Here is a 1153433-nt window from a genome sequence, read left to right on the forward strand (position 1 = left end):
GCATATTTAGTTTTAATTTTTACCGCTTATGGCGTTATAATCTTATTCCAGTTTGAATCGGTAACGTTGAGAGTGACACGGAATGGTAAAGAAGCTCGCAAGCCCTTAATCCATACGACACCAAAAAGCTTTGAAAACAACGTCTATTGTATATCTCTGATACCATACTTTCTCGAAGGCTAAACTTTATCTACTACAGGTAATTATCATTCGTTAATATCTTTATATCGATGTACAACAAAGTAGATATTCCTTACATAACGTGACTTGCTTAGTAATGTACCTTCAACTTCCTTAAATAATTCATCAAGTTTTTATTGCAGCCCACTTATCCTGTCCGTAACAAGGTTACTCGTGCAAAATAAATCCCACATTCAAATTACGTAACGAGAAAGTCGCTAACAATTCTTCTCGGTACTGTGTTAACGTCATTAGTTAGATTTTTCAGTATTTTAAATAGCTATGCTCTTAATGATTTTCCTGTATTTAAAAATACATTGATGTGACCATTACAAATATGAATAATTGCAGTGTCTTACTGGTACACATTTGTAAACTAAGTTCAAACAACTTTAGTTAATATTTCTTGCGACAAGTATCGAAATACAAGTTACTTATTTGGGTACTTGTGGCTATTACAACAATCTACGAGAAGAAATGGCTACAATTGGATAAAATGTCGCAAAGAAAATTTCACAAAATATTTCAAAGAATGTGTTTGTAATAATACGAGACCATGAAATACATACAAGTACAAAAGACCTGAAAAAGATACGTTCCTGAAGTACGATGTATAATAAATTATTCTATTATGCTATTTAATGAGTAGTTCTATTCTATACACGTTAGCAGGGCATTACAAATCGACTTTAGCATTTAAGATATTGTTAAGCACGAGTACTTGCCCACGCATTATGCTAATTTATTCTCAGCTTCTTTGTAAAGCAATATAATGACGATGCAGCGTCCTTTTCGCAACTGGTCAAGGGTATAGTCATTGTAAATCTTGCAAACCTTGCACTTATTTGAAAAGAACACAGTATGAATTATATGATGAAACAAAGACGTTTCTGGGATTAATTAATATTAAAAACGACGTATGGTGTACGACACGATTAATTTTATATTATGATTTTTTTAAGAATCTACTACGATGTTTTTTTATAACCGCATTAAGTTATACTAAAGCATATAGATTATTTTTCAAATATTCGAGGATAATTATTTTTCAAATATAAAAGATTTGAATGAATTGTACATAGTTCAATTGTTTTACAGTGTGACAAACTTTTATACATTTCTTCTGTATTTTTATCATCCAAAATCTGTACAGATTTAACTAACAAATATTAGTTCGGAATAAACCTATTTACAATTCCATTTAATAGATAAGCTATTATTAATCGATTCGTAAGAATACTGAAACATCTTCGGTACAAATTGTTTAAAAATGGTCATATTAGTTTTGAAACAAAACTAGCTTTGATACAATTTTATACAAAATTGAACTACGCCTTAAATCAAATATATTACATGTTTATACGAACTGTAATTGTCGTTTTCCAATGGTGAACGAACTTTTAAATCAGGTTTCAACAATAATAAAACACCTTGGATATGTATTATATATCACGTACATACGTGATATATAATTTCTCAGTTCCTGATTACATGCTCCAGATTGCAACTGCAACTTTCTACTGTTCTCTAACTCTTTCCTCTTCTTTAATCTTTCACTCAAGTGAGTCTCCCCAACTACTCAGACGAAGCTTCTTCTCATCGCAGACACTCTACATCATAAACGCCCACGGTACGTATGCATATTTCTACAGTGTCTAAAGTTTTATAGGCATCGTTCGGAATGTTTCAATCGTGCATTTTTGCTCGATATCCATTCTCGACTCCATTCCTTTCGCTCCATTATTGATGTTTCTCATTATTATAAATCGTACATTATAATTATTTATTCATGATTACATCGCTACATTCTCTCAATCTCCAGTAAATCAGTTCAGAAATGAATTATAAACTTTGAATAATCGAGAACGATAGTTCAAACTGATATTGATCTATATCTATCGACCGTGTATTAATGTTGAAATGTTACCCACGTATCGTTGATTATATTTAAAATTAATATCGAATTAATATAGAAATTTAATTACGTGTTTATATCAATTTGATGCCATGTATTTTTTCAACGATCAGTCACCCAATTTGTAATCAAATTTAATGACGCTACGACTGTAACAGTACAACTGTATAGCTCTGATTACCCTGTCGTAAATGTATCTCTTGATTTCTATACATAAAAGTGACAATAGTTATGTAGCTACTATTCAATGGAATTTATATGTGGCAAAGAATATGGTAAATTGTGTCTATATTACTCTGCAATATATTACTCTACAAGAGTACTCTGTACTCTGCCTGGTCATTAATTATGTTATTCTCGATTATGTGGGACGATTCGAAGAACATTTTTTTTATAGCAATTATTTCCTATTCCTATTATTTTAAGAAAAATCAAAATTATGGTCCATTTCCATACTACATTCTGCAAATACTATATTCTGGTTAATCGAATTAACGATATTCAGTTTTGCGTTTATATATTCTTCATTTCAATTTCTTTCTTGCGAATTCAATGTGTTATCTACTGCAATTTTTGTAATTAATTTTGTACATTACGTTGCTATATATTAACGTTCAATTTTTATCTTCTACGAAGTTTATGAATATTTTTAAACAGTGTCTTTTGAAATTTAATTTCTTGAAACTGTATCGAATCTCGTACCCAAAAAATTACATGCACGGAATTACGGGTATTTAATCCCGAATACTTGGATACAATTTCGGTGATACTGTCCGTGTCACTATACTTCAAATACCTTGAAAACGAAACGTACAGTTGTGCGCCAGTATAACTTTATGAATATTTTTAAACCGTGCCTTTTGAAATTTAATTTCTTGCAAGTGTATCGAATCTCGTACCCAAAAAATTACATGCACGTAATCACGAGTATTTAATCCCGAACACTTGGATACAATTTCGGTGATACTGTCCGTGTCACTATACTTCAAATACCTTGAAAACGAAACGTACAGTTGCGCGCCAGTATCCTCTGAAGAGGTTAAAATTTCATCGATGCGAACCTGTTTGCCACGACAATCGTCGCCAGTAGGATCGCGCGACGCGTCTCGCAATATCCTTGAAATCGCCAAGGTTATGACCATTGGGAACGATTCGAAAGAATAGAGTAGGTTTCGTCGAGCCCAGGTATACGAGTGGAAGCGAAGAAGGTTGCACCTGGCACCCCTGACGATCCCAACCTCACGCCTCGCAGACTACTCTGCACGGTCCGGGCTGTCCAGCCCTCCGTGGCCCATTCCTTACAGTCGGCTGCGTTTCGTTTCAAGATCGAGGCTGATCCCGTGCTTGTCCAAAATAACAGAAATTGCGGGGAAATCAGTGTCGTTCCTTTGGCGTCTGGCTCGTTCCATTGTGACGTCTCACAAGGGGAGTTTACGATCCTGACGAGCTCTTTGTGAAAGGAACTAGGCTCGAATTCTAGGGGCGGATGAGTCGAAATAAACTGGAATGCATCGGTCGTATCTGACCAGCTACTTTTGCAACCGATTGAATCGAACGGTAAAATTTCAGCAATTTTTACGAGACTTAAGAAAATCGTTCGCGACAGCTGCTTCGAACAGCGCAAAAATTCGTAATCAGAGAATCCTGGGTTCGAATCTCGTACATTGGGATTTTGAACCGATTTTTTTTTTTTTTTTTTTTTTTGTTTTGTTTCAATATCATCTCTGTTTCAAGTTGCTTTATTCCAATTTCTCGTTTGACGATACGATGTATAAAAATCGCGAAATAATGTAATATTCGTATTTAATTTTCGATTGTATTTAATGTTTCTTTTTTCCACAGAATGTTTTATTTGTAATATTCGTTACTACCGTTGAAAAAACAGTGCGACGATCGAATACCGACAGGTACCACAAAATTGAACAAAGAGAACCTCGCATACTGTTTCAATGGAAAGGATCGGAGAATAATAAATCGACTCGGATTGGATATCGCAAATTAATGAATTATAAAATGGTATTTAGTCGTTGAATATACAGCTCCGAATATATAATGATTACGGTATCGCGAAACTATTAAATACCTATACTAGATTATATTTCTTGTTATAATCGGATCAATAAACTACACGACCTTGCGCAAATATTGTATGTGCACCATGTTATAATTAGTTCAACGCAATTTGAAAGATAGAATTTACAACGTGTTTCTATTACACGAGATTAAGTTACAGGCGCTTCTACCATTGTTGTATTATGTTTATTTCTCTCCATAATTATCACTATATTTACCATTGTCATTTCCTTCCGTATCAACAAAACGTTTCTAACATCCAAGTACTTGTATCTTTCTATTTCACTTGCAGTGCTTATATTGCACCATTGCTTACACGCTTATATTACTCCAGTAATTCGTAATCACTATCGTCACTTGTATAATTTTCTTTTTCGAAAATTCTCTCCTCACTGTAACTCGTATTTACCTATCTACCTCTCTGTTCTGAGACAATGAGATTCAAAATACCGAATTGTATTTCGTTTACTCGATACACGGAACCGAACAACCGCAAATAAAATCATAAAACTGCAAACACTATTTCATACTCCAAATCGTGGAGACCCAAGGAGTCGTTCTCACAGTTGACGAAACTTCAAGTGACAAAATTTGTTCATCGAATCGAACAACACACGGTGACCGAATAATGCAACAAACACAAACTCGCAATATATGAAAATGCATTATGAAACGCGACACCTGTGAAAGTTTAAACTTCATTTCGTTCGAGGGAGGCCAGAAAGGTTAACGTTTAAAGCTGTTTCCGATCAAAATGGCTGGCCACGGTGCGGCTAATGTTCCAGAGTCTCTTTCTACGTACAATTCGAGTCGAATCCCGTTTTAAAGAACTCTCGTTCGGATCGTAGACCCCCGTTGTCAGGTGTTCCAAGCTGACCATTGTGCCCCGGATGTTTTCAACGCAGCGAAATCGGCGCGTCGATGACTTCCATCTCCTTTTCACCCTCATTGGAGTTTAATGCTGATTGCACGCGGCACCAGGTGTCACGGTAGCCTACGGGACCTTTCGAACGCTTATTCACGAGGAAGAACGTATCGGTGTCGCACGGTTAAACGTTTTGTTACGGGACACCGATCGATCGGGGCACCTCCAGTCAAATTACACACCGTTCGAAATATTGGACGTTGGGAACGTCTATTTGGGTCACTCGATTCGCGACCCGATCGCTCGAAAAGTTTCGCCGGCGATTGACATATTTTTCCTCCGCTCACGCAGATCCCTGTTTGCACGGTGCACCCACACGCGAGAATACTCTCGAGAAGGAACGATATGTATTTTTTACGCGGCACAGTCGCGCGTGGAATCGCGATGAAACGAAGCCAGTCGATGGGGGACTCTCCTTTGAACGCACCAGCCGAGGAAAAGCTTCCAGTTACCTACCACCGTTCATACATTTTCGAGATTGAATTTTTCCGCGGACGCTCCCGAACCTCAAAATAAAAACAATTTCCCGTTCGATCGGATGCTAGTTAAAATCGTTTCACGAGAACAGCTGGCTCACCGACGATATTCTCCGGCGTGGAGGAGGGACTGTTTCTTTCATTACACCGATGTAAAGTCGATGAAATATTTCTCCAACGGGCACCGCATTTTCCTTGTTAAAACATCGATTAATCTCTTCGAGGATGAAGTATTTTCTCGACGACAAAAAATTCGCTGCGCTTGGAAACGAATTGAATAAATCAGCAAACGCGTTCCCACAGATGCGTTTGCGTTCTTTATTGTTCGTCAATGTTTTCGAGGGCCTGTCGATCTTGTCCGATGGAGGCCTATCGAAATTAGAATCTTTTTCAAGCATGTATTTTTACTTATCGAACGTTGATTTTCTTCCTCAGGGTGAATTATATTCTTAAAAGTGAACAAATATCTATACGTACCGAATATTTGTTGTGCTTGGAAATTGGCACGATAAATTGACGGTAAGTATTTTTGTGCGAGCATATTTACCTTTTATATCATTTATTGATATACGAATAACAATATTTAAATTTGTGTTAACGTTCTCGATAGTGACAGGTCATCTTCGGGCAAAATTAACGTCAACGCAAATATGTATTCTATTATTCGCTCATGAATAATATATGTGAAACATAAATGTGCTCGTACAACCGTAGTTATTGGTAACTTCGTATATATTGCAAAAATTTTTAGTTATTAATGTTTCCACCGCTTGGAACGTGGTTCTCTTCGTACGAACCGGACGTTGCATTATTTTTTAACCAAGCGAAGTCAAGGACGACGCAAATTAAATTGTTTCGACGATAGAAGTGACGATTCGTGTTATAAATATTCATCGATCCAGGTTTCGAATTACATCTTGGGAATCGTTCGTTAGACTTATCTCCTGTATCACGACGCATGGAACATTTTTTCCGAATTTTATTTAACTCCCTACCTAGGGACCTTTTATTTGACTTTTCTTCACTATCTATAATATATAAAACTGCAAAAAATCTCATACTACGAAATTGTCGATAAGTTTTGTCGTTCGATAAGAAATGAAGCTATTCAGTTCGTTGTTTTACTTTTTCTGATGGTATTCACAGTTGTTCAAAGCTGAAGTATCGTAGTATTTTTTTTACTATGGAAAAAACGACAAAACTTATCGAACAACCTAGTATATGATTAGGTTCTTCAGGAATTCTGTCTTGAGGACAGTTCTGAAGTACCATTCTTAAAAACTTTAGGTACTTGTTACATGAAAATCACCCCTAACTGCATAGGTGGACTAATCAAAGTCACTAACCTATTGACATTGACAGTTAGCTCAGAAACAATCGCGACATCGCTATTACGTTTTTATTATTTTTGTCTAATTGTTAAAAAATGGCAGTATATATCACAAATAGATTTGTACGTAACGTCCTGTTTCCATAGTTGCTCACCTTTGCTGAATATAAATAAATATAATTTATATGTGTCGAGGTACAAACACATTTTCAATATTCATATTCGACACCTCGTTCGTATTTGAACGATAGATCGCCATTTTGAATGCAAACAGACGGCAGGTTTAATAGTATGATTTTTTCGAAGAAAAAAAGAGTTAATTATACAAGTGAGGTTTAACACTATTATCAGAATCGTAGAAACAGTTATGTTTGCTCCCATTTCCATGAAATTGCCTGACACGCGACGCGTTGATCATTGTTTTTACCGAAGAAACTTTTATTTCGGGGTAACAGCGGTAGAAAATAATTAAGATATCGGTAACTGAATGAAGGCTCGCAAACGAGCTAACAAAAGGATTCATTCGATGAATCTTCGTAATAATTCACCATCTTAACACGTGTTCGGAACGAGGAACGTTACGAGTACCGACTTCCAACATAACACGTCGTACACTCGGGCTTCCGACAAACTCGGCGCCAAAACTTGCTCTGTCTGTATTCCGCGCGCAACTCGTAATAACACTCTAGGTTAAACATAAATGTCACATATCGATTAGGAACTAATACTCCAAAACATGTACCGACACGAACTACCGTACGATTTAGACTTTGATCACGCGAATCCTAGCTGAACTTTACACGCGAAGTATCCCTTAAGCGAATGACGATGAACGTCAGTCACCAGTGATCTTCGAAACATCTTAATTAATAATCAAGCGCGTATTTAATATTTTTAAATGCCCCATTCCGTATAAATTGGTTTCTATGTTTTTCAATAGTGAACATTTATGCCCTAATATTTGTTTTACCGTGGTAAAACTATGGAACTAACTGTTCTTAATAACGTTTTAAACCTGTACACTTTGAGGTTGTTATCGGTACTAGTTAAAAGAATATTTAGAATTCTTTTTTAGAAAGTGTACCGGAAATATTGTTTTTATAGGTGGTACTTTGACAGACACAAGTGTTTACACATTTTAAAAAGTAATTTGGAAAAAGTGCCTCCAGATTTAGTTTACTGGAAAATTTTTACTTCTTACAAGATAACGATCCGAAGCATAAAGTTAGGATTGTACAAAAATGATTGCCTTACGATATATATATATATATGCATACACCGGCCCAAAGCTCGGATATTAATCCGATCGAATATTTGTGGGAGGAAATTGGCAAAAGGTTAAAAAATTTTGAAATTAATTCAAAGAAACGATCGAAACAAAAAATTTTAGACACATGAAACTCCATTGAGCCCAAAATGACTGAAAAGTTGGTGCACAGCACAAGGCAACGTCTGGCTGAAGTGATCAAGGTGAAACAAGATTCAACTAAATATTAATACACACGAAGGTATAAATAATTTTTATCGTACACTTTTGTGACCCCGTTACAGTACATCCGTACAATAAATACTTAATAAATTCTACGTACACAATCGATTGACTTAAACTTTTACACGTACTACTCTGATACTTGCATCCGATAGTATTTAGAGTATTATCTTACGTTCAATTGACAATATAGAATGTACTACACGATGTCTAGAAACAGACCGAGGCCACCAATGTTTACATCTTCAAAATGAAAACATTGTTTCCTCCATTGGTCTCTACGCGTTCAAACATTTTTGCAACCCCCTTAGAATACATCCCTACAGTAAATACTTAATAAATTCTACGTACAACCCTGATACTTGCATGCGATAGTACTTAGAGTATTATCTCACGTTCAATTAACAATATAGAATGTACTACGCGATGTCTAGAAACAGACCGAGGCCACCAATGTTTACACCCTCAAAATGAAAACATTGTTTCCTCCATTGGTCTCTACGCGTTCAAACATTTTTGCAACCCCCTTAGAATACATCCCTATAGTAAATACTTACTAAATTCTACGTACACAATTCGATCGACTTGAACTTTTACATGCACTGCTCCAAAACTTAAACCCACCATACCCATTTATCTTGTTTTGGTTTTCACTTGTACGCGTTCGAATACATTCGTGAGCCACAGTATATCGACCGGGTTATCGATGGAAAAATTTTCCCACGGATTGCTCCGTTGCTGTCCTCGAATTACAAATGTATCCTTTCCGCGAATACTCAGTGAAATTGGCAATCCATTCTCGCGAAGCAATCACGGTCACGTGAACTTTCGTCCACCTCGTTCGATCTTTCCCAAAAATACATCGCAGGTACGCGTGAACCGTTCTTACCGCGTGTTTTGCCGCGTACCGTGGTTCAGTGGGCTCTAATTAAACCGCGCTGAATGTATTTCGAGCAACGGTGAACGCTTTATTAATTTCGTTGATTGCAAGAAGCACGGTGGGAAAAGACAGTTCATATTTCTCGAGGCTCCGCGGCGGTTCGCGTCCCTCCCCAGCCCGTTCCTCGTTTCCCAGTCTCTCGGCCCGTGCACGATGGCAACTGACGAAGAAAAGCATTCGTTAAGAGAGTTCGCGTTTCTTTCTTACGGCTCTTCAGAACGAGTTGGCTGCGAAGACGGAGGAGGAAGGAGAAGAAGAATAAGAGGCCGTCGCGAGGGCGGCGGACGGAGCGGCAAGTAGGGCGAGTACAGAAACGTGTCCCTGTGCGTGGGATACTTATTTAGCAGAAAATCCTCTCCGTTCGTTCCCCGGCGTTGTGCTGTCCCTCTTTGTCTCGATGGCTCCGTATATATCCCGGAATACTAATGACGTAGCAAGAAAATCCTGGCGGTGGTAACCTTCACCGGTAGCCGGCGTCAGAGCCGGCGGCAGCTTACCTGGGTAAAGTTTTCCCTTCACGTGCCAGCTCGGCCCTCGTAGTCCGCTGCGGAGGCGCCTCCGTAAACGGCGTAACGTCCGCCGCGTTTCATAAATTAGAAGGAACATTTCTCCTGGGAGGACAAACCCTCCGAAACTCGGCGCGGGAAACAGAAGACGTACTCGCCTTACTGCGGACCGGTTATGGTCGTAGGGGGAATACGATTGTTTCGCGACGGCATACGTAAAACCGCCTCCCCCTACCCTTCACTACCCCCGAAACGAACAGGGGGTGCGGGTTTCGCGACGCGCGTGCACGCGGTTCGTAACGATGCACTCGAATCGTGCGAACGCGCCCGCTCGTTCGTATAATAAGCGGTTCGACCCCCGCGAATTAATTAACCGCCGCGCGTCTTTCGGTCTGGAGGGAAGATCCGGGTGAGAAATGTAACTCGATTCGCGGAATGTGCCTATTGTTCTACAGGGATGCGAGACATTACGGTTCAAAGTGCCCTCCAGAGTTGGGAAAGCAACGGTGGAAATTGTCAGACGAGCGAGACACCGAATGGTACCGAATGTCGTGCCACGAGTACCGAGCTTAACACGCATTGGACGGAAGTCTTCCGGTTAAATCATCCGGCAATTAGTTTTTAGTCCGTTTTCCTTCGAAACGGATGTTCATTATGTAGAAAAGTATTGGACGATTTACGAACGAATTTCAATAGATTGCTTTTCTCTTCTTTTGTAGCTTGGGGTACAGGACTGTCGTATTCGATGGCTTGTTTATTTTGTATACGTTATTTCAGGTCGAAATATTGAAATAATGTTTCTGAGATGATTGAAACAATATACTAGTACAATAGTCTTAACTAAATTGAAGAATATACCTGTACAATAGTCGTAACTAAATTGAGCAATATACTAGTACAATAGTCTTAACTAAATTGAGCAATATACTAGTACAATAGTCTTAACTAAATTGAACAATATCCTTGTACAATAGTCTTAACTAAATTGAACAATATACTTGTACAATAGTCTTAACTAAATTGAAGAATATACTAGTGCAATAGTCTTAACTAAATTGAACAATATACTAGCACAATAGTCTTAACCAAATTGAAGAATATACTTGTACAATAATCTTAACTAAATTGAACAATATACTAGTACAATAGTCTTAACTAAATTGAAACGAGAAATACTTTTGTCGCTAGTGTGTTAAGCACAGCCGCTAAACGTGGAAAATGATACGAAATAATTAAAACTAAAAAATAGATTAATTGAATATTTAATTACTAGATGGAATAATAACGGTGTCTATGTGCGACTTGTACGGAGTGATTTTAATTTTTCATGGTGGGTTGAAAAATATCCAACCATGCACATCAGGGTATTTAAAAGTTATGACATTTCTTAATCCACTATGCCTCAAAGAGTCAAGGGAGGATTGTTGTTAACACGTTGAACGCCACGTTGGTTACTGGTGACCAGCGCTCCAAAGTTGCGATTCTCTAAAGCGCTTACAAGACGTGAACTATAATGCTTGCAAACTTATAAATAGCATTACTCTCGTCAGTAATGATATAAAATAACAAGTACATCGACAAATTATCGAATATTTCTACTTTTTACACTACGGTTTGAACAAATATCACGGACATACTTAAGTATTGAAAACTGACGTGGCGGTCAATGTGTTACGAATGCGTCTAATTAGGCAGTTATTGGAATATTTTTTTTAATCACAGTGGACTTGGTAGGTACATTTCTCGATCAAGTTTTGAAAAATCAATAAAAACTTCTGATCAAACGTGCAAGATAAACGTGAGAAAATATTGTACAAGATTTAATGTTGATTTGCATGTGCAATGCTTTACTCAACGGCACAAATAACGCGTTATAAATATTCTTGTTTTGCTCGATGTAAATAAAGTTTACCACTGTGAAGAGAATGTATCGTTTTCTTCTCTGCTTCTACCACGATTCCCAAATGGGACATTTCTTGAAAGAGTTATTAAAGTATAGTCGCAGACCACGTTTTTAAATTAAATACTACAGAGAAATCGTGAAATACACAACTGTTCGAATTTGCTACTTAGCGGGTTAAGAGACTTGTTAGTGTCCGTCAAAGTAAATAGCAACTTGAACCTCAATCGTTCAAAGTGTATTTTATTTCTTCAAATTTATACGACAAATGATTCCTCAGTTATTTATACGATTTTACGAACAATTTCCTCCGACATTGAATCTTCAGAGAGAGGAAAAATGTGTCAAGAGCTTCGTGTATGAAAATAAATTTCACTTGGGTTTAAAATTAAAAATTCGATGCAATGAAACAGTGGTAGGAAACTGTTTGAAACAATTATTTATAGAATGGAAACACAAATAATGTACAATACACTAAACTTTTCGCGCATCACACTGGATTTTCCAAAACATTTGCAAATGATACTATACTACTTTCGAGTTTGAAATAAATTATTTTCCACGGTTTGCAGAGTGTTCGTTTTTTTTTCTAAATAAAATTAATAGACCGTGTTGAAGAGCGTCGTATTTTTCACAGGCTTGAAACTGATTTTGCGATAAATTTATACGTATATCGAAATTCCGTATCTAAATAATGTATATTTTATTGCAACATACATCGCAGTAAGGGTAGCGAGCACGACCGAACTTATTAACATGAAACTCGCATAGAACAGAAATTGCGTCATAAACCCTATCATAAACATTAAAATTAGAGTACATTCGTGAACATAAGTCATCAGAGTGAAATTCACAGCGCTACGGCCGATCGTTAAATAAATGTTCCGAGTTCTGTAGAGACGAAAGGTAATAATTCCGTAGGATAAAGTTACGGAATCAAATTAATGTAATAAATATTGGATCGATGAAATACGTTACCGAAATGTCAAATTTAAAAGGTGTACGCTTCTCTTTTAATGGAATAAATCGTTTAAACCATTACCCAAGACTACCGTGGTTTCGCAGCGAATAAAGATGGTTTAAAAATATTTCTCCTTGATCGCGTTAAAGTAATGATTATTTGATTTATTATAATAACGAGAAATTAATCGACGAAAGTTAAATGGGTAAATCTGATAAATGTCTCAATTAAAGTACATCAATGAGATCGTTCGTGTAAAATATGATTTCTCTACACGTGTACAACGATTGAAGTATAAATTTTAGTAACCTTTCGAATCGAGGTTCTCCTTCATTTTATTTGTACGAATTTTAAATTCAAAGTTTGAATTTAACTTCCGCATCCCTGTACGTATCCTCTTTAAATGAATTTCAATTAAATTTTCACAATATTAAACGCACGCGCATAATCAACAAACGAGAAGATACAATACGAATAATGTTACAAATAATATTATTAACATTTTGTATTTTATATTTGAATTTCATGAGATATGTATATATATATATATTATAAATTCTATACAATTATGTCGTAAATAATATTGTAAATCAGTGACAAGTAGAAATGAATTTTTCATCGAGTTTGCGAATAAATGGAGATCGGCTGTTGTTGGAGGTTGACTGGACAATCATTTTGACACATCATGGCTCTCGAGATGTTACGAATTCGAACGTGTTCCACGATAAATTACAACGTTTTCTATGGTGTGTAATTTATTTCCCTCAGGACGCGACAGAAGCATATGAATACACGCTACGACGATAGCAGTAGGAGTTATATCCACATGCATCTTCTAAAGAAATTCGATGCACTTTTCGCACCGTTTAGACACTTAATTTACATTTTTTATATCGTTCAAACTGATTACGAGAAACCATAGTTCCAAATGAATTGGTTGCTGAAAACTATCTCCCGCGTACCGTTCGACTAATCCACTGTTCTATTTTTCACCTCTTCACGGAAAGCTGCAGAGACACGTCCTCTGTCTTTGTCACTGTGATGGAAACTGATATGACGTAAAAGTAAGAGTCATATCTCGTGTGATTCACAGTTCGGGAAGCAGTCTTGAGGGCCCAATTGAATAGTGACGATGGAAATGTTTGGAACCTAACTAATGACGTTCCCCTACACTCTATTTCATTTCATTGTCGGCGCTGCCGACAGCATTGAATAAAATGGTACTTTATTATCTGGCATCGATAGTATCAATACGGCATTAGTTCCATCAATAGCGATGAGACCCCCGATCGGATTTCGATTTTCATTTATTCGTCGTTTTAACGAATGTCTCGAAGTATTTCTACCACGTGTTCAATTTATTCGGGTTTAAAGTTATTGTAAAATCACACCGTTTGCTACTAGATTCTATGCGAATATTGCAAAAAGTGTGTAAAATAAAAAATGAGTTGTTTCATTTGATAATTCGATTCGTAGAAAGAAATGCTCTGTTACCGTGTCGGTCTCTCGAAATCGAACAGATTTATGAAATTCGTTTTTCGAGAATATAATTATTCCGTATGTACGAATTGTCGCGACGTAACTTTGAAAGCTCGATCAAGTACATTCAACGAATAATGGATCGATCCTGAGATTTATGGCATATGTTAAACTTTATATATCGCGGATGTATTTACAAAGCGGTTGCAAATAGCAAAGCAATTCGTCGCATGTAGGTTAGATCAAGGATTGGAAACCTTTTGGCGATTGGAAAGCCACATGTTACATCACGAATTCCTCGCAAAACCGCCCATTTCGTGTAGTCCATTCCGACAAAGTTATAAGCAAGTACTCACCTAAATATAAATTAATATAAATTTATCGCTCGTAAATAAACGAACAACTATTTCATTTACGTTTTTCCTCCATATTTTAGCCACGTACCCAACAAAAAAATAACGAAACACCAACCACAGAATAATGAATAAATCGTTAAGATCTTTTAACTTTTTAACGTAGTGCTTTGTCTCTTCGATTTTATCGAATTAAAACAAACATTGTTCGAAACTGTACAATTTCCAAACAAACAAGCTAAATAATTGACGAAATGTGCGAAAAGTATATATTACACGTATTCAAAGATTTTGCGTGTTTGCATCGCCTAGCTGTCAATTGCACTTGTACACGAGAATAAGATACGTGCCGAGAAGGAGAAGAAGTAACGTAAACTTGGCCACTTGTCCCTCAGTTCGCAAGAATCGTACACGTTATACACGCGTGCTTAGTCCGCGATAAAAGGTTCGATCTCTGGAAAAGAAACTTACCCCGGTATAGACGAAAACGACCAGACTCGATTCGTTTACAAGCAAATGAAAGACACTTGGATTTAATTTTTCTGAAAAAGCAAGCATTCGGTAAACAAATTTTGCTCCACACTTTCCTCTTAGTTTCGCATCTGGGATCGTTTCTTGTTCCGTTTGTATCGCGAGTTTCGTCCCGACTTGTGTATTTGTTGCGAGAAGCCTGTGCATTTCGTTGGTTGAAAATGAATGTCATTTGCGAAGTTTCCTCGGGCCGATTTAAGAAACGAATTCGAGCCATTTGTCGCGAGAGAGGAAAAAGCATATCAGCGAGCCCCCCTTCTTCTACCCTCCCCCACGAAAGTCGACTTAACGAAACTATTCGGCCCCGGCGTAGTTAGAAAGTACATACAGTTCGACATTCAATTTCTGTCCCCGGGACGATTTGTCCATCACCGGCAAAGGGTGGAACGACGACTTCCTCGCTCGGATTCCATATCGTGGCCAACGACTCGTATCTGTTAGGTAAGTTTCGCTTGCCGCGAAAACTAAGTACGAAGTATAAGCGGGCTTTAAAAGCGGGGGATTGAACTCGAGTTGCGATGGGAACCTCTCTCGCCTAGCTTCAGGAAATCTGATACGGTTCTCGCGGTATCGCAAAAACTTCTCTCCTCTCGAAGTTTTCTACTTGCCCCACCAGGGCGAAATACTTTCTATCATCCGAACAAACGTTTCGGGGCTGCAATCCTCCCGGGGTAGTCCGTAGATAAGGTACCGTTAAGCTATTATCTACATTGCTTATTTTCTAAAGCTTCCGCGGAATTGACTGGGAACTGAACCCACTATTCAATCGTTGATAGTGTAATTGTTTTTCCATTTCACCTCGGTGAGGATCTTCCTTTCGCGCTTTCTCGCCGGACTGTCTGTGGTTTTTTTCTCTTTTTTTTTTCTCGATTTCTTTATAGATTGCCGCTGATTAAAGTACTCACGAAGAAATTCGCTCGGCGCGGATGATAAATCTTATTCGATCGATATCGCTCCTAGTCGAATATCTATTGTGACCAGCCCGACAGAAGATTGTTCATAAATCATTACGAAGCCCGGAATCTTTGCCGTACCGGATTTCCAAGATGTCTGGGGAACGTTCTCAAGATGAGAAAAATTCTCGTTTCCTTTGGAGAAGATTGCAACGTAGTTGTCGGACGGGGGAGTTAGTTGGTATCCTCGAATTTTCTACATCATCGTAAATTTTTCTTTCCCCGCATACTAACGATTTTCCGTCCTCTAGACCGTTTAGTCGAGTCGAGTACCGTCGACAATTTCTTCGCGACTAAACGTGCCAGCCGTACTAGTGATTAACAGTCGATCGACGTATTTCATCATCGTAAAATATTTCGCAAAGAAGTTCTCATTTTTGCGTCAATCTATCGACAGGTTGAGTAAAAAATAGGCGTTAGGTGTTGGATCGATGCACAATGGAAGATCGTTGAAAGAAAAGTGTCATTTGTTGCTAAATGCACAAGGATGTTCGCTAGACTCCGATTTTTCGTGCATATAAATACTTATACAAAAAATAGATAGAAATGTGGAACTTAAACTAGAATCTGCTAGTAGACTATTTAGTCTAGAAGCAATTATGTGGTACACAATCCGCTTGGTTCGATCGTTCGATTGCTTTCATATATTTATACATACTAGGTTATCGATAAGTTTTGTCGTTGTTTCCATTGTAAAAAAATACTATGACACTTGAACTTTCAACAACCGTGAATATACGAATAACTCCCCAGATCTGTATGAAACTTCACACATGTTCATCAAACAGTAGTACCATCTTTGGAAAAACGAAACGACAAACCTAGTAGCTCCATTTCTTATCGAACGACAAAACTTACCGAGCAACCTATTATATAGGTTTGTACCTTTTGTCACAAGTAAACCATCGTTGGACTGTTTCGTCTTTCATATATTTATACATACTAGGTTATCGATAAGTTCTGTCGTTGTTTCCATTGTAAAAAAATACTATGACACTTGAACTTTGAACAACCGTGAATATACGAATAACTCCCCAGATCTATATGACACTTCACACATGTTCATCAAACTGTAGTACCATCTTTGGAAAAATAAAACGACAAACATATTACCTTCATTTCTTATCGAACGACAAAACTTATCGAGCAACCTATTATATAGGTTTGCCGTTTGTCACAAGTACTCAGTTTCGTAAACAGTTTCGTCGTGTCGAAAAGTAACGTACACGCATAAGCCGATGTCCTTTTCCGCATAAACTGAACTGTCGCGCGACTGTTCCGTCGAATCGAGAACCAATCGAAAAGTATGCGCGTTTACATGTGGGCTTGTGTCTTTTACCGCATCAACTAAACTGTCGTGCGACAGAAAGTCGATAGTATGCGCTTAGCCTAAGGCGAAGACACAAAGGGCAAAAGCTAGTCGTTAATCAACGTAACGCAGAGGGATGCATAGTTTCGCGCAAGCCGCGCAGATTTAACGCGTCGCACGGATTCCGCTCGTATACAGGCGCTCGGTTTTTCGACGATGGAGAATCGATTCGACACTGCCTCGCCTTTTGCAAGTCACGGTAAACACAAAGTGACGGCGAAACTCACTGCTGCAATAACGATGCACCATGAAAGAGGAACCAAAATTAAAGACACGTAGATAAACATCAAGGCTAGAAATCGAGAGGATATTGCCCTCTCTCTTGTTTGCTCTAAATCGCTAATCAGAGCGATCCCATCTAACAAGTCGCGATTCAGGGTAGTCAATTTTAATTAAAACGCGACGTGCGTTTTCATTAACCGACACGTTTCACGTGATACGTAAGCGGTTCGCGCGTGGACAAAAATAAACGTCACGCGATCGAGGTGTCTTATTCGCGATACTCTGATAATGAAAAACAAGGAGATGTTGAGAAATCGTTGGTACGGTGATGTGTATTAGGTTTCGCAATTAGTTACTTCGGATTTGGACGACGCACGGGGAAACTTTATCCGAAGATGTTGCGTGTAACGGTTCAGTTTTACAAACAGCTTAAATTACTGAGAAAACAATAATAGCGCAACAAAAGAGCACGTGTAACAACCGAACTACAATACGCTGGTGATAATGCTATTCATGGTTGTACTGTTTAGAAATGTTTTACGAAGTTCAAACATCGTGATTGCACTTTAAAAAATAAGAACTGAGAAATAACGACTGTTACCAATGAGTAAATGTTCATATTAAGGGAAACGTAATGTTGGACGTGTATTACGAATTTTATGTAAATCGACAAAGATTTCGTTTACTTGTGAATTATTAAAAATGAACACCAATAATAGGGGTACTTTGGCATTTTTTATTCGTTCACGTGTTAATGAAAACTTTAATATTGCGAATGTCTTCGATGTTGAAAGATCGTCCTTTGACATTATTTATCTTTTATTTATCTTTGATAATTAAACTAAAACAAAAACGAGAACGCAAGTATCTGAGGTTGAAAACATTTACAATGAATAAAAATAATAAAAGTTATTATACGATCACAATTATTGGTGATTATATAAATCACCTTAGACAGTGTCACATTACTGAAAAGTTTAATTATGAATGTTTAATCACAATTTTGTTCCTTAATTTTGTGTTATAATATTTAAGACAATTTGATTAAACACATGTGTGTGTTTGTCAGTATCCTGGAAGCGATTAAAAAAGCTCAGTCGATAAATACAAAGTTTCGATATCGTAGAAATTAATTGGGAGAAATGTATCGAACGTGTTTTCAGTCTATGTATTTTCGTTAAAACTTAAACAAATATAGAATATATTTGATTTTTGGAGTAAACTTCGAGAGTGTATAGCGACATTCGAAATGAGAAAATTTCCATCGATTATTTTGCAAAGTGGAACGATAGCGTTGTCACGGTTCGAAACATTATATACCAATTTAAATAATTGAGAGATCACTTTTCTGAACAACTCAAATGAATGAAAATAATATCAGAGACGAAAGAAACACTGGGTACATAGTCTAATAATATTATAATCGAGCTTTCAATGTGTAGAACATATTAAAATTGTTTAAATATTCGATAACTTACGAAACTGTATATGGTTTAAAAGTTTTTTTTGATATTCGATTCACTCGTATTATTTATAACTTAATTCTTGGAAACTGAAATTTCATCTCTTCTTTGGAAAACCAAATTTTCATTTATTGCAAACAACATTACCGCTCTGTAAATTATGATATTTGTACAAAACAAAATCCAAATGATTACGAATGTACAATTACCCTTTTCTTTCGTTTTGGTGGCATTATGCGTTTCACAAATTTGTCCAGGAAAACTGGAAATAGGTACACTGTGTACAAAAGACCAACCATTAACCATCGTTAACCATCCTTGACACTGATTTGTACGCCAAGAACGATATTTTGTCTTTCTAACGAAACTGGAAGGATACACAGTCTCATGAATATTCTCGGAAAATTGGAAAAGTAATAGGTAAAGTATTGTTTATAATTACGTCCACCACAGATACAATTAGTATTTTAAAAGTACGTGTTCCTTTAAAAATTTGAGAAAACTATTGCCATTTAGCTGAGATATTTTTATTTGTTTATTAGCTTACTCCGACCATTATAAAAGGTTTTTAATAGCACAAAGTAAGAAATTTGGAACATTTCAGAATACATTCTTCTGAATTTTACAATAACTACAACAAAGTATGCGGTAGTGTACATAAGTTGAAGAATGAAAATTAGTCAATTTAAAGAGCAAAATTTTGTCAAGATATATTGTTAAATGTAACGTTAAAAACGAAATCGATACTTTTTAGATTAAAGGTTGATAAAATCTTTAAAGACGAAATAAAGTCTTAATGCATTAAAATATATCGAACTTCGTAATTTGTAAGTCTATACTTCTTTGTATCACTATACATGCTCTAGAATGACTGATATCACAGGAGTTCAGCGTGTCGACAATTAATAGTTGACCTCAGAATATATATGACATGTTATGCATTATTTCAGTGTGCCGCTCGAGTAATAGCGTGGATCGAATTTAGTTAGCCTTGTACAATTGTACATAAAATTGATTTAGAAATTCGAAAACTGAATATTTCTGAAAGGAAAGTCCCCTAAATCAATTCCGCCTTGTTCTGATTATTTCTGAAATTGATACGCAAAGAATACGTGTATTCGACGTAAGAGACAAAAGTAACAATAACAAAGTAAAATAATACAAAAACGCTTTGTATTGTCTTGTATATAAAATAAAACGTTCAAATATTTATATTTTACGAGTTTGAAAGTAAAGCTCCATTAGCAGTATTTTACTTCATTTTCAACACGAATTACTCATGAGTTTAATATACGAAAAATCAAATTTATGAAATGTGAATACAGCACCGCAAAATATTGACATCTTACGAAGGTTTTAATTAAAAACACTTAGAACCATCTCTAATGTTGCTTATTATGTTACAAATGATACCATTCACCACGATTTAAAATTGCCCACAGTGAAGGAAGACATTACCAGCTACAAGACATTACATCGGGCAATATTATACACTCCTCGAGAACCACAAGAACCTACTTGCAGTAAACTTGTTGGATATGAGCAATCACAGCCACAGACTGAAAAACATAATCCACTCGACGACTCTAAAAGATTCGCCAACAGAAACTGAGACTCTTAATGTATAATATATTAATGTTCTATATTAAGAAAGTTAAGAACCCATTGCTCGACGATTAAGAGAGTTTAGCTGGTCGTTATATTTACTCATAGTAATTGATGCAATATTGACAGCAAATGACAACGAATTAAAAAAAAAAGAAACATCTCTTTCTTAAATGACGTACAATGGGACTGGAGTTCCAAAAATCTATTATAAATTACATTGCTCTGCTTTCTTAGCAAATTAACGTATGATCGAACAATACTAGTACAGAACAATGATAAAAAAGACGAAAGTAATAATAATTGTCTTTATTAATATAACTAATTGATACATAATTATATAATATAATAATAATATTCATAAACTTATAATTATAATATTTGTAATTATAAATATTTGTATTATAATTAAAGAAGTTTATTATGTTACATTTCATCTGAAGAAGTCAACCTCGGATAAACCAGATTCTTCGGAAACTAACCCTTAATAAAATATAGATCAATGTACAACTCCGTACGTTTAAAAAGCAGTTTTAAACTCTTCAAGAACGAATTATTTCGTTTGAAAAATTCTAACTAATATTGATCCATGACGTCTATCGATTTTGCAACGATGTTGATTTATTATATTATATCATTACATCGTTATGATATTTGAAGTAAGTTAAACATTAAATGTACACGTTGATATGTATCAGTATTTTACTGTATGTGTTAATATTCTACTAAATAACACGAGCAAACATATTACACTGCTCAATAAGTTTCCCGATTAATAGTTAACTGTAAACTATAATTCAAACCAGTGGTTTCCAATCTATGTTAAACGATTTTCCCCGAAAGAATGAGAGAATTTTTACTCTAGAAATTTAGAAGTGAAAACAATTGTTAAGTTTACTTAAATTTACTTGTCGAACATAGAAGATAATTTCAAAAAAACTTTTGACGAAATGAAATATTTTCAAACTGCTCGTTGGTAAATTATATTTATTACATAACACAATGGAAATAATACAGTGCAAAAGAGAAAATCACAAAAATTCAACATATTTGTATAATTCTCTCGAATTAAAATTTAAGAACGAAGGTACTCGTTAAATGAGATAAGCAGGGTATATAAATTCCAAGGATAGTGATATATATGTGTACGTTCAGTTTGTCAATAACTTTGTACACTGTAACACGGAGTTGACCGCTCCAATTACGAATAAATATTCATAATCAAATTTCCAGATGGTGCAGCGCAACCATCGCAGATATTGACACGGGCCAATATTTCTTTGAAGTTCAATTCGCTATTAGAAAGATCGTTAAACTGAAATGATCAAATTTGGGATTCGATAGATGTTCGACAGAAACACATAATAAAATTGTCGATATCTTGCAACGAGAAGTATTTCCTTAGACGGGCCCGTATTGTAATATCCCTCTCCTTGTAGATAGCGCCATCTACTTTGGGGAACACTCAAAATATATTCATAATCAAATTTCTAGATGGTGCAGCGCAACAACATCGACAGAAGTTAGTGGATGACACGGGTCAATATTTCTTTGAAGTTCAATTCGCTATTAGAAAGATTATTAAACTGAAATGATCAAATTTGGGATTCGATAGATGTTCGATAGAAACAGATAATAAAATTGTCGATATCTTGCAACGAGAAGAATTTCCTTAGACGGGCCCGTATTGTAATATCCCTCTCCTTGGAGGTAGCGCCATCTACTTTGGGGAACACTCAAAATATATTCATAATCAAATTTCTAGATGGTGCAGCGCAACAACATCGACAGAAGTTAGTGGATGACACGGGTCAATATTTCTTTGAAGTTCAATTCGCTATTAGAAAGATTATTAAACTGAAATGATCAAATTTGGGATTCGATAGATGTTCGATAGAAACAGATAATAAAATTGTCGATATCTTGCAACGAAAAGAATTTCCTTAGACGGGCCCGTATTGTAATATTCCTCTCCTTGTAGATAGCGCCATCTACTTTGGGGCACACCGATTCAAAGTTTCGAAAGATGAAAAAGCATCGCGCGACGAAACAGCGACCCCGGTAACGGTACAACGATTCGGTAATGACACGGCGGATCGATCAGTATTTTCGTAAAGGGTACACGCGTCACGGTGAAGTACCATACTGTCTGCGCAAATCCAATTTTACGAGGCTCGATCCCAGCGGATCGAAGTGCATCGCCGACACTGGGGGATGCCACGCAATACGCCGGTCTCCGGCATGACGGAAGCTGAATTCCACGGGGAGTCCAAGCTTTTGGCGACTTAGCTAGGCAACCCTGGCTGGCCTTGGATAGCACCGAGGTCCCTGGCGTTGGATGGCGTCGGCCCGCAGAAGGAGGAACGGTAGGCGATGGGGGCCGGAGGGTTAAGACGAAAGAGGAAAGAGGCCGAGATACGCTGGAGGGCGGAGAGACGGCCGAGAGTTGCCGGCAGAACAGATCCCGTGCTATCGTCGGCAGACGTATAGCCCCTCCGCCTTTGAGGGCTTCGTGAAAAAGAATCGTATACAGAGGGCTGGAGGCAAAAATCGTGCGGAAGTGCACGCTTCCACAAATAACCATAGTATTTTACACTTCTCTTCGGCTTCAGCCATAACTGGCCGGGTCACACGGTATCATAAATCGCGACTCGTATTTCTTTCCTACGCGGTGGGTATCGCGAAACCGTGTAAACTCGGATTTAAAAATCCGTACTCGTGATCGTTAGTTAGCATGGAAATGCTTCCGAGTGTTATTTTATTCTTTGTATACTTCTAATCGTCTTTTCCCCTCTCTCGTTCTCTCTCTCTCTCTTTCACTCACTCTTTCCCCGTTTCTCCGCGTACGTGCTATTAATGCATAAACGAGAATGTTGTTAGTTACTAATCGCACTGACAGTTGCAGAGTGCACGGCGTCTGCTCTTGCCTCGAGTGCTTAATCCAGAGATGATTTTGCAACTTTTGTAGGACAAAGGTGCATTCGCAATTTCGAAAGTTGTAACGAGGGCGCTTTGAATTTTGATGAGGAATGGCGCGGACAGCGTCTCGACCTTTCGTTCGTTGCCGACGTGAACCGAAAACGGTCGCCGTGCTAATTTCTATCGTTTTACGTTCGATCTGCTCTCTTCGTTCCATCCTGATTACCGTCATCGCCTATGTGCCACTACTAATTAACTCGCTGCATACGCTGCTCCGAGTGCTACGGAGAAAAGGGCGACTTGACGCTTCTCGAGATGCTCTTAGCACCAGGGCCGTCTTGAGTCTCGTAAATCTCGCGTCTCTTTCCCGGTTAGTTTCGTTCGTCCGATAGATCTTCGATTGTAGCCGCCGCGACACCGTCCGATGATGTTGATTAACGAACACGAAGAGAAGTAAAAGAGAGAGAAAGATAGTCGGAGAGAGGGAGCACGGGGTAACAAGTAACGCGAGGTTACAAACGCAGAAGCGGTCCGATGCATCGACGGCTGCTGGTCGGGCCGCGTAAACTCATTTACATGAAAAGAATGTAAATCGTTCGGACAAAGCAATTTGGGTAGTAGCTATACATAACTCCGTCGTATCGAGGCACGTTTTAAAAGTAGACAGCTCGCTCGACTTCCGTTAAATCGCGCTCACAATCAGTCGTTGCAATCGACGAATTGCGGTTGCGCCGGCCCTGGGACACTTTCCATCGGTACGGGGGGTGGGTAACTACCGACTCCCCTCTACACTCGACCAGCTTGTCCAACGCCAACTTCGCCAAGTCGTATACGTGCATACATCGCAACGAGTGTCGACTGTGGAAGTCGAGTACTCGCGCGCGTGTGCACCGCTGAATAAGTGTCGCGAGTGTGTCGGTTGGGTTTCGAGTGTGTTGGCGGGAGCGTAGTGCGAGGATCGGTCGGTAGCGGCGCCACAGTCGGCTCCGAGCGCACTCATAGCACAGACTCCGTACAGCCGTAGCGCCATCGAGTATCGCTTTTCGTTGTTCTAGGTACGTCGCTGCGGCTCGCGGAACTGCGATCAGACGACAGTTTGCCCTCTGTGCCTGGACAGGGTGGGTGTGATTTCGGTCGTTCTTCCGCCGTTGCACGTTACCGAGGTTCTTTCGCGTGAAAGGAAGCGACTTTAACGTCGCTCGTTTGACAGTCGCGTGTAATTGCTCGTACGTGCTCGGACTCGACACATGAGGAGAAAAGTTGTTGGTGCAAAGTGGAAAAGGAAGGAAAACCGGCAACCAGTCGAGGAATGACCCCACATGATCGTTTGCTCTCGCACGTCGCTGCGACGAGGCGCGATATGACGCGATGATCTTCGAGGTGTTCGTTGTTACATTCGTCTTGACTACGTTACGCGTGAATTCTTATCGTTCTCTGCCCGCTGGCAATTAGTGTGTTCGGTGTGAGAGCCAAGGCTCTTCGGTGTCCGAATTAAGGGAAACGAAAGGAAAAGAGGAAAGCGTTTCATTGTTTGTTCGCTCGCGCTCCTCGCAGGGAAAGTCATGGGTGATGTGTACAGGCTAGTTAATGACCAGCTCGTGGAGGATACACCCGCGGACAGAAGAAAAATCGACCTGACCGCACCGCTCGCCAAGGTAAGTCTCTCGACTTATCTTCTCATTAGTTTCTCGTACGGTACTCCGTGTTTGTCATTCGTTCGTGTACCGGGTCCCGTGTTCTCTTCTCCTGTAGCCTGTCTCGATCCGGGAAGGTTAAGGATGGTATCACGGCCAGAGGCGAGGAGAAAGGCCAATGCTAGGGGACGAGAAGGAGGACAAGGGAAAGAGTGAGACCAATGCTATTGTGGTGTCTAGATCCTTTTCTTTTTCTTCGGTTTCTCCTGGCATTTCTGTCTCCGTTTGCTCCGTGCGCGCGCTTTCTCTTCGTCTCTGTCACGATCTCTTCGCTTGCTCTGTTTCGCTGGCTGGAGAACTCGTTGTCCGTAGTGTTCGTTTTTCTCTATTCGGAGCAAAGTGACGTTCCGAAGCTCGAAGAATCGAAACGTGCCCGCCCAACGTTTAGATTATTAAACTCGACGATAGGCCGCTTTCTGTTTGCGCCGATTCGCGTACGCGGATGACAGATTGAAGTCCCGCGCGACGATCGAGCGATGATCGTCTTTTTGGCGCGATCGAATTGTCGAGCCCCACCGAGATTATAATCTCGGATAAAGATGGATCGAAAGTGTCAAACTCAGCTGACGGGGAAAGTGTGCTCGAGAAATGCGATACGATTCATCGATCATCGAAATATGCACCGTTTTGCACCTTCGAACCCAGGAATGTAATTCGTCTTGAATCGATGTTATGCTCGGATTGTCATTGAACAATTTGCGAACGAATGAACCGATACTAACGTTAAATGAAATATCGTACGTACGATCTTCGATTTCGACGAGATATTTTTTCTTTCTACTTTCGTTCTATCGTTTCATTTTGCGTATATCGAACTTTTTAGCGCAATTGAAATTTTTTTATTGAAATCCTAGATTAACTTTTGCCTTGTACAGCATTTTACACGAGAATTGTTACGATGAAACGTTAAATGTGTGACGAGAAACACGAAACTGTGAAATTTTAAGTTCTTCTTTGGTGTTGTTCTTTCAATTTTAGAAATTAATACTTATTATACTTTGCTATATTCACTAGTATACCTAATTGACTTGTAGTTGAAAATTCTCCTATTGAATATTCTCAGAATTTGTAATAGGTTTGAACACGAGGTTTGAATTCGCTGATAAATTAATGCATATCGTCAAATTCTAAGAACAAATTGTTTGTTACCGATGTTAGGTATTCAAAAAACACTGATAATCAAAATGATTATCACGTTGTTCTTCTGAATCGATTCTGAGTTAATTTTTTTAATTTGTTCCACCAAACAATTTTCATTGTAGAAACAAATGTTAACAATTAAGTTTTAAACAGTCCCTTAAGGAGTGACAAATGAGTAAACGTCGAGATTAAATTTTGTTACCTCGAGGTTACCTGTGTTCCACGTCTGTGAACCAAAGGTTCGTTGTTATCGAAAATAATAGTGATAATAAATATTTGAAATTGTTCATCCGGCTCAAGATATTTCATATGCCGTTTTCATTAATTTGCTTACCGAATTATTGTTGAAAACTCTGTAATCAGATGTTCGTAATAAGATATTAAATCGCAGATTAAGTAGTGCATGACCTTATCAAATGATAAGCACGAAACATTTAGATAACACCAGCCAAAATAGATACGATTTTACAGACATAATAGAAATACGATATCCTTCGAGGTATTTATTTAAGTTAAACAGAGTCAGGTCTAATTCGTGATACGACTCCAAAAAATATGATTCTTCGTGATAAAATACGTCGTGCGTGTAATATGAAAATTTTTCACGCGAAATTCTTTCTTCGAGAAAATCCAATTTGAAAATTCGTTCGACAGCTTGCACTCGTTTATACTTTAACGAAAATAACTCATTACGTTTGGCTCTGCTTTTATTTATACATGTTATCGATAACATAACTTCTTTTTCAACAATCCAACTATCTTGTCTAATTTCAGTTCCCATAGTGTTACAAATATACGTACCTATTTATAGTTTCCACTAGGACTTATGTCAATATGTAAATGTTCTTAATAGTATAATTTCGTTTCTAGTAGTTCAACAGTCTTTTTCGATTCTTAGTTTCTATGCAATTGTATATTGGGCAGAATTATTTGTTAATCATCGATATTTAGATAGACTAGTAATATAAAGTGTAAAACAAACATTAGTAAATGAAGAATTTGTATCTAATACAACAATAACTCATTGAAAAGTTATTTTCTCGAATCAAGAAATTTCAAAAAGAAACTTATCACTTTGTGCCCGGTTATATTCGTTGATTAAATTATTACGAGAAGAAATTTTTTAGTTACCTTTTTGAGTAAACTCAGTATATAATTTTGTCTATAATTTTGGACCTCTTCGGAAGTTTAAACTTACGTAAACATACAGTAAAGTATGTAGTAAAACATACAGAAAGTAATCTACATTTTTTAATTGTATATGGTGGACCAAAGCATAGAAAATATGTACGTGTAAAAAATAATTTATTTAATTTACGTTAGAGCATCACGTGTATGTTACAAAAATATAGACCGTTAGTATATAATGAATTGTTATCGGTAATTTTTGAATTACACAATTGTGGTAATAAGTGTGTAATAAAGTGGTAAACCATTATTGTTGTTGATCAATTTCTATAATCGTGTTTGTTCGGAAAAGTTCAAATACATTAATAAAATCTTGTCTTAACATCGAAACAATTTTTTTAAACGCATTCTTAGTTATTCAAGCCAATATACCAATATACAATTTTAAAACAGTATTAAACTTAAAATATTCATATCTCACTACAGAGCTAGACAAATTTTACACACTCAAATATCATTTTATTTCTCGAAATGTAATACAATTACCCCTTCCAATTCTGTCCACAAAACGTATACGAAATCAGTTTGTCTCGATGTATAATATATTTCAATTTCATCTTATCATTATACACTTATACTTTGTACATTTTCCAAGCACAATATTAACCATCGGTTACCAAAGAAGACCTTGCGTAGGCTCGATAATGTTCAAACAGATTCTGAACAGGTTCCGTGAATTCAATTGACACGAGTTACGCGATAGGAAGTGTAAATTTTCCGTCACATATTTTCCTCGATCGCCTATCATTTGCATTTCGTTTCTGTGTTCGATATTGCCTCGTTGTCGTTGATCGTACAACGGACCTCTTGACACTCCGCGCGTAGTATTCGCGACAACTGGAGATGGAAAGGATCATCTTGGTCCAACCGTAAAAAGGCACGATAGTTTCGACTAACGGATCCGAGATTGCGCGAAGATATGCAAAGTATCTCGAGTGGCTCGAGTTATTCGAGGCTTACGCGTGCGTTTTCCAAATTACTGCACTCCGTTTCTCCGGGAATGGCCCGGAGAACAGGGCAGAGAGAAGCGGTGAGGGGCAAGGGGCGTGGGAGGGCGGAGAGCTTGTTTCTTAACGGCGCATAATAATTATTGTGTTGTCGCACACCGGGAAAGCTTCGAGAAGTTTATTACGCCGTTGGAACGAGCCCGTTGAATATTCGACCGGGTTGCATTGAGAATTCACCGCGCGGCGATCGTCAAAAATTCGACGAGCATGAACAACGTGCACCGGCTCGCGGAAACTCCGCGATTAAATATTAATCCGGACGATGTTCGGTATTCGGTCAACAATAGCGTGGAATTTCGCCTTGTGTTACATCAATATTAATTGCCTCATCATCGTGTTATTGGCACCTCGGAGAATTTCGTTCGAAGACCTACTCTAGATTCCCCGGTCCCCGACGAAGAATAGTAATCATCGATAAACGCGCGTCGAGTGTGTTTCTCTATCGTGAATACGATTTTCTCGTACCACCCCACGCGTTTATCACACGCAGTGAAAGAAACGTGCTCGGTCCATTTTTACATTCCGACTTAAATGAAATATTTCGAAGAGACAATGACTAGTCCTGCCTCGTGTCAACTTTGCAGGATATCTGAAGTGTTTAATTATCAGGTTCATCCTGTCTCTGTTCCGTTTAATCCAGGAAATCGTAAAACAATTGTACGATTTGTCATAGATGACGGTACTGAGAGTATTGTTTGGCGAAAACTGATAATTTTTTAATATATAGAATAGTTTGAACAGGTACGTTTTCTTTCGAATAAATCGTAAGGCGAGTGATTGATTAGTAGATCAGGGAACTTTTAATCTTTTGTAGGAAAATAAATGGTCTAAATTACTTTATCCAACGTGTACATTTTATTTTCATTTAACGAAATGTTACATATGTATCGAGAAAATCGATTTTCATTGACGCGCGACGATGGAGTTGTAGAGAATTTCCCAATGTTCGTCCGAAACGTAAAAATATGCTGCCTGATGTGTCTAGACACTGTCTGTAAAAAGTTACTACCAACCAGTTGAATAAGTTATTACTTTTGGCGGTAGAAAAAATGTTTCGGATAAATATCGCTTGGTTTCAAACCATCCCTTGTCCTTGTGCCATTTATGGCACACAGGTATCTCCCGTGACCCGCTTCTGTATGCCACAAGTGGTATATGTATACGTATTCTAAAAAAAAAAAAAGGAAACACATAACGAATTAATATTTGCAGTAACCTCTAATAGTAACTTGAACACATAATAACAGCTTACAATATTAACAATTGTAACACAGCATTAAACTTAATACGTTGATATCTTAATACGGAGCTTGAAAAATGAAATAAATTCAAATTTCATTCCATTTTTCGAAATGTAATATTCGTTATGAAAGAACATACGTTTTATTTGAATTACTCGCGTCTAAAAAAAAAAACGAATAAAAATAGACACTATATGAGTTTCAAGATTAGAAACTTCGTCAGTTTCATGATTCGTGTTTAGAATTAGTTCTATCGAAGTTGGATTTTAGACGTGTAGTAAGTGCATAGTTCAATAAGTATGCACGAATACGTAGTACGTATGTGAATATACAGGGTGTTTTAGCTAAATCGAAACACCTAAATATCTGATTTATTTTTTACTGTATAAGAAAACTAACCACGATAAAATTGCACTGTTTCAATGGTTGCATGTAATCACGAAAAGATTCTTTTCTCAAGAACATTTTGTACGAGATTTCGAGATTATCGATAGTTTTTAAAACAGTACTCTATATTCTGTTTCCACATCTTTGGAGAGCATAAAGAGAAACAAATTCAACGACCGTAATAACTATACCGTTCCTAGTATTTAATCTCCAGATTTTTGCGTCGGAAAATTGTCGGAATATTTGCGTGGCAGACTGAATTACTTATTTTTACACTCCGTTTGCAATTCTTGTACTTATGACTACAAATGCTCAAAATGCCAACCGTTGACTTCAATGCATACTTGAAATCTTTTAACTAATTCTTCGTGCATATTATCCAATTCCTGCGACATTATTGTCGAATATGCAACTACGATTCTTTCCTTGGGATCGTCCGGTGTGGTAGGTTCTTTTTATGGTAAACGATTCTTTTAGTTTGTCCCACAGATAAAAATCTAATGGAGTATTGCCAGGAGAACGAGGTGTCCACTCCACAGTCCCCCGTCGGCTAATCCTATGGCCACTAAACATTTTATCTAATTCTACCCTTGCACATGTCGAATAATGTATTGGGCAACCATCGTATTGATACCACATACACTGGGTAATTAGATCTGCCACGTGAATGTTTAGAAAGGTTGAAATATTTCTCGATGCAAATATAATATTTCGAGAACAAATGCTAGGAATTTTAAGTATAATTAGTATAATTATACTTAATTATTAATAAGTATAATTATTATGGTCATTGAATTTATTTTTCTATATTCCACAAAAATAAAAAAAAAAATCGAAATAGGATATCGTTTGAAAATATATCGACCACCTTAAAATCTCGTAATATATGACCTTGAGAAAAGATTCTCTACGTAATTATTTGTAACCGTTGGGGAAGTGTAATTTTGTTTTCAGAAGTTTCATTTAGCAAAAAGTAAAACACATATTTAAGTAATCCCGTTTAGCCGAGATACTCTATATTAAACATCACAAAAATATAGAATCTAAAATATTATGTGCAGACATGTTACCGTCAACTCCAAAGGGGTTAAAAAAAATAAAACAATACGATTTATTGCATTTTAAACATACAGTATTTGCATCTTTGGCTCTTTTTACAGCTTTTTCAGTCATGTGGGAATTCGATACATTTTCACGGGAAGAAATGCGTATTTTTTAGATATTAATTTTCCGATATGGTTTCATGGTTGGATTATGTACATCTCGTAAACGTAGGTTTAAATATATACACATATGTATACGTTAGATGTATATTAGTTTTGCAAAACAACTTTTATAATCTCCGCGTACAAATAAATGTTAATTATACACTACGTTGCTTCCTCTATTATTTTAAATAAAGTGAATATATTTTCACTTATCAATTTTACGCTCAGTCAACTTAAAATTTGCGTACAAATTTATATTCCATTAGAAAAGAATCTTCGTTAAACATTTAAAAATTTTGGAGCAGAGTCTGTGAATGGAACCAATTTTGTGCAATAGAATAGGAAAAGGACATCGGTAGTTTTTTTATTAATGAAGGTGTAAACAAGATAAGAAAGTCATTTTTCCTAAATGGAATAATGTTTTTTTTTTTACCCTCCAATAGAGCGTGTTAAGATGCGTACGAGTATCTACGATTGCAGGGTATTCAGAGTCGTTGAGAATTAACTAATTGTGTATATAAAACAATCTTTTTGGAACGTGACATCGAGAAACAGATTGAACGTTTCGATAATTTTCTTTCTTGTATTATATATCGCCTACACAACTGTTCAAAATGATAACTTTGAGCATCGATACATGCTCCAAAGCGATTAAATAATGCACATTGCCTTTATCGTTGAATCTGACACGATGAGGAAACTGTTCAACGTACAAACACACTGTTTATTTCATATTTTTCAACGACGTTCGTCATAAATGAAAATCATTTCAATTATTTGTTTCCGCGTGACGCTGTATACAAGATCAAATAATCGTACAAAAATGCACTTTGGTCACTATCATGCCATATACTACTATTATTCATAAATATGAACAAGTGTCAGTGTTTGTTTACATTTAAGATACGTATAGCCACGATCAATGTACAATTCTATAGTGTTAACAAAATCTTTGAAGTCAAATATTTTCATTGTGGTCGACGATTTCAACGACCTTGAATTTCCTTAGACTACAAGTCATTATACGTATCTTACAAATAGAAATACTTAGGTACATCGTCATTCGAAAAAATGAAATTAATCTTCGTATCTCTCTCACACTTCTGGCTATAAAAAATTATTAACACCGGGTTATATTTCCTTTGAAGCAAAGGAAGATTCATTCGGAGCATTTCTTTCGTAATCACCGAAAGTAAACGAATTACTCAAGTGACCAGTTTGAAATATCTCACCTTATATAGTTGAAAATCATTATTAGCCTTAAAATTAAATGTCTGCGAATTTTATCCGAGTATGTTGCAAAAACCGAGATGTTTTGTTTATATTATGCCAAACCTTGATTTTTCATCGACGAATTGGTGATATGTTCAATTTACAAGAAAGTATAGTAACAAATATTGTCGAAAAATTTAAAAACGAAGATGGTATTGAAACACTTCTGCAATGCGGAGAAAATTGTACACGAAATAAAAAAAATTGTCGATCGAATACTTCGATATTAACTGCTCAATTTCACACAGAATGTGTAAAAAATGTCACAAACAATTAGACATGTCCATAAGCAAAGTTATCACAGTAGTCGAGTTTCTATTATGAAACCATATATCAGCGAAGTTGATAAGAAATAATGTTTAATGTTTGCACAAAATTTAATTTTTAAAGAAGGATCATAATGGAGCGATTTTACAATTGTTGATAAAGGGGAATTTATTATTTTTGATTCGGATAGTCGAAGCACGATATGACGTAAGCCAAATTTCGAGTTACACTCGAAAAGCTTGCGAGCTACTTTTAACATTAAGTAAAATTAACGGCGTTGAACTATGTATCAGACCACGTATGAACAAGTTTTTGAAATTAAAGGAAAGGTGGGGCAAATAAATTTAACGATATAGTCAATTTTCAATTTCACTAATTTTCACGAAAAGTTGCGGTAAAAGTACTGTTGGTAATTGGATGATTTTGAAAATGAGTTTGAAAGAGGTCAAATTCACCGCTTTGGTAGTTCCAGCGTTAAACACGGTGAAGGAAATGTTATGGTCTGTGGGTGCATACGAAGCAGCGGAGTGAAGAAAAAGTGTTTTCATTATTGAAACATTGGACAAAAATAAATATTTAACAATTTTAAAGGAAAAAATAACGCAAAGTGCAATTGCTATAGATGTTCGAAGAACATTTATATTTGATCAAGACAAGAATCCAAAACATAGAGCAAAACGAAGATCGTGCAGGAATTATTATTATTCAAAAGTATTGAATTCGCTTCCACAGTCTCCGGACTTAAATCCCGTCGAGAATTTATAGGATAATTTGGATCGCGGGATGCGGATGACACTAATATATTTGAAAGAAAAACTGAAAAAAGAATTAGATGAAATATGGGAGCTAACGAGTACAGAGTTTTTACAAAAGAATTATTTCCAACAGACCTAAACAATGGAAATGTGCATTAGAATAAAAAGGTTACACTGCTAAATATATATATTTGTTGTAAATAGTAAATAGTATGGTGATTGTACAGACAAGATCATGTATTCTGCATCATTATAAAGACAGTCTTTAAAACTAACATCGACCATTCGCTAACGACATCTGGCACGCATTACATCATTGTTTCATTCGCTCGAATAATATTAAAAGTACAAACGTTAATTATAAATTATGCGCACAAATTATAAATTTTGTAACGTGTCTGAATATTTTTCTAACGCGAAAATTGGACACGCGTTTAATTCGTAATACGATACAATCGTGTCTCGTGAATAAAATAATGCATACGTATTTGTAAACTACGATAAACCGTGCATCTTGAGAAACGATATCCAGTCGATTCACTCCGTAATTAATTATGATATATTGCGTCGAGGTTTGAGTATTTCCGTTATAAAAACATAACCGTGAAAAGCGAATCGTCGTGCGCGGCTGGAAATCCACGGTTCGTATCTCTTGTTGGGGGCAGTGCCATTAATTTGGTAGAAGTGAACGAGCGGTACGATGTACGCTTAGTTCGGTTATACACAAAAGCTCCACGGCTGTGTTAGCGCGTGCACGGTGGCCAGATAACGATTGACTGGTAGGGACGTGTCCTATTGCTTCCTCCGATACGACTTTCCGAGCAGAGATAAAGCGACATGCGCCTATTAGGCGTTCGAGACTCTTCTTATCGTTCGGCTCGGGTCGTGGACTAGCACTTAACCGTGAATTAGCTTAACTTGGGACTTGCGTTCGTTACTCGACGCTAACCTGGCGATAATTGAATTAACGCGGCGGGAATCGGGTTGGGGTCCCTTCTACTTCTTTTTTTTTTTCAACGCTTCCAATCGGGGGAAAGTTACACCTGAGCCTTGGGGGTAAATATAAATGAAATGGAACGAAATGATGGCGCCATTATCCTGCATTAACGCATCCGAATAGCACCCCACGAAGTTAGGGGAACGCGTATGCCGCGCGCATATGTCACTTATAAGCTTTCCACGCAGGAGGCACGGTATTTAAGGTTGCACATGGCGTTCTCGTGATTGTCCCTCTGTAGGCTTTTGTGACGACGGAATAGTAACGTTAACAACGCGCGATTAACAACCGTGCCAGGTTTACCTCGTCGAACCTTGTTCTCTCGTCCATCGGTTAACAAGAATCCGAAAGAATTAACGGGTGCCGAAAATTGATTAGTTTTGTGTTTTGCTGACACGAAACCAGATTGGCTTTCAAACATTTGACGCGGCAGCGTTCGCGTTTAAACGCGATGCTGTTACGATTATCCCCTTTGCGCGCTTCAGAACGGTAATATGGACGCGTTAATAACATGCGTATAGTAGTATTTGATAGCTTCGCAGCCATTTATCATCGAATATCTGTATGCGAAAGATTAGCATTAGCGTTTCGTATGCCGTAGTTTATTACAAAGTGTCAATCAGACCGTGGAAATAATTAAATTAGTATTTAAAAATTGTAATCAACGCGAGCGCTTTCAACTGTTTACTTTTCCCCGGTAGCATATGTTTAATGATTGGCGTGTATACACATAAATAAATAACGATTATTTTATTACGTTAAATTATCGAATTCAATTCACGTTACATTATTAAGCAAGTTCTTTTCCATTTTCGATTTCAATTTTAAACGAACTCCGATCAGAACGATGATGGACGATGATCATGGTTTACGATCATCGGCTAACAATACGTATTTGCGAGTATTTGTTGAAATCTGCCAACAAGTATATTTAATAAACTGTCCTTCGAACGATACATCGAGAATATTTCGTACCTGTACATCATAATGTAACTGTATTTACAGTATTATTACAATAGAACGAATGTTACGAAACAAAATGACATTAAAATACATGAAAAAATTGCATATGTCCTACAATGTCCTGTTGCAAGAAAGTAGCGATTCTCTGTCAATTCAACCAAAGAATATGCTTCCTTTGCACCTGTGATTTGCGCGTCTTACGAAACGATAGTCCGAAAAGTAGTAAAAAAAATTGTCAACACGTGCACGTGTGTCACGAACGAACGAGCAGGTCGAATTGTTTTAGAGTTTCCGTTAGTAAGATTCTCACCTCTCGAGAAGCGGAAGTTACATGGTCGATAAAGTGTGTCTCCCAGCAGCTAACCAGGAAGTTCCACATTTCGTTTCGGCTTTATTCACCGTAAATTAGGTGAAAATAGCCAAGTAGGGAATACTTTTAGTATCCACAGTGCCGGCATAAGTATGGCGTAAGACAGCCTACGTACCTACGTGCCGAAGTACTCGCCGAGGACAAGCTAGACCGGTACTACCGCTTTTTTCTTTTTCTCTCTTTTCAAGCTTCTCTCTCTCTCTCTCTCTTCCACTCTCGTTCACAGATGCACGTTCGCCTACACACTGAAACGCTCGGCCATTCTTTCTTCGCCCGCTTGGTCTCTTTTTCAAAGGCTGCTGTGTTCAAGCAGTGTGCAGAAGCTCGCGCTGCTTTCTACCTTCGCGCAACTCGAGGGCATAATAATTATCGCGGAACGACGATTCAGTTATGACTTCGATATCTTGGATGCACTTGGCTGCACGCGCAACCAATATCGTTGTTCTCGAGTAGAACGTCAAGAGTATGCGATTTCGCTCGTATGCTTAAAGTTCGCCTTATCGACTCCGAACGTATCGTCTTTGACCCCTATTCGGAACACGACGTCGACGGTGCAGGGGCTCTTGAAATTGTCGCATTACTACGGTTACGGTCTCAATTAGTTGTTATCTCGATTTCATTACGAGTGCAGTTTCAATTCGTGCTTTCGTTTTAAGCCGGCTCGATTGTCATTGAGGAAAGCGATACAAGACTGGTGTATAAGCTGGCGAAATTTTTACGCGATGTACGTATTGTGCACTGTTTCAATTATACTACTCACTATCGTGTTTACGATACCTGTGTTTAAGCTCTACGCCTAGTTTTAAAATAGTTCTTCTCGAAACGATCATTTTCCAAACGATTATGATAATTTGTCACACATACATTTGAGTAAAAATGTTTGTCTTGCCATTTGAAAAAGCTACAAAATTTGGCGGGAAAGTCGAATGTTTCGTTTAGATACCATCATTTTTTCACTTTCTGGGTTTCTTTCGCTTAGGATACCAGAACGAGAACGATCGATTATCGCGTCGACGATGAATGTAATCTTTTCCAATTACTTGAACGAAATCGGTTATTTATATTTGATAAATTTATACACCATGGCGAAACACGAGTAAATGTATATACAAAATTTGAAATTATTATGTCCAATATTTTCCCTCTTTTTCGAAACAAATTTCAAATATTATCCAATTTCTAAAGCTCTAAATTTGAGCTACTTAATGATATTTTCGATCCACAATTCGAATATTAATATCGAAGAAGGTGTTTCTAAATCGAGTTATCGAGTAGTTGAGGATAAAATTAAATTTTATACTCGAGAATGTACCTCTCGTTTGGTATCATAGCCTGCCAATAATTTGAGAAAATAAGGCATGCGACGATGAAATATGCACTTATGCGATTGGCAAACGAATTCGATAAAGCAATTGTTATGCGTACGACTTGAATGGACTCGCTACCGAGACTACAACCATTGAAGCATCTCCCGTAACGCGTTTCACTTTTTACACGATTAGCAGCAACCGAACAGACCGGTAACTTTCATTTGTAACTTGAGTTACCTGTGCCATTGTGGAGCAACGTTAGAGTTTCATTCGACTGGAAATAACTCGATTGTATTGTTGCTTTACACGCGATAATCGTTTGACTTTGTGCGATTTAAATTGGACGAATGGTGTGCAACGATACGACCGTAGGTTTTCTTAAATTAAAACGAAGAATTCTTGAAAACTCCTTGGCAAAACATCTCTATCAACCAACGTTTATCGTTCGATCGAAGGTATTACCAACTTGTTACAAGACTTTGATTTTTGTTTGAGTACGATTTTAATGGGACACTATGAATGTTAAGAAGGCATTTATATTGTATATCGATCACGAAATGTAGTTACAGCTAGGAATTTTCAATTTTTAGGGATACTGTTTTTAAATACATTATTAAAACAGTACTGTCTTTCGAAGAAATTGGAGAATACTTGAAAAATATACTTTTGATATTAATTCAACTAGTTGCAACAGTACTTTGATAATTGATTTTAAGTAGTGATTCTTTTCTTTTACAAATTTCTGTATTTTAAAGCGAAAGAAACGTATACAAACATTTCACAGACTAATGGATTAATACAACGAATGTAGTCGAGTTTAAGTTCGAATTTAAATACTATTAGAACCGAATTACGCGAATTTATAGTATATGTAGAAGAAAAACGATACATTTGTTTGAACAGAATGAAATTTGGATTCGCTACAAGTATCAGATATCATTCTCGATAACATTGTGATGTGACTTGTTTCGGAAGAAATTTTATTTCTGTGTCCTTTAACTTTACTACGAAAAATTTATTCAACGAAGATAATTTCCAAAAATGGGAGTGATTGGTGGCCGCGTTTAAATTTTTTACTAACCTCGAGCTACTAAAGCAAGAAGGTCTTTATGACTGTCTGCGTTACGCCGAACACAAGGAAATTCCGAAACTTCGTTGCAACAATTCATCAGAGGTTAAACAGAAACTCGAGTAACCGATAACGAATCACTTTGTGTTGGATGTAGCGGTTTGTAATTGGTAGTTGTAAATGAGGATCAATAGTTATGGTAATAGCAGTAACGCACGAATAAATCGCAATAAAAGCGATCGACTGTTTTATCTAACTAATGTTCCATGAAGAAGGTGGGAAGTTTGTGTGGAAGATATCGTTAATAGTTTACAATAATTTTCCTTGTTCCTTAAATAATAATTGAGCGACATAACTTCTTTAAACTGCATTTGAATCATTTTTATCGCGAATCATTTTATTCGAACTATTTTTCCAAGGAGAGTGATTCGTTATTAATGTTTCATCCTTTTGTCAAACATCGACCATTCAGAGAAGAATTTATAAGTATATACGTAAATTAAACGTACCGGTAAATGTAAATAAATTAAAATGCAATCCCCAATGTGTATATCTCAGTAGTTTTAGTACGGGTCCAGATCGATCTCGTGAGGTAAGGTGCATCGAATTCGAAGCGAGTTTCGAAGAATTTATGTTTCTTATGTTTTCTGCTGGTTACGATAAACTTTGCTAATGGGGAAGCCAATACCGAATGGAGATTTATTATCGGCGAGTACGAACCGTCGCATTACTCGTATATGCGGAGTGGCTCGAAACGACGAGGACGGTTGTCGGTGAAAAAAGGAGAATTCCAAATTTTCAGATGGAAGTTATTAGAGTTCATCAATATCGAATCCGTTCGTCTGTGTAAAGACTTTGCTTTCTTCCATTTCTATATTGGCTTCCCCTGCTCCTCGCCAGGCGGAGAGCTGTGGTCTTATGGCGGGTAGGCAAGAAAGAGCAGTTGAAAAATTTGAATAGCTGAACTCCTGGAGCTCATAAATCTGGAACAATTCCACGATAAAGGAATTCCTTCCTTTTCTTCCTTCTTATCGATTCACCTTTTCCCTTGCTCTCCGCCGGTTTAAGTATAATTTTGCCGGCTTGGTAGACGCCCAGACCTTGGATCCCAAACTATCGTTTGTTTAATAATGACCGATTGATTTCCAATTCCGCGGTGCTTTAATTGCCATTTTTGTGATAATCCCACGCTTCGCTGGAAAAGAACTATGACCGAAAATGGCCATTTCTGGTACTTATAAATGAAAAAGTTTCACGCGATCCTAAAAGAACTGGGAAACAATCGCTATTCGATCGATACGCGGTGAGAAAGTGCTAATAAACACGCCCGTTACAACGAGTATATTTTATGTAATTAATGTGTTCTCATCTTCTTTGGATCGCGCTCCATTTTCCAAGTAATTAGTTGGCAAATCGATCAGGAAGTCTGCGGAAGGTCTAGTAAAACGGAAACAGGAATAGCACTTGTTTTAAAACGGTCGAAAGACGGGAAGAACGTTTTATATTTAATTTTGATTCTTTCTGTATAACCAATCTGTCTAAAAACGAACGTAATAACTTCAATTTGCATTTAACCTGCGAACTGTAATAAACGTATTCTAAACGATACATTTCCCTATTAAAAATACTGAAAAGTATACATTAGCGATTGTATTTTAATTTATTTACATTTACTGGTAATAAGGTGTAATATAAATATATCTAAATGATATATTCCCTCGTTTTACTTCGAGTACAATGTCGAAAAAGAAGAACAAACAATCGAACGGGAATTTGTCTCGATTCAAAGAGAAGGTGTATAAATAGAATTATAGCAAGCGATCATAATGCAAATATAGACTATGTGAATATTAACGATCGTGTACCACTGATATCTATGTCTTTAGCAGCTTCTAGATGAAATGCTTAACGAAGATTTAATACTTTGTTAAAAGTATGCACCAATTCGTAACCAACTATATATGAACGTCACCCGTATGCGTGCGACACATTTTTATTATTTTATTATATTTTCTGAAAAGAAATAAAATCCTTACGAACACGTCAATAATCTTTTACACTCTTTCGAAATAATTCCCTAATCGATTAATTAATAAACACGTTACTTGGACGAGCGGTACTCTCTACTTTCCACTACTCATACTTACATCGTGTTTGTGACGTCCCTCCCATCGTATTTCGATTAAACGTTATCTTCCGGTTCCTTAGAATATACGAACGCGTGTCACCTACAAGTCTCCCCTTCGCGAGTACCAAGAACGATTAATTTCGAACATTCTCCACGGATAGCTTCATCGACCACGGCCGATCTCGATCGATGAGTTCTCGCTATCTGGAAAATACATTTCGTATATATATATATATATATATATCACCGAGCAGTTGTTACTACAATCTTTCCTGCGACATTCGATAACGCGAGAGCGTACACGCCGCTCGAAGACATAAATTTCCAACCCTCGGCCCACCTCTGGGCAATCCCATTCACGGCATCACGAAGAGTATTCACTTCGGACGTATGCATAAATTCTCCGCCGAATATTTCCCTATTTACGCCAATTCTCTGTCCTCTCGCCGGTTTAAACGCACCATATTTACAGCTCTTCCGTATAATCCCGCTCGGGAGAGTGAAAGTGTCCGAGGAGGCGAACTGCCGCCAGGGATGTATCCATACGGATCATTGTAATCCCGGATGAACTGTATTTTGATAAACGAGTTCCCTTCGGTACGGAATACCGTGGCCTCGCGAACGCGACGGATTTACAGGGAATCGCTGGAGTTTGAGTGCCGCGCGATCCGCGGATTAAATCGGCCCCCTACCCAAGAGTTAGGAGTCGATATGCAGCGGACCAGAAGCGAGAAAAGGGGATCGAGAGTGTCGAGTCCGGCGAAAGATTGGGTAAGCCCGGTTACAACGCGCTCGCGTCTCACAGTGACGACACGTTTTCGACTAGAGCTTCTCTTTCAGCTCACTTCCACTTTTTTTTCTTTCTCTCCCCTCCTTTCATTCCACCCTTTTTCCGGACGCGGCGCATGCAGGCGCACGTACATACGTACAGTGCGTGCACGTCGTTCTGGGAGCTCATTAATGTTTTCAAGATGGGGACGTGGCCCCTTTGACCTTTTAGAAAACGTCTATACAGACGAAAAAGCAAAGCGCGAGAGCAAGTGGAGCCCGGGGAGAAAAGTAAAAGCACGTCTGAAATCTCTGAAGGACACTACACGCTGCACTTTGACCCTCCTGCGCACACGCAATGAAAGGATACGTCTTCTGAAAATACTAACGACCGATGTTGCTTCCTTAATTAAGGTGTGTCTCGTTACTGTTCACGGCACTGTCGGGACGTTCCAAGGTTGAGCAGTGTCGGACATTGTGTTCGCGCGTTGACGTCGATCAATTTCCGGTAACGTCACTGGTAAGTCGTTCCTCGTTTGTCATCGGTCGCATTTACCACTTTTAATTTCGATGAAATTGAAATATCGCGCGCGCTAGGGCCACGGTAGATTAGCACTGCTTTCATATTCGTGCGATGTATAAACGGAATATCGAAGTTTGCTATTTTTGAACGTTTACGCGATGAAAAACACCCTGTACGCGGATTTTTATCTTGAAAACTATCGACCGTAGAGGAGAGTCGATTTCTCGTTCGTTTTAATCGAGAAAGAATCGATTGCGATACCTTTGGCACGGGAAATCAGTTTTACGACACGATTGAATTACGAGCAAATATTTCTTGGGCAAATTTTCAATCGAGGACGTATTTTTAAACATCTGGAGAGTATAGTATTGAATTTTTTAAGTATTCCCCGTAAAAGGTGTTTCTTTTTTTCAACCCGAGCTCTTTGAAATTCACAATGCAACGAGCTGTTGAAGACCACGGTGTGCCCGCTACTGGTAATCGACCTACGCGCTCGGTTGCTACGCTCGACTGATCATATCGCTCGCACGCTATATTATTAAAATAAAGTCTGCAGTCGAAATTCAATGATCTCATAACCGTCTCGCATATCTCTGGAACAATTTTACCGACAATTCTGTATCGATGCACGTATGCGCTTCACCCGGTGATTGTAGTTGAATATGAGTTACGAAAGTGTAATTGTAACAACAAACACGTCATTGTTCCGTACACGCCGCAATTCAGTCGTGTCGGACGTTCGTCTTGTTTAAGAACGATCATCGAACTATCTTGTAATCATATTTTCAGGAAATATTGCAAAAGAAAGTAGTAAGATCTAACTAAAGATTTAAAGAATAATGTGCAAGTACTTTCTCGATAAAACGGTTACGTAATATATAAATAAAAATATTGGGTTATATCCTGAAGAGGATCTAGCATAAACCGAAACGTTCGTGTAAACGATATACGTTTACGCCAATATTCGTTGCATCGTCTCTAATTCACATACAATCGAATAAGAAGCAAACTGATATGAATATATGTGTATACAATTGGTTATTATGGAAAAAGTGTCATTGAAGAGTGCGTCGGTAAAACTGTTCCAGAGATATAACATACACGATTGAGACGGTTATGAAACCCGTCGATTCCGTATGCAGACTTCATTCAAATAGTATAGCGTGCGGGCGATAAGGTCAGTCGACCGTAGCAACCGAACGCGTGGGTCGGTTACCTCTAACGGGACGCACCGTGATCTTTAACAACTTGTTGTGATATCATTTCACAGTGTCCAGGATAGGAGAACCTCATTTTGTAGAGACCGTTTAAAAAGATCCGACAACAAAGTTTTTGCGAAGTAAGAATTTACTTATAATTTTCAAATTGTGAAATTTCCCGGGTTAAAGGAAAATTGATTCGACAGATCTGGTACTCTTTCACGATTGAAACGAAGAAAAAATGAACTTCGTACGCTTGATGGAATCAAAGTAAAAATTCATGTCCGTAACTTGTTATCGTCGAAGCGTGTAAAAATCGTAAAGTTCGACGTCGCGTGCGTTTTAGAATAATTTCGAAGCATCAAAATGATAACTAAACTTCGCTTAATTTCACACGGATTAAACGAGTGTGCGAAACGATCGACAGAGTGTTCTTTCGATGATTTGGTCGTGATAATTCTTTATACGTGTTGTACTCGAAAAGTTTATAGGACCAGCCAACATTTTGAAAAGAAACAGTAAATTTATCAACTCGAGTAATACGTAGATAATTGTTCAAAGCATGCTTCGAATCTGGTTTATGCGAGAACTCTTCCAAAGTCTCGAAGAATTCTAAATCCTGTTCATAAAATTTCCATAACGGAAACGTAGGGTTCCTCCTGTACAATCTCGACAGGAGAACGTTTCAAGGTGGGAGGATTGGCGAGGCCAATCACTGAGGAAGTCGTCTTGACAGAGCGGTTTCCTAAATTCTGCAATGTTGCCGCCCACTCTGCAGCACGATGCATCCAAGAAAAATCCTGCAGAGGTGAGACGAGAACGATGCACTTGGTTATCCTCTTTCGGGCAAGCTGGGCCAAGGTTTCGTCGAACCGTTAGGTAGTTCGTCCGTTGATGTGTCTGAGACGCGAGTTTATGAATCTCTATCGAGAAACAGGAAGAGCTTCAAGAATACCAAGTCTCGAGTGGACTTCGAAGACTCCTAGCTATGATCGCTAAAGAATACAAATATCGCGGCGAGTGTGCACAAAAATTCTTAATCCCGAGAATAGTAAATGAACGCAGTCGTTCGAAGGATGCTATTTGAATCTTTCTCATCCAGTAATTGAAACTCACAATCAAAAGACATTTCACTCGTTTCCCGTGTCATTTGTAATGTAGTCTCTCTCGATAGGTAGGCACGAATCAAAGACAGGAATCGTGGGTTTTCCATGACACATTATGGGAATTTCAACGAAACATATTTGTCCGGGGCTTGTGCGCGGGATATTAAAGTTCGACAGGATACAGGTCGAGATTTTCGCATCTTCGAATGCCTCGCTACAATTGTGTCTTCCAGGTGGCTCGTGGAGGCACGTCTATTTGGGCCAACAAACGAATTTCACGAATATCTTGTCTTGCCGATGTCAGCCCGCGCGCGTCTCGGTGTCTCGTTTTGTAACCCCGCTTTATGCGCCGGAACTGGCGAAGAGATATCTCATATTTCGATCTCCAACGACCGCAAATGTCCCGCAGCGTTGTTGTTCCGTTGTCTCGTTCCCTTGCGTACCCGTGCTACCAAACGCCGAACCGCAGAATGTCTGAAAAGGATCGTCGCGCTGCACCGCCCCGATTTCCTTCGACGCGAGAAATAAAGCTGCCTGAAAACGCTCGGGACTAACAATACACACGTGAGCCGGTTACTCGAGCAGCTTGAGCAATTTCGTCGCTACCGTTCCTTCTTGGTTTTTATTTTATTTTATAACGACTGCGCACAGCGGTGGAAGTAACGTTGTCTAATTGCAACGACGTTGTAAGAAATGTACGAGTACCAGACAAGCTTTAGTTTACTTAAACGGCTGTGACACAAGAACCCTTTTCGCCTTCTCGCGGAGACCGATGACGGTCTTTTGTTTAGGTTTTAGATCGAAGTGCGTTTGGAGCATCGGTTCTCTTCGAACATGCATCGATAGAACACGTGGTATGTTTTATCTTTTCTTTTATGACTTTTACGCGTTTGTTGTGTTTTTTCTCTTTTATTCGTTATTTTAATAGTCCTTATTATGTACACACGCACAGACACACACATACATACACATTCAATTTAAATTACAGGTATGCAAATTCTTCGTTTTTAATCCTGACTCTCGCGACATCCACTCGTTCATCCCTGACACTTTACAATGCGTTGTTTCAAAATTCAGTGGGATCGAATACCTCGTGACGATTTGAGTTTGTCTCTCGGTCGTTTGTTGCGAGAGATTGAAGATCACGTGACCGAGAATACTTCGGTTTTCGGTTAATGGTAACATCTTTAGTGATTTTCAACGATAAAACCAATCATTTATTGCCGAATTATTTCTTCGTTGATGAATTTTTACGGAAAGAAATTATATTGACTAGACATGGTTGAGGCGTCAAAGGTGTACAATCGATTTAATGCATAAACTCAACGTTTCTTGAGGACTTCTTTGAGAGTTTCTTTTATGTTAATGTATCACGTGAATTATTAAAAAAATGTATTCTATTACTGATTTCTTTTCTTTTTGTATGTTTATAAAGGAACTTTATAATTTGTCCAGTGAAGACATTCGATAAATTGTCTTAGCAGTATTGTGTTTCTAGATCATGTAGATGCATTTTCATTAGGAAGCATTTGCATAGTAATTACAACGTATGTTATTGAAGAAGAAGGTCATATGAATGTTTTCTGCGTAGTCTTCTAGATAGATTCTCTAATTTTGTACTGTATCTGCCACGTACACGTTCAATTTTTTCTTGTTACAGAGTTAATCTTATAATCTTTATGTATTTCATTGTTACATGCATACCATGATGCATTGGTTATAGTTCCGAGTACAATGGTACTAATGCTTTTAATTTAGTTATAATATATTGCTGATAAGCCAGTATATGTCTCTTCTTATAATATAAATATATTCTATTTTATCTCGTGATGTTTCCATATGAGTCGTAAGTGCAAATGCATTCCAAGGTAATGATAACGTTGTTTAAGATTACCAAAGAAACGATGCTTTAAATGCGTATGCTTAGACTTATCAATATTCACTTGTACTTTCCATACGTGTAATCACTATTCGATTTTTAAAAAGTGAAAATGCTGTCTTAGGATGCTTATGCGAAGCCACGATACCCGTATCACCAGCATATGTATATAGAGTGGTTTCTTGTGTAGTAGGAATTTCAGCAGAGTATAATGTGTATCGTATAGTTCCCAAGACACTGCTCTGTGGAATTCCTGTTTCATTGTTGTAGATATCCAAAGAAGAATCCTGAATTTTAATAAAGAATCAATGCATGGATTTACAAAAATTGTAACGTACGCGTTTCTATAATCAAATTGGTGCAATGGAATTAGATTCGTTTCCTTGATTATCTTTTTCGTTATGGTTAAGATTACCTTCTCCAATAGTTTCAACAGTATGGGAAATAGCGAGACTGCTCTATAAGACGATGTCAAATGAAGATCTTTCTTGTATTTAGATAGTATGGCGTTGAATGCTATTTTCCAGTTACTAGAGGAATACTTACGCCTTAATGAAAATTATGGTATGCATTCTTACCGTTTTAAGTGAGAAGTTTTTAAGGACTTTTCCGTTGATTAGACCAACGTCAGGAGCCTTTTTATTTCAGATTTCTACGATGAGTTTTTAAACTTCTTTTACTGTAGTTCCTATAATGTTTTGGGCGTGGTTAATCTTAGCCACGATGAGCGAAATTTCACTCGGTGTTATCGAAGTCAAATGTATTTTGTAGATGTTCAGCAAAAACGATGGCTCTTTCATGGGTACTCTTTGTTCAACTTTTTTATAGCAGATAGATAGATGCCTTTTCAATCTTTTTGTAGCTTTCCAAAGTGAGTAATTCGTGTTATCGTTAGGTGAAGGTACAAGTGTGAAATTCTTCATTATAGTTGTTTTGTATCGGTTACTTCGCTTCTTTGGCAGTAGCATTTAGTTTCGTTTTCTTAAGCTACGTTTTCTATTTGTACCAGGTATGTTTTAACTTGCGTTTCAACTTAACTTTTTGTGGAACGTACTCCGGACGAGAATGGAATTTTCTTTTATTTTCGACATGGTTGGTAGCTGCCCGGTCTCTGTTCTGAATTATATTAGTGAAATTTATTACCGCTAATTCTATTTTCTCGAGAATTTTAAGGGTATATTACAGTTAATATTTTTTCCTAAATAGATACTTTTTAAATTAATTCAAATTTGTGCTGTTGTTGTACAAGTTTAGTATTGTTTTTGTAAATGTAGATTTTTGTAGATTATTTAGTAAAATCAGAGAATTGAGCAGTAGGTTTACAGATTTATTTTGAGTCGCTGGCCAGTATCTAGGCTCATTAATTGTTACTGTATCTAAGGATAGTTTTTGCATTTATTGTTTCAGCATTTTGTCTTGAATTTATTACCTGATAATTGAAAGAAGTTTGTGTATTGATGTACTGGTATTTTGTGCTTTAGAAGACAGCGAGTAACATAATGTTGCCATGATTTGTGTTGATAATTTCGGCAATAGATTGTACGTGTACGTTAGTGATGGAGCAGTGAAGAAAGTGTTTGACATCTTGTTTGATTATTATTGCTGACCCGCCACGTGTTCTATCGAATGAATGTTTAGTATCGTAGTCGCTATAAAAGGGAAGTTTAATATAGCTTTCGATAGCGAGAAGAGTTTTCGAAACGAGTATTACATTGATTTTGTTAACGTATAGGAAGACTTTTAACTTCTGTATTCCTTGATTGCAATACTTAATGTATCCATTCACTTCTGTTCAGTATGCATGTGAGAACTATGATTTTGTTAATTTGTTGTAATTATTTATTTACGAGTTTAATTTGTTCGAGAAGCATGTTGGTTATTTATTATACGTTAGTACTATATTTATATAAGCTATTTTAGCTGACGTTATTAATAGATTTTTTATTTGTATTATTTTTCTTTTTTAATTTCCCGAGTTTGGGTTGCCCGAGGGTAGGTCGTTCTGTTTATGCTGTAATGTTACCTCGTGGGTGTATTGTTGTTTTCGTTCATGGGGACAGTTTGATCGAGGAGACTTGAAGTTTCGGTAACTGTTTTTTGTCTAAAAGTCTGGGAAATAGCTTCTGCTGCAGCTATTTCATTATTATATAACCCATATAGCTGCCAGGATAATTTCGTTGACAGGTATAGCATTTTATATTGACTATTTTTCCTATAAAAGGACGGCTGAAGTTAAATATTTGCCAGTAGATTTTTTTTATTAATTTCTTTGGATTCGAATTCGATCAAGAGAAACAGTAGTGGTTGTTTAGTATTGTGTTTTGTTATGCTGTTTATCTTTCTTATCTGATTATTGAACTCTTTTACTTTGTCGATGATTGTACTGATGTTCATTTTAGGGTGTGTGTATTTCTTTTAATACTATTTTGTAATTTTCTAATTAGTATGTATAAAAATTTCCTTTTTTCTCTCTCAAGTCCAAAATCAATTTAGTATAAACTTGTGTAGTGTTAATTTGGACTTTAATCTTTTTTCAATTGTTTTAGAGTAACATTTTTATTAGCTATTACATTTAATAGTTTCATAAGTGTGCCGACAATTTGAGTTTCGATATATGTACATATATTAATGAAGATTTTGATTAAAATTTACCAGTTTCTGTTATAGCATTTTAATGAGTTTACAATAGATAGCTCTATATATTCATTAACCATTTATCTCGATGTATATCTAGACCGTTCATTAATAGATTATTAAGTACACAAATTTTAGGTTTCTTCGTTGTATCGCATTCCAGCTGCCAACCATTGGACGATCAATTTTCATTAAATGTATCGTCCTTATCTTTTGGTAACGGTGTAGTTTTCATTAATTTTGCCGAATTTTATACGAAGATTATTCTTTTGTGCCAATTGAAATTTAAACTTGTCAAATGACACATTTTTCGATCTTACACTTACGTTTAACGAATGCACCAACACGCGCGCACACAAATAGCTAATTGCCTCGCGTAAACACATCTTATCGCTCCGACAGCTCAAGCATGACTATTACTGATTAGTATATAATGGAATGTCGTGTTACTATATTTGACGCTTGATATTCTAACCTAAATAAAATTGTCGAAGAGATCCAAAAACTATGAATGAAACGTTGAGTTCATGCATTTAATCGACTGTCCGACTTTGCTTGCTCGGAAAAATTCAAATGACCTTTTTTTTACGATTATTGTTCAATCAATGGATTATCGTGATCTGTCAGCCCACGATAAACTGTATTTACGAAGCATTACACTTTCAACAAAATTAAAAATGGTCAATTCGTCGTTTTAAGAATACTTTCGATCGAAGAGTTTGAAATCTTTGATCATTAATCGTTGATAGCGTTTGTCAACTCTTTTGAGTCGTGTATATGAGTTTGGGATTTACTCTGAAATAACTACTCGTCTAAGATTTCAATGATAAAAAAACACCAGAGTGCGATGGCGATCTTTTAATCTTATACAGCAATCAGGGTGCCACACTTGAAATGCCTGTGCTACATCAAGAAGTATTTCAGAACGGTAACGTTTCTTTTCAAGACTGGTCGAGATAGTGTCGTTAAATTGGCGAGACTTTGCAATTGCGGAGTGTAAGGATCCAAAGCCAAATTGATGGTCGGATATTGCTTCTGTCTTACCTAGTATAAGAGAAATTCTTTTCGATAAAAGTTTTTCAAATATCCTCGAGAGAAACTAGAATGTACTCGTTGGTCCGTATAAAGGATCATTTTTCTGTGTTCTTGGTTTTGGTATCGCCAATATTTGGGAATTCTATTGGAAAATATCGAAGTCCGAGTATTAAGTTGTAAATAGTAGTAATACTGCAGCTTTCTTGGAACGTCCTTCAAGACCACGGATATTACAGGATTACGTCACGGTGTTTGTTCAGTAAATAATTTCCTCATAGTTCGCGTAACTTTTGTTCGTCGCAATCGAAGCGACGTATCGAAATAATCTACTTACGTTCTTTTCATTTTTAACGTCAAATACTGGAATACAAACCCAAACGTTTTACTTTGACGTTTCATCGCTTGACTCGGTCTACCTCCCATTTGTGAACGTATTAAATCCTCAATTATCTTTAACACCAAATCTACCAACGGTGAACACATTCCTATTTATACTTCGTACGTATCTTCTAAAGTAAAAAGGTTAAAGACGAATTAATTTACGAATACAACTAGTTTCCCATTTCAGTAATTGTCACCGAAGATTGCAAGCAGAGGCGTTGTTAATAATCGAGCAACTTTCAAAAGAAATTCAAAATGGTTCGAATGACCACTTGGTAGTTTTCGCGTTAAAAGACCTAACCCTCCATTAACGCTCGTCTTCCGTGGTTGCTAATCTTTCACATGCAACCCATTTGTTCTTTTCGTAGTCTCGTAAAACAAATCCGAGCTTCTCCGTCAATTTACCGAATAGTCGCGTATCCGAAGCTTGTGCATTGCCAATATGCGCGTGGTTCGCTCTCCTCCGTTATTAAACTTCAAATGTACATAGCAACGAAGGTAGAGATTAGTTTACCGTACATCAGGAAACTGACATTCCACCCAGCAGTTTGAATCGCGTTCGCGATGTCCTTAACACCAGTTTCCGTATCTGTTGTTTTCAAGAGAATTTTAAACCGTGAACTAGTTGTTCCCCAAACGCGATTCAATCCGTTCTCGGATCACCGATCTTCTAAGTGTCGACGTTACCCTATCGATGTTCCCAGAACGTTTCTCGAACGTTTCTCGACGTTCGTCGCGTCGATGAACATCGATACGCGTTCGATTGTTCACCGAGGAATACGTACCGTATAAATTATTCGGGTAGGATCGCGAACAGCTCCCCGAACGCTCGAGCAGTAGCATTCGCTGTATCGATAATCCGATTCACCGGGTACTAATGAAAAGTGCAGTTCGGAAACTGCCGGTATAACTTTCCGCGCGCTATTCTGCGCGGGCAAGTTGGCCGGTACTATTCGGACGAAATTACTCACGCGCTCGGTACGTACCGAATCTGTTTGGATACACTTCAGCCGTCCAAAACACGGGGCCCGCGACGGATACGAATATCCGGTTTCGAAAACAAGCGGATATTAAGAAGTTGGATAATTTCCGTAGAGCCAGATAGAAAATATGGTGGAACGGTGAACGCTCGTCGGGCTCGGAACGGGTCGTGGCATCGGGCGTCGTCCGCGCGCTATCGGCCGCGATTCGAATGGAACAGGTTCGATTTCGTGACCGGTATCTCAGGTACGTCGACCACCTGTCTCCACCTCTGTCGCGTTCTCGTTCTCCCTCGCTCGTTGTACGACTGATTGGGAGCACATGCCACCTATAACACGGCTGTCTCGGCTGTTAACAATTTTGGCACGGCTCCCTGGAGGCGACTCTCGCGCCCAGCGACTACCTTTTCGTTCGTTTCGTTTCGTTCGCCTACTGTTGCAGCCCGATGTCTACCCGGATGCCCAGGTTTCTCTCGGCCGGCGATAAAGACCTTTGATATATATTTCCAGTGTTTACGAGGCGGCCGGGGATGCTTCGAGTAATTTCATGTGTTGTTTCTGGACGTCATTCGCCGCTACGTGAGGAAAATCTTCGAGGAGGATTATTAACGCCTTTGCGGCTACCTCTGTGGTAGTGTTGTTCGCCGAGGTGCGAGCCACAGTGGCTCAGAATAGTATCCGTACGCTATATTAGAAGGAAATTCTCTTAACCTACCAGTCCGATTTTAATGAAAGTTTGTCTGCGTGTAAAGCATACTGAGCAGCGTGTGACATCATTTTTTTGCCGATGGAAAATCTTCTCGAGAGGATAAATCAAGACCCGAAAATTCAACATTTCTTCACTTTCGTAGAATATTTTGGAGAGACTGTTTCTCGCATATCTTTTGTAAGAAAATTTGTATTGTACTTCGCACGATTACGAAATTATAAAGAAAATAAAAGTCGTTGCAAACTTTCCAATCGTACGAAATTGGTTAAAGTCTTTAACGTTTCATTATCTCTTTCATTTTTCAAATACAACTTTGTAATAGCGCGAAACGGAGCAAAGCTTTTCATATGAAAAATGTTCAGCTCTTAGCGATCTATCGTTCTGTTGTAAAAAAGTCCCGAGAAAAATTGCACTAAAAAAATTGAAGACATTAAAACCCTTGGACTTGATTTCATCTTCTTGGAGAAATTTTCTGCGAACAAAAAAATGTCTCCCTTTCTCAATATGTATACTATTATAATCTACGTGCACACAGACTTTGATTGAAATTAGTCTTACAGGTAAGAAGAATTTCCTTGTAATATAACGTACGAATACTTCTTTGAGCCACTGTATACGTATTGTGGTGATATCGGGACGAGGGGCGGAGACACGTTGCTTAATTAACACGTTAACACGTTGCCCTACAATTTAACCCTTATCGCTCCAAGAATATTACAGAGTGATTTTCACCAGCTCCGAACAAACTTTGTTAATTTCAAAGGGATGGAAAATGACGCTGCATACGTTTCATGAGGTAGTTTTTTTTATTTGTAAGGATATTTGTAAACGTTGAGTAAACACAGAATAGAAATATAAAAAAGAAATTGCTGGCTTAAGGATGGCAGCGTAACTGCCGGTTGGTGTGTCATAATTAACAACAAGATCGATCGCAACTCTCACTATCCTCGTGAACGCTAAATTTTCTTTTTATGTAAGAGTTTCATTCTAATATTTTCAAGAAAACTCATTTGTGGTTCTTATGTTCGGTAAGATTTCCTTATCACGAATCTCACAGGATATTTTAGGCGAAAGGGTTTACTTGAACGTCGAATTTACAGAGAGACAAATAGTATAGAAAGGATAAGCGAGTCAAACAGGATTTGCCTATTTTTATCGGTGACAATTGGTACTACAGTCAAATCACGATACGGAATAGAAATAAATTTTGTATACGCGAAATAACGTCGAAGTTTTGCGGCACAAAATTGAAATAATGTAAAACAATTACGCGTTCGATCGTTTTCTTTTCCCATGTTAACAAAAAAATATAAACTTCGCGTTGCGAACAGTATGGTAAATTCGTCGAATCTTCTCTCGGTACAACTACTACCTAGAGAAACGATACGTTAATAAAAATTATCTCAGTCGATAGTTTACTTCGTATATAAATATCGTTAAGAATCCTCGATAATTCGTTACACAAGAATAATGCACTAAAGATAGAAAGTACGGGTCAAAATAATATTTACTCAGTTTTTGCGGATTAACTGTTCGCAAAAAAACGACACGTTAATAAACACTGTTGCAATCGGTAGTTCGTTTCGTACAAAGATATCTTCGTTAAGAATTATCGATAATCTTAATCTCGGTAATGCGTTGTACAAGAATGATACGGTGAAAATTTAAAATTGTAAGTCGAAATAGTATTCGTTGGCTTATTTTTTGTAATGTAACTGTACACGGGGGAAAAAACGATTCACGAACAGACTGTTTCCATTAATAATCGCGTAAAGATAACGATACGTTAAAAATTCTCGATAACGAGTTAGGAGAAAATGATACGTGGAAAATAATAGGTCGAAAGAGTAGCGAGAAACAATAACATACGTACGTGTATCGTATCGTTTAAGAAGAATCCAGAAACGTCGAAAACAATTTGAGGAAAAATATTCCAAGCAAACAAAACGAGTAGCGCAGTTTTCGAGAACGACGCGAATTTCTCGGGTTTCGTGCGAATTCGCAAAGACGGAAATATTTAAGACCGTGTTCGATTAAAAAAAGAAAAATAAAAACAAGGAACCGTTAACATTCCGCAGTGTGTTTGTAATTACCTGCGGTCCCGTGACATTTGAAACAGGTTCCGGTTTGGAACGTGGACCCTTACCAGATTCATCGAATCGCGCCAGAAAATATATTCCAGCTTTGCTTTTTCCGATAGACCACTTCCGAGAAGGTCTCGATTTCTGTATACCGGGGGATTCTATAATACAATACGTTGCATCGTCTTGCGTTCACCGTTGCGCTAACGCGATCGTTGTTTATTCATACAGAAAGGACGATGGAATATTGTTCACGGTTTGATTGATCACAATCGTGGCAAATATAAGCCGATAAGATAATTGGAGCGTGTCTGCGGTATCTCTGTTGTTTCGACACCTGTCCCGAGCATTGTAGTTCGCGGGAGGGTGTTCCTGGCCAGTCGAAATTCGAATCGTATCCGAGAAAATCGTTTCTCGTTAGAAATTAATTGAACGGGAACGTTGGGTACTCGACGATTTTGTCGTTACTCGATAAGTTTTTCCGTGGAGACCGCGATGCGTGGAATCGTTATAAAGCGAAATTAAATGGACGACGTCGAGAACTTTTCACCGCAACTCGGAGCCAAACGAAGTTGGCCGAATGATTCATGTTGCCACGGTCCCGCGAATAATGTGACTCGAAATTGTCACGTTCGTGCATTCTGACACGTTGATACACACCCGACGCGAGTTATTTTCCGTAAGGATACGAACACTCGTGAAGTGAACTTTTTACTCGTCGTCCGGGCTGGAATTTAGTTAAAACTTTGAGACATTAGTCCGGCTCTTGCCGACGTCCCGGACATCGAATAACTCGTACGTTTCCAATTCCTCCACGGGGAGGAGGAGAGTTCCACCCTTGGAGTAATTTTGTTTAACGATCCACCGCGAGCTCGAATTCGCCTCCAGTGTTCGTGGTGTATTTCGCCCTTGAATCCGGAACCGAATCGAAAACCTTTTTTTCGCCAAGCTGGTATAAAATAAACGATACGGAGGCAAATGGCGGGAATCGATCTTCGCTTCTGGGCGGCACGGACACGAAGAATTGTCCGTATTCGCCCCGAATGGCGAATCAATCGTGTTCAATCGGGCCGATCGAATGCCATTACGGGATGAAATTAAGGAAATTGCGTTCTTTTAGCGCAAGAAAGTACATTAAAATCCACTTTCCCGCGAAGTCGACCGACGAGAGAAGCGAACGGTGCGCGTCGAAGTTGTTTTTAATTGTGAATTTCATCGTTGACGGATCCACGGGTACGAGTTTCGACGAATGTTTACGTAATTTCCAGCCGAAAAACAGCGAACGGTCCTACGGTGGGATCGATCGTTTGGCACAGTTCGAAACTATAAGTCGTTTCACGGTGAAATTTCTTTCTTGTCGTTTGATTAAAAAGTATTGGATTAAAAAGTTTCTTCTCGCTTAGCCTGATATCGGGAGAGCGTACACTGGCGTCGTTAATCCACTGGGCGATATAAAGTTGCTGCGTGACCCGGTGCAACTGATTCTCGGTTATCTCCCGATAGTACACCCCACCCTGCCCCTGTGTTCTTGGAGTTTGGCTATGAGACACGTTGTAGGTATAGCTCTTACATAGTAGGTCAGTGCCTCTTGTTTTCCGCGAATGATATTCGGCGTTACCGTGTCGCTAACCTCCGCCGAAACTGCGCGAAATTAGACATTGGCATCGTTCCAGCGTAACGACTTCATCGTTCCGGCACGCCGCGCAAGAAAATATTAGCGACATTGCTCTTAACAAGGTGACAGTATCTCGACGACAATTTGATCGGTTTTTCTTTTTCGGAGAACCTTATTCACGCTCGGTAAGAAGTCATCCGGAAACGTATTTTTGTTCTACTTCTACCGGCTTCTGGATCCTCACTGTCCTCCATGAGTAATCGGCCGCTTACTCGTGCGGCTTGAAAAATGCAAATTAAGACACAAATACAATTTCCAGAAGCGATCTCATTACATCGAGTTATTGTTCTATTCTCATAAAGCTTATGTAATATACAAGGACATTCGTGCACTACCGACCGCTCCGATTTTTTTTTTTTTTTTTGGTTAAAGGTATAATATCTGGGGTTAGAGTCGGTAGAATTTAAATTTTGAAAAAGTAATTTCCGGTGTAAATGGAAGTCAACGAATGAAGAGAAAATATTTACTTTTGTAAGATTCAATCGTACGATCGTTAGCAAAAATACAAAGATTGTAATTGTAGGAAATGAGAAATTATCGACTAGTACCGACCAGCTACTTAATTAATGAATTTTTTAATTTAAACGTTTAATGATACGGATAAACAGACATTTGAATGTTGGAATAATATTCTAATTTCATTTTTACTATCTTTATTGTTTTTTCAATTCGTGTATTCAACGTGTGTTCAACCTTCGTACTCAATACACTGCATTCGATCTTCGTGTAACTATTTCTTACAAATTACACAATGGGAGACTTTTTCGTTATAATCTAACTTTCTATTCGTTGGATTGTCACATTTTTTCATTTATCTCTTCCTTAATTTCCTTCTTCTGTTTTTTTTTTCGAGGTTCCCTTAACTATTCCCCAGTTTTTATTTTCTCTGCTTCTCTTGTTCTGTCGTTTCTTTCATTATTATAAAATTCTTTTTCAGCTTTCTTTTATTCACATATACCTTTCTTTCTTCGATCAGTTGCCCTCCCCCCCTCAAGTTCGACTATAGAAGTTGTTGAAATTAAAATTTTAGATCGATGTATTCGTTGCTTCTGTTTTTTTTTTCGTTTACGTTCCAAAAATCTCATTTCTAGGAGAGATTTTTTTTACATTTTCTATAAAATTGGAAGACACACCTCATGGAGGAGATTGTGACGAGAGATTGGTGTTGATATGTAAACTGTGCAATGACGATGGTGTAGAAAATTCGATCGAAAGGTCAGCTACGGACTATGGTTCTTCGAAAGAGAGTGGGAGGATACACGATGTAGGTACAGACTCCGATTCTCGAAAGTGTTCCGAAGGAATAAAATCCAAGTCGATAAATACAGCAGGATTCAATGGCCACAGTTCTGTACGCTGGAAAGTGGACTGTGCCAAATGTATTCGACAAATACAATTATTCGAAATGTTGACTAAACTAGTAATGTCTTCTTGGATAATTTTTAAAGATTGTTACCTGCAGGCTTGGCGTAATGTTCTCTACGATAATATCAAGATCTTTATGACTAGCATGCTCTTATCGAGTATCGGAAAGGACTGGTTCTTTTTCATTAGGACAAGTCTTTTCCAAAAGTAGTTATTTTAAAGAATCGTTTAAAAAATTACTTACCAGTTATCCAGCTACTTTCTTCCGCTGTTAAAATAAGTCCTAAAGGAAAATCCTTTCTCAAAATTGCTTCTACTGGGGTTTCTATTTGGAAAACTAAATTCAAATGGGTGGAACGAAAGTATCCCCAGTAGCATTTATATTCGACGGAATAGTTACATTCTTCTCTGTTTCTGCTGATGTAATTTCACCAGCATGCTTTTTCCACTTGAAGGAAATAAGTTTGATATTGTTGTCACGGATAATAAAGACATCAGTTTCATCACAGTTGTGAATTCTGCTTGCCGAGAAATTATATTTCACGAGAAACTCGGAATATTTGTCGAAAACACTATCTACCTAATATTTGTTAAATCTGTATCTGAATTTTATACTGCTTTACACAAAGGTCTAGCAAAAGATTAATATTACCTACTCGTACATATGTTCGGAAAGTCATTTCGTTTTTTTTGGAGAAAATGAAACACGATTTTTTTAGAGTGTATAAACATTTTATTAAATTATATATCCTCCATTTTGGAAAACGAAATGACTTTCCGAACAATCCAATAATTTATGTATTTTTTTACTTTCACTGTGTAATGATTATAGGTGTGGCAACTCTAATTTTCTTTTTTTATAAAGAAATGAAACGATGATATCATTGAATTGAAATAAATATTTTTGTGTATTTTAGTTCGTATAATTTTAAGAAGTAATTACGTAGAAATTCGTGTTATATTCCCAGCATGGAACGACAGTCGCCAATTAGGAGTGGCGATTTTATCTTTCTGAGAAAGGGAAATTCTGTACAGTTGATATGATTCAGAGATATATGTTTTTTTCGAAATCGAGGTATAAGTATGTAATTGCTGCCGTAATCACTGGATTTCACAAAAAACTTATTAATTAATTTTAGTGCACAAGCCACGAAAGCTCTGGAAGAATTATGGAAAAGTGTAAAAGTATTTCTTGGATAAGATGTAAGAGTCTAATTAATGGAATACCTAATTGAGTGTTAAATTTCAAGTTTTATATATTAATATAACCTAAATTGGTAATAAATTCTATACATCACATCCAAGACAAATGTTTCGATAACAGTGAAAGTATTATATTATATTTGCGGACCCAATAATAGCGAATTGTTACATATTTTTCTAAATTCCAACAGGAAAAACAAAAATATATATGTTGGTTGAATTTAGACATATATATGAATCGCTATACAAAATTTTATTTTATTTATTCATTTATTCTCTTTGACCCATGGCTCACACTTACCTATGTTTGTTTTGTGGCATAAGCTCAAATGCAACATCATGTACGTGCATACGAATACAAAAATTATTACCGTACCTGAATTGTAAATGTCGTATGTGTAAGGAAATAATGATATTTTGTTATTTTTCTATTTCAAAAGAAACTTACGTAATAATAGTTTTCAATACAAGCAAGAGTGTAACATATTTGGTTTCCAAACAGCTGGCTCAGTTTCCGAATAAATGCTACCATGAATTTTGTTGATACTCGCAACAGGCTGGATAGCATATTCACCTTTATTAAATTCAACTGAAAAATGTTAACCATTTTGCTGAAACTCTCTTCAACGGCTGATAGAAGACCGAATACAAAGCAACGATGAACGTTTCGTAGTTCAAACCTAGTTTAAATTGCCTAATGCATTACCAATGCGAGACATCTGTACACTCGACATTCGACAATGAATTTATTTCGTGAAATATTAAACTTACTTTATTTCCCCATCCAGAACTACTTACCTTAAGGTCCAATTCCAAATGTGTCCTATATAAATTAACGAAACGAACGTTAATTAAATAACAACCCCTATCGAACTTCCTGTAGCCACTCCAACGTTCTAGAGCAAAATAGTTTCGCAAATCTAGCCACGACTTTCCTTTCAGCTTTGCACTGAACTGCCCCGTGCAGCTAGAGAGTGTTCCCGCACTTTGAAAGTTATTCCGGAGAATTAAACGCGATAGAAATGAAATTTTATGAATAATTTAGATAATTTTACGAAGACACGGAAACGGTTGGAGAATGCTCCAACGTCGTAACCACGCCTACGAGCAGCGGGGCCGGCGTTGCGACGTTTTTGTGTATTTCATTTTCAGTTCCAGTAAGTAAACGCGAAAAAGGAGTCAGAAGCGGCTAACATTGTTAGCAGCGCGTTGGTAGCCGCGCATGCTGCCAGAAGTAATACCAGCGGCCATTGTATTCCATTTACGTATGCTGTTGCACCTTTGCGATCTTCTCGCTCTCGAGGTTTATATCTCCGCGATCGCGGACAAGTAGCGTGTATTGGATCTTCCTATCGTGTGCACTCTGCGCGCACCCATATCTGCCTCCCTTGTTACGCATGTTACATTCTCTCTCTTTCTCTCTCTCTTTGTGTTTTTAATAGCTCCTTTCCAGCACATTCCTTTCCAGTACACCCGTTCCATTTTTCTTTCGTTTCAATTTTCTCCGACTTTGGCAGTTCATAACTTGTCAGAAATTTCTATCGACGATACGGTAATCGATTACCCAATTACGGTGAAATAAACGCTTGTATATTTTATTGCGTCAAGTAGTGAGCCATGTGTGAGCCATGGGTCAAAGAGAATAAATGAATATTCTATAGTAAAAATTTTGTATAGTGACTCATATACATATATGTCTAAATTCAACCAACATACATATTTTTGTTTTTCCTGTTGGAATTTAGAAAAATAAACGCCTGTTTATTATTTTTTCGAATTCGTATCGATTTTGTTCTTTAGTACATACTTGAACTGTCCTTTGAACAGAGTCTCCTCGACAAAACGAAAGATCTTTCGTTCTTTGAGTTAAAAAAATAACGACACTTCTCTGTGTACAATCTTTCCCTTTTATTTAACAATTACTTTCTTTTTGTTCTCTTCCATTCTGATGTATGCCTTCCATTTCAATTTCTGTTACGTATTTGCTCTTCGTTTACAGGTTTAGGTTGTATATAATCCTTTGTAACTAAAGATGGTCGTGTACGAATGGCCAAAACGTTGGGAATGAAAAAGGAAAAACAATATCGGTATTGCCCTAATGTACCGTCAAATAAAAATAATATGTATAATTTAAGAATCGGAATGATTTTGAGAGGTAAAAATGGAAAATATGTATTTCATTACGTAATATCTTTTTTTTTTACAATGGAAAGTAAATGATCATTCGTTGCGCGTATCAAATTTTATAACAATGTACGGCACAATTTTGCAGCCGAAGCGATTTCTATAAACATGTCACGTTGACGCGTTACTGTGATATTTGGTCGGTTACAGGCAAGTGTCAGGTGACATCGTGGCCAGACAGTAATGTGTTAACAAACTGTACAAATGTAATAAAAATAAGAAACTTGCGTGTTTCACGGTATGCAATACTTTCTGAATAATTCTATACAGGATAAACAACTTGTTCCCACCCTCTGGTATCGTTCTAATTAAAAAAACCTCAAAAGTTCTCTTATCGTGATTAACATGACCCACGAAGTATCTCAAATCGATGACATTACTCCTTGTATGCGTTATTGTTCACGTACGAGCTTATAATTTTTCTCTCGCCTATGAATTATTATATACAATACATATATAAATTATATATACCGAAACGAGGGTAAAAAATTGTAGCAAAAGGACTTTCAAATAGATCCTGAAACGAGAAATCGATATTGGCAAAACTATATTCGCAATATCCCAATATTTGTATAGGACGCTGCAGTTGACATCGAAATAAATTCAACAATCCGGAACATGTCCTTTAAATAAACTCCAATTCCAAACATTTGAGTACAATAGAAAGGTCGTATTGTTGTAGCTGGTAGATTAGCTTCCGAAACCCCGAATTAGGGGGTTAAACGAAAAATAAGAGGAAACTGTAGGGTTGTACGTAACGGAATTAAAGATCGGCATAACTCATACATGGCAAAAGACGCATAAAATATCTAACGTTATCATCTCGATAGACTCGCTGGACCGTGTCCGACGTGACCTAACCTAACTACCGTTTTTACCGCTCTTGCATTCTCTCTTTCTCTCTCTCGGTGTCTCTCTTTGCATTTTTCCCTGGCACTCCCCCTTCGAGTGCACCCGTTCCTTTTTCTTTTGTTTTCAACTTTCTCCGACTTCCCGCCCCTTCGGTTTCTTTCTCCGTCGCGTTCTTTGTGGAAAAGCGGCATTAATTACGAACACGCGGAGGGCAGCAGACAAAAGTCCGTTACGTTACGCGGCGTTCGTGCGTCCCAAAGTTTGTGCTTTCTGTGCCAGCAATTAACAACACGTCTGCGTATGTAGACGTCCGCCGGGCGAACGTAGAAACGCAAAGGGTGCGGTCGCCCGGAAGGGGTGGACGCGACACGGCATCCATAGATTCTCTTTCCTCTCTTTTTCGAAATACGATGTTCACGCTCGTTTACTTCTCCCTTTTTCGCTTCGCCGTACCGTAATAATTCGACGACAGGAAACAATAGCTACCGGTTGTCCGTTCGAGTACTTCTTTCCCCGGGTGATCTATCGTTTGCGAAGAAACTCGGAGACGCGTGTCCGGTGGTAAGCGCGACCAAACGAATCTCAAGAGTCCCGTTTAAATTAACGAAACGCTCCAACGAAATGTATCACTATATCTCGGTCGAGGATACCGCTACGCGTTCGAGTAATCCAATAATGGACGACTCGCGGTCGGAGTTTTGCTTTTTATTATTCGAGGATATCGTTGCTAGCGAACACGTGTCGGCGTTCCTTTGAAAGCGTCGGAGAAGCCTAGTCCACGGAGTCTGGCGTTTATAAGGGTAGAAAGCGCGAAAAACGAGAACCATGTCGTTCGTGTTTCTCCCCCTCCGGAATGCACTTTCCTCCTATTACTCCTCCGTCTTGTTCTCTTTTTGCGGGACTGCATTCCCGTAATTTGCTCGTACCGTGGATATAAACCGTCGTCTCTTTGACTGCACCGTCGAACGAGACGAACAGAAAACGCGAGGCCTCGGAGTGACGAAAAGTGGAATTTCCATCTGTTCCGGTGAAACGACGCCCCTCGGACGCGGATTCTCGAGCCTCGACGAGCGGAAAACACGCTCGCGTCTTGCGTTCCATCTGGGAAGAGCCAACTTCGCGTGGACCGAAACACGGTTGCACCGGTGCAGTAGAAACTGCATCCACCGTTTCGCGTTTGTACGCGTATCTTGCGTCCACTCGGCTCTTACTCCGTTGTAATCGCAATTCCTCGCTGTATTTAGCGTTCGTTATCCTTTTGTTTACGGAATTCCTGGCTTCTCCGGTGTCAGAAGGTGCGCACCGTGAAGGGAATTTTTAATCACTTGCATACGTATAATTTGCAAAGGAATCTTGAATTTCGTACGGCGATATTTCGCTAGATTCCGTGGGCGGTCGATGTAGCATTTTTTTTTTTTTGTTTTTTTTTATCGTCGCTGTTCTTAAGTCTTCTTTCACACGTTCGAAGAGAATTTAATTTTGTTCGAAAAGTGATCCGAATAATGCACTCCGAACACGGTGTTGCAATTATTTTCGAGATTCAAATTTGTAACGAAGTTTTATTACGATTTGTATCCATTGGAAGTAACGAATTTACGAAATTATAGTTTCAATGCAAAATGTATAAATGCTCGTACGATGTATGTGAGAAAATGGTGATGTTTTTCCAAACGCTTAACGATAATAAACTGTATTTTAACGATAATAAACTACGAAGATTTTTCGTCTTTTTGACACTTTATTTGTACTTTTGGTATATAACGCTTCCTTGTTCGGAATTAAAATATTCTAAGAGATTATTTTGTATCGTAAGTGCAACGATAACTTTCAAAGGTCCTTGATTACGAAATTTGATGTCGGCAGAACTTTTCTAAATCCATGAATTGAATTGTTCCGCACAAGCAACTGAAATTAAATTATTTTTACCCTCAACTGATTCATAGATCTAAAAAGAAGTGAAAAAATGTCTTCTTCCAATTATATTTCGGAAGAAAAATGAACGTAAATGAACGAGAATGATACACAGGATTATTAAAGCTAAAGATTCGTTCGCAGCTAAAAATTACAATTTTCTTTATTACGTGCAACGCATAGAAACGAGGTAGAAGCATTGAAAAATTTCAGTAACCGACGCCTCGGGCTGTAATCCAATTTATGGATTCAGTCCTGTTTACAGAGTCATGCTGGCTTACAGAACAATACTCGCGGGAAACAAAGTTCTTATGCATCGTGTTGAAAGAAAGCAGAAAGTTATTAGTCCGTATGAATATTCATGAGTTACGTAAGAATAGGAATCTCCGGAGGGTGGAGCAAGGGGCGGAACGGTAGTTAGAAACATTCTGACATTAAAAGCTGGAATTAGCTGCGGAGACAGCGTAGCTGGAAAGCAACACTGTGGAGTAAATAGTTCATGCACTCTGTAAAATCGTGTAAGAACAAACATCAGCAGTCCTCCAAAGACTGCAATAAATCATCAAACAGCTTAGAGAGTTAGCGTCCCTCGGCTGCTTTATACATGAATATAAATTGCTACGCAGACGACGGTGTACCGTTGGAGTAGTTCGCGGTAATATTTGCATATTTTTGGCGACAAGGTGTAATCACATAAATTTACTCGAAAAACATTTGCTTAAAGCAGTACTCGCCAACGACGAATAAGAAATACGATTCGTCGAATAAAGCAGGTACATTTCGTTAATTCGTAGTCGCAAATGAAAGTTTCATTTTGTCACGTGACGTTCCAAATGGTGGTACGTGCAAGGGGCACGTTGACGACCATATATTTTATACTAAAGAAATATTTTGTAACAGAAATGTAGGCTGACAATAATATTTATCTAATTAGATAGAGAAATTTAATTAGAAATATTTATTCAAGATTGTTATTATTATTTCCATGTTATAATATTTAAAATAATTCAATCACCAGTATCCCTAAAGAGGTTACTTATTACTAAATATTTATACCGTTTAGGAGGATATATTATTATTTTATAATAATCCTCATCGTACAATTCATATATTTTATACTAAAGAAATATTTTATAACAGAAATGTAGGCTGACAATAATATTTATCTAATTAGATAGAGAAGTTTAATTAGAAATATTTATTCAAGATTGTCATTATTATTTCCATGTTACAATATTTAAAATAATTCAATCACCAGTATCCCTAAAGAGGTTACTTATTACTAAATATTTATACCGTTTAGGAGGATATATTATTATTTTATAATAATCCTCAACGTACAATTCATATATTTTATACTAAAGAAATATTTTATAACAGAAATGTAGGCTGACAATAATATTTATCTAATTAGATAGAGAAGTTTAATTAGAAATATTTATTCAAGATTGTCATTATTATTTCCATGTTACAATATTTAAAATAATTCAATCACCAGTATCCCTAAAGAGGTTACTTATTAGTAAATATTTATACCGTTTAGGAGGATATATTATTATTTTATAATAATCCTCATCGTACAATTCATATATTTTATACTAAAGAAATATTTTATAACAGAAATGTAGGCTGACAATAATATTTATCTAATTAGATAGAGAAATTTAATTAGAAATATTTATACAAGATTGTTATTACTATTTCCATGTTACAATATTTAAAATAATTCAATCACCAGTATCCCTAAAGAGGTTACTTATTACTAAATATTTATACCGTTTAGGAGGATATATTATTATTTTATAATAATCCTCAACGTACAATTCATATATTTTATACTAAAGAAATATTTTATAACAGAAATGTAGGCTGACAATAATATTTATCTAATTAGATAGAGAAATTTAATTAGAAATATTTATACAAAATTGTTATTACTATTTCCATGTTATAATATTTAAAATAATTCAATCACCAGTATCCCTAAAGAGGTTACTTATTACTAAATATTTATACCGTTTAGGAGGATCGTGCTGTGAATTGCTGTTGATCAAGGGTTTGCGAATCGCGATTCGACGATACAAAATTATCGAGTCCGATTCAAACCAAACGGTGGATAGAATCGATCAAAAGTTTATCGAACAACCGCATTGGTGGGAATCGCTAAACCTTGGAACATCGTCGAAACGAGAAAGAACCCCATTGACAAGTTATTCGTGTTCTTCGCTCCTGGATAAAATAATAATCCGATCGTTGAATAGCGTTGTAACTGACAATGAAATGTGGGTATTATTGCGCATACAAATAAATTACACGAACAATTATTCGATATGACAGAAGCCTTTGACATCACCCTCTATATCGAATCGCTGCTCGTGAGGAATCGTGCTATCTGGCGGGACGATACATGTATTCTCTACTATGCGTTGTTGAACACTGGATAATCAATTAATACATAACCGTACATCGAATAAATGCAACAATTAAGCGAAATTTCATCGAATAAACGTGTACACATATGTATATCGAAAAGTACATTACGCAGTACAGAACAAACGAAATTAACTTCTCCGGGAAAGTTTATTATATCCATAGTACTTTTTGTGTATCGTTCCAACAGATTTCCATTTATTTAATAAAAAAAAAAGGACGGAAGTAATTAATTACTCCTTGTCGGTACTTATTTGAATACAGATTCGGTAAAAAATAAAAATAAAAAGACGCGCTTCGGTAAACGAAATAAATGGAATCAACTAGTTAAATTATTTTTGGACGAAATTTTCAAGCGTAGAAAAAGGTTTGGAACGAAGAATTATTACTTCTTATTATTAGTAACTGGGCGTGTATTCGAGAATTTTGTATATTTTTCGTTCCTCGACTAAATTTTCATTCAAGTACCGAGGAGTAATTATTCGCTCTTAACGAACTTTTAATTTTAAAGATTTCGCGCAGAATAATCTAATAAATTAACACCATTTGTTTGGCTTACCGCGGTATTCTCTTATGACGAAAGTTTCAAAAATTATTAAGAACTGGAACGAAGTTTCTTCGACTTCAGAAATGCTGAGTTTTGTAGCAAAGAACTTGAAAAATCGTCCCAAGGGTAAGAGACAGACATATCTTAGTAATAATAAATCGTGCACGTTCTGGTGAATTATACCGAATGGGCGAGGACAGGCGATAGAACCGAGAGGAAAGGTTTTTTTATACGAGTCTTCGTTTTCGAGAAAATCAATATTGAAAATTCATCAGCTATGCGTGTAATTGAATGCAACTTGATCAACGTGTCTGCCCTTTACTCATTATTTCTACTTGCGTTGATGTTTGTATACATTGATGGTGGTACGGTATTATCTGTTTTCCGTCGATCTTATTATCTTCTAACTGGTTAAAATCAATTAAAATAAACAATGCTGTATCACGGCCGGTGTTTACAGGCATCGATTCACGTAGAAATAATGAGTAATGGATAAACGCGTTAATTTCAGTTGTCTCGTATAAAACAGAATCGATTCTTTCGAAAACGGAGCTTTGTACGGAAATATATTATTTCATATTTTTAATACATTTTTACACTTGAAATCACACAATATATCCGATTCTGTCGCCCTTTATACGGGATTGGTCGAATAAACGCCGATACACCTGAAAAGAAGGTGATTTTACGTTTCAAAATTATACGATAATTTAAGGCGTAAAAATCACCTTCTCTCTGAATTGAACATTTTCTATGTATAAATGGACAAATACATTTCTTGACAAATACATTTATTGACAAATACATTTATTGACAAATACAATACACATATATTTTGCATGTATCCGATAAGAAATTGTCTCAACTTCAGATTAAAGGGTGTCGTAATTTCGTAGATAGACCGCTTACGGAATGAAATTTTCCCATACGCACGGTCTATGTAAGTTTTTGTTACGATGTGAACGTAATACTCTACAACAATGCGGTGGTAGTGCCAGAGACGACCGATAATAATGGACTTTCTAGGCACATTGTATCGGTTTCTTCTTAGCATATTCCGGTACACTGCTCGCTCCACTGCGCTTCGGTAATTTGCGCGGTAGCGCGAAATCAATAAGAAACAGGAAACTCGAAGAGACGAAGACTTACCGGGTGTTTTCAACTGTAACGGTAAGTTCCATTCACGCGCTTACTTTTTACCCGATGCAACCTTCTCGTAGATTTCATATTCCATCGCGGAAAAAACAAGCGCGCACGAGGAAGAATTTGGAGCAGACTCCCGTGTTCATATCTGACATAGGTGAACTTTATTTTATATTCATATAAGCTTCCTGTATTCAAATTCGTTTTTCTTTTTCTTTAAGTCGCACCCTCGAAAATTATTAATAAAAATTTTCACGATTCATTGCCTTTACGTTGTAATAATATTTTCTCGATCACACGTGAGAAACTTGCAGACTGCATTTAATACTGTTGCGTGTACATAAGGGTGAAATCTTTATCGATAGTTCCGTACAATTGTGGTCGAATTATACGTTAATTTGAATTAACCACCATTCGACCATTGGTTCGGTTTGTGTATCGTGTCGATAGCCAGGTCAGGGTTTTGCCGAAACAATATCCGACTTTATGTAAACATTACAGGGATGTAAACAGTTATCTTGTATATTCTGATGATCTCGCGCTATTCCGTTCTCTAGAGAGTTACGAAATGCATGGAACATTTTTGTAGGAAAAGGAAGGAAGTTTTAAGGAAAACGGAATCGTGTATATATTATTGATTAAATTCTTATGGTATTGAAGATCTTTAATTTTGTTTTCGCTTAAAAATCCGTTGACTTTTCGCCCAACCAAAGGACAATTATCCTAACTCTTCTAAATACTTCTAACCATTAGTATTCTAAATATTCTAATTTTTTAACATTAACAGAAATTTCTCAAGAGATCGCACTGTTCGTGTGCAGTAAATTTTATAAAAATAAGAAGAGCAATTAATACAAATGAAATGTTCATTTGTGAGAATTTTTCGATTTAAAGAAGAAAAATTTCAATTCTTTATATACTTTTTACACAGATACTTCAACGAATATTATACAATTATTACAATTTTCTCGCACGAACAACTATCGAATGATTATATGTTATACATTAATGTTTCCATACAAATCTCCAATTTTTCATTACGTCGCGTAGATTCCGTGTAAATAAATATCACAGGGGTACCAATATTTCTAGAGAAAGACACAGAACAGAGAAATAATATCATCATTCTTAAATTTTAATTTACCCATCAGTAACTAACGTATACATTAATTATTCCTGACATTTCAACCACATTTTGGAGATCTTTTTCCAAAACGTGAATACGTTACTTTCGTTTCAATTAGATACAACACCCGCGAAGATGTAGATACACAAAAAAATATACGAAAAGTCCCCATGGAACGTTAAAGAAACCACAGGTTCCCTGGACCAATCCAATGCATATCCAACAAGTTGAACAGAACCTGTTCTGCCACCCCGTGCAGGGATCGCGTTCCGATTATTCGAATCTTTTCTTTCCTATTCCGTTCCCGTGTGGGTCGAAGCTTCGTCGTCGTCTCGTTTACATGTTGCTCGAACAAGACACGTCGAAACTTCCAAACCGCTGTCCGTGAGGAGAAAATAACATTAATTACTAGGTAGACAAAACTCTGATACGCGATGCACGGACTCGTCTGGGATGAACAGTTTGCGCTTTCCGTTTCAGCGATTAACAACATTTGGATTGTGTCGGTTGGCGCGGGGGTGGACTGAAGGGTTAGGTCTTGGAGGAGGGGGCAGGGGGCAGGGGGCAGTCGACGCATACCTTTCTTCTTCTCGAACAAGCTTTTTATCCTCGTTACTTTTTCTTCCAGCATTTCTTTTCACTAGCGTCTCCGAACCCCCGTCCAAGCCCGGCTCCACCCCCTCCCGCACCCCTTTAGCGCCAGTAATTTACCCGTGGCACGAAATAAACCGCCGTTACCTTGACTACTCCCTTGCTGGGTATTTCCGTGAGTTTCCTCGGTTGCGTTTTTATCGCATTGTATCGCGCCGTGCCATCGCGACTACGACGACTACGACGACGACTACGACGACGACTACGACGACGACTACGACGACGACGACGACGACATCACCGACCAAGAGGAGGATGTTTGTTTGCTTTGGTATCCCTCCATCGCGACGCACCACCTTTTTGGTACTCAGCCGGGGCGAAGGTGTGCGTTCTATTGTATTGCTGATCTCCGGAAGTTTTTGTATTTCCATCCCACGGGAGCTCGAGATAAATTGTACGTCACCGCTTAAAGTCGCGATTTTCTTCTACGATAGTCGTGCTTGCACGGTCCGTTGACGATAATGGACAGGCTTGTCGGGAACAATTAAAAGAGAAAGCGAAATTGCGGTATAGGTGGTACGCGACGAAATTGTATTACAACAACGAATAGTTCGTTTCTTTTTCTTTTTTTTTTTTGTAAGTGAAAGTAGTACCCTGCGCGAAAGTAGCCAACCCCTCGATAAATAGCCACCGTTCTCCCTCTGTAAAACGTATCGAATTATCCGTTACGTTGTTTTTGCTTCTCGAGCGACAGTCGACACGAACAGTTGGAATTAAACGATTAGCTGGACAAACTTCAAGATGACGCTACCGTCGTATCGATGGAGCAATTATTTAATACGAAGTGACAGTAATCCATATGTATCTTCGCGAGAGTATTGAAATTCTTGCGATGAAAACAAGACCGATTGTACGTAATTGAAAACTCTTTAGGAGTGAATGAATCACTAATGCGTTTACAGTAATGCTTAACCCCAGAGACTCGCATTTGGTGTATTTCGTTCATTTTGTTTTTTGGATCGTTCGCACGTAGCTGAGTCTCAGTTAGAGATAGGAAAGGTCGATTGTAGGAACAAATTCGCCACCATCCCTCCTTAAGTAACTGTATATGGACCCAATAGTGTGTCTTTTATCAAGAGGTTACTGTACATTATTTTATTAATGGTACCTGGTACAAACAAAATTGGATAGTTATCTATTTGTATTTCTAAATGTACGATTGTGCCTCCAGTTACGTTATTATGTATGTTTTGTGTGTCTGTGTGTGTACGTATTTAAATTTAACTCCTTGATTGGAAATAAAGGTTTATTTCCTTGATTGGAAATAATTAATAAAATTTAACTCCTTCATTGGAAATAATAGGTATAGAATTTTTCTGCTAATTTGGGTTAACAAAATGCTAAAAGCAAACTATGAAATAATTGTGCAATTTATTTTAAATCATTGATAACGGTATTGGGTGTATTGTTTTACGAAATAACGGTTTACTTTTTAACATTTACGCGTACAGAGGTCGATAAAATTAAATAGTTCGAACAAGTATGTTTGCTACGAAATAAATCGCAAGGGTTGCTCGATAAAGTTATATTTTTATCTATTTTTCTTTTCATAAAATTATACTTACTGTTTTCTAAAAATAGAACGATTGTTGTGATTAGAATTATTACAAAGTTCGTAAATCTTAAGAATCTTGAAAAGCTTGAAATTGTTACAAATTTTGATAAAAAGGTAATAAAGATACGAAAGATTTACAAGTAACGTGAAAACAGGATTTTGTTGTCATAGTGTCTTTGAATCCCTTTAATGATACTTACACGAGCTTGTGTGTTTAGTTTTTAAATTATTTTGAACAGTTCACCGCAGAAGTAACCACCGAAACTGTAGCTGAACATTCATAATTAACAGTTTTTCAGTAGTCGGTTTAGAAAACGCAATGCTTTCTCGGTTCACTGTTTAAATATTTAAAGGCGGTTATGAGAATATATTTAGAAGCTTTTGCTCTAAATTTTATATTTCTCCTTTTATTGTGTTTTCTATTCCTTTAAGTGCTACAGTCAGAAATTCGTTAAATTTGTTTAAGAAGTCTCAGTTACTTTGTTTTTAACCGAATATCAATGAGTATAATTTATGAGAACGAAAAGACGTCTTCCCAGAAAGACGTTGACTCGCTTAAAATATTAGAAACATTTTTAAAAGACGTCGCGAGTGCTTTAACAGAAAACATATTAACGTCAACGATTCTTCACAATTTCAAAATGTCCAAACAAGCTATGTTTTGAATAATAATATATTTCTTAGAACACGTAATTGTGATAAAATCCAATGTAGAGTGCATCTCGACTTAGACCTATAAAAGACCTGTTTGCTATGTTGAGTTGATTCGAAAACTATCATTTCTTTTATGATACCTGGACCATAAACCAAACGCTGAGAAATGAATGTAAAAAAATATTATTTGCGATGCTAAGAAACTCTCGATAAAATGAAATGCGAGGCAGTAACTTCTAACTTAAGATGATTTTGTATATCGAAGAAAAAAATTCTAAACCATACGTAACATCCGAGAGACGAATTGTATGCAATTGAAAATTTTCGAGTAAATACGTGTAAGGATAATTGATTATAATATTGCGTATTTTCAATCTGATCGCTCGGTTTTTACCGTACAGTTACAACGTTGTAACATCCAGTTACAAATCCACGAATTTCACCATGATGCAGTAACTTCAAAACGTCGATCGAAGTTTAAACACGTGGTTTTCTCTTGCGACGTCAGCGGTGGTAGGTACACTCGCTTATTATCGCAAGCAAATGACATGTGAAATTGAAATTAGGCTAGAACTGTGCGCACGGGAACTTGTTTGCATATGAAACATTAATCCTGCCTTACACGCGATTGTTGGACAATCTGGAAATTAGTTCGGTTCGTGGGTCCTGTATGCTCCGTTTCGATCGTGACTGTTAGTTTCCGATACAACGCAATTGTTTTCAAGTGGATTACAGGTGACACGTTGTACATAATAAGAAGGATCAACATTATACCTCATCTATCTAATCTCGTATACGATAACTTATCTCGCGTATACAAAGACGTGTTCTGAAAGCTATTGAGCATCAACTAGTTTAAAATAAAGGATAACGCTTGTACGGGTTAAAAAACGCGCGAAAAGGAATTGGTTAGTGGATTTGATTGATCATGATACAAGCTCCACCCTATATACAAACACTTTCACTGACACGATTATAAAGACACAATGCTTATTCTCATTTTTTGGAAGAAATGGTACAGTATCCTTTCGATAAATAATAGGTTGCTCAATAAGTTTTGTCGTTCCATAAAATTTATTGAGCAATCTAGTACTACACTGTCCAATAAGTTTTATCGAACGATAAAACTTATTGAACAATCCAGTAGTCGCACTTTCCGTCTATAAAACTTATTGAATTATCTCCACCGCTGTTTTCGTTTTTCGAACGATCGTTGACTCGAGCAGTTCTAAATTTAAAAATTAAGTGGACGAACTTCGAAGCGATGACGCGCGCTAGCGATGGGAGAACAAATTAAAAACTTTTATGCTTCTCGTTTTATCTTCGTGAGAGTAGCGTCAATGCATTGGCAAGATCCTCGCGATGAAAACGAGACCAAACACAACCGTATTCGGACTACTTTTAATTAAAAGTTCTTCGGAAATAATTTACATAATGTATAAAAATAATTTGAATATCATTCAGTTGGTTTTATTTACATCGAGAGAACCTTAACAATTTATCGATAATACTCTCACGAAGATACAAGGAGAAATACAAATCCTCTTTGTCAAACCGTTAACGTGACTGAATCTCACTTCGAGGTACGAAATATCGTTTCCAGGAAGAAATTCGCTACCGTACCTCCTTAAGAAGTTCCGCGCAGACCCTACAGTGTGCGTTTTATCGAGGTGTTACTGTAATACGAAAGAAACGGATCGTATAACATCGCGTGACGAAGAAAGCGAACAGGACACCGTTAGCTAACTTCTCATCTTTGTACAATGCACGTATCTGTGAAATAACTTCTTCGAATGAAAAATAAAAACGGTTCGATCAGATTGACATTGATAGTGAAGCAGTTTTTGAAAATGAAATTTATGGAAGGACTGTTAGTAGGTTAATCTAAAAATAGGAGAAATTAATATAAGAAAGTCGTAACGTGTGGAACATATTTCGACGATTGACTAGAGACAGAACGATTCTAAAAACCGTTAAAATAAACGTCTGTCCTGTTTGATTTTGTTTACGAGCTATAGCCATTTTTGTGCTCCCATAATGTGCAGTTACTTATTCACACAGGAAATGTCTAAAATTGCCATCTTCGAACCGAACACATGTCTGCAGACTTTGTGTAGGTATCGAATATTTCGGGTTTTCGTTCAATTTATTGACAACTATGTATTTCAACACTGGTAATGAGTCTTGAATAAACAAACGTTTTTAAGCGATCCAAAAATTAAAATTCCAGCGGATTTAAATTTGGGCAATGAGCAGATCGGACAATAGTTTTTGTCATGAATAAATCATATGCGACGTACAATATCAAATCGGACTTCTTCCCATAGAAATAGACTGACTCATAAAGCAGAATAGTCAACAAGGTTCAGAAATATCAAGGAGACAGAAATAATTTAATAGAATCGGTCATACTGGTTCAGTCTATGATCAAAAAGTACCGAAGTACAACGATACAGTAATTGTTGTCAAATTATAATTCTGGAAACACGATCAAATAGGGCACATATTTATACGAACATTGTTCACCGTTTATATATCCACGATCCACCGCTGAAGTGGCTCACATGACACATCCTTTATATATCTTTCGGATAAAAACCACTACGACGCAAAGACGCAAAAATGTACAAAATTACCAAACCGTGAACAAATTTGATTCGAAATTGAGTACAGACACGAGACAAAACGAAACATTTCACCCGACCGGAGTTTTTTTTCGATACGATTGATTTCTACAAATCCCGATTAAAATTTCTTCAACATCGTACCAATGGCTCTGGGAAGGAAATGAACTCTCAATGCTTGCTGGACAAACATATTAATGAAAATCCGCGCGAGCTTTAAAATCCTTTTAGAATTCCACGCATAATCCCGGACGTTTCGAAGCGGTGTGAAAAGAACCGGGAAGAGGTTCTCTTTCGCGCATTGTAAACAAATCTCGCGGTTGATCACATTTCGCGAAAAAGGAAGATAAAGGGAAGATAACAAATTCGCGAACAAATTCACGGCTTGCTGGCTGTCGAGTTCCCTCGTTGAACAAAGCGCGATAACACGCTGGAAGATGCTCGCCACTGTCATATTCGTCCGCTGGTAAAACGAAACGCGCTTCATTCCTAATTCATTAGCGGCAGAATCTCGCTCCGTAACATTTACACGTTTCTACGGAACAGACAAATGCAAAGTTTGGGCAGAGTGAGGGAAAGGGGGCGCAACCGTATTTTCATCAGGCCTGGAAGTAGTCGTGGCTGCCTGTCCTGTCTGTCTGGTCTGGCCTCCTTTGCACGACCACGATGACGACAACAACCACGGCGACGAGGCGCGACGTCGAGTTTCGCATTTACACAATACACAAATACGGGCATCCAAATACGTAATTCAAGCTAGACGAACTAGCCTTCGGGCTCTACTTTTGCTAATTCCATTCTGCCGGTAGTGTTAGAGAAAATAGCCAAGCTCCGGGAACAGAGACACGGGGGCTGGACGTGGCCGGAAATCGCGATCATCCGTGTTGACCGGTTTAATTCCGTCGATTCGAATAATTTAATAAGTGTTCGCGAAACGAAACACTGGTCCGACGATCTACATTGATGCGTTCGATGGCACAGAAGTCATCGGTGATTACGAGTTAAAAATGTTCTCGTTTGGAATTTCGCTTCTTAACGATCGATCTCGAAGTCTTCGTCCGTTCGATTATACGTTTAAAGTATCTGGGTCTAAATGTCTTGAATGTATAAAACTATATAAAACTAAAAGTTTTTAACTTTCTGACGCAACGAAAGAAGGAATACAGGAGCATCCATCGATTGTAATAATTTTAAGAAGAAAAGAATATATTATGAGAAAGGGAGGTTCATTTTGTTAAGATCGAGTCTTGCTCGCATCGAATGTTCCATTTCATGTACTTGTGCAGTGCTTGGTCTCGTTTTGTTGAGTTCGTAACCTACAATGCGTATATACGAAGTTTCGGTTCTACTCTTATTTCTTTTCAAGCGCGTACAGAATAGATTTATACACACCCCGTCCGTGTCTAAAGGGATTGCTTCTAAACGAGTAAATCTCGCCGTAACTCCAGATACAATCTCCTCGCGTACATACCGTAGGCAATAGGCCTAAACGATAGTCCGATCGCCTGGTTATTCGTTCTTTCGCGTCGATATCTCGGGGATCTTGTTAAACTTGTCGAGTTACATGTAATTCCTACTTTAATACGACGAAATTTGATCCGTCGCTCGAAAGTGGGGTAGGTAGCGATTTTGATCTTTAACCGAGAACGATATAAATGGGTGGCCCGTGATACACGAATATAAACAATGAGTCGAAGGCATAATTCGGTTACTGGAACCTGAAAATTGTTACTCGACATTTTTTCTATCGTAGGAACGTATGTACCTGAAAAAGTGTTTTAGGATTTATACACATTTTATAACGGAAATATCGTAAACGAAGAAAGGAGTAAACTGAAGAATCAAAAATTATAAATGATTTTTAAAAACTAAAACCGTTAAGATCGTAATAAAATTATAAATATTATACTTCTAAAGTCTGCTATTATTTTTATCAAATATTCATTTAACGATCAAACATATCTATACGTACTGATTTTATTTTTCAAAGCACTCGCAAGACTCAAATACATCTCTTCGAATCAGGTTTTGATACTACACGCGATATACTTTATCCTAACGTTAAATAAAAGTTTGTGCAATTTAAATTAATAATTTCGTATAACGACATATTCAGATTCGACTTGTTAATTCGAGTCGTTATTGTTCCGTAATTAGTAAATCGAAACCAATGTGGTTTCGATAACAAAAATAAGTATACTGCGTTTAGCTTAAACATGTGATTGCATTATTCGAAATAATGTCTCTAACATTGTCATAAATGATAAACGATAAATATAAATAGAACGTATTATTGCAAGAATTAGCAACACGACGTTAACGCGGCAGAACTTGATCCAATTTTTATCCAGCATTTGAAATGATTATCGCAACAAGATCTTGCGATTCGTGTGCATAAATACGATTAAGGGAGTTAAATCGGTGCTAATTCAGACAAATCCCTTGTAGCCTGATCAGCTTATTGCCTCTCGAATCACACGGCTCTCATGTAGGGGACAAGCAGACAAATGTACAGAATGATATATCGCGACGTACGTGGAGCTTGTGTCTGATCAAAGGCCGGAAGGTCGACAGTGGTACTTCGTTTGTTCGATTTAACGATGCGCCGTTAATTAATTCAGGTCTCTTCGATGCTAACAAGTACGGTTCCGAGGAACTGTTGGAGAGAGAGGAGCCCTCCGGCGTGCACCGAATCAGTCGGGTACGATATACTCGTGCCAAAACTAGAATGAAGGTGAAACTATAGCGCGAGACCGAAATCGAAAACTGTTTGCGGTAGAAATTCAAGCTTCCGTGGACTGCCGGCGATGCTTTCATCGCGACAATTCCGTAGTCTCGAATAAACCGAGTTTCCATCGGCGCTTTATCGTTTCGGTAATGTCAAATACGAACCATACCTCTCGGAGATTAAACGTTTTTCTCGGTTCCTTATCGAGGAACAACTGAAACGTGACCGCGGAAATCGATGCAATAACTCCGGCCTCAAAGCGACAATCTTTTACACAGAATTCGAGTAACAGAATGCCACTGAATATATATCGATACAACGCGAGTGATCGACAACCCTGGGCACAAAATTCAAAATACAAATATTTCAGTACACCTTGGTAAAAGTATCGCGGATAGATCGATGGGGGTTTCTCCCGATTGAAACGAGTCCAAACGCGAGCTTCTTTTGATTATTTTGAATTGTACGTAACACGAAACGGTCCTGAATTTGAAAAATATTCATGTCTTCGAAATAAGATCCTATTTTCTTTCATCGAGAGAATTTCATTGATCCATTGACGAGAGGACGAATAATGATACTTTTATAATTATATAGCGAAAATAATACAAAAATACAGGAATCTGTGAATTATTTTCATTTTAATAAAGAAATTATCATATCGCCGTAAGTAGGAGGTAACTGTGTAATAATCGTACCAAAAGGAAAGGAATTAAAGTAAACTTCTCTAATCGATATACAGGAAAATGATCAAAATATTCTTCTCCTCTATACTTTTTTCTTATTTTTTCTTCGTTTACTTCTACTCTTTTTACACACTTATACACTTAATTTCTGTCCATAATGTTCGTATTAAGCAGAAAATGGCGCGAAAACGTTTAGTAAATAGCTCGTTCGAGAGTGACGTTTAATCGTCCTCAATTTATTACAACGACAAGCTATTTCTCCGTCGTTGTATAAAAACTTTTATTCCGGTATACATTAGTAGTTGACGCACCGTAACGCGTGCAGCATCGCAGCGAAGTTACGGCCACCGAGCTCGTGTAACGCGATACTCGCTCGCTGATCTTCTGTCTCGCTCGCTCTCGTTCTATACCAGTTACTTTCTCCGCGAATAAACGGCGTTGGTCCTGATTTCTTCGCTCGAAACTGGAGAATTAGTTTAGCAATTTTTGCATTTTTCCACCGGTGGATACCGATCTTTCGAACATTGTGAAAAGAAAAAAGAAAAAAGAAACAAACGAGGAAACCGGGTGTCGCGTTATTTCACGAACGAGCACCGATTCCATGTTACCTTGAGCGATCGGGGCAGGAACATCGACCGATACAGTCGCAATGGATTTGCATATACAAGTGGTGCTATAGATTTGCGCGTTGATGCGCGTGCAGAGACGTTCTCTCGCGCCTACTACATGGGAGTCGGCAACCTGTCGGGTATTAGGCGGGAAAAAAATCGGCTGTTTGTCCCCAGCACGGGGGACCATGGCGACTGTTTCGACGATAACAATTTGTATCCGCGTGACAAGAATTGGCGTCGGCTGATACTGGCTTGCAACACGATGCCCGCGACACGAATCACTGGCACTTGAGTTAAATTGTTATCGGCCAAGTAGTTACCATCGTTGTTATCTAAGTAGCAACAAATCTTTTTCGTCGGCGTTGCGTTCCGGGGAACTGTTCCAAAGGCGATACGTACATATCTGGAAACGAGTCTCGAAGCAAGAGGCGCGGACGGGACTACGAGTCGAAAACCGTGTGCGGCATAACTCGTCGTATTTACCTTGAAGATGCAGATATTCCCGGGCAAACATGCATCAGTTGTGCATACAGGGGAGCACGCGGACCTGTATACGTGCAAATATGTACGCAAATCGACCGCGCGCCGTGAAAAACGGTACCCTTGGTTGCGGCGAGTCGATCATTCGACGAAATCTTCGTCTTCGTCTACGTTATTAGACGTGACAACTCGAATTAACACTAGATTTACCAAACGGTCAAACTGACATGTTCCAACTGTTTTGGTAATGAAATTTACTTTAAATTCCATAGCATGTTTTTCGAAGACGTCATGATTTTTTATATTTTACACGTGTGATCTATTTTAAAAATTCTTCTTTTTTCTCATCGATTGGTTTTTGTTTTTGAGATACATACGAGGTATACCTTAATACTCTGAAATCTGTCGGCAATTCTAGTATTGCGATAACTCGAATTAATACTAGATTTACCAAATAGTCAAAATGACTGGTCCCAACTGCTTTCATAATTTACTTTAAATTCTATAGCATGTTTTTCGAAGACGTCATGATTTTTTTATATTTTACACGTGTGATCTATTTTAAAAATTTCTCTTTTTCCTTATCGTTTAGTTTTCTTTTTGAGATACATACGATACCTTAATACACCGAAATCTGTCGATAATTCTAGCGTTGACGGGAGCATTTGTTTCTTCTGGCCCGAAAATAGATAACAATTGTGATTGTTATTGTCAAAGAAACTACAAAACAATGGATACCTTTGCTCACGTGTTTATATATTTTTGTGAAATATTTTTAAAATTTCTGTGGAATAAAAGGTTTACACTTGTATTGCTCCATGAGTGATGCGATGACACAGATACTATTAATTAGAAATAAATAATTCAAAGTGATCTTCTATTTATAGAGTTAAATAAGTAGGAAATAGAACAAAGTGATGGTGGATAACAGTCGACAAAAATCGACTTTTCGAGACATTTGTCAAAGATTGTCCCTTGCTGCAAAAAGATGTTTGAAAATAGAATGAAAAAGAATTTTGTTCGAAGTCTTTATTTTTTTTTAAACGATTTCAAACTTCTCGATATTTTTCTTCAATCATGTATTTCAGATTATAGTATGTTCTAATCGACGTCAATACGAATTCTTTGACTCGACATTCTATGACCTTGAAGTAACCCCGAACTGAAAAATTTTTATTTAATTAACGGAAGTATCATTAATACATGCGTGTACATAATCTTCTTGCAACGCTTCGAACAGCTCTATTCATCATTTTTGACGAAGCATTCCCGCAGTCATAATTATTCATTCTTTCGCGTTCTCCGGAGTGATTGGTACTTTGCGGTAGATATCGTTTTTCAATTTTCTTCGCAAGAAGAAATCGAGTTGCATAAAATCGGTGAACCTACCGGTCATTATATCAATTATACCTTCTGATTTGGTATTTAATGTTAAAAAATTCTATTGCAATACTTCCGGTAATTAAATTTAAATTTTGTGTCAGTTCAAGATCATACTTCAAGGTTACAGAATGCTAAGTCGATAAGTTTGCATTAAAGTCGACTATAACGTATCGTGATAAAAAATACATAATTCCCTTTAAAATAAACCACGGATGTCCTTGAAATTGTTAAAAAAAAAAAAATAATAATAATAATAATAACCTTGAAAACGTTTCTTTCCTTTCACCGTATACATCTCTTCAAATAGTAAAACTTTATTTCGAGAAGTTTTTCACACAACGATAAGCAACAGAAATATTTCTAACTCCTGTTTCTCTCAACTTGCCCTCTATACTCGTAAAATATCTAAAAAAAAGAAAATCTACCGTTAAATAAAATAAATATACTCAGTATATTTAAGAGACAGTACACAATTCCAAACTCATACTGCAACACAAATTTCTACGGAAAACCATGCGAATAAATTGAAACTCTTAAATGTTATTCACGCAAATAGAATTCACAATCATTGGATGAAACATCGTGACAGAGAGATAGACCGTAAGATAAACCGTACACTGACGAACAAAAATGAAAAACGAACGATTAGAGTAATGTATAATGTTAACCAACCGGATGGACCACGCTCGATGAACCCCTCGAGCAACTTTAGAACCGTGATCTCCGCAGAGTGAAATGCGAAACAAGTCGGTTCCGATTGTTGCTAATCGCGTTGAGTTCTACACGGAGAAATTAGCCGCGAGAAAACGGTATTTTGACGAAGCGGGGAGTTCAGTAACGGTTAGACAGCGAGTCGAGCGAAGTTTCGAGATAAACGCGTAGGTGCGGGAGAGGTTTCCGCTCGCTGATGGTGGCGTTGAGACAGAATGTCGTGGAACGATGCAATATCTGCGCGTGCGTTCGTAGGGGGGGAAAAAATATGTTTCGAAGACACGAGTTGAAAATCGTGTAGGACACGAGTTGGCGCAGTTACCATGGAAATGTGGAATACTGAAACGTTGTGGCATGTGGATGGTACGTTGCACATGGGACATTAGGTACATGGAAAATATACAGATGGATCCGCGAAACACGCCGCGAGTTTCATCCCTACGGCGTATTTTTCCTAACTTGATCATTCTTTTACCGCGAGTACCCCGTTTTACGCTCTCGCTGGAGTTGTCTTCCGGAACCTTTTTCTTTTATCGGGGCAAATCGACGTATAAACCGTCCGTACACGGATACAGCCTTGGAAAAATTCACGTAGCGAGTGTTGCGTTTCTCTTTCGAAGAAACGCGTGTCTACGAGTACTCGATGGGAAGAATTCACCGGCTGTTACAAAGCCAATGTGTCTACTTATTTGACAGTCTAACGATATAATGTGGAACGCCATCGCAGAACGGGCAATTTAGAGGGACACATAAGGTGCTTGCGAAACAAGTTACAAACTGCATCGCGTCGGGTTCTAGCAGTATTTGGCGTCGAGATGCAGATACCCGTATGCAAACACGCAGAACCTGTAAACAGGGAGAGACACACATGGGCGAGACTTCGAATTATTGGGTTGGTGACTAGCCCCCATGGTGTACTTTTCCTAACTCCGTTATCCGGACCAGGAAAACGTGGTCCGAACGTTTTTCACGCAGTATATAGTATTCGGTGTCTTTGATTGCGCGACATCGGTGAACAATAATTGTTTTCAATCCTTTCTTCACTTTTTCGTCTTTACATTCGAATGTACTAAGTTTTTCAATTAGTTTTTTCGGATTTTCCATTGTTAAAAATAATAGGACACTTCAACTTTGAACAACTGTAACCATACGAATGAGTTGATAGATCTACATGAAATTTTACACATGTTCATCAAATAATAGTACTATCTTTAGAAAAATAAAACGACGAATTTAATAGTTGGATTTCTTATCGAACGACGAAACTTATTGGGCAATCTATTAATGTTTGCACAAAAATTTGTCCAGTAAGATAAATAATACTATCGTTGATTACTTTTTTAAGATTTGGATAAACGTACCTCTATCCGTCAAATTTATTGTGGCAAACTTAAAATCCTCGCAGTAATTATTGTTTAATAATAATTTTCTATCTACGAGTCCTTAATCTACCTATCTTAGCGATGAAGCATGTATATACAGTCAGTCAATATTATAAACAACATAAATGTTTCGATAAACCTGTAGCTATAAATTTGTTTAACAGTTATAGAACGAAATAATAAAATTTACTTTTTAGTATTATTTTTTAAACCAAGTGTAAAATAATATTTATATTTAAAATTTATTCTGCAATTTCAATAACCGAAGTATAATATGATAGCTCTGTCGAATTTTTTGTTTACAATACGCTCCAAACATTTACATATTTGTGTTTTAAAGTTTCAAACGCAAAACAAGGAATCTATGAGTAGTTTTAAAAATTAATAAAATACATCTAACGATTGCAAAAAAAATATGAATATAAATTCAATCGTTCTGTAAGTTAGTAATTTGTTCTCTCTCAAGTTTTCTTTCATTTTTATTACTAATGTGTATTTATATTTTTGACACGTATTAACAAAATGTACACAAATATTTTTCAACGATATGTATTCGACTTGTTTGTCAAAATAAAAGAATGTAGATTGCAGTATAAGATAAGTATACATAATTTATTACAGGTGTATTAAATTTTATAAAAATTGTTCCAATCTCTGTACGCATTAATATTTTGCTGGTCCTTTGTTGTAAACGTAAACGTAAAAACGTTTACTCTTATTTCAATTATTTATACATTAAATAGGTATATAATAAATTCAATAAATTTATAAATTTTTCTAATTTTATTTAGAAGAAGTCAAATATCATGGAATAATAGATTTATAAATTTTTCTATCGTATTTATAATGGATCCGGCCATATGACTTCGTTTAAACAAATATTATCGATCATCTGAGTCACTGTGAAAAAAACTGACGTATAAAAATAATCTGTGTTCCTAGTTCGTTCCACAAACCGTTTCAATGTTAACTGTTAGAGAAATTTGATGTTTCGTTTCCAATAAATGTTACAAATTCGTTTATACAATCTTCGATCGTGGTAGATAATTTTAGATTTCTTGGCATATAGCCTCGCACGTTATCGCCTTGCGTATAAATTTCTTTGATCTGAGAAATTACTCGTGTTTCGTTTCCAATAAATGTTACAAATTCGTTTAAAAAATCTTCGATCGTGGTAGATAATTTTAGATTTCTTGGCATATAGCCTCGCACGTTATCATCTTCCGTATAAATTTCTTTCATTTGAGAAATTACTTGTGTTTCGTTTCCAATAAATGTTACAAATTCGTTTATAAAATCTTCGATCGTGATAGATAATTTTAGATTTCTTGGCATATAGGCTCGCACGTTATCGTCTTGCGTAGAAACTTCTTTGATCTAAGAAATTACTTAAACGCGTATAATAAGAACTCGGAAAGTTGTGAAACAAGATTTGGAAACGGTGGTCGATATAACGTCGACTTCCTGCTGTATTTACCGTAGAGATGCAGATATCCCTGTGCAAAGACGTATTGCCTGGTATACAGCCACGCATAACCAAGTCTTTGAGACACTCCGGAAACCAACCTTCAGTAGCAGGGTGTACTTTTCCTAACTTCATTATGCTACCCTAAGTAGGGAGTCCCCGCTCTTATTTGTGTGTTTCTATACTAATACATGCGCTTCTGCCCCCTGGTAATCTCATTTTCCGTTTAAATTGCGAAAATAAGAAATCCTGAAATTAGTTGAGGCACGATTATCCTCCCCATTTTAATGGTCAAACAAAGGCACATCATTTCTTGTTTGATCTAAGCCTGCGGCGAATAAATGGCAACATTGGCTAACGTAATTCTCTACTTAACAGCAATGCAGGTGAAATTAGACTATAAACGTCTGATCTTGTAATCTTTATTAATCGAAAGACTGTTAGTATCTAAATCTGTTCGGTTAAAGGCGTCTTCTATTATAAAACGCGTTTTGTTCTGTTTTCTATTCTTATTTTTTATAAAGAAACTATACAACTTCTTGTATCGACATTTTTCGTACGTATTTGTTACTGTTTCAATAATACTTATAAATTTTTGCAACGAGAAATACTCAAAATTAGTAGTAGTACAAAGTCTCGTAGGCAATCGTGTACCGAAAGTGTTCTTATGGCTTTCACGACTCCAGTTGTTTGGTTCATTTAAAACAAAAAAAGGAAAAAGATCCTTAATCTTTAAAATAGATTTTTCTACAGCAGGTATCAAAAGGATAGAAAAAAATTGATCGTACAACAAATAACGATTCATAGTCAGACATTACTTCGAGTACATTTTTTCCAATATGCTATACCTTACTGAATACCTTATTGAACCATTTTCAAAAAGATTAAAATGTACGTTTTTTTGTGCAGTAATTACTTTAAGTCACTTTCAATGGCATAGTTGCTTTTAAATTAGTTTTCAAATTTAAAATTCTTCAAATATTGAATAAAATGTTATTCTGAAAAGAAAAGAACAAATACAAGGGGTTTGATCATTTTTCGATAACCGATTCATTTATTCACAGATTAAAATACTGTTTTCGACATATGCTTTTGATATTTCATTCGTATTTCACCACTCCACAAACTGTTTTCTATTATCGTACGATATCCACTTCGCGTTATAAGTTACTATGTATATGTTTCGAGAATACTTTAATTTATTTTCATTGCACGAGAGCATAAAATGCTAGTTTCATAACGTTTCAAAGTACAATAGCACAGTGTTCGTTTCTCCGACTCTCTTTTACTTCTTCAACTTTAAACGATCGGCGACAATTATTATATTCAACGTATTCGACGTTTCTGCAAAATCTTATACCGGTTCGGATTTGCCTCGACTTGCATCTTCGAAACATTTAAGAGCACTTAAAACTGCCTAATTGAAATTTTTCAAAAGTTCTGCATTGTATGCTCACTTACTGCAATTTTTCTCAACTCTCAATTCTTACATCTACATACACGAATATCTCGATGTACACGCTGTAAGTTACTCAATGTGAAAAGGTTCTTTTGCAATCGATTATTACCGAAGTGAATAATGGGAACATTCTAGGCGCAGTACTCTCGTGAAAATAACAACACATGCGACCCATTGAGACTCTAATTATGTTACGTATCGACCTCGAGAATATAACATTACAAAATCTCTCGTTAACTACCAAGAAATAAGTACATAGATTCGGAGAACTTTCTCGATATCAATAAATAGGTCACAGCTTACCTACAATTTCAAACTCACCAACTAGTTATAAAGAGTTAAACAATTCAATCAAGGGAATTATCTGTTACAAATTGGTATTAATCTAACAAAAAGTATCGAGTTGTTCCACAAGTAATTCCGTTTCTTGTCTCTCTTCTCGATATTTGTTAGAGAGAGCTTCATTCGAACAAATTGACCTTTTGAAGCATTCGCGCCTAAATTCTCTATTCGAAAAATAATCAGAAAATGAACGTACGCGAAGTTCATTCGTGTCATTATATGTTACATGAATTCAGAGACGGTAGTACGGTTATAATTTTGTTTAAAAATATTTGTAAGGCACGTTGAGTATATTTTAAATCCGAGAAAGTGTCAGAAATGATTTTGAATATTTCGAAGGGATATTTACAACGACTCTAGTTCAATTACAAAACATTAAAGATTCCAGACGAAGTAAAACCGCGTTTAACACATCCACTGCCACTCCACAAGTAGTAATGGTTGTCACTTGTACGGAAGAGATAAGGCTCCTGAATTAAAGCTGTCCTGACCCATATATGTATGTATAGGACAGGGACTCTTGAACGAGAACATGTCCTGACCCACACACGGATCAGGGGGCAGTGAACTTTGTTAATCACACAGGATACAGCCTGGAAAAGACTGGACTCTATCAGCACTGGCGAATATCAACACGTAGGAAAGATTGGAAAAGTATTAAAAGTTGGGAAATTGGTTCCGCTTGAACTGTCAGCGACCAACACCATCCGATGCATGAATATTTGTGCTTCGTTGCAAGATCAGCAACGCATCAATTTCCTGCTTGGATTGTTGTCGATGACGAAAAGTGGGCTGGGTGCAACAATTTTAAATGCAAATGTTGGTGGATTACCTGATATTGAAAACCTAAATTGTATCCAATACCAAAACTTTCGCCGAAGATGTTACTTTGCGCGTCAAGGGAGACGAGTGTATAATTTAATTTCAAACTTCTAAATTGGTATGAAACTATAGCAGCAGCGATCTATAGTCAATAGCTTGGTCGGTTATATAGAGCTTTGAAGGAAAAGCGAGCATTGTTAGAGAATTGCGAAGAAATTCTGTTCCGTCGTGATACCGCTCGACCGCATACGACTAAAACAACATTGGGAAAAATGAAAGGATATAATTGGGAGCTGATACTATACCTACTATGTTTCTTTAACCAGCTACCATTTATTCCGATCGTTGCAAAACGTTTTAATTGGTAACAAGTTTAATACGATACTCGACGCTCGAAATTTTCACTAAATAAATTTGTCGACTCGTAAGTGTAGAAATTGATCGAGGATAATTTTCAAAAATTATCCGACAGATGGAACGTTGTCGTAAAATGTACAATGGTCGATATATCCACGATTAAAAGTAATCTTTGAAAATTATCCGACAGATGGAACATTGTCATAAAATGTATAATGGTCGATATATCCACGATTAAAAGTAACTGTAGATACTGATTTATTTACATTTAACTCTTTACATTTTGCAATATTTGTACGTGATTTCGATAGCTGCTACCCATGTCATTCGTACACGGGTGTTTAAAATATTTATAAATTTGTAAATTCCTCGTTTATTTGTACTTGTATTGAAAAAAATGTGTACTTATAACTTATTATCGTATTTGGTTCCCTTTAAATTGTTAGTAGGTATAAACGAGTTGTTTTTTTTACGTAATATGCGCACAAATTAGCTGTGCACGTAAACTTTGTTAGTGCTTTTACAGTACCTTGTTTTGGAATAAGAAAAAAATGTATTATAATATGTTTTAGTAAAAAATGTATTATAATATGTTTTAGTAAAAAATGTATTACAATATTCTATAATCCTTATGTTGCATATTTCTCCAATGCGTAATAATTAAAAAAACAATCTTCTGGGAAAATATATATTCGTACACGATATGCATACCAATCTGTAACAATAAAACTGTCTTCGTAAATTCGTATTTTGTTCAGTTACGACGAATAACTATTTAATAACCTTAAACAACCGTTTTATTTCGACTCTAAATTTTAAATTGTCTTCAGAATTAATCCAGGAACAAATAATTACAAAAAGAAATCAGATAGAAAAATGAAGACAAATTCAAGCAAAGAAAAAATAATCTCTATATAAAATTAATCAAACAAATGTAAAAATAATACAAAGTAATGTTATTAAATATACCACCACACTATACTTTCACTTTTACCAATCGCTAAATAACAATTTCTGTAAATCTTGTAATTTTTTTTCTCTTTCTATACGATAAACATAATCTCAAAATTGTCGAAGGCAGTCAAGGTTAAACTACAACCATCGACCAATGTTTTCAACGAAGAGAGATCGCGAAAGAAAATGTTTAACATAGAAAGATGTTTGTAACTGAACATTTCTTTCGATCAATGCATATTGATTACTCGAAGTTTAAAATTGATCGCTTCAAACTCGCCATATTTGCCTCGGGCGTAAAAATATTCCGTTTTTCTTTTCGCGTGGTGTCTTTCGAAAAGGTTTTGAAAAGCACTGCAGCGGAAAAAAGCACGTTACGAGACGACGCGATAAATCGTGGAAATGCGCGTTGCACCGCGCGGAAAGCAAGAGTTCTGCAATCCATCCGTTCAATAATTAGGGGTGTCCGTTGTATTAAGAAGGCCACGTGATACTTGTAGGCAACACGACGCTCGGTTTCCCCCGTATTTACCCTCGAGATGCAGATACCCTCGTGTAAACATGCATCACCGCGGAAACACGGACGAAGGGTGCATGTACGCTGGCATCCTTTCGAGTTTTCGAATCGCGTTGAAAGCAGGCTTCACGGTGTACTTTACCTAACTTCATTATACTGCGTCGCGGGCACTACCATGCTTGTTTGTGCACTCGTTACATCGGTTTGCTTGCACCTTTATCCACCCCTCGCGCGACTTTCGCTCTCTCGTCAGTATGCTAACGCATTCCAGCATTCGTTTCGTGCAAGGGGGTGGGAATGTGGGGAACGGACGCAGCGAGTACTGGTGAAAAAAAAAACGAAGAAGAAGAAGAGAAAAAGAAAAATCGTCGAATCGAAGCAGCCCGCGGCCCTGCTTCGTCATTGTGCACACCGTATACATAATACATGCGAATAATATTAGTCTGTGCCCGACGAAACGACGCTTTTGACGAGACCGTTGTTGCGCCGACGTTTCCATGCGCGCATTTTCACGGGATCCCCTCTTTTTTTTTTTCTCTCTCCTTATTCTTTCGGCTGGCTGATTCCTCCCTTCTTTCGCGACCACCAAGAGTATTAATTTTCGCGTCGCTTCCGCGCGCGAACTCTTGCTTTTGCGCGCCGTCGCTCTCGTAGCCTTTGAATCCCCGTGACGAGAAATCTCAGGTTTTCGCGGGTTCTTACATACGAGGCTTCCTCCGGGCTTCCTGATACGAGTTGTGTCCTTTGGGAAAAACTTTCCCACGTTTCGTCAGCATTGTAGCCAGCTCCGTCAGGGGATCGGACGACGTATAGATAATATCACGTGTCTTCGTTCATTTAACACGTTTCTGTGAAACTTTTCTGGGGTACGGTTTTAGATTTTCTTATACATTACATTTTTAACCTATTATTTTTCTTTTAATAATAATAATTACACGTCTTTGTTGTGCGAATATTGTATACATTAAAGAGGGAAGAAAATGAGACAGCATGCATGTGAAATTTTTCTTGATTACACTTTTAGTCTATTACTTTTCTTTTAATAATAATAATAATAATAATAATTACACGTATTTATCGTACGAATATTGTATACATTAAAGAGGGAAGAAAATGACACAGTATACATGTAAAATTTTTCTTGATTACACTTTTAACCTATTACTTTTCTTTTAACAATAATAATAATGATTACACATCTTTATTGTACGAATATTGTATGCATTAAAGAGGGAAGAAAATGACACAGTATGCATGTGAAATTTTTCTTCTATTACTTTTCTTTTAATAATGATAATAATAATAATAATTACACGTATTTATCGTACGAATATTGTATACATTAAAGAGGGAAGAAAATGACACAGTATACATGTAAAATTTTTCTTGATTACACTTTTAACCTATTACTTTTCTTTTAACAATAATAATAATGATTACACATCTTTATTGTACGAATATTGTATGCATTAAAGAGGGAAGAAAATGACACAGTATGCATGTGAAATTTTTCTTCTATTACTTTTCTTTTAATAATGATAATAATTACACGTATTTATCGTACGAATATTGTATAGATTGAAAAGGGGAGATAATGACACAGTATATTATATATATGAAAATTTTCTTGATTACACGTTTAACCTGTAATACTGTACTTACTGTCGCCACGAATTTTGCGTCACACGTGACTATATTAAATGAGCTCTAGCATGGAAGTATTATTTTTCTTTTAATAATAATAATTACACGTCTTTGTTGTATGAATATTGTATACATTAAAGAGGGAGGAAAATGACACAGTATGCATGTGAAATTTTTCTTAATTACACTTTTAACCTATTACTTTTCTTTTAACAATAATAATAATGATTACACGTCTTTATTGTACGAATATTGTATACATTAAAACGGGGGAAAAAATGACACAGTATATTATATGTATGAAACTTTTCTTGATTACACGTTTAAGCCATTCCATTTCTTTTAACAATAATAATTACGTGTCTTTGTTGTACGAATATTGTGTACATTGAAAAGCGGAGAAACTGAGACAGTATGTAGCGATGAAAAGAATTTAAAATTAAGTATCGTTCGGTAGAAAGGTGAGTACATGAAACTGTGAGGTTGAAACATGGGTTTGATTTTGCAATTGTTCGTTGCAATTTTAAATCCATCGATTTTTTCAGTGTACATCCCATATTTCTTTTTCGTAAGAACAATGTCTTCGCCGTATAATTTTACTTTCCACAAAACTTGAAACGTCTTTCTATCGCTATTATCAATATACATATGTATGCAATATACATAACGCCTGTTTAGTAAAAGCTTACTTTTGCAAATTTGAATAAAATCTTTTACGATCATATTTTCACATTTTTGAGGTATAAAAAAAAAACGAAATTGATATTTCCAAAGTGCTGAAATAGAATACTTTCTGAAGATATCGATGACAGATATATTTAATTGACAACAATCTTGGTTGATGTTGTTAGAGTGGTTAATAATAAAGTCAAGGACGTGCTTGCATGTGACAAATGAAATGATAACCAAACAGATGGTACGAACATACTGTATTCGCACAGTAGTAATAATAATAATAATAATGATAAAAATAATAATAACAATAACGTATAAACGTTTCGATACCGGCTTTGGGTCTTCCTCGGGATATTCACCTAATTTTAACAAATTGATCATAATTTAGTATTAAGCTGTTTGACAATAATTGAATTTTTATTCTACAATCAATCAGTATTCTCTTAATATTAATCATAATTCAATATTAAGCTGTTTGACAATATTTGAATTTTTGTTCTGCAATCAATCGGTATAAGTTGAAATTGATTCATCCAATTGTAATATATTAATCATTGCTTTTCTCCATCTCTCACTATCCACAATTTCTTCTTTCTGGTTGTAGATCAATATATCGAGAAAGATCCAGAATTAACGAAACCAGAATTAAAATGCTTATACGTTGTTATTATTATTATTATTATTATTCGTACACGCTTGTTCAGAGTACTCATTAATTGCCAAAGATGTTCTATACTTTCTTGAAAAATATCCTTCACTTGCGACTATCACTTTGGAGATTTTTAAATATTATCTTGCGTCTCGGAGTCTTTTGGTATTCTGCCATGGTTTTTCCTAGGAGACACGGCTTATACCCGGGAGCCTCAAACAGTATCAACTGTACTTACTGTCGCCACGAATTTCGCGTCACACGTGACCACATTAAATGAGCTGCAGCATGGAAGTATTTTCCTCTCGCGGAGTTGGACGTATGCGAGGGTCGTTTCGCGAATCGTTAAGCCGCGAATGAATCAGTTGTTGTGATATTGCTTCGAAGAAAGATTCCTTGGAACCGTCACCATCGTGAAATTTTATTGAACAAAAGCGACTATTGCTCCTGTTATTGACTGTGTTACGAAACGTGTCGGTGTAACTTCGCGCTTTCCTCCGAAGAATTCTATCTCGGTTCAAAAACGACGCAATACGTCCGCGTTCATTTCCGGTGAACACGATTGCTTCGCGGTATTCTTTTCTCGTTCACGTTAACGAGTCTGTCGTAACACGATGTTAAGTAAACTCATACGCATATTTCGCTAGTAATAGATTGCTCGACAAGTTTTATCGTACGATAAGAAATGGAGCTTTTAGGTTTGCTGTTTTATTTTTCTAAGGATGGTGCTACCGTTTGATGAACATTCGTGAAGTTTCATATAGATCTGTCGACTCGTTTGTACATTTACAGGTATTCGAAGTTGAAGCGTTGTAGTATTTTTTTACAATGGAAAAAACGACAAAACTTATCGAACAACCTAGTATATTTACTTAGTAATAAGAAATTACATTTTGTATAACATTTGAAAGTACTTTCGGAAAAAATTTGAACGACATTTTCATGTTTCGATGCAGATGTGAGTCTTTAATCGATTATTAAAACTATGGAATGAATGAAGATGTTAAAATATATCGTATTGTTAAAGATAATAATATAATGCTATTTCAGCGTCAACATTTACGAAACATTTTTTAAAAATGTTTCGTACATGTATATCGATTAATTTTGTTTCTCTGTATTAAGTTATTACATATGGCTTTCGTATTACATAGAGTGATTCTAACACTACTCTTTACACTAGACGTTTGATATGACTGTTTTAATTATTTTTAATTTATTGTATACAAGAATCTGGAGATGATCACAGAGCAGAGGATCGAAACGTAATTTAAAATATATGCTTACTTCAGGTTGCATTTACGTTATTTATTTATTTTAATTTACACACGCTTCTATCAACGATATTACATTATCATTGTTAAACATTTGTATTATGCACATAAGTAAAGTGTACATATATTATTATAGAAAGAATAATCTTGCACAATGAGCATATACTACTTACAAACCTAATATTGCAATTATTACACAAAAATAAAAAAGCATATACAATAAAACGTAAGATTGCGTTTAATTTCGATTAATTTATCAAAGAAAATCGGTGTGTATTAAAAAGTAACATTAGTCAAAAACATTTATAATTAATACATTCATAGTTTACTGACTCACAATATTAAATTGGAAGCTTTCCTAAAACTGCAAAACATAGATATATCACAAGGATAATAATACGTATCGTTTAAGAAAAATGCTAGAATATTCACTACTGTGAAAATTGATTTTTCCGAACGTTCGAACGGTATCGAAATATCTTTTAATAATATCTCTTCAGTAATAGTCTCTTATTAGCGAACCATCCTAAATGGTTTAAAGGAAAAGTTCACCGTGAACCGCCTCGTGAATGGTCCACGCGCCGCGGAACGCGTTAGAGAGCACCTCGTACGCTTCCGTGGAATTCAGCGCCAGATTCATCATCGTCTCTCCAGAAAGCGATCAATTAAAGCTTCCGCGTGCACGTCTCGAGTGGAAGGAGATTGTGACGCCGCGCATAGATTCTTTGTTGCGAAAGACATCGTTCCGCGTTCGCTCGTTAACGAGCCACGCGATCCACGCTCGTTGAACGAAACAGCAATTCCGCGATAAACGGATGATATTCACGAGCGTCGTGTTGCGTTTCTAATCGAACGTGTTTGCATCCCGCTGCGTCGTTGCGTAACGATCGTTTGAATCTTTTATAAGAGCGAATAGCAAAAGGTCACGATCGAATGAAAATTTATTCTCGCGCTTCAAAGGCTCGGCGCGACGCTTTCCCTTCCTTTGACCAGATAACTTTCGTAGTCTATCGATAGCAAGTTCGTTGGTTCTTTGTCCCCGGGCAGTTAATATCGTGGTATTATTTAGAAGTAGCTGAAAAATAGAATTCCTATTACGACGATACTGTTCAGAGACGTCTTTCAGTTTAGAACAATCGGAAAAGATGTTTCTCTGCGAATTCTTTTACTCGAACATTATTGGTTGCAACTAGATTGAAAAAATTTCTTTGTGGAGATTTCGAGCAAACTTATTTTTTCGTAAAGAAAGATCGATTCGAGGCAAGAAAGTAGCATTTTTCTTTTGTTCGAGGAATCGTTTCGATTATACGAGCAATCATTTACACACGACAATAATAACAATTTTATCAACATACCGGTTAAAGGGGAAAGGTTCTATTGGAAAAAGTAAAACGATGTATACGAACATCTATGAAAATGAAGAAACTGATATAATACAAACAGAGGATAATATCGATTGAATATATGTGAGTAAATAAGGAAAAAATTAATTCATTCGATTAAGATTTTTCTAATACGTAGTACGCTTTAATTTTCAGACTAAGTGTAAAACTTATCCGTAAAGTATTTATAGTGTTACAATATTAAGATCAGTAAACAAACTTGAGAAACCAATATCGCCATATTTATTTTCATTAAATTCAACACATCGTAATATAATACTTTGATCTTTACACTAACTGCACAATTGTTGATACAAGTTCTTTTCTTTCTTTATTCGTATATATTTATGTTATTTTCCATTTGTATTTTTTTTTCTTTATAGTTGTAATTATTAATTTTTATACACACTTTAATTTCTCTCGAAGGAGACCAATTCCCTTTAGTTAAAACGTTGAGAAATTTATTATTATTCCTATCGGTATATGTTTGCTCGTACAGCTAAAAAATTGAACATTTTTCGCTCTCTTTCGTAAAATATTAATTTGTCAAAGTAGTAAGAAAATCTAACATGAATCGATATATGCACTAGTTTTGATTAAAAACCGTAAAATAATGGATTATAAATGTTCTAAATTCTCATTAAGCATTCAAATGTGTATATGCCGTTGCAACGCGTAGTTGCTCTTTTCTTAAATTGGACATCGTATCGTTTAATGCATTGTAAAACCATTTTTATATTCTCCATAAAAAGTATACCAATATTTGTCAAGATAGATGCAAGTTTGAGAGACATTTTTCCAACCATGACTTGAAGTTTTGATATAGATCAATCTAGGATATCTCGCAGCGAATAAAATATTATATTTAATCGTCTAATCTCTGTGAATTTTTTTACTCGAACATTATTCATTGTAACTACATTTAAAAATTTATTTGTGGAGATTTCAAGTCAACTTTTTTTTTCATAAAGAAAGATCGATTCGAAGCAAGAGAATAGCCGATGTCTAATACTCTGGAAAGTTTAAATATTTTTATGTTCTATTGTACAATACTTATACTCTTCGTCGCTTTATTAATTTATTTCTCTGAAATGTTTCGTAAAACATTATATACTGCATGTTGTCGATTGCAACGCGAAGAACGAACACCAACGAGTATTCGTTGAAAAAAATTTGTTCTTCGAATAGAAAGAAACTGTGTCGAATTCGTGAAGCAGTTAATTGACATTGACACGATCCCTGATTCATCTTTTCGGGTTTTAATTTCGTGTAATAACTCCCAGCAGAAATCGACGCCCATTTAACGTGCAGTTATTCCCTTTAATACGAGCACCGTTGAAAATATCCCACTACTGCCCGCCGACATTGATAGATCGCAGTCATTTGTGCTCGTATGAATTTCATTTGATCGCTTTGTAGGAATTCTGTGAACGATTACTGCGATTCTATCGATAAAATTATAATGGACGCGGCGCATGATTGCGCACGATGATTTATTTTAATTTCCTGTCATCGATCCTTAACGTTTCGTTTGTTAATCCTCGGACGACCCAGCAACTTCGTCTGTTGATCGGTCGCACGCTCTGCGGACTTTAACCACTTCGGGAATGTATTATAATAGTTTCAAATAAATAAACAGTTAAATCGATATTCAACTTTACGACGATGTTATATAATTTCACTGGAAAGTTTAATTGTAAATATTTATTCAAAGTTGTAACGGTTACTCCGGCTAAAAAATCGGAGAACATTTCCATTTTAACAAGTTTTGATTTTGTAATGTAAATCATTGAAATTGTTTTGCTTCGTTCTTGTACGTATTTATACGGATATGTGTTCAGTATTAGCTAAGTACAAATAAAAAGTATTTAGTTTTTCAGAAATTTTAAATAATGGAAAACGTACTTGAACTCTTGAAAAAAGAATATCCGAAGTCGTGAATAGAGCTGTGGAATATTCTACCAGACGATCAGAACAATATTGTATTGATCGAGAATTTATGAAAAAACTAATCACCAGAATACCAGAATGAAAAATAAATCTAATCGTTATTAAAGATATTGGTGAGATTTCGTGCAAACTGTTCGATGTAAATCGTTCAAGTGGATCTTTGGATGTAGAAACCATTTTGAGAAATACTTTTACGAAGAAACGCGTTCAAAGTTTTTCATATCGTTTCAATGAAGATAATTACACTTGAAATTAATCCGTCAGCTCAAAGTCACCTAGAGAAACTTATTCTCGTTAAACAATAAAACCCTCTCTGCTGATTTTTCTTCTCTATGAATAAACTTGGCTTTCTTTGCAGCCCGGAGTCGACTTTTGTCTCGTGAATGTTACCCAATAGTTACTCTCGTCTGAGCCCGAACTTTCAAACTTGTAGAAAATCCTCCATTAAAAATATTACGGACCTACTTCGCAATTACCTCTTACAAAATGGTTTCATAAAACGCTACGAGGTAGCCGGTTACCGAGCAAAAATGGAATTCCGTCATGGAGCTCCACCGATATATATTTCAAACTCCATTCTGCAAGCAAAAGCAAAGAATGGATCGATATTTGCAAACTTGTACGGTAGATCTCTTTAATGCGCCGTAACGTTCGCTGGCTGTTCGTTACAACATGAACGGCTGTGAAGAAACCTGACCGCAGCCGCTCGTTGTGGTAATGAATTGCATCTTCGTGTTGCTTGACTATGAATTAAAAATTAATCGCTCCGCCTCGGACTCCGGTTACGTCCAATGAGAAGCGTTATATTTACCTTGCGCGATTATTAACGCGGACGCGACGTTGCGGGTTGCTTCCACGGCACCGAACGTGCAAATTTTTATTCCCCAGGCCCCGTACCTTCCGTACCCCGTCCCACGTTAAAATCTATTCTTCGTCCCGCAATATATTAAGGACCCAATAGAATCTTAATTTCGCGATCGTAAATTTCCCGCGTGCAGCCAGCTCCGTAACTTATCGTTCCCGAGTAAGCCTCTGCTCTTCGTTTCGTCGCCTAGTTCGAGCCGCTAATAACATTCTAACAGGCTTCAGTTACGTATCATAAGAACCCTTATCGCCGTACTCCACGTTTCTAATCCCCCGGCGCAACCTATTCTCGTAACTTCTAATCTCGTCCCTTATTGTCATGCCCCGTGGCTCTAATCCCTACCGCAATATATTTTAATAAGTTCCGGTGCCTCTTTGAGACGGAGAACCGTTTCGGCGATGTCTGCTACGCTTTTAGAGAGGGATCGAGCACGGTTATGAACTTGACAAACAAGCGATCGATAACGAAGAGTATGTCAATGTTCTGAGTAAGTAACGACTAATTGGTAGGCCCGATGCTGTTCCTTTTTTTATCGATGTTCTGGACTCGTAGCGTATGAGTCGTCTTCGGGATGTGTATAATTATACAATCTGCAAAATATGAAATTGTAAACTGTGAACAATGACAGAAGCAAAAACTAGTGGAAGTTAAATATAATAATATGAGTAATTTGTTTTTTGTCTTCGGGATATATATAATTATATAATCTGCAAAATATGAAATTGTAAACTGTGAACAATGACAGAAGCAAAAACTAGTGGAAGTTAAATATAATAATATGAGTAATTTGTTTTTTGTCTTCGGGATGTGTATAATTATATAATCTGCAAAATATGAAATTGTAAACTGTGAACAATGACAGAAGTAAAAACTAGTGGAAGTTAAATATAATAATATGAGTAATTTGTTTTTTGTCTTCGGGATGTGTATAATTATATAATCTGCAAAATATGAAATTGTAAACTGTGAACAATGACAGAAGCAAAAACTAGTGGAAGTTAAATATAATAATATGAGTAATTTGTTTTTTCTCTTCGGGATGTGTATAATTATATAATCTGCAAAATATGAAATTGTAAACTGTGAACAATGATAGAAGTAAAAACTAGTGGAAGTAAAAAGTAATAATATGAGTAATTTGTTTTTCGTGACAAATTCATTGTTCAGTTTCGTAATAACTAATGAATGAAATGAAAAAAATGAAACAACTGCTCGTGAACCAATATTGTTAAACAATTTTGCAGTTACCGTGTACACTGCGAATGATACGTTTGAAGCAACCTAGAATCTTTGAAATAAACGAACCTCTTTTCGTACCTGCATAAACGTTTTATTCAAAATATTATCCTTGCATATTAATTGGACTTTATTTAGGTATAATTTGTGATAGTCACATATGAATTTAAACTCCTAAATTTAGATTTGAATTAAGCTCCATCAGCATAATGTCCTTTCGATATGAAAGAGTACCATTTGAAATGAAACAAATATATGTGTTTAAATAAAATTTAACTGTACAAAGATCGAGGTCGTGCTCCAAACTTTCAGCGGTGTACATTGCTTTAAGAAATAATATTTCGAGAAAAACGCTTTTAAAGTTTAATAACGTAATAACCGGAGGTATACATCGCTTATGGTAATGAGTTATAACTTGCTTAATAATGTAAATTTTAGTATGGAAACACTTGCATATAATTGTTAAGAAGTTATATTACAAATTTATGGAGAGAGTATTTAAAATTTTCAATCCTGTACCCCCTCAAAGATCCTAGGTCCTGCACAAATATAGTAATATCAATTTCAAGTATTTAAAACGTAAGAATCACGATTTTCCGTATATTTTTATCGCAATGTTCTCGATTCGTATACAAACGACAGGTGAAAAATGTGAGTACTCAAATTTGATCTGGTATACACATGCATCCAATTGAACGTACATAACTGTCAACATGTTAAAGACACTATCGTTCAGATTTAAATATGTACTTCCTTTTCGGAATTTTTCTTGTAAAATGTTTACGTACACATTAACATTTACCACGCCCTTTGTAGAATAATGTCCATTAACTCCTTTGCCCAGAAATGAATCGTCGAACAATTCTCTCCCTCCGAACGATTGATCGTTGAAACTATACATATATACATGCTAATAGAAACTCGTCACATCCACGACGTCAGGTAAAAATGTTCGAACATCGTTCCCTGCGAAGTTGAATTTCGATTTGTCCGTAGAAATCACTTCTTCCCACGTTTTTTCGGTCCACTCAGCATGTTCAGTTCGATCCAACTGTGAGCGAGCTTCTTTCACTTTCTTGGTTAAAAGTGACTTTTCCTAAATCTTTCGACGTTCAGTGTCGGTCGAACGAGCCTATTTCTAACGGATCGAACCAGCGGATTGAACGATTGTTTTTAAAAAAATTCGCTTCAAAACTCATCACTTGCAACGGATCATTCACCGTAGTTTGACTCGTTTCTTCGAGTCCATTCTCGACTCGACAATCAACTTAACACAATTGATTGGTCAAATCCAACCCTTGCTGTAATTGTTCGTCTAGAGACGCTGTTTGCAATTAGTGCGACGATAATACGTTTTCTACGTAGCGTTAATTTCACATTTGTCAATGTTGATTTACCTCGTTACCGAACTTGTGTTTAACGACCAACGTCATGTATGCGTGAACGTCGTATGTGTAATTGACCTATTTAAGACATTTCGCTTATACTTAACACGTACATCGAAAGTCGATTTAACATAAATTTTGTTTTAGTTTCCACCCTCGTTATGGGTTGTTTCTAAAACAACATACGTAGTTATCCACAAGAAAAAGTGTTTTTGAAACCAAGGCTCTCAATGGAGTGAATTGTTCTTATTTGTAAGATGAATTTAAATCATTGCCTCATTTATATGTAATTAAAGATAAACATGGTAACGAACATGTTAAATGCCAAAGGATACAATGCTGCATTTATTGATACAGCAGTACACTCGGTTACCCAAGTATTTAATACCTACTCAAGAATCGAGCAATAATATTTTTACGAAGACTGGTTACAGTTGTGAAGACAACTTTATAATTCGACAACTGCTCTCCGATTGAGCGACAAAACAGTCCTCGCAGACTGATTGAAATCGATCAAGCAGAATCGAATCTGACTAACAAGCAGTACTAAATGCGATGAAAGTTCATTTTAGAATTAGTTATTTGATATTTCCTTCTCGTTGTTACAATGTGAATAAAGTGTTTGCAGTGGACGTTCTTGTTTGTTAAAGAGGCGTTAAGGATACGACAGCGAAACGTGTCAAAGTGTCATTGACTCGGGACCAAATGAGAGTCAGTCGAACGATTGAAAGTCAGTGAAAACGAGTAAGATATTTTTGCATCGAGTGTTTCATGCATATGTAGATAACGACAACCGTGGACACTTTGAAAACACGTCAACCGAAAGTAGTGAATACACTTCAGTCATTTCTATTGCATTTTGTATTTTCATGAAACTTTTCCACAAAACAGAAAGTATTCGTACTTTCGCATATTGTTTGCCTAACTCAAAATCGTTCGAATATAATCGAACGTTGTGAACGATGTGAACCAATGTTTGACATCGTCTTCGTTATTCAACGATCGGAATAAAGTAGTTTTGTAACGATTAAGTAATAAACGTAAAAAAATGTTGCTCGACCGCTTCGATGATTCATTATCGATAAGTCTGTGGTTCGAGCCAGCATTTCCAGGAAATTATGCGAGGATAACTTTGACATTACGATGAAGATAGACCCAGGGAGTGCTGGGGATAATTTACCTTGGCGGTTATAACAAGTCAAATCGTGACACTTTGACAAGATACACTGTGTTACCTCTGACTAGGGCATAAGTGATAATATGTTAACCATTCGAGGTACATTATGGTGGGGGATCGTGACACTTTGACGGGATTCCCCGTACCGATAAGCTGGAGCACAAATGATAACACATTTATTGGAATTTTGAGTTACGAGTGCGATTAAATAATAGCTCGGTATTTCTATTTTATCGATAAATCAAACTTTATTAATATTTCGGAAGGTATATCTTTCACGTGCATTCTTTACGAGATTGGCTTTCAGGCTAATTGCAAATTGCAGTTCATGGTAACAAACTAACTCTTTTTTTGTACAATAAACATCACGTATTCGTAAAATAGAATCTTTTAGAAGATTCTAGGAAGATATTCTATATATACACATGCGTATACACATGCATATACACATACATACATTCATATATACATAAACATACACATACATGCATTCCATATATACACATGCATATACACATACATACATTCATATGTACTTAATTATACACATACATACATTTATATATAAATAATTATACACATACCTACATTCATACATACATAATTGTACACATACATACATTCATATATACATAAATATACACATACATACATTCATATGTACATAATTATACACATACATACATTCATATGTACATAATTATACACATACATACATTTATATATAAATAATTATACACATACCTACATTCATGCATACATAATTGTACACATACATACATTCGTATATACATAATTATACACATACACGCATACGGCTACTAGAGATGATTTTTGTTGTCACCTATAGACGGTATTGGAAATCGAACGGCGTTAAATATTCGAGCGACGCGATAAATATTTCCAGTTAGTGCGTATCGAGGAGAGATCGAGAAGCGGGCCAGCGCCTCGAGTAATTAAACGAAGCGGCGAGGTTTAAGGACTTTGAAAACTCCCGCCGTAAATTACGCGTGCCGACGATTACATCGAGTGCTCGGCATGCCGGCTGGCAACGACGACGCCGACGCCAACGCCGACGCCGACGCCGACGCGACGCCATTTCCTGTTGGTTCTGACGAAGAAAAACGAGTCGCAAATATTAAGCCGAACGCTGCCCGGCCACTGTCTGATGGCTGGCTCTTCAAAGCCTCGTGCGAAGTTCAAGCGGCGAGAAAGGATTACGCCCAGCGAGAACAGATATTACCACGGCCGGTGAAAATCCCGCGTTCGAATATTGCACAGGAAATAAAGCAATCGTTGCACGCTCGGATTGAAGCAACGGGCTTCCGCCACCGCGAACCAACCGACGAAACGTGTCGACCGAGGGGGGAGGATCTTTTTCATCGATCCCTGTGGAACTTCGAATGCCGCGTGAACGTTTCCGCGTGAATGTGGTTTTTCTTCCGTTCCTGGCGAAAAACCTGTAACATTTCCCATTCAACACTTGGAGATACGATACTTAGAACGGTGTTTACACTCGGCGCTAACGACTTCGCCGATTTCAATGAAGTAGGTTACAAGAGAGGGCATACCAACTGTCCCGTGTGGATTTTATTGTCAAATTTTGGAGATTGGTGGAAATTTATCCGTGAAGATCACCACGGTGATTTTAGACGTAGATTGCTAACGATATTCAGAGAATTGGAGGTCAAAGTTTGAAATAAAAACTGCTGCAGAGGTTACACACCAGTCACTGGTGTTCATCTTCTGGAGATACGATACTTAATGAAGTATGTTAGAGTAACGGTACCAACTGTCCCGTGTGGATTTTATTGTCAAATTTTGGAGATTGGTGGAATTTTATCCGCGAAAATCACCACGGTGATTTTAGACGTAGATGACTAACGATATTCAGAGAATTGGAGGTCAAAGTTTGAAATAAAAACTGCTCCAGAGGTTACACACCAGTCACTGGTGTTCATCTTCTGGAGATACGATACTTAATGAAGTATGTTAGAGTAACGGTACCAACTGTCTCGTGTGGATTTTATTGTCAAATTTTGGAGAATGATGGAATTTTATCCATGAAGATCACCACGGTGAGTTTACACGTAGATGGCTAACGGTTTTCAGAGAATTGGAGGTCAAAGTTTGAAATAAAAACTGCTGCAGAGGTTACACACCAGTCACTGGTGTTCATCTTCTGGAGATACGATACTTAATGAAGTATGTTAGAGTAACGGTACCAACTGTCCCGTGTGGATTTTATTGTCAAATTTTGGAGAATGATGGAATTTTATCCGTGAAAATCACCACGGTGAGTTTACACGTAGATGGCTAACGGTTTTCAGAGAATTGGAGGTCAAAGTTTGAAATAAAAACTACTGCGGAGGTTACACACCAGTCACTGGTGTTCATCTTCTGGAGATACGATACTTAATGAAGTATGTTAGAGTAACGGTACCAACTGTCCCGTGTGGATTTTATTGTCAAATTTTGGAGAATGATGGAATTTTATCCGTGAAAATCACCGAGGTGAGTTTACACGTAGATGGCTAACGGTTTTCAGAGAATTGGAGGTCAAAGTTTGAAATAAAAACTGCTCCAGAGGTTACACACCAATGTTTGTATTCTTTCAGCGAATGTTCGTTTGCAAATTTTGTCTAATTATATAGGAAGATATGAAACGAAGTTATATTATTCTTAGTTAGGAACATGGTTTTACTTTTATTTTGAAACTACTTTACTAATATCGAGTAAATGAGCTTGAAATTTACGAAAATCGTTCCAGCGGGATTTGAACTTGGATCGAAAAGTTGTGATACTGGTACGCTGTTGCTAGTATCAACTGTTCTTTGTGAAACAAAGTAGTTATTGTTGTGTACTCACCGAGTGGCTTTTTCCAAACTTTCGCGTTTTTCCCCCAAAAACAGGTGACCATTTACATCTAAAGTTACTCTGGCGGTCTTCATAGAAAGGGAATTATTATTGGATAAAATGTTATTAAAATTAGTCTGGAACAGTGTGTGTTCCCTTGTGAGGATTCTGCAAGATTAAAGGTCGCTCGTTTCTACTTTTGAACCAATATGCGTTAGAAGAGCAGAGAAAAATAGTAGGAGCAGTAAATTAAATTAAAGTTAAATTAAAAGTGTCGTTAAGTTAAAAGGAACAGAGTTATACGCGCCTTTTTGTTTATTTTGTGAAAGTGGCGCTTCACGACATTTTTCTATTTGTCATTCCAACTCCATCAAAGTATTATCGATGGATTGATCAAATTTGTCCAATAAAGATCAAACACGACCTAGTTCGTATTATTTTTAACACTAGGTTTACGAACATTTCTTGCGTCAAATTGACACGTATCGGGAAGAGATATATCACATGGAGAATTATAAAATTATAAAATTATAAAATATATAATTATAGAATTACAGAATCGATATATATATATATTTGTCTCGTTAAATGGATAAAAGTTAGTACAGGTGGTAGAAGAAAAATGTAAACGGTTTCTGTAATGTGTCAAAATGACGCATCCCGGAAATCTAGTATTAATTACACGGAATTGAAAGTTTTCCAAAAACGATTAGAACAACGTACAATTAAAAATGGTCCGAATGTAGTCGTATTTGGGCTCGTTTCAATCGATCGAAAATCGTCAACGCATCGATAACGCTCTAAGAAAGATATTACATCGAATATGAAATTTTGAAACAAAAAACAGTGTCTCCGTTCGGTCTACGCGAGAAAAAAGATTGCACGATCCAACATTTGTATCATTTTCTATCATTCGCAACAGTATCAACATTTTCGTGACCGTGTTTAATTTTTTCTATTTTTCCTCGAGAAAATTCCTCTCCGATTCCTCGAGAAACGTAAAAAAAACCGACACTTGTGGCGCCACGTCTAATATCTCACGATTCGTATCTAAATCTGAATGTGCGCAGTGATAACGAGGTTCCAATGTAAAGAATGCCACCCTATTTCGATAAATGTTGCCACCGATACCGTTTGTAGAGAAAGTGTTCTATCAGCTTCGGGACGAACCGTGTACCGAAAGCTGAATAGAAAAGTTACACTTGTTTGTTCGGTCGCTCGTTTTTGTTACATTGTTTCTTTGTTCTATCCACTTAAGTACAAGCTTCTTCGGGCCGCGTTTAACGAACGACTTCCCCCTATCTCCTCCTCCGTAGACTATTCGTTGTTGCAGTGAACGTTACGGAACACGGTCGGCACGAGTTGCGAGGGATATATTTAAACGAGAGAAATATTCGGCTCTTCGACGCGGATCGTACATTTAAACACGCCTTCCCTCAGCGTGGTCAAGATAAACTGGCTCGTTCGTCTGCTCGCGTATACTTCGTCGGGATGGTGCGCGCCGACTTTTCTGGTAATGACTCTTAGCCCTTTCAATGCGCAGCCGTTTCTTAGAATTATTGCTAGTGACGACCTGGCCCCGGAAGCCCCTCGACATCTCTGCCCAGCCCATTGGAAAGTAATGTATCACAGTAACTGTTTCTTCAATCGAAGATATACGATTCGAAAGGGTTAAATGGGACTTGGGGATTTGTGTGTAATCGTTGAACAGCAGAGACCAGTCGCGAAGGGGCCGAAAAGTTTCCGGGTTACTGCGACAACTTTTCCATTTCGTGTCTAATAGCTTTTGAGTAGAATTGCCGCCAGCCAGTAACCTACGTACTCGTACACGGTGACAGTAACTTGCATCGACCGTGTCTTGCGATCGGTAAATGCATTTTTGCTTGTTAGTGTCGCGCCGAAACGCGATATCGGATAGTGTTCACGGCGGTAACGGAAACCGGATAGACGATTGCGTCGTTCGTCGCGCGGGAAGATTTACGGTAAGATTTTTCGAAACATTTGCCTTCTCAAGCGATTGCTTAAAAGCGAGAAACGCTGTTAACATTGCACCGAGACGACACGATGAAAAATATACCCTGCGATATATTTTACTCGTGGCTGGATCTCTCGCGAAACGTATTCTTTTATTTATTTATTTTTACGCAACGTCTTTATTGGACATATAGTACACGGACATACACGAGATAACCGAGTAAAATGTGCCGACACTTATACGGGAGTTTGTTACAAACTTAACTTCAAGTCCAACGAAAAGCGTTCCGAGTCTGAATTTTAACGACCGTGACTTGTATTTAAATTTCTCGACTCCTGTGTTACTGAAAACTTACGGGAATAAATAGTACCGATTTACCATTAAGACTGTAACTTAACGAAACGATCAGATCGTACGTGAGCAGTTTCGTGAACTTCTTGGGAGATTAGAATTTTATACCAAGGAGTACACTTTTTAACGAACTCTTTTATCGGTAATGTATTAACGTTTATTTTCTATCGCCACATACGATTACTTCTTTCGTAACGTGTAACTTTAGTTGGATGCATTTTTGAATTATTACCATACTTTCCAAGACTGTAACGATTATTAGTGGTTCAGCTTGTGTACATCGGATATCCTTGAACTTAAGTGTGTACGCGACACGATACCTTTATGATTTAATCATCCGACGGTTAATGGAGACGTTGAGTCTCGTTTTAACGAAAACGTCAATTTTGATCGATCGAGAAGGCGCACGTTTAACCCTTCTAGTCCTAGCACCGTGCAAAAGACCTCTTAGGGCCTGGTACCGACTATGGTCGACATTTGTGCGAAGTTCTGTGGGTTTTGGCGCCGACTATAATCGGTGTCCGCATAACAGTCGATTTTGGCACCGCGACAGACTTCACCATACAGGGAAAACACGTTCGCGCATACTTAACGGAACGAAAAGGTTAAAGTTCGAAATCGAATTAACGGTATTACGCACAGCAACAAACTGCAGTTGGAGAAGGAAGCTAAGCCCGGATCGCGATAAATTCGATTTTAAAGCATTACTCGAATCCAATTGGCCGAGCGAATAAATCCGAAATAAGTTCGATCGGAAGAAACGGCGACTGTAATTAAATTGTTATTTTCCATCGAATTAATTCACCATGACGGGGAACACGCAACTTACAGTATACCGTAATATGTTTTTAGTACTTTATGCGAAACAATTCCCGATTATACGAAACTAAATCTATAACTGAATAATAGTAGTATTTTTATCGCACAGATCGATCTTTTTAAATCTCGGGTTAAAACCGAGCCTCGTGTGTCCTTCGATGCGTAGATTAAATTAATTTACCGAGAGTGAGCGAGATAGAGCAACAGCTAGCGAGTGTCGCATTACGTCCATTAATAAAAATTGAAAATTCTATATTTTTGAATATACGAATATTCGTGCGAGTTGTACTAATGGATCGGTCTGAATTTTCGCCAAAAATTAGTTCGAAACATCGTTCGGACTATTTTTAATTGTACGTCGTTTGAATCGTTTTTGAAAAACTTCCAATTACGTACAATTGAAAGTTATTCGAAGAAAATCGCGTTTAGAATTATTTTTTTCGGGAGAACCTCGATAATTTATTAATAATCTTTTTACGAATCTTTCTTTCGTTTAAGGATGAAATTCGATTCCACGCGTGTATTTTATCACTCTTGCCTGGAATTGTCAACTGCACGAGTCGACCGCTCGCTCGTATTGAATAAACAATAACATTGGACAGGGACGATTCCATTTCATCTAGACGGGAAATAATTATTTCATATAATCGGGAACCATTGTATACAGTTTGCCTACATTTACCGTGCAATTGGTATCAATTTTATTCTCATTGATATATTCTCGTTGTAGCACCACCATTTTGAACGCAAGAATTTTTTGGGCTTCGTTTGACCAAAATTTTACAAGATGGAACAGTTTCGCGAAAATCGAAATTTTTTTAACCCTCGTAGGACGAACGTGGATCATTCGAAATCATACGTCTTTCAAACATTCAACAGAGTAGTCGAAGTATTTCAACAGCTGCATAAACGTGAAAGATGTGATATTTATAACAAATATACTTCTGCGTGTAAAGAGTGTCAGCGATACATTTGTAATAATCATTGTATTCGCAAAGATACAATTTTGTGTGGAAATAGTGTATAAAATTAATGAAGATTATTTATTTTCTAAATATGCTGGTTTTTCTTTTCTCTATAATAAAACTACTTTTTTTTATAATAATTTATAAATTTTTCTAATAAACCTATATTTTTTCTCTATAATAAACCTATTCATAAAATACAAGAATCTGTTTATGCGTGATTTTGACACGGATCAGAAATGACCCAGTTTCGGTTTTCACGAGATCTGTTCTCGATGATTATATATTAAAGGAAGTAAATTATAACGGAAAGTTTGTGCTTTAAAAATTGTTTTCGCGATCATCGTTTTTGCAACGAGTACGATGCATAAAATATTTTCTAAATCTAGTTTACCTCGCTTATAAATCATCGTATGTGCGTAGACGCAGGATGCACCTGGATTTTCCAACCAAACTGTATTACTATGTTCCATGAGTATAAATTTTAAAAAAACTGTATGCAAACCTGGGCACATAAATGTTTCGTTAAAAGCTAAAACAAAAACATGAAAAACGATTTCGAACGGCAAGAAACTAGAAAATGCAGTATCGAGAAAGTTTTAAAATGTTGAGTGTCATCGACTGATACTTTAGGCCCTGTTTATACTCATCATCGCCTACACTTTGCACTCGCAGGGAACTTCCGCAAAGTGTCCCCCTTCTCTACCAATTTTTACGAAACTTTGCAGACTTGTAAAGCAGCCAAAAATAAGAAACGTGTAATTTTTTCAATTACAGTAACTCAGGTTTAAAGAGTGCAGCTACTCTCCAAAGTTTCGCCCACCAATGTTATCTTTAAAACTATTGGAGATACATGGAAATTTTTTCAACATTCCTTTCGTGATTTTTAATGGTAAATAACACGTTTCAAACATCCGTGAAAAAATTAAACGATTGCTATTATTATTTTTATTCTCAATATTTTCAGAAAGACGGTATAACCGTAAGTATTTTTATTTCGTATCGATACGGGATGAAATTAACAATTAAAAATATAAATGAGACGTGATTCTTTTACTTCCGAACTATTTCACACCATATTATTTCCCATAAAAAATTTGTTTAAGACTTCCTCGCATCTCCAATAGTTTCGAACATAACATCAGAGGGTAAAAGTTTGAAGAGTAGCTTCACTCGTTGAACTTCGGTTACCGTAACCAAACAGAAAAATACATACTCCTTATTTTAGATCGTTCTACAAAGCTTCAAAATTTCATCGAAACAAGAACAGATGTATTCGCGGATGTTCCATATTAGTTCCTTAGTTCCTTGTAAAAACAGGTACATTATTCCCATCAGATTTGACATTTTCGTTCCAATTGTTTGGTCAAATATTTTTATGAAATCACGTCTATGCAGTAATTTCTTCTCGTCTCCACATGTAGAACAAATTAAGGGAAGTTTGTTTCAAGAATCCAGAAACACTCTGTATATACATACATGTAACAACAAGGTAAATTTTCAAAGTGTATAAAACCCCGTACTTTTTCTAAAGCTTGCTTCGTTCTCGAGGTATTTACAATTAATCAAGGCGAAATTCTACGCTCAACATCGTTATTTCACTTTTGAACAGTGCTCTCTATCCGCCTCTAGAATTTCCAACGAATCGTGTCGGTCACCTTTGATCGATATCTCGAACTCGGCTTCCTTAAAACTCCAAACATGAATAAACATCGACACTCGCGAATTTCCGAATATCATTAATACGATTACGAACACCGTAAAATAGAAACCATTGAAGTGATGTTTCCAGTTTCATGCGCGACAATTGTGACAAATATCGAAGACGAGTCGCAGCATCTCGCAGGTTTTAAATTAAATTAAATTAAGTGGATAACACGAAGACGGGACAAACACTCTGTCCATGGTCGACGCGTTAAATTTAACGCGGACGCAAACAAACAGCCACGAATATCACAAATTCTGAAGCTTAAGAAGAGCAAAATCGATTGGACACTCTAAAGTAGGAACACCATCGAAGTGACGTTTTCAGTTTGATTATCATTTCACATCACATACGTATCTTGGAAATTAGATGAGGAAAGGGCAAATTAATTAACGAGTACCATTAATTGTCTATTTTGATAATTGTCCACGAACATTGTAGTCGAAGACTACTTTACAGCGTCCAATCCATTTGGCAGTTAATAATTGAGTAATCGTGAAACGAAGTTTGAAACAAGTCAAATTGATCCCATTGGTAGTTCTAGTGTTAATTTAAATTAAATAGATAACCTAGAAAATGAGATAAAAATTCGGTCCGGTGTTGATGCGTTAAATTTAACGCAGATGCAAACAAATAGCGATGGTCTCGCAAATTCCGAAGCTTGAGAAGAGCAAAATCGATTGGACACTGTAAAATAGGAATACCATCGAAGTAATGTTTCCAGTTTGACGCGGGACAATTGTGACAAATATCGAAATCGAGTCGTAACACTTCTGGCTTTAAATTAACGCTAGAATTACCGATGGTGAACATATTATTTGTATCAGATCTCATATGTGTCTTCGAAGGTAGGTCTGGGTTAGGTCTGAGTTAGGTCCCAGCGCTGGATACTTAAGAAGAGGGCGCTTAAGAAGAGCAAAATGGATTGGACACTAAAATAGGAACAGCATCGAAGTAATGTTTCCAGTTTGACGCGGGACAATTGTAACAAATATCGAAAACGAGTCGTAACACTTCTGGCTTTAAATTAATGTTAGAATTACCGATGGTGAACGTATTATTTGTATCAGATCTCATACGTATCTTCGAAGATAGGTCTGAGTTAGGTCTAGGTTAGGTCTGGGTTAGATCTGAGTTAGGTCCCAGCGCTGTATACTTAAGAAGAGGGCGCTTAAGAAGAGCAAAATGGATTGGACGTTAAAGTAGGAATACCATCGAAGTAATGTTTCCACTTTGACGCGACAATTGTGAGAAATATCGAAAAACGAGTGGCAACATCCCGCGGCTTGGAACTAAATGAAATAAATAATCCAGAAGACGAGATAAAAACTCGGTCCGGTGTCGACGCGTTAAATGTAACGCGGAGGCAAACAAATGGGCACCGGTCTCACGGATTCCGGCGCTTAACAACATATTTCAAGGAGAGTAAAATCGATCGTGGACACTTGGGTAATGGCCCTTGTTAGTCCCCCCAAGAAGTGCCGTAACTCATGATTCTGACCAGCCGTTGGTCGTGGAACGCACGTACATCGTACATAATTCGTAGGGTCGCGCGGATGTGTGGAGTTGGTCGTGTGTTCGGCTCCACGCACGGGCTGGCAAACAGGAACTCCCGGCACGACAAAGTTTCGCGGCGTGTCTACGGTGCACTCTTGCGTCGCGCTGCAAGGAACACTGTAATTGCTCCGTAGCCTCGCGGTGCGAGCCGAAGGTGCGGCAGTGTGCGCACCCGACGGTGGGGAAATCTTTTCGTTCCTCGCACCTGCCTCGCTGACGTAATTGCTCGCGCTGCTTTGATGAATCAATCAGCCGACTGCAGTCGCGCGAGCGCGAGCGCGCGAGCAACTGCAGCTTCTGCAATTCAAATGAGAATTTTCTAGAGACGCGTGTCAACCGAACGCGGCACGCCGCGCGGCGAGCGACGGGCTCGCACACGGTTTGCTAACGGAGCGCCGCGCGGAATCATTAACTCGCGCCACACGGCAACGCGGCCGATAAAGTGACTGCCGTTGGATCGCACGTATTCGTGCGCGCAGCCCGTCGGCTTATTCCGCAACGTGCTCGCGCCTCTGTTAACGCCAAGCTAGAAACTTCAATTTATGCCATTAACGCTCCTTTTTCATGCCACGTTCCGATCTGCCAAGCACTCCGGCTAACGCCTGAATCTACCAGGTTTATCCTCTGTTGTTGGTAATAATTTATTCCGTTTAATGGAAGCCACCGGGTGGTAGCGTCGAATTAACGAAGCGAAACGCGACGACAAAAAGGAATTTCCGCGGACGGGCGTAACGTAACCTCGTGGAATCCCGTTTTTGGATTTTCGATGGGGAGCTTGAGTGCGGATTCGCCGCCGGAGAAGCGATCGCTATGAATTCGTCATCGTTCGTCGCGGACCGCTTGTCTGATTTTTAGTCGCGATGTGAGAAGTCTCGCCCGCGTGGTAGAGTTTTTTTTTTTCTTCTTTCTTTTTGTATTTGGCACGAGTTTCGCGAAGCGTCACGGTTCGAGTGGGAAACGCGTATTCGAGGCGAGAGAGGATACCCGGGAAAAGAAAGGCAAAGGGGGGGTTGGAAAATGGTTAAATTAGGGGTGCTTTCGGTATTTAAAACTTTCGCAAGGCTTCGGTTTATAGACAATTCGGTTATGTATCATTTTGTTTGTGTATCATTTTGTTTGTGTATTACTTTGGATGTGTATCATTTTGTTTATGTATCATTTTGTTTGTGTATTACTTTGGATGTGTATCATTTTGTTTGTGTATTAGTTTAGTCGTGTATCATTTTGTTTGTGTATTACTTTGGTCGTGTATCATTTTCTTTATGTATCATTTTGTTTGTGTATTACTTTGGATGTGTATCATTTTGTTTGTGTATTACTTTGGATGTGTATCATTTTGTTTGTGTATTAGTTTGGTCGTGTATCATTTTGTTTGTGTATTACTTTGGTCGTGTATCATTTTGTTTGTGTATTACTTTGGATGTGTATCATTTTGTTTGTGTATTAGTTTGGTCGTGTATCATTTTGTTTGTGTATTACTTTGGATGTGTATCATTTTGTTTGTGTATTACTTTGGTCGTGTACCATTTTGTTTATGTATGATTTTGCTTACGTATCATTTTCTTTATGTATCATTTTGTTTACGTATCATTTTGTTTATGTATCATTTTGCTTACGTATCATTTTGTTTAAGTCAGAGGAAACTAAAAGCGAAATTTCTTCAATCGTTGAGCGTATCCGAGGCTACAAAATTGGCCAACATGTTGTGGGTCGTTGCTGGCGTGTTGCAACAATATTGCGGTTCTTGGAACTTCCGTATGTTTACCCGCGAAATTTCTCAATGATTATTTTATCGAAGAATTATCACTCGAAGAAGAGAACGATGAAATACCACCATTGTTCTTTGCGTTCATGCGTTACTTTTCATTCTATCGATAAATTGTAATACAAATATGTATTTATCTATATACGTGGATATGTTTTTTTTTTAATATGCGTACCACTTTCTACGATTCTTTATATTCTTTTTAATCCTATTTTACATGCATCGCAGGTATCGATTTTTATCTACAAACTAACATTTGTATTTTTGTATGTCATGCGTTCGTTTTGAAGTTACGAGCACTTGAAAGCGACGATTTCCAATTTTTCATTCTGTCTATCTTCCTCTCTGTTTGTTTTTTTATTTTTTTTTAATAACTTTACCAGCACCTTTTGCGTGAATAATTATACTTTTACAATTCCTTGGGACCTAATGAACGATTCCATTTCGAGATTTTAAGTAGCGCCAAAAATTTTACTATTTTTCATCACTCTCCTTTAAAGATCGATGTCTTGCACGTGCAAGCGCGTAATCTGTTTGAATTACGTGTGTAAATTACGTGCGATATCGTACGTTTGCATAGAGGTCTGGTTAACGACTTAATTGCGTACAAATTATGCACCGATTAGAAATTATACAGTGCTCGAGATGATTGAAGTATAACTTATTCATATTATAAATACAATCCTACACCAGAGGATGCGATATCTTGAAAATTATGCAGAATGTGCGAGCTAAGTATTCAATAAAAATCCATTCAAGGTTACATCTCTGTAATCTATGACCGGTTTACGCATTTGTTATAAATCCAAGATTAAAATAGTCGAACACGCATCATTGTACCGTAAACGCGTGTGAACACTCTCAGATGGTTTAAGAAAGCAACAAACTGGCGATCGATAAGAGAAAGTGTCGTATTTAAATTTGCAATTGTTTTATTCCTTACGACAAGTTTTTAATACTAATGGACAATGTACACGAGTGCACGATAACTTAATACGGTGAAAGAATTTTATATCGTGTTCGAAAGCCGGTATAATAAATGCGTTATTAATTAAAATACAATATCCCAGATAGTTAATATTCGGAGCGAGCACCTAAAATCATTACTCTAAAAACATTCTTCATCGCTTTTCACGGTAACGCAAAAAATGTTCGAGGAAAAAACTGTTCGATGGGGTCGGATGAATATCGACACGAACAACGGACATATGTATATATTTCTGAAAATTTAAAAGAAATCTACCCAATTTTTTATTCATGCACGGTACGTTGGCTAATATCGATACGAATTCGATGATTTTTAACGATGTGATCTTGAAACGACCTCGAGTACAAAAATTCCAATTGTCGAACCGTCTTAAACGAACATTTCAAAAACTATTGTACTCGTTCGAAATGTTCATTTATTCGATAAAAACCCTTTAGTACACAAATAGTATTCTTAGTGACTGGTGAACAAGTCACGAATCAATTAACGTTTACGATAATTATACGATGAGAATGTATAACATACAGGAATGTATGTTAACGTTCAAAATTACGCGATTTACACAATTAGATTTACCATATTGTGTACGAATATATTCCTGTCGAAGAAGGATGTTATTTCTAGTACACACTGGTGAGAAATTAATGTAAAACGGAGCTAAAATTTCAGGGCGTATAATAATGCCGTGTAGAATTTTATATGCAAATACACTCTTACGAATTATACGTTTCCTTTCGAGGAGTAACAAATTTCGTTCGATTTAAAGTTGAATATATAGTTCTATGAATATAGTCTAACAATGACACGGGATGTCCCTTACGTAGGGCGGTTAAACACGGAAAACGATGTTGAACGTTTTCAATTTGTTCGAATAAGTAACATCGATACAGAGACCAGATTAATGAAGCATGTTCTAAATTAGAACGAACAACTGACAAGTACTAAGTTGTTCAATAAGTTTTGTCATTCGATAAAACAGTTCGATAAAACTTATTAAGTTACCTATTATAATACACGCAAAGTATATACATTTTTTAAATATTTTGTTGCTCTCTTTATAAATCTAGAGTTTGGTAAGCTTTGCTAGTTATAATTTGAACGTGCATCGCATATAAGATAAGATTAATTAAAACATCATCGTTCGAAGTGTAATTACGATAATTTTCCATCCGACGACACTTATCGAAATCATGCTACAGAAACATACGTGGTCCCGTTTAAGAAAACATCGATGACTTCAAAAATCTGGAAAAATACCACCTTGGAATAAATAATCTACCGATCGTAATATTTTCTTCTTCTAAATATACAATTTCTTCTTCGAACATTTCTCACGTGTATTTCTCGCTAAAAGGAACAACTATGCTTCAGAGAAATAACTATGGATATTCTGCTTCGCTTATTAACTCATTGGACCACTCAATGCTAATCGATAACTCGCTCGTTGCAACGATTCGCGATTGGTATCTCAATCTTTCTGTAATAATTGATTCGTGCCCCGTTTCTTTCTTGGAAATTGTTTTTTAACGCGAAACACGACCGAGATGTACACAATGATAACTTTAACCGCCTCGGTCTGTACACGCTCGTGGTCTCTCTTACGATTCTGCACTCGTGGTTACGCACTCGTTGTACGTTCGTGTTATCACGTAGAGGAATTACATCGTTGAAGGCCGCCGGGTCGTCGAACAAACGGTGGTATCAGAAAACGAATCGAGCAAAAGTAGTCGAGGCGAGAGTATATTCCGTCGGAGGATGCGGTTCCTGTTCGTCTTGTGCATCTGTAATGCGACGTTACTTCCGAAGTGGGCGTTACACACGTACGACGAAATTTATGGTGTAAGCTCCTTCGAATCGACGTGCGCTTTGCTGAAATTCTCAAGTGATCAGCGCGTAGGAAGTTCGCCGGATATTCCCCGAATTTCTAATGCAATTCACGTAGAGACTAGTGCGCCTGTGGGAAATGTAGCGTCCGTGTACGTATGCGCGGCCACGGATATATAAGGGCTCTATCCACCCCCTCGTCCCCCTTACCCAGCAAGAAAGCTGTAAAGCGAGGAATAATCATTTTCGGGGTGGCGATAGTCGGGATCCCGCAGTAAAAAAGTTAACCGCGCCAGGACCGAGTTTCCCTCGTTGTTACGATCCCGTGCGGTACCACGGCCGCGAGTTATCGTCGCGAACCAGTTTCGGAATAAAATAAGGGAGAGATCCTGACGAGCTCCCAGCCGCGATTCCGTAATAGGGTGTTGAAATATCGGCGAATCGGGCGTGCCCCGGTTACTACGATAAGCGGGAATAAACTCCAGGAGGGACAGTTACCATCGTGCGTTACCAACTCGCGACACACGAGGAACTCGTCTCGAACTGGCCGATTTTAAGAATCCAGGCCACGCGTGACAAGATTTTTCCTTCGAAGGAGAAAGTAGGAACGCGTCGCGCGGCAAAGGGACGTTTATTAATACCATCGTTGCGCTATTCGAGTCACGAGTTTTTGTTCCATTCCTTCGAAGACGTAGGGACATATCTTTCTCATTTGTTCGCGTAGAATCGATAGCGTGAGAAGATGCCCGCGTTTTGTTAAATATCTCGGTTTTGTTTACGGGACGTTTATTAATACCATCGTTGCGGTATTCAAGTGACGAGTTTTTGTTCCATTCCTTCGAAGACGTAGGGACATATCTTTCTCGTTTGTTCGCGTAGAATCGATAGCGTGAAAAGATGCCCGCGTTTTGTTAAATATCTCGGTTTTGTTTACTGTCGCATTTACAATTTTGCGTTTCTTCGTTTCTTTGAATTTGTCAAGCAAGAGATAAAACCAACATCGATAAAATTCTTTCGATTCTGTATCTCTCTACGATAATGAATACCGAGGTCGTGGAAAGCGTTCAAATTTTCCCGCCGAAATAATTGAATCGTACGAGTCCAGAAAGTGCAGTTCGAGATGTTTGGGAAAAGAATTTTTCGCACTCGTTGAACCGAAGGAATTTTAACAGATGAAACACGGGTATAAAGTATTTCTTTTACGGGTTTCTCGATTCCAATGTGTAGTTCCACGTACTTTGCACACGGTTTCGAGATTGTTCGAAAATAGATGAAAGTACAGTTTGAGATATTTGGGAAAAGAATTTTTCGCACTCGTTGAACCGAAAGAATTATAACAGATGAAACACGGGTATAAAGTATTTCTTTTACGGGGTTCTCGATTGCAATGTGTAGTTCCACGTACTTTGCACAAGGTTTCTAGATTATTTGAAAATACCTGATCTTGGTCTTGGGTTGTTCTTTACCTTATCGATTCAATTGTATCGCTGTTCGCCGCGTGATTCGAACAAAAAATTACGATTAAAAAAGGGCACCATCGTATATAATGCTCCCGCGAGCTGCAAATTATTTGACATGTACAACGATAATTTTTTACTACCTGTACATGTAGGTATACATCAAGCTTGTGCAGTGGGGTATAGATACTGGAAGCTATATTGTATTTTGTTTATGATTTTTTAGTGCAGTTATAGCCCTTTGATTTGTTTCTTTAGCGTGTTTGGAATTATTAATGTTGTAGATATAATAATTAGATGTATTTTGATTTTATTATTGGATGTATTATTATTATTATTATTATTAAACATCTTTCACAAATAGGTATAACTTACATTGTCTTGCAAGAATTAGTTTTACACGAGTAGTCGGTAGATGTTTGAACGAGCTCAACGTTTGGTCCATATTTTAGAAACACTTCGAAACCTTTTTTAAGGTCAGAGTATCGCGTGTTTCGGTAAAAGAATGCAACGGTAACAGTTTTTGAAATGAAAAAATGTAGCAATATGATTGCAATATTCCTTTAATTAAAGTATCGAGCGGGTGGAAACGCAGTAGACTCGTCGTGACGTACGATTGCTACCGGTATCAAAACTACCACCGTATCGCTTTTCAATACAAAACTGCTAACGTTCAATTCCACGAAACGTAAATTAATATTGGAACGCATTCTTTTATCGAAGGGTGGTATATTCCGATGGTAAAAGAAACTCCCGACGAGACCTTAAAATATGAGCAAAACGTCGAGTGTGTTCGAATAATTATTATCTACCAACTACCGGTATGACTAATGTACTGGAAACTCCAACGATAATTCTTTTTCGTATTTCGAGGTGGTGAGAATTCATATACAGAGTGGCACGATAAGAATTGCTATCCAAAATACAATATACAGTTGTCTATCTATTTAATCAAAAAGTATTCCGTAAGAAATACATGTATTGTACAGAGTGTCCCAATCATCACCGGTCGATTTGAATTTCGCGCTATTTTTAAAACATCGAACCGATTAACCTGAAACTTGACATACGTCGTCTAGATAGATGGGAAATTAATTCTGAAGAAGTACACAGTGAAAGAAAGCGGGAAAATTATTCGGGCGTATTACGAAAAATTACGATCTTCAACGCTCGTCGTTTCCCTCGAAACCATATGTTAGCAAAAAGGACCGTGAATAAATAAAATTGTCGCATATGGGGCTCGGAAAATCCACGACAGGTTGAACAATTGCCAATGCATTCAAAGTGAGACACTGTTTGGTGCAGTTTTTGGTCAAAAGGCGCGATTGGGTCATTTTTCTTCGAAAATGATGATGGCGAAGTGGTTACTGTGAATGGGAAACGATATCGCGATACGTTGACTAACTATTTCTGGCATCAATTGGAAAGTCTTGACTTGGCTGATATTTGGTTCCAGCAAGATGGTACTCCTTGCCACACAGCGAACGAAACAATGGCACTTTTGCAAACAAAATTTCCGCATAATTTCTCGTAGAGGTGATGTCAATTGGCCACCAAAATCGTTCGATTTGATATCTTTGGACTTTTTTCTTTGAAGTTGCGTCAAAGGTAAGGTTTATACCGACAATCCAGAGACAATTCCAGAGCCGAAAGACAACATCAATTGTGTTATTGGTGAAATTGATTGGTGAAATTTTGGAAAAAGATCGGTGGTCTGTAAAAAACTCCCAGGCTGCTACTTGAAATATATCTTAGTCTATTATTAACTCCAAAGATTGTACTTTCGAATAAAAAAAGAAATATCAAGATTACTCAAACCGTTTGAGTTTTATTCAAAAAGTAAATCGACCGGTGATGATTGGGACACTATATTTGCAAAGGCCTTTTAAATTCGTGTTTCATATCTTCAGGAATATTAAGACGACCTTGAGTTTTCTAAACGAAGCCACATTTCTTTCAATGTCAACTCAAGGTCACCTTATTATCGATCACTGAATTCTTCTTTTCACCGTTTAAAAGACAGTGCTAAAAAAAAAAAACACACATACAGAGTCGTTTGAAAGATTCAAGATCACATCTCCGAAAATACAAGACGCGACGAATTAAAAAGCTCCTCGTTGGACGCGTCCCTTTGAACACGCCCTATTCGTTACGAAACCTTTTTTTTTCTTCTGGAATCGATGGATACGGAGATATTTAAAGAAAACGAGTTCCCGTTGAGTCGAGGTACGCAGGTTCGGCTACCCAGGGAACAGCTGGGTGTCCGAGTGAAGTAACCACCCGCTCAACGGTTCTATTTTTTGTTCCCACGTGGCGAAATGTTTCCATACATCGGTGACGTGTCGTCGCGCGGAAAAATGTCTCGATCGAAGGAAAACAGCGCGGCGCGGAACGAGTGTTCGTATTCTTGCAAAATATTGAGACAGAGCCCGCGGAACCGAACGAAAGGAACACCGCGAGGGACACCGGGATCGTCGGTTGAACCGAAGCCACTCGGTACATTTCCTCCACGGTTTATTCTCGACACGGGGGATCCGCGGATACCCGGAGTGGACGATCGCGAGGATTCCAACGGCATCGATTCCCCGCTAGGGTTGAAACGGGGGAGGTGGGAGATAGGGGATCATAAAGAAATCGAGAAGCTTTTCCTGTATTTACGCGTACGCGCCCAGACGTCGCTCGCGGAACAATCCTTTCGGCTTACAGCGCGCCGGAATCGGACCTTAATGGATTCGGGTAATTACTTCGCCCCCTTGAAAGACGTTGCTTCGCGGAGCAAAGAAAAAAAGAGAAGTGGCGTATAAAGAGGGGGTGTAGGAGGGAAGGGGGAGATTCGGTTTATTCGCAAGCGGCTCGAACGTTACAAAAGCCTCACGGAAAGCAACGAAAGTTCCATTTGGGCGTGCCCCGAAACCGCGAGAACTGGTATCCGCGTCCCTAGTTACCCTAAAACATCGTACGATGGTGGCTCTCGGATGACTGGCGGGGCCAGGCGACGGGTGTAAAAGGGATTGCCGACGGTGCGGGCACGCTCGCACACCCCACACAGTGGATATAAAGCGAGAGCACTCAGTGCGTTTCCTGTCGGAGCGCTCCGGAAGCGCAAGACACACATGTCGGAGCAAATGCCCGCGTAGATTTCTCCGCACGTGTTGGTACACGTGGCCGCATAAAGGGCCGGTTCGTCGTGGAGCCGTTTGAAAAGTCCTTAAATTTTAATGTAAAGCTCCGAGTCTCGCTGTTGTGCCCGCTATGGGATTAAATGGGGAGGGGTGGTGGTAGAGAGGAGAAGGAGGAGGAGGAAGAGGAGAAGGGGTACGGGCGAAGGGGATACCCACGAGCATTATCCACGTACGCAGTTGGGTTTGCATTAAACGAGCAGCGGTGAATACAACGCAACGAAAAAAGCATAAAGCCCCCTGGAAAGCTGTAAAGCTGAAGGAGATGGGATACCGCTATTGCTATTGCCACTGTTGCGGGGATAGGAGTCGCGGCTCGGTAGAGAGGAGCGAACTGGTGAAGGAGGGGATGGAGCAGAGAGAAGATGAGGACGCTATGAATGGCGACGAGTGCCGGATAAAAGTTCGGGATCTTGTAAAACGAAGCCTTGGAAAGAGTCCAGACAATTCCTGTCTGCGGATTGACTTTTTTACGGGAGTTGCGTGGAGTATCGTTTGCGAAGATTAGAAAAGAGTCGACCGCAACGTCTACTCGCGTCAGTTTCGCCCGCCGGTAGGAAATATCCGGCTCCTAATTCGATTCTTCCGCGTATCTCGAGTCGACCATCGAACATTACCCGGACGTCTCGTTTCGATTCTTTTATTCGAGGCCCGTCTGTGCTCGGTTGCCTCTTTTCGCCTCGATTTTTATCCGTCGGGTTACTCGTGATTTCCCGCTACTTGGGTCTCGTCTAGGGACGTCGTACCGGTTACAAACGAAACCAGTCGACCGGTCATTTGGACGAAATTTACTAAATTACTCAAATTTGCTTGTTCGATGATCGTTAATTGACCTTTGGTGATCGGTTGGTAGTTGTTTGGCAATCGGTCGGTTGCTCGTTCACGCGGAAAGAAAGCTAAAGTCGTGTATTCGATGGTCGTTTCTCGCTTAGAAACTTTACTACGTGTTTAGCTTTTTATTATCATAGAAAAACATGAAAAGTGTGCCAGTATGCTGCGTGCAACATTCTATAGTTTTCCAGTGTGCCGCGTGGAACATTGTACGCGTTTGGAGTACTTTGGGGATCACCGTCGATGAGCTGTGGCTATCGATCACGTAACAAACGATCCTCGCGTTCGTTTTTTCCATTTCTCTTCTCTATTTTTCGTAAATTCAAACATACACCGGTTAACCGGCGACCTGCCGTGAATGTAGTCGAGAAACCGGTTATTGAAAAAATCGATCAGGGATTATTCGACGTTCCCAGTCTCGTCCGGGGTTCGTTCAATTAGACCATCTCGAGTCGGCAGGTAGAGATTCTCCGCTCCTCGATACGAATCGTACTTTAGTCGATCCTTGGCCTTCGGGGAAGTTTAACGACATCGCGACTGAACCTCGGAGTGGCGAAAATAGCGTTTTCGGTTCGAGGTCGGATTACTTCGCCTTTCGCGTCTCGATAAAATTAAATCCAATCCCTGGGTCGATTTCGTTTCGATCTCGAATTCACTGTCCATAAAAATCGCATTGCTGCTAATTCTCACGGGTCGTGGGGCAAGCACGAGAGAGAGAGAGAGAGAGAGAGAGAGAGAGAGAGAGAGAGAGAGAGAGAGAGAGAGAGAGAGAGAGAGAGAGAGAGAGAGAGAGAGAGATGGGTTCCTTCCGGGCGAAAGGAGCGATTCTCGCGACGTTCGACTCGCGTTCCTTTATAGGCGAGGGAAACGAAGATCGAGGGAGGGATTTAAGCGCGAGAAACGGAGATAGAAAAAGGGCGGGACTTATCTTTATATGGTTTTTGATATCACACCCGCATCCAGCTCGTCCGTATAAGCCGATTACGCGGAGTTCTCGCGTTCCCGTGCCTCGCCTCCTCGTTCCCTCGGTCAGCTTCTGGCTCTCGCTACGAGCCTCGAAAACTCGCTACTTGGGGAAACGGTGTCGACTTTGGTACACGGCCACTTATTCAACGACAGTTACGCGAAATGTCGACGCGTTACCCTTAAACGACCGGGTTGGTTCCACGTTCCGCGGCGTTCGCGTTACACCGCGGTATCCGCGTCCGTGGCTTGGAATCCTTTGTTTCTCGATACACCGGGCGTATCGAGGCGTATCCGCGCGTACATCTGCGCCACTCGCTTTTGTTTCGAAAATATTAGGCGACCGCTTGTAGATCTTTTATTCCCTTTTACGAGGATTTCCGTAACGCGGCGAATAGGAACTGTTGACGTATGGCGTCCCTCCGACGGTTTATCCGGCTGGATTTTCGTCGGACAGTTCTCGTCCAACGGCTCCTTTCCTCGTCTCGGACGTAACGCGGATCCACGAATACGCGAGATCACGCTCGGTTTTTAATTTACCGTTTTTTATTTTTCATTTACCTGCCGTTTTATCGCGTCGCTCCCACGGCGACCCCTACTTCTCCGACTTTATCGTTTTGGACGGTTTTTAATTTTGGAGAGGATAAAAGCCGCGTCCCGCCCGGGGGCCGGTTACGTATCGCCGTGCAAATTCTGTTATCTGTCGCGACACGTTTCCGTGTAAACTGTTTCGTCGTCCGTGTGTTTGCGTAATATATTCCTCGTGGCGTATATATAATTGGCCGGTATCGTCCAGAGACTTCGCGATAATCGCTCGGTCTTCGCGTGCGCGTATTCCGCGCAGAGGAGTGTCCCGTCTTTGAACACGGGCTTTGAACCAGCAACGGTAGATTAACTATAGATTTACCAATCAGTGAACGATTTTTGATTCACCGATCGGTCAAAACGACCGATGTCTGGTTCCAATTACTTTTGCAAAGAAATTTACTTCAAACTACTTTCTCTACTCTGCAGAGCGATTCGTTTAAATTGAGATTGTAAAAAATCTCGAAGACGTGTGATTAAAAAAGAAACAGACACATGTTTTTTAGTGTTTCGAGTAGAGAGTCGAATGACACTGTTGATCCGTTAATAAGTGGGCGTTCTCGAGATTATTTCAAGGTCCTCTTGTTTTTATTTATTTACATGTATTACTTTTCCTTCGAACATTTGTTTTTATACGTATAATCAATTTTAAAAGTTTCTCTTTTTTCCTCGATCGTCGATTTTCTTGAGATACATTTACGGGTAAAATTGAGTGGACGTGTAATGGAAATAGATAGGAATTACATTTAGTTTAATTAGTTCTATTATTGTGTACTTTAGTTCTATATATTATATATCTTTATGGCATATAGATTATTTAGCGAATGATTGAAATTAATATTTACATCTGTTAAAATAATAAGATATGTAATATTTACATCTGTTAAAATAATAAGATATGTAATATTTACGTCTGTTAAAATAATAAGATATGTAATATTTACATCTGTTATAATTATCTTATTTACACTGGAAAACGTCACTTCTCGACGCGAAGTGAAGCGAATTCAGAAAACATCTTTCGTTAAGTTGCTCCGGAGCAACTATTACTTCGCACCGCAACGACGCGACGAGTATCTCGTTAAATCCAACAAAAACATGAATTTCGATACCATCGAGCTGCTGGAAGTATTCTCGTAAATTTCTTTTTGTATGTGTAATTTTTGTGGAATTGGTTTCACGAGCGAGAGGTGGACGAATATCGATGTATGATCGTGTTTGTTTCACGTGCGAGAGGAGTATTTCATGGTGAGAATTTTCGATGATTGTTATGGAAAGAAGTCACTCGCGAGAAATGATCGAATGTGCAAACAGTGAATGAGAAAGCATACGCTAAATGTGAGAGCATAAGAGAGAATGTATAGTGGGAGGTATAGAATAATAGTAGTCTAGATTAATTATTATTATTATCTTCATATATATATATATATATATATATATATATATATATATATATATATATATTTTTTTTATTTTAAAATACATTTGGTAATTGCACATCTATCGTCCAATTTACTCACAATTTTTAACTCCGGATAGGCAAATATGTATTAAATCGGTGAGCACGATCGACCAGTTTCATCGTGATTTTATATAATCGTTCGCTCGAACCAGTTACGTGAATGCACAGTCAGTTGCAAAAATATTGGGACACCGATAAAATTTTGAATGCCAAGTCTTACGTGTCGAATAAATAGAGCGACCAAATTGTGTTGCGTAATATCGGAGTACAGTATACAGATCCTCGAAATAAAAAATGGTTGGCTCTTTATCGTTTTGTATTTCGCCAACTGTAGTGTCTTCCCCTTGTTTATTGTACTAATATATGAATAGAAGTTGGAAAATGTTCAGAAATCGTTCATAGTAAGGCTTCATTGTTACACTAACGCGAATGGTCATCATTGTGAAGTAAACGCGTAACTTTGGATCGTCTGAGTAAAATGAACATTTCAGTATAAGAGATTGTTCGGTAAGTACTATCGAACGACAAAATTGATCGAACAACCTAGTAGTTTGTAAGGTCGTTGGATTCGTTTCTTTTATGCTCTACAACAATACCGAAAAACTATCGATCACCGTTTGAACAAATATCGATGACTTTAAATTCTCGTAAAAGAATGACCTTAGAAAAAGAATAATGCTCTTTTAAACTGTGCAACTTTGTCCTGTAGACAAAGTTTTTTCATAGAACTATAAATAACGAAGATACTCAAGTATTCCCATTTGAATGATCCAGCCTTTATAAGTAAAAATATTTGAAAAATACATAACGACTGAAATATTGTATATTTATTTGTGTGTATATTATAAATTTAATGACTCGATTCGAATAATTTCTTCTTTGTATTTTCTACCTTTCTTGATCTATGAAGGAATTATTTAGAATGTTTGCATCAAATACGAGTTGTTAAGGAATATTCGCTGGTCAAGGCTAACTCAGGGATACCAACACGACCGGCACGCTTGATTTATGAATGCGAACGGGGATATCTTCTTTGCAATTAACCGTCCTTCGCAATTACCGCAGCCTCTGTGGGAATTTTTACGGAGCGTTTTATCGATGCACGGAAAACGTTTGAAATAACAATTATACAAAAGAGACGTGCACGATGATATTGCACGTGTCGTTACGACGGAATGGGAAAACAATCGAAACGATCGAGGGAAAAGTGCAAAAGCGTCGTCGACAATGTTTTCTACGCGTTACACTGGTAAAAGCCAATGGAAAGATTTTTTCGTAATTTTCTGACAACTTCTGCATATTGGATGGATCGTTTAAATATTCATTCCGAAAGAGAGATGGCTTATTAATATCCCCGACCGATCGATGCTCGTTCGTAAATACGTTCGAAGCAAAATAAACATTCTGAAATAGAAGTTTCGAAGAACAGCTTGCGAGGAACGTAAAATAGTTGATATTTTTCGTACCAGTTCCGTGTCGCACATTATTCTCGATGTTCAACTCCTGCAACGTGTATATACAGCTATCTCGATGTAGGTACATACTGTGGTTGCACAATCTAGAAAGATAATTTTGCAACCCACTATTATCGGAGTATGGAAACATCTTGGAACAGTCTTCTCTTGAGAATAGGAACACATGCGATCCATTGAAGCTCTAATTGTGGTGCTCACCAACCTTGAGAATACAAAGTTACAGAATCGGTTATTAATTTAAAGGCAATAATTACATTATATAACGAACTTTATCAATACCTATAAACGTGTGACAGTTTTTCCTTGCAGATTCAAATCTATCCGCTGTTTACAAAGAATTAAAACTGCCTCTTTTAATTTGGTAATAATATTGTAAATGTTGTAATGTTTTATCACGTTCTGTTAGTGTACCACTGGATGTGCCAGTAGAGGGTAATAGGCAATTGTTAGTTGTCGACGAGGCAATAACGAGCTGTTCGGAAACTGCTCTCGAGATTTCATAGGGACGCGATGTTTCATTCCTTGTTCGTTAATTTTTTACAATAAAAAATACCGTATCGTTTCGTGAGCAATGTTTGTTTCTCGTTTTCGTTTCATCTGAATTTGAACGAGAAATGTAGCCACAAATTCGATTGAAAATATTTTTTACGAGGTAGACACGGTATACGTGTTTTAAACGTAAGAACGTTTCCAAGGCGGTTTTCAAAATTTCGAACGCGTATTTCGGGCTTTTCGATGAATTAAAACCAGATCGACCGCCAGAGTTCAATTACGAAGCATTAAAAGTTCTAATTGCGGTAGAACCACGTTTAATCACTCAAGAAGCAACGGTAGCGCCGAGCTCTACCGGTAGAGGTGTGCATCAACACTTAGCAATAATTGGAAAAGTATCGAAAGTTCGAAAACCGGTTCTGTATAAACTGTCGGTAACGAACTGTATCCAGAGTTTTACGTGTGTGTTCCACTGAGAGGCTGGTAATTCATTCATTTCTTGGCGAGGTGGTTACCGATGATGAGGGATATATATTCTGTACGCGATTATAAATTCAAACGACCGAGGTGCAAAATTATGACTAAGACGTGAAATTTATTCGATGCAGACGTTGATATAACTGCAGATACTTATAATGGACAATTTAATCGATTATTTAGAACGTTAGGGAAAAATGAACCTCTTTTTCCAAATCGTGGAAAATTCTTTTCCATTATAATAACACTCGATCATTTTTCATGGCCAAAACAACGCTGAGAAAATGAAAAAAATGTAAGTCAACGTTAAGACGATGCCAAACGTATTCCCCTAATTATGCACATATCGACTGTTAAAATTCTTTGCAAAATTTTTTAATCGATGAAAAGTTCAATGGCATCGATAGCTTAAAATTGAATGAATTTTTTGACTCGGAGGAGTTGTTCGTAGGAAATCCTCGGAAATTGTTTTAAAAAATAATGGCAATACATTGTCGATTAAAAGTAATTGTAAATGTAACCATTTTTACGTTTAACAATAGCTTCAACCTTTCGGTGGATGATGTTGAAAAATGATTACGTTGCGTAAATTTTATGGTAAAGCTATGATGTAAATATAGATACTATTAGGATGTACGTTATAGGTTTATTTTTCATTATTTGCATAAAATTATAGTAATTATTTATTATGTTAATATATTGAATAATTTCTCAATTACTAATCCCAATAAAATCCAAACTCTACCCAGACCTAACATACTCGTAAATCGTTACAAATCGCTCCACAGCACTCGTAAGCTGTTGGTCGATGTTCGTGTTATAATACATTTTGTTGGTTATTTCAGCTTAAATTCAAGCTTTTCACCGTGGACGTTGTGTACCGCTCCGACTGTAGGATTTACGTCGTCCTGAAAAAAAATTTGATAAGATCCCAAAATATTTTACAATGGTAGCTGACAAAGTTTATTTACTTTTGAAAACTTTTTGGCGCAAACGTGCGTTGCACTTCCTCTTTCAGTCGTCAAAAAAAGAAAAAAACTTTTTAAAATAACACTATGAATTTCCTTTTTCAGATTTCACGAAATGTACCGAGGAAAGATTCAAATTCTGCAAAACTCAAACTGTTATATGTACTACGTTCGTAACAACTAACATCGACCGCGAAAAATCATTATTGTCGTTGAACAAAATTCACGAGTGTTCTGGAGTGGAGATAAATTGATTTGCGTTAAATCTACATCACGTTCGTCGGGTTATCCCAGAACTAGGCCTCGGATTAGGTCGAACGTGAATGAAAAGAAGATTTTTAATAATTATACTCTGAAAACCAAGTGCGATCGAATTTGCAAAAACAGATTCTTCGAATAGTTGTCTCGATAAATATCTCGTTCACTGTGTCTTTCGTGAGGTGGCAATTTAAAAAATCTATAACTATCGAACGTGTTACTATTTGTATCAGATCACACATGTATTATATTTTGGAAATTAGATGAGGAAAGGGCAAATTAATTTACGAGTACCATTAATTGTCTATTTTGATCATTGTCCACGAATATTGTCAGCAAAGACACCGTTAATGACTGAGTAATTTTAAGAAGTTTGATACAGGTCAAATTGACCCCTATGTTAGTTCTAATGTTAAGCCATAGAAGAGTAACTCGTTTTGTACTTTATCATACCGAGTTCAAGAAACAGCACGAATAGGTTTTATATTCATCAACAAATGGAAAATAAACCCATAACGTACACCCTAATGCTACATTCTATATTTACATTACAACCTCGCCGCAAAATTATAATATATCAATTTAATGAAACAGAACCAACTCGGACCATTGCGAGAGAAAAGTAGCGGTTTGAGTTAATCCGATCCTGTGTAACCCTTTATTTTTCTTCCACGTTGCATTCAGTTAAACTGAATTAAAATATGCAAACACGTTACAGCGGTGTAATTTATCAACCGCACGTTGACCCAATAATTCAAAGACCCCTTTGGGTAGTTCCAGTGTCAACGAAACTCTCCGAAACCTTTCTGCACCTTGCGTAATCAAAATTCAACGATACATCGGGGAAGATGTAGGGGAGGACACTCTTCCTGTGAATGTCGTTTCGTTAATAATGTTATGAAGTTTTCTCTGTAGGATCTGTCAGCCGGGCAAAAATGTACGGGACGAGAGTATCTCGAGTATCGAGGGGCACGTCGTCAGGATCGAAAAGCGCTTGTAAAATTGTCGAGTGCATTGATCGGGGGTGTCGCGCGTAAAAATGTGCTGCCGTTGCGGATAACTGCAGTCGACGCCCGCACGATCGTACATCGAATGTCTCTCTATCATTAATATGCAGTTGTACGGACGATTAAACGTGGACTCGGGCCGGGCCAGCCAATAATTATTTGCGGCATAGTTGCGTCGGCCCGATTTTCCAAAACCGCCGTCAACGGGCTCCATCGTCAGCTGTGCACGCAGCGCGATTCGATAATATTCGATATTATTCTGTCGAGTCACCTCGTTACTCTTCTTTCCGTCCGCTAAATTCGTACGATTCGGTCCCACTGAGTCAACGAATCGGCGTTCCGCGCGCGAACCCGCTCCACGCTCCCGAGCCTACGATCCGCGATTCATCGCGATCGCGCGGCTTTATTTAGTTATGAATATCCGGTTGTCCGCGCGCAAACAGTGAACGTCGTCGTTTGACGACGATCTAATTCGATTATTCGTGCGAATGCCAACCCCCGATGATTCTAAACGACGCGAGCTCCTATAATGATCCAACGTTTCCAAATAACGCGAAAGAGTGGAACAGGAAATCGACAAACACCGACCGATTTCTACGATTGGAATCCCTTGTTTAACACTAGGTTTACGGACATTTCTTGCGTCAAATTGACGCGTATCAAGAAAAAATTGGTATACCGTATAGAGAATTATAAAATTAGAAAGCTTCGAAGAAAATGAATTTCGATACATATTTGTCTCGTTAAATGGATAAAAGTCGGTACAAGTGACCGAAGAAAAATGTAAACGGTATTCGTAATTTTCCTCATCGATAGAAATGCGTCAAAATGACGTGTCCCGTAAACCTAGTGTTAAGGGAGAACCTTCCGACCCGAAAACAAACCCTTTCCAAACGTTTTTCAACGATACGGAATCTCTGTTGTCAAAGTATGCACTTTGTACAATATTTCACTGAATTTTCGGAAAAGTATGCTCGCGTACTTGGAAAATATATATCTTTGATTTTGTTGGTCCCATGTTGGGATGGATTTTTTGTATCGGTAGGAATGGAATTGGAATTTTTTTTGATAAATATTGCTATCGTTGTGTCGCGTTTCTGTTTTGGTAATGTTAGTTAGTTTACGAACGTGAAGCTTTTTAAGAAGAAAATGCAAATTTTTGCAGAAAATTTCGACTATTTCTGGAATTTTCTCAAAGACTGTCATAGACGAAGAAAATTCGTACGCAGAATGATGTAGAATATTATTGGGAGTATATGATTTGAATTTCAAGTCAATCGAACGAATAAATAAAAAATAGTTTTTGAAAAAAGTTATCTACCAATTTGAAAAAGACTGTTTCGAGAAAAACGCGTTTAAAGTCCAAGGATTGGAGCGCTTGGAAACATTTCAGAGAAAACGTTGTGTTTTTGTCGGTGACTCGAATTTATCGCAATATTTTAAAACGGTATTCTTAAAGTGTGAGATTTTTAGAGAGTACGCGAAAAAATAAACTATTGAATGTTTCAAATCGGAGAAGTGGTCCCTCTTGAATAAAATTCCCTTGTTCGGATTTACATAAAAGCGTTAAACTGTTAGGAAAACGTGTATAAAAAAGGTTATCATTTCTGTTAATTTCGTGCAACGGTGTTACAATTTTAATTTCATATTGCAAACGTTTAGTTTATCAAGCGACAAATGTTTTTATTCTGAAGTCCACCTCTGATTGTGGGACGGACGCCGTTGTTATACGCAAACTTTATAATTAATTATTGAAGTATGTTCAACTACCCTTAATGAACGGGATGCCCTGACAGACATTCCGGATGCGTTGTTGGGGGATTGTGTGTTTTCTGATTCCAGATTTTCCCGCATTGTGCACCCAGAACTGTCCGTTTTAATCGTTCCCTCTCGGCTGTATGAACTGTTTGATCGTAATAACTGTTTGATTAATAGATTCACGTTTTCAACGGAGTACCTCGCAAACACGAAATAAAGAGTCCAATTATATATCTAACCGCACGGTTTGCGTAGGACAGTTATAAAAATGACTTCAAAGGGCTCGGTTCCCCCGGTTTCCTCTGTCGTTGCGAATTCGTTCGATTAAACCGTCCTTAACACGGTCGCGAAAACAAAAAACCGCTCGAATCGAGAACGAAGCAATTTGCAAACACGAGATCTAATTAGAAGGACTTTAATACATTCACGACGACATGACCTTCTGGTAGGTCACCGGACGATGCTCTAATTTGCCGATTTGAGTCACCGCTGCTGGGTTACTGCTCGATCTTTGTATCCGCCAAGGTGTCCCATGTATTATATTTCACGAAAGTCGTGATAAACATAACACTAACAGAGATAACAAACGCAATCTGACGAGATTTTCTATGATTTTATTTTCTTAAATTGAAAGTATACTATTTTCTATGGTTTTATTTTCTTAAATTGAAAGTGTACTATTCTCTATGATTTTATTTTCTTAAATTAATAGTATACTACTTTCTATGATTTTATTTTCTTAAATTGAAAGTATACTACTTTCTATGTTTTTATTTTTTCAAATTAAAAGTATACTACTTTCTATGGTTTTATTTTCTTAAATTGAAGGTATACTATTTTCTATGATTTTATTTTCTTAAATTGAAAGTATACTATTCTCTATGATTTTATTTTCTTAAATTGAACGTATACTACTTTCTATGGTTTTATTTTCTTAAATTGAAAGTATGCTATTTTCTATGGTTTTATTTTCTCAACTTGAAAGTATACTACTTTCTATGATTTTATTTTTTTAAATTGAAAGTATACTAGTTTCTATGGTTTTATTTTCTTAAATTGAAAGTATGCTAATTTCTACGATTTTATTTTCTTAAATTAAAAGTGTACATCTTTCTGTGGTTTCATTTTCTTAAATTGAATGTATAGTATTTTCTATGATTTTATTTTCTTAAATTGAAAGTGTACATCTTTCTGTGGTTTTATTTTCTTAAATTGAATGTATAGTATTTTCTATGATTTTATTTTCTTAAATTGAAAGTATACTATTCTCTATGATTTTATTTTCTTAAATTGAAAGTTACTATTTTCTATGGTTTTGTTTTCTTAAATTGAAAGTATGCTAATTTCGATGATTTTATTTTCTTAAATTGAAAGTGTACATCTTTTTGTGGTTTGATTTTCTTAAATTGAAAGTATATCACTTTCAATGATTTTATTTTCTTAAATTGAAAGTATACAACTTTCTACGATTTTATTTTGTTAAATTAAAAGTATACAACTTTCTATGATTTTATTTCCTTAAATCGAAAGTAACTTTCTATAATTTTATTTCCTTAAATTGAAAGTATACCACACCGTTTTACAATAACGAAATACACTTTTATCGAGTTCTTTCCGTTGACATATTTTCTTCCTGTTAATAGAAATTCAAATCGATATTCGCCCATAATATTTACATATTCCCGTGAAATTACACCGTAAATATTTATTTACAATTCTAGAGGTTACTTCGACGTACATTTAAAATAACTCGTAAACTAACCATGCACGTACATGTAAGTATTCTGGAAGAGATTCAAACTGTAACAATACGGTAAATCTCAATTATTGTACGATAGTCTCGTTCGTTAAATCGACAGAATCATTCTCTCTTTCGAAGCAGGGACGATCCATTGTACCGTGTATAATATCAAATCAGAGTTGAATCGTCTGATCAATTCCTTGACCCATCGAAGTTAGGCAGAGAAAGGACAGGAGATGGGGAGAGTAGGCTATTTCTTGGAAGCGATGACCAGTCAGGATTTCTGCATCAACTACGAGTCACTTGGGAATGCACGATGGTCAAGGTTAACTCAAGGATACCAGCATGACTGGTATGCTTGATTTATGAAGGGAGCATGGCAATATATCTACTTTATAACTAATCCTCCTTTGTTACGAAGTCTCTGCGTATCAGAGAGATCGCTTAAATACTAACTCCGTACGAAACGCGACTTGTTAACAATGAAATAGTTTAGTTTTCTTTAAATTAAATTTATTATAGTTTAGCGTTCTTGTATACATTCGGTTCTCAGGCATGTGGATTGATTTACGTTGACAAGTTGGACGACTATTTCACAAAGAACAAGGTTGATAAAAGAAGTAGCTGTAGTATTAAACATAAGTAATGGAGATGTACTCCGTTTAATTTTCAATTCTCGTTATTTTGCAATAATCGAGGTCCTCCTGCACTGAAAGGTGTCATCGCAGCTGCAATAAACGTCGACAATAATAAACTTTAACTTATTAACATTAAACGTACCGATGCTTCATATATATCTATTTCTACCACAGTGGACCAAATGACTCATCTTCAAAAAATCATATATTTTACGATGTATGTATGACAAACATTTCTACAAACTTTATTCATGTTTAGCACATATTTTGCAAATTATTGGGTCCTCGAAGTTAATGAGACGGTTCCATTAGTTTACGAACAACGAACTCTTCAAAAAACTAAAATTTTCGTCGATAGTCTCGTTCGAAAACAAGACCTTTTGTTTTTGTCTTTTCCTAAATATGGAAATCCGTTTATAACGTATTTAATGCTGACGTCGGATACTAGCCAGATTTTTATTTCAAACTTATCCGATTTGTTTGGCATATATTACGAAAATCTGCAGCTTGTTTTGGTCGGGAAAATCAAGCATGTGCATCAAGTTTGTAACAATGTTCTCGATGTGAATAATTCTCGATAAATTTGTGCAATACTTCGGAGATTAGAGTAAATTTATCAGTTTGTAAACGCTGCTTTCGTTGGGCTCTATTGTCGAATCGAAAAAGTAGAACAATTTCGCTAAAACTATTCCTCTTCGTGCGAATCCTCGCGCAGAATCGCTCGTTACTCCGCTCGTTCTCTCTCTCTCTCTCGCGTACACACACTTACACACCTGCTAACACTCTACACTTGAAATTGTCAAACTAAAAATGAAATTTAACATTCAATAGGTTCCGACAATGTTGCGTAGTTGTCGTTACACAATTCAGAATCGAATTGTGCTCGATAGGTGCTTGCAACGTTCGATTATGACTTATCGTAAGCTACTAGAAACAAAAACGTATCAGTTTCGAATATTCCGTCATAAAATGTTCTGCATTGCTTCACGATTATCGATATCGGCCGAAATATTTGTCAATAAACAAGTACGATAGTATACATCGACAAGTCATTCCATGGGTCAACTGACCCGTCGCGGTAGATAGGTCAAGTTGCACATATGTCTTAGCAAAAAAAAAAAAAAACAAGAGAGAAATGAATATTAAAAAATACATTGGATGTAAATTGTAATAAAAGTCGTAAAGTCAAATGGACGACGTGATAACGTTGTAGTAGAGAAATTCTGTCGCAAAACTGAAAAAGGGTCGTCTGACCCGTCGCGACAGGTTCAGTGTTAAATCGGTGAGCTACAATACGGGTAGACGTTTCATAAACTACCGTGTCACTCGATTTAGGCGAATGCTTTGTTCTATCCTCTTTTCGTAGCCGACGCAATTACAAACGCTTGCCTACACACCGACATCAACCACCCTATCGCGTCTAGCGCACTATCTCTCTCGCGCTGCCTCTTCCTCGAGGAGTCTCGCAAAAAATTTCTTTAAACGCGCGCTCATTGGTTATGCGCCAATGAGCACTCAAAGAACGAGAGGCAATTCACCAGACTCGTTTCTCCGCCCAGGGATCCTCGCCGCTCCGCGTCGTCTGTCTCCCGACTAAAAGAGAATCGGGCGAAAGAAGAATCTCCCGCGGAATGTCTCCCGCCGTGAGTTTGACGACGGTTCGCCTTATCGTAGCCGCACTCCGGGCAACCATAGCCCGCGTTCTCTCACGGTGGGTACACCCGTCGACAGAAATTCGTGGCAACTTAAACGGCCCATACACGCGGAGGATTATGAAGTTCTGCTCGACCGTCTTCTTGCTGCTATTTCGCGAGAAAGTCGATGAAATCTGCGGGCGAACGTTATACTGTTGATGTTTTAGTGGTTATTACAGTATTTTCTCATAACAGATCGTCGAACACTTCGATTGTTGATGTTTTAGAGGTTATTACAGTATTGTCTTGTTATAGATCGTCGAACACCTCGACTGTTGATGTTTTAGAGGTTATTACAGTATTGTCTTGTTATAGATCGTCAAACACCTCGACTGTTGATGTTTTAGAGGTTATTACAGTATTGTCTTGTTATAGATCGTCAAACACCTCGACTGTTGATGTTTTAGAGGTTATTACAGTATTGTCTCGTTATTGATCGTCGAACACCTCGACTGTTGATGTTTTAGAGGTTACTACAGTATTGTCTCATAACAGATCGTCGAACACCTCGATTGTTGATGTTTTAGAGGTTATTACAGTATTGTCTATCTACGTAATCGAACACTTCGACTGTTGATGTGTAGAGGTTATCACAGTATTGTCTTGTTATAGATCGTCGAACACCTCGACTGTTGATGTTTTAGAGGTTATTACAGTATTGTCTCATAACAGATCGTCGAACACCTCGATTGTTGATGTTTTAGAGGTTATTACAGTATTGTCTATCTATACATCATCGAACACTTCGACTGTTGATGTTTTAGAGGTTATTATAGTATTGTCTCGTTATACATTGTCGAACATCTCGACTGTTGATGTTTTAGAGGTTATCACAGTATTGTCCCTTTATATATCGTTCATTTGGGGGACAGACACAACTTACGATGAATCAGTCCCCTATTTTGCGGTTCTGTTCTTTACCACGGTAAGTGAGACGAATCATAATGGCGGTAACTCGTAAAGGGTTGCTCGTATCTTTAATGGCTTCGATTGTATAGCGATGCAGGAAAATAAGTATCGTTTTTTTTTTTTAAGGAAAGGTTATTTAACCCTTCAGATGACCAAAGTTGTGAATTGTGCCCGGCGTGAACAGCATGCATTAAAAATGATGCGGCGTGTGATAGATTTTGAAGCATCTGTGCATAGTTCAATGTCACACTTGTTACAGTTGTATCTCGAGTCTTTTTGCCCTTTTTCGCACAAACTCTGCACCGTCTTCGCGAATTTGATTTTGTCTTCTTCGTTGTAATTTTTCGAACAAAATGTCCTTCCATTAAACGAGTTATATCGGCGTGAATCGGTGTTTCTTGTCTGGTATCTACATTGCAAAACTCGAGGAATACTTCTTTCGTTGGCATGACTCTAAATTGCAATTGGCTTATAGATAGATATTTCTCTATCATTGCGATAAATAACGAAACTGTTCATACCGCATTTGGTAATCTTCTAAAAAATTTTAACAGAATGTGATATTTTATCCATTATTTTGTATATATTATACATATACATCTTTAAGTGAATGATCCAAACAGTTTCTATTACGAAATTGCTGTTTATGTAAACGAAGAAACATCAGGCGTGATCCATTGCATAAGTCTGTATCCTGTATGAAAAACAGGGTTCATAGGTGAGGAGGTGGTCGCTGAAGGGTTGAATTAAAAAAAAATGTAATAAATTGTGCTATTACAATTATTATTAAATTACTATTACGAGTATTATTATAGTTAAATTATTGTTAAATTATCATCGTCCGGGGAAGAACCTCATCACCGATAAAAACGAAGATTAGAATTCTCAGCAAATTGAACGCGGAAGGAACTATCCCCAATTCAACAGAACAGTATCAAATCTGTATAGAAACGGTACGACGTGTTCTTCAACGTGAAGAAAGTAAATTAAGAAGCTGCACAGCTAAAGAATTTTAGAGGATTTGGAACACCGCCTTCAGACGTGGTTTTCGAAGCAACGGACAATGAGAAACCCACTCACGGATTTATTATTATTGGAAAAAGCATTAGAAATAGAAAATTAAATTGGTCAACAAAATTTAACGATCGTCACGATATAAGATTAGTTATCAAATCCACTGAAACTCCAGCGAACTTTATTCGAGACAACTACAAAAACAGTGAAAGATAAAGAGACTACTTATAACGAAACACGAATGACGACCTGTAACGAGACAATACTGTAGTCAATCGAGCGAAAGCAAAATTCCACCTGTGATCATCGTGGAGTCCCATATCCCTCCACTTGCCATTTAGAACGTAACGTTGGCCTACGAAAAGAACGCAGCCGGGGTCCATAGTGGTAATACTTTCCGTGCGAACAGAAAGTAACCAGCATCGACTGAGATCGAAGGATAAGGGCCTCTCCATTTTCATACGACACGAAGTCAGCGACGTAGAATGTCACGACATTTGTCATCGTGAAAACTTAAATGTCGCGTTGACGCGACATTCCAATCACAGATGTCGCGGTGAAAGTCGTGACTTCGCTTAACGTGAAAACGAACCTTTACCCTGATGCTCTCGGGTACTTTTCGACCAATCTTCGTAATATACTGTTTTTTGTTTGTAATCGGAGCTATTGCAATATACGAGACTGGATACGTTCTTCTACTTTCGTGGTTCTTCCGCTGTATTATAAAATTAAAAACACAAGTTCCACACATTAAGGAGATCGTTTAGCCAACGACTTTGAGGATGTAGTCGAACGAAGAATGTTTCGAGATTAAGGCACTTGGTGGTTGTGCTGTAGTCTCAAACAAAAGGATAGGACGCGCGTGTTATTTTTAATTACTCGTGTTATACTTGCAATAACATAAAAGTTGCGAATCGTATGTAAAGTACACCTTACACGTAGATATAAAGATAACTTGGATAGATGAAAGGCTAGTCGGTTCTCTCGTAGGAAATGCAAACATGCGATTAGGTACGGATAAAATGATAGCGCACTTAGAAAATACACATATATATTTCATGTAATATAAACTACAAGTAGATAGACACGAATGAAATAGATTTGTATCTGTTTTTAATAGTGATTAAAATCTCCTTTGCTCGCTACGACTTCTATAATTCGTTTAGTGCACATTTATACGTACGTTTACATTTCTTCCGAGAGAATCGACTGACTTTTCGTCGATTCAAATTATCTTCGTATATTCATATAAGGTATTCTTTCGTGCAATTTGTAATTTTTATGTTACCATAATTATAATACGAGAAACTGAAGATAGCGCACGTCTGTTATCTTTTTGTCTAGGAGTGTAAATACGCATCATGTTCTTGACATGCGCGATGCAGTGATTCAAACCTTTCGAAAAATTTTAAATACGGTAAATATTTTATACACTTTGTGTTTATCAATAACATTTCCTAGAATTATTCACACGGATCTTCTTTCTCGCTCGCCCTCGTTAATTCTCATCCTCGGTCCGACATATTGAGGGAAGTATTCGATTTTTAGGTACCATACTTTTGTATACATTTATCGTTTAAATAAAATATGCATTACATCGGTTAGATGTACCGAAATTCGTTCACAACATGCAACGTAACGTATTTAACGAATGATCGTGTTTGTTCATTGAATCGATAATTTGTTACAAACTTTATAGAGCCGTATCGGAGTTTGTTTTGAAATCAGAGTGAAACATATATAATACATAATGTATTTTTAACTTAAAATATCGACGGAATTGGAAACGGGCAGTTTTATTCGAATAAAAAACGACGAATAAAACCAAAGTACTTATAGCAATTTGTTCGAGACCCTTGTTCCTTTATTTTAATGGTTAAATTTGCATTTTCTCGTAACGAAACGTTTCATTCTACAATTCGAATTCGAATGTTTAATCAACGGTCGAAAAAGCTGTTTACCTTTTATTCGTTGTTCGAAAATTTCATCTAAATAAAAAACTTAGTCCTTCTCTGGACGGAAATATTGTTATATCACGGTGATAGATACGATTCATTCGTATTTAGATAAATTAATTCCATCTGTACATTAACCCCTTCGTTTACAATATCGTGTGAAACTCGTAGTAAGGAAATCGGGTTAAACTTAAGAAGCACGGGTGAGTCTTGTTCACATTCGTACGTTTAAATATATTTTCTTAAAAAATTAAAAAGAGTTCCTTACATAATGTCTTCGAAAAGAAAATTTAGCGTTCTCGAAAACAATGAGAATTGTGACCGACTTTGCTGTCGATAATGACTCGTGTTATTAAAACTTAACACTTCTCATCTCACTGCTAATAGTAAAGAGAAGAAAGCTATAGTATTATGTTTCAAGAACCCAAGCATCTCCAAATGTAAACAAAAATGCGAATGCATAGATCTCGCGATACCCGGCGGAAGGTTAAATCGTAGGGCAAGAGGTTAAATTGGGAAGATCGAGCCGTTCCGTGGCGCGGTCAGCCGCACAATGATCCCGCGCATCTGTATCGCGCATCCGCGCATGCGCCTTACCGTGTGAGTCGCGAACGGGAAGGGGTAACGTCGAGCAGTTCCTGTGCCCCTAAGTTGGCACGAATTTCTGTCACCGTGTGTACAGTTTGCGAGGGACTTTCTCGTAGGGTTGCTGCCAATGATATCGCCCTACGTTCCTCTCTGTGTGCGCAAGCCATCGAGGACAGGAGGGGGTGTCGAGGGGAGGCAAACGTGGCGCGTACTAATGTCCCGACCGGCGACTAAAACGAATGATTTGTGAGGGTGGCTTAAGCGTCGTTACCGCCGCGGCTCTCCCGCGCGGAGGAGCAAATGGAGGCGCGCTGCGAGAAGGTTGTTTCAAAAAGCCGGGCGAGCGACCGAGAGGGGAGATTTACCGCGGAGACTGTGCTCTCTTTCGAAGAAGCAAGATGGAGAGGAGGGTCTGACGGGAGCTCGGAGAAGGAGAGAGGGACACCCCGGTGAGCGTCTGTGAGCGATGAAAGAGAGATCTGACGATTTTGAACCCAAGAGAACGAGAGAAAGGGAGACGAAAGAGGACGACGACGTCAAGGAGAGAAGTACGGACAGGGGTTGGAGCGAGAAGCAAAAGGTGAAGCAGAGGGAGGATAGAGGAGGTTGCAGTCCCGTCTCATCTACTTGATTGCATCGCCCGGATTACAGCCGGGCTTTAACGCATCCCCTTCGGGACGCCTAGCGTGAAAACAAAAAGAGAAGCAACCCAGGCGCGGAGGGAGATGATAGAAAAAAAGAGAGGAAAAGCCGACGGACTGCCTCTCCTTCTTTTTCTTCTTCTTCTTCTTCTTCTTCCACTTCGTCTTGTTCTTCTTCTTCGTCTTCTTCTTCTTCTTCGTCTTCTTCTCTAGGCTCCACTCCGCGGCGGCGGCTGCTCCGGTGAAATTCCCTGAGAATAATTTTCACTTCCACCTTCGGTGTCGTCGTTCGCCCCCCCCCCCCTCCCTCCCCCTCTACCGTTCTGTTCTTCTCTTTTTCGCCGCTCCTCGTCCTCCTCGGTCGGTTCTTCTTGTTCTACGGTGTCGTTGTCCCCTTTGAATCTCGGGGCTAAACCTTTTTCCCGAATGGTAAGCAAAATCAGCTGCACGCGAAATCTTGCGGGCGATGCTAATATAATATGCGCGCCGAGAGAGAAAAAGAAAAAGAGAGAGAGAGAGAGAGAGAGCTTCTTTCTTCTTGCCTCTTTTTTCCTCCGTCACTTTTTCCTCCTCTGCTTCTCGCCAGTCTGGCATAGTTAAAGAGAGCGGGAAAGCGTACGATGAAGAAAATTGGGAGTGAATTAATTTTTCTCGCCGAGCCGGCTTTCACGAGCTTAATCTCGAACTTTATAGAGCTGGCTGTACAGGCCACCGAATACCGCGAATTTCAGTTCGTTCGTCACGACGGACTGCTTTAAATGTTTCTTTGCGCGTGGTGTTTTCCATCGAGTCGCTAATTGACACAACGCACTCGGTTTTGCTTTATGCGATTTGTTGGGTCGAATTGTGCTCGAAGCAGCTACCGTGAACGATTTAAATCCGATATACAGCGGGTCGCGAAAGGATTCGAACGTTTCCGAACTTTGCTTCCCAAGCGTTCGTGATTTAATGCTTTAGAGAGCGAAATTACATTACGATCTGTTAAATGTTTTATTTGCATCGGTGGCGCGCGGATGTTCCAATTATACACGCGTTTAACAAATGTACAACAATGTGGAAATTAGTTGCAATTTTTCGTCAATTAACTTTACATTGCAAGACATATGTCTCTGATATAGTTCGAACAAAATTTAACGAAGTAAATACCTATAATGAAGAGTATATTGATGAATTAAAAATTTCAAGCAAACATTTTACTATGCTACAACAATATTGACATTGACAATTTTACGTTGTTTGAATACCTTTGCAACGTACAGTCAATATTGCCAAAAAATTCTCCGTAGATTTATTTAAACCTTTCCCGTTGTTATTTTTCAAGCTTAACATCCACGATTCTGATATCTAGGTACTTCTTTCGTAGTAAAAATATTTTGAAAATCATAATGAAACTTTGGCATTAAAAATTTGATTCAACAGCAATGGAATACTTTTATCACCGATTGTAATTGTAATCGCTGCGTTGCAACCTACGCTCTTCGCGAAGGAACTGAAATTTGTATTAACTTATCGTTTGAAAACATCGCGACCAACAGATTTCTACAATCGCCTGAAATTGTTTATTCGTTATTAGTGAAACGCGACAAAAATGTTTGCAAATATTTGGCAATTTTGTGGCAAATACGATTCACCGAAGAAGTCAGTTTTAACGATTCTCGAAAGGAAATCTTAGTTTAAAATTGAAATAACCCTTTCCAAACATCGTGTTCGTTCGATGCGGCAATATTTTCGTGTAAGATTGACATTTCTGTGCCACCCTCTTTTAGACTTATTCATTTGCCTAACCGTGGAATTGTTTTCGGCGTGCTTTCAATGTGTGTCTTCATTCGTGTAAATCTGCCCTCTGTTTACGATCAAGAGCAAAGATTAAAACACTGTGCCCGTGCCAAGTAGGACGACATGCGCTGAACAATGTCGTACATGCGAGCAACAGCCTTGTTCGTTCTCCTTTGGATTTCGATGATAGCGCGGAAGATCGATTCTCGTAGACGGAATCGCAATTGCTTATTCGCTAGAGTTACCAGCTGCTAAATTATCCGTGCCTGTGCCGCCGTTAAGTATATATTCGAATCCGTTTGAACGTAATGAAATTATTCGATTAGTATTTCAAGCACACGTCGTATTGGGTATATAGGTAAAAGAATAAAGCTTTGGAACGAACAGTCGACTAACCGAAAGTAAAGTGGTGTGTCATCCTGTAATAAGAAAATATCAATTCTTGTATCTTTCCCCCGAGAGACGAGCGTTTCGAAAAGAAGCGACTCGCTCGATGAATATCGAAAGAAAATAACTCGCTGGTTACCTTCTAGAAAATGTCGACCGGGCGTTGCAAATTGTCCTTGTCGAAACTCGGTTTCTTTGTAAATATTATTAAAGGAATATAAATTTCGTGAAGAATAACTGAAAGAAGTAACGATCGAATGGCGTGTAATCGAGCATGAATATCGATATTCGTCGATTCTCAGGCATTGTGTTTTGGTACGAAACAAACATCGAAGTAATTTATCATCGGTGTTAGTGAGATGCACTTGTTGATATTTCTTGCAGCATCGATACAATTAAAACGTCGAGTATCATTGGAACGTTAACGAGACAACAATGAAGTTAGTCCACTGTCAGAGTTGCAAATTATTCGAATAACTCGCAATGAATCGACAATTTTCCAAATAAATATTTTCACGCGGTATATTTTCGCGATTTCTCTCTTGTTTTTTAGAAACGATTCTCTAATTTTGAACGAATTCTTCGTCTCGATAAAACTCAAATCCGTTGATAAAATAACGGCGAAAATAATTTCTTCTTGAACAAGAAATGGAAATGTTATCGTTCGTTGCTGCAATTTTCTTTTCCCATAAATTTGAAAGATTCGATACGATCAATTATGGAAAGTTTATGAAACTTTGACTTTAAAAAATTACTAAAACAAATTACCTTCGACGTTGAGACTGATTGTTAAGTTTCATCATCGTTTCCTTTATTTCCATACCAATTGTTTTGTTTCAAACGAACTACAATTGCTGCCACGCAGAGACGGACAAAAGATACACCACTTTTTATCCGTTACTCGTTCAATGAAAATTACAATTCGAATTATAAAATGAAATATTTCACAGTGATCAAATAAAAATGTAATATCCGTGCGATCGAATAAATGTCGCGAATAAGTCACTATAGGTTGATTTTGTTCATTTTTCATTGGAATAAAAATTTGTCCATCTCCGCTTCCGCGTTGCAATGTTTGAAATAACTCGAAAGCTAAGCGTACACGTAGGTATGTGCTATTATCCGTGACGAGGTTAAATAAATATCGAACTTGATGCAATTGGTAGATATCGATACGATAGTCACGTGTCTGAAATCGTTCGAAGACATTCCTTAGAATGTTCTCGAGTGTAAAAGAATGTAAAAAACACAATTCGGTTCCAAGATAATACTTTTTATTGCAGACTGATGCACCACTTTGTCTTCGCATAAACGGTAGTTGGCATTGAAATGGACATTGGTATTAATTTCTCACGTCTGATTTGACGTAATAGTCCCTTAATTCTACCTCACCTCGCGTATTAATTGCACGGAGTAACTAATGTGCGTTAATCGATAATCCGATACACACCATTCCTCGATGTCATTCTGTAACCGAGTCCGAATGTCGAAGAAAATACCAAAGATAGGTTGTTGCAAGTTCAGAAACAGCTGTGCTTCCAATCGAGCGAACAGCTGAATGAAAGTTTTTTCCCAAACTTAAATATATCTTGTTCTAACGCGACGATATTTAATTTTAAACAAGAGTTCGAGATAATGGTAGTTTTACTTCACGATAGCCATTGATTATTTTGCACGTTGTTTAATTTACGAACGTAAATAAGCGTACTAGAAATATAATCAAATCGGTGAAATGTTTTAATTAATTTCGAATCTATTTTGCCTGCACATTACGAAATCTTCTGTCTATCCGACTGTGATTCTGTAAAGCGATTAAAATGTTAATTTATCGATTATAATGTGTCTCGAGTTTCATTTTTCTTCGAATTAGAAGCGATAAAATGGTGCATCAATTTTAAAGTGTCGATCAATTAGGAATATACGTGTATGTGTGTCGCGTGTACTTACAGAATTATTAACAATGTTTCTTTTAATTCTTGACATATCCAAAGGATAGATTGCCTCGTTGAGAATTTTGTAGAGTTTAGTGGTTTGTATCGTGAAAACGTTCTTGGTGTTTTACATTGGTAAATGATATTGTACATTCCGTGATTAATTGGTATCATTATTGGGCACCGCACTAATGTAACATTAACGTTTCGTCAACGTCGGAATCGGCTTTTCTATGACGAAACAACTGTTACTGACATTTGCGTTATAATAATAACAGATTCGTACATGATTGTAAATCTATAACGTAAAATCAATGCGAATGTGAAATTCTCAACGTTAATTAAAATTAACTAAACACAACGTCGAATAATTGGCAATTTAGCCTTAATATACGTAGTTTTACCGATTGTTCTTTTGAAATTCATCGATAGAATTGGAATAACTGGAATGCTTCGCACGCTATGCGTTTGCATAACGAAGTAATCGGTTATTCAATTTTCGATGTTAAAAAATAATTTTTCTCAAATTTACGTAGATCCGTGTAACTTGCTTTTCGATTTATTTCATTTATTTATCGAAGAACTACTAACATTTTCGAGTGTACATCTAGACATTGCTAGACACAGTAAATTGAAGGAAGCAGCCATTTTTGCGAGCGGTAGAAGAAATTCGAATAAAATAAAAGTTATTTCATACAATGTGGTCATTGCGTGGGTGAATTTTGCATGCAAAAATAAAAAACGCGAGATTATCCAAACACTTTCTACCTGACTTGTTTCTGAATTACAGACACTTTTAGCGTTTAAATAATTCTCATTTTATATCGAGTCATTGTATTTCATTTTAGTCGAGTATTTGCAACCGTGGTTTAATATCTCGTAGTACGATTTTATTGACTATAGATAAATACTTTCGTGATTTTCGATGAGACACTTTTATCGGTACGTATCGAAAATTTCTAAAAACAGTTTCTGTAAAGACTATAAACAATCGCAGTGTTAAATGGATGTAACCCAAATTAGGTTAGTAACAGCACTTTAACCGCACCTCGCCACTTTTGCACACCTGTCAGCATATTTCACTCGCTTATCTTATATGTACACCTTCACATATGTGTGCTTTGAAACGTTAAATGACCAAATAAAGTAAAATAATTGAGAAATAAAATTACTAACGTTTGCACGAACGTCTTTATCTTTTTCGCGGACTAAATTTATCCCTGAGATTATCTAGCAATTGTCGAGGAATAAGTTAAATGGGAGCGCGGTTTAATTAATCTTAACGGAATATTAAATGTATATTTATACATAAAATCCTACATTCTCTTTTGATAAACGTACTAGGTAAATGAAATATAATTAATCATTCCTTATTGGCATTTTAGAGAAGAAAATAATCTCGACAATGTTGAAATTGATTCATTAATGCAATATTTCAGGTTTCTTTGTAGATTTTCTATTTATAAATTAATTTCAATATCGTGGCATTATTCTTTGCTCTAATGTACCAACAAGGAAGGAATAATTAGCCTCCGTCTACGATACATTTAGTACGATACATTTAACAACCAATTAATTATAATACGTTAAAATTGATCTCTGGTACACCCTGATGTGTAAAACCTCTCCAACTGTAATTCTTTATTCAAAACTAACACTGTTCAAATGCAATTCTAAAAAATGCACAACGGTAAAATAAATGCGCACCGAATGGTTTGTCTTTCGGTTCGTGCGAGCTGAACTTCATTTTCAGTAAATTTCTCAATTTTCGTTAAATTTGTACACGTCCCCTGCTATCATTCACTTGGAAAATTGTCCGCCACAGGCCACGCTGTCTGTAGTAATTTTACGTAACGTGTGCTCTTAACTATGTACAAATAGAATGCATGAAACTGACCGAACAATCTGAATAATACATTGCACGTAACGCAACGTTGGTTTATAATGCTTACTTCGTTTGTTTATACGGACACGAAATAGGAAATGATCGCTGTCGACGCGTCACGTTCACGACCACGTAACAGGAAAAACATTTGCGACGGAACAACGTTCGTAACGTAAATTTTCTCCGCTTTGTGTTCCATAGATTCGATCGATTTAGCTTTCGAGACTTTCGTGTGGCGGTCCCGGTTTATAAAACACTCGTGCTCGAACAGTGGAAACGGATTCGTTGCGTTAAATAGTCTACAGGCAAATAACGTTTCGAGAGTGTGCGCACTTACGAGCGACTCCATTCGTCCAGAGGCTCGAGTTCGCGAGTACCGTGACAGGAACGAGCAGTGGTTCCGAATCGTCTAAAGTCACGTTTCCTCGATGAATGATTCGTTGTCACGTTCGATGATCCCGCAGTTGAAATCACGCGACCCGAAGGACCATTATTCGTGCAACAACGCGGATAATCATTCCTCGGTAGGTTCCTGTTCAACGTGATGTGATAAAAATGCGAAGAATCGATCGTCGCAGGTTCGGCAACAGCTGTGGCTTCGTTTCAGGCTGCCCGAACAGCTGGTGCGAAAGCTCGCGTGTAGGCACGTGCACGACCGTGTTCGACTCCTTATGCACGTTTATGGCAGATGGCGAACCGATCGTCGTGAAATGCACCGCTCGGTGTCTTCCCTGGCTGGTAAAGCAAACCGGTACGAAGCACGTTACGCTCGCGATACATAATTCGGTGTGCTAACTGCCACCACCACGGTTCTCCTCTCTCTCGGTAGCCGGCTGTAACTTTTTCATCAAATTGCCATATGTCAAAAACGATGCGTTACCACATTCCTGGAACAGTCTCTAGCGTCTACGTACCGAGAAACCACTGTGACATCGATCCCGAAAGAATCGTGATGAAACATCGTCGCGACAACGCTTGTTTATTTCTTCTTTTTTGTTTTTTTTTTTTTTAGCACAGAATTGTGACAAGTGACGGTTTTCAGGCTGTAGAATTTTCGAGTTAGAAATTTTGTTAAGGTATAATTAAGCGTTTCAGACGGAGGAGAGATCGTTGAATGTATTTTGAAATACTTATTTTGTATTGTTCGATCGTTTGTAATATCGAGAGTTACAGTATCATTATTTATATCGACGAAAGGGTTTGTGTTTTCAAGTTCCTCGAACAACGAGTTATTGAATAATACAAATTTTATAGAATTCCGATCGATTTCGAGAAACTGTACAAAGGAGAGTAAGTAGGAATTCTGATAGTTGTATAATTCGCAATTTTTGTATATATTCGTACATTAAGAAATTAATTTTTCTTTTAATTTATATAAATATAGATGCTCTTTTAATACATATGACTCATCCAACTGGAGTTGCATTTCTGTATAGAATTGTTATACCTCTCTTTTTATGTTCGAGGTCTGGTTATACTTGGAAAATACTTCCCAAAAGAATAAAACTTCGGTCGATAGATAACCATTGGAATTTTGTAACATAGAATTTTCACCATTGTGACAGAGTGAACAAATTTCCTTCTCTGCTCATTTCGAACTAATGAATCGTTGCACGATTTACTCCATTTCGCGTAGATTAAATTTTCGAACAAAGATACGTTACTCGTTACGTCGAAGTGCAGTATTCTACAGCTACGTTTTCACTTCGGTCGTTCGCACGAGTTCCCGTACCTAGTTACGATGCTTAAGCGATAACGCGTCAAAAATCACGAGATAAAATTGGTGTACACGTGGGTACGTACATGTACGCACTTACTGGTGCTGAAACTTCTACAATTTAGTGCAAAATGTGAAATACAGAAACGAGTTAACGCAGGTTCTACCTCGAGCAGCTTGCAAAGATAAATTTTCGTATCAACGGAAAGCTGTACTTTAAATTCCCTAATTTGTACGAACGTAAGTCTTATCGAATTCCAGCTCTCTTAGCGAAAACGTACGAAATACTCAAACGCTTTCCAAGAAGCGTACACCGATTGTGTTATCAAAAAATTAATCTTCAAAAATTTACAATTCGCAACGCTTTATTTTCTTTCGTATATCTTCGTGTATTGCAATTTTCCTTCGTCTCGTTATTTTTTTGTTCGTTCTTTTTCCCTCGAGTGTTGCATTCGTTTCACTGTTTAACTGTTGTGGAAATTGCGACGCGAACACAAAGCGGATTAAAATAATTCAAATAATGTAAACCACTTGAGAAGGAATTCTATTATTTTAAATATTGAGATCAATATCTGCGTGTTACGTGTTCACGAGGTCGTAATTGAAGGTACCGAGTGAATTTTTCTCAACAAGGACAACAAGCGCATTACGTATGCCGCGTGTAACGTTCCTCCTTTTAAGAGAGATAATCGTCGCCCGTGCTTTCATGAAACCGTTTAAACATTTATATTGATCTCAACCTATTTCACCAGCAGTGATGTTGCTTCGCCACATTCGCTCCCAGGCAGCCTATTTTCGTTGAAAGGGGCCATTGCATTTTAAATCCACGCGGATCTATCAGCTTTTATAATTCGAGCAAAAAGATTCTACCACGTTCTCTGTTTAGGGGATAAATCTATATCTTTCGTTTCCGGAACTCGTTTTGGTATTATTGTCGAATTCACAATATGAAAGTTCGGTTAAACGATCGATCGTAACGTAAAACATCGAACATGGACAATAATAGAAAAGTGTCGGAAATTTTTGAACCAGATTCGAGAGATAGAAATTTATGGATCGTTGTAACTTGCGTTTGTCACAAATTTGGAAGGTTTATTTTTTAATTTCTAACAAAGGACAAAGTTAATAGTGTTCAGTAGTAAATAGAAATAAACATTCGTACTGATTTTAGGAAAGATTCTGACCGTAAGTCATTCTACTTTAATAGAAAGGACGAATGCCTTAAAAATTTGAAGTAACTTAATGTTGTGAATTTCTGGTTACCTTGAGAATATGATACAATTCGTTAAGCTTGTATATATAATATTTACAACTCCTTCGCTGGCCACATTAATGGAGAATCCAGAATTCACATTTTAGGTCTGTTTCTATTTAATATCTTCATTGGTGACATTTAGAAAACTTTTTTACGTAATAAAGTTTTCTTACGTGCCGACGTTCTCAATGTTCTTTCTATAATTGAATCGGAAGAACTTTGCGCAAACAGGAAGATTTAAATAAGCTTCTATCGTAACAAAAATAGATCACTATTTATTGTAACGAAATGCCATTCTATTACGTCCAATGTTAAGAAAAACATTTCGTCGTGTCAATATGTTTTCGAAATTACAGTAGGAATTTGATTCTCTCTGCTAATTGATAACCGGATGATTAATTAATAGTATATTTTATAGACTTCTTTGGTTCGTTCTCTGCAATTTTTGCGAAAGTAAGAAATCGTTTTCGGAGTAAAAATCAATTTATTCGAAATAAAATAACGACGTTTCGACCATTTGTATTGATGCTTGTTTTTATGAAACCTTAAACGTTACACGATATATGGATAATATAACAATTTCAGAAAGAATATAGAAAAGAAATTCGAAGTAGTATTACTTACCTACATATAAAATATTTAAGTATCAATAAACGTGTTTTATATGGAAAATTTATATTTATTGTATATTATTTCATTTACAGGTAGGAATTACACTGGAATACATAAGTTCTAGCGATTCGCTTCGTCTTTCCAAATTTTACTACGCTGCTAAAGTCCATATTATTGTCAAGGTTAGTAGTTTACTCGCATTACTTCCTAGTTCTGTTTCATACCAACCGATAATTGTTTTCGAAGCTGCGAATGCTTCAGAATACGTGAAAATATTGTTTCCAGAAATATCGTTCTATTTATTTTTCTTTGACGTAAGCATTTTATATCTCTTTAATTCTCTCGATGATTTCTTCGCTACTTATATTAATTTTTATGTTAATTATATCGAATACGTTAATTCGTATCAATGTTCACAAGTTGGTACATTATATAAATTTGCAGAAATTTCATTAACGTGATACGTTTCATTTACCTCAACATTTTTTTGTACTTTTACGCTCGACAGTATTCGATTATTTTATTCGATATTTTGTTCCTTTCACAGTAAAATTTGTCAATGTATCAGTTTTACGTACAAATTCCTTCGTGTTTAAATTTTGATACGCAATAAATATATCTTTCTTAGCATTTTAGAATAAATTTACCTTGATCCATTGCAATGTCAAGCGATAGAAAATAGAATAATAAATCCGTCTGATTTAACTTACTAAACGACAAATGGCTCGAAGCATCGTCAATCGATAACTTCTTTTTTCTTTTGCCCGTTTCAAATTGTCGCTTTTTCACTGCTGGTAGAAAAATTCGTTGAAAACCATGCGGTGAAAATGTCAAAATCCATTCCAGCATTCCTTTAACCCATCTACACAACTGTCATACATTCAAATTTACATTTTTGTAGCATCGAAACTGATTACACTTTCCAATTGAAGGTGCAGAGTGATAATCTCGGATAAATAATCGATTGTTTCACGCGCATTATGAAATGTCGAATCGTCCGAACTGATAAGTGTAAATCTGTTTTCTTCTTTTTTTCAACAACTTTATAAGCGTTGGTAAGATAATAGATGACTATGTTCGCAAACTCTCGAAAGGTTACGTCAACGTACATTGCTGGTTTAAAGTTGCGTGGGGCTGCCATAATCCGGATAAGGGTTAAGGGAAATTTCACGTTTTACATCGATAAAAAACCAATTGGTTTTTTTTTTCTATTTCCTTACAGTTTGTGGTCTGAAGAATGTCTCGATAAAATTTGAAGGTGAAATTTGAAAAGAAAACGACCCATTACGACAATAAGCGACGATCGAGAGCTTTAAAAATCAAACGTTGCGGAAGCTATATTTCAGAGTAACGAAGCTTCCTGCTTGAAATTTTAATAACTCGTAAGATGTCCGCTTATTCGTGGAACTAGAATTAGAACATCTGCCATATTTTTTTTTATTATTAATAAAAAGAGACGAAACCTTTTATTCGCTCCGCTTTAAAATCGCGCCATTTTGTGAACTGTATTTTCACTTATTCGATTACCACGAATGATCAAACTCATAGTTAACACAATTTCATTTTTATTCTCGCTCCAGTTACTTGTGACTTACATTTTGAACAATTGTTTGCTAGAAAAATATGAATTGTATTACCGTGTGGAAATTTGTACATGTTCTACAATAGTCATATGTCAACATGTGATGAAAATTTTTAAATATTTCGTCGAATATTCTTTTCTTTCTAAATTTCTGAATGTACCCTGTAATTTAGGAGACTGAAAAACTCCCTTTAAGAGAGGTATTCAGAGTGCAGGATCGAAAACATTGAAAATGTTTCGAACATTGATCTCGTTATTTAATTACTTGAAAAGGTATCTTTAAAATTTTATTTTGAAATTCGAAAAACTTACAAAATTTGAACACGGGTACTACGAAACCATGTTCTTCGGAATTGCCGTTAAAATTTCCCAAGATAATGTATCAAAGCGTATCGACTTCGAACTTTGATCTACATTCTCGAATACACTATACATCGTACGATCTTGACTTTCCTTTGTTCATCAATCTATTCAATTTTATGTAAAAAGTACCGAGAAATTATACGGAAAAAGTCAAACTTTGAACATCAAACGACAATTATTTTCTTACAAATTATCATCCATCGAACAACCATCGGACAATATTAACGCTACTATAGATTATTACTTCACGATCACATTTTCTCTCAAATAACTCGTACGACGAGAAACTTGCCAACGGACGATCGGTTTCGTCAGTTAATTCCAAACAAAACAAATACTTTTCGATCGTTCTTCGTTTATTTTCCTCCGCGTCGAGGTAAATTTCCAGTATGTTGATAAATTTCGATGAAAAGAAAATAATTACCACGAACGTAAATCGTACGGATGATCATGTTTCTCGATACGGTGTCCCGTTTATCCTCGTGGAGGATCGATGGTCTTCGGGACGATGAGAACACCGCTCTCATCCGAGGCAGCGCGCGTTACGAAAAGCGGACCTTAAATAATCAGTCGAACGTGTATTTACGATCAGACGAGAGGATCTTAACCCATTTTTCCGTCGATCGGCGCAGCTCCTTGGAGCACGTACGTGTGTACAGATAGCGACGCGTGTTTGTAAGAAAACGGCCACCAATTGTAGTTCAGAAAGCAACGATTCCACCTTCCAGGCCGGCGTAGAGGGTTTGGCCGCTCCGGCGAAAGATCTTATCGACTAATTGGAGCACCACGCGAGCGGCAATAGAGGGTTCCCCGACCCTCCTATTCTCTTTCGAGAACGATGTCTCCTCAACTTTAATACAACACAGCAGCGTCTTCGGCCCCTACCTCGCGTGGAGCGACAGCTACCTAATTACGATCTCCACTTTTCGTCGGAATTACCAAGGTCTAGTCGGGCTCTACGAGGGAAAAAGATATTTGGCCCCGTGGTCATCAACGGCGCGTGCATGCGGGAACTTGTCGTTGCTTTATCGTTCCCGGCTTTCTTCTCTCTTGTTCGTCTCCGTCGGCCAGGATACCGACGACTTCCTGCGAGATCGTATCGATTAATTAGAGAGTCGAGCGAAGTGTCGGCCGTCTTTAACGAAAAGAAAACGATACCGTGTACAATTTAAGGGGGTCTTCCACTGTAAAACGTGTTTTTTTTCTTTTTGCTTTCTCCGGTATTTCTCCATGAAGAAACTACACAACTTTTCGCGTCGCCTTCTCTTCGTGTATATTTGTTACTCTTTTGATAATATTTGTGTATTTTTACAAGGAGAAATAGTCAATTTTAATGACTATACAGAGCCTTATACGCAATCGTGTATCGAAAACATTTTCTCACGGTTTCCACGATTTCAGACGTTTTGTTTATTTAAAAGGAAAAAAACGAAAATGATTCTTAATCAAAATACATTTGTCTGTAGAGGGTGCCGAGAAGACAGAAATATCGATCGTTTGGTTATTTTGAAACACGTTCAAAAGCAGTTTCAAGTTGGAATATCGATTTTTTTGGTTATTTTTAACTTTTGCTGATTAAACAAAAATAGACAAAATAATAATTTTGACTCGATCGAAGTACGAACTATAACGACACATGTACTGGAGGTACACGACAAATTTGAACGAAATCGGTCAGGTAGATCTTGAGATATCATGGAAACCAATTGAAAATAGATAATTTTGAGCAATGCATTTAAAGTTTCTCTCTGTATCATCTCAACTAAAATCATACTCACAGCTAATGTACCAGCTGAGGACCGTAGAGAGGACCTTCCTTTTATTTAAAGAAGTCCTGCTTCGATGATTTTTCAACTCTGTGCAATTCGGGCTTTCTTTGCACAATCTGTTACCCCTTATTACGATCCATCGGGCAATACGTATAACTTTGTTAATTTCAGGAATTTTGCGATATGCTTTTGCACATATATATTTCTAAGACTATATCTTTCACTCGAATTTTTTGGCAGGTTACAATAAAATACCCCTTAATGGCAGTATTTTTTATTTCTTCCAATGTTCTTAGCTACTGACACTTGGATACCACTGGGTGGATTGAATAATGAAACATCTTTGATACGGGTCACGAACGTGATGATTTCTCATACGACGAGTCAATACGAGGCGTTTACAACGATAGAACAACGTTAGTTTCCCCATCGACGAAAGACCCTGTTGTTTGACAAATTTTAGCGAAAAGTACACTTGGCTGCACGAAAAAATGCAGTCCGTCGCAGAGGTCCGTAACTTTCGGGACACAGTCGATAGAATGGAATTGTTATACTCCCGAAGGACGTAGCGTATTTATCACGGTCAAATTGCGAGCAACAGCGAGTGTTTCGGTAACGAATACATTTACCAGGGATTTTAGCAAAAGCGTACACCGAAGTATATAACGCTAGCTATGGCTAGAAAATGTGTTAAGTCACCGGTGAATGTATACATCGACCGACATGGATTACCGAGAGTGTACTAATATATTCGGTAATTGTTTACAAAAACTTGCATCTCGCCGATGACCTTGCTCTTGACATATATATTATGCGATATGGAATCCCGAATAACCTACACTTTGAATCATAGAGTCAACTCGCGGATGATAAATTACATTGCTGCAACGTGTTTGCACTTTTTGACCCCATCTAATCCATGAGTGACTTTACCATGGTTTAACACTAGAACTAGCATGTGAGTTAATTTCACCAGTATTAAACTCTTTTTTAAAATTACTCAATTATTAAGGGTGTCTTTGCTTACAATATTCGTGGATAATGAATGAAATAGACAATGGTATTCGTAAACTAATTTCTTCTTTCCTCATCTAACTTCGAAGATACGTTTGTGGTATGACACAAATAGGAATACCCGTTCTTTATATAACATACTTCATCAATTATAATAATCCACGAGCTGTAAGTTTCTGTAAATAATTACCGTATATTATCCAAAGTATCAGAGACAGCTGTGCAAAGATTATATAAAAAATCGTCGTGTTTGTAATACCTATAATCTGACATACAACTTGCACGTACTGCAATTTCCATTGTAACAGTAACGGAAGAAAATCCGGAAATACACAGTCTTCTTGTTTGTCGAGTCCAACAAGGTACATTGACTTATGTATTTCATGTGCTGCATACACCACGTCTGAATTATTCGAGATGGATTACAAAGCTTAAAGTCTGGAATTAGACACGTTTCCAAAGCGTACTGGTGTTTATTTCAAGAGCTTGGTTTCAATTAATCTTAGGTTTGCTGATTACAAAATCGATTACCTCGATACAGACGTTTCAAAGACGACGACAATAATTGTAAATCCGAGTTACCTGATTGTAAAATGGATCTAACTTATTGTTAGTTGAAAGAGAGAGAAGAAGGTGTTAGAAGCGGTACAATTGTTGGAAAATATTGACAAAAAATTGAGATAAATAACGAATGTCAGATCAGTAGATATTAAGGTTAGGGTACCAACATGGCGCAACTGGTACGCCATGTTCCCGAGAGATAAACTTGTTCGTAGCCAACGAGTCCCCTTAATCTCTTCGATAAGGTGATTTTTGACTCTCTGTATGCAATAAACGTCAATAAGATTTCGAGATGACAATGTTCTTCTATCGAGGAAGAATGTAAGAAATCTTTGCGACGTTTTCAATTTTAATTGTTATTCGAACGTAACGAGATGGTCTTGGAAAGGTGGAACGTCGAGGGTTCATACTGACCTCAAGGAGGATGTTGTACGTTAGGTAACGTTTCAAAGTTTCGTCAGTGGCTTTGCTTTTGTCTGAACAACGCGTGCTTCGCTGTTGCCTTGTCAACTTTTCAATGAAAAGTTCTGTAACAAGTGTTTCAAAGGTCACCAGGTCAGCCAGCATCGCTACCTGTTAAGAATGATTCTAGATCGTATTTTATAAATATGCACGTTGATAGTATCGTGACGTTATAGCTGCTTCGATATTAATTTCCGAGGTTCTTGTATTTTTTATGCGTGTATTGATCGATGGATTTTTAATAATGGAAGGGTACATTACTTTCTAACCTGTTGAAGAGTATGATTGCAAGAATGGATATAGGTCATTTACAATGCTAACGTAGATAATCGCTATTCACTAGAGCTGGGTATTATTCGAATAATATTTTGAATAAATTCATCGAATAATATTTTGAATAAATTCATCGAATAATATTTTGAATAAATTCATCGAATAATATTTTGAATAAATTCATCGAATAATATTTTGAATAAATTCATCGAATAATATTTTGAATAAATTCATCGAATAATATTTTGAATAAATTCATCGAATAATATTTTGAATAAATTCATCGAATAATATTTTGAATAAATTCATCGAATAATATTTTGAATAAATTCATCGAATAAAATTTTATTCGAATAAATCTAGTAATAGAGATATTTTATATCAACGGTATCGGTATTGTTCGACGCTCAATATAGTACAACATTTTTACTTTATTCTACGATGATTATCTTGAATGCAGTGCCTGAATCTTGAATCTTAAAATACATCTAGAATCATCAACTCTACTATGCGAAAATAAGACTGATAAGAAGCATAATAGAACGTGGATGAATTATTAGAACGATATGAAAAAACGTAAGAAATTTATATCTATATAGGGTACGATCGTACTAATTTTCTGTATAATTCTCTATTCTAGCGAAAAGGTACTTTTAAAATCTAAAATTATGAACAAACAATGGGTCATTTTATAAAAGTCAATCTATAGTAAACTAATACATACAAGTCTAAAATACAGAAGAAAGTTTTAATTTGTAATAGAAACTTCTAATTTAGAAATATTTGAAACTTAGAATTTGTACATAGAATACACGAATTAACTATTTCCCAATATAATGTATTTAATAAATTAATGTACCAGGTGTTTCAATGATTTTTACGTATACTATGCTGGTGAATTAACTAAAAAACTATCGCAATTCCCATTGCGACTGTCAAGTAGACATACCTACTTGATTTATTCCGATAAAAAAATGTACACCTACGTGATAATGTGTTATTTCTCGCAATAACTAGAATTACACAATAAATAGACACTGACAACACGTTTTTTTAAGTTCGGTGTCGCGTGTCGACGTTCAATGTCGTGCAATAAATTTCTTACGAATAACAGATTTATTCGCGAATAACGAATAATTTTTTCTCGAATAAAATCATTATTTGTTATTCGCAAATAAATCTGAAGGATTTATTCTTTATTCTTCATTCTTTATTCGTTATTCGAATACATTTTTCCCCAACAGTGCTGTCCACCGTGACAGAGTGTTATTCTCTGCTAAATCCATAAATCGTTTTTTTTCGTGCTCCGTCTGTGTTAAAGGACACTTTTTTCAACGACATTTCAATGTCTAAAAAATAATTTGCGCAATATTTCTTTCGGTCGCATGGAACGATATGACGCCATTTTGTCACAGATACGCTAGTCGGACTTTTCAACGAGACTTCTCTAACAGATCCTTCCTTGGACGTGATTAATCGTTCGAACAGTCTCCTATTCGTGGAGAATTCGGAACAAACTTGGAGTCGAGAAAAGGATCTTAGCACCGATAATCCAACGATCAAAGTTTAAAATAGGCAAGGAAATAGCTATTAGGAGAGAGTACTATAGTTTCAAACCGGTTGTCGATTAAAGATAAAAGCGTAATATAAATTGTCGATACCTCGAAACGAATATTTCTCCTATAATTTTCGTTTTATTTCTCATACAATCCAACGATCAAAGTTTAAAATAACCAAGGAAACAGCTATTAGGAGAATACTACACTTCTAAACCGATTGTCGATTAAAGATAAAAAGAAGATATAAATCGTCCATACCTCGAAACGAATATTTCTCGTATAATTTTCCTTCGTAAACGTTGATCATCGGTGCGAAGAAATTGACAATTTGCACTACTTTTCGACAGATATTGAAACAAAGTAAATTCGAAGCTAACAATCAAATTTACTTCAATGATTTGCAATTCCTTTTCACACGATCTTACTTGTCACGTCGAATTACTACTATCAACGCGTCGCTTCGTGTTTAATTGTAACAGAAGAAAAGGAAAGTGTAATCGCTTTATTGTGACTAAATTTTACTCGCGATACAGAGGAGCTCCACTAATGAACAACGTGATAAGCATAAAATGCGCGAACAATGTGACCTCTTTTTTCCCTCTGGTTCGTGCTTGTTTCAACGCACCTCGAATGCAGAAAACTCTTCTGTTCAGGTATTACGTACCGCTTCTTTGTGCACCGCTCGTAGTTACTTCGTGCATCGGTTTCATTGCCGTAAGTAAACAAACCGTAGGATTATCTCGGGGACTTTGGGAATTTGAACGTCGCTGTTTATAATTCTATACGCTTCTTAGATTGGAAATAGTTGCGTGTAAATAAACCTCGCGCCAGACTGGAGACACGTATGGGCAACCAACTATGCGAGCACGTTCTACATCGTTATGTTATACATTTGCACAAAGGATATATATTATCGTTTGTATTACACGACACGCGTCCCATCAATTGTTGGGAAGGTATTCGGGAGCAATTTGAATCTCACCGCCTCGTGGTTATTAATACTATGTGCTTCTTGTTTGCGAATTCTACGATTCGCTGGTCTGTATTTTTCTCTGTTACTTGTCGAGCAACCATAGATCACTTACTTTAAGAAACAATAATTTTCTCTCTCGTGGGACAATCTTTGTGTCATATTTATTATTCAGTGGAAGTGTATATCGACGATCTCGAGGTAAAACGATAAAATACATTCGTGAGAATAATAGATAGTTGAGCGAGATTTGCTCGGGGAAAATGAATCCCAAACGAAACCTTGTTCGAATTATTTTTAATTACCGGAAATTTCAGTTTGATAAATTTGTTCATTAAGTTCCGTTTGAACTCATTGTCATCGGGAATATCTCGTCAATCGTAATAATTTTATAAAGGTAAAATAAAGGATACAGAAATATTTACTTCGTGTATTTTACTCGCTGTTGCTCCATTCCTCTCACTCTTGCTGTACCTTTTCTCGTCATACGGTACACACGCGATAATAATCGCTACCTACCACGCTTTCGAGCGACAAACTCGGCCCCGATTGTGCATTATTGAAACCATATTTTCATTAAACGTTCTTTCGTATTTTTCTTAATACCTCCGAGACAAACGCGAGGAAAAAAGTCAAATATATCGACTCCTCTTTGAAATTAGGTACACAATGGTTTCATCCGTGACCGCCTCGAAGTTGTAATTCGAGGCATCCCGAGTATTATTAAAGGAAAAATATTAGATCGACCGTGAAAGCAAATTGAGGATCCTAAGCGGCTCGTAAAATTCCCCGATGAAAATATACGATCGGAATACTTGAAAATCCGCTCGTTACAGATCACATTTGCCTGGAAAAATACTTGTCGATATCCTCTTTAAAGTTCCGTGACACTTGCTCTCGGCGCACCAACCCTTGCGTGGTCAGTGTGTGTACGTGTACGAATCATGGACGAGAAAAGTGAGTGAAATTCGGTCGGACTGTCGTAGTTCGCCATTCGGAAGCTCGAACACGTCCGCTCATAAGTCTCTATGCGGAATAAGTATCCACTAGCGATCTTGCTGACCACTGTGGAACTCGAGGGACAGAATGGTCTCGCTCCGGGATATACCTACAGTGATTCAAAAAAGTATTCATACGCTATATTATAAGGAAATTTCTCTAACCCACGAGTCCGATTTTAATGGAAATTTGCGTGCATGTAAAGCACACCGGGTCGCGTACGATATAATTTTTTTCTCGACAAAAAATATTCTCCAGCGGATAAAATCAAGACCTGAAAATTCAATATTTCTTCGTCCTTTTATTACAATTTCTTTGGGGGACTTTTTTCACGGTATAACGAAGGAGCATTGAAAATTGAATATTTCGGTAAGAAACTTTTTGTCGTATCTCCACTACGAAGTTACAAAGAAAATGAAAGGCATTGGAAGTTCTCTAATCGTACGAAATCGACTGAAATTTTACAGTGCCGCTTTCTCTTCTATTTTTCGAACACAATTTCGTAATAGTGCAAAGTAGAGCAGAACTTTTCCTACGAAAAATGTTCTTAGTGCTCGTTACAAAAAGCCCAAAGAAAAATTGAAAAGAATAAAAAGAACGTTCCAAGAAAAATTGAAAAAAATAAAAAGAACATTCAAACCTTTGAGACTGAATTTCAGCTTCTTAAAATAATTTCCTCTGGACGTGCAAATTATTCTACATATGCACTATTGTGCTTTATGTGCGCACAAACTTTCGTTAAAATCAGTCTTACAGGTAAGAAGACTTAAGAATTTCCTTGTAATATATCGAATAGTTTTTCGAGCCACTATATATACCTGTAACCCGCGTGCTATTGAACACTATACGTACACTCGCCAACGTGGACGTACACTTAGCTCCTTTACACTCGCACAGATTTTTCCTGTCTGCCTCGGGGTGGGCGAGAAGGGCTCGTGAGAGGCCGACATGAATTATCAAGACCGTCATAATTTTCCCGTGGTTTTCCCCGTTAACGTCAATGCACCTGCTGATCAATCTACATTGCACCGTGCCACGCGATGCCGCGTTTAACTCTTTTATCGCCCAGTCGTCCCGTGAAAGGATATCCCTCTTTAAGGTTGAGAATGCAAAATTTCATCGTCGGTTTACAAAGAGAAAATGATCGTTCCCCGATGGGAGTCGAAGCTGTATTCGAAACGAGGCTTCGTATCTCGAGAACGGTATTTCGATAACCGGCTGCACCTTTTTATTCTCGGGAATTCTGCTCGCGGAACGAGCGTGTGCGAAGTTAGGATTATTACGGGATTAAAGTGGTATAAACAACCGCGTTATACTTTTAACGCTGCGCTCCGCGTGAAACGGTGCGCGCAGGGTGCTCGTAAAAACGTCGGGAGCGTAAAAACGTTAAACATCCGCGAAAAGCTATTTAATTATTGCGATAAACGGCGCGCAAACTGTAAATGTGCACGGTGCCTTTGAATGAGATCCAGTCTACTTGGATTTTTCGTATTTAAATTGTAAAAAGAGGGGGGAGAAGAATACCGATCGACGTGTCGTTGAAGACGTCTCGTTCATGGTACACCAGGATGAATAGTTATCGCCATGTTTAGTATCGTTTCGTAACTTTGTCAGGAACAGAGAAGTCGAACGATAACAAAATGAAACTTCATTAGAAATTGTAATTTGTTCGAAAAGGAAAATCGATAGATAAAATTGAACGAACCTCGAAGATACAGCTGTGGTTAACAGAGAGATAATTTCTATGGAAGAAATCGATAATGTACATCGTAAACGATAGATTAGGCTCAACCTGTACGTTGATATTACGAGAGAAGCTTTGTTTTAACTTCGCTCGACGAAAAATGATGAACGTTTTAAAAGTTTAAACGACGTTCGTAATCCTAAGCACCGATACACTCGACAAGAGTTTACCTCGTCGAATATGTTCATTTGGTATTACGGTGATAAAAGTTTTTTCATTTTGCGTTAGGACCTAATAATCCTATCTCTCGTCTCTTTTCGGAGACGTAAATGACAGAAATATTCACGAACGATGAAACGGGAATGGAACGAATTCATTACCGCGAACGGTAATCGGTTTTTGTAATTCATAAATACGACATTGTTCGTTTTCAGATTATAACATTTTCGCGTAAAAATCATCAAAGGACTCTCGTTTATCTCTGGCATGTTTTCTTGTTAATACACCGTGCTACATCGTTCAATGCAATCCAAGTTTTTGTTTGCATGGAAATAAAGTGCATTAAGTAAGTAGGCCAACTGAATATTCCGAATCACTGGTTTACAGTTTTTTACATCGTTTATTTATACGGATATAAAATATAAAATCGTCGCTGTCACGCATATGTGACGCTATTCTCACGCGAGAATCGGTGCGTCACGCATATGCCACACATGGTAGCTAACCTGTACAAATAAATATCTAAAGTGCGTATTTGAGAATTTGTAAATTCTCCTTTCAAGTTTTTGAACAAATATATTCATCCTTTATGAACTCTTTCGTTTGACTCGTAGCCCTGACTTGAACCAGAAACAGTTAACAATCGACCGAGGAATTTTCTCAACGTTTATGTAAACCTGTTTTCGCGAAAGAAACATCGTACTCTATCGTACAGTTAACATTTTTTAGTATTATGAATTTTGTACATATTGATCGTCGATGAAGCGACAACGTAACACGAATCTCCCATTTGCAAACTTTTTTACGGGGATTTTGGACGTAAAAATTGGCCGTAACTCCGACACGAGGTATTTGCAAACGCGAAAACATGTTTAGTTATTTAACATTCTGTGCGTTAACGAAGTCAAATACTTTTGCAAAGTGGAATTAACTCTCTGCAGTTTTTAGAGGGAAAGAACGCTTCGAAATACCTACCTAGCACTAATGGAATTGTCAATTTATAGGAATAACGAATGTAATCGATGAAAACAAATTCTCTGATATTTACATTTATTTACCGAATAAAAATGGTAGGTGAAAGATGCGTTTACTCGTTGCTATTCGTAAAGCGGCAATAAATTTAACGCGAAATACTAAAGACCGTTTAAAGCTTAAAATATAATGGTAAATATGTTCGATTATTTGATGTTATAAAAACTTTCTTCGTTGAATAAGATATTATTCTTCGTGAACTATATGGCTGTTTATTAAGGCGATCAGTTACGATAAACTTGGTAATAGTTCATTCTTACGTATCTAATACGAGATTACTTAGATTATTTGTTTATATTTTATTTTTAACGACGATTGGCTTCAAAATTCAAGATATTATAATTTCTATTTCCCTTGTAAGACACAATTTTTTAAGTTAAAATATGGCACTTCTACATGTAACCTCTTCGATAAGTATATCTCTGAATGTTTCGTCTCTATTTAATACTTTTATAAATAATATTTCTATAGCTTTCTTGTATAATAAATTTGTATCGTATGCCGACAACCTCGACATTTTTTCTACGATTAAAACATCGGAATACATTTCACGCAAACAAGAATATTTAAATAGACTTTTTTTTAGCGTGGCAAGAAAAGGATTAAATATCATGAGATATCGTTAAATATCATGAAATGTCGTATTACTATGTTCGACAAAACGTACGATATTATAATACGCGATATCGAGTTAAAATCATGGCAATATATTATTATACGCGTTAGACGGTGTATCGATTACAACAAATAATAGGATCCGTTCGTAACACTGTCTTTGGACTTGAATATATCCTATACGTATGTTATTGTACTTGAATTACGGCAATTAACATTGTCTGTAACTCTGTCCAATTAGATATTCGAAGGCTGCAATGAATTCCAAATTGATCTATTGCCAACGATCTCGTAAACGAAAAGTTCTTTTCTATCAATTACCAGTTACAAGTTGCTCGGTAGAAGTTTCAGAACTGTGCATCGAGAAAAAGGTAGAGAATTGACTCTTTATTTATCCGTAAAAAAAATTTGTTCTTAACGCCGTTACATAAAAAAAAAGAAAAAAGAAAAAAACGTTAATCCGGTCCATGATTAGTACTCGGCACTCTTTTCACCTCGAATTCACTGTGTACCTCACTTTCAAGCGAATTGGCGGCTCCGATTTTCTCGCTCGAAAGCGGGAATTACCGTGAGAAGAAAATCTTCTACAAATGCGGGAGTGAATGAACTTCGAAACGCGAGATCGTAGCCGTGAATGACTATTTAGCGTCCGAAACGGTTGAGCGAAGAATAGAGAGGATGTTTACGTTTGTCTATCGGTCGTAAGAGAAGAGTAACGAAGAGTGAGTGTATTCTGAGAACGCAGCTCGAGTTTAGAAACGTTTGGCGACACATGGCACAAGTGTGCGATGTATGTCGCGTTTGAAAGCGAGAATTACCGCATCGTTTGTTAGAAAAACGCGTTTCCACTTATCGTACTCTTCTCTTTATCGTCGACCTATTTAGGCCTGCACGAGCTCCGAGTACTGTACGTTGTACCATAGTGACGAGTACGTGGATGGTACGTTATCGTTTCGAATTGGTTAGAATTTATTTTCGAAATGAAATACACGGTTATCGTTGAAAATGACCATTGCTCGCAACGACACAAGCTCGCGAACGACGCTGGTACTCAGTCGCCACAGTTACTTCGGAAGCTGCTTCTGTCAGGGCGTTCTTCGGGCTACTAAAATTTTTATAAGAAGTCTTGGTGGCCGTGTTCTCCAGCTCGGACCACAGTTTATAATCAAGCGGATTGAAATCTACCATGGCTACCAGAGGCCGTTCTTTGGCTGAAATGAACTCCGGGACATCGTTGAGTTGAGTTGCTTTTGCTTTGTAAGCTCCGGAGAAGTCCTGTTGGAAAAGTCACTTCTTTTTCCTTTGGGAAAGAGTCGTACTCCGGTGTTTTAGCAATCCTCCTGACACACCTTTGCGGTAGACTTTATCTATGGTTTTAAAGACGCGTCACACATCGATGGAATCACTCCGACGAAACAATCATTGGCTTTACGATAAGACTAATTTGAATCCATTGTTCGAAACCCGAAGAACACGTTGAAGAAAGTAACTTGCGCAATAACAGCAAAGACTGGAATCTGCATCGTTGTAAAGAGTCGATCGTTTCGAACAGTATCGTTATTTATTTTTGTTATTAATTGTCGAATCACTCGATTCGACAAACACGTACGTGTAAAATGTTTTCATAAACGTTCTTAACTTGGCAACAGGGCAAATGCATCCATTATAAATTTTACACATTTTATATGTATGTTTCAATTGTTATCGAAGAATACCCAATATACAAAATACAATAACTATGCAGTTTGTAAGAAGACAAGTTTACACGATTCAAGGAATACCTAATACAACGAGAATAATAATCAACTCGATTTGTTAAATGGAATAGATTCTACGGGGAAATAACCGAAATACCAAAGAAAATAAACTGTTTTTCATAAACAACCACGTTTTAATCCATCGAGATAAATATAGAAAATATTCAACTCAATTTCTAAAGAAGACCAGATCCTGGACGAAAAATTCCCAATTCGACACTCTTGCACCGTTTCAAAAATGTTTGAATAAAAAATGTACAAAGTTGCTAAACCGAGCAGTTTTACCGGCAATACGAAAGAAATATACCGTTGAATTCAGATTTTCATTACATTTTACTAAAATTTCGACACTTTGTAATAAATGGTAATTTTTTGATTTTATACATAATTTTTTATTTACACGTCGAACGCACCGAAATAGAGGTTTCGATTGACACGTGCACTCCTCGAACGCAGTTAACTGGTCAAACGAACACCTCGTAGAATTCACCGACAAAGAGTAGTCGTTATACGAGATAGTGAATCTCTTATGTTCGTTGCTCGAGACCGCGTGGAAACATATGCATATTGCGTATATCGTGTAGAGCAAGACTGCACAACTTGCGGCCCGGTAGCCACACTTGGGCTATTGCGTTTATTCCACTTCCTTCGTTCGTAGCTCGTGGTAGGCCCGACGTCGGTGGTGGGAATGTCGGAGATATCGCGAGTGTTATTACTTTGGCTACTGCGGCCAGCCTGAGTTACACAGCTCTGGTATACGACGATAAAGTCGAAATTTTTTTATTTCTGTTCGACAGTCTGCGTTTATCTCGCTCCGTCGCGATGTTTCGTGTAATAATTATAAATTGTGTTGGAGTGAATGCAACAATGATCTTAAGGTTGCCAGATGTCGATGTCGTCCGCCACGCGGTCAATGGTTTGGCCGTTTTCCATTTTTGGCTTTTCTTTTTAGTCGAGTTCCAAGTCCAGAGTCAGAAAGATCACACGACACTGTCGTCGTTCACATCGAGACATATCACTGTATACGCATTTCTTCGAACTTTATATTCTTATATATACATTAACTATACTACTAGATACGCGAGATCCCTGCATATTCTAATAAACTGGATATTATAATCTGAACTTTACAACAAATTGTATTTATTGGGTTGTTCGGAAGGTCGTTTCGTTTTCCAAAATGGAGAATATATAATTCGATAATGTTTGAATACAACGACATTGAATCATGCAGCGTTTGAGAAGTAACTATTTTTTTCGGTTGGTGTGCCGACGTGATCGTTACAATCTGTTCAGTTGTTCATAACCATACTCCGCTGCATGACTATTATATTTATCTAAAAATAAACGTCCTATTTACATTTTCTCTTGTGCCAAACAATTCCATAATCCCACGGATAAAATGTTTATACGTTCTAAAAAAATCGTATTTCATTTTGACTAAAAAAAAAAACAACAAAAACGAAATGACTTTCCGAACAACTTGATACTTTGATCAAATTTGACATTTTTCATATATTCGTGTAGTTTACTCTATTTTGCAAAAATCAACACTTCGATACAGGAGTTTTTCACGGAATTTTTCTCCAGAAGCCACGTAACGCGTTAAATAATAAAAGAATGACAGCGTCGCGAACTTTGGCACAACCATCGCCTTTCTCTTCATCCATTCACGTCGAACTACTATATACTTCGATCTTTTACCGTTAAACTGGTGATCCACGAATATACTTCATAAAAGCTGGATGCTATACCGTGTTTAGTTTCAGTGTGTCAACAGCAATGAATTTTGATTTTTTGAAGCAGGTAACTGAACCCTGTTGCATAATATTTGATTTTAATGCGCGATTAAAGCATAAATAACGGTAAATATGATATACATATCTATTTTGTACGATAAATTTAATTCTAGTCGTTGTATTATAGTAATAGAAATGTAATTTCATTCTTCTTCTTTATTTTGTTACTACCATTTTTAATGGGAATACTCTATTAAAAGTTACTCCGCTAGTTATATTATAGTAGTAGAAATGTAATTTCATTCTTCTTCTTTATTTTGTTACTACCATTTTTAATGGGAATACTTTATTAAAAGTTACTATTTTATCATTTCTACCAGCGCTGTATTTTCTATTAAACTGACCTATAACTTAACGAACACTTGCAGCTTCTTTTACGATACATTTCTTGCAAACTATTGTTACGACGTGACAAAATAAAAATTCATAGAAATAGCGAAACGTTCAACGAAGAAAAGGGCAATTTAATAGCTTCAATAGTTCTATTTAGTTAAATTCTAAGGACCTTCAAACAGTAAGAAAACATGTGGCCAAAGCACCATCAGGTAAATAGGGTCACATCTGGCCTATCCGCGACACTCGCGCATTCCTGGAAAAAACTCAGCACTTCTTTGAGAAAAATGCTAATCGCTTATAAGTGCGTCCTTTGATCACCAAAATACTGTACAAAGCGAGCAATAAACTCGTTAAAATTGAAACTCTAAGATTCAACTAACAACCACCGTGTCGAGACGCACCGCTATCAATTTTGTATCATTCGAGCCTCGGTATATCAAAATATCACAATTAAAGTTAATCGTATTTAAACTCGACCGATTTATTTTAATATTCCCTCGAGATTAATATCTCGGCCCGAAGCGGAGCGAAATCGGAAAGCATCTTTCGTTAAGTTTCTCCAGAGCAACGGTTGCTTCGCTTCGCATCGTTACAACGACTGTGAACTAAAATATTGAACTCCGGAATACCGAACGTTTCGTACCGGAGATTTACATTCGTGTATCTCAATTTACAGAAATTGAAATCCGGACGAACCTACGCGCGGTGTTTCCGGCAGTTTTTTTTTTTGGGACCCGCGGGAAGTACAAAACGTTCGCGTGTCCGCTGTTTTTACGTCAGGGAGTCCAACGGTTGCGAAGTATTTACCGATAGCATCGGGTGTTTCGCGAGATTACCGAGATAAGTCTCGAAAGACATCGGTCTAACGACGAGCCTCGTTTCGAAACATCGGAGCTCTCTAAGTACTGGAAAGTACCGATCGACGTCTACCGTCATTGTATCAGCGACAAAGAGCCGCGAATATCGGTCTCGAGCGGCAAGGAAATTCCTTAAAGCCCTAAGAAAAGGCGTCTGCCGCGGCATGGCTGGCGCACAGTACCCACGAGTAACTGGCGCGCGCCAGTTCAGAATGACAAAAGAGGCATTGTGCTCGCACGTGAGATTTCTGCGAGCCGGGTAACGCCCCAATCACTATATAACCTGCACGTATAGTTCCAGCTAGGACGTATACATACTCCCGTTGAGCCGCTCTTGCTTATCGCATCGGGCCACGACATCCAGTCAGAGCGCTCACGTCGGAGCACCTTCGCTCCTTCCCGAAATTCTGAAACCTGTTCTGCCTGCTACCTCTGTCGTTGGGCTGACCCGTTCAGATGGAAGCGGGCGTATGCGTGCGTGCGAACGTATTCGTCGGAATGTCGTAGACGTATAAAGGTGCTTTCATAGCGAATAAGCGAACGAACACCGACGAGGATCCTGTTGTGCCTCGTCGTCTCTCTGACACCTACCCTCCTACTGGTCCCGCGTCGTTACGTAACGATCGGGCGCTGATGGTTCGCAATTACTTCGCGACGTTTGACCCGGACGCGATCATGGCGTACGAATATTCGCATTCCTCGGGACACGATATCCGCCAGTTTTGTCTCGATTGCGGCGGCAACCGAAACGGGAATTTCCGTTCTTCGACTACACGAGGGACCGAAATAACGTGTACAACCGAACGGGGGTTATGAAGTTTGCGGTGCACGTGGACACTCCTCGAAAATCGCCAGAAGGATCGACGAAGTTGTCGCGGTCTTGTTAGCTTTGCTGTTTCACCGTGGACTTGGGTCTCGCGATCCTGTGAAACCGGATGCGACGTATCGTTGCAAGTATGCTTGGAAAATTTGATCGAAATAAATTTTGACCGCTCGTGAGATCAGCTAGCACATTTACGGTGATAACCAGCGGATGGTATCGTCGTAGTCGCGCATCTAACGCTAAGGATCACTTCACTGTCCACTCGAAGCGGAGCTTAAAGTGTATCTAGCCTCGGGCGGACCGCAACGGGTTACCGGGAGAAGGTGAATCACTGCCAAGAACTTGCCTGCTATGATCGTCCCGAGCTGATTCACGCGAACGGTCGAGCTGGTCCATGACACGTTCGGAGAAAGGTATGCCGATCGAAGCAGCTTGCCGCGAGGGAAATACGCGTTGTTAAAGTAAAAGTCGAATCTATATTCCGGTCAGGGTCATCGATGTGTAAACCCATCGTGACTTTGTCGCGTGTCCCCGTGTCCCGTGTTTGTTCGGTGCACGGGTGTTCTTAGAACGAGAATGTCGGAACCGATTCTCACCGATTTTAATGGTATTTTACAGCCACGTGTACAACAATCGTAACCGGAGTTACAACCGTAGACGACCGGTTAGTTATGAAAGAAATCATTTTAGTGGTATTTTACAGAGTTGTGGATTCATGTGTACAACAATCGTAACCGGAGTTACAACTGTAGATGACAACCGTAGTTATGAAAGAAACAATTTTAATGGCATTTTACAGGCTTCTGGATTATATGTGTACAACAATCGTAACCGGAGTTAGTTATGAAAGAAACAAGTGTAAAGTTTGAAAAAATTGCTTGGTAAAAAATTCTCTAGTAACGGATCTTTCCACTTGAGAACGACTATGGCGTAGTGTGGTATGCATAGAAGACTGATAATACTTCCTTCTGGATTCTCGAATCCCATGACACTTGGATTTTTTTTTTCTTTTTCTTTTATTAATCGTAGTATATTGTATTACTTTGTAACACTTGATTAGAAAGATCTAATAATTTTGATAGTTTTTATTATTTTTCCCTAATTTATTTTCTTTAATTGCTAACACTAAACGAGCGAAAGTAAAAAATGGACCTGGTTTAAAGTATATGGAAATCAATTTTATTGTACAATAAAAATGGACATTGGAACAAATGGAACATTGGAACAATGGAAGCATAAGTGTACACTGCATCGCGATCATGTCAAGAAATACATCCTTGAATGGACTAATCTATTATAATATTCTTGGCTAAGCGATTTTTCCAAACTTTGCATTCATTTTTTTTTATAATTAACTGGCCATCTACGGCTACAACTCCAGTTACGATTGTCGTGCAGGTGAATTTACAAGCCTGCAAAATGTCGTTCAAATCGTTGAGGATCAGGTCTGACATTCTTCTTGTTAGAACGCTTTGCCCTTTGTTTCCTTAAGGGCAGAGAGCACAAACCAGCAGGTAGTTGCGTCTTGAGAAGCTCGTGCTGCGCGTGTGGTGGAGCACAAAGGAATTATCCATCGTAAATTGCTTCTATCACGGAAGAACTATGCAGTCGCTAATTGCTATATTCGAGCCAGGTAGCTCGTTCGGATGCTCCCCCAGCCCTGTTCCGAAGCAAAAAATACTGGACAACTAAAAAAATGTTATCTTGCAGCACGACAACACTGGATCGCACATTGCGAAGATGACTTCTTAAAAATTGACAAAACGTCGTGGAAAGTTTTGGATCCATTTATCATGTATTCCACAGTCTTGGCAATTTCCTAAGTGGATGAAACTTTGACGATACGGAGACTGTAGAAGATTACTTGATCATTTTTTAATTTCGAAACTGGATATATTGAAACACGACACTGAATAATTGTACGGTAAGACAGGAATTATTCAAATGATATTTTTATAAGCTTGAACGTGCTCGCCTGGGTCAGAATCCACGCTGTGAATTTTTGCACCAGATTTAGGATATGGAATCTTTTTCGCTATTGTTTGTGTTTTCTCGGCTCGAGCAACTCGTCGACTCGTGCGGCTTGCAGCCGTGGAATTAAAAACCCGCTAGCCGAACTTCAAAGCGACGAGTCGCTAATTGTAAACTAGAAACTCATATTCGTCATTGTATCTTCGCGGGAAGATTGGCAATATAATGGTGAGGGTTTTCTGATCAAAATAAATCCGAATACGATCTTATTCCGATTATTCTCAAGTACAGTAATGTGCGGTTGACTATCCACGATTTATCACATCCCTTCCATTCAACGAAACCTGATCCAGCAGAAAATTAATATCCTAATATTAATATTACGTAGTAACATGGGAAAATTAGTCCGATTTATGTCGTGTTTGAACTTATTGTAATCGGTAGAATCGAAAGAATGAATCGGTACTATTTTTGGAAAGATAAGGTGCAAACTGCGGAAAGTAAAATGTATATCGCGCGATTACTTTTTTATCGTAGCGACATTTGTTTGAAGAATCGAATCTCAGCCGTCATCGCTGAATATACTATAACTGTCTCGTTTCCTCCTGTTGTAACCATTCTCTTTCTTTGTTAAGCAATGTTCGAGTTCGGTTCTACAAAAAATACACTTCCCTAAAAAATTTTCACTGGGTTGTAAATTACACGAAATCTTATGAAAATTTGAAACCATACGTTACCGTATACGTAATCGAACAATTTTCAAAAACAATTCGAATTAAATATAATTGAAAGCAGACTGTTTGGACTGATTTTCACCTGGAAAATTTCGTCAATCGATTGGGATTAGTTAATTAATAGTCTCGTAAAGACAGAATTTAAACTATAAAAAATACTAATTCGCACTTGTGTTGATACATCAAGAGACGTACGGTATCGCTTTGAAGTTTCAATTACAAAGGATGAGATGAGCGCACGAAATCGAATTTCCAGCTACTGAACGCACGTAGCTATACCGGGGAACATTAATAATTCTTGCGGTTCGAGGAGAAAGTCACCGGCTCTGGTACCAACCAAGAACCCTTCTCCTCCTGAGACGTCTTGGTTGGTGTTGGAATTGGTGACTTTCTCCTCGAACCGCAAGAATTAATAATCTTGTGGGACACGGCGAGCCGCTATTGCTGTATCTCGTTCGTTCTCAGTGTTTCTTTCCATATTTGACTGTACGCACGAGGCTGAGCCTTGATTCGAGATAAAAATCGCTACCTACTTCGTTTGCGAGTTGGCGGGCTCGATTATCACTCGAAAGCGGGAATTACTGTACGCATATTTTGATAAAATAGATTTTTTGTTATAGGTAGGTTATTTGATGTCGTTTTTCCGTGTTCTCTTTAACGTTGTATCCCATTTCCTATTCTCTTCGTGCAACCCGAGTTCAATCGGTTGCGAGAAAGATTCCCAACTAACCATCGACTAAAGATATCTAGTGGTCGTGATTTAGGATCTCGAAGCAAGAAATTACTCTTCCCCAAGAAAGGAGATGAACAAAGACAGTTCTAACCAGTGGAAAAGCAAACTGAGTTCAATCGATTGCGAGAAAGATTCCCTACCGACCCTCGACTAAAGATATCTAGTGGTCGTGATTTTCGATCTCGAAACGAGAAATTACTGTAAGCATATTTTGATAAAATAGATCTTTTGTTATAGGTATGCTATTTGATGTCGTTTTCCCGTGTTCACTTTAACGTTGTATCCCATTTCCTATTCTCTTCGTGCAACCCGAGTTCAATCGGTTGCGAGAAAGATTCCCAACTAACCCTCGACTAAAGATATCTAGTGATCGTGATTTTCGATCTCGAAGTAAGAAATTACTCTACCCCAAGAAAGGGGACGAACAAGGATGGTTTTAACCAGTAGAAAAGCAAACTGAGTTCAATCGATTGCGAGAAAGATTCCCTACCGACCCTCGACTAAAGATATCTAGTGGTCGTGATTTTCGATCTCGAAACGAGAAATTACTGTAAGCATATTTTGATAAAATAGATCTTTTGTTATAGGTATGTTACTTGATGTTGTTTTCCCGTGTTCACTTTAACGTTGTATCCCATTTCCTATTCTCTTCGTGCAACCCGAGTTCAATCGGTTGCGAGAAAGATTCCCAACTAACCCTCGACTAAAGATATCTAGTGGTCGTGATTTAGGATCTCGAAGCAAGAAATTACTCTTCCCCAAGAAAGGAGATGAACAAAGACAGTTCTAACCAGTGGAAAAGCAAACTGAGTTCAATCGATTGCGAGAAAGATTCCCTACCGACCCTCGACTAAAGATATCTAGTGGTCGTGATTTTCGATCTCGAAACGAGAAATTACTGTAAGCATATTTTGATAAAATAGATCTTTTGTTATAGGTAGGTTATTTGATGTCGTTTTTCCGTGTTCTCTTTAACGTTGTATCCCATTTCCTATTCTCTTCGTGCAACCCGAGTTCAATCGGTTGCGAGAAAGATTCCCAACTAACCCTCGACTAAAAATATCTAGTGATCGTGATTTTCGATCTCGAAGTAAGAAATTACTCTACCCCAAGAAAGGGGACGAACAAGGATGGTTTTAACCAGTAGAAAAGCAAACCGAGTTCCATCGCTTGTGAGAAAGATTCCCTACCGACCCTCGACTAAAGATATCTAGCGACTGCGATTTTCGATCTCGAAGCGAAGAATGACTCTATCGCAAGAGAGGAGACAAACAAGGACGATTTTAACCAGTGTAAAAGCAACTCGAGTTCAATCGGTTGCAAGAAAGATTCCTTACCGACCCTCGACTGAAGATAATCCTAATCTAGTGGCCGTGAAGATATCTACGTTTCGATCTCAAAGCGAAGAATCACTCTATCACAAGAGAGGTGATAAACAAGAACGGTCTTAACCAGTGGAAAAACGATCCTGACTGGACAGTGCATTTGACATTTAGGTTTGTCAACCCTGCCACGTTGTTGTTCCGCCCTAGTGTAATATCTGCCACGTCCAACGAGTGCTTGTCGCTGTTGTATCGTCGAACATGCTTTATACTCCGCGTAGCTATAAATCACGGTGAATTTAACAAACTTCAGCACGTGGCCTGCAATAATACACATATTTCCGGGAAATTTATACCACCGTATTGCGGGCCGCTACCGGCAATGCGTCTTTTTTTATTATACGACCCGTTCTTTTGCAGCCTTTAATTATTATTTATCGCGGTAACGGGCGCGACATCCCGTCGCGTCTCCTGCCGCGTTTTCGAGCAGAATTTCGCCACTACGACCCGGTCACGCAGCGAGTCAATCATTCAACGGGCGCGAAACGATTTCAACGAAGTTCTGTACAACGTTTGCGGTAATACGATCCAGCCAGGTGGGTTTTCAGCGACCGCCCGCTGCCATTTAATTTTACATTCGCGTGATTTCCGAACCGCGATACATTTTGCGCCGTTATATTAACGTTGCGTCGTTAGGTATACGTCGATCGGCGAACAATCGTCGAGAACAGTGCTGTTTAACCCTTTTGCTTATAATAGCGTCTAAGACTCGTGATAAGGAAATCGGGCCAAACATAAGAACCACGAGTAAGTATTGTTTACGTTCGTACGTTGAAGTATATTTTCTTAAAAATATTAGAAAGAAATTACATTTCTTTGAAAAGAAAATTTAGCGTTTAATACTTTACGAATGTATCGATATCGATTTGATATTTAACGAAATCGGCACTTTGGATTTTGCTAGAAAGTATTTGCGTATTATTGCAACCTCCGTTTTAGTTGAAAAGGTTTTTCCAACGACCGAATAATTTATGTGAAAGATAATAACGTTAATAAAAGAGTATTTTTGCAACAATATTCCATCATATATAGATGAAAATTAATACGTTATATAATATCGAATATCAACAAACAAATTGAGACCAAAAATCACTCTATGAGGTTTTTCATATTTTATTAAAAATATATTGTAACACTTAACGAATTTGAATGTGGTGGCCGAGCAAGTAACTTTTTAGGTAATATTAGAACAGAAACAGAAATGTTGAAGAAGCATTCACAGCAAATTAATAGATAATACGCAAATAGTTATAAATCATCAACTTAATTTTGTAATCAAAGTCGAAACGTTATTTACCGTTATGCCAATTTGCTATATACTTTTTCATTCTATATAAAAACTCGAAACATAATTCTCTCGAAAGATATTCAATAGTATAATCTATGCGTTTATTATATTATTGTGCATTATATTCGTTAATTTTGTACAAAATTTGAACCAAATCGGTGACTTACATTACACGAAGACTTCTTCCAACAATAAGCCCTGATTTCCTTTAGGTATGCTCTGTGGTGGAAAGGTCTGGAGCAAACCTAAACGTTACTTCGTACAATCGTTCATGACCAGTTACTGTCGCGTCTTCGTTACGTCCTCTAACAAACAAAGACGCGTTCCAAGGGAATACACGTTGTTTGTACTAGGATTTATACGCAATTTTCTTCTATCTTTCGCGATTTTTAGTCAGCTGCAGCTTCGACCTTTCTTGCGTCGCGTGCTTAGTAGATTTTAAACGGTAGGCAATTCTCGCGCGTCAGTTTTTGGAGTCACAGTCCAATTAGTTGAACGAATTTCAGAACTGCACTTCTACCTTTTTTTCTGTCTTTGTTCACGTCGGTACAGCTAGTTCAAGTGCGCCTCTATTTTTAGTCCCGTACGTGCTCGTTCTGGGCTCGTTTTCAGTCCTTTTGCGAGTTTTAATCGTTTTAATTGCTTTGCATAAAACGCTCGCTGGCTTTGTCACGCTATACACGATTCGGAATATTGCGCGCAATTAGGAGATGTTTAACCAGTTCGAAAGTTGTTTTCGTTCTCGGTCGCTTCTTACAGCGAGTGGCTTCAGTCTGTTTCTGTAATTGTATTTATTAATTCTGCAGCGCGAAAATCTTTGGTCTCAACTTTCACACAGGGTCGATGAATCGACCAGCGAATATTTTTTTTCAAATGTCTCGAATTAATCGATGAAATTAGGAAAGCCAACGCATCGGGGTTGAGCGAGTTAAAAATGCAACGATGCATATTCAACAAGTTAATTCTATTCTCACCGCCTTGGGTCGATACACCTGACACTGTGTCCCTTGCGTACTCGCTAACACGCACTTGTCTCGCGCCTAATTAGAGTGCACAGAGGGTGAAGGGGGTGAACGCGACGCGTGGAACGCCTTTCACGAGTTTCGTTCGTCACGTCCTTTCTGCAAGGGTCGTTCCACCCCAAATCGATCATTTTTAACACTCGACACCAGAAATTTTGATGAAATTGAAATATGGTGTAGCCCGCGTAAAATTCGGCGGGTTTCGGTCATCGTTTCGCTGATTTCAATTTTGTTACAACATACAGGATGTTTCAATTTATACGGGAACGAGCTGTACAAATGAATTTTTATAATATATTTGAAATTACTGTCCGCAATCAGTTTTTCTTCTTTTCATCAAAAGAATCGATTCTTCAGATTATATTTTCTTTTAAGTTGAGCTCCTTTTCACAACTCGAAGATTGCGAATAAATTTTTATTTTTTAAATTATAGATCGAATAGGGAATTTTTTTAATCTAGAAAATATACGAGTGTATTCTTGAGAGCTTTCTCGACGCGATAAAATTATTTCATTATTTTTAGATTATTATCGGGTCTATAAATAAACTCGGCGAGTCTTATAGTCGTTCCAATAGTGTCGTACGTATCTCTGAAATAGGTTTATTGGTCACCTCTGTATTAATTTTGGCAACGGTATTTTTGGAATTATCAATTCCGAATAAGACATTTGTGCGTGAATAAATTCTTTTTCGATCGTTCTTTCGTCCGGCTAACACTTACTGAGAAATAAACCAAACGATCTTTGAGATTTTATTTCATGGATTGTTCAATATGTTTCGTCGTTCGATAAAACTTATTCAACAGTACTGTTCAATGTAGTACATTCGATAAGTTTTGTCGTTCACCTACTACTGTTCGATAAGTTTCATCGAACGACAAATCTCATTGAACAACCTAAGTATACTTCGAAACATTTTCAGCTCGATGTTTCATAGTAACGTAGCAATTAACCTACATAGCTCTGAATATTTCTATCATATTTGAAGGTATTTCGATTTTCGAGTAACTTTCGTACGATGCACTTCTGCTTTCTGTGTATCCGTGAGTTCATTTTCCAAAACCGTGTACCAGTAATATTTCGATCTATTTAAACACAAGAAACATACCAACTGTAGAAAAGCTTTCGAGAAACTATCATTAGAAATTACTAGATTGTTTCCAGTTTTTACGGAAAGTGTGTATATGTGCAATGGCTAGCGCAGGAAATTACTTCGCGAAGAAAGTGGAGAAGAAGTTGAAGCTGCATTATCTGAAGCAGAACCATCTCGACTGTCACCGTGAGTTTCACGAATATATTATTGGTATCTATAGAAGTGCCTCCATTAAAGAAATTGAGAACGTAGATCATGTCGATAGTATACTGCAGTGCAACAGAAAATAGGATTGAAATCATTCGGTAGTTAAAAGATACATTTAACTCAGAATTGAACAACTGGAAAACCCTTATCTTTACAAATTTTTAAAAATCGTAGTCCTTTTCAACGAATTTAGTGTTTCCTACTAGATAGCAAATCGATGTCAAATCTGAAACATGATCGATTACCAGAAAGAACAATGTCATTGGAAAAATATTTACACTATAATTATAATATAAATAGATTACAGTCTGAGGATAAAGATATTATTTTAATATTGGGGAACGAGTCTGGACTATGTATTTGGAACCATATGTAAATTCTATTAAAATAAAATAGTATGGAAACGGTATAATTGGGCAATATGTGGGGCAGTTACAAGAAAAGCACCACGGTCTTTAACAGGTCATTGATTCACTATGTCAATTACAAACACCCTGGAAACAACTTAATTTTGTATAAAAAGCTTCAAGGATACATTTATATTATGGCTAAATTTGTTAAATTTCTCGTTCGATTGAAAATTTAAAATAAGTATCTTCACGTTACAAATAACGACTTTTTACCTTAACAGAAAATTTAGTTCGACAGGTTTACTTTTCTAGATGGGAACAAAAGAAACAAGAACACGAAGCAGTTGATAATTTCGAAGATAAAAATGTATGTATTCGTACAGTCCATTTCAGCTTAAGAAATTACAGATACAATAACGGAAGATAATCTTGACGAATTTGTTATAACAATACTATACGACTGATTAAAATTATTTTTTTGTCACAAACAAAACTAAATAAGTTTCGTATTAAAATGAAACCTTTTACGCGAACATTAGATACGAGCAAACAAAATAATAAAAAATTATAGAATTCAAAGTTTCGTATTTCTTGAACAAATTCGAAATCGATGAAACGATGACTTAAACGTCCTTTAATTTCACCGTATCGTTCTTTAATTTCATCGAAATCTCTAACATCGAGCGTAAAAAATGATGAATTTGGCACGGAATAAGCCATAAGCGCATCGCGACGTCGCGAGCCAAATAATACTGAATCTCGTTACGCGTTTGATACACTTCGAAAACAAACTCACGGTATGCCCCACCGGCGGCTCCAAAGAGTTAGTCTTCGATTATGTTCTCCGAGGAGCAATCCACGAAATAGCTCTCAGTCGAGATGGTCGAAGTAGCTTGAACGACGGTTACCGGGGTCGTTTGCTCGCATTTAAATCGAGCAAAGCATCACTCGATGTTCTGGTAAAGTTCGCGGCTGCATGTGTTCTGCTTGGCCACGGTTTCCCTGCTTGGAAGAGTGCATCCATCCGCTCAAATTAAATTAACACTTCGGAGACCCTTGAAAACCACCAGCCGTGATTTCGGGATCCACGATGACCGTAGTTTAGATTTCAGTCTGTGCGCGTCTATTTCAGGGCTCATTTACGATTCCCCGGCGAAACGAATTTATCGATGATACGAAATTCCGAGTAACTTGCTACGAGTGACCGTTACTATTTCGATAGACTTTTAAAAGAAATACGAAATGTTTTGTGATTTGTTCAATTCGCGAATGTTACATTTGGATCGAATTGTCGTGGTATAGATAGAGTTATAATCGTTTTGAAGTTACAGTTTTTACGTCGGATTCGAGTAAAGGAATCCTAGTTGTAAATATATAATTAAAAATAGTTCGAATCGAAAAGTTTAGACGCATTTTTATCGGACAATCCATTGATAATATTGTTACAGACATATAACGAAGAACGCAACAAAATTTATTTTCCACAAGCGGATAACACACCGATACGCATGTAGTATCGCTTTGAAGTCACGACCATAGAGTGTATGTAGTGCGAGACTCGTTTGCTGTTGCTCTACCTTCCCCGTTTCCAACGAATTCCATCGAATCTCTTCTTGGAACTGTACGTGCGGATTCGACTTTCTGCAATAAAAATTCGACTTGCTGGAATGTTAGAAGAATACAATATTTAAGAAGTAAAGTAGTTTAAACTATAAAACTCCTTTTGTGTAGCTAAAATATTCATTATTATTAAACGGTTCAACTGTAGTTTCGTTGTGTATGACACTTTTCATTGTACTTGAATCTGATAGTGTACGTACAGTGGCACGCGAAAGTATTTGTACGCTGTATTATAAGGAAATTTTCCTAACCTGCAAGTTTAATTTTAACAAAAGTTTTCATGCATGTGAAGCATAATGGCGCATATATAGAGCAATTTTTTGTCCGCACGAAATTTTCCTAAGAAGGTGAAATCAAATTTCTAAAGTTTCAACGGTTTTTCATTTTTTTAATGTAATTTCTCTTGGAACTTTTTTTGCAATAGAACGAGAGAGTAGCACCAAAAGCTTCATTTCGCACCATTACGAAGTTAAATATATTTAAGTAAAGGCTGATTTCAACCGATTTCAGATGATTGAAAAGCTTGCAACGACTTTCGTTTTCTTTTTAACTACGCAATTGTGCAAGATAGAGCAAAAATTTTCTCACAAAGAATGTTCAGTTTATAGTGCTCTGTCGCTTTACTGTGAACAAATTCTTGGAAAAAATTCTATTAAAAGATTGAAAAAATGTTGGATTATCACAGTTTGTGTGCTTTACATGCACGCAAACTTTCATTAAAATCAGACTTGTAGATTAGGGGAATTTTCTTATAATATAACGTACGATAAGATTCTTATCTTTTAAATAACGATTCTAAACTAAATTTACAAGAAGTGATCGTTGGATGTCTGATGAAACACGAAAATGTAAACAAAAATAAAAAAACTCGATATATAATATCGAGTTAAAATTCTTGCAACATCAATATGTACGTTCATTGTTTTACACTTTGGATAGTGTACATATTATAAAAGATAGTAAAATCCATCCTTAGCACTGATATTAAACTTGAGCATACCCCATAGATATACATAGTTATAAATCACGTATTGATTTCCAAGAGTCCCAAGAATATACACTGTGAAAAAATAGAACATTAGCCTTTTCCACAAGAATAGTGCTCGATAATATACACTTCACAAGGCTACCAATCACATCGGGAGTACAGAAACGAAAATTTCGTATCGAGAGAACTCTCCAATAGGAAGAAATCTTTACCAACGAAGAGTGTATATTCTACCACAAAGAACGTCGCAAATAGTCAAATATCCGTAAAATCAACATTGCACGGTAAATTCGTACTCTATCTCTATAGGTCTCGTAAAATACATTGTACACTGCCTCGTATACTGATTCATCCGTATTCATACGTAAATAAAGCTACTTGTATCGTGAGTACAGCTGGCGTCGATTTTCCGCCATTTCTCAACTACTCGCACAAAATTAATCCAGCACACGAGATACGCGTAGAAAATTCGAACATCGTGCATACGTTCGAAGTGCACTTAAGCAACTCTCTAAATCGCGAAATATCGAACCAGAAAAATCATCCAAGATCATTTCGTGCGCTGAATCGACGAATTTCTAAATTACCACGATCGAGTAGAACTTTAAACTCGATCGTATAATTCGAAAATACATTGAAACATATTTTACACGAACAACGTTCCGAATTTAATTCGTACAAGTGCAGGTTGGATCCGTTTCGAAATTTTCGTTCCGGGTTCATTCCACGCGCGTAGCCACGCCTTCGTGAACAAATGCACGTACGTTTCCGCTTAAATTGACACACTCATCCTTCGAAGAACTTGATGAAGGGTTCTTCGTTCCGAGAACGAAGCACCTACGTGTAGCTGTCGACTGTTACGAGAGCAGCGAATAAGCGCGCCGTGACGTTGAATAAGGATCAGCCTTAATACCCGAATGATCCTTTGCTGCTAGTTATGGAATCGACGATCATGCGTTCCTTTTTGGTTATATCTTTTATTTTTATTTTTCTTTCGATCGACAACTTCGTTGCTAGTTACGGAATCGACAATCATGCGTTCCTTCTGGGTTATATCTTTTATTTTTATTTTTCTTTCGACGACAACTTCGCTGCTAGTTACGGAATCGACAATCATGCGTTCCTTTTGGGTTATATCTTTCATTTTTATTTTTCTTTCGATCGACGACAACTTTCTAGAGAAACGCCACTTATACATTTTCTGTTTTATCGACTAAGAGCTTATTATCAGACGCTCGTAAAAGTACTTGTCGCGAATCACCTTGATTCCCTTAGGGAGCTTTTAATTTTTATGAATCCCTTCGCCGAAGGGGCTTCACCCCATTATGTCGCTGAACGATTGAAACTCATTCGGTGTTATGTTTTCGGTTTCTCCTTTGTTTCTATAAAGTAGTTTCTTTCCTGCGACGACAATGTAACAACATTCGAACGATTGTTGTTATTCCTACCGATATTATTCGCAACGCCTTTTCTGGTCGTTAATGCACAAGAAAAAATGGCCATTCTGGCTATGTTTCATTCAATCACTGGTACGTAAAATAATACATCGTACCATATCGTATCGTATAATTATTTTTTCGTATGAACTCAATTTTGACGAAACTTTAGATGTATACTAGGTTTCCATTGTAAAAAAATATTACTTCAACTTTGAAAAACTATAAATATACGAACGAGTCGATATGAAACTTCACACATGTTTAAAAAAATCAAACTACGAACCTAATAACTCCGTTTCTTACCGAACGACGAAACTTATTCAGCAACCTATTATTTTATACGAATTTGCTACTAGATTATTCTGTAATTTTATTTTATTCCGCTGATCGTGCGTACGTAACTATTTTAGACCCAAATAAAATTTACAGTTTCGCTAAAGAAGAAACGAGGAATCCAGTTGAGGTATATAGTATACGTGTACATACATATGTATACATACACGATTGGCGAAGAACTCGAGCGTGTCGCTAGCTCGAGTTATTCTCGAACTTCAAAGCGTGTCTATCCCACCTCGTTCAGAATTCTTCTTCCTCCTTGGAAACAGCACCTCGAGAGCCGTATCGTTTTTTCGAATCAAGACATCGACCGTTCTGTATCTTTTCTACGGTCGAACCGCGAAAGAATCATCGAATCGGTGTTTCTTTTGCGTCATCGTTGGTATACGTTGAGAAGAACCGAATTATTCACTGTTTATGATACAGTGAACACATCCCCTGTTTCGATACATCGGAGGGTGGCAGTTACGCCCGTGCACGGGCGTTAGACATCTCGTTTGTTCGTACGGGTTCTTGCGTATTCACGGGGTCTGTCATCGGTACTCAGAGGTTCAAACAGAAAGAGGAACGAGTTAGCTGAAAGTTTTATTTACTTCAAAAACGCGGCGCCAGGGATCCTTGAGCCAACGCGAAGGGAAAATAAAGTTCCGGCCGGGTAGTGAGACGCTGCAAGAAAGAAGAAGAAGAAGAAGAAGAAGAAGAAGAAAAGAAGAAGAAAAAGAAGAAGAAGAAGAAGAAGAAGAAGAAGTAGTGGTAGTAGTAGAAGAAGAAGAAGAAGAAGTGGAAGAAGTAGTCGACGGTTAGCGTTCTCAGTTGGCGAGAAGAGAAATGACAAAAAATCGGGAGGAGTTGAAAAAGTCAATTATCGTGGCAATCCCAGTTACTGCTTCGACTCGTAGAAGCTTGCCAGCTTAGCCCGAGCCACCGAGCTCGCTACACGGTAGCTGAAAACGGTCATAACGCGTCGTTTGCACACAGCTGAACGCGAAATCATTTCTCCAAAAGTAAATGGGTTATCCGCGGGAAAAAAAGGCCGCTTACTCTTTCCGGGTACGTCCGGCCGCGGAGCGTTACGAATCTCCATGAAAATTAAGTACCGTTCCTCTTTCCTTATCTATAATTTATTCCCGGCGACCCAGGAGGCTTCCTCTGAAAACCTTTCGTACTCAACCTTTCAGGTGAGTCAACGCGCGCCTAAAACTGCCCCCGCGTATTCTATTCTCACCGAATCGCGAACGAACGTTCGTCGTGGACACACTGATTACGAAAAGAATTAAAATCTTATTTGGAAACGACGAATCTAAGTCAAAACTAACGTTAAACTTGAAAATAATCGTCTACAAATGTATATTAAAATCGAGATGGACGTATAGCATAGAGCTTTAGGGATCAACATCCATCTCCAATATTGAAACTCTGGAACGATTTTAGTCGAAAATTTTACGTACAGTTACGAATGCGTCATGGCTTATAACCAATTACGCGATAGGGATAGAACTCTCGATTCCATCTGTTAAGCAGAATGTTACAAAATGTGCAATAAATTATTTGCTAAAGATACGCTGCTATACTAACAAATTTGCCAAGAGATTCGTCGAGGAATCATCAGACGCGTGGAGTCAAACGTTTCAAACCATCAGACATAAAAAACGGATTTACAATCTCGAGGAATCACTAATTATATAATCACGAGAGATGTCATTGGACATGTTATCTAACTTTCTGTACTAATCAACACTAAATACGATTTGCTTACCGTTGTTAATGTAACAGATTGCAAATAGATTTACATATATATAAAAATCGACGAATCTTCCTCCCTTTTTGAATTTTCTTCAAATTTCGCTCGTATTGGGGCAAACTTCTTACGCGAATAAAATTAAGCAATTTTTTATCCGTTATTCGTTGAATAAACATTCGAATTTGAACGAGGTCGGCTAGTTTTAGTAACATTAAAGGATGTTATATTTCACCTTAGAGAAGAAGGTTGTTAATAAATAATTAAACTGCGTCTTTAAACATCGTCTGTTATTCGAATAAAATTTTACTCGTCTCCGATTCGTAAATGTATGTAGCCATTATTGATTTTCTCCTAAATACACAGGAGGCAGAACCAACGAGTAAAAAAACAAATTAGTAACTTTTGGACGACTGTGGATATTTCGCTAAAATATAGCAAACACCCGCTGCTTTCGACCAATATATAGTTTCTATAAAGTTTCATTACTTTATACTATTTAGATCTACTAGATTGTTCTAGAAACTTATCGAGCAAGCTAGTACTATACTATTCAATAAGTTTCATCGAACGATAAAACTTTTTAAACGGTACGACATTGAACAGTACTGTTCAATAAGTTTTATCGAACGACAAAATTTATTGAACAACCTGTTATTTTTTCGATTTATCCGATTGAAAAGGATCGCGTTGAATTCACCGCCATTGAATACACGGTGATTAATTCCATTTAATTTCTGGCGAAATTTTTCCTTCCTGGTGTCTCGAATATAAATAAATACTTTTTCCATGGTTGAAAACAAACATAGACCAATTTAAACAGTTACCAAAACAAAGCTGCTAGATAAATCTGTTTGAAATATTGACAGACGTTATACGGAACATAGGATTAAACGATGACATATGAACTTTGAGTCAGTGGTATTCTGAGCCGTTAAAAATGATTACTTGTTATACATGCCTTGTACAGGACCTGATGGGCACGGATTTCTCTCGCGATGATGTTACGTCAGTCGCGATCTTGCTTTACTCGACCTTACTCTAGCCGATCTTACTGTGCGCGACCTTCCTTTACACAACCTTACTTTATGCGTCCTTAGTTTACCCGACCTTTCATTACCCTATCTTACTTTACCCGACCTTACTTTATCCGACCTGATTTTACACAACCTTAGTCTACTCGACCTTACTTTATTCGATCTTATTTTACACGAGCTTACTTTACGTGACCTTACTTTAGCCGACCTTATTTTACGCAACTTTATGCGTCCTTACTTTACCTGACGTTATTTTACATAAGCTAACTTTATGCGTTCTTACTTTAACCGACCTTACTTTACGCGACCTTACTTTATCCGACTTCATTTCACACAAGTAAACTTACTTTACCCGACCTTACTTTACGCGACCTTACTTTATCCGACTTCATTTCACACAAGTAAACTTACTTTACCCGACCTTACTTTATCCGACTTCATTTTACACAAGCAAGCTTACTTTACGCGACCTTACTTTAGCCGACGTTATTTTACACAACTTTATGCGTCCTTACTTTACCTGACGTTATTTTACATAAGTTAACTTTATGCGTTCTTACTTTATCTGACCTTATTTTACATAAACTTATTTTATACGTCCTTACTTTACTCGACTTTACATTGTCCGACCTTACTTTACCCGATTTTGCTCCGCCCGACCTTACTTTACGCGACCTTACTTTATCCGACCTTCTTTTACACAAGCTTACTTTACGCAACCTTACTTTAGTCGACCTTATTTTACACAACTTTATACGTCCTTACTTTACCTGACGTTATTTTACATAAGCTAACTTTGTGTTCTTACTTTACCTGACCTTATTTTACATAAACTTATTTTATACATCCTTACTTTACCCGACTTCACATTGTCCGACCTTACTTTAACCGATTTTGCTTTGCCCGACCTTACTTTACGTGACTTCATTTTACACAAGCAAGCTTACTTTCCACGATCTTACTTTATCCGACCTTATTTCACACAAGCTTACTTTACGCGACCTTACTTTATCCGACCTTATTTTACACAACCTCACTTTACGCGACTTTACGCATCCTTATTTTACGCGACCGACCTAACCTCCCCGCGACTCTACGTTCGAGTCTCGTTGCTCCGCCAGACTGGTATAGATATTTATACGCGGTTTTTTCCGAGGCGCGCGCGCGCGCGCGCGCGCGCGTTTCAACGAGCGTAATCCCATCGCGAAGTCGACACAGAGAGAAAGAGAGAGAGGTGAGTATATAACGCGCACACCGCAACGGGGCCCGGGCTAGATCGAATCGATTCCACGGCCGTTGTTTATTACACAACGATCTACGTTGCGCATCTCGATGAAATTTTTAGCTCGCCTTGGCCATCTACGCGGCCACGTCGGCTAACGATCGAAACGCGGGGTGCACAGAGCGAGGGAACGGAGATTTTATTAAAACGCGTCAGAACGCGTATCGAGAACACCGGCAAAAATCTGGCGGCGGGAAAAATGCATCGAAACTCGCGATAAACCATTTTCCAATTTTCCGCTCGAATCTACCGGAAGGCTTTCTCTTCCACGCTAAACGAAAATTCTTTTCCCTAAGTTGCGGCCCGCGATATCAGAGGGTTGCACTCGCGATAGCACCGGGGATGTAATGCACCGGATGCCACCCACGCGCCCCCTGCCTCCTGTCTACCCCCGCCCCCTCTCCGTCGCCGCAAAGACGCTTTCGATTTTCCGCACAATTTTCGTACCACCGGCGGACAGATGGCCCGCGAATCGTATCCATTGTCGCTCGACAATACCGAGTCTCTCCCACCCCCCACCATCCCTCCCACTCACCATTTTCTTCTTACGGCTCTTTCCTCCTCGAAGGTTCGCGTTACACGTCGGTGCGTCGCCCAACTGCTACACGGGAGCAAATATTTTGCTTGCACGTGCACACGCTCACCTACGCCCAGAAGCGATTACGTACATATGTAGATGCACGGATCTAATAATGGAAATTATGTCCGGGTATACGTACCGTGTAACAGGGACGATCTACTTGCTCGGTTGTACCGGATGAAGCTGCGCAAAGCGAGCCACAGCTCCGTCGGGCTTCGAAAACATTGTTTCGATAAAAGCTCTTCGCGCACAGTGTAACTCTTCGGAGCGTACTGAGTTACAAACTGTCTCACCTTTTTAATACACTGATATGCACAATGGGATATTTTTCGATCCACCGTGTGAAATTAATATAACTCCGCACAAGTTGCGCGGTGCGACTGTTAACGTTCCATTTCATAATTAAATATCTAATTAATACATTCTCTTAGTTTTAGTTACTTTGTATCATTTTGCGCGTTTGACAACTGTGCCTCGAAAAGTTGAACGGAATGCTTTCGTTCTTCTTTTTCGTTTTTGGAATGGAGGAAATTTGTTTGTTTGTTTTTCTTTTGACGATATTCATCAGGGAACGTAGATTATACTGTTGTCGATTCGAGATACTAATGTTATTCGTCGGGACGGTTAGTCGGGTCGATTTTTTATTCAACGGGAGATATTATCTCGCTGTATAATTAATTTAAAAGGGTTTTTATCGTTTATTCTCCGTTCAAGATTTTTGTCTGGATAAGAATTTTGTCCGTATTTGTTTTCAATTGGAAACGTTCTATCGAGCGTATACCGTTACTATTCTGGAATTTATCGAAAGTGTAAAACGATTATTCGTTCACCAAATTCGAAAATGGGCGGAAGTGGTATTTTCGGCACATTTCCGATAAATAACAAAATGGTCAAAGTTTGTACAGTCACCTCAAACTCGTATCAACGTGATTCTTCTTGTTAAAAGATCGTATTTCACTCCGTTGATAAAAACGTCGAGTCGAACAAAATATCAACGACTCTTTCTCGTATCGTCAAACGAAACGAATATATTTTTTACATACGCCATTACGCGAAATAATTTGCGGTATTTCAATGTTGTGTCCAACAAACGCGTCTTGTTCGTTTGTTATCATTCCGGTCACTTCCTCGCATGTATCGTCGAATGAACACAAACCACGTACCTGCAACGGTAATATCTACCGCAATATTTCACAGTTATTCTTGTTTTCCTCGGATAACTGCAAATTACTTTAATAGTTCCATACGTTTTCTATTTTAAAAAACAATCCTCTAATTTACATTTACGATATTGCTAAATCCCCGGCCAAAAATGACAAAATTCGCTACACCTTACGATTACACCGAAAAATGATTTAGGTACGCAATAAATGTACAAATATTCTGCGATTCGTTTATAAATATTTAGCTTAAATTTACTCCTCGTCGAGACGTATTGTCGTTAGCCCCCCGATTTAACACTAGAATCTATCAAAGGGGTCAACTTGACTTATTTCGAATTTCTTTTTAAAATTATCCAATTATTAACGGTGTCTTCGCAGCGAAAGTGTTGAGACGCAAGTTTTTGTCATTTAGCACCAAACATTTGACACTGACACTCATTTAACACTAAAACTACCAAAAGGGTCAATTTTACTTGTTTGGAACTTCTTTTTAAAATTACTCGATTATTAACGGTGTCTTTGCAGCGAAAGTAAACATTCGATACAAGTTTTTGTCATTTAACAATAAAACTATCAAAGGGGTCAATGTCACTTGTTTGGAACTTCTTTTTAAAATTACTCGATTATTAACGGTGTCTTTGCAGCGAAAGTAAACATTTGGTCGATACAAGTTTTTATCACTTAACAATAAAACTATCAAAGGGGTAAATTTCACTTGTTTCGAACTTCTTTTTAAATTTACTCAATTATTAACGGTGTCTTTGCAGCGAAAGTAAACATTTGGTCGATACAAGTTTTTGTCATTTAACAATAAAACTATCAAAGGGGTAAATTTTACTTGTTTGGAACTTCTTTTTAAAATTACTCGATTATTAACGGTGTCTTTGCAGCGAAAGTAAACATTCGATACAAGTTTTTGTCATTTAACAATAAAACTATCAAAGGGGTCAATGTCACTTGTTTGGAACTTCTTTTTAAAATTACTCGATTATTAACGGTGTCTTTGCAGCGAAAGTAAACATTTGGTCGATACAAGTTTTTATCACTTAACAATAAAACTATCAAAGGGGTAAATTTCACTTGTTTCGAACTTCTTTTTAAATTTACTCAATTATTAACGGTGTCTTTGCAGCGAAAGTAAACATTTGGTCGATACAAGTTTTTGTCATTTAACAATAAAACTATCAAAGGGGTAAATTTTACTTGTTTGGAACTTCTTTTTAGAATCTCTCAATTATTAACGGTGTCTTCGCCTACAATTATCAAAAGAGACAACTAACGGTACTGGTAAATTAATTTCCCCTTTCCCCGTCTAATTTCAAAGATACGTACGCGGTCTGATACAAATAGCAACACGTTCCGCGTGTGTAGTTCTAGCGTTAAATATTGTTGACCGAATTTAAGTAACTCGCTACCGCGGATAAATAAATGGAGCAGATAGTAAACCGGCTGGAAATTGAAGACGCGCACAAGCACCCGTAAACGCGGCGTATTATTATTCGCTACTTTCTAGCGAACGGGTCATAAACATGTGAAATCTCCCGTCGCTTTGTGCGGTAAGACTTATTACCATACTCGACGGTGCATCCTCGCGCCCTAAAATCCATTTATATGTGTATATACACGTATTAACATACTAACCCACTTACGTCTATATACGTACATTTATTATATATTATGCATTATATGTACATTACGCGCATGTATACATAAGATCGTGGTCTCTTGCATATAAGCATCAATATGTCCAATATTCAAGCCTTCGTAAATACATACCTATACGCACCCGGGCAACGGTATTACGGTGCACCCACGACCGATATAGGTCGGTTATAGGTGGAGGGTAATATTCGAGGATGCCGAAAGCACGTTCGAGCGATCGATCTCTCGGTCTGGCCCTCCCTCTTAGCGAGTCTTACACCAACACGAGCTCCTTCGGTTCGCGGTGCCGGTTGCATTCGATGTTACAGACTTGAGCGTCGCCGGGAGAGTAGCACCGACCACCTCCTAGAAGAGAAGGAACGCGAGGAGTAGTAGACGAGAGGGCGAGGGACAACCGTACAGGGTGCTGGAGAAACGGGACCGGGAGGGGATTCTAAGGGGGATGCAGAGCGATAGAGCGAGACGAGAGAAACGAGGAAAAGGAGAAGGGTGGCTCTCTGAGTAGGTATCTCAACTTACGATTGCCTCGGGGGCGTGCACAGAAGTGCAAAGCAATCGTCTCCCGGCTCGACCCCGTGGCTATAGGTTCTTCTCGAAACGGTAACCTATCGAAATACATGCGCCGGAAACGCTCGGCCTGACGTTACCCTCCGCGTTCCCGTGAGCTCGCGTTACAATCTACGGCGCACAGAATCCCCGCGATCTTTTCCTCGATCTCGTCTACTCTTTACCAGCCCCGCGCGAACGCGTTCCTATCGCCGTTCCTTTCTTCTTCCGTTCTTCGTCACGATGGATGCACACGCGCAATTATAACCGCCAGAGATTGAAATTTCCCGCCCGATTCCCGACTACGTCCACCGCTAACCGTCCTCCTCGCGTGGAAGGTTTATCCGTTTGTTTTCTTCGGAAAGGGTGTGGGATTTATGGGAAAGTGCAAAACAGTTGTTCTCCGGTGGATTTACGAGCGTGGATGCGTTCTCGGGAAGAAAGTCCGTTGGTGATGTATCGAGCATCGGGAAGAGCGCCGTCATAAATAAGAAACGAGAATCAAGTTTCTGATACTTCGCGCGAGGAACCATCCACCCGGAGCAGAGAGGAACTGTTACGCCAAAGAGGAAAGAATTTCGTCTTCGAGTTCCCGTTTCGCGCGGGACCTACCGAGCGAGACCACTTTCGAGCGTTTCGTCCCAGAACGGAGCGGAAAGCGTTCGTCGCGCGACAAACATAAGCGAACGTCGTTCAGAACTATGCGAGGGAAAACACTCGACGAGCAATTTTTTAAATACTTCCGCGGGAAACGCGATCGACTCGTACGAAAGCTTCTTCTTACACCGTTTCTTCGACCCTTGACACTTATGGGTCGAGTGCGACTCGACATCACGTTTCTTACACCAACTCCAATGTCGAGCTAGACTCGACATTATACTAGGTTGTTCAATAAGTTTCGACGTTCGATAAAATTTACCGAACAATCTATTACGACTATCTTACTACTTGATACAAATGAAATATATGTTTCTTGCACACTCTGCACTCTTGCGATACAATAATTTATCCCTTTTTTTGATTTATTTTCTGTTGGAATTTTGGGTCATGGGTGAGATTAAATAGTAGCTTGATATTTCTATTTTATCAATAAATTAACCTTTATTAATATTTCTGAAGGTATACCTTTTGCGAGATCAGCTTTCAGACTAATTGTGAATCGCAGTTCCTCATGGTAACAAATATCTTATTTAGTTTAATTAACGTCACGTATCCGTGGAATAGAATCTTCTAGAAGATTCTAAACATTATATATATACACACGCGAGCATATACACTTACGTACACTCATATATACATATATATATATACACATACATGTACGTGGCTACCAGAGATGATTTTTGTTGCATAATCTTCGGATGGTATTGGAAATTCAACATTTGGTAAATTAATCGAGGAGTTGTTGGTAGGTAACAATAAAAACATTGACGAGTTCAAAGGGTTAACGATGTTCCACGAAGATCTTTTCTTAGTGCTTTTTTATCCACATACTTTTTAACAATTGTCAAGTATGTATGTCAGTGACACTCGAACGATTAATATTTTTTATTTACGTTGCGTCGAATTTTCCAACCGCGAAACAAGTTTAGTATTACTGTTAATATTATTTATTCACTTAAAAGGGGCTGGTTTAAGTTTAGTATTACTGCTAATATTATTTATTCACTTAAAAGGGGCTGGTTTAAGTTTAGTATCACTGCTAATATTATTTATTCACTTAAAAGGGGCTGGTTTAAGTTTAGTATTACCGCTAATATTATTTATTCACTTAAAAGGGGCTGGTTTAAGTTTAGTATTACTGCTAATATTATTTATTCACTTAAAAGGGGCTGGTAGTTGCTTTAAATCTTACAAAAACAATACTCAGAATGAAACATTAAACGGGACCAGACTTGAGAACAGATAGGCAGGAGTTTGTGAAAATGTTCAAAGTGCCTCTGAAAAAGTCGAGCCGTTTGTTAAACTCATCTGACGTCCTGGTCACTCTTACGATGCAACTTTGAGAACTTACCAAAGTTCTGTCGTAATCCACGCAAAAAAATTCAGTATCGCGTAAGGCTCTGGGAGGAACTTTAAGTTTTACCGTCCAAAGGATAGAAGCGCAATCTATTACACGGTTCAAGACCTTAAAAATAAATAAAAGCTCATTTGCTTAAGTTGCGCGTATGGGTTTGCAACTTGCACGATTTACGTTCGAATTCTTGGAAATATTTTTACTCGTTGATATCGTGTCAGACTCCTGATAAGGAAACTCGAAACGTGAAACGTAAGAACCGCGGATGGTTCTTATTCAACTTCGTACATTTAAATATATTTTCTTAAAAATACTAGAAACACTTACACAATATTTTCGAGAATAAAATTTAGCATTCGCGAGGAGAGTGAGGGTCGTGACCGACTTTGCTGCTGATTGTGACACGAGTTATCGAAATTTAAAAATCGCAGGGCGAAGGGTCGAGGACAAGGAAGACGGATTTCGTGCAGAAATATTAAAGAAATCGTTCGTCGAACGTGTCGCCGTCCCTCGTTTATTTTTCTCGCGTATACGAACGTAATATCTATCCCGCTGTGCTTCGTTTCGTTGTTCGTTTTCAACTTCGCCAACGAGAAATACAGTCCTCTCCAAAAATGATCGGCCGAGGTGGATATGAAGTTTCAGCAGTAACTCATGCCGGCGTGGCGTCGAAGTGGGTTCGAGACGCACTACTAGTCGGACCAGGAGGGCTCCAATTCTGCGGAGAATAGAAACTTCCATTGAATTTAATCTTATTACCGTTACCTTAGTTCGGTCATGGTAGACACTGGTTGGAAAACAAAGTAATTGTCCGTCGACACGATCCCTCGACTATAGATTCTCCTCGAAACGTATCGGGATACATGGGTAGCCGGAAGGACTGAACGAGTCACTTTTATCCTCTAGTTTCGGACTCGTATTACGACAGGAGGTTCTTCGACTGGTGGAATTTACACGGAGGGTCGTTGATCGCGTTCTTTCGATCTTCGTTGTTTACGAGATATTTTGTTGCGCGGAGCAGAAGTTGCTGGAAGGCATGAATATCGCAACGTCGAACTGGGTTAAGTTCAGTTGTACCGAGTTCAGCGCGTAGAAGAGAAACGCTGACTAAACGTTCAAGCGGCCGATCGCAACTTGTTATAAACTATTCTTGATAGTTACGTTACAAGCACTGTTAGTGCAACGTTGCTGTGCACCGTAGCGGATACCGAAGTTGTATTACCGTTTCGTGCATTCTCTCGAACGTTTAACGACAGATCGTAAGGATCGTACGATCGCTCCTGGTGTAAATACAAGGGTCTTTTGTTTTGCACTTAACACATCTCTGGAATCATACGAAACTGAATAATTCATTTTTATTCACCGAGCTTTTACATGCTCAAGTATTACAGTCGGAGAACAACATTCGCGAAATTAAAAGAGGTAACTCGATGTTCCTTGTTATTCGAGTTTTTAGATATAAAATTGTTTCGAGATCATACCCAACTGCACCGAAAGAGATGAAAATATGTTCTGTCTAAGGAAAGCAAGTTGACCTTCGGAACGTCGAAGGTATCGACCTTGAGACTTCTTACAATTATTTTTCCAAGTTCCATGGTATATGTGTTAACTGTTAAAATATGTCATCGTTTATCCTTTCGATAGAGATTAACAATATTCGACGTTTACGTATATCTTTCTGGGAGCACTGCGAATAAACACACCCTCGGTAATGCAATTAGGACTGCATCCATTGATGCGTTAAAACGATGTCTCGTTTAAAAAAAACGTAGCTCATCTTTGTGTGACCTCTACTCGTCAATGTATAGAAAAACTAATTACAGCAGATTGTGTCCCCCTCGAAACCGTTCAATCTCTGTCTGGTACCATTTTTTATACAGAGAATAGTTTACGACTAATTCGCATTTACAAATTTAAATCGTTTACACTTTATAGTATATAACCTATCCACGAATGGAAACAGCGACAACGAATTAATTTCTATCTTTGATATTTTCTTTCGTAAGTTCGTTTCTAAATTATTAACCGTACGGTTAATTTTATATTAATTTTTCGTTTCGAATCGATGTAATTTTCGCTACTTAGTTTCTCTCGCGATTCGATTCGAGATGTAAAATAATACTAAACTATGTAGACGTATTTTATTAATTACATTCTAAGATTTCGAGCCGTAAGAATTTTGTTGATACAAATTATGCGAATTTGCTTCGAGGGAATGATTTAAATTCGAACGATATAATTCAACGGAAGTAAATTCGCTCGTAAATAAGTTCATTTGCGTGGCACCTGAAACTTGCAGTTTCGTAATGCAACGAGACTCACGGTCCTATTTCGTGGCTGTTGATCTTCTTAGGAACGCTAATCTACCGGTATATATTAATTCGCGTAATTTCCTGTAGCTCAACGGTAACTGCAGTAGAAAACGTCACCGTGACAGCGGTGAAGTGTCATGGATCAATAATAAAGGTTCAGGTACCTGGAATGAAAATTCGAGTAATTGCAAGCTCGACAAAAATTCACGTTCGACGTTGTAATAATCTCTGCAGGCTGTAGCTTTATAGCATTTTTCACCTAATTTCGTACACTCGTTAAACAAGACGTGCAAAATCTACATCATCGTACACCTTTTTGGATCAAATGCAAGGAATTGATTAAACCTACTTCTAAATCTACACCATCCCTTTCTTGATACAAGCATAAGAGATTAAATATAATTAAACTCACGAGGATATTACAAGTAATGTATATACAATTGTAAATTGTATTATTTATCGAAGAGGATCGAAATTACGGTCGAAAACGTTTTAAAGTTTTAAGATTTGCACAAACTACTGCAATGATAAATGTTTTTACTGAAAAAAAAACACTTTTTCTTTTTAAAAAGACACTTTTCAAGTATAGTAACGTAATTGTGATGTAAAAGTATATCTAAAACTTTCTTCCAAAATGCACATGGAGGTAATTTTATTTTTGGATCACAATTGACCCGACGTCCACCTTTTGAACGCGAAGGTAATGCAGTTCGTTGCGCAAGAGTTAATTGAATTAAACTTGCGAAAACGTAACGTTCATCGCGATGTAATCGGAGATTTAGCTCCGTGACACCTTTCGTTGAATTTCGACGAAGGAACGTTCATCGCGTGATTTGCAATACAATGACCTTGCAACGCAATCCTGTAACAGCAGATTATCCTCGAAACCTTAGATGCAGAAATACGTAGGGCAGGAGGAAGAGGATTCTTGTTACTTTCTACCCTCTTGCTCGAATTACGCGAAGAAAACCTACAATTTACGGGAATCTCTTAAATTCGAGTGTTCTCATTCCCGGTTAATCGATTTCTCGTACCATTGTCCCGTTGCACTTCGTCAGTTGCAGTTTACATGTTACTTTACACCCAGGTTTTCAATGACACCGCGTTGCATCCATACTTTGTGCCTTTGAGCATTATTTTGCAAATTAATAACGCCTCGTACACGTTACCGAAATAATTTTCGGTGTAGGCCATTAATTAAAATTTCCCCACGTTCTCGGTAATTAATAATACGCGTTATAACGTTCGTTGCTACGCAAGAGTTTGTTTTTCATAATTTACGCGACAAAGAATTTTTAACCCTTTGATCCGGAATGTACGATATTTTATTGTGAAAAATCGAGAGAATGGTTCTCACGTTCTAATTTTACGCAGAATTTACCATGAAAATTATTAGATACACTTTACTCTGGTAAAATTTGGAGAAAGTTTGATAAATACGCGGTGCAAAAATGATGCATGCCATTAATGGGCTCAACGACGCGAAATAAATACAGCATAAAGTATTTTAAATAATATGATAAATTTTAAACATATTGTTATTTTTATTATATACTTATATTTCTTTCTCTTTTTTATTACGCATATATTGTGCATACTGTACGTATGTATTTGTATTTTTATATTTTGAGATTAGATCATCTTGTACACTCATCTTTTCTGTATCTCGATCAAAGATAAGCAAACTTTGATTCGAATAAAAAATAACGAATAAAACCAACATACGACGATCGATTCGCAACGTTTATTCCACCGAAGGGTTAATTTTTCGTGAAATATTTCATTCCACATTTCGAATTCTAGTTTTACAGATAAAAAATTGTTCAAAATTTTGATCCGGATCAAAATTTTGTCCATCTCGTTCCTTGCAACAATGAAACAATACTTACCGCACGCGCATGTTGCGAACTTCCCGCGATAAAGACGTTGAACGTAAATAGAAACGAAAGACAGATAATTAAACGTAAATAGTTCCAACCAGGCGTTCGGTTACGAGAATCGCTCGAATTTCGCTAATTTCCATGACAGTCCACGTATCGAAAGTAGTTGAACGATGAAAACGTTCGCGAGGCACGCGAGTAATGCACTTTCGGGACAAGCATCGACGACGTTCCCCCGGTTCAATCTTTCGGAGCGATTCGCTGGCAACGAATGAACACTAATAGTCGATGAGGTTTGGTAAATTCACGGGAATCGGAATCGATCGGATGCCAGTCACGGGTGCTGCTGGCCGCACCAAAAATCCTCAGATCGCGGTCGCCGCCACGCTCTCATCCTATATACCGAATACTTCGAATAGAATTCCAGAACATTCTTGACGTCCGTGACGTAGCTATCGAATTAACGGTGTGTACAAGCCCGGTGAAACGGCGGTTCCCCTTTCCGTTCGCCGTAGTTATCGGTTTCTCTGCAGCAGTTCGCTCCTACATACCTGCGGTAGTGTCAGTTTTGCAGGTTTCTTCGGCAACTATTCGGAACTCTCCGGCTGAGAACGACTCCCGTCGATTACATCGGTTGCACGGCCGTCGTCGTAGACGTCGTCGACGTCGTGGTGCTTTCTTTGCGAGTAAATTCCACCGTCGACGCGGAATCTTCGCGCACAATGAGCAATGTCTCCGGTAAACGAGAGGGGGATTTGTGATTCCGCAGCAGCGGTTTGGCAAACGCGCGGATGGCAGAGACGATACGCTCACAAGAGTACCGATACGTGCTATTGTCGGGATATTGTATTGACTATACAGCGATGCTGAGGCGGTACAACGCAACGGTAAATGGCAATATCTCAATATGCGGTGTAATGGTAAGTGGCATGATTGCGACTGGTCAGCGTTGCCCGTAAATAGACTCCTTTAATTATAGAGGGTGCGTAAGGGAACGGGGGAAGTGATACGAGCGTAGTTAACCGCAGAGTGTTCCAATGGAGTCTGACAGCCCCTGGTCGAGAAACATCGCTCCGTAACTAATAAAAACATGGCGCCCAAAGCTCTTGTTTACCTGCCAAGTAACTCGTACTCGTGTCTGCTTTTACTGTAATGATAATTCGAAAAGTGTAGAGTTACTTTGAAGCGGAACTGATCATTCCATTCGTGATAAATTGTTAACTCTAATTCGGTGGGCTCTGGCAGATTCTGATCGAGAAACATTGCTCCGTAACTAATAAAAACATGGCGCCCAAAGCTCTTGTTTACCTGCCAAGTAACTCGTACTCGTGTCTGCTTTTACTGTAATGATAATTCGAAAAGTGTAGAGTTAATTTGAAGCGGAACTGATCATTCCATTCGTGATAAATTGTTAACTCTAATTCGGTGGGCTCTGGCAGATTCTGATCGAGAAACATTGCTCCGTAACTAATAAAAACATGGCGCCCAAAGCTCTTGTTTACCTGCCAAGTAACTCGTACTCGTGTCTGCTTTTACTGTAATGATAATTCGAAAAGTGTAGAGTTACTTTGAAGCGGAACTGATCATTCCATTCGTGATAAATTGTTAACTCTAATTCGGTGGGCTCTGGCAGATTCTGATCGAGAAACATTGCTCCGTAACTAATAAAAACATGGCGCCCAAAGCTCTTGTTTACCTGCCAAGTAACTCGTACTCGTGTCTGCTTTTACTGTAATGATAATTCGAAAAGTGTAGAGTTACTTTGAAGCGGAACTGATCATTCCATTCGTGATAAATTGTTAACTCTAATTCGGTGGGCTCTGGCAGATTCTGATCGAGAAACATTGCTCCGTAACTAATAAAAACATGGCGCCCAAAGCTCTTGTTTACCTGCCAAGTAACTCGTACTCGTGTCTGCTTTTACTGTAATGATAATTCGAAAAGTGTAGAGTTACTTTGAAGCGGAACTGATCATTCCATTCGTGATAAATTGTTAACTCTAATTCGGTGGGCTCTGGCAGATTCTGATCGAGAAACATTGCTCCGTAACTAATAAAAACATGGCGCCCAAAGCTCTTGTTTACCTGCCAAGTAACTCGTACTCGTGTCTGCTTTTACTGTAATGATAATTCGAAAAGTGTAGAGTTACTTTGAAGCGGAACTGATCATTCCATTCGTGATAAATTGTTAACCCTAATTCGGTGGGCTCTGACAGATTCTGGTCGAGAAACATTGCTCCGTAACTAATAAAAACATGGCGCCCAAAGCTCTTGTTTACCTGCCAAGTAACTCGTACTCGTGTCTGTTTTTACTGTAATGATAATTCGAAAAGTGTAGAGTTACTTTGAATCGGAACTGATCATTCCATTCGTGATAAATTGTTAACCCTAGAATAGTCTGGTAGGATTTGGTAGACTGCAGTGAATAAACATTAGTATATAACTAATCAAAATATAGTGTGCTTAATATGCTTTGTTTGTCTTTCAACCGACTCATTCTATAGGTCTCAACCCATTGTACATTGCTTGTACTAACTTTTGAGGTTAGGAAGATCCCATCGGATCAAGTACGTTACAATTTTTAGTTCGGGTACTCTACGGTTATGTTTATTCTCCAAGTCAAAAGAAGTAACTGAAACGCACCATTTTTATTTATAGCTTATAAACAACTGTCGTGCGTTAAAACATTATGTATATTTCCATACGGTTTTATTCGTAGTCGTAGCGGAAAGGAATATGGTAGTATGCCAGAGTGCTCGTATATACCACGTAGTACGGTGATATGGACACTTACGTTAGGGAATATGGGCAATACAAATTTAATTGTATTTTATTGGAAATATAATGTAAAGTAAACTTTACCGCTATTAGTCATTTATCGTCCATCTGTTGATATGAATATTTGAAACAGATAAATAATAGATCATCGTATTCGACACAATTTTCATGATAACAAATACTACGTTCTAAGGACAGATCTACGACGAAACTATGAAATGTTTTATTCTTTAATATTTTACTTCAACTGTTATTCAAAATTATACAAGAAATACTATTTTTTTGGTTGAAAATGGTATGGTTTGTATAAATAACCTCACAATCCTTTCCTAGTCTTATTCAAAACTCAATACTTGCAAACTTATCGTTAACGATACAAATACATTTGCCAGATTAAACGAAAAAATGGAATGTTGTGTCCAATATCTAGTTCGATACTCAGACTCTTACGGTGATATTTTTTCCCGCGTAAAACTGTACATGTATACATTTTTGCTCCAGTACTGTTTGTACCATGATTAAAGAATGCATCGAAAGAACTAACACGAGGAAAATAATAGACGAATAAATATACTTCCACAATAATAATATTTGTCTTTCGTAAGACACTTCAGAAAAGGAAAGAATACTTCAAAATAATTATCTCTAGGCCCCAATATGTCTAAATCCGCCACGACTGCATTCCTCGCATTTAACCCAGTTGGCACACGTATTACGAGACTACCATTTACATGTTTTGCTGACGAAAAAAAAATTACAAAAATCACGTGAAAATCGCATACACACGCACACACACGCACACCACGAAAGTATGATACATGCCATGTGCACCACTGAAATTCTAAGCACTTTACGCGTGCCACAAGAATACCACACAACCACTAAAATATACATATGTATATGTATATCGCACACACTACGTAGATCCAAACACGCAGAACATATAGACTACCGCATACATACCACGTATACCTAACCCAGACCAACATGTATAATACACGTATACATCTATGTGCGCTTCTCATAGAAATTTGGATAGCCTGAAGAACACTCTGACAAAAGCGGCTTCTGTAATAACCATGGAAACCGTGTGTGCTGCAATAGTTATGTCATTGGTAAGCCCCCCGTCGTCGTTACAAAGAATGACCCTTTCGAAAATAAAGATCATGGCTATTTTTACCTAGCCAGAATTTATTTTCACATTTAAAAAAGTTTGATTACTTAGAAATGATCCCGTGTTTCGATTTTTTTGTTTTTGCAATATTTCGATACTTGAAACAGAACGTGTTCAAATACTTGTAACAAAACTTATGGCAGTGCGGGTAACGATAGGGCTAGATGCAACACATGGTTAGAATATTCATCCTTTGTACGGTGTTTGGGAAACTAGACTCTTATTGTGTTTCGGTTTACGCGCAATGGATGCTGTCACGTTCCGTAAACCCTAGATTTTTTCGAAAAAAAAAAATGTGCAAAAGTTTTTCATTCGTTTTATTTTCACTTCAATTTATACAAATTGCGTTACTATGAATTTCAACTTCGTCGATCGAACATCCGCGATACGTACAATCAGTCGTGCGTGGAAAAAAGAATGAAAGAATGGTTCACGTGGCGATATGGTTGTCTACTTTAATTATTCCGAAATTGCTGAGAGTGGGTTTTTAGTGACTTTGTCGAATCCAGGAGTCGTAATAGCCCGAAAGACGAGTATTTACGAGCGTGTCGAAGTGGGCCGTGTCACTGTTCAAAATCGATCCCTGATGCATTTCGTTCAAGTGGTTCGAGGAACGAACCTGTAACACGAGAGTTTTAAGATGCATGTTACGAGCGTGTTGCGTGCGTGCAATTGATCAAAGAGAATGTAGTACCGTAGCTTACAGTTAGTCGTTTTTAGTCATTCATAGTGTCAAAGTGTTAAGGTACGTTTTCACGTGACAGTAAAAGTGACGACTTCAACCATCATGGCACTGTACAACAGCATAGCAATCGGTGTTGCAACGGTAAATCCAATATCGTGACAACGCGACAGTTTTGTTTGCACGCCAGAACTGACGTGACAGTAATCTGAAAATCTCGATTTCCTGACAACAAACTTTATCGTTTCAAGAACAATACAAACAGATGCTAACATTAATTTATTAGAAATTATTCTAAAAGTAAAGAATGTTATATGTAACACGCAACTGCATAGAAATAGTCGAAAAACGTACCAATACCATTGTCGTGTCGTTGAGTACAGAATTGTAATGATTCAATATTTTAGTTTTAAATGTATTGCATAATACGGTAAAGTTTACTTTAATTATTCACTTCAATAATTCGCACTACAAATTGAGCAAAGGTAGCTATTTCCCCTCAGTTATTTACCATCAACGACTTATATATCTTGTTTCGAGTTGCTACCTAATCGGTTTTTTGTAGCCAAAGTCTCAAAATTCAAAATTGACGAAACTTTAGCCAAACTACCAACTTTTGCTCGTTTTGCAAAAACGTTTGCAAATCTATTGCACATTTTAGCTTTAACCTCTATAGGGATAGATTATTTTGTTCCAAATAAAGATAAATTCAAACCGAAATTGATTTATGGTATTTATCGACCTTGTTACAATGTTGTCGAATTATTTCATCAACAACTGTAATTACGAATTTTTATTTGTAATATTAGCGATCACTTCCCTTTTATAATATTTAAAAGAACATATAGGCCATGCATACATATATATGTATATATGTGAAAAGATTAAACGTGTGCAAGCTACTTGAGAGAATTGTATTTATTAACTAATATTTAAAACGTAGTTTAATTTAACATATTGCGGAAACATTTAATTGCTAAATAGATGTTCATTACCTGGCAGAGAATATATATATTTTTTTAAAAACATCGTAGAAGAAAATACTGATAAATTAAATATTTTGTAATATATTATATTTCAATCATCTTCGTCACCCATCGTAGAATGTCTATTTTCTATAAGGAACAAAAAATTGACTAAAAACAGAAATAGATAATCTGTATAATTTATTAAAGCAACATTGCACGACACTGCAAATTCCCCCAAAATTCGCTTTACTTTTCTTAAAAATATACAAACAAATCAAACTTTGTTGAAATGTGCTAAGAACGATTAAAATATAAGTTTTTGAGTTAAGAATTATTACTCGGGTTCATTGACTCCAGAAACACAGTATTCCCTGTCAGGTTGTCACGATTATGTTTCGTAAAGTTATTACGATGTTGTTGTCAATAACCTCTCGAGTAACGAAACAATAACGATCAAATTTCATCTACCAGCTTGGTGTCGACTCGTGACAATTCGATTATATAATTATTACCGAAATACATGCATTCTTACGATTATTAATACCAAGGATGGAACAAAAAAATTAAATATTCCAATTGTATAGACATCGCGAATAAATAACTATATTCATAATTTCTGTTAACGAGTTACCTATAATAAAATAAAAACGTTTTCTCTACCCTCGGCCGAGCCATCGATCTAAACGAAGTAAACAGAAATATTTTCTCAATTATTTTCAATGCATTGTATCAGACTGACGCGAAACAAGAAAAAATAGTTTCTCCCGATCGGCGATCGCCCAGATGTCTTGTGAGACAGTTTTTAATTATCTCAAAGTCGGGCTGTGAATTTTTAACTATTTCAACACCTCGTCGATAACTTTCGATTCTTATTAGGTCCATGGTTAAAGAGTCCCCCTTGTTTGTTCGCGAGTAAAAGACAGGTTTATCGATCGCCCCGCCCCTGCTCGCGTTCAAAGTTGGAAAAAATTTCCTTCGGCTCGACCATTGAAATTCAATCTTTGTTCGCTACAGATGTTCGAGGAAGTTCGAGCAACTTTTGTTGCCTGTTCTCAGTTTGAAACAATAAATAAGCGAGGGGAAAGAACAAAGTTTCGTATAGCTGTCATTCGTGCGTTTTCCTGCTCGTTATTTTTTTTCCGTTTTTTTCTCGCGTTGTTTCCCGAGTTTCCGACAGATTATTTTAGATTTTTCCCACGGAGAGCGAACAGCGTCGATTAGACCAGCCGTTGAAATCTGACTGGGAGCACCAGGACGGTTTCTTTGCACGGAAATTCGACCCTCGAAGAGGAGAACCAGACGAGCAAGAAGCGACAATATCGTTGCGGAGATAGCATGTAATAAGAATAATTGTCGGCGATGTTTTATGCATCGTGGTGATTTCGCGTTCAACTCTTTAAAGTGGTCGCGTTCGCTAAACTTTCTCGTAGCGGGAATCTTAAATCTTTAGCGAAGCGATTCCTTCTTCTTCGAGCGTTTCCTCTCGTACCGATGAAGTTTGTAACGACCGCAATAAAATTTGCTTTCACGCACGCGGTAACGAGATCGTATTTTTCTCCGTTCACTTATCGAACGATTTTCATTGTTACACGTTGCTTCAAAGGGTGCACGATGCGCGAAACAAACATTTCTTTGTTCGTTTTTGCAACGGCTATTTTATCAGCTTTCTGCGCGCTAAACTTGTATTTCGTAGTAAATAAGTAATAACAGTTTGCCTACCGCGTGAAAGCATGAACAATTTTCATTAAAAATACAATATTACGCGTATCGAAAATTTAGTTACGAAACATTTGTACGTTTAAGTATTGTAATTGGAATTTACATGGATACTTGTAAGCGTAATATTGCATATTTTCAACGCCGACAATTCACGAGAGGAAATGTTGGCAATTGAAGGCCTTCATTCCGCACACCGCATACGAGGAGTATATTTGATGTTCCCGTTTGATTGACAGATTTTTCATTAACCGAAATGTAGAATTAATGACAGACTAATTAAGTGTACAATTTCGAGGCAGCTATGTACGCGTGATAGGCCATTTAAATCGAAGCACCTGAATATCTCCGTTGCTTCTGCGTAAACGATAAAACGATTCTGGACAAAGTTACGTTTTCGAGGGGACAAATACAATTGTAGGGAAAAAGTTTACCTTAAATTATACTTTTCCCAAAGTTTAACATTTCTTTCCTATACATTTTCTCTGTATCTTCGTAGATAAGAAGTTTCGATTTTGAAAAAAATATATCAACGAATAAAATCTCAAAAAAGTAACTCAAGAAACATCTTTTTTCATTTTTAACGACTGGTTTTTTTTAAATTTTCAAACTTTTATCGACGTAAAGTTCTTACATACATACGTAACGATATAAATTTGTTTTCGCACAAATTACGACAAAACCAGTTTTGATATTTTTGCACCACTATTGAGAATAAAACTGTACATTTTTTATTTTAATTAACAAATTTTTTATTTCAGTTACAATCATATATCGTTATTCGCGAAAAGCGAAGACGATTTGGCGATAAAAATAAGCGAGAATAATTGTTTCCTTCGATCAACTAGTACAAGGTTATAGATTAATTATAATAGAAATAGAAATGTACGATAGTAATTAATTGTTTAAATATCAAATTATATTTGTATATGGATAATTACGTTTTTAATGTAACGGTACTGTATATGTATGTAACTATAATACTGTGTACCTACTGTGCCGTGATGGAATATTTGCCTTCGAGAATTACGATTTGCGGCACGAAATCTGTCTATACCACCGTAGATTGCGCAGGCGGTGCGAGATTTCTGATTGGTAGAACGACATTGCTGACGTACATTCTACCAACATCATACGTACATTTGTGGTAATGCGAAGAAGTTCGGTTCAGAAGCAAACACCTCGGCTCGGCGCCGTATATGCCCGTATTAGCTTCGATTTACCGATTATAATTTTGGTAATAGTAGGGTTATTATCTGTTTAAATTAATGAATTATTCCGGTGCTATTAATATAATATCATTGCTCTCGTATCTATCGTGTTTGCTTCGTTCCTTAAATTTCAAACATTTAGTATTATCGAATACGGAAAATTCATCGGATTTTAACATCGGAAGGTTACAGTATTAATTACTTTCGACCACCGCTTTTTCATTTCAGACGAATTACGAATGAAATTCACTCAGGACTCGAACTCAAATACAGTCGTATATTTCGATGAATCTCGAATAGATGGTACACGTTCTTTGGAATAATTTCGTACAAGCATAAATTCATCGAAATGAATCGAAACGCGTTTAATTATAAGTTTCGTTAGCAAAGATAATTGCGTTTGAAAGTATTTTTCGTCGTAGTTACGATTTGTCGAATCAAACTTACAACGCTCGTCAACGAAGATAGTAATCGCATTTGAAATTATTTTTCATCGTGATTACGACTTACCAAGTCAAACTTACAACGCTCTCCATTGAAGATGGTCACGTTTGAAATTATTTTTTTGTCGCACTTATCAAAACGAATTTACGGCGCTACCAAAGATGATAGCGTTTGAAATTATTTTTCGGTACGTAATTACAATTTACCAAATCGAACTTAAAACACTTGCTACCGAAGATGGTCGCATTTGAAATTATTTTTCGTCGTAATTACAACTTATCAAATTAAATTTACAACGCTCTTCATTGAAGATGGTCACATTTGAAATTATTTTTTCATCGCACTTACCAAATCAAACTTATCATGTTACCAAAGATGATAGCGTTTAAAATTATTTTTCGGTACGTAATTACAGTTTACAAAATCAAACTTACAACACTTGCTACCGAAGATGGTCGCATTTGAGATTACTTTTCGTCGTAATTACGACTCACCGAATCGAACTTACGAAACTCGCGACGGAATACAGTAACATTTGAAATAATTCCTTCACCGCGTTCACCGAACGAAACATACGAAACGCGAGCAATATTTCCCGATACGTCCCGCCGATTCCCCGAAGCGTCACCCAGCGTTCCCCGTTCCCCGTTCCACGTTCCACGTTCCACGTTCCACGTGCCCCCACTCCAGCAGCACCGGTTCCTCGAGAACCCTCGCTCGCAAGATCAATCTAACGAGCACCCGTGGTTTTGTTTCAGATGAATCACCGCGACTGGTCGCGGCGGAGCTCGCCGTCCGATTCGCAAGCAGCCTCGACGCGGGTAAGTTTCTATTCCGATCTTCGTGGCGCGTACACGGTGGCTATTTAAGTACACGTCAGGCCTGGAGGAAAGTTTCGGCGCGTATCGTGGCAACGGGGGGTAGCGGCGACGAGGGGTCGGGTTGGTTGACCCCGTGTCTAGCGACCCTATCGCGACTCGTGTGTCGGATATCTTGAAAATCGCGTGGGTCAGGGCGTGGTGGCCGGCAGGTCCGCAATCAGACCGAGCGGCCGGCTGCCATGCCGTGCGAGGAACGTCCCTTCTGCTCGCCGAATGCATCCGCCAGACTTTCCCTCCATCTTCTTCCTCGTCACGTACGCTCTCAGCCATTCTGATTAGTGGCAAATAATGCCCGTAACAATAGCCGCTGCTCGATACAGCTTGTTCGTCTCACTTATGTTAACCGGTGTTCGTGTTCGTATCGCGACGGTGTGCGTTTACGCGTACGTCTCTACGTGCGACCCGGTTTATCGCGTATGTCCTCACACGGTTGATATACGACGTCGTGTGCGTGCTCCCCCGTGCACATGCGTCTCTATGATCTATGCGTCTCTACTTCGTCGCGTACGCGTGTACGACCCCGCGCAAACCACGCGGTGTACATCTCCGCACGAGTATGCACGTTCGTCCCGGTGCTCGCGTGTGCGTGAATTAGTAACTGCGTGTACGCGATATCTGTGCGCCATTTCACGGCTGTGTCCGATGGATGCGGGAGGGACGCTGCGTATTAACCTCTCTGTACGCGAGCTGTGTACTTTTGCACGTACCTCGACAGACCTGCGCGTCGTGCAGGGCCGAGGCGTTTATACCTTTGCGAAGTATTCTTTTTTCTCTCTACGCAAGAAACCGAAAATCGCGAAGAAATCTTTTTTAGATCGAAAGTATCATAGATAAACTTCACACTTGAATCTTACAAAGATATTTCGTGTATTTAAAAGGCACTTCTTTTTATCTCGAGACACGAAGGAAGTTGTTTCTTTGGAAGTTGAAAGAATTGGAAAAATTTCGGTGCATCGGTTGACGACACTCGGTCTCCTACCGTGTGCAAAGGGTTAAAACCGGCCGCTCGAGTAACTCGTTTGTTTTTCTTCGTAGAAATAATGCTCGGGATAAATCTTGGTTCCGAGGGGCGGTTAATCCGATGTCGGTAGATTTATCATAGAAGGTGGGGAGGACGGCGGGAAACTTGGGTTTTCTAAACGAAGCAATACGTTTTTTTAGTTACCTTTTAATGGAGCGCTTTAAGAGAGACGTACGGTCGAAGGAGGTTCAAGGTCGTTCGTATCGTAGAGGCGGGAAGAATAAATAGGGGTAAACTTGGGTTTTCTAAATGGAACGATATCTTTTTTTAGTTACCTTTTAACGAACCATTTCAAGAGAGATGTACCGTTGAGCATTCAAGATCGTTGAAGATCGACTACGAAGAAAACCAGGCGACTCGTGCAACGTATCCGGATACTTGCGCGTGTAATTAGCTCATTTGAACGCACACTGTCGATACAGGTGCTTAAAACGGTGACCTCGATCATCGATGAATACTCTAGAGCGACTCAATGGCAAATGGTACTCGTTGTGTGTGAATTTAAAACGCGAATTCTCATCTCCGTCGAGCATCGTTTATTCGTTTGCAAGATTATATATACGTGGATTATTTAACGATCAAAGCGACCAACGAACGAAAGCGAAATTCGTGTAATTTTCCTCTTCGAGTGTTAACATCGATACGGTTGGCGGAGATTTGCGACCGATTGAAGAACTAAATAAATAACAGATATATTGTTAAATTTGTTTACTTCGTGGCGTAAAAGTAGCTGAGATTGGTCAAACGATACGACCAAATACTCGTCCACGAAATGCCCGAATAAGCAAATTTTTCACCTTCTTGTTAGAAAAGTTCTTAACTGACTTTTTCATGTCGATTTTTTTTTAATTGTATCGTATTCTACTCGGTACAAGGATCGTATTTTTCGAAGGAACTGTACGTCTCGTATCGATAATTTTGTCTGGATATGAATGGCGAAGAATCATTGGTGAACTGTTATAGAAATTGAATTTGTTGTAAACACGATGACGAATGTACATACAGTGGCTCCAAGTATTACAAGAAAATTCTTTTTACCTGTAAGAATATTTTAATGAAAGTTTTTGCGCATATGGATAGATTTTCTTCTCTACTGTGAAAAAGTCCTCCAAAAATATTGTAGTAAAAATATGAAGAAATATTGAATTCTCCGATTTTAATTTTACCTTCTCGAGAATATTTTTTGTCGACAAAAAAATTATGTCATATACAGCCCAGTATGCTTTATACGCGCAAAAACTTTCATTAAAATCAGACTTGTAGGCTAAGGGATTTTCCTCATAATATTAGTGTACAAACACTTTTTGGATCTACTGTGTTTGTAATGTAAACAGAAATTTCATCACTCGGTCTGTGCCTAGTGCTTGGTTTCGGTGCGATTGAACATAATTCCAGTATCTATGTGCGTCCATAATCGATCACGAGATAACTCCAACGATTAACTTTACTCGGAATGTAAATTACGCGAATAAAATTAACTCGAACGATAATAATAAACTTGTACCATTCTCTCGAGAGAATGATCAGGTTTCGATGTATGGTTCCTTCGATAAGTTCGAGCCTTGTTACGGGAGAAAAAACTTAACTTTGAAAAAATTAAGTAAGGTCATTTTTTGCGGGAACTCTGCTCAATGGGTCTCAACCGATCCAAAGGTACACAGTTCGTTTATCTTATTTACGACGAAACATTTCTTTCCACTCTGTAGGTACATCTATCGGTTGAGAAAATAGATCAGCTTCTTTACGAAGCTCTGCCACGTCCAACCCATTCACCAGACCTGTCTCCAACTGATTACCAATTCTTCGAACGTTTGAATCACATTTTAAAGGAGAAAATATTCAAGGATAAACCATCGATCAAAACCTCCTTCGAGGAATTCAACGCGTCCAGAAAGCCTGATTTTTATAATAATGGAATAAACGTATTTGAATCTCGTTTTTGGCGTTTACCTCTAAAGAAGTTACAGAACATAAAGTTTCTTTACAAAATCTGTCATTTCACGTGCAAATTAAGATTTCATTTGCACAAAGTATGCTCTTCTTTTACGATCTCTCGTGTCATCTCCAGTTTTCGTCATGTCCCTTCACACTCGTTGGCTCAGCCCTCTCTAATTGGAATTGTCTAAAAGCGTTAAATCCATTTTTAGTTTCTTGCACGTCCGATCCAAGGATCTCTAAACTGTCTTCCAAGATACTCTGCTAATGGATGAAATGAACATCCATTTTGTCGATATTTTCAAAATAACTATTTAATATTCCATCGATAAAATAGAATAATTCGATCGTCGACAAGTCCGCGCTAGACGTTTACAGATCAATTCTTTGCCAGTTTCTTTGATCTGTGTTTCAATTGACCAGTAGTGCACGTTGCAAAATTTAATTTGTTCATGATTCGCAAATGAAGCTTCGTTGGTAAATAAAGCCTTGGTCGAGGATATTTCACCGATTTGCAGCTTTCATAGATACAATAAATAAAACAACGTATATTCCAAAAAACGAAATTTACCCTCGTATCTTCGTTACGCGTCCAATTACAACAAAGTTACCGATATCGGATTGCTATTCCCATGTAACGAAGTTCGTTCGAAAAAAATTCTTTCGTCTGGTTCGTGGTTATAGAGACAAAAACTAGCTAATCGCCAAGAGCGATCCTTCTTGAGATCGAACTGCCTCTTAAAACGAAAATAAAAGTTTGTACATGTACCAGATGAGGCGCGTAACTGCAATCGCTTCGATTATGTCGTAACGATTTTAATGAAAAACGTTCCGGATAAGAGTCGAATGCTTACAAGGAGGGCATAATTGGATGCGATTTATTTTTGTGGAAGTATATATAATACGTACAGATCGTGCAAAAGTCGAGTTTATTTTTTTAAATAGAACATAAACAAATATGAACCTCTTTACGCCAAAAAATCATTAATTTGAAAAGTATTTTAACTTTAATTATGCGAAAAGATACGACTAAAACTGTTACGATAATTGGCAAAAATAATAACTTCGGTGAAAATTACTCTAGATGAAATCTTGTTTTTGTCACTTCCATTATTCTGATTTTTAAAGTCGTCTTCAATTTTTTAAATGGAAGTCAAATTTTTTTTCGCAATGAAAGTTACGGATCGGTAATAGTGAAACAAATTCAGTGATACTATAACGACGATTATTAAATAATTTTCAAAGAAGTTCTACTTATCAACGCATCGAAAACTGGTGTTTCGGATATTACGAAAAAACATTTGATTTCCATTTTAAAAATTGAGCCATGCAAATTACATTTAGAGTAATTTCCACTGGAGTTATTACTTTTGAATTATCGCTGTAATTTCGATCATGCATCTTTATAAAGTTCACGTTAAAATATCATTCAAATTAATGGTTTTCTGACATAAGCAGGTTAATATTTTTTTATACATAACCACAAGTTGGATCGAGTAACGCAATGAAAAATATACGATTCTGTTTAAGAAAAAAACTTTATGCACATACAAACATCAAAATAAATTCCGTCTAATTATGCCCTGATTTTAACCGTTCAACTCTTATCCAACACATTTTTTATTAAAATTATTATTTACGGTATAATCGATGTTATTCCAATTACATGCCCCACCCGATAGGATTCCAAGTATATTATTAGTTAGCAATGAATGATAATAATTCATTGGCAATCTTCGAATTCTAACATAAAAGTGTTATGTTAATCGTTTCATCCTCTCAATGCCCCCCAATAATACTAAGTCCAAACACGACTTCCGTCGCACGGGTTGCAATAATAAGTAATTGCAAATTTGTCAAAAATAATTCGTATAACGAGTAATTAAGAAAAGTTGAAACGAGATCTCGATGGACTCGGTTTTTATCGCCGAACCATTGGTAATATTCTCCCGACGATGTTACACAAAATGTAAAATTACACGAATATAATTATTTCCTTCCTTTTGTTCGTACGAGTACACAAGATAACTTTAACACGCGAATTATGTGTTTCTCGATTATATCGAACTCCGTAGAATTAATTTAATTCTCTGTTCTCGACGTCTCGAGATCGTACGGTCTCCTGGCGGTCTAGTGTGGCCTTGAAAATTGTTTTCTTTCCTTCCGATTGTTCTCGAGGTTATAATAATATAACCTCGAAAACAACTTCGAGTATAACTCGAAGAGGATCGTACAAACGTTACGATCGAAACACCGCGTATAAAGAATCGAACGAATTCTAAGACGGTTGCTCGATAGAACTAAACACACGGTTCTCCTATCGAGAACTATGAAAATGATCATTTCGCGTTAGGGGTCGACGCATCGATCCGCGCACGGTATCGTTTCGAAGTTTCTGTTATCGAGGGCATGTAATGCGAGACTCGGTCGCTATTACCCTCTCGCTCTCCTCGTCCGGCGTACACGCGATACTCGAGATAAAAAATATCGACTCCCGGAATAAAATCGCTGTACTCGTTGAATCGAGGTGTTGCCCGGTTAACCGAGGAACTAAATTTTGTTCAACTTGTTTCGAAAAAACTATAGCGCAGTTTTTAACTAAACTGTGCAAATTCGAAGTGCCGGTCATGCTAGGTTTTAATGGGTAAGAACAATTTAAAACGCAATGCGTTTCACATATTACTCTTAACGTTCGGACAACGACGCCCGGGTCTGTTCGGACCCCACTCTGGACGTAATATGCTCACTTCTTCACACGACATTTCCGATGAGAATAATAATTATAAACTCGAAATTATCATTCACTATAATTCTACAATATTTGAAGTAAATGTTTTTAATGAATTATTGAGAGAATACTCGTATCGTGGATGCACGCGATGTTGGCCATTTATGTCTTTTTTTAAACTTTAATATGGCTGCGTATAACGCATTGATTCTGTGGCAAATAAAATATCCAAGAAACGGTAAGTCGATGCATGCAAAAAGAAAGAACTCTCTTGAATATTTATATCAGAAGCTAATATCAAAAAACATTGATAAGAGAGCAAGCGAATTTTATAATATTATAATAATATACTTTTGCCTGAAGAAGTAATAAGTATGATCGAATCTATAGGGTGTAAAATAATAAAACCAACAAATATAATGGATTGAAAAAGATATTATATATGTATTGGAAATAAAGATAAGTATAAAGTTAAGTGTAATAATTGACAAAACCGTATATGCAGTGTACTTACAAAATCACAACTATATTGCATGTAATAGTACTAAACAATTTATACATATACACGTATTTGTTTCATACGTTATTCTTATTATAATTCGTTTTATATTTTGCAAAAGTAACTAATTATACGCAATCTTGCGTGAGTTTACGTTGGTGTTCGAATGAACCCGGCACCGTCGTTCGCCTATTCTCCCGACGGTTTCAAAAAACGTAAAAAATTCCCCGACGAAGAAAGTTGGCACGAGCGTTGGAAATATTTCGTCGTACCCGGTTAACAGGTTAAACGTCACGCTCGGTGCACGGTAATACGTGCGCGCGCATCGACTTACGTGCACGGTACACTCGTGACCCGATGCATCGCCGCGATGAAACACGACGAGAACCGAGGCGCGTGTTTACCATCGTTGACTCGACCCGCACGAACTCTCGCGCTCTTCGCCGTGTGCGTGATTGCGTGCACGCGTGCATAAGACCCTTTGTACTCGGGATTCAACGGAGCTGCCTTTGCACTAGCGGGCGTAGACACGAGCCAATCAATCCCCATCTGCTTTCGGTTTCGTCTTTCTCCACCCGCCTCTTCTCTACGTGAGCGCTACCCTCGCGCTCTACGTCTCCGGAATTTCGATGATCTTCGCGCGGAAACAGATTTATCTCGCCTGCTTTCCTTTCTCTCCGGCAACGGTAGCTTTCGAGTCCGCTTCTTCGTCCCTTCATCGATTCTGTCGAGGGATGCGCGCACCGCGTGCCCAACATCGTACGGCCCCCCTCTTGGTGTGTTTCTATCTCGAGGGTGTTTCGCGTGCAGGTAATTTTATTCCGCTTGCACCGGATGCCTCCCAGTGGCTCCTCGTGCGCCACTCGTTTTGCAGAAACCGTGCCACGCTCGATTATCGGTCGATGCGCTGTTGCGGTGTGCTCTCGGCGTTCCTTCGAGACAAGGTGTGTCTATTCCTCGAGGAATTTTTTATACCAACGTGTGGATCGTTTCGAGCCAAACCCCTCGTCGTGCTTCCACTCTTCCCGTTTTTAATCACTTGGTGTACGAAGACGAGTTTGATAATAATTTCGGACCAAACACGAGTATCGCGAGTCAAACTCGTATGATCAAATTTGGGTCAAACGTGATCACGAGTTTCACTCTTGGAAGGAACATTGGCCTATATACTAGCTTGCTCGATCGCTCGATAAAACTTATTGAACAATGTAGTACTAGGTTGCTCGAGAAGTTTTGTCGTTTGATAACATTTATCGAACAGTACTGTTCAATGTGGTACTGTTCAAACATTTTATCCAACGACAAAACTTATCGAACAGCTTATTACAGTGGCTCGTGAAAGTATTCGTTCATTATGTTATAAGAAAATTCCCCTAAGCCGTGAGGGGTTACGAAAAAAGCACAATAGTGCAATATATGGAGTAATTCGTTCAAATGAAATTTCTTTCACCCTAGCGGGACGAACATGGGTCACTCGAGATCCAAAATTTTCGACAACTAAAACTTCTGCCAATAGGGCACATGTGCCTTAGTGGCACATTTGTGTCACTTGAGCCTCCAGGTCGGTGGAAAGTAATTTATGACCAATTAGCGTAGAAGTCACTTGTATGACAGACGTTAGTTGTTTCACCGACCTTACGTTAGTCGTCTTTCAGACATTCGACAGAGCAGTCGAATTAGAATGTATTTCGAAGTATTTGTCAAAATTATGACTCGAGTAGGTACTTATATTCTGTAATTTTGTATATATTACATTTCTACTTAATTCTTTTGTTTAACTTTAACCCTCACAGGAGGAACATGGGTCACTCGAGACCTTACGTTAGTTGTCTTTCAGAAATTCAAAAGAGCAGTCGAAGAATTTCAAATTTTTTCATACGTTTAGAATTAACAACCAACAACTGCGTAAACGTGGGAGATGTTATATTTGTACAAAAAACAATGACAAATATACTTCTGCGTGTAAAGAGTGCCAACGACACATTTGTGATAATCATTGTATTCGCGAAAATACAATTTTGTGTAGAAATTGTTTCAGAAGATTAATAAATATTATTTATTTTGTAAATATCCTAATTTTTCTTTTCTCTGTAATAAACCTATTCTTTATAATAATTTACAAATTTTGCATAATGAACCTACATCTTCTTTCTACGATAAACCTATTCAGAAAGTGCAAGGAAAGAATTACACTTTGGAATCTGTTTATGCGTGATTTTGGCCTGACTCAGAAATCATCCAGCTTTGACCTCCACAAAGGTTCGTCCTTCGAGGGTTAAGAAATAAAGTTACGTACGAAAGTTTCGCTCTATTTCACACTATTACGGGTTAACCACTTGCCGTACCATTTAGTACGACGAAATTTAAGCCTAACTGGTAGGAGACGACACGTGCTAAACAGGCCAGAGTGAAGCGCGAGAACAGTTGCAATACCTGTGATGCAACCATATTCGCTTCACGCGGTACAGCTCTTATAGACACCAACGCTAAATTAATTCTTTTTCCTTTTTTATACATATATTTCATATTACTAAATTTGACATCATTCTAAAAGAAACTACACCTAAACAATCAATACTTTAACATAAAAATAATACTACTATAATAAAAGTACTTCGTAATAGATAACCAATGACAGTTTCAAAACTATATTTCATTCATACACAACAAAAGAAATTACACTCTTCTGAGCGTCTTCGAGTGTGACTTCGTCAGAAGAAATGTAATAATACGACGCCTGGGAGTAAACAGTAACGTATTGTAAACAAATAATTCGATTAGTTTGTTTACCGCGACAATTGTTCAAGTCTCGAATGCTTCTATCGTTACGAGTCAGTCTCGTGGAATGAAAATCGGGTCGTGTACGCTAAAAATAATTCGATGAGGTGGATAACGCTCGAAACATTTGAAACCTGAACAATCGTCGCAGTAAACAACTCGATGAAATTTTTTGTTCGACGATTGTTTCCAACGACGAGTCAAACTCGTCAATGTAGAGCGAGAGGTTAATCCAATCGGTCGGTTTCGAGGGTTCTTATCGGTCGCGATCCGTCGTTTGTCATCGCGTCAACGACCAATAGGCTCGGTGAAAGCTACCACTCTTACGTTTTGGCCGCGTTCCGAAGAAGTTAAATAGGTTTTTTGCTGCTCGGCCGTATTATCGGCCTTATCTCGGCGAGGATTTCGAGCTCAAAGGAAGGCGTCGTTAATCTCTGTGGGGCCAGATTGGGGTTACGAGCACGGGGCGAAGGTTAAGGTCGAACTTTCGAATCGGTAGTGAAACACGGCGTTAACGGAAAATCGGCTAATTTTCACGGGATAGCCGGTCGCACCGAGAGACCCACCCTTCCCTTATCTTATCTACCCGTTCGATGGGGATGCGACCGGATCGTGCACGGGTGAAAATTTACCGCCACTATCCGCGCGTCGAGACCTTCCTCAAAGACGACAGATAATGACTCAAACTTGGAACGATGTCTGCCGGTGACCCCGCAGGTGTCTAATTGTGCGCGGTTGCGGCCAACTTGCAGCTTCCAGCGCGCTGCTTTCGCGAAACCCGTCACCTGCAGCCCCAACCGCGATGGCTGCGCAGGTAACAGAGGAAACGTGGAAACAACGAAGCGAACGAGCTCGTAAAATTCGGACCGATTTATGTCGCGTTTCCTTCTCCGGAACTCGCGCCATCACGGTGGATAACCTTTTCGCGGTTTTCTCTCTACGATTCCGTTTCCTTTGATTTACGCTCGTATCCATTTCGAACGTCGAACGTTGCTGACAATACACGCGCGAATCGTATTTTAAACGGTTGTCGAATTACGTTCGTTTAGATAATCTTGGTCGATCCAACGTTGGTCGCCATTGTTCGGTCCAGGGACTCGTGGACGTCTCATTTTTTAACGATATAATTCATCCCCGTGGCCGCGCGTTTGTATTTCGGTGCAGAGGGCCACGAGGATAAATTTTGCGACGCGTTTGTCAACGAGAACGAGTTTGTTACGCGACACGAGTTTATTAAAAATGTACGCGCAATTGATTCTCTCGTCGGACTTGCTCGTGGGAATCGGACTACTGTAAATTGATCATTTTGGCGTTCGATGAAACTTTTGTCTTTTCGCAAGAATCGTGTATCGATTGGTTGTTGGATCAGTTTTATCGAACGACGAAACTTATCGAGCAACTTAGTACTATACTGTTCGATCAGTTTTATCGAACGACAAAACTTATCGAGCAACTTAGTACTATACTGTTTGATCAGTTTTATCGAACGACTATACTTATTGAACAACCTAGTATACGCCAATCGTTCGAAAAGAATTTAGTAATTTTTTTAAACTCCTTCATGATCCCGCCTGAATGCAACGAAGATTATTTTTCTTTTCTTTTGGACACACTTTCGTCTGTTTTATCGCATATATAACAAAATTGCGAATAATAGGTTATATTTAAATACAATGCAAATTGGTTTCGTAACCGTTTTATCGCTGTTTTCGAAATTGTAATCGCACCGAATACGATTACAAGTAGTGTGGGAACGTTAAAAAATATTCCTTAAAAGGGAACGCAAAATTGATTTTACGATGTACGATAAAAATTTATGTCGCGACGAAGAAAATACCATCTCTCGTATGTTTACATTTGAGATTTACGGAGAACATAAATTAGAATTATTATTGAAATTTTCATTTCGGGTATGTAAATTGGAACTTTGCACGCATTTTGTAATTATGAAGAGTAATTGATCAATTTCTAACAAATATTCCGTAATATTTTGCTTCGTATTTGTGCTTCGATTTATCGAAATTTCGTTAAAATTTTTCCGATCTTTCCGGAGAACGTGTCTTGTAGTTTCTTACGTTTTCGAAAACAATGTCTAATATACGATATATAGTATATAGGTAGTTCCCTGTTCTGAAAGTTACGCCCATTTTTCTGGTTCCTTGGACATTCCATTGGCATCGAAGTTTTCGTTTGTACCTTGATACAGAGACGCAAAAAATTCTCATCGAGATAAAAATTTCGAATCGCGAATAAAAGATAAACAACATTCTCTGCAGTACTTGTTCGATAAAAATTACAATCTAAATTGCGGAATGAAATTTTGTATTTCCCATTGAACGAACGAAAGCTTATCCAAATAACTGTACGGTCGAATAAACATTGAGAATAAATCCCTAACCGGTGTTTTTATTCGTCGTCTATTATTCGATTAAAATCTTTTCCATTTATACTCCAGGATAACTTATACGCATAATTTCTAACATCGTGCAGTGTTCTCAATTTCTAATTTAGCGAATATTTTCAAGCTCGGTGGAAAAGATCTATCGAAATAATATGCAAGAATTACGATCGGTAACTCGACGAGTTAAAATTGCAATAATTTTTATCGTATATTAAAAATTTGTACGATTTTTCTCATTGCGAGTATCGATACCTTTTTTCTTCGCTGATAGTCGTGTTCCCTTCGTTGTTATTTCTACTGGATTTAATTTTAAAGAATATTTTTCTACATTAATTATTAGACTTTTATACCGTGTTTTTAATCGTTTAGAAAATGATCCCGCTGTTTTATTAAAAAATCTATCCCCAGAAATTTTGTCCAGCGAATTTACTGTTCGTTGTTGTTTCCAATCGTTTCGAACGGACAGAAATTAATTTCCGAGAAACGATTAACGTTTTGGCAAAATTTCGTGTCGTGCGACGTAGATGGTTTTCAGTTTACACGAATATTCTCGTCGTCGTTAATCTTGATTGGAAATCTCCGTTTCGGCCTGCGTCTTAACTCGAGTCGCTACTTCCGAACTTCTTGACACATTTTGACGTGACGTTCGTTAATCACGATGCGTGTCATAAATTTTTCTCGGCCATTGTAACACTCTTTTATCTTTCTCAGAACGAAATATCATTAATCGACGGAAAGAATACGATATTTACTTGCAAACCGAATAAATTTGACCGCTTTGAAGTTCGTTCGTTGTCAGAACTTTCTGAACATGCAAAATAAATGATTGTTCGCCAATTGGGATTCCTGCAATCATGGAAATGTTAAACTTTTGTAAGAACTCTTGCACGTAACGATTCAAGATTATATAAACTGCAAGAATACATGTTTCTCGATTGTCCGGATAAACTTTATCGATAAACGATTTTCTGTGGACAGTTTGGTCAATGGAGATGGCCCCTCGAGAGAAATAAAACCATAATAGTGCCATACACAAGACTCGTGTCAACACCGTATTACAGGATCGCATAATCTTGTTATTCGAAACAGTTCTTAGTGTGTGATTGTAAAAGTTTAAGTACTTTTCCATTCTTATATGTAAAGTATTTGTAAATATTTGTAATTATAGTGTTAGAGATAATCCTTGGTGAATTATTAATAATTAAAAATAGGATTATTTAAAATAAAATATTTACAAAGAACATGAAATTGTAAAAGATTCCGATGTTTGTGGAACATTTATTCAAAAACTGTTAAAGAAATTTATGATATTTACAATCAACCGAGTTTCAAAATAATATTTCATCTTTCGATTTGTATATTGATCGAATTGATCTACGTAAAAAATGTTCATTTCCTCAATTAATAAAATAATACTGAAATAAATCCTTCGATGAATGAAAGTAATAATATTTACTTCCTTTCCCTGTAATATTTAATGGAATAATTTATCGACAAACAAATCTAATTTTATCGTCGTTGGAGCAACTGAGAAACAACTTCGTTCAAAAAATTCTAACCTTGTTTTGGATCCTTCTTCCGAACGTTATAAATATTTCGATTAACATTTAAAAACGGTATCCGAGGGGATGATGACTTCTAGCCCGTATTGATACGGGAAAGTTTTAATAAATTTCGCGCTTGATAGACAGCAGTGCAATCTGCGTCCGGTATTAACTTTTCTCGCTGATGGAGAAGAAGGAGAATAAAAGTAACAGGTACGTCAAATACGCGCAGAAGCTCTAGAATTTAAACTTTCCGTACACTTGTGCAATCCTTATGAAAACTATAGATACACGTCGTTCGAAGTTCGTGAAAAATTGAACGGGCAGCTTAAGTCTCCATCTTTGAAAGGATCAATAGTATTTCGCGCGTGACTAGGTGGTATTCGGCGAACACGGGATTTTTATTGCAATTTCCTGCGTGGCCCAGATTTCTCTCATCTTTCACTTTATTATCCATACTTCGATTATACGTCGGCGTCTAGCGAATATGGCGTGGACCATGAAGGAGTAAAGTGTGCGGTCTTATTAAATGCACCGAGTATCGTGCTGCACCTTTGCGCTCACTTTACCCAACGAGATATCGAATAAGTGTAGGTATCACCAGCAGGATATCTTTTATTGACATTCGATCGCAATGATTCTTTGCAGATCTTTTGGCGAAAATAGAAATCCAAATGACTTGGCTAAAAAACAATCGTATCAATGCGATTTAAAAGACATCGATTGACATTCGATCGCAATGATTCTTTGCAGATCTTTTGGCGAAAATAGAAATCCAAATGACTTGGCTAAAAAACAATCGTATCAATGCGATTTAAAAGACATCGATTGACATACGATCGCAATGATTCTTTGCAGATCTTTTGGCGAAAATAGAAATCCAAATGACTTGGCTAAAAAACAATCGTATCAATGCGATTTAAAAGACATCGATTGACATTCGATCGCAATGATTCTTTGCAGATCTTTTGGCGAAAATAGAAATCCAAATGACTTGGCTAAAAAACAATCGTATCAATGCGATTTAAAAGACATCGATTGACATTCGATCGCAATGATTCTTTGCAGATCTTTTGGCGAAAATAGAAATCCAAATGACTTGGCTAGAAAACAATCGTATCAATGCGATTTAAAAGACATCGATTGACATTCGATCGCAATGATTCTTTGCAGATCTTTTGGCGAAAATAGAAATCCAAATGACTTGGCTAGAAAACAATCGTATCAAGGCGAAATATTGTCTAGAAATGTCATACACGATCGTTTATAACGCTGGAATCTTACGTTTTCTTTTTGCAATACGAGTATCGCCTATTTTAGTTTTAGTCAGATTCGAATAGTCCCACACTAATTCTTCGCTCTACTTATTTATTGGTAACTTTGTAACGTTTTCTTATCGTCTACAGTCGACCATGTCCATGTGAAATAATCGTGTTTATTCATTTCTTCTTAAAGAAATTGTGTACAATTTCATTCGAATGATTGTGTATAACTTTAATTAAATACTTAATTGTATATAATTTGATGTAAATAGTTGTTCATAATTAAAGAGTATACAGTATTTAAATAACTGTGTATAATTACATTTGAATTCTTGAAACTGTAAAGTTTGAGTAAAAGTAAATATTTGAAAACTATTTAAAGTGAAAGAATACCAGAATTGGCTTCTTATAATGACGATAGTAACGAAAAGAAACATATTTGTCGATAATTTTTTCGAAACATCTGCTGAAAAATGACTCGAGTATGGTGAAGTAAGTACATTATTTTTTCCTCCAAGAAAAGACTGAGGGATGCTTTCATTCATTGTCAGTGTCCACACGCTAATGCAACATAAGACAGATGTGTGTTAATAATAGCAGCGTTCCTTTTTTTTTTATGCATATGTTTAGCATCGCATCAAATGCACTTAGGTAGTTATTAGCAATGATGATTTAATACTCTCGACGAAGGGTCGTTTATTAAAACGTAACGCGAGAGAAATATTATTCAAAAGCAGTGTACATTTTAAAAATTGAATCATTCGATGAATTTTTGAATAATCACTAAAATTCAGTTTTCGAATTAACTCCAATTGATATTTATCGAGAAATTCGGAGTATACCAGAGCCGAAAAACAACATCGAACGCGTCATTGGTGAAATTGATCCAAGTTTGTGTGAAAACGTGGAAAATTTTGGAAAAAGATTGGTGGTCTGCAAAATACTCCGAGACAGCTATTTGGACAATATCTTATTCCATTATTAACTCGCAATTTTGTACTTTTAAATAAAAAAAAAAGTATCAAGATTACTTAAACTGTTTGAGTTTTACTCAAAAAGTAAATCGACCGGTAATGATTGGGACACACTTTATGGTCCAATGTTATTTGGCTGGGTCAATAATTGAATAAATTCTTGGCAAACACTAGACATCCTTTAGATGGATGTCAAACGATATTTGTCAACTTACAGTCGTGTAGTTATTAGATGTCGGATGATATTGTTTATGAGACTTATTTATGATCGAGTTATTTACGAATAAAATGAAACGAATTAATAAATATATATACTTACATCATCTTCAGGTATAATTTCGTATATTTACAAGGTTTAGGTTCTAATACGGTAAATGTCGATAGATGAAACCCACTAGAACAAACTCATTCAACACTCTGTGACTCCGCATAAACTTTTATGATTATAAAGGGCTTCGGGGACGAAAAAGTTTGAGAACCTCTGATTTCCATATTTATTGGACTATTTTTGTTTTTTGGTCACGTAGAATATTTGCGCGATTCTTCATTTTTGTAAACCAATCCCGAAATTTTTCTACGGCTTCTTCGTGTCGTGATAATTAATCTTGCGATATGTCTATTAAATTGTTATTTCAAATTTGAAAGATTCGTCGGATTTAACCTTAAAAACATACTAAATTATTGTGTTTGATGAACCGATCGTCGAATGTTACCGTTTGTTTCTAATGAGGTCGTTCGATAGGTTACACACAGTTTAAAGACATTTCATAGCACAATTTGAAACGAAAATACTAATTTTGAACATATTATTACGTAAATGTGTCGATAGTGTTCGAACACGTTTCAATTCCATCGATAACCATGGTTGTTTCTTATTAAATGAACTTTTTTATACGCAATGTTGTATTTAATATAAATGTTAATTTATCGACCTCTGAATACGTGACCTTCAAAATGACCTTAAGTGGGAAATTTTACGTCGACGAAACATAACCTTCCGAAGAAACACTCGAGAAACTGCTTGGAAACCCTTAAGTTCAGCTATCGTGAATTTTCACATTGAAGGTCATCCGAAGGTCGCGTTGTTACAGGTCATTGAACCCTTCTCGACATCACGAAACACATACACAACAAATATTTAGTTCCGTTTAAACATTATTGGTCCTAATGTCGATTATGGTCGGCATCCATGAGAAGATCTGCGGGTCCTAGCGTCGACTATGATTGGCATTCATGCGAAGGCCTGTGGATCGGTCCTGGCGCCGATTATGGTCGGCCTCCACGTAAGGAGCAATCGATCCTAGAGCTGTCGTACACGTTCAGAACACGTTCACCTGGACTTACGTCGTTACCAAAAAGTATGAAAAAATATGGACGACATTAGAACCTTGAAAATGATATGTAAATTTCAGAAGGAAACTTTTGAGGCGATAATAACAAATGCACCACCTTGCCTGGCTGTGTATACATACGTAAATGTAATGCCTGGGCAAAATTCCAAATCACAAAAGTATAGTTTCGATCAAACGATCCAATCTAAATAACCATACGAACGAGATTGTAATAGAAAAACAGTCGAGCAGGTTCCGAGATCGGAAACTACATTGTAACCTACATTTTGCGTGATCACGTTGTGAAAACTTTCCGTGGTTAATCTCCCATCGTTTTGTTTGCGACTGTAGCGATAAATATTAATACACTCGGTGAACAGTGAATTACATATGAATAAATTACAGTAGCACCGATAGAGAATCGCGACAGAGAATCGATTGATGCCACCGTACATGACACAAAGAATATCGTGAATGGCGGATTTCGTGTTTACAACACGATTCTCGAAGCGAGAGGGGCGAAATAAAGCTCCCCGTTGAAGTATGATTCTGATTCGTGAATTATTCGGTGAACCAAAACTGTCGTGTTGAACTATCGCCGTCTATAGAAATAGATTTCCAACATTCGCGTATCGACATGGTTTTGATGGTCTCGTAAATGTACACTACCATCCAAAAGTCTTACGGCAGTTGACAGATTTCGCGTAAACCGAACGAAAATTATTCAAGCGTTCAACAATCTTTATACTCTTCGTAAGATATTTTGATTAAACAAAATTTTTATTCATTTCGTAAGTTGAAAAAAGTGGAGCGTATAAAATTCTACACTATTTGGTTTATTTTAAGCATAATAATTAAAACCATGTATGAGAAACAAAATTGACGTTTCGTTTACGTTTCGTTTGGGGGACTCGTTAGCAAAGTTGACCGAGAAAATTTCTATTCGTGTTCTAAGAAATGACAAGTGTCTCAAGACTTTTGAACGGCAGTGTACGTAGTAAGAGATGTAGTAAGAGATGTATTACTTCTGACAAGAATATTTTGATACATACGACTGCTTTCAGAAACCACCTTTCCGTGTAAATGTTAACTGTAATAATCGTTTCATTAATTATCGTGAATTGCGGTGGCTTAACACTCGACGTGGATTAATACAACAGTAAAATGATATCGCGTGTGTTCGAGATTGCGTAGCTTGAAATTAAATATGCAAATCGGTTAGGCGGAGAAATCGATTGTACCCACATTGCAGTTAATCGTTACTATCGATAGAAATATCGGGTGTCTCTGGATACGAGCTCCTCTTTGCCAAAGAAAACATCGAGCCGATAAGGAACGAACGTAGGACGTGTTAATCTCGTTAGTCATGCTTTCTGATAGAAAAAAATCACTCGATCTGAGGAATTTTATGAATCAGTGATATTGTCGTGACACACGTCATCGCAGTAACACAGATTGGAGCTTACGGTTTATCTAGAATTGTATCGATTGAATAACAAATTGATGAGATCGAAACACAGAGAAGTTTTACAGTCAGGACAAATTGAGACGATAAAACGGTTTGATTTCGCGTGATGTTTCGTGTGCTCGTCTCTCATCCTAAGCCTTGGCTTTTCTTCGAAACGAAAAGATTTTCCGAAATGAGAAAGTCACCATTTTATTAGATAATAAATGGATACTGGAAATCTTGTTTCAATAGAAAGGAAAAAATGATCATTTAAAAGATTGTTGGTTCGATTCGAGTTTTCAAATGAATTTGTATTTTTTTATTAGACATGTCTGTATCGGGTTTAATCGAAAGATTATTCTTACGAGAAGAATTATAGTGTGCAATTGAATGTATATGAATTATTCTAACGTAATATATTAATTCAATGATCAAATTGTCTTATGTAAATGTTTGTAACACGATATATTATATCGATGTTGTATTGAAAATCTAACAGAGAACGGGTAATAAACGAAACAACGATCGTTGCATATTTTGAAAAATTATAATAACATATTTGTTATATCTGTATTAGCAGTTTAATGACTGCAGCCACGTGGCCAATAACTGCTTAATGCTTTGAGAAATGCGATCGTATGTCATCAATGACGAACATCAATTATAAAATAAAATTGCTCCACAGTTTTTTAAATAATAAAAACATTCTTTAACGAATCATCGACTAGTCAATCCAATGGAAAATAAGCTGTTTTTGTTTCAAATTCCAGTTTCTATTTCATAGAAGAATTATCACATGTTTATTTACAATGTTCTAGAAATTGTTTGTCACTGAATACGACCCAAAGCAAAGTCAAAAGTGTTACGTAGATTATTTATCCAAACTACAAGGGATTCGACCAGCAAATTATAAAATCGATATTTGTTGAATTTTATCAAACGATCAACTTAAAAATTTCAAATTAGACAAGAGGTTGCAAGTTGCACGCAGTGAAGCGGTAACGACGATTATTTAATGAATTTCGAAAATCACGTTACGAAATAATATTAATTATTTAATGTATAATGTTGCTCGTTATCGAAAGCAATTTTCAATTAGGAAACGTGCGTTGCCTCGGTCGCGATAACTCCGTAACTGTAATTAATAGAAATCATTCGACTCGAGATAAACCGAAACGGTTTCCTTCGCATAATCGAACCGGCATACCGTTCACCAGGCTAACGGTAAATTCTGCTACGAATAATAAGTTATCCATTACTCATCGTTAAATATTCGATACGACCGAACGATCCCGACACAAAGAAAAGCATTTCGTCCCACATGAATCGCGTCGATCAAACGCCCTTCGAGTCGCGAATTTTTCATAAATACGACCAGACGCATACTCGAAAGCTATTTTTCACGCGAACACACCGCAGACCATCCGTTATATTTTCCCCCGGAGCTTTCAAGGAGCTCCGAACGAATTTTTAGAAAATCGACTGCGCGCCGCGCGATCGATCGAATCGATTGTACACCGCCCCGAATGTAATAACCAGTCGGAAACGATAACGTCCGTGAACTTATAACCGGCACGGGGCGTGTTTTCTTCGGCGTCGTACCGCACCAGACGCGAAACAAAATTCACGAAAGCTGGTGAAAATGTTTAATTATAAAATTCTCGAAACAGAACCGGATTGAAACCGACGATGAAACTGGATATTCCACGTTTATGCTCGTTTGCAACGCGACCGCCTAACACGAGCCACTGCGAATAATTGATCGTATTTCGTCTCCATCGATTCACAATGCAAAAGTACCAGCGGTCTAAGCGTTCGTGAATATCGAGTGTTCGAGTAGTGCTTGTTTAGCATTCAGCAATGTGTGAAATTTTACAATAGCACAATTGGAGCAGTACTTTATTTAAGGCGCAATAGCATTTCATTAAATCGGTTTCTCGATTCGAAATAATATTAAATATTTCAGAGCGTGCAACAGAGGCTGCAGTTTTGATAGTAATATTCGTTGTTGGGTAATTGTGTTGTTTTCATAGTCTTTTATCGTGTTTTTTTAACAGAAAGTTACCTTATGGTGTGTATTCATCTCTGAAACGTTTAACCGTAGGTAGTTGCAATTTTTACAGTTGGAACATTTTACGGTTATTGGTATGAGATTGTCGAACGGTAACTAAAAAATTATTCGTAGGTTTATCTAGATGCTTCTGATCGTAAAGTATTCGTTCACTTATCGATAACACAAGAAGCAAGAAATATTACTTTCAATGATCTGGAAAGTATTTTTTATCAGCTACGAACGAGAATCTGTTATACATGCTTCTTACTTTGTCAGACCTTATCACAAGTAGGATACTTTCTCTTTCGCGCAGTATGAAAAATTACTGTTCCTCGAACACTCGGAGGTATCTTTCGATCAGCTTGAAGAAATGACCAAGGAAAAGGAAGAAATAAATTTCACTTCCTTGGAGGAGAGCATTAGTGGACGTCGAACCTAATTACGGTAGTAATTATCGAGATGCAAATGTTATCGACACTTCGTTCACATTACTTTACACGTGTTACTTCTTTTAGTAATTAATTATGTTCTTGTTCAAAATATTGATGAAACTTTTAACGAAATTATTGAAATTGTAATTACGTAAATTGCATTGTTTTACATAGTCTTGACGAAGGTATATTTTCTTTTTTATCACTTTTGCTATCACGTTGTTCACGTCAAATAGAACCAATCGTCAAATAACGTTCAAAGGATATAAATTCGATCTTGTCAACTCGATAACTCCAACATGTTAATCGACTTTACTCTCACAATTATTAAGATGTTGTTGCATTCCATTTCTTTTTTTTCGTATCTTTACGATAAACGATCATAATACCTATAAATAATATTAATGTTTCCGTCACGCGTTAATTTCTAAGAATGTACAAAATCAATTTTACTTCTCGATAAAAAGTAAATAAACGTAACGAATCGTTTATGAAAAATTCATATTTAGGGGATCGTCGATTTTTCTGTAACAACGAGCATCTTATATATACCAGATTGTTCGAATTTTGGTCGCGTCTCGGGAAATCTGCTCCACCGTGCGCAGGTTCGAATTTACGAAATTGCGGGGGAACTCGCGTCAGATCGTTAAGGACCGGCACGATCGTCGTCAGATCGAATCGATCTGCTCCTGACCGACTTTTCCTCCTCACGAGCCGGAAGGCTGCTGCCAGGACGAAGAAGTGTGAAAGCTGATTCTGCTCTCGCGCCGTAAATCACCACTGGCGGATATATAAAAGCGATTATCGAAACTTTGCTAATGCGATTTTCCTGCCGTCTGCTTCGGGGCCCGGTGCGCTGTGCATTAGCGAACGGCTGGCTTGATATAATGGATTGATAGCGAAACGCACTGATTACACGGATATTATTATTTACATACGCGGGACCGTTACGACGAACGACAGGTAGTCGTGACGCGGAACGGAGTGCAATATCCGCGTCGAAGTCGGAAATCGACGAAACCCAGAGATCGCTTATTGCCGATTAGAAATAATGGAAAAACGATTATGTGGAAGTAAAGTGGAGATGGTCGTTTTGCGTTGGTCAACGATCGTTTTTGCGAAGATTCGAATTTGTAATCGGTTTATTCGCTGTTCGTAGAAACCGTTTAACATCGATTTCTATTTCGAATATAATTGAAATGTTTGAATCCTCGATCAACATTTTGCGTCACGGTTTCGTCGATTAAATTTCAATCGATCGTCCTCTCCTTCCAGAGTTTCGTTCAATCGTTGTTTTCTACTCTGAAATTTCTACTTCATTCGCGAACTTGATTCAGAAGTTTGTTCCGATCGTATATTTACTGCGAAAAGAAACCAGAATTCGTTGTTCGGAAGAAACTTAACTATTTATTCGATTTAAGTATCCAATTGATCAGTTTTACGGTGTAATATTTTTCTACACAGAGTAAAAGAAATTTTCAGTAATTCTTCTAACGAAAGTTTCTTTTTTTTTTATTTTTACACACGTTGCGTCTAAGGTGTTGGAGTTGATAAAATACACTTTACGCACACTGTTCGAATTCCATTAGCTCCTCTCTTCTCCGTTTATTTTCGAGTCTCTGTATATACTTGATCTCTCGATGTTTTTCTTATGTACTCTGATCTTAATTTTTTTAAAGTCAAATATACAATCTGTCACATTTATCGTTACTCTTTCTGAATTAATTTGTATCAGTTTTCGTATCTCAGAAATGTATCGCTCCACCAGTTTCAATTCTTCGTTTTAAATGAATTATTTCGACGTATGCAAGTCAGCAGAATATTTATTGCGCATTACATTGAAATTTTAATTAAACTTTCTAATGTAAAATATCACAGCACTTTAATCGCGCCTCGATCGAAATCTATAATTCGTTCTAAAGAAGCTTGTCTCTTTTGCTGGTTCATTGCTTGTTTATAGATTTAAACTCGATCGAATATGTATTTTTGAAATTTAGAACGAATGGAAACGAAAATGTTTATATCGAAAATGGAAATTGTAGTACTTAAGATGTTGTTTCTAATGGAATCGTGTACAATGTACATGTTTCGTGCCGTATTTGTGTTCACATAATTACACAAAATTGGCAGTCTATATAGCAGTAATGTTGAAAATTAAATTCAAGACGAAATATTCTCTTTTTCGATCCACTTGCAATTGGCTTTCTCTTTTTTAAAAATTTAATCTACTCAACGTATCTTTGAAGAAGTTCAGTTAAAATAAATAGATTATAATTCTAAACATTTATCAAAGTAAAAATTCTTGAGTAATATGACACGCGTTCGTTAATTTTAATTTTCCTTACACTGCGCTATTGTTTGGTATGTTTTTTTTATTTTATATACGGTAAATGGTTATATTTGGAAAGTGAAATTGTTACATCAATCCAGTGTGCAAACGTTTCCTAAAAATCAACAATAATATATATATATATATATATATTATATATATATATATATATATATATATATATATATATATATATATATATATATATATGTATATATATTGTGTAACAAACAAGGTTTAAATTTAATTCGTAACGTCATTCTCCTGAAACGTCGCTCCTGTACTTATTTAACGTAAACAACACAATATATATAAATACAAATATTATAAAATTACACAATGCAAACAAAAACAACTGGTAAAACAAGACTCGAATATTCAAAGTATACGAATCAGTGAAATTTACGCAATTAAATTGTACAATATATTCTAATTCTATACGCGATATTGTACAAATAAAATTACACAATGAAAAGAAAAAAAACAATTGGTAAAACAAGACTCGAATATTCAAAGTATACGAATCAGTGAAATTTACGCAATTAAATTGTACAATATATTCTAATTCTATACGCGATATCACTTCGCGTATCTCTTATCAAGATACTCTTTTTCCATTGATCATTTCCTCGCTACAGAATGAAATCGTGCAATTTGCATCGTGTACTTTCGATCGAGACTCTTACCTCTATTTGCTTCTCCCCAGTATATAATTTCATTGATATGATTTCGTAACAATAAATTTAATTGCGTAACGTTTGTTCGATGTACAATATATTTTTCACCCAGCTTCGTTCATCTTATTTTCTTCCCCTTCAACGTTTCGTAACAACGAACGGACAATAATCTATCGTTAATTTCTCAAGAAATCGCGCAGTGAAATATTCTTGCGAAAGATTGAAAAACACTTGTGTTTACCAAGCGTTCCATCCGTTTGTTACCGCTCTTGATGAACACCTTTGTAAATACGGTCGACGAATGAGAACGCGAGCAACGAATTCAGTCGCGCATCGAAGCATCGAAGCTTAATCGCGATCGCTCGATTGATTTGTTATTCGCGCTCTAATTTTTCTATCGAGTATCGCGGTATCTTCGTGTACGTGGTATAGGTAGGTAGGTAGGGAACTCGATTGCATCGACGCCGTCAATCACCGAGGGTCGGGAAAAATGCGATTGTTGAAACTTGGCTAACGTAATTTCACCGTCACGGATACCTCGCCGCCCATCATCTGCACTTCAATTACCCGTCAATGAAGCCCTCTCTATAAAAGAGATAACAGTAAATGGTTATCACGAAAGGATGACAGCAAACGCGTCGACAAAGTGCACGTTTCGCTCTGGTCTTGCGCAGCGAGTTCTATACGAGCACGCGAAACACGGTACGATAAGCAGTATAGTCTGTATTAAATATACATATTCCTGTGTTTCTTACCGACTTCGAAGCGATAGGAAGTTCGACGTTTGAATTAAATATATTATTTCCTTTGGAGGGAATAGTCGAAGACCATACGGAATATTCCCATTGGGAAAATTGATCTCGAACGAGGTCTATTACTTGTTCATTTTTTACGAACAATGGTACGTGTTTCAGCTCGTTCGAGATTCGTCAAATCGGTGTAAGGAAGCAGGATAGAAAGTAGGATAATTAGGGGAATAGCGATGTGATATGGCAATGCCCCATCCTTAACAGTAACAGGTATATTTTATTAAATCGACTACGTAACATGGGCCACCACCCGCCCTACTCAATTGAGTTCTTCACAAGTAAACTGCATATTCCTCCTCTACTGTGCATTCACAAATTTCTGAAAGACCATGGCGTAAATCTCTGACTGCCAGTGAGGTCTGTCTGTCTGTTCGATACTGATCCAAAAAATTATGAATTTATTTATATAAAGTATACCATATTTATAAACCGCTACAAGTTATAAGCATCTAGTAATAAGTATTATATATTGCCCATAGTTATAAGTATGTAACTATAAGCACTAAGTACAATCACTGGTAATAAGCATTTATTTATGTATAACGATACATAACGATGTATCTTAACTTATGTATTCCATTCTTGTTTTGTACTGTTAGTATGCACATCGATGTGCATGCTGCTAATAATCCTGTACTGGGTTCATAGCGTAAATAAAAAAAAAAAAAAAAAAAAAGGGGAATAGCGACAGAACGAATGGAAACAACCGGCTCGTAGAAAGGAACGAAAATGTCTAAGTACTTGTTAAGTGTTGTTTGTGAAATTAAAGCTTTTGCTAAATGCACGAAACTCGACTCGCAATGAAACGTATTCTTTCGAAGATTTTATTAACCACAAATAATAAGAAAGAATAAGAAAGTCGTTATATTTATAAATGATAGATTTGTTAAACGTGTGTTAAAAATCGGTACGAGTTGCTAATAATCGGAAGCTGTTGTGCGATTTCAAGTAACGTACTCGTTTAAAAAAAAAAAACGATTATCAACGCTTTGCCAATTGCACATTTTTGCGTAAACTGCGCGCAATAACACGGCTTAACTTTAACTCTTGTAACACGGGGATTAATAACGTGAAATTTTTCAATAATATTCGTTGCGTTTTTTTAACATCATTCAAGAGTGAAGTCTCTTAAAATTTTGTATTGTATTTTGTTTGGAGCGATTAGAAAAACATTGATACAAATTTCATCGATTACAATTGTACGAAATTTTTAAACAAGACCATTCTGTTTCCACCAAAAATTATTTTCGTCTAATGAAATAATTTTTAAAATAACTGTTTCTTTCTTGAAATGCAGAAAGAAAATCTTACATACTGCAATCGATCAAGATTCAAAAGAGACTATAAATGAGTTCAGTATTGGCGCAAGAGATCTTAAATATGTATACCTGTTCGAAAACGAACTCCGTTTTAATACATGCTGATGTTAGCTTTGATTCCATCCTGTGCAATAATTTACAAGCACACGATGCTACCCGATAGGTTGCCAATGTATCAACTGTACCAGAGATAAATATATCGTTAATGTATCAAAGGATTAAAGTACCAACGGAATAATTAACACGGAAATACGATACCTCTATCGTGGCAAAGAGTACCACGGTTACGCTTCGTAGATCTGAAAAGGACCTGCCCTTTCCCTTTTTCTTTCTCACAGTCTCGAGACGAAATTTATCTTTTAATCGAAACATTTCGATTCTTTGGTATTTGAGTATCGTAGAGAATGTAATTAAATTTTAAACGAGACTTCTTTATCGAGCGGAGTGCCTCCGTTTGAGAAATGGGCCACCAAACAATTTTGCACGAAACTGATAGATAGAGAAACGAGTCGGTTCATCCACACTAATGATTCCCGTAAGTTCGCGAAGCAAAACAATACTCTGAAATAAAGTTGCGCCACTCGAAAATAGCAACGACTTAAAGTACATTCCCGTGAAAATTACTGAACTTTGTTTGCAACGATCAATTTCTCTTCTTTCGATTAAACGAATTCAATACGAAATACCGTGACTCCTCGATAAAAGTGTAGATAGAGTGTAGATTTTATTCAAAGAATCGTGGACCTTTTTTTATTTTGACTCGAGGCTGAACCATGTATTATATTACGAGAAAAGTAGAAGAGACACGTCGATAGCGAGATAAATGGAAAACGAACCGATGAATCGACGAGATTTTGTCGACGAAAATGCATCTTAACTCGGACACGTTCGGATTATTTATAGTTGAAACACAAAAAGACAGTAATAGCAATTTGAAGCGTCAAGTGAAATTTTTATCAACGACGTATTCAAAGAATCCCGAATTAACTTCTTTTTGCTTCGATGCACAGCTTCGTAAGCTTTGTAAAATTATCGGACCACAGTGTGTTCTATATTATAATTTTATTCCGTTTTATAAATTTTCCACGCTGTTAACCACCTTGAATAGACGTGACGTGCAAAACGAAGACAACGAAACGAACTAAGGGAATAAGAATAAAGAAGACTATGTAAATTAAAACGCAGAGAATTGTAAAATAAAAATGATAAATACGAATGTTGTAGAATTTCTGATAGTCGGGTTTTTCACGTTATTCTATAGTTAAAAATAATCCGTATTGGATCGGGTTTGTATTTATTTTCAACGAGAGAACCTCTTCCATTCGCGATAAAATATTCTCGAATAAAGTTCAACGACGAATAAGAAAAATTGTAATTTCGATCGTAAGTCGTCGTTCAAAGATTGAAACTTTAGCGTCGATTGTAGAGTTTGAATACAATTTTCGCAACAATTTAGAGTCCCCCTTCGTTGATTCTTCGAACGTAATTCCCATTTGAGTAGCAGGGACAATTATGAAACTTTAATCGGGCTGGAAATCCAGACTCTTATCGAGGAGCTTTCGATGGAACGAGCTCAGGTGAAACGCGCGAGTAAAATTAATCTTGATAAGCGTTTAATTCGATAACCAGTCAGGCTGTCTGGATCTGGTCGCAGATCGGTCGTTTGACGATATAATTCGTGGCTGGAGTATCGTCACGGTGAGCGGGCCAGCGAGCACAAAAGTCAAGCACGGACCGATTTTCCCTTCCGCAGGCACGAAGTTGCGTTTTCCGCGCCGCAACGCGACAGGGAAAACTGATTGTGTCGGCGCTGTCAATCACCAACGGCGGATATAAAAGCGATTACCGAAACATCACTAATGTGATTTTCCCGGCGAGCAGTCCAGCCTTTATGGCGTGTCAGTGACATCGTTGACTCTTGCTTGCTTTGCTGGTACGCCATGAACGTAGCGGGGGGTGTAGGGCACGGTTGCGCTGAAATTCATCGTTTCGGAACGAAACAAACAGAACGGTGAAAAAAAAAAAGGAGACGGAACGATTGATCTCCCTTTTTGCAACGTCTCAAAGTAACGCGATTAACGTATCCCGTTCCGCAACGTCGATCCCATCACAGCACACAGAGAGGTGCATGACCTGGACGATGATGGAAGTTTTCACTTCGAATTGTCGTAAGGTTATTTACCCGAACGAACCGTTCGATAGAAGAGTTGTGTGTAGCCAGTGGCTGGCTGCGACCGCGTGAGACGCGGATTAATAATTTCGTAGGCTTTGTGTACGATTGAAGTATCGCTTGGCGCGGAGTACACTGTACATTTTTCACGACGCACATGCTGATACGCAGATACGACTCGGCTCTACGTAAATCGTTATTTGCCTTGGATTCTACGATACAACAACAAACGATCGGAACTTATTTTCCAAAAGTGCCGAAGACTATTCCGGTATCAAGATTTGATTAAGATAATCTTAATGGTCCATTGTACCTTGCTAGAAATTATTTATCTATACTTGGAATATATTTAGAATATTTATTTTCTTTCGAAAGCCAAGGAATGAATTTTAATCCTTTGGTTAAATATTTACTATTTTCATTGCACCTTGCTAGAAATTATTTATTTATACTTGGAATATATTTAGAATAGTTATTTTCTTTCGAAAGCTAAGAAATAGATTTTAATTCTTTTGTTAAATATTTATTGTTTCCATTGTAGCTTGCTAAAAATTATTTATCTTTACTTAGAATATATTTAGAATAGTTATTTTCTTTCGAAAACTAAGAAATAGATTTTAATTCTTTTGTTAAATATTTATTGTTTCCATTGTAGCTTGCTAAAAATTATTTATCTTTACTTAGAATATATTTAGAATAGTTATTTTCTTTCGAAAACTAAGAAATGGATTTTAATTCTTTTGTTAAATATTTATTGTTTCCATTGTACCTTGCTAGAAGTTATTTATCTTTACTTAGAATATATTTAGAATAGTTATTTTCTTTCGCAAACTAAGAAATGGATTTTAATTCTTTTGTTAAATATTTATTGTTTCCATTGTACCTTGCTAGAAATTATTTATCTATACTTAAAGTATATGTATTTAGAATAGTTTTTTCTTTTGAAAGCTAAGAAATGGATTTTAATTCTTTTGTTAAATATTTATTGTTTCCATTGTACCTTGCTAGAAATTATTTATCTATACTTAAAGTATATTTAGAATAGTTTTTCCTTTTGAAAGCTAAGAAATGAATTTTAATCTTTTTGGTAAACATTTACTATTTCTTCCTGTACAAAATTATGTTTTTCGTATTTTAAAATATTAGATAGTGCAACGTATCATTTATTGTTGTACAATTTGGACTTCAGTAAGAACACGAATCCTTTACGGAAGCTTTGCTTGGTTTCAGGGTGGTCGGTAAGAGTTAAAAATAGAACGATTACCATCTTGCAGAGTGTGAGCGTAAAGTAAAATACGATTGTTAAATTATTTATAGCGTGTACGATATAGTGGACTTGTAAGGTGGCTTACAATTTTGAAAAATAACAATTATTTCTGACGTCTGAATGATTGTAATCCACTTTGTGGGGACAAGTCTTACGTATAATGCGTCAAAGCTTCAAGGCGATGTCTATGGTAGTTTTCCTGTGATCTCGAGTTGGGTCACTCGAGACCCAAGTTTTATGACAATTAAAACTTTTGCCGATTGGAAAGGCTTGACTACACATCTGTGTCACTTAAGCCTTCAGATCGGCGAAGAGTAATTTATGACCATTCGACGTAGAAGTTATTTGTTTGACAAAAATTAGCTGTTTTGCTAACCTTGCGTTAATCGTCTTTCAAACATTCAACAGAGCAGTCGAAATATTTCAAGAGTTTAAAATGGCCAAATATTTGAATAACGATAATTTTGTAAAGAACTTGTCCATAAAATGAATAAATCTTATTTACTTTCTAAACATGCTGGTTTTTCTTTTCTCTACAATAAACCTATTTTTTTTTTTTAACAATTTATAAATTTTGTGTAATAAACCTATATCTTGTCTCTGTAATAAGCCTCTTCATAAAATGCAAGGAAAAGAATTACAATTTGGAATCTTTTTATGTGTGATTTTGGCGTGGGTCAGAAATGACCCAGATTCGAGCTCCGCGAGGTCCTTCCTCCGAGAGTTGAAGCGTAAAAAAAGTAATTTCAAGAAAAACGAGTTTAAATTTGTGCCGAGCACCGTACTTAGAAAATATATACGCAAAGAATAATTCTTAAGACGAAATTAGTACATTTCTTTTTAATTTTCTTACACGTATACGTAGCATTGTTTCAAATGTACCTAGGTGGTAACCAGCAACGATTTTCTTTCAATGTTGATTCCAGTTAATGTGTACGTATTACGATATACGTGCAAAGTATTTTCAGTAAAGACAAAATAATATTTTGTATACATGAAGTAAAATTACATTTCGATTTAGTAATTTCGTACAATATATCAATACAAAAACAATATCGATATTTTTAAACGTTACTACGAATTGCACATTTTATCGTACCATTCCTTAAGTTCGTCTTTCCATGTGTTCGCAATATCTTTTGTCGTAACTTACAAAATTCGTAATTTTACAGAAGAAAAATTTATCGATTCGGGAGATGTATTTGAAATTTTAAATATACATCAAGGATTCATAGACATTAATAAGAAACGGGGTACCGCGGAAACTTACGGAACGAAACCTCCATGATCGTACAAAAGCATACATATCTTTACCCGCGCGCAATAAAAATGAAACTTTCCTAAAGCATTTAGTAACTGGGTATGAGAAATGGATTTTATACGACAATCCTCGGCGAAAACGTTGCTGAACTGATAAAGGAGAACCACCACAACGATGTCCTAAGCTAGATTTACATCCTCATAAAGCTCTACGCGTTTGGTGGGATCATCAAGATATTTTGTATTTTGAATCGCGGCCAAGTAATGGAACTTGGGTTCGGTTAAAAAAAGTACGAGAATCTGAAGGTGCAAAACGTTCGGTACTGCCGAATACAAACAAAGTGACTTTTTCTTTCTAACATTGATAGATCGTACGGAATAAAAAGTGTTGAAAAAATATTTATACGAATTTGCTCGAAAAATCTTTCACCTTATTTTCCAGACATTTCTCCGTTCCATTATCGCTTATTTCGTGCATCGTAAAAGTTTTTAGCGAGCGACAAATTTGAAAATACCAATGCATCGAAGAACGGTATTGAACAATATTTTTAATGAAAAGTCAAAAAAGTTTAATAGTGACGTTATAATGGTTTTGCGGAAATATGGAAGAAAGGTATGGGGTACAGGGAGGAGATTACGTTCTTTCGTCAAATTGTTCGAATCGTTGGTCGATCGACGTGTTTGAAATTGCTTCTGGAATAAAATTGAGCTTCCGAGGTGACCTAACACCTTCGAGTACAATAACAAGAAACGAATTGTTAACTGTACAACGGGTCCTTCCGTTGTACGAATTCGTAAATACGCAATTATAATTCTACGTACGTATTTGTACATATTTTGTACGTGTATCCGTACAATATTTTTAATTATCGAGTATTCTAGGGAGAATGAAAAATCAATCTCGGTAGAAATTTGCTACCCGTGTCGAATCAGACGTTTTAATACGTACTTCGAAACGTCCATGACTCAACAAACATCATTCGATAGTGTCAACGTTCCCTATATCGATACCACATTATTTGTAACCGTATACTGATTTTTATTTTTTTCCGCAATACATCGTATTCGTACAATTCGACTTACACAGTAAGTCGAAGGCACATATACTTACTGCACATTCGAAACAACGCGAAACGAAATGTCTTTCGTTGGTAATACAGTCGCTATTTTCCACTACAAACAAACGTATAGAATATACACGGTAACGTCAAGTTAGACATCTCGCGTCACACCGTAGCTTAAAAACAGCACGGATAATCACGAAGAATAATTCTCCTGGCTCGCGAGTCTCTTTGCACGCGATCTATCCAATTTCCAGCGAACTTTTACGAAATATCAACGAGCGGGGTTATTATTCCATTAGTTTAGGTAACAGCTTTCGACGAATTATCCTGTATAGTGTAATCACAAACAAAGCATCCCAGCTTTGCGCGGCTTCGGTCGGGAAGCCTAGGATTTCAGAAGTAATCGCTTAATTATCATTATCACTGTCGTTGTTGCTGCTTATCAAACTAATAATGATAACAGTTCCGTTCCATGCGACCGTGGTAGCGCGCGGACACGAAAACTCCGCCGCGTTCGAGCCGCTCTTGAGCTTATTACTTTATCGGTGTATTACGTGACGCTTTCATGCTCGTAATTATAATTAATGCCAGCGAAGGCAGCGGCGGTCGTCATTTGGAAGAGTGGCCATTATTAAGGGCAGAACCCGCGCAAACCACTGTCACTGTCAGTGCGTGCTCGCCGGTAATTCCGCGGCGTTGATAAGCGGCGCGCCGTGCCATTAGGTGATAGATTTTATTGTCCGCCAGGACCCACCCCGGCTGATAATCATCGCGATACCTTAGCTTGCACGCTCCTGGCTGAAATGTGCGCGCACGTGACGGAAATGTACGCCAGCAATCGGTATACGCACCTGTGTGATATACGGGGTGTTCCATTTGCCTCGCACGTACCAAACAAACCCTCTCCCTTTCTATGATGCGTGTTACGGTCGGCTATTACGGAAAATATAAATACTGGACATTTCGATCGGTAAATAATTAAATCTTATCGGAGAACAAACGCGGTAAATCGGGCAGGTATTCATGCTGCGGGTGAACAATGACGAAACGATTGGAAGAGATATACGTTTTTTGAATAATTGAAGTAGCTACGTACACCGAGCCAGTATTTTGTAATTAACGGTTTCTTTGTCATATTCGATTAAACGCAGCGTAATATCATTTTTGTGGATGCGATCGACGTTGAAATTCCAAACGGGATTGTCAAAATTTCAAGATTGTTAAGTGGCGAATCAAATTTTGTTTTCTTTCCCCTGTTCAATTTTAATACAAATAGAATTGATTTAGGTGTAATATATTACAATAGAAACTTATGTAGGTTTAATAATTCTGATTTAATCATTCAACGCGAATAATCGAGATTCGAGCATAAGATTGTGACATTTAACGTTTAAAATGTTACATGCGAGTCGCTATTTTCCACATTGGAATATTATACACGAAAATCTCCGTTTCGCCGATTTCTGTTGGAAAAACCCAACGTTTTACACGAATGGAAAAAACAACATTGGATTCACTGTATTCTTATGGGATCACAGTTCTACGAAAATTAACCAACTGACGAGACAAGTGGAAATATTTCGCGTCGAGCAAGGCCGATTATAGGCTGATACTCTTGTTGGCTAGGTTACGAGCCGGGGCTGAGCGGACACAAAGCCGAGACTTTTTATTATTAGAGTTTTGTGAACTAGCCGTTGCTTGGTTAACACCTGGAGCACTGGATAAAATGAAAGTCCATGGACGAACGGATGTATGGCTAACACCGAGAGCCACTAGGGTAGGTGAGTTTTCGTGAACGAACCAATGGTGTGGCACCGCGAGCCACTAACTGGAATAGCTAAGCCTCGTAACTTTGCAACACGGTATACTTCGAACGGTAAAGGCATATCTATGTGGGTCCTTTGCAGCTATCGTTACTCGTAATTCGTTCAAAGGAAAGGTCCCTCGTATAAACGTTGGCGAAAGTGCAATAATAAAATACAGTGTCTCGTTTAAATACAATATTTAAATTATTTCCGTTGTTGTCGAAGGTAGCGAAAGACGAGTGTTTCAAATGATTTCAAAACGTGCATCCGACCGACGATAAAACGGATACCTCCGTGGTAAAAAGCAATTATCGGAGATAATAATTTAGATGTTCAATTTACGCGAGACATTTTCCTCGTCCGATTAGATCAGGATACTATCGATTGGAGAATGAGTTTGTTTCAACTTTGAACGCAAGAATCTAATTCTTCTCGGTTTTTCATACGTCGAAAAATTCAATGGTTGCCTGTCAGCGTTGTTTCGCTTATCAGTGACGTACTACACCTTGTAGTAACAATAATTGTTCGACCGGGGTCAGTAATCTCAACGTGCAACGTTTCGTTCTTCGAAACTGAACTTCGAACGAACTCGAGTGCAGAACGTGGTTGCAGTTTTTGTATTTAAAAAAAATTTGTACCAACAGCAGTGGGGAGAATACGTTACTCTACGGAAGTCTCGCTGGAAAAATTCCGATGACGTTACGTTATACGTGCCCGGCTTGCGATCAAGGAATTGCGACTTAGGCTAAACACGAACATTCCAACTTCAAGGTAAAGCTACGAAGTCACGATAGAAAATATTAGAACGTAACAATTGACCGTTAGAAGATTGCTTTTAAAATTACATCTGCCTTGTTAATTTTCACGAACCAAACATAGGAGAAAATTATCTCAGAGAATATCAGAATGTAAAACTACATTCTGTGTTGAGGATATAATAGGTTGTTCGATAAGTTCTGATAAAATTTATTCGAGCAACCTAGTACCGTACTGTTCAATAAGTTTTATCGAACGACGTAACTTATCGAACAACCTAGTATTATATATTTAGTTTCAAGGATATTGGAAATAGAAAAGAGAATGATAGGTTAGGGCAAGGTTTAGGAAGTTCTGCAGAATATGCACGACACGGTGTTTACACAGAATGACAAATCGCGCATAAATTAGGCGAGTACCGCGTACGATTCAATATCGAAGTGGGGAATTGTTATTTTCGAAATGGGTGAATATCGATGCTTGATTCTTTTTTGTTGCATTCGTTATTTACCGTCGATACTGCATCGAGTATCACGAGTAAGTATGATGAATGGTAAAACTCTCTTGAACGATAGTCATCTCAGTAATGGCTACCTAACTTTCTTTTCTGATAGAATAGCTTAGTACGTGGAACATTAGTATACATTAAGAGTCTCGGTTTCTGTTGGCGAATCTTTTAGGGAGGTCGAGTGGATTATGTTTTTCAGTCTGTGGCTGTGATTGCTCATATCCAACAAGTTTACTGCAAGCGGTTCTTGTGGTTCTCGAGTCGAGTGTAACGTTGCTCGCTATACCTATTTAGTTGGTAATTTCTACCTCCACTATGCGCATTCTTAAATCGTGGTAAATGGTTCCGTTTGTAACGTACCGAGAAGCGTTAAAGACGAATCAGAGTGTGTTTACTGAAACCTGGGTAGAATTTTAGTATTTCAAGTGCTGAGAATAAGTCGAGTGGTTATGATTTTGCAAACGAGTAATTTATTTTGTAATTTTAATCGGTACAGCTTCTTAACTGTCTATGCGCTTTAATTTTACGTGATTTTTTAAAGATATTCTTCTGTTTAAATGCATTCCCAAGTATTTAACCTCTTCGAGCACGAAGTTTATTGTTCGAATTGAACAGAAATTTAAACCGATATTATTCAGTAATATCTATCAAATTTGCAACGATGTTGTTGTATTCTTTCGTTGAGAAATGTAATTACAAAAATTTATTCGTAATTTTAGTAGTTCCTTACCTGTTATAATATTTTAAAATACTTAGAAGCTAAACGTACACGTACATATGTGTCCTTAAAGACGCGAATCTTTGTAATAAATACATAAATAAATACGCATAATTTTGTTCTGTGTTATTTTTCTCTTGTTTACTTTGACCAGTAAATAGGTTTTCTTCGAAGTGTACCTATAGACTTTTTTTCATTGATGCAAATTATCCATTTTAAAAGACATTTCTATGTTTTGTTTGAGATATATTTATGTATATTAGGAGAGACCAGGGTTTAAAGTCTCGACAGTAAAATTTGACATTTGCTGTTCCAAACTATTGAAAAGAAAGTAGTGTACTTTTTAGAGTGTTTTTTTTTTTTTTTTTGTTCCACATTCTGTAATTTTTGACAATAAAAATAAATTTTATACTTAAAGTTTGATTTACCGTAACTATTTCAACTTTTTTGTTACCATCGAGTCTTTATTGGTAAAAATAATATCGGGTACTGTAGGTTTTGTTTTATTATTCATTTACTCGAGAAGAACAAATTTGAGATTAGGAAGATACTAATCCACCGTTATGAGATGCTACAGGACTAATAGTCACACAATACAATCTGATCCGTATTTATTGTATATACGGTATTTAAAAATTATCAATTATAAATTAAAAAGTCTTACCGAATGCCCGTTTTTTATAATACGTGAAAAGTAAATGCTAATTTGGAAAATAAGAATTTTGCAAGAAACACACGATGAAAATTTTATTCAGGCATTAAATGCAAATTATGCATTCATCGATTATGCACTCCTGTTACACCAGGAGTTTAAATATTATTTTCAATTATTATTCCAAGTATTTTTCTATATTTTTAGTTTTCTTTAAGAATGTCATTTATATTTTACATGATCCCCTTAACAAAGCTGTAATGTTCAGTTTACGTCGTTTCATCTCACTTCCTTTGACCCACCCCACATACGAGACAAGTTAAAATCAAAATTAACACAATATGGTAAATAAAGAACTATCCGAGAGCAATTAAAAGGGTCCTAATTTATCGTGTTAAAAAATAAAGTAACTGAAAGCCTCGGTGTGCCCTAATTGCTTCACTCGGGACATCTGCAAACGTAGCAATCGTTATATCACTCCAGAACACCAATATAGATTGAAGCACAGTACTATCCGAGAAACACCACATTCGATGATGGTTAATAGAGTTTTTATCTTAAGGCTACCGTTTTCCAAGTTTTAAGAGCGCAAAGGGATTAAGTCGAACGTGCCAGTCCAGTAAGCAGGGATCCTAACTCGGATCTCTCGTTTGCCGGACGACTGACTGCTCTAGCCAATTGAGCTCACCAAGACCGTCGACGGATTCCTTTCCCCTGAGTCTAATATTTGAACGGTGCCGCCTACACAAGGTCAGCAATATTTTTCTTTTTAAGTGGAACGATATGTCTTTATCAACGTAACGGCGTGGTCGTCGACGAAAACGAATTTGACAACACGGAGACGCGGTGCACGATGAAACCGGGCCCCCGTGTTCCAGTGTATCTGGACGTCGTGAATATTATTGCTCCTGTACGGCCGCTGATACATCTGTTTTCTATTAGGCGTTATGGCTTCCTTGAGGGCGAGTACGTACATATGTTCGCTTGATGTACGAGGTCGCATGGGAAGTCAAGTTTACCACAGTGTCCCCGTGACACCAAGAGATACACCAAGCAACAATTTTGCGATGTAAAAGGGAGCTAAGAAATTGTTGGCATATTATGTTCGAAAATTATTTCGTATATCATCGAAAACGAAAGACATGTTTCGATGGAGCTACTCTTCTTTCTCCGATTCTTCTCAATCGTTTCTTCTCGTTCGACTTGCAAATCTCGAAATTGTATACTAGGTTATTCAATAAGTTTTGTCGTTTTCTTTTCCATTGTATAAAAATACTATGACACTTTAACTGTGAACAACTGTAAATCTTGAAATTGTATACTAGGTTGTTCAATAAGTTTTGTCGTTTTTTTTTCATTGTATAAAAGTACTATGACACTTCAACTGTGAACAACTGTAAATCTCGAAATTGTATACTAGGTTGTTCAATAAGTTTTGTCGTTTTTCTTTTTCATTGTATAAAAGTACTATGACATTTCAACTGTGAACAACAGTAAATATACGAACGAGTCGACAAATTTACACGAATCTTCACACATGTTCATCTTTAGAAAAATAAAACGACGAATCTAATAGCTAAATAACTTATCGAGCAACTTATTACGGTTTAAAATTTGCTTTTTCATTTATTTTCATGATTCGTAACAACGCGTAAGTAAACAGTGCACATCGTTTCGTTTCATAAGTGTTTCGATAATTGAAAGTATCTTAAAGAGTAAGCAACGACTTTCTTTTTCGTACACTATCGTATCGTTAAGAACAATGATCTTTAAGATATTAATTAGTCATTGTGTATGGTAGTCGAGTAACAATGGCATATAGTATACAGGCTGTATTAAAACTACAGGAACGTGTTAACTAGCTAACGGAGTTCGCAAAAATAAACGTACGGATAAAGATCTGGGAATGAATCATTTTCAAAATATTCAGCGTTTCGTTTTCGAATCTAAATTTCTCGTACCATTATACGCGCCGTGCAATGACTCTCTAGAGTATCGATAATTTATTTTGGATAACTTCTACGTATCGTATAATCGAAGCGTGCATAATAATTGAATGAAAAAACATTGAAACGTTATTTCAGTACAAAATGAAAAATCGAGTATCGTGAAAATGACTAATTTATGGACCGAGGTTTACACAAAATGCAAAATTGAATATCGTGAAAATTACTAATTTATGGACCTGGGTTTACGCAAAATAAAGAATTGAGCATCGTGAAAATTACTAATTTATCGATCTAGGTTTACACAGACATTTTCGTTTGTGTTTACGAGTCCCATTTATCGATTGAGACTTTAAATCTACAATTCTGACTCACCCTGTATAATGTCTCCCTATCGTGCAATGTCTAGATTTGAGTGAAACTCCTGTCTAACGTAAAAGACTCGGTTCGATTTAGGAGTGCGTTTTCATAAATGGCGTGTACGATAATTTGGGAGAGATTTAGCATTTTCTAATTTAGGGCGCTCACGTGCGTGCCCGCATGTGCGTGTTTGACATGATTTATTATATCCGTCTCTGAATCAGAGTGGGCAGATGCGGAAGGGGGATTTATCGATAACCGTAAAACAGTGTAATACTATTGTACTTGCGTGAAAAAAAATTACCATGAAAATAGCCATCAACATGGTCATAATATATAACAACAATTTGAATAAGTATCGCATTATCGCAAGGGATTTGCATGCTTTTAATTTGCAAATTTCGTATTATACAGAGCCCGCGCTCGAAAACGTAGCTTCGCTGTTAATGGAGATTTTTAGTTTTAGAATCTCCGATAATTTTCGTAAAACGTTCATCTTCGTAAATAAGATACTTTCCCGAGCGATACATTTTACGTGGTATAAACACTGCGCGCTAAATATGTTCCCGAGGAAAAATAAAATACAACGAAGATGTTTAACGGCGAGATTAATTGCGTATTAAATTTCCAGTTTTATGTAATTTATACACATTCACCGCGAATGTGTATAATTTTCGATTAAAAGTGACCTGTAATCTCTTTAAACGTTGATTAATTCCATCTGACTTCGTTTAATGTAAAATTAACCGCCCTTTTTCGAAATAACCCGGGTACTTCTGTTTAAACGCGGAAAATTTATATTTCGTATGGAAATCTTGGCCGGTGCCTCGCTGAAACTAATTTTCAAGCTTTTAACAGGCTTCGTCAACGACTTTTAATAAACCGCCGCATGACCGCTCGCCGTTTATGCAATTCTTCTCTCAGTGTGCATTGCACAGACTGTATTGATACTCGCGACACGTGCACGCGTATTGACCGCATGACGATCATACGCGCACAGTATTTATTATGATTTCTGCAACATACAGGGTGCGTCACTTGGTTCTGGAATCTAAGGTATGCGGTACTTTTACGATAATACGAGAGAAAATGTACGATTCGTAGATACACACACAACGAAATGTCTTCGTACAGAAACGCGTCGAAATTCCGCAATAAAATTTTGTTTCGCAGCCTTTGTTTCCAGGGAAAATCGATATTGAACGTGCGTGGAAACCTTACTTAATTCGATAAAAGTTTGATGAATCTCATCACGAATGTATATTATTTTCGTACAAAGCGCAAACAAACGTTTATAACCAGAAAGAAACGCAGCAACACCCTGCACGATACGATAAAAACGACTATTTTTTATCCAGTTATCGAAATTTCAAGATTAACTAAAAATTTTCAGAACGAAACCTACATTTGGAAAAATATACACGCGGTATTTCGATTTTGGAAATATTCTGATTCAAACCACTCGTTCCATATTTGTGTCACACGTACAGTGACTATTTCAATATTTATATTACTTATCATTACTTTCGTTTGCAATTTTCTCGAAACTTTAATTTCGGTATATGGCTGTGAGAAGTGAATTTTACGATTAAAAAAAAATGCAATTATTATTACATTGCATCGAACCAAAAATCTGCCTCGATCGCATCTGATTCGTAACGAATCGAAGTAAATACTCAAGTATTCCGTTTTTTTTTTATGATTCACTCTGTATATTCCATAGATATAATATCGCTCGATTAACAGTTATGGAGAAACAATCGGTCAAAGTTGTTTTAAATACTAACGTTGCGGCAAATGCTGTAACGGTAGATCGGATCGTTGCTTTAACGAGCTGTGTCATGCAGATTGTTATCGTTTCTATCGATACACGCCCATCTCGGCGACGGTCGACAGTAAACCGCCGATCGATTTTCCGCTATTTTGACATCGAACTTTCGCCTATTTGACTTCGATCGGATAGAATCGTATGTAATCGAAACGGTTCGATCTGTCGTCGTGTACAGCCGCGGCAATACGTCACGAAACGTATCGGAGTGTTAAATAAGGCCAAAGTCGAATATCAATTATGGTAATGTTTCGGTAAATACAAAGAACGTAATTACACCTCGGTGGGGCACGATAGATTGGAAAGTAGCGGTGCAATTCGTATTTACCCTTATCGTGTCCTCGACGTCCATTAATCATGGGGTCAGAATCGATCATTACCTCTCCAGGAGCGAGGGTTATCGCGTATTTGTAATTATAGCCTCCTAATATCTTCCTCATCAGGATAGTAATCACGGTTGCCAAATGTCTCTAGTTGATCGAGATTGTCCCCAATTTCGATATTCCCGTGCGTGACAGAAGTAGGCCAGCTCTACGGAGACAGATGTACCCAAAAACGACGGAGACTCGCCGAATCAATTCCCAAAGATTCGCCGTATAACAATTACCGTGCGCACCATAAATACACGTTCGAGATTTTTTCCTTCGATTAACACCGTGATTGAAAATTACTCGTACTTGGCGGGCGTGTGCGAACGATCGGTCTTTGTGCAGGTTGCACAATGCGAAAACTTTCCCAGCGGCTTGAATTGCGTTGCCGAATTAGTTTCCTGACAATTTATCAAACAACTGCAATGATTTATCTACGCAATATCGAAATATCGAATTCTCGAAACGATGGATATTCATAAGATTCTTGTTATAAACGCGAAGAAACGGACTTTCGAAAAATTACCCACGGTTTGGTAAAATAAACATTTCTGCGCTTAGAAATGGGTACAATGTTTTACGGGGTAAAAATTTCGAACAACGAACGAAAGATAGACGACTATTTGTCCGTTGTACGAGAAATGGGAATCAGTGTACGAGTGGTTAGAGAATAAAATATTTTACAACGAACAAATCGAAATTTAATCGTCCAATTGAATAAACGTCGCGAATAAATCGCTGTACTTTGGTTACGATCGAATAAAGTTTTATCCATTTCGGAAGTTCGGTACTCACATTATATCCGGTGATAAAAATTTTGTTTTTGGTTGGTCGTTAAACGTTAATACAGTATCTAGTGATTTTGATATTCAGCGAGTGTTTTCGCTACGAACGAAAAAGGTGGAAGTACGAGATTCTGTTCAGACTATTGATATTTAATTATTATATTACTGTACGAAACTAAGATACTAACAAGCAATATTCGCGAAGCGTTCCTCTCCGATTTTGATGAAATTTTTCAAGATTTTATTATGGTATGATGAAAAACAAGGAGCATGTATTTTATATAATTATCCTTTAAAATGTCAGCTCTTAATCTTAATTTCAAGCCTATCGAAAATAAAAGAAAGTCTATCGCACAAATTCTATACAATATAATTTTGGGTGGGAAATAACGTGCACGCATCGGTAAAAAAGAAAATAATTGATAACGAAGTCAAACCATCGATCATAAATATTATATCATAATATTGTATTGTATCAATCGTTTAAACGAGATTTCTGCAATTACTTTATATTTTTATCAGTTGATATGTATATAAAATGAACCTGCAGTTAATTGTGAATTCGAAATAAAATTAATTCATTACATCTTTACTATATATTCGCTAATCGTATTTGCAAATACTTTGAGGATATAGATGGTGAAAGTGATTTTTCTTAGCTTTGTATGTATTTTTTTCACTGCTTGATACGGTATATCATTTTCCGTTCAGAACGAAAAAGAATTTGTTTAAAAAACTTCCATGTATCTCAAATAGTTTTCAAAATAACGTTAGAGGGTAGAACTTTACAGGGTAGTTTCATCCCTTAAACTTGACTTACCGCGAGTAAAAGAAAATACACATCCCTCCTTTTTGGCCGCTCTATAAACCTGCGAAGTTTCATCTAAATTGGCCAAGTAAAGAGAAATGCACTTCGCAGATGCTCCTTCTAAGTAAAATATATTTAAGTACGATAAGTACCTCTAAATAAAATATAATGTGGTTTCCTTTATTTTTATCTGCTTTTAACCTTGTCGATTTCTTTTTAAGAGAATTGTAAACGATGTTGATTTTTTCTCCTTCACATTTTATTCGTATTCTCTCTTACCGATATCAACATAACTCTAAATATTTTTCAAGCAATTGACTCGTTTTCAACCACGTTATTACTGACCAATTTTTGTTGGTTTTTGACTTACATAACAAGGCCTTTGGAGATTTCGAGGTCATTTCAATTTTTTTAAGCAACATGCTATACTTTTTCTATTTTTGGTAAAATAACGAAAATAACGTTTCAGTGACCTCTTATACAACGTCATTCAATAATTGACAATAGACCGAAACAATGAGAATTACGTTATAAGAGATATTTGATGTGATGTTCGTTTACATCGATATAACATTTTCTCTGGAAAACGTTAATGAATATTGTTAGTAAGTATTTGATACGACACAAAGACTAATTGCAACATCTTCTACAATAAACCTTGAAATCACCACTTGTCATAAGTCTACAGATTTTAGCAATTCGATGATTTCTATGTTGTATCAATGTCATACCACTTCGAAAATCTCTAATAACGTTTCACTAAAAATAACAATGATATTCAAGGTGATCAGAAGTACTGGCCCACCCTGTACATATCTAAATATTGTTTCACGCGCAAGATCGACTTTAATTTAATCCTTATTTATTCAAATTGAAGACATATAGTACACGATACTCAGTTCCAAGTACCTTTAAATATGAATTTTAATAATTTATTTTTCAGCTTCGTAACACTTTGTTTTGCAATATCTAAATTATTTAAAACCATTCGTCACTATTAATGCAAAAATAAATTTCTATAAATTGTTCCTCAGCTACCTTGCACTTCCTTCTGCAATGTACAAATCATTCGAAACCACTTACCGCAGCTAACGCAAACATAAATTTTAATAATCCACTTCTCAGCTTCGTAACACTTTCTTTTGCAATATCTAAATTATTTAAAACCATTCGTCACTACTAATGCAAAAATAAATTTTTATAAACTGTTTCCTAGCTTTCTTGCACTTTCTTCTGCAATATACAAACCATTTGAAACCACTCACCGTAGCTAACGCAAACATAAATTTCAATAATCTGTTTCTCATTTTCCACCCGCTTTCTTCTTTGATATACAAATCATTCGAAACAATTCGCCACAGCTGGCACAGGAATGAATTTTAACAATCAATTTCTGAACCTTGCATTTCTTTCTGCCTCTTACAAATCATTTGCAACCACGTAGAATACTTTCATGTTTCAATGTATGTCCTCTTAAATCATTGTTTAAACTACTACTACTACTACGATTGCCACTATCAACGGAATAATGTACGTTTTGCTTAAAAAAGATTGAACCTTTCGAATAAACCGAGCAACTTGAGGGCAATCGAACGGTTCGAATTGATCGAAGCGATTCGAAAAAAGACACGCAGTGCGAATTCCCAAAGTTCTTTCGAACTGTTCAGTTTATTCTGACCAGAGAAAAATACCTCTACAATTGTGCGAGAGTCGTTCCTGGAGTCCAAGAAAATAGACCAATACAGATCATTTCACTGATCACGCAGACGTTAATGTAAACATTGGTATCTCGTCTTTTAGACTATAGTTACAGTTGCGATATTGGTAACTAAATTATTACCACTCCAACTCTAGAAAGCATCTCCAAATACTCTAGAAGACTATCACTGTATTCTCAGAGGTGCGATCAGTCACTCTTTAGATTCGATACAAAAAGTAAGATCGACTAAGAAAGCACAAGAACGAGCAGGCAAACACCTTTATATCAATACTGTTAACTAACAAGTTGCTCAATAAGTTTTGTTATTCGATAAGAAACGGAGCTATTGGGTTGTTCGGAAAGTCATTTTTTGGTGAAAATGAAACACGACTGTTTTAAAGTGTATAAACATTTTATTAAATTATATATTCTCCATTTTGGAAAACTAATGACTCGGGAAGTCATTTTTTGATGAAAATGAAACCAGATTGTTTTAGAGTGTATAAACATTTTATTAAATTATATATTCTTCATTTTGGAGAACTAAATGACTTTCCGAACAACCCAATATATTTAATTGATTTTCGCATTCACGAAAACGTTTCACACGATAACTTTTTATCTAGTCGTTCCACACAAAAGAATAGAATCCATTCTTATTCCGGATAAATATAACTCGTCCGAACTAAACGAAATAAATAAACCATAGAAATTGAAAAAAGGTTAAAGCATGTTGAACAAGGAATTCAATTTATTCGTCAAATTTTATTGCTCCTTCTAGCGATAAAAACACAATAAATTTATACAGATATCGAGTTTATTTTAATTCCATTTAATAGGTTGCTCGATAAGTTTTGTCGTTTGATAAGGAATGGAGCAATTAATTTCGTCGTTTTATTTTTCTAAAGATATTACTACCGTTTGATAAACACGTGTAAAATTTTATATAAATCCCTCGACTCGTTCGTATATTTACAATTGTTCAAAGTTCAAGTTTGAACATTACAATTGCTCATAGTATTTTTTTACAATGGAAGAAACAACAAAACTTATTCAACAACCAAGTACTCTTTCTTGTATACTATGCATTTGCACACAGACAGTATAATCTGTAAATATTATTTCGTATAAATCCCTCGACTCGTTCGTATATTTACAATTGTTCAAAGGTCAAGTTTGAACATTACAATTGTTCATAGTATTTTTTTACAATGGAAGAAACAACAAAACTTATTCAACAACCAAGTACTCTTTCTTGTATACTATGCATTTGCACACAGACAGTATAATTTGTAAATATTATTTCGTGTAAATCCCTCGACTCGTTCGTATATTTACAATTGTTCAAAGTTCAAGTTTGAACATTACAATTGTTCATAGTATTTTTTGTTTAGAATGGAAGAAACAACAAAACTTATTCAACAACCCAGTACTCTTTCTTGTATACTATACATTTGCACACAGACAGTATAATTTGTAAATATTATTTCGTATAAATCCCTCGACTCGTTTGTATATTTACAATTGTTCAAAGGTCAAGTTTGAACATTACAATTGTTCATAGTATTTTTTTACAATGGAAGAAACAACAAAACTTATTCAACAACCAAGTACTCTTTCTTGTATACTATGCATTTGCACACAGACAGTATAATTTGTAAATATTATTTCGTGTAAATCCCTCGACTCGTTCGTATATTTACAATTGTTCAAAGGTCAAGTTTGAACATTACAATTGTTCATAGTATGTTTTTACAATGGAAGAAACAACAAAACTTATTCAACAACCAAGTACTCTTTCTTGTATACTATGCATTTGCACACAGACAGTATAATCTGTAAATATTATTTCGTATAAATCCCTCGACTCGTTCGTATATTTACAATTGTTCAAAGTTCAAGTTTGAACATTACAATCGCTCATAATATTTTTTGTTTAGAATGGAAGAAACAACAAAACTTATTCAACAACCCAGTACTCTTTCTTGTATACTATGCATTTGCACACAGACAGTATAATTTGTAAATATTATTTCGTGTAAATCCCTCGACTCGTTCGTATATTTACAATTGTTCAAAGTTCAAGTTTGAACATTACAATTGCTCATAGTATTTTTTGTTTAGAATGGAAGAAACAACAAAACTTATTCAACAACCCAGTACTCTTTCTTGTACACAATACATTTACGCACAGACAGCATAATTTCTAAATATTATCCGTAAATGGTAAATATTAATTCATCCATATCGTGTCTTGCAAAGTAACGACTACAACGTAGTGTCTCGATCGTTTAATCCCAGAAACAGGGGTCGAAGAGTTTCGCACGCTGCGGATGTAGCGGGAATCAATGCGTCCACGTGAAGAAAGAAGAAAAAGACGTTCCCCGTTCCTGCTGGCTAACACCCCCGCTCGAAATCCTACCGTAAATACATCGGGGCTGGTAAACACCAACCCGTATATCGTTAAGCAAAGGCTTCAGCCACTTCTCCCCCAAGGGACAAACTGCACGGCCTAGATGGGATTGTGTGCGTGTCCATGCTCCACGCCCGTTTCCCGAGCCCAGCCACCGCGGCTGATCCCTGACGTCACTTCCGCCGCTCGCGGTGGTTCCCTCTTTCAAGATCTGACATAGATTGGGAAGCGGGAACGAGCTATTCGTGCATGGAGTTTTACGGTTCGCCTTTGTTTGCCGTTCTTACGGCCGCGAACGCGCCGGGGTCCCGCCGCTGGGGGCAACAGACAGAGAAGAAAAACCGTGGCGCGGGGTCCCGTCACCGAACACAGTGAAACAGAGATGAAAAACCGAGACGCGAGACACGCACGAGAAATTTCAAAGTCCCGACATTTTTATCGGCTTGCCGCGCGATGGGGGAATTTCATTTGCAAAACCGAATCGCCCTCGTTTCGACTTTATCACGATTCGAACTTCCTTCACGATTTATTCGCCCGCGGGTCTGGGTTAGGTGTGCACGTGTGTGCTTCTTTTTTCTTTTTTTTTTTTTTTAAGCGTCCCCCCTCTCCTCCTCGGATTAACACACCGGTTTTTACGAGTTTCTGTGCGGCTGGATTTTATGGTTCCTCCGGTAAATGCGAACGATACCGTTTCTTCGTGTTTCGATGACGATCGAGAGTCTCGTAAACTCGGTGACCGGGGAACGTGAGTGAACGTGGACAAATTGTGGACGATATTAATTAGAGCGTGCACGAAAGTAGAGGTAGTGCTGGTTACTGGAGCTGTAAACGGATAAGCGACGCGGGTTTGTTTCTCGCGAAAATAACGCGTTATTTTAAACTTTTCGCGGCGAGATTGCTCTTTGAAGGTACAGTGGTACGTGTACACCTTCATTGGCCGATCGTAATAAAGGGACTGTTCGATTGAAGGAATTTTCGTGTAACAACGAGTCACTTAGTTTTTCGTTATCGATCGATTTGTGACGGAGGTTAAATAACAAATATGGAACAACGAACGAACAATTTTATTCGAAATTTACGAATTTCACATTTACTAGGTTGTTCGATAAGTTTTGTCGGTCGATGAAACTTATTCAACAGTACTGTTCAATATAGTACTGTTCAATGTAGTACTGTTCAATGTAGTACTGTTCAATGTAGTACCGTTCAATGTAGTACTGTTCAATGTAATACTGTTCATTGTAATACTGTTCAGTGTAGTACTGTTCAATGTAGTACTGTTCAATGTAGTACTGTTCACTGTAGTACTGTTCAATGTAATACTGTTCAATGTAATACTGTTCAATGTAGTACTGTTCAATGTAGTACTGTTCAATGTAGTACTGATCAATGTAGTACTGTTCAATGTAGTACTGTTCAATGAACACAGTACGGCGAGCCGATAAAAATGTGAAATTTCGTATAAATCCGTCGACTCGTTCGTATATTTACGAATTGTTCAAAGTTCAAGTGTCATAGAATTTTTTGTTTAGAATGGAAGAAACAACCAAATTTATTCAACAACCCAGTATGCTTTCTTGTAGTACTGTTCAATGTAGTACTGTTCAATGTAGTACTGTTCAATATAGTACTATTCAATATAGTACTGTTCAATGTAGTACTGTTCAATATAGTACTGTTCAATATAGTATTGTTCAATGTAGTACTGGTCAATAAATTTTATCGAACAACAAGACTTATTAAATAACCTACTATTTGCACGAACTATTTCAACGTAATTAAACCGTACGAGTTCTTTTTCTAGTCTAAATATCTGCACATATATTATATTTTGCATCAACTTATTTACGGATCGAGTAAACTTTCCCTTTTTTTTCAATTTTTTTTTCCACCCAGAAACACATGTACAATGGGTGATCAAATTATCAAGAACACTTTACAACTAGTACTTATTCGAAGTTTGGTTAAGAATGGGATTGAAAATACTCTTGAAACGATGTTTTGGATTTTAAAGAAATGTATTGTCATATTCGAGATAATGTCTTACTGTTATTTTAAAATTTTGTATAATAAAAGAAATATATGAATATTTTATCACACCACCCTTTGCATCCATATGCAATAAATATCAATCGATTGAGAAAATTATGTCCTTATGGTATCAGGACTAAGAAATATTGTATAAAAAAACTATCGAAAAAATATGAAAAGCATGGAGAGACGTGTTTAGGTAATTATACATGAAAAAGTGGCGCGATCAAATATTGGCATATATATTTTTTTTTATTGTGAAAGCTTTAAAATAGTTGTAAAATGTTGCTACGAATTAAATACATCTTCAATTCGGTTTTTAACCAAACTTTGAATTAGTAGTAGCTTCAAAGTGTTTCGAATAATATGATCATTCACCGTAGACCGTTCAATGTTGATTACGTTAACTTTTGGAAATAAAATCGTGTACCAAAGAGAAATATAACGAACAATCGCGATCAATACTAATCTCTCGCGTCGCGAAACTATCGAATTACAAATTAATACACGAGAACGGTAACCTTAACCGTAACTCCCTCATATTTCTGGGATAAACTAGCAAAAACGTGAAAATATCGCATCGAGGCTAATAATTTTCACGCTTCTGTAGCTTCGAAATTGTCTGTATAGAAAATTTGAAATAATGCGCGAACACATCGATGCTCGTATATAAATTTGCAATATGGGATAAATAAAGCTCCGAATACACGCCTTTAATTAATGCACGTCATTAATTATTTAACGAATAATGAAATTTGTTGGTCAAAAATTAGTTTTATCGTGACACATCGTTCAAGCTAATACCACGAAAATTATTACGCCACGTTTTCACGAGTAACACTTGAAACTCTTATGAAACCATTCTTTAAATTCAACATCGACATGTAATAATTCCTACTGATTTTCGTACAATTAAAGAAAGAAATATATATTATTCTTCGATCGAATTTCGTACAAACGTTGACGCAAAAATTATAAGTTTCGTACGTGCTTTTCGAATCTAGTTACGAGTAAAAGCTTTCTAAATCCATATTCACCGAGTTAAGAATTTCATCGAGATATATATAATTTCGGATTAAAAAGTTTCGTTTGTTTTCATCGCATTAATTCCCGCGAGCGAACAAATACCTGCGCGATGTTGAATTAACTCGTAAAACGCAGAATTGGGTTTTATACAGGCTCTCGAAGATCAATCTCGAAAAGTAGTAAAAAGTAACAAACGTTGGGGTTTACGTCCGGATGATATGTTTCCAAAAAGTATACGACACGAAGAGGCGGCTTTCGTGGTTTCGAGTATCATGGTTATTTCAAGGACTTCGCGGTTTGTCCAGTAAATGACCATTGCTCGGTCTCGCGATTCGGAGGTTAACGGAATCAAGCGCGCTTTAAAAGAAGCCATTACAATTCATTGGAAAACAAATCTCCCCAGGCTTACGTGGTATCGAAAGGATCAAATACAAATATCATTTGCATCCTTTTGTAATCGACTGTTCCGCGTACAGGATTTCGACGAGTTGCGATCGGAAACCTAACCGCTGATGACAATTCGTACAATTCGCCGGCAGATTTTTCAAAATCGGAAAATCGATTTTTGCCTACAATTCGGTTTCCCGGTAGATCTCGCTAGATTAAAAAATTACGTATTTATCGAGACAAATTTGGTTTATTTCCTGCCGTTTCGTCGAACTGAAACGAGCAAATAGAAACGTTTCCAGGATTATTCTTTCGATCGAGAAATTAATTTGTAAAAAATAATAGAAACTTAAATAACAACGAATACGTACCTTAAAAGGAATCATTCTCTTTTAGTGGGCGAATACGTTGCCTGATCGTGGAATTTTTTTCCTCTCGATGTCGATATTCTATTTCCAAAAGTATAGATGCATTGCATTGTTGTTGCGGGACAAACGTTCAAAAGCTTTTGTTGTCTTTACACAAGATAACGGAATCCTTTAAAGATAATATTGACTAACAAACTTATTTGTCGTATAAAAGGGCGAATGGTATCAGATGGGAGCTTTTCTTGTCTCCCTTGAAATATTCGTTAACCAATCCCCGCGTCAATATTTGCCCAAAATCATGTAACAAATATTTTCTATTTGTCCCATTGTTGTTTGCTATCAATTCTGCCGGGCAAAAAAAAAAAAAAAAAAAAAAAAAAAAAACTGAAAGTCAATACAAAGAAGTAATAATAATAGCGCGAGCGATAACCGTGGTAACACTGGTCACGTGAATGTATCGAGTATTTTAATTGGAACGTACGAGAGGAATATTGACGAGACTCGTGTCAAATATAAATAGTTCACTTTTGTTCGCATAAAAAGCTGTTTCGTAAACTCGAAGCATTACGACACGCCCGATATTCTATCAACCTGACGTGATTATGTTAATTTTCACTTTTAATTTCAACGGAGCTCAACCACGAAAATTTCCTTGGTCCCGATACGAATGTATCTCACGATGATCAATATGTAGCGATGGATTCGAGTACCGAGCAAGTAAGTTTGCGAACTGTAACTAGATTCGGATCTCCTATACGTATCTCGTAAAACAAAAGCAGTGCTTCCACATTTGAATCTCAATCGAATGGATTCGAAACTATTACGAATACCTTACCAGAAATTTTACCTTCCTCAAAATCATTTTCGTTTTCACCATTTTTCGAATCAAATAAGATACCTTGCTTGCATAATTTAATTACAAAGTAACAATTTGCAACAAAAAAAAATAACCGCGTAACGTTTATTATCCGAGACAATAAACTGATATGTTTCTCTAACGATGTTTCGAAGTTTGCTCACATTTTTGGAGTTCAAAGTCGTTCGAAAGTCACAATTCGGATACAGTGCACAGCGAACAGAGTGCACTTCGACATCCGGTACGAGAAACGAGAAACAATATGTATTTTCGTGTAAAAACCAAATATCAGTGTGCTTCGAAACCGTGGAAAAATGCTCGTGGGAAGAATTTATATCGCATTCGTTCACCGTGATAACGACAAAATGGTGGTATATTTAATCATTTAAATACACCACCGATATTCCGCGTTATACGCGAATGTTTTCATATTTGAATAATAATGTAGAGATACCCGAACATTCGAAGTTTATTCGTAGCAATTGATTATCTATATAATATTTAAATATCAAATTGTACGTACGGTTCCTGTTTACGTAACGATCTAATAGAACGAACGAAATGTTATTTCTTACAAGTAGAATTCGTACCCCACGAAGTGAAACTTGGGTATTGAAACTGACTCGGATTCCTGAGTACATATTGAACTTGATCCCATCCCTACCAATATGTGTCTCTCGCGATTAAATCGAGAGCCCCTACACGTTCTCTCATGGTCTACCGGTTATTCCCTTCCGATGTCTGCGTATCGAACTATTCCAGCCATTTCCGTGAACTTTAGGGAACACGTACAGCGATACGTTGTATAGCGATAATAAAAGAACGCGTTAAAGCGTGTCCCACATTGCTGTTGCAGCGCGACTCTTTAACCGTATACCATGCACGGGGGAAGTAACTTTTACCTATAATGTGTCAATTGCAAAAAATCGAATTTGACAATAGAAGTTTTTCGTTAAGAATAAGTAAGTGAAAGATAAGGGAGAGTACCTTTAACTTGGTTCACATCGAAAGCCAGAAAGAAGGGTTATTTGGAATCTTTTTTCTATAAATGTCTAATAATAGTCTTCGTTCAGTGTATTAGAAAGAAAGACTTACAACAAACTCTCAATATATATATTCACTATTTTACTTTGCTGATTTATTACAGTTCTGTATGCACGTGTTTACAATGTAGGTTATTCTTATGAACTGGTTAGAGTTTGCACTCGCAACTCACATCCTCGTGCACACATCCCCAGACACGTGCATCGTCAATATTCTAGATCAGGATGTTATCGATTTACAGCTGACTGCTTTTACTTATTTCTTCACAGTAGCAATTGCTACAGCTACTCTCGCAAATGAAAATACCGGTACGATGTATCAATTTACAAATATATGTTAATTATTACCAGGAAATATTCTCCTGCATAATGTATGTGCTTTCAATGACACATTTCTGATGTGTAATTATTTACACGATGTTCAGAAGTGTATGTATCCATAAGGTTGTATACGAACGTATAGATAGTATGTATTTTAAGAAATTGTGTAAAAATGCTGGGTAAATGAAAACTGAAAGAAAGTATTTCTATGGTTTCGTAAATATTGATATTACAAATCAATCTTTAGGTACGATTTAATCGAAAAATTACCGATACTAAAATAATTTCAGTTTTCAAGTAACTAGTTGAAAGTACACGTTTTGAAAATATTTGTGCCAGATTTCGTAACAAAATTTTAATATATGGACAGCATGTACAACAAAATACTTTTAGAGCACGATTTTGATAAATAATGATACAAAAATTGGGAGAACTCTACTAAGCATGTCCATACTGTTCATCGTTAAGATAATGAAAGTTTTCAAAACACTAATGTTCAAGATGTACAAGAATTATTTAAAAACCAGACTTCAAACGAAAGGGACATAATGGATATCATAAATAAATACAATCCAAATTTGTCGATGAGCGATCATTTTTGAAAACTTGACAGTGAACCTGTCCCAAATTTGTTATTTAAAAAATGTAAAATTTTACTCAAAATGGTTGTTCGGAACTGCGCAGTGAAAAGTTTAAAGAGAAACCGGTTGCATAGCTAGTTCTCGAGAAGTTGTAGAAGAATTACAAAATAGAAACATCTCGTTGTTTAAGAATACTTCAGTTAGACTACTTGTTGACGAAGGAACGTCAAACGACGAAGACTCGGTCCGTTAAAACGAGAAGACAAAATTATGTCAACAACATGCTTGGACAACAACGATAATGAAAATAAATGAAAGCGTCCATTTCCGGTTAATTGGACAGACAGTTGAGCAGTCCTATGAATCAATTTGGAAAAATCGATTGCAAAAGACACGGTCAGTGTTTAAATACGGATTATTTTTCGAGCAACGATTTTCTTAACATATTGTAATTCGTCTGTTGCAAAAACAGAGATGTAACATCTCTGGTAGCAATTTTCTTTTGTCTTCGAAATAATCTTGCCTCGCGTGTCGACTTTTGCTCTTTGAGGTCGGCTATAGTGTTGCAACGGATATCTTCTTCCTCGCAGTATTCTGCAGCGATTGCTCCAATTTTAATGTTTAATATTTACATAATAAACAGTAAAGATCATGCTCCATCATGAAATATGCAAGTGGCGAAGTAAACCCGCGATATCTACGATGGGAGCGCAGCTCGACTATCGTCGTCAGCTACACAAATTTCGATGAGAAGTTTTGCAGGCCATATTCTTCAACACCGATCGGGCTTTACAATTACTTATAAGTGGTTTCAAATCTGGTCTGTCAGAAAATCAATGATTGTTGTACGATCGCATCGAGATGTGGTGCGCTATTATTTCTATCACAGAAGCGTTAAAATCGAGAGCAAAGTCAACAAAAAAAAAGAAGAAATGCGCTGAAAGTAGTAGTAAAACCGTTGAGTACGACACGCTTTCAAAGTCAAAGGTAGATTTCCTACTTAAAGACTTTGCCTCTGCTTAAAAAACAAAAACAACTCGAGAGTGGCTACGGAACAATGTCCCAGAGTTCATTTCAGGTTCCCTAGACAGTCACGTTGGTAGCTCAGATCCGGTAACTGATGGTACAAACGGGAATACGATCGTTCTACATAAGAAAACGAATCGAAAATGTAGAATAAGATTCTTTCACGGTAAGCTTCGTTTCCGTGTAAAGCGACTTTGAATATTTGTCGAATATCGAGAAGATTTGAATTATATCTACAGCAAATTTCCAACGATTCTTCAACCGATATCAAAACCATTTAGAAAACGAAACTCAAGATTCATACGTATCCTCGATCGTCGAATAAAACGAATACGAACAGAAATACAAGTATCGTTCACCCAATATTTTTTCCTTATCTAACGATAAGATGCTGATCGAAAGGTCTGACCAAATATTTTTCTAAATCGTTTCTAGAACGTTTCTTTTTTAACGATAGATCGCACACCCCGAAAATATTCAAAGTCGTACTCCGAAACAACGCCTCGTAGGAAAAAATTGTACAATAGATTCTCGCTTTATCGTTTCACATGGAACGAGTACACCACTGCTGGTGCCACCAGGGACACACCGTGTACGTCCCGTGAACCTGTTAAGTAAAATAGTTGACGTCGATTATTTGCTGCGAAAGTTCTTACGAGATGCTCGCCCGGCTTTTCATTCTCCGTTCGCAGCCGTTGGGAAAATACGTGGCAGTAAATATTTTACCAGTCGCTGCCGTAAGAATTGCTCGATGCAACTACGGCCAATGTTCTCAGAAGGAACTGTTTGGCCGGCGGCTGTGGCGGTGGCGGCGTTTACGATACCGTCGTGTCGTTAAACATTTATCGGGATCTGCGTGGAAAGCTCGGAACTCGTATTAGAGGCTCTCAACAATTACGCGTCGTTACTATTTGATTATCGTCCCGGGGTACGTTAAGCGACAATTCTCCACGGGGCTCGTGGAGGCTGGCTTCTTCCATTAAACCGAGGAACGAAGAGGCCCTTCGAGCAACGGCATTATTCACCGGAGGTAAAGAGTTTAGGTCGATCGACCCAATTCCTGTTTTTCCGAGGCTGCGAGATTTGCTTTGCCTCCGTGCTTTTATCCGCATAAGAGCATCTCTCTATTCACGGATTAGCGTGGCTTATCGATGTAATTTGTTTGAGGAGAACGGTAATCAGTTCGGGGCAGCTCGTTCCAGCTGTTTTTTAATGGCCTCGCGAGCGTTTGCGATCCCGTATCACGCGCCGACTGTTATTTACGAGGTTCGGTTCTACACGCTCGACTATTTCTTCGTTAAAGCTAGGAGGAATCTATACGCGAGAGATTCTTTATTAGGTTTCGGGTGTAAAATGTGTGTAGTCTCGTTTGAGAAAACTGCAGCTGGAAATGGAAATTTCTGTGTGTGTCGGTGGGAAAATTATTCTACGTCGATATGATTGAATAAACTTGCTACTGTTGGTAGCGTTTCACAATAGGAACGAAGAATTGTTTATTGGATAGTACTGAGTATCTTTATTCCTAATAAAATTGTTATACAATACAGAGCATCTTCAGTTCGAACGAACTTGTTTTGAATGTATCCACATTTTAACAGCTCTTTTAGGCTTTCTTCAAAAAATTGTAAATATATAAATCTACACTGAAAATGGCAAGGTTCATCTTCTTATCTAATAACGAAACCAAAAATGATGATCTTACTGTATTCTAATTTTAAAAGACGATTCTAAAGATCAGAGTATAGTATTACCATAATTTCTTATCGAATATGAAAATCAACATTTTAATTTTGTTAAGATTGTATCGTTCTGATTTGTTAAACAGAACTCAAAAACAAGGGTCGAAACGTCGTTGTGTTTCGAATAAATTTGCTTCGATTGTATATGTCTAAAGAATAATATATCGTTGGTTCATATTATCAATTGCTAGTAAAAGAAGCAATAAATTGATTTAAATTTGTTAAAAATCTTACTTACTTTTTGAAATTTCCATTAGTTTTCTTAAATGAAACTCTATAGTGTTTATACTCATCTTATTGCATAAATTAAATATGTATTTTACCAATTCTCACAGTAACATATCAGAAGTTACTTCATTCGTTGTATTATATATTTTATAAAGTAGCTGCAACAAGAAATGGAAAATTATAGAGAAATATTGCTCGAAGTATTGTTGGTAACAATTTTATCTCCATAGAAAAATCAATAGCATTCAGCTAAAAATATCGGTATATTTATCTTCTTTGTATTAAAAAATGATTGTCAACCACTTCTCAACATAATGCGATAAGAAAATGAACTCTCCATGCCTGCAAGTATTAATGGTATGCTTATTGGATCATGTCTTTCGTAATTTCGGTTCAAGTAGATGTCATTTTTTCTTTAATAAAGTTCCCAAGAAGATAATCCAGTCTAAAGAAGCGAACATCGGTAAATAAATAAGCGGTTACGATTTTGCATACTCCTATAGAACATATTAATTAATTTCACGAGCACCAATTTATATCAAATTCAACGTACTCTGTCTGGTTTCACGTGTAATAATTATTTCAACGATCCTCGAATTCATCTCCGTCTTAGAAATATAAACGATTCCCGCAGAAATTGCTTCGCCGCTGCTTTGCAACAGGGTCTTGATAATTTTCCATCTTCTTCAACGATTATTTATATCGATAGGGAAAATCAGGAATAAGTTCAGAATTTTTATTCCCATTTTCGTAGAATCGCTGGCATCGAACTGAAAAACGTTCTACTGCTGCGTCGATCTTTGATTAACTCAAACGGATGTAACTTATTAATAATTATTTTTAGACAGTATGCTATATTTGAGATCTATTATTCACAGTGAAGTTTTGAACCTTTTCTTAATGGAAACTACATTTTGATTCGATAGAAAAAGAAGAGAATGGGACGAGTTGAACGATTTGTGTGTTGTACGATTTTATTGGACAATTTTTGAATAAAACTAGATTGAAATTAAACAATTTTTGCAACTTGTTGCAACGATTGGTCAGCCTTGCTCTCCATTTAAAAAGTACAGAGCATACAACCCGCAGATTTACCCTCTGCGTTTCTCGCGCGTAACGTTAAATATTCTTTTACACAAATTTTTCTGTTCAATCAAACGTATAGAGTATAATCAAACTTTTCCAATTATCGTGGATTTTCGCATATTTGCTATTTCGAATCGACCATTTCGTTCTTTAGAAATATTTTCATATTAGATAGAAATATTTCATAGACGATAAAAATATTTTAAATTCCGAACGTAGTCATAAATAATGTAATTTATATTTCTTTCGATGAAAAACCACCTATCGATGTGCGAAATAATAACGACAGATCGAGTACGATGGTATCTATATGATCTACAACGGGAACGAAATAAACGTTGATTTTATTAAACAATTATTCGTTGCTCTTAATAAAATCGTAGAACGAATGTGAACTACTGGCTTAATGTACACTTGGTGTATGAAATATAGTAGTCATAAAAACACATAGAATGTTGAAACAGTAGTGTTCTTGAATGTGAGGTGTTCACAGTTCACCAGTATGCCAGAAAAGATACTTTTTGCATAGTAACACTTTGAAGGCCGTAACCACCATGTCACGTCGATAAAATCGAACATTTCTTTTTATACATTTTCCTACATTCAATTATTAAAGATATTTCCCGGAAGCTTCGTTTTAAAATTCGAAAAACTAACGAAATTACATAATATTTTCAAGAACGTTTCAAACTATTTCTCAAATTGGTGTCAAACTCCGTTCCTTCACTTTATATGAAAAGTTTTATATCAAACGATGAATTCTACAATTTTAATTAACAGTTATTTTGTTACGAACTATTATTTTACGAAAACCACGATCGTACGACAGCGACACTGTTACAAATCAGATGCTCGAAACGCATAAAAATTTGAAAAATTTGACGACTGCGATAAAATTTTGATTTTCGACGATCAATTTCAACTGTTAACTCGAAATAAAATTAATAATCAGTAGCATTTCCTTTTCATTTTCCCCTTCGATGAATCTATTATTGATATACTAATAAATTACGAGGAAATAATAGCGTATAAGTAACAAATTCTACATGTCTTTGAAAAATATCTTTTTTCATTCTGTTCCAGAATTTTACGCGATACTCGATAAATGTGAAAAGTAAATAAGTTATATTGAATGCCTGTTCAATGTCAGTTCGATTTCTTTTAAAGAACATTTTCCGATTTCTTCGAAAAATTCAATGACATCCCACGATATCACCCGCAAAACCGTATAACCGTTTAACAACTTGACTGCTGGTCAAGGCGATTTCATAAAACTCGTCGCGGGCATCGCTCCAAGTTTCTTCGTAATTTCTACTTTTAACCCAATACCTTTATTTTCACCAATTTGACTGACGGTTACCATAAAAGTCACACTTTCGAGCACCGGTTGGACTTTTACGCAACATTATTCGTATTTGAATGCGATGCTCTAAAAGATGTCGCCGCAGTGACCTCGATATTAGTGTCATGCATGTATGCAGTACGTAACGGTCGACCTGTTAAAGGAAAAGTTTCCCCTCGAGAGAAGAAAATACGGTTTTGTTAGAAAAACTGAATGTAAATTTCAGTTATACCGTGCAACGAACAATTCCTCAACGAAGGAAAACACTATATCCGGTATTAACGATCAGTAATTTTTCCATCTATCGCCTCCTCCGTGATATATTGTTATTCCGTAATTGAATCTATTCGAATAGAGGGCTATCGGATGCTCGTTTATTTTCTTAGTCGTTTCGTTGCATTGCAAAGTTAAAAACACGAGTTCCGTGAAGCGAGCGTGCCTCAAAAACCCCTAATATATATGTACGACAGATATTTCACTCAACAACTGTACTTTAGAAGCTATTCGCGACGAATTTATCCCGTGAATGCGTAATATCAATAGGTTAACCGTTCAGTGTCAGCCCTTCGACCAGGACGAACGGTATTCCACTTACAGTTTCGTTCGAAACGCGCCTTATCGGAAACAATTTATCAGCGGGGTCGGGACAACACGCTCGCCTCCAGCTCCCGCGCAATCGGCATAATTTACTCGCTTATTTCACTATTGGCCCGATACGCAGCTCGCAATTACACTTTTCCTGGCGGCTGGATTAATACGTACACTTTATCGGGGATGATTTATCGGGGAACGGCGGGACGATTTGATCGCAACGAGTCACGGTCTTCTCGAGACAATCAATTTTGATCGGGATCTACCGCGGCTGGTCGTCCATCCTTGTCGGATGGTAATTAACGTAAGCAAAGATCGTTATCTCCTTTGAAGTCGGCCTTCTTCTCCACCTTCGTTTCTCCCCCTCTCCCTCTTTCCGTAACCTCTCCCTCCTCCCGTTTCCTTGCCCGCCCTTCTGCTTTTCACCCTCTTGCATGCGTATACACCAGCCCCTTCTTTCCTTCGATTCTTCCCTGTCCCCTTGTGCCTTTACTCTCCAGCCAGCCGACACTCTGGTCCTTTTAACCACCCCCTTGCATCGGTCTTCCTCGCGCAGTCAATGGCCGTCGACCGTCTGCTGCCTCTCCAATGCATCCTTCGATTCCTCTCCGATTTTACCCGCCCTCTCGTTTTCTTCGTCTCCGCTACGTCCCTCTCGGTATCTTTTTACATCTTTTCGACTTCTTCCCCTTTCTTCTCGCTTTCTTTCTTTCCTCGCGAGGACCCGAGGGATGATTCTCGTTTTTTAACGAGCCTTTGCTCAATAATAGCGATTGAATCGCCGAATTCACGAAATATGGTTTTGGACGTGTACGGCGAATAAACCGTTGAATGTGAAACTGTACATTATTAATAACGAGGAACTCCTCGTTAAAAGTTCGGATGCTCACCTCGGTAAAAGTTCTGGAATCGTATCCAACGTCCGCGTATGTTTCTTCGGCGAAGAAATCGATTGATTGTTCAGAGATCGAATATCATTCACTAAGAAGGAATATTAAAAGTTTGATATTTATCAGTGTAGCTTCGTGCATTATCAGTGGATCGATAAAGTTCTCCTGGTGATCAGAAGTCCAAAGACAAGCTTGTTCGGACTATTTCCGAATTATTTGATGCTTGTTCGAATTATTTTCAAGTTCTTCGAATCAAAATGTCGAGCAGCGATCAAATCTATCTTTTCGATGGAGAAATTAAATCACGATATAAGGTAGATGTAATGTATAATTAAACAGAATCGAAACTAGGTCGTGTTTCGACTCATTTTCACCGGGAAATCCTCATGGATACATTCTCGTAAATATATAATTAAAAATATAACAACTTTTATTACGTAATAATAGTTAACGCACCGATTCGTGTGTCATTGCCTCGATGTTACAGCATCGAGCACATGTAATGCGAGACTCGCTCGCTATTGCTCTATCTCGCTCACTCTCAACGTATTCCCTAACGCTTAAACTCGAATCGAGATAGTGTCAATTCCTGGAATAAAATTGCTTACCTTACTCGTTATAAATCTCCGCTAGGTTTGTAACTTTTATCGTAACATTATTATCTTCATTGTCCAAAATAAAAAAAGAACAATATACAATATTTTGTTTACGTATTACAAACGTACTGAAACTTTACTTATTTTTCCAACAATTTTACCTACACTCACAGTTGCTGTTTATGAATCGTGTGTAGTAAGATAATACTTACGTGTGCAGGGAATCTAGGCAGTAGAAATTTAATTGTATTTAATTGAAAACACTTAACTATCGTTGTTTATTTAACATCTATCCATGTACAGAGTGTACGACAATAGATGTCCGAAACTATAAGGAATGATTCCACGTGCCAAAATAAGAACAAAATCAAGAATAACAAAATTGCGTTTCTGATTGAAGGGGGGGGGGGGGGGGGTAATTGAATCTTTTTAGATAGCTACGTCACTGTTTTTCCGCGTTCAACCTGGTTGTTGAACGTCGAAACTTCAACGTTAATTATTTCCCAAATTGCGATGTTTATGTCTAAAACTGTACATCGTCAGATGAAATCTCATCGTTATAAAGGCTTCACTTTTCTGATTCAAAGTGCCTGTACCAGCTTGTTCAATAAGTTTTGTCGTTCGATAAGGAAAATACGATTTCATGGTTTGAAATACATTTTATTATTCAATATACTCTCCCTGAACTTCAGTATATTTGTTCCAGTGATGTTCTAATTTATGGATTCCATCCCTGAAACGAGAATCCGGAAAACTGTCGAAATACCCATCCACGACTGCTATTACCTCTTCGTTCGATGAAAATCGTTTCCCAAGCATGAACTTTTTGAGATGTGAGAACAGGCAGAATTCAAGGGGAGCAAAATCTAGCAAATAGAGAGGACGTTGCAACAATTCGTACTTTAATTCATTGATTTTCGCGCCGGTTTTTCGAGCTGAGCTTGTCTTTATGAAAAATGACTTTTTTCTTTCGTAAACCATGTCTTTTCTCAAAAATGTTCACATCCAGCTGATCCAAAAGGTTACAATAATAATCCGAGTTTATCGTTTAACCAGTTCGGAGGTAATTTACGAACAAAATTCCTTTTGCATCCCAAAAAACTGCTGCTAACACTTTCTTGGCCGATTTCTGGACCCTAACTCGCTTCGGAGCCGAAGTATACCGGGTTCACACCACTCCTTAGCTTCTTGTTTTGATTCAGGATCATGGTGGTAAACCCAGGTCTCATCCATAGTGATGAAACGACGCAAAAAATTCTTTTTATCCTTTCTAAAACGCTCCAAATGTTGCTGAGAAAGTCGCGTTCGAATGTGTTTTTGTTCCATTGTTAGCGAATGCGGCACCCATTGTGCACACAGCTTTCTGAAACCCAAAACTTCAGCCAAAATATTGCTCACGCTGCCTAATGAGATCCCTAGGGATTCTACCAAATCTCTCTCTGCCAATCGACGATCTTCCAAAACCATCTCCCGTATTTTTGCTATGATTTCTGATGTTGATGCACTTTTTGAACGTCAGTCACGCGGATCGTCCTGAAGACATATACGATCACGTTTAAATTCAGCAATCCATCTTTCCACTCTCCTAATCGAAAGTGAAGAATCCTTATACACTGTTAACAATCGTTCATGAATGTGTCTCTGTGCTACACCTTCCAAAATTCAAAACTTTATCACTGCTCGATATCCAATATTTTCCATTGTGAAAAAATACCATGACACTTCAACAAGTGAACAGATCTACTTGACACTTGACACACGTTCGTCAAACAATAGTATCGTCTTTAGAAAAATTAAACGACGAACCTAGTACCTCAATTTCTTATCGAACGACGAAACTTATCGAGCAACCAGTTATATCGGTTTGACCCCCTCGATTTCTATTACTACGTAGCTTTGACTTCGTTTCTGCGAGGAAACGAGAGATATCTTCCAGTGATTCGAATTTATCGTGAATCGTGATTGTCATTGGACCGCAACAAACGCTGCGTGTTGTGCGGTTCGACGTGTGCGCGCGTGGAAATGTGAACGCAAGTATGCGAGGATTCGGCATCGCCCAGACAGGGGAGGGATCGCGTTGCATGTTTTTGAAATTTCAACACGCCATGGAAGCTTTGTCCCATGGAGACGGGTAACGAAAAATGATTCGTGGTCGTGGCTGTTGCCCCTGTCCTCGCGAAACGGTCAGCTCGAATTTGATTTTTCGTTTCGCGCTCATTGCGGTCACTCGCCTTCCTAACAAACGAATTTGACACTGGTTTTCGTGCTCGAAGCTGCGAAACTGTCAACGAGACCCTAATCGCGGAAATAAGTCGACGAACTCGACTCTCGCGCGCCATTCGAACGCTTCAGTTTTAACTTCCACTGGACAACGTTGCTATCGACGATTAATTATCGACAACCTTTTCCTACCATGGGTGACGTAATTGTATTTCATGCATTCGCTAAAACGGTCCATTATCGATGCATTGTCTATTTTCGATGGTGTTCCACGCTCGATGAAATCTCAATGTTTCCAGAACGTTTTAAAGCCAGCTATCGGTTTGGAAATACAATTAATCACTCCAACGCAATTTTATCTATCCGAGTACCAGCGTTTTAAATATCGTGCATTCCGAGTACCAGCATTTCAAGTATCGTGCATGATCCGTTGAGAATTGATACTCTTTTAGAATGTTTTTATTTTACGGTAGGCGGAAATGGATAATTAATTCGTAAGGGGGATCGAAACGTGTCTTTGTGTACGATCACGGTATGCATTTCATAAGTATTATAAACAGCGAAGAAGTTTCCTCGTGAAATGGAAGGCGAAAATATCGCGTAAAATTTCATGACACGTCGTTCTATATTTTCCGGGACAAATTACCCTACATTTCTAACATCTGCAAATGCAATTCCAAATTGATACTCCGTACGATTACTGCAACGAGTGGATAATTATAAATGAAGCTACACAGATTCATTTCCGTTCGTTGTTGTTCGTACTTTATCAGTGAGATGAGTTTTTCATCGAACGGATACAGTGATTTTATATTCTATCCGATTTCGTATGTATAATAGAATCACAGGAACAACGTGTTTCAAAAATCTTATTCGGTTGGAACGAAAATATAAACGCACGTCTACAATCTTTACTTTTATATCGTATTATACGTAATATTGTACAAAATGATCAATAGTTTTAGAACAGGTAAAGCTTAAAATAGGAAAGCTTGTTAAGAAAGAAAACTAAAGAACATTTTTGTATTACTTATCATATGTACTCCATAATATACGTATGAGAAGTATACACCTCGTTATAAATATTGATATTCACTATCGTAACGAACACGCAGATTAACATTGAGTATTTGCTACGAGTGTACCGATTGAAAAATTCTTGAATTTTGATGAATAAAATATCAGTTTCTCTTACCTAAGAATTTATATTTTTCATAAATCCTACAATATAAATTCTACTCTGTTCGCAAAAAAATATAGATTCTACTCAAATTGAAATTTGTATTAGCTAGAATTTTTATTTGCTCTCTTATAATGCGAAGATCTTTAAAAATTGCTCCATTCGAACTATTCAGATGCTGTTCGCGCCAATTTTGCGTACACATGTGTCCAGATGACGTTTCAGCAGCCAGCGTGATAAAACATTCGTTTCAATAGGTGAGTTTTAACGTCTTTCGTGTTATTTTAAACACGTCGGAAGCTGGGTGTGACCTTCTTTGGATGTAGTCCAACATTTTCGGTCGTCTGCCGTGACCATGATCTCTTTCGGCCAACGATGTTACACAGTATCCACTTTTTTTCTTCGACGACTCGTTTCAGAAAGAAACGTCTGGTCGTGTTTCGGTGGCGAATTGCGTGCAGAAATTCACTCCGTTGAATTTTTTTCACTCAATCGATACAGAATTCAAACATCTAGGTTGTTTACCATCCAAGCTTACGACGTAAATAACGCGAAACGGTAACTCCAGTGAGGTTTAGTGCCTTGGTAATCTCGCAAGTCGTAAAATGAGAATCGCTATCGATCAGAGCCTTGATTTTATCAATAACAATCTGTGGCGACGGGCTGGTTGCAAGGTGCATATTTAATGTTAAAATTTATCTTTAAATCCGTGGAAAGTGTATTCTGCGAATAGTATTCGTGTACAGCTTCGTAAGTAAAGTTTCCTTTCTTGCAAATAAAGCGGCACAATACGACGAAAACGTTCTTTATTTTCCAGCGTGATTAAAATTATACGAAAAAGAACACTGGTCTCCACCGAGCGCGCAAATATTTCCTTTCTTTGAATAATCTTTCTTTAAATTTCTTTCTTTAAATTTCTTTCTTCAAGTTTCTTTCTTCAAATGATCGTCGAAACTTCACCTATTTGAATCACACCTGTGCGCGAAATTAGTAAAGAGACGACAAATCGCCAAATAAAGGAAACAGAACGAATACTCGCCACAATAGAATAAATAATTAACAGCTCGATAAAAATCTATTCAACGAGCGAAGTTATTGTACCAAAACGTCGCTAAAATTACTCCATTTTACTCCTGATTCTATCCTAACAAAAAACAGCGATACAATACCGATCCAGTATCGATAGTTATAAATAAAAACTTTGAATAAAATTTAAATCCTATCTCGGATTTAAATTTACGTATCTTTTTCGATAGAAACGGTATTATTTTTACTTAAATATAATTTAATTTATACTATTATTCCAGTCTAACGTCGATCGCTGGCCATAGTTATACACGACTCCTGTTTAATTTCAATTCATCATCCCTCGAGATACGCTGTATTGTACTAAAACTTCTTTTCGTGTATAATATTATCATTATCAGTGGAGTTATTTCAATTTACTACGTCTCCTGCATATATTAAACAACAAATTCTTTGCTTACAAAAAACTCGTGTTACGCTCTACCGTGATACTAATTGCCTCGACAAGATTCCGGAGACTCTGATCGGACACTGCAAATCTATTGATTTTTCTTTCTTCTCTCGCTAGCTTGAAGTGTCAAGTGTGTTTCGTTCTTTAAATTCCTACGATTAATTTGTATGTTCCATTCCGCTCTAAGAGCTTTATCTCCGTTAAGTAACTAAACAAATAAATCGAAACGTGCTCAAAATACACACTCAAGTCTTGCTCGCTCAAGACTGCACTCGTCTTCTTTGTTTCTAAATTCACGTCCGCGAACACCTCTACGATCTATTAGTTTCGTTCCACCTTATTTCGATGGAACGATTCGATCTACGTACATATTCGATTACTTGAAGTATCAAGTGTGTTTCTAAAATCGTTTTTTAAATTCCTACGATTAATCTGTATGTTCCATTCCGCTCTAAGAGCTTTATCTCCGTTAAGTAACTAAACAAATAAATCGAAACGTGCTCAAAATACACACTCAAGTCTTGCTCGCTCAAGACTGCACTCGTCTTCTTTGTTTCTAAATTCACGTCCGCGAACACCTCTACGATCTATTAGTTTCGTTCCACCTTATTTCGATGGAACGATTCGATCTACGTACATATTCGATTACTTGAAGTATCAAGTGTGTTTCTAAAATCGTTTTTTAAATTCCTACGATTAATCTGTATGTTCCATTCCGCTCTAAGAGCTTTATCTCCGTTAAGTAACTAAACAAATAAATCGAAACGTGCTCAAAATACACACACAAGTCTTGCTCGCTCAAGACTGCACTCGTCTTCTTTGTTTCTAGATTCACGTCCGCGAACACCTCTACGATTTATTCGTTTCGTTCCACCTTATTTCGATGGAACGATTCGATCTACGTACATATTCGATTACTTGAAGTATCAAGTGTGTTTCTAAAATCGTTTTTTAAATTCCTACGATTAATCTGTATGTTCCATTCCGCTCTAAGAGCTTTATCTCCGTTAAGTAACTAAACAAATAAATCGAAACGTGCTCAAAATACACACTCAAGTCTTGCTCGCTCAAGACTGCACTCGTCTTCTTTGTTTCTAAATTCACGTCCGCGAACACCTCTACGATCTATTAGTTTCGTTCCACCTTATTTCGATGGAACGATTCGATCTACGTACATATTCGATTACTTGAAGTATCAAGTGTGTTTCTAAAATCGTTTTTTAAATTCCTACGATTAATCTGTATGTTCCATTCCGCTCTAAGAGCTTTATCTCCGTTAAGTAACTAAACAAATAAATCGAAACGTGCTCAAAATACACACTCAAGTCTTGCTCGCTCAAGACTGCACTCGTCTTCTTTGTTTCTAGATTCACGTCCGCGAACACCTCTACGATCTATTCGTTTCGTTCCACCTTATTTCGATGTAACGATTCGATCTACGTACATATTCGATTACTTTTATTTGTATCGCGCGACTGACCGACGAATCTCGTCGTCCAATTTGTACAAATTTGCAGGAATATAATAGACGGCCACGTACCGATGCACGAAACAACGTAAAACAAACGTCTCGCTAAAGGGTTGCTATTTTTCGCCACCCTTCCCCCCTCCATACCTCGAACGAGCAATTACCACCTAGCAGCGCATACGGCGCTAAACCCTGATTGCACGTAGGTTTGTGTACGCAAGAAGGGTGCGCCGGGTGTAATGCGTATAAATACAAACAGTCGTTCGTCCACGGCCAGGACGAATCGAATGAATCCATAACGGATATGACAGAAGGGTTACCGTTTTTCCCATTACGGTCCCCACCCATCGTCCACTCCCGTGTATCAGAATCCGGAAATTACCTGCCGTCGTATTATCATACGAGGGTCAAATCGAGACCACCGTTCTCCCTCGTCGCCGATCTCACCGCCGTGTTAACCCTGTTTTTCTGTCTCCCTCCGGTCCACAGTCTTCACCGGTGCACACACGTCGAAATACGAGCTCGTCGTTCGCCAATCAATAGCCTACGTGCCCCGCAATCCGAATTTTCGCCACTGCCGCCGGGAATGAAACCGCCCCGGAATGTATCCGCTTGCGGTTAAAATATCTGCCCATCCGCTCGGAGCGTTCGGAAGAACCCCGAACGATACCCGCGACCCCTACCTACCATCGGCTCGATCGTTCGCTAAACAAGCGTCGATTTCCTCGAACGAGCGACGAAAAATTAATTCGTGATCGTCTCAAGACTCGTTCAGGTTACCCCCGCGACTCGAATCGCTCTCTTCTTCGATATCTAGCAATTTTTCGGGTACTGAAAATAACTCGTTCGAAGTACTCGTCTCGTTCGAAGGTAACGAAACTTATAATAGATCGCTCGATACGTTTTGTCGTTCGATAAGAAATGTTTATCGAACGAGCTATAAGGAGCTCGATAAGGGTTAGTAGGTTCGTCGTTTTATTTTTTCTAAAGATGGTACTACCGTTTGATGAACATGCGTGAAGTTTGGTGTAGATCGGTCGACTAGTTCGTATATTTACAGTTGTTCAAAGTTCAAGTGTAGTATTCTCTTTTCTAGCAAAAAAATGACAAAACTTATTCGACAACTTGGTAATTTTGTTTCGTAATAATCTCGAACACATAACCATGTTTTAGTGTGTTCATCACTTTCTTCTTCGATATCTCGCAATTTTTCGGGTACTGAAAATAACTCGTTCGAAGTACTCGTCTCGTTCAAAAGTAACGAAACTTATAATAGATGGCTCGATACGTTTTGTCGTTCGATAAGAGTTAGTAGGTTCGTCGTTTTATTTTTTCTAAAGATGGTACTACCGTTTGATGAACATGCGTGAAGTGTCGTGTAGATCGGTCGACTAGTTCGTATATTTACAGTTGTTCAAAGTTCAAGTGTAGTATTCTCCTTTTAGCAAAAAAATGACAAAACTTATTCGACAACTTGGTAATTTTGTTTCGTAATAATCTCGAACACGTAACCATGTTGGATCGTTTTCGTAAGTTTTCGTACTAATTGTGTTTTCCATGTCTTTTTCGTTAAAATTAATGAAAATATTTCAGAAGAAATTGTATGAAATTTTAAGTCACTCTTTTGTACGTTTGTTTGAAGTTTTCAAACATTAGAGAACAGTACGTTGAAAGGGATACGGTGAAATTGGACAAATTAGCAACGCTATGTACTTCGAAGCGAATGTACAATGCGGATGTAAGTGAATATCGTTCGAACATCGCTCGGTATTTCTGGATATATGAAATAACTTTTCAAAGGGACTGAAGGAGTTATAGAAAAGAATTCCATCTTGTACGAGGTTTCAAAGTCATCGGTATATTGTTTAAATAGAAGTCTATTTTTGCCTACGTTCTTGCGAAGAACGAAAAAAAAAATTTAGCTATTACGATAAACTTCTATTCGGATTCTTTTAATCGAGATTATTGTGATTCGTAGCTAATTAATATTTCCTAAAGGTACGCTTCACGAATGACAATCGAAAATACCAAGATTTACATTTTATAGATAATTTCTCATCGAAATCTTTCGATCGATAGATACTCGCTACGTGACAAAATTATTCGATAACCGCAATTTTTAGGATTTCAATACGTTCTTCTAGCTTTTCCAACGATATTTCCGAGTAACTCGACCATGTCAGCTTTTGAGATATCGTAAAAACCGTATCGTGAGACCTTCGTAACCGAATGCAATTACTTTTTCCAATTATGTTCAAAATTTCTAAGTTTTCCAACATCTTCGGCTGCGCAATATTTGAGATCGTACCAGCGTGTTAACGTTCGACTGTACGTTCGAAATCCCTGGATCAAAAGTGACCCGAACGTACGGAATTCAAGTTTATAACTTTAACGTTGAGTTTACGGAGGTTTCTTGCGTCGAATTGACGCGTAACAGAAACAGACAAGTACACACCACGTAGAGAATTATAAAATTAAAAAGCTAAAAAGAAAATTGATTTCTATATATATTATCTCGTTCAATGGATAAAAGTCGGTACAAGTGGTGAAAGAAAAATATAAACAGTTTCCGTAATTTTCCCCATCGTTCGAAATATATCAAAATTACGTCTCGTAAACCTAGTGTTAACTAACATCAGCCTAATTAACCGTTGATATAGTTTTAATCGTAAAAAAAAATAATACACTCTGCGTACCGTGATACAGTGTATGGGTCGAAAAAGACCCAAGGAGTGCACCACGTTCAAAAGCGAGCATTCGATCGATCGTTCGAATTCTGTACGATCGAAATCTGATCCGTTAATATCACCAATTTTGCGACAAAACTCACGGATCACGACTCGTAAGATTCGCTTGGAGGAAATGCGTAACAAAAAAAAAAAAGAAAAATCAATTTCCGATCCGAGGTTAGTTTCCCCTTAAGGGAGAAACACTGCCACGAGAAGAGCCTCGCAGCGACAGGGGTGCTTCAAACGCAACGTTTCGTTGCTTTGAATATTTGGAATATCGAGGCGTTACGGAACACCGAACGCCTTCAAAGCGGGTATTCGCCGCGCGTGGGGGCTGAAAACCCTCCCGCTTCGACGTAGTTGCTTCTCAGCGCGAAACAGCCGCGCGTCGCTCGCTATCCGCCGTTTGTTTGCGCGTACACGCTCGCGCGTTTACGCGAGCGCGACGCCGAGAATATTGCCCGCTGTTCGCTCGCGAAACATTTAATTATTCCGACTGATCATTTTTCACCAGTAGCTCCAAGTTTTTGTTACCATTGTACGACATCGTCGAGGAAAAAGTATCATTGTCGCGATTTGTAGTCGACACTGCGACGAACAACGCGGTTAACGCTCGAACAGCGACGCTCGGGTCCGTTTGGACCCCAGAATACTCGTGTCGTAGATACACGCAACGTTGGCTATTGTCTCTTTTCTTGAAGTATTAGATTGTTCAATAAGTTTTGTTGTTCGATAAAACTTCTTGAACAACTTAGTAGTTCAAGAAGTTTTGTCGTTTGATAAAACTTATTGAACAACTTAGTAGTTCAAGAAAAGAGAGAATATAGAGATATTAAAATGAATTATAAAATAATTTTTGTCGTTTGATCAAACTTATTGAACAGTATAGTACTGAGTTGCTTAATAAGTTTTGTCGTTTGATAAAACTTTTTGGACAGTATAGTACTAAGTTGCTTAATAAGTTTTGTCGTTTGATAAAACTTATTGAACAGTGTAGTGCTAAGTTGCTTAGTAAGTTTTATCGTTTGATAAGTACTTATTGAACTTATCGAACAGTACTACATTGAACAATACTATATTGAACAACCTGTTACATCGATATGACTGCATACAATGCATTGATTCTATGGCAAATAAGAAATCCAAGTTGGACAAGCGATAAGTAAACGTAAAAAGGAAAGAACTTTCTTGAAAATTTCACTCAGGAGCTAATATCAGGAAACATTGATAACAGAGCAAACGAATTTTAAAATAATAATATATTTTTGCCTAAAGAAGTAGTAAATTCGATTGAATCCACCGGGCGTAAAATAGTAAAATCAACAAATGTAATAAATTGAAAAAGAAGATGTTATATGTGTACTGGAAATAATAAGTACAGAGTTAAATATAATAATCGTCAAAATCATATATACAGTGTACATACGAAATCACAAATATTTGGCACGCTTGTGCAGAATATTAATAAACAGTGTTTGTATGCACACATTGTTTCATTCATTATTCTTATTATTCTGCGTGTTATATTTTGTACAAATAATTAATTATACATAATCGTTATACATAATCGTTATACATAATCGTTATACATAATTGTTGTACATAATCGTTGGGGTCTGAATTGACCCAGTACCACCGTTCGCGTAGTCGGCTAACGGTCGGCCGAGTGTTAAGAACGAACATCCACCGGAAATCGTGGCGCATTTAAGAAACAAGACCGTCTTGAAGGGCGGAAGGTAGGGAGAAGCATCTACAGAACGTGTTCTACTCCCTAAGTGTCCGTCAATCTCGAAAATAAAACTATCGACAAAGTTTCGTGAAAATTGTAACGGAAACGACACTCAAAGTCGAGCACTTCACGAACGGTGTCTGCTTGCTCTCTGTCTTCGAAGCGTCCCGATCGCGTCGCTTAATATTTTCATTTTGTTTTAACTGTCGAATAAGAAGCAGTCTTTTACGGGAAAAAGTCGTTCCTTGTATTGGTAATTACTCTAGAGAATTGAAACCACGATACCGAATGGAACGTGGAAAATTCTTGAAATCTTCTACAATCGACACGATGTAGGTATCTTTTAATTCTCAAGTGAATCTTGTAGTTTAACAAATTGGAATATTTTCGACACACCTTTCTCTACATAACCATAGAAGAATCATTACAATTGGTTGGAACAGAACCATTGGGACTTACATAGTGAAATATTCGAAACACAATTTTTGAAATATTCGTAAGTCACTATTAAGTTTTTGTTCCTTTTTTGTTCATTTAAAGGTTTATTCCGTTTAGCTTGTGTTTCGTCTAATAATTATAAATGTATATCGTGTACAGACACAAATAGATACAAACACACATCTATTTATTAAAATTTAGTTAAATTTGTTAAGGCAAGTTATACAGTTAAATTTGAATTATAATTAAAGTTAAAATTTAAATTTATATACCATTCGGTTGAAATTTCGTACCAATATCATACTATTAACTCTGCTTTCTTATATACTTTATATTTTATACAGACTGTAGTATTTTATAAATATTCATTCGTATTATTTCATACAAAATAGTTACTACAAAACAGTGTTTCAATTATTCAATCCGAAACAAGAACATCTTTTTTATCAATTTCTTTTTTTCCTCTTTATCAATTTCTCCTCTCCCTCTTTATCCAATACCTCCTCTTGAAAGTTAAAGTTGTACAAAAATGTCACTGAATTTTTCGATTAGGATAATTGTGGAGCGCCCCATTAGCATCAACTGGAACTGATTTTTAACTTTCACGCGTTCAACGAAACGCTAAATTGCGTGGGAGATGGTTTTTAAACGCCTGGTGCATACGCGTATATTTACCAACCCGACGATACGAGCAACTCGATGTAACAATGTGAGAAAATACATCTGTTCGGTGCAACGAGTGCATTGCTCAGATTAAACAGATGTAACGAAATATTGTGATTAAAAGAAATGTATTCGGTACGAACAAACTGTCGTGGAAATGTTTGCGTGTTGCTATAGCAATAAATAAATAGCGATAAATTTACGTGGATGTGAACGTTAGGCATTCAGACAGGTTACGATAATGCACTCCTTTCATAATGGAAATGTAAAATATATTTATAAACGAAACTTTCTGACCACGGTCCATCCACTCTTGACAAAGCCCTTTTTTCGACTGCCTCGTTTATCTCCTGTAGTCTAAAAACTCCAGACGTGTTCCCAGGATTCATTCACACTCTCAAAACCGATATCATACTGTAAACTATAAACACCCGCTCGATACCGTTCACTCTGATCCAAACACTTGTCATTCACACCCAATCCTATAGGTATTTATCTCGTACCTATATTTACGTTCGAAGCAAATTTATATTAAATAGATCGTAAGAACAGTGTACATCATTTTTGCTAATGTGAGGTTCAGGCAGAGAGACGCCAAATAAATTAAAATAAGAGTTTCCGTTATTCTACTTTCGAATAAAAGTGAAAATAAAATAACATATTTCAATTTAATATAATAAAATATTTATTTTTAAATATACAGATTTTAAAATATGTTTCATTTTTAAATATACAGACCAAGTAACAGATGTTTCACAATTTACTGCTCCGCCTAATTCTAATATTAATTATCTCAATTGTGAGCACTTTCGTCTCCAAAAAAGTTAATATCGAAACGTTCGAACTACAGATAAAGTACAATGAAAGTGAAATGCACGCACCAAACGTAACGTCAAAATTAGTATAACCGACCCATGCGAGGAATTTAATAAATTCCCAAGAAAAACAAAAGTTTGTTTAAAGAAATTCATTTCTGTAAAATTATATACCGATTCTGAATTCATTAAAATTGAAACAAATTTAAAAGAATTTTTCAAAATATTTATTTTCGTTATCAAAATTCAAATTTTTCTATACAACGTACTTTTCTAAACTTTCCTTAAACTTCGTTGTTTTTAATTTTATAGCGTGTTTAACAACTTGCGTTATTATTTGTTTCTCAAAATGGTAAATGTGCGAACCAGATGTTTTTTCACTAAACGCAAAATGTTTCATTAGCGATTAGACAATTCTCTGTCTTCATCGTTATTTATTATTACTTCGTCTCTTATTACTACTTATTATTTCGTAATTTCTGCCCGTATTAGTGTATTATGGTATCGGTGTAAACTCACACGAAGCAACGCGTCGAATTATACGTTATGTAAATGGAACAAACGTTATACGTACACTTCCAACGACGAGTGAAGGCACTTTTCTTCGTAGCTCGGAAACAGTTCCCGAAGCCAAGTTTAAGCTTCTATGTGTATCATGACGCGCATTCCGCGTGTACAAGATTCGAATCATGAATTTCTGAACGTTCTCTGTAGTTTTGAAAATTTTCCGGAGAAATGTAGCCAGGTTAACACAAGGAACGAGAACTCGACAGTTTCTGGCATTCCCGCTACGAGTTAACCGATCGTTGTGCAACAAGAAATTGGAGCGTTTTTCGTACTGGGAGCGTTACTTTCTAAAAAGCGTAATAGATTTCACTCGTTCGTTCCCAGGACACATCTTTGACAAATCGGTGACCATTTCTATCGTTGCAATCCGTTAATTGTCAGTAGCCAAAGACGAAACTCGCCGACTCGCGTACTTGCGACGTAACAGATCTCTTATCTTGCCCTTCGGAAGCGTGTGGGACGGAGTTAACAGACAAATTTTAGAAACGGCAGAAACTCCCCGATACTCAGCGAAGAGGACGTAAAAATCGATAGTTCACGTACTCGATAGAGCCCGTATCTGCCCGGTAGCCAAGGATAAAGCTCCTTCAAAATGTATCCACCGGTACGTTAAAATATCTACGCGTCTACTCGTTCCTGTTGACGGCCTCGGCTCCGTGTGTTTGCTTACATCCGTGAATTCACCTCGATATATGTATACGCGTCATATCCGTTCTGTGGAACATCCGTCGACGAAGAAAACTTGTAGAAGGCGAAACTTGTCGGTGGATGTCTTCTGCAGTATCCTACATTCAATGCGTTTCCCTTCGCTATCAAGTACCTATTTACTTCTTATACAGGATGTGCGAGAAGGTTCGTAACGCTCTTCGAGAGCATATAGCACGAAAGAAACAATGATTCGGTGAATATCGAAGATATTTTCCAATCGTGGAATACTTTCTCTGATCAAATATTAACCCTCGAACGATGGACGGTCTTGAGAGACTAGGTGATGGACTCTGTGTCCATTCTGACCCAAACCTTCATTTAATTCGCGTTCGAATATGTAGGTTTTGATCAAAGGGACGTTATTGGACTTGTCAATTATTTATTCATTTCAATTGTTACAGCGAGTATAAAAGCCGGTTAATGTTTGTGGATGTTGCTTCGTCGGCTGTGATGTGAACGTTGCATGGGTCAAAGTAGACCCAGAGTTCACCGAGTCTCAAGAGGATCTTCTACTGTAAAGCGTGTCTTCTTATCCTTTCTTTGCTCTTTTTTTATGAAGAAAATATGCAACTTTTTGCATCGAGGTTTTTCATATATATTTACTACTCGTTCAATAATATTTGCAAATTTTTACAACGAAAAATAATCAAAATTAGCGATGAGTTGCTATTCTCATAGTTGCTACGAATTCAGTCGTTCGGTTTGTTTAAAGCAAAAAAAAAAACGAAAACGATTCTTAATCAGGATGCATATGTCTATAGCAATTATTAGAAAGACAGAAAACAATTGATAATTAAAAAACTGGCAGCATTCTAAAATTGAAATATCGGTTTTCTTGATTATTTTTAACAGTCACAGGCTAAACAGAAAAATAATGATTTTGACACGATTAATGTACAGACTATAGCGATGTACTAAATGTGTACGACAAATTGAAAGGAGATCGATCAGGTAAATTGTAAGGTATCATAGCAACCAGATCAGAAAAGATAATTTCGAGAGAAACGCATTTAAAGTTTTTCTTCGTATTGTCTCAATCAAAATCATACTTATAACACGTATACAGTTTCTATTCAACACGTATGATCCATTGTTGCATACCATGATCTTTCGATTCCTCTATCACGAAACTTTGCCAGTGTATTCGATCACGAAAATTGTTTGCGCCGATTTACTTCTTCAGAGTGCTCCAAAGTTTCGACGTTAACGACAGTTTGTCACAAATGGAACAAATGGGAATTTATGCAACGTCAGGGAAAGTATGATCAGTTTCCATTCATAGCGCGTAGAAGCATCATTGGACCGAACGATTAAGAAGTCTTTAAGACTTCCCAAGTGTGACTGTTCAGTTGCCAAAGTTCCTCTTAGCTATTAAGGTAGCTCGAACTGTACCTGTGCATGGTAATTGTTTGTCCAGGTTCCGACAATTCGTACTGCGCAATATCTCTACGCTACCATCAAACTCGTATCATAATTCTTCAAGCGTGGATACTCAACACGAAAATTGACGTCGAAAGGTCTCCGTTCCGCCCGGAATTTTATTATTTAACCGACTATTGCGACATGTAGAGTCCGGAGCAACCTTGGCGGAGGGATTCAGAGGGATAGCTAGCTATAAACTGGAATCATAAACTCAGCGTACTGGACACTTTGTGTAGGAACCTTAAACTTTATAACTCTGACCGCTGAACGTTCCTTAATTACCGCCATTTCTTCCATTACTTCCATACGGTCATCTATTTGGAAAATACCCTACTCTTTTATATTTTAGTACTACTAGAAACTCGTACACAGACACACATAAACAGTTGCTTATGAACATTTCATGTTCTATGAATCATGGAAATTATTATTTTCTTTTTTTTTTATTTAAAAACGCAAATAAAGAAAATGGTCCTTCGATAACCATCAAATAGTTCGGTCGAACCGATTTAACCGGTCGTGTGTAATTATTCGAACAATAGCGTATTCTAATTTCTTTTGGTCACTTAAATAATTATTTTACAGATACGTCAGTAACTGTGTATTTGTAAGATAAATACATTTTTTAATATTTCCATAGCACAAACCTATACGAAATTAAAATAAGATCTCTCGACAGTTTATTCGAAACTCGTTATTCGAGAATGCGTTGTTTTTTATTATTATTGTGAATTATTCGTTCGATCGTATACTTTTATAAATTATAGTTAATACAATGGTAATTCGCTGTGTTTCACGACGATGTAAGTAAACCCCGTTGTCCATTGTATTTCTAATGCACAAATGCACTTGAACCCAATAATACATTTCGAATAATCAATTGCATTATTATTTTAACCACAGGATGCAAGTAACGCTACGTAAATTAATAAAAATTGATAGGTTTCGTGTAAAAAATATAATCCTCGACTTCGTAACACATAAACTTGTTTCAACAAGTATGAACGACCATTTTGTCGTGTTCTAAGCGAGCGATTATCGCAAATAGACGCAACGATGCTCAACGCTCCTCTGTCACTCAACGTGATCTCTCACACGGTATTCACTTTTGAATTTCAAGGAAGATCAGATATCTTATTGCACGGAGTGAAGAGTTTCTGCGGTTTGATGTGGAACAGCTTTGAGAGTTGACCTCAATTCCGAATGCTGAACCTTCAATGACTTTCCGGGGCGGTGCTGAGATTCAATGGATATATCACGCAAAATATTTTCCAACCAACGTGGACGTCTTTCATTTATGCCACGAATATAGGGTGTTTCGTAACAAGTAGAATGTATCAGGGATGGATCGAGGACACGAAAATCAGCTAATTACTCACAATACTAAGAATCTTATCGATTTCGACGATTTTTCAGTATTTTGGAAGATGAAGATCCTTAATATACACTCGATCCATAATTACAGTTCGTTTCACCCTAGTTTTTAAGTTACAGGCATAAGAAGACGAGAGAAAAATGATAAGCAATTATGCTTAATATATTTTGAGGTTAGAATCGTCTAATCCGAATTTTACTTGGACTTAACATAGATTGTTCTTTGTCCCTCGATGTTTATAAATTGTTTTCCCTTAACTCGTTTCAAGATCATTGAAATCGACAAAGTCGTCGGTATTGTTACCTAGTTTATTTCCTGTTCCAATAATATTTTCCGCAAACGAAATAGCATAATTATATACCATTTTTCTCCCTATCTGTAAGACTTGTAGAACTTGCTAATTTGTAGATACAATCGCGTGTTATTTCTATGATAAGTAGCTCGGTTCGTGCTCTGCAGCAAAGGCAAGATATTCGCAGTGTAAATTGATTGCGCGCCATTAACGCGCCAGTCTACACTTAAAGTGAAACTGTGGCTTATTCGAACGAGGAAACGACAAATATGCATCGTGGATATGGATTTGTCGAGTATAGCGCGATCGAAACAAGACTTTTGTCACGGGGTAACGATAAAAAATCCATAGAAACAACGAAACGTTCAAGAAGAAAACAGCAATTTGCGTTTTTAATAGCTTCAATAGTGCTGTTCATTTAAATTCGAAAAATCTTCGAAACAATACAGTAAGAAATGTGGCCGATTCGAGTATTTTCCTTGGAGAAAAAGGTGAATCGCTGATTGGTGGTCCTTTGGTAACCAAAATACTATATGAAGCTTAAGGAACTCAACTAGAGACCTGACCATAACATCACGTAAGGAATCACCATAACATCGAGTACCTTAACCGTGTAACATTCCCAACTCAATTGTTTCGTCATTTGAATTAAAGTATTCATATTTTAACTCAATTGATTTATTTTTACTATTCACTCGAGATTAATTTCCCTCGATGTGTAAGTGGAGCGATATCAGGAAGCATCTTTCACTAAGTGGCTTTGGAGCAACTATTACTTCGCACTGTACCAAGCAACAATTTCGTACGCGGAGAAGTTTCCGATTTCGTCGTCTGGAGGCTAAAGAAATACTCATGGAAACACGAAATAGGTTGTAAGTTCAGGATACGGTTATATTATATATCGAACAAGCGTTTACATGAACCGTTTTCGTTATTTTTGCGCGTCGATCCTCGACAGTACAGTACTTCACGCGCCTTAGGTATCACCCGGTATGTTTCGTATAAATGGTTGCTTTATCTCCTTTATGAAAATCATACAAAATGTAATAGCCACCCCTAGTCTGTGACTGGAGAGCAAGCGGAGCAAAAACCGGACAGAACTTCGGCGCTCGTTTAATGCATTATACATGGGACTGTAATATTTAAAGAGCTGAATGTCGAATAACGCATCATCGTGTCGCGACGCTTTCAAATGAAACGTTTAATTAAATTTTTCACTTCCCGTGGACAATGAATGCAGCCACGTGTCCGCTACGTTTCACTCTGTCGCGGTTGAACCGCTTTAAAGGGTTATGTCACCTTGACGTCGACAAAACACAGAACAGTTCTACGAATTTTTTATAACAATACCACGCGTTCGATGGGAATGAATTTTTTACTACAAACGAAACACATAATAAGCTTCGAAATGAAACTTTTTACGCGTACGTTCGACGCGAGCAAACAAAATGGCGTTGATCTTATCCGCGGCGTGCGCCGGTACCACTCGCGTCATTGATTCTCCGGCTTTGACGATAAATGAAAATTGAAACTCGTGCGATATTATTATTTTTTTAATGTTTTCTCGGTCGTAGGATTCAGGACATTTTTTAATTCAACGAATCGTGGAAATCGTGCCATTTAATAAAAAACGGCAGGACTTTCTCACCGAACACGTTTTTGTTGTATTTTGAAAAAACAAGAATTGTATGGTACACGACAGACCATTCGATTAATAATATCGAAATATAAATACCAAATTGTATCCCAATCGGTTTAACAATATTTCAGTTGTCGATGATAACTGAAATAAATATTTCGAGATATATTCGACAAAAGTTTGATGCATTCATCTGTTTACGACAACTCAGAAATTTGTAATCTCATTTTCCATTGGCTGATTTTTATTTATAATACGATTCTTCCTTGGACGTTGAAGCATAATTTTTAAACAGTTCTTTAGCAATTTTGGCTTTCTTCGTTGACTCTCAAGTTTTACACTGTTTCATGTTTGTAGTATCAAGATCAATAACGAAACTTTGCCTTTTTATGTTTCGCGTGCACGATTGTTAATTAACGGAGAAGAATGTACGAATTGTAATTTACAGTTTTGCAAAGTTAAAACCGAGATCACAGAATTTATTTTTAACAAATTCAACGTTTTCGTTGCACATTTTGCATAATTTTTGGCAAACACCGAAAACTGTCAAGAAATCCAAAATACAAAAGACAGAATCGATGATCACAACGGACAAATTATATTATCGTTGGTACTTGTAACGTCTTTTTTCACTTTGAATGATCGTTTTCCTCTTTGTGCTGTATATATTTTTCGATTTATACTTAATCGCCTCGTATCGAAATATTAACGGAATTTTAACGAAAATCACAGTCGCAACGCGATTCTGTCATCCACACGAACGCTTCCACTGTACCGAATAATATTTCGTAAATATTATAGAACGTGGAAATTTTAGATATCGCGAAACAATTTCTACGTCAGGTATCAAACCATTTAGCCTTCAATTAAACCCGTGACTTTCAGATATTGTATATTTACAAAGCGGAGAGAGGTCTTATTAACGCTTCTGTGCCCAGGTCGGGTCTCACAGACCAAGCGCATTTAATTTCACCACCGTGTTTGTGCTACTGACGGCGTAATGGCTCGCCCTTCTAAATATACATTAATTCTTCTTTTTCATTTTCTTCTGACAAAGATTACGTCGTATACTATGTAAAAAAATATAGCGAGTCGTCGAATTACACGGTTCATTCTAAAGTTCTAAAACTTTCCGTACCAATCGAATTGTACAAATGATAGGTTGTTCGATAAGTATTGTCGTTTCTTCCATAGTAAAAAAATACTATGACACTTCAACTTTGAACAAGTGTAAATATACGAACGAGTCGACAGATCTATATGAAACCTCACACATGTTCATCAAACGGTAGTACCATATTTAGAAAAATAAAACGACGAAACTAATAGCATCATTTCTTATCGAACGACGAAACTTATTGAGCAACCTATTGTAATGTATTTTATGGACGAAGAAAGAATCGTTTAGAACTTAAGAAAAATGCAGTATCACGAGTAAAAGGAACACGAACAAGGTCGATTAATATTTTCTTCCTTAGAAAATACAGAATCGATTTTTCTTTTCCCTGTGATACATTCGGTATGCAATCTAAGTTTCAAACGGTAATGAAAGTTAAACAGATCCATATGTAGGTATTCCTTTACGAAATGAAACATTCGAGGAAAGAAAACTCTATTTAATTTCTGAATATGTACCCACAATATACATCGAGTGCGCACATACACATACACATACGTACACACGTACAGAGTGTGACCCATTTAAATCTACCCAGGCAAGTATCTTGAAAACCGTTGATGATACTGAAAAATATTTGAAATAAGAATTACGTGACTGTAGGGGCATGTAATCTAATATTGGTAATATTTTTCTAGGTCGACATGTAAAGAAGATATGAAAATCAACTTTATTTTTTTAAACGGATACACATATTTTTTGTTACACCGATCGATGCAGCTCGTTATTTTCTACATAAAAGTACTAAATCACTTATTGCGAAAAATCATTGGTTTAGAAGATATTTTAATTATATATATATAAGGACACAAGAGAGGACGCAACAGCATAATTCGAGAATTCGTTATAGTTTGTGTTTGGAACGGTTGAAACAAAATGTTTGCAAAGTTATTAATTTTTCCAAATTTTGTCTCTCAGACTCGACCCATATGACGAACTATTTTACCTCTGTACAGAGGCATTCAAAACGCTTGTAAAAAATTCGAAACTCTACTCAGACTGTACCATGGACTGTCGCGCTGGGCGTTCTATTTTTAACGAGATTACGATTATTTAACGCTAAAACTACCAAAGGAGACATTTTACTCCTTATGAATTTCCTTTTTAAAGTAACTCAATTATCAACGGTGTATTTACCTGATAATCGATAAATGGAAGCGAATAAGTAATGGAAAATAGGAAACTAAGTACTAGGTTGTTCAATGATGTTTGTCGTTCGATAAAACTCATGAAACATTATATAGTATTGGGTTGCTCGATAAATTCGATCGAACGACGAAACTTATTAAACAAACTATTATATCCGTGAATTGATTCAATTTTTGTTCTTCTACTTTCGAAGATACGTATACTAAGACCGGTAAAAATACGAATACATTCATTCACGGTAGTTTCGGTGTTAAACGAGTCCTGTTCAATATTAATCGTACAATCATTCCGTGAAAAGGGAAACTTTTTTTATCGTCGCAAAGGTGGCGTAACCCCTTAATCCGCGCCGATTGGAAAACCCGGAACGCTCGCGGCTATATGCGCCGACGTGAAAAATTCATCGGTTCCCGCCAGTTTCTCAAACTATCGATTGCAGTAGTCGGCGATCGTCAGGAAGGATATCGTATCGCGGGCGAGCGTTGCCCGCGATGCAGATTTCCATCGATCGCGGACGAATTTATCGTTTTCCGGAGCGCTTTGCAACGAGAATGCTTCTATCGTCGAATAAACAGCCGCCTGGTGAACACACGCGGTCCAACGCTTGCTCGACGTACGTAATCCACGTGGAAATGATGTTAATTATGCCGAAACGCATTTACCGCGCACGAAACCCGTACGAACATTTGCGAATATCCGTTAATGCCATTGGTATAAAGTAGCCCACTGCCAGAAGCGATTAAAAAATCGTAAACGTGCTCGTACGGCTAAGCCGTTGAACGTTCGGTGTGCTCGGATCTGGTAAAGGGAATTTCTGCGTATGAACATCGACACTGCGCCGCGCCACACCGCGCCACACCACGCCACACCACGCCATACCGCTTCGCTCCGTTTTGCCCGAAAGCGTAGAATAGCCGCACGCTCGGGCAAAGTGCGATTAAAAGCCCGAAGGCTACGTCGAAAGACCGCTTCAGAAGCGGTGAAGCTGGAGGGGGGCATTCTGTCCCCGATAGTGTCACCCCCCACTCCCACCTCCTCTCTGATTTTGCTCCTCCCTTAATCTCCCGCAGGTCTGCGAGTTTCCTCTTACCCGTTCCCCATTATCCCGCCTTTCCCGTTTGCCCCGTTTTTCCAGTCACACTTATTGTTTTCCCATTCGTCTTTCCAGCTTAGATCGCTACGTTGCGTTCCCTGTTCCACGTGTTTCACACGAATCTCGAGCGTGTATTCTCTGTACGACCGAAACGAAATCATCTCCGTCGAGGTTTATGTTTCCTCGTCGCGTGGATCGAGTTGACTCGAGCCACCGATAGCGATCCGTGATGAGCAAAGAATGAAATTTTCAGTTCTCGTAATTCTATATTGTAATATTTCCATGGTTATCAGTCGATCGTATAAGTTTCGTTCTTTTAGAGTTTTCAAAATGCACGTAACGAAGTTTCGAGTATAGAGAAATAGCGAAGCCTTAAATGATTTTGATTTTTAATCGCTGTATAAATACACGACGTTACGTAGAATAGAAGTATAAAAGTTTCTAATTAATTTTTACAACGAAAAACGATAAACTACTAACGCGACGATTTTTTATCGTGTTTTACGAGATTCGTATCACTGTGCAACGGTTCGAATTAAATGCGATAAGACACGCTAGCGTTATCGAATTTCATCTGTCAATGAAAAATACAAATTTTCATATTTGTCGTTGTATCTTTACGCGAGTATTATCGACGGACTGGTGAAATTTATCCGAAGAAAATAAGCCCAAACACGATCTTAATCGGATTATTTTTCATTTTTGTAATTGAAAGTGTTTCGGAAACGATTCGAATAAAGTAAATATTGAAAATAATTCGAATGTGATCGAGTTTGGACTCATTTTCATCGGGAACGAAATTAGTAACGTTCTCGAAAAGATACACGAACAAGATTAAAAAATTGTTATTTTATTAGTAGATATCTCGTAAAGATATAACCCTTAATCCTCGTAAAAATATAAGTAGCACCCTTATCTTGCTCACTTTTCGCAAATCCTATTCATTCTCTTTGTTACACACAGCTCGACTACAACCTGAGATAAGAAAGATCGATTTTCGGAACACAAACTCAACCTTCCCCGGATAATTGAATCCCTATAGACACAACATTATTCAGTTATTCGGAGAATACTTTACTCGAATAATTTTTTATCTTCTATCACACCGAAGACCATAACTGAAATCGCCGTTTCATGGTGATTGTTATTTATTCTCGTATACAATGAGCAATAACAGAAATATATTCAAATAAATAATGCACTGCCAAGTGATCATAGTGTACTTGAATAATTTTCTGACTTTTAAAATCTTTATTTTTGTATTCTTTTAGCGACCAATTGGACAATAAAAAGAAGTTCGCAGTTACTTTCTATTGCGCGCCAAATTAATATTGCGCGAATTAATTCCCAAATTATAAACCAAACGAATGCATTGTAATATTAACATTTACGAAATTTACACCGGTAATAATGTTCCATCACCAACGAGGAGCTATCTAACTTGAAATTTCGGTTAAATGTTTGCAAGAGCAATTGTCTTAACTATTTAAGTGCAACTATGTTGTTGCCGGTTGAAATATACAGCACGACAAGTTTAACGAGACCCCTGAGAGGGGTGACTTAATTGTGGAAAACTAGTGGTAGAGATGAAATCGGACGATGAAACTATTGCATCGAACAATAGCCTAGTTATCGAATATTATTTGGTATCGTTTAAAAGTAATAAAACTATGCAAAGAGACTGGTACAGTGTTTTCAATTCTAGGGAAATAAATAACTTATCGAGTTATTCGACTCGATTGGTCTTATTTAACTTATGGAGATATTCGACTCAATTGTTCTTATTTAACTTCTCGAATTATTCGACTCGTCTGTTCTTATTTAACTTCTCGAATTATTCGACTCAATTGTTCTTATTTAATTTCTCGAATTATTCGACTCGTCTGTTCTTATTTAACTTCTCGAATTATTCGACTCGTCTGTTCTTATTTAACTTCTCGAATTATTCGACTCGTCTGTTCGTATTTAACTTCTCGAATTATTCGACTCGTCTGTTCTTATTTAACTTCTCGAATTATTCGACTCGTCTGTTCTTATTTAACTTCTCGAATTATAACTGTGCTTTCTGACGATACGAGTTATTCCAAGTTAGGAGTAGCACACTTGAGAATGGACACATTGATGGAATTGGTTAAAATAAAAAATTGATCGGTTTGTAAGAGAAAACGATCGTTGTATTTAATTGGTTAAATGAATAGAAATGTTACAAAGTAACCACCTTTATCTAACGATACACTTAGGTAGAGGATTGCTCCTCTTTGTGTGATAATTTCGTATATTCCTCATGGCTGGTCTCGCTGGTTGCAAACTCTTAAAGCGTTGGGACTTGAAAACGTCTAGATGAAAGAAATAAATGGCCGTCTAAGTAACAAACTTCGTGGCACTGTGTTATAAATAAAGAATTCGAATTTTTAGAGATTAAATATTCGTTAAATTTACGAATCTATCGTTGTCGAATCTATAACGATAAAAACTTGTCAGCTTCGTACCGTATCCGGAATAACAAGTTTTCAAATCACGTCAACGCATTAATATTCCGTTGGTGAATTCCTCGAACGCGGAACAGATTTATACGTCCTGAGATACTTTCTATTAAATTTTTATAATAATCTAACGAAATTTAATTCCATCTATACCGATTCGTGGGAATTCTGAAGGACGTCAAGAGAATTTCACGGAAGCAGTATAGGCACGGATTATTTACACAGATATGAAGATTTAAATGTTACATACATCTGAATATGGATATGGATAATTGTAAATTATGAATATTATAAATATTATGTATACTTTATTATATAAAATAGCAGTTATATATAATATGTATCGGACACCCATATTCATATATATCATACAATGTATATCATATATATATATATATATATATATATATAAATACAATTAAGTACATATACTATAGTTTTCTTATACATTACAGCTGAAAATTACACATGGTGTGGTGTCTTTTGAAGCAATTGCCTGGATGTATTCCAGGTTTCCCTTCACAGATGTCACAGTAATAAACAGTCTGCTTTCTTCCATCTGAACTTTTACGGTCGGAACATCCCAAGCAATTTATGCTTCCCTTGAGGATGTGAAAAAGTGATGTATATAGTTCCGTACAAACGTTGCTCGTCCTCCATGTTCGATACTTGTCATATTGTATTTTCTTCTGTTGGAAAAGTTAGAAAATCTTAAATCTGTTCCACCATAAATGACTAATATCACGAAGTGATTACACAGTATTAGTGGTCCATTGTATTTTTAGAAACTGTTGCATATTCAGTGATATTCTCAATTTTTCAAAAACGAAACCCAAGTTTCGTCTTTTTATATATCCTATGTTGTACAGCACCGCTCTTTTAGTTTACGTATAGTTACGTATATCTGTAGAATAATTATCGACAATTAATTAGTTGCATATACGTAGAATAATTATCGATAATTAATTAGTTGCGTACATGTAGAATAATTGTCGATAATTAGTTAATTACATGTACATGTAGAATAATTATCGATAATTATCGTGATTAGATTTAAAAGTAGTTCGTGCATTATACCTGTGTGCATAATAAAGCCATATGATAATATAGTAATAAGTTTACTTAAAATTTAAACAGAAGCTCGCGAAGACTCTCGATATTATTTTAAGTACATATTGGGTTGTTCGATAACATCGAACTACAATACGTGAAACAGAGTGATACATATGTGTATTCATTTATTTAACGTTTTCACAGCACAAAGTCTACGACTGTCTACGTATAAAATAAACATTCATTTGTGAACAAAATTAAACGGAGAATGTATAAAAAGAACTTCTAAATATACATATACAATGTTTAAAAGAAAATATATAAAAGATGTTGAAATAGAATTTTAAAATATACGTGTACGAAATAAAAAAAAGATATATAAAAAGTATACATTAGAGAAATTCAAAATACATAAAATAAATATTATACATAAAAGGTATAAAGCTGTTGGATGAATGAAAAATGTATTTAAAATGCATCCATAATGGTAATAAAAATGCTGAACTAAACTCTCGCCTGAAAATGATTATCCGTTTCGTAAAGATAGATAATAATTTCTTGGGATTGTGTGGTTATTGGTTCAGTTATGCTCTCCCCTGTATTCCGTTGCATCCTGCGGCGCAACTGGATGTAAAAAGGTGGATAGAGAAGGAAAAAAAACATAGAATGGTTGAATCGAGGCAGACCGAGAAAGATAGATGCGCGGACAAATAGAGCAGCGAAAGAGAACGAGAGAGAATGTCGCGTGATAGCGGAGATGGTCAGAGAAAATTGAAGGAGACAATTGTGTGCGACTTATGGCACGCTTCCAGAGCACTGTATTCATCGTGCCACTACCTATTATGGTGAACGAGTCACTGAATAACTTCGTGTTCATATATTATCAAATGAAACATTAGAGAGATGAACTGATTAAATCCTCTAATCTTTTGTAATTGGTAATAACCACATTGAACTAATATATAAACATAAACGAAATTTATCAATAAATGGAAAATGTACAAAGCACTTTGCAAGTCCATCCCTTATTTCTACGATTTAAATATGTATACAAATTTAACTCGTTAGCAGAAAAATAACAGAAACAGAATACAAGTATAATACAAGAACTTCGTAGAAACGAGACTCGGTAAAAATACTATTACTTGCAACTCGAACCAATCGATAAACTAGAGATGGGCACAATAATTATATTGATAAAAATTTTTAATAACGAATAAAAGATAAACAATCTTTCATGTGTTATTTGTTTAATAAAAATTACAATCTGAATTATACAATCGTATTATATTTCACGTGAAACGAATAGGGGCTTATCCGAATAATTGTCGATTGAGTAAACATTGCAAATAAATAATTATACAGAATCCTTTATTCGTCATCTGTTATTCGGATAAAGTACTGTTCATCTCTGTATTGAGCTATATAATTATCGAAAATCAGAAATACACTCGAAAGAAAAGAAAATATGACATCAGATAAGAGAATCTCACTGATTTATTCGGAAGAATAACACAGCAGGAGAATATAATTGATTTTTGCACAAATAAAAATTCTTAACGTTGTGTAAAAAGTACGTCGGGCCATTATTAATATTTGTATAGTCGCTAACGACATCAGCCGTTGATAAGACTTTAAACATCACTTGCAAAAGAAATGCATGCTTGTAAATTGTTCTACATTCAAAGTTTTTTTGAATCGTGCGTAATGTTTGGAATGGCTTATGCACGACTACACTAAAGGAACGAATGCAATTAGTGGTCATAAAGCATGGTTGTTGTGCAGTGTACACCATGAAATTTTCATTTTAAACAAATTCAAACGCAAACACATTGTAGAAACTAGGACAAGCTACAGTTCCTTTCCAAATATGGGCAGAGAACGTTTCTCTTTTACAATTTTTCCTCGTGAAATTGTACCTCGCTTTAACGCCAGTCAGTCAACAAAAGCATCGATACAATTAAAATGGTCGACTTCGTGTCGTTCACGTGAAATAAAATATAACGTCTCGATTTTCTCCCCCGTCTTCCCTACGTGTATGTAAAACAACCATTTCCCTGAACTCGAATAAGTCTTTTCTCTATAAATGCGTATACCGAGATGAAAACTTTCTTCGAGATATTCACTCCGAAAGATTACTATAAGAATGTTACACGCGCTCTTGGGTTTCCAGCGATGCTTCTACGACCGAGCGTTTCCATGTATGTTTTACTTTTAGTTGTAACTGAAACACCTACTGGAAGTACTTAATCTCCCTCTTCTCCGCTCATCTTCGTCAAAATACCACCGTACACGCTCCGTTCTCGTTCCACCCACGCTTCCTGCATCCGTCTCCATCTTTTCACGTTCCTCTGAGATCCCAATCTCCGGCAAGATTCATGAAATGCGCTCCAACCCGCCATGTATTTACGGTTGAAAGCTGCCACGCTGCATAAGGCTGGGTGTTTCATCGACTGCGCTAATCTAAACGCGGCGAAAACGGTAGAGGATGCGCGTTTAACACGTCAACTACCGTGAGGGTCACCAGTGACCACCACCGAAATTTTCAGTGGCTTATAGGTGGTCACCGCTGATGTATAAATAAATCCCGCTGTGCAGTTGCAAGCTTCTGAACAGCGTTAGAATTATAACTGTAACGTAAAATTATGATACTATTCAACACTGTTTTCTATTGTTGAAATTTGTTTACCATGTAGACATTATATGCTTGACAAGAGTTGCAGAATGTTTTCATTATGGTTCAAGAAGATTCGAATTATCTAAATTTGTATTGACATTTTTCCCCCTATGATTTCATTTGATTAATCTTTCTTTTAAGATTCAGCTTGCATTGTATTACGTTCTCTTTATGTTGCATAGTATTAAATAATTGTGAAAAATATCAAAGAGGAGAGAAATACTTTTATTTCCTGTAATAATAAGAAAAATGTACTGTTACTTTTAAACGAATAAATATTTGTATTTTCGACAATATGCAAGGAAATTCTTATAAACTGATCGATGCGATTAAATGTACATTTTCAGAATAAATGGAATATTCTTTACGTAAAGATAATTATTAATATTATGTTTTTCAGATTATAACAGAAAGAGAGAGAATTTTATATTTTTTAGTTTTCAAAATTTTTCCACTTATAGACACTCTAGTAAGCTACTTTAAGTATTGTAACGTAAAACTAACAGCTAAAATTGTGAGTGAATATTCATAATTAAATTTTCCAATAATACACAACATCGTTGTAAGATTGGTAGATGTTGAGTCAATATCGATTAAAATTTATGTTTATTTGGAACAAATTTCATGAACTCGAAAAGATTGAGAATCATTTTTCAAAATAATGATAGCAAATCAAAAATCTTTTGTATGATAAAAATTAAAAAAGGTGAACAATACGTACATCGTGGTCTGCTAATATACTATTAAAATAAATTATTTACCAGAATAAAGTATGTAATATTTGCATTTATAATCACAGTTTTCATTAGTATAATCTGCAGTAATATAAGATGGGTATAAGAACACTCGACTCTTTCATAACTACTGATAAATTGATGTGAGTGCCTTTATCGCGATACGACCTCGCTATTTCAATCGAGATGATCGTAATTGGCAGTATATAGTCAGTGGTCGTGATTATATAGCGTCTTTATAAGTTTAAGATTTGATTACCCAGAAAATAAACCCTTGCGATATAATTAAGAATATATTGCTTACATTTTTTGCATCAAATATTATAATATATTACGCGTAAACATTCTCATGCGTAATAAATATTTACGTCATCATTTTATTACCTTTTCCATCGTTTGTAAGTAACTTTTATAAAAATTTGTTACATTCTACATGAAATGTACGTTTGTTCGTATTTTTCAAAATACGCTCTCAAAATTATTCACTTTGAAACAAACGCAAAGAAATGTATATTATTTTCAATGTTCCAGTAAAATTTTATTACGTGCGAAAATTGGTACATGTGCTATTCATTTACCATCGCTGTTCTAAACTGTGTCATGAGCTTAAAAGGATTAAGAACTACTGACCTATAGGGCGAGAATCGCTTTTAAAACGTGTTGAACGACCGATAATCGCACAATATTATTCATGATCACGGGAACGTAATAGAGTAATCTTTAAAGTACATTTTGTACCAAATTTTAGATATTCAAAGTTTCGACCCTTAACTTACCGCCACAGTGCATCTATTATATAAGATGGGTTTCGTATGTGTTTATGATTATGATTAATATATTATTAAAAACTATCACCGTGATGGATAAAAGTACAACATTTTATTGGAAAGAAGTTATACACTAGCACTTTAGTAAATATACTTTTTACTATAGTTATATCAAAAATTAAAATGATAAAAACATAAAATTTGTAGAGTAGTTTAGATTTGGTAATTGTGCATATTGTTAAACAATTTTTTAGGATTCAATCGTAACGTGCACAAATTTAGGTATACGTTGCTTAGAAAATATTTAAGCAAGAAATTTTTAATTTTTGTCGTACGTTCAAAATATATTATTGCTGTGTCATCATGGTTAGTAGATTCGATACAAATAATTTTAATACAAGGTATAAAGATGATGCATTTTTTATATTTAATCTTGGTCAAAATAGTTCCAAAATTGAAGTTCAGGACATTCAAGCTCACATCTAAAACGCTGTCAAATTTTAGAAATGGCAACTTAATACTGAAACGTTGATTTTGGCTCACCTATACTGAAATACATACATATATTACCGTGTTTAGAAAATAATGCAGAATTTAAATTCGCAATAAACGAAAATTCTGTTTTTTTTTCAAGAATTTTCACGTATAAGTACTATTAAAAAAGAAACAATGAAATTAATCTATTTAATGCCACTACCGATGAACTTTGAATATCTACATGCAACAACGTATACTATTATATATCGGTCATTATATCGAACTGCATATCGAGTATACGTGTATTACCAAACTTGGACATTAAAATTTTGTTGACAATATATTAATTTTCAATGACTCACACCTCGTTACTGACTTTAGTTTATTCATTACAATGTAATAGAACGCCACTGTTTCATTCATTTAGGTGCATATATGGTATGCAGTTGCAGCTTTCCTTGTAAACGAAACTTCATATTTTTTATCACATCATTTCACGTGATACTTTATTCTCGAGAAAAATATGATAAGACATTTTTCAGAGAATCGTTGGTTTCAGAAAAACCTTACCCTTAGGTTAAAAATAATACAAATTATTTCTACCAATATTCTTAAAAGACAATGTACTCAAATCCAATCTAGAATAATTAAACACATTCAATAGAGTGTTTTTATTAGACATATAAACAATCACGAAAGATGAAATTAACGATACCTTCAAAAATATAATACCTTTTATTTAAAAAATTAAAAGGTAAAAATGTTTGAACCGTGACTGTTTGGTCTACGCGTTTGTTCGTTGAACAAATACATGGTGTTTGTACACAGACAATATGAAAAAATATTACCTTACCTTGAATTCATTCGTCTTGTATAAAAAACACGTAATATCGAAAACTCATTCAGAGTTTCGATTAGAATTTACGAATAAACTAATATATATGAAAATATCACATTATCAATGCACCGAACGTAGGTAAAAAATGAAGACAATCTGTAATCATCCGTAATCATTGTGTGGCACAGAAAAATATTTTGTAAACATTGTATCATGGATAGCGGTGAACAAAAAACCGCATGAAAACAATATATTGTGTATTTATCACGACACGTTGATATAAAAAAGAAAATAAGAAAACATACGTTATTACCAAGAGTGCAATGGATTACCATATGTACTTCGTATTTTAAAATCTATCTTACAAACACTCAACACGTAACAATTGTGCAACATCGAGCGAAAAAGAGCATACACATGGAACAATTTATTAAATTATAAATGATTCATACTTTTACAATAACTAGATAACAGTAAATAACGTGACTGTTGTCAACGTGACAACTCTCTACACCACACACTTTCTTACACCCTTGCTCGTTGTTCACCAAATTTTGCTAACCGTACACACGAACCGTCCGTTGTCAACGATCCTTTTCATTGGATCTGCTCCGACCCCTACCAACCCCTACTTTCTCTTTTATTACCCTCTTCCAAGCGCGAACCTTGAAACTATATTTTCTCAAAGCTACGTTTTCCTAAACCTACGCTATGCTAAAATTACGATACTACATATTTTATCATTACTTAGAATATTTCACAATCAATTCCTTCAAGGAAATTATAAGCAAAAGTGTTCACGTTAGCGATTAAATGGGTATAACCTTAAAAAATACAGTTCTACATAGTAGAATTATTGGTTTAAGTCGTGTAATAAATCTTCTCGTTAGATTCAATAGAGTGAATCTTTCTAATCGAGAGGAATGGGATGGCTGGATTAAGTTGACAGCTAGAGGATTTTCGTGACACGCTAGTCGTTTTACGTGGCGTTGGTTAAATTGTGATATCTCTTGTTTAACTAGGAGCAGTGACAGATCTCGACGAATCGTTTCGTTTGAAACGATACTACACACAGAAGGTATTTTTCCAAAGTGTTTACAACTAATTTTAATCGTAAACGAGGTAGTCATTCTCGTGACTATTAAATATATCGTCGTTTCATTAAGCAAGGAAAAAGTTAATCTTTGAACGTTCCAAAGGCACAGAGAACCAATGAAACGTCCCATTCAATGAACGACTAGATAGCAGCGTATCGGTTCGTAGTAATTAGTTTTATCGAAAGCGAGTTCCGAGTGTCACGGGATGAAAATAACGATTGAATAGAGAGACAATACTCGGACGGAGTCTCTTGTTACGCGGCCGATACCCTGGAAAGTGGTAAAATTGATTGCGATGCTTACTTTATTAAATACGCCGCACGGCCAGGAAATCGTTGACTAACTAAATAACATCCTGGCGCTTCGTATCGATTATCCGCCATCGTTCATTTTCAGAGCTCATCGTCTCCGTTATTATCTCCTGAAATTAGTTTAAACGGAAGGAAGAGTTAGGTGGGCGCCTGTTAGCCGCGAGGAAGGATATTAATTTATGACAAGCTCGTACGAAATTAGCTGTCGATGGGAATTAAATGCAGCGTCAAATTTATGGCGTTAAGAAATAAAGGCGGTGATTTCAAGTACAAGAACTCGTAGACACGGCGAAGAAAATCGCATGGAACGAGTTTCCGAAAATTGAACCGTGGATTCAGGATTCTACCCCCGTTCGATGTTATGGTTCTCTTCGTGGGTCGGTCGAACGATCCGCAATACAGTGATAAAATATATATAATAAGATATATGTAAATTTCATTTAATTATAATTATCGTGTTGTTATTGTTTGATATAATTAAACGGTCCATTTTAAGTAGAAATTTTCGTTCGAATGGCCGGGCGAAACGAAATTATACTAATCGAGATATATGCAAATTTTTTACTCGTGAATTATCATCGAAACGTTCAAGTGTACCTATGGTTTCCATATTTGGAGGATAAATACAAAATGAATTCTAGATACTAGAAGATTTATCGAGAGACGAGTTATTCAAGTTATCGGGAATATGTCTACGCGCTACAATTATTTACTTCGAGTACCAATATTTGATCATTGCTTTTCGAAATAATAACTTTTAACGAACAACTGTACCTCGAGAGAATTTTACTTATTTTCCACACTGGGGAATCAAAAAACTGTTGAAGGAACAGAAAATAATAACGAAAAAGGAAAGTGACTCGTGATAAAGGATATTGTGTAATGAATTTTATACAATCTAGGTTGTTACTTTTTGTAAAGTTTTTACTCTATTAGTGCGTCTACCCAAACTTCTTAACAATAGAGAGTAAATTGCTTCAACGTTCTCATACCCACGTGTCATTTACTTTTTACTCGTATTTAAAAAAACGAGATTGAAATTTTCTTTAAATTTATAACGTCAAAATAGTTTCTATCGAAACTCGTCAATGTATTAATACGTCAATGCCACAAGGTATTCATCGATTATAAATCACACTTACACGTATTAATGCGATTCGTGCGAAAATAAGAAAATAAAAATCCTTAAATAAATAGTTTGATTTCCAGGAAGTGTTCCAATCCGATCGAGTACTTTCGAGGTAATTTTGTCACGTTAAATCAAAGCTATTAAACGTACAAATAATTCATATCTTGTGCAATTGCTTATACATATTTTAATCGATCGTAACGAATATTAAAAGCAATTATCTTGAATATTTAACAAGCTGGATAATCGATGCCCTAATGACAGCATTGATCGAGCAATTAGATTCTTTGGCACTGTTTAAAATTAAAATTCTCTTTAAAATTATAGAAGTGTGTCCTACCTCCCGTATTAAAATAAACGATGCAAACTAATGTTTAACAAAATAACAGTTTCTCCAAGAGTAGAATTCGATTTTCGGTCTCGAGTTTGCAACAATTGCGGAACCTAAAAGAAAATTATCGCAAATATCGACTCGAACGTAGTTCGAGAAATAGGCAAACGTTTACTTCGTACACATGCAAATACACCGATTTGAAAATCGAGGTTTCGAGAATATGTAGCGTTTAAAATTTTATCGGTAGTAAGATGGGTAACGATCGATTTACGATGCTCGTATTCTTTTTACGGTTCACGCTTCTGCAGGTCTTAAAAATAATTCGTATTTGTATTTTTTACATTAAAAAACGTCCACGCACGGTAAATATACTTCAGTGTCTTGTAGTAAAGTCTCGATTCATTCGTGCCTATACTCGCTATGCAAAAAATTCTCAAATATTTTTCATCGATACTCGCAACTGAGAATATCCTCTTAAAACGAGATTAGCTCCTTGCCTCGTTACAATACGCTTTGCGTTGCAAAAATCATTTCTCAAGAAAGAGGAAGCGATATCGGAATTCTTTAATATTCTCATAGTTTCAAGCATTAATGCCAACTTCGACGCCGATGTATGAAAAACTATGAAAAATGTTCAATATCTCGCGAACCATGTCGATTATTAAAGTACGTTTGTTCAAAGAAATGTTTCGAAAGTCCTCCGATACTACGATCATTATTTTAAATATTTGTTTTGGATTCTAATGTGTTCGTGTTCCATTATTCGGTCTAACGTCGCGAATTAAAGAGGCAGGATGGTTTGAAATTTTGAAAAAATCAATTTTTTTCTCTCGAATAGTAGTTTAAAGTGTTAAGAATAAAATGTGAAAGGTCCCAGTCTTCGAGAGAGTCTATTTTTAGAGGTACGAGCCTAACAGATTCTTATACATGCGTACCGCAACATCATGGCCCACATAAACTCGTATTTCTCGAAACTAGGTTTTCAAAAATGGTGTACAAGATATCTCGAGATCTGACTAACCGATTACTTTGAAATATTGCAAATATCTTTACTGTAACATTTGTTGGGGAATAACGTAACAATTTTTGAAAAGTCTTAATCATTCCGGAAAATATAAACAAAAAACGTACAAATTTTTCGTCCAAATTCGACTTCTTGAATACATAGCATTGCTGCCATTTTGGCAATTTTCATGAAAATCCAATTGTTCGAACGTCAATTTCTAGACAATATGTTATAGTTTCTATTATTTGAATTTTATTCCACCTCGTCTCGTTTGGCTGGAATCGTGCCCACCGATAGACCATACCGAAAAATAATCATTGAAAACGATAACGTCACGAACACAAACGAGAATCATTTTTTTTTAAATTACCACTGTGACGACACCTCACATATTCACCATTAGAGGGAAAATTTGACCGACGATTGTTTCCCGCAAGTACGAACTCCAATTAATATATACTGGGTTGTTTAATAAATTTCGTCGTTCGATAAAACTTATCGAGCAACCTAGCACTATACTGTTCAATAAGTTTTATCGAACGACAAAACTCAGTGAACGACCTAGTTTGATAAAAAAATGGAGCTTTTAGGTTCGTCGTTTTATTTTTCTAAAGATGATACCACTATTTGGTGGACATGTGTGAAATTTCATGTAGATCTGTCGACTCATTCGTATATTTACAGTTGTTCAAAGTTGAAGTGTCATAGTATTTTTTTACAATAGAGAAAACGACAAAAATTATTGAACAACCTAGTATATACAATCCTTTACCGATTAATGTCTATAGGACAAGACCTGCTATGACGTTTTACTGACGATTCAACTAATAGGCTTTTCCTATCTCGTTCGCTCCTTTTTCTTTAATATCACTCTCTAGAAACCGCTACACCACTGTTCTTTACAGTTCATAGTATTGTAAATTAACACCAGAACTACCAACGACGAATATATTACTATTTGTATCAGACCACGTATACGTATCTTGAAAGTTAGATGGAGAAAGGGTAAATTAATCTACGAGTATCGTTCGTTATCTATTTTAATAATTGTCCACGAATCTTCTACACGCAAAGACACCGTTGATAATTGAGTTTTTTTTAAAAAGAAATTAAGAAAAGTCAAAATGACCACTTTGGTAGTTCTAGTGTTAAATAACAAAAACTTGTATGAATCAAATGTTTACTTTCGCTGCAAAGACACAGTTAATAGGTAATTTGAAAAGAAGTTCGAAACAAGTTGACCACTTTGGTAGGTCTAGAGGTAACTGACAAAAACTTGTATGAATCAAATGTTTACTTTCGCTGTAAATACACAGTTAATAATTAGGTAATTTTAAAAGAAGTTCGAAACAAGTTGACCACTTTGGTAGTTCTAGAGGTAAATGACAAAAACTTGTATCAATCGAATGTTTACTTTTGTTGCAAAGACACAGTTAATAGGTAATTTTAAAAGAAGTTCGAAACAAGTTGACCATTTTGGTAGGTCTAGAGGTAAATGACAAAAACTTGTATGAATCAAATGTTTACTTTCGCTGTAAATACACAGTTAATAATTAGGTAATTTTAAAAGAAGTTCGAAACAAGTTGACCACTTTGGTAGTTCTAGAATTAAATGACAAAAACTTGTATGAATCAAATGTTTACTTTCGTTGCAAAGACACAGTTAATAGGTAATTTGAAAAGAAGTTCGAAACAAGTTGACCACTTTGGTAGTTCTAGAGCTAAATGACAAAAACTTGTATCAATCAAATGTTTACTTTCGCTTCGCTAACGATATACAATATGTATATAACTTTTGAACGCGTGAAACCTCAACTCGTAAGACCAGAGATTCCAAATTGTAAAAGCGACACAGGAGAGCCGAAAAATGTCTAACTCGAAACCGCAACGAGTGTTCATCCCCAAAATACGTAGCACGCGTACCGACTGCCCACCACGCTCATCGAACGAAGGCATTCATACGAATACATAATGTCCCCTCGTTCGAAATCGAGTTATACCCCGTAATTTAACGTATTTCTTTATTCGAGACGCGAGACGAGTGAAAAAGTAGAGAAGACAGAGGCTGGGAGGGGGTGCCGTGAGGGTAGAGCGGTAGAGAGGGGGGTGTGCAGACAGGCAAGTAAGAAAAAGCCTGAACGCGAAGAGGACTCGCTCGCGGCGCTCTTCTGGAAGTTCCCGTAGAACGCGTGCTTCTGTAAATATGGCGACACTCGCGTCCTCACCCTTCGAGTCGTCGCGCGTGGTGTGCGCCGAGCGGCGAGGGGGGTAACAGCGAGCTAGCTGGAATAAAGAAAAGTACGTGTTCGAGCGGACGACAAAGACGAGATCGGGGCCGGGGGTGTGGCGAGGGGGTTGGCTGGCACGAAAGGAATATATTGTTCGGTCTCTCGCGCGACATACGAGTTATCGATACCATAACTCGGGGAACTTGGACGCGTCCTCGTCCTCTTCGGAGTGAACGCGTCCTCGAGGCTCGTTGTCGTTCGTGTTGTGCCTCCCCGGCGTGCCTCTTGACTGTATAATGCTCAAACCTTGGGCAACTTTTTTATTTATCGGCTTTCACGGAAAATCTCCTGGCCGCCGTTTCCTCCTTTGCACCGTGGATCTCCTCCGCGGCGCTTCCGCGTACCCCGAGCCGCGTTTCCTGTTCTCACAGACCTAGCCCCCTACCCGCTGCTTTCTCCTGACCTTTTTTTTTTCTTTCCAGCCGGCCGTCAACCCCTCCCTTTTGTTCCCCTTGTTTTCGCGTCTTCGTCCTTTTCCCTTGTTTCTTCGTCCCGTCTTTATCGTCGCACTTACCTAGACGTTCCCTCTCCTCCTATTCGTCCCCTTTTACATTAGCCACCTCCTCGCAACTAGGCTCCTTCTCCCCACCGAGGCTTCGCAGGCTGTCTTTAGTCTTGTTTTTCCGAGTCATTCTCCGCGCTCCTCTCCTCGGATTCTCTCCGCTCTGTCCCACGGATTCCAACGCTGTCTCTTTCCCCGTGAAAGCTAATTGTACTCGTTGCTTCTTGTCGTCGCAGCGAACTCCACGTCGTTCTTAGTTTCAGTGCTGGAAACTGGGTCTCTCTTAACTGGGTTGGAGTACAGGGTGTGCTACGCGTTCGTGTGAGCGCGGAGCGAAACGATACACGGCTCTCGTATACTCGCGCGCGATTCTGTGTACGCCCGAAGGGAAGAGGACACAGGGAGGGGCACCAGAGGACGACGGAGAGAGATTCGAGAAGCAGGGGTAGAGACAAGGAACAGGACGCGAGCTTACCGTGAATTTAAGCTAACGTCTTCGACTGGAACGCCGCGTGAATTAATCGAGTTAATTGTTGTGTACTCTGCTCCCCACTTCGGCGCTTCTTTGCGCTTAATTAGACGCGTTCCGGTGCGCGAGGAGAGCAAGTTAAACGGCATTTAATACGATTCGACAAGGGGCCGGTGTTTAACTTTCGATATCGTTCGGGCCGTTGATTAAAAATCGGCCATCCGTCCGCCCGTGAGAATTTTCGGTAATCCGGTCGCCACGGTTCGTAATATCTTTGTGACGTTCGACGCCGGGCTGTGGAGGGTCCGTGGAGCCGAACGAAAGGGAATTACTCGGCCACCTTTAATTTCGACGAAGACGGAACGGGCTCTTTGCCGTGGCTAATTCGGTCGGGAAGGGTGCAAACACTTCCAGAGAGAGTGCTCCTTTGGATTACTAATTTCACATTTTCGAACCAGACACCGTGAAGGAATCCATTCTCCGCCTCGAAATCTTATTACCAACGCGTTTCAAATCGCAATCATCGACGAACGTATCGCATCGCGATGAAACTTTTACACGTTTCTGCGCGGGGAATATTTATCGCGAATATTATCCGTCGCGGTATTTTCGAACGCGTTTCCTCGGAATTTCAACGACGAGTTACGGTACAACTTTCACGGTTGAAAATATTTTTCATACGTACTTTTTCCAACGAATAACATTATTGCGTTACCCGTATTATTCTATGGGGAAAAAATTTCCCACCACGAGATACGCGATCGGAATAAAAACAATCACCCGAAACCTAGCATTCGAAAATACGTTGCCAGATACGCTAACGGTGCAAGACAAACATCCGTAAATATACGAGTAGATAAACCGGTCGAAAAATAAAACGAAAATACCACGAAATGCTACATTGGGAAATTAAGATACCAAAAATCTATTGGAAAATACTAAACCTTGCCGTTTCTACGTCGAGTGTGGCTCGACATCGCATTTCTTACGTCAACTTCAATGTTGAGTTGGACTACGACTACCTTACTGCTCGATATAAATGAAGAGTATAATTTTATTGCACTCTTGCGATACAAAATTTTATCGAGACCCCCTTTTTTCTATTTTGTAAATTAATTGAGAAGTTGTCGGTGGGTAAAGAAAATAAAATTAAGAATTGCAAAGGATTAAATTTCGTAAGAGTTTGGTAAACCTTTTAACGCTTCGATTGGACGCTCTATTTCTGTGTGAAAATTGTAATAATTATACAAGGAAGTAGCAAAAATGTGTATTCGTACTCTGGTGGTGCACGTGTTTTCACAAGAAACGTATGCCAATTTTGGAAGCACCAAAGTTTACAGAAAAAAACTCCGTAAGTGCTTCGCTGACCGTTGCAGACATTAATACAGGAAACAAACTTACAAAAACAATTCGACGACTGTTTACCAAATTGGACAATAATAAATTTCGATCGACGAAATGGCTGACCGAATTTCAAAACAAAGTACGATAAAGTAGAATAGTAATACAGGACTTGAAAATCAATGAATGCGGCAAACATGGACAAAATTACAGATAATTTCAATAACCGGATGCAACGATAACATTAATGGAGAACAGGCCACGCGAAAACTGACCATTATCACCTCGCGAAAAGGACGAATTCATTCACATATGTTCCATCAAGAACATATATGTATGTATCGATTATTGTAATGTTTATATGTACTATAAATCCCATCAAGGGGCATTGAATTCCTTAAAAAAAAAAATGAAATAATTAAAGAAGTTGTAGGACTGGAACAAGTCGCTAATAATCGTTTTCAATACGATTATAAATATACACAATGAAAACAACGAATATAAAAATAAATCGAAAAATATAAAGCGAGTGGAATACACCGAGTGCGAGCGAGATAGAGCAACAGGGAATTAGCCTAGCATTACATCCTCTCGATAATCGAAACACCCACCGCTAATAAAAAATAAAAGTATTTACATTTCATTGTATTTTCAGAAGAATATTATCGGTAGATTGGAAAAATTCTTCCGATAAAACGGTTGAAATAGAACCTTGTTTGGACTGGTTTTAATTATACATTACTCGTATCCTTTTTTAGAAGCTTTCGACTATTCCTAATTAAAGATAGGCCGAGCAAGGCAGTAGTTTGACTTTTGTTTCGTAAGAAAAACCTCGTCGATCCATCGACAGCGTCTACGCTCGTGCGCACTAGAAACAGATAAAATGAAATTTTCGTTAGAGGTCGGAATTGAAGACGATACGGTCTCTCGTAACCTGGAATTGCTGTAATACACGCAGCCACTGCGTACCATAAGAGAAAACTGAGTTTCCCTCGAGCTCGAACGTTCTAAGAATAAACCACGAGAACTCGTCTCGTCTCTCTCGATAATGAGTCTTTCGAATAAGAGACTTTTCCAAGATCAACGTTTCAGTTAATCGACTTTCCACTGTACACAGAAGAAAAGCAAAAAAACGAGTCAAAGGTTGGTAGATTACATCACCACCCGCAAAGAGAACGAGACTGTCGTCTGGCGTCAATAAAAATTGCCCTTTAATCTTCTCCGCGAGTAAGAACGATACATCGTTATTAGCTTTTTTTTTTCACGTGGCTCCCATTTACCCTGACTCGTTTAGAAAGGAAATTTGACACTTGCTGTACTTTCTAACGAGACCGTTGCCATATAGATCTGTCATACGTGTTACGGCGAACCTTTTGTGCAGCCAACGAGAAAGGGGAAAGAATAAGGGAAGGGAGAAAAAGAGAGAGAGAGAGAGAGAGAACGAACCGTGAACGCGAGGAGGAAAACGCGAGAAGTGCGCAAAGAGAGAGAATGCAAACAGAGAACACAGAACGGAGCAACGACACCGACACACGGGCGACGCTTTAGTCGGCTATTAATTTTGTATTTCGCTTAAACATGCGACGATGGGACTGCACCAGACGGAAATTCATTTCCAGCGTTCCCTCTCTTAGTGCACCGGAGCGACCGCGAGACTCTTATTGGATTCCCCAGCCGAGAGGCCTCGCTCTGCTCTCTCGGTTACAGAAGCGGTTTATCGAAAGTTTAAATTATTTCGCTGCACGACGTCGACCGACCGAGAGAAAAGTGCTTGATTCTCTGTCAGACTGAGAGAAATGGCGAGGAATGCAGCGGGAGCGAGCGGTTGGAAAACTGCGAACGAACGAACGAACGACGGAGCACCGAACATAAAAATGTAGGCGATAGGCGTGCAAACGAGAGAACAAAAGCAATCGAAGTATAATAATAAATCCGAAAAAATATTTAGCGGTCTTCGCTACTTTTTCAAACGAACGAAAACCGTTGTTTGGAAACTGGGATCGCGGTTCACGGTCAGTTTTCAATCTTTTTCTTTTTACTTGGTTGTTCGATGGTGTTTTGTCGTTTTCTTCCATTGTCAAATGATAGTTTGACGCTTCAGGTTTGAACAGGTGTAAATATGGGAACGAGTCGACAGATCTGTGATGAAACTTTCGCACGTGTTCGTTAAAGAATAGTACCGTCTTTAGAAAAATAGAACGACGAATCTAAGAGCTTCATTTCTTATCGAACGATAAAACTTATCGAGTTACCTATTGTTTATTGCATATCTACTAAGTGCAGAGTATTCGATTACCCCGAGGCACGCAAAGAGGTCGTAGCATAGGTGTTGTTTCTGTACGTAACTACGAAAATATTTGTTGCAACTCGATTTATCTAGATAAATATCTCTTCTTTGATCGCGGATGGACGGAAAAATTGTAGAGGAAACATTCAAACGATTTCATCGCATGAAACATTGTTTTAGCGAGATCGAAATATAAATAGATAAGTACTATTTGCATCTTTCGTTGCATTGGCAACACCACAACTACACGAAAGATGATGTACGAATAATAGAGATATATTGTTTAAATATTGCTCCTTCTTATCGGATCGGTTATCTCGATGAACGTACAAATGTTGATACATACGGGAGTAGTTAGTCTCGTTTTATTGCAATAATAGAAATTCTACTGCATAATTTTTAAAATAAGCGTTGATACCAGTGTTAGGTAGTAGAACTAAATCGGGAATTTTTATTACAATTATTGTTTCCTTCTGTTTTAGTAAATATAAAAATTGTTGTACAGCTTTGTTATTTTCCATAATCCATTGCGCTGAATCTTTCAATAGCTCATTTTATATAATTATTAACGAACTTAATGCATAGCATTGAACTTTCAGTTATTTATACATTCGATCGATTTAAATGGCCCGATTAAATTCACCGATAACTGACCGATGACATAAAATGACCTCTATGAACATAAAATTCAATATTTTTAAAGCGACAGTTTTTAATTTTCAAGAGGCTGTTTCGAGAACAAAATCAATATCTCTTTCAAGTCTCGATACATTTCCCTATGTGTAATTATTTCTTTTTATTTGTATTCGAAAGTGTGCATTTTTTACATAGGTATTCAAACATTTTCTTAATACTTTAGAATCTATGCATGCTGCTTAAATTACACAGTCGATTAAAATACTTTACAACGTAAAGTACACACGATGTTACTAATTAGTACACAAACTGTTGCAGTCGAATTAAAAACTGTAACTGTAATAAAATCAATTCCCATCCTTTTATCTCGTCAAATATAACTTCGCGTTCAACAACGATGACCTCATTTTTAATCGTTTGTAGCGTATTAAAATCGCAAAATTATTATTTTCTCAAATAAACGAACAGTACAATCCTAATGTATTATGTCCAGCCCTGCCACCGTCAATATTCGAAGCATCAATGCAAATAGAAATAACGAAACGCAGAGAGACGTATTAATCGAAATTTAATCGAACGCATGCATATTTGATGAACATCCAAACCCAATTTTCTCGAAAACGAAATCTCATATGAATAAATTTTGTTCTCTACTTGCGAGAAACGTATATCGGTATTAGGAATCACTATCCTTTCGAATTATGTGAAATTCTGCATTGAAAAGGAACATCATATTTCGAGCTGAAAGAATGCTAATAACGCATCTTAAAGACGCATACTATGAACAATATTTCTTTCAATTTTCATCGAAATATAGAAATAGTTAATGAAACGGGTTTCTCTAATCCTAACGATAAAAATTGAATGAAATTAGAAATTTTAGAAACTGGATGTACATTGTTATCGTTGCAGTTAGGTGTTTTTAAAAATATTGGTTTATTTAGGCACGACAAGTTTTTTAAGAAAAAAGAATTAAATTCTGCTGAAGGTATCGACATTTTCTGAAATTTTCTCAAAATGTATCAGAGAAAAAGAAAAATCCATATGCACGACGATAGAGAACGTTGACGCGAGCACACGGTTCAAATTGCAAGTCAATTGCATAAGCAATTTCCGAGAAAAGTTACTCACCAGTTTGAAAAACCTGTTTCGGGAAAAACGCGTTTAAAGTTCAAGGATTGGAGCGCTGGAACACGCCACGCGGGAAACGTTATCTTCGTTAATATTTCAAATTTCGTTTTAATATTGTAGGACAGTTTTCTGAAAATATGAAATTCTGATAAATGCGAGAAAGAAGATTTCGATTTCCGAACATTGGTAAAGCAATGTTCCTCTCGGAGTTCTTCGACGTTTGCACTCTAGATAAATTTTGCTCGCGAAAACGACTTCGCACGTCGTTTAGTCTCCCACCACAGTCATCGATTCTAAGAAACGGTGATAGTTTAAAAAGAAAAGAACGTCGCGTCGCTGGATCCACACCCCAACCGTTGCTACGTTTCACGTTTTCTATGCGTCTTCAAAGAAACAAATGAAAAAGAGCGGGCACGAACCGAATTGGACGCTTGTCAGCAGTTAACGACTTTATATGAAAGTGATGGAGCCAGAGTGGGAGAAGCACTCTGAGCTATGAAGCTGGAAATCTGACCTAGACAAATAATAGGAAGCAAAAAGGAAGCCGAATTAGGTTACGAAGATCCGCGAAAGAGAATTATCGAAAGGTCGGTAGGATTTTAAGGGAAACAAAGAAAATCGAATGCACACAAGAGAAGATAAAAACGATATTAACGGAAAGGTCGAAAGCAAAAATTAAGGGGGCCTAGAGAAATCGAGGGAGGGTTACCTGGGGGAGAGTACGAGCTGGATTGCAAAGAGAATTGGAAGAAACGACCAAGGGAACACGAAACGATGCAGTGGGGAGGATTGGGGAGAGCAACGAGAGCAAGAGAGTCTTTCGTCAAACGGGCGCGGTTGGTTTCTGCTTTATATGTATATGCTTCTGTCTCCCATCTCGGAAAATCGATGTTCTACGACCTGGAACGAAATTCCAGAGGAGATTCCAGACGAAAGACCGTTTTCGCAGAAATTCTCGCGAGTTAATCGCAAATAACACTCGCGTTGCAGGGATGATGCTCGCTCAGCTATTCCAAGGAGAGACGAGTGACTCGATATCGAAAAATGGGGTAGGGTGGTAGGTAAAGTGGATACAGAAAAACAAGGAAGAAAGAACCGTACGCGTACGGGGAAATAGGGGCCGCGAACGTAACGATTTATCATACGAGTCGATACGATAGACGAGGTGCAACGATAGCTGGGCGAACCAACTTGTCGTACATTCGTTTTCCCACGGACGTAACGACCTGTCGTTCGACAAATCTTACCGAAAAGTAGGACATTCGACCGTGATAGGGGCCGTGACGTAACGATTTATCGTACGACGAGTCGTATAGCTCGACAACTTGTAAAGGACCCTTGCGGTGGGGAGACGCTGGCCCGGCCCCTTCCCCCACCACGCCGCCCTCTAAACTCGGTTTCTCGCTCGGTGATAGAATTTCACACCCGATTCTAGCGCGAACTTTCCAATCTCTTGTTCTCTTTTTCTTTTCTTTTCTTTTCTTTCGTTTTCTTTAAACGAATCAAATCTGCCGATGACGTTAAGGAACTAATTTCTGCAAATGTCGCCCGCGGCGTGCTTCAACCGAAAACACCCCGTGAAGACCGATAGTCCCGAGTCTGTTGCTGAAATGGAATTAAGAGGGAATTACTTCGCTGAAAACAATGAAAACGTCGAAACATTTCATCGTAGTCGCTTAGTTCAATTATTGCTACGTATAAGTGCGCGCGTGTGGGTGTGTATTAATTGTATCACACCTAAGCGTATTTTTGTACTGTTGCACTTGAAATACGTATATTTAGCTGTTTGGGATATATTCTTTTATTCGTTTATAAAGCGGTATATACAGTAACGGTATGTCCGATAGTATGTTTCCTCCGTAAGAAAAATAAATGTTGTACGTGAACGAAATTTAATTTTCGTAAATAAACCGCTACTCTTTCACGGTGTACACGTACGCGGTATCTGTTGTAAAAAGTTTCAAAGATATTAAATGTTTCAATTTCGAAAGTTCGGACAATATAGTTTCTCAAACTTTAACCTTTGATATTTGTTAAAAAGCTTTTAAGTTACGGTTGTAGAATTTACTTACTCGACATCATCGCCAAATGGAGTAAAGTCGAAAAAGTTTTAAACAAATACAAAGTTATGGTATTTGATCTGGTACTGCGCTTCTCGTCGCTGCCATTCATCCACACTCGGGCCACTTCGAGGATCTTGTGTTTAAGTTGTCGAGCTATACGTGTAGTTGCATGGATAGTCGTTTGACAGGGACTACGTTAAGTGGTACGAGAACTCTGTACGCTTTATAATCATTATCGCAGAAGCCTTATCGGTCATAGTTGCATTACGTATCGTTGAATAAATCTTTACATTTGTAGCTTCTATTACTGCAGCATCGTACCTTCCATCCAACGCAATCTTTTCGTAAGATGGATCGTACGACAACACCGCACACTTTACAATTGTCGTTCAACTACTCGTATCGAACAAATTGCACAACCTATCGTGCGATGAATCGTTAAATTTGTGGCCTTTATAAAAAGAAATATGTACTTATGCTTCGACGCTTCTGTTTCGTAGAAATCACGTAGAACAGTATTTCTCAAATTGTGAGCTCTCGGAAGCACATTATATAGTAAAATAAAAAATGTATTTCCAATAGTATTTTATTTCGATTAAAAATATCCGTTAAAAAGTCTTTCGTTGCTTGTAATGAAAACACCTAAATGGAAACTGAAGACCAAGAAACTTGGAAAATGATGTAATCAAATGAGGGATCGAATGTCTCAATTATCTGAAGAAATCGATTTGTGTAAATTTTCAAATTTGTATCTCCAGTGGCAGAAGAGTAACAAAAAACAAGAAAAAAAAATCAGAATTTTATTTCATTTCTTCTATTCCGTGTTATAAAAAATTAAAAGAGAAGTCAAACAACATTTCAATTACGAAGCCACATATTAGGGAATTTTTTCAGATTTTTTCAATCGAAAATCCAGGTAATAAAAAATAAAAAACCTTTAAAATTGCCGAAACACGCCAATTTCGTATCGAATTAATCTCAGAATGACCGTTATATTTTTACAGCAGATGTATATTGTTCTAACAATTGTCCTCAATTTTTTCAGATTTTTCATTTCGGCGCGCCGTGATTAAAAAACATGAAAAATCGACCGTTTATAATTACATTAAATTTTCGTATAACCTTTATCAAATGAATGTTTCGCGCGATCTTTGATGTATTTAACACAGTTTCGTAATTGTAACGTATTTATCGTTTTCCATTCTGTCTTTGTCAAGAACGATAAAAGATAGCAAATTTGATCCAATACTTCTACTTCAACGAGATAGTTTCGCTCGAAAGCGAAATAATAAAAACTATTCTAAAACTATTTAAGGAAAAGAGTCCATTCACTATTAAACAATATCGAATCAACCCCAAGAAGAACCCTATCAGACCGATAAAAACAGTATGTGCATTGTATGCACATTGTATGCACATTGTATGCACATACAAACATTTCAAAACAAGAACACGGTTTGAAACAGTTTTGAAATACATTTAAAAAATAATAATTTACTTCCACCTTGAAAACTCCGCTAAAAGTCCATCTTCGTCGAGGATGTCCGCGCGGAGCTTGAGAAACGCTGACACGGGTATTCTTTGCAACTACCCGCTGAACGTCCAAACGCCCATACACGTTCCTAACGCACCGTTCATCAAACCTGCATCACACCGGCTTTTATACCATCGTCGTTCCACACGACCCTATCCTACAAGTTTTACAACCGCGTACGCTTTACAATTATCGTTCGAGCGATCTTATCGAGCGTAGTCCTTACCGTGCGACAAATCGTTACGTCGATGATCCTTAACCCCCTACCTTAGGATTTAAATTTCGATAACGCGTGTCATAATCGTGAGCACGGTCGGTCACAGCTCTCACTGTCCTTGTGAATGCTAAACTTTCTTTTTGAAGGTTTTCTTTGTGATATAGAGTTATTGTATAAAGCTTCCTTTTTGACGTTTTTAAAAAATATATTTGAACATAAGAATATGGCCAGAAACTCGCCTATGAATTTCTGAACCCCTTACCTTACTATTTAAGTTTCGATAACGCGTGTCATAATCATGAGCAAAGTCGGTCACAGTTCTCACTGTCCTCGTGAATGCTGAATTTTCTTTTCGATAACATTACATAATATTTTCCTTCTGATAATTTAAAAAATACACATTCGAACGTACGAATATGGAAAATAACTCACCCTTCGCTAGCCTCGCACGATATTGTAGACGAAGGGGTTAAAATCGCACCGCGGGATGTTAAACGCCGGCCAGCCGGCTGCGTGTAAACAATAAATCGAGTCCGCGAGGTCGGGCCAATTATGCCGTTCGATCGTCGAAATTATTGATGTTTGATGCGATTCCGACGAGCGGATTCCGGGCAACAACGACTTGCCAGCGCGGATACGGAAATTGAATTTTCTCGCTTGACGAATTCGTCGCGGCGCGGCGCGACGCGGCGCTGTCCGCGGAAATTCTCTTGGAGGTTTTTGCTCGTTGAAACAAAGGGTCACGACTGGCGCATCGGGCGACGCAGACCTGGCCAGACGTTTAATTGATCATTTTCTGCCCGTTGAATGACGTGGAAATTGTTTGCTCGCCCGGGCCAGGAGTCGGCCTCGTTATTGCCACGGGAATATCGTTATACTCTTGAAAACCGGCGCCTCGCGGCGCATGGCGTCGCGTGGGGTTGCATGGCGTCGCGTGGCGTAGCATGGCGTCGCGTCGGTCGACTAATGCGATCTTGATCGTCGTCGCTTTGAACCGGTACACGTTTGTTCGGCCGTTCGATTACGGAACAACGCTTCGACACTCACAGGAGGTATGCACGCTTTCGGCCTTTACGTACGTGCAAACAGCGGAACGAGTATTTGTTTAATCAATTCGACGGACTGCGGCCGGTCGATAAAGACACGATGATTATAGAATTACGCGGTGTGCCGATCATTGGAGACGATCGTCCCCGCGGACGTTCCGCCGCGATTTCCAAGTAAATTCTCGTTCCACGATCGCCACAGATTCGATTCGTTCCAGGATTCTTGACTAACCTTGCTAACTAAAAGGATCGTGGAATACGACACGAGTATTTAGCACTAGGTTTACAGACGTTTCTTGTACACCTATTTCCACGAACAGCTATCAAATTGACGGTTACTGGGCAAAGGAAACTTAAAACAATCACAATATTAACAGACTCGATGCAAGTTAACCGAATCTGTTATTATTGTGCAAATACGTACAAGCTTACACAAACTTTTACTATTCGTATATTTATTCAGCGCAGTTTTTGCAAACATATTCTATAATTTGTATACATTTTCCGTAAATATTTTTCTTACACTTAATACAAGTATTATTAATTCTATTTTTATAATCGTATCAACACGGAAACACTGATTTACACCAAAATTGGTATCCGAATGTTTTCGAGATCGCTGATTACGAATCTGAAATCAAAATTGCTGAAAAGAAAATGGTAGACCCAGTTTGTTGAATGCATATTTTAAATATAATAATTGTCATATTTTCATATTTTATTTTCATATTTTATTGTCATATTTACCTCAGAATGCAGGAAATATCGAATTTATTTATTGCGAATTAGCAGTCTAAATTTATAAAAATAATGAATATTCAATAAAAATTAAACGATAGATCCTAAACTAAATAACAGTTCGAATTAATCAATTGAGATTTTTGAGAAATTTATGGCAGAGTAATAAAATACTAAAACTAATTATTTCAGTGAAGAAAATGATTCAATTTGTTTAAAATGAATTCAATTACGAACATTTAATTACGTACTATTGAAGCGTAAATTCTGACGCATTACAGAAAAATTAATCACATTACCGAACCCACAAATTTACCTAGCTGGAACTTATTTAGTTATACTCTCTAAGGTTAATTGAACAATTAGTACCAAATCAGACAATACCGCTCGTTAATGCAAAAAAGTTACATCTAATTAAAGTCAACTAAAAATTCATTTTTATGATATTTGTGTTTTACTGAAAGCAATAACAAAATTGTTGATCTAATTTATGTTACACGTTTCATTTGATGTACATAATTAAATTATTAAATCTTTTTTTCATTAAATGTTGTCAGTGCTTGTAATCTAAACATACATCTTCCGTTAAAAGTAACGTCTATTCTGTACTCCAACTTTGACATTATATTTCTCACAAACTATAAGATATTTTTCAAAAATTTTTATTGGTTTTTGTACATCTACTATCCTACTATGAAACTGTTAAAAAAATTCATTTCTTAACATTGTGAAAATTGGACTTTTTTCGCCTTTCGGAAATAGAATTATAATTTTTATTTCTGGTCTACTTTCTAACTACTTTTACATTTGTAACCGGAGAAATAATTTCATAAAAAAAGTCCGTTTATTACGGTTAACTGTAAAATTAACTTACCCGTCGATTTGGTGGATACCCAGAAAAATAAGTATGTATACATCGTAGAGAATTTTGAAATTACCCAGCTAAAGGGGAAGTAAATTCGAGTATAATATTCGTATCATACCATCCGTAAAAATTAGCACAAATTTGAAGAAAATAATAATAACAGTTTTTGTCATTCCATTCACGAGGTCAGAAATCCGTAAAAGTGACAGGTCCGACAAGAGAAATTTGTTAATATCCGTTGCCAATTCTACGAAAATATTTCTAACACGTCGACGAGATTTTCACGATGAGAATAAAACCAAACGGGACGCGAATTGGATAATTTTTAGTTATTTCAACGTTGATAACCTCTATTGTCTCCCGGAATCGCTTCTGATGAATCACGAAAACGATTATACAGGCAACTCTTGTACAACCCTGTTAATTCAAACGGTTCAACGAAATTCAAAAGTACATTTCCAGTGGAACGATTGAAAAAGTAACAATTTCAGATTTTAAACGGACACAACCGATGACATATCTAGACGAGCCCTATTCTCTCTTCTTTTCTCGGATTCGTTCTTCTTTCTTCCTCGTTCTTTTCTTCGATCGCTGTTCGTTTTTTCTTTTTTCGTCCTCTTTCATTCTTTTTATCGATCTTCGACCACCACTGTCGAGAAAATGTGAAGGCGATCGAATCGCTCGAACTGTACACGTTGTAAGGCTCTGCCCGGTCCCGAGTGACGATCGTACAACGAGAATTTATTATACTTCCAGTCGTTTCATGGCAGAGGGTGAGTTGCATCACGGTGTTAGCTACCGATCGCGAAAATAGATTATTTCGTTTAAAGTGATATTTTATTTCGATTCTAAATTAAAAAAAAAGTAAACCACATGTTTGTACATATATGAACGTTTTCGATTCATCGTTCTTGAACAAGGAAAGCTTCTGTTCCGTGCAGAGTCACGGCTCAAATGAGGAATGAAATAACGCGGAAAAATACGAATCGGAAATATCGATAGCTACAATTATAAATGTAATTGTTAATAATTGTACCGCGTAAGAATATTTAAATAGGACAGATATTTTTTTATCCGAGGGTAAACATGTCAATGGTCGAAAACGTTCATACGAGACAAGCGTGCATATAAGTACTTCAATTTCAACGTAAATACAATTAAGATCATCGAGAAGATAATTGAAAAATTTCCCTCGAGTATCGTAATTATTTCTACATTTTATTCCATTTAATAGAAATTGCAGAGATCTGCGACGTATGCGTTCCGCGAGGAACGAAATGCAGGAATGTGCAGTCGAATCGTTATTTCTAAAGCTAACCTCGAATATCCTTTGGTATAAAGGAACGCCATTGCTTCCGAAGAGTCTGGAAAGAAGCGATCTTGCGAGAAAAGATTACGTTGGTCGTGTTCGTCCATCGAAACCCATTCAAGTTCGGTCTTGTACACTGTTTTGTATCTTCGAATCCGACAGAAATATTGCTCAAAGTGTTCTTTCTCTCGCGGCTCGTTCTATCATGGATTCTTCGCTGCCAATTCATACGGAACCCATACGCATAATTTTCAGACCACTCCGTGGCGACGAATATCTTCGAGGTCAGTTGTCCCGTGAAATGCAGGTAGCCCGCTATTTCTGCTCTCGTTCATTGATAATCAATTACCAGCATGAATTCGTCGAGGTCGCTCTTCGAGGATTCGCCAGGACGTCTATAGTTTTCGAAAGGAAAATTTTGCTCCCTGAATTTTTCACACCATTTTTCCACATGTAGAATCGCCGACGGAATTCTCTCGCCGCGTATCGCAAATGATTGTTCGCGTTTCCAAGGCACTTTCCTTTTGATTTATACGAGAACGGCAGACAATGCCTCCAATCCACTTTATCCACACTCGTCTGTATGTTTGAAATCTCGCGAGAGGAACGGTTAAGCGTGAACCTATTTACATTTATAGAGCGCGTCTATAAATCTAACATTTATTACAGTTGCATAAACAAATGTAAATAAGTCGTCGATTTGAATTCTCTACAGAGGGGACGCGCAAGTTTTATACGTCTGTAATCCTGTCGTAAGTTATGAGTACTTGTTTCGTTACTGTACAGTTACTCGTATCGTGAAACAAATAAGAAAGATTAACGTTTTCGATTAATCGATCGATTGTTACGCTAGAATTTATTCACACGGATAACAACGAGAGAAAAACATCGGTATTGTTCGAAATGGTTACTTTTTGTCAGCGATGCAGGTTTGAAAACGACGCGAAATGTAGAATTTTTGCGATCATTTTAGGGGCTGCTTTTGACAGAATATCCTTCGGGCTAACCGAACCTCTATGAGAAATTTTGCAGGTCATATTCTTCAATTTCGACAACTCGTGATAACGTATCTTGTTTTTTGTATCGTTTCGCAAGTTTTTACACGTATTTCAACGAATTTTCTTTAGAAAACATACATACATAAAAAAATCTAACGATTCGTGTATACATCCTCATTTTATTGCCTAACCTTTCATCGTTTAAAAAATTCATTCGATTTCGATTAAGAATTATCGCCCCCCAGTTTCCATACCCTCGATGTCGTTAAATTATTTTTTCACGTAAAATGTTGTCGAGTCTTCAAAGCAGATGATAATTTTAAATGGTAGTATCTAAAGACTACAGTGAATGCTGTAGAATCTCTTTGACATCTCTGAATATTCGAAAAGTCATCTTCGTAACGAATGATCTAACAATATTTTTTAATACGATTACAACGAATAGTTATTAAATTATGTTGGGCACGTTTCTTGTTAGATATACGGTAATTATGCAAATGTTGTCCTAAAAGTATCCGAAGACTACAATGAATGCTATAGAATCTCTTTGACATCTCTGAATATTCGAAAAGTCATCTTCGTAACGAATGATCTAACAATATTTTTTAATACGATTACAACGAATAGTTATTAAATTATGTTGGGCACGTTTCTTGTTACATATACGGTAATTATGCAAATGTTGCCCTAAAAGTATCCGAAGACTACAATGAATGCTATAGAATCTCTTTGACATCTCTGAATATTCGAACAGTCATCTTCGTAACGAATGATCTAACATTTCGATCGATCAAAGCTTGTCATTTGTTTTTCAATGCAGTATGTATATCTATACATATTACATATGTATCTCCACCGCTTAAGTGGGAGCAATTCACTATGGACGATTCATTTTTTTTATCCCACAGTATACGCGCGGCATAATTTTCTCAGGATGTAATTTCCCTGTTGCGGTGGGTGCGGCAGTTTCTTTGATATCCCTCCGCTGCTTTTTGCGAGTAACATTATCGCTGATCCACTTTTTGCCTCCCGTAACAATTCTCTGCAAAAAAAGTTCTATTTTCTGCCTCGATAATAGCCAAACACGTATACCGAACTTGTGCAAAAAATTTGCTTTTACGACGAAACCAGGTATTAATATTACTGTATTAATTTATCAAATATATTCTGCATACATTTCGCGTACGTTTTTTACATTAAAGTACACCGTAATGACATAAAATTCACAGTTTAATGATAACCTGTCGGGTCACTCGATCGGTACACCTGCGCTGTGTTCGTTTACCTATTTCTTTGTTCGAAATGTTTTTTAAACGTTGCAATATTGGCGTTTCTGTAAATTCTCCTCGTGATTAATACGGGTCAGCTTCGAATTTAAATATTCGTGTGCCACATTGAATTACCAGAGATTGAAATTACCATCGCGGAATTTTGAAAATCGATAATGACAATTTCTTATCTTCGTCGTATTCGATTCATATACTTTATCGATCGTGTATCAGCGGAGATGAGTCAGTTTTGATTCGTACCATTTTACGTTTATTTACCATTCCCCTTCCCTTGATTATTTAACAATAGCACATGTCTCATTCTTTCCAGCGATTTCTCCTTACACGAACGCAACATCGCATTCTTTTATACAGTTTGGGACACCATGACGGGTCATTCGTATAATTATCGTGTATCTAACAAGAAACGTGCCCAACATAATTTAATAACTATTCGTTGTAATCGCATTGAAAAATATTGTACGTATTGTTGTCCTAAATTGCCTTACAACGCGAGAGCGTACCGTCGATTAACTTAATTGCATATTCTGGAGGTAAAATTTCCCACAATATCCGTATTTCCCGATATAATTGTTTAATATTCGACACACGTTTTCCTGGAGGCTTCGTCTTCGTATAAACCCAAAGATTTGTATTGGATTCGCGTCTGGTGACTGTAATGGCCAATCCAATAGTTTAATGTGATTTTCAATTTTCCATTGCGTACGAAGTCGACTCTTGCGTTTAGGGTCCTTATCCTCCCGTGATATTCAATTTCTGTTTTCTCTTCCAAACCACTTATCCGTAGATGCCAAAAGAGCCCCTCTTATAAATTTTTATCGTCCTTCCTGCCTTTAAATTACCCGTACCAAACATGCACCATTACGGGGTACTTAACTGTCCTTTGGAGAAATATGTTGGTTGGCGATGACCACACATAGCGAACCGGAGACTGTTCACGAAGAAGATTCGTCCGAGAAAACAACATTATCCCAATTATGGTCGATATTCGAGCACGCTTTAAGTGATCCTTTTTTCGATATGCTTACGCGATAATAGCTCATTTTCGCCGTTACTACGTAAATAAATATTATCGTTGATCAATCGTCTCCAAATAGATTTCCCAGAATACATCTGCGTCTTTTGTTTCTAATTTTACCTCTCCTTGACGCAAAGATAACCATGAATTCGCAAAAAATGTCTCAACGATCAATTTCTCTTATTTATTCGTTGTCTTCCGCTTTGTACCACTTTCTGGCAAATTATCAACCGTTCTATCTTTGAAACGCTTCACCCACTTGTTAACAAAGGACTTTGACTTCTTCGTATATTTTGCAACGGCTCGCGATATTTTCGACCCTTCTGAATCTAAAAATATCATTTTTTACCGAAACATAGATTTGACGAACTGAGATTATTTTGCAACGCACGAACATCGAATTTGCTCGGCAATTACTTCCAAGACAGACTATACTTACTTTTGGCGTTAGAAAATAATGAATCGAAACGATTTTGACTACCTCGAAAGGGGACTTGATGATTCCTGATTTCGAATCCTTAACGCAAAGTTTATCTTTAACACTAGACTTGCCAAGTCAAAATGACAGGTTGCAACTGCTTTTACAATGAAATTTACTCTAAATTCCACAGCATATTTTCAAAAGAAGTTACGATCTTTTCTATCCTACACATACAATCAATTTCATAAGTTCCTCCTTTTCCGCGATCATCGATTTTTCTGAAAGACACACGAAGAACTTGATACACTGGAATCTGTCGGTAGTTCTAGTGTTAATATCTGTCTTCCTTAATCGCAAGAAAGATCATTTCGGACGAGTTGCAGGTCAAACGTGAACATTTCTTCTAATCCGAGTCAGCCGTGGTTCGTCGTCCGTAATGTTTACGGATTTTCAGAGACCCGCATCCTCTTTAAGCGAACGCGACGACCGGCTACGTGAGAAGATACTTTACCAGGGGACGCCTATAAATCCAGTGCTTAATGACGGTGCCGGACATGATAATTGTCCGCGTCGCGGCGCCGCACCCGCGCGAGTCAACGAATCAGTCCCGTCCGATACGCGATAAAATGAATAGAAGTCGGGCGACGTTGATATCATATTGTATAATACGAGGTCGGCATGAATTATGGTAACCGATAAACAGTTATGTACGCATACGATTCCTTAATAAGCAGTTGATAACACCAGTCGCGTATAAATCATACGGGATAATTGCTACGGAGCACCCGCAACGTGTACTTAACCGAACGAAGAAGATTGAAAAGCTCGTTTTGTTTTCCCAGCGTTAACCGTACCGGGAACTAAGCGACTTTCAAACAGAATTTTTTATTTTTTAACTCGCGAGTTGTTAGCACACGATTATTACCAATGATGGTATAGGTATAACGGCGAACTTGTGTTTTCCTTTCCGTTGCTTTAATCTGGATCGAATAAGTTACTCGAAATAGCCTAGTTTATCGGACACGAGAGCATCGGAACGAGAGAACGTGCTTCATTAGTCGTTTACGTTTCGAGCACTCGAAGCGTTGGTCCTCTTCGAAGTGCTTCACAATGGGGTGCAGTACACCATCGGGTGAAAAATTGTGTCGCTTATTTTTTTCGACGAGTGGTCACGACGCTATTTGTTCGAATATTACGATGGGTGAGCAGTTTTAACGAGGGTTTAGAATAAATGAGAGTGATTTCAATTATTAGGGGTTTTAACGTGCTTGGTATGTACACGTGTTTGTTGTTTTGAATGTTTTTACAGACTGAGGACAATGACTCGCATCGTAGATTCACGCAATGCTCATCCTTACGTACACACATACTCATATTTTAATACACGATACGTAGATAATAAAGACAAGGTTGTTACCGATTTATAGTTGACGATTCTGGATGTATTTCTTTACAGAGAGGACGAAGGAAGAAAGTAATCGTCAAAATAGTAATTAATATTGTGGTTCTACATTTTTTAAGCAGTTATATTTGTTTTGTTCTCTTCTGAAGAAACGTTTGACGTATTTCAACGAAAATGAAGAATGCAAATCGACGTTGACGGAGAATACAAAACTTTGTTCTCGTGCCCTTGAATTATAGTTTTGAACAAAGTAATGGTGTAGTTGAAATATTTACATTTTTACACTTGTCAATGACAATCGTGGAAGATAGAGAATCAATGACGAAGAATTTGCTACATTGGATTTTTAAACTGCAATTTTACGGGAGATAGGTAGCTGAAATTTAATCGTTAATTCTTCAGATCGATCGACTGTGTTTATATGGTTTGAAAAAGTATTCGTACGTTACATTATAAGCAAACTCTCCTAACTTAGAATTTTGATTTCAATGAAAGTTTGTATGCGTGTAAAGCACACTGGGCCGCGTATGATAATTTTTTTGTCGATAAAAAATCTTCTCGAGATGATAAAATCAAAACTCGAAAATTTCTGGGACTTTTTACACAGTAGAGTGATAGAGCACTAGAAGCTCAATATTTTTCGTAAGAAAATTTTTGTTCTGTTTTGCACGATTACGAAGTAATAAAGAAAATGAAAGATGTTGCAAGCTCTCCAATTTTATGAAATCGGCTGAAATCAGCCTTTACAGTGCCACTTCTGAGAAGTAAAATAAAAATTTTCGTATGAAAAATGTTCAGTTCTTAATGGTCTATTAATCTGTTACAAAGGAGTCTAAAGAAAAGTATCATTAAAAAAATAAAAAAAGAAACATTGAAACCTTCGAGATTTGATTTCACTTTCTTAAAGAAATTTTCATTGGAAAAATTTCTCTATATCTGCACTATTATGCTGTACATGCACATAAACTTGCATAATCAAACTCACAGGTAAGATGAATTATAACATAGTGTACGAATACTTTTTTGAGCTACTATATATCGAGGAGAGTGACCCTGTGAATCATAATTTAAGCGACCAATTATTGTTTTCCAACGAAAAGACCGATTTCTACAGCGTGCTGTCGTTTTTTCAAATTTATTATATTTCGTATGCTTTTCTACGGTGTGTGCAATAAATTATTTGAGAAAATGGCACTGCGTGTCGTTATCTGTCGAATGACAAGATATTTGGGGAAAAAACTGTAATCTCGTTATCGTTAACGATTGAATGAACAATTACTCGAACCGTGCTATCATTTTGTCTCGCATTGTGTCGATTAAACCGCGTGATTTCGAATTGGAATTATCGATTCGTTGTACCTTCGAAAGATCGAAATTGAGAATTATAGTTTCAAACGCGAAATCGTAGAGAGCCGAGTACGGAATAAAAATTATTACGAGAAGGGGTATTTTTATTATTCTCTCCGCGTAGCGAACCTCGGTATTAGAATTAGAGGACGCAGCTGGGCCCGCATGGATCGTTTATACGAGAACGGGTCTTCAAACGGAGAAGTTCATTGAATTAAATGCATATATATTCATTCGTATCAACTATGTAATTAATAACACTCTACCAGCAGTCGACGTGGTTCGTAGATCTTACATGCTGCAACTTAAATCTGCATTTCTTTAAACGTTACGATTTATATACAACTACTATATACTTATAAACTTATTTTAATGATTATACTTATATAGTTATTTAGTAATTATACTCATATATTTGGTAATTATACTTCTATACGCAGCATCGTTAAACTTTTATTCACGAGATTTAGTATTTCTTTAATATCGAATAAACTCATCGATACATCTATAATAATATTAATCGTTTCCCTCCCCGTAATTATTTGATCGTATCGAACGAATAGTTGAACCCTTTTTAAAAACGTTTCACTCCGACTGTTCTCCGATATCGATACACGATCCATTGATATTGAAATTGATACGATAAAATTTCATACGTCGTATTCCTATGTAAATTAAATTTTTATACAGATACAAAAGTAACATTACATCGATACTGCGTTCGATGCTTTTCGATGATCCATTTTACCTCGAAAATGGTTCGAAACGAACGTGCAATTTCTCGTTATTGACAAGGTATTAATAATCTCGTCAACGAATCTTGAACGAGTACCGTGCGACTGCACAGAATGGCATCATCCGTACGATTGTTTCGTTCGGAATCGATAGATATGCTACCGCGCTGTCCGAATCGCGTAATCGAAATTACATTATCAATTGCAACGCGATTCACAATCAGGCCAGTTTCCAAGTTAGAGCAAAACTAGATGGTAGAAATAATTGCAACATCGGCTGACGTTTGCTGTGAATTCCAGACTTTGGTCGCCATCTGTCACGCAAACTTGGCGCCATACGCTCCGGTGGTTTCTTACCAATCTGCAACGTGCCGTGGAAAGTTTTGTCCTTCCACCCCCTCGTCCGTTTTCAGCAATGCGCAGTCCACGGTGGAAAATATCACCGCTTATGTATCATCAACAAATAATTACAGACCGTACCTTCTTTCATTGCAGAGGCGAGAACTTTTTATCCGGAGAAACTTTCAGCGCATGAAGATGATACCCGGAGTCTTTTAAATGGCTAAAGAGAAACTACGCAATAACGATATTTCACACACCGTGCACGACTCTTCAACACTTGTGTGCACTTAAACGGACCCTATCCTTCCTGAGATACGCGTCTCTCACCGCGAGAACGTTTCAATCTCGTAAATGAAAAGCACCTGTTGACCGAACTTATCGAACACAGGTATTTTGGCACTTGGAGCAACTGTCGTTACACGAAAGACTAAAATACCTATTTACGTACGAATCGAACGAGCATTGTGTCCACGGCTCGTTCGACAAAGAGTAATTTATAACGAATCGATATCTCGAATATTCTCGAGAATATTTCACGATCCAATAAAAAGGATTTACCGATAAAATGATTTCAAGCTCTTGAACAGTCCGATCATTGTTAGTGCTCGATAATAATCGTTTTTTTTTCGTGGAATTCTTGGCTCACCTCTGACGCAACTCACCGTTTAATTTATAAAACGAAATCGTAGGCTTTATTGGAAAATTGCATCGAGAGTATTATCCGACGATAAGATCTCTAAGGGAGTGGCTCGAGAGAAGAGGTGGGGTTGACAAGGGTAGTGTCGGTAGTAGAAGACGCCGATTTTAATAAAATTGGTACGGGATGATAGCTTGCCTATATAGTTCGGCCAAGCGAGACCGAGGTTCCAATTGTGCATGCGTAAACCGGTAGATGTGATCAGCGTCGAGTCCAATCTCCCTCCGCTTCTCATTCCGTGTCTTAGGCACTGCTACGTAACTTACCAATCCTGTGATTGCTCCCCACTCCTCGCGTTCCAGTGTGACGCCAATTGGCTCGTGAGACCCGCCGATTGTTCGTGAGTCGAAACGAGCCAATTGGCTCGCGAAGATCCCCGCTCTAGTGAAAGTTTCCACCTTCACCTACCCCACCTGTCCTCGTTCTCGCTTGAAAGAACTATATTCATGAAAACAGTGGGCATGATATTAACACCTTAACGACTGTATGCTCTCAAGGGCACATGGCCATGCGTCCTACACATTTTTCGAAATATCAAATGCGCGAGTACTTTGGGAATGGGGTTACTGAAAGTTTTTTGGTATAAAATATTACAAATTTTGTAAAAATGTATTGAATTTTTTCACCGAAAATTTGTAACGTTAACGAAATTTGCGACAAGAAAGGCAGAAATTGTGACAGTTTGAACGATATTGTTATACCGGTTAAAGATAAATACGTTTAGAAATATAAATTTCTATTTATCGTAGAACCGGAGATTATTGTATTACTTTTGTTACGAACACGAGTGTCTTTGTTATAAATAAAAGACGAAGCATATTCGGTCAATAGTGCTCGTGACATTTTGGCTGAAAGTTAATTGTTTCGCGCCCGGAAAAAATTCTTACCTCGAATTTTCCAAAAAAAAAAACGGTAATTTTTAATCCACTCTGTTTTCTATTTCAGAATAACGGTGTTGAAAATGAATCTTGGCAACTGAATTTTCGAAGCATTTTTCATTTAATCGAAAACTTCCCCTTTGGAATTTCCTCGAGAGTATGTTTTTAGTTTAAAAACCATGTGCTCGCAGATAGAAATTATCCGTTCGCGAATATAAAAATAATAATTCGGTGTGTCGCTGGATAAACCGTTAAAAATGAAATCCTGTCGTTTTAATGAACAATTCTTAACAATTTTTTAACGCCGATCGGAACGTCGAGTTCTCTGTGTAGTAATTATTTCTAAATAAAAAGACCGCCGCAAAAGTCCAATTATTAATATTAAATTCTTACCGTAATTACTCCGTAATCGCTATCGCGCGTGGCTGGGAATAGTCGGGAGACGGGTAAAAAATTGCGAACATTTATGCTAGTACGTGTCCACTCGAGAGTGAAACCACCGGACACGATATTAAAAGTAAAAGCTTCTTCGTACGAGACAACTGCCAACACCCTGTCCCGTGTGAAAGAGCTCTTGCTCTCGATAGCGACTGTCGATAATAAAACTCTCAAGTGGTCAAGTAGCATTGCTCGAGAAACGAGTCCCGAGTTTCCATGAATTTAAAGCAGAAGCTGTTTCGCTGTTTATCGAGGGGTTGAGATAATTTCTTCGATTCCAGCTCCAATATTTTACGCCTCTTTTCAATCCTTCGATCAGTCAAGGAGAGCAGCAGAGAGGGGGCACGTTCGTCTCGAAAATCCCATTTCATCGAGAGACTCGCGCCAGTAGCAATTTTGTTTATTCGGGCGATTCGTTCCGCTATCGAAGTGGCATTTTGTACGCGTATTAACGATATCGAGGACGTAATTCGCATTTTATGATCTACTCGAACCTTCTCGGGAGATTCATTACCGACGAGTCTAATAAAGCCACTCGCTGTCCCACTTCGTTTCCATTTTCCTCGGTCCTTCTTTCTTTCTTTTTTTTTTTTTCGTCAGCGACGCGAGCACGAAAAGTGCCATACTCCCGGCGTGACGTAAATTGAGCAACGTCGTTGAGATTCGTCAGAGCCACAGGGTGTGGGAGTCTTACGGAGGAACAGCAGAGGAAGAACGAACGACAGAAAGTAAGTGGGACGTCCCATGCCAAATCGATCAGCCATTCTGATCAAAGAGAGGGCTTTGAATGTAAGCCGAGTGCTCGCTCGAGATTGCCAAGGAAAAATCTAATTTGAAACTTAAATGGAGGAATTTGTATCCCCGTTGCTCTTATGACCACTCTTTACGCGTAGGAAATGAAAATCACGGAAGGAACGGTACACGATTCTTCCACGATTTCCGTTGTGCTCGATCGTGCGCGCGCATCGTGTTTTTATCGAGTATCATCGATTGTACTTGACGAACGTGACGATCGAATTGCCACTACTGAAACGAATTTATTCGTTTTATCGCCTAGAAGGTGAAAAATTTGAACGGTGGTATAACGTGATAGAATTGTTTTATTAAATTTTTTAATTCGCATAACCGATGCGTCGAAGAAATGAAGAATACGAATCTATAAAAAGTAATTGAATTTTAAGTAGGAAAAATATTTTTTAACGATATTTTGATCGCATCCAGCCTTGATTGCTTTGTAATGTAAAACTGTATATTCTTTGTTCTACGTGTCTCAATGAAAAGCGGGAAATTTTCAAAGTTATAAATAGACGAGGGTAAAATGTTCAACGAATTGCAATATACCGAGTCTAGGTTTTTGTTAACATTTTTTTCGCTTTTGTGGCCGTACTTTTCATTATCAACAATCTTGTATAGGGTATGTTTATAGAAAGACAGAGTGTACAGAGTAGTTCGTACAAAATTGTACTAAATATTTTCATGGAAATTAAATATTAAGGATGCCGACAAAATGCTTTTTCGATATTTTAGGATTGATTGGAGATTGTTCGAAATGGGATGGCGTGTGAATTTTCGCCCTAACAGATAAAAATAACACGTACTCGAAACATGTGTATATACATATTTGACATGGGAAAGGAAAATGTGGCGAAAAATATTCTTCGCTAATACAATATTACAGTCGGAATGAAATATGTCAAGATCGATGTGTTCTAAGTTAGAAATCGTTTTATCGAATGTTAAAAATAATATTTGCGTAAAGTACATTAAATAATATTTGCGTAAAGTATATTAAATAATATTTGCGTAAAGTACATTGAATAATATTTGCGTAAAGTTATTTCAAATACATCACAGTAACGGTTGATAGATCGTTGCAAATACACAAGTGAATCGATGGATCAACAAATTAATGATACTTTTAATCGTACCAACGAGTGAAAATTTAGCTCACAATATGTAAAAAGATATTTCGAATAAATGTTTGCTTCAAAAAAAAACGATGAAAAACTATAAAACTTGATATGTATTCCATTAAACAAAAAGAGGTCGGTGCAAACCTACCCTCTTGGGGTGAATTTCAATGGTACTCCGTACATCGTACAAGAGTTTCTGAAAAAATACAACGTAAATTACTTTAACCATTTCCAACGATATTATAAACAGTTTATCTTACGGTGTTGTCCTGTTTAAAAATTGTAGGTAATTCACCGCTAAGAATTTCCTTGATCGATTATAGTAAAGACGGATTTCCAACGATACAAAACCGCGTGGAGAAAAAAGCGCAAACAAAATTAGGACAGCGCAGAAGCGATTTCATATTTATGGAACAATACGTAGAATTTGTTACCGCAACGGTTAACAACGGTTTCATTTTGTACGGATGAATACATCATTCGCGGTTTGCGCGGAATAAATGTTTTGACGCGCGAAAAATTTAAAACCATTTTCCACGAGTTTCAAGAGTGCCCATGGATAAAATTCGTATTAAACGCTGCACGTTACACTCCAACGAGGGGATAAACGCCGCAAAAGCTACCAAGTTGATTTGCTCCATTCGCGGTCTGATTCTTCGAGCGTTTCATATAAAATGGTTCGAGAGAATTACAGATAAAATGAAACATTTTATGGGTGAATCCGAAAAGGTGCGTCCTCTCGTAAAAACAAAATCTGTCGATTGCCATGCGGTATGGGAAAGAAATAAATGCTCAGCAATAATTGAAACACTTTAGTCGCGTGCAATTGTGCCGGACAATCGTTTCTGTATAATGCTCTCCCCGGAAAAGCACAGTGAAATTCATTTACCGTGTAACCACGAGAACTACCAGCAGATACACCCGGTTACAGAAATTCGTGCCAAATCAGAAGAATATGGTCAAGCTAACACTTCTCCTCCTCGATCCTTGTCTTGGGCTCGCTTGAAAAGGCATTTAGAGATGCACGACATACTAGGTTGTTCAATAAGTTTTGTCGTTCGATATAGAATAATATTATACTATAGTATAGTACTAGATTGCTCGATCATTTTTATCGAACGACAAAACTTATTGAACAAATTATTACACTTCTGGTATCCGACCACCTGGATGTACGCAAATGATTCGTGAATTAATGAAAACGGGGCTACAATTTTGCGCTGCTTCTTAACGTTTAATCACAGGTAGATGTAGTATAATACAAAAATTTATGATTATAATGTCTTTCTTGATATCAATAGTATGAAAACAGCGTTAAACAGCCTTTTCGTCAAAGAATGAGCCTTTACGTCTCTTTTAATGTTTCAATTGTTCTAGGGATTCTATCGACTAATTTCGTTATTGTTCGAGGAATATCTTTCCAAGCAATTTGTAACATTTCCTAAAATTCTTGTTTCGATCTTTATTACTGTTTTCTAACCCTTTTGTCCAGGTGATCCCAAAGCAACTCAATAGGGTTTAGATTCTGTGATTAATCTGTGCATTCCATATTTTTTAATATCTCTTCCTTTTATTTTTCTTGAACAAAATCTTTGTAAAGTTTGGATGTGTGTTTTGGATCATAATCCTGCTGTAGCACAAATCCTTGCCCAATTAGACGTAATACAGACCGAATTGCGTCCCGTTCTAATATTTCTTTGTAACGTTGCTTCTTCAACTGTCTATAAGAGCAAGATCACCTGTTCCTTTAGCTGAAAAACATTCCCAAACTTGAATTGAACCACCACCGTGCTTTATTGTGGGTTTTAAACATGATGGCAACATTTTTTCTGCAGCAGTATGACGAACGTAAACACATCGTCTTGAACCAAATATTTCAAACTTTGATTTGTCGATTCAGCAAACTTTACTCCAGTATTCTGATATCCACGATTCATGAGCAGAGCACCGTTAACGTCCTTTCTTTTTATATATTCCTCTAACTAATGGTTTTTTCACTGCAATTCACCCAAATGTAGCTGCATTTTTCAAACGTGTTTTCACCGTAGTCAATGACACCGCATTAGCCCGGGTGCTATTTAATTCTGCACAAATTTCTGGCTCAGCTTTTCTTACAATTTCTCTTGCTTAATAGCACGATGTGCTTCTTTTCTTCTTTCCTGGTAATCCTTGGTCTGCCAGATCGTTTCTTGGAATTACAGAACTTCGTAGTTTGGAACCGTACAATGGCATCGTGTATTGTTGTTTTTGAAATTTTCAATTTGGCAGCTATCTTTCGTTTTAATTTTCCTTCGGAATGCAAAGTGCATATAGCACTTTGTATTGGAACATTCAATTCTTTAGATTTTTCCTTTTCTTCACGGTTTTTATGCACGAACAGATCTCTGAGAAGTTTCTCTGCTGTACTGAGATTTGTTATTGATTATTGGATATTTATACTAACATTTTGAATAAAATGTAGTCTATACCACTCGAGTAATAATTACTCTCAATTACTTACCGAAAGTTACCGAAATTTAGGTACCAGCATTCAATAAAGCTCACTACTTTATCCTTACTCGTATAGCTGAAATATATTTCTTTCATAAAATAATCCTAATATGGTAAAATAATTCTAATAAAGGTTTGTGGGATTCTCGGATGGTGCAAACAGGTATCGAAACAAGGGAAAATTTTATAAGTCAAATTATTATAACTTTCAACTGTGTTAAAGTGCATTGATCGAAAAAAAGGAAGCTGGTCGAACACTTTTCACCGGCAGTGTAGGTACACCGAATTAATAGGTTGCTCGATAAGTTTTGTCGTTCGACAAGAAATAGAGCTATTAGGTTCGTCTTTTTATTTTTTTTTAAAGATAGTACTACTGTTCGATGAACATGTGTGAAGTTTCACGTAGATCATGTAGAAGTTTCATCTGTCGAGTCATTCGTATATTTACAGTTGTTCAAAGTTGAAGTGTCATAATATTTTCCTTACAATGGAATAACCTCATTAAATAACCTAGTATTATGTCGTTGATCGTTCTGCAGAGTAACTCGAACTATTCGACAGAAATGCGCAAAATTTTATTCGAATAAACTATCTATCGTCTATTCGACTGTACAGACAAATTTTTGTCAGCTCATTTTAATAGATTTTATTCCATAATTCTAATTTTTTATCAAAGTGTAACGAATAAAAGGTTGTTCATCGTCTTATTCGTTGTTCGAAACTTTCGTCTAGGTAATTTTGCCCGTTTCTGCCTCCCGAAACGATTAACGTATACGGAACTAACCTCTCTAATAGTGAACAAAATGAATAGTGAATCTGATGTCACTCGACTATCTCAGCTGTCATCGAGAAAGCCGATATAAGAATGAAAGAGGTAAATGGATTTTATTGGCAGTGAGAAGACCGGCGGAGATTGAACTTGGCTTGTTCATTGGTCTAACAAGTTCACCCATGTCACGGAACACGTGGCTCCCCAACGACAGCATAAGTGAGGAGGTCATCTTTTCCCCGAGTGAAATGTCATTCGGTTTGCGTCGGAATTCGTAAAATTACGGATTTGGCAGTCGAAACGGTCGAGTAGCCCGCGAACTAGTTTTCTCATGCGCGTACGCATGAGAACGAGTGGCCGATTTGTAAGTTTAAACGCGTGTCGCGAAGTGCACACCATGTACATAGAATGCGCAATTTCGGACCGAGTCTCCGAAAAGTTTTTCGAAACTTTTCTTGGGGTAGAAACAAACGGTAGAAGTTTGCGAACAACTATAAAACAGATCCGGTTAATACTGTGTTTAATGGAAGTAAATGGATACAAAGATTAAGCATTGCTACGCTTAATGTTTCCACGTGCCAAACAAGATGGACGAAAGTGGGGCCTCACCGGAAGTTACTCCGCAAAAACAGAGACGCCTTTTACGCGCCATCTTTACGCGATCTTATTCACAACAGATAAAAAAACATGCCTATAAGCCTCATTCTTCGAAAATTTTACTTTCTAAGGAAAACTAAAGTAAAACAGTTCTTTTTGTTCAGTGAAAAACGAGACTCCATCGTTTTATAGACACTATTTTGATCATTTTGTTCAATGTCTATTTTCGTAGCTTTGGTTGGAAGTTATTTATTTTTAATGTAACCGTTTCTAAAGAAACTTTGGTATTATTAGTTTTAAAACTCGAAACGCTGTAAAACCAACGGAATTTGTTAAACATACCCCTTTGATGAATCAGCGCCATTTTTAACACACTTGTTATACTTACGAGCTCTATTAAACTTCATGCTTACGACATTTGTTATGAACTTGTGGACCTCGCGATCAGTTAGCACTGATTTGTTCGTATGTTTGAAGCGTATATATTCTAAAATTAAAATAAATTAATCGTGAGTTTAGGTAGAAATACAATGCCATAACAACGACACCAAGTACAAGTTCTTAAAAAACAAAATCCAATGTATTGTAATATCTCCCAACAATTGGAGATCTTTTGGACCATGTAACATTAATATTCGGAAAAGTGGTCGAAAAAGTGCCATAAAATATTCCCTGTAATCCTACGGTCTGTAGAATCGACAACCAACAGATCGTTCGATCTATCGATTGTTCCAAGCCAACCGTTTTAAAATCACTGTTGGTATTCATAGTGAAACGCAGTCACATCTGAATAATGGAATCAATGTGCGAACAATTCAATGCCGTTTGTGTAAATTTAATCTAATGGATAGAGTAACAATAAATCATTAATATATGAAAAGAATCGACGCGCAGAACTGCAATTTGCCAAGGATCGTTCCAATTGGACCGAAGAAAAGTGGTCGAAAATTGTATTTAACGACGAAAGTAAATTCGATCGTTTGGGATCTCACTACAAAGTTTATGTAAGTTTATCAATCGTGTTGATGAGGAATATAATACAAAATGAATCGAGCCAATCGTTGAAGGAGGTGGTGAATCAGTGTTCATTTGGAGTTATACTACTCCAAATGAACACGTAGTATAAGTAGGTATCATTAATGGTACCAGTTCTGTTCATCGTATCGAAGAAATGACGAATCGTTCTTCTCATTTAATCATTGTTAACAATATTCTTTTGCCATTTGCTAGAGAAAAATTGTCAGCAGATTTGATTTATCGAATCATCGCACATCAAAAGTCGTTAAACAATTTTTAGACGAAAAGAATGACTGTATTAAAATGGTCGATACAAAGTCTGGATTTAAACCTTATGGAGATGCTTTGAACCAATAAAACGAAAAGAACAAAAAAATATTAACGAATTATAGAAAGCAGTAGAGGATTTATAACATCCTGTTGCTATCGATCGATGTATTCGTTTAATAAAATCTGTGCAAAAACGATGCGTAGCAGTCGTTGAAGTAAATTGCAAAATGACAAAATACCAGCGATACAATAGATTGTAATAATCATTTAATTCAATATTAACTCTTAAAAATAGTATTACGACGTTGAAAACATATTGTTCCTACCTCTTGATTATAATTTTCAATATTTTGTTTAAAATTTAAGTTGATTTAAAGTTATTTTTCATCTTTTAAATATGTATATGTATAATATTATCAATAATACAATATAACGCATCTGTTCGTAAGTATGTGTCCACTACTGTATATATATATATATAATTACAAAAAAATTGTTCTTACTCTTTAAGATACAAGTAAACAATTCCCAAAGAGGATTTTATTTTGGAGCAATTCGATCACCTGGTTTCTCTAACTTTCCATTCAAGCCATTTTCAAAGTTCACCATAATATGCCTTTGTGACTGTAAACAAATATGTAACATTAAAAATTAAATTTATTGTTTCGTCGTCTAATACATCTTAAACTCTATATTCTTTTCTTACTAATTATATTTCTTTCACTATTATAAATATTGTAAGTCATACAATATTTAGTCAGTAGCAAAACCATTAATCACAATAGTGTGGACCCACGAGGTCTGAACTAGAAGTAATTAAAAATCAGTATGAAACGTGTTAACCAGTGGGGAAGTGTTCCCGACCGGCGAAAATTCTTCAAAACGAGAATAACAGTTCCACGAAGTGGTGTTGATAAACATAGGGCACCTAGAAGTGCTATATTTAGACATTCCCCCGAGCGCCTTAACACAGGAGACCCTGAAGTGGGGCAGAGAAGGAGAAGGGGTAGCCTGTAGTCGAGCCTGTCGTATTCCCCTAAGTTGGAACCGTATTTCTATGACCGTGCCGAGCACAAAGAGTTCCGTATATCCCGAAATTGCCCGATTCTCACGTCAAACTTTCTCAGGATACGTTAATAACGCAAGAGAGACCCTCTCTGCGAAAACAATCCTTCGTTGAACTTGGCTCGTTCGTTTCAACGCGAATCCAACGTCCGATTTCAGCGGTTGAGTCGCGTGCGAAAACCAGTGCAATCCATCAGTCGATTTTTCTTCGAGGAACACGATGTTTCGTCGTATGAGGGCAACATTAATGTTACTAATGTCGTGCGTTGTTCTGTTGACTACCCGTGTCACTTTCGTGAAAGTTCATTTCACGTTTGAGGTCGCACGAACATGAATTAACACTAGATTTACCAACCAGTCAAAATGACTGGTTTCAATTGCTTTTACAAAGAAATTTTCTTTAAATTTCATAGTATATTTTCGAAAACGTTGACTTTTTATATTCTATAGATACGAGGGTACCCAGAAGTACCAGACGTACCCGACTTGACGTACAAATGGCGCTAGTTGTTCGAAAAGAATGATTAAGGGAGAAAGTACCGACCTTATACAAGTTTGAAGGTTGACGACGCTACGTTGTTTGGTATTTGTTCGATAGTCATCAATAGTGAATGCTTTCGGTAAATTTGTAAACATGGAAAAAATTGGTTATCGTTATACGATACAATACTTTCGTTTGAAAGGCTTCGCTCTAACTGATATCAAAGCGGAGCTAAGTTAAATATTGGGTGGCAGAGTTTAAACGAAACTGTACGAGCTGTTGAGACGAACATCGCAGTGGTTGACCAAATGAGGTGACTACGCCTGAAATGATGACAAAAATCCACAAAATAGTATTGGATAACCGTCGATTGAAAGTGCACGGACTAACAGACACGGTAAGCGTATCAAGAAGTGCTGTACATTGCATATTAAGTGAAAATTTGGACATGAGAAAGCTGTGCGCAAGATGGGTGCCGCGATTACTCACGATGGAACAAAAACAGCTTCGTGAGGATGTTTCAATCGATTGTTTGGTGAGGCTTCACAGCAATAAAGCTGAGTTTTTGCCTCGATTCATAACCACGAATGAAACATGGGTACATTGCTTCACACCTGAGACGAAGGAACAATCGAAACAATGAACCGAAGGGGGAGAAGCGACTCCAAAGAAGGCGAAGGCAGTTCCATCTGCAGGCAAGGACCTGGCGTCAGGTTTTTGGGATACACGTGGGATAATTTTTATCGATTGTCTTCGGAAAGGAATAACAATCAACGGTGAATATTATGCGAACTTATTGCAGCGTTTGAGCGACAAAATCGAGAAAAAACAGCAGTACTTGACGAAAAAGAAGGTTTCGTTTCATCGAGAAAATGCACCAGTTCACACGTTCGTATCGCGATGATCAAAATCGACGAGTTAAAGTTCGAATTACTTCCTCACCCACTCGATTCGCTATATTTATCCACCTCGGATTATTTTCTGTTTCCAAACTTGAAAAAATGGCGCGGTGGTAAAATATTTGCCAACAGTGAAAAGGTGGAGTCTGCGGTTGACGGTTATTTTGCAGAGCTCGACGGTTCTCGCTATAAACGGGGTATCGAAGCTATTGAACATCATTGGGAAAAGTGCATCGATCTAAAAGAAGACTATGTAGAGAAATAGACATATTTTTCCCAAATTTGTTGTTTTTCCTTCGTTAGGTCAGGTACTTCCATTATCTGGGACTACCCCGGTATAATCAATTTCACAAGTTCCTCCTTTTCCTCAATTATCGATTTTCCTGAGACACATATGAGGACACCTCGTACACCGGTGTTACACTAGGTGTTAAGACACCTTAATACACCGAAATCTATCGGTAGTTTTAGTGTTAATACCGTCATATTCTGAATCTTGGCCACAGATTATCGCGACGAGCATGCAACCGACAAAATGCGAACAGTGAAGTTATTCGTCTCATCGACAACCAACGCGTTACTTTTATTCTTATAGTTAGCAGGACGTGACGAGTGGTCGCATGTTTCGCAACATTATGTCCTGAACACTCGTTGCCAGGATCTGCAACACCAAATTCCTGAATTCGCGTCTTCCTTCGCGAAACTTGTTGCTTCGACTTGGATACTAACAAGCAGAACGCACGAAGAACACCTCGAGTTCTTAGTGTTCCGTGGACAGCAGTCGGAGAATGAACCATTACGTTTGATACTGTAAAATGACCGAGTAGTGGATTCTTGGGAGAAGGAAATTCGTATCTCAGCGACACGACTCGATTATTGCGAGAAAATTCGAATGAAAAATCCTCCACTGATCGAAGTTCGTGCAGCGATCGGGGGAAACAATTTAATGGGGACTACGCAACGTACGCGAAACAATAACCCGTCGATAAACGGCATAGAATGGGCTCCGCGCAGGTTTTGTTAAGGAGGGAAGGTAGCGAATTTGTTTCTGGAATCGAGCTTTGGTATCTCGAGCTGTGAGACCCAGCCACGTGCAAACCATCCGACGAGTATAGCGCAACAGCTGCCGCGACTCGTATTAACCCTATCGTTCCGGTGTAGTGCGCGCGAGTGTGCATTTTTTAAATAATGAAGGTATGAGCAATCTTACGAAATGAACTTCTCAGAACTAATGAAAATTGCATTTTGAATAGAAACGATTCTTTTAATTACATTTCGTTATTTTTACGTTAAGTTTACAGTGGCTCGCGAAAGTGTTCGAACGTGTACAAGTGAAAACTGAAACAAGAAAAGTATGTATATTAAATTTAATATTAAGTTTGGAGTCTTGGAGATCTCTAAATAGTTAGGATTACTCTAGATATTGGGTTGTTCGGAAAGTCATTTCGTTTTCCAAAATGGAGAATATATAATTTAATAAAATGTTTATACACTCTAAAAAAATCGTGTTTCATTTTCACAAAAAAAAAAACGAAATGACTTTCTGAACAACCTAATAGTATTAGAGTATTATCAAGTAAGTGAGTAACAAATATCAGGGTAGTATATGTAAAAATTTAGGTCAATCGAATTATGTACGTAGAGTTTGTTAAGTAATTACTGTACAGATGTAGTCTAAGGGGGTCACAAAAGTGTTCGAACGATCAAAATTATTTATACCTTTCTGTACATTAATATTTAGTACCTTCTTTCGCCTTAATCATTCCAGCCAGACGTTGCCTCATGCTGTGCACCAAGTTTTCAGTCACTTTGGGCTCACTGAACTACTATATGTCTAAATTTCTTTATTTCAAAATTTTTTTCGAACTAATTTTAAAATTTTGTAACTTTCTACCAATTTTCTCCCATAAATGTTCCATCGGATTAATAGATGGACTTTGGGTTGGTGTATGCTGCATATGGGACCTATTGTAGAGCACTTTCTTCCAAATTACCGAACCACCACCATGTTTTACAGTTGGTCATAAATTATGAATGTTCATTTCCTTATTCGGTTTCCTCCACACATGACGTTGACCATCGGACCCAAATACATTAAATTTACTTTCATCAGAGAAAATGACAAAGTTTCAAAAATCATTATCTCGATTTTCATATTTTTGAACAAATTTTAATCGTGTAATTATATTGGTCTTACTAATGAATAGCTTTTTCCTCGCAACTCTACCACGAAAGTTATTTTTTTAGAATATTCTGCTACATAATCCGGGCTGTAGATTTTTTTCAAAATGATTATTAATCATTTGAGCAAGTTTCGGTGCCGAAATTTTCAGATCCCTTTTTAGATCTTTTCATAATATAATGCACTATCGACACACTTCAGTATACATATTTAGTTTGTATACACATTCTGTATACAAAATTATTTTTAACACAATCTGTATTTCGCACATTTTCGTTTCTGTTCTTTTACATTAATTTTTACTACAAACTCGGCAATGTTCAATCGACGATATAGAATATACTACACGATGTCTAGAAACAGACTAAGCTCACCAATATTTACACCTTCTAAGTAAAAACATTGTTTTTCCGTCAATTCTATTGTAAATATTTCATAAACTCTACGCGTATAATTCAAACAACTTAAAATTATTCGTAAATAACCAGTAGTTAACGCTAGAACCCTACCATAGTCGATCCTAGGACTCGGAACGTTCACATAGATCCCAATTGTAATAAAAACTGTTACGATACGTCAAGATCAAAAACGAACGCGAACAAACAACAACAAGCACGAACATTTGTGGTGAATGATCGTGCATATTCATTAATAACATTCGAGTATGTTCAACGGTGTTTCGCATTATTTCGATTACTAAACTCCGAGCACACGAAAGCGAGCAGGACTTGCTTGATAATAGATTTTCTTTTGATTTACCGACAAGCAGTCGAACACGTATTCGTTGTTCGTGCTCGCAGTGTCGTTCACACTAATTCGTTCAGCTTGTAGAGTTCGTGCTCGTTCGCAATGCTCGCCTTGATCTGGACATACCTGGTTGCGATACCGCACGTGTTTAGTATGTCAACGCTACCGCAAACTGACGATTATTATATTTCTTATTCTATCTTCGTGAGAATATTGTCAGTGAATTGTTGAGATTCTCCCGGCAATGATAAGACCGAATTAGACCGTATTCGGATTATTTTCACATACGTTGCACGAATAACTTCCGAAGAATTTCCGGTTACGGTTAATTGAAAATAGTCCGAATACGGTCGCGTTTGATCTAATTTCTATCGTGAGAATCTCGCAGACTCATTGACAGGACTCTCATAAAGATGGAACGAAAATAGAAAGTTCACCTAGTCGTAAGAATCAAAGCATTGGTGAGGATAATTCGATACGTTTTATGGAGGGAAAACGGGATTAATTATCGAGAGGTTGCTCAATATGCTTTTTGTTGTTCGATAAGAAATGGAGCTATTAGATTCGTCGTTTTATTTTTCTAAAGATGGTACTACTATTTGATGAACGTGTGTGAAGTTTCATGTAGATCTGTGGAATCATTCGTATATTTACAGTTATTCAAAGTTGAAGTGTCTTGGTATTTTTTTACAATGAAGAAAACGACAAAACTTATTAAACAACCTAGTATATGTGTCCACAACTTATGGCAGCATTTCCCAAACTGTGTTCCGTGTAATGTGAACAAGTAAACTGTGAAATTCTGATTTGGATTTTAGACAAAAGTTTAAGGAATTTCCGTTATACAGTTCTTAGAATGGCTTAGCTCATTGGAGTCTGTAAATTTATTAATTTTGATGTGCAATCGACGACTCTTACGTATAAGTAACTCGCCTAAGGCTGTTACTCTTAAACTATTCACACGTGTAAGCCGTCACCAGTTAATGAGGCTAATTGAAGTCTAGACGTAGTTGCAGTATTATTCTCTTTTGCTAGAACTAGAATGTTTAAGCAAGATTATTTGAAGTAATTAACGACTTACTTATAAGTGATGTTGCTTCTTTGAAAATGTTTACGAAGAAAATGTCTGCGTCTTGCGACATTAAGACGGTACATTTCTACCAACTTTCGTAGTTCTTTTCATTGTTCGCGATGTTGTAACAACGAAATTAAATCTAAACGAAGAAACATAGTGGATGCGAAGAAAATCATAATGCAAGAAAGAGAAACGTTTACGACGAAAATGTATTCCGTAAGTCGTGTTGAAGTACTTGGTTGTTTAGAAGATAGTTCAGAGTTAATCTAACTTGTTTAATACTTGTTTTATACGTACAGATAATACTGTAGACCCAAAAAGCTCAAAATGATGGAACGTAATGGAAGTTGCAGAATGCTAATATATTGGAAGCTTTCATTCAGTGCGTTATTCCGAAAATTTTTAATTCAGAATTTTATAAATATTAAAATATTATCAGGTATTTTCATCACTGATATTCATTTAATTTCATTCGTTCGTACAGCTCATCGATATCACTGCAAATATCAGTACAAATATCATGGAGAAAGCATATCTTTTAGTTACATCCAGATATTTTTATTGTAAAATATTTTAAAATTGTGCATTTGTACGGATTGAAAATTATGTTAACATTTAATAAATTTGTAATCATAAACTAGGCGATGTTTTTAAAACAACGATTCGAAACGAACAACTTGCAACACTTTTCTAAATTGATCGATTTACGTAGACCGAAGTAAAATTATGACTATTGTTAAAAGTATTGTTGCAAGGAAATATAAACATACATACCACACAGAAAATACGATGCAAGACTTGAACTTACGAAAAAGGGTATAAGAGGTCAATGGTACTGGAGACCCCGGTTATAAACATGGAATCGATTACACTCGATCGACCTATCCATTAGATTTTACAACCGCTTAACCTTTTATATAAGCATTATTATTTACTAAGAACACTGATCATTCAATAATGTAGGGTTCGAAGTAAATTGAATCTACAAATATGATTCATTGTATTCTTAAAAAAAAAAAAAGCGAATCAATCTTAATTAAAATAATTACTATTTTCTCTTCGAACCTACACATGTTTGCTTGGAATATGACGGTATAATAACTGGTGTTGGTTCGGCTGAAAAGTGGCTATTGAAATATTTCTATCGATTATAAAATAATTGTGTGTGGTATCAAAGTTTATATTGGCGTTCGGGTTAAAATAAATTTGACACGAAGCTCTGAAAAATTTCCAATTACGTATAATTAAAAATACTCCGAATAGGGTCGTGTTTGAAATCATTTGCATTGAGTCTTCCATGAAGGTACAATAACGTATGTAAAAATTTTAATTGTCGAATTCGAGATAGATGAGAGAGGGTAGTAAATGAGATGCAACGACGAAAATAAGCAAGATACTAGGTTGTTCAATAAGTTGTGTCGTTTGATAAAACTTATCGAACAAACTATTAGAACACTAGCGATCTGGCCAAATCTTTGAAGTGATACCGAATATCGATGTGTCGACACTAATGCGAATTGAAATTTTGTATGTTTTTCATTGTATTTTTAGCAAAGTAATATTAATCGATTCGCGGAAATAAATCTAAACAGGACCTAGCTTAGACAATTTGTAATAATAATTTATTCGAATCGTTTCTGGAAAACTGTCAACTACTTATAATTAGAAATACTTCAAATAAGGTTGGGGTTATTTACATTGAAAAACTTGTATCGATCCGTTGGCAAAATTCTTGCCAAGATACAACGAAAAATAGAAACATTTCTAGTTACATTGGTAACTACCATGGCGATATACATAACCTATTTCTAAATCTTTACCTGCCTGCCACTTGAGTCGAAGAAACATAAACACTGATGGAAACGATACCTGATTTCGAATCCTTAACGCAAAGTTTATCTTTAACACTAGACTTACCAACCAGTCAAAATGATTGGTTGCAACTGCTTTTACAACGAAATTTACTTTAAATTCCATAGCATATTTTCAAAAGATGTAACGATATTTTCTATCCCACACATACAATCAATTTCATAAGTTTCTCCTGTTCCTCAATCATCGATTTTCTTGGAAGACATACGAACAGCACCTTAATACACTGGAATCTATCGGTAGCTAGACTATAATCAGGAATTATTATGTAGCAGTTGGAAAAGTAAAAGCACATACACGTACAGTGATCGTCACAGTGTTAAATGTTACGTCCCATTATTGTAGTTGATCTCCAACGTCATTTCTAGTTGTCAGTCTAGATCAGACAAGTTCAAATGTGCTTCTTACAACTTCAGCTAGTCTTTTTTGCGAGAAGGTCGATCTTCCAATGGACCTCGGCTATATATGGGCGGTGTGAGACCGAAGTAAATAGTGTTGTATAACCGTACATTGTATTGCAAGGAATTGGACAAATTGCTTTTGCATAAGAACGTTGATATTGCAGTCGGATCACAACCCACTGGCCGCATCGTTTGGCTAATTGACCGTTTTATCCTTCGCTGCTTGGGGCAAACCTATGTGCAGACATTACTCTGTTTCTCAAAGAGGCAAGGAAGCTTGCACGAGATACAATAGAGTCGTTTCTAATACCACTCGTGTAGCATACAACAAACTGAGTAAATTAACAATTATTTCTAAGACGCGTTGAAATTAATTGCTCATTTCTTATTCGTGTACCAGAATATTAATATAATTATTATTATACTCATTTGTTTCTTTAAATATCGAAATGTATTTATCACATATGGTAATAATTCGATTCACTCTTTTATTTAAATACAATACTTGTACACTATATATTTCCTTGTTTATTAACATAAAAATTAACATACTAGTTATCACACACGTGAATACTCTATTTCTCCTGATTCCCCGATTCTTCAGTCATATAGTAATACTCGCTGAACCTCGCATATTCCATACACTATTACCAACTTGAATCTATAACCCAATTTATACTTAACCTTACAATCGCTCAACCTTCTATATTAAATATCTATATAGATATTCATATTCTCGCTCGTAATACATTCAATAAAGATCTTGATATAAATTTCTTGGATTTTTAGATTAACCTTTATTCGACATTAAAATCGGTATAGAATATCAGGGAATGTTAGTTGGTCATTTACAAGGTAAACGTGACCAGAATTTAAATATTAAACTCGGAACACGTGTATATCTGTAAACGATCGAGATTTTCCTCCGGTATCACGATTAATTGAAATTACGCTTTAAAATACGAATTCCTTCCGAGCGACTACATTTATCGAAAGAGAAATTTAAGAGTAGTTTTTACCAACGTAAGTTTCAAGTATATCGGTATTTTAGGTTTGCTCGTTTGAGAACCATGAAGCATAAAATCAACCTACATTCCAACTTAATGTATCTAACGAGTCATTAACCCTTTGGTTGAAGCAAAGTGACTCAGCCCTCTTTGCAGAAACGTTTAAACTTTCTTCCCGTAAGCCAAATTGGTATCAAATTTATAAACTTTCCGTTAATAAACGTTGCTTCGATGACGTTAAAACTAAAACGACGGTAATCGCGTATGTGTATGCATACACTTACATTCTCCAGACAAGTGTTCCAATTTGATTGCAATCCGTGCACGTACTCGATAGGATAAAAGTAATTATACGGATCGAGCTAAAAGAATTTATCGTTAACGAATGCGCGTTCCCGTATTACCGAAAAGGAATAGATACTCGAAATGAAACGATTCAATAATTACATATCCAACGATCGCTAAGCGTAATCTGTCGCGCGAAGGCATCGATTAAAATTTAACGACACGAATAAACGCGATGCGGTGGGATTCGAGGATTTCACGGGAAGGAAATTTAAATTTGACGGTTTTTAATTCGTCGGCCGAGGATGACGAATAACCCGTCCGATTTGATCGCGGAAGTTTAATCAAACGATTGCGGGAAACGAAACAATATTAATCGGATTATAACAAATCTTAATGGATTTTCAACGTTGAAATAACCAATTAAATAAATCTGCTTTACGTTCCACGATTAACGAGGAATGTAATTCCTCGAGTACTTAAAACCGGTATATTTTCCACGTTACACGCACACTTTCGACTCAAGGAAATGCAAATGACGCAACGATCATCGAGCATCGAATTCGTAGTCTGTTTATCAAATATCCACGTTTAGACGGGGACTAATCAACATTTTCTATTCCCCTCGATCTCTCTCGTGGCGCATTTTTTGAATAACCGTGAATTATTTTCCATTCGGTGTTCTCGTAATTTTTAAACGGAACGTAAGACACGGTTAACGAGTTCTCGTGCGTGACGATCGATCGGTGTTGAACAATGACGGTTAATTTACCGTCACCGAACGTTTACTCTTCCAGTGCAAAGCAATATGAATTCGCATTATAGCGTATTCTTCGTCCCCGAGAGTTATTCGTCCGGAACGCTTCCGACGTAAATAATTTTTCCTTTACGGAGAAAAATTGTCGCGGTAATGAAGAAAAATCGCAATTCTTGTTTTGCATTTCTGGCCGAGAAAAATCATTTTCAGGATATTTTTCGGGGGCTTTTATCTCCGACCGCGATTTTTACTTTTGCACGTGCGTTTCTGTTTTAACGAAAATATACGGCCATGTGTACTTGCAACGTATCGTTCTGTAGCACGGTAAATGTTAAATTAAATTGAAAAAAATGTGCCACGCTCGGTACACGATTTCAACCATTCGAATTGTTCGCACTACGAAACATTCGATATTACGAATTATATAGCGTAGCTTTCATATTTTATGCACGTTTTTTTTTTTTATTGAAAATCGATCGACGATTAATCGATTGCGTTGTTCTTTCTGTTTCAGGTAAGTGACGAGCACGAGGAATCATTCTTTGCAATTATTTACGTAAGTACACCGTTTATCAGTGTTCGAAAATCTTTTCTGAGGAAAAGTCCGATTGGGTGGTATTTAGAATTTAAAGTGAACACAATTATAAAACCGAGAAATTTTCAAACGTTTTCACATTTTTATTCGCATTTCAAGAAAGTATAGAAAAATTGTCGCGTGTAATTATCTCGCGTATTCGTAAAGTTGTTATTTTCAGTGCAACGACAAACATTTAACGTTTACATTTACAACTGGCGTCATTCTGTTCATCTCGAATAAGCAAATCTGCTAAAACAATCTACCAAAAGTATAATTTCGTAAAATGACAACTCTGTAGAAGAAAAATGTCAATTGTTTACAGAATAATGATTCCACTTTCCACATTTCAGAAAACTTTCCATTTTCTTTGCGCAGCATTAATTGGACAATATAATCGGTTTCTTTTATTAAACGAACATTCGTTCGTTTTCTATTACATTTACACTCCCTTTTATCTCAAGCTGAGTCAATATTTGTACCAATACTTTTCGCAAACAGTTATTCGAACCCAATGAAATTTACACGCAACACGACGCGAAAATAACTTTGTTCTTTCTCACTTTTATACTCGAATGTTTCTCTTTCGTAATACGATACTCTTGAGTTCTTATTTTTAATTATATTTTCTCTGCGAAATACCATCTACGTTTCCCGCGACAAAACATACAATTTTATTCGAGACTGCGCCATCCGCTGCGGAATACTCTGTATAATACCGAGTCCGTGGAATATCGAGGATCTTATTTTGCAACTCGTGGAAAATGTTGAGCGATCTTTCGTTGAAGAACGCACGAGTGGGAAGTAGGAGCGCACATTGACGTACCCGTCAGACTTTTAAACGGTAACATTATTCGGACGTAATTTTGTGGCTTGGTGGAGTTTAATGTACAGTTTTTCATACGTGGAACAATTTCGCAACGAAACTGGACGAAAAATTACGTTTCTACGCGGCTAGGATAATCCGGGCAAAACATATTACAGAGCACGGTAATAATTAAATACGTCTCTTTAGCAAACCGACGATTACGCGATCCGATTAAACGCGGCGTTCGTCTGGTACGTTGTACGTATTAATTTATTCGTTGCTTGATAATGCACGTGACACGATACGGATTGATAACGGTTAACTTAAAAGTTATCGTTCTATGATAATGCAATTCACCACCACCACCACCCATAGGGGGATATAAACGATTTTTCTTTTTCGGCGCAATATACATACATAATAGGTAGACGATCCGACTGAAACCTCGAATAACGTAACTCTTGGGAGAAAAGTCGGTCGAAATTGCTGGAATAAATCTTTTTCGTACGAAGTCCGTTTTTCGAGAGGGTAACTTCGAAATTCGCCCGAGCTTCATGAACTCGTGAACTTGCGTAAGAAGAAGATTCGGTTTAATACATTTTCGTGTAGACTCGTCCTCTTTTACGTACACGTGTGCCTAAGGTGGTCTGGTTTTACGTATACCGTGGGAAAAATTGATATTTTATTGTCGTAACGATTATCCTACCTTATACTTTTATACTTTTATACGTAGATATATTTGTTCGAATATAAAATATTATAATATATATATATAGTATTATATTATACATATTATATTATACTAATTTTATACCACATATATTACTTTACTATATTATATATATTATATATAAGGTTCTTTATACGTATATAAAGACAGCGTTAAAAAAACATAATTATATTTTTTTACTTTACCAGTATTTTTAGAGGCATTCAATTGTTACGAATCATGTATCTCTCCCTGTCCAGATATAAGGATGACAAATTGACATAAAAAATCGGTGATATTTTCATTTACAATTTCTACCCGTGCACCTATAAAATATGGTATAGAAAATATTAGTAAAAACCAGACACATTTTCAGCGTCGATTCTACGTTTGAAAACACGATCGTTTGTTATTCTTTTCCGTTGGTGTATTTACCTACCAGAATTGAATCATTCGAGTTAAACCTATGATCGTTAAATATAATGTGTAAACATTATAAAAGACAATAATAAAAACAAAGTATTATTTGCTCGTAATGTTGTCAAATAAAATAATAATCGAAATAGTCGGTACAAGAATAACGTATTCATAGAATAGTAATATATAAATGTAAATTTGCCGATTTTGATTTGGAGTCTTTCACGGTATATTGTTATAAAAAAAAAAGAAAAATTCTGTGTAGCGAAAGACGAGCAATAAAGAACGAATAAAAAATATACATATATTAAGATCAGGTTACAATAAAAGATCGAAGAATAAAATACAAAAGAGTTAAGCAGTATAAATTACGATGTATATTATATATTAAGATAAATATAGATATTAAGATCAGCTTATAATAAAAGATGGAAGAATAAAATACAAAAATTTAAGCAGTATAAATTACAACTAAGCTCTTATATAATAAGATTATATAATAAGCTCGATATATAATCGGGTCTTTATAATTTCACATTTCCTACGTTATTACCGCACATGTATATTAAATTTTCTAACTGACTATTTTGATTAATATAGAACGTAACAGTTTCTCTCGCGTTCAAACTACGAATCACGTTGTCTGCTTATCGTGCGGTTCCCGATATCTTCCTATCGCTAATCAATTCTAATTACGCGTAAGAATAGATACGTTTGTATCCCATGGAATTACGCAAACCTCCATCCAACATTTCTACACACACACACACACATACACACACACAGAATAAATGATCAAAAACTATACTCGACATTGTTACGTACACCTATATCATTTCACTTAACAATGGAAATCGCGACATTATTAATTAAATGTTTAAATCAGAATACTGTTTCCTTCCGACAAACGGTGTGAAAATTTCCATTGTCGTTGAATCTCCCAGTATTTCGTTGCTTTTGTCAGCCGAACGCTTGTTTGCAAACAATCTCAGCCCGTAATTAAACCTACCCTTCTGCAATTTTTGCACAGCACATCCTCCCCATCCCCTCTCCATTAACGCGAACAGTTATTAAACACAAGTGTATTTATTTAGTATGAACATGGATTTGTGTAGTGACAAGTGTATTCATTTAGTATGAACATGGATTTGTGTAGCGACAAGTGTATTTATTTAGTATGAACATGGATTTGTGTAGCGACAAGTGTATTCATTTAGTATGAACATGGATTTGTGTAGCGACAAGTGTATTCATTTAGTATGAACATGGATTTGTGTAGCGACAAGTGTATTCATTTAGTATGAACATGGATTTGTGTAGCGACAAGTGTATTCATTTAGTGTGAACATGGATTTGTGTAGCGACAAGTGTATTCATTTAGTGTGAACATGGATTTGTGTAGCGACAAGTGTATTTATTTAGTATGAACCTGGATTTGTGTAGCGACAAGTGTATTCATTTAGTATGAACATGGATTTGTGTAGCGACAAGTGTATTCATTTAGTATGAACATGGATTTGTGTAGCGACAAGTGTATTCATTTAGTATGAACATGGATTTGTGTAGCGACAAGTGTATTCATTTAGTGTGAACATGGATTTGTGTAGCGACAAGTGTATTTATTTAGTGTGAACATGGATTTGTGTAGCGACAAGTGTATTCATTTAGTATGAACATGGATTTGTGTAGCGACAAGTGTATTCATTTAGTATGAACATGGATTTGTGTAGCGACAAGTGTATTCATTTAGTATGAACATGGATTTGTGTAGCGACAAGTGTATTCATTTAGTATGAACATGGATTTGTGTAGCGATAAGTGTATTTATTTAGTGTGAACATGGATTTGTGTAGCGACAAGTGTATTCATTTAGTATGAACATGGATTTGTGTAGCGACAAGTGTATTCATTTAGTATGAACATGGATTTGTGTAGCGACAAGTGTATTTATTTAGTATGAATATGGATTTGTGGAGCGACAAGTGTATTTATTTAGTATGAACATGGATTTGTGTAGCGACAAGTGTATTCATTATTATGAACATGGATTTGTGTAGCGACAAGTGTATTCATTTAGTATGAACATGGATTTGTGTAGCGACAAGTGTATTCATTTAGTATGAACATGGATTTGTGTAGCGACAAGTGTATTCATTTAGTATGAACATGGATTTGTGTAGCGACAAGTGTATTTATTTAGTATTTAGTATGCCATGGTTTGTAACTTTTTAGCCGGCCGTATGAATGTTTAACGGTCGGGCGTCAATTTGCTTGATCACCGATGCATTATCTGAGGTTGCGGCGAGTTTGTACGAAGAAACGTCATTGTTTTTCCAGGCCGATAAGGTTATCCTCGGTGTGCAAACGAATTCGAAGTGTCACTGACCGGCTTATCGAGGACACGCGTGCTGTTTCGCGCCGCAGTCGCGCACGATAGAAATTCGAACGTCCGTTCGCATGAAGGGCGTTAATTTTGAAAAGCAGCCGATAACAAGCGCTCGTTCGCTTAGACGCGGTGTAAATGCGATGTCGCACGCGACCGTAAATTCATCAGCGATATTTACATCCCGAAATTACATAAATTTGTCGTTCAACCTGCACGGTATTGATTTTAAAAGCGACACGCACCCGATGACACTCGCCGATGACAAACGTACTAGCTTTATCGCGAGCTATTGGGAGTTGCGGCTCACTGAAAGAAATAACAACAACTGTACTGTATTTTACTTTATGTTTCATTTCTCGAGAAATTGTGTCGTTCTTCCTAGTACCTTCCTAATACAGAACCCAAGTTGCAGAAAAATTAGATGCAGTTTTCCCGAGTCCCCTAATTCTCTTCTACAGCGCGAAGTACAGTTATATTAATTTTAATACTTGAAATACTTCAAGTGTTCCTAGAACCTCTTCGTCGCGTAAATCGATCTCGTGTATATTTCTCCTAAGAGATGAATTTTTGTACATAAATACGTTTAGACGTGTTTTATTTTCAACAGGAAGCGCGCTCTTTTATCCCTCTCGAGAAACGTTTCTTTATGAGCGCTGCTTGTCGAATTTTTTATACAGAGGGTTCTCGAAGTCGTGGAACAAATGGAAGTAGACAAGGCGATTTTGGGTGCAAAAGTAAGTCGTAAATATAAAAAAGTATTTTTTCGTACAGGAAAATTCAGTTCGAATATTCGTTGAGGCACGCGCATTGGTAGTCAAATTGTTCTATACGGGGCTGTGTCGAAGTCGTGGAACAATCGATGGTAGACGAGACTATTTTGGGTCTAAAAGTAAGTAAAAAATATCGAATAATATTTTTTTATACAGGGCATTCTTTTCGGGAAAATTGAGTTCGAATATTCGTTGAAGCGTGCGCATTGGTAGTCAAATTGTTCTCTACGGGGTGTTATCGAAGTCGTGAAACAATCGAAAGTAGAGGAGGTGATTTCACATGTAACAGTAAGTAAAAAATATAGAATAGTATTTGTTCGTATGGAGCATCGTTTTTAAGAAAATCGAGTTTGAATTTTCATTAAGACCCGTGCACCGAAATAATTATCTGCAATCAGTTTAGTTCGTCCAATTTGGTCAGCCATCGCTGTTTCTGTGTTTATAAACAATATCGGTCAGGATTTGATATAATTTTAAATAATGTAGCGAATTTCGTCAATTTAATTATTTTAATGATTTATAAAATGTTGAGAATGTCGCTCTCGATGTTGTAAACAGATTCTGGTTCGTTGAATTGACAGAGCGTGAATTCTCGATAATCATTTTTCAATATTAAGTCTTCAAGATTTCTACAATAAACTATTTCTTTAATGCAACTCCGTAAATAAAGATCCGGAGGAAGTCGTTGGTTTAATAAACTTATTTCGTTAAATTCGAATTTTTGGAGCCCCATAAAAGTCATTTTTAATGCATACTTTTTACTTTTTTTTACAAAAGGAATCACACCTCTTTTCTGGTTGTACCACGACAAACAATTTGTCGTTTTCAATTTGTTATGCATTAAATAAAAATCAAAATTTGAATTTACAATGAAATATTCTATAATAAACAAGTAAAATTTGAATCGTCCCATCGAAAAAACGTCACAAATAAATTTCTATACGTTGGTTTTATTCGTCATCTTTTATTGGAATAACATTTTTCCATCCGTGTCGAAATTCTAACGATTGGATTATGCAATAGAACTTTCATTATCTGTATTAATAGAAAAATTAAGTTATTCCGATACGGGAATTTTCGTGTAACAAAAGACTCTTCCTAAAGTGATCGTTCCATATTTTTTGGTAAAACAATATACATTATATTTTGTAAATAAAATTTAGCGACTTTATTCGTATCAGCGGTTTATAAATGGAAAATGAAACGTAACGTTTCGTTCAATTTCAAGTCCCCATTGGACGATCTGTTACATTTCTTTTGAAGTTTGTTTTAAATGTATAAAATATTTAAATTATAAATTGCGGATATAAATAAAGTTATCCGTTTATATATATACATACTACAATGATTTGAAGAAAGTAATACAAGTGAACGATTTTCTGAACTCTTCTAAATCGAACAAGTTGTTTCTCATATTTAATGACCCAAAATTAAACTTCTTTTCTTATTTGCAAATATATATATATATATATATATAATTCCTTTTTCTAGAAGCTTCAAATATTCCCTACGAAGATCTTCTCTTCTCTAAATATTCTCTACGAAGTACTTTCCAATTTATGAATTAATTTGTGTCTTATTCTCGTAGTTAGATCTATTATGTATTTATTTTGTATTAAATTTCGACAATTAGAGTTAGTTTTGACTGTCACAGACGCCTTCGACGATTTAAGTATTTGATAAATGTAATTCAAATTTTATACGAATACCAGAATATATAAATAGAAATGTACTTACATCTCGAAATCTGAAATTTTACGCAATCGAATAACATACTCTTCAATATTTTTAAATCGATATCACTGCATACCATACCTTATCAAAATAAGTTATAAGTATTATTTCTTCTCATATTAAATGTAACGAACTAAGATGATTCTTAAATGCCCGGTAGTCAAAATTATTAATATTTTATATATTTTAATATTTAAATACATCCGCGAGTACTCGCGTTATTCAAATAGAGCAAATGAACGAATCCAATCGTATTTGAACGATAATATTCGAATATCTGAAATTGCGTCTTACGAAATATTCGAATATTACTATACATTGTTGCTAATTCCACGGGGTGGTGTCGAAATAACGATCGAAAACGTTCAATTCGTTGCTTATATTAAAACATTAAATTATTTTAACGCTCATCGCGAAAGAATTTTCCCTCAAGTTTCGAACGAGTAGTAAACGCTCGAAAAATGTTCCCTGTCCATTCTTTTTTTACTTTCCCCCTTTTATTTTTTCATCCATTGAACTTACAAGTTCCTCTGTACACGCGCGGCGCACGAGCTGCCGTATGCTCTGTCAATTGCAAATGACGGATTTGTTCGTTTGTTTGAACGACGAAATAGCATCCATACCCTCTGACAAACATCGATCGCGATGGAGAGCCAGGTTAAATGTATGTATATCGCGTCGAGACGAACCGAGCTATGCATTTGGAAACGCCTCGTTCCTCGTGCACTGTTCACCGAGTCCAGAATGAAAAGCAAACGAAGAAATCTTATCGAGTTTGTTCGTTTCTCAGACTGAGAAATTAATTGAAACGAACCGGCGCAATATTGACAGCGATCGAGTCACTCGGGAGTGTAAATTTTTGTGAGGAATTTTGGGATTGAAATTATTCGCCCTCGAATCGATATTAACCCTTTGCGGTTAAAGCGCGCTGAGCAATTGCAACTCAACTGGTCGGGGCTATTATACAGTGGGTCACAAATGTATTCGCCCACCCAATATGTCCTTCTGAAAATCAATTGTTTCATGAAATTTATACCGTCGAGGGGACCCTTCAGCTGTCCCTCTGGAGATCTTGGTGATATTTAGTGGAGCGAAACTAGAGGTTCAGCGATTACATTTCATGGTATATTTTTCGTGAACATTCTGATCGAGATTATAAACAATTCAAATTTGTAGTATATCTTTAAAGAAAGAGAAGTTTGCTTCTCGAGTAGAGTGAACGTTTTCGATCGTTATTCCGACACCATCCCGCGAAATTAGGAACAATGTGTAGTAATATTCAAATATTTCATAAGACGTAATTTCAGATATTCGAATATTATCGTTCAAATACGATTGGATTCGTTTTAAATATTAAAATATATCAAATATTAATAATTTTGACTACCGGGCATTTAAGAATCATCTTAGTTCGTTACTTTTAATATGAGAAGAAATAATACTTATAATTTATTTTGATAAGGTATGGTATGCAGTGATATCGATTTAAAAATATTGAAGAGTATGCTATTCGATAGTGCACGATCGTCCAAGTTTCGAATATTATTCGACAATTATTATTCCCTGTTTAAAAATATAGAGATAATTTAATATATATATATAGAAGAACATGTCGAATTCGAATTTTTTGAGCACCATAAAAGTCATTTTTATTCGATATTTTTTACTTCTTTTTACGTATGTATGTTTAATTCGACAAATTTTACACATTATGTTAATCGTTATAGGATAACGCGTAATGTAACAACGAAAGGAATCTATGTGCACAAAACCTTTCTTTTAAATAATTTCGTACTTTGTAATTTTGTGTATCTTTATTACACTCGCATGTTTCTCTTTTCTATTATGAACCTAATTTTCATCAATACACCAAGCGGGTCATTTATAATACACCAAATTGTCTTGTTTCGATAAACGTTAGACCGATTGAAAACTGCATCGATAAATTATTGTACAAATAGAATGATTAATCACGCTAACTTAGTATACGCAGAAACGGATACAATTGAACAATTTTTAAGAAGTCTAAAACTATTCTTGCATCGTATTGTGCAATAATTATTTTACCAACTTTTACAAGCGATGATATTTTCTATTGTATAATTTTTACTTTTGTTTTTCCTTGGGTATTACCTTCGTTGTACCAAAAGGACTTTTTCCCACGAATAAACGAATAAATAAATAAATAAATTTTCTTCGCCGATTTCTTTTCGAATAAACCTCGAATCGAATGGATAAGAAGATATAAATACTCTCGCGACTAATTTGCGAAAACTTGTCCCCTTCGTTAACGTAAAATTAAATATATCACGTATCGGGTCCTCTCCATTGAAGGGATCCCGTATAAACCGTGAATGCAGCCAGTCAATTATACAAATCAAAGATCGAAGTACCGCAGATCGATCCTGCCAATAAAGTCGACCGACCCACGCTTTAATTAATGAAATACAAATAATTTTCACGGAAATTATCGACGAAAAATTCCGTCGGCCCGCGATCTCTCCCGATATCATAACATTTTGGTTGTTAATTGTTTTCAAGGTGCTTATAATCAGTTGAATAAATAATTATAAAGTAATGAATTCGCGGAATGAAGCGTTAATTAACCAATTAAAAGTGAAATAATCGCGCGACGTTTAAATACGCGCGTCGAATATTCCTCGGGAAAAATGTAAGCGATGTCTAATCGGATTCTCGTTTCGCGCGATAAAACCGGGAACGAACGAATCGCGGGTCGGAACAATAATTCGCTCGCGACACGAATCATTCTAGGATTAATCTCACGGGTTCTCCGTGTTAAACTCCGCTTTGTCGTTCTATGGGTATAATTTTCCTCCGTTTTTCTATTCGTCGATTGTCTACTGTCGATAGTTACCAAAAGTACCGTACCGAGACACAAAATGGTTTTCACATTTTCGCGAACGAATTCAACCGGTAAATAGAATACTCTCGATCAGTTCGTAACAATCGAGTTACGAACTCGCGATGAAATTAACCAGTTCGAAATTAAAAGTGTGGTTATAGTTTTTCTATTCGTCGATTGTCTACTGTCGATAGTTACCAAAAGTACCGTACCGAGACACAAAATGGTTTCCACATTTTCGCGAACGAATTCAACCGGTAAATAGAATACTCTCGATCAGTTCGTAACAATCGAGTTACGAACTCGCGATGAAATTAACCAGTTCGAAATTAAAAGTGTGGTTATAGTTTTTTTTACGCAGTTTTTCGTACTGCTTTCAATAGCAGAATCAAGTTTCATACGTTAAGATTGAAAAATTTAGATAACGTTTGTATGTTGATAATAACGAAAATAAAGAAAAGGTAATTATTGCAGTATATGCTTTACTTTATTCCCTATAACTTTTGTTCGAAACATTACTCCATCTAAGAGACCATTTATAAATAATTTAACTTGCAGATGTTAGTGTGTTAATAGGTTGCTCAATAAGTTCTGTCGTTGTGATATTACAAAGACAATAAGACTAACAAGATCTGTCTAAAATGTAAACAATATGCATGTGGAAAATATACAATCGAAAAGCCTATTTGTGAACAATCTGGTGAAAGTAAAAAAAACGTTCATTAGTTACATCTAAACAATAGAAATTATATTTTTCACTTTCAAATTAGCTATTATCCTGATTCAATATTAAGAAATAGATTGCTCGATAAGAAATGGAGCTATTAGGTTCGTCGTTTTATTTTTCCAAAAATGGTACTACTGTTTGACGAACGTGTGTGAAGTTTCATGTAGATCTATCGACTCATTCGTATATTTGCAGTTGTACAAAGTTGAAGTGTCATAGTAGTATTTTTACAACGAAGAAAACGACAAAACTTATTGAACAACCTAGTACTCGAGTGCTATAGATAGAAACGCGAGTTCCCAGATCTTATTCCTGATGGAATTGTGTCAAGCCTTGCGTCAATAACTAGGTTGTGAGGTTGGATAGTAATGAACCACGCTGATAAATAAAATGAGAAACGTAATTCGTGAACAGAAAAATTAGGTTGTACGATAACACAATAGTCTACTTCTTTCACACACGTTTCTAAAGTGGACAATTCTCTTTTTACTCTATAATACACATAAATATACAACCAGCAACATAGGTTGCTCGATAAGTCTCGTCGTTCGATAAGAAATGGAGCTATTAAGTTCGTCGTTTTATTTTTCTAAAGATGGTACTATTGTTTCATGAACGTATGTGAAGTTTCATGCAGATCTGTCGACTAATTCGTATATTTACAGTTGTTCAAAGTCGAAGTGTCGTAATATTTTTATTTACAATGGAAAGAACAACAAAACTTATCGAACAACCTAGAACCTAATCGTTTTCTAGTGCAGACCCAGCTTATAACGTTGAAGTCTTGTCTCTCGTATAAAATGATCTTTTGAGCCCAAAAAATGATTCGATGCTAGATCTTAGCAATCAGTATTCGTTTTAGAAAGAGAGAATTTATTTTGCCAATTAAAAAGTTTTATGAACACTTTTGAGACACTTTGTAGATCCTTGCTAATATAGTTCAATTTTGATTAAAAAGTTCAAAATGAATCACATTCCACCACACACGAAGTAATCTCCCTTTCGGACGAAATTGTTATTTCGAGCACAATATAGATTCTTCAGCTCCACATTATTCACTATCGTTTGCGTTTAGGGTAATTGTACGAAAGCTATTTTCCATTGTCGGTAACACTGCAGTCATGAAATGGGCGCTTTGTACAGTTGTACAAAGTTGGAGTGTTGTAGTAATATTTTTACCACAGAGAAAACGACAAAACTTATCGAAGAACCTAGTACTTCCTGCTCGCTGGGTTCGTTTATTTTCGTTTTACGCGGGTCATCTTTCATTAAAAACGTTTTCCAATTTCTAAGAGGAACATATTTCTTTCCTCTCGGTCGAGTCCGAATAAAAAAATCTCAAAGCGGGAAGATTCGCCAAAGCGATATAACCCGGGACCACGAGTAGAGGGAAGCCTCTGAAGACAACACGGCGTACTATACGCAGAAGCGTACAAAGAAACGCTTCTCCGACCATTTTCTTACCGAGCGTTACGTGTGCAGGGCTTTGAAAAATCGCTCGACCGCGAGAACAAAGCGCCGGAAATTAATTCTTCGATCGTGGTCGGCCGACAGCGTCGTCGATCGAATTGAACGAAACGTCGAGACTCGAGCCAGATCCCCGCTACCCTAATTTCGCGCGAGCCTCCGCATAAAGAACCAAAAAGGAAACGAACGCCGCATATTTACGCGCCTTTCTCCGCGCCGACCGCGCCCGGAAACACGCGGTTTCACCTTTTTCCCTTCGCCGCGAGCGTGACTACCCGGGTGTAATGTTTCATGCTTGACATTACAACCGGTAACGTAATCTGCCGCCGTGAAACGGAAAAACGGGGAACTATGGGACGTCGAACAGGAACGCAGAAAGAGAACGAAAAAGAGAACGCGAGAACGTGCGTGTGTGTGTGTATGTGCGTGTGTGAGGAGAGAGAGAGAGAACCGAAGAGGATCGAAGAGGATCGAGCTCTCTCGATGTTCGTCTGAAAACGTACGAGTCCGCGTAAACGAAGAACCATTAATCAAAATTCGACCCCTGGTGTCGTTCGGTATCATTGAAATCAGAACAAACGTGTCCCACGTGCACGAGTTCCCATATTAAATGTGAATATATCACGCCACGGACAGAATCGGGCGTGTTTCGTTGTTGTAGATTTCTGGCCACGGTGAACATCATAGGGGCACAGGACGGGGGGCGGGGGTACAATAGGGTATCGTGAATGTTCTAATGTATCGGAGAGATAATTACGTCGTTTCGTTCAAGTTGAAACACGTTGTATTGGAGCACTCGTGATCAACAGTAGTGCATGTACGCAAAAACTTGTATTGTCTTGTATGTAAAAAGTGTTCGTACATTATATTATAAGTAAATTCTTACTTGTGAGATTGATTTTAATGAAAGTTTAGGCGCATTTGGAGCACAATAGTGCATTTATAGAGATTTGTTTGTCTACAGGAAATTTTATTAAAATGAAATGAAATCTCGAAGATTTTAATGTTTCTTTATTATTTTTTTAATACTACTTTATTTGGGATTTTTTTTGCAACGGAATGATAAAGTACTAAGAGCTGAATATTTTTCATCGGAAACGTTTTGCTTTATTTCGCACTGTTACGAAGTTTTATTTGAAAAATCGAAGAGATAATGACACTGCAAAGGCTGATATTTGTATTAGTCGATTAAGTAAAATTGGAGAACTTGCAACGTCTTTTATTTTTTTCATAACTTCGTAATCGTGCAGGACAGAACAACAATTTTCTGATAAAAAATGTTCAGTATTTTCAACTGAAAAAAATTTGTGACAAATTCCCCCCAAAAGATTGTATTTAAACAATGTAGAAACGTTGAATTTTCGGGTCTGGATTTTAACCTCTCGAACACAGTTTTTGTCGACAAAAAATTATATCAAATGTGGTCCAGTATGCTTTACATGCACCCAAACTTTCATTAAAATCAGACTTGTAGGTCAGGGGAATTTCCTTATAATAGATCCATGAATTAATCGATACTCGAGTTAAATAAAAGATGGCTACACTTGGAAGAATATTAAATAAATGTCTATGTAAGATCAGATCGTGAATAAATCCATTGGATCCTCAATCGATTACACTTTGTAATGAAGGATTAAAATAAATGACCTTCTTCGTAAATAAACTATATCGATTTCCTAGGACCACTTTTTTTCTGGATTAGAATCGAGAAAAAATAATCCATAATCCACCGAGCGTCCTATTTAGAGGACACTTGCAAAAATATTTTTTTTATCGATATTAGAGTTTATTCGAATACTATGCGATTTTAAGGTACGAAATTGTAGTGTATAAATACTTTTTTGATCCATTGTATGCGAGTATTAGGGCTCTCATCGAATGGGAAGTACACATCGAACGAAGAATTGGGAAATTGCTCTACGGTTGGAAGGAATGTCTGTTATTTTCTATCGTAGAGAAAGTATGTGTTATTTTCGGTATTGTAACAAAAACTTAACGTAAAAATAGAATACAAATTTAGATATTCGTTTTGTCTCGATAACAAACTTTACCACTCTTGGTGTTTGAAATGTCTATCGTATTTTCTCGATTAGGTGCAAGTAAAGAGATTTCGAGGGTCGATGTAAAATTGTGAAATGGTTAGTTTCTTCCAACTGTTGCAAATTTACAGTTCTTAATTGCACGTTTTGACTCACTACTTTGTATTAGTAATAAATTCTCGTCGAACGATCACCTTTTGAATGACCCAGAGTGATTCCTCAGAATGTTTAAGTATTGTTTTACTTTAAGAAATTAACTATCCATTTTTATAAAACTCTGATCGTATTAATGTCGATGCAATTCCATACTATGGCAGCTTACTTCATAAACATGACTCTATGCTTTACCTTGGCGCAATAGATTTAGAATTGATTTTTCTCTGAAATTTTCCAAGGACCTGTAATTATTGTTTATAGTCATATACTTTAAATTTGGACCTATCTTCTCGTTAAACAAGCTCGAAATTCATATTCGTGAAATCACTTCTTTAATATTGCCAGAGAGATGTGTTTCATCTTATTTATTTTTTTTTTTCAGTTATTTACGAGATTGTATCAACTTAAATGGGACAGTTTAATTTTCCTTATGGGAAACATTCTGCTCATAAACTCCAAAAATTACAAAATTTTCAAGAATACATTTATCTCGCATTAAAAAACTGATAATGCCATTTGAATTTCTTCTCAAAGTTATCAAAGATGTGTTCCACCTTATTTATTTTTTTTTTCAGTTATTTACGAGATTGTATCAACTTAAATGGGACAGTTTAATTTTCCTTATGAGAAACATTCTGCTCATAAACTCCAAAAATTACAAAATTTTCAAGAATACATTTATCTTGCATTAAAAAACTAAGAATACCATTTGAATTTCTTCTCAAAGTTATCAAAGATGTGTTCCACCTTATTTATTTTTTTTTCAGTTATTTACGAGATTGTATCAACTTAAATGGGACAGTTTAATTTTCCTTATGGGAAACATTCTGCTCATAAACTCTAAAAATTACAAAATTTTCAAGAATACATTTATCTCGCATTAAAAAACTGATAATGCCATTTGAATCACTTCTCAAACTTATGAAAGATGTGTTTCATTTTATTTATTTATTTTTTCAGTTATTTACGAGATTCTGTCAACTTAAATGAGACACTCTGTGTATACATCTCTTTATTACATTGCCATATTCACTTTCGTTTAAGAAACGTACGGTAATATTTTGTAGAATATTTACAAATATAACGATAATAATATACCCTTCGTTCACTGTAATTATAAGCATGTAAAAGTATTTCATAGTAAATATTCGTATGATACAATCAATTTTCTTCATTTTCGTACTACGATATAAATCAACCTTTTCATTTCATGATATTGTATACACTCTTTAATTGTAAACACATACAGACGCGTATAAATTACGGCCACTCCACTTACTATAAAAATAGTTGTGACTATACTCTATTGGAGGCTGACGAAAGTCATCTGTCTCTCTACTTTTCGATACAAGAGATCAAAGTATCTTTGCAAGATACTAACAATAAGTTAACACCTACCTAACGAGTCAGTTGGTAGGTAAACGAAAAGCAGCGTTACATTTTTATTAATTGGATCAATATTTATCGACAGGGGTTAGACCCCAGCAGACTATTTCAGGGTTAACGTTGAAAAATTCACCGCCTTCGATGAGGGAACGAATCGATCCAATGCGTCGAAAATATTTGTCGATGAGCCAGAAGGGAAAGGTTCTCCGCGTTGTAAGTAATTTACACGAAGGAAGTCAGCAGTTCTTTCCTATACCCGTGAATACGTTTCTCGTTAGCGCGTCGGTATGCATAATGACGGGAAACGGAGATCGATATCAGATGCGAAATTAAGGAATACCTTCTTACTTAATGAGCAAATACTTCTCGTGCGAATAATTATTTGCGCGTTCCAGTTTACTTTTTATTTCGCGGCGATATGTATTTGCCGACGCGCGCGCGCTGGACGAATCGAATAATCGGCATTCGAGGACTTCCGTTTCGCGCGCGCGCGCGCGCGCGTATTTTATTTAAATCTCCAATAGAACGCGCCGTGATCGACACGTAGAATTCCGAAAGCAACGAACGCTCGAGAAAGATGAGAAAAACGCGTCAGCGAATCTATTATACGATTTCGGTCCAACGAAATGAAGTTCGATCTAAGAAATTCAACGATTGGCTGGAACGATCGCGTAAGCTCTACTATTTCAACGTTTTATTATCCGTGCAACGTATGTCCTTATACAATAGTACATTCTCTTTCTTTCATCGAAACATTTTCTCGTAATGGTGAAAATTAATTATTAAAAGAGTTTTGCCCGATTATTCGCAAGAATTTAGATTTCGTTTGTTATTATAATTTTAGAATACGTTGTAAATAACATGTCTCGAGTAACTCGTGCTTTAAATCGTACGGGTGCTCGTGTCATTTTTGTATTCAGTTATGCCAAGTTCTTCACTATTACCACAATCGTTTTAAGTATGATCTGTATAAAGTCTGTAAATAATGAAAAATATACGATCATACGTTTGCATCGAAGAATCTACATACTAGTAATGTATCCTCTCCAAAAAATTTCACAACCCTTGAAATTGATGAAATTGTCACTAATTTAAACAATTACTTGTATATCTATATATATATATAACATATTTATAAATTTGTACTAATGGTATATAATGTAACATAGTGGAATACGGAGAGAGAGGAACATTTTATGAAAATAATGTGAAATTTTCGAAAAAAAATATACATACTTCTTTTTTTATTTAATATATAAGTGTGTGTATGCATGTTGTTTCAAAAATTGTACATCTTTTAAATGAAATGTCTCCCTCTTTCTCTTCCCACGTCTTCCACTTCGTTTACATCAGATTCAACATCTTCGAAGCTTTGGAGCAGTAAATTTCAATAACTGTGAGCGCCACGGATGCAATTCAAAGTGCAAATTACTCGAGATTTCGCTTTGCGTAACATACCTTAAAAGTAACACCACCGATTAAGTGCAAGTTTTTTTTACATAATTATTGAATTTAATACGAATATTAAAAGCATGTATGGGAACGAAAGGAAGTAATATAATGGTAATTCATACACGATGAATAAAATTTACACGAGTATAGTACAGTTATAATTTGTGGCATTAAAGATGCCTTCATCGTTAAACTTTCAAGTATCCGTAACACTGAAAACAGCGATTAGGTTGTGCGAAGTATGAAGAAACGTAATACCGTACAGAAATGTTAAAAAGTTTATCGGATCTAATAGTCAAAGGGATTCGTAAAATGTTAAGAAAAGCGTCTGTTTACATCATTTCTGTGATTCCTATTGCTATTATTTTTGTTATTTTACCTCGAATGCGAAACGATCTATTTTGAAGCAAACGTTCTATTATTCTAATGTATTCCTTTGTCCGAACAGTCGTGTTTCGTTATCAGATCGGATAATGGAAGTTCCACTGTATTTCAATCTTGCACACCTGTGTTTTATAGGAAAGTATACGTTCAGTGTGATTTTCGCGTTTGCATATTTATGCGTAGACGCCTCGACGTACGTATAAACGCAATCAGAATTATTGATCGATTTCACATACCAAACACACATATGCATAGAATTACCATTTGTATTTTAAAATTGATATTTCTGTAGAACAAACATTTTGCTTGTTCTCTTCGAAAGCTCCCTTCGCGTCGAGACGATTTTTGAATAATAATTTATTTTCCTTCGAACGAATGAAATAAACTTTGGTAATAGATATATATCTATCGCTATATGGAAATCATAAGCTCTGACGCACGTAGATCTACAATGGAAAACCTGGATCGTATGCAAATCCGAAAATGCATCGAATCTTTAAAGCTCTTCGGTTATTGAAACGATTCGCTGGTATTTAGTAAAAAAAATATATTTTGCCTTTATAATGGATACACTATTAAAATATAAATCGCAGTAAGTGATAATGTACACGGCTCAAGTCTTCAATATTGAAGTAACATCGACAATTTGAACTTCTTGTAGATATATACTTTCTTCGGTTATTGCTTCGCTTTCTCCTTAGATCGAATATAATCGTATATCAAGTTTCTTCCGTCTGATGAATGTTTCAGCTGAGAATATATCTCTTAACGCGCATTTCGGTTTAAAAAATAGCGATCGAGTTTACTTTTACGTCTACAAACGTACAGTGTGAAATTTTACTTTTCGAGATTAAAATCGGTATTTATTTGTATCGAAATGATTGGTAACGTATCATCTATGATCGTTAAATGTATAAAAATTCAAATAATGGTAATTTTATTATTCTTAACGCGTAAAAGATGAATTAAATAAATTCAATGGTAGATATAAAATAAATAGGACGATACTTTGGTCGTGGTATTTGAATTACATCCGAAACTGCTTATAATTTTTCATATTAAAAAGCTTATATTATTCTACATCGTAAACTTTACATTCACGAAAGTTCATTATTGTTCACCGAAATATAATATCTGGATAAGTATTCATTTTCGGAGCTATATACTCATAGTTTTTTTACTCAGTTTTTCATACTCCTTTCAATGGCAGAGTCAGGTTTCATACGTTACAATTGAAAAATTTAAATAACGTTTGTATGATGATAATAACAAAAGTAGAGAAAAGCTAATCATTCTCCATCTAAGAGACGATTTACAAATAATTTAACTTGCAGATGTTAGTGTATTAATAGGTTGCTCAATAAGTTTTGTCGTTATGAGATTACAAAGATAATAAGGCTAACAAGATCTGTCTAAAATGTAAACAATATGTATGTGGAAAATATACAATCGAAAAGCCTATTTGTGAAAAATATGGCGAAAGTAAAAAAAACGTCGATTAGTTATATCTAAACAATAGAAATTATATTTTTCACTGTCAAATTAGCTATTATCCTCATTCTATATTAAGAAATAGGTTGCTCTATAATTCTTGTTAGATAAAAAATGTTTATCTAGCTAGTAGGTTCGTCGTTTTATTTTTCTAAAGATATTACTACTGTTTGACGAACATGTGTGAACTTTCATTTAAATCTGTCAACTCGTTCGTATATTTACAGTCATCCAAAGTTGAAGTGTCCATAGTATATTTCAATTAACCTAGTATTCTATATAATAGCTAGGATGCTCGACGAATCGTCGTCTACCGTATGGAAACTTGGCTAAAATTTTTCGCATTGACTTTAGTCGCGACATCGTGTTAACGTTAACGACAAAATGAAAATCAAATATCTCGAAAGGTTTTCCCGTCGTTCGTTGAAAACAGCGGGATAATAATGTAGCCGAGCGAGTCTCTTAGGATTTCAGACGTTAACCGCGACTCTTTATAGTTCGTTTTGTGCCAAGACAAATGGAAATGTCTTTCGTTTCTTTGTATAAGGACGGTGTAATTTTATGAACACCGTGAAGTAAAGTCCGTGCCTGTAACAGCTTTAGTAACGTTTTCCCGCCGAAAGTAAACATCAGCGCAGCAAAGGTGGCACAGGTAGCGGTTGATTCGATCATGACCCTTTTAACGTGTTCAAACAACTAAGCGAATTAGCCATGCACAAAAATCGAACGTTTACCCAGCCCATTGAATGTACACGGTCCATTTAACGTATTATTTCACGCGATTCGATTATGTCTGTTTTCAATTAACTGTCCTCTCCCGGCCAAATCGAAAACTTTCATCTAAATCTCCGCGTGCGTATGTATGTACATTATTAATCGAATCACACGTGTCCTAATGCGAGTCCACGGTTACATATGGCTTTCAATAGCCCAATCGATCGTCGTAATCCGTTTACCTTGAATATCACGCCTCGGTTCCATCATCGCTGAAAATCATTAATCCTCGTCCTTCGATAAAACTCGCTCCAACGATGCGCTCCGATTCGATTTTATCCACGCGATTATTGCACATGCACTGCAAAATACCGTTGCGCTCTTCCCGCGATAAACAAAATCAACCGACAAATGATCGACGGTGTAAAATTCTCACCTCTCGAACCGATCGATATTATTCATTCCGTCGTTGTGCAAACGAAAGCAGAAAATTTTATACACAAACTTCGAAAAATATTCTAAATTCAACTTTCACGCAAATCGATGTCACGTTAATTCCTGGAATACAATGCTCGAACGGACCAACCATTTGAGATTTAATCGATTTCGAACGAAATTCCAAAGCACGCGTTAACAAATCATTTTTCCCGATATCTAAACCTACCTAGATGTACGCATACATTTGATACGCATCGAAAGTGCGACACTTGGAAATTAAAATAATAAACATTTATTCATTTCATTTATTCGTATTTGCTGAGCTCGTTGCTGATATTTACCGTCGATATCTCTGGGAAGAATAAAAACCGAACGATAAATGTTCGATCTCTGCGCGAAACGTTACCGTGAGAATCGACGCGTCGAACACGAGAACGGGACGTGTCCAATCGCGTCCACGACCGTCTCGGTTGATAATTAGTCAATTTAACGTTGGTTCGGTATAAGTTTCTCGGGCAGAAAACACGCTCGAAACGAGAGACAAAAGGTATACAGTCGCGCTTTCTGCCCTCTCGGCACCACTCTACGCATCCCCGCGTTGTCAACTGCGCATAAATGCAATCGCGGACCAGCATGCATTACCGATGCATCTGTCCTCCCCTGGCGTTCGCCCGCGCAGCCACCCCCTCTACCCCCACCCTGTCCCGATCTCTGTTCCGCTTCGAGCGTGATGCATTCGACGTTAATGCCCGACACTCGACTGCTCTCGCTGGTGCTACATTCGCAAAATAGAGGGTTGGTCGTACGTTTCTGTTTATACCTCGATAGATACGAATGGTTGGGCAAAGGATGAAAGAGACGCTCCCTAAAACCACCCCCATGGGTCCCCCCGCAGACCCGCGCTCGCTTTCTGGCCACCCCTTCTGTAACTCTCGTCGCCTCTCCCCTACCCCCGCCCCTCGTTCCATCCGTTCCGCGAAACGATGCTGGGCGCGAGGGCAAAAACAAGGATACAGTCGAGCCTCGGTAATTCGAACCTCGATAATTCGAAAAACCTCGGTAAGTCGAAGATTTCGTTCGTTCGCTTTCGTTCCGCCATGAGAACCCCTGTAATTCGAAACACGAACCTCCTGTAATTCCAATTAATTACTGTCCGGGTATACTAAGCGCGTTACTTACCACCTATGCGATTCGAATTCGACGAAGCTCGATTTCTGCGAATCGAAATTCACATCTGTAACTCGAAGTTTCATCTCTGTTATTCTTTGTGATTTAAGTTCATCGTGTCCGTGGATGCGTAAGGAAATTGATCGTCTTCTACGATACTAAACGTTTTCCTACAACGATACTAAAAACGAAGACGACGAAGAGACTTTTTCGTTCGTGGAAACCATTCGTGTCAATTAAACAAACTCGAGTAGCGCTCAATGATCTACAAACTTTTGTAGAAACGTGTAACAATACTCCGGATAACGTATTCTCTGCTCTAGTTACGATAGAAAATACCATCGACTCGGAAAACAGTGATACGTTGAAGCAAACAAATATTTCAAACTTTTTTAATAATGCGTATTTGTATGGCTTAACTGTATGTATGTATGTGCATAAATATAAAATATATATCTCTCAATGAAAATTTAATTTTTATACATCAGTTATGAATTCATTGCATGTGTATATATACTGTAGGGACGAGTTTTGCGCGAGCGAATTGCCTGAAGTTTTTTTCGATTGAGCGATAATTTACCTGTTTCGGTAAATCGATAGGTCATTGAAACCCGGTGCGAAAGACAAAGGAGTTGTTGTATTGTAACCAGCGACCGATACGGACGTGAGTCGATCGGTATCGAGTAAAAGTTTGAAAAGAGTTTTCGAGAAAACGTGTGTGTGTTCCGCGGTGCGAGCGGGTTTGACTTTTCCTTTTTCTTGTACGCGTCGTGACCTTGCGCAGACCCTATATTTCCACCTGTAATCTACAGGGAATATATTATTATAGTAGAGGAATAGGCATATTTTTCTATAAATATATTTCATTCTACAATACATATATCATAATTGATGTGTAAAAATTAAATTTTCATTTCTTTGAGTCCTTAAAACTCGAGTATTCTTATCCTTGTAAAAATATTCTATAATACGAATTTTTCCGTGTAGAACATCGTTTTTCGGAATTTCGATGAAACGAAATCTCCACAATTCAAAGATTTTTTCCTTCCGCTTGAGATTCGAATTATCAAGGTTTGGCTGTATTTGTCGGAGGGAGGCTCGGGGAACGAGCGAATGGGCGCAAGAGATCGAGGGGAACGCGCGCGGCTTAATATTGTCTAAAAAATAATAAAAGGAGGAAACGAGCGAGAAGAAAGCTCGACGAGGGACGAATCGACGGAAGCCGGCGAATCACGAGGGGACGAATGGTAACGCGGAGTCCTGGACGATGTACAAATAGAGGAACGAACAAGGAAAGAGCCGAGTGGGACGATTATGGATTAAAATAATACGCGGGGTAAGTCTGGGGAAAAATCTGAAATAAACGCAAAGGGACAATTTGAGAGGTTTGAAGCGAGAGACGAAAAGAGAGCGTTGCAAAGACGGATCTTTGAGAATGAAAACCGAAAAGTAGCGCACCAATGCGCAACGAAGCGGAAAACGGCTGGGGAACAAATGAGAAGGGTGTGTGTGCAGAGTGATTGCAATATTTTCTTGCATATTTCAAGAGAGTCGAAAGAGACCGTGAATTGCTACGAACAATCGTTGTAACGCTGCACGACCGTGATTGTTGTCAACGTCTGATCCGTGAATCGTCGCAAACGTGAAAGACAATGAAACGGATACGTGGCAATTACCGGTAAAATCGGACCGCGTTTGTTTTATTCTTAACGAATATCGAGCGCGATTTTAGGTCAATGCGTGCGTTTCATTTGTCGGGGAACCTGAGCTTCGCTTCTTCGTAAATCAATTTTTAAGACGATGGCTAATTTTTTGGACCATGCGATTAGAACGTAACACTGTTGGCTCGTTAACCTTTCAGATGCTTCTAAAATGAAAAATATCCTAGGTAGATATACTTTTTTATTTTTATGGACAGTTCTGGAAGATCTTTTGCTGCTTTGGTAAATTTTTACGTGCGTTTATAAGTAAAGTTATTGGAGAAGAAAATGTGGAATTAATCAAATACAGAAGAAGACATTTTTCCTACCGCTATCTCGATAATGAACAATTTTATTCTTGATTTTCGTAACCGTGAAACTGACAATTTTAATGAAATTTCGTAAGTGATCGTTTCCAATATACAATAGTTTAAAGTATTTAATAATAAAGACTTTAATCGTCCGCTGATACGGACGATTAGCAAACCATTTGATTATTTTTTGAAGTTAGATAACTCGGTAGTTACGATAGTAGTTCATAATTACGAAATTCAGAATTCGACTCACGATCGATTTGTTTTCCTAGCTCTTTGTTTAAATGTATACAGAAATTGAAATTTCGTAATGGTTTTTTCCCCATTAATTTCTTTTGTAAAAAAATTAAAATACTCGAGAGAAACGTTTCATACACCACAAATGTGCAAGAAACACTTACCGAGTACGAAGAATATTAACCTCTTGAAGTTCGTCTTCGTAATATTACGTTTGTTACATATTATCGATATAAATATTGTGCAAATCTAATATTACGTAACTAAATACCATACGTTTAATTTTTTAACATAAATACGCGAATATAATTTTTTTTCGAAAAACAATTTTCGATACGATTTTGTAAACATTTTTACAACATTTTTACAATTTTTAACATTTTACTCCACTTTGAGTAATGACATTACAAATAAAATGTCTCTGTTTCAAATTTTCTTACAATTTGCAAAAATGTTTGCTCGATTAAATTGGACGATAAATGTACAATTACCAAATGTATTTTAAAATAATTAATTATGACGTATACGTATAAAGTTAATAATAATGATTGATCTAGACGATACTGTTATTCTATATCACTATTGTAAGTACTATCTCGTTCATTTACTTTTACTGTATTCTCTTTCGTTTATCTCTCACGACTGACTCTTTTTCATAATAACCATCGAATACTTTCATCATTAAATAATCCTCATGCACGTGAAACAAACATTCCATCATCACACATCATACTCGCAACGTCGTTCGACCATACGCATTCATACACATACCTTACCGTCTCTCACTCATAAAACACGCGGTTTGTTTATTTAATCCCAAAGGAAGAATATCTTTAGACAGATAAAATGAAAGTCGTAACATCGGAGTGTTAGGCATAAATAAATACCATTGGAAGGATGCAATTGCTTTTTGTTGATAACGACATATATGTATATACGTGCATCACAGATGGATAAAAGTTTCGAACAACGAATAAAAGATAAACAATTTTTCACTTTTACTCCTGTTGATAAAATATTAAGGAGTTTTTAGTCGAACTCTTCACAGCACAATTTATGAAACACTGATTCAACGGTTTCGTTCATATTTTTTGTTCCTCTTCAAGCGTTTAATTTACGATTAAAATACCGAATTATATTCTCGAAGTAGTTTACATTGCATTTATGAATTTAATTCGTTGTACGAATATGTTTTGTTCGTATAAAATATGTTTACTTCGAAAAATCCAAAGGATAAATTCTTTCTCTAACAATATATTTCTTTGTTCGATAGTTTCTCGCTGGACGATTTCATATACATACTTTTTTCTCGTTTTAATTTAAATCGTCCTATTTTTCTAGTTTTGAAAATGATCTTAAACTATCGATCGAAAACGTTAAACAGGGATATCAAATAGCTGGTTACTGTTAAGTCCAATGTTATTAGTTTGAATACAACGTGCTTCATTTCTAATAAATTTGAACGCAATGTTACTATGGTACTTTCACGTTACAATAGTTAAAGTAATTTAAAAAGTAAACGCACCGTACGATACCGTACAAATATATTCGGTTGAACAATTTTAAACCCGATGCTTTTATTTCGTTTGAATATAAATTTGTTAACGATGGACCTATATTTCTCTCAAAATGTATTAAATCGACTAACACAATTTATTAAACATTTCCACTTTTATACATCATTTCTCTGATTACGTACATCAGAGTCATAATTTCATTCGTACAAAAGACAAAGAGAAAAGCAACGTATACCGGTTTATTGGTAACGTTTATTCAACTGGATAGTTCAACTTTTATTTCTTCACTGTGAAATATTTCGTTCTACTGTTGACATTTCAAATTTCATTCAACGAGTGACGCGTGAAAAATTGTTTATCTTTTATTCGTTGTTCGAGACTTTTATCCATATACAAATTTTATCCATCTGTGCTGCCTGTATATACATACATGTCGATATTCTTGAGAAGGTTAACGACGCTCGTGCATCGATGTTGTAATTATCGGATATCGTGCGCATCAAAAAGAAAAAAAAGAAGAAATTTCATCATTTCGCAGTCGTGGTAAACGATTCCTCGTCCATCGTGTAAAATAATTCGAGATACATGGAGGAACAGGAGGGTGGAACGGGTAGAAACGTAATTCAAGATAGATACGAATGTGCGTGAATAGAGGGAGAATCGGAAGCGAAGATATAGATCAAGGGCAGTTTTTCTACCATTTGCTTTCCGACCAAGATTTATCCTCGAGAGTAATTGCGCGTGCGAAAATGGAGAAAGAAAATAGGATCGTTCCACGACGGGGATAACGCAATTGTGTCATTCTCGTTTGTTGTCGAGATTCCTTAAACCATTCGACGAGGAGAACTTGCCTAAGGATTGTACCATCGACAAAGATTAATCGTTAATTGAATTCGTTTCGATCTCCCGCGATCTTCCGCGCAGCGCTGTTTAAACGAATATGAAAAGAAGTTAATATCTCGCGACTCGCAGTGAATTTTTCACGAAACTGTTGTTCAACGATTGAAACAACTACTACTCGTTTTACGTGACACGAGTATGTTACGATACATCCGTAAATTATCGTGATTTATCGTTGCATCGATTACCTCCTGTCGATTTCGTGTTAATATTCCGTATGCACGGCATGTTTGGGTAACGTTTCGTGCGGTTGATCGTGAAGAACATATAAAACTTCTCTGTTTTTTTTTTTTTTGTTCCTCGTTTTGTCGACTATTCGTACCGGTAAATTCGAGAAAACAAAAAACGTTGAATTCGCGGTCGCCCATTTTTACATTTACATCATTTTCCAACCCACTCGCACGAATAGATCATTTCAAATAGGAGAATTCAGGGAAACGTAATTTTTTTTAATACACGCGGAATATTTGTCGAGTTTCGAGTTACTTACTGGTATTTGCGGGAACAGGTTAAACGAACGGCCCTACTTTTCATAATGGAATCGATATAATCGTCGAATTGCGACGTCACTTTCGAAACTTACAATTAGTCGAAAATTCCAATTTATCGAGAATTTCGCGATCAAATGCATTCGAGCACCCGGACGGCTGCTCCAATTTCTCCCATTTGTATTTAAAACAATTTCATTAACCCTCCTCCCCTCCCTTCCCACGATTCGTTCGCCGACTCTCGTTCACGTTATGACAATAACGATGTCGTTATTTTTGTAACGGTCGCGTGTTGTGCGATATGCATCATACGCGACAAAGTAGGTATGGAGCAAGGGATAGTAAAACCAGAGGGGTAATTTCTCACCGGCAAAGATCCAGATGAAAGGTTATCAAAAAGGATAGGCCGATGGAACTGCGCGAGATGCATATTTGTTAGCGGGTCGCTGGTCGAAAATGTTGAACGATCCTCGTAGTATCGATCTTCGAAGAGTTCGGATCACGCTGGCGTAACGGCGATAGCGATGGGATCAAGTATCTTATAAGTGGGTTCGAATCCTGATGTAATAAATAGGTTCGAACTCCCCGCGAGCATTTCACGAAACAAAAACAAGTACGCTCGAACCTAAGTGAGATAGATTCGAAACCATCGCATGTACTTCGGGAAACAAAGGCGGTACTTTCAAATAGGGCTGGGAATATTTTACGAGTACTCGAATGGTACAAGTAAATGAACATCGTTATTTGATTATTTGGGTATTGAATGTTCGAATATCGAGATACAATTATTCGAATATTTGCAGTATACGAATAGAATTATTCGAATATTTGAGTATACGAATAGAATTATTCAAATATTTGATTGTACGAATATAATTATTTAAATATTTGAGAATATGAATAGAATTATTCAAATATTTGATTGTACGAATATAATTATTCAAATACTTGAGAATATGAACAGAATTATTCAAATATTTGATTGTACGAATATAATTATTCGAATATTTGAGAATATGAACTGAATTATTCAAATATTTTATTGTACGACTATAATTATTCGATTATTTGAGTATACTTGATTTTGTGCACAAAATAATTCAGTACTCGAGTATTTGAACAATCAAGTAGTTAAATAGTCAACGCATATATTTGCATTAACTTAACAATTGCAACGTTTACTTATTTGAAAAATTACTACTGTAAACATTTTTAATCTTCGGTAGTCTGTAAATTCAAGTTTTATTAGATGATAATAGTACTTGTTCGCTCTTCTTCGAAACACAAACAGTCCATAACGTAAACATACCCAAAATTATAAAAATATATAGAAAAAGTACCAACAGGAAAATATAATCAATACAATCACGTTTATCCTTCGTAAGAATGAGTTATCTATTATTCTTGTATATTTTTTTACAATTTTCTATACATTTACACAGATAGATTCTCCATGCATTTTACCAAGAAGAAAGACCGAAAAAACACGATCGAAAACGTTTGAATAAAAGCGAAACTCGTTATTTCACTGATACTACTGCGAGTACAAAGTTTGATGAAAATTCAAGTAATTAAAAAACTCGCGAAACGACCTAACGCAACGAATAATTAACAAAGCGAATCTTGAATATCGGAACTGACTCGGATTTCTGAATATATTTTCAACTTGAACCCATCCCTACGCGATGAGTTTGCGTTCTCTTCGTAACACTCCCTTTGTGACCCTATCACCCTGTCCCGAATGATCTTCGAAAATTCGTTAGCACGATATTATGAGGCAGTGTCTAGACACGTTAATTACCTCTTCGTATTTACGCCGTTACCGTGAGCGCGTATCCGTCGAAGTGATTAATAGCGAGGACCAAGGAAGATTACGGATGATCCTGCCGGTCGATGGAGAATTTGTTCATCGAAGTCTGCTCTGAGTAGAGAACGCGAGCGTATCCCGATAAGGATTTGTCGCAATTGAGTCAATAATCACGTCACTTTGCTATGCGACTTTTTTTTTCATCAATTCAGATAAACATGGAATCTATTCTCGTCGAATCATGGATAACAAATATTGTATTTCGTTTCGAATAAACTTGGAGAATTTCACGATATTAAGAAACGTTTTACTTATTTTTCATGGAAAATTGAAATAAATACGTAAACTTTTTTAGGCGTGATGTACACGCGGCTATTGAGACATCGTTTAGGTTGTTACGATTATTCGTTTCCGTGTCGTATTCGAATAAATTAGTCAGGATGTGTATTATTTTGTGATAATACGTCTGCAAAAAATTGGCACAAAAATTTCTATGGCTATTGAATATATTCCAGTAAATACCTTATCGCATTGAAATTTATTTCGCCCCTTTGTATACAAAAATCCAATATTATCTGTGAAAGGAAAATAAAATTTCATTCAACTTTCTTCCATTTTTCATTTCACGACGTCTGTTATCCGAAAATTAAACAAACAAATGTCGTTGATCAATATTACTCTTTATTCGAAATACTCTTTATCCGAGAGTCCCTTACTGTTCGACAAACATAATTATACCAAGACTATCAGTGGAATATAGGAAATATTTTGTTCAGATTGCTAAATATGATTGCGTTGATCGTAAAACATGTATATTTCATTATTACAAAGATGTCTATGGAATTTTGAATTTCTAGTTAAAAAGTAATAAATATCGTAAAATTATAGATACAACGAATAGTTCGAATGATTTATTTACCATAACATCTCAACGAAATATCAACAACTATTTCGCTAATTACAAGTATAAAAGTTTGCGTAATGAGAAATTTAAATAAACTTTAAAAATTCTCGAATAATGTATGTATATTGGCGGGAAATGTTCTCGTACAAAGTAGTGAAGAAATTCGCGATAAAAGCAGCAGCCATCGTACATGAAAATATCACCCATCTTTCGCTTACACTATACGTATTCATTATTATACACGAGTCGAGGTTTAATACCGTCGTCGTGTTCTTGCACCTCTAGCGTTCGTTGCAACAAAGCGGAGTTCCTTTTTTGTCGTTCACAAGAAGTACACGCTCCAGTTATCAAAAGCACGTTTTGCCGTAGGAATTAGTTGTTTCGCTGAGTCGAGCGCAAATTCTTTCGTTTGAATCCAACGCTGCACGAACGATGGAATAAATCATTCGAGTAATCGAATATCCGTTTTGTAGGCCGTAACTGTCGATTTGCTGAATCTGTTTCAAATTTCTTTCCCCTCTGTCAAAGTGTGCACGCAGAGACGCGAATCGAAACTCGCTGGAGCAGTCGAAAGAAGAGCGATTCCATAAGCATCCTCGTTGATCCACGAAATCGAAAGGATCGAAATCGTATCGCGGTGACGCGCGAGTGTTTAATCGTACTCCCGTGTCCTACTTTCGTTACACATTTCCACTCGTGATTTATTACTCGGAAATAAATACTTGGAATTATCAAAAAAAATGTCCTCCGTAAGTCTGGATGTAAATATCGATTGATTGTAAAATATTCAATTTCGAAGCTGGTTCTTCGAGGATTACACTTGGGCTTTGTCCAATAGCAGTTGATGAAATGTCTTTGTCCAGTTCCACGTATCTTTCAATAGCAAACCATTTGAAAGCACAATATTCTGACGGAAATTTAATAACAATGTTACTACTATTGCTACTACTGTTACTACTGCTACTATTACTGCTACTACTACTACTAATAATAATAATAATAAGTTTTTATTACACCAAGGTTGCATCCATTAAAAAGGAAAAACTAATAATATGATATTGAGTGAAGAAAGAAAGAAAAGTAGAAAACGAAAATAAAAAGTTAAGTGAAACGAAACAATTCCGAATTTGTACTATATATATTAATATTTTTCTTGTTCTGGATGTTTCTACTCTACACTGAAATTTGTCCGATACAAACCCCTTGTTGATCATATTTTTTAAAGTAGGGGGCGTGTCTCCTAGGGAGACACAAAAAAAGTTTTAACGTAAATAAATGTGGATAACATAAACGTTTCTTTCTATTTTATCAATAGTTTTTTATCGAGTACAGTATAAAATGAATTTTTGTAGGTTACTTTCCACGTTATATCGAAAGTTGTCGTTTTGGTCTTATGTTCCCAGAAACTCCAAAATTACCAAAAAATGTTCTTATTTCATTTTAAAATCTTAACTCTTAGGTAGATTTTATTTACAAAAAAATTTACGTTCATCACAATGTTGTAACTGTATGCACTCTGTATATATGTTGTTTTATCAATCGATACTCATAATCTTCTTCTATTTTTTTTACTAGAAAATAAACAGTTGAAATAAAAATTCATGCCTCGTATTTATTAATTGAAATTTCAATATTCTAAAACGTTAAGAGGAGACTGCAAACTTTATTTCTATCTCGAGCACCGGGCATAAATAATATTTATTGCACGGAAGTTCGACTAATTTTAAAGAATTTTGCAAAAATATCGAAACTCTAATTTCTGTCTAAAATTTACGTGTATTATTTTCACCACACTTTTATTTTTCACTACTGGAACATTTATAGACCATTTGTTGCCTATAATTCTGGTCGTCCGAATTCCTTCAATATCTGTAAATGTTTAAATCCCACGATGCTTATGTTTAGGCAAACACATTTAAAGAGAGAATGACTGCAATTGATCTTACTTTTCTTTTCAATGTACTCGATGGTCGTATAGCAATCAACACCTTTGTTGATCCGCGAAATGAAGATATCGGGTAGATAATCAAGGTTTGCTTACTACCTTCGACTTAATAAAAAGAATCTTTGACTGGAAATGAGGCACGAGGAAACGAGGAAACCAACGGAGGAAGGCAAATGGACTCCGAAGAGAAAAGGAATCGGAAGTGGTTCGACGTAATTAGCAGGGAATAGTTTCATTTTTTTTTAAACTTCTTGGCTGACATAATTAGAATTCCATTTTGACTGATTCGCAGTTTATTGGGTCAGTGCAAAGGCAATCCTCTTAAAGAAGAAAGTGTCTCTATTACTTCCAATTATTCCTTATTCTGCAGTTTATCAATTTTGTAAATAACGTACACTGTTGCTCATAACCTTTGGAAGGAAAATGATGCAATTAGATTTTGATGCAAGTAGCCACAAATATTATAAAAATTGAAATTACTTTCTAGAAAACTACTAAAGATATAGAGAAGTAAAAGAGAATGAATGAAAATGTAAAAAAGATCCATAATCAACTGTACGCTTTGCATTTTTTCGAGGTAGTAAGCCATTTTTATACGACTCATTTACAGTTGACTAAAAATATTAAAATCTTCCACCAACATTATAATATATTGTCAATTAAAAACATCAAATTCTTGTATAGATCAAAAGTATCGTAAAAGATTTTATTTGACTTTAAAATAATTTTTTTTGAATACTATATATATCGTGTAATTTTCCCCAAAAAAACTATAAAAAGTTTGTGTAAAAAAACTTTCCTATACGTATAGTTTATATCGAATAGTTTTCAAGATGGCATTAGAAGGATGAAACTTTGGAGGATAGTTTCACCTCTTAAACTCAAGTTTTCGCAGCTAATAAAGATACGCATCTCTTATTTTTGACTGTTCTACAAATCTGTAAAGTTTCATCAAAATCCGCGCCCACGTTTCGCAAATGTGCGTTGCTAATATGTACAAGTATTAAAACTTTGCGTAAACTTGGAAAGCAACCGTTAAATGATTTAATGGAGTGTTATCTCGTGTGATAGTTTATCCAATAGAGAAAGTATACGACCGCAGACTCTAATTTTTTTAAGAACTTATAAAAAGAATTAAATAAATATTTTAATTTCGTTCTTATCGGTATGTTTATAATGTTTCTTGATTACAGTTTATACAAATTTGTATGTATAAATTCCTTTTTAAACTCCTTTTAAATTAATCGGACTTTCACGATCGCACAATGTAACTATAAATACATGCTTATAATTATAGTAAATAATAACAGTAGATCGAAATTTACAATCTATTCAAAATAGATAGAGTTTCGTTAAAAACGGGTATTTTAAGAATTTTGAGCATCGTTGTATATTTTTGCACATTTTTTCTTCAAATTCTTTATTTTGCTCCAGAATCGTTCGACTAGGGTCATAAACCAAATGAATCACCACTACAATATTTGTGACATCCTATTTTTATTGGGACAAACGCAATACTTGATATAAATTTTATCTACATACGTTTGAAATTCGCACAAAACTGTTCCGAACATTGCAGTCAATAAACTTCAAATAAAACTCATAACTGCGTGAAATAAAAAAAGAAACTTTATTGGAACGTGTGGGAAATTACTTTCACACGCAATGGGACATTTAAAAGTGCTACCGCCAAAATTGTGTTACTACCGACTAAAAAACAGATTGCAAATGAATGTTGCATTTCAATTAATTTTGATCAGAAGAGCTCTCGAACAGATTGCAAATTTAAACGTGAATATATCCAAAACAATCTATTAACCCAATTTAAAGTTTTATTGGAAAAGCTGAATGCAATGTTTTTAGCAGTAAATATGCATACAAAATTAGATCGTTCCATAAGTAATACATCTATTTCCGATGCTTACGCAAGACACAATTGAACAAATTTCAAATCGATGCAATAATTCTCTCTCTTCGTTTACTATCGTTCTTTCTCATCTCTCTAGAACAGAAGATTTTATTCTTTTTTCATAGAATTTCTCTTTCCCTTTTCGTCCCAATAATTTGTAAACTTCGAGAAAAATTGAAACTCGTAGAACACTGGCCGGCAATACATGGTGGATGATCTATAATTTTTCTATCGATCCTTGTAATTTTTACAACATTTATTTTACGATTCGTTCTGCCTCGTTGTACTTCCCAGAACGAAACTCTAATAAAACAGCTTAATTGGTCACTATTTCTCAATTAGAAGGTAATAATTCATAATGGATAATGCCTTCCATTTTCCACCAAACGGGCAATAAAGCTTTCTCCGAGAATAGTTCTGGTTTGGGTTGCAGTACCGGTGTTCTACACGAGTAACTGTATTTATCGTTTAATATATTTATACGCGTAACGTCAATTTTTCGTGTCGCGTAATAATTGGTTTCAGAAACGATACAGTTTACCATCTAAAAGAAGAGAAAAATGTAAAACTTTCAATCTGGATATACGTATCGAGTATAATCGTCTTAAGTGATGTATATTTTGACGTTTCGAGTCTTTGATGTGGTCCCTCTTCGGAAGATAGAATATATACAGAAAACTTATTCAATGGAAAGCAATAGTTACGCTATAAGAAAACGACGGAGTAAGAGTTTCCATCTAGAGTCAAATGAGCACTCGTCCTTTGTTGACGGATAACTCCTGACAATTCGTATGGTACTCGTTCTCTGTATTTGCAAGTCTGCTTAATACTTTTCAAATAACGGTGGATCGTAAAATATTCAATTTCTGAGCTAGGTCCTCAAGGATTATGCTTGGGTTCTGTCCAATAGTAGTTCGTGAGACGTTTTCATTCAGTTTCACGTGTTTGGCGACAGGAGGCTCATCTTTGAAAAAGTACTTCGATGAAAATTTTGGCAAAACTGAACGATTCAAAATTTGTTTATATAAATTATTTTCTTATTTTCTCGGAACCTGTATACATCGTTCGAAATTCGTTACAAACATTTCATAGAGCAGAGTTTTCTAAAGTGGATGTTTCACAATTTAGAAGGGGCAAGAGAATAAATTTTTAACGTAGAAAGATATGGATAACTGAAACATATATTTCTATTAACGGACAAGAGTATATATTTATTCTTATAGAATTAAAAAAATTTTTTTTCTCTTCAAAGAAACAGTGATACATTTCGAAAAAATTTGAAAATCGCTGCTAGGTGATTGATTTCTCATACTTCCAAATTTGTACGATCTAATTTTGATACTCTTTTTCAATGCAAAGTCATGATACGATCAACCACTTTTTGTGTTTATATCTCATTGCTAGGCTGATTTTTTATTATATTTACAAACTTGTATTTGCTAATAATTTGTATTCATGAGTTAGCTTAAACATTGATTATTAGCATTTTAACGCTAGCAGAATTGCAGTCCTGATGATTTATTATATTTTGACTGATTTTTTATTATATTTACAAACTTGTATTTGCTAATAATTTGTATTCATGAGTTAGCTTAAACATTGATTACTAGCATTTTAACCCTAGCAGTATTGCAGTCCTGTACCTTGACAATGATCGTTTGTCATAAAAATGTTTGAATCGCCGAAATCAGCAATCGTATCTTGCACAGAAATGTACTACAATCGTTCAGGGAGAATCACTCAGTATTACAAGATGAAAAATGACGAAAAGAAAATTGTTTTGATCGACATTGAGAGGTTCGTATCACAAAAGTTTGGATCAACTAATATATATTCTATTCCATTATATTTTCTCTTTTATCAAATGTACCATATATGAGAAACCTCTACAAAACCGTGTACTCAAACCTCTATATCTACCTCTTTAATTTATAAAACAAATTACACAATCGAAACTCTACTTGTTCAATAGCTTTCAAAATTAACACGAAAACATGTCGAGAAACTAAATTACCGGTTGGACTAGTTAAAAGAGTCGTTATTCGAAATGATATTATCTAACAGAAAAAAGTTAATTGAAAATCGACTCAACAGGGCTCTGTCTCTCCTATCTTTGAGTAGTTCAAACATTCCTAACCCAGACCTAACCCAAGCCCCTCTCTCCTATCTCTGATCAGTTGAAACGTTTGCAAAACTTATCGAACAGTTGGTAAAATTAATACTAAAACGTCTAAAGAAAGGAATTATTAATCTCTGTTATCTCCGAACGGTAAAAACATTCGTGAAAGGTATCCTCGCACGTAAAATTCCATGTCTATGAGAATGAAAACTCTCTCGGATGGATCCCTCGCGCGTTACGACACCCGAAACACCCCCCGAAATGGAAAAGAGGCGGCACGAGTGGCCGAGTTCAACTAGCACGAGCTGCAACTTAATAAAAACACCACGCTGGAAATTGTCCGGGCGGAGTGGTGGGGGATGGGTTGGAGAAGGTGTACGGGGAGACGCGGGGGCACGTTTGCCAAGCAAGCGAATTCAATCAATCGTATCCTAACCAATCCACTCGACGCACCGACTTCCTCGTTCTCGGTTTCAAGCCGGCCGGCCGACCGGCCGCGCTGAACAATGTAAGAAACGATCGACACGGAGAAAACTCTTCTCCCTCGGCGCCAGCCCGTAAATGCATTTACGTAGACCAGGCTTTTATAGGGGCGATTATTTCGTTACGAATTCACCGTCGACCGATCGTAAAGTCTGCTATACAATTATCTAATTACCGCGGCAATTACGTCCCTGAAATTTCATTGGCCGCATTAAACGGCCAGGTAAGGCTGGAGGGGTGAGAGACCGTGGTATGGAGCGGTGCGGGGGAGGGGAGGGGGACACAATCGTCGGTAGGTACACTTCGAACGACGCCGGCAGGTAACTCGATTTTAACCGGACAGGGGTGGAAAAGGTTTGGCGCTCGGAAGCGAAATGCACGCGGGGTTCGGGTTAGCTCGGAGACGGTGCGGTTACGAAGGAGAAACTATTTTGTCGCTCGTTGCAATTACAGAAAATCAGCGGGCTTCGCCGCGTGGAATCTCGCGGATAAGAGCCACCCGAAACCCCACCACGAGCGTGCACCGTGCCGCGCGATTAATTTATTGACTCGCGATCGCACGAAGGATGTAACGAGCGCAAGAAAATTAACGAGTCACGAGTTCGGTAACAAAGTTTATTAAACCCAACGACTCGAATGTTCCGAGCGGTTCGACGGTATTGAATTTGAATTTCCACCGGATTTAGACCGATCATCCGAGTTGGATATTCCAAGGAGGGAATTTATAAATCTTGGCTTCGTTTCACCCTTTCCACGTTATTAGGCTCTCCACTTTCCTTTTGTATAATTCAATTTCATACCGTCTTATTCGACGAGTATTTTATATTCGATAAAGAGGAACACCGTTTCGAACGTACTATATGTAATTCTTGCTTGCGTATTGTTGCAACGCAAAATGGAAACGGTACACGAGAGTTTAATAGTTACACTTATGAAACGTTTTATACGCTCCCTTGACACGTTTTCTTGTAAAACATTTGTAATTAACAACTCTTCTAGCTTCTGATCTTAATTGTTCGTGAAAAATCCCCATTGGAACGAAACACTCCACGTGATGTCGACTTTCGACTGTTACATTCATCCCTTCGAACGTCATGAAAATCTCCATTGAACGAATCCATAGGTACAAATGGTCGGAATTTTTACCCGGATGAATGTTTCGAATACGGAATAACAGATGAACAACTTTTCATCCGTTACTCGGTGGATAAAAACGGTAGTGGAATTATACAATGAAGTATTTCACGAGTGGATATAAATTTAACCAATATGAATCGCTATACGTTGGTTTTATTCGTTCGACTCTGTTCGGAAAATATTTTCCCTCCGGCCGTAGGGTCTTCTTGGGAGACTGATATATGTAAATTCGATTGAGCTACAACTGTAATATTGCATCGGGTTTTAAAGGTTTTCGAATAGAGCCGGAAGAAACAGTCCAGCGTAATGTTTAGCAAGCTTTCGTTGGATGATATCCCAAAGTATGGCTGACGCAAAGTCCGTATGACACAGGGTAAATGAGAAACTGCGCGTAGATTAGGGAAGGGGTGGGTACATTACAAGGACACAACTACTCGTTATCCGCAGGATATGACGCCGCGAATCGGAATTGTTAAGCCGACCCCGTAAACGGAGAACGGTTTACGAGTGGCGAGGCAGACCGCGTGAAATCTGCCGGGATTACTTCGAGAGGGATCAACCCGCGGAATCGCATCGCGGGAATCGTCCAAACGCAAGGGGAAACTGTGAGATTCGCGTGGCTTTTGTCTTCTTTTTCCGATAATGAAAGTGACAAAGCTGAGTAAGAAGATCGATGATACGCGTCCCCACCCTGCGCTTAATGCGTTTCTCTACCGCGATCGAACCGTCTTTTCGCCTACGATTAAACCCTCGATGCTCGAATATTCACGCGAGTGATGAACGCGAGATTATTTTGTCGCACAGTAAACGTTTCGTTGTGATCGATTTTGAAAATGGAATTGCGAACAGAATTTACCATGGATCGTTATCTATAGATATATCATATTCGTCTATTCGGAAAATTCTGTTCACAATTCCGTTTTCAGAATTGGTTGCAACAAAATGTTTCATATCTGTACAAAGTATCGCAGTTAGTAGGTATTAACATTTGCCTGTCTATTTCCACGTGTTACAGTTATGCGTAACGTGTACATTCACGGTGAGCCTATTCTAAACTAGCCGAAATTAGTCTTCGAAATCTTTTGAGGATTTTTTTTTACAGAGAGTTACCTTTCTTTTCAATGTACTTTTTGGAACATCAAGAATTACAGCTGCTGTGCAATATCATACAATTTCTTCAGAATTGTTTCAATGCATTGCTTTTTCGCTCCAGGTTTGTCGCTGTTTACTAGCGCAGGTCTGAACATTTTTAACCGAAAATCGTCGTTTATGGAAGTGTCGGTTATGGAAATAATATTCACATTTGTCGGCGAATAACACTCGTAAGCACGTAAATAAGTACCTTTAAAAATTGCTTAACCGATGATACACAACAATTAGTAGGATCTAAATAGGATCTCCCAGAAAGTTGTTACTTACTGTTGAAGTTTAAAAGATGACAAAAATTTACTTAAAGTATCGTAAAGTGACATACAATGCCCTTTAATTATATGACTTGGAAAAAATTCTCATTGATGATCACAGAATACTACTAAACATAAAAGAAAAATAATTTAACACGTACATATGTCTTTTTGAACATTTTATTCCTTTTTCTAAGAAAAGGTATTATAGTCTTCTTTGGAATTAACCGTAAAATAACTTTGCTCTCTTAGATTAAAATACAAGAGAAAGAAATTTTATCTATCGGGGAAAGTAAAGTAAGACAAATTTGTATTTGAAAAATATCTTTTTACTAAATGTGTCATTGCGTTAGTTTCTCTAAATTAGCGACTTCCGCTTCTACGATTGTAAAATATTATATGTACGCACATACTCTCACGTTAATGACTCACAACTACGGTTCAATTTTCTTTTCTTTATAAGTACCTTTTCTCCCGATACTTCATTTAAGATCTTTGTATTTTACATTTCTCGCTAAATGAACATTTTCATCTTTGTATTTTTGTTCGAACAGAATGAAAATGATTTAACGTTTACTCCCGTGGAAGACCAAAGCACAATGATCGAAACGTTCTTTCGCAAGAAAGAGTTAAATGCTTGGAAAGACGTACGTGTTGGATTATTTTTATGCATCGAGCAACAATATATACACCGTTGGGAAAAAATATTTCTTTGAAAATTGGCAAAACAATTATTTCGAGATAATGGAAGGCGTGCAATTGAATTTAACGACACAAGAATGGTACTTCGTAAGTACGTTTCAAATGCTTTTGAATGTCATACATTCGCGATACCACCTTTGCATCGGTAATGATAATAAATCTAGCATAGCGTATAAACTTCGTAAAAGGTAGATTTACAAAGAAACAAAGAGAAATATTACACGAAGATTGTCCATAAACGCTTCGTTGCCAAGTTATTGACGAATATTCAACATGAAATAGGTAATAACGGACAATTGCAGAATATAGAAGATCGACCGTGCTTATCTTATCTGCTTATGCGCATCGTGTTGAAAATTATTCCCAAGCCTGTACTGTTGGGGATCATTCTTTTGACCATCTGAGATCTCTGGATCTTGTGTCTCTTGATTTCTACCTTCGAGGTGGATACTCCGGAACAAAAGGTTTACAATACAGAAGTATCTTCGGGCAAAGAATAATAATATTGCAACGTATTAATAACTCAATTATCGAGATTCGGTAAAATTCTCAGACAAATTGGATTGTAATAAATTTCATACTGTAACGATATTAAGCTTGTATTGACAGAAAAGGAAGATATTTTTATATGAAACAAGTCCATTATTGTACATCGAACCGTTTCAAGACAGAGAACATCATTCGAATATATAAACAGTTACTTATTTATTCAACGCTTTTATCATACAAAACTTGGAACATTATACACGTAAAGTAAAATGAACGAGAATTCCTTTACAAGGATAATTACGATAATTATACAAGGATTCGTGTTGCATTGAATAATTATTTATAACTGTAACAAAGCGATTGTAATCTTTGTGAGGGACTGTTTTTATTTCCACTTCTGAAGTAAAAAAATTAACAGGCTTTCCAGAGCTGTGCAATAAGATGGTGTTATTGTTTATTCGGCGTTGTTGTGTAGCCAGCTACCTAACTATGAAATATAAGGAAAACAACTAAACTCTGCACAGCAATAATAGTTTCAGTCAGTTTCCAACGTCTTTATGCGTTGTGGGCACATTTATTGATTTTTGGCGATTGTGTAATATTTTTCTTTCGATCGAAGAATAGAGCAATGGTTACAACGAAGTCAAAGTGATCTTGCATAGACTGAGCGAGGGTTAGATCGTAAACTCGGCCGAAACATCTGTCGCTAGGCTGACATCCTTTGAAAAGGTACGCGATGACTTTACCTGGGCCGAATTATCAGATTTTCCAACCCTCGTTTCAATTCCTCCAGCAAAAGGACCGACTTCTTACAAATTTTCCTGCAAATCACCACTCGCTGGTTATTTCACCTTGAATAACAGATCCGCCAGTCAAAAGGTTCCATCACTCGTTGAAACTATCAAAATTTTCTATTCATACGCGCAGGGGGTGGATTCACCATGAAACTAATGAAGCCTTTAACTTCGTACCCTCGTGCAAAAGGAGTGAGTTCTTTATTTATGACTTTTTCAATTCAACCACTATTCAGAAGCATAGAAAAAATTTCTTTGTTCTTGAGAAATGTGCGTGGTTCGTGTAAATAATCTAATTCCTTCTTCATTTTCTCCGAAACTTTATACTTGTAAACTTGTTAGTAACGATGGAGGTGTATTTCGAGGATCGAACGAAAAAGCGGAATTTTTTACCAAATAATTTGGTATTGTTACAGACATTAGGAATTGTTATCCATACGAAATTATGCGTATGCAATTTTTCTCTATTTAGTATTGTTTTTATAGCTCAACGATGAATCGGGGAGAGAAGTGGGAGAATAATAATACTTAAATATATATCGGTGATAATACCACTCGCTTTATATAAAACATTTCAGAAAAGGAAAGAAGCCCTCGTAGTAATTAACTTCAGGTCCTGATAAGTTTAAATTATGCTTATATAACTTTTAAAGTACAGGAGATATTTAAAAACGTTTCGAATAAAAGTTGTACTCTTCCTGTAATACTGTGAATTAGTAGGAAAATGTGGTCGGAGAAAATATACTTTCAAACCAATTTTCCTATTAATTTTTCAGCAAATTTTCACTATATAATTCTGATAGTTGTGTCTTATTGTAATCGTAACAGTGTTTCATAAGTACAATTAATATATCAGGTTCATTGTATTTTCCGAACGTATAAAATCGACAGAGTGTAAAAACAAGATTTAACAACTATAAATATGAAAATGGTTAATATTCGTTCCGACTATTCATAAACTGAAACTCTTAAAACTTAAACAAGTTTACAATAGGTCTCTAACGCGATCGTAACGAATTATTTTATCCAATAGCAAATATTTAAAGGAATGTATCATTAATTTATTCGACTCGCGTTTAATCGATTGCTTTTTCACGATGTTAAACGATACTGAATAATTTCCCATTTTTAAAATTACTATAAACGTATGCGATATAAATGACTTTTTTAGAACAAAGTTCAGAAATATAGAACAATTATAACAATCCTTTATATTCGCGTCAATGGCGAACAACGGAAACAAGCGATTCGCTTGTATTTCTAAAACGGTTAATCGCTTTTAACTACCGTTTCAGAGTCAGTCCGCGTGTTTGGTATTTTGCGTTTCAAACGTTCATTTACGCAAATTTACGCGCGAATCATCGATAACTGACAATTCTTTAATCGAGTGCACATCGTTTCGGTAAGCAAAGATTTATTTGATCGATTTCCGGTGCGCGGTGAAGAAAATTTTAGGAATGCCGTGAAAAATTTATCCCTCGTAATCACGTTGATGCAGTTTCGACGATAATCGACCGGCGATCAATAATATTCTCAATTCTTGTTAATTGCTCTTTTAACGGGGCGAAAAAATCTCGTGGCTATTCGTGGAATGCACGAATTCAATTCTCAGCGCACATATTGGTAGCAACAAGAGGGAAATACAGTTGGATTATACCATAAACTAAACGATAGCCCTGCCACAACGATTGCTCGCGGTTCATCCAGACACGGGAATGCAATTTTTTTTTTACCACGACAACATCTACCCGCAAAATCTACCCACAACGCAACGAACATGTTGCGTTTCGTTAGTACAATAACGGTGAAGCACGTAACGCGATCTTTCTTCTTTATTTTGGAAAGAAAGTGCAAACATAAAAACGGATTACTCGGCGTACGTTTTAAAAAGATTGAAACCGTGAAAATTTTCAACAATAAATTCGTCGACAGAATTTGCCACCGTATTATCACCCATTGTCTTTACCTTTAGTGTGTTTAAAAAAATGTTTTCTACAAGTGCCGTATAATTTACCGAGAAATATCGAACGACGAAAACATCTTCGCGTTAAGAGCTGACATTAAGGACACGCCTTTAATGTGTCTTCATTTTTTTTTTTAATGGAATGTTATACTTTTTTTTTTTAAGTACTTCAGAGCGTAGCACTTAACCGTGGATTGCTAATGGTATGCAAACGAGACATTAATGCTGAAACTTCGTAAATTTTTCTACTCGTATTTATCGAATATATTTTCTTACGCGTTCCGAGAAAAGTTCTATAAAATGTAACACTTGAAAAGATGGACCCAGAAAATGTAAAATACAACTCGATGCGTTCACTCTGCATCGGTTAATTTCATCGTATTGCGAACAACATTTAGCTCGATCATTCTGACAGATTGCGATCATAAGATTGACGAAGGTTTAGCATACCAGGGTGTTAGAAATGTTCCATTAGGATTATCGATGCATCTATGCATTGGAGATACGTTATTGGTGTTGGTTGAGACGATCCACGCATGCGCGTACAGGGGAAGATGCAGATCTCGATTTTGGACCGTGGTACAGTTTAGAGATGTTCGATTCTCGTAAGGAAATCGATTTTGGATCGAAACGTGTAGAATCAGTTTCTTGAAAAATGATTTTTACCAAATAGACATCTTGAGAATCGTTTTTCTAGTTACCAACTATAATTCGTGCATATTTTGAAACAAAGTTGATTAACTCTCTATATTTATATTTACGACCTTCGAAGAGGAAACTATCGAACTGAAACAAAGTGGTAAATTAATCGCTGTTTATTAACCACTCGTTTAAAGGAAGTAAATTGAAAAATATCAAACGTTGGAGATAGTTCGATGATATTGAATCGCGATTGTCAAACGTAATATTGTTTTTGAAAATAAACGTTCCGCTGGATCGGACATCTCTATAATTGACAGATATTGTTTGTCGACATATAACGAGGGATAAATAGTCCTGTGTACTTCCCAATAATCCATCGAGAATGTCCAATAAGAAAAACGTGGAAGCTTCGGTGAAAATACTTGCTATTGCAAAAAAGGGAACAAAATCTGCGCGAAATAATGGTCGAAAATCGCGTTCACGTTTCACGAGAGGCTGATCGAATCGAGATATGCGCAAATCGATTTAAAAAACTAATGTGAATTTGATAAAAAACATCGATTTAAAATAGTTCTTTGTTCAATTCTGTTGTCGTTGTTCGTACGTTGGTATAAATTACGGATAGAATAAACTATACTTATCTATTATCCTATTACGATAAACAATAGTAATTATACAATATACAGTATAGCACGAAGTAGGATAAGATAGTTGACAACTATAATTTGCATTTATTATTTTAAATACACAGTCGAGTAAAGGTTTGCTTTCCACTTAAGCTTAGAAAATTGGACGAACAATTTTTTAATTTGAAACCGTAAAATTAAACACGATTTTGAGGGATTTTGAGAACTTGCGACGACAAATGTAAACATTGACACGAAAAATATGGCATACGTAGAAAAGAAAGGAAACGAATTTTTCTGTAACACGTACCTCGGATTTTCATAGTTCATATCTCTGGCAGAACCAGACAACTTTCGTAGAAAACATTGTTTTGAAATGATAAAAGTAAAGGGAATGTTTCAGGCGCAGAAGTTTCGTTAAACACTCGGTGTAATTTTTTCTTCGTTCCACGTTAGTTGCTCGTGACTGATGGACGAGTTACCTTTCTTCGAGTCATAAACAGTCTGTGCTCTTGTTACGCTTGAAATAACCAAAAAAATTTTCTGTAATATGCAAACGCAACGAGACAGTTGACGTACTGTTACGTCTTTTCGAGTGCAACAGCTGCAGACCATTAACAGTTACGTTTGTTCGTGTTCGTTTCACGACCCTTTTGCGTTTGAGCTCGTTTGAAACAGACATTTGCAATTAAACGATGCTGAAAATCCAGGATAATTATTGCTCAAACTAGCGAATCTATCTGTCAAATCGCAAAACATTACAAGTCTTGACATTTATTTTGCGAAAGTTTATAAACGTCTATCTTTCCGAATATGCGAACTTTTTGCCTAAGATTAAACAAATACACATTATAATCAGCCTTACGATTATTTCGCTACATGTCGCGGGTAGTTTGCCTGATGTATAACACTCGGATAAATAATTCAAAGCGATCCAAGTATATTAATCGATTTCAATATTCGAAAAGAACTTAAAATAGATCGAATTTATATATTCGTGTGGTAATTCAACGACCGCCAAATTGCTCAAAATCGATGTGTTTATTTCCGATAAAAATTACGTAGATACACCGTGGTTAAAATGGTCTATGGTGCTCCGGATGCAACGAGTCGAACTCGACGCTCGTAGCGTGCAGCGACGGTGGTACAAAAAAATATATATATATATACATCCATACACGCAAATTCGAATTTGTATAAAGAAAAATTCTTAATATAAATAAATTACGATTATTCATCGAGCAACTCCCATCAGATTCCCAGAAGTTTCATTCGCTCGCAATGAAACGCTCGTGCCCGCTCGAAACGAAATAAAATCGATTATACGATCGACGATCGAAAGTCACGGTCACGAATCGTCTTCGACGATGGGTTCGCGGGTGCCCCTATTCCGATCGTGATGCTCGGGACGTCCGGAGCCCTATTTTTCGATCGATACCGCTCGATCGATGGCCCTCTCAACGCTTTTCCATGGCGAATAATAAAATTGACGGGGTCGAAATGGCGGGCACATAGATCGAGTCCCGTGTGCGTGGTCCGTGTGCACGTGCACGACCATTACCCTGGAAAATACCTTTCCGTAAAACGAAGCGTGACAGCATTTCGAAGTACGAGCGCGTCCGTAATAATAGTCGCCCACGGCGTATATGTCGGCTAATCCGATTGATCGAGCGCTAAAGCGCGTTATTATCGCCTTACACATTCCATGCTGTGCCGTTGCGCCCCTCAGACTTGTCGTGTCGCGCGCAGTTCCCGGGGTGCGTGAACGTGCACGTACCGTGCCATGGACACGGCACTCGATCCTACGACCTCCGTCACCCTGTCCTGTTCTCTGTGTCTGCCCTGGACGTATCCTGCGCGCAGTCCCGTGTGTATGCGTCAAGTGGTTAGGGTGACGCTCCCGCTGCAAGGGGACAATGATCGTGGCTTTTTTCTCGGGACGATCGTCGAGCAACATTAATTTCCCCATTATGTTTTCGAGGACCGTTCACGAAAAGCAAGTCCGTGGCTAAAGTTTACATACAATGGCGAGCGAGACTCCACGTACGCTATATTAGAAGAAAACTCTCCCTAACCCATCAGTCCGATTTCAACGAAACTTTGTGCGCGTGTAAAGCATACCGGGGCTGCGTATGACAGAATTTTCTTGTCGACGAAAAATGTTCTCGAGGGGGCGAAATCGGGCCCTGAAGGTTTAAAATTTTCCCAAATTTTTTTCCAGCTCGCACAATTGCGAAGTTAGAAAGGAAACGAAAGTATGCTTAATGTGGAATATAGCACGAAGTGAGATATGGTAGTTAATAGCTTTTTAATCGTTCGAAATCGGCTGAAATACTTTACAGTGCGATTTTTTCTTCGATTTTTCATCTCATAATTTTCATCTCACACTTCGAAATATCGTGAAATAGAGTAAAACTTTTCGTATGAAAATGTTTAGCTCTAGTGCTCTATCCTTCTGCTGCTAAAAGAAGTTCAAAAATTTCCAAGAGAAAGTACGTTAAAAAAATAAAATACCGTTGAAATCTTCGAGATTTGATTTCACCTTCTGAATGAAATTTTCTGCGGACGAAAAATTTCTCCATATATACATTATATGCTTTACGCGCTAATTAAATTTTTGTTAAAATCAAACTTACGAGTTAGGGGAATTTACTTATAATATAGAGTAGGAATACTTTCGCGAGTCACTGGAGCTCCTTGAATGTGACATTAGGGAGTTAAATTTTCCGAAATGTTCTCAAACATTGAGCAATATCGATATTCGGATCGCAAACACGACTGAAACGATAACGAGCATCGATGCTTCGTTATCCGAAAAATAGAACCAATTCCGAGCGGTAATAAAGCAACATCGAAAATGAGATTTATCAACGGTTGAATAATCTCGATGTTTCGGTCCATTGGTACTGACCATTTTTTATTCGAAACTTTTAGTCGAATTTTATCGATGTCGGTTTTATTTTTTCTTTGTTTCGTCATTTTTTATTTGGTCGCTTATTATAAAATTCCTTGGATTTTTTCACTTACCCACATTTCGTCGCGTTTGTACGTTTGTTTATTTTTTTCTTTAAGGTCTCGCGAAAAGGGTGAGAGTGTTCATTCGTAGTTAAATTTCGTTTGCAATTCTATTGCTCGGTACGATCATTACTGTCTATTGTTGCTTCTTTTTTACAAATATAATTTATCGTTGAAGTAATGTAAAAGTGTTGAGAACACTTGCATCTCAATAATCACAACCGTAATTAATTTCACCTCCACTGGTGTCTTCTCTCGAGATTATGGAGTTTATTTCTTCTCCTTTGCTAGCCATTTCTTCGGGTTGATTAAAAGATACCTTTGACTCTTTGAGAGGCAACATGGTTTCCGAGGAAGACGAAGCTATCTTTTATATCGCCCAAAGAGAGACATAAACTACTTACGATAAGGTCTGACGAAACAAGAAATACGTGTAACAGATTCTCGTTTGTAACTGTTCTTGAAATTTTTCGAGTGAAATTTCGACGAATACTTTCGAAATCTTTATTTTTGGCTTCCTCAGCTTCCTCGGATAAGTGATCGGTAGATAAAAACGTTTTTGACGATTAAAACCAATTATAAAGCATTATTAAATTTAATTCTTACTCGTTATTGTATTTCTAGTTACTAATCTATATTAATTTGAAAATTAGACGACGATGAAATAAAAAAACTTAAATCATTATTCCCAACCATTCTCAATTTATTATAAAAATGTTATAATTACATTTTAACCACATTTTGAGAATTTTTTATTTGAAAAATGTTAAAACTCTTATTTGGAAATGTAGTCTCATCTGGTACTTGGAAAAGATCAATTTTTTCTGTATTTTTTCTAAATGTTCTAGGTACAGTGGATATGCATTAACAAATGGATCGTCAAAATTCGAAAAGTTGGTAACTTTCCCCCCAGTAAATTCACACGTATCTTTGATTTCTTTCATTTTGAATTTCATTTAGGGATACCAGTGTATTTACCGACCAGTTCTTTGAAATTTGGAACACTATAGTTTATCGTTCTGCAGTCAATAGAGCTGGGAAATACAATTCAAATGCGAATGGTAATTTCGACGCGTGATTTACTACTATTGACTGGCGAAACAATATAAATATAACACGGAAATCTGAATCCGTCGAAGAAACGAGAAACGAAGCACGGATAAATTTTGACCAAAAATCGTCTACAGATGAAATGCCGCGACATAAATTTTGTCTTTTGAGCGACACGAGCGGATGCAAATAACATCCAGCTGAAGACCCTGACACTCTCACTGATTTTACTCATTTGTCACCTCTCCGTCTCAAAGATTCGATGACAAAAGACTTGTTCTAAGGATGCTTAGACGCGAATATACAATGTAACAACCAGAGCTGAAATTCCTATTCAACACGGGAGGTAAACAATATTAAAATTGCTGCTCATTTAGCAGTTGAAATATTTAACGAAAGCTGTACAAATATATTGAAAATTGTATCGTTGATTGGATCCAGAATCAACGAGTAATCCAGAGCACCGAAAAAGTCAAAGATAGTTCGTACGACCGATAAATTAACCATGTAAAAGTTTTTTGAGAGAGAGGAGGATTCGTTTTATGACTTGATATATTATTATGTCGATTTTCCCGATTATAGCATTTTTGAAATATAGATTTTCAAAGCCACAAGTTATTCGTTATAGTAATCGACAGAATTGAATGAACTTTTTGGTTCTTTTCTTACCAATCGATAGAGTGTAAAGAAAGGACTGTTTATTGGACAATACGGTGCAGCGTTATTTAAATGCAATTTTTCTTCGAATCATCGATATTTCGATCCTTCCCTTTTAGTCTTCGAAAAAACAATTTTAAATAATCTCTTAATCTCTGATCTTACAACGACACCAATAAGTGAAGTTATTTATATTTTGATTAAAAAGAGTTTAGCAAATATTTTACGTTATGCGTTTACAATCATTTTATAACTTATAAATCGTACGTAGATGCATATATACAGGGTGTGACACGTAACTGTTGCCTCGATTTTTCAGATACTTTTGATAATCGAACAAATAAATGTTTCGAACGAAAGTCAGTCAATTTTCGATCGATCAAAAATTTCAATATTAAAAATTTAGAACGAATTGTTTTCGATGAAAAGAAAAGATCACCTCGACGCATATCAACTTATGCAATGTCGCGATACTTTAATGCTTTCAATTAGAATAAGTGTTCAAATTGTAAAAAGTTGTTTAAAATTTCACGATTACTTTCGTATACGAACGTTTAGCATATACATACATATGTTACGTGTTTTTTTTGTTTGTATGATTAGATTGTACAATTAGAGCATATAGTAACTTTTATCGTTCAAAATGAAAATTTTCAACATCACATCTCGTACACTTAGAATTGGTTTTCTGAGAAGGATTCGAAAAGAAGGTTCACGTTTCCAAGGGAATTTCTCGAACCAGAATACTCGATATTGTCCAATAAAAGAACTCATAAAAATTCTATTTGTCATAATTTCCATACCCGCATACGTACTCGTGTTTTTATTCGGGTAATGCAGCGTATAATAATTTCCGCATTTTCTTGGAATTATAGAAGAAACGCTTGGCGGTTTACCGGTAGCAGTAGTAAACGAATGGGATTAAAAAATCACTCGGGAACCGTGGCTGACAAAGTCACGCTTGTACGCCTACTAATTAGTCGGAGAGTGAATTTTTTTCAAACATTTTTAGAAGTATGAACTTGCTGTGGCTTGGGAACGAAGTGTTCCAGGAGCTGCGTTTACGCGAGCACTTTTTTTTTTTTTTTTTTCTTCTTCTCGTCGTCACACTGCCGAGTGGATCTCATTTTCGAAATGTCACCGGTTCTTTGAGAAACGATCCGTATAATAAAACGCGAAATTCCGCGTATAACATTCTTCGGATAGAGTTTGTCATTCTGCGAGAACCTTTAGAGCTAGTTGGAATATTCGCAGATACCTTCCAAAATTCGTCTCTTTAGTCTGATAATTTTACGAGTGTCACGGGAAACTTCGTGGAAGTTGTATTGATAGACGGGCTGCGCGAGCATTTGCTTCGTCCTGTTAGAACTTAATTTGCGGATAACAGTTTGACATCCGCTTTCGAGCGTAATTTTCTTCAGAAAATTAATTCTTGCCCTCTTCTTTATGCATTTCACGAACTTGACTAAGAGCGGTGTTCGTAACGCATCGTATGCGAGATAATTTGAACGCGGCTCGGTTAATATCAAAAGTACCGATGAAACTATTTTCGAGTACGAGACAGGTTATGGAAAATGATTTCGAGAAGGGACGATAATGTTCGAATTCTTCTTAAATTTTCCTCGATTTTGAAATAAATATAGATAGATTCGATATTTATAAAGTATGAAATCAGAGATACGCGATAAATCAAGGAAATACTATATTCCGGATGCACGCGAGTCCAAGCTGCATATCTTCTATTGAATATATAAGGTAGTCTACGTAAAATAACGTCAGAGTTTCTTTCTGAATTTGAAAATATGAAAATACGTTGGTAACGTAAATAGCATATCGAACTGGGCCAAAGAATTCGTCTCAGTGTCATGTATAAAATTAAAAAGATGAATGTACGTTCGTATAAAAAATACAAATTAACGTTCAAAATTCCAAGACCATTCATTTTAAGAAATAAATTAATTTTGTACAATATTTTCTTCTTGCAATTACGTAAATTGTATTTTTTAGAACCAATATAGTTATTCACGAGTGTTTCAGGTGAACTATCGAGAATTGTTTATTGACATCTATGAGATTCAATTTATTTTGGTGAATTTTCGAAGCAAATTAAATTTCGATGTTTTGTATGTGCGTGTACGTTTTTAAATTATTCTCAACGGTTGTATTCCCAACTCGTAGACAGCGGAAGATTGGAAACAAATATTTCGTTCAAATTGATACTTCTCGAATGGAATTTCTTAAGAGCTGAATAATTACGTACTTTAGACGTAACGTACTTAGCGAAGTTCGTAACTTTCTATTACATTCTCTATAAATTATATTACAGGTCACTGCATCGAACGATGTTGCCTGAGATAAATGTGACAGAGGTTCTATGTAAACCTAGTTCTCCGTAGTTTACGACGAAACTAACCGTTTGAGCATGTAACGAAAATTTAATTAATTCGTTTACACACGAGAAGTAACTTTCACGCTCAATTGAGATTATTTATTAAATATCGATATAATGTTGTACAGTTTGATTAATTTTCATACAAGGCTTCGATATCTGTACACCGCTACGTTAAATAACACGCTTCAATTTTATTCTCTACTTCGAAAGTATGCCAATCGACTCACACGCGAGTTAAAGATTTCAAGCATTAACGAACAAATCATTTTGCTCGCATTGAAATTCCACAATAAAGAGTACAAGCACAAATGCAAATTTTCGAGCCTTATGACAAAAATAATAAAATTCATTCGTAGGATTCGACCGATTACTTGCATCGAAATTAAATCGCGTCCGATTCAATTTCGGACGCGATCTGGAATAATATTCATGCTTCGATTAAATCTAGCGAAATGCCGATTATTTTCTCTCTTTGTTCAGAGGGGACTAATTTGATTCAGCACTGCTCGCACGCGTGGAAATGAAAATATAGGACGAGCTACGCGTTCGAAAACCTTCAACCGTAGGAATCGTGAGCCACAAATAGAGAAAAAAAACCATGTTTTTAATGTTCCACCGTGTACGATCGTTTCGCTGGGGCGCAACGCGCCGATGAAAATCTAGATCAGAGGACATCGAAAGAAATGCGCAAAGAAAGAAAGAAAAGCACGACGATGCGAGCACGCTGTGTAAATATCGATTCGTGTTAACATTTTAAAGACCGAGTACAATATCTGGGAATTTTCCTATCTGTGTTCACTCGAACGAAACCCCACCAACGAGAAAATAATAATGCTAAGCGTTCAATGAGATACAGATGCGCGAACTCCGGTGGGTGTGGAAAATGGTAAAATTAGTTTCACCGCAAAAATGAACGTGAAAATAAGAAAAAAAAAAAAGAAATGTGAACGCGGTAATGGAAATTAAATTTACTTTAATTTCATGCTCGGTATTTTTTCTTAGCGTGGTCGGTAGAAAAACATTTATCTGCGCTGAATGGCAGACGACCCAATTTACGCATAGAGCTTGTGTTATCTCGTTTTTCTTTTTAACGCTGCACACTCGACAATCTCTTCTCGCATTTTCCCGAGTTTTCCACTTATGATGGTTATGATATATTAGCATACGTTGCTCTAAATTTCACGGAAGTCGGCCAGGTTGATTATATTGCATTGACCGAGTATCCAACAGTGCATGAGAAAATATTGAAAGCACATTCTACGAGGTGTTATATAGACACACGTTAAAAGGACGTTTAAAAAGATGTCGGTAGGTATATAACAAATTATATCGGTATAATATACTACTTTTATCGAACGACAAAACTTATCGAACAACCTATTATTAATGGACGAAGTAATCCGAATAGATTGTAACTGTAATGTCGATTTGTAGTTTTCACAAAATGATATATTAATAATGTTAATTGTATTCGTAACGAAATAATTTATTGTTATTATTTAATGTTTTCGATCGATGCAAAACTACCGAAAAGAGTATATGTCTCACATAGGTGTTTGAAACTTTTTTCAAAGTACAAGAAGTGGGTCTGCCCGATTAATTTGCTATCTTCGAAATGAAAAATGATGTCAGTAAAAATAAAGGTTATATTTAAGTCTGAGAATAAAAAGTTCGAATCGTGTTACTATATTTAAAGAACGAAATACACGTATATACATTGCTTATGTAGAATTTATATTAACCAAATATTTGATCATATTATTCGAAGAAATGAAGATTTACTTAATAAAAAAACAATAATGCGATCAAAATAATAATATGTATAAAAAATATAATACGTACCGCTAAAGTATACTAAAGTAAAACAATGGAAGCATGTTCGTAACTACTGAAAAAAATTATTTTTATACATACAGAGATAAATCATGTACACTCAAAATTGTAATACTCTTTCTCGATAGATTTTCAGAGCATAAAGGCAATTTTATCACCTTCTGAGGAATATGTTAAGAATAGATGTATCAGTTTATTCAACAAGTTTTGTCGTTCCACAAAACTTATTGAACAGTATAGTACTAGGTTGCTCAATAAGTTTTATCGAAAGACAAAACTTATTGAACAATCTATTACGAGTACCAAAATTTGGGACCTCGAAAGTCAGGTGTATCGAAACCTTGAAGTTCGTACAACAATTTATAAAACAATCTTCTTATTCGGTAGGAAAAAACATACAATGAAATTTTAATCTTTAGTGATTGAACGAATTATCTTTCTTTCGATTACAGTGCTAATAATAATCGAAATACGAATATAACTCTGGTTATAATGTTATAAATTCAACAAAATAATAATTGTTCAATATCATTAAATACTATTTGCATTAATAAAGAATAAAAAATGGCATATGTACAAGGTGCATCTCCCAATTACAATCGACCCTTATCAAACTTACTTTAACGAACACTCTTAATGGTGTCTTGCACTGCACATTACCATTAGAAGAGCTTATTTCGAAATAGCTTTAAGTTCATATTTGAAAAAAATGGAGATTGCATGCTTTGTCGTAGTAATCGTAGTATAATCAGGGAGAGAGATGATTTTTTATGTAAAAGCAAATCGAGAATATAAAACAACAAATACAAGTTTGACGATCTATTAATTATGCAATGCTGCACAAACACTTGAGTAATTGCAAGTTTCGAGTGCAACTCTGTACGGAGCAACGTGGACATTTTGAATATTTTTGCTAGTAAAATTAAGTGTAAAAAGTGATAAATTCTCGTTAAAACCGAAGAAATCATAATGTGTACTAAATATTACGATTTTCCTTTCAGAATTGTTTAATCGGTATCGGTAAGAACTGTCTCCGAATAAGAAACGAATACTTCTCAATTTATCTTTAATGCAGTCTTATCTTTCTCTGTAAGCGTCAAAACGTCCTATTTCAACAGTTACATATTTCATTTCGTAGTAGAGGTCCCAGATTTTCATAATTAAGTATGACAACTCGGTAGATAAATTCCTTAATAACGCGCTTCATACCAGAAAATAAAAATACATTTTTAAGTAATTATTAGAAAATTGTCATTTTCTCAACTTCTTATTTGCCGAATTTAAAACATTTTGATGATAAGCTTCAATTGAGATTCTATCTTTCAGAAAAAAAAAAAAAACGAGTTAACTCGTTGCCACTGTATCTTTAAATTAAGCGAACAGGCTAATCTGTTCTAATCTTTACGAGTACCAGCCCTGGTATATTGAGTATAACCGTTCAGTGACCTTGAATGGTCGAACTTTTCTAACCTAAGTATACTGCGGCCCGCTTCTGAATTAACGCGGTACCTGTTCGTCGTGGTATGCGTTGAATTTCACGCTGGTGCAGGTCCGATCGTTAAACTGTTAAAATATAATATGGCGCCCTTGGTTCGAGCGACTGCTTTATATCCTGCTCGTCTCTCGTCCTTCCCCCATCATTTCGGCCACTAGAATTCGCTTTTGCAGCGAAATCGTCGGAAGATTGGCGGAATTTCGAGCCGAAAAATCGAGCAAAGCTCGGTATTTTAATCTGCTTTGATCCAACAGGGTGTCGCAATTAACGTTTCTATTAAACGAGAATAGGTACGAGACCCGCTTTATGAATATTTCTCGAGAATCGGTGCGACGCTCGTCCATTTTTTTTTTTCTTTTTTTCTTCTCTCTTTCCGTCTCTCGCTCGATAGCCGATATTATACGAATTATTTAAATTGTTCAGAGGAGTGCACGCTGCACGTTCGCCGACCGTGTACACATCAATTTTCGCGCGTCTATTTAATATTAATGCGCGTGTCCTGAAAGCGTGTCACCGCTCATTTTTCGTTCTATACGAATCGCGCTCGAACCGTTTCGTAACTGCTTGGGAACGAGAAATTTCTATTATATTGTTCGACGTTTATAAAATTTATTGCCGACGCGCGGAATACTCGATGAACCGTATGCTTTAGCGTGTTCGCTAGAAACTTTCGCGAACGAAAGGATATTCATCCATCGCTGCAATCAACGTATTCGCGGGCGGCGAATTCACGATGAAAAAATGATCGAGGAGTTCGGTTCAATTCGAATCGATAAAAGTGGTCGGTGACACTCCGCGGGAAACTGAAAACTTTCAGGAGTTGAAATTTTCATAACCGAAAGCTGATACCTTGGTCCTCGGTTCTGTCTTCCGCGATACCCTTGAAGTATTAAATTTTCATCGCTGGGAATCCATTGGTCCCTTTAACAGGTTATTCGATATCGTTTCAACGATTTGTAGATTAGTCGTGTGAATATTTAATGCGCTAATTGAAAACCTTTATAATCGCGACGTTGGTACAATCGTTATCGTATAATTAATATTTACAGTAATACGCGCGTACCGTTGTTCAACTTCCATTTTAATTTCTCGTTTTCCTTCGAGTAAAATATTCAAACTACCGTCAAGTTTTTGTTTACCGTTCGCTTTGTTTCAGCGAACGTCCTTAGATATTTCTTACCGTATGAATTAATGCACAGGGTGTATCGTAATATGCGAAAGTCGCTTCTTGGATAGACTCCAAACGCATAAACGATAAAGGAAACTCATATATGTATATTATGTCGTATTATATCTTGCTTTCGCATTGTATTCATTTCTGTATTCCGGTAATCCTTTTGATAAATTGCACCTACTGATACAATTTTGTGCAATTTTTTTCAACTTGCAATATCTTGTGTACGATCATTGTGATACACTTTCGTAATTCTTCATCAATTGGTACAATTTGTTAATTTAATTTTTTACAAAGTTAATACGGTCTAGAATTCTTTTCTACAGTTTCGCGATATTTTCGTACGATATAAGTAAATTTTTATTCTACCGAATCATTTCCATGATTCGATATTACGTTAAGTTACCGAGTGGAACAAATCTCTTAAATGTGGGACATTCATTTTTACAAAATATTGTTTGGAATATTTGGGACATTCGAGAACGATACACGCAACAGTTACAGTAAAGTTACATTACTTAACACAAATGTGACCATTATTCGACGACAAACTGCAATAGAACACGCGTTTGTATTACCTACACGATATTTTTCCATAAATAATTTTTCGTATTCAACGATTCAGAAATTCAAAAGCGGTTTAATTACGAATCGATTGAAGTGAACGTAAGATAAGTATTTGTGTGCTAAACTCGTTTTTGCCTAAAAGAGAACCATTCGAAAGTCTCGAAAACCTTTGCTACAGAGGATCCAAATCGGAGAATTCGAAAAGTTTGGGAAAAAAATACACATACGTATATTTTTTAAAATATACCCACGTTTTCACCCGACCTTATTTTCCACATTCCAGTGGATGTTCGAGGTTCGATAAAAAATCGTGATTCTCGAAATACCAACGGCCGAACGCTACAAAACAGCGTGGTACTAATTGCCGAACCAAAGCAATTTGTTCCGGGATATTTGTCAATTGTTCCAGCATATCAAACAATCCCTGACATCATGAATTTGTTTCCAGATATGCGTCCACGTTGTTCGTGACCCGGCAGGCATTATTATTACTACATCTGACTGTGATAATCGATGTGACGCGAGTACGTGCCGCAAGCGCCGATAGAAAATACGAGCCCGCGATGCTATAACAGCTCACGAGGCTAATACTGGATTAAGTATTCCCCTTTTGATTGAAATCGGTTGAATCTGTAGCAGCCGCATAAATTAGCCGGCGTGGGAATCGTGTACGCAAACGAAAATTATATACGATAGGGTATTATCGTAATATGAATTTAAACTCGTCCGATATTAACGGGGTAGGGCCATCGAAAATTCAGTTCCAGTTAAATACGACTTAGGCATTGTGTTTATAAAGTTGTTAATTATAGACGGCGGATTAACCCGGTGACAAAATGGCGTTCAACGGTAGGCGGTGGACTAGATAATACGCTGGATTATCTCACGGACGCTGATGATTCCTGGGTGCGACGAGTACTGGAAACAAATCAAAGAAGACCAAATTCAAAATTCAAACGGGCCGACATTTTGATATATTCGCTCGCTGGATTTGCCACGAGACTCGAAACGCATCCGGAACGCGTCTATCGACAATTCTCGCTCGCGAAAGCTCATCGAAGGTTTTGGGATTTATCGGTAGAGTACACGGAGGGTTGGGTCAGGTCAACGCTAGACGACATCACGCTCGCTTCTAATTAAAAGTGACTTAGGGATTCACCGGTTTTGGAAACTAGTTTCAACCGAAGGAAAATTTTGCGCGACGGACGAACGATTCGAATTAAAATTCAATCTGACGCTCTCACCGTCTATATTCCGGGTGCATCTGTCGAGTCAGGCATCTGTCGATGCGCATGGTAACGAAATCTAGAAAGAATCTCAATGTTCGGCGTCCAGATTTAAAATTCAAGAAATTCTCCTCACCGTATTCCATTTAATCTATCGCGTCCTGGCGTACGGTATTCCTTCCGTTTCAATGGAATTCTAATTGTTTCGTTAAAACGTCTCGCGATCACTACACTGACATTTATTTGTCCGAGCGATTCCTTTCTTTCGACATTTGTTTCGCAAGTGTGACGCGTTTGGCTCCTAAATTAAGACGTCGAAGACACAATTTTTGCGAATTATCGCAAACTTTTACGACTTTTGAATACTTTTTCAGTTATTCGTAGAGTCGATAATTCAGAATGCAAATGTTCCATCGTGTTTTAGTTTCAATCTTCGAAAACGTCACGCACTTTCCAACGTGAGATTAACGTGTATACACGGTAAACGGAATTTTATATTCTCTGTTTGCTGTTTTAAAAAGTATCAAATTTTGTAAAAAGTATTCGGACGATGGTAGTCAACAGTTGTAACGAACAGTAATAATGCGTATCTGCATCGACTCGGCTTCGTATCGATAACATTGCGTTACAAATACTCATCGAACCATGCGCGAACAGTAATTCATGTGTTTCTCGACTCTTTACAAATTTGTCGCGGATAAAATGTTATGTAAATGCTCTGTGGATATTTGTTTCTCATTAGAATGAGAAAATACAAAATGAGAATGAAAAAATACAAATTTTCTTCCACAATATTTTTTGTATTTCTGGCATCGTTTATTTTTGAATAAATGGAATTTTAGTGAAATTTCAAAAATACGTATGTAGAGTTGATGCAATCATTTTCTGTACAAATGATGCAAAGACATTCGAGTAGAAAATTATTGTCACATTATTGGCCATTGGTATGTAATTCGGCCGTATACAATCCTAATTATGCAATTAAGTCGACAACCTATACAATATTGGAGAATTATATTAATTGAATGGCTATGTTAGATCGGTGTTATTAATTCAAATTTAGGAAAAATTTCTCTAGTTTCATTGTCGATACAAGTTGCTTGCACTGTTAAATAGATGACGAAACTACTCAATTCGTTTCAGCGATAATTATTCGCAAATGGGAGTTACCGATTATCGTTAGTGTTAATTGACGATCAAATGTCAGTCTAGTGTCATTCTATTGTAAGCAATGTTGTCATCGTTTCAAAATTCTAATCTAGAATTAAATATAGACTACATTTTTCCAGTTATTTGGCAAAGTTGCATAATTTGGACCGCAACCTGATCAATCGCAGGCAACGATAACACGACTAAAAATAAAAACAAATTCTCTACAAATTTTGTCAAATACCAAATAATTGAAATATTACTTTTTCTTCTACCAGGACTCAAATAGTGGTAATCTAAATTGGACGAATCTCGAGAAAAGTAAAACGCCAAATATTATATTCAATATTGTCTAATTTGTTGCACGTTTGAACGTTTTCGACGTTTTTCCTTAGAAAACTGAATTCTTCTCTCGAGTGGTTCAATCTATTGGGTTCTTCGGAAAGTCATTTCGTTTCGGAGAGTATATAATTTAATAAAATGTCTATACACTCTAAAAAAATCGTGTTTCATTTTCACCAAAAAGAAAAACTAAATTACTTTCCGAATAACCCAATAGAGTGCTCCTATACAGTGAACCGGTTGTTTCGTTCGGAGCAATTACACGTTTTAAATTCATATATTTCTTCCACCATGTTTTTTGAAAAATCGACTTTCATCGTTTAAAAGTACCCGTAAATGATTTCTTACCATTCCTTCCAAATATTTAATTTTCCGCGCGCAGATTCAACGTTCGCTCACATCAAAATGAAGTAAACATTTCATCGTTACAACGAGCTACTCAACCACCACGTTTCGGACTTTCCTCAGATTCGACTGTCTTCTTGTAACAACGCTGCTTTGGTATCTACGGTTCAACTGTTGTATTCCATTGCTGAAAATTTGTTCTCGTAAACGTTCGAACACTGTCTCAACCTTAAAAGCATCACCAACGTCTGTAATTTTTCCATTCGATGAAACGGTAACATTTGTCGAGATTCTGATCCAAAAGGTTTCCAACTTCTCCGAAAAGTGGTCTAATCCGCGAGCTGGACAGATTGAAAAATCTCGCGGAGCATTTAATTCGAACAGACCGGTAATTGTTCGGTCAATACTCTTCACGGTAGCGTAACAGTGTCGGTCCTTCCTTCCTTTTCAGTCTGACGGGGTTTTCATCAGCATCCCGTAGACTGTACATTTCCGGCGTGCCGGCATTGTCCCCCGTTTATCGTGCACAAAACAACGAGCTGAGATTCCGCCATTCTTCTCCATCTAAAATCGGCTTCTAAACGTTACTCCAGGCCGGTCGAATCTGCTCTCCGCCGCATTACTCATTGTTCTATCTTGACCGTGGAGCGTCCTCCATTATCTCGTGAAACGGCCGACGAGCGGATCCGGACGGACAACGGCTACAAAGATCCGCTTTAAGGACGATCCGAGGGCGCTGGCGAAACGAAAAATTGGTTTTCAGTTAAATTACGACAGTATCGTGATTCATGCACGACGACGGAGCAAGTGGCTGGCAAGGGGTGGGGGGGTTCGAAATGTAAACGGATCTTATCTCGGTCGATGAAGCACGCCGTTCGATATTCCGATACTAGCACCATCGCCATCGTCGCTAGCTCGAAGGGTATCGGGGCCCGAGCATAATGGAATTCCTCGTTATATAAATTTCGGTGCACATTTTTCTGCCACCCATCGATCTCCCGGCCTTCCATTTTCCCGGCTTTTCTCTTTTAAAGTCGATGTATGTACTGGTCCTCTGCCCGCTTTCGTCGTTCCTCCCCCTCGACACGCTCCCCCCACCCCAACCGCGCTCTACCGACCCCCTCTCCCTCCCTCTCCATCGCGCGTTTTATTCCGTCTCCGCGAATAACGCTGCTCGACTCCTCAAACGTTTTTCGAGACCGTGGCGGGAGAAAACGAAATTCCATCGATAACTGCGAATCCGGCGTCGTCGTTTCTTTAAACGATTTTATCTCGTCGAACAAAATGCTCAATGCCGATAAAAAGGGATTCCCGTCGATTAACTTCCGTTACGCTTTTGCCCGGCTTTCGGGAGCCAGCGAATGGTAGCCGATCATCTCGAGCGGTACTTGGGCGAGACCTCGAGTACCCGGATATCCGCGGGGCCGAATATCTGAATGGTGACGTCCATGGTTATCTGCGATATGGTTGTTCCGATACGATCGAGATTCGCGGAATACGGCCGGGATTCGCTCGTATTTAAGCGTTCTTTTAACCGTCGAATTTAACGAACAATCGTAGGTATCGTCGAACGTGGCCGTACTTTTCGTTCGTTTCTTTGTTCCCGGTGCGTCCCGTAACGGGGGGACGGGATGCGTCGATCAGGGTCGATCTCTCGCATCGATAGATGGCTCTGCCGTCTAACGATCCCGTCGCGTTCGTGTACACCGCCATGGACCGTTACTTGGAACGCGGTTGTCGTAGTGTACGCTTGTTTACCTCTAATGAACCGCCCGTTTCGGTGGATTTTCCCGTGTCACTTGTGCAGATCACAAAGTGACCCTTCCGCGAGATTAGTCGTTCATTCGGTTACAAATCGAAACGCCAAGGAGATGACAACGGTGTTCGGTCCTCGTACTTCGTAAAGTGAACGTTTCCAGTGTGATTCTCTTCCGTTCGACGTTAAGTTGATTTTCAAAGTGAGCGCGGATAATGAGTGCAGCGGTATACCGGAGTTCGAATTTCGTGCAGCTGTTGATTTTCATCGATTCTCGGAGGGCTTCTGGTGAGTGCACGTTGTAATTATCGTTAACCTTTTCAAAGATAAATGCACACGTCAAATATCGTATCCGTGCATCTTTACGTTTATCGTTTACCCCGTAGTAATTTATTGGGTTGTTCGGAAAGTCGTTTCGTTTTTTTCTTTTTTTTTTTGGCGAAATGAAACACGATTTTCTTTAGAGTGTATAAACATTTTATTAAATTATACATTCTCCGTTTCGGGAAACGAAATGACTTTCCGGACAACCTAATGATTACGTATTCGCCGAAAATTTCTTACGTCCCCGTATGAAACCTCGTCTACCGCAAACCGTCGAAAGTGCAAAAATATTGCAGTTCGTTTAGCCGGCGATTGAACTCGCAATTAAACGGGTAATATTATTAAGAACCGTGTTACGATACATAAATTGTGCCCGCGCGTGTGCGTTTCAACGAACACCAATTTTTACCAGTTCATCGAGATTATTAGCTTGCGAATCGTAAAATCCAATTTCCACGTGAAGAGACACTTGATTTTAAAATTTGGTCCTGCTAATCGAATAAAACTTCGCTCCACCATGCACCATCGACGAGATTTCCCGTGGAAACTCGTAGCCACGACACTCGTGTCGTTTCTACTCGTGCATCGATCCTTTTAAAAATCGAACAACGATAAGTCGAACAGGGAAGCGAAGCCGACGGACCAATCACAGATATCGTCCCTTCGGTGAAATTTCCTGACCGCGAAGCATCTCTTTCGAAATTTATCGGTTAAAAGTGCAAATGCGCGCGAGATGGAAAAAATAAACACGTGAAAAGGAATAATCAACAGGACCGGAATTGGATCTCGCCAGCAGTTATTTCAGTACTATTTTTCTCGTCATCCTTTGGCTGTTATTCGGCCGCGTAGATCCGTATACTCCGCAAACGGGGACAGATGTCGCTTTGTAACTTCACGTTCACCTATCGGTGAATTTATTGACTTTATATCGAGAACCCACTGAACTCGTAACGCATTCCTCTATTATGTATCAATTCTTTTTATCGGTCACAATAGCCTTTCATCTAGATTTTTTACCCTTTCGCAAAATCTATTCCCTGGCCAGCGTAATTTTTGATCACTTTCAATATTGAATCGCCCGCGCTAGATAACCTCGATTTCGAAGTTCCGATAAGATGAAACTTTCATCGATCGGAAGTAATAACCGATTTCACGCACAGGGAGTTCGCGTATGATTTAAATTTCTCATATTTATTCGCAATTATGAAAATTATAATGTGCTCGTTTGAGATTTCACCGTGCACCCGGTTACACGTTATTCGCAGATTTTAATTATTCCCGTAAAATATGAATTCATTTTACACCGTTAATAGATTAAAAATGCAGCGAATGAAATTAAGGATGCAGATTACGTTCGCGTGGCATTTATTTTTTATCGTATCTTTTCACCGGGCCAAATATAATTTCATATTGCTTCTCGACGATACAAGCAATTAAATGTTAATATCGAAGTCGGAAGAAGCTCGCGCCCATTATTCTTCGAAAATAAAATTCTATTAAAGTGTGTCTTTCGATTTATACATTTATATATCGCGAAACGAACGCAAGATTTATACGGCAGTCGTATGCGTTCCTGTTTACCTTCGTTACAAAATTTATTATGCTTGATTTGAAATTCTTTTTGACAAAAAAATATATTATTTTCCCTTAGGGAACTGGGTCAGCGAACGTTTCAAATTATAATGTTCTAAATGTAGTTTCGCAATTGGACCTTACCTAGGGAAGAAGGAAATGCTGAATACGCTTCTGCAATACGTGAGTTTTGTATTGATTTTGCATTACTTCTATAAATGAAATCGAGAGAACGTAGTAAAATATGATGACGTGTGCACACATTAAAAAAAAAAAAAAAAGGGAGAAAATAAAATATGTATCAGAAATACCAGAAGCAAACGCAAATGATAAATGAAACGTATGAAATGCTGTACAAACGTTGAAAAAATATGCACCAGAACTGTTATTTATATTTGCGCGGGGTTCATTGAAATCTTAATGAATAGAAAACAAAAGATTTCCTCGCAGGAAACCTCGTTCATTTATAAACGGTATTTCAAACGGTATCAAATAACTGTTTCTCATGAAAATCTCGGTACGTATTTTTGTCCCTGAGATATTGGTGTATTTCTTGTATTAAATATCACGAAATTTTAACCAACAAATTAAAGATCATTGGAGCGTACAATATAAAATTTTATATTTAACGAGCATATGTAAAAGACACAATCGAACCCGAAATTAACCGATACTAATTTCGACTAGTTAATTCTAGAATTAATCGAACGCTATTAATTACAACTAGTTTCCACTAGACCAAATGTTTCAATCTGTAATTTGTAATCTGAGCAAACGCATCCATACACGCACAATCCGTCTTTTGTTTAGAAGTCTATCTCGCTCAATAATTACGGTGATAGGATCCCGAAACCACTAGAACTCACTAGATAGTATTGTACGAGTTCAGCTCTTCTCGATGATCAACGTCATTTATATCGTATAGTTTTACAAAATAAATAAGTGTGTTGCGACTTTATATTAAGAAGAAGTCATTGTAAAAAGAAAGGAAATCTTTGTAATTCAAAATACCACGAAAACAAGTCACGTTGTAACAAGAAATATACCGAATACATTTGTTCAGTATTGGTACATTGTAGTTATTATTAGTTTTCCTTAGTTAAAAGTAAGAGAATAGATTCTAACGGTAAGTTCGTGTAGTTCGTGAACACTACTTTAGACGAGTCAGAATTATTAATAATCATTAGACAATACTGGTATTCATTCAGAATATTTGGCCGATTCTAGAATTAACTAATCGGAACTGGTATCGTCTGATTTCGTGTTTCGACTGTGATATATATTTTCGACTTTTGGATTTTGACCGTGACACGTACATACATTCTTCGACGTGTTTTGGAGCAAGTCTCGTTCAAAGAATTTAAACGAGCCAGGAGGTCATTGAATACTATTTCGTCCGAAGGGTACTTCGTTGCACTCTCTTCCCCCTCTTTGAAAAACTTGGAAAGAAAGGTGAGGCCAAAAATTGCTGCCCACTGAGACGCTCTTTTGTAGGGAGAAAAAGAATCAGCCGGTCGGTTTGTTGGTTTGCTGGACGGCTGCTCCACCAGGTGTGTTACACGGACCGTCGACGGATTCTTTTTCCCGAAACTCAATATTCGAAAGTGACCGTCGTTTATGGTTAGGCCCACCTGACGAAATATGACCGTCCTCGGCCATGCTCGCGGCTCAAAATTCGAAACTAAACGCGTCAAGGAACGAGAGTCGAATTCTTACACGTTTGAGTTTTGTTTTTCTAATTAAGACTTTAGCATATTTTTTTTTCTTTTTTACATGTTTAGCTTAATATCTATAATATTATTCCATCAATTTTGCGACCGTGGTTGAAATTTTCTCTTAGGGTTGGCAGTTGATATTGTCTATTTAATATTTCTCTTTCAGAATCAATTTTGCTATTATTCGTGTTAGTAATTATTGCGTAGAATAGTAACTAACTGTAGAAATATCGTAACTATAGTTGGAGAATAATTCGTATTAAACGAGTGTAAAAGTTTTATTTGATTAAATACTTAACATATTGGTATAAATTGATATTAATACTTACCCAGTTGAATCTGACAGATATAATTTACTGTTAGGTGTAACTTTTTCCCCAGTTTTGAACAGCTTCGCAATTTGTCTATTGAAAAATTGGTTGCCACATTTTACTTCTTCGATGTTCTCGAGACTGTACATATTTCCTTTGAGAACGTTCTATCGCGGACGAAATAAATGAAAATCTGTTGCAATCTCCAGAATAGTGGATGCGCAAACATTTCTCAACCACGTTCACTTCATTTTTTCGTGTCGCGATTGCAACGCTGAATATTCTCACGGTTAAAGATTACACATTTCCGATTGAACAATTGCGGTCCCGGTTCTTTAAAAACTTTAGTTTTTACATTGTTCGGTGTATCTTAAATGCATTATTTGATTCTAGGTTTTAATTACTCATGATACACAGTTCTCTCAGAATACTACGTAATAATAGATTGCTCGATAAGTTTTGTCGTTCGATAAGAAATGGAGCCATTAGATTCGCCGTTTTATTTTTTTAAAGATGGTACTACAGTTGTTCAAAGTTGAAGTGTTTTAGTATTTTTTTACAATAAAAAAAACGACAAAACGTATCGAACAACCTAGCACACAACACAATCGTTTTCTAGTGCAGACCCATGTTATACGTGGACGTTGTAATCTTGTCTCTCGTATAAAATGATCGTTCGAGCCCAAAAATTAATTCGATGCTGACTCTTAGCAATCAGTATTCAATTTAGAAAGAGAGAAGTTATTTTGCCAATTAAAAAGTTTTATGAACACTTTTGAGACACTCTGTAGACCCTTGGTAATATAGTTCAATTTTAATTAAAAAGTTCAAAATGAATCACATTCCACCACCCACGAAGTTAATCTCTTTCGGACAAAATTGTGATTTTGAACACGATATAGATTTTTCAGCTCCACATTATTCACTATCGTTTACGTTTAGGGTAGTTGTACAGAAGCTATTTTCCATTGTCGGTAACACTGCAGTCATGAAATGGTTGCTTTGTCGGTCTTACAATGAAACGCAATGTTCATGCGTTGGATGTAGTTCGTCGCTAACTGTCTCCGTGGAACCAATTTCCCAACATTCGATACTTTTTCAATCATTGCTAAGTGTTGATGCACACTACCATTGGTACAATTCAGTCTTTGCGCCACTTTTGCTACGGTTGCTATGGTCGCCACGGCAACGTGATTCCATCTCGATTAGGGACTATCGTGCTTCGTCATAGATTTCTAGCGGTCGATCCAATCGTCGAAAAGATCGAAAAACCTTTTTGAAATTTTTAGAACCACCTTTGACAGTTTCATAGGTTTAACTTACGTTCACGATACGCGTCGAAAATATTTTTGATCGCATCTACACCTGCCTCGTTCTTTTTCAATTTATACAGGATAAAATGATTCGACAAAATTTTGCTCACATTCCGATTCCCTTTCACAGTATAAGCATTCGAACGATTCGTTTTATTCAGGTCGTAGAAAGAATACTCTTTCAATAACGCATCGAGAAGTTTATTCATATACGCTGTATCATCGTGATATCTGTGTTTGTTTAATGACGAGAGACGATATTTTTGATGAGCTGACCCGACAGTGTTGATACTTCGGACCGTGTTTATTAACGGCGACGTAAGAGCTCGTTAGAAGTCTCGATCGAAAGTTGTGGCTCGACGTAACACTTTAGAAAAAAAAATAGAAGGAAAAGAAATCGAGCAACAAGAGTGGTGGATTCGAGACACGAAGATTCTTCTATCCGTTGGATGATATTTTTATCAGTTGAGGGTAGTTGGTAGGCAGTATACAGGTAGTGGGTAGATTCTTTCTCTCTTGGATCGATATTTAAAAATGGCTGTCATCTACACTTTCGTTGTACAAAACAAGATACAAATTTGGTCAAAGGTGAAAATGGAAATACACTTGTTTCGAAAAATACAATCAGAGAACAATTGCGACAAGTTTTGCAGTTATTACACCTTTCATTCGCAATTATCCATGGCGTTCTTTTTTTTCTTATTCTCGAGTTGTTATACATTGTACATTTTTGATGGAATGAACCGTCCATCTCTACGCATTAATTTTTCAAACACCTTCGTTTTTACATCAGTCACGTAATTATGCTCGGAGGAAACCGATGCAAACCGTGGTGTCTCTTTGTGGGGACGTTTTAAATTCTTTTTTGCTCCGGATCATAAAAGTGTAAAGTTGATTCTCGTTTTACGGAGCGTACAACGTACGATGGCATGGCAATTGTGTTAAATGTCGGTGGCGTTCGATGGTTCCGTTTTTTGAAACGAAAAAATACGAAAAATCGTCGACGAATGCTACCGGGAGCAGACAATACCAGGCAATGTGCCCCGGCCCGTTTGCTTCGATTAGTAGCTTCTGCTTCCTTTGACGTATCAAATTAAAACGTTTGCAAGTTTAGTGACAAATGGTTTTATTCCTCTGTATCGAGTGTCCAACAGTAACACAACTGCGAAGATGTTTTCCCGCGTGGAAAACAAACGGAAAGAATAAAATAAATTCGTTTGATGGATTGTAAAACTTTTACGAAGAATCTGATATCACTGGATCTTTGTTTAAAAGTAACAGACGAACGATGTTTGAAGTATTTATCGATTTTTTAAAAGCTTTTTATTATCAAAGTTATTTGTCATGAATATTGTTCAATTTATTTATATCGACGTCAAATCGATCAAACAAGAGTTTAATATTATTTGTTTCGAAAGCTGTGCATCCGATACGAAAATATTTATTTTATACTTTTAACTGCAATTTTGCTACTCTTTTTTTTCTCAAGTTTCGAACAAAGAATAAAAGATAAACAATTTTTTATCCGTTACTCGGCGAATAGAAATTTAAATTTGAATTATGAAATGAAATATTTCACAACAATCGCCATACGTTCTGTCACGATTTATCGAGCGTCCAATATATTTACTGTATTTTTTAAAGACTTCCATTTTTTCACACGACTTACAATCTTTTTGTGGTTAAACTATAATATATATAAAAACTTTGTATATTCTTTTTGTCGAGAGTAGCATACAGTAGTAAAGGAATGATAAGTTTGTAATGAATTGTAATTCCTTGAATTAAATCAATAGTAACACTTTGCAAATTTTAAATATTTCCGAAAATCATTTAAAGATTAGTATATATAATTACAATTAATTCCTTGTACGATTTTAATTCCTGGTTCAGATTGTTCGTCGTTAAAATACAAATATATATTCTTTGTATTTTCCAAATTTTCCTTGTGCATACATACACATTTTCTTTGTTCATTGATAATATTCTATTTATAGATATCGAAAATTGTATTAAATGCAACATATGTAAATACATTTATAGTCCAATTTTTAGGAAACGAATAACGAAAAGTTTATTTACTTATGCTTATTAGAAGTCACCATTTTTTCAATAAATATGGTGCACAATTTTCTGACCAAATTATGCCTGCATGTAGTGTATACGTAAATAGTACCAACGTACTTTATAAGCATAGGTTCGTAAATACTTTATTAAAAATATATAACCGAGTAACGATATACAAAGCAAATGTTAACAAACATTTGAAGAATATTGACGTTACATTATGGTCTGTATCGATACCAAGTACGTACGTACTTACGCAAATAAGTAATGCTGAATTGGCGCAGATGAAACAAAATGGACACGAAATTCGTACGGTAATAAATTTAATTCGACAACAATGTCAATACTGTATCGACCAGAACGGCTGACATTTCGAAATTGTGTATTAATAGTAATTGATTTCGATAATTTATGTTATTCGCGTTCAACGATCTCAAGTACATATAATAATCAGTTTGCATAAACGAATGACACAAATGTCGTTAGCCTAGTCTCGTCCTGGACTGTGGTAATATCGAGAGCAAACGCATATTACCGTATTCGAATTTTGTACCCCTATTGTAGCTCTTTAATTACATATATACGAGCATTCATATTTATACCCATAGAAACACACAGACAAAATTTGATCGAAATATACTCTTACATATTTATACGATTGGATTTTCCTAGTTGTTTGAGAATTAGCAATTATTTTCAACGGGTCGCCGAGTACACGGCCGCGTTTGTTTCAATATTTTTAATATACGATGTTCCACGTTCTTCAACGCCTAAGGCGTAACCACCGTGAAGCAAAGCGATTTACAAACACGTTTCGATGAATACACGTATCCGCGTTCTGCATGCACACGTAAGAACAATTTAAGTCGTGGACGTGAGATCCTAGCTAACATTTCCAAACGCTTCGTCGGAAGTTTGCCCTTTACGAACTTCCAAACTTTATTTCGTGCCGTAAAATCTGATGGTTGAAGTTGACTCTGTCCATCGAACGAGAAGGTGGGCGGCTCGTACCGGCACACGCCGCCGTGTAATAATTTTAAATATCGATAGGGAGCCGAGCGACACCGTGGCAACGGGAGTTTCGCGCGCGATATTCAAGGGTACGATACGACGTAACGGAAAATAATGCGAAATTTTCCACGGGAGCACGGACTCGGAGCGTGCTCCGGTTTTTCCGACGTGTGAAGCCCTACCGACCATATTTTTCACTTTCCATACCGCCGATTAATTTTTTCGTTTCCGGGGCTCGCCTCCCCGCAAGAGTTCCTAACGTTACTCTCGATTTTTTTCTTTCACCGAGCTTTTTACCCGAAGCGACCAACCGTTTCCGCGACGCCAGATTTCCTCGATAGCTCGATAAATTTTCTTGGCAAAGGTTTGCTATTTTATGGTCGGTTCCTCGAACGCCTCCACTTCGAGCGAAAAAGCACGCTTCAGAATGAGTAGCACGCAAAAAGAGAGAGACAGAGAGAGAGAGAGAGAGAAAGAGAGAGAGAGAGAGAGAGAGAGAGAGAAGGATCCGTCGATTAATCTTCGTTTCTTTTGCCTGTTGTACGCGAGCTTTTCCTTTCGGATCCTCCGAGGCATATTGTGTCCCCTCCAACCCCTCCCCGTTCGCATCATTTTCCCCTCTTCGACGAGCACTCTTGTATTATGCATTATGAGTTATTAATTATTTATAAGTGTGCTACCTACTTGAAACTTCTTCTCCATTCCGTGCGTCCTGCGACGTAATATGATTTATCTGTCTACCTGATCTTCTCTTTCACCTTGCAAACTTTTATATCGTCGGCCGCCAGCAATTCGCGGTACGATAGTTCCACGACCTACGTAATAATGGAAACGAGCCCTAAGATTCTACGTATTTACATATATATTATGTTGTAATAACCCTTTAAAGATATCCGATAGCAAATGGACTACAAAATGTATCGTGGATGGGATTGCGCAAAGTAAACACTGTCACAACTTTGTGGCCTGGAGTGTTTCCTGTGTGTGCCGATCGGAATACTTAAAATATTCGTATACAAAGTCAGGATATTTGAATTCTGAAATATTATAGTTAATATCTAATAGCTAATATAGTTATTAAAAATCGTTGGAAGGTACAGTGAACTAACTGGAATTTAGAAATGGGGGACGTTTAACGATACCGGTGATTGAAACGTGCAATGGTTGAACGTCGATTTGGAAAGTGATTGAAACTATTAACAGCGGTCGAACGGCGGAATAGAAAATGAATTGGTACTTATTTAGAATTTGAATTTCGATACAAGGATGAATCGGTATTAGTATACGTGCAGTTATTGATATACCAGGTTGTAGTAGATTGTCGTTTGTTCCATTGCAAAAAAAAATACTATGACACTTCAACGTTTGAACAACTGTAAATATACGAATGTGTCGACAAATTTATATGAAACTTCGCACCTGTTCATCAAACAGTAGTATCATCTTTTGAAAAATAAAACGACCAACCTAATAGCTCCATTTCTTATCGAACGACAAAACTTATCGAGCAACCTATTATATCCGCTGAACGTCTACATATAAATTAACCGATAGGAATCAACGGAAGGTGAACTCGAAGATTTTTGTCCCTGATGAAAAAATATATCAGGATAAACTGTGAAATTAATCGACAATAAAAGATGATAAAGAGCCAAGAAACTGGCTCTCCACCTAGACTAGGTCCATTGAGAGGTATCGGTAAAGAAAAATAAACGTTCGCGTGGAGTTTATGCGATAGAAGACAGATTGTGAGTTTGGTCTTGTCTTGGCCATGCGTCGATCGTATGCGTTTGTTTACATCCGTTGAATCGTCTCGTTGGACCGAGTGCAGACTTATTTCTAGCAACACCGATCCAAATGATTCTCAAATCGCGCCAAATTTTTATATTTCGACACGTACAATGTACAGTTACAGCACGTGTCGCTAAACGTTCGAAACTCCACGTGCAATCTCGGAAACCATTCACTCTTTATCACTCTTGCCTCGCACCCGATACTCAAACGTAAACATCCTCTCGATCCTCTGTCGCACCCTCCGAAACACTCGTCGTTCGCGCCTATGATCGCTCGATCCGCACGCTCGAGGAGTTCATTCACCCTTCATAGGAAATTTTCTTGATGACGAAGACCAGTGTTTCTCAAACGTTTGAAAGGCTGCGAACGTGTTAGTTGGGTACCAATTTTTGGCGGTTAGTTCTCAAAATTTTGAATGCAATTTTGCACCACTTTCTCGTGCGAACAAACCTGTCCTTCGTTAATTTTATTCATCTCGAATTACAGGTAAACTAAATACGATAAGACCTGAAATTACTGGTTCAAAGTAATAGTTTTTTAAAGTTACACCTGACTCTTGGTTATTCTCATTAATTTAGGTTTGTTTAATTTTTTGTACAATGTTATTGATAAAGTAACACAATTTATTGGATTTCTCGTTCGTAGTAAAATAATTTTATCCGAATGTCAATATTATTCAATAGTGAATTAATTTATTATTCAATAGTGTTAAATACATCTCAAAAAGGCTCACGCGAGTTGGCTAATTTCGTTTCGTATTTATTTATTTAGCGTGTATTGCTTTAGCAAACAGCGCGTAAAATTTAAATTAAAAAATATGAAATCGGTTAAACTGAATCAAAATTTTAAACACACAACGATCGAGTTTTGTAGAAAGTGTATATAAATTTGTTTTAAGTCTACGAAAAAATGTATTGTCGAGTTTAGAAAATTAAAGAAAATTTTTGATGCATTCGTGCCCGAATTATTTTACATTTTAATGTTCTCGCATTTTGTTCAAATTTGATACAGTGTATAAAGTTAATTATAAAATTTTATAACTTCCTCTGGTGATTCGCTTCTTTTCTGAATATAAAACGCGTTTAATAATCGCTCAATAGTCGCGTAATATTAAAACGGAGCGCCTTAATTGTTGATTATTATGTACTTCGAGATTGTCTAATTTATTCGGCAAAGTTTCTATCAAAAGTTCCCGTAATCTTTCCCCGGGTGATTTTCGAAGCTCGATAGGACAGAGGTTCTCCGGGATTAATTTTCGCTTCTCCGTCGTCTCCTATTCGCGTTAAATTCGCCTCTATTTTCGTGTTCGTCGTCGCGTAGCGTTCCTTGACACATAATTGCACTGGATTACCCCTTTGTGCGTCTTAAATTGTTACATCGACGTTAATGTTTTAAATCGACCGTGTCGATTCACGCCGCGTTCATTATTATAATAATCTAACCCTCATGATCCTTCGAATAACGATTAATTTTTTTTTCATATATGATTCTACGTTCGCCAGATTCAAACATGCGCAAACATCGAGGCATTCGATAAATCGTATAATTTTTAATACGTATTGCTCGAACGGAGTTTTAGTTGTATAAAAATATTATCTATAAATTTAATGGTAAAATACTACACATTGAAGTAATTATTGTAACTGTTTGTTGCATAAACTGTGCAAGGCTCGAAACGATAAATTGTTTTGGTAATTCTAAACAATTACGTTTAAGTAAAATTTTTTGGAGTATATAAGTATGGAGTGATATTAATATATAACTGAAAGTTAATAAAATAATTTTCGGTAAAATACTTCGTATTTAAGTAATTATCGTAACTGTTTGTTGCACAAACCGTGCAAGACTGGAAACATTAAATGGTTTAGAATTTATGTTTAGTTAATATTTCTTGAAGCACAATGTTAAAACGTAACTGAACGTTAATAAAACAATTTTATCGATCGGACGGTGCAACATTTACAGGGTAACCTATCGATGTAAATGAGCATACATCGTTGTCATCGGGATATTCAAATAAATTATTTTACCGGACAATACCGCTGATAAACGATCGAACAAATTGTACTACGAATAGCACGGAAATGATGCGTTCAATTTTCGCGTTGAACCATTGATTCGATGAGTAATCGAAGAAATCGATGAAACGATCCAATGAAAAGTTGATTCCGCGTAATAGCGTTGAAATGTGCCCGAACTATAATCGTTACAAGTTAAACGCGAGCCATCGTCGTTTTCTGTCCGCAATTCGGTCGCGTTTCTCTCGCTTCCTATCTGAATTACAAAAGTCGCGAGATTAGGCGATCCGCTTAATTTCGGAATATGAAATATTATTCATACCCTCATCTGCATACCCCTTCGCTCACCTATCCCCGGATAGAAAATACGGTACAAGATGCAAATGTAATTTATGCCTGCTAGCTACGCCGCCGCAGCCACCATTACTTCATCCTCGCATATTTACGTAACTGTACGCGTGTAATCGACTCGTTATCGGGCCATCGATACGCTCGGAACCGCTTCCCCGATGATTTTTATCTCGACGAGCTAAACGTGCACGAACACCCGCGAAAATAAAAAGAAATTCTCTCCGTTCCAATCCCCCACCCCCCGCCATTATTTCCGTTTCTTTCTTCTCCACCTCGTTCGTGTAAAACGCCTATTTTCGAGTCTACCGAGCTGTACTCGGGATTCATTATTGCCATTCTCTCTGTTCTCTCTGGCCAGCGCGTGTCTCTTGATTACTTTTACGTTCGGACGTGCCATTCACTATTTATAAATACGTATCTGCGACAAGTTCGCGATTTTTCCATGTGGTTCTATACTGTACGTGCGATGCGAGCTCTAGAACCGTCACCCTGATTTTTCACCGAGACCGATTAACCAGCAGTAATCGTGTCACGGAAAATGATTATTTACCCCAAGTTCTTTTCAGACGAGAGTTAGACAATTCTGTAATATCGCGTACAAATAATTCGTGAAGTGTGCGCGTTCTGAAATAAAATATATCGTGAACGTGAAAGTTTCGTGCGAACTAATTTCTACGAAAACATGTTTAGAATGAAATTAAAAGTGTCGGTGATCACGAGAGTGGCTTAAATCAATTTTTTGTTCTATTGTAATATAGATCGTTCCAACGCAAAATGAACGATAAATTCGATTTTTTTTTTATCTTTCCTTCAGACTGGAATAATTACTGGCATATTTACGATTTCTTGAAATCGTTCGTTACCAAAGTATTTAAAAAGAACGACCACATTGTAAATTGTCTGCGATTTACGAACGAAAAATTCCAATTGTTTTTACATTCCCGTTATTTTTGCATTTAATTGTGTTAGGTCGTTCAATGCTGCTATGAAAAGGATCGGTTTTACTTCCCCTTGTAACATGTTTTTACGAATCTCGTATTTCCAGGCGACGGTTTTATAATTCTCTCTTTTTTTTTTTTTTTTTTTTGCAATGCGATTCAGCGAACATTTGAAGCATCATTATTGCGGGCCATCATTTGCACGCGAATGCCGGCGTCTTTTGTAAGCAAATACGGATATTAACGCCGATGTTTCGTACGACTTCCGACCATATGAATGCACTTCCTAGTTCTCGCGATCATTCTCCAAATGATTTTTATATTCTGCAACGAAATCCCGGGGGACGCCGAATGAATGAGATTCTCGTCGATTATGTTACCTCCTTCTTTCTCTTTATAACGTTACATTCACTCGAATCGTGTGCTATTTTTACCGAATCTGTCTAGATACGCACACTATATTCCTGACATGGTTTTTCATTATTCTTTACCGGGAAATCCGTGTCTGAAAATATTGTATACCGATTGTACAGATCTAGAAATACATGTTAATTCTAAACCAACTCTGCTTTTCCATTGAATCGCTTCACTGAAAAGACGATTGAAATTCCCTGTTGCATTCTGATGATAAACAATTCTGTTTCTTCGTTTATTCTTTCTCACCGTTTCCTTGCTGGACAAACGTGCAGTTCAGTGACTTCCGATAGAACGCAGCTGTCTTTTTCTTTAAAGAATTTACTACAAAAATTCAGATTAGTACATGATATTTCTGTAAATAACTACACGAAGAACGAATCTTCCGAAATACTCGAATTACCTTATTTCGTTCTCTGCAATATTTTTTAGTGGATACAAAATTGGACAATAGCGAGACTAGAAAAATATTGAAAAATATTTTAATGAAAAACCAGAAAATTTTACCGTCTTTGCTAAACAGATAGCCAGAAAATATAGAACCAGAAGGCGATTACATATATTCATAGCTTTTACAGGTATGTGTCAAAGTATACTTTAAATACTATTGGGTTGTTCGGAAAGTTATTTCGTTTTCCAAAATGGAGAATATATAATTTGATAAAATGTTTATACACTTTAAAAAAATCGTGTTTCATTTTCACAAAGAAAAAACGAAACTATTTTTCGAACAACCCAATACAATAGGAAACGACTTGCATTCGTGAGATGACTTTATCCAAATGTTCGCATCACTCGCGTTAAGTAGATTATTTTTTAAAAGAAAATGATTTTATAAATGTCATTTCATTAACGTATAATTATGAAAATAGAATTGATTATAATTTCTAATGCTATAAATATAAGAATGCGGTATATGTTGCTAATATGAAAATATCAATATTCTTCAGAAGATTTTCAGTTATGTAAAATAATTGTTTCCTATCTGAGTGAAATATGGTCCGATAATTGAATTTTTTTACGAATGAAAACTAGAGAATCTAAACAAAATTTAGAGAATTATTAATAGATTGGTGATATTTTGGATGAAAGTAAGTCTAAACCGAATTTTATTCGAATTGTTTTTGAATTTCCGTAAAATTAATTCGCAAATACGTTTCGGAATTTCGTAAATACGCACACGATCGAATAAGGTCGTGTTCCGACACATTGTTATCGGGAAAACGTCGTCAATTAATTTGTATTACTTTAAAAGTATAGTTTACTTAAAGATTTCATTCTACGTTCATCGAACGCATGTAATGCAATACTCGTTCGTTTTTGTTCCATCTTTCTTATTGCACAACCCATTCACCCTCTCGCCCGTATTTTATCCAACGGATAAATTTTATTTTAATTTAACGAACTGTTTCACATCCTTACTAAGAAAATCAACGTCTGTTCATTAATGGCGTGCGTCGAGTATATTGTCCAATATAATACGACAGATCCCCCGTCAAAGATTTAATAGAATTAAATCAAGCGTCGTGGACTTAATTTTCCCCGTGTTATGTCAGCCCTAAATCAAACTATGGCAGGGATAGTCGAAGGGGAAAAACTCTGCGTTAATTTACACACGCTTGATTAAGTAGAGATACGATTCGAATACCGAACACGATGAAATTTCTTCCAGTTATTGTTTCTCATGTTGGTCGATTTTTACATTCCTTTTCTCTCGTTTGGTACGAAATCACGAATTTCTTGCTCCGATTTTCCTACCGTACGGCTGCATTTTCTAGTCATCGTGGTTGTTCCTCAAACGATCTCTATCTGCCGGGACAAAATGCCGGGGGGTTGTTGGGGATGGAGAAAGAGACGCGGCCGTCAATTAATTTCCGTTTCTCTTTCATCCTCCGTTCGTGCGAATCGCGCGCGGTTGTTTTCGAATCCGTTGAAGCATAGTATATTCTCAACGCACTATTACGTTTAGTCCCTACCCACCACTCCGATATTAAATCATTTGTGATTCTTTACCAATGGAGAAATGGATGTTCAAAATTGATTTTGTGCAAAAGTTAACGATATTACGATTGTTTAACGATTCGTGACTCGAATACATTGCAGAAAATATATTCTTTTCCGGAGACTGAAACGTTCTGGCTTTGAAAACAAGTAATCGTTGAAAAGTTTAAAAGATACGATTCGTTAATAATGAAATTTAAGTCGAGTTGAAAGTTTTCTATTTTCGAGCGATTTCAAATTCAGATTTGTTAAAAATTCACCGGTTGGAATTGTACAAGCTATCGATTTCCGAAGAATTCAATGGCATAATTGATAGCAACAAAGTTATGGTCAAAGTGGGTCAACGGAAATTAAAAGTTGAACTATTCATCGAATTTTATAGTATGTGGCAATGATCGATTCTTTTTGAGATAGAAAGTAAATTTTTTCCAATAAAGGATTAACATTTTACAATGTGAGTTTGTAGAACGATTGAAATCAAGCATCCAAAGTGGTCTCCGAAATTAGAAAACTATCAAGTATAATAGATTGTTTCCTCGTAATTTCCATTGTAAATTTACACCTATTGTTAGGTACGATAAAAAAAAAAATCTACTCGATATAATTTCTATTTAAAAAATTCCAAGAGCTTCTTGTCTACAAAAGAATGATAAAATGTAAAATGAAATATTTTTGGATGAATGTTCGTTTTGAAAATGTTTGAAATGCTCGAGTATTTAATTGATATTTTTGTCAGCTTAATAAATTTCATTACAGACGTTTATCGTGTTTATATATAATATACAGAAGTATTAACCCATAAGTATGAAAGTTATTTTTCAAACGCAAATACCGAAAAAATTGTGCAAGACACAAAAATAATTATTGAAGTGCTCGAGATGTTGCAAACGTAAAATTCATTAACGAAAGTTCGTATGGTTTTGATTTGCAGAAATAAAAGACAGTACATATTAACAAAATTTACATTTCAGTGATCAACACTAATCGGAAAATTTTTTAGATTAAAGTAAAAATATTTTCTCCTATGATTTTTTTATGGAGAAAGCTATCGAATGTCCATCTCATATTTTGCAGTACTTTTCGTATTTTGTCAAACCACAGAAATTTTTTCAAGTATAAATGATTGATTCTATCAAAGTTCTACAATTGAAAATATTCGTAATCTGTGCGAGCTATCATCAATATTAAAATAAATAGAAAAAATCGAAAATAAAAAAGTGGCAACATCCTGTAAAAGATTCGGTTTCTGCAAAAAATATTGACTCTTCTACTTCGGTGTAAACAAATTTGTTCAGTTCCAAAGTTGATTTTGTTATTAGTAATAGATAATATGTATGTGTGCAAAATCTAAAGTTCATTTATTCTCGACGTGCAATGGTCAATTTTTCGAATTTCATCGTAACGTTTTACAATTATGTTTTCTAACTTCAAAATATAAGAAAATGATAGCAAAAATGGATTTTTTGCTCTTCTAGATAGACTTCTTAATAAAATAAACGAACAAAAGGTATCTGTAGTATCACGAAATGAAAGAATTTCACCTATTTCAGTTACACCCTGTATTCACAGTTCGATACGATGGGTATGGGTTAGGTCTCAAGAACACCATTTAAACCTTCTCGAGACATAAAATTGTCGATCAATGAGCGTGTACTTGACGTATTTTCAGAATCGATTATCCAAAAAATGAAGTCTCGTGTATGAAACTTTTGCCCTAGATTTTCGACTTATTTTTTCGAGGAGAATCCTCCCATCCATTCGGATAACGTCACATATTTTGGGACACGTTGTACATATCGACGTTCCCATTCAGGCAGCAAGGACCGTCTTTAACATTTTATTGTTCGAAATCGCTTTCATCGAATACCCGTAACATACATTATGTATGTTACTCGACCGCAGAAGGTCGGTCCATTTTCGAGACCAAGTAGATCCCCTCGGACGATTCGAATATCGGAACAGTGTACCCAGCATCGAGGTCTTATCAAACCCTAAACCATTTTCGAGAACAAAATACAGTAATTTCCGTTTTCAAGTGACAATTTTCACCTCGGATTCAAGTACCGGAATCATCGCCTCACTATTTACACATGTTTGTGCAGCACGAGCGAGCCATCGACTCGTGCAGCGAGAGATAGCAATCCTTATTGCACGTCGAATCGATTTTATAGTATTCAACGATGAAAACCGAAATGTGTATATTATCCATCGCATCTTCGCGACAATATTGTTAATGGTACGGTAAAGTTTTCCCGATGGAAATTAATCCAAATATGACCCGTATATTTTTAATTATGCACAAAACAATTCAACCGTGAATTTCACAAATATTTGCGCCTTTGAATAAGGTTGTGTTTGGACTCATTTTCATCGGGAAAACATCGTCAATGTGTTGACAATACTGCCTTAAAAATGGAACGAAAAGTTCATAGATATTTATCAGTGGTCGATATCAGAGACTCGATACCGAAACATTTTAATGTTCGGTATTTTATCGATATCACAGTCACTATGAATGTTACTTAATCGTTTTTGTAAAAAAGAAAACCTATTTAATATCAATTCCGGTATAAATATCGAAATATGCGCGGGTATGTTACAGATACGAGGAATGTAATTTCACGAATATAGGGCCACAACATTTAAAAAAGAATATCATGTTGAAAAAATATTTATATTTATCGATAACACGCGACATTCGAGCCACGAATATGCAGCAAGAATGCTGCTTATATATCACGCAAATACATGCGGGCGTAAGTAGAAGATAGTTTTATCCTCTCCGGTTAAATTTGTCAAATAAACTCTTTTGTTCGTGTAATCGTCTAGATAAAGATTTATTTGGAATTACCAAAAGAACGTCCAATTATCGTACAATAATGCCCGCAATATCGGATATTAAATTCGTCTCTATTTTTCTTCGAGTTAATGGTAATACCGGTAGCGAGAGTCCTCTGTTTTCTTTTGGGTAACAGCAGAATGCCACAGAAATATCCATATTTTATGAATATTTATCACATCGATTCTCTGATCGGCACACCGATATCTGCGAATCGTCGCTTTGAAGTTACGGTCACCGAATCTGTGGAGCGTTATCCTCTCTCGATTCGGTTCGGAGGATCCAAAATGTGGAATTCGGTTCCAAGGAACAAAATGTAACGAATAAACTTTAAAACGATCCATCCGGCTGAATCCTGGTCGAAGTACCAAGGTGTACCTTCGTGAGGTCGCTCAGTTAACTGCACTTTAGTAGAATGCATTTGCGTTGAGAAATTGGTATACAGTATTCGACGTTAAAATTCGGTGTATTTGCAAATGGACAGAGAAGATGCTTTTAAAGTTTGGTGGTTGTGTCGTCACTGTTCCATGGTTTTTTCGTGACTCTCCAATTGTTTATTCGTAACTGTCCAGTCCCGCGTCTGTCTCGTCGTTGAAGTTGTCTTGAATATTTTTCCGTGATTAGTAGCTTCGGTCATGGAGGTGTCGAGAGCGGATATTTTACTTATTTAATTATTTTTTAATTATTTATACTTAGTCTTAGTTCACGAGAATTTCCAGTGATGGTTATATGCAATTATAACTAGTAATTAACGTGTATGTCGCATATGGTGCTATCTATCTCGATCAGCTGCTTATCAGATTTTCGAAAACGAAGGTTTGCACATTTAAATGGCAATAGCAACCTTTTCTCTCCGTAGTTGCAACGCTACAGAATGCATATATTATACGGTTGTTTGATCAGTTTCATCGTTTTTTCCAAAAACATTTAGAATTTGAATTTCGATACAAGGATGAATCGGTATTAGTATACATGCATTAATTGATATACCATGTTGTAGTAGATTGTCGTTTTTTCCATTGCAAAAAAAGTACTATGACACTTCAACTTTGAACAACTGTAAATATACGAATGTGTCGACATATTTATATGAAACTTCGCACGTGTTCATCAAACAGTAGTATCATCTTTTGAAAAGTACACGACGAACCTAATAGCTCCATTTTTTATCGAACGACAAAACTTATCGAGCAACCTATTATATCCGCTGAACGTCTACATATAAATTAACCGATAGGAATCAACGGAAGGTGAACTCGAAGATTTTTGTCCCTGATGAAAAAATATATCAGGATAAACTGTGAAATTAATCAACAATAAAAGATGATAAAGAGCCAAGAAACTGGCTCTCCACCTAGACTAGGTCCATTGAGAGGTATCGGTAAAGAAAAATAAACGTTCGCGTGGAGTTTATGCGATAGAAGACAGATTGTGAGTTCGGTCTTGTCTTGGCCATGCGTCGATCGTATGCGTTTGTTTACATCCGTTGAATCGTCTCGTTGGACCGAGTGCAGACTTATTTCTAGCAACACCGATCCAAATGATTCTCAAATCGCGCCAAATTTTTATATTTCGACACGTACAATGTACAGTTACAGCACGTGTCGCTAAACGTTCGAAACTCCGCGTGCAATCTCGGAAACCATTCACTCTTTATCACTCTTGCCTCGCACCCGATACTCGAACGTAAACATCCTCTCGATCCACTGTCGCACCCTCCGAAACACTAGTCGTTCGCGCCTATGATCCAATATCTCCATTTCTTATCGAACGACGATACTTATCGAGCAACCTCTTAATGCGAGTCTCGCTCGGTGATGCTCCGTCTCTCTCACTCTTGGCGTAGATAGCGTACGCAGTGTTTGGCGCCAACTCGAGATAAAAATTGCTACCTACCCCGTTATTAAAGCAAACTAGCGGTCCGAATTTTGCAACTCGAAAGCGGGAATTACTGCACTGAGTATCCCTGGGGAAAAAGAAGAGACTTCCGCCGATTAATTTCCGTTCCTCGTTCCTTCGTCGTTCGCACGAATTGTACGCGGCCGTTTTCGAGTCCGTCGAGGCATATTATATCCTCGAATCATCGTTCTGTTCCGCTCCCTTTCCCCTCTCTCTTACTCTCTCTCTCTCTCTCTCTCTCTCTCTCTCTCTCTCTCTCTCTCTCTCTCTCTCTCTCTCTCTCTCTTTCTCTTTCTCTTTCTCTTTCTCTCTCTCTCTTGCCTTGGATCTGTACCTCTCCGGTCCAATCTACCCTTCCCCGAATTTCCCCTTACCTTGGCCCCTCTCGTCCAGCGATCCCCGAATTCGTTATAACCGAGAGCCGGGAACCACGCAACCGTAACTTTGCTGGATACGATATGCGAGCGAAGAGCAAAGAGAGGGTACGAAAAGGAACGTTTCATTTGCCCGTCGAAGGGAGAAAGACCAGCGAAATCAAATTTACAAGCTGCTGAGTGTTTCTCCCTTTGCAATCGGCAACGCCTACGAGAGTATCGTCATCCTGGCACTTTGATCGTTTTGAAAATATTTTTCATTATGTTTCACGATTGGTTCGACGTAGACTTCGACGTTATTTATTTAGCAAGGAGCATGATCGGGTACGGGCATCCGATTAACCGAACGCACGAACAGCGAAGGGTAATTGGTTTCGGCCAATCAGCGTGCAGTCGTCGGAACGTGCCGCTTATAACGCTTCTGTGTTTGTTGTAATTAGGATGTCAACGAATAATGCGTGTCCGGTAATTATCGATGATATCTGACTTTACCGACCGGGACATTCGGATTAATTTCGATACTGAATTCGACGGGACCCGGTGGTAATTAGTTTATTATGTTTGCCGTCGCGCTTGCTTCCCTTTGGGGAACTCTGTGCAACACGGAGTAAGATATTTAGCGTTCATCAAGAGGCATGGATTAATGAATATTTAATATCGTTTGAAAATTCGATACGAAAATTAAACCTGCAATTGTAAATATTGGTACGAAACTGCACACCGTATTGGGAAGCCATTCTTTCGACGAGGGTTGAAAGGATTGCTCGGAAATGAAACGTTTGTCGTGCATTTTGTTACAATTTGTTTTGACGCTTCGAATGTTGTCGTTTGCACTGTACCTGAACGATGGAATGTGATGTATAAACGATTGGGTGAAAATTAATCGTAAGAGGAAATGGTAACTCGTGTATCGAAGTTTGCTACTTTTGGGAAATGTAGTACTCCTTCCGTTAACCGAATGGAGTTTGTTTTTCTTGAATATAATTTTTTCTAAGTATTCTCTTCAAACTGTTTTTGAGTATAACTATTATTTAGAGAGAAACTGTGTACGATTTATACAGAATAATGCTTGAAGATCTTTCGAGGTTTTATCTGTTGCTACACTATTCTAGATTTATTTATAACTTACTTTTCTTTCTTAAACGCTATGGACGTTTGGAACGAAACACCCGTTATTATTGTCCTCGAGTTTTAAAACTCTGTCGATGCGAAAGAAAAAACTAACATAGTTTCATGATTAGTGCAAGTACTACTAACCTCCGCTCCATTGAATTTCTGGTAAGTGATCATCTTACTAAATTTAAATTTCTACGGTTGTTTCGATAATTTTGTGAACACGTCAAAGTGCAAATAAATTTTGTAAAAATAGTTTTAAATTATATTGGCGAAGTCCGAGAAACATCGATCTATATTGAACAAAACAAGGATCGATTCAGCGTGATTACATATTTATTTAAAATTCGTCGAGAGATTGTTATCCAAAACTGAAAAACGAAATGACAATAGTGTAAAATAGAGAAGAGAAAAATAGAAACGTTACGTGAATTTGACACGAGTGATCCGTGATATTGATGCAAACAAAATTTAATTAAAATTCGTTACGTACTCGTTACTATTCTTCCCATAATTCATTCTCCGACCCTCGGTTTACGATTGGAAATACGTTATAAAAAATCCAATACTAAAAAAACCATTAGCTACGAGAGAGTGAATTTTTTACTTGTTAAAAGATTCGATCTTGTTAACGAATTTATAATAACGATTACCAGTTTCGTCGTTCATAAGAATCGCCCGACGGTTCGCACTAATTTCTGACTAATTAGCGCACTTTTATAGTATCGGCAATAATAAGAAAATGTAATATTCCGTCGGAAATGAATTTCATGTTTCCGCGCCTAGGTGAACCTAAGAGTTTCCAAAAAAATCACGCTGGAGAAAAAGCCTCGGGCGGAAATTAATCCCGAGACTTAATGAAAGTGGTAATGAGCGACAAAGATTAAGGATATAAAGTAATCGCCGTGAAACGCTATTGTCACGCGATTTTCATATTTTACGCCGTTCCTCGGCTCGTTAAAAAACTGGGATAGATGGGGATAGAGAGTGACGGAGAGTGATAGAAAGTGAAAAATAGGAGATTCCGGTATCCGTTCGCACCGAGTTTGACGACCAACTCTTTTGGTCGGGTTTTGCGCTTCGGGACATACAATTAACGCTTACCCTGAGCGGGAGTAATTGTAAATCGAGTCTGCAATTCGAACATCACGCGTTTGTTAACTGTGCCTTGCGAACGTCGATCGATATTCTCAATTTTCGAAGCTCATTATCCCGATAATTAGACCACGAATCTAATTTCTCGCGAGATATTTTCCACTTTTTCGAAAACCGTGTGCAATTCCCCCGGTGCTATTTTCCACGGTGTAAACCCCCACTCCTCCCCTCCAGCGCTGGTAGGGTACCATTCCTGCCCCCCCTCCCGCGTTTGGTCGCCGCTGGCAATTTTAAACTCGCTACGTATAAATTGGATCGTTCTTCGTAGTTCTATTTCGCGTACTCGTCCTCGCGTTCGCGAGGATCAAAAAATCGCGCGGCGTACGCGGGAGACTTTGAAACGTTTCCCGAAGCGTTTTAATCCTCGAGACGCAGAAATTGTTTTGCACCGAGCTAAGAAACCCGGTTTACTCTACGGATCCTTTGAAGTTGAAATAGCACCCGTTACCCCGAGCGGGGAACACTACTCGGCTTTCTCGCGTCCCTGTCAGAAGCGCAGAAGCCGCGCATCTTTGAGGTACACGCGGCCTGTTACGCGGTTTATCGTGTTCCGTTCTTCTTATTGCTCTTCGAGTCTCTCGTTTTTCTCACTCACTTAGCATAAAGCATCATCCCCGGCTTTCGTTTAAACCTGTTAGCCGTTTGTTTTTCTCGCTGGAACTGGTTTCCTTGTAAATTCACGAGATATCGAATCGCTGTTTCAAAATCCTCCGCGATATTTATTAACCCTTTCGCTGCGTAACTCGTGCACACAAGGTGTCCAAAGCGATTGGAACCGAACTTACACCACGTGTTACTGAGGTCAAATAAGTGAAACAAATTCGTGTACACTTATATCCGAAAATGTTTCCTTGAAAAGGTACAAGCGTTCGAAGATTCACGGGCGAAATTCGTCTTACTATTTATTATTTTTACTTATACTTCTCAATGGTCGAATAAGCGAAACAAGTTCGTGTAAACTTACATCCGAAAATGTTTCATTGAAAAGGTACAAGCGTTCGAAGATTTACGGGCAAAATTCGTCTTACTATTTATTATTTTTACTTATACTTCTCAATGGTAGTTAACGTTCAATTGTTCTTTATTTATGATATCAATACGCGACTACTGTCGGTCGTTCTAACATTTATTGGATGCTCAGTCGTATAATATTTGTAGAATCACGTCTGAAAGAATTGGTTTGTAAAAATACGATAGAAACGGAAGATCGACTTTGGGAATGTATTCGAAATGCATTTATAAAGTGCAACATTATTTCTAATGCAGTTGACATATTTATAATTCGACGAATGGAAGCTTGCATTCTTGCGGAGAGAGAAATTTTCTAAAATTTCTTACAATTGTCACGATGAATTACAAATGTATTTAAAAGCTTATGTCTTTTCAATAAATCATTTTCGGACATAAGTTTATACGAACTTTTTCATTCGTTTGATCTGGGTAACACGTGGTACAAGTTTGGTTCCAACACTTTTGGACACCCTATGTACACGGTGAATAAGCAGCTTCTCGTTTGCCAACGCCATATACAGAGTGATTGGTAAAATGATCGATGTGGTATCTTTGATGTTCGAGGACGTAGCGAAAATATGTCGATACAAAAAGTATATAAGTAGGGGGATAACTTGCGGTGGACAGTGTCGGTTTTCGGGTGGAAGTTTCAAGGACGTCTTAAGATTGAATTTATTTTTACGAGTGGTATGTCCAGCTTTTTCAATGGCAGAATTTCATCGAGTAATTGATTTTAAGAATGAAACTATTAAGATATGTCTATCTCCTTGCATAGTTAAATAGGCCCGAATAACAGTTCCGAAATAACAATTTTAATACCTTGGTAGCCGAATATTTCGCAAACCGTTAATATTAAAATAATTTTACTTTGATACTTTTATTCGTAAAATTGATCGCTCTGTCTCTCTCTGCTGTAAAAAAAAATTAACATTTCATTTGAGAAAATAAAGTTAACCTTCGGACTTACCTACCACAAAGTGCCCAACATTTTTTCCATCTTTCAAACACAACATTTTATATTCTGCATATAGTCTGTATATTTTTCATATACTTAATAGGTATATATGTACGTACGGTTGCATATGTTTGCATAAGAATAATGTACAAACTATATTTTGTATTTTACAAAAATACTCGTACTGTGGATATTTGTATATCAGTGCATATATTCTGCATCACGTTGCATACATGTATGTACGGTTGCACATATTTACAATTTGTAATACTTGTAATACTTACTCGAAAGTATTAGGATACTTACCATTTTCAATGAACTTTCTACTACAATAAACTAACTTATTTCTTTTTGATATGTTTCAAATGTAGTCCATTGACATCAACACAATGCTGTACTGGTACTAATTTAGTTTCATTTTGAATTATCGCAAATCTTATCGAGGCACATGTTACAATAATTCGTTGCTTCGTGTCGTCACGCGTTGTTGGTGATTCTTTGCACACAGTATCCTTCAACGTACCCCATAAAAAGTAATCTATGGGTGTTAAGTCCGGTGATCTAGCTGGCAACGATTCAGACTCTCTATTCTGTTCAATGGTTTTCAAATTTTGTAGTCTTTTTATTTCGAGCAACGCGAGAATAATGTGCTCGATATTCATTGCATTCGACCACATTATTTCACTTGTACTCGATGATACTTCTTTCAACGAAACAGTCGAAACGTAATGTGTCGAAACACGTTTCCATAAAGCATCTTTTCGGTAAAATAAGGACTGACAATTTTATCGTTATTAATACCACACCATACTTGCCTCGTTCAATGATACATTGTACAAGAAGTTACAATGACACCTACAGACACAAAACTGCGAATTATTCAATCATATGTCACTTCAAACCTAATATCTGAGATAGAAACGTTTATTACGCATAATTGTTCTTGCACGATCTCGACTGACCTTGTGTTATAGGTATTTGTATTCGATTTGCGAGCTGGTGTTAGACGATAAAGTGAAAAACATAGATTACCATTGCAAAAAAAGATAAGAATGATCATTGTGTCTCTTAAAGGACTCCATCTACAAAAAATCGATACGACCATACGATGATCTGTTTAATACCAAATAATTTTTGTTTGAAAAGTTTCTCTGTTACTCTTATAGTGTAGAAGAAAATTAAGGTGTCGATATTTACTGGGATGTAGAATTTAGTGAAATTCATTTACGGTTTCGTAACTTTTTCGAGATGTTTGTTGCAACGAAGCAAATATCCTAATACTTTTAAGCGGGAATGCACCAAAGTAAATATATCAGAGTATATGAAACAGAATCGGACAATTTGTGGTATTTGCGTGAGACACACCGTGTATGTGTCAAAAATGAGCAAATTTTATTAAAACAAAACAGGACGAATAAAACCAACGTACGACAATTGATTTAAAGTTTGTATTCTAAATTTTATACACTGTACGGTTCATTGCGAAACATTTAATTTCGTAAATCAAATTTCGTGTTTTATCCGACAAGTAATAAATATAAAAAATTACTCATCTTTTATTCGTCATTCGAAACTTTAATTCGGATAAAAATTCATCTGTCCCTGGTATGCAGTATGTAAATATATGAAGTGCATAATAAAGTGCAGGCTGCATAATACGTGTTATAAAGTGTGTGATAAAAACAACACGTGAAAATCGGGTAAAAAAAAATATAGAGAAAAAACCAGATCGGATAAAAGAGGTCAACTTGATGCTCGTTAAATTTATTGTTACTTTGCTTCGTGTTCGTGCTCGTTTATTTGTTTTTTGTTTGTTGGTCTATCGTTAGTCTTCCTTTTTTTTTCGGGCTTCCAACGTACCGAATAACTGAACACACAGACCTTAGCAAAGATAAATAAAAACATGGTGTGCGTGTTTTTCAGGCAGGTATAACCAGGTTACCGTCTGTCACCATGTAAGAACAATCTGGTTACTTAGGTTACATCATTAAGAACCCAATCTGGTTTAGATTACGGTTGCAATCCCTGCTCCAGGGTTAACCATTATTGTGAATGGAGCAGTAGAATGATCGACACTGGGTCCGAAACAGAACGAGCGCGTCTGGAAATCTGGGTTAAGTCCGACCGGGATGATTAACGGCCACTAGTAATTAAGCAGATTATTGCAACGTCGCGAAAAAACACTCGACGGGTGCTAAGTCAGATAAACGTTGCTCGCAGCACAGATACAGTTTTCAATAGCTTTTTACGATCGTTGTACGATGGTTCTAAAATAGAAATGATGCAGCGAACGCCACTGATAGAATCTTTCAAAGTACAGTAATAACACCGGTAATTATAATTCATTTATTGCACGTGTAATTAATTCAAATCGGAGATAACGATGAATTCGATTGCGCGAAACTGTGATTCATTATTGCGATAGTTTATTTTTCTTGAACTGGTTAACTTCTTCGTACGCGCATTTGGATGCGGTGATTGTTATTACCTTTTTAAATGTGTATCAGTCTCGTTTCTTTTTACACGAGATTGCAATGGACAATTTTTATTTAAAATAATTTCTTTTCGCAACTGTTTCGTAACACGATCGCAAATAGTGCGCCAATCTTGCGGAATGATCCATAAAAGGAAATCATAAAATCGATATCGTATTATCGGTATCAATTCTCCGAAATTGACGCGTATGTAAAGTTTAGTTTCCTGTTTTTTCGAAACCGCGAGTATTTACGTACGAATCGTCGTAGTAATAGTTTCATAAACGTGTTTTCACGCTCTGAAAGTGTGAAAGACGTGTTTCAAACGCTGTTGAAGCGTTCGAGGAATCGTAGAGTCGAGTATTCGATTTTGTCGAAAGCGAAACTTTCGTCTAGGTTCTTGATTTATCTTTGCACGAGAAATCACCGTTTTCCTGGCTGCAGAAATTCGGCCCCACCTTGTACACGACTCGTTGGAAATGTTCGTTTACAGTTCTCTCTGGTGATGAACTAATTTCTTGGGTGTCGGTACCTTAGCGACCATGTGTACTTAATTTGCACGATAATTTCACAGCGTTGTACGATATTCGTTAGATACAACGATATCGTGCTCGATACACGGTTGTTGCTTTGGATTAAAAGGGCCGTACGACGAAGATTAATAAAAAAGTCGAGTCACGAACCGTTCGCCGGCAACGTCAGTTTCCCGGCTAATAAGAGTGTATCGCAAAAAAGACGGAGAAAAGAAATTGGAAGCCACTGGCGAAATGGGGGAGCCGTCGCGATATGGATGCGAATACGAGTGCTTTTGGAGAATCAAGATGAGGGAGCGGCACGAAAGACGTCGTTGTCACGTAGCCCGCTGATGGCCTGGAGAATTCACGGACCTCGACAGGAGCTTTAAAAGGAAGAAATATTAATCCAAGTTAAGCTTACATAACGATGAAACACGACTGTTTCTACCGCCGAAGCGAAGTTCTCGTGGAGACTGCAAGGAGAGTGCACTCTAAATAGACAAAGGCAAGCGCAGGAGGTCAGTCCTGTTCCAGCTTGTCTACGCGCGAGCGTGTTTGCCCGAGATGAAGGAGGAAATTTATTATGCCCTTAGAACGAAACGCGAGCGTGTGCTTCTACATAGGTATGCAGGTTAATTAGCTGCAGGTAGACATCGCGTGTTGAAATTTTGTCCACACCGGTGTCAAAGATGTCATTTGCCGGACATTGGGCGTAAAAATCGTGAAAATGTGAAACTTCTCGATCATTTCCTTTGGCGGTTGATCGTCGTTTTCGTACGTAACGTTTCACGTTGATCGTTGTCATTGGTAAGAATTATTCTTTACAATTTCAACGCAATACGAAAAATGACAACGAGGTAACGGAAGATTGGACGCTGGCGGAGAAATTGAAAATAGGAAGTTGAAACGAAGGTTGTAGTGTAAAATATTTTGTTGTCGAAATGCATTACTTATTTATGTTACAATCAAAGTGTCTGTACCAATTGTGCGCACGCGCGCACGTGTGTACCTGTACGTAGAAACTTAGAAACTCGTACAATTGGAACAAACAGTGAACTTTGATTGTAACATAAATAAGTCGTGTTTACCTCCACCAACAAGTTATTTCATACTCTGTAAACGTTATTCACAGCACAGTAATTGTTACAGCTATGATTCCGATACGAAGAAACATTTACATAGGGATCTTTGGAAAAATGTGTATAGATGATATCGTGATAAACAATTTAACTGGACGGTACGTATAATAAGAAGGAACGAGTTAATTATTTCTTCCAGTGTTGCAAACTTGTCCCAGTGAACACGTACGATCTTTTCTAGAATGTTTTTTTGCTCCGTAATGGCAGTAATATTAAAAAATTTAAAGGGATATTCCAATGTCGTTGCAAAATGGATACGCGAGCCATTAATCGGCTAATAACCCATGACATAAAAGTAACGCGACGTTTAAATAGGTTAAAGAGTTTATTTTAGATATGCATTAGCATATTATTGTGCACACGCGTAAACAAAGCGAGCGTTCTAACCCATGAAAACCGCGTTGCACCGGTGACATGCGTGCACATTGGACAGAGTTAATTACACAAGGGGATCAAATAAGTGGAAAAGGGAAGGGGATTCTGCATCGAGGTTGCACGCATTATAAAATTTGTTCTGTACATTATACGGATAAAGCGCGTGAGAAAAGTTTCAAGGAGCGGGCATGATGTCGACTTGCCTGATATTTCGTAGGAGGAACGAACGAGGGAACAAATTTTAATTCCCCGTAATTGTAAAATTTCCACAATTGCGCCGGCATTGTTGCAACTTGAAAAAGAGTAAAATTTAATTGCTTCAACAGCACTTACGTTACGACACGCTGCAGAAACGACCGGGGTTCGTGGAATTTAAATGCAAGGAACCATTGTTAATTGCTGCAACTGCAAGAACAGTTTGTCACACACATGGCGTTGATAATTTTTAAGAAATGCAAGCGAAATGATACGCGTTGTACGAGTCGACCTAACGTCTGTCATTGCCTGGTACAAAGTCAGGTATGGGCGAAATGTTTACCCGGATACAAATTTCGTACAACGAATAAAAAGTGAACAAATTTCCACTCGTTTAATAAAAATTAGAATTTTCATCGCAGAACGAAACGTTTCACAATGAACGAATACAAATACAAATTTAACGAACACCAATACGAATTTAAACCGTTCGATTGAATAAACGTGGCGTTTCAATCGTTGTACGTTGTGTTTATTCGTCATCTTCTTTTCGTATAAAATGTTTCTCTTCTTCGTGGAAAATTGCGAGTACGCAAGGTGGTTTGAACCTCGTGTTCGCAAATGACCAATAATGATTGCTACGTTCAACTGTATCCATAAATCGAGAAACTTTGTTAAGAAATGATTGATACGATTCACAAAGATAAATAATGACGATCGACTGGTCGTTAATCTGTATAAACGTAAACGTGAATTAACGTACTAGTGACGATGCAATTAAAATAATGACCATAAAGCTGCGTTTAGACGACAATGATGTTTCCTGGCGGAGTATTTCGTTGAAATCTCCACTGTCAAGAGGGCAACGTTGAAAAACAAACGGTACGAGCTCAGAATAATATTGACCATGACCGAAGCGATGTCATTTTCATGAATGAGCCCTTCCTGTATGGAAATCTTGGTCATCCTGCAAAAATGCAATGATCCAACGAACCGTTAAACGCTCGATAAAAGTTCATGTTCGAGTTGCTTCAATTTCCACGGTTACGGCACTTTGCGCGTATTTACTGGTATTTTAATATGCGCCACGCATGATTAAATTATATGAAAGAGGTTTACCGTCCACAGGTAAGCGATTCGGCCGTGAATGCACGGATTGGATACTTCAAGAGAGTAATGATCCAAAACATCGAAGACCGTCGTGAGGGGAAATAGCGAAATTGTGTTGCTTCGTGAGAATGGTTATCTCGGTCGCCTGATGTCGATCCAATTGAAAATTGACAGGAAAATGCGAGGAGACATTTTCGAGGAAAATGTGATTTTACGATTAAACGATTAATAACGTGAAATTCGATAGATACGGTCGTCCCGAGTTATATTTAATAAAAGATCGGGCGTGTTATTAAACATATGCGTAATAGTGTGTTTCAAATAAATCGTAAATCTTACAATCGTTTAAGCGTGACGCACCGATTTTTACGAAATTTATCAGATTGAGTATAGTTCTTGAAAAATTGATTTATTTATTTTTATTTATTTGTGTGGTGCGTCCACGGGCAAGAAGCACTATGTCATACATTTGTAAATTGATAACCATCGACGAATGTGCTATTTACAGTGAGTTGATGAACCTAGTGATTAATCTTTTGCAAATACAGTGATCATGGTACAAAGAAGCAGGCAAATTTGAGGAAAGGTATACACCGCTTATAATTAAGAGTGAATCTTGAAGACGAATTCTAATGAACAATTGTTCGATGTTATTCAACGGTGGCCTGATTATAGTGAACTTTATATTTTCCGAAACAGTTATTAAAACACTTTCTCCTCTAGAATATAAGAGTATTTGTATCGTAATGGAAAATATTGTATCCCTTCGAACACAATTCAAATGACAGTATGTTTTCATTGATTCAAATCTCTAGTAATACTATAATATCGCACTTGTACACGAAGGCAATTAAGACTGTGTGAAGTTCACTTATTTTGGTTTCATTTTGAAGATTTTCATTTTGAAAGTAGACACATGGAAATCTAGACAATTATTTGCATGGTTTCAGGTGTTCCTTTTCATAGTTCCAGAATAATTACTGGGAATATTGATGCAATATTCGACTGTAATCAACGAGTCATTGACTGGTTTCAGTTGATCTCGTAGGTCTTGAATGTGGCTTATTCGTTAAACAATCGGATAATTTTCTATCTTGACAGGATCAAGAATTTCCAATTCTTTGACAGTTATATTATTCTAATTATATCATTTAAACTCTTCGCGACCTCTACTTTGTCATTAGTAGACTCAATGGGTGAGTTTACTACGATCGATTCCGATAGATTGAAGATTATTAAATTATTTTCTTCGATTCGTCTTTTTTCTCATTCTCCGATGACATTCTCCACAAATATAGGACGACCTGCTACATTCCTTTCAGAGTTATTAAACTTGTCTTCCATATCAGTTATTTTAGCTTTTAACGAGGTAATATCTCGGTTAATATCCTCCAGTTTAGAACTGTATATTTCGTAAATGCTTTCAAGTTCGCCTCTCGATTCAGCTGTTAAATTAGCCGCAGGTTTTCTTTAAATTCAGCTCTGAAAAATAAGAACATGTCTGATAGAGATGGTCTGCACAATTGCTCCATATTTATATTACTCTCGCTAAGGTCTTCACGAGTGTACGAATTTAGTTGACTCAGGTTGCAAGGTGAGAACATATTCGGATAAGACCAGGGATGCTCATTTCTTGCAAGGCACTTATGTCTTGGATGCGATGCTATACCTGACACTGAGGAAACTACACCATTTGATACAGGTTTACGACAACCTTCGCACACTTTAGTATGATTACTAGACATATTTAACACTAGGTTCACGGACATTTCTTGCGTCAAATTGACGCGTATCTGTAAAGATAGGCGTACCGCGTAGAGGATTATAAAATTAAAAAGCTTCGAAGAAAATGAATTTCGATAGAAATTTGTCACGTTAAATGGATAAAAGCCGGTAAAAGTGGTGGAAGAAAAATGTAAACGATTTCTGTAGTTTCCCTCGTCGATCTAAATGCGTCGAAATGACGTGTCCCGTAAACGTTGCGTTAACGCGATAGATTGAACCGATACAGTAACGGAACTATTCAAATGGTAAAAGAAATAAACACACGGAGCGGCTGACCAGTATGTCCGTCACACTCGACAATCAACAACAGAATTACTCGATACGTATCGTCAACAAAAATACCCGGTACGTATTTTTTTTTTATCAGCACTAGTGCGTGTCTAGAGGTTGGGTCGAAACACGTCTATCGGAATATTTTGGAAATTGAACGATACGGAGGGAAATACTTTGAACGAAAATCGAGTATTTATTTGCAATCGATTCGCCTCGCGATCTGGAATCGATCGATTTCTTTAAACGATATCAAAATTAACATTCGTTGGCTGCCTGTAGCTAAATAGGAATTGCAGCGTCTGACAGGTGCAAAGGTGATGCAGTGATTTTGTTTCTCGAGTCTCGATCGGTATACGCGCCCTTTCGAAAATTTTCGAAAATCCAGAACACTGGATTCTCGCACGGCGGACTCCGGTGTGTAATTGAAAAATAAATTCGCATCGTCGGAAGAGAAAATGGCGATCCAGTATTGAATCGCGCGTTCTGTATGGCGCACGGTTCGGTTCGAAAGATACGGTCAGGGGTGACGCAAGATTTGCGCGACGCTACGTCACAGCAGTCGATTTGCATAAATAAGGCGCGCGGCGGCGTTCCATCGGGTATTATGCCCTCAAAATGCATCGAATACGGAGAGTAGTCATGCATCGGCGATGAATGCACCGGCGGGCCCCTCTGCATCCAGCCGCGTATGGATCGCGGTTATCCGAGTGGCGTGGAGAAGAAAGAGAGAAAGAGCGGGACAGGGGTGCGGAATACCTGACCATGATAAATGCCCGACGCACATCACTCTCGCGACGCACGTCGCTCGAAACGGCTACAATGCAGCCTCGTGCCTATTATGCTAAAATGCAATCTCCTGATAACCGCAGCCGCGTCATTGCGGAGCTTAATCTCACCTATCTGTACAACCGGAGGGGAGGGAAACAAAATGGGAATGAGAGACCGGGCTCACGGTGATTCGGGATAAAGAGCGGGATCGGTGATAGTAGCTGGATGAGAGCTCGTTCCGGAGAGAAACGGAACACCGAGGAGAATACCAGAGAAAGAGAGAACGAGAGAGAACGAGAGAGAGAGAGTGGAAACGCCCAGGAGAGATAGAGGTGGACAATGGAAGTAGAGACTGAAGAGATACGGAAAGAAATAAATTCCACGATCGATAAGCGTCCGGTCGAATGTCAAAGCACGGCTGTGTGGGTGGGGATTCCCGTGTGCTTCGAATCTTCGATAACAAACAAAAAAAAAAAGGAAAAAAAAAGGAAAAAAAGGGGGAGAAACGGCAATCGACGCGTCATTTTGAGGGTGTAGAACCAGTTTGGAATCTTTCTTGCTTACAAGTGGCCGTTTCACCGTCCCGATCACAGAGCTAGCGTGTCTGAGTGCGTGTAACGATTAGAGTAACTAGGTTCAAGGGAGGGACGTTGATTGTTTCATCTTGATTAGCGCGATAAGGTTTGATGGCAGTTGGAGAGTTCCATGGGGGAAAATCGAACAAAGGATTCGACGACGGCAATTCCCGTGGAATTGTTCCATCGATTCAGAAGCTACAAAATCGTTTTTCTCGTGTCGCGAAACTATTTATCATTCGAGCTCGATTAATATATAGGCGAGATTGAGGATGAAAGTAACAAATTTCCGTTTTTATTTTTTCCAACCCGGTCATTTTTCATTGCGTATAACGTGCTAGTTTACCAAACGAGGTGGCTACCTTTTGCGCAACGATATCGATTATAAATTTGTTATCATCGCGAATCAACAATTTCTTCGAACAAATTAAACCTTCACCTCGAATGGTGAAGACTGTGGTCGGTTTTGATTGCTTTATTGGGGTTTGTTGCAAAATGATATTGACTTATCGAACTTTTTATCTATGTTTAATTCTCGAAGGACGAATTTCGTGAAGATCATGAAGTTCAAAATCATGCATAAACAAATTTCAAACAGTAATTTTTTCCTCGCATTTTATGCATAGGTTTATTATAGGGAAAAAGTATAGGTTTATTGTACAAAATTTATAAGTTATTATAAGAAAATAGGTTTGTTATAGAGAAAAGGAAAACCAGTATAGTTAGAAAATGAATAATATTTTATACATTAAGTTTCTGCACAATTTCTACACAAAATTAAATTTTCGCAAATACAATGATTATTACATGTGTGTCGTTAACGCTCTTTACACGCAAAAGTATGTTTGTTTTTGTACAAATATAACATCTACGTTTAAGCAGCTGTTGGTTGGTAATTCTAAACGTACGGAAAAACTTGAAATTCTTTAACTGTTCTTTTGAATATCTTAAAGATGACCAACATAAGGTCTCGAGTGACCCATATTCGACCTGCGAGGGTTAAAGTTAAGTAAAAAAATAAAATAGAAATGTAATATGTACAAAATTACAAAATACAAGTACCTACTCGAGTCATAATTTCGACAAACGAATAATATTTTATTTTTTGTATAATTAAAACGTGACTATAATAAATTACATCTTTTTCGGCTTCACTTTCCATTTCTCCATCAGTAACAACTAATTCCAGTGGTGAACTGCCCATATTAAATGAAATTACAAATCGTTCAACTTATATAAAAACCAATAAGATTTACTATTACGATAGACAAATTTTACGAATTACGCAAAACTAGTTTTATCAAATTTGCCAATTTACATTGCGAATTACTCTCTTTTCGCGAAAAGCTACCTTTCGTACATTTCGTTTCAAAATAGGCCACGTAATGATTAAAGTTTTTATCGTCGTACAAACATAAATTGTAAAAACTTAGATATTTACTTTTAACGTCGCGTCGTTTGTTAACAAATTTCACGAGTGCAGGCACTGTTACAACCTATACCTGTTAGTTTCAATTCCTGTCTGTATATTTTCACATCGTAGCGAATTTCATGTTATCACAGTATTTCGATTAGTTTCTCCAACGATAGATCGGTTTAACCGAATGATTTAACGCGACAAAAATATTCCCCGTTACCCGCTCGACGTTATAAATATAACAAGAAAACTTTTCCATTGTTCGATTAAGCGCATTAATTGCAGCGATACTTTAACAGCTAAATAATTCTTCACCGAGTAAAAAGTATTTCTGTTTCGCTTCCCTTTTTCAGGAAACCGGTTTTTATTTCCTTTCCTGTAATTCAACAGTGTCTTCGGACAATTTAAAATTACCACAGGTCTCCAGTTTCGTTGTTTCAAAAGACGACGAAAAACATCTAACGACATCAGTTTTTGAAATGTGCGCGAGACTATAACGGTTGACTTGTATTGCGGTAGATAAACTCGAAATAAACACGTCTCCGTGAGCGCGTTCTAAATTGTTGTTTTTACTGTTTACAGTCGTGGAAGTGTAAAATACCGCCGGTTCGTTGCGAACATTTGCAGTTGGTAACCGAGTCGCGACGAATGTACGTCAACGAAATACATTTTGGAGAAAACAAACGTTCAACAAAGGGACGCCCGTAATCTTCTTTAGAACGTAATCGGCTTACCTACGCATTATTTTGACATTCATGCGAGGCTATCCTCGCAAGTTTGATTTACTGCGCTTTAATCGCTCACGAACGAAACGAACAGTAGCATTGTTCGGTCGGAAATCATAATTTTCGTTCACATTGGTACTTTCGAAATACTTCCATTTCGAGCAATTTGATCAGAAGCTTCTGCAGGAGCTATTCCATCAAGTATATGGTAGATTTCCATATAACGTTACTCCTATTCGAATATTGCGTTTTAAAAAATATCTCACTGATCGAAATATTAGCGTAGCGGTGCGCATTGGATTACTAATTTATTCAAGATTCGTTTAAAGAAAAATAATGATATTGGAAGTGATCACTTTTTGCAGTAATGGGAGCCAATTGGCTATTCACCGTTACTTCTCAAGTTACTTTTATCGTAACGTTCCTGGAGCTATTAAAATTTCTATAAATTTTGCAGGTCATCTTCTCCAACTCTGACGAAAGTTATAATCGTTCGGAAGTGCATTCAAATTCGGCCTACCAAGGGAGCCAGTGATTGTTTTATAAGGAATCTCCCATTAAGGCACGATGTGCTTTCATTTTTGTGAGAAAGGCGTTAAAACTGGCGTCGAAGTTTACCAAAAAGGTGCGCTGAAAGGATTAATAAAAACCCGATGCGAACGCAAACTCTTTCAAAGGCAAATAGGAGTTGTCGTACAATACTTCACCTCTATTTATAAAGTAAAAAAAAGAAATAAACTAATAATTGGATAGCTAATGATATCCCAAAATCCATCTCAAACGAAGACTGTCCTCGCAGTAGCTGTGATTTGAATCCGTTTGATTATTCATTGCGGTCAGAGTTGAAGAACACGGTCAGCAAAACTACTTCTAAAAATGAGGGCAGTTTAAAAAACACCCTAATAAACGCAAATCTGTAACACTGGAAAAGATGATTCTTATATGTATAAAGATGAATTTTGATCAATTAAATATAATAAAGTTTCATCATTACTTTGTTCACAATAACCCAACATACCTGCAACAGAACCAATGCCAGGTGTATGCATTACGTGGCAAACAACGTGTTAGCAGCAGAAGTCTCGTTTATGACGAGACAAGTGAAGAAGTACAAGAGTGCAATAGAAACTTTCCAGAGATGTCTTCATCTCTTCAAAATTCGGCCGGCGAGAGATCCACTTTAGTTACAGTCCGCGCTTGAAACAGAGAAGTGGATACACCAGTGTTTGTAAATCCCCGGAAAAACAAAAATGTGTATACAATTGACAGGGACGATCACCGCGACTTAGCCAATGGGTCAAAAGAAGTATTCCGTCTGCCTTCGCAGCTACAAAATCGTTCGCCGTTTAGCTCTCTTCGGAGGAACATTCGGAAAGTTTAGATACCTCTTCGGGATCCTCTTCCAGGCGAGCGAATAAGCAGGTATTAAGGGCTTAGACCACAGATCGAATTCGGAGTACCTATACCTGCAATCGTGCATCTCGCCTCTTCTTTCCACTTCTTACTTCCCCCACCCCTCGTCTCTCTCGCTCGCTACCCCACCCTTTTCTTCCGGTTTCTCTGCGTTTCTCTGGTTCGCCAACGCCCTAGATGGCGAGCAGCGAGAACGTAGGGTGGTTGGACGAGGCGAGGTTAAGTATCGAGGATCGTCGAACTGCTCAACCAGCTTCGTGCCAAAAGCGAAAGGGGATTTAATGGAGGATCATCGTCTGATTTCGTGTAAGTTTCATCGACGAGGGGGTCTGCCCTACGGAGAGCTTGTAATTACGTCCACGCGAGATGTACAATCTCTTTTTATTTTTCGTCCGACTGAAGTTTTGATTACGCAAATCGGAACGTTTGGGAATTGTTCGGAGGAACAGTTACCTGCTTGGATGTTTCGATCGATATTTATGAATTTAGAGAGGGCAAATATAGAATTATTCGAACGTATTGTAAATTGGTAGGTGCTACAGAAACTCTTTAAAATATTTTCTTTGTAATTATTAATTATCGACATCCAAATTCCATGTTACCGAGTCATGAGTGAGAAATTCATAAAATCGAAAGAAGAAGCTAACAGAAACGACGTACACTGCAGTGTCTATTGTGTATTAGTTCGTTTCCAAGTCGTTATTCAATCAGTGTATCGTTTCTAGTTTCGGAGTAAGTTCAAGTTCAGTCTCCATTCAGTCTTACAATTGGTTTAGTCTCGGTCAGTTAGTGGAACATCAGTTCCAAATCCGTATAGTTTCGTTGAAGTCTGGATTCAGTTTCCAAGTACTGTATCATTCTACCTAGTGCCTGTCGTTGTTAGTTGAATAAATACTTCGTAACGAAATAGTAGTTTATTCCTTTCTCGTACTCATTGGATCGTTACGTTGGTATTGGATTGTATCAGGTAGCGAGTGTAATTGGATCTTAGGCGATAAAAATTTAAAGCATGCGAAGCGTACAATTTTTATTTCTATCGCCGTTGAAAGCAGAACGGTTATGGAATTTCGTGTAAAATTAACAAAGACGAATTTCGGCGCTGAAGATTTCAAATCCTCGTTTCGTGCGGATTGTAAGTCTGCCTTTAAAACAGAAAACTTATTTCTTTAATATTTTGAACAAAGTTTCGTTATCATTTTCACGTACATTTTACGATTTACTCGCGTTAATTCTTACAAACGTCATTGTTTGATCGCGCCATTTTCGAAACGGCGCCTTTGACCCGCATATGTGCAAATATCGAACTCCAATTTGTGCTATGCTGACCGAACCTCGCTCCACGATCAATGCTCCACCAGGACAATAGTACAGGATACAGGATGCTTGAAATGACTGAGGTTAAGTATCGGAGATGGTCAAATTACTCGACCAGCTTCGTATCCACGTAGAAAGTACGGTTAATCAAGTGCTATTGGTTGCTGCTGGTTGGAGATTCTATACGTGAAAAGAGAAATTCACAAGAATCTATTATCCAGTTTGAACGAGGCATTCATCACGAAAGACAATACGAACAAGATAACATGATTACACAAAGGCACTCGCACCTGGAAAAATGTATAAAGGCAATTACTTAACTAGTAATCGGTCAATAATGGCTCGAAGTGTCAATGAGACTTTAAATTTGAAACGAAAAGAAAAAATGTGTAATTGGAATCGATGTTTCTTTTTTCTTATATACGTGTTTGTCTGTTAGGTTCGTATAACGGTTACTATAAAGGGTGTTCCAGAACGAAACTGATCAACTTTGTCATATTTGGGAGGTCATTCTGAACGAAAAGTGTTACATACATATACACCAAATGTATATTTCGTTCTCTATATATGGAAGCGATATAAACCATAAATAAGCAGATGTGTTCGAGTTAATTAACTTTTAACGATAACGATTTGTTTGAAATTATGTAAAATTATTTTCACACCAATTTATACAAATTGTTCGAAACGATCACCTCGTGTTTCTATACACGTAAATAGGCGTAATTTCGATGGCTGCATCCACTGAATATTAGCACAATTGTTGCTGATGTTAACATCAACTTCCCTGATATTTGCTGTCAATTGCTGACATGTATCAGGTTTTCGATCTAAATATACCCTCGACAATTCACTCTTATCGATACGAAACATAAACACCACAGAAATAAACGATTCATCTCAATCGACACCTAATTGAACAACTATACGTGTTGGTATTTCTGTTCGTATCTCGAAAACGAGGATGATTCGATCCAAGTGTATATAGCACTTTTTAACAATTAATATTTCTTGCTATTTTAAGACATCAGTTTAAATAATAAATTTTGTTCATTTAATCAGTGTACATAACACTTTTTGGCAATTAATATTTCTTGCTATTTTAAGACATCAGTTTAAATAATAAATTTTGTTCATTTAATCAAATGTAGTATAAATAAATGTAGTTTGAACGAGGTCGTAATTAGATTCGTTTTCATTTGAACAGCTCACCCCCTTATTGGCAATACATCTATGAAGATACAATAAAAAATAAAACAAACATTTTTGCAAGAATCGATATGTTCCTCACACTACATAAACGTATACGATACTAGGGATGAATCTGTTCATGAATCACTTCAAGATTGTCACTTGAATTCGACTTCACTTCCAGATAAAAATCACCACCTATCTTAATTACAAGCGACAAATCTCCATCTATCTCGTTCTCAAATAACAAAATCATTATCTGTCCCGTTTTCAAGGGACATAATTACTACCTACCTCACTTTCAAATAACAAAGATGAGATTTCGATTGGTCGAAAGCGGGGCAGGTAGCGATTTTTACCTCGCATATAGGTCAAACTTGCAAACGCTATCCAACGAAGAAGTGAATAGAATACAACGGTGAGAGTGAGTGTGATAGAGAAACACGTGCAAGTTTTGTTTTACATGTATACAGTAATCTAAAATTACCTAAGGTCATCGGTTACTCGAGTAAATACACAGACTACTCGAGTCGATTGAACGTGAACAAAGGCAGAGGTGATTTCGTCAATTAAATTCAACGCAAAAATCGAGACAATTTGAGGGATCAATGGCTCTCGTAGAGATAATTTGCACTCCGGAATCTTATTGTATACGTAGGGTCAGATTACCGGACGGATTAAGGAAGCCCCTCGTAAACACGGTGTACCAGTCGTATCATGCTGGTACCTTAAACTTTACAACTTGGAGAAGCGGGTATCTATTAGTTACCTTGATGTTTTTTCAATACTTTTTCTACAATTCCCTTTCCAAAAGTAATCTCACTTCTGACACCGTTTCCTTTTTGCTTCGAATAACCCACGACCAGTCGATCCTCGGATTTAGTTTTCACAGTTGTTGGCACATCCATAGAGAGTTAACTGATTTTCCAAACAATGAATATAAGACCGGTTGAAATCGAGTTCTTAAAGTAAATACTTCGCTATTATATATTTTAGAATCGTCTCCGAAGTCCAGACTTTGGTTCTTTAAAATTCATTCCACCTAATCCAGGCTCAGCGTATATACGTGCACTCGATCGAGAAATCGAGTCAACAATCGAGAGGAGAGGCAGAGCGTAATAGATACAGTGGTCGACTGACAAGAATTCAAACCACAAGTATACTGATAGGATACAGTGATTGAAGTAAATACAGCGGTTGAATATCGATATAGTAATGAACTGCTATTCTGTAGAGTTTGAATGTTAATTTATAAACGACTTTGTACTCTCTTAGGGTTTCAATGTTGGGATGGAAACAAGCTGGTACACTTTAGGGTTTGAATCTTAATGTAGAAACGAACTGAAACTCCAATGTTGTAGATATGGAAAAATTTTAGAAGCAAGAAAAAGAATTCGACAGGGCAAGGTTTAATAATTTCCATGGATGAAATTGGAATAACGCGAGGTTCGTAGGGTAAGAATAGCACTCTTTAGTGCTTAAATATCATGGATGATTTAAAGCGGTTAAATTACACCGAAAATCTGTTTGAACTTTAACAGGATTAATTTTTCGATCTGCATCGACCGAGCATTGCTGACTCAGTTTAGCGAGTACTATACGAACCCTCTTCTTTAACACCCTCCTCAATCCCAACGAATAAAGCCTCGTCATCATACTCACTTCCTTACCCTCTGCATACATCCAAAGTATGCTGATCTCGAATTAGGCTGCTACTTGGATCTCCAAGTCATCTGACCATCGACTCAGCTTGATCTCTAAATTTATCATCCTCCGTTCCGCCTCTCTTTCTCTTTTCCTCTCGCTATCACTTTCCCTTAAGCGGCGCATCAATACCTTTCAAATGCGCTTAGCGCGAAATCGTGGCAGGCGTTAAGAGAAGATGGAAGCTCCGATGGGGTAGTGGCTTGCACGGTGGAAAGAGGAAAAAGTGCGAGAGAGAGAGAGTGAGTGAGATAGGGGGGAGGATCCCTGTGCTGAAGGGTGAAGTTTAAGGCGGTGGAACCGGAGATGGGTTACCGAGACGAGGTTACAGTAATCCGGAAAGCTCATCGTGTAATTTCCCATAAGACCGCGGGAGCTTGTACTTTGCTTTTGTCAAAAGTTTTCCGAGAGTATCGTCTCATCCCCATCTTCGTTGCGTTTGACCGTGCGCATCGTTGCACCTACCAAAGTGGCCCCGAGTTGTTCCCCCGGTGTGGTTGGATTCGACAATCGAAAGTGCATTTTTCCTCCACCGTTCCCCTTTGACCCGGACCATCTCGCCCCTTTTTTCCGTCGCTTCTGTTCGCTTTCATCGGGCCACTCTACACGAGTGTCAAGGGGCTTAATTAAGCTAATGGATATCCGTAATTGATGCAACGAGACTGTCCACTGGTAGCCCACCGTATTAGTTCGTCGAACGCGAAATACGTCCTTCGTGATAAATATCGGTTTGAGTTTCGGTCGCCGTCCCGGGGCTTTGCATGTAATTGCGGGTAATCGATTGGAATGGAATTTCGAAGAAACGTTTCAAGGCTCTAAAAGGATTTCTTTGTTCCCCGTTAGAAGCCTTTAAAGGAGCCACCGATTGATGCTTTCTGTCTTATAATGGTTCGAAGACAACGTTATATTTTCTATCGAATAATTATCTGATTACCACGGGATAAATACAAAGTACAAATTATCGGATGACTTGAACTACGATGCACTTTTATTGGATCAACTCCGATGTTTTAAATTTTTTAATAAGAAGCATTAACGTTCCGCGAAGAGACAATTTATGTAGATCTTTCTGGTTTTATGGGTAAGGAAACTGTCGATTGAAAAAAATAGTCAGGAGGAAAACTTATGTTTTTCGAATTGTAGACAATGTTTATTTAATTTTTATTCCATCGTTGTCACAGTTGAAAGAAACTCGTACGAATTTGATGTCACTTTAGCTTCGATACTGACAATTGTTTATAGTGTTTTCTCGGTAATTACAGTCAAAGTCGAATAAATTATCTCATACGTAAAAATTCTACTTGCATGTATATTTTACCGAGTATGTATATTTAAACAAACTGAAATATTTTATATAAAATATGGTAAATTATAAAGTCTTGATTAACTAGATGGTAATGTGTAAAAAACAATGGCGTATACGGAATATACGAAATAATTGTTCCACTGATATCAAAATTTATTTCAATATTGTATATACACGATAAATTTGAATTACGAACAAACTTAATTTTGTACTCAGTGGATTAATGTAATTCATAGTCAAATTTGCCATAAGTATATTAGAAAATTATGAAATAATTATCAGTTTGAAACCGATCAATTCTCTTGGCTTTACAAATTTATAAGAAATGTAAATTAATAGATTTCAAATTTTAATTCGACTTTCCGATTTTGTTTTCGAAAACGAAACAAGGAGATAACAGTGCATATAATTCATGAACAGACAGACGAGTTTGTCGATATTTTCATTTAACTGGTATGAATCAGAAAATAAATGGAATTAAGTTTTCCTAGGACAGGATATATACTTGCATTTGGAAGCACTTTTGTAGTAATGAAATTTCGTTTTCCTGGAAGAGTAGTGTTCAATTATTTTTGAACCATCGAAACGCATTAACTCCTTCACCACACGAGCCACGATTGAACCGCGTGAACCGCATCTAATTTTAGCACGCGGTCCGATTGAACGTGATGTAGAAATTAACGCGAGCATAATAGACGGTCTTGAAAAACGGATGGAAACGTTTCAACTTTGATTTTGAAAATCTATTTCTTCTATAATAACAACAGTATACTCGAAATATAAATTTCTTTACGGTCAACCGAGTTTAATCTTTTCAGAGAAGAACGTATCTGTCGCTTCATCGCATTGCTCGTTTTTCAATCTTAATTTCGGCAACAATTTTCGCAATTGTATTCTTTCGAGTAAATTTGAATTTTTCAAATTCGCAAGAATCTGTTATTCAGTTCGAAGGAAGCATTCGGTACAAAAGACAATACGAACGAAATAATATTACTCAAAGTCTAACCAATAACCAGTTGTTAATGACTCGAAACATTTCTTCTCATGAATAAATGTTATGAATCTTATGAATCGTATTCATTACTACGATCTCCCGTAGTCACTTGACATTATTATTTTCTTTCATAATAATTGGTTACTTTTAGAGCTAGCATTACGATCAAAACAATACGAAACATTTTTTGCCCTCTTACGGAGGTGTCTCGTTCTACCGTGACGACGCGTCAGCTCAATTATGCATGAAAATGAAAAGAAGCTCATATACATGCGCGGAATTATTGTCGTTCCGTAATGTCGTTTGCAAATGAAGAATGATGCTGCCACGCTAGAAAGTTGGAAAGCTCAGAAGGAACTGTCACGAGGTTAAAAGATTGAATTTCCATTTAAAAACCCAATCCTCGGGACTGTTCCTCTCCGCGTTAAACGAAAGGACTCTTCTTTCGCGGGAGGAACGTACGTTACCCAAGTGCATTGACTACTTAAATACTAGGTTGTTTAATATGTTTTATCGTTCGATAAGAAATTGAGTTACTAGGTTCGTCGTGCTATTAGGTTCGTTGTTTTGTTTTTCTAAAGATAGTACTACTGTTTGACGAACGTGTGCGAAGTTTCATATAGATTTGTCGACTCATTTGTATATTTACAGTTCAAAATTAAAATGTCATCGTATTTTCTTAGAATGGAAAGAATTGAATATCGAGCAATGATAAAATTTTGATTTTTGGAAAGTGTAGCACCGAAATAAATTCACGAGCGGTTGTTAAAAGTGTACAAGGACCCTTCACTTTCAATTAGAACAGTGGAAAGATGGATTGCTGAATTTAAACATGATCGTACAAGTCTTCAAGACGATCCACGTGAAGGTCGTTTAAAAAGTGCATCAATACCAGAAATCATAGCAAAAATACAGGATATTGTTTTGGAATATCGTCAATCAATCGAGAGAGATTTAGTAGAAGCCCTAGGGATCTCATTAGGCAGCGTGAGCAATATTTTGGCTGAAGTTTTGGGTTTCAGAAAGCTGTGTGGACAATGGGTTCCGCATTCGCTAACAATGGAACAAAAACACATTCGAATGCGACTTTTTCAGCAACATTTAAAGCGTTTTAGAAAGGATAAAAAGGATGTTATGCGTTGTTTCGTCATTATGGATGAAACTTGAGTCTATCGTCATGATCCTGAATCGAAACAAGAAGCTAAGGAGTGGTGTGAACCTGGTGCTTCGGCTCCGAAGCGAGTTAGGGTCCAGAAATCAGCAAAGAAAGTGTTAGCATCAGTTTTTTGGGATGCAAAAGGAATTTTGTTCGTAAATTACCTCCGAACTGGTAAAACGATAAACTCGGATTATTATTATAACCTTTTGGTTCAGCTGGATGTAAAAATTCTTGAGAAAAGACCTGGTTTACAGAAGAAAAAAATAATTTTTTATCAAAACAACGCATCCTCTCTCACAGCTCGAAAAACCATCGCGAAAATCAGTGAACTAAAGTACGAATTGTTGCAACGTGCACCCTATTCGTCAGATTTAGCTCCCTCTGACTTCTGGTTGTTCTCACATCTCACAAATTTCATACGTGAAATGATTTTCATCTAACGAAGTGGTAACAGCAACCGTGGATACGTATTTCGTCAGTCTTCCGGATTCTCGCTCCAGGAATGAAATCCATAAATTAGAACACCACTGGAACAAATATATCGAAGTTCAGGGAGAGTATCGAATAATAAAATGTATTTCAAACCATGAAATGGTGTCTTTCTTATCGAACGACGACACTTATCGAAGAAGCTATTATCTGTGAAGGAACGCATTAAAAACTGGAGGTTTCCCGATCTAACGTACGACAATACGTTCGTTTAACAGTACCATCAACACCGCGGTGTTGCGCTCGCGGCAATGCGCGAAACGAGAAGACGCGTTTACGACAAGTAGCGAGGCGTTCTGCTCGCAAACCAGGAGGAGGAACCTCCAGTGCACGGTACTAACGGCTACGAAGAACATAATGGCATCCACGTCGCGTAAACATGTCTTGTCTGGTACACAGAACGGCGAACTAGCTGTATTCCAACGCCTCTTCTGTGCAACGAACGAGTTAAGTCAGCACTTGCGAAATCGATAACGAACCCTACTCGCATCGTCCTCGACGACTTGCATGCGCAAAGGGATTATCGTGTTCCGGTTTAAGATATAGTTAGATCAAAATCAATTGGCCGTTCAAGGCCACTTCCCCAACCATGAATCACGCTAGCCACGACTCCTGCTTTCACGTCGTGCTCGCTCTCTGTTTGGGTGTCGGGGAGCGTGTGTCCGCAGGTTTGCGCAAAGAGAGGGATACAAGGGACCACGGACGAAATGATTTATCGTTGTTGATATTATTGTTCGAACCGTGGAACGGAGCTACCGAAGGCTCTTCTGATACGTCAATAGACAGATTCGGATTATTTGATAATTCAATGCTACGTGACGTTACCAATCTCTCTGGAAAGGAGTATTTCCAGAGGAGTATTTCATTTGCAATTTCCTTGTGATACATTTCAAGCGAACTCTCAGTTTCGATTTTGTTTCTTTAAACAGAAACCGTTTTATGTAAAATACTTCACGATAGTTACATCGACTTGTGTATCGTGTTTTCCAGATTTGTCAAATTTTACCTAAAGATAGTATTCTTATACGCATTAAGAAGATTTATTGTGCTCTGAGATGCTAATTATCGGCAAGGCAATTAACGAGCTGTTTGAAAAGTTACTCTCGAGATTTCAAAGAGACACGATGTTTTATTCGTTGTTTATTAATTTATATATCCATTAATGTCGCACCGTGGCCGACGTAATAAAAGCAGTTACTGTGTAATTTACAGTAAGAAGAAACGATAACGGTTTTCTACGGTGCTAGGAGAGTCAAAGAAGCTATGGTGTTATTAGTAGAAGATTCTTGCGAGGGAACAATAAAATGGAAAAGAGAAAATGGCCCATGATTCAGTCTTCAGGGATAAATATACTCACACACCAAGTCGATGTTGCTTCTTTGGTCTGTTCGACTACTGTCCTTCTTGGAAGCTCACCTGTAGACCATAATGTTAAAGTGTCTTGAAGGTTGCTTTCCGTCTTGTATTCTATTGCGCTTAAACGTTTCTGTTTCGTAGTTGAAGTCGTACAGAGAAATCTTTCCAACTCGTTACTAAACAGTCACACAAGATCCAACCGGTCGTTCGTAGAACCTGCACCACGGATTGCACAAGTCTAAACACTTTGCAGTTATCGTTTGAACAGCCGTGCCAACCGTAGTTGTATAACTTATCGCGCGATAAATCGTTATTCTATGAAGCACGTCTGTGGTTTCTAGAAAATAGAAAAGAAAAGAAAAGAAACGCATAAACGACAAGATAGGTGGCAGACCAGAAACTGCATTCAGGTTACCCGAGTCGTGGGCGGGATTAATTGCTTCCCGCGATTGTCCTGAACAACATCGTCACTCGATGTTGTATTATTCCTGCTTTGGCTGCTGTGAATTCTTTAATAACGATGCCGGGATATCGATGGTTGTTTCCATTCAACGTCTCTCGTTCTCCCTCGAGAGGATACTAGACGGAACCCCGACAGGATTAATTAGGATTGCACAGGGTACGATGAGATTATTCTGCGTGTATCGTGTCTTGCAAATTACAGGCTGCGAGGATGTTAGATGATTAGGCAAGTAATTTAAAGCACTTTTATACACTGTGAGAAGCGATGATCCATGTAGAATCAAGTTTTTATATTTTCAAGTCATTCTTCGAACATTCTCATCGATTTAATTTTCAATTTTCATGCTTGAAATATTTATATTACAAATATTTCACAATCAATCGTGAAAGATATTCTTGAGACGCAAAAGCATTTTCTCAAGTTTTCTCGAAACATTTAGTGTACCGATTGTTCGATTCCAAGATTCACGCGATTTTTTATCTACGTTTGTGATAATTTTATATAGCGACCGTTCAAGTTTTAATCGGTAGATACATTTTCGTGTATTAATGAAATTTTTTGGACGGTGTTGATTAATTTCGTATATTGAAAAATGCTAGTACACGTCAGATTTTCGTTCAGATCTTGAATAGTATTTCTTTCAAATTTGAAGAAATATCACCGTATCGTAATTTGACTACGCTCTATAGTTTAATTATTTGGTAACTATACTCAAAATATAGGATATACGAAGATTATAATTTTACATTATCGTAAACAATATTCCTCGAGCTAGATTTCTATTATATATCTCAAAATTCCTACCGCTGAATCTCTCGCGATCGTTGACAATTATTTTCTTTCACAACACGGAAATTACAATTGTTGCACGTTTTCCAGTTCGACATTCGTGAGTCGTAATACAGAATTTTATATCGCTACGAATTTGCTTCGAAAGCGATAGAAAATTCTCATTTCATGAGCTTGTCAGCAGGATTCTCGTTTGCATGCTTTCGTATCGTCTTATCGTCGATTTGCATTTAGAATCTATTAAGGAATTGATATTCACCGAAGTCTATCCTTCGGATAAAAAGTTACGAACACAGGAATAATTGGAGATTTTCCGATATCGCTCGTAGAGCTTGATAAAGGCGAGGATTTTGTTTTTTTCTTGGCAATATCCCCTCCTTTACTAGCACCAAGTTATTAGCGAACGTTTGCTTTTTAAAATTTTTAATAAAGGTAAGAGGCTTTTCTAAAACTTAACGTTTTTCGAAATGATTGTCCCGGTACCGGAAGATCCAAGAAAAGGGAAGCCCGATTGGCGAAGAATATTCTAGCCGTGAACAAAATTAAAAGCTTTCGTCTTTATTTATAGCAAACATTTAACGCATTGAAATGGCCCTTTGACACGAGTCATTGTTACACGGTCTCTTATATTATCGACTGTTTTCAATTTCACAGTCTTGAATGCTTCCAGTGCGCCGTGAAAACGGGCAAACGGAACGGGCCCATTATGGAAAATAATTGCTACCCTTCCAACGTGTTTATTCGAGAGTGATGCAAATAATTGAAGAAGCACGGAGATTCTTCTCTTAATTGGAAGACATTGGTGCTTGGTTTCACTTTCTTCTCGTTTGTAGCAGCAAATCGAAGACTTCGAATTATCGAAACTTCCCTAGGTAGCTGCATAACTTTCTTCGGTTGTTCCAATTTCAAATGCGAAGTAAAAAAAATTTACAATTAAATATTTACGAAAGAATCGTGTGACAAGTAAAACTTTTTTTCGTGTGTGTGTGGGGGGAGGGGGTGTATTGTATCAGTAGCTACTGATGGTTATTAGAGCAACTTGTTTCAACTTTGTTCGAGTTTATTTAATAGTTTCGTACTTCTAAAGAATTCAACTACTTTCTTTTGTTTATAGTTGGTATTTCTTGCATGTTTGGAGTTGGTTCGGGAACTTTTATTTTTCATATTTCTAACATTCGACGAATATATTTTCGATTATGAGATGTGTCGTACTATATTTTACTAGTGGAAAGATCTGGGGGTTTTATGAGGTAATTATGGGTTATTCTTTCATTACTTACCTGTTTTTGTTAAAGTTCTTTTTATTGTATCAGCCGGAGATTGAAATTTTGTATTATCGTGTATTACTTCCTCTGTATTTGTTGCTTTCACGGGTGTTCAAATTGTATTCTATTCTTCGTTGATAACTGTCGCAATATATTTGATGATGTCCTTGTGCGTGGAATTGGTACATAGAACTTCTATTCTATGGGTTGATTGTAGTTGTTTTTTTTTTTCGAACTCGATCAGCCATTTCGTTCTCTATTATCCTCCGATGGGATGAGAGTCATGTTAAAACGATACCAAGTTTGCTACTGTTTAGTTTGATATACAGTTCTCAGATTGTTTCTATAAGTTCATTTAATTTTCGAAAGTATATCACCTTTGTTGTAATTATGTTATAATATATATGCAGTCTAGATCAAACTTAATTCTAAATCAAATTCAAATGACAAATTACGAAAATACGACAAAACGACAAGAAAGGGGAAATAATTTTTAAATAAATGAACCATTTTTATAATACATACATTCAATGAGAAGACTTACACTCGTTTTCGTCTGTGATTTTACTAAAATTTAATGAACATGTTTCCATATTTATTTTTCAGTATTTTCATACATGTAAATAAGAATTTGCAAAGATACATAGAACAGAAATATGTCTGCACGTATAATGTAATATAAATTAGAATCTTATACTTACCTTTAGAAATAGAAAGTCAAATTGCGTTCACAAAACATAGTTCCAGTAATACCTCTAATTATCAGATCACTTTCAAGAACTATCTTGAAGTTCTATTACTATTCTTGTAAGTTTTGTTCAATACAAATGTATATATTCCAAACATCCATGAAAAAGAATTAAGTAAAGAATTACTGCTATATATATATATATATAGTGTGGTTTCATACTATCGATATATATATATATATATATATATATATATATATATATATATATATATATATATTCGATTATGAATCGAATTCAAAATTCGACGATTTCAAAATTTTCATTGAGGAGGAAACTATCAAAATATTTAGAGAGACTTGCGTTAACTGGATCGTTGCCTACATTGGACGAGTGTTGTAACTTAAGATTTATGAGAAATTTATCTTGTTCGATTGGCAACACAGGTTGCTTACACTGGTAAATAGATGATGCAACCGTTCATTTTCTTCCAGCAGTTACTATTTACAGTTAGCAGACAATGATATTGTTGTGTTGGTTAACGAGTAAATATTCAACGAATAGATCGAAAGGTTCACAGTCATTCTGCTGTAAGTAATAAATCATTGCCTCCTTTAAAAGTCTACTTGTTCAGCTAGAATATACTATCATCGTTTTAAAATTCCAAACTGGAATTAAGGTTGTGTCACATGTTACCAGTTATTTGGTACTTTGAACCACAATCGGTTACCTGCATTTGGACCGATTCGTTGTAATTAATGATAATGCAAATGAAAAATGTTTAAATATCAAATAATTGAAATATGACTTCTGTCAAGAATCGATCAGTCGTTATCTGAAATAACTCGTACAAATTGAAACTAAAGAAATCTCAAGAAGAACCGAATGCTAAATGGTATTTAACATCGTTTGTTTTGTTTTACATTTCCTCTTTTTCGGCATATCTGTTAAGAAAATTTAATTATTTTTATCATTTACCGAGTGGTCCAAGCTAGAATACCACCGAAATGCAATACAGGAACCCAGTTACTTCAGTTAAACCGATTATGTAAAGCACATAATCGGTTCAACCGAAGCAACTAGTTCCCTGTATCAATTTATAACTATTCTCAATGTTTTGCGATGTTCTTAAAAAAATTGAGTCGGAATACCCAAAGACCTACGTAATTATCGATTCTTTGGAAAAAATTAAATCTACCACGTGTGAATGAAAAAGTCGAAAGTGATCAAAATTCAGCAACTAACCCCCAATCTCTGACTCAACGCACAAGCTTTACGCGATTATTCCCGATCGAGTCACAAAGTCTGCCAGTAGCCAGCATTCTCTTCCCAGAACGAATACTGTATAGAATCTTGCATCCTGGTCCGCCATCTCCGGCGCAGAAAAACGTAAATAAACTGGCCAGGGACAATAGAGCACGCGAGTAAGTTTTTCGCGCGGAAAAAGCCGCGTCCCCGAACGCCACGAAATTACTGGTTTTGCTTGGCTCGCGTCTGAATGGAGGCTGACAGCACTTCGCAGCTAACGTGCACTCAACTACTTAATAATGTAACAGTCAGCCAACCACTATGCGCCCATTATGCTTCTATGCACGTTGCACAAGAACCAGAGGTAACAGCCTGGAGGTTGTAATATAGGATTCACATCCTGTATCGTGCTCAACGTCGTTGTGTCTGTGACCTACGGGAAAACACGACGGATTCTCCAACCATCCTGTCCCCCACTGCTATTCGGCCAGTTCTTGTGCATGTACTACCTGTTCGCTACCGAGTCAACGCGGAGAGAGCCGCTGTTGATGTCTTTGCTCTCCTTTCACGAGATACTTTTAATCCTCTAAGTAATAGGGAGCTGCTTGTTCTCGTACACTCGAAAGTAACTGGTTAGTCGTAACTACACCGTGACAGCATTCGGAACGCTCCTATTTTCTTCGGGAGCGCGTTTTGTTTCACCTCGCTTTTCTCCGTCTTCCAGCGTCTTACCCCAGCATCCCGGCTCCTCCTCTGTCCTCTCGGTGTCGCGGAACGCGCCACGGGAGATTGCCCTTTGAGTGCTCAAGTGACGCGTTCAATCCCTTCTCTCCGACTTCTAGTTCCGTCGCGGGACTCGTTCATTTTCCGTTAGCGAAACGTAATGGACAGGGGTGGCGTATGATTGATGTTCCGGCGAGATTGATACACCCGCGATTAGTCTATAACCGCTGTCATTCTTCGGCTACCGTGATCGAAGGGTGTTTGTTGTTCTTGAAAGACGACCACCAGAATGATTTTCTGTCCAAGTGTTTTTCTCGCCCCTTTTCTTCTTCACTTCGCGGAGAATTGACCCTGTTATCTGTTATTGATCAAACCGAATGTTTCCGATGGTGTAATTCTCAGTGACGAGACTAAGCATCTTGTAAGCAGTTTCCTCGTCGGTTGGACACCGACGGTGAAGGAACATCAAATATTTACGAAACTTCGAAGTATTTCGCGAAACGAAAACGAAACTTTCGTGTATCATAGAAACGAACACTGATCGAGTAGCTTCGAAAATTCGATGAGTATCAGAAAGATGTGTTACGCTTTGCATAGAAACGACCGAAGTAAAGGAATATTGCTCGTGATTCAAGTATTTGCAAAAGACTCGAACATTCTCTCGAGCAACAAAGTACATTTTCAAATCCTGTATGCACTTCTCTCAGTGTTCAAAATCGGCATATCGTATGTACGTATACGTACCGTGCGTACTTTTCGAGTGCAATGAATGAGACATGATTTCTTGCAGGTAGTATTTGTATACCTGAAATGAACCTTGGGTATTGAAATTAACTCAGATTCGCGAGTACATATTGAACTTGTTCTCATCCGCGATCATTTAAGATCTCTTTGATTCTTTAGCTTTTCCGTTGAAATTTCTGAGTCAATTTCATTCTATAATTGAACGAAGGAATGTGTTTCCTTCGTGTATCGTCCGCACTATAACTTTGTTGTACCTTTGACTGGATAATAGTTCGTAATACTTAACGGGTAGGTTGCCCTTAAATTGGAAAATGAAAATCACTTGCACATCTCAGAAAGCGATAAAACTCCAGAGTCAAAGCCTATCCTGACTTATATATATGTAGGTCAGGGACTCCTGAGTGGAACCTATCCTGACCTACATGGGTCAGAGGACAGTTAATATAATCAGGAACGGGATAAAAATATCAATCCGTTTTTTAAACAAAATTAATCATTTTGATTTCCACTTATGTAATTTGTAAGTTTCTTTAACTTATTGGTACCTTAATTGTTTACTTTTACTTTTACCCTAAAATCTTATACGTATCAACAACCCCCTAATTTACACATATTATAAATTATACGAATTTGTTTTCAGCAATGCAGAACGATTTATTATCCAGAAGGCGATGTATAGTATTGTATAGTATATACTGCTATTTCTTAACAACAACGTAATGGTATTTAAAAAAGAATAATGATATCGAGAAAAATATAAAGTTCTGCTGAGCTATTTTGTGATTTTATTAAGAATGATTTCTTAAACATCTCAACCCAATTTCATCAGAAATCTGACAATGAGTCGATCCTTGCAACGTTCTCTTGTTCATCACTTTATGCTGTAACGTGTTAAATATATCAAAATACAATTTATTTGCACGGTACAGTTTAAAATTAACAAAATCAAAATACAAATGAACACTTTCGAAGTTCATCTGAGTACAGATATTGAGAAATACATCTTAAGACCTACTATTTTACGAAGAAAACGTTAATCGCGTAGTATTAAATTTACTGTTTCACGAAGAAAACATTAGTCGTGTGGTATTAAAATTAAGAGAATATCGCTCACTTTAACCGAGGTATACATAGTTATAATTAATTTTTGAAACATATACCCAACTTTAAATTGTCACGGACTCAAGATTGAAAAAGAAACGCTTTTTACACTGTGAAAATTTACGTATCGCCTAAAAAATGTAAAAATCACAGCCATCGTTAATTTATGCTCATCATATGAGATATCGTGTCGCTTTCCACGTATACAAGCCGGACACGCAAATAAGGTATCGTTTTGCAGGATCCATAAAGAGCGATGACTTATATTATATCTGTTTCGTGTAGATAACAATAATAAAATTGTATTATTTGCGCAAGCTCCGAATGATAAATATATTTCGTACAATTCAAATATGCAAATGTAAAATTATCAGTGAGTTGGTTCCGTGCACGCATTTAACACTGAGCGAGTTTTACCCAAAATCACTTACAATTAAAGAGGGTAAATTTGAAAATGTCACAGAACGTTTAACGACGCGATTTGAAGTGTTTTCAGTTCGTTTGCAATGTATTCGTATGTGTTCGTTTGTTATGTATGCAACAAGTTCGGAATTATCAAAAGGAACTGAAAACGATGCATTTGTTATTGATTTCTTCGATCGATATTTTCTCTGGATTATACTTTTCTGTTTACGAACACCAGGTACGCATTATTTCCATAAATTCGAACAGTTTGACCGGTGGTTTCCGTCAATGTTGAAAGCATTTTCTGTTTCGCTTCTTAAATCTGTTATTTCTGGACACAAAGGAAACGTTCATTCGCGTTTGTTGTGGTGAAAATCAATATCGGGATATACAATTGCAATGTTTCGTGCAATTTCTGTTTCCAAGACAATTTCTTAGAATTTACATAAGAAAAGAGTGTTGTTTGCCCCACGGAGAACGCAATTTTCGGTTCTGTGCGACCAATCGAAATTCTTAGATCCTTCCCACTCGATATCGTCATTATTTTTCCACGGATGAAACTTTTAATCCGTCCGGTACGACGTTTCTCATCTTGTTCGCGTGGGGAACAAAAAAGAAAGAAAAAATCGACGCACTCCCACGCGAAAACCATCAACGAAGTTGATGCGAAACGCGTGTCATTCGTTGTTTGCGTTTTAATTAGAATTAAAATTTAATTAAAATGGTCACTCTAGGGAAACAGTTACGCTGATTTTGTTAGCGTCGGGAGCCAATCAATTTTTCAAACACATTTGCGCTCGCTCCCGCGAAAGGACACGGTTTTTAATTGCAGATTTTTCTTGCACGACGTTCGTGAATTTCGCACGCTCGGGTTATAACAGTACTCCCCCCTTTTGTACAGAATAATGTTTTTCCAGCTGAATGAAATCGATTTATCCTCCACATCGTTTCCGAGCTTTTAAACTTTATTCAACAACGATAGGTAAAAATATTATCGTCGTTCTCCGATACTTCGTGTAAATGTTATCGACGAATCGGCGAGACTTTCCTTACGAAAATAAATAAAAACACAATCTTCTTCGGACTATATTTAATTATAATAACTCCAGTTTGCAGGCAACAGGATAAGTTTACTTGAAAGTAGGAGTAATTACTAGGTTGTTCAATAAGTTTTGTCGGTTTTTCCATTGTAAAAGAATACTACGACACTTCAACTTTGAACAACTGTAAATATATAAACGAGTCGACAGATCTACATGAAACTTCACACATGTATATCAAATAGTAGTATCATCTTTAGAAAAATAAAACGACGAACCTAATGGCTCAATTTCTTATCGAGCAACCTATTATATACGTATTTGAAAGTTTGTCGTAAATGATTTGAATTACATGGAATTTAAAAATCGTCCGATCAAGGTACCTCTTGGACTTTCATTGGGAAAATCTTACCATTGGTGGTACCCTTGTAAAAATATATCGAACAATATTAAAATTTTAGTTTCCATTAACGACCGAATACTCCCACGCGCGTATCTTGTCGCTCTTGGTTTTAAATCGTTGAACAAAGATCGATTTTTGAAACGAAAACGTTACATTTCTCGAGATTAAACGGAGACTATTCCATTGTACATGATCGAAGATTATGGTATTTTAGAGACAGTTGGAATATTATATGAAACAAGAAAAGAGTACGATTGGATTCTTCGGAAAGTCATTTCGTTTCCCAAAGTGGAGAATATATAATTTAATAAAATGTTTATACACTCTAAAAAAATCGTGTTTCATTTTCACCCAAAAAAACGAAATGACTTTTCGAACAACCCAATAATAATTTTATTTGAAACGAAGCGAGAGGAGACACGGTCGATCCATAAATTGGACTCTCTAAGATGGTTGTTTAAAATTGACGTGGTATTAACGACAATAAAAATTCCGCAAATTTGATCGATATAAAGCACATCTTGAACCGATCCCACAGAGATTGCTCGAACGATTGCAATCGCGGAACTGACGAACGTTGTATTTGCAGCAGCAAACTTTACGAACAAAATAATAAAATTTTCATCTGTAGATTACTAATATCGACGAAAGATAAGTAAACGAAAGACTGCATTCTTAACTATCTGAATAGTTAGCTACAATTTAACGAGAATACCGGGAGTACTCGAGTAATTTTGATATTTTTATACAGGAATAAGAATTTCTTCGTAACTTTTATCGCGTTCGAGATTTGCAAACATTTCTTTATGTATTTCTGTTAGCTTATTTTATGCTACGAAGTATGTTTGAGACATATAATTCATTTCACAAAAATTGTAAATAGTTTTTTTCACAAAACTGTAACAGTAATTGAAATTTACAGAAACTGTAACAGTAATCGAAATTTACAGAAACTGTAACAGTAATTGAAATTTACAGAAACTGTAACAGTAATTGAAATTTACAGAAACTGTAACTGTAATTGAAATTTACAGAAACTGTAACGGTAATTGAAATTTACAGAAACTGTAACGGTAATCGAAATTTACAGAAACTGTAACAGTAATCGAAATTTACAGAAACTGTAACAGTAATTGAAATTTACAGAAACTGTAAATAGCAATTGAAAGATCGTATTTTACTTGTACGATCGAAATGTTCAGTTGTAAACTTATGCAATATTCGTAAACATTTTATTTAATCGTTCCAAATCGCTTATTAGTCGTAAGTAATAAGATAGTTCCTTTCTTTATTTTAACCTTGAATTTTGTTCAAATGTACGGTAGTAATTCTCAATCCTTAAAATTCAGAGACACCTATTTTAATTAAGCATTCCAGTATTTTCTTAATTAGACGAGGTTTCGCAATATTTATTTTATCAATAGTATTTGATTTGCGTAGCATATTGTCCTTGATGTTTCATTTTACATAATTACAATTTGTCAATATCTATCGGTAAAAATATGCAGTACTAATTATAAGTTTGATACCATTTTTGAAAATTTTTTGTCTTTATTCTGGAAGAAAGAATTTGTTTCCTTTTAATTATACACACTGAATTGTAACTAGGAACATTTTAATTACATCTTTTGTTACATCGTTATTGAATTCTTTCTAATTCTTATAATTTTAAAGTTTCGATCTTCGTCTCAAAGCACTCTCTCGAATGTCTATACCTACAAGTATTAAAATTGATCGGTAAATGTCACCATAAAGCCATTATTAACGCATTATTTTACACACAAACAGTTGTAACTGGATAGAATTAAACGGTAATTACAGCTAATCACTGACTGTACGCGAGAATGTCCCATCGAAAAATTGAACGGAAACGCTGCAACTTGGGGAATATTTTACCGTAAAATTACACCCGAACGACTCCATGTGTTTTCACATTTATTCGTTATTAATCGAACCACGAGTACTCCACAAATCAGGCTCACGGTAGAATTAATAGTTTATTCGATTACAACGCGGCTGTGTCTAATATTCGACGATGAATAAACACTGTGTACCTGTGTGTTTAATCCTGCAGCATTTCCAGCTACTTTTTTCCCTTGATAACCGTAGAACGGTAGGAAATTATAAAGCTCGCTTGAAATTTTCATTCGGCGCAGCTGCACCATTTTTTATTACGGCCAAAATTTAAATGCATTTATGTTGAGTCAATAAAACGCGGGTACGAGCATTTTCCACCATCCTTTCTCCGGAAATCTCGCGAGAGCTGGGGCCCTCGTGTTTTCCCCGGAATTAACATATCGCCCAATCGATACTCGCCTTCTCCCCCTGGTCGTGATATGTTTAAAAAGAAAAAAAGAAAAAAAGAAAAAAAAACATACACACGCACCCACGCAACCACCCGCGCGCCTCACCCACTTTGTACAGAAGAGGAACGAAATACGAGTCGATTCAATTGCGATCCGTTAAGTGCGTATCGTTCGAACGATTCTGGCGCTCTTAAAAAGGGTAATAAACGTCATTGACAATGGACGGGAATGAATTTTTGGCGGCGGATATTGCCGTATCGGCCTGACGTTGTTTTCCGTCGTTACGTGTATCGGTATCGCGAATTGTTTCTGTCGATTCGAAAAAGCTTTTTTTCCAGGGGACATCCCTGTGGAGTAGCTTGGTGGTGGTGGTGGTGGTGGTGTGGAACGCGAACAGAGAAAAATGCGCGGAGCTGACGGAACGCGAAAATAAAGCACGTGTGAACGGTACGCGTAGCATAAAATTCGCAACCGCGTATGGCGAATGTAAATCGCGTAGGATTGGACGCGCATGAATTTAACCGGCCCGCATGTAAATTTTGAGAGGCACACCCGAAGTTCGGGGGTGTAGGTGATAGGGTAGGGACAAAGTGGACGGGTTCATGTAAATTTTATTGCAATCAGCTATTGTAAACAGGATTAACGGCGGTGCAACGCGAAAACTATTCGCCCCCTACACCCTCCATCTCTACGTCTGACTATGGTCGGGGTTCGAGGAAACTTGGCGATCGGTGCAACGCGTTCGATGTGTCGTCGAGCTCGATTTCTAGAAGAGTTTCGAGACGATCGCGTTTGTATGAAACAAAACGGGACGCTCAGAAGTTCCACTGATCGGAACTTCATACAACATTTTGTATGAGCATTGTATGAACATTTATACAATGGATCCGAAAAGTAGCGCGAAACTCGAATTTGAAACTCGAAACTTCTTATCGGCACTGTTGTCGATATACGTACAGTGGATCAAAAATGGATTCGTGGTCTATATTAGGAGGAAATTCTCCTAACTTGCAAGTCTGATTTTAATGAATGTTTGGGTGCATGTAAAGTATACTGGGCTGTATATGACATGATTTTTTTGTCGACGAGAAAATGTTCTCGAGAGGATAAGAGCCGAAAATTCAACATTGCTTCGTTGTTTCGATACAATTCTTGTGGGGGACTTTTTACGCAGTTGAACAATACAACACTGAAAAGTGAAGATTTTTTGTAAGAAAATGTTTGTTGTATCTAGATTGCGAAGTTACGAAGAAAATGAAAATCGTTGCAAGCTCTTTTTATTCGATTTTTCAAATACAACCTCGTAATAGTGTGAAATAGAGTAAAACTTTTCATATGAAAAATGTTCAGCTATTAGTGCCCTATCATTCTGTTGCAAAGAAGTCTTAAGAAAAGCTGCATTAAAAAATTCAGGAAACATTGAAGCCTTCGAGAATTGATTTCACATGCCTAAAGAAATTTCCTGTGGACAAACAAATTTCTCTTTATATGCACTATTATGCTCTACATGCACACAAACTTTCATTAAAATCAATCTTACAAGTAAGAAGAATTTCCTTATAATGCAGTGTGCAAATTTTTTTTCAAGCCATTATATATGCATTACACTTGAGTTTTTTCTTAGGAATTTCTATTGGGAAATAAGAATAATGTGACAATGGGAGAACTCTCTTTATTTATTTCTTTCTTAACATAAAGATTAACACTACTTATCACATATGCACACGCAGTACTTCTCGCAATCCTCGACCCCCCTCACATATCTCATGTACGATTGCCATTTTAAATCTATAATCTAACCTTATGAGCATTCCACCTTCCATAAAACATTCATATTCTCGCTCAAAATACGTTCAATAAAAATAACTTCACAGTTTCAATATTTTTTGTTAGTTATAAAAAAGAAGTAACGGGCTCAAGGGGATAAAAGGAGTATTTTTTTAGATGCTATTTGAAATTTTTTTAAGAATCATGAAGACACTATTGTGTCGAGAATTGTGGCATGTTTTTGACCTATATTTAAAGAGTATACACTATTTTTCTCATTAAAAAATGTTTAAGATCTAGCTTAATAGTGCCTCTTCAATTGAACATACAGGATTGTTACGATTCTGGCTATTTTTCTTATCTAAAATGAATAAACAAATATTCATTATGTTCAGTTTGAATGTTGACTATTGTTTATGGAAAAAGTGTATAAAAATATCGAAGAGAAAATATTTGGTAGTACTTTAACGTTAGGTTATCGATTTTTTGTATTTTGTTTTTTTTTAAATTTTAGCGAGCCAGAAAAGTAATTAACAACATTAGATTTTTAAAATTGTGGTAAAGACGATAGAGACGCGAGTACTGAAAATATCCTTCAACTCGTAATCAGTCAACTAGAACTGGAGACATGGCAAACATGTAGAAAAATATGGTTTCAAGAAAATCATGTTTACATTTTTTCATATCTTGAACTTCTCACTTGCATTTCGTTTCCCTTAATATTTCTTAACACGCACCTTACGTTGCTCTTACAATTCAGGATACATTTGAGTCAAACGAATTTAATCCGACTAAGAAACATTTCATTTCTCCAGCTAACAAAATTCTCTTTAAACGTTATACGTTATATGGTATACGTTATACGTTATACGTTACACTTTGTACGTTATACGTTATACTTTATACGTTATACGGTATATGCTATGCGTTATACGCTACACGTTATACGTTATACGTTATACGTTATACGTTATACGTTATACGTTATACGTTATACGTTATACGTTATACGTTATACGTTATACGTTATACGTTATACGTTATACGTTATACGTTATACGTTATACGTTATACGTTATACGTTATACGTTATACGTTATACGTTATACGTTATACGTTATACGTTATACGTTATACGTTATACGTTATACGTTATACGTTATACGTTATACGTTATACGTTATACGTTATACGTTATACGTTATACGTTATACGTTATACGTTATACGTTATACGTTATACGTTATACGTTATACGTTATACGTTATACGTTATACGTTATACGTTATACGTTATACGTTATACGTTATACGTTATACGTTATACGTTATACGTTATACGTTATACGTTATACGTTATACGTTATACGTTATACGTTATACGTTATACGTTATACGTTATACGTTATACGTTATACGTTATACGTTATACGTTATACGTTATACGTTATACGTTATACGTTATACGTTATACGTTATACGTTATACGTTATACGTTATACGTTATACGTTATACGTTATACGTTATACGTTATACGTTATACGTTATACGTTATACGTTATACGTTATACGTTATACGTTATACGTTATACGTTATACGTTATACGTTATACGTTATACGTTATACACGTAGGTTATAGCTAACAAGATTCTCTTTAAACGCTCGTAATTTCGTTATTTTTTCGAATCCGGTAATATTCATTGGCAGAAATATTTTCAAAGCCGTGTAATTTCAGAAAATGAAATTTAAAAAGAATCGATTTTTGTAAGGTTCTGGATTCTACTCCAGAACCTTACAAAAATCCCTCCCTTAAACCTTTACGTCCGATTTTTTTGTTGCGGACCTAAAATTCAAATACTCGTTCGGTATTTTAGAACTGTATGGATCCCACTTACGTATATTCTCGCACACATTCGTCCGCAATAGGCGATAGTATGGAGAATGCAGTTCTATACAGGTATGTTTGCGTTACGAGAAGTCAGATAAAAAGGACATATAAAGCCCGACCGTTTCTAAAGAAACCACAGTTCATACGACGTATGGATCCCGGTTGCATGCGAAGAAACTGTAGTCCAATAATAATATTTTTCTACCTAGAGGCGTGAATGGAGCTAATATGATCCTGAGAACGTGTAATGTACAGTATAGTATTGCGAGCTATTGTATTAAACAATGTGACTTACGGAGCAATGTATTATTTCGTTTACATCTATTTTCAATTTTTCCTAAAACTAAATTAACTGTATATAGATATAGTGCTGACTAAAAGTATACGACCAATTTTCGATTAAGTAATAATTACGCATATTTTCGATAAGTAATTATCCGATAAAGTATATTATTCAATGGCTTATACTAATGGTTTCTAAAATTTTTCGAAGTTGACCTTTTAAGAAAAAGAAAAAAAATTTCTACGCCTCAGATAAGTAGTATTGTTAAATTCCTATTATCAATATATTAATAGAAAGAGATGCATTTAAGTTTCCTATATTTTTCAACGTTACAAATTTTCTTTTGCTACTCCTCTCTCTCCAGACTTTGAAAAACACTGGCTTGAATAGATATTTATATTTTATACTGTAATTAATATTGTAAAAGAGGATTTATACAGAATCTTCCGTAAACGGTTGTTTCGTCTCGCTCTTCTAACTTCTTAGGGCATCTTTTGAACTGATTTATTAACTCGTGCTTTAATTCCCGATCTCATTTCGTACCTTTCATACAACTGTGATAATGTGCAAAAGATTTTTCGAATCGAGTGCAAATGTATATTAACACTCTCAGCTATTTAGCAAGAGCTATTTAGCACTCGATTTATCCAATTCGTTTAGATTACATCCTGATTTTATATTTGAAATAATAATGTTAACAAAATTTTCTAACAAGGATTTGGCAACGATGACTCTATCGCTATATGAAAACGAAGAAAGAGAAAATATGGTTAGTAAGAGAAAGTAAAGGTTTTGACTCGAAAAAAAACTACAAAGGTAAAACTTTTAACCTTATTCAACATTTAATCGATGACAACAAAAATTTTACCTATACTTTCGAATATCCAAAGGTATATTTTAAGTTTCGTCGTCAAACACAGAATACAATTTAAAAAATTGAACCATCAAGATTTTGCAAATCAACTGTGCAAAAGAAAAATATTATAAATTATTAGAATCATATTATCATTCGTAATGTAGGATAAGCATCGGAAAATACTTAATGGAAATCAGGATATACAAACATTGCGCGCACGGTGATTGTTGATATATAAAACAATGTTATACTTTGTTTCAGGTATCAACAAGTTTATTGTTAATTATATTGCGTAAATTGTGTATCCGTTTCTGCAATTTCTGGAAAGTTTATATGGATTACGAGAAAAGCTCGAACCAACCTGTTGGTATAGTTTCTTAGTATTTATTGTAATAGTTTCTATATGCATTTAAAAAATATGATATGCAATGCCTACTGTAATTAAAATAAATTATTGTGGTTATAATTTACTGTTGGTTTTGAAATATAACAATAGCTTGTAAATTTGGTGGGTTTAGATTCACCGTGTAAAAGATATCCTACTATTAGATCAGAACTAATAGTAATTTTGAAGAGTTACAATAAATAAGTTCCATCGCTATAAATTGTCGCCGATATCTGTCTTTAGATGTAATCAACGAATGCAGAAATACATTTCACGTACCGAGACAAGAATTGGAGTAATTTTTTACCAATGACGCAGAAAAACAATGAGTGCAAATATATTTACGAACAAAACTACAGAATGCTCCATACCGAGTGTGAAAAGCTTCTGGAATTTCTTGGAAAGGTAATTTTCAGGAATAAATATTCTGTGAGGAATAAACGTCCCATTTGAATTACTTACGTAACTACAGCAGAGGTTTTATCACTGTCGTAATAAAAGTACAAGATTGATACACGCTGACCATTAATAAACCAAATTTACACAGAGTGTTTATTCACACTCGTAAAAAATTGTATCACAGAATGTTAAATACACCGTTGTGTTAAAATTACAATGTTTAATATGCATCGACTTTCGAAAAATCAAGTCTGTACACACTGCTGAAATAATACTGCAATAAATGCCCGTGAATATTGACAGTGCAGAATTCTTAATGCACCAAGTGCAATTTGTAACGCTAACGTATTGTGTCGCGTGTACGAGTGGTTGATTTGTTGCAATGCAGCCACTCGAGCTCGAGGAGATTGTAGCAGTAATAAGTAATAAATTGTCAGCTTTTCGAATTATATTTTTCAAGCAAGGTACGATATTTTAAATTTTCTATTTACATTCCTTATAAAACGCTGCGTGTATGCAATCTACGAGACTTATCGTTGTACGGTAAAATTTATTATTATCCTTCGCAACGTCTGTAAAAACGTGCACCGATTGAATTAATAAACTCAACCGTCGTGAGTCAAACATCCTGAAATATACAATTCTTCTTTCGAATAGTCGTATTGCTACCTAGGTAACAAACAAGCAGACAACTATGTTTACGTAAACCATTTCTCATTTTGGACGCTTCGATAATTACTCGATTTTTGAATTTTAAATCCAAAAACAAAAGAAAAATTGGATGGCGAACAAGAATTACTTGATTGTATAAACGAAGTCGACTTAATACGATTGAGAATGGAGTGCAGAAAATTAACGGATAATTGTACATCCAGCGAATAGAAATTCAATGTGACACGTACGCAACAAGAAAATCTTAGGAAAATACGAAAATTAACCCAAACACAAAACTTACCGGGATTACTGCAACCAATACACGTAACGTTATCTTCGTTATAAAATTCTACTTTCGTAGAAAATTAACGAAAATGTGAAAAGTTAAACTGGTCCACTGTTTAAAAGTGGCACAAGGCAAAGCGTTGGATATGCAAATAGAGAGATGAAATATAACTCGAAGTTCGATAAAATACAACGGTGTGGTTAACACGAGGGAAAAAAAGTTAACGACCAACACGGGCGACGCTGTTAAGTATAAAGAGTAATAATACAGTGAGCTACTTTTAATACCATGGTAAATATAATAAATTGTATCAACTTTCCTAGGTGAAATCTGTTACGTTGAAAACCGTTATCGAGGCCATTATTATTATTTCCCCAACGTTGCCAGCGTGAAATTTTCACGCAATTTTTTCTGTTTTTTTTTTTCCCGTTTTCCATTTAAATTCATCGCATCAAACGCGTGTACGGCGTCCATTTTCGTGGTGCTTTAGCCACCAATTTGTGCGATTCGAGCTTCGGAAAAATGTTCGAATTTCGACGAGGACTCGATAAGATCGAACGCATCGATACGACGAACGGTGTGTACGATTTTGAACCGGTGATTTGAAAAATCTGGCGATCCGGTGTCCAGACGAGCCATAAATTCGAGAACGTTGCATGTAAATTGTTAGGGCTGCCAGGCGCACGCAACTTTATTACAATCGCGGCCGCTGGAAGCGTTTCCTCTCTTTTCTCGTCCGAGGGACAGTAAACGAAGGGAAGGAGCACGCTGGCCAAGGGCAATCGATGAAATCCTATTACGTTTAAAATTCACGAACGTTTAACCGTCCCCGCTGTGTGCAATTTGCATATCTTCCCGTACGGCCATCCACCGGGTCCCTTATAATCGCAATAAGTGCATGACGGTGCACCGCAGTGGCCGCCTGCGAAGTTACTGTATTAAGCCAAGAACAAAGGGTCGAACAGTGCTTTTTCCTTTTTTCGAAGATTTTACGGTCAAGTTTCAAAGTAGATTCTTGCTTTCTGGACCGCCGCTCTCATTTGGACAAAGGAACTTTTTTCAATTTTCCATTCTCGGGGAAAGAAAGACCGATTCGGATTCGGTTTCTTTCCTCGAATTAGCGCGTTGCAAATTGGAAGAACTCTCGAGGACATCCGGGTGAAAATGAATTTTTTCCTCTGTACTTTAACCACGATAATAGTTATTATTTATACGGATACCTTTATCCGATTGTTTTACCACTCGCGTATTCGTTTGAATGGTTATCCCTTCGGCGATCCGAATTTGGAAACTTTTAATACGATAATTAAACAAATGTATATCGACGATAATTAAAATGTATTTCGTAATGTTTTTCTTTGTTTTTTTTTTTTTTTTCAAATCGCTCCGAGAGATGCACGATGCAACGCGTGCATGTTTCTTTCTTTGCGCGCAGAGTGCATTAACTCGTTAACGGGTTCCACTCGCAACTTGAAACCGATTCGCGGTAATTCGCATTATTGGAAGTGAATTATTACATTGGAAGCGAACGAAATTCTTATTCCACCTGGGGAGCCAGAGAAGGAAACGAACGGTGCCAATTTTCAACGCGAAAGGAGAGAATTACACCGAGGAATCAGCGGTAATGCAATTAGCAGAACTTGAATGGCCGTGAAACGAGGTTGACCAACCGATTAGCGGAATTCGATTATTTTCGATTAGCCGAATATTTGTCGCAGACTTGTCTCTTCCTGTAAATTGAACAAGATTTCTAATGTCGAATTAAAACATAAAGACGTTCAATTTCGTTCAATAGTCCAACGAACGTCCCTAGAAATCTCACAAGTGTATTAACATTAGACATTTATAAACCAGCGATTCAATTAGCTACAGTGACGCTAGCTATAGCTTGCTGAAATTTTTAGACAGAGTTAATTACTCGTTAAAAACCAAACTATTTTCACATTCGACATTGTTTGTCTATCTCCGTTAGTTCTTGAGATATTTAACGAAATAAATCGTTTCATCCATAAATTTGAAGCTACTGTTCACGTTTACTACCCAAAGATCGATCGATACAAAAAATATGGGGCTAATGTTTTTCAATGTTCTATCTGTGTTGCACAAAAATCGAGGATTGTCGATTCGACGATGTTCTTTGTCAGTGGCATTAGGCGTTGTTATAATTGAAATCCCTGATAAACTATCGGATCTTGATGACATAACGGGAAAACCGGATCGTTATTTGGAGGCGATCACTCGACTGTGATCATCTGTCACTCACATTTACGAGAGTTGGCACTCCCAACAATTTTCGGAGTGCATTTACAGCGTGACGTGATACGTCCGATCAACGTTTGGCTGTCATCGAACGCAGATCTCCACGACCGACAGTTTCGGATACAAATGTATCTTTGTACATCTCCTCTGTCATCGGAAGATTATATCGTCTGAAGCGTATTAACCGTGATCAAGACCTCGTTACTTAGCTACCTGATTTGCCCAATGAGAATCCAGGGGACACTGTTTCTCATATCGCGACTGTAATAAACATCTCACGTTCACCAATGCCTCCCATGCAAATCCGCATCGAACACGCCAAGTCTAGACACAAGCCATTGATCGTAAGATTTACGCTTGCGTTTACGCGTGGCTGTTAGTTGTCGCGCAAGAGATCTAAAAGAGAGCTCCAGGTGTCTTAAACATTCAAGTTGGCGATGTATTCTTGTATACCGGGTTGTTCAATAAGTTTTGTCGTTCGATAAAACTTATCGAACGGTACTGTTCAATGTAGTACTGCTCAATGCAATACTGTTCAATGCAGTACTGTAGAATGTATTACTGTTCAATGCAGTACTGTAGAATGTATTACTGTAGAATGTATTACTGTTCAATGTAGTACTGTAAAATGTATTACTGTTCAATGCAATACTGTTCAATGCAGTAGTGTTCAATGCAGTACTGTAGAATTTATTACTGTTCAATGTAGTACTGTTCAATGTAGTACTGTTCAATGTAGTACTGTTCAATGTAGTACTGTTCAATGTAGTACTGTTCAATGTAGTACTGTTCATTGTAGTACTGTTCAATGTAGTACTGTTCAATGTAGTACTGTTCAATGTAGTACTGTTCAATGTAGTACTGTTCAATGTAGTACTGTTCAATGTATAATAGTACTGTTCAATGTAATACAATTCAATGTAGTACAGTTCAATGCAGTACTGTTCCATGTAGTACTGTTTTATGTAGTACTGTTCCATGTAGTACTGTTCCATGTAGTACTGTTCAATGTATAATAGTACTGTTCAATGTATAATAGTACTGTTCAATGTAATACAATTCAATGTAGTACAGTTCAATGCAGTACTGTTCCATGTAGTACTGTTTTATGTAGTACTGTTCCATGTAGTACTGTTCCATGTAGTACTGTTCCATGTATTACTTTTCAATGTATTACTGTTCAATGTAGTACTGTTTAATGTAATACTGTTCAATATAGTACGGTTCAATGTAGTACTGTTCGATAAGTTTTATCGAATGACAAAACTTATTGGAGAACCTAGTATACAAGAATACATCGTCAACTTGGATGTTTAAAACGCCTGAAGCTCTCTTTTAGATCTTTTACGCCCTAACTAATAGCCACGCCTAAACGAACTAATAAAACTTATTGAACAACCTATTATACGAGAACTCCATTTCGAGTGACAAAATGGAGATTGTCGGTTCGCTCAAAAGCGAGAATAACTGTACATATAAATATAAAACTGTATAGCTAATTTGGATATATTTAGAACGTACGAAATCAACAATCTTTTGGATCTGTTGTGTGACAATCAAGACTTTCAGTGACAAAATTTGAATCTTCAGTTCACACGGAAGCGAGCTAAGTAGTGATTTTTATTCTTATTAAACTGGTACTGTGTCAACATTTAGACCATCGTTTTCACTCATTTTGGACGATAATTCCATACACTTTGCTACTTTAGTCTATTATTTCTATACAGTTTTGATATTTGGCTGTTCTTTCACAACACGTTCGAATATACATTCGTATATTCCCAAAATCGTATCTTTTACTCATCGTAATCTTAATTATACCAAATTATTACAGTTATGTACCTTCGCTGGATATTCATGTCATTCTTTAACAAGAAGAACGTCAAGATGTGGAAGTTGCTTTTGAAACCACAGTAGTTGGTGGTTGAAGTATACGATTAGTATTAACAAAACTATAATACGGTTCTTCACAATGGATGGTAGATGTTTTGGAAGTATTAAAGGTTTCAAACTTGTATGATACTATGACGATATAAACAATGTTTATAACCAGATCCCGTAACAGTAGAGTATTCTGCTTCTACGTTACAAACCTCGGATTTGAATTTCAAACACGTACGAATTTTTTCTTCTTCTTTTTATACTCTTATCTCTTTTCTCTTCTTTTTCTTCTTGTTACCGGTATTGTTGCACAAATTCTTGGAATGGTAATACTTTTGTAATATTCGGACAATAATACGAGTCTACTCGGTGCAAAAATACGTTTCTGTATAAATTCTTCCAGCCGAAAGTTCCACCGCTTGCGGTTACAGTAACGGTATATCTGGTCGTAAGGGTAGTTATATACCTGCTCGGTCGAATACCTGCTCGGAGTTTGTAAGTAAGTCCTCGTAGCGATTTCTGTGTTTGGTCGTCAGTTTTATTTTTCCGTATATTCTACAAATTCCGTAGAGAATTTGAAACGATATACAAATGGAAAGATCATTTAAAATACAAACGTTTCGCACACCGCGTACATTTGAATAAAAATGTAAATTTTGTGGAATACACGCTTCGTTTATATTTTTAAATTCACATTTCTCGTCGTTTGATGTTAACCCTGCCGCATATCGCGCATATGTAGCATCGTTGAACGAAATACTGATGTTGATATTTGATTACGAATTATTGAGTGTATACGCAACGCGTTTTCTGTTTTTTTCCCATCGAGTGGATTCAGAGTGTATCGGCCTTAAAATTTGTGTAAGATAATAGCAAAATTACTCTCGTAAAAATACTAGTAGCAGGAAGGAATGGATGGGAGAAAAAAGAAGAGAAAGAATTCGTACACGTTTGGGATTGGAACCCGAGGTCCATAACATGAAAACGGAATACTCTATTGCTATAGCTACGGGATCTGGTTACGAACCTCTCTTGTGTAGTCGCAATATTAAAAGCACACGAATTTCAAACCTCAAATATCTCCAAAACGGAGGCATACTCTAAAGAACCCTATTAAGATTTTGTAACACTAGTTGCAGACCCTACAACATCCAACTGTTACGGTTTCAAAAGCGATCTCACACCTTGGCGTTCCCTTTTCAGGATTAAATCGTACGTGTTTAATTCTACTTCTGCTTCTTATCTATCAACTACGTACGTGTACTATTTCCGTATTATCACTTATCCTCAAACTCATTCTTATAATTTTACTCGCTTGTTTAAATATATTCCCTCCGGTTTAAGAACCAAAGGATACACGAATTTGAATTCCTAACTGTCCACAAACAACTACTCGATATTCCAAACAAAACGAAACTACTCCCAAGTTCTATGCAGTACCCGCTGCCTTGCGAGTCCATACACGTAGAAACGAAGAAAGAGGGAAAACAAACGAAAGATACAAATTTTCCACGCAAAGAGTCGCGGAATCAAAGAAACCTGGAATCGCAATGGCGAACGTAGACACGGAAGAAGTGTATCGTTAACTGCTCGAGAACCGAGCGGGCGTCTTTGTCCCCTTTCCGAAAAGTCCTGGAATCTTTTAATTCTGCTAGGTTGGAGGCGCGACGGGATGCAGCATTTATACGCGCAGATGGCAAGGTTCGACCGTTCAAAGCGCAATAAGCAAGCGGAGCATGTAATCGACTATCTGACAGTAAATCCTCTGTGGCGAATTGTACACGGTTTCTCTGTGCCCGTATCGAGCTTCGGTTACCGCCGAATTCCGACTCCGTATTTACTAGCTTCTCTGTTATATTCGACGATTGGCAGTCATGCCATCGTCGTGTGTGTTCGTTTGATTCACGCTTAGAGCACTTTTCAGCGAACTGTTTGGGAACGTGCACGATAGAACGTTAAGGATCGCGAGACGTCGCGGTTTTTTCGGTGCTGAAATGCTCGCCATTGTGATGTTGTAGCGTACAAACGGTATACATTTATAAAGCTTTATCTTCCTTACTATTATTATTATTATTATTATTATTATTATTATTATTATTATTATGATTATTTTATATCTTGTTTACTTGTTGATTTGTGTTAACCTTAAAGCGTTCTTTGGTTTGGCCATGCACAAAATACCGTTGGGTAAAAAATATCCTGAAAGTATGGAACTCGTTTAATTTTATAATGATATAATGAGAGAACTAAGAAAACACAGCATTCAGTCGTATATACTATAATAGTTTTCTTTATTAGAAGGAAGAATTGTGTTATTACGAGGGCACGATGGAAAACTCGAGGAAAGCGCTAGGGTTAAATTGGATCTTCATCGTCGTAAAATGCATTTGCATGTATTACAAAATACTGTCCTATTTTTGTGCTAATTTTATGCGCAAATCTCAATTTTGTTGCTCGTACCTTTAGCAGAAAATTGCAATCAAAGGGAGCGGTGTTAGCTCAACGTTAAGCTAGCTCGCTCGTACTGAAAAAAAATATATAGAGTGTTATGGGAGGACGCTTTTTGAATGTACAGTGCACGTTCGCATAATAATTAGATACAATAATACGATATTCATCATACATCGATAGTATCTGCTGAAGATAAATACATATTAAATTATCCCTTCCTAGCTATTTTCCTGATAATGTAAATTTTCACGTCATTTGTAAACCTTTATTTCTGAAATAGTGTAAATGTGTATTATCCTTGTTATTACAAGCTCATTGTAAAATAATGTTTCGAGACGAAGTATTTTCAAACAATAATTTAGGTTTCATTTTATTCGAGTATGTTTATTATAACGAAAGATTTCTTTCTTTTTTAACTTACTTGAGCGAGGTACACAAATTTAATTCTTAATAAATATACTCGTAACCACTTCAACTGACGTGTATAAACATAATATTCTGTTAACGTTTTACTTCCTGTTTAGGTTCTCTTCCGAATAAACGATATTACATATGCATATACCTTGTTACGAAAATGAAATCAAAGAAAATGTAACTAATTGTAAGTGTGAGAAAATAGATTAAATTGCAACGAGATAAGAGGTGCTTCAATATGTGGTGATTAAGAACTAATAAGATTGATTTAAGCAGGCAAAAGTGAATGGATGATGTTTTATGATACAAATAACATTCCTTCTGAAAGGAATATAAAATGAAGTTGAAAACGTTAAATAAATATTATGTTCGTACACATCGCCGTTAAAATTTAGAAGCGTTATTCTCCTTCCTTGTAATTATTCTTTCCTTTTGTGCAATTCTAGTGGCGTAACTCTTGTTGTGCAGATTACATACACACAGATCTTTTCCATTCTTTTGCTAGTTCAAGAGTTTGTTATGTTTTTCTGTTATTACTAGCTAAATATTATACACGTAAATATGACACTGCAATATCAACGATGTATACTACTTTAGCATTTAACAACATGTCTGGTCTGTTGTACACTATTGTTCCATTTATTGATAGAACTTGGTAGAATCTGTTGGAAGATAGACGTTCGGTCCCAGTGCAGGGTGTCGCTGTCATCATGTGGTATTCTCTCTGGTACTACTATTATTAATTAAAATATTTGCTCCTTGAATGAACTCAAACATTTTCATGTCCTTGTATTACAGGATAGAGTAATGTTTATCGAACGTTTTTAGTCAGGTCTCATGGTGTATATATTTACGAAACAATTGGATTTATTTTTCTTTATTATTTGGTTTTTAAAATGAGAAATATACAATTGACGTTCAAATGCATTTTACTGTTGAAACTGAAATCAAAATTAAAGTACACGTATACGTAAGATTTATTTTATTCATTTCAGTTTTTTGATAATTAATTACTACTTCTCACGAAACTGAGACAAGGTATATCTTTCAAACGATTGTAGATAAAAGAAATGTCATCAGATAAAGTTAAATGGTTTAGAATGGAGTATTTTTGTACATTAATGCGTCTGAATTCTAGATGCACTTTTTCTCCACTAGAAGAAAGTATTAACTCTTGTACACTCTTGAAATAATTCTTATATCGAAGCTCTTCGGGTCAAATCGATACGCATCGGAAATACATCATAATATTTAAATAAATTTGATCTCGATTCATGATAAGTGATTTATTACAATTGTGGAATAAGGAATTTATATCATTTACATATCATAAACGCTGGTAAATTGTATATAAATTGAATATTTTATCAAAAAGTTATTTCTTACCAAAATTCGATGTTGGATCAAATTTACTCAAATTGTGCACAAAATTTAAGAAAACAAGTGCACAAAGTAAAATAATGGTAAATTGCGTAAAGTAACAACTCTTAATGTGACTGTCGGTAACTGTGTTTACATTCAAGTGAATAGACTCTTGCATAATCACAATAAATGCAAAAGACTAACATTAGACGGAGAGAAATATTGAAACTTCTTCGATTCTAACTCGAAATAATTTTATAAACATCTCTCTAAATATCTTAAAAAGTAGAGATTTTATCGAAAAATATTTCAGACCAAATTGATGCATATTTTTACGTACAATAAAATTTTGAAAAAAGGCAAGGTTTGTAATTTTAAAAAAAAACGGACCTAGAAATAACCTTCCGAAATCATGAAAGACGTGTTTCATTTTTTTTTTTTTTTTTTTTTTTTTTAATTAATAGCCTACGAGATATTTCGTTATGTCAACTTAAATGGGACACCCTGCATATATGTATATATTACTATACTTAGTAACTGGGCCGAGCTATGACCCTGTTCCTACTGAAGATAGAGAAAAATTGCACAGGAAAATTTTGCATTTTTTTCAAGAGTGCACCGGTGCAGTTGCAAAGTGCAATTACACTTGTTTTTTAAATGGAATTTTATGATTTTTTTACATGAATTAATTCCTCGTGCTGTACCGAATGAAAAAGAATTGGTGAATAATGTCGAAGAGATTAGTATTTCGTGAGACATATCTCAACTACCCTGTTAGGTTTCGATTTGAAAACGTCTGTTCCATAATATTAACAATAAAGAATAGCTATTAGGATTAATACCTATTAGTAGAACGAGACGAAGTCCTGCTCAATTTGAATCGTTTATTCCGCGAGTAATATGAATTAATTGGCTTCCACGCGTGAGTACAATTAACGTAGGCATTGTCCCTGATAGAGCGAAGAAAACGTACAGCAATTTCAAAATCGTTTTCATTTTTAGAATTACGTTTAAACGACAGAAATGGTGGCCGTCCAGCGAGAAATCGATCTAGAATGTCTAGATACGTGTGACGGAATGTCATACTCGATGTCGTATAGTTTTTGTGACGGTATAACGTTAGATGCGCATACGAGCACCATCGTAAAGAAGAATGGAGCCGTTTCCTGTTAACCATTACGCTGTTCCGGTATCGATAAAACGATACCAGTGATTTTTAATCTGACGTAAAGCTATACGTTCCAAACAAATAGTATCTCCATCCACACGTACAAATATTATTGGACTGTATACGAACAAATGTTTGATATAACGCAATTCAATACAGTTGGAAAAAGACAAATTTTTTCATGAAAAATGCCCCACTGTACACGAGTCCCTCCAGGTTAAGAATGCTCCACCTTGTGCATCGTTTGGGTCAATTTGACCCGACACAGAACTTGGATATTGAATAACTTTTTGACGAAATATTCAATTCTATCAGTACTATTTGATGAATCTAAGGAAAATGCATTTAGTGTTGTTTTGTATGACATATCCATATTTACTAGCCTGGTGTAAAAAACAAGTAAAAACCTTATTAGGGTCAGTTTAACCGTTTTGCTTGTTTAAAAGAGTGGACATTTATTTTTTCTTAGGTATATTATTTTGTTAATTTTTCGAGAAATGTATAATACCTAGTTACAACTCAAATGTAAAGCGATCATTTGGAGATATGCACATCGAAAGTATATTAGTAGCGATTTTAAATGATGAACGACCAACATAATATGATACAAATTTTACTTGCGATTTATACTACAAAGTATAATGTACGATGATAAGAAAAACTTTCTAGTAGGCCGGACCAAAAACCAGAAGTTATTATACATTGTAATTCTACTAAAGGTGTTGTGGATATATTGGGTTAATTGATAGAAACATATGTTTGTACATCTGTCGTTAGACAAATCATTGGTCAATGACTTTGCTTTATTATATGCTCGATGTGTCGGCTTTTCACGCATATATTGTATGGATGGCAATAAATCCAAATTGAAATAGTGTAAAATTATACTACTAAATAAATTAGATCAAGGTTTGATAAAACCTTTCGTTCGTAGTAGGGCCATAGTACCAAAATCTCAAGTTTTATTGAAAATAGTTGAAGATATACAGAAAAGGAATATATTATAAATACCATCTACATCTATATTGTTTGCAGTTACAAGACCACAGATAAGTAGTAAACGATATCGTTGTTTTGTATGTACTTTCGTTGTCCACAGAAAGACAAATACACAATTTACTGGGCATGTAAAATTCATATATACAAAGAACGTATGGTAATTGTTGGTGAAAAAATCTATAAATAAATCTTAGTTTCCATGTATTATAATCTAGTTTTAAATTACTACTTCGATTCGGTACAAGTTACTTATAAAGCACATAAACTTAATTAAGAACTTTTATTTTAATAAAAGAATTATTCCGTATTTGTAATAAATCACTTATTACGATTGAATCAAATTTATTTAAATATTATAATACATTTACGATGCGTGTCGATTTAACTTGAACAACTCCAGTGCAACAATATTACTTCAGCAGTGCATAAGGATTAAATCGTATAAGATTTGATACCTTAATCGTTGATATTGGGATATTTTTGAGGAATTATTTAATTTTTTAAAATTTCAGCAATCTGGTCTTCAAAATGGCAAAAATTGGTTACCTAGCTAAATTTTCGCATAACAAATAAAAAATAAACCCCTTTCCGTCCGATACTCATTGAATACAATTTAAAAGTTAAAATTATAGAATGAAATATTTCATAATCATCAAACCAAAATTTAACGGTGCAATCGAAGAAATATTCGAATACAATCGTGCCCATCTCTGTCTTGTCTAGATTATAAAAATATCCAAATTGGAAATTCAAAAAAAAAAAAAAAAAAATGAACAACACGTTCCGACGCAATATTAGTCTCCCTTCGATACTTACGCTCTGCTTTAAAACAATAAATAAATACTTTTGTGTTTAGAATCCCTTTCAGACTAAGAAAATATTTTTGTCCAAACCAAGTTGGTGAAAACATAATATCTATTTCACAAAACAATGTTCAAAAAAGCTAACAAGTACTTACTTTTAAATCGATGCAAGAGTATAGATAACATCACATTGACAATCGAGAATTTAATAAAAAAATATTATGTGTAACAAGATTTGCAGGTTAAAAGATTACGTTCAAGAGATTCGACGTCCATCAGTTTTGAATTTCTTGTAAGTATATCTATTTGCAAATAACGTTCAGTTTAATACCAGTTTAAGTATGTTAATAAAGCTGTTTAAGGAATGTGAAAATTGATATTAGGAACAAATCTGAAAAATATGAATAAAAGATTATTGGTGAGGTTAACCTACATATTACATTTAGTCACAACATTAAGATACATGCAGTCTTCACTCTTCGTAGAGTATTCTCTATAATTTATTCGCGTACCTTTAATTACATTCTTTGCATGTTAAACGTACATCGGGCACGTGCGAATCTATGGACGCACCTTCAACTTCAAACATCCCAAGTTCGCGCGTTTAGTGCGTACATTCGATCAAATTCGTAGGTGTGCGCGACGGAAAAGTTAATGCGTTATTTCGCCGCTTGTCTGTAAGACAGACAGGCTTTATTGTTGCGCAGGAAAAGCTCGTTAACTGGCAGTTTCAGTGAAAATTAGTTGGGTAGTTTGCAGGGTTTCCGAGCACGATTTTCACACTACGTATATTTCATTTAACGCGATTCGTTCGGTAAGAATAAAAGTCTGCGTTGGGCGTAGTTTGCGCAAATTATTGCGCCTCGTGTACTGTTGTAACTAGTTGGATAATATTTTGTTTGTAACAACGGTTAAGCGATTGAACGAGACCATTGATTGGTTTGTTAATGGGTTTGCCGAAGGTCGATCAATTACGGATATTTGTTTTTAAATTCTTTCAAATAACTTCTTAATAGTTATTTTCCTTACTTGGTTACAATTTAACTCAAAAGGATCCATTTTCGATCGGAAGGTTTGCTACGAAGTTGTTTAAAACAACGATGCGTTTAGATTAACATAGAATTTATGCTGTTTTGTTCGTGTTAATGTTGAGAACTATAAAGCAGGCGTGTCAAATTCATTTTGTCCCCGAGAGCCAATTTGCAGTTTACTCCCATATGGCTGGTCTCAGAAGCATCATTATTTTAGAACAGTTGACAATATTTTAAATGTCAGTTTTCAGTCATATAACATCAGACACTGCACTGTTATACGAAAAGCAACATGCACAGAATTGAAGAAAAAGCTATCGTTTCTATATGTTGAACGTGACCCTTAAGAGATCGAAGAGTATAGTTTGATATATTTTAATGAAACAAGTCTTACGTTTTTTTTTTTTTTACGTGTTTCTGCGTTAAATGCTTCTTTAATTCAGTTTTATTTGCATTCTGAAGTATTGAAAGATTAATGCTCCGAGTAAATAATAATTTTTATAATAATATGGTCGAGAAAGTCGTACAATCTACAATATCGGACTGCTTAACATTCTTGCTTCGGAAAATTTAGTAAGGAAAATGAAAACAGCGAGAAGAAGAAAATTCAAGACTGCATTGCATTACAAATTCTCTTATTGTTAAAAGAACAAAAGTAACAACCGTGAGTCGTGGAAGACAGCTTTGATCCGTAAAATTATTCACCTTCATTGTAGCACTAATGGAGACGTATGTCATGTTACTGTGTTTAATTAAAATACCATTGAATAATTCGTACATTTGGGAATTTAAGCGAATGGAAAATTAATTACGGAAATGCAACAATTTTGATTTCACAAGTGTACATTCGTGCTTTGGCATTGAAATGGTATCAAATAAGAATCAACCAGCATAGATGATACATTTTAGCAATATCTTGCATTCGAAGACTGTATACTGATGAAAAATCAAAGATACATAATTTGTTCGATTGTACGAGCAAACACTTAGAGATAAATGTAATAATGATTTTCTCGATATTTCGATTAAATGGAGCTTGCCTCCTTTTAACGAAATAAAACAATACTCCTGCAAAAAATTATATAAAATATTGTACAATCTGTGTAAAAAAAAAATTGAAACAATTATTCCAAAACAGTGCAACTTTCCTTCTTCTGGAGGATTTCATTTCTCCTTTTGGCTGAAATGTCGAGAAAATTGTTATTATTGTTATCGATAAACGTTTCCTTGTATAACCAAAACACCCTTCTTTTCGCACATCTCGAGGAAAAGGAACTAGACATCTACTTGTTTTGAATAAATAATTTTGTTTATTCTCGTTTCTAGTATTTCAACAGTCAAACTTCATTCTACGGTTACCCAATTGAAACCCCGATTTCAAGGAGAACAAAAGTTGAAAATCATCGATAATTCGGTATGATGAAAATCCGACTATAAAAACACGTAGGTCGGGTATCAGATTTTTTCAATTCCAGTCGGCTACATAAGTGTAATCTCTGCATCGAGAGCGTTGTGGATAGTCATTAGATATTGCCGAGGCGTGTATGCACATATCCGGTGCATAAAACTCGGCATTGGAATTGATGGGGCCGATACGTGGAAGGAGCGGAGGCGGAGCAGACTAATTTATTAAATCCGGTTACAACGTTACTACGCGATAACACTGGCACAGAGACGTAGAATTGTTCTTCGGTCGTCGATACGAATTCTGAGGAAAAATGAAACTGGGAGTGCACGATAAAACGAATCCGCAACGACGCTCGAAGAGAGATTTTACATACAGGGTGTCCTGCGACACGCTGCACAACCGAAACGAGATGATTCCAAATTCTAAAATAGATCAAAACCATTGAATACAATTTTTCCTTACTGAGATCTATTTTCGAGATTGATCCTGATCTTGTTCGGGGCACTCGCACAATTTATCGAAATTAGATTCGAGCACTTATAACGGGACCAAAACGTATGCAATACATATATACGAGTGCAGTATGAGTTTTACCTTTTCAACAAGCATTGCTACGAATGTACGCAATTTTCATAAAATTTAAAACAGAAATTTTTTAATTATTCTTACAACTGTTTTTACATATTCGTCAAGTGAAACAACAAAATGTTACATTTTTTAAACCGACTACTGAAAAGAACTCGAGATGGTTAATCAAAAATAATGCTTCGTTACATTTGTACACGATGTTCGAGAGTATTAATTTGTAACCAGAAGTACCATTTCGCTGGAACAAATTCCGCGTGGAAACCTTGATATCCTTGGATTTTTTAAATCTACAATAAACGAACAAAACGCTATTTACGCACTAAGACCACGAGTATGAGAAACAATAACTTACGATGCAGCTAGAGGTACTCCATAAACGTTACTTCGTAAACGTTGTAGTTTGATTCGTGTAAAATTTCGGCAATACAATTGTTTACGCTTGTAAAAAGTGTAAAAAAGAATCGATTTTCTTCGTGTTTGAAAAAGAGAAAAAAATCGATATCCCTTGATGGAATTTTAATCGCCATGCCGGAACCTTTACATCGGGTCATCGGTCAAAACTATCCGCGACGTGAAAGGTGATAACGAAGGTTCGAAGGAAGAAGAAAACGAGACTAATTTCTATGGAATCGTGGCTCGGTAGTCGTGAGAATTTTATTTCACCGGTCACCCATTGGGCGTTTAATTTCCGATAATAAATGTTCCGAAAAACGTACATTAATTCAACGCGGGTTCCAATGCGCGGTCTCCGCGCGAACAGAATCCCAGCACGCGGCAAGAGCTCTTTTGCGAAAAATATTGGAATCCGTCGCAAAAAGATATTCGGTGTTTGTTCTAGCGGAAACTCGATGAAATTCAATCTACGAAATCGCACGTTTCGCGCGACCAAGGGGAAAGAGCGAAACAGAGGGAATAGTTGTGGAAACGATTCGGTAGTTTATAAAGGTAATAGCGACGCATTGTGCTCTCTACGTTTGCTAAATTATTCGCTACTCGGTCCCGTGTAATTAACTACAAAGCGAAATGTTTTCGATTAAACAAATCGCTGGGAAAAGAAGCTTCGCGCGGAGCTGATTTGGCAGCGAATCCCCTGTATTGTACAGTATATCGTGCAGATTCATTCTTGCAGCTGGAATGAGATTTCATCGAGCTTCAAAGGCCGAGACACAAGCAGACCTGCTCGTTTCGTCGAATTAGACGTTCCGTTGCGTCAAATAAGGTTTTTCGCTCGCTCGTGTTTCCCCCGTGTCCCGTGAAACAAAGCGAACGAATTTTTTAAATATTTATCGGAAAGTCCTCGAATCAATTTTAACCGTCTTTTGTAATTGCTTGGAGAGTTTGGCCATTTTCTAGGAGTCTATTTTTCTGTCCTGGTACGGTTTAAAATTACAATTGAAGGATTCGTTATAGGTTATTCGATAAGTTTGTCTCGTTTTTTTCCATTGTAAAGAAATATTACGACACTTGTGTAAATATACGAATGAACCGACAAATCTACATGAAACTTCACACACGTTTATCGAACGATAATACTATATTTAGAAAAATAAAACGACAAACCTAATAGCTCCATTTCTTATTCAACTTATCGAGCAACCTATTATCACGTAGTATTCTGAGAGAACTGTGTATCATGAGTAATTAAAACCTAGAATCAAATAATGCATTTAAGATACACCGAACAATGTAAAAACTACAGTTTTTAAAGAACAGGGACCGCAATTGTTCAATCGGAAATGTGTAATCTTTAACCGTGAGAATATTCAGCGTTGCAATCGCGACACGAAAAAATGAAGTGAACGTGGTTGAGAAATTTTTGCGCGTCCACTATTCTGGAGATTGCAACAGATTTTCATTTATTTCGTCCGCGATGGAACTTTCTCAAAGGAAATATGTACAGTCTCGAGAACATCGAAGAAGTAAAATGTGGCATTAGAAAGTTTTTAAACTCTGTAAATAATAATAGGTTATTTGTCTTTAGAATATCTTTTTATATCTTCTTTACTCTGTTACGTAGAGTCGTTAATGGGATCAAAAATGTATATAGGTTTCACGTTCTTGCTCCGATATTTTATACGCACGATTGCACACAAACTAATCCAAGTGAACCCGTTCATTTAACCGTGTATTCTGTTTAGTACACAGCAGAGTCGAGTATTTATCGATTAATTCTTCTCACCTAGTTAATCAATTACGTAATGCGATTCAAAATTTAGTCGTTGGATTTAATCACGATTAACGTTAGTCGACTGCAGAAATTAATCGCCCACGACGATTGTGGATCGATCGTAGAATTAATTGTGAATTACTCGCATCAATTGAATTAATCGTTACGCGCTCGGGATCATTAATTTGTATTTTAATTAATGGTTATTCTTCGACAGTGTCCTGTTGTAAACATTGAAATTTTCCTTTTCACTCGTTTAATACGTTCAACTGTTTACAAACATAATTTCGAAGATCTGTTTAAAGTGAAGTAAAAACATAGAAAATTATAGAATACATTCGAATGTGTGTCAGAATTTGGCATATTTTTTCTAGACAATGAACGTGTTTTTCCTAGATGAAATTTTATTCGAACAACGTGGATGAACCAACAAAATACTCAACTTATAATTTTATTATTTCGTATAATTCCAAAATAAATCTACAGAATCATATTCTGAGGTAATTAAATCATTTAAACATGTAAAAAAGAAATTTTCAATGTTGATTCTACGTTACCGAAAAATAACGATTAATCAAGTCGTTGATTCTCACCTCGATTAAAATTTTCCCAACGCCAGTGTACACGCATCTGCGTTACTCTTCACGGATAATTTTACATCAGATTGTTAAATAAAAACTGCACGAACGAACAAACCATTTCATACACACTAAAACCATCTCAACGAATTCCTACTCCGCGATACTTCTTCAAAAATGATAAATTTCGTTCGTATCGCTCTGGTAGATACGTGTCATTTCGTTAAAATAAATCTTCGTCTAACCACCTTGTGTTTAAAAATCAGAAAAATAAGATACGACAAACGCGAGTATCCGTCATTGTACGAAGAAATGTAGACCTGCGGCGTAGCGATAAATCGATACTTTCGTGGTCCCGACGATGCACCATTTTGTATGCTTTCGAGTGCACGCAAACATTACCAACCCTTTGAAAGAGTTATAAAACAAAGTGGCTGTCAATACGATACCATCTAAAATTATAAGATATTATCCGGGTTGGAACTCGGTGCATTGTTCACCGCGCAACACGTAACTCTCGCGGGGTTGTCAGCTTTCAAGATGCTTGACGTGTCGATCGTGATCCTCGTCGCTTACACCGTGACACGCGATGTTAGACTCGACTGGCATCTACTTCGACACCTCGCATTATGCCCGATCGTCCCGATTCCATCGTGCTGTTACTCGAGCAGCGTGCCGCTCGAGCAATACTTGCTCTCGGTGTTCGTGAGTTCCACGTTGTTTTTCCCGCCTCGTGTCGACGGGCTATTGAAAATTCATTATACACGGCTCTCGCTCTATCTTTTTTTAATTAAACCTCTTTCAATTTAACTTTCCTCCGAGTTGATTCGTGTTTCGCTTAACCGCCGTACGACTCGTTGCCAGGGCGAATAGAAGGGGGAAAAAAAATATCGCGGCGAGTGATTTCTAGCGATGTTCGAACTCGAACGAACGAAAATTTCAACTCGAGCGTCGAGAGCAACGGGCAGAGTTTAATCCGCGCGACGAACAAAATAACGGGGACGCGGAAGTGGCAACTCGATGTTTAACATCATTTTTCAAAATTGACGAACGTTTCTCGAACGAAGGGACTAGTTTCGCGAACGAATCGACGATTGTCTACCATCATCTTTTGTGTCACCGATCGAGAAGCGATTCGAGTAGCCAGTGTATCGTGTGCGTGAAAGATTATGCTGGTTGTACAGACTCGATTAAGAAATAGATCAACGAATTTTCTTCAAGCGATTTTATTATCTCATTTTATTATTCGTACTTTCGATTATTATTTTATTCTGAAATATATCATTTTCTATTTCAGTGAAGGTTCCAACGGCATTGTTCTAATAAAATACTTTGTACATTGTTACACGATGTCCGTAAGACTTTATTTTTACTCTTACGCATTAACAGAAAGGAAAAGTAACTTTTCTTGAACAATGAGAATTGTTTAAGACACTCCGCGCACGAACCTAACATTCGATTTACATTGCCGATTCTATAGTTTGGAATTATATACGAAAACCCCAAACATAATAAATGTAAACAATACGATACTTTAGGTACCTTCGCAATAAATACAATAAAAACTTCTCTCGCAATGGTAAATTATACGAAAAGGAACATACAACAATATATATCAGCGTTTCCCAAAGTGAAAAGTGTCTTACAATCCAAGTAGAGAGGAAAAGAAAGTTTCTATCACAAAAAAACCAATTTAATGTACACATCGCTTTGTATCGATACATTTATCGTTTAAATTTTCCTAGTATCATATTCGACCTGTCTGAAAAAGTTTTCTTCATTTTCCATTTAGGACACTTCTTTGAAACACTTGTAAAATTACCGACCTGTGCCTGTTGTTATATTCAAACTGATAAATAAAACAGTGATATTAACCCGAAGACAGGCTCCGAGTATATAGATTCGAGCACAATGGAACGAGTAAATGAAACTCTTACGAAACGGTGAACGCTTGTGTTCACCGAGCTTTTGTCGCGCAGCTTCGATTCACTATCGATCCGTTCGTTGCAATGTGGAATCGATGTTTCTTTGAGGACGGATCACGGCAATGACAATTTTCATCACTTTGTTCGAATCGACGCGAAACGCAAAAAGCCATCGTTCGCGAAAAAGAAAAAAAAAGAAAAAAAACAATGTGCAATTACGTTCGTGAAAGGAGTACACGTGCACCGATCGGTGAATCGTTGACGAAAACGCGCGGCGTAACGATTCGAGACTCTCGCGATAACGTCCGTTGAATGCGAGCAATTCTGACGCCGAGACGGTGACCTTAAGAACGAGTAATCGATCGCATTGTACGGAGCTCGACACGCCTGCGACGCGATCGCAGTTCGGCAAATCTATTACATTATCGGCGCTCAAGGTACGCGACGTGTCGATACCAACACTGGAAATTTCGAGCGTGATCCCAAGACACACGGATCCATTCGCGTAGATTGATTTATCTTGGACCCGTGTTCTCCTCTGCATTTGTCCAAAGAAAAATCCGGATTGCGCACGGGGCCGTGAACTCTAGATTGTAACTAGGTAAAATCCAACGAAGGAAATAATTGTTGTCGATGATGATGGATGTATATGGTATTAGATTATAGTAAGACGTGGTATTGTAATAGGTTTCTCTTTGTACGAAAAGTAGATCAATTATGTGGGAATTATCTAATACTGGTGGTTATAAAATAAGGGCGAATGATGTTCTAGGATATACGTGTATCGAATGAGATAATAGTAGGAACAAAACTGACTACGCTGACTACGCTATTCTTATTTTACGCAACACGACACGCTTCGATAATTTATCAACAATGACTGTTCTTAAACTCTTCTCTCGCACCTTATATCCTCACACGCGTTCATTCCCTTTCATTCTAATCTTTAATCCCTCTTACTCCATGCATCTGGTCACGTTCGACTCTCGATCGTTCGTCTTTTCCAAACACTCTTCATTTTCACCGGACCACGCGTATTTCCTTTCGCTCTCACGCATTACCACGCTCGGTCGTCTTGCACGATCCCCTGTAAAGGGTCGCTCGTGCCCTTCTGAAAATCTGACGACAAATCGCCGCCAAAGCGTTTACTCTAACGCGTCCATTCCCACGCAATGTATTATTCTAGGCTTGTACTTCAAGCAGGCTCAAGTGGGAATGGAAAAATTCACATAATTGCACGAAATGTGCGGCATTTACTCTTTCGTAGTCCGATCTATGGGTTCAAATCATACGAACGAAACGTCAGGTAACGAAATGTATAATACATTGAAAATAGGTGACGAGGTGAGGTATCCAAACTAATAGATGGTTCAATAAGTTTTGTCGTTCGATAAAACTTATTGAGCAACTTAGTACTATACTGTTCAGTAAGTTTTATCAAATATAAACGACAAAACTTATTGAGCAACTTAGTACTATACTGTTCGGTAAGTTTTATCAAATATAAACGACAAAACTTATTGAGCAACTTAGTACTATACTGTTCAGTAAGTTTTATAAAATACAAACGACAAAACTTATCGAACAACCTAGTATTCACTTTATCTTTATTGGAATTTTGGGTTGTGGATGCGATTGAATAATAGCTCGTTGTTTCTATTTTATCAATAAATCAAACTTTTTTAATATTCCGGAAGGTTTATCTTCTGAGTGAGTTCTTTACGAGATCAGCTTTCAGATTAACTGCAAATCGCTGTTCGTCATGGTGACAAGCAAACTCTTATTTTGTTTAATAAACATCAGGTATCCGTGAAATAGAATGTTCTGGAAAATTCTATAAAGACATTCTACATATACACATACATGCATTCATATATACACATATATATTCACATGTATGCATACAACTATTGTGATTTTTATTGTATCATTTTTAGATGATATTGAAAATTCCACGATTTTAAATATAAGATAGTTTCTTTCGCGTCTATTTATCGTTTTCTTTCTTTATCTTTCACACACACACACACACACACACACACACACATACACACACAGCACAATCCCTTTCCGTTGGAGGTCTAAATTGAAAGGCAAGTCATCTTTAGAAATTAGAATGACATCGATTTTCAAACTCTTCGCGCGCAAAATGCAGGGTGTTTAAGCAAAATAAGTCCCAAATGTAGAATAACATTCTTTTGTTTCGACATTTGTTATTTTAGAACAAATAGATGTTAAATATTCATAGAGCGCGCGTGCACTTGCATTCGATTGTAACGCACTGCACATATCGGGAATTATTTATGTGTAGATACAATTATACGTGTAGGAAAAATTTGAGTTTTACAACATACTTGTAGGAACGTTGAGTTTCACAATATACTTGAATTTTATTGAAATTCTTCTTGCAACCCTGAGTGAAAATAATTATCTATATTTCTTTTACTTTATTCGTCTCTTTTATACGTTAATTCCCGCTTTTAAGCTAAAAAATCGGGACCACCTGTACACTCGAAAGCAGGGTATTTTTTTTTTTTTTTTTTTATCGCGAACCAAGAGATTAGCCTTGCATGTATTGTCTGACGCAGAGAATAAATGGGATGCAACAAGAGTGAGCGAGATAAAACAACAGCGAGCGAGTCTCGCATTACACGTGCTCGGTCTGCTGTAATTTCAAAGCCACGCCGCATTCGTATTTGCGTATCGATTGCTGTTGCAAAATAAAAAAAAAGTGTCCCGTATTTTTCATTATTATCTTTGTGAAACTATTATCAATAAATTGATAAGATTTCTCCGTGGAAATAACTTCAAGTGCTATCCTGTTCGAATTATCTTTTATTTCTGACAAATTTTCACTCGTGTAGAATCAATTATTCTCCTAAAAAAAGTTATATTTCGACCTATTTTCATGGAAAAACCTCTTCGTTCGATCGATAACATTATCACGAAGATATAACGTTGAATGTACAAATTTAAATTTTCATTGATAGATGAAACTCGATTCCACGCGAGTATCTTATTACTTTCGTTTGCAACGCTGAAAAAACAAAAACAGTGATATGGATGATTTCATTTCATCCAGCTGCCCTGGGAAAAAGGATTTCATATAATATTGGGAACTGTATTCATTCTTGTTACCTGTGATAATACTTCATTATGCTTACCGAATAATTGGGGTTTATGTAAAGTAAAAAGAATCATTATTATTATTATTATAATATATATACATATATAGTAACAAAAATTAAATAATGTAAAGAGATCAAGAACTGTTAGTTAATCGAATCAATAATCAACATCGAACCATGAACTGCAATAAATTAATATTTTTATACGAGAAATATTTTCAGTTGTGTAAGCAAATTCCACAGTTGCAACAATAGCATTTTTTGTTTAACTCGGAAAACGTGCGACATTGATCAATCTGTATATTTTCCGGCAATAAAAGTATTTTTTCTTTTGATTCTGACTTTTCAAAAACGATACGATTGAATATTTATTATTGCGTTAAGATTTTTATTTGTTTAGAAAAATTCGATCAACACTGTAAACTCTGTACCCACAGTTTGCACCTTTTGTGAGAAAGATTCGTATAGTGTAAGTACGGCATTTGCAGTAATTTCAGTTATTTCGAGGAAACGTTAACGACTGTATCACGAAGCAAATGTCTTCGATGTTTATGGAAGTCTGGCGGTGGACTGCTCCAGGAATTCGGATACGAAAAATTCGATTAGCTCACGATGCAATTCAACGCATCCCGGGGCAGTAAACACGAATCCCATAATCTAGTTCCGTATTGTGATGCAATGTACTGGCGGTGTAGATTGTCCCGTGATGATTTTACTTGCTAAAGGAACGGGGAATGTGTATACAGAGCGAGAATGCGAGACATCGAGGTTACGAGGGCTGCAAGGAGGCAAATAGATGTGTGTTGCGAGTAATTTAGGGAAATGGGAGGTGCGGAATGAAGTATTGATATTAATTTGTGACGAAGTCGACGTGAATCTCGAAATAGTTTCCAAGTGTTTATGCCCCATCGTGATTCTTATCTCGAAATAAGGAACGTTTATAAAGTATGGTAGAAATTTTTCGAATATTCCGATAAAGTTACATATAACGTATTATTTAAAAAGTATGACAGAAATTTTGCGAAGATTCCGCTAAAGTTACATATAACATACTGATTTAAAAAGTATGACAGAAATTTTGCGAAGATTCCGATAAAGTTACATATAACATACTGATTTAAAAAGTATGGCAGAAATTTTGCGAAGATTCCGCTAAAGTTACACATAACATACTGATTTAAAAAGTATGGCAGAAATTTTGCGAAGATTCCGATAAAGTTACATATAACATATTATTTAAAAAGTATGGCAGAAATTTTGCGAAGATTCTGCTAGAGTTACATATAACATATTATTTACAAATCTGATCAATAATAACTAATTGTGATAATTTCGAATCAATATCTTGCAAGGTTCAATGTTTAACAACGTTCGGGTAAATGTATAAAATATACCACAATAATATGTATGTTTTTGAAAACGTCTGAAGAATACAATCGTAGTAACTTTAAATGGATACTGATCTTATTTCTTAATTCTAAATTACTCTGCTACTTGATATTATTATATCGATTTCAATTAATTTTCCGTACATGTTACTAGACTTGAGCGAATGTTTAAGATTATTGTTCGTAAAATAAAATTTCATCGACTCACAGTGCAAATTTATCTATTTAACAACGCTTATCCACGATTTCGTTCGAAACATCGTGAAAGGAATTTATCTACCCTCGATATTCGTTCCAATATTTCCGAACTCTTAGACTGGGTTGTTCAATAAATTTTGTCGTTCGATAAAACTTATTGAACATTATAATATGAGGTTTTTCAATAAGTTTTGTTGTTCGATAAAACTTACTAAACAGTACTGTTCAATGTAGTACTGTTCAATAAATATTAAATAATGATAAAACTTATTGAACAGTACTGTTCAATAAATATTAAATAATGATAAAACTAATTGAACAGTACTGTTCAATAAATATTAAATAATGATAAAACTAATTGAACAGTACTGTTCAATAAATATTAAATAATGATAAAACTAATTGAACAGTACTGTTCAATAAATATTAAATAATGATAAAACTTATTGAACAGTACTGTTCAATGTAATACTGTTCAATAAGTTTGATCGAACAACAACTTATTGAACAATTTATTGAACAACCTACGCTACTTGATTAAATCGACGAATCTCGATACAGGTACAGCCGATCGACCGATCATCGGTCATGAAACGAGAAAATTGTTTCCACGCGCAAAGATCTCTGATAAATCGCCACGGTCCAATTACGCGATTAATCGCACGAAATGGAATTACATTCTAAAGAGTAGTAGATTTGTCGGTGTTCGCATTTTGTTTAGTAAATTTCCGGACGGGCGAGACGCGGATATTACGAAAGTGGTACGCGCGACAGGGAAACTGTTCTAATAAAAGAACGAGGAAACCAATCGTCGTTACATTTACACGTCGAGCGGCAGGCGACGGTATAGCCAATTCTAGAACCGTAGAAAATTCGCCCCGTGATCGGCCGCTGACTCCTTCGGCGATAAAGAAGATTTAGATCGATTTAAGATTCCAATTTCCGGGGCTTCTCATGGGAACTGGGGAGATACTTGGAAAGACGACGACGTCGACGAGGACGGAGATGTGCTGGTGGCATATCGTGATGAAAGGACGAAGAAGCACAAGAATGGTTCCCCGTAGATAGTACCCCCGGTTTCGGTAGTGCCCTGGATTCAAAGTAGACGCTCGGTTTCAGTCCGAATTACTAGGCTCCCGCTTTCTACGTCTTCTTCTTCCTTCTTACACTTCCCCTGGATTTTTTCTCGGATCTTATCGTTCCTCCTCTTCTGAACCCCTTCCTTCTGAATCCCAACCGTGTTACTTGTATTTCTGTGCTCTCGCCCGTAAATGGTTACATTATTTCTATAATTAAGTTTACGGTTAACTCTCTTTTCACGGAGTAGCTGCAGCATTTTTTTGCGCAACTCCGTTGAACAGCTTTACAAAGATTTTCCCTCTTTATCATAAAACTCCAATTAAGTAGCTTTATCGTAGAATTTTATTTCACGAGGTCGTTTCATCGGACATTTTTATTTCTACGGTTAGTTACGTATTTCGATTAGACAGTTTCCGTTCCTTGTATACTTTCATAATCCGTGTACTTTCGTCCATTGTCATTCACCTACATGCACAGGTACGTCCAATCGCGTTCCTTCTTTCGGTTTACAAGATTCCATTTCATCCTGCACGATATACCGTTTATTCATACTTCCCAGTTACTCGGACCTTTTAAATTTCGAGCGTCTTACCTTGGGGGCAGCAGGTGTTCTGAAAACAGTCGCAGCTCCGTTTCAGTTATGCTACCGAAAGGAAGACACGCCACGGAAGACATTTATACGAAGCTTCGTTGCTCTATGGAGTATACACGCGTACTTACTCGCGCTCGGATTATATTCGTATCATTTCCTTCTGACTGCCTACTTACGCAGATTAAATAGTACGCAAGCTTTAAGAGCAAGGGCTACGGTCACGTTAAATTTCTAGCAGCAGCACCAGCACCACCAGCAGCAGCAGCAGCAGCTTGAATTAAAGCGGTCGACTCGGCCAGTATTAACCAGTCTCCGTTTTCTCTTCTTCATTTCCTCCTTTTGCGTTTATCCCCTTAAACCTGTCCTTCTTTTTGCTCGTTTCTTCTTTACTTTCTCTCGACCCTCGTCACCGTGGTTCCCTTCTTTTTACTTTCCACCCTGTCCACCTCCTTTGTCTAACTACCTCTCTTAAGTGCTATCTGAAAATTCCGCTTCGTCGTTATTACTGCTTATTTGAATTTCACTTCTCCCGTTTGCTTCCATGCGCCCCACATAGCTACGTATTTATACGTTTAACGTATTCAACACTGGTTACGGGTGTAGCTTAGGCCAGTGGCTTTCAATGATTTCCCTCGTCCAAACAAAACCAACACTTGCTTCGAGCAGGTTCGAAGCTTTTCGAAGCATCTTCCAAAAAATCTCGTCTTTCACTGTCTTTACTATCGAGTAATTTTCATGCGTAATGTAATCATAATTCTATAATTAAAATACTATAAACGGAAAGTAACTTTGCAACGTTTATTAACGGTAAGCTCATGTGTTATTGTAATTGTGTCCCGAAGTAAGGTCATTTTAATGGAGATTGAGACCACTTGTAGCGTAACTGCTTGCAATTAACGATCAATTTCGTTAATAGTACTATTTTAATTTCTCGTTATCCATCTGATAATTACTCTCTATACATTGGTACGCCGTGACACATAGTTTGAGAGCCGCTGGTTTAGGGTATCCGATGAAGGCCAAGCACGCCATCAGTTGCATTGTTCCATATGAATTTCTGATTAGGAAAGAATGTTTCGCGAATCGAAGTATAATTGACTTTTGAATTCTTGATGCACAGTAACTTGGATCGAAATTGGATCGTTTTTCTCGAAACGACTTTTCTCGAAACTGAAATTTGAAAATCTTGTAGGAAAAATATTTATCCAAAGAGTGAACCACCGTTAGCCCAAAATATTCCATATTTCCATTCGTTGATTGATCCAAGAAGAAGAAAAACGGCAAAGAACCTGAATATTTCTAACCAAAGTGATAGTGTTTTCTTAATTTATGGAATTTTGGTTCGATGGAAAATCGTGGATATCATAGAGACAGATATTTTCTTGTCATATTTTGAATAGAGGAAAACAATAAATGATCGTTTCGAAATGATAATATATATATATATATATTATTAAAATACATTACGCAAGACGTATACCTTGTAATTTTCAGACCGATTCAATTTAAATGTCCTAGTTTCGCAAAATGTTCCTTTCATTACCGCGTTGGAAATTTCACCAAGTTTATTACTTTTTATCTCGTAAAGAGATCACCTACATTGCACTACGTATAAATGTGAAACGATAGTAAATACGATACTATTAATAACTCTTAAATTACCGTACGCGGATTCCAATAAAACAAAGATTCGGGTTATTTTGTCTTGGATTCGAGCGAATGGTCGACTCGATACGAATTAATTAATGTTTCCACCTGTTTCCTTTTCCCTTTCACCGTCATTCTCTTGTTATTCGACGTTTTTTTTCTCTTATACGTATCGCGACACTCGCGATTTCCATTTTCAAATTTTTCCGATATTGTGCACGGTATTAAATTAATGCCTGTAATCCTCTGCACCATATTTACGATTAAATCAAAATTACTAATGATTATAAGTCACGATTAAATATAACTTTTAAGAGAATGCAAACGAAGGAAGAAATTTTCATTCGCTGTAATTGGGATTAAGAGGATGTTTACGTAACGAAGTAAAATTAAATTTTGTAAACAATCACTGTAGTCTCGGATAAGCTTTATTAAGTACGTGTAAATCCTTTTTTTTTATATTCTCCTTTTTTTATCCTTATACATTTATCATTATCATGGACTAAAAATTGTTTACCGAATACGACATAGTAAGAAGTTATATTTAATAAAGTTTTCCTAAGATTGCAATAATTATTCATAACTTTATTTTATAGAAGAAAATCATAAACCAAATTGAAATGAAATTTTAATTGCGTTTTCCGTGCAAAATATAATTGGGAATTATTTGCATTAGCGTGACCTCACCGATGTGTGCAACTTTGAAATATATTGGCAAAATCGATATTTTGAACAGCTATACGTGCATCCACTGCTCGACCTTAGTTTCCAAGATATTTGCAAAAATATTTATAGCACTACGTACCATAAATCGTATTTCCAAAGTTTCATATACGTTCTAGATGGATCAGAGTAAGTTTGGGCTAGATTTTTCGAAGAGGATTTTCTATCTGGAGTTTAAAATGTGAACAAGTGGTCGAATCCTTCTCCCGAGATCCTCTTAAAAAAATCTATCCCAAAGTTATTTCGATTCGTCTTTCTCATTCACGTACACAAATTTGGCTGTCGTGGGAATTTAGATAATAAATAAGAAAACAATTACAATTTATACAAAGTTTTCTATTGTATTATTATTATTTGATATTGGAAATATTTTAGCCATAATATTGAAGAAACCATGAAATTATTCGGGTATGAAAATTGTATTGCCTTCCAAATAGAAATTCTGCTAACTAACCAATGTAATGTACTCTACGAGTACCCACATCGTGGAATGTTAGCTCCAGTTTTCCACTAAGCACAGGAGACTCCTCGTATTAATAACATTTGTGTTGTAACAGGAAAATATACATCGAGTCTCGAATATATTTTTGCGAATACTCCGGAAATTATAGTCAAGCAGCGGTTATACGGGTACGAAAACATTGTTTAAAATGTTGCCCTTGAAAATATATTTTAAGATCACCAAAATTGGTGAGTTCGCCTCTAATGTAAATAAATGTATAATTTTTCTTTAAAATACTCATTACCAGTGGCTGGAAAAGCTTCTATGATTAATTTCACAATTTATTTTGTAATAATCATTTATAAATATATATAATAATTAAATAAAAAACTAAACAATCTTATAGGGTTCTACTAGGGGATAGAGATATTTTTTTAAATTTTGTCTATACATTGCCTTAAGTATGTCCTCCAAATAACTATGTTATTTCTATCATTTAGATAACTATTGCGTCCCCGTTTAGCAAATTTGAATCGTAGCGTCTTTAAAAATTTACGAAATATCGATTTCTTGAAATGTGGTATACCTAGATCAACATTAACATTCTCCAATACTTTTTTTTTGTGTTGAGCAATTCCCCTAGGGAAAAAATTGTTGAATTATTCACCTGATACCGTACTCGTGGAAATCATCCATGTTCTGGTGAACTTTTGGGCGGATTTTTGTTCTTTTCATAGATGTTATTTCTATTGATTTTTTCCTATCGTAGTCGGGTAGTACAATGAAAAATGTTTTACAAATATAATATGAAATTAATGTACAATCGCACTTGTACATAGCAAAAAAAAAAAAAGAAAAATAATAATAATCCGAGGTGTTTCTATTGCAATATTTTTTACGCTTGCATCCAATAATTTTCTTCGAAATATTCATAATCATATTTTTTTCGTTTGCACTCGGCTAGTTTTTCCGATGCGTTTTCCCATTTCCATAGTTTCAATATCGCCCACGCTTGCAATATGTTCCACGTTCTCAATATTCTCAGTATTCACGGTTAATAAATGTTCAATAATAACCAAAACAGCAAAATTCAATCACAAAGCACTTTCTATGCTCTTATTTGCAACGACAAGCAAACGGAAATAATTCTCGATCACTGTTGAACACGATACGAGCAAAGGAGCGACGCTACGCTAACCAAACCTAACCTAATCTTAGTATTTCCATTATCCGAGCTCTCAAACATCCGGAATAGTCATCCCTGAATTTCGAGAAAGTTATCCAATAGTCGTAGCCGAAACATCTATTACGTGACTGATCATGCATAGTTACACGTAAACAAAGATATCTCGTCTCGTTGGACAAACTATAAATCTAGACGAATATTGTTCCCCATGCTTGAGTATTCTCGAGTTCAGCGGTTAAGAAGTACAGTACGATAAAGTAAATCATCGTCGAGAAAATATTAGAAACGAACAACTCGATGAAGCTCAATTGTTTATCCATAATATCTATTTCGAATAAAACGAGTAATCGTACCGATTCTAAAACAAAAACTCTAAAATTGCTTCTTCCGGTTTATCCTTTCTTCGTTCATCCGCTCTGCAAAAGTTTCTCCTTCGATGGCGCGGTTGTTTTTCTTTCTTCTTTTTTTTTTTGTTCATTTAAACCGGCATCATTTTCATTTATTTATCATACCAACCGCTTCCACTTTCCTTTGATCAAGCGTCGTTATCATTCCTCCCGTTTTAACGTCCGATGCTTGTTATTCTCTGCACGCGACACGGAAAAAATTCCCTGCTTGTCCATTCGTCTACTCTTATCGTTTCATCTTTTTTTTTGTTTTTTTTCCCTGCCCTCCCGTTTCACTGTTACAACTTTTAATTCCATCCCCGGCTTGTATCGTTCGCTTTAACTTCGCCCCGCGATCGTGCGTTTCTCGTATTCGCCCCCCCCCCCCCCCCCAAACCTCGCGGCTCCCAGTCCCCTTTTTCTTTCGTTTAATCTCCGTACAAATGCGAGGAGATTAAACGAAGAATATTTCGTGTTTTAATCCACCTGTTTAAACTGCGCACGGTCGTCTATCGCTTTAACCTTTCCGTCGGTTTTTCATGCAAGCCGCGTATGAGCATATCGACGCGGTCCTTCCCACGAAACGCTACCGTTTTTCTCAGAATACGGATTTCAGTGGCAACAGAACGTTCCCCCCGTGCTTTTTGCCTCTGACCTTCCAGCCCTCGATTCAACCCTCTTGCAGTCGCGCTCTACTTTCGTTCTTCCCAACACACAGTGGTTCGACGAGTACTCCAGGGGTGTGGAACCATTCGGTATTGGAAAGCCCCGTGTCGCTTCAGGGATTTCTCATGAGGCTGTGCACTTCGCGTACAATCAATTTTCGCAAAATTATCAAGAAATAACGAGAAGATTATCGAATAAGAATTTCGAACGAGTATTAACAGGTAAATAACTTACGTTATTTGTTCGATAAGAGTCACCAACCTGAATTATAAAATACAACTATATTTCACGTTGAGTTTTTCCGAATAATTTCTCGATCGAACAAACGTTGCAAATAAATCGTTCTGGGACACTTTTATTCGTCGTTTATCATTCGAACGAAATGTCCTACTTGTGTAATATAAATCAGTGCCCCTTTGGAAATTCATAAACGAGCGTGACGATTCTTCGGTTCACGTTTTATTCCCTCGTTTTACATACGCACCGAAAGGGGTCAAGGGCAACGACTCGTTGAAAATTGTTCGATAAGAGAGATTAACTTTTCATCATTGAGTTTCGAAACTAACGAAAATTTTCCATTTCGATTCACGGAAATACAAAAATGCCGGTTTACATTATTCAAGCGAAATTTAATGTTTTACAATATTTTACAATTACGCAACGAAACAGAATTATTTCCTCACCTTTAAATCTTCCCCTCTACTCGTATAAATTCTCTTTCTATCGTAATACTAAATAAATTTCCTCAAAAAAAAAAAAAAAAAAAAAAAAGAAATGTTAACTTTAAAATAAAATTCTGCGACCTAGAAATCTCTCCAAATTACCGTTTTTACAACGAAAGACAAGGAAGCATAATCGTGACAAATTTTTTATCGCATTTTTTTAAGATTCCTACAACCGTTCAACGTTCAACCTCTTGTTATCTACGCGGACCGCATACTCTCGTTCTTCGAGTTCCCCCCCTCTTTCTCTTTTTCCCCTTCGCCCTTATCGCTCTTTTCGCCCTCGGCATTGACACGTCCCGTCGTAAGGAACGTCGTAATTGGTCCTTCGACGTGAGCGTTGCGGGTTGCGGGGGACTCGAACAGAGAACAATGAAAGGGTAAGAGTCGGTCTGAACCGAGCAAAGAACCTTCGAAGGGAAACGAACGAAACAAGGAAAGGAAATTGTGAACGAATCGCAAAGGGGCATAGGGCAAAAGGAAGGGAATATGCACAGGTTGAAGAAGAAACTGTGGGGGTCAAAGAGCAGGAGCGCCGATGACTGTAAAAGCAATTACGGAAGTCTAAAAAGGGGTAGGGAAGGGAAAGGGTTTTGGAAAGAACGGTGCTCGAACACGCGGGAACGAACGGAATTGCTGCGAAACGATTAATCGTATCGATGGAAAGGAAACGGAGAAAAATGGAACGAGGACATCGAGAAGGTTGATGGTACGGGATGCTGTGGTTAGACGGAGGGTGTGTAAAGAAAAATAGGACAACAACGAACTGTAATTAGGAAAAGAAAAGGGGAAGGGCGCGTGTAGGGGAGGAAACCGTATAGACAAATGGGAGGGAGCAAAGAAAGGGGTAGAAGAAGGAAATTCGCGTTGACGGAAAAAGGTAGGGTGAAATGAACGGAGCTTGAGACAGAGAAATGGAGAAAGGGAAACTGGAAAGTACGAACAGTGGAGGGTGGAAAAATAGCGAAACGAGAAAATTGCGGAGGCAATGACTGGTGGAGGGTTCAGAAGGTAGGAAAGAGATGAGGAACTGGCTAACTGGGAGAGGGTGAAGGAAGAAATATGGGACAAGAGAAATTATGTGCCAAAAAGAGGAAACCAGCGCGAAAAGGGAGGTGAAGGATCGCGAATGTACGTGAACGGTCAAGCGAATAAAGAATTGAAGAAACTCGAAGCTTCGTCTATAAAAGAGTAATAGAAAAATACTAGGGAGTGGTCAGCCAGGAACAGAAAGATAGAGAGAGAAAGAGGGAGAAAGAAAAAGAGTGACAGTTAACATAAAAAGGGTGGAGAGAATTGTCGGAGAGAATAACAGGGGCGAACTAAAAGGCGGGCTGAAATATGTAAGGTTCCGCGAAGAACGAAGAAAGCGATGGAATAAACACGCGATAAGAAAAAAAATAGGCCGTCCACGGTGTTCTCCAATGGAAACGAAGGGGGTTGGGGGGTCTCAGGAACTTCCGCGAGGACTTTACCCTATATCAGAGGGGGTTGCGGCAAGTACGAGGGACACGAGACTTGGTTTCTCCCCCTTGGGAGAGGTGGCCGCTCCGTCGCGCTGAACTTCACTCGGGGGTGAGATATGCAAAAATTAAATATTCATTTGGGCTATCAACCCCTCCGGTCTCCTCCACCTTCTGCCAACTCCATTCTGTCCGTGACTCCCTCTTGATTTCTCTCTCTCTTTCTCTCTAGCTCTCCCGGTTTCTCTCGAAAATAATGCCTTGGCCTGGGGCCAGTTTCGTTGAAGGCTCTCGATGTACCCCAGCTCCGCTGCCTCTTGTTTCGTTCCAGCTTCTTCCAAGAAAAATATGGCGAACGGTTCCGCGAGCTTGCGCTCACCTTCGGCATAAACTAACCCTGTACTACCCCCTTTTCTCCGTCTTTCTCGTCCCCCATTCCCCTCACCCTTATTTCTTTTTTTCAGCTAATTCTCGTAACTTACCCCCTGGTTTAGCTCTCTCGGCGAATCGCGAATGGTTTCGGGAAACGTACCTGTTGAACCGGACACCGACGGTTCGATGAAATAATGACGAGTAGTTTATGCACCATTCACCGCGTCACCGTAGGGAGGATAACCTTCGTACCGTTCCGTTTCTCTTCGTTCCCTCTTCCGTCTCCGTTGCTTCCTCCCCTGGCTCTGAATCGCGAACGGAACACGCTGCTAGGTGGATGTATCCACCGCGTTGTTGCGCAACATACATACGTTTCCTCCCGGCGGTTGATGAAGTGTTCTCTCGGCACGGAATTGCAGCGCTTCCTTTTGCTAGAACACATCCTCCAGGGTGGTTAGACGCAGCGCCGAGGGAACGTGGAGGATAAAAGGATTTGTTTCGGAGCTTTCCGTAGGACGGGGTTAGGGAGAGAGGCAGAGGGAGATAGGGAGCAAAAGAGAGAGGGAAAGAGAGGGAGAGAGTACGCTGGATGAAATTTGAATATCGTCGTTGTTGCCGTGGCACGGTTCGGTGGAAAGGGGGGCGTCGTGCTAGCGCTGGGTTAGGGAATACTTTGTACCTTAATCGTTGTATAAATAGTCATTAGACGCGGGGGGCTAGATATTGCCTGGAAGTATGAGCGCGTTCCTCGTCGGAACGTAATTATTTCTTACCGGTTACCGTCGTTTCCGGCCAAGTTAACAGTTAATTATTTTTAAAGAACGCGTGGGAATATTTCTCAACCCACGGACCGACAATTCTTTCGATCGCGAACGCTCGTGTACGGCTAATTAACAACGAGCGAAGACGATTTAACGGCAAACGCGAATACCGCGTTCAGTTTTTAAGTAACCTCATTAGCGAACGTGTATACCGGTTATGTTCGTATTTTGGTTGTAACGTGCACGAACGATTTTCTGGAGGATTTTAAATACATGTTTATCCGTCGAACAATTCAAGTCTGATAATTTAATTTCCGGAAAATAAATCGGTTATTATTGCGATAAAATTGAAACGTGAGAAACATACTATGTTTGTATTTTCCAAGGTACGGTTATGGGTTTTGGGCTTTTGTTTTCGTTTAAATTTGCGATGTTAGATCGTGTGTGTTTGACAAATACGAATATCACGGATACGAAAAATATAAAAATATAAAAATTACGCATCGTTTCATTGGTTTTAAGTTTGGATGTCCTTTGTCACGTTTCGAAATATTGTTACGAAATTGCTAATGTATCTACACTTGCACAGACTAAAGAGGAACGATCCAACGTTATTGTTCGGATATTACAAATTTGTGGAGCAGTGTTTTCGACATAATTTTGTAGCGTGTATTCCTCGTATTTCGGTCAATGTCTTTTCTCAATTACTATTAACGCTACATAAACCGTGTACGATTCGAAGCAATAAACAGATACACGATATAACCGAACCATAATCGTAAACATTTTGACCAATCGAAATGCGATATAATTTTTCACCCATACTCTGTGTCAGCGGAACGAACGCGAATTGAATTCGACAGACATACGTTTTCGAAAAATGTTTTTACCGTGATATTTCGTATAAAAAATTGACTTCAATCGCCGTAAAAACTAGCTTCAAGGATACCGTTCCCGTAAGTCGGTTACAAGTTGCTTTATTCGATTGATACGGGAAGTAGAAATAAAGCAGTTTGTGCTTTGATCGTTCATGCTCTTTAAAGTGTACATAGAAAGCAACACTCGAGCTCGAAGCTTAGATCGTAAGTTATTGTATTTCGCGTGACAACAGCGAAGGGATCAAATAAGGATAAAAGGGGACTACTCCAATCGTTCGATAACAAAGATCACGGAATACGGTTCCCTCACGATTTGAATAGAATAAGGCTTAGCATCGCCTTTGCTCTTTAACGGAAGCATTTCGGAGGATGAATATGAGAACAGTGGGAGGAATACGGAATGCTAAGGATAAAGAGATTTGTTTCATTGTTTCCGGTTAGGAGAACCAGGGATAAGAATAACATAAAATTTGAATATCACGGTCCCTGTTATTCGTTCCTTACGAACCGGTAAACGATAGGAATTGCGTTATTTATTGTCTTGTCGTTGCGCAATACGCCTCCACGGTGCAGAAGCTGATGTTCTTTTCCCTTTTTGTTTCAGGTGCCCGCATCCTGCAGAATAAACACAGAGAGTCGAACCGAGGCAACAGGGATGAAAGGATTTCTTCGACTGTGTCGAGAAAAGGTAAGACGAGCTCAGAATGTTGTATCGTACTTTCAAAGAGTCCTTTACAGCGTTTTATCGCATCTACAGAGGATTGTCTACGAAACGTAGATAGAAAATACAAAAATATTGTAATCATTCTCACGAACCCTTAAAGCTTCCGAAGCGCGACGGCCCCTTTTGTAACTTTTGTCCAATATATTCGTACGGAATAATGACAGGAATAGATCGACGCGGAAATAAACCCGCGATTCTTTTAGCGATAAGAGTTTCAAAGAAATCTTCATCGATAGTCGCAAAATTGATCGGATAATATTGCTTCCGTGGGATAGAATGCTTCTCGATAGTATTTAATTCGTGTCACGTTTCTCCGCCCGAGGTATTAAACCATCGTCGTTAATAATCATCCAGGTGCGATATATACCTACGTGAGAAAATCAAAAATAATTAAATTCAGAAGGTACGGAAGTGTAATTTAAGAAACTCAGCGTTTTGGTCTTACGTGTGGGATCTCTCTAGGATAAAAAATGCATTACTGGAAAATACGACAAGTATAAGAAATAATACATATATAACTTAAATATAAAGAATGACTAACTGAAAATCCGTAAAAAGGGTCCGAACATGAAACGTCACAATGACACTCCGTTTCGACAGTTTGAAAAGGCAATCGAAGGAGCAATTTACAAGATGTTGAAAGTATCGTTGGTGAAGTTGATACGTTCTTATAAACCTAGCCGTGTTAACGTCGTTGTCATTTACAAGAACCATTGATCGTCGAAGGTATACACAGAGGACGTGTGGAACAATGGACAAGTGGAGGAACTGCGAGAAGTTCGCTTTGTCCAGCTCGGTTAAATATCGAATAACGTGAAATTATTCTATCGACAACGGGATCGGTTTAATTAGAAATTAAGGAGAGGTGTAGTCGAAGTTGTATCTTCAGGAGCCGATCTAATTTACGTAGCGGCCTGATCGGCAATAAAGGAAAACGGGACGTCGGGACGGTACTTGGCGGTCCAATTAACTTAATTAACGTCGCAGGATGTTAAAATTTTGACGAAAATAATGTCCTATCGGTGAAGTGGCTCTTAATTAATTTCCACGATTGTTTTGTAGGTAATTGTATTTTCCACGTCGGATTTAATTAACGAGGAGACCTCTTACAGCTTCGCGAAGATCCGCCGAAAGAAATAGTAAACGCTTTTCTCGAAACTCGCCTTTTCCGCTACTCAACGACGATCGCATTTTCTCATTGAAAGTATCGACGTATTAGGGAGCCAATCAGCGAGAGGCAATTTATTGTAACATAACTTTAATTTGACGGATCGGTCGTCGAGCTTCTTTTCGAAATCGCTGTTTCGTAATTCGTTTTAAAAGTTTTTCAGTTCCACTCGATCGATTAAACATCGGGCGTATTTTAACGAGTGAAATTTTCTCTACGAGAAGCAGCAATTTATACGTCGATATTAAATCGAATTGTTATTGTTTTGAGTTCGTTCGAGACAATGCCAACGGGATTTAAAAAGTAGATGTACAATTATTTGTTTAGGATTACACTATCAAAGAGATGCTGTGTTTAGAACGATTGATTTTTTTTTATGTAATCGAATGTAGAATATAGTGGGACAATGAGTAATCGCACAAATAGTCTGTACAAGAATATTTCCAAGAGTTGGTAGGAACTCCTAAAATTGGTATAAATAAGAAAACAATAACTAAAGCTAAAGACTGTAATTCTCTAAAGGAATACTTTAAAAGTAATTATCTTTTATATTCGTATGAAATTAATAATGGACGATGTCGATGATATTTAACATCAATTGATATAAATAAGAAAGCAGTAACTAAAGCTGGACGATAAGTAGTACTATGGAGGCAATTGAGTGTTGTGACCCTTAGTGCTTTTATAAGGTGACTGTTTATTGTTACGATTTTTGGACGATCGAAATATGTATTTCTAGTCACGTTCTAAAACTTTGTATACATTTCGTAAATTACCAGTCGTTCGTTAAAGGTAAACATGAAGCTACAGCGATACAAGTGTTTTCTACATTTCGATTTCAGTTTAGTAGTGTATTTGATCATAATCATGGTAAGAGGGAAAAAATTAAGAACGAAAATATAGGAAAACATTCTTCTACTATAACTTTAAAAAATGGAGGCATTCGTTTGGGCAAATTGCATCTACAGTCGATATATCGAGTTCTATAGTACAACATACAATTGTCGACTTTATAGATACATTATTTATAGATACACATAAAATTTTATCGAACGACAAAACTTATCGAACAACCTATTAGACACTCACAGCAGTAAATAAAGTGTAGTGTAATCCAAGAAAATTATAAAAGTTACTGACAAATTTAATCAAATAGTCAACAAAATAAGCGTATAAGAGTAGGAGAAGTTATAACATATCTAGGTGATTGAAAAGAAAACAAGAATGATCCTATCGAAGTAAGAGTTTTTATTAAACAGATTATTAAACAGTGGTTTACGAGGATGTGCAGTTATTGAAAAACGACTGTTGAAATACCGAAATAAAATAAAAAGAATTCAACGGGTAAACCAATTGGACGATATCGAATCGGACAAAGGTATTACGGATCGACAAATCAAATTCGAAGTATTCGAAAGTAAGCGCTATGCTTTTATGCACCGGAAACCCGATGGAAAGTTATTACCAGAGTGTGTTATTCTTGTGATTAAACTTGCAGGTGGTTTTGCAATTCATCTTGGAAAAAGAGATGAACAAAATTCTTAGCTATACAGGAATCTTGAGTAACGAATGAAAAGTATATAATTTTTTATTTCTGATCAATTAAATGAAAATTAAAATTAGAATTATAGAACGATATTACATCTCGTGTTAAGCGAGTAAAAATTTATCCGAGTAACTGTCTGATCAAATATTCATTATTGTACGTTATTTTTATTCGTCGTATTTTATTCGAATAAAATTTTGTCCATTTTTGCTATCAGAGAAGACTTCTATAAGTGAGAACTTTGTCTGTATGCGAGACAACGACCCCAAATATAATGCAAAAATGTATCAAGATTATCTGATACAATTGGAATACAATAATTACCTTAAAATTATGGAGCGGCCAATTTAAATCCGATGGAGAAATTGTAGAATGAAGTGAATCTCAAAGTGAGGCAAAAGTGTTCAAAATTACAATCAACGCTATTATTGTCCAACGAGGCGAGTATGTACATCAAATATTTAACATTATTTTATACGGACATTTTTATTTTCTTACACTTTATGAATCGACAGTTCTACGCTCCCAGTTGCCATAAACGAAATACGTTACGTACCATAAAATAATTATAAATGGACAATCCCCTGTGTTCCCTTGGCCCTTCATTTAACGTCGAACATTTCCGTCTTCTAATTAGAAATAAAGCCAAACCGCCGAAATCAAAGCAGAAATACATTTTATCGATTTACATTGATTTTATTTGTTTGTTAACGGGACCCATTCTAATTATTTAGTACGGTCTTATTCCAATTAACGCGGTACGGTAATGCTCGCTTAAATTTGACTAAATTGGGAGTTGGCGTTGAAATTATCGCGAAGCAGGTAGCGATTTTATTCCAGAAATTGTCCCGAGCTCGAGTCTCGAGATTCTCGTCAAGGAAAAAAAATAAACGTAGCGAAAGTAAACGAGAAATAGTGTGTGTAATAGGAATGGTCAATCACGAGCATTTCAAAGGATCGTTCCACGTATTATGGTAAGTCGTTCAATTACAAAAATTAACCTTCAGCACTGTATCTTTCTAACAATGGTATCAATAGATCGGGTAGATTCTCCCGATCAAAATGAACCCAAACACGCTGTAAATCGGATGAACTTTATTCGCGATGAATTTAAACATTTCGTATAACAAGAATAATTGAATAGTAGTAAATCTTCTCCAATTTATGCCGTGTTTGGACTCATTTTGATCGGGAGAATCTACCCGATCTATTGACACTATTATTGTAACGATAAAATGATAAATGTAGAAATTAAAATTTTTGTAATTGGATACAGTATTTCATTTTTACATTTTTACTGTTTGATACACTATTCCTTTCTCACTTACTCTTGCTATATCTACTCAGTATCTTTGTCCATGGAATTGGTTACGCTCAGCTCGAAAGACAATGAGTAGTGGTGAAAATGGTTGGGACGGGTCATTGAAATTTAGGCAAGATAATTCTGTTGAAATTGAAGGACCATTACTGTGTTACGTTCTTTACTTCGCAATTTACTAAACTAACCTTTCCCTTCGAAGCTTCTCGAAATCTATTTCATCTGTACAGTTTCGAACTGAAGTTGGTTACGGTAAGAAATGAAAACGCGTTTGACGGAAGTATTAAAGTATCATTAACGCGCAATGTTAAATACGCGCGATTTTTGCGATAAAAAGTCTCGGTACACGAAATAACTGAAAAGAAAATGAGTTACATTTAATTACGACGAAATTTGCCAAAATATTTAATAAGAAAGTCTAAATATAAAAGAAATGCTAAAACAGTTTTAGAAGAACGAAATAATTAACGCAGTAAGTTGTTGCTTAACGCAAGTCTATTTTTCGTGTATTACCCAATATTTTAACAAGACATGATAATTTTGAATGCTTTCTTTCAAAAACTTGTTCGTGTTATGGTCGAAAAATGTGAATGTATGAGATAAAAAATTCAAGTGAATCGATGCAAAAGATTTAGGTGTGGTAATTTAACGTACCTGTGAATTTATAGGTATCAAATGAAATTTGATAAAACGACAAAGGTGTTTTCAAAAATAATTTCCAAATCTATCGTCTATTTGAACCTGTAACCTTGTAACTATTTAAATTCTTTATAACAATCTCTGCATTATTACCTAATTCAATTTTATGTTCAATTTCTTATTGCAAGCATTAAGCTAGACGTTTTCTTGAAAAAATACTTTCCCATGCACCTTTACGAGCAATCATATAATAAACTAATCGAATAAAAAAAGGTGTATCATTTTGACATATTTTCCTCAAATTTAGCAGGCACTGTTAAAGATACTTGAAGAAATCGACGAACCTTTAAGTTTGCCACACATTTATATTCTAATGAAAGGAATTAAAGAGATATTTTATCCTGACACATTTTCCTAAAATTTAACCAGCTCCTAAGTGGTTAAAGCAGTTCAACGCTAGAACTACCGACAAATTTTATAATATTAAAGTATGTCATATATATCTAAAAGAAAATCAATCGATGGGGAAAAAGAAGAAAAGAATTTATATAATTGATCATATGCGTAGAATAGAAAAATCGTATCATTTTCAGAATTTAAAGTAAATTTTATTATGAAAGCAGTTGAAACCAGTGATTCTGACTGGTTGGTAAATCCAGTATTAAAGGAATCGACCGCTGACACGTTTCAAATCACTGGTATTGGAAGAAGCGGAAACGTCGAAGACGGATAAAAAATAGAAAAATTGATTCAATCTAGCGATGTTCGATCTTCGTAGAATTGCGAATGGAAAGGAAATTCCGCGAATATCGAGGAGAAACGTCTTGGTTTCGATTTTGCGTAGGTTCGACGTCGGAACGTGCGGTTCAGTTCATCGTGTCGCTGGATGATCTCGCGTGCGTGTTTTCCGGCATATTGTTTCTGGTCCCGACTTGAACGCGGGCCAATTTGCGGTATATAACTGCACGTCAGCCGCTAGTTTCGCGTTTACGAGGGAAATGAACCGTGCCGATTGGGCCGCAGTAGTACCATATTTGCTAAATAACGCAATGCGTTAGCCTCGAAAAAATCGTGCCACTAATTCGATTTCTAGTTGATTAACAACTCATAACGGATACAGTTTCGATGTAATTAATTTACGCGATAAGAACAAGGAACTGTTGTCCGTAAATTACGGATGGAAATATATTCGAACGTTAACATATATCTAGACAATGGTGGTATATAAACCTGGCAGGGGATTTTTGGGAGCAATTTTCCGTGAACTATTATTACAACGAGAATAATTCGACAGGTTGAAAGAAACGATACGTTCGTGTCGTGTACTACGTTTATGGTACATCATAAATCGTCGTACGTTATCGTCCGGTGTATAATTAATTATCAATACGGGCCCGTGGAAAATGAAATTTCGATTCGGACGTCGTTGTCGAATTAAATTAATTAGCGTACCACGACCGGGGATGAATGCCGATGAAAAAAGAAACGGGAGAATTAATATCGATTCGCGTTTCACTCGACGAAACGACGAAATTTATCGTTAATTTATCGCACAAATAGGGATCACGAAAAATGACGAGAATTCGCGTGTTTCGCACGTTTCATTGAACGATTGGCATAACTCGGAACGAGATTGATGTTGAATCGAAATGAACTCTTGTGAAAATTTCACACGTTTGAAAATGTTTGAAATATTTTACGATGAACGCGCCGCGCGCGGCACCATCGACGAATCTCCAAGTATACATGTTTCGTGGAATCGTTCGAATTTCGACTTGAACGCGGGCCAATCCGCGGTACATAAATACGTATTAACCTCTGGTTTCGTTTCCGCGAAGCAACGAACCGTGTTAGCGCGGTGAGGACTGCCAATTAATTCCACTAATGCCTCTTTCCGACATATTTCCACCTTTGTGTTTTATTGTTACGTTTTATAACTAAATCCGTGAATCACGGTATTCGCGATACACTCGTTCCAGATTCGGTTATTCAGATTTCTTGAGAAACGTTCTATGTACATATATCGTCGTGCGAAATTTCCTACGAAAACGATTCTGTTCCGGGTTTCTGAACACGGTTGGTTAAGAGTGCATTTTTTTGCTGCACTTTCGTTTCAATGTTCGTTCCGGTTCAGTTTGCAATGACCGTCGTGCGACGAAAGTGCAGATTTTAAGATTAGTAACAAATTGAGAAACATTTCGACGTTCGAGGTACCATTTGGCACTTTTTACTTTTATCGATAGAATTTAAATTTAATTTTCCATTTAATAGGCGAAGTACACGTTTTCTTTTCTCTAATAGAATTCGAAAGAAAATTATTCTTCACTCCATCGAAGAACACAAACATAAGAGTTTTGTTTTTTTTTGCTACACTTTCGTTTCAATGTTCGTTCCGGTTCAGTTTCCAATGACCGCCGTGCGACGAAAGTGCAGATTTTAAGATTAGTAACAAATTGAGAAACATTTCGACATTCGAGGTACCGTTTGACATTTTTTACTTTTGTCGATAGAATTTAAATTTAATTTTCCATTCAATGGTCGAACTACATGTTTTCTTTTCTTTAATAGAATTGAAAAAAAAATTATTTTCTACTCCTCTTAACATAAGATTTCTGTTCGAAACATTGTAAACAAAGCTAATAATAAATCTTTTCTTCGAACTAATCTAAACATATTAGAATTTCACTACCACGGCCAATAATTTTTATACTCGATTATGTGTTTCCACATGAATTAATAAAGTACTTTTTTTATTATTGAATTATTATTTATTTTTCAAAGGTGGAAAAGAACGTATGTTGCAACAAACAGTTTCTTTAATTGCTATAGTGTGCAATGAATTATTTTTTAATTTTCCTGTACATTTTAACGTGCGCCCTTTTTCTGAACACTCATTCAATTATAAATGGAGACAAATACATATATATATATATATATATATATATATATATATATATATATATATATATAATAGATTGTTCAATAAATTTTGTCGTTCGATAAGAAATGTAACTATTAGGTTCGTCATTTTATTTTTCTAAAGATGATAGTACTGTTTGATAAACATGTGTGAAATTCCATGTAGATCTATCGACTCATTTGTATATTTACAGTTGTTCAAAGTCGAAGTGTCATAGTACTTTTTTACAATGGAGAAAAGGACAAAACTTATTGAACAATCCAGTATAGCGTTTCATTGAAGATCGAAGCACTTATATACCGTTAAAAGAAAAAATTCAAAACAAACACAAAACAAAATCACATGTCTAATCAACTTTTCAGTCAAAAAGAAACTAAAATATCAGCAACGAATGAAATGAACAATTTTTTTTATAAAGAATTATGTTGTGTATATTAGATATAGAAAATGTCTTATCAGTTTTACCATTTGCTACGAATGTCCCAACTAAGTTGGAATAAAATCGAAAGCTCGGTTAAAGAACATTTGTCAAGTTTTCAAATGAGTTTGCCAAAATACTTTTCTTCCAATTTTACAAATGGTATAGAATGGATTACTTGGCCGTTCAGTGATTTTGTTGAAAGTGATTTAAACAATACGTCAGACCTAACGTTTGTAAGAAGAAAAGAGTCAAGTGAAGTTTTTTTCAGATACATCTGTTAAGTCAAAATTTCAACGAATAATGCAACATACTTTACATTCAACAGTAATTCTCATTTTCAAGCAAAAAAATCGAGATTGCAAGTTTACTTAAAAGCTAATTAGGTAGTGATTTTTATCTCGAATTAGGCTCGGTGAAAACTGGTCGATAGATCGTATGTATCGTACAAACATAAACAGTGGAGATGTAAAATTGTTGATTGAATCTTTTTCGAGCTTTGCATAAAAAATTGTTACGTAACGAAAAATAATTTCAGTGAATCACTTTACTTTATCGTACAAACGAATCTTTTGTCAGTTGCAATTCGAAAGATTTATGACGTGCCAGTATTAACATTTCCGTAGATTTTTCATTCATTTTAAGCGTGATTTGCTCTTTGCGCGTCGAAAATTTGCTATCGCAGCGCTGTACGATGTAAAAAAAAAAGTGACGCGCGTGTAATGCTGGGCGTTCAGTCTTCCCGGGGTTAGTTGAAAAAAGGGAAATGTTTTTTTTAAGTGATATTTGTAGAACATGTGTCACTGATTACGCCAGTGTACGCACAGGACATTCGTCACGCGAGCCGTACCTATCTTTAGAAAGTTCTTCCAGTGCAATGGGAGACAACGTTTTACCATGAAATTTCCCATTCTGTCGGTTATTTATTCGTTGTCCGGTATTGTACTAAATAATGTCGTAAATTATGATTAGAAAAAATATAAAAAATTCAGAGAACAATGTACAATCAGGAACCATTGCTGCTCTCTCGTTAAATAAAAATGTCAAGTTGTAATATAGCTTTATGCGAGCCAATGAGTAAAGTTTGGTGTGTATAACTGATCACTCCATCAGAAAAATGTGAATAGAATGCCAATTTTTATGTTCGTAACTTCTGATCTTCTTAAATTCATTTGATTTTTTACTACGTTATAACTCGCGTCGTAAGACCGATTTTTATGCGTTGAAAATATAATAATAAATGTAATATTCATGCTGATAGAGTTCCATAGAATTCATTCTTAATATTTATTCGGAATTAAAATGGAATCAAAAGATGCAGAAACTAATTTAGGAAACATATATTTATATCTTAAACAGTCTTTCGAATAATTTGTTTCGATAAGTTTTCAATAATTTGAACATAAAATTAGGTTCCTTAGGTACATTAACCTTCTCTTCGTAAACTGAACGAATTTTAAGTATAAAATATAAATCGTATGAAATTACGAAAATAGAAACTAATTTTCCTGAAATTTTGAAACATAACACATGTCTATATACCAGTGTTCTAATAAGTACGATACAATTTGGAAGGAGATGTCTCGATAGAAACTAAGAATTAAATAATTTAAGACAAGAGATTTACAATAATCGTGAACGAAACGTGTGAGTAAGAATATTTAATACGAGCGTATGAAATAAATTTTCACGTCGACATTTCTCAACCTCTAGTTTTTTATCTTCTTCGGGTATGTACGCAAATTGCATCGATGTAATTATTAAATGTGCACCGTCTTCTATATACGAAAATAAAATAAATAGAAAATTGAACAACTTCTGCTTTTGCTGTTTCCCGTTAAAAAGCTCTTTCCATACTCTAAATCATTCTGGTACTAACTCAACTCATTACACTTTCTCGACTTTCGCTATAAACTCCACTGGCACACTGACCGCCCTCAAGACCACTCACCCTCCCACAGAGATAAACACACACACTCTCACGCGCCACTCGGTCAATCTGACGCACGTTCGCGTTCCTCGAATCAGTATTTCCCTGCTCTCTTACACGTAACACTCGATAAACTTTCCTATTCCGTACGATTATAATCGGATTATAACGTTACTACCATAAAATGAATAGTGTAAATTCTGAACGTTTATTGCTCTTCTCCAGACAAAATTTGTATGACGTTTTCTCTCTTCAGTTTTTGGATACCTTTCGAAGCAATTGATGCAAACTAACATCTAAAAGATACTTAAAATAACAATGACAATTTATGTGTGTGAAAACATCGAAGCAATTAATACAAACTTTTCGAAGCAATTAATACAAACTAACATCTAAAAGATATTTAAAATAACAATGACAATTTATGTGTGTGAAAACACACATTGAGAATCATTGTGTGAATTAAAAACAAATTAAAACTACGCTCGATTTACATTATTATTGATAATGCAACGAATCGAAAGTAAAAAACAGTCATGCGACAGAAATATTAAAATTATATAGACGGTGCTATTGCTAACAATATGATAACCAATATTGAAAGATCAGAAAGATGAATTTTGTTCCTCCTATCCACTTCTATTCTTTGCATTAAGATTTTACTAAACTAATTAAATTAGATTAGATTCGTTTACGTAATTCAATTACTATGTACCAAACATTGAGATCAAACTAATTGTTCACGATCAGAGTTTAACTTTAATTTCGTTCAGATTATTGGTAACGATGTAAGTAGAGTTTATTTTCAATTCTTGCTTAATCTAACTAATGATTTCCATCGTGTTTCTTCATGCACATAAATGTTTACTATTGTTACGTGCATTTTGCAAATGTTAGCCTGAATTAATTGTTGCAAAGGGAAACGAAAACGTTAAAAAACAATTTACAAAAGGCTATCAAACATTCATGGCTCATAATCGGATGAGTTATTTTATAAACGTATTTTCGATTAAACGCATGCGTCCGGTATGAAACACTACGCATTTGTACGTATCAAAGAAAATTTTACAAATATATTTAACCGTTGAAATTTCACAAACGTTTCGATCGAGCAAATTTATATTGCTACCAAACAGCGTCCCAGCAATTAAAAATGCTCATTCTTTTGTTTGCAGTTGATTCCTTTGTCTAAAATTGCCAACAAATGGCGTTGCATCAATTAAACAAGACACGGGGACAAAAATATATTTAACAAAGGAAATGCGATAAAAATAATAGAGATGTAAATAACGAATGATGAATGAAATTTCAAAGTGTATGAAATTTTATCAAAATATAGAAAGCAGTCTGATAGGAAAAAACAACGAATGCCTCCTCGAAATTAAATTAGTTTCGTTCAAAAACGGCACGCGTAAAATGTATCTCGAACTTGTCTTTTTTGTAAATAGTAATTACTACTGTTAAAAAAAAAAAAAAAAAAAAAGAGCATTCCATAACGCGAATATGAAATATCGCCGGGTGAAACTAATTTTTCGACACGCGACAAGAACGTCATTATTTTGTCAATCAATTCGTATTGCAGATCCAATTCCTCACGTCACGCTCAATTATCGTTTCCCGCGGAATGCATAAAATTCCATAACCGAAAACACAGGAAATACGTGCATCTTTCATATTCTGTTTCAAATTAAACACGCTCGCGAAACAAGAAACCCTGTTCGATTCACCTAACGATCTGCTATAATAACGTTCGATCGTTTAAGATGCTGTTATTTCTATAAAGTAGCATTGATCCTCTTTTGTTTCTTTTCTTCAATTTTTTCAAATTTTTTATTTTTATTTTAATTTCATCGTAGCGTCACAGGATCGTTGGAGTAAATCGTCAAAGCGATGGAACCCGCGAACCGGCAATTGAAAATTTAATAAATGCACCCCGATACTCCAAAAACTTCTTTCCTTGTTTTTTTTGTTTTTTTTTTTCTCTTTTTTTTTTATATATATCGCCCGTGAAAGTTGATAACGCTTTTGACGCGAGCGATTTCGTAACTGCAAGCACACTATAACGTTCTAGCTTTTATCCGAACAGCGTACGAAGCTGCTGCGAAACGGAATTAAACGCACTCCAGTGTTTCCACATGATAAAAGTAATGTTGTCGTCGGTGTATATTTGCGAAAATTTCCCCCGGGACGGAAAGTGATACATTAAACGAATATTTAGGGGAACGTTGATAACAGAAGCAAATTTTATTGTCGATAAACGATCGTTTATTTCACGGGATTTGAAAAGGATCGATCGATGATCGTCCATCTCGAATGTGCGTGCGATTGAACGCAAAGTTTGACGGTGCAAAATGATTCTCCGTGAAAAGTTCACGATTCGGATGAAACTTATTACGAAGAAAAAGTAGGGTTTTGATTCCACTTCCAGCTTGCTAGAGTCGCGCGTTACCACCGAATACCGATAAAGTCGAAATTATAGGTTCATAATGAAAAACTTTTTCTCGAAACTCGAAGTTGTCGGTTGTGAAACGAGAATGAGTTAAGTTCTGTTGTTTTTTTTTTCTCTCGTCTCTTTACTTTCACGCGGAACGCAAGAACTTATGATTTCGTTGGGAGTCCAACTTGTACAGGGAATGCAATTCTTTTTGCAAAGCAGTTGAAATCTTGGGATAAAAAAGTTAACAGTTACCAATTTATTCGATAAAGACTACTTGATAACAACTTCGCCAATTCATCGGTAATACCGTCGCATAAATATTTTTATTTTCAGATGGAACGAAACGAACAGATCGCGCAACATATTTCTTTTTTATGCTTTTCATTGCATCTTTCTGAGAATATAGTGGATAGATCGGTTACGTTTTTTTAGTGCAGACAGGTTGAAATACGATCTCATTCGGAGTATCTTTAATTATACGCGACTGTAATAAAAGATATAATTAATTCAAGTTCGCACCAACAATGAACACACTGGATATACATGCATCGTTTTAAACGTATACGTTTAAAATCGCTACCTACTCCGCTTTCAAGGGAACTGATGATTCCGATTCGATGACGTTAAAGCGGGAACGACTGTAATTTCATGTAGAAGATACGAAACGTTAAAAGATATACAATGTAAACGATTTGAGAATCAATATCGTACTGTTTCTGAAGACTTTCCAATTAAATATTAAACAAACTGTAAACGAGAGAGGAAAAGAGAGGATAATTGACCCAATTTTGTCACAAGTGAGAATCACTGCACCTACTTGAGAATAGTCTGAACAACGTATTGTTTGGCTGTACATATTGATTCATTTTCAATGGACATATACTTATAAAATACTCTTTTAAGCACACATGTGTTTCGAATATACTCTCAAGCATATTGACGAATATAAAACTTTCAGTTTTCAGTATCGGACGCGATTCGATCTTCAATGAGATAAGGATTGGTTTGATTAAATGAAAAAAAAAGAAAAAAACTCCAGTTTCCTCTACGTGGAGAAAAATTGGTGGCAGACCCGAGCGGGGGGTTACTGTATACAATCGAGCGCGAAAGAAACTCTTTTCTCTCAGCATTCCCCTCAGCGAGGGACGACCAGGCAGAAGAAAAAGAAATCCCCGAATTCCATCTCGAAAGTCCTGTTCGTCCTTCGAAACGCGGTAAAGCGTTTACCAACGATTTCGGCGATGCTCTCGCGTGCATTTTTCGCCGCGACGGTTTCGAGTTTCAACTTGAACCGGAGCCAATTCACGGTACTTCCGTCGCCTTCTCGAAACGACGAACCATCCAGCTGCCGTAAGAACGATCGTTGTGGCAATTTACGATCGAATTCTTATTCCGCTGCTTCCGCGTGAAGGGTCGCAACATTGTCTTAACGTTTTACACGTTCTAGGAGGAAACTCTAGCAGGATATATCGGTGTTGCGTCGACCAGGAACCGTCACTTTCCAAACCGTCGTTCCCTTTTTTAAGAGAAACGGGAAATGTTGAGGATTTGTAAAAGAGTTCGTGGCGTAAATGTCACCTCTTCGCCACTTTTCAAATGAACGATTGCTTGCAATTCCTACAACGATGGAATTTATTTGTAGGAAAGTTCTGAACTGTAATTGGTACTTGAGAATCTTGGTTCTTCTTAACTGTCGACAGCGAGTGTGGTAAGGATAGATTTCTATTCGTTCGTTCAGTTTTTCAATGTACGTTGGTTTCGTCAATGGAACAAGAAGGGTTAAAGCCAGAGGAAAGAATGAAATAAATTCAAAGTGAACAGTAAGTTACTAAGAATCTAACGGAAGAATAACATGTTGGCAAAGTTCTGCTAGCGATACTGATACGAAGGAAAATAAAATAATAAAAGAATGAAAGCTGAATTAAAGAGAACTATCCAAGTGTATTAGCACGTTTACAGATTCGTGATGCATTCTTTTGCGGGTTGCATTTTTCAGTTCGACAAATATGACTCGTACGATTAAACTGAAAGCTTTTCTACAATTGCAAAACCTAAGTGTACTAGAATAATAATGCGTACCGTTCACGAAAGTAAGTAGAATATTTATCGCTATAAAAATTGATACAACTTTCTGCACATTCGAGTGGTATGCACGCTTGTAAGCGCAGACTGTGAACTTGTTACTGAAAAAATATTTAACGTTCTTTGAAATGATAAACGGGAACTTCGTTTGCACCGAATCGCTAGATTTTCCAATTATGTTTCCAGTTGCTCTTACAAAAAGACTGACTTCCTATAAATTTTCCTGCAAATCAGCACTCATCAGATCCTTCGTCCTGAACAACAAACCTACCAGTTAGAAGTTTTTATTACTCGCTGAAATTCGCTTAAAAATTTCAATTTATATTCGATGCAGGTAGAATGAGATCAGACGAACCCACAACTGTTGGTAATATCGCAAAACCACAGCTAAACAGGATTAGCCATACTTAATTCGAAGAACACTTGTTAGTCCAAAGAAGAATACTCAATCTGCAGATCAGTGTAGGACACATACGCTCTTACGCTCAACTAAATGTACGCAACTCAGTGTTCCTACACACGCAATACCTACATTGACAAGTTTCCAAATTTACTAAATAAATTAAGTGTCAACTAGTTCGATTTTTTTGTCGAAATCAGCGTGATAACTGTACAAACAAACGGTGTAATTTTTTTAGATTTATGAGCAATTTTCCACATAGTCATTTCTTTTTGTTACGATGACGTATTGACCGATATATTCATTTTGGGTATAACGAAAAAATGGTAAACAAAATTAACAAAATCATAAAATGTATATAAATAAAATATAGTCTAATGTACACCAATTTAGTGTAATGTACATTTCTAACGAATGTGAATATGCTTGAATACTCTTTGGGTATAGCTACTCAGGTTCTTGAGTATAAAAACTCGAATATAATAACAATGACTATCCATTTGCCATATGCTCTATTATACTACTTGAATATAACTACTCAAGCTCTTGAGTACAAAATTTTGAATATAATAATAATAACTCATTCGTCTTACATTCTATGCAACAGTCACTTTAAACTTGTTTTCACGTTTTCTATACGATTGTCCAGATTTGTTCTGTGATACCTAAATGTATTATTAACGATAGTAGTCTTAGCAACTGTGTGTTTCGTGTTCTCTCCTGACCTTTGTGTTCTACGAGGTGAAGATGAACGAAGGTACGCGTGATTGGTGTGTTAGTGACTGCAAGGATAACATGCACAAACAGTCTGTACCAAAGGAGAGGGAAAGTTGCAGACTTTACCTTCTCGGTATTGTCCAGGGATTCTTGGACATCAGTCGACGACGACTATTGTTTGAATAGATTACGGTCGAACGTGTGCTTGAAATACACAGGTGGCCGAGAACCGCAGTTTATCATGTTGAATGCAATAAACAGATCTCTGATAAACGATAGTCTTACGCTGGTTCACAATCTGAAAGCAACCAGCTTCTGTAGGAGAAAAATCCATAAAATGTCCGAGTAAGTATCGTTTTTAATGAAATTTTGTAAGTTTATAGCAGTCAGAAATACGAGACACGTAGTTTTTAGCTATGGAAATTTAAGTTTGGGTAGTTCAACTGAAACTACCTTTCAAAGTTTCACCTCTCCAATGCTGTCTTGTACATTGTTAGGGGTACAAGTTTTAAAATAAATCGTTAATGGTTTTTGTAAATTGTTAATAGTGTAAATATCAATAAAAGAAATTAATAGAAATTTCAGAAACTTATTTTGAACGTAACGATTTATTCCACAATAAGTTGCACGTTAAGTTGCAACGATAGTTGTACTGTACTGTTGAACTGTATTCAACGTAACCTCATAATACAACAGATTGTAGAACAACCTCCAACATTTACAATTATCTGTAACTTCTATAAGACTGACTATCCATTTTCGTTGAAAGATATCATTTCATGTTTTTAATTACAAGATGAAAACATTTCCGAACGATTATAAATTTCTAACAGAAAGGAATCACTCTACTTTACAAAAGTGTTCAAACTTAAGATGGTAAAAGTATTTCTTTTATTTTTACCGATGTACGCACTGTGTTATTTTCCGTCAGAATTCCCATAAAATACTTCCTTTTACGTCCAATAATTTTCAAGATAGCATTAGAGAGATGAGCGCATCAAAAGTTAATTCTAGCCCCCTAGTTATAACTGTTCAACAAACCTGCAAAGGTCGCTTCGTGTTCCATGTGAATAGTTTACATAGAGCTTGAAGATAGTGCTACAGACAAGATAAGAAACACGTGATGGAATGAAATCTAGATGCTGTAAGGTCAGATTAGATGCAGATAAATGAAACATTGAATACAACAGTTTGATTGAAGAGAATTGATAGCAATTGGAAGTTCAAGCAGTAATCCATTAGGTATCCTTTCTCTTCGTTCGCAAAACTACTCTTGAGTAAGAGAAGTCCTGGGTTCGATCAGAAATTGAATGGAGCCGAAATTTTTCTCGCTATTGGGAACGTGTTATTTGGCACATAACGTGTAATTTCGTACCGTTCGATCGAATCACGTTCCGCTACTGTATTGTGTAGTAGGAAGGAATTGTTCTCGATGAGAACGGATGAGATTAAAAGAACTGCGTGTGTCTCGGCTAAAGTGGACTGAAATAAAACATCTATTATTTTTTCCCATTCTAGAAGAGCCACCGATTTGTATCACCGATTTATAAAGGATTTTCTTTAAAAAAAAAAAAAAGAAACATTAACAATAGTACGTGTTAGAAATTTCGGTCGAAAATGGACGAAAATACCGGTCCTGTTTCGTTTCTTTACAGAATAATTTGTATAGATGGTACTTTCGTACGTACGTTGTTGCTAGCCCAGTGTTTGAATAATCGAGGTAATCGTGTAAGTAGGTCTGGCGAAATGGTGCTTCTATACCACTGATCAATGTTGATCGATACTTTTGGTCAGTTGCACATTGCGAGGATTTCGATGAAATCAAGTTGTGAAGCTCTACTTGGAAGTCTCTTCTCTCAAAGTGCAGCGCAACGTTAAATCGAAATATGTAGCTATTCCTCGTTCATACTATCCGATAGTTTCATAAATCTGCATAGTTTTGTTCAAGTGAATTGTATTTGAGAAAAATTATATATAGATACACCAAAAAATATTGATCTTGTATGATTTTTCTTTTGTTACAAAATTAATTTATCGATGTCTGTTTCTTAAAAATAGTTCGTTTATTTTTAAAAACTCGTCCTCTGTCAATTTCAATGTTTAAGTTGTTGTAAATTTTAATTTTCAAACAATCTCCTCGATTTCGAAATGAACGGTACCATATGTTTTCTCGACTCTCACAGCAGCCTGCGTGTGCTGTATATTAACAAATGGAGCAAATTCCTAACCGTATCGTTGATATTGATCAAATATAATTATTAATATTTTGTATAGTGCCGATGGAATTCAAGTATCATTGAAATCTCGACAAGATTACGACGTTGCTGGTATATCAGTTGTGAATTATTCGCACTGGATTATTCAACACTTGATAATCGTACGATTCATCGTTAGTTTTGGGTTGCAAACGTCGCACATGGTAGGAGAGCTGTTCAAAGTATACGAGTGAATTAATTCGACGTTATTCGTAATCTTATTCTAGTTACTATAACTTGCCGCTTACAAGTTCAATTTCTATGAGATGGATTTGTGAAGTGAAGACGTTAGATTCAATTTATGTTTGCATATTAGTTCAATGTTTATATTACCATCTGAAACTGTATTGCATTTAGAATAGCAATTCGGATCCGAAATCGATGAAAGTTTTCTTTCGAGTTCGATAATATCGTTTCTGTGGATGAGATCCAAAATAGGCAGTCACCTCGAAGCGCTCGAAGTTCCATAAATAATAGAAATTATTTATTTTTACAACACTCTTTTTCTATTCACTATTGATAATTTTAATGTATTTTCTGTCTCAGAACGTAAATGAAGTAAATGTATTTCTGAATTCAAATAATGCCTTTTCCTAAATTTAGCATTCTATTGCATATATCAAATACGTTGCTTTTAGTATTGTTTTTCTTTTTTTTTTTGGTTTTATTCTGAGTTCTTTTGATACTTGAATAGAAAGGGAGGCAGAAAATATTAGAAACACGAACTTACGAAACTTATCAATTGATTTTAAGATCGAGAGGTGTGCAAAGGTTTCAATTGTTGCAATACTGTTGAAGGTTTGGAGACCTAATAGCATTATTGTGGGCATTGGCAGCAAATCTGTGCCAAATTAACTGGTAGAATCGTGAAAAGTTTATAAATATATGTGAGACATTGTGATATTTGCAACAGTGTCGAGTCGTTGAGTCTTTCCACTATTCGGATCACTTTTCTCTTTTGTTTGCTTTGAGCTATAAATGTTCATAGAGGTGATTCGTAAGTTCTGATTCTTTTAGTAGAAAGTAGGATGAGTTCTAATTCACTGAAACAGTCGCTGATCCTTTGATAGAGTGTTAGCACCGATAATTCACTGCGCGTTAAATTTCGAGAAAATGTTATGAATCATAATATTAGTAAAAATTGATGCTCTTATGGCAAACTTCAAGTTTGGTAATTTTCTTGGGTGTCCGAATGACACTTCACTAACCTTATTTAAGATACTATCAATTGGGCTGGTGTAGAAGGATTCTGATCAATTATTTCAAGTATTTTGAAAGTTATTTTAAATTTAACTTAGTTGTTATAATCGTAGAGTTAGTATTATAGACGCGTAATCTAACTTATCTTTTCGTAATGCTGCAAAAGGACAATTTTGTTTGCTCCCAATTATTGCATGCTAATAATGTTATTAACATAATCGTGTGATTATGTTCATTCTTTTCTTACAATTACCAACGAAGTTTTGTGTGTGTATGCGTGTATTGTAGGTGTTTCTTCTTTTCTAAAACGTCCAATAAAAGTCGTAAACTGTACCTAGTTTATCCGCCTTAATTTATGCACGATTTCTCGCGTTTAAACATTGTGTCACACATTTTAGTTGTCACACCCTTCACGACGTAATTTAAATCTTACTCTCTCCTATCGTACTCTCTTTTGTTTTAAAAATCTTTAAAAGTTGAAAAAGAAACTTTTTTCATTTCACCAGTTCATTTCATACCGATATTCAGTGGCTGGTATCGTTTATATAAACTCGTTCAATTTTAATTCTAAATATAAAAAGAAATTTACGCAAATTGTCAGTTAGTTTCTCAAGAGTACAAATTTGGTAAAAATTCATTCTGAGTATTTAATTGTGCGTAATCCTATCGATCATAATAATACACTAAATCACGCGACAAGCAGACGTCAAAACGTGAACACTATCAAACGAGATAATAAAAACACGCTCAATAAATATGGAACAAAACGAGGAAGTAAAATTAAAAAATCATACTGAACTTAAAATCGTGCCAAATTTGAACGTTAGGTAATTACGTTACCAACGTTAAAATATTTCTCTCGACTCGTTCGTCAAGAAACGTTCCCTCCTACGCAAGCACGAACCACCGTAACATTTCAAACCAAGGAAAATTTCCGTTATTGTTGCGATAATTTTATTCGCCGTTGCGAATCAGTTGTCCCTTTTTAACGTAACATTCGCGGGAACAGTTTCCGCCCGTCTGAAATCACGATACCCGGAAAATATTCCACCGCCGGTGCAGCGATCAAACATTACCCGAAAGTCTCGAACAGTCTCCGTCTGCTCAAATACTCAAATATGTAGCATGAACCATGATATTCCCGAATGGAAATTTCCGTAGCCAAGCCAGGTCCTCCGTTCCCTCGTGCAGAGCCCTTCCACAGCAGAAGACGGTACGTGTCGCGTTCGAGTTTAAATAGAACATGCCTGGTATAACGAACGTTCGTCAAATATTTATACCGAATACTTGGCTGTTATAGGGGAACTTCTGGAAACCCATCTCGCTCAACTTGGCCCATTGTTTCCCGTGAGACGGTTCGTTCATTCGTCGATAAGCATGCCGCCAGAAGTATAAGCAATACCACGACGAAAGCTCCGTTTTCGAGTCGGGACATCCGATAGGGGAGACGTCTCGATTATCGATACGTTACGATTCGTAGCCGGTAATCGCATGGTCCCCGCGAAAAATCATGTAACATTCGATTGTTCACGTTCACCACCGATCGGAATTCATTCCTGTCGACAAGGGGCTGTTCAACGAACAAGTTACGATCGCGGCGCGTAAGAATCCTAGATTTTATGCGGCACGAAGGCAACGAAGATCGAAAAATTTTGTTCAACAACATTCGAGAGTGGCCGTAAGGGAGATCTTCCCGTACGTACCATAAAGAGGTTTATGCATTCGGGGCCATTTTCGCCCTGACTGGAATTTGCTTTTCAAATTTTTGCCGGAACGAAGGAGGAGTCCCGTAGTGGGCCACAATTTTCAGCCTTGTTGGAGTAAGGGGTTAGTGTTACTCGATAATTATTTATTGTTTAGGGAAGGATCTCCTGGAGGAAGGAGAGCACGGTCTCGCTGTTTATTAATTTTCTTTGAGATTGAACTTATTCTTTCTTTAATTATATTTTATATTTATCGTGAAATATTTCGTTTGACGAATTTTCATTTTTCTTAGCTATTAGCTTCTTCGTACAATGAACTGCGAAGAATGTAGAATTTACAGAATTGTATTAATAAGTGAAATGATATTACACGTTTTCGGCGAATCAATAATCTCATTTCTACGAAGTGATCTTTCAATTTGATGAATGTTCTCAATCATACAAATGGCAATAATTTCCAGCAGTCCTTGAAAAGATTATGAGAGTTACTCTCTGTTGGGATCTTCCTACCCTTGATCAAATTTCTCTCTCGACCAAATTATGTTATTACTTTGTAATTGGGACCTTTAATTATCCTTACCGTGTTATTGAATAGAATTTATAGCAACCGTAGTTACGTAATCGTTATAAAATTGTTGACGAATAATTATGCTTTATGGAAAATTCCATTTTATCTAATAGTTGTACCATTTTTGAACTACTTTGTTGTTCTGGTTGTTTTACAATGCATTTCGTTGTTTCGGTTCAGTATTTATTTCATAAGATACTATTATTTTTTCCTTTAAAACTACAACAATAGTCTTTTATATTGATATGCATAATACATTCAAATTATTTAGACGTAAATTTATGCGCGCAATATAACAATCGAAAATGTTTGACTAAACAAAATTGTAAATGTCCAAATAATGAAATAAGAGCGTTAAGAATTATACCTACAAGTGCATAAATGTGTGTATATTTATATATTATATATATATATAAAATACAAACGTACTAATATAACAATATTATAACAATAATAATATCATAAAGATGTATCAGTGTGTTGGTGTTGTTCTATATGGTTGTTTATTTGTAATAACAAAAATGATAATGGCAATAATAGTATTTCGAGGTGTATATACGTATACATATATGTATATAAATATATTATATGTATATATTAAATATATATTATAAATATATATTAAATATATATGATAAATATATATGATAAATATATTATAAATATATATTATAAATATATTATATATATATTGCTTTAATTATTATTATTACTATTATTATTATTGTTATTATCATGATTGAGATTACAAATTGCTATTCTTTTCTAGCGTTAAATATTTGCCTCGGAAATTAGCTTGAAAATCTAACATCTTTCTCATTCTCGAATGATGGTTAAGAAAAACCAAGACCAGAAATTGATGTCCACTCTTGAGCGCTATCGTTGTAGAAAATTGGAAAAAAAAGCCATTGGTGGCGAAAGTGGGTCCAAATGCATAAACCTCTTTCATCGTGCCACGTACTTTACGCCGTTACGCGGCCATATATTCTGATATCCTAGAATTCAACCTTGTTCTCCGCAACCCATTTCAAAGCACTCTCGCGGTTACTTCGGTTCACCCAGCTATACGTGTATTGTGAATTCCGATATTCGCGACCGCAGCGCTCTATCCTTTGGATACGTATTTGCTCCGTGTATGAACTTAACCAAAAATCCCCGGCGAGAATTCCTTAGATCGTTGCCGTTCTATTGATCCCTCCATCTCTATCTGTTTACTTGTTTATTCCGTGTCTTACTGTCTTCACAGTTGCCATGTGTTCTCGGACCAGTTGTTCGCGATTGGATAATAGAATTGTGGCACACTATTTGATAGTTGCCTTTATCCTCGTGTAAGATACCGGACGAAGCTATTGGCAACGTGGAAGCATTTGTAATTAAACGTTTCGACTCTTGTAGAGTATCCTTAGAATTTGTGAATCGGAAATATTAATATTTTCAAGCAGCTCTAAGTAAAGGAATATTCTTATAACTGAAACGATTTTAATGTACTGATCAATTGAAATGGAATCATCTACACCACTGTTTGTGTTTCTTTGGCTCGGATGAGAACCGAGTCGAGCGGCTTGCAATTGCGAAAACAAAACTGGATAGCATTAACTTCAAAGAGACTAATGCAAAGTAAAAATGTTTGTATCGCTCGTTGTATCTTTGTGAGGATTATCAATGAATTGAAGAGGATTTTCCGATTAAAATGAGACGAATAAGATAACTATGTTAAATATATTGAAAATCGTGCGAAGGAGGCAAAGTATAGCTAAATTGCTGTAATCAAGAATAACGGGGATTAATGCAAAAATTTACACGGTTAACGAAATGAATTTTATTGTTGCAAAATAAATAAAAAATGTATCAGTACGGTAGTATTTTTATTATACCAGAAATTTGACTTCTGTAGTCTACCCATGTTCTAAAATGTTAAAACTTTTTAACAATTTATAAAGATATTTTCGTATTTATTTTACCGTATTTGATATTTCAATGTAGCAAAGGTCGGTATCACATGAAACTTAAATCTTGTTTACGCAAATCGATAAAATTCAATAAATATTTATAAAACTCGCGTTAAATATTGCGCAGAACGCGACACAGAAAAAATTGAAAAAAGAAATACTACAAAAGCTTTTAACAAAATGTGTATGAATATAATAGCTCGAAGGCAATTTATCTGTCATTTATTCACTGAGTTGCAAAATATCTTCGATAAAAATAATTTTACCAATAACATTATTGAAAGAAAAACTTGACAAAATATAATAGTTTTGACCGAGTTAATATTAAACATCGGTAACGTAATATAACTATTATTGTATCGCGGGTAATTTGTTAAAAACGTGAATGTAAAATTTGTTACTCTTTTTAGAAATTGTTGAATTGCACTTCGTACAGGTATCTATATTCGCACGAAGTTATCCTAAGAAACGCGAGGATATAAAAGGATGATATTGAAAGGATGAATTTTTTAGTTGTATTTTTACGACCGCGGGAGATAATTCCGTTTTGTTATTAATGTTACTGCAGTTTGACCGGAATGCCTTTCAAGGAAAAACGAGGAAAAAGTGGTATCGTACTCGTCCGGAAAGTGTCAAAATATGGGACAATACTGCGGGCGCTTTAATTACAGTCGTATCTTTTCGACTACCAAACTGCAATTTGGTTGGCACTAATTCCAGAGCCAGCGTTATTACGACAGTGCGCTTCGTTATATGATTCTCTTACTGTGGTATTCGCAAACACTGAGAAGCAAGAGTCTGCAATCCAGCAAATCACATTCTTGAATTCTCTCCAAACTCTTAATACAGTAATTCCCGCTTTCAAGTGACCATTTTTACACGGAGATCATGTAACAGAGTCATCGTCCTCACTGCTTACCCGTATATATGCACAGCTAACGACCAATCGACCCGCGCAGATGTTGACCGTAGGCAATAGCAATTCTTTCTTCTTATTTCGAAGTAGATTAATGACAGCTTATAGCTCTATCTACGTGTATGTCTTTATACCAAACGAATTATTTCTTTCTTACATCTATACCTTATTATCTGTTTTCTTTTTTAAATTCGATACATCGTTTCTGTTTGTATACAATAAAACTGGTGCAATAGAAACATTTTGTCGTCTATCGATGAAAATGAAAATTTTTATATTTTACACGACTTCTTCGTGGCACTATTATTAACGACTCGTTGAATTTTTTCCTATGAGAATGAGTCTAGACACGATCTTATTCGGATTTTTTTTAATTATGTGTAAAATGACCTACTTCAAAATTTTACAGATACATGCACCTTTGAAAAAGGTCGTGGTTGAATTTATTTTTCACCGGAAGAATCTTACCAATCGATCGATAATACTCTTAGAAAGTTGTACCGAAAGATATAATAATTTTTATTTTGCACTACTAAAATACACGTAATGTAGGATTCATTCGATTTTTCTCTATCTTGCTCGAGATAAAAATCGCTACCTGTTCCGTTTTCAAGTGACCCAACAATTTCGATTTTGTTATTTATTATTATTTTATTGTATCGCAATTTTCATTTTAAAATCGTATTATTGGACAAAAGTAATTTCGATTCTGGTAACAGACAAGAACATGTTTGCAACCGAGAATCATACGAGCACTTTTGAGAATGTTTGTATAAGTTTGTTTGTTTGTTCCCTCGTTTGTCATTTTCCAAAGGTTCGTATATTTAGTTCGAAAGATTGTACTTTAAAATTCAATTGTTAATTCCAGCAATTAAATTTCATTATAATGTAATTACTCCTTAATGATTGTCGTCTATAGGAGATTGTCGAGTAATGGAAATTTATTTTTAGAAAAGTATTGATTTTCGTAATAATTTTACATTCAACGGTAAGGCAAAGCTGGAACCGGTTTCGATAGTTTATTTTCACGTTTCCTTTATTCGATTGCTAGATTACAAATTGCAATACTTTTTTTTATCCTTCTTCAAGTATAATAAAAGCACATCATTGGCAAACGTGAAGTAGGTCGAATGAGCAGGGGCGATGGAATTTATATAATTAAAAATTCAAATCGATATATATATATATATATATATATATATATATATATATATATATTGCTTCATTTTCTATTTGCAACTTATTTATCGATAAAATCACTTGAACAGATTAATGGTACTGAAAAATTCTGCTAACTGAATTTTCTGGGAAATATAAAAAAGCAGGTCAGGATAAAAATCCTATACGTAATTTTCAATGTTCCATCTTCGTTATTTATGCTAATTAATTTCATCGATATTAAGTCTCTTCTGTAGATACCTTGGTATTGCGTTGAAAATTTTAGAGATTTAAATCTTTATGTAAGTTTCATTTCCATTAGCCTAAACTTGTTATACAAGTTATTCCGAAATGACGAGACTAGCTAGAACATTTAAATTCTTCGTACGAAGTGAAATAAAACGTTCGTTCCTAATTTGCAATTTACGAGTCCGTTTACGAGATATAGGCAATTAAAAATTAAGTGATCCGATTTTGAGGTCACGTTGTTTAAATTCTGTACATTTTATCTTTTTTCGTCTATAATTCGTGTATTTCTTCAAATTTGTTTCGATTCGTCATGATAAACCTTGTAAGTTGAAGAGTATAATTTTATCTAAAAAAACAACTGAAGGTAACTCTCGTACCTCTTGGAAACATAAAGATAGAGAAATCCAAATTTTGAAAAATTATATACACCGAGAAACAACTTTTGATCAAATTCTCACAAATTATATTTTCTCAATATTGATGTTTATCGTGTAAAGAAACTAAATTCTCACAAATTATATTTTTACAATATTGATGTTTATCGTGTAAAGAAACTAAATTCTCACAAATTATATTTTTTTCAATATTGACGTTTATCGTGTAAAGAAACCACGCGATATTCCAATAAATATTTTAATACCAGTAAAAGTTAATTTCCCGTATGTTTATATATAATAATACAATGAATAAAAGAAAACTTTTTGGCAACATTCATACCACACGTCCCGTACATTATCATACTAGAATATATTATTAATTATTCGTTGTCTCGACAAATAGACGACGATCGAATGGAACAAGTACCGAACCGATCAATATTTCCTACAGGGATTGGAAATATGCAATGTCCAGATTTATCGTGAACCGTGGTCCAAGATTTGAATGTTAAATTCCGGCGAGCAGAAGCGTGCCTCGCGATTTTAGTTTCGTTCAATTTTTTCGCTCCGTACGCCCGATCTGGTATTCAAAGCGTGTCCCTTTTCTACGGCCGCAGCCATTCCGATATCTCAGTACTTAACCTTGTGCTCGCAACCCCGTTTCAAAGCACCCTTACCCTGTCTCTCGCGCCCCCCTTTTTCTAGTTTATTCCCGTTCGTTTCGACCGATATCAGCGTGACTTTTACGTTCACGTAGCGGCTTTTTCCGCGAGCATATGTCACTGCTTCTGTCCACGTTGGTATTGTTTCTCACCATGGAATTACTTTTCTCCCCATTGTGCGCGGTACTTACGTGCGCGTATATAACGTGCACACATTCAATTGGTAACTTCGTGATGTGCCTGGGAGATTAATATCTTTCACGCAGAATAGAGAACGAAATAGCGTTCGAAATACGTTGTACTTACAGAGCGTAGATTGCGTCTGGTTAAATTGTTTCGTGTATTTTGTCCAACACTAACAGAATTATTTTTCTAATTAAAGATCGTACAAAAATATTTGGATAATATTTGTAAAAAAAAGAACGAAACACTTTTGTTACCGATACGGAAATTTATTTCAATATCGTGTTATTTTTAAAGTTTGACGTTGAAACTCGAATAAAGTACACTGCGATATTTTTGTAATCCTTTTTGTAAAAGTATCGGCAATAATTGTAAACGTTCGCGTGCGCGTAAATGATTGATAATACCTCTAGAGCAGAAATGCTCGAAATTCTTGCCTCGGTGCATATTTCGAGTAACGAGTAAAAAAAACTGCAGAGATTTTAGCGCGTTATTCGTTCGATAAAAAATCGCAACCCGAACTGTACACGAAGAAATAACGTTTCGTATTGAACGAGTGCGAGCATGTTCTATGAACATGGAAAATATAAGTGTTCGTACCGGTACAAAAGTGATGGTATTTTTGTACAAAGCAAAATAATATGTTTTGCACGTGTCTGCGTAGTTTTCTCGAGTGCAATTCGTTTAAACAAACGTAGCCATCCAGAAACTTATAAAACGATCCGATATAACCGTTTCTGGAACGCGTGTGATCGTTTCGCATCCATCGGGACACGAATTCCGCCACGGTGAAAAACTTAACCCTGTTGCCGCGATCCATTTCACGGCTCTCCAGTTTATTCTCGTCCAGTTTCCACCCTGGCGACTCCACCGTTGCGCTTTTCCCAGATAATACATATATATATATTCACCGTGACACACGTCCATATCGATGGCGCGCTTTGTCGCACCCCATGATCCGATAACGCGCGTCAACCCCGAAAGTGTCTCCGAGGGGGAAAATTCGAAAGAAAATTAGCCATCCCGGAATCAAATGGGAGCTCGTTACGTATATATTAAAATGCGCGACATTTCTTTTCTTTTTTTTCGCTTTTTTTTCCCGCTGTCTGAACGAGCCCCTCGGGCCAACCAGCCGTCCAATTATGAACTTCGCGGAACACACCTTTTGCCGATGTATTTTCGAAGAACCTTCGATCCGATTCCGTGGAAAGTTCTCAGTTTCGTCACGAAAGTTCAGATCAACCGGTAATCGGTGATTGCTCCAGTTTGCACGGGGTTCGCCAAAGGGGCGATGTGGGACGGAAGGGACGGGGACTCGGGGGTGGTATCGAGCATCTACATAAAAGCGATTCATGTTACTTCTAGCCGAAGAAATATGTTTATCAAAATAGAAATACATAATCGAGGAAGTAGGTTGATAACTTTCTTCAAATTCCTCGAAAGTTTTTTTAACGAGCGGCGCGGATGAATTCGTGCAGGAATACGTAATTGCCTATTGATTTGTTCTCGGTTGGCGAACGTCTTGGAAAAATATTTACATTGTTGTCGGGAGGTAGTTTGAAATTATCGATTTCTCGCGCGAACGACGCGAGAATTTTTCTTCCGTTTTCTTTCTCGCTCTCTATTTATCGGGCCCTTGATGTCTATTTTCAGATGTACGTTTGTGAATTAAACACAGCCTGCTACAACCACGTGTCCAATTAATACACACGTATCGGTGTGTAAACTTGTTTTCGGAGAACGTTGTTTACTCGTACCATGGGCTTGCAATTTGACTTGCAACTTTTATCATTGCCAATTCTCGTTTCGCAATCTGTGACTGGTTTGCAGGTAAAAGTGCGGCAAATATTTCATAAGGTTTTTGTCCGGGAAAAATTACTTCTTCGAGTGCGTTTGCTATCGATAGACTCGCAGGTAATGTTTAATGTAAGTATGTAGTGAAATTCTTTTTTGTCTACGAATTTTGAAATTATTTTTCATCGTTTACATACGATCTAAATGAACAACATTTGTTGTTTTATTTGGACGAATAAAAGGTTCTTAATGCAGATGTTTTGCTTCCGAAAGTAAGGAAGGTCCTTTTCAGGATAATATTATAATATATCCATTCTGAAAATTAACGTACGAATGACGATAAATTTAAATTAAAGAGGGAACAAAAAACACTTTCGAATGTCAACAGTGAGAACCTGGTAATGCTAATTTTTTAGTTAAATTTTCATGTCCTCTTTGAATTTAAATTTCACCCGATAGAAAGAAATAAGAAGACTCAGTTGAACGAATAAATTTTTGCGAAATTAATTTTTCATGATTCGAAAGGAAATGTTACAAAGTGAAAACAAAACAAACCTCGTACGCGTTGGTAAAAAGAAAATCTCTACATGGTTGGACAATATTAATATTTCCAAATTTCTAACGGTGAATCGTTTCTTTCGCAAATTATTCGAGTTTTACTTTTCTCCTTGGTAAGAAATTTGTCACTTTTATGTCAGAAATAAATTTTCGGTAAAAATGAGGATGTTCTATTTTGTACATCTGGAACATATGTATTTATTTTACACTTTAAAAAATAACGAACTCCGTGAAAATAAATGAAAAGTTAGTCAAAATATACACAATCGTAACGATAGTATTTATACATACGAATTACGTACTTAATTTTGTTTCTTTACTGATATCGAAACGAAGACAAATCTTTACTTGCTCATAGGCACTAATAATTTCAAAATAATGCTTTCTCTTTGACCCGAATCAACGTTTAAAAAATCAAAATGGCTACAAAAATTGTATCTTGTATTTTTTAAGAATCTATATTAAAAACACACACACACACACACACACACATTATATTCATGCTTTTTATTTACACGACAATGTGACAATTTTACCAGCCACGAAAGAAACGTAATCGTATTCCTCAATACATAATACGCCGTGAAAGATTAAAGGTTTCCGAAAGACGCATTACTTTTCAATCGTCTCTTTCACGAGATCAGCCGTTATTCCGTTTGAAGGGTAAATTTCATCGAGATCTGTCTGACGCATAAATTTCGTCGAAGTCTGTGTTCGCTCTGTTCCTCCGCGGTGGATTCCGGTATCCTAGAACTTAACCTCGTTCCCTCAACCTACATCGAAGCTCTCTCGTTTATTTTCGTTCGACTTTCCAGACACGCAGGATCCCGTGGCGTTCCCGTCCTTCGGGACCGCGGCTGTTTGTACGTCCTCGAAGCCTTTATCATGTGCTACAATCATTTTCCTCCTCCCGAAGAAAAAATTACGATACCGTCTGTCAGGTTGTCGCAAATTTATACCCATTACTTTTAGCACGTCCTCCCACGAAACGAGTCACAGTGTTATCTGTGATGACTCAATTACAAATGAGTCGACGAAATAAGAAAAATTTAGTTTTTCGTGCTTTTTACATCGTCGTTGGAAAATTTCCTTTGAACGTGATCCTTGCGTTAAGAGTGACACTAAACGTGAACATGTTTCAATGTATTTGAGATAGACAAGGTATCACTAGCGAATAAGAAGAGAGGAATTTGAATTGTAGCCATAAATAAAGAGATGCTTCTCTTGTAATGTTTCAGTGTTGCCAGGTAATCACTAAATCAATAAAATGACGTATATAAAAGAGAGGACGATAAATAAATCGTTTCGGTAGATGTTTAAGATCGTTTAAGTAAATTAAGGAAGCGAATTCAAATTACTATGTGTTCTAATACTGTTATTTTAAAAAAAATTGGAATTCCCTGAAAGCAGTTCACGTAAGAAAATAAGTTTTTTGACCTTTCCACGTTTGAAAATTCATATCGAATATTTTTCTATATACTGCTTCGTACAAGTTTCATTCAGAACAGTGATTGTCACTTCAGGGCTGTCCCCTGTGAGAACAATTATGTAAAAAGCATTTAACAATTTGTCTCCTGGTTACCAAATCTATATTTCGCATTTTTAGTCATATTTGTCGTTCGTGACATAGTACCGACGATACAAATAAAGAAATATAAAATACGATAAAAACTAAGGAGCTATTTTACTTTCTGCTAAAGTATTTTTAAACTGCTCGTGATCGTCATCGTGCATGCATGAAATATGTCCGCCGATCAAGTGTTGAACTCCTCTTATTTATTTTTACTGTACCTATAGTACTTATTTCACTTACTGTCACTATTTTTTGTTCTCGTTTCTGAAGCACAGAGTGTAACTTAATACATAGAGAATATTCCAAGGATGGATTCAATATTTAAAAACAATAAAAGAAGTTCGTATTAATGCATGTTCAATTTGACCTTGTTTCGAGAGTTACAGAATAATGTTTAATAATAACAGTAGAAATTAATACGAAACTTTTCAATAGGTTTCATTTGTCCAAATAGAGCTTAGAAGAAGTAAATATACTTTTTCAACGAACTGTAGTTTGAGTAGAATGTTTAAAAGCTAAAAATAAAAATAAAAATTTTGTTGTATCATACGTAACTTGTATGAAAATATATTGAAAAATATAAAAACTTTAGTTTTCATCACCAATCGCTCACGATAATTAAATATCATTGAGAAAACGATTACTGTATTGCTTTAACTTAACAAAAGAATAAGGATCCAAAATTCTTAATAATTCGAAAAGAAGATCAAGTCGAAGATACGTATATATCAATTTATTTAATGGTCTTTAAATGCTGAATTCATTCTTGAAATTTATACTAAATAATAACGCAGAAATCTCACACCCGAAGTCTCTCACAATCTGATAAACAATACTGTATTTATCAAAAATTGGTCAAATTTTATTTGAACAATAAATGATAAATAACAGCACCGCAGTGTGATTCATTCGTAACGTTTATTCTAGCGAACAATCATTTAAATACGCGTTTACTCGTTCAACGTGAAAAAATATCATTTTATTTGACAATTCAGAATGTAATTTTGATTTAACAAGCAGCAGATAAAAAATTCTACAGCTTCTATATGTTATTTGAAGATATCTAAATAACAATTTTACTTCAATATTTACCAATTCGTTCTTTTCGTCGACTGAAATATACCTGAAATGGGATCTAATCATTTGGTCGATAAATTTTGAAATTTGTACTCGATCAGCCGTGAAATTTTAGAAATAAATATTATTATTTTATTTGTATCGGTTGCAGTTCAACATACCGTAGAATGTATCCTGAGACTTGACTCGATTTCCGAGGCAAAAAGAGCTACAGTATACAGACTATATAGACCTTTGAATTCCCATTCGGGTGTGTGTCTCCAGCCCATATCCCGTTCGCATCATAGGTATTACTGTACGTATATGTCACACAGGATTCGAACTATTGGATTACAGCAAGGAACATCTGTATGGACGTCAGAACAAACAGTATATCCGTCTCGAAAGGAGCACTCTAGACGCTGCCGTGTTTCACCAGACTTTGCAATTTTTTTCAAGCATTCTTGCGAAGAGTTTTCTGTTCCTGCACTTGCGATACTCGCACACTTCTTCTGCACGCACGAACATATTTGTCTCGAATAGGTATTCATTATGAAAATTACGATATCCAAAATTGGTATCTATTACCTGGGATTTTGGAACCTCTCAATATTTCATACTCGATACTTTGGTATCCAATTGCTCGAGTATCGTCGATGCATAATCGTATCAGTTCCATCGATGGAAGAATGAATATTTTCCAAAATTAAAATAAACATAGATAAAATTATAGACAAGTTCTATTACCGAACATAACAGGATAGTCTTTGTAGAAAGTAGCGTACAACATCGCCAAAACTTAAAATAGATACTATACAAACATAACGCACAACTTAATAGAACAAAATGATTCACAATTTTCGAAACGAACCCAACTGCGAATATTTTCGTGAAAGAAATGCTTTGTTAATTCTGGAATCGTTTTCATCCATTATAATACGTTATGGAACAAATTAGTACTCATTAAATTCATTAAATATTCATTTCATAAATTGTAATTTACAATAATCTACAGAGCGATGCTTTCTCTTCATTGTCGATACCGATGAATGGTTTTTTTACGATACCAACCGAATATAATTTTGTTTGCAAATGTACAACTACAAAGAGACGAAATCCGATAATTTTAACAAGCTATTTCTGATCTAGACGTTTACATTACTTGAAAACTCGACATCCTCTATCCATTTTAATGTTTCGATTTCACTTTTTTGAAGTTTATATTTTATCGCAGGTTCTCCATTAAAATATTGTTGATCGCGTAGCTTGACAATCACAAAATGTCTTTTAAAAAACAAATTTCACCGACGCTGAATTTTTTGTATGCAACTAAAGTGGAACGTTAACCAATATTTTTTACAACTCAAAATCTTTAAAAATCGTAATGTCACACTTAATATGAAAACGTGATTATTTGTAAATGACATTGACGTTTTGTGATAAGAAAAGTAGAATTGAAGCAATGATGTTCTTACTAATTGAGAGAAAAATTCTTTGATTTATTTTCCGAAGTTCTACATTTTGTCGAAATAATTATTTCTTGCGGAAAAAATTTGTAACCAAAAATCTAACTAAATTTATTGTTCTTCGTTTACAATACCCACTATGTGGATAATGGGGCAATTATTCAATTTTCTCTTAAAAAACTAACATACACGTGTTACGAAGTTGAACTGATTCGAAAAAGTATCATAAATATAATGAAGTACAGTATATAATCTTCTATTTTTGATTCTGAAAAATATTTTAACTTTCCCTTTTAAAAATTCAAGAATGATGCAAATGATGGATCACGAGAAATCACATTTTTTAAATAAAATCACAACTTACTGTGTGTAATAATTTTCATTATAGACAATACCACTAATGAAACCACCATAATTACTATTGGAAATACTAAGTTTGTCAAGTTCTTTAAAATTTCACAACTAAATGTTCAATATAAAAATTAAAAGGGTTGTGCTAAAAGGTTCTTTTCGTGTTTCAGGAACATCGGAGTGCTCGTCGGGTAAGTGTTAATTTTTATTAACTTAAGAACATTATTTTGCCTTGAAATTTCTCTTTCTTGTATTTTATCGTAGTTCCGTTCAATTTATCTCTTTATTTCTCAAAGTTTTTACTATGTACTGTTGGGAACTGACAAGAATGGTCCCAAGGGCTATCATTGGATAAGGAGAATATTTCTCTTCTCTGCCTGGGGCTGAGATCTCTTATGGTTGGTGCAATAGTTGTGTGTTAAGGAGTAGTTTAAATTTGACATTCTTTGAACGTCTCGTTTCATCGTGTGCTTACAAAAGAGGAGTTCAAATTGTGACCAATTGGAGTCACATTCCTCCCAGGGCCATTTTCTTCACCTCTCAATAGTAGATTTACATAACTGTCTCCTTAAGTAAACAGTTAAAACTCAATCTAAAATGCTTCGTCTATTATTCAAATGCTAAAATAATTTTCTTCGCTATTAAGGACTATTTAAAATCAAGTGATATCAATGCATAATTCTCAAATATACATTACGAACAGAGATAATTCTTTACACTTCTATGATAATGAATATTCAGATAGGTTCCATTTTCGATCAATTTAACAGGATAAATGATATTTCGAATAATAGACGACACACTTTTCTGACATTCATCATTCCATCTTTCCACGAAAAAAGTATACTTTCAAAAATAAGAACCATAATACAGGAAATCGATTTCTCGACAAGTTTCTAATCAAATTTTGCATCAATATTAATTCCATGGTACTGTTTTCTTCGTATCTCGCGTGATTAAGTAATTTTCTAAATATCTCGCGTTTCGTGTTCGATAAGCGTGAACACGTGCTTTGCAATTTTCTCAATAAATCGTTACGATGAAAGTTAGGTTTGTCCGCGATAATTTCAACGAGAAACGAAAAATACTACAAAAGGACGCGTTCTGCTCGGATAGTGGATGCTAAGTTCTCGGGATTGACCGTTCCGACACACGACTAAATAATTTACTTACTACGAATAGCTAACAGCGCAACCAATAGAGATTGTCGGCCATGTCACGCACACGGTCCTAGACGACGATAATTAACGAACGGTGACGCGACGATGGCATTCCAATCGTGATCGATAGTCGGTGTGATCAATACCTAGCAGGTTCTGTTGTAATTCCAAATAACAGGATTCAAACGGCACTAAAATAAAATCTAGCACAGTACTCGTCACATTTTTTACCCTTTACTTCCAACAAGTGTCCATTGCATTATTCCATTATCCCTTTCGCTTACCCGTATTTCAATCGTCGTGAAATCTTCGTAAATGTATTATCATCAGAATTTTTCCCGATGAAATTGAACACGAACACGACCTTATTTGCTGCACTATCTCGAAACACACATTTCCAAATTGCACAATTACGTACCTGGAACACCCATAATTAAAAGCAGAGCCACCTCGTATTTGGATTCGTTTTCACCGGAAGAACCTCGCCAATCCATTAGCAATATTATCACGATTGAATACCGAAAGTACAGAAATGTTCATTTTCACGAATCTTCCCCCTTCGTCTCTGTTTCTTCGATATATTTAATTCGCTCTTCTACTCGGTGTTACACGCGCGCAATACGAGAGATCATTCGTATCAATTCCTGGAACAAAAACTCTACCCTGTCCGGTTAAGTGGTCAACGGTGGCCTTTACTCGCCGGACACTTAACCGGGACTTACCACAGTCGTATCTTTCGTTACGTGATCCACCTGGTGTTGTTTTATCGCAACTCTGTACACTCTCGATCCTTGGTTAACTGTGTTTCCACAGGATAGATCGAATCTACCTCGCCTATTTCGCCTCGTCCTATGAAGTCCTTCGACCGGCTGTAACTGTTATTCGATCCTCCAAAGACAACAGTGTTTATGCTAATCCTTGGACGTGCCGGAGTTTCCGTGCTTTTCGGCCACTGCGAAACGGAAATCTCGAATTCTGCATTACGCCCGGCGAAGGTTGTTATACTGCGCCAACATGCTATATTACGAGCCCGTGCACGATAACACGGAAGTCAGTAATGCTTTCCGAACAGCGGAGACGGTTCGATTATCGTGCATTGAAAATACCAAATTTCCTGTCGCGCGCGGAAACAACGTTTCTTTCACCCGCGCTGTTATCCGTCCAATAACACGGCAGAATGAAAGGGTACCACCGCGAAATCTAACGTTACCCCGTCGTTAACCGATAATTAATTTTTAGCCCGTCTTGAATTCGCCAACCGCGTCTCGATAAACCACGATAACGGAGTTACCGCGTCACTCGATTTTTCCATCCCTCATTAGCGCTTTTAATTATGCATCTGGTAGCGACTGACACCTGCAACGAAATTAATCGTTACTATTCTCCGCTTTAAATACGATTATCCCGTGATGGATCTGAGGATTCGGAGGGGAACAAGGAAGCTTTGAAGGTAAACGAAATTACGGATCGATAAATATTTCCATCGGAAGTCACGTTTTCTTCTTGCACGAATTTAATTCTGAGTAGGATTTTTAACACGCAAGGTGTGTGTCTGTCGGATTATTAACAGATGGATTAATTTAATGTTACGGTAGGGATGAATGGAATTTCTAAAAGTTTGGTATTGGTCCGTGATTCGTATTTGTGAGCGATATCTCGAAGTTGAGAAATTCAGAGGGAACAGTTCAGTTTTTAAATTTAAAGATTATGTAACGTTACTGGGAGTCTTTCGGCATTCCTCGTGGTACTTGGTATAGATATCTTTTCTTTTTGGAAATCTATGGAAGGTTATTAGTAATGTTAATATAATGAATTTTGTAGGATATCGAAGTTATTTGTATAACGATAACAGTTCTTAACGCGACGATGTGAAAATAACAGATTAAACGAAAGAAGGAAAATAAATGGTTTCATATGTTACGTATTTAATGTATTTATTTAATTCAATGATTCAATCCAACCATTTGGTAGTAAACTAGCCAATAAAATATATTATCAAATAAAATAATAGTATTACACTTACAATTTATGGCGGAAAGTAAATATTTTTTGTTATAAAACGTACGCTAAGTACAATTGTTACTTATTTTACTCCCTGTAGGAACACAAGTTCAACACAATTTGTCTTCGATCCAAAAAATTGTAAACTATTGTTCATTAAAGGTTCAATTCTACTCCATAAGAATTTATAGAATATTTTTTTCTATTGTTTGTTGAAAGGACTTTTTCCTTTTTACTTCAAATTTAGTAACGAAAATTTCTATATTTTTCGAAATATCTTCTTAATAATATTGCCAATTGATTTGCGAAGTTTTCCCGAGAAAAGTGGACCCAAACACAATCTCGTCCGAATTATGTTTAATTATACATTGTTTGAATAATTTTTTTTTCTATTTTCAGTGACGTATAATTACAAATATTCCAATTGAAATTATGTTTCTACTCATTTTCACTGTAAAAACATCACCAAGCCGGAAATACAATGAAAAATATAAGAATATTTTATTCTACATTATTGATTGAAATATCGATACACGTATGGTATCGCTTTGAAGTGTTTGTCGCCAAACGCATCTGTCGCAAAATTCCTTTTCGATTTTTAATATAAAATCACCTACCATATTCGTGAAAAATTTGAGAGCTTATTCTATTTCGTCATTTTTATAAAGAACTATATTTAACAATTCTATCTAACAGCGAAGTTAGTCAATCCATTTGTACGTACAATGTGACGCAAACAGTGGAAAGATTTACACGTCATTCACCCTAAGAGAAGATTATATCATTTAACCGGGGACCACTCAATTTACGAGGAATACGCCCTTCGTTCTGAAAACTTTCGAAACGCGTATGATTTTTGATTCGTTAAAAATTGCGTTACGAGAAAGCGTTCTATATTTGCAAACAGTTGTACAATATTAACGAGGGAAGAAAACTTGACGATGAACGTTTAATTCGTTCGACAACATACTTGGAAAGAGTACGTCACACACGGTGCACTTACAGAGGGTATAGTTACATAATGATAGAGGTCACTAGGAATTCCTGGAAACGGTATATACTCCGTTCTGTACCTTACCATTTCGCCATAGATATCCGGGAACTAAACCTTGTTCTCGTAACCCACGTCGAATCTCCCTCGTTTATTTCAGTTCGACTACTCGGGCACGTTACTCGTGTAGTACCCATTGCCTTAGGGAATTGTAGGTTGGTAGGTCCTTCAAAGTGTACGCGACTCCCCGTGATCCAATAATAACATCTTCCAGCTTACGAGGTCCCAAGTTTATCAATTAATTCTTTTCCGGTCGAATCGTCGAGAATGTAAACTGAGTTCACCCCGACGAAGCGTAAGAATTTAATAATGTAAACACTCGTGAATTTCTTAAGGGCAATCGTCGCGAGAAAGGAATCGAATTAACGTCGGTTTATATTTCTGCATAGACTGTTCGCGTCATTATTGTCCGGCATTTTCTTGCGAAAAAACGACAGGAGAAATGTCGGGAGCAAAAATGTGTAATTGCTTTTCTGTGGAATATAATCGCTTAAATAGATATGAAAATTTTCTACTAAATCTCCAATTATAAAAAGTGACTGGAATTTTCCGAAATTAAAGTTCGTAATGTCTTTGCGAACATAGATTCAACGAGCAAAAAAGATTACGATCTTTCGAAATAATTCATGGAAACAAACATATTTCAAATTCGTTTGCAGACTCGTGCAACGACCGAGGTTAGTATACAAGAGTAACGATCGAATTTTATTTCGTGTTTATAACGTCGTATCGTGAGAATAACAATGCTAATACTCTCATAAGTGGCGGCCATATTAGATAAATACAACTGTAACAGCTTTCATCTATTTCGAGGATCAAAATTCTACTTTCACAGTCGGATATAGTTAACACGAGGTATCGTCAATTGTGCAATTTATGCAGGAGTATCGTTTCCGTAAGAATGTTTAATCGTCGTTAATTTTTAGAAAGTTTTGCAAAGCGAAACCGCAATCCCACTCGTTCTATTCGACTTAACGACTTAACGAACTTTATTCGTTACTTGCCCAAGAAACATAACTCTTGACTGATGTAACATCGTTTCACCGACGTTACGAGTGGTGATAATGTTATCGCATTATTTATCACCTGAATTTCGCCCGATCAGATTGTAGAAACTTGGATCGTTTCGGTCAACACTTTTATAGATTCGTTTTCGCTCGAATGGATAAAACCGGCGGTGCTTCCTTTTCCAAAATATTATACTTGAACTGTTCCGACTGTTCGTTAAACTGTAAATATTCGTTAAATAACGAACGAGTCGTGGAATATCGACACATGCGAATGTTTTCATAATTCTGGAGACGAGACTGTTCGACCGGTATTAATGCTCTTTAAACGTAATAAAATTGTTCTCATCGTTGATTCGAATGTATTTCATACTTTCCTTCGTGGTAAAATTGTTCTCATCGTTGATTCCAATGTATTTCATACTTTCCTTCGTGGTAAAATTGTTCTCATCGTTGATTCCAATGTATTTCATATTTTCCTTCGTGGTAAAATTGTTCTCATCGTTGATTCCAATGTATTTCATACTTTCCTTCGTGGTAAAATTGTTCTCATCGTTGATTCGAATGTATTTCATACTTTCCTTCGTGGTAAAATTGTTCTCATCGTTGATTCGAATGTATTTCATATTTTCCTTCGTGGTAAAATTGTTCTCATCATTGATTCGAATGTATTTCATACTTTCCTTCGCAATTTTATCGTGGATTCCAATATACGGGTAAGAAGTGTTTCCGTAATCCACGCAGAATCTCCCTCGTTTATTCTGGTTGAAGTTACCCCACGGCTAGGGCGTGGTGCTCATTCCTCTTGGGAATGTATCCTCTTGTAAGTGCTTCAAAGACTACTCGCCGTGATTCAATAATGCCTCCGGACCACCGAGAACATTGCACGGAACTCTTAAATTTCTAATTAATCATCTTCGGCTCTTGACGGTGCACCGCTGAATCGTACGCGTAACGAGAAAGTAAAAGAACATTAAATTTCGAGTCTTTCGCGTGGCTGATTTCAAATTACTTTTCTACCGCGACGTTCGAAATCGAGACTAAGGGAACTCGAAGCGAAAAGTTTCAAGAAGAACGTCGGAAAGGAAAGGAAAATTCACGAACCCGGTGTTTGGGTTCTCGTAAAAGAGTTTTGTGATTTTTAATCGACCATTTAGTTATTTCAATTTTTACCAATGAAACAGAGATACGTACGTTCAGCGATGTAGAACGAGCCAAGATGGGAATCTTGCAAAAATAACTCAAGTTGAACATTTTTTTTATTCTAATTGAGTTTAAATATTAAATTGACTAGAAATACTTTGTTAATAAAATAATAAGATATAAATTGTGTATTATTTTGTTCCGAGGCATTGCGAATAAGGGCCAAGTAAGATTTGTTGGTAATTTTTGCAAAGAAAATTCAAACCTGTATTTGTGTTTTATTTATTCTTTTTGTAAAGCTTTATCGGTAGTGTCTTTTCAGCTATTTTGGGATTTTTGTAATCAATTCTTAAAGAGGATTTTCTACATTGATCAAGACGGAGTAATATTACTTATATGTAGAAATAAAGAAAATAATATAATGTTGTTTCTCTTAATTTTAACACGATTCAACCATTTCTTAACTTAAACACGTGAAAATTATTGATATAAGTAATCTTCTGTTTCACTTTATTGAGAAATCAAATTCGTTTTATATTTGGTCGACGTTTCCTGGAAATGCAGAGTCTTTCAAATAAAAATATTCCCAATAGTAAACAGTGGTATTGAGAACCAATCCACACTGTTGATATAAATAAATATTTCTTTGCAAATAAAAAATTACAATTGCGTTTGAACGCTGAAGATAGCGAACCTAGGGAAAAAAGCGCAACTAATAATGTAAACGCAAATAAGATCTTATTTACACGCAAATACGTGTATTACACCGTACGTCGTACATTTTCACGTGCACATGCGCGTATATTCGTGTTTATTGGACCGATTTTCCTAGGTACACGTAATATATTTACACGTGCATCGTAACGCGTGTACAAGACCGAAGACTGTGATAAATAACAAAATAGTTTAATCGCTCGCGTAACGAATAAATTCTTACCCGTGCATTAATTTTATTCGTTTAAACTTTCGTTGGAACCAATTTCTATTTAGATCCATAAAATTGAACGATGTAGAAAAATGTACGAAAGGAAAGTTTATTCGTATATAAAACAATATTCAATGTTTATCTAGATACAAAACGTGATACACCGATACTTGTAAACGTACTTACCAGTTAATGTTTCGTACGCTTCAATTCGATAACTAAAAAGTTAGCAAACGTCCCAATAGTCTCGTTCCAAGAATCGAAATTGTAATTGAAACGCCTTTTTCCTTCTTCGAGATTTAAATTTCCACGGCGGACGGAGGCGATAGATTTATAGCTGGTATGCTACTTCATCGTCAGCAATATCTTGTCCGCCTGTAGCGTTCGCCCTGTTTTTAAAGTATCCCGCGTATCCTGAAATTAAATTTGTAAATGAAATTCGTCCCCGTAAATCCGGAGTGACGGTGCCCAATGTAATTTTCTACGTATCCCCGTCGAGTAATTTATTAAAATCGCGTATTATCGGGAATGCGCGTCGAGAATTGCAAGGATAACGGTCGGCGATGTTTCGTTTCCTCTTTTTTCCCGTGTCTGGTGAAAAAGAAAAACTCCGACCGCTTTTTAATCACTCCGATTCGATTTCCTCCAAGAAACTGATATCTCTCTCTCTCTCTCTCTCTTTCTTTCTCTCGTCGTTCCTACCGTTCGTTGGAATATCGGTTAAATATATGAAATTTCTCGTAGATCGTTCGAACATGTCTACATCCCTCGCTGGTGTGTTATTTGCGCTCAATGTGCGTTTATTAATTGTTTCGATAAATACGTGCCGCACGAAAGGTTGACAATAAATTTACCAGCAAATCTCTTTCGAATAATCGAGCAGGTTTTCAGAAATCGGTAATAACGTACACCATCGTGTTCAAATAACGGCCAATCGACAATCGATACTTACACAATGCTTACACGGCTGTCAGAATTTCCGTAACTCGATACTAAATAATACATCGGTACGCAGCACGCTTATAAGTCAGAGAATAGGGACTGCCGGTTGTTTCGTAAGCGAGGTAGGTAATGATTTGTATCTCAAACCGATACTTTATCAGCCAAAGAAGCTAGCGAATAGGATACATCGAAAGCGAAAGAGATAGAAAGGAAGAGAGAGAGAGAGAGAGAGAGAGAGAGAGAGAGAGAGAGAGAGAGAGAGAAACAGCGAGCGAGACTCGCATTACATGCGTTCGATAGACGTGACTTTAATGCGATGATGCACTCGTATCGGTGTGTCAGTTACTAATACTTTTTATATACGGTATTGAAAAACCATGTAATGTAAATTAATCGGTGTTAAGAACAACGCTCTTCTTATTAATATGTCTTTTATTTCTATTAATATTTTAACATATATATTTATATGTCTTTTATTTCGGTCTTGAGGAAAAACTTTTAGTAAAACAGACATTTTCGAAAATAATATAATATAGTTACTACACTATTATTCGAATTATAAATATTATCGATTATTCTAATCGAATTATCGATTTTAAAGCGACACAGGTCGAAGTACAAGAAATTAACAAGATCGCACTGTTTAAAAACCGTTAAAAATCAACTCGGTCTTTGAATATTTCGTACCACGTTTTACAATTACTCGTCCAATTATCTATCATCGTTTAGATTGCAAACGAATTTTGAAAGGGAACGACTGGAATTTTAGAAGAAACGTAGACAAACTAACCAGATCGATATTACCATTTGTAAATCCATTATTTAATCAACCAGAGCTTTTTAAACACTACAGCGACCAAAAAGAGGTATTTGGTACGATTAAAGTTAGGTTAGTCCTATTAAAGTTTTAGTAGAAACGTAGATAAATTAACCAGATCGATATTACCATTTGTAAATCCATTGTTTAACCTTCGAAAGCTTTTTAAACACTACAGCGACCAAAAAGAGGTATTTGGTACGATTAAAGTTAGGTTAGTCCTATTAAAGTTTCCGGTGTATTTCGTCGACCAACACCTGACACACTGAATAAATACGAAGGGTGGTCGAGTTCCGTTACCTGAATGCGGGCATAAAAATTGCTCCACGAAAAGCGGAAATTTCCGTGCCGCGGGAGCTGCTGCCTCTTTCTCCTTTCCAGCGTTTCTTCGAAAGTTAGCTGCAAAGACACGTTGGACGGAGCAACGTCGTACATGTATTTATATTCGACTTAGCCGAGTTACGTTGCTCCTGCAGTATCCTTGAGATTCTATTTCCCCCGGGATCCTATAATCCTGGCGGTCCTTCAAAGTCTGCTTACAGTCTGCTTTCGGTATTACCTGCAGCTCGCGCGGATCACCGAGTCAATTTTCCAGTCTCAAAGCTGTATTCTCAATTAATCTCGCGCTCCGCCCGTGGAAACGTTTGTTTCTCCAGGCGCTGGTGTTTTAACGAAGTTAATTTCCTTCGAAACGAACGAAGGTTACCGGCTGCAGCTCCAATTGAAACGTATATTGTACGACTTTCGTTGCAAACGAGCGCGTGCGCGCACGTGTTCCTTGTTTGCTGTTTCGATTGCTGTACCACTGTCAATGATACCGTAATATCGAAGCTGGCAAGTTGCTGCCTCGACTGGAATAACATTTAGAAGGATTAAAGGATCCCGTGGAAATTGAACCGGACTTTGCCCGCCTTAGATTTTACTCTTCGGTGAAGTGTGTCCTTTGAATTTCCTGTTCAAAGGAAGGGTTATTGTTTCTATAATAGAATTCTGAATTTCGATGAGAATACTACCGTGCTTCTATTTTCCCATCGGAAACCGATCCGTTATCGAATCGAACGTATTACGAGGAACGCGAGACCGAGCAACATTTATTACGTGTAACTTTTATTTATCGTTCGTGGAAATTTAGCGACACGCTCCCGTTGGCGATCAGTCGGTTGAGTTGTAATCGATACCGAACCGATTCACACGTGCGTAATGTTGCTGTAAGGGACAAGAGTAAGCCTGTTAGGGAAATTGCCGCGGCCATTGTCGATTCCATTGCCAGTTACTGTTTTCCGTTGTAGCATTACCTTTCATTCGGCGAATATTAAAATTGATCTGCATTTACATTCCGCAGTCCCCTTACGATGATTTGGAATTTCCCGCGTACAGTAAAATTTACTCTGTACAATTACGTTTATTCTCCAGCGTTGTTACACGTGTTCGGAATTCGGTTGTAAAAGCTATTCGCGATGAAACTGATTTGATTTCGACGCTTAATAAATCGATGTATACGATTACAATTTTCCCGATCGTATTTCTCACGGCACGAGAATGTAAAATAATAAATTGCATTTTTTATTTCAATTCGTATCCCCTTCGTTAATTTTGTATCATTTGAAATTCGTATACCTCGCCGTGTATCGTCGTGTGTTACGATACGTTAAATAAGCATATAATATGTATTATACGATATTTAAAAACAATACGTATCGTTGATTAGGTAACAGTAATAACTTATGGAATACTGAAAAATGGTAAACATTATGAAATACAATGAAACGTGTGTTGCGATTATAATGTACACTGCGTGATGTATCGCGCGCGTGTTTGCAAGCGTTCTTCGAAACATTATCGGCAGAAGCACGGTTAAAGCTCAGCTTTGCAGAAAAATAAACGTGTACAATTAAATAAATCGGACGCTGACGTGATGGATCGCTAAACTTTACGATAATGTCTATTAGAGATGCAGATTAATGCAGAATTGCGTATATTCGTTACCGATACTTTATAAAAATATACAATGCAGTATGTAATATAGATAGAAGTAATTTTTAATTCAAAGGAGCATCGAGTAAAATAATCAATCGATGTACTTTTGCGGGCGTTCACATACGCTAATTCGAATAAAATAAACAATGTTGTAGAGTATTAATCGTCGCATAAACAGACCTCTGATAAATACTGTGTTAACGGCAAATAAATTAATCAATATGATCGGTACAAATATATTATATTCGTATAATAAGAAGAACGCCCAAACATAGTCAAATGGAATAATTCTAATTTACAAGTAAATTCTTGTATTTGTACAGAAGTCTAAAATTGAAGCTTCGTAATTTAATATTTAAAGGAAGAATTCAACATTATCGGTGTAAAACACGATGCAAGTAAATATACATACGTGCCAAGATTTTCTAACTATTTTACCCAGTTTTCGAATAAATAGTATTAAATTTTCGAGCAATATGCGTCTAAGATATTGTAACGGACAAAGTTATGAGTTTCTACTCCTTGTCAAAATGTTTAAACGACGTCATGCACCACGATTGTATTAAAATATTCAAAGTTATGTGTAATATTCGCTTTTTAATATCAGACTCCTTTTTTCTCCCGAGGTTATACCATCGTATAATGGTATTATATTTCATTTTGCACTACGCGCTTCCTTAGATTATGCTTCTCTAAGGCGATTTTTATTCTTACGCAAGCTTTTCTGTTTATGCGATAAGCCAGCTGACATTTCAATTTGTTGTATAGTATCTGTTACCACATTTCGATATTTTATTCAAACGTTACATAATATTCTGCAATAAATTATACACGTACATCTACTATGTAGCACATTCCATGATTCACATTGATGCTGTAAAGGAACATTAACGTGTATAGACCATTGATTTACGATAAGTGTCTTTTTGCACTAGATACTGATGACGAGACTGTAAATTAATGCATTATTCGTAATCAAACACTGAAACTATTTAATCGTTGACAGATGAAACAAGAGAGTCTGTGGTTGACAAACTTCGTGTGTGCGTGATAATAATAGTTGCAAATTTTTGTTTGTTACATTTCAGTGGCTGACTCTTCGGGTTATTGTTTGGACACATTGTTGTCGAGCTCTATTTATCAAGCACTTCTAACGAGGAAAATACACGATTCTCGGATCGTTGCTTTCGTTCCAATTTTGCAGAATCGTCATAACATTGGATGAACACATTTTTTATTCGAATTGCAATCTACATGCGTGTGCGTGTTCACTATAAAAAGTATATTTTACATCACGATAAACCTCGCATACGCGATAAAGTAAAAACAACATAGTTAGTATTAATTATTATTTCATCGAAATTTTGCAACACGATATTGACAAAGAATCCAGAATTGGTAATAAAAAAATATAAATAAAAGAAATTTTATACGATGCATTCGGCGTGGAGTTTTTTCTGTCATTTTTTTTTAATATTGAAATCGAAGCTCTTGATTTAAATAGGATTCATAACGAGATACGGTCTTCCTATTTAATAATGGAAATTCTTTTCTAATATTAATGCATACATTTCTATCTTAATTTTTTTTTTAATCATTTTTCCGTGAACATGAACAATTAAACTGTAGTAATTTATACTGTTCTTCGAGCAACGAGTAGAACTCAATTATTGATTCAGGACTTTGAAAAGCAAACGAATCTTTGACGGTGGTTGCGTCTCGCTATATTGATTTTACGACTCAACGATAGATCGTAATCTGCAAATCGAAGAACACTAAATTAATCCTTATGGTATTGACGACTGTTATAGTCGACGACCGCCAAGTACACAACCTCAACAAGGGTACCGTATGATATGTAACGCGTAAATTTTGACGAATCTTGGGAATGAAATAAGCCCAAGAAATATTTTACCCATGTTCGGTCGTAAGGATAGATGGTCAGTGAGTGTGGATTCCACGCTTTATAACCTCTTTGAACGAAGATCACGAACTCTAAATGAATCCTCCCCCATAGTACGTCACTACCAGGAAGTTATTAGACTCCGTATAATTAGCCGTCTCGTCGTTATCCGAGTCACTGACTAACGGGTACGAAAGATCCTTAGACTCCGGTGTTCAGCAATTATAAGAATATCTCTTAAGTCATTTTTGCTATTAACGTTTAATACGATTCCACCGGGAGTAAAATCCGGTACGTGAATGATCGGTTTAAGAAACACATGCTGAAAGTACTCGACTATGAATAGGTACACGTACCAACCAATATTAAGGTATATTTTGCTGCACTTGAGATACAAGAAGCTTGAGTTTTATATTCGCGCCATTTATAGTGTTTAAGCAATTGCTACACGACGACAATTCCGCGTGCCAAGTTAAATATAGAGTAACATAATTCCAGATAAAAGAAGACCGTTAACTGAAATCAAACAACGTTCTAACAATGCTTATGGTGATTCTTCAATTTCGTATTCCACCATTAAACGGGCTATATTAAATCAGCAATTACACAAACTATAAAGATTTCAGTATACGTTATGTCACCGAAGAAATCCATAAATTTTCCAAAATCTACCAAATAATCCTACAAACAACCATCTTGGGTAAAAAAACTAAAGTAAAAATTACGTACAGATCTGCTATCAATGTTAAAAGAATCTCAAATGATATAATTGTATTGGTAAAAGGCAATACCGTCAATATGTCGTTTATTCTTCCAAGAAGTAGCCCAATTTACTTATCATACGTATACATAGTTTGCAGATTAAGAAGATCAGCTTTGTCGATAAAAGAAAATTATACTCGACGCGATCACTGTCCCCTGATTACACGTTAGCCAGAACGGTTCTCACTCAACAGTCTCTGACCCGTATACGAGTCAGAACAGCTTCGATTCAATGGACACATAGTTTCCTAAAACGTGTGAGTGATCCTTATTTGTGCTTACGGGGATACTGTCTTCAACACCTACACCTACAAACCAACCCCGTTTGCCAATGCCTTCCCTATCGAACAGGACATTCTTGATGGCTGTTTCCTATCGTTTCAGAAATAACGTCAGTCCGTCGCTTGCCATAAATCATCCTGTATCTCTGAATTAACCAAAAAGGGAACTCACAAGGGAACCACTCCCGATTGAAATCTTTGTATGAAATGTATGTCAGTGGATTTAACGTTGGCCAATCCTCAAAGTTGTATTTCATAGGTTCAGACTGGTGTTAGAATAATTTTGTATAGGAGCAATTTAATTTTTATTTCGTTATTTTTTTTTTTTTTATCGAAGGTGAATTTTACACATTAACCTTTCATCGAGTTTAAATGAAGAAATTTCACGGTATCGGATCTTGTTATAGGTCCGTTGTTTAAAAGGACTGATGTCGATGAAGGGATGTATTTTTCTTCAGCATGAAATCGACGTGTACCGATATAATTTCGTTATCCTTCGAAATTTATATTCACTATTTGGACAATCATGAGTGTTCTTCGAAGTATTTAGATGCTACTACAAGGTTTTCATTTGCTATTATTACAACTGTTTCATCAACAAAGATTGCTCTGTTACCGTATTAGGATTGGTTGCTATTAAGAATAACTATGTTCGAAGGACTCTATATTGGAGTATATTAGTGCTGATTTTACCATATTTAGAGACTACGTTATTAAACTTGATTTCAAGGTAGGATATTATTAAAATGTAGGATTTCCTCTTTTGTTTCAGTATTGTTGCTATTCGATGTAATGTAGTGTCTTTATTGGATAGTGCAGTAATGTCTACGGAATCCAAACTGATTGGTAAACTTCTTGGAAGAAAATTATTTCCCGATTGTCTTTAAAAGAAATTTTTCAAATTGTTGCTAGTAGATTTATACTTCTGTATGAAATTACATCGTTAATGGTACTATATTTAGTTTACATATGTACTACGATTATTTGTACGAACTTCCACCACGAAATCTGCAAACATGGTAGATGCAATATAATATCGTATACCACAGGCAGAGACGTTACAGCTTTATGCTGTAGTTTTTTCAGAATTTCACCTGTGACCAGGCCATAATACGAGACTTTATTCGACTACAAATGTTTTTTCAGTAGAAGAAATGACTTTAATGGGTCCCGTCATTTAACACGGAGCATTCGGAGAGTCTTCTACGTCATGTTCATCGTTTGAATACCTCCATGAGTTGCTGCATAAGTAGGTCTACTTTTCTCTACACCTGACCTAGCCCAACCTCCACGCGTTTCGCGTAACGACAGAGATGTTTGTCGTAGTTCTTAATTCTTGTTTAACTTTTCGAACGAAACAGTCGTTTTTACGTACTTTCGTAAGCCCTTACGTACCTTCCTGTAATACGTTTCACACTTTGCGATTTAATCGGTCGAAGTGGCATTTATATAATACATTCGATTTCTAAATATTTCCTGCTTTGCTTTTTCGCACTTATATGTCTAGAAATGATTCAGAGAAGCCTGCTTTTGGCGAGAAATCGGTATTCAAATAGTACTTCGAGGTAAATACGCAGATTCCACTATTGTGACCAAGTCGTCTTCACTTTTTGGTCCGATTCTCGGTTCCGGATCATTATCCAATTCCCATGAAAATTTATCCCAGGTTGCCGAGTATTGATTCGTGTTTTCAAAGCAATTTGTAGACTCCGTTTCGAATTACGTATATCGTACAAGGCTTCCCCGAACGAATGTGTCTACCCACCACTCGGACCGTACGGCGAAGACCCTTCCCGGATATGATTCGTTCGACGAATCATACAATCCGCCCCTTAACTTTGATAACACATACAATTAGATGCACTCGGCAAACCGTGAAACCGTTTCCTCCGCCCGTGCCCGAGGAGATCCCTCATCCGAAGCGGCTCCTGGAAAGTCAAACCCCAGCCTCTCTTCCCCGGTACTTTCGTTGTACTTCCACTCGACTTCCTTCGGAGCTAAAACGCGTTGCTCCCTCAGCGGCCGAAGCTTCCCAGGGGTAACTGTAACGGGACCTTCGGAGTTGCGCCTGCACCAGTCACTTCTCATCCGTGTCTCCGCGAGAATTCAAAGTCTGTCTGTGACGGAACGGAGGATGCCGCCGGTTCCAGCTACGCGGCGCCAGCCGAGGTCCTCTCGCGCGATGCCCTCTCGGCCCCGGTCTCCCATGGCAACTGAACACGATTCCATGCGTTCGTCGAACGACGAATAACGAATAACGAATAACGAATATTTTTCGTTCGACGAATGTTTAATATTGCAGAGAGTGTTGAATTTCCAATACCATCTACAGACGACGAAACAAATATCATCTCTGGTAGCTGTACGCACGTGTGTGGACATATATGTATACATGAATGTACGTATGTGTATATGCATACGTGTTTATGAATGTACGTATGTATGTATGCGTATGTGTATATATGAATGTGTACGCATGTGTGTATGCATATGTGTATATGCATATGTGTTTATGAATGTACGTATGTGTGTATGCATATGTGTATATGCATATGTGTTTATGAATGTACGTATGTATGTATGCGTATGTGTATATATGAATGTGTACGCATGTGTGTATGCATATGTGTATATATGAATGTATACGTATGTGTGTATGCATATGTGTATATATGAATGATACGTATGTGTGTATGCATATGTGTATATATGAATGATACGTATGTGTGTATGCATATGTGTATGTATGAATGTATACGTATGTGTGTATGCATGTGTATATATGAATGTATACGTATGTGTGTACGCATATGTGTATATGCATATATGTATATATAAATGTACGTATATGTATATATAAATGTACGTATGTGTGTATATGAATGTACGTATATGTATATGTGTTTATGAATGTGACGTGTGTGTATATGCATATGTATATATATGAATGCACTATGTGTATACGCATATGTGTATATATAGAATGTTTTTGTAAAATCTTGTAGAAGATTCTATTGTACAGATACGTGATGTTTATTAAATAAAATAAAAGTTTGTTTTTTACAATTACGAACTGCGATTCGCAGTTAGTCTGAAAAGCCGATCTCGTAAAGAATGGACGCAAAAGATATACCTTCTGGAATATTAATAAATTTTGTTTTATTGATAAAATAGAAATACCGAGCTATTCTTTAATCGTATTCGTAACCCAAAATTACAATAGAGAGAAAGGAATACCGTAGGATCGTAACGAATAAGTAATAATATGGATATTTATCAAATATAATAGGTTGGTCGATAAGTTTTGTAGTTCGATAAGAAATGGTTCGTTGTTTTATTTTTCTAAAAATGGTATTATCGTTTGATGAACACGTGTGAAGTTTCATGTAGATCTGTCGACTCGTTCGTATATTTACAGTTGTTGAAAGTTCAAGTGTCGTAGTATATTTTTACAATGGAAAAAACGACAAAAGTTATTGAACAACCTAGTTGTAAAAAATACAAGTAATACATCTTCCGCGCAACGTTTCTGTGCCGAACGAATGTTCTTCGCTCGGCAAATATTTAATATTATAAGGAGAAGGAAATACCGTAGGGTCGTAACGAATAAATAATAAAATGAATATTTATCGAATATAGTAAAAAATACACATAGTACATCTTCCACGCAACGTTCCTGTACCGAACGGATATTTTTCGCTCGGCAAATGTCTAATATTATAAAGATAAAGGAATACCGTATGATTCTACCGAATAAATAATAATATGCGTATTTATCGAATATGGTAAAAAATACACGTAATACGTTTTCCGTGTAACGTCCTCGTACCTTAATTTTTCTTATCACAATACCTTCCGTGGCGAGGTAAACCTTTCAAGAAGGATCGAAATGTTTGGCGTCGCCTTTTTTATGTCAATCTTAAGAAATAATAATCATAACACAGTAGCACCTACTGGTCGGTGACAATCTCGTCTCACGTGCATCTACCTGGGTCTGTTTTTCGAATACAAATACTAACAAGAAGATACAGCGTATGCGTACGAGTATATCTTGATAAGAGTGTTTATTTTTACACAACTGGTTACATATTTTCGTTTTTGTACGGTGTTATGTCGTTAATTGATCATAAGTCGAGTTTCTGTTCAATTATCAAGGGCACGTATCTATTTCTTCTTAGATACACGCACTGTTGAACACCCATTTAGATGAAACTTTTCGCAAATGTTCACTGATTCAATCTAAATACTATGTTGTATTTCGTACCTGCTATTTTTCCACTTTAAAGAAGAAACTATCTCTTATATTAGACCCATTCGTTCTATTTATATACATATTAAAAAATGTTTGCAATAAAAATGTTACTGTTCCCGAAGGTCTGTAAATTAATAGGAAAAAACGTTTCAATGAAACGCAAAACTTAAGAAAATACCAAAGACACATATTAAGAAATGTATGCAATAAAAATGGTACTAGTCTCGAAGTGTATAAATTAGTATCAAAAACGTTTTAAGTAGATACTCGGCTTAAAGAAAACATCAAATACGTAAATCTTTTAGTTATTCTGGATAATTGTGTAAGATTTTTTATTTCTTCGCTTAATTTGCACATATATTTACAAGTATGAGTATTGTTGGATCAAAGCCATGCATCGCCCAAATATTTGCATGTTCGCGTAACGACGCTGCTTTGTTTATACGCGAGCAACATCGAGCGAGTAAGACGTCTTCGTACAAAACTAAAAATCTATTCAACGCGTCATTTCCTGACAAGTATTGTAAAATAAACTGCGAAATTAAACCCAGAGGCTGCACCTACCACTAATTAATTCAACAGTGAGAAAGTTAATGAAAAATATTTACTGCAACCGAGGAGAAAAGAGATCAAAGAAACATATTTTCCTGCAACTGAGCAGACAAAAGATGAAAGAAAAATATTTTCCTGCAATTCAGCAGGCAAAACTCGCTGCAATTTGACAGACGTTACTGTACTTTCAAAAGAACCAGATATTGTAGTACCGGATCAACCTTATGCCCAAGAGATCATTAAACGTATGCAAAATGCGACTTGTAAAGGCAATGGTTAAAAATGAACCGATATATTTTCCTTTCTAAATTGTACCGTACACATCAATCTATGTTTTATCGTAAAAAATAATTCTTGTCCGAGTACATAATAATTTTTAATCCCGAGATATACGTTAACGTCAAACATAGGCAAAATTTGATTCGACTAGAACCAACGTAGAGCGATTTATTCGTTCGAACGTTTAAAGTTTTATTTGTTCATTGTGGTATGTTTCGTTTTACGATTCAAATTCTACTGTTTGCTCGACGAACAACTTTTACACGTTATTCGAAACTTTTAACGAGATATATCGAAGCGTTTATTTCGGTTGAAAATTGTACCAAGTTTGTTAATTGCGGTTATAAACGTAATTAACGCGGCTACGATCACCGCGGACCCTCCCGTAGGCCCGAGGAGAAAAATGCGTCGCGACGCCGGGAACAGGGACGCGTCGCGGTCGCGTAAAAAGAACAACGACGCTACTCGACACTGGGGTTTTCCGCGTTGTTTTCGTACCCGTTGTCTTCCCTTCCGTCGACGGTTCGCTTTTTTCTCCGCTTGCGGATTCGTTTCTTTCCGCGGGCGCATCCGACTCACTCGGTGCGCGCTCGTTCCGCAGGATACACCGGGATGACGCGAGAGTGTCACCGGGAGACTGCGGTCTCCTGTTTCGTGAAACTTTCCCGGCGAAAGTGTTCTCGGAAGCAGAAACAGTTCCACGGTGACCATCAAGAATGCAAATTGAAATCGCCGTCTACGCGACACTGGCTTGATTTTGATTGTTCTCCACTCCTTCACCTACCCCCGTGCGTTTACGTTCGCATCGCGGAGCGAACCAATTGCGAGGAAAAGAGCGTTTATTTCGACGATTTCTTACGCTCGGGGGATCCTTCGTCTCGAGAACTTACGTCTACGAGCTGTAGGCAAGTGGAACAACCATTGATAATATTTAGAAGGTAACTCGTCGAAAAGACGATTATTTTCAAAACAAAATAAACGACCGGTAATAACCACCTGTGATCGGAACTAATAGTGCTCGGTGTGATAGCGATCGAAACCAGTTTCGAACGTGGGTGTGGGTCCTTATCGGAAACTATTATTTCAACGCTCCTGTTTGTACGCGTAGACGTATGTAGATATCGACAGTTCTTGATCGCGTAGTAAACCAAATCGTAGACTTGTACAATATTTTGTTTGGAAATTAACGATGGAGGATTATTTGAAAATAAAATGTGCAACTGTAATATAATTACACAAGTAGACATTTTTAACGAATAGTTGTAAACTTGCGAAACTTCCTAGCGACAAACGTGAATTTAGTTCGATGGGATTTATGTCACATTCAGTATTCGATATCGAACGAGTAAGTTAACTTTATTTTAATCGTGATAGATGACTATTGTACAATATGATTGTTTATTGGTTTTTGTGGTGTTGAAGTAATAAATGTTTCGAAAGAGTATCAGTATCTAGTGTTCAAAAGTCACGTTGTTCGATTTTTTTCTCCACTTGATTGGCTATTTTGAAAACAGTCGATAAACGTTGAAAAAGAATTGAGCGATTCGATGAACTCTGTAATTAGTCCGTTAATCCTTCGGTACGGTCGTCTAGTTTTGAAACGCAAACACAGTCACTGAGTATTCTATTACCTTTTAACGATTTAACAACGAACAATGGAATTTCGAATATAAATAAAACTAAATAAAGGAACTTCGCTCTTTTTGTTTCGCGTATTTGTTTAATCTCGAATCAAATACTATTGAGAACAATTGTAATATTATTCGATCGATTTTGTGAAATTTTCACCGAACTTTCCTTTTAAAATTTGTTTCAATTGGTGTTTACTTTAGGATAATTGGAATTTTATTTATTGGGAGAACAAAATGTTACAATCGAAAATACAATCATTTGTAATTTATAAATATTAATAGTGGTTCACCATGTTTTCTATACGTTATTAGAAATATTTATATGTTTGCAAAATTTAATTATACTTAACTCGTATTTCAAATTGTACCTAGAAAAATCCTTCGAGAAAATCTTTTAATATTCATACTTCTCAGTTGCAATTTCTTGCAACAGCAAAATAATCTGTATTTCAATGGATCGCAACATTCGTATCGTGTAAACAATTTAAATATAACTCTACATTTTTCTTGAATATTATTCATGGAAAATACTGAATCCTGAAATTGTGCCAAATGTTTCGCAACGTTATAAAATACAGATACCGACTATATTGAAAACTGTTAATAAAATTGCCAATTTATAAGTTATTGACATTTCAAACTGTTACAGGTGTAACACACCCGCTCGATCATGCTAAATTTTGATTTCTCTTGGAGTTTCAAATTTCTATAGAAATTAAATAAATCTGCGCTTTCACAGCTAATCCTGTTAACTAGACTACTGCGAAGTCACAAATAGCGAATAATAATACAGCACAAGTTAGTGACCTTTTGTACCGTAAATGGAGACTCGTTTGATTTCTTAAAATTTGTCGAAACTTCGTAACGGTCGTTGCCTGTTTTAATATCGCACCCTGTTCACAATTTGACTTTTATAAACTGGTCACTGTTAAACCGATCAAAGTCCATTTGCTAGAAGTACAAAGACAAACTGCTGGCTACGGAAACACTCGAGCAGTCTTTATCGATCACCACTTGGCGGCAATGCATTCATTCCCGAGAATTCGTCGCGGAAAGAGCATTATGTGGGTCGGACGATTTATGTCTGCGCGAATTATCGTTTATATTTTCTCGTTTGCATCGTTAACATATTCCTAACGGTTAACGCCTCTCTTTCATGCCAACAAGCAATGGGGCACCTTTATTAAGCCGACCCACTTCGGTGATGGATTTCACAATTAAAAGCTACAAAACAAGTAGCACGTCTAGACGAATGGTCGTAGATAATTGCGATTTTTGCGTTCGAGCAGTTTGTATCTACTTGTGTCCACCAAATGCTAAAACCTACTTGTATGAAGAATTTCAATAAACTGTGCAAAGTGCTCAGTTTGGCAAAAGAAGTTCTGGAATACGTTATCACTAGGAAGTACGGTCGAATTGATTACTTGCACTGTTTAAATTGTTTTTGAAATTGAATCTTTGTTTGTTAAAGTGAATTCCATTGTTAGAAACGCGTTATTCGTATTTCGTAGACAAATTTTATATCAGAAAAATTTATATTCCTTGCGAACGAAATAATTATAAAATGCTAAACGAAATTTCATTTTCGAGAATGTCGAGTTTGGAAGTTCACGATGTACGGGTACTTCCAACAGTTTTAACTAACATATTTTCAATAATTTATAGCCAATTATTTACGTTTTTGTTTATAAATATTAATATCGGCGTAATTTGATCTCTATCGGTCCTGTTATCTTAAATGAATTTCAGTATCGCAAAAGGTAAAGCGGATACGATGCAAGAAAATGTATAAATAACTGCGAAAATAATATAAATATTTTACAATTGAAATAAAAATACCATAAAACCATGCTAAAAATCAAACATTGAAAATAAAATAGAATCAGTTTTCTATACGATTTACAAACGTATTAAATAAACGAATAAAACGTTAAAATTAATTCTGGTACCTCCAACCGTGTCATTAATAATTCCTACAAACCCAGTAAGAAAATCATTGTGTTCCTTATGAATTCACAACTATTAAATAAACCCTAATAAACGCTAAAGTACGTCGCTCATAATTATCGGTAATTGATGCAGCTATACGTTTATGTAATACCAAAAATATTTAAGAATCTACTGTGTTATGTTCTTATCATTTCTCACCGATACAATATCACGTCGTAAACGCATCGAATTTTTCCCTCGATAATGTACCCGAGCTACCTTCACTGTTACTTTATATCGTTTACTCTCGTTGTATCCCAGTGTCCTTGTCAAACGATACACCCCGTAACAGTGGAACGTGTCGCTTATGGCTCGGTTCACACTATCTCTTCCCCTACTCGACAAACCTCTAATTGTCGCACGCTTGAAACGCTAGATGGCGTTACTGCAACGGCGCAACATAGATGCGCAGAATCACTGTGCCCCTGATCGTGCGATAGAGAGGGGTTAAAACCTTCCGAGCCATATAATTTAATGCGATTAATCTTGAGTTGTAATATTTGGCGGTATGGTTCGATTACATTTCTTATTGGACTTACATTGCCTGGCGATACGAGACGAATAGGTCCGTAGATTTTTCAGTGGTATATGCTGTAAATTTCGATGATCGGAAGTATCACTTTAATATGTAACGAAGATTCAATGACGTACTGCTCATATGCATGGAGGCACGATATATTTGCCACATCGCAATGAACGTGTACAGTTTATACTAGATAATCAATCGAAGGATTAAATTATTTATCAAATATATATGATTGCATTTTCAAAACGAATTCCGATACGTGTAACCTACATACAACAAGTGACTATGAATAATTATGAATAATACCTGCCAATAACTCCGCAAAATGTAAAGATTTAAATAATTTATCAATCGAATAAACAAATTATTATTTATTAAATACGTATCGTTGCTTTTCGAAAATGAATTTCAACATTTGTAAACAATATCTTGCATATTCCATTTAAACGATATAAACAAATATCTTTCGCATATTTGATACATCAGAATATGTTAAATTCAATGTTAAAATGTACGAATTACAGGCAAATGTGTAAAACATACGTTACGTGCAGCGATTGATGAATTATTTTAATTTTTGAACGTTACGGTATGTTACAGAACATTTTTCTCCTTACAAATAATAATTTAATCCGCAAATTAATTAACCTATTGTAAACTTTAAGTATCCTAGAGCATTTTTATTTCATACTTATAAATTGCAATGCGTTGCACATAAATTATTGCACACGTAAACCATAAAATCCACGAAAACATAAGGAAAGTTACAAATTCAAAGACAATTTTTCCGAATATCTTGTTCAATGCTATTGCAAAATATAAAAAACCATAAAACGTTGAGTTAAACTTTTTATCGGTATCTTTAACGATGTTCGATACATTCACGATAATATAAAAAGCGCATAAAATTTTCCAAATTTTATCATCGTTACAAAAACTGATTACAAAACGTTTACCAATTTACATTTCCGCAAATATTCTTCAACATTCGACGTTCCTTACAAATCAGTCGTTTATCATTCAAATTTTACTATTCCTTCGACGAACTTTTCATTCGTCGTTCGAAACTTCCAACGTGACATATCGAAACGTTTGTTTCGTTTCGAAATTTCACTGAATCTAGGATCCAGAATTCAATATCACACTTTCGACTTATATTTTCGCACCATGCGTAAATGACTCGGGTAGAAATTTGTCGATTGAAGAAATTCGTTCCAATTTCGAGCACTAAATAAAATACATTACCGTAGTGACATCGGTGTATCGCAGTTTGAGTGCATCGTCGGTTGGGTAGAAATTGAGAACCGCTTGCCAACCGCGCCAATAACCACGTACGCTTATAGTTTTACTGGACACGTGTATCGCAATCGTAAACTTCCAAGTGCCACCAGGGAATCGCCCGCTCGAAATCGAACTCTCCCTCTTTTTTTCACCCCCCCTCCTCTCGATCGATGGACCATTTCGCAAGAACTGCTGCCCGATTACGGCAAGCCGCTGCTTTCAATGCGTTACGGCTTTATTTACCCGCGCGCACACCACGAGACACGTTCGTACGCTCGTTCGTTGATATAATATTTAAAGATGCGTACACATAGAGACTACGGAACTATCGATACTTTCGAACAGTTTTTCCGACGATCGATCGGTTTCGCGAGCGATTTTTTTCTTTCTTTTTTTTTCTTTTTTTATCGCCGCGCGCCGATTCACGACTCCTTTGTGCGCGTTCGTATGATTTCGACGCCGAGCTTTCGAACACTTTGAACGACCGTTTTCTGTGATTACCGTACACGCGCGCTTTTAACCATGCGTTTTATAGAACCCGTCTCTATGTTGTCTGCAGTTTTATCTTCGGCTGGTTTCACGATACGATTCCCGTGGTTACTTTTTTGGCACGATTTTGACCCGCAAAGGCAAGAATTGTCAGACATTATGAGAGACGAAACATTTTCAGAGACACGTAGCAAGTTATTCCGGGCGGAGCGTTTCGTGGAAAAGATTGAAAGCTTTTGACACGTACGATACCTTAAGCTTGCAAAGAACGATTTACAACTCGGATGTTTCAAAGATCGCGCAATATTACCCCGTTATAATTTGAACGATAAACAGAGTCTCTACTAATTAAATATGAGAATTGTATAGTTGCTTCCTTCTTGATGGTTCGGAGTACGGACAATTAACAAGCAGTGTTGAAAATTAATCGGTGCAGTATGGAATATGCTTGAAAATTGGAATAAATGCGATTTTGCACACAGTACGCAAATGGAAATTAAATTCAAGGTGCGTTTTATGTTCAGGACGCCTTGAAGTAAGGTTTATCTTTAAATATTATATTCGATCTATTTTTGAAATTTTTAAATTTCTTGCACGTATTTACCGACTGTCGAAGAACATTTATACATTTTCGCACGTGAACGTAACTAATATAAAGAAAATTTTCGATATTTGATTAAATGGAAAAAGATGGAAATTCACAAAACGATATAATTTCAAAGCAAAAACAGAATCGTCTTTTTGATTAATAACAGAGAATTATCGTAACTATGGAAGTGCAATTACTCAGGGTCGTTATTAATCGTTAGTCTTTTGCATAAGTGCATCTCGTTAGTGAGAATAAATTCTCATTTATCAAGAGAACAAGACAACTGAAGTAAACGTGTCACGGTAACAGAACACTTCCGGTTGTTAATATTATTTCGAATCGCGAAACGAGCTACAGGTTGGAAGTTTTGCGTTTCTATATCTTGTTATTGGATCGGGTGCCAACAAATAAAAGAACAATATGATGGACCACGGATTCGAACAGATTTAACTGTAACCAATGTAATTACAATTTTTGAATTTCTAAATTGCACGCGAGTTAATTATATGTAGCCATGTATATTTCTTAAACAATCGTCGCTCGTTCGATATATCTGTCAACTGTTCCTTGTAATTAAAAACTTGCAGACAATGTTTTTGAGTCGATTATATAATTTGATAATAGTTTCTTTCTCTTCTTCTTCAATAATTTTGGAAAGGGTACTATACAAATACTTCTCACCGATGTATTTTTAAATCCTTGTTTTGTGCATATAGAATATACTCTAAGGATTTCTAAGAATATATAAAAATTGTTCCATGAAAATTGGTTAATAAACGGCAAAGTTATATAAAGTTTCATTTCGAGTTAATTTTTATACTCGTCTATCTTTACCAATTTGGTACAGACCACGATTACTATATTTTGGTCATTTAAAATATATAGCAGAAATTTTTAAAAATATACAAATTATTCGTTCCATGATAATTGATCGATAAATGGAAAATGATAGCCCTTCGCGATAAAACTATAAGACACGTATGATTTTTGTAAATATGTCATAACATAAATTGTAAAATTTGGTGTCATCCTTAAAAGTGACACGTTTCTCTCGAGCAATAGCTTGTTTCTTTTCTACATATTTTTCTCTATTTTCTAAGTAATATATGTAAATAATTATTTTCTAAATAATTACACAGCGTAACGATTTCTTTTCAATATACGTGACATTTTCGTCAAATCTTTTTTCTTGGAAATGATCGATTATCTTTGTTTCTGCTTCGCTCAATTTTCTTCCACAAGTCATTTTCCTTAATATTTAGCATTAGAACTAATAACGCACCAAATAACATAAACTTCACCACTGCAAAGACAATCGCAATCGCTCTTATTACTCTCCATTTTCGTGAACAAATAAACACTGTCTTATAGTTTAGTCACGAACAGAACGTGTTTTCATTTATTGTCCAAATCCTTGTCATTGCAGCCTCGGTTATTTCGCAGAACCGTACAGTATGCTTCCATATGATATTAATAATAACATTACGAACGAAAGAAGAAGAACAGAATATTCTCTAATTCTCATAGCTTCGTATTTCGTAATTAGTCTCATTCCGAGTTAATCACCGTACGAATGTTCTTTACACGACCGTTGTTGCCATTTATAAATTTTCGTTGACACTTTCTCAACAGTCGCGAGTATCTTTCCCTCGATTTCTATAAATACATGCAAATTGTTTCGTAAAAATGGTTAAACCAGAATCGTAAAAAGTTTCGTTCCGAGTTAGTCTCGTGACATCCATTGTTCACGACCGGTCTGTGCTCTGGCCGAAATTTTTCCACCAAATAGAGAAAGTTCAACGAAACAATTTAGAGTCACTCTCTGCGTCTGTGATAACTTCCCCATCGGATATCGTTGACTGTAAACTAGAATTAAGCCGATTACGGTGCTCGTCGTTGAAACGCGACTTCCACGTTTCCTCCTTCCGACGCGCGAACGAAATTAATCTTGGCGATTATTAAGCTCGACGTCGATCAGAAAGGATGATAAATGCCTCTCGATAATTTGATCAGCTCGTCGCCTCGGCCGTGGCGCGTTGATTATAATCGATGCGGTTTTACCGGGCGGAAACACGGTTCCCTGTTTTCCATAACGCGACCAGCCTCGGGCTTGATCCTCTGTCCTGATGAAAACCCACGTTGAGTACGTTTTATCGAAGCTAATCTCGTCGTCCGTTTATGCACGATCAAGTACCGCGATACACGCGAAACCAGCGCTCCGGTATTATTTAAGACGAGCCGTAATACGATTTTAATGACGAGTCGTAATCCGCTTTGGACGGTTTTTCTCGCACGCGGGACTTGAATGGAATTGTATCGAATTAAGAGGAGTAATACGGTGGTCGAGCGAACCCCGATCGATTTATTTCACCAGCGTCGGACACCGGACGCGTCGCGACGTCGCGTTCGCGAAATTCATTGCCTGCGGTTCGGTTATTTCGAAACCGGCGCTCGTGTCTTTTTGTTTTCCTTTAATTTCCCCATGCACGGCGAAAGAACCAGCGGAACGGAGAAGAAAAAAACCACCGCGAGGGAAAACGAAAGAAAAAAGAAAATAGAAAAATCACCCGCGGAGTTCTCTTTCACCGATTTTCCCTACAGCCGGGTTTCCGCCATCTTGGTTACTCGATGGCGACGTATCCTTCTTACGCCCTCGATTTATTTCAATGGGGCCGAGACGTGCATTAATTTTCCCTCGCACGACCAACGTAAATATTTTCGGGAACAATTTATGAAATCCAAGCGTCGACGGTTGGAACAACGTTATCGTTTCGTTTCATAAATCAACCGTGATACTCGCTGAAACTCCACCACCCCTCCCCTTCCCCTTCCCCTTCCCCCGTTTGCTTATACGCGGTTCGAAATAAAAAGGGCCGGCCGGAAACTTCGAACCGTACAGATCGAGGTATCCCGTGGAACGGGAGTGATGGCTGGCAAAATAGTTTCGAAAACATTTCGAGGGGTCTTTTCGAGCGAGAAAAAAAAAGAACGAGGGTTGGGGGAGGGGAGGGGAGAAAACAAGAAAGGAAGGAGGAAAAAACGGAGACGGTACAGCGTCCGGAACTTTCGAAAAACTATCGGCCAACGCGGACCTCGGCGAAAGCAAACCGCTCCGGTTTTCGCGCTGGAAAAATTACGGACAGGGATGAACCGAGTAAATGAACCGGGGCTTTTTACGGCCCCTCCTTTCTTGCTTGACCGACTTCGAGACTTTTCAGAAGCATATATCAGAACGTTTCGAAGAAAGACCTCGATAACGAAGACCTCGGGGTCCGGGGAACAATTCGCGCGGCACTCTAAACCCCCCCACTCTGCCCCATTTTCACCGTGTCACGTCCACAACCTTTTCGAGGATAATTTCAAAAAGAATCGTTCTACCATCCAATGAATGGTAATTCATTGGTAATTCTGTTCAGTCTACCGTCTAGAACCGATACACGGTAATCGTTGAGTCGTTGAATCCCTCGCGTTTAGATTTACTTTGAAATATGTTTATTCGGAAGTGAGCTTTCCTCTTCTTTTTCTTTAAGTTACAAACGGTGCTTAACGTGGGCAAAAATGATTACTCAATGTACGTTTGATGTATCGTAACGAGAGAAATTTAGAGTTTAATGTTAAATTCGAAAAACGAGCAACATCGATTAAGGATAATGCTAAACTACGATAAATTATCCAAGAGTTACAGAAACATTTACAGCGATTCTTTTAGTTACTTCCACTCGTGTTCGTACACTATATCGACATGTAGTATAAATAAAAAAAATCGTATTTCTTATTAATCATTTTTATTCATGTCTGTTAAGTATTCAATAGTACAATGCGCTACCTTTATCTACAAAATAGTTTTACTCGTCTTTCGTTAAAAATATAAAAAAAACAAAAGTAATGTAACTAGTTATAAAGGCTGTCTCTCAGTCATATTGGTACATGAAAAGTTAAGTACGTTTGTATTAACAAATTCAATGAATGTATACTCTGTTTAATGATCATTGTATTTTATTACTTCTATCAGTCGATTTGGCATGGATTTAACTAATTCTTCCGTTATGTCGCTAGTAATATTATTCCATTCGATTAGTAACTTTTCTTTAAGTTGGTTTACATTTCTTATGTTACATTTTCCCATCTAATTTACTAGGTTGTTCGATAAGTTTTGTCGTTCGATAAAACTTATCGAACAACCTATTATATCCGGGCTCTTTGAAAGGGTTTCCATTACCTTAAGGTAGTTATACAAAAGCCATTGTTGAGTAGCATATGCCTTGTGCTACGGATCATTATCTTGATAAAATTTAAAATTGTTACGAATACCACACCATCCGCAGAATCGTGTACGTTTTCTTTTAATATATTTATGTATTTATACGTGTCCATAACACCATCGATAAACACAAGGTTACTCACCCCAGCCGCAGACAAACATCCCCACACCATAACGTGGCCACCCCTGTGTTTCACTGTGGACTGAAGGTTTGAACTTTCAAAACTTGTATTTGGCTTATGCCACACCATTTGTCGACCACCTAACTGAAAGATATTAAACATACTCTCATCAATGAAAATTGTCTTTTTCCAATCTCCATACGTTCGTTTAACGTGCTCTTTTGTAAATTGCAAACGCTCTTTCGATTTGCTTCACTAACGTAAGCTTTTTTGCGAGCTACTCTTCCAGTATATCATCTTACAACACGTTTAACTGTTTTATTACTAACTCTATTTCCTGTTTCATTTCCAAGTTTGAATCCAATTCTCGGAGTGCTAATTTTGACTTTTTTTCTTTAATTCTCTTAAAACACTTCGATCACTTAACAACCTTCTCTTGAGGTTTTGGACCTTGTTTTCTACTCTATTTTCCGTCTTATACCGTTTTATTATATACTGAACCTTAAATCGGTTTCTATTAATAATATTACTAATTTTTTATCAACTTTTTCCATTTTGATAATTAATAATTCATTTTTGTAGCTCAACCGAGGTTTCTGTTCCTTTCCGGTCCATTTAACTTAACAATGTAACAAACTGTCTACTTTTAAACAAAAGAATAACTACCGATTGCCTTCTGTTCTTTGTGAAATGTAAGGGAATTCCCGATATAACGAAAAAAATCCCTAGAATATATTTTATGATCCGTATATTAACTGTATGCATACGACCGAGAGGTAATTTTTCTGACTTTGTACATTTTTTTTGTGTTTTCTGAAGTTTTAATAAATGAAATACGAAACTGGGAAACTAGTTTGTAAATAGAAATAACCTAACGTAGTAATGAATGTTTGATAAGAATAAATGAGAAGTACTGCTAAGAAATATGATTTCTTTCATTTATACTAGACGCTCATCCTGTGTACGAATACGAATGAGAGGAACTGCATATTAAATATTCTAATAATCTCTACTTTCGTTAGGGAACTCGGAAACACACTGGTCATTCACGAGTGTGACTCGTTATAGTTTGACTCGACGAGTGACAATTTTGCAGAGTCTCGCTAATTATTTCGTCTCAACGGATTACTATCGTGATGATGCGTAGAAATAGTCCTAAGATTGGATACTTGGTGTAAGAAAGAATCGATAGCATCCGGTCGAATTTTTATCTTTTGGAGTCCTACTCGATCAGTCTCGCGACAGGGACAAAGCCTTTGCGGTGAACGTCGAGCAAAGAACCACCTAGCCAGTGTAATTATCATTTTTATATGTTCTGTTATTTTCTTTCTTTTAATCCTCGAAAGACGGACGACGAAACAATTTCGTGTAGAGAGGATGCCGGGTCAGTTGTGATCCGTAGCAAATCTTTTCTAATACGTTCTTCAAAACTTTTATACAGAAATTTGAATAGTTCTATTCATTTATTAGCTACGTCTGGCCAAAGCGGTTACTAATTCTTAATGCTTGAGAATATTTTTAATTTCAAAAATTTGCTCGTTTCGAAATGCAACATACTGCACCATGTTTTCTTCCTTGTTCGTCGCGCGTGCGCGTGCACCGTGAATTTTACAGGGTCGAACGAAATACATTACGCAATCGAAATGTAACAGGTTGTATGCTAAGGAAAGGAGAGTCAAATGAAACAGCGAAAGTGCATAAGTTACGGATGGGTGAAGTAGAGCCGATTACCAGCAAGGACCTTCCAGAAGGATTTAATTGCGAACCGCAAGTGTTAGACCAAAGCTTAGGAAGGACGTTTTCAATCTCTCAGTTAGCAAATTTGGTTCAACTTCGACCAATTGAATGTCGACGACCCTACAGACACTACAAAAATGAACGCGTAAATTTTAAGGCAACTACGTCTTTATTAAAAATATTTCAATTTATATAAAAGTTCTAAGAAACGTTTTTAAATTGACAAAGCTTTGGACAACGATAATTGTGTCCAAAATGCTTCTGGTGATAATAATCTAGTTATAGGTTGCAGTTGGAATTTTCTTTTATAATTCGATTTTTCTCGTCGTACTCTAAATAGAAATTTTGCACTTTCACGAATTGAATACGTTCTGGTCAGCAAGATACACGTAAATAACAATGAAAACGAAACGTTTGGTAACCGACGGTTCTTTCGATATTACAAAAGGTTGAAACTACGAACATTTATCAAGATGAAAACGTCGAATAGACAGATAATACGTAAAATAAAAATGTGCAGAACATTCATGGGTATTATATGTAAAGTCGATGCATGAAATAATTAGTTCGTAGATCGAGATAGAAGATCTTAGTATTTTTGATGCTCATTAAGTATAATTAAAAAATTTTGAAAGGAAGATTCGGTAACGTTTTCAAATTCTTCTTCGTTGTTCATTTGCCCGAGAAAATGCAACCAAAGCAAAAATTGCTACTTCTCAAGAATATATTAATATTCAAGTAATATCGTAACGGTATTTATTAAATAACGGAGTACGAATGAGTTCACTTTCGCATAAACTAAAAAAGTAACACTGACTCACAGTAGAAGTTTACACGCAAGACTTCGTCATGCTCCAAAACACCATGCATGTTTTCGATACTCCGACAGTGTAAATTTAGAATATTTTCCAACATTGACAGACACGATTGATTTTACAAGATAAACGTGACAAATATCCGCGAAACACGTACAGTACAATACCAACACGTTCATCCACGCGTAATTTAACAAAGTCCACAAAACACGAGGATCGATTTTAGAACATGAATTCAATTATATACAGCGCTTTTAACAATTCGAGAAGTCTGTTCAATATGTACCGATGTTTTCTTGTACAAGTGAAACTTAATTTTTTACTTTCCTTATCGATAATTAATCATCAAAATGTTTTCAATTCTACTTCGGATCTCCCTCAGTGATTTAAAATTAAAAACGATTGCAACAAATACATTTACATGGAAATTATGTAGTTGTTGAGAAAGAGGTAACGTGAGAACATCGTTGAAAAAATTCGTTGAGTAAACTTACAAACATAAGTACACGTACAAAGCTGTAGAAGATTTAGAACACCTCAGTGCTTCACTTTATTTGATTTCTTTACTCATTTTCAATATGTTTGCTACATAAATTAATTTTCTAGGGGTGGAATAATTCTAGTTTGTCGATATAGCTAATTTACATTATAGGGTTGTTTCAATCTTGTCTTTGCATCAAACTCCTCTTTCCTGTAAGTACGAATAATTTGATAGTTCTAGGTTATATGTACTGCGCGAGAATTCGTGTACGTTTGAAAAACAGAGCAAACTGAACAAGATGAACAAATTACGCATAAATGAGATTTCCCTACCTCGGAGAAACTGGAGGTTACATATGGTTAATTTTGAAATATTAAAATAAATTACAGATACGAACTAACGAGTGGCTGACTCGGGATAGAAATGGCGGGAGGTACGTTGGTAAAGTAAAATTAGCGCTTCTATTGAACCTTTTTGAAAGAATTTCAGAAGAGTCGAATTAAGGCTTACATCAAACCTTTTCGAAAGCATTTCTCGAGAATCAAATTAGCACTCGCATCTGACCTTTTTGGAAGAACTTTTCGAGGATTGAATTAGCACTTTACGTAACAGTTTTGAAAGGGTTTCTGGCTGGAAGTGACGCGAAAGGCACGTCGATGAAAATTCTAGTAACGAATGAAAAATAAAACGTTACGATAACCGTTTAAGGATCACCTTTCAATATTTCGAGTGTGCCTCTCTGCGTATCGTACGATTGGACTACACACAAGAACTAAGAAACCTGGTTTCTAAATATTGTACGACTGTCTAGCGTACGTCACAGCCGGCAAACTAAACACAAATATCGCCGATAAAACGAACAGGAATCAACGTGACAGGGTCACGTTTACTGATACAACATTTAGGTAATAGCAGTTTCGATCGGGCACGGCTCAAAGACTCCTCGAGCGTATGGCAATGCAAAGATAAAGCGAAAATGTAGTATGAAAGCGGTCACTCGATTCGTCGTCGAATTACACGGAGTTCAAACCCGCCTGTGCAATTATTGACTTTCGATCGAAACTTTAGTGAATTCGATTGAACGGAATTGCCGACTGATTCCGCAGAACAGAAATTGATAGTACGTGCGTGTAAACGAGACGTGCAACGTTTCATCACTGGGAAATTAGAGGGTTGTCGAGCACGTGTCAAATGTGTACTTCTGGGAAGCAGAATCGATTGTTTGCGACGATATTCTTTACATTCGAGATTGGTTACGGACGGCTTGTTGTTAACCTAATTCGTTGAATTTTGGTATATAGGTGCAGGCATCGGTTCTTTGTACGTTCGTGCGAATTCGAGCAGACGGTACAAGGTGTTTGCGTTGCTGTAAAATTATAATCAAAGAAGTTTTAATCGCTAATGGAATAGTTAATGTCGCGATATAATTACAGTAAGTTTCAACGCGGACGAATACATGCAAATGAAGTTAGAGGTTCATAATCTATTAATTAATTTTAACACGTTGACCGTCGCGTTAAATTCGCACCGGTGTCCCACCAGGGCACGGTTTTCTGGACCTCGCGCACGAACACACCGTATACGTAGCCAGATTATTTTAATGAAAGGGTTAACTGTATTCGGTTAGACTATCTTGCGTGTACTCAATGTACGGTAATCTAATCTTAATCTCTTCTGGTGTGAGCTACGAAGCCGATGTCACCGCGTTCGAAAACATCTGCCGCAAAGGCAAACGTAACGCTTAACGATTACACGGTTGTTCTTCATTGGAAGAACGACAGTGCACGCGTTGTACCGTGCAAATTGTGACCAATTTTCAAGTTTCTATTTCGACAGACTTCGTGGATTTTTCGTTATACGAAAGAAAGAGAGCAATGAGAAACGTCAAGATTCATTGCTAATTCGTAGCTTTGTTTAAACTGTTGCTGAGAATATCGTGTAAAATAATTGTTTCGAGTAATTTCGTTTTCAATACATCTGATTCATCACTTTCGCATTTTAGTACTTTTACTCGGTATTTTCATGAATATTTAACAGAGCTACTCCTAAACTCGTCGTTAATGCTTAGGAAGGAAATTTCTTTTGGTAAACAATTTTTCGTAATTTTGGTTAGTAAATTTGATGACACTGGTTATAGTAAATTTTTTTTTGATTTAAATACCGTATTGTTTCAATCATCCTCTAAAGTCACTGACAGCTGATCCATTTATTCGATTTATTTTTATTCACGTTTCTTAAGTCCTCACAGTACATGTGCATTGGAATTGAGATTCTCTGTAAGTAAATATAAAGTCCTTTTATGTAATATTTTTACAGCATGTTTTGCATCGTTGTCGCGTTGAAAATAATACGTACTTCGTATACCCAATTTCTATACACATTTTTGTAAATTTTCTTTTACAGTTCCAAAGTACCCATACGCGTTCACAATTTTGTCAGTTATTAGCAATACTCTAACTCCAGCTCCTACTACAGTGGTTTATACGGCTTAGAACCCATATAATGGTTTCCAATTAGAAATTATTCGAATTAACATTCGATTATGCCAAAACTTCAATTCGTATATTATATATTTCAATCCAAATTCTATCTTTTCTAATAACTCATATTATTAATGCTTTCTAATAACTCATATTTCTTCACTGTACGTGTGCAATGATAGGTATGAATTGTTAATAAGGAATTTTCTTTTTTTTGTACACATAAATTCTCGTAAGATGAGTTTCGTTAAAATAAAACGAGGAAATATTGAATGTAATGTATAATGATGCAATATTGCTGACTATAATACTAGAGAATATTCAGGATAATAAATATTTGAGTTTCTGAATGTGTTGTATGATTATAATCCCACGATAATAAATATAAACCAACAATAGCGCTGGAGAGTCACGCAATGAATTGAAATGTCAGCACAGCAATCTACTGCATCGCCCTCATTACACTAATAACAGCATTTGGAATACGAGCATTAAATTTTAAATTTACTATATTAATCGTGCCCTTTACGATATCTTTAGTTGTAATCATTAATTATCGTAACGTAATCGCGTTTTATTACAAGTAGGGTAACGTTTCGTTAATTGTGAAAATCTGCGTTAAGAATACGTATTAAATATAAGTTGCACTGCACATTCGAGCAGCTCGAAAGAATCGAATAGTTTGAAAGAAATCAAGCAGCTAGAAAGAAATCGAGTGTTTGGAAAGAAATCGAACAGCTCGAAAAAACTGAACAGTCGAGAGTAGTTTGAAACAATCGAGTGTCTTGAAAGTCGAACTTCTTACTCCTTGTTTGCTAATGTATACAAATCAATAGTTTTACAACAAACAGGGATTCTAACACATACCAATTCTGTACAAAACGATTTGCAGTAAAGAATTATACCTAAAATGGTACTGTTTAATTAAAATCTCATAGCAGTGAAAATTTCAAGGAAAGGAAAGAAAAAGGTAGTATGTTAAATAAGTAGAGTTTAAATCTTAATATAGTTTACGGTGAAAAATAGCCATTCTCGTGAAACAACGTGTAAACAATCTTTCACATCTTCAACAATCAGTGTTACAATAACCATCTGAAGGATCTGTGGACGATCGAAAAATTTGTTGTTATTTTTAGGACTTCATATTGACAAAAATTCCAAAAATACATTGTGTTGTCCCTGTGTCCTCGAATATGTAATTATCTAGTTATCGCAATGCCAATTATTATTGAAGGTGTTAATTATACACTTACCATAATTCATGAATTTTGAATTTTAAACGACCATGGTCGTCTTTAAAAAACCGTTTCCTTGAATTAAATCGATTTTGCAAGGTTCCCTTCAATCTCTCAAACCTATCATCTCCATCTTGAATTTATTCGACTATGAATTGGCAATCAATTGTTTACGAAAAGTTTAAAAATTGAATTCAGATTTTGCTATTCGATTTCATCTGGTGAAAGTTTCTCCGTGAAAAGTATTTTCTTCCACTTAATTTGCAAACACCTCGAGCTACATTAATAAGATTTGCCTTTCTTCCTTGAATTAATCTCCTTGCTTTTGATCCAAGCATAAAGGTCCTCCATATTTATCGTTTCGCCTTGATGTTTTTACTTACTGCATGTTCTACGGGAACTATGATTCAAACATAGTTCATAAATAAACAGGTTCCCTGGTTGGGGCACGTTATAAAGATGTTGCGTTAGATTTAATAGGTTGCCTCCCACAAAGGAGCCGCGCTCAGTTTCCTTCAATATCGGTCTAAACACAACTCAACCGCACGAGAGGCTGACATCCTCAAAAATACTGCGTGCTTTTAAAGATATATAAGACCACGAAAGAGATTGTTGCGGAAATATAACACAACCGATACGTGACATTTTCACACGATATATAGTTACATGCTTTTCAGTTGTTTATCGTGAGAAATATTACGACCTTTAGTGGTGCGCCCGTTTGGTTGTCGTACAAACGAAAAATTATTACTTGGCATTGCTTTCAATACCTGTAACTTTTACAAAATATTCATGACTCTATTCATCATTATTCTCCCCGCATTAACTAATACATATAAATGCTGTTCAAGCTATGCGCGAAGTACAGTATATCTGCACCATTGACGATAAATAATATTTATTTTGTCGTACGTAGAATTTTAACGAGCACCTTTACTTCTATAACATTCTCGACCAATCGATACTGGTCATCTTCGATAAATATAAATTAATTACAATCGTAAGTGTAAGGTAGGTACGAGGAATGTAAATGTACTAAAATTTTTATGAAGTCTGGTGTTAAACGTACTTGCAAGACCTTGTGCAAAAATTATGCGTAAATTATTCACCATAAACAAGTTACGTGCCTCACCCTGTATAAAGGACTATATTATATATAAAATTTGTATTTTACTTATACTTTAATATTAATAGCTGTAAAATTTTAATAATTATGGACAAATTATTTACAGTTTTATAAAATTACAGTGTTCCATCTTTTAGACAAGAATAAAGTCTCTCGAAAATTCGACACATTTTTATTTACTTCGTTAACAATGTTTTTCTTATAATTAATAATCGTACGAAAGAGAGTGAAAAAGAAATCTTTCTATATTTTCTGTAAAGAATACGGTGGTTTAAATTAATTTTCAAAGTTTGCAACAAACTTCAACATAGAGGATGGTGTTCGTTTCTTTTTACGAAGAACTATACTTCTTTATATACCATATATAAGCAACTTTCAAAACTAGTTTACACTATATAGACTTAGAAATACATGAAAAAGTTTGAAAATTTTATAACTCGGCGTTTTAACCTTACGTATGAATGATAGAGTTATACAAACTATGCCACGTAATTATAATTTTCACTAACAAATTCCTCACATCTTTTCTCATCGATGCATTACTATGCAAAAGTACAATCGTACCTACAATTTTTCTAGTTTAAGATTTAGCCAAAATAATAAGAATAATTGAATATTCCTGCATGAAAGAACGTACGAAATAATTTCAACGAAAGATATACAGTGTAAGCAATTATTCAGAAAGATAAAAATCATAAGTCTAATTTACAGTATTCCAAAAATATAACGCAGTGACTGAGCCTGTGAATTATAAACTTTATCTTTGTAATTATTGTCAAGTAAAATTCAACAATCCCAGTTGGTACAGAAACTGGACACCAAATCACTCGATAATTGTGTTTTTCCACCATATTTTTAATTCTACTTTGTACAATTAACGCGTCAGTCATAATATTGCAGCATCGTGGAATAAAAATCATTTTCAACAAAAAAATACTATCTGTTGCTCATTCTGAAGAGCACCACAAGAAGATTAAACTGGAATTTACTCGGTTGAACACGAACCAAGACTGACAACTGGAAGTTAGTTAAAAATTCATTGATTAAAAATGTTTCCTAGTAATGGCAGCAAAATCGATAGTTTTTAATTTGTAAGTGGTCTTTAGCGGTGAAAAGAAATTTAATCTTGACGGACCTGACGATTGCTACAGTTATTGGAGAGATCTGTGCAAGGTACCTCGGTACTTTTCGAAAAGGAACTTTGACGATTTCATAATACTTTTTGCTACCTTAATGCCTTATCTTTGGCATTTTCTTCGACAAGGATGAACAGCGAAGAGTATTAACAAGTACTTCCTATCAACGCCTGCTTGATAGGAGGCTGTGTATTCTCCACGATGGTTATCAACGATGGTTCCTTTGTTATTATGAAGTTTTGTACCGCTGTGTGTTCGTACTTCTTGCATTAAGTTTTACAAACACACAGAAATAATTGGGTAACGCATCCTGCTGTGTTCTCAACAGTAGGAACATAAAGAATTTGTTGAATGAAAAAATACGTGTATTAAATTGGCTGACTTATTTATCCAGTTGTAATCTATCGAAAATCTTTGGAAAATTCTTACAAAGGTCTGTGTACATGATAGACAATTTAAAACTGTGGAAACCCTGAAAATAGCCACATTTGAAGCTTAACAGAAGGGGAGCAACATTGCTTTGCACAACTTTGTTAATGGTTTACCAAATTGCAATTATCAAGTTATTAATCGTGAAGAGTTGTTGACAGTAAATACTTTATTATATTTTGTTGGAAGAATACAATGTTAAGTGGGGTTATATGTTGGCAACACTCCAAAGACTTTATGTTTCTGAATATTTTGTTAAACTAAATTATTTTTTATCGAAATAAATTGTATTGTACGATCTTAACACGATAGTACGATTTTGTTACCATTATTTTTACAAAATCTTACAGCTGCAAAATTGAGGATGTGGTTATACTTTTACATCGCAGCATTGGTCTGCTATGTTCAAAACAAATATTATAACAAATACAATTCCAGCAAGCGTACATTATTTTAAATAAATATTTCGACTTTTAATTTTAAATCTCTTTGATACACAAAAATCGTTCATAAACATTTATTACGAAGTTCTTGTACTGAAAGAATTGAGTGCATTTTTGTTAATGTAATAATGTATGAATGTAGTAAATGTAAAAAATTAATGTAATACTGTAACAATTTTGTAGATGTTTTTCTAAATATTATACAACATAAAGATGTTACAAAAGAACACGTACAATAAGATTCTAAAGTAAAAAATTATGTTTATCACAAAAAAAAAACAAATAACTTGAACTCGAAGTAGTCTTGAAAATGCCCTCGTATTAAAGAAAGTAATAATGTCATTTGAATCCTCTCTAAAAATCATGAGAGACATGTCCTACTTTTTTTTCTTTAATTAGTTGTCTACGAGATATTCTGTTGTGTCAGCTTAAATAGAAAATTCTGTAGAAACTGTTATGATTCAACTTTAATGAAGACGAAGAAATATTTATTAACCCATAAAATCAGAATTAATTTTTCATGCTTTATTATACCAAAGCGTAAACCCAATAGGTCGTCATTTTAATTATGTACATTCTATATTTTAATATTTGTTTATAATCGACCATTTAATAATAATTTTGAATTGGTCGTAAACAGCCTCATTTCCATATGAATTTATGTATTATATTCTTCTCGCATAATTTATTTACGTTTATATTTGTAGATATAAACAATGACATTTTTCAATTATAAAATAGACCCAAACTAAAGGTTCAAAGGTTTGTTTAAAGTAAATTGTTCAATTCTTCTTCTATCCTTGTCATACGTTTATCGATTACAAAAGATACTACTAACAACGCAAACCTACTCTCTGAAAGCTGTACAAACTTATATGACAAACCGGTAGAATACTTTTTCCTACGGAATTATTATAAAATATTTAGATTCGTTACAGAGGCGTCCGACGTTGACAACAAACATAACCATACATCACGTGGCAACACCATAAATCGACTAATCTCGACGTCAACTCAGTTCAGGCCACGACAAACCTGTAGAAACATCCTGTGTATACAATCATATATTTGCCCCCGCATGTTTACTCGCCCAACCCACAAGATTTTGCTGGCCCTCAGCGATGCTTTGCGAAGAAAAATCTATGTTATTACTGTATGCTTAATATTTTCTCGTTGCATTAACACAGACGTGTAGTTGTTGCTCGAAAAATACTAATCGAAAGTGGAACACATTTAAAAGTTTACGATACAATGGTCGTGCAGAGTATAAAATATTTAACCCTAGATTTATCAAAAGAACATTTCTACTTTTATTTTCAAGTATTTTACTTATCGAGAGAATTGTTCAACGGTTCGAAAATGTTGAGTAGAGGTCTTGTCTTTAAAAAAAAAATTAATAAAGTTCCATGTATATTTCGTTGCAATTAAAATTGTGTTTTGTATAAATTTATAACCGTCTCTGCACTGGTTAGCTCAGCGATAGAACATGAATTGCAGTGAAGTAAATATACACGTCGTCATTCGCGAATCGAATGCGCTATGTGTCGATGTACTTCAAGGCTCGTTTAATCGTGTGGATTTCAAGGGAGAGGTCAACATTCTAACCAATAGGAGTCCATCTAGAACAAATCTTCTCAGTTCCCAAGTGTACAAAATTCCATCCAATCAGACAATGCTTGTATTCATTATAGAGAGCGTTCAATTTGTCCTTTGCCAATCTAAATGCATAACTCAACACGTCTCCTCATTGAGGTTCGCGCAGACCGAGGAACACCATTATTCCTTCGTTTTCTGGCAACAGTGATGATTTCACCCTTTGAATTAATCTAAAGCACGAAGCGATGTTGAATACGCTTCTTTTCAATTGCTCTGGCAATGATGTCGTGCATAAACCATATTTGCCACTCACTTTATAAACCAACGGAATCAAGAAAGATGATTAAGTACGGGGACAGAGAACTCGCTGATTATCAAACACATAGTAGAGAAAACGCAATTGAAATTTCATGTAACTCGAAAATTGTTGATTTTTAAACTCACTTGCTACTCGCAGTTTCTTTACTTGCATAGTATTTTATTTTTCTACGATTTCTCGCAAATATCAATACCAGTATAATTTTCCTTTTTTCAGATCCTTTGATTCTTATCGTTATATTTTTCATCTGATCCTTATTTTCTAAATAATATCTTCATTATTTAGAGAAAGGAAGAATACTATTTTTATAATCATGGCAAATTTAGCCAAGTCACCCATACTTAAAAACACATTTTTTCTTATATTTTACATTTATGTAAATATCTTATACCCTTTGTATACAAATTATGAACTTTGTAACTTCATCTTATCATTTTCGTTAACGAAATAAAATACTTGCGTAACTTCACTTTAATTAATTATCATTATTATCACTTATAATCATTTTTCATTATTTATCATTTATAATTATTTTAGGTTCATACACATTTTTATTTTATATGTATACTGTATAGAAGAAAAAAAACATAGCAGGTGCAATGAGTTTTCTCTATTTAGAACATTGTATGTATTTTGAGAAAAAGGTTACACAGTTGGTCGCAATTTGTAACCTAAATTGTGTTACATTGAAATGAAGTAATAAATAAAGAGAAAGAGGACTTTACGGAATAGCAGGTTCAGAATAGAAAAATAATGAATGCAAATGGATTAAACATAAATATGAAGAAAACGTGTAAGTAGAGTAGTCTTGTAGATTCTATAATGCAAGAACCAAGCAAAAGTAACGCAATGAAGCTCTGCAGTCACGTGATTGGTACATAATTCAGTCATGTGTCACGATGGGAAAATATAAGTGTACATATAACAAAATTTACATGGGACTGCAATCTGTGAATAATACAGATGTATGATTGGACAATTAGTAATAATAGTTAAACCTGTAGAATGTTATAATGTGTAAAATTTAAAATAATCAGAGAACTGCCAAAAATAATATTATACGGCAATATTAATTAATTGAACTTGTGATTATAATTAAATTTCAACATTAAAATGTATACGTGAATTTTCATAATTAAAATTGCATATGAAATTAAATCAAATCGTTCCTTTTCCTAATTTTTTTAATCTCGAAAATCTACGAAAAAATTAAAAATATTGATAATCAAACTTCAAAATGTCGCTATTTTTTTAATTACCGATTTTTTTTTTTATTCTGCTACTACTACTTAAGAATACCAATACGAATTAAGAATCATTTTGGTTTCTTTTGTTTCGAATAAGCAGAATGATCTGAGTTAATACGACATACTTTTGATGAATAGACATACATAGTGGTGTTAATTCTGATCTATTTCCTTCCAAAAAATGTACGAGTGTTGCAGAAATATGAGTAGATGTACGTGAAAGGGTTCACGTATTATAAACCCTTAATCGCTATAGGTAAAGACGTCTACTGTATCTTTGTAAAAAATATGACAGAAACAGTTTAGAAAACACATTCCACGTTATAATACCCCTTTACATCGACATTGTTTCAGATAGTTACAATGTATGCACAAACTCTTGACCGTTTCTCGAATAGGTATGTACTGCGCGTGCGCAACATTGACACCACGAATTCGTAATAGCCTGTATAGTGGCAAAGCTAGCGGAGAATTTATACGTGCAAAGGAACAGCAAAAGATCGATGAAATAAAAGAATCCAGGCGAATTGAACGGTATGGTGTGCATTAGTCTTTTACACCTCGTTTGCGTTTAATGAATCGAATGAACGGCATACGCCAATTTGTGGCCGGATTATGCGGGTTCTGGCCCGTTGCAGAAGGAAAAACGTAGATCGTGGTTAGCGGTAACAGGTCAAGTAGCGGGCTTTGTGAAATTAATGAAAGGTTTCCATGTGCAGGCGGAGCCGGTCTACAAACAGAGAAAGTCAAAGAACGTATTCGTGTTTTCAGTCTCGCGTGTCCTCTTCTTCTTTTCTCTCTCTCTCTCACACACACACACACACACACCTTCGCTTTTCGCTTAACCGTTTCAATTTCCGACTTGACCAGCGAGAAAAATCTGCCAGCTTATTTTTTGAAAGTGCTTTGTCCAGCGTCTGGCGCCCTGCCTGCTACTTAAACATAAATCCATTAATCGGTAAAACTTCCTCTAAGAAGTTTCCCGATATCGTACTGCCCACATCCGTAGCAACGATCGTTCTCACCAAAATTGTTCTCAGAAACGTGTGCAGCACGTGAAGGAATGCTTCATCGCTTTGAAGTCGTAAACGCAGTTCGACCGAAACTGTTCCGAACCAACAGCGAAACTTTTGTTGCACGAATCTCTGTTATCTGAATAAAGTGTATCTCGATGAAATATCCCTTCTTTTTTTCTTTCATTGTGAATTTAACGTCGCATCAACTGCTAGGTTATCAGCGACGACTGATGGGTGACATTCTGTAGATACTTTATAGGATTTTGTTAGAGTTGGGTTTCTTTTACGAATTGGTCGTGGCCTTTTTGTCTTTTACGTTATCCTTCATGTGTGATATCAATGTTTATTTAATTTAGAATACGTTATACTTTGAAGAGTGCGATATTAAATGATTCATTGTAATCTGTGGGTTATATTCATTACGCAATGGTGTTGATTTCTTGGTCAGAAGATATGAGTTGGTGACTCTGGAATGTTTCTATACGGATTCAACCGATTCCAACTTGGTCTCTTTTAGGTCAGTTAACGGGTGTTGTGCGATTTGTGAAGTTTTGTTTTATGTTTACGATACGTCATTTTAAGATGTTTTTGACTGTTTTTAATGTATCTTCCATACGTAGTTTACTGAATTGTGTTGTTGGTGTAATAACTGCTTCTTTAGCAGCTTGGTCGGCTTTTTCATTTCCGATGAATTCCTACACGGCTGGAAATCCATATGATTTTAATTCTGTTTGCATCTAAAATAACTATTAGGTGTATTTCTAGAATCTAGTAATTTGGTGATGATTTGTTATTGATTGCTGTTATAACGCTACTTGAATCAATGTATATAACTGACTGTAGGATTCTGTATATGCGGTTTGAAAAGCTTGGTTGATAGCTATTAATTCAACTGTGAATATTGTTGTTTTATTTGAGAGTTTGCTTTTGATAATGAGATGAGGCGTAATAATAAAGTAAATGTGTATAAAGTCGATATGATTTTCGATGATATCTGCTACTAGTTGTTGATAGATGTTTGGGCTGGTGCAAGATTTTTGGAATACTTCCAGGGAGGATTTTCCAGTTTTTGGGTATACTTAATGGAGCTGTGGTTAAAGAAGATGATTAGGTATGCGGGTTTGGTCGGAGTTGTCGCGATTTTAATTGCTTGGTTAATGGTTGATAGTTTTCTTCTATATCGAAGTGATGGTTTGTTTGCTTGTATAATAGAAGAATGTTGGATATTGGGTTGATTCTGAAGGCTCATTTTGCGATTCTTAGAGCTTTATTGTCTACTGAGTCTAATTTCTTCAGTATTTCTTTTTTCTGCTGATCCATAGATTGTTGAACCATAATCAATTTTAGTTCTAATAGTGGCTCTATATATGCTCAGTAATAATTGTCTGCTCCTCAGTTCTATGTTGCTATTATTTTTAATAGATTTAATCATTGCAGACATTCGTTCTTGAGGTTTTGTAAATTTCAGGTAATTTTATTGCCCTGTGTTAAACCTTGGATTTTAAGGCGATTAACTTGCTCGAGTTCCGAAGTTCTGAGATGCAGTTTTATTTTCGATAGTTTTTGTTTCCTGGAAAAAATTATATATTTGGTTTTAGTTTCTGAAAATTTAAAGCCGGATTCTGTTGCCCAATTTTAGAATTTATTAATTGTGTCCTGTAGAATTAGTTGTATGACTAACATTTTTCCCTGTGTATAAGATACTTGAGTCGTTCGCGAATAGGTCAACTTTAACTGGGTTGGTTATCTTTGGTAATTTTCCGTTTATTGATATTAAGAATAAAATATTTTTACAATCTCTGAGAGTATTCGTTAGTTCGTAGATTTTTAATTTTCGTTGATTGTCACGGTATCGTCCACTTGGATTGTGGCAAGTTGTTCAAGAGAGGTATTGTTTGGATTAGTTCTGGTGGTGAGATAGGTCTTCTCGTAATTTGAGTCGCTCGAATTTGCAGCAAACGTCTCTGCCAGTAGATTTACGATCTCAATTTGGTCTGCGATAATTGACTTATTCGGTTTTGTTATGGCTGGGATATTGTGTTTACAGTGGTTGCCTTGTATTTCCTTCAGTTTGTTCCAGATATCTTCTATGGAAGTGGATCCGCTTAGTATCATGAGATATTTTTTCCAAGACTGTTTTTTACTTTGTTTTACTGTTTTTATTACTATTGCTCCAAGTTTTTGAACATAATTAGGTTTACGTTTGTTTTGTGTTTTTTATATGTGTTAAATAAGTACTTCGATTCTTTGATGGCCATTCTGTATTCTTTGTTCCACCGTGGTTTTTTGAATGCAGTCTTCTGCAGATTGCTTTACGATAAGGGTAAGTTTTTCTATTACATTCTTTATTTAATGAGGCTTTAAGTCAATGAATATGTTCAGTAGAGGAATGCGTCTGTCGAACAGGGTACAATATTTCACTCAATCTGCATTTTCTAATTTCCATCGTGGAATTGGTTTACAGCGATTTATGAGACGATTTATCTGGATTTTTATTAGAATCGGAAAGTGGTTACTATCGTAAAGTTTTTGCAATGTGATGCATTCGCATTTTTATGCTAGGTTTGAATTGCTCATGGATAAATCAATCGTGTTAAAAGTCCCATTTATCACGCTAAAATGAGGTAGTTGAAGGTCATTGAGTAAAACTATTTCATAACTTGGTATGATTTTTTCTAGGATTTTTTCTCTAGTATCTTTACTCTAATACTTTTTCTGACCCTCATAGAGTATTATGACTATTGAAATCATCTGTTATTACAAACGGTTAAATTCTCGAAAAAGTCGTTTAATTCAGTTTCATTTAAATGATAACTGTTTGGTATGTACATATTTTATGTATGAAAATTTGTGTTTACAATTAGCTCTGTTGCTATTACTTCCATATTGGATGTAACTAAGATTTGTTCACTGTGTAGTGTATTTTTTATTAGAATAGCTACTACACCGCTTGCAAACGGAATTTTATTGTTTGGTTAGGTTTGAAGTTCGTTTCTTGGAGGCATACTACATCTGGTTGATATTGATCTGGCAATATTTGTAAATAGAGCAAACTAGAAAAAAATCCATTTTAGATTCCATTGTAAAAGTGTGTACGTCATTTTAAATTGAGTGCTTTTGATCATTCTTTAGATAATGTTTACTTGTTTGATTGTTGATTATTGTTTACTTGGATTTTTGTTTTCACTGTCTGTTTCGCAGTCTGTTGAGTAAAGAATAGTGTTGAGTAGAATACATTTGCTAACATTGTTCCCTAGTGTTGTGTACTCCTGTATAGTTTTTTGTTATTCTGTGAGCTCTACTTTTTATACTTTTTCCAATTAGATGATTGGGTGAATTATAGTCAACATTGTTCCCTAGAGTTGTGTACTCCTGTATAGTTTTTTTGTTATTCTGTGAACTCTACTTTTTATACTTTTCCCAATTAGATGAGGGTGAATTATAGTCGACATATTAATTAATGCAGTTATGTCTTGAGCGTAGTTCTATATAATTTCTATCGTGTTTTCAGATCTGATTAACTGTATTGATCGTTCTTGATCGATGTGTTTGGTTATATGTAATGCTACTTTCCAACTTTTGCTCATTTGGATTTTAATTTATTTGTTAATTTGTCTGTTTATGTTTTGTGAAGTGTTAAGTTGTTGCGTTAATGATGTAAGAGTGGTTGTCTTGTAGAATAATAAAGCTAGAGAAGTTTGTATCTTTAGTGAGTGTTCTTTTGTTATCTTCATTGAAGGCGTTTGATTGTAAGATTGTTGTTTCTGATTGTGGATTAGCGATGCATGGAAATTCGTTGTCAGATTCTATGGGGGTGGTTGTAATGAAACTTCCATTTAGTTCCAGATTTTTAGTAGTTGTATCAACCAGTTTATTTACATTACATTTTTTTGCTACATGGTCTTCTTTTTTACATATGGAACACCTGATTTTTTCTGTTGACGTAAACATTCAGTACTGTGTGTTATCGTAATTTACTATAAAGGATTCCTATATTTTTGGTGTATCATCCGGGTTCGGGTATAATTATCTCCTAAAACTCATGACGTGATTAAAACCAGATTCTTGGATCGCGACTCTTGGGAAATCTATTTTGGAATTTATTTTGATATTATTTTGAACGAAGATTCTTTCTATGCATTCGTTGGGTATACATGGTACATTTGATACATTTGATATTATTATTCTCTGTGACGGTGCGATTAGAGGTCTTACTGGGATACTGGTACTCTTGACTGTTATTGTAGCATGTTGTGATAGGAGTTGGTGTGCGGTCTGTTTACAATCGAGATGCAGACATACACATTGGATATTTGAGATATAAATCGAATCGCTTGTTCCTCGATTATTTTTCCTATAGCACAAGCATAATCGGTTGCTTCTGTGATGCTGCCCGCTATGATAGCTGTTTCTTTACTGGGGTATATGTTGGTCATTGTAACTGCAGCGTAGAAAAGAGTTGATTCAGTTGTTGGATTTTCTATGGTTCTGGGTAGACTGTTTGGTTCGAGATTCTTATGATCAGGTATCTTTGCTATTATTTCTTCATTAGTTTCATAGCGAATCATACTGTGAACTCTCGGGCGAGAAGTGGCTATGAATCGACTGAATGCACTTGTAGCTTTATAGATTTGACTTGTTACACTGTGTCACTTGAAATCGATTGACCCTTGCGAACCTCAATGTAAACACATCCGAACGGTTTGAAGGTTTGATGCAAATGTATCCCTTCTTCTATAGCGAACATAATCAGAATCGTAGTAATTTAGCGTGAAATTAACAGTGTGAGCGTTTACTCGTAAAGATAGTATTAAAAATGTCATTGTTAAGAATCTTCAAAGCGTACAATACACGAAATTTTGTATTATTTTTGTTTTTTGTTCTTAGTCCGTGGAACTTGAGTGTTGCTAAAATATTATCTTCGTAAGTTTGATTCTGCATTTAGTAAATACTTTTAGTAATTTCGTTGAATTTTCAATTTTTATTGTGCTACAAATTCTATTCAATTTTTAAGATCGCTCAAAAATGGCCGATTGTAAATATTTTAACCGAAAGATTGAGTATTTAATAAAACCATTGTTCTCGCAATCAATTAAAAGATACTGTTTCAACCAAGAATTTTCAAAGCTTTTATAACTGCAGAAAAATGATTGTACCCGTAAATTTTCAAGAAAATTGTGTTTTATGTTGTTCTTTCTACCGTACTTCCGAAAGTAAAATAATGAACGTAAGTCGTAGAACTTCCTTTCCGTCTGTAATAATTGTTTCAATTAAAAAATGTACAGTGCCAAAAATGCACAAATGAATTACTCTTTTCAATTTTACAATCGACATCTCGAATTCAGCAAATGGAAATGAAAGTATTACTTTACGATAAAATTTTCGCGTCCCTCGATTAACATTGTTTCTCTACTCTTCTCAGACTGGTTAGAACGTTCAGTGTCCAACCAAATACTGCACTTGCACGGTACGAGTGGTCGGAGCAAAACTGCTACAGCTGAGAAACATTATGAGAACATTATGCAAATGGAGTCAGAATTTCAAACATTTTCGAAGCTGCAGTGTCTCTTTTCTAAGAGCGTTAATAATTAAGCAATTTGTATTCAGCGGTTACAAATTGTTATGCAAAAGATTAAGAAAATACCGAAATTATACGATTTTGAGTAGAAACTTTTTTCAATTTCCTATTACGTAGATAGCGGCAACCCACACGTGACATGCCGAGTTAACGTTATACGAATAGAGTCGGATTAAGATCAATTAACCTTTCGAGGCCAGTGAGGGATTACTCCATCGTACTGTTCCATCTATAATGCGTTAGTGCTAAACTGCTGGCAAAATGATGTAGGCAATGTAAAGTGCTTACAATAGCACAATTATTATTTCTCTGCTTGCTGAAAGAATATTTTTTAAACCGATACGTTTTTCATTTTCGTTCGATCAGTGAGAAGTATTTTTTCAATAGAGGACATGCCAATATCCCGTGTAATGGACAGTCGGGTCTCGTTGAATACCGTGAAAATTAACTTTTTCGTTTATCGATGTTTCGCTTTCGAACAGATACAAGCGAAAAAATAGGTAGTCGATTATTTTCAAACGCGCTGACAAATTATTTCTCGTTACTGTCTATCGGTTTAACATAAAATATTATTAAACGTGTACACTTATTCCCCTTGGCGTAAATCGATGTTACTGTTTTTTAAATTTATATTAGACTCACAGTAGCCGTTAATGACTTCTAAATTGATGCAGTGTTAAATAAACAAATTAAAAAGAAAACGAACATTTTATTCGTCCAAGAGGGCTGTACAAGAAACTTTGCTCAAGGTTTTCAAATAATTTAGAAACAGTGTCGTTTATCGCGCTCCGTACCTTAATTTATTTCCATTATTCTCGCCAAGTCTTAAATCTGAAAAATCGAGGGTACGGTTATACGATTAAAATTTAAATGTTCGAAACAAATATTACAAAGATAATTCGAACAGGCGTAATCGATGTTAAATAAATATTTCGACTCTCAATTTCGCCCCTTTTTGGTATACAAAAGTTTATAAGAACAGAAAACAGAAAAACAATCGGTAACTTTAGAAAAAGAAATAAATATCGCTTAATATTCGTCATTGTCTCACGTGCGCACCTTAGTTTATTTGCATTATTCCCATCAAATCCTAAACCCGCAAACCTATATATACCTATAAATACCTATACTCTATAGAAGAACAGAAAACAGAAAAACAATCGGTAACTTTCGAAAAAGAAACAGATATCGGTTAATATTCGTCATTATCTCACGTGCATGCCTTAGTTTATTTCCCTTATTCTCACCAAGTCCTCCCCATGCAAACCCATATACACCTATAAATACCTATACTCTACAAAAGAACAGAAAACGGAAAAACAATCGGTAAGTTTCGAAAAAGAAATAGATATCGGTTAAATAAATCGCGATCTTCCAGCGTGAAAAGCTTCTCGAAAGCTTGACATAGACGAACGGCGAACGCTCACTGTATCGATCGTCTGTTGTAAAAGTTTTCTCCAGACGTTCGTCGGATCGGTAACGACCGGGCGAACGGAATTGCGAGACTGACATTCACGGCGATCGGTCATTCATTATCGCGGGCGTTCTGTCGCGCGGGGGAAACGCCCGATGGTAGGTCTCCCGGCACTGAATAATACGCGGGGCCCCCGTGATGCATAATTACCTTGCTCGGGGTGGCAGCGATTGCACGGCAACAGTACTTCCAGGTGTAATATCGTAATTTCAATGGGGAAGCGAGAAAGCGGACGGATAGCAACGTCTACGGTACTCGCTCGACGGCCCATAATGGGAATAAAGAGGGCGCTCGAGGAGCAGGAGTGGGGGAGGAACGGTCGAGGAGTGGGGGAGGAGCGGTCGAGGAGTGGGGGAGGAGCGGTCGGGGAGTGGGGGTGAGCGTTGGCGCGCGGCGCGAAGGGCGTGGAAAGGAGGACGAAATAAATTAAATCGGCACGATTCAAAGAACGCGGCTGCTGATCGAACGGCACGCCGCGTCGTGGATTAATTAATTAAACCGATATTGCGACCGCGACGCCCGTTGTTCGATTCCTCGAAAGTCTCGTAAATATTTATCGGTCGCTGGCTTTATGGCTACGACGCTTCCATAAACTTTATGCGACCGATCCTGGGGCGAAACCCTTTTCCTTGTCGGCGTGTCGGTGCCACCAGTTGGTTCGAATGATTTTTTACCCTTTGGATACCGGCCATCGTGCTGGATCGATTGAATGGTAAGTTTCAGACTTTCGATGACGCGGAACGTTCGTGCGCACTGTGCTTTGAATTTCGGGAAGCGATTTCTCGTTCGTTTTTCTTCCCCTTTTTTTTTTTTTGCTCTCTCTCCTTCTTTCGTTGAAATATTCATGTCGTTCGAGGCTCCGGGAATACTTACAAGCGAATTTTTCCGACGTTCTCGTTTATATTAGGGGCGATTAGTCGGTCATAGTCGTTGAATGAACGTTTTAATAAGATTTGTCTTCGATAATGGATATCGTGATTAAAATTTTAAAATAAATATCGACTGACGTTAAATTTTATGGAATGGTACAATCAATTGTAAAAAGGGGATGGAACTTAGGTGGTAGATGTATATGGTGGGTGTGTTGTATGAAAATAAAAATTCGTTTTTTTATCAAATTTCATAATGTCGTAAAAAAATGATTCGACAAAAGACGATAATGTAGGAATAAGAATGAATGAATGCTTAACAATAATTCATCGACCAGTTTTATACTAGTCTCGCACATTGATGTTAGAAAATATACGTCGTACAAAGTTATTGTAATCGTGTAATTCTAGAGTATCTATTATTCACATTTTACCCGGAAACGTATTTATTAAATCTATTATTCGTTTCTTTTAATTGTAAGTATTTGTATACTCCTATTGTTATCGGTTCTTCCTTTGTCTATAATTCTTATTGTTTATTTTATAAATCATACATTTTGTATCGTTATTGTTTATTCTGAAGATGGCTCGAATACAGAAAATTAGACAAAGTAATATCGTGCTTTTTATCGTAAAAAATACCCGGAAATAATTAAATATTTATCTCTTACAAATGTCTGTATTGCATTTTAAAAAAGCTGTTTATTGAGACAATAATTTAAAATCGAAAAGTTTGCTACTAATACACTATACGTAAAAAAATGGTAAATCACGTCGTGTAATCTACGAAGCAGGTTAATATGTAAATTGTTTCGTCGTGTCGAGATTACTTGTCTAAATATTCCGTTATTTGCAACTTTTTTCATATTAACTAATGAAGCATATAAATTTTCCTTCGCGAATTTCATTGAAATTTAAATAAATTTGTCATTATCGGTCATTTTATGATTACATTGTAGAAATTTTACAAGTATATTATTATCGAAACTCGAAACAAAATTTATCGATATGTATAATATTTCATTAGGTATATTATAAATTATACGTTATTCTATCTAATTATATAATTCTATCTAAATATAATAGCAATGATATTAGTAAATTCATTCTTTAATATGTTTCGTACGTATGTATTCGATTAAATTATTTTCATGTTAAATCTTTAAATTGATCGTATAATGTCCAACGATATATTGATATATATGGACTATAACGTTTTTATGAACGTTATATTAACAAGTATAAAAGTGGAATATAAACAAATATGTATGCAATAAATATTACAATTTACTACATTTTTTATAATCAATCACCGTCGAGTAAAGCGACACAAGTTGTAAAACATCGCGTAGATTGATATTTCAAAGTCACGAAAGCGTTCGTATTGAACGTTAAAAAATTCGTCATTTGTTCATTACAATAGTAGACTTACAATAATCGTTTTTATAATTACAACGATCGCGAACGGCTCGAATGAAAATCCAGTAAAATTGAATTTATCGATAAGGTGGACAAAAAATATTGAAATGCATCGACACGCGTCACGTTTATCGTATAATCACCGGCACAATTCTTCGAAGCGATCGCAGAATCGGTCGTCGCTTTCGTGAAAACGATTCAAGGTTAAAACCGTACACGGTGTCGCAAGAGATAAACTTTCAACGCATATAATTATCTGTAATTATTATTTATCGTTCCCGCGGCAAAATCTCGCTTTATTCCCGTCCGTCGTCTGTAATCCGATTTACTCCGCACAGAACGAGACGAATTTAAAGCCGTAAATGGGAAAATACGAGGACATAGAAGGCGCCCTTATCCCCGTCGTTTCCGGGATTACATCACACGGTAACGTTTTACATCGTCCGAGACACCGATTATAAATCCGCGCCTTTTCGTCGTCGGTTGTTCTCCGATAAAAAGCAGTCTTTGCTCGAAACGTTTCTTGTTTCAAACTACTCTCGTTTTATGAAAAATCAACCGCCGGGTAAAAATTTCTGGAATTTTTATAACTCGCTAATTTCTCCCACTGAGATACATTTGCCCGATTTTTCACCAGGTTATGTAAACTCTTTCGGAAGAAAAAGCTGAATGCTGGAATTATGTAAACTATATTCGTGCGGGTAGTATTCCCGATGCTGTAATTGAGAAGAATTATATTTGAAATCGTAATTCAGTACGAGAGATCATAAAATTATTATTACGGAATATAATTCTAACGTCGTGACAGTAGACATTGCGCGACATTTGTTTAATTTCTAATTATTATATTTTACGCTAAGAGACACGTTCGATACGACGAGAAATATTAGATCAATTTTGATTATAGAGTAGTTCAGGTATTCATAATAGTGACAGATTATTCGCGGTATGCTTTATTCCAATAAGAGAATAGATACATCACGGTGGATCTTCGATTATCGGGTCATTATTTAACCGAATGTTCAATTATTTGATCGTTTAACCGAATGTTCCACCGGTAGTTTCTTCATAAATTTATTTCAACAGCCGATGATAGTGAAGCAAATGTAATAATACTAGGTCAATATTTGAATACGAAGGTGTATAATTATTCAATGGACATGGATGTTTAATATTCCTTTGAGAAGACATGTACGTACTAAGTCACTGTGAATGACAAAAGGGAACAATCAAAGCAACAATGGTGAAACGAACGTAATGGAGATAGGGGTGTGCAACTATCCAAAATTACGGGTGTCCGAGCTTCGAGTCGGGACGAGACCCGAAAAGTTTCAGGTAACCGAAGTTGAAATTATTTTCGGACACAGGCAATAGTGTTACACTCGTACGAACGTGATTAATATAGGAGAGTTTGGAACAATTATACTTTCTTTATTGTAACGTGAAATAAAATAATTTTTATAATATTATCATAAACTGTCTCTCTTACTTGGCGACTTTTCGATCAAATTGTATCGTAGAATACAATGACATCTTTGAATTTGTAGATTTAGGTTGAAAACTTGATTGGAGAACCATGAAGAAGCATCACAATTACATCGTTAAACAGTTTCTAGATCTGTAACCATTTCATGACTCGAGTTTGGACTCGGTTACCTAAAACTTTTCAGAATCTAATCTGAACTTTAGATAGCCTACATTTTTGAAGGTGCTTGAGTTTCGCGTAATCTAATGTTCGATAAGTTTTGTCGTTCGATAAACGACTTTGTCATTTATTGCGATAAAACTTATTGAACAGTACTACATTGAGTAGTAGAATAGGTCGTTCAATAAGTTTTGTCGTTGAATAAAATTTATTGAACAGTACTGCTCAATGTAGTACTGATCGAACGACAAAACTTATTGAACAATCTACTATAAAGTTGTAATAGTTTCGATGGTAATGATGCGAGGGAACGATTAAACATTGATCGGATTAATCTGGTCAAAGACAATCAAATTATACAAAAGATGAAGGAAAACTATTACAGAAACGAAGAGAACGATGAAGAAAAATATAAAGAAAAAAACAATTCTTACAACATTTTTGCATATTGCTCTTGTAGTCGCAGTTTTAGAAACAATTTTCATTTTACTGATTCGGCGACATTAAGAAGAATATCAGACGATAGAAGAATTTGGAAACTAATAATACGTGATATTACTAAGAAATAATATTTTCGTCGGCTAAAATTGTGACCATCGATTATTCGAAAACATTGATTATCCAAGTATTGTGTGGCTCAGGTTGAACTGTGACAAAATACGTACCTGTAATAAATTGTATATTGATTCTGGGTGGTTATGCAAATATAATCATTTCTATATTTGTGCTAAGAAATAATGAACCAACTGTTAACGAACACGGCACGATTGCACTTTAAATGCATTTAAGTACTATTTGCCCAAAAATCCGTCAGTTTTACTTAACCAATGTATAATCGATTCTTGGAGTAATTTTAGATGCAAAAATGTAAGGAATTTACGTTAAATATTGTATTTATATATACACGATGCGTATGCGCGCGTATGTGTGTAGGCTGTACCGAATAAAATGTTAAAGAATCTAACGAAGATATCGACATCGTTTTAATTATAATTAAATACCAAAATTAAACAACAGGAGCACCAACATGATTTTTGACCGGAAATATATACAAATTGAGAATATATACATACATAAACACGCGTGCATGTTTCTATGTAAATACGTGTATGCATGCAATCCAAAACAATAAATTAATGGTTTGGGATTTTCATTTACAAGTCTCTCTAAAGTTGACGTTTATTTATTTGTCACGATAACAATGTCTCGATTAGTGACAACACAGCCACGCCTGTTTATTCTATTTTAATACAAGAAAGAAGATTAGAACGCATTAAAAATTAAATTAAATTAAATTAAGGCAATAACGATAGGTGAGTAGATACCACAGCATCGATTCGAGCTAGCCGTAAGCATTCTTCAAACTGAGGATAACATTTATCTTCGGTTTCGTATTATTCCACGTTCGCCGGTGAAGAAATTGTTGAAGGGCTACGATGCAGCACACGATAAACAACGATAATTATAAATGCTAACGCACATTTTGCCGGTTTCTCATAAAGTTAATTGACTGGATCGATAGCGCGCGGTCCAGAAGCGCACACTGTAGGTCTTCGAAGGCTTGGTAAATATTTACCTTACGTACTCATCATATTTTCATGAATTTTGTGGCCGAGATCTATTCAGGAAACTTGAGCGGTTAATAGGATACGTCGCAGCGTGAATATCGGCTCGATTGGCTAGTTTTGCACCAAGCGGTGTATCAACCATTAATGCAAAACAAACATCTTTGAGTCGTTCGGTTAAAATAATTTCAGTATAATAACTTGGTTGTATAATAACTCTTATTAGCTATACAAATAATCAGAGACGAACATTCAAAAATTCACGAAGTGACGAAGAAAATTTAGACAAAATTAACAGTTTCTTTTAGGATTTTCATTATATCTTTATGAGAGTATTGAAAATAAATTGGTGAGGTGCTCCTGATGCAAATAAGTCTATAATGGGGTATCATTTTTGACGATTGACTGCACTGAAAAGGCAGTTTTCTATAAATTTTTCTGTTTTCTATAACTATATACAGTTAATTTCATCATCAAAAGACATTGCATATACTCGTCTTAGATATCTCTTCCTTGCAAAGTTCTTTTAATACGAGTACATACTATTTTCTTCACACTTCGCTTACACAATTTTAATTAGACGTTCGAGAACGCATAACAGTTTGTTATTGTCGCAAGAATTGCACGTCACAGTGTCTGTTCATCGAAACATTTCACTCGATGCGTTTAAATAAGATAAAATTCAACCCAGCGGGGTCTACGCAATGTTTATTTTCTAATGTATTCCGTAAACGAAAATAATGACACAGATCTTACCAAAGATATACTAAAAACATACCAGTATACGTCCCGAGTAAAATTAAAAAAAAAAAAAAGACATTCAACCGCATATAAATAAAAATAATCCAAACGAGACGTTTGAACAGATTTTCATCCGAGAAATCCGATCGGTCTATTGTTAATACTGTCACGAAGAAGTAAAACGTAAAAATATTAATTTTCAATATTGATTGAAACACTCCGGATCGATCGCACCGTAGAAACATAAACAATTGGATGTTCCTTGTGTCGAATCGTACGTAAAAATCGTCCCTTGAGACCAGAAATTACTTTACGTATGACCTTTGCGAACAAAGCTCCCATCGACACAGATTATTTAAAAATACTTATCGACGGAAAATGAACGACCTCCTTTTTGATTTCTTTTAAGTAAAACGTGAAACCGTATACAAAGAAGTGGGTCAAGTATTGACGCATCCACACCGCTGAGAAAGCTTTTTTTCTTTCGATGAGACAGTACCGATAAATACAATGGCGCCGATCCGAAAATGGATCCGAGCTCGCGCGGTGGCAAATTGCGGAATAATTATAAGATCGCGTACCGTCGAATAAGAATCGAATCGCTCTAACCTCGTTTTGACGTAGAAAATATTTATTCGTTGGCTTTATTGCTTACGGTGCTCGTTTCCACGGGTCGGTGGATGATCTCCGCGAATCGTGCGCGTTCTTCGTTTCGGTGGGCGCCGAAATCGATTAAAACAATGCCACGAAAATAGGAAACGAATCGAACGGAAGTTGAACGTTCGTGTGTATCGATGGACCGATGACACGAAGAAAACGAATATTCGTTTAACGTCGAGCTTGCGTCGTCGTAAATAAAATCGCAATGAACTTCTGTTCGTTGACTCCTCCCCCTCACCCCCTCCCCCAGTCCCCACCTGCACCGCGCAACGGACCTCGAAAAGCGATAATAAAAATGTAATTAAGTTTCCACGGTTTCGTCGTTTCGACAATGTGTCATGGAAGGGGAACCGTATCGCGGGAAATAATCATTCGAATTGAGTAGATGTCAGCTTCGAAGAGAATTATTACGAAGCGCGGAGGAGTAATTGTAACTGTAACGAATGGATTTTGCGCATAGTGAATTTTAATCTCGGAAAGTCGGATATCCTCCGTTTCCAGTACACGGTGAATTATAATATATTCCTCGAGCAATGTTGCGTTTAATTGAAACGAGTCTGAATGCAAACCAAGAATCACGTAAAAGTGTTGAACAGCTTCTTCGTTTACTTGTTGTGTTGTACGTAACTTGTTTCGTGGGAACAAGAAATTTTAATCCAGTTTTTTACGGTCACCCAAAACACAAACAATTGCGGAACAGGAAATAACGAACGATTCTTTTCGCGCAACTGTTAATGATTCCTAGCGGGCTAATATTTACATTTCGATGAAACATGTAATACTTTAATTGTAACGAAATATTTTTGACGCTGGCGATCTCTTCTGGAATATATATTCCAAAGAATCGAGCCGGTAAATATTGTTAACGGAACGGTGAAAAATTATCTTTCGAGCGTGTGAACGTGTTTTATATACGAGTTATCAATTTTATGCGACAGATACACGTGATCTTCAATTATTCCAGACGAAAAAATTTAAGGATGTTATTTTAAATGCTGTTATTCTGGATGATCCCCGATTCAATGTTTCTGGTTACGATCTCTGTACAATATTTCCAACTTTCGAGCGAGAATTATTGCACCACGTCGACTAATGATAGTAAAAATTTTCATATTTTTCATTGTAGCTTCGCTGCAGTATTACCGATGGATTCGTGACGATTTTACGATGAAAATGAGTCCAAACACGACACGATGCGGATTAGTTTTAATTATAAATAAAACGAATCTCTTTCAAATTTCGAAAATACATGTGTTTTCGAATAAGGTCGTGTTCGGACTCATTTTCATCGGTGAAACATCCGCTTTCCATTGATAACACTCTCGTAAACGTACAATGAAAATTAAACAAATTTTTATTTTGCATTAGTGATCGATACACCGGATGTAATGCAAGACTCGCTCGCTATTGTTCCGTCTCGTTCATTTTCTTGCCCGATGATACACGCAAAGTTGTATAACCTTGTTTCGAGATGAAAATCGCTAACCACTTCGTTCTCCAAAACCGGTGATTTCGATTGTGTCATTATTTACCGGATGAAACAGCTTTCGTACATTTCGCAGTACGTAATTTGACGCAAACTCCAACATGAGTACAATTACGTACTCGTTACTCTATAGAAACGAGGAAAATAAATTCAATTTCTAGCGAGAAATATAATAACCTTTTTGTATTTAGCTTTTTCATTGGGTTAATACCAAATATAGTTCACCACTGTATATTTTTCCATTACGAAATCAAAGTTACCGATCCGTTTGTTTATCCAGTTAACTCCATATTTGATAAAATACGATAAAAATTTCAAGATCGAAAAATGAGACTTCTCCATCGATCGTATCGATCGTGAACTTGGTCCGATGAATATTATTAATTAGCATTTGTTTTCAGATCTACTTAGCGTTTAAAAAGCAAAGTTTACGCGGTTCGCCATGGTCGATCAAATATCCTTTAATTATCGATATTGAAGAACTCGCGATAAAAAGTGTCGAACGAATGGAAACTTTATACTAGTGTGCACGCATCGTTTCACCTTTTATTAATGATAAATTTTCGTTCCGTTTTACATTTTGTCTTTGTACGGAATAATGTTTGTCTTTCGGAATAATAATCCGGTGGTTTCCAATACTCTCGAAATGCATAGCGAGAAAAAAAAGCATGTCGATCAAGCGCACGGCGACGCGCATCAATATGCAAACCAATTGTTGCAAGTAGGTCAGAATTGCAGCGAATCCACTTTATCGTTGACTTTCCTTTCATCATATTCCGGAAGATTAACTCACCCGCGACAGACAAAGCGGTCGCTGAAATGTCTAAACGAAGGAAAGTAGAATATCAGGAACAATGGGAAACCGTGTCGAGGTGTATTACTATGTATTTAGCCAAATGTCGTGAAAGCACTTTTGTCCAGATCGTGCAACGGGAACGGAATTCTGCTGGTACATTTTTTGTAACAGTGTCAAGAAAGCTCACCGTGGGAAACAAAAATATGACGAACTTTTCAACCGGGTTAACGAGACCGTGATGTAACTTCGTTACGTAGAATACTAAATTTGATCCATCAATGGATACGTAGTTAACCCGTTTGCCATTGTGGGGTGCATCGTAGTTACGGTAACTTGCAAAATGTTTACCAACGCTCGCAACTGGAAACAGTAATAACCAAAATATGTAAGTTACACCGACATTCCTGAAATATTATCGCGTTAATGATAAACCGCGAACATCACGATTATTTTGCCTCTAACCGAACAATACGAACGCGGTACAATTATTCCGTGTACGAAACTCGTGAAAGTACGAACTGTACGAAAATCGTCAAAGTATTCGTACAATCGGTCGTGATTACTTTATCGGAGTTTTTAACAATCACTTCGACCAACTTTAGCAACGGAGTATATCCATTACGACGGTGCACAATATACGTACTGGATTCATCGATTCAAAGATATGTAAACACGTAGACGAAAACTGCATCGTTACATTTTTATAAGCTGCACGAGTATGATACAAAATTGTATCGATCGTATCTGATTTTTCTTAATATTTGTAGCACACACACGCACGAAACTAAGGGTCATCAACACTAGGTTTACCAACCAATCAAAATGACCGGTTTCAATTGTTTTTCCAAAGAAATTTACTTCGAGTTTCACAGCATTTTTCAAAAGCTGTTGTAACCTTTTTTTATTCTATAGATATAATCAATTTCATAAGTGTGCCCCCTTTTTCTTCAATTATCGATTTTCCTGAGACACATTTAAGAAACACCTTGATATACTGGAATTTATGGGTAGTTCCAGTGTTAAATTCCTTCAAACGATTAGATTACCAAATGACCTCAGAACAGAGACCAGTCGCTACTAACAAATTAATAACAAGTATAAGTATGCTACGCAATATTTTATTCATACTTTCCACTATTCGATTATTCCGTGTATTTTCTCCTAGACAGTGTATGTACCGAACAATAACAAAGAAATTGAAGATATGCCTCGGTTAACTCACCCTAGCTCCTCACTTACTTCCGTTCCACAATTTCCTCTCTATCTCGTAATCGAATCTACCATCTTGTCCATGCTGGAACAAGAACAACGATAAGGGATCCTCTGTTCCTGGATGGATAAAATTTCTGTAATTTCACGAACGTTCCATCGCCAAATTATTTATCACGCGAGTGAGAAAGTTCGCCACGGAAACGTCCCACGAAATGATCTTCAACTGGTTTCGTAGTATCTCGATCGTGTGAAAGTTCGAATTTTGCGCTCGGTCCTCTTCAATTCCGTGTCTGGTCGTGCATCAAAGGAAAAATATGTCCCAGTCGTTTCTTGCGAGATTGCTTATCGGATTCGGATATCGGCCGTGTAACTCCCGCGCGATCTCGCGAGCGGTTCCCTCACGCTCGAAACTCAAACGCCACCACCGATACGTCGATGACGCCCCGACGGCGGATAACCCTTTAAAGGGCGCGTTTCGCCGGGATAAGGGAAACGATTAACCGTAATTAGTTGTTCCACTCTTCTAAGACTCGGTTCCGTCCGTCAGCAGGCTGTAATCCGATTTTCTAGCTGGCGGCGGTCGTCGCGGAATAATCGAATCCCGTGCTCCGAATGGACGCCGTTAATCGACAACGGGGGCAAAGCTTCGATCTTTTCGTCCTTTCTTTTCTTTTCTTCTTTTCTTCTTTTTAGTTTCTTATTCTTTTCTTTCTTTCTCTCTGTTTTTTTTTTTTCTTCATTTTCTTCATCTCACCGCCTCGTACCGCGCTTGAGAAGCTCGTTCGTAATAATGATGTTTGGAATTGCCAGTGACGAGAGGCTCGGGTTGTCGTGTTTCGTCGAATGCGTAACGAAGTAGGGTGCGGCGATGTTGTTGTAAAAGGCAATTCGCTTATGTAAATGGCGAGAGAGCCGGCCTGTATGTAATAAAATTTTAGCTACGTCCCGACGTGTGCATAGAAATGTACACACTTTGTTTGTTTGCTTATTTCTTCTTCTTCCTCTTCTATGTTTGCTTTTCCTTTTCTTCTTTGTCATCGTCTTCGTCTTTCCTTTCCCTTAGATCCTCCTTTCGAGAATGATCCTCCCTTCCGTCTACTCTATCCGAGCTGTGTACGGTGTTACGTAACTGACGTTCCAGAAACCGGGGAAAATATGGGTTTGCGTTACGCGATGAATACCTGCTACTGAAGGGCCTGGCGATATTTTTCAAGCGAGCCTCGCTCACCGTAATAATGGAAAAATTTCATGCGTGTGCGCTGCTCGGAACACGCGTTCTTGCTTCGTTGCTCTGAATTTCGTGGTCGACTTATCAACGGGCCATCGTGCCACCGGTCGCGACTCTTTCAACCTTGTTTTGTACCGTTAGTGGTTCGATGATACGAACATTTTGAAACATCTGAGAAACCACGGATCGAAAGTTAGAACCGCGAAACGAATTTCACCAGAAGTGAGAAAGGTAAAGGAAAAAATACACCGATTCGACGTATATTTCGCGGGACGTGTTCAGCTGAAATTATTATCAGAAACCGTCGTGACGGTAATATATTTTCCATTAAAATGTGTTAAAGCGACAGTCACGTAGTTCCTCGCGTGAAATATATTTTTCAAGTATATTCGTTGTGAAAAATACTTCCGACCGCGACGTCGAAACATTTCCCCGACCCGTTTCTACCGTTACCGAACGAACCCTTGGTGAGAATTCTTATGAATTTAAACAAGGCATTTTACAATTAAAATAAATCTCGCGCGTCCACGACCCTGGCGATCTCGAATTTCTTTTTATCCGCGTCCATCTTTTGTAATCCAATTTCCCCAATTGGGTTTCATATACACGACATTCCGTGGAGCGAATTTAAGCATCAATTTAAGCAAATTGAAAAATGAAAAAAAAAAAGCAGAAGGGGAACAGGTTTTCATTATCCTTTCCCCCGAGTGATGTCGACAATCGCGATCCCGTGATCTCCTTTTAAAACTTCTTAACATGCTAATACTTTCAATATCTGCCGACTTGCTCCGTTGATTTCGTCTCGCTTTTTTTTTTCTTTTTATGTACGTGTGTGTGTGTGTGTGTGTGTGTTTTTAATTTTTTTTAAACATTCAGCTCGACACCACTCGAAATCCAAGAGCCAGTGGATCCAATTTACTACATCGTTCGACTCACGACGTTTCTAATTTCCACGCATCTTCGATTTTCAGTTTCATCGTTAATGTATAACGTGACCCGTAATAAATGATACCACCCAAGAGAAAATACTTCTAGATGCAAAAATAACACGAAAACGTGGAATTAATGTTTCTCGTACGTAGCTTCGATTTCGAGAGAAGCAATTTTGAAAATATGATACGAGCGTGTTTCGTTGGTAAGTCTCAAATCGAGACGAATCTCTTCACACATACTGTTTGTATGTACAAAAGGCACATAGAGTTAAGAATAGGATTATTGGTTATAAATTATTGCACTCAAATATCATACGCCATTGTCATTGACATCCGTAGCCAAATTTATGATGCGTGCGTGTCACGAACAGTTTCGAAGTCAATTTTCTTGAAGACGAAACCACTTGGAAAAAAGTTTTACGGGACACTCATTGAGGGACACTCTGAATAAGCAAAAATATAAAATAGCAATAGATCGTGGCTGTAATAATTAAAATAATTAAAAATCTTCCTAAGGCAGGATTTGCACTCTTATCTTAAGACTTGAAATCTTCGCAAGAAAAGTATTAAAACTTATTCTCATATTTAAATCAGTCAACTCGGGCAAAGAACTTGGTTCTTATAATCTTATAGTCTCCTCTCCAGATCACCTAAAATACTCGAAAAATTATTCTATGGATACCTAGAAACGATTACTAGAAAAAGAAATAGTCGACAATATTATTTATTTTATCTGGTCTAAAAAGAAAAAAGTATTTCGCTTCCTATCTGGATACAAAATTAGACTTTAACAAAGTTTAATGTACTATTATGCGTGTTAAAGAAAATCGTACCACATGCACATTATAATATTCTCTATTCATACTTTTTAAATAGCAAAATTGGAACATGGTTTCAAAATCTAGTAACATAACACTATGCAATCGAATATTACTATAAGGTAATATTTGTGAACCAATATTATACTTAATTTACAAGTTGGGTGAGGGCAGGTGATGCATAGTATAATGGTACCTATAATTCTTTGAGCAGAGAAAAATTTAAAATGCAAAATAAGGTTTATTGGTCATTTTCTCCTGCGAGAAAATCAATTTTGGCAGTTTGTGAGTTCCAGGTACCATTTTGTACAATTTGGGCAATGTTACCATTGCTCGTTACTTCTTAACACCGATAGTAGTGTGTTATTAAAATTTCTCGTCGATCTTACTATGTTATTGGAACCAATAAAAAACAATTAGCACAAGGAGTTACCTTTCTGTCTATTGTTTTACAATTTTCCAAAAAACTCTGCGTATAATATTCTTCAGCTTTTCATTTCAAAGTATAATTTGATTTTATATACCTTTTCTTTTGATAAATCAAACAATGGTTCATTTAGGAGAAAAACATTTTTAAATCGACCCAATGTACAATTTTCAAAGATTTTCAGATATAGTAAACATAGGAAAAATGTCATTAATAAATAGACTGTCGATTGGTCCTTTATAACGTTATTACACATATTTAATAACTGTAACAATTACAATAGTTTTGCTAAAAGTATTTTTTATGTTTCAGGAACATCAGAACACCCGTCGGGTAAGTGTTAATTTTTATTCATTTTAAACCGATCGTAGATCGACTAGGTTTAGAAATCAATATTATTTTATTCTTAAATTTTCCTTTCTTGTATTTGAATTCTTTCCAATTTATCTATTTTTTTCTTGAAACTTTTACTATCTGCTGTTGAGAGCTGATGAAAATGATCCCTAAAATATTATGTGATCATTTCTCAATTCTGTTGTGGACTGTATTTACATATGCTTCACACAATAAATCCATGTTATAGAGTATTAAAAATTCTGACCAATAGGACTCGCATTCCTTCTTGATTTATTCTTCTCAACTCTCAACAATAGATTATATATCTCTCCTTAAGTAAATAGTTAGTTATACAATCTTTCTTCTTTATTTTTACAATAAGTATTACAAAAGATATTATAACAATAAGCATTGGAATAATTTTCTTCGTTGTATTAAAGTATCTACCATTGAAAATTAAATTATCTCAATGCTTAATTCTCAAATACGTTTAACTCGAAAAATATCGTGTAAACAAAACCACCTGATTGAAAGAAAACCAAATTTGGATAAGAATTTATATTTATATAATTTACATATAATAGCTGACTTCCTTTTAAAGGTTTTAATATTTACATTCATTTTTCAACGAAAGCTTTGCCATCAATTTTTTAATCTTTTCGTACTTGGGCACACTATACGACCCATCTACGATACACTCCTGGCCAAAGACACAACGGACCAATAAGATTATCTCACCATTCGATGGTTCTGTTTACACGATATCCTTAGAATTGAACGTAATATACAATCATTTAAACCGATAATACTATACCACCATCGGCAAGAATAAACGCAAACGTAAGTAGAAATAACGAGGAATGGACAGACACGTTAGCAAAGTCGTACTGATTTTCTCGAAAACAAAGCCTCGTATGAAGAAACGTTATTCTATATTTTCGACTTATTTTTGCACAATGAATCACCCTATGATACATTGTATCACTAGTTCGTATCCACTTTATATTATACTGCTAACTTCCCAACTTCGAAAAATACTATTGTTACAATTTGCTACGACAGCAAACAATACTGGTACACTAGCAATCTACAACGATCTCAGAAAGTCGAGTACCATACTTGGAAATATCCTGGACAAAATAGAATAATGGCGTAGCAAATGGAGAATTCGTGTCAACGATAACAAGTTTACACAGCTCACATTTAGTTTACCGGAACAAAATATGTCCGCTGACAAACTATGAATATCGCAAATTAAAATTGTAAAATACTTAGAACTGCATTTATAGGGAAGAGATGACGTACAAAAATGATCTCGAATCATTGTACTCTGAATCTTGTACTGATCAGTGTACTCTAGTTAAACAGAAAGTCGACAAGAGTGGTAAACATTCCCAATTAAAAATAGAAGATAAGATTATAAAGTAATGTTGGAACAAACATACATATGGAATTCAACGATGGAGTTCAGTAAGGACTTAAAATATTGAAATTTTCCAAAAGTTTCAGCCAAAAACATTTAGCCTCGACCCTAATATTAAAGACGTTAAAACATTCGAAACTTATTTCCAAGACTCTCACTGATCGAAAACTTTTTTTCATGTAACATTCTGATGTTCCTTTACATTGTCTTTGAAAATAACTGAAAATTTGCGTTATTTTGTAGTTACTTGCTTCTTGTAAAACTCCACTACATTTCTGATCGGATGTAATTACATACGGCAACATTTAAAAATTCTAAAATACGACAGTTTTCCATAAAAGTTCACATTAATGTATACGATCGGAAACTTTTTGCCAGGGATTGTACATTGTTATACTACTGTAGAAACTGATCACTTGTCGCATTTACCGATAATATTATTACAGTAAATAACAACGAATTGAAATAAAAATGCTCGATTCCCAGTTTCTGACTTGCATACTGTTTCAGATTTTAATGTTGCCCTCGTGGCAAGGCTGACGGCCTCGCACCAGGCGCCAACTGGAAATGTGCGCCAAATAAACTGTTTTTTTCTTTTTTTTTCCTTTTTTGCTCGTTTCGAGATTACACCGATGCCTCTTTCGTTCCACGCCAGGCGCCAAATTGCCTCGACACACTATTCGTTCTTCTCCGTTTTATCTTTTCCCTTTTTCTTATTGTCTGTTTGTTTTTCTCCATTTTTTTTTCTTTTTCTTTTTTTTTTAATACTTTTCCATCGACTCGTGCCACGAAACAACCGAAGGAAATAATTTCAAACTCTTCGCCTGGCGAACAAACGATGCAAACGTGTTGCAAATACGCTGCTTTGTCTCGAAGCGATCTTCGACGATCTTTCTTGTTTCGGTGTAGAAGATTATAAATAATTCGGTGGAGTGCTTCACTTTGGTCCAGTTCCAGATGTATCGTTAAGCATTCGTTGATGCCTGTCATCGAAGCACCACTTACATGTGTATGAATTACGCGAACACCGAGTAACCCATATACGACAGAAGCCCAATTTAATCCAAACACAGTTTTGTGTTTATATACTGCGTATGCGTGCGTCCGTTTTCAGCACTGAATCCTGCAAATCTGGTTATAAATGTACACTCTAATCGAACGAGGTATACATATCGACATTGTACGCCTATTATGCTAACATTCGAAAGTCCGAGGTCGTGTATTACGGTTGCAATAATTCAGAAAATCACTCAGCACGTAAACGACAATATTTGAGTTATTTACGATTGAAACGATCTCTGTCGAGTATAATTTTATTTTCAAGAAGATAAAAATATCATGTATTCGATAAGTTTGAAATTTCGTTAATTTATTCGATCTCTTCCTCGATATAATTTCATCTATTCGAAACGTGAGAGATCACGAATGTATAATCGTATCGAGTACGATCGATTTTGTTATAAATTGAGAAACAACACACTTTGTATACGCGAGGATAAAAAAATATGTATGTTTATTTCAATGTAGAGTACCCACCTTATGATATCGTATAGGGTAAATCATTTAAATGGAAACACTTAAACATCTCCTTTATTTATGATTCTATAAAAAAGCTCTTGGAAATAGAATTACATCGTTTAAAGGGGCACACTGTAACATTAACGTTAGTCTTTTTCCAAAGTTACTTTTTACAAGAATTTAAGACGATCAATATTTGTTTAAATGGCACTCTACATTTTTTTCATATCCTTGCAGAGCATAAAAAGACAAAATTAACGACCCGATAAACCATATTGTTCTAATCTTATTATAAATAATTTTTGTACATTTTCTAACTCGTGTAACGTAATAGAAGTGTATGTTGTATTAATTCCGTACCTCGTATCATAAGGTATTGTAAGTATATTAAGATAAACGATATTTTTCTAATTTTCCTCTCATATAGTAATCCAATGCAGTGAGATGCTGGAAAATTAGTTGGTCATTCCATTATTTCCTTTCATACAATTCAATGTTCAGGAAATTGAGTATTTAGTTTTGACCTTGATATTCTAGAATAGTGAGCTGGACACCAATTATGCTGAGACGACATACATTGCACGACATTAATTGTATATCTTTTAAAAGATACGTCAACCCTTGATCGAGAAATTTAATATATTTTTGCCTTGTAAGCAAAATATATTATTGCATCCTCCCTTTTATTGCACACAACTCTGCACCTTACGTCAATAGTCTGGTATTTGGTTCTCCAATTCTCTTATCCATCTTGGATCATCAATGGACTAGTAATGCATATTATGCAAATTTATTTGTTCGTGATTCGTAATAGAAGCTTCATCGGTTGAAAAGAAACTTTAGAAAAGAAAGCATTATCTACTTCTAATTAATGTGACACCCATTGACAAAAGCAGTTCTCAATGTATGCTTAGATGTAAAATGGTTGAAATTTCTCTCGATGAAGTATTCGCAAAATACTTGACTTACTAATATTTACTATTTACTCGCTCGAGTTGTCGCGTACTTGTATGCAGATCGTAAGACACTGCACTTAAAACGATAATTGCATTTGCTTTGTGCAACGGTACGTTCATTTGGAACGATAATTTCAATGAACTTTCTCAGTGACGAGAATCATAACATAAACTCTTCGGTATAAATTCATCGAACAGTAAATGTTTAATAACGGTAAGACGTAGCAATGTAAATTTTTTGAGATTGAGCAATTAAAATAGAATAATTTGTTACGTCATTGGGTTTGCTTCTTTTTATGTTGCACAAGAATATGGAAAAAGAATATAGAAGAATGTATGATCACCGATATTAAAAAATATCAATGACCCTAAACTCTCGTAGAAAAATGACCTTGAAAAAATAATAGCACTACAATTACACCTGTACCTTCGAAGAGTGCAAATTTATTTCGAAGAGTTTTTTCATAAAACCACAAATAGATATTTAAATTGTTCTCATCTGAACGATCCACTCTATATAATGTAATGTATTATAATATGTTCCCTTTCGTTAATGTGACTAATTGTAAGTTCTAGTGGTGAAGCAAATCATCGATTTACGAAATATTAGTGAAGCTAAGAAAGAAAGTAATCTTGACTTTTGCAATTTGATAAGTTGCCCCACTCGAAAATAATAAATCATACATAAATATTGAATAATAAACCATTTATATCTAATATAACCATATATATCCATATATGTCTATATATCCATATATGGTCTATAAATATAACCATTTATATATCCATTTAATGTCATTGTATTTTTTTTTATCCAAAGTTACATTTCTTCATATAAAAGAACAATAAATACTATAACAACGGTGAACGTAATGTCAAATTTACATTTAAAGGGAAAAAATGGTAGTATCCGTTTTAATAAGGGAAACGAAGATGTTGAATATCTAAATATAAGTGTGAAAAAGAAGATATTGTCAAAAAAAAATCAAGAATAAAGATCGAAGCTGTCTGTACCAAAAAGAAATAGTGAAGTGAAATATGTATTTTTCTTGAAGGAAAACAAGGAAACTTCATACATGTATTATGTTATTTTAAAAAGGGATAATCAAATATATGAACCTCTTTAAAATGCAGGAGAGAAAGTAAATATGAATATTTTATTCCTAAAAAGAAAGATAAATCAAATATAACCTCCTAACAGGAGGAGAGGAAATCAAATATATTATTTTTCTTATACCCCGAAATTCCGAGGGTAATACGACAACTAAGAAATATATATAAAGTGAACATTTTTCGTAAAACTCAATAAAGCTTGAAGAATGTCAAAATGTAAACAAGTTAGGGTATGTAAGTAGGGCAAACAAGCAGCTATACAGTAGTCAATTCAGAATCAGCAGTCAACAGTTGAGCATCGCTAGGTCTGGATGTATTCGGAAGGGAAAATGTTGTCCTCTTCTTCAAATATTGTTAAGGGACATTGCTTGTAACCAAATATCGTTTGGAAGGTTTCAATATTTTATTTATTTTTCGTGGAGTAGGTAGTACGAGGCTGTCCAAATCATTCACAAAATTATCATCGTAAGAATTCAAACATTGAATCATAAACTTGATCCTATATTAATTTCCTGTTATTTAAAATTAATGAAATAACAGTTACTTTTTAAACTCCTTCGAATATTGTGAGGCATACGTGTACATTTAGTTTATAAATTATTTTAAGTAACATGTAAATAACCACTGGAATTGCGAATAAGTGATACAATATGATAACATGGTCGCAAGTTCGATAGATATCGTTGATCGTTACCAGTTTGAATTTTTGTTTCTTTCGAACAAAATAGTTAAATTATTGTGATTTCCGAGCCAGGAATCGCGATTTAACCGACGAGCCGATTTTTATAATTCCGTCGTCCCTTTTAGGAATATTACATTTAAATTCATCAGTCGTAGCGGTAACTATGCACTATGATAATAATGAATTGAAAGGAGCTATTTAATTTTTATGTCGCATTTATGATCTCATAAAGTGAAATTCATGACAGCATCTGCTTTGTTCTGCTTCAGGAGTATAATTCAATTTTGAAGTATTATTAATGACGGTAATGAAGTAATTGAATAATGCAAGTGGAAGTATTATATATCGTTCTAACCGCTCTTACTCGGTAAGTGACCAACAGCAATACCGGACAGTGTTTTAACGGTCTTACCACTGAAAATGAACAATCTACTCTTTTTTATCGTTTAAATTATAATTTAAACTTGGAATTTTTCTACAGTACCTACAGTACTTTTTAACATAATTTTTACTACGCAATCTAACATTTGTTACAATGTGCTATACGTCTCGGTTTCTTCTTATGAATATTAATTGGTTGTTCGATAAATTTTATCGTTCGATAAAAGTTTCATCGAACGACAAAACCTATCGAACAATCTAGTATATAAAACTTTCCATTTACGATACATGATCATCTCCAATCATATATCAACAATGGTTGACTCAATCAAAAGCTTGAATTGACCACTATCCTGGTTTTGATTTTCAATATCGTAATGTAAAATGCAGGTTATGTCGTTTGCCTCTACAAAGAGATACAATATAGCCGATCGAGTTATCAAAGGCTCGGAATCAAACTGTAATAGGTCGATGGGACGAATTAAAACGCTACCTTCCCCGGTTACACGATATCGATCGGGAACGATCGATTTATATATAAGGAACAGCGTTTTATATATAAGGAACTATTACATATTTTCCAAAATGAATACAAGCAGTGGAAAACATTTTTGAATTGACAGGGGCGTAAAAGAAAATTGTTACAAATATATCATAAAATGTAAATACCTCGAACATCTCTTTCTATTGAAATATCAGGTCATCCTGTAAGTAACGTCGTTTTCTGATGATAATTTTCGTTGAAAGAAGTTAATACTTGCGTTTGTTTTCAATCATCGATGTGTCGATTGTCATTTTCTATGACCTTTTCCCATTTATCGGTCAACTTTTTGATTCCGTCTTCGAAAAATTTCAGGATTTTAAATTAAAAAACTCAATTAATGCTGATTTTACATGCGCGCTATTGTTGAAATTTTTGCTAGTTAGAAAATGTTACAGTGATCAAAATAGGTGGTGATCATTTGGTGCAAGTAGTGATCGAACTGATACTGATACTTTTGGTATTAATCAATGCAATACCAAAATACTCAGTAAGAAGTATCGATATATATCAAAATTTTAAGTACTCGGTATCTATTAGGCGGACCGGAAAGTAATGTCGTTTCCCGACATTAAATTCAAATACATAAATTTTTAACGAGTTTTTATTTTTAATCAATGATATAATCACCCTCATTATCAACAACCTTTTGCCATCTAGTGTGCAAATTTTCAATGTCGGATCGATAAAAATCAATTGGTTTTTGAGCAAAATATACAGAGATGGCATTTTGAATATCATCCAAATTTGCAAATCTTTTGCCACTTAGAAAGTGTTGAAGCGATCGGAATAAATGGAAATCCGATGGTGCAACATCGGGCGAGTATGGTGGGTGAGGCAGTACCTCCCACCCCAATTCATTAATTTTTGCCAAGGTTCGTCTTGCGCAGTGCGGTCTTGCATTATCGTCTTGCAGAATAACGCCTTTTCTGTTGACAATCGCTGGCCACTTTTCAATTAAAGATTTATTTACACGATCTAATTGTTCACAGTAAAGGTCTGCATTCACAGTCTGTCCAGGTTTCAGCACTTCAAAATGAACAACGCCGCGAATACTCCACCAAACACACAAAAGGGCCTTTTTGGGGTGTAAACCTGGCTTAGCAGTACTTTGTGGCGATTCATTTGGAGAGAGCCACTGCCTTTTGCGTTTTGGATTATCATAAAGAACCCACTTTTCATCTCCGGTGATCAAGCGATCAAAAAACGCTTCTGTATTGTGCCGTTGAAGCAATAAGTTGCATGTGGTGGATCGGTTAGCCTTGTTCTCTTCGGACAGATTATGCGGGACCCAAACACCTGCTCTGCTTACTTTCCCAATCTGCTGCAAATGTTCTTGGATGGTCGACCAAGGTTGGTTAAGACTGTTTGACAATTCCTCGATTGTCTGACACGGATTTGCTTCCACTTCCGCACTTAACACGTCATTGTCTAACGTTGTTGGTCTTCCTGATCGATACGAGTCGGAAAGATCAAAATTACCGGATTTGAACTTGGAAAACCACCTTTGGCATTTACGAACGTCTAATGCATTTGGATAAACATCGCAAATGTTTTTGGTAGCAACTGTTGCGTTACTACCCTTGCGAAACTCAAAAAGCATGCAATGCCGGATATGTACCTCTTCTGGTATTTGGCTGGCCATTTCACCCAAAATTGTAAAGAAAAATTTTAAATTTAATTATTTACAACTAAACAAGTCACTATAACCTCAGAATGTCTTTGCTACGACTTTAATGTACACAATGAGCTGACAAATGACAATCAAATAGTGACATGCGCAGAAACGACATTACTTTCCGGTCCACCTAATATTTTCGATAACGATATTTCAGGAATTGATACTTATTTGATACTTCGATATTAGTATCGATACCTCTTTGATACCTTACAAAAGTATCGATACCCGTTTGAGATTTCTATACAAATTTCAATACCTGTTTCATATCTTTCGAGTGTCTATAAATGTCTTTCTAAATGTCTATTCGACATTTCACTAAAATATTTATATCCACTTGATACTAAAAGTTATTAAAATAACAACAGCAAGAATATTAAACTAATTCAATCGTATTTCATGTTTGTTAGTCATATTTGTAGTATTGTCAGTGATGACTGCAGCGATTTCGCATTCTATCCTCTGTTTTATAAAAACTTCGTATAAATAATTATCATAGCCATTCGATTATTCGTTAATTTAAACGTTTCGGTGAAATTTCAAGTGGATATTGAACATTTCGAAAAATATGAAACGGGTATTGAAATTCTCATAGATTGTCTCAAACGAGTATACTCTCGTAAAGTATCAAACAGGTATCGATAGTTTCATAGAGGTATCAAACGGATATCGATACTTTTGTAAGGTATCAAACAGGTATCGATACTTTAGATATCTACATCTTTGATATTATTCGATTTGGTATCATAATTAGTCGGCTGTTATCGACAAGTATCAATTTGATATTGATCCGATCATTAGATGCAAGATCCGGAGAGTATGGTGGATATGGCACAATTTCCCAATTAAAATTTCCGATTCTATCCAGTATCAACAACAACCTGTTCTTTCGCTAAAGCTGTTTGTAAACGATCAAATTGTTGTCTATAGATTTCTGTCGTTACAGTTTGATTTTTATTTAAAAATTCCAACTGAATGATTCCTCTAATATCCCACCACACGCGCAACAAAACCTTTTGAGGATGAATTTTGAGGTTTGGTACATGATAAAGTTGATTGACCAGGTGGTAACCATTGTCCTTTGCATTTGGTATTATTGTACAAAACCCACTTTTCATCACCACTAATTTTCATACAGATCTGTCGACTCGTTCGTATATTTACAATTGTTCAAGATTGAAGTGTCATAGCATTTTTCTACAATGAAAAGAATGACGAAACTTATTCAACAACCTAGTATATTCATCTTCAAATTCTAACAATTGTCATATATATATATATATTTTTTTTTTTTTTTTTTTCTACACGCGTATATCGAACGCACAAAATTCTGTTTCCTTTCAAGAAAACTTGTTCCACCAAGTTTACAAATCACCGTTACAAAAGTTTTCGTTTCAAATTACTCTCTTCAATTTGTACGTTAAAAAGATAATAACTTTTCAATTACAAGTTCTAATTGAAACAGTGCATATATTGCACTGTCGTCAGTGAACATCGTCTCGTTCGAATGATCCTTCAAGATCGTTCGAATGTCCTCCCGGGAATGAGAAACACCCGATGATTCCCTCGACCGAATCGTCTGCCCCTCGTCCTCGCAAGGAACGACGAATCAACGTTTAATCAGCGCCTTTTAAACGGCCCATAGATAAGATTCGTAATTAGTTATAGACGTTGCTTTGAGGCGGCACCGATTCAACCTCCCGCACCCTCGACAACCCCCATCGAGGTTTTAACCCGGCTGGCGTTTGTAGGTAATTCGATTTTCCGGCTGGTGTACGGTCTGTTTCTCGTGAAAAGCGGCACCGACCGCGTCGAAGACTGCGGCGTACCTCGGCGTCGCTTGAAAAATACGGGGTGAGGCATCATTCGTGGACCAGCCCGAAAGGGGGCTGATTCCTCGTTCGAAAACGAGCCGAAAAAGTTCAACGAATTTGTTTCACACGGAGCTTAATTATCGCCAGGCTCGACTTTGAAGATTCTGCTGGCCGCGCGACCGACCAACTGTGCAATATTTGTGCGATGATTTGCGAATTTTGGTACGGTCGAATCGAAAGAATAATTGGCCATGGGAAACCACCAAGTAGAATAGAGAAAATTCGTTGTACATTCTATCGAGCGATTATTAGCGACGATACCGAAACATGATCGAACATTTGATCGTTCGTTCGCGAGTATAAAACAAGTCCATGTTCTCCGATCTTGAATACGATAGGTGCTAGATATATCAGGTTGTTCGATAAGTTTTGTTATTTTTCCATTGTAAAATAATAGTATGACACTTTAACTTTGAACGATAGTAAATGTACGAACGAGTCGACGAATCTACACGATACTTCACACGTGTTTATCAGAGTGGTACCATCTTTGGAAAAATAAAACGACAAACCTAATAAATTTCTTATCGAACGATGGAACTTATCGAGCAACCTATTCATTTGAAACAAGAATTTATCGAATACGAATTTCCTGCAAACTTTCCAATCGTACGATGTTTCCGATACTGTACTCGTTGTCAGAGTACCTAGAACGATACAGGAGTAACGTAAACAGGGGAAGGTATCGTGGAACTTCTTTCTTCGACTATAAGAAACGTAGTTTTATTTCGTAGACTTAATTCTCCAACACGATGGAGTACGAGCGCACTGTAATAGATAGATTGAAAATTGATTAAACGAATCTTTTGATAAATGAAACGAATGCGACGAATCCAGTCTAGCGAATCGATAACTTGACTCCAATAATTACCGAAACTTATTTCGACACATTTTTATTCGTAAAGTCGCATTGAAGAAAGTGTGCGTACAACGTGGAGCTTTGGTATATATTAGGTTGTACAATCAGTTTTGTCATTCGATAAAACTTATCGAACAGTACTAGATTGTCCATAAGTTTTGTCGTTCGATGAAACTTATCGAACAGTAGTAGATTGTCCATAAGTTTTGTCGTTCGATAAAACTTATTCAACAGCACTACATTGAACGGTACTGTTCAATAAGTACTTGCAGCACTTGCAAATCGCTAAAAATAAATTGATCGAAGTTTCATCGAACGAAAAAACTTTATTGCACAACCTATCAGTTTCGGGAGGCATCAAACAAAATGGTTGCTCCTCCACTAATGTCCGTATACTCTTTTGATCCACCAAACAATAGATAACACTTACTGTGAGTTTCGTTTAATCGTAAACGTTCAAAGATTCGACAAATAGGATTTGCATTCCTCCCAGAGCCAAATATTCGATCTGCTGTCGTAATAATGGCGACTGCTTCGAGACTTCGTAAAGCAATGTAAATGATTAAAATCGTTACTAAACACATTATTAAGATTCAACGTGACATTGCCAATAATCGATAAATAAGTATTAAACTAACTTATTTAACGATACATTGCTAATTTAAGTTTCCATTTTCATTGAGAGAATAAAAATTCTATTATAGTATTTCAATAATATTCAAGTTTGTTCGATTTTGTCCCTCTTGAGTGAATACACTTCTTTGGCGATAAGACAAACGATGTAAATTCCTGTTTATTGCTCCTATCTTCGAAAAATTACACAAATTAGAATCTTCGGTATCGCGAATCAAACGCAATAATATTCTACCAATAATACATTCTATTTTCAGACTCGTCTCCATAACAATCGATGAAAATATTTTATTTCTCGAATAGAAATATTCCAATACTCTAACTACATTCGATTCTCGTACAATTCTTGTACATTCGAATAAATTTGTATATTCGTAGCTATAACCCAAGTTACTTTCCATTGTTGTCGAACAGATGCACGTATATACACGACTAATGGACTAAACATGCGTCGGTGTGTTTCGAGTATCCTCCGTTAACAATTGCTTCGCACGGCGCAAAATACGCGTTTTGCAATTATTTTCATCCACACGACGTACCAGCAACGTGATTTCGTTGCTCCATTCAGCGGAATAAAACTTCGGCCACACCAGCGAACGAAATCGGTGGGGTATTGTTAAAAAAAATTTTACACTTTCTGTTCCCATATCTGCGGCTTGTCAAAGCGCAGCTGCCACGTATAAACGGAATTGCGTTTCACAAAAGCATGAAAACGGAGACGCGGTTAAGGTAGAACCAGCAAAATTCGACCATCGAATCACTTGCAAATTCTAACCCAAATTTTCCGTCCGACGAAGTCGGCTGTTCCCGACCCCGTTAAACAAAAATACGCTCCGCTCGTTTCCCGTTTCGAAGTCGTCAAACATCTCGTGTGTTTAGCGTTCCAATTCTTCGCGAATTAACGAGGGTCCACATTGGATTCGCGCGCGAGAATCCCAACTCGTGGAAACTGCGAAAATTTTCGCCCCTGTTTTAAAACTAAACCCCGATTTTATTACGGGAATTAAATCGTATTAAAGTCACGGGCTCCTTTCGGCGTGTATTCTTCCACTCACTCCTCGACGATCCCCTTAAACGTTGAAACTTAATAGAAACGAGTAACATACGAAACACGATAGAATTCCTCGCGAGCTTCTCCATATTTCTGAACTGCTCGAAAGAAAAATTTGAACGTGTTCTTTCTTCTCTCGTTTTATCTAAAAGAAAATAGGTAAATAATGCACGAATAACTCAGTTAAGAATCATAATATCGACGATGGAAGACGAGCAATTATTTATAATTTAGCTCCTGTAGATGGATAACCGAGTGTGTAACTTGTCGCATAGGAAAACAATTTGAAACCGATAACGCAAACTCGGTGAAAGTATTCACGAGCATTAATGTTCCGCGTGCCCTTGTATTTAAAAGCTATATCCAGTTTTGTTTTTCACCGATTCTTTTAATAAAATGAATTGCAATCGAATCGAAATCAATTGGCCGTTCGAAGTTATTAAGGGGTTATCCCTACCATACCGCTTGCTCCTCCCATCGATTTACCTTGTAAAGTGGCCTTCAGATTGAAATTGAGTTTATAAATATTTCTCGATGTTTCGTGTACTTTGCTCACTCCTCCATAATTGTAATTTTTTTTATTTAGTTTTCAGTTTATCCGTTACTTAAGATTTGAGTCGATCGATTAAAACGCATCGTATAATTTGCGAGAACACACCGATCGAGAAGAAAATATTCAATGCGTGGTATATTTCATCGATGAAATTACCAGGAACTCGAAAAAAGGTCGATGATAAATACAGTGTAGAGGAGTGAACCTATCCCTAACGAGGGGCGTGGCTGTCTGCAATTGTAAAATATTCCAATCGTAACGTATTACAGCAACAGCATCGAAAAGTATTCTTAAATTGTTATAAATGTCACAAAGCGGACAAAAATGACGAAATAAAGTATTTCCCTAGCCTAACACTGTACACGTTCTGTCGAAACTCTTTCGTACTTCCAACAGGGCCATATACGTAACGATTTGTCGTACGACTTATCATACGACGACCCCACACACGTTACGATTATCGTTCGAGCGGACGTATCGAACAAATCGTACGATAAATTGTAACGTGTATGGCTCGTATAAGTCATCGTTGGTAGTGTAGGTACCGTACCGGTAAAAGTTACAAAACTGTAAACATTTTTCATTTGAAAATGGAGAAAAGTCGTGCCCAGCTATTTTCAAACCGTATTAGAGACCGCCTCCCAAACATCTTGATAAAATATTGCAAAACTACGGACACACCTGCAACCTTCGCCCCGTTACGATATAAATTTAAACTGTAACTGAAACTTGTGGATAGAGATCAAACGAAGACGACGAACATGGAAAATTACAAACGAAGAAACAACGAAACGTCGAATTACGAAAGTATTTGATCAAATTTGGTATAAGGGGAATGTGTTGAATTCGAACGAAAAGTATTAATTAAACGTCGCGTCATTTGCAAGCTGTTTTTGCAGCGAGGTGTTATATCAAATAGTTGCAACATAGATATATCTTTCTGACGTTTGTTTCCAGTATCGTGGACAAAACGTTTCAATTACAACGCGTTCAAACTATACTAACTGTATAATAAAATAGGTTATGCTTTTTTATGGCACATAAAATTTTCTAAGCGTTCCGGTAAGTCTATATGTACAAAATTGATATAAAATAAAGAAGAATTAGAAAAAGAAAATAAAAGAGTAAGAGAAAAGATTATTCACCTTCTCTAGATGTAAACCTGGTATGTAAACCATTACATACTAATCACTCTGAGCAGAACTAGCTGTAAGCAATGATGAATCTTCGATTGCATATATCTAAAAAATTATTGAATAGCGATCCATATAATCATATATCTTCAGCAACAGGAGAGCAAAATCTACCATCCTGTAAAATTTAAGGCTTTGCACTCTCCATGTGAGTCAAATTCTGAGAACCGGAAGAAACCTAGAACTTGGGCATTTTCTCTTGCAGAAAAATGCTAATCGTTGATCGATAGGCCCTTTGGTCTACTCTATAGTATATCTACTATATAATATGTCCTGATGTGCGATGCGAAAATAATAGTTGCTAATTTGCAAACTCGGTGAAAGATACTTTCAGGTATCGCTCCACTTCACATTGTGAAATCAATCGTAAATAAATATTGAATGAAATCAGTCGTATTGTATACATTGCACTTTAATACGAATATATTGACAACTGAGATTGAAATCTTATATGGATTGAACAGCAATCTACTATCATTTCTACAATCTACTATCATCGTACTAAGTCGATACGATGGTTGATAGTCAAGTCCTTGGTTTCACGTGTTTATGCTTCTTATATAGTATTTGAGCGATCAACGAGTGCACCAATCGGATATTAGCATTTTTCTGCAATGAAAACTGCCTACTTTACTGATTTTCCCAGGTTTTTCTAATCTATCAAAAATGTATTATTGACACTATTAAGGCACTTCTCGGCGCTGAAACTCTCGCTGTCTCTAAGAACCTTTCTTTCTATTGTTACACCATAACATAGTACATCTATTTTATACAACTTCTGTACAAAACGTGAGAGAAAAAACTTTCAGGATTCGACCAACAACCACCACAATAACTTATATTAAAGTTAATCATATTTGAACTCGTCTGATTTATTTCGATAATTACTCGAGATTAATTTCATCTAAAATCAAAGTTCAATTTTCTTTCGTTAAATTTCTATAGAACAGCTACTAGGTTATCCAATAAGTTTAGTCGTTTTTTCCATTGTAAGAAAACACTGTAACACCTCAACTTTGAACAACTGTAAATATACGAACGAGTCGAAAAATCTTTGGAAAAATAAAACTACGAACCTGATAGCTCAATTTCTTATCGACCAACAAAACACTTGTATTGAGCAACCTATTATTACTCCGTTTGACACTTACACAACAAACATCCCTACTTGAGTATTACGTTTTGCGAACAATAGAGAGTGTCTAACGGACGATTTTCGATGCAAGTATGTCGTTTGATACTTCATATTTCGTTTCAAGTCTCGAACACGTGTAAACGGTCGCGATAACGAAACCGTTAAGAGATGAATGTAATTTTTCTTCGAGTCCGGGCCAGAACAGAAAATTGCTCCGTTTAAATTCGATAAGTTAGTTTCCAAGTGTATATAAGTCACCTCGATGCCCGCAGTTTTTGCTGACAGAACGGAAATTGAAAAGAAGCCGGGCGCGCAAGTTTCATCCAGACGTTTTTTTGAGTTTGACAAGCCGGCTGTTTAAATTCGGGTTAAGTTGCGGATAAGCATCGTTCCGCTGGGAAACTTCGTTTTAATTATGCACTATTTTAATACAGTCCCCCTTTTATCGGCGAGACGAAGTTCGTTGTCGACGGAGCGAGTTTTTATCAAAGCGTCTTCAATCTGCGAAACTCTTGAATGCAGCGAGCCTTCGCGACGCTGATGGCCCAGCCACCTTTTCCGTCACTGCTTCCACGAAAACCCGTATTTTCTCCTATCTCGTATTTCTTACTTTTTATTTCGTTCTATTCCTTCTTATTTTCAAGGCCGCGGCGAGCAATTATACTTTGCGATCGTTTTACACTTTTATAAACGCGGGATCAGTAGGATGGAGTTGTTATAATAATTCGACGATCGTATTGAATTTTAGTATTTTTAATCGAAATATTCTTACCACCGAATTATAGTCACGGTAACAAACGATGTAAATTCCAGTTTATTGCTCCTATCTTCGAAAAATTACACAAATTAGAATCTTCGGTATCGCGAATCGAACGCAATAATATTCTACCAATAATACATCCCATTTTTAAACTTGTCTCTATAACTATCGATGAAAATATTTTATTTCTCGAATAGAAATATTCTAATATTCTAACTACATTTGATTCTTGTACAATTCTTGTACATTCGAATAAATTTGTATATTCGTAGCTATGACTATATACTTTCCATTGTTGTCGAACAGATGCACGTATATACACGATTAATGGACTAAACATGCGTTAGTTTGTTTCGAGTATCCTCCGCTAACAATTGTCTTCTTTAGACGATATACGGTGAGAACTGAAAATTGTTGTTAATAAAATTTTAACACTTATGGAATTGGAGCGGTGTTCGTGATATCGATTTGTCGAGCGTTGAACAGATAAAGGAGTAATAATAGTTTTCGATGATTGTTTTTAAGTCTTCGATCTAAATTTGTAGATCGATTATTTAATTTGTACCACCATTTTTTATCAGTTTTATACTTAGATAAACTCTTATGGAATAACTACTAAGCATTTATTAAAATCCGAACCTTTTTCGGCCAATATGTGTATCCTTTTCGGGAAAGTTATTACATACATTGAAAACAAGTTCACTCTCGAAGCAAACCGGTAATAAATAGGAGTAATAGTTACCTACATAAATATAGAACGATTTAAAGTCAGTATAACTACTGGTTCTATTTATCACGATTTGAAAATAAATTCAATTTGTCGTCGAAAATAAAAATAATGCCTAAACTGAACAACCAAATGGCGCTCGATTTAAACAACTGGGTCGTCACTGAATTTTGACCACGTACGCGCGTGACCTCTTTATTAAGTTCAAAAATTCTTTCGTTGGAATGTTACAAAATTACCAAACACCGTGCCATAAATTTATATCTAATAAATGCCTGGTGTTAACGTTACACGAAACTCTTTAAAATAAAATTTTGTCGCGTAACGAATTAAGTGTTGCGCTTCCGAACACGAAAGTCGAACAAATATCGCAATTCATAGTAATCGTTGAAAATAATATGCGATAAATATATTACTTGATACGTTATTGTACTACTTTCAATTATTTATCAACAGGGTTCGAATATGTCGTACTATCCTTATTCGATGAACGAGTTTAGCGAAATTTCAGTTACAGCTTGAAACTCTAATATCTTCAATATATAACATCTATTGTTTTTCCAAATCGAATTCGATGAGCATCAATTTATCGACGTAAAGTAAAACTTGAAATTATAATATAACAGGTTGTTCGATAAGTTTTGTCGTTCGATAAAACTTATTGAACAATCTAGTACTATACTAGTTTTATCGAACGATAAAACTTATCGAACAACCTAATATATTAAATGTAGAAATTCATTTTTGTCTTTCCTTTTTCCAAGTAAAGACCATTTTAAATCGGAGTATCTAACCGTTGTTTTGTAGTTTTCAATTGCTGATCTCTAGCTCTTGAAAACACTACTAAAAATTTTTGAAGCGAAAAACATAATCCGTAGAAACAATGGTGCGAAAACATATTCGTCATTATGTACTATTCGCGTTTCAATTGCAAAAGAACACCGTTGAAGCTAAAGAAATGATCCACGGTGCACTTGGTGAAGGTATGGTGTTCAATTCAACTTGCAAATACTGATTTAAACGATTTCGCGAGGGTGATTTTAACGCGCAAGATAAAGAACACCTCGATCCACGGCTGAAATTTAAAAACGAGGAATCGGCTTTACTCTTGAAAGAAAACTCGGCGCAAACAGAAAAGAAACTCGTTTCACAGCTCGAAGTAACCCAGCGAGCCATTTCTGTACGGCTTCATAAGCTGGAAAAAATACAGGAAGAAGGCCGATGAGTCCCGTGCATTCTGAACCTTGAAAACAAACAATTTATCGATACGATACCGCCATCTTCTACTCGAAGAAATATTTTTTGCACAAGATCGTTACCGACGAGGTAACGTGTCCACACAATTTGCAGGCTCGTGTACCACAATTTGAAATCGTGAGACATTGACTTCAAAATTGAATATCCAGGTCACAAAGATACGATTGTGTATTTCATAGAATTTTAAAGGTGTATCACGAATTGTTGAACAAGAGAGAAACAGTTACAGATCGAGAATAATCGATGAAATTGAGCTAGAAATTAGAGAGAAAAAGATCGTTCACAGATCAGGGATCCTGAAAAGTCATGTTGCATGGCAATTCTCGACCATATGTCACCAAGGATGCACGAAATGTCATTTTCACCTTTGGATAGGAAACTCTCCATCACGGGGAGTATTCTCCACATCCGGTACCTACGGATTATCACCTTTTCCGATTGCTGCAACCTTAAGTGATACACATTTTGAGAATATCGACGACATCCAAAAATATTAGGTTGTTCTATAAGTTTTGTCGTTCGATAAAACTTATTTAATAGTACCAGGTTATCCGATAAGTTTTGTCGTTCGATAAACTTACCGAACAATACTACATTGAACAGTACTGTTCAATAAATTTGATCAAACGACAAAACTCATCGTACAACCTCTATTGCATAGATGAGGTGTTTGACTTTGGCATTCGGTACTTGCTGGATAAATAGGCTAAGGTGGTCGATAATAGATACTACTTTATATCTCGTTTTGTATATTCTTAAATAAAGGAGTTTGTGAAAAGAAAGACTAAAATTAATTTTTGCAACTACTATAAGTATTTTGGTATATATTTCAAGAACAAGGGTCTGACGTAACGAGAAGTTGGTCAACTCGAATTAGATGAACACGAAGGTGTATAATATCTGTAGTTGATGTAACGAGGGGATGTGTTTGTGGAGATTTTTGTTTCAGACAAGAGCATCTGTTTTCTGCGAGTTGTCTCGAGTTCTGTATCATCCACACGAGCTCTTTCCAAAGGAGGGAGAATAATGTTACACCTGTTAATGATTTACGATGCTTTACCAATGTTCCACCTTGGAATATGTGGATAAATGGAGATGGGCAGCTGTTAGATTTATCTGTAAGATAATTAAGATATTTTTGTGTTGCTCTCGAAGTGTCAAAAAGGTACCATGTTTTATTTCTTGTTCATTTCTTGTCATATTTTTATTCTCGAACGAAAATCAAATTTATTTTAAATCCGTGATAAAAGCGGTAGTTTCACGAACATCAAATTGTTCTGTATTTATTTGTACAACAATTACTTCTAATTATGGACTATTTTGGAAATATATTCATTTTCAATTTGGAGACAAATTATTGTTGGACAAACATCAAATTTTTCTATATTTATTCGCTCAACTATTACTCCTACCTGGAAGCTAGTTTGGAAATATAAATTTCCAATTTACAGAATAATTATTCGCAAATTTGTACAACACTTGGATTTAATAGGTTGCTCGATAAGTTTTGTCGTTCGATAAGAAATGGAGCTATTAGATTCGTCGCTTTATTTTTCTAAAGATGATACTACTACTTAATGAACACGTGTAAAATTTTATGTAAATCTGTCGACTCGTTCGTACATTTACAATCGTTCAAAGTTCAAGTGTCATCCTATCTTTTTACAATGGAAAAACGACAAAACTTCAACAACCTATTTCTCAAGGAAGCTAATTGTCTTGGAATTCGTTCGACTTTCCACGATCTCGTCGATGCGTGAAATGATCGATTCGATAATATTGTTCGCCCAGAAATTTTATTAAATACTTTCGCATCGCGCGAGACAATCGATTTCGAACGGGTACGGATCGGTCCATCCATCGTGAAATTGAACTTTCAAAGAACAAGTGTACGAGCTTTTTCCGTGCGACTAAAATTCGTCGTGCGACGTTTCCAGCCGAATTCCAACGAGACTCTTACGCGAGGGTTAATTTCCAATCGATCGCGAAGCGAAACGGAATAAAACGGTTCGATTGAATAGAAAAGTTCAATAGCTCAGTGGCATAAATTTCTCTGTGAAACGTCAAGCTTCTCTTCGTGACGGCTTTGAAAGTTTTCGGTACTTTTCGTCGATAAACCAAACGCCGCATCGATGAATCGGCGAAGGAATAAAACTCATTTCAATCTCGCTCTCGCGAGCAGAAACTCGTCGAACTCTTTGTCGAAAGCGTAGCGAGGATAGGATACGCGACGCGATTGTGCTTGCCGAAATTTTCAGTGAAAACGGAAACGGAAACATAAGAGGACCGGTGGAAATTTGAAAAAATTCCGTTTTCCCTGTCGTTTCCAGCAGCCTTTTTTCAAACCCGCTGCTCGCCTCTCACGAGAACGCAATTTCGCTTTAATACCGCGCGATTTCAGTTTCAGCAAACTGCAAAGTGATGCTTGCAAATTATTCGGTTATTTTTATGGAAGAACTTTAATACGTTTCCCGTAGCTTCGCGTTCAAGCATTTTTATTGAAAACAATTTGCAGTAATTGTCCCTCTAAAGCCGTTCCTCCGCCCAAACGACTGCAATGCGATCGTGGAAAAAAGGGCGTATTAAGCGTTGGTTAATAAATTGTCCGTAGATCGAGCCACAATTGTGTCGGCAGGAAAATATATCAAGGATGTTTATAAAATCGTGGTACGACCGGAAAGGAAGTGATTCTTCGCGCGAAACCGAGTCGAAATTATAAAATAAAGTCTTCTCGTACGGGATTTCGTTTTCGAAAAAATCGAGTTTGAACATTTGTAAGATAACTGTGCATTTAGGTATAGAGTGATCTGTTAGGTTGGAGTATAGTTCTAACAACTAGCGACCCGTATATTTCAATAATGATTCATTTTAGTAATTTACAAACGTTGAAATTGTCGTCTTTGATGTTAATATACATTGTTACTAAACACCTGAAACGATATTCTCGATATTATCGTTCAGATGTTTCAATTGATCACGATTTTCATTATTTTGGGCATAAATTATTTATTATCTCGCGACTCCACGAGTCCTGGGTTGTTCGATAAGTTTTGTTGTTTTTTCCATTGTAAAGAAAACACTATGACACTTCAACTTTGAACAAGTGTAAATGTACGAACGAGTCGACAGATTTACATAAAACTTCACACAAGTTTATCGAATAATAGTACCATCTTTAGAATAATAAAACGACGAACCTAATGGCTCCATTTCTTATCGAACGACAAAACTTATCGAGCAACCTACTATATTGTATCTAAAAAATTGTCAAACTCGATTTTCTTGAAAACTTATCGTATAATTTTGAAAAACTTTATTGTATTCTTTGACAAACAAACTATGAAAAAACTTTATTGTATATTTTTGATAAAGTATGAAAAAACTTTATTCTATATTTTTGATAAACTATGAAAAAACTTTATTGTAATATATTTTTGATAAAGTATGAAAAAACTTTATTCTATATTTTTGACAAACCATGAAAAAACTTTATTGTATATTTTGTATTTAATATTTTCGAACACTTTATGAATAGTGTAAAACAGTGTCGTTCAACAATTGCTCGTACGGGCACCCTTTTAAAACTTTCAGTTATAAACAAAATCGGCGAGCAGCAAGCTATGCCTTTGCGGGAAACAATATAACGTATCGATGTAATAACGTAATAATAGTAAGCGTCGTCTAAGATCAATACAAACGAACAACTCTCTGATATACAATTGTCGCATTATTTTATGGTTAATTCATCAAAAAGAAGAAAATAAAAATATTGCGCGATGAACATACCTCAAAAGGTCGTTCGTCAGATTTAAAAAGGGAGAATTGCATTTCGAAAATATGTAAAGAAAAAGAAATACATTTCGTAGAAACAATTTCTTAAAATGTTCTATTTGTCGAATATTTACAAGTGGATTTTTTTAATCGATTAGTTTATTCATGAATTAGTTTTTATACAGTTCCATCGATGTCTAGGTATCAAAACTGCTATATTTTCATTTATACGTGTCCGCTGGTTATGTTTTCTCTGCTCGATTAATTTTCTATATAGGATACAAATTATTTATACGTACAAGTGCACATTCAGTGCTGTAATTACTTAAAGAATTTCTAAACATTGATTCTGTTCGTTCTAGTATAAAGAACAGCTGTTGACATAAATACGTAGAACGAAAAGTATATATAATTTTAACAGTGTCTCTACGTAAACGAGGATATTTTCTCACGGTATGAGTTTATACAATTCTGCTACATTATGTATATATTTTTCAAATTGAAATTATAATGTTCGATCACGGATCGAGTCGTCTCCAAGTTTGTTTTTTTTAATATTCAAGCTTTTGACAGAAATCTTTGAACAGCAATGTATTTATGCATCACAGTATCAAATCCCAATCGCTGGCTCGTGATATCGATCAAAACTGCCTGTTTGAGTCACGCTTACAGCAGAATCATGGCGTGATCCTGAAACAAAGTATCCACCTACAAATGACTGTCGAGTGAACGTTATTTAGATGGAGAAACAATTTAAAGATTCAATGTACAAACTATTGTCAAGTAGTATTTTTTATTAGCGTTATTTAGTTGAGGAAATGGCTCAAAGATTCGACGTACGAACGATTACCAAGCATGTGTACCAGGTCGTTCAATAAGTTTTGTCGTTCGATAAAATTTATTGAACAGTATAGTACTAGGTTGTTCTAAGAATACACGTGAGTAGAATACGGATTCGAATACACTCTTGTCCCTGGTGTATTCACGATTATAGTACTACATTGAACAGTACTGTTCAATAAGTTTTCTCGTTCGATGAAACTTACGGAACAACCTATCATTTCTTCTCTAAAGCTTGATTTCCTCTGGAACAAGTGCTCGACACGCTCGACTGTTTAACAAGAAGATTACACACAGTTCGAACATATCCTTCGTATCATATCGTATCCTTCATTCGTTTAATTCGTCGTATGTTTGATTCATACTCGGAACAATAGCCTTGTTCAAAATTCAATCCAACGATGATTCGACAACGATAGGGTCATCACTGAACGAAACCGAAAAAGAGATACCCTAACGATAGAATAGAATTTTGTACTCTTTCTCCGTAATTAATTGACCATGATAAAAAATTCTATTTTCGAATCTCCGGAGATAAATTTGATATCGTTCCATTTTTAAATGTTATCCCGTTAACTAGATCGTATACCGTGCATCTCGTGTTTACTGGGAGCTCTGTTCATTTTTCATCCATACTGTAGAAACAGCCAGAAGAATACTCGCTGGAAATTGAACACATCTCTCCTAATGTGTGTAACTGCTCTGGTCTGAAAGATCGTTATAATTTTTTCTCCGTGGGGTAAACGTCGCGTCCTTTAATCGCTAACGAGAACCAAGCGCAACTGTCGCCTATTTATTCCCACCTCTTAACCGAGCATTCAGCCATATGTCGCGCACTCTCGTTGTTTCTCACTCTCGTCCCTGGTGTTTTCACAAGGAGACTATCGTGACGCAAACCAGGCAGCTAAAGATCTCGAGGATCCTCGCACCTAGGACCTGGGCTCGTTACCTACAGGAAGTCGTGAACTGGGATGCCTGGACACTCGGGGACCACACGTGCACATCGGATCATGAGCTAGCCAAACACTCGGTCGTCGTAGTCTGATTTCCAGGAAACATAGGTCGGTACACGGTAAAGGGAAAGTTGGAAACATTTCCTCACCTTCGACGTACACCTTGTCACCGTATAAACATAAACATAAACACAAACACAAACACACCAACCACCTTCGTTTATCCTCGTTCTCTTCCACATCCTAGAGCAACTTACAAGTTGGTTATATTATAACCGATAGAAAGACGATCATCAACCTCGCGATGATGTTGCTATATTGCGTCATCGAGAATATTTAATTACGAACGAAACGTTTTTACGTTGCTGCACTTAACTTTTCAACTGTTGCGCTTGAGCACACTCGAGCGCGAACAATATCGTTCTACATAGGTACTCGAACTACGAAAACGTCTTGTATATCAATTTTCCAGCGTTTCGTTTAATTTAATTTTAATATGCGTCTACGTGTACAATTATTACGAAATAAATTGTGAAATTAAGCACAGAGATTTCCCTGCTAGTTAATTCGACAGCGAAAAGATTGAAAAACAAGTTGCAAGCTATGCAGACGTGCAAGTATTCTCGAAAAGGTTAGAGTAGCGCTTGAGGTGGCTTCATTTCTGAACAGTATCATATCTAACCGCTGCTTCCACTTCGATTCGAATATATTCTATCCCTCTCTGAAGTATAGGTTTTTTCTTTCAGTCTGACAGACATCTTCTGGTCGGTCCGAGAGAGATCACTTTCCCGAGGTCAAAAGGCGAAAAAATCGTATCTCTTGTCTCTAGGGAGAAAATAGGTAGATATGGCCGTAAACGGGACACTATATTTTGATACAAGTCGACGGACTTGTACTACCGACTGAAAGGGAGCCGGTATAAGTTATACTCGCGGCATTGGTAAAAGATATCTATCGGGGTTAATAAAAATAGTATACTTTCCGTATCTAAGGGATCTCGGTAAAGAATGCTCGCAACTTGTCCGACAGTGAAACGTATTTCTCTCCTTCTCTCTACGGTCTTCTTCTTTCGTATTCACGTTTCCGTTTGCGTGGAAAACGCTACCGCGGCACATATTCCGCCGCACTTTGATAAGTCACTGCCGCTAGATTGGAAGGCGGTGTATATTTCAACCGGAAGCGAGAGATTTGCCTCCGATACGTGACGGTGATGGCCGACGATTTATATAAAACAATGTTGGAACAGCGTAAGTGTTGTGTAAGTTTAAAAGCTTTCCTTCGTCGCGTTTCGCTCGTTCGGTCGTAACAATTTCGATACATCTGTCGTTATCTCTGTTTTCGTTATCGTATTACTTTCGGAAATTCTTCAATAATCGACAGGAAATTGGATTGAAATTCACGAATGTGGATATGACGGTATTCTAATTCTTATTCGATTTTCGCAAAATAATATACCAAAGGTAACTTTATTTTCCAGATACATAATAGATATATAAGAATATTTCAATATTGAATTTATTAACGAAATTCACGAATGTGGATGTGACGGTATTCTAATTCTTATTCGATTTTCGCAAAATAATATACCAAAGGTAACTTTATTTTCCAGATACATAATAGATATATAAGAATATTTCAATATTGAACTTATTAACGAAATTCACGAATGTGGATGTGACGGTATTCTAATTCTTATTTGATTTTCGTAAAATAATATACCAAAGGTAACTTTATTTTCCAGATACATAATAGATATATAAGAATATTTCAATATTGAACTTATTAACGAAATTCACGAATGTGGATGTGACGGTATTCTAATTCTTATTTGATTTTCGTAAAATAATATACCAAAGGTAACTTTATTTTCCAGATACATAATAGGTATGTAAGAATATTTCAATGTTGAACTTCTTAACAAAATCTTACCGATTGCTCCTTCTAATACAAAATCTTTATTTAACAATTGATGGTATGTTAAGAATATATTCTTGAGAACGATAGAAACCTACCGAAAAGTATTAATTTTACGACTAAATAAAATTTTGATGTATTTTGGAGTTAAAATTTCTTTTCCATATTGTATCAAAATTTCTCTGTATAAAGATTTTTGAAACGAACGAATAATGTTTACATCGGTTTGCAATTAAACAAACACCTTGGACATGAAAAATCTCCCAAAGCCATAAAATTGATCGATTTGAAAAGATTAAACCAATTCAAGAAAAAAAAGGAAGAAATAATTAGAAAAATAGGATAATATGTGTCGATGAACGAATATTTCATCCAATATGGTCCACTGACCGCAGTTTTATATTGTTCCATAAGAAAAAAAGATTATAGTCGGTTACACGAAGTAATTATTCTCGGATTGGATGAAATTATCCTCATCATCGTGTATGTATTATACTTTCCGTGCGATAGCAATAAGACACGCACGTGAGATCGAATTTTATACGGTAATGAAAATTAAAATTTTTACATTTATCCTTGTATCTTCCTGAAGATATTAGGAATGGATTGGCGAGGTTTTCCCGATAAAAATGAGTCCAAACCTGGCCTCTTTGGACTACTTTTAATTATACGTAATGGAAGTTTTCCAGCAATGTTTGAACTTATTTTTGTTGGGAAAATCTTACCAATCCATTAGTAATACTCTCGCGAAGATGTACTGAAAAATATCAAACTTTTAATTTTCATTAGTGGATATTTCATACCACGCGCATGCGAGTTTCTATACGCCACTAATCCGACACTCGCACCCTGTTGCTTTATCTCACTCGCTCTCGATGAATCGTATTTAGTCTCCTTGTCGAAAGATACGGGCGATGTTCAGGTTCACTTTGGGATGAAAAAGATTAATGAAATAAAAACGCCACCGTGCCCGATTATACGAAATTGAGCGAGCACGATTAAATTTCACATAAACTATGTAAACGGGAACTACTTCCCTAAGAACTTCACTCTCTTCTCAAAACTAACTTCGTCGCATAACTGTTATTAGTGGTAGGTGATGCTCGATCATCGACCTTATTATTATTCAGAACAGCTTCCCTTGTAAATTTATCGGTAACGAGCGAGCTGTCTCCAAATTCGCAGTGTCGATTACGTCTATAATCGATCGAATGGAAAAACAAAGATCGTACATTAAGTTTTGCTTCGTGAATGGAAAAATTTATATAGAATATTGAAAATTGCTTTCTGTGATTAATACCTAAGCGAAACAGTGGTGCAGCAATGGTTAAAAGATTTGTAGAAGGACATCGTTTTCCAAATTTCAAAAAATCCATATTTTTTGTTGTTGCAGTGTCATAAGATTTAACGCTTCAAGAATATTGTTCTAAACTATTCAAACGAAATTTCGAAGTATTAACAACGATATAACGTTTCCCGTGAAACGTGTTTTAGAACTCTAACTGCTGCTTGGAAGCAAAACGCTCCAATCGTTAAACATTAAACGTGTTTTGTTCGAAGCAAGTTTTCTAAGCTGATGGATAACTTTCATTGGAAACTACTCATCCGATTGACTTATAATTTGAATCGTATTTAAATTAAGAAAACACCGAGAAAAATTCTTAGTGTTCGTTTAACGATTTTAAATCTACCGAGTTCGTTCCTATATACTATAATTCTACTTAAAAATTATGACGCTTTTCCTACTCAAAATTTTATTTATCGAGAAAAAAAATTCTACGGTATCCTATTTTCCCTACTCGCGAAATGATATCTCCTATGGTTTTGACCTATTCTCTAGAATGAAAATAAAACCGAAAGGGAGAAGATTCAATGATGATAAAATTAAAGCGAACGTGACAAACGAGCTCAATGGTTCCTGGTTAAGACTTCCAGCGATGTTTATAAAAGTTATACGGAGTTCGAAGACAAATGTATCATACATTGTTAACAGAGAACTACTGTGAAATAGATGATCAATGTTTACCTTATACGTACATAAAAGTACGTAAAAAGTACATAAAAGTATTATTTCAAACAAAACTTCTTAATATTCTTTTATCGACCTTCCATAAAAGAATTGAATTTTGCTCAAGCATACGAGTTAATATTTTCCAATGCACGAGAATTTAATACCCTTGGATCGAAGTGACCGGTCTATCCGGAGGAAGTTCACGATGCGTATATTTATTATGGCTCGTGTACCATTGCCGCGGCAGAAATAGCAAGAGATGACTTTTATCAAATACACCGTCAAAACTCAACCAATTTTCGAACAAGAATGGATACTGATAGGAAGTGACATGTTCGTCGAGCCATGGGAGGATCAATGTTTACGTAAAATATTTGCTAAAAAGGTACTCCCATATCAAAAGGGGAAAAGAGGGTTCATGCGCTTTGGTGACGTTACGAAACAACGTTATGTATGTATATACGTATGTATGTATGTATGTACGTATGTATGCATGTACGTACGTTTGTACGTATGTATGTATGTATGTATGTATGTATGTATGTATGTATGTATGTATATTCCGTTCGCCGACAGTACGTTCTCTTTCTTCCTGTTTTTCCGCTTTCCACGAGACGGCCTGCGAAATGCAATCCTGCTGTCACATATTCTGTCACACTTTGACAACTGGCTGGTAAAAGATGAAACGCGTTATAGAAGATGTCCCAAAATACTTGGCGCGGTTTAAAAGAAAGGTGATCCCATTCGACGAAATAAATCGAAAACACGAAATATTTGTACACGTGTACCATTCTTTTCGAAAAAGATATACATATACGAAAACGGAGTACGCGCTCGCTTGTTGCAACGCCGAACGAACAGATTTCTCTAGAGGTTTTTATCGCGTTGGTCATACTTTACGAAGTTACAGGTTGGTGTGATAAAAGAGGAAGATTCGCGCCAATTTATAGTACAAACTTCACGCGCGTTTGACATCCGTCAAAATAAGCAGACACGTGTAAACGTGGATCTAAAAATCAACCTTTTTCGGCTTTTCGAATAAAAGTTCTTTTGTCCATCGATTGAGAGCGTTCCGTGACTTCTATCTGTCCGAATGGGAAACTCGGAATGAAAATATGAATTCACGCGCAATTCAACAATTGAATCACGATTTAATCCGTAAAGTGTGATCTTGTAACGAGGTATAAAATTATATCAAACGTATCGTACCATTCGTTAATAGAGATTACACAACGTGTGTGTCTTGTATCCATGGAATCGTTAGTTAGTAGTCTATGCTTACTTTTTTATGCATTTAACGAGTATTGAAAATTAGTATCATAAATTTGTAAAGACCCTGTACAATTCACCCTGCATTTTTTCCAATCTTGTTAATTTGAAGATATTAAACTCTTCCTAATACAGATTTATCTTTCTAACTCACCGAACGCTCGCCTTTTATCTCTTCTTTTTTATATTCTTAACGTCGTAACTTCTCAATAACGAATTCGATAATTTCTTGATAAACCGTGCAATATTTTATATTTAAAAAAACGTATCGCAACACAATTTCCAAAGTGTACGCGCATTTATTATTTCGAAAGGACGGGACCCAAGACCATCTGCCCTTGAGAGCACGCGGTCGTTAATGTGTTAGTTATAAATCGTATCCCACGAGCACGTGTCGCGTACTTTAAATCACTCGGTATATACCAAGCAAGAAGACGGTCCACCAAATTCTTACTCCTCGTCGCCAGAAGTCCTCGAAATATTAAACAGCCTCGACCGTTGAAGCGATATTTCGTCTCGTGGTGCTACGAAGCCTCGTCATTTGTTTTATCGTTGCCATCCTCCCCTCTTGTCTTTGAACAAGACGAGGCTGTCGATACCCTGTATTTTTCTTTTCTTTCCTCCAACTTCACCCGTTTCGTTTTATTTTCTGTCAAATCTCTCGCCTTCTTTTCCCGGTGAAATTATTGCGGGGCTTATTTGTCAGTTCCTTTCCGGCACTGTATGCGTGTAGCGTATGCGTGCAACAACACCACAGTTCACTGTCGTACCTAGGTTGGTTTGCACGCACAATTTTAGCCAACCGGTGACAATATTTTTTCGATTCTCCAACTACTTTTCGAGCTTTACCAAGCTCGTGTTTTAGAATTTTTTTTAATCCCTTGCCGTAGTTTGACGAGTCTGACTCGTACCCAACACATTTGGACCAAACGCGAGTCACATTCGCGGAATCAAATGCGGACCAAACGTGAGTCCATCGTGGAGTCCGACTCGTGGAATTGAATACAAACCAAACGTGAACATCACGAGTCTGACTCGTGGAACGAAGGCCTGGCCGTATATGCGTGTGTACTAAAAAATAGTGCAGTTTCTCGCATTTCGGCTCGCATTGCGACTGTTTTCGCGCATCACCTGGCTCGTTTAGTGCGCGTCGTCTCCTAAAGGTTGAGCCCGGATCGAGCTAAATGGTACGGAAGGGGTTAATTATTTTTCACGAAAGTGCGGATTTCTGGATTCCTTTTCGTTAAAGTAACGTAAAGAGAAAATTATTGAACGTATTCAAGAGACACTGGGAAATATTAAGATAACTGACAAGATCGGGTCCTTAGTATTTCAGTTATCCGGGGAAGGTTAACGTTAGGTTATGTTTACGTTAGGTTAGGTTAGGTTAGGTAAGGTTATGTTTTCGTTTCAAGAATCGACTTCTTTTCTCTTGGATTGGAACCGAGCCACACATGTGCCGCTCTATGAGCGAAATAGAACAGCATGCTCGACACTTTTATCGAAACTAATGAAAAACACCGAATTTTATTCGATTTTTCGTTTACAATGCGATAGTTTCGCCAGAAAATCAAACGTAAAAGTTGCTTTAATATTGTTCGATACAAAAAATTAATTTATTATTATCTTTTCGTATTTATTTTTGCGCATTGCCTCGATAAATGACACACAAAAGGTTGAAATTACAAATAATGAAACGTCTGTCTAAACAAATACATTTTTATTTTAAAGCAGTTTTAACGTATCCTAATAAAATAATAATAAATTCTATTGCACAAAGTCCACACGAAAGATTTTCTACGTTGAAGAGTCTTGATTAAAATAAAATTGGGGGAAACCTTCTTTTAGAATGTTGCATTACACGATTTCATGTAACACAGTTTTTACATATACGTTATGAAATATCTTTTTATAGGGTAGTTACCCGTATCAATGTTAGTAAACAGCAAATAATACATTTACCAACAAATAGCAAATAAAAATTAATTACAAAATGTTATTCGGTGTATCTGTCGCTTCTATTTTTCCCATAATATTTTCCTACTCAGAGTTCACTGTGAACTGTTGTTGTTCTAATTACATACTCACACAAGCGCACACGTATTGTTCTACCTAACTGAACCAGCACCTCAACATATTGTAATTTTAAACTAAAGTTACACTCGACGTTAAAGGACACGGTAAACTGGACTTATCTTAATAGAATAGTACACTTAGCGTTTGTCCGTAAGCTTCTCCTTGGTACCATTTGATACAAAATCTCACATTCGTGAAACTATTTAACGAAAAATATAGAATACAATCCACAGTCTCCAAGACTAATTGCATAATACAATTAATACTCCAATTCCTTCCCATTGCGCGTCCCGTCTGATTTTTTTGGAGGATAATTGAAAGAGCAATTCAACGAGTCATTAAAACCTAATTACGAATTCTGAAAACTCGAGTATCGCTGGTTCTGGATTTAAAAATTGCAAATCGTGGAACCTGCGATCAGCAGTTTTCATACGGTTCCTCGGCTGCAAATCCCAGCTTTTTCCCCTACAATACCTTTCTCCAATCCGAGCTTCTTTCAAAAAAAAAAAAATGCCCCATTTCACAGGGTACGGCGGTCAGCTCCGAAAATTAAACGACACAATTATTCAATACTCGTAATTACAGCAGCACGGGTAATAACTCCGTTACACTACCATGCCACGTAGCATTTATAAATCTAGTTTAACGATCACGGTTTAATTGCATAATAAATACAGTGCAACAATGCTGCCTGTCGATACTACGTCATCGCATTCGCGGCAGTAATTACGGTTGCTATCAATGGAACACAACGGGGCTAACGTGGCAACTGGACGAACACAAAAACCCTTTTGCGCTAAGCGGTGTCCGGATTACAAAGACACGAAGGTGGTGGCAATGGGGGGAAAAAAGAAGACAATACGATCTGACAGCGAGGTTTGACACGTCGATGATTCAAGGGGGCATTCTGCTTTCGAACGCCAGACGTTACAGAATTTTTCAGAATTTTTCCGAATTTTTTTCTAGGAATTTCCAGGTTGTATTTGTATATGATTATACATACGAGCTTTTTGTGACTACTATATACATATGTAATATTGTAAGAGGTAGATGAAGCTGTAGAAGACTTAAAGAAATAGTGTCTCGTCGCGATTCATTTGATTTTAGTTGTCAAGAGATTGTAGTTGTACAGTTGTGAATCTTTCCAGGTTGTATTTGTATATGATCATACGTATGAGTTCTTTGTGACTACTATATATATATATATATATATATATATATGTAATATTGTAAGAGGTAGATGAAGCTGTAGAAGACTTAACGAGAATTTAAGTCTCGTCGCGATTCATTTGATTTTAGTTGTCAAGAGATTGTAGTTGTACAGTTGTGAATCTTTCCAGGTTGTATTTGTATATGATCATACGTATGAGTTCTTTGTGACTACTATATATATATATATATGTAATATTGTAAGAGGTAGATGAAGCTGTAGAAGACTTAACGAGAATTTAAGTCTCGTCGCGATTCATTTGATTTTAGTTGTCAAGAGATTGTAGTTGTACAGTTGTGAATCTTTCCAGGTTGTATTTGTATATGATCATACGTATGAGTTTTCTGTGACTACATACGTAATATTGTAAAAGGTGGATAAAACTGCAGAAGACTTAAAGAAATAGTGTCTCGTCGCGAGACATTTGAGTTTAGTTGTCAAGAGACACCAAAGGAAAGAAATAATTAAATTAGAAAAGTTTCTCTATTATCGGTTTTCAAATAAAATTTCACTTTTCATCCTCGAATTTAACTCGTTTTTTGGTCAATATAACAAAATGTAATCATCGAAAGCAACATTTCCGTGGTACCAGAAATAGACGAACATTTTCTGAATATGTATGTCAAATTTCAAATCGATCGGAATAGTGGTTCTGGAGAGGTTATGCCAACGCGGTGCAGAAATATAGTTTCGAGAAAAACCTGCCTCGACACAGCTTCATTGGTATATTACCACTGCATGAAGTCAACTCGAGTTCCTTTTCTTCATTTTTCAGAACTTGCGTACTCCTTCGTTTGTGTACCTCAAAATATATAGTATGTTTCTTTTATGTCATTCCAGGACTGTTGAAAATATATCATTTGCAATCTTTCTATGTGTTTTATTACTGGTCTCGATCGATACGAACAATAAGGGAGAAATTAATTAAAATATATTTTCAATGAAATTGAAAACCTACAGAAAAATTTGTACTGTATTTGTAATAGGTTGCTCGATAACTTTCATCGTTCGATAAAAACTGCAGCCATTAGGTTCGTTGTTTTATTTTTCTAAAGACAGTGCTACTGTTTGATGAACACGTGTAAAGTTTCATGTAGATCTGTCGACTCATTCGTACGTTTACGGTTTGTCAAAGTTGAAGTGTCGTACTATTTTTTTACAATGGAAAAAACGATAAAATTTATCGAACAATCTAGTATATAATATTCTCGCTCGTCAATTTCTTTTTTCTTTACTTCTCTCGATAACTGAGAGTTGTATCGGTAATTAATTGAGATTGTATGAAAATAAACTAGTAGCACAGAGTGTACAATGCTTATCGACGTCTAAATGAATGAGAACGAGTCATTCGATACTGTGATCGTATCTGCCTAGTATAATTGTAAATAGAGTACTCGTATAGAGCGATAAAAGTAAATTTGGAATCTTTCTATGTGTTTCGTTACTAGTCTCGATCGATAAGAACAATAAGGGGGAAATTAATTAAAATATATTTGCAATGAAATTAAAAATCTACAGAAATCGTTCTGAACTCTAAATGACTAGTGTTTGGGTCATAGTGAAATAGGTGGGTCATCGTAGTGGTTTTAATAGTTAAATAGGTTTTATTTTCGTTACAATAGGATCGTTGTTAAAACAAAATATTCTATAATGATAACTAATATAACAATGTAGAAGCTACAGGGTCTTGTAAGAACTCCACTTGGTAACCAACGTCGACCATCGTACCACCTTGTGTATCGACTTGATAAGGGTTAAGGAAGTAACCATACAATGTTTGTGCAACATCATTTCCGGAAGTACGACAAGCTGAATTTCTACTGTGAACCACTTCCGTTAAATGCTTACATGTGTATGCCCACAGAGTGCCTCGCGACAAGTATACTTCTATCATAATTTTTTATGTAAAATGTCACTGTGAAAGAAAATTGTTCACCTTTAATTTTTTAAGGTCGTCTCATTTTTTTTTCTTTTTCAATGGAGTATTATATTTTTCTTTTGTATTATGAAAGTACAGAAAATAGAAACAAATTTAGCGTTTCAAATGATATCGAGGCAGTTCAAGATCGAAAGGAAGCAAAAGTTGTTAAACAGTCTTACTTTTAAGCATCATTCTTGTCTATTGCAAAACGAATGGTTGATCGTAACAGTAACTCATAGGTTGCAAGCAACGAAAATTATTTTGCACGAAGATATCATAAGCTAGTGATTTCTTTAGTCGGTTTTTACGACACTGACACGAGTACTTAAATTAAGAAAGATATTGATTCTCGTCTGTTGTAAGATTTTTATTTATACAGTTTCCTTCAATCGATGAAAGCTGGAACTTTTAACTATGCAGGATCGCTAGTTTCATTCCCAAGAGTGCATCTATGTACATAGTCACACTTTATTTAGCAAGGCAACTTTGTAGAACATTAAAGTTCACGCGAGACAATTTTCTTCCCCGTTTCATTGTCCAAGATTCTCCCCGAAGCGATGAACGTGAAATGTTTAACAGCAAATATCGGGTCCAAAGAGAAACATTAAAATTTAGTATAGTTACTAAAAAAAACGGTGAACCAACCTGTATCTTTTTTCAGCCAACAAGCTCGAAAACTTGGAAATATAATGAAACGCGAATGTTCGTAAATATCGATAATACGTTTACGCAGACTTTAATATTACGCTGGGAACAATATCGGTGCACAGAAAACTCCTTTCAGCCCCTAAGATGACAATGTGATCCATCAACTTTTCTATGTTGCTCTACGAGGCTATAATAACGACACAAGTTAAACATCCGCATTGTTCGACCAATTCGATGCGTACGAGTAGAATAATGAATACCGCGTGGTCTTGTTACATCGTAAATGCAATTGCACGCGGTTTCGATCGCAATTACAAAATTGTAGAATACCTCCGGGAAGTAAAATAACTCGCCTCTGTTCGGTAACGCGGAGCAAAATGTATCGCTTTTAACGGCATAAAACGGATTCACCGACGATGCTTTTTATTTTCAACGACGAAGAAGCAACGTGCCATTTCCCTCGAATCCATATTCGGACGCTTGACTCGACTATCGGCCAAACGTCGATAGACTGACAGGCAACTCAAGCGACGATATTGCTAGAAAAAATATCGGTACTCGTGTACAAAGCTTCCTTATTTCTCTCAACGGATATACGTCTTCTCTAAGTTCTCTTAACGGTTGCACTTCCTCTTTAGAGACGCGTACTAACGGTACGTTTGTCTTTAAATGAATACTACCTGTACGCTATTTTACATTCAACTTTGTAATGGATATTGCGCAAAGTAACATCGATAGGAACTTTACGGATCGATAAATATGGATACTGACAGTATAATAATTAACAGAAGATTCACAGGAATAATTAGAAAAAAGAAATTTCAGAAAAATAGAATCGAGAGTGCTTATTTGGTAACCGTAGGTGAGATTATTGCACGATAAATTGAGTTTCGTTAATAGAAATTAGCATCTGTATATTTGTCATAATAAGGATTTAGATTCATGCTTGTTCACGAGAAACAGTTTTTTGAAGAAAAAAAATGTTACATACCAATAAACATAATACAGTAGATGGAGTATAGTGGTAATTTTCGGTGTTTGAAAATAAAACATTCTCTTTTATGATGATGCATACAGACATAGTTACAATAATATAACATAATTGATAGATGTATACATTCTTGTTAATTATGTATGGCAGTTACATTAATTAGGTGCGAACTTAATCAAAGTTTATTTATAAATAACACTTACCTTTTGTAAAAGAAAACTATGAACTAAGGTTAAAATGTAAAACAAAATAAATTCTTGAGATGACTCTCGTTATGAAATTGCTTTATATTTGTCATTATACTAGTAGTGTTATAAATTACCTACACGAGAGTATCTTTAATCGATTAATAAAACTTTCCACGGATAACGTTACATTTACAGGAACGAATGACGTAACATTTGTAACTAATTGTGAGAAATTATACGTAAATTAGGACACTAGAAATTTATTTTACGGAAATAAAGTACATACTAAAAAAGTTACGGTCAATATTCTGTTTTATGGAAGGTATGGGAGATCGTGTACTAATTTTGTTTACAAAATTGTATTAGTATAAAAACTTTGAAATCACTGTTCTGTTCGGAAACATGGCCGTGCAAAATGTGTAACTAACCACATTACTGAATATGAAAAAAAAAAACAATATGTATACATGTGTACTACATACAAGATGCTTCTACTATTATAAAGCATTTTTCTCGTAAATGGTAAATAAACTGCGTATAAAATTGGTTTATAACCACTACAATAGCGTATGTCACTTCCGTTTGCAATATTTTTCGAGAAATGAATTTGACCCTGATTTTTTAAAAGGAACGTTACACATTTTTTTATATATCGTAAAAGCGTATATTTATATATGAAATTAATATTTTTCATCGCTAATACTGTCCCCGTTAATCACTTCTGAAATTAGATTAATTTTCAGGCGTGACATCAAATTTAACAATAAAATTATATTCAAAAGGCATATTCACTCTTTAATATTTTAATAAAATTAATATTTTACTTTATGTAATCGTCAACTACGGCATTTCTAACATTCGTGTACAATTAAAATTATACGAAGAAAAATTGGTGCAATATCGTTGAAAATATTTCACTTGTATTATTAATCATATGATATACGAATTTTGACACATTGGAAGTTTTATCGAAATAAATAACCTTTGTTCAAAATTGTATACTGTTAAAAATGTACAAAGAAAAAGACACAACGGTATCAATGTATAACACATAACATGTCGTCATATGTTTTAAATAACGTCGATGAAAGAATTAATAATTGTTTAAAAGAGCATCTACGTTATATTACGTATTTAATAAAACGATTAAATGCCTCGATATCTTTCACGTCACCTTAAACATTTCCCAATGAAGATTAGTTTCGACTGTTTTAAATAACATCGATGAAAGAATTAATAATTGTTTAAAAGAGCATCTACGTTATATTACGTATTTAATAAAACGATTAAATGCCTCGATATCTTTCACGTCACCTTAAACATTTCCCAATGAAGATTAGTTTCGACTAATGGAGGTATTTTTTATCCTGTTCCCTTAATTAATGAACGTTTCAAATAAACGTTTCTTGTATCCACTGAACTATCTGTATCGTCGCGTCTGCTCGCGACAGTTGCTCGCTTGAAACACGATCGATATGTTAGATGAATTTATACGAGAGCCCGAAGCAGACTCTCGGAGTACAAATTCTGGGTATACATATAAAATAGGATGAATTGATCGATAGGTTTAAAACATTGTGTTCGAAATGTTAAGTTGATCGATCCGAACAAGATTGACTCTGGTTACCAAAAGTTCTCGAAGTTTATGTTTGGGTATGAATGCAAATAAACCGCAAGCAAAACATCCCTGAATAGGATTGGTTGTAGGGCAAATCAATATTTATTGGAAACTCATAGGCAGTGTGAAAAATAAAGTTGTTTTTTTTTTTTTTTAAATAACGCTGCACGAATATTTGGACTGTGTAAATATCAGAAACCTTTACACCATTGGGATTTTAAAAACTTATGAACACCAAGAGTCTTTGCAATATCAGAACACTGTACCATTAAACAATTTGAAGTTTGTACTATTGTACTCATTTTATTAACGTTACATATAGATATTTGTTATTGTTGAACAAATATTATATAATTTGCCATGAAGATTTAAACTGCTATATAATTGGCTCGACAAACTCTCTGCGATAGAGAGAAATGACGATTGTGTAAAATTTCCGGAAGAGCACAGTTAATTAAGTTTGGTGATCAAGGCTAGAATGTTTGAAGTGCCAGTATGCTGCGACCAGTAAACTAAGTTTACGAGGGATGTATAACACGGTTCTCTAACTTCTTCCAGAACTGTCACTGACTCCACATATCTCAATGGTTACTTAAAAGTAATAGTCCTGAACGAAACTCTAGCCAAAAATACCGCATCCGGTGCCGCGTGATAAATGTACACAGTGCAATAATTCCTGCTTCGTAGTAACAATCTTTACACCGAATTCAAGTAATGGAACCAATCCCCGCTGTTTAAGTTTAGACAATGTATACAAAAATCGCTATCAAACCCGTTTTTGCGTAAACTGGCGGTACCGAGTTTATCACTGTAGCTCCTTGAGAGATGTACTAAATTGTTCGATAAGTTTTGTCGAATGACACAACTTATTGAACAAGTTATTACATCTACTGGATTTTAAAATGGATATGCAAAGTGAATCCTGAGAAGTTGTCGTCTACTTGAGATCGAACTGTGACAAGTTCTCAGAGACAAATTTGATCATGGTTACTTTTCTGGCTAGTTCACCTTTGAATTGTATTACTTCCTTCAAGAATATGTTTAAACTATTCGCGATCGTCAACACGTAGTCATGAAACACACCCAAGATTCAAGTATCTGACTGTTTCTAATCTGTAGAAAAGCAAACTTGCGTCGAAGAAAAATGGTGGCGATTCAATTTTGTATATCCATCTCTCCTCGTTATGTTACAGTCCAGTTCCGGGTTGGTCATACTGAAAGAATTCACTGTACCGTGAACTAAATGTGCAACATGGATTGAACACTTTTTTGAACTATATTGTGGGATATCAACAACTATGAAACTGTGAATAGAAATTTTTTTAATATCCCTCTGCAGTTTTATAGATACACACGATAGCATGGAAACTAAATTTCTTTAAGAGGATTTTTTCACCACTAGAACCAAAAGAAAAAATAGTTATATTATTAGCGTCACTTGGACTACATTTCTGCAAAATTAGACATTTTTTGGAATTTTCGAACTGTCGGATTTTTCTTGTAACTTGTTCATTTGATCTCCTCCCGTGACACGAATCCACGTCACCCGATACACAAAAATCGAGCTCAACTCCAACATATCGAAAAATCAAGCGTCGTTCCGTACTAAATAAATCAATTTTCAACTAACACGCTGTAAATATTCTCGTTGCATCGTCGAGAGTCGTGAAACAAATGCGATTCAATTGCCTCTCCGCTAATCGCTTTTCTATTATCGTCAAGCACTCACAACGCTCTAGAATACGCTTTATGAACGAACGTTAGCAGATTCGTGATGACCTCGTGAAATTACACTGCTTTCGAAACTGTTACACGCTCTGGTTGGGTAAAACGAAAATCAAAGCCGATTTCCTATCGACGTGGCATTCAATCAACGAATGCATTAATGTTTCTAGACGGTGTGTACGCCAATGAACGTACAGAGTGAAAACGGAGGCAAATTTTTATGATCCACCTGGGATTATTTCCATCATTGATAAAACCAGCGCTCAATTATGGAAAAGAACAGACACAACGAGGACCAAACATATGCAGTTGATTACTCGACGAATCTGGTGATATTGAACAGTTTTTATTACACGCTCGTCCGTGATCGAACGCGAGATCGAAACTCGGGAAAATGGTTTCCTTCGACCGTTCAGATTTTCCTTAAATGTTACTTTACGGTTGGACGAATATGGTTACGTTGTTACTTCAAACAAGCAAACGAAATTTCAAGGAATTTTCGAAAGTATTCGATCGTAAGAAAGTTTGCGAGAAGTTTTCGTTTGGAGAATTTTACGAAATTATTCACGATAATCGCTCGATTTGGCACGATTTTTACGCGGAATAATGGAACACTATTTATCCGAACGTGTCAGGCAACACGGATATTTCAACGTTGATGGAATATTTTCCATCAGCTGCGTTGCAAGCTTATTCTCAGAATCATCCACCTGACAAATCCAGTTTGCACTTCGAAACACTTGGACACGTGAATTTATGATCGTGTACATTATATAAAAGTCATTATATAAAAGAAATTCATAAAATATTGATTCGTTTCAAAAGTTTTTCACAAACACGATTAAAAATCTGTACCGTATTATAGAGCCTCACTATTTGAACGAATTTATTCGAATTTACAGTCACGAATCGTTTGCACAAATATAACAAGGACCAGGAAACGGAGTTTTTATATTTCTATTATTTTTACACGATTCGATGATTTTTCTTGAGATTAATTTGTCGAAGAATGTTATTCGAATAATAGGGAAGTATATCTGCATGTCGTCTGCATTATTTAAACTAATTTCACAGGTAAAATCCATAAAACCCTCATCGGTTGATATCTCGTAAATTAATTGAATTATGACGCTCGTAATGGATTTAGCTAAAATAATAATCTGCTGAGCTCTTCGTATAACTCAAACACTAATTACCAGTAATTTTGTTACAAATAATTTTGCAATGAATTTAACGAATCGAGAACACTCGAATACGATAACTCGCTTTGATACGACAACTTCTACGTTTGATTCCAGTAAAGGTATTATTTATTCCATTGTTTATGTTTATAAACAATGATGTTAATCTTCGTGACAGCATTACTGATAATTTTGTAAAGGTTTTCCGTTAAAAATGAATCCAAACACGACCTTATTCTACTCAAGTCGTATTTAGACTGATTTTCAACAAGAAAATCTCGATCCTTCACTGATAATACTCTCACAAAGATACAATATAAAGTATAAAAAAAATGTATTTTACATTATAGTCACTCGTTACTGTTATATCTTCCTCACTTTCGGTGTATCCTATTCACTTTTTCCATCTTACGGTACACACGAGGTTCTACCGAGTACTTTCGATTACAATTTCAATTATTATTACCAAACCCGACTCTGTTAAAAAAATAGTAACCATCCAGCTGGCGATCTTCGCGATGTGTTTCCATATAAATAATTTTTCATTTTTGTCCACGTTGTTGTTCAGAAAAATTGCCACAAACACGTCAGAAAAGACACAAAATCCAGACCGAAGAATACGAAAGTATCTTTCTCGTAAAAAATACTCGTTTCTTTTTCACGAAAGCTCGGCCATCTTGACCAAAACATGGTCTCTAATGTTCATGATTATCTTTGAGTAATTATATAGGTTTATGTGTATATTTATCGAAGATCTTCTAATTACAAGGCTTAACATATAAACAGAATGCTAATTCCTGTAATATTCACGTTAAAAATAACCGAAGCAATTTTGAGGAAATTTGAAATACACACACTATGATACGAAAGTCTTAGGATATTTACGGTTTTACGTCAAGGGCGTTCAATGGCGTCAATTAATGATCCGGCGAAGAAAATTCCTCGATTTCGTGGAACTGGCGAATCGAATAAACTGTCGAGAGTTGTTCGCGTGGTATAGAAACGCTCGAACTCGGTGTTACCATTATCGTTGGAATTGACGAACGACGCCCAACGACCGACGATCGACGCCGAGAGGTGAAAACGCCGCTACCCGACGACGGGGATGCTGCCACGAGGAAAAAATCATGCGACCAAGAGGAAAATATTCCACCACCACCACCACCACTACCACCACCACTACCACCACCACCACCACCACCACCACCACCACCACCACCACCATCTCCCCCCTCCTACACGGCGTGAATTTCTAGTGGCACGATTTCACGATTGAAATTTAAATAGAGAAGGAAGTGGATAAAAAACGACGTTGAAAAAGGACGTCGAGAACCGTCGCCGTGGGAAAGCGGAGCGAGGATATTGCGTTAGCTCGTCTGACAACAATTCAAATGCGTGTCTATTGTTCCAGGCTGCGAGTAACACTCGATACGGATATTCCGAATGGAAAAATAGTACTGGGACCAGTGGTGGGGGGAAACGCGCGCGTATCTGCGTTACAGTTGCTCTCCCCGGCGGCGTGGACAATTCGGGAATTTAAATACGTTTCACGGTAGAAAATGTACGCGATACGGTGCGGTTGGACCGAAAATCGACGGTTAATGTCGACAATCATCGATGAATATGACACCACGGACCAAAGAACACGTTAAACGCGAGAATTATTGAAACTGAAACGGAAGATCGATCGACGCGTGCTCGATGAATCGAAGATTAATTTTCTTCTTCTCTTTATTGCTGCTTTCTCGCCAACAATGAAAAACCGGTACGAGGTGTGCTCGATACGTATTTGCTCGTGTACGAGCACACCTAAATAAATAAATTTTTCAAAGTATTATTTTCTGAATTTCATTCACTGTAAATAGAAATTAATTGATTCATTTTTAAATTATAAAAAGGATATTGTTAGATATGTACATGTGTGAGGATGCGTTGATAAGGTTGTTAAATGAATATGTTTATTAGATATTGAATTTAACCTCTGCCGGGGAACTGTTGACTGAATTGCAAAAATTATTTTGGAAATATATAAAGGATCTTTGGTACATAATGGTGTTGTATGTGTATATATAAGTAATATATTTGCATACTATTCGTTCCCTGTTACTATAAATATCTAGAGGGCACTTCGACTTTTGATTGATATACTACAGTTGAATGTGTAAGCTGATTGATAATGAGTTTAGCAAATTTAGTAGAATAGACTAAACTTCGAAGCCAGTGTACATCATCGTTAAGGAATCAAGATAATTTACTTTTCGTACATTTGAAAAAATATTATTAAACTAGTGACATATTTAAATGTATATTATTTCACTTAATCTTGTATATAATAGGAGTGTGTGGTTACAAATTCTGAAAATATAAAATAGTATTTCTATTTTTTTTTTTATCAATATATCCGTAACCTTTCTCGATGAACATGCTCTTGCTGAAAATTAAATATATATTTACAATTACTGGGTAAAAGAAGTAGTTTTATTAAAAACCATAAATATCCTAAGACTTTCGTGTCATAGTGTATGTATTTCAAATTTCCTCAAAATAGCTTTGGTTATTTTTAACGTGAATATTACAGGAATTAGCATTCTGTTTATATGTTAAGCCATGCCTAGTAATTAGAAGATCTTCGATAAATATACACATAAACCTGTATAATTACTCAAAGGACTGTGTAAATATCATGAACATTAGAGACCATGTTTACCATTGAACGTGTTTACTAATTAATTCTGTTTGGCATACAAAATGCTTACCACAAATTAGTAAAACGGCAATGTGTTAAAAATGACTTAATCGGAATGAATAAAAAAAATAAAAATAACATAAATAAATAACAAAAACCAAGAGTATTATTAGATATATACATGTATATCAGATGCGAGCTGAAAAAGCAGATAGAAATTAATTTTAATATCACTTCTTCGATTTAGAATAATGCATAGATACCTTGAACCTGTTATGTTTAAACCTATTGACTCGAAATATTCTTCATAGATTTATAAATAATGCCTCGTTTCGATTTACAAATTAGCACCACGGAAAATACGTTTAATTGTCAGAATTAAGTATAGATATTAGAGAAATATGTTTAGGTGAAAATGTAAAGATAAGATGTAAATTTCATCGATTTTGTTTTTACAAAATATCTATTGTTTTGTAACGCGAACAAAACATACATAATGAGATGATCTTAACATCGTACTGCATGATAACAAAACAATTGCATCAATTTTAGTACATTTTACAAATTTGTAAACTCATCTATTGTACGTTATGCTCGAATACATTTTATTACGTGTTTTTTGTTTAAATTAAAAATATTTACATATAAATTCCATTAAACGAAAATGTGTAAACGATCTTCATACGTACGTCTTTAACATTGTTCCATAGAAATTTTGTTCGCACTCTTGACTTTTCGCATTTGCCAATTTTTTAGAATATTCTTTCAAATAAGATATCCTGTATACATGAAATTAAAAAAAAAATTGTTCCGATATTTTACACATTTTTTCATTCTGTCATATACTTCAACGATTGTATTACTCTGTGTTGTTTTCAATCGCGGTTGCCAGAATTTTATTTTTCGTTTGAACGAAAAACAAAAAACAACGAATTACATTTCGATCGTTCTGTCGATACCATTAAAAATATCTTATTTAACGTGACACGATTACAAGTAAAAACAATACTCTTTGCACGGTGAAAATTTTTAATCGAAACTGTGAAAATCGAGTGCAAGTAGCGAGTAAAATACCGTAAATTCTCGTTTCGACGATCGTAGCTCGCAACAGAACCAAGCAGAACCTTAAAGCGTGTACACATAACACGTGCTTTGTATTTTACCGATAATCAAAGAAAAGGACAATGTACGAGAAAGAAGAATGGTCGCAAATGAGGAAGAAAAAAGAGCGAATCCGCGAAAATGAGAACGAACGAGATGCATATAGATGTTTCGTTCGTGTGTTCGTTTAAAATCAGGAAGTGAATGAAACTGTTAACTTCAATGGCAAATCGATCGCTTTTTGTACATTCAATGAGCTGTCAAAGACAGTGGCACATCCCGTTTCCAGTAAACGAGGTTTACAAAGTCCGTAGTGCTCGGTTTGATTTTTATAAATGAAAATCCTGTTAATACGTTGGAAAATATTTTCATAAGAATGAAACTGTAAATTAAAAATTTCACTTTTTATCAAGTCTGTGGTGTTTAAATGGCAGCCGACGGTTTCTCACAAAGTAGCCGGTGGCTCGTGTCGTATTTCACGCTTCGTTGGTTCCAATGGGGATCCCCCAGTTGGTGGAGATAGCGATGGTCATAGAACGAATAAATTCTGGCGATCGTGCAACCAGAATTTATTGTAGCGCCCTACGAAACGATCATAATTAACTTAATTTCGTAACGATGTTTTAAGACCAAGTTTCATATTGCATCGAAAAAATACGTCACGTTCAAATTCTTTTGTTTCCACCCGGTGTTATAACCCCGATACGATTTCTTCTCGAGTTTTAGTTTTCGTTGTTAAAAACGACGAAAGGTTTCAACGGAAACTATTTTTACGAAAATTTGTTGCTTTTAATCAAACGCCCAGGAAAAAAGAAGAGGATCACAAATAGATGGAAAATGAAAATTGTTGTTCAGCATGCAACGAAAAACGAGGAATATCACTTACCTATTTGGTTGCATTTATATTCCCCCGTTGTGTATTTTCCATTTCAAGTGTTTACATTCACAACTGTTCAAATAAAGGCAATGTTTTTGCCCGACCAAATATTTATAAACCTGCATGACTCGGTGCAAGTTTTGTGTTCTCGTTTCTGTTTTATCTCTGACTCGAAATTCTTGAAACGCGTACGTAACAGACGACCTCGAAAGGATTCAAACTGCAACGGGAACGTCTCCTGCTGCCTAAGTATCTACTTGCATCCGTTCTTTATTTCCCTCTATGCTCGAGACGAGACTCGCTGTTGTTTTTGACGTCAATGGCTGCTAAAAATATCAAAAAAATTCATCTAGGAGAGCAAGTGACGACATTCGTGTTCCGCAAATCGAAAAATGATCGAAGATACCGCAGTTTCGCATGATTGCTCGGTTTATTAGTCGCAAATTATAGATTGCACGGAATTTTAAGTTCGAAGTGTCTGCAACTTGAATCAAATTCAAGTTCCTTTAAAAGCTCTAGCTAATTACAAGGTAAAAAAATTAATTTCCTTTTTCTTGTATTTTCGTAAAGTTAATCATTTTAAGAACATAACTGCACGATGTTGTTCCAAGTTAACGAAACATGTAAATATTTAATAAATACGAAGAACGGTTTTTTCTAAACAATTTTATCAATCTTTGTAGACGTAGCATCTCGAATACGAATGGACCAATTGATTTGTAATTTTACACGCGTATAAAATAAAAGTTTCTTTATCGTTCAAAAAACAACACGACATCCATGTATATTTATTTTAACCGCTGAACAAACTCAACATTTTACGCAACATCTGAATTTTTGTTCATGATTCTACCAGATTTTTCATTTTCGAATTAATTATTTATTTTAGATAGACATGATTGTGCTGATTGAAAATCTTTTTGAATTGTTTGGTTTTAAAAACGAGAGAGATTACTTATCGCGTTAATAATCAAGACAGTCTTTTTTACGCGCTGTGCGTGACGATGCGAAAATGTAACAAAGTTAATAATTTGCACTTAGAAAAATGCTTACAATTTGTCAAAACACAAGTAAATACACGTACAAAATTTGAAATTCCTACACCCGATAATTTTCTCTAATAAAACAAATCCACAAATTCGAGCAATATTCAGAACCGAGAACTAGACAGACTCCTCAAGTATTCTATTTAATTATATACATAAATACAATACATAAACAAAGCTGTGTAGATAATCGTGCAAAATGAGCAACGAAGATTTTATCTTTGAAAACGACAGTTGTGCGATTTTTAAGAATAATAGTAGAGTCCCAAACCGATTTTTTCAACAATTTATAAATTGTTATATTTCCGATTACTTTTATCGATTATTCATTGGATCATCAAACTCGTGTCTATGAAAGTGATATCGTGATTGTCACGGACAAAACAGAAAACAGAACGATACGGGTGAACCGCATCAAAACAAAAATTACATTCAAGTTGGCCCTACGGGGATGTAATAAAACATTTCAGCGGCCACTTTCCATAAATTCGACGATTCGATTGATTCGATGGTGCAAAAAGGGTAAGCGGTGTGGCCTAGTAAACACCGAAACGCCATTAAACGGAACTGATTTTCAAAACGAGACTTGAATATCGTCAACCAACCGATCGAAAGAGAATCGGAAACAGTTGAACCATGCCGCGGCCACGCAAGTAACGGTATTAACTTAATTGTCCGTGGACGATGACGATGATTTCCGTTAACGTGTAATTCTGTCGAATGATTAACGACGATGCTCGAATCCGAGTGGTCGCTCGCCTCGGCTTTTCCCCGTTTATTATTTTTCGTCGATTTCGGGGCCCTTGTCGCAACCCTCGAAATGGATACGAGCAAACAACGGAACATCGTCAAACACAGGGTTGATTTTGCAGCCAGACAAGAGGATATCGATGGGTAATCGACTAAAGAGAGAATCGGAATTGAGTCTGGGATTTCCTCTGATTCGAGATGCTCCCGTCAAAATTGTTGTTCGACGCTGAATGAACATTGTAGAACACCAAGTGTTGTAAGGAACTTTCAAATGTTTGTCCTCCCCTACTATTCATTGCTACTTAACAGACTGTTGATCGTATAGATTTGTCGCATAGTTGGCGTAATGTATTTATTTAGACTCTAGTCGTTTCTCGGGTCTTTTTCGATTCGTCACGTTCTCATAATGCCTATTATTTTTCTATAATTAAAGCTTTTACAGTGGATGCAATGAGTTGCTTCTACATTTTCTTAGCCCTCGCATTGTATTGTAAAGTTAAAAACACAAGTTCCATACATTCGGGACATCTGTGATATAAAAAGATTGATACGAGTTTATCGACGAACAGAATAACGTTCTAACGTTAAATACGATTAAGGAATAATTGGAAATACATCTTCATCATCGACGGTTTTAAAGAAACTTTTTTCTGTAATTAATTCGAAATACAAAAATTGTGACGAAATGTAGAGACAACGATTGAGTGCCCAAATTACTTAAAATTGATGTGCTTAATCTGTAGAAATATTTCCCAGCGTGTATGGGGGAGGTATATAGCTCTCGGCGGGCACGAAGCCACGCCTTCGTGAGCAACGTTCTCGTTATAGAATACTTTATGAATATAGGGCGTGTATGTATATTTCTAGGGACCTCTCGCAACTACTTAGAACAGGCAACAGGCATGCCCAACTACTCCTTGCCCGTAAGCAACCCATACACGACCCAGGTTTATCGGAGATTTGCTCCGGGTCTTTTTACAAGAAATATGGTCAACCAAACCTACGGGCAAACCTCTCGTAAACTTTCGCGTATATCGTGCTACGTATGAGCATTGTTTAGCGTGCCCGGACTCTCAGCGAGTATAAAACCACGCCCCCGCTGGAATAAAACCACGCCTCCGTAGGCACAAAACCACACCTCCGTAGCAACAACGTTTTCGCGATACGGTACCTTATGAATATAGAGCACTTATGCATGCAACTACGAGCTTCTCAAAACCACATAGAACCGGTATGCACAATTTATTACCTACAAAGAAGAAGAAAACGGATGATTTTTAATAAATTATCTTCGTCGATTCAGTGTCCGTGTTTTAATTTCGACGTGTACTCCGTATACTGTTTTAAAATAAAATACAACATTCTTATTTTTTCAGAATAATTTATTCTGTGCCATCGATTACAATTGCGCAAATAATGACTTTGTTTTTCCACGATGGAGTAACAGCAAAACTAATATCGGTGCTTCCAAGTGGGTTTCGAATGTGGGATAATTTATGATTTCTCAAAATACAATCGTGCACCTTAATTAATTCAAAATACGCAAGACAAAATATTCGTTAAACTATCTACTGGTTTTAATAATGAGAAGAGAAATCATTTCCGATACCTGACCCTTCAGTGACTTTGATAATCTACCGAAACGAAGTAGATGGAAGTCTTTGATAAGTGTTCGAGAAAGACGAATATTTTCAGAGGAAAGTTGGATTTGTAAAGACGCGTAGAGTGACAAGACGAATAAAACAAAATAATTTTTGCTCCGTTTCTTTAACAACCAAAACTCTTTCTTTTGTCTCATCTTTCTCGCACGAGTTTCGAAAGATGTGTGCTTTAAGTTTTAAAAGAAACCTGGGAATTACATTTAAAGTCACGTGACGCAAGGTTATCACTGTAGCGTGTCAACTTGCTACAGTTGGATCAAAATCGATCGGCCTTTCAAGGTCACCGAGGATTCGATCGATGCTGGTGCTCAATATCGTTTGGATACGTTCTCCGTATCTTCGTGCGAATCAACGAGCCCGCGAATTATTACCTGACGTTCGAGAAAGTGACCTTGAACAGTCAACTAAGCTTCGTTGAACCGTAACCTCTGATAACGCGGTACCTCTCCAAGTGTGAACGTGTCCCAGATGCCAGGATCATCGGGTTCGTCGTGCCGCCACGATTGTGGAGCCACCCTTAACAAGCCAAGCCCCGAAGGTATTGTCGCGAAACGAAGCTAAAACGAGTCGCTGGGTGTCGCCGTTTATTATTTTTCCAACGTGGCTTCATTACGGCTCCCAACGAAAAGGAGATGACACAACAGCCGGCAAACAGCGAAATGCCATCAGACGCGACTGATTTCCGAAGCAGACGAGGATATGATTATCCAATCGACCGAGAGCGAACTGGAGTGCAGCTCGACTGTATCATTGTCGGGAGCAGTGAATAATACTTGGCGCACGGCCGATATATAGCTGACGCATGATTGAACCCGACGATTGTCCAACGGACAGTCTCCTCTTAACTGAGCACGAGCAGCTCTTTGATTGCATAATGATTCCCCGCCGACGTCCGAAAACGAAGACACGTACACAGTTTCGCCATTTCGATCCTGGCCCCGTTCTCGCGATAAAGAACAAAGGGGCCACCAGAGATTCTTCGGGATTCCCGTGTTTTTGTGTTCGATGCCACCGGAACGTGACACGTTTCGAAACACGGGACAATTCCCGAACGATCTGTTCCTCCGGTACGTGAAAAATGGTCCCCCGGCTGCTGCCGGAGATTCGCTTAGAATTACTACTCTATCCTTGGCGGGGGCTTGGGTCATCCTCGATGAAGAATTATTAGACGAGATGCAGCATCTCTGGATCGCAGACGACGAATTCGAAAGAAGAATACTTGGTATTGCGGAGTGACTCGATTTAAGGATTTTCATCCTGGTTTCTTGAGACGAGATGGAACTTTTTATTACATACTTGGACAAAAAGGTACGAGGTTAAACGTTCCTCCAGTGGGTGAAAAATTGTTGTCCGAGTTTTAAGAGAGATTCGTTTTTAAATATTATTGCTGTTTTCTTGGCGAAGATTTGAGTCATTCTCAATGAAGGTCGAATCGTAGGAATTCGATGCAGGTAATTCTGCAGCTTTAGTATCGTTTTTTTTTTGATTCAGTGTTAAATTTATTATAAAACAAGTTGCTATAATTGGGATAGAGGACGCAGAAAATGGGACTATTTGGTTTGAATTAGCGACGAAAATTTGTAATCTAAGAAAACATGAAAGTTATACTTGCTCTAATACTAAGGTTTTCATGACTTGTTTTTGTGTAAATTGTAATTATATACAATTTATCTTGATAGAAATGAGTGTAAGAGGATTTATCAGGTCATTCCATGAGTAATGTCGTTTTTTGACGATGATTTTCATTGAAAGAAGTTAATACTTACGTTTGTTTTCAATCATTGATGTATTGATTGTCGTTTTTTATGACCTATTTTGATCGATTGAACCTTGGTTCATCAGAAAAATCAAAATCATCGGTTCAGAGTTTAGAAAACCACCTCTGACATTTTCTCTAATTCAAAACACGTTTACCGTACACTCCACGAATGTTTCTAACAGTATCTATAATTATATTACCTTTCTTAAAATTCAAATGAATAAATTCATATAACATATAGTGAAAATTTCTTTTCGAATAAAGAAACATCGATCAAACTGCTTGAAACGCAAGCTGTAGACGATTGAGAGAGCACCATTAAGAGTGCATCAAGTCTTTTTTTAAAGTAAAATAATAGACGATATTATTTATGGGATGAACTAATGTATTATTTTTAATAAACACAAATTAGTTCTTTTCGCTATAAATAATTTTCAGAATATTAATGATTATTACGCATATTAAATTGTATACATTTTTTCATTACGAGCAACTTATCCAATCAGCGGTAGTATTTATATTTATGGAGTAACAGCAAAACTAATATCGGTACTTCCAAGTGGGTTTCGAATGTGGGATAATTTATAATTTCTCAAAATATAATCGTCCAGCTTAATTAATTCAATATACGCGCATACAAAATATTCGCTGTATTAACGCAGTAAACTATCTACTGGTTTCAATAATTGTATCGTAAGCAAATTATTCTCTTTATAAATACTCGACCCTTTTATCTGGAGTCCACGCCTATGCACCTTACCTACGAATTCATTCTCATTCGGACTTGGGATCACCGCCGTCTTCGGCCAATAGCGGCCTACGCCTGTGATGGTATCCGCCTGGTCGTTCATGTCAACACGTTGTGCCTTCTTTCCTCGGCCGAATGGTAACGTCTGTGGCTATAAACGATCTTACGACGGAAATGCTGTGTTTTCATGACTGCTCCTTTAACGTCGCGTAGTATATTCGACGTAAGTAGGTATACTGTTTGAGGGGAAGGATATTTGAAAGAGTAGTAGGCACGCGAGGAGGAGTCCCTACGCTGAACACTGTCGTACATGGTACGAATGAAACAACCGAGTGTACAAAATTCTTCGCACAGTATATCACGATTTTGTATATCTTACCACACGGACTCTTGCCAGCAAAGGAATACGTTACGTCATTGTAACGACTGGGTTTATGATTCGGTTGACTAAAACTTGCTACTTTTAAGAAACATGTGTCGAGGATGATTAGACATTGTTCGATCAATTTAACAAGGGATTAAGGCTACAGCATATAAGTTACTTCATCGTGAATTTTTGTATGGTCATATCGAACATGTGCACTTCTAAAGTCTTAGTATTTCGTCCTGAGCGATTGACGTGTCATAAACCTATGGCCCAGTGTTTGCATCTGGTAGCCTTGCCAAATGTTCTTCCAAGCTCAATTTTCTTATAACCCACTACGTTGTAGTCGTATACATATGCAACTGGGTGTGGCATGGCCTGGAGTGAAAATATTTAGAAGGACTACTTACCATAAATATTTTTAATACGATTCATTATACAAAAGTCACTCTTAGGATTATAGTCATGGAATAAACTTTGTCTTAACGAAGAGAGAGTCAGTAACGGCAGAAGCTAATTTCAATAAAATTACTACAGAATGATGGATCTATACCTACAGAAATGTACGCAGTATTGGCTTTAAATGAGCATAAACTTTTGGGAAAAAAGAGGTGAAAGTTTGGCAAATTCTACGTGGTCGTTATTCCCTTGTAAATGTATCGTTTTATAGAACAATAACGTAGCACAATGGCAACGTTAACGGGTGCGAACTTTCTAACCTAAATTCAAATCTCGCTGGAAGAACATTTTCTTTACTTTATTAATTTTGAACAAGTTGCTTATTGCTTATTGGTAAAGTACTTCGAATATAAAAAACTAGACAATAACGGCACGGTCATGGACTCTCGCACTTGGCTTCGATTGATTGAACTTTTAGTTTTACACATAATCGATAGTTCTCAAGTTCCCGTCTTGGGTCAACTCTTCAATCGTGTACAGTGGTGCAAGTGTTAAGTTTATAATAAATTTGTGATACAGAATCGTGCGTTAGTTTCCTCAAAAGGTTCGGTCCTTTGAGAAGGGTATTGTTGGTACACCACGTGCAAGTTTCTAACAATATTCGAAAGAGGAAATTCAACCACGGATAATTAACGGGGCAAATGGCTCGGTTCAAACAATCCCTTCTTCACGGCACGCATCTCAATTTGCCAGACCAAGGGGCTTGATGGCTGCGCGAAGTAGGTGCGCAGAATCATTATGGCGTTAATCGTATGAGGGGATTACTTTAATCTTCCGAATCATCTAATCTACGTGCAACGAATCGCACGATCTTAGCGATTAAGATTATTATTACATAGCAGTTTGCGCGACTCATCGTTCATAGATTAGATCATTGTTGCTCAAACTATTTTTTACACGGTTGGAATAATTGTTCCGTGAAAAATCATAATTGATCATTGAAAACACGAAATGTAGTATATAAATATTGTGTATTTAGGGAATCGGGTTACTTAGTATCGTTAGAAGTTTTAATATTATTGTTTTACGATTGTTATCAGTGTATAGTGGCTATACTGTACTGGCATTGACCAATAATCAAATAGGTCGATGAGCATTGAATTTTGATGGACTCTGTATAATATAATGCAATTTACTTTTTATGTTACAGTTCTATTCTATTTTTTTCTAATAGTGGGAAATCCTTATTGATCAAGTTTTTTTAGAAACAGTTGGTCGAAGTTTCCTCTATGGATATTCTCTTCAAATTTTGAACGCAAAACTTCTTCAACCTATGAAAACTCGAACCTGAAAATTCTTAATAAATATAAATAGAAGTTTGAAGGTGTCCTGCAACAACGTGACAATATTCGACCTTATTCACTCGCTCCGGCGGTAGAAGTGATTCAAAAACTTAATCTTGAACTTTATTCGTTTTAATATCTCGTCCTTTTTCGTTATCACTCTTTGATCCTTCGAAAGAAACTTTTATTTCGACGTCAATGTTTTAAATAATAAATAATCGTAAGAGCGATGTATAAATTCAAATATCGCACAACTAAAAATATTTTTTACAATCAAAGAAACAAAATGTCGTTATAACCCTAAGCATCAAAATGTCTTCGAACCCATACCAAAAGATACTGGAAAATTTTTATATATTTTCGTTTTCACGTTTTAACGAATAAATTTCATTCAATTCTTTATTTAAACATTCCTCGGAATTAGGAATGGAAACTTCAAAAATTTCCTTCAACATTTCCTTGAACGTTTAAACTATAGTTACACATATAACAGTTACACATATATATGGTTGCACTATAGTTACACATATATATGGATTTCTATATTTTCGTAGTTAAGTAGAACTTTTGACATCTGTTTAGACATTTTATCATTTATAACAAGTTATGTTTAGTATTTTTTATATTTCATTTACCGTGCAATATTTTGTTGCAATCAGAACGGTACAGGCTACAGATGTCAATTTTTTTCAATAATTATATTAAAATCTTAGATACTGTTAGTTGCAACACGTGTTTAACTCACGAAGCAATAATCGTAAGTGTCATTGTTGCAAAGGGGGCAGTGATACAGAATTGAAAACTTTGAACCCTATTTCAAACAGAGATGTGTTACACATTGTTGTTATGGCAGGAATGAAATTCCACCTGTCTCTGCGCTGCACCTCGTCGAGACCAATGAATCTAAAAACAAGAATCGCGGAATAGTGATATACCGTTTTTGATTGGATGTTCGAAACGAAACGTCTATGTTACGCGATACGAATTACATTTTTCGTGGTTTGAAATTCGTGTCGAGTTCCAGCGTGAAAATATTCGCTCTATAATTAACTCGACTGCTTCCAATACGAATCATAACTCGTTTCAAGTCAATTATTTTTATTGACTTCTTAAATGATGTTAAAAGAGCACAGAAAATTTTCGATATTTTTTATTACACAATTATGGTATAGCATCGAGTTTTCTTAAATACATTCAATTATAGTTTTTCCTGTTAAACAACTGTTTCATAGTAAATTTGACATTTGTACGATCAATTTATATTTTTAATTTTAATATGCTCTTAATGAGCCAACGACAATTATTTTAGGATTCACTAGATTTTATTAGATTGAAACTCAATTTTTATTTGTTTTTTTTTAATAAAGTAATTTGCCCTTAAAGAGGCTAATAAGAGAAACGAAAGAATAGTACACGGAAAGGATTTTCTTAAAAATCTTTTTGATTGGCAAATCGCCCAAAATTTTTTATAAACGTAGAATAGAACCTCGACGATTGCACGAGAACTTCATTGTTCCGTGAAGTTAGAAATGGAAGGGGCAGATAGTATATAAAGTATATAATGGCCATAGGTTAAAAATAACGAACCTTTTCGTATTCGTGTACCAAAAATGAATAAAAATCAAATCAAAACCGTGTGTCGCGTGCCTATATGAAAATTTATTGCAAATATTAAGTAATATTTCATTATTTCGTCGTGTCTTACTGTACATTTAATTCTTCAGGGATCGAGAAAAATATCGTATTAATTTTAATAGTACTCAAAAAAGGTTTCACATTTTATTAAACACATATTTTCTATTTCTTTAAATTTTCCATGAAATTAACCAATACCTAATCTTCATAAAATTCTCTCAATTTAATGCGAAGCTGTTGGAAAGTATAAAAACAATTGTGTAGCGCAGAGGATTAACTAGCGGTATAACGTTGCTTAATACAATATGGTTCAGTAAAAATACGCTCAGCATATCGACACAGGTGCACTACTAGTAGTAGAGCAAACATTTTTTCGAGAGATCTTTCGCATTTATTGCGAAATATTTTTAACTCTTATTTTTAGTTTCCATAAGTCGTGTTTTTTAAATTTTGAATATAAAATGAATTTTATTTATAGTTCGACCGCGTGCCAGTTCGCGAAACCAACGTCGAAACACGACAAAATTGATAAATACTCGTACGTAAATAATATATTCCAATTATGGTAAAAAAAAAAGAAATAAAAAAAGACGAAACCATTGATCGAAAAAAATAATGTATAATACGAAACACCTGAGAAATTTTCAAAAAGATATTTAAAAATTTAATTTTTGCTGTGAAAAATGAGTATTCAAATAACAAAGACAAATAAAAGAAATATTATTCGTTTTTTGTAACAAAATCGTGTCCATCATATTTTACTTGTCCCAGAATTTTCCTTAAATTTTGATGCCAAATAATACAACTAATATATTACTATATGATAATATATCATATTTACGATAATAAAAATATAACATAGTATTATTGTAATTTCATCTTGTATGCCCACGTGTTTCGCCAGAAAGTTAATTGTATTAAAAAAAAACACACAATTAACCATTGACTGTACTTCGACACTGTACTTACAAACACATTTAATGATAAATCGTGGTAAAGCAATACCTTTGAACTATCTTCGCTAAGTAATTCAACAATTCTACTCGTCTTTCAGGAAGTTTCTCAAAAATCAATATGATTATTTTCCGTTTAAAAGGAAGTAATCTAAATACTTCCATAGGTCATAATATTTTTTATCTACCCGTCAAGAATCTTACGGTGCTCCAACAATTACGTACGAGCACCTATCCTGGTTATTTTCTTCTTCCAAGATCTAATAAAGATGTTATTATTATCGTTTATCCATCGGTTGAAATCGTATTCTCCAACAGTGTCGCGTTTGCAAATGACGGTGCTCCCGTAAAATGGAAACGGGGAATAAATCTGCGACAATAATATCAGCAGCTGGTGTAATAATATACGCGCGAAATGAACCGTTGTTATAAAACTCGCGGACGAGACGACCACTACCAAAGCCTTCTGTTAGTATTTCTCGGAAAACAATACGAAAAATCCGCGACGTTTGTAACGCCAGTGACCACGGCACGCCTCCTCGCCATGACAGAAAAAGCTCAGCTTCTATTTTCCCACGGTATTACATTCAATGTTTGCAAACATTAAATCCGCATATTGCAAATACTGAGTGCGTAACGTCGTGTAAGGCTAGGCTGGTTCCGCGCCTCTGGTGAAAAGACGACCAGGGAATTATTAAAGCCGGGTATGCAAACGAACACTGCCCGAGAAACGTAATCCGAATGTTGCAAATCCCCGTTGATTTTTGTTTAACTCGTGGGACACGAGGGGGTAGAGGCACGGTGGTCGACGACGACCGGCTCCGACTAATTTTCCCCGAATAAAACAAGTTTAAATGTATTACTGCTCCAAAGCCTGGGATCGCCTATCTTTCGTGCATCCTATTTGGATGGAATATATTAGTGACCGTTTCGGTGTTACTCTTCCCTTTATCGAATTTGTCTTAGACGTGATAAACCTATGTACAGTTCGCAACAAAATGGTAGAACAGGTTGAAATTTCTGTACAGTCTCAATTTTGTTACACGATGAGTTTAATCGTCTTTGTAAATATTGATCGTTTTTGATGTGTAAAATTATTAATGTTCGTTGCACGAGGAAATGTACTTATTAAGTGGATGGTAGAAAGTAGATAACGTTGGTGCGATATAATATTGATAGCACATATTGAAATTCGTGTGTAATTCCCAGTTTGGAATAGAATATGTTTAATTGTCTTTATGAATATCGAGATTCTTATACATATTTATTACATCACATTCATATTAAATGTGTTAGCGATATTAACATATCACGTACGATCGGTGTTTACGAAAACATGAATTTTATTGTATTACAAAATTAAAATTTTGTAAGAGTTTTAGGGTATGCTACCATCTTGTCACAGACTAGAATGGATCCAAAAACTATTTTTACATTATATTATAAAAACACTCCTCTAACTTGTAAGTCTGGTTTTAATGAAAATTTGTGTGCATATAAAGCATACTGAACCGCATATAAAATAATTTTTTGGTCGACAAAAAATGTTCTCGGGAGAATAAAATTAAAACCTGAAAATTCAACATTTCTTGATTGTTTTAATACAATTCTTTTGGGGGAATTTTCTCTTCAATCGTCTGAAATCGGTTTACAGTGATTCTCTTCGATTTTTCAAATATAATTCGTAATGAATTATGAATGTGAGTGATATTGCGAGTGTGAAATAGAGCAAAACTTTTCATATGAAAAATGTTCAGCTCTTAATGCTCTATCATTCCATTGCAAAAAAGTCCCAAGAAAAGTTGCATTAGAAAACTAAAAAAGAAAAAAAAAACATTAAAACCTTCGAGATATAATTTCACCTTCTTAAAGAAATTTCCTGTGGACAAAAAATACTCTATATATGCACCATTATGCTCTATATGCGCACAAACTTTCATTAAAATCAGTCTTGAAGGTAAGAAGAATTTCCTTATAATGCAGCGTGCAAATAATTTTTGGAGTCACCGTATAAATAAATTTAACATTTAAAGTTTACCATCTGATTGAGATGGACTTCATTTGCCTTTAATCCAACACCATCACTTACCTTTCGTATAATTCGTGATATACACATTTAAACATGCACATGTGTGAAGTAGCTGTATTAAGAACAACGAGAAACGCAGTGGAAGAAGAATTATTTTAATAATACTTTCGAAAAATTGAAATAATTCACCTTCCATCGCATTTGTTATCGCTCTTAATTCCAACGAATGTTCATACGTGCTTGTCGATCATTATTACAAAGTAATAAGAGAGCAAAAAAGAAATGTTCTTTTTGACCTGTGCATACTTAACATCACTGTTATCGAACTCGTTCGTTCTAGAGAATATTCGTCTCGATGACCTGGTATTACTGGTTCTTCTTAGCGACAGTAATAAAATTTCATGAAATTTACTGCAAAGTAGGTCTGCAGCCTTTATGGCTGCCACTGTAATTACGGTCTTCCTTGTTAGAAGCATCAAGATTAAAAAATCATTTGTGCTATCTTCTACAAGTGCACAGTAATTCATTCGAAATTGTCATTACACGCTACCAACCTCGAGTTTATTCTATGTCACGTATAGACTGATATATTTGCATAAATCCGTTTCTAATAAATACACGTTCAGTTTCATGTATCCCCCGGTTATTGATTTTAACAAACAGCTGCAAAGTAAGGTATCTATGTATGTGTAATTTCTGAGACCAGAATAACTAATCGTAACAATTTCGAAAGATGCATATATCGTTTTTACTTTTCAACTCGGTTACCTTTTACAACTTTTTGGTTCTTCTAATATATGTACATACGTATATTTAGAAACGTGAGTTATTTGTAAGTTTTACATAGAAAGATAAAATAAACTTCATCTCCGATTTCTCTGACAAAGAAAAGGTTAAATAAAATGTTACTCGCCACGCGATTAAACCACATTTCTTTGTCGCAAATTATCGTAATTTATCTGTCTCCGTTAACGTTTCGTAATATTGCAATACGGTATGATACAATTTTTTCCATTCCTTACAAGTTCTCCGAAGGTATAATGCATCGAAGTCGAAACCATACTGACGTCCGAATATGTTTCCTAGACACTAAATAAAATGTTCACGGAGCCCAGTTGACCTGGTCTCGCATCGTGAATGAGAAATTTACGAACTTATTCGACATTGGGGGATAGCATTCTCGATGTTTGCTACATTCTTTATTTTTTCATATCTTGAAACGTACTTTCGTAACGGAACATAAACATCGTTCAGTAGCTATCTCGACTCGTAATCCTTTTTAATTGAACGTTTATGCGAATTCAAGATGAAAGCGTGGGAGAGATGTAACTCGATACTTGGTAAAATTTATGTAACCGTTTCGAACAAAAATTGAAAAAGTCTCTAATAGCTAATAGGAAGACACTCCAACGTGAAACTTGAAAACAAACATCTCCTGTATAAAGCTATTCTAAAACCAATATGGACTTTGGGGCAACCAACTGTGTGCCAGCAATTCAAACAGTGAAGTACGGCAACGATTTCAATCTAAAACTCTGAGACTTATTTGCACTGCTACTTGGTACATCGTTAACAATACCACGGTGATTAAAGAATGCGCATCGTATAAAGAAATTTCAAACGAAATTTTTAAGATTCAGCAATCGTCAGCAGAATTCTTTTCCTTCGAGCTTATTACACTCCATATACGTGATGTGCAACCTAAAACACTTTTAGACACGGAAGAGAGTGCTAAAGACAATTAAAAATATTTATTTATCGACTAACGCGTCGACTTTATTATATCGGTGGAGTACCTGCAGAACGGTTCTACCTGAAAATTATTTCCAAAAATAAAATTCTTCCGAAGAAAATTAAAATAATTTGTATCCATTTGTCTGCACATTTCAAATAACGAAAGTAGCATTCATATTCGTTATAATATGTATTGTAAAAAGAAAGAGAAATTGGTCCCAGATCAAGTGGAATGTTGTAACACGAACGAAAAACGTGTACAGTGTTGAAAAATGTTTGCTTAGTCGCGTTTCCTTCCAGGACTCGTTTTTCTTTCTTCTTGCAATACAGATCCGCGTAAATAAATACGTACTTTAATTACTTCCTTAAGAGTTCAAAAATAATTTGCCTTCTGGAAATTTATTCCGACGACGGTTGTGTAACATCGTCGAATGTTGACCTATTACCTAAAAGTACATACACTAAATTGTAAATCTACCAACTTTGATCAAAAAATGTTTATTCGTGTGAAATTCATAGCCAATCCGGGCCTTTGGGACATCGTCTAAAAGGTTACAAAAATAAAAGTAAAATTGGCGTTTCGTACAGGTTTTGTTAGTGGATTCGTTGGTGAGGTTGACCCAGCAAACCTTGCCTCGGACGCAATTAATCGTTTGAAGAGTCTCCTATTTCGGAGAATTTGGAACAAACTTAGCAACGAGAAAAAGTCATATCGTGACCAAAATTCGGCTTAAAGTCGAAACGTTCCGATTTATCAAAAGCGAGTCGAAGTGACAATTGGTAGTAATTTCATCGATCGATTTATTTGTATAAAATTCAAATGGTAAATTGATTCGGGCAATTCTCTTTGTAGAAATACGTTTAAAAATTAATTCGAAGGTTCTCGTAATAAGTGAAAAGTAAGGGGTTTGACGTGATCCTCGTTTCGCGATAAATGTTAGCCAGAGTTCAAGCGTTTTTATATCCCTGTAAATGGTGTTTCACCTCTCCAAAGTTTACGTACACCCTCGAACCGTGGGCCAATGACATACATACACCGATGCGCCAAACGTTTATACCTAAAAGTTTTCGAACAGCACTCGGTCCTCGGGGAAACCTACGGCATTAGATTGTTCGATAAACCGATTTGCGAGGCGATTCAGCAAATTTTTCTGTAGTTGTAAAACCATCGTTCCATTTAGGCTTGGAACTGTTCGGTTAATTTAATATTCGAATATTTTATAGATATTCGAATGGTACGAATAAACTCTGAGCGTTTAAGTATTCGAATGGTGCGAGTAAACTTTGAATATTGTTATTCAAATAAGAAAGTATTTATATATTTGGCATTGGCCGACTGTTAGTTCACACGTGTGGATAAACTTTTGCAATAAGTAAAATCGATGATTGATAAAAGAAAAATTTATAATCTACGTGTCTACAAAGAGCGACTGTCTGTACTATGAAAAGTAAAATGTAACTCTGGTATTTAACGATAAGCAAACTCTTTTTAAGGGTTCGAAGAAATGGTAGGATAAATAAACGTCGCATTTAAGATTGTGACTTCTCTCAATGTTCAGTGTATCAGTTTCTTCGGAGCAGTCGTTGAGTGAACATCGAACGATGCATGTAGTATAATTTTCAATTACAATTGAAAATTTAATTTTACTTTTCGCATATTTAAGTAATATTACAGTTGTTAGTTCTCATTGTAATATTATAACTAAGTTCACAAAGATATCGTATTGGAATTTGCAATGTACAGTTTGAATTTAAACGTAGAAGATAGAACTTCTGAGGATAGCGAAGATGATAGGAGCTTGTCGGAAGATTTGCAGGGTAAGGAAAAATTAAAATTATATTTAATTGTAATATTGTTGCAATATCTAGTTACATATCTAGGCCAAGAAACGTCAAATTTGTCGTTCAGTATTACTCTCTCTCGATGTTCTTCATCAACCAATCGAGTTGTCTAACCAACGAATCATCTCTGCACAATACATATACATATAGATAATACATACTTGAAAAAAAAAGTATGCACATCATTCTTTCGAGCTGCACGTAATATTTACATATAATCAAAATTTTTTTTTAATAATTGAATCATAAATACATCTTGAAATGTGTCATTTCGTAAAGAAACGTTTCGAAATTGTCTCGGTTACAAAACGATTCCTATTCTCTAAATCGAGGGACAACTCAAATGCTACGAATATCTAGATTCGTTATCGTTACGTAAAATATTCAAATGGTATTCGAATTATATTCGCTGAATATTTGCTTTGAAAATACAAAGGTACAAAGATATAATTAAAGTGCAAACGAGAGGTGTACGATTCATTTGTAAGAAATATAAAAGTAATCGGGACCCGACAACATTTGTTACGCGCTATTCATTGCACGATACGAAAACCAGAGTTCAATTTATTTTCTTTACGATTGTCCGTGTCCTGCCGGGTAGAAATGCGCGTATATTTCTCGATGCGCTTTCGGAAGTTGATGCGGCGAGTGAATTTCCCGACGCGTTTACAATTCTGCGTTAAATACACGCAATCGTGGTTTCACGGCGAAATAAACGTACTCTTTGGGAGGAAAAAAAATCTTTCCAGCGTTGTACACGTGTGACGTGTTCTGAATTAAGAATACGACCAGGAAAAGTTACTTAGAAACTCGTGCCAGGTAAGACGGGGCTAAATGAAACACGAGGCGAGAAGTTGGAGACCGACCCTATTCAGAGAAGTTTAATAAAAATATGCTACGAGGGCACAAATAAATAATTTACGTCGAAACGCAATTATATGCCTGTTCTCGAAATAGAAATCGAAGCACAAGTGTCTCAAATTAAGTGTCTTGAACTCTTATTTATTTCTTCTCGTTGTAATTAATATCGCGATTATTAAGGAATATTTTTATACATTTTCTTAAGCTTCGTCGCGTTTTGAAACTCTCAATTCGTACTGTATGGATTCACGTGATACACTTTGAAACGAAACGAGAATATTTATGTACGTATCCAGGATCACGATTTACTATCTATCGTCATTTTACTATCTACGATCTACATTCTGAAGAGAGTCTACGCGAAATATCAAAAGATTGAAATAAACTACAATACGCGGGCAAGAAAATTGCATCTGTTCGCCATCACCATAGATGTCTCATAACTCCAAACGTAATCTTCTGGCACGTGTACAGTACATTTCAAGTTTTTCCTTAAATATCCCGTTAACCCGATGCTCTGATTACAAAAAATGCTTCGTTCTTTGTTTTTCTTTTATTTATGTTATAAACTTACAGCGGTTGAATTCGAATTAAAAGCATCGTTTCTTCTTCTACGAGTTACAGTTGCATTATAATTTTACGTAAAGATACCGAGGACGAAATTTATCAACCACTTCTTCAAACAATCAAAGAAACGTTCGCGCTTCTTTGCCCGCGAGAACTTTGCGGATAACTCGAAAGCTTTGTTGCAAGGAAACGCTGCCAAACTGGGATTCCATCGAATTGAAACTTTCCGTCTTTTAATATTTCAAGAGGTACGTGAATATAAAATATCAGCTTCTACTTCCCCTTTTATCCGACTTCACCTTACCGTGGTAAAGGGGGAACTCGAACATACATTCTCCACGTTTTCAGCTTTATACGTGTTGGCCTACTTTTCGCCTGGCTCGCGAACGCGTTAAATGGTTGCAGTTTACGAACGAGCTTGTTCGGTTTTCCCAATTTTTCGTCGTTCGTCTCCCCGATATTTCGTCCGAAGAAAAAAAGAAAACGTTGCACGGCGACGCAAATAACTCGCTTCCCGAAACGCTTCAACGAATGTGACAGCATCGAGACTGTCCCCGTTCCCGTAACTCTGATAACTATTCCACGTTCGTGAAAATGAACGAGAAAGGGAAAGAGAGAAGAGAGACGTGGGTGGGAGAGGGTGGAGGGGTTGAGAAAAATATCTACAAAGCTTCATCCTCGAATCGTACGAAGTGTTTTCGCAAAGAAACAAAGCTACGTATTCGTTGTGCCTGCGACGAGAAATTAATAGCGACGAGGAATACAGTAATGTCCTTCACGTTGTTACAAATTGTGCCCCTCAAGTTGTTACAAAGTTGCCCCTCCCACCGACACTTCCTGAAACAGCTGGCTCGGAGCCTCAGCGTTATCTACGAGCAGCGGTCGACGAGGATTCGGGTTACTAACGAGTTACCGAAGCAAATAAGTATTACTTCGTAGAAAAATTGCGTCAAAAATACTAACTGGTTCCTCGAAACTTTTCCATGTGCAAACGTAATGTTTGTAATTGGTGTGTATGTAAATGTATCTTGGATACGGTTCGATTCGAGGGTATTTTGACAAACAGGGGAAGACTAATGATAAAAAATCATTAATCGGAATAATATATGAAACGTTGAAGAAAAGAATAAATATTGGACTGAAGAGGATAGAAGGAAATGTATCTCGTGTGAGGGAAATTATGGAGGAATACGACGAAAGAATGTTGTATGGAGAACATTTTAGAAGAAAGTAATCGCAATGGAATAAACAAATTACTTAAGAATAATGTTATAGACAAGAAAAAGGAAACAAAAGGGAAGGAAAATTTATACACGGTGCGATAAGTGCAAGCCTCAGAAGGGCTGTCAGAATTGAAAAAGTTAAGATATGCTCGAACGAGACAAATCTATATTGTTTATTTAAGAGACTAATTAATCAACGAATATAATATTGTATTGTTTAGAAAGAAAAACTTCGACTTTTCGTACACACTACGTTGACGAAGCAAAATTGGAGAATTTGTATTTTTCTCCTCAATTGGGCGACCCTTGAGTCCCTTTTTTCACAAGTCTTTACAAGGTGTCCACACGCTGATCTCCCACGTCTTACAAACACCTCCAGGTCGTAAACCTTGAAGGCTAAAAACACGATATAATCGTGTGAGAGTATAATCTGCAAAGGAAAGTGTTTAGGTCTATTAACCGCTCTGTGCATACGTGAAATATTGTATCAACTTTGGGACAGGTTGGGTCTGAAGAACGTAGCCAAAGAAATAAGTTAGATTTCAAGTTGAAAGAGTGGTGGTAGGTGACGCGACATACAAGTGTACATTATAATTCTGAATTATGAACGCAACGCAGAGATTCTGTGCTACGCTGGGCCCGAGAGTCCCAATTTAACTCTAATGACTTTTTTCTTTTACAATTGAAGCTTCTATAATAAATACAATTAAGCGCTTCTATATTTCCTTACCTCTCTCGTTGCATTATAAAATGAAAAACACCAGTTCGATACATTCGAGACACGTTCGACCCAAAGATCTCGAGTTTGTAGTCGTTGGAAGAACACTTCAACGTTAGAACTACTAGACTCGTTTCAAACTTTTAAAAATTACTCAATTATTAACTGTAACTCAGCCTGCAATATTCGTGGACAGTTATCAAAATAAACAACTAACTCGATTAATTAATTTACCCTTTCCTCATCTAACTTCGAAGATACGTACGTCGTCCGATACGAATGATAACAAGTTCATCATCGCTAGTTCAACTGTCCAAGTAACAAAAGTTGTTAACTCTGAAATGTTTCGATATAACCGTTACGATCGATCAGAGTATTGTTTCACGCATCGTGTTATTTTCGTCAGAATAAAATAGAAATTTTCATAAACGAGATGACGAAAGAATACATACGATGGCGATAGAACGACACGGATGAGGTTTGGGAGATCCCGCTCGTGCACAAAGAGGTTAAGACGTCTCGGGACGTTTCCTTTGTAGATGCTCGGGAATAATTTCATCCGAGGACGTAATATCCTAAGCACGGTGATGTTCATTTACAGCGGCAACGGCCGCGCGAGTCCGGCACACGTATCGTGGCCGCGTTAATGGACAAAAGGGTAATTTGTAATCACTAATTACATCCAGTTAAATCTGACGTGTTCGCCCTGAAACCGGTGGTACGTGTGACATTATCCCTCTCCCTCTGTCGAGTTGCAACCACCACCTCTGCGACTGCAGGCTCTTCAGCGTGGTCCGTCGGAACCCGGTATGATTAGTGCGAGCGATAAGTCGAGACGTCTGGTGTATTCTCACCACGTTATCTGCCTGCAATTAGTTGCACGTAATGACACGTAATTAAGACAAAAAGCTCTCGAACCGTACCCATGTACCCGGTACAGCGTCCTTTGTCGCGTCCTCGGTACACGATGGACGCTTTCGAAACGCGAGATTGTTGCACGGAGATGGTTTTACCTCGAAGAAACGTTCGCTGTTCAAAGGATTTAGGCTGGTTGTAAAGGCCAGCTTACCAACGATCGCGACAATGCACGATTGGACACCTCGTAGCAAATTAATGATTCGTGACCGATTGAATCGTGGACGTTGAGCGACGACACGTTGGATGTTACCGATATAATATCTTGTATTCTGTTCTCTGTACGTAAACGTACAGGGTGTCGCGAGTTACGTTCGAAATATCGCTCGAACCAGAACTTTTATCGAACTTTGGTATTTGTACCGGGGGATTTTTTTTTTTTTTCGAAAAGTAATAAGAAAAAACAATAGAAATGCCCTCGGTTTAATGGTCTGCAAAAAAATGAATACGAAGTCTTAATGGATATTTAATTTATTTTTTAGCCGGTTCTGGGATTAGAATTAATTAAAATTGAACTTGATATTAGTATCTTATTGAAGTGTGCAATTTTTTTACAATTTTTGCTTTCTTTTCGGGCCCCACTGTGCAATGTAATACTAGTATGTAATACTACGCTGTGCAATACTACTTATGCCTAGAAAGATTTGAATTTTAGATGTAGTTTTAATAAAACAATTGCAAACAAAAACATTTTGATCAAATAAATTTGCTATGTGATTTTTCAGAAACAATCTGGCAGAGTGAAAATTATATTTTTATTTTTTATTGCACAGAGATTACTCGAAGGTCTACTTGATTTTTTTAAATGATCTTCTGTGCCTTCTTTTTATATTTTGTCGAATAAAAATAATGTAAATATCACGGTTTACGATACAATAATTTTTCAAGGTCATAAGAGACTAGATATAAAACATACAACGAGCTTGAATATTATTATATCGTATATCGTTGAATTCGACACGTTTTACCTAACCGAATGTCACCAGAAAAATACAATACTCTTTGAAAAAGGTAACAAACCTTGAAGTAATAAACTTTAAAAATGGAAATAAAAATATAATTTCCAAGGCATTAGATTTTGAACAGAGAATGGAACAGATTGTATCTTTATTTCGGTACTTTCAATGTTATTTTAAACGCCACCTATTTTTCAACAATCCGTTTAAGCTAAAATCTGATTTGACCGCTGAAAACTCGAACTTTACAAAACCGATTTTACAATGTTCGAAATACTTTTATTCGGCTGTGACGGTTGTTGGTAAGGGTAACTCGAAAAGCCTGGCATTTACGATAATTATTTACACGCAGTTTTGTAGAAGTAAGAAGAAGTAACTTTTGTTTAAAAAACTCTATATTTGTTTCGATCGTTAATTTGACCTTTTCAGGCCATATTGCAGCACCGACGAGAAATGGTTTCGCGTTGTAAGTGAACTACTTTGCTCGCACACGATGTTGCAAAATTTTCTAAATTTCTCCGCCCCTCCCCCCCTCCCCCTAACTTCCCTTGTTAGAAGCATTTCATAAAATTCTCCCCGAAGTACATTTGTCGTGCAAAATGAAAACTGTGCATAGCCGGTGAGCGCGGTAAGTTGTTGAAGTCGTAAAGTAACTGAAACGTGGAAAGAGTGCGCATAAGTAGACAGAACAAACCAAAAAGGAGATTAAACGAACAAGAGTAAAGTCTTTCTCCTTCCTTTGTGCCGTTCGACATCAACGAATTGAAGCAAAAACAAAGTTATATCAACTTTTATACCACTCGAGCGTGCCTCCCGATTTTACTGTAACTAATATCCACAGAGTTTCGTCGAGCGATCTCATTTTGTAATTTATTTACGAAATTGTATTTGTTTGTGTAACTTCTCGTCATCGACTTCAAGTATTAGAAAAATACGCTCGTAAATCTTGGAAATCAGGCGAAAGAGAAAATTTGCGTAACTGTACGAATAAATCCATATTCGCGTGCGAGAGAAAACGAGGGTTCGATAAAATCTCGACAACGCGCCGTTATTGTATTTATGGTAATATTGAAGTGACGGAATTAATGCTCCCGAATGATATTTGCTAACCGTGGCAAAAATAATGCGAGTTCGTATAGGTCTGCGCGCGTTTATTATTTTCATCGCGATTAATTGCCGATCTGATATGCATGATAATGATAATGTATCGGGTTCAACCATGCGAATTTATATTAATACGAATGACGAAGAAAAATAAACATTCGAGGAGGTTCCACGATAACGAGACCCTTTTACAAATTTCGCGCCGGATAAATGAGATTGACTACCATCCACAAAGTCCGCAACAATGTCGCAGACAGAACCTCAATAACGTCGTTAAACAAAAAAGGTCGATCAGTTGTAACAAAGCTTAGAATTGGACACACAAATCTCAACCATAAACACCTTGTAACGAGATTATCTACTATCCACAAAGTCCCCAACAATGTCCCAGACAGAACCTCAATAACGTCGTTAAACAAAAAAGGTCGATCAGTTGTAACAAAGCTTAGAATTGGACACACAAATCTCAACCATAAACACCTTGTAACGAGATTATCTACTATCCACAAAGTCCGCAACAATGTCACAGACAGAACCTCAATAACGTCGTTAAACAAAAAAGGTCGATCAGTTGTAACAAAGCTTAGAATTGGACACACAAATCTCAACCATAAACACCTTGTAACGAGATTATCTACTATCCACAAAGTCCGCAACAATGTCACAGACAGAACCTCAATAACGTCGTTAAACAAAAAAGGTCGATCAGTTGTAACAAAGCTTAGAATTGGACACACAAATCTCAACCATAAACACCTTGTAACGAGATTATCTACTATCCACAAAGTCCGCAACAATGTCACAGACAGAACCTCAATAACGTCGTTAAACAAAAAAGGTCGATCAGTTGTAACAAAGCTTAGAATTGGACACACAAATCTCAACCATAAACACCTTGTAACGAAATTAAATTCAAATGTCTGCGACTTGTGCAATGTACAAATAACTATAGAACATTTTCTATCCATCTGTCCAGAATGAAAAGAGAAACAAACGTAACATTAAAAATTTATCGTATATATTACACATAGAAAAATCATGTATAAGAATCGTAGAGTATGTCCTAGAGGACCTAAATCTGTACGACCTAAAATAGTATCTATTGCACATCAAAAGAATGACAAATAAATGTGGTCACTGATAACCCAGTAGGGTGATGCGACCTTAAACTCTGAACAAAAAGAAAATCTTCCAGTCTAATTAATCTCCAGGCACATTTAACGATTAGGTTCCCCGAGCCTCGTCGTTGTTATTTTTTCCTTCTATATTCCTTCGTTAAACACGGAAGACTCGACGATTCGGCCAACAATATTTAAACAAAAAACACATCAGTTTACGTATTATCGTACATATCTTCGAAACTATACAAGATACCTATGGAAAAGAAGTTTAATACAAAGTCTTGTGGCATTTGATGTTCTACAGTACGTTGGAACAACTTTTCCTGTTTCCAAAATTTGGAACGACGAACTGGGACATTTTACAGGATATTAAACACCATAAAACTTTTTTTCCGTATCTTATACTGTTACGAACATAATAGATTGCACAATAAGTTTTGTCGTTCGATAAGAAATTGAGATTCTGCTAATATCATCAATAAAGATGAACATATGTAAAGTTTCATGTAGATCCGTCGACTCGTTCGTATAATTAAGTTATTCCGTAATTAGTTATTCAACTATACCTATATATATATATATATATACCTATATATAACTATACCTTTTTTGTTTAACGACGTTATTGAGGTTCCGTCTGTGACATTGTTGCGTACTTTGTGGATGGTAGTCAATCCCATTTATCCGGCGCGAAATTTGTAAAAGGGTCTCGTTATCGTGGAACCTCCTCGAATGTTTATTTTTCTTCGTCATTCGTATTAATATAAATTCGCATGGTTGAACGTACCCGATACATTATCATTATAGTTATTCCGTAACAGTTATTCAAAGTTCAAGTATCGTAGTATTTTTCCTTTACAATGTAAAAAACGACAAAACTAATCGAACAACCTAGTATACATTCTTCGTGATATCTTTCGCTAGCCTGGATTTTGAATCGAGACCGACTCTAAACACGACTTCGAATTAACATAAGATAATTTAACCAAACACGGCGGAATAACGTTGCTCGTTGTTTCCGTGACCGAAACAATACGCTATTAGCATCCCAACGCCATCATAATTATATGCTCGTGAACTCACGCAACAGCGAGTAACCGTGCCGTTATCTCAGCTAATCCTATTATAATTCATATTAGGTCAGACTGCAAAGCCGCTTTTAGCGAAGGGTCCCCACCCTATTTCGACCGCTTGTAAATTTTTATTGGCCGGTTTCGCTGCAATAAAAGCGACCATTATCGTTATTAAACGGTCACCATTACCGCTGTCGCGTTTCTGATCGATTAACGTATTGCTCTCGTGACTCTCGACGCTCGATGCCATCAGAATTAGCAACGACGCGACGTCAGCATTGCGGTCTTTCTAATAACGAGTAACGGTGAGCTAACATATTGGGCGCTACGATAATCGAGGGTACAAGGTAAACTTATTTTCCTCGTTAATTGTTCTTGCAGACGATACAGTTTCACAAACGTTGTTCGGCTCGTTCCACGTCGAATCGATCAGTTTTCGTAGTCTAGTTCTGGCGTTTCAACGAAATTGGTTCGTATCTCGTAATCCGTGCGAAATTAGGCGTGCAAGTCATTCTTTCGCAGGTTTCGAATTCGTTGAGAAACTACGGGACGTTTGTACACGAATTATTGTCTTCGAAACTGTTAACCGTGTTGAGTTCTTTTTATTTTCTTCGTGATGGATCGGGCTTTTCGAAACAAATTTTGCATCGTTAATATTACGAACAAATTTTTCTTTTGCGTATTTGAAGTCAAAGTGCATTGGGTGTAAATCTTAAAAGAAATATGCTCCGTTTGTTTGTAGCTTTCTTCACGAAACAAGTAATTTCTAATGTGGGCACTTTGTAATGAACATCGCAATGAACAGTTATAGGCTACAGTTAGCGGGTCATAGTGATAAATTCTGTGTAAATTTTCCAAATACTCCACGATACTACGGTATTACTCGAAGTACCTTGAACATAAACTTCATTTCAGTATTTTATGGACGCGATCTATTATCCTTCCCCGATTGTCCGTTTCTCACAAGGGAAGGCCCCCTATTGTACCATTTCGATCTTTTGTAGAACTATGGAATACGTATCTCTAATGGTAGGCGTAAAATATTAGCCGTGGTTAACCGGTAGTTTCAAAGATATTATCTGTAAATTAATTAAAGTTACATACCTAGTGATTTATCGTGAGTGTAGATGTCGTCTACTCGTAAAAACCGCGTTTAAAAATATTTCTCTTGTTGAAACTTTTTTGGAAGTAAATCATGCATATTTAATCGTGTTCAAATAAATCGGTGTTTGCAATTGTTGATGAATTAATGTGTACAGTTTTGTGGGATCGTGTTTCGGAAATCGTACTACATAATTTTTTATCTGTCTATAAAAATGTACGTTCCAAGGTTGACAGAGCGATGTACATTTTGATGGAATAGTTTTTAGTTCACAAGTGGATAATTTATTTTCGTCGATGAACATTTTATCGTATATCGCGAAGTTTGTTTGCCCTGACTAGGAATTCAACGTTCAAAATTGTTCATTTTTTACTTACGAATAAATTGTATGGTTAGAAAATAATTCGTTTCTTTCATGCAAGTAGGGGAACACTTTTCGCAGCAATTTTTTTGATCATGTTAGAGAACATGTGCGATATATATTTATATGTACACATTTGTGTAACTTTTCAAATATTTTTAATACAAACTTCCGTTGATTTTTCTCCTTAATATGATAAAGCACAATGCATATTTACTCAGTACTCGCATGCAATTTTATCTTTATCGATCGCAAAATCTAAGTCGTAATTTTTAACGATGTCTGCTGTTGGTCTATGAAAAATGTCTGTTGATTTTCAGATATTATCAACAATTTCACGGTCTTTATTACTTACATATTGTGTAACGTGCCTTTGTTTCATTTTATATGCTTTCTTAATTCGTGTAAACCCATGATTCGATATTACGAAAGAAAATTTTATTGAAATTAATTTAAATGTTGCTGCCATAACATACTGTTGCAAAGTTCTAACCGATAAATTATATATATATATATATATATATATATATATATATATATATATATATATATATATATATCTAGTTGGTTTTCACCTCCTCTGATTTAATTTTCCACCTTGCCAATTGATGTCTCTTAAACAATAATTTCGTTATTTTTATACGTAAACTTTCCAACAACCAATTGAGATGCAACTCTGTCAATGTAACTACTTTTTTTTCATTTCAAACGACACTTTACTGTCATTGACTACTGAAAAGATCGAGAACGAGATTAATTTTTTATCACTACACGTGCCTGAATATTCCTCTTCGTGTTTCACTTTGAATTTCATCTTTAAGTAACAATCCCTCTTTGTCGATCGACTAATGGTCCGAAATAATCGAAACGAATGTTTCTGCTATTTTCTCTTCCATCATTTACGATCGATTCGATGGATTTAACTTTTTCCATTATCAACGTATTCTTTTAAACGTAACACATTCATTCATAGTATAATATGAATTTACTGTATTTTCGCACAATTATAAAATGTCAACAAACTTCTTCGACTGTGCACCGTGGACTGCTTTCGAAAATTTCAATGTATAAACATTTTGACTCCATGTTTCTATTAGTTAAATATACAATCTGTAACAAGTAACGTTGAAATGGAGATAGCTGGATTGTTTGCACTCATGATGTTCATACTTCTTCAAAATATTTATACATTGGAATTTTCAGAAGCAATTTACAATACATAGCTGGACTTAAAAACGACGTAGAAACTAAACAATTTAAATATTATGAATAAGCCTTTGTTATGTGTTCTTAATGCCGAACATTTTTGTGTTCTTCCTACGTATACGATAATTATCATCCTGAATCGTGCAGAATGTCATCGCAATAAAATTATAGAGAAATGGAAGAAAAGAAACTAATGACAAAAGGATTTATTCAACCGAGATTAGATCGTTGGACTTTCGATTTACAAATCACGCAACGTGTCACTTCTCTTGTGGCTTCTAATACTAAACACCTGCACTCGTAGTATAATATACGACTGATTATGTAACTTTAATTAATTATATTTTTAAAGCTATCAAATAACCTATGGCTGATATTTTACTATTACTTGTACCACGAACTGATGATACAAGCGAAAAGGAGGTGATTTTGCATGCAAAACTAAGTCGATAACATAGAGTGACATTTTTCTCGCACAAAGCTTCATTTTCGAATGCAGAGATGTTAAAGATTCGTGGAGTACACGTACCCTGAACTATGTTATAGGCTTCGTTGCAATTTGGCTTATAAACACTTGCATATAATAATCTCACTCGTGCCTACGTCTAACGATATATCATCACTCTGCTATTCGAATTACTATTCCGATTTCTTACTTTCGATACTAATGAATATTTATTGAAATCAATTTCTTTCGAATCGGATGTGATAACAAGCCATAAGCACAAACGCAATGAATACTAGTCTAAAACATAATCCAATGTACGTGGAGTATACTCCACGAATCTTTAACATCGATTTATTCGAAAATAGTATAATCTATTTCGAATAAATCTTTCATTTATTCGTACTCTACTGTACGAAAAAATATTACTCTACATTTTCGACTTATTTTTTTATGTAGATTCACTTTCTTTCAGCTTGTACTACGAGTTGAGTAACATATACTAGGTATGTATATATATATATATATATAAGTTGTTCAATGAGTTTTGTCGTTCGATAAAATTTATTGAACAGTATAGTATTATGTTGCTCGATAAGTTTTATCGAACGACATTTTTGAACAACCTATTACTATATCACAATTTATTGAACAACCTATTACTATATCACAATTTATTGAACAACCTATTACTATATCACAATTTATTGAACAACCTATTACTATATCATCCTACAAAAGGTGGTTAGAATCGAAGTGGTGCAATTATAGGGTCCTTCCCTCGTTAGATCTTAGAGTTCAACGCGTTAATGGTAGTTCTCTACAGATAACAATAATGTATTCATAGAACTCACCATCTCAATTCGATCGATTGACGTCGAATTGCTTTCTGTTGTAGTATTACTGATATTCTTCACTCCCGAGATGGCCCTGATTCGTATAATGCAATTTCGGTCTGTTTTGTATTTTTCTCACAGAGTAATTTCACACAACAACCGCCAGAGATGTACGCATCTCCTGTAAAAAAAATAAAAATAATTGAATCATTTCCAGTAACACCTTCCGAATTCATCATTTTTAAAAATGCACTCATATATTTGCAGATAGCAGAAATGCACAATACTATATAATACTATACAGAAGAGTCCCGGAAAACAAAGTACTCTTAAATGCAATACCTGATCATTTATAGAACTTTACAAGCATACTATCATTTTGAGTAAAAGTGTTGATCGGATAAAATCTCAACAATCATTTTGTTTATTACTTCTATACTGAAGATTCTACCTGAATAGAAGGATGATGAATGAAAAATATTTTATTATACGAAATAGGCAATTTCATGTATATCCATTGCTTAAATCGATATGAACTGTGAGATATGCCAATTTCGATTTTATCGTAAATATCAGTGAAAAAATATAACGCGAGAGAATGGTAGGGTCGACCGTAGCAGTTATGCTCGTGGGTCAGTTACCTGAAACTGGGCCGCGTCGCAACTTTTAACAGCTCGTTGAGATGTTAATTGTGAAATGCCCATTCTAGAAATGACTCGTTTCGTAAAGGAAGTTTCAAAGAATCATGGCATATTTTTATCGGGATTATTAACCAGTGCACTTTGATTCGATACTTACAAACTAAAAAGTTGTTTATTATTTTTTGTATGTCAAGAACGATTATTTCGATGTGAATGAAAGTTTATTTCGAAAGATAGATCTTTCTCGATGAAACAGAGAAAGAAGAACTCGATTAGAAAAGTAGTTTCGGAGATAAAGAGTCATTTGTGCAGCCCAGTTTCGTAAAAATAGGCAAAAATTGCAACCTTCGGTGTTCATTTATTTTTTAAGTAAATTCGAAATCGAATTCCACTCGAAGTACAACATATTTTAATTTCAACAAATACTCTGACATCAATCTATGCGAAGTGATCGATTTGGCTTGAACCCCTAACATTTTCCACAATTCACGTACGTATACCGGTTTAAAGTTCAAAGCTACCTGAAAACGACACGACAGTTATTTTATCGTTTATTTCAATACAGAATGGTAGATTGTGAAGAAAAACGAACAATGGTTCGAAGCCATATTCGAGTATACATGTCTCTTCTGAGAATTTAAATTGAATTGTAGCGCAATGGCGATTTTCAATGAAATTCATACAGCTTCAAAACAAATATACGATTAGTTACTGAACAATTCACCGTTGGTTTTAAAAATTTCGATTAGAAAACCCTCTCGCTGGACAAAGAAGAAATTTTATGCAAATATGTTTAATAAAATTATAAAAACAGGGAAAGTATCGTCGAAAATTCCAAAATTTCATGTGCGAAAAACCGATGCTTTTTTTCATTTTACCAGATTTATGATTGTACCGGTCTAACTATACTAAAGTTACTATATTATTTTCTGTCAAGATTATAGTGTTACTTAAAAGAAATATGTATATATTTGTGATTCCTAAAGTACTCGAAAGATGCCTCCATTCTTTTAATTCGACTACACATACCTTTGAATTGGGGTAGAATACGAAACTCCATTTACAGAGAACGCTTTTATACTTAAATTGTTCAGAAAGAAACTATTTTGCTTGAAATAAACTAAAATTGAAACTGGTAATGGTTCATGATATCTATTAATCTTGTGTCACTAAATTATTAATTGAGAAATTTAATTACGGATATTTATTCACAATTTTGGTGCTTATTTCTATATTGCAATACTGAAAATAACTTAAAAAGTAAATGTATATAGGCCAACAGATTGAAAGTCCAAATTGTTTGATAACATGCGTAAAAGTAAAAAACGAACCGTTGGTACTAGAGCAGTATTTGAAAGAATAGGAGGGTAAAAGATGAATTAATTTCTTTTAATTTCATTAACATTTTCCGTGAAAAACCATCAAGAATTTATGTAAAAAGCTTCATTGTGTGTAACTTTGGAGAAAAGTTCCCATTCCTTACACATGGGCTCCCATAGCCGAAAAGAAAAGAATAAGTACGTATCTCTTAATTTTGTTCGCTGTTCAAACCTACAAAGTTTTACCAAAACGAAAGAAGGAGGGAGTCACCGTGAATATTAAAATATTTTTACACACTGTGAAAAATAAAAGTTGAAAATGTAAGTCAAAATTTTCCCAAACTAAGCTCAGTTTTGTCAAAAAACGAGTTTACAAATATTTGATTAAGATTGTGCAAAGTATTTCCGTCTGCGTTTACGAAGATTGGTGTCAAACTGAGTTTGAAGTAAAGTATCATTCTCTCATAAATATTCTCTACAAAATCTAACCATAATTTAATATAAAAAAGTACTAAAACCTAGTACTTTGATAAGACATTTTCAATCTTTAATTCTTTCCCTTATAAATTATTTCTTTGGATAAAGGTTCCGTAAATTCCACCAAGAACCGAACTACTACTGTAGGATTTACCCATCTTGGAGGATAAATAATGTACAAAGTTAATAGAAAGCTGTCTAATGAACAATGGGGCAGACATCGCTTAGGAAAAGAGTCATTTATTCGACAACTATTGTGAATCGTTCATGGAACAATGCACATCGTTGAAGCGAGCTCCGAATGATTCGTTTCGAAATAATCTAAGCTGAATCGAGCGTTTCAGGAAATTCAGGTCCCACGTGATACGTGTGTTAATTTGAACACGAAATGCGCGGGAAATATACACGCGTGGACTAGATCTTCGCCAGGCACGATTGCGGCGTGTCAGCTATATTAAAGCTAAAAACAGGCATGTCATTAGGAAAGGATTATGCACTCGCAATACCGAACTAACCCGTGGGGTCACCAGCCCGCTTGACCCCATTGCACATTTTCCATTTCAGCTGTATTACGAGATTCAGCTACTATTTAATGAATCAAGGCTCCTGAACGTGCTTTGATATTATTTATTCGAGCATTTCAGCAGACTCGGTGGGAACACGCACGGGGCTCGCGAGCAAATTGCCGACCGCGTTTGCTAAATAATTTGATGACATACTCGCAGAAACCAAGCACGATTAAGAAAAGTCCTAATTTTGCGGAAATACTGCAAAGTTTGTCCATCGCTCGCGCTCGGCTGTTTCGTCGCGGTTAAAAACAGCGCAGAAATTCCGATTGGTGTCTAGTTTCGTTTAATGAGTATTCTTTGTAACGATTTTTGATGTAACGTTCTTTTGTATAAAAAAAAAAAAAATACTTTCCTTTACGAACGATATTTGAATAAATTGGAAATTACCTCTGACAGTGAGAGAAGCAGAAATTTCAAATAGGAGACTAAAGTCTTTTTATTTTAAAGGGAAACATTTTTTTCTTGGTTATGCATTTCTATAAATGTTCTTTAAAATTTGTTGTGTATTCTTTAGAAATTCTTTTATAGAGGGAGGCATCTACTTCTTGTTATTCTACCCCTGAAAGTGCTACTGATTTGCACGTATCTGTAAAAGAATTCAGTAAGAAAATCCAAAAATTCTTTTTACACGTTTTGTTCTCAACATGTTTGAAAAGACACATAATAGTATTGTTATTCTTCCTAATTTATTTGGAATTAGCAACAAGAAAATATTATTCAGGTTTAATATATTTAATTATATTTCTAGAATTAACAAGAATAAAGTTATCTACGTTTCCTAAATTATACGGAATTTGTATAATAATAACGTAATGTGAGATTAAAATTATTAATTCGTTATATAGTTAACTATTTTTATTCCAAATTCACATTTATCCGTGAGTATCTTCATTTTATACAAATATGGTATACGTATTGACAATTAATAACATGGAATAAGTAATTGTAGTTTTTCGTCCAAAACTATAAAAGATTTGTTCGAAAGAATTTTTCCCATATATCTAATAATTTTGAAGGAAGCATCAAGAAGCTGAATGTTCGAACAGTAGTTTCACCTCTTGAACTTGAGTTAACACAGTTAAGAAAAAACTATCCTTCATTTTTGGCTGCTCTACAAATATGCAAAGTTTCGCCAAAATCGAGGATTGGGGACATTCCATCCACGATGTTCCTCGTATAACAAAAATCATTCCGTTCTAACTTACATCGACAACTATCCTCTTGCACCGATACAAAGTTAACGTTAACCTACACGCAAAGATACCAACAAAATTTAAAAAAAAAAACAATCGATCCTAGCGAACGTTTCAAAAACCTTAGACATAATTGTTCCAACCATTCGATCTTCAAAACCAGAAATAAGTTTCCTCATTTTCGCCAGTGCGAGTCACGACTGTGGCTGAGGAGTCTCGGTAGAAAATAATTGATGTATGGTAATGAACCTAGCATTAATGTAAATTACGTTTTACGATAAGCCGCGTCCGGGGAGTCCTCCTAATAAAGAGTTTCTTGTTTATTATTTCCAGACGCCACGACGCAGCGTAGCGGTATCGACTGCTGTGTTTCACCTGCTCGTCCTAGCCGGTTTGTTCGCCTTCAGCACGGCTGCGTTTTGTCCCAATGGTTGCATCTGCGATGACGACAATCTCGTGGTGTCCTGCATAGGAGCGAACCTGGACGTCATACCGATAGCCCTGAATCCGAGCATCCAACGGATAGTGCTGAAGGAGAATCGGATAAAGATAGTGGACGCGGCAGCGTTTCAGTTCTACGGTGACCTGAAGAACGTCGATCTCTCGAGTAATCACCTGTTCACCATTCCCAACGGGAGCTTCGAGGCGCAGAAGCAACTGGTGGAGCTGCATCTCAGGCACAACAAGATCTCAGCGTTGTCCGAGAAAACGTTCCAAGGTTTAAAATCACTGACGGTGCTGAATCTGCGCGACAATTACTTGGAGAGTTTGAACAACGGTCTGTTTGCCTCGCTCTCGAAATTAGAGGAGCTCGATTTGGGTAAAAATCGTATATCGAAGGTGGAGCCCGGTGCTTTTCAAAAACTGGGGACCCTAAGGGTGCTCCATCTCGACGACAATCAGTTGAGAACCATCCCATCGCCGGCTTTAGCCCCGTTGAACGCACTGGCCGAGTTGCACATAGGTTGGAACGCGTTCTCTTCGCTACCTAACGACGCCTTCAAAGGATTGGAGCAGTTGACCGTGTTGGACATCACCGGGGCTGGTTTGGACGACATCGGTGACGCTGCCTTTCGCGGCTTGAACGCTCTGCGCACATTGGAGCTGGATGGGAACAAGCTACGAGAAGTGCCGACGAAACAGTTAGCGGTACTACTGCGGCTCGAGGAACTTACCTTGGGTCAGAACTTTTTCACCACTCTGAGGTCGGGCGCTTTCCAAGGTCTGCCGAAGCTAAAAAAACTGGACATATCCGCGGCGAAGTTGTTGACCACGGTGGAACGGGGAGCTTTCTCGGATAACGCCAATCTGGAGACCCTGGTATTGAACAGCAACAAACGACTGACGACAATGGAGGACGGTTCCCTAGCCGGTTTACCGAACTTGAGGCACCTAATGCTTCGCGACAACGCCTTCACCGGATTCTCCGAGTCCCTGGTGGCCTGGAACGAACTACGTCGACTGGATTTAAGCGAGAATCCTATGGTCTGCGACTGTAGCCTACTCTGGTTAGCCGAGGTCCTCGTCCCGAGGAACTCGAGTCCCGTAATATGCGCGGAACCGCCAGAGTCGAAGGGAAAACCCATCAAGGGTATGACACCCGACGAACTGGGCTGCGCCTTCTCCGATCCACGTAAACAAGCTTTATTGGCGACGCTCTGCGCGGCTGGCCTCGCCCTGCTCACGGGTTTGGCATTGATCCTCTACTATAGATGTCGTAGACGCGTCAGGGATGCTCTGAAGGACTACAAATGGAACAACCGGGCGATCTCTCGCAAAGAGCACGAGTATCAAAAGACTTACTCGGACGACGAGTACATCGTTAGGTCCGCGCATCCCCATCACCATCACCATCACCCCCAGTCGCAGCAGATTCCGCCCCACCATCACCACCATCATCTTCAACAGCAACAACAGCAACAGCAGCAACAACAGCAGCAGCAACACTCCCAGATAGCGACCGGTATCAAGCCTATACCAGTGACGGAACTGTAGCTAGAACTTCGGGCGGCGAGCCCTGGAGCCGGAGGCGTTTGGTTCTTGCCCCACGACAGCACTACTCTCGCCGAAGGCTTCACCTACATCGACGGTGAGACGGTGCGGCAAATGCGTCGTCCGGGAACGCTGCCCAACTCCGGTATATCCGGTCACCGCTCGACCGGCCCGATGGAGGACGGCTCGACGCCATTGAGCATCGCTGGCGATAATTGCTCCTCTACTGGCGGCAGATTGCACTACACGAATCACTCCCTCCGCCGCACACCGCAGCCGCCCCATTTGCCCGCCCGCGACACCGAGAACCTCTCCGAGAGGGGACAAAACGACTCGAGGGTTCAGAACGGCATACCAGGACACCACCATGCACCCCCGCCGCTTCCCTCGAGACATCAACCCTCCTGCGGTCAGTCGTCCTACCCGACCCTGCCCATGAACGGTCACGCGACCCATCAATACCATCATTTCCCACGCGAGAAGGAGAGATCCTCGGCTCGCGAGAGGAGTCGCGATCGTGACGTCGGTGTCCAGTCGGTACCTCACCGGGGCTCCGACAAACACCGGGACCCCCAGATGGAGATGGAAATGCACGACGGTATGAACATGGGGGAGTTAGGACCGTATCGCGCGTAAGGATGCGCGCGGATCGCGAGCAGAATACATCGAGCCGGAGACTCTCTTGGACGATGGTTAACTGTGGATAGGCCGAGTGAATTGAATCGAAGACTGAATACGAACGTTGAACAAAGATATCGAACGGTCGACGGGTTTAAGACCAGTTTACCACGCGTTTCGCGCGCAACTGTCGTTATCGCGCGACGAGAGATACGATCGAAGAAGCGAAGACACGTTCGCGATGGAATTGGCGAACCTGGTGAAAATCAAATCGAAGACTGATCACGATGGACCTCGTCGGTATCGTAGAATATCGACGAGTAATTAACCGATACAGGTACATTCCAAACTACCCTATCTACCAGCCTTTGATGCGGACCGACGAACACCGATTAATATCGAATCTCGACGACTCTGGGTCCCCCATTTGTCCGAGTGACGTCGATCTGTCCTCGCGAAAACTCAAAGAGAAATCTCCCGTGTCATCGATCGGAACGATCTCCGAAGGAACACGATGCTGCTTTTACGTACGAGGGACTCGGTGGTTGTTCGTCGGGGTACAAAGACTCATCCGTATAGGGTCAACGGAGGACCACCCGAAGGAAGAAGAAATAGAAACTCGAGCAGGAGTGATTGAAAATATCACAATGCGCGCGGAAGACCGACCGGTTGCGTATTGCGAGTTGCGGGTATAGGTCTATACGTTTCGCTGCGATGTAGCTCCGGAGCCAAGGTACGAAGCACACGGGGAAACGAAACGGGTGCAAACGAAGGCCGCGAACGTGAAACGTCCTTGAAGAATCGCGCGTCGAAGAAGCGCACACACGCGTGCCGCGTTACGCGACGATGTATTTCCACGTGCGGCAACAATCGCTTTCGTTTCGGTGGTGACTTTGAAGCGGTCTCTGTGAAAAGGCTCGGGAGAGACGCGACCAGGGGAAGAAAGCGAAAACGATAAAAGTGCAACGTAAAGTTGTGAGAATGTCATCTGCCGAATGAGGGTTTCCCAATCCTCGGGTCCGTAGAGACGCATCGTTTGTAAATGTCACTTTGCCGCGGTGACAAGGTGAAACTATCAAATCGAAAGTCGAAGAAGAACCGTTACATTTTCTACAAACATTGCAGCTTGGCGTATCGCACGATCGAAACGTTGCGGGAGATGGACTGTAATCGTGGTGGAAACCGTCGCGAATTTCCAAGCGGTTTTTTCAGTTGGGAACGAGTCGCTTGAAAAGGTCGCTCGGAATCGTATTCAGAATATTCCGTTAATTTGAAGCCACTCTTACGTCGCGTTTGTATAGAAATATCTCGCGTTTGTAAGTATAGAATCAAATACATACTTTATTCGCAAGAGAAGTGAACAATTTTTCTTACATTCTTCCGTAGACGAACGAAACACCGAACGTCCCGAGTCGCGATCAAACACTCGGATTCGTGGACCGAAAATCGTTCTGCGAATTAAATAGCGTCGACCATTCACGAATTCGTCGAGGAAACGTCCACGTTCTTAACGATCGATTCTGAACACGATTCACGACACGTACTCCTGTATTTTCAAATATAATACTTAATTGTACACCGAGACTGTCGAGTACAACCGGAAGAGACGACCTCGAGTTCGATGGCGCGTCGTCTGCGCGATAAGGTGGAAGAAATTTTGAGGCTCGAAAGCAATCTCAACGAGTCGACTGCTGCAGGGTGATCGCTCAACTGAATGTTCTCCTGTTCTTCACGAATCTGGAACGTAATCGTATAACGAGCTTTCTCAAGCTGGAGGGCTCTTTCGTGGAAACAGAGCTCGATCCTGGACTTAAACCTTTAACGGATAGAATCGGGTCAAAATGGCGTGCATTTTTCCTTGAAAAACGTCGCGTTTGATCGACTATCGCAGTCTCTCTAAAATTCGACGAATTTTACTTTCCATCTACCTTTAATCTTTGTTTATAATTTATCGAGCTTTCTTTGTTTTCAATGGCAACAACGAGTTCAATTCATCGTTCGTTCGTAATCGTTTACGTCGATATTGCAGTCTACAGTTTCGTAAGAAGTTGATCCTAAACGGAAGTATTAACTTATATCATACTCGTTTGTTTTCATCGTCAAATTGATCCTATTCTACTACTAAAGATTGCGCGTGTGTTGAGAGTATGTATTACAAAAGGGAAGATACTCCCGTTTGACGAATTAGGTGCCCCCGACACTTTGTGCGGTTTTCATTCGTTGAAAACGGTGAACAACTCGTAATCAAACATTCCGTCGTTTTAATAATCTATAATTCTCTCATAAAACGTGATTTTTACGCGAAGAATTGAGTTGTCCCTGTTTCAACTTCGTTGAAAAATCGTTGGTCCGTCAAATGATTCAACGAAGTGATTTCTCGGTAAAATATGTCATCGATCAATGATAAAAACAAAGAGCCCCGTAGAACCCAGTCGATGATTGTTTTCTCGCCAAAGACTTGATACATTAATTTGTCAACTTTATTTTTTCTTTTTTTTTTTTTTTCGAATTACGAATCCTGTACTTTTCCCAATTGTGCGCGAGTACAAATTTCCTACTATTCATCGTAAGTTTCATCGTTCGACAGAAATCCACACTGAACAATTTCGGTAAAATTCCACGAAATGCGTAGCAACGTTTCCTCGATGAAATTCCATTTTCGAATCATCGTTGTTCGTAAAGTTGGATAGTGTTACTGGCTGTGTAGCTTGAAGCGTTTCGAATATTTGAAATGATTTTTGCATTACACGCCCGCTCGCAATATCGTTCTCCTTTCCAGATCTATCTTCCCGACTACCATGAGCTGCTTTGGTTCCGAATTTATATACACAGAGCAAACACGCGCGTATTGACGCCAGAATTGAACGTTTTGATTTGACTGGTAGGGAACGAAGTGGTCGAGTGTTCTCGAAAATACGACGTTCGTCGTATCTGAACACCAAACGGGAAATCTAATAGAAAAAAGCCTCACGAATCGTCGAGGGCGCCTGATAGAATTACATCTATAATCGTATGAATTTGTATCCTAAACGATCGAACTTTATTTTGAGAAATAGAGACGTTAATGTACAGAGGCACGACGGAGACTACGTAGTTCGTCTAGAACCACGCGTCGTTCTCAACTATCATAATTTAAGAACAAAATTAATATCTCGTCGGTGCAGCCACGATCTGTGCCAAGATTCGTTGGATGAAAGTCCTGAAATTATCGTTTGAAATACTTGTCCCGCAAATCAAAATACCTCGGTGTCTTACAAGGTACTACGTATTCTGCCAATTCTTCTGCGAATTTACCATTTCATCGAGCGAAAGACGCTCAAGGGTCTCAAATTTACGAACGATTCGTGGATATATCGAAACTTTGGGACGCGTTCTATTTTATTTTTATCAATTTCAACGAACTTTAGACCCGCCGTGAAATCGACAACGATCGAACTTCGTTCGGGTTCCCTCGATACACGTAATCGCGTTGATTTCCAAATATAGTAATCCTCCCTTTCAAATGACACATTTTATCTCCGATTCAAATGACAGAAACATCTGTCATTGTTTACCTTCTTTAGGAAAATCAACGGCCAACAATTATACACACAAATTCCATCCACTAATGAAAACTGACGTATTTATATTTTTTATTACATCTCCATGGGAGTATCACTAACGAATTGTTGATATTTTCCCGATGAAAATAAGTCCAAGCACGACTTCATTCGTATTGTTTTTATTTACGCGTGAAACGTGTTTCAACTTATTCTCGTCGATGTCTCGCCAATCCATTAGCATTACTATTATAGAGATATAATGAGAAATATAGAAATCTTTATTTTGCATCGGTAAAGGCGTGTGCAATGCGAGACACGCCCACTTTTCTGATTGGGCGGTTCGTTCGTGGCTAGATCTCGAATCGAGATCAAAATCGCTACCTGCCCCGCTTTCAAGTTAACTGGGTAGTCTCGATATCGTCGCTTGAAAGCAGAAATTGTTGCAGAGATATTTTCTTGTTTCGGATCGTCGCGAGTCTAAATCTGATATCGGTGTCCTGTCGAATCATGCTGTAATAGTGTTCGATGTAAACACAGGTTCTTTGATCGTCTCTCGACATCTCGCGGGACGCGCTCGTCTAATATTTCAAATCAAAGACGACGCTGAAAAGCTGTGCGCGACGGAATATTTACGACGCGATATATTGAAATTGTAAATAATATTATTTATATTGTTTAGGGCTCGCGGGAGTTTCTCTTGACCGTAAGACGTGTATATATTTTTAAACGAGAACGAAATTTAATATATCTGCGCGAAACATAAATCGGCACGTGTGAATAAATTTCCGTGGATCGCCTTGTATCGAACTCGTCGCTGTTTCTCTGTTCGATGATTATACAATTAGGATAACTATCGAGCTCATTATTGGTAACGAGAGAGATATCGTGTCAGCTTCGAATACAGAATTTTTTCAATATGAAACAACACGATTTCTCACCCTCCGTTTTAAACCGAAGCGCATTAAATTCGTTTGTATTAAAAATCGAACATATCTCGGTGCGATCGGAATTGAATCGCCAGCACAGAAATTTTCTTTTTTTCCAACGAACTGAGCTAATAACCCTAAACACAGGGATGAACATATTCGAGTAATTTTGTTCTCGCAATACATCTAAACTAACAAATCTCTGTATTTACGTGCCGAATACTTACAAAAGTTTCGTTCTGTTGTTGATGTTCATTTGTAATTTGGATTCAATGATATTAATAAGTGTTCATTGTTCTTGTAATTTATATTCGACGTAACGTCGAGTAGCATTTCTATTCGGTATCTGATCGAGAGATATGTCACCTTTTGTTTAAATTAGGCCACATCACAGATGATCACAAATACATCTCAGACATCCTACGAATAGCTCATGCCATACATGTACACCTTGCTCGAATACCATACACATTCAAAATATTACATACCATATCACACACACTACGAACATAATCCTCTCACACTCTATATATTGTATACCGTATAACAGAAAGCACACGTTTAATACGTACACATCGAATAAATATTACACGTACACGTTTACGGAACGAATATATATTTATTCGCCCATCCACGTTACGCAAATAAACTGTTATTTACACAGAAATTTATCTGGGATCCAATGAAACCTTCATTTTTGAAATTTTCTTTACACCACGGTTGCTAAATACGGAATGCTGTTACATTTGAAATTCACCGACAAGACGATTACAAAATACCTGTGTATTCTTCACGAAAAAGTGAAACCAACGAAAAGTAATTGCTGTTACGTAGGTAGTTACCGAATAAAACAGTGATTCTTAACTTTTTTAAGCTTGCGTCAGAGTTTAAAAACCTGGCACGGTTCCTAATCCTGAATAATTATACTAACAATTTCAGAAACTGCAAGAAATAAGAATTCATTAGAACTGTTGCCAAACACTCGCGGCACGATGGTTAAGAATCACTGAAATACAACACGAGAACACTTTTAAGCACTTGAATAGAAACAACATACATTTGGGTAAAAATTTTTCTGAAAACAAAAAAGAAATATTTTTTATTAGCTCTGTTATTTATCGATTGATAATATATTGGTTAAGAAATACCGTCGTTAGACTCTCCATAGCTATTTATTAAACTGTCTCATAAATTGATTTCGTTGATTCAACGTTTCGATCCATGTTTGCTATCTCTTCGGAAGTTAGTTGATGATAATTAAAAATCAAATAAAAATGAAGGAAGATAAAAATATACTTAAAATACATACAATGTATACTTAGAAAACATATTTTTCAGTTCTATACTTGTATCTTCATTCGCGTATATTTTATTCGTTATACCATTACTACCGATAGAATACAAATGGAAGTTAAAAATATTAAACAAATTTTTTTTTAAGTTCGATACTTTTACATCCTAATCACATATAATTTTTCAGCCAATAATCTTTCAAAGAGGAGAACTCGAACAAAAGTCAAAATATAATCGATACAGTTTAATAAATTGCTCCAAAGCAATGATTCACATCTTGTAAATCAACCCCCTTCAACATTCCAGTTCCTGAAAAAAAGAGTACATCTACAAGATGAATAGATTGTTCGAAACGATTAAAAAAAAATATATATATTCCTATACTTTTTAAATCCCCATCAATGAATAGAAACAAAAGTTCAATCATCCATATTTTTCCACGTTCAAAATTTCCTTCCCTCCCCTCCGATTTTGAAGAACGCTGCCCTGGAGGGTCCAATGAAGATATTTCTCAATCAACGCGAATTAGCAAAGTATTCATCGTTCTAATAAATTTTTAGATAAATTTTCCCCATTCCGTGGCGCGAACTAAGTCGCTCGGCCGTTAGCGACGCGCGATATTCGGCGCTCCTTCGTTGGAAAATGTCCGGCGGAAGCGTTTGACAAATGGAATCGCTTTAAGATACGTGGGCCATAGCTGCACCGGGGTTTCCAGCCGCGAATGCTGCGGTCCGTAGCCAGGGAGCCGAGAAAGATGCGAACCTTGCGCGACCAGATTATTTTTCCGGCCGAGTGTACCCTGTGGAATTCCACGGTCAACCCGGCCGAGAAAGGTGACTGCACCTTGAATCGACTCTCGTGCACCGTTCTCGAGCATGCAGAAGCTGGATTCCAGCGCCGGCAGACCGAGCTTCGATTCCAGAATAGGTTTTCGAGCGGCGGCTACTCGTTCACGATTGTTTGGACGAAACCGGGAAAATTAGTGTCGAGGATTGCTTGTTTCGAGAAAAACCGTGGGACACACGGTTACTTGTACGAGCACGGTTTCGAATGATTTGTTCGTTTAAATATTTTCGATCCACGATTCGATCGTACCAGCAGGCATGTCAAACTCGTTGAAGCCCGAGGGCGAATTTTCACTCTGCTATCATCATATCGCGGGACATACATAGATGTACAAATATAATATTTTCCGGTAGTCAGAAATATTTTAAACACTATTTTTTAGACGTACTGAATCAACGCTCGACATTTTCGATCTTTGTAGAAATCAAACGTTTTTTTATACACGTACACTTGTGCCAATCATTTTATGGTAAATTGTTTGTTGGAGATACCAATATTGCCGATAAATCGGTTAGATACCAGTGGTATTTGAACTGTGTGTTTATGGAACGTTTCTACACCAATGTTTTAGAAAAGAAATTTTTCACCATTTTACACGGTGGTCCACGCAACGGAGACAAGCTTTATTTTTAAAACGCTCGCAGGTAGATCAAATATTAGGCGAAGTTGAATAGTTTAGAATGGAGCATGTTTGAATATTAATTGTATGCATTCTTATGCGATAATGAATCTAAGAAATGCAATTGCACCTATTTTTTATAACATTATGCATCTTACTTTTAAATGCACCAATCGGTGCACTTTTTTTATTAAATTTTTAGGGATTCATTTCTTAAAACTATTAGTTTAGAAGTTACTGCGATTTATAGTTTTTTTTACATTAAACAACGTATTTTGGAGAAACCATACAAAATGACCGAAGAGGAATTATTCTTGTCATAAATACTGCAAAATGGAGGGAATGTTTAAAGTGCAATGGAGGATTATTCGTACATTTGTTTACTTTAAGTTTTAATCGTTTTTAAAATTGTGGTTTCAAGGTGTAAGTTCTTTAATACTTTCTTGTAGAGAAAACAAAAGTGCATCGATTGGTACATTTAAAAGTATGGTGTACGATATAAAAAATAGGTGTAATTGAATTCTTTAGATGCATTAATACATCAAAATGAATAAAATTAATACCAGAACATGTTCGATTCTAAACCATTTAACTTAGCCTTATGATATTTTTTCTATCTTCAAATGTTTGAAAACTATAGTTTATCTCGCGTTGCGTTGAATACCATGCATACTTATTTCATTGAAAATTTTTGACTTTCTTGTTAAAAAAAACATTACTCTTATATGATATATGAATTGCATATCATGCATATAAAATATTTTCCATAAAAACATGAAGAAGTTTACAAACTGCTGTTCTTCGACGAAACAGGAAGTATTAATTTTGATCATTTTTCTGAATAAGTATATCCTGGTAATCGGTAACTTAGATGTTCTGATTTCGATATTGTTTTATAGGCAACTGACAGCAGCTTTTCGTTGTTAATCAATCAGTTATATTAATAAATGTTTTCTTCGCTGAAAAAATTTATGTAGAGAGATCGTTAAGTATTCATGGCTATCGAATTATACTTAAGTAATGCTTAATTAATATGTTAAAATTGTATTTTCGGTAAAACATTGGTATATGTATAAAAATAGGATTGTTTACTTTAAAGATCGAAGGATGTTGCATACTTTGCATAATACTTTTTTAAAAAACTGAAATTCTTACGGAAATAACTAAAAAGATACATTTATTTATAAAACGGCTTAGTTACGTTAAACAAATTTTCTTTTCTTAAATGACATTATTGATTTAATTTTCGTTGCACACCACATTATCGAAAGTACTCCGAACAATTAATAAAAGATCACGCGTATTTAATACATGCTGCTCTTCGATAACACAATGTTACGCATAAATCTAGTTAAATGTACAAACGAAAGATAAATCTTTAATTTATGAAAACTATCCAAAAAAAAAAAAAAAAAGAAAACTAAATCGTTGATTATTATTTAACGAGAAACGCGAAGAAAGGAAAAAGATAAACATTTGTTATCTTTCAGAGACACTCATATTACTTCATATCATAATATATCATATGTAGATATATTCTGTAGAAACGTTTTTGTTGCGACAAAAATTTGTTTTTCTTTATGATGATTAAAAACGAGTAATTCCGAGAAATTGAACGATTCTATCGCGAACGTTCTGCTTCGATTATTTCGACCGTATTTCTCAAGATGCACCGATTCCACCACATTTATTTTAATCCGCGGCAGCTTCGTGTTGGGTTGATATTAATGCGAGAAATTACTATGCGTCCATTTAGATTTTAATTATGATATACGAAACGTAGATATAGAGCGGATAGTGACTCGTGGCGTAGTCGAAAAGAATTGCGATTGTGAAAGAAAAAGTCGAGAGCGCGGAATAAAATTTTTCGAGTTTCAAAATTCGTGAAGACTCTGCTGTGCAGTAATCAACGTATATTTTTGTATCTTTACCCTTTCTGTTCGTAACGCTTTCACCAATTTTAACACTGGTATGTTTTATTGTCCACTGACCTTATCGTTTTACTCAATTAACAATTCCTTTCGAAATTCTACAATTAACTATCATTCGATTAAATAAAATTGTTTCTTAATTACCATTTACATGGATCAGACTGGCACAATGTGCAAAACGAACATTGATCCTTTGAAGAAAGCGTATAACATTAATAGAAGCTGTCCTCGACAAATTTGAAAATTAAAGTTTGAAAATAAAGTCGAATCACAGTTCAGATTACAAAGAGCATTTGCAATTTTACACGATGACAATGGAAACAATATTTTTAATCGCTCGTACCACAGTAAAATTTCAAGTTCTTCACTTCAATCGTGCACCAACAATTTGCAATCTTTATACATACGTATGTAAAAACACAACCGAATGGATAAATATTATACGAATTTTTAAATTCAATTGTTTTGAAGACAAAGCCTTTAACGTCAAAATTGTATTCGGGGACGAAATTTTATTTTGCGATTGCGATTTATTTTTTCACAGAAAATTATCTCCTTAGCCCTGTACACATCTTAGCAAAGATATTATTTTTTAAGAAACAAGCATGTATACCCTGACACACAGGTTCCTAAAATTAAGAGTTTTTTTTAATACTTTTGATTATTGATTTACACGTAATTTAAAGAAAACTATCGAATAATAAGAAGAGGATATTTTGTAGAATAAGGAAAATTGATAATAACATATTTCATTCCCATCCTACAAAATTTTACTCCTACGTATAACGTTACCTTAAAAATAAAAATTGTTTACACACGAGCGTTATGTTTCTTTCACGTAATTCAATATCAAAAGAAAGCGATAAAATTTTTGTTGTTAAAGATATCAAGATCTTTGTACAAACCCAAGTTATCGTTATCAAGAGCACCGATAGGACATAAGTAACGAGAATGTTTAAAAAAATTGCAATTTTTGGCTTCGCCTGGAGAATTAAAAGTTTATGCATGACTTTTAAGAATGACTTTCGAGGAACAAAAATATCCATATCGCTTTTCCGAACAGTAATGGGAAAGTTAGAAACGAATCTAAAAATGAAACAGTTCTTCTGCATCTTTAAAACAGGTAACGAGAAAATTGGTTGTTAAATCGATTACGGATTGAAATCGTGCAAAACAGAAGTACCATAAAATCATTGCTACATGAGAGCAGCAACAGATAACGTATTCACCGTTTTACATTCGAAGACGAATATGTACACTGATCGTAAGTTCAATAGCTTACATTCGGTGATATTTGACTTAAAAATGTGAGTGATATAAAATACGTAGAATATGTGTGTACATATTATTACTTCAAATACATTACTTTAAATGTACATATTGCAGACGCACGACACGTGTTACTTCACGTGCAACATTATCAGATACATAAATTAATGGACAAAGTATAAAATATTCTATCTCTTTAACATCTCGAGAGCAATTCCCAAACAGCTCGTTAATTATCTTGCCGATAACCAACAGCTGTCCATCTCCATTTATTGACATACTCAATGGAACATTAATAAAGCATAATAAATCGTTAACGTGTATAAAAATATATACATATTTTATATCACTCTTATTTTAGAACCAAATATCACCAAGTTACAATCAGTATACGTGTTGTTAGTCGTTGATCCTATTTAACAACGATTTTATCCTTTCCTGTTGTCTTTCGAGAAAGCTTTGTTCCTTTTAACAATCCTGTACGAATATTTAATTTGCAAGCTAGACCAAAAATAGCGATTTTTTAACATCCTCCTTTGCAAAACAATTTCATTGCTTACACTCGGAATACGACCGATTGAAAAATAAATGTCTTTCAATCTTTGCCTCTCGTATAAATGTACGAAAATTCACAAACACGTACTTTATGCATATCACGAATGTTAACAATTTTGTGTCCGTAACAAGGACCTTTAATTTAATTTAACACCTTATGTTTGTAAAAAAAAAATGTGTTGTATTCGTGGACGCTAAATAATCGAGTTTGTCGAGTGTTTATTATTTCAAAATTAATATGCAAAGAATAGTAAGAAAGTAAACGCAAAAAATCGAAATGCAACAACAGTACCGCTTGGGCGAATTAAAATCGAGTTTTTCAACGCTTATAAACACAAAGAGTGATTCAGTTTACCTCTGAACATTTTATTCACTGCTCAATGAACGCTTTATTCGCGATTACGTTAGTATAAAATGTCTATTTGCAACAAACAGATGTTAAAAATTCAAAAGCTGTTGTTCCGGGCGTTTGTTTAATACGCGATATGGTAAATTTCATTTGAAAAAATAACGGCTTCTTAGTTAGTTAGTTATGCGTGGGTGTGAAACATTTATTAGCAAATTGACATACATTTGATAACACATTGATATCTTTTTTGAACCACTGTCTATTTTCTAACGATATAGATATATAAATACTGCGATAGCTAATATACTAAATTACTTTTTGCATATACTATTTGATTTTAAATTTAATTATGCGCTGAAAAAAAGATTTAACATTATGATTAATTGTTAAGGATTTTGTACTTTTTGAAGAACATTCGTTTTATTTATGTGAAAACTATTGTGTCTAACTCAGAGCCATAAAAATTATTAAGTAAATTATCAAGCAGTATATTAAGTAACATTGAGTACATTGTCAACTAAACTACTGTATTCTTAATACAGATTAGTGTGTGCACATTACTTGCACGAATTTCTAATTTTTAACATTTACAAGTCTTTCATGATTTTGTATATTTTTTATTTAATTTCCTTGATATTTTATTTATTCTACGCAATTCTTTATTGCTAATCTATGATCATAACACTAATATATACTCCTTCTTGGTGTTATTGTTTGAGGTATCGGCATCTATCCAAATTTAGATTACTTTCTCAAAATGTATTTACCATAGCGGTTACCTGCCGTTATCACGTATACGTGACCTTGTACTTTTTGTCGCCCTGTCACCAGCCGCTCAACTTACCATGTTTGCTTAAGTTTGAATCTTTTGTATGTTCATTTCATGGTATCTACGTTTACAGTTTCCTCGTAATAATATTCCTAGTGTCACTTCTCTACCCAAAGTATTCGTTGAGTAGAAAATTTCAGACTCTCGGTTATATTTCGATATCGTATATGTAAATCTTTGAATACGATATAATTCTGAGAAGAGCTGAACCTTCGAAAATTTTTCGGCTCGATGTCTAATATTTTACCACACAGATTAAACGACGTGTCACCATTGTTGCCTTTGGTTTCAATCGGATTGATTTATCGCCTCTCGACGACGTCCTTTCGGTCAAAATCGGAAAGTGTTAACCAGCCAACGATGTACAGTGTCGTCTCGCTAACTGTCGTAAACTCGACGTCGATAAAGAGAGTCAATGTTTAAGTAGTGGGGGTTACTATGCGACAGCTAACAAGGTGGATAGCGCGACTATTAGCGAGGCAACACTTTGCTTATCATTCTAACACGATCAAAATACCTGACACCCTACGTGTTCGTGAGAATCGTCGTTTCAACGATATTTTAACGACGTTAGAATTGAGTAATTTATTCGTAATCAATTGTGCCCAATATTCGAATTAATTAGATTTAAAAAGTTGTTCTTCTTTTTTAATCGGCTCGAGTTTTACGATCAAATAATGCTCAAAATTAATTTATTGCTTACAAGAGCAAGAACATCGTATAAAATTAAGGAATATATTAATTTTCTGCCCAAAAATAAATGTCCTAATTATCGACATATTTTTTGATAACGATCACTTTGAATGGTAATGGGTAAACAAATTCTGGATACTATTTTTTTGTATCTACGTTATAATATGCAAACAACACCTGTTACTACTTTTGTAAAAATAATGGTTTATTTTGTAATACGTCACACGATTGTACAAGTGTTCAACAGTGTAATAAGAAACATAATAACTGTTTATTTAGAACTCATTAAATTACTTTTTGAAAACTCGATCACCAGAATCGTTCATTTAGCTTTGCTTCTGAACTTTTCACTCTTGTCGCGACTGACACAGTTATTTCTTTACGATTGTATTGCGTTATCGTGTCTAAAATAATAATTCCAGCATATCCAATCTCGATAACTTGAAAATATATAAATTTCGTTCAAAATTCAAACCAATATTTTCTCCAAAGTTTTAATAATCATACAAATGAAAGCAATCGAGGGTGACGATGACTCGATTACGTATCGAAATTAGGTCTTACCTTTACTCGATCGTTAAAACCGAAAGGAGATTGAAAGAACTTTTTAAATTTAATTAATCGTTAGTGATAATTTCAACGGAAAAAATGCGTTATTCGAATAAACAGAGATGCTTGATTCGCGAGTCTCGATTATTTCTCGTTTCTGATCGCAAATCTTCGACGTGGGCATAAAGAAATCGAAAATCAAAAAGTTCGAAGCGTTTGCGTCCGAAGTATAAAAAGAACTCGAGGTTCTCAGACAGTCGCACGCGATCGACGCACAGTAAACGATCGTTGACGAGTAACTCTGCTTGTTACATTATAAGTTATACGTTTTCCAATATAAGTATCGCTCGCAAATCTTAACAAGTATAGTGTTGCTTCGTTAACTGTTCCAGAAAATAAACACTGTTATCTATCTCTGTCACGATTAAAGAGTAAGATACAGTCAAATGGAATAGCTCCGCGAGGCAGATACCATACAGTTGACGCGACAACGTTGCACAGTAATGCCTCGTTTATTGTGAAAATCTACCGTTGGCGTGACAACGTTGCACACCAGTGCTTCGTTTATTGTGAAAATCTACGCGAAGAATACGTATTGGGGAATCAACGTTGCACACCAGTGCCTCGTTTATTGTGAAAATCTACCGTTGGCGTGACAACGTTGCCCACCAGTGCCTCGTTTATTGTGAGAAATCTACCGTTGGCGTGACAACGTTGCACACCAGTGCCTCGTTTATTGTGAAAATCTACCGTTGGCGTGACAACGTTGCACACCAGTGTTTCGTTTATTGTGAAAATCCACGCCAAGAATACGTATCGGGGAATCAACGTTGCACACCAGAGCCTCGTTTATTGTGAAAATCTACGCCAAGAATACGTATCGGGGAATCGCTTGAACTACCGTTTACATTACGTCGTGTGTATTTCGCTCATTCTCGACATTGTATCTCATTCATAGTGAACGAGTGTCCTCTTCAAACACGTTTAAGTTCGATCAGTTCCGAGAAGGTATTCTTAACCGTTTGTTAAAGCTAACCGGCGGTATCGATGTTTGTAACATTAAACGAGAAACTACTGTACAACGTTTCAAAGGCTGACATTGAAAAACATCAGCGTAAGAGTTTCGTTCGAGATAGATCTTGAACCGTTATCTTTTCTACGTACACGATCTGTAACCAGCGCCATACATCGCGGCAAACATTGTACGGTTCTCCATCGGAATCTTTAACGTTTGAAATATTTGTAACGGAACGTTGTCCTTTAATGTACATCAAACGCGCTATATTTTGACAAGGTACGCAGCGAGTCCGAAATTCGTTTTGATGGTTGAACCTTGAACCCACGAGTATCCTGTGAAACGCATTGTATCGCAAATTCGTTTCGTCGATCGTTTCACGCGTGCAAACCTCGATCAAGGATCCGTGGCACTTTTGTCAGTGATTACGATCGACGTTACGCGTCCGAAACACGACGAGACGCGTTCGCGGGACGTTTTTAACGTTTGTACAGTAAGAGGAAGAAACTTGTATTCTATCGCGTAGGGATCGTACACGTTACGATTTATCGTTACGATTTACAACGATCTAAATCGTAATATGTACGACTCCTGTTACACGTTATCCAACGCGTCCCGACGAAATGCTCGGGACCGAAATCGAGTATCACGGAACTCAACCTACCGATAAGTCAACTCTAAGTATATCAGATCTTATTTTTTAAGCAGCGTAAGGGTTTAGAAGGGAGAGAGAGAGAAAGAGAGAAAGAGAGAGAGAGAGAGAGAAAGAGAGAAAAGCACACAGAGTCGGTGAGAAACTTTACCTTTCGTCAACTATATTTTCGACGATCGAGCCTGAGAGTGTTCGTTGCGCTGAACGAATCTTAATTAGAGTGTCCGATTGTAATTAAGTATATTGTAATTGTAAATGTCGGGGTCAAGTATCGTAGATAGTCGACGGAAAAGAAGAGGGTAATTACTCTATTTCGATAGGTACGGGCGAAGAAAATTATATATTTTACGATATGAATGTCGTACTGGGAGGAAGACGGAGAGGAATTAATTAAGCGAATTGCATCGTATCGTATTGCTAGTCAATCGACACGCGTTGACAGGAAGCGGAAAAAAAAAGGTGAGCGGTGGGTGTAAGGGTTACGAGACGAAGCGAGGTAGAGAGCGTGATCGAGTAAATTAATCGTGTCACGAATATTAAATTATTGTACAAAATTTAATGCCGATAGTTTTTAAGGCCTATCGTTTTACGAGATTCGACGTATGTTTATATCGTATAACGTAAGTATCTATAATAGTACTATGCGCCAAATCGCAACGGCGCCCAACTCGTATATATGCACACGATTCATTCACGTTCCTTTCGCATACGAGGGACGGGCTTGAATTCCGACTGGTTCCGAGTTTCCGTCAACGTGGTTTTCACACGGAACACCAACGTGATTTTCGTACATATTGACCGGTTTGCAATATCGACGAACCGTGGAAGTGTTCCTACAGACGTCAGAATCTTCTCTTCTCGCGACTTGTGTTTTTATTCTACAAACGGGGCTCGAGGATTTCGCGTACGTTTCTTTTAACGCTTTATCGAGCGCGAGTTTCGTAGCAAAACTCACGCGTACAACTTTCACGAACCGTGACTCGCCAGTTAGGGAATATTTTCGAACTTGTCATCGATTCACGAAATATCTGAACGATAGTAACTGAATTGAAGTCCGTCGTCGCAACATACCAGTTCCTCTGTATCTTTACGAGTATCTAAAAGTGAGTAAGCATACAATGAGTGTTAATTAAAATCGTGCCGAAGAGATTCTTGCTTACGAATTGTTTTACACAAAGACTGCCAAAAATATTAGATAAATACTGTAACATATTTTATAAAACGGACACTTTATTTAGAGTAAATAAATTGAACGTATTCGAGGGTTGGAAAGAAAAATTACCAGGCAGCAAAATTCGCATGTCTGAATAATGTACAAAAACATACAATATAATTAATATTTAGTAGGAGAACCACTATTTTCAATTATTCGTAATCATTGTGGCACGAGTTTAATTAATCGAGATCTGTATAGCCATTATTCTTGTAACACGTTTTTTAAGTCTTTTTTATTTACAGTATACGAATACAATAACCGGTTAATACTAAAACTTGTAAACTCTAATCATTGGTACGATCAATTCTTATTAATCGCGTTTAAGGCGAGATATAATTTATTAAAAACAATTATTAAAGAAGAAATTGTTATTTTTAAAAATTTCTGATAATTATCTCCGATAAATTCGATACGATTTATCATCCTGAATTGTGTAATTAAAAATAATTAGATTGCCCACATTTTAAAATTGCTCTAGAATGGTAAAATGTTAACCGAAACGAATACGACATAAGATAGAATCTTTGGGTTTAGGCGCGTGTAAGAGCGACCGATAAAGTGTTAAGAATGAAAACTATAACAATGCGAAACCAAAGTCTCGTTTCAGTGTTCATCAGTGATTTCAATTCACAAAATGTCTATTTGCAATCGTATAATCAAAAGATGTGTATTATACTCGTAAATAAAGTTAAATTTTTAACTTTATCACAAACTAAATTAAGTTTTTAATACGTATTTGTATAACGTCTTTGTTGTGTTACAGCTCTGATCGTTTCCTAACGTAATGGAAAATTTCCCTCCCTTTCGCATTGCGGAAAATTGAAACTATTGTAAAAATCTAAATTTAAACATCACGCGGATTGTACTAGATAGATTCAGTTGAAATTGCTGTGAACAGCTTAGCTATTAATACTGTCACTTTCGAACGTATAAAAATATTCCAAAGTAAGTTTTTCGAGCATCGTTTTCTGCTTCGATATCATACATCGCCGATGAAATTTCTTATTAGCGAGATAATTTTGAAAGATTTAGTACGGTTAACTGTAGATCACAGATGGGCAAAATTTTACGGTAAAATAAAAGGTAAACAACTTGTCTATTCGTAAAAGTTGTCGAATAAGAATTCGAATTTCCACTACGGAGCGAAAGAAACGAAAAGTTAACTCTTCGAAAGAGAAACTCTCTGTACACGTTTGTTTTACTTCCTCGTGTTTCGTTCGGATCAAATTTTGCCCGTCTCTGCGACGAATAAACGTAAAATTGTAATCTCACCGAGATATTTTTTACTCGGACCAGAAAGAACTCTCGCTGGTCCGTCTACGTAGTAGCGGCTGACTTCGGTGTCCATCCCAGTTCTTCGACCTCGTAAACTCTGAATCGTTTCCAATTTCAAAAAGACTGAGGGGCTCACGAGGCTTCACAAGGCTGGCAGCGTTGGAGGGAAGGGGGCGAGGAAACGCGTTTGAAACTTCGAATCGGTGCATCAGCCGGCAAACAAGAGCAAACATGCGTGCGATGACACTGTACATTTGTGTAAAGCATAGCGGAGCCTTATTGAGAAAGCAATATGCATCCTTAAAAACTGCTTAAAAGTATTTTCAAGCTGCTAATTCTAATTGAGTAATTAATTCCTATGCTAAGTAACGTCGAGGAGTCTGGATTCTTGAAACACGCGATCGTATTCTCGTTGTACGCGTACACGTGGCTACGTTTCGAGTATCAATCACTATGCGTATATTGTATCTGACCCACGGATAGCTCGTTCAAACTTTAAGCGTCCCGGTCCAATGCACAATGTTTTTACTTGTTCCCGAACGATTGATAAATTCAATTCGATCGTTTGCACTGCCATGTAACCGTTTAACCGTATTTACTTTTAAAGAAGGTTCAAAGTTTAAAGGTCCCCTCTCCGATACGATCAAAATCGATGGTACTACTATTCTATTAAACCGTTTTCAGTGTACTTGGAGAAGTTACACAATGTAACATATCGGTCTAGTAATATAATTTCTATTTCAGAAACGATTAAACATGTGTTTCTCATTGAAAACTTGATCGTGAAGATAGACGAGTGAATACCATTGCGCAACTGAGTTCATTGTTAACAAGTGACACGCTTGTAATTTGTAATATGTGCGTCGTTGAATGTTCAGTGAGAATTTCGGAAAAAGGTTGGTATTTTTTTTTTTTTTTGTTTTTTTTACGCGATGAATTATTTTTCTTCTTTTCATTGCGTTCAACTTCGATACACGTGTGCATGCATGTTCAAAGAATCGATGTTATACTGTGGGTAGCAACCAGTCTTCTCGACTGCGTGTAAATACACTTCCGAAAATACTGCGTATAAGAATCATTCATCGCCTATAAGATACAATTTTCTCCCATTTATTGAAATCTTTATTAAAATGTATAATAAAGTCGAGCGCGGTCCTGATTCCAGCGGCTTTCTTTTCACCACCTCTCAGAGGTAAAAACGATCGCCAGATCGAACCTGTAAATAATTTTGCAAAGGAAACAGCGGAAAAGAAACTGACGGAAACACGACTCGTTCGAGAAAAATAGTAGCGGCGCTCCGTATTTTGGCGTAACGAATAAGCGAATGTCTAGACTCGTAAAAACTGAGCGGTGAGACAGTGGTTTTAGCGAGTCGTTGGGCCATAACATAGGTCACTAAATATAATAATATTATAGGGATATTCCAGCGTTATTTTGTACATAAACAACTTTATCAACGGATATTAAGAAGTCATCAATAAATCTATATATAAAAAGTGACTCGTGTGACTTTATCTTGCACAATCTCCCCTCCCTGCGCGTTCCTATGATATTAACAATTAACGATATAAATAAATAGGTTGATAAACTTCGAGTTTAACGCATGCAGATGCGTAAATGTAAATTTAAACGAATTAGTAAATAATCGATTCAATAAACTCATTTATAAATGTAGACTAACTGATATACACTCCGGATAATTGAAGTACATGTATACGTACTTTGATAATATCGAAGAAAGATCGATGGAGTTGGTTTGGTGTAACATAAAACATTTATTTTGTTAAAGATTTATATAACAATACAGATAGTTAGGATCGTACAATCGTTTTACCGTTATGTGCAAAAGTCATGTTTATATGTACTGAAGCATTGGTATAAGCAAATGTCGTGCGTTCCTCTGCTGTGTGTAAATTTAAAGTAAATAAAACTTTCAACAATATACACAAGCACTCTTGAGGCAAGAGATGAAATATTCGGAATGTTTTTTTTTTATTTTCATAAATTAATGAAATATACTAATACGAAATTACTAAAACATTACCTTTCTTATTTACGAAGTGAACACGCACGATTTTATAATACAAATTTGATGTAAATTTATAAAAAAATAATATACACATTGACACAAGTAATATTTATTACTTTTGACTTGCTTAACGTTTGTATTAAAAAAAAATTAATTTATCGTTCTATATTACGAATTATCGCTGTTTATTAAATTTTCACGAAATTACTATTCTTTTTCTTTAAGAAATCTTCGTATATCTCGATTAATAAATGATGAATAATATTTCATACAAAGCAACTAATTCACATCACACAATAATTACAAGTTCTGCTTCTTATGTAAATTAATTATTTTTTGGACATCGCAATTCCAAGGCCAAGAATGCTTGCAACACCGATAATAACCCCTCCTGCAACGGCCATACCGTAGAGGCCTTCTGTAAAAAAAAATATAATACTAACACTATATAACTTTGACATTTTTTCTTCTGCCTGCATGTCGTTAAATCCACATTATTACCAAACTAAACACTGCAAAAAAAAATTGTTATCCAAAATAAACGTCGATGTATGCAAGCAAATACAAGTCAAATTCTATAATCATTAAAAGATTCTCCTTATCCTGCTATTTTTATTAAATGTACAAAATACACAGAGAAAAAGAGTCAAAAGCACAGTTATCTATCATCTAATTATACTAACATAATGAGATCAAAAATATTACTACTCCTGAACAGCAATAAAATTGTATGTAATAATTTGGCCAATTTAAATATTTAAATGACGAATATTATTATCAAATATGAAATACATAAAGTGCATTCTTACACAGTAAAATGCTTACGTATTAACTACTAGAAATCTATCATAATACCTATATAACTGCTACTGGTCTTCTTTCGATCAAATTATTGTAGATTAGAAAAATACAAACAGCTACTTCTATATTGTGTATACTTGTACAGATATGTAGTATTTGTGCATTTCTAGCATAACGAATATGATGCGATTATCATACTACCAAGATATTAATACTTTCTTTGATCTTGTTTACGATAGCACGTAGAGTGTAAAATAAGTCTATATTAATTAAAAATAACATAGTAACTAATAAGCTATGAAAATATTAATACACGAAGAAGCAAGATTAATTAAAATGATCTACTCTAATGCTACGTATTAATTGTAAAAGCAATGAATTAAAGAAAATAACATTTCTTATTTGTCTACTGCCAATAATAATCTATAAAAAGAAAACCTTTTTCCATTTTTTTCTTAATCAGCGACTCTAGATGTTGTACTTGTTGATTTCCAGGTTCAACTTTAAGAAAAGCTCTGACATATTTTAAAGCTTGCGAGTATTCCTGCAACACACAGTACACAATTAATTAATACTCAATTATAGAAAAAAATGTACATTGAATCTATAAAAAAATCTTACCTTTATTCTTGCATTTCCAATGCCTAAGTAATAAAGGCAATCTCGTTTCTCGCTATCTGTATGATTCCTATATAGATCTTCTAATAAAATTATTCCTTTTCGAATATCAGCAGGATATTTACTTCTGACAAGACACCACGCGTATTCAAATTGTGCTTTTTGTGTTACAAATGAAGAATATAATTGTTCATGGTATATACTTTCAAATTTCTGGAAGAATTAAATGTACTGAAATATATTTATAGTATACATTTAAATATACATTATATGCAAACATATATTTTAATGTTTTGATGTGTAATAAGATAACTTACTACGCATAACTATAGAATGATTAATTTCTAGATGATGTCATCATTTTCTAAAACTAAAATTCTTTAAATACTATATTGTTACATATATTTAAATTATATTTTAAGTGTCATCATAGTGACATTTCTAAAATAATGTGCTATGATTTTACAATATTTTAATGATGATCAAACATTTTAAGCCAGAAAAACAAATTAATCCTGTATAACCTCTATAAAATTTTCAATGTTCGATAAAGTTCAATATCAAAAAGAAAGCTAACCAGAATACACAATTTTGCTATAAAACAAACAATTTGGTTTTTAAATATATTTTGTATTCGATGTATTATCAATTGTTTTAATGATATATGCAAAAAACCGCAAGAAAGCTAAAAACAATTTTTGTTACCAGAATTACTTACCTTTAAATCATCAGAAGAAACAACCTCTTCTAGAACATCCTCCATTTTATAATATAAATCCACACGATTCTTACGAAAAAACAATTTATCTTGTTCTAAATTCTACTTCAAAAGGAAAGAACTCATCACAAATCTACCAACTGCGTTTCGGTAAATCGGTTTGTCAAAGGCAAAGAAACAATCAAATGCCCACGTACCCTTCCGTTTGATACTGCTATTCATTGGTGAAATAGAGCAACGCGGCATTGCATATAAGATTTAAATGATATTAAAGATGCGTATTGCACATTATTACTTTAATGGAATTATAACATCTAAAAGTTGAAGTGTATTATCGAAATCTATAATTGTTACATCTAATTGTTAATGAATGTCATTGTTTATTTCTATACATTTAATCGTAAAATAACTAAAATTTTAGTGTTGCGTTGTATTCTGCAGAAATATCGTATGTGAGTAAAAATCGTTTATCATTTAAAAATTGTTATAATTTATCAAAGATTATAAAAACTATAGAAAATGATTTTTATTTGATAGACAATAAAAATGTAATTTCCATTTAATATTATAGTTCTAGTTAATTGATTTCCTGTCTTCTATTGTTGTTCACATTTATAAATATAGGAATTGCAATATTGTAAAAGGATTAGAAATATTAATTGTATATTATTGTATAAAAAAAATATATTTTTTGTTATATATATATATGCAAGTAACCGATAAATATGTGTTTATAATACAATAAGAAATTAAAGTGACAGATTATTTTTGTTAAAATAATTTAAATTTAACTATATTTTGTACATAGTTTATTTAATTGTTTTGTAATTGAATATAATGGTAAGCCCATTACAGTGTACATATCTCCATTAATTTTCTCAATTAGACAGCCACCGATTCCTTGTATACCATAGCCTCCAGCTTTATCCCTAGAATCATAATTTTAGATAGCAATGATTTCTTGCTATAAGGTTTACCACTTCTATATGGAACAAAAATAATTTAGACTCACAAAGGTTCTCTTGATTGTACGTATAACTGTATTTGTTCTTCCGATATATCTCCAAATTTAACCTTCGCAAACTCATGAAAGGTTACTTCTGTCTTAAGTGTTTTCAAACATACTCCTGTGTAAACTGTATGTTCTTTATTTGCTAAACTAAAGTGGAACACATTTTACATTTATAAACTTATAACGGTATTGCTTAGGCATATGATATTTTACCTCGACAGCATTTCAAATGCATGTATCTCATTCTTTGGTTTACCATAGATAATATCACCCATTGTAACAAGAGTATCTGCACCAATTATTAAGAAAGGTGGCACAGAATCTCCTTTTAATCTGTCGTATACTTCTTGTACTTTATACTTTGCTAAATCTTGAACATATTCTCCATGGCTTTTGTATCCAGACCTGTCTAAGTTTTCATTGTACATCGAAGGTACTATTTCTGCATTTATACCCTAGTATATAAAATAAATGTGAATTCATTTCTCATTAAGTGTTTGTTATTATGCATACATTTTTTCATCCATTATGATATTGGATACTATTATTTTCATTTTTTTTAAAACTGTAATACAGTATGACGCAATTATAATCACACATTCTAGATCACAAGTTATAGTATTTCTTGAATAATATTCTTTAAATTTTATTGAAAAATTTATTTCTTGTTCAAATAGGTTAATATAGCAGGTACTTAATTGATTATAAATCCTTAGTACCATGAAAATATATGTTTGATATTATGAAAAACAAATTACCAATTTTTGTATTATTTCGCATCGTCTGGGAGACGAACTGGCTAAAACAACTCTGCTTGTTGATAATATATGTAATGTTTGCTGTAACATCGTTTCTTTTATTTTTTTCAACAAATTAATCGAATAATGTCAAAGAGGATTTTAACATTTTACGATATCAAAATCTTTACACAAACTTCAACTGTACTGCCTTTTATATTCCTGTTGTGCATGCAAAATTAAAGTCTCTTGGACAAATATTACTAGCTTTCATTACATAGTGAATTTAAGATTCCCAGATGTCGCCAGGTATTATGTCTTGCGCTAATAAAAATATGAATGGTTTTGATTTCGTTTCTTTGAATTGTCAGCGCAAAAAGGACACGCTTTGTTCGATATAATCACGTGAAATATATATATATATATATATATGACAGTAATCGTTGTAGATTTCTAACAAAATGAATCTCCGCTTTGTAATTATCACATCCATATTGGTAAATAATCTTCAGCGACTATTAGCATTTAGGAATGCAAATCCTCTTTGTTACACACACACACACATATTTAATTTAATATTTTTACGCGTACCCATACATGATACATTTTAAACAAAAATAAACAATTCGTATTAAATATATTTTGAACGAATTATTTGTTCCGTTACGAAAAAATGTTTGTGTATCCTCGGAATAAAATTGGAATACTTAAATATATTATTATTGCGAATAATAAAGGGCATGCCAAAATGTCAAGAAGGTATATACTTCTATTCGTACAGATTCAGATAAATAAACTAAATTCTATAAATACATACATCTAGAACAATTCAGTCCAAAAGACTTTAAATGTTATCTCTGTTAATTTTATAGGTTTCGTAGTAACAAGGTATCCCGAAGCCCTTTTGTTGTTACTCTTGAAGTAATACGACGAAAAACGACGGATGCAGTAATACATCCATGACATTTCTTAACGACTTTTATGAAAAATGAAATGACGAAGCGGCAAGGTACTCGTTACAGAGTTGCTGTAACTTCCTTGCACCTTGCTTTGATAGTTGCTACTTATCGTGGAACGTATTTCGAATATTACGCGTTCAATTGGCAAACGCATCTCGTATTGTTTTAAGCGAACAATGAAATTTTTGAAACGAAGCTGCGTCCAACGAACGGCAGCCATGTTTTAACGGACACGTTAAAAGGTTAGAAACGCGATTAAAGGACGAGCACTTTATTGAGGGCGGGTGGGTAAAAGGGGGATGAGACGCGTGTGTAGCGTAGCTTAAAAATATTAGAGCGGGAAGGAGAACTATTTTCTAGGCACAGAAGACTCTAATACATCGTAATCGGTAAATTACGTAAATGCCGCATGCCATGAACGAACCTAAAGGTCAGTCAGTCCGAGGTCTTACATAATCGCAAGGCGAAAGGTTGACCCATCTTTACGCCGCAGCCTTCTTAGCTGAACAAAGATTTCGCGGTATTTTTTCGCCATACCTCGCATTGTTTCGACGGTGCAACGATCTTAACTGTTGAATTAATTAATTCAGAACGATATCTCGAAGAAGAGGCTTGACACGTTGCATTAGTTTCATTTTCGTAGATCGCGAGGACTGTGAGAGGAACACGATAAAATTGAAGTTCACGTTTCGGTGAAGATCGTTTCTATTTTGAAAATAAACGTAAACAGCCTTTGAATTTTACAGTAGGAAAAGTCGGTTAAGAAATTTTTACGCAAAAGATTTTGAAATTCATTTTATGCAGAGATTTTTTCGCAGCTTTAGAATAGGTGTATTGAGAATTATTGAGACTGCGCGATAAATTTTTTAAGAAAAATATCAAACCGAATTTGCATCAAAATGTTTCGTTAGATATTTATTTTAGTTTGTTGGGAAAGGAGAGACGAAAATTAATGAGCAAGGGGAAGAGGTTTATTTTTTTGCTTTTTAACATTTTTTGTTAATTCTACGATGCACGATCTATACTTTAACGTTTCACCGAACATTTTAAAGTATCGGATCGTTGTACAAACTTTATAGCTATATTTTGTATTTACAAACAACGCAAGTTTCTTTTAATATTAATTATCCACATTTCTTTCATCTCTTGAATTTTATTTGTTTGTTCATTTTATTAACGAACGTTATCTCGCTGCAGGATAATAATCAAACGAAATTTTATGTTGACAATTGTACCGAAAGTCAACTGTTTAGAAACGGGATAGGTATCGAGGTTATGCGAGTAGATGGGTTCGCTTTTCATAGTCCTTAGGGTCTATTAATTCTTGTTGGTCGATGGGGAGACCAATTTCATCAATTACACGATAAATTATTCAAGGAAATGAACTGCGACTGCAAGTCGATATAGGAATAATTATCGCGATATTTGTTTTCAAAGTACCTTCGTTCAATGATTGTATAGTGTGATGTAACTTCTCGTGACTCCATTCTTTCCACAAATGTAACGATGCACTTACGTATTTCTTTTTTTTCGGATTTATTCATTTTTTTATATAAATCGTTTCTTTTCGTTATTCTGCTGAATAGCTTATTCTGTTAAATTAATATTTTACGAAATATTCGAAGATGAAACGGGAAAATCGAAAGTTAGACCTCCTTAAACATGGAACCATTCATTTTTCTCCTCGTCACATCTTTCCCATTTGTATTCAGAATCTGTACAAATTTTACGTTTTGTAAAGTCTAAAATTTTCGATAGAGATTTTTACGAATAAAAATACGTTATCGACCTAATGGTATTTCCATTTTTGAGCAATAGCAATCGTATAGTAAACACTATCATTAAACTTATCAAGTTAGTTTCCAATGAAAGTGGTGCACTTCTGTAAGCATAAAACAAGAATAAAAAGTTTATAACAATTTTACCGAAGTTTATGTTAATTTCAAAGGAACAGGAGCTTGCAAAGATGTATTTGTTGCAACTAAACATGTAAATTATACGGGATTCTTCAAGATTCCATGAAAACAACACGGATTATCTGAAGATCTACATAATCAGAGGCTATGACGAGCAGGATATTAAAAACCAGTTATTAAAGGGTATTCATAGACAGCATGCCAAGATAAACGCAGATGATGTATGCTATTGTTATTTCATTCCTTTGCCTTTTTACGAAATCGCCAATTCACGGAAACAGAGATTTTCTGAGATCAGAAAGCATTCTTCGTTAAAGCAGTGCTCTAAGGTTCATGCAAAACGTCCGATCAAGTATAAATTACGTATATTTCTTAGTCATTTGCTTTCAACATCTTTTTATAGATTAATATACTTGTTGAACTTTGACGAGTTCCTACTGTATAAAATACAATGATATTTTACCTTTATTATATTTCTTTTTAGTATTCTTACTTTTTCCAAATAATTGGACCACACATTTTTCTTCTTGAAATTGCATACAAAGTTGGCAGTACTTTAACTTTTAACATACAAGCGTAATGAACAAGTAACAAGTGTTTTACGAAAGTTTCATTATCTCAATTCAGGTACGTGTATTTTTTTGAGTATATTTTAACGAATGGAGTCGTACATTATGCGAATAATTTCGAATAGGTAACTGTTTATCTAAGGTAATTATTCGAATAAAATTTTTTGAAATAAAAAACTTTTCGATTTTATTCACATTATTTTACGTACTATAACAAGATGTAAAAACAGTTTCTGGAATATATTTATTCATTACCGTAGACGTGTATGTATACGATTTATGTCAAACACATATTGGATAAGTTAGACTATAAGAACGAAGAAAGAAAGGAAATACACGAATAACGCATAATTCAACTACTTGGAGCAATAACTATCCGAGTAACGAATAATATTTATTTTATTTATCCATGTTACTAGAAGGGAAAATGTATTCATTATCTATGAATTAAAAATCACTCGGTATTCGTTGAAATCGTACCCAACGCTAACGGTTGGGTAATCAAGGCTAACAGGGTAGCATAATTAATTATTACAATTCCAATTAATGAGTACAAGACGGTGAACGAAATGTCATCGTCACTCATGGCGCTTATGAAACCGACAATCGAAAAAGAAAGTAAGAAGATCTGACTCTTCCAGTTCGACAAATTTACAGGTTTATTTATAGTTTGGTATTAGTTTCGATGCATCAGAACCGGTGAAATTGGTGAACTTACTTAGTTGATAAGTGAAATTACCAGTAGAGGAGAACTTCTATTTCTACGAACATAGTGAAATGTTGCGTGGGTATCGTAAAAACCCGGCTGATCCGAGTGACCAAACGTGTTGAGTAATTACAAGGATGTTGCACTACGCATCTGCATCGGACATTACATAACAATATTATATATCGAGTGTTAAACGTTGTTAATCACGATACAAAGTTAATGCGCAGTCGTATGACTGCCGTACATTCAGTTTTTTCGCAGAAAAATGCGTAGGAGTGTTGCGACACTTCGTATCGGCCTCATTGCCATTTTTAGTTTCCCTTTTAATCTTTTCGCGTTTCGAGAACAATTATCGAGAAATCTCCCGAACCTGTTAACATTACTTTTATCGTTAGAGTATCGATTCAAGTTTCTTTGTCACCCATATTTGATACCTGTATCGAAAAACCTGCTGAAAAAGAAACTACATCGTAAATAATTTTCCGTATAGTTGAATCTCGAGTACTCGCACACGTATCATCGTTTTTCACACCCATGTAATTTCGAGTTCGTAACAAACACCGTAAAGCTTCTTCCTTTTGGTCGCATTGTCCTTATTAATATAAACTGTCAAAGACATTTACCTCTTTTAATATCGATGTAAAAATGTAATTCACCCGGTGTAAGTATTCTTTGCGCGAGAAAAATTCACAGTAAACAACGGAAAGTTCTACCTATTTTGTTAGAATAATATTCGAAAAACTGACCCGTAACTCCTCAACGAGTGAAACAATTTCATTCGGGGTGGAAATCGGTATTTCATCGCTAGGCGAACGACAATGGTACACGAAACTAAAGAAATCCACGTAACCTGTCGATGTTAATAATCCACCGCGCGTAAAGATCATCGTGATCCTTGTCGTTGCTCAAAATCTCGTTCATCGACCCCGCGGGAGCATCGAAAGGTCTCGAAATGTGTCTCCTTAATCCCGATTGTGAGTTAATCCCGCTCCTTTACGCGTTTCTCTTGCCAGGGAGTATATTTTGCAACGCGCCTTCTCGTAGGAATTTGCGATGATTCAGTTGGACGCCGGAGTCGTGAAAATTCACATCGCCGCGGCGTCCTTTAAAGCGTCATAAGGCAAAAGCAGGTAAAATCGTGGCCGGCGAGCCGAGGCGCGGGTAATCGCCAGGCTATCGTTATTAAATGTGATTACACAACACGAAAAGCGGCTTCAAAGGACGCGCATTATGACACTGTGGCACGTAGCCATCCGTATGGGGCGCTACGTCATGCCTCCAAGTGACTGCGTTTAACATTACGGCTAATACGCCCGCGATCAGGGGCGTATTTCAACGGAACTTGATCCCGGAACACAGAGATCTCTCTTTTATCTGATACGACATTCTTAGACGACACAAGATCTCAGAGAACGTGTTCCAGCCGCACCCCGGATTGCTTGCGTATTGGATTTTCAATCGAACTCGTGCACACTGATCGCTAGAATTTTATTCGAACGGATTACGAATAAAAGCACGGTACAGCGATTAGTGACGGAACGAACGAGTTTCTTTTTTTTTTTTTTCCAACGCGAATCGTAACTTCATTTTGTAATTCTAATTTCATTAAACGGACAACGCAAAAGAAGTTTACTTTTCGTTACTCGAAATTTTTATTCAGATAGGAATTTTACACTTGTCCGGGTAGCGTTTTTCTAAATATTGGTTTTGTTTAGCCTTTGGGGTTATTTGATCGTGCAATATGTAAACGTTGTATTGTTAATTTAGAATCCTTTTTAAAATTATTCTACTAAAGTTTTACTCGTACTAGGTGGTACGAATAAATAGTTCACGACTCTATGTCTTTGAACGGATATTTGATTACATGGTAAATGATAAAAAGATAGTTAAAAATGCTACTACACATAATGGATAGCGATAAAATAAATTGTAATACTAATGAATTCATGATATTGACAGTGTCCAATATGTATCTACACGCAATTAAAATAATCTATTCGATCTATCGACCATGTTTTCATTTTACGGATCGTCGCGAAGGTATTTACATCTTCGATACAACGATCTGAAATTAAAGTTAATTGACAGCAATCGATACGGTTATCGTGTCTCGATCGAATTAACCTGTAAACCGGTTGATCTGTACAATTCTTCGATCGTGAATATTTATGTACGCGTATTGAAAAACAAATAAAGCCGATTTAATGTATCCTGCATCATACGGAATGCTAATATGACATAATTTACGTTGGTACAAATATCAGGACACGATTGATGAAAGAAATGGTTTCTTTAAGCGAGTCGAGAATAAAATATTGAACAAATACAATTGGAGTACCTACGAATACAAATGACGAGTCAATTTCTTCCTCGTTTAACAAACATTTGCGAAGTGACGAGCATATTGGTGGAATTTTGAAAAAGGTATCTTTCTTCCAGGTTTCCTTGCTTCGAGAGTATAATAATTTATTTGTGAAACTATTTCGCGTAAGATTCCTTTGTTTCTGACTGTTCAGAGTGCAATTAAGGTGTCAACCGATCGGTGTGACAACGATTGCGCCATTTCGTAAAATTTACCATTTTTCGCGTTTTCTTCTTCTTCTTTGCGCGCCAATCGATGGCTGCGCGATAGATCTACGCGCGCGTAACTTACCCGATCGTCTCGTCTTCTCTCAGCCGACTCTACGAGCGAGCTATATGATTTGTCTATACCTGTGTACAGTCTCGTCAGGCAATTGCGTCTCATCGATGCTTCCATCCGTCGGAATGCAAATTGCACTTTTAACGTACGGGGAAAAGGATGAAAATGTCTCGATGCGGATGGCGCGGTGCAGTCATCGAACGAGTATTTCTTTTCTTTCTCTTTTCAATGATCGTGGGACGATAGCACGATCGTACGGAGTTCAAAAAATAAAACGAGCCTTCTCGTTTCTTCGCAATTTAGAAAATTGTTAAATCTACGGTTCTGTATTACGTGGATGGGTTATAATTTCCGAACAGTTACGCAATTAAAACGGAGGAAAGTACGAAAGGATTTGGCGATTGAAAATCGATAACAATTACAGCAGTGATTGGGACATTTTTTGAAATTGGGATTAAAAACATTTCGAGTGCACCTCGACTCTTGTGCACACTACACTACTCGTTTCTTCATTTTTCATGTGTCAATAATTCGTATAAATATTCACGTGTCGATAATGGCGTTGATAAATAAGTGAAATTTTATTTAGCCAACGAGTAACGAAGAAAAATCGTTGGTAAAGTTACCTTTACCAACTTGTGTACACTTCACTTTCGTATCCTCGCTTTCGGCTAAATAAATGTTTGTTTTATATACGTATTATTAAGAAACTTTGCGCGATAAATAAATAAATAGAGAATAAAAATAGCGAATAATGTTCTCGGTTGTGAGTCACAAATCAATTTGTATTCAAATGATAGTTAGTTACCTACATACGTATATACCAAACGCATGTATGAAAATATGCATGCACGTACTATATATCGTACACGCTACATAAAGTACGTAACACATACTATGTTTACACTACTACACAGATAAATACCTACCACATAAAAATCACAGACATGCCACGCACATACCGAACGAATATCATATACCACAAACGCATACGTACGTGTCCGTAAATGATAGTTGTGTCGTTTATGGAATGAATAAATATGTATTCGTTCATCATCCATTCAAATAAATTTTTATCCAATGCGGATATACAAGTAACGAATAGAGATAAAATTGTTTTATTCGAATAATAGTAACGAATAGAGATAAAACTGTCTTATCCGAATAAAAGCAACGAATAGAGATAAAATTGTTTTATTCGAATAATAGTAACGAATAGAGATTAAAGTGTCTTATTCGAATAAAAGTAACGAGTAGAGATAAAATTGTTTTATTCGAATAAAAGTAACGAATAGAGATTAAAGTGTCTTATTCGAATAAAAGTAACGAGTAGAGATAAAATTGTTTTATTCGAATAAAAGTAACGAATAGAGATAAAACTGTCTTATCCGAATAAAAGCAACGAATAGAGATAAAATTGTTTTATTCGAATAATAGTAACGAATAGAGATTAAAGTGTCTTATTCGAATAAAAGTAACGAGTAGAGATAAAATTGTTTTATTCGAATAAAAGTAACGAATAGAGATAAAACTGTCTTATTCGAATAAAAGCAACGAATAGAGATAAAACTGTCTTATTCGAATAAAAGTAACAAACAGAGACGATAGTGTTAATTCGTATAATTATCCAGATAAAGATTTACTCGAACAATAATCCGAATAAAAGTCGATAAGAGGTTTGAGTCGTTCTCTCTTGTTTGAAGTTTCAAGTGCTCGAAAGATTGAATAGAATGATAGGTGTCGCAAATAAGTACATCTTCGAACCGGCTATTTGTCGTTCGTGTATATTCTTTCGTCTCTATCGATGAAAGAAAATATCGCAATCGTTATTAACGATAATGAAAGTAGAATTAACGTTAACAAGTGCTGCGCGTTAATTCAACGTCGCTCGTTACTCCAACGAATACCTCGTTAACCACGGTTTCCCATCTTATCCCGTAACGCGATCTTTCTCGAATTTCGTTAAAAGAATCTTTCTCTATCCGCGTTAACGATTCTTCTCCCCTGTAGCTTCTCTGTTAGCGAATCTTCTCTCGTCTTTGTCGGCGAGTCAGCTCGTATTTTTCCCGCGCTTATTGAAATTTTACTCGAACGCCTACGAGTTGACAAGGGTCGACCCTGCGAAAGAACAATTTGGTCGGGCGTCGATACTCGTTGGTGGATAGACTTACGCGATGCGCGTTCGTTACACAGATACGTGACACACCTTCTGTCGCAAGAGCGAGAATTTTTCTGACCTTTACGTTGTCGCTAAAAAGAAAGAAGTCTCGGCGGACCTCGACTAGCGCCAAAGTGACGGCTCGACCATCGGTTGTCCGGGACTGAAAACTCTGACATTTCAATCTTCGACGAGATGTACACTGTTTACTCTTTGTTTCCATTTACTTCAGCAACGATTCGAGGAAAGAATCGTGCACGATCGATCGCTCGTCCTCCTCGTCGCTCGATCTCTTTCACCGAAGTATATTCTTTCGTAGGAAAGAAAGTGTTTATACCAGACGGACTTGTTACATATATCCGAGACGTTTTCCTCGATTCGTGGAAGCATAGATCGCGGTCCGTGGAGATCGCGCATATTCTATGGTGTACGACGTCGCGTCACATGAATGACACGATGTAAATGTCGGTATATGGCCGTGGAATCCTGCGAGAAAGGCTGGCTACATTCGACACGAAGATTAATAACGAATCAGAATCTCGAACCGGTATTAATGCCACGAACGAGTTTCGTCGAAAACTTTTGCCCGATGATTCCTTATGATACGTCTGATGAATCGGTTGATCCGATTTAATGGATGCTCCCGTTTCGGTGTTACGTAAGGGGAATTTCTTCAGTGTTCGTTCCGAAGACTGAATACGTACGCGAAGATGAGCATAAAGTATAATACATCGATACGTATTATTAGTGAAATGTAAATTAATATTATCCCTAACTTTAATTAGATTAATACGAACTTTCGAGTACTTTCTGTTTTAGACTTTTGGGCGGTGTGACGAGCGAAATTTTACGGAGAATGAGAAATCTATAGGTGAATTATAAACAAATAAAAGTTACACCGATGGGTGATCAGTAAAAAGGGGTACATCGAAGAGTCGAAAATTCTTGTAAAATAATTTAATTTAGTTCCTTTTGGTACGTTCAAAACGTGTATATGTAGTTACATATGTATAGGATGATTATTATATTGTTAAATCGCGAGTTCGATATTTTATTTGTTTCAATTGTATAATATATAGTTGTACTGTTTTGTGCATTCGATTTTTATATTTTATGAATTTTAAATATAATTTTTGCTGTTTCGATAACGATTGCATCTAAACGTTTACGGTAATATTATAAATGTGTGCGTAGTGTAAAAGTATACATCTAACGTTAAACGAAAAATGGCACCTTATAATATTCTCCTTAAATAATGTATAATTTATTATTACTTAATATACATATGTATACAGAAGTTATTAAGCGTAGATCGTTATTAAAAGGAACACATACTATATAAGACACAACAGTGTAGATATTTCAGACTGCGTTTCAATGTGTTAATTACTCGTGTGAGATATATGTATGAGATAAGACATGTAACACGTTCAGATAAGGGATACTAAAGTAGTTACAAGTAAAATCTGCATAGTTAGTTAAGAAATAATATTAAGTAATACTATAAGATTTAAATAAAACTTGTATTATTACCTTCAAATAATGAAATATTTAGTTTCGTTTGTTCGAGGAATCGTCGATTAAAAAATATAAAAAAAGAAAGTCCAATTTCCATGGTTTTGCGAGGAAATCTTGATTGATAAACATAATAACAAGTCTTTCGACGTTTCGGCCAAAGAAAAAGTATTGTAAAGTTCACGTAAAAATTAAAAACACTCCATGTAGAGTGTTATGCGAAATGATAATAACTGTTGTCGATACTTTACGAAGTAGAAATCGATTTTACATCTAATCTGAGTGTAGTGTCCAAAATAAAAATAAGAATGGTAAAATGACGTAAAAATATCAATAAAAACTACAAATTTTACCACCGATTTCAGAATTTGCAGGATACTTACGCGGATATCGTTATTAGAAACTTGTAGGATCGGAATTAATTATATTATTATTTAGAGATTGTTGGATAATATCTTACCCCATTTTTAATGTCATCTGATTTCAGTACCTATACAATCTTGTAAGTACATTACGTTATATGGAATATACAAATTATATAACGCAATGTCACAATGCATACTATATTGGTTGAATATTAATAATAAAACTAATTCTGCGTTAAGAACTCTGTTTACTCCGTTCCGATACGAACAATCGTATTAAAATATTTATCGCGTGTATATATATATATATATATATATATATATATATATATCGAACTAACAATTCCATTTGTTGCACGCACATTCGTGCGCATTTCAATGATTAAATCACACATCGATGGCAGAACTATTAATTTTCATTACTGCCGAACAATATACGTTTCTGTTGTCGCGTGGATTGTAGCGATGCAAATGCGCTCGCTTTACCAGTAGAAATGGAGGCCAATAAAAATCTGTTACATACTTTTTTTGCACGGGATTCGTCTTACAAACGACTTGCCGTTTTCATGTCCGCAACGATGAATCATAACGTGCTCGGACCGCTCACGTAACGAGAAACCAAAGAAGCAACATAGAGATTACTTATGCTATTCAAGGCTGCAAGCGACAAAAAAGATTGAAAATATGCAAGTGCACGTGAAATTATAATGCGTCGATAACGCGAGGACTTTGATCCAAGATCAAGTTTTCGCAACCTATTTCCGCAGGAGTTGTTGGTAATTTCACAATCAACTATTATACGAATTAAACGATACGATAAATTAGTAACTTTTTTGTATTTTTTTGCTCTCGGGTCTGTTACGTGTAAACATGTAGTACCGAGACACTTTTTAGACTCTGAGAGTATAATTTTTGGTTAGGCTATTTTGCGAGCTATCTTTGAGAAATATAAACTGAAGGATATATATATATATATTTTACTATAATGTAATACTAATAATAATAATTATGTAGTATGATATAATAATAATACTAAAAGAGTGCATTACTAGACAAACATGCACGTTGGTTACAGAAGAAAATACAATAAAAGTGAAACAGACAGTAGAAAATAGTGTAAATAGAAAGCGATGATAAAGTCATATGTATGATTATTATATACATGTGATATTACATATTTATTACATACGTGCATTGTATTATATTGCGTAATATATTTTTTAATTTGTTTCGTGAAGAGGGTCAGGAAAATAGCAGAAATATTGAACGAATACAGTAAACCCTGACTCTGCATTAAACAATTTGAAAAGAAAAGGAATGGAAAAGTCTGGAAGCAATAATCTGATTTTTTCCCCGATGCAATTATGCACTTTTATATTTTTTTGACCTAACCAAGATTTAACCCAGACCTACGTTTCATACGAGTAATTATCGCACCATTTCAGTAAAAATTCTGTTAGATACTACTTTGTGGTTTACTTCTGCGGTCACTCGAATTGGCGAATACGGTATGAAAATTGTTCGTGGATCCATGAAACTTGCATTCGCGCAGACTTCGATGCATTAACGTCGATTGGAATTTGTACGGCAAATGTCAGGGTTAAATACAAGATTGATGCATTAGAACGCTAATATTCCAATATCGTAGCAAGTCAGGAGCAATTTACTTAAATTTGTGTCAGGTTTGATTTGATCGATGTTAATTGCACACTTTGTGTTCCAAGAAGAACCCTTGGTTTCCAACATGTGAAATGTTAATGTGACAAATGGTAAACGTGCTGGCTAATAATCAGATTGAAGAAATTTGGAAAAGAATATAAATAAGTTTCCATTTGGCAGGATGAAAGTAAATAGAGACTGAAAGTGAATCGAGTATGTACGTATAGAAATTGTTTCGTGTTTGTATTTTAACATTTCATTCCAAAGTAATTTACACAAACATTGTTCAACTTGTTACAAATTGCTCATTGATCGAGAATAAACAGTACTCCGAAACGAGTCGCGATAAGTCTTGCTTCTGACAAACCGTTGTACGATATAGATGAGATTTGTAAATAATAAATATTTATCGGTAAGCAAGAAATTACCACAGAAACAGTTTCGTGTGAATCCATACGTGACTTCTATTATCACTTAAACATTTAGTTATTCGAAATGTATCGCAAAATCGATTCTGTCGCTACTAAAATGAACAATTTGTTTTCATTATTACCCACAAGGTAGGTTTGTTAATTCAAAAGAATCGACTAACCATTAATCTCTATTAAATCGCTATTAGAGTAGAACCTATCTCTCTTAAAAAGGAGAATTTAAAAGGACGAGCGTTATCTTTTAATCGATCGAAGTTTCAAAGAAATTGAAATATCTAATCCGATGTTACCGCGTCGGGTAAACGCTACGTTAACAAATGACACTCGTATATCTCGCGTATTCATACGCACAATGCAAACGCTCGCGAACCGTGCGTGAACAAGCGGCTCAAGGAAACCACTACAGTCCAACTGTTACATACAATCGTACATGACCTAGACACTGCAACCCTTTACGCAGCACAGCATTCAATCGCAGTATGTTTTGTTCGATTTTATAAAAATTCTGAGCAAATATCCGGTAGAACCTTGCACGAAGCATCAATTATCTTCTCGCTTCGCCTTCGTCCATTCTGTCTCCGTTGCACAGCTGTTTTTCTCATTCACGCTTGGGACTGTTGCAGACAATTAAAATGAATGCGAAATTATTTATACTTCGTTTCTAATTTCTAGTTCTTGCTTCTCTTCCCTTACCCGATCGAATAAATTATCAATGGAAATATTAAATCGAGTTTCGTATTGCGTTTAATTTAATTTTTCAACACACTCCTAGCCTTTGTTTCATTAATATCTTGCACTGTTTTATTATTCAATTCTGGTATTAAAAAACAAAAAGTACGTAAAATATTATATTGACCCGTAATAAAAGAAATTTCATTAAATATAATTAAATATTTAAGATTTAATTAAACCATGTAACAAGTTGGTCGGTGAATATTATATTAAATGGAAAGACCTTCGTAGTATTAAACACATGTTGGTTTTGATTTTATTTTACGTACTTTTATTTAGACGATATTCGTATTCTTTTATTTTATTTGTAAATTATCTATTAATGAATCGCGAGCAGTATCTATCTAATTGTTGCCTTATATTATTAGACTTCAGAAATCGTAAGGTAAAATAACGTAATGTTTTCCATTTTATCGGTGATTTATATTTCATATTAAGGCTCAGCAGTGGAATTTTTTATTACAAATTATTAATTATTAATTAGGTAGACGTTTCGTAGAAAATTATCGACGTTTTACTTTGTATTACTGGTAACTTACATTACCTTATTTAACGATTTTTAATTACACGTTAATGATAAAATAATTTCTTCATTTGAGATTTTTCTCTCACTGGCTAAATTAGTATTTATTCGACGTATTATTTTCACATATTAATACTTCTTATAATTTAATTTCATTAATAAATTAGACGTAACATTGAACTGAAACAGAGAACTGATCTCTTATTTTTTATTGGTATACCTACAACTATTATTAGACTTTTTGATCACTTTTCTATCTCCGGCTCTAACTTCTTTCCGTGTTTAATTAATTGCGAATAAATTAAATTACCTATCATAAATTTTGAATAGTCGTAGCATGCAGTTTTATTAAACGTAATCTACAAAATTATAAAGAATTCTCTATACATACAGAGACAAATAAGAAAAACTAACACCAAAGATAAATTAATTAATGTAAAAGCATACTTAAATTCAATATACCAATGGTATATTACAAATAATGATAAAACTTCAGGAAAACGTTCGAATAAAATTGTCGCCAATGGCTATAAGAATGAAATAATTAAAATTTATATTTCTGTATTTCCTTATTCGGCCATAAAGAGCAACGAACAGGTTCTCGGTCCTCTTCGAGGAATTGTAAGAGACCGTGGTCGAAACGTTGGATTAATTAATTTTTGTTTACAATCCGTTGCTCTTTACGACCAAACAAGGAAACCCAACGTTTTAATAAACGTGTTTCGCCGTACAGACCGAAGGAGCAAAAAAAAAGAAAAAAGATACCTTTTCTGCATAAAGTTCGTAGTGTCGTTACTTACGTACACGAATATTTTCTCATATTTATATTTCATCGTGGCGATTGTTCCCCCGATCGCGGGAGCCGGTTTAAAAAAATCCGCCGCCCGAACCATAACGAGAGGTCCACCTACTCGTACCTACTCGTCCGCCTCGTGTTGTCCCTTTTTCTCGAAACGTTCGAAATTTCGCGGTTCTTCGAGCACCGGTTCCCCGAAATGATCGATCGGTGGTGAAAAATTAACACCTGGCCAGACGACGTCCGTTTCCCGTGTCACGGTGAAAAATCCGCCACGACTCGGTTCATCCGAGAGCATTTTTCCGAAGATGCACTGGTCAGAAGAAGTGCATTGTGAAGAGGGCAGGGATGACCCCTTTCACTGTACCACGTTGCTACGGTCGTGTATATAAAGAGCCGAAGCATCTGACGAAGAAGCACAAGTACCAACCCATCTGCATCCTAACCGCTTCATCGCCGGTGTCCGTGTGACAGAGAGATTATGTTCACTATCAAGGTAGGTACTCAGTCCGTAAGACACGCGGCCGACAGTAGCCCGCGAGACTCGGTTTTCATCGGCGTGGCAAGTCACGGGGCTTGAACCACCGTTTAACGCGACTGTGAATTATCGTCGGTGTTAGGTGTCTTAGGGGCCATTTCATTTACGCCAACTATGGGGGAAAATTCGCTGTTCCCGGTGGCCTTGTGTCGCGTGCGCGTTTTCCGCGTTTCATTCGTCGTGGTCAGGGTAGACCTATGGGGATCGAGGGAACGATAACGTTTGCAAACACCGGATTAGAGAATTATCACATTTCTGAGAACATTTTGGAATTCAGTTCGAACTAGTCAGAGTACGTTTCGAGGTTTTGTTACCTGTGTCGTTGATTTCTACCAAGTGCCACGTTTTAGGTGCTCTTAGTTAACGATGAATTCAACATTTTGGGATTCAGTTTGGACCATCTAGAGTATCTACGATTTTGCTAACTCTGTCTTCCATTCTTACCAAGTGCCGCGTTTTAGATGCTTAGAGTTAATTAACAAGGGAACTGTGCAGCAAATCGCTGAGTTCTAGATTTTGGGATTCGGTTGGTCTAGGTAGAGTACGCGGAGACACTGTTTATTATTCTTGCTCGATGTCACGTTTTAGATGCTTTTAGCTAAGAGTTAACGACGGAACTGTGTCATAAGTTGCCGAATGAAATTTCGGGGCTTGATCGAACTATGTTCATTAGTTTCCTTCCTTGTCAAATGTCACGTTCTCTGGTCAATCCGATTCGAAACGAAACTATGCAACCTTTAGTAGCTAAATATTCGATTCCTGTGAAATCGACCAAATTTTACCGTAAGAGATACGAGTTTCCAGCGATATCGGTGAATTTTGTGCGAATAAAGTGTCTCGTTGACGAATAATGAAAAGTTAACGCTGGTAGAACCGTGAGATAAATCTGTACACGAATTGAAAGGAAAACGTGGAAATATTTTCCAGAAGTCAACGATCGTTGAAAAAGTATCCGTTCGTAATTACGCGATATCTTATTTCATTTATCTTTTTTTCTATTTTTTTTTACGCTTTATTCGCGAACATGACGTCGTATTTGTAGAAATAAAACGCAAAGCACGTCGTCGAAATAATTTTTTATTCGCGCACAAGTTACCCGCGGTATTACACGGAGATACGAGTATACCTTGCAACATTGTTCAGTGTTCACAGCGTAAGCGATATTAATGCAATAACGTAACACGCGTCAGTAATGACCCACTCGTTCCTCTCCACTCACCCGCGTCGGACGAACCGATAACGCGTAATTGATTTATACTTTTCGCCGCATAATTTTCCAAAAATTCCGTTTAACTCCGTGTAACTCTCATGGCGGTCGATACGCGCGCGCACGTGTACCATCGGTTTTTCGTCGACGAATGGACTTTTCCGGCTTCGAGTAAACTGCATCGATTTAGAAAAAAAAATTTTTTCTTCAATTCGTGCGAGACCTGTAACATTTCCAGCAACCGTGTAACTCGATCACAACGTGTAAATAGCCTACGTTTCGAAACGTGAAATTTTCCAAGAAGGTTTCGTACGATACAATATCGAATCGATATTAACGATCGTTCGATGATCGCGTAACCGTCGTAGGTTGCGCAAAATCTGTATTTTCGATCGATGAGTATATTTTCATTCGCGAGCTGGCATACCCGCGAAAGCACACCGAATAACATTGACGGACAACGGTTGCAATCATTTCGCCATAAGCGCGTAGCTTTTAAATTGCAGAGTACTTGCATCAGGATAATTCTACGACCGATTACCCGCGCATAGAATTTCGTTATTACCGTTATGTCACCCGGCTGGATACTCGTTATGACATTCCCGGTTTCGTTCTTACGTCGAAGTCGTGTCTTCTTCGTTGAACCCTCGCCGCTTCCTTATTCGGGCCTCGCGGTGGAAATTTTCGTTCTACGTCGATTCTCCCGCGTGTTCGTTTAGGCGCGATCACATTTCAGTTGAAACGAACACAAAATTCGTCGGTGAGGAGACGGGACATGCCTCTTCATTGTTCTTTAACCGCGGTTGTGCTCGTATCTTCAACGAATCGATCCTCCGTTCCTTGTCGCGGGATTAAGAACGAGGCGTTCGAAGATCCTCGTTAACGATGCCGTTGCATACAATCAAAATTAACGGAATTCGAACGAGGGAACACAGAACGGGCGTGAAATTGAGAATAGAATTATCATGACAATTACGACGAGCGACGCGCGATTGCGTCACGAGGCGCGCTCGTGTCGACACCTTTTTCTTCGAGGTAGGACAATCGCCAGGGAATAAAGCGTGACACCAATGAGAGGCCCAAATACTTTTCGACGCACACGCGGCTGTCAATGTGGATTTCAATCGTGGCGTGGTTCACGTTGTCCTCCCGTTACCTGTTATGTCATCTAAGGCAAACGAATCACCTTCGATAAATAGCGAACGTTCAAACGGGGAACAAACTTGCAACGGTTGGTTTCTTTTTTGTCGGAGTTGCCAGTGTTGCTAATTTCTTTCCTCTTCGAATCGAAGTTTACCACGTCGATACGATAGATCGAGGCGAGCAAAGTTCGATTCTTGAATTTATCATTTCATCGACTATAATCTGCATTAACTGGTTTCTCGCGAGATCCAATCGCGTAAAATCTTGCTTCCGCGTTCACGAGGTTGCGCACGATCGCACCTCGTTGCGACGATGACACAGCGGGTGGCTTCGAAGTTGGACAAATTAGGCACAACGCGAGTAGAAAAAATCACTATCGAAATAATGACTTGGTCTTGGTTCGTAAGTTTGTCGTTCGAAGTAAAAAAAAGTCGCGTTTGTCGAATGTAGTATTCGTTGAGCATTAACACGGTGATCGCAAGTTGGATAGAAAAATTTCATGCTTCGTGTCTGAGAGCAATATTTATATTATCGGTTTAAATATTCCAACGCATTTATGCTTGAAAATTTGTAGACTTTCATTCTTTCTCCGATGGTTCGAATAATTTGTGCAGTGTACTTTAAAATCGTAGATACGAATCGAAGTGGTTAATAGAACTCGTAATAAGGGATGAGAAAGTATTGACGAATTGAAAATTTTAGTGTCCGGGAAAGTATGAACGAATCGACTTTTTTTAAAGATTTTCTTATTTCCTTTTACGAGTTTGTCAGCCAGTTGAATTTGTATTTACAGCAGTGGAAAACTCTGTACAATGATACACGTAAGATAAATTTCGGTTTATCTTCCGTGTATATTCAAGAAACGAATAATATTAGTTTTATTTATTATATATATTTTAACTGAGCAATCCGTCTAATATTTGTTCATTCTTTTCACAGAATGTGAATTCTTTTCATCTCTTAGATTAACCTAAGTTGAAAAGAAAAAGTATTTTATCGAGATACTTAAAATTTGTTTTCTATTTCCTTCTTCGGTTTTTCAATTCACTTTTAAACACCGATAATTTACAAACTTATCGCTCCAATTACCTTCTCTAACGTATCTCTTCCGTTGTTAACTACAACTTTCCATAACTCCTCTGGTTCTTGATTAAACTTTCTTCCTCCGTTTGTTAAAAAAGAGAAGATTACAATCACGCATGTCTCCCGTAATATATTTTGCTCCTATGAACAATTTTTCGAGTTGTTTCAAATAAGATACAAAACAGTCGATCGTGATTGCATAGAATGAAATTTGTGAATGATCGATAATTACTCGCAAACTAAATTTAGAATTCTTCCGAGAGCCGAAAATCTTTCTTTCGAAAATCTAGAAAATTTCCCAAATTTGTCCATTCATTATCTAACAAGGCACTCAACGCACAAAATTCGTAGCTTCTTCTATTTTCCCATTTACTCCAAGTTTAATCTCGATCTTTTAGTATCTTACGATACTAAATCAACGAACGAAGAATGGTACGCGAAGTCGATAATTGAAATACGAAAATCGTTTCCAATTTTTAACAGAATTTCGATACGAATGTCATTTAAAAAAAAAAAAAAAAACACGGTTCGACGATATCTTTTCATTTTCAACTAGAGAAGATTATCGATACGAAAGAATTCGCAGCGGTATTTTTCCATTTACAACGAAGATCATTTTTTCCACGAATAAATCATTTCTCGACGCGAGTTGGGAGAAAGGTAGACGAAGCGAACGTACGAAGTGATAATTTCCAATTTCGAAGAGAATATCGATAAGAATGTTTCGAACGCTACCGACGAACAAACGCAATCGACGAATCGACTCGAAGGAGCCCAGCGCGCGACCGAACGCAGCATCCTCCGTGATCATTTGACATTATGAATGAAGAAGCGTCCGCGCGTCTTTCCTTCTTTCATAATCAGTCTTATTACACGTTACGGAGGACAGGTGGACCGGGATCATTACCAGGACGGTAATTCCAGCTCTGTTCCGCGCAACACTTGTGAAACTTTCCGCGCTTTGTCATTTTCTCGGTCAGGCCGCGCAACGACGGGCCCCGCGATCGATTAGCATTTCAGATACCGATTCGTACGCGTTGTAGATTCCACATCGGCGATAAGGATTGCACGTCGAGAAGCGTGAAACGATCGCGCGTGCTCTCCCAGCCGTGGATTATTCGCGGTTGAAGATCGGCCCGAGAGAAAGAAAAATCGTTACGAGCGTCCGCTCGAATCTTCCCGGGACCCCCTGGGCTTCCTTCCTTGTCCTCTTCCTCCGTGCCGCGCCGTCGCTCGACCTTCTACGCCTTTCATTGTCTGAGCGGGTACACGACACGTAGGAAGCGATAGCTTGTTCCAGCTCGGTCATACGGTCAAGGAGAAGCGAAATATCGATTACGTCGCTACGAGAATGAAATCCTGTCCCGGATAGGGTTCCATTGACGCCGTAGCGCGCGATCGGTAATTAAACACGCGTTCTCGGGGGATTACGGGATCGTTGTTCGCAGACCTAACCAACGAGGGTTGATTAACGTGCATCGTACGAAACGATGTTTAAGTAACACGGGGACTCCCGCGAAAGAAATTTGATACAATCGACGAATCAAAACGTGGATGAAACAAGCTCCGTGTAACTCGCGACTTGTACCGAAGACGAAACGATTTTTAAGCAATTTGCGACTCGTATGGATGAAAATATTTTTAAATAATTTGGGCGACTTGTACAATAGATGGAATAATTTTTGAGTAATTCGGGACTTGTACGAAAGACTATACGATTTTTAAGAATATTTGTGATTTTTACAAGCGACGAAATGAATTTCGAGTAATTTGTAACTTGTACCGAAGACGAAACGATTTTTAAGCAATTTGCGACTCGTATGGATGAAAATATTTTTAAATAATTTGGGCGACTTGTACAATAGATGGAATAATTTTTGAGTAATTCGGGACTTGTACGAAAGACTATACGATTTTTAAGAATATTTGTGATTTTTACAAGCGACGAAATGAGTTTCGAGTAATTTGTGACTTGTACCGAAGACGAAACGATTTTTAAGTAATTTGCGACTCGTATGGATGAAAATATTTTTAAATAATTTGGGCGACTTGTACAATAGATGGAATAATTTTTGAGTAATTCGGGACTTGTACGAAAGACTATACGATTTTTAAGAATATTTGTGATTTTTACAAGCGACGAAATGAGTTTCGAGTAATTTGTGACTTGCACCGGAAACGAAATGATTTTTGAGTATCTTGCGACTTGTACGACAAATGGAACGATTTTTTAGCGACTTGGGACTTGTTACACACGGAACGCACGAATTTCGAGAGAATTGTTAGAGTTCGAATTATCTCCACAATCGTGAAGAACCATATTTAATTTGACGAAAAAGTACGATTTAGATAACCGGTCTTCTAAATCGTACATCCTCAAAAAATACTACATTTGTGAATAAAAAGAAGAATAAATAAAAATTTGAGTGAATAAAATAATCGTATTACAAACTTGTATATATTAGGAACAAATACAAAACCAATTTCAGAAATATTCCAAACTATGGAGTAAAACTGTACGGTTGGATTGTAGTTAACAATAGTAAATTTGTAGCTCACATTAAACGCGACTTCAAATTGTGATATTTCGTTTCTACTTCTCAATTCTCGTGTATTTTATATTTACGACAAAGAAATTGTTGAGGTACGACTTAGGAAACCGGTACAACAATATACGTAACTCTCCCCTATATGTAGGTGACCATGAAAGGTAAAACGGAGCGACCTCGTAAGTCTGTGCATCGAGCAGTGGGATAACTTTTGAACAACACAAGTATTTGGGTTGATCAATAGCATCGTTTCTATTAAAACTTAGCACCAACGTGTACGTTACTTGCCACACTCGAAAAAATGCTTTAAGAAATGTAGTTTAAAAAAGCATAGTTCTTTTAACACGAACGTTCAGATCCTCAATATTGGCCTCCTTCGGTGTACAAAACTTGATCGCAAGTATTTACCTACAAATGTACAAGTGAATGAATTGAACGAGAAGAACAAAATGTAATTGAGCAAATATAAAAACGAGGGTATATATTCATTCGTGTTGCTCAAAAATCGGAGGAAAATTATTCAAAATTAGTCTCACGTAGTGGTATTAGCTGTAAAAACACGAAAGTATTGGGAATATGTTAAACGTGTATCCATTTCACTTCGTTTACTTTTAAACGGAAAATTTATCGGTTAATCCGCTCTCGGCTTTCATGGTCTCTTGCGCACGGTGATATTTCGATTACTCGAATGTCGTATTTTGAAGCACGACATTTAAACGCGAATAATGCTATGTAGAAAACATACCGGTGTATTCGAGAGTGTGCTCTCTGTGGAAACTTTTCATCGAATTGATCGAAACGAAGCTTTCGAATTAAAAATACAAACTACGATGTATCCTACCATCGTTACACCGACAAGTTTTTCTGAATTTCAAATCCATTCGACAATCGACACGTCAACTATAAAAGGAACGATAACATCGAACCTATCGTCTAGCTCTAACAGTCTACACGATCGGTCGTACGAATTTCTTTCGTCACTTGTTTCGTATCGAATGTTCAACGTTGTGTTTCCATCGGTTAGTTTTCGAGAGATTTTTTCACCAGATGACGAACACCAACCGTGAAAAAACGAGTCGATCGGGCTGACATTTAGGGCCGCGAATCTCTCGCGGAACAGATTCACGGCTGATGCAGTTCTTGAATGAAATTACACGTTTCACGGACGCGCGGAGAAAAACGGGCGCATTACACTGTACCACTTTCGTTCCGCCATTACGCTGTATTTCATAATGTCATTTGCGACTGACGTAACCGCGTCGTGCAGTCTCTAGGCATTATCATCTTCGTTTGCCCTTTACAGCTCGTTCCATACAAAGCCACGCCACGCCACCGCGGGACTTTACTTTCACGAATTCTATGAATATTTGAACGAAAGGTTTTGCAAACGGTGTTAGGGATCGGCATCCATTGTCCACGGATTTCCCAGGCGCTACCTCTCTTTTCAGTCACGAGGGGAAGAGTAACTTAAAAACTCGCGTTCCAATTAAGCTTAATTGACGCGACCGTTGCTCGAGGTCCGCCATGGATCAACCTCCGCTCGATCGTACTTGCTTTTCGTCGGGTTTACACGCAATTCGCGCCAGGCCTTGTCGAGACCTCGCAACTCGATCTTTCATTAAACTGGTCTATGATTAAGATAATTACGCATTCAGAGCGTACGACTTCGCGTGGAATACTTGCGTCTCCGTTGCATTACCCGCGCGACAAACATTCTAGTTACACGTTGCGTGGAAACATTTTACGAGCGATCCTTTCGAGGACATTGAAATTTTCGACCGTTCGATACTCGATCGCACTGAGCTTTTCAGACTCGTAGAGGTAAATTCCGTTGATTGTCAGGATTTAAGGACTCAAGGACAGAGTAGTTTTAACGAACGTTTCGCGAGTAACCGTTTCTCAGATACTCGGGTTCTTGTTTGTCAGTTAATATCGTACAGAGTTTAGGGTTACAACCAAAGAGATGATCTTGGAAAGAGTACGTCTTTGAATCCAGAATTTTCAACCCCTCTGTTAAAATAAAATGAACGCGATCTTTGAATGTAAATATGCAAATACGATAACGTAAGACGTAAATCATTGCACAATTTGTCCCTTGTAACGATATCAAGTATTCGATTGAGTTTCTATACTTTTGAAGCTTTCCACTTTTTGAAACAGTTGTTGCACGGCAAGTATTCGATGTATTCGATATACTATTCGATGTACCAAGTGTAATTGGTAATTTCAAAAATTTTTCTTTCACGATGGTAGTTTCTTTTCTAAAAAGAACGAAACAATGTTTCAGGTGTTAGTGGCGGTCGTACTCTGTACGACAGGGACATTAGGAGCACCTCAACGACCCAGCGGTGGCGCTGACAAAGATGCGGTGATCACATCTCAGCAGCTCGAAGTGAACTTCGATGGCAATTACGTGAATAAGTAAGTAATCGAGAAGAAAATCATCGCGTCGGATATTTCCGTAGAACCGTAGTTCGTTATTTCGTCGTTTGTTCGCGAATTTACACCGAGACGATTTTTCTATCATTTACGGTGGACGGAAATAGATTAACGCGGCGTAAAGGGGAGCAGGAAAATAATTACCACGTGACGGACAAAGAAGCATCGTTCCACGGACGCGGTTTTAATTTATCGTTCTCTGAAAACAGGGAAACATTTGAAAATGAAAAATGTGTTCCTTCGGTTTCGCGCTTGTTCCTTTTCCAAGAGTTTCTAATTTATTTTCAACGCGCTGCAAATGCAATAGATTTATAACCGCGTTGGTCGAATCGGCTTAGAGGGTACGGTGAAATTAGACTGATAATTTTTCAACGGTCACCCAATTGGCTTATTACTTTTTCAATGGAGATGTAAACGCGCAGCGAGCGTTAATGGTGGCCGACCGGTTAAATCCAGAGAAAGTCAAGTCCAAAGTTAAAGGTTCGCCGGACATTTTATTGCGCGACAAGTTGGAACGCGATAGCTTTATTCGTCGCGCACGGATTTACATACACACAATTACACAAGGTGAAAACAATGGACCAGGGATAACAGGTATTCGTGCCCAATGACACTGGCTTATTCGCGCGGTCACAACTGTCGCCCACTGCAATCTCTGTTCTGCATAAGTGCATTGTTATTCCCAGGTAGGAGTGATCGCTACCGTGCTAAACGTTTTTCTTTCAATTACGCCGCCTTTCTTCGCGTCGAATCGACACTCTCATTGTTTCGTATTACTTCGCGCTATAGTCAAGTCTTTAACAACGACGCGTTATTCGATTCGATAAACGAACAAACAATTAACCCATTTCGATCCGTACAGAGAACGTTCGACATTCTCTTCGGCAACGAAGAAGTAACACAAATCAACACCAATTCTGCACCCTGTTGCAATTTCGAGCTAAATTTTCACATCCATGAACTTGTCGTTTCTAGGTATCGTTTCTGTTTAATTGTTGCTTCTAGATTTCATTTCTATTCACGTGTCGCTTCTACATTTTATTTCTACGTACTTGTCACTTCAATGTACAAGTCGAGGAAAAGAATCTCATCGATTGGTAATACAGTTCGATAATTTGTTCATTTCTTTTTCCGTCTAAATCTTCTCAAAACGTTCACTGTATACGTTAGATGCTATTTACTCGGTCCTGTCTCCGGATTCGTGTAGTCGATCGACGCACAGGACTTAGTTGTCTCGGTTATTGTTCAGCTTCGAGACGAGCAATGGGATCAGCCATCAAGAATCAGGCCAGCCTAAACAAGTAGACGGTGAGACACCGGTGGTCTCGCAGGGTTCGGATTCTTACACGGCGCCCGATGGTCAGCAAGTCAGCATTTCGTACATAGCAGACGAAAATGGCTTCCAAGTGCAAGGCTCTCACATCCCCACGGCACCACCGATACCACCAGAGATCCAAAGGGCGCTCGAGTGGAACGCGGCTCACCCTGAGGAGGACGACGGCGGTCAACCACGACCACCTGGCCGAGGTCTGTTCTTCTTCCATCCCCTAACGACACTTTAACTCTTTCGCGCTCGCTGGCGCAATTGTCTGCAACGAACCTTTCGGTTTGCCAAAATGGTTTGCCTTGGCCGAAAGTAGTTGGAAACCGCGAACAATTTCGTACGCAGACCGTTGATAATTCGTTTCGAGACTTCACGTTGAAGTTCATCGAAGTTTGGACACGAAGAAAGTAATTTACACGGTGAGAAATAAATTACCATGTTACGGTGCGAGCAATTTTTCCCGAACCAGAGATCACGCGTTAACGTAACTTAGTAACAGCTAGGGTATAATAATTGCCGCGAAAGCGTTCTCTAGCGATTAACGATATTCTCATTCCGCAGGTTAATCAGCCCAACTATACCTCAAACGTGACCTGATTTCGAGCCAGCTAGCCATGGACAAAACCGACCCCGAGCCTCCGATGCAACCATAAAAATAATTATAGTGTGGTATATTAATCTAGGATTATACGTAACAGAAAAAAATAAGGCGCGTGCCAGCCGGTATATAATAACTGTATACTTCGAGATTCTTTATCTTACCTGTATAGAAGAAAGTAATGCGCACTGTTCAGCAGCTTACGACAGGATCGTGCCGATGCGCGCACGCTGCTTTCACACGTAAAACACGAAAAATGGACGACGCCATCGCAGCTGCGAGGACGCGTATCGAGCGTCGATAGTATATATAATACGTATACTTTAACTTGTGATTTTTGTATATAAATAAAAGCGTTCTGCCGAAGAATTTTCTTACTTTTCTTTCGTAGGAATACCGAGACACTTTCAATCTTTCTACGGATTATTCTTATCCTTTTGTTTGGTAACGGTACCATTGTGAATTCAATGCGTATGGTGGTTCGGAAATGGGATATCTAATAATATTTTTTTAATACATATACTACGTACTACGTGGAGAGAGTTAGTTTCTAAAATTGCTTTTGTTAAAAATTGCCGTGGCATTATCAGAACTCGTACGTTTTGTATTTACTTCGTTTCGTTTTCTTTTTTTCCCTGTTTCTTAAATTGTTACGGCAAAATAAAGACGTTAAATAAAATAAGTGAAGCGTGTGAATTTTCAAAGTTGCCAACGTTATCAATCTGCGACTGATCTTCTTGAATAGATAGTTTGAATACAAATTCCACAATCTGTATATATTTTATGTATACAGAGTGTCACGAAATGGATCGTGTAGACTGGAGATGAAAAGATCAGTCTTAAAGGAATTGTCAGTTTTATTATATCGGATGTTTTAATTGTCCTTCGTTAGGCTTTTGACTAAACAAAAATTACTCGACACTGGTGAAACTTTTCTCAATTTGCGACCAATTCTTCTTTCTACCTACAATACAATCAAGGGTGAGGCAATGTTACGAGAAAAAATGAATAAAAATGTAGAAAGTCGAAAATTGATGTTACAAATACTTTTTCTCAAATTTTATATAAATTAAGAAATCCCAGAAAGTGAAATCCCAGAAGGTTTAATTACTGACAGGTCTATATGATATTTTTGAAATAGTTGATTATATTAAAACACTTTACATTAATTATTTTGGTGACTTCTGAAGGAGTGATCGAGGATAAGTGAGTGAGTGAAAATAGGAAAAAGAAGGGGGTCTATACGATATTTTTGAAATAGTTGATTATGTTAAAACACTTTACATTAATTATTTTGGTGACTTCTGAAGGAGTGATGGAGGAAGAGTGAATGAAAATAGGAAAAAGAACGGGGTCTATATGATATTTTTGAAATAGTTGATTATGTTAAGACACTTTACATTAATTATTTTGGTGACTTCTGAAGAAGTGATCGAGGATAAGTGAGTGAGTGAAAATAGGAAAAGGAAGGGGGTCTATATGATATTTTTGAAATAGTTGATTATGTTAAGACACTTTACATTAATTATTTTGGTGACTTCTGAAGGAGTGATGGAGGAAGAGTGAATGAAAATAGGAAAAAGAACGGGGTCTATATGATATTTTTGAAATAGTTGATTATGTTAAGACACTTTACATTAATTATTTTGGTGACTTCTGAAGAAGTGATCGAGGATAAGTGAGTGAGTGAAAATAGGAAAAGGAAGGGGGTCTATATGATATTTTTGAAATAGTTGATTATGTTAAGACACTTTACATTAATTATTTTGGTGACTTCTGAAGGAGTGATGGAGGAAGAGTGAGTGAGTGAAAATAGAAAAAGGATGAGAGAGGCCATTTCACTGGGCCTGCTAGTGGAGTCATTAATAAGACATCCTAGTAGACCTTGCTTTATATGCCAGATATTGAGCGATCGATAAGGATCGTACATATAGAAATCAAAACCGGTACAAGAACTTGTGACAAATATATTTGTACGTTATATGGAAAAAAAGTTTGGAAAGAATTTTTTGTTTCAACGCAAAACGACTAAAATTACGTAGAACGTAACTAAGTTTGGTCCTTCGATGATTATAAAGTATAATCAAATATGCAGGACTTAATCTTCAATCACATTTCAACAATAAACTCATGAATTTCAGCTATAAAATAGGTTTTTGTTATATCTTACTAAGTTTTGTGAGAACTCTATGCCTAATCTGTACATTTACTTTTTTATTTAACACTTTTGTTGCACGAAATATGAAAGGTTTGTAAGTTATTAAAACCCAGCTTTAATTGAAAAGATTGGAAAGATAAATATTCTGGTAAAATGCAGAAAAACTGTTAAAGCAAGAATGCAGATTTGTCTACGAAAAAAGAATGAATATTAATCGTATTTACTGATTGAGTATATTACATATATTTTAGAAAAGAAAAGGGTAAATCGATATAGTGGTGGACAAAAACTGATGTTGATGACAAAACGTAATTATGGAAAGTTTTTATACTTATGAATATAAGTATAAAAACAAAATTAAAACCGAAATCACGTCGCGATAACTACAAAACTATCTGTGAAAATAAATGCACGTTAAATGAAAGAAATACAGTAATTCTTTGATAAAAGTTAAACTTGGTTTCGCTTGGAAACTTTTAACAAATATGATATGCATTTTATTTCTAACATTGTTCGAAGAGAACAGCGAATGTACGATAATATACAGAGAGTGAGCGAAATACAGCAACAACAAACTAATCTCGCATTAAATGAGCTGAACGATCGAAACTTTAAAGCGACACTACGAGTATCGGCGTGTCAATCGCTAACGTAGAATACCAATTTTCAATATATATTTATTTTCTATGATAATTTTACGAAAGTATCATCATTAAATCGACTGAGTTTTCTCAGTGAAAATGAGTCCAAACACGGCCTAATTCAGATTATTTTTAATTATACGATATTCGAAATTATTTCTAAAAACGTATTAATTACGAAGAATCAAAAATAGTTCAACTTTGGCAGTGTTTCAACTTCTCGTATTTTCACGTGGCAAAATCTTACTAATTTATTGATAATACTTTTACGGAGATATGACCATAAATATGTTTTTATTTCTTTTTTTTTTGTCTGAAATTTAATCCTGTACGCGGTAAGTATTACTCGGGATAGTTAACTGAAATCTTGTTTAACTTCGAAGTGGTGGGGGATAATGCTTGAAACTTTTATCGAGTTAATAATTTTTGACAAATAATACGCCAAGAAATTTGAACTTTGCAATAACTGAACAATCATAGAGAGTTATTCAAAAATTATTGTTCCTTAGTTATTTTCGTAAATTTTACAATTCCACGCATCTTCTTGGAAGATGTTGTTTACAACACAGCGATCACGTTGAAATTCTCCGTAACGAAGATATTTAACTTGATCAAGTGAAAATTTAATGAAGATTCGAAGCAACGAGTTCGCAATCGATTCAAACGGAGGATTATAATGTAGTAAACACATTTGTAGGATGTAAATAAAGTGTAGAGTGACAAGGTAGGCGTTTTGCAATATTACTTAAAAAGCTATTAACTAGAATAGCAACTTCACATATGTGCCAATATCTTCCTATAGGTATTGGTTATATAACAGCGACGATGTACTAAAAGTAGGAAAAAATTCTTGATTTCATAATTTCAAAGTAATGTAAGTAACGCTATTAATCATAACTTCATACTGATATAAATAACTATGCACTTATATTCTTTTGGGCTTGTGACGCGCATTTCTGTGTATAACCTTTATTTTTTATTAATTTTAAACTTTTACTATAGATCACTATTGACACGAAAGAATAATAAGTTTGCAAATCATATATTTTTTACAACGAGACTGCAACACAGATTCTGTATATTTGAAAATTTTTCCACAGAAATTTTTGAAAAATAAGTTTTTACGATAGACAATGACTTTACACAATAAGTAGTAAAAACATTAAAACAGCGATGGTATTTCAAAATGTGTCCACTGTATCAATTTTTAATTTTTCTGACTATACACAGGTGTAAGTAACAATATTATTCTAGATAATATATATATATATCAATTGTTCGACCTTTGTGCATAATTATGAGAAATTTTATACTTCTTTATTTAATTTTAACCAATAATCATTACAAACTCGACAACTGAGGTAAAATATGAAGAAATAAATTGTGAAATTAATTCAGTACAGATATTTTTTCTACCGATAATCAATTAATTCAGCAATGAAAAGAATGAACGATATATTTTCACGTTCATCGGTAACTTCGGTACTATGTTCTAAATTCAAACATGTTGAAAATTCTTTCTCGTAAAGTCATCTATTAAAATTTGAGCCGGTGAAAGATTATGAAACGATACTTAGAATTGAAAGGGGCACGTAAACTCATACATGGAATTAAAAAGGTCGCGCAACAATTTGACAAATTTTAGTATCCACGACAAGCCCTGACTCATTCGACATTGACCTGACATTACCTTACGAGCTTCTGAGAGAACATGCGTTTTCTCAAGCACTTCTTTTTTCGTTCTACGAGTATCGTTAAAACGTGTCGGACATTTGAATGAAGAGATGATCGATGGCACTTCTCGCAATGAAAAAACTTGGGCGGTACTGAGAATATAATACTCTGTACAAAGTATTCAAAACCCACTGATTCCGCTTATTACAATCGCGCTTCCTTTGACAGATCATTTTTCAGAAGGCTCGAGCCTTTAACGAGCGAAAGGTCATTTCAGATCACGAGATTAATTGTTTTTGCGCCAATCACTGTCATCTTGTTTTTTCGGGAGTACTTTTAATCACTGGTGACTGGTGTTTATCAAGGTGCGTACGCATCAACGTTAATTATTATATACATTAATTTTATCGATACTTTCGATACAGAAGTAGGCGCGATTTTACGTGTAAAAATAAATCGAAAATATGTAATAAAATTTTTTTGTAGGAGGTTTTCTTTTTGAGAAAATTGAAAATTAAATTGAAATCTCGTTAAGTGCGCATATGTATAATTTAATGACTTGACTAATGTGTCTGTCCATTGCTCATTACTTCTACTTGCGAACATTAATCTTCTCAGGAATACTGGCACATATGCGACATTTGTTTTTTTAAGTTATTTTAAATATTGTAACACAGAACTAACGATTAAAATTGTGAACAAATATTCGTAATTGAATTTCCTAATAATGCATTAGGACAGTATCAACACAAACTCCATAGATATCGTGGGTCGATATCAGTTTCAATTTTTGTTTATTTCGAACAAAATAATTCGTTTTTGAAAAGGTCAACGGTTGTACGGATACTATCTATTTGTTGTCGAATTCATTATCCTCCGACTAATTGCATTCAATTAAAAAGACAGTATTAAAATTCATCAATTTTTAGAAACAGTAACAAAAAATTAGAAAAATACAAGTAACATCGATATGTATTATAATAACATTTTGTATCAAGACATACCAAGATATTTATACTAAAAATTTCATCGATGAAATTCGACAATCTATTGGTAATATATTCTGATGAAGATAGAAAGAAAAATGAAGAAATAAAAATTTTATTTAGTGGATAAAATTCGATCTTATCTTTGTATTTTATTATTCATGTCTGAGTGAAATGTGTTACGATTGTTTAGGAGATTCTTCGTAAAAAGATAAAGAAAACGTAAAGAATATATTATTTGATTATTTGCACAGTTTTTGAAATAAATAATTTCAGACACGAAACTACAGTACCAATATAGTATAAGTTCAACACGGTGCTTAACCGATGACCTAAATATACAATTATTTAACAAGATAACATTATTCTAACCTAGTCATTTTTAGTAACAAGAAAAATGTAAAAAATATAGTAATACAGGACTTGTACAAATCATTTTACAAAACCTGCTGGAGATGTCGTCTATTTTATTACAAACGAAGTTGTGTCTTTCCTATTAAATTATCACAGACTACTCGTAACGTGTTTTCGATTGCAAATTCTTAATTTTTCACATCTTGATATTTTTGCAGAACAAACGATTGTACTAACATGCTGCCATAAGTAAAGGTCGACCGGTATTACCCACTTTCATACTCTAGTTCAACGATCACAGGTATACATGGAAAGCAATTTTTCTTGCAATCAATAGAATGTCTGTTATATTTTCTTTTAATTTTGTTACAAGGGATTTTCTCGTCAATTGTACCACAATTTACCGAACACCTTGTACACTAATAATTTACCTCCGAGTAGTAGCATTTTAACAAAGACTCGTCACGTTAATGCTCGTCGCATACATTTGATGCGAAAATAACAAAGGAGTTCTTAAAACTCTGTAAGTATTGCTCGAGGCGAATTGCAATCACTGCTCAACTATCGGTAAGATCTTCTCCTACGATCGAATACTTTATAAAATATCTCGTGTCATCATTGCTGTCACACGGCAACAATGTACGAAGGTAAACTCTCGTAACAAGGAGTAATTATATATTTTCAGTAACGTAAATGGGAACCGAGCGTGTAGTTTAATCACTTTAAATAAAACCACCGTAGAAGTAAAGCATTCCGTGTGGCGTTTGACGCGTAATTTGTATATTTATAACCACTACATATTTACAGTAATGGTTAATTGACGATGAAGGTGCGGATAGATTACAGGTTGCTCGTCCCGTAATCTAGCCGGAAAGGTTTCCTTCGATACGTGTTACCGGTCATACGAAGGCTGAACCGGTATCACCGAGTGACATTTGATGCAAAATGTCGGTGATAGCGGAGAGTACTTACATCAAGCTATAAAAGGTGGACGGGATAGACTCACGATCATCAGTACGATTTTACACGGGATAACTGGAAAATCACAAACCGAGGTACAAACGATTCGGTAGCGGTGTGCTTAACAAACGTCCAATTTTCCAACAAAACTGTTCAATCTAGAACCTCGACGTACGAGAATCTCTCGTCATATTTCGTTCGGGTTATGATTTCCCCTAATAAATAGGACTGGTAGATTTTCACCGGATCGAATTTATTTGATCTCTATCGGCAATTAACGCACAAATTATTACAATTTCTCACGTCGCGCGATGCATAATTTCATCGCCATGCTGATATAAATTTCAATCGAATTATCTCCTGTCGATAAGTAATATAACCTAATCATAACCGGTCATTATTTAATTAACACTCTGACGTCTTAATAGGTTTTCCTACGTTCGTTCCGATCTTAGTGGATCTAATCAGTAATCGTACTAAACATCTTAATCTTTTTCTTCTATCTTCACTTTAGAAATTTGACGAAAAAATGGCTACAGTGATTCATTTTTAACAAACGCGATCAAATTGTACATACGGGGTGATTCGTTATACATTCCGTCGTTTCTCAACGACGAGGTGAAAATAATTACAAAATGATAGTCGGAGAGACTGTCATCGAATATAATAGGTCGCTCGATAAGTTTGATCGTTCGATAAGAAATGGAGCTATTTCATCGTTTTATTTTTCCAAAGATGGTACCACTGCTCGATGAACATGCGTTTCATGCAGATCTGTCGACTCGTTATATTTACAGTTGTGCAAGGTTCAAGTGTCATAGTATATATTTACAATGGAAAAACCGAGAAAACTTATCGAACAACCTAGTACGAACAACAACGATACCTAACTTCATCGATCGTTTCTCAAATCGTTGTCGGCGTCACTGGGTTAAATAAATTAGACAAAAGTACACGGTCGAATAGTCCACGTGTTACGCAATCGTGAATAATTTCTTTCAGGAAGCCCCTTCGAGCCACGTCATGTACTCCCGTACGATTTTTCTCTTAAACCTGATGTGCATGGTGTTAGCTGCGGCCCAGCATATACCCATCCTCAGTCAAAGCCAAGACATCAGCCCGGACGGCAGTTTTTCCGCGAAATGGGAAAGCGTTAACGGTATCACCTATCAGGAGGAGGGATTCCTGAAAAACCCTGGCCAGAAGGACACAGAGGCCGAAGAGGTACGTGGCTCGGCCTCGTGGACCGCGCCAGACGGCACCAAATTCAACCTCGGTTGGCTGGCCAACGAAAACGGCGCCACTTTTCAGGGTGCTCATCTACCGACCCCTCCGCCCACTCAACCGGTGCCAGTTCTCATCCAACGTGCCCTCGACTGGATAGCCGCTCATCCTTACAAAGAAGGGAAGAATAGATTGTAATTTTCGGCGACGTTCCATTTTCACCAAAATAACATTTCGCGAACGAATCCCCAGCGAAGCTGGCTCTTCCTCGATCGGAGAAACTTACTATATTCGTCGGTGTACTCCTCCGTAGAGCGTTCCGCTCGAAATCGTCCAACCGCACGAATGTCTCACCGGTGATGGACGCGCGAGTACGCAGAAATTTCGATCGAGTTCCACGTTGTAAAGCGGATACTGTAACACTTCGCTCACCCTTCGTTTTTTAATGTAAGGTGCTCTGTGAAACGTGTTTCATTGAAATAAACGTTCCAAGACTCGAATTCGACTTGCAAAACACTTTCGTACCTTGACTGCGTTCTGTGCACATTAGCGGTATTCGATCGGTAATTACCATTCGTTGTAAGCGAACCGAATGGTTGACGCTGGCTTCACGATTTTTAAAATATACTAAAATATACTCGCAACGGTGACATACAAACGTCAAGATTGTACACGTTTGGTTCCAAGTGTGCGTTTAACAATATTTGCGACGCACTTGTTGGAGATATTCGACTATGTGAACTCCATGAATGTATTCCAACGACTAAACAGTAGTCACATTCGAGATAAATAGACGAGTTTCAATGCTTCATCGGTTCAGTCTGAGCACTACCGTGTCTTGCGGACGTCATTGCTTACTGTGCACCGATTTTCAGTAGCAGTTGCTTTGTATTATATATCAAAGATTTATAATTCGTCATTTTAATGGTTACTTGGAATTTCATTCCGGGCGAGTTTCGGAAAAGTGAAGCATGGTTTGTGAGAGCAATTATTTTGCTGTAGCACGTGTACAGAATGAGATATCCGCTGTTAAAAATAAAAATTTTCGTGAGAATGTTGCCAATAAATTAGCGTGGTTCACTCGATAAAAATGATTCCAAACACGACTTTATTCAGATTACTCTTTAATTATACTTTTCAAACCTTCTAGAAAATTGTCAATACATTGACAATACTTTCGTAAAAATATAATGATAAATATAAACATTTTTTTTAAATGTTAATCGCCCTCCCTTGAAACCGTCGTGACCAATTTCAGAATATATATTAGGTTGTTCGGAAAGTCATTTCGTTTTCCAAAATGGAGAATATATAATTTAATAAAATGTTTATACGCTCTAAAAAAATTGTGTTTCATTTTCACCAAAAAAAAACAAAATTGCTTTCCGAACAACCCAATATAATTCTTGGAATAAACAGTATAAAGTAGACTTCAATAAAATGATCTATATTCGTTGAAATGCAGTTTTGAAGTCATACACGAATTTGATATAAACTTAAAGCAGAATATTTTAAAATCCTGTGCATATATAGAGTAGATTTTTTATAACAAAAAATAGTTTTTAGTTAATGTCGAAATACGGTTTCAGGGAATAAAATTACACCTTAAAAAGATTGCACATTTTTCTTTGTCCTGAAAAATTTTCACAACGTTGAGAGATATTAAAAAAAAGTTTAAACAAATTTCCATCTGTTTTTGTCTCTTAAAATTGGTACGCAATTTTTCTAGGTATAAAGGAAGGTGCAATTTCGCTTAAACTTTTTTTAAACGATCCTTACGGTTTTGAAAGTATTCCAAAAGAATCAAAAATCTGTATTTTTCTTAATGTGTAAAAAAGAAACCCTCAAACAGTATTGTAGTATCAACGAAAAAGAGTGTTGTGTTACGAATGATCTATTCTACTTGCACACAATGTTTAAATCGTATTAAATTATCGAATTTTTAATTTTTGAAGAGAATTCAAATAGTTTATCGTTACAATGAGCGGATATTTATTTATTAAATACGTATTCTTGCACTTTAATATATTTCTATATATATCGTTTAAATAAAATATACAAAATATTGAATATACATATCAGAATCTTCGTTCTCAAAGTTCATAATATACATTTGATAAATACAATAATTCCGTGTTAGAATATATGTATTATAGATTTTCAGGGTTTCTTGAAACATTTTAAAGAGGGTTGGTAGCGAATTTGTTTCTAGAATTGACCTTTCGTATCTCCGGTTGAAACCTTAGTTCTCAAAGTGCACGATATACATTTAATAAATACAATAATTCCGTGTTAGAATATATGTAGATTTTCAGTGTTTCTTGAAACATTTTAAAGAGGGTTGGTAGCGAATTGGTTTCTAGAATCGACCTTTCGTATCTCCGGTTAAAACTCAACCACGTGCGAACCGTAAGACGGAGAGAGTGAAGTAGATACACAAGGAGTGTGCAAAATAGCGAGCGTGTCTCGTATTACAGGTGTTCGGTCGTCGTGCTTGAAAGCGAAGGCACGTGTATCGTCGTGACACGTTGCTAATGCAAACTAAAACCATTTATATTTTTCATTGTATATTCGTGAGCGCGTTATACAAGAAATTAACGAGATTCTTCCGATGAAAATGAAACCAAACACGATTGTATTGTATATTTCCTTATACAATATACGAATAATTTTTGAAAATATTTTATTACATACAATCAAAGATAGTCTCGATAGAATCTTGTTTGGTCTAATTTTCATCGTTAGAATCTCGTTAATTCGTTGATAACACCCTCACGAATGTACAATAAAAAAAAATACAAAAGGTTTTAGTTTGCATTAGATATTACACCGATTTCTACCCGAACAGCGATGAAGAACAACGCGGTACATTTTATCGAGGGATGAACGTAACGTTTTATCGAGGCGTTACTGTAATATTTCGCTAAATGTTATATTCCCTTCTCAAATTGCACTTATTTTTCTTTTTTAACGATTTCCTTGTAATTTTCAGAAATATTTTTTGAATTAGTAACGCAATTCATATACGTATATTCCAATTGTAATATTAAACCTATGGTTTCCAATTTCTGTATTGTACCTTATAAGGTGTTTAAATGAGGCACTTCATCTAGGATCAATAATCTAGTATCAATTTTAAATGACGCAAAACTGTCGATACGGCATCGTTATTATTCAGTAGGTACTTTTGTTTGTGTTCTCGAAACATAACGACTCGCGTTGTTCAATGAGTCGCGACTGCCGCTCAAGACGATAAACGGTGAATTTAATGGAACTATTATCTGCGAAACAATGCGGGAAACGAATTCCTTCGAAATAACGCGGATTTCGCGCGCGATCTATTTGCAGCGAAAACAGCACAGCGTGCGGCAGGTGCGACGCGATAATACGAAAGACGAGGTCGAAGGTTGCCATCGCTGGAAAGGAGACAGAGAAATATTGCATAAGTGTCAGAGGAGGAAAGTTCCTCGTTGCAGCAGCTGCGTCGTCACCGTTGACGGCGTCGTCCTCGTTCGTTTGGATTACACGCTCCACGGTTGACGCGGAAAACCATCCGCCTGTGTAAACAGCATTCGCACGCGTGCATCGTTATGCGTATTTACGGTTTACTTTGTTAAATTGTTTACGCCGTAATGGCAATGGAAATAGACAGACACGCGCGTTAGAACGCGGAAACGATGCTCCGTTATTGTGTCGTAAGTTGCGGATAATTTGCCGCGCGTTTCAAAATCTGTTCTATTCTGCGGTATAACGAAAACGAGGATCAAGAAGGTATCCACGATCTTGCAATTGAAAGGATTTGTCGAGATGATCATCGTACAGAATAATAGATTGTTTTGGTTGTGTCGATAGTTCGTAAATGATTGAAAGTGTTTATTCGACGATCAAATAAGATTTATATATGTTACCATGATAACTGAAAAAGTAAGAATTCTTCTTTTTTCGTATGTATCGATAGATTAATTATAAGTAAATAATTAAGGGTGTTCCTTATTTTACGAGTCTCATATTTTTAGACTCGAACATTATGATTGCAATATTCGTGTATTTAGACTTGTAATGTGTAGTAATATCGAATACCTATTTTATTTAATTCTTAGAAGAGTGTATTTTCCTAATTTTGTTTAAATGTTTCTCAGTTTTATTAAGAGGATATAGATTTTGTATGTTATATTATTATATAATATGTATGTTACGTTACATGGAAGCACAACTTACGTACTTTACCGTTTTTAACACTGTAGAGTGTTCTTTGCATATAAATTATGTATCACATTTTTGAAAATGTTTATCGTCTTTTCTATGGCACGTGAAGCATCTGTCTTGTTTTCGTGCGGCATTTCTTGAGGTTAGTCTCCAGTTTCCTCTCCATTTTCCTTCCTGTTGCCTCTATTGCTCGTTTCACTTCTGATTTACAAGATATGCCTTTAGATAAATATTTCTCAACTCTTGCGTCAGTATAGGGGTTAAGTAATAGTATAGTAAAATTTTCCAAAAATTTCTTCCTACCACTTGATTTTACTAGCGAAGGATATCACGAGTTATACTCTATATTATGTACACATTATAGGCCATTATATCCAGAAAATTGTAAAATAGTGTAAGCAGCTGACGACGAAAATTTGGTTTACACGAATATTCATTTACTACTCTGTGAAGAATGTTTTCCTTACATTTGGTTTAATTTTAATATTCGATAATTTCAGGCTTAAAATTTTGTTCTGTTCTAGAAATTGTAGGTTCGTGATGCATCGACAATAATAAAATAATATTACATAAAAAACAACGGCACATAAGTCACTAATGTTGAATTTTTAATAAATAAAAAGTCCAATGACATAACACTTTTATCTTTAATTTCTCGTAAATTTCTTGCTCAATTTTCACGACTTCTACGTATAGTTTCAACTATTGTCATATTTTGTTCGTGTAAATCATTTGTTAAGTCTATGCAAAGTTATGAGTTATAACGTTTCAAATTCGAATTTTTCCAACGAGAACGAGAACTTTGGATAAAGTTCGGTGGCTGACCGAAATGAAATTTGAAGAGAAGGGGAGAGTGGATCTTAAATGTTAAATTACACGTTTGGGTATTCAATACTTTTCGAGAATTTAATATAAACATATTCCGTATTATGTATCGTATTTTATATAGACGTTACACATACAACAGTCTTCACTGTACTATTGTTGTCAACGGTCAAGTAGTCATTGATAAAATAGCAATAGAGGTCTCGACATTTATTGGTTATTCAGTGTAATAACAGCAATTCGTGACGATTGCACTTGCTCAGAAATTTATCTACCATAATCGACTACTTATCCTTTTTATCGATGGTGAATACCGTTTAATGTTCAACTCCTGAATTAACCTTGTTTTCGCCGAAGATACTTGCAAAGGTAATAATCTAAATTAATTCCCTGGACTCCTTCTCTCTGAAGGATCTGTAATCTCAGTGGTTTTCGCTGATTCTCGATTGCCTGAATGTTATAGCACCATTTGTAAGATTTAGGAAGTTGACGAAATAGTTCACTGGCAAGTGTTCATGTCTTTTGTCCCTTAAACATTCATACATAAATTTCTGATGTTTATGCACGGTGAATATCTGTGAAACGTATATCATTTATGCACATAAAATATGCAAACTATATAATATGCGACATATAGTATACTGGACAATATATTAATATTCATGTATACATATTTACCAATTTTTATGTAATTATTCTGGTATATTGAGATTCGCGTTATTATAATCTACGAGCATTTTTTAAATATTTAAAGTTGTCAATCGGTGACGTTTATTTGTTAAAATTAATTTATAAGTGGAAAACGATCACTCTGTTGGCCATAATTTAATTAGTGCGTATTTAAATTTGCTCCAGTATCGTCCTGTCATATTTATTGGTCTTTGTACGTCCTCATTATTTAAAATACTTGGAATTCTTAATAATTCGCTCAATCTTATATTCCTTTCTCAAATTGCACTTATTTTTCTTTTTTAACGATTTCCTCGTAATTTTCAGGAATATTTTTTGAATTAGTAACGCAATTCATATACGTATATTCCAATTATAATATTAAACCTATGGTTTCTAATTTCTGTATTGTACCTTATAAGGTGTTTAAATGAGGCTTAATGTACATTAAATTTTGCGCAAGTTCATTTTACTGGAGCACATCCGTTTAAACGTTTGAACTGTCTATTATTAATATAAATAAAATGTCTAGATAGTATTTTATTAAAATTTAAAAATAATTCCATATTATCGTTACGGGAATTTAAGAAATGTTTGACAACCCTTAATTTTGTCGAAATATTCGGTATAGAATAATGGCTACTTCAATTTATGGACTTCATCTTGTTAAAATTGGTTATGGCAATATAGAAGTATTTTTTAATTCGTTCTGGTATTCTTCATCGAAATGGTATTTTAAAAAAATAGTGTTGCTAAAAATGGAGTTATTTCTTTTACGGAAGATATTAACGTATTAATTAATGGGATCATGTAACTTGTATTATATTTTAATCAAACAATTTCAGTTTTTTCCCTGCTTTGATCGTGTACAACGCTGCGTCCGTTACGAGCAACTCTCTTTATTGTCAGGGGGTAAAAAAGTATGTATATACGGTCGAATCAACAAACCGAGTTATAATCTTATCATTCGTTTCATTCAATTCTCTGAAACGATGATAAACGGGGCATGGCCACTTTATCTTCGCAGAGTTCTCTTATTACCAAATTTGTTATGTCTTGTAACCGCACGACGCGCGTTGCTTCGGCCACAGCGTGACGTTATTGGACATATAAATTAGCGATTGAAGAATAAAATCTAGTATGTATTTGGAATCATCTCATTCCTTTGCATTCTGGAGAGCAATTCCCAAACAACTCATTAAATAGTTGACTTGCAACTGACAGCTGCTCATCTCCTTTCATTAACATACTTATTAGTGGAACATTAGTAGAACATAATTAATCGTTACATATGTAACAGTATTGTCCTACTTTAGTGGTAGTCTCCTTTACGGAAATCTATACATAATGTGTATAATTAATAATTAAATAATTCTTAGCGTTGACTTGTTTGAAGCGAATTTCTTGAATTGTCTCATACTCTAAATTTTCTCTTTCGCATGGAACTGATTTTTTAGCGTTTTTCTTGTGTGTGGTAGTACTTATACATTGTACTAATTACCATTTGTTTGCACTTCATATTTTTATTGCAAACTCAGACAGTTAATATGTTTTGATTGACTTCGGTAAGAACAAAATTGAAATCGTTCCCGATTCAACTTTGCATCAATGCTTTCCTATTTCATTGAATAGTAAATATACATACATTTTCACACAGTTCACGTTAGCTATGATAATCAGACTAATTTATTTGAATTTCAAGCACAAACCGTCATATCACACGCTTAATGCTCAGTTAGAAACGTGAAGTTATAAGAACATGTTTCGATGTGGTTTATTATTAGCATTGATTATAAATTATGATTCCTAGATCATATACGAGTATAATATGAAAGTTTACTGGCAGAAATTAATTTGACGAGATAGTTCTTCTATATAAGAATGATATAATGCATATACCAGGCAATAAGATGCAATATTTTCTTTCTCTATTAGAGACATTACTGTTTCGGAATAAAATAATGAAAATACTTCGACTGTTGTTTGAATATTTTTTCTTTTGTTCTTTCACTCGATTGATTGTCCAAATTATCTTTTTTTGTTTAGATGTGATGTTTCATAATTATGTTATATGTATTTATAATCGTATAAGTTTTCTACACATACACATGGATTTTTATATATTTATCGACGTCTGTAATAAGTTTCTTATAGTTGACTTCCATAACATAGTTGATGTTTATCGATAAGAAATTATCCATTGATAATGCGTGTTTGTAATAAATATGTTGTAAATATTGTACGCATCGTGGAATTATTTTCTAAATTTGTTAACACAATCCTGAGACCTTCCCCTTGCTGTAGATACGATATTGTTTCAAACACTTTAGTCCAACATGCATATTTGATGTGCTAAATGTTGTAGATCGAAGCATTCGAATACTTTCGTTAACCACTATACGAGTAGTATATCGTATATCTCCTTAAATAAGACCTGAGTTAAATTTCTAGGTAGCTGATGCTGAAACGTTGAATTAATAACTTTCTTATGTAATGTTTTCTGCGAGTACCAAAGAATTTACAACCTTCATACATTAATGCAATATTCAAATATTTTCATGGTTTTTGTACACCTCGTGTTTATAGCAATAGTTTCATAACTGTTATACGCGTTGCTAACTTTTCTCGATGTTATCAATATAATCCCGATATTCGAGTGTTATTATGGACATAATACTATTTAAACAACTTTAATTTCAATTCTATATCTGCAAGTGTCATTTAATTTATATATTGCAAATGTTGTTGGTTTGTACATTTCGAACTTAATTTATATATTAAAAGTCTTATTTAATTCACGTATATATTGCAAGTGTTCGAATATTGTTAACTGCTATACGTAACAGTAAATATAGAGACAGAAACGTAGAAGGACAGGTGCAAAGACAGAACTATGGATACATAGATATGGGCGTGAAAGAGCAATACGAAATAAAACTGAATGGAATAGTTAGGCAGGAGAGAAGGACGGTTGGATGATAGGAGAAAGTTGTTGTTTATGGTATGGATTGAAAGTGACATATTTATGTTACCGCGTGGGCTGCGGTCGAATGGAAGAATAAATGAGAGCGATGATATTCAATTAAAGTAGACATCGATAAACATGGTATATTTTCTTAGTACGATGTTACACAAATAGCAAATATCGAAAGATTGTTCTAAACTGTAACATCCTGTTGTTTTCTATTTCTTTCAGAGTACTAACTTATCACATGTGTTTAAAATACAAGATTTGCCTAAATGTAATGTAAAATAGAAGTTTAAATGTAACGTTCGTTATGATTGTTTGCAACTCGTTACACGATTGCAAACCTTGACCATTATAAATATGCCATTGCACGAAAGTTTGACATTACACCGAGGTACATCCTCAAAGTTTTGATAAATAGTAGCAATAGGAATGAGTTGTGTTTTGATAGCATCGATATGTTTACGATTGAAATTAATATTGTTGTATCGAACCATTCTGAAGAATGTTTTCAAATGACTTTATAATATTTAAGACATACAATTATCGTACAAATGTCCATCAATTACATCACGTTCATGACTTAGCAGAAATAAAAAAAGCAATCTCAATAATTGGGAATTAATACGAACGAATAAATTCTTTTAAATTGGTCATAATAAATATTTCATATTTAAGCAGGAGAAATAAACGTAATAACCACAATGGTAATAATTATATTGAAATAATGATTTGTGAATAAAACTATTTTGATATTTTCAATATTAATTGTTATGATACATTTCAATAAAAATATTTTTCCCACTGTTTTAATACTAATAATAAACCGAATTCTGCAGTTTATCGATAATGATATCAACTTTAATTAACGATCATCTAGATAAAGATTTATTCAAATTATCCACGATTCTGATAATAGATTAATTATTTATTAATACATAGTCATATTGAAAAGTTACATAATTAATATTCATTATTACTGTTAAAAATTGAATCAGTCAGAGGTTATTATAAACAACGATTATCGTGAATGTGAAGGAAATGAATTGCTTTTCATTGTAATAACGCGAAATTGTACAAGTTTCTTAGTACATACATTTCTTAGTAATAACAATTTTAGGAATTTCGATAGGATATATTGATCCATCCAATATAAATATATATATATATATATATATATATATATATATATATATATATATATATATATATATATCTTTGCCTTATTGAGGTCCAAATAATACTTGATTATCGATTAATGTTATTAAATTGAATTGTTCAATAATACGTATTAAACTATTTTGGTGCATTCTCTCAATGTATCTGTTACCTTTAAAATTAATTTTCTACTCTCTACAATATTTAAATTGATTTAAAATTCTTGAATGAAATATACAATAATAAATGAATTTATTCGGTAATCAGCGCAATGAAAAATACAAAAGAAAAGCACAGAGGAAAGCAGAATGACATGTTTACTTTATTCTATAAACATTGTATTTAGCAAGCATCAGAACAGTAACATTTCAAGATTTTTCTCCAGAAAGAAGATTTGTTTCTACGACAACCTAAAATAGAAAAAGCAATTAAACATTTCAGTAATTTTTCTTTATCGGGAACATACGGTTTACAACTTTACTATTTCATTGTATAATAATACGTCTCTGCTCAACAATTGAAGATAAAGTTACATCGATTACTTGCATTCACGTTAGAAGGTAGAAGATTATGTAATTCCATTGTAAATAGTGAACATTCCGGGTACTAAAATAGCAACGCGTAATGCTGTCACTTGTGAAAGTTCAACGAAAGTTCTTCGAGATACAATCGGTTTCGGTTCTATGATCCCTCGAGGAAGAGTATCGGCGTGTCAAATTGACATGAGACATCCCCTCGAGAAAGTCACATAACAGATATTGGCTGAACGATTAAACGAACTGAACATCATACTTAGTAGTAATTATAATAACTCAATAATTGTATTACGATTATCGATAATTTTCAATTTTGTTCCATGTACAGAAACAAAATCATGTATTGTACGTCGAATGTAATATTCTCACAGAAAACCTGTAATACAAGGTCGAGAAAAATATTAACATTATGATAATAATGTCACAATATACGTAAAAGTACACAATATTACGAAAAAGTAGAATGGTCAGTGAGAAATAAAAAATTAGGTTACAGTAAAAAATTACAGCTAGACTGAAAAAGTGTACTTTATTATCAAGTATTATTGAAAAGTCACATAATTAATATTCATTATTACTGTTAAAAATTGAATCAGTTAGAGGTTATTATAAACAGTGATTGTCGTAAATGTGAAGGAAACGAATTGCCTTTCATTGTAATAACGCGAAATTTTACTAGTTTCTTAGTACATACGTAATAACAATTTTAGGAATTTCGATAAGATATATTGATCCACTCAATATATTGTCGATTCTTGATTATTTTGAATTTTATGGAAATTATTTAATACGTAGATTGCTACGCCAAATTCGCAAGTGGAAAATTGCTTCATTTATCTCCCTAAGCAAAAAATACTATTACGCTTCCGTGGCAAAGCTAATAAAATATTAAATTTTCTAATAGTGAATCGGAAGAAACTGACATATAATAAAAAAAAAAAAAAAGAAATCATTTTTATGATGTGTAAAACTTCAAGCGTTTTATTTTGTTCGACAACCCTCGAACAATTATTTAAGTTTGCTTATGCATAATTCCGACACTGCTCATACGTCTAATTTAATGAAATAATTAATTACACTTAATGATACTATCTCACAGGTATTCAATGTCTAATGATCCGATCTTAATTGCATCTAATGCAACTCAAAAATGACTCGCGTCCTAAAATATCTACTATAAAGACAAACATAATATATCATGATTGCACGTTTGTTATTTTATTCGAATTCTTGTTGTTAATCAGCAAACTGTAAGGGGTTTATGATTTTATATTTCATGAAACATGAAACGAATGTGCGGCTTTTGATATAAAAAAGTTTATGTTTAAACTGTGAGGTAACTTTTTGTTGAATAATTTTGTTTTCAATACACCTGATCTATTACGTTTGTACCATTTTATTTCTTTTATTCGACATTCTTATAAATATTTAATAAATTCACTATTAATTGAGTAAGTAAAGTCATCACCCAAATATAATTCATATTTATCATTTTCATAATTATCATCATTTTATTAGTCCTATCACACTCTGACAGAAATACGTACTAATATCATTCGTAATTTATTGTTAATTAATGCGGACGTGGTTCGAATGCAAGTTACGTGACCCTTCGTAAACTACGTGTCACTTGAGTTTCAATGAGATAGCAGTCGAAGTGTTAATGTTAAAAATCATATGTATGGATCTATTCCGTGGTTAAATCAAAAGTTTCTAAACTAATTAATCCTTGCACGACTAGGACTGGATCACTAGAAATCCACTGTTTTTATAGTGGTAGTTAATGTAATACAGTAATGAAACTGTTCCTGTAGCGATAAAGTAACAATTGTGTTATTGTTATTTCACAATGAACAAATAAAATTTTAACTGTCCAACGGTACCTACTAATTCTTAAAAATATATTGGTGCAAATTATACATGCCTAATATAGCACACAATAATTACAATAAAAATACATTATTTAATTATTACAATGAGATTCTCATGTTATATTTCATTAGACATCGAACATATAGACTCATATCGATTGATATTTTGCTTAAAAATTTGAAATACGTTGTATAATAGTATCCTTTTACGTCTATTTTATTTTTGAGATAAAAAATATTCATTCTACTTTTAAAATACAATATTTTAGTGTCAGAACGCAGAAAATGTTCATACTGTTTTCATATTAGGTTGTCCCATAAATTCGTGCCGTTTATCTTTCTACCATATGAAGTAATATTTTAATCTTACTTATGAAACTTCCAAAAAAATGTAATCGCTCTTTTTTTGTACCTCTTCTCATTTTTTAGGCAACGACATGATCCCATTAGTATAAAATTTCCTTGGTTTATCATCAAAATATGTTTGTGAAGCATTTTCTATTACGTTCACTTTGTCAAATTTCTTGCCAACTAAATAATATTGTAATACGATGCATATTATAGAAATTCACAAGAGAACGAATAAAAGTAAATACATTGAAAATATAAATATGAGTAAGTAAATGCAACCAAAAATGAAATTGTTTCAAATAGTTATATTTTATTTTCACTTTAAATGAAATACTCCCAGCTCTGAGTACGTGTGAATAAATATTTTTGTATTTCTAATTAATATTCGTATGAGTTCCTTTCGTCGAAGCCAACAAATACGACCAAATTCCAAATTAATTCGTTCGAAAGACACTTGGTCGTTTTAGGAAGAACGGGTTGCACCCAAAGTTAAATAAGTTTATGCTGTCTACACGACATCCGTCTCCGAATAAATTATACTGGGACATACCTGCATGACCACAGTTCGTGATTGATTAACGATGGCACGGTAGATCTCTCAGCGAGCACGTGCTTAAAACGCTGCATTGCCTCGTGTTGGAACTTTCTATCGTAAATCAGCAAGAACTTCACAGAACTGAGAACAGATCATGTTGCTTTGAGAAATTACGCTACTTCGAGATGTCAATGAACGTGCTTGCTCTCCTGACTCGATAGACTTATTTCGAACAAATTAGTAGGACAAGAATAATTAGAGGCGAATCGTAAACAGTAAGGAACTGTGAACAGAGAGAAGGCGAGTTGAAGTTCATTTGCATTTGCAATGTGACTCTACATCGAAGGCTGCACCTGCAGTTGACCAGTCCTGACCTACCGTTTCCTAACGGCTACTGTAAACTGAACTTAACTCAATCTGCAGCTATACTTGATCCTGCCAGCGGTTTAATCCAAACTGAGCGAATTTAGGACTAAGGTAGAAATAACGTCTCGATTTAGATTTACGATTAAAGTTAGCGTTGGTAGTTTAACAGGTTTGTTTACACAATATAGGAAACAACTTTCGTCGACATCATATCATTGATTCTTTTATCGTGATCGAACAGTGTTACACGATCGAAAGAAAATACATTGAACTTGAAATATAGAAGACGCAATAGAAAAGAAACTATTGCTGATTTTTATTAGAAAACAATTTTGAAAGAAGTTATTACAACAAGATTGATTTTGAAACGTTATCGATAAAAAGAAAGTAAGAACCTAACTAGAATATGACTTGAAGTCAAATAGCTAATGGCTCTTTCAAAACGCGAATTACTTATTAGGAATACTATATATTTACGATAGAAATTTTCATCCAAGGACTTTAACTTGTAGTTGTAAGTTATTTTTTGTCGTAATGAGAGAACAATATAGTGTATATAATAATGGTTCTATTTTTCGACCTCTTCGGATATAATAATAATGCTGCGAAAATTGGCTTTTTTTTTTAAATAAAGTAAACAAACTTTTAGATTATAGAATTTAAAAGCAACTGGAAACATTAATCGATGCTAGTTCTAAGTATTTGTTCGTTAAAATTTTACATATTAAATTAGTCTATAAAAAACAATCCGTTTTAGAAGTGCTATGTATAGATATAAGAAACAATACTGTGAATTTCAAATCAGACATTCAATAGTTAGGCAATATTCATCTGTAAGATATTAATACCTAACAAATTTGTCTCCATACGACTTTCTACCTTAAACACTTATTGTTAGTAAAAGAATTCTTCACTTTTCGAAAAACTAGCGTCAGAAATAATCACACGATAATAAAGTTTCCTTCCACACTCTTCAGTAACAGTCGAATATCTAGTTTGAATTTTTGTTATAAAAAAATGTTACAAGTCTTTTAGATATATTTTTATATCTTACTTAACTTCGTACAATTCAAGTATAACACATGTACTAAACATACATGTATTATATTCAACCCGTTTTATTCGACCTTTTTTCTAATAAGGACGATTAAAATTTTAAATTTCATTTTGTACATAATACGATCTAACAGTGTTGCATTTTTTTTCTCTATTTTATTTCAGTTACTAATTAATTGTTTAGAAAGATTTTATTTACCATCACTCTCTTTCATTTTTGAGTTAGAAAATGAACATTTATATATTTCACTCAGGTATTCGCTTTGTAAATTTTATCGCAGCACTGTATTTTACACGAAAGGAAAATATGTTTTGTTATATTTGACGAACACCTGCATTTCTAAACGGGGTGAAACGTCAATTCAATTTATAGAATGAACTAACATCTTATATATATATATATATATATCAAAATACAATATTATGTACTACAACTTTTCCCCGCTTTCAAGTGCCAGTTTTTACTCCGGATTCAAGTAACAATGGCGATGGAATCATATTCACCACTGTTAGTGTTAAAAAGATGTATAATATTCTTCATTGTCCTTCATGATAACATTACGAATTGATTGGCGAGATCATCTCGACAAAAATAAGTTGACATATAATCTCGTTCGAATTACTTTTTAATTATGCATAAAATGAATCGTTTTTGAACGACTAAAATACCAACTTCTTCGAATAAGATCACGTATGAATTCATTTTTGTTAAATGAATTTTTCATCGGAAAAAACTCCCTAATCTGTTGCTAATACTCTCAAAAAGACATCGCGATGTCGCTTCGAAGTTTCAGCTGCAGAGCGCATGTAATGCGAGACTCGCTCGCTGTTACTCTATCTCGCTCACTCTCGCTCGAAGTATCCCAAACTATCTTATTTTCTACCGACTCGAGTCACCCTACACTCCCCAACTTCTACTTTAAACTGTACAATCAAGAGAATTGCAAAAATTTAAAGAAAAGAATTTCAATACTCGCACGTTCTCGTTAATACCCCGCAAACAATATTCGCTTTTTAAATTTATTAATCTCAAAAAATCTAAACGGTCAGGTAGTAAAAATGAAATCGATCTCTCTCGTGAATTGCAACGTTTATTCCGTATGCATCGTGACATATACTCAACAACGATTATTTACAACGTCGTTGCTCGTAGTACATGCTCGCGTCTGCATGTGCGACAATACATAATACACAATACATTATATAATACGATATAACGATACAATACACGTCTACATTTATATATATAAATAGAAATTTGTATATATAAATATACACGTATATACGTGTACATATATACCACGGTAAGTATACAATAAATATTTACAACAGATTGAACCAGAGTGATACGCGTTTCGTTAGAGCTGGGCGGCGAGAGGCGACGACGGCGAGCGACTCATTGTATTTCGTGGCAGAAGAGAGTTAAAAATGGGCTCGGTGAGATCACTGACGATGGACGTCCTACTGTTTACACCTGGTTCTGGTCCTCCTTGGACGGATTCGCCGCTATCCATTCAAGCGCTTTCTGAATGAGCCGCGGAATCTCGGGCGTGGTAGGCAGGTGAGCGCCCTGTGGTTGGAATCCATCAGCGTTCGCGACATACGTCAACGAGATCTGTTGGCCGTCATCGCTCGGGTAACTGAAGCTACCCTGCGCGTTCATCGCCTCGGTCTCCTGTCCAGCGTTCTCCACGTGGCCCTCCTCCTGAGCTTTGATCCCGTTACCAGCCTCGTAGTTCCATTTGTACGAGCCGTCCGGATTCGGACCTTCTTGACTTTGGCTGACGATTGGTATCACATCCTCCGCCGGGGCGGCTGCTACGCAGCCCGCTAACGCGATCACAGCTACCTGGGGATCGCAATCGAGATGAGTCCAAGCTCCGACGACTGCTTCCGGGACGTTTCGTTAAACGTTCTTCGACCTTTGATCGAAGATCAAAAGTTCGTTGGGAGCGAACAGATTCTCGCATGTTTGGGGTTATGGAACTCTCGAAGTTCGGAGGGACGAACTGATGGAAAATAAAGGAAGAGAGGAGATAAAGCTACCAAGCAGATTCTGCTGAATTGGAAGTTTGGGTATTCGATCGGTCGGTGGAGGAATGTACCGTGCCGAGACGAGAAGTTTACTTCTGGAAGGAATTGCGAATCGTATTGGATGGGAAGTTTTAGTAAGCTTTCAAAGGGACGACACTGTCCACGTTAACCTGGGAATCGTCTTCCCAGCTCTCTATTATACGAATCGCTGGCGAATCGAGAATTTACGGCTAAGGAGGAATCGCTGGCAGATCGAGAACCTGCGATAGAGGAATCGGTCGGATAGACCGATGGATGGCGAGTACCCAAGAACCACCCACAGGTGTTTCTTCACTTTTAACGCTAGATTTACGGGACGCGTCATTTTCACGCATTTCTATCGATGAGGAAAATTACGAATACCGTTTACATTTCTCTTCGGTCACTTGTACCGACTTTTATCCATTTAACGAGACAAATATGTATCGAAATTCATTTTCTTCGAAGCTTTTTAATTTTATAATTCTCTACACGGTATACCTATTTCTTCTCGATATGCGCTAATTGAACGCAAGAAATATCCGTAAACCTAGTGTTAAGAGAAGACACTTTTGAGAAACGGAACAAGAGGTTTTATCATGGAAGATTTCGATGGTCAACGATTACTTTCGCGGCAAACTTTCTTCTTTGGGGCGAAATCGTGGATCGTTAGGAGTCGATGGAAATTCGTGGATCCGTGGTGCGTAGAGTGAATCGCGAGTTTTGAATATCTTTCTCAATTGGGTGGGATTGTTGTCGCAAGTTCGAGTACCGTGTAAGTATCATTCCTTCGAACGTTAAGAAAATTGTGTTCTCAGGAGCTCAAGATCGTTTATGAAACTTTAAACCATGACTTAACACATTTACCGTAAAGAGACTCGTATCGAAGTCAAATACTTAGACAAGTGCCACGAATCCTATTTGAAAATTGCAATTTCAATTGCAGTGTTTTGAAGTTAGGAAGCTTCTTTCTTTGCGACACTTATGTAAACACGAAAGGGCATTTCTTTACTACAGTACAACGTAGTTAAGGGAGAAAGCTTCAAGCGTAAAAAAATGGTAAAAATCATATTGTCCAAAATGCAACGTTGTTCTCCATATGGAACATTTCACCGAACAGTACCAATATTGTACTATAAGTATTCAGTACGATTAATAACAAAATCCATCACTTTTTCCCTACTTCTACCACAATATCCTCAAACGGGACGTTACAATTACAAACTCGTAATTTGAAACAATATCGTTAAATTCGTTAAAAAAACACACACACACACACACATTTGTAAGTTAAAGGCTATACAAAAATCATCAAGTACACGATTTTTTAAATTTAGTTAAACCTTTCCAGGGAAATATATAATACCAATATGATATCGAACCATTTTATACGACTATTAATTCTCTTTCGCTTGTTATTCAATTGAACCAAAGTTTGGAAATATCATTTCGAACGTTCGAAACGAATAATTTTCTTACTTTCGATCCGTTACGTTGTAATTTTTACACGAACGAAATCATTGAATATCGAATAAGTGTTTAACGCGTTTAAATTAAACGAGCTCGAAGTTTAACCGTTCTGAACACACCGTCGATTATTTCTACGTTGCAACAGAACAAAACACCGCGTGCAATTTCCACGTAAAGATGTCACTGTGACAAACAGATATCCAACGCTCCCTCGCGCGTGCGCGGACGCGTGTACGCGCGCTTCCTCTTTCGTCGTTTCGCGCCATTGTGCTTAAACGCCTATAAATTATGCCGCGGAAGATCGATTCCTGCGTAATTACGCGTCTACAGGGTACGATTTAAACGGTGCTTCGGACCACCTATCAGTTCCAGAAATCGATTGCAAGATTGCCCAATTGGTTGACTCGCGAGCGATACGCGTGAGACTCTATTGTCGAAAACGGCGGTGAACTCGCCGCAGTAGCTACACCGTTTCGAGTCAGCCACGATCGGTGGTAGTGTGACTGTTATTAGGTCGGACATAACTGTTTGCGTTTAGACGAGCATCGAAGAAAAATGTATCGTTCGAGATCACGATCGTCCAAACGTTCCCCCGATCAATCTTGTACGCGACATTTAATTCTACACAATATTCACCGAGACTGCGCGCCATTTTATTCTAAATACTATTCCGTGAAAATAATAAATAACGATTCCTCGAAAGCTAAGAGATACAAGAGTTACGAACTTCCAGAGTACCGTTGTATCCGTTGAACGCGTGAAATGCAAAACGAAAGTAATTTGCTCGTTTTTAAGAAACAAATAACCACAAATCGAACTCGTGGACGTGAATCGCGCGCTACGTGGGCGCCATCTTGTTCGAACGGATCGACGACAACTTCTTTACTGCGTGAACATTTTTCTACGCGGAACGGCGAAGTTCCACGCACTTCGAGTTAATAAATGAATGCGAATCGATCGTGAGTTTTACATTACGGTCGAGAACGATACGAATTGAAAGCGAACGGAACCAATTGCCCGATAAACTGCATTAAGTACGCGTGTCTCCGAGTGTACCAAGATACCGCAAAGTGGGAAACGTTGGAAGTGCACAACTCGAAACGAAAGAATCTCGAAAGGCCCGTGATGACGGACTCGTATTACGGATACACACCTTGATTCGATATACGAAAGGTTCACGACGTCCTCGAACGATCGTGAACACTCTGCGGTTCCCTCTGCGTTCACCCTACTCACCTCTCCACGCTTCGTCCCCGAAACCGGACGACCGAACGAACCAAAACAAGTGGTACGGGGGAGAAAGGAGACACAGAAAACGGTTTCACAGGACGTCCGGTACGGATCGCGCACAGAAACGAGAAAACATGTATCGCGTACGCGGCACTCGACGATTACTCGACGATCGCTCCTAAACCGAGAGCTCACTGGAAGACGTTCCCGTTCGCTCGGCGGACTTCCGGTCCCCCGTCGGCGCTCAGCCCCGGTTCCCTCTCGAGTCCGGAGCGATTTTTTTTTTCTCTCTTAATTGCGCTTACCAGTGACGTGTACATGCTGCAGCAGTAATCGCTGATGGGCAAGTGTTTATCAAGCCCCGCAGCGCTCGTCGTATATATACCCCTGGAGGCATCACCAATACGATCGTTTGGCTTAGTAACGATGGCCACTGTGTTCCTAAGAGGACGCACATGGGACACGGAGACAGAGCGGGAGACAGATATGGCGACGAGGAAAGACGAAGAGAGAAAGAGAGTGAGCAACCAGAGAGAAAGAGAGAGAGAGAGAGAGAAAGAGAGCGCGCGAGTAAGTGACACAGAGGCAGAGGGACCTTAAGGGGGGTTACACGGATCCTCGTTTAACGCGCGGCAATGCACGCTGATATGCATGTGTGGGGAAACGTACTGGGACAACAACACACTGTATATCACCCGGAGAGAGACTACCTTCCCGGGGATCAGCATGTCACATTGCGCTAAATGTCATCGGGTCCCCGTTAAAGGATGCTTACTCAATTGTCATAATTTCTTTAACGATGCACCGCCACGTCGGGAGCCCTTCGCGGGATCGGTGGGGTGACAATAGGGAATCCAGAGATCCAAGGGTATTCGTTCACAGGTATTTCGACCGGCGTTAAACCACGTAAGACGACTTCTAGCCAAGTTCGACTTCTGAGGTTATTCGAGACCTCCATCTGCAGGTAGGTTAACCTACATTTTATCTCGATCGAGAGTAGAGTTTGTATTTAAGTTTGCTCGCGTTTTACTTAAACGTCTCGATTCTCGGTATTGAATCTTCATCGAAAGTATCTAATTTGTTCAACTCGTTACACGTTCCTCGATATACTATTTTTTAGTTGTATTTTGGACTTACTTTTTTATCCAAGGTTTTACCAGCGAAGAGGACCAACGTGTACATTGATCGAAATGTTCGGTGATATGAAACGAAATGCTTGGATTAGTTACGAATAATTATTTAACGTTGAACAATGAGGCAATGTGTCATTTTGTACAATATTTTACGGTTCGATTATTTAATTGTAATCGCGACAATCGTAGTCAAGGCACATATACGTACATGTACATTTGGAGTATTTTAACATCTTGCGTTCAAATTTCTTGTGTTACTCTTTAATATTGTAACGTGGAAGTAGTCACTGAGATTGCAAATATACGTTCGTAATTAAATTTTCCATTGATGTAACACAATATATAAGCACGATGTGAGAAACGAGAGATTGAAAATGGTACAAGAATCAAGAATCTGGAATATCGTAACCTAATAACGATCAAGAGTGAATTGTATAAGATACTGTAATACAGATAATAAATTACATCTTCGTGTTCTTACTACCAATGATTCAGTTACTTTTCCCTGTCATCGTACATAGGAGCAAAACAAAGATACCGTTATAATTTTAAATATAATTAAGAATGTACAAAAGTTAGGATCGAAAGAATTAGAAAGAAATGTTAACAAGAAATGAGTAATCGATTACAACAGAAAGAATGATAAACTTACAAAAAGAAAATAAGTGGTAGAAAGTATGTTTTCTGTCATTGACGACAAGTATAAGCTTTATATATTATAATATAGTTAATAAAGGTTTTAGAGTAAATAAGCAAAACTAGTAAATAAGTAACTACTGTTTAAATAAAATAAATGTTCAGTATGATAATATGTATTGGTATCGTATAGTAATAGTCTTAGAAATTACCCCATCTTAAAACTATCAATGTTCTTGGTTTAATTTTCGCATAAGTAGTAACTATCTGTGTTATTAAGAATTGAATGTTCGATTTTCATTAAAGGAATCATAATTTATTGTAACGAAGCGATGTACTGTAGCTTCCATATTTGCAAGGTACCCATATATTTTGCAAAGTATATTTTATTTTAAGAAGTGATACAATTTGTATAACCACTATTACAGTTACCGATAACGGATATTGTTTTTTTTTTTTCATGTGCTTTACAAAGTAAGCACACTCTTATAGGAAATTTTGTCAAAATTGTAACTTGAATGAAATAATAATATCTATGTAATAATAGAAATATAAAATAAACATATGAAAAGACAAAAACACGAGTAGCGTAGCCTGTATAAAAGACAACGCGCAGCTGAAGTAATGTTTTTAAAAGTAACCTCATTATATGCTAAACAATATGTTTTGCTATATCACCGAACAATGTATTGAACGAGACCAATTTATAATTGAAAAGGATAAGTTTTTATGTATGTATTACAAAGGTATAACATCAAAAACAGAAATGTATTTTCAAAGTAGTTAATCGATCAATTGTTACGTTTTTAATTGTTCATAAAACACCGACACTAAAATGCAAATATGCTCTGTAACAGAGACACTAATATTCCATTTTTCAAGACAAATTTTTGTCTGGAGAAAGATAAAAAAAGGTGGCACGTGCACCAAGAAATGGAAAATCTCGTTTCCGGTTACCAATTCATACTCCAATGAAAATGAAATTTCTCATTTCCGGTCGCTCCGAGTAACGATGCTATATTTTCTGTTCTTATTGGAAAAATAAACATGTCGAGATGAACAGTGTACTATGAAATTTTGGGTAGTCGGTATAAATAGTATTTCAGTAAAGCGGTAAATAAAAATATTAGTACGATTGGTCTTGCGAAGAAACCAATTATCTAGGTTAGAATTTATTTAATCGTCACTATAGATATACATTCTCTTAGAAAAGATTTGGTAGCTTATGTTCAACGTTAATTTTTGTTTCCAAACAGCTTTCATCCTGTTTCTTTTTACGTACGGTTTGTAATTTAATATTTCTTTCGTAATTAAAAGATTTGTTCTGTTTTTAATATTGTTGTACACACAGTGGAAGAAGTATTATATATTCTACCAACATGAATTTTGCATTATCGAACGATGATCGAACGATAAATATCGGTGATGGATTGTGCGGGTCACGTAGTACAGGAATAAAATAGTAACAAAAGAAAATGAAAAATTATATTGTTCAATATGGTAGATTTTGTAACGTGGAAAATTATTCGGTTTTCATGTTGCGCGATAAAAAGAAACGAAAGGTTTGCAAAATAACAATCAAATCGGTATTCGAATAAAAAATTAATAGAATAGCAAGTAGGCGAATACGATACAAGTACTTCGATTCAAAGCTAGAATTTAATAATTTTCAAAAAAAGCGAACGTTTTAATTAATCTTCACAATACGTTTGAGTGTTATAAATGAAATCGGTATAAATTTCTTCGATCGGTTAATTTACATCCTGTGATAAATACTCGTCGATAATGTTAAAACGTTTTCAAGATTCACAAACGGAGACTAAACGATGCAAATCTCTAATAAATCGCAATTATTTAATCATATATTACTCAATCGTACAATTACGGAGATCCATCTTCAATTATTTACTGTTTTTGTTCATTAATAACGATTTCAATCGTTCTTAGAGTTCCTTATTAACGACCAGTCGACGGGATAATGCGTCGCGGATTAACGGGTATCTAAATTTTTCTTGTACCCGGATTCGATTACAAAGATATCGGGACAATGATACCGATAGCATCAAAGGATTTTAAATAGCATGAATAGTCGGTGAGCATGACGCGTTTCGCGGAGAGGTTTGAATCACAAACTGGAAGCAACCTTTCATTACTAACGTTCAATTATACGATGCTCACAATGCCCTGTCAAAGTTCTACAGTTTACTTTGCTGATCATTTTCTTTTTATACATAAGAAACTATAATCGTACATAATAAACGATAATTACAATCGAATTCTACTCTACTCGTAATAATTACACGATACGTAGTAGTTTGTATTCCTTCGTTTGATCGTTTAGATAGCACTTCTAACATTCTTGCACGACATTTTCTTGCATTTCTTTTTATATCCATATTTAAAACCACATCAACTGCCGATAGTTATCAGTGACTCGTTCCGTTTGTTAGATCTCGTTTGGTAAATTTATATCTCGAGAAATATTCGTATACCTCCCATAGATTTTCTTTTCACCTTCGGTGAATATTTTTCGTTTCCGTGTCTTCCAGGTAAAGTGAAGGCGCTTTGCAACACTTTCTACGCATCTTTCTATTCTATTTTAAACATGCTTGACGCATCAGTATTACCTTGGATTAAGTATAGACATGAATCTATTTAATCAGTAATCAAAGTTTCTTGATTGGAATGTTAACGATTGATTACCGATGGGCACTAATGATTGTATATTGATTATGATTTTGTTCTACGTAAACGACGATTGGTTTTCGTACGAAGAAGTTGTTGCAATTTCATCACGGTGGTGTATTAAATGTACATTTTAATTGCAGTGACATTTCTAAATTGTAGCTTGTTAACGAAACCGGTGTAGAATAAAGTGTAGAACACGTTGAAGCTGTTAAATAATTTTCCATGTTTATTTACTATTGATTTATCATTAAGTTTCTACAAGGATTGCGAAAAGGTATAAAAAAAAGAAAACATCTTCTATCGATACTTGTATTCTTTGGAACGTAAGGTATTGTAATCTTGTTCGCTCGCATTAATCATGTTTCCACTTCTAGGACAGCTTTCATCTTCTGTATAAAATTACTGAACTTGTCTGTATACGAAGTAACTAATAAATTATTCGGTTAAATCGACGAAAGAGTGATTAATTATCTACTGGGAGACGTTACTCCGCTTCTTTTACGGAAAATGCTTGTATGGTAAGGAATACCTAAAGCGATAATAAATTCTCGTTTTCTTAGGAATGTCAAGTTCCTTGTTAGAAACAACAGTTGCGACGGTGCGTGATTCACTAAGGCACGTCATCGATATCTATGAACAATTATCTTTAAGTTGCGTTACTGCTGCTGAGATACACTTTTATGTGCGTCAGATATTATTATTCGTTTTAAACGAACGAGAAACAAGTAATTACCGTCCTGTTAACATTACCATAGAGTTAATATTACCATTGTAATATTTTGTTCAATATGAGAGAAAAAATAATTTTTAAACGTTATAAATTATAATTCAATGTCGCTTTTATATGCGTCAGATATTATTATTCGTCTTAGACGAACGAGAAACAAGTAATTACTGTCTTGTTAACATTACCATAGAGTTAATATTACCATTGTAATATTTTGTTCAATATGAGAGAAAGAATAATTTTTAAAAGTTATAAATTATAATTCAATGTCGCTTTTATGTGCGTCAGATATTATTATTCGTTTCAGACGAACGAGAAACAAGTAATTACTGTCCTGTTAACATTACCATAGAGGTAATAGTGTAATACTTTGTTCAATATAAGAGAAAAAATCATTTTTAAAAGTTATAATTTATAATTCATGTTAAGGAAAAATGTTTATATGATGTAGAAAATATTTTGACGTTTAGCGTTCTTATGTTTTTTTATAATTTATGGATCTACGATGGAAAATAACTAACACTAATGCGAACAATTGCAAGAACGAAGAGTTTGCGGATTTATGTTTATTTTCTTCTCGAAAGGATTTTTATCAAATTTTCCACTATAAGTAACTTTATATTGGATATCGATTCTTGAGCTTATAAATTATTAGTTTTCAATTAAAAATTTCTTCGGAAAAGTGACATCCAAATGAAATATTCAATCCACTGTAACTTTTAATACTCTTAAGTTAAACGAGATTTGTTCCAAAAATACGCAAAAAATATATTCTTTTATTATATACACGAGTATACGTGTTTGCCATAATTTCTCAACTTTTTTCAACGATTTCATGTTTATAAACTTTCTCCTTCGTATTATTTAACGCAACAAACAATTATGTCCATTTTTTTCGACTATATACCAGCAAAAGTGTTTATTTACCATTTTATTTTTTATGTCTCTGTAAAATACACTGTAGACTAAAATTTTTGGTACAAGCGAAAAGGGTGTGGTTCTATGGCTTAACATAAATCGAAACGACAATTTTTGTCGTATGTGACTTCGTTGTCTGAAAAAATAATGTTGATTTGTTTTTCAAAAAAATGTTATCAGTAATCATTATTTTGAATCACAGAACCAAAGCCTGTACCAGGAATTTTAACTATCTTGTACTGTGCACAGTGTGAGATATGTGAGACCGAGGATAGAGTGGTTGCAGTTTGGATAGCCATATGCAAATTTTAATTTCTGTTTACTAAGAGTTGCATAATAAATATAGGTACTTGCGGTTGCTTCCTCAACACGATTTATTTGAGTGCATTAAATTTTTTATCTTTCGAAACAAGTTGATTTTCAGGTAAGGTTCGAAGTAAAAATTATTAGACAATTATTTAGTCCATTTCAAATTTTTTAACACTATATTAAATGTAAATGAAAAATGGTTAGGAAAATTGACCAAAATAATAGGTTATGAGAAGAGTAGAGGATGAAAGAAAAGACAAAAGTCCTTCAAGCCAAAGGTTATGAATATCAATGGATTAATAACTGACATATTTGGTTACGATTAGCTTTGAGCATAAATGTATCAGATACTGTATTCAAGTCTATGAACACTATAAAAGAATTTCTAAAAAGATTTAATCAATTTTACAAATTCTTCATTCTCGGGAGAGAATTCGATGGAATAACAGAATTTACTTGAACATAAAATTCAACGTTTTAATTTTGATATCAAAATACTGCAATGAATATAGTTGATTGGAATTAGTCACACCTACGTCAAACTACGTTCTTAGAATCCTTTGAAGAGTTTATATTATGGTAACACTATGTACGATATAAAATAATATATGAAAATTTGAGAATGATTTTCTTTGAATTAAATGTTTTCAAAAATTTTGAAGGTGTTAAACATGATAAATACCTTCTTAATTTCTTTAATTAATTTTCCAAGAAGTAAAGTTGCAACAATAAATTAAATTAAAAAATTGAGAATCTATACTAATTGAGAAACACATTAATTTTCATTAAATACTGTTTTAACATTCTACTTATTTCAACGATATTTATATAATAACGATGATAAAAAGCTTTTCTCGACTATTGACAATTCTTCAATAAAGTCTACATAAATATTATTGACTGTATACTTGGTTCAAACTTAAATCCTAATTGCTATTACTTGCACTGTTTGGACTTACCTTTTACATTAGATTTATCGACTTTTACTTATCTACCATTCATTTTTACTTTTTAACTAATAAAAAGAAAAGTATTGTAATTAAGAAAAATTTCCAAAACATTGTTTTTTTGGAAAGACACGTCTTAAGACTCCCTTATCATATTTTGACTATTCGTATAAAATTTGTTTTGAATTTGTGAATGTCATATGTACATACACATATACATACCTATGTGCGTCTATTAACACGATTTCATCTTAACGTCTGAATGAATTTCAATGAAAATAAATATTTAAGTTTTATATTCTTATCTCAAGACCCGATTATAATCTTGAAAAAAATCGATTCATAGATAGTGACGGTTACTCGTTTCAATTTTTTGATTTTTAAAAGATATGTATTCGTTATTCGTAAAACTTTAAAAAATGTTTTCAATGGATCTTAAATAGGATTAAATTTTGCATAAAAAGTAAAATAAATACTTTTCTTTATTTGCATTGATAAGCAAAAACATTAAACGAAATTTTATTCATTCGATATTTAGACCACGTTTTCTTTGTCGCGAAGAATTGCGATGTATTCCCTCCTGTTAATTTACACTTATTTTTAACTGAATCGTGCTCTCGTTGTACAAACTAACAAATAAATTTTGTGCTTCACGGACTAGAATTTTCACAGACCAATTCCAAGCGACGTGTAATTAACACGACGAACTAAAGATGCTCCCGTGGGCTGCAGAAAAATTCCAAAGAAGCAAACAACGTACATTTTAATTTAACGTACGCCCGCGCTTCGCTAATTGACACGTTAAGATACAGAACAAATTTCTTCTGCAAATAGTCACCGGTTCACCAGATGCCAGATAGCGGTATAGCAAATATAGGGGAAAGTCTGCACGATATGTTTGTGCTTTTAATTAGCTGGATTACGTAATATGACCAGTGCATGCAAAAGACGTGCAAATAAATATTACTCGTGAAAGTAGCTAACTAGGTAACATCTTTTGAAAGTGTCGCGCTCTATCGAACATGTCTGGAATGACGATCGAAGGGTTGAATACACTAGGTTCTGCATCTGCATCGTTGTACCTTGTTATTTCGTTCCAAGTTGATTGAAGCTTTTTGCAGCTAAATCATACGAAGCAGGGAAACTTTTTAACTAGTAGTTGCCATCAGTAACGACACGGTCGAATAAATAAATCTGTGATCGTTCGAGCTTATTTTCACGAGCCAACTGGACGAACGTAGATAGTTCGCGTTGCTCAAGGTCTTTTTTTAAACAAATAGTAGTCTTTAGTAGTTTTTTAAAGTATATTCTTTTATCGATACTACTGTACACTATAACACTTCAATAATGGTAATATATTATTTCAATAACCAAGTATTCTTAATTTTTTTTTTTTTGGTTCTTTACAGTCGTTCATAGAATCAATATTTTGAAACATTTCGTTTCACGATGATAGACTAAATAGTCAAGAAATAAAAATCTAGGAATACTTAATTTCTATATAATTAATTGATACTTCATTTCTATGTAAGCCTTATTAGACTGTAAGTAGTATTAATTAAAAATAATTATCAAATATAATAATTTACTTTAGGATATAATATTATTGAAATTTAAGAAATTAAACAGACAAGTTACTCGAATTATCAAAACCAAAAATCAGTTCCAAAGTTAACAAAGTTAAGTATTCAATTTTTATATGTCGATTAAATATTTTTTAATCAATTTGGTGAGTAAATTACTCTACTGATTGGCCTCAATGATCGATCGTCTTTTTTTAAATCTTGTATATTTCTTGGCTGGTGATATTATCAAATGTTTCACGATATCATTCCCTTTAATAATAAAACACTCCTGAGCAAATTCTTTTCCTCTTCAAGTGCGATGAAAAATAACTTTAACCTTTAAAATAGAATATGACGCCATATTGAACCGCGGCACTCGTGATTCGAAAGCCGAAGCGACAAAATCGATATTAAGCGCTTGTGAAATTATAGACAAACATCTCATTGATCAAGTATGTTGAATCGGTTGTAAATGACTATAAATGGAGAGGTATCAATCGAAAGGGTTCGATAAGTGTTTAGTTTACTCCAGTTACAAACTCCTCTTCATCTATGGTAATAAATAATGTCTCTGGTAGTTCATTGAACCTTGACGAAGCAGCTTGTATTAGCTCCTTAGCAATTTCCTTGAACTAGCTTCAACCACCATCTTTAACGATCTCCTTGTCGTAGCTTTAACCAGTTCCTTAACAATATCTCCGTGACAATCAGTACCTGATAGAACCTCCATGGAGGTCGCTTTTTCTCACTACTTGACTAAACTGTTCCTTGAAAATCTTTACGAGGCAGCTTTAACCAGCTCCTTAATTACCTCTCTAAAGTAACATAAACCACTTTCTGTAGTATATATATCAACAACTCTATTCACAACTTAACAGTACCTATTGCACGACTACATGGTCTGATCATAATACATCCATGTGTAACTATAAAGTAGTTTCTAATCCGAGTATAACTTGCCTTATCCATTGTCCAGTGTAATTGTAAACAAAAGTTGCAATTGTAACTTGCTTTGTCCATTGCTCGATGCATGAGCATAGTCTACCAAATTTTTTGAAATCTTACCTTCGTACTATTAATAGATTGTTTCCATCTTTAAATGGAATTGTTCGAACCATCTGCAAAGAAAGTTCATGGCCTAAGGTATCTGTCTATCAGAAGTCAACGCTTTCGCTTGTAGAAAGTAACGTTAAAGCATTAACGCTTAGGTTTCTAGCCCTGGCAGACCTCGTAATGTGCAGAAGGTTAATAGTTTTTACATTCTGGTGTCGTCTTCTCCGAGTCATGCTCGAGGAAATTCCGATTACCCAATTGAGGGAAAATAAACAAATTTATAAATAACTGCATTCTGGAGGAACGAGTCTGTCAAACACACTCAATTCGAGTTTGTCATTAGATCGTGTAGTTAATTTCGCTCCTATCTGTATCGTTTTTACTCAATACTTAAATTCATATTACAATATATACAATTTTGGACGTTATTGCTATAATTACAAAACTTTTCTAAGAGTCTCGTCTCTTCAATTCGCTCGTCTTTGTATATACTAGGTTGTTCATTAAGTTTTGTAATTTTTTCCATTGTAAAAGAATACTACGACATTTCAACTTTAAACAACTGTAAATATACGAGTCGAAAAATCTTTCGAAAAATAGAACGACGAACCTAATAGCTCCATTTCTGATCGAACGACAAAACTTATCGAGCAACCTATTATTGGATACGAAGTGATGGGGATCATTTTGTAGCAATTTGACAAACAATACTATATCACTTATATCGTTATTCACAGTACATAATGTTACTAAATCTCTATTCGGTGTAATTATTAGCATTGTACATTATTTGTAATTATTAATATTGAACCATTGTTCATAACTCCATTATCAACACTGTAAAAAATCGTTCAATAATTCGTGATTTATATTTATTCGTTGTCCATTATTAAATCGTCAAGATTCCAAGATATTTCCCAATCGTAGTTATTATCTATCGTAAATCGAACAGTTCTGTTCGACAAAGACCCAGTCTTCGTCTTTGAATAAAACTTTTCAAGTTCTTGCCACACCGAACTCGCTTTAATACGTTTGAAAGAATGCCGCTCTTCTTGCCGAGGTTGCAGTAATGAAAATTTGAATGGATCCAAACAAAAAAGTTATCCGTGGATGAGCAGTGATCCTTCCTCTCCTGCACAGGACATGTTAAATTCTCGAAAGTTTCTATCCACCACCCCCACCCCCCTGAACCTGATATTTCAAACGGCTGTCGCGAACAGAGGGCTCGAAATAGTCCCGGGAAAAAATTCGAGGAGTCTGTTTCCGATGATCATTCAGAATCACTGTGAACGCCAAGCGTTCGGAAATAATTTCGAGACGTTCAAGAACGCGAGGAAATTTACGAGGCCACAGGAACTTCGAGGGACCGTTGCTCCGTTCTAATATATTCGTTTTTACAAGCAGAATTAATGTTCCACATTTCCCAGCACGTTAAAATACTGACGTTACTTCTCGGCCATATACGCGACGAGAAAGTACCGCGGATCGCGACACAACACATTTTGATGCATTAAACCAGTGGTTCGCAAATTCACAGGGTATTCCCTCCCCGAGAGGGAGATTTAATAAAAGTGTCTGTGTCTCCGCAGACCTGTTCAGCCAGGTTTCTACTTTCAATAATGTTTGGAGAATAGCTGGAGTGGAAAGAATAAGCGTTTAAGCGAATACTCTTCTCGAGTTTCGTTTCCGTCGTTATTGACATAACGTTCCCGACCTCTTCTTTCGAATTTCCTTCGGTAATAAAACAAATATTAATGAATAAGAATCTAAGAGCTGGTAACGAAACAATGTGGTACTCGAGGCACGTGAAATGTGGTTCTGTTTAATTAACAATTAGTACGCACGTGTGCGAAATGTACTTGCAAATTAGTGAATGTATCGAGGTGTAAAAAGGACGTCGTATCGGTGACGATGATAATAATAAAGCTTGAGGAGAGGTTTTAATTAAACTTTTAGTTTTCTATTTCTCTAGTGGATTAGAAAACTCTTAGAGTAGATTAGTGAATATATTATATAGCTGTGATTAAGGGTTAATTTAACTTTTAAATACACCAAAAACAGTTCTTTTTAAACTATTTACTATGTTATAGAAAATTAACATTTGAGAAAGCTGTACGTAGAAATTGTAAAGTCGATACAAAGGTACGACTAGATGTATTTGAACAAATATGCCATATAAATAATTTAGAAGTTGATTTTTTTAAAATTTTGCGAAATAAATGTCTTTATCGATGATCGATCATCGTTTTCGAATATCTAATACAGTGAAAAGTATTCTTTCAAAAAGATATAAACTGTTATGACCACATCGCAGATATTTATACATGTATCGCATATTTCCATATGCAAAACATGTGCGAGACGTATGCAGAATATGTGCACCTACAGTAGCAGCCATAGAAGTTGTATCACTCCTTAAAAATAGACTTTGAGAAATATATATGTATACATTACAAATATGGTAGCTATAGTATTGCGATATTTTTATAAAAAATCGAATTTTCAATGCATAATAACACAGACGGTTACTACTCGTGCGAAAGTTAATCCAAAGACATTGATAGTTTAAACATGATGAAGTTTCTATAACTACTACTATATATGTAAAATATATACAAATTTATGTAAGTGAAATAGACAAATAAACTAAAGATACAAAAAATATGCGCAAGCGAATGCAAAATCGAAGTATAATGTATGCAAATATATTATATATAAAATAACGAGAGAGCATGCATGATGTAGGGAAATGTAAATAAAGAATACTTGAACTATATATGTATATAAAATCGATATTATGAATAAGAAATATACATTTAAATGAATGCAAAATATACCCAAATATACGCACAAGAATATAAACAAATACGAAAAAAAATACACAAATTTTATATATTTTAAGGTATTCTAATTTTTTTGCATATTCTAATACCAAGGTTAACTAATCGAATAAGTTTTTTCACTTCACGAACGAAGTGCGTTTTCTATTCCATTATACGTACCAGACAAATAGCGCTTACATGCTACATGCAGCACATAAATACCATACATACCACACACGTGCCACATATATAACATCATTGTACATATATGAGGTTAGAATTTATAACACTTTTAGTTGAACCTCGCCTCTTACGCACATAAGTATTTATTCTGGTTATATTTTATCTTTACTTAGATAAAGGTATTCGTATATGTACTTCCACATTGTGTAATAAAAACGTTCAAAAATAATAATATACATATGACACAAATCATACAATTTCTGAGTTCGAATGTTTATGTCTCATTTTTATAACTTTATTTCAATAACCTCCACTGTTCTTTCATATATAGTAAAAAAATATTTCTCACGTGCCTCAAGTTACTTTGGGGTCGAGTGAATGCGATAATATTAAAAAATTACAAATTGATCAACAATACACGATATCTATCGATTTATTTTTAGTAAAAAGACTCACCTAAAATGTATAAACTGAAACATTACAAACGATGAATTGCAATTTTGTAAAAACAGTAAATATGATTGTTAACATAAAATATGATACGTTTTGCAATAAAAAAATCTTACTTTAACCCTCTCGTGAGCCATTTTATTGCATCGGTGTGATGAAATACTACAACTTGTAGTATGTTTTGACAAATGTGGACAATTGTTACGAGAAACGCTTAAATACAGATCACTGGCACGTGACAAATATTACTTTATGAAATTAATTATTTTTGATTGAAAAAGTACTCGTAAAGTCCATGTACATTACAATGTTCATCAGTTTCGAACAAGTTAAACATTTGCAGTCTAGCGATGTCGATTGATGCGAACTGCATGCAAAGAAAAAGGCGGAAAAAATTCTACCGCTATAATTCTCGAGTGAAAAAGTTTAAGAACCCGTTGCGGTAAGCGATCTCGTATTCAGTACATCGAGTCCATGACTCCCTCGCGGAATAACGTCTCCGTTGAGATTAATACCCCGGACTTCGGGGAACTGAATTCACGGTTTGTAAATTATACCGCGTTGAATGTCAGCCTACGCAAGCATCGGTCGTAGGCTGAACGATGCGAGGCTCATCGATGCGAAGAAATCCTCGTGAATTTTGGCCCCTCGGTAACGAAGCGCCACATTTTTCTTTTTTTTCTTTTTTTTTTTAATTGGTGATTAAACATGATCGGTAGTCTCTCGTTATTCCGCTACGGCAAAGTTTCCCTTGTCGAAATTCGTTTCGAAACAACCGAGTCATCGGGAATCCACGAAAAATGATCTCTCTCTCCGACACACGTGCGCGATAAGGAGTAATAATTTCTCGTTTTTCGATCGAATCGCGCAAGAACGTGAACCTCGATAGGTAATGTCCAGTTTCAATTACGCGGACCGCAAATTGAATACGAATGTACTTTTAATTTCAATCGATGGTGAAATTTTTCCTGCCGAGCGCCGCTGGCTGACGCTTTTACTCGAATTTAAAAATATCGCACGGGGAATCTACCGTTAGCGGAGAAAATTATTTATCGATCTTTTACGATCGATTGAATCCTTTATCGGATCGTTGAGATTGACCCGAGGAGAGTGAGGTCAAACACGATCTAACTGTTTTTAATTATACGTAGTTGAATGTTTCTCAGAAATTATTGAAACGAGGTGTAATTGCAAATAGTCCGAACGAGGAATAGTAAACCTCGTCAGTCGATCGATAACACTCTCGTAAAGAATATAATGCAAAATATAAAATTGTTATTTCGAATTTGTGATAGGCATGTAATGCGAGACTCGCTCGCTGTTGCTCTGTCTCGCTCACTCTCGGTGTATGCTACTTGTCTTCTCGGATAATCTACACGTGGCATGTCTTCAGTTAAGATAAGTGAAATAAAAATCGTTACTTGTATCTTTTTCAAGTAAATTAGGGGATTATTTTCTTTTCCCCGCAAAGAAAGCGGGAATTACTGTACATTGTCGTCGATTAAGAAAAGTTTTCAATTCCAAATATAGAAACGAAAAGAAACGTGTAACTGATCTTGCATCGTTAATAACGTAAAAAGGTAATTTATTTATATTCGGCGATACGTAAATTTGCATTACATTCGTAAAAATATTACCGATATTTCCAGCAGAGAGACGACGTTTTTGAAAAGCTTCAACGCATTTTCTTTTATTTCCCTTCAGCTCCGTGCAATTTGTAATCAGACAAATCCAAGTACTGTAAGACCTCTGAATAGAAAATTGCAAGATGATCTTTAAAATTCATTGGTACCATTTTCATTTTCTTCCGTACATATTTATCGCCGCTTTCCAATCATATATTTCGCGTGTTGCACCGTGTGTCGAAATAACGCAAATATTTCCTAAATGCGGAATTAAAATTTAAGAGTTGAGGGTACACCGAAAGGTTACACGTACATGCACGTAAACGTATGACGCTCCACTGATGCAATAGTTCGTGCATTATCTTGTCTCTCGTGGGGACAGGTAACACGTATAGAGTGATCAAATATACTTGCATCACTGCGGGTGCTTAACTTACGTGTCTTCCTTATAACCCGTAATAGGCGCGTTTAATTATTTTCTATCGCCTCGTGTAAACGACAGAAATGGGTTTACATCGGTTTGTAAATAGTAACGAGCGTTATTTACGACTTTTACGAAGTATCATAGTTCTGTAATCGCTGCTGTTAGCTGAGATTTTATGCCTTTAGTTTGCCCGGAGTTTCGTTGTACACGGTGAGCCTCTACTTCGATTATGGATGCACGTGCTGTTCGGGTTATAGCGTGGGTTATAGAACGTTTTAAAACGTTCACAGCCGCGCTTTGTTTACTACTCAGCCGTCGATAGATATAGAAAGAGTATATATACAGGGTGAGCCGTGAATCGGTCGCCACGATATTTCAACCGTTTCTGTTAATTTGACAAAAAAATGTTTCGAGTAAAAATTCATTAATATCGAGCGAAAAATTTATTTCTATAGGAATATCTATGTATAATCCCGCATTTAGGAAATATTTGCGTTATTTCGACACACGGTGCAAGACGCGAAATATACGATTGGAAAGCGACGATAAATATATATGGAAGAAAATGAAAATGGTACCAGTGAATTTTAAAGATCATCTTGCAATTTTCTATTCAGAGGTCTTACAATAATTGGATTTGTCTGATTACAAATTGCACGGAGCTGAAGGAAAATAAATGAAAATGCGTGGATAATTCTATAGAAATTATCTCTTCGAAAGTATAATTTTTCCATAGAAAGCTGCTGTCATATTATTTTCTTTAAATAGCAATATATATTTTTCTTTTCATATTCTAAAAATATTGTATGCAAGAAAAAACGATTTATTGATATAATATCACGTATGTATATTTTAATTACCCGATATTAAAATAAATTAATTTACGTCTGTAGTATAATACACAAGTTGATTGTCGATTCTCGATGCCATATATAATACATAACTTACTGGAAGTAAATACAAATATGCACAGTTTAATGCAAGTAATTGCAAACTAAATGTTATACAGGACATAAATACAGTCAGAATGAATGTTCGGATGGTGTTCATTGAGATTGGTCAAAAAAGTTTCTATCAGGAAAGAAACTATTAATACTGCTGATTTAAAACTTGCAGCAATGCTTCCTTATAATTTACAACGTAGTGTAAATTACGATCGAATTGTAAACGATGTCGATACATTTTTTCCAAGAAATTCATTTTCATGTTAGAGTCTCCTAAAAGAAGTCTTAATTGTATCATTTCTCTATTAACCATAAAGGGTCCGCTCGAGTTTCAATGGCTTCGATTGATAAGCATACAGAAAGTTAAATATCGTTTCTTTTAAAGGAGAAGTTATTTAAATTTAAAAAAGTTTTAGCAAATTGTATTTAAAAAAAAACACAAAAAATGATATTTTCTGGTACCTTTAATTATACTTATTTCGTAGAAGAAGGCGATAAAAATGTTTTTTTTTCCACTTTAAATCTTCGTATCTCTTTCAGAAAAGACGAAACTAATCCGATCATTTCTGTAGAAGTTTTCGACGTATAATCTGTTAGCGTTAACTGATTTTTAAGAGTTGTCGAGGACAGTTAGACCTACATGACAGGTTAGGTACTGCGTGTGGATATCCGAATGCTCTTGCACGAATGGAACTGAAACCGCTTGTCAATAACTAACAGCTTGAATGGAATTGAAAACTCAAAAATACAATAGTTTCGGAAAAGCCACGTCGTGCAACGCAACGTTGCAGTCCTCTGACTCGTATCTCGAAGTATTCGAGAATTTGTTCAGTGAGGAATATTCTACATCTGAAGACAACATTGAAGAGGACGAAGAAAAGATTAGTGACGCGAAAGTAAGAGAAGAGACAAGTGTACCTGACGAATAAGAAAAACAAAGATTTAGATTTGACATACGAATTAATAAAACAACACGTGAACAATAAATCTATGTTACCTGTGGTGCAATTCGTTATACAGATGATGAGGGAAAATACACCACATTTTCAAAAATAGGTAAGTACATATAATTCAAGTGGAACTTTAATTTAGAAGTTCTGTCCTTTTAAACCATTAGGGTGAGACGAAAAATATTATCTCTTATTTTCGAAACACTAAAGGCGCCAAAGACTCGAGCGAACTTTATGATTTGCATCATCATGTGCCCTCTTACTCGCTCGTAGTCTGTCGCACTCGCTGTGGCAACTACAAATGCAGTAGAGGGGATAGCGAGACTACTTATAACGAAACACGAAAGACGACTTACAACGAGGCAATACTATATCTAATTAATGACGGTATACATAATGTAATCTTTGGTACTTTTATTAGAGAAAATTATTGAATAAATGAATTTTAAATTTTGCATATAGATTTTATTATATTTTGCAAAGCTACAAGATTTTTTGAATTATACGATCAATTTTATCGAAGTACGAAGCTCAGAAAATATTTGGCTTCATTTAATTTGCATAAATTTCGTTATCATCTTTACCATATCACATAGTATATGTCTGTACTGTAACACGCTATATTAATAGTACGATCCTATTGCAATATTACATACATGACATACATGAGATATAATTATACGACACTAATATAAACACCATTGTCTTCTGTTGTATACGTAAAATCGTGTGCGTGCGTAAACATGTATAATTAATAACGTAATTTTCACGAATTTGCTTACATAAGTATATTTGCATTCATCCAAGAGTAAATTTCATTCCTGAATAATCCGTCACGTAAACAACGTAATAGTTATTTATACGGAGCTGTGTATACAATTACACAAATATTAAATTTATCAAATTTATATACAGTATTAAATATTGCTGCAATTAAATAGTTGGTTTTCTAATGTTCCCATTGGTCCTTTAGAAAACCAACTATTGTTGGTTTCTTCGAAAAGACGACCAACTAATGTTTACACTGGTCCATTAGTGTATACTAAGTCAATCTGAGTAAAGTGTGCAATGATTAAGCAGATTTTATACATGTCACGATGAAAGTTTAAGTCCTTTTATGTCTTTACGTATTTCTTTTGTTTGTTTTTTGCACGTTTTGCACAATATTTTATTTTGTATTTTTTGTTAACGTTTACAGACAAATATTTCTCGAAGAGAGGCCAGCAAGGTTGAAACACAAATTATTACCCTACTCGTTGTCACCTCAAGATGTAGTAGCTAAACAACTTAACAAATCATCTTAATTAATTACATACTTTATTAATATACCTGAACCCTGCTAAAAATTCTTACCAACATCAAATTGGCAAACGGTCACGGCAATAAATAAAATCTCTTTGAAGGCTCAATCTTTTCGTTTCAATCTCGAATATGCACACGGAGCAAGATCTATCGTGTATATCTCCCGATGGTATATCGTACGTTTTCTTAAATCAAGCACGTTATTACTTTCGTGTGTGTAAAAATCTCCCGGTTCATGAATAAGCTAAATAAATGTTCTACAATCGTGGAAACACGACAATAGTCCGTTACCAGTAGACTATTAATGCCGTAGATAAATAAACGTTTGAAACGTCTTAATGTAAATCGAATTGGAATTTAAACAACGCGTTTCTGTACAATGGATAGAATGTATGCAAAATGCATGTCTACGAGTTACTTGGGGAATAATTTACGCAGAAATGGAAAATCCGCGGGAATGTTGGCAGGTTTATCGTCGAGGAGAAGTGTCGAACAATTGACTCGACTATTGAAGCGATCTTCGGCTACTCTGTAACATCTTTCTGGCCTTTTCTATCGCGGCTCCAAAAACTTCACCGCCGACTAATAAACGACGATCGTTTAAAATGTCAGCGACACCGAGTCGCCGGTGCGTTTCACTCGCAAACCGTTGAATCTTCGCGGAACGAAACCGTTCAATTCCTCGAAAAGAAGAAATCGCGCGGTCCGAGCAACAGGATCGATTATTGTTCGATGTTTGCAGTTTCCATTGACGCGTTTCTCGATTGTATTGACACGCTCGGACTTTCCCTCTGTCTCCCTCTCTTTCACTTTCCCTCGCTTGCTCTCTCGTATTCTGATTCATCGTCCTACTCCCTCGATCGTTATTTCACTCTTCATTTCTACCGCGTACTGTTCCGTCTGTCTGTCCTCTCTCTTTGGCTCCGTCTCTATTTCTCGCGCATCCGTTTCCATTCGAACCTTCTCGCTCCTTTGCTCGTTATTTCACCCGTTTCTTCTCTTTTGCGCGCATAAGCTATTCATTTATGCCCGATTCTCTTTTTCCCGCTTCTTCTCCCCCTGGCTCTGTCCCGCTGCATTTGTGGGGCTTTCATTCAAGTACGCATTCTTCAGAATGCGCAGCACTAGTAAGTGCATCCGCGTGTAACCTTTCTGTGAGTATAGAGAACTTCTATTGCAACAACCGTGCTGCATATATCGTACTTATAAGGCCGTTGGAAATGCATTACCTTGCCGACTGATATTTCAAATTTCCATGCTACCCTTCTTTTGCAAAGTTTCGAAGGCGCGGCCTCGCGATTTCGGTCACGGGGAGCCTGGATTCGGAACACTTGCCAACAATTTTATCTTGTTATTCATTCTCGGGTTATTTCTACTCGCGGGCGAAGAACACACACGCGTTTTGGAAATTTTATGGAATGTACACGGACACCCATAACTCACCAAATACGTGTTTGCCGGACACAATTTTCTAAAAAGGTCTTATTACCTTAGCTTTCATATTTTCTTTTTTGGAGTATTTATTTCGTTGGACTATCCAGAACAGTGTACTTTCATTTGGTCAAAGAGACGATTTAATTATTTTAATTGCAACGACTAGGACCACGATTTTGCGTTCTTTTTTTTTTAAGAACGATTTAGGTTTAAATAAAAGAAATATTTTACGTATAGAAAAGCTACAAATTGTGTACAATATTAAAAACAATCTTTATGCAAATCAAGTGACAGAAATTCTAATTTCAAAAATGAACCACGAAGAGATCCTTGCATCGTGACGGGTCATAAGGTTGAAGTTTGAACAATTAATCAGTCCAAAGAAATACATACATATACAGATTGTCTGATAACTGACGGTACTAGCCTTGCTATAGTCAGGTTATGTGAAAAACGAATCGAGAATATAGAATACAATTGTTTGGTACAACGCGTTGTTTTCAAGAAAACAAACTCGGAATATTTTTCGCGTATATGTCGCGTATTGTAGGAAGAAAGAATGGTCAGTTTTAGGAGAAATAGTGAGTCGTGCTTGGTCAGACGTTTCAGTCAGCTTTCGTAAAGCCCGAGACTAAAAAGACATTGTTTCTCGACAGTGTTTCATATTCTACACTGATTACTCGACACTGTTTCATATTTTACTTGCTTGGAGCACCACATTCCTCTTAACCAAAGAATGTTCTTTCTTTCTGCTTACAATACTCGAGTGTCTCGACAAGTTGGATTTCGTTGTTCATTCATGTTCGTATTTAGTTTAATCGATACTCGAGAATGCACAAAAAGCGGAGCTTACAATTTTTAAACTGCTATTGTATTATATTAACCCTTTGAACTCGAGAGGAGACCCTCGATCACCACTGGATTCAGTGAACTTTTTTCGATTCGGAAAAATGTTGTGACTTGAAATTCAAATTGAAAATTAGGTATTATACTCTTCTAAGATGTAAACATATGTATGTCGAGTATTAAAATAAAAATATTCCATTCCACATTAATTTTGCGATTTACAAGATTTCATCGAGGCGCCAGTTTCAGGTAGCAAAAACGCTTCGAGTGCGAAAAATTTTTCTTTTTTTTTTTATTTTTTGTAATAAAGACACACCTATAATAATACTAATAATTTACATTTGTTCTATAATGTACGGTTTTATTTTACAATATCAATTCATTTATATTCTGCATTTACTAAGTGCCCGATAAATTATGGACAGATGTGTATACAGCGATCGTTAATATCTTTTTCATATGGTTATCGGTTTAAAAATTGTTGAAAATGTTGTTAATTTTGCTGTATGTGCAATAAGACTTTCCTTTGTGTCTGACATTTATTCAAAGTCGTTTTTTTTAACAAAGCCCCGTAGAAGAAAATTGTTTAAAATATTTTTTATTCATTTTCTCGCGTAGAATATTTATGTTGTCTTCTGTACTACCAGTTATCGGATACCCTCTCTGTGTATATACTGATCTGGAGAATCCAATGACAACTTTCATTTTTCTAACTATTATTGATTTTACATAACAGAACAAAGAACACTTTTATAATACATATATATGTATAAGTCTCTTATCCACATGTACATTCTAGTTACATTTTATTTTTACACTCATTGTACTCGTCTCTCCACAAATGTGTAATAAAGACACACCTATAATAATACTAATAATTTACATTTCTTCCATAATGTACGGTTTTATTTTACAATATCGATTCATTTATATTCTGCATTTACTAACTGCCCGATAAATTATGAACAGATGTGTATACAGCGATCGTTCGTCGCTTCTTGAATTATATAACAGTTTATCGGAAATTTTAACTCCTTCTATTATAATCTCAATAAAATTCATTAAAAAAGCAAACTTTCTCTTTCTAAGAAAAATAATATCGTTGATAAAAGTTCTCGAGAATCCAGTTTGAAATATCGTTGAGAAAAATGTTTGGATATCGGTATCTTGAAAGATTATGGACTTCATTGCTATGGATTCGACACAAGCAAGAATTGCTTGTAAGTAAACTTTGCCGTAGTCGCGATATCGTTTTTCTTTAATAACTCGCAACGTCTGAAAATCGAACCTGATTTCACCTTTGGTTCTTCGTCTCTTCAACCAACGTTAAGAAATAATTCAAAGCACTATTGATTTCAAATGAAAAACTTTCGCCGATTGACGCACAAAGTGTATCGACGCAAACGAATGAATTTTTTACGATTCTTCGGTCGTGTAAATAACCGGAATTAACCGTTAATGTCACCCGGTGACAATTCAGAGTTTTCTCCGCCTAGAGTGACGACGTAACTGCTTATTAAATATTCAAACGTTAAACATCGGTGTATCGGCGCGCTTTTAAACCGCGTTTACCGTAATAAAAATTTCAATCGCTTTCTTATATTTCAGCCCGGGCTGGATAAACAGAAATCGATTACGAGGAATTCCCAACGGGACTTTTCAACGAATCGTCCTCCGGGTATAGTACACTCGGCGCGGCACCTGCACTGAAGATGAAAGTAAAATTGAATTTGGCGCGCGTTACGTCTTCTAGCCTCCGGGTAGGCGCTCTCTTAGAATGCTTGCGGTATATGCTTATATGTCAAGGTCGTCTTCTACCAGCAACTTCTTTACCGGTTTACGATTTATTTGCAATGACTCGTTGCGATCATTACCGTCTTCGACTACCTCGAGCTCAGCGTGCTTGCAGAAATCCGTTAGAGTATATACACTACCGCTCAAAAGTATTCGATCGCTCGTTAATACGCACGTTTGATAAAAGAGCAAGAATTTGATCGTCGTTTTGTCGATAGTTAACAATATATTACCATTTCCACGAAAGAATATACTTTTAACAACGATACATATAAATTTTACTATTTCAATCGCGTAAAACAGTATCGTATAATTTCGAGAAAGAAAATTCGTAAATATTGGGAAAAGAATTTTTATATAAAGTTGATAAAATGATGAAAGATGTACGTGGATTTACGCGGATAGTAATTACATGTACGAATAACGCACCGTTGAAAATAAAATAGAATTTCTTCTTATTTTTTAGAATATCCGATATCTCTTTCGAGAAGAATAACTAATTTTATTTTATTCTTAACGATTGCCTGTTAACTTGTATCATCATTTTTGTTCGATGTTATGAAAATTATTCGTCATCGAAGTTGATCTATTTAAGTTGACCTTAAATGAATATTTAACTTAAGCGATGTACGCATGATTTCAAAGATGGAACTGCATTTTTTTTTTTAATGGAAAATAAATTTCGCTTCCACCTGACGCAAAATCGAATACTTTTGATCGGTAGTGTATATATTCACCATCGATCATCTTGAGAAATTCTTGATGCAACAGTTTGTTTTATCGGACGATTTGAGGCGTTTCTTTCACGATTGAAGTTAAACGACGCGACGTGGGCTCAAATGCCTATCGCTGTCTCCGAGAGAATCTTATAGATTGTGTTAACTACAGATTACGAGGAAATGTTAATTACGGATGAAAGTGGACAAAAGGGTACTTATGGTCTGTAACTGTCGTTTTTCAGGTAGACTAATGGAAACGTTTTATTGATCAACGATTCTTTGTATAATTCGATAATGTCAAATCAAAATATTAGATACGCACTACGCCAATAGTGTAACCGATAGCGTGTTAAATTTACATTTTTAATTAATTGGAAACAGAAAGTATTATATGTAATTTACATATGTTGCGCAAGAGATAGTTTATTCCATTGAGCTGGAAAGTTAGACACAAGTTCGAAGCACTTACATTACATAAAATTAAACCAAATTCACATACTCCTCATTCACGCGCATAAACAAATCGATCGGTTAATAAGTTGTAATAGTTAACGTTCAATAATTATTTTCATCGATATTCAAATAATAACGACTCAGGTATTTGAATTTTTCCTCGATTGATCAATCTTAAAACCGGTTGCAATTATTTAATCAACGAAACAAGTGTTGCCTCTCAATTCTCAACGAAAACATTACATCAATTACTATATATCATTATATTTTCTTTTTTATCCTTTATTCTACTAGTCTCGTTAAATCGTTTCAATAAGTTTCCAAAAAGAAATCCTTTACATACAAATTTACCCGTTTCTTCGCAATTCACCCAATATTTCCATTCAGTTTCGTGCATTATTATCCAAGTTAAAATTATTCCGCGCAACGAACCGTTGCCATTAACACACCATTGAATACATCGTCGTCGAAGTACAGTAATGTCCAAAAAGGTTCGTTTACCATTGAAAACTAACTACCACGAAAAATTGTACCCCTTTCGATTGTTTCGGAAACTCGTACCGATGGTTATCGAAAATGGCGCGGAAATTAGCCCAATTATGGAAACAATCACGGTAACACTTATAACGAGAGCGTTAATTAACGCTCGAGGGAAAGATACCGCGATCGCGAGCAAATAAGAAATGTTACCGCGCTAACGTTACGTCTTCTATTAAAATTCAGCTTCGTGTCGTTGGAAGCGAGTACATTGAAATGCATTTTACTTAATACGTTCTTATCCCGAAGGAACGCGTACGCGTTATCGGCTTAACTACGTGTTCTGCGTTTAAGCGCATAAATCCGGAGATTCGGTACTCGCGTAAAATTAACCTGAAATTTCCGCTGGCAGGAACGAGGCTGGTTCCGAAGCGGGAACGCGCGATGGTCGACGAGCTGCTCGCGCGAAGGCGTCGCGTCGTGACTTCGGTGCTTCGCGTTATTTGCTTTGTTGCATAACATTACAATAATTTTCTACGCACCTCTTCGATTACGCAACACAATTGACGAGCGTCGTGTTGCGACACGATATTTCAAAGATGCGCGCGTGCTCGGGTGCAAAAAACCGAGACGAGGTTTTCTTTCTCTTCTTTTTTCTTTCTTTCTTTCTTTTTTTCTTCGTCTTCTTCTCTTTCATTGAAGTGTAATCGTTCCGCGGGAGAGCCTCGTAAAGTCCATCAGGCTTTGCCTTTATGCGCCGCGTCGGACTCGTAGACCTTCGAGATTTATAGCTCGGCGTTATCGAAGAAATTTCGCCTCCTCGTCAACGGCTGTCTTCGATTAAGCAGTGACATTTAAAAATGTCTCGTTGAATAAGAGTTTATCACGTTCCGCAAGCATTCCCATTGTCGGTGCTGCGAACGATATTCCATCGTGCGATCTCGCGGATCGGTTAAATTAAGCGCGTCCAATGGCTTGTTGACTGTCGCGCCGGGAACGTTCATCTGATTACTCTTGGGGGTGTTGGTAAAAGTGTGCCAAGTAGCGGCGAAAACACACGCGAGGTCAAAATTGGCAAACCGTGATGTTCATTCGTGATATATGATTCTTCGCGTTACCGATACGGATGAGTTCAAAATCGTTGCGCGTTTAACCCTTATTCGCACGACTTTCATAACGCACAATTATTCGCGCAATTGTAATACGTACACCGATCGAATATACGAGTATTTACATTGGCATCGAATATACACCTTGTCGACGATTTATATTTTCGATTTACATCGGTATTTATGTATTTTCCAGAAATACATTTTTCATTCTTTAGATACCACAACGGAATCTTGTCACGATTTATTACGTATGGTGCACCATCGCGGGTTAAAGAACTCTTTTATCTTTTTTTTTTGCTAATTTTTATCCACTTTCTTTTATTCTGCCATTTTCTGTTCGAATGTTTCAATCTCTACCGCTTCGACACGTGCATACGTAATGCCCTCTACGCTCACCTAAGCGATCTATTCATTTCTTCGAAGGACTATAGTTATCTTTACACGTAAATGTTCTCTCTCGATTTTCTACGCGATCTATCCATGTCCATCGCGACACTTATTGCTACGTGTAGGTTTTCTTGTTTAGGCTTTTTATTATGTTCTTTCTTATTGTTTTCATACTTTTATCGCTTACTTTACACGTTAAAATGGGTATATTTGCACAATGTATTTTTATTGAAATTTTTCTTCTTCAATTTCAACCATGCACTTTGTAACAATACTTTCACTTTCAATAAATTATATTCAAAGTGGAAAGTCACTGTCTATAAGAAAAACTATTACTTTCCTTAATTACGTTAAGTACCACTGTGACTAAATAATACATTTTCTTATGGGATTTTTATTTCAGAACATTAAAAAGAGGTGTTTCTTTGAGAATATTTTACTAAAGTACTATTCGTAATAGCTTCTGCAAACTTTGCACGTTTGTTTGTATATACTTTAAGAAGATGTATGTATATTTTTTTACGTACAAAAATATTAATTTCTCGAAAAGACATATCGATCGAAGTACTTTGGTCAAATAAAAACACGTTTTCCCGACGTTTATGATCTTTTCAATTCTATTTTTCCGAAATCAAAAAATGCTATAGTTTATCTGAAACCGAGACCGCATAAGAGATAAAAAATAAATATTGAACGTTTTCGAAGCGACGACACCTTAATGAGAAGTAACAACATTTGATAGAAAAAATGTGAGACATTTTCTTGATTAGAAAAAAATAATTGCAAATATCGTGTCAGTTGCGGTTTCAACGATTGGAATACCCTTACTTTATATGTGTGTCAAAACTCACGACGATTTGTTAATTGGTGTCGAAGTTCGTTCGATGCTAAAAAAGAAATATAATTTCGGAATAAACGGGATTCGAAACAACTATATGCAGGATGTTTGCGAGAAATTTTACTAATCCTGTTCCAAAAGTCTTAGAATGAACACGTGTGGGAATCTTTAATTATATTTTCTGAAAAAAGTCGGAGAGAAGTTTAGGATATTTTTAATACACTAAATTCGATTAAATCTTTTCAAATTTCTTTGTACGGAATTTCATAAAATTCTGTGTTTATTACACGAAGATTACGAGCGTGGAAAATGATGTGAATAAATAAAAACTGCTACGATTAATACTACATCATATGTATATAATCAAATGCTTCAAAATGTGTTTAGAAATGCTACATTTTGACCTATGGTGGAATATTAATGGCCGTAATATGGAACTCTACTCTTAACAATTCAATAAACATAACACTTTATCACTTATAAATGAATTCTATATAATTTTCATATTAATCGATAAAACACAGGAATTTTTTGGCCACTTTAAATATTGTTAGTTACTGAAATTCAGTGACTAGCTAAAACTACATTACGACTTTCAATAAATGAGAATAATAATACTAAAAAATAAACCGAGTAATTTTTGCATCGAACCTTTCAATAAATGATCTGTATGTGTCGATTACTCTTCGACTTGTACTTTCACGTAGTTACCTCCCAATACCTGTAATTTAGCTAATTTTTCAAAATTCAATATAAAAATGTAGAAGCATGTTTTAACACCTACGACTTTTCAATCAAATTCAAACAAGAAAATCGATTTTGTTGAATTTCTATGGTAGAAAATTCCTTCGAGAAAGTCTTGAAATAAAAGCAAGTCCATATTCCAAAATTACATCTTGTCCAAGCACGATGTAAAATATATTAATATTGATCCTTACTGTAACCTTATTTGAGATTACGTCGTCGAGGAATACATAAAGAGAAATGTTACTTTTAATTAAAAATGCTGTCGCATTGCTGCTTGGAAGGGTTTATTTCTGGAATCAGTGAGATAAGAACTCAGTTTGTGACACTTCAATGGTTTCAGGGATCCTTCTATTTACTTAAAAGAATTCCTCGTAATTCGTATTACATCTTTCTACGCATTCTTTCCTCTATTTATAGTGTCAACAAAAAAATGAAATGCAAAAGATGAAGAAACATTTCGAATATTCATATCCAGCGCATCAAAGATGCCGAAACAGATGAGGACAGCTATTTTCTCTTGTCTCCTGCTCCTCTGTTAGCATGCTGCCTGGTAGCGGTAGGTAGTGATGGGATTAAGTAGCTCGCAAGTAGGTTCAAACTTTAGCAATGGGATCGATACGATTAAATCGTACGTAGGTACGAGATACGTAGGTACAGTTATCGATCGTAGTGTTCGAGACTTGTTTCTGACGATAGGATGTGCTTAATATAAATATTTCTTAGACGTATGAAACGTACATACTTGAAACAATATTTTGTCATATATAGAAAATATAAGCATTTTTGTACTACGATACCCGAATTTCCTAGTCGTGCTGATGTGAATTTTTAAAAATATCGATTTCTTCAGGTACGACAAATCTTAAAAAGAAATGTAAACTTTGCAGAAAAAGCCAACAATTATTCATTAAGTTTTTTGAAAAAGTATTAGACTAATGAAAAATCTGGATGTACAACCACGCAGAATATTATTGCGAATACAAATTTCAGGTCAATCTACTACGTAGTTTCTAAAAAAAGTTATACACTAATTTGAAAAACCCGTTTTGAAATAAATACGTTTTAGGATTGGAGTGCTGGTACACGCTCTACGAAGAATGTTATATCTTCGTTAATATTTCGATATAGTTGAAATATTAAATTAAACAAACGAACAAAAGTTCAAGAAAAGATTAATTTTTAAGACGTTTCTGCTTAAACATTTATTTTTTCTTATACGCGTACACTTTTGGAGCTGGTGAAGCAACATACTCTTACTTGTCACTTATCGAAGCTACATATACTCTTTGTTTCTAAAATGACAAAATGAAAAAATCATATTATTTAATCTAACTTAATTTATTATTTTATGTCAACTATTTATATTACAAGTTTACTATTTATGTTTACTATTTTATGTTTACGATTTATATCGTACATAGTTCCCTCTTGTATTGCACAATAATTGTGTATTATTTTCTATTTAGAAATAAACTAAAGGTAAAGATTCCTAAAAATCAAGAGTCTCACATTTTGAGAACCGTTTCATCGGTTGAAACAGTATATATTGAAATCTTTGAACAACTGTACTCTTAGGCCTTTTACTCACGGACCTAAGCTCGATCATGGACCACTTAAAAATTAACTATACCAGTTGAATTTCTAATCTAAAATAAATACAAGCCGATGGTAAAGTTAAAAAGCTTTCTCTCTATTTCCTTATTCATCGCTTAAACATGACACGCCCCCGAGTACAAACATACCACTCACGCACAGCTGCACCCACTACATAAAACGCACTAAAAAAGAGAACCTTAATGTTAACCTCAAGGATACATTTTGCATTTTAAAAAAAGAACACATTCAGTCATCACTGTGTACACATTAAAACACAGCGTGTGGTCGAGAGTGCACCGTGTCACAGCTTGCATGTTCACTCATTGTTTAAATAAATCCATTTTCATTGCAACGCGTGTAAGTCACATTTATATAATACATCGCCGTATCGAGTCTTCCTTCAACTAGCTCTTGGAATATTAGTTTATTGCAGGAGCAGCGGCACAGCACGAGAAAGATCACGTCATCTGCTCGTGATTCTATGCCGCAACAATCATGGCAGATGTTCGAAGTGTCTTCCGATCATTTTAATGCATGCCTTGACACGTTTCCTCATTGAGGTCCGCGTGCGTTCAATAATAGGTATAGTGTTTGTTAAAATAACCAAAACGGTACTAGAAGACATGGTATTGGTAACATCTGGAAGTTAACAATTTTCGTTACTATAGTGGCGAATGTTACATCGGTGTAACGTCTCGTTGTAATGTATGTTCTACTGTCTCAAGAAAGGAAAAAGAAATTTGGATTTTAGACTCACAAATACATAAACTTGTACAATCGTGAGTATAAAATTAACCTGTACAATTTCATAACAGGCTTCAACTTGTTTTTGAACGTGAATCAATATTAACTGTTCCACTTTTGGATGTTGATCTACTACTTGGTATATCACAGTGCGATTTTTAACAATTAATATGTATGAAAATAATATCTATGTGTACGTCAGGAAAATCAGACTCAGTGGTAAGGTATTTCTAACAAAGCTTGACTTAGATCATCGTTTTAGTTTTCTAACGATGGTACTACTGTTTGATGAACGTGCGTGAACTTTCGTGTAGATCTGTCGATTCGTTCGTATACTTACAGTTGTTCAAAGTCGAAGTTTCGTAGTATTTTTTTACAATAGAAAAAATGATAAAACTTATCGAACAACCTAGTATATGTATACAGAGCATTTGACAATAAGTGTTCGAAGCTTTAAAGGTTGGTTGTACGTGTCAAAATTTTTACAATAGAAAAAATGATAAAACTTATCGAACAACCTAGTATATGTATACAGAGCATTTGACAATAAGTGTTCGAAGCTTTAAAGGTTGGTTGTACGTGTCAAAATTTTTACAATAGAAAAAATGATAAAACTTATCGAACAACCTAGTATACGTATACAGAGCATTTGACAATAAGTGTTCGAAGCTTTAAAGGTTGGTTGTACGTGTCAAAATTTTTACAATAGAAAAAATGATAAAACTTATCGAACAACCTAGTATATGTATACAGAGCATTTGACAATAAGTGTTCGAAGCTTTAAAGGTTGGTTGTACGTGTCAAAATAAGACGAAAATAGAAAATGATGAAATTGCGTTTGAGGCTTGCGTCCGAGTCATTAATTATTGAAAATGCGCGTAAAAGATGTCAGAGGTGAGGGACTTGTACTACTGTCGACACGGGGACGTCAGCTATCTCACACTGGCCGACAGTGCCGTAATCATCTGAAAGGATCCTCTTGATGAGGACCTAGGTGAATTTTCAATTAAAGGTAGAAACGTTACAACGTTTATACAGGGTGTTCTGTTTTTTTTTTTTTTTTCGACAAACTATAAACGAAAATAAGGAAAAAATGTATAAAGTTTGGCAATAAACGTTTTATTGCATAGTTATACGCAAACATTCTACGCATAAAATATGTAACACATTTTTCATCACAGCTAACAAGTACGTTCGGTGTAATTGCAAATATGTGTTAATAAATAGATAACAATCTGGTAATTTTCTTCCAGGATATCGGCGTCGATATTCTCGTACAACAGTTTGAGAGTTTCAATCGTATTAATTGTATAGAAAATAAAAATTAATGTATTTGTTAAGGGAAAATATTCTTGGCATTTTTACGCAAGATGATAGTTCATTCGATAGAACTAACTGATAGTATATGTTCTTAAAATGAATAAGGATATTGAAAGAGGATGAAAAATGTGCAATTATGCCGACCAAATAAACATTGTCCACCTTCTGTATAGAAAATAAAAATTAGTGTATTTGTTGAGGCAAGATATTGTTAGCATTTTGACACAAGATGCTAGTTCATTCGATAGAACTAACTGACAGTATATGTTCTTAAAATGAGTAAGGATATTGAAAGAGGATGAAAAATATGCAACAATGCAGACCAAATAAACATTGTCCACCTTCTGTATAGAAAATAAAAATTAGTGTATTTGTTGAGGCAAGATATTGTTAGCATTTTGACACAAGATGCTAGTTCATTCGATAGAACTAACTGACAGTATATGTTCTTAAAATGAGTAAGGATATTGAAAGAGGATGAAAAATATGCAACAATGCAGACCAAATAAACATTGTCCACCTTCTGAGTGCTACGATAGAAAATGCATTGTTACATATTTATACATACAACTCTGTAACAAAGCGTTTATTGTCAAACTTCGTACAACATAAAGAAAAGAACTACTACTGAAGACATTTTTTGCCTTGCCAAAAATTAACACAAATTTAAATCACAATGAGTGAAATTACGACGCGTCAAAGATTATTGAGCAAACGAAAGCACAATTTAATAACTCTAGTTAAAATTTAGCTCTTAAGTGAGATACTGTTACTAAACCTAAGCTTCAAAATATACATATATAAATATAATAACGTATAATAATAATATGTAACTTGGCTGGAAAAATAATCGAAAGCAGCGAACAAATCATTGTAAAATAGCCATTATGGATTTTAAAATAAAAGGGAACAGATGTAAGAGAGATAAAAATAATCAATAAAATAGGGAAGAGTTTAGGAAAGGGTAAACAAATGATGTCTCGTGTACTTTTGTTTTCATTTTCATTCATTTGTAACACGTGTTTCGATTGATATATCGTTGACAATATGTCGTAAGTGCAAATAACGTGTCGTAAGAACGAAGCATAGGATATAATTGAAGAGTGTCGTAAGTGCCGATGGTCGTAAAATGGAGTGTCGCATCGTAAAGCAGGGTACGCCTGTAATTAAATTCCATTTCGGGCACTTCCTATAGTCATTTCGTATATCTATGTTTTTTTTTGTTCAAAAAGTTCAAGAAAATGTATTTTAACAAAATACGTACACGAAAATGTAAAATATTAATCGTCTGTAGAATGACCATTTTCTTTTTCATATTTTCCCATCAAATTAATATCTCGATTCTATTCGTAAGAAATTTGCTAGTTTATTTTTGAAAACTCGCCAAACGAGTTACCCTCGATGTGTCCAAGTCGTATAAAATTTTGGAATAAATGTTATCATAGATACGATCGACATTGACGGCAGCCTGCGTGTCTTGATCTCCTTTATCAAATTCGACAGACTGTGGATAATATAAATTCTTTTTACGTTCGCTACTGTCTGAAAAATATTAACTATCTCGAAGTGACATCGACAGCCAAAGGCGTGTGCCGTTTTTCTTCTAAAAGAATTGAAAAAATTGGTCAAAAAATTTAAAACAAACTTTACAGAAACAGAAAACTTTTCTCCGCAAAATAAAAAATAATGTCGAGTTCCTTGTTTGAAATTTTCGATTACACCACTGTTTCGAACCACCAGGCTTATGTACGCGTTACATTTCGTGAAAACTTCTCATAGAGAAATACATACACGAAAACTTACCAAATGACCCAATACAAAGTTGATCAGTCTTATTTTATCCAAGTACAAAAATATCGATAACTTGGGAACAAGATTAAACAAGGCACACGTTCGTACGACCTCTTTTCATTATTTTCATTGATCCCCCTGTTACTGCTCCACACCGTGTGTAATCCAATAAACCGAAATACGATACGAATGTATCTAAACGCGAACGTCGAAGGTCCGGTAACGAAACAATGGTATAAATTTCATCGTCGATTCTTCGAAGTAACGCATCGATCAACGTCCCTCGAACGTCAAACAACCGGCACTTCGATACGGACGACAATTGCTTCTCAAACGCCTGGATCCCGTTGTCTTCGCGGCACGACTCGCGAGGATTTATCGACTGCATGAAATCGCGCCAAAATTCCATCCACGGCGGTCAAGGGGTTAAGCGGCTCCATTAAAGCGGCACCGAGCGTTGTCCCGGCGACAACTATTATTTATCGCGGGCCAAGGAATCAGTCGGTGGAACAACGACTCGACGAAAATATAACTCTCCCCGGAATCCACGGGCGTCGTGACGAGGAAGAGAAGCGTGGGCCCCGTCTCGGGGCCGCTGGAGAATCACAATGGGGGGGAAGAGGCGGGGGAGGGGGTGGGAGAGGGCAAGAGGGACACTTTCTCCGCGGTTTGTGTTGTTGCCGCGATCGAACGGTCCCTCGATACGAGCAATTAGGTGCTCTGGTCTAGTTGCGGTTGCGCAATCCGGGCATCCCGGTTGTTGGCCGACCTTTGGGACTATTCTGTCTGTGCAATGATGCGACCCCTAGTCGCGGCTAGGATTTGCAGCCGCGGAGGATGCGGGATGATCGCGGCACCGATTAGATATTTCGTCTCCCCGTACCATTCCTCGTTCAGCATTCCCGCTGCGGCTGGAGATCCCTGTAAAGATACACGTAGTGTACACTCGGTTCAAACGATTCCGACGGTACCGTCGCAGATGCAACGACCGCTCGAAGCTTCCGATCGTTTGGAACGTGAAGATCGGCGACTCGGGTTACAACGAGCAGCGCACGGTAGGTAGAGTCGGGCAGTAATTGATCAATTCGTGGTTACTTTTCCACTCGTTCGTTGTAGAAGTAATTATTTATCGGGAACGAGGGAGTCCATTTTTTTTTTATGCTCGATTATACCAAAGGTGAGCAACGTTCTCGGTCGGTTGAAAGTTTCGTTGAAATAACTGAAATTACTGTAAAATACTGGGAAATATTGCAAAATACTGTAAAATACTGGGAAATATTGTAAAATACTGTAAAATACTGGGAAATATTGTAAAATACTGGGAAATATTGTAAAATACTGTAAAATACTGTGAAATATTGTGAAATACTGTAAAATACTGTAAAATACTGTGAAATACTGTAAAAGACTGTAAACTACTGTAAACTACTGTAAAATACTGTAAAATACTGTAAAATACTGTAAAATACTGTAAAATACTGTAAAATACTGTAAAATACTGTAAAATACTGTAAAATACTGTAAAATACTGTAAAATACTGTAAAATACTGTAAAATACTGTAAAATACTGTAAAATACTGTAAAATACTGTAAAATACTGTAAAATACTGTAAAATACTGTAAAATACTGTAAAATACTGTAAAATACTGTAAAATACTGTAAAATACTGTAAAATACTGTAAAATACTGTAAAATACTGTGAAATACTGTAAAATACTGTAAACTACTGTAAACTACTGTAAAATACTGTAAAATACTGTAAAATACTGTAAAATACTGTAAAATACTGTAAAATACTGTAAAATACTGTAAAATACTGTAAAATACTGTAAAATACTGTAAAATACTGTAAAATACTGTAAAATACTGTAAAATACTGTAAAATACTGTAAAATACTGTAAAATACTGTAAAATACTGTAAAATACTGTAAAATACTGTAAAATACTGTAAAATACTGTAAAATACTGTAAAATACTGTAAAATACTGTAAAATACTGTAAAATACTGTGATTAAAATTACAAAATGAAATATTTCACAATCAACGTAGAAATATTTAACTCGTCGACCGAATAAACGTCGTTGCGTTTTATTCGAATGAAATTTTGTCTGAGTGATTTTTAACGACGATGGTTTTTTTGGCTAGAGGAGCGTATTGTAAATTAAATAGTATTGATGTGCATTATGTTTTTCAGAAAAAATATTATCCGATCAATTTTATGACTATCACGACAAGATCGATATAAATTGGTATTTATTTTAAGATTTACTTTACTCGTTAAAATCGTTTCATTGTAATTCACGTACTGCAGTCGTTTAAAATTCGCGAGTTTTGAAAATTACGAGACCACTCTGGTTTGGGATTTTTATACAAATTAAGGGAGCAAATATACATATATATAATCAGTTGCTCAATAAGTTTTGTCGTTCGATAAGAAGTGGAGCTATTAGGTTCGTCGTTTTATTTTTCTAAAGATGTGTATATTTACAGTTGTTCAAAGTTGAAGTGTCACAGTATTTTTTTACAATGGAAAAAACGACAGAACCTATCGAACAATCTAGTATACTGTTCTGGAGAGTCCAATGAACTCTTTGACTTGTTCACTCTTATAAAAGCAATCGTAACAATTATAATTATTAATTACATAGTAATAGCTGTTATTGGTCAATAATCGGGTAATGCATGTGTAATCTGTAATCATTAATCGGTAATTTTTAATCGTTCAATGAAAGATTGTTTTTAGGTTTTACTAGAACCAATAACGTAGTCCACACCTGGGCACTTTCGAAATAACCATATTCGATGCACTATTTCCAATAACACCAAATTGGATAGAAAAATATGGCACACCGTAAGAAAAACCAAGTATGACCTTTTGTATCTTGTAAACGACTCCATCTGCACAAAAATCGTTACGAGCATACGATGTCCGCTTTAATACCCTACAACTTTTATCGGAGAACTTTCTTTCTCGACCTCATAGTTTGGGAGATATTCGAGACGGTAATTGTTATTGCTCCATCCAGTATACATTTCTCATACACTTACGTAAGGAAACAACTTGCAATGGTTAACAGATTCGTGATCTAATCGCTGCAACAAACGATAGACTAAATATGGAAAACATCTAAAAACTAGATTAACGTCAAGCGCAACGTTCAAATCGATTCTACTCGAATGGACGATAACGCATTGTGAGCGACGCATAACTTCACACACGGTCCTTAACTCGTTTCCTTCGGTAAGTGGTTGCCCAATAAGCAATCTTGCAACTTCATCGATTCCAATTATAATGTCACGATATAATCTCCATGAAAATAAAATTACTTTTAAAGATAATCTTGAAAAATAATTTCACTTCTTTCGTTCACCTTTCGTACATCCAACCGATGCTCCCGTGTCAATTATGATTTTAACGAGTAACGCGTGTCGTACGAAACACGCGGGACTTTCGTAAAATTCTCTTTTTTCGTTTGCAGGCCCATGCATCACTGTCGTTTTACGTGTAATGTGTGACAAGTCTGAACTGATGTCGGTCAATGGTTAATGACGTCATAAGTTTCATACGCTGAACACGTTCGTAAAATGTAGCCATATATCTCACTCCGGTCATCTCAGTTTCTTTCATTCTTTTTTTTTTTTTTTTTTCTTTCGTCGTTTGTATAGAGCGTTGCGCCGCGTGCGTGAGGTCTAATTGACAGTACTACGAGAGGCAACAGCTTCGAATAGGAGAAACGAACGAACCGACGAGTAGAATGCTCCGAAGTACTGAATAGACGAGACATTATGTTCCACGTGACATTACAACGCGCGAGGATCTTATTTTCTTCGGCTGGGATTCAGCGAAGTAACGAACGAGGCGGCCATACTTGTAATTTACTGTTAGTTCTCATTTATGTGCAGAGCTACTATAATGCTTCTTATATAGGGAAATTATAGAGGTATTAGTCCAGAACATTGCAAGTTACGAGCTGTCGATAATTTGCCGAAAGGAATAAGTTTTAATAAAAATATACTCGTCTGTAACGAGTGGTCTGGACACTTTTCTTCTATAAGAATTTAAGGTTTGGAATATAGTTGAGGAATTGATTTCGTTTGTTCTTTTCAGATCAATGGATCAACCGAATGAACGAAGAATTTTGGTATCGATTGCAAAGAGCAATCTAATTTGTCTTATCTTTCTAACAATGACAACAACAATTTAGAAAACAAATAAAAAATTTAAAGCTGTCTAGAATTTTTTAACTGGACATCTTTGTGTCACTATAAGGAGCAACAAAATAAATTCGATTCATATGTAGCTTTACATTAAGCCGATATATAAGGCTATATAAATTTACTATATTGTGATTGTACAACAGTTGGTTATCGACAGAATATAATTGTTGTTGGTAATCAATATTTTTGTCCTGGATGAGTTCTTTTTTTCAGTGAAATGTAACTAAGAACGAAAATTTTAAAGGCGAAATTTTTGTTTTTATTTTATGTCGTATGCCCTCTTTGAGGGTATCATTAAACATTTTTGTTAGTAAACGTTTTAAAGGAATGATATACGTCTTTCGAGTTTATCGATTGCATTAGTCTTCTCATAATTAATTTAAAGCTATTTGTAGAATGGAAAAATATTGAAGATAAACATTTCATAAGTATATTTCTATTGATTTAGTTTTCTTTTCTAGATATGTTAAATTCATTCTTTATACTCTTTTCTTTATTATATGATTTATACTTATGTTCGTTGTTAAAAATAAAATTACATTTTTTATATTAGTCTTCATAAAAGATTTTGATAAGTCAATGACGTTTAAAATACAGAACCATATGATAGAATAATGTTTCACTGTTACTGGTTCCAATACGTATGTTGACCTATTCCTTACTAACCAAAAAACCTTACATAAAATAATAAAATAAATCTCATCGAACAGATTAAATTGGAACATCTTTTGATGTAATGAATGTAATTGGAAAATATAAAGTCCAACGTTGTTTAGTTAAAATATTTACTTTAAAAATAAAATTAAGTTATTTTACAAACTTCAAAAGTAGAGTAATAGAATTTACTTCGTTAAACGAAAGATGAGAAATATGTTGTTTCATTTCATCTAAAATTTGCATTCTGTTATTTATTGATTTTATTACTTACGAAACCTTTAATATTGTTTGCGAATGATTTCCATTTCTGACACAATACAAACTAATCACTTCTTTGAAAGGAAGAGGTATGGTTAATCCGCATGAATAATCTAATATGTTCGTTTAATTAGAAACTCAATTTATTTAGCTATTATACAATTATGCAATATTGTGCTACGGTATAATAACGATGTATTATCATTTCAAAGGTTTAATAGAAAAGACATTGTAAGACTGATTTCGGAAAACAATAAATGTTTATGAATGAAGAAGGTTCATGTGACAGGGTGTGTTTCCTTTCACCAGACAACAAAGGCATTGAACTGAAGTTAATTAAAAATGTAATCGAACGACACACACGACTTCCGAGACGACGTGATCTTATTTTGATATAAATTAATGAACAACTAATAGAACGAATAGAACATCGAAAAATGTATCTCCTGAAATCTCTGAAATCTCCAGAGTATCTACCGTTAAATAGTTTGTTAGTTGTTTCGTCGACAATTGTCCATTTCCAATTATTGACACACTCAGTGGAAAGGAGAACATACTAAAACATTATAACACTTGAGCGAAAAATGACAAGTGATTTCCGTAAAAACTTGCGTTTCATTAATTTTTAACTTTTAGATTTCACCATTAATTTCCAGCCTAACCACTCGGTGCTTTTTCACTTCTCCACCTTAAAAAGAAAATGGTCGTCATTGTTGCAGCATTTTCAACTTGTTCTGTTCAAACTTTCTAAACACTCCTGCCTGGAAAAAAAGTATCCAACTTAAAAGAAACCAGTGTGAGATTGTCCAGATAATTGTTTCACGTCTTATATAACGTATTATCGGATTTACCAGATAATTGTTTCACGTCTTATGTAACGTATTTCAATTCGGATTATCCAGATAATTGTTTCATGTCTTGTGTAATGTATTCCAATTCGGATCATCTTCTCTTTCATTTTGTGTTTTTCCAATTGCATTTAAAAATTGTCCAATTTGTAAGTTCCTCTTATTCATTCGGTACAGTACTTGACTCTTTTAAGGGCACTTTTGATTTAAAGAAATCAAGTGTGCATCCTCCAGAACCTCGAACCAAACCTAGCCTCTAAACATTTCTGACTTGTGAGCAAATAATTGTTCTTCTTTTCGCGCCCTTTTTTCCAAGACTCTACTTTGGAATGTTTCGCGTATACCGATTCCAATTCCTCCTTCACGATCCTCTATCCAAACAAACCGAGTACACACGTCTCCTTCCACCTGGTGATCAGGGGATCTACCTGAGAGACCATTAAATTCTAAACGCAAAAAACTCCGATTACGGTGAAGCACGATCAAGTACGGTTACATATCCCTAACGTGAGACAATTCTGCTCGAAGCTTATGTAAACCATAAGTGGCTGAATCGGTTACTAGTCGCTTCGAGACCTTTTCGAAAGCCTTCGTTGTCTGATGCATGACCAATTGGAATGAATCTAAAAAAATAAAATAAAAATCAACTCAATCTTGTATATTTGTTTCTTCTTTATCCTTCTCTTCTCGCTGCAGCTCTTTCTAACTTAACTCTGCACCGTTCTTTAAGTATCCTTTCAAAACTCACTTGTCTCTGTTCACATGTGAAAGGTCCTGCCAGAAACTGTCCAACACAGACTAGGCCGAGTTTGCGATCAATGTTATTTCGACCAATGACCATCCTGACTCTGACCGCTGTAGGTCTCTAGTGTTATCGCGGAATCTCATTTTGGGCGACCTTTCTCAAAGATCGTCACCGAACATCCCTAACCCCAACTGGGACCATACCACTACAAACTATTAGCAGTGCTATCGAAAGTGCCCTATACACCTGAATCTCTGTCAACCAACAAGATCCAACGGATCAATCCTTCTGAAAATCCATTTAAGCGCAGAGTTAATTTTTAACATAAATCGACAAAATTTCGTTAATTGTAGAGCCACAGCTTTCAGTTACAATTCTTTATGAAAAATTCTTCTAAACCGAGATAATTCGTCTATAACGTCTTGCATCAACATTTTTGTTATAAAATTGTCAGCCTCGATCCGACGATGAGTAGGTAACAGACGTGGTGGTTGCTTGATAGGTGGATTATCGCCAGTGTCAATTGGATTTGTTACTTGATTCCAACTTGATTATTATCCTTAGAAAAAAATATCTTCAATGTGTCGTATTTCGTTCGTGGAGTTTCTAAGTATGTGCTTGTGTCTTTTGAAACTTCGTTTCTTGGAAAATCAGCTCCTGTGTTCGTGTTACTTGGATTTTAAACGTTTATATTACATGTGATGGGCAGTTTGTAATCCAAGATCCTCCAAATTGTTAACTCGAAGAATCCTTCTGCTCGAATTTATAGAGCAATTCGTTTTCTTTGGAAAATTTAAACTCAAAATACACGAATATACTTTCATATTCGGAAGAAAGAGTCCATAATAGATAAGATGTCCAATATGAACACAATTGTTTTTTCGTGTAGCAATTATAGAGATTGGAATAAAGATTCTGCGACACATGAAACAGAAATACTTCCCGGCCCCTCTTGCAAATTATATCGAAAATAATTTGTCCATTTATGTACAAATTATTTGACATTTCATTGTACAAAACCAAATCACAAAATACATTTTTTTAACATTTAAAGAAAGAAAGAATGACAAAAGAAACTCTCTAAACATCTTAAAAGAAACAATCATAAATGTATACGACATAACCTGAAACGATATTGAACAATTTTTAAATAAAATATATTTTGTATTAGGAAACAAATTCTTTACACGAATCCTGGAGGAATAATTAATATCAATCAAACTAATCTCCTTTAATTTGATTTTTTCTTTTGTTTTTCTTTTCGTTACTAATGCTTTCATCGCTTCTGTATTAATTTTTGTCTAAATTGTGTATCTCCAGATTTATCAAAATTATTCGTTCTGTGGTCAGAATTATTTTTATCGTCAAATCGATTTCTAGAACTTGAATCATAATTTTATCCACGTTCATTTCTGCTTTGAAAGGGAATATTTTATTGATGTCTGTTCACATTAATGTCGATGTCATTTATGAGATTTATCACCAAAGCTCTAGTCACCGTTGCATATAAACTCTAGTTGTTACTGTAATTCAATATCGCATAATGAATCGATCAATTGCAAAGTATCTAAACGATTCTTTGCTTCGGAACTGCAGTTCGGAAATACATCGCGAGACAAACTTTCTACTTTTTTTTTTGCCATTTCTATAATTGTTTGTTAAAATTTTTGTCCAAAATTTTGGAATTTAGTGAAACATAAACTTGCAACGCTGTCATGGAAATCGAAAGCTCAAAACATCTTGTAATTTAATAAAATTATAGATACTATATCGTAATACCATATAAACAATTAATTAACGCTGTCACCTTGGAATTATGATTCCAATTATTGAATTTCGTGATTATATCGAATTGCGTTTCAAATTCATCCCAATTTGTGGCATTAAATCGTACTGGTTTAACCACATGACCCAAATGACTACTTATTAAACTTTGATTCCTATTTAATACAAAAGGAGTTCGTTCTTCGTTCACGTTCCGGACGGACGAAGAACCGCCATTACCAGCACCCAAATTTTGTTTTGCATTCGTCTATTTAAATCATCACTGATAGAAATAATTGTGTTATTTAAACGAGTACTTCCTTTGATGCGGCTTTCCAACGAAGATTTTAATTGTTCTTGAGATTCCTTAAGTGTGTATGTTTGTTGTCATATTAAAAGGAAATGTTACAACAAATATACTTTAAATAAACATATAATAATGTGTCAATACGTTCTTAAAAATATACAATTTTCAATTCCTGTAAGAAGAACTGGACATATAAAAATTAACGCGAAAATTATGGTACTTACAATCGATAAATCATTAATATTAATTATCCGAAATGCGATACAATAATAAAGTGTTAAGTGTAACAAATTAAATCGTCCAGTCGTAAAACGTTCACTGTCGATGCAATAAAATGTAGAAATTGCTATAAAATACATTCTTATTGTACAAAGAAATAAAGTATGGTTGCTCCGATTAAATTTGTTATATAACTTAATAATATTTTTTCGAAATCGATTAATAATAAGGACAACAAATAATAACCAATGTTTAAGGAAGGAAGAGAAAATAAGCATCTTGAGTAAGATTAGCGAAGAAAATAAAAACAGGTGATAAATTGAGTAATAAATTGAATGATAAATTAAGACCAATAGTTCACTTGAAAGCGTGAATTTTTCACTTGAAAAAAGTGAATGGGATATATCGAAAGTAAATTATGTATAGTCAACGGTTAACACTTCAAATGAATGCAGCACGCTTAACGAAGTATTAACAATTACTGCAAAGTATAAATTTTTATACGTCATCGTATATTTACGAGAGCATTATCAAATGTTTGGTGAGGTTTCTCTGTCAAAGAGGAGTCCAATCGTGACCTCGATTAGATAATTTAAATTATAATTTATTCAAAACACTAATGAAAAACTTTTATTTATATGAAATTGTAAATAATTCAATCGATGTCTTGTTAGAACTTATTTTCATTGGGAAAACCTTGACGATACTCTCACGAAGAAATAATGACAAATATAATATTTTCATTTTCATTTGAGAATAAAATTTGCCCGAATGGAGGAAACGATTCCGTTACGAATTACTATATTTATTTTGTAATTGAAACAAACATTTAATAATAGCGTCGCATCATCTGGTTCTTATTATTACTACAAATATACAAGTTTACTGTGTCGTCAACGGTATAATTGTACAGTCTTCGATCGATTTCATAAAAGAATACAAATGTATGACACAGGGTATTCACTGCCGACGAAATGCATTTTCTTTCACCCGTCAAAGAAGTCAATAGATTAATTCAATTTACAAAACGTTCCTCTGTGTATCAATTAGATCGAACCTTGCTAGGAAACTGGTGGTAAAGTTACGTAAATTTATAACGAAAAATCTCTTAATGTAAATGCGACAAAGTATATTATATCCCGAAGAAATAACAACGAAGAAGGAAATGAAAAACAACGTGAAACTTGCGTACGATCAACGAATTGTAAAACGAAACTCGACTTACGAATCGTATTTATCAACATTTAAATATTTATTTTGTAATTGGACCGTGCGTTTAATACGAACGTTGCATCATCCGGCAATAGTACAAATTGACAAGCTTGTTACGTTTTCATTAGCACATGTGTCAGGTGATATCACTTTGCAGCTGTTACACTGTAGAAAATCGTTGTAAGTCTCGCGGCGTTTGCGGGATGAGTATCGATGGTGAAAACGGTTACAGAAGTAACTCTATAAAAACGAACAGTGCGGCGATGGAGTTGAACGAACTTGTGACACCCACCGTCACGTAAATGTTGTCCTATTTCTACTGTGCGGATCGCTTAGGCCGTTGCGCTGGTGGTTTGTCTTGCTCGGGGTGCGCGGCAATGTATTCCAGGGCCTTCAGAATCCCAGCTGGGATCGGGTGAGGAGTAGGAAGGTGGTCGCCCTTTGGCTGGAAGCCATTCTCGTCAGCAACGTAACTCAAGGCCACCGAGACTCCGTCGGAGGCAGGGTAACTGTAGGATCCTTGAACGACGATCACCGAGTTCGTTTCGTTCACCTTCTTCAGTTCACCGTGTTCTTCCGCTTTGATGCCGTTTCCAGTCTCGTAGCTGAAGACATACGAGCCATCCGGGTTGGGTCCATCGGCGGTGTACGCGACGATGGGTACTGAAGTGACGTTCTCAACTGGTGCAGCGTACGCGGACACCGCGACGAAGCCGAAGAAGACGCAAGTCTAAACAAAGATTTACTTTTATTAGACAATATCATTTTATTAGCTGTGTGCCAGGTTGTTCAATAAGTTTCGTCGTTCGATAAAAGATCACCATTTTGATAAACGAGATTAAACGAATGAAAGAGCACGAAATACTAGCTTGGTATTTATCGTGTTGCATAGGTAAATATCTCACGGACAACTTCTTAACGATTAAGAAATTTGTTTATATAGTCAATTTGTTTCGTCTTCGTCGAATAAGTTTATATTGAACTGTTACGTGGAGATGTTCGAGAAAAGATTTCACTGGTGTTTAAATTTACTTAAATAATTCGTGTTGTAATGAACATCAATTTTGAGGGAAAGTAATTGAATTTTTAATTGAATGAACATTTTTGGAGTTAGGAAAATTGATAAATATCGAAATTATCAGATCCGAGGAGAGGTTATTTCTCTTAATCGGTCCCCGACTTTAACGATCGAATAAACGCACAAATTATTCATTGCCGTTTCAAATTTTGTCCTTAAGTACAAGGAATTAATTAATTTATGAGTTTATACGATCGTTACGGTCGAAGTGATTTATTTCTCAGATTTAATAATGCGAATATTCAACACCTATCAGTGACGAGATTTATCAAATTTTGTACTCGGTGATTAGTTGGTTAATGTCGAAGAAATAAGTGAAATTTTTGTTAAATGCAACGAAAAACTATGAGCGAAGTGTGCAGTATATCTACATGATAAAGTAATATCGCGATGATTCGATTTTATTAATAATATTACACCAAAAGTGAAACAAAACTAAGAATGAAAATTCACAATTCTACTATATTTTGAAAGTTTAAACGAACATAAAGATGAGTAAAGTAGACAAAATACTTACAGCGTAACGCGACGAATGAGTTAAAGCAGTTAATTTTGAGTAATTATTTCAAACATTGAAATGTCTTAAGTTAGGGTTAATTATATAAATAAATTTACAGACAGTAGATTTTTGTTATTAAAGCGCGATAGATACGTTTCGAGTAACTGAGTAAAATTAACTTCATATTATATTACATAATATGTGAACAGCAATCACACAAATGATTATTAATAATACTGTAAAAGAAATTTTGATCGTCCAAAAGAGAAGAAATTGATCAAACAGTATAATAATATCTAGAGACTTTAATTACGAGATAAATAATTTTCATTTAATTAAGAATCAAATTACTTTTCTTCAAAATTGATGTCTATTACAACACGAATTATTTAAATAAATTTGAATACCAGTGACATCTTTTTTCGAACATCTCTACGTAATAGTTTAATACAAACTTATTCGATCAATATGAAACAAATTTACTATATAAACAAATTTCTTAATCGTTAAAAAATTGTCTGTAAAATATTTACCTATGCAACACGATAAATACCAAGCTAGTGATCAAAATTGTGATTAAACATTCGATGTTTCTACTTATTGTATTACAGTACTCTTAACGAAGTTAATATTATTCGAACGTTCATAAATGAGAAATCGAAGTGTAGGTCACCGGTGACCGACGCAGCCTAAATGCAAAGGCTAGCAGCGACCATCGATGTCAGCCGAGACACTCGACGTGTTAATGTAAGGCAAATAATAAGTCCGGGCACTCGGTTCTCTGCGAAACTCACCAAAGTGTTCATGTTGATCAGAGTTGTTTTCTCGTTGTAAAGAGCAAGTCTAACGGGCAGGTTTATATAGCGGTGCCGAAACCTTGCGAGGTGCGAGGACCTCCCTCTCATTGATAGATTTCTGGCCGAGGCTTAGACACTGGCAAACATTACGAAATTTTCTGGAGGGTCTAATAGAGGGGCACGCGAAACACTGACCACAGCACAGACGCGCAACGTCTCGTCAACGTATAGCACTGGATACCTGCGACATGTTCATGAAGTTTCTCGGAAAAAATCCGCATTTGCATCGTCTCAAAAATCTGCGGTCAGAGAAATATCCCACAACCTCAATACGTGAGTATGATTTAAACGGTTAACTTACGTGCTACTTAAAATTTCCTAGTTGAAGCCACGCCTGCAGAGTATGCGAAATTTCTTTATTATTACCTCCATTAGTAGTAAAATATTCATCTATGATAGAAGTTCTTGCCTGAGACACATTACGGGAGAAAAGGTGCTTTCGAAGAGATTGTTATAGTATTGAATTTGAATTTCATCGAATTAGCTTTCCGTGGGAATTTTTAAATAATTATAAAAGTGACACTTCAATATTTGTAATTTGATTCTTCAATGTAGGTTGGATAGTGTCGATTATTCGATTATTTGAGCAATAATAGTTTGTGAATAAATTTGATATATACGAAGAATTCTAGTTATCTGATCGAATTTAATCTGCTCAAGTATTTCAAATTTAGTTAAAATTTTGAATAATCTAAATCAAAATTTTGAATAGAAATTTTGAATAGGAATTTTGTCCAAGTAATCGATTAATTTCAGATTGAGAAAATAATAAACTGCATCGAGAGAAATTCAGTTTCTTTTAAAATAGAAATCAAAAGAGAAATGAAAAGTTTTGCTACTTTTGAAGAACAAACTATATTATGTAAAATGCATCGCAACAGTAAAGTATTCGAATCCATTGCATGAGCTCTAGCGTTCTAGAGTATTTTAACTTTAATTCGTGTATTTGATCTGCTTGAAACATTGGACTGTTTATTTTGTTACGCTTTTTTCCAATTTTCAAATACTATTAATTTTCTATATGCCATTTGAATTTTTGAATTAATCTTAAATAGTTTTTTACTAAAACTTTAATACAGGCATTGAAAAAAATCATTGACTTTTATTTCCTTTAATTAAATTAAAACTTGCATATTTATATAAAAGAATATGTGTAGCATTTTTATGGGAAACTATTTGTCAATTAAAAACATTTTTGTAAAATATTCTTTTTGAAATTATGAAAATATTATATATATATATATATATATATATATATATATATATATATATATAAATTATTAAAGAAATTATTAATTATTATGAAAGATATTTTGAAATTCACATAGAGTTCCATAGAATCAGTTATTTCAGAGATTTTATTATAAAAGTTTCATGGAATAAGTACAGTTAATATAGAGTATTTGTAGTACACACTGTGTATAATTAATGTAGAGTATATATTACCTATACTACCTATAAGTATACTACCTATTAATTTAAATGAGTAATATTTTTCATAACTTAATTGAAGTGAAATATACAGACATTCTATAACATTTAATAATATAAATTTTATTTTAAATATAATTTGCAATCTATAATATAAGAAATCATTAAACATCATTCAGTATTTGGTATAATATAAAGTTGTACGGATTAAGAAAATTTTGGTATCAATGAATAAAGTATCCGTTCTTACTATACAAGAACTTTTATTTTCTATAAATTCTACTCAAACTAAAATTTGCATTTTTAAAATAATTTATTTAAAGTTGTCCTATTGTTACTTGAACAATAAGAACAACATTATTCAGTAATATTACAATATTATAAATAATATTATTCGATCCTCGTTAAGAAACTTTTTAAATAAAAACGAAACAAAACCGCTAACAAATCAAAATATTAGCATTTATTGAACCGTTAATAAATAAAAATATTAAATAACGCATTTTTGTACAATAATTAAATTTACTTTGCCTCATTATCAAATCAACATGTTTTACTGTTATTCGATTGTGGCTATATGGTTTCCATACTTTTACATATTCTTTTAAATCGTTCTCATGTTATTCTTATGTTAAAAAGTATTATAAAATTGTATGTGCAACCTGAAACAAATAGATACGTAAATTTTCCCAAGTTTTCCCATGATTTTGGTTATTATACAAAAATACGTATCCTAATGTTGTCATTTAATACGTTATCTTCATTTATATCGTTTCAATACGTTCAAGTATCTTTCCTTATCAACAATTTAATACGTTTTAATATTAATATTCGTCGTCGATTTACCACATTCTAAATTCTTTACAATTACTCAAAAAAAGTAATATTTTCTCCTACATCTCTTATAAATATTTCTGTCGTACAATCGAAACGTAAAACTCTCGATAATTTCGTTTCGTCGAGTTAAAAATATCTCTTATTGACAAAATGAGGAATATTCTCAAATATTCGTCTACAAATACCCGCGAGCAAAAAGAAGAAATTCCAACTGTTTCGATCGTTATTGTAATAATTACACAATAAATATTCTTCTAATTAATGTTCTTTAACTGCTGCAAAATTATCATCAAATTTTACTAAACGTGATATTCGTTGTTGCGAGAACTCTATTTCGACCCAGCAAGTGCAAGCGTTCAACGACGAATGTTGTAGATACGAAAGAAATAAAAATAGACAGCCGGGCCAGATGTCATACTTTTAAATGCATTTGGAGGTGCGCATTGAAACGTAACGCGAATTCGCAGAAGGTCTGCCAAATATGGAATTCCTTTACCATGCTTCCATTGACCCGGTGATCCCTTTGTGCGAATTTTCGTGTTTCGCGTGTGTTATAAATTCAGCCCCGTAACAAATCTCCGGAGCCTTGGGAAGAGCACGCGAACCGAATACATAAGTTAATCTATCTTCACCGTGCGAGAGGCTAACTGCCAAATTTTTTTGCAGGAAGCACGCCCCGACCGTCCGGTAATTTTCATGCTCGCGGAACGACGTTACTGTTAACTGTCGCAGAGTCGAGAGTAACGTCGACGTTATTCCTCGTTCTCAATTCTCTTCTATTCGAAAACAATACCGTGTCTTTTTTATTTATTTATTTATTTATTTTCTTTTTTTCTTTTTTCATTTTCTGCCTTTCTCGCGTTCTCCTGAGGATACGTGGAAATTCGCGAAAAATCCGCGTCAGTGAATTGCAGACCAACGAAACGTACAGGCGAACGTATCCTTGCACTCCTCGCGCATTAAAGTGGACGCTTTGTACACTCTATCCATTCTTGTGTTCAATAACAGTCTATCGCTTTATTCGAGCTTAAACATTTGTATTTTTTCCAGCTGCACGTTGCAAAAAATACAATCACGAATATTGAAATTAAGCTTTAACGTACTTCTGTGTTTGGCTGTTTATAGTTGTACGAGTTACTAACGATTCAATTGGAAGTGTTGATTAAGGGTTACGGTTTTTTAGAAGGGTCTATGAATTTTAGATGCTGTTATTGTGTCACAACACTCGTAGGTGCTTGAAATTATTTTGATTGAATTTCATTTGTTTCTTTACGACACTTCAAGATTTAAATCTTTACTTAAATAAAGAAGTGTTTTATTATTCAATTATGAATATATTCATAAAACTGGAATTTCAATTATATTTTGTTCACTGATATCGAAAATATTTTTTACCCATGTACTTGTGTATTTTAACAAATACTGAAGAATAATCAATGACTTATTACGATATTGAATGTAAATATAATATTTACAATGTTACGTATCCATTTGTATCTAGTGGAGGTAGAGTAAACGTACGTAATATGGAACAGTATATGAGATACTACATCACAAGATTTCAACAGATAAATAACAAACTCTGCCTGCAACCATGTGAATTATTTCCTTATACACAAAATCCAGCCATATTGATTTTGGAGTATTTATCAAAATTCGTCGTTGAAAGGGAAACAGTTTTTGTTCGAATATTCTCAACATTTTCTGAAAGACCGAATATTCTTAAATATCTTCTTTATTTTGAATCGCTTAAAATTAGTTTACTGTTAAATGTACTTTTCTGTCGGTACAATTATTACTTTCCTGTCGAAGTACACGTGTTATATAGTTCCATATTATTATAATTGTGTACACATATAGAAATTGTAGCACGAATAATTAAAAGAAAATTCTGAAACAAACAAAATGTGACAGAAGTGGTTTCGTTTTGAGAAAGAAACTGTTGTTTTATAACACAAATTACGTTCTTTAAATTTTGTTTACAAATTTCCTAGGTGTACAATAGATACCAGTTTTAAATCACCGAACGTTATTTTTCTTACATATTTCCACAACACTTAAGTTTTTACATATTTAATTATCGCGTGTAAGCCAATTTTTGTTTTTGACAAGAGAGTTTTATATTACGTACGGTTACCTTACGTGTGTGTAAAAGTTTTGAATTAATTGTTTCTCGAAAACTTTTATTATATAAATTTTACAATATCTATTCCCCAAAAATAATGTTTGAAAATGTGTAACGATAAGAATTATACACATGAAAATACCAAGAGAACAAATACACTTTTGGATAAAAAATGCAAGTTACTATTTTTATTATGTACACTGTATGGAGTTATAACATTGTTCCAAAAGATGTAAATTAATCTCGTACTGTACTTGTTTCCTTACATTATTAATTGACGAAACGTCTAAAGAGATATCTTTCCAAAATTCTTTTCTTCTCACTTAAATATGACAGGTTTTCAATATTTTTAGAAGGGAAATAATGTACTATTTAAAATTCGATTTATTGAATCGCATGATACGTATCCATCAAATTTGCATACAACACATAGAAATAATTTATACTAAATTTGATACATAAATACATATTTTAAATAATAATGTTTTCGAAATTATGTTCTCCTGGAAAAGATATCAAAGGCCTGTCGTAATTGTCAGAAGGAAAGGATTATCCGAACTTTCGAAGATTTAGTAGATCAAATCACGTCACTTGATTTGTCAATTGATAATACATAAAACAAACAAAGTTCGAGATTAAGTTACATTTTCGAAACAATGTTATAACTCGTACACTCTATCTAATAAAGAATATATTACTATACTTCTACCTTTAGATGTATTATAACTCCTCTAAAGTTATTATTAACTATAAAGTTAGTTACTTCGCTATAAAATTAGATAAATTATTTCTATGCACTTTGTTAAATTGAATTTTACATAATTTTCTAAGCATCACTTGTACATTCAAAATCAATTTTCTCAAAACTGAGAACTCGAACGCAACTATCTATAATATTCTTTTAAATATAACTTTGTGCTTGTGATTATGCTACATATTCCGGAACACTCTACGTACTTTTGTTCTACTGTAATCTTAGTTTGCAATTGGATGTTTCTTAACGTTGAAGAAAAATACTTTGCAAAAAATCAGTCGTTTAAACCTCGATGTATCACACCTTGGTTTTTTTTCGAATGTATAGAAACTTTTATTGATCAATTATAGCGCTAGTAAAACTTTCCTTAGAAATTAAAAAAATTATGATAAAATAGTAGAAATATTTATTTGAAATATTTGTGCAAGCAAGGTCAAATTATTGATTCGTTTGGACCCTGATAATAAACTATCAGTATTGTATTTTTACGAGATGGTAAAACTCATAAAAGGAATTAGAAAAAATCGATTGTAACAAATATAATCCAAGGAAAGATTTCGTTTATTTACAATACGAGTTTAGAATTTTTAATTTTTATCCTCTTTAGTGTAACAATAACGAGTTTATTTAGTCCCAAAATACACAAGTAACCAATCACGATAAATGAGAATTATGTTCGAAATCATTTTTCGAAATTTCTTTAGAATCGTGTTTAACGTGAATATTTTGCAACTTTTAGGTAATAGAATTTATTCGAACTTTCCTAATGTCATCCTCACAGTTGTATCCTTATCCTAGTTAGAACAATGCTTCGAAGCTATCAGTTTCACTTATTGCTACTTATATTGTTCATTATAATTTTCAATTGTACACGGTCGAATATTCTTGCTTTCCACTGTATGCTTATTAAAAGTTACCAGAGTCCGGAAGTATTCTATTTTGAATACTTACACGCGTGGATTTCATTAAAATAATTAAGGCTTATCAAACGACGACGAAGAAACAACGTGATTTAAAATTCACCTCTCGTTAGGAATTCTCATTTATCTGAAGTCTACGATCTCACTTTGCGAATGACGTAAGAAAATTTCGTCGATCGCCCGCCTATTAGTAAAAGCATACTTAAAAAGGAAAAAATTTCGTTTTTGCCGAGAACAATAAGCGATAAAATAATATATACCGTTCTTTCCCTCGCTCAAAGCATTTTACTTTATTATCGCACAGATGACGGGGCAATTTGTCCCCTCTTCAAATATGTCTCCAAATGGCAAAAATTTAACAAACACATGTCGCAAGATTGTTTCGTAATTCGGTGATAAATCTGTTTCTGTAAAAAGGAAGAGAGATTCGAACGACTCCACGTGCACGTAAACGCGAAATGTCAGAAAGCGCATCGAACGCGGTTCTTTTTCGAAAATTACGCGAAAACGAAAATCTTTCGAAAGAAAACCAAAGTAAGTGTGCTTTGCGCATGTAAGTATAGTTTATTGATAATATTGAACGTTTCGATCGCAGGTTCGAATTCTTTTCGGTATAATATAATTTCTGTATGTAGACGCGCTATTTAACTTAAAATATGAAACGAAATGTGTAATTTCGAATATGAATAAGAAGAACTCATGATAAACGAATTTCAAAACTAATGATAAAAAGGTAAAATAGGAAGTGCTTACATCAGACAGAAAGTTTAGTCTTTCAAAATAGTCAAAGGTTAGGTGTTTCGTCCAAAAGTTATTCCAACACTTAAATATGATAAATCAGAAAAGAATGAATACGTACACAACTATTGTACATATAATACAGTAAGATGTGTTAAAACTTCACAAAATTTTCTTTTTGCCTATGAGTAGAAATAAGTGTGATTAATTTTTAGAAAGATGATACATTAAAGAAGAAAAAGGAATAGAAAATAGAAAAGTAACAGAGATGAAGGAAGAACGAAGTAGACAATTATTTCATTATTATTTTATTATCTTTGGAAAATTAATCAGACTTATTTTCATTTTTTGGCAAACAGAATGTTGTATGAATTTTTAATTATATACATGTATATTGTATAGATATTTACTGTTTTTTTATTTTATTTGTCTATCATTAGTTTTGGCATTTGTTTATTAACAAATTATTGTCGATGCAATTATGATTTTTGTTTCACGTTTTAAGAAAACTACGGTGTTTTTAAATTCTATTATATTGAAGAGAATCGTTTACTAAATACAATAAACTGTACCTGTTTGTGTATATATTTTTGCTCGATTTTCGAATATGACAAGTAGTATATATTATTGAAAATCTTTGCAATCGATAAACGCAGCAAGTGACGTAGTTCAAATTTATAAAGTTTAGTAATAGGTCATCGCCTACGGCTGGGAAACTGGCGTTTGATCTTGTGACATACATTGATGAATGGAATTATTAAGAGAAGATGTGACTTCGAATCTTAAAATCTGTCTGCTTTTTCAATTAAGTTGGCGAAATTTCAATGTTGTATTAAATTTGTCGGCGGGCGTCTGCTGATATTCGTTTAATTCGTACTTTTTTGCTACGTCGTGGGAGACGCAGGTGAATGGCCAGATTATACTGGGAAACATCCTTTTGAGTCATCTACCAGTTTCTTCGTATGATTATTAGCCAACTTTCGTTTTACGGTCGGTAAGACAGAATTTGAAATCTGGTTGCAAGTAATCACGGGGCCACTTCAAAATGAAATGAATATTTTTTAGGATTGTTTTCTACAAAATTTATTTTTTACGTTCTTTAGCAATTACGAGAGATAACAAAAACACGTCTTATTATTAATTAACAGAACTTAAGTAAGAATTAGTAAAATAAATGAAAAATTTATTACATTAATTTATCAAATAAATTCTGGTCTAAATTGATCCATCGACCTTTTGTAAAAGCACTAATAGGTAAGAAAATACTAAAATCTAACGCGAGTGTAGTATTTATAATCTACAATAAGTAATTTTAATAAAGAGGAAAAAATATAGTTTCATAAAATGTAGATGAACAATGTTTATTCCGTATAATGGCTTAAATGAAATTAAATAAGATTTAAAATAATTGATCGTAATAAGGTAATTTATAAAATATTAAAACATAGTTAATTCGATCGGGATGATCAATAATTTATTCAGAAAATGAGGTTGAGTATTTAACATTCTTGACTGTCGGAAATAAAGATTGTCTATTTACACAATGTGCAATAAATACTGGTTTCATATCTTAAATATCTATTGTACATATGTTTCTCTAGTTTATTTAAAACAAGTTATTTAAATTCGATCATCTGCACATACACTCTTCTTTGCTTAAAAAATGATTTTGTTTATATTGTAATTTCCAATAACATTTAACGACACGATGTATATTTTATATGTCGTGTACCTAAACTGCAATTGGGCAATAATTTCAAGTAGTTCATTTTGTAAATAGAACAATAAGAGCTGATTATTTATTTGGAGAGTTACAAATTTGAGTGTTTCGAAAAATGGTGCTCGAGATCTAACTGAAGACTTTTCAAGATTTGAATGTTGATCGTTCAAGACGCAAAGAAAGCAAATTTGAGTATTATTTAACTAAAATATTATGAAAATAATATTACTGTATCAAGATGATTCTGGAATAATAAATGATTTCCTTCGATCGTATGTTAGTTCTAAATATTTATATATTAGTTCGTATGAACGAGCATATAATTTTTTTCTAAATTATTCCGTTTCAATTAGTCGCATAATAATATTTTTTATACAATTTTACATTTAAATAAATTTAATCTATTATGTAATCAATTATTTGTAAAAATATTTTAAAATTAATCGATTTGGTTTTTATACATCAAATAATCATTTGTTAAGAATTATTTTCACAATTAATGTCATCAAGTGATTAATTATTTAAAAAATTATTTTTTATTTTATATAATGTTTACTCTAGTTATCTAGGTTAGATCAAAGACCTTTAGTTTCTGCTACCTTTTCCCAGAAATTTTATTCGAAGACCAGAATTGGTCCATTTACTCGGGATTGTAATTTCATTTTCTAGAATTTTGCGGGTGAAAGTAGTGGACGCGATAAAATAATTTATATATGGGAAATGCTTGGAAGAATAGTTAGATTAGACTTTAGAGCGAATTCATTGTTCTATTTTCTGCTAAATGGCCTTTTCAAGAGTTAGACATTCGTTAGATATAATGTCTGGAAACTATCTTCTAAAGTTGTAGGTACGCTCTCAAGTTACGCCTCACCAGTTATCACATATTATTCTCCATTTATTATCATTTCCGACACGTATACAGGGTGAGTGCGAAGTCTTGTTGCAAAATTTACCGACGTATTCTTCGTCTTAAAACTGAGAAACAAGTCCTAATGTACGTGAATCCTAAAATCATTTGTTCTTGAAATATAGCTACTTTTAGTTTAGTGCGTTACTTCAAACTGCAGTTTTAAAACAATAAAATGAATATTAAAGATGAATGAAGTTGACCTGACCTTATATTTTCATCACTGCATGTACGCCATATCAATATGTATGGACATTAAGTATGTGTTTATCGATATGTTCTATCATTAATATTCTATCATTTGTGCGACTTACAGAAATTATTATTAACTCTAGAATATTGGGGTACTCAGTTTGGCGGGGTCAACTACAAGTAATTTTTGTAAATACAAGCGATGTACACGTTCTTTTCATTTTACATTAGAATTTTCTAATTACTCTATATGAATGTATTTCACAAATATATTACAACCGGAAAAAATGAATTACGCATATTCACCAATCTTTCTATGCCTTATTTTATAATAGGACATAGTCCATTTGCCTATTAACGTTGCATCGGTATGTATTTATTTAAATTATTAATAGGTTTTACTTGTTATCAAACTGTAGTCATATTATGATCGATAGATGAAAGAAATTTTTTACCGATTTGTAATAGCTTGATATCACTGTTGCACAAAATAATTATGGCAAGAATGTGAATATTTACTGAATGTAGAATAATAAACATTACGTGTATATTTTCATATTACGTTGCTATAGTCGCATTCGATAGATTTCTTATCAAATGTTTATATTTGATAAAGCACCATTCTCGAGCACCATTTTTCGAAACACCCAAATTTGTAACTCTCCAAATAAATAATCAGCTCTTATTGTTCTATTTCAAAAATACATGATAAATGTGATATTTACCTAAAAAATGTATAATAATATTTTGTAGAATATTTAAAAATATCGTGACAATAATGTACTATTCATTGTCACTGTAAACATGTAGACAAATTTCATAATGAATATAAAATTTAATGTATATATTGAACGATACTTATCTCGATTAAAAAAGGCATATTAGTGTTTTGTTCGGTTTAGTGGTTGTTATTTTCCAATGCAAACCATATATCGGATTATAGTACACTAGTATTGTTTTAATAACTGTATAACGAGTTGGGTAAAAGGTAGATAAAAGTTAGGATATTAGGTGCTACGTTTTTATTAGTTATAAAATAATGTTTGTCGAGTGGAGTCTGTCAGTTTCCACGTGACTACTCTAGGATTATGGAGCTAACATGATGGTAACAGTGTCGAAATACTTTTACAGTTTTGCAAAAGGACAAACGTCAAACAATGTCAACTACGAACGTCATTTCTGTTAAGTATCAAAGTCTTAGAGTTTTGCTGAAATGTCTGGTCGAAATTCATTAGATTATATAATATTGTAACATTGCAAATTGAATAGACAAATGTCACAACAAACCTCACGTATTGAAACTTGGGTTGATTACCCAAAATATGTACATAATAATTAAAAATTCTTGGACAGTTGTGCCCTTGTGTACCTAAGTTCTAACCATGGAACACTAGACTAATTGCTATGTAGACTGATTCTCAGGAATTTATTGAAAATACTTACCAGAAAGAAGATAGATACAGTACCCTTATTCTTCAGACGTATACCAGGTTGTTCAATAAGTTTTATCGTTTTTTCCATGGTAAAAATACACTATGACACTTCAACTTTGAAGAACTGTAAATATACGAATGAGTTGACAGATCTAAATGAAACTTCGTACACGTTCATCAAACAGTAGTATCATCTTTAGAAAAATAAAACGACGAACCTAATAACTCCATTTCTTATCGAACGACAAAACATATCGAGTAACCTATTACACTATCGAAACTTGTCACATTCATCAAACTAATACACGTGTGTATAAATGGGAACTTGAAATATTAGTCCTGGAAGGAATTACGAGTCGTATTGGATCAGACGTTTTAGTTAACCTTAGTAAGGTCAATGAAACCATTTGCATATGTAGGAACATATTTTCAAAATTACCACCTTCTTTTAGATGGTAAATCGGAACGTTCCTTTAAGAAAGAAAAAAGTATTCGATTTTTAAATATGTTGATAATATCAACAGACGTATAAGAATTATCTATAACTTATTGAAATATTTTAATAACTATGGAAAAAACATAGAAAGTCGTTCGCAATTATTTAGTAATCGTGGGAAAAGAGAAATTTCAAGTAAAGTGTAAAATTTGGTATTTACACATATCGATGTAAAATATTAATCCGTTGACTTTAAACGAACTTGAAGTACATAAAATCTATCTTTACACAACCAGCCGTGTAGCGCTAGTCTTCACAATATCTAATTATAAACGATTGGCCTTTAATGAGTAAGTATCTCGTAAATTATTTATCGTGAATACACCATAGTTTGAATGTTGTTTCGTTTTTTATTCACTGCATGAACTTTCGTTGAAATTGCTACGTAACACTTCGTGTGTCTTGTAAATACAAACTAATGTTATCATTCATATTGTGACTAATATTTAACTATGATCGTTTAAATTTGCTACCCTATTTGGACAATATTAAATAACATTTACACGTTTAACAGTTCACACGAATATTGAAATTTTTCCGCCAGTGCACAAACTTTCACCCATACTTTACATTACATTACTTGAAATATGAACATCGTAATATTAAATTTGTGTTAAAAGCTTAAGAAAGTGATTCGTAAAAAATTCGCACCGATTGGTACGTTATGTCGCAAAATAAATGGCTGTAGACTCGAAATTACAGATGTAGGATATAAAACATTTAGAATAGATTACTTTGTGTTCGAAAAAAATGAGTACAGTTACAAGGTCAAGAATTCACTAGTTTAAATTTAAATTTCTTCCCAATATTTTGATTCTGTAGACACAATTCGAAAAATAGATTGTTCCTCTTTCACTTGATCCAAACTTATATAAATTGTTAAAAATTTAAGTATATTTTAATGCTTAATGACGTCAAAAATTTTGAAGTAATAATTCGAAAATCGATAATTGTAAAAGATATTAACAAACTTCGATATATTTTTTAGATCCTTTTCTCTGAAACTCACAGTGATTTTAATTTTTCTTCGTTTCATCGTAAAATGTGCAAGTATCTGTATATAATAGATAATAAATATAAACTGAATTAGAATTCCATGAGCAACAAATTTTAATTAACGATTCATAAATCATTTAAGGAAAACTAAAAACGGTTTACAAACAAATTCTTATTCTTACTCCGATATAAATAATTTCGTAATATCTCATTTCGTCGTCGTGCTACTACGATAATAGGTGTTAAATTTATCCGAGGCAAAAAATAGAAATAACAGATTATTTTGAACATTTAAAAATTGAATAAATGAATCTCAATTTATATTGTTGTCATCGCCCACCGCGACATAAAGCTGTTCAGAAGAAACCTTTTTAAGAATTCCATCTACGATCGCGACTTTCTTAATAACGAAGCTTGCGAATTATCTAACATCAGCGATACAAGCACCCGGAAACAATAAAAAATTGCTATAAATCTTCCAATCGATGTGTCTGTAAATATAGAGAGTGTTCCACGTAAGCGATGGCACGAAATTTCGAAATTTTCTTCTCTATTTAGAGAAACAAAAAATATAAATAAATAATGCGTAATTAATAAATAAAACCTAATAATTATAGGAAATTCGAGCATAGTTTGAACTTTATATTTTAATTCTTCGGTAACAAGATGACTACGTTGATTGAACCTAAACAATTAACGTCAAACATGTACAATTAAAAGGAATAAGAATAAACTGATGTAAGACAAATTATTTTAAATTTAGGAACGATGAAGTTTATATTTACATTTAATAACAACGCAGTATATGTACTTAGATGTCATGGACTCAAAAATGTTTTAATGTATATCAATGATATTGAATTAAAATCAATGATATCGATGAATTGAAAAATAGATTCAAATTATAAGACAATAAAATTATATATATATATATATATATATATATATATATATATATATATAAATTAAAAAATAAATATATAATTAAATGTAACTGTTCATTTGTTAAAATATAGAGATTTATATGGAATGTTAAAGTATAACTCACAGTGATCACTGAGGCTCTTAAGCTGAGGCTACCGAATAAGCCACTAAATAAGTAAACGAAACCAGAAGTACAAGGTCAAGAATGTACCACATTCTAACACGACTACCTCTTGTCTACAACGTAGAGAAAACCCAAACACAATCATTACGTCCCTGATGATGACCTAACGAGAGTGTCAAAACGTTTAACGAGGGAAGAAATTTAACGCACGTTTGCTAAACCGAAGCAAAATTTCATTTTCGAAAAGAACCGACAAAATACGATGCCCTCGATACGACATTATCGACAATGTCGTACTTCATAAAAATGACTTATTCAGAACTGTTTCTTCGCGAACGCAATACGCTTCGCGCAAAAAAGAAAATTAATTCCACAGTTTCGACTCACTGTGTCCGCCATTGGTCGTTCACGGTGAAATCGCAACAATTTCCAGCGCGTGTTGCACGATCCGTATCGAGGAATGAAATGCATCGGTGAAAATTGATAACGAAAATCGAGAGACACGATCCTTCGCGTTCATTAAGCAGCGATAAAAAGGGGGTCACTTTGGTCGAAGGTGGATCTGCGAAGTACAGGTGATAAATTATCATAACCCGTCGTACGCGGTTCCTTAATCGCCGGCTACGTAACGTTCGTTGAAGCAACTTTAAGGGAGTCGGCTCATCTACCTTTGGAAAGTAAAAAATACTGTGTAGTATTTAGGTTAGCGAGACGATCGCCGTGGTACGAATTATAGCGTGTCTTCCTCACCGGACGCATGCTAGCAAACGGGACTTACCTCGGGCGGTGCTGGCCCCGAGAAGAATCAGAGTACGATCGAAGAGGGGGAGGGGGGCCCCCTTCGAAACCGTTTTCAACGCGCTACCTCGTAAATCCTCTCGATAATGACGCTCGATATTTATTATCAAGCGGTCGCTGTATACCTGTGCCAGCTTCGCTTTAATAATTCTGTAATTCGAGCAATATAACTCGCGCCGCGAGAGCTATTTATTTTTCCCTTTTATCGTAATTATACGTTTGTTAAACGCGCAACAAGTGAAACTGCTTTCATCGGGGATGGGTTACGACGAATCGGCGTAATTAATAATGGATTTTTATTAACGCCCGACGTTACGCTCCGTAACCCAGCCCGTGAGATACGCATTGGGTTTGTTCGATTTTAATCGAACGTTAATGTGCATACGTTCGAAACGTTAGAGATATTTATACGAAGAAAGTCAGTTTCACGTTTACGCGTTCACGTGATTGCACGATTCGATGTAACGACTTTGCTTTTCGAAAATTTGAATCCGGTTGCTCGGGCATTATTTCGAACTTTGTGTTCGTTTGTTTGAGAAATGGTACCCGTTGTATAACTGTTAGGTCGTTTACATGCAAAATACGGTTAACTAGTGAATAAACTGCGAATACAATCTCGTGGGTTGCGGTGAAGTTTCCTCTGCTTCTCTTTCACGAATATTTGTTTTGGAGATATGGAATTTTTCTTTAGAGTTTTCGTTGTTTTAACTTTTTCAATTATGTCGTGCTTCAAAGAAACAATCGAATGTATTTTTACGTCGTTCCGATGGACAACTGGTTTAATTCACGGATCGTTTAATATTGTATTAAACAAATGTAAGAAATAGTAACACAGTCGCGATAGGAGCGGTGTACGCATGAAATAATGGAAAAAGAAGTGAAAAAAATCTTCCATAATTTGCTTACATTAAACGATTTGATAATAAATTTTATGAAATGTGGTAATTGTTGCGCAAGAATTATTCCATTGTTCGTGCGCGCAGCTTCTTTAATATTTCTTACTATGCGTGAATAATTGCGGTGATTATTAAATAATTACATTGGTGTCTATACGATCAAAGTATCTGCCCTTTTACAAGTCACCTGAAACGTATAATTATTTCATCTTCGAACGATGTGGAAATGTAATCGATTTAAATACATACGATCGAGCTAATCTCTCAGCTTAAGTAACTTTTCAAACAACAAAGACAAAATATATAAATCATTCGTCCCTCTTTTTACAGTTATAAATTACGTCTCGTCATATAATCTCGTCAAATCTTTCAATCGAGATCGTTGCACAGATCTCAATTAACGTCCGATATCGGAAAACCTCGTGTTCGTTTTTATTACGAAACACGTTACCAATATGAATATTATCAACGTTTTATGAAGTGAAGATGCCTAACGTCTCCTCGTTCGGCAGTTATGTAGATTTTGTCCTTCTTAAATACTACATTATTACCTTTCGTTTCGTAGTCAAACGATTTTAACGTTACCTACTACGGGGATCATAAACTCCTATCGTGACGATCTGCGGTGATGGGGCAATAAATATTCCCAAGACGTCGTACTTTACTCCCTATCAAACATCATACTCGGCTTCTAAAAACCCGCATAGATTTTTGGTCCCACGGCGAATAATTGCAACGATAGTAGACCCTGATTAACCGTCCTGATGATGAAATTACGTGACCGAATCACTGGCCTTCATGTAGCCTTCGGGTTCCTGGTTTCTCATTAGTTTTTGTAATTTTTCTAATTGTCATATTCTGAAACGGTTGCGATAAATTTCGTTGGTAAATTGTTTGCCGTGATCACGTATATATATATATATCCCGGAATAGTTAACTCGTTTGATCTTGTCTAGAATATAAAATACCCTTTGGAGGTGTTCGTGTAATTTTGAAACGTCTAACGTACAATGATCCTTATTCTGTTCTCTAGATTTGAATCGGTGAAATATATATTTTGTTACGAGTTATCGAACCTAGATCATAAATTTGAACTTTTTCTAGAACCATGTCGAGAATAAGAAAAGACCGATATCTCGTTCACGATCAATTTCGTTGAATATATACATAGAATATAAATATTTTTTAATTCAGTTCTAAACAACTCTTATCATATATATTTTGCCTGTAAAAGCAAAAGTTTTTAACGCTTTGTAGAATTTTTTTGTTCTCACCCAACGTTACGTAGCTTATATTTTCAGGTGGGGTACTTTATGGATATTTTTTAAAATTTTGTGATAAAGTAATAAACGCAATTGAATTTTATTTACATATTGTTTTGTGCTTATCTTCGTTGAATAAAGATGCGGTGATGCATAGCATATTATATTTTGTTATGTACACGAAATAAAATAGCAAATCGACATCAGTCTAGTAGATTTTTAGTTAACTATAATCTATACGTTACAAACAACGTTACGATTTTATTTATACAGATAGATATCACTATAAAATATTTCTAACGATTTAATTAAATCAATAATTTCCTAATACACCTATCATTAATATACTTAAATGATAAATATACGGTAGCAAAGCGTCGCCAGTGCATATTTTTGTAACTGTTCTCCATATTCGTCATTGACATTTCCATCATTGATTTGTGTCACAAATGCAGTAGAAAGTTAAAAGTCACTTGTTCTCGGGAATACATTGGAAATTATTTCTAATCGTGAATGTTCTCTTCTGAATCTTTTCAACCAATCTCTCGAGTCGAACCGTTACATACATTTTTTTTTCGCACAAATCGCTTTCTAACTCAATAACTTCTAACGTTTTATAATTATTTTCACAGCGCGAGTATTGGACTACTTGTAACCCGAATATTCGGGTTTCTATAACGAAACGTTTTCGTATTATGACCTTGGGGTGATTGTAGAATGTAAAATTCCACTTGAAGTTCTTCTCTTATTATTTTCTCAAGTTCGCATAGACGATTCCGTGGGAAGACGCGCAAGTTCTTACGTGATCCAAGGCTAGATGATAGCCCGAAGCAATTTCGGCTAAACTGAAAGTTCCCATCCTCGATAAATATAATTATTCGACGATGGTCTAATATATTACAAAACTTGGGTTATCGGAATAAAAAATTGTTCATTGGAAGCATCGGTTTCTGGCAGATGTTGCGATACTTGTAAAACTAAATGAAAGTTTGCGTGTGCGAATTCTTACATTTAAGACACCAATTGAACAATGCTGTTATTGCAAAATTACTATTTTAGAAAGAAACATTCTGTGAAAGAAATTTTGAATCTGAAGCGGCACACTTGTGTCACTGTTACGACTAACAATTTGTTAAAAGTTGGTAAATATGTTTATCGTTTAGAACAATAACATTTTGTGAAAGAACGATATTTTATTTTTCCGCTAAAAATAGTGAAACTAAATGTTAAAATTTCATTAGATGATTTTAAGGATATGTCAAACGCTTCAGTTTCTTATTCATATTTCCAAATGATAGATTTTCTTCAATAATTCACATAATAATCTGTAGCGAAACTGTATATAAATTAGAAGATGGATAAAAAATTGTGTATCGTATACTTTTTCTTTTTGTACGATAATTAAACTTACATATCAACAAAAACACCTTTCAATATGTAATATATTGTTTTTTGTATTCGCCTTATATTTTATATGCAATTATGCAGTAGATAATTATGTGAATTAACGAAGAGGACTCAAAGTATACAGCTAAGAGGATTTTAATAAAGTTGTAATAAAGATTGCATAAAATATTACGTAGATGAATTTCAATTTCTTTAAAACCTGTTTTTGTGAATGATAGATATTTTAAAATTTAGAAAATATACTTGCTTCCATAGTACACATAATACTATATATACTACGTTACACGAAAACTGTTTTCGCATCGATTCGAAAAATATTTGTTCCTATCACGCAAGAATGTTTATTTTTATTTTTCATAAATTCCATTCAACTCGAAGCTTTCATTTTCCACAACTTTTATTTGTCTGTTCTCATTGAAACATGTACCGTGAAAACATTTTTCAAAAAAGTTCTACTCAAACTGTTCAAATGGAACCACCATAATTGTTACGACCTTTGATTAGAAAAACTCTGCATTCTTTATCCGCACGTGAGAATAAAAGATTGATATCTTGTTCGAAAGTATGAAGTGTGAAAGGGCAAAGCGTCTACGTCGATTCCTCGTTGGCACAAGTGAGAACTGTTTGCACTGCTCGTTCGCGACGACATAAAAATAATTCCAATTAAATATTTGTGCATCGAGTATATTCTCTGCCATACTAATGGTTATAGTTGCACAAACACTGTGCAAACGACTATGTTGAACGTAAACGCAAACACGGTCAAACTTTCAACAGTGTTTCTACTAGGATGTCAATTTCACAAGGGTTGTTAAATTTCTTGCGTTCGTTTGCTCAAGCGACAAGTACTTTTTTCCTACACGAAAATCAACAAGTTTCTGCATCCATTCCGAATCTACCGTTGACTTCACGCCTGTACGGTACATTGCGCAATACCGTTTTATTCTCTGTATAAAAATATCTGACACAACATCGGCTATAAATTCTCATTAACCTTTCGTATTAAATCAGCTCTTAAAACGAGTGCAAAAAATACTTGAATACTGATTGAAAATCGAAATTTTACTAGCCCATTTTATCAACGATCCGACGGTTGAAATTATGCGCGAAATTTGCAAATCTTTAAATGCCAAACGGTTCCTCGCTCATAGGCGTGTCTTGTGTTTGTGGCGTTTCGAACAGTTCCGTAATTTTCGATTTCCCTTTTTTTCATCGAGCCACTTCCTTTCGGCGTGTACGCCCGAACAGGAAGTTGTAAAAGGTGTTCGAGTAACAAGGAATTTATACGCCGCAAGTGTCGCAAGTACCATATTTTACATACCGGCCGGACGATCTGAGAATCGAGTCGCCCAACGAGGTACGGAATCGTCAAGTCTCGTAATTTTTAAGTACCGAAATACAGCGATACGCGTTTCTGTTATATAACGTTATGCAAGTACACGAACGTATCGGTCCCTGCACCTGCAGGATCGGGGCCCAACCGTGAATAACACATCGTGCGTGTCGTTCGTCCTGCAAAATTTATTTTTCAATCCCTTTTACTTTTGCTATTCTCGACTCTTTAATTGTACGACGCGTTCTCGGTCGAGATTTTGCTCAGAGACGTTAACACATTTGGGGACGAAAATCTCATTGAGGATACGAGGTGGAGACCAGGCGCAGCCGTGTCTGTCGTTGGTCCATCCCCTCGTGTTCCCCCCTCGTGTATCTCAATGAAGAAAAAGTCGACAGAATGCAGGAGATACGGGACGTAGCCACGACCTCGGCTTTCTGATCCGCGCGCGGCTACTATTTTGTCATTCCCGAATCGCGTGTCCGGATCATCCGAAAAATTTGAAGGTGTCCAGCTCGCGGAGAGTGGGAGAGAAACGGGGGGTGTGGAGGGGGATTAAATAAGGCATCGCCTTGTCCGAAATTCGCCGAATGTTGAGGTGATGGATATATAAAGGGATCCTGTGCACGATATTTCGAGTCAGTGCAGTGAGAAGCTGTTGTGATACCACGTTTCCTTACGACAACAAAACCAAAGTAATCATCATGAACGGATTGGTGAGTTCGACAACACGGTGTCCTCGTGGAGAGTTCGATAATTCTTCACGGGTGGTCGGTAGAAATGGAAATTCAGGAAACTATGTTATGCCATACCGCGACGCGCGACGTTGCGTAAGTGCATGCACATGGTGTATCAGAGCCATAAGTGAGGTCCGAGCTGGCTGTAGTGGAATTTGCGAAAACAAACGAACGAGTCACGGTAAACATTGCTCCCCGAACCGAGATACAACGTTTTCGAAAATTGTTGTTTAGATACAAAATTTTCCATTCGCTAAGCTAAGTTCTTTGCACCATCGCAAATATTGTATTTTTATTATCGAAGACTTTTATTACGCGTGTGCGGTGGTACGGGTGTAGGAACACGAGGAATAAGATATTCTTGATAAAGATCTGAAGAGTTTAGAGTATACTAAGACGTGTGTGAAAATAAATGCTGCCTAATTTGTTTACTTTAAATTCGTCTTTCCTTCCATAAACATTTGTAACGATACAAAGACGTAGTATGGAAAACGAAGAGTCGAATATCTTCAAAGCGAGTAGTCTGCGCACGTCTAGATTTACCTAGATATTTTGTATTATTTTGTTAGTTTCATTAGCCAGTTGTGAATTTATCTACATTTCTGATACACCCTGTACAGTGGGACGCGTTCAGAACGTTTAGGTAGATAAAAAACAACCGTTTGCAAAATTTGCAAATTTTTATATCGCCTCTTAGAATTTTCTCGTCGAGACAGAGTGACGTAAGTTGATCGAGACCGTGTACCGTTTTGTTAGTTTTGTTTGAACTTACATTTAATTAGCAACAACGGTCGATGTGATTAATTCGTGATGTGACAAGATGTTATTAGAAGTTTCTAATCGTGTGTAATTAGAACAGGTAAATAATATAAAATAGCTGTAAATTAAATATCAAATCTTAAAGACCATATAAAACGTCAATCTGACGTCTCTTTAATAGGCTCTTAAACGCGATTAGATTTTATTGTACAGTTAATGTGAAATCGTAGGATACATGATTCAATGCTTTTCGATGCTATATTGAACATAATGGAAAACCGATCATTTTAAAATTAAAATCACAAAATCATTTTCACTTTATCGTATTTATTACGAATCGTTATTTGAATTTCTTCTGGTTCGTTTTTAATTTTAATTACTAGGTACGATATACGTGTGAGGGTTCAAATGTCCTCAAATTTCGTATACAGATTGTTTTTAACTTTCTCCAAAAATTTCCCAGTACCGTTCAATCATTACTTAACGTTCAGCTCTTATTTACAAAATTTGAAATCGAAATTCGTATACTTCTCGGTAGTTTAACGTATTTACTACTCAAGAAATATGTATACCGTAACTTTTGCACTACACGATTAGAAAATGTCAAAAATTTCTACAAATAAAAATCTACATCATGTTTAGAATTCCTTCTAGCACGTAATTATATAAATTTCACGAACGGGATCCATTAATCGTTCACCGTTTTCGTAACAAAATTTACATAAATTCGTACACTATGAGTCATAAATTTTAATATCATTTTCTGTTTGGCAGAATTCCATCATCATATTTTATCAATGATGCTGATGAAAAAATATCATATATAGATTTTCACGTTTCGCTTGTATTTTGGGTAAAAAGTAAAGAGTTGTTTATAACTTTTTTTTCTACGAAGGAATGATTGAACGAGAATAAAAATCACTAGTCGTGTATCTTGCGTAATATAGTTTAATCAGATGTATATTATTTTTCGGAAACAAGTTGTTGTTGTCTTCTTGGATTCAAAACATGATAGGAAAAACAATCGGCCTCGATTATATGTATAATTTTAGATACAATAAATGATAAAATTCAAGACGATTATGAATCTAAACAGACTTATGTATCGAACGAACCATTGTGAGTTTAAAATTTTGAAAACTTGAAAAATGTCACTTTGATTAGATATATGGTATTCAATTTTGTTATCATTCTTCATTTTCTTACGTTGGTTAAAATCTGCAAACATTCAACATTTTGGACCGATAGTGGTTCACTCTTCAGATAAATATTTTTTCTATAATATACATAAATTCAACTCTTGGCAGAGTAACTTTTAAGATATCATACACAGCATACCAAAAATATCAAACATTTTTGCACTACAACCATTGGTAACACTGACTCTACAGATCGCGTGTGCCAATTGACACCAATGTCCCTCATACCTTAAACACTTTCCCATATTTTTTAGAAATTTTGTTAGGAATATTAGCACACAATTTTGCTCGTGTTACCCAATCCCATATATTTACATTATTTATCCCATTACTTAAAATTTCGATGCTCACTGGGCATTTTCCATGTACTCTTAATAAATGAAAAAAACTATCAATTTACTGCTTCGATCATTTAACCTTTCCAGGGCCGAATTATTTTTATTAAAACAAACAACGATTCCAAATGATTTAATACGATTCCAACTGATATCCAACTGATACCGACCCGTAGCTATTGGAAAATTTAACGAATATTTCACGGATATTTATTTAGAACGTGAATTCGTCATTTCCATATTACGAGTGTGTGAAGTGTTAAAACATGTGTTAAAATGTTTCAGATAATCGCCCTGTGTGCCATTGCTGCCGTAGCATCCGCAGTCTCTCCGGTTTCCGTGGATGTCCCAATTCCAATTCTGAGACAGAGTGGGGAGGGTCCCAATCCCGATGGAAGTTACACTTACAACTACGAGACAGCTAACGGCATCCAGGCCCAGGAAGTTGGCTATCTGAAGTACGCTGGCTCCACCGCAGAGGCTCAGGAAGCTCAAGGCAGCTACAGCTACACAGCACCTAACGGCGAGGTCGTTCAAGTCTCTTACGTTGCTAACGAGAACGGATTCCAACCCCAAGGTAGCCACATCCCAACCATTCCGTCTCATATTGTCAGGGCTCTCGAACACATCGCTGCTCATCCCGAGGAGAACAACGTCTCTGTTCAATGAGAAGGCGGGACACCTGAATTTCGGCACGGAAAGAGGATCAACCTGGAGACACCTCGACGATGATTTAATTGACTGTGTCAATAGATGTCGAGGATCGGACAAAGTCAATTGTTCTACTTCCATAGTAGTGGTTCTCGATTCTTGAACAACGATCCACAAAGCTTTCAGACCCGATTTTCCTGTTTTGCGATTACGTTTACATTTATACGAGTGCCTCGATATCCGCTTGTTATTTCATTAATTCTGAAAATTGTAAGAGAATGTTGAGGAGGCTTTGTAAATAAACTGTATATTGATATTACATATACTGTTTCTTCGTATACCATTTCTTCGTAGATTGGAGAGAATCTGTTGCATCTGTGATCGTTTTTCATCGTTATTTTCATGATATCGTAGTATACACGTTCTAAGGTACTGACTTGGAGGAAGTTCAACGAGATTATTTAGTTACAGTGATTCCTGTTTTTAAGTGACAAACTCTACCGATTCGTTTAAAAGTGGGCAAAGTAGCAATTTTCATCTCAAATTGATATCGATAAGGAACGCTTTCATTACTCAAACATAAAGAATGAAGGGAATGAGTTTAGTGTACATATTGTCCCTGGAAAACAAGAACTGCTGTACTTGTATTTTTCGAAAATCCAAACGGTACAAATTTGTAGGATACTAACCTGTAAACGTTTCTCTCGTTATTATATTTTACCTAGATCCACTTTATGAAAAATCAGACTCGTCTATATCTATCAAACTTTCATTTTCAATTTACACAATTTTGACTATCCTATATTTACTTCTGATACTCAGGTTTAGTTCCGGTTCAAGAACATTTAATAACTTTACCTTTTATGAGTCTACTTCACACTCTTGTATGGTCATGCTCAAAGTTTGCAGATATTGTGTTCTAAATTATAGGTTTTATTGGTACATTGGTAAGTCTATTACGTATTGAACCCGTAAAATTGGTGCACTATTTTTAATTATACAATACGAGGGATGAAAATAATTAAAATATTAATAGATATACAAATACTGTTACATGTAATACGAGAGACGTAAATGTAACATATATTGGAACATTCTAATTTGTTTGGAACACAATTTTAATGTACAGTAATTCCTCGATAAAACGTACACTTCGAAGTTGCTTGAAACACTTCAAGGACTTGTGCTAGTAAATTTGTTCTTGTAATCAACCTTACGTATTTGGAGCTAATAATTAGAGAGAAGAGTAAACGAAATAGACCAAGAGTGAGTGCAACAGTAAACGTACCTCGTTTTGGAAACGCTGCGTGCACCTATGTAACCTAAAAACATTTACACATTCCTCGTTATATCTTCATGAGAGTATTCTCAATGGATCGATGAGATTCTTCTCATGAAAATGAAACCAGATACAGCTGTATTCTGACTATTTTTCTATATACAACGTTATACGAAGCATCTTTTAAGAAATTTTTATTGCATATAATTAAAAATGTAATACAGTTATATTTGAATTTAATTTGATAGGTAAATCTTGCCAATTCATTGATAATACTCTCATGAAGATAAAATGAAAAAGAAATATAATAATTTTCAGCTTGCATTAGTAGCTGCTACACCGATGCACATATGATATCGCTTTGAAGTTCAGTCGGACAATTTTTAAATTAACAGTGAAGGATGATTCGGTATATTTTATAGAGGTACAAAATTCACGTTTTAATGAGAGGCTACTGTATTGTTATATCTAGTTAAAGCGATACAGACATGACATAAATTGGTGTTTTGTAATTTGTTTAGTCGTGCCACTATCAATTGGGATACAATGTTCATGCATTGCATGAATTTTTCTTGTTCATGCATATCATATAAAAAACATTACTGCGCAAAAAATGTTATGTTACCTTGGGTAGGGATGTGTATCTCTATGTAAATTATAAATAACTGCAAAAACGATTTAGAAACTGAGTAACAATGTTTGCAAACATGATCTTGTACCTAAGAGCAAGAGTAGCGAACCTACGTCACACGCATTTGATTTTAAATAAAATTCATTTTAAATTTAAAATTGGAAAAACATGAACATTTTTGGAAAAAAGTATACAAATTGAAAATATTTTTTAATAAATTGCATATATCTCAATGAAATAATACGGTTGGTCAAAAAATTGATATATTTTATATTATATCAGATCATAGTATTATAAATCTACCAACTGTGTGTACGGTTAGTTAACTTTCTGCACTAGGCAATAAAAAAAAAAAAAAAACAATCAGTCCATTACAAATTAAAATTGAAATTTTACTATCATCTCTTAGATCTTGGAGCTAACTAAAAAATTTTAGTATAATAAGGAATTAAGGGCCAAAAAATCTTGAATCTTGAGTTTGAGAAAAAAAGATCAGTGTTACATATTTTTTCTTTTTCCCTTTAAAATAGAAGAATAAATAAAATCCGATTAAGTGAGTTTTGGAGTGTAATCAAATTACACAAATAGAAGAAAAACTAATATTCTAATTAAATGCCTGTTAAAATAAATAGTACTATTTTTCCTTGAAAAAAAGATTGGAAAAAGTCCAGATTGTAAAAGCAAATTTTACTTTCATAAAATTTATCTCAAATTTTTTAACAACGTTAAATTTAAAAACCCGTTATGAAAAAGGAGAAAATTAAATTTTCGATCGTTTACAATGGGAGTGTTTACAAAATTTGTTTTTCAAATACACAAATTTTAACATTTTGCGATTTTAACTACAATTGCTTTTCTCCTGGACCCTTCAATTGTTTTTGTATTGTATTTCAACTGCTCCGAATTAAATCGAGACAATTTTATGAAAGTGCGATATTGGTTACATTTACAGAAAATTTAAATAAACGCAAATGTGTTACGTACACCGTATGGAAAGAGTTAAAAAATCTAGAATCTTTTTTCAGTATCAATTTTCCGTACAGAAGTTCGAAAAATATTTGTCCAGTTCGTTATAAATTTAAATATTAGAACGCGGCGCGATAGTAATTTAAATATTCGCAAATTAAATATTGCTCAATATTTTTAATAAATTCTCATGTGACACGAGGCATGATAATAATTTAAATACTCGCAGATTGAATATTGTTCAGTACTTTTAGTAAATTTTCATATATCACTTCGTACACCGCTGATGTTTCTTCGTTATAAAATTTTGCCACCTTTGTCTTAGAAACTCTAACTTATAAAGCTACCGTTAACAGGAAATTGAAAACGAACAATCACTGTTACACAAAACGAGTGTTTAAGAGAGAAGCGATTCAAGTCGAGACGCTCGGGTTTTCTACAAAAATACAAATTTATTCCGAGTTACATTACAGACGACTAACTGAGCATAGAGGCTACTTAATACTAGAAACGGGTGTCAGTTTCGTTGGTTCGGCCGTAGAGGTTTGAACTGTCGGTTATTATTCGTTGGTACGGTGTTCTGTTGACTGGGTGAATCTTTGGATGCTTCCTCGGGTTCAGGAGTCGAGGGTTGTTTCGCGAGCCACTCGAGAGCTCTCTGAATGGCTGGTGGTATCGGAGGTGGTGTTGGTACATGGGTGCCCGCTACTTGAGCACCAAATTCGTCGGCGGTCCAGCTGATCGCGATCGGCGTGCCGTCAGGAGCATTGTATTGCACAGATCCTTGAATCAATTGGGTCTCCGATGACGTGCCAGGGTATTTACGGCTTCCGGTCTCAGTCTGTACAATACCGCCCTCGGTTTCGTAGTTGAACGAATAGTGACCACGATTGTCACCCAAGTCTCGGTTTTCGGCTACGACCTTTTCAGGCTGACGGAAGTATTCCTGACAGTGGACGGCTGCGACGAGTGTAAGGAAAACCTAAAATTGTACCGTAGAATTAGAATATTATCGAAGACAACAACATGTAACGCAGGTAGCTCGAAAGCTTACGTTTAGAAAAATTTACTCTTTTCAGCTATTTAACCAATCTGTAAATCTACTTATTTGTCAACCTTCTTTTGTGATTAAATTAAGAGATAGAAAATATTATGAGAATTGTAACGTTGTTGATATCATGGTGTTGGAGATAAATATCACGGAGTGATATTAAATATGAAATAATTCCATATTTACGGGACCCCAAATATATAAAATATTTCATAGCTTTATTGTATGTAGGATAATTGTAAACGTAACAAATTATCTGTAAAGCTGCTAATTAAGTAGACATTTTAAATAAACTAAACTTATAAGCCTCTAATTTTTTCGTTAATTTATTACCTTTTCCTTCGATCAAAAAATAATGTTGGAGTTATAAAAAATTGCACGAAATGTAACAATTTTCAATGTCTATGGTTATTTTCATTTCACTGAAAGTATAGTTTTACATATAATAAGAACCTAATTTCTTACTGGATCCTAAACAAAAATGTTTTTCTTTCAAGAATAGCTTTAGCATTGTGTTGTTTACTTTTATATGCAATTTAGACATAGTGCAACTCTATAGTTTCCCAGCAACGTATGTTTTTATGTATTTAAGACCAAAAATTTATATTATATTTATTCAATGTAAATTATTATAGCTTCATACTTTATAATAATGTTCTAAGTATCTATTTATTACAAACTATTATTCATTATATGACTACTACATAATATGATTTTATTAAAATTGTGTTACATTTCACATGGTTGAGAAGCTCTTTTTTCATTACATTTTAAAATAACAATTTTTTACAGTCTAGAGAAACGTAATAAAACTTACAGAATCTAAATATTCATAAATGTACTAAAAAAATGAAGTACATGTTTGGATCGGCACTTTGTTTTAATTTTTTCTTGTTCGTTGATGAACAGTTTCAAAATTTATTTGCAAATTTAATTTATCAAGTATTTATGATGTAAGAATTTGTGTCAATTAGTCATCCTTATATATTTCGAAAAAGACACCTCTTTGTTTAAATCGTTAATTAGCGGTTTAAATGCACGTGTTATCGCTGCCAAGATGAGTGATTAATGCAATTTCCTATATTACATAATGCATCACGAGCGCTTAAAGAAAGTTGTTAGGTACGATTGATTCAATGGAATAATACTCTCCATTGGTTATTCGATTTTTTCATGAAAGTTGTTCGTTTATCGCGTGTAACCGTACGATGAGAAATATATTCTCGTATCGATGCGATGTTTACGACTGTACTAAATCATGAAGTCAGTGTTAAAGATTTCGGGAAGTGCTTATTCCTTTAACGCATGCGTTGACTATCTTCATGTTCGAATTTCTATTTTTGTCTCAAATGTGTACAGTATAAATGTTACTAGCACTCCTAGAATAAATTACACGTTCGAAGCAATGATCTATATGTACTAACGATGGGATCAAACAAATCGTAGATAATCTTAAAACCTGAAAGGGCAGTTATGAATTCTGTACTCATTTTTCAGAAAAGAAAAGCAGTAAAAATGTGTTTATATTTGTATCCACAGAAAGGTTCGAAAAGGATTTAACACTTTTAAAGATTCCTTATTTAGTAAATTAAGCTTTGCATGAATATGTAGTCTGAACTAAGGTTTGAAGAAACTCTCAACTCAAAGTCTTTTGTAGTCTAATATATTCTTACTCTATTTACTCTAGAATAATAAACGTTAAGTAATATATAATAATTTTGATAATGTTCAATATTTTTTGAATTTCTCTGTGTTATAAACGTGTTTAAATTTTCTGTGAAAAATATCTCACAATAATTAATATATTACTATATTATATGTGTGTGTGTGTGTGTCGTTGAAAAGTGTAGACATGATTGTACAGATTCGATAAAGTTTAAAAATTACTCATTATAAATTTCAAATCCAGCTGATTGGTGCCGAGTACATCGCATACAGAATAAAAAGTATTTATTTTAACGAGTACTACTCGATTTCAATTAAATAAAGCTTACGTGTTGATTAGTATTCATTGATAAGCACTGAACTCGAATCTCATTCATTTCAGACGGACTCATTCTTCATCGTTACTTCACAACCTCCGTATAGTTCACATTTACAATGTACGTTTCATAACTGCAACTTTCTTAATACTTGTGCAATTTGACAGTTGGCATGAATAGTTGTTCAGCTCAATATATAGATTTTGCTCGTCAAACTTTTTAATTGCAAACATTTAAATATTAACACATATACTATGAATCTCTGGATCTAACTTATATAGGGTCCAAATGATCACGAAGTTTAATTAATAAAACTAACCGATAAAATGAGAAAATGTTAATAAACATATGTTAAGAAAGCAGTAGTTTCAGAGATTTAACTTTCTAATTTGAATGACAATAACTTTAATTTGAAAGTCAATAGAACCGTACATGCGGGTACACATGTCACAGTTGACTAATACCTAAAGTAGCACAGTCTCTTGAGTACTAATAGGTGTAATCTGAATCTACAGCTTGTTATGGAATGTTTGACTTATAAAATTATGTAGTTAGATATTTCCGACGCTATTAGTTTACAGATATACAGCATTCTTCACGAATTCTGTACACCTGAAGATCTTTATTATTTTAAATAATATTCGAAAATGTTCCGTGCAAAAGTTGTTACATTTAAAGAAATACATAATGTGGTAAAAAAGATTTTTATACAAATGGAGGTGTAGAGGAAATACACAAATTACTAGACTAATTTTTTATGCTTGACTTTGATTGAATAGCAAATTTTGAGTATAAAAGTACTATATATTAGTTGTTCTAAAACTTATCCTTTTTAAGATATTTGACTTTGTCATATATAGGCTTTGTCTATTTATTATAAAACACGTCAAGAGATATGCTTAGTACTTCGAATAAAAACAAATAGCAGATAAGTTACAGGATAATATCTTACGCAATATAATCCTTCAACCTTCAGAATTATTACCTAGAATTTATTTATATTTTATCTTTATTTTCATTGTACAATGTTGTTATCCTAGAACATGGTTATCCTAGGATTAAATTATTTTTATCTATTCCAAAGTATAAGTATATTGCTTGTTACATTCCAAGACAAATTTTCGATAACCAACATTCGATATATTCGACCTTGCTATGTGCAAACATAGAAATGTATCATAGAAACATTTGTTTATATTTAAAATACAACACACATTGTATTTTATGTAAAAACTGCAAACGGAATTATATACAATTAGCTGTAAACTAAAATAAAATATATTGTATTTTAGGTAGAAACGAACATGACTTTGATTTATAGTAAAGAACTCAAACAATGGATCGAATGTTTGTTGAAAATAAAATATGCTCTTTAGATAATATTTTTGATATTTGTTTGTTTATTTTTCCTTTTCTCATTTCCTCGTGTTCTTCATACTTTTTCACACATGTAGCAGAAAAATATATTCTTTGGTTATAATATTTTTCATATTCGTTTGTTTATTCTTCCCTTTCTCAATTCTTTGTGTTCTTCATATTCTTTCACGCATGTAGAAGAAACAATTTTAATTAATTTGCTTGCAACGTTTTAACCGTAATATTTCTCGGTTCTCTTCAGTAAAATTAATCTAATTGAACATAGAGAGCATGATATAATAGTATAGGAGTAAATGAACAGTATAATAGTAACAGTATAAGTTTCAATACTTTATACATACAACTTTTGACAATGCCTTCGTTAAGTATCTAAGATATTTTTGTTCCGATTCGGAAAGATTCTATTAGTGTGGTATATCTTTTTATAAAAGTTTTGTCTATGATTTTTCACGATAACGAGCAATATTTATTACTAATTTTCAATATTTTTCGCTCGGAGAAATTGAAGATTCAAAAAGGTTCGATCTGTCGGAATATCTTTCTATCTCGAACTAAGGCGTAGCTAGAGCGTGTGGAAATAGAAGTCGATACACCTATGCTTTAATCTTCGTCATGTTTGTCCTGTAAATCCGTTGAGATACCTTTCTCCGGGAAAGGTCAGGGCAAGACAGATGTGTTAGTAGGTAGGTCACGATAATTATTGCGATTGTGAGCGGTAAAAGGGACGGACGAGACACGATTCTAGTAGCTCTTATACGTGAGTTAATAAAAATATGATCGTCCGAATTCAAACAATTGCACTTTGCTTTTATTCTTCGTTTTTGTAAATTCAAATAATTTCTCTACCTAAAAGTTTGTGAATTACTCATTGAGTATAAGTCTAAAAATCGAGAATAAAAGTTGTTTATTAAAATTGTTTTACTTGTTGCTATACCTTCCCACTATAGTTGTATCAGAGATATTTTTGAATTTTGTGCCAAAAGACAGCCGATAGAATAACCGTAACGTTAACTTAATAAAGTTTCTTGTTGCAACTGTAAAGATTGATTTTACAAGAAAACGTATGGCGACGTAAGTTGCTACCGAGAATATTGAATTTAAAATTTTGCAGAGATAGATTACGTAACTCGAACAAAATTTTTACTAACACGTGCTAAACAAAAGTTTTAACTCTATACGAGTACTTTCTACGCGCGAAATTCTACACTTGGGATGTCCTAGTTGGTAAGTAAATTCACAATTACGATCATGCTTTTAATGAGCCTCTAATACAGTGACATCATTGTGACTGCATAGTGGAAATGAACATTAAAATTCTTATACATAAAATATTTGACGTGCTGCATTAGACATTATATTTTCATAGCTTATCACGTTAATAATTATTTTGCAAACTTTTTTATCCTTGTATCTTATAGCAATTCAATTGAATATAAATTATTGTTCATGTACATATGAGATAATTTGTAAAGAAAATACTCGTACAAGCTAATTTGGCTATTAAAAGTATTTTTATAAAACATACCTCAATAATTATTTATTACTTCTAATTGAGAATTTTTTCGTTCAACACTTATATATAACCTAATCGATATGAAAAAACTTATTGAGAAATTAAAAGAAACAAGGAGACCATTTTGTTAGTAATGTATTTACGTTCAAATTAAAAGTGAATTTTCATAATAAATTCAATGGATTTATTACGTTATATACAAATTTAATTAAGATTAATAGAAGGGAAAATATTAATTGATTCAATTCATGGACTACTCTTCACTCTAATTGTATAACTTTTTATAGCAATTGTCAAGTATAAAATTACGTTTTAATGATAAAATCCATGATAATCTAAAGAAGATGTACAATTATCGTTTACCACTTTAATTTATACAAAATGTAAATATTTACGTATTTAATCTGTATCGTCGTTAACTAAAAATCAGAATATCAGAGATTGTGCAATATTCCAATTAAATTTCTCAACGAAGCAAATTTTCAGACTCGGTGACACTGACCTAACTCAACTGTCTCGTGTCATCTCAACCAACTACCTTTACGAATATTTTTTTTCTGTCAGAAACGGGAATGAAGTAAATCGTGAAATTAGCTCTAACCTAAACTGATAAAATCTTTTCAAGGCAAAATTTGAAAATTTGGTAATTATTCCATATATCAATCGAATAAAATTACAGTCAAATTATATGATTTCACATATGACATTAATACAAATAATATTTCTTTATTAAAATTTCTGTATATTGTACAATATTCCACTTTAAAGTATAACGAAAAATAAAATCTTAAACTTAAAAGTTATGAATTACTATAATCACTATTCTTTTTCTTGTCCACCAATTAAAAAGATAAATGATTTGGTTTTACGATTCAAATTCTTTATTATTAAATATAATTATTATATAGGATATTGACATTCTTTAAATTATGCCTAGACATTTACATATATTCTGTAATGTGGGTATTAATAACATGAAATTTGAAAATAATACTTATCGTGCCTTTCTAGAAATATCAAAGAACGAAATTTCTTGAAATTTTATATAATATATTTAATCTTTGACGATAAAGAAACTAGTAACTAATATTTAATTGAGCGAGACCATAAAAAATTATTAAAAACTATTCTGTGTATAAATTTATCATTTCCTTCGAAAATGTATGTTGCCTAATAAACTAACTTATAAATAATTCTTTCTTTTCTAAATACCTGAACATCTTACAAACTTTACTCGATCAAAGTTTGAAAATTTGACTTGACGGACGTCCTTCGAAAATGTTCTCTCATCTAGTGTCAATTATTGTCATTTTTTATTTCATATGATTATATACGTTTAGTACAAAGAAATAGACCTATCTAATCAGTTAACGTGTTAAAAATAACAAACTTTCCGTTACGAATTGTAAAAATCCAATCGAAATCAGAGCGTCTGGTCACGTCACTCTAACCTTCCGCCCAACAGAGATGGTTAAAATTTCATTCCAATAAAAAATGCCAAACAGCGATTTATTCCCGACGTGTATTCGATCGGGCAGTTAACTTTGATTGGTCCGTCGTGAAATATTTCGTTGTACAATTCAAATTTTAATTTCGACCGACTGAAAAAGTTTATCTTTTATACGTTACTCGAAACGTTTATCCGGTTAAAAATTTCGTCCATCTCTGGCCCTCCCTACTTCGACTAAATAACGCGAGAGAGGAAATTGCAAGCGACGCGGGAGAGAACCGGAGAGGCAAGGCGAAAGAAGACACTTACCAGGGCACGCATGTTGCCGAAACGATGAGATCCACGCGCCTGTGCAACAACCCAACGCTCACACGAGAAAGTGCGATACAGCGAGAATAGTGGAAGATAGGTCTGCGTGCTGGTAAAAAGGCAACGTCACATATAGAGCGTCGATGTTCCGCCGATGGTTGCCGGCGTGAAGTTCGTGAGCAACTCTTGGTCTGTTGGGGGCACAGCCGACCTTTATACCGGCGAGTCTACAAGCCAGCTGCCAGCCTTTACATAACCCGAGAAAGTTTATTTCGGGACAGCCACTTCTCCCTCTAGAGTACATCTAACCACGAACGATCCACACCCCCGTTGAACAAAAACGGGAACAATGAGAAGAAGGAAAGATGCGCGATTGTTCGCTCGGCTCCCTGCATCGCGCCGCTTTTTAAGGCGATTTCACCGCTCGCCGCGACGCGAGGAACTTGCGGATTTTCTCGTCCCGTACAAGCACCGTCTTCACTTACGTAACCCCGGTATTGCGTAATCACCATGTGGGTAGTGGTGCCTTCTCCTTTTCGGCGAGCCCGGACAATACAAGGATCGACGAGATCTCTACCATCATTTTTGACGAAACAAGCATTTAACACGAGCCCTTTGATGCCTGGAAGAAAGAAATATTTATTTGGGACACGCACGATCTTCGGGTGGTCGGTCACGATTGCGAGGAATGGTAGTTCCGTAATTGAACGCGATTAAGAGACGATCACGAAGCTGGTCGTTGAACGAGCGGTTCAAGTCACGATTTCGATGAATTGCTCGGTTGTTAATCGAAGAGTTTCTACAAATTTAGAAATTGCATGTTGAACCGATATTTTGTCAGAACTGATAGGATGATACGTTAGGTTAGCTCTAGGGTACCTTCTGTCAAGATGGACTTCCGAGGTCATTTAAGGCTTCTCTCGAATATCAATGTTATCGATTTTCAAATAAATGAATTTATAGCATTTACGAGAGAAAATTAATTGTATTCGTAGAAAATATTTATATAGTTCAGCTTAGAATAAGCGGAAATATAGAACAAAGAGTAAACGTACAAAGGAGAGTATAATAGAAGGAATCTACTGTTTTGCTTAAATGATAACACATAAAGAAAACGGAAAGTTTCGCCGCAGGAATTCGCCAAATAATTAAATTAAATTCAAATTTACTTCTACGTCACGTCAGAGTAATACTCGCTGTAACTGACTATTAACTGCAAATATTACTTCGTTAGGTAATACCCTTACATACATTGCAATATGTACCTTCCAGTCAAGATCCCAGAAGTCCTCCTAGAGTTAAGGAAGTTTTTGCATAGTGGAGAACTTATTCTTTTGGCATCAATTAGAGAAATAATATATGCGAATGATTTTCTTACAAGTACTTGCATCACATATTTTTAACCGCTGAATCCTAGTTCTTTTAACACATCTATGTGGAATTTTATTCTTTTTGTGCATCATACCATCCAAGCCTTTTTTCTAATACCATGACTGCTTTCTCGCTACCGTGCAATTTTTATTCTTTAATGCATTAATTGTTACTGTATCGCGTGGATGTCATTATTCGGATTAAATTTTTGTGATGTTCACGAGGAACCACTGGACGAACTTGTTCGTGTAGCCTTGTAAAGAAAGAAAACTCTGGACCTAAATATGCGATATCAAGATACTTTGAAACAGGGCACCTTGCCCCAATTCAATTTATACTCATCAAATTTGCTGACTGGCCCGTAAGGAGTTGTAAACAGTAGTAAATAAGTTGTCATAATTAAAATAAAAATAAAAATATATATAATAATAATATTTTACTGCTATGCAAGAATGTTTCAATAAGAAACAAGATACTTTATGATGACATCTATTCGAATAATAGAAAGTTCAAATAGTAGTGTTCGTATAATGGATGTTCTATCAAGAATTCGTTGAATGCTTAAAATTATGTTCGAATTGGGTATCAAAATGATTTTTATGACATGGTTTGAATCTAAACTCTACTATGACAATTGGGCCATTTTCTGTACATCTGCTGTTAAGTCATAAGCGTAGTCGAAACATGTGTTACTTGGTGACGTCCTTAGAAACGATAACTGAATATTCCATCCCTCTCTCTCTCTCTACAAACCCATCTGTGTCATGAATTTTCTTGCAAATCAGCATTCGCCAATTCTCTCTGTACAGCATTTGTTCTCTCATCGAAACAACAAATCTATCACAGAGGTATCCATTAGTTGTACGAACTATCTGAAAATTCTGTAAAATCTCGATACAGAGATGCCAAGGACAAATAAGAACAGTCCATTTAGAATGTTCTCATCTCTCATTAAGTACCATCAAACAGTCACAGCGTTAGGACACTCGCGCTCCTGTACTCGCAACTCTCTCTCTCGACTGAATTGAACAGCACAGTTTTACCCACGCACGATAAATAAATTCATGAGACATTTCACAGAGTTGATAGAAATGAAAATTGATTACGTTTAAAAGTTCCCGCAAATATTTACGTAGGCTTTAATGTCAAATGGAAAAGAACCTCGCCGTTTCATCGCGGGAATTTAACTAGCATCCTCGTCAAGTACTGTGTCATTGAAATCTATGGCACGGGAACGTTAACTGTGCACGAAGTGACAGATAAATTTTCTCTGTGTTCAAATGTGACTTTGACCTGTGCTGTAATTATCTGTGATCATCTCATCTTCGTTCAATTTTTATGACGAAGCATCGAGCCATTTACGCTATGTAAATCCCACTTGAGAGGTAGTTTCACGAATAGGCTTTCCCTTGAAAATGGCCGTCATACTTTCGAGTTAACGTGTCTCGAAACTTTACGGCCGTAATGGACATTTACATTCAATGAACATCAAATAAATTCGAAAGAAAGATAGACGAAACAATTAAGTGATTTATGATGTTTTGGTATGCGTCTAAACTTTTAGGTCCACCATCGTCGGAGTTACGAGACATTTGCATCCGAACGCAATTATCGTCGGTGATATTCAGTAAAACTGGAATCGCGTGGTAATAGTAAATATTAGAAGTGAGATTTCTTCATCAATCGTTTCATTTGATCTACAGCCCTAGAAGATTCGTTCTGTTACGACAAAGCTGGAAAATAAAGATACTTTCTTCCGATCCCGTGTAACTTTTTTAAGTGACAAGATAAAATATTATATATAAGCACGTGATAGGTAAGCACGCGATAAAAATTATTATTTGCATTTACTTGTTCACATACATAACTTTTCTCATCTAGCATAAAGTTTTCATTACCTCAGCAATGTTATTATTTATATACGTATATTTTTGTACATAATTCTTTTTTAAATGTACATATTTACAATAGGGTTATTAGCAACTTCTTCTGTTTGTTAAGGCATATTTAATAGGTTTGAATCATTGCATAACGCGATAACTTTTTTATTGTTTCTTAAATTGAATAATAAATTTAGTGGTCGGTTTTGATCCGAAAATTATCCCTTTCCTTCTATATTTCTAACATACGATAAAAAAAAAGTTCGATTTTGAGTTCAGTTATTTCTCAAAAAATTAAACGTGTTTGAACATTTAAATTTGAAAAATTGTATCACTAGAGAAACGTTGTAAATGTTCCGTAAATACTTCGTCCGGTGAAAAGTGTTCCTGCATTAAAAACGTTTGGAAAATGCAGCCCTAAATATTCGGTAAGTACGCTAAATTGTTTTTATCGGACGATTGAGATCAGTAGGTCGAAAATTCTCGAAACCGATTCAACGACATTCAATTTTTCCGTGCGAATCTTCATTGTTTCGTCAGAAACCAGAGTCTCCGCGAAGTGGGACTTCTTCACTGGACGTGCAACACTGACAATGAGTTAACGTTACCGCGTTGCTTGCAACTGAGAAAGGTTACGTTACGTTCAATTGTACCTGTTATTTATCCGAGGATAATGACATCGGCGTGTTGAACGACCGTTACTCATTCCTCGGTGGGAATTGAACTCCACCGATGCGAGTCCTTGGCCGAGTGATCCTAACGGCGCGGTGCGCTGTCTACGATAGGCTGCGTTCACATAACTGCATTAATGGCTACCTAATAGGTGCGGGTCAATATTTGTCTTTTAAAGTGGAAGATCCTCGATGAGAAGAATTACACGCACTTTGTACATCAATGAAAAAATATAATTTACGATGGTTTTCTAAAGAATGTATTTAATTTCATACACGTGTGACATAGATGAATGTATATTTATCAGAAATGTATGCTTTTAGCACGAATGCCTCTGTGCTTAAATATCTATGGTAAGTTTTGTGTTTTAAAGTATCTAGAGTTGACAGGTTAAATGAATTCTGATTTTAGGAGTAATTGAAACTTTGCTACCGTGTCGCGGTTTTACGGATGTATAATTATTTTCCAATAATCGAAAAGTATAGGTACATTAAACGAAAAATATCGTTTTAAATAAGATTATTTCATTTAGTTTTTAAGGTACGTGACACTAATTTTCAAACACGAAAATATCGATTCATTTGGTATGAAATCTCGAATAAAAGTTTCTTCGAAATTGAAAAAGACACAGTGATGTTTAATTGTCGATTTAGTTCACGGTGATATTTCTTTATTAAAAAAGTTTATTATGATCTTTTGATAATCTTTTGTGGATCTCGTCAAATATACTATTGTAGCATACTGATCTGCTGCAACAATGAAGTAAAACACTCTTTTTCCTAGATATTTCTGTTTTAAACAATATACGTTCGAAAATGATTTTCTTTAATAGTAACATTTATGACGCAAAATCTGTTATTATTTGATATTTCTGCTGACAAAACAAAATTAAAAATATAATTATTTAAATCTTTTACAAATCACTTTATCATGTAATCATGATCCCGTGTGTTTCAACATCCTTTTCTCGCTTTCAAATATTCAAATTTACTTTTACAAAATGCCATACGCGCGTTGGTATAGAAAAAGTATTTCTTAAACTTCAACTTCTCTCGGAGGCCCTCAAGGAAGAAAAGTTTTTAACGGCTTCCCTACAGTAAATTTAAATTATAATTCTTTAATATGTTTTAAAACTATTTTCTATAAACATTTATTTGTTTAAAATTTTCAAATATCGTGTAGATGGTTTCGTAATTTTTAATTTAATTTTGCTCTAAAATTAACGGATTCACATATCTATGTCTTCTTGAAAATAAATATTCAGTATAATAAATTACTTTATTTTGTTGAATAATATTAGCCCTCAATGTTTCACTGTCGAATAGAACTGTCGCTCTGCAAACGAAAAATCCAATAAAATTCGCAATGTTGATAAAACCATAGAAAGAATTTCATTTGTTTTAAATATTTCAGTTTCTTAGTTTCTAGGACATATTAAATATTTTTAATACTGACGCTAGTAATTTTTTCACTGCGTAATTTAATAATGAGATGCTATGGGAATTATTTTTTTATTCCATTATATAATGTGGTTTCTTTTTCATTTAAGGTTTCGGATTCCACCACGTTTACAGACCCTTGAGGAGCCATGGATAGAAAACTATTTTTTTTTTTTAACTGGTACAGAATATACTTGGCTCTTTATGAAAAATACAAATTCAATACTATTGAAACAATTTTTCTGATATTAATTATGTTACTAGATTGCGCATTTATGCATGCAAAGTCTCCAAATCTGTCGATTTCTCTTATGATTAGGTTCATTATATCAAATTATTTATTTAAAACATTATCTATTTTTAACATATTCATTCTCTCACAATCCATTACAATGTAATCCCAATGTGATCAAAAATAAAGGTAGTAATGATAAATATTGATACGTAGTTTTTTTCTTTAAAAACTACAATTCTGTCTAATAGCAGTTTTCGACTAAAATACTTCAACTTTGTCTAACAACTGTTGTTGCTTAATTACATTTTTTTATATCATAAATATTTTTATTATTCATTTCATAAAAAAACACTTTATGTAGCCCACCCTATAGAAGTAGTATATCCCTTTTCGTATTCTTGTTATTTTGCGCTTACTTCTAAATTTTATTTATTGCTATTATTCGATTCTACTTGTTAATTTAATTCTACTTGGATTATAAATCTAACAATCTTCGTTTCAGAAAACATTATTGTCTTCCTTATACATTAATCAGCCTCTATAAGAACAAAGCTCCCATTTTAAACTGGCAACAAAATGTCAAGTCAATTCTCATTCTTCGATACTTTTGCTTGTCCAAATAAAATAAAATTTTTGTTCTTAAACTTTCTTTCCTATAAATATAATATAATTAATCTTATCAAAAACGTTAAATTAATAATAAAGCAGTTTGAGACTAACTGGTGAAGAAAGTTCCTTTGAACTTTTATTCTGTATTCAGTTTTTGCAACGGAATTTATGAAAAATTATAAAAATGCACGTTGCTTAATTGAATATGTCTTTTTCCTGTTCAAAATATCTCCTGAGAACTAAGTTCACTATTCATTACAAATTCGTTCCTAATCTAATCGTCATGTGTTAAAGGAAACAGTTGTATTGGTCTTCATATTTTCATTATAAAACACTATTTCCAAAACAGTTTTCCAACAGGTTGAACAGTTCAAGAGAAGAGGACTAAAGAAAATATTTAATGTTGAAAAATATGGCTTCCTTAAGCATTTCTTTCTAAGATGAAGATAATACACTGATCATTGGAATTTAACTATAAGGATACATTGTTTTTGTATCGTTGTACATACACGACTTATATCATATAATAAATGTCTCCGTTCCCAAATTTTAATGTGTGAAAATTATACAAATGTGTTACTTTTATTTATTTATTGGTGCAATAATTTTATAAGCATTTAATTTAATCAAAAGTTTTCCTTAAATAATTTGTCATATCTAGTGATGAAAAAAAATGTAATCACTTCAAGTTAACAAAATCTATTTAATTTTGAATTAATTAAAATAAATGGAACAAAAATTTGTCTGTAAATCTCGAGTTCAGAACTTTGCCACTTTTTTAGGGAGCGCTAACCAAAAAGTTTGGCAACCATAGTTGTAACGTAAGTAGGCCTCAGTGATTCAGCCTTAGTTTAGCGAGTCGTTTAAGTCACGTATCCATCAGCAGTATAAACTGTTTGTGCATGTCACGGAATAAACAGTTATCGATAGAATAAAGTATGCACAAATGTGATAATAAATTCTTTGAAAAACTTTGGAATGAAAGCAAACTCGAAATGAATCTCGAAATTAGACAAAAGAAAAATAAAAACACTAGCTTCTATATAAATTATATAAATACGAGCCTCATAGTTAGAAGAAGAACAAACTTTGCATCAAGACGGTTCAACATACAATGCATGATATTTCAAAAGATTAATTAAATTTTTAATAATTACACACGTGTTAGAATTATTCAATACTCACTATTCTAGTTAAGAAAATGATTTTTTATCATAAATTATGAGTATTTTGTGTTAAATGCGAATATCTTGAAGAAACAAACATTCTTCTTTGAAACAACTCCAAAGGAAATGAAATTTTTAGATTGAAATTTTGTTTACTAACCATATGACATATATCGATATATAAGGATATAGATTTTTCTTTGAAACGAGGACAATTTTTTTCAAACGCATTAAATTCACCATCGAAAATTACCCAAAAGTACAAATTGGGTACTTGGTGACCCGAAGGTGATGTAAAAGAATGTTTAAAATGACTACTTCAAAGTAATCTCTTTAGGATTTAATGCAACAGTCTCAGTGGTACTGTCATTGTTAAAAGTTCTCTTTGTTTGTGCTTCGTTTAATCTCGTCTCTTCTTGAATCTTTCCAATAATGTCAAATCTCCTTTGAGCTTCGTCTTCATTCTAGAGAAGATGAAAAGTCTCAAATGGCCAAATCAACAGAATAGAGAGGATTTTCGTCTTCTGTAAAACGAAGACAAAGCTTAAAGAGAGGATTTGGCACAGTTAAGGAAGTTACTTTAAGGAAGATGATGGCCACTAAAATCTTAGGTTAGTCTGTCATTTTTATAGAACTAGTTCAAAGATTTTTTGCTATCACTACGTATATCTCGTACATAATTTTTCGAATATTTTTATGGAAATTTACTGCGCGTAACTGGAAAGTCTACGTTCTTATTTACAATGTATCATCAGATATAAAGTTTAGCATGGAGTGCAACTTACCCACGCTCTCATGGATATTATGGTATTAAAGTTCATGAAAGAACCCCTAATAATAAACGTATTAAAAACGCGTTAACGTATACATGACAAACACTACTATTTCAAAGAAGGAAACTGATTATCTACGTATAGAATAAATGCATAACGTAACATTGACTATAACATAACATTTTATTAGTCACTATTATATAATTAAATACCATTTGAAATTTTAAGATTTTACATTATAATTTTACAAGCAATCAAATAACAGAAATAAATACCAGAAGCTATATTTGTAGACATTTAATTAAAATATTGTCATTTATAGGTTTCGATGGTGTAATAAAATATTGAGTGACATCGTAGGAGCGAGAGAGTCTAGAGAATGTTAGAATGTAAATCTAATGTTTAGAAATAAGAATTCAAGGAATGAATTCGTACGTCAAAGTGAATAAGCGACGATAATGAATATGTATTTTTGCTTCTGAATATAATTAAAATAGTATCTATATTGTAACCAAGAAATTGTAATAATTTATATTATTCAAGAAAGTTTCAATTTATCAATTTGGAGTTTCAATTTATTCATCAAATATGTATTTTTTAATTCTATTTGTGAAAGTCTCTTAATTATTGTAATAACAATTGGATTTGATTTTCTAACATTATCTGAGCGGAAAATATATTTAAAATCGAAAGAATTGAAAAAAAGGTTGGACATATGATTAATACTATAATTAGCGATATTAAATTATCGAAGAAAAATATATTTTCTCAGCAATAAAATTATTGTTACTATTATTATTATTATTATTATTATAGTTGAATTTTAGTTTTAGTTTCATCGTTAATCTCATGATATTATGATATATTCATTAAACGTTTTAAGTTTGACGGTGTATCTATTTCAAATAGGAATGCGATTTTCCATTAAATTATTATAAGAATCTATTCAGAAACTAATTTCAATTGAAGTTAGATTACTTTTATATTTCTATTCCTCCCGCATTACATTTGAAATATACATTACATTAAAATTCATTTAATCTTCTTGGTATACTAATTAGAAACAGGTCAGCGTAATTGTTTAGACAAACTCTTCTCGATCTACTCTAATTTATGTTTTCCTTCTTTCGCATGTTCACTCTGATGTGTCGATTTGACGGAATACAAATTATTATCACGTCAAACTATGACACGCTACATCGTGTAGCGTGTATCTAACACTCGTAATGACGATGTCTATTATTGTTCAGAATAAGGAAGTAAAATATTTTACACGATTATTTTATACAGATATAAATGGATAAATACTCAAAAAAAGATCGCTCCTGGATGTAGGCAAACATTATTGCACAATGTTTATGCAGTCAAAAGATATTGTTGCGTGACGTCCATTTAATTATGTAACAGTGTAGTTGGATACGAATAACAATTACGGTATTAATCATTGTTTTCGATCACGAGTTCAACCATTTATGCTGCGATAAGAAATTTCGCCATTCACACGTGTTTTAAGTCGACCAATTCTACTGTCCTACATGCGACAACGCAGTAGAATGGGTTGTCTGTGTTCAGGCAATATGAAGCACTATAGTTAACCCTGTTGTAACACGGTACTTTGAGAACACGGTTTCGATGTGACACGGCACGAAAATTGCGACAATTCTCCTGTAACGTGATATTTTCAGAATACGATTTTGGTATAACAGAACTTAATAAACAATCCTTGTACAGCACTGTTTCACAGAAAATTAAATAAAAATAAGAAAAGGTTCCTCCTTGTATACACAATAGAAGCGTTCTTCTTTTTAATTCCAATTGCTAAAAAACTATAAACCACAAAAACGAAGAAATAATTGTATAACAATTTTTACAAACGCTTCAGATGGTCTTCTTCTCCTTCGATATTTGATCTGCCGATGAATCGGAGCGAAGGGTTCTTAATGGATTAAAATTCACTAATGAATAGTAATGATTCATCGGAAACTTTCTGTCTCTCTTAAATTATACAAAAGTTTTCACAGAAATTTTATCGCGCAAATTCTAAAACATCCGTTCCAAGAGAACACAATTTTTAAGAAAATTCCTAACGGTAGAGATTAGGTTTTTCTATATATAAAAAAAAAAAAGAAAAATACCCCGAGAACAGATATTTTAATATGAAAAACTTGAGAAGTAAAAGTCAACCGTTTGCGTCGATCCCTGCTCTTTTGTTTTATCCTTTTCCTATTTGCATTCTCGCGTTTGTGTTCACTCGTACAGTTCGTATGTATAATTGCCACGCGTGATATTTAAAAAACTGTTTCGTCGAGAAATTGCCAAATACTCTCCATAAAATACCGCTTCATCTACCACCGGTCGCTTTCACGCGAAGACTTTCGTTCTAATCGTTGTACTCGATGAATCCATCGATCACGTCAACTAACGGACGAGATCGTACAGAGCGTCGATCGATTCGGCTATTAGAGAATCGTAGAAAAGCCGAGAAACTGGCGGGTGGTAGGGATACCGGCCTCACGGGGAGACACGAAGTTGCCCGAAAGAGGCGCGCCAGGTCCGAGGCCCAACGATTCTCGTATCACTGGTAACCACCGCCACCGCGAGAGGGCGCTGTCGATCTCGCAACGCGATAGACGTGCGCGTGTGTCACGGCTGGTGACGTGCGATCGGCGTACACAACGCCGTCGCGACGCGACGTCGACGTATCGCAATCGCGTGCAGCAGCAAACGACGACCGTTCCGGTTACCGTGGCGGTTTCCGAAACATCAACTGGAACATTTATTACTCACGAACGTCAGGGTACCACGTGGATTGTTGCGTGACCCTGTCATCAGCCCTCGGTACATCGATGGGTCTCGGTGACTTCATTGGAATGCAATCGATCCGGTCGGGGTCCTCTTCGATCTGACAGGTACTTAGCTCGGTAACACGTGATCTTCGTCGTTCGACTGGTACACGCGTACCTTCATCTCGTAGCCCGAGCGAGTTCGATCCGTTAAATCGTTCGACGATCATCGATATTTAGTATCTCGTATACGTAACTCTTTGGTAACTCTTTACTTTCGACTGAAAAGCGGGATGCGTTTATCGGTTACTCTTTGTGCAGTATTAGTTATCTGCCGTTCGTTTGACAAGAAAGAGACAGACTCCGTTCGATTTGTTTCCGAATGATTCATTGTATCGCCTCGGAACCGATGTTTTCATTCAGCTCGTAGGTATCTGAATTTTGTCGAACGGTGAGAACATCGGTTTTTATAGGTCACTGTTCGGCGCTACCTCAACAGGTATTCCGTGGTGAACGCATCCGTGCTCGGTGCAATTTTATCTCGATGCACTGTTTTATTGTACGTACGTTACGTATACCCGTTTCGTCCAATAAGAGTAAATACATTTGTATGTTTATCGAAGAAGTTATCGGTAACGGTGTACCGTCGTAACGGATAACGATTTATTCGATGCTCGTACAGATAATTATACGCGAGAATTGAAACACTCGTTCGAGCAGTTCATTCTTTCACTGTCTCGTAAACGAGTCCATCGGCAAAATCTCTACAAAACGCCAATTTATTTTCGTAACGTCTTTTGAACTCGTGTTCGATGAACGCTCTAAGAGCAAAGTCCTCTTTCGTGCTCGATCAGCTGACCGTTACGGAGCAAAAGATGGATTTATTATTTTGTAACGAAAAAATCGATAACTTTCCATATCCATCGTAATTCGTTTCGGTAAATTTCGCAAGTCCATCGTCTAGCGAGTAAAGTGAACGAATGTTTCCGCGCTTCTTTGTATCGATGAAATTACCGGAAGTCCGCGCAAGCATTCTGCGTGAATTCCTCTCTCTTTCTCTCTCTGTCTCTTTCCTCCTTCCGTTCCCCCTCTCCCTCTCCCACTCTCTCTCTCTCTCTCTCTCACTCCTTCCGGGAGCTCTGTCGTTCACAGCTGTTTCTCTCTCTCTCTGTGTCGTTAGATGGTCGTGCCATCATGAATGCCACGGGCAGCAACAGCGGCGTCAACGGCAACGACAGCAACAACACGATCGCGGGCAAGACGAACCCACACGGCAACAGTGGCCGTCTCCAGAGCGTGATCGGCAAGCAGAGCAGCTGCGTGCGCAAGATGAGCACGATGCCGGAGGAGGAGGACGCGTCCGACGACATGGATCCTGACGCGGCGAGGGCAGGACACCAGCGCTATCAGCAGCAACATCATCACGACGCCGACTCGGACTCACCGTCCGAGGAAAGGGGTCGTTTGCTCAGCCCGGCGGAGCCAGCACGCAAGATCACCGTCGCCTCGGCCAGCTGCAACGGTCTCAAGAGAGCCATCCCTCGTAACGACAGCGCCGGTAGCATCCAAGAGAAACCCCATCGACTCCAGCAATTCAAGCTCGGGGAGCAGATCGGTCAATTGGAGACCAAACTGTACCGCGACGTCCCGCAGGGTGTACTGAGATTCAATCGAGGGATCGACTCTCACGGACGCCATCGTTGCTCCAGCGTGAGATCCGTCAAGTCCAATCCAACGATGGACGACCACCAACACCAGTATCACCCGCCGGGTGCCAGCTGGGCGTCGATCGTCTTCGCTGACGGAAACGGGCAGACCCACGTCCGTGCGTTCCCCGATTCCATGTCTATACGCTCTCTAGCATCGATCGGCATGGGCTCTTCCGACGGCCGGAAGCTCACGATACGTAGAGTTCCCACATCGCCGTCGGAGCTGCTTAACATGGTACATCCGCCGCCGTAAGTGAGCCACATTACCTAACGTGCGCGTCTCGGCGAGAGGCGTCGGAAGAACCGAGCTATGAATCATGCCCCGTGGTTCCTCTTCGACCGGGGAATGTCTGCATGCGGTTTACGTTGCGAACGCGTTGCGGTTACACGAGCTTCGTTCGAGAGCGTGGATCACGATCGTTCAGGCGACGAAGGAACCGTGCACGCCGGATCGCGAGACGGATTGCCCCTCGATGATAAGATAGCCGTTATCGCGACTCTTCGGTGCTTTGTAATCGAGATGTTGTTCGGTGATAATGGGTAATTGCCGATCCTGGTCGAGAACGATTAATCGTTGTTGCCCGTCCTCGCATGCGACCAGAGGAACGCTTTTCGAACGATGGAATTAATCCACAGCAATTGAGCTACTTTAACCCTTATCGCTCCAAAACGATCGCAGAGTGATTTTCAAGCAACTACGAACAAACTTTGGTCATTTCAAAGTGACGAGAAAAGACACACGTTTCACGAGGTAGTTTTGTTTTGTTTTCTTTTGTTTTTTAGTTTATTTGTAAGGATACTCGTTAATCTTGGGCGAACACGAAATAGGAGTACAGAAAAGAAATTGCTGACTCAAGATTGGCGGTATTATTCGTGCTTGGATTGATAAGGGTTTCCAACCCATTTATGTCTTTGGTTCTGTACGCAGACTGTTTTTAACTAGTATTCTTTGGTAGAAAATCACTTGGTGTTGCGTTTGTACGTGCAGGGAATCTTCGTGGACGAAGTAATCGGTGTCTCTCGTGTCCTGTAGATGATGTCGATGATCGAAATTTTGAGCGTGTGTGGTAGAAAAGTTTGTATTTCAGACACGATTTGGTTAAAACGTAGATTTGAAACTCACAGTCACGATCGATATTTGTTTCTCGTCGCTGAAAACGGAAACGGTTTATTAAAAGTTTTCAGACTTTTTCCACTTCTGATGCTCTAACCGAATAACTATAATGTCCTTGGGAAAAGAAACTCGTACCAATCATCGAGTATCGATACCAAGGAAGAAATAAAACTTAATCGATATATCGAATAGAACGTTACGGGCATTGCTATAATTCGATCATCGCGTTGACAGCAACGTTCAGATTTCACGTGACGTAATAGTACACTTGAATGTAACTCGCAGGCACAATCGGTTACCACTTTTCGAAAGTTTCTCGAAATCATCGAGTATCGAAAAGCACGTGAGAAAATGAAACACCATTACTACCAAATCCAACGTTGCAGATATTCTTATAATTCGATCGTTACGACCAACGCGATGTACAGATTTCACATTTGCCACATAACTCGCAAATAGCATCTAACGAGAAAACCAAACAACGGTAGAACGTGAAACGGTTCGTTTCGTCATCCGGTTGCATAAAAATAAGACTTCCGATCCTTTTCGTTCAGAACGATCGTGAAATGTGGCACGGTATAGTTCCCGATTACGGAATCTCGATTATCCTCGCGTCGAAATTGTTCTTCGTCGAACGAGTCACGTATTTTCTACGTTGCATTTTCGATCGAACAGTAAATCGTTTCTGTGTAGAATAACAGAAATTGGTATTGTTCGAAAGGTAGCGTAAATACGTTCGACTCGAGCATTGAGAAAATTGACAACCGCGTGGAATATTCTCGTTCTCGGGAGTAAATTGTTCGAAACGTGGCGACGACAGTGAAAATCAGACTGTTATGCTTGTCTAAGTCACGATTTCGGTGACAGAGATGCCGCGTACGTCCGAACTGCTTGTAAAGCGTGGTCTCGTCATCCAGGGACTGCAATTCCAGCGTATTGTCCCAGAGACGTAAGTGGATAATAGGTGTACAATGTAAGACCATACTTTTGTTACAAGTAGGTGTTCATGCGGTATATTGTTGTAGCTGCCCTGCTTCTTCCATTGAAATCGGAGTGGGACCGTTTAAAGGATCGTAATCGTTGCCCCACATTCGACGTTTCTATACTCTATAGAAGTTAATGAATTCTGCATGGAACGGCTCGTTTAATCACCTGTCGCAATCACCTGCATTTAGAAGGTGTCGCTCCGGATTATTGCCCGAAATTTTTTCACCGTAAATAGTGGATATTTACGAGAATAGGAAAACGATGAGTGTAGTTTAAACAATACCTTGCAATTGAAATTCAGCCCTTTTGTTGTCATTTATTTAGCTTCAATCGGTACGGAAATTAATCTCTTTATCGAACGATTTTCATCTTTGATGAGAAACAATTTTTATCAAACTTTACAGAATAATTGATATAATTCGTGCATCGACGTTTCCATTTCAGTTTTTTAGGTTCTCGATAGAAAACTATAATTACCATTGAGTATAAAAAGTTATGTAGTTTGATTAGTCGGACGTAAATTACGAAAATTACGACGAGAATCTGAAACCAAGGTCGAATCGTCGATGTACGAATTGTACCAAGGATTATGGAAAATCTAATCAAAATTGTTTCTTACATTTTATCTATGATATACACGATGTTCCACGCAACAAGGTATACTTTGGAAACGCTGGTAGATGGAAAAAAATGTAATCGAACAAAATAGTTTAGAACAAAGCATGTTCTACTATTCGTGTGATGCATTTTTATACATTAATGCATGCAAAAATTACACCTCTTTTTTATATCGTACTCGATATTCTTAAATTTATCAATCGATGCACATTTTTCTTCTCTATAAAAAACTATTAATGTCCACAATTTGTGTTATTCGTAAAGGGACTTATACCTTAACTAGTAATTTGGAAGTTATTGCAATTTAAAATTTCCTGCATTAAACGACTTATTTTGGAAGAAACAAGAAAATTATCGACGAAGACCTAATTCGTGTCTTGAATAATGTGGAAAAAGATGAAGAAAATGTTTAGAGTGCGGAGAATTATTCAAACATTTGTTATCGAGTTAGTCTTAAACGATAACAACTAATACGTGTAAATCAATTTCGATGAGTAAATGGGCTAAGGAAATTTTTAATTGTAATAATCCCTAAGCTAGCAGTTTTAAGGCGTAAGTACCATAATAATTTCTTCTAAAGAATGTTGCATGAAATCTTATTCATGAAAATGCATAAAATTAATAACAAAACATTCCAATCCATTTAACTTTGCCATATGACATTCTTTTCAATCTACAAGAGTTTTAAAAATATAATTTGTTGCCGTTGCATGGAATACTCCGTTTACAGAACAAATAACATTAAATCAATTTTATCAACTTTAATTTATTGAGAAATATTCTCAGAATAATATTTCCGGCTTCGTTCATGTTTCATTTTAAACAATAAAAGGAATGGCTTTGAAAAGCGTTCTAATCGATAAATTCAATAATTCCTCCTGGATTTAGAACTTCATTAAACAGAGCAAAACCTGGACAAAACACTGATTGACTTTTGTAAAATTCTTAATTGAAATTCCAGATCTAAAATGAACGATTTAATTGATTGGAGGCATTATTGTGCTCCCAATGTTCTGTACTAGAATTCTGTAGATATGATCCTATCACTCGTTAAAAGAGTCAATGTACTGCATCATTGATGTTGCATTGTTTTTATCGAATAACGAATAACACTTTATTTCAATAATATTTTTTGATATTATCGGAAAGTCTCGAATTTCATTTTTTTTTTTTTTAATAGAAAAAGAATCGTGTATCATAATTTTCTTTGCTAAATTTTCGTCTATTGTGTCTTCTATGGAACGAAAATTTGTTCCTTGCTTTGTTAATTACTTTAATTTGTTCAAATTAAAAGTACGAGACGGTACTGCCGGATAAAGTTTCTAAAATTCAAATGTAGGTTTACATATTAAATACCGATCGACCACAATTTACGTAATTCGTAAACCCATTGAAAAATTCGATTGAAATTTCAATCGCAGAGAAAATTCGTAACAAATAGGATGCGACAATTGCACGATCCTTTGAGATAATTCTTAAACGATCATGAAATTGTCGCATTTAAGATAATTCTTAAAGGGTTATGAAATTTTCGGATCCCATTTGTTACGAATTTTTTCTGCGATAGAAACCTGAATCGAATTGTTCGATAAATTTACGAATAACACAAATTGTGTTCGATCGGTGTTTAATATGTAAATCTATATTTGAAATTAGGAGCTTTATCTGGCATTACCGTCCCATACTTTTAATACATGTTAATACATTTAATATCACACGCCTGTGGAAACATCTTAAAGGCAGTTTCTATATTTGAATATTTTATCTGAAACCCATTTATCATTCGTGCAAATCACCTTGTAATTATGAAAATGAGCCTCGTTTTTACAGTCATAAAATTCACTGGTAGTTCGTCACTGACTACAGACACGATATTTATGGAGCAAGTTGTTGAACCAGTTTGTCATCCAATCGATTAACACGGTGAATGCAAACATTACGAATAGAAACGAGTCCACCAAAAAGCTCATCTGAGAACCTTTCGCACGATTTTTCGTACGAATACAAATGGAGGCGCATCACACGGCATTGCACGTATCTTCGAAAATTTACCAACAACGCATCAGCCGGTAATAATTTACTATTGTTTTCCTATGGTACGTGTAGGGCCATTACGCATTGTTTCTCCGTTATGAAATATCCGAGGAATTTACATAGGTGCGCCGTGTTTATTATTCGGCTTTGTCAATTGCCATAACTCTCGCCGTCATAGCGCGACATCGTTTTTGCATCTGCCGTGTCGCAAACCATAGGTCGCGATAAACTCGTAAAAATTCTTCTTCATTCGCGGTGCTTATATAACAGCTAGTGTCAAGGTCCTTCGTTGCTTCGTTTGTATCCCCCGGCCCCCCTGCCCCCGGTTTCCCACGATCGTTAATCATAATAAGGGCGACTTACGGGGGCCCGATTTTCTCGTCTCTTCAGCAACGGTTTATCGAGCGGACGGGACACGGTAAATTTTTCACGTCGTCCTAACGATTTCAATAAATCACCGAGATAAGCCTCGGCTCGATTCGGGATTCTTGACTCGACGAGGAACGAGTGATTAAAGTTAACCGGTTCGTCGTAGGTTTCGCAAGTTGCGAGAGCACATACGAAGACAAAAACGATTCGTAGACATCGCTTAAATGAAAAGCGACACTTCACGCTTTTATCTCTTGACGGACGTTTCGTGTAACACGCCGTGAGCGAATATTACGATCGTCGTGTTTGATAGAAGGCGTGTCGCCGTTCAGATCGACAGGTAAAACGTGTGTCGAGTGCTCGATAAATATGCAACGACTTGCATAATATTGTTCGTCCTGTGTCCCATGTAAATTGAACGCACTTTAAACATATAATTCACGCGGGATACGTTTCAACGTTTCGTACGTTTCTATCGTCGAACGAAACGAGTCGAAGAGCGCGTTAATGTTGTTCGAGATCATTGTAAAAAATTAATAGGATCTCTCGATACCAGAGTACGTTCTTACAATAGTGTCGCAGAAAATTATTTAGTGGATTCATTGATCGTTCGTAATTAATCTTCCGCATCGAAACTTGCCACCGGTAGTTGGACAGTTTATTCTGTCTCTTAATAGAAAAGTTACAGCCGATAATTATTTTTAATTATCTAAATATAACATTTTGACAACTATATAGGAAACTATATGGAAAACTATATATTTCTCTAATCTGGTTTATACAACATTTTTTCGATATCTAAATGGTATATAATTTTTCTTTATTCCTGTGTGTTTAACCATGACAGTGATAGGTGAATTTTTTTTAACTCAACTTTTGGAACTTTTCCAGCAGATTTTTTGTAGCTTAGAAACTCGGGTGTTTAACTTAGAAAGATCCATAAATAAATTCTTTCGTCTGATCGATAGTATGAATGAAGTAGTATACTAGATATACAAAAATTAATACACGAAGTAATAAAAGCTGTCGAAATACGTAATTTATCAATATTAATTTTCTGTCCATTACTTACAATATATATCTAAACAGATGAACTAACACAATGAATTCTCAGTCAATAGAGCGTTATAAAATATTTAAACAAAATCTTGATCATTTGCAGCATATTCTGAACTTTCGATTATCGTAACAAAGTCCATCTAAAAGTCGAAAACACATAGATTCCATAACATAATTCAAATTATTTAAAGTGCTTGCATGTATTGTGATTTTTAAAACCTTAAGCATCAAATCAATTTTAGCGTTTTCGATTTCTACTTTGAGACTGTCTTCAGAGAAAAATTAGAATTGTTAAATAAACGTATGACGTATGGTTAAACATAAAATATTTTATGTATATTATTTTTTATTCTCATATTCTCTAATAGATAAGTAAAAATAGAAGGAATACTCAAAATTTTACACAACCTGTCGTACTGTACATTTTTTAAACAATACTAATGCAGTAAATGGAAAATGATAAGACTTATCGTGTAAGGTGCAATAGAATTAGTGGAAAAGAGAGGATAATGTGGAAGTATATTACATAATTAAAATAATATTTGTACACATTTTCGAAGCATTTACTGCTTCAAAAATAACTTTAAAATAAGTAGCGGGTAAAGAAATTTCGTAATAAGGATTCTGTGTTAGTTGGTGAATGAAAAAGCTTGAGAAACGTGAATAGAGGACAACGAAAGCTACCAGGTTTTCGTGTAAAATTTGATCCTTATCTTCAATGGTAAAATCTTCTCTGTTAGGCGATACTTCTCTTTATGAAAATGCAATTGTTGGATTATTCTAATATCACGACCCCAAGTTATTCAGATGAGCAAGGTTCTTTTGTATTATAAAATATCTAATAATGCAACTTCGTACATTCACTCGCGATTCAAGAATCGTGTTCAAGGTGACCTCTATCGATTTCAGATCATTCGAAGACGATTTGTCCGTGTGCACCAGTTTCGACGATGCAGATGCTGAAGACCTTGGGGACTACAGACAACCGAGACGACCGCATTGGGCCAACAAAGTGCAATTTGTTCTTGCTTGTATCAGTTACTCTGTTGGTCTGGGCAATGTTTGGAGGTTCCCTTATCTATGCTACAAAAGTGGCGGCGGTGAGTATCTGCATACTATATATATATATATATATATATATATATATATATATATATATAAGACCATATTCTTCATAAGTATTAGGGATGCGATAGATAAGCTTACATATTGCTAATATTCGAACAATTCAATACCGAAGTACTTGATAATATCTAGAGATAGATATTGAAATTTCAAGTACTTGTACAATGAATATATGATAATACTGTATAATAATAGTAGGCATCTGCACTATTGTAAATGTATCAAAAATATGAAATATGGTACAACTTCAAATAATTATAAAAGCTAACCGATAAGAGTAATTGAACTTATACAAGTTGTATGTAATGTTTGCGACTGTTCATTTTATATTGATTAGATTTTGTTTCTAATATTTCAAATATTTAAACTAGAATCGATTCCTCGATATGTATCGGTACTGAAAATTGATACAAGTATATAATAAAAATAAATATAAGTACATATTTAAATATACTATAGTTTGTGATATTCGCAGATGTACCGATGAACAGAACATTTTTAACTAAAATATAAAATTAAAAAATGCGGTTCAGCATACGCATAATGCTTCTACTATTTTCAAATTAATTGGGGATTGATATTTTTGTGAAAAATCAAATTATGTATCGCTACTTTCATAGAAATATGAAATAGGTATCGAGTTTGGTTGTTGCTGTTCGATACCAAATTATATTATAATCCACTTGATGATTTTATTGATGATACTTGAACAATTTGATAGCAAAGTAAGTACATGATAAAAAGCATCAAAAAATTGAATTCTTAGGTATTTGATATCGATGTTCTATATTAATAATTTTATAGTAAATAATATCGATCACTTGAATACCGTATAATGCCAGAGTAGGTATTGAAATTATCGTGATGTAAATGCATAAAAAATGAGGAACAAAATCTAAACCGCATGAAATACTACAACTTCAAATAATTGCATGAAATTGTATCTATTTGAAACTGCTTATTTCATACTGATTTTGTTTTTTATTTCTGATACTAATCTATCTGATTTAAAAATGGGCAAAATATATTTGAAAAAGTATTTGAACAGCGAATGCATTACTAATTTGTATTCTGTTTGTAGTTGAACGTTTAAAACTATTTTCACGTTGTATTTGATAGCTGTGCAATTGTATAATATATACTTTTATTCACTTTCATCTCGAATAATAAATACATAAGTACATACCTTATAATTGCCTAGTAAGTGAATGCCAAATACATTAACATTGCACATTCAAAGGGTGCGTAAATTAAGAATATTTCATTTGGTTTGAATGTACATTTTAATGCAACATTTTAATGCAACATTTAGGCAACGAATGGAGAACGAATAAATTTTTATTGGAAGAGTTACATAAATGTATGCCGTAGTCATGCATATGGTATTACTGTTATGTTTACTCTATAAATTTGATATAAGGAAATAAGTATAATAGTTATTTATAGCCTTATAACATTTATAATCTTTGTAAACTTTTTAAAACTTATTTATAAATTTTTATAAATCTTGCATACAATTTTTATAATTTTTTAATGAATTCATTATGAATTTCATCATTCATTCAAATTTAAAGAACTTTATAAAAATTAATTTATATAAATTACCCATATAAATTCACAAGTTTATTTAATTATTTAAAAGGAGTTCCTACATATTCATGAAAGTGATAAATTTCGGATTAAAAACATACACATTCATAAATTGTTTATGAATAAATATATAATTAAATTTACAACTTCGGATCAAACTTCTTGAAAGTACATCAATTAATAAATATATATATATATTAAAAAATTCTGAATATTATAAATTTCTAAACACTTTTTCTAAAATACTTGAATTTGTAAACAATATATAGTAGTTTAACTTTATTTATTTGTTCGTAAGCAGTGTAAATAGTAAGCACAATACTAGTACTATATAAGCATGTCCTGAGAGGATATTGTATGTTTTATTTGTCAGTGAAACTGAATATAAATATTTTTCATTAATGGTATATTGAATACACTATTGTGCATTTGATATTCGACAATGTCTCAAATACAAGTTAAAAAATTTAATCACTTGTTCTAACATAAGTACTAAATATTATATATATTCAGTATTTTATTGCAAGATTCATTTAATTACAAAATCACTCGAATGTGCCCTTTTCTGTTTGTTAGTAACTTAGTAATACAAAGTACATACCAGTGGTTTTAATTGATATTCATTGATACTTTTCTATAGGTAGTAAATCATTTGATATATTATAATGCTGTACTCTTTGATAACTATATTATCTGTCATTAAATCTGGTAATCGTTCCTACTAAATATACTTAATCACTACTAAATTTACTTAAAGTGATAGTAACTTGTGTTAATGTATAGACTTTGCTTCATAAAGAGAATCATCTTTTACAACATGTAAAAATGTTTAGTGCCACGTACATAAGTACTTCACTCGAAGGAACATCAGATTTTTGTTAATCGAGGTTGAAATCGATAACAATCGATCGAAAGTATCGTATTTACGATGATCAGATTTTTTCACGATTGTAAGATAATAGATTCCACTTCGGTTGGAAACGCCTTTATTAGAACGCTCCCAACAGATGTTCGTTGAAAACAAATTTGTACGTGCTAGATTGCTGCTGTGACATACATACGGCTGTCACGATTAGTATGTCCGTGATAAGAGTACGTGTTTATCCTTTGCAACGTAAATCCTTCACACGAAAAATCGAACTAGTTAAACACAGTACGTTACTCCAAATAATTATACAACAATTAGATCTATTCAAATAATATTATTATTTAACGAGGTGTCTAATACTTCAAAACCTTCCAATTGTGTAATACTCGCAACACTTCGAGCAATCCCTAATTTGATTATGTTCTTATGAGTTCAGTAAAGATTCCATTACTATAAATAATTATTTGTGCTTAAAAACTATGCTACATTTTTCGTCTCTAAATTGATCCATGAACTTGAAAAGGCTAAGAACCACTGATCTAGGTGTACATGCTCTTGTCTGATAAATTATCAGTGATAATAGAACGTGCGAATAGTCACACGTTTGGATAGTGGAACTTTGTAAAATTAAAGTTTTACTCGATAACCTTTTAAAATATTGCAAAGAACAATAATCGTAGTTGAAAAAATACAGCAAAGAAGTTAACGAGATGCATTTAAAATTAACGAAAGGCACGCCTAATGCAAAGATTTAATGAAACATGGATGACAATAAAAATACTTAGCAAATTGAAAAATGAAATTAAAATGCGTTTTCTCCGTTTCTTAGATATTTCATTGGTGGATCTTCACTTCTTTAAGTATTTAGGTCATTTCGTGGGAAATAAATTTTTTCCGATAAAAGATATAGTAATAAATTCCACAATTTCTAATTTGTATCAAACTGGAATGATAAAGTTAGTTAATTGGCGAAAAAAATGACAAAAGTCGCATTATAATTCTTTCAATTAAATGAAGTTCCATTCTTTTGAAGTCAGATTACTAAGATTAACATTTAATGTTAACAAACTTAATATACGATACTTACGATATTTTTATCTTTTGAAGTAGAATAGCTTTGTAAAGAAACTATTTTCTTATAAATGTTCGGATACCATACCTTTGTTGCCATTAAATGGTACAAATTTATTAACATAATTAGCAGCGTGGAATTGAATTCTAATGTTACATATAAAACTTTCCATATTCTTTTTTTAATGCAATAAATATTAAGATTTTTAATAAAGGGATTTTTATTGTTAGTAATCACTGTCTTTGAACATTAATGCAAAGTAATTATATGGTACTCGAAAAACCGAATAAAAAGTTAATAATAAAGAAAATAATTATTTTAGATGTTTTTTGTTCTGCAAAATCAGTAGATAAGTCTTCAAAGAAATATTTTCTTTTAGCCTAATCATAACCAAACCATACGTTTAATAAATAACAAATTTTATAAATAATATACTAATAAAAAATATTTAAATTAACGAAGGTACGTTTCCGTTCAAGTCGGAATTTTTTATTTCAATGATATTACTTAAATAATAATATAGATAGACATCTATTTCTACTGGTTGCTTATAGTGGAAAAACAAAGGATAATCAGAGATTTCCCAGAATTATTCCATCACTTTATTATTTTAACATGTTATAAAAGACATTGTATGTGTCGACCTCCGTTTACTTAGTATAGGATTATTATAGTACCTTAAGTGACGAATAAACGCAGATAGATAATTTACGTACATTTACGTAATGGAAAATTGTTGTTTACTCTGAAAGGATTGATCTGTGGACCTACATACGTGAACTGAACATTTGGTCTGGAATCGCTTAGTAACAACACTATGTATACGAACGCGTACACTGTAAATTTTATTTCAATTAACCTTAGAAAAGTCTATGTTACTTAATTAAATCACACTGTACTATTAGTAGAGTAACTGTAAATCTCCGATGGTATAAATTATAATTATAATTATAATATTAGTAAGAGGGAATTTATAATGGAATTGTTTAATTTGAGAGAATTAAAAACATATTCCAAAATTGTTATGAATAAATAAATTCTCAATAGTTATAAAAATATGTAGATATGCGAATAATTTTGTTTAAAGTATTTCCACGTAAATATAATATTAATTTTGGTTAATATTTTTGCATATTTTCAAATTATGCAATCCATTATAAGTTCTTTTTTACTAATATTCTAAGTACAATTTTAGTTTATTATCAGTTTTTCCTACCAATAAAGATCTAAAAGTTCGGGTCTGCAAGCTCTAATTAAATGTTTGCAAACTCTACTAACTGCCAATGTAATTTGATTAAAATTGTTAAAATCTATATAATGGATTCATAAGTAAATTTATAACTAAAGAACTAAAGTTAAAGAACAAATCAAACATATCAAATTGTATTCAAGTAAAAAAGATAAAAATCCATATAGTTTAATACAATGAACTAAAATAATTAATAACTATTTACAAAATATTAATTTGAAGTTATTTATAACTATTGATGTTGGATTAGCACTTAACATACGTATTGTTTTATATTATAACAGTATCAATCATAAGGGAAACAAGTAGCAAGCAAATTTTTTATCTTATAATAAGGATTAAATCAACATAAATTACCTAACAAAATTTTGTCGACTAAAGGGATGACAAAATAATTATACATTTGGTATGACTACTATAGTGCTTCGACTTAATTATACAATGTAATCTTCACAATGTAAGATTAAAATCCGTGTGAGAATCACTCGTGAAAAACCGAAGAATACCTGTTCCCCCACAGTTACCATTTTCGTTCTAATCGAGTGAAAATATCAAAATTGTGATACTCAAGGTTCTTCAATTATTCTTCATTGAAATTCAAAGACGATCCCAATGTAAAGAATCAAATTATAATACAAAATACACATCAGGCTGCGCTTGTCCGGTGTATTTCATTTACGAAATAATTTCTTGCGATTTCCTCCAAAGAGTAAAGTAAATTTGTAGAAAGTGTTCTTCCAAGGTTCAAAACGAAGACGGTCGCAATTTCCAACAGACATGCGTGCGCATGTACTTTGAATATCGCGTGTCAGGGACTACCGCGGCGATTTTACCGCGACATCCCCTTTGTACGATACCCTAGGAAATATATTCAGAACAAGGGCAGACGTTCTCTCGGTTCGCCAGGCCGTAACACAAGTGCGTATCGTGTTGCCCGCCGCTAATTTTCAAAGTCTGAAAGCATCTCGACGGAGTCCGGACGTGGCGCAATCTGCTCGCGGAACTTGATACATGACCTTGGCCGAACGTAGCTACTCCAGCGAGCATCGTAAATGATTTCAATGACACCGGTGGAAATAATTGGTCGAGTATCATTTCGACTAACCGTTCGTTAAATTGTACAACCGGAAAACCCGAACGGGTGGCACGATCTGATTTCGGCGCGACGAACTGGCGCGCTCTTTTCAAAAGCAAAACGACGAAAATATCGGGCAATCCTGGCAAATGGCGCGACCATTATTAGCACTTTTATCCAAGACAATAAGATTATGAACGATACGAAGCATACTATGTATAGTGATTTGAACAGAATGGCAGGCTTTTATGTATATTTTACAAACTAATTCCTTTGGTATACTAGGAAGTGATGAAGACGTAAGTGATAAATGCATCGGTTTTATTTTATAAAATACGCTTTTCGTGAACCATATTTCTACAATTTGTGTAATGTATTAAGGGTGTGACCTAACTTGAATTTTATTTATAATTCAGTATGGGTAAGTAAACATTATACGATAACGAGTTCCGATTTGAAGAAAAGTTTTATCAAATTTATGTATTTGCAAAAGAATTTCTTCAAGTGATGAATTAGAGTAGCAGACAAATTGGTATTGTAATTGGATGATATAATTGTCATTTGTAAGTTTAGAGATAAGATAAACGAACTCTGCATTCCTTAGATGCTTGAAAGTAAGACAGTAAAATTTAATTAAAATATCCTTTCGTACATTTTGAGAAACAATTTCGATAATTCAATAGTCATAATAGTAATTCAAGGTAATAATTTAATTAAAATCGAAGTAAATTAAAATTTTAATTTAATTAAAATCGAATGAAAATTTGAAAATTTATGTAAATTAACCTGTTTCAATTGATTCATTATGCATTTCAATCTTATTATAAATATTGTCAAAGGTCGTATGAAATGAAAAACAAAATCATACAATACCGATAAACAATAAGAATTAAATTCATTAAATTCCTTAATAATATTAAACTATTAAATAAGCTGTAACAAGACCAAGATAACAATATTTATTAACTCGCAAAATATTATAATTAGGCTACTAAAGAACTGTGGCTGAACTGGGAAGTTACCAAGATATAAAACACTCTAATTTGCACGAGGTACGCGGCGTATTTATGCTATCAGTATTAATTTCCTTTTTCGTGAGAAGTTGTGTGTGTTGGAAGGAAGTAATAGAGTCTTGGAAGGATGTAATCATAATTAACGCTAGTACATCTACCCGCAGTAACATTTAAATTTACAGAATTAACCCAAAACATACGTGTTGTATTTTATTTCTATGTAACGTCCTTATTTGAACGTAAAGCAAGTAAAACAAGAAGCATATATGTAAGTACAATGAAACGTTGTTAGTAAAATTGAATCTTGGTACAGAAAATTGATTATGAAGTAGAGCACAAAGTTTGTTGAAAATGACATGACCATATAATGTACAATTATTAATATGTTAGATAAAGATAGCTCAGTTTGAAATAATTATCAGAACAATGAAAGAAATCAACAAAATTAAAGAAATTATTAATAAAATTACACAATCTTCTAGTTGAATCGGTACAAGAAGAGTTAGTTTTCAAGTTTCGTGTGTAAAGAAAAATATAAAACGATGAATGGCAGACTGAAAGAAATTAATTGTAATATTGTTTTTTATTAGTACGTCTTTGTTGTTTGTTAAATACCCACAATTAGTCAATAATTTATAATAATAGACAGCGTAAAATCATAACAAGATGAAACCAAAATTAACTTGCAGAAATGAAGGTCTAAATGGGGGAGTAGAAGGATGAAAAAATTAACAATGGGATCAAGGATATCACAAGTGTTCTTGAAACTTCATGGGATCTATTCGAATCCTATATGGATACCTCGAGCAGCAATAGCAATACTCATCGATATAATTAAATCCTATCAGAATCTTTCCAAACCTTTATTGAATAGATACTTGGGAAAAAATAACTGACTTATTAATAGTATCGAAACCTAACCGAACAAAATAGAAGCTAAAATCATAAATGCTATTAGATCGTGTTTCCCCTTACTAATTGATGATTATATCTTTGCTACAATATTGTGTTTCAAATATGTCACTAATTTAGTAAACATATGTCTATGTCGAATAACAAATGAAATATCAAACATTACTTTTAAGAGATTCGAATCATTTGATACTTACTAAATTTGGAGTGCTTATAAAAATATTTGGAACGTTGTAACAATTTTCTAATAACAGTATGTGTACACATATCTTACAAATAGTGAAAACGTTTCTACCACTTTAGCATTTTATTTTCTATTTTATCCTTTGAAAATTCTCCACGGATAATTTTAGGTATTCGCAAAATAGTCTTCTTATTTCTTTAGTTTCATTAACAACCATCTAACCTCTATTTCCTTATTTGCCAATAAAATAGCATTTATTTACTCACACAATTTCTATTTATTTTTCTCATTTACGTTAGTTTCTTATTCGTATGTTTGCTGATTTATATGTAGAATAAAAATTGTATAAAAAATTACTTGCAGTTGAATTATACAAGCAGAGCTTAAATTAATTATTTCCTTTTATAAGTATTACACGATTACAATATGTAAATTGCAGATACACTTAATGAATTATTTCCTTTTATAGAGATACTATCCGGTCCTAATGAAATAAACTTTAAATATCTACTAACAGTAGTGAGTATATTACGTATTGAACTTAATTCTACCATCAGACAGAATTGAGGAAAAGAATTGTAAGTAGGGAACACAAAAGGATATCATTACTGCATACATCGAAATGATCATTTCGGTAATCGTGTTATATCGTGCATTACGAAGTCAAATCAGAGAATGCTGTCTGATTTGTTCGACTAGCACGGTATGACATTCGTAGAATTAATTTACATATGCGTGAGGTGTACCGACGCGGCACGAATTATTTCAGTGTCACAACCGGAAACAATAATAGTCGTAGTATCTGGGAAACGTAATTGAATTTCTGCAGCGAACTCATTGAAAGCTTATCGTAAAATATTTTTTGGATAGAACATAAACAGAAATACAATTATTATAAAGACATTTGACTAAAATTATAAATTATTGAGAAAAATAGTTATTTTTCACCAATAGGATTAACAGAACAATTATGCTCAATAAATTAACGTATATAATAGGATAATGCATCAGTGTAAGTGCTTAATAGTACTTAACAAGTCTTTTAAAATTGTACAAAAATTCAGCTAATTCCTGTGAAATCTACAAATAATGCTAAATTACTCAAACGAGCATATTAATGCAAAACTCTCTTTTGGAACTTCCACATTATGTATTTTGACTCTCGGTGTGTTTATTGTTAGTTTATTGTCATATGACTACCACAGTTATCAATTTTATATATACTGGAGTGTTGCAATTCTTAGACTCTATCTAGAAAACATTACGTAATTTAATCTTCTGACATTTTAAACCTTATAATCTTTTTAGCTGCCATAAATTAATTTTCTTTATACTTCTCCGTATTTTCTATATACAGTGTTTGTTTTACCTCAATAGAGTAAAATATCTTTTAAGGAAGTGATGTTACGAAAAAATGTTTTAACACAAGTTGTTTGATATGGAAGAGTGCATTATATGACATAAATATTTTTATTGTACCTGGTATCGTGAGCGAGATTTTAATGTCACTTTCATTTTTCTAGATAAAATTCTACATTTTTTTATACTTAGTTCGATAGAGTAAGTTAAAATAAATTTAACGGAAACGACTTAAATGCGTTTTAACATACACAACAGTACTATGTACACAAAACTATAGTATTCTATTTAAAAAAACTGAAATTGACATAAAAATTTGACTCATCATACTAAATACAAAAGAAATTATTTATATCGCATAAAGTTCCCCTCCGTGTCAAACAATTTTTGTTAAAACATTTTTTCGTAACATCATTTTCGTAAAAGGTATTTTATTGTATCGAAATAAAACAAACACTCCGTAGAAACCAAGGTAGGGATAAATAAATAAAAAAAAGTACACGAGTAAGTTTATTCGGATCATCATCGTTAATTATTGGTTTTACCTTCTCACAAGCACTAATCTGAATCTCTTAATTGTTGATACAATAAAGTCCGTGTAATATTCATTGAGACGAATAAATTCACCATATACGAGAAATCGTGAAATAACGCAAGCCATCGATTTTAAATTTAGCGAGAACCAAAAAGATATGTAATAACAGGAGGTAAAAAATATATTTACGATATGGCTATATAGAGCAAAAATATATTTCTACAATTTGATTGGACTAAATGCTCATTCCCAAATTAAGTCGTAATCCACTGGACGGCGATCATCGTTTATTACGAATAAAGAGTTACATCCAGTGACCTTGTTACTACCCACAGAATGACGATTAACGTTGAGTACTATTACGTACGACTCGTGTTTAATGCAACCTTTAATAAATCCATATTACAGGCAGATTTAGTAACAACGTTTTTATTCATCGAGAAAGTAGATTTGTATGTGTAGAGCACGAAAGAGGGGGCTTATAGAGGGAAACCAAGGTTCGAGAATAAAATAATAAATTACAAGTATTATATAATCGAAGAATGATTGTCATACTTATCAATGTTTCAAGGCATAAAATAGTTAGAATACGTTGCATTTTTCATTTAATTACAAACATTAACTTAAAGTATAAATGATCAAAAGTTAAATATTATTTATATTTTCTACTAACTATTGTAAGAGATTTTTAATGAAATATAGTTAAAAATTATGAACTTACAGTAAAATTTAAATACTAATGGGTTTTACTATTGTTAGAAATTATTAACTACTGGAATACATAAGAATTGTTAAAAGACATCTTTTTGAATATCGATCGATTTTTTCGTGAATGACTGTACAATATGATTGTACTACAATCGATTGTTGAACAAATTGAACAGTTCCGACAGAGTAACTATGGTAAATTATCGGTACAGAATTATTATTAAATGTCTTTAAGCAGAATGAAACGCAGTATAATGTTTTTGTTTAAAATTTTCAGGTGTGTTCTTGATACCTTACTTCTTAATACTTATTGTATGTGGAGTACCGTTATTATACATGGAACTTAGTATTGGACAATTCACTCGACGAGGACCGATTGGTGCTCTCGGTCAAATTTGTCCTTTGTTCAAAGGTACACGAACATTTAATAAGATTTAAATAAAATAGTAACTTTCAGATACTATCATTTAGCCAATGAAATAACATATTAAATTCTGTAACAATAAATGCAAGACTTTAATGCCGCTTAATTTTTGTGTCCTACTTAACGATTGCTCAAATTAGTTAGATTGCTCAAGATAGTTATATATATCACTATTTTCCAATTCTTATATTTTTATCGCTTTTCATTTATTTTCGAAGAAACTTTCGTACGCGTCGCAATTTTTTTCATACATAATTGTTCCTAAAATATTTGATCAAATGCTAGAAATATATTCTACTAAATCTAAATAAAGAAAACTGTTGTAGAAAGACAAATCTGTAAACGTTTCCGAATTAATTTTCCAAGGTTTCGCATCCAATCGAACCAATTTTCTCACCATCTGTGCGCAAAATGCCGAGCCCTCGTCATTAAGAGTTACATTAATTAAAAAGGATATCGTCTTAATTAGAAAACGCCTGAGGCTGGATACTCGGAGTTTCTTTTTTTATCTAAGAATACTTCAAACGAGTTCATTACCGAAGGCCAGTACCTATCTCTACGAAGCGTTTCATAGAAATTTCCAATCGTTTCTTCTAAACAGGCTATCTCAAACATTTCGTTTAATGTGTTACTTTGATGTAAAGTACCACTCACGAAACTACGTTTGTATAACAGTTTCTTTTAACGCTACAATTAGTAGAACAAGTTCGCGATGTTTGGTCAAGCATTTCAGGAACTTGTCGCATGCCTTTGGAGATGAAACTGATCCTATTTTATTTCTTCAAACAGGGGCCGGCTTGTCGTCGGTGGTAATATCGTTTTTGATGTCAACCTACCATAATGTGATAATAGCCTACGCTATATATTATTTCTTTGCGGCATTCAGAGCAAAGCAACCTTGGTCCGACTGTGACAACTCGTGGAACTCGCTGGCCTGCTGGTTACCTACGTACGGTGTCATCGACAATCGCACTCGTCCGAATGCTTCCAGAACACCATCGGAAGAATTTTTCGAGTAATTACTTTAATTAGAGGACTTAAGGGGGATAGCCACAGTGCATGGATCAGAAAAGTCGAAAATTTATTTTCTATATTATCTTCTATCTAGTTTAACTATCTAAATATATTCGTATGTTTTGTTTTGAAATTAGACAATTTTTTTTTATTATTTAGTTTTGAATTAGATTATAGAATATTTTTGGGAGCTTGTAGAATTACTAAAGCGCACCATACAACAGCGTCGAACGCGTTTTGCGAACAGATTGTCCAGATTTTTCTCATTTTTCATTTTTTTTTCTATTTTATGTGGAAAGACATATATAGATCGAAACGTGTAAATTTGAATGATAGACGATTTTTGTGACAAAAAAATTTCTTCTCGCAGATGCTTCAAACAACCGAAAATTTAACAATCGTAAAACGATATTTCTTCCGTTGATAAAGTTTGATGCAAAATAATTTAAAATAAAATTAATATTCTTTAATTTTTTTTTTCTATTTTGCGGAATAGATTTTTACCATACTAATAAATCAAAATTTAAAAAGATGTCAAAGTTCAATGATAAATTGCATAGATGATTTTTCTTTTCGAATCAACAACTTGCCTATTTCTCACAAGCAAAACTATTACTTTGAAGGCCGAAAGAAAGATGTAAATAATCAGATATTGCTTCTTGGACACCAAAAAAACTGATAATTAATTCGTACCTGGAAAATTACAACAAAAATACTACCAATATGCACATTTATGCGAACATTCAAGATATAAACAAGAATATATTCACCTTTTAACAAAGTTACATGTTACAAATGAAGTCGAGAAGATTCGATTTAAGTTCATCTAACTGGGATAACTGTGTAATCCGAAAAGACAAGTCAAACTTTCTAATGTGGACTTCAACTCAGGTTAGTATTCCCCTAAATAAAAATCAAACAAAGCTGTTGAAAGAGCAACAATACTTTCACTTCTAATTTTGATACACGCTTCAAAGACATAAAATAATATGTTAAAAAATTAAGAAGAGAAAATGGTAAAACAAATGAAAAGAGGAAAAGTATATCAAGCTACATGACTGTAGAGTACATATAGCAGCCAAAGTAAAATTCAATTCATGGAGGGTCCCTAAAAAAAAATCAGTGTAATATCAAGTATTTCATTAATATATTAAAAGAATATAGTTTTAACAATATTTATGACAGTTTTTATTCAAAAATTTTAATATACATATATAAAAGATATATAACGTCGTATTGGTACATATGACGGATTTCTATAGTCCAAATTGTTGAAATAAAGAAAGTTAGAATTTTTAAAAACTACATAATTGTAGCTATCATTATATTTACAAGTTTCTTAAAATATTTATTTCTTAAACAAAAAATAGGCAGTTTCTGAAACTTTCCTTAATATATTAAAAGAATAAATCAATTTTAGATGTAAAATAATTGTATATATTCTTCTAAATATGCAACATAAGTTTTACATCGATCTGCTAAGTGGTTCCTGAGTGATCAAACGATTAGAAACGCATTTAAAGTACCGATTATTTTATGAATAGTAATGAAATGTATTAATTTATCATAATTCGTTAGTATACAAAACGATATAATGAACCTTCTATAGTATTTTTTAGCAATATTATTTATAGCAATTTTTTCGGTAGCAATTTTTTTTATCTTCGTAATATCTTACCTCGTATATCGACTCTCGTCCTTTAAGGTACTATATTCTTCAACAATAGGCACAATTTTAATGTTTAATATTTACCTATTAACAGTAAGAATCTTATACTGCTACAAAATAATGCAAGTATGGAAATAAGCGATGTCTCCGTTGATGGTTACATTTGACATTGTTTTCAAAAGCAATTTCCAAATGATAGTATACAAATTTTCGTTGTTATCATGCATGAAACCTGTTAAACAAGGTTCCAATAAATTCTTTTCAATAAGACTCTTTGTTCGAATTTTCAAAGATTTAAATTAATAATCGACCGTAGAAAAACTGATTTATAATTACATACACAAAGTTCTCTAGTAACAATTCACAAAGTTCTGTGCATTTTCGTTTCTAGAATAATGATTCTGCATTGATTTTTTATTAATGGAATTTTTATGGTAAAGGTATGTTCAAATCTCATTTACCACTTGTTTCCTTTCTTTGTTCATCTACTTTCGAAGCTATCTAGTTTTGAACGTGATTAATGCATACTTTTTCTCAAAAGTCTCATCTTATATAGTCAATGAATATTAATTCGTTTCATTCGCTAAACGTTTCCAGCCCACTTGGAGTCCCTCTTCAGAACATTCTAAAAATATTATGCAATCGCATTCTTTTTCTATTATACAATTTATATTTTCGTCGTATGACATTGATTCGATAACATGAAATAGATTAGAACATTTTACTGGCCAGTATCTTACCTGACCACTCTAACATGTTCCACAAAAAAAGTTATATAGGGTGTCCAGTAAACAACGGTACAAACAGCAGTATGACTATTCTACGCGAGAAATTTGTCAAATTCAGCTAGTTAATCATACAAATTTCTCAGAAATATTTAAAATCGTGTTTTTTGAAAATAAAACCTCGTATCAAAAAATAATTGGTAAATAATCTAATCGATGATTAATCATTCAAAATAAAAAAAGTTACTTGTTTACGATTAAATAAATCATTATTATTGTACGAACAAATTTCATTGCGTATTTACAATGCATTTTCTCATGTAAAATGACGATATCGCCACTTGTATCATCAGTATACTGAACACGCTACATATGATAAATATGAAATTGATCTAAGTTATAATTGTTTAATATTATTTCTATTCTACTTTAAAACACCGTAGAATGACGTAACTTGGAATAACTTATAAATTCAATGTTGTAAAATTTGTTTACTTAGATCATTTTGATAATTGACTTTCACATACCTATTTTCGTTATTATTTCAAATGTTGCCTTAATGATTAAGGAAATGTTTAGATTGAATTTCAAGAAAATGCAAAAAGGAATTCAATTTTTAGAAACAGTTAAAACAATGCTATCCTTAAAATACTTTCGTAAAAAAAATATTTACATATCAGAATAAAAATATATTTCTGTAAAAATTCTAAACAGGCAGGTTATAAAAAGAGTTCCTGATTAACTAGCAATATATTGAACAACTCATTGGATTATATTGAAATGTAACTTTGATACTTTTAACAAATTTTTGTATAAACTCTACTTTTAACTTTCTAAATTGTTCTCGCTATATAGTCTTTCCTCTAACTTGTTTAATATTCGTTCTTTGTACTCGTCAAGTGCTCTCTAGGCTCGTTTAAACAGAACTCTTTGACTAACTCTAACAGATCGCACCCTTTTTGTTACATACGTGCCATCCTTACACGTCTTTATCTTCACACATGTGCAAACAATACACACTTCCACCACTCAACCACTCCAATGCATTCCTTGAAATTCATGTCAGGCATACTTTCTCTCGGAATACTCTTTTATTTCTACAGGCTTTATTAATGTATTCATTAACAATACATATTTCTCCGAGTTCTTAATAAATTTATATGCATAGTTAATTTGTATATATCTATGCGGCTCTCATACTTCTTAATTTCGTATACTAATGCTTTCTCTCAATTTTAAATATTGGACTAACAATTGTATCTTTTCTTAATATTTGTAAGCACTGTGGCAGAAATCTTTGTTAATTCTCAGTTTGATTACTCCATCCATGTTTAATTTTTGTAGATTAGTATTGTTCTTGATAAGGACTCGAAACAAGGATCGAAAACGTAAAACAATTTAGACAATTATTTACAAACATTTACACATCATTGATGACCATACTCTTGACACGTACTGTGCAGGATGAAGTAATCTGCGCTATAATCATGTTCCCAAATATTTAACCGATTTCGATTAGTTTTGTTCAGTTTATAACGCGACAATGACGAATAAACAATTCTAAATTCAAAATAAATCATAATTATGCATTCATATTTTATATGAATACCGAACTCGGTATGATCGTGTACAAAAATTACAATACTCCAAAATTGCATATATCAGTAGCCATAACCAACACCTGTATAATTCTAAACATAAGTTACTCAGAACCTTGTCTTTTCAGCATATTTTAAAATCATAATAATGTATGAGCCGTAGGTTTTTGTAAATAAGTACAGAAATTTAAAATACACGATTCGATTCTATACACAGCATTCTAATTTTGTTCTAATCGCGAGGGTTTGTTTTTTTTGGCAATTTAGCAACAAGGTACTGCAGGTTAGCAAAGGAATTGAAGAGTCTGGAGCACTGAGATGGGAGCTCGTCGCTTGTTTGATTACTGCCTGGATCCTGGTGTACTTTTCCGTTTGGAAGTCTATAAAGTCGTCGGCACAAGTCAGATACCTAACTGCAACTCTGCCATTCCTTTTAATCGTCGCCTTCCTCACGCGGTCCCTCACCCTTGAAGGTGCTGACAAGGGTCTACAATTCTTCTTCCATCCCCGTTGGGAACTACTCGCTGACGCAAAGGTACCGCGTATCTTGTTTTTTCAATGATTAAAAATCGATTACAGAGCGACCATAGAAAAGTACACTGTTGTTCATAAATCATCAGATGTTTACTTGTTCGATTATGCAAACGAAGATTTGCAAACATATCATTTCTCTTATTATTTTATTGTACAATTTATATACACAAACTATGTATTGTCACTTATTAATTCTTCATATTATAGACAAAATATAAACCATATTGAACGTTAACATATTATATAAATATTATATACTATGTTATATATATATATATATATATATATATATATATATACTGTTCCTACAATATGATTTATATGAGGAATTAATAAGTTGTTATACTATAATTAACTTCATTTCATAGTGTTATTTTGGTCTTATTTTGTGCGGACGAAGCACATATACATGTGTTCAGTGACTTATGGACAAAAATGAATGTGAAATCATGGTAGAGCCATTTTCAGCATATTGTGACACTATTAGCCACACATAAGTATAACTTAAACGATTAGTAAAATTAACGACGAAAGTAAGTGCTTCTATCTAGGTATTAGCATATGATCGTGGTTAAAAGCCACGTTGCTGGACAAATTATTTTTCTCAATAAATAAATAAGTAAATAAGTAAATATATGTATGTATATATATATATATATAATTTGTAAAAAAAATAGATTGATTTATTTTCAATTATTTCTTTTATGAAATTATACTTTCCGTTCAATTAATTATACGGAGGACATGAAATGTTTAAACAATGAATTTAAAACTAAAAAATATTACAATATACACAGCATTATTCTCAACATGTAACATTATTTAAATTTTCACTTATCGGTCGATTAAGTCCACAAATAATTTTTTACTTCTAATCTGAATATAATAAAATTTTGCAAGTATAAGTAGCATTCAAAAGTTTCCAGAAAATTATATTTTATTAATTATATTTTTAAAAGAGATAATGTATTGCAAATTCCAATCGTAAGCGAGTCGATCTGAAAGGATATATGTTTGTACACTAATCACTTTTTTCTCATCTCCATTTTTTAACGAGTTTTCAAGGTTACTCAACTTTTTATGCGAAATGCATAGCTTTTTATATCTGTATTTAAAATAGCAGGAAATTTCGATTCAGAAAATATCTGTTGATATTTGTCTAGTTTAAGCCCAATAATTAACAAAATAATAGCGACAAGTTTTTTTATTTAAGATCACGCTCGATTCATTAATCTATAAAGTTTGTATAAGTTTAAATATCGTGAAATACATACATAAAAATCGACAGAATTTATAAACGAGGAACAGTGATATTTACCTCTTAATTATTGTCAATATATGTATTCTTAGATCGGTACAACCTTCAAGATCAGCGTTTCTCAAACTCTTTTAGTCGTGGAATACTTATCTCCCAATATACAGGGTGTGCTATGCAACGGGGACAAATTATATTTTTAAAACGCTTGAAGATAGAAAAAAATGCCATAAGGCAAAGTTGAACGATTTATAAATAAAGAATTTTTATTTTATGTTACTAGTCGTTGCCTTCGCCTTTTTAAAAAGGATAAATGATGTTGAACAAAATGATATACATAAGATATCATCGAAAATATACCAAAAAAAACAACAAAAATCTGAAGCTACTATAGCTCTGTAATGAGAATGAAAAATGTTACGTCCACTTCATCGAAACGGAATTTTTATAATTTTATAATTTTCACGACGATTTAATTCGTCCTCACTGGTGAGAAGGTGAAAAATTTCATTCTTAAAAAAGGAATCTAAAAAGTAGTCGACTAAACATTTCTGTATTCACTTTCCTCGTTGCGAGCAAAACAATTGACAATATTCGTATGTGATTTTTTACGATTCGGTAATACCAGAAGGGATAATTTTGCGAACGAAACTTACAAATTATTGCGAGAACTTTGTACTAATTTGATTTAGAAGTCGTCGAAGAGAACTGCCAATTTACGTTTCACCTTCCATTGTTGAATCGTGTTTAGGTTTGGATCAATGCAGCTGCCCAAATCTTCAATTCTGTGGGCATAGCGTTCGGCTCGATGATATGTTTCGCGAGTTACAACAAGTTCCACAACACGATCCTAGTGGACAGCGTTGCGGTTTCGCTTATAAACGCGTTCAGCAGCCTGCTAGTTGGAATATTCTCGTTCGCAACCATCGGTAACATCGCCGTGGAACAAAATATGTCTGTCGAGGCTGTTCTGACAGATGGTACGTGAAACTCGTAGGATCTTCTTTTTAGCAATTGTAATTTCTTTTCGAATACGATCGAAGAAAGACGAAAGGTTCGCAGCAAGATATTCTGCTCCCGTCTTGTTGCTTCGAGTCGTCTAATATCGAAATATTTCTTACCCCGGAGAACGTCGGATTAATTTCTCCTGCAATTTTATAGACAAATCATAATTTCCGTTCAAGGACCTGGCCTGGTTTTCGTCGTTTACCCCCAAGCGCTAGCCAAGATGCCAGCATCCCAACTGTGGGCCGTGTTATTTTTCTTTATGCTAGTCTGCCTTTCCTTGAATAGTCAGGTAGGTGGAAAATTTAAAAAAAAAAAATAAAATTAAAATTTGTATTATATCGTTTTCACGCTTGATTTCGTAACGATTCCAGTTCGCAATAGTGGAGGTGGTTGTCACGTCGATACAAGATGGCTTTCCGAAATGGGTGAAACGTCATCTCGTGTGCCACGAAATGCTGGTACTTTTAGTATGCGTTATATCATTTCTGTTTGGTCTACCTAATATCACACAGGTAAGAAAGTCTCCGGTGTACCGTTTATACGAACTTACGTTTTTATTTATAAAGCTTTCGTTATTTACAGGGTGGCATTTACTTCTTCCAACTGATAGACCACTACGCAGCCTCGATATCGATCATGTTTTTAGCTTTCTTCGAAGTGATCGCGATATCCTGGTGTTACGGTGTACGACGACTGTCTAATAATGTGAAGGAAATGACTGGTCGCGTGCCGTCTGCGTACTTCCGGTTCTGTTGGCTCATCGCGGCGCCTCTTCTTATCATGGTAAACTTAATAACTCGCTAAGTACCGATTAAATTTAAATTATGTTCTTAAACGAAACTATTAAAGGACAGTACAAACGATCTCGTAAATATAAGTTTCATTTGCTTGGGAACTTTGTAAATATATGTTTTCAACGAAAGTAGAACTTCGTGTCTCGTTACTATGTGAAACTTTTACTTTGAACATGTTTTCGCTTTAACGACAAATAAGATAGGTGTGCCTGTCGTTGGTGAACCTCTGTACAGATTGTAAGTAAATTATCTGTATAAACATTAGGGATTGATAGAATTTATTGAAAGGACGAGAAAGTTAATAGTAAACAGATATCGTAAAACTCTGGGTTTCAAAGATTTTCAGATTTTTAATTGGTATGTATGGTTCCATAATTTATCGTCAATATTATATTTCTCTTTTCAAAACAAACAATTTTTATATAAACAACTTTTTTGTATCTTTAGTAGTTTCAGATAACATACGAAGCATACTAGGTACCCCAGAAAGGTGGATGAATGAAAATTTCTCAGCCAAGTTCTGAAATTTGTTTTTGCAAAAACAAAATACCCTTATGGTTTATTAATGCCAGCTGCTTCTTTTAAAATTTTTCCCGATTTTATTTTTTGAAGTTATACCGAATATACAATTGCTGTTACCCGTAAAAAATTATGTAGCAGAAAAGATATTTAGAAATGAAGAAAATGTAAAATTGACAACAGTTTTTTCATCCAAAGAAACAAATTTTTAGGAAAACGGAATATGCAAATTTGTATCGGCGGTTTGTAAAACATACCGTTGTTTCTAAGCTACGAAAACCGCATGAACTTTTTCTAGTACCGATATTAATCGAACTGCGATACAAATCAAATCGTAAACTGGAACAATCTGTAATAAGACATTCATTCTAGGCTTATCTTCCCTTGTTGTATATTGATTATTTGACAACACATGTAGATAGAAACAAAAAATTTTTACGTAAATTATGAAGCTGAATATCTTTGAACCTTGATTTACTTTCCTCAAGTATGTTTACTGAAAACACAACTTTGTTTCTTCTAACGAGTTCTGTCAACTCCGAAGGTTTATTATCATAGTTTATTTACACTCTGTGTAATTTTTCAATTTATTCAAAATCCATTCGCGGGAAATTGTTCAAAGTAATTAGTTCCTTGTCGAGAACAATGATTTAAGAATATAGTTCGTGCAAATGTTAGCTGCAAAGCAAAGCCCTATAAATCATCGACTGTTTCAGGCTGTGTGGGTGTTCAGTTTAATTGATTATGAACCACCGACCTACCGCAACGGCGAGTACGAGTACCCGTGGTGGGCAGAGGCAATCGGCTGGGGAATATCTTCTCTTTCTCTCATTTGCATTCCCGCTTTCGCTATCTACGAGTTTGTCAAAGCCAACGGCAACACTTGCGCTGAGGTACGGTAACGCGAATACTCACACGCGTCCTCAATTAAAGACCGCAACACACATAACACAACTAATGCGTAACATCCACACCTTTAGATTTTTTCACATATTTTAAACTGTTCAAAAGTAATTTTTAATCAACAGAAATACGTTTCACAAGAAATATTAAACAAATGATTGCTCTGAGGTACGGTAACGCGAATACTCACACGCGTCCCCAATTAAAGACCGCAACACACATAACACAACTAATGCGTAACATCCACACCTTTAGATTTTTTCACATATTTTAAACTGTTCAAAAGTAATTTTTAATCAACAGAAATACGTTTCACAAGAAATATTAAACAAATGATTGCTCTGAGGTACGGTAACGCGAATACTCACACGCGTCCCCAATTAAAGACCGCAACACACATAACACAACTAATGCGTAACATCCACACCTTTAGATTTTTTCACATATTTTAAACTGTTCAAAAGTAATTTTTAATCAACAGAAATACGTTTCACAAGAAATATTAAACAAATGATTGCTCTGAGGTACGGTGACGCGAATACTCACACGCGTCCTCAATTAAAGACCGCAACACACATAACACAACTAATGCGTAACATCCACACCTTTAGATTTTTTCACATATTTTAAACTGTTCAAAAGTAATTTTTAATCAACAGAAATACGTTTCACAAGAAATATTAAACAAATGATTGCTCTGAGGTACTTCAGCTCGATGGACGCGAATACTCACACGCGTTGTCAATTAAAGACAGCAACAAACATAACACAACTAATTCATAACATCCACACTTTTAGAATTATTCACATATTTTAAACTCTTCGAAAGTAATTTTCAATCAACGGAAATACTTTTCACAAGAAATGTTAAAAAAACGATTTGATTGGCTACAGTGACACCACGCAAAACTTAAACGAGAAATTACGGCAAGATGAAAATTTAAAAAAATTGAAACTTTGCAGAAATTCAGAACCAGTAATGCTAATATCGAAACTATTTTTTATTTTATCAACGAAACGGTTCTAGGTGTGAAAATACTCTTTCGAAGAAATTGTCTGTAAAACCGTGAAATATATCGAATATTTATTCAAATTTTCACGGTGTTACATATTCTACAACACAGTGTAAAAGAATTTTCGACGAAAATTAATTTTTTCAAAATTTTGAGACAAAATATATTTACGTTTTAGCATCGCTTGATTATTTTTGATTTTTCGAGTTACCTTGTTAATGAAATTTTTAGTTAAGTTGATCTGAAACTATTTTTATCTACACATTTCTTTCTATTTTTATTACCATTCGAGGTACTTAACTATGTACAATTTTAAAGATAATTTTCAGCCTTTATTAGCTAATACTGTAGAAAATAGATTATTAATACGATTATACACAGTCTACATGTGTAAAGCAATCGTGACTAAACTTAACACTAATCAACAACGCTTATCAACAACTACCGACAACGACTCTCTATCAGAGACACGCTACTTTCCTCGAACAACACGCTATAAAACAATCCTCGTTCAATGCTACGGTCCCCTTTACATTCCCCATTCTGGGCCTACACGACGTGGGTCAAGAGGTCATGGCCGTCTCGGGGGATACGAGAGGCGTAGGCTGGGTGCACTTGTCGTCTATGGTGGTCTCTGGGACAATAAACAGACGGTGGATTTGCTTCTTATCGTCATCGTCCGAAAACTCCACTGTCCCAGCAATTAATCCTCTTTCGTCGGTTATAACCCCCTGCGTAGGATTGCACGTTCCTACACTCATTCTCACACTCTTTTGTGAAATGTTTTTTTCTCTCTCTCTCACACACACACACACCAGATACTCAAACCGTCCATTTGTCCCTTAATTTATGATACTACAATATGTTTCAACGCCTTAACTATTTTTGATCAAGTTTGAATAACTGTAAATATGCGAGTGAATTGACCTATCTACATGAAACTTCACACATGTTCATCAAACAGTAGTACTGTCTTTAGAAAAATAAAACGACGAACCTAGTAGCTCCAGTTCTTATCGTAAAGAATCAACGATTCATAAAAATCAACGATTGTCAATTGGGTAATGCTTCCTGTTAGGCATTTAACCGAGGTTCGAATTCAATAAAATGCTATTGGATGTTGACAAAAATGTGAGGCCTTTCTCGAGTAAATCATTTAGTTGTCTCGCTGTAAAAAGTCCATTAATAAAAAATTCTAAGTATTGCTTATTCTTCCACAAGTGACACGAAGAATCTCCCCTAAGTGAGAACGTGTTTATACGTTTAGGCATGAAAAATTATTTTCTTTTATTTCCATCGAAATTGTTCAATTTTCCATCGAGCTGAAATAGCTTCGTAACTTTCGTGCGAAACGAGTCAAGGATTCATTTATACGGATAAGACGAAGATAAGATTATGTGTTGCAAGGAGTACATGGAAAACTACTAAAACCGGTGCAAAAAATGTATTACAGGCCACGAAGGTGCGTCGAAGCAGCATGTCAGCGGTACAACTCGTGTTTCTTGTACGTGTATGTACGGCTACATACTCGGTTAACTGAGATTCAATCTGCGCGCACCGGAAGTCGCACTTGTACTCTTTAACAACTCATATCTCGATAACGAAGCTTCAAGTCGCAAAATGTTAAGGGACTTTTCATTTATACTGCCATGAATGATTAATAAACCCTGAGAAAAGAATCTGCATGTTTGTTAACAGCTTGTATGTAGCATATAAAATTTACCTTAGGTTTGTCTTAATGTCGAACTCTTGTATACACAATAATGTTTTCTTGAATTGTTTTTTGTTCGCCCAACATTATGTTCTATCAATTTACAGAATTTAATTTGGGATCCAATTCCATATTTGTTGTCCACAGTGTTTCGTTATTTTCACAAAGCATTCGATAATCAAACAATTATGTTCATTTGTTGTATTACTGAGCAAGCAACGGTCTTAAATTCTCACCTTCTCGACACTAATCTTTTAATCTCAGTGTCAAAAGTAATAGGTTGCTCGATAAGTTTTGTCGTTCGATAAGAACTGGAGCTATTGAGTTTGTCGTTTTATTTTTCTAAAGATAGTACTACTGTTTGGTGAACATACGTGAGGTTTCATGTAGATCTGTCAATTCATTCGTATATTTACAGTTATTCAAAGTTGAAGTGTCACAGTACTTTTTTACAATGGAAAAAACGATAAAACTTATTGAACCACCTGGTATTAAATCTTTACGCAGTCATGGCGTAGTATAACTCGTTCACTTTTGTCTTTCAGAAATTACGAAATGCTATTAAACCGCATTTCGAGGCGTGCAAGATTTGCGGTCAAGAATACTGCACCGAGCCTATGCACAATTTCGAGGAAGATGCGATCAAGGAGACGCCATACGATCCAAACAGCCCGATACAACTTAACACTAGTATTCTTTTGCCCAAACCGCAGACATGATATAGGACAGCAAAGGAGTTCAATCGAAATCTCGTGTACTGTTATTCGTACAGTGTGTCGCCAACGACACGTGACTTCTTCAAACGAAGATAGCGTGTCATCGATCAATTTATTTCTTCTTACTTCGTGAAACATATCGTTGATTCACTGGTAAATATTTTTCGAAGTTTTAGTGCAGCAAATACAACGTAATACACGACCACCGAAATTCAAACGGTTTGCGTGTATCGCGATGCCTTAAAGTAAATAAACAATAAAGCAAAAGTAACGTCTACGATGTAGCTTGGTAAATAAGTAAATTCGTGATAACCATAAATACATTCATTCGTTACTACCAGTAAATTTTTCATATATTTATTATTACGTTTAATCATTGAATGCAATACTTTCCGCGTATCGCACCGCGTGTATCTCGTGTATATATACTTACATTTTATCGATCTGGTTCCTGTAGCATTTCTAAATAAATTACTTGTTTTAAGAATTCTTGTACGGCATAAAACTAAGCATAAATAAAAACTACGGGACATTCGAGTACTTCGATACTCTATTATTTCACTTTGAAATGCAAGTTTTTTCGAAACACGATATATAGTCTGGATCGATACCTTCTAACGTGTGCGTACTAGTTGTAAAATGTGTTTATCACGAAAAATACGTGTAATGCGGTTAAATTGAAAGTATTTAGAGCTGCTGTATGCGTTCGTCATTGTTGACAAATAATGAAAAAAAATTGTAATCATGAGATACACGGATCTGTTGTAAATCAAGCTGCAAGCTCCATTCGTTGTATACAGAATGACGCATAATTCGTGGTACAACTGAAGAGATAATTTTTCATGGACAATAAACTGAGGACAACAAAAATTTTGTACACGAGTCTCAGTTTTCGAAAAAGTCGAGTTTAAAAATTCGTGAAGTATCCAAAGAGATGCCCCCAAAACGAACAGAACCCGCCATTACTTTAGACCCAATCATTTGATTGTATCTAAGTACTGATCGAGTACTGTACTTTCTATTTTGAATTTGTGAATAATTTTGTAAATTTTCTTTTTCTTTAGATATACTGCCCGTCCATTTAATATCGACTGTATTCTTTGTTTCACGCATCCGCCTAGATAAAAACTGAAACATCGTCCTCTGTTTATACGAATTATCGATTATGTGAAATATTATCGTAATAACTGGAAAAGTACTGAGAATTGAACAAGATAGTAAAAACGATAATAAATAAATAATACCTCTGTCAAATTTACAAGGACAAGTGCAAATTAAGGTTATAATTAATTATGAAAATATGTATATGTCACGTTTATACTCAATTTTGTATCATGTTTGATACGAAAAGATTTCATTTTGCACTTTTAAGTTCTTCATGTATCTACAAAAAATCGTTTCTTCTTCGGTTGTAACGTAATTATATCTTAATGATATTGACTTTTATAAATCAATAACGGAAATCAAATTTGTCGATAGTTTTATATTTAAAAATTAGTTTGAAAAAACAACTTAAATGTAAATGACCATACAAGTGTAACCTTTTTTTTTAGCAAACTCAAAGACAATTTATTATGATCGATATGAATCAAAATAAATAATTATGGCAATTACCGAATTACTTTTGCCTTTGAATTTGAGAAATACAAGACTACTGTGTTCTTTTGTCAGGGATTATAGTATACATACATATGCAGTATTTTTATCTTGGATCAAAATCCAATAAACATTCCTGAAACATCTTTAAGAGAATTATTGCACGATTTTATATCAGAATAACAAGTGCGTGCCAACTGTACAAAATAATTCGAAAAGGGTAGAAAATATGTTTGAAGAACAATGCAAAAGCATTGTGAATAATATAAATATTCCTAAACGGACTAAGGGGACCAATAGTAATAAAAATAAATTACGTAAACTGTTAATCCTCATATTTTGATAATTTCTCAACAAATTCGACATACTTCTTTTAAAATCCATAAATTTTATTTCCGAATTAAAAACGTTCCAGCATTTGAAAATCTAATTAATATCGTTCAGTTTTTCTAATTCTAATATGGAAAACAATATTATATCTAATTCCACCTTTTAAGCAACAAAATCGACAAAATTTTTATCTCGAATACAGATCAATAAGGATTACTTGAATCCGGTGTAAAAAAAAATTGTTGCTTGAAAACGGGAACTACTGCGTATCAGTTTTATTTGTATAAATATCTGCGTAGATTACTAACGAATCGATCGATACACGTCACTGTTACTGTTACCATGTGCTTCTGTACGTGATTGTTATATCATACTGTGAACCACACTGGTTGAATATAGAAGAAAGATCGTCTAACGCACTGCACTTAATAATCGCTATATCATTTAGATGACGTTAAGTAGAAACGAGTACAAATGTTAACGTTTTATCATACTTATATACTTTATTAAATAAGTAGTAACAATGAAAGCGATCGTAGCGAAAAAGAACGAAGAGTGACTGCATAAACTTGTTAACTGCAACGTGACCGCGCGTGATTAAATAAATACCGATAATGTAGGCGATGCGTCGCGTATAAATTTTACAAGACAATAAAACAATTTACAAAGCCAAATTGTCAATAACACAAACGTATCGAGCACATTAGTTTGTAATAAATTATTACATTCTCACTGTCGTTTGTAAATATATTTTTGTAGCGTGTTTAGTATTATAAACGTAATAATATTGTAAATTTAGAATTTAATGCCTTTCATAAAATAGACTTAGCCACGATTAAATGCTAACTTAACTAATTAAATGCTAGTTGGATTTACTGAAAATTTATGTATCTATTTCTCTATTCCTTTGTTTCTTCCATTGCGATTGTATATTTGTCGATGAAAAATGTTTACCGAGATTTCATGATATAATATATTTTTTTCGTCGTTATTTATTTGTCTTTTGTAAAGAATACTTATCGACTATGCTTGGAAGCTTCGGTATATAGAAATGATTAATATTACAAAAATAAATTTTCAAAGAAAATCTTTTGCAACATTAATAACGTGTATTATACACTTGCATATCGACTTTCCGTTCTTTCGTTTTGATAGAATTAATCAAAGCATTCTTTATACAAAATTTCACTTCGTTCTTTCAACGCGTCCTCGTGTCAAAAGTTTTCAATATTTTTTTCTCTTATATTGAATACGAAGCTATACAATTCTTTTAGATCGGATCAATAGAATGTGAATTTAAAAACATGGTTACGTCCCAATGCTTTCCGATGAGAATAACTGTTTTATACAAAATTGAATCCTCTATTTGAATTTACGATTTATTTGAGAACATTTGAAAAAATATCCACAAATAACGAATATACATTTATCAGAAAAAACGAGATACTCACAAGAGATAATTCCATCATTATCCATGACCTTTTTGCTCAAAATTTAATCAACTCTTGAAAATATAAAATTTAAGCGTAGTATTTCCTTACACTTTGTTTAAATAATCAAGATTTTTTAAAAGATTTTAAGACGTGTTTATTCTCTTTTTTGTAATTAAAACTTTTTCGAAACTTTTCATTGCAATACTTTCCTCACTTACATATATGTAGGTCAGAAAATAAAAATCATGAGACTTCTCTCACAGAAGCCACATCATTTACAAATTTCTTCTAGAAATTACTATTTCTTCACGAATAAATATGCATATGTTTTCTTAAGGTTTGAATACAGAAATGTGCAATGTTTGATAACTTTACTATTTTTGAACAGCATTGAAGAAGAAACTTCACGAAAAACGTCCCGTTTTAGCATTCTAAATCGAAAAATCCTCTAAATCTTCGTTCTATCTTGCACATGCACATCGAACTTACATAAGTTGAAGACCGTTCTAACGCAACGAACCCTACTAGATCGCAACGAATCCTCATACGTTAAATTGGATTTGACTAATTGTATTATATGCCAACGGGGCAAAGTTTCACTGCAGATTCTAGTCACTAGAGTCTCATGCAACCCCAAGTTCACTTCAAGTCACCCGGCAGAGGTACATCGACGAGACAAATACAGGGGAAACATGACGAAGAAGTTCGAGTTCAATTGGCAGATCGAAGTGCCGCAACTATTGAGAAATGGCTCGACGTTCGACCGGTGGTTCGAAGACAAGGAAACGACGGAATACGAACCGAATTGCTTGTTCAAAGTCGACGAATATGGGTTTTTTATCTATTGGAAAAGCGATGGCAAGGTATCACGAAACAAACCTTGAAATCAATCTATAATCATTGATAGCTAAATATTTATGTAGATATTTGATTCAACGTGAACAAATAATCGTAATTGATCTGTTTGATGGTATCGGGTAGAATAACAATTTTCATATTAATTCTGAAACGATAAAAGCATAGTAAAAGGAATACTACACTTTTGAATAAATACTAATTTAAGCAAATATTTTCTAACTCGAAAATTTGTTACATAGGACGGCGACGTCATAGAATTAGCCCAAGTGAGCGACATTCGTTACGGGGGCACACCAAAGGTGAACATTGTGACAATTAGTTTACCGCCAATTGTGCTGTTTACAAATCCAGCTTGATACGTTCACAGTCCGTGTTTCTAAACGCAAGTACCACTCGAATATGCAGAAAATTTGATCGATTTTCACACCACTAAGTATTACAGCTATTTTCTAAACAATATGCATTACCAGCTCCGTGAAAATACCTACGTTTTGCAGTTTTAGAAAAGCTTTCTGATTAATCGTACGACGATATTTGTTGAACTCAAAATTACCTTGAGTCACGGTGGACTGTAAACGTGCTTATAATTAATCGGTCCCCGATTGACATCGAGTAACGTGTACTGTGTTAAATTTCTCAGGATCCTAAGTTATGTAACAAAGTAGGTAAACTCGGATCGATGGAGCAAATAGATGAAAGGAGCTTAACTATATGTTCGGGTATCGATTACACGAATATCCATTATCAACATGTTATCTGTGCCGATGCACAAACGGCTAAGGTAATAATAATAGCGAAATTTGACTCGATTAAAAATTCTAAACGATGTATTTGATTACTTTAGGATTGGCAAGCCGGTCTGCGATTAATCACGCACAACACAAAAGCTTCGAATGTTTGCCCGACGACCCAACTAATGAAACAGTATGTACCATAGTGATACGAGTCTCTATTAGTTTTTAAACAACCTTTATAATCTGTTTGTTTATCGATCAGTTGGATGAGGTTGAGTTTTCAAGTGGATCCCAAAGGAAAAGTGCCTGTGAAAGTTATATCGAAAACTTTCGCCTCTGGAAAAACCGAGAAACTCGTATATCAAGGTCTTTCAGAGTTAGGCTTACCTAGCGGAAAAGTAAGATTTCCTTCTGATTTTATGTTTGACTTCCTTTCGATAATTTATACATAATCATAGAAATGACATATGTATATTATTCCAAGAAATACTATAGAAGAATGAGATTGCAAAATAAAATCAATTCGTTTAGAGTTCTCTAGGAAACTTTTTCTGAGTTAGGTCTAGGTCCTTTCACAATTTGTACTTCGACACTTTACTTCACTCAAGCTGATATAAATTAGATCGATTCCTGGGACGAAAAATTTGATCCAGGGAATACTGTAGTACGTAAAATTCTAGTTTTTAAATTTATGTTTCGTATCATCTAAAACAGGTAACGCACATAAATTAATTCTAATGATTGATTACGTTTTAAACGAAATTTAGTGATTGTTTTTCCGTTTCTTGCTCTTACACATATAAACGATAAATTACAATATATTGTAAATTATTTGGTAACTGAAACAATAGGTACTTCTGTATCAAACGCAAAGCTTTTGCTCACCCAAATAAAAATCTTAACAATTGAAATGTTGTGTTTATAATAAACAATGTTCAACAGAGAAGTTTTACCAAAGAAGTTTTTACCAAATAATTTTCAACGAAATGAATAACTTTACAAACATAGTTAAAAATTTTAACTATGATCCTCTTCGGTAACATTAATATCGATTACCTGAATAATTTTGGAAAGAAAATTTACAAAATATAACTTGTACAAGAAGAACTACATAGATAAATATAAAGTTTAAAGAAAAGAGAAAAAAGTACTTAGAATGCTTCGTACCATGTTTGTGCTATTCATTTACATAACAATGAATTAATTTTCCGAGGACTCTACATCCATAATGAAAAGAGAAAGCAGCTTTGATAATGATAATGACAAAGAATGAAAAAGAAATATAACATTTACAGCTTAAAACAATTAAAAAGTCATCTACCTAAATGATTTTATTACTAAGTAACATGCATAGTATTTTAAAAGTTAAGTTAAACATTAAGTAAAAAATATTTGTATAGCACATACGCAACGTTCCCTTTATTTTTAATAATATGTTCCGTCTTTCGAATTCATTAGATAGCTAATTAGGTTATGCTATAAAGGTATATATAAATTTTGGTAAATTCCAGAGCGACAAAATTGAACCAAAAGACTTTACGTTTGATAAATTTAAAACTTTATACTTCAAAATTTGTCCTCGGAATGACATTGAGGAATTATTTCAATCGATGTAAGTACTCCTTTTGTCGATAACTGAAGCATCTTTGAACTACAGTGTAAGTTTCTCGGGATAGCAATTAATGTAACAATAATAATGGTATGTTTCAGAACGAAAGGAAAATCTGATACGATCAATCTGGGCCAACTGGTACAATTTATGAACGAGAAACAAAGAGATCCTAGGTTAAACGAAATTTTATATCCTCTATACGATGAGAAACGATGTACAGAAATAATCAACGATTATGAACAAGATGAGAAAGCAAAAAATGCGAGTAAGTTCATTTGAAAAAGGCACTCGAAATTTAAAACCTCCTTCCACTTTTTATAAACAGAGTAACAGCGTATAACTTCTCACATTTAAAAAATATAATCTCGGAAAACTAAACGACTTAACAAAAATTTTTATTCAACTCTAGTTACATTAATATTTTGCTTTATCGTTGATATCAACTTTTACTTTGGAATCCATAACGAACGAAAGCGTTGTAATCGAGAAAAATTTGGAAAATCTTTATTTTTGGGAAAACGTGTGTTGAAACCTTTGATTACGTTTCGATTATTAACGAAAAAAATGTATGTAAGTATATTTGTTAATACGATTGTGTCGAAACAGCCGAATGAATTTCAATGAAACCTTATATTTCAATTTTATATTCTAATTTTAACATTTATTTCGATCTTGAGCGAAATAAATCGAATTGTGAATAATGATAGTTGTAAAACTCTTATAATTTTTGAATTCTTTCGTCATATATATCCGTTACTTATAAAAAATTTTTAGTTTTTTAAATAAGTATTTTGAACAAGACTTAAAAAGAATTAAATATTACATAAAATAGCTAAATGAATTTGTTCTCTATCTTCTTCAATAAATAGAAAAGATTATGTATACCGTTCGTTAATGTTTGGTATTGCAAATGTTTAAATACCCTAGTAAACCACTATAAACGGAATAAAATTATGTTTGTGGTCACGCCAACATAATCCTATAATTTATTATCCGCAGAGAGTTTAACCAAAGAGGGCTTCATTCGTTATTTAATGTCGGACGAAAATGCTCCCGTGTTTTTGGATAAACTGGAGGAATGGATGGACATGGATCAACCTCTCGCTCATTACTATATTAATTCGAGTCACAACACCTATCTAAGCGGTAGACAAATCGGTGGCAAAAGTACCGTCGAAATGTATAGACAAGTATTACTAGCTGGCTGCAGGTAATCGTTTATTAATTAATTTTTGTATAAATTGTACATTTATATCAAAATTCGTTATGATTATCCATCATTGATTTCGAAGACGATTGTTCTATTTAGATTTACCACGGTTTAATATTTAATACATATGACAATACATTTGTTCAAGATTTGGTAACACACGTACATGGGAAACGTGATTTTTGGAATAATTGACGCAGGTGACACGAACTCACGGTTCATTAACGGTTTATAAATTTCATTTGCATACACGCGTCGGAATTTGTTTGCAATCAAAAAGGAACTTGACTTCATTTATTTCTCAGCGTTGGTGTCAGATAATATTTAATGGCTTTGCGTGTCACTTCTCTATGCAATGTGCATCAATATGCCAAGTGCCAACGAACTGTGAATATCGTATCGTGTGCCACGAGCAATTTAATAGAAGTATGATTGTATGATTCTGCGATTCCAAAATGAAACTTAAGTTCGAACAAAGGGTAAACGTGAAAAAATTCAAAAATCTATCGCAGAAGCATTTAACACGACATCTTTTGAAATTAATAATGTCGAAGAGTTTTTGAATTGTCATTTTTTAACTGGTACTTCCCATATCGTATTTTAATAACTATTTAAGAAATCATTGACGCCCTTTTATAAAGCTAGGAGTTGTATATCTTAAAAAACTGTTAGTTTTAAGATGGATGAACTTTATCGTTTGTATTATTAAAATTTACAATTCTAGAAAATTATATCGTAAAAAAATTAAACATTTTATTTTAAAAATAACAATTGGATTAAGAATAAAAGAACTTCTTAATGGTCTTAAGAGCGAATCAGTAATTATACGATTACCTTAGGGATGAAAGAATTTCTTTATTCCTAATTCAATTAATATAGACTTAAGTTAACCTCCATCTGTAAACTAGATATCGTTCTCCTAATTACTTATTATATCAATATCTTTTCGCTATGTTTTGAAACTTTAGAAATGATCGCATCGGTCATTACCAATCGTTCTATACATTGTATAAAATGAATTTTATTGAATATTTGTCAAAGTCATCGAGAGCACGAAATATGTAGAAGATACTCAACAATGTCACGTATTAGGTGCGTAGAACTTGATTGCTGGGATGGAAAAGGAGAAGACGAAGAACCAATAATAACTCACGGCAAAGCCATGTGCACCGATATCCTTTTCAAAGACGTTATATATGCCTTAAGAGACACGGCGTTCGTCACCTCTGAGTATCCTATAATTTTGAGTTTCGAAAACCACTGCTGCCTCAAACAGCAATACAAATTAGCCAAATACTGCGACGAAATATTGGGCGATTTATTGCTGAAAGAGCCACTGAAGGACTATCCGGTAAGTAATTATGTCCATTATTGGTTTCGAATGTTTCTCAATTTGTCAACACAGTTGTAACAAAATAATGATACAAAATTACGAAATGGAAAAATCTAGTCAATCAGCAAGTAGTGTCGTTTCTTCTCTTACTTATGTAAACGTATAAATATTTATACGTATAAATATTATTATAGTCTTTATATAAACTTGATTTGTTTACTTCTAGGACTCGAATACCATAACGAATCCTTTCGATTGTAATCAGCAATCTTTTTCTTAATTTTAAAATTGTTGCAACAAGTTTCTTAATAATACTTTAGTTAAGAGAAAATAATTCACTTACTATGATTTCAATTATTTGAAGTCATTAAGGAATTGGATAATAAATCACGTAAATATAAATCGATAAATAAAATACTTTCATTCTTGTCCATTTCACTCGAAACACTTATTTATATGTCACCTTTGATACAAAAGAAAAAAATTCATCATCGATAAACATAACGCTATTGGTATTGGTAACTCATCTCACTTGTTCTACATTCTCAGCATATACTGATTTTCGTTTGTTTTAATTCCTGTAAAATATTTTATGAGGTGAATGAACAGTCCACGTGATCAGTCACTCGATATTTTTAACGGAAATTACATTAATTTCTTTAAGAACGGAATCGAAAAATTACAGCGAAAAGATTGATACAATATATTAAGAAATATTATATATCAATTCATACGATCAATGAATACAATACATCGAACAATGTCTCTCTATAAAACATCCCCACAAAAACTTCTAATTGCATATAATTGAAAATAATCTGAATTAAATCGTGTTCACACGAATACACCGCAGGGTTTCGAAGTTCGACCGGTTAAAGAGCATAAACAATGGTGAGAATAATTCGATACGTTTTATCGAGGGAAAACCATAACGTTTTAAAGAGGTGTTACCGAATATGATAAATAACATCGTTTATAGAACGATTCGATGGGAAACGTTTTAAAAAGTAGATAATATAGAAAAATAGAATTTTTCTCAACACGTTTGATATCGGGAAGAGACAGCATCAAATATTGTATAAATTTTGACACGTATTCGTAAGGTTGTACGAGAAATATGTTTCTTTCGTAATCGTACGTTAATTGACGCAGCTTGAACCTGGACAACCTCTTCCACCGCCTATCGCATTAAAGCGCAAGATATTAATCAAGAATAAGAGACTGAAACCAGAGGTAGAGAAAGTTGAACTCGAGTTATTCCGCTCGGGGCAATTCGAGGCGAAAGATGAAGTGGTTGAAGATCCAAACGCACCTCCGGCACCGCCAAAGGTTAAGCTCTACTATTACGCTTATCGTCAGAACCTTGAAAGTCGCTTCTCGTAGACTCGACAACTATGTTAAAACTAACAGCAAAATTTAATCAAATGATTAACCCTCGCATACTGAATGTCATTTTGTGCCGTGTCGTAGCTTCTTTTTCGTAATAGTCAACTGTCATTTGATCGTTCTAACATAAACAACGGCAACAAGATTTGTTACAAGACTTTCTTCTAACACGTTGAACGCATCAATTCTCTATATTTAAGGATATCCTCGATATTTGTTCGAATTGTAGCGTAAAAAGTTGAAATATTCGATAATTTGTCGATGTACTTGTTACTTTATAGTATTACTGACGAAAGTAATGTTATTTAAATGTTTACATGTATTTGAGTTCATGTTTTGTAAACGCTTTAGAATGAATACGTTTGAAATTTTATTACGGGTTAAAATGACACAGTATACGAACTCCGTATCGTTGGTGGAGTATTCGTTATGAGTAAATTACAACTACTGGTAAGTAGTATTGCTAGTAACGAGACCGATTCAGTGATATATGCATTAATACCGATACGTGTTTATTTCTATAATTTCCGTTTTCAAGTAATAAAATCAGAATCAATATATTTACTTAAAAACAGGCTAGTGACTTTTATCTCCAGTCGAGATCTGACTTCGTGTGTAATATTTAACGAAGAATCGAATGTGATATGAAATGAATTCCTGAAAGACGTTTGAAAATTAAATGTTTTCAAATATATAATTGGTCATTCTTAGCAAAAATGTAATTATTTAACTTAGAATACATGTAAAACGTTATAAAATTTGAAGAACAAAAAATGAATTAAAAATAAATGTCTCTGCAATTTCATAACATAGGATAGTACAAATTTTTCTTTTAATTAATTTTTTGTACTTTTAACTGTAGAAACATTTTTATATATTTCTTCGATTAAAGTTACACGTTCTTTTATCCGATGATAACGAATTATATGGTTGAAAACGTTTAATTTTCTTACGTAATTATTAAACATTCTTTGCTAATATTAAATATTCTCGTGTTTGAGTAACCTGTACTTTGATGCTTTTATTTCGTGAAAACTTTTAATTACGTACAAATATTCAAAAATTGTTTGGGTAAAGCCACCTCCAGAATTATTTACATCGGCAAAATTTCCAAAATTTACCAATAACACTTTTACGATGACACAGAGATAAATACAAATTTTTATTTTTATTAGCGTGAAAATCAACTTGAAGTAAAAAATTGTTACTCGACAGCGGAAATAATCGTAATTGTTTACTACAATTTATTATTTCTGATATTGATTGTCGATTATAAAAATATACTGAAATTTGTTCGTCCTGAAGGTTATCTGAAGTTCAATAAATCAAACATAATTGGATTTTTTTTGTCAGTTGCGATACTATGAATAAACATGTGACCGGCCTGTTTTTAGAAAAAATATCGACAACTTTGAAGTCCTGAAAAAGGTGACATCGAGGAATTTTGCATTTCAAATTATTTACTCTTTCGAAATAAACAATGTCTTCCCAAAATATTTTTCCGTATTATCAGAAACAGTAATTTACGTATCACAATGTTAGATTGATCAACTTTTTGAATGGTATAATTTTATCTTCAACAATTTATTGATATATTCATAAAGAACATTTAGGTGTTTCAAGTCTAACGGTCCATTTTTACCGTTCTTAACGAATCCAACTTTGTATTCTTGCGAGTGAATTTTACCAGTGTTGTTAAAAACAAAACATCATAACGTTGTAGGAAGAACCACCACCTGAAGCACCCCCGCCAGCTGAAGGAGCTCCACCAGGTGAAGGAGGGGCTGAAGGTGAAGCACCACCAGTTCAGTACACTGGCAGTACGATGGCGGTACATCCTTGGCTCTCCTCGATGATTAATTATGCACAACCTATCAAATTTCAGAGTTTCGAGACTGCGGAGAGTATGTAAAATACAAGTTTCTTTTCCACAATAATATGCGATCATTACCGGACTTAAATCTTTCTTGGTTATTCCGAGCAATAGCAGTCAAATAATACATTGAATTGTATCAACTACATTTCTATTATTAGAAAGTATGTTAAAATTGAACCTGTGTAAATAATGCTAACATTTTTTCAAATAATATATAATTTTTCTTTGCTGTAATGAGTGTTTCATTACAACAGTGCTGAAAAGAAATTATTCGTTGGTGTTTCAGAGCATTTGTTCATTGATCAAAAACGATATTATTTCAACGTTTCGTTTATAACTCTAGAACCTCTTCAGGAGTCTATAGAATATTTAAGTAAATGAAATTTTGTTACATTTTTGTGTTATTCGTTTAATTAATACATATTGTGTTCTAAAGATTCTCAAAGAAATCTCGAAGAAATCTCAAAGATGAAAAAGGAACGTTGAGTCGTGTTGTTTTTGACTAATAAATAAATGTTCCGAAATTTCAAAAAATAATTCTAAATTTATGCCATAAAACTATAGAAACAACTGAGCATTCCATAAATGGTAAATCAGAGATCAAAATAGTTATGAAGAAACATTTTTAGTAGGTTCTACCAATCAATTTAAATGGAAATTTTACAAAGAATATAGCATGATATAATCATGCTACAAATGATAGTTCTTTGGAATACAAATTTTAATTTGAATAAAATTTATAAAGAATAAAAATAAATATTTGTGTGTAATAGGACAGATATTTCGTTGATAAATATCACAAAAGTTTGCAATCCGTACTCTTTTACATTGTAACAAATAAATACTGAATGCTACTTAATGCACAATACATTATTCCAGAAAAGAATATCTACCACAATATGTCCTCGTTTTCGGAAACTGCAGCACTTAATTATCTGAAAACGCATTCCGTGGAATTTGTTAATTATAACAAGCGTCAAATGAGTCGAATCTATCCCAAAGGTACAAGGGCAGATTCGTCAAATTATATGCCGCAGGTGAGTTACTTAATCACAGTGAAAAGAATTCATTGGAAGTAATTACAAGGTATGAAATACTGACTGTGTAATTTCGTCGATGCTTTCATTGATTTAGGTCTTCTGGAACGCAGGTTGCCAAATGGTAGCATTGAATTTCCAAACGCCTGATTTACCTATGCAACTAAATCAAGGAAAATTCGAATACAACGCAACCACTGGATATTTATTGAAACCAGATTTCATGAGAAGGGCAGACAAAATCTTCGATCCGTTTTCTGAAGACGTGGATGGTGTTATCACTGCTCAGTGTTCCGTTCGGGTAAATATTTATATGTAAACAATAATAATTTAAATTGTTCGGTAATTGCTCAATGCCCTGTCCAACCCTGTGTAGTTACAGTAATTAATAAAAATTATCTAATTATATTTTATTTCTTGAAATAAATGATTTAATATAGTCAACTTGTACAGGATGTTTCTAAAATGGTGAAACAAAATTTATAGGTGTACTTTACATATTATATTTAACAAAAAGTATTAATAAACATAGATCAGTAAACGTCAGCTTATGAGATTTAGCTGATTCAAATTTTAGCATAATTGAACGGTAATACAGAAAAATATATTTTGTATTAGAGAAGAAACGTTGAGTTACCAATGGTTACTTCTGTTACGATATTTAAAATAATTCAGAAACTAAACATATACATGTTGAAAGTTGTATACCATGATAAGAATTACTTGTTTAATCGGTAACTTACTTACATATTGAAACTAAAGTCGATTATGTTGTATAAAAGAATTCCAAACCGATGTTTATTAAAACTGTTTTTTCAGAATTCAGAGATAAATAATACACTTATAAATTTTATGGGAATATTTTATAAACTCTGTGTATTTTTCCGATAGTTAATGCGAATGTTTTATTGAATTAGCACCGTCAAAATAAATCTTTGTTCTCTAAATAAATATTTCGATTGGCATGTCAAATTCTGCTTTTCTTTCGATACATTTAGACAAATTAATCGTATTTTTTTTAAATAAATGACAGTAAAGTGAATGAAAGTAATTAAATATATCTAGAAGTATACGGAAAAACATATAACAGTAATTGTATAATATAGTATCAAATGTAAGATTGCTTTTATAATATTAAAAATTATTCACTTAAAAGAAATATAAACTTCTTTAAATTAACAAAGAAACATTTGTTATATAAATAAGGTTCGTTGATAATACGAACGAAAATATAGTCAACATTTTTTTATGCGACGTCTAATATATAATTTTATGTATAGCAATTATAGAAAAAAAAAAATACAAGGGCACCATTTTGAAAGTTCTCAATAATGTTAACGTATAATGCATCTATCTTGCTTTTATTGGTTTTAACATTTAAAGATGTATTCCTAATACTTTTCGTAAAAAGTATCCCTGAAACAGATATTTTTAAATAATCAGATGATATATTTAAATTTCCCAATCAATATCAAGCTAGTTATTTTTACTGTTTTGGTATTTAAAAATGATGGTTCGAAGGGTTCAAATGATCGCAACATTAGCAATTATTTTTATAGATCCCATTCACTTTTTCCTTTATATTATTTTGTGTATATAGTTTGTTTGAAACTAATTAAAATTAAATTATAAATGCGAGCTGTCTGTTTTCCAGGTGATAGCAGGTCAGTTCTTGTCTGACAAGAAAGTGGGCACCTACGTTGAAGTGGATATGTACGGTTTGCCGGCAGACACTATTAAAAAAGAATTTAGAACACGAATGGTTCCTGCAAACGGTTTGAACCCAGTTTACAATGAGGAACCGTTCCTTTTCCGAAAAGTTGTACTACCCGACTTGGCTGTGCTTAGATTCGGTAATTAGACTGAGTAATATGTATATTTGTATATTTATATAATATACCAAGTATGTTATATTTAAACCGAGTAATATGTATATTTTGATTACTCTTAGCTAATGGAAATTAACCTCGTATTGTTTTATTCAAAAAATATGTATACCATATTTCTTAAATACATTTAAATTTAATTTTATAGACAATAAAACATCAATTTTGAAAATAAAAATAATTCAATACTCAATGAGTTAGTAACATCTGAAAATAGTAGAGAAAACAACTTTTGTTACAATTCATTCTTGATGTTAAACTTATAATTATGATAATTAAATAGAAAATATGTTTAAAATAATAAAAGGTTTGAAGGTAACGAGAAAAGGAGAGCAAACTTTACGTTTCAACATCTGGTTTTGAGTTCTTGTAAGAAATATTTAATTTAGTACACGTTCTAAAAAATAATCATTTTATACTAGTAGAACAAAATAATAGAAAGAAATGTCATGTTATTCTCGTAAAAGACTTCAATTTAGTAGTTATAATACCTAAAACTGTAAGGTGATGTAATATGAAGCAATGTATATTTTACTGTCTTCTAACTATGCAGAACCAATGAAAACAAATTATATCATATATTATTGTCCATATGTACAAGCGCTGATATAAGTAAAAATTGTGAATATTGGACACATGTTATAAATTTAACTCATTTATCACGAATACTTAAAAACAACTTTTTTGAAGAATAAGCTTCGCACGAAAAAATATTGTTTCTCATTTCTTGTATACTTTCGCATAAGGAAGAATCACATGCCCAGTCGTACCACTTCTCACTATTTTTATATCGACTTGTTGAGAATTATCTGAAGTAGAAGCCATACAGTTGCTGAATACGATGAGATTCGAACTACTGAAAAAACCTGAAAGTAGATCGAACTTAAATTCGTGTATAAAACTTGCTCACATTGAGCAATTAGTAAATTTTGTACAGTTTCTAAGTAATTTCAAGTAGAACACAAAACTGAGGACAAACTTGCTCACGTTGTGCAATTAGTAAATTTTGTACAGATTTGAAATATTTTTTATCAGAACTCAAAACTAAGGACAAACGTAAAATTTATTTAAATTCTTCGATAATACTACATACAGTAACTTCCACTTTCGAGTTCAACAAATCTGGCCAGCCAAATTCGTTGTAAACAGAAATTACCGAGTGTATCCTTCAACGCGACATTGTGATCAATTTCATTAGTTCTCGATCGCAGTATCCGAAATTTTAGGCGCATCCAAGGTCGTAAGACTCTTGATGGAATCAAGATTAAATGAAATTGACACGAATGTGAAAACCGATATCGCGAAGCGGTAACGACGTTTGCCATGATTTACCATGTTCACAGGCGTGTACGAGGAGAGTGGAAAACTGTTGGGTCAACGTATCTTACCGCTAGACGGCCTTCAAGCTGGATATAGACATATTTCGCTCAAGACCGAAGCGAATTTCCCTATGGCACTACCGATGTTGTTCTGTAACATCGAACTGAAGATTTACGTGCCCGATGGATTCGAAGGTAATATCTCGTGCAAGTTCGTCGGGCAGAAATAGAAGTGCACCACGATGACTGTGATTCGAGACCGTTTCCTCGGCTTCCAGACTTTATGGCTGCTCTGTCCGATCCGGGTGGATTCAGTAAAGGAGCGGAAAAACAAGCCGAGACGATGAAAGGGCTTGGGATCGAGCAAACAGACTCGAAAGCCGAGGCGAAGAAGAAGAAAGAGGAAGAGGCTAAGAAGGGTATACACACACTTTTAAGTAAATCTCATTCGCGACGGTGAAACAAAGGAAACGACCATTCGGTGACTAGCAATTGAAAATGTTAATAAATAAACTTCCCACGATCGTTCTTGTTTGAATTTTCATTAATTTCACTCGACCAAGTCGCGTGTCTGTCTCTTTATTTCCTCCGTTTGCGAGACTGCGTTTATGTTAATTCGCGCCGCGATTCGCAGAGGAGTTCAAACCGGAACCAATTACACTGGAAACCCTGAAGAAGGAAAAATCCTACAAGCTCGGTAAAAAGCAGCTAAAAGAATTGGACACGATGAGGAAGAAACATCAGAAAGAACGACAAACCATGCAGAAGAATCATTGCAGCGCCATTGATAAATTGGTAAAAGGGAAAGAGTACGTAATTGAAATCGTTCCCAGCGTACGTTGATTGGATATTACTTCGGTTATTGTTACAGCTAATCTCGGTTGGCAATGATCAATTTCGTATTTTACAGTAAATCCGCGTTAATCCAGGATGCCAATGTGAAGAAAGTTATAAGCGAGCAAACCGCGCAATGGTCGGCTATGGTGGAACGTCAGCGGAAAGAGGAGTGGGAGATGTTGAAGTCTCAAGCGGAAGCTGGTCGGGACGAATTCAAAAGAATAATCGAAATTGTGCAGGCTGCACAGGTTAAGCAATTGCAAGCGAAACACGACAAGTAGGTGAATTCAATTACAATGATTTCGTTTGAGTTTGCGTTTTAAGTTATACGATAATCTCGAGCGACGAACTTTTGCATCAAATTTTGTTTACATTTTGAACACGACTCTCTTCGGTCGAATACAAGTTATATAAATTATACATAAACGTATACATAGAATATATACACAGAACGGGGAGTCACAAGAAACGAATCACCTAAATATCTCTGTTTGGGATTGGGAGCAGGAAAGAATGTCAAAGAGGAAAGTTAGATCGTTCAGGAGGACAAATAAGGTGATACAAACAGATTTTCTGTGCGAAGTTAAAGATTATTTAAAGGTCATCGATGTTTTTTTAAATGGCACCATGTATTTTTAACCTCGTAACGTAGTTGTTGACGTCAAGACGATTTTAACGGCGCAGTACACTGTGACCTTGAAATTATCTCGAACTTGGAAATCTGGGCTCGATTAAAATTTGGTTTTTCTTTTCTGGCCGATTAAGTTTCATTCTAGCATTAACACGTGTGGCGTTAAAAGAAAGTGATTTCTAAATGTGCACAAACATAATTCTCAACAAACTATCCTCATCGACTACAAATCATGGTTTAAATATTTTATTCAATTCAACTACAATAATTGTACACTTTAAAGTTGCCATTCTTTAATCGTATATATCTCGGTCCAAGGTCACTTCAAAGTCAAAATATCCTATGTCATTGAACTCGCCTTGACATTGGTTACTATGAAGTTAAACATAAGTGGTTCTGTTTCGAAAAACATCGATATCGTTTAAATAACCTTTAGATCTGTTTGGATTTGTTTCTACCGCGATATTTGTTCGCTTGAATGGTACAACTTTCTTCCGATATATTTTTCCTTCTACTCGAACAAAAGATATTTAGATGTTTCTTTCCTCGTGACTCACCTTGTATAACAATTATTGCAAAAAATATTAGTAAGAAACTTCAGCACTAAACTTGAAATTTCATGTGAAGAAAAAATGGCTTAGATTAATCGAAAAGTACGAAAATCTAGATATAACAAAATCTAATGCGTCGGAGAATAAATAAAATCTATATTGGGTATGAACGACAAAAAACGAATAAATTTTTGCGAGAGAGAAATGAAAACGTAAAAGATACGTACACATGTATAGTTGGGAACTAAAAAGTCGACTCCTGGATTAAAGGGAAAGTAGTACTATATAACGGTAATGTAGACAGCGTTGTATTAAACAAAATTAGCCTTGATATTGAGAAATAAAAACTAATTTAGTAAAGTACTGATATTCTTTTTTTCTCTAGATAAAATTGTAAAATTCGTCTCAAAGTCTTTTATTAATATCTTTTACGATAACTACTATATATATTTTTGTTTATATTTTACATATATTATACATTCATTGACACTATGGATTTATGTCCTGAAATATTTTAAAGCAAATGTTCCACAATATTTATTTTACATGCAACTTAAATTCAGTTTCAATATTTTGTCGAGTCTGCTAAAATTGATAACAGTACAGGAGAATGTACTAGGAAACTCAACATTGTTTTGGATTATAGGAAAATAGCAAATAATAGGAAGAGAGCAAAATAATTTTTGAACATTACAGTATCTGTCATAAGTAAACGTCAGATCGTATCGTATTATGATTTCCATTCTTCGGACTTTTGTTGTCACAAGTTCTTTATAACCTTCAACCGATCGGTCTGAATGCCGCCATCTTGATATAGTTACTCTTGTGTGGTGAACTTCCTAAATCAGAGTACGATGTTCTTGGTACGATAATGTTGTTTGTTTGTTTCAGAGATATGAAAGAAATGAACTCGAATCAAGTGAAAGTGTCCGTAGAGACTGCTAAAGAAGTAATGAACGATAAAACGTTGAAGACGAAGGGTGACAAGGACCGTCGACTTCGCGAGAAGAAAGAACAGAACACGAAGAAGTTCATGCAAGAAAGAAAAACTGTGCAGATCAAGCAAAATCGTGAAAAAGAGAAACTGAAAGTTAGTCATGAAAAACAAGTGGCAGGACTGGATGGCGAAATTGATTCGGTAAATATGCATAATTTTCCTTGAAAAGTAACTGTTCCTTTCTTGCTTACTTTTAAGCGCACAACAAATATAACAGGTCCGATGTCTATAAGGCGTTTCGAAAATGGAAAATATTTAATGATTGTTTATTCTGTTGTAGACCATTGAAATGTACAAAAACGAAGCAATTGAATTAGACTTATCATCTAAAGTGGAATTTTTTGTGTGAATATTGGAACTCAAGATCAGTTTTCTACGTGAATAGCCATACACCACTTGACAACATATTCTCTTTGTATTATATTTATGCTTTATATCTTGTTATTGCTACGACATTCTGTTTTATTATTTTCTATCCTTTGGTAGACTTTGTTGTATTACAATTCTTGTAATTATTGGTACGATCGTTTGTATACGCATATAATTCGTTTGGATGATTTATTTATGAAATCTTGAAACTACTTGCAAGTTTTGTAATAATTAAATGCTGTGCCTCGAGTGTCTACTATGTATGTGCACGAGCGATAGGTTTCAAATATGGACGAAAAAATTTGTCATAACATTTTTCTTATTATTCGCTACTCTGTCATTTTTGTGGTACACTGTCCGCTTGTAAAACGTGATACGTAATTGCACATACATTTATGTTTTAATTGTTATTATATTCATTTGTAAAATCACGTTTTAATCAATTCTGTAAGAACTTCGACGAATAATCGATATTGGACAAATATATATAATAGGAACAAACTGTTTTAAACAGAATACTTTTGTTATTCGCCTTTCCGTTTACTATTAAACAATATATATTTACGTTAAAATTGATCCAACACAATTTACTTATTATTTCCTTCTATATACATCACTTTATCGATTTGACGACAACCATGTTTCTGTTGTTCATTTTACTCACATGTTAACAATTCGAAATATCAGAACGTAAGTATTTGTAGAAATACGATAAGTTGTTCGGTATCGTTTCGTGTCAAATTCAATTTTTGAAAATCTGATGTAATAATTGACACGTGTCACGCAGCAAATTAATCCTGTGTGACTAATAAATGAGAAAGTTTGATATTACGCGCAGTGTACAATGAGCAACACTGATACAATTTAAGTAAAACTTGAAAAGATCAACGTGAAGGTATATGACTATCGAGCAAATGGATTAGAACCAAAGATCTGTTAAGATTGATACATGAAGGTCTCTGAAGGTACTTAGGCGGTTATCAAGCAACTGTCAAGGAAGAACTCTGAAGGTGATCTCATAAATTTTGTATCTTCGGTTACAAATTACACTCTTGTAACTTCTGATTGGTGGAAAAGACGAAGCCAATAAAAATGAAACTAAGAGTGCTCGATACAGGATTGGGGATAATTTATGAAAAGATAAAAACTGCAGAAAGGAGTAATGGGAACAATCTAAGATGCATCTGAAGAAAGGTCAGGGAAAGGAAAATGCAAGTGAAAAGATGAAGAAAAGGGACACAAAATATTGGAAGGAAACCAGATAAGGTATCAGAGTGATCGAACTGCGTAATTTATGACTATTGACTGGTGTAAAGACTGCCAAATCCGTAGTACCTGTTTCCTGCCACGGAAATGCTTTTATTGCACGTCTTGTGTTTTCTTTAAAGGAACTTGGATAAACACGTCGTAAAATTACTCAGAAATACTTTATTCCTTTATTAACTGTTAATCATTACACGCTAATTTGAACTAAAAATCTTGTATTATGATCGTCATCCCGTAAGTTTGACCGAGCATTAATAATTGTTCGTGCACGGGCAACGCTTGAGGTTTGACAACTTTTGAACTCGCTTGTGCGCAAATGTGACTTTCGTAACAATCTGAAAGGTTCGATCGTAGTATAATCGTATACGCTACTTTGTACAGTATTACGTGGAAGTAAACACGCGGTGGTTTGAAATAAATAACAGAAAAATCGGACGAAAAGAAACCATGAGAAACACGAGGCCTAATAAACCTGACGTCCGGGGTTTAACGCATCTTCTTCTTGAACTGCTCCACATAGTTTTGAATAACCGGCAGTCTATAGACTCGTAAAGAGACAATGGAGCCAGCACATGCACCGACCCAATAGACTATTACGTGCTCCATAAAAGATGTTCCCAAACATCCGTATTTCAAGGAGGTTGCCAGCGCGGGATTAAAGTAGCCGCCGGAGTAATCAAAAGCTGAAAATAGAGTGATCGGTAAGGACATCGACGAGCATACGCGGAGAAATGCACAGTTTAATCTATGGTTGCAATACAACGCACAGTATCTGCTTACGTGTATTTTACAATATACTACGGTGCTCCAGAAAACAAGTATTTTCTACTTGTACTATCTATTATATTATATTTAAACCGTTTAACGAAACGAAGTATACGTGTCGATAAATTGGCGCGTTAAAAATATATTCTGCGTGTGTTTGTATTTTCATTGTTCGTTTCGTTGCGTTTTAGAATGAAATGTGACAAAAATCGAAGTTTTCATTTTGCACCATTATTGGAAGTAAAATTAAAATTTATGCATTTAAGAAAATAACGACAATTTTTTAACGGATATATAGTATCACTCCGAGCACCTGACCTGAAGTAGACATGTTAGATATCGTTCGAAAGATTTTGGCCCGGCGTTCTACCTTTTCGAGGTACCAAATCTTCCGCCAACTTCCAGTTCGCAAGTTCCCAATTATGCTCTGCTGAAACTTTTTTAACAAGAATATATACGAATAATGAATTCTATATTCTCTTACTACGACAAAGTTTCGTAAGAGAATTTGTGTCGAACAAAAAAAGAAAAGAAATTAAACGAAGAAAATATAATAAGAAAGAAATATTAATAGCAACATAATTTAAAAAGAAATATTAATAGAAACAAAATGTATATTATATTTAACGTTTATCTTTCATTTTTAAGCTTTTTCATCCACCTAGTGACTGTCTGGCAATTAGCTCCATAATTAAAACTATAATTTACCATTTAAAACTGATAAAATCGGTGCAAAGCGTGATAAAATTTATAGAAATGCATTCAGTGCAGTACTAGCTTTCACGTGTAAGTGCGTATACATGAAGTCACGCAATCAGCTGACTGGGCTTGCGCGAGCCAGAAGTTGCAACTATAGAGGACAATAATTCAAATTAGACAATTTTGAACGAAAGCTTTTTACGGAATATGTTTCTACAGGCCTGAAGAAATCCGAAATGCATAATTACTTACACATTTTTACAACTTACAACTAACCCATAGCCTCCAGGTAAATAATTATACATTTAAGATTCACTGAGACTGGTGGAAAAATTTTCATTACCAATCAGATCCAAAATTGGCCAATTTCTACCATTACTTCGATAATTCATTACAATAAAATTTAAAACTCATGAATCAAAAAACAAATGTTTAATTTCAAGCAAAAAAGAATGTATCTATATAATAATGAAACAATAGAATATAAACTTTTATTCTTCTGCAATTCAATTAAAAAATTTACCGTTATATTTCTAGGTACATTCAGTCTTATAATACACATTACTTGTTTATAATGTTAATAGCTTTTTTTTTCGTTTAAAATAGATAAATTATTTCTTGATTCATGTTTTTTTAAATTTTATTATAATAATGTTTTCGTTCTTAAATCATTTACTTTGTTTGTGAAGACGATACTAAATTTATAAACCTCAAAGTAAAATACACGATTTTAATTAAGACTATGCAAATTCTCTTTCTTTATTATATTTGCATGCATCACCATCGATTAGCATTTATTAATGTTCACATAAGGAATTAATCCTGAGCAAATCTTCATCCTGTAGCCTTCGGTGAAAAGTACAGAAATGTCTTGTAAAATGAATCTAAATAATTTTGCTATTATTTAAAACTTGTGCTATTCTAACTAAAATAGATATATCTTGGCAAAGTTGTGCTTTCTCTCTGCAATTTTACGAATAAAATTTGTTCTTAATTGCTCAACACATATCAGATACTATGCATCAAGAATGTGTAAATGCATGTTATTCGGTTTGTATATTATAAAGTACAGAAGACAATGCTTATTAATTTGATACCTGATTAATGCTCATTTCAAGACACTTAAATATTGCAGATTAAAAATAATAGTATAAATTAGAAATGCCTTAACGTAATATTAATATGAAAATTATTAGTGAAATTATATTAGCGTAAATTAATAATAATGTTAATTTAATATAGTAAATTGATCGAACCTGCGATGACCAAACTTGTCCCAATAAAGGAATCGATAATAATATTAAACTTTGTATTTATTTCGCTCAAACCGCGCGAGACCACCCTGTATACACACGTTGCTACGCATTCGATAAACGCTCCGAATATTACAGGCACCTCGAAAATGGGAAAAAAATTAATTAGATATATACAAATGGTGATCTACAGAAGATGTGCCAATTCTAATCCACTGTTCTTTAGCATTAATACTACAAATAATTAGCTGTGGCAATCCATAAAACTTGTAACAGTTTTAATTCGTTTAATATTAGCTTTAAATACAATTACAGTATTAGTTTTAACGATCCACAAAACATGTGAGATTTTTAATTCCCCAAGTGTTGTTAAATAAAATCACAATACAGATACTCGTTTCATCGATCCACAAAAAGTTAATGTAAAACGAATTAGTTTTGTCACACTGTTTTACGAAAAAATGAAGTTTACTTTAACGTAGAGATCGAGAAAAACCATTGATTGTTATTTTTTAAAAATCAGTCAACGCTCACATTTCTTATTTAAAGAAATAGAAACTGTTTTAAAAACTATTCATATGGAACAAATATTTTATAATTTCTACAATAAAAGTTCCATGAAAATTTTCAAAACTTTTATCACAAACCATAATTATGGTCATGACATTAATAAATTTGATTTAGATAAACGAAATATCTGTTCCTGTTGCATAAGAATTTTTACTGTTTACAAATTTCTTCTCTTTAGAACAACCATGGGAATATTATTTAAGAAATTTCAACAAACGATCAATAATATTTTCCTCGGTTATATATACGTTGGTAAAATTGTTACGAAAAGAATTATTAGTTGAACTTTACCGAGTAAATGTAGTTCTCCAAATTTCAAATCTATGTTCAACGTATCGTTCAAATTGTTGAACCTCTTCAAGAGTCTCAATTGCAAAACGTATTCAACCAATATACATTACTTAATCGCGTATAATGTAATAAAACTAAATAACATGCTTCATTAACTAGATAACGTGTCATTTAGTTTCATTCTATCATATGTAATTAAATAATGTATATTTTTATATGTTTTACAATTTAAACCTCTGAGGTGCTCCAAAAATAAGAGAAATGTCTCGAATCTTTAAATGTAACCAATTTGTAAAACTGTGTTCGCTCGAAGAAGTCCACCTAATAATTTTTTCTTTAAAGATTCCTAAGTTCCATTCAAACTGTTTAAATGGATCCTGTCAATCAAGTTCCACGACTTTCTCGATCCCCGCTTTAAAGTATAATAGTTTGATAAATCCGTAGATAAATAGTAGAATGATATATCCGTTGCTTTTACTTGCAAATCGGTGGTGCAGTCTTCGAACGCCTTGTTTTTGTGCGACGAGACAATTTCCAGTGCCCAAAGTAACTGAACGTATCTAAAAACAGCAAGGCCGCCGACCAGTTCGGCCCATATTAAAAGGAAAGCGTCTCGCAACGACTTCGTCCCTTCGATAACGTCCTCGATGTGTGTATAAGGGCAAGCTGTTGCCTCGCCCCAGTTCATGGACCACCAAATCGTCAGTACGAATAAAAACAATCCGTACATGGAGACACCCCAATTCTCCGCGACTAAGGTTCAACGTTATATTTGTAACATTAAAAGCCAGGCTGTTTCTTTTGTCGGAAGAATATAATATATTTTGCTAAGTTGATCAGTCAGTGCTCGACCCATAAGTAATTGTCATTCTACAAAATGATATTTTGTGAAACAAGTAATCATATCATTCAATCGGTGGTCCAGTACATGGACCATTGTTTACGATCTTGATTTGGGAAAATTATTAACAACGGGACAGGTGTCCGATAAATGTAGTACTGGAAGTTTTTCATGTTTCTAGAATGACGCTATAAATAGAAAGAGAAACGGATTGGATCTGTAGATACCTGTTTATAGAATAATTCTAACAAGTGGGGCAACTTGTAGCGAAGATACAAAAAATGTTGAATGTCGTAATAGAGACTATCACCTCGTGACGTAATCTTGGGCTTTTGGTTTTTAAAACGATACCAGACATTTGCTTTACATCGATCCATTTCTCACCAATTTGGATACAAATGTATCAAACTTTGAAAACGTAATATATTACGAGATGTTTCATTTTTTATATTAAGAAATTACTTTGTTCCATTATTGTCGAAACATTCTTTCATTCTTTTCTTTGCATTTTTAAACAGCGTCACAGTTATACTTGTTCGATTAATTTTAATTTTAACTCTCGTGTCAACGATTGAATCTAAAGAATACGAATACATTGGGTATCGTAACATTCGGTATCATAATTTGTGGGCTGCTATCAATAAGTATCAATTTGGTATCGATCCGATCACTAGGTGCAAGGTATGGCACAATTTCCCAATTAAAATTTTCAATTCTGTCCACTATCGACAACAATCAACAAGCTGTTTGTGAACGATCAAGTTGTTGCCTACAGATTTCTGCTGTTACAGTAAAACAATCGTATAAGAAAACATCGGGTATATGCAAATCGGTTGAATTAAAAGGCAAGGTGTGAGACCTCGCGTGACAAGCTATTTTTCTCAATTCGTTCGTTATGTATGTGGGTGTGCATGTGTAAAACGCAGAGTGTATTTGCAGCCTTTTGTTTAAATTACTGTCAAGAAACGTAAAATTAACACCAATTGCTAGTACTTAAAAATGTAACGAGAAATGTTAAGAAACGAGAAAGTAAAGTGTTAGATTTTTCATTTTTGTACACAATCGCGAAAAGAATCGATTTATCTAAACGAATACATGGTTCCATTTAGAAAATCAAAAACACAAAATTAACGTTGACACAAATCTTTGCACAGAAGGATCCTACGATTTATCTTAGTTTCTAGAATCATCTTTGTACAATGGAATAAAATATGTTTCCCATAGTATTTTATTCTTATCGCGAACACCCCGTAAAAAACTTTGTTGTGTCCATAATAAGAACATGAGAAAAGAAATTAGTAATTAGGTAATTTGAAAATTTTGGGCAACTACATTTTTTTACAATTTTATTAACGTTGTTTCTTATTTATAATGTATAGGTTATTTTTCATCCTAGTTGTATTAAAAGTAATAAAAAAATAGCACGTAGTATTGGATATTTTGATTCCAACAAAGAAAAATGTATTAATCTTGAAAAATGAATTTTTTCAAACTGTTTGACAAAAGTAATTTTACCCTCGATACTTATTTCTTTTCATATTTATTTTTATAAATTGCTTCAACGGACACCGTATAAGAAAATGTGAAATCGTTTAAATTAAATACAATTTTTCGAAATATAAATATAAGTTTTTAAGAAACGGTTGTAAAGTACATTACAAAAATAATAATTAATGTTACTACAAAAATTCCGTCGAAAACTTTCCTTTGAGAAACACTTTCCTTCGGACTTAGAGGATGACCTATTTAATACTGGTACAAAGTCAAGGTTAAAGTCATGGTACATCTACCTGATCGAAATACGTCTCTAGAATGAATTTTGATTCGATGAATGACAATTACTGTTTTTGAAAGCGTGCATCGAAAGTACTATATTAAAAATCTCGTACGACGTGCCCGATAAACTTACTTATTATGAGTTCAAAACATGCCCCACAGAGTTCACCGGTTGCAATACCTTCTAAAAATAGGGATCTTACAAACGGGTCCCGAATGTAATATATCACATATCGTCTCATCCAATAAGCTATGAGACTTGTAAGTACAATGTACAGCGTGGAAACCGCCAATGCAATCATTGAAGCAGCCATTGTGCTCATTCAATGTATACGAGCTCAGTGGTAATACTACAAAAGTAAACGAATCGCATATAAATATATATTACGTCCGATAAACAAACGTGTAGCATAATCGAGCATAATTTTCATTTTAAATTAAAAGAGGAGAGAACACATTCGTACTAACTCGATTTGTCTTCTTACGAATTACAGTATGCTTGAAAAAAGTTACATGAAAAAAGAAAAATAAATAAAAGAAACAAATCCTTTGTTCTCACGAATTACGGTTACCTTAAAAAAAGTTACAATACACCAACAGAAAAAAAAAAACCCCAGTAACAAAGTAAAACAAAGTAACGTGGCGTTACATTTTGTCCTCGAAGAGAAGGTAACGCAATAAAAGTACAGTTAACTTGTCGATGAATTCAAAGGTTGTCGCATATTAACGAACTCCGAGTACGTGGGTATCAGCAGGGTGTAGCGGAATAATAAAACCAGGGGCATTATGCAACAGTATACAATCGTTTGACAAAGTATGGTTTCAGTTGCCTCTTGTGGAACGTCCGATGTATCGTAAACTTACCTGTCTATCATCGAACTTCACTCGCCCTTGTCATAACTTGTCCCGACCGAGTTTCGCGCGTTGACACGACACTTGAACTATTTCCCGAATCTTTTCCTTTTTACTTTACGCGCAGCGAAATTATACTTAACCAGTTATTTAAAACTGGCAAGTGTAATTGAATATATCCATGCAGATATGTCGCGTGTCTTTAAATAGCTGGTCTCCCAAATTACCTGGTTGGACACCGGCACTGTGTTAAACATTGACTAGTTTCCTGTGCACGGTATTAGAAAATAACGATAATTACTATTTCCCATACACATAAACGTGCACACTACTTTACATTCGTTGCGTTATGGTTGTTTTTCTAGTTATTATATACTTATATATTTGTCACGTGTTACGGTTAAGACTTATCGAAAATAAATATTTACTAGGCAGTACGAGTTAATTAATCCACCGTAGATCAGACAGGGTTTTGGTAAATCAATATTTGGTAGCCAATATTATTATCGAACGGTTTTCAGACTGCTTGGAATACCGAGCTGGATGTAACCACAGCAATATTCATGACCGCGCTTACTCGTATTATGTGATGAAAAAGGAAGGAAGCGTGTAATAGGCACTTAACACTGAATGTCACGGTGACTACAGGTGACAGGCTCTCCGAACTTAGGTTTGTTTAGAGAGCTTGCAAGAAATAAATCCTAATAGTTGTAATCATTTAAAAAACGTTCCCTGTCGTTGACGATACTATAAAACAATAAGTACACTAGACATCCTTAAATATGGAAAATTGAGGTGACCGTCAACGTGTCAATCAATCGAAACCTTATCTTATAAAAGTTCATATTATGTTCGTTCGAAAATAATTTTCATCGATTTATATAAAAACGAACGATTAAATTTGATATAATTTTTCGTTCGTCGTAGGGTCATAATTATAAAGTTATATTGAAACACAAATTTACACAGTTATGATTGGATGTTTTTATTCATTTTATGAAGTATTAACTACATTTATTACATAGGTAAATGATTCCATGTTTGTTTATGAATGTGGGCTAACTTCAATTATATCATTATAAAAAAGAAAGTAAAATTTATTTACAAGAATCAAAAGACTCTCCTTTGTGCTTTTTGACCACTTGAGGATCATCTTGATTCTCTGTTCTTAACATTAACCTGGGAATCCGTTTCGATTTTAAATAAGACATCGTTTCACTCGACGATCTAAAATCAAAATTAATTGTGTAATAAGATTGATTCTGATTGTAATAAGAGCTTTGTATAGTATGTCCGCTTTAACTATAAATATTAAATATACAAAAGTATTATTAACATAAAAACTATTTAATTTGAAGGGTATAATATTAGTCCTAAATTCTTTTTAAGATTAGCATTTACAAAGATTTCAATATTAACTACTTTTTGTGCGGAACCATAGATTTTTATTACAACTATCTCATTTTTCCGTGCGTTTTGAGACACTTTTTACGAGGTAAACGAAGTGCGATTTTTTAATCATTTATCAAATATAATAAATATTATAATATATAATTATAATAAATATTAAGAATAACTGAATTAAAATACAAAACTTGGCTTGTGTTCATCGGAAAATTGATGTGCTCTTACAATTACTTGTGAACATATAAGTGTAATACGAAAGTACCAGAATTTGCCAGTACTACTGTAATTACCGAGACTTGAATAACCAAATAAACAAACAACAACCATAATTTAATAGACATTACATTTAGTTTTACCTTGTGTTTCCTATTATTAAACATATAATTTTGTAGTCTTTTTAAAAAATACTCTTAAACATAATTTCTTAAGTATCTTTAGTTGTTTCTATATCATATACTGGAAACGATGACTAAACTTGATGTTTTTTGCCAATATTCATCGAAATATCTCATGAAATGATTGACCAATTGTGTACTTCCTTTACCTTGTTATATACACAGAATACGCAATAGAATGGATTTAATAAAAACATTGTTCCATTTTACAAAATATAGGTTACATTGAAATTTCTGTAAGTAGTAATCTCATCAGAAATTCAAATTTATTATATTTCCAACAATAAACGTCATTTCAGGTTCGATATCATTTACATCGAAGAAATTAACCGCCTAACGTGAACAATGAACAAGATGAATCGTCCACTAATGAAAATTTTAAATTGTATATTTTTCATTAAATCTTCGTAAAAGTGTTACCAATGTATTATCAGGGTTTTCCTGATGAAGATGAAGCTAAACTCAGTCTTGTTCTGTGTAACTCATGTACTTCTAGCAACAATATTGCGAGTACCAAATGCTAGACACCTATTATTAAAAATAGTTCGAATAAGGTTGTATTTTAACTCATTTTCATGAGGTCAACTCGATCAATCCATTGGCAATACTCTCATAAAGATATAATAAAAATTCCTATATCTATTAGTGCACTCATCTTAACGTGTGCCTTATAACTCTTAGACATCAGGTGTCGACCATACGTAAGCGAAGGACTCTTGCTCCGAATAGTTTCCAAAATTGGGGTAGGATAAATACCGATATATCCGTTTTAAGTTTTTAGCAAGCGAACATTTCTGAAGTACTGCATACAATTAAAACAGACATGCTATATCGTATATATCACACATTTGCCACGTATCTGGCGATACATAGAATACTTTGTTAATTAGATGATATAATATTTACCTCGGATGAGAAGTTTTAGATTCAGTCAACATTTCCGTTGGATTGCTTTCAGTCGAACTGGAACTTGTACATGGAGAATAAGGAATGATCTGATAAGTAGTCTTATTAACTATCTCATTAGTTGGTTCGGTATTCTCTGTTTGATTTGGCATATTGTTACTAATACGATTTTCTCCGTCTACCGTAGGTTTTTTCTTATCTTCTATATCTGTCTTCATTGATTTGACATCAACATGATTTTCGACCTTAGTTTTCAATTTACCATCTTGCGTAGGAAAGTTTACAACAGGTATAGTTATATTCTTGTCTCCTTTGGTTGAATTTACTAACTTAATTAATAGTTTGGACAGTTCTTCCCTTTTTCTTGTTACGGTTATTTCTTCAAACCAATTCTTCAACGTTTTTATTGGCAATGTATAATTTTTAATGGGATTCTGAAAGATAATTTTTACTGTGTAGAGTTATCACACTTCATTTGACGACACCAATAATAAAAATAAGTCATTTATTATGTATATATAAAATAAGGCATTATCATACTTTAAAGAAGCTCTCCACATATTGTAATACATATAATCCGCAATCAGTAAAATTTGATTGCTGAGGAACTTTCAACGATGCGCCTTTAATAGTATCTTTCGAAAATACTTTTTCACTTCCCATTTTTGCAACATATTCGCAACTCAAGTAATCCCTTAATGTTGCCACGACTCTTGCTCTACTTGCTCCCGCAAGAGAATCAAATATTAATATGCAGGGCCTAAGTAAAATCGAAATATTGAATAAATAGATTATTGTACTTATTACATACTAATTTATTCGTGAATATGCTCATGTACTTACACTTTTACAATATCTTGCTTTTCCTGTGCAACATTTTGTTCTACTTTTGATGAACGATTTTTATCATCTGTCGTTTCTGATTCGTCCTACATCAGAAATCAATGAAAATTTATTTTCTAATAGTGTTTCCATATTTATTGAATTTTAAAACAGTATAAAAAATGATTTAATTATTTATGTAAAACTTACGTCATCTTCGCTATCCATTTCCATTTCTTCATCATCACCTTCGGCTTCATCTCTTTCTGAACCATCATCAGGTTGATCTATAGTTATAGTAGTTGTCACTGGTGCGAGAGTGGTGCTACCAATTGTAACAGCTTGAAGTTTTAACTCCTTCAATTTTTTACTTCTTTGTACAGTCTTACGAACATCATTTTCTTCAGAATGTGCGCGATTTGTAGAAACTTCACCCACCAATCCAGGAAAACAAATAATAGCCAAAAACCAATGGGCACTGTAACATATTTTATATAGAATAAAAATTTAACCGAAATAATAGATGAAACAACTTTTTTTTATAAATACTTACTGTTCGTTAATAGGAATTATAATAAAATCTTTCTCAAATATATTGACATTTTTTGTCCACTTTTGTACCCTTGCATGTCTCTTCGCCGCAGGTGAAGGAGGCACATTACTTTCAACTGCTTGAGTGTGTGGACTCGTTAACCGTTTATAAAAGTAAGAACTAAATACGTGAGTTCTATGTTGATCAGATTCCGACAAAACTTCTAATGTCAAATATTTTAAATAGAAGTCTATAATTACATCGTTTAAAAATTGATCTTCACCAAGACACAAATAATCTTCAGTATTAATGGCTATACCGCCCTTTGCAGGCGGTGGAGGATATACAGTTATTCTGTGAACAACGGTTTTAATGTATTAATAAAATATTCTATATTATCGATATTTATTTCATAATGTATATAAATAAATGTAACCAAGCAAGTAAATTTATTTCTTACGTCTGTATTCCACCATTAATGTTAGAATTATTTAATGATGAGGTTTGGCTATCTCTCCTTGACAAACTTTGAATTTGTGAACTCTGTGAAGAAAAATATAAAATTACGACTAAAACACAATTCAAACAAAGGCTCTATAAAATGGTGAACAATACATCGTTTTACTTACATCTTTCGGTGATGCTCGTAATAGAATATCATTTGCTTCTTTCGAACTTAACTCCTCTAACAGACGTCTTCGTGAAAACAAATTTTTTAGCACAAGTTTTGATTCTTCGTTTAATTTCTCTGGTAGTAACGTTATTCGTTTATGTGTATGATCTATAAGAAAAATACAATTTTATTTTGACACTTTCAATTTAATTATAATACAAATCATAATGTATTTTGAAATTGATACCTTTTCCAGCAGGATCGTAATATGGTCCTTTCGGATCTTGCATGCCTAATAATTCACGAATCATAGCTCCAGTACTAATAGATGTATAAAAGAAAAGTACTGGCATTGATTTCCCAAAATGAATTAGTACTTTTATAATATCTTGATACCTAACTTCTAACGTTACAAAGCTTTTATCTATAAAATATATAAATATTTGCTTAATTATGATATCACCACCTACATTTTGTCATTACCATTAGTAAAATAAAATTACCATCTTCCAATAAAGGTACACCAAATCTTACTCCATTTTGTGAGATTACTACTCTTTCCTGAGGAACATATTTATAAGATCCTATCCTTACAGTTCGACACAACAGAGAAGTGTGAGGACATTGATCAAAATTATCTGAAAAATATTTAATTTTACTCTCCATCTCTTTGTGTAAATTGGACATGTACTTATTCAACACATCACAAATTTCAAATGTAATAGGTGTAAGTTTCTAAATAATACCTTTAATAATATATTCACTCTCCATGGCATAATCAGAACTTGTGCTAGAAATAGAATTGTTCGTAATTACTGGTTCTTTTTCAAGAATGGTCTCCATTTCTTCAGTGAAACTATTACTTGGAATATGCGAAAGTGTATTGTTATTAGAGCCCTCCGATTTTTTACTTTTGCTTTCTTCTTCTTCATCCGACGATATTGTTAAGCATTCTGAACAAGAAATATCATAGTTATAGTATTCATAAAAAGTACAAGTAAGTTTACATAATACGCTTAAAAACTGCATTGTGTTTGAACATTATAAAAAAATGTATAAATACACAAAAGAAATAGGAACAAAAGTTACTCAGTTTAAAGGAGTAAATATAATAGTAAAAAGATGAGTTTTCTTAAAATCGTTGTTTCCTAATTTCAAAATCATTTACATTTTCTTAAATGTAACCATGTATTTCTTTAGCATTAAATCATTTTATAAATAATGTGCCTTTTGTTGTTATACATTGAATCTGTGAATAAATAACTTTCCGTTAATAATTAATCAAGTACTTAATTTTTCGGTTCCCCAATACTTTACCGACTCTTCACCAGTTTTTCTATCGACTTCATAAAATTCTATTAACATTGCTTTAAAAAGCTACATTAGACGAATTACTGGAAGAATATTTATATTTCTACAGAACAGTTTCTGTGCATACTATGAAACGCACAAAGTTATTTTTTAATAACAAAAAATGATCGATCGATAATGACCAGCAATTTAAGAACAAAAACTAATTTAAAATGTAGACAATTTAAAAACTTGTATTACATTTGAGTAACAAATTTCGCAAAATGAAATTATATAAATCAATACAAAAAATGATAAAGATGGTTTAAAACTAAGGTATAGTCCACAAAATATAAGATTAAACAAATTTTTTTTATATAAGACAAACGAGAAAATTTTTTCACTTAATACGTTATTTTATAGAACTTGATTTTCGAATTTTCATTATAGTTATTAATCAAACCTTCATTTTTTGCAAGAAGTAGGCATAAAAGTATTCAAATATTTTTTTCAAATATTTACAAAATATATAAAAACTATTTTAATAAATTATAATATAGGTAAAAATAACTTGAAAATATGTGTTTACAAATTACTAATCTAAGAAAACATGACAGATATTGTCTTCCAAACTGTCAGTTTTTACCCTAACTGCAATGCATGAATCTCATTACTGTTTCAAATTATGTACTGTTAAGAACTGAAAAGTATGATCATCGAAGAAATGCGAGTCCTATTAGCCAAAATTTTGACTACACTTTCGTAACGCACGTAACTAACAAGGGGATCTACAGATGTAATATTGACATTTTAATGGTGTTTTGAAGGGTGATAGGACTTGCGATATTGGAACTAATAATATATGATTTTGAGCGCAGACAATTAATAGTTTATGAAATATTTAATGTTAAAGTTTTGGCGAACTTTATCTTCTGATGTACGTATAAAACTGATTGATAACTGAGAGTGCAACATTGTGGGTTAAAAGCGGTTGCATACCAAACCGGAATATCGGTTCATTTAACGCATGTTCGTGTCCCGTTGGGACTCATTTCCAGGATACAATATTCTTAGTACGAAAGTTGTTTAAAAGAAGCAGGTGGTAAAATGTTAAGTAGGGTTATAATATCAGCGATACTGCGAAACTGTCTATACGTACTCACTGCCGGTTGCTGTCTACATTTGGTTCAAACGATTTTAACCATATTACCACAGACGCACAAGGATGAGTAAAGTGCGAAATGTTTTCCGATTCCTAATTGGTAGAATGTGCCACCAATCTCATTCTATCACCTTATGTTTGCCGTGCATCTGTGGTTTGAATTGTGTGCACGTAAACTTGAAACAAATATAGCGACTCGTAGAAACTGCGAAATGCCAAGAGAGTAGTGCCAGCAATTCAAGGTTGGTCTGAAGGGATCTTTTTTTGGCGTAGAATTTTAAGGGTCTAGACGTCCCAAGGTGAGTAGAAGTTGCAGGCAACAAACGGTATATACGGTACTGTATGCAACAGACCATTATTACACAGGGGAAACCTAATTAGCGGATTGTACCCAACAAGGGTATAGCTTAACAGGTAACTCGATACTGATTCAAGTAGAACGCTATATTTGTTCCGCCAACCAGACATATAATTTCGGCCACCAGCAGTTATTGACCCCTGTCATCATTCATAGGCGCTCTACCTTCATAGCTACCTCACCAGGAGACGATACGGTAGCATGGTCTCGTGCCCATAGAAAGCTATCTGTCCGGACGCGCTGGAAACTGCCAGTGCAGGCAACGAGTTGGTCAGGCCTGAACTACACAGTGGACAAAAAATTTTTAAATCCAACAACTAAGATTTACGAAATATCTGACAAAAAGGGAAGTTGAAAGCATTGAAGAAATTGTACAGGCAGACTACAAATAATAAATTAACGATAATTTTAACATGGATTTTGTCATCAATATTGACGAGATAGAAATATGCTATTATGTGAACAGCGCCACAACTTTGTCACGTAGGCGATAAAGTAACCGAAATAAATGTGGATAGTTTAATAAATATTACGGTGACAGCATTAATTAAATTTCTGCCAGAACATTAATTTGAAAATATGGATCGTGAAGGCTCATATAATACAAAAAGGTTGAACCACGGAAAAAATTATATCTTGGGAAAAAGTTTCAATCGAACTCGGACCTACGTCAAAAAGCATCGGTTTGGTAAGTAAACACTTTAAGAGTTACGTTGCGTCCTCAGTTGAAAATCAGAGGCATATTTTAAAAGATAAAGGTCGCCAAAACTTTAACCTTAAATATCTCGTAAACTGTAGATCGCCTGCTCCCAAAACCATATGTCAGCAGCTTCGGTACCTCAAATCCCATCACAGTGTAGCAATCCATTAAAAAGCCAGCATTACACTTGGAGACTTCTTCTTGTAAATAGAATCTAGAAAAAGTGCCATCTATTGGTCAGTATCAAATTTAGATTCATTTAAGAACGATATAATTACTGAGTCCAGTACAGTAATCCTTGCCTTTGAGTGACAATTTTCACATCGAATTTAAGTAACGGGATAAATACCTACATCGCTTTTAAATAAATTGGCAATCCCGATTTTGTCACTTAAAAGTGGGAATTACTATAGAAAAATACTCGGCCCACAGTTGAAGTCAACAAGCATTCTTCTTACCTCACAGTACCTTTCCAAACCATTATTTTCAATTACCAACAGTACTCGGAGACAAGTGAGTCGAAGATAGGTAACGGCGCTCAATTCCTGGACTTTCGTCCCCGACAAGTGAAATCGTGTCATTCCCATAAGTGTCATTGTTTATTCAATGACATGACACGCACACGAATTCGAGATTTATCAGTTAAAGATAATTAAAATTGTTATATTTTTCATTATATCTTCAAAGTCATTGTGTACAAAATGTATGACAAAAATAACACTGTCGTCTTAATCCTTTCATCAAGTATTGATAACAAATATTATTTTTCAAATTATATTTGAAAAAGATGGTATTTAAAATAATATTATTTCAAATTACGTCCAATATAATAATCCTTGTGATATTGTCCAATACTTTGTATTCGAGGACACCTATTCACATCCATAGATAGTTTTGCAGAGAACAACTATAGTTATCACTCGTCCTCGAAGATTGATTTGCGGAGGACGACTACAATTTTTCTTCGTATGGTGCAGATCGTTTCACATAGAACAGCTAAAGTCGTTTTTCGTACTCACAGATCGTTTTGCGAAAGGCGACTAAAGTCATCCTTAATAATGAAGGGATCATCTAAATATCCGTTGCAAAACCTATAAGTAGGTATGACTAGACGAATAAACATACAAAAATAAACCCGAACCTTACTCCGTCATAAAATGTACATACGAATATCCGAATATCCGTCTAGCGTTGAATATCGGATGAATATTCGTCTAGCGTTGAAATTCATTACATTGATCGACTATTATATGTATTTCAACTAATACATTTTTTATATATTCTGAATTTCCAGACAAACTAATATTTCTAAAACTAAACGCAGCTTCGTACAGTCAGTATTATTTTAATGGTAAAACCACGAAGATCTGCATCGAAGAAGTTCTACAATTTGTTGCTAAACGCTAAGAACCTTGAGTGATGTGCTAATGAATCAAATTCCTTCAAATCTTTTTATATGCGAGCAAACGAAACCAACTACTGAACAAACTGAATAAATTATTGCCGTGTATTCTGCTGGACACTTACTTCCACAAGGAGGACATGAAATATTTCCATTAGTTGAGTGAGAATGTTAAGCACCATTAACTGATTCGAAGAATACGCGTGATTTTTAGGTTACATAGAAAAATGTGTAGCATGAGAGCGGTTGCACATGTAATAGATTAAAAACATAGTATGTAATTTGAAGTTATGATGTGCGCCAAATAATTTAGTTGTTTGTGGTCACTGAGAATGTATAGTACCACTGTACCATTTATAGACACTATGTCGCTTCATCCTTTGTCTTTACACACAAACTTAGCGATATTTTGCAGTTTTCCGCGAAACATTGCATACACGTGAATCATTCATCTATCTGCTTTGCAGTGGAAATATATATATTGGTGTTTAGTCTAATACTAGTTAATACTAGTCTAATACTCTAATAAGAGTAGAATCGGATAAACACGGATCGCCAGATGACATCTATTCGATTGCTCGCTGTGAAGAAAAGTGGAGCTCAATTAGAAGTATAATTGCTTAATTATTTGTTCAATACACGGGACAAAACTGAACAAAAACGTCAAACAAACTTTTGTTACCGCAAGTCTTCGATTCATGTAAGTTCCTCGGAAACGCAGTATAGATAAGAGGTTCTTCCTTTTTTCCCCAGCAAGAAGTTGAATAGTCGCCAATTGGCGATCTGCAGTTATCCAATTCCTTAAGAATTTACGAATTCATTACTTTGTGTTATACTGAATGACCTCATCGGCTCATATTTGCATTCGTCTCAACAAATGTCATCATCGTAATATAAATAAAAGAGTATAGGATTCTATAAAAATCTGTCCCACTACGTCACCCATAGAAAAGTTATTTATACCATATATCCACCTTTATACTGAATAATCTTTGTAAGAACTTTTTTCTTATAAATTCAATCCCGTATGAGATATTCCATTGTTGTTAGTTCGCGGAAACACCCTGTATGCGCAAAGCCCTATATATGGTTCTCGGGGCCATTAATTTATACGAAAGTCGTAAATATATGCTGTGTCAGAGCCATTAATATACATAGTGTATATATATATATATACTCCTACAGGTCCACTAATGTATTCGAAAGGCTCATGTATACACGAACAATAAATTTTTTCCGACAGTGAGCATAACGATGCGTATAGTTCCAGAGACTGTCGTGGATATTGTGTTGCACAATATTAATGATTCTAAATTAAAGTACACCGCGAGCAAATGTTTAAAGGAGTCCTCATAATATGACGCTCAGGAGCACGTGTCCCATTTTCCTTGTCTTCGTACACGTTCGAAGAATTTTTATATTGGACATGTCTAAAATTACTTCGTTACGAAATATGTATTATTTAATAATTTTGAAAGCAATAATTGTCTGTTTGAGATAATGAAATATTATTGCTTGAACACATGTTGCTAACAACACGTACACACAGAGCACATAGTGTCTGACGTCTCTTCTAATCATGGAAGAAACCTTGAATAGCCAAAATATTTAGCATCCACCGTACAGAATTGCTGGTATTGTTACATAGCGATAATAATTAATTGTAGCGTCGTACAACATAGTATTGTTGTGATTCCACATGATAGTGAAAAGTTCCTCCTTTATACCGCGTTTCATCTGCCTGTCCCATATGTTCTTACATTTGTAACATATGCATTGTGCAAACTGGGAACCGAAGTACGATAGTTGGAAAAATAGCGTAAATGTTCCAGAAATTAAGCGCTGTTATCTATGTATATCCGGTTTGATCGCCACTGAATGCATCGGGGACGAGAGTAAAAAACAGTGAGAACGAGTGAGATACAATTAAAGTGGTAGGGAATATTACGTAACAACTTGACGAATAATTGCGATGCTTGGACAAATTACAAAAGGGTAGCGAATCCTTTATATATTTCGATTTCCAATATTTATACAATACACTTCCTATAATTGTAACTAACCCTTGCATGGTATAGTATACAAATATGTATTTACGTAGGAATCTCTCGGCATTGCTTCGAATTCTCCCCCTCTCCTCCCTCCACTCTCTCTCACTGCTTTTTGCTGTTAATATCTCTTTAATTCAAGTATTAAAACAAATATTTCCATTAAAATAATAAATGACCTTAAAGTCTGACTAGTAAGCTTGACAATTGTACTTCTATTTTCTTACAAACTCGGCAATTTTCGTTACTGGTGTATCTTCTTCTAATTTTAAACGTAGCAAAAATATTTAAATGTACTGTTTTCATTAAATTTTACAGTAAATGTGCACTATTTTCGTACCTGGCTCCTTATGAATAGGCCTTTGCCTTGAAGCACCTCTTCCTCTTCCTCTTCCACGTTTATAAACAGACCCATCTCGTTCCAATTTCTCCAGTTTTGCTGATGAATTTCGTTCGTTATTTTTCTTATAAAAAGTCTGGAAAAAATTGACACAACAATACATACTTCAAACTTTACATGTCAAAATTAGTTTGTGTAATAAATTATAAGAACAATTCAAATATAAAATATAGTTGTATCTTTATTAGAGTCTGCTTCAAATTTAACCTGAAAAAATATACCAATGGCATGGTAGAATTTTTTATCACAAAAAGATTTGTATACATGTATGTATTTGGATTTCGTAATAATTTCATAGACATCGGAACCTACCGCCAAAAAATATAGGTGTTTAATGTTTACATTATAAAAACTAAAACCTAATTTAAATTTAACAAAATTTATCCCTACTTGTAGAAGAATATGAGACTATATATACGACTATATTGACGAATTTCTAGTCTCATAGATCTGCATCGTGTAACATTTAGCAAAAAGACTTGGGTGAATATTTGCCAACGCGCATCCAAGACTTCGACTGATTAATAATCTCAAAATTCTTACATCAACGGACAGCATCGTCTCCTTCTTTTCTTGCATACCCATTGTCATAGGTATAGACTTCACATCCTTCGGTAATTTTCTTTTGCACCGTAAACACCGATTGAAGTCGATTGAACTAATGCCACAGTGAGAACAAACGGCAAGCATTCCCTCAACGTATATAGGCTCCTAGTTCCATACAAAACGTATTGTAGATACTAATTACGAATATTTAATCGTATTATTACTTTTTACTATAATATATTTGTATATGTAATATAAACTATAAAATGAGCATAAATTACTTAGAAATATTCTACTGCACTGTAACGTAAAATACAGTAACGGCTCGTATAATGCCCGGATCGGGAACACAGTGGGACATTTTGCGAGGGAGGTAGTATTTCAGGATTGACTAGAAAGTTTAGTTATCTCTCTCGGGCTCACTCGTCTTTGTATACATTAAAGTTGATTATATTGAACATGCCTGTACCCGCGTAATGATTTACAGACACGGCCCCCCATGGGCATGGGATTGAGATCCGCCCCAATCGGTACGCCCTCGTCGCATCAAATTTGCTTACGAACTGCCAGTACGATGCAGCCTATCGGTCAACATACGTGAAAAGGGAATAATCAATTCCATCTTCTTGTAGGGTTGGGAACAGCATTGGAGAGCGAAACCTATAAGCACGTGACCCAGTTCGCTCAACCATCACTGACCCCTGAAGTACCATTATAGCCATAGTCGGGCTTTCATGCTGCCACATGAACCAACACTTCCAGTTGGTATCTTGCAGTTCATGATACTGGTCAACCAGCGCTTCGGGTAGATAGGGATGTTACTCCCCAACCGTCATAATTCCGCCATGGCCGCCCTGCGGGATGTCTTAGTATACATCGAGAACGAGAGTGAGACCAATGAGAGCGAGTGAAACACACTTAATGACTAGTGCATACAAGCGACATGCGTCACTTTGCAGCCGCGATAATATGACACCATATCTTGGAAATACATAGATTTATATAAAGGAGTTTACACGAAACACAATTGTGTAACAAATGTGTCGTTCAGCGACAACTTAGCGTCTTGTTTGCGTCCGAGAAAAGGAACACAGATATGACGGCTACCTTTCCGCGATGAAGGAATACATTATTATTCCTTATCAAACAGTTCGCGTCATTTCCACGTTGAAAATAATGTGGCAAAAAAGCTCACATTAATCTATTTATTGATGAAATAGAGAAACATCCAGAACTGTAAAATCATTCATTGAACGAGTATCATTATAAAATGAAAAAGTGAAATGCGTGTGGAAATTTTGTCAAAAATTTAACCCATATGCACTATTAAAAGTACATCATTTCCTTGATAGATCCATGTATGATATTATAACTAAATGTTACGCCGAGTAACTTCTTCTACCCTTCTCTACGTGTTATCATCTTCATGACTAGATTGGAACTAAAACGAACGCATGTTACTCATGCAAACTACGATGAGAATTTGATGCACAGAACGCAGTTACAAAATGATGCACGTCGCTCGTGTGCATCGGTCCTAAAAAGTAAGAAACAGTGAGAGCGAGTGAGATGCAGTGAAATGGTGGGGATAACTTTGGAACATATGCGCGGAAAAAATCGGGACATTATGTGAGGCATTACTGTATTAAGTATCGATGTTAATGTGACTACAGTTCACTGTAATACTGTTAATAGTTAATCATTATTGAAATCTATTAATTAAATTAAATTATATTGGATATATAAATGTATAATAGAAATAGAAATAATACACTAAGTATTTAGCGTTTCCATAAATCAAAAAATAATAGCAATAACTTCAAGAAAGCATATGGTTGAATTTATATATTACAAAATTATATTTATATAAAAATTAATATCACAAGTGTCAGAGAGCAAACTGTATGTTCAGAGTAGAAATATCGTTCTACTACTACAGATGCACGAAACGAACTGTAAGGAAGGAGGTTCATCCTAGGGTTGTGATGCGCAAGGCAAGTACGCATACGCACACACATTTCGTGTACCTGTAGCGGTGGACGATATTGCTGAAGTAAACTTATTTGTTATAATATGTCACATTTTTAATGTAGTAATTATTTATAGTAATAATTCTTTCATTATTTATTTTATGATGATTTTGTTTCTTACTTTACTATACTTATTTGCTTTCTATTTAAATTATTAAAGGAATTTCATTTTTTTTAATACATATACACATCATTTGGTACATGAAAATTAAAAGAATCCTAACTCTCTTGATACTACAACACGTGCCTTCCTTCTCAATAAATTGCATACTTCTTTAATACAACATATTAAATAAAATGTTCCCAACTTTACTATTTTTTATGTTTCATGTGCCAATTTAAATTTCAAAGCTGATTTAATACATACTTTCAAATTATGAAATACAGAATTATATTTTGTGTGAAATAACACACGCCTAAACAAACTATTGAATTTACTAGCTTACCTCATTTTGTTGCACAGGATTGCTGTTCTCATCTGGTGAACTGAAATTTATGATTGTGCCTTAATAGTTTTAAACATCACGTGTAAATTTTAGTCAAAACATATTTAATAAAAAATCTTACCTATGAGAATTATCTAAACTAGTATTAGTAGTGTTATCTTGATTATCATTTTCAGTCGTATCGTGTGATGCTACAACTGAACCAGATCTAGCATCTACAATATAGTTTATACCCAATGTAGGATCAGAAACTAAAGAAACACTTGTTGTTCCACAAAATATGATGTTTGCCTGAAAGTACAAATATTTGTATAACCAACAAATAAAATTCTTTCTGATAATTATAAATCTGATAATAGTTCAAATACCTGCTCTAATAAATCTTGAACCGTACAGTCCTCATTTGGTATGTCAAATGTAATTAATCTCTGTTCACCATTAGTAAACGTAACTAACATTTTTGCAGTGTTTCCCTGAATTTGATGTTGAACTATAGTATTCGTTGGATTATCAATAACTTGTTGGAGGTAGGCAATACTTTCAGATGAACTATTTTCTGAATCAGTTTGTGATGAAAAATTTTGTTGGCTAGTCAGTGCTTGTTCTGAAAGTGTTGAGGTTTCTGGAGATTCAATATCCATACTATTCACATTTTTAGATGGAGATGATAGTGACGATTGTTGTTCGTATTGAGATTTTTGTGTTAAAGTGGTTTGTTTTTGAAATTGTAATTGTGAAGCAGACGATGTATGTTGTCTTTGCTGTACAGCATTCGTTTGTTGTCGTGCAGGATTGTTTAATGAACCCTGCACTGATTGTGTTGTTGCATTTGATAATCGTTGCACATTACTTGTTTGCAATCTTTGATCATTTTGTATTTGTTTTAATTTTGTTTGTTCCATTTTAGACTGTTGAGGTTTTAATGAATTTTTTGGTATTAAGTTGGGAGTCTGAGGTCTAGTAAGAACTGTACTCGAAGAAGTATATCTTTGTGTAGAAGTTGGGGTCACATTTTGTCCAATGGGACTAACTGATTTATCACACAATGAAGGTGTAGATGCTCTAATATTAGACACATTAGCAGTATGTACACTGTTTATTAAATGTCGATTTCTATTTTGATATGACCTAGCTGGCTTCCTTTTTATAAATCCAGCATTTAATGATGATGCACTCTGTTTTGAAACTGCATTTTCACTAATACTATTTCTCTGCATTTTTACCCATTGTATTTGTTGCCCATCATTATTACAACCTATGAATGCCTTAGAACCTGAATAAATAAACATATTTTTTAATCATTTATTTTCTACTAGATGATCTTAATAAATGTTTATTACATAATAAAATAATGACTTTTTAAATTTAACATGTTAAAATAACATGCTATTTCAATTTTAATACATTTACCTTTATTATCAATAGTGTTTACAATGTTTCCTCCAAGAGGGTTAGCATTAACTGTTGTAGTCTTTAACACTCCTTGAGATGAATTTAAGTCATTTGTGTTCGTTTTGATTATAAAAACATTTTGTCTGAAAGCAAAATTTATTATATTAAACTGTAAATTGATATTCTGAATAATAATACAAAAAAATGATTAAGAACCAATTTTTAAACAGAAAAACATAGCGTACATTTTGCATTTCATATAGTTGATAATTTAATTACATATCATTCTTTTCTAAACACATATCAATATATAATATAAACTATGTAACTGTATCATCTTAATTATCTACTAAATTAGTAGACTAGTACAAACATTTTTATCTTGTATAATAATTTGATTTGGATGGGCCTACAAGCTACTTACAACACAATTTTTGTAAGTTCTTTTTGTTTGACATATTCATGATCATCTTCAGTATTTTTGTTAACCCTCTAAAATAGTTTTAGCAATAAAGTTCTACTATTTTGGATGCGCGTTGGACAATTCTCTATGAACTCATCACCACAAATCAATGAAAATTGATCTCCTTAATACATATATAAGTCCGTAACATATACATTCAATTTCACTAAATTAAAATAAAATTTATAAATTGGATATAATAATTTTTAGATATATATTATTTTCTGCCACCTGCTTCATTAACTAACGCTCATACTCCAAAACGCCCGTCTGCAAAGGTCTAAATGAAACCTTATAATTTCTTTCATTTATACTTTAACAGGTACAAAAACCAATTCATCAGTTACCACAAACTATTTTTTTTAAAAGAAAGTACAGTGTAATGGTGTACATTTTCCAGCATGTTTTCCAATTAATACTAGTCATTACTGATATTAGATGTGTGATCTGCGTGAAAAAAATATATAAGAGAAAATTAGAACTAGATTTGTGCCCAAAAGATTAAATCTATAATGGTCTTTTGCTGTTGTAAAGAATTTAAGTTCTGTAAACGAAGCTTAATTCTTTGAAACAAAAAAGTCATGAAATACTTTTCCTTTTATATACTCTCTTCATATGGAAGATCATTTGTTGAATATCAATATTAATTAATATTAGTCACCCAATGACACTGAAAAGTATATGACATTGTAGTATTTCTCTTACATACTTTTCTATTGAAGCTTTAGTTTTGATAATACAAAAATTATTTAATAGTGTTTCTTGAATTTCTCTCTGCACCTGCTGCAAATAACTTACAAAAATGTAATCTAACTAGCTTATAGTCTCCTCTAAACCAAATTATCCAAGCACAACAAAAATTTGAATTAATCCACTAACAAAAAATAATCAAGGTAATCAAGTTAAGTAGTTCACCTTGTATTTTAAACAATAATATCTCTTATTTTAATCTTTCTTCTACAATGGAATGCATTAAAAAATGACAATTATATTATGTGTACAATAATTAAATGAAGTTAAAATACAATTGCCAAGTATTATTTTCATAAATGAAAATAATGAGGAACAAAGGGTGCATTGGTACATTTCTAATTTGATTGCATATTTTAAATTTTAATATAAGCAGACATATTTTCTTTAGCTCAATTTTGATATTTTAAGCAATTTTATATAAAGTTTTTGAAGGCTAGATAAGGGCAAATGTAAGTAATTAAAATAATAGTTTAATCTTTCATATTTGAATTAACATTTCAATTCATTATCTGAATAAATGAAAAATTTTTAAATATAAGATACTATTTCACTATTAAACATGATAGATTGAAACAAACTATTATCAGTTTTTATTATGCACTTTTCCTATTTTTATAATAAATATAAAAAAGTAAATAGTTTCTTAGTGTATATTATACTTTGTGTTTGTAAATACTTTATTTTTTATTATTATAAATTAATATTAGATTACACATATCGTATGACGTTACGAAATGATTAATAAACCCATGATAAATATTCCCAATGAAAAAAGTATTACACTTACGTTTACTTGTATTCACTATGTGAAATGAATACTATAACTTACATGATATGCTCAAACTTCACATTCATAGTGCTTGCTGCAAGTTTTTAGATTATCAAAATATAATATTTTATTACTAATTCAGTAAAACAGAGTAGTAATGGGAAGTTTCTTTGAGGCACACGTGTACAATACTATGATGATATATTCTAAACGATATGTTTTCTAACATAAAAAATAAATAATGTATGCATTGTTCTTGGTAATTTCATTAAGAAAAATGTGTTGTTTATAAATACACTGTTTAAAATAATTAAAGGATCTTCTACTCAAATAAGATAATATTCTGGAAGTTATTAATTCAATGATTAATCAATAAAAGTTAATTATACGCATACAATAATTCTTTTCTTCTAGAAGTTTAGTTTATTTTTTAGAATTCAATATTTGCTTAACTTTTCAGATCCAGTAATTACTTCAATTTATTTGTGATATTGTATTTTTCATACATGTGATTAGAAGACTACCTTAAGAAGTGTTTCATAACAAAGTGTTATAATGTATGAAAATAAATAATAATCAGAAATATTAAGAAATATAATCAGTCTAAATAATCTGAATTACTCATTGTGATTATTAAACACTTTATATACTTATAAAATTGCATTTTATTCAAAACATACTGCCATATACATGAAATGATATATACCTGTTTACAAAATTGTAAATGCAATTAAGTAATGTTTAAAGTGTTATTTAATTGCAATCATATTACGTTTTAAAATATTTGTTTTCACAATGCATAAAATAGATGTAAAATATACCTTTTACAACCTATAACATGCTTCACAATTGATATTTAATTTTCATAACCAGTGCCACGTACCAATACCCCCTTCTTTTTCCTCGAATGTTCGATATCTTTACATTCCTAAATATATATCAATATATGAATGTACAAAATTGAAATTAAAAAGATATCACACTGCTACTTGAATATTTGGAAAGTTGAAACGCATGCGCACAAATTACCCTTGTTCCAATTGCGTTGTAGAGATTTGACTCCCTAAATTAATTTGCTGTGAAAATATTGCTTGCCCACTGTTTTGCGGCGCAGTAGTGTAAGTCAAAAATTGCTGAGAACCATTACCACCATTATTTACGTCTTCAAAAACTAACTTAACATTTTGCCCTTCTACAGAGCAAATTTTTTGTAAATCTTCAAGTGATAATGTACCACTGGCATTGGTCACAAAATTATAATATTGTGCCATATTATTCAAGATTCAACTGCTTGCAAATATGATCTTTTGTCAATCAATGTAGATCAATATCAAACTGATCAATATCACTACTATACCGAATTACACCAGTCCATCAATATCATATCTGTAGAACGACGAATTAGTATCTGCACAATAAAACCTATTAAAAATAATTTAAAGTTACTCATGATTTTTAATATTTACTTCCACAAATCTGATATTATAATTTCATAGAAAAAAGAAAATAGAAATATAGAAGCAAATCTTAACCAAAAGGGAATTGAGCTAATAAAAAATATCAAATTAATATTACTTAATATTTTACTGTTCTTTTCAAGTGTATTACATTTATTATAATTCAAATTTGTGTACAAATACTTTTAAAAATAGTATTTTAATGCCAAAGCCTTGAACAATAAAATAAACAAAAATAACGAAATTAAAACCAATTCATCTTACAGATGTATTACAGAATTATATTAATTAAGTATTACATTCACATATTTGCAAAAAGTAATTTATTTCCAGATTCATTTACATTAAATTGAAATAACTTATACTTTATATTTGTGGTATAAAATTTTTATATATTTCATGTATATTATCACAAGTGTTTGAAAGAAATATATCTTAGAAATTAAAACAAAATTTTGTTAAACTACCAAATATAGTTTTAATAAACATATAAAGCATACTAAAAACATTCATTTTTTTTTAAATAAATGGACATAAAGTGAAAGATATTACTTAACTTCTTAAGTAGTCTCCTATAGCAAATTTCTTATAAATTGCATAATAAAATCCTACATTGCTTAACAATAAAAAGTCAATAAATCTAAACATTAATTTTGTATACATAAGACAATTTTATGCACAATTTAAATGTTTGAAAATTTGTGTACAGCATGTGCTTCAAAGTCTTGAAACATTGATAAAAATTTCTTAATAAAAAATTGCAGTATCATGTGTGTTGTAGAATAATTGACGATTAAAACCTGAGTAGCCTTATAAATAAAATTGTGCTTCTAAATTATAACATGCGAATTTTTATAGAAAAAGACATTTATAAAATTATTAATAAATAAAAATATAAAAAACAATTCAAACATGATTACTCTTAGATCATAAGCAAGAATTTTAATTTCATATTATTTTGTATAAAGGGTGTTCTGCTAGAAACAAATCACCTAGTTATCTTCTGTAATTGTAATGATATAAAAAAATATGTACCATACAAAATTTTAATGTTTTTCAACAGTTAATATAAAGCAAGGAAAATTTTCTTTTGTTTTTTTTTTTTCAGAATATTTTAGATTACTGGTACTGTCTTACACCTAAGTACATATTTCCGTCTCATATGTTATATTTGATATTAATACACATTCAAACATTCCAATAATATGGCCTAAAATTTTAGTATTGAAATCAAAGGTCAAAATATTTTATAATAAATGTTTTACAATATAATATTCTCTGGTTATGATACTCTTCTTGGTGGTTTCTAAAATAATAGCATTATTCATGGGTTGTTTTAAACAATGCATTGCGAACAAGGTATCATTTTGAACATTTATTATGAAAAACTAATGACCATTGATTTAAAATACTAGGGTTCCAGGTAATTTTATGATATTATTAGAAATATTAAATGTAAGTTAATGTAAAGGACAATATGTAAGAGAGAAAAATATTTACTTTCAGGTAAAAATATATTAGTAACTTTATATATACTGAAAAAATGAAATTAGAAAGAAAATTGTTTATGCAATATACTCTAAAATCATTGAAATTTTGCATAAAACATTTTTGCATACTAAGTGTTATACTTAGTTATACTATGAGATACATACCATTATTAAATATATAATACGTATTCTCACATAAATTAGAATAAACAGTTAAAAATTGTATTAATATTAATTCAAAATCCATCACTTTCTATAAAAGAAATAGAATTCGTGTAAAAGTATTGTTTCCAAAAAAATAGAAGTACAATAAATATATTTATTTATAAATCTTATGAAATGTTTTGTATTATTTCTCAATAATGTTTGAAATTTGAAATCCTTTCAGATTACATACACAACAATTACATATTACTTAAATGTTTTTTTAATACATTCTATATCTAATGATATTTAATAATTGTGGTACATGTACAAATAAAAATTTTAAGTATGGTAAGCATGAAATTCACATGCAAAACTGTATATATAAAGTTAAATGTAAAATAATGTTCATATAAACATTAAAATTAAACGTTAAAATTGAGATTAATAAGATAATAAATCCAATAGCACATAATCTAAACATTAAAAACAGAAGAATTAAAATTAAAAGTGAAATAATTGTTTACAAGAAACGTAGAAACTTTATAATTAATACCTATTCTTAGCAATATATTTTGTAATTATTCATTTGTACATAATTAACAATTGTATTATCTATTACTTTACGCAATATTACTGCATATATATTCAATATATATATCTTAGAGTCAGTATAAACAATTAAAAGTAAAAAGTGTACTAGAGATGTAAAATAAGAAAACTTCTACAGATTGTTAACATTTTCAACACAGCATGTGATTTAAATTCGACTATAAAATTATTGATAATGAAATTAAACGTGTAAAAATTATTTCAATTATCATTTCTAGTATTACTACTGTTGTAGTATTTGATAATGCAAATTAAAATTTGAAACAGCATTAAGAATATAGAAAGTATTTAAATTTCACTGAATCATAACCTAAAAGTCGGAGAAAGAAACTAATTTTCATCTCTCATATCTACTATATAATAACACTATAAAATAAGTGCAGAAACACATGCATTAAAAATAAAATAATTACTACGAATTACGAAATATATTTATGATTCAATGATGAAACGTGCAAAATAAATGATAGTAAAACCATTTGAAAATTTTGGTATAACCTTGTTTTAAAATTGCAACAATGTTAAGTAAAAGTTCTAATAAAATATTATTAAACAAATTATATTCTATTACGCTATAAAGCGGCTTTATTGTTAATTCCGCATAAAAAACATGCGGAATTACTGACTTGAACATGAACCGACGTCTAGTGCACACATTACAAATTTTTTATTAAACTGACAACCATGATACTTACGGTCGTTTGTGCAAGGTGAAGTAAATATACAATTCCAATTTCAGCAATAACAAATACTCCTTGGGTCGTACTAAAGTTATTTCGTTATACTTCGCGTAAGTAAATAACAATTCCAATTCGCCATTTTACGTTACCGTTTATGTGAAAGAATCGCAAAGCAACCGATAGACCGCAAAAGATTACGCCACTGCGTCATTGAAGTAGAGTTTCCGGCTCCGGTTTTCTAAGACATTAATGGCGCGAAATTCGGTATGTTGTACCAGTAATGTATTAAACTATATTAATGTAGATATATATTTAATTTGTACGATTTAGTTAGAGGAACGTATACCTTATTGTATAAATATTGTTCAATTTAGTGTAAAAATTTTAAAAGTGATTGTAGTAAATAATATTTTTCCTAAATGTGTTTAAGTCAACAGAAATAATTTGAATTTTGACAAAAAAAGATAACTTTTTATTAAAATTTAAATTTATAAAACATATGTGCAACATAGATTAAAATACTTATATACATTCGTAGACAATAGTAGTTTTAATTTAAAACAAAACAATTTAATATAATAATATAATATATAAAATAATATTTTATAATAAGTATATACTCAAGTTTTAATATAAAACTTTGTATTTTTATTTTGAATGTATGTGATGTGAATTGTGTGACATAAATTTTTGTAAATTTAACCCTTTCTCGGTATAGTAAATTGACGAAATATGCCCTGAAGGATGTGTTTTTTCTTTTTCATTTAAATTATTTATTTTCGGAATAACATATATTATTCCCAAAAGCATGAAAATAATGTAATTTAAGATTCATGTATATAATAAACTTTAACAATCGGGTTGCATGATATATTTTGAAGCATAAAACCGATTTTTTTCCGATTCAGAAGATTGTAGTATAAATTCACGTATATTCATGATTAAATATGCTAAAAGTACACTAAATTTTTTGAGAAACGTTCGATGTAATCGGTTTCAAAATTAATTCCATACTGATTTCAAAAGCTGAGACATAGAATACAACTGAAATTAAGACTGTTTATTTTATTAGAGATGAGATTGAATGTTTTAACGTACATTTAAACCAAACAATTTTGCACGCTACGCCTTATCTGGTCTTGTCCAAGTCTCACTTGGGCAATACTAGTAGATACTTTAACGAGCTACCCGAGTCTCACCCGTACTACAATGCGGAAGGATTAACAGGTTTAGGGAATGAATAGTAAGCATTTTTAGGAATAATTAATATATTTGAAAAGATGGTTATAAATAAATTCAGAGTACATTAAATTTGAAAATGTTTTCTATTCAGTCATATATTCTATGTCTTCTTTATATCTAATAGTTGATCTATGTTCATTACTAGTAGTAACATTGTCATGAAATAGAGAAATTAACTGCTGACCACTTCGATGTAATGTATAAGAGCTAAATGGGAAAAAGTTTTCCACTGTAGTTGTTACTGCCTTTTTAGTACCAAATATAGGAAGCTGACTCCTCGTATTATTTTCGATTATGGTATAACAATATGCTAATTGATACATTCGTGTAATTTCTGCAAAATTATGTACAATTTCAGGATGGCAGGCTTTTAATGGGTTTAACTTACAAGTTATAATTTTTGCTAAATCCAATTCTTGTAGGTATAACATATCTGAAAGTAAATAAAGAAATTATTCTAATGTGCTTTCAAAGTTAAGATACATTAATCAATTAAAATGTAATGTGCTCACATTTCTTTGAATCAGGATAGTCATTATGCCTTTTAGAAATTATAAAAAATAATGCTTGGCATACAGAATAAAATACAATATGTTCTTTATTTTCGTCATCCATATACTTTGAGTGATCTTGCATATTTAGATAATCGTGTATCCATTTACACAATCTAAACTGGACTGCTTTCACTAACCTAATAAAAAGAAAATCACAAATGTACACATACATACTATTTTATAAATTTAATAGCACAATATATAGTTATATATTAAATAATTACCCAGCTGTGATAAAATTTCCAGTAACTAACAAACTAGCAATGTATGCCACAGATGATTGACGCATAATAGAAGGTATGTTAGGATTTGATACTTTACGCCATAACCAATCTACAAAAGCCTCCACAACAGCTGTTTTAAAACTACAAATATAGAACATAATATACTGCACGTATTGACTTGCATAAGTAGGTAATATTACTGTTTCAAATATTTGTAACATATCAAAATAAAGACTTTTTAAAGATTCTATTTGTAAGACTCCTTCAACAAAACAGGAATTATGTATATATTTCAGAATTAGTTTCATACACACATCCAATTTATGAGCTATTGGATGTATTTTGTCTGTTTGTGTTATATTATTGTCTTCGACAACATTGTTCTCATTAACATGTGTGCTGTCACATTCACTATCATCCATGAAGTCTTCATCCTCATTATCTGTCTCTAAACGTGGTATGTTTACATCTAATATCATTAACCTACAATGGAAGACATTTAATTTTGATCATAATCATAAAATACCAATATATAACATATTACCTATTAATAATTAGAGACAGAATATCAGATCGTAATTGAGGTGCATATTCTAATATTTGAATCAATGCATAAACATAAACTTCGTGTATATGAGTTCCATGAACAATATATGGAAATCTCCCTCTAAGTGATTGTAACAGTAGGTTACTCGACCTAAATGAAAAACATTTATCCATAAATTATTATTGTTCAAATTAAATTTACAAATTCTATATAATTTCTATAAAATATACCATTTTATTCAAATATATACTAAATATTTATTGATGGATTCTTACATTGGCACAATTTTTAAAATTTTGCACAAAACATTGTGTATATGATTTAATCTTTGAATATCTTCTTCCTTGCACTCTCCAGCTTCCCATTCAGTAACATCATTTTCATCTGTGAGAAATAAAAATATTACTTGAAGTTATTTACAAACTTTTATATAACTATAATATTCTAAAACATACCAGGTTTAAACTGTTCAACTAAATTATCTATAACGTGTTTAGCATAATAAATTTGCATACAAATTAAATCTTCTAAAAATGCCTTATATGCAGAGGTTACTTCCAATGAACGATTTGTCCATTTTAGTTGCAAAAGTGTTTCTATAAATACTTTATGAGTTGGACCAAGTAATGATATATATTGTCTTACTTTTGCCAAAAATTCTATCAAGTCTGTATCCTACAATTAAATACAATAGGAGGTAAATTTTTAATGTTTAGTATAACTACATGTTAATAATAGATACTATATACAAGAATTATATTTGTACCAATATATACCTTTATATTTGAGTCACGTAAAATGCATATTAAATCTTCATACTCTTTAGTTCTATTACCAGTCTCAAAATTATAAATAATACTTTTGAGATTTTTTGGAAGTTTAAAATATACCCTACTAGACTGTCTAATTAATTGTGATCTAACTCCAGGAGCTTTTAAGATAGATGACACACTGCTAGCTCTTGAGGAAACAACTGACATCTGTTTGAAATACACATATGTATATTAAATACATAAAGCTGGTAAAATAAGTTTTATAAAATTTTATTCCAATATAATTTTGTAAAAAGATTTTGTATTAGTATTAAAAATAATTTAAATTATCACATAATACATGCCCTATTTTTCAAAACTATCATACATATATTAAAAAAGAGGTTATAATAGAAAATAATAAAAAGATTAGCTACTACTTACTTTCAACTATATTTATAGCTTTTTAATATATTAGTAGTTTTCGATAATTTTGAATCATATGAAAGTTTACATTTCGAAATCGTATTATTGCACAAATATTACATTAATAAAGAATATCCGGACATGCGTTCGCTAACTCCATGTGATCAAAGAGACAACCGATGCCTAGTGATAGGATTTGGAACACTTCAAATTTGTAAAATGGCGGAAAATTCGAATCACTTTAAACATGGTTCGAAATCTTAACATTTTTTAAGTTTCTAAGGCACTCTTACAATCGTGGCACTCGAAGATCCAATTTTACTTTATGTAAATTATAAAATAACACTCTCAAAACTTCACCATTACTGGGAAGGTTTGTTCCAAAAATGATGACCTTTATCATAGTCATAGATAATTATATATAGTTATACTTTCAACACTTCCAGTTTTCTTTTTTTTATAAATCCATTATTTAAACACTCCTCTGCAAAATGTACTCCTCGAACTTCCAATACTAAGTAAGAAAGGCTTGTTACTACTAAGGATAATCGGGTAAAACTTGTTTTATTGTAGTAGAAGGATTTTCCATAGGGAAATTTGTTGGAAAAGGATGTCAAATTGATACTGAATTTCGTACCTCAGGAACAGATTTACCTAATAGTGTGATTCAAACACTACGCTACATGGTAAGCTTAATACTAAACGAATCTCACAGATTTTGTTGTTAGTCAGTAAGACTAAATAAATCGGAGATTACAAAATAAGTATGCGTATGCAAAAAAATTTGCACGCAACAAATATTAAATATTTTCATGCTCGAATTAATTCAAATTTATCACTTGATACATGATATCTATTCGAAACGATTCGAAATGTTCCAAATCTCATTACTATAGATGCCTATCATCTGTACTATCGATTCATACTTTCGATAGATATTTTCGATTTTTCGATATTTATTTAAACATTTGATCATTATATAATTTCTCAAAGCTATGTTTCTGTTACATTGCGTTAACCAGAATTGTCTTTAAGTAATAATTTATTCTAAGAAACGCGTAAAGCCGGATTTATGACAAATTTTGTGAACGGTAGAAATAAATTTTTATCGCAAAGTTAATAACTTTGAGCATAAAACTTGTTTATTATACAAATACAGTAAATTATTTTGTCATGTTCGATTAGAATATTCATAATACTGCAATTTTCTTTAACGTATCGTCTCATTAAGAACTGCTAACTGTAGGAATACTAATAACTACTTACAATTCATTATGATTATTAATTTATTGAAAAATTAAATTTATTAACTTAAAAATTTGCAATACTTTTCCAAACCATTGCAGCTCATTTGCCATTGAAATATATTAAAAGTACAACACTAACAATATTGAAGTACAATCTTTATTTTGTCGTATTCCGAAGATTGATATAAATAGTAATTCGTAGTCTCACTTCTGAAAACAAAATTCAGAAATCTTCGCTACAATAGTAACAAAATATTTCTATTCATTTGTTAGAACAGATCGATTGTAGTAGCTTAGATAATCCTGTTTCTGTATATTTAATTTGTAGTGAAAATATAGTTTCTACGCAATTCGTACGTATTTTTTTTTTTTCTAGTAGTTTAGTTTCTCTTTATTATTACTATTAAAAAATTGTTTCTTTGGATTACGTCAAGGATCGATGTAGTATGGTAAATCATTTTGTTCTCCCAGTAATGCCGTTAGTGCTCGTTCTATGCTCTCCGGCAAGTGGTCCAATAACATGCGCGGCATTACAATCAATTCTGTAAATTCTTCCGGTTGCGCCCATCGCATCTGGTATTTCTTTTCCTTTGTTTTTTGCTTCTTGCTGAAAATTGAACAAGGGATACGTCTAGTTTCTTGTTTAGTAAAGTGGTTAACAATAGGTCCAGGCTGACTCATTCAAGTCCGCGACGTTTATTTGTTCACAAATTTTTCATTTTGCGAGAAAATATTCCAAAAGTTACGTGATGTAGAAGTAAGCCATTTCAGCCATTTTGTTTTTTCTATTCAAATATTTTAAATAGAATACTCGATATTTTATCGTGGTATCGTATGCCAAGTAAAACTATCTTAAGGTATATAAGGTTAAAAGTTAATAGTTACTGACACATTTATAAAATACGTAATTTTTATTTTGTATAGTGCTCGAAACGCTGTCCATGGCGATTAATTTATGTACATACGTTAATTGCGCGAAAAGATACGTATTATGGTATTCTGAGATAATAGCGTTAAATTTATTACTGAGAGTAACTAACGAATGAATATGGTTATCCTTCCAAAAAATCGATAATTGTTTTTATATTTTTTAAAAAGGTCGTCACTCAAGTTTTCCATTTGTTTACACTTCGACTAGAAAGATTGAGTATTTCTATCCGGCCAATGATCGATCAATGAAATATGATCGAATTATTTTGTTACGTAGACATAATTTTGTGTTTAATTCATCGTGTAAATCACGATTTAGTTCCAACCTAACAATTTTACAAATGTCTCAATAATTAATAACTTTCAACCTTGTGTATTTTAATTCTATTTTACTTAGCTCTTGATACTCTTTCGGATCGTAAGATCAAATATTAGATGTATTATTTAAAATTTTGTTCTTTGTTTTAATTAGTGAGTACATGCCCTTGAATTTTTATCGATCTATTTCCTCTACCCTGTATTTACATGATATACTGTCATATCTGCGATTACTAAAACATGTTGGTAAAGTTTAATTGAACAATTAAAAAATATTCTTTATATAAGAAGGAAAGAAAATATACGAGAAAGAGGCTAATAATAAGTGATAACATACCTATGTCCTATTGGCTGTTTCTCTTCAGACTTGCATTGTATTATATGAAGTATTTTACCTCCTGTGTAGAGTTTTGTTTTCGAAAACCTTCTTTTCGTAATATCTCGCTCGTATTTGTTACTTTCCTGCAATATAGAGAGAAATGTTCGTTAATGGGCGCATTCCGTGTCGCTTCAGTTTTACGTTTCGTTGCACATTTACCTCTGCCCTCATAGCCTCTCGTTCATTGAGCAACGGCGTGACTCCTGACGAAGTGGTGATCACATTGCAGTTAGTCCAAGTCTTGCTGAGATCCCTTTCAGGAATACCAAATAACATATAGCCCAATCCGTTTAAAACTACTCTGTACTGAAAAGATAATATTTACCGTGTTGCACATTAATCATGAACGTTTCTGAACATTACATATTACGTCATAAGTTTAACGTTTCTTTGTTCAAAAAACTGTAAATCTTCGAATCTATTGCCCAAGCGTTTGAAGTATAGGTATACTTGATTGGCAATAAGATTTTTATCTTGAGTTGAGATCCAACTATGCACGAACCGTTCGACAAGGAAAGTGAATGGGATTCGTTAAGAGTGAGTCAGATAGAACAACAACGAGCAACTCTCACATTAAACCGGTTTTACACATTCGGTCTTCTCCGTATTCTAAATAACGAATATTTATCAGTCGTCGTATAATTAATAGCAAGTGTTTCTGCATCAATGCTACTAGGTATTTTCTAATGACAAACATTCGTTATTCAGGATTCAACGAGTGCTGCCAAATGGAGCACGTTTTACATATGCTTGGTGACTGTAACTTCAAAGCGATATAATGCGCGTATCCATGTATCGTCATTAATGTAAGACAAAAATTGTTATATTTTTCATAATATTTTTATGACAGTGTCCGAATGAGGACAATGTTTAATTTATACACTATTCGAATGTTTTTTTGAAAATTTATTTAATGATAGTACCTTGGGTAATCGACAGGCATTAAGTGACGTGAGTAAGGATATTCTTAAATTTTCTGTGCTGTCAACACTTAGTCTCATTACGAAGTCATCTCCAGTTCCTATTGTTAGCACAAATTCCTCTGTTATTTTAGCAACTTCTCGGGAGACGAGGCCCGCTGGTTAGAAAGTTTTTTTTTTTCTAATTAAAAAATTCTTCTTAAGAGTAATAAGAAATTTGTAACAATGATCTAATTAAAAATTGCCAGTATTTCAAGAATACATACCCGGTGTTGCGAATGCGTAGACCTTCAGATTTGGGTACTGAGGTCGCAATAAAAATCCTAAGAGTACGCTTACACCCGCACCTAGACTATGTCCTGCGAATATTTTGTTGTGTAAAATATACCAAGATTTTAACATTGGGGTATTTAATATTTCTAACTTCTGCATTACTAAAACAAGCTTCTACTACGTGTGGAATAGAACACTTTGATGGAAGTTAGAAGAAAGGTAACGTTTAATAGAAAAAAACACACGTTGAAAAATGCTTCTTAATATGTCGAAAAAATTTTAAATTCAAGAAATAAAAATATACCGCGTAAAAGTTCTTTCAATTTTTCAACATAATTTACGACAAATTTAGCAGAATATGAAATTTTATCTTTTTATAATTCAGATTTTAGATTTTCTTAAACGATGTATACGTATAATTTTATACTACATGGACCACTTTTTTGAATAATATTTCGAATTTTGCTAAAACTTGGAATAGTAATCTTTAGCGATAGCGAATTTTTCAAAATTGTAAAAATTATTAATTTTAAACCTATTCTAAAAATAGTATAAAATTGTTTTTAGTAAATTATAACCGTTGAACTGATAATCAAGTGAGAATGTTCTCCTGGATATTTACAAAGAATACACCAGAATACTAAAGAATAAGTATTTCAATTTAAAATGAATTTCCTTTAACCATTATTTATTATTGTTTTAAGCAAATAGTTTTAAATCGATTTGAACTTAATATGTTTCGACACTATCTTTATGATACGCCTGTAAAAACTATGTTGATTTTATAACTTTAACTATACTAAATAGAAAAAAATGTTACAAGTTATCATATTTATTTAAAAAAGAGTAAAAAATTTACTTATATGTATATCAATTGGTCAAAATTTGTAATAGTTTTGAAAAAAGTAGCTTCTAACACTTGAGATGGACCACTGTATATATAGAATTTGTCATAAATTCTTTTCTTGTATCTTAACATTAACGAATAATGCAAAAAATATTCGATGTCCTTGTTGGATATTTGTTGAATAGTCAGTGATTTTGGAAATATTAAGATTCAAGAGACTGCCGATGTATTTTACGCTTACAATTATAGGTATAGTGTTTTGAATATTTTTTACTACATTAATTTTAAATTTACCTGTAAGTACTAGATTATAAGTAGGCTGCATATTGAACGCTCTTTCCAAAATTTTGTGATTGTTCAATTGCTTTAAAATCACCTTAGCTCCGACTATCATGCCACTGTGCGCCTGTATATACAATAATTTATCACTATAAATAATTGCTTAAAAAAAACTACTCAAAATAAAAAATATATTTAGTAGCATGCAAACATTTTTTTCTTCCGTTCATTAAACTTATTTTAGTTCTATGTGTAGATTTTGAAATTCGATTTAATTTGCGCTCTTTGAACCAAAGTTAGAGAAATATGTATACAGAAACTTTTACACGCCTCTCTATTACAAAGTGTAACCAGAAATACGTGGTAGAATCCGAAATGACGGAATTCTGTTTGAAAAAGTCAATCAAGAATGTAGAGTAAAATTATTCACGGTCATTTGGAGGTCAATATACGTGGTTGCATTTTTTTTTTTTATAATTCATTGCATTAATGAACACGTGTTCCACTTGAAAAACGATGATTTTAAAATCTTGTAATATATGATCCCGAAAAAAATGTTTGACTATGATAATACTTGTCTCTTCGAAACAATTTTGTCTTTTTTTCATAGCATCGAAAGAAATTTATGTATTTTAATAAAAACTCATTATCCGAGTTTTACACGAAGTAATATATAAGAAAATTTTATTCTACATTTGAAACATATCTTTAAGTACGAAATCATTTCATTTTGGTAACATTTTCTGTAATTCTTATAAGCATGCATACAAGTTAAAAAAGTACAGCAATGGTACGAAACATTAGGGATTATTTATACTTAATCTTTCGGACATTATTTTTAACCTTATTACTAATTTATTACTAATGTTTACCGCTGATCCTGGTGGAAGACCTTCACACTCAAAAATGTTGGAATCTGCTGCAATATCTGTGAGTATATCACGCAACGATAGTGAACCCCGTATAATAATTACAATGCTATTAGTCTTATGATCCAGGACAACACAGAAAGGTATCTGGAAATATATTATAAAAATCAGTAACATCTTTAAGACACAGAAACAAAAGGAAATGGTACCGACCTCGCACAAATGATTTTTGAATGATGCATATACAATATCGTCCATAGATAAGTCCGATAAAACTTTCACACCCGCTAAATAGCAATAGCAACAATTGTCGCCGGTAATTGTGGTACGCTTTCTTCTATAATTGCATTACTTTGATTAGTACAGATTCTTATATAACGTATATATTTTATACATATTTTTCATACATATCTTATAAAATAAAAAATTGTTATTTCGGTTGTTTCTTCGTTTCTCTTTTTATTAAATATGTATTGTCTGTCGTGCATATAATTTCTACCGAATTATATTTAAGTTTTTAATTGGTAACTTGAAAAAATTTATCTTATAATTACAATGTGAAAGACACATTTTGTAAAATTTGTGAGTATCTTATCATTATGTACTGTAAATCGCTTTTTATAATATTTTATGAGTTACTTTAACATAAATATATACGATGGCCAGCAAAGGAAATATTAACATTAAAAAGTGTATCTATACTTTTTAGAAGAAGAATGTGTTAAAAACAATTTAATCAAGTTTTTATTTCTTATAATACGAATGCTTGGCTAATATAAAATATAAAATATTTATTATTCAACGATGAGTTTGAAACACATGATTGCAAAATCAATTGTAATATTTCTTACATTAATATTAAATAATAAAGTAAGGGAGATAAATTTAGGCAATATTTACTCTCATATTTACCGAAAGCAAGCACAGCAGGTTAAATTCTGTATAATATGAAGTTGTCCTGTGCAAATGTTCTTGTAAAGAACGAATAACCATCCGTAACAAGCTATTGCAAGCTTTATATAATGAAGAGCGTTTTCCAAGGACATCCAACTAGGTGCATCGGAAATAATGGCAGATACGTCTATAATAAAAACATAGTATCATAGTTCAACGTACTATACGCACATAAAAAGAGAAAAAGGTAATAATAAATCAATTTTCGTTGTTTACGATGTTTGAAAGTTCATTGACACATTGACGTATTTTCATGTTAGATGCACGATATAGAGAATGTCGTACATTCTGTTACGAATTATTATTTTGAAAACTATTAAAGGTAATTGTAAAATATTTTTGTCATATATTGGGATTCAGAGGAATTCTAAATTACAGTGGCTCGCAAAAAGCATCTCGAGTAATTTGCAATTTTTTATGTAAGACACGGTAGTAGTAAAGACAAAATTATTGCCATTTTTAAATATATTTTTAGATCATTTTGAAATTTTTTAATGAAATGCTATATTTCGTTATACTCGTCGTGTACATTTTGATGGTTATTCAACGATGATTGGTCGTTCTATAAATATCGAAGGTCACCATACCATACTTGTTAAAAGTATACAGGTGCATTCAATTTTGTGACTTCTATCGAGAAATTATTGTATCTTTTTGCAAATTTTTAGAATTTTAATTCGATATCTGCTTAGTACGATGCATGCTCTATTTTTTTCTTACCGTTGTAAGAAGACAACAATATTTATCAATGTTTCGAACCATATTATTTTTAATACTTTATTCGTTCGATTTATTAACGCAAGCGCAAATATAAAAAAAATGCTTTTAAACGTCTCAGAGAGTTAAATAGAATTTTCCATTGTATCTCCTTTACTATGAAAAATATCAAAATATGTTTCGAATATATAATTAAAAAAAGAAAAAACTACGAAAAAATAGGAAAATTTATAAGTCATTCGTATAAAAAATATGGATTGTTCCACTGCCATTTTGAATTATCTCGTATGAGTACCCCATGTATTACTGTATGTATCTATATAAAAGGTCCTAGTGAACTCTAAAATATAACAAAATATTGTTTCATGTTTTATCCCTTATAGTTTTTAAATAAATTTTTAGTTGAAACATTGTAAGTATGCAATTAACTATTCAAGTTTATGTAACTATGTATCGTTGTAAATTAAAATAACGCTAATCTTCAGAATATTCAAAGTAATTAAATGTTATATTATAGTAAACAATTTAATAAATACCGCTTGTATATGGTGAACGAAAGGGGACATTCAGACGACGCAATTCATGAATTTCACGTTTCTGTCGAATTCTCAATAGAATAGACCCTGCTATCACATCTGAGGGCACTAAATCCGTTCCACGGAATAAAGCGCTTATTAAACCTGAAAAACATATTTCTATTATTATATGGAATATCGCAAGAATTATTTACATACATTCCTAATACGGAAGAATCTAAATTGAAAGCATAGAAAATATAATACTTGATTTCCCAATATATTATATATATATACGCTTGTGCATTCTACAAACACCGTAGATTCTATTTCATTACTTAATATATAATATTAGGATAAAGAGTTAACAAACTTAAAAAATTTTGCAAATAACGAAGCCAGAGTACAGAAAAAGATTCGGTGAGTATTAGATTCTATTGCGTTCTTTTTCACAGTTTGTGGGTTATTCGATTTATAGAGAAAGGCATGATTAAATTTCATGTATACGTTAACTCTTTAAAAAAGAGTCCTGCCTATTGCGAAAATCAGAACAGAGATAAAATATGAGCATCGCAAGTTGCAATACATAAACATGAAATTAATTTGATATTGAATTATAATATTCTTACATTTTATGTTTTATCTATAAATTTCGCTAACAATCGTTACGGTTAAAGTTAATGGAACTATAGGAATTATATGCATTAACAGCGCCAGGCTAGAATTGTTTGTCGTGGCTAAAATGAACTTTGAATCAGGAAAAGAGAAAAAGAGAAGATATTGACATTTCGTCAGGAATACGTTATTAATAGTTGAATTCGTAAGAAAGGTTTTGAAAAACCAATATCACGTAGAAAATAAAAGATGTGTAAATCTTGAAAAAATTGTTCACCGAGGTGAATACCTAATGAATTTTGTCATTTTTCTCTACGTCTGCTCCTTTTGTCCCTAATGTCCTATTTGGATGTAAATTATCTTTGTACTCTGGATAGTTGTAAATTAAATGGCCAATTGATTAAGTTTAGAAATCATTTGGTAACAATTAGCATAAAATTCCTATTCATTGGTTAAGAATTAGAAACTATAATAGTATCGTGTAGCGAATTGTTCGTAGCATTCCAGACCCCGCGAATTTTAAGTCCTTTTCGTAGCGAGTAGACGAAACGAAATCCATGTTTCAATTTCAATGCGGCAGGACTCTTTCCAGGCCAGCCGTACCTATGTCTCACCAGCGACATGTTGAAAAGTCTCGTTAGCGCTTTCGTCTTTTCGCATCCACCAGAAGAACTTCATTCTGCGAATCCAGACTCTCGAAGCCTTGCTGTGTTCGGCTAGAGTCTCTAGATTTTTTTCAGCTAAGGAACCTAGAGGATCGAAGATCAACGCTAGGCCGAAAATAGTGAGACCTATGAGGATCCAGTCGAAAAGTACTAGAGCTTGTACAACACCAACAGTATAGTGATCATAATTGCATTCGACTCTACCTCCAAACATCCATAAACTTCCTAAAACGTTCCAGGATATCTCAGGTAGAAGTAGTAATATCCTGTGGAATTGTGAAAATATTACATTTTTAATAGGAGACTGAAAGAAATTTTCAAGAACAATGTAGCTTTTAATGTTTTGACTATATGATTCTGTCTACAGACAATATTTAAGTGAATATTTGAGCAGAAAATATTTAGTATCTTTTTATTGGAAAGAACAAGGTCCTATCCGTTGGAAAAAAAAACGAATTAACTTTGATTAAAATACTTTGCCATAATTTGATAATTTAATAATCTGACACATGAAATGAAATAAACTGATACGCACTTAGACAAACTATGACTTCTATCGGACAACTTCTTTCAGCCGTTTCTTACGGTATCTTATTATTATCAACGTTTATAAACACACACACGGTCAGAGATAACCGGTAATAGAATACACGAAATGTAAATTGCATTGTGTAGTTGAGCAAACTTCGAACTTGATTTTTTCGAAAACGAAGCCTCGGGTGAAAAATTTGAATATCATACCTTTTTCTTATTTTTTAATGAAGAATTACTGTCTGACCGGTTGTACTACGATTTTTCATCAACCCTGTATTATTTATACTTCTTGAAGATTATCTTAAAGTTAATATTTTTTTCTTCTGATGATGTGTAATACCATCTGGTTTACGTTTGTTAAATAAAAGAGATAAACTGAACGATGCATGATACAATATTATTCACAGGATGAATGATGATAATATTCTAATATGATTGGAAGTGAGCATTTTTTTATACTAAAGGTGACGATTAAAATTCCAAAGTTTCTTAGGACCGTGAATTTAAACTTCTCGAGACAAAGTTAAACTGTTCGAAGGAGTAAACACTGAAATAGGACAAGTTTTTCCTCGAATTCATTTTTGTCGAGATCCCAAAATCATCAATAACTTTTTAAACGGAAACCTGTTTTTTTGACTATACCCTTGTGTACAGAATAATAAAATACTACATTGAGTATTATACACAAGGCAGGATACAAATTAGTCCCCATGATTTCTTAGTCCCTTCTGATGGTCTAACAAAAAAATGTTTGCTATTAAAGTGAATCAGTATGTAACCATCAAGAAATTTCAATTTTAAACATTTAAAAAATACTAATTTTAGTTCAAAATTCAAAATCACCGTTATATTTTCCATTGGAACTAGGTATTTTTAACTTTATAGTATTCAAGGCGATGTGTGGCCACGTTGAGACGAATTCAGTAACCTGTTGCATGATAACATTGGATCTTTCAGATAACATTGGAGGAAAAATTACCATGAATCGATTGCCACAATATTTGAAACAATTCGGTGATAGATAACACCATGTTCTTGCATTTAGACGCAAACAAATAAACATAAACCTTACAAATGATCATTTATTTGTTTTCCATTAGTGTCGCAAAATCTGTTAGATCGTTGTGTGAAATTTTCTGAGGTACGTTATAACAATGAACCGGTGCATTAATAGTGAGAAAACAAATATGTTAAAAATATTTCAATAGTGTAGAGGAAATGGAGGCTGCAATATTATACGGGAAACCATATCCAAATATACATGTTATCCACGTGTCAATGGAAAATTTCGAATTGGAAAGCATCGTGGTCATTGCAAATTAGCAACAAATGATAACAATGCTATAATGGTGCTAACTTGTTCTGAAATGAATCACACATATTTCAACTTGTGTAGTTGCTACAGACACGCGTATAGTAATTAAAAGTGTGGAAAGAATTTACAAGAATAACAAATATCGCTCATAAAAATTTACCACAGTGCAATATATACATATATCCGATGATCCCAAACGTGTAGAATTTATCATGTAGTTAGTACCTCAGCACGAAGAAGATGGTTACATATTAGATAAAATATTATAGTTGGAGGAATCTAAGTTTAAAAATAATAACATTTTTAATCGACATAACCAGCATTTTAGGGCAAGAAATAATCCACATGTAAAATCTGTACGTAATTTTCAAATGCACATTAGTAGAAATATATGGCGCGAAATTATAAACGGTTTTTTAATCAAATTTTTGCGGAATGGAAGTTTCAATATTTTTGCAAGATGTTTCAGAAAACATCACATGGTCCAATTCATTGGCTAGCTTAATCGCTGGATATAAACTCTTTAGATTTTTACCTTCCAGGACATTTACAATTGATTGTGTACGAATTACCTGTAAATAGTATTGAAAATCTGAAGGAACTCGTAATTTGTAGTGTAGAAATCTAGAAAGAAATTCTGTAATTCAAGCTACATATAAGATTTTATTACAAAGGACAGAACTTTGCGTTGCAGAAGCTGGAATGCAGTTCGAACATTTAATTTAATTACTAGTTACATGTACACTTTTAAAATGCACATCTTCAACTTCGTTTTATATAAATTTTCCTTTTGTTTTGCATGTTTAGCTTTGAATTAAATAAATGATCATTCGTAATGTTTTGGTTCATTTGTGTACTTAGATTATTAATATGTTTACTTTCCGGAGTTGATCAACAACTCGAGTGTCACAATAAAATATTTGGGTTAAGACTGACTAAATCATCATTTCTTTATTTAATATATTGAGAACTTATTGACGAGTCACGAACTACATGCGATCCAGTTCATTATTATAGTTCGTTTGACCTTTTTATTATATCTCTTTTTCATTATATTTTCTTATTACGCAAAATTGTTTGACTTGCAAATCTATGCTATAATATAAATAAACATATCCTTTTTCTTATTTCTGGGAAAATTATTGATTTCTTTTTCTTGTTTATAATATGCCAGTTATATTAAAATATGGAACAAATAAATTATTTTTGTTATATTTTCATAAAAATATCATTTGCAAATATTTGTCTGGGTTTGATACTGGAACGTAGTTAAAATATTGCCTGGCATTTTTTATCGATAACAGAACTTTCTTATTATATAATAAATTATAATACATGAAACACAATAGACGGGAATATTAAATGAAAATTCCTTATCAAGTTCCATACATGACTATAACAACAGTGAAAATTCACTACAAACATACATTTTCGGACATTGTTCACGTGAAACGTGGAACATTGTTAATACAGTACAGGGAATAATTTGCATCACCAAATATGACGAACAAAATTTTGTACATTTGTGGCCTGTTAATCCCTTACCCTGAAATGCAATGTGGATACTGGTAGACACTGGTAAAATATTGTGTCTAAAGAAATGTTAATAACATAGACGTGCTATCGAAACGTGTTATGGGTTTACAAAGCAAAGGGTACAGTGCGTTGGAGTAGAAAACGTTGTTTTATTTGAAATGTAAATTACTATGTAATTTTCAAACGCTTACTCACTTAACTGTCAAGAGGGGCTCAACGTATTTACGAGCGCACGTTTCCATGATACATCCTTTCGCACTATGTCTTACAATGATGAGCATAAAAAGTATCGATACGGCGAGAAATGTTATTTGTCCTAAAAGATACACGCGTACCAATTCGCCGCCTAACTGACAGCTCCATGTGTACTGGTAATATCTAACGCAAGCACTTCCAATAAGAATTAACCTGCAAACAGAATAAGTTTTACAAATAATAGGCTATACTTTTAAACAGTGTACTTTATTACGACGAATGCAATCAACGAAAATGTATTTTTTTAAATATGAACGACGATGACACGTTTCTTTTTAATTATTCATTAATTATCGAATAGCTTAAAGTTATCTTGATTTTAGCGCGTCAACTATTTCGAGCAGGATATTAATATCCAAATATTGACCGAGGTATTCAACGAACATCCTATGAATTCATATCTTACGTAAGAATGTACAAAGTACAGCCTGAATATTGTAAACTTCATTTTTGGTATTCCCCTCTGTTGCTTAATCCATTTGCATCCAGGAACAATATAAATTGAATTATCCATAAATAATCGTTTTACAATTCACTTGTGCCGGTAATTTAAATCTTAAACTATCTGTGACACTGATACTTGACTCGTATTATTAACAATATCACTTTTTCAGAATCATAAATATGTATATTTAGATATGTAGTTCGGTGTCTGCACATTATTCCATACTCGGTGATATGTAGATCAGAATTCTGGTAAAAAATATTTTCCTTCTTGATGCAAATGTGTGAAAAAAACAATGTCGTGTTCGTAATTACTAATTCTAGTATATAAGCTATTGTGTGATAAAACAGTACGTAAAATAATTGGTCATTTTTTCATAGTTTGTCAACGGCGTGGATATGTTACGAATCAAAAGAAACGTGGAAAAAGTTATTTGCACGATCTTTGCCAATTTGTGCGAACTTGTGTATTATTTTGATATTCAAAACTCGATCTTGACACTCGGTATAAAACCTGTACTGGCATTTAAAAAAGAACTGCAAAATCTTTCGGTCGGAAGGAAAGGTATAAAATAAGAAACTAAGTTGAAACATAAGAGAAAAAGAACTACTTACCACACAGTTCGAATAAAAATTTCAAACAGACCCGGATAAACAAGATCATCGGTTGCAGCTAGCCATTTTCTTCCGAAAAGTTTGATCGCAGGCATTTCTCTGTAAAGCGTATCGCGAGAGTAGCATTGGAATGTTTCCTTTAACTTTTGTACCTATTATACTAAGTATTTATACTAAGCATTTATACTATTTATACTAAGTATTAAAAACATTTATCATTTATATATGTCTATTGGGTAATAAAGGATGGACTTCAACGTATTTATCGTGTTTCTTTAGATTTATAATTGTTATTTATATTCTAAGGATGATCAAAATTTGTTATCGTTAACAATGGTCTTTGTTTATGAATAAATTGCTCGTATCGATCGAATTACTTTAGAGTTAATATTCATGCGGTTGTATGACAAAGTAATTAGGGGCACATCTGTAAGGTCACACTATTAACGATTCGCGATAACACAGAATCTTCGACGATATGCATCACTGATTTCGATTTACTCATCATTTCAAACTTCCATAAGATTTGACCGCCCGAATGCATATTTTCCGCAACGAACGTAGTTCTTTGATCGTGAACCACAGACCAGAGAAAGCGTTGAGAGAAAGTCTTTGTCTATCCTACATCTGAGAGTATTGACATAACGATCGTTCTGACGTTCATAACTGGACCCTGACCATGTTAAAGATCGATATCTGTTTCGAAGTTTGTATTTTTACACATAGGAACATCGGTCATTGAAAGATTCTATACTTTTTCTTTTTCCACGCGTTTCCGTCTCTGCGCAGCGACTCTCGGGTCTTATTTATAAAACTGTTTGAATAGACGAGTAATCACGTAATAAACATCGTTACTAGCCGCTGAAAGTATTCTTCATTCAGTGGTACAATATGATTGAATTCATTTGCCTGTTGCGCGCCATGAGCGGCGTTGCTGCGTGTTTAAGAGATTTTTTTTTTATCACGAAACCTTAAACGACACGTTGCACTAGGATAACCATTGAGGGTATCACGATAACGCTTTTGTGTTGTTAATTGCGAACTTTCCTACCACGTCGATCATTCTTCAAGCGTCTCAGCATTACGAACTTCTTTCATAGAAACGATTACTAAGACGTTTGCATCGCGACGCGAGCATATCTTCAATGAGATTGTATTTCAAAAAGTTTATTTCTAATTGAGCACCAGTGTCTGTTTAATTCCAACGTAATTATTAAGTTTTCACTGATTACCGTTCGCGCGTGAAACGAATACTTTCATGGCAATTTAACAATGCCGCGCGGCACACAAATAATGAGAAAAAGGTAAGAAAATATCAATTTTATTCAAACATGCGCGGTTATTCTCATAATCTTCGTGAAGCCAAAATCTTGCGCGAGGTTGGATCCAGTGATGCAGTCGATTCGAAGAAATGACGAAAACGTGAATAATTATTCAGAAGCGTTTGGAAATCTTTTTGCATTTTAATTCTTCGATACACTGTAATTCCTCGTGTTTAATTATTTTCGTCAATTCGAGGTTTTTCATTCAAATTCTCTCACTCAACTTGATTACTTATATTTACCATGAAGGTACATTACGGTGAAAAATTTGACGTACGTTTACGCGTACTACTCTAGTAATTTTACGTCTAAGTAAATAGATTTGAATGCATCCAGTCACCTTACCACAGAAACGTCTCAGCGTCCCCGAAAGAACTTCGAACCATTCACAAGATACCACTTTTCTACATGCACAATCACTAGTCCAGGTCGATCGTTGCCGGACAGATTATTGGATAGTATCTCCTGTGTTTTGTATTCGCAAGTCTGGTATCGAAATTTCGGGGAAGAATGTCTCATTCGCGTGGACCGCCACTCATAATTTCGATCGACGTCCGATTATACCGATGCAGAGACTATGTCAGCACTGGAAACCGCTGAGGCAAGCACGTCGAAGAATGTGACTAACTCGTTCGATTATTTCACGTGTTCGTGGAGGCACCGTAGACGGACTAGACTGTCGGCGAGCAAATGACGAAAAATTGCATCGACGCGCGATGCAGATCGGCAAAGTGCATAGACAATGCGCTCGTAAACCTGTTCACCTTGTTTCGTAGCACCCTACGTTGAATCTCACGAGCTGGTTGGCGGCGACTGTCCGGCTCAGCCAGAACTTTCCCTTCGTTCCTCTCGATAACACGTTCCTCCACTTACGAAAAAACCATTGACTCCTCGCGGGGATAAAAAGCAATGGTAGGGGCAGCCGGGCAAACAGGTGCCCCTGTATCCCACGATTGCAGCAACCTCGCGACTGCACTTTACACGAAAATTGTGAAACGAGACTGCCTACTGATTATTTTACATCGCGGTTAATTATTTCTTCGTATTTCGCTATAGGAGTTCTCTTGGACAATTATGCATATAGAAATATAATCCTAATGGTTCAAATCACACGTCGTTCATGACTTTTTTTTACTTACCTGACTAATTGAATTGGATTCAAATAGGGACACAACGTGATCTTAATGGAATTTTAATAGTCGATGGAACATTAATTACAAAGAGATATTATTGTTTTTAGTTAACTAATACATGAATCTTTCATGAAGGAGTGTTACACGGTTATAAATGCTAAAAGTGAATATTCTTTGGCAAATCAATTCATTTTAATTGAATGGCCAATTCTGTCTCTAAGGATATATTAATTCTTTCTTAATTTCTTTTCGTAAAATTTTATAATATAGATGAAAATTAAAATTTTTCTATTAATCGCTAAAATATGAATGTAACGTATTATATCTCACTTGGGCAAATGTTTAGAAACAAGGAATCATAATGTTGTGCACATAATAAGGTCTTATTATAATATTGGATAAAATTTATTTAAAGAACTGATATGATATTCCATGTATTGTAAGGAATTATGAAACGTAACTGGCTTTTAATTGTTAGGCTGTCTCTTGTTGATTCAACCGAACTGTTCGTTGAAGAATTCGCTTTCGAGATGAAGGTGTGTCAAGAGCCCGAAGGCTTCACGCTGCAGATTTCGGACAAGTGTTGTTGAAAGACGAGTTAAAATTATTATTTCCATATACTTCCAAAAACGTCTAGACTTATTTACCTAGATATTTCTAGAAAAATGTAGGTATATGGAAATAAAGTTTTACAAGCTGAAACCACAAGACGTTCATCATTCTTGTTTTCAGTCTTTCAGTAAGACGTTAAAATAAATTTTTTCGAGACAATTGATTGTTTTATGTGGCAGATTTCAAACAAATGCTGTTCAAAAACTAGTTAAAATTATTGTCTTCGTATACATCAGACCTGTATATGATATCGTGTACGTAATACAGAGTGTTTTCCTAGGAAAACAAAAACAAAATCTATTAATTTCCAGTAATGTATTGATATTATTCTATTTTTTAGATTGGGTTCCTTAAATCTGATAAAATTTTATGCACCTGTATCTGACTCCTTTTGTTCTTCTATTTGTAGACGATGTCACGTTTAGAAAATTTGCTAAACTATATTTATAGACAATTACGATTTTGAAAATTGTAAAAATCTAAGGACTGAATTCGTGGAGGTTGTACTTCCATGATACTAATAGGATAATTACAGGAAATACACATTTCTAAGACTTAAGAGAAGAATTTTCGATCTATGAAATATTATATTAACCTTAATATTCTACATCATTTTATCGATATTTCTTTAAAAAAAAAAACAGTTTTTCTTTCTTCATTATTTAACTGTACAAGGGAAAGAAATATTTTGAGAGTGTCATATCAGACTTGACAAAAGCTCTTTGAAAATTGAAACGTTTACGTATTATTTTACTAAAATAAATTTTGTATAAAGTGATTTTGATGGGATCTTAATACTGGACGCATAAAAATGATATTAAAAGTCGCATTTTATTGGTATATCAAGCAATTCACGCTATGTAAATATGTACATTTGTTTATATGCTTCGATAATATTTATTACAAAGAGATTTTTTATCTTACATAGTAGAAAAATATTAACTTTCTATAGATTAGATAGGAAATTGTCACTGAAGCTTGTAAAGAGAATAAAAATCATTTTATCAGGTGATGATATATTTAAAAACGATATATTTAATATATCGGAACTAGTTATTTTATATTAGAAATTTAATTTGTATAATTTGATAGTATTTTCAAAACATATTTTTGTATTTTTCTAATTTGTTTAATTTCATAGAATTCTGTGACGCATTATTAGTTCATTGAGATTATTGCGAGTATTACTCCGAACATTTGAATATTACGACTGTTACTTTTGAATAAGAAAAGTTACTGTGTAATTATTTTATATTTTTCTTTCGAACTATTCACGGAAATAAAAATGAATTACTAAAGCTTATAAAATAAGAACAAAAAATATTACAAAGCTATTTAACTACACTTTCAAAATTAAATAATTGTATTTTTAGATTACATAAGGGTAAACTGAATAAAAAAGTAGTTTCACAAAATTCAAAGTATGAATCTATAAACATTGTAAAGTAATAAATATCTACTTGAAACCGAAGAAAGTATAGTATAAAAACAAAATTTCATAGATGATCCTCCAAGTATTTTTCACTGGAAAAAATATATTTAAAAAGGAATTTTACTCTGAATTAACAAAAGTAATTTCCACTGAATATTAAGAATTATCAGAACCAGAAAATTTGGAGGAAACATCGGTAAATTCGGTTGAAATTTTGAATATGTATAAATGGTTCTAAATAGTTTTTGCAATAATAATAAAATTACGAATGTTTGTGGTAGATGTAGAAAATATGTTTATGGAAGATGTAAACATTTTCGAAGGTATTGCTCAAATATAATTCACCTATGTAAATAAAAAGTGTAAATACTTATGAAACGACTTGATAGATTGCGGTTATAAAACTTTCATTTTATTTTAAACGTGTAAAAGGAAAATGAAAAAAAAAAAGATAAGTTACGATTTAGTTCTTTTTGCGATCCCCTTCAAACAATTTAATTTAATATTGCGAGGTCTTGAATAAAATTTATGTTTCCACAGTTTCTTTCCGTTTCCTCTTCTTCGATTGAACTAAATTAAGATTTAAGCAAATACAATTTATTACACGTTCAAATAGGTTATATAGTAACAATTATCAGCTTACTGAATTAAGTTACTACTCGTAATTTGGCATATTGATGAAAGATTTTGAAAAGAATTATGTGTTTCATGAATATTTATGTTTAAATTATAAGCAGAGTATAAATAATCTTACTTCGAATGTACCAACACACGGAACAAACCTTCAGGCAAAGTTATATGCAAATTCCGTCAACGTGTACTTACTTTAGTAATTTTTCAAATGAACACAATATGTAAATGAGTTTTTTAAAGCATAGAATAGTTTAGTATTACTATTACAAAGTACGATATTGCAACGGTGCAATTTAATGTATTACTATTTATCTAATAAATATCTGTTTTATATTATGCTCATTTTTAATATTCAGGTAGTAATTCTCAAGTGTAAAACAAAATATCAGAGAATGTTTAAAATCTTAAATTTTAAAGCATTCTAAAAAAATGCAATAGATTTCTGATATAAAGTACATTTTCTTCTCAGTGAGTTTAAATGAATTTAAATTGTAGGCCTTTAAATTTACCTTATAAACTTCTATTAGAAGGTAAGTAAAAACAACATATTGTTGTATTTAAAAAAATGTAAAAACTTTAAAATATCGTTGGCACTTTCATCTGAAACTAAAAAAAAAAAACAAACGTCAGCATATTATGCCTTCCATAAAATTAAACAACTTTTGTCTTAGATATTCTTTCCTATCTTTAAAAATAAACGAATAATTCATGCAACTTATCTTAAACACTTCGTCCTGTATACTAGGATACATTAGCTTACCCACTGCATTAATTTCATTATGGTGACTATCCTCGTAATTTTCCAACAACGGTGAACTTAATATGAATATTTATTACACACACAAAGGCATAATATGAGGAAAATTTTTTTTACACATTTAACTGTTTGAAATTACATTTTTATGTCTAAGTCTACTTAATAAATTTTTTGTGCTATGTCCGATTACTTACACAATCGTTTTTTCTAATAGCATAAGTGCTTCATAGATTCTTAACATAGACATTTTTAATGTCAGTAACCATAACATTTTCAATGCTATATATTCTTGTTAATGTTATGGTACCTTCTAATTCATAAATTAATTTGTATCCTATTCCTGTGGTTTAATTTACACGGTTCTAATTTATTTTTATTATTAGGTGTGAATGCATATATTGTCAATTTCAGAATGAAACATTGTCGTTAATTAATTTGGATTAATTGGGGCGAAAGTAGTTTTTGAGATTAGCGTACTAAAAGAAAGCTTTAAAAGACAAAAAAAAATATGGAATTTATTTAAAAAGAAAACTTAATGATATGTGTAGTGTCGAGAGTTCAAGTCGATGCTAAACAATTAATAAGAGAACCATGATAATAATATAATATATGTTTCATTTATCTTTGCACTGTTAACAAAGCGGTTACAATAAAGACTGAATACTGACACTATACCACTACATATATACATATGTATCAAAGTCTTTGATGATCGATCACGCATATTCTTCAAATGTTGTAGTATTTAAATATTATTACTATCGAAGAGGGAAGTATTTATATTTTTAAATAATTTCAAATTTCAAATTTTCAAACATAGGTAAAAAAATCAAGTAAAACACCGTTCGTCTGCATTGTTAGAAATTAATCGAAAATAAGTTTTTTACAGAACGAAATGCGTGTGATCTTTCGTCGTAAGAGATTTTCTCACAGTTGGAAACACATTTGATGCAAATAAAAGCAGTATGTACATTAATAAATCTCAATTTATTACTGTTTTTGTTTCGAAATCTCAGTGCTGTGCAATTTGTATAAAAACTCGATTAATTCAGAAATATATAAAGGAATGACGTCTGTATAGTATGTATGGTCCACATAACTATTCGAACACTCCTAATATCCAAACGCACAAATATTCAAAAGTTCAAAATACTCGAGCTGTTTGAATATCCAAGGGCAGAGGAAAATATGAAACAGTCCCAGGTCTAGTCAGAGTGACTCATATGCCTTCCTAAATTCTATTCTTTAAAGTCTTTTAGAGTATATACGAACTATTCCGGAATATCCGACGTTCGAATTAATTAAAACCGGATTAATCAAGGTGTACCATAGAATGTTGTGTACTTACTGGTGTGATTTTTATACAATATTACTGGAATTTGTATAATAATATTATCAAAAACAATAAGTTCATATTTATATGTATAGCTCTTTGGTTACAAATTAATTTAATCAACATAAAGTTGCATTGTTTTTGGGTTACGAATTTCATAAAATAAAGATGCCTGGTATACATTTTAAATATCTTCATTGTGTGTGAAATTACAAAAATATTATATATCTAAACAAAAGTTTTTTATTTTGGAATGGCAAATATTACAGGGCATACATTATATTTTTTCGAGATCATTTTTGTCAAGTTTTCAAAATTAATTATGCTTCTCATCCGAATGTTTTCCACATTACATCATGTTTATATTTAAAGAGAACCATAAGTAAATGTAACTGAAACGTCGTGGAAGATCTATACATATGCATATACGTTAAGATGTATACAATAAAACTTGTTTAAAAAAAGATGCTATCATTGATAACGTATTTTAACTTTTATTACAATCGAAACATAGCATAATCATACAATACTGAAACATTAAAACGTAATTACATGCGCTTTTGATATTCCAAGGTTTTTTATTGCAGTTGATTATATTTGTAAATGTATTTACGCTTTAATCGCGCAATTTTACGTATGTAAAATGAATTAATATATAATAGTTGCAATTATCCGATAAGTACACATTACTCTAATTAGTCTAATTAATCTTCTATATACAGTTCCATGAATTCTGAATACATTTTTGTATTGTATTAATATAATCGGCGATATATATTGTATATGAATCAAATAATGTAGAAAGCGAGACTGAAAATAATAAGAAGAAGGAAATAAAGATCCAAACCTTATATTTAGGTTGCAGATTTTCGAAATTAGTCGTATTCGTTACACAATTCCTATCATTCTTTATGGTACTGTTTCATCGATTTGAAAATATTTATATTTTAGATTTGTGAAAATTATTACAACTGCTTTTTCTCTATCCGCGAACTTGATTAACTTTAAATGATTATTGTTATTGAACTCGACCGATTGTGAACTATTAGGTTGTTCGGAAAGTCATTTCGTTTTCTTTTTTTTTTTTGGTGACAATGAAACACAATTTTTTTAGAGTGTATAAACATTTTATTAAATTATATATTCTCCATTTTGGAAAACGAAATGACTTTTCGAACAACCCAATATAATTAGTGATATTGAAATGCATTTGAATCTATATTTTTTAAAAACTTTGTGATTTTCAATTACCCAAGTGTCGTCTTAAATTATTATACGATACATATAGCTTTGTATAGCAATAGTTGTTTACATAACTAATATATTCAAAGTTATTCATTTATCTCGTTCTCAAAAAATTACATCGTACGATTGCGCTTATACATAATAGGAAAAGGAATATGTGATACGCGATCAGATGAAGAACAGGAAAGCAGTTTATTATGTGCGTCAAGCGATGATTCGTATGAAAAATAATACAAAGTTATACGTCATTAAGTTTATCTTTAGCTTTCTTTTGCTATACATGAAAAGAAAATAAACATTTGGAGAAAAATATTTTATTAATTAAAATAAATTTGAAAGTAACATTTAAAACAGCAGTTGCCAACCATTTCTGTGGTTTACTTCTTTGAAATAAATTTAGAGATATTTATCGCTCAAAATTTTTTATTAATTTAAGCAAAAATATTCAAGCGTACAATTTTAAATGAATTTATATTTTCATCCATTGTACAATCCGAAGTCTAAATTCCATTCTTATGCAATTTTACAAAATTTAGGGTAAGAGCTGTTTAGTAATATGTAATGCTTTTACTATTATTCAATATATATAATACGTGCACCGTTAGAAGAGAATATTGTTTCAATATTTGTTTTTCAACAAAATATTTAATTATGTATAATGACATTGAATGCATTTAACACTTTATTAGAAATTGAATTTTTTCAAGTACAGATGTTTAAGTCGTCCTACTTTTGTAGTGTTTTAAACATTGTAATGGAATCTAATTTTTATGTATATATAACAATTTTAGTACCACGAAATCATTTTTACTTTTGAGTACATATTCCGTTATTAGAATTTTTTATTTGGTAATTTAATATTGTGTTTTGTGAATAGTGATTTTTATATTTTGGGTTATGCGGTCAATTTAAAATAAAATAATGAAATTAATATGTTTTAATAATGCGTTTTAATTTTCAATTATTATTATTTTATCGCAGATAGACATCTAATACTTATTGCAAATGGTTTCTTTAAAATTTATTTGTTGAATCATCATATTGTAATATGTAATTTTTCTTTCTTGTATTTCAAAAATTTTAAATATGCTCTTACAAATTAATAATATATATAAGGTGTAGTGTACTACGTATATATTTCTCTTGCAATAAAGAATTCTATCCTAATATTAAAACAATCAAAATAAATGTATTTCTGATACAAACAATTCAATTATGATTCAGATTTTTCTATTACGTTTTATGTACTCGTTCAATTGAAGTTTAGTAACTGTCGGAATTAAAATTTTATATATACTATCAATATGACACAGTTACTTTGTATTGATTTGAGTACACAATTGAAATATCAAATTTCTTTCGCAAACAGTGTCAGTCACATCTATAATTTGTATAAAATAGATAAACTATCTTTAGATATCAATTTAAAATGGTGAAAGGAGACCCTGTGGTATAGTGTCAATAACGTTAAGGAACAATTACTTTAATTGCAAGGAACTACATAATTTTTCATAGAGGTGGACTTTAGAATCTTGTCACACATCTCCAGTACCTTAAAGTGAACTGTATTCACAACGAATGACCTTGTACATACATAAATATAAAATATAGTATGAAAGTTAAATAGATAAAAAGAAATCAAGGTAATGGGTATAAAAAAATTGTCAATACATATATAACTCGACTAACACACGGAAGAAACTCGTTTATATCGTCAATCGAGAATATTGGGTATTGATGATGAAGGCAAGTGGTACATTAAAAGTCATTTTATTTTACCTTGAATACTTATTAAACAGGGTAGGAGCTCTTTTCCTTGAGGGAAGGTTGAGACTTTTTATGAGTTACTTTTCAGAATCATGCTACTTTAAATCACAGCACAATGTTAAACTTTTGGAAATAAGGTCAATACTAGATGGGATTATATTTAAATAAATAGAAATGTAGAAATTGATAGAGATATTTTTATACCAAAATGTAATGAATAATTAATAATATATTTAAAAGATTGAAAATGACACTTGATCTTATTTAAGAAAATTAAACGTATAAAATTTATCTTTTTTCAATCATAGTCTCAATTAGTACTTCTAAAATGAAGAAAATCATCTATTAGGACTATTTTTCATAGTCTGTTGATTCACACTGTCCCATTTAACTTAACATTTTAAATATCTTTATTGTGTGTGAAATTACAAATATATTATATATCTAAACAACAATTTTTTATTTTGGAATGGTAAATGTTACATGGCATACATTATATTTTCTCGAGATCATTTTTGTCAAATTTTCAAAATTAATTATGCTTCTTAGAAATAGATAGAATTACATATTTTTGTCATTATTGCATCGTAGTTAAGGTTAAATCAAATACACTAACTAATAGAACATCATGACTTTTTATAGGACCTTGAGTATGATATCCTATATATAAGTACACTCTATTCTCACTGTTTATGTCTTTACAAACTAAAGTCAGCGTTTATATTCTATGTTGAATAAAAATACGTTAATTTTTGAAAATGCACAATTACGTGCGTATTATATTACGACAAATTTGGGTAATTATACAGTTTAAGAGATTTAGCTTCGATAACCTTGCTGTTAACATATATTATCAAGGATATTTTTGTGCAACCTTTAAAAACTTTTAGCCATTGGTTATTGTTTACAAAAAAAATGTTTGAAAAATATAGTATTTCTTTTCATTAGTATTTCTACTTATTGAATGGATATAATAGTGAATTACAATTTGTTTAAAAGTTTAACACGTGAGTGGAGGAGGGGTTCTACTTGCACCCCCGTCCTAAAATAATGTAACCTCAACCTAACCTAATCCACCGATTAAGTTAGATTAGGTTAAGTCAGGCTAGATTAATAATCCACTCAAACTGGAATTCAAGATAATTGCTTGCCTGAAGCCGAAACAATACTTGCTTTAAATTAAAATGCTTCCTGCATACTGAAATATATATATGTTCAGCGATCCTACGTATAGGGAAAAATTGTTAAAAATAATGACTTTTCTAGAATAATTATCGAATCTAAGTGTTATATTTAAGAAATTTTCTAATCAGTAACTTTTTACCTAGAAATGAGTAACGGGTAAAACTGCGTGAAAGTTATTCATGAGAGTGTTCTTGACAACATATGTCAAGATCAAGGTCATGGGCGCCGAATCACCTAAACTGTACACTTACCAAAATTTAGAACAATACTAGTATATTACAAACACGAGTTTCACCTGATTCACATGAGATTGCTATCGTTTCTTGGTGGCTACATTCTTGAAACACATTTCACTCATAGTATAATCAAGTTCACTCGGTACAAGTTTTAGAAATTTTTACAAGTATGTTTCTTTTCTTTTACTTTGATCGAAAATCTAATATATCACTGTCTCGTTTTGATTGACATCTCGTTATCATTGAACGTTATAAAGGCTAAGGAAAGGTAACATTAGTAAAAGTTAGTAAATCGCGTAGTAATATTATGGACGAAGGATATCTAATTTTAATTGACTCAGTTCAGTTTCCTTGGTGTTAAATCTGATACATACATTTTGTTTTTAATATGTGATTTACTGTAGGAATTGATACATTTCAAAGAAAGGTTTTAGGCGATGCTGTGAAAATATCAAGGTCACGCCCACCTTTCTAAATTCTTACGAGCAACACAACAATTTATGAATCAAGTGTATTATAAATAACTTACTGTGCGAAGGTTGCGAAGCAACGAATTGCTAGAACTTGTATTACGATTACACCGGAAGTTATCAATAGAGTTGCATGGCCTGTTATTATACATCTCAGGAAATGTATTATTATCGAAGCGTACTATTTTGAGTAGTAGTTGAATAAGATGTATTGAATGATTAAGCTGAAGGTTATTTTAAGAACACATGTGCACATTCACATAATTTGAAGGTTATTTTAAGGACACGTCCAGAAACTCTTACTATATCAATGTCACTTGAAACACACATTGGTGAACAAAACGTGTGTCTTTCCATTTGAAAAAATGACATTGAACTTGAAAAGTTGAGGAAACAGGGCTGTGAGGAAACATGATATATATAGTTTTTAAATACTGTAACTCAATGAACATTCGTTATTACATATCGATATAACACGGTATCGTCGTCAAAAATTGAACACATAAATGTCAAGAATGGTATTTTGGGCAATAAAAGTACAAATTTTATCTAGGTATCTCATTTCAAGTAATTTTGCATGGACATATCTATGAACGTTCAATTTATTTCAATTTTCATTTATTCAGCATCAGAGTAATTAAACTCTACCAGTGTCAACTATTTTCTTAAATCAATTATTCTTTTTATTCTATTTCTGCGCTATCGATGTTTCGATATTGAACTTTTTAAAAATAAAAATGATAAAAACCGGGACAATTAGTATTGGAATTCAGTAACGGAACAATCTTGCAAAAAAAAAAACGGGACTGTCCTGCCAAAATTGGGACATATGGTCACTTTCATCTTATTACTTGAGATGAAAGGAGTGGATTCCGTATTTCGAACTGGCACAGTGATTGACATAGTGGTTTGCGAGACGAGATTCCTGAGATCCAATCTCTTATTCAACTTATCATATTCTAAAATTGTCATACTACAATGTAATGTATAATATTTAATTCTAAATGCTGATAATTATTGTAACGATAATTATGTCAATATTTTTCTTATTACTTATTTATATAATATTTTACATAATTTTAAATTTACTAATTTACAGGTCGAATATGTTTAAAAAAAGCTTAGTAGGAATAAATTCGAACGATCGTTTTTAATATTGCTTTCCCTTAGGGATGTGTATTTTTTAACAAAAGAAGGTGTATTATCGAGACTCTTCAAAATATTTACAAAAGTGACGTTATGTTTAAGTTTTGGTATTGAAATGGTTTCCTGGTAAAAGTGTGACAGCATTTTACACACTCGACAATCCTCAGAATGCGATATTGTTTCTTTCTTTCTAAGAATTACTTTTTCAACTAGTATCCTTTGAGGCCATACTGGAAACAAAGAATGTACGACGATACGTTATTATAATATAAAATGTAATAAAGTAATCTCTATACTGTTCTATTGTTAGTTTATATTGAGTTTACATGAAAGCTATGCGTTTTCTATCAAATAATGATAACGTAGCTCAATGTGAATATTAACGGCGCCATTTTCACGTTAGTCGTATTTATTAACAAACTAACATCCTGTTATATTATTGTCAGTAGATCATGTATTTTTTAAAAGAATTGTGCCGCAAAACATATTAAAACTAATGTCAATTGATAAAATGCATATTCGTGTTATACTACTGTACGTGTTTCTGAGAAGATTTGCAGTTACAAAAACTGTAAGACATATTTTCGAAATGTTTGGTGAAAGTGCATAAATTAAAATTAGGATGCGTTAATAACAGTTTAAGAAATTTCGATGGAAAAGTCCTAGCATACGTACCACATACTGGGCGGCCAAAGTGTTAAAGATAAGTTGACTGCAAACATTTTTTTCAATTATGTAGGCAATGCCACGTAATATATCAAGAATAAAATTTTATATTGAAATCTAATAAAAAAGAGAAAAATTAACACAAAGTATCTCCGCAGGAAAAAATGAAGAATCAAAGCAGCGTTTAGAACAGAAGAAATTGCTTCATTTATTAAAGTTTGAAGTTTTTTATTCTTCGATAGAAAAAAATATTGTTCGTGCTAAAACTCAAGAACTCGTTGAAGTATTATGCTGCAGTTGTATGTATGTAACTTTTGTATACATTCAACCAAATATAGAGAATCTAAATTCTCATCAATACAAAATTACTGTAAGAAAAGAAAATAATGAAGTTCCTAGTTTTCTGGTTCATTACGTCGAGTAATATTTCTTCGTAATTGATTATACTCGAAACAAAAACAGTACCTTGGTACACATTTCGAATGTATTTACGAATGTAACAAACAGAGATATTAATTTTATTATTCATCAGTTTCTGATGCTTGGGTATGGTTTTTATCGTGTGATTAAGTAACCGATTGATAGAAAAGGAAAGAAGAAAAGGAAATAGTTCGTACACTCAAAGGTCCGATAAACTTAATTAACACGATGACTGCTGCGCGCGTTTCCAATGAAATCTTCGTCAGGCGACGAGCGCCACTGCATCAAATGTGAGAATTTTATCGATGAAACACATGATTCCAAAGAAGCATTAGACGCGGATACAAACTTTGTTATGCAAATAAAAGACGTCGAACGGACCGATCACCCGGATATGGATGACGCGGTCCGACGAGAAATTTTTGTGTCAGCCGAATATGGGTGAGGCGGTAGTCAACCTGTTAAGAAGACGTCACGAAAATAGTGGAATTTAATCAGAATATGATTTTTGATTTGTCAAGATATTTTAAACTATTTCAAAACAAACAAACGTGCGAAAAGAAAAATTTCAAATATGTATGTAAATACTGGATTTCCAAATATGAGGAATCCAGCTTTTTAAAATGTAGTATCAGTGCCACGAGAATTTCAGTTTTTCGGATTTTTGCCTCATAGAAATTCGCCTATCTTTACATTATCAACGGAGAAAATGTTTCATTGTCACGATATCCGTTACGAATTGAACACCAAAAATTGCAGTAAACTAAAAAATCGTTTCTATCGTGTCAAATGAACGCAGAAATACATGGTACGTAGACGAAGCAACCGTTCAAATATTGTTTCGGAAATCGCAGCACAGATAAATTAAAAGAACAAATTTGTTTTAGACCGGCTTGTAACTCAATAACAATATACTGGAAGTACGTAGGTATTTTTTGTGCGATAATGTATTCGTGAATTTCGCATCGTCTGTGTCAGCAAACAACCAAAGAAGTTATTTAATGACGATACTCTTTGTATATTTCTTTTTCGTAGAGATTTTATTATTTGTTTCATCGGATACGGCGATGACGTACATTCATCTATACGATAGGTCAAAGAATCGGTATCTACACAATAGAAGGAAGTATGCAAATATGGAAATGAGTAAATTGCTATAGAAGAATTCCACTCAGTTGCGGTGCTTTTAAACAATTTTCTGTAATGATACACGTCCTATAGGACACTCTGTGGATGATTCACTTTGTACGGCGAGAAAAATGTTTTAATGGTTTTCCGAGAGGAAATGATTTCTCGAAAGTATTCTTACTTGAAATACTCTTATCTAACGTAATTGGAACACTGTTATTAGTTTCAAGTGCTTCGTCTGCGTATAACGATACCATTGAAAATAACGCTGTAAGTTGTACTTCAGGTGACAAACTATGTTTATTCTGAAACATTCATCGAAACTCCGTTTTCTGAATGATTAATTCTATAGGAAAAAGAAATTTTATAGAATTGGGGGAAAGTCACATGATTCGAAGAAATGCTCAAAGCATGGGGTACATGCTCTTGTAACACGTCGGATATCTTCATAGTAAATTAAAACTTGTAACAAAGAGAAACCAATTCTGTATCAAAACCTCATAAATTGCGTACAATTCGACTAAAGAAAAGAATGGAACAGAATATGGACCATGGTCTAACGAATAAGAATTCACTGTATAATATTCCTACCATCCAATGTCTCACTAAAACATAAATAGAAAAAAAAACAATGAATCGACTCACTTCACTGTACTATTCGCAACATTTGGATGACAATTAACCATTTAACACACGTTTGATTCTGACATCGTAGAAACACTTGAGAGACATCCCAAACTTCCTAAAAGGCACAAACATCTAGAATGATGTAAAAGGAACGTAAATAGAATCTGGTCGCTCGTGACCAAGTAGTCGATGCGACGAAAAAGAAAAGCGCCTGAAAAAGAAAAGAACATGCAAAAATATGCTGTCTATAAAAGAAACAATTCTTTTTAAAAGTAACTTAATTATGGTAATAACAAGAAACCAACACGAAACGCGCATACCTGTATCGAAGTCCTTATATAACCAGAAATTCTCGCGTGTTGCTGTACCTGGAACTGCCTCTATCGTTTTACACGAGTGTGATTTACCATGCTACTCGTAGATTATAGCAATTTTTGCATCGCATTTTATGAATCCGTATTACACGGTAGTTTACTTTCTCTCGGTGTTTTTATGCGCCTGTACGGGCATTTATACTAACCGTTGGGTCCAAACTTACGTGTTTGGTACCAATGTTACGTTTCAGAAGAACACATAAACAGTCATTTTCCATCATTGCGCGAGAGTTGGTCCTTGACGGTCGGCAACATTACTTGTTGCTCCTTTATTACAACGATCTTACGGTTTCTTCATTTCTCAAAACCTTCAACCGATCTTCTGAACCATTTCCTGAATAATTATTTCGAAAAAAAAAACCGTCGTTCAAAGAACACGTGGCTGGAATACATGAAATCGGTAAGTTGAAAATAAAAACACAAATAAAATGTAAATTAAGAAATGTAGATTCTATTTGATATAGTTAACTTGCAGAATTTTTAAACCTTCAACGACCTTGAGAAGCTTTGGCGAGTCTATGGAATGCGGATCTGATTGATTATGGTACAGCATTCTCGCCATCTCTCGCATGCATTTTTGGTTGTGACCGATTTTGTCACCATTACAAACGAGGGTACAAAGGTAGCGAGATCGAGTAAAACAGAACCAAGCGAGCGGTGTGGCGAACCTCATTGGCGTATCAATGAAATATAATATATCTGACATTATTCTCAATTTGGTAAGATTATCCTAGGAATAATAAATTGAAACATGGTCTCTCATATATTGCTTTTAATTATCATTGTAAATTTTTAATTACTAAAAATGATTTGCTTGTATTTATATTAGATTCATTCTTATCAGGATAAACACTATATAATTACATTTTTCGTATATTTTTTTACACCACTTTGATGCTGTGTCTGTGTTATCATCTAAAACTACAACAATTGAATTATCACTGTATTTAATATTCGAGCTTAACTTTAACTTATAATATTAAAGTAAGAATAAGTAATAAGATAAAGAGAAACATGAAAATAAAGACAAAAACGGAAATTCAAACAAAACGTTGAATCAAATAATTAAAAACTCTATGGATCACTGGTTCATTGTTCAAGACAAATTACTGTTTTAGATATTATAATTATTTTTAGAAAACATTTGTTTCGTCCAATCTGTTGTAGAGCGTGTAGTTTTCAGGAGATATTTCTGTTTTCAAGAGCCTTCATAGTTTATGTTAGTATAACTTAATTTATAATAGTTTATAAACTATTAATTTAATATAATGTTATTTTAATTTCAATATAAATTGGACTTGATCTTTAATTTAATTGAATTAACATATAAATAAATATATTTAGTGTTTATATTATTAGTAATTATTTAGCAAATAGATATAAATTAATATGTATTCAGTGTTTATGGAACCTGAATTACCTATTGCCAAATACTCGGACCGAATAGGAATAGAAAATAATAAATTAAATTTAAAGTAGTTTGTAACAGAGTCAATCAAAGAAATATGTAATAAAAAGTAATAATAAATATGCCATCCATATATATGACAATCATCTACTATGTCAACGCATTCCACTAGAAATCTACATGTGGGAACTACGTGTGATTAAAAGTGGGCATAGGCGGAGCAAGCAAAATATTCTTTTGTCTCTTTGCTCTTTCGCTCGTCAACTAACCAACTCCCTATAATATTATATATAAACGGCTGACAAAAGAAATTGAATTTTTGTGTCATTTATTGAAGCAATTACACACATACGCACACAAAACAGAGCTGTTTTTGTATTAAAAAATGCGATTTTTCTAATTATACAAAAAATCATTGTATCTTTTCAAATAAATACGATGAACTAATTTTTTGAAACGTTATTGAACATCTTTTGTTAACTTTAACATTTTGTTCAAATGTTAGTTTCTAAAGTCGTTACACTTCGTAGGATGAATTCACTCCTTAAATTTAAGTTATCGGAGCTAAACAAAATACGTACCAACTAGTTTTAGTTGTTCTTCAGGCCATTAAAGTTTTATTCAAATCTGAGCTGAACCATTCGAGGCTCTTCCTTGTTAGTAACAATTTTTTAACTTTCAAGGTTACTTAAATTCTCTTTTTAAACGGATCTTACCTGTGTTTTTAACAGAAACATAATAAAACAAAGTCAATCAGAGTATACGCTGTATGATACTGCATACTGAACAATTTTATAGAAAGGTGTATTTACAAGAATCTGTAGCATTAGCAGGTAAAAACAATAAAATGAGTTCATATAAATCTATGTTCCTTGTGATATTATTTTCAATTGGAAACCACTTTGAATAGTTTAACGAGTCACGAAAGTATTCATAAATTTTCAAATTATATTTTTAGCGTTTAATAATAATGAAGGTAACATATGATATTCAAGAACGAAAAATACGCACATATGTACATATATACGAAAAATGTGCAAAATATACAAATAATATACACAATACCGTGTACAACATTACTCAAATTATTCTAACGATTTGTTAAACTTCTAAAAGTGTTGCGTTCAATGTAGTGCATTTTCATAAAATACATTGTGGTTTGCTAGCTTTGTTTGTTGGTTTACAGATTTTTGCATTCAACAGTATTTGCATATTGCATTGAATACCAATGTTTTTGCAATCAGTCTTAGAAACTAGATAAATAACATGGTGCAGTAAGATGCTGATTACTTCCGGAAAATAAGAACTCTAGCTACATACTGGGTGTCTCATTTTAATCTTTCAATGGATGTACAGTGTGTCTCGTGAACTCTGTCCATCTGAGTATCTTTGTTATTTCAAACGATACGTGAAAATATTACTTGCAAAAGTTGTAAGGTATAAGCAGTACATAATATGGTAAGAATGTTTCTTTTTTATAGATTGAGGTGTAGAAGAGATCAAGAGGTCAAGATTGTTTTTCTAAATGAAATGATTATTTGTACTAGATTTCGATATAATAACAAATTCTATGTATCAAAGTGCCAAAGTATCAAATTTATTGTTTTCAAGATATTTGACTTTGTTCGTTCTACTACGTGTCTACTATTTGTTTATATTCGAAGTACTGTGACACCTTCTAACATATTTCATAATGAAAGTAATCGCATGAATGAAGTCAAATATATCTTAATGCTTTTATACATAGAATTTACTATTCTATCAAAATTGAGCATAAAAAATCGATCGTTCCATTTCAAAGGTCAAACTCGACCTCTAGATCTCCTTTATGCTTCTATATATAAAAAAAAGAAACACATTTTTAACACACTCTGTATTTATTAAATCTTATAACTTTTGCAAGTAACATTTTCACATATTGTTTGAAATAACGAGGATATTCAGGTGGACAAAGTTTATGAGATACATTGTATGAAAACTGCTTTGATGTATGTAAACGCTATTTTTTGTTAGATGAAAAGACTGCAAGGAAGGCATCTGAACGTTTAAAGAGTGAAGGTGTCAAGGTCATTTACACTTTTAATAACATATGACATACTTTTTTACAGGTTGTTGACGTGTAACAATGTATACGATAAGTTCAAGTATGTTACACGTTGTATGATTTCAATCACCAATTATGCCTCTGTTGGTGGACTCGGATAAACTTTTCGCAACAATTAAAGGGTTATTGTCGATGGGGATGTTCTATTACTCTACTCAAATATACCTGACTAGCCGATTTTTCAAACGTTACACTTATTTTTTTCATAACTGTAACTTTGGTTACGATAGTCGTATACGTAAATCTATAAGACTATGAAGTTTTATTAAAATCGGAAAGTTATTCTGACATACTCCGTGTTAGAGAAAATTCTCCTTCGACATTTAAATATATCCCTCAATTTTCCAAAAATAGTTTTTTATAAATGTAGTTTGCTTTCTAAAATATATCTATTTAAAGATTAAAATGGGATTTATGTATCTAGTAACAATTATGGTGGGTAATACTGCCAGGTTCAGTGCAGACCTTGCAATAAATATTTATCTCATCGACACCTTTATCAACAAACTTTGATACACCTGCGGGTTGAATTCAGTTTCGTATTAACATTTGTTTAAATTGCTTCGTCTTTAAAAAAACTTCACAGAATTTTAACGTAGATTTTTATGTAGATATATACTTGCGAATATGCTTCATTATATTTTTATTGTTGTTATTTTGTTATGGAAAGTTTTTATTACTTAAATCGTTCCATTTTTATTATATGTTGAGGTATGTACTACTATTATCTGTTATGTCTCTTAAACTGATACAATACATGCTTACATCATTTGTTTTGAATTTGCTGATCACACAATCAGAAGCAGTTTTCGCTAGTTTATGTGTACATGTGTTTAGACGGTACGTATGCTAGATTTGAGAGACATTATAATCAAGATTTGAGTAAAAATATAACACCAGCGAAACAACATCGAGTACCACTTCTTAAAAAACAAAGAAGTTTTGAAATATGTCTCAATAATTATATCTGGTTATTCAAATCAGTCCACAAACTCTCTGACGCAGTTTATGTAAATTTAATTATTGATATCTGAAAGGAATCAACGTGCGGGACTTTAATTTGTGAGAAACCACTTTAGTTGGGTAGAAAAACAATGGTCCAAAGTTGTATTTACAGATGAAAATAAATTTAAGGCATTGAATTTAATACAAAGTGTACCAAACCAACTGTTAAAAGAGGTGATAAATCCATACTTGTTTGGAGTTAAAAAATATGCATTGAGTCTGTGCATTTGTATAAATATTCGCAACTTAATTATCTTTATTTTCGATTATAAAATGAAACTGTATTATTTTTCAACGTTGAATAAATAGAAGCTTATTTAAATAACTAATTTATGGAATAAACGATGAGAATAAATCGCTATACATTATTTTTATTACGTCGTCTATTATTCGAATGAAATGTCCATTTCTGACATACTAGGCTGATAAGGCAGAGCAGTTTGTACTCTCTATCGGTAAAGTAGAGATCTACATGCGTTACAATGTTGGTTATACCTGCTCTGGAATAACATAGAAATATTGTGTGACATAGAAAACTAAGAATATTTTCAAAGTACCCTACACTAGCAGCTTGTTAAAATTTGCCATGTCCCAATTGTTCTCACACCCTACTCTGTAATATCTTATATCTTAAGGGAAGAATAATTAAATAACGCTTGTAACTTTAATATTTCTTTCTTTGCATTGTAATTTAGGATCGCATAAAGGAAAAGAAGTAAAGAAGAAATTTGTCAGCGATGTTAGGAATGATTTTGTTGAAACGCATGAAAGTTAAAGTTATTCTTACGTTTCAGTAAAATATTGAATATTCCATACATTCACGTGCTTTAGACAAATTGTCTATGTTATACTATTATATTTATTTTTATATTTTAAATTCGCAGCCGATTAGCTCAGTATTAATCGGCCTGAATTACCATCATCAGGTAGAGGGCGTTGCGAGCGGTGACTCAAAGAGGGATAGATAAAATGAAAGTTTTTTCGATTTATTTGTTTAGCTTCGCCGAACAATTACATTAGAAATAAAATGAGGCGAAAAATTGAGAAAGACGCGAATTTAGCTCTACTTGGTTAGTTTCGTTTTTCCTTAAAAGGATCGCTGCTCAATTGATATCAAATTCGCACAGATGTTTTTATATAGCTCGAAAGTGTACGTCACAAAGGTTACGATATAAATTAAAAATATTGCTGAAAGTTAATCTGATTTTAGAAGATTAACAAAACGGAAAAAAAAACAAAGAAAGAGTAATTTTTTTTATTTGTTCTGATCGACAAAATTATTACAAATGTAATGGATAATTACTCTCACTTATGTTTTCATCGTTATCATTTATTATCATTATTATCAATTATAATCATGAATTGTTTGAAATTATTATTTATTATTAATTTATCATCAATTATTTGCTACAATTTATTTCTACGTAATAAAGATAAATAATTTTCAATAGACGGTTTCGTCCTCTTTCTCTTCCTTTTTTTCTTCCTTTCACTTCCCTTTTCATTGACATGTCAAAATCAGGTCAGCTTTCAGCACCATTTTTCATTTATATTTTCGCAACCTTTATTGTAGACATTTTCGAGCTGTACAAAAAAATCTGTGCGATTTTAGTGTTCCTTGTTAGTGAGCTCGATGGAAGAGAAAGATGAACCTCACCGAAACAGGTGTCCCATTTCTTTCGAATTCTGCCACGAGCCAGGCAAACGCGAACTCGACTTAGGATGTTTGACAATGAAGAGGGTCCTCCTGATTTTAGCGATTCTCGCCTTCCCTCTGCAACTGGAACATCTTTCCCTCAAATCTGGTGCACCAGAAGATTGCAACAATCGTTTGAACCAACCACACAGCCAGTCACTTACTTATACAACAAACAGTGACGACCGAAGTGAGGAACGAGTGAGTGGGTGAAAAAGAAGCTACTCATTTAATAATTGCTTGGCAGAATACGGAGATTCGTAGATGGAGGTCCTAAAAGTCTTTGCGATAAACTTAAAACTAAGCTCACACGTTTAATTAACTATATTTAATAGCCGTGGATAATTAGTGCACTGGCAGCAGGATACTCACTTGGAACTTTCCAACTTTTCTGCTCGATGGTCAGGTGGTACATTCGCTGCACGCCAAACCGAGCCTCATTATTTTGCCTTTCCTTTTAGACTTACTTTTTTGCTATGTATTCATTACATATAACACCTGACTAAAATTTATTATCGAGATTAAGATACGAACTTAGAATTAATCTTACTCGAAATCCTCAAAGTATCTACCTAAGAAATCAAGAGGAATCCATAGAGGTGAAATTATTAAATGAAACATTATATTTAACTTATCGACATTCGATGGTGTACGTAAGCAAATTATAAACATCCGAGAAATAATGTGAAATTAGGAGTAACGAACGATCGAATAAAATATTTTACTGTGAAGTATCTGCTTTCGATGTAATATCTACCTGAAGAGTTGCACAGATTTAAGGAAGAAATAATGAGAAAGTAAGGAACTTAAAAGATGGAGGAATTAAACAAAATTTTATTACAAATTATCTTTTCGCGATGTTGTATCTAGCTAAGGAGTAAGAAAATGTTACAATGTGAAAGAAATGAAATGGTAATTGGTAGATAAAATGAACATAGGATAACGGAATTAAATAATATAAATAGTTAAGACTGGGTACATTACATACTTAAATGTATGGAGGCAGCTGTAACAGTGTTCACCGTTGTTGAATTGTGGTCATCAGTGGTCAGCAGAGGTCGACAGTTGTTCGAAATGGTCAGGGGGTCGAGAATAACCAATAAACTATCCAAGAATGTTCACCAATTTTGTTAAGAGTCTGGATGAGGTCTGTCCACCCTGAACACTTCAGAGAGACTGAAATTTTTAGGTAGCACCTTGTTTATTTATACTTTCAAGGAAATATGACGTCAACAAATTAACAGTTACATTCCCTGTCTATTCGATCTACTAAAAATAGAAATATTAATATTTTAGCGATATGATATTCTTGCCTGTAAATGTATACGATAAATATTGTTAATAACTATTTACACAATTATGCGATTTAAATTGTTAATAGAAATTAAGTTACTGAGAAATTTGTAAAGGCTGTAGTATTATAATTTGTCCAGTATAAGTAAAAGTTTAATATTTCATATCAAATTTCATTTTGTTCGAAAAAATTTCTCTTCTTTCGAGTGATAAATAAATTTCAAGAACTATAATTTCTCGTCGTGGTTAACATCGAGTTAATCAACTGCGAACTTAGAATAGTTTATATGATAACGTAGCACAGAAAACTTTTGCAATGCATAATAATGTATGAAACTCCGTGTACTTAACATTTACAAAGTTTAATGACACGTAGGAATAAAATATTTCGGTGACACTCGAAATAGTCAAAAATACGTTTAGCAAAAGAGTAATAATCTATGTTTTGGCAGTCGAAAAGTCATTGTGCCCGTGTATTTAAACAAACCGGAGTTAACTATTAGTTAAGTAACTTTAAAGAAATCTTTATTCGGTAAATTATCCAGAAAAAATGTTTTATTTGAAGAATTTATACGGTATAATCATTATTCGTGTACTCGTAATGTTTGTCTGTAACGAACAACAGTTTATCCAAATAAAAGTTTATTTGAATAACGTACAAGGCAAAAGGATAATTATTTGTTAGTTTAAGGTTATGTTTAGTTTGAATTCTTGCATTTAATAAGGGTGAAATTTTTGACTAATGGATAACGTTGGAAAGGACGTCGAAATGGTAAGGGAGCTTGCAAGCTCCCGATCTGTGTGACACGAAGAAGTATTGACTGCAACGTCTGTTTTATATTTCGTTTGTGATTTCTACATATAACAGCGTTACAATTTTATTCTGGTCCAAATCGATAACGTTGGAAGTAGACACGATGGTAAGGGATTCGCAAACTCCCGATCCGTGTGACACGAAAAAGTATTGCTTGCAACGTCCATTTTATATCTCGTCTGTGAACGAAGAAGAGATGCGGAGTCTCTACGAAGAACGCAGAAGATGCATCTCTGTATCCACTTTTCTCCAAATTTGATTACATCCATCCGAACCGAGTATATTAAGTAGTTGTTACTTTTGTGATGAAAAACAAGAAAACAATTTTTTGTACAAAATGATATTTTGACCCGTTATAAATAACGTACAGCAGATTCCATTGGAAAATCGTAGCAACGATAAAAATATGTTGCCTAAAGTGATAGATCTGTACGACAATTGTAAATGAGCCTGAAAAGACTTCTGAACAAAAAGTAGATTGTTTTTTTTGCTCTTTGGATATTTCGTAAGAGTAACTTACGAAATAATTAGTAACTTGCTCACAGTTCTTTACAATTTCGCATTCTTTTCGGTAAATGTGGACCTCTGTACAATGATTAAAAATATTTTTTCTATTTTAGATTGTTAGAGATTTATGTTTACGGAAGAAGGTCAGAAATTGTAACGTTAAAACGTTTAAAATATCGAATTTAAACATTTGCCAGTATCCGTTTAACTTTTCATATTTATTATGATATGATTTTTCAAAATCGTGTGTAAGATTTCTAACATCGTGTGTAAACATTCGAACGGGATCAGTTATTCTTTTAAATTATTATTCTTAATTTTTAAATTCATTCCTCAAGTAGACTTTTTATATTATGCGCCACTCTATGTGCACTTGTGAGTATCAACTAGCTGGAGTTCTTACTTTCCGGAAGTAATCAGCATCTTACTCTACCATGTTATTTATCTAGTTTCTAAAACTGATTGCAGAAACATTGGTAATTAATGCAATATGCAAATACTGCTGTATGCAAAAATCTGTAAATCAATGCACAAGCACCATTTCATTAGGTGCACAAAAATGTATACATTTTATTTTATGTATTTGCGGAGTGTAGTGGTCAGTACAAAATGAGGCATAATTAGTGGAACGAACGAAAATAAATAGTTTAAAAAAAAATACAAAAGAAAAGCGTGAAATGATCTTTAACTCTCGAAATTTTGTTTCTAAAAAAATTGTAATTTGAAAATGGAATGTTTCAAAAATTCATTGAACGTGTTTGCACTCTACTGTATTTTAACAACTAATTTGTTACGACTCATAATTTTCTTGTTTGTATTTGCAGAAATTGGCAGTAACCTGATTGTAGATTTTCACTTTATTTGATTTACTTTATAGCATATTTATCGAAACAGGACTCGAACGATTCTGTTAATTTGACATTGATCTAGAAATAGACAATGCAAATTACTTTATTATTGTTCCTTGTTCGTGTATTCTATATTGTCTTTATGGATGTAAACGTAAGCAATTAATTCTCCCGAAGCATATATTCGACGATTGGGAAAAACCAACATAAACTGTTTATTTTCAGTATTTGCGTACCATTTTTGTTTCTGTATTGTTTATTATACTCCTAGTGACAGTTTATAGCTGTTTTCGTAGTATAAATATCTAATGCAGGCTCGTATTAACAATTCAGTTTGAAATTAGTAGCGGCACGCAAAAGAAATAAGAAAATTCTATCCGAGCTTGAACAATTTGGTTCGTGGTAAAGAATTATTTATTGAAGTAAGAAATTAAATAATTTTATTACATAAACGTGGCGAAAGTGAAAGAAATATCACTAAGGAATTGAAAATACTGTTCATAGAACTATCGAACTAATTTACAGGAAGAATTAGAAGTATATCACATGAAGCATAACATCTATGAAGAAACAGAAGAACAAGTTCATAGTGATTGTAAACAAAATGGATAAAAAGTTAACAGCACCGAAAATCAGGTCAGAATCAAAATCGAGATACGCCAGTTTCTCCGATGACCGTTAAAAGATGTTTGAGAGATGCGAACTTATTTAGTCGTGTTGCTATTCGAAAACCACTTCTTCGACCAATAAATAAGAAGAAACATTTACAGTGGTCTGAAGTGCATGCAAATTGGACAATTGAGACCTGGAAAAAAATACTTTGAACCGATGAATCTAAATTTGAAATATTCGAGTCACAGCGAAGAATATTCATTCGACGATTAAGTAAGAAAAAGATGGTGGAGCAGTGCGTAATTTCTACAGTAAACGAGACACATAATGGTGGCTCGATTATGGTTTAGGATCGTTTCTCGGTGACAGACGTAAGAGATTTCATCGAAATTGATGAAAAAGTAAACTAGAAAATCTCTGAAAAAATATTGTAACAGTATGTAATACCGTATGGATCTTCTTTAATTTTTCAAAGTTTCACTTTGAAGAACAACGACCTGAAACACTCTTCAAAATTATGTAAAGTTTAGTAGTTCTTTTCTTCGTCGAAAGAATACTCGTGGAAGCAGCTAGATAAATATTGGAAGAACGTTACTCAAACTACAATTGAAAAATTAATTCAAAGGATGCTTAAGATTGTTCCAGCGGTAAAGAAGTCCAAAGGAGGATATTTTAACGAAACATTGGCACAAAACTAGTTTAAAGCATTGACTCTTGTGTGAATTGTAATATATCCTTGCGAAAATAAAGTAGAATGTTATAAATAATAAACAAATATTGTAATTTTCACAATATTTCTACTACATTGCAGGATGAATGTAACGATCTATAAAATTCGTTAAAAATTCATTTCACAAGTGGTAGAGAATCATAATAAAGCATCTGAACGAAGCATTTGCATCATCGTCGTTGCAATTATCAACGTTTTTCTTGAAAAATGTATTTGGTTACTGATTTGTGATACAAGCAGGGAACAATTTAACTTGATAATAACTGCAAGGAAATACTGCTTACTATAATTTGTAAACCTTCTGTGGTTTCAGACTGTTTTATTTTTAAAAGTTTCCGTGTCTGTAACCACGTGAGGTATCATTTTAAAACATGTCGTTTACTATATGTATTAGACCTGATGTTCATTTTTTCTGTTTACGTATCTAAACTTATTTTTATACGCTTTACTTTTTGAATATAATTTTTATATTACGTCTCTTTATAATTATAGAATGCAAATTACTAAGAACGTTTTGACATTTATGTAAAAGAAATGTTCGACGAAAAACTATATATGTATATTATAATTTTGTAAAGTTGTTATAATATGTATTCAACGCGTGTTATATGTAATATTATAATCTAATTGTAATCATGCACAGGTTCTCTAGTATCTTATAGAAATATATTGAGTACGTTTAATTATAAGAGTTAAATATACATAAATATCATTATTACTAAAGCATTTTTCTAAGAGGATGTATAATATTACATTGGTTCGCACAAGCTTTCGTAATATAATTTGTAGTTCATCGCAGAATATATTGACGAGGTACAAACTAATCGTGTAATCATATTATATTATAAGCTTCGTAACGTTGTACTTTACATAACACGTGTGAATCGTGCTATTGAAGTATATTATTGTTAGTCGATAATGTAGAGAGCACAGTATAATACACAATGATAAAGTATAATTCGCAAGTCTATAGATCCAATTCTTCTTTTCATAGTAATACTTCAATAACGTTAATATAAGATATTTTCACAGCAATACTTTAATATTCATATAAATTTTATTCACACAAAATTATGTAGTGTTCTCATTTCTTCAAAATATTCTCGCTTTCAATATTTTTTGCTTATTCTCGGCGATAAATTACTTAACCGAGTGTTTCTCAAAATTTATACCTTCGATATCTATTTCGATAAAAATCATTTTCACAGCAAGAACGTCTGACAGGTGGCGCCACGCGCATAAAGCATACAAATCATATATTTATTTCTCATTTTAGATTTTATATAGAACGGTGAGCGAAGTATACCAGAAATGTTTATTACGTAAAAAATAATATGAAATATAATCGATTTGATCTTTCTCGAAAAATAGATTGGCGTGAAAGAGCACCTTTCAATTAAAACACAAAAAGAGAAATGTATATATTTGAAAATAATTTGAAACCTCCTACACGGATAGTATCTTACACGAATTGTTATTCTTTGTTAAAAATAAGTATGTGATTAATTTTGTCTCATCGAGACATTAAATTTAGTAATATGCAATAAATTATACACATCGTAGAAACTTATTCAACTCATTGTACACTATTCTTTTATTTTCGGGATATTTGAAAAACTTGTTCATCGATATTGAAACCGATTCGAATATAGCGAAACATTAAAAAAAAAAAACGACCATTACTGCTGTAAATAAAACAATATCTCGTTCGATCGATCGTTACGAAGCAAGTTTGTCAAGAATTGAAAAGAAAATCGAGGAAGTAAAATCGATCGCACAAGAACAGATTTTAAGTACACAATTGTTATCGTTAAACATATTCCTTGTTCAATTAACACGGGTTGTAACTGCCTCGTCGATCGAGTTATGCATAATGAAACCTAGAAGCGTCGCTAAGCGAGACCAGTAACGCCCTTGACGCGTAGTATGAATCTACCGCCGGAACTTCCTCGTCCGATCAGCTACAGGTTCGAACTACTTTCGGGAAGATCGTAACGCCGTAAAGATTTTCGTTGTTCGATCGTCGTGGCAATCGTTACGGCCGCGCGGTGATCTCAAAGTAGAACAGAAGCCGCAATCCGTCGCGAAAAATACCGAGAAATTGTCTGGTGCCCGTTGTGGATCCTCATCATCGTCCTTCGATATTAAAGGCGCGCAACAATCTCCCGACGGTTTTCTAATCCCCCGCGGTTCCAACGACCAACACGCTAGGTCCTGCCGCCAAACAGTCTCCTTCGTCCTCGCGAAATACCCGCGCGAGAAGTCGTCACGGATCGAAGTTAATCGGATATCGATTACGCGCTTCCCCGATGGACGTCTCCGACACACACATATGTTGTTTCGCTTGCGTACGCGTATTTGAATTCAACGTGAAACTTGTGTGCGATCACGTATTTGCACTCGACGTGAAACTTGTGCGTGCGTAGATGTACACACGTGTAAATCGTTTGCGTTCACGTATTTGCACTCGACGTGAAACTTGTGTGCGTTCACGTATTTGCACTCGACGTGAAACTTGTGTGCGTTCACGTACTTGCACTCGACGTGAAACTTGTGCGTGCCTTGATGCACACATGTGTAAATCTGCGTTCACGTATTTGCACTCGACGTGAAACTTGTGTGCGATCACGTATTTGCACTCGACGTGAAACTTGTGTGCGTTCACGTATTTGCACTCGACGTGAAACTTGTGTGCGTTCACGTATTTGCACTCGACGTGAAACTTGTGCGTGCCTGGATGCACACACGTGTAAATTTGCGTTCACGTATTTGCACTCAACGTGAAACTTGTGTGCGATCACGTATTTGCACTCGACGTGAAACTTGTGTGCGTTCACGTATTTGCACTCGACGTGAAACTTGTGTGCGTTCACGTATTTGCACTCGACGTGAAACTTGTGCGTGCCTGGATGCACACACGTGTAAATTTGCGTTCACGTATTTGCACTCAACGTGAAACTTGTGTGCGATCACGTATTTGCACTCGACGTGAAACTTGTGTGCGTTCACGTATTTGCACTCGACGTGAAACTTGTGTGCGATCACGTATTTGCACTCGACGTGAAACTTGTGTGCGTTCACGTATTTGCACTCGACGTGAAACTTGTGTGCGTTCACGTATTTGCACTCGACGTGAAACTTGTGCGTGCCTGGATGCACACACGTGTAAATTTGCGTTCATGTATTTGCACTCGACGTGAAACTTATGCCTGCCTTGATACAGACACTTGTGAATCTGCGTTCACGTATTTGCACTCGACGTGAAACTTGTGCGTGCCTAGATGCACACACGTGTGAATCTGCGTTCACGTATTTGCACTCGACGTGAAACTTGTGCGTGTGTATATGCACACACGTGTGAATCGTTTGCGTTCACGTTATTTGCGTTCGGCGTGAAACTCGTGCGTGCGTAGACGGGCGCAGGGTAGAGGAGAGCGGAACACGCACGCGAAACACGACGACGGAGATAGAAAACGTGAAAGACACACACGCGAACAAGGAAGAAACGTATAGCGAGAGGGAGAGGGAGAGAGTTGCGTGTCGTTAAGCAAGGAGGGGAGAGGGAAGGACCGGTCTGCAAGAAGATTCTTCCAGCTGGGGGTAGTGAAGGTTCGAGCAAGGGTAGGTGGGTGGTTGGGTCGGCGAAGGAGAGCCACAGGAGGACTGGAGGTGAAGAAGGAGGAAGAGACGGAGGTGGAGGGTTGTGGAGTAGGTGGATGAGGAGGAGGGTGGTTTAGGCGGTGGTGGGAGTGGGCCGAGCTAAGACGCGTAATGACGCCCTGAATCAATATGTGAGGCACTGAGATATGCATACGAACTAAGACAACCGCACACCAACCAGCCACGGCTCCTCTGCTCGGCGTCGCGGCGTCCGCGCCGTGGCGCAAAAGGAGGGGAGAAATTAAAGACGAAGCAGGCACAAAAATAACGACCCACCGACCGTGCGCCGGTTCTCCTCTCTCCTAGGAGGTCGTTTCGCTCGTTTCTTTCTCGCTCCGGTACGCCGGTCCCCTCCCCTCCTGCCCCGCTCCTTACCGCTCCCGTCCACTATCCTCCGTCTATCCTTCTGTCTTCTTTTCCCTTTCTTTCTGTCCTTTAAGCTTTCGCCGCCTCTCTTTCCGCGTCTCGGTACAGATTCTCTCCGTCTTTCTTCGTTCTACTCCCCCGAAGACGTGACTGCACGCCAGAGATGAGACCATAGGCAGAGGGATACGGTGGTTATCGGTATCTGGAGAGAAGGACGGCGAAAGAGAAGCGACGGGGTGACGGGGGAGGGCTGGGAAACGGGAGAGGGTTGACGAGTGGCGGAGACGATCGGTTAGTAGATCGTTTCGATCGGGACAATGGTCCTGGCTCTCGAGTGGATCCTCGAAACGATCTTATCCGTACAGTCTTAATCCACGTTCATGCTATTATTCGCTTTGCCCGGCACAAAGAAATACAAATGTCGTTCCTGTAATAGCCTGCGAATGTATGTATATATGCAGGACCGGGGCCTCTTGCCGAAGGGATGCCTTGGTGCCGCGATTAGACGGGAATGCAGACGGGAATGATGTCGCTATGTAGATTTTAATACGATAAATTGCTTGCTTCTATTGTACGAGGAAAGAAAGATCAGCCATGAAAGGTACCGCGAACCGTATTGGGTCAGACGGTTTCAGTCAGGCTACGCGTGGTCTGTCACACCGGACAAATATTACTCGCGAACGTCCACATTCTACTTACTCGTACTACCATATTCCCCTTAATCTTGGGACGCCACGCGGCCACGTTTTCCCGCGGTTTTCGCCCACCGATATCTTCGAGCTATATTTCCAGATGTGTGTCAAAAGTTTAGAGATTTTTATCTCTACCGTATGTTCGCGTAACATCTCGAACATCGCGTCTTCGCGTTCGTAGGTTAAAATCGGTGCGATACGTACGCTTCGTTGACCAATTGGTAGAAATACCAGATCCAAACATCTTCTTGAGATTTTGTCAGCGTTCGAATTAATTTTGTCAAATCATTTTCCCGCTTCTTCTTCGAATCTTGGAATCGAGATCGATCGATCCTGGTGAGAAGATTCGTTGCGTTTCGCGATAGACGGATCCGTGGATGAACAAATATTTCGCGATAAAAGGTGGACAAGACGAAACGAACGATAAGTCAACGAGTATAAGATATTTAAAGATCGAATTACGATAAGAGGTCGAAGAATGAAAGAGAAAATTGTGCGTAGCGTATAAATCCAAGCGGTGAATAAATTCTGAATTTTATGCGATGCACGTATAAGTGAACGTTCTGGAACATCGACAGATGTACATATATTTATCGTCGAAGAATTTAATTGCTTCCAAATGTGCATCGTTGAAATCTTTCATCGAATTGACAGACAATAACACCCAGTTTGTTCAGATCGAAGAAGACGATAACGCTGTATAAATGTATTTTGTTTCACGACCAAATTTTTCCAAATTCGAAATTGGAAAGCTTGTGGATCGTTGACGGATAATAATATCCAGGAATGGAAATCGTACGATTGATTAAATAAGCGTGTTTCGGTAAAATATAGCTCGATTTCAAAACACGTCGAACGTGAGTATTACATTTTCTTACTTGCGATTCGAATCATTCTACGTGTGTTTTATCGTACGTCTCAATTATACGTTTATTATCGATGTATTGTGATCTCGTGGTGGTTCGTGTTTAAAAACCCTTATACCGTCAGACGTGAATTTATAGGCAATGGATACTTCGTTGAGACTCGTGTACATGTCGAAATTATGATAATTGCCGTCGTGCAGATTCTTCGTGTCATCGATCACATTCCTGCAGCGAAAATTCTTCCGAGCGACAGTATAGGTGGATCCCAAGCCAAGGAAAAACGTTAGTTATTTATCGGTATGCTGCACAATGAACCGTTAGACTGCTGATCAATTGCCAACAGAGAAAACAGTCGTAAATATGTCCTAGATATATTGTACTATGCAAGTAGGTGGACAGAGAAAGATATTCCTCGTGACTCTTATATCTGTAGATCTGTGTCAAAGTTTTAGAAATTATTATTTCTACTACCCTCTCGCATAACATCTGGAACATCGCGTCTTCGGGTTCGTACGTTGAAATCGTATGCGTATATTTCGTTGACCAATTAGTAGAAATAAAATCGCAACGAGAGAACGTTACGATACAATTACTTGGTTGATTTATTCGAGAAAAAGAAATAATAAGTCGCATCGAATCCATTTTATCGTTCTGAATCACCCGTGGAGGCACTTTGATCCAACGTCTTTACTTCTATCGAGTAAAGTGTTTGAAATTGATTCTTTCCTTAGGTCATGAAACATCATCACTTTTATTTTACCTTTACACCGATGTAATGCAGATATCAATATAAGCGTTAAGTTTGATAAGAGTATTTTCAACCGAAATATGTCTCTTACGAATTTACGTGTTCTAGGTAGGTTTTCTGTGTTTATATATATTTTCTATGTATGTATTTACTCCTACGTACTTCTCGTGAAGACGTTTAACAATAAGAATAACAACAACGACAATAATAATAATGATAAATATACGATAACGGTACATTTTATGGAAAATAATATACGTTACGATAATTTTTATTGTACAATTATAATCGATTAGTGTTTACGAATTGCCGTTGAACACGAATCATTTTTGTCGTGTTCGTCGTTAATGTCGGATAGTGTGCTCGCAAACAATTCGAAAAGAGTCAAGAAAGGGAAAGGAAAGATTTATGTCTTTCATTTACATGTGACCTAATTCGTCCGAATGTAATCAATGGCCAGGACGTACAAATCAGATTGAAACTCTGATTTGGTTAACTACACACGAAACGGTAATAACCCCTCCTAGACCAAATTTAATGTAAAGGGGACCGTATAGATCACGAAACCCGAAAGTCAACGATCGTGTTTCTTTTAAATATGCGTCACCATGCAGTGCTCGACAACGAGGTCGTTGTTGACAATCTTGCAATTGAAAATGATACTGGAATTCAATTCTAGATTCACGACCGGTAAAACTTTTTATATTTTTCGTACTATTTAAAACGCTCAATTAGCGAATGAAAAATCGTTCGGACATAGATATCGTATTTTGCAATTTATGTAAAATATAACATATACATAGTGGTACTCTAATGCACGATTACAATTACTTTTTTTAATGAGAAATTAACATCGACAGAATTTGAGAATTTTTCGTCGAGTGATCAGATTTTATCGGAAGTCGAAGGTAAAGGTTTTTTCCCTTAAATGCTGTATGTAAAAATATTTGAAAAACGCTAAATATCAACGAATCGTTTTTAGAGATTATCGTCACAATCGGTACGTTGTGTTAATAAAATTGATAAAACGTATTTATACGAAACGATCCATTTTGATTCGTTATGCGTTGAGTAAAGGTTAAAGTTTGGATTATAAAATTAAATATTTTATAACGAACGAATATAAAATTTAACCGAATGAAACTGTCGCGAGTAATTCGTTATATACTGGTTCGATTCGTTTAAAATCTTGCCTACCCTTAAAATAATACCTACCATCCTCGAACCATCGCTCAAAAGTTATAAAATTGCAAACGATTCTTTACAAACGAGTGTATTATTAAACGAGTGCTTGTACACACGCACATCGAACGAGAAGAAAATTCGAATAATACTAAAATTATAAAATAATCGTGAATTAAGATCCACGGAGGTAGAAAAATTCCATCTATAAACGATGTGTGATTTTTTCTCAGTTATGCAACATTATGTAAAGTGTGCTATTAAGTGGTTACATAAGTCCTGCTAGAGTCTCGGATGTCGATTTTCGACCGTTCTATTTTCTCTCGCTGTAATCAGTGGAAAAGTAAGACAAAAGGTTCTTTGTGGTCGGAAATCTGAAAGCCTGACAAACTACATATATCGAAGCTTAAATTGCTCAAGACATAAATCAAAACCCTGAAAGGAATCCGAGAAATGCGACAATAACCGCGTGGTGGATGTCGAATGGAATCGTCCATTTTTAATTCCTCGAACTCGGTGAAGTTATTACAGGTGACACGTGCTCTGTTGAATTAACAATTGTGCATTAGAAATTGTTAAAATAACGTTCAATTCCGGTCGATCAAAGAAACCAAGCACGACAATGTACGACCGCGTAATTTAATTTGACCTCGAAAAGAATAACCAATGCGAGTATCGAAGCTCTTCCTGGTTCACCATATTCTTCGAGTCGGATGAATTTATCGCTCGGAAATTATTTAAAGATTTACGAAGCGATAGAAAAGGAGTCCGACAATTTTTCGAAGAATAAAGTGCTGTATTTCCCGTAGGAATAAATGACTTCGCGATGTATTAGGAAAACGTTCGAACGTAAATGTGACTCGATCGAAATTTTTAAATCGACGTGTAAAGGAACATTGAATAATTTCATGCTACGGCTAACACCGCGATAGTTTAAGCAAAGTCGATTCGTTAAATAATTTTCGAGAACACTTTCACAGCAGTTGTTCAACAGTCGTATTGGTTTAGGTCGATGTAATTTTGCGATAACTAGCCTCGTGCAAGGCAAAACATTTACACTTCTTTTCAGTTAACTGGTAAAAATAAGGTAATTATTTGTAGATACAAAATTTTAACGTGTTTGTGTTAAATTATTTACTAGTTTAGCTAGAATTCGTGTAATAAACTTAAAGGTTTGAAAGTCAATCTTGACGTGGATTTATTATGCGTTAAACTATACGTACTTTGATTGGAGTAAATGTGACGAGGAAACGGACGATTAAAAATTGTGTAGCCTCCATTTTTAAATAAATAATGGAAAGACAGAACTTACCGACGTGATTGAAAATAAATATGAATTGCAAAAAGAGGAAACACAATACGAAAAATTAAATATATACCCAAGCAAATCGTTAAAAACAATTTACTCCGTTGTCCACGTGTGTGAATTTTTATTCCAGTATACACATAGTCGCGAACAACGCTGCGTACTATTTTATCGAAGTTCACCATCTTTATACCGTAAAGCCATGAAATTAATAACGAACAATTGATTATTATTAACAATTTTCCAGATAATTAAAATGATAAATTTCAAGCCCCGCGTACTTAAGTGGGCAAAATTTGAAAGAAAGTATGCGTGGACAAACGAAACGACATAGCTCGTTACACGAATTCTAGTAAATCGTTTAACAGAAATACGTTAAAATTTTCTATCTGGAAATAATTATCCCGTTGTTACCAGTTAACTGAAAAGAAGTGTAAATATTTTTCATTGCACGAGGCTAGTTACCACAAAATGACAAAATCGTCGGAAATTAATACATTCTCGCGAAACACGCGAATCAATTCCAAACCTTCGAGTGAAACGTACTATATACAATTCCGAAATGCGAAACTTTATGTTAAAATTGGATCCTATCGAAGAAATATTAAAAATATCATCGTAAACGTTTACGTGAAAGTAAATCGTGCTCGTTGAAGCTCTTATTTTTCGATTCTCGTTGCTACGAAGTAACAACAAGTTACTAGTCACGGAAAGATACTGTTGCAATTACGCTTGTCGAATGTATCGTCCGTGGATTCGCGCGCTCAATTTCGATCCCGGCCGAGCGCGCATCGGAAGCGGTTACGTCGAGAGTGTTTCTCCGTTGCCAAGACTCGAAGCTCGAAAGATCACGCGTGGTAATCGTCATTGTTGCCGAGTACGAAGCGTTCATCTCCGGCGTATAATCAATATCAAAAGTCTAAAATGTCTCGCGTGTGTGGCGGACTGGCCGCGCGTAGGGGTCGTAGCTCGACGTCGGGAGTTGGGTGAACCCCGAGTTACTGGTTGAAACGAGAGCGCGGTGGAGAACGAGCAGGCGGCCAGGGGGTGAGAGGGAACAAGAGTGGTGAGCGGCGGTGGTGGAGGCGGTGGCGGCGGTGGTGGTGGCGACGATGGTGGTGGTGGTGGTGGTGGTACGAAGAGGTGGAGGTTCTCATTAAGCAGCCCGGGCACCGCGCGCTGGGGGGTTTAAATAAGAAGAAGAAGCGTTGCTGGAAGAAGAAGGGAGAAAAGGAGAAGAAACCCGTAAGACTAAGGCACCAAGGGTGAGCAGGCAAGCGAACGCGGGAGAAAGCGAGAGGAACAGCCAAGAAAGGGAGACGGAAAGCGAAGGGGGTTGGGGAATTATCAAGGCTCGCGCTCCCCGCGAAGGGTTGGGGGTACCGGGAGGCAATATGGCCGCTACTGATGAGTGATGCTCGTAACCCTTACTGCCATCCATCCCTGACAGATACGTCAGTCAGTCGGATCTCTTAACGCACTTCGGAATTATGTCCGCTACGACCCTTCTTTATCTTCATTGCTGCCATTGTCCTGGTCCAAGGCATTCCGTATTCGACTAATGTTGCCGCGGTCCGCGTATCGGTTGCTTCAATTAGAGGGAGCTTCCGCGCGCGGTCGACGCGTTACACCTCTTTCGATGCTCGTGAGGTTCTTTCGGTCAACTTCGGGACAAATTCCTGGGCTGTTGTACATTTGGAAGAAACGTTTCGTCGATCTTAGCCATCGTTTCGTCAGAGCTGTTGAAAAAGCTGAGAGGGCGTTCTTTCGTTCGTGAACTCAGTTGCGCGTAACTGCAACTTGCACTTTTCGTGCGTACGAACGTTCATCCGAAAACAATGCGAACGTGTATCAGCGTGTCACCGAGAGACGCGATCCAACGATCAAGAATCGCGATCGGTAATGTCAAGACACTTTGGACTCACCTACTAATTTATGCAGCCATAAATCTCGATCGAGAGCCGCAGCGCGAAATAGCTGGAGGACACCGAGGGACGCAGCTTTTACCATCAAATTGATCATCCAACGTATGAAATTTGCGATACGGACACCTCGATGGAGAAAAGGAAACGGATCGGCGTGTTCGATTTAAGAAACTTGTCGATTAGAACCGCAAATGGCGAGGAGCCGCGCAGAATGTACCCTGGCGAACCGAATTCGAGCCTCGCGTTCGAGAGAATTACGATGTACTCGATACAATCCCCGTTCCCGACGAACCAATCGGGATCGCAGCCGGTGGGGCAGAACGCGAGTTTATTAAAAATACGATCGCGACGGACCCGTGGATGTCCGCGAAATTATGTAAGACACTGGTCGCCCCGGCACCTTTAACGATCAAGATCCAAAGCGTATAGGTATACAAGCGAGCTCGACGAAAGGTATTAAGAAGGTACCGGCAGCCCTAACCTAACTGCAGCAGACCTGGACCGATCCTCATCCTCCTTGCCCCATACTCCCTGGCCGTCTTACTCCCTGGCCCGAACTTAAGGGTGGTCTCTTTGTCTCGCCCCCCTCACCCTCCCTGTTCCCATCGTATGCGTGGTACACGGACGAAAGACACGCGTGTGCGTGAAACCTCGCAAGACGGACAACGGGGTTGTTGGGTGGATGGCTTGAAGGTGTAGGATGAGAAGAAGGCGGAGGTGGTTGCGAAGGGGGATGGAGAGCGAGACGGAGAGAGAGGGCGAGCGGGTGGGAGCGAGAGGAGCCGGTGAGAGCGCGAGAGAAAGCGAGAGAAGGGGCGAGGAGTGCAAACGGAGGGGAATGCAAATTAGAAACGCTTGGGCAGAAAGCAGGAGGAAGAGGGCCAGGGTAGCGTGGGAGGATAGAGAGGGTGGTACTTGCTGGAAGGGGGTATATAAGAGGTGGTGACTGAGGGTGGTGGCCAAGGAACTTCACTTATGTAAACCGTGTAAAGGTGTGCGCTCTCGACTGCTGCGTGTGTTCAACGCCCGGCACCTACGTGGGACGTGTGCGTGTGTCTGCGTGTCCCCCATGCGTGTGTGTATATATCGATTGCTGGCCAAGCAAGCTACCCCGCGGGGTACCCTCCTTACTACCTATAGTAATTATTGTGCTTCTCACATGTGTGTATTTGTCGTGAGATTTCCCGCTGGATGGTGTGCGTGCGAACGCGCGCGCGCACACGCGCTCGAAAGATCCTGTACGTGTATATCCGAGTTCCTTACATGCCTTGTCCGATAGTCCCTATAGCGAGACACGGCATTTAACGGGTGTCATCCTGTAAAGTGAACTTCCATTCGTTACGAACGCACGCGAGTATCGTATTGTGCGAGTCGCCGGGCCGTTCTCGAACGAGAACGCCACCTAAGATCATCTCGTGGTCGGGGATTCATGTTCATTTATAGTTGTAGAAATAGACCGCGTAACGGTTCTTAAACGATCGGTACGCGTACTTTACTCGCTCCGCGGTTTTGTCGCGCATTTTTATCGCGACTATGCTAAACAAAAGGGTGGTAACAATGCGTTACCAATCCGAAGATAATTTCTCCGAGACGTTTACAAGCGACTATTTAAGGTACATAAATATATCGTACGCGACTAGACATTTTTCTCGCGAATTTTTATCGCGACTGTGCTAAACACAAGGGTGGCAGCCGTTAGCAATCCGAAGATAATTTCTCTGAGACGAGAAGGATCGATAGAGGCTATTCTTTCGATTACGTGCATTTACAAGCGACTATTTAAGGTACATAAATATATCGTACGCGATTAGACATTTTTCTCGCGAATTTTTATCGCGACTGTGCTAAACACAAGGGTGGCAGCAGTTAGCAATCCAAAGATAATTTCTCTGAGACGAGAAGGATCGATAGAGGCTATTCTTTCGATTACATGCATTTACAAGCGACTATTTAATGTACATAAATACATAGGGTGGTAACAGTTAGCAATCCGAAGATAATTTCTCTGAGACGAGAAGGATCAATAGAGACGATTACAGATGTATTCTTTCGATTACAGATGTTTACAAGTGATTATTTAAGATACATAAGTATATCGTACGCGATTAGACATTTTTGTGCTAAACGCAAGGGTGATAACAGTTAGCAATCCGAAGATAATTTCTCTGAGACGAGAAGGATCGATAGAGGCTATTCTTTCGATTGCAAGCGTTCAGGAGTGACTATTTAAGGTATATAAATATATAGTAGGCGAGATGTGAAAATTTCTACGTTCCTTTCGGAGAAATATTCCGCGACTCGAGTGTCATGTTCGGGCGAGCACGCTCGCGACGGTTTAACGGCCTCGTTGTATCGGGACACGTTTTCGAACACCGCGATACTGGTCGAAACGCGATGGATCGCGTTCAAGCGGTCGCGCCACCTGATAGATTAACTCCCGTTAAGGTTTTTGTTGGAAATAAATGGCGAGAGTGTGCGGTGGTAGGTAATTCCTTGGCCGGCGTTTGGTCCTTCACGCAGACGTTCGCGCGCCGCGGACCGTAGTCGAGGCCACGTGCGCACGTGCACGTGTGCACATGTGCGCACGTATGCCCACCCACACGTACCACGTGCGGGTTCACACACAATTTCACCGGCACGGTGGCTCGCACACAACCGACCGTCCCAAGTGCAAGAACATCCCGCTGGTCCTTGCAAGCCACTCTCGACCACCTCGTCCATCCTCTCCTAGGGCAGTCTTGGAGAGGACCTTAAAGGAAGAGGATAGGAGAGAGGTGGTTAGGAACGGACGGTACGACGAGAAACGAACGGACCGACGCGACGGACGCAGAACAGAGCACGTGGTATATAGCAACCCTATCTTGCGACACACAACCACAAGTCATCCCCCTGCTCACGTACTTTGGCCACATTCTCAGCCCGATGGTTCACCCTTGCCTCACCCCTTCGTCGTTTCACCTATCTCCCTCTCGTTCTCGTTCTCGCTCACCTTGCTTACCATCTCTGCTCGACTCTGTTGTTATCTCTCTTGCTTTCCCCCGCGGTTCTTCCTACGTTCTCTTCGTCCTCTCTTCCTGCCGCTTCATCGTGAAACCTCGGAGGCAATCAATCCTCCGTCTTACAACGTACTGACCACCTTCCGAGAAACTTCCACCGGCACTCGCGGCCAGATGGATTTGAGGAAAAAGTCGTGAATGGTTAATCGTCGGTTCCGCGGACAGCGCTCGCTGTATTTTGCTTTATTTGCTCGTTGTCCCGGCTATGAGCGATCGGAGGAGGGATTAGAAGACGAACGTAAGCATTTTACATTTCGAACCGTGGGGCGTTGGTGTTGATATTTTCTTCCCTCTCTGCTCGCCGTTCGTTTCCCGCGGTTTTTCTTCCGGCTGGATGCATTTTTAATCTTCGACTACAACGACCATTCGTTCTCGCGATTTTTCGACGGCGTTGTAATCTATACCGGTGAGAGATTAAAATTCTGATATATCGTAGTTTTGAAAATTGATAATATTATCCATGCAGAGGAAAAATGCTACACATGGGGACAATGTTACTTTCGGTTTCGATTCGAGGAAAATTAAAGGTAATTGCCACCTTTCGTCGTTACATTCGAGAAAATACTTTTATCGGAAAATCGGAGATACAGATATTTACGGAAATATTAGATTGTTCGTTTTCCAAAATGGAGAATATAGAATTTAATAAAATCTTTGTACACTCTAAAAAAATCGTGTTTCATTTTCACCAAAAAATACGAAATGACTTTTCGAACGACCTAATAGTTTCCGATATTTTGAAAATCGTCTCGTTCGCGAATCGGTCGTACAGGGAGAAAGAAAAGAAAAACTCTCGGAAAAAAATTACTTATCGCCGCGTGATTCGAATTCAATTAACGGTAGATTAATTTCGCATCGAATAACGACATCTTTGGCTACACTGGTGACGAACCGTTCCAAGTTTTTATTTCCACGAGCACATATTTGCAAGTCCGTTTCGTTTTTCCATTCCGTGTAATTTGTATTCCGTTCTCGTTGGATCGTATGGTAAATTTCCGAGGCAATCGGTCTTCGGTTGTACAACGTACTGACCACACGTTAGAAAAACTTTTACCTTCTTGCGTCTGCCGGCTAACTTGTTGCGGTTCAGCACGGGGAAAATATATATCGAGGAATTCTTCAAGCGTGGATACACGGTTCAGGCACACGGATGTACTACACGAGTCCGAGTGTATATCGGATTCGGTGGCCGATATCGGCCGCGCAAAAACTACGCGCGATAGAAAAACAATCGCGCGGATCCCGGTGTCTTCGTGTCGCACAAAGGTGTGTCCTCCCCCTCGCGCAGTATGGAGGAAGAGGAAAAGAATGGATATCGAAAATCCTTTCCTTACCTTTCAGTGTAAAGCCACTCTTTAATCACGACTCCGGGAAAATCATGGACAGTTAATTCGCTTGGCTTCTCCTCCCTTTCACGGTTATTCTATGCGGTCATTTCCATCTCCTCGCTCTGTAGCCAAAGGCGTTCCACAGTCAAATCGAGAACCAATCAATACCGATAATTAATTAGAAAAATCAGAAAGAAAAAACTTGCGAAATTCAAGAGTTCGACCGAAGCCAGTAGAAAAACTGCCGGAGGCTTTCGTTTGACTCCAAAGCCCCTTCACCCCCTTCATCGACTCCACCCCTTAAGCCACCCCCCCCCCTGTCTACTCTCCGTTTCCCTCCCACCTGAGTTCCACCCTCAGGAAAGTCCTTCCTCGGTCGGCCTTCCTCCGGAGTTCTCTCTGTTCTTCCTCGTTCTCAAGCTCATCTCTTAGGGCGCAGTACTCTCATGTCTTCATGCCCCTTTGCCATTGAATAAATTAACGTTTTTAGTTTGCCGATATTCTGTCCGACGCGGCCGAGCCGGGTCTATATCTTCCGTCTATTGGAATGAATGAACTTCTTTTTCTTTCAGACGCCGCCTTCGGAGCGAGCGCGCTTCTCCGCCGGTCGGAGGCCACCCGGGTCTATTCAACCGCGAAAATTCCGCAGGAATTTTAATAACTTGGATTCGTACTGATTAAAACGGAAGTCGCATCCTCCGTTCGTCCAAGCCTGACTGCGGTTAGTCTAATATTTCGCCTCTGTGTATTTACTACCCCTTAATCTATATTTATCCCGAGAAGAGGAGAGCATAGAACGATCATCGAGTTCGAGATCCATCGAACGATGTTTCTCGATTTTAGCGAAAAATCGGACGCGTAAGGATATTGTTGTCATGTTCACGTTCGTAGTTTACAAGCGACAATTGTTAATCTTTCTTTGTACGCATTTGGCGGTATTATTATTGAATAGAATCGTAACGTACTATTATTTGTAATTGGTAATATTAACGATTTAAATAAAGTACGAATAATTGAACGAAGAGAAGTTCATTCGTAGTAACCAGATTACGAATATATTTTGTATTATTAATATTCCATTGTGGATATTAATATAGTTTGTATATGTTTGGTACGACATTTATATTTTCGTACGTGAGAAATGCATAAAATTTGCAGTTTAATGACGACCAAGTCTAAAATAATTCTGTTAGAAATTTGAAAAGATGAATAAGAATTTTTTTTAAACGAATCAAAGATTTGCTATGGAACAAATGCTGAATCTAGAAGTAAATAATATAAATGGGAAACTTCTATTGTAACCAATCTAGAAGAGAGGATTGAATAAGATACAGGTGTTGGAGTAGTTGTAGCAACTGGAGCATTATATTGGCAGGTTATACCATTGCAGTAACGAAGGAAGACTAGTCTACGTTCAATTTTTCATTAAAATAGTTCACAGTATCTAAATCGATGCTGTGGAATAAGAAATTTAACAGGAGCAACGATACATATTCGAAATACAATTATAATGTATAATGTGCGATAATTTAAGGAAAATATCGTTGAAATAAATATAATTCGTTCATACTATGCATATGTATACAGTTTCTTCGATTTAGTAATTTACCATTACATTTTCGAGAAAGTGTATAAACTATACTATTTTTGAAAAAATAGTTTAAAAATATAACAATGCAAAGATAACGTGAAATTAAAATCTGATTTAAAATTTCAATTCAATTCATTCACGTATAAAACTAATTATTATAGAATTAACAATCCGTGTATTCTATTTTGTTTGTAAAGAATTTTTAATAATTACTAATAAAATTCCATTAGATATCTTTTTCAATCTCGTCGAATAATATTTTATTACATTCTCGAATTAAATATTGGTTAAAATATATTGTGAACGTAGGTAAGCGATGTTACAAAATGCACATCTCGACTTCGTGTGGAAATGAAAGACACCAGTCGTGTAGCAATACGATTGACGTATGAAATTTCACTCTTGATGATGCCAAGAATATAATGCGCCTTTTGCTTGATCGGATGAAGACATGGACGATTGCTTGTCATCCATACGATATTGTCAGCGTTCAGTTTCAACAAGTATCCAGGAATATAATAATGCCAGGAATATTTTCTTTCCTTCTATTTGTTATTAGAAGCAAATATTTTCATTTTATCACGCGTTACATCGTTGTATGCAATACGTTTCTTTGCGGTCACGAAATTATGTTTTGGGACAATAATTTCCTTGTATACATTACGTTTGCTCAAAAGTACTTCCTGGAAATAAGCCGAATAAGGTCAGAAACTTGGGCTTGGATTTACCATCCTCTCTCTCTCTCTCTCTCTCTCTCTCTCTGTGTGTGTCTCTCTCTCCCTCTCCCTCTCCCTGACTATAAACTTTGGTTTCCATCGCTTCGCATAACGCATCTTACGACATAATTTTACGACATTCGATGGCCGATTACTTCCTCACCCTTGAAGGACCATTAAGTCGGTTCAAATTTTCGATCTATCGATCGAATACAATTCACGTTGTATATTTTCATTTATGTAAAAATTGAAACTATAAAAAATGTCTATCCAGAGACTTTCTTATTGGTAAAACTGCCTTGGAGTAAATATTTCACCGCGTTTGATTTGCAAGCTTCCAATTCCACATTTGTATCATATAAATGAAAAGTACCAATTTCGTATAAGTCGCATGATTAAGTAACTCATTTGCATCGGAAGTGAATATAATAATTCCACATTTGTATTATATAAATGAAAAGTACCAATTTCGTATAAGTCGCATGATTAGGTAACTCATTTGCATCGGAAGTGAATATATTCGTTCGTTTCGCTTTATTACCTTTTATTTCATTTAACATCGATTCAGCGATACGGAAATATTTTTCAAACCCCCTAATAAGGCAAGTAGGTTCATACGTGCGTTTTTCGTTTCCAGGACACTTTCTTCGAGCGTAATACAAAAGTTCGAAGAAAATCTCGCAGCCTCGCAAGAAAACTGATACAACTGAAGAAATGGAAATGTTATAGGAGAGGAGAAAGAAAATATTCCAATTGTTCGTTGTATCGATTGTGTATTATTTTACAAATTTTAAATAAAATTACAGTTGAGATTACTTTCTATAATTCTCCTGAAACTTACACTTTCTATAGTATTTCTCTCGGTGAAGGGATATCGTAAACTTTTTAAATTTAATATTAAAAAGTATGGCTAATTACCAGTCTTAAACTAACTATTTTTATTAACGTTTCGATTCGTGCGTTTTGTATTATTCTCGAGATAAACATAATTCTGTAATCTATACAACGAAGATTCTTAAAGTATGGATCAGTTGTTGGATTAAATCACCTGTCAAGAATGATGTAAATATTACATCATAAAACTGTCGTTGCGTTGCATAGGACGATTCAATTTATACACGAGTGAAGAAAATTTAATAAGCGCTGTTACAGCATACAGGATTAATATTATAAATATTAAAAAACAGTACCAGGACAAATATCAATGATATTGAGTAGGAAGAAAATTAAAAAAATATAATAATAACAGACATAGGTGAGACACGAACTATTTTCCGAATTCTTTGCTATTTAATATTACTTCTCTCTCACTGTTTGTCTTGGATGTTTACAATTTTACTTTTACACTTCATAGCTCACATAATTATATTTACTTCGAAGGGTGCCTTAAAACTTACGCGACGAAACGTTAAAGAAAGTAGTTTGTTCAAGATCGATGATTAAATTGAAGATTTTCGTTAAATTTCTAAATTTGTTATCTAGGTGTCAATCTTCGAACAACAGTTGTTACCTTCCCTGTGTCGACGATCCGATGTATTCCCTGTACAAAGACTACGTAAGTTGCCTCACGTTTCTCGGCGTGGGTGCAATATGTTAATTGATTTCATCGAACAGGATATAATGCTATCCGTCAAACATCTCGATTCCGTGGCGAAGCGATAGCTTACGTGAGTGAACGACCGTGGAGATCATTTAATTCCAGTTCAGGAGGAGTATCAACAGTCCGGGGGCAGTTCATCGGGGTGAGGGTGTCATTCGGTCTGCTGGTCTGTCGGTCTGTTGGCCTGGGGAAGGGCGCGTGGCGCACGTCCACTATCAATTTATCACCCACCCTCGCAACTTTCCCTCTCGGACCTCGTTCTTGTTTTCCCTCTTTTCTCGGATCGTCCACCCTCTCTCTTTCTCTCCTCCGTTTTCAGCCGACAATCTGCTCCGTGAAAAGGGGGGAACAAGGGGGTTAGAGTCTGCTGGAAGGAGAAGGAAGGAGAGAGAAAGAAAGGGCGTCGTAAAATAAGAGAAAAAGGCACGATGGCCAGCAAGAGAGACCGAGAGAGTGCGAGGGGGAACAAGGAGTCGAAACAACCATGACCAGCGCAATCTAGCGGTGGTCAGTTCGCGTTGTAGGATCATGGCTTTTATGTATTGCTCTTTGCGACCAGTTTATTTGGTTTTCGACTCGTTGCACACCGACGAAACCCGCTATAACGGACCACGTGCTTTTAGACGCGACCGTGGCTCGGTTTCGTATAGAAAAATGCCTATTTGTTTCCAAATTAACCAATTCGGTTGGTATTTGTATCACAGCCAGCGTTGACAGATCTGACTATTAATCTTTAACTACGATCGTGAAAATGTTGTGCATAAAGACGGGAGGTTTAAAATTGACATTTTTTTTGGAAATTATTTTACTTTGTATTATTAAATAAGATGCAGTATGTTTGCATCGTTTCAAAGCATTCTGTTTGAGGTTTTTTTTTATCGTATCTTCCTCGGTACACAATATCGTCTCTGGAACTGCCCAATTGTGGTTAAGCGTTAATTTTGAACGTTTGTGGACTTTCGAAATTAATTTCGTAGAAATTGTTAACGATGAAGGTACAAAGTTTTATCAACTTTTAAAATTAAAGGGAAAATTGAAAATGACAGAAAGGAAACATTATTACACAGCACGAGTCAAAATTATTATTTCCACCCAAGTTAAATCATTAGATTGTAACCGTAAATGCTATGAGTTGAAATCAGAAAAATATTAAATAATTCATTAAAAAGTGATAACATAAATGTGATATTTATATTAATCTGTCATTAAACGGTGTCACATTTGTATTGACAGAAGCTGAGGTTATTTGGAAAATTGTGCATAATTAATACCTGTGTCATTAGAGTTAAAATTTTATAAATTCTTTAACGTTAGACGTATTGAATATTCAAGTAATTCGATTTGAAAAGTTAGTTCACTTAGTTAGTCCAATTCGAACAATCAAATAAATATACAAGTTAATCGATTCTTCAAATTTATGAAGTCAATATTTTTTTCTCTTACTTTTTAGACCTACATTTATATAATACTTTTCTCTTATTTCTACTGATAGAGCATTTTTGCGAGGGCAACAAGCTTTAGGAAATATCAGGAATGGGCGGAATAAAATATTATGCTCCAAAAAGTTTCAACGCAGTTTTATTTGGTGCGTTGCTTCCTAATAAGTATTCTTCGTTCTGCGGACAACAATATTTTTACGTAGCAGCTACTTAACATTTACTTTCTATTCTATGTTTAAATATATAATATGATACAAATTTGATGCAAAGTTCATTACAACATTTTTCAATTTTAGTTATGAATATAATTTTTATGTTATTAAAATTTCGATAGTAACTCACCCTAATCGTTCTAAAATTACAAATCTAAAATTAGTTTAAGGAATAGAAAAATCGAACGTAGAAAAGTTATCTACTATTCGTGACAAAAATAGAGGTTGCCACATTTAGAAAAATTAGTTCCAAAATATTCTAAGCTACAAACGATTTTCTGATAATTACTTAAAATTTGGATAATTGCAACAAAGCATGCTATTTTTATTGAGAAATGTATCTAATGAATCATCGTGTTTAATTTCAAAAGTATGGGATGTATGCCAGCGCAATTAAATAAGGAATTATAGAAACGAGGAAATTTTGACAGTTACAATAATGACAGGTTAAAATAAATTAAGGTACTGTAAAACATAATACGCCATATTACATTTATTTTAGCTATTATTTCATAAACACTTCTTACAAACAATAATATTTATTAATATTAAGAAAGAAATACCTACACTTGATATTTTGTGAATTTTGCAGTTTTACTTTATTCATATTTTTTTAATAATTTTAATCTCTATTTCCTTTAATAATATCCGAAGAATATTTGCATACAAGGCGGAAACGTTGATTGCAATAAATTTTATTAAATTTGCTCTGAAACCAGTTATTCGATCCTCTTGTTATCGAAGAAAATATATATTTATTTATACAGTACCAATTTTGGGGAAGGGTATAAAACAAGAAAATGATCAATAATACTATTGAAATTCTATACAGAGTTATTCCTCTTCGAATGCGAGGCTTTAAAAAATGGCACCATGATCGAAACATTATTTGTAGATGCGTGCTATGAAAATGAACATATTTGAACACAAATAGAAGTGCATTATATTTTAAGTCTTGACAGACAAATAAAAATGTAACGCTTTCGGTTTTTATCGCGAAACCAATTCTTCGAAATCAATTATAAAATGAAGAGAAAATTATAAAATAAACTTTAACCGTTCGATATCTCAATAACACAATAATACGTTAAATAACATATAAATAGATACCTAATAGTTTCTAAAATAACGATGCAAGGGGTTTGTTATCACATTATCGAACTATCAAGCGTTTAAATTTACGTCTATTACTGAACAAGTTTCCCATTACTTCTGGTCATTGTTCAATCCATTTCTCGCATTCGGTCCCTCGAACCCATTATTCATTATGTAACAATTTCTGTTCACGATTGCGTCAACGGTTTACATTAAAATACGAATTCATTCTCCTCGAACTTCGCTTCTGAAGCAAAACTCGAAAGCGTTCGATTTCCTTGTACCTTTCTTTCCCCAATATTTGCTTATCGAGTCTAAATAAAAAAAAAAAAAGAGAACCTAACGTACCAGTTATTAGAAACACATCGTTTGGATTACTCCAAAGGGAGAATCACGCGTCCGCGAAGAAACGATGAACGTGCCTCGATTTTCAAGAATGTCTCGCGCCTTGACCTTCGACGCGGAAACACTTTCCTTTGGTCAGTTTTGCGCGGGTCAGTTGATCGGAGACACCGACACGTAGACGCGGGTGTACGTACACAAGGGGTGGGGGTTGGGGGTGGGTGGCACATAACCGAATACGACGAGAAAAGTTTCCTACCACCGGTAACCGGTACACTCGACGAAAGGGAAAGGAAGAAAAAGAAACGAGGGACTCCGACTCGGAAAGGAAGGAAAGCACGACGACGGGGGCTAGAGTGGATAAGGGAGAGAGGGCGGGCAATAAAATCAAGCGCTGGGGTTCCAACCCTTCCGCCGGAGTTGAGTCGTAATCTTGCTTGCCACTCGAGGGTCGAGGCCTACGGGATCTTATTTTCTTTCTCGCTGATGTAATTAATTAGCATTACATTGCAAAATCACGCGAAACGTGCATACGTTCGGGTCGCGTGTCGGACCGTTTCCTCAATGAGCACGAAAATTCGAGAAGAGTGCGCGCGAGCGAACGCGATAATCAACGTGGGGGTGGTGTATCTACACGATTCTTTCCCACCAATTCCACGTGTCGCGACACGCCGATACGAATTCACAGCGAAAGTTTCGCGAAAATTCCACCAATCGCTGTGCGACGCTCGAACGGTCCGATCGTAGCAAACCGCGAGTATCTCGTCGTTGGTAACGCTGAACGTTTCAACGGGTTTATGCATGAATCGCATCTCGACGAATATTAAAAGTTATATCGTTCCAACTGGCGCAAATGAACTTGTAATTTCTGTAATTCAATGAGCCGCGGGAGCACTCTTGACTCGTATCTCCGATAACTCCTGCTTTCAATACGAGAGTTTAAGAACATCCGAGATCGGCACTTATTTATAAGTAATTCAGATTTTCCTCCGGCCTGCTCTTCCCGCGGTTTAATGATTAAGACGAGACCGTGGTAAAAGAGAGGAGAGACGAAAAGAGAAAGAGAACCGAGCGGAGTGGCTCTTGTCGTCGTTTCTGCATTTTTAATACCGCATTCTCCCCTTTAAAATTTAAAAATGCTTCCGCGCTGCGTAATTGCAGGACCCGCTGGAAGTAAAATGCACGTGAATGCAGGGAAATCCGTCTCGTTGGTCGATCCGCCGTCGACGGAACAGAGTTTCGCGGAAAGAGGAGGGCGGCGGCGGAAGAGGGCCGGTGGGCGGCGCGGGGCGGGGGTGGAGAGGGTACCGGGTGGGTGGGTGGCGGGCGGTAGGGGCGGAGGGGGGAGGGAGGCGGCTGGAGGAGTACAGAGGAAGCGTGCCGGGGCTGGTTGCTCCAAGAAAATTAAGTACTGCCTGGTAATTTGAGGTATTGATTTTTATAGCCTTTCTCGGTAGGCATACATTAAAACTCCCTCTTTGTCTCCCTCCCCCGGTTCGGCTTCCACCCCTTCTTCTTAGTCACCCTTCCCTACAGGGGCGACACGAACACGGCGGTGCCTGGCGTTCAAACATAAATCTATCTTCTCCTCCCTTTTTCGTATGAAACGTTTCGCATACGTGTCTTCGGAATGAACTTGCTCCTCTTCGTCCACCGACCCGCTGCGCTCCGTATCACCGGGGTACAAACTTTTTCGCGTAATGGGATCGATACCGACTTTGATTTCGACGAGACTCCGCTGGTTTACAGAGTAGGCAAAACTCATGGGCAGGTGTTCCTTCTTTTTCGTCACCGCGATTCAAGTTCGAAGGGTCAAACTCTACGATGTTTTAGCATTACGACACGATCTACGAAATAATGGTATACACGAGGAGGTCTTTCGAATAATTTGGTGAAATGATAATATACCATGGAAGAGACATTAATCGAAATGTCGACAAATCACTTGTAAGTAATTGTCAACATGTATTCAGTATCTATACGAAATAAAGATATATATCTCGTTCTTTTCGCAATTGTTAAGAATAAAAGTAGCAAAATTTGTTTTTTCTCTGACTTCCTTCTCCTTATTACTTTTACATATAATTCCCTGTCAAAAAATATAAAGAACTTGTCCCAAAAACTTCCTTGAGTCCCCAGTAGTTTTTTAAAATAACATTAGGTTTTTGTAACTTCGCAGGATAAGTTTCACACCCGAAATTTAAGTTACCTTATTTTTGGCCGTTCTACAAATCTGCAAAGTTTCATCAAAATTGGGAGCACACTTCGTGTTAGTGTCGTGTTATTTGTATCCTTCTTGGTAAATTGTAGTTAATTCTCTGAACATGTAACGATGTTGGCATTTTCTACATACTTGAGAAGTATTTAATTTACGTGCGTATCGACAAGATTAGATACTTGTTTATTCGGTGAAATATTCAGTTCTTTCATGGCAGAATTTGATACAGTAGGTACCGAAAGTCGAGAATCAAAATTCGAAAGCGTATCTGTTCTAAAATTAGTAGTTTCCGAGATATTTAACTTTCGAAGCAGTTGGCGGTAAACGATTTATAACGCGAACTTATGACACGGTTCTTGTGAAACATCGACGTCACATACACGCGACAGCGATTATTCGATATTTTATGTCCATACGAATCAATAAATTATGAACTAAAGTGCAGATGTCACATACAAACGATATCACCTGATCTTATTTACAAGTTGTCTCGTATGATCTTATTTTTAGTGGGAATACATCGTTAGTAAAATATGGATATAAATAATGGATTCTGGGTGTGTAAAAGTAGAAATAATAATCGGTATTAAAGAAATTGTTCTTTGTTCGTGAGAAAATGTATGTAAAATAATACACGTGAAGAAGTACCTGATGAGCTGGTGCCTTTGTGTATATTGTCGGGAATCGTTTCCTCCGATGTTACTGTAGCAGTCAATGTCAATGTGTGAAAGATATCTGTGCGTTATGGATCGACTGGCTGAGTGTGAATGACAAGTATTTGGAACCAAGAATCCAGAACGTCGATAGCGAGTGAAGTGTGCCTGGGTATAGATTCTTACCGTGTGTGCGTGTATGTGTCGTTCGGAGAGCGCGGTGGAATAGGTCGAGCGATAGTTATTTATGTGCAGAGAGTCATAGAGTCGAGGGCAGGGAGTCGTAAAATGCAGAGGAAAAAAATTATTAGAATCTACCGTAATTTTGTTTAGCTTCGTACAAATATGTATACACATGATTACTTAAAAGAGTTCATTTCCATGAACTTGTCTGTAAGCCTAACGTTCCTTCGCAACACGTTTTATTCATTCATAGTTTAAAGTATGCACCGCGTTAAATAAAATTACTGCAACTGTAGCATGGTCTGCGCTGGATGGTTCTCCAACTCAATGGCGGTAGCAAACGTGTTAAGTAGACAAGGACTATAGAACACACACCGGAGTATCAGCGCGTCACCTGACCCTCTGATGAAACTAACTTCAACGTTGGCGAAACGTCGGAATGCCTTTTCTAAAAGATACGCTCATACTCGGTAGCCTTAAACAGTATTACTTGTTTCAAAATAGCGTCGAAACATTGTCTACTTTTTATTTACAGAAGATATCTGAGATTATAATTATAATACGCTATAGACTTGATTATTGGAACGTTGATCATCTAGGTAAAGTAAACGTTCTCGTTTCGTACCGTTGAATTTTTTGAAAGACGAATTAAAATTATTTTGAAAATGATCAAATCAATCGGGTAAGGGACGATTGACTTATCAAAATAGTTGTCAAGAGTTAGGAGAACAAGAAATAGAAGATATTTTTAATAATATATTTACACATCTCTCCTTCCCCTCTGAAAAATTTGTTATTCAGAAATAGCTTTAAGTGGAAAATAATTCCACGGAAACAATAGTACTAACAATGAGAAGAACGTGTTAGTAGACGAGAAACATTGAGAACTAAGAATGCAGAACAGTGTTTGCACACTTTCGTATTTATTATCTAATAAAATTTTAAAGTTCGAATATCTGAAAAAATTCTTTATTCAAACATTGTATTTCCTAATTTGTTCGAATGGTTCAGAGTACATTAGTAATCAAATACAGTGAGTCCTTCTTTTAAATAACAAAATTGAAACAGGAAATTTCCTTGAAAGCAGAATAGATAACAACTTTTATATCAAACTGAGAATCAATTAGAATCGCTTGTGTCTCTGGCTACCGATTAAGTAATAAAGTCGTAAACATTAAGTACGTAAATACCAGAAAAATAGCATTAGGATATACGTAATCTTATTATGTCATAATTTATGTTTAATCGGATGGTTTAATACTCTATCATGTGATATAAAAATTTGTATATTCCATTAAACGAAACCAACTGTTTGATCTTTCAATTTTTTCTACTCCATAAATTACGGAGAAACTATTGTCGCTCTTTCGTTTAAATTTGATATTTTGTATTTCTTCGTCGGTCAGTTACACGATTCGAAATGCCTATAGGAATAAGAAAAAACAAAAAGTATTTATATAAATTTAAGTCATTTAATTAGAATTAAGTGTAGCAACGTTTTAGCTGTGTAACAATTCTGATAGCACTGTCGATTATTTTAACTTCGAAGCCGTACTTCTTTTACGAGGAATGTTTCTTCCTATTATTTAAAATACTAAAAATACGAAGCTTGACAATTTCTACCCGGATAATCAATATTAGTAATAAAACGAAGACAGCAATTTCACTTTATTCATTTTCTTACTACCATTTATCTATAATTGCCATGAAACGAAGATAATAAATAGACACACCTTTCGATAACACGTTCGACGATATCCTTCTGTTGAACCGGACACGTTCTACCGCTGTATTGATTCATTTCTCCATGTTAATTAGTCATATTGGTACAAGGGAAAGTAATTTGTATAGCGTGGCTTCGAAAAGGTGTCACGAGTACCGTGGCTCGTAGCGATCAGATAAAATATACCCTCTCGTAGCGAAAAGAAGGAAATTAATATGGTACGAAAGACCTAATACATGCTTCAAAGAAAAGGGAGTACGTACAAGAATAAAAATAGATTAAAATATTGATTGTATGGAGAGGTTGGATTACAATGCACGAAGGTCGGAGGTGAAAGGCTGTGTACAAAGAATAACTGGAAGACACATGGAAGGGTTTGAAGAGGCGAGGAAAAGGTCGCGGAAAGCTGCCAGCGAAGGCTGTGCACGGTCCGTCCGTTCTTCCTTCGCTTCTACGTCGTGATAAAGAAGAAAAAGAGAAGAAGAGAAGACGCTCTCCCGTTCTCAATTCATATGTGAGCGTCGATTTCGCGGTCCGCTGCGCCGCGTGAGTGGTTTGCCTGCCGCTTAAAAGATCCGAGACATGGCCACAGCGATGGCTCCACGACATCGCGCAAGCTCGTCCAAACAATACGATCAAACTCGAAGTAACCAACAAACCAGGTAAAACTATGCACACCGACTATTTAACAAACGAGAAAGCTTTAGCATCGATCGAAAGAAATACCAGATTGTTCGATAAGTTTTTTCGTATTTTCCATTGTGAAACAATACTACGACACTTTGACTTTGAACAACTGTAAATATAAGAACGAGTCGACGGATCTACACGAAACTTTACACATGTTCGTGAAACAGTTGTACCGTTTTTAGAAAAATTAAACAACGAATCTAACAGCCACATTTCTTATCGAACGACAACACTTATCGAGCAACCTGTTAATAACGCGTGGAAAGAGATTAATATATTCGGAGAGAGCATAACGGGAGGGCAAAGTAACAAATATTTGCTTCTACCGTAGCAACGAAAGAAGTGGTTACGCGAAGGAGTAAACACATTTGTGTCCATTGTAGCGAAAGAAGAAATAATTAGCGGAGGCAATGACGCGATATATTTTGTCTACTGCACTCCATGAAAGTATCGTCTCGAAAGTTGACGAGTATCAAAACTCGTTGGCGGTAGGTCCGGTTTGGGTTTAAGAGTCTGTAGAAATCACTCCGGAAGGTTTCGGTTTATTCGATTTGAGGTCTCATATTCGTGGATACGGTCGTTATAAATAAAGCGATTGTACGGGACATCGAATATACGGGAGCATAATAGATACAGGAGCTATACATCACGACCAAGGTGAATAAAAGATTTCTTAAAATGATTTGCTCCGACAACGTACGTATTACCTGAGCTTCTGGGGGCAACGACGCAAAGGCTAGAGCGTCACACCTGTTGCTTCAGTTCTTAGCACCAAATCGAAGGCCCCGTCTCCGACGAGATACCATAAAATGGAATTTCATAAAGTGTATTTGGAGGCTGCAAGTATATATCTACTGCCAGTAGATATATACTCCTGTTACATCGATTTCGATGTATTGCCCTGTATGCGTGTGCTCCCGTACAGTAACACCGATGGCAGCGTGAACACATAACCGAGTATCTAACTCACGGAATAGCTTTTCGAGCGCAACAAGCTTCCCAACTTTAGTTTTAATGCTCGCGAGTTTTAAATCCGATTCGACGAAAAATACCGTTATCGTTTTTAGCGTGTCGTTGGATAACGTAGAAATAACGATTCGTGCTTGCGCGTGTTTAAAAAATCAAACTTTGGTAACGACGGTTTGAGCACTTTTCTTCGGGTAGTGTACAAGTTGGCGAAGAAATCATCGTTCGAGCGTTTTGATTTCAAAAGTATCGTCGATTAACGAGGACTTGCGATCAAGATAGGCCACTTGATCGCGCGAAATGAGCACTCGTTCGAATCCATCATTACTGGAGCGCCGTACAGCGTACCTATTCCCCAGGACGGAGTGAAAAATGTTGATGCCAGGCCAGCGTGGGGTCTGGACTTATGCACGCTTCAGGAACCCGGACACTTCGGGTTTAACCAAGGACTCGCACGAATAAACAATCACATCGCTGTTGCGGATTTATTAATTAGGACGTTTAAAGTGGCTCGTCACAAGAGCTTTTAGCTCCCCAACGAGGCGTATAATTAACGTATCGCATGCTAATTGGACATATAGATTATTAGGTGAACACCACTCGCTAATAACCCGAGCGATGATTTATGTTGTTTTAACGATACCCGATGGTGTTTAAATTACACGTTCGTCGCGTAATAACGGGCGACGAATCGTGACGAATATAAAACATTGAGCTTAATTCTAGATGAACGTTCATGCGAACATAGTACCTTCTAATGAATTAGAATTCCAAAGTAGCCGAGATATTGACCCAATTTCTGGTTTATTACGTAGACAGATATTGGATAATACACCGTAAATATATTGAAAGATTCTTAAACGATATGCGAAGAATAATAGTAATGTGCGTGTAATGTAATTTGGACTAATCGTTACTTAACGAGAAAAAGAAACAAAATATTTTGCAAGATTCGCATTATATTATACTTACTGTTTTTGCTTGCTATAAAAGAGAATAAGATACACGAGTATCTGTTTGCATATTCAGGCAATTATACTTCTCCATTAAATTTATCTATTAGTTTTTCTGTTGTTTCTTTCTTTATGCCTCAGAATATTGCTCAATAGAGCAAAAGCAGTAAGTATAATACAATTGATCGGTGTCTTCGAGTTACATTGCATACATTTTATTACTATTTTCCACGAATAATTTAATTTGAATAATTTGTACTTATTTTTTCTAAAAACTTTCCTATTCGGTATTAGATATCACTTTTGCTTTCAGTAATTCTCTTAAATGTTTAAAAAAATTTTATTTCATATTTCATAGATTGTACAATTATTATTGTTCCGAAGATGATTCAAAACGGCCGAATCGAAACGTTAATAAAAATTGCTTTTCAAGATACTGGTCCTTCTTTATAATATGGACAAGTGTCCTTGATAGTAACGAATCTTTTTTCTTTTTTGTTTTTCATACTCATACATGTTCCTCTATTATCAAAAGAATTTCTACTCCACATTGAGTATAATTTAAGTTATACCCAAGTTCACATTAAGTTATACTATTATTCCGGAAACGGAATAATAGTCTAGTCTTCTGCGAGAAGATGGTCAAAAACGTTCAATAAATTGTTACGATCACACATTGTTACGATGTTACCTACAGAGCCAGCTACCACTTTTATACCTTGTAAACACATTAATTTCTAGGAAATGCCTCGGGGATCTTCAATCGGGAAAGCACTGTCTCGCCAAAAAATCTGTAAATTATCAATAGTCCGCTCAGACGCAGCAGGAAATCCGCGTTTGTTGAAACGAAAAAACCCGCCATCAACCGACGGTACATATAACCGCGAAAGAAATTACCGTCGTTCGCAAGTAGTAATCTCTCCTCCCAGGCAATATATCCCTTATTTACTGGCGTAGCGTTTTACACCGAACTCTGGAGTGGTGCGCGATTTTCTTAACTTGCTTTCGCTTTCCTCTCCCACGAAAATACGCAATAGCGTACAACGTTTGAACAAATTTCATCGCGCCACCTTGAAAACATTGAAAAAAAAAAAAAGAAAACACAGCAAACTCCGATTAATAACAATTTGAGCCACCGTTCGATGTACATCGATCGTTCGTTTGAATCGATTCTTCCAAGCATCGAACGTCTCGACTTTATTTCCATTTTTCTCAAGAAAGATAGCACATATACAATATCGATCTAGAATTTATAGAATGAAAGTATACAGCGGAATGTAACGCAAAGAAGAAGAAAAAAATGTAACAACAATTGCGTCTAAAGCAAGTAATAATTTCACTCGCTGCTTTCTAAATAAATATTACGTGCCATTACCGAGGGTAGGTAAAATAAAAAGTTTTCTCCACGTTCATTGAAAAGGAAATCCTCGGAAGAACGTTATTATCAATTTCGATTAATCCCTCGTTAAACCACAGATTAAATTCGAGTTAACCGAAGCTTTCTCTCGAAGGTTCGTTTCGCGCACAGACGCAACACTCGTTATCTATCCTTAGAAACTGCGAGATCGACGGTGAGATTAATCCAGGGCGTTGTTACAATGGCCAAGAATTTTGTAATCGGTGTACGCTTCTTGGAAAACCGTGCGACTCGTAACCCTCGTGCTTTAATTCACAATAACCGGGCGCACAAAGGTTAGACTGTACGAGATCAATCACCGACAACTTTCCCGTCCCATCGGGGATTTTCCACAAAAATTGAACGTACCCTTCTCGTTCCTGCACGCGCAGTCGCGTCCGACGAATCAAGGAGGCACGAATCGTGTATATCTATCCAGGAGGCAAGGTGGCTCCGAGCAGGTTTTCGAGCTGATATCATTTGTATCTCCCGCGGCCACGACCTGAGGGCCTCTCACACCCGGCCCGCCTCTCCTTCGTGCCTCTCTTATCCCGGAGGATCGTCTACCTAATATTTATTTCGCATAGGCTCCCCTCTGATTTTATTTGGATATCATGTGCGCGTTTAACGGTCGGCGTATCTCATCGAGCCGTTACGCACGTTTACGCGTCGGGGATCGCCGCGGCAGCTACAGCAAAACAGACCTTTTATCTGCGATAGCGAGCGGGACCGAGCCGGCAAGGGGTAACTTAACACCTAAAGATGGGTGCGTGCGCGATTCTTAAATACTCTCGCTTATGCTTGGCCAGATACTCGATCCTAACGCATTGTCGAAGTGTTCCACTGATTTGTTTTCCTTTTAACCTAACGCGTAATCCGTGCCGGGTTGAGTTTGAGGATAGGAAATGATACAGAAGTATCGGAGGACTTGATGCTAAATGTCTTACGATGATTAATGTCAACGACTCGTTAATAGCGTTAATAGTCTTTTAGCCTGACTGATCTCGATCTAGTCGGCGGTTTGAAGGAATGGAGGAGAACAATCGAAGCAGTTTCTGAATAGGTTCAATTTTGCTGTAAATATTTTATGCATTTGAGGAAGAACGAATCATAGATTTATTTACTTCTTGCAACTGTTGTAGGGGTTACTTTTACACTTGTATAAATAGAAGATGTTTTCGGTAACTGTTTGTTCCAAATTTACCATACAGACGAAATGTGCGCTACCTTTGAAGATTCAAATATTTAAACCTTTTTAAAGAAAGTGACAAAATCTTATCGATAAATCTACTCAATTTCTAATCTCTAACTGTCGCTATGTTGAGTATAAAAGTTCATCCAAGAGAGACGTAATTGTGTCGGAATTTATCGACGAGTATGTCGGAAAACGATTTCTGCTGCAAAAAAGAAAAACAAAGTTAACTAAAGAATAGAGGGTTGCCTTTAATAAAAAAAAGTATTTTTGAGGAGATAGATACTCGGTCAACTATGTCTGCTTCAACAAATCGGACGATGGAAGATAATATTAAAATTTTTGTTCGTATGTTGTTAAATTACAGTATAACGAATATAAAAATGCAAATTTCTGAACTGTTATATCTATCTCTTGAAACAATATACACTTCTTTGTAACTGCTTTTTGGTGACTCTGGATGATCTTGAATTAAATTATTGCATTTATCCGATAAGCCTCTATTAATAAGTAAATAAAAAAGATCTATACAGTTCCACATAAAAAAGAGTTAAGGATTTTGAAATGACTTTGACGCTTCCATTAGGTATAAAAAAAATGTAGCTATATCCCCCGTGAAATTTTATTTCTATATGACCCCTAAAGTAGAATTTCCTGTAATTTATCTCATAGGACGCTCGGCGAATTGTTATAGTTTTAAAAGGTAGCGTGTGAGTGTAAATTCGATTGGAGTAGCATTGTTGCATATATACGTTACAATCAAGCTTGCGTCGCTAGATACTGAGCATGTTTGAACAATCTTACGAAATTAGAAAAGTTCGACGAATCTGAAAATTATTTACTTCTTTTAATTTCAACCATAACTGTATCCTTACCAAACAGAACGCTTTTTGATTTGTTTGTTTTAGATTCATAAAAGAACCGCAATCGTGTCAACATGCCGTACATACTTTTTTAACCATCTTGTACATGTGTTTTAGTAACTTTTACAATTGTTATTATTTTTTATTGAAAAAATTGCGAGTACTATCAGAATATATATCAATGTGTGATAAAACCGCTGCATTAAAAAGTCAAGTAAATTGCAGCAAATTAATTCTCTGCAAGGAAAGTAGGATTTTTTTGGAAAAAGTGACAAAAAACTTTTTTCGTCCTCAAAATCAGGAGATCCCCTTAAACGTTCTTTTCTATCTTTAAAAATAAACGGATTATTACGTACGCGGATGCGTTTGCCGGTACGTGTGTACTCAAGCGAATATATGCATTTCATGGAGAAAGGAAGATTAATTCTAGAATAAGAGTCTTTACATGCGTGCCGAATAAGACTATCCGGCATTGGATGCCCAGTTGCAAGGTGTGTGAGACGGTATGAGAGCGTTTACACGTCTCTCGGACGATCAGACCCGGGTTGTTGCTGGATAGAATCGCGGTAAGCCTCCGGTACCGGACGCAGGGTATCCGGCGTCGAACACGTTGAAGTAAACAGAATACAGTGTGAGCGTCCATATAATGTCTGTTCGTTATCTCTACGGTAATAACGAGAGCAGTTTTTATTGTAGGGATATCGTGTGTATATTTTGCGCGTGTGCATGTGTAAGCGATGGAAAAGACAAAAGATAACGTGGACGAAGAGCATCCTTTTCATTCAATCGATCGAATCAGCTGCAAGTTGGAGAATGTTTGAAAACTAACGTATCCGGCGTTGGATAGTCGTAGGATACGTGTGAAACGAGCCTAAGGAGAGTTTGATGTCACGAGTAAGTAGAATATGAACAGTATCCAGTGATTTTTGTTTAGTCAGACCTTACGAAGGCTGACTGAAATGTCTGACTAAATACGACTTGTAATTCCTTTCAAGAATGATATCTTTGCTGCCTATAATACTAGCGACTTAATCAAATCGAATACCTAATTAATACCTAATTAAAAGATCACTTTAGAAATTCGAATACTACTTGTGAGAAATAATACTTTCATTCGTTGTACTTGTTAAGTATTCAGTCTGTACAAGCTGTTCTCGAGTAGGAACCTGCAGGATTGAAAAATGTAAATGTAATACTTACAAGTACTTGGATGTTTGAAAGAATCGAACCTCTTACAAGTTGTACTTGATTCGTACACGTCATTCGCTTCTTTCGATCATTGTTACGCAACACATAACGCATACAATTACTAGTACGATGCTTATAAATGTTTCAAAGTTATTTGGAAGTATCGTTTTCATCTGTCAAAGCTGACGAAGCATTTTTGATTCTCTATTCGTATTTTAATTTGAATTTCATCCGTTACCGTGGATTCCATGTTTTCCGAAGACGATTTCGCAAAGAGTAATAAGAACCGCAAAGGAATAACTAAATTGAGACAATTTTTTTTTTTTTAGAAGACACATTTAAAAATTATGAAACCCATACGATATGTCTGGCACTTTGAATTAACTCAGAGGTGTTCCATGGGCACATCACATGTGTAAATAATGAGTAGAGACTCCGGCAGCATTCATCATGGCAAACAGCAGCAGCACCAAAGCGGTTTTATCTACGATGAAGGGACTCCTGGCACATGTAACATAACACCTTGAACTCATATATGTTCGTATGAATGATTTGCATTCAGATTATACCGACGCATTATACGTAGAATAAACTACATAATTACCAGTGTCGTGTTACCATTCGGATTTTAAACAATATCTTTTATTCATGATTACCTCTTAGAAATTTTTACTAATGTTTTTATGGAATAAATACAGAAAGCAAGTTTTTCAAACATAAAATACCTCTGAACAAGTTTCTTATGATTGACGAATTAATTCGTCTTATTGAGGAATTTGATCTAAAAAACTATCGAAATCTTCTTTCGTGTTTCATACACAACTTCATTATTTCGATTAAAAAAGTAAGTATGTAAATAATAATCGTGTGCTTCAGATAATGAAATAAATTTTTAAAGGTAAGAAATGTGTTACGTAATTCTCGACAGAAGAAATTATTTAGATACATCTTTCAATTAATAAATTAATTTTTACCGTATTAGGTTGAAAGCATTACCATTCGATGAAAGAAAGATGAAAAATACTTCATTGATATTTCGTGAATCTATTGCATACAATATATGTAATTTTAAATACACAATTTGTGGCTAAGAACAAGATGAAAATCATATTTCTCTTTAAAATATCATAAACTTTTCATTTGGATGTGTCTATTAAACTATTTATCCGTTCCGTAAAATATGAAACTATTATTTACGTATAGTTTTATTATTACAAAATCTTGTCCTTTCAATGAAATCGGTATTTTATTTATTTTCAAATAATATTCCTGAAAATGAAAGCCTCCATAAGAAAATTCAAATTTTATTTCTAACATAAATGCTCAAGTATCTCAATTTATTTATAAATGGCCTACATGTGAGTTCCTACATCATTACTACGTGGTTGTATTAAAATTAATTTGTCCCATTAGTTTTAACAATAAAGAATTTTAGAATTGTCCATTTTATACTTTATCTCTGGATGTTTTTATGTACTTTTGACTATTGTACGAAGTAATATACAGCTTTTAGGTTATTAGTTTAGTTATTAGAACCTATCTTTCTTTTTTTGTAGACTCTTCGGAAACTAGCATGACAAACTAAAATTACTACATATTCGTAAATAAATATTTTCCAGTTTTCGCTAACTTTCAAACGACTTTCAAAAGAAATTACTGATATTGAATTTTTGGAAATGTAATCAAATAAATTTCAATCTCTTTGTTTCTTCTTTTGATATATTTCTTTCTCGATCTTTCCGATCAAGGCCATGATCCATCATTTTAATGTTATCGATATGCGTTTAGTCGCAATTTACGTTAGACGTCTACATATTAATTTATTTTAATCTCTATATAAGCATATTCGTATGCATTTTATATTGATCAGTATTTCTTCTTCCTTCTTCATACTTTCTGTCCACGTTCAAAGACTATGTACTATTCATATTCTATATTTTATATGTAACATCTCTTTCCTTCCATATCTTTTAGGACGAAAAGAGAGCCGTAACGTCGTCCAATAAAAAGAAAAACTCTCCTCAAACATTGTTAACTAAATTCCTTGCTTTGTAAGGAGGAATCCCTCTGAAAGTTTTCACGATTTTAATCGGCGGGGTTAAAAAGTCAAGCAAAGCTAATCGCGAGCATCCTTCGCTGCGAGGAGCAGCATTATCTCAGGGGCCCTTTCATCCGCCATAAAGGTTATCAAGGGTCCGGCACGTGTAACTTAACACCTTAAACAGTTCGTACATGGGCGTATAAGGGGTTCGCGATCCGCATAACATACGCGAACGTGAACGTGTGGATGCAACTGGCTGCGAGGTTTGGTCAGGGTTGCCCGGTCCGTCTCCTAGCAGATGCATCCGAACGTTGTTGCGTTGGTAAAGTTGGAGAGGAAAAGAGAGAAGGAGCCGAGAGAAAGATGAGGCCGTGTCTGCAGTCGTGACTGCCCGTGACATACACGCTCACGTTATACATACATCTCTCCCCCGGGGCTGCCACGGACTTTCCGCGCGGCGTTCGGTTACCCCGACGATTACACTACCGGTGATCATCATCCTCGCCAGACCAGCGAACAAATTTACCTCGCGTGGTGACAATAAAAATTATTATCGGCTCCGATCGTCACCTTCCCTCGTGTTCAGCAAGTGTACGCGCGCTTCCCTGTCTCGTAGAGCGGGTGATGATAAAAATTATCGCCTCTTTGGTGGAGCGAGTATCGCACCTACTGGGCGGGTTAGAACGATAGGATACCTTATTAGAGCGATTTGCAAACTTTTCTGACCGCCATTCATTGCGAGAATCATATTTCAGATCGTGTTACGTTACTCGTAATGATAAAGGAACAAGCTTGGAATTTTTGGGTAATTGAAGATTTTCTTCAGATCGATCGATGAATGTAAAGAGAATATTAATAACTAAAATGAAGAGAACAATGCGAGGTAAAGATTCTACGAGCTCTTTCAAGTTGCGCGAGTTGTTCCACATGTCCGAGGAATTTTTGGGTAATTGAAGATTCTCTTCAGATCGATCGATAAATGTGAAGGAGATATAAATAACTAAAATGAAGAGAATAATGTAAGGCAACGATTCTATAGCTCTTTCAAGTTGCGCAAGTTGTTCCACATAATTGACTGTCTGGAATTAAAATTTGTCTATCTCGGGCTACCTAAGTAATACCTTTCTCTCGTGAAGTGAATGCTTCAAAGATTTATAGCAAAGATGTTTTTAATGTCAGTAACCGTAGCAGTAACCTTCTCCGATCCTATGTATTCTTGCTAATCTTGTGGCATCTACTTGGTAATTTATCAACTATTTTGTATCTTGTTTCTGGAGTTCGTTCTACAAGATTTTGCAAGCACATATATCGAATGTTACGTTAAATTGTAACGATCAGGATTAGTTTTAGCGGTTACGGAAGAACGTTTCAATGGGAGGAATGATATTCTGTTGTATAAAGACAGTGTATGTTTGAATAATAGAATGTTTACCGATACTGACAAATAATTCGTTAGAAATAATGTAAGAATGAAAATAATAAAGAGTTTGTGAAATTTCTTTTTTTTAGATCTTAATCGTGCCAGTGCTGGAAAATTCTAGCGAGTTCTACTTGCCAATGAAACTTCATTTATCTTAATAGAGAATTATGACGAATTTAATATTTTAAAATCATTCTTCAATGTAAAAAGCACTACAGTAATTCATTCACTTTCTCGGAGAGTAAGTAAAACTCAATTATTAATTCAGAATTTAAAAAACAAACAGATCTTCTTTCGGTTGTAGCGACTCACTGTAATGATTTTTCGTCTTATTTATGAGTCGCGACCCACAATTTGAAAACACTACTTTATTATATATTTGTATGTTTTATCAAATTAGAATGAATTGCATAATAATATAAATGTATTGTATGTTACCTACAGAGTAACAAACAATGCACAATTCACATACAGTTATTATTGTAATATTTCTAAGAAACAATTTGAAAATTGTTATGTAATAATATGATCTTAAAATGACCTTGGATTCTAAAAGCAGGGATTTAGGAAGTTTGCTAACATGTATTAGCAATGTATTCTTGATATATTTTCTTACATAACTGAATGAATATTCGTATTAGCTCGAATGTATACGAGACATAAATTTAAAGGAATGTATTGTTTTTTATATGTAAACAAAAATGAAGGATCATGATAGATGCGAAAAAATTGGCAGCGAATATTATACACTTTATAAAATTGTTTAAATGACGTATACAATTTTTCATATCGTCGTAACTATAATACATATGTTAATGTTCTGAAGAATTTGAAATTTTTAAAAGAACATTACAAAACATTAATTTCATTTTGGAAATTAATAATTTGGAAGATGAATCAACACTTAAGATCAAATGCAGTAAAAGTGAGAAACATGTGTAAAGAATGGAGAACAACGCCTTTAAACAAACTAACCGGAACCATTAAATACGGCGGTGAGTCTGTAATGATATGGGGTTGCCTTAATAATGAACAAGTCGGGAACCTTGTTATTATTCAAGGAAAATTAACAAGTGCAAAATACGTAGACTGCCCAGGGACAATCTATTCCCTTGTATCCATAAATTTAAACAAGATACACGTTTCAACAGGCTAAAATCCTCATGTATAATATATATTGAAAATAACAAGTCAATTTTTGAATCGAAATAATATCTCCTTTTTTTTAGTCATTTTGAAGTCCAGATTTTGAAGTCTGATACAGCATCTATAGAAAACAAAAATGGTGCAATTTCTGCAATTGTGTTGAAACGATTAATATCTGGGAGCTTTATAATAATGAATTAATAATATTATTTCTAATAGCATGATATCTTATTTCACGGCTATTTCCCTATTAAAATATAATTACGTTATCTTATTTCGTGAAATAACTTTGAAAATAATACTTTTGTATTTAAAATAGACGAATACTAAAATGCTCTTGAAAGAAGCTGATACGTTGAAAAAATGTAATGTTTATTACAAATGTAAATGTAAAATTAGTTTTAATAATTGAAATTACAAATCTTTTTCTGTTGTTAAAATAGTGGAATGATAACGACTTAAATATAACTTCAAATACACCATAGAGTAATGATTTATATAAATTACAAATATACAGGACGTCCAACAGGTTTCAATATAAACGTAGTTAACATACGGTTAAAAATAAGAAGAAAATGTTGTATACTTGGTTATACAATTATTTCTTTGTTAATAATGCTTCAAGTTTATTTGACATACCTTTTACTTCAAATAGTTTATCACTATTCTTATTTGATTCACATTTATATGGCATCATTTGTTGCACAAAATCGATGAGATGTTCCTTGATTTTATTACTATCGAGCAGAAAAATTTAATTAAAAGATTCAGGGGTAAATATCGGGTATACATTAGGGTAAACACGTTAAAAACATCGTTATAAAATATATTTTATTTATAAATACTTGGTGCGTACTCGAGTACATACCACCTACATATATTATAATTTCACTTTACATGATTTTTAATTTAAACACATCGAGCACCAGGGAGGTCTAGAGAATAATTGGAAAAAATTTGAGAGTATATTGCAATTATTCGAACGATGTCTTTGATTTATTACAGAAAATGATATCTAATACTTAATCGCTCGTCCTTTCATTGCTGTAACGAAGTTACTATGTTTCTTTCAGGACACGGGTAGTTATCTCTGTTTAAAATCGCATCGTTAGTCGAAAATGAACCTGACAGTGTACGAAGTGCGTATCTCGGTGACTTTCAGAATATGCTGTTACAACTTTTTTATTGTCTGTAATAGCAAGGTTGTTTTGATTGCGGAAGATTTCTTGTGCGTTTATGCTGCGATTTGCCTTGTAATATCCCGGCAAAGCCGAAGCTGTAAATTTAATCGTTTCTGTCCGAAGCATTTCATCGAGTAAAAAGTTTCGTGTCTCCTACGAGACTTCGTTTCGTACTAAACGTTGAATGTCTTGCTAAAATTTCGCTCAGTATTTCCGTATACATTTTTCACAATTTTCTTCCAATCGTATAAAGTACCGCAGAAATGATACAAAATACGTTTATTGTCTTCGTTTTCTGAACTGGGTAGTTAACACATGACAGAATTCTTTCGCAATAACCGAAAGATCCTTCGCGTAATAAGAGTTTCGAAATCGTATCTCGACCATGACAATGCTCCCTCTTGTAACTCTTGATCGAATTGCATTCTTGGCGCTAGAACCGATTCGGAATCACGTGTCACGTATTACCTCCGATGCGTTTTCTCACGCGGTCGGTCGAATGAAGCAAAGGATTGGGAAGGTTGTAGATAATAGGCGGGAAGGCGAGGTAGCAATGGAAGGAGAGGTAACAGAAAATCTTCGTCTGTAACATCGCAAATTGAACGAGGATTTGCTGCGACCACGAACTTCCACCGCAAGTGAATGCATATCTCGGTGCACATCTGCGCGATATCGATGGTAATACACGTATCCTCTGATTTAAATTACTTGTAACCGCTAGGCTTCGCGGCAATTTACAAGTCACCCCTTCAAAGTATCGCCGTTGTGTGTCTACGTAAATAGCTGTGCGAACGAATCTTGGAACTCTGCAAAAAGTTGTCAAATGGAACATTTTTCTCGAGTAGCGATGAAACAATGGGAATGTACCAATATTTATTTTCTGTATATTTAATCTTTAATTTAATAGGGTGTTCGATAAGTTTTGTCGTTCGATAAAGCTTATCGAGCAACTTAGTGCTATACTTGTATATTTTGTCGTTGGATAAAACTTGTTGAACAACCTACTGTGTTTACATTTCTTGGGACCACTCAGACTCAATGTGTTGAAGTATAAAATTTGGAAAAGGTAATAGAAAGCAAATAATTAATGGTGTTTTGTTATACGTAAAATAGAACGGCACGTCATCGTTGTATCTATAATTCGGAGTACGTAATGATAATGATGACACGAAACAAATAAGGTAGATGATATTACTTGGTACAATCGCGGTAATAATATCGAGACTTGTACTGATATTATACTTACCGTATCTGCAGCATGTTACATTAGTTTTATTATCAAAATTTGAAAGACAAAATTTGCATTTTACCTGTAGTGTTTCTACTACTGCTGCCAGATGAAGTTAAAGTTTTCTGTTAATGTAGTTTGAATATTTTGTACTAATAGCACCGGATTCTTCGTTACGTGGTGAATTTTCTTTAATTAAAATTTACAAAGTTGTTAGAGGTCCAAATTTCCTACGAATGTTCTTATTTCATGTTAAACGTTTCTTTTATTTTATTCTGACAAGGATCAACCGGTTTACAAACTTGGGGTATGATTAAGTTTGGCACACAGATAGAACAATGAAAAATATTACACAAGTAATAGTTTTTCATCAGTTAATATTCATGTTCAAAGGGTGACATTACTCTCAGAGTTGTGGGCAACTTGTGTAGTTAATTTTCTTGAAAATTAATGGAAATAGAACAAATATCGAATACGAAGAAAGTTTGTTTTTCGACAAGCAGTAGCATAGTCTAAATAAAAGTTTGACGATGAATACTTTCAGATTTTGTGATTATTGGTCAGGGACTAAACTTTTTTAATAGATAACCATTGAACAAATAGGACCCGCGACTAATAATTCCAGATGCAAATTCTTGCACATATTGTGCAATGTGATTGCAATGCCTTCAATCGTCATATTGTGTCCTGTTTTCGTCATGTTTTACTTAACGCAATTCACAAATGGTTGAAAATAGCATTTTAGAACTTCCGATACTATTTTCATTAACCTTTATACAACAAATTTTGTTGCTTAAAATAGAAATCGTGGTCTAAGGAATGCAAAATATGTTAAAAGTAACGCGCTAAGAATATAATGTTTCGAAATGGGGGAAAAGAATATTAAAAATACGTAACATTTATGAGAGATTAAATTTAATTTCAGAAAGATTAATTAAGAAAGTTGACTATTTCCAAAAATTCCACGATACAAACCCTAATCGCACGATAAAAATCTGAAACGAGGAATTGTGACAACTGTCAATAATTTCACTTCCTCACTCGCTGGAATAGGCATTACAACCGGTCCTAAATGTCAATGTGGTCACGAAAGACAGGAGATTGACCATTTATTGTGGCAATGCCTGTTATTTGAAAAACAGGGAACCACCTTCGTCAGAAAATTACATAAAATGAACGTAAACTCTCTTCCACTGTCATTCAACGTCATACTTTGTAAACTCTCAGTAGAGATTTGCAATGTTGTTCACTCGTTTCTAAAAAGCTGTAAACCATCTGTCTAAAACATTGTATCTTTTCGATAACGTTCCGTACACACGATGCAATGCAAAATAATCGTAAGAGAGGTTAAAATTGCTTGCAATAAAAGAATTTTATTTCGTGTCGCACAATCCCGAGGAGTCGTGTTGAAAAAGCGTACAAATCTAATAATAGTCCCCAGCGATGCAATTATCTGTGTCCATTACGATCATAGTTTTATCCAATGTACATACATATGTACTTCTAAAACGAAGAAGTGCATCTCCCATTGGTGAAAATACACCAGTGGTAGATAGAAGAAGACCCGAGGTGGTTGCAGCACGTACGTACGCTACCTTGAAGCGTGTAAGATCCTTGAGATGGAACGCAGTCCGATCTGTCGAGGGCGTGATTCTATTTCAATATCAGCACCGTCCGTAGTTCTGCCGTAGATACCAATCTCTGGAACACAGAATTCATCGAACCTGAACTACATCTCGCCATTGTATTTTCTCAAATAGAATGAATTATTTATTCCTCAAGAAAGTGAACCGTTGAGACGATAATGAAAGTGTATTTCGTTTTCGAGAGCGTTTCAATGTTCAGAATTAATAATTCGAAGTTATCATCGATAAGCTCGACCGGTTCGTTAAAGGTGTTCGCCGTTAGGTATTTACTAGAAACGGAACTAGAGTTACTAGAGATGACGTACATTGATCATCTTTTCGTAGTCTCTCGCTAAAAATGTATCCGTCCTCGTGCATCGCAGCTGCAAAATGTTTACAAATGATCAGCCATCGAGATTACGGGCGGACTATTTAGCAGGTGGCTCTGCTTTGCGAAGCAAGGGTTGGGCCTGCGTTCACATACAGATTACACCTGGAATTCTCGTCTTCCTCTATTGCTTTTTCTTTCCTCCTCCTTCGTACCCACCCACAGCTATCAACGTGGCACTTTCGTATTCTTCCTGTGTCACATGTACAGGGTACAATAGGTGCACCTTTCAAAAGCTAACACCGTTAATTGGGGACGCGCTAAACATTCGTAGTAGCGAAACAGGCAGGCAGAAGGCGCAGTGCCTTAATTGTCGCCTTCCTCTTTGCGACTGTATGGTATGCCAAGCATGAAGCAATACCCGCTCGTATGAAAACCCGCTGCGAAGGATGTGATATGCGTGAGCTCACCGTGACACGGACGAAGTATGCAATTAGTACTTTTGACAATAACTTATCGCGGTAATCGGAAATCTGCGTGAAAGGGATCTTCTCGGAACTTGTTCCTTTTTAAAGAGCAGTGCGTTATTCTAGTAACGGTAGAATGTTTCTTTCTTTTAAATGTAACGTTTCATTCGCGTTATATACGCAAACACGAAGAAATTCCTTCAATTTGTCACAAAATGCTTTACAACAGACTTTATCGCGACCTAAGATTTCTATAAGAATTTGCAGATGTATAGAAGATTGAAAAATATAACACATAGTTTTTTCATCGAGTGGTATTCGTACTTAAGGGGCGAAAATTAAGAGATCTAAGATTTTTATAAGAATTTGCGCATGTATAGAAAATTGAAACATATAACACATAGTTTTTTCATCGAGCGGTATTCGTACTCAAGGGGAGAAAACTACGACTTGGCTAACGTGTTTTGTATTGTTTATCATTTCTACTTATGTTAATTTTCGTTAATATTGATAACGATACAGTCCTCTCTAGTTTCTGTAAATTTTATAATATTCATATTACTTGAAATGCAACAGAACGTGTACTAGCGTATCGCCATCCAGGAGAAGTAATGAGCAATAGAGAGACGAGTTCTCAAGAATGAAACTTGGTCTGGAAACTGTTATTTTCCATTTCTAATTTATTTTCGAACAGAGAATCGCTCTTTTCTCGGTTGAACTGCAAATTCTGTCGCATTTTATATACTTATAATTGAAAGTACATATTTGTGTGCGCATTTGAAGTTGATCGCCAGAGTTGTTTGCAATTTTCTTTGAAAAATATTCTGTTACTTTATTGAATCGTAAACTCTTATATTCTCGAGAAAATCTTTCTCGGTTTCTAAAGGGAACGGCCGTGACATAGAACTTGCGTGTCGATCGCAGGCATGGTCGTTTTCCTTTCAGGGGGCAAAAGGCGCGGCTTCTATTAGGTACTTTTAAAGACTGCTTAAGGACTGAAATTATACCATTGACAAGGTGCAGTATCTAACCTGATATCGAACGTGAACTTTCCGCCCAGGACGGAAGCATTACGGAGTGCATTAAATAATTAAACGTGTGTTTCGTGTGAATTGATCGAGTGAATCGTAAAATATTTTACTTCTTTCTACTTTCGTCCCTTACCGTATGAAAAGCAGTAAAAAATATTTTGTAAATTCTCCTTTGTTGAAATTGAGTCATCTTCGCTAATGGTGTAAAACAGAAAATATTCCAGGGTCGCGCGTCCAAAGTTTTTCATAGTTCACTCGATACGAAGAACGAAAAATAATATCGAGTACAATGTCTGATGCGATGCAGTGGCATGCGTCGAAGGATTAATTAGGGCTAATGTCTACAAATTGTCTGGAACAAATTTGGATAAAACTTTTCTGACCTGTAGAACAGCTAGAGATAAAGAATATAGATTTTTATAGTTTCGATAATTCGGATTTAAAAGAAGAAACTACCCTTCAAACTTTCATTCTTTCGATGCAATCTTTAAAATTATTGCATATAAGAGGAAGTTTTTTCAATAAATCCTGTATGGTTTTAAATGGAAAATAATATGGTGTATACCATAACAATAACTAAAAATGATAATAATAAAGTTAAAAGATCACTTGGTAATACTTATTTCCTACTTTATATTACGTTTATCGTTTAAGAGCAATTTCTACAATTAACTATTTTATGTTTTCAATTGTCAATATGTGTGAAACATTGGCACAAAATAAAGATTTTTGCTACTAATTGTGAATTTGTAATAAAAATAATTCACTACGTCTGCCTCTTTACAAATGTTGAGAATACAGGTGACACAAGCAACATTTGATCTTTGTAAAACTTCCTTGTATCTTTAATAGTTTTCAAGTCAGTATTAGCGGGACAACATTATTTTCACCCCTTAAACTTGAATTGTTGCTGCTAAAAAATATTCTTTATTTATAATCGTCCTACACAATTTGAAAGTTTTGTGAAATTCGAAGGAGAGAACATTTTGTGGAAGCTCTTTGCAATTAATAACCTTCCACTATCGTTGCTTACAATTATGCGATTCTACTCTTTTCCTCTATCCGTCCGTAAGAAGAAGGCTAACGAGTGTTTACATCCCCACTTTAATTTACAATTTACCAACGCCTCTACCATCACACACATTGTCGCTATTGACCGTTGTTAGTCTTCGTCACCATCCTCGGTCAAATTGAATCAAATATTTCCTCTCTTAAATGTTTTATTATATTTATAAATGACAGAAAGGTTTACGATTTCAGTCTCATGTATCTCATTCTGTATTATACAGTATCAATCAGCATTCGTGTACTGTGATAACGGGAAGAGAATGGAAGAAGCTGTTTTCCTTCGAGAAATAGCTTCGAAGAGAACTGCCTATAGATTCTATTCAAAAAGTGAAACAACTGCTAAAGCTCAGAATTTAAAGCAACGAAAGAATTTATACACAGGGTCGTTCTTGTAGGAGTTCATATACACTCGAAACATACTATAGAACTGCAAGATACCTTTTAAATTTCTCGGTCATCGAACAGGAAAAAGGGGTGGACCCACTTGTGAGTATAAGGAGCTGAAAAGATAATTCCTGGATTAAGAAAAATGTGGTATCATGTGTAATAGAAATGTGGAGAGTTTTGAGTATTTTTTGTTCAGTTGAAGGTCACACGAAGGTTGATTAAAACGTCTGACTCGACACAATTCGCAATTCGTCCTCGACTCTTATGGAACTTTGTGTCAAACCATTCTAAGAAATCGCAGATATTCAATGGAATGCTTTAAAGCGATACAAAAATCTTATAAGAAGAAAATGGTTTAATAAATGAAACAATGAAGCTTGAGGAGATTTTTCATTTATAAGATCATTTTAAGGTACGCATTTTTCACGAATTGTGTGAAACAAATAAGATGCCAATCGTATTGTGACATGCAACTATCGTAAAAGTATCTATCGATTACATTGAGTTTTATATCTATTTAATTATATTCACAACTCATTGGAAATAAAAGAAGCAATGACAAGTCTTGGTGATCAGTTATAACGTCAAACATAATTAGTAATTCTTTAAATTAAAATTTAACGAATTTTGTATAGTTTATCCTGCTGAACTTTTCAAGCTTAAGGGGAACAAACAAATTGAACCAATATAATAATAAACACAATAATTATACTAATGCAATGATATGTACCAAAATTTTACTAATACATTACCATTTGTAATTCATCGTTAATCTTATCCTCTTCAAAGATACCGACACATATTTATCTATCGGTATGTGTTTCATTTAAAAAATTATTTTAAATATTTAAAAATAACAGTAACTATTAAAATTATGAATAAGTAGTTAAAGTTTTCTACAATATTACACAGCATTATCGCAAGACAGATATCAAAGATCAATATTAATTTGTAAATACCCCTATTTATTTTGAACAATGTTATTTCCTAAAGTGGTTAAATTGAAAGATAATTTTTTCCACTGTTTCATTTCGGTTGGTAGTTTCTCGCTATGCAATTTATGTGTATTCCCTTACGTAATTTGGATTGTCCTTTTTTTGGTAGTTACGAAGATGATCACAAACTATTGGTTAAAAACGTTAAGTAGAAATAATATTTAGTATTATTCGTTTCAATACAACAAACATTATTCCTAACAAAGTGTCGAATGTTTGGTATACGGTTGACAAAATCGAGGGAATGTTTATACGTGGTATTAGTTGCGAGAAAAGGGTGAATGGATTCTAAGAATGCACCTGGACTTTCGAACGTGAGGAGATGCATGGCCTGTGTATTATGCGTGTGGTTCGAAGAGTATGGTAGCGATAGGTTGAACGAGGGTCAGTCGTTAACAGAATGTTATCGAGAAACAGCTTTGGTATGGTAGCGATAGATTGAACGAGGGTCAGTTGTTAACAGAATGTTATCGAGTCGAGAGCAGAACGTTATAGGGAACAGAATAATAGAATTTTTAAAGAGTTGTTAACGTTAGAGTTTATTATAATGTACTTTAGCTTCGTTCGAAACTATTGTTGTTTAAAAGAGTTGTTCCCTCGTAATGGACACAAGAAAATTAATGAGCTACGAGCTCGGTAACAAAGTTTCAACAACTTGGATGTTCAAAGCGGCTAGTATTGAATTCGATTTTGTACGGAGCTTCGACTGACACTGAGACTGAATCTAAATGCAGCTGCAATATTGCATTGAGTTTCGATGGAAGGCGCGGATACCAAGATGATACATGGCTCGTAGAGCGCAGATGACAGAGTATTTACGAATATGTTTGACGGATGACAAGTTGCGGATAAGAAGAGATTTGGAGTCGCTAAAAATACTTGATCTTCACCTACAGAGAACAATAACCGGACAAAATATCCATACTCTGACCAAATACAGCATTTACATGTGACAAGAGTGTTGTTAATTCTCCACCGCATATAAACTCATCGTGTCTTTCACACAGTACAACCTCTTGTTTCTTTATCATAGTACCTACCAATTATGTGACACCTAACCTCTACCACTCGCCGCTTAACCCTCTGTCCTACTATTTATTTTAAAGCAAACATGCTCGTTTAGACTATTTAATTTGATCGCAACTCTGTGGTGGCAATTGTTATAAAGAAAATTCAAATAAATAGATCAAGATTAGGGTTAGTTGATATTGCTTCGTGAAAAAATAAGTTTGCTACAAATGAGTTGCAAAATTACTTCATAATTTGTTTTAAGCACTTTATCTTCACCAATGAACAAAAATTGTAAATTTAATTCCAAACATTTGAAAAATTATGGCGGGCGTGGTCCATCAAAGTTAAGCTTGACATTAAAAACTGATGCGGTTAATTGATAAGATTATATTGATAAGATCGTAATATCATTTCCCGCCAAGTCTAATTTGACGTACATTTCTTCGCGACAAGAGGGAGAACGCAAGAGTTAAGATACGATCGAAATGTGAGGGAAAAATAAAGATAAAACTTCCTCGTCGATATTCTAAATAAATAAATAGATAGGTCTAAATAAATAGATCAAAATTAAGGTTAGTTGATTGTATCTTGAATCTGCCCAAAAGTCCAACATACCTTCGAGCTACCGACAGGTACATCAGTCGGGACAGTTTACACTCAGTGGCCGTGACTCCAGGAACGTGTGAGCAACACTCCATTTCTGTTTACGAAAACAGTAAATTTGTGAACGTGCTAGTGTCCCAAGAGGTATACCAAAATCGTCCGGAGGACTTTCGAGTAACGTTACCATCTTCTCGCGTCGCTGTCTTACGGGTTTATCGTATTGCCAAATTTTACCCAACATGTACAAGGGTAGCCTCGCTAGTACACACAGTCAGGAGCCTTATCGCTTTCTGGAACGTGCGAGCGACCCTCCCCCACTTCTATTCACGAAAACAGTGAACCTGTCGGTGTGGTAGGGTCCAAAGAAGTACATCGAAACGGTCCCAGAATTCCGGGAGTCCGGGTACTCCGGTAACATCGCTGTCTTGTCTTCTCACGTCGCCGGTGTTACGAGTTCACTATATCCGTTCTACCTACCATACGTAAGGTAGCCCCGGTAGATCGAGAGCCGTGGAGGATAAGTGGCGAGAGGAGAGGAGCACAAGGAAGAGGGGAGGGATCCATCGAGCAGCCACCGTCGTCGCCGCGGCGCGTTAAGTCAGTAGGTAGAGTCTAAGTCACCGGCAACAACGAACGTTCAGAGAGCTCAGTGATTACGAGGCTGATTGGCCGCCGCCGAGATGAGACGGCGGCGTCCGTCCTGTCGACCGCAGCTCGTGACGGAACAAGCGCGCACAGGGCTTTTCTTATTTATTCGTACTGTGCTCGTGGCCACACTCTGGGGCTTGGCTTCGCGACTGCAACCGGAATACGGGCTGCGAGCTAAACGCGGACGCGGGGAGTCCCGAAAGAGGAAGCGGGACAGCGGGGAAAAGAAAATGGAAAGAAAGGAAGGAGGAATATGCCCTTAGCCCACCGTATATAATTTCATATCCTGGCGACCCGTTGCGCCGCGTAGGGATAGGCGCCACGCCCACCTGTGTGTCTCTTGGGCTGGCGCCCGTCGTGTCTCTTTTCGCTTCACCGACGGCTGCTGAAGCTTCTGCAGTTCGCTGGCTTCTTTCTTCCCCCCTGTTCCTCGTGGCCCATGTCCCGTCTCTCTATCCGCGGAACTGTTTCCTGTCCTTCTCTCTCGTTTCTCCACCTCCCCCCCTGGCGATCCATCTTGACGTTCGGTTGTTTTCGCTTTTTTCATCGTTCATCCCCCTCCGACGGTGCGACGCTCGCTCCTCCGTCCTTTGCTCTGTCAACTCCGTTCCATCATGGTCTCGGGCTCGAATCCGCTCAATTTCCGCGGCAGCGTCAGCGAATCTGCGAAACCGCAACGCGCGACGACCTAACTGCTTTTCGTTTGAGGCCTCAAAGTTAGCCGGTGCGCTCCTACGGGTGTCTCGGCTTTCCGTCTACGTTGCGCGGCCAACCGCGTGCGGTTCCATTTCATGCGATCCGTGAAACGATGATCCTCGGGTACAATGATCTTTCCGTTCAAATTTCTTCAAATAACGCCACCGTCGTTCTTCTTTCATCGGGGATCTTTTATTAGATCAAGGTAGCCACGGTTTGTCACTATTTGGCGTGTCTGGACGTGCGTGGGTGTGACAAACTATGCGGTACGTTTCGTTCAGTCTGGCAGTCTGGTTCAGTTCCGGATCTTGGGTAATAATATAAGTCAGGGTATAAATTAATTGCTAGAATAATTCATGTTAAATAGCAACGAGCGTTATTTAAGCGTTAAACTAACAGGTTAACGCTGGTGTACGCACAAGTGGTATATAGATGGTTAGGATGTCTAGGTAATAAAATGTTGATAAAGCGACAGGCGGTAGATCGAAGGAGATGGTGGTAAAAATTGTCAGAAATTACAATCCTTTTTGAAGATATAGTCAGAATAACGAGTCCAGGGCTAGATAATGTTTTGGAACAAAGTATGAAACCCTTTAAGCATTTGTATCGAAATAAAAGGTCGAACAGAACTCAATATTTTTTTAGGTGATAATAAACAGAGATTACATTGCACGATACATCGCAATTTCAGATCGAGAATATGGTAGATGAATAGGAATGGAAAATGTTTATGCGAAAGAAATTTGCGCCAGATATTTTCTGTAGTGTTACATTGGCATCTGTCAAAACGAGATCAGATTAATATTCCAAATTGAGGCAGATTTAACCATTGAACGACAAAATAATTTCAAAGTTGAAAAGTCTCTAAAATATTTGGACATTTTATGGGATTCAAGGTTTTGTAAACTGAAGAAGTAAACTTGAATAATATGTCAAGATCGCATATCTAAAAGACAAAGGTCAATGTAACACTATAATCAAGGATTTGATTGAATTCCAGTTATTTTGCTCTTCAGGGTTGCTGCTTGTCACAAATAAATACATTTTTAACATTATTTGTTATATCTTGCTGCTGTAAAATGTTAATAAAGAAAGAGTTACCTTGTCTTTACAGAAATTTTACTGTTGAATAACAATCTGTAATCGTACGATTGAGTTTATCATAGTGTTCGCTCAAACGAGTTGCAAATTAGAGTTGTATCGATAACAATTTATTCTATGGTAGTTTATGTAAATTTATTCTCAAACAAAACAAAAAAAAACGTGAAATCTTCAGGGATTGTTTAAATTGAGAATCGCAATTCACTATTATTAACCGATTTGATATTTCAGAAAATTTAAAATAATAAAGGGTAAACTGACATTTAATGAAAGAACACGACTTCAATGTTCTATTGATAATACTTGGTAATGTATTATTCTACTAATTCGCTACCTGATTCAGAGAAGCGATTTCCAGGAGAAAACATAAGCCACAATACTTACTCGGTGTTCTTCTCTGTAGATCAGGGCGAAGTATAAAATGCAGATAAAGCACAGGGAAGAAAAGTAAAGAAGAGAATGAAAACTGCACGCAGAGAAGAAAAAGAAATACGAATAACAATCAAAGGAACTTTACAAGAATCGCTGTACCAACTAAAGCTGCGAGACATCTTGTAATAATGAAAGACGAAAATATTAAAAGAGACAATTAAGCTCGTATTATTATCGTAAGCAAAATGTTTCACGAATGGATATTTTTATAAATATAATATTATCTTGAAAGTATCATCCTGTTCGTAAAAAGTTATTACAACAGAAAATAAATGGACAAGGGAAAATATTAAGAAAGAAGAAATGTATTTATTGCGAATATAATAATAAAGAATCTCTGTTACAATGTCGATCGGTAACACGTTGAAGAATGTATCCATATACTAACCAAATAAATACGTACACATTCTGAATCTTTTAAATTAAAAAGTAACTATTGATAAAGATTCAAAATTTGATACTGATAACAATTAAGTGATAAAACTTGTGGTAAATGAAACGAAAGATGACATTTGTAGGTGAAACGAGCACGAACTACTGAGAATAGATCGTATGGAAAATATGAAATTCACCAGCAAAAGAATAAAGCTGAATGAAGTTCTCATCAATATGGAAGAATAAGTAAAATGTAAATATATAGTACAACCAAAATTTCATATATAAAACAATGAAATTTTTAAAAGGATTTGTAACTTGCATTTAAATATACAGTACTAATACTGATAATGCATTAACTCTTTGATAAGTCTTTACTTTTGATCAAGAATATTTAAAAGATAATTTTAAGAGATTCAAGTATACACAAACGTAAAAAAGTGCGAAAGCAAATAAACGTATCGATACGAAGTTTACAGAATTGTGCCATTGATCTTACCACTGATTGCGTCTTCACGTACAGTTTGAATTGCCGAAGAAAATTGCCCGCTGGAGCAAAAAATCCAGACAAGGCAGTAAAACAAGATCGTTGAAAAAAAGAAGAAATGGAACGAATGGAAAGGATGAAAAGAGGGCGAGTCCACAGCCGCAACATCGATTGAGCGAGATTTGCAAAAGGGGCGACCTCACCATGTGTGGAGTTATTTGCGTTGCAAATCTGGACATGTATCGTCGACAAATTTCTTTTGCCCGTTTTTAAATATCACAGTGACGTCTGCTCGCGTACAATTTTATTATGCATTTAACGTTTCTGCTATCAGCCAATTTGGCGCGGTGTTTTTTAAACCTTCCAAAGGTTATCATTTTCACTGATAACTCCATCTATACTGGACAGTTGGACAGAATGCTTCTAGATGGCTGACATATATAGCAATCAGAAGTTTTGAGAAAAGTTATTTTCACTATTGGTCGAAATTTCGTACTGAAAGGTACACACATACATACATAATCGAGACATCTAACGGTTGAATGGTTTCTCTATGTTTCGAACGTATAATTTGTTACACAAACATTAAGTACATTCGACATAAGAATTTCTTCTTTTACAATAGCCTTACGTCTTATATTACTGCACGTAAATATCGAATTAACTATTAACTTCTTTATTAGCCAAGAAACACTTTATTTCGAGCATCCTTAGTTATATAAATAACAATCTAAATTTGTTTTATTTATTTTATTCAAAGACTTTTTCGTATCTTCTTCTTTTTCGTATCTATGTGTATTTCGGTTCTTTTTGTACAAATAATAATTACTAGCATAACCAGAAATACATTATGCCTGTTTCGATTATATTTACTATAATTTTTGTTGTAAATGTGATAAGCAATGTATACGCTAATATTTTTATTTGTCTCCATAATTTATATCTTAAATAGGACAATTTATATATTTCAGTTGTTAGAAATAAAATAAACAGCCTTATGCGCAATTTAACTTAAATTGGAACTCTTGTTTAACATTAAAGAATCATTTCATGTGACATACACAAAAATTTTTAATTATTATTCATTCATAACATCTCTCAATTCTACGATGATGTTATCGTGTTCTACTATTAGGATATATATTTATGCAGACTTATTTATGATGTTAATGTTTACTTTCATGTTAAAATACTTAAAATAATTATTCAATGATAATATCGAACCAAGCATTTCGTTCTTTATTATTGAACGTTTAGACCAATTTAATCTTTGATCTTCTTTAATAGTGAACGATACAGATACTCTAAAATACAGCAAGAAAAAGTACGTCGACAAATATAGAACAAGTTAAATAAATTAGACTAGGTTTAGGTATAGAAATATTAAATAGTATATCGAAGAAAAATACTTACGAGTCGTTAGAAATAAAATTGTACCGATCGTTTTCTAATGTATTCAAAAAGAAGTTCAAAATAAATGTAATCAATTACTTGAAATAAGGTATCCGAATAAACAAAATTTACCTAACGATAATTTAATGTACATACTTCTTAATTAAAATGAAAAGACAAGTGAGTGAGAAGGTTAAACTTTAAGGATACAATTTATTGTAATAAAAATTGGTAAAAATACAATAATAAATGCAAGGTTATTAAGATCTAGTAACCAAGAGAAATTTTAACAAGTTCAATTATCGAAAGGCGAACTTATTTATAATCTAGTGAAAAAAGTAAAAACTAAATTTATGTACACTATTTGTAAGTATTATACCAATAAAGTTAAGGTACTCGTACATCGTCAATATTATTGTACAGTATCGAATATTGGCAATGATATTAATCATCTAGATATGCTCTTCAATATCGATGTAATATAATGAAACCATCAAAAAGTATTTCATATTACCGAAGCTCTATCAATATACTGACAATGAGATATGCGTGGGCAATGTTGCTCGATATACCAAGAATATATCGTATATATATATATATCGTACGAGAAGATAAATCGAAAGTCTCTATAATATTGAACTGCATGTACCATCGTTTCTCAATATTATTTACACGTTATTATTCTTCGATAATATTGAGTTAGACGTTGTCGTATCAAAAAAAAAATTAAAAATCCTCAACTAACGCACGTGACTTAAATAATAACAATCGAAATAATATCCATCGATAGAGAAAAAAATATAAGAAAAATTGGACAATCGGTGTTTCATTAACATCGATTCGTTTGTGAAGCATCGGTTCTCAATATTATCGTCAGAATATTATCCTTTTCATAATACCGATCGTGCGTGAGGCAGCTGTAAACGTTTCAGGTGGCAAGGTTGCGTTCGCGACCTCCGCTACATTTTATTCTCCCAAGGAAGCGGAATAAGTACAGGGAAATAACCGCGCGTATCCACGCGCGCGGGAAAAGTGCAGGTGCAGCAGAAATGGACCGAGCGGAGAAGAGGAACGATGGAAGGACAAGCGCACGGCCGCAACGCCGATGACGGGACCTTTGCGAAAGGGCAGAGGGGTTCGCGGGGGGGTCAGTGGAGAGAAGAACGAAGCGCCCATGAAGTCGTCCGCGGCAGAGATACCAGAGCACACACGACGAGGAAGATTATTGTGTAGCGCAAGAGGGTAGGGCATGACCCTGGGCGGCCACGAAGATCGGTACCGCGGCATCCACGCCGCCACCATCCACGTCCATACGTCTACACACGTGCAAGCTACACGTTCGCCTCTCTCGACCACCGATCCGCAAAGACCGACGTGCACTCCGAGCCCATAAGCCGAGCACACGCGGCCTCGTGAGAGCGAGGAAACACAATGTACCGTCGCGGACTTCTTAATCGCTCTTGAGCCCCTCGTTCCCCGATACGGGGGACGGTTACCATTGCCGCTGCATTAAATTCCCTCGTTTCGGCCAATTCTCGTGCGAATTCGCGCACCGTGCTCTCTCTCTCTCTCTCTCTCGTTAAGACTCGATGTTTGCGACCGATACAGCGCGAACAGAGGAAAGTTGATTGGATCGCTCTCTTAGAAAGTTGAACGCACTCGAGAGAACATTACGACGATATCTTCGTCGTAAGTCGATAGCAGCGACAAGCTCGGGGAAAGACGAGACATAGATTCGATACTTCGATCGTGTTGTCTACCGGGATTACAACGATCGTACGAGAATGTAGAAAGCATCGATTTCAACGTTCCAGAATATGCGGGAGGTTGAACTACGAAACAAAAGGATCGAAGTAGGTAGAACGAGATCGTTGTTTAAAAGATGGAAGGAATCTTGACTCGCGCATTGGTCATTTCAAGGGCAATTTTATGTTAGCTGTGTCGCTGTCGTCGACGATCGGGCGATCCTTGATCCTTCGGTTAAGGGATCTTTCGAATTTTTCGCGAAATGGAACCCTGCGCGAGAGAACGACGAGGTATCTTCTCGCGTTGACAATCTTGGTCGCCACACGCGAGGACCTAGAGAAATCACGGGACCGCCACGTGTATCCGTTCAGAACTCGTGAAATAATCCCGGTGTCTGGCTCGAGCGTCGAGTCAACAACGAGAACGTGAATGTAAGTCGAGCTGCACACGCGGTCCTCGCGGCGCAGACAGGCGTCATGAGAGCGAGCAAACACAATGCCCGTCACGGATTTCTTAATCGCTCTCGATCTATCTGTACCGTAATATCAGCACCGGTACACGTACATTACATATGTATGCATCTTATACGGGCACGTATGTGTCGGTGGTATATATCCCGCATGGGTTCTTGCTGTACCTACAGCTTACCCCCTCGTTCCACGGGTCAATGGCTCTGCGCCTCGACTTTGCTCCGATCTGCTTCGCTCCGCTCTGCTTCGTACCACCTCTTTTTTTCCCCCCCTGGTACCTCCTCCTCCGCGAGAGGCATCGTCTCCTCCCCACATACGATGCTTCGGTTGAACTTCGTTCGTTCGTTCGTTCGTGTTACTCTTGGCGAGAGCACCCTGCCGTTTCGGAGACTTCAATGCGCGACAGCTCCTCTTTTCTCGACTCGCCTCTCTCTCCTCTCTAGCACCTCTTCCGCGTCACCGTTCCTCCCCACCAACCACCTCTTTGCCTACTCTTTCGCCGAGCTCGTTCCTTCCCCTTTTCACGGTAACGTATTTCCCTGGACAACAGATTAACCCGTTATGTGTGGGTCTCCTGTTTAGAATACCTTTGGACGAACGTTCGTTATCGATGGTAAAATTTAATCGAATTTCGTGCGATTTCCGTGGGGCAATGTTAAGACCCGAAAGAAGCGTATTGTCAATTCTTTGTGCGACAATTTACCCGATTTCTCGAATTTGGAATCTTCCGAAACTTTAATTCACCAATTATAAAAACCAATAGAAATATACAACTTCTTAATGGTACGGACTGATTTCGCTTTGAAAATCAACAAGGAATTGTATATACCTATATTTCTTTTACTATTTTAAAGCAAACGAAAAATGTATTACGTGGAAATAAGTTTCATCGATGAAACTAATTTTCACTTATGTAATTATGATTTATTATCAAGATGTTCACGAAAGCTTACCGTTCGATTATGTTTTGAAAAATATTACATATTTTCTGCCTGTATCGTTATTGGATAAATGGTACTCTTCTATATATGTATTTACATATGCAGCGGTAGGTAACCATTTTTAAGTATAGCTAGCCGTTATTGCGAATACAATCTAAAAAAGAGGATAGTACCAATTTATATAATAGAATATACAATACATACTGTTTATAGGATACATTGCAATTTACAAACAAAAATTTTGTTTTGAAGAAATGAATTTTCCTGTTAATTGAACTATGTTTGAACGAAGCCTAAAGAAAAGAAACAGCGATTAAAAAAAAGAATAATAATTTGGTGACCAATGAATTAAATCGGGAATTCTTTTTGCAAATATCGTACTATAGTATCTCTCTTGTACGAAAGATCGTTCGCCATTCTGGATTACTCATTGATCGATGTAAAAGGTTACATGCAAATAAAATCCATTTACAATGAACATACGAAGATTCTGACTTGGGTAATATTGGGTGTACAAATTAATTCTCGGCCCCTAAATTAATTTCATTGCAATACTTATTTCAACTAAATTCTTTCCCATCTAGGGGAATTAGGGTATTAAAGTATACACGCGAGAGTAAAATAGTAGAACTTAATTCGCTAATCGACGTAACTTTAAAAAACACTAGTTAGCACGATGGTCTCTGAGAAACAGTACATTAGATACTTTAAGCTTTTCACATTTCAACTAAAAAAGCCGCCGAGGCTAAGATTCTTTTGGTTGGGAAGTTCTCTCTCGTGCGGCTTATTCATCGGACCAAGCCCCTTTAGAATACCATTTGTTTCGATCGCTTCAACATCATTTAACAGGTACACGCCTTAAAACATTAGAAGAAATTAATAAAATCATTGTCGATTTTATTCACTCGAAATTGTCATACTTTTTCTGAGAAAAGATTCGTCAGTTACCTGAGAAATGGTAGAAATGTACAGAAGCTGACAAAAAGTATTTTAAAGGTTGAAAATAATTTTATTCTTGTCTAATTGAATTACTTATAAATAAATGTTGAATTTATTTTAAAAAAGCCGGGAATTAATTTGTACTTAATACATAATATTGCCTTAAAATATAAAATTTTGCCGAGTAATGACCAAAACACAGTACTGTGAAAATGTACATAGTTGCTAGATAATTTACGTTCAAGAATTCTAAATTTAATATTTTCTAGTATGTCTTTTCTTTTATCGCTCTAAACCTGTTATTTACCAATTTAACCACCTATTTGGTATACTGTATGTATAGGATATTTGAGTCTATTTTCTAAATAATGTCTTTTTCACTTATTCTTCAATTACGACACGTTTCTAAATTTTATAATAATTCTTAGTTCATGACATATATTTTTAATTACGTTATCAGCAAGAGATATGGTATTTCGATTACTTTTGGATACTTACAAAGTAATTATTCCCTGATCATTGCAGATTTGTGTTTTGAGTCTTCGTATTGATAAATATTAAATATACTTAAAATATCTAAAGTGCCTACACTATTGTTTATATTCTTCTTTAAGCAAACCAGATACACCCACATGTTTATGTCCTTGGATAAAATGTATAACAAATTAACAGATGTGAACATTATAGTTTACAAAAAGCAGAATCTGTGAACAAATATGTATACGAACATTTCTAAACAAATTCTATTCTTTCGACTCTGTTTCCTTTCTATGAACTCATTTATTTAACTATTTTTCAACATTTGTAAGAATTTTGGGAGAGTTTTTCATGGATCTATTTTAATCTGTTGTAAAGTATATTCTTCGCTGCATTCGTTTAAAATTATAACTTTAAGTAATCATTTATTCATTGACTACCGTTTTATTCTAAGAATTTAAAGAGCATTAAAAGATTTAATGCTAAAATTAAGACTTAAAATTTTTGTCTCACTTTATTTAGATCTATTTGAAACACGATATTCATTATTATATCTGTCTGTCCTACGTTTTGTATTACTCCTTATTGCCAAGTAAATAACAATATAAAATAAATAAAACGTTTTTACATTAGTTGCAAATGTATTGTATTTTATATAAACATACAAACACACATACAAATATTATATTTTATGGACAACATTTGAATGATGAAGATGGTGAACCATTTTCAATGCGAATCATTGTATCGTTAGTGTAATGTCAATGATAGTTCAAAGATATAATTGCAATGTAATTGTTGAAGATATCGTTATTGCAACTCGCCATATTTTAATTATTCGCAACATTGTGAACTGTGATTAATGATTATAGCAGTTCTTCTTGATGACACATTTTGTGCAATTTCTCAACTTCTAAAGCAAAATTTATTTCATAGTTATTTTCATTTTAAATATTGAACATTGAATCATTTGAAAATTGATCCTAAAATTAGTTTTACAATTAGATAATAACTGAAGACATTTTGTTAACTACATGTCACTTTGCATTGATTGTTTTCTTACGATATTGTCAAATATTTGAGTATTCTTTTTGAGATTGTAACGAACACAATTAAGACGGTTAAAAACTTAGTGTATATTTTCATATTTAAAATTTTGAACAAATTCAAGAATGCTTAAAACAACTGAATGTATTTAATGACAATTTTACATGCAAAAGAATTACCAAATTCGTCGGGGACGAACAGTTACGTATAAGTTGTTAGGAACGAGTTCGTTGATGTCTTAATTATTTCCGCCGAAAAAACGGTAGTTTTTATAGCCAAGTTAATGTCCAGTGGGAGACACTTTATAGCTCTTCCGTGGCATTAAGGTGTATGAATTCTTTTTCGGTTACTTCCTTCGAATTATCAAGTATCGCGAAAAGTACAATAATTTTCTTTGTACGCACAACCAAATATAATTGAACCTCTATAATTTATTTAAAAAAATATACTATAAGAAAAAATAAAACAATTTCAAGGATTTGTTTAATATTCTTTGTTCCTTCTCGTGTGCTTTCCAGAATTTCTCCTTTCTCGTGTACAAAGTTACATTGTACAAGGAAAATAAGAGAATTACATATTTAATTTTGAACATATTATATATTTGAAACTAGTCCAATTGGGAATTTCTTTTTTCATTTTATCAGGAGTTTATCTATCAACATTTTTAATTTTATAACATTATGACGATGTCTCATACGTGTCGTAGTGTCGGACATTACGACTACACTGTACTTGGAAATATTTTGCACCAAAAATGAAACGATATTTAGTCAATGTGAGTCAATATTTAAAATCCATACATATAGTCACGGAATGTTAAGTAGTGAGTTTCGACGAATTGGAGCACGGACGGTATTGTATCCACATCCGGTGTGTAGGCTTCTTCGAAATGAACAACAACCTGTATACGGTGTGGCTTGCAAAAACGTAATTGGTAGCCACTGAAGCTGTGATTATTTGAGTAGAATTTCACGGAATGGAGCTGAATGGGTTTGAGGAACAAACAATTTGCGCTGGCCAGCATCAGCTGATTGCTCATAAAGTCGTGTAAGTACAAAGTATCGGTGGATGTTTGTTCTTTGCCAGACCAATGCAATCATCGTCCTTCGTCCTTGATTCTTTCTTGACGGGTTGTTTAATCTCGATCAAAATATTGTATCTTCGAAATTGTCCTGGGAGGGAAAATATTTCACTCGAATTTACATAAAACGTATAAAACTAAAATAACTAATTATTTTCTCGAGTTTGAAAATTTCATAAATCGACGTCGATCGGAATATCACTGAATTATAAAATACCTTGAACAATTAATTAATATTGAATTCGTTCGAAAAGTATTTGTCAAATAAATAATGTATAATAAATCGAATTGAAAAAAGGAAAACGTTCTTTCCGATTTGACTTCGTGCTTAACTTGGTGGAATGAAATTTAATGGAATAAATTAATTATCCCAATTAGTAGTCTACGGTCTGCGTTCGCAATTTATCGAAGAATCAACAATTATCTGGCTTTATTCTATCTTTTAGTATCATGTTCCTCGGTATAATGGACGCTTGAACTTTCCATCAATAGGTTACTTCAAACGATATTTTTTATTTGTTACGTGTAACCACCATCGGACAGATATCGAAGTGACCACAAAGGCAATAATCCATCTTTGATACAGACATGTACTGCCGCATTGGCCTTTGATTGGGTATAGGAACAAAGTACGAGAAGTGCCATTATTCCCTTTATTCGATATTTACATCGAGAACTTCGACGATCAATCGAAATATTAAATTCCTTTAAAATATTCGCCTGTGCAGTTCGAAATAAAAGACTTAACTATATCTTATTCATAGGATGCATTATGAAACTAATAATCGATCGGAATGCGCCCCTTTTCATTCATTTCGTGCAGCCCATCGTCGCACAATCCTTATTCATGCAAATTGCATTTTTTAAATTCCTCCCTTTAGCTTATTATGCATGTATATATACACACATATTTATATGTCGTTGACTAACTGTGTAACCACGTAAAAGATCGACGTGTGTCGTCGCGAGGAACGTATAGTAACCTATATAACGTATTCAATCACGAACGTTCCAGTTAGTGGAAATGTAATTTCTAGCCGTCTTCTCGGAAAGGAGAAAATAAGGAAGCTGGATGAAAAATCCACTCCACTTAAGTTGATCGTACATAAATATGCTGAACTTTAGCCGTAACTAGCATGCCGATGATTAAGACACGAACCCGCGGTCCGCGATTTCGAATCATCATCGTTCGACGACCCCGGCACAACACCGTCATTGTCTACCGCCGATTCCCTCTGCTAAAAATCGATAAAATTGCGACACGTCGAATCTGCAAAAGCGAAGAAACGATTCTCTATATTCAAGTGTGCATTCTCTGTTCAACTATTTGTCCGCTTTCAAATTCTTTTCGAAAATTATCAATCATTTCGTATACGACGTTAACACGCCCGTACATGATATTTTAAAGTTAATAATTTTGTGATTTGTAACAGACACGTGTACGTATATGTGCGTTATATATACGTATACATACGAAGAAATATTTTCTAATGCACTTTAAACGAGTATTGTTAATTGCTTCTCGCGTTAAAAAGGATAGCTGTAACGAATACAGTTGATTTAGTTTGAAATGTTTCGGTTGCAATTTCGAGTCCTTTTTAAATAATCAACAAGAGACAGATGTAATTTTAATACGATAGAAATATAAAGTTTCTGATGGATTATTATTTATCACTGAATATTAATCCATTAAGGACCCTCCGCTGTGAACGATCAGCGGATAAAATATGGACGAAACTTGTATTAATTATATTTACACTTTTCTATCCCTTTTTAAATTTACTTTTCGAATCAGCTGCGAATAATATTTTATAAGTCAAAATAAAGTGTTTTTCTTCGATGGTTTGAAGAAATATTTATTCAGGCAACAAGAACTTTGTAGTATAACGAATTAACTAGTGAAAAAAGAATAGAAAAACTTACATTAGATCGTAGATAAAAGTGGTCGATCAGTAAAATTTAACAAACGAAAAGATCTGCTCACGAACTGGTTTAAGAGAAAAACAATTGATCGGAATAGGTCAGCAGCGTAATAAATCGGGACTGTAATATTGATAATAAAAGCAGTTCTTCTTGTCCACAAAGAGGGAATCGCGATTAATTAATGTAAATAATGTAAATTCGAGGTTAGATGTAAAAAATAGGTAACGATAAATATTAAAAAATGAACATACTGAAATAGTCGAAAGTAGATAGTAGGAAACACTTCCACCGTTATTAATTCATTATTTAGCGAAATCTACGTTTTACTTAGATTCGTCACATCACAGGTCAAGATTACACCTGATTCCCTTTATTGACCGTGCAGAAGAATACTCGAAATTACAATCGAAACGTTCACAAGAAAACAAGTTCCAAGCGTCCAAGTTCGAAAGCCAATAGTTACGATACCTTACTCGGAGAGACTCGATTCTATCCTCGTAATCTTCTACAAACGTACAACCGAAAAGCAACGAGTTCTCCGTATGAAACGTGCACGAAACGGTTTCGTTTGAAAATTCGAACGCGAAGCAAGATCCAGAAATCGCGTGTACACCGAATCTAAAAGCGAGGACGAGGGTCCAGCGCAACGGGGTCCATGGGTGTCCATCGACTTCTGCCTCGTTCCCTTCCCCAGTCCCCGTTGCTCCTTGGAAACAAGAAACAAACTGTAGCATCGGACGGTGAAGGCTTCCACTTGTGGGAACCATCGTGCACCATACCGTGCTCTCTGGACCACGAAGTGAAAGGTCTGACTCAGAGTTAACTGACTGACTTGCAGTGTATTTGAAGTGTACGGCCGTGCGGTGCAAGGTGATGTATCCCTACCGACTCTCCCGCGAGAGAAACCCACGTTGAGGCGATCACGCACACGCACGCGCGTGGGTTTGATGGTGCACACGTATCCGCGGTGCCCGGTGCCCGTCAGCGTCTACGTTCGTTACATGCATCGTTACATATGTACTTTACGTGCGTACGTATGTACATACGGGAGACGTTACGGGCCTACGTAGTAATCGCCCCATAAACCGCGAAACTATCCTCACACGCGCAGCCGTGGATGGTTCACCACCCTGTCCTGCACCTGCACTCAATCTTCTTTGTCTATCGGAATCGTTGTGTTTTCTCGGATACCGCGGCAAGTGGCGGAATGTCGAGGAAAGGAATTGCGCGTCTTCGTCCCGGGAGGATCGAAACAAAGCGTTTCATTGTCCTCCACGGTTAGGCTCGTGTATGCGGATCGTGGTAAAACGCCGAGATTGAAAGTCGTTTGGCGGATTTGTCGGTTAGAAGTTTTTGATTGCTTCGATCCCCGCTATAATTTCGCTTACTTTCTGCCGAGTGGGAGTTCTAACTCCTCGGGAGGCATATATTTATGGACGGGAAATCATATAATTTGCCGGAGAATCGTTCGAATAAGATAATTTGCGCGGGAGATGTGTTTGTGGACATAGAGAGAGAGAGAGAGATAGAGAGAGATAGATAGAGATAGAGAGAGAGAGAGAGAGAAAGAGAGGAGTCTACGGAATTCGATGTGTCGTCTGTGTGTTTACGAAGCACGGGTCTTAATTGGTTGTGGCTTTAACAGGAGGCGTGCGGTTTGTTTATAATTGATTTATTGGGGAAGATGAAGGCGATACTGGAATACGATATAAATCTCTATCGAGACGTTTTCATAGAGAAACTTGGGAAGCTGCTGACCGATGTTGCTCTATTTACGTTAGCCTCTATTTCAAAATTCTCTCACATCCCGAGATCTCGAGCGACAATGCGTTAATCTCTGATACCTCTGATTCCTCGGGTCTTTCACGATAATTCAATAATATTCAATGTAACGTTTTTCTATAATTAAACCTATCGCGATAGATACGATTGAATGCTTCTGTATATTTTTAGTCCCGTCGCTGTATCGTAAAGTGAAGAACACGAATCCCGTACAATCGGGATATTTTTGAGTCAAAGAACTCGAGTGTTCCAAGAATCCAACGCAACGAAGCTAAACGATTCGATCGATAAAAATTGCAACGTATCGACGAATATTCGTAATTATTGTTTTCGCATTTCGCGATTGGTCTGGTCGGTACGTCTGCGAAATCTCGTCGAAGAGGCCGGGGTTACGCGGTCAAAAAACGAAGACAGCGAAATCGAGGATCCAGGCTTCGGAAACGTCTCAACGTCTTTTCCGACGAGCTTTCATTTCGCATTTAATCCTGGAACTACCCTCGTGTATTTCGTACCGAACGGAGCGCAAAATACGCGAAAGACCAAAGACAACGCCCTTAGGTACTTATATACGATGTTGGTGGTAAAGATGAGACGTAAGAAGCGAGGGGGTTGTGAGTGCTCGAAGGTGGAACGGGGAGGATGGAGATGAGGACGGGCGTGGGGGCAGGGCTGGCTAGGTATGTATAAGCAGAAGAAAGCGCGGGTCGATTAAAAGTAGCGAGGGTGTTTCTCCTCTCGTTACCGGAGAGCGAGCCAGAACCAGCGGGCGAGGGATGAAAGAAGGAGAGCGACGAAAAAGGACGAAGTCGGCCCGAAGTCGAAGGAAGATGGATAGACCGGGAAGAGGTTAGCATAAAAAGAGAGAGAAGTCGAAAGATGGAAGAAGATGGCCACCGGTGTAAGACGGAGAGGTGGAGGGAGCAGGAGAGACGACAGGGGAGGAAGGAGAAAAGGGCTACAAAGCAAACGCGACCAACAGAGACGGAGATGCAGTTCCGATCCAGAGGGGTTCGTAGAACGCTGCCTATGTTGGACCAAGGAGGGAGGACGTAGAAGAGGAGACTCAAGAATCTCAACCTTTATTTGGATTTAAGTAAGGAAAAGGGTTGTAAGATGTGTCGGATCTGGTGGATTCGGGACTGGACGGGACGAGCGGGGAGGGAAATTTCACGACGGCGTGGCGCATACGGAAGAAGCTCGAGGTACGTGAATGTAAATTTTATGATCAAAGTAGCGGATTAATACGGAAGCAATGCTCCTCCGCAGTGCCCGGCAACGATCACTGCTTGTGGTTGTACCGTCCTGCCGGCTCGAACAGATTTAACGCTAAAACTACCGACAGATTTTCTAATATCAAGGTACACCTTCTACGTGTACATCTAAAAGAAAATGAATCGATGTGGAGAAAGAAGAATTTATCAAATTGATCGCACGCGTGGAATTGAAAAATCGTAACGTCTTCGGAAAACATGCCGTGGAATTTCAAGTAAATTTTATCGCAAAAGTAGTTGAAACCAGACATTTTTACTGGTTTAATCTAGTGTTAAGGAAATTCCTTTGTATCGGTCTTTGGAAACTCTACAGATTTATAAGAACTATTTCGTTTTAAACGAATATTGCGTATCGAACGAGGTATCCGAAAACACAATAATAAAGATAGTTATTTAACAAGAAGAACTGAGCTTCGTTTCGTCGTAAACGTTCCAACCGCCATTTTGAGTCCTCTTGTACGATCAACGAGAAACAGATGTAATTTTAACTCGAAATATGAAAAATTATTCACTCGGGTAAGAAGAATTTTTTAATATGCAACGAATTCACAACCAACGAGAGTCGAGTATGAGAATGTGCTTAAGATCAAGGGTCGTTATCGATAAAAATGGTTGGTCGAACGATTCGCGTTTATTTAATTGTTGATTCGTTGGATATTGAGAAATTCTTCTTGCCTAAACGAATATTTTCCTCTTATTGGTTAAAATTACATTTGTGTCTTGGCAATTATATCGAAAAGAACCCAAAAATGTGATTGAAATATTTACGAGAGAATAAATCACGCTTGCGAATACTACATTTTTGTTTATTGTATACTTATTGAATATTGTATATTTATTGAAAGTGTGATGTAATACCTGGAACATATTTTGGGAATGGATTTAGTATTTAAAAATAATGAAATAATTTTCGATTGAGATTTTACTTTTAATAACTTATACGGTATAACCCGCACAGTAGAATTATTCGAGCCAATAGACAAGACAGTTATACGATACTTACTTTTTGTTTTATATTTGTCACAATCGTAAAATAAAATTACAAATGTTCAATAGTAACAACAGAAATGAAAAAGTAACAAACGAACGATATTCTTAAAAGTTCACAAATCGTTTCTCGCCTGTTTACCAATATTAATTCGCCTGCAAACCATCCAAACTTTTTTTTCAATACCATGATTGTTTGGAAACTAAGAGAATTACTTTTAATGTCATTTTTTTGATACCGTCCAATTTTTATTCTTCTATGTATTAATTGGCATTCGATTGTTTCAACGTCGTTGCTATTCGTACTGAATTCCCACGATAATTCATTTTTACCGTTACAAAAGAATGTTTTAATACGGGAATAATAGGATCTTTGAATAGTAGAGCACTCGGATGGTTGAACAGTTGGATAACGGAGATAGTACGACCAAGGTTCTACTGTATCTACTTTCTTTCACAACAGGTGTTCGAAATGACCACCTCCCATCTTCACGCAAGCTTGTAGACGTCTGGTCATTGATCTCCTTCTTCTTTCAACGCGTCCTGGTGTTCCTCAGATTTGTTGGATACCTTGATGGGATCGATTTAAAATAACTCCAGAAGTCAAAATTCAGCAGATTTAAACCCAGTGAGCGAACTGATCAGGTAACAATACTCCCACTATCAATTTAAGAAGTATCTCAAAAGAAATGAGAACATCGTCGTACATAAACTACGTAAGACCAACGATATCGAACGACACATTTTCTAATATCTCGTTCAATTGCTTTAGAAAACCGAGGTAGAATTCTCCAGTAAGTCTTCCATCCAGAAAAACAAGCTCGATCACGTGATCAGCCAATTATTTATACGTACACATTTACACGGAACAATTGTTCGTGTCTTCACTGAATAATAGTACGCGAATTTTTCCCGATACAATGTATCTTGTACACTTTGAAGATGTATTATTCTTTTTCTCATAAACCTAGCTTCGTCGATAAATAACACGACATTCGTAGGAACCAAGTACACGTTATTTCTTGGAAAAAATATTAATCGCAGTACGTCTTACTCGTTGAGCATGTCGTTGGTACAATTGTTCTCGAAACATTCTTAAGACAGTTGTGCGAGAAACGTTTCTGCTGGCATTCTTATCATCGTATCGCATCGCCATGGTTTGCTTCAACCCAGTAAAGAACCTACTCATCGAAATTAACAGTTCCCGTACTCGTTGGACTATCAATATCCCACTGGTCGTTCTTTTAAAAGGAACTGAAATCTCCTAACCGTTCATATATTCTCTGAAACGTTCCATTATGCGGTGAGCGTGAATTAGGAAAACGTTCCGCACGTGTTTCGCTTCGAGTACGTTGCATCCAGCAAGTGCAAACATCAAATGCATGTTTACCATTTCGTGATTACAGTAATTCTCCGTGGCCACTTGAAACGAAACGTTCAATACGTACTCTTAACGTTCAACGCGCAATGCTCTTACCGATGGAACAAGCTAAACTGTATGTAATGTATCGTGCTGTTAGACAGTGTTTGGAAAATAGACCATAAGGTCGCAAACGGAGACATTGAGCATTATTTGATAAAAGATAAGCAAAGTCGGGTACACTCCGACTTATCGAATTACCTACCTCGATACAAAACACTCTGTAACCTGAAAATGAGGCCAAATGGAAAACATATTAACTTATTTCGTTGTTTTTAAGCGGTGAATCTATTCCCGAAGTGTTCCTCGTGTATATTGAATCACACCTTATACTGTTAACGCGTAATTGAATTATTTACCTCGGTTGATATCATTTTATTTCGTTGCTCTCAAACGATCGAATCTATTCTTAAATTGTTCCTCGCATGTCACGTTACACGTTGCGCAACTAATGCGTAATTTAATCATCGATAATCGAATCTCTCCGGGTCATTGCGTTTTAGTTTTACTTCTGTCTGGTCTCGTTATCGAATTCCGGCGAATGTTCCGCCGGCAAGATTCTTTTAGTTCGCGATTCTTCGTACGATGAAAAAGGTTCGTGACTACGAGCTCGGTGAAATCTACTAGATAAACCCGGCGGAGCAACGCTCGGAACAGAAACAATTTGCTCGGTGTCTAGGCGGTCGTAAACGCGGAGAGAGGAATAGCAACAATCCCGGAACAATCGTTCGAAAAGTTGGTCCGTTTCGGGCAACAATTAAAGCAAACGTTTCGCGGCGGATGTCTCGTTGGTTAGGGAGCGGAAGAAAAATGAACGAAGTTATACACGAAATACTTGGCCGCATCTGCCGCTGTTGCTCCCGCTTCGTCAAACGAATCGTTTGAAAACCGTGTGCGCAGATGGAGGAAGAGGGAATCACGAATTTCATCTCTAACCCATCGGCGGGCCCAGCCATCAGCTGCTTCGGAGTTAAACTTTAATTTAACGCATCAGAAACAGCGGTCCTCCCTGTTCCTCTTTCTCGTCTGACCCCACCCCCGCTTGCTCGTCGCTAAATATATCCCTTGAACGTGAAAAAAAGAAACAAAATAAGAAAAACAACAACACCGAGGACAGAGAGGATCAGAGGTACACGCGTTTAGCCGCTACCGGTGCATGTCTGACTTTACGATTCATTGCGTACAACTCGCGCCTACGCAGCCCCTGAACCACAGGGCTAATAACACCTGCAGTCTATAGTGATTAACGACTGATCAAACCCTATTTATGCTCCATGGTCGAAGACAACTCAATTCGGTATTTCGAAACTTTCCAGTCGGTGATTGAGCAACGATTCAGCAGTGCTTCGAACTTGGATTCAGAAGCGATCTATCGATCGTTGCCGCTCTCCTGGCAATCATTTATCGAGGTACCACTAAATGGTAATTTACGAAAATTGAATAACAAGTGTGGAATCGTGAATACAAATTAAAGAACAATTCGTTCCGTTCGGGACCTCTTGAGTAACAATTGGAACGAACATGAACGATAACTTGATTTGACGACAAAAGGAAGGAGAAGAAAGATGTGTAATTAGGTAGACAAAAAGAATAAAGGAGGCAGTGTATTTAATAGAAAATAAGCGAAGGAAATGGAGAAAATAGAGTTTGTGATTAAATTTTAAACGAAGCTTTCTTAAATACTATGAAAAAATATATATTATATTTCTTGCAACCGATTACAATTATTCAATATCTATCATAAAAATATTGTATCTTAAGAGTAGAAGTACAATACCTTGTATTCTATTGTTTATACGTATACTCTTAAAATACCGTATTTTGTAAGTTTGCCCATTGAATAACATTGATCACTGACAATACAAGTTATATTTTTTCTAATTTGTTTATGCAAAGTAGATTTTATTTCAATGTGGCTCGTCTTTAATTTTAAATACTATTTACTCTTGTCTATTTATTTCTCTCTCTCCTTTTTTTTATTTTATTTAAAATAAAGTTACATTACTTCTGGTTATTAACATGTCAAAACGTTTCAAACATCTATATATTTAAATACGAAGAATGAAGTTACTTCTTATTCTCCGCGTTACCAAAAAGAAGATAAACAAAAGTGAATCGAATATTTGTTTCAGTCTAGATTATTCCTTCGTTTGAATAATGTTTCAAGAAGGAGTCGTAAAAGAAAAAATTGCACGTAACATGTATCTACACATAAATGATTTCAAATCGGAAAATAATACTTGCTTAATGAGACAGTTGTAACAAACTCTCTTAAATTTTGAAATATTGTAGCAAGTATAATTTATCGAAATAATGTGTTTTATTCTTGTTTTCTTCGTAAAACGGCTCATCTTTGAAGTGATTAACCGAAAAACCGTACAAAAACTCTATGAAAGGTCTAGTGAAACGAATAAATTATAAAATTGTCGGTACAGGGAAGCAACAACCATATAATATCCTTTTACCAATGGTAAAAAATGAATAATTTCAAAGCTCCTAAAAGTAAAATTGCTATGGAACGTGCACGTTAGTCTTAACAATAACTAGAAATATCCAGGCACACCGAATAAATAATTGTATAATACAAATTCGTATAACAGGATATACCATTCTTTTATAACACCATAGAGACAGTTCCAAGTGCAAGAACATCGGAGAACTGCGAGTTGCGAAAATTATTTCACAGTATCGTCAACTATCCAATGAAACAATACATTATTATACTGCATCAAAGTGCTTTTCACTCGAAAAGCTTCTACATCAAAGCGACTAAATTTCCACTATTAATAACCATTGTTTTCTGATTTCTTCGAATACCAATGTATTGAACGCAGCTGTAAAAATTGCCCCTGAGCGATGCTCAACAGTCTGTACACCCATCAAACTCACTCTTACGATACCGATGTTGTCCAATGTTAGTTCAAACGATACAAAATCTCGATCGATAGTAAAATAATCTTTTCCATCCGAGGGGTAGGCAATCTCTTCAGTTCCCCGATATACTTGCTATGTGAAAATGTTTTCTTCCCGTCGGTTACAAAAAAAATGGGCATTTGCAAATATTGCCCTTTATCGAATTCTCCGGAGCAGATAACGAGTGTTGAGTCGCTGGCTATTTCGTTTTATTTCGATAGGGTGGAGGAGGGGGGAGCGTGGCGGCCGGAAACTTTGGAAAGTAGGTTAACACCGTCTCGTATTCGTTGAAAGTCCGCACGCATTCTGCAACAGAGTAAATCAGTCCGGCGACCGAATATTTATTTTTCCGGGGAAATTCGAGGAAAGTTTTTCTTCGAGACCCGGTAACTTCTGTTGCGATCCGGTGACCAGAGTGTAAATTAAACCCCGGCCGGCGAGTCAAATAAAAATCGGCGGACCGTGGGCTACGTGGAACCGAAACGAATTTACGATTCACGAGTGGGTTCGGGGACACGCGTCATCGTCGCGTGTAAATTTAAGTCGCCGTCGCTCGATCGTTAACATTTCATCGCGTTTATCGATCGCAGAGCATTAGAGCGTCCCAGAAAATATTTCGAAACCTTCATTTCCCGAGCGACAACTAAATAGCGACGAAACATAACCTCAAGTCCGATGATCCATGGTCCTCTGCGGCGCCATGTTGGTTTTTCGTATGCGTTACGATTCAAGCGCGAGCTGCAGTTGATACGGTTACACGTTTTACTGGAAATTTTAATGAAAATGAACTAACACGTAAAAAACTCTGTAAATGTATGTTTAAAATGATCATTTTTGAATCGCTAAACTTTACCCAGTTTGAACTCACTAGGAAACATGACAGATAAAAGAAACTACTTGCATTCAGGTTCGATGTTGTCATAATTTTTAAATCACTTCTGATTTGAGCAAATTTTGTCCTTACAAAACTATCAAATTTGATTTCTTCCCGTTGTATAAATTGCAGTTTATTTAATTTCAGTTTTGTTCAGGTTTTTAGTACTCTTCTAGGTTGTCTAAAAGAAATTGTAATTAGTACACCAAACTGTTTGGAAACTCTATACATCAAAGACAAATGAAAACCTTACGAAAGTAAAATTTAAGGAAATGGAACTCTAAATTTTCCATGATTACTACTGAATACTTCATTGCGACCGAGAATTCAAAAGTAATAGAAAGCACAAATGATTAAAGTGTTCGATATTTTCTGGGACGTCGTAAGAAAAGCGAAAAGTAAAGACACGAAGAGCGGGTCAGAATAAGATAGAGAGAGAGAATGTATTGTAAGATCGCTAAACAGACATATCAAACATCCGTGTAACTGTTCCGATCACCGGTGCATCATCGTGATAAATAAATTCGGTGAGTCGCCCTCGTGTACAAAGGCGCTACGCTAATTGAACACGCTTATCGGGCTTCATCGATCATCCGGCCCGAAAAATGTATTTAACCGCGTCACGAAGCGCTTGCGAGGCGTACAATTATACTCTTTCGTGTGTGAGTATCGTACAGACGCCGCACAGGTAAGCACATTCGCTCGCGCAGCATGACTTAGGAGGGCATTCACGGCCCGCCCGTGTAGTTCCTTTTAAACGAATTACAGCGATAAAGACCCCCACAGAGGCGCCCCAATGTGTGTACGTATTTAGATTTCACAGGCTCTCAATGTACACCGAAGTGTGAGCGAACACGGAAATACGTGTGTGTACGAAATTCAGGCTCGAAGGTAGCATTGCGAAGTTGTGGGTTTTCTTGAAACCATTCGTAATTTTAAACACGTTCCGGATTATCTAAAAATCTTCGAGATTATTTTCAATATTACGTATACGTAACAATTGAAAAGCGACGGATACATTAAAAGGAACCTTTCGCGAAGAATGTTTCTAATATGTATTTAGACCAAGTAATCATTCTTTTCGTACCCGCGAAGACGAAAGAAATATTTTTCGGTGTCTGTACATAGTGAACGAACCGAAAAGAAGAAAAAAACTAGTTCGTCTCCTCTCGTTTCCAGAATGGTCCGCAAATGTGTTTATTCGCATTTAATAGGTCCTTAGTCGCTATTAGTGGATTTAGGTAAACGCATTATTCTTTTTAAACCATCATTATGAAACTTAATTACTCTTAACAGCAACGAACCACGACCTCTTTAATGGATCATCATAAAGAATTTATTCGCCATAATTCATAAGTTTCTCCGTTAATGAATTTACGGTATTTTTAGAAAAGTCAAAATGTTCTAAGTATTCTTAAATTATTTGATTAAACTTTACCAGCATAATCTTGTACGATACTGATCGTATCGGTTTCTGACGAGTGAAGAGAAGAATGCTTGTATCGAAATACTATTACATAATCCAATAGAAATAGAACTATGAACACTCTAAATGTAGCATGATCTCACTGTCTTGTAATATCAGAAAAGAATTGAGACAAGAAAATTTAAGTCAATATTTCGGTTAATATCGACGAAAAGTCGTTAACGTAGTACAAAAAAGTTTCTAAATTCGATTTACAATAACTTTTGTTACGTACACTTTCGTTGCAGAAATAATGATAAGTGCATTATCGTACATTTTATTGTTGGCACCCCCTATAATTCTCCATCTGGGCAACAATTTAACTATGCCCGTTTAGTATTCGCTCGAGTTCCCCTATAGATGTGCTCTAAATTTCGTTGCGATCGTTCCAATCGTTTCTTCCGTGACACGGTGACAAAGAAAAAGACACAACTGTGTTTCTTTTATTTCAGTTGCTATCGTTTCTATAGAGAACGTTAATGGAACAGAAGTGTCTCTAAATTTAATTTTAAATAACTTTTATCACAAGCACGTTATACCGAAGGTCTATACAATCTCCTTCCTGCTCGTAACTGTGTTTTCTTCGTACAGTATTGATCAAAAAATAGTTTAATTTCTCGATTAGAAGTCGCGATCGTTTTGTTCCTCTTCGGTACACAAGACTACACGCGTCAAAACAGTGCTAGAATTCGTTTCTTACAATATCAAACGATACGTAGAACAAATTTAATTCGTTGACAATTTTTTAATCGCGCGTTCGTTTTCAAAGATACGAAAAAGCTAAACCGATAGTACGAAAAACTAAATGGCCCTTGTTCTGTCTCTGTCCGTTAACGATCTCTTTCCATCTCGGCCATGCGCCTTCTTCTTCCGCTCCGTTTCTCCTTTTCCACCCATTCATTGGCCAACTCCCTCTGTCCGAGAAACTGTCTCACTCCCTCTCCCAGTTCCCCGCCCGCCGCGGATCTGATTCGATTTGTCGTACAATGCTGTTTACGATGTGATTACATGCCAGAGGTCCCTGCAGATGGCTTAGCGATGGCAGAGCTTAGGCAGCGAGTGAGTTTACAAAGTACGAGGCTGCTGGGTGTCCTACCACCTCCTCCTCCTCCTCCTCCTCCCTCCCACTCGGTCGTCCTCGCTGAAAACCCTGACTTTTCCGAGCAGGCGTTCCACCCTCGGAACTCCCTTTCGTATGCTGCCGATCCGCGCTAAGGGTAGTGCCGATGCGTGGGGCAGTTATATGTGGAAAGAGGAAAGAGTTTGGGCGAACTTTCGAGGACCGTGATACGGTTTAAATTGAGGAAAAACCAAACCGATTGTTGAGCCGAAAGTTTCGGTAATTAACGGTATACATAATCAAGCCATTGAGGAGAAATTGCGAACAGCGAGCAAATGCTGGTAAAGCTGCTGAAGCAGGCACTTCAGTGTCGAGCACGGTCTGCTTTCGCTTGTAGAATTTTATTCGAACGATCGCGAGTGATCAATACGCACGAAATGTACCGTAAACGCCGATTGTCCCATTCGAAGCGGAAGAGAGCGCGTGTCTTTCAGAAACGGCGCCAGTTTACTCCGCCATGGTTCTCCTAGCGATGAAATCGGTGACGGGACGCGAGACCGAACGATTGATTATCACATTGTTGATCTTGATTCGTCTCAGACGTGTGAGAACGTGTGCTCGATATCGCGAGGAGACAGCCGTGTAGTCCATGACCGGCGAAAAATCGTTTGAGATCGATAACATCGAGTTCCATTGTTCCGATGATCTATTCGACGATTGGACGTATGAAAATATCATCGACGTTTCTCCTTTAGTTTGACGTTTGGTGGTATATACTTGATACGGTGTCGTTCATTTGAAACAACTTGGGGAAAATGTGACGTTAGTGATTCTATCGGTACGACGTCTGCATCATCGATCGCGTTACCGGTCATTGAGGATTTCGTCAATGCGGAACGCGAGTCGTGTTTTTCATCGGGTAGTACGTCAGAGAATACGTGTCGCGATGAATGCGATCATTGTTACTGTTTCATACACGACATCGTCGTTTGGTGTTCCGAGTACATTGAAACGACCATAAGAATTTACTCCATTGTCAACTTTTGTGTTCTTTATTTACCCGGTTCTAGGTTGAGATGGTTATGTGCGACAGAGTTGACGTAGATTCTGAATTTGGATGTAGATATATACAGGTGTTTTATAATTCGTGGTATAGCTGAAAATATGACGTTTAAAAATGAAGCGCAAATGTCGAGTAAAATTTGATTGCAGAAGACTTCCATTTCGAGTTTAAAAATAGTGAAACTTGGTTCATAATCATTGTCATAATCAAATTATATATATATATATATAATTATTAAGAGAATGTTGTCGACAAACTGAAATGTCTAAAACGTTTCGTAGTTAGAACAAAGAATATTTGAACACGAACAAATTCGTCAATCGACATACACATCTTCATTCAATTTTCAAATCGTACAAAAAATTGTATTCTACATTTGTGACTTATTTTAAATGAACTGCGAATTATGGAACACTGTATAGTCAAATATTTGTAGAGAGTGTATTTCATTAAACAAATCATTTGTAATATTTAGTTTATATTATTTGTAGTCTTTGTTACATTGTTAATAGACAAGAAATCAAAACAATTTTATTTCATTGGATTTGTAACGTTGTATATTTTTATTCGGACTTTGAATCTGTAACTATTTGTTTACAGTTATTCCAAAATTCTGTATAATACGTTTCACTGTTAATTTCATAATTTTAATGTAAGTTGACATTTAATTTTTCTGACAATAGACAACATTATAAAATGTACACTATATTTTTCGTTTCTTTCATGATATTATTCTCGTGTAATTATTTCTGTTTCAGATTAGTTATATATAAAAAAGTAATAATTGTTCCAAATCGATCCCATAACGTAAGAAAACTTCACAACATTAATGTTTGTTCTCGCACGTTGGTGAATCGAAAAAAAAAATACTCGTGCGTTCACAATTATTTGTGTCTTTTTTTAATTATTTACGAGGAAAAGAAATTTTCAATTTGACGTATAAGTAATATTCGGATAAACGCGTAACTGAGTCGATTCGAGTAAACAAAAATTCTATAAACAATTACAATGCCTGAACTTTTCATTGATTCGAGCAGGAATCCAACGCATTCGACTCGGGTTTATGTATCCGCAGCAGAAAGAGTTAATGCGACCACTATTCCGTTACGTTAGCGATCATTAATTCCTGCTCTTAATTTCCATTATGTACCGCAATGGCACGTTCACCTCGCTTAACCTCTGAAGGTCCTTGTCCAAAATAAAATATCGATGGCGTTTCTCCGGGACGATGAGGAAAGAAAGAGAGAGAGAGAGAGAGATAGAGAGAGAGAGATTGCGGGGACAGAGAACAGGAGGGAGCCACGTTCCGAGAAGACGCGGCTAGATTTTAAAACGCGATGCAAGGAAGTTCGAAGCGCTCGTAGTTTGATCTGCACGACTCGTCATCGGCGCAGAAAATTGCGCTCACGTGACACCAGGATAGCGTAACAGCACCGCGAGCAGAGCGTGGAGAAAGAGAACGGGACGGGAACGAGAGTGGCGGTCCGCGAATAAAAAAGAAACGGGGTACGAAATAAAACCACGGGGCGAGCTCTAGGAAAAGTCTTTAAATCCCTGAATGAACTGGTCAAATGGTACCACGGCCAAGTGAAGAATGAATGGTTGCAGCGGCAGTTTCAGTCGATTTCAGTTCGACTCCGAGCGGTCCTCCTTCTTTACTCTCTTTTTCCTCGGTCTCCCTTGTCTTGGGCTCCGTCATCGCCACCACCATTGCCATCGACGGCTACTCGGATCGCCCCTAATTATGCCATAACAATTTAACTGTACGGTCTGCCCTGCCTCTTTCTCCTTTCTTCCTTTCTCTCTCTCTCTTTCTCTCTCTCTCTCCCTCTCTCTATATCTAACTATCTATCTATATCTATCTGTATCTATCTATATCTATATCTATTTCTATCTATCTATCTATCTATCTATTTATATCTATCTGTATCTATCTATATCTATTTCTATCTATATATCTACCTATCTATATCTATCTGTATCTATCTATATTTATTTCTATCTATCTATCTATCTATATCTATCTGTATCTATCTATATCTATTTCTATCTATCTATCTATCTATCTATATTTATCTATATCTATCTATATCTATCTATATCTATCTATATCTATCTATATCTATTTCTATCTATCTATCTATCTATCTATCTATATTTATCTATATCTATCTATATCTATCTATATCTATCTATATCTATCTATATCTATCTATATCTATCTATATCTATCTATATCTATCTATATCTATCTATATCTATCTATATCTATCTATATCTATCTATATCTATCTATCTATATATCTATCTATCTATCTATCTATCTATCCGTCTATCTATCTATCTATCCATCCATCTATCTATCTATCTATCTATCTATCTATCTATCTATCTATATCTATTTCTATCTATCTATCTATCTATCTATCTATCTATCTATCCGTCTATCTATTTATCTATCCATCCATCTATCTATCTATCTATCTATCTATCTATCTATCTATCTATCTGTCAATCTATTTATCTACCTGTCTCTCTCTCCCTTTCTCTATACTCTTTCGTTCCATCCTTACGTCGGGCTATGTTAGGAAATCTTCTGCTGGACGACTAATTACGAACTCCTCTTTTTTGTGGTTTCTTTCGATGATGGAACGCAGGCGCGTACCTGGTAGACCGATGGTTTCTGTGTAATCGCGCGTTGACGCGAAAGGTGAAGATTCATCCGGAGACAAAGTAAAGGATCTATATTATGATTTATAGTGTTCTCGAGAGTACCTGAATTATGACAGACAAACGATAGACACGCACGCGAATCGAACAGATTGAAACTAGGACTAGAATTATTCGAATATTTTATAGGTACTCAGATGTTACGAATAAAATTTGAAAACTTGATTACTCGAATATCGTCATTAAAATAGTTGAGTATTCGAATATTATTATGCAAATGTTCGAGTATTCCAAAGAAAAAGTATTCGCATACTTGCACTAGCGTTGAGACTACTTGGTGTGTAATTCGTGTCACATTATTCGAATATTATAAATATCTAAGTACTTGATCATCGTACAATGACATTCGAATAGTATCCATATATTTTTAAGCATACTATACTGAGTGAAATATTTCAATTATATTTGCCGAATATTTGTAACAAATGCATCATGCTCTTAGAAATGCATATTTTTATGAAAAATAGGTAGAAAAATAGAATGTAGACTGAAATCTGTTCCATCATTGGGAGATTTTGAAAATGTATTTTTTATGTCACATATTTTGCATAATCCATGTGTTTTGAACATTTCTTTTAAATATTTTCCTTGTCATTAAATATTTACACGATATAATATTTAATGTAACCATCTATAATACTTTTTAATACTTACACCAAAACATATATTTATGGTAGGTACCATGTTTTCCAAAAAATGGTACCAAAATAAATTTAAAATGTAATTTTATTTCTTTTTCACTGACAAACAATGAATTTGGAGTAATCTATATTTCGAATTTTAAAACTGTACTTCGACAATCGTATCGTTTGAAATTATAAGATCCATTGAGACGTATTTACAGGGTGATTATATTATAAATATACACCGTTTGAATTAATTGCTAAACAGTAGGAGATACGAAAAAAACGTATACAAATTTTCTTCATCGTGTAGTACAGAAAAAAAAATATTTTCTTTAATTTTTTGAATAGATGCCAAGATTACTCTGTGTGTGTGTGTGTGTGTGTTTTTTTAATGGAACACTATATTTTTGTTTCAGAACCAAAAGAGAAAGAAAAAAACCAACGCATAATTTTAAAATGATTCTGATCTGTCGAAAGTTACAGAACAGTAGAAGTTGTTGACACACACACGTACATACACAAATTAAAGTTTCTGCTATTTAACTTACATTATTTATAAGTAAGAAGTGTTCAAAATATCAACCTTCAGCTTTTAAATACTATACCAATTTGTTGCCTTCATCTAATACGATGATCCACCTCAGCATGCATTAATAGCGTATTTTATCGTCGTATTCTTTGTATTACCCGTATTTTTCATAATTTTCTCAACAAATAGCGGTTAAATAATTATGCTTTTTAAATTCCTAAGAATCCGTAGATATATCCTTTGTATACATTTTACATTGATATTGTGATTCAAAAATAGTTATTTCCTATTCTTCATCGAGAGAGCAATGAGAGTATTTAATATCGATCGTAATACAAATAATAAATAAACCTATAATATAGTAGTAAATCGTAATATTTCTGTCTTTCTTTCTTTCCAAATTCCAATTTACCATGTATTTTAAATGTAATTGAGCAACAACGATATTACTACTCGATCAGTTACATAGACGGGATATTTCGTCAAACTTTGTCTTTGTAATGGGTCCTTCGTTTTCGTGTGAAACAGTTTTTGATCGACAGTTTATCGTGTCGACGAGTACCACGTACCATTTGTACTGAACAATCAGCAAAGAGAAACCGATCGGTCAACCGTGGAAAAGTTACCGGTGCAAAATCTGCAGTAGTCAATCAGCTCGCCAAAAAATTTGAGCATTTGCAACACGAGCAGTTTAAACCCCAATAAAACAAAAGAGAGTTTTGATCGAATATCCAAGTTGTAGAAGAATTAATATTTATCGTAACTTCTCAATTTCGAATTTCTGCAAACTAGTCATTTATAGTAAACGTATTAATAATTCATGAAAGTAGGTTTCAGAATTGTTAGTAGAATTGAAAAACATTCATTTATCGATATGCAAAGTAAAATATAAATGTTGGAAGTGTAAAATCATTTCTTTTTAAATTACGTTTAAAAACAAAATTTTACCACGCAATTAGAATCAATTTTTTTATTGAAAGTTCTTGATTAATTAAATATCTCGCTGTTACATTCTCCCTTTCGGTCATTTACGACAAAGAATATCTTTATAACGTATTGTAACCTATCAAGTTGAGAATTGTGTGACTTATGTTAGTATTCATAGGGTTGGAATATATTATGGCGCGAGTTTGAATTGGTCTCATATGTTGCTGTCCCAAACGAACATTGAGCTTGGTTGTTTTCGTTAATTACTTTGATAACAGTCCGCTGCAAAATAATTGATTCACATTGCGTAATTATTATGGTACGTTGACATATTTGAGTACCCAACTTACACGAATTCAAATTTGGCAATGATGCAACTGCTACACGAAACATAAACAAAGCATACGAAGTAAATATAATAGGTAAATGAACCCATAACATAGAATTAATAAAAATTTTCACGATGTATTATTTTGCTCTTTGCGAGTATCAAATGACTAAATTGATATAAAATGTTCATTGATACAAATGTCTAACTAATTAGTACTTATAGGTACTCATCTATTACAGTAAATATTACTAAAGAATAGCCTCGCATTAAAAACAAATTCCGAAGCAATTTTATTGGTTTTGACATGTCTTTCGGAAAAACTTCTCGTTCTCTTTATGCAACATTAGTTAGGTAACATAGTCGATTTATTGTGCAATCGTTAGTGAATTTTATCGTAAACAAAAACGTACCAATATTTTTTACAACTAGCATTATTTTTCCTTTATGGATATTATCAGTCGATGTAATTCAAACTCGATCGAATTCAAACCTTAAGAGACAAACTCTATAAAATTCGTCCCAGGTTTAATAATATCCTCACGAATGTACATTATTACCATGTCGGTCAACGTGGTCTGTCTTTCCATTACTTTAATGGTATCGAGAAGTGTAATTTCAGAACACCATCGGGGATTCGTTGTGCGATTAAATACCCAAGACGTGTGATTACCCCACATATTTCGTGTAATACGAGGCGATGCGGTTTGTTCCGCTATCTGCGCAGACTTTATATATCATGGACGTGGACAGCTGCGTGTCCACTGAAACGTAGGCGGATTCGTCGAAGGCAGGACAAGAAACAGCCTCTCCCTTCTCTCGTGCATCTATATCACGCCAGTTTTTATTCTACATTCTCACGGGCTAACAGGCGGCAGCGGCGAGCCGAATCCGTGGATTTTATCCGTCACGATTACGTGGACCCGTGCAGGATACGCACAAACGCGCATACCCGTAGCCGAAGTGTGAAATCGCAGGTGGAAAAAGAAAAAAAGGAAGAGCGCGTCGAAAGCAGATAATTTCACACCTGTGGATATGTGAATTTCCAACTGATACTTCCACGAAGACGAAAGAGTGGATGTACTATATGAAATAATTTCGACGCGTGCATCGTGAAACTTTTGCAATATGCAAATAGAAATGGATAACACGCTGCGTCCAAGCTACTGTCATTTTTGTTTAACGATCGTCGCTGGTTTCTCGAGCTCAGAGTAGATCGAAGAGATTATATGGTAAGAGAATAGTGTCTAACGCGCGAGTTTTTACATACTTGGTAAATAATTTACCGTGCACGTCTCCATGAAAAAGCGAAGGGTGTAGAATCAAGGTGTAGATTCCTTCGTTGTAGGAGAACACTTTTTCGGAAGCGATAATTATATTTACTATTTATTTATAACATTTGCTGGACTTCTTTAGAAAACGCAAACGTGTAATCTAATGTAAAGAAATTTATGCATAAAGCAAAATAAAAAATGTATCTTAATTATTTCAAAATTATTGAACTTATATTTTGATTCATTCTGTTTATCTGTGGATGTTTCTGCTTTCTTTGTACAAATATATTTCAATACGTCCTATTCATCTGCAATTGATTTTTCTTTTCTTTTTATACAAACAGTATACGAATATTCACGTTCTGCTTTTAATTTATTAGACGAATACAATATACATCGTACATAATTTCAAATAAATTTGTGAAAAATAGAAAGAAAATTTAGAAGAATGTAAATTCGATTTAAAAATTATTCAAATGTTTTCTACTTTTGTTTTCTTCGTAAGCTTTTTCGTTGTATTTTATCATACCATTCTATTATAATTTCAGTTTGTGTTCTCTAAAATAGGTCAACAAATTGCCGATACGTTGAGAAATAAATAAATATAATTACCGTATGTTTATCTACGTATTAATTAAAATTTTCAATTTTTCTTTCGTTCCAATCTTTATTCATAGAGGAATACATGTAAAGATGTTTACCTGTATTCAAACCCGCAGTTAACAATTTTTGTACGCAAAAATTACTAGACATTATCGCTGTTCACCTTATTCGTGATATTACGTTATTTTTAATGTCATCTTATCACACACCGTATTTATAAAATTAAACTTACACGAAAAAATTTGGTACAAATTAATCGCATAAGTTCCCAAGAAGGGTGCTTCTAAGAATCTATACTTTGACTCCACATTGTTTCTATATACTAGGAGCAAAAATTTTAAATAATTGTCATTTTAAATAATTTCATCTCATTAGGAAACATATTCTTCGTTTCCTAAGAATCTAACATTTCGTAGATACGCTTTTCTAGCACGATGCTCTCAATTTGTATTTACCTAAATTACTTTCGAAGACAATTACTTTCAGACTCCGTAACAATAAACACGTTACAATTGTTAACCAGGCTATAGGTTAACACCGTTCTTGGAATCTCTCGAGTAATCCATATACGCAATTCTGTAATTTATTCGATTCATGGTACTTTCAATTATAAAAATTCTTCCCATAATTGATTAAGGTTTTCCATCATGGGAGACGTATCGCGTTAAAGTGCAAATCTAATCGAATTTAAGTGCATACAGCACGAACGTAGTCAGTTTGCTTCGGGTCGTTGGATTTCCACGATTTTTGTTTTCTTCGGTTTCGTGGAGGCAGTCATTGCGGTGCTCGTGATCCTCCGATGAGATCACTTTTATGGATTGAATTCAGGGTCGAAGAACTATCGGTCGTTGGAGGTTATCGATACAAAATGTTCGAGCTAGATCTCCGGGCCAAGTAAGTCAAGTAAGTGCCCGGTCGAAGATCAAAGGGATAAGGGAAACGAAAGCTTGCCACATTACGGGGTTAAAGGCTCCGAAAATTCGAGTCGCGTTATCCGCAAGTCACGGAACGAGCTCGTGTTCCGGAACTTCCGGAAAAATGAAAAGAGGAAACAAAACGACGAAAGTCGCAAGAGTCGGAAAGATTGTCCGTGAGTGAATCTTCGCGAAAGATAAGCGAGTTAGCGAAGAAGAGACAAAGATCGAAAAAGTGTACCTCCTGTCGCGACGTTTGCTCAGAGAAGCACCGAAAACTGTATTAGGGACAAACGAACGCCAGACTCCCGAATAATGAACAATTAATCGATCGTTCATCGGTAAATAGAACGGTATCGACGATAAGAAGAATCGATCTTGAAACGAATTGTCCGGTCTATTCTTTGTTAATTGCTCACAATTGAATCGTAGAACAGGAGGTAAACCTTGATCTTGTTTTTCTATCATTCTACTGTACGGAATCGGGAAGCTGACCTCTAGAAGAAATCATGAATCGCGTCGAATCGAACGTTTCGGACAACCTTCGCGAGGTTTGAGATCAACGAAAAAATTCCTCGACACTCTGTACATTCCCCTTACTCATTGTATTCCGTTCCCCTTAACCATGGACCGATCTTTCTTTTTCTCCGCAATACATGCAGTTTGCGATCGAAGTAAAAATTTGTATAAAGCGTCGACGGCCGAGGGAAAACAAACGGGACAAAAAGTTTAGACGTTGAACAGAATGAGTACCATCGGCGTCGAAATGAGGAAGACGGAGGGGACGAGGACGAAAAAGAAGAAGAAGAAAGCGGATCGATTGTCGTAATACACTCCGGTATGGTTAGTCTCGCGTCTTTCTCTTCTTCTGTCTGTTGGACACGCATCAGTCTCGCATCTTGAGCTGGACCGAGGTATGAATGAAGTTAATGTGGAGTCGTGCGAGCCAAGTGTGGGAAGCGAAGTACTCGGGACACGATCGCGCGAACTACCGCTCGGTCGTCGAGGATTGTTTCGGAAAAAAAGCCATCCACTTTAGAAAATTGACGTAAAATAAAGCCCGCGATAATCATCGGCCTCGATGTAGAAACGTGATTATTGCAAGTAAAAAAGACGAACGACGGATACCTTTCAGTAGCACCGACAAGCGAAATTCAATGTTACCGAAGTTGACTATACTTGAACCAGGTTGCTCGATCAATTTCGTCGTTCTTTTTATTGTAGAAAATACTACGACACTTCGAGTTTGAACAACTGCAAGTATACGAATGAGTCGACCGATCTATATGAAACCTGACACACGTTCACCATTTTTAGAAAAATAAAACGACAAACTTAATTGCTCCATTTCTTATCGAACGACCAAATTTATGGTGCAACGTAATACGAGGTGTTTCAGTGGAAATAAACTGGAAATAATATTAACGCTTTAATTAAATCTTTACGATGTAGTATGAGGATTGATAATGTGAAATTTTTAAATAATACAGCGCGTCTCTGTAGAACGGTTTTCAAACTTTTTCAAGTCGTCTTTCGAAAAGAAGCGAGAAATTTTGCGTTTCAAATTCACGAATAGGAAATTTTTATTACGTTTATTTTTATTAACGCAATTATAACTAGGTTATTTTCGGTGATTTTTATCGATCGAGCCTCTTACTCGTTGAATAGAAAAGATTGTTCAAAACAAACCTCGGCAAAATTAAATACTTGCGAAACTCTCGTATTGAAAAATCGAACGATGTTTAAATTATACTACATACCGGAAGTAATGTAATGCGAAACAAAAAATGGCGGGAATTCAAGTAAATATTTGTATAATGTTTTTAACTATAACTTACGAATGGGAGCTTTTATCGAATAAAATAGGTGATACATTTAAAATAATGCAAAAGTAAAAATGAATATATTAATAGAAAGAAATTTTATTCACAATTTTGTATATTAAAAATATTCTGTCGTGTCTCCTCTTAAATCGTAAAGTGCCCTTCTAAGGGTTGGACCCTTTACTTTAGAGAACACTGTTCTAGAACCATGCAAAGATGAAGTTTCTTGAAATTTTATTTCATATTTAGCTTGTGAAGATTATAAAACTATTTCATTACTTGTATAAAATTATTAAATAAGTATGTTGTGTGACCTTATCGATGCTACTAATAATTATTTTTGCCTAATGAAATAGCTTATAATTAATTGTTTTGTTCAAAATATAACAAGAAAATTGTTGAAACTGTATTCGATCGAGGTACAAAAGAGATTAACAGAATCTGTAACTATCGATACATGTAATCTCAAATATGTGAATATACATATATTCTTAAAAAGTGAAATCTTATTTAATGCATGCTAATGTTATCATTAATTTTTGGTTTTACACATTTAGTGTAAAGACGCTTATTGTAATTCTGTAAGATGCAACATGTAAAGAAGTGGATCTAATGTTAATATTTTCGTTGGTTTAAATTATAAGGAGTGTGATTTACCGAAGTTGTAAAAGATGTTTTATGTTTTGTTAATAATCTAAGAATGGATTGCACTGGAAACCAAAAAATTAACAATCTATACCTCTTCTCCTACTATTGTTTAAAATAGGGGTATAAATGTTAGATGATAAGATGCAAGATTAGATTATTAATAATAATAACACTTTGGCTGCACCTCGCTTCTTACACATTCAACAATTCATTGATTTATTCGTTTTTATATCATGTACCTCTCATATTTTATATAATAGAGATATTGAATAAAAGAATAGAATGAATGTTAAGATAGTTTATTTCTAGCGCGATATCCTTTATAGTAAAATCAATCATAAGTTTCTCTCTTCTCTTATTCGTTATTTGTCCCTCGATTATTAGTAATAGTAAATAAACGATTGATAATAGCACAAACATAGTTCAACAACTTTATCAGTTAAATGTTTCGAATCTTTGATCCTTTGAATTACTTTCAGTAACAATTTGTTAGTTTTCACCTACGAATTTGAACAAAATTATTCGCATATACGAGTAAAAATATATATTTGTAACTGTGTACATTATAAAACAATAATAAAATTTTGCTGATTAATCATTGATTTCTCTTGTACATATTTCACACGGTTGCAAATATTCTTTTTGTACAAATATGTAGATTAAAAACCAACAATGGAAACCACAATTAACGTATCTAACCATTGAATATTTAATTAAATTCTATAATGCTTTCGAACTCAAATGTAAGTTTTCTTGATGAAAAGAAACATTTCAGAAAATCATTGACGTAATTAAATAACCAGCAGGAGAAAATGACAAACTTAAAGAAAATTAACGATTCTTAAAATTGCAATTCGAAATAAAAAATAATAAATAATGCATCTTATTATTTTATTCCATCAATTATATCTTAGAATATATTTTTTCAGTGATGGGAGTCCACATTAAGAGTTGAAAACTTGATAGAATTTAAATAAATGCTCAATGGCTAAACACGCTAACTGTGGTTTCAATTGTTCTTCCAAAAGCATTCTATGGTAAAATAATTATAATTGAAACTTTTCAACTATGTTACAAAATAATAGGTTGTTCAATAAATGTTGTCGTTTGATGAAACTTATTGAACAGTACTACATTGAACAGTACAAAACGACAAAACTTATTGAGCAACCTAGTACTATACTCTTCAATAAGTTTCATCGAACGACAAAACTGATTGAACAATCTAATAAGTATTTACGAAAATGTTGAAATGTGCTTGCATTGTCAACGCTCGTTTAGTTGTTTCTTCGAAACAAACAAACTCCGTCTTAGAGAAAATAACAAACATCTGTGAGAATTTGATGTTTGTTTTTTACCAAACGGTTCTCGCTTTCTTGTTAAATCAATGATTGCTGTTGAACTAAAGTCCCGCTAATGTTGCGTGCATGAATTCGTGCTGCGTTTCGAGTTCTTCCGTCCCTCTTTTGCTCTTGTTTCACCTCGCTCGCATCCGTTCCACGATCCATGTGCTTTTTTTCCTAATAAGAATGATTCGACGGTTGATCGAGGATTTTCTTGCCGGAGAAGAAAATTGATTCGCGCCTACGATCCCGTGCTCACGATTTCGTTCGCGTCGGAACGTTCGATTAACACGCGAAACGTTGCGTGCCACATTCGTTTCGGAATTTACCGATCCGTTTTTCCTTCCAAAAGAATCCTTTCTTATTTACATGCATAATGATTACATTCCTGCGCAAGAAAGAAAGTACGGGCTCGCTCTTTACTGAAGCAAATTGAATGTTTTTGGGGATGAATTATTTTGAAATCGAATTCAACAATTAAAACTAACGAATAATTACGTATAGACGTATATACGTGTACGTTTAACAGATGCTGGTATATACGTTTAAGTTTAAGCTATTGTATTTAAAATTATCTATAAATATTCACAATTAAATTGCGAATTAAACATTATGTAACATGGAAACATTGCCACAAAATTGGTTCCTACTTGTTTATTAAATATGTAGAGGGTACATTCTGCTTTACCTTAATAGAACCCTCTTTGGGTAAAATAATATGATCCTAGTAATGTATTGTGATTAAGGTTCTTAGCATCTAGAGACACGGAATAATCTATTTATGAGCAAAAAATAAAAAAAGATCAAAGAAAATGGATAGTATGTTATTTTCTCTTACCTTTCGAGTTGTCAAATGGAGAATTTCCGACTTTATGACTATCCTGTGGTAACGCTATGGTGTAATATGTAAGAATCTCTATTCATTGTGCATACATAAAGGAAAATGATGCAAGTTAAATTAAAGACAATCTTGGATCGAAGCACGTGCGATAGGTTAATTATAATTCATCAGAGTCGAAACCCAAGTATCTCTCTCTCCTTATCTCGACCGTCATCAAACAATTACTGTCAAGAGTATCGTTCGTATTTCCAAACGATGTTGGACAAATAAACCGACGATTGCTTACATAATTATTCATTGAAACGTGGAGCAACCATAATACATTTCATTTACTTGCAACACATTCAATACAAACTGATATTTACCCGTAATGTCTACCAATTTTGTGACGATGTTTCCGTGTTACATTATTGAGAAATTTAATTACGTATCAACAATTTTAATGGTTCTTTCCATGTTGCAGTATCTAAAACAGCTTATTAATTAAACGTACAGGTACGAGTTAATATCTCTCAAGATGTTACTGGGTATGTTAAAAAAGCTAAATTGTTACCAATTATTGCATCATCGTCTGCATACATTGTTTGCCAAAAATTTGGAATTACTTGTCGAAATTATTCACAAATTCCCCTTTTATTTAATGTCAGTATTTCAAGTAGTAACAATAACTTATTCTATTTGGACAGATTTTTGTATTCAATTACCATAGAAATATATTGCAATTCCAAGTAACAATTTGTATTCTTTAACTTGCAGCTTTCTACTGCTCGGAATGGCATGATATTTTTAAGCTATACAAGAAGGATCGAGAATTGCAATATTAGATTCCAATTGAATGTATTTGTCACCAGAAATATGTATAAAAGAATATTTTCTATACACTGTTATGATTCTTGTGAACACAATTATATGATTCAGATCTGAAAACGAAATTCTGATAGAACAATTGAAGATTCGAGTCAGGAGATTCTTTCAAAGAGTTACAGGATTTCGACCTCAACAAGATAATGGTTCAAAATATACTTTTAATGTAACACCAATATTTACAATCATAGAAACCATTTTTAATCTTTTTTATTTATTGGCATATACATAAAAACAAAACGTTAATTTTGTAAACATTTTTATCTTTACACGATCATCTTTTGGCAATAATTTTCTTACGATGCATTTGAAACAAAAATGAATACGGAGGATATAATATCGTGAACAAAATAGAAGAAGAAAAAGGATGTAATGTAAATTTCAGAACCGTATTAACATACAATTTTACTGAAATGTTGATAAGAAAATATAATTAAAGTTCGTTTTGCCAGGAGACAGGAAAAGACAGGAAAATGGATATTTATTCTATCCATGTATTATTCGTGCAAAATGAACTATAAAGGGATACGGAGAAAATACTTATTCAGCATAGTACTCGAGAGCACGCGCTAAACTGGACTCATGCTACAATGAACATCGAAAAACGTTAATATGATGTAAAGTTCTTTTCTTCATTTGTCTTTTCAACGAAGAACTAATAATATTAGATATGTCTGCATCAATGTAATTTACGACATATTAAATAATTTATTTTATCTACTGAAAAATTATTTGCAATTGTATAATATGGTAAGCGTGCATAATAATATATAACAAAACACGATAATAACGATTATTGTGCTGCTTCTTATTTCGAGCATCTTATTCAACCTACCATCTCATGTGGTTATAATAACATTATATCTTAATTTATTTTGTCAATTTCTACTTGTTTATTACATATAAGAAATCTTTACAGAGAATATTCATAACGACCATTTCCCGAAAAGAGCCTTCAACGTGTAACTGAAATGTTAAAATTTTGAATAAACCGTTCCTGTATCGCTCAAAAAGAAACAATTCATATTCTTTCATTTTATTATTCGATCCTCGATATCCACAGCAAAAATTGCACATCCATCGAGTACTTTCGTAGAAACATGAAACAAGTATTCTGTTTGATGCCTGCATGCTCGATATATTCCTACGTTAGATTACAATTTACAAGCTAGTATTGCAAGAATTTATCGTCAAAGTAAGAAATTGCTATTTCTACCACTGCATCTCTCTACACAACAAAAACGACGATAACAATAATAATAATAATAAAAATCTGATAAATGTTTAAGCAATACGTATCACCACCACCGAGTAGTGGTACGTATTTTCCAGTTAGGAAATAAGCGAAATTTCTGTACCGAAAATAATCCGCATTCCATTTTGGAGAACTGATCCAATAAAATTCGTGCAGCATCACGTTCATCAAGGGGCGTCTACTTGCGCGTAAATTTTCTTGTCACCTCGAATGGACTGACTCGAAGCTCGAGTCATTGACTCTGCTTCCGGTTCGGCTCTCTGTCGCTCGCATTGTTATCTCCGACGATTCTCCTTCCTCGTTCCACCCTTTTCCTTCTAGTTTACGAACACCTCTGTGTTTCTCCACGGTTCGCGTACCTACTCCTCGCTCCGTTTTGCATTCATTCCTCCGTCTCTATCTACAGTTTGTTCTCTCTGTATATATGTACATATACATATTCATATACATGTACATGTACACGTGCATACACATGTGCATGAATAAGTGCATAAATAAGTGCATATACATGTGCATATACACGTTGGGGCGTGTGTGTTCATATAATACGGATATATTTTTAAATATATATATATATATATATACACATGTATATATACACACAGTAGTCATTTCTCCGTTCTTCCTATTATTTGTGCATTTGTCCTTTCTTATTTACCAAGCTTTTCTTTCTCCAGGTTCCACTGCGCTCTCTTTCCGCCGGTTGCGAGGGCATCCATCTTCGTCCCACCAGGCCGCCCGTTACGGCGAACCCTCTTTTTTTCCCGCGGATCCTGGTTGCACTGGGTCGTTCTGTTTCCAGAACCCCATAGCTGACGACGATGAGATAGAATAGAGATCCAAGTAGGAGGCCTCGGTTCCTCCTGTATACATTCGCGTACCTGGTGTGCGCCGATGAATGGATGTATTTCAGGGGTCGCTGAATTAGTAACGCGATACCTGGCACCGCGATTTTCTCGCGCCTGCACCCCTACCTCTGCCTCTCTCTCCCTCAGACTTACCCCCCCCCCCCCCCCCCCCCGACGACACAACCCACCTAGTTTCTTCTCTCGCTCTCTCTTTCATCCGTTCTGGATCCCCCTCTACGTGGGTCCTTTTCTGGCACCAGGGCGGAATTATTTTATCCGAAATAGCCCGAGTTAACATGGCATAACGTCGTACGTTTTCGATGTTAAGGTATTTCCCTTTTGTTTTCGAAGAGCGGTGCATAATTTTCGAGCAAGTCGCCTCCCGGCGAAATGAAAATATTTTTAAAGCCCCACGCGGCCTCGCAATTGTCAGATTCAACGCATTGTTCGAACCAAATTATTATGATAAAAGGGACGACGACGATGACAACATTTCGTATTTTTTCTCGTTGCGAAGATTCGTGGTTTTCGAGGAAATTTTTAATAGCAGAACCGAACGCAAATAGATCGGGTATCGGAAATCGAGCGATTTTTTGTGTAAACGTTTGTAGATGCAATGGATCTTTAATTTTTATTAAACGAGAACGTTCTGCTGAGTTATTTATCCTTAATGAACGTTGAAATAATTACGTTTTGATCACTCTTTCGGTAAAGAAGGTGTATACGATCGATACATAAATACACAGTATTGATTTAGGCAACAGCGAGCAAAAATATGAAGAAAAATGTGAAAAAATTTATTTTCTAATGAAACGAAAGGAAATGAATTGGGTATTAGGTAAGTAAGATATTGTTTAAGGAATTACTGAGGTATACAAAGGATCTACATTTTTTGAAATAAAATTTTTCTTACCGAATGTTTCAACCATTTTATTTTGATTCTTCTCGGCAAAAGTAGTTATACAGGGTGATCAGGTACTTGTATCAGGGTGAACAATACAAGCTTTGAAACACCTGCAAAGAAAATTATTTAAAATATGTCGTGCACTTATCATTTTTTTACTACTTCACCTCAATACTGTTTTATGTACAATGGTGAAATTTTATGAAACAGAAAGATATATTTCCATTCGAAGAATAATGTATATGCACCTCTACAAATATAAAAAGAAATATATATTCCTACAAATGTAGTACTTTTTGAATCATTTACCTTCTTCCTTTGAAATTTTTCTCAAACTATCTTGATAACAATGCTACGAGCTAAAACAGTTGAATGAACTATCAGGTATAATAAATGTTAATCTCGAAACTAGTAAACAAAAGTACGAAAAGAAATGTACCAGAAAGAAACAAATTTATAAAACTTTATTTTATATACAATTATCCGTAACTTTTTTTAATTCCTGGTACATTTCTCTTCGTACCTTTATTCACTGATTTCTAGATTAACATTGTGTACTTTTATTAAAGAGGATCAAAACAAAGTAGTTGATGTGTTTATTTAGAATAAAGTGTTAGAAAGTCATTATTAATAATTATTTTATTGTATATAAAGGAATAACTCGAATTGATGGTTTTTGTTTTTATCTATAAATACATGTGGATACCTGGGGAAATACTTAGAGAATACCAAGAGAAATTGAAAACACGTAGCAGTTGAAACCGTTAGAGTTTTGTAAGGAAAGATGGATAAATAAAATCATAAACGTAATTTGTGCTTTTTCTAATGAGATATACAGTGTTTCGTGCAATTAGGACGAGCTGCTTCATTAAAACGATTAAAGATAGAGGAAAGCATCGTAAGGCAAAATTAATTGATCATAGACGTTGCATATTCATGTTATTTGTTACAGTTGCAAAATGTAATTGTACTTTCACTCGAAACGGAGCTCCATACTTTTGGATACACTGATCGATATAATTCTTTTCTTTCTATAAAAAAGTATTATAACATTGTCTCTGAAAATTGTTAACTTTTATCTTCTTACCTTTTGTATTATACCTTTTGACTATTTTACATACAATTCAATTGGTTTACAAGTTTTTTAGGATCTCTCAACGATCCGATGTACCATATCCTAATGAGACGATTTAAATTGGATAACCAGTACAATTTCGTTAATTTTCGGTGTTTAAACAAGTTTTAATACTGCCGGATCTGGAGTTTAATCCCATCGTTTCTAATTATAATTAAATGATCTGTCAGTAGCAGATACGAATACATCTTATTGTTGGTTACTTTTAATACAAATATAATGATAAAATTAAATACAGAAATTTACTGATAGATAAATAAACAATTTATTCAAAAAATATTATGATTGAACGGATGAATTTTTATTTTAATTTACCAGTCTACTTCACTATCGCTATCGGAAAGATAAACCATTATTCTCGTTCTATCTAAAGAAAGTTTATCAATATTCTGGCGATTAAAAAAGTAATGGATTTAAATAATTCATTAAGATTTATATATTCGTGCAAAATAGTGATCCAAAATCTAGAAATCCGAAACGTTGTCCATTCACGATACCATCACCGTCAAAGAGATCAATAATCATTCCCGTTCTACCCAAAAGAGTTGATTAATATCCGTGTGACTGATTGACTGACATTCATCTCTACAGAAATATTATAATTCAAAGATGTGCATACTCTTAAAGAAAAAGCGACGTGTCGTCCGTTCGTGCATAGAGGCTTGAACCAACAGCCAATTCTTTTTGCTTCCATACTCCACCGCAAACGTAACGCAACGTACAACACGTTCGAGTACGGTTGATTATGCACTTGGCCCTCTGCGTTAAGAGAAATGTGGCTTCCTTTCTTTGTAAAATCCTAATGACACCTTCCCGTCTCCTTCAGTCTGTATAATTCAACGTACTTACCGAGATATATTCATTTATAGATTCAAACGAGACATTCCCTATAAAAATGAATTTTCTCTTCCATAATTCATCAGCTTACTTGGTTTGCTGCCTTGCTGCGATTGCTTTGTTACACGCATTGCAAAGGGGGCGCGTGTACCACCGCGCGTCGGATTGTGTGTGTATCAAAGGTCACATACTTCGCATTGTCTATAAAATGCTGCATTGTGCCTGACGTTTACACCGCATATGCGTTTCGCGTTCGCTTTGGTTCAACGATGACACGTGCACACGCGATCGCGAGGACTCGATCGTTCGTTACGCGGTAGCGGCACCGAGAGATTCCCAGACATCTCGCGACAACGGGGAGACCACGTTGGTGCAACAACATTTCCAAAAATTCACCGAATGTTTCGCGTCTCGTTCGCCTTCACCAACCGGGGTAAACACTTGACGAGCAATATACGCGGGAATTCGCTCTTTCAGCGGCCTCTGGTACCTCGCGAATGCCCCTGTAGCCTTTCACCATCCGAAATCATTCTTCCGGTGCACGCGAAACGGATACAAAGCGACCTACGCGATTCACAATTTTCAGAATCCTCGAAGTTATCAAGCACTCCCGAAGCAGCTCCCGCAGATGGCTGCCGGGAATAGCCCCTTTTTTTTCTTCTTTTTACTTAATATCCCCTGCCGAATAGCCCCTCGCTTCGTGTTCCAGGTATGCGAGTGTCGTGGGTAGAACAATGTGGTATTTTTTTGCGGAGGTTGCGCGGGATGCGTATAACAGTGCATGAGACCTAGCCTACGGTTTTATGGCCACGTAATGGGCCCCTTGGCCTCTCCACCCGGGACTTCGAGCAGAAATACAGAGCGGGGCCCCGATATCGCTCGCCTCGACGTTTCCTCGATTCTTCCAGATACCTCTTAACCCGGCTAAAGGAATTATATCGATGTTGAGCTAATTGCGTCGAGCGCAGAACTCGTTTTGAATCGCCGTATTTAGCATAGGAAGTCGGACTAAATTGAAGCGTCGATCAACGATGCGAGCGACGCGATTAGGTATCGATGATGTACCAGTGATTCGGTGCCAAAGGGTTCAACCCTTCGATAGTCTGGCTAAAAATTGCAACGCGGTTTGTACGATGAGACGTGCCTAACCGCAAAAATGTCATTTAGATGAATACGAGCGATGTGCTTTTTTTTCTATTTTTTCTTTTTACGCATGTCGGAATTGTTCAAGTATCGTATAGCTTTCGTAAATATGTTACCAACGAAGAAACGTATTATGCACGTTTAATATTTAGTTTTTATCTTGTTTTGCTTCCATTTGTGTATATTTGTGTATTTGCCTAAATATATCATGGTAACACAATGAAGTAGATGAAATAAGCTTTTCATCGGTGTAATAGTAACGTATAAATTAATGTAAAAAGATACAATAATAGGTTGTTCGGTAACTTTTGTCGAACAACAAAACTTATCGAACAACCTAGTGTAGTTATACTGCCAGTTTTAACCATATAGTGGTTTAATGAGTGTAAAATATGTGTTATCTTACAAATTATATATACAAAATGAATAATATATTTACATTTATCAAGTTTTCAAAAGAAAACCTGAACCCCGTTTTAGTAACGAAGGTCTGGTTTTCTATAATATTTTCGTTCATACTGAAACATTTTTCAGCTCAGAATTAAATATTTAAAACACTTGTCGATGTCAAGGATTAAGTTAAAAAGAATTCAAATTCTATTCTAATATTCCGATACTTCTACGACAATATTTTATGGAATATTTACAAACATTAAACGACTAATATACCACTCACTGTAATTCTAAACAAATAAAAGTATTTCATGATAAATGAAAAATATAAATAATCAATAAATACGAATAGTTTACGGCTGATAATCATTGAGATAGTATCAGTTTGGATACCAGGTTCATCGTTAGTGTAATTATTCCAAATAAAATATTGAAAATTTCTACCGTCTTCTAGGAAAGTACATCAAATGAAAACTTATAAAGAAATTGATCTTGTGTAAAGTTGTTTTAAACGAATGTGGACATCCGGGACTTAACTATGAGATTCGACTAGCAATCTGAACTTTAACATTTTGCAGTAACTTTAGTTCAAAACTCATTTGCAATGCTCCTTGGTACGTCACTAACGATATCATCCATCATGTTCTAAGGATGTCCACAAAGATGAAATTGTAAGATCTGGGAACCGCTGTCATGCACGCTTATCGAATCATCGAAATCCTTTTGCCTCGAGACATTACATACAAAGCTACACTTTATACATTGTATGTGCAGACCGAAAAGTCATGATCTAAATATTAAATCTACTAAATAGATATTTTGTGAATAATCTCTATCATAGTTCTAATATTTACTTTACGTAGGTATTAATTTACTTCAGAATTATCACATCCTAAACTTTCTCTGTTTCTATGCAGACGTAGCACTCGTTCTACGCAATCATCAATTTTTAGTTAATGTTGTAACTCTAAATGAATTAGAGTTATAACTTGAAACAGTTGTACCAACTACCCTATTTATTCACGATGTTTAATTTATTAAACGAATGCTCAGACAACATAATTGTTCAACGTGAAATGTAATTTCATTTCATAATTCAGATTGTGATTTTGGTTGAACAATCAAATCAAAACGAATCAAAACCTTTGTACCTTTTATTCGTTATTTAAGACTTTTATTTAGATAAGAATTTTGACAATCTCTGTATGTGTATAGATATTGATTGCGGACTGAGAACTCATAAGAAAGGAACTTTAGATGGTCTTCTAGTGATAATTATGGTAAGTACCGCTATGTTTCTTTTCGTATTAAAAATTGATGAATCATTTATTTGTCAGAATTGTAAAACAATTACTGTTCCATTTATAATCTTTTATCTATAATTATACTAATAAAGTAAAATTCTATATGAAACTTCTAATTGTTAAAGCTATTTAAATGAATTTAAGACAGGAGCTAATAAAATTATGTATGCATTCACTTTAAAATAATATTTTGTAAACATCGTAATTTTTCTTCTCTCTTCTTAAAGCAACGAATAATTTTCTAATTACGTTTTTATAATATTCTAATCAAATTTTCTTTTCAATAATGTCTCAAGAATATTATATTGCATTTCTTATACACGTAGGCAAAGTATCATATTGTCGACTGAAAGTATTAGAAAATACACTTTTAGCATCAAAATTGTTCGGTTTTGTCGAGCTAATAAATATAAAATATTCGTTTCCTTTTAAACTTTATCAAACAGAAACATGACTTTTATACGTCGTGTGACTCTCTTGGTTATCTGAAAATGTAAACATTGAGCGAAAGTAGTAACAACATCTGAAAATAACAAAAAATAATCCTTTGTAAGTGAGACATTCAAATATTACCGATATAAAATATGATGAGAATTTTATAACATTATCCACAATGAGCTATTCAACAAAATATTATTGATATTTTAATTTATAGTATGAGATTTATAATATTGACAAGAATTATCAATCCGATAAAATATTACTAATTCAAAGTATAGCGAGTGTTTTATAATATCGGCAAAACTTTACTGTTCAATGCATGTGAGTTTAGGCTCACGGGCAAGTTTGTCGGGGACACGCGTACTCGCTGAATTCTTGGAACGTTTCCACAGATAATAATCTTAAGAGCCCAAAGCAACCGCGGTTACAGCAATAATAGTAGATTCGAAAGTTTCATCTTGTTATCAGTTTCGTCGAGAGAGCGCACGTGCCGATCGTTTCGCGCGAATCAACTGGCATCGGTCATCGATTTTCGACTTTCGGTAATTTAGACCGGAACTCGCACCTGTATCGATTATAATCGTGATGCAACAATCACCATGTGTTTTCTCTTGTTGTCATTTGCCCATATTTATTTCAATTATCGTGGTGGTAAAGCGAAAGTAAGTCACAGGTTGGTCGTTTAAGCCTTAGCTCGAGATTAGCGTCGACGAAACCGAAACTTTAAACGAGATTATTGCCTATCTTAAACCCTTTTAAATCTCCCATTTAAATCTGCTAATTGAATACCGGTCGAAACAACACGGATTCTTAATGCACAGCGATAATTTGACGAGGACTGATACGGACGATAAAGGATCATACTCGAGAACGTATCGATGATATAATTTGCTCATTAACGACTCAGTTCGACTTAGAACAATTAAGGATCTATCTAAGGAAGTTTGCAAAGTATAAAAGAGTGTACGTATGTCGATACCAAAAGGCAGATATATATGTCGCTAAAAGATTGAAATATAAGTTCTTTTGTTCAGCAATGTAAACTAAGGGGGACAATGAGAGAAATCCCCCCTCTTTCCATGAAAGAATTTCAGTTTTTTAAATTTTACGAACCATACAAATTTTAATGATTGTTGACCGAAATACACAAGAAATGATGTTTCTCTCTAAAATAAGAAAATTTTACCCTTCCCATCCTATGTGAAATTATTATACAATATAATGTATTATAACGTGTTCTCCACATTTTGTGTAAGTATTATATGCAAGTGTGCTTGTCTTGCGCAATCTTGATCAATCATCAATTAATGTACAAAACTATTATTATTGGGATCCTTTCTTTTGGAAATGTATGAATTTCATTGAAAACTTTTTTTTGACTATCATAGAGTCAAATAAGCTAATGCACATATTATTTTTAATATTACAACTGAGTTTCTTATAGTTAATGTGTTTGCTAACTTTTTTAATATATGTAAGCTGTTTTACTCAATTGTACAGGCTATGAATGTTTTATTTCAGGTTCTTTTATGTTTTCTATTTAATGTATGTTATTTCAGATATGCTTTTCTTATGAAAGGGTTGTGTAACTTTGTGACTGAAACGTTGAAATTATTAAGTGAATTTTTGAACAAATATTAAATACACACTGTTTGCGGGATATGTCTAAAAAAAGTACACCAATTGCTTTTAATATGTCTCGCGTACTTATAAGATCAAAACAATCTGAATTGAATACAACACAAATTAAATTGAAAGCAATATTTTTGAAAGATTCATTTTCTCACTGAAGTGGAATGTACGATGGAATTTTAATAACCAGAAGGTTAAAACGTAAAGGTTCACTTGTGTTCATTCTTAATTTCAGATCAAAGGATTTTATTCGCCTTTTATAAAGAATTACCCAAACACGAGTTTTCTTTCACTTCCATAGGCTTCTAGATACGGAGTGTCTCATTTCGATTACATAGAGTTATGTACTTTTGTTAATGTTGCAATGTAGTTTCAGAAAACACCGAAATAACAACATTTTTAAATAAATGTATTTTTCTAAAGTACAATTGTAAAATATATTGAAGAAATAATAATTTAATTACGCAATAGGAGGTGTGGCAAAAATTTACCTTTATCAATAGCGTTTGCAAGAAGATGAATTTTAAGAAACACTACGTTAGTGGATAAATTCTAGTATTAAAATAAACTACCAAACTCGTAAGGATTATTCGATATTGTTACAACAATAATATGTAAACGACCATAGTTGGTCACAGTATAATGATAATAATTGTATTAATTGATTCATTAAACCCTAGAAATTTGTCCTAGAATTCGACTAAATTTTCACCTCACATTTTCATCTCTGGTAACTTCTTCAAAAAAAATTCCTATTACAAATTTTGTACCCCAAAAATGTCAAAGAAATGACAGAAAAATGAACGTACCATAAATGTCTGATAAGTAGAATTTCATTTTAACCACATTTATAGTAGCCTCTTAGAAAGAATACACGTACTGGTTTTTCTCTGAAACCAGTTGGCACATTTTATCATTGGATACCGTTCGTATCCAAATCTAATTGATCTGGTTAAGACTAGAGGACACATAACACCGTGACAAAGAACAATGAGTACAGTGAACGGGTCCTCTGAAATCGTAGTATTCGTCGCCTACCACAAGTTCCACGCTCTGGGTTTGAATGTGCCCCGATTAAACGAGCGACCATCGGTCGATCGTTCGATCTGCTTGTCCAGTCCAGATCCGAAACAACCGTAACGCTTAGTCATGCTCGACGTTCCCAGGCGTGGAACGCTTCAAGCAGTGTGGCCACCGAGACTTCTATATACACCGTGTATAAATACATGTATACCGGTGCATATACCTGTAAATCTTTTCATTCGCGTGACAACTTATATGTGACCACAAAGAATCACAGAGGAATGTATATGTCAAACATTTGATTTCTTGTTCCTTATTTTTGATCGTGCCACCGCCGCAGAGAGATATTCACTCGGTTTCTTTTCGTTTCATCGAAAGGAACGGTTCGTGTATATTATTACATGGAATGAGCCGAAAATCAGGCTACAATCGAGAACAAAGAGAATCTTATAAAGAAACGAGTATAATATTTTACGATCGTTATTTTTATTTGAAATTTCGTCTTTAGAAAAGATAACCTCACAATTTATTGGGAAACTGTAACGTTTTAATTAATTTTATGTTAAATTTAATTTAAATTAAGTTACACTAATTTTTAGTGTAAATTTACACACCTATATATATATATGTTTTTTTTTACACTTTGTGACAGTAAGTGAATTATTGTCCGGAGAAACAATTTTTATTAATTTTTCTCAAAGTAATGACGAACAGTTCTATTATTAAAATTGAGGGTGTACCCTCAGTGTCGTCGCTAAATATTTTGACCGCTCAAGGTTATCGAAGAGTAAATTCCACCGTATTGTCTAGCTACTCTTCCACTGTGTCTCCCATGTTTTGGCTTTTGTTTCGTATTATTTGCTTCAAAGACAATAAAAAAGAAACAGAGACATCGAACTAGCAAAGTGAACGTCTGTAGAAAAATAATATAAGTGAAAAACAAGGAAAATGTTAACGAAGACTTTGTTTTTGTTTTCAAAGTAATACGAAATATATTCTGTTTATAAGTCTTCGTCAATATTTTAAATAAAATTAATAGTATACGTTGCTTTTGCTAATATTTTAAATTAATTCAATGGTTCATTGATTTTTTTTTTCTTCATTGACGTTAGAAATAATATTTTGATTAATCATATAAACGTGTTCGATCTAAAGGATCATTCTCATATTAATCATCTATACGAAAGAACAATATAATTTTTCACAAGGTGTTGATAACTAAATCTTGTAATTTTCATTTTATAATTTATCGATATATTGTTAAAAGTTATAATGTTTCTTATAATGATTAAATTGTGAAATTTACGTCATAAATAAAAAATCACGGCGTGAATGAGTATTTAAATTATGCTCAAAAGATTCGCGACCTTTGTGTCAATTTAATATTTAAAACATTTGAGAAAAAAATACAACCATCGTATACTTTAAGGCAAATATGTTTTGCGAGAATTTGTCTAAAAAAAGATAAATATCGTAAAGAGACGATAATTCGTGAATACACTGAAAGTCGAGGAAATGACCCGGAGCAGTCCAAATACTTGACTCTCATCTAACGTGATCGAGCATCGAACCTTACGAAATGTTCGACCAAAATTAAATTTATTCTTTCAATTTAAAACAGTTTGTTTTATTCTCGATCGAGAAAAGAACTACGACAGACTACTTATAGCGTTCAACAAGTACCGATCAACTTTAGATTAACGTTGAATCTCGTCTCGATTTTTAGCGCCTCATTCTGGCCAGAACATTTACTTCGTTTCGTTAATAATGAACGAGCTTCTCAGAACTCGAAGTGACGAACTTCACCGTTTCCAAATCCCCGAATTTCTACTAATCAAAAAAAAAAAAAAGAAGAAAGACCTAAATCGTACAAGGCTTGTACACGTACACGCGAAAGACAACGATGGACGAACTTTCTCCTGCGCTGATAAACATACTTTTCTGCCAGGCCAGTTGCGTGTTACTTTACGAGAACGCGAAGGATGAAGCGAGATTAAGAGACAGAAGGAAAAAGAGACAGGATTAAGAGTGGAGGGGAGGGAGGGCGGAAATAGCAGAGACGTTCGGAGGACTATCCGAGGGTTCGCGCGATAGCGGAGGAGGCAGAAGAGAGGGAAGACAACCACAGCGACGTGCCGGAAGCGAGCAGGTGACTGGTAGTTCCGCTCCATCGAGCGCTGTTCCGCGCCACGGCCACTCAAGATCGACTTCGTAGTCCTCGCTCGCCGACTACCTTTGAATTCGCATCACACGCGGTCAACTTTTCGATGATCTTACGGTGATCCTCGATCGTTCGCATGGGCTTCACGCAACGTTCACCGCTACGAATTTTTTGTTTGCCACGGATAATTACCTAATACGTAAGTTCATCGTGTACATTGATAATAATTTGAAACACTGTCGCACAAACGGACAAAATTCTGACCTAGGTACAAATTACCTAATACGTAAGTTCATCGTGTACATTGATAATAATTTGAAACACTGTCGCACAAACGGACAAAATTCTGACCTAGGTACAAATTACCTAATACGTAAGTTCATCGTGTACATTGATAATAATTTGAAACACTGTCGCACAAACGGACAAAATTCTGACCTAGGTACAAATTACCTAATACGTAAGTTCATCGTGTACATTGATAATAATTTGAAACACTGTCGCACAAACGGACAAAATTCTGACCTAGGTACAAATTTCGAACAACGAATGAAAGATCAAAATTAACGTTTGAATTGTAGAATTATATATTTGACAATGAACGAATCAAAATTTTACGTAGCGAATGAATCGTTAGGTGTTGCTTTTGTCGAGTTTTGTACGAAAGAAATTTTGCCCTTCTGTAAAGTATAACTGTGAAAGCGAGCAGGTTTAGGGAATGACGAAGGTTGATGCGGTAAAATGTAGGTGTATCGGTTGCCGGTTAAGTAATCCCGATTCATAGACACGAAAGGGATCAAAGATCAATGTGACCTGCTCAACACGTTACACGTAGCTGTGCAGATTCCTGTTGAATCGACCAACTATTGGGACGTGCTACAGATAGTTTTACGATCGGATTTTAATCGTAGTAATGTACCGATTAGTAGATCCGTATGTTCGAATTAGCATCATTTTAAATTTAAACGACGTGTCGTCACCGCGTGATACCCCATACTACTTAAAAATTTAGACAGTAGCGCTATAGATCGTCAAACTACCTACACTAGCTCCGTTATATCCGTTACTATCTCGACAATTTTACTAATTTTAGTGATCCTGCTCGTTTTTAAAAAGTAACATCAGTCGCTTCTCTCAGGTAATATTTACAAATCATTTTACGTAACAATTCATCTTAAAGTTTAAGCACTCGTAACAAAAAGTTAATCTAGAGTATATTTTCCTCACACCGACACTCATCGCGTTTAATTATACATAGAATTATAATAACGTGCAGGTTTAACTTTTTCTTTTAAACAACTCGGATACTTTGAGTTGGTTTCATATACGACGAACCAACATTACTTTTGAGGCTTTGGACAAATGATATTACAATTTTCTTAATTCGAGTAGAATTAATCTTTGAAATAATGGTTTCTTAGCTTTGTTAATAGATCGAAGACACTTCTATGTTCTTCACTTGTACATTCAATTTTGTAGATTAATTTTATATTTCTGATGAAGAACAACAAGTTGAAAAGATTTAATAAAACGCTTACATGGATTAATAATGCGAAGTTTAAGTAAAATATTACAAGGAACAATTTATGTTACTGTTGCTCGTAACGTTCATATATTCCAAGAATACAATTGCACGTTTAATTTTCTTACTATGTTACAAGTTTCGGAAGAAGTACCACCTACACATGAAACGAGATTCCTATAATTGTACTATAACATAGCAATTGAACGACAGTAATTTCCTTACATCTGCTTCGAATTTCATTAAAGTCCAAAAATATGTACCAAGCATACGATTATCTGTAAATCCGCGCAAATAAATCGATAACGGTATTCCTGTTCGATTGCTCGAAAAATAAAAATTTGCACATTCTCTGACAAAAGATTCCTTAACTGCGGCACGTTCTATCGAATCTTCGATAAAAGTAAGTAAATACAATGAAATCTAAAGATGAAGAATATACTCCTTTTACAGAAATTCGAATATCAACCATCCTGGTCGCCGATCGTGAATAAAGAACATCAAACTGTCGAAAAGGCGCAACAACCGAAATATTCCGATTCGACCTATCGTCTTGACAGAAAACGAAGCTCGGTAGGACACGTAACCACGATAAATGATCAAGACGCGTAACGAGGATTCCCACAATCACCCCGTGACCCAGAGTACTCTCGCGTCCCTAGAGCCGATCGGTCGATTCGCGCAATCGGAGCCTCCCCACTGAAGCAGATCGCTGGTCCGATAATTGGCCCATTCGCTAATTTCCAAATGCTCCGTCATGGATACGACAACGTCGCGGGAAGAGGACGGGGCACACAACGGAGCCAGTGCGGGCCACCGCTCACTTTACGTGGCATTACGTCGAATAGAGAGATCCGAGAGCTCTATAACCTGGCGTGTATATCGCAAACGAGTGATTTGCATCAAATTGATCCGTTAAGTCAACAAGACCAGTTATACGTTCGAGGTGTATTCCTCGTCTCGGTACCGCGGATCCTGTCTCACAGAACGGCCCGATGTTGACTCGTTGCGCAACATGGACTGACCCCCAACGGAACGATTTGCTCCGCAACCGATCCTTTCTACCACGAAACTGCGAAAGATGATTGATGTGGGAGCGGTCTATGGCGAACCGTTTCGTTTCGTTTCTTGCACCGATTCGCCGAAGAGCGTGCCTCGTCGAGCCACGTACCCGAACTGTCCTGGTCCAGCATCGAGCTTCGTCCGATGACTCGAATGGCTCTATCGTGCGCGGCGATTCTTCTGACGGTGAGTCCAGGAATACAACAAATTCAGTCATCGCTCGACGCGACTGAATCGTTCAACAATAATTCACTTCCACGCAGTTTGTTCTTTACGAACGTTTTCAATCGCTTCTGTTTTGCTCCCGAGGAAGGTATGCGGGTGATGTTAATCCAAGAGCTAGCGAATTAAGGTATAAGGAACCATTTTATTTGGTTGTTCTCGGGGAAGGTGTGTAACATTTAGAAAGCAAGGAATAAAAATATAAAGAACTACTTTATTCGGTACTATTCGGAAAAGGTATGTAATATTATTTTAAAAAGTAAGTAATTAATTTTGATTACCCTTAGCAAAGGTAGTTGATATTCGTCCATAAATCAGCGAGTGAAAGTATCGAGACAATTGTACCGTCAAGAGGACATTGTTAAAAAGATAACACACGCGCAATTATTGTAACATTCTTATTTCGTGGCATGTTCCTCTTATACCTTTACTCGTTGGTCTCTGGATTAACATTATGTAATATCTTTGCCGAGGAGGTCGAAAATAAAACGATTGAAACGTTCGTTGAGAATGCCTGGAAGGACACTATTGTTTAGTATGTTTTGCACGTCGATGAAAGAACTCTTCCTGCTGTTCTCTCTTTTTCATTTCTAGAGAAAGTATCGAATGTATCGTGACGGTAGCGATACTTGCATACTTGTGAAATAATGGGAAGATTTCGTAAACTTTATCGAACACGTGCGCGATTTGCAGATATATTGGGAATTTTCAAGTATATAATATTATTGTTCATAAGTAATCGAGCATTTTAAAATGAAATATATTTAAACTTCGAACATCCAAGGACGGGGCTTTCGTTTTTCTGATCGTAATACAATCTACATCGGCATTGAAAAGTTTGTTATCTTGTTTGCAAATATTCAATCTCTCGACGAATTCTAGTTCCATTGAGAGGAAGAGTAACCTCTTGAAATTTTTTTCCGATAAGCGAACGCTCTACCGATCTGAACAAATGAGAATAAAACGAAGTTACATCGCATGAAGAATATAGTGGGTGTGGTAGAACACACCCCACTACAGTTGCTTTATTTTTTCTCGAATGACCTTCGCTGGATGTGGTTTCGTATTATTGTTGCGAGGTAATATCTTTCCTCTTGACCAATACTGACATTTTTTCCAACAGTTTGTGGCCTGGTAGAACGGTAGCTTGTCCTGATAAGTACTGACAGTAGACGTCAGGTGTTATCGTTTTTTCAAGTCTAGCAATTTGAAATGAATCACTCCATTGTAGACACACCAAACGTATGGAAGAACCTCTTTTAGAATTATGGCTAGGTTTGGTACTGGCATCTACTGGTATCTAATCAAGAAGAAGCCATTCAGTCTGTTTAATTGGTGTAGATCAATTTGACGTCTCCAGTTACAAATTTACAAATTGAGAAATAATTCCTTTCTTCGTCTTGTCAGCAAAAAATTGCACGTCGTATACCATTATGGTGATGGGAACCAATCTGTGACTGTTTCCAATTTCTTAAAGACGTTCTTGCATCATAGACTACGTAGATGCAAGTTTATCCGATATTTATTGAATTTTTAATTTTGGTTCGCAGCAAATTGAAAATTTTAAAGCTTCGTTATCAACCTGTACTGATCTTTCACTTCGAGGGACATCGTAAAGATCAAGAATACCTTTGGTAAATTTTTTAAACTAACGTTATCACTGTTTACCTTTAAAAGATCACCGTAAGTGTCACATATTTTACTTTCTGCAAATCGCATTTAATTCACGTTAAAAATAAAATACCATACATTATTATTGTAAGGTTTAAATCTTGAAATTTGATCTAAATACGAGTAATTTAATACCTAAGGGAAAAAGTAATTTCTTAAATAGTTTACATAGATAACACTCGGAAGATATTGTTTATATTGCACAGCTCAAATAGAAACGAATAAGAATAAAGTTCTCGTAAGTATTTAATTATACAATATATGAGTATTTCTTACGTATGGAAGAACTTTGGAAGAACCTAATGTGTATGTCGCAGTAGAAGCGTAAATTTCTACTGTAAAATTTATAAACGTACTTATGACTTTAATAAAAGTATACATTAAAGTATATATTTTCAGTAGTGCCATCAAATGTGTGTACTTATCAAGGAACCAAATGAAATGGTGACCAAGTTTTCAATGAAACGTCCCACCTAAGTAGAGAATCGATATTTAACAAGAGATCATGCTTCCCACACTGACGCGTTAAATAATAATATATATATATATATGTGCAATCTTTGCCTTTGAAAAGTTTTTATGATGAATGCTATTCGTAAGAATGGAGGCGCACATAATGCGAATTAAAACTTATGATATATTATATTCTGCATAAATTCAAATCTATGTAGTACGATTGAAAGTGTACTTCAACTTCTCAGTCTACCTTACCATTCAAGGTCATGTTGAATCAATCGCGACTAAACTACTTATTTATTATTGTTCGATGTTTGAAACAGAAAATTTAAAAATTTTAAAATGAATATTTAAATCTATAACTGAAACATCATATGTAATTTTATTTTATACTGAAACATCATACGTACTAATTTCTTTCTAACGATAATTTATATATACTACAAGTGAAAGAATGAAGTTACTCGATGTATTGGCTTTGAGATTATATTAGATAAACACATTGTTAGACAGCCAACGCAATCCATTGGTAAAATTTTTGGTATTTAATGCACACTTTTAGTAAATGTAAACAGTAAATGCACAGATTTAGTGCTAAGTGTATTATCAATTTAATGTATTTATATTCTTGCTGGTAAAATTAGTATAATACCTTGTACTTTATATCAGACTTACTAACAAGTAGTGAAAGTGTACTGACCGTCAGATTTTAGTAAAAATATACTAATGGATATGCAAGTACACAATAGTTTATAAATTTCAAAATAATTGGATGTCATTCTATAACAAATTATTTTTTGTAATTTATTTTAAATTTGTATGAAATTTCATCCAATCTTAATTTTGACCAGAATTTGTTTACTGTAACTTTGAGATTATATTAGATAAACAAATTGTTAGACAGACAACGCAATCCATTGGTAAAATTTTTGGTATTTAATGCACACTTTTAGTAAATGTAAACAGTAAATGCACAGATTTAGTGCTAAGTGTATTATCAATTTAATGTGTTTATATTTTTTTCTGGTAAAATTAGTACCTGCGTAAATTGGCCAATACATTGAGTAACTTCGTTCTTTCACTTGTAGTATATATGAATTATCATTAGAAATAAATTAGGACGTATGATGTTTCAATATAAAATAAAATTACGTATGATGTTTCAGTTATAGATCTAAATATTCATTTTTAAATTTTCTTTACAAACATCGAATAATAATAAATAAGTAGTTTAGTCGCGATTGATTCAACATCGCTTAGACTTAAATATATAGTACGTGCGTGAGAAGATTGCATTTGGAAGTATGACGGATCCTATTGATTCAGGGGCCATTACTTCAGTCAAGAAAAGGATCTGTATATATATTTGTCCTGTACACGTTTGAGGTGATAGCCCCTGAACGAATATGACCCTCCTTAACTCCAAATGCAATCACTTCGCGTGCGTACTGTACATTACGTGCATTGGATGCAACTTTGCTTATAACTAAAAATAGCTGCGTGAAACATTTTAGTAATTTACACGGAAAGTTTAGTTCAGAACCAGAAATCGATTGATTCTCAATATTTTATTTTATTAAATACAAAATAAACCTTTTACATGAATAAGGCATTTGTTCCTATAAAATAGTTAAAATCCAGTCTTCGTATAAAACAAAGAATACTCAAGTGTCTAAGTTTATAATCAGTATGCAGAAATGGACCAAATTTTCTTCAAATAAAACAAACGTACAAAAATGTTTACTTGATTAAACGGTCATTCATATAAATTTTTGCTCACTCAACAGGAGACATATCATTCCATAATTAGAATTTATTCAATCAATAATGTGTAAACAGTTGTTTACCTTTTATTCTTTACTTGAGATTTTCATTTAGATAAGAAATTTGCTTATCTCTCTCAGTGTGATTTAGATAAGAAATTTGCTCATCTCTGTCACATTGTACTTCCAATGAAATATTTATAACTAATTACTCAATATAAAGAATTAATACGCAGTTGATTTGTTCATTTTCGTGCTGAATAGTTTTTCATTTGACTCTACTTCGATAAACCCTGATACGAATGGTAAAAAATTAATTCTTTCCTAATCGTAACAAAATTTTCATTCACAATACTGTATAAATGTAATAAAATTAAAATTTATATAACGTCTCGGTGAAAAAAAACTTTTCAATGAAAAATACGTTTACATTTACACAATGCACGATGCGTTCGCGTTCGAGAGTAAAATATCATTGAAACGAATCGAGCCGAAGAATCTCGTCTTTTACAGACGAGGGCAATTTTCCTTTCATAAAAAGGGAAGTGGTATTAAAAATCATACGCTGTTTCCGATATAGTGAGCTTAAACGGTCGAGAAAATAGAGATTTACCGGCGATAGTTATTCGCTCGGATGTACGCAGCCAAGCAAGAGGTATCTGCCATTTGGTTTATGACTCCCGGAAAGCGGAAAGCATTCCTCGTCATTTTACTAGGGCATACGCATGGAAACATGCTCGATGGTCGGTCGTAGCATCGGAATACTTTGGTAATACATAGCACGTGCAGCGAAGAATTCGCTCTTCCGTTGTTTCTGTTGCAGAGTCAATCAAAAACCACGGTGGCAGATCGTAAAATTCGCCCTTTGCTTCGCTTCCTACAGCAATGCGTGTCTTCGGGCTCTTTAGAGTCTGCCTTTTGTGTTCGGGTACACGGTTTACTTTCACGGATCAAGGAGAACCTGTCGATTCTTTGCCGAGCGATCCATTGTATTACCCCAATTGAGTTGATATTTTCACGTTTGCTACGAAGTTAGGGGGACGGACAATGTTCGGAGCAATCCTGTAAGCTATCGTATAAATTATGTTGATATTGTGAAGGTATACCAGGCTGACAGACAGATTCCAGAAACAAAACTCTTTTAAATAATAAAAGGGGGTGGGTAACTCTAAATTGTACCTTTTCAATTTCATTGTTATTTAGGAATAGTGAATTATTCAGTGGTGAATGTATGAAATGATTGAGGAATGAAAAGTATCGGTACGAAATTAGTAAATAACATTTCAATAGTAGTAATCATTCTTCATCATACTTGTAGAATATCATCATCATACTCATTGTAGAATATGTTACATTTTTTTTTTTTGTGTACATATTATTTACAACTGTACAAATCAAATTGGTACTTTTCATAAAGTCGTTTTGCAACTATATAAATTGTATCAGTACGATTTATGAACTCATGCTTAATATGTTTGCTATCACGTATTGATACACATATATTATTTAATGATAATTAACACGTGTCGAGTTTTTCTACTTTTTATTGATAAAATAAGATGTTATTTAGTCATTATTATATATTGGATATTACCATTCTGTTTATTTATCGATGATACATGTATTACCAAAGCCTTTCCTCTTCTTGAGCAATCTTTTTATTATTTTTATACACAAATTCGTTATTAAAGGAAATCCTTTTTGGAAACCGACATCTAAAATATGGAACCAGTTGCTTAAATCGTACCATTTGCACTATATTATAAAAAGATTTATAAGAAACTAGTTTATTTTTTGGTAACAATATGTCTCTACAGTTTAATATTAACTCGTCTACAAATTAGCAATAAATCGAAAATATAAGATAAAATAGAAGAACTCAAATGGTCGATCTTTACAATTCCTTCCTATACATATTTGAATAGAGCTAATCTAAATTGCAGTAAACTCTAACTTTATTAATTCTTTAGAAACTCTTTCGCTCTGCAGTCTATGATTCTTTGTCTTCAATTATCTCTCGCAAACTCGTAACAAACTCTCTCCACATCTTCAATCTTACTCCACTTTTAAACCTCTGGGGTACGCTTCACACACTCAGGCCACATGTCACCAAACACCCTGAGCACCACATTCACTCTCAGATTTCATTCACGACCACTCTGTTTCAAATACTCATCATTTATAATTAACTGTACGATCCACCGCGGACAAATTTTCTATTGCATGTATAATACGGAGGACGTGTTCCATGTTTCAATTTCATTTTACACAAGAGTAAATTTTGAAATGTACGAAGAAGTCAATTTGTAGAAAATTTTGTTGGATGAACAAGTTTTTATGAATGATACGAGAAAATTTCAATAGTCATTTAATAAATTGTGCATGATTGACTTCAAACAATATTACAGTATTGAATATATTACAAATACAATTAAGACTCATCCGAAAATAAATAGTTTAATTCTTTTTTACCGTGTAACTGTTTCTTTATTTACAGTTTGCGTAGTAAGACGTAAAATTAGTAAATTAGTCTTACTGTTTCTTGACACCAGTAAAAGATGTATTAATGTTCAATAGTTGTAAACTCTTGTTTCAGTAGCCTATCAAAATTCAAAACAACATCGATGAGTAGTTTACTCTAGAATTTCGAAAAAATCAATTTTTTGATTTATTTTCTTGAAGTTTTAAGTATAGAGTATATATATTCACAAATCGATAAACAAAATTAGAAAACTAGAATAGTAGCTTTATATATTGAAACCTTCTGTAGTTATTGCATAATAAATACGTAAATTTCTATAAAAAATCGATTTCTTTTTTAAAGGACTACAATTTTGATTATTCATTAAACCTATAATTCTGCAAAAAATAAATCTATTCAGTTTATTTGTTTTATGTTCTTCCATATAACAATATGTAATTCGAGAAAGAATAATTATTACTGCTTCAAAAAATGGACCCGAATATTTAAAGTACCCAGAGATATGTGTAAAAGATGTGATATCAATACATCTGATACTTTTTTCTAAATTAATACGTTAAAGAAAGCCTAAATTTGGCTTTGTAGATCAGTTTACACCCGTAAAAGTATTTGTCGCAAGAACAAATAAATTGAATTAGAAAATTTTGTATAGAGTGTCACATTTGAAATTACAGATAAATATATATAAAACAGTTACATCATATATAGAGTTTCTATTATGTAAATGTACTATTTAGTTTTGTAACAACTTTAAATTAAATTCTTGAAATGTATCTTTCTTTACATTTTATAAAATTGTAAAGTTTTATTCAGTTATCGACATTGTTTATAGAATATTATATCGGCCTCTTTTGATTATATTTTTCATTACATCTGAACACGTTCCAGATGTCTAATCGCGAATGTTTTGTTTAAGCTGTTGAATAATTGTCAGTTCGTCACTGTGAATTCTTTGTGCTGTGAACAGCACCAAATTTTCACTTGAAACGTTTTGAAAATGTGTTCTTCCACCTTTTTACTGAAATCAAGTGTGTCATACATCTTGCCAATGAACTTTATACAAAATGAATTTTTCAAGCATCGCACAATACCGTTTGGTATTGACTGTGACATATTTCGAAGTATCCAATGTTCCGAAATTTTTTATTACACACCGTATTGGCTTCGCTAAAGGTACAAAATATACTACCAGGTTGTTCAATAAGTTTCGTCGCTCAATAAAACTTATTGAACAGTATAGTACTAGGTTGCTCGATAAGTTTTATCGAGCGATAAAACTTATTGAACAACCTATTATGTAATTTCCTTTGCATCTACACTATAGACATTTTGTTTGTATAAAATGTTTTAATTGCTAAAACACAGACTCCATAATGAATTGTCAGTGCTCGAGTTGATTAAAAGTCACGCCACAAAGGACATCAACGACGATAATAAAAAATAGCGACAGAAGAAAATAGTCCTCACATAATAAACGTCCTGTATTATGAAATATATTAAAATTTGTTTCGCGATAGTTTCCTCGCCTATGTTAACAGAAATCAATCATTATCGAATCGGAAGTGGAACAAATATCGCCGATTGCAGATCCAAAAGCCTAGCAGTATTTTGATATCGATGACGTTAAAAAACGTTTGCATCGCTCCGAGGAGAGACATTTACGATTTTAGGTGAGAAGTTTTACGAGTGGCAAAGGAAAATGAAGAACCCTCGATCTTTGCCTTTATACATCGAGCTTTCTAAACTGAACGTATCTAAGATGGTCTCATCGTGTCTTATGTGCAGCACTTTTAAAGGAAAAGGAACGAGTAACACAACATTCAGATCTTACGAGATACGTACTCATTACTAATGGATCTTTTTGAAAAAAATTGATTAATTCGCTCTTATATCAATTATTATTTAATATTTCTTACCTACTATTCTGATTGAATAACTAGGTACAGTATTAAATTCTATTCCTATACAGGATGGTCTTTAATAATTACAATTTCAAAAAATGAATTTCATAGATTTAATTTTTTCCTCTTTAGTGTACAATATTATATATTATATAATTCTCACCATTCTTATTCGATACCATCAATACTGACGACAGAATAGAATTGTAAATTATGTTACAATATTTAATAGTACAAAGTGTATACTTTATTTCTTTTCATTCAGTTTATTTTGCAGAATGTTACTTACAGTTTGTAAATATTCGATGTGAATATCTATTTTAAGATCATTCCAAGGTTGTATCAGTAATGATTATCCAATTCCTCTTTGAATTAGCTATAAAATTGTGTATAATATATACCATGTTCTATCTAAAAAAAAGTAAAGGTGACATTGAAATCTTCCTTCAAAATAGATTTATAATAAAATTCTATTTAACATCTTGTCGGCTCTTTTAGAACTAAATCAATTTCTGGAATTTATTTTTTGAAATAATAATTATTTAAGATAGTATTTTAAATGATCATGGTATACGAATGAATGTATTAGCGAAATGGAATTGTTGTCCCATTCTAAAAATTCGTATTTGCAACCATTTGTGTTTCATTTTTACTACAGTTCATTTATTACAATGGAAACTCGATCGAAAATGAAAGTTCAAATACAACAAAATAATACTTTTTAGAATCATTTCGTTTAAACTAGAAATATACTTTTTTTTAGTACAAGGTAGGCTATCATCAAACATAATAATGTAAAAGACAAATATTAAGGAACAAAGCACATATGAAAGTTTAAATTTGATTTCTAGTCGTACAGACTGGAGGAGAAAAGCACGATATACGATTCAAACAATGGCTTGCAGTTAAACGAACACCATTATCTACTTCCAAATTAAAATTGCTGTCGAAAAAGGTGTTACGGTGTATTTGACGAGATTGCAATAGCGTTATTCGCTATGAGTTGTTTTACACCCGAAAAAACAATTACCACAGAAATTTATTGCCAGCAATTAGGACAGTTACATGCCGAAATATTGAAAAAAAGAGCTGCGTTGGCGGAACGAATACACGTGATTCATCAACATGACAATGCAAAACTTCACGCAACGGAAATCGTTGAGGAAAAATAAAGCAGTTGGACCGAGAAGCCTTACCTCGGTCACTATAATCATTACCCGATTGTCAATTGTATAGATTAATTTACTACTCATTGAAAAAGGAAAATTAAATTTTGTTGGAAATGTTTGCAATTAAAAAAATGTTCAAAATGTTTACTCTATTTTTCGAATTAATAGAATTGATTGTTTCTAAATACCCCTATTAAATACCTTATACAAAGTTATACAAAGAAATATGTTAATATTCAATGAAACAGGTGTACAACCATTTCGTAAATTTGTTGAGAATTCTCATTAAATTTGAAATTTGTTTATTCTACATAGCAGGTGGAAACATTCTTAGAAACGATCCTAAAGTACGAAACCAAAAATGGTGAACAGTTTGTTTAATAAGTGGAATAGAAAGTAATGCAAAGAGGTAGATATTGACTACAGTCAGCTACTGGAAGATATGTAGGCAAAAATGAATGGGAAAAATCGAAAATGTATGGCTGCGTAATCATCTGGCCCAACATGTCACGTAACATTGTCCTCTCAACTTTAGTAATATTAAGTATTAGGAATTCAAGCGTCCGGTGATGTTACAATATTTCAATTATGTTTGTTTCTGCAATTCGAGGTTGCATACAAAGGGACAAATTTAAAACTGAATATAAGATTCTTTCCTCAAAGGAAAAGTGTACTTCCATGCGCCAATTTAAGGAAGAGAAATCAAGACTGGATAGAGTTAAGTATTTAAATGAAACCGTGTGTCTTTAACGACATGCACTTTGCCGAGCAAAGTCTCCTAGAGTTCCGCTTGTAATAGAAGTGTACCGCGTGCAGTCAGTATTACAGTCGTCAGACTCTAACGATAAGGATATTTTCTTTATATTTCTTTTCTAATTACTTTATCATGCAACGGTAATAAATTTATAATTGAAAAATCGTGAACTTTATTGCTCTTAGAACGATACCACACGATCAAACTTTCGAGCGTACACGGACGGCGAGAAAATATTAACTCTTTAATTGCTATAATATTGATATTAAATTGAAACCGTCAAAGATGCTCTGCAAACAAAGATTATTAAGAAAGACACCTTCGTATTTTCATATTGCATAGAAATGTCTAGAAATTGACGAATATTGAACTATCTGTAAAAATTATCCCGTTTTGTTTTTAATTTATCGAAACAACAATGAAAATATCGGTGATTATCAAGGTTCGAAATGAAATTGTGCTTTTGACGATATTGACTGTACAGAGGAAACTGAAAACTGCAGACTTTTTGTTAGAAAAAGAAAGGGGATTACCGTCTCCTATAAACGTTACAGGCACCTAACCTCAAAAGTATTAATTTTCAACGCAAAGTAATAGGAGGAAAGAATTTTTTGCAAGTCCGAAAAACCAAGTATTGCTGTTACGTATGTTGAAACACGAAAAATATACATAAGGTTCTTGCAAGCTTGAGTTTTGTACTCTATATCACACTTGTCAATATATATATTTCTAGTTAAGCGCGAATCGAGCGTTGAACAATACATTTGACAATACATACGGAATACTCGCTTAAAAACTACAGTAGAAAAAAAAACCAACATAGGAGAAAATTTTCTTCATTATATAACACTGAATTAATGGAATCTGTACAGTGTCCCAATAACTGCAAAATAATCTAGTATGACGTGTTTTTTCGTTCAAAAACAGATCTGAAATGAACAATAGATTTTCATTGTAACAAAATTTTATAAAACTATTCATTGGCCCAAACTAAGAGTTATGGCGCATTTCGTCGTTTCGGGGAGAAATCACTCCTTATATCGAACAGTTATTTTATTTCGACTATATGACTCTTAAATTAAAAAGAAATAGGCATAAATATTTCAAATAAAAATTGTACCAATTCTAGAATCTTGTAAAATGGAAGGAAAGAGTATTCGGAAAAAAGAAAAATTTCCGTATCATTTTCCACTGATTTAGAGATCTCTAAAAACAGCACAACTTTTATTTGAAATAGTTTTCAATATTTTCTATAATTTAAGAATTATGTAGACAAAAATAAAACGAGTCTCTCAGATGTAAGGGATGGTTCCTCTCTTAAAGTCGAAAAGTAGTAGCAACGAAATACGACATAATTCTTAAATCGAGTCAATAAGCATTCGGACAAAATAAATATTCGTGATATATATATATTATTTAAAATCTTTTATCGTATAAATATATTAGATACATAAACGTACCATCTATGAAAATATGGTGCCACATAACTTACATAGTATCACTGCAATGTCGCTTAAGAAAATCTAAATAAAATAAGTGTAACTCAGGCTTTATCGATTGACATCCGGATCAATGAACAGATCCATAGCTGTACATTAAATTATAAATAAATAAGAATGATCGAACGAAACGGTTTCTTCGAAAGAGTATGGTCGCTGTCGCGAATAAAATGTACACCAACGAGACAGAAGCGTGCCAGACTAAGTATCGAACTCATCGTAGATAGTTGAATATTGCACTGTTCATAATTCTCTATAATTCAACGAGAGAGTAACTCACGTCAGGACCAAGCACCTAAATGAAGCCGTGTGTCTCTAACGACACGCAGTCGAAGAAAGACGGGTTTCCGTTAGTAAAACGGATGCACCACGTACTGCCTGCATTACAGTATGACCGACCTCAAGAATATTTACTAATTCCCATTGCGTAGCGAGATAACGTCGGAAAGCGAGGAGGGTTGGTCGTCGCGAAACGTCGCGGTGACTAAGAAAGAGATGACCAAGAATATATCCAGAGAGCTATGGAAGAAGAAGAAAAGGACAAAGAAAGAAGGCAAGGGGAGGGGGTGCAATCGCGCGCACTAAGGAACGCGACGAAAGAGAAACAGACCTACGCTAAGAACGAAAGAATCGTGCCAAGAGATCCGCAAAGAGAGAAAGAACAGATAGAGAGAAACTCGAGGGGAGAGAAGTAAGACGGAACGATTTTGTCTCTCCTCCGGAGGCAACGACTACCAATTCCCTGATACCCACCAGCCGACAACCCACCACCCTCGAAAAGAGTATTTAAAGTGACGTCACAAGGGTGAGACGAAGAAGAAGAGGGCCAAGACGTGGGAGAAGAAGAAAAAGAAGGAGGAGGAGGAGATGGTGGAGAGGAAGAAGAAGAAGAAGAAGAAGTGGAAGAAGGGAAGTTGCTCGTGCAACAGGAGAAAGGAAGAGAAAACTGGTAAAGGTGGAAGTCGGAGGAGAGGGAGATGCTTTAAGACGCTCAATATAAATACTAGAGGGGGTTGAGAAAAAGGGTTGCTTCCCTTCGGGCCGACGACGCCGGCCGGAGCGTGTACGCTCAAGGAGAGCATGGAAAAGAGACAGTGTGCAGCAAGGACCATCCAATAGAGTGGGACAGTGAGCGGGGTAAAAGAAGAAAGCTGGAGGAGGATGGAAAGCTTCGCAGGATAGGTGGTGGATTGGAGGGGGTCGAGAGGGTTCGGGGGTTGTAACGGAGTCGGAGGGCTTCCAGAGAGAGGCAGAACCGGTGGGAGGGCGGTAAGGTGGGTGGGTTGGAGGGGAGGACAGGGCCTACGGGGCTGGAAAACTCACCCCTTTTCTTGCTTACCCTCGCTCGCTGTTTAATTGCATCTTACTTTCGAATTTTCCGTGTGGAGCTATCGATCGAGACACGCGAAAGGGGGTTCGTTTGCGTCTTATCTCCGACAGCCCTCGTCGTCTACTCTCCGGCCTCTATCTCTTTCGCCGTTTTTCTCCCTACTTCCCTCGTGCGCCAGACCCGTTCCTTTGCTGGTCTTCGCCCCCCTCATCCAACTTACCCACATCAACCCCTATTCCCAGAAAGCGTGGAATGTACTCGTCCTACCTCGCTCGGTCCACCCACCCTTCGCGGACTATTTAAAACTGCACATCGCCGTTGCGTAAGCTACGGCCGGTTCTTACTTTCCCCGGTTACGCTCTTTTGATTTTAGAAGACGGGTCGAGATATTATTTGCGTTCGGCTCGACGTGGCTCGTCCGACCAATGTCCTGGGGGTAATTATTTCGGTAAGTTCCGTCCGTTTCCTCCGCGGTAAAAGTTCCCTGGACGTTTCCGCTGTTCCAGGTACTCGATTATTCTTTAAGATGTTCGAGACGCATGAATGATTGAAGACGACTTGGCTCCAGACGAGCACGGTGATCTATATCTGGCGCAGCATCAGTTTGTCGCAGAGAAAGACCAGTAACACCGGAAGTTGCCGCGGCGGCGGCGGCGGTGGCGGTGAGAATTTCCGTTGGGATTTACTATTTAATTAACCCGATCGTGGATCGATTTTTGTTCCACGGGATTCCGAATATTCTATCCCGATGATCATAAACAATTTACGATCATAACCATTTTCGTCGCGTTCGAAAATGGGAAATATCGCGTCGTGATTAATTCGATAAATCCAAGATCGCGCGAAATTCGTTCGCCGCTGTATCGACAAAAGGGAAACGATACCGCGCCGCGAATATTATTTTCGACCACCGCTGTATAATCCTCGTTCGAACGAAGAAATTTTCCCGACCGAAAACTTCCAGCTCGGAGAACGAACGGGACCGTCCGGTTCGAACGATCGCGATGAAAATGGAAAGTTTCCCGAGAAAAAGAAGAAATTGATCCCACGGGTGGCAAGGTTCGCGCCCAAGATCACCGAGAACGGAACAGAACGCGGCGTAACAGGGAGGCGCCCGATGTTATTTTCGCCCCTTAGATTTTTAATCAATCCGTCACTGGTAGGGTAGAGACGGGGTGGTTTCTTCCTTAGTTCCCTTCCTCGCCTCGTATTTAAAACCTCGGGGCTGATGAACGCTTCTCATGCCAAGCAGCCCGCTCCTCTCTGGCCCTCCCACCGGCTCCACCACCCCCGATCCCGCGGCCCGCGGCCCGCGGCCCGCTCTCGCCCCTCCTCTTCCGTCGAGCTCCCTCCCCCCTGGTTGAAACTCACGCACGCATACGTAGCCAACGGCGCACGTACACGCGTGCACGTGAGCACGTTCACCCTTCGTGTTTCTTCTAACGAGGGGAGAGTGAGGTGAGCCAGATGCGGGGGAGGGGGACAGGGAACGGGGGACAGGGTGGTAGGGGGGTTACGGGTGCGAGGGTGGGGTGGCGGTGAGGGTGGGGGGTGGGGGGAGGGGGCGAGTGAGAAAAGTAGGGGGTTATTTCATAAGTGTGCAACGCATCACGTGCAGGTTTGTCCTCTGCCATTACCTTTTCTTGCGTTGCAATATGGGCCGCGCACAATGGGTGTTACGAACACTTATGGAGCGTACACGTGAGTATTGCGTAAATGGCGGACAGAGAATGCGACGGGCTTTTGTGTCGCGGTTTCGTCTTAATTTCGTGGTCGATATGTATTTCGCAAATGGAGCCGCGTCGATGCCACTGGGGTGGCGGCGGTGGTGGTTGTTGGATGGGGAACGGGGGCGGGGAGCGGATTTTTCACAGCGCACGCGAAACGCTTTTGTGAATTTAGACAGGGACAGCTTTTCAGCGGTTTCGCGTGCACTTTTTTCCGCTGGCTTGTTTTTCCGATACACAATGGGCGTACGAATGACTTCGAGCACAATGGACGGCATGTGTGAAACTTGTAACTGACATGCGTTCCGCCAAAGTGGTACTTGTTCGAATTGTGCCGCGCGCTTAATTCCCTCCAGAAATCATTCTTTCTTCCGATGTTCGTTTCACCGTTATTTAATACCGCGGGGATCGAATTCCCTTATAATTTTATACACGATCCCGTAGCTTCGTCCGATGCTCGCTGCATTTCGAATACTCCTCGCGAGCGAGTACGAGCCTCGGTTTATATAATAAACGTCCATTAATTCAAATATTATCGAGGAGAATTTAGATCAACGATGTATTGTTTTCCGTTAATACTCTTCGTAAACGAAATTAAGAATACGAAGCTCGCGAAAACCAATCGACATAATTTACTTCGGGGATTGGAACATCAAACGAGATATCAAAAAATGTATATTGATTCCCGATCGCAGGACTCGGAGAATACTGGGACATCGTAAACCATTAATGTTCTCGTATTACACAAACGTTTTAAGGTAACGTTTAACGTTGCTTATACAGCAGATGCATTTCATTATTCGCTCCAAGCTTTGGTCCTAACAGTAACAATTTGTGTTTCGTTCAGATTTTGCTAGTGGACTCGATTGTAAGACCCAACGAAACATGCCCTAAATAATATTCAACGATATTGTTGTTAAAAATTTTAGTCGTAGAAGTACTCGTTTAACTGTTTACGAAAAATACATGCAATAGGTTGCTGAATAAATTTTGTCGTTCGATGAGAAATGGAGCTATCAGCTTCGTCGTTTTACTTTTCTAAAGATAGTACCTACTGTTCGATGAACATTTGTGAAGTTTCGTGTAAATTTGTCGACTCATTCGTATATTTACGGTTATTCAAAGTTGAAGTGTCGTAGTATATTTTTACAATGGAAGAAACGATAAAATTTATCGAACAACCTAATATATTATTAGCTGTTGTGGAAAAACTGCCCAACTCTATTTAAATACTAATTTGATAAAGTATATGATATATTTTTATAAATATTGTCTTTTATTTAAAAACAGCAAAGTGTAATAATATACAGGGTGTAAGTAAGGTATGAATAATAATCTTCGTTACGATAGAACCCACAGAAGGGAACGAAAAGTCTTATCAAACGAGTATCCAGAAACTGACATTTTCAAAAATATCCAACTTTGTAATTCGTAAGTGAATAGTATTACGTATGACCATAGACGATGTAAATCGAACGAAACCTTTTAACAGAAATTGCTTAGACTCGTAATCTTACTAATCGACACAATTCAGGAAAATGTATCTACATTTCGAAATTATTTAGTAATTCTTGATACGAGAAACTCTCGAAAATTACTTTACAGCATGTATAATAGTTGAAAGACATTTGCAACCTATAATCGAAGATGCTAACAAATACAGGGTGTATCCGAACAATAGGTGAAGTAAACTGGCTAATAGAACACATGAAAAGGAGTAAACAAGTCTAAATAAATATAAGTCCACCACGTAATTGTTCTCAAGGTACTATTTATTTTTTTACACTTGTGGTTCTGATTAACCATTTATTTCGATAGATGCTTTAATAGTCATTACAAGTCGTATGTAATGGTACAAAGTATTGTACAAGTATTTAGCTTAGAAAATGGAAAGTTAAATATCTGAAAACAATTAGTTTACGAATTTTTGCTTACTCAGACGTGTAATATTTACTATGGTGATTAGATATTTATAATAGACTCTGTCTGTAATACTGACACTGTGACTTTTATTCTTATCAATCTGTATTTGAACTGTGTAATATAAACAATACTTCCCGAGTGATGCTATTTGTGAAATATTCAACGAAATACTTTTTTCTTTTAAATTTAAATTACCTGCATTTAAATAAAATTTCACGATTTTCCCCCTCAAAGGAACCCATACAACACTGTATGCCGTTTCATTTTCAATGTGAATCGAATGCAATAGTTACGTACACAAACAAATGTAACTTCTATAATGATGTTTTAAAGGTATGTAATTGCCAGCATTGATTTAAAAAATTTATCGAAGGCGCTCTTCACGATATTCCGTAAAGTAGAAGACCAATAGAGGTTAATAACGATGCTTTAAAATCTTTAATCGAGTCAGAGAAATTGAGAAAATTCAATGACATATGGATTTCGTATAAACTGTTTTTCACCAACAACGAACGATGTACGTATAATATACGAACCATTTCTCAATGGAATTGCATCTGGAGATAAAAAGTGGTAGTAAGTGATAAAAAATAAAAATCTATTGCACTAATTTAAAACTGAAAATCGAACACCAGTACTGACACTAGAATAATTTTCAACTTTGAAACAGATTCTTTTGTGCATATGGCGATTCACTTCGCATTGTTATAACCCGAAGAAACGATAACAACTAAAGTCTACGACAATTGAATAAGCTACCTCGGAGAATGTTGAAAAAGAGTACATTAGTCAATAAAAAGGGTATTATTTTGCAACATGATAACGGAAGATTTCATGCAGCAAAGATTATTCAATAAAGAATAAAGCAGCTGGAGTGGAAAATTTTATCACACTCTCCACAAGTTCCAGTCATAGTCCGAGCTCGCTATCATTTATTCAGATCTTTGGAGAAAATTTCAAAAAATCAACCGTCTTCAAAATCCTGTTAGATTACTCTACGTTTAAAAAAAACTGGAGTCTGTAACAGATTGAACATTTGCTGACAAGTTAATAAAGCGTTGTCGATAACGATGACAATTGCATTATTGATTAAAGTATAAAAGTAAAGAATACTCGATAGGATTTTGGTCGCTGTGAAATTTTAAAAAATTTTATTTCAATAACCAAATTTTATCTTCTGAGAACATGGAGAAATGTAACCGTCCGCTCCATCAACTTTACTTATTTTAATATTTTCCTCGAAACAATAAATTTCGAAGTTTTTGTTTCTGTGTTCTGTATACATGTATTAAAATTAGAATATGATAATATTTAGAGATTCTTCCTTTAATGTATTGGTCTTTTCCAAAAGTTTATTTTTATTTATTACAACGTTTTGAATCTTTATACGAGACTCTGTTCAGATATAAAAATTAAATCAATAAAAAGATAATGCAAATCTTAAAAAATGAAAAATATATAATACAAAAAAGTATATATGCGTACGATTGTGCAAAGTAACATAATTGGTAAAAACAATGATAAATATTTACAAGTGTGTGGTGGACGTGTACCGACATTTATTGAAGATCGACATCTATTTTCGTTTCTCTTGAAGTGGATTAAGTCCCTTTAACCGAAACACCGAGAAAACTATTATTACGAAAAATAATTGCTCGCGTGATAAAAAAGAAAAACCGAATATCCTTTTCGATTTTTTCTTAAAAAATGAATACTTCCTTTACAGACGTTGAAAAATATTTCGTTTCGAAATACTCGGTGGTTTGGAATACATATGGAAAAGATAGATACTTTGTTCCATCCTCTTTATGCGTTTAGCGACAATACCTCTTAGGTAACCTTCTTGCTCGGGCATGTAACGAGTCTTACCTGTCCTCCACACGCGTTCTGCTCGTCCACGTAACACGAGCTCGAGCTGCGAATCAATCTCAGAAAATACTCGACGGAGTCCACGTGGAGTAATCTCTTTTATTCCGCGGGCATTTTGCTAGTCGAGCGAATACGTCGAATTATCGAACCACCTGGATGAGCCAGGGTGGTGGTATAAAAGCACCGGGGTCTGGATTTTTAATTCGTACATGTGCGAAGAATGAACGCACGCGAGCGTTTCCTCGCGTGCCTGACCCGACGCCTCGCGTGTAATTTCACCCTTCTGCGGAGTCCGTGCTGGCAGTCTTACGGGATTACGTGCTAACCATTACACATTTAACGTATGCGTACACCATTAACCTTCTCGACCTCCTCGTCGACTTTGATTTCACTGCTCGGCTCGTTTATCCGGCGTGACTTCGTTACACTTACAAGCGTACATGTACGCATGAGCGAGCACCGATCGTGGATTACTTTTCTGCTGTGAATAATTTGAAACTCTGAACCCAACATCGGGCCGGATTAACTCGTTTAACAATCGTTTTCAGAACAATCGATTCGAACGAAACTACAAATATTCAAATATTCAATCCAGTGCCTTGATCATTGTTAGCACTTTGTTCTTCTTTCGATCGCGAAACGAACAAATTCGATTCGATTCGAGATCGATATTGTCGTGCACAGATTTTGAATCCTCAATAATTTCACAAAATTTCCATCGATGATAATCTATACGTTCGATTGGCAATGCGTTTGATTGTTGCAAATTGCAACAATATAAACTTGAACATTTATTTATCTCCACCGATCAAAATTCAAGGTTACGGTTCTCTTGTAATATCGCAACATTGAAACAAAAATGTTAACCACGGAAGGGAAACAAACAACATTTGTCGGTATCTATACTCTGAATAAAAAGAAATTGCTTACTTCTATAATGTCAAGTTAATGAATGTCAATATGGATATTTGTATTGACTTATGAACGAACGAGGCAAACTTTTTCATTCTTTCATAGAGGAAAGGGAACATCCTTACCTAGTTGTGCCTCGATCGAAGTGAATTTAATCTATACGAATAATGCTATTTTAATTCCCACTCGACTTTTCCAAGTCATTCTCAAGACCGATAAACGATTCGTATAATCTGTAACTATCAGAAGCAGCTGAAAAATAATGACCATCGTTACCAACACACTGCATATCTTATTCGACTCGTAAGTTTATCGAATTCTTACACGACGAAACGAATGGTCCCATTGATGCGTGCTATTGAAAATTTCCTTCGATTACCACGTCAAAACAGATACGAGATTTCAGACCCGTTCGTACTCCGAACGGTTTGAGAGGTTTCAATCGGCACGTCGCGAGCAACGCGCAAAAAATCAGAGCCGTAAAGCTAGTATCGCAGCGGAAGAGGTGATGAAGGATACAAAGTATTACGAGGGATAATGAAAAACAAGCGTTCACTGGTAAAATCGTAAAAACGCGTTTCCGGAATGGGACGAATCTTGAAACATTCTTTGTAGTTGGGATGGACCTCGTAGACGTGGGATTCCAGGATTTCCTTGACACAAACAATAAGGCTGGAGAGATGTGAATTGCTGATGCATGACACAGACCGCAATCCACATCCGGTATCATCCATCGACTGCTGCAAATTCAGATGGTCTTCTCATCTTCTTTGAGTTATCGTCCGTACTGTTTTCGAGCGTTCCACGAACCAAGGATATTTCGATTTTTCCAGTCTCGAAGGACAACGAAATTATCGAGTGAATAAAAATCTCGAGCACAAGGTTCCAGCATCTCTGATTTATCACAATGTTTTCGATTCAGTGTTAAAGATATCTTCGGTAATATGAAAAATAAATAAAATACCATTGGTAAGCAGTCTTGGTTTCAGAAATTAATTAAAGTCAAACAGGTCCATATGTATTTCTTTATGAAACAAAAAATTAAAGACACGAAAACATTAATATTTTACTTCGGTGAAGGATCTATGAAAAATAATGTGCAAAATAATTAAATATAATTTTTGCGAAGAATCTACGAAAGTAATATGAAAAATAATTCAATATTACTTTGATAGGAAATCTAGAAATATAAAAGAATAATATATTTAAAAGTAATTAATTACATGGGAAAGAAAGTAGTGAAACATTTATTTTAAAAAATAAATGTAATTCTTACTTTGAAAATTTAATACAATGTAATAGAATTTGTGCTGTTAAGTATCATTCGTTTGTGTGTAAGTTTTCATTTAGACTTTTCGGAGTGAAATTATAGTAATAATAGTTTTTCAACCTTTCGACCTCATCAGTTAAGTCTTGATAAAGATGTTTTGTTAAAATAATACTTTGAGTTCTTAAAATATGAATTGAAAATATTTGGCAATCAGAAAAAACTTAAACATATAAACAATTAATATATTGTTCTGTCTAAAATTAGATCGATGATTTTGAAATTTCAAAAGAGTAACTTTAAAAACAATTTCTTTCTATCGTCGTTTGTTGCATCTAACGGTCGAAGATTTTCCTGAACAAATTTGTTCATATATCTATAAGTTTCACATTTGTATAGTACAATTCTTTCTTTTAGAATTCAATAATTTATAAAACTATATTACAGAAAATAGACGTTCCGTTAAACAAAATAAAGTCGACCCTGCAATCCCCTCTACGACTGTCTATAAAGAAACTAGTGCACCATAATGTATGCTTCTCACAGTCGTAAAACTTAGTAACTTCAAATTTAAAAATAGCTGATCTATTTCAGGTGACCAGGGTTCCTACTTCACTGTATATAATTGAATCATTTTTTAATATAAACATCGTCGTCGGTGTTACGAAGACTGGCTAACATCTACCGCCTAAACGAGATCTCTACAAATACTGATTTTATGTTTTTAATTGTCAATACATATCAGTACCCAAAAAATATGGGATATTTGTAGCTAATTGCGAATTCAAAATAAAAATAGTTCGCTTATCGTGCTTTCAAAATATTGAGAATAAATATTAAAAATGAATTTTTTTTTAATTCATTTTTTAACGGCTGTATACAATCGGTTATTTTTTGTCAAAAATCGTAAGCAATTTGTTTGAAACGCTTAATTGCATTCTCTATAGTTTTTAAGATAGCGTTAAGGAGTGAAATTTTGTAGAGTAGTTTCGGGTAAACAAATTATACATTCTTTACTCTTGATTGCTATACTAAACTGCAAGGTTTCGTTAAAATGGTGGCGAAGAGATATTACGAATATTTTGGCTGACTAAAATGTCTGATCCAATACGATTCATAATTCCTTCCAAGATGGATCTTTCTTTCTACCTACAATACCTTTGGTAAGCAGTCTTAGTTTCAGAAATTAATTAAAGTCAAACAGGTCCATATGTATTTCTTTATGAAACAAAAAATTAAAGACAGGAAAACATTAATTAATCCTTGTGTGGATAACTAAAATGTTCACAGACGTTTAATAACCGGAATATCCAAGCGCCTTGTTTCGACAAATCAAATACACAACGATGATTTTGCTCGTATATTCTTCCAAAACTGTTTTCTTACCTTTTTACGATACACCGCGTACTATTTTGAAACATTGTAACAGAAAATAATATTTGCAACTGTAATATAATCCAACGCTAAAATCGATCGTCAATGTACATCGAACATAAATTTACTGCCCTTGACTTTCAAGAAGAATGATCATCGTTGTTAAGGCGATGAAGAAAATCTTATTTTTTATTACATGCAAGGTGTCCCACCTAACTCCGCGTACTATTTTGAAACATTGTAGCGAAAAATAATATTTGCAACTGTAATATAATCCAACGCTAAAATCGATCGTCAATGTACATCGAACATAAATTTACTGCCCTTGACTTTCAAGAAGAATGATCATCGTTGTTAAGGCGATGAAGAAAATCTTATTTTTTATTACATGCAATTGTCCCACCTAACCTCAAATAACTCTATTGCTTTTGATCGTACGAAGAATTGTTAAATACTTGTTTCGAAAACATGAACGTTATGATTAGTAATTCTTTGAATTCAAGGTTACCTTATCCGAGATTCCAAGGTCATCGTCGTTCGTTTTTAGAAGTAATTACCTATTTTCATCGCTACATTGTTATAACCGCTGCCAAAATAAATAAAACGATGAATAAGAATATGACCCACAAGTGACCGTGAATAGAGAAGATAGTATAACATAGAAGAAAATGAAATACCTTTTATCATGGAAATTATCACCAAAGGGTCTTCGCCCGTATAATGAAATTATGTAAATGTTGTCTTGTATACAAAATACGTACAAGAACCTAAATACACTAAACTCGAGAGTATCGCCGCAATTCAGATAGATACCATAATCAATTTCTGGGACTATTTTCTATTCATTATTACCGAAGCGTGTTTAAACAAATAATAATAATAATAATAATAATATACTACATTGTTCGATAAGTTTTATCAAACGACAAAACTTATTCAACAGTATAGTACTAGGTTGCTCGATAAGATGATCGTTCGATAAAACTTATCGAACAACCTATTATATACTTTTATATATTTATCCACCGAAAATATCTGCAAACAGGCAGTCGTTCAACGGAAACGATTCTCAAAGCGGAGTCTGCACACACTATGAACGAATACATTACTTATAAATTTAAATGTTTCATTCTGTTTTTCACACATCAACTATTTATTTTTTTTAATTTTTTGCTTCATATTTATGACGAAATTGATCTAAATTCTTACCAATTTGTAAGTACACTTCACACGTATACATACCCATCAACTGTTTATTAACGAACCCAATTGCAGTTTACGTACCTCGAGTACATCTTTGTTTCAGTACAATTTTTAGATTTTTAATTACTCATATTTGTTTCGTTATCGAAGGAAAGTCAAAACGAGAGCTCGGAGAAGGTTGTTTCAATAATAACAAAAATGAAGCTTGAGAAAACTTGATTGAAAACCTTATTCTTTTCACTCAAGTTATTTTGCAAATATCGTTACACTACACGAAGTGCTTCGATAAGTTCTAAGCTGAACTTTGCATGTGAACTTTAGTATTATGAAGATCGTGTTCGCGCACCTCATTGATTCTAAATTAAACGAATATTGATTAATTTTTACGCAAATTTCGAAACGTGCTCAAGCATACGTATATTAAAATGCATGATCGAGTAATTTTTGCGTAATACGTGGATACTTTTCTACAAAACGTGCACAAAGACACAAATGGTCCATACCCGCGTATCTACGAATCCGTGTAATTCGACAAGAATTAAACCGACCCAGGAAAGCCCGTTTCGTCCCAACTCGGGTATCGTAACCAGTGAATTTTTGCGTGTCGACTATGAGGATGGAATAGAAACTAGCAAACGAAATTAATTTTCAACGTTTATCCGCCTCGTGGAAAGAGTGAGAACATTCAGGGAGGGAAAAAAACGGTGGCCCGTGCGATACTTTCGGTGGAGGAGTGCACCATAGCGGCGGAGATGGAGAAGGACGAGGACGCGGTGGCGGTGGCGGGGGCGGGGGCGGAGGAAAAAGGAGGAGGGCGAAAAAAATTCATGTCATACTCGAGTGGTTTGCTCGAGCCGAATACTCTACGCGCTTTACTGCGCTCTACTGGGCTCCGCCGGGCTCCACTTCGCCAGAACAACGAAGGTCTTGGTTAAATCCAAAAGCGACTATATAGCACGGTTCTACTGGCCGCACCAAAGCGCACGTATTGCGGCATCAACAGTCAGAAACGCCGCTCTGCCAGACTGCACAGATCGCTGCATTAATGCCATTCTTCCGAGTCCCGTTCGTATTTTTTCTTTTTTTTAGTAATTTTTTTTCATTTACATTTTTTATTTCCGCTTTTACCTGCTCCCCCTTTCTTCTTCCTTTTTCACAAATCGAACTAACCGTAATACGAAGAATTGCACGCGAACGCCCGACCTCTGACGATAATGCAAGCGCGATACGACGCTGGGGCGCGGTTAATGGAAAAATCGGAAGCGTTATCGTTATCGATATTCTTGCGCGATCGCCTTGATTTCCAGGGTTAGCGTTTGTTCTATGCAGACTCCGCTTTGAGAATCGTTTCCGTTCAACGACTGCCTGTTTGCAGATATTTTCGGTGGATAAATATTCGATTTAGAGGAGCCAAGCGTTTTTCAATGGGACGAATTTGTCAAGAATTCGAGATTAACGGGAACTCGGTTTCAAGAATTCTATCGAGCGTTTGTCCGTTGTTAAATTTTACAATTCGATTAATTTTGTTCATTTTCTTTACAACGTGAGTATTATTATAATTAATTTTTTCTACACTTTGGTTCTGTATCCTTTATTTGGTTTAGGTATGTGTTTTCGCGTTTCAAAATTGTATACGTAACACTTTTATTGTACCAATTGAAAAAGAAATATTTCTTTGACAATGGACATTTTTCTTAAAATAATTGTGCGTTGTATTAAAATTGATCGACGCAATTTCAAAGGTGACTTTAATTCAACGATCGACGTTTAACCGTTGTGAAACATTTACATTAACGAATCTTTCGCACAGTTCGATTAATAGTTATAAAGAAATTTATAATACAATATTGGATTTTTTAAACATTAATACTAATATAGAATAAGCTCTGATAACTTGATTTCATTAAGAAATGTATGCGACACTTTTCCTAGCAAACACTCTGTTTCACAGACATCGACAAAGAGTGTTGCAAAATGGTAAGCTTTCTCCTCATGAGCTTAAAAACACTGATTTAATTTTGAGGAACACTCTCTTTGAGCTCTTCCTGTACAGCGTACTTGCATGTATGCATCAGAATTACACTTTATACCGTTTCTCAAACATCACTTTCCCACGAAGCTCCTAAATAACAAACGGAAACTTTTGAAAAACCCCCTAGAGTAGAATTACTTTCTCTTGTTCATAAAATTACATTTTCATATATTCCCTTGGTTAATTTTACAAAAAATATAAACAACGTGTTAACTAATAGACAACTCTTGTGCATAGTTATACACACTATGGACGAATACATTACTTATAAATTTAAATGTTTTTATTTTTGGCTTCATTTTCATGACGAAATTGATCTAAATTCTTACCAATTTGTAAGTACACTTCACACGTATACATACACATCTACTGTTTATTAACGAACCCAATTGCAATTTACGTACCTCGAGTACATCTTTGTTTCAGTACCATTTTTAGATTTTTAATTACTAATATTTGTTTCGTTATCGAAGGAAAGTCAAAACGAGAGCTCGGAGAAGGTTGTTTCAATAATAATAAGAATGAAGCTTGAGAAAACCTTATTGAAAACCTTATTCTTTTCGCTCAAGTTATTTTGCAAATATCGTTACACTACACGAAGTGCTTCGATAAGTTCTAAGCTGAACTTTGCATATGAACTTCAGTATTATGAAGATCGTGTTCGCGCACCTCATTGATTCTAAATTAAACGAATATTGATTAATTTTTACGCAAATTTCGAAACGTGCTCAAGCATACGTATATTAAAATGCATGGTCGAGTAATTTTTGCGTAACTTTTTAGTAATAAACGCATTTAACGTTAGACTAGACGCAACACCTTATAACTTGAAAATTACCTTAAGATTTATAGACTTCTTTTGTTCCTTTTGGTATTATACAAAGTGTTTCTTTATGTAGACACAAGGAAATATCTGGGAAAATACAAGTAATTAAAACAAAAAAGTTTTTCATGATTTTGATAAAGGATTCAAGTGACATTATTAATTTCCTAATATATAAGCGTTTTTAACATCATTTTAATTTCAACTTATTTTTCTTATTATAAACCTATATCTTTTTACTTCGGAATCGTATTTTACGTAAAAATATGCATAATTTTTATCCGAAATATTTTCTTATAAAACTTCTGTTTTTTCAGATATTTAGAGAAACATCTGCAAACTGATTATCTGCTAAAATCCAAACACTGACGATATTTCTAATATTCTTATTTCATATTTGTTTCGATTTTATAAAAGCCTATTCACTTAGCTACAAATCCAAACAGAAGTCGTCTAAAAGATATTGTACCGTTAGCCATATTTATGCACATATCATTTTATTGTTCGTTAAATGTGCAATATTTAACAGTTGCAGAAAAAATTGAAACGATCATTGTTTACGATAAATTAAGACGAAATATCGATGAAGCTGTTAATTTATAAATATTCTTACGCCTTTATGGAATTCTGGAAAAAGTGTTCATCGTGTTGTTCATTTTATTGTATCGTTAAACAAAGAAATACACACAATTAAAAACAGCCATATACAGAAATAATGAAGTTTGTGTGTTAACTGTAGTTGCTCTTAATTCAGGTATAAGTATTCCTTCAATTTTTCGCAGTTGTAAAATATCTCGAACGAGAGTATTTTAAAACATTGTAAGTTCCACTCGTACAAAGTATTCTTGTAGTAAAAACTTCATGAAAATGATTTTCAAGGGAGAGTGACATTTTGTGAGTCAGCCCGAGATGAAATACAAATCAGTGAGAATAGTTTTCTCCAGTTCCCGACCGGAGAGTTCATTTGATTCAACAACGCAAGATTATTTTTTATGAAGTTACCTCAAAGACAAAGTATATCACGAACTACTTACCACTTCAGAAACTATAAAATAGGGAATTATAACTGCGGACGAAGTATGAGGAGAAAAACTTTATTATCTGTGCATTAATCATTTTTTTAACGTATTAATTACCATTAATTATCATTTATAACGTATTAATTATATTTTTTTAACGTATTAAAGTATTTCGAGGCTGAAGGTCGTTGTTTTCAACGTCTAGTACGACTTTGTTGAACCAGAAAATTACATTGCATTGTTATTAATATAATAAATGTAACAAATCAATGTAAATAATTAACAGAAAGAAAGTTATACACATTATTGCGTAAAATATAATTCTGAAATAAAAAATCTAGGTTTGTGATGTAAAAGAATCCCTTCTTAAAATTATGAAAAACCTGTTCCATAAATTTTTTTTAATTAGTTGTTTACAAAATATTTTGTTATTCCAACTTAAATGGATTACCTTGTATACGTGTTAACGCCCCTCTGTATGATTTTTTATTTTTATCTCCAAAAGTATAGTAAACGATAAAACGAATCGTCTGATGCTTCCTAAAAAATTCGATTTTATTTATAAAATAAAATTGCTATTATAAGTAAACGACATTATACAAATATCAACAAATAAAAATCAATTTCACGCTTCATACTTCACGGTGTGTGTACAACATTGCGTTGCACACATAATTAAAAATAATTTCTTTCATAGTTTGGTAAGAATTTATGCAACGTTGTATTTTTATAAAACCGTGCAGTGAATGGTTAAATTTGACCCAATCTGTTGTAAATGTAAATAAATATACCATAGGTGTGCAATCTCTGTTTTGACAAGGAGCTCAAGAATTTGTTTAAAAAAAATGGGGAAAGAAGAAAGAAGCTTACTCCTGTCTGTCGCATGCACCATCTCTTGGCGAAAGGCTGCGAATAATGTTTCAGCACGACGGACCTTCACCTCGTTTTTTAGTCAAAGTCAGCCAACATTTATATCGGAGTTCCAATGAAAAATAAACAGGACAAGAACGTCCAGTCGCGTGGCTCGCTTCGTCTTCTGACCTAAATCCTTAGTCTGTTTTTTAAGAGGGATATTTATAGAATTTACTGTTCTCGACTTTAACATAGAATTTAGCAAAAATAAACCTATGAGTGCAAAATGATTTTTATAGAGGATGAATCAAACCACGAAAATATACTTCGTTTAATGATACGATGATGTCAAAGCTCTGATCAAGTGGAAAAACATAGCATTCTTAAGGACGTAACAAAAAGATTGTTGGAGATGATCCTGTGTATATACAAGTACTACATGTGATTAATACAAGTTAATCAGTTAGGTATATCACTAGACTGGTAAAGTTGACCTGTACGTTTAAAGCATATTTCATTCGTTTCATTAAGTATTATATGTTCCAATATTGTTAAATATTTTCCTGGAATGTTTCTTAAACGGTTCAGAATGTAATTATGATGAAAAAGAAATTAAAAGATTGTGTGTTAACTGCACAAAATAAAAGTTTCTCTCTACAACGATCGTTACGTCCATATGTACAAAATAGATCATTTAAATAGGAAATTCACAAATCTCTCCAACGCTTGTAGATATACGAAGAAATTGTTCATAGCAAAGTTAAACTGTTCGAAAGGGCAATATTGACATATTATGCCTAGAAACCTGTTCAAGTTCATTCATAATTTACACTTTTAACCCCATATCTTCATTTTGTCCAATTTGTCCTAAAGTTTCTATACATATGTTCACTTGTTCAATTTTTACATAGAATTTGTATAAATATCTACATAGCGTTGTAACAATTAGCATTTGTATTTGAATGTCATACGTTAACAAATTACGACGTGTATTCATAGCACGTCAGTCGACATGTTAAAACACATTAATGGATTAAAAATTTCGAAAACAAAATTTCGAAAACAAAATTACATCCAGGACACTTTTCTTCCTATAGTTGTGTTCATCCCTTCGAACAGTTTATTCTCGTTTTGAATTAGCACCGGATATTTTTAAATGTTTTCATTACAATGGTCCATCCTTTATACGTAAATAGAAAAAATTAAATAATATTATGCATTATTAAAGTTGAATATTTCTCATCTTTTGTGTTAATATTTCATGATGTTTTATTTTCTCATTCTTCGTGCTGTACTTCTTTGGTTGATCCACTAATTTATTAATACGATATTTTCCCTCATCAATCTCGTCGTAACTCAAAAGAATCGTTATTTAAAATATTTTGCGTTCTCCTATGTTCGTATATAATTTGTCCCAAAATATCAAGGTTCCACGAGATCTTATTAACAGTTTGACAGCCACTGTCACATACACGTGATTTTACCAGCAAGGCAAAAGGGAAGGATATCGGTCGCTATGGATTTCATTGTTTCAGTCGCAATGTCTCAATCCACTCAACTTATTAAGTTTCCGAAGGTTTAAATCTTATATCGTGCGTTATTTATAGTATCAACATTTATAATTCCTTATATAATATTCCAAGCATCTTCGCATACCTTACTTCAGTCTACAACCACAGACAGGGTTAGAAAGCTACTTAAAGTCACTCGTTTCGAATTGCTCAATGTCACATTCTCTTTCTAGTTCATCGAATCAAATCCACATAATCACAATTCATGTAAATTCATAATGTTTAAATATTTTATAACGAATATTTTGGAGATAACTAAGAATACTTGCTAACGTGTAGGTTAGACTATAGTTAGATTCGTTCTCAACATGTTGTATAATTAACTATCAATAATATATTTGATATGTAAGTAATACGCTTGTATTAAGATCCATGGAGATTTTAATTCATGTTTTTAGACTATTTCTCTTCCTTTCGTCTCGCTATAGTTTTGTTAATATTATATTATAATATTTACTTACTTCTACATTATACTGTTATTCTACATTACACAGTTTAAATAAAACTGATATTATTGAATAGGATAGAAGAAGTTTACGATCGAAATGTTGAAAACGAATAAATTTAAACTTTGCATATTTTTGTCACATATACGATTATTTGATTTCTCGCGACAGAAAATAAACCTATCTTTAGAATCGATATTTATTGAATTTTATTTAACGGTAAAAGTACGCGGTGGTAACAATTAATTATTTATATAATGCAAATTTAACGTGTAAATTTAAAAAATTTCACTGCAGGAAACAATTCCGAAGCTTTTATTGCATTGTAAATCTCGCGAAAGTTGCCGACGACAGGCATCGGTCTTAGCCGAAACGTACAACTACCGAAGTATTAAGATCGGGTGATTACGATGATCGATCATTTTCAGAACTCTCTCTTTTTTCTTCCCTATGCAGGAAATTACATACCCGAGATTAAGAAACGGTCAATCCGTTCGCTGGGGAATAGTCCAGCAAATCCTACTATTTTCAGTCTACCCAAACATTTCATCCAAAAGCCAACTGCGGTAACTTAACCATTGATTATCCCTTATCGAATGTGCGTCACGATTAAAACTGTTACCAGGATTCGATCCCGCCGTGTTCTGCTCCATTTCTATTCGCGACGTTGGCCGAACGAAAGACGGTCTCACTGCTGACACAGAATGATCAACGACCGTCAGATTTTCATCCGCAACGTTTCATGGCAACGTCTCGGCCAATGGTAACCGTGGTTCGGAAAATTACGCGAAACAATCCCGTAAGTCCTGTCCAGGATTTTGATAATACAGACCACGTTCTGGTGAATTTCGTAGCGTTGACCCGGCCCCGGGGTAAGCTTTCCGGGAGATCACCCGGTATGGACACACTTACGTGCATCTAACACACGGTCCAAGACCTAGGGCGAGTAAGTCCGTATGAGAATACACTACGATACATTGGAGGGTGTGGGCGGGTGAAACAAGGAGCCACGGCAGATAGAAGCAAATACCTGCGGAGGGAGAAAGAGAGAAGCGGGGGGATGGAGAAGGAGAAAGGGGTCTGCGCGATGGGATGGATGCTACACAGTACGCGGACGGTCTTAGCGGTATCTTGGCTCCCTCGCTGTCCTGGGGGCGAGCGGCTAAATACCTCAGGATTGTTACTATTGCCACCCCTTTGCACCCTCTCCTCCTTCGCCCAACGGACCACCCACCCCACCCCTTTTGATAGGATGGAATGGGTTAATGCTATTGATTCACGTGCACAAGGTGCTTCGGTAGAAGCGGTACCAACGACCGCCACTGTTTGACAGTAACGGATCTCCCCTTGTCGCTGTCTCTCTCTTCTCTCTTCTCTCTCTCTCTCTCTCTCTCTCTCTCCCTACCCCTCTCTCTCTCTCTCTCTCTCTCTCTTTCTTTCTTTCTCTCTTTCTCTCTCTAACCACCCCATCGTTTGTCTTTCTTCTCTTACACTACCAGATACCTAGACGAACGCGACTATCGAGCCCCTTGTACTTTCCGTTTGTGCCTCTCACGAAGTTCGAAAAGTCCGGTTAGGGTACCATGTTTAAGTGTCCGATGGAATGCTCTGGAACGGGTGCATCCTGGCACATTGACTTTTACGGTAGACTTCGATGCGAGAACTTTTAGGTTTCTGGTCCTTTAGAATCTGAAGGTAGCATGTGTATGTGTGTGTGTGGGGGGGGAGGGAGGGGTATTTTTTAAATAGATAGTTCCGCGATTGTGTATATTAGGAGGTTCCAAAAATTACCCAAATTTTGTTTCCTGATATTTTTAAATTGTCCATCGAGATTGATAATTAATTCATCCATTATTGGAGGGCTCTCCATTTTGTTTATTATTTGAACGAGTTATGAAAAATCAATGTTTAGATGTTTTTACAACCATTGTTACAAACTATAATTTTGTGATTGAAAGTCTAGTTCAGCCAGGGTGTCTGATCCAGAATTTTCTCTGTTCGATTACCATCTTTTCCAAGCAATGGTGCACTTCTTATGCATTTCTTTGCATCCAAAAACCAGCATGGAATTCCCGAAGAATTGCTACCAAAACGATGGAAGAAGATAAAAAACGATCCAACATAGACCATCGTGTTCGAAATTATGTTTCGTTACAGTTGTTATTTAATAAATTAAGGTTTCGAAATGCACAGTGTTTTCCAAAACAGTTTAATGTTTTCATATGTATATTATGTACACTTACGAAACTGTAAAACGAAATTTTCTAGTATATTTTACGCTCTACTTTTACAATTTGTCCGAAACTGCTGGTGAAAAATTATTCGTTAACGAAACCCAATTGAAATCCTCGTTTAAAATCTACATCCAAATTGGCCAACTCGTTTCAGATTCTTTCATACATGGTATGTATTTACACGATGTTTCAGCAATTATGATATAACCGGGAAGCAGTTGACTCTTTGCGCGAAAACAGGTAAAAAATGTAGAAAAAAATTTGTTTGTACAAGTTTCCGATATCGAGGTAAGAAACTTTGAAAAATCTATCGAGTACGATATCTAAAGAATTTCGGTAAATTCTGTGTTCGATCAGGATGATTTCGTAAATAAGATAGGACAATGACCTCGCAAGATTAGTTTTATCAGAGAAATTGCTCAAAATCCTTCCCAGATTGATGCATACACAGCTACAATCGAAATTTTACCAAAATTTTATCAAAAAAATGTTCAAAATTGGTTCTCTCGATAACGAAACCTCATTTTTGGTTAAAAATTCTATTCCACCCTTTTCATACGATTATAGAAACGTTCTGTATACAGACTGGATAATCATAAGTGCAATAATTGCGAATGATAATCGGTGAGAGTATTTATTTAGATATTTACCAAATTTTCGTAGACTTTGCTACGATAAACGACAAGTGTAACGTAAAATATAACTTTTGCAATTTTCGTTGAAACAACAGACGTCTCTTTCGTCCGTCTAATTATTTTCGACAAAAATTCCTCAAAATTATTGCCACCTAAAATTGTACGCTGCGACAGGTAGGTACCTTTTAGCGTACCTTGTGTACCGCGTATTACCTTTAGCGTTGATTACTCATAGGATTACATAAATATTTATACACAATGATCCACAAGCAGGAGTGTGAGCGGTTAATGCTATTGATCTATGTGCGCAAGATGTTTGAACATGAGCGGCGATAACGTCTGCAAGTGCTTGGACCAATTAATCTCCCTACCTTAAATGTGCAATACATGTGCGTTCAAATTAGACGTATTTACCGTATTCTCTGTTTCAAAACTCACGATCCGGATTAAACGACGGATTAAACGGATAAATATCAAACAAAGTTTCAACAAAACTCTCACGTGTCGTCTCTTCGGTCGTAACGGCCGGAATAACAGGCGCCAATTCGTTCGATGCGAAGTATAATAAAATTACAGAACGATAACGTAATTCCGTTTCCATGGAACGTTGATGAACGAACAAATGGATACACGGCGTCGCTAACGAAACAACGAATCGCGAGCAAGAAGAACCAGATCCGTTAATACTATAAATGGTACGTTAAATGCGTGGTGCGAATATCGGCCGTTCAACCCCTCGTAGCCGTCACCCCATTTTGGTACTCTTGAATTGGAGCTCTCCTTCGGTAAGCGATATCTACTTCCCGTTCACTCTTGGATAGTTACTTCGCGAGATTACATTTTTATCGATCTCTGAGATGTTAAATAGCTTACTTCTATTAACGATTCGACGATAACGTCTGGTACATGTCCGTGGGATATTAACGAATTTTTATTCGTTAAGACGCGTACTTCGAGTCGTACGGTTACACACTTGCTGCTCTTACACGCGACGAAATTAATCGCACACCAGCGTTCGAATTGATCGTATCGAATCGATTCGACGGTACACACGTCAAAGCTAAACGAAGCGGAGCTAAGTACTAGGTTGTTCGATAAGTTTTGTCGTTTTTTTCCATTGGAGAAAAATACTATGACACTTCAACTTTGAACACTGTGAGTATACGAATGAGTGGATCCACACGAAGCTCGAAGCTAAACTAAACGAAGCTGTATACTAGGTTGTTCGATAAGTTTTGTATTTTTTTTCTATGGAAAAGAAATACTATGACACTTCAACTTTGAACACTATGAGTATACGAATGAGATGATAGATCTACACGAAGCTCAAAGCTAAACGAAACGGAGCTAAGTACTAGGTTGTTCGATAAGTTTTGTATTTTCTTTCCATGGAAAAGAAATACTATGACACTTCAACTTTGAACACTGTGAGTATACGAATGAGTGGATCAACACGAAGCTCAAAGCTAAACTAAACGAAGCTGTATACTAGGTTGTTCGATAAGTTTTGTATTTTTTTTCTATGGAAAAGAAATACTATGACACTTCAACTTTGAACACTATGAGTATACGAATGAGATGATAGATCTACACGAAGCTCAAAGCTAAACGAAACGGAGCTAAGTACTAGGTTGTTCGATAAGTTTTGTATTTTCTTTCCATGGAAAAGAAATACTATGACACTTCAACTTTGAACACTGTGAGTATACGAATGAGTGGATCAACACGAAGCTCGAAGCTAAACTAAACGAAGCTGTATACTAGGTTGTTTGATAAGTTTTGTACTTTTTTCCCATGGAAAAGAAATGCTATGACACTTCATCTTTGAACACTATGAGTAGACGAATGAGTGGATAGATCTATATGAAACTTGAAGCTAAACTAAACGAAGCTATGTACTAGGTTGTTCGATAAGTTTTGTCGTTTTTTTCCATTGGAGAAAAATACTATGACACTTCAACTTTGAACACTGTGAGTATACTAATGAGTGGATCTACACGAAACTCGAAGCTAAACTAAACGAAGCTATGTACTAGGTTGTTCGATAAGTTTTGTATTTTTTTCCCATGGAAAAGAAATACTATGACACTTCAACTTTGAACAACTGTGAGTATACGAATGAATGGATAGATCTACATGAAACTTCATGTTCATCGAACTTGTTCATCGAACAGTAGTACCATCTTTGGAAAAATAAAACGACGAACCTCTAATAGTTCCGTTTCTTATCAAACGACGAAACTTATCGAGCAACCTATCATTTAGACGAATATAAAGAAAAGTTGTAACATAGCTTCGTGACTTGGTTCAACGACATATTTAGTTTCCCCTCTTTGAAGATAAACTTACACAAAGTTACAATTTTTAATCCTCGGCCAGGCGCGAACTACGACCAAAGGTGTATACGTAGCGAGTAAACTACAGTTCCGCGAAGTTCGTGATATTAAAGGTAATATATCAAAGCTAATAAACCGGAAATAAAAGCACGATACGTTCTTAAATAACCATTAGTGCGAGCAATAATGCTGTATGCAAACTATTTTCTCATCTGAGTCTTCTCCTTCGCGACCGTATCCCATTTGCTTGGAAAGCTCCTCTCGCGAGGACAAAATATTGATGTACGAACCTGATCGTCGAACTTCGTTACAACTTACGATCGTCCGTTGTCTTCGATACGTGCTTCGCACTTTCGCGAGCACGCGTCAACCAATGTCGGAATATGTTTCTTTCGTTGAAGGTTTGTGACGCGTTCGTACGATTCCAAAACAGCGATCGATTGTCACTCGATACACCGCGATTCGACGAGAAACGATCGTCGAATTACGATAACGAGACGTCGCGATCGCGTTACACTGGAGTGTAAAAAATTAAGCGATCTCGTGGAAAGAACGGTGGAACGATGCAACGGTCGTTCGGTTACCAAAACGCAGGAAAACCGGAAAGAGGGGAAAGAGCCGAGGCGAAGAAAGGTAAGTAAACACAGCTATACGTAGGTGTATCCGCGAGCCGAGGCGGGTACGCGGGAGGGGTGATGCAACGAGGTGGAAAGCCGGACCGTAGTTTCAGAGGTTTTACGACGGTCTTTCGATGAGCATTTTCATTCCCACGATCTTTTACATAAGAACCAGGGAGGCTCGTGTCCGCGCCAACAAGTGTCAAGAAAAACGAGGAGCATGTGGCTGACAACGGGAAATTAAATTAACGGATAATAAGATACGGCGTGGGAGGTGGCAGGGTGTATATATATATATATATATATATATATATATATATATATATATATATATATATATATAGGTGGTATATATATAGTAGGTGGTCCTGGTGTCCCCGTGCACGGAAAGGAGCAGCAGGACGACGTGAATATTATTGGAGATTGCGAGAATAATCGCTACCGGAAGAAGAAACGGATAACACCGCGGAGAAAGATAGAAGATAAGAGTAAGATGAGGAGTAAAGGTGGCGGTCGGGGTAGGGGGGGTAGAGAAAGTCGTGGCCGTGGGCGTACATTATCGTGACGTGTAATACAATATGCAGATAGATATTTGCAACTCGCACACAGAGTTCCCGCAGGCAGCAGCCGCGCGCTCCGGCGCTGCCCCATGCTGCTCTCGGAAGTGCGATTGGAGGGAAGGAAGATGCCTATCCCCGTCTCTGTTCAATCGAGGATACCATTCTCCTTCTCGCGCCTTCTGCGGCCGGACACGAAGAGCAGCCCGGGCTGGAAGGAGAGAACCGAGTCGAAGGACGCGGGAAAGAAGGGGATGGCGAGCCAGGGTACCGGAGGGGGTAAGAAACTGTGAAATATCGATTAAGTTTGCCAGTAAGACAAGGAACGTCCGCGAGGCGAACCTGCAAGGTGGGAGGGACGATTCGAAGGTGGCGGCGGTGGGTGGTCAGGGAGAGGGGAAGGTGATATGAGCATTGTATCGGGGAATTAACGGTACTCCCTTCGCTCTCTTACCCGAACCTCCACCTCCTCTCCTTCCGCTGCCTCCTTCGGCCACCTTCTCATCGCTCCTCTCGGTCTTCCTTCCGCCCGCGTTCCACCTTGTCCTTCTCTTACCGCGGATCCCGCGCCGTCTTTCTAATTCCGTCTCCCTCCCGCTCGGTCCCTCCGCAACCACCTCTTCCACCACCCCCTCCCCCTGCCTCATCCAACGTCCATTTCTCTGTCTCTCTATTATATGTACGTGTGCATGTATATCTGCACGCCTTTCCGTCTTTCTCCCGGTGGTTGGCTCTCGCTCTCGGCGTCTTACGACTTACCCCGCTACGGCCACCTTCGTATTCGCCTCTGCCCAGCACACGTCCCAGATCGGCCCCCGACCAACCCTCTATCCGAGGCTGGTGTGTACAGCAGAACGAACCGGGGGTGGAGGGTGACTAGCTACGAGATAGAGGGATGCAACGGGCTGCGGAGATGCGAACGTATACCAAACTCGTCCCGCTTTCTCGCTCGCTCGAGCTGTCCTCCTACCCATCCTCCCCCGTCCTCTGTCCTTTCGTCTCCCTTTATCGTCTTTCCTGGTCATCGGTGCATGCTTTCTCCGTACACCGTGGACACGTCCCTCTGTTATCTGGACACTCCGCAGGGTGATCTGGAATTGCATGTCGAGTACATGAATCACGCTAGCCGCGCGATCGATAAAGTTTCGGGCAAGGATTTTCATTGTCTCGCCGCCCTTTGCAACGGGGAGGGAGACATTCCTTCGCGATCGTCCGCGAGCTCCGGGCCTCTTCATCGGTGGCCCGCTCGACCGGGAAATTTTTCTATCGGTTCGACAACGGTGGAACGGGACGCGGTCGAAAAGCGCAACGGCGGTACCGCGCGAGGAATTCGCGACACCGATCGTTTTTACACGCTCGGTGGCGCGACAGACCAGCCAGTTCGTTCGAATAATGTATTTATTACACCCCGCTCGATTTACCACGGACGAAATGGGGTACGAGGACCCGACGCTCCTCTCTCGTTTGACCCGGGCCGGGAACAAAAACTTTCATTAATAAGCGTCGAAAAGGAGAGATTCGATACTCTGGGGTTTAATTAGAATTATTTTCTCTGCAACGGATGCGCCTACTGTTTGGACAGCGATCGTTTCTTACTTTTCCTGCGGAGGAGATGTCCCCGAAAAGTACTCGTATACCCAGCTGGATTCGTCAATGGGACACCTATGTATCTTGCCACGCTACGACAATCGTTCCCTTCTCTTTCTACGGAAAACTTATTCCAGGTATAAAAATAGTATATATATTTAGATCGCAGTTTCGTTTGAATAATTTTCGGTTCCAACGGATGAGAGTACTATTTGGATAGCGATCGTTTCTTACTTTTCCTGCGGAGGAGTTGTCCACCAAAAGTACTCGTATTCCCAGCTGTACTCGTCAATAGAACATCTATGTGTTTTGCCACTATAATTGTTCCCTCCTCTTCCTACGGAAAACTTATTCCAAGTATAAAAATATTACACATATTTAGATCTCGGTTTAATTGGAATAATTTTCTATTCCAAGGGATGCGAATACTATGTGAGTAGCGATCGTTTCTTCCTTTTCCCACGGAGAACATATCCCTGTTAAAAAAATTCTCGTATTCCCAGCTGGACTCGTCGATGGGACACCTATGTGTTTTGCCACTAGAATTGTTCCCTCCTCTTTCTACGGAAAACTTATTCCAAGTATAAAAATATTCCACATATTTAGATTTCGGTTTAATTGGAATAATTATCTGTTCCAAGGAATACGAGCACCATTTGGATAGCGATCGTTTCTTCCCTTTCCTGGGTCGTATCTGTCCCCGGTGAAAAAATACTCGTATTCCCAGCTGGACTCGTCAATGGAACACCTATGTGTTTTACCACTAGAATTGTTCCCTCCTCTTTCTACGGAAAACTTACTCCAAGTATAAAAATATTCCACATATTTAGATCTCGGTTTAATTTTCTATTCCAAGGAATACGAGCACCATTTGGATAGCGATCGTTTCTTCCCTTTCCTGGGTCGTATCTGTCCCCGATGTAAAAATACTCGTATTCCCAGCTGGACTCGTCGACGGGACACCTAGGTTTACCGCCCCTCGCGCGCGTCAGTCCGCGGCAACTACGTGGCAGAGTTTACCCCTCGTCGCGGCTTCGCTCCTGTTTCCCAACGCATGTGACGACGATTTATGCGACGCGGCGAGAGACGCACGCGGGCGCGTGAAATCTGTCCCGGCAGCTGGGTTCAGAAATCGGCGATAAAATTGATGTAAACAGCTACTTGGCACGCTGTTCGCGCCGAAGGTTGCTCCCTGGAGGGACTCCCCCATGATCCCCCTCTTGTTCCATCTTCCTTACTTTCTACCCTCGTTCTCTTTCTCCATAAGGTACCCTTTTGTGGGGAAGGAGAACGGCGAGTATCGGTGTGCGAGGACCGATACCGAGGAGCTGTAGCGCACGAGGAGCAACAACAACACCGGCATTGTCCGTCGAGCGTAGAAGAGAGCAAGAGAACCGGGATGGTGTCGGTGGGGAAGGCAAGGGGAGGAAGGCGATACGAGAGGAGCGCAAGGAGCAGCCATAAACAGCTTGTTGCTTCCGCGAAACTGCCAAGGCTCCTACGGCGTAGCTCGAACTTGACTCGACTCGAGGCGAGCCTCGGTTATACCACCTATCCGGCAGAATGGCTTGGATGGGCGCAAGTATGCGTAGAATGTGAAAGATTGCCCCGTGAGAGTGAGAACGGCACCGGGTACGTGCTTTCGGCCGTTTTTAAGCGACAACCGTGCGTAGCATCGCGATACGCGTCTTCCTTATTCACTTGGAATGTTCGTTCACCCTTACGACGCTCGTCCTTGAATTAAGTTCGGGTGGTCGCGAATCTCAACGTTTGTTCGTAACGAACGAACGAGAGGATTGCCTCGCTTTCTTGTCTATTTCGTATCGTAACCGCGCGGACGAATCGAGATTATGGTCGTTGACGAGACATCCAATTAAATTGAACGAAGAACCGAAACGGTCCACGAATTAACGTTCCGAAAGTCGAAGCTTGCGATCATTTCGAAACTTCGAAGCCATTTTTTATTTACGCGGTGGCCCTGGAAACACGCAACGAAGACAACGTTGGGACGATGGACACGACCGGAAGTTTGGCACGGTGGTATCTCGATTACCCAAACGCGCGAAAATAAATTCTGGATGATGCTGTACAGGCCTATCGTTCTCAATTTGTTGTTACTCTGTACAACACCGCGTTCACGCGAAGCGAACTGAACTTCAGCGGACTTTGGTCTTGATTGAGAAAACGTGAAATAATAAATTGGAAGAAACAAAGAATACGGAATGTCTTGTTGTTTTCGTTAGTGGAAAGAGAGACGAAGAGGATAGTTTTCTCGGAATAATATTCCAAACATCGGAAACACCCTTCGAATAGTGTGCAATGCATATAGAAACTGATTCAATAGAACAACTAATTTCGTAGAAAACTATTGAGAAAAGTTGATTCTAAGAACAAAATCCCTGAAAAGTACGTATTCTAATGTAACTTTTCTACGCGAATGAAACAATACGTAGATAATAAGTTACCATTATTGTATACCATTTTTCGAAACATTCGATTATCCTGTTACCCTACCATAGGTCAGTTCGAATAATCGAGGTTCTGCTGTGAAATCGTCTGGCGAAGAAAATTACACATCGGTCGTAAAGATTATAAAACTAACGAGCGATGAAAATCTTCCTTGAGAAAGAGTAAGTTCGAATTTAAGAGAATCGTAGACACGTTCGATCGGATTTTGTACATAACTTACCGTGCACGAAGACAGTATTTTCGTTCGATTCGTGCAACTTCCTTAAAATTCGTTCTGTGGTTCGATCAGCGGCATATTTAAATACCGATATCCGTTGTAAATAATTGAACATTCGGCCATTTAAAAATGGAACGAACGTCGGGGATCAAATTAACCAAAAGACGACGCGTTACTCGTACGAAAGCAAACGAAGCACGCGATGCACTCCTCTCCTGTCGGCAACTCTGTGTACACGGAACATCCATAAACGTATACACGTTCTCGGAATCACGTAGATCCTCCATACGTGTAATTGTTATACCGTTGGAGGATCATAGGCGGAACGAATCGCTTAGGACGAACGATTTCACGATAAGTAATAACGGCTTTCACGGATTTACTCCCAATTGATAATCCGGTATAGGCCGAGGCTCGTGATTACCATGTAATGCTCGATTACTCGTGTGCACAGCGGTCTACGCGATGGAAGTTAATAATGATTCCTCGATACCAGCGACCACGTTGATTCGATCCACGGACTCGAAGACGACGATTCGTCGCTGATAACGCGAACGTGTTCGAACGGTTGAAAAGATCGCGTAATCCTGATCGACTGCACGGAAACCACTGTGTCCAGAACGATCTTGCGATGCTAAGAATGTTCGCGCGTTGGAATTTTGTTCGGAGATGCCGTAGAAAGCCGAACCTTCGGCAAGAAAATGAAATCAAACAATGTTGCGTAAGCAAGATCACCGCCCCGAGGTAACGAAAAAATCCAGGACTTGCATAAGCGTTTTCTTTTTTTTTTCTTCTCTTTTTTAATTCCATTTGGTGCACACATAACACGGTATGCGCGGCGCGAAAGAGATCACCTGTATCCCAAAGGCGGAACTTCCAGCGTGCCAGTCTTACGTTCCAGAACAGCGGTCGACGGAACGTACACGTAATTACCGAGCGTGTGCCGCGGCGTACCAGGTACACGAGAAACTAATAGTCGCCAACTAAGCTGTAACAACTGTCATTAACCGTCATTAACAATGCACCGCTACCTCGCAGACTAACCGTAAAAAAGAAAAGGAAGGAGAGGGCGGGATGCGTGATCCGCAAGGAAAATTGACACGACCGTAATCACCTTGACGACTGTTTGGGTTTCTGACTCATCTTTTACCGAGAACAGCGAACAGCGGTCTCGATGTTGGAGGAAATTGAAATTGAAATTTCGAATGATCATCGCGCTCGCTGATGTCTGTTAACGAAGAAGCTACCGAAAGACTTCTCGAAATCGGTGCAGTGCAAAGTGTAATAGATCGGTACATGTGAATTCGATGCGTAAAAATAGTTTGAAAATTTCGTACAGATGTTTGAATTACTTCATCTTGTTTCTAAGCTACAGGTAGTCGAGTAGTTCGATAATTCTCGTTACTCTTTAGGTGACTCATCTGTTAGCAATAGTGGATAACAGTCGCGACATCGGAGAAAGTTAAAATTTTAATTTCGAAATCATCAATGATCTTGTCTTTGAGATATACTGTGCAGGAGAGTGTCCTGAATAATCTGTACCATGAACTTCGCGAGGATTGCTTGTGCTTACCGAGATGTGCTGCTTCAAAGTTTTGAATTAAGTTTAATTTTTTAAAGTTTTCAAATTTTTTAGCCTAATATAACGTAAAGGAACAGACCGAGATGCATTTTGAATGTTTTGGTGCAATTGTCGAATAATCGATTCTAAATCCAAAATAAATTATAATTACTTATAGGTAATCTTCCCTTTTTATAGGGATTCTCATCTCGTGCCTTTTTCTAAACAAATAAGAACAGCACAAATGACATATTTAAGAAATGGCAATGGAAAAACTAAGCAAAAATTAAAAACATTAAATCTACATATCGCAACAACCATAAGCGACTCCTACACGATTTAAATCACAGGTTACTCGGACCTCTATTACTCACAATATACTTCAAAATTGTAATAATCCATGAGATATAAATTTTGGTAAATAATTACAGTTAGATCGAAAAAAGTACCATACAGAGTATATTAAATTTTGTAAGCATAATTTTACGGTTGAATTCAACATAGAAAAACAATGCAAATGTTTCATACAAATATTTGTTCCATTTACCCTGATTTCCAAATTAGAGTCCTTATTCTATTTTAATAATTCTCGTTACAAATTGAATTGAAATGAAATCCTTGCAAAAGCTTTTTCTCGAAGCATTTGCTTATTAGCCTTGACCTTCGATACAGGCTCCTAAATATTTAACTGACCCTATGATACGTTCGAAAATTTTAAGTGCTCTTCTAACTTGTCAACAAGCTCCTGCCATACATCGATGAAATGAGTAAACCTTATCTACACTTGTACTGTAAACCACTTTAAGCCACTCCAGATCTAAAAGTCCATTAGATTTAAATCTGAAAATCGAAATGATCAGACACGCCCACTACATTTAATTGTATATCGTTTAAATATTGTCTTGCCAATCAACTAAAATCATATCGAACATGAACCACATACGACGCTCAATTTCAAATCACACGTTTCCTAATAATGCGTTCCACTCGTTTCTTAAAAAGTTATAATACAGTAACCCTCGCATTGAAGCGATAACATCGAAACCATCGATTTGCTCGAAAACGGGGTAGATAGCGATTTTTATTTCAAGTCACATACGACACCCAATTTCAAGTCACACGTTTCCTAATAATGCGTTCAACTCGTTTCTTAAAAAGTTATAATACACTAACCCTCGTATTGAAGCGATAACGTCGAAACCATCGATTTACTCGAAAACGGGGTAGATCACGATTTTTATCTCAAGTCACATACGACACCCAATTTCAAGTCACACGTTTCCTAATAATGCGTTCAACTCGTTTCTTAAAAAGTTATAATACACTAACCCTCGTATTGAAGCGATAACGTCGAAACCATCGATTTACTCGAAAACGGGGTAGATCACGATTTTTATCTCAAGTCACATACGACACCCAATTTCAAGTCACACGTTTCCTAATAATGCGTTCAACTCGTTTCTTAAAAAGTTATAATACACTAACCCTCGTATTGAAGCGATAACGTCGAAACCATCGATTTACTCGAAAACGGGGTAGATCACGATTTTTATCTCAAGTCACATACGACACCCAATTTCAAGTCACACGTTTCCTAATAATGCGTTCAACTCGTTTCTTAAAAAGTTATAATACACTAACCCTCGTATTGAAGCGATAACGTCGAAAGCATCGATTTGCTCGAAAACGGGGTAGATAGCGATTTTTATCTCGAGCTAAGGCCAATAAAGATCGCTCTCGCCTGCGGCCGGTCGCGACCGGCCTCTGCCGCCGGTTGCACGATTCGATGGGTCGTTCGCACTGCATAAACGTAAACAGTGGGGAGGATGATACCGTTACTTTAAAATCGGTGTAAAAATTGCTACTTGAAAGCGGAACTTATTGTATTCGTCTTCCAGATACAAAAAATGATCGGAAACTTTTATTCTTGCCCAGACGTTAACACTGAATTATTCTTGGTATCTTGATTACATAGCACAGATTTTTGTCCACTAACATTTTCTTCTAACAACGAATCTAATCTGTGCAACATATAAAATATAATTGCAATAAGTAAATTGGACGACGAACTACAACTCAAAGGAAGGAGTCATTCATCCGTGTCGCTTCCATCTGTATGCAGTTATGCAGTTTTACGTTGTGCAGGTGTTGTAGATCTGTAGGCTATTTTCATTTTATTCAATAACGAGTACTGAAAAAGTTGAAGCGTCTCTGGTGAATTGAGTTTCTTCGGCACATAATATCGAATGTAGAGAATTTCGATTACGCGAATCGATGTAATCATCGCATGCTTAGAATGTGATGCAAATACAGCCTTTTGTCGTGCAGCATTTTCTAAGCAAGCGATTATCTCTCTCTATTTTTGCAGTCATTCGAGTGCTATTATCACCATTTTGGTTGAAACGATTGAGAACCCACTCTATAAAATCTATGGATTAGTTTATCGATGAAAACTTAATTATACATAAATACATTGGATATAAAAATATATATGAAACGGATGTATGTAGTAGTTCTAGTTGATGGAATTCTTTTCTCGAAATCAGATAGGTGTTTGCGTATTTCGGATGTTTTTTATTTAACAGATGACCATTAGGAAAACCTACCATGTACAAGTGTCTTAACGAAGTATTTCGGTATTTTTATTGTTTGCTATTAAAACTAAAAAACGAGATTTATAGAATATTATGACAGCATTTACAATCGGTAAAGACACACATGTGGTACATAGCGTTGATAATAAATTATGATTTTATCGTTCTTGTGTTCTAAATTCATTTCCGAACTTGTGACCGCATATTTTGGTACGTAGTGTATTTTTAACTCGACCTTAGTAATTGAAATGCTTGATCTTTGATAAGATTGAAGGGTCAATATAATAAGGTTCGGCTGTCTGTATGCCGGAACAGAAAGTGCAAATTCCATGCGGTCGAATAGCTTGAAACAGAAGATACTCGCGGTATTAAATTAAAGAAAGAAAAAGCATAAAAGGTTGCAAAGAGAAAGTAGAGAAACTTCTAAAACACACGGCCGAGGATCTTGAAGTTACGAGCAAATAAAAAATCTTACAAGATATGACTCGATTGTTCGATCGAATCGACCGAGAACCAGTGTATACACGTTCCCTTTATATTCCTTACTTTTTGCTTGTCAACATAAAACATTCAAAATAATTGAACGAATAGTAGTACAAACACTAAGAAATATTATCGTGCAAATTTAGAACGGTCGTCTGCTGGATATTCGTCAATATCGACAACATATAGTAGTTCTTCGTCCATCGAACAAATGAAAACTAAATATTGAAAATTGTGAAAAGTGTGCTGGCTGTTTTTAAAATAGTATTGCAACGCTTTTGGACTTACGAGGCTACACCTCGAATGTACAGAAACAGTTCTATAACCGATTCGAGAAATTTTCTAATTTTCTTATATCAATCCTTTATTTTTACTTTTGGACATACAGCCTGGATAAGGGATGCAATGTGACAAAAAACGTGTAAAATATCGTCAAACGTGTAAAACGATCGCGATGCGCTTGAATGCCAGTATTCTCATTAACGCATTGACTGCCACGAGTGTTTTCCATATCTAAGAAAGGTTTCAAAATTTGTTCAAATTGTAACGTGAAAAGTAAAAATATTCATTAATTCATTGATGTGTAATTATCATTTTGTAGCATCGCTAAGAAATGTAACATTGTTCAAAATGTTACAAGTATTGAGCTTCGTTTCTCGTAAACGCTTTAAAGAGACGTAAGTTCGGAAGGACGGTTAGCGGTGACCACGTGTGGCGTTCAACGCGTCAAAGATCATTTCGAACACCTCTTGGGATAACTCGTATCGCACAACTACACCTACGCCCGTACCGACACTTCCGTAGGCTCAACGTACTCGAAGACGAGAACTTTGCAAACTTATCGAAAACTTTTCCGTCGATTCGACGCGCGGAATACTTGTACGAAGTTCGTGAGCACTATTTCCGTGACACTTTACGTAATAAATAACAGGATCGGTTGGGTCGGCGATCATATCGACGAGTGCCCGCCGCGGAAATTCCGCAGGTTTTGAATCTCTCGGAACATAGGGAATTGACCTGAAACGCGGGATTCGTGCAACATTGGATTACGGAAAGGCATGTAATCGGCCGCAGGCCTAGCCACGTCGGAACAGACGAACTGCTGCGAGAAGGAGCCGCGAGATGGGTGGTGGGCAACGCGCGGAGGGTCGGCAGGAAGTCCGAAGAGATCGGTGGATGCTGAAGGGAGAGTGTGAGTGAACGCCGAGAGGTTTGGTAACGCGGGTTGAGAACGAGGCAGAGGCAGAAGAAGAGAGGAGGTAGAGGTAAACGCCAAGGGTTCTGAGATACTAACCCTTGGCCAAGCCGCACCCCGAGGTCCAGAATAATCTACAATCCATATCAGTCTTAGGTAGTCCACCCAACCACCCTACGCGTCTCATCCCTCCAACCTCGAACCACCTTTAGCAATGAGAGAGCTCGCTCTCTCGCTCGCTCACCCTCCATCTCTTCCCCTATCGCTCTCTTTCTCTCTCTCTTGTGTGTGTGTGTGTCTCTCTCTCTCTCTCTCTGTTTCTCTCTCTGTCTCTCTCCCTCTCTCTCTTTCCACCCCTACGCTCTGCTCGTCCTCTCTTCGATTTCCTTTCTCGCTTTCACGTGCGTTTCTATCTTGCTTTCCATCCACCTCCTTCCGTTGCTTCAGGTGCTCCTCCTCTTCGTCTCTCTTCTGCTCCGTCTTAGCCGCAACCCTTGCCGGGACCAGCCGGCTAGTCAATACCCCACACGTTCCGTCCTTATACGTGCTGGCTCCTTCTATGTATGGACCCTAAACCATCTCCCTATCCAGCCCACAGCCACTCCGACTCCTTAACGATGGAACTATACCCCAGAAACCCACCCGCCGCCGACTCTCTCTCTCTCTATCTATCTCTATCTCTGTCTCTATCTCTATCTATCTGTCTCTCTCTCTGGCCCTGCGTCCTACGAACGATAAATCCGCTCGGCAACTAGCGGGCTGCTGACTCGAGTCATCGAGCTCCTCTCCGAGTGTACCGTGTCACGGGATCGTCCGGTGACGAACCGCTGAAAGGTTACTTGAATCCGGTTACACTCGGGGTGCGAGTAACACCGGGTGGACGTGCAAATAGGAATTCTTGAAGCTCGTACAAACGCTGACCTAGCGGGAACCTCGCGAGTTTTAAGGGTTTAGATCTCGATCGGGACAAGGCGGTAGTATTTCTTAAGAATCGGTGTTTCGTATAATTATTGCGAAGTTACAACCCCTCGACGACAATGGACCGAGCGACTAAAGCTCGACCGTGGCACCGTACCAGAATTCGAACGATCAACTGTTTCATACGGCAGCATTTGGGAAATCTTATTTGAAATATTTCTGTAACGAATCGTGCAGAAGCTACGCATTATTGTGCATGTTTACGTCGACTCGTCTATTGTCGTTTCATTTCTACGAATTATTTACATTTGCGTACAGAACGTGCATAAATAAGACTCAAAATAAAATGCAATTCATTCATATCCGAGAAATGAACGTTCATATCGTACCGAGGCTATTTCCTTTCGTGACTCGTAATTTTTACCATTCAGAGTCCAAGACCGAGGACATAATTTAAGTGGGAAGTTTTCGATGTCTTTTCGTGTCATCGCGAATCAAATAAAATCCAATACGCACGATTAGGTAAATCGTGGACAGTCGTATTCTCGAATTCGTGAAATACACGGTTATTGTTGCAATATCACTGTTCGCGTCGATCCGATGCATGGATTTGTATCTCTTGTCAATGCGCGAAGAACCCAAGGACCGCACGAAATACGAAGCCTGACGTTGAGAGGTTAAAGAAAGAGAGATTGCAGGTGATTCGAGGATGGTGATTCGGTCGAAGGTATCGTGGTTTATAGGGTAACAAATCCTCGCTACCAAATACGAGAAAACGAAGTCAGTTGTCCCGTAGCTCGGAATATCAAAGAAAAGGGGGAGTTCGTTGTCCGCGATCGTCTTTGGTAATAAACTGTTTACGCATTATGGGTATATCTGTAGCTAAAGTGACGGAGAATCGTGAATTTTTAAGAAGCACGTTTCCTGAGAACAATCTCGTCGCGATATCCATTTGAAATGCAACCATCCGTTAATGAATATATTTGGAACTGCGAATGCTATTCCAGGTCGGCCCGAAATAATCGATGTCGTAAATGTGCATACGAAAACATTGGAAGGGAAAGATTGTCTGGTAATGGCCGATTAGGTTAGTCGAGTTAAGGGGGATGAAACGACTGTCCTTATTAACATTATTAAGAACCTTTCGTTTCAGGAAGAGGCAAGACTGAAATGACAGAGAAGGGATGAATCCGGAGAGGAGTCAGTAGACGAGATATTTATTACGGCACCACTTCCTGGCACAGCTATTTCTGCGTTCATTCATACATGGAGCCCAGCTACAGGGATTCTGCACCTCCACGAAACCCTGCGTACGAATAGTTAGATTCATTCAGGGATTAGTATCGAGTTCGCGAGGTCGTGTCAAGGTTCATTCATGATCTAACTACCTTTTCCGACGAACCTTCTATACGTAACTGGGTGCTTGACGCGGACAGTTCTGAAGGAAGAAACGATGGAGAAAGAATGACAGGATACACGAGTATGTTCAGCGATGAGACCAATCGAACAACTTACTCATTAATATCGATATACGTTAATTCTTAACCACTGGGTCGAGATATCGAATAGACTTAAAATTATACCAATGAAAATTACGTGTCGTGGTAAAAGTTCTCAATAGAAAAACAATTATCAGTAGCCGACACAAGTGTAATTGAAATAATCATAATGCGCGTAAACATTTCGATCTTGGTTCGAATTCTCTTTAGTAAACGTGTTATTGTAGATTATAAAGAATCGTTTTCCTATTAGTATAGAACAAATATTGAAATTAATTGTCGTAGGTAAGGGTAAGGTATAGTTATTGACGTTTTTTATAGTATCGAGGCAATCCAAACACCGAGCTTGTACAATAGCAATTCGTCCAACTCTCCTTTTCCTTCACCTCCTTATATAGGACATTACAGGGATATTGTTACAATGTTGCAATGTTGTAATTACATTTGCAATATTACAACTATATTACAGTCATATGTCTGTGCAATGTTTCGTTTTTAAAATATTTTAAACACATTCCAGATTCCTAGAATTATAAACCAACTGTGACTTCGAAATATAGGTATACAATATTAATAAAAATAAAATGTAATCTTTTTATCAGTTAGTACTTATATTTATATCTAATATACACATAGGTATACATATACTATGCATATATAAATTTAATTAATATACATATCCAGTACAAATAGACTAACAGGAAGCCATACAACTATACATATTTAATAAAGTATCCTCGGTAATTTATTAACGAAGAACAATACTGTGATGAGAATCAAATTTTATTTGGCAAGAAATACTTTATTATATAAGCTTGCTTGTCACAGTAACATAATCTAGTATTACTTTTTTTATTATATTCCACAATTTAAACAGTATTGTTGAAAGTAATCAAGAACATAATTGTACGTGGACAAAGATTTTCATATAAAAATGTAGGATTAATTTACGTTTATTTCCTATAACATAAATCTCTTTCGTTATTATGTACATTTCAAGTTCAATCGATTATTTTATCTTTTTGTACAAGAAAATTATTTTTGATATTGTCGGAATTAAAATAAAATGCATCTGTTTGCAACATTTATACTGCTTTACACTTTTATGCAATAGGCAAGTAAAAGAGATCCATTCCGATGATCGATAAATAATATTGTATTCTTGCCTTGTACTCAATGCCAACAATGTTCAATATTTATTTCTTACCTATCGTACAATAAAAAAAAAGTAATAGATTTGTAATCTATTTGTAAAAAATAAAATTGTTGTTGACGTTAAATACTGCGTATACAGAAATATATTATTACGTTCTTTGTAAATATTTTAAGAATCTTTCTATAATTTTTCCCTAATATCTTAGCAATATTGTCCGCAATACTATATAAATGTTGCTGTAATTTACACGTAGAAAGACACAGACACGTTTTGACGACATCACAAAAATATCTCATCGATTATTTTCAATTTCTGCAATATTTTATGATGTAAATGTTTCTTTTATAATATGCTATGTTTTCGCGAACTTGTATTTTGACGTATTAAATAAATTAAGAATGAACCAGACGTACTTAATTTCACACGTTCGTATTTAATTTCCAAAACAAACCCGCCGGTTTACGATAAATGCAATAGGTAAATTACAATGCGACATATTATCTTTAACCGTAGTCAATATTCGAAATTCCTAAATAAATACCAATTGAAGTCATCCCTAACAGAAAATTTCAATGATAGTCACAGTAAACACAAAACACCCAGATAATATTCTTTCTGTCTAAAGTATTTAACAATCGTCACTAATAACCGTCTAGGTGCAGTTAATTAAACGTAAAATACATACTTAACGAAAATAAATAAAATCAAAATATATCATTGAAACCTGGACAAAACAATATGGTTTATCCGCGTATTTTAAATTATTTTTCACATAATTGTATTAACGCAATTTTTCATATTTGAGAACCAAAACCATAATTTTGTAGGTATTGTAGGAATTTTATTTAAGTAAGTAGTGCTGGTTATAAAATAAGGGTGAATAAAGTTCTAGGATATACATGTATTGAATGATGTAATATTAGGAACGAAACATTAACGAATCACACAATTAATAATTACACTACGCTGACTACGCTGTTCTTTCGCGACACAACGCGCTTCGAAGATTTTGCAACGACTGCTTTTGATTGCCAATAACTGTCCTAAACGCTCAATGACTGCCCTAAACGCTCTTCTTTCGCACCTTGTATCCTCACACGCGTTCATTCTCTTCCATTCCAATTCTTAATCTCTTTCACTCAATGCGTCTGGTCACGTACACCCAAAATTTCCTACTACGGTGATATTTCAATCGCTCTTCTTTCACACTTCGCTCAATCCTTTTCATTCTCTCGCATTTCCACAGTATTGATAATTCATAAAAATGTTTTTAAATAATTAGCATAAAATTAAACATGAAATATAATATTCATCAGATTCAAATCTTAAACAATAATTATGTTTTACGTTTAACCTGACTACATTGAAGAATAAATTGTGAATATAATTACACATATAAATCTTGATTTAATCAATAAGTTAGATACGATACTCATGTAGTACAAACTTTCAAATCGTTTCAGCCCATTCTTTACAATGTTTTGATACTCGAGTATTAATTTTAAATATAAATATTATATATCGTTATTGTCAATACACGTCATAGTTTCATCACTCGTTATGTTAGCCTCATTGTGTTCCTTATTGTTTGCCTTGCGCCGGTTTATACGTGCAAAATCCTTTGCAATAATTTTCTATAAGCGATTGTGTAAAAAGTAAAATGTCTTTTCAAAACCCCGCTCTTATTATTATTGATACTAGATTTTCCACCAAAAACGAATATTTTAAGTTTAAGTTTATTTTAACTATACTTTATTTTCTTTAGTTTATACTTATGATGAAACTGTTTTAAATTTTCAATCATTTGTAAATTCGTACATAGGTAACATATAATAAGTAACACATACAATAAGTAACATATTGTTTCAATATCATTTTTGTGTTCTTATTAATTTTTATTTTATTACCGAAAAAAGCCGAAAGCAGAGGTCGAAAACATTATCTCAACAATAGCAAAAATTGATATTTGGAAAGACGTTTCGTCCGAATGCTCTTTTCTTTCCGATTTATATTCCCTAAACATTTTTAAATAGTTATTGAATAATTTGCTATGTTTCTTCGATACATTCGTTATGGAAGTACCATTTCGAAATATCAAGGATCGATGTCAAATTAAATAAAGATATAACATTAAGAATTCTTGGAAACCGTACCTGATTGAAAATGACTTGTGCTCCTTTCGATTTTATGATAAAATTAAAAAACTCGAAGATGTCACTTACCGATTCATTATTAATTTCTGACATCCACGACATTAAGAGCTAGTTAATTTTCTTATTGAATGAACATTGAAGTATTTCAAGAATTATATTTTATTTCGATGAATCATAAGGGCTGCGGTTGTTGGATAACCACTATGATTTAACGTGTAAAGTATCCCTCGAAACGAGCAATTTACCCAAAAATATTTTATGCAAGTATTACACGAATATTTCCTGCAAAACAAGCTGATTAGTATTAAGCCGTACAATGTTCAGAAGGTGACTGAAACGCAGACACTGTGAATGTTGCATACCCCGTGGAAGAAAATAAGAATAGGCATCAATAAGCAATAAAACTTAGGGTTACTTTACGACGTGTCACTAACAAGGTAGACGTATAAAGTTTCGAATTACCGAAAAATTCGCGGGCATAAAATTTTCACTTTCGCCTTCGTGCATATTCCACAAGCTGCCGACCATATACCTACGAAAGTAATTCTTTTACACGAAGGACAGCTCTCTAAGAAGCAGTATATTGGTTTATAGCATTACCTGTCGCGAGAAGCACCTTGCGAACTCCCGAACAACCGTAAATCGAAGGCGTGTTGAGTAATGCGTTTCGTCAAAAGTAACCACCGTTTACGATATTCCACGAGGTCTCATTTACAACGAGTTTCAAAAACAACGTTCCTATCTGCCCGTGAATACTATCTAATGCAATTTCGTTTCAATTCGATCGTTCACAACGCAAATTTCGTGCAGTTTTCACGAACCTTTGCTACTTAAAAAAACTACGATCTGTATTGCTATGTTATTTTTAAATTCCTTGATGAAACTACGAAATTTAACAAGCTCGATGCTAACGCGTCATTCGGAATGAAAAATTTTTAATACTTTTTACACAGTGGATGAGGCATCGTAATACATTTATTAATAGCTTTCGTAACATTTGCTTTCTATTGTGGTATTATTTATTTCATAGAGCCATCAAGCTTTCGTTATGTGTACCACTTAAACTAAATATACAACACTGTTTTATGAGATTGCCTGTTTCGTTGAAAATGGAAGAAATAGTAGAAACATAATATAGTAAAACCTATCTTTCCGTGTTCCTACTTTTTCTGAATTGTAAGTGTAATAATTGTACAATTGTACATTTTCATTCAAGTGGAACAATTTTTTCTGAATATGTTCTTGTTTTAGGATCAGATTCTTTAAATATAGTCATCACTGTTACATTTTAAACATTTTCTGATGTATATTTGGTCATCGAATATTCTTGTAAAAATAATACACATCATTTGTGTATTTTACTATTGAACATTTATGCGATCGAACGTTTTCAACCCTGTTGTCCTCTTCGATAAATAAATTCCACAAATTTATATATAGTTTGCTCATACTGAAAGTCGTCCACTACTCTCGTTCACTTATTCACTTTATAAAATTCACTAAATACAAATAAAAAGTACGTATAATCAATATAGAAATATCCTTTATTTAGTATTATAAAATATGAGTAGGAAATAAAAAGATTTATGGAATAATAATAAATCACGAATATACTGATAATATATACAGGAAGGATGGTCATAATACTGAAAGCAATGGACAATATTTGTTTGGACAATATGCATATGTTTATAACAATGGACATTTTTTAATTTAGGGTATACCCAAATGTCCCAGGTGGACGATTTTTAGCGTTATCTACTTTTTCTAGATGTCACTAGAAACATTTTCATTCATTTTCATAGGAAATTATACACTATTTCTACATTTTTAAAGACGTGTAAAAAATATTCGTTATCTCGCTTCATTCCCAATTCTACATATCGCATGTAATAATAATAATACATTTTAATTCTAGGAAATAAACTCCAATATATAAATACACAAACAACGTTTATAATTTTCTAACAAGATTATTTTCAGGAATATTACTGCCTAAATGTAGTAGTGTTGTTATAAATATACATTTAGTTTTAAAGTTATTTAAAAAATTGCAATACGAAACCATTGAAAATTAGAATAAATATTCAAAATTAAATTTCTCAATGATTTAACACAGGAACGTTCGATGCGATTCAAGCAGACAGATTTTTTATTAATTTTAAATAAAATAATTCATCCCTGAAGAAGACAATATTGTCAAACTGGCCCCCAATTACGTTGAATAAAAATATTTTCATATAATTTTAGTAATAAAGTCATTGTCATATTTTCTGTAAGATTATTAACGAAAAAATTTCAATCTGTTAAATGAATTATTGAAGCAATAAAAATAAATACCATCTCCTTGATAGGAAACTTATTTTTAAATGAAAACAGTATTAGTACATTATTTATTCTTTAAAAGCATTTCGAGAATTATCCATATGTAATACATATGCACATACATACGTAGTGTTACAAATTATAGATATTATCAAATAAAACTTGCACAGGTATATATGTATGTGGCTATTAGGTCTTAAAGGATAAAAAGTCTTCGTTAATGCATCTGTGACTTCTGTCGAATAATTTGTAAATACGATCGAGCAAATCGGTATTACAAATTTATACGATAATTTACGTAAGACATTGTTAAAGAACGCTTGGTCGTTATAATTTATAATAAATTTCCACGAAAGAGACACAGCTTTCCTTCGAAATACACGATGAATAATCATGATCCGCGAACGAAGTAACTCGCAGATGTCGTTGACCCTTCTATGGCTCTTACTTCGATACACAAATTAATTATCGCCGAAGAAGAAATAGCGAGGTTGTCACTGTACTATGAACCCCGAGCTGCGACTTAATTAATCCTCTAACGAGAAACGACCAATGACAAAACCCTACAGGGGTTGTAGTGGCTCCGGTTGATTGGTCATAACTTTTATATAACTTGACATGTTTGAATAAAATTTCATCACCCGATCCTAACCCGTTCGTCTACTCAGTAACGAATATCTCGCCCGAAAGAAACAATTTTAACTGATATCGATCCACGACATCCATCGATTTTGTGACGTTTTACCCATAACGTACCATTAGGAAATTCAATTATTAATATTTACTTTAGTATCGATTTCCACGTTTCAAAGTTTCGAATGAATTTCAAACAAAATCTACACGTACGTAGACGCAAACCCATAGAAGATAAGAAAAACAATTGATAAATTTGACGAGTCGGCGTGTAAATTACCATAAAATCGCAGGAAATATTCGGTACACAAGGGAAAAGTAAACCGGCGAATGCACCGAGATACACGATCGTTTCGTGTCTTATTTACAAATACCGTGGAGCTAAAATGTATTGAAATCCTACATTTTGCACGACTTCTTTAAATTATACTTCGCATGGCCGGGTCTGAATGGCCGCGATTCAATGGAAGAACGGCCCGTATTAAAATCTAAATAAAAATGTTTAACCTGATACGCGGATTAAGGGCATTATATAATATACATATAATTCTTAAGAGTAAAAAGGCCGCCACGGTGGTAATTAGCTATCCCTATTCACTCGCAAGCTCGGCAATTATGCATACTTAAATACACAATTAACTTCTCCTCCACTTAGTACCCGCGATCTGAATTCGAAAAACTCTGGGGAATCGGAGCGGTCCACTCGACTTCCGTGACGGAGCAGTGCGTGAAAGGGTTCAAAGCCTTGCGCGCGCGGAACTTAAGTCCCCGTTCGAAAGGGAAAGGGGGAAAAAAAGGAGGAGATAGCAGAAAGAAGAAGCGAGGTATTGCCTCGTCGAGTAAGGTTAAGGCAAGAGGCCTTGGGGCCATCCTTAAGCACTCGATCTCTCTGTCTTTCTTTCACTTTCTCTCTCTCTTTCTCTCTTTCTCTTTTTCTTTTTCAGTGCCATCTCTGTCTCTCTCTCTTTCTCTCTCTCTCTCTCTCTCTCTTTCATTGTCTCTTTTTCTTTTTCAGTGTCATCTCTGTCTCTCTGACAGTGTCTCCTCGTTTCTTCCGTTTGTCTCGCTTCATCGTCCCGCTGTTCGCTCACTCGGTACGTGTCTCTCGCGGAGCTTACTGAAACGAAGGGCACTTGGCATTCGGCCATCGGTATGGAACTCGCGCTAATGGCTCGGGCTCTTGGACCTTCAGAGAAGTGCAACATTGTCTTAGCCGGCCCCTCTTTTCCCGGAATTCTGCGTGCACGTCGTCCATCTTTTCACCATTCTCGTGGCCGGCCTTGTTCCCTGAACGATCTTGCTCGCGCTCGTCACTTTATGTCTCATAATTATTGCCCCTCCGTACCTATTTTACGCTGCCTGTACCTCGCCTTCGATTCCCTGCCGCGGCTCTCCCACTTTCGCCACTCGTTACACGATAACTTCCACGCTACGGTCGTTTCGTTCGCGAACATGATCAACGATGGACGCGCGAACTCACTTTTTCGAATGTTTCGGGTCGTTCGTATTTTTCTTCGTGGCGACGCTGGCCCATCCGCGGGATTACACTCTGGATTAGATGAAAAGAGTCGGCAAGATCGTCTTTAACGTTAGAAATGCCGACAGATTTCGGAATATTAAAATATACCTCGTATGTAGCTCAAAAGAAATCAATCAGTGAGGAAAAAGAGGAATTTTAAAAATTGAACACATTTGTAGATTAGAAAAAATCATGACGATTTCAGAAAACATGCTATGGAATTTTAAGCAAATTTCATTACGAAAGCTGTTGAAACTAGTCATTTTGACTGGTTGGTGAATCTAGTGTTAACGTTTCTGTCATCACTGGATTATGATCCAGGGGGTCTGGAGGGGGAAGATAATTTTTTACACGCGTCGAATGTAGTAAGTATTCGATGAAATAAAAAAATGCATGGAAGATCAATTTTAGTAATGTAAATAATGAAATTTGGGATAATAAATGATACAATTTTTATTGGACTACCAGAAGCCTCGGTCAGTATCATTGCAAAAATGAAATTAAATCGTGTAAGTTATCGTGTACTTTGCAAGGACATTTGCGATAAACTTATACAAAAGGGATCAATATTTAAGACTTCATTAAAATTTGTAGTATAAATAGTAAATATTTAATAATAGGTTATGTTAGGATAGATAATTTAGTTTTATGTTTATGAACTTAGTGTACCTTGCCTCCTGATGTATACTATTTTTTCCAGTGAATGCAAAGACGTTGAAGAAATAAATGAAAAATAAATTATCTGTGGTTTTGCTGTTGTTCCCAGAAAAGAGTTTGGTCGGTAACCCTAACGAAAATGACTATAAATAAGGACGTTGCTGACCAGTGTTGAACGAAACTTTATCCGCGTTATCCATAACTATAGCGTATATTGATATGGAAAATATATGCAGAATATATTGCATAAACTAATAACAGTATTATTGTTGGAAAATTCCGTGATTCAACGATACGAAGATATGTCTCAGATGAGTATTAAAACGAGAGAATAACACATAGAACCCTCTTTGTAAGGAATTTGAATAATTTCATTAAATAATAAATTTCTGTTTCGATAACACGAACGGCGCGTAATTATTATATTTACATTATCGGAATAAAGCATAGTAAATATTTTCTACTGAATCTAATGAGTACTCCAAGTCTACGCTATCATTGGTAGCCATTTTTAACAACCAATACTTGTAGTAGTAACTTGTAGTAGAAGATACTAATACAGTGACATCGGAAGTTTATTATGTCTTGTACTATACGTCATTTATTTCCGCTTGGATTGTCGATATATTAATGACGTTATCGTTAAATTGACACTTGTCAATAAATTATCCATATCCTATCGGTAATCGTTATTAGTATCTCTACAGTCACAACTCCATGAATTGTAACAATAGATGCATACTGACATGCATGAAAGATATCGAGAAAAGAAGCATCGAAATTAAAGAATGCAATTCTTTATGTCTTATTTCAAACAAATTTTTCCCATTTCTGGTAAAACCTATTAATTATACAATAATAGAACAATAAATAATTCGTGTATCAACTGCATATAGTGTTCGCTAATTATTATTTGTCTAACTTATTTTCCATTTTTTCTCATAATATGCATAATAAATTGTTCAAATTAAAAGAACGCCATCGTTGCATTACTTTTTGTTTCAACGAATCGTATTTTAAACATAATATTTTATACTCTTGCTCAATCTTGGTCAACCAATATTTAATTTTTCCATTATTAAACATTTTCGTTGAAATCAACTGAAATAGACTTCCATCTAGTCTTACTGGAACTTTATTTGTAAAACAAGTTATTCCAGGACGTTGGTAATTATTTTAATTAAACAATTTCTGCTATTCGGAATGATACGAATATTTTCACTTATTAAGAGAATTCAGTTTTAGAAATCATTGTTACAAATATCGAAACAAATTTTTCCATTAAAATATTGTAGAATCCAAGTATTATTGTACCACTTTAATTCTTCAGATTATATTTCACAATATAAATTGATTAATAGATGTTTATCGAAGTGTTTCTTGTATTATATTCTCTTCATTGTTCTTACTGCCCTGTATTATATTCTGCGATATACTTTTTAATTTATATTTCCCGAAAATGACCAGCAAAATGTCGAACAAACAAGTATACCATTACTATTGAAAGTTATGCTTTTAAAATAAAAAAAAAAAAGTATCTTCGTTCTAAAACGAATATTTCTTCCATTTCTTCAAAATACTCAGAGTGCTTACTCTAGCTATCAATCGTTATCGTTTATCTATATTGTTCCTTTGAGGATACACTGCTGACTAATTTTTTACCTTACATAACTTACAAACCCCCTCAATAACGAACAACGTTCAAATCAAATAATTATTCACGTTGTGTTATTCGGTCCTTCGCTCGTGGCATTCGTTAATCGTCAACGACGCACCATAAAGTACAGGTTTCAGGGAGAGGAATCATTGTAAAACACCGAAGATTCGTGTCCTTTGTAAGAAAAAGAAATAGTGGCAAAATAACATTCTGGTTACGCTATTGCCTGCGGGGGGTTCGAATATTCGTATGGGTGCACCTGCACCTGCACCTACGAACCGCTGTTACTACCTGCTGATCGGTGACGAAGCGTTCAAGAAAGGACCACGTTAGAGGGTCGAGCAGCACCGAGGGGGCAAGGGGGTACGTGAGAACAAAAGGAAAGTGGATAAAGACGGATAAACATATAATGCGAACGAAAGGAAGGGTTTACGTGTTCTTCGAAGACTGACCGATCGAGAACGCTGAATGGCAAGATTGGAATTGCTGAATCGTGAAAAACGACTCGCGGGGAACGAAGGAGGCGGCGAGAGAGGGCTGAGCAGGAAGAGCTAAGCGACGAAGGTACGATACGCGCTTTTCTTCCAGATCGTCGATAATTGCATCCGTAATACGGACAAGTATTCGGTAAATCGTTGAGTGACGTATTGCGGCACGCTGTAAATCCTAGGTCGGTTCCTGACGGAACGAATAAATGATTGTCGCGAAACGTAGAGCACCGATACCTGCTGGATCGACAAATACTGGTGTTTCATCGAGAGAAGCTGAGAATATTAGAAAATTTTGCTGCAACTGTCTCTTGCCGTGAAACCTTCAATCATTAACCCTGGAAAGAATGAGCCTGAAGCCGCGGCATTAAAGACCAAGGGATGGGGACCTTGAGATTATTTGCACTTTCCATACTTATCTTTGGAAGACGATCTTCGAAAACAAGTATTTCACGAATAGTAACTATTCAGTACGTTGAGAAAGAACGTATTAAGTTTTTGGGTAAACTTTGGTTCTCTAAAAATTAGAAACGATTTTTCTACTTGTAGACTTGACGTTCTCTCGTAAGGTTGAAAAATCTATGGAAGAAAGTGATACATATGTTTGAAGCAAAGTTAATATTTTTCCCTCTGGTAAATATTTCTGAACGACATTTTATCGAGAAAAATTGATCGAATGAAACGTAATTTTACAAAATAATATCAATCAACGAGCAACCTCGAAAGAATTATTTTATAGCAAAATACAACATTATAACGAAACAGTGTTTCGTAATAGTGAAACGCTTCGAAGTGAATATTTAAAATTCGATACACCCTTCGTTGAATAATTAATCTTTCTACTTCAAACGTTGTAAGTTCTTTTTGAGTTTGAACAGCTTTTGAATTCTTTCCTCTTCCATAAATTTCGTATATTCTCGTTATTATTCGTCCATCTTTAAATTTTAGATTATTAACCTAACTTCGAGGTCGAAACGTCGTTAATACGAATAACAAATGTAGAAACTATAAATAAATAATGAATATATTTTCTCGATATTCAAATGGGCTAACATGCGTCACATAATACAACGCAGTGGTAATTTTTTGGAAACAAATATCCGCGTAAGGAATTACTACCGAAAGAAAAGAGCGAGGCGGATAATGAACGATTTTAAATAATATTCGGACACCGTAGGATGTCTCAGGTCTTTCTATAGCTTTAGGGAAGAGATATATACCCGCACAATGAGAAACAGGAGGCACATGGACGTTTCCACGGTACGAGGATTATAAAATTAGTGCCTAATGCACGAGTCGTAGTAACGGTGTTGCACGGTTAACAATAGAACAGGTAAAGGGACGAAGAGCCTCAATAGTACTCACGAAAGGTCGAGTGCACCCATTGGGGTGTTTGTACTCGTACACGAACACCTGATCACCGATGTTCATCGTCTTACCTACGTTCACGAGCAGAACCGGGAGTCTCTTGGGCAGCAGTGAATTGCTTGTTCATTGCACCAGATTCTTCGTTATCGGCCGTAAAGTGCCATTTAAAATTCCACAGTGTCGCGCAAAAATTCTAACGCGATCGCATACCTTTATTAAAATAAAGTATTACGAGTTACCGTGCAATGTAACGGTATTAGTCATTATTAACGGATAAAAATTCATGGAATGTTGTTTTTGCGACTCTCTGTTCAAGTTTCAGCAACTGGCAATAAAATTTAGCGAATTTCTCGCTGTTCCTTTCGAATTTCGCAGAAATGTATGGATCGTAGTATATTACAGATAACAACATTGACCGAAGACGAATTATAAAAATTATGCTATCTTTATAGAATTAAATTTACCGTCAAATATGCACTAGCATTCGTAAGATTCTGAACATTTGTTCATCTAGTTTGGAAACTACTATCTTCAATTATTTTGAATAATTATTTTACTATAAAACTTGCAATACATATAGGGAATTTATTTCAATCGATCCACGCGAATATCTTGAAAACTATATATTAGTCACGAAAGATGCTTGACACAAAAATTGAATTATCTCAAGGAAGATGTAATTTAATGTCAATAATTTTTGTATACACGAACAGAGAAGATAAAAAGATTAAATAACGTTGATTCTTTAAATAAAACTGTATACTTTTCAGCACATCGATCGATACACCTTATAATTCGCCATATTGAAAAGTATTAGACTATTTGTGCTAAGCAGGGGTAAAAGAAATATTTTTCTTTTAATACTGCGAAAATATGCTAATACCGAATCTACGATATTTAAAATTGATATTCGAAAGAACGTCCATCAGTTTGGATACGAAAACGTACTTGATCTTTAAATATGATTTTTAAATTGCTAACCCTTTTTACGTTACTGTAGCGCAGTGACGAATTTCATTAATTTATCTAGGCAAAACCGAAATATCAAATTTTTAGAGGATACGATATTCGATTTAATTCTGGGAATAGGTATTATAAAGTAATTGTCTTCAATAAAATTACCTATATTTATTAAGGTAAAAGATTTAAAAATTAAGCACTTATTTTTCTGCAGTTGATTGTTCAACATCGATAAACTAGTACTTTTCATATTTTATGAGTATTTTCGGTATGGATGCAAAAGAAGTAGGTACAAATTTTCTTCTCACAGATATTTAATTTTTACATTAATATCTAAACCTAATACTGAATAAAATATTTGTATTATATTTTGAATCTCAAAAGATTATTTTGTCAGTTTATGTATATAATTTATTTTTCGTTCTTTCTTGCAATCATTCTCTAACAACTTAAAAAACTATATACATTGAGATACTTTATTTAAGAAAACAAACTTAACCTTCGTATCTCCTCTACAATTTTCTTTACGAAAATCTGTTGACATCATATTATATTCCTCTCGTGACTATTCAAATTTTGTCTGAAATATTTTTCGATATGTACCACAAATAGTTGAATACTTTTAAGAATTCTCGTGCATCAATTTAAATGGGTTAATCTCTATTAACTAAATAAATATTCGATAAGTAAGATGGCACTTGTAAGCAAATTTTGAAGACAAACGTCTTTAAAATCGAAGAAGCACTTGCGAAGGATATCACAAAAAGTTTAGAACGATATTAATCCAAAAATATTATTTAAACAAAATCAACAAAATAACACAATTAGTTTAAGTAATAATTTCGAAACAAAGCCCATATATGTATATATTAAGATTGCTAACTTTTTGACAAAATCTTCAACATACTATATCTATGTTTAGTATTTATATTTCGAAGTTAAGTTAATAACAGTATACAACTCTACCTTGTCCTTATTTATTATATTTCAACTTGTCTTCGTTAAGTTTCTTTTCCTTTGTATACTTTAAAAACTTAATTTTTTTGCTTTTATAATCTTTTTGAATTTTTAAGACCTATAATTTGTATTATTTCCTCTATGATATCATTTTATAATATCTATTCGTTCTTATACTACATTCACCAAGTGCCTGGTGATATATGAACAAAACCGTACAGGTATTAAAAAGCATGTATTAGGAAATGCAATAACCATCTAATGGAAAAAACAGATACATAGAACAGTGTAATATGCGGAACCCAACCCATAGTTGAATATATGTTAATTGATCGTAAGAAATGTGAAAAACAGAGGAAATGAGAAAGCCATTGAATTCCTCAAGAATATTTTATAAGCTCCAAGAAAACTAAAACAAATCTCTAATAATTACCAGTGTTTGTTGCGACTATACATAAATAGAAACAATAGAAACTGCACCACTCGTTAAAAATACAATTTGTCGAATACTTGGATTCATTGCAAAAGTGTCATAGCTACATTAAATTGTTTCGATGTAATAAATGAAGAATTCGTACGAGTTCGTGTAAAAACTGAACCAAAAACATTGATGGTTCCAAGACGGTGCAATTTCTATCCGCATTATTTTATAATAAAAGAAAAAATTGTACTTCCGTTGACAAATATCGTTCAAGCGAATAACGTTTATACACAAAGTGGAAATGAACTGTGTGTCGGCTGAAACAAATTAATTCCTAATACACGAGTCATTCTGACGACGTTACACCAACAACAGGGTGGCAGGTAGAATGAAAAACTCCAACAAGGATCCTATCGAGAGGTCGAGCGCGCCCACCAGGGTGCCCGGGCTCACACACGAGCACCTGACCACCGATGGTCATCCTTAAACCATCGTTATTCGCATGGACGGAACCAAGGTCTTTCCTTCTATTATCCGTGTGCGCGGACGTATGTGTGAGCACGCGCGTTATTCAAGGGACTGTACCGTAAATGCACCTTTACCTACCTGTTTTTCTCGGAGCAAGTGGTCACGGGGACCTGCTCTACCTGGCTCAATGAGGAAATTTATGAAACTACCCGTGCAAAGTGCATGCCTCTTAGCTGCGTGCCTCCATCGCGTGTTACTCTATGCTTGGAACGTCGACACAGTTATTTACACCCGTGTATCGATCGAAAATCTAATGACCCAATGACGCTGCTCTTGCGCCCGGTCGAATTATTTATCGAAAGTCAATGGAAAATAATTCAACTCTCGTACCGGTATTGAATATTTTGTATATATAGCAGTGGTATGTGTCGTTCCTTACCGTAGAAAATTAATTAAAAATAAATAGCGGAACAAGCACAGTTTAATTTTTTCATCGATTCAACGGTTCGATCAAATGTATTTTTCTCCTCCTAAATAAGAATATATTAGTGTAAGAAGAACTAATATAAGAAACTTTTCCTCTCGTTTATATTTATCTAGAGTAATTGAGCTTTATGGTCAAGAAACGGATAATTTAACATTCAATGAAATAAAAAATTGAATTATGTTTGTTTTACTATTTATTCTTGGATTCAATTTCGGCATATGTTAAAGTTAATGCACCAACTTGGGCAATCTATACATTCACCAGTGAATGTATATATTTACTACTTTCGCCAGTAAAAGTATGCATGGACTGGATTAATGATACCGTTAGTAGTGAATGTATAAAATGATAAGGGTATTATTAATCAAGCGTATGTATACAATCAGTAGTAAAAGTATCATTAACCTATATATTACTTACAATCAGTAAAAGTGAACATTAGTTCGTTTAATAACTCATATCATTTGAATAGAATGTCACTACACTGTGTTTAATTGAAAAAATTATTAAGTTACATATCTATTAGTAATACACTTTCACTAATAAGCATCAATCGGTGTATACATTCACTAGTGACTTCATAGATTTAATACGTAGTTACAATGAACATTATATATTTCAATGGACACTTTCACTAAAATCTTTAGTAAATATGTACATTCACTGCAGTTCACTATCTATCTGTAACAATGGCACTGTAGGCTGAAGAATGGCACCAGCATAAGAAGTTCTAAAAATACTAATATATTTTAATCTGAAAAGACAAAACATAACGAATAATTTAAATCCTCTAATCAGCACTTGCAACAACATCTATATAAACAAAATAGATATTTAATTAGATAAAACCTCACAATATATTTTGTTGGTTAAAATAGACAGACAGATACTTTGCTGCTCGACTAATCTTCTACGCTAAAAAATGTATAAATCCACCAATGGTGAATAAGGTTTAAGTAAAATAATTTATTCATGATTTATTCAATTATCCTGATAGACGTAATCGCTGTCCCTGATACATATGTTAATATTTTTCATTAATCTTATCTATAGTACTTCCTATCCACAGTGTTTTAATTAGAAATATAATTTTAAGTGAACAATTTTTAATTTTTGCACAATATTTTATATTAACTTATTAAAATCTAAATTTTTAATAAACAATTTCTCAATCACTGATTTGTAAAATATTTATGTATTTTACTAGTTGAAAACTTTTTAAATCGATGAAAAGGTAATCAAAGTAATGACGTGTTCTAAACGTTATAGTAAAATAAGATTGCGAACAGCTTCGGTACCCTGAATAATTGCACAAGTTGCGCATACCTAAAGCCCGTAATGAGGTACATTCTTAAAATAGATATTTAAAACTTATTGATATTTACGTCTTTAATAAAAATACGTATTGATTACTTCAAGTCTGACTGCTTCGGTTAATATTATACATATTCTATTAAAACATACAGAATTAGTCACCATTAATAGGTTATTTTACATAACAGAGTGGAACCGAAAAGAATTAATCAAACTAGTTTTCTTAATGTAAATTATTAATGAAAGAGAATAAAGTCACTGAGAAAAGTTGCTGTAAATTTTTCTAGATGGAAATATAGGATTTCTTTTTATATAATTGCATGTTATGTTAAAACGAATTCAATTAGTATTACAATAAAAGTACCGCGTTTACATACGCATATTTATTGTACAATGCAAAGAAACATAAACGAACGTATATCCGTGTATTTATAATTGAATTTTTAAAGCGATCTACGCATCTGGCGTAACAGAATTTAATTTTGTTATAGCGACTAAACAGAAACGTATTGTTCGAGAGAAATAATCTCAAGTTTAGAACAGTATCTGTATTTTTTCATATAAAAAAGGAATAAGAACTGTCACTTACAGTGTACTCAGTCTGCTTGTAATAGTTTTCGACAACTTCGGTAGTGTTAATTTTCAGGGTGCGATTTCATCCCTTAAGCTCGAATTTTTCCGTTACAAAAAATATCCGTGACACGAGATCATACCTTCCGCTACTCTAGAAACTTGCAAAGTTTCATCAAAATCTCGTCAAAGTACCTTGTAAGTTTCTTTTGTCTTCAGTTAGAAACGAGCTACATTCCACCTCACCCACCAGAATAAGTCCGTAGACAAAGGAAACTGTCTGAAGAAGGAATGAGAAAGATATTTAACACGTTGACTGCCAGGAACGAGTTAACTCGTGGCTGACGATCTGTTACTGAATGTCATTTACGAGTAAATAATGATAGCGAACGTTCGAAAGTATTAAAATTAATATCTATCTATTAAACGACTAAGTGGTATATTCGTTGAAAAAGAAATAAGAAGTTATCTCTAACTTTATCCGAATGAAACCAACGTTTCGCAATTCGCGACGATTATTCGATTGGACACTTAAGTTTTTATTCGTTCGTTGTGAAATATTACACTCTATAATTCAAAATTGAATTTTTATTCAATGAATAACAAGTACAAAGTTCTTTTATCTTTTATTCGTTACTCGAAATGTTTATTTAAATGAAAATTTGTACCGTCGCTGATTACAGACGCACTACTTAACACGAGATGTATTAAAATAAAGATAACCATGGAAACCCAACATACAAAAGTACTTTCTTAAGTATAGCACAGTAATGGTACAAATATCAAGACAAACACTTCAATACCACTGCACAAAATAGATATTCCGTCTAAAACAGGCCACCTAATTACCTTCTCTAGTTGCATCGGTACAAAAAAACGTTTCATAAGTAACTTGAATAATTTCAAAGAACGAATACATTCCATGGAAAATTTTGTTCAATGTCATTTTTCCAGAGTTTCCAGTGTTATCCGTATTCTTTTTACACAGAGTACATGTTTTCTTCTCCTCCTCTCTTCTAGCTGTATATCGCAGCTGATAGAAATATCCATTCAAATGTGTATAATAATATAACCTTAAAATTACAACGGATTCCAAAATCTTAAGTCCAATATAATTAATTATTATCGCACGACAAAGACAAGAAATACATTTAGATATTGACGTAATTTTTTTTATTAACACGGTAATAAATTCTCAAAACGATATCTCTTGATACACTGTCCAAGTTATAGTAAAATTATTTTAAAAACAGTTTCATAATCGATTTAAAATTTTCGAGTCCATGGTCACTTTAATGTCATATTATTATACACGTTTGAATGCACATTTATTTCGACCACAAGATACACGAGGGAAAAAAATATACTTCCAGCTCAAACAAGATATAGGTGACTTTGTCAAAACGTTCTATTAATTTCTTTCTATTAATTTAGAAACCTTTAAAAACGACTTTTATTCGAAACATTTTTCAATACTTTGAACTTTATATAATTTAAAAGTTATGTAGAAATAAATAAAATAACGCGGTTGTTCCCTTGCGAGACAAATTGTTGAAACCTATCAGTAATTAAATCGACTATAAACACAGGTACTATACATAGCGAAAAAAGGAATAGTACATTCATTGGTAAATACAGTAGAAAGTAACGTTTCTCTGTACATATTCTTATAAACGCGTTAAGAAAATGGGCATCGACTACAAATGAGATATAATTAAAAAAGAAAAAAAGAGAAGAAAGTTCTGGTTACCGCGTGTTTCCAATACACCGCACAGAAGCCATCACGGTCGAACCTTTTTCACTTATCTCTGGCACGATCGGCAACTGGGCGCAGACTTGTAACG

The 1153433-nt window shown here is 35.6% G+C and overlaps 16 protein-coding genes and 2 long non-coding RNA genes across 32 annotated transcripts; 7 read left to right on the forward strand and 11 right to left on the reverse strand.

The window, feature by feature from the left end:
* Positions 1-24618: 24618 nt before the first annotated feature.
* Positions 24619-683554, forward strand: LOC143151337 (uncharacterized). Of its 3 annotated transcripts, XM_076320379.1 has the most exons (6): positions 24619-25244; positions 204178-204240; positions 504397-504480; positions 538280-538300; positions 603272-603292; positions 681893-683554. In XM_076320379.1, exons 1-6 carry the CDS (start codon positions 25152-25154, stop codon positions 683552-683554), a joined length of 1944 nt encoding a protein of 647 aa, XP_076176494.1. In that variant the 5' UTR covers positions 24619-25151. The 3 variants fall into 3 exon arrangements, with proteins under 3 accessions (XP_076176494.1, XP_076176495.1, XP_076176496.1); XM_076320380.1 differs by lacking the exon at positions 204178-204240; XM_076320381.1 differs by lacking the exons at positions 24619-25244; positions 204178-204240 and adding an exon at positions 501870-501893.
* Positions 543829-589399, reverse strand: LOC143151485 (uncharacterized). The gene is made up of 4 exons (XR_012993338.1): positions 589312-589399; positions 568071-568193; positions 545583-545810; positions 543829-544191 (listed from the first exon to the last, which is right to left on the reverse strand). It is a non-coding gene; the product is annotated as an uncharacterized LOC143151485 (long non-coding RNA).
* Positions 683555-683665: 111 nt separating the features above from the next.
* On the forward strand, positions 683666-689679 carry LOC143151339 (uncharacterized). Its single transcript, XM_076320382.1, has one exon. It carries the CDS (start codon positions 683666-683668, stop codon positions 684185-684187), a length of 522 nt encoding a protein of 173 aa, XP_076176497.1. The 3' UTR covers positions 684188-689679.
* A 13804-nt stretch (positions 689680-703483) lies between these two features.
* Positions 703484-706082, reverse strand: Fis1 (Mitochondrial fission 1 protein). The gene is made up of 4 exons (XM_076320002.1): positions 705895-706082; positions 705180-705389; positions 704997-705102; positions 703484-704175 (listed from the first exon to the last, which is right to left on the reverse strand). The coding sequence occupies exons 1-4, from the start codon at positions 705937-705939 to the stop codon at positions 704087-704089; spliced, it is 450 nt and encodes a 149-aa protein (XP_076176117.1). The 5' UTR covers positions 705940-706082; the 3' UTR covers positions 703484-704086.
* Positions 706083-706586: 504 nt separating this feature from the next.
* Positions 706587-760830, reverse strand: LOC143151633 (dTTP/UTP pyrophosphatase). 3 transcript variants are annotated; one of them, XM_076320975.1, is made up of 5 exons: positions 760711-760830; positions 707665-707745; positions 707120-707361; positions 706907-707053; positions 706587-706823 (listed from the first exon to the last, which is right to left on the reverse strand). In XM_076320975.1, exons 3-5 carry the CDS (start codon positions 707332-707334, stop codon positions 706682-706684), a joined length of 504 nt encoding a protein of 167 aa, XP_076177090.1. In that variant the 5' UTR covers positions 707335-707361; positions 707665-707745; positions 760711-760830; the 3' UTR covers positions 706587-706681. The 3 variants fall into 3 exon arrangements, with proteins under 3 accessions (XP_076177090.1, XP_076177091.1, XP_076177088.1); XM_076320976.1 differs by lacking the exon at positions 707665-707745 and having other exon boundaries at positions 760711-760827; XM_076320973.1 differs by lacking the exon at positions 760711-760830 and having other exon boundaries at positions 707665-708242.
* On the forward strand, positions 722962-733866 carry Cpr14 (cuticular protein 14). Its single transcript, XM_076320977.1, has 4 exons — positions 722962-723112; positions 731424-731557; positions 732825-733102; positions 733461-733866. The coding sequence occupies exons 1-4, from the start codon at positions 723098-723100 to the stop codon at positions 733463-733465; spliced, it is 432 nt and encodes a 143-aa protein (XP_076177092.1). The 5' UTR covers positions 722962-723097; the 3' UTR covers positions 733466-733866.
* On the forward strand, positions 739567-742727 carry LOC143151100 (endocuticle structural glycoprotein SgAbd-2). The gene is made up of 3 exons (XM_076319913.1): positions 739567-739611; positions 740150-740365; positions 741273-742727. Exons 2-3 carry the CDS (start codon positions 740249-740251, stop codon positions 741690-741692), a joined length of 537 nt encoding a protein of 178 aa, XP_076176028.1. The 5' UTR covers positions 739567-739611; positions 740150-740248; the 3' UTR covers positions 741693-742727.
* On the reverse strand, positions 757109-761231 carry Cpr22 (cuticular protein 22). The gene is made up of 2 exons (XM_076320978.1): positions 761093-761231; positions 757109-757884 (listed from the first exon to the last, which is right to left on the reverse strand). The coding sequence occupies exons 1-2, from the start codon at positions 761105-761107 to the stop codon at positions 757504-757506; spliced, it is 396 nt and encodes a 131-aa protein (XP_076177093.1). The 5' UTR covers positions 761108-761231; the 3' UTR covers positions 757109-757503.
* A 33301-nt stretch (positions 761232-794532) lies between these two features.
* On the reverse strand, positions 794533-806434 carry Cpr21 (cuticular protein 21). Of its 2 annotated transcripts, XM_076319388.1 has the most exons (3): positions 806324-806434; positions 804245-804682; positions 794533-794642 (listed from the first exon to the last, which is right to left on the reverse strand). In XM_076319388.1, the coding sequence occupies exons 1-2, from the start codon at positions 806432-806434 to the stop codon at positions 804269-804271; spliced, it is 525 nt and encodes a 174-aa protein (XP_076175503.1). In that variant the 3' UTR covers positions 794533-794642; positions 804245-804268. The 2 variants fall into 2 exon arrangements, with proteins under 2 accessions (XP_076175503.1, XP_076175502.1); XM_076319387.1 differs by lacking the exon at positions 794533-794642 and having other exon boundaries at positions 803132-804682.
* On the forward strand, positions 806304-829652 carry Cpr18 (cuticular protein 18). 2 transcript variants are annotated; one of them, XR_012993195.1, is made up of 2 exons: positions 806304-806659; positions 828995-829130. XR_012993195.1 is itself a non-coding variant. In XM_076319389.1 (2 exons), exons 1-2 carry the CDS (start codon positions 826384-826386, stop codon positions 829376-829378), a joined length of 396 nt encoding a protein of 131 aa, XP_076175504.1. In that variant the 5' UTR covers positions 826365-826383; the 3' UTR covers positions 829379-829652. The 2 variants fall into 2 exon arrangements, 1 of the variants encoding a protein (XP_076175504.1); XM_076319389.1 differs by lacking the exon at positions 806304-806659 and adding an exon at positions 826365-826395 and having other exon boundaries at positions 828995-829652.
* A 2819-nt stretch (positions 829653-832471) lies between these two features.
* Positions 832472-851303, reverse strand: Cpr17 (cuticular protein 17). 5 transcript variants are annotated; one of them, XM_076319885.1, is made up of 3 exons: positions 850248-850521; positions 839919-840540; positions 832472-833218 (listed from the first exon to the last, which is right to left on the reverse strand). In XM_076319885.1, exons 2-3 carry the CDS (start codon positions 839928-839930, stop codon positions 832754-832756), a joined length of 477 nt encoding a protein of 158 aa, XP_076176000.1. In that variant the 5' UTR covers positions 839931-840540; positions 850248-850521; the 3' UTR covers positions 832472-832753. The 5 variants fall into 5 exon arrangements, with proteins under 5 accessions (XP_076176000.1, XP_076176002.1, XP_076176001.1 ...); XM_076319887.1 differs by lacking the exon at positions 850248-850521 and adding an exon at positions 843823-844450; XM_076319886.1 differs by lacking the exon at positions 850248-850521 and adding an exon at positions 841184-842978.
* On the forward strand, positions 850749-887111 carry Ine (solute carrier family 6 member inebriated). 2 transcript variants are annotated; one of them, XM_076319881.1, is made up of 12 exons: positions 850749-850972; positions 852027-852804; positions 859646-859836; positions 870704-870838; positions 871640-871865; positions 876124-876391; positions 878397-878625; positions 878830-878942; positions 879025-879165; positions 879236-879436; positions 880683-880859; positions 884139-887111. In XM_076319881.1, the coding sequence occupies exons 2-12, from the start codon at positions 852041-852043 to the stop codon at positions 884310-884312; spliced, it is 2619 nt and encodes an 872-aa protein (XP_076175996.1). In that variant the 5' UTR covers positions 850749-850972; positions 852027-852040; the 3' UTR covers positions 884313-887111. The 2 variants fall into 2 exon arrangements, with proteins under 2 accessions (XP_076175996.1, XP_076175997.1); XM_076319882.1 differs by lacking the exons at positions 850749-850972; positions 852027-852804 and adding an exon at positions 857212-857343.
* Positions 887112-888300: 1189 nt separating this feature from the next.
* Positions 888301-904805, forward strand: LOC143151270 (1-phosphatidylinositol 4,5-bisphosphate phosphodiesterase). Its single transcript, XM_076320245.1, has 20 exons — positions 888301-888531; positions 888766-888825; positions 889167-889307; positions 889371-889450; positions 889523-889658; positions 890772-890872; positions 890971-891137; positions 891872-892082; positions 893175-893433; positions 894568-894744; positions 896525-896705; positions 897557-897714; positions 897812-898015; positions 899369-899567; positions 900944-901114; positions 901198-901338; positions 901554-901728; positions 901830-902033; positions 903830-904076; positions 904216-904805. The coding sequence occupies exons 1-20, from the start codon at positions 888361-888363 to the stop codon at positions 904282-904284; spliced, it is 3252 nt and encodes a 1083-aa protein (XP_076176360.1). The 5' UTR covers positions 888301-888360; the 3' UTR covers positions 904285-904805.
* Positions 904806-905717: 912 nt separating this feature from the next.
* On the reverse strand, positions 905718-912802 carry Aqp (aquaporin). Its single transcript, XM_076319802.1, has 5 exons — positions 912630-912802; positions 911899-912115; positions 909627-909901; positions 908291-908429; positions 905718-906253 (listed from the first exon to the last, which is right to left on the reverse strand). The coding sequence occupies exons 2-5, from the start codon at positions 912086-912088 to the stop codon at positions 906057-906059; spliced, it is 801 nt and encodes a 266-aa protein (XP_076175917.1). The 5' UTR covers positions 912089-912115; positions 912630-912802; the 3' UTR covers positions 905718-906056.
* Positions 912803-913583: 781 nt separating this feature from the next.
* On the reverse strand, positions 913584-935619 carry LOC143151224 (uncharacterized). Of its 2 annotated transcripts, XM_076320151.1 has the most exons (19): positions 935450-935619; positions 932081-932473; positions 929085-929209; positions 928043-928947; positions 927796-927965; positions 927675-927714; positions 925196-925363; positions 924593-924728; positions 918039-918245; positions 917796-917930; positions 917540-917716; positions 917309-917460; positions 917140-917222; positions 916701-917033; positions 916358-916625; positions 916169-916254; positions 915866-916085; positions 915326-915759; positions 913584-913844 (listed from the first exon to the last, which is right to left on the reverse strand). In XM_076320151.1, the coding sequence occupies exons 2-19, from the start codon at positions 932320-932322 to the stop codon at positions 913715-913717; spliced, it is 4011 nt and encodes a 1336-aa protein (XP_076176266.1). In that variant the 5' UTR covers positions 932323-932473; positions 935450-935619; the 3' UTR covers positions 913584-913714. The 2 variants fall into 2 exon arrangements, with proteins under 2 accessions (XP_076176266.1, XP_076176267.1); XM_076320152.1 differs by lacking the exon at positions 932081-932473.
* Positions 919744-921642, reverse strand: LOC143151225 (uncharacterized). The gene is made up of 3 exons (XR_012993263.1): positions 921261-921642; positions 920878-921016; positions 919744-920384 (listed from the first exon to the last, which is right to left on the reverse strand). It is a non-coding gene; the product is annotated as an uncharacterized LOC143151225 (long non-coding RNA).
* Positions 935620-936690: 1071 nt separating the features above from the next.
* Tif-ia (RNA polymerase I-specific transcription initiation factor RRN3 homolog Tif-IA) lies at positions 936691-939343 on the reverse strand. Its single transcript, XM_076319934.1, has 8 exons — positions 939198-939343; positions 938778-938981; positions 938457-938676; positions 938277-938385; positions 937999-938151; positions 937455-937937; positions 937189-937367; positions 936691-937109 (listed from the first exon to the last, which is right to left on the reverse strand). The coding sequence occupies exons 2-8, from the start codon at positions 938979-938981 to the stop codon at positions 936760-936762; spliced, it is 1698 nt and encodes a 565-aa protein (XP_076176049.1). The 5' UTR covers positions 939198-939343; the 3' UTR covers positions 936691-936759.
* Positions 939344-940569: 1226 nt separating this feature from the next.
* Positions 940570-955528, reverse strand: LOC143151379 (diacylglycerol lipase-beta). 3 transcript variants are annotated; one of them, XM_076320460.1, is made up of 15 exons: positions 955074-955528; positions 953407-953505; positions 952288-952500; positions 948912-948973; positions 948657-948833; positions 947449-947592; positions 946154-946322; positions 945455-945578; positions 945245-945388; positions 944388-944499; positions 943240-943332; positions 942977-943131; positions 942213-942359; positions 942012-942136; positions 940570-941033 (listed from the first exon to the last, which is right to left on the reverse strand). In XM_076320460.1, the coding sequence occupies exons 2-15, from the start codon at positions 953499-953501 to the stop codon at positions 940856-940858; spliced, it is 1938 nt and encodes a 645-aa protein (XP_076176575.1). In that variant the 5' UTR covers positions 953502-953505; positions 955074-955528; the 3' UTR covers positions 940570-940855. The 3 variants fall into 3 exon arrangements, with proteins under 3 accessions (XP_076176575.1, XP_076176573.1, XP_076176574.1); XM_076320458.1 differs by having other exon boundaries at positions 948657-948973; XM_076320459.1 differs by having other exon boundaries at positions 948657-948973; positions 955069-955528.
* Positions 955529-1153433: the final 197905 nt, after the last annotated feature.

This window comes from Ptiloglossa arizonensis, chromosome 9 (assembly GCF_051014685.1).
Source record: "Ptiloglossa arizonensis isolate GNS036 chromosome 9, iyPtiAriz1_principal, whole genome shotgun sequence".
Lineage (NCBI taxonomy): Eukaryota > Metazoa > Arthropoda > Insecta > Hymenoptera > Colletidae > Ptiloglossa > Ptiloglossa arizonensis.

Coding starts and splice junctions, on each gene's coding strand:
- LOC143151337 (XM_076320379.1), top strand. CDS start 25,152: ATGGGTGATGTGTACAGGCTAGTTAATGACCAGCTCGTGGAGGATACA. Junction 504,481..538,279: donor TTCGACTGTGTCGAGAAAAG/GTAAGACGAGCT, acceptor TTCGTGTTTCAG/GAACATCGGAGTGCTCGTCG. Junction 538,301..603,271: donor AACATCGGAGTGCTCGTCGG/GTAAGTGTTAAT, acceptor TTTATGTTTCAG/GAACATCAGAACACCCGTCG.
- LOC143151339 (XM_076320382.1), top strand. CDS start 683,666: ATGCGTCGTCCGGGAACGCTGCCCAACTCCGGTATATCCGGTCACCGC.
- Fis1 (XM_076320002.1), bottom strand. CDS start 705,939: ATGGAGGATGTTCTAGAAGAGGTTGTTTCTTCTGATGATTTAAAG. Junction 705,390..705,894: donor TTTCTTCTGATGATTTAAAG/GTAAGTAATTCT, acceptor TAATTCTTCCAG/AAATTTGAAAGTATATACCA. Junction 704,176..704,996: donor TAAGAAAAAAATGGAAAAAG/GTTTTCTTTTTA, acceptor TTTTTTTTACAG/AAGGCCTCTACGGTATGGCC.
- LOC143151633 (XM_076320973.1), bottom strand. CDS start 707,754: ATGTTACAGCAAACATTACATATATTATCAACAAGCAGAGTTGTTTTA. Junction 707,362..707,664: donor GCGAAATAATACAAAAATTG/GTAATTTGTTTT, acceptor TTTATATACTAG/GGTATAAATGCAGAAATAGT. Junction 707,054..707,119: donor GCATTTGAAATGCTGTCGAG/GTAAAATATCAT, acceptor GTTCCACTTTAG/TTTAGCAAATAAAGAACATA.
- Cpr14 (XM_076320977.1), top strand. Junction 731,558..732,824: donor GATGGCAATTACGTGAATAA/GTAAGTAATCGA, acceptor GTTATTGTTCAG/CTTCGAGACGAGCAATGGGA.
- LOC143151100 (XM_076319913.1), top strand. CDS start 740,249: ATGCAAAATGTCGGTGATAGCGGAGAGTACTTACATCAAGCTATAAAA. Junction 740,366..741,272: donor CTGGAAAATCACAAACCGAG/GTACAAACGATT, acceptor AATTTCTTTCAG/GAAGCCCCTTCGAGCCACGT.
- Cpr21 (XM_076319388.1), bottom strand. CDS start 806,434: ATGAGAGGGAGGTCCTCGCACCTCGCAAGGTTTCGGCACCGCTATATA. Junction 804,683..806,323: donor TGATCAACATGAACACTTTG/GTGAGTTTCGCA, acceptor ATCTTTGTTTAG/ACTTGCGTCTTCTTCGGCTT.
- Cpr17 (XM_076319883.1), bottom strand. CDS start 851,076: ATGATCGTCGAACGATTTAACGGATCGAACTCGCTCGGGCTACGAGAT. Junction 840,541..850,850: donor CACGTGGTACCCTGACGTTC/GTGAGTAATAAA, acceptor TCTTTCTTCCAG/GCATCAAAGGGCTCGTGTTA.
- Ine (XM_076319881.1), top strand. CDS start 852,041: ATGAATGCCACGGGCAGCAACAGCGGCGTCAACGGCAACGACAGCAAC. Junction 878,626..878,829: donor CGAGGCTGTTCTGACAGATG/GTACGTGAAACT, acceptor TTTCCGTTCAAG/GACCTGGCCTGGTTTTCGTC. Junction 879,166..879,235: donor GTCTACCTAATATCACACAG/GTAAGAAAGTCT, acceptor CGTTATTTACAG/GGTGGCATTTACTTCTTCCA.
- LOC143151270 (XM_076320245.1), top strand. CDS start 888,361: ATGACGAAGAAGTTCGAGTTCAATTGGCAGATCGAAGTGCCGCAACTA. Junction 891,138..891,871: donor TGAGAAAGCAAAAAATGCGA/GTAAGTTCATTT, acceptor TATTATCCGCAG/AGAGTTTAACCAAAGAGGGC. Junction 893,434..894,567: donor AGCCACTGAAGGACTATCCG/GTAAGTAATTAT, acceptor TAATTGACGCAG/CTTGAACCTGGACAACCTCT.
- Aqp (XM_076319802.1), bottom strand. CDS start 912,088: ATGAGCACAATGGCTGCTTCAATGATTGCATTGGCGGTTTCCACGCTG. Junction 909,902..911,898: donor ATGTTTTGAACTCATAATAA/GTAAGTTTATCG, acceptor GTTGAACCTTAG/TCGCGGAGAATTGGGGTGTC. Junction 906,254..908,290: donor GACAAGTTTGGTCATCGCAG/GTTCGATCAATT, acceptor CTCTATTTTCAG/CTTTTGATTACTCCGGCGGC.
- LOC143151224 (XM_076320151.1), bottom strand. CDS start 932,322: ATGGCACAATATTATAATTTTGTGACCAATGCCAGTGGTACATTATCA. Junction 928,948..929,084: donor AAACACTATTGATAATAAAG/GTAAATGTATTA, acceptor TTATTTATTCAG/GTTCTAAGGCATTCATAGGT. Junction 917,223..917,308: donor TACGAGCATCACCGAAAGAT/GTAAGTAAAACG, acceptor TTTTCTTCACAG/AGTTCACAAATTCAAAGTTT.
- Tif-ia (XM_076319934.1), bottom strand. CDS start 938,981: ATGTCAGTTGTTTCCTCAAGAGCTAGCAGTGTGTCATCTATCTTAAAA. Junction 937,938..937,998: donor CTGTCTCTAATTATTAATAG/GTAATATGTTAT, acceptor CTTCCATTGTAG/GTTAATGATATTAGATGTAA. Junction 937,110..937,188: donor CTATCCTGATTCAAAGAAAT/GTGAGCACATTA, acceptor ATTTACTTTCAG/ATATGTTATACCTACAAGAA.
- LOC143151379 (XM_076320458.1), bottom strand. CDS start 953,501: ATGCCTGCGATCAAACTTTTCGGAAGAAAATGGCTAGCTGCAACCGAT. Junction 946,323..947,448: donor TCGTTCACCATATACAAGCG/GTATTTATTAAA, acceptor TTTTTATTATAG/ACGTATCTGCCATTATTTCC. Junction 942,360..942,976: donor ATGCCTGTCGATTACCCAAG/GTACTATCATTA, acceptor TTATCTTTTCAG/TACAGAGTAGTTTTAAACGG.